The following is a 1,153,433-nucleotide window of genomic DNA, read 5'->3' as shown; positions in this document are numbered from 1 at the left end:
CTTTCTGTTGCTATTTTTTGATATTTATTAGTGTAGGGACACACAAGCATGAGGATCCATGATGAGGATTGTGGGCTTATGTACATTGGCCAATTTACTAACTAATACCTCATATATATCTGATATATATTTTTTGCACCTTTTTTTAACACGGGGTGCAGCCGGGCCTCTTAATACGGCCGTGCATAGTGGAGTCTCTGTCCCTTGTGTGTTGCAGTGAACAGTGCCCTATGCGTGCCATTAGTGTGCAATTTACCTTCACCTGTGAAGTGTCCATCATGTTGAGAGGTTTGTCTGCATCCTGTTTGTGCATTAGATGTGTTGGCCTGGGCTAACTGGACTGGTTGCCCTCTTTTTTGCTGTGAGTATATTAAACTGATACTGACTCAGAGAAAAATAACACACATGGAAATTTATTAAGACTGATACAAAAGGCTAAAAAGATGGAATATATTTTGCCAAATTTAGTAAAGGTTTCATACCACATTAGAGAAAGATGAATATATCCGGCAAAATCTCCTTTAGTAGAAAATATGAAAAAACTGAAAAGCCATTTAAAGTTAAAAAGCACAAATGTGCTTCAGGCCTCTTTCACATGTCAGTGAAAAGCACATTTGTTTTTCACTGCCGTGATAAAGGTGCATATGTCCCTCAGTGTGCCATTAATTTGGCACACGTGTTTTCTGTGTGCTATCCGTGATAGCGTACGGAGAGGAGGAACTTTATAGTCACCTGTCCTCGGCACTGCTGTTCGTGATGCTGATGCTCTGCTGTTTCCGGTCACTGCTGTCTCCCCGCTGCCGTTTCTTCCAGGTAGTGGTGCAGTGAATATTCATTAGTATCATTAGCCAGCCTGGAAGCAGGAGACAGCAGCGCCAAAAACGGCAGTATTGGAGACAGGTGAGTATAGAAAATTATTTTATTTCACAGACACATGTTTTCTCTGGTACATGTCACACAGATCACATCACTGTGTGATTCGTGGGACATCAGTGGGTCCAGAGAAAAATGGACTTGTCTCTGTGTGGAACACACGGACACGCGTTTGCGCCTCACGGACACATGGTCCCTGAGAAATCACTGTATGTAAGTACAGCCATTGATATGTACATACACCCATTGATTTTAATGGGTCTGCATATGTCAGTGATTCTGGTATGTATAAAAGCGGCAACATACGTACCAGAATCACTGACATGTGAAAGAGGCCTCAGATGGAGTCCTTAATCATTGCACATGGTATGCTGGTAAATTTTGCTTTTTTGCACATGCAGAAATAACAGCACATATTTAAGTGGTTGTTGCTCCTTTTTCCACCTATACGTACATTATACTGATATATGTCTGACTATATTACATTAAATTCTAATTAACAGATTCAATTCAAACTGCAGGTGGATAATATAACTGGCAAAAGTTCCCTTAGGTATTGTAACTTCCTAAAGTTGAAATAATGTCAAAACTACAGCATAAACTTCATGGAAAAATAGGTAATTAAAACCTTTTCTCACTAATTTGTGCTTTTGTATAGGTGTTGTGACATTCTGGCCTGAAGCTTTTTGGATTACATTCTTTATCTAGGGAGAAGCCGCATAATACAATAAAAGTAAATTTATAGAAACATCAAAAAGAAACAGGTGTTCCAATTAAAAAGTTTTGCTACATGTGATGAACCAATTTATTATGGCATATAATGTAGTCCTGTGCTGTGTAATTATATAACTTCGAATTACAGCTGTCAACAATTTCAAATAAAATAGAAACAGTAGCAAGAATTATCCTAATTAATACACAAAAATAAATTTCCACCTCTTTTTTTAAGTTAGACATTTGTGGTTGCTTTAGCAGTGTAATGCAAATTAGATATTATATTTAGGTTATACATATGTGCCCTTCTTTTACCTTTGTGAAACACAATCTGGAATGAGTGCCACAAGATAACTAATGTTTAACAAAAAGAATTTCATTTTCTGATATTCTTATTCAAAAGACTAACTTTATGATCTGAAGATATCTATTCTACATATATCTACATGTAGCTACCCTGTAGTAGAGATGAGCAAAACTTTAGTAGAGTGGTTGCGAGTCTTAAGGTCCTTGAGTGTAGCTTGATTGAGGTGCTCAAAGGAAATCATCAAATCAATTGGACAGCAATTCATTTTGTTCAACATGGAGAAATAGATTGTCCATATGGTGATCTGAAATGTGTGTTATATGTTTACAGACTTGCCAGACGAAAAGACAACCTTTACTTGACAGAAATGCAAATTCTTCAGGAGAGAATAGTTATCCTGAAACTCATCAAAGAAGGTGAAGATTTCCCTGACAAATCAGAAGAATGTCTTCAGAATGTTGAAGAACTTTTCAGCATTCCTGTAGAATCTAATATGGAAAAGAAATAATTATTCAGAATTTTCAAAGAGATGTACCTGCATAAGAAGAGAAATGGAAGCATGTGTCCTAAAGAAGCAGAAGGATTTGGGGGCAGTCAGCACCCATACCACTGAAGAACCGCTACAAAGCTCTCAACCAAGACAGCTATGAAAAAGTACATCAATTAGTGCTTTGCCCACAAAGAACATCACAGTAAGCAACCAGAAGCCTCTTGAAGGTAGCAAAAGAAGTGCTGTGGAGAAGAAGAGAAGGAGAGTGATGGTCATAGGGGATTCCCTATTGAGAGGATCAGAAGCTGCTATTTGCTAATCAGACAAACCTCAAGAGAAGTTGTTGTCTTTTAGGTGCCCAAATCAAAGACGTGTCTTTTAGGGTATCAAGACTATTCTGTGCTACAGACAACTACTCATTCCTACTAATACACTTAAGGACAAATGACACAGCAAATAAGGACCTGAAAACTACTTGGAGAGACTTTGTAGACCTAGGCCGGAAAGTGAAGCAACTAGGAGCAGGTTGTCTTCTCAAGTGTCCTCTCAGTTGATGAATATCGAACAAGGAGATTGAACAGGATTCTACAGCAAAACAACTGGCTATGTTAGTGGTGCTGTTAGCAATGCTTTGGTTTTCTTGATCATGGAGTGAATTACCTGTATTATAGACTCCTTACTAGAGATGGGATGCATCGTACAAAAACAGTAAAACACATTTATTAGACGTGTTGCCACACTCATCAAGAGAGATTTAAACTAGAGAAATATGGGATGGGAAATATATTGTCAGGTAAAAGTATGCATCTAAAGAATTATTTTGAGAACCCTGCTATTAGAATTGGAAATTAAAGAAAAGGACATTAAATTATGAATGTAAATAGAGGAGCAAGAGAAACTTTCTACAAACAAAAATGTGTCTATACAAATTCACAGAGCATGAACATTAAACAAGGAGAATTAGAGCTTCTAATAGAGATGAGCGAGTACTGTAATATTTGTAATCGCTATACTCGTAATGAGTACTTTGTAATACTCATGTATTCATTACGAATAGTGAGTACAACACAAGCCAATGGGAAATGCGAGTAATTTTCTACTGGACCTAACAGAGAGGTCTGGGGGCCTGAGGAAAAAGCTGAAATGGATGGGAAAGTGATGAAAATGAACAGGAAGAGCCTGGAGAATATGCCTGCTTGCATTTCTGACACACATACGGTTTATGGGAATAAATATGTCACAGTATTACGCCACTTATTCTCTCTTTCTCTCTGTCTCTGTCTCTCTCTCTGCTTTATACTCACCAATCACGAATCGGCACAGCTTTCAAACTGCTCCCCCTGGCTTTCATTCTTCTTCCCTACCCGCTGTAATGCCTGAGTGTAGCCACAGACTCAGACTGGCTGTAGGTGGAATCTAGAGTAAGGCGGGCTTTGCACGTTGCGACATCGCAAGCCGATGCTGCGATGTCGCACGCTATAGTCCCCGCCCCCGTCGCAGGTACGATATCGTGTGATAGCTGGCGTAGCGAAAATTATCGCTACGCCAGCTTCACACGCACTCACCCGCCCTGCGACCGACGCTCTGGCCGTCGCCCCGCCTCCTTCCTAAGGGGGCGGGTCGTGCGGCGTCATAGCGACGTCACACGGCAGGCGACCAATAGCGGCGGAGGGGCGGAGATGAGCAGGATGTAAACATCCTGCCCACCTCCTTCCTTCCGCATATCCTACGGAAGCCGCGGTGACGCCGGTAGGAGATGTTCCTCGCTCCTGCGGCTTCACACACAGCGATGTGTGCTGCCGCAGGAACGAGGAACCACATCGGACCATCGCGTCAGCGTAATTATGGATTACGCCGACGCTGCACCGATGATACGATTACGACGATTTTGCGCTCGTAAATCGTATCATCTAGGCTTTACACACTACGATGTCGCATGCGATGCCGGATGTGCGTCACTTTCAATTTGACCCCACCGACATCGCACCTGCGATGTCGTAGTGTGCAAAGCCGCCCTAAGGCTGCTCACAACGCAGGACCCCAAGAACTCTGCAACCCTTTAACCCCTATACAGGGATTTGGAATTACACAGAACCGCAGAGATCACTACCTGTGGCAGGCTGTAGTCCGTGGTCGTCAGGCAGGGTCAAAAACCAGGAGATGCAAAACAGGAACAGAATCGGCAGGCAAGGGCATAGTGAGGAGAAAAAGCAGAAGTCAAATCCGGAACTGGCAGCAGGGTACAAAAACGACAGGCTGGAGGGTAATTAAGCAACAAGCAAAGGTCAGGAATCACAATACAAACAGCACATGAGCCAGGAGTACAGAACTATCCCTGGCAGTAGTCATGTGACAGGAGGGGAAATAAGAAGGTTGTGGTGTCTTCCCATTGGCTGCAGGTGAATGTCGGCAACATTAGCTTGAAGACATGCCACCTACAGTTAGCCAGTGGTACTGCAGGTTCCAAAAAACCCAGCCTAGTGGATGAGTGGAGCCTGTGCTCCGCAGAGCCACGGGCACCGACTCCTCTCCCATCACCAGCACTATCCATGGTGGGAACATGGCGTCGTCTGGTGATCGGAGCAGAAGTCGCAGGAGCGGAATCTGGTGGGGATGTGACACCTGCTAATTAGCTTCATTACATATTCAATACCTCTCTCTGTGACTGTTTGCAGTTAGACCTGCCCCCAAGCTGAGTGACAGCTGTCTAACTGCAACCAATCACAGCCACTGGTGGGTGGGTCTATATCGTACAGTAAAAAAAATAAATAACTAATTAAAAAAAGATGTGCGGTCCCCCCAATATTGATACCCAGCCAAGACAAACTGCTGATATTCTCAGGCTGGGGAGACCCACGCTTTCGATAGCCCCAAGCCTAAAAATATCAGCCAGCAGTCCCGGGACTTTACCTGGCTCATCCCGAATGCCCTGGTGTAGTGGCAATCGGGGTAATAAGGAGTTGATGGCAGCCCATAACAGCCACTAAGTCCTAGATTAATCATGGCAGACATCTCTGAGACACCTCTCATCATTAATCTGTAAGTGATAACAAGAGGGGAGGAAATGTTGCTTTGTATGTTGCTAAAGTATATATCTCCACAGAAATACAAGCTTCAGAGAATGGTAGCTCTGTAGTAATTGTTTGGGAACAAATACAAGTAAAGAAGAACAGAAAGGACACTATTGTAAATGTTTACTATAGGCCATCTGGACATACTGAAGATATGGATGAACTCTGTTTACATCTGATGTATGGGAGATTTTAACTATCCAGATATTTGTTCAGAATCAAACTCACGCAAAAGTAAACCAAGGTTATTAAATGAATGGGTGGGCTGCAAAACCAAGATAGGTTATTAAACTTGGGGTTATTCAGTTTTGAAAAATTAAGGCTTAGGAGGAGTGATCTTATTACAATGTAATAATATATGAGGAGACAGTACAGAGACTTTTCTAATGATCTTTTTACACCTTTGCCTGCAACAAGGACAACGTAGTATCTAATACGTCTAGAGGAAAGAAGGTTTAATTATAATTATAGCTGCAGATTCTATATTGTCCGAGCAGTGAGGCTATGGAACTCTCTGCCGTCTGCCACATAATGTTGTAATGGTTAATTCATTAGTAAAATTTAAGAGCGGTCTGGATGCCTTTCTTGAAAAATATGTATATTACAGGTTATGTACACTAGATTATGTAATTGGGCATTGATATAGGGAACTAGTCTGATTGGCATATATGGAGTCCGAAGAAATTTTTCCCTAACATGGAGCTTACTGTTGGCCCCATGGGGTTTTTGCCTTCCTCTGGATCAACATATTTAAGCTATTGGTTGAACACAATGGACTTAAGTTTACCTTCAACTTTAATGGTGATGGAATTACAGACTGGGTTGATAAGAGAAATCATGTAGATATAGTATATTTCAACTACAGCAAATAGTTTGATAAAGTATACTATCCATATTAAAAAAATAATCAAGTATGAGATTGACACGACTACGATTAGATTAAATCATAACTGGCTCGGTGACCATACTCAAACAGTGGTAATAAATTGTTGCACATCCAAGTGGAAGAGACTTTCAAGTACCAGAAGGCTTTGTCTTGGCCCCAGTGATGTTTAACATAATATATATATATATATATATATATATATATATATATATATATATATATATATATATTAAGATTTAGATAAGGGAACTGAAGGTAAACTATTAAAATTTGCAGACAATGCAAAGCTAGGAAGGATAGCTAAAACTAGGGAAGACAGAGAAAGGATCCAGAAGGATCTAGATAAGCTGGAACATTGGGCAGTGACTATTAAAATGGTATTTAACAGGGACAAATGCAAAATTCTTCATCTGGTCAAGAAAAATTAAAATAACATCTACAGAATGGGAGAAATAGAACTAAGCAACAGGATGTGTGAAAAAGACTTGGGTATAGTAATGGATAACAGACTTCACATGAGTCAACAGTGTCATGCAGCAGCAATAAAAGGCAAACACAGTTCTGGGATGTATTAAGAGAAGCAGACAGTCTAGATCACATGAAGTAGCTATCCCTATCTACTCCTCTTTGGTCAGACCTCATCTGGATTACTGTGTCCAGTTCTGAGCACCACATTTTTAAAAAAATGCATCGAAAAACTAGAGCAAGTTCATAGAAAAGCTACCAGGGTGGTGAGTGGACTGCAAACTAAATCCTACAAGGAATGATTAAAGGACTTGGGAAAAAGGCTAAGAGAAGATGTAATAGCTGTTTACAAATATCTGAAGAGATGTCAAAGTGTAGAGGGATCATCCTTATATTCATTTGCACATGGAAACACGAGAAGAAATTGAATAAAACTCAAAGGGAATAGATACAAATTAGATATTAGAAAAAAACATTTTGACAGTAAGGGTGATCAATGAGTGAACAGGATCTCACAAGAGGTAGTGAGTTCTCTTTAAGTGGAAGTCTTCAGAGTCTGGACAGACATCTCTCGAAGATGGTTAATGAATCCTGCATTGAGCAGGGCTTGGACACGATGACCCTGGAGGTCCATTCCAACTCTAGAATTCTATAATTCTATGATATCACCAAATTTTAACTAAAAAAATTAATGTGTGCAAAACAATGTTGCATGCATTTCAATACTGAAAAGTTTGTAATTGCTTGTAAAATTCATGTGGGGGAGAAGAGAGAGAGAAATTCACTCACCATTATTAGTGCTTACACTTTACAGGCATGAAAGAGAAGACACCACTGATAAGAAGAACATACAGTTTTAAAGAAAGAGATGACCCCACTGACCAGAAGAACTTAAGGCTACTTTACACACTGCGATATCGGTCCCGATATCGCTAGTGTGCGTACCCGCCTCCATCTGTTGCGCGACACGGGCATATCGCTGCCCGTGCCGCACAACATCGCCCAGAGCCGTCACACATACTTACCTGTCCGGCGACGTCGCTGTGACCGGCGAACCGCCTCCTTTCTAAGGGGGCGGTCCGTGCGGCGTCACAGCGACGTCACTGAACCGCCGCCCAATCGCAGCGGAGGGGCGGAGATGAGCGGGACGTAACATCCCGCCCACCTCCTTCCTTCCGCATAGCGGCCGGGAGGCAGGTAGGGAGACGTTCCTCGCTCCTGCGGCGTCACACGCAGCGATGTGTGATGCCGCAGGAACGAGGAACAACCTCGTTACTGCTGAAGTAACGATTATTGGGAATGGACCCCCGTGTCGCCGATTAGCGATTTTTCACTGTTTTGCAACGATGCAAAATCGCTAATCGATGTCACACGCAACGGCATCGCTAATGCGGCCGGATGTGCGTCACGAATTCCGTGACTCCAAGGACTCCGCATTAGCGATGTCGTAGCGTGTAAAGCCCGCTTTACTCTTTTACTGAGAGAGGGACTTTCCCAGTGACTCTGGAGATGAAAAATGACTCTGCCGTATGAAACCCTGATCTGTTATGACCCAGGTACTGACCACCACTGTACAAGGTATGATAAACCATAAAATGGAGCATTATAGGGAAGATTGTGCAGCAGTGCAAAATGTTGCTTACTAGGGATGGGAGCATCCTCAGATATGCGGGATTAGCGTGTCCAATCAGGTTTTTAAAAAAAAAAACAAACAAACTGCTCAAGCCAAGAATTGAGCCTGGCTATCTGCCCGAATTTAGGTCCCCATATACAAGTCTATGGGGATGAGGATCTGGCACTTTAAAATGTCTAGACCAGATTTCTGCACAAAAGTTGTACCTCCTGGCAGGAAACTGTGCTAGTTTTGCCAAGAGAGGCAGATTTGGTGCTGGGTTTTATATATCAAATTCTGCACCAAATCTGCATCTCCTGGCAAAAAAAGTATCAATATCGCATCAAAACCACATTGTGTTTAGATGCAGGGTTTTTTTGCCAGAAGATGCAGATTTAGTGCAGGAATTTGGTGTATAAATTCCAGCACCAAATCTGCACCTCTTGACAAAAAAACACGGTTTTCTGCCAGGAGATGCAGGTCTCATTGAAGTCAAAGAGTACACTTGAGGTGAGATCACTGAGTTCAATGAGTTCACCTCAGGTGAGTTTACGTGCAGTCAAAGGTGGGGTACTGTGAGAACCTGCAGCTGTGGCCACAGGTAAACTCAGTGACATCACCACTCACAGCTGTGACTCAGTCAGTGTCTGCCTGAAGCTACCACGAGTGGTCATGCTCTGTAATGTGCCCATGCATTGCGACTTCAGTATGCAGCAGAGCCAGCATCATTGTGGTACCACGTATAAATTATGTTGGACTTGGGTGTTTAATGAGTTAATAAATTGAAGAAAGAGGGTGTTTTTTTTCCGTATTTTATTTCAAATAAAGGATTTTTTCAGTGTTTGTGTTTATTTCTTTTCACTTACAGGATTAGTGATGGGGACCTCATAGACCCCTACCTATGACTAATCTACGGTTTAGGGACTGCTGTGAGGTGTCATTAACCATTTTAATTACCCCAATTGCACTACCACACCTGGGCAAAGTGCAGGAATTGTCACATCTAATAGATGCAACAATTCTTCGATGCTGCAGGCTGATATTTTTAGCCTGAGGGGCCCAATAACCATGAGCCTCCCCAGCCTGAGAATGCCGGCCCTTAGCTATTGGCTTCATCATGGCTGGGTATCAAATTGGAGGGGTCTGCTTGCCGTTTTTGTTTTTTTTTTAAAATATTTATTAAATAATTAAAGTCTAGTTCTTGAGCTGGTCCATTTTATCCTGAGCAGCATTTATTTGTATTTAAAGATCAGTTTTATTTACAGAAATGCAGCACTGCAATGATGGCAGCTTGCACGCCCTCATACGCCAACCTCTTTCTAGGAGACTGGGAGAGGAGTCTTTTTGGTGATGAGGGCTGTGGACCATGTGCAGCGCTGGATGAGGTATATTGATGATTTACACATTTGTTGGCAGGGTACAGCAGAGCAGCTCAAACTTTTCATAAAGAAATTAAATAATAATTCCATCAATGTAAATCTGACACATAAGTTTGCCGAAAGGTTGACTTCTTGATCGTCAGCCTAGAGGTGTATTCCATTTAGACTGACATGTTCAGGAAGTCAACTTCTGTGAACTCTTTAGTTCATGCCACTTCATTGCATAACTTCTCTACCATCAAGGCCATCCCGGTTGGCCAATTTCTCAGGATAAAGCAGATCTTCTCCACTGAGACCAACTTTAGAAGGCAGGCCAAGGACTTGAGATAGTGATTCAAACAGAGAGGATATAGCCATAGGAGCATAATGAATGCCTTTAATAAGTCCAATAATACTACCCGTGAGGAGTTTCTATAGCCCTCTAAACAGAAGAAGGATGAATGAAGGAATATTAGATTAATTTCCATGTACAACCATAGATGGAACACCATCCGCTCTGTTCTCCAAAAACACTGGCCAATATTGAAATCAGAGCCTGTCCTCCATTCATACCTCTCAGATTCCCCCTTCATGATTTTAAGGAGATTTAGGACTCTCAGGGACCTACTCGTTCACAGCCATCATGTCCCAGAACCTCTGAATCCCTTTGGATCTACGGGCTAGAGAAACGTTTGTTTTTTTCTGGTCATTGCTTTACTTGTTCTAATATTATCAGGGGGTCTAATTTTGACTCTACTGATGGGACATTGCACTTGAACATTAAATATTACATTTCATCTGGGAAAACACATATTACGCTTTGTGTGATTGTACTCTGATTTACTTGGGACTACATGTTAGGACATGGGAACATGCAGTGGCGTAGCAAAGGGGGGCAGAGGGGGAGGTTCGCCCCAGGCGGCATGTGTCAGGGGGGCGGCATTTTGGGGAAAAAAATAAAAAATAGAAAAACATAGAAGAAATAATAATTATTGATTAACCTCTTAACGACCCATGACATACTGAGTACGTCATGGTGACCTGGTACTTAATGACCCACGACGTACCCAGTACGTCATAGGGAAATCGCGGCCCCGGAGCCTCAGTGGCTGTGATGGTGGGCAGAAACCTTAGATTCGGGGAGGAAGGGACCTCAGCCTGACCTCAGGAGGGGTGGTGTTTCCCCCCCGGACCTGTCCCAGGGTTTATATTGAATTTGATCACCTGTCCCACGTGGGTTTTTTTTTCATAATGACCAACGGAGCATTATTGTAGACTAAAGGGTCTTTTTTTTCTAACTTAAACTCCTACAGTTAGGTCCAGAAATATTTGGACAGTGACACAAGTTTTGTCATTTTAGCTGTTTACAAAAACATGTTCAGAAATACAATTATATATATAATATGGGCTGAAAGTGCACACTCCCAGCTGCAATATGAGAGTTTCACATCCAAATCGGAGAAAGGGTTTAGGAATCATAGCTCTGTAATGCATAGCCTCCTCTTTTTCAAGGGACCAAAAGTAATTGGATAAGGGACTCTAAGGGCTGCAATTAACTCTGAAGGCGTCTCCCTCGTTAACCTGTAATCAATGAAGTAGTTAAAAGGTCTGGGGTTGATTACAGGTGTGTGGTTTTGCATTTGGAAGCCGTTTGCTGTGACCAGACAACATGCGGTCTAAGGAACTCTCAATTGAGGTGAAGCAGAACATCCTGAGGCTGAAAAAAAAGAAAAAATCCATCAGAGAGATAGCAGACATGCTTGGAGTAGCAAAATCAACAGTCGGGTACATTCTGAGAAAAAAAGGAATTGACTGGTCAGCTTGGGAACTCAAAAAGGCCTGGGCGTCCACGGATGACAACAGTGGTGGATGATCGCCGCATACTTTCTTTGGTGAAGAAGAACCCGTTCACAACATCAACTGAAGTCCAGAACACTCTCAGTGAAGTAGGTGTATCTGTCTCTAAGTCAACAGTAAAGAGAAGACTCCATGAAAGTAAATACAAAGGGTTCACATCTAGATGCAAACCATTCATCAATTCCAAAAATAGACAGGCCAGAGTTAAATTTGCTGAAAAACACCTCATGAAGCCAGCTCAGTTCTGGAAAAGTATTCTATGGACAGATGAGACCAAGATCAACCTGTACCAGAATGATGGGAAGAAAAAAGTTTGGAGAAGAAAGGGAACGGCACATGATCCAAGGCACACCACATCCTCTGTAAAACATGGTGGAGGCAACGTGATGGCATGGGCATGCATGGCTTTCAATGGCACTGGGTCACTTGTCTTTATTGATGACATAACAGCAGACAAGAGTAGCCGGATGAATTCTGAAGTGTACCGGGATATACTTTCAGCCCAGATTCAGCCAAATGCCGCAAAGTTGATCGGACGGCGCTTCATAGTACAGATGGACAATGACCCCAAGCATACAGCCAAAGCTACCCAGGAGTTCATGAGTGCAAAAAAGTGGAACATTCTGCAATGGCCAAGTCAATCACCAGATCTTAACCCAATTGAGCATGCATTTCACTTGCTCAAATCCAGACTTAAGACGGAAAGACCCACAAACAAGCAAGACCTGAAGGCTGCGGCTGTAAAGGCCTGGCAAAGCATTAAGAAGGAGGAAACCCAGTGTTTGGTGATGTCCATGGGTTCCAGACTTAAGGCAGTGATTGCCTCCAAAGGATTCGCAACAAAATATTGAAAATAAAAATATTTTGTTTGGGTTTGGTTTATTTGTCCAATTACTTTTGACCTCCTAAAATGTGGAGTGTTTGTAAAGAAATGTGTACAATTCCTACAATTTCTATCAGATACTTTTGTTCAAACCTTCAAATTAAACGTTACAATCTGCACTTGAATTCTGTTGTAGAGGTTTCATTTCAAATCCAATGTGGTGGCATGCAGAGCCCAACTCGCGAAAATTGTGTCACTGTCCAAATATTTCTGGACCTAACTGTATATAAAGTCCTATCCAGTAGTATATCTTTTTCAGGTCCGCAATACATCCTGCAGAATAGCTCTTCTCTCAGACCCAGGAATACAACACTATCCAGCAATACATAGATTATCTTAGTTACCAGCACTAACTTATACTGCTTTTTGATAAGAGCTCTCTGCACTAGAATAAAGAAGACCGGGATCCATGCCCACACAGTAGAAACTCCATTCTATACATCTCACATAGCACAGTTATGCCAGCAGAAAGCCAGCTAAGAGAGATTGCAGCGTGCATGATGAACCGTAATCTGGAACTAAATAAAGAAATATAAAAAGTCTGAACAGTCGTAGTCTATGACAATAGCTACAGCAGGGTTAGAGGGTGCAGGTTAAGTCTAGGATCAACTAATCAAATTGAAGATTCACTTTTTCCAATTACAGGAGCCTTTTTGTGGGACCTGTAAATACCTGTACATGATTCTGACACCTTCAGCTGAATTGTTTTTACCTGCACGATGTATCTACAATTTGATCACATGAGCTATAAGCTGGAAAGGTAAATAGGCTCTGGAAGGTAATCCTTAGAGGATGGCATGTGCAATATAGAGCAAATTTAAAATAGATTATATCGGCACTGGATATGACCAGATCTTTTGAAATTCAAATTCATATCCATATCCAACAAATTTTCTCCAAAAATTAAATTTTCTGCAAATAGTTCATGCAGATCTCAATTCTGGAAAGCTTGTAATTACTTGAAAAATATACTTGGGAGAAGAGAAAGAATGACAGTGTTGATGACTATAACAGCTTGTACATTACAGGTGAGAGAGAGAAGAGACCCTGCTGACCATAGAGGTTTACACTGTACACGAGAGAGAGAGATTACCCCACTTAACATAAGAGCTTACTGTCACGGTTCCGCTGTGCGGAGCATTTTGCATTTGGAATGCTTTCATCATGGCTCCACTGTGCAGAGCATTTTGTATTTGAAAATGCTCTACTATGTGTCTTGTGCACTTGCTGACAAGTTGTCTTTCAGACATAGGGTCCTCGCTGGTTTTGTGAGGTGCCTTCACAGATGTGCCTCATTCCTCGTGATTGCTCTGTTTCTTTACTGGGCTTACTCTGTCTGAACTTCACCAGTCATACTTCCTGTTTGCTCAGTGTGCTTTTGGCCTCTGTCTAGTGTACGTGTTCTGATGATGGCTTCTGACAGTGAACCTAATATTTTCCCTCCCAGCTTCTGACCTCAGACCTCTTCCTGACCATGTCTCTGTATGCTCCCTGAACATTTTATGTTCCCTCCTGGCTTCTGACCTTTGACCTCTTCCTGACCTCGTTTCTGTCTGCTCCCTGAACCTTATACTTTACCTGCTGATTTGTCTGACCACCCTGCTATGCATACTGCTCGTAGTGTCTAGCAACACACGTACAGTCTACAAAAAAGAAAGACAGAGAACCCTAATGACTATAAAAGCTTGCAATTTACAGAAAAGAGAATTATAAAGTGGAAATGGAAAACAGCTCTACCGCATAAACTGTCCTTTATTGGGAATCGCTGATGTCTGATGGTCGAGGTACTGACCACCACTGTCCAAGGTATGTTCAACTGTAAGATGTCATAGCTGTTGAGCATTATCAGTAGAGATGATACACCCCCCTAGCGTTCGACCTCGGTTCGGTGCGCCGAACGGAGGCTCCGTTCGATGAACGTTCTACGAACCGTTCCACGAACCACTCGAACCCGATTGAAAACAATGGGAGGCAAACACAAACACATTAAAACACATTATACATGTACACATACAGTTAATAAACATTGCCATAACACTTACATGTCCCCGCAACGCGTCCTGCACTCTGTCTCCCGTCGCTTTTCCTTCAGATAATCGCTGTGTACTCCCGGTAACCAGCACTGATGATAGGACCTATCGTGACATCAAAATAGCATGTGACCAGTCACGTGTCTATTATCTCATTGGCTACAGACTGGTCACATGGCTGGATGTCATTGCTAGGTCCTGTCAGTGCATCTCTCCGGTAAGCGGTGCTCATTTGAGCATGTCCCTGTACTGGCGAAATGCTCTGGCACATGGTCGACTCCCCGTTCCGGCATGTGGGTGCTCTTTACAGAGTCAGCCCACATGCAGGGACTAGCTGTCACAGCCGGTAAATAGTGGCACCGGAAATCAAGTGATCAGAGCACCGTTGCTATGGTAACCCACCTGTCAGCGGTGACGTCACTGCTTACAGCACGCAGCTTCTGCTCACTCACTGAGTGAATAGACTGCACGGGAAGCAACAGCGTCTTCCTCCCATGCAGTGCTGTCTGATGTAGCAGAGCTGCATGGGTTGAAGGAGAAAGAAGACAGAAGATCATGGATCGTGGAGGGATGAAAGGGAGTAATAAGCATGGAGTCTCTAATGTGTCTGTGTATTTATTTCTATTAAAGTATTTTTTCTCTGTGTGGTGTCTTTTTTTTAACCCTTTATTGGAGATTCTTAATGGCCGGGTCAAACTTGCCTGACATTAAGAATCTCTGGCTTAATACTAGCTAGTAAAACAAAGCTAGTATTAACTCATTATTACCCAGCAAGCCACCCAGCTTCAGGGCTGCTGGAAGAGTTGGATACAGCGCCAGATGCAATTCGCAGAAGAGGGGCCCAGAAAGCTTGGGCTAAACTATGCTGCGGATTCCAATCCCCAGCTGCCTAGTTGTACCTGGCTGGACACAAAAATGGGGCGAAGCCCAAGTCGTTTTTTTTTAATTATTTCATGAAATTCATGAAATAATTAAAAAAAGGCTTCCCTATATTTTTAGTTGCCAGCCAGGTACAAATAGGCAGCTGGGGGTTGGGGGCAGTCGTACCTGCCTGCTGTACCTGGCTAGCATACAAAAATATGGCGAAGGTCATGTCATTTTTTTCTTTTTAGTTTTTTGGCAAAAAAAATAAAAAATGCTTCCCTGGATTTTCCATTGCCAGTGAAGGTAACACCAAGCAGTTGGGGTTAGCAGCCAGTTGCTGCTTGGATTACCCTTCACTAGCAATAAAAAAAATGCAGCGGGAGCCCATATATTTTTTTTAATTATTTATTTAAATAACTAAAAAAAAGGGCTTCCCTGTATTTTGATTGTCTGATATCACAGTACTGTAAAAATAAATCATTAAAAAAATGACGTAGCACTCCGTGGTATTTTTGATTCTCAGCGCAGATAAAGCAGATAGCTATGGGTTGCCACCCCCATCTGCCTGGCGTTACCTTGGCTGGCAATCAAAATACAGGGAAGCCCATTAATTTTTTTCAATTAAAAAAATAGTTTGAAAAAAATGACGTGGAGTCCCCCCATTTTTGATAGCTAGCTAGGGTAAAGCAGACAGCTGTAGCCTGAAAAACACAGATGGCAGCTTTACCGTGGTTGGTGATCCAATGTGGAGGTCACCCCAGGCTCTTTTTTTATAATTATTTTATAAATAATAATTACAAAAAAAGTAGCGTCCCTCCCACATTGGATCAACAGCCAAGGTAAAGCGGACAGCTATGGTCTGGTATTCTCAGGGTGGGAAGGTCCATAGTTATTGGCCCTTCACAGCCTAAAAATAGCAGGCCGCAGGCGCCCCAGAAGTGGCAGTCTATCAGATACCCGACATCACAAACTGTCAGTACTAACCAAAAAAATAGAAAAAAAAAAATATGTGAAAAAACACTCCCCAAAACATTCCCTCTTTCACCAATTTATTGTAAGGAAAAAAAATAAGGGGTCCCACGATGACTCTGGACCGTCTAGAATATGGGAGGACACGCTCAGCGAACATATCCCCCATTTTCTAGGAGTGCAGACCCTCCATGTGAGGAGTGTGGGTGCAATGAATCTGCACCCACTCTCCCCAGGTCCACAGCAGCAGAGTCCATGCCATAACTGTTGCTACCAAAGCTGCAATGCCCTGCTCATGAGGTAAGGGCATGAATAATCAAGAGAACTATTTTATTATTATTATTAATATTTATTATTATAGCGCCATTAATTCCATGGCGCTTTACATGTGAAAGGGGTGTACATAATAGGGACAAGTACAATAATCATAAACTATGCAAGACACAAACAGGTACAGGAGAAGAGAGGTCCCTGCCCACGACGCCTCACAGTCTACAAGGGATAGGTGAGGATACAGTAGGCATACGGTGTATACCGGTGATCATGTGAGCGGGGACCGGAAAAACCGGCCTGAATCATGAACTCCAGGGTCTCAGCTACCCCCTGAAACCACGGAGATTTTCTGACGCCTGGGGGGCGCTATTCACTTATTTCTGCCTGCTGTTTATAAACGGCAGATCAGAATAAGGCTACAGTCACACGACAGATCCGTTTTTGCGGTCTACAAAAAACGGTCTGCTTTTTTCATGGATGCATCCATGTGGCATCCGTTTCCATTCCGTATACAGTCCATATGTCATCCGTTTGTCATCCGTGTGCCTTCAATTTTTTTGCGTACTGCAAAAAAACTGAAGGAGGGAAAATACATAAATTTACCCAGGATCCATAGCTTCAACCTACATGAGGCAGTTCCATGTTCACTCAAGTGCCATTTTCTACTGCTTTTCACAGCTTAGAGAGCTCTGGTGATTTACTTGTGATTGTACACTTCATATCAGTCTTTTCTGTCATTATAATGGCAGAAAGACACATAATGTCCCACTCTCCTGCATTTTGTAATTATGCACCCTTTGGTGCCTTTCATGTGGCACTAAGGGGTGCTTAGCCTTGTATTTAGCCAAAAAATAAATACATTTAAAAAGAGAATGACGTGGGGTTCCCCCTATTTTTGGTAGCCAGCTAGAGTAAAGCAGACGGCTGCAGCCTGCAGACCACAGCTGGCAGCTTTACCTTGGCTGGTAATCCAAAACTGAGGGCACCCCACGCTGTTATTTTAAATTAAATAAATAATTAAAAAAAAAAAACACGTGGGGTCCCCCCAAAATTGGATCACCAGCCAAGGTAAAGCGGACAGCTGGGGTCTGATATTCTCAGATCAGGGAGGTCCATGGTTATTGGAATCTCCCCAGCCTAAAAATAGCAGGCCGCAGTCGCCCCAGAAGTGGTGCATCCATTAGATGTGCCAATCCTGGGGCTTCGCTCCAGCTCATCCCGTTGCCCTGGTGCGGTGGCAAACGGGGTAATATATGGGGTTATTACCAGATGTGTAATGTCACCTGGCATAAAGCCCTGGGGTTCGTGATGTCAGGCGTCTATCAGATACCCAACATCACCAACCCAGTCAGTAATAATAATAAAAAAAAGATGACAAATACATTTTTATGTGAAAAAACACTCCCCAATACATTCCCTCTTTCACCAATTTATTAGAAAGAAAAACAAATCCCGGTCTGGTGTAATCCAAGGGGGTCCCATGACGATCCATACCATAGTCAATTTCCCACTCAATGAAGAACAGAATGTTCCATATTGGCTGGGAGAGCAGTGCAGTGACTTGAGCTAACATCAATAGGTCAGCCCAGGTCACTGCAGGGCATGACAAGTGCTACTGTCAAGAGGATAGCGAGGTACATTACCTGCGGTGATCGCTGCACTCCTGATAGCAGAGCTGTCACTGCAAGGCATGACAAGTGCTGCTGTCAGGAGGATAGCAAGGTACATTACCTGCGGTAATCGCTGCACTCCTGATAGCAGAGCTGTCACTGCAGGGCATGACGAGCGCTGCTGTCAGGAGGTTAGCGAGGTACATTACCTGCGGTGATCGCTGCACTCCTGATGGCAGAGCTGTCACTAAGTTCAATGACCACCGCCTTCACAACCAAGTATCGCGGTTGCCTGTGACATCACCGCTAGTGACAGTCTTGAGTCGGCAGCGAGAGGAGATGTGACAAGCGGCGGCCATGGAGGACAGTGACAGCGCTGACGTCAGGAGGGCAGGACGTAATAACCGCAGGTAAGGAACTTCACTAACCTCCTGATGGCAGCGCTTTTCATCCCCGAAACTGCTGTCACTGCAGTGTGGGCAGCTGCGGACACATTACAGTGCGAGCATATGATGACACTGCAGTGTGGGCAGCCACGGGGCTGGATCTGGAGCGGGACACAGACTGCAGCGGCATCTGACGGAAGTCACACGGAAGTGCTTCTGTGTTGCTTTCGGGGATTTTTGCACATGTAGCCAGGGTAAACATTGGGTTACTAAGCAAAGCGCTTTGCTTGGATACCCGATATTTACCCTTGTTACCAGCTTACCGCAGGCTGCCAGTGATGGCTCCCTGCACACGTAGCTGTAAAAAGCCACTCTTTTTGTGATCGAACCGTTCTCGAACGTAACTTGAACTGTCGAACTTTTAGCAAATCATTCGAGTTCGTCGAACGACTCGAATACCCCCCAAAATCACTCGAACATGAAATTGGCGAACCTCGAACATCGCTCATCTATAATTATGAGGAGACTTGTGCGACAATGCAAAATAACATTTACCTGCACTGTCATGCGTCATCTTATTCCTTAAGTATAGCTTGCTTTGATAATTTGTGTTTCCTGTTAAGCATGTCATCCTGAACAAAACTGTTACTCTATATTTGAACCTGTGGTGTTTTTTGGTTGACCTTTACATGGAAATGCATCTTTTATACTATTTTATATTTTTCACACAATTTAGTATAAAGCAATAATTGCCAATTACCATGTGAATGGAGCTTGTGTGGGGCACATGAAAACAATACTTATTACCAATACATGGCCAACTTATACAACCCCTGGCAAAAATTATGAACTCACCTGGCTCTGAGGATGTTCATTCAGTTGTTTACTTTTGTTTAAAAAAAGCAGATCACAGACATGGCACAAAACTAAAGTCATTTCAAGTGGCAATTTTCTCGCTTTAAGAAACACTAAAAAAAATCATGAAAACATAATGTGCTAGCCAGTAACGGTTACTTTTCAAAACCAAACAGGAGAAAAAATTATGGGATCACCCTGTAAATTTTCATTCCCAAAACTAACACCTGCATCAAATAAGATCTGCTCGTTAGTCTGCATCTAAAAAGGAGTGATCACACCTTGGAGAGCTGTTGCACCAAGTGGACTGACATGTATCATGGCTCCAACACGAGAGATTGAAACAAAGGAGAGGAGTATCAAACGCTTACAAGAGTGTAAATTATCACGCAATGTTGCAAAAGATGTTGGTTGTTAACAGTCAGCTGTGTGTAAAATCTGGACCAAATACAAACAACATGGGAAGGTTGTTAAAGGCAAACATACCGGTAGACCAAGGAAGACATCATAGCATCAAGACAGGAAACTTAAAGCAATATGTCTCCAAAACAGGAAATGCACAACAAAACAAATGAGAAACAAATGGGAGGAAACTGGAGTCAATGTCTGTAACCAAACTGTAAGAAACCACCTAAATGAAACAGGATTTACATACAGAAAAGCTAAACAATAAAAAGATGACTGCCTGAAGAGAACATGTAAATTTCCACAGTCATTGATGATATGGGGCTGCATGTCAGGTAAAGGCACTGGGGATATGACTGTCATTATATCTTCAATAAATGCCGAAGTTTACATTGAATTTTTGGACACTTTTCTTATCCCATCAATTGAACGGATATTTGCGGATGATGAAATCATTTATCAAGATGATAATGCATCCTGCCAAAGGGCAAAAACTGTGAAAACATTCCTTGAAAGAACACACAAAGTCAATGACATGTCCTGTAAATAGTCCAGATCTCAATCCAATTGAAAATCTTTTGTGGAAGTTGAAGAAAATTTTCCATGACAAAGCTCCAACCTGCAAAGTTGATCTGGACACAGCAATCAGAGAAAGTTGGAGCCAGATTGATGAAGAGCACTGTTTGTCACTCATTAAGTCCATGCCTCAGAGACTGCAAGCTGTTATAAAAGCCAGAGGTGGTGCAACAAAATAATAGAGATGTATTAGAGTATTTGTTTGTTTGTTTGTTTTTCATGATTCCATAATTTTTACCTCATAGTTGAGTGATTCTATAATTTTTCCCCCTGCTTGGTCTTGAAAAGTAACCGTTACTGGCTAGCACATTATGTTTTCATGATTTCTTTTTTTAGTGTTTCTTAAAGCCAGAAAGTTGACATTTGAAATTACTTTAGTTTTGTGCCATGTCTGTGATCTGCTTTTTTAAACAAAAGTAAACAACTGAATAAACATCCTCAGAGCCAGGTGAGTGCATAATTTTTGTCAGGGGTTGTATGCTGTCATGTGGTACTTGTACATGGCAATACACATAATGGTGTTTGGCATAAATTAGTTAGAAGAAAAACACTTGGATATCTTCTTTTGAAACTATAGGCACATGAAAGTACAGTATGGGCTTGTAGACTTAAGCGGGCTTTACATGCTGCGACATCGCTAGCGATAGCACCCGCCCACGTCGGTGGCGCGTCACGGGGTGATCGCTGCCATAGCGAATAATATCGCCATGGCAGCATCACAGGCAATTACCTGTTCACCGATGTCGCTATGGCAGCCGAACAATCTCTCCTTTAAGGGGGAGGTTCGTTCGGTGTCACAGCGGCGTCACTAAGCGGCCGCCCAATAGAAGCGGAGGGGTGGAGATGAGCGGCCGGAACATCCCGCCCACCTCCTTCATTCCTCATTGCCGGCGGCCGCAGGTACGATGTTGTTCCTCGTTCCAGCGGTGTCACACATAGCGATGTGTGCTGCCGCAGGAACGACAAACAACCTGCATTAGAAACGAGAAACAATTTTTTAAAAATGAACGACGTGTACATGACGAATGATTTGACACCTTTTTGCGATCATTACTGATCTCAAAAAGGTGTCACCAACATCGTGACCCCGACGATATCTCGTTAGCAATATCTATGTGTGTAAATGGGCCTTTACAGTATATGTGTTCTGTATTACAGATCCTACAACAAAACTTAGATTACCCACCATCATAATAGATTTTATTATAATCAATTCGATAGAATGCAAGACACAAAATGCAATAATTTAGTTTGCCAAAGTATAAAAAATGTGTATGTCTTAAAGGGGTTGTCTGTTCTTAGGCCACAAGTTTACAGTCACTCTACGTGACGCACTGCTCACTGTGAAGCGGGCCCATGACAGCAAGTATATGATTTGCATATATGTGGTCACATGCTGACTAAACTGTATAGAGCCTGTGTGAGGCCAGATACAGTCTTGAAGGAATGTGCCCGATAGTATGCATATCGTATAATAGTGGTCACATGACCGCCTGCTCCCGGTAACGTCATTGGAATATCCTCACAGTGTGCAGTGCATAGGGCCACATAGAAAATACTAGAATTTATAATTATGATATGGAAGTTGCAAGACTTATATAAGTGGCTTTTTAAGCCGGCAGACTTCCCTGTATAATGTGTAAATGTGGAGTGACTGGCAGATTTCCCACGCCCCAAGAATTGTTTACAAACCGAGTACACAGTTTATGTTAATCTATTTTTTTCTTTTGTTTTGTTTCATAACCCTTTTATAATTTTATTACATTCTCCCCAGGGAAGTCGGAAGGACAGCGCTCCATGCTTTTGCTCGCCATCTGCAAGAGACTGGGAAAGGAGCCAGCACTTTTGAATACTTCTAAGGTCGGTGGGTCAGCAGAGAGTTGGCTGCTTCTGATTTTTCCACATTCCCAAAGGAAAAGCTGCTCACCTCATCACACCGCAGAACACAACCCACAATTCCTTGTGTCTTCTATGATCAATGGAGCCTAATAGGAGTTAATTGAATACTAAATTGTATCCCATTCTCTACTGGATTACCATGGCATACATGAAAGAGGGGCTTTTCATGGCATTGCTGGGCAACCAACAGGTATTTAAGGCGAGAATGCTCCTGTACCTATATCACGCTTGCACAATGAAGTGAAACATGATGACTTTGTACCTAATGGTTTAAGCACATTTTCAGAAGTGACTTACACTGTTACAAAGCATTTCACAGAGAAAACCCCCTTTTAAATTATACATTTATATTTTGTGCTTTGCATTAATAAAATAGATTGACATTTATAGAAATCCAGAGCTGCAGAGAGGTCTTTGTGCTACCGTAAAGATCCTGTTCATTACAAAGGCAAACCAGCATTCAATATGCCTAAACTGGAGGTACTGTATATGACGTGGATGCCTCATGGTGGCTCAGTGGTTAGCACTGCAGTCTTGCAGCGCTGGGGTCCTGGGTTCAAATCCCACCAAGGACACCATCTGCAAGGAGTTTGTATGATCTCCCTGTGTTTGTGTGGGTTTCCTCCGGTTTCCTCCCACACTCCAAAGACATACAGATAGGAACTTTAGATTGTGAGCCCCAATGGGGACAGATTTGCCAATGTATGTAAGGCGCTGTGGAATTAATAGCGCTATATAAATGAATAAAATTATTATTATTACTATTATGCACCTCTATGACAGCTTTACTTCATATACAAAACTGAAAAGAATACCCTGGAGACAGGGAAAAATAGAAAGAGACAAACGCGGCGCCAATCTGAGTGTAGTGAGTTTTTTATATTTAAAGGTGTTGAAATAGTGGAACTCTCACCTGGTTCAGAGGTTAGAAAGCCTGGAATAATCCAAGAGGAGTTGATCCACTTTCCAATAGGATTATGGTGCAGTATGCAGCAATCGCACTGGATACTATAGAGGAGCCCTCCAGCAGGTCCACTTAGTGAAAGAAGTTCCAAAGGCAATTACCAGTCTTGCGGCGCTCCTGCTACCAATGGTTGAACATATTGGATGATTATTGGTCATATGACTGGACCAATATACAAATAAGTAACGAGATATCTTATTTGTACATTAAAATATGGTTAATTATACAACGCGTTTCGGCTCGGATGTTTTATCCTTCAGCCTTCTTCAGGTATAATTGAGAGAAAAAAGATGTATACCTCTCTTTATATATCTCTTTACTTATTTGTATATTGGTCCAGTCATATGACAAAAAATCATCCAATATGTTGAACCATTGGTAGCAAAAGCGCCGCAAGACTGGTAATTGCCTTTGGATATACAAAACTGAGGCATTTAAGATGCATATTTATAAAATATACTGAAACTGTAAATGAGCAATAGTTTGATATCAGCAAACATAGGAAAAAATCAAAAGTTCCAAAGGAGAATAAATGAACTATTTCCAAAGAAGTACATGAAGTGAAAACCATTGCTTTTGTGGACAGTCAGAGCCCAAATACTGTATTAAAAGAGTTCCACCTCTAAAGGGAATCTGTCACCAGGTTTTTGCCACCTAATCTGAGAGCATGAGTTAAGGAGAACAAAAGAGTATAGAAAGTGCAAAAATCATTTATTGAACACACAAGGAGTGGTTGTCAAGGGTTTCACATAAAAATATATAAAACAAATTTTTCTTCTGAGGTTAACATAGGCAAATGTCAAAGAGGAATCTCAGAACCACTAATAGATATTATAGGTGGAATCTTTCCCCCAAAAAATCAAATACAGTGCCTACAAGTAGTCTTCAACCCCCTGCAGATTTAGCAGGTTTGATAAGATGCAAATAAGTTAGAGCCTGCAAACTTCAAACAAGAGCAGGATTTATTAACAGATGCATAAATCTTACAAACCAACAAGTTATGTTGCTCAGTTAAATTTTAATAAATTTTCAACATAAAAGTGTGGGTCAATTATTATTCAACCCCTAGGTTTAATATTTTGTGGAATAACCCTTGTTTGCAATTACAGCTAATAATCGTCTTTTATAAGTCCTGATCAGGCCGGCACAGGTCTCTGGAGTTATCTTGGCCCACTCCTCCATGCAGATCTTCTCCAAGTTATCTAGGTTCTTTGGGTGTCTCATGTGGACTTTAATCTTGAGCTCCTTCCACAAGTTTTCAATTGGGTTAAGGTCAGGAGACTGACTAGGCCACTGCAACACCTTGATTTTTTCCCTCTTGAACCAGGCCTTGGTTTTCTTGGCTGTGTGCTTTGGGTCGTTGTCTTGTTGGAAGATGAAATGACGACCCATCTTAAGATCCTTGATGGAGGAGCAGAGGTTCTTGGCCAAAATCTCCAGGTAGGCCGTGCTATCCATCTTCCCATGGATGCGGACCAGATGGCCAGGCCCCTTGGCTGAGAAACAGCCCCACAGCATGATGCTGCCACCACCATGCTTGACTGTAGGGATGGTATTCTTGGGGTTGTATGCAGTGCCATCCAGTCTCCAAACGTCACGTGTGTGGTTGGCACCAAAGATCTCGATCTTGGTCTCATCAGACCAGAGAACCTTGAACCAGTCTGTCTCAGAGTCCTCCAAGTGATCATGAGCAAACTGTAGACGAGTCTTGACATGACGCTTTGAAAGTAAAGGTACCTTACGGGCTCATCTGGAACGGAGACCATTGCGGTGGAGTACGTTACTTATGGTATTGACTGAAACCAATGTCCCCACTGCCATGAGATCTTCCCGGAGCTCCTTCCTTGTTGTCCTTGGGTTAGCCTTGACTCTTCGGACAAGCCTGGCCTCGGCACGGGTGGAAACTTTCAAAGGCTGTCCAGGCCATGGAAGGCTAACAGTAGTTCCATAAGCCTTCCACTTCCGGATGATGCTCCCAACAATGGAGACAGGTAGGCCCAACTCCTTGGAAAGGGTTTTGTACCCCTTGCCAGCCTTGTGACCCTCCACGATCTTGTCTCTGATGGCCTTGGAATGCTCCTTTGTCTTTCCCATGTTGACCAAGTATGAGTGCTGTTCACAAGTTTGGGGAGGGTCTTAATTAGTCAGAAAAGGCTGGAAAAAGAGATAATTAATCCAAACATGTGAAGCTCATTGTTCTTTGTGCCTGAAATACTTCTTAATACTTTAGGGGAACCAAACTGAATTCTGGTGGTTTGAGGGGTTGAATAATAAATGACCCTCTGAATAAACGTTTCACAATTTAAAAAAAAAAATAAAAAAAGAAATAACATTCTTTTTTGCTGCAGTGCATTTCACACTTCCAGGCTGATCTACAGTCCAAATGTCACAATGCCAAGTTAATTCCGAATGTGTAAACCTGCTAAATCTGCAGGGGGTTGAATACTACTTGTAGGCACTGTATATTTTTGTATATAGCATTGTATAACGGAATCAGCAGCAATAATTACATGGGAGGTCAACAAGGGGTTAAAAATTCCACCTAAATATATGTAAAGTGCCACAGTGCATACAGGGTTAGGAATTTTCCTTTTACCACTGAAACCTCTATGTAATAAAGTGCTGACAGTACAATTATATAAACAAGGCTATTAAAGTAGGGCAACACATGTATATATGAAAATCCCTATTCAAGTATACTATATTAGATGGTTGCCTTACCAGGGGGAAAGGTAATTTTGAGTAGAAGATGCCAGTCCTCAGAATGAAAAGAACAGCCCCCCCCCACCCCACACATCTTTTGTTCTCCTTAATTCATGTCTAATTTAGAGTATGTGCATGCGACTGGAGGACCCTAGAGTGGCCTCCACCCGCTACTACAATTTATCATGGTGCTATGGAGATTTTTCTGTTTGATCTACTCTGAAAGCAGCATAACAGAGGCAGAGATCCTGATTCCAGTGGTGTGTCACTTACTGGGCTACTTAGTGCAGTTTTGATAAAATCACTGTTTAACCCCTTAACGACCTTTGACGTACTGAGTACGTCATGGTGACATGGTGCTAAACGACCCATGACGTACTCAGTACGTCATGGCAAAATCGCGGTCCCGGAGCCCCGGGGAGTGAAATTTGTTTACTTAAACGGTAGATTCGGGAAGGAGGGGACCTCTGCCTGACCTCAGGAGGGGTGGTGCCTCCTCCCCGAACCTACAGAGGCTGTGATTGGCTGACAAACGCCGCTCAGCCAATTACAGTCACTGTAATGTGTCACATTGAAATCCAGCCATAATCAGTGCTGCTGTAGCACTGATGACTGGCTGGAGCTGGGTGAACTTTGTTTCACCCCCCAGCTCTGATTGGAGAGACTGGCCTTGTGACCGATCTCTCCCAATCACTGTGGATCTTGTGCCGGTGAGCTGTATGTGACCGCTACCCTCAGCTTCACTCCGTCCGTGAAAGCTGATGAGAGCGGTCGCTGTAGGTGCCCATCGGTAAGTTATAGCCCCCCCCTGATCCACCGCTGCTCTCCGCCGATCCACCGCTGCTCCCCGCCGATCCACCGCTGCTCCCTGCCGATCCACCGCTGCTCCCCGCCGATCCACCGCTGCTGCCCGCCGATCCACCGCTGCTGCCCGCCGATTCACCGCTGCTCCCCACGATCCACCGCTGCTCCCCGCCACGCCGCTGTTCCCGCCGCTGTCCCTGCCCGCCATGCCGCTGTTCCTGCCGCTGTCCCTGCCCGCCACGCCGCTATTCCCGCCGCTGTCCCTGTCCGCCACGCCGCTATTCCCGCCGCTGTCCCTGCCCGCCACGCCGCTATTCCCGCCGCTGTCCCTGCCCGCCACGCCGCTATTCCCGCCGCTGTCCCTGCCCGCCACGCCGCTATTCCCGCCGCTGTCCCTGCCCGCCACACCGCTATTCCCGCCGCTGTCCCTGCCCGCCACGCCGCTATTCTCGCCGCTGTCCCTGCCCGCCACGCCGCTATTCCCGCCGCTGTCCCTGCCCGCCACGCCGCTATTCCCGCCGCTGTCCCTGCCCGCCACGCCGCTATTCCCGCCGCTGTCCCTGCCCGCCACGCCGCTATTCCCGCCGCTGTCCCTGCCCGCCACGCCGCTATTCCCGCCGCTGTCCCTGCCCGCCACGCCGCTATTCCCGCCACTGTCCCTGCCCGCCACGCCGCTATTCCCGCCACTGTCCCTGCCCGCCACGCCGCTTTACACGCCGCTGTCCCCGCCGCCACCGTCCCCTTTCAGTCGCACCCACCTTTTTCAGCCGCCGCTGCACCCGATCGGCCGCCGCCTCCATCGGCTGCCACTGCACCTAATCGGCTGCCGCCTTCCATGTGCTGATTCCCCTCCATGTGCTGATTCCCCTCCATGTGCTGATTCCCCTCCATGTGCTGATTCCCCTCCATGTGCTGCCTCCTCTCCCCCCTCCCTCCATGTGCTGCCTCCTCTCCCCCCTCCCTCCATGTGCTGCCTCCTCTCCCCCCCTCCCTCCATGTGCTGCCTCCTCTCCCCCCCTCCCTCCATGTGCTGCCTCCTCTCCCCCCTCCCTCCATGTGCTGCCTCCTCTCCCCCCCTCCCTCCATGTGCTGCCTCCTCTCCCCCCCTCCCTCCATGTGCTGCCTCCTCTCCCCCCCTCCCTCCATGTGCTGCCTCCTCTCCCCCCCTCCCTCCATGTGCTGCCTCCTCTCCCCCCCTCCCTCCATGTGCTGCCTTCCCCCCCTCCCTCCATGTGCTGCCTTCCCCCCCTCCATGTGCCATCGCTCTCTCCCATCAGACTCTGCCCCCCTCCCTGATCTGCTGCCTGCTCTCTCCCATCCTTTTCACCCTCCTTCATCTGCTGCCTTTTCTGTCTGCTGTGATCCTGCTGCCTAGATCAATCTTGTAAGGTAGCTATCCCCAATCTCACCTCCCACCTCCCCATCCTCCGCCGCTCCTCCATCTGCTGCGCCCTTTCCCATCCTCCATCCGCTGCGCCTTTTCTCATCTGCCGCTCCTCCATCCGCTTCGCCTTTTCTCATCTGCCGCTCCTCTATCCGCTGCACCTTTTCTCATCTGCCGCTCCTTCATCCGCTGCGCCTTTTCTCATCTGCCGCTCCTCCATCCGCTGCGCCTTTTCTCATCTGTCGCTCCTCCATCCGCTGCGCCTTTTCTCATCCTCTGCCGCTCCTCCATCCGCTGCGCCTTTTCCCATCCTCTGCCGCTCCTCCATCCGCTGCGCCTTTTCCCATCCTCTGCCACTCCTCCATCCGCTGCGCCTTTTCCCAGCCACCATTCGCTGTTCCCTTTCTCATCTGCCGCCCCTCCATCCGCTGCCGCGCCCTCTTGCATCGCATTATCCAGCGCAGTTGCTCGCTTCCAGACTGCAGTGGATGATGCGATGCGAGACTCGTGCATTGCTCTCACGTTTGGCACTGGTCTTAGTGGCAGGCGCTCATTTTTTTTTTTTTTTTTTTTTTTTTTACTGATGTCTGTATTTTTTATTTCGCCAAACTAATTTTTTTTGTATGGGGGGGTCTAGTTTCCACAATGGGATCACATGTGGGGGAGCTCCATTGTTTAGGCACCTCAGGGGGTCTCCAAATGAAACATGGCGTCTGCTAATAATTCCAATCAATTTTACTGTGAAATGGCGCTCCTTCTCTTCTGAGCCCCGTCGTACGCCCAAACAATTGATTTCCACCACATATGAGGTATCGTCGTACTCAGGAGAAATTGCACAATACATTTTATGGTGCATTTTTTCCTGATACCCTTGTGGAAAAAAAAGCTACCTGTTTGAAAAAACAATTTTGTGGTAAAAAAAAGAATAAAATATTTTCACGGCTGAACATTACAAACGTTTGTGAAGCCTCCAGGGGTTCAAAGTGCTCACTAAACAGCTAGATAAATTCCATGAGGGGTCTAGTTTCCAAAATGAGGTCAATTGTGGGGAAGCTCCATTGTTTAGGCACTTCAGGGGGGTCTCCAAACGCAACATGGCGTCCGCTAATAATTCCAACCAATTTTGCTGTGAAATGGCGCTCCTTGCCTTCCGAGTCCTGCCGTGCGCCCAAACATTTGATTTCCACCACATATGGGGTATCTGCGTACTCAGGAGAAATTGCACAATACATTTTATGGTGCATTTTTTCTGATACCCTTGTGGAAAAAAAAGCTACCTGTTTGAAAAAACAATTTTGTGGTAAAAAAAATAATATAATATTTTCACGGCTGAACATTACAAACGTTTGTGAAGCCTCCAGGGGTTCAAAGTGCTCACTAAACAGCGAGATAAATTCCATGAGGGGTCTAGTTTCCAAAATGGGGTCACTTATGGGGGAGCTCTATTGTTTAGGCACCTCGGGGAGTCTTCAAACCCGACATGGCGTCCGCTAATGAGTGCAGCTAATTTTGCACTCAAAAATTCAAATGGCGCTCCTTGCCTTCCGAGTCCTGCTGTGTGCCCAAACATTTGATTACCACCACATATGGGGTATCTGCGTACTCAGGAGAAAATGCACAATACATTTTATGGTGCATTTTTTACTGATACCCTTGTGATAAAAAAAGCTACCTGGTTGAAGCAACAGTTTTGTGGTAAAAAATTTTTTTTTTCTTTTCACGGCTCAACGTTATAAACTTCTGTGAAGCCCCCAGGGGTTCAAAGTGCACATCAAACATCTAGAAAAAATATTTGAGGGCTCTAGTTTCCAAAATGGGGTCACTTATGGGGGAGCTCCATTGTTTAGGCACCTCGGGGAGTCTTCAAACCCGACATCGCGTCCGCTAATGAGTGCAGCTAATTTTGCACTCAAAAATTCAAATGGCGCTCCTTGCCTTCCGAGTCCTGCTGTGTGCCCAAACATTTGATTACCACCACATATGGGGTATCTGCGTACTCAGGAGAAAATGCACAATACATTTTATGGTGCATTTTTTCCTGATACCCTTGTGATAAAAAAAGCTCCCTGGTTGAAGCAACAGTTTTGTGGTAAAAAAAAATGTTTTTCTTTTCACGGTTCAATGTTATAAACTTCTGTGAAGCCCCCAGGGGTTCAAAGTGCACATCAAACATCTAGAAAAAATATTTGAGGGCTCTAGTTTCCAAAATGGGGTCACTTATGGGGGAGCTCTATTGTTTAGGCACCTCGGGGAGTCTTCAAACCCGACATGGCGTCCGCTAATGAGTGCAGCTAATTTTGCACTCAAAAATTCAAATGGCGCTCCTTGCCTTCTGAGTCCTGCTGTGTGCCCAAACATTTGATTACCACCACATATGGGGTATCTGCGTACTCAGGAGAAAATGCACAATACATTTTATGGTGCATTTTTTCCTGATACCCTTGTGATAAAAAAAGCTACCTGGTTGAAGCAACAGTTTTGTGGTAAAACATTTTTTTTTTCTTTTCACGGCTCAACGTTATAAACTTCTGTGAAGCCCCCAGGGGTTCAAAGTGCACATCAAACATCTAGAAAAAATATTTGAGGGCTCTAGTTTCCAAAATGGGGTCACTTATGGGGGAGCTCCATTGTTTAGGCACCTTGGGGAGTCTTCAAACCCGACATGGCGTCCGCTAATGAGTGCAGCTAATTTTGCACTCAAAAATTCAAATGGCGCTCCTTGCATTCCGAGTCCTGCTGTGTGCCCAAACATTTGATTACCACCACATATGGGGTATCTGCGTACTAAGGAGAAAATGCACAATACATTTTATGGTGCATTTTTTCCTGATACTCTTGTGATAAAAAAAGCTACCTGGTTGAAGCAACAGTTTTGTGGTAAAAAAATTTTTTTTTCTTTTCACGGCTCAACGTTATAAACTTCTGTGAAGCCCCCAGGGGTTCAAAGTGCACATCAAACATCTAGAAAAAATATTTGAGGGCTCTAGTTTCCAAAATTGGGTCATTTGTGGGGGAGCTCCATTGTTTAGGCACCTCGGGGAGTCTTCAAACCCGACATGGTGTCCGCTAATGAGTGCAGCTAATTTTGCACTCAAAAATTCAAATGGCGCTCCTTGCCTTCCGAGTCCTGCTGTGTGCCCAAACATTTGATTACCACCACATATGGGGTATCTGCGTACTCAGGAGAAAATGCACGATACATTTTATGATGCATTTTTCCTGATACCCTTGTGAAAATACTAATTTTTATGGCTAAATTAACATTTTTGTGTTAAAAAAGTAAAATTTTCATTTTTTCGTCTACATTGCTTTGGTTGCTGTGAAGCTCCTAAAGGGTTAATAAACTTCTTGGATGTGGTTTTGAGCAGAGTGAGGGGTGCAGATTTGAGAATTGGGTCACTTTTGGGTATTTTCTGTCGCCTAGGTTTCTCAAATCACTCCAAATGTGATGTGGTACCTAAAAAATTTTTTTTTGTAAATTTTGTTGGAAAAATGAGAAATTGGTGATGAACTTTGAACCCTTCTAACTTCCTAACGGAAATTTTTTTTTTTTCAAAAATTGCGCTGGTGTAAAGTAGACATGTGGGAAATGTTATTTAGTAACTTTTTTTTGTGACATATCTCTCAGATTTATGGGCATAAAATTTCAAATTTTGAAAATTGCAAAATTTTCAAAATTTTCGCCAAATTTCCGAAATTTTCACAAATAAACGCAAAACATATCGGCCTAAATTTACCACTGACATGAAGTACAATATGTCACGAAAAAACAATCTCAGAATCGCCAGGATCCGTTGAAGTGTTCCAGAGTTATAACCTGTCAAAGTGACACTGGTAAAAATTGCAAAAAATGGCCGGGTCTTTAAGGTGAAAACAGGCTGGGGGCTGAAGGGGTTAATCATCAGGAGATTATCATTAAAGGACTACTTGCTGTGCTGCCAGGTAGTCCAGCATATTCATGAGATCTATAACTGCTAGATCTTCAGCAGAGAAAACATTGATTTCATCAAAGTCACAGCAAACAGCTCAGTAAGTGACACATCGCTGTCTGTACATTATGCTGCTCTCACATGGCAAAAAAAACCTGGTGACAGAAGTCTCTTTAAGAGTCAAAATACTTGTTTTGGTTCTAACCCAAAGAATATAGCAGCACCCTGTATTAGTCAACATGTATGCAAACATCGAATATATAAATATTAAAAGGGTGGTTACCCAATATTTTTTATTTTCTAGATTGATATTATGTTCAGAAACAATGCTTCTCTCAATACTTTATGTTGGCAATAGTGCCTGTGAGAGGCGCTATTGCGGACTGCTGTTCCCCATGCCTGACCCCGGGCTCTGTGACCTTGGAGATCCGGTGATGTCACATCAAGTTCCGGATCACGTAACATCACCGTGGCCGGCCCCAGTCTTCCTGATTCACTGGGCTGTGGGCGGTGTTTCACTACTTGACACAGCCCAACATCGCTCTGCTGTGAGGGAGGAGGGAGGAGGGAGCTGATGGGCTGTGACGAGCGGTGAAACTCCGCCCACAGCCCATCACTCACATAGATTGCGGCCGGCCGCGATGATGTCAGGTTAACAGGAATTTGACGTGACGTCACTGGATTCCTGAGGTCACGGAGCTCGGGGGTCAGGCGAAGGGAAACAGCAGTCTGCAATAGCGCCTCTCACAGGCAATATTGCCAACATAAGGTATTTGAGAGAAACATTGTTTCTCAACATAATATCGATCTGGAAAATAAAAAATATGGGTGAACCACCTCTTTAAACTGCATTGCAGCTATATAGAATATACTCATAAAATTAAGGTAAAAATAAATTTGTGAGAGCCCACCAGCTGTGACAAGGCATACCATTCTTAAATAGCAGCCTAAATCTAATGTTTGTCAAACATGCCTTTCCTGGGCTCAAAGCCTACAATTTTAAAAAGGCAGGTATTATAGAGCACTAATTCAATATAGACTGAAAGCTGTTACTTTAGCATTTGGAAACTAAGGAGTACTTTGCACACTACGACATCGCAGCTGCGATGTCGGTGGGGTCAAATCGAAAGTGACGCACATCCGGCATCACTGTCGACATCGGAGTGTGTAAATCGTTTTTAATACGATTAACGAGTGCAAAAAGCATCGAAATCTTATCATCGGTGTAGTGTCGGCCATTTCCATAATGTCGCGGCAGCGACAGGTACGATCTTGTTCCTCGTTCCTGTGGTAGCACACATCGCTGTGTGATAAGCCGCAGGAGCGAAGAACATCTCCTTACCTGCATCCCGCGGCTCACACCGGCTATGCGGAAGGACGGAGGTGGGCGGGATGTTTATGTCCCGCTCATCTCCACCCCTCTGCTTCTATTGGCCGCCTGCCAAGTGACATCGCTGTGATGCCGCACAACCCGCCTGTTTAGGAAGGAGGCGGTTCGCCGGCTAGAACGACGTCACAGGGCAGGTAAGTGCATGTGAAGCTGCCATAGCGATAATGTTCGCTATGGCAGCTATCACAAGATATCGCAGCTGCGACGGGGGCGGGGACTATCACGCTCTGCATTGCTACCATCGGCTTGCGATGTCGTAGTGTGCAAAGTACCCCTAACAGGCACGTGGGTTCCAACAACTTGCCTGTTCTGCTCGATGGTGATCTCTTCCTCAGAAGATCACACACCTGCCACATTTCACCTTTCATGTCAACAGTGCAGCACCTTTTTTTCAGGTCTGCTCTTTCAACAGGTTGTCCCTTTTTCAGTCATGCTGATTGACAATAAGTTTTTGTCAATCAGCATGGCACTGGAAGCCAGAGAATTGAAATCAGAAGACCACTGAGCCTGTAGTGATCATCATTGGGTTGAACTAACAGATTTGTTTGCATATCTCTCGGCATCAACAGTGTGCTGCTGTGTTCTTTGGTTGCATATTGTTCAAGCGAATATGCACCTCTCACACTTGCAGGTGGAGCTATTCAGGATTTTGTTTTAAAGCACTTGTTTTAATTAGTTTGAATTTGAGTATTGGAAAAAGAAAACACAATATAAACAGCCACAAAATAATCTACATGTATGAAGACATGATATACAGTACGGACCAAAGGTTTGGACACACCTTCTCATTTAAAGAGTTTTCTTTATTTTCATGACTCTGAAAATTTTAGATTCACATTGAAGGCATCAAAACTATGAAATAACACACGTGGAATTAAATACTTAACAAAAAAGTGTGAAACAACTGAGAATATGTCTTATATTCTAGGTTCTTCAAAGCGCCACCTTTGCTTTCATTACTGCTTTGCACACTCTTGGCATTCTCTTAATGAGCTTCAAGAGGTAGTCACCGGAAATGGTTTTCCAACAGTCTTGAAGGAGTTCCCAGAGATGCTTAGCACTTGATGGCCTTTTTGCCTTCACTCTGCGGTCTAGCTCACCCCAAACCATCTCGATTGGGTTCAGATCTGGTGATTGTGGAGGCCAGGTCATCAGGCATAGCACCCCATCACTCTCCTTCTTAGTCACATAGCCCTTACACAGCCTGGAGGTGTGTTTGGGGTCATTGTCCTGTTAAAAATAAATGATGGTCCAACTAAACGCAAACCGGATGGAATAGCATGCCGCTGCAAGATTCTGTGGATAGCCATGCTGGTTCAGTATGCCTTCAATTTTGGATACGTCCCCAACAGTGTCACCAGCAAAGCACCCCCACACCATCACACCTCCTCCTCCATGCTTCACGGTGGGAACCAGAATCCATCCGTTCACCTTTTCTGCGTCGCACAAAGACACGGTGGTTGGATCCAAAGATCTCAAATTTGGACTCATCAGACCAAAGCACAGATTTCCACTGGTCTAATGTCCATTACTTGTGTTCTTTAGCTCAAACAAGTCTCTTCTGCTTGTTGCCTGTCCTTAGCAGTGGTTTCCTAGCAGCTATTTAACCATGAAGGCCTGCTGCACAAAGTCTCCTCTTAACAGTTGTTCTAGAGATGTGTCTGCTGCAAGAACTCTGTGTCGCATTGACCTGGTCTCTAATCCGAGCTGCTGTCAACCTACGATTTCTGAGCCTGGTGACTCGGATACACATCCTCTACAGCAGAGGTGACTGTTGGTCTTCTTTTCCTGGGGCAGTCCTCATGTGAGCCAGTTTCTTTGTAGCGTTTGATGGTTTTTGCCACTGCGCTTGGGTCACTTTCAAAGTTTTCCCAATTTTTCGGACTGACTGACCTTAATTTCCTAAAGTAATGATGGCCACTCGTTTTTATTTACTTAGAATTTGTATTATGGCAGGAAAAAAGCAGCTAACAGTCTATTCAGTAGGACTATCAGCTGTGTATCCACCAGACTTTTGCACAACACAACTGATGGTCCCAACCCCATTTATAATGCAAGAAATCCCACTTATTAAACCTGACAGGGCACACCTGTGAAGTGAAAACCATTTCCGGTGACTACCTCTTGAAGCTCATCAAGAGAATGCCAAGAGTGTGCAAAGCAGTAATCAAAGCAAAAGGTAGCTACTTTGAAGAACCTAGAATATAAGACATATTTTCAGTTGTTTCACACTTTTTTAAGTATTTCATTCAACATGTGTTAATTCATAGTGTTGATGCCTTCAATGTGAATCTACAATTTTCAGAGTCATGAAAATAAAGAAAATTCTTTGAATGAGAAGGTGTGTCCAAACTTTTGGTCTGTACTGTATATATACATTATCTCTTCTTTTGCCAAGCACAAATCGTATTGCATTTCATGCTCTGAAAATTGTGAAGTTTATGTTTCATTTTATTAATATAATGTAGTCAAAAAGTTAAGACAGATTTTCTTCTTTTGTCAAGAAAGGGTCATGAGAAATGTTATTAAATAATGCTTGAAAATATATTCCATTTACCTCACAAACACAAAAACAAGCTTGTGGGAAAGAAATTTCTTCATTTGACCTAAGAGTCTGTTTGTGACTTAAAGCCAAAAAAATATCAACTAAAGGACATACCGATTTTCTGGTTCAGCTGAGGGATGTCAGCTTAGTGTCGGCTTTATGGTTCCCGTATTAAGACATCAAAAATGTTGTAGCCTGAAGTCAACATAATTTTGTGGCTTGATGTTTGCTCAGAGGACTAGGCTTTCTCCATTGTCTAATTTTTACAGCCATGAAAATGGTTTTTCAATACGTAAACTGCTTATTTGTAGCATGAAATATATAAATGAAATTAAGCAATGTACACTTGAGTTTGAGATAATGTCAGTCACTTAATATTACAAGAGGCAACTGAAATATGTGATAAAATAAAAAAAACAGAATCCCATGAAAATAACGTTTTGGTAATCTTTGAGTGCAAATCTGATGCTCACGGATTTACATTAATTTACAAACAATTTCATTCTAAACTACAAAATAAGACATTATGAAAAACATTCTTTTCAAGAATTCTTTGAGTTCCTGACTTTTGCCAAAAATTAAAAACTGATATAAATGTAGGCACTATAAAAAGTAAAGTCAGCTATATCCATCCAGACATTTTCACCCAATTCCCTCACAGCTTGGGACCCTCTTGCATCTCAAGTTCACTTTCCTCCTTTGAACTTGTCACATTAGAAGTTAGCAGACTCCTTACTTCTTCTTACCCTACCTCCTACACCAATGACCCTATTTACTCAAATCTCTTTCAGTCCCTGTCCCCCGCTGTTAATGCCACCTAACTAAAATATTTAACTTCTCTCTTTCTTCTGGAATGTTTTCCTCCTCATTCAAAGATACTGTCATAACCCATTTACTAAAAAAAACATCCCTTAAGCAGAGCGGCCCAGCTAATTCCAGACTGTCTCTAATCTCCCCTTCATATCTATACTACTGGAATGCTTGGTCCATTCTCGTCTAATTTGATATCTCTCAGAAAACGCTCTTCTTGACCCTTTACAATTGAATCTTTGTTCTTTACACTTTACTGAAACTTCCCTTTCTAAAGTCTCTAGCAATCAATTAACAGATAAATCTAAGGTGGGCTATACATGATGCAACGTCGCTAACATTAGCTAGCGATATCGAGCGTGATAGTAAAGCGACCGGTGGTAGGGCCGCGGGTGTGTGTGTATGCTCTATTCCAACAAAATCCCCATACTCAGATTTTACCGGTAGTAACATTTCTTTACTATGAAACATATTTATAACACAGTCAACCGAACTATCTGCGCACATGTGTATGGTGGAGTCCCCGGATCTTCACTCCTTCCGGGTACGCAGCAAGGAAAAAAAAGAAAAGAGAAAACAACAAAGAAATGGAGGCAACTTTCCCTAACTCTCCCTACAGTCACGTACCAGTCTATCCCAGAAGAAGATGCCGCTCCCACGTCGCAGGCCTGGAGTCTCACGATGATGGGTCCCGGTGCAGCGCTGAAGGGATGCAGCTCCTCGGTCTTCTCCTTTGATCTTCTCCCGCTGGTAATGGATTCTAGTCAGTCTCTCAGGCTAAGTTCACATTTCCGCTAAAATCTATCAGTCACAATCCGCTGCTCTTGTAAACAGCGGAATCCATTTAGCGGATTCCGCTGCTCCCATAGACTTGTATGAGCAGCGGATTGTGACTGATGATGCTGCGTTGCACCCTCCGCCCGACTGATCAGTCGTGGAACGACTGACCGCCGGGCGGGAGGAACGCAGCATGTAACGTTTTTTGAGCAGCGAGATCCGTCGGATTTCGCTGCGCATGCTCTCTGGCTCCCTGCACACGTCACCAGCTTTGGTTGGTTACCCGATATTTACCCTGGTTACGGTGCAAGGAGCCAGCGCTAAGCGGTGTAGGCCCGTAACCAAGGTAAATATCGGGTAACCAAGGTAAACATCGGGTGCTTTGCTGTTACCCGATATTTAGGCTGGTTACGTGTGCAGGGAGGCCGACACTTCCCCGCTCGGCCCCGCCCCCTCCCGCACTCCGCACATGTATGTACACACACACACACACACACACACGTGTCCCCAGCCATGCAGACAAGCACTGCCACTGACACCCTCGTCTGGCCCCGCCCCCTGCTCGGCTCCGCCCCCTCCCGCACTTTGCATGTGCACACACACACATACATACATACATGCACATACACACACTCACTCACAGATACACTCACCTGTCCCCAGCCATGCAGACCGCAGCACTTCCACTGACATCCTCAGCGCCTGGCCCCGCCCCCCGCTCGGCTCTGCCCCAGAACTCCGCCCCCCGCACACAACGGAATTCGACAAAGAATTCTGTTCTTTGTCATCCGTTGTACAGCGTTGAACAGCGCATCAGTCACATGCGTCAAGCGACGCATGTGACTGATACAAATCAACGGAAATGTGAACTTAGCCTCAGTCCCGGGGCACACCGAGCAGAAGAAGGGAGGTCACGGTTGCACGGATGGCTCCCTTGTGTCGGTAACGGCCCCTGCACTTGCACTCAGGGTGCGATGCTCTGCAGTCAAGTTGTCACAGCCCCTGGATATGCACTCCGGGCGCGATGCTCTGCAGTCCGGTTAGATCCTCGGTGAAAACAAAGTCCTGCAGACCGGGGATTGCAGAAACCACTTACACAGGGTGATTCTTCCAAGAATCCGGTTGCAAAAGAGCCCTCTGTTCAGGGAGACCACACGTAGCCCTGTCCTGGCTGAGCTCTGGGTCTGTACTGCTTTGCCGCTCTTTCTCTTCCTGGTTCAGACACACCAGCTGTAGGGGATTTCCCGCCTCTGTGTCTGTGATTGCACAGTCTGACACTGCCCCCTTGTGGGCAAGTGCTGAAGCAATGTTCAAATCCATTTCTACATTGATGATGCAGTCTGAATTGTTGATCCCATTACATACCCCCCCACTTAAAGGTTGGCAGTCCCTGTCAACTACCGTCGGTTCCCAGGCAGTGATGACTGCAGATGTCACAGGGGTTGGTTGAGAAGTGGGCCATACATACTGGTCCCTGTAAGTCTGCCCGGGCGGGATCCCAGCAGTGGTGCGGTCAGTGCGTCTCAAGGGTCGGTTGTTCCCCTCCCCGTCACTGTCTTTACGCCCCACTTCAGTCAGCACTCCGGGGGAAGAACTGGGTGGTGTAGGTGGGTCACCGGTCTCAGAGTCGACGTGATCACTATGCTGGGAAACGTCCGTGACGTCAGTCGTATCGGCAGCGTCACCCCCTCCGGGTACTGCGGTAGGGGAGTCAGGCTGGGATCGGCAGGGACGCAACATATTTCGGTGCACAGTGCGGATGCTGCGACTGTCTTCACCCCGCACTCGGTATACATGCCCGTTGGGGTAGGGGCGCTCGATTACCCGGTAGACCTCAGTCTCCCTCTTGGCTCGAAGTTTCCCTTGTGGCTTCTTGATACAGAGCAGGACTAGCTGTCCCAACTTCAAAGGTTGCTCTTGCATGGGGAGTGGGTCAGCATGTATCTGGCCCCGGATTTGTTGGCTCACCAGCCGGTGTACAGTCTCCATCTTCTGTCGGTGAGCATTTAGCCAGGATGGGTAGCTATGGCAGACATCATCTCCAGGGCGGAATAGGTTCAGGTCATGGACCCCTTTTCCGGGGCGGCCAAAGAGAAGGGTGTGTGGGGTGTGACCAGTCACGGAGTGGACCTGGTTGTTGTAGGCCCATATTAGATCGGGAAGGAATTGGGGCCATTGGTCTTTCTTATCATCGGCCAAGGTGCGGATCAGCTGGAGTAGAGTCCGGTTGAAGCGTTCACATGCACCGTTCCCTTGTGGGTGGTAAGGAGTGGTCCTCGACTTCTGGATCCCATACATCCGATGCAGCTCTTTGATGACTCGGCCTTCGAAACAAGCCCCCTGGTCGGAGTGCAGCCTCTCCGGACACCCATAGACGTGGATGAACTGTCGACAGATGGCCCGTGCAGCCGATTCAGCCGTCTGGTCTTTGGTAGCAACAGCGACAGCGAATTTTGTGAAGTGATCCACCATGACTAGGCAGTACTGATAGCCACTGCTCGCCGTCCCAATCAGCAGATAGTCCACCATCAACAGCTCAAGGGGCCTGGATGTTTTAATTGTCTGGACAGGTGCACGCTGTTCAGGGGACTTGTGTAGTTCACAGGTGCGACAGGTTTGGCAGACGTCTTCAACCAGCTTGCGGAGTCCCGGACAATAGATGGACTGTTGAATCCACTGAAAGGTCTTGTCTATTCCGAAGTGTCCATTTCTTTTGTGGGCTTTGGCCACCATCTCACGGGCCAATTGATCAGGCACCACAACTTGTGTGCATTCCTCCAGCATGTGCGACAAGAGAACCTTCCGGTATAGCACTCCTCTCAGAATCAGCCGGTCCCACTGACTGAGCAGGGTCAAGGTCCCGGTAGACAGTCGTGCCCGTATATCGGCGGGAGGCTTCTGCTGCCGCTTCACCCATTGTTTGAGTAGAGCCCATTCAGGGTTCTGGTCCTGGAGCCTGCACCACTCCTGGGGTGGCAAGGCAACCCCCACTGGAGTTCCAGCTTCGCCCACAACGAACTGGCGGTAATCCATCATCTGTTGGGCGAGCTTTGCAAAGTCAGGCGTCTCGTCCCCTTCTAATTCTTCATCCCGGTCTCGGTTGAGTAAAGGGTATGACACTCTAGACAGGCTGTCCGCATTTTGATTCTCAGCTCCAGCCCTATATTTGATCTTGTAATTGAACTTGGAGAGCCGAGCCATCCAACGCTGCTCCATGACTCCGAGCTTCGCATTTTCTAAGTGGGCCAACGGGTTGTTATCGGTCAGGACTAGTACTTCGGTCCCCGTGAGGTACCCTGCAAATTTCTCCGCCATAGCCCACATTAGGGCCAACAGCTCCAGCCGGAACGAGCTATAATTGGTGGGGTTCTTGCAGGTCATGCAAGGGTGTAGCAAGCCGGGCGAAGTTTTTGACGAACCGGCGGTAGTAGCCGGCCAACCCCAGGAAAGCCCTGACCTCCTTGACGTTTGTGGGCTGCGGCCAATCCCGTACGGCGGCTATCTTCTCTGAAGATGGCTGAACACCTTCGGCTGAGATCCGGTGGCCCAGGTAATTGATCTCGGGCTGCAGAAGACGGCACTTGCTGAGTTTCAACTTCAGGCCATGTTCTCTCAACCTACTGAACACACGGCCCAGCTGCTGCAGGTGTTCTTCAAATGTGGCCAAATAGACTACAATGTCGTCCAGGTAGATGAGGGTGAAGTCGAAGTTGAAGTCTCCCAAGCAGCGCTCCATCAGCCGCTGGAAAGTCCCCGGCACGTTGTTCAGACCAAAGGGCATCCGGTCGAACTCGTACAGGCCCATGGGTAGGATAAAAGCAGTCTTCTCTCTATCTTTCTCGTGCATGGGTACCTGCCAATATCCGCTGGCCAGATCCAACGAAGAGAAGTATTTGGCCTTCTTCAGGGCTGTCAGGGATTCTTCAATCCTTGGCAAAGGGTATGAGTCCCGGGTGGTGCAAGCATTCAAGCGGCGGTAGTCCACACAGAACCTCAGGGACCCGTCCTTCTTCTTGACTATCACCACCGGTGCAGCCCAGGGGCTCTGGCTTTCTCGTACCACTCCAGCGTGTAGCATGGAATTCAGGAGATTTTTCACTTCTTGGTATTGCTGGGGAGGTATTTGGCGGTACCTTTCACGGATAGGAGCAGTGTCACCTGTGGGGATTTCGTGCTTGATACTGGTGGTGCACCCAAAGTCGGTGTCATGCTGGGCAAAGGACGCCTGATGCTCTTGAAGTAGCTCTTCCACCTGGGACACCTCCCATTTGGAGTATTGGGATACGTCCAACTGACACTCACTTCTCTCGTAGTTCTCGCCCCGTGTTGGTGTCACCCGCGACAGCGGCCATGGCAGAGACCGTCACTGTCCAATCTCCCTCTGTAGACGGTACAAACTGGAGGGGGCTCATAAGGTTCACCTCTTCGGTTAGAGCATAGACTCGGGCGAGCTGTGTCCCGGCTTCTAGGTCAACGCTCACGTTAGCCGTGTTGCCCAGCCTGACAGGAATTCTTCCCTTTCTCACTACTGCTAGAGTTCGAGCGACTAGTGGATTCAGCTTCCCTTCCTTCGGGGTGCGCGGCTCAATCAGCACCTCCACGTCTTCAAGCTGTCTCGTGGTGCTAAGGGGTAGTGAGATAACTGTCTCTTTCCCAGCCGGTAAGGTGATCCTAATATGGCGGGGTACGGTGATCGTAGCCAGCGGCAGTTGTTCTTCTGTCATTCGCTGGAGGTTGCAGGTCCGGATCACTTGCTGAAAGGCACGGCGGGTGGCCCTATGTGCGGTCACTTCTTGCCAGTACTTGGGCCCCCTCTTGGTAAACAACACCAGATTCAGGTCTTTCAAGATGTTCATCCCAATAATCATGGGCGTTTCTGATCCAAAGCCTTCCCTGACCACGATTATCCCTCTCTTCCCGAGATCTTGGCCACAGATTTCGGTGTTCATCCAGGCAACTCCCGTCACCGGAATGGGTAGATTATTGGCTGCTTTAATCTTGATGGCGGTATCAGGGTCAAAGGCAACCCGCGGCTTTAGACATTCTTCATAGAACTGCTCGGAGATGGTGGATACCTGAGACCCAGTATCCATTAACCCTTGTACGGCGATCCCTTCAAGTAATACCTCCAGGGTGGGGCTATTTGATGCAAGTTTGTTCCGTGGCTGGCTCTGTTTTCCTACACCCCTCTCTCTGGCCTCCCCTGCCGAGTGAGCCTCTTTGGCAGGGGCGTCTAGTTTAAAGGCGGCCGCTGTTGTGGGACATGACTTGCTGGTTCTGGTAGATCGGACCGTGGATGAACTTGAAAGTTCTGGGGGCAACGGTTGGCTCTATGGCGGGGATCGCCGCATGTCCAGCATCTTCCCATCGGCCGGCTGGGTTGTTGTCTCGCTTGCCGGCCCGCCTGTTGGTCTAGGGTGAGCTGTAACACCTGTTTCTGCAACTCCGCCACCATCTGCTTCAGTTCTTCCGTGTCGCTGTTCGGAGTCCCGATACCAGATATGGACCTGCAAGCCACGGTATATGTCTGTGTCTCCACGACAGGTCCCCTTGAACGTTCTATAGCTTCTTGTTTGACCTCAGCGAACGTAAAGGCCGGATTTATCCGGAGTAGATCTTGCAATGAGCGGTTAAGGTACGGGTCTCTCAATCCGGTCACCAACTGATCTCTCAACACCAGGTCACGGGCACCTGTACTAGCTATCTGTTCTTCTTTTCTACAGGCTTGTTCTAGCAGCACTTGAAGGGCATTGGCATATTGAGGAATGTCCTCCGACTCGAGCTGAGTACGCCGGAAGAACATATAGCGCAATGTTCCCGCATATGTGGTCGGCCCATAGGTGTTCTCCAGCACCCGCACCAAGTCATCCAACGTACGCTGGCCCCTAACCGTCTCCAGCCTGACTGTCGTCCACGCTTCCCCCTCTAATGTTAGCATGGCCATTTCTGCTAAGGTCTTAGGATCAGTGTTATACATTTCCCACACTATCTTAAGTTGTTCAGTCCATTCAGTTACAGGATAGTTCCGTCCGTTAAACTTTCTCACCTGATTGACAATAGACGTCGGGGGAACTGTCCGGTTATAAGTTACTACCGGGGGATGATTTTGTTGGTCACACATCCTGCCGACTACGCCACATGAAGCGACCGGTGGTAGGGCCGCGGGTGTGTGTGTATGCTCTATTCCAACAAAATCCCCATACTCAGATTTTACCGGTAGTAACATTTCTTTACTATGTAACATATTTATAACACAGTCAACCGAACTATCTGCGCACATGTGTATGGTGGAGTCCCCGGATCTTCACTCCTTCCGGGTACGCAGCAAGGAAAAAAAAGAAAAGAGAAAACAACAAAGAAATGGAGGCAACTTTCCCTAACTCTCCCTACAGTCACGTACCAGTCTATCCCAGAAGAAGATGCCGCTCCAACGTCGCAGGCCTGGAGTCTCACGATGATGGGTCCCGGTGCAGCGCTGAAGGGATGCAGCTCCTCGGTCTTCTCCTTTGATCTTCTCCTGCTGGTAACGGATTCTAGTCAGTCTCTTAGTCCCGGGGCACATCGAGCAGAAGAAGGGAGGTCACGGTTGCACGGATGGCTCCCTTGTGTCGGTAACGGCCCCTGCACTTGCACTCAGGGTGCGATGCTCTGCAGTCAAGTTGTCACAGTCCCTGGATATGCATTCCGGGCGCGATGCTCTGCAGTCCGGTTAGATCCTCGGTGAAAACAAAGTCCTGCAGACCGGGGATGGCAGAAACCACTTCCACAGGGTGATTCTTCCAAGAATCCGGTTGCAAAAGAGCCCTCTGTTCAGGGAGACCACACGTAGCCCTGTCCTGGCTGAGCTCTGGGTCTGTACTGCTTTGCCGCTCTTTCTCTTCCTGGTTCAGACACACCAGCTGTAGGGGATTTCCCGCCTCTGTGTCTGTGATTGCACAGTCTGACACTGCCCCCTTGTGGGCAAGTGCTGAAGTAATGTTCAAATCCATTTCTACATTGATGATGCAGTCTGAATTGTTGATCCCATTACAATAGCACACGCCCCCATTGCACATGCGATATATGGTGTTTGCTGCCGTAGCGAACATTATCACTACGGCAGCTTCACACGCACATACCTGGTTGATGACGTCGCTGTGACTGCCGAGCAATCCCTCCTTCAAGGGGGAGGTGCGTTCGTCATCACAGTGACGTCACCGCGACGTCACCAAATGGCCGGCCAATAGCAGTGGAGGGGCGGAGATGAGCGGGACGTAACATCCCGCCCACCTCCTTCCTTCCGCATAGCTGTGGACGCAGGTAAGGAGATGTTTGTCGTTCCTGCGGCTTCACACACAGCGATGTTGGGTGCTGCAGGAACGACAAACAACATCGTATCTGTAGCAGGAGTGACATTATGAAAATGAACGATGTGACACAAATCAGTGATTTTTGTCACTTTTGCGCTCGTTCATCGTTGCACCTAGGCTTTACACATTGCTGGATGTGCGTCACTAACGACGTGATCCCGATGATATATCGGTAGCAATGTCGCAATGTGTAAAGCCCGCCTAAGGGCCACTACTAATTGTTGATTCTCCTGGATCTCTCCACTGCATTTGGTACCTTTGAACACCAGCTCCTCCTCAGAATGCTCCACTCTCTCAGCCTTAAATAAACTGCTCTCTATTGGTTCTTCTACTATTTCTCTGACCTCCCCTTCACTACTGTATATCAGTTGCCGGCTCTAAAGGGTGCTTTACATGCTGCGATATCGCTAACGATATATCGTCGAGGTCACGTCGTTACTGACGCACATCTGGCGCCGTTAGCGACATCGCAGCGTGTGACACCAATGAGCAACGATCAATGAGCTAAAAAATGTGAAAAATCGTTGCTCGTTGACATGACGTTCATTTTCTTAATGTCGTTGCTGCTGCAGGTACGATGTTGTTTTTCGTTCCTGTGGCAGCACACATCGCTATGTGTGACACCGCAGGAATGGCAAACATCTCCTTACCTGCCTCCACCGGAAAAGAGTGACGCTGCCATAGCGATAATGTTCGCTATGGCAGCGATCACCAAATGTCGCACGTACGAAGGTGGCGGGTGCTATCGCGCTCGACATCGCTAGCACTCCTCTTACTTACTCTTAATATCAGGGTTCTTCAAGGCTCTGTCCTAGGCCCCTTCCTTTTCTCTCTTTACACTGCTCCTATTGGACAAACAATCAGCACATTTGGTTTCCAGTATAATCTCTATGCTGATGACACCCAATTATGTACCTCTTCTCCTGACAACACCCCTCCTTAATACAAAATAACAGGGATTGTCTGTACTGTTTCTCATACCATGCAACCCTTTATCATCTAATTCTGAATCTCTCCAAAATTCAACTTCTCATGTTTCCACCCTTGACTAACCTACCGATGGCGGATATTACAATTTCCATGAGTGGTTCAACCACAACTTCCAAACAGCATGCTTGCTGTCGTAGGTCATAATTGATTCTTTATTCCCTGCTCCAATCACTCACTCGCTGATGTCACCTTCATCTTAAAAACATGCACAGAATTTGTCATTTTTGCACCTTTGAAACTGAAAAAACTCTTACTGTTGTTTTTGACACTTGCCTACACTAATGCAATTTTCTATTAACCAGTCTCCTTCTTCTTAAACTTTTTCCTCTCCAATCCCTCCTGAAGTTGGCAGCATGAATCGTATTTCTGTCCAGTCACAACACAGATGCCACTACCTTGTGCAAGTCATTGCACTGGTTACCCATCCGCTACAAAGTACATTATAAACTTATTGCTCTCATCCACAAAGCTCTCCAGAGTTTTGCATAACCATACATCTCCTACCTCATCTCTGTCTATCACTCTACCCAAGCTCTCCATTCTGCAACTGATCAAAGACTAACATCCTCCATAATGTGAATTTCTCACTTGTGACTCCAAGATTTCTCTCATCCTGCACCAATTTTCTTGACTGCACCACCCCTTAAAGGCTAATTAATACTTTGCCCTCACAGATGATAAGCCTGTATATAGAGATCTCTTTTAAAAAACGCTTCTGCCAAATGGGAGGAGTGCTGGTTCATGTAATTGGGCTTCATACAGTCTGATCAGAATGTTAAACCAAGAATCTCATGTTCAGGTATATAATTTTTTGCCTAGTGCCATTATATCAAAGTATGATTTTTGGATGTATGGTTTGTCTTTTTCAACAGTTATTGAACCATTACAAATCTTAGACTTTGTGGCAGCTGTGAGCTGTCATTAGCCCCTTATATTACCCCAAATGCCATCACACCAGGGCAATTGGGATGAGTAGTGATGAGCGATTATGCTTGTTACTACTCGGTACTCGCACGAGTATCACTGTACTCGGGCTACTCGGCGGGGACCGAGTAATCTCGCGATACTCGTGCTGTACTCGTGGTCTTCATCCCTGCATGTTGGCGCTCTTTTGAGAGCCAGCCCTCATGCAGGGATTGGCTGGCAGACCACTGCAATGCCACAGCCCTGTTAGTTGTGGAATTGCAGTGATTGGCCGGCCTGCACAGCGTGACCGAGCCTTTATACCGGCGGGCGCGCTGTGCTCTGCTCACAGCCATCCAGACAGTCAGTGCAGGGAGAGGGCTGCTGCTTCAGGGAAAGGTGTGCGGCCCTTTATAGTTAGTTCCGGAGCAGGGCTGCAAACAGTGTGACCAGAAGTCCTTCTCAGGACATACAATAAGTTGTATACAGGCAGGCAGGGAATAGCCAGGTCAGAGTACAGTAGCAGAGTCCTTCTCAGGACTATTGTTGCTATATACAGGCAGGGTATAGCCAGGTCGGAATACAGGCTAGTGACCAGAAGAGTCCTTGTCAGGACTATTGTAGCAGTATACAGGCAGGCAGGCAGGCAGGGTATATAGCCATTCCTAGTGGTGACCATATACCAGCCTTCATCATATCTGGGGCTGGTGTACACAGTCTAAAACAGTCCAGGTAGTGTCAGACTTCTCAGTAATTGTCGCTCCTAAAAACCTGTTAGGTTCTTATTGCGTCCGTGCTTGCATTTAAAAACCGCACGTGTGTGCCTGTCGGTGGCAGCGTACAGGTGCACTTGTGTGCGTTTTTCACAAACTATTATATAACGCACAAGTCTAGTGTATAATACACGTCAGTCAGCAGTGGCTGATAGTGTCAGACTTCTCAGTAATTGTCGCTCCTAAAAACCTGTTAGGTTCTTATTGCGTCCGTGCTTGCATTTAAAAACCGCACGTGTGTGCCTGTCGGTGGCAGCGTACAGGTGCACTTGTGTGCGTTTTTCACAAACTATTATATAACGCACAAGTGTAGTGTATAATACACGTCAGTCAGCATTGGCTGATAGTGTCAGGCTTCTCAGTAATTGTCGCTCCTAAAAACCTGTTAGGTTCTTATTGCGTCCGTGCTTGCATTTAAAAACCGCACGTGTGTGTCTGTTGGTGGCAGCGTACAGGTGCACGTTTTGCACAAACTATTATATAACGCACAAGTCTAGTGAATAATACACGTCAGTCAGCAGTGTCTGATAGTGTCAGACTTCTCAGTAATTGTCGCTCCTAAAAACCTGTTAGGTTCTTATTGCGTCCGTGCTTGCATTTAAAAACCGCACGTGTGTGCCTGTCGGTGGCAGCGTACAGGTGCACTTGTGTGCGTTTTTCACAAACTATTATATAACGCACAAGTGTAGTGTATATTACACGTCAGTCAGCATTGGCTGATAGTGTCAGACTTCTCAGTAATTGTCGCTCCTAAAAACCTGTTAGGTTCTTATTGCGTCCGTGCTTGCATTTAAAAACCGTACGTGTTTGCCTTTCGGTGGCAGCGTACAGGTGCACGTTTTGCACAAACTATTATATAACGCACAAGTCTAGTGAATAATACACGTCAGTCAGCAGTGTCTAATAGTGTCAGACTTCTCAGTAATTGTCGCTCCTAAAAACCTGTTAGGTTCTTATTGCGTCCGTGCTTGCATTTAAAAACTGCACGTGTGTGCCTGTCGGTGGCAGCGTACAGGTGCACGTTTTGCACAAACTATTATATAACGCACAAGTCTAGTGAATAATACACGTCAGTCAGCAGTGTCTGATAGTGTCAGACTTCTCAGTAATTGTCGCTCCTAAAAACCTGTTAGGTTCTTATTGCGTCCGTGCTTGCATTTAAAAACCGCACGTGTGTGCCTGTCGGTGGCAGCGTCAGGCTCCATATTGTCCCTGGATAGAGATGTGCATGAGGGCCTCAAAACATTGTTCCCATTGCAAAGGAGCGGGTCTCCTGTCGTTGTAATGCCCATTCTGAAAGAATGGGCGGAAAAATTTACCACTGGGGGTATACCTGAAACAACGGCCTAACTATTGTAACGGTCATCATGATGGCGCATGAGGAGAAGGAGGAGCAGTCCAGCGATTAGCCAAAGTCCAGAAGTGTGTTATCATGGGTGAGTGGAGGTACATGGCAAATTCCCGTTACAAACTTTAAATTCCGCTGTCATTTGCTGGTGGTGTGGTGAAGTCTGGCCCAATCCAACCCTTGTTCATCTTGATCAGAGTCAGCCGGTCAGCATTTACAGTTGACAGGCGGGTGCGTTTATCTGTAATGATTCCACCTGCAGCACTAAAAACACGCTCTGACAAAACACTAGCGGCAGGGCAGGCCAGGACTTCCAAGGCGTAGAGAGCCAATTCATGCCACGTGTCCAGCTTGGATACCCATTAATTGTAAGGCACAGAGGAATGTCGGAGTACAGTTGTTTGATCTGCAAGGTACTCCTTGAGCATCTGGGCAAACTTAGGATTTCTTGTGGCACTACCCCGCACCTCAGGGGCTGTGGTATGTGAGGGGCTGAGAAAACTGTCCCACATCTTAAAGACTGTTCCCCTACCTCTGGCGGATTGGACTTGTGCCCCTCTCGGCTGTACGCCTTGGTTGTCCACTGATTCCTGACCTATGCCGCTAGCATTTTGTGAGGGGAATGCTTTGCCTACTTCCGTGACTATGGCCTTCTGGAACTGCTGCATTTTGCCTGACCTCTCCACCTCGGGAATAAGAGACATAAAGTTCTCCTTTTAGCGTGGGTCTAACAGTGTTACCAACCAGTAATGATTGTCGGCCAAGATGTTCTTAACGCGAGGGTCACGAGACAGGCAGCTTACCATAAAGTCAGCCATGTGTGCCAGATTCTTAACAGCCATCACTTCAGTATCCTGACCAACACGATGACTGAACATGCTGTCCTCCTCCTCCTCCTCCTCCTCCTCCTCATCATCTACCCTGTCCTCTGGCCAGCCACGCTGAACCGAGGATATGACTGCATGTCATATCCTCAATTTGGCCAGAGAGTTGCTTCATGTCTTCATCCTCCTCCTCGTCATAGTCCTCCACTGCACGTTGTGATGAGACGAGGCTGGGCTGTGTGTTATCACCCACACCCACTACTGTTTCTTGCTCAAACTCATCGCGCTCCGCCTGCAATGCATCATGGTTGTTTTTTGAGCAGAGACCATTTTAGAAGGCAGAGAAGCGGTATGGTGACGCTAATGATGTCGTCATCGCCGCTCACCATCTTGGTGGAGTCCTCAAAGTTTTGGCGGATGGTACATAGGTCGGACATCCATCTCCACTCCTCAGGTGTTATGTGTGGAGTTTGACCCATTTCCCGACGGCTTAGGTGATGCAGGTACTCAACAACTGCCCTCTTCTGCTCACATATCCTGACCAACATGTGCAGAGTTGAATTCCAACGCGTGGGGACATCACACACCAGTCTGTGAGCCGGAAGATGCAAATGGCGCTGAAAGCCGGCAAGGCCGGCTGAAGCAGTAGGTGACTTTCGAAAATGTGCAGACAGGCGGCGAACGTTTACCAGCAGATCAGACAGCTCTGGGTATGACTTTAGAAACCGCTGAACCACGAGGTTGAGCACATGGGCCACGCATGGTACATGTGTCAGCTGGCCTCGCCTCAAAGCCACCACCAGGTTCCGGCCATTGTCACACACAACCTTTCATGGCTTTAGGTTCAGAGGTGTGAGCCAGTGATCTGCCTGCTGTTTCAGAGCTGTCCACACCTCTTCTGCATTGTGGGGTTTGTCACCTATGCAGATTAGCTTCAGCACAGCCTGTTGCCGCTTCGCCGAGGCAGTGCTGCAGTGCTTCTGTGTCGCCCTGGACAAGCCAGGGGCCACAGAGCACAACACTTACACACCCCACACTCCCTGCAGGCATATCATAGTCAAAACACAAAATCCTTGTTGCCTTCCCCAGGGGCTGTTGTCCACACCAGGGGGTGGAGCCAGGCGGTTGGTCTCCACCCACCAAGGAGTAGGGAAAACACAGGCAGTGAGAGTTAAGCTAAGGAAGTGGAAGGAGGAAAGTAGTAGAGAGGAGAAAAGTGACAGCAAAGAGCCTGAAGTTGGTCCGGGTGTGTGGCCCGGACAGGACAGCAAGGTTGGCAGGATGTGGTGACCGTCTGCAGTGGAGGCCGATTGGAGTCTGCCGTAAGGACCGTGGACGGGTGGTGACCCGGCCGTACCGGACCAGTATACAAAGAGAAGCCAGCACCATTGGCAGGGGTCTTTCGGATCCCGACAAGGCTTGGTGTCGCCGTGAATTTGCCAAATCCGTTAGTGAAGGGGACCTCAGGGTTTCCAAACAGCCAAGTCCCGATAGAAGGCAACCGTCCAACCGTGAAGGGGAGACACCGCCACCGCCAAGGGCAACCGTCTCCCAGGGCCAGCGCCTGTGGGCAAAAGGGGCTCCTCCGGCCCATATCCAGGTCGGGGAGTGGGTTACCGGTGGGAAACCATCACTACCAACACTGAACTTAGGTGCAGGGAGAGACAGTCATCACTAACCTGCAGGGAGGAACACCCGCAGCCGTCCGAGGGACCCGTCCATCCAGCCACTTGTTTTACCGTGAACTGTGTCAGCATCATTGGGCTGAGTGAGTACCTCCGTGCCGTGCGGTACAGCGCTGCCCCTGCGACCCTGCACCTCATCAGGCCCCGCAACCCGCCTGTCATCCATCTCTACCCCATCACCGGGCCCCGGGACAACCAACCCCCCTACCCACGGAGGGGAGAAATAACAACAAAGCTGCTCCCTGTCACAGGCTCCCGGGATCCCCGTCCAGAGCAGCGGTGGTGTCCACACAATCACCACAACCGTGGGTGGCGTCACGGACAATATCCCCAAAACCCAAACGACCCCTTTTCACTCACGGGCGATGAGCGCCGCTCGAGTCCCCGGGATCCGGCCATCGCTCGAGCCACCGAGCAGCAGCAGCCGTAGAGCAGCGGCAGCCGGACCCGAGCAGTGGGAGAGCGCAGCGTCCCCTCCTCCGCCCGCGACACTTCCAGCTTGGGACTGGTGTGGAGGGTAAAGTGGATGAGGATGCACAGGAGGAGGAGGAGGCTGAGGAGCATGACATTCCGGAGCTGTAGAGTGTGGGTGAAACCCTGACTGAGGTAGGGCCTGCAAAACTTGGTGTGTGAAGGACGTGTTCCGTCCCTCGCTCAGACTGGGTCCCAGCTTCCACAATATTAACCCAGTGTGACGTCAACGAGATGTAGCGGCCTTGCCCACATGCACTTGTCCACGTGTCTGTGGTTAGGTGGACTTTGGCTGAAACAGCGTTGTTCAGGGCACGTGTGATGTTTTGTGACACGTGGTTATGCAATGCGGGGACGTCACACCGGGAGAAATAGTGGCGGCTGGGGACCGAGTAACGTGGGACAGCTGCCACCATCAGGTCGCGGAATGCTTCTGTCTCAACCAGCCTAAAAGGCAACATTTCCAGCGCAAGCAGTCGCGAAATGTTAGCATTTAGAAGTGTGGCATGTGGGGCGTTGGCAGTGTATTTGCGCCTGCGTTCAAAGGTTTGCTGAATGGATAACTGAACGCTGCGCTGGGACAAGGACGTGCTTGATGATGGTGTTATTTCTGCGTGGGCAACTGCAGGTGCAGGGCCGGAGGAGGCTTGTTCGCGGGCAGCATGGACAGGGAATTGGCTTGCATGCACAACAAGCGAAGACGTAGCAGTGACATCAGCAAGCACTGCTCCTCGACTCTGTTGTACATCCCACAAAGTCGGGTGCTTGGCCGACATGTGCCTGATCATGCTGGTGGTGGTCAGGCTGCTAGTTTTGGTACCCCTGCTGATGCTGGCAAGGCAGGTGTTGCAAATGGCCTTTTTAGAATCATCTGGAGCCAACTTAAAAAACTGCCAGACTCGGGAAGACCTAACATTTGTACAGGCACCTTGTGTCGTGTTGTTCCGGGGAACAGTTGCCTGACGTCTGCCTGGGGCCACCACCCTGCTTCTTACTGCCTGATTTGATGCTACGCCTCCCTCCCCCTGTGCACTGCTGTCCTTGCTCTGCATATCCTCCTGCCAGGTTGGGTCAGTTACTGGATCATCCACCACGTCGTCTTCCTCTTCCGCACCCTGCTCCTCCTCCTGACTTCCTGACAATTGTGCCTCATCATCGTCCACCCCTTGTTGAGACACGTTGCCAACTTCGTGAGAACATGGCTGCTCAAATATTTGGGCATCTGTACATACAATCTTGTCATGGCCCACTTCAACAGGAGCTGGCGAGAGGCCAGAATGTGTGAATGGAAACGTGAACGAACAGCTCTTCCGAGTGTCCAAGTGTGGGATCAGTAATGTCCGTGGACGTGTACTCGGCCTGGTGGTAGGAAGGAGGATCAGTTTCTGAAATGTGCGGTGCAGTATCACGGCTACTGACACTTGACCGTGTGGAAGACAGAGTGTTTGTGGTGGTGCCAATCTGACTGGAAGCATTATCCGCTATCCAACTAACAACCTGTTGACACTGGTCTTGGTTCAAGAGCGGTGTACTGCTGCGGTCCCCAAGAATTTGGGACAGGACGTGCGAGCGAGTAGATGTGGCCCTTTGTTGTGGCGAAATTAGAGCTTGCACACGACCTCGGTCTCTGCCTGCACCACCATCACGTCCACTTCCTTGTTCGTTGACAACGCCCTTGCGCATTTTGCAATGCTGTGCTGATGTGTATTCACTAGACTTGTGCATTATATCCAAGTTTTTGAAAAACGCACACAAGTGCAGCGGAAAGCTGCCACCAACAGGCACACACGTGCGGTTTTTAAATGCAAGCACGGAGGCACTAAGAAACTAACAGGTCTCTATCCAGGGACAACGTGGAGCCTCCCAATTTTTGGCTGCCCTGCCAAAGGGCTATACTACAATAGACCCACTTCCTTACAATAGGCACTTCAGGTTTACAGGCCCTCATGCACGTCTCTATCCAGGGACAACGTGGAGCCTCCCAATTTTTGGCTGCTCTGCCAAAGGGCTATACTACAATAGACCCACTTCCTTACAATGGGCACTTCAGGTTTACAGGCCCTCATGCTCGTCTCTATCCAGGGACAACGTTGAGCCTCCCAATTTTTGGCTGCCCTGCCAAAGGGCTATACTACAATAGACCCACTTCCTTACAATAGGCACTTCAGGTTTACAGGCCCTCATGCTCGTCTCTATCCAGGGACAACGTTGAGCCTCCCAATTTTTGGCTGCCCTGCCAAAGGGCTATACTACAATAGACCCACTTCCTTACAATAGGCACTTCAGGTTTACAGGCCCTCATGCACGTCTCTATCCAGGGACAACGTGGAGCCTCCCAATTTTTGGCTGCTCTGCCAAAGGGCTATACTACAATAGACCCACTTCCTTACAATGGGCACTTCAGGTTTACAGGCCCTCATGCTCGTCTCTATCCAGGGACAACGTTGAGCCTCCCAATTTTTGGCTGCCCTGCCAAAGGGCTATACTACAATAGACCCACTTCCTTACAATAGGCACTTCAGGTTTACAGGCCCTCATGCACGTCTCTATCCAGGGACAACGTGGAGCCTCCCAATTTTTGGCTGCCCTGCCAAAGGGCTATACTACAATAGACCCACTTCCTTACAATGGGCACTTCAGGTTTACAGGCCCTCATGCACGTCTCTATCCAGGGACAACGTGGAGCCTCCCAATTTTTGGCTGCCCTGCCAAAGGGCTATACTACAATAGACCCACTTCCTTACAATAGGCACTTCAGGTTTACAGGCCCTCATGCACGTCTCTATCCAGGGACAACGTGGAGCCTCCCAATTTTTGGCTGCCCTGCCAAAGGGCTATACTACAATAGAACCACTTCCTTACAATGGGCACTTCAGGTTTACAGGCCCTCATGCACGTCTCTATCCAGGGACAACGTGGAGCCTCCCAATTTTTGGCTGCCCTGCCAAGGGGCTATACTACAATAGACCCACTTCCTTACAATGGGCACTTCAGGTTTACAGGCCCTCATGCACGTCTCTATCCAGGGACAACGTGGAGCCTCCCAATTTTTGGCTGCCCTGCCAAAGGGCTATACTACAATAGACCCACTTCCTTACAATGGGCACTTCAGGTTTACAGGCCCTCATGCACGTCTCTATCCAGGGACAACGTGGAGCCTCCCAATTTTTGGCTGCCCTGCCAAAGGGCTATACTACAATAGACCCACTTCCTTACAATGGGCACTTCAGGTTTACAGGCCCTCATGCACGTGTCTATCCAGGGACAACGTGGAGCCTCCCAATTTTTGGCTGCCCTGCCAAAGGGCTATACTACAATAGACCCACTTCCTTACAATGGACACTTCAGGTTTACAGGCCCTCATGCACATCTCTATCCAGGGACAATGTGGAGCCTCCCAATTTTTGGCTGCCCTGCCAAAGGGCTATACTACAATAGACCCACTTCCTTACAATGGGCACTTCAGGTTTACAGGCCCTCATGCACGTCTCTCTCCAGGGACAACGTGGAGCCTCCCAATTTTTGGCTGCCCTGCCTAAGGGCTATACTACAATAGACCCACTTCCTTACAATGGGCACTTCAGATTTACAGGCCCTCATGCACGTCTGTATGCAGGGGCATTGGTGAACCTCACAATTTTGGACTGCCCTGGCAAAGGAAAATACTACAAAGACTCACTTCCTCAAAATGGGCACATTAGACTCAGAGGCCTTTATGTACGTCTCTTCTCAGGGACATCGGAGTGCCACACAATGTTTTACGTAAAATCTTTCATGTATTAATCTCAAAAAGTAACATACATTAGCTCTATCTCACTATTGGGTATGTGCCCTTAACATTTCCGCCATGAAAATTCATTTTGGTGTCATTTTTGAAGGTTTTCTGGTGAGTCCGTAAAAATGGCATAAAACACGGACAAAATTGTTCACAGCTGTGACTTTTGAGTGATAAATGCTTCAAGGGATCTTCCCCATGCTGTTGCCATGTCATTTGAGCACTCTTCTGAGACTTTTGTGCCATTTTTAGGGTTTCTACATGCTGCCGGGGGTCATTTCACAAAAATACTCGGGTCTCCCATAGGATAACATTGGGCTCGGTGCTCGGGCCGAGTACACGAGTATCTTGGGATGCTCGGCCCGAGCCTCGAGCACCCGAGCTTTTTATTACTCGCTCATCACTAGGGATGAGCCAGATAAAGTGCCGGGATTGTCGCATCTAATGGATGCGACAATTTTGGAGTGCTTAAGGAGGGCTATTTTTTAGGCTGGGAAGGGCCCAATAACCTTGGGCCTTCTCAGCCTGAGAATACAAGCCCCAAGCTGTAGGTTTTATCTTGGCTTGGTATCAAAATTTGGAGAGGACTTCATGCCATTTTTAAATTATTTTTTTATATAATTTAAAAAAAAACACATGTCGACAATTTTATTTTGTTACACAGCAAGATATTATGCACAGCTGGAGTCTGCGGCCTGTAGCCGTATGCTTTACCTGCACTGGGTATTTTTATATATATATATATATATATATATATATATATATATATATGTGTATATATATATATATATATATATATATATATATATATATATATATATATATATTATATGGGGCACCATGGAGCTTTAGGAGGATGTGGAAACATACATCATCAGAGTAAAGGTGTATTTAATCATTTTTCACCATCTATCTAAAGCTGTTTGGGTTCATTCCAGGTGAACTTTCCATGTCTAAATATCTAAGTGTATAGTATCAAGTATATGCAAAAGTAATATTGATTACATGCTGTATTTTATGGTTTACGCTTTGCTCCCTAGCTTTACTGAAGAGAAATATGACACAGTATAATAAGTTGAGAATTGTAGAAAAAAAAAGAAGCGCAATGTGCGCCACTTGCAATGGAGCCCTGCTCTGTTCCACCATAGATTCAATGCAAAGGTAAATTAAACTTGGTTTTATTGGCATAAAAAAATTGGCATTAGAACCGTACAACGCATTTCAGCAAATGCATCATTAATGATGCACATGTACCTGAAGAAGGTATTCATCGAAACGCGTTGTACAGTTCTAATACCAATTTTTTATGCCAATAAAAGCAAGTTTAATTTACCTTTGCATTAAATCCATTGTGGAACAGAGCAGGTCTCCATTGCAAATGGCGCACACTGTCCTTTTTGCTTCTTCAGTTGTTTTCTGATCAGAGCCCACTGGAAGTCTCCTATTCAGCTAGTTGCAGTAGTTGCCTTTGCTAGGAAAGTGTCCTTGCAGCAATATATGCCTGCTTTTGCCACATACAGGCGACTGCATTGAATTAGGAGCACTCTGTCTTTAACATTCATTTTTGCTACAGGTTTTTCTCCAGACACCTCTCAAGTTGAGAATTGTGTAATTTTGACTTTGTAGTATTGACAATTAAATTAAGGCTTCTTTCATTGTCAACTAAATCAAAACTTGGCATTCAAAATCTCAGTGAAATAGAAATATAATTAAGGTGGTGCATGCATCCAGAAAATAGACATTAAAACCCGTTTTACACGCTGCAATATATCTTACGATGTGTCGACGGGGTCACGTCGTAAGTGACGCACAACCGGCATCGTAAGGTACATTGCAGTGTGTAACAACTACATGCGATTGCGATTGAACAGTAAAACGTTCATCGCACGCACGTCGTTCATTTCTCTAGAATTGAACGTCAGATTGTTCATCGTACCCGGGATAGCACACATCGCAGTGTGTGACACCCCGAGAACAATGAACAGATCTTACCTGCGTCCTGCGGCTCCCGGCCAGCAATGCGGAAGGAAGGAGGTGGGTGGGTTGTTTACGTCCCGCTCAGCTCCGCCCCTCCGCTTCTATTGGCCGGCTGACGCGTGACGTCGCCGTGACGCCGAACGTCCCTCCCACTCCAGGAAGTGGACGTTCGCCGCCCACAGCGAGGTCGTATGGAAGGGTAAGTACGTGTGATGGGGGTTAATCATTTGTGCGGCGCATTCAATAAATTGAACAAATATGATGGGGGCGGTTACGATCGCATACGATATCGTATGCTGGATCGTAAGGTGTAAAGCAGGCTTTAGTCACTCAATAAGTTAGATTGAGAAATTATTCTGGTTGTTTCTTTTGTATTATAGGTGAGGATATCTGTAGACATGAAACAAATCTGTACAGATGACACACATAAAGGAATCTAGATGGATACATCACTTACCTTGGCACTTCTGTAGGTGGAGGTGGTTTGTGTTTCATTGTGAGATATAGTATGTTCAAGTAAAGGTTTATCAGTGGAGATGAGCGATCCTGATTGGCAAGTATCGGAAAATAGTAAAATTGTTTGATCTGATTGGGATTGGACATCCAAACATTTACCACATACTTGCCGAGTCTCTCCGCGGCTACAGCGCTACTTCCGGGGCCGATAATTGTCCCTCATACATATTCACTGCTATCCTCACCCACTGGCGTCTCAGATTGACTGCAGTCATACAGCACCCCCACCCTCTCTAACAACATTATACTGCTGGGGTAAAATAAATAAAGCATGCACAAAATAGACAGCAAAACATATAAAGCATACACTACAGACTGCAGCCCCCATCCATGTGGTTATCTTGGCTGTGTATCAAAATAAGAGTAACCACATGTGGCCTTTGTAAAGTTATTTAAATAAATAGTTTTTAAAAAAAATGCTGTACAGTCCCCTCCAATTTTGATACCCAGCAAAGCTAAAGCAAACAGCTGGGGTCTGGTATTCTTAGGCTGGGGAGGCCCATGGTTATTGGCACTATGAGCATAAAAATAGCAGCCTACAGGCATCCAGAATTGTCACATCCATTAAAAAAAAAAAAAAATCCATAGCTGACAAAAAAATGTAAAGTGTTAATGTTTTAATGTTTTGTTTAAATATTATTATTTATTTTTAATTGATTTAATTTTTTTAAAACTAGGATTAGGAGTTATTTTTAATTGAGCCCTAGGGGGAGCAGCTGCTGAAATCCTACTTTAGAACTACTGTAGAACTAGCTCACTTTACACCTGCAGTAAAAGTGGGTGAAATCTGCTCTCCTGTGTGTGATGTCACAGCTCCCCCTCCCAATCTGGGTGTTTCCAAAAAGATAAGGGAAGATGAAGTTTAGCATCACAGTGCGGTGCTATTTTAATGGTGACCGCAAAGTGATCATAATGTCTGAAGTGTCACCAAGCACAGCTGCATAGTGCTCCCCATGTAGAGCTCTGCACACCCCGATCGAGCAATGCTCTGCCACACGCATGTCCACCTGCAATGCTCTGCAGAACGCCCGCCTACAATGCTCTGCCGCATGAACACCCATGTATATCGTGCTCCTCAGTGTACTGTGCTCTACTGAGCTAAGGAGCGGAGGCACGAGGTGAGCACACAAGAGCAAAGGGAGCGGCGGCGGGTAAGCGGTGGAGGAAGGATAGCGGCGGAGAGTGGAGTAGCGGCAGCAAGGAGGGCGGCAGTGGGGAGAGCATGGGGCAGGGTGGAAGGTGAAAATAGTGAATATGTATGAGGGATAATTAGCGGACCTGGAAGTAATGCTGCACTGCGGTGTGACTCGCTAAGTATGTACTGCTTTAATCCTTCTTTATTTTCTTTCTTTTACAGCCCTCCATACACCATTATACAATACATCACTTTTGCCTCCCATTGAATTTAATGGGTTCTGCTAGGATCGATGATCGGATCAGCTAGAATCACCAATCTGATCGGCGATTTCAGGCGCGTTTGGCGATCCTGAACCGATGCAATCCTTGGCAGGATCCTCATCTCTATTTATCAGTACCAATATTAGAGAACTGAAAGTAAAAGACGAAGTACAACTCTACTGAAGATTTGTGGTTCTAGTGGGGATTCATCTGAGGTTGCAGATGTTAAAGATCAAGTTAAGAAAAAAATATTAGCCAAGCCCAACCAAACACTTCCATCGAACACCCGTTAATTGCTAAAGAAACATAAGGAAACATGAGTAGAGGCTGTTTTTGAAACAAAGGAGGTTAACTTTATTATTAAGTGGGTTATTTATTATTGATACTCAGGGACTTAAAACTAGATAAATGTTCACAAGCCTTTAGGGCTATAATATTCAAGTGTTCACATACTTTTGGAACTAGCAATGTATATTTTGAGACCTGCTGATCTCTTCTCTTGTGTATCAACCAAAAAATCTCATATTTTTAATTTATTTCCTCCAGCAATATTGTCAACAGAAAAGCCTCAAGGCTATGAACACTCAGTTTATCAGTTTTTACAGTTTTTCTAATTATTGTTTATGTAGCTACAGGGCAAGATCAGCATGGATTTTCTATGTAGGGATTTTAACCATTTATACATTTAGAGAGAGTCTGTAAAATCAGTGTTTTTCTGAGCAGTATTTTTTATTTAAACAATTTGTGTAGATCTGAACATTTTAGATTGGCTAAAAATATGCTAATATGTGTTTTATTTTAATAGAAGCAGAGAATAGGTTGTACCATTATTTTATAATAAATTATCATTTATTTTATAATAAATATTGTAGTGAGTTGTGTTTCATTACTTTAAGAACACAAGTAAAAAAATTACTACCTTATTAGCCTCAAACCCCTCATATGGCACTGCATTAAAAATTGAGCATGATTTCGTCACGAAAATTGCTACATCTTTTCAGCTTTACTTCCACAAACCATTGTGAACACATCTCTGATGGTATGGGATTGCAATTGTGTCTATTGCATGGGCAGCTTATTCATCAATAAAGGCACTATCAATACTGAGCATTATATAGAGGTTTTAGAACAATGTATGCTCCATCAAGACAATGTCTATTTCACTCAAGGCCTTGCATACTTCAGTAAGTCAATGCTAAGCCACATATTGCATCCCTCACAACAGTATTTCTTCACAGGAGAAGAGTTTGGGGGATGAACTGACTGCCTGAAGTCCATATCTTTCACCATTGGAAAACAGTTGGTAAATTATGAAACAAAAAAAATTATTAAAGACAACCCAAGTGTGATGCTAGTCACTACTTACTGGTAGTATGGACAGAAAAGTAGTCAGGAAAGCTGGGGTCTGGTAACCGGAGGACACGTACTGTGCCTTGCGAAAGTATTCGGCCCCCTTGAATTTTTCAACCTTTTACCACATTTCAGGCTTCAAACATAAAGATTAGTGATGAGCGAGTACGCTTATCACTACTCGGTACTCGCACGAGTATCACTGTACTCGGGCTACTCGGCGGGTACCGAGTAATTTAGCGATACTCGTGCTGTACTCGTGGTCTTCATCCTTGCATGTTGGCGCTCTTTTGAGAGCCAGCCCTCATGCAGGGATTGTCTGGCAGACCACTGCAATGCCCCAGCCCTGTTAGTTGTGGAATTGCAGTGATTGGCCGGCCCGCACAGCGTGACCGAGCCTTTATACTGGCGGGCGCGCTGTGCTCTGCACACAGCCATCTCGAATTCCCTGCTTTCCTCACCCACAGGCGCCTATGATTGGTTGCAGTGAGACACGCCCCCACGCTGAGTGACAGGTGCCTCACTGCACCCAATCACAACAGCCGGTGGGCGTGTGTATACTGTGCAGTGAAATAAATAATTAAATAATTAAAGAAACCAGCATGCGGTCCCCCCAATTTTAATACCAGCCAGATAAAGCCATACGGCTGAAGGCTGGTATTCTCAGGATGGGGAGGCCCACGTTATGGGGAGCCCCCCAGTCTAACAATATCAGTCAGCAGCCGCCCAGAATCGCCGCATACATTAGATGCGACAGTTCTGGGACTGTACCCGGCTCTTCCCGATTTGCCCTGATGCGTTGGCAAATCAGGGTAATAAGGAGTTAATGGCAGCCCATAGCTGCCAATAAGTCCTAGATTAATCATGTCAGGCATCTCCCCGAGAAACCTTCCATGATTAATCTGTAAATTACAGTAAATAAACACACAAACACCTGAAAAAATCATTTATGAGAAATAAAAAACACAAACCAATTCCCTCGCAACCAATTTAATAAGCCCCAAAAAGCCCTCCATGTCCGGCGTAATCCACGGACCTCCAGCGTCGCTTACAGCTGTGCTGCATGCAGGTGACAGGAGCTGCAGAATACTCAGCCGCTCCTGTCAGCTTCACACAGCAACTGATTTGAGTAGCGTGATCAGCTGCTGTCAGTCAGGTAACTCACGGCCACCGCTGGATCCAGCGGTGGCCGCGGATAAGCTTAGTGACAGCTCAGCTGATCACGCGTCTGTCTTCATTAGCTGCGTGGAGGTGACAGGAGCGGCGGTGTCTGCTGCAGCTCCTGTCACCTCCATGCAGCAGAGCTGGAAGCGATGCTGGAGGTCCGTGGATTACGCCGGACATGGAGGGCTTTTTGGGGCTTATTAAATTGGTTACAAGGGAATTGGTTTGTGTTTTTTATTTCTAATAAAGGATTTTTTCATGTGTGTGTGTGTTTATTTACTGTAATTTACAGATTACTCATGGAAGGTATCTCGGGGAGACGCCTGACATGATTAATCTAGGACTTATTGGCAGCTATGGGCTGCCAATAACACCTTATTACCCCGATTTGCCAACGAACCAGGGCAAATCGGGAAGAGCCGGGTACAGTCCCAGAACTGTCGCATCTAATGTATGCGGCAATTCTGGGCGGCTGCTGACTGATATTGTTAGACTGGGGGGCTCCCCATAACGTGGAGCTCCCCATCCTGAGAATACCAGCCTTCAGCCGTATGGCTTTATCTGGCTGGTATTAAAATTGGGGGGACCGCACGCCGTTTTTTTTAATTATTTAATTATTTATTTAACTGCACAGTATACACACGCCCACCGGCTGCTGTGATTGGGTGCAGTGTGACACCTGTCACTCAGCGTGGGGGCGTGTCTCACTGCAACCAATCATAGGCGCCGAAAAGCAGGAAAGCAGGGAATACGAGATTGTTTAATGAGCGGCCGACTTTTTCAAAAGAGGAAAAGCCGCTGGAGTTTACTGAACAGCTGTGCAGCGCCGCGGCAGTGATCGGGGAAACGGTAAGTATGAGAGAGGGGGGAGACTGACCGACAGACTGTGAGAGGGGGACAGACAAGACAGAGAGAGACCGACAGACAGACAGAGAGACCGACCGACGGACTGAGGGAGATAGAATGAAAAAAAAAAAATGACCGACATCGCTAGTAAAAAGCACAAAACGTGCGTTTTGGACATCGGAGTGCCACACAATGTTTTCACGTAAAATCTTTCATGTAATCTCAAAAAGTAACATACACCAGCTCTATCTCACTATTGGGTATGTGCCCTTAACATTTCCGCCATGAAAATTCATTTTGGTGTCATTTTGGAAGGTTTTCTGGTGAGTCCGTAAAAATGGCGTAAAACTCGGACAAAATTGTTCACAGCTGTGACTTTTGAGTGATAAATGCTTCAAGGGGTCTTCACCATGCTGTTGCCATGTCATTGAGCACTCTTATAAGACTTTTGTGACATTTTTAGGGTTTCTACATGCTGCCGGGGGTCATTTCATAAAAATACTCGGGTCTCCCATAGGATAACATTGGGCTCGGTGCTCGGGCCGAGTACACAAGTATCTTGGGATGCTCGGCCCGAGCCTCGAGCACCCGAGCTTTTTGGCACTCGCTCATCACTAATAAAGATAAAAGTTTTAATGTTATGGTGAAGAATCAACAACAAGTGGGACACAATTGTGAAGTTGAACGAAATGTATTACTTATTTTATACGTTTTTAAAAATTAAATAACTGAAAATTGGGGCATGCAATATTATTCATCCCCTTTACTTTCAGTGCAGCAAACTCCCTCCAGAAATTCTTTGAAGATCTCTGAATGATCCAATGTTGTCCTAAATGACTGATGATGATCAATATAAGCCACCTGTGTGTAATCAAGTCTCCGTATAAATGTACCTGCTCTGTGATAGTCTCAGTGTTCTGTTTAAAGCACATAGAGCATCATGAAGAACAAGGAACACAACAGGCAGGTCCGTGGTACTGTTGTGGAGAAGATTAATAAAAGTGATCATATTGAAATAGAAGGAGTATCATACCACTGCAAATCTACCAAGACCCAGCCGTCCATCTAAACTTTCATCTCAAACAAGGAGAACACTGATCAGAGATGCAGCCAAGAGGCCCATGATCACTCTGGATGAACTGCAGAGATCTATAGCTAAGGTGGGAGAGTCTGTCCATAGGACAACAATCAGTCGTACACCGCACAAATCTGGCTTTTATCAAAGAGTGGCAAGAAGAAAGCCATTTCTCAAAGATATCCATAAAAAGTGACATTTAAAGTTCGTCACAAGCCACCTGGGAGACACACCATATATGTGGAAGAAGGTGCTCTGGTCAGATGAAACCAAAATCAAACTATTTGGGCACAAAGCCAAACGATATGTTTGGCGTAAAAGTAACACAGCTCATCACCCTGAACACACCATCCCTACTGTCAAACATGGTGGTGGCAGCATCATGGTTTGGGCCTGCTTTTCTTCAGCAGGGACAGGGAAGATGGTTAAAATTGATGGGATGGTGGATGGAGCCAAATACAGGACCATTCTTGAAGAAAACCTGTTGGAGTCTGCAAACGACCTGATACTGGGACAGAGATTTGTCTTCCAACAAGACAATGATCCCAAACATAAAGCAAAATCTACAATGGAATGGTTCACAAATAAACGTATCAAGCTGTTAGAATGGCCAAGTCAAAGTCCAGACTTGAATCCAATCGAGAATCTGTGGAAAGGGCTGAAAACTGCTGCTCACAAACGCTCTCCATCCAACCGCACTCAGCTCGAGCTATTTGCAAAGGAATAATGGGACAGAATTTCAGTCTCTCGATGTGCAAAACTGATAGACACATACCCCAAGCGACTCGCAACTGTAATCGCAGCAAAAGGTGGCACTACAAAGTATTAACTTAAAGGGGACAAATAATATTGCACGTCTCAATTTTCAGTTATTTAATTTTTAAAAAAATATAAAATAAGCAATAAATTTCGTTCTACTTCACAATTGTGTCCCACTTGTTGTTGCTTCTTTACGATAACATTAACATTTTTATCTTTATGTTTGAAGCCTGAAATGTGGGAAAAGGTTGAATAATTCAAGGGCGCCGAATACTTTTACAAGACACTTTATGAGCACGAGGAGTAAGCAAAGTCATAGTCAGGTCAATATCCGAGTGACAGAAATCCAGGAGAGCACGTAATAAGTTTAAGGAGAAAACAGACGTTAGTCAAGTAGTGGTCTGAGGTCAGAAGGCAGGACCTCATGACAGAAACAGGGAGCGGACAAAGAGAAGTTCAATAACAGTTGGGCAACAGAAAACGAAGATCAGAACACTAACAGAGACACAAGCCAACAGCACAACTGCAGAACCAGAAAATACAACTGGCAAGGTTCTGGGCGAGCAAGCTCAGCAAAGAAGCCTGAGCAATTACCAAAAAGGTGGAACACCAAAGAGATCAGCACCAACATGGAATCATACGCTGTCAATCAGGCTGCTAACACAGTAACTCAGGAAAGCACAGCAGAACATCTCCGAAGGCAAAATGCTGTGCACAGATGAATCTTGACACCAAAACTGTTAAGCAGCTAGAATCTTACATTAGACAAGAATAGGACAACATTGTTCTTCCAAAACTCCAGCAATTGGTTTCCTTACTTCCCAGACAGTTCTAAAAAGAAAAGAGGATGCTACACAATGGAAGACATGGCCCTGACAAAGTTTTTTTGAATTGTGTTGTTGGCATCAATTTCTAAATGAGTTATGTTTTTCTCGAAAAATGTCTAATTTTCAGCTTCCGACTTGTTTTCTGTATTCTGTCTTGAATAAAATGTGGCTATATGAGATTTCCAAATCATTACATTCTTGTATTCCAAACATTTTACAGAGTCTCCAAAGTTTTTTGGAATTGTGGTTATTTATAAAATTAGCAACCTTTATTTTTTTTTATTTTTTTTATTTTTAAAAGTAACATTTTCTTAATTATATTTTCAGTATCAACCTTAAAGTCTAATCTGTTTAACTGTATCAACTAACATTGTATAAAAAATATGTACTAAAATAATACAACAATAATAATCTGTACTTCTTCTAACTTTTGCTATCAATGACTGATTGTTTCACTTTAATTATCCTATGTTTTCTTTTTTGTTTACTTTTGCTATGAATACATGAGTTATGGATGATTTAAGTACGTTTTCATAATCTCTGCCAGGACAACCGGCAGATCTGGACTTTACCCAAATACAACATGCATCTATGTTCAAAGCAATACAAAGTCCCTCTATTCTAATAAATCTCCTGGAAGACTTTATGTGATGATTTTCATTCTCATCAATTCATCAATCTAAGAAAACAAACCCATCAACTACCAGTCTAATTCAGGTGGAAGGTTATAAAAAGCAGATCACTAATTTATGTTAAATATCTTTATAGTAACTTTTAATAATATTAATGTACACTTTAATTATGGTAATAAGAATATAGAGGACAATAGAATATAGATTTACAATATGAAGAAATAGTTGTAATTATTTAGAGGCAGGGAAAGGCCACCATATTAACAACACAAGGCTGCCAGTCTTCTTAAGAGAGAAAGTGTCAGGTCCAATATGCACCCAGACCCACGAGCAGGTAGGCAGGGAATATGCACCCAGAACTGCTCGTGGGTCTGGGTGCATATTCTTATTCCCTGCCTAACTGTCCCAGTATCTAGTAGAACACAAAGAGATCTTTAGAAATATTTTTTCTTAAGATCCTTTATGATATGTTATTAACCTCAGGGCTAGTTGCAAGGGTGTTAGTTCCTGCTCTCATACCACCCTCTTAACATGTTAGCATGCCCACAGGTGCACGCTAACATGCTGTTCAATGCCCATTGTCTAGCATCATCGGTGATAACACACGTACCTGTGTCCATTGTCTCTGTTGATGACTTTGGCTTTAGGCTCAGTGCGCATGACCAGAAGTCCCAGGCACTTCAGGTCATACGCGTTAGACCTCTCTGAAGCCGGGACGTGTACACCCGGCTTCATAGTCTGCATGACCGAAAGTGCGGTGACTTCTGATCCTGTGCACTGAGCCTAAAGCCGGTATCATCACTGATGACAACAGACACAGGTACGCGTGTCACCACCGATAATGCTAGGCAATTGGTATTGAATAGCATGTTAGCAGGCCTTTGTGAGCATGCTAACATGTGAAGAGGGTGGACTAGCTGGGGGAAATAACGCCCTTGCAACTAGTCACAGCCCTCATTTAGCAAATCATAAAGGATCTTTAGAAATACTTTTTCTAAAGATCTCTTTATCTATGCTAGTGTATTCAGGGACAGTTAGGCAGGGATCAGCAATATGCACCCAAAACTGCTCGTGGGTCTGGGTGCATATTGGACCTGACAGGTTTAAAGGTTCCCTTTAAAAAGTAAGTAAAACTTTGCAATATTTTGATACTTTATTGCCCTTATAATTTTAAGCAGATCAGTGGTGGTGCAGGTCTTATTCTCCCCATTACAGTATATGTGCAGCTTGGACAACAGGAGCATACATCTCTTGTAAAGTATTCAATAAAAAGCACATATTTGCCTCCAGTCTGATGAGTTACTCATCTCTCAGGTAAAGGAAGCGTTTGAACAATTAGTGTGAGGGATCTCACAGCCTGGACCCCACTGATCTACAACCGCTGGCAAAAATGTGGAATCACCTGGCTCTGAGGATGTTCATTCAGTTGTTTACTTTTGTTTAAAAAAAGCATATCACAGACATGGCACAAAACTAAATCATTTCAAATGGCAACTTTCTTGCTTTAAGAAACACTAAAAAAAAAATCATGAAAACATAATGTGCTAGCCAGTAACGGTTACTTTTCAAGACCATACAGGGGCAAAATTATGGAATCACTCAATTATGAGGAAAAAATTATGGAATCACCCTGTAAATTTTCATTCCCAAAACTAACACCTGCATCAAATAAGTTCTGCTTGTTAGTCTGCATCTAAAAAAGAGTGATCACACCTTGGAGAGCTATTGCACCAAGAGGACTGACATGAATCATGGCTCCAACACGAGAGATGTCAATTGAAACAAAGGAGAGGATTATCAAATTCTTAAAAGAGGGTAAATCATCATGCAATGTTGCAAAAGAAGTTGGATGTTCACAGTCAGCTGTGTCTAAAATCTGGACCAAATACAAACAACATGAGAAGGTTGTTAAAGGCAAACATACTGATGAACCAAGGAAGACATGAAAGAGTCAAGACAGGAAACGTAAAGCAATATGTCTCCAAAACATGAAATGCACAACAAAACAAATGAGGAATGAATGGAAACTGAGTCAATGTCTGTGACCAAACTGTAAGAAACCGCCTAAAGGAAATGGGATTTACATACAGAAAAGCTAAGCAATAAAAAGATGACTACCTGAAGAGAACATGTAAATTTACACAGTCATTGATGATATGGGGCTGCATGTCAGGTAAAGGCACTGGGGAGATGGCTGTCATTACATCTTCAATAAATGCCCAAGTTTATATTGAAATTTTGGACACTTTTCTTATCCCATCAATTGAAAGCATGTTTGGGGATGATGAAACCATTTATCAAGATGATAATGAATACTGCCATAGAGCAATAACTGTGAAAACATTCCTTGAAAGATCTCAATCCAATTGAAAACCTTTGGTGGAAGTTGAAGAAAATGGTCCATGACAAGGCTCCAACCTACAAAGCTGATCTGAAAACAGCAATCAGGGAAAGTTGGAGCCAGATTGATGAAGAGCACTGTTTGTCACTCATTAAGTCCATGCCTAAGAGACTGCAAGCTGTTATTGAAGCCAGAGGTGGTGCAACAAAATACTAGTGATGTATTGGAGTGTTCTTTTGTTTGTTTGTTTGTTTTCATGATTACGTAATTTTTTCCTCATAATTGAGTGATTCCATAATTTTTCCCCTGTTTGGTCTTGAAAAGTAACTGTTACTGGCTAGCACATTATATTTTCATGATTTTTTTTTAGTGTTTCTTAAAGCCAAAATGTTGCCATTTGAAATGACTTTAGTTTTGTGCCATGTTTGTGATCTGCTTTTTTTTAAACAAAAGTAAACAACTGATTGAACATCCTCAGAGCCAGGGGAGTCCATAATTTTTGCCAGGGGATGTACTTACCATTGATTGATCAGCAAAATATAAAATATTTTTATAAAGGTTTACTTATTCTTTAAATTCCTGTATAGTCCATAAAATGGGACTGATGTGAGGAAAATTAATAAGTAAAAGATTTTATTTAATTTAGTTGCTATATTTCACTCTGAGGTGTAATACCTTTTTTTTTTAAATGAGAGTAGAAAAATAAAAAGCAATAAAGAAAACATTCTTTATGTACCTATTCTTTGTGTGCCATTCATTTATGCAATATTCATTTTCTGCCTTGATGGGTAGCCATTTTGGCCATGTATTTTCTGTTCAAAGTATAGTTTTGCTTAATTGCAACAACACTTGAGACTAGAAATTGAAGTACTGTTCAAAGGTTTTAGGCAGGTATCGAAAAAATGTTCCAATGTAAGAATGCTTAAAAAAATAAGTGTTAAGAGTTTAATTGTTTCTATCCAAGTGCAAAGAGAATGAACATAAGAATATATATAAATATATATAAATCAAATCAATGCAGTTGTGGCCATTCTATGCCATGAAAAAACTGCATCAAAGCATCATTTCTTCTAGGTACATTTGCATACAGTTTTTGAAGAAATTTGGCAGGGAAGTTGTTCCAAATGTCTTGGAGAACTCACCACAGATCTTTTGTGTCTGTAAATTTGCACAAATCCTCCCATCTCTTCATGTAATCCTAGCAATCCCAGACAGACTGGATGATGTTGAGATCAGGCTACTATGATGTCCAAATATTCACTTCATGGACTCCTTGTTCATCATTACACATTAGACAGTTCTTCATGACATTGGCTGTAAATTTGGAGTTGCTGTCCTGATTCAGGATATATTTGGAGCCAATGAGATGCCTCCCCGATGGTTTTGCACAATCACTCCATATCTGCCTGTGTTTCATAGAAATAGGCAATTTTAAAGACTGATAATACAATGGTTGGCCAAGGAAATTAAGTGCAGCAGATGAAAGACATATAGTGGTTCTCCTTAAAATGAGAATAGGTCCAGAAGTGCCATCATCTCAAAATTGGCAGCTACCAGTCAGCTAAACTTTTAGGGTTTTAGGGGGCACACTATAGTGACTGAGCAGCATAGGGGAACAATGTGTGTGAATAGGGGCCACAATATGGAAAGGAAGGAGGGTGTGTAGGGTATTTACAATAAAAGGGACAGTATGTGGGTCATGTTTTGTGGGTTTGATGTCAGCTGTGTATTTGCACCTCTGGGAAAATCAGTAAAGTACAGCTATTCACAAGTGCCAGGTAGTTATGACAGCTCTCATCAGCGTTGCCGGGTCTCACTGAGCGCAGTGTTAAGCTGGCGGCTTTGATGAGAGCTGTCTCACTACTCAGTGCTTTTGAATAGATGTACTTTACTACTATTCACAGTCGCTAGAGCTGCATTCATTAATTGTTGACTACAACAGAAGAACTTTGTGAGAACATTTTTTATAATAAATTGGTGAATGAGTGATAGTGTGAGGGAGTCTTTATTCAAATAAACTATGTGTGCGTGTGTGTGTGTGTATGTATTTGTGTCTTTTTTATTTTTACCTACTGATTTCTGATAGACACCGTTCCAATATTAACTCTGAGTTTGATGAAAGCTGACATTACACAGGTGACATCAGCACCCCCAAAATATTACCCTAAATGTCAATGCACCAAGGCAAAAGAGAAGATCTGGTCAAAGCGCAAGAGTTGATGCATCTAATGTGATGCACCAATTCTGGGGCAGCATTTGTTGGCTGGTATTTTTAGGCTAGGAAGGGGCAAATAACAATGGATCTTCCCAGCCTGATAATACCAGCACACAGCTGTCTGCTTAACCTTGGCTGGTTATCAAAAATAGGGGGAACCAAATGTCATTTTTTTAATTATTTATTTTTGTAGTCCCCATCTACGACCTGGTAGTCAGAGATGCATCAAGGCATCTTCCATATGCTGTTCACATTACATTTAATAATAATCTTTGATTTTATATAGCACTAACATATTTCACAGCGCTGTATGTACATCAGGGACACTGTCCCCATTGGGGCTCACAATCTATGTTCCCTATCTGTATGTCTTTTGGAGTGTGCGAGGAAACCAGAGTACCCGTAGGAAACCCACGCAAACACGAAGAGAACATACAAACTCCTCGCAGATGTTGTCCTTGGTGGGATTTGAACCCAGGACCCCAGCGCTGCAAGACTGCAGTGCTAACCATCCTGTCACCGTGAACGCGGTTTCCATGCATTTCAGAGATTTCCCAGAGATTCCTTCAACCCTACATTTAGGAGCATTTCAGAAAAATGATTGAGTTTCCCAATAGCTTTTATTATACTCGTTACTTGAGTCAAGCCTGTCCGAGCGTCCAACCTGTTTGTTTCGAGTAATGAGCATTCGAGTATTTTACTACTCGTTCATCACTAGTTGCCCTAGCTATAATCAACTGATTGGAATAGATTGGAATACATGAATATTGTTTATTTTCTTTAAATATAATTCTGTTCTGGATGGAAAATGAAGCATAATCATTTTTGTAACGCCCATTACATTAACACATTATTTTTGTAACTTTCCAGACCTTTCAAATATCCGTATTCCATGAATAAAACTAGCACTTACAAAGCTGAGTAATCCCTTTACTATGTTATTAATGTTATTCTTTATGCTTACAAATGAACTCAGCTGTCATTATTCTATCTCAAGTTCCATCATAACCCCCTATTTCGACAGAAAAAAATAATAAACCATGAAATTATTCATCTGTTTGCTCCAATTAATGTAAGATAAATTGGGTCTATAGAATTTGGCACAGCTACATATTTCATTTGTTAATATGCAGAGTTTTCCAGTCATGCCCCTCCCAGACGTTAATGCACAATTCGTTTTAATACTTGACTGCTCGTTTTTTAAAGAAAGTGATACTTTAGGGAGTTCATAATGAAAGATATAGTCCTTTATTCTGTTCAAGTCATACCCATTTGCTATAATTATTTTTGGAATACAGAAATAATTATTGAACATGTCGATGTCAATCCTTAACACAAGACACACATCATTTCACATAATCTCATTTTAGCACATTTAAAGCTGAGGCAGGAAAGTCAAAACTGATTTTGCCTTAAGAGAAAAAAAACTAATTAAAAAAATCTGTTAAAATTGAATAACTGGTCCTGTGTGTCATGACTTGACTACAATGCAGAGATGATCAGAGTCAAGTTGCTTTTCTCTTGAAATACACATGGGAAAGTTAGAATGTGATTCATCTTATACAGAAATAACTGCCCAGGAGCCCTCCTCTTAGCTATTTTATTCTTCACAGTGGGAAAGATGGTTCTGCTTTAAAAACTGGCACAAAAACAGGTTTAAATACTTAAAGGAAACTATAATCCATCCCATACTGGAGAGTTATGGAGAGTTTGGACTGTTGCCAAAACAAATATATTTGGAACACTTGAGTCATTGAAATCATTGTTTTTTCAGAAATGTCAAAATGATGCACTTGCCTGAATAGGAAAATGTGTACTACTGTTCTTCTCAGTTACATTGCATTTCTTAGTTGTAATACATGTCTGACTTCAAAGAAACACTGCTAAACCCTGACTTTCCCTGACAATACTACAATCAACCAGTTATCAATGTTCTGATGGCCTTACACATAAGAACAAAAAATAATGTACAAAATGCAAATAGTCAAAAAGTAATTGAAAAGAGTTAAAGGAAATGTGTCATCAGAAACTAACCTATTGCTTCAATTAAGTTTTTGTGCTTAACGCATTTATAAAAACTGTATATATTGTTTTACATTGTGCCACATGCGTCCTACTGTTCAGCAGTCTCATTATCTTCACAGATAATCTGAGTCAGTCTATGGCTGCCAATGTCCATGTAAAGAACAGAAGGTGATAGTGTACTATCAGGTCCAAAGACTAATGTGAAAATCGCAACTAGTTAAAACGTGTGTGTGTGGACATATATATATATATATATATATATATATATATATATATATGTGTGTACAGTAAAGGAAATAATTATTTGATTTTTTTGTGAGTCCACTGACAAAGGATGACCAGTCTATGATTTTAAGGGTGGGTACATTTTAACAGTGGGAGCAGTAGAAAACCTATGAAAGGCGCTGAAGCTCCGATTTGCCAAGTGAGAGCCACAAAATCTTAATGATATAGAGATGACCTGCAAAGAGGATTGGACCAAAATTCCCCCGACATGTGCTCAAATCTCATCAACTACAAAAAAAGTCTGACTGCTGTGCTTGCCAACAAGGGTTTTTCCACCAAGTATTAAGTCTTGTTTGCCAGAGGTATCAAATATTTATTTCTCTCTCAAAAATGGAAATAAATTAATATCATTTATACAATGTTATTTTCTAGATTTTATATTAGATATTCTATCGCTCCCTGTTAAAATTAACCTAACTCTTAAAACTTACAAAATCAGTAAGGGATCAAATAATCATTTCCTCCACTGTGTATATACAGTACAGACCAAAATTTTGGACACACCTTCTCATCTCTAGAACAACTGTTAAGAGGAGACTTTGTGCAGCAGGCCTTCATGGTAAAATAGCTGCTAGGAAACCACTGCTAAGGACAGGCAACAAGCAGAAGAGACTTGTTTGGGCTTAAGAAAACAAGGAATGGACATTAGACTAGTGGAAATCTGTACTTTGGTCTGATGAGTCAATATTTGAGATCTTTGGATCCAACCACCATGTCTTTGTAGAAAAGGTGAACGGATAGACTCTACATGGCTGGTTCCCACCGTGAAGCATGGAGGAGGAGGTGTGATGGTGTGGGGGTGCTTTGCTGGTGACACTGTTGGGGATTTATTCAAAGTTGAAGGCATACTGAACCAGCATGGCTACCACAGCATCTTGCAGCGGCATGCTATTCCATCCAGTTTGCGTTTAGTTGGACCATCATTTATTTTTCAACAGGACAATGACCCCAAACACACCTCCAGGCTGTGTAAGGGCTATGTGACTAAAAAGGAGAGTGATGGGGTGCTACGCCAGATGACCTGGTCTCCACAGTCACCAGACCTGAACCCAATCGAGATGGTTTGGGGTGAGCTGGACCGCAGAGTGAAGGCAAAAGGGCCAACAAATGCTAAGCATCTCTGGGAACTCCTTCAAGATTGTTGGAAAACTATTTCCGGTGACTACCTCTTGAAGCTCATCAAGAGAATGCAAAGAGTGTGCAAAGCAGTAATCAAAGCAAAAGGTGGCTGCTTTGAAGAACCTAGAATATAAGACACATTTTCAGATGTTTCACACTTTTTTAAGTATCTCATTCCACATGTTTTAATTCATAGTTTTGATACCTTCAATGTGAATCTACAATTTTCAGAGTCTTGAAAATAAAGAAAACACTTTGAATGAGAAGGTGTGTCCAAACTTTTGGTCTGTACTATATATATATATATATATATATATATATATATAAATTATTATTTATGAATATTTTTTTCTTCTAGTCTGGATGCCAACCTTTCTCACTTTCTCTACACATCATTCTACTGTTTAGCAAAAATGGAATGAGGCCTACAAAAAAAACCAGTACCTACAGTCAAATATGGTGGCAGTTGAAACATCTTTGGGGTTGTTTTACTGCCTCTGGCACTGGGTGCCTTTACCGTGTTCAAGGCATCATGAAATTTGATTTCCAAAGGGATTTTGGGTGACAATGTAGTGCCCAGTCTCAGAAAGCTGGGATTGCGTCCTAGGTCATGGGTCTTCCTGCAGGACAATGACCCTAAACATATTTCAAGAACCACCCTGAATTGTATGTAAACAAAGCGCTTGAGAGTTTTGAAGTATCCAGCAATGAGACCAGATCTAAATCCCATTGATCACCTGTGGAGAGATCTCAAAATTGCTGTTGGGAGAAGCCACCCTTCAAGTATGAGAGACTTGGAGCAGTTTGCAAAAGAAGAGTGGTCCAGAATTCCAACTGAGAAGTCTAAGAAGCTTGCTGATTGTTATACAGTAGGAAGCGACTGATTGTAGTCATTTATTCCAAGGGGTGTACAAAAAATATTAAGTTGAAGGTAGCAACAATGTTGTTCTGCAAATTTTGGGGTTTTGTGAAAAATTATATCCAATTAGTCTTTTTTTGTGAGTATTGTTCCAATACACACAAAGTAAACAAACATATATAACAAAATATGTGTAATTGCTTTAACTTTCTAAGAGAAATACTTAATTTTCTGGAACAATTTTAAGGGTGCCAACATGTTCGGCCATGACTGGATATATGTAACAATGACGATTTAACCCCTCAGTACTGTTTTAGGTTTTTTTCAGTTACTCATTAACATGAATCATGCTATACACAAATGAGTGAATGGGGTGATAAGATCAATGGATACAGCACGGCCGAATTGTTAATGAATCAAATTGTTTATGTCTGATAACTTAATGATTAGCATTTTCTTTTTGTGTCTACTGTAGTGTTGAGCCACCCCCCTAGTGTTCGAGTTCGGTTCGGTTCATCGAACGGCGGCTCAGTTCAGCGAACCCCATTGAAAACAATGGGAGGCAAACACAAACACATAAAAACACATTATACATGTACACATACAGTTAATAAACATTGCCATTACACTTACAGGTCCCCGGACGCGTCCTGCACTCTGTCTCCCGCCGCTTTTCTTTCCGATCATTGCTGCACCCTCCCGGTAACCAGCATTGATGATAAGACCTTCCGTGACGTCATCATAGCATTTGACCAGTCACGTGTATATTATCTCATTGGCTACAGACTGGTCACATGGCTAAACTTCATTGCTAGGTCCTGTCAGTGCATCTCTCCGGTAAGCGGTGCTCGTTTGAGCATGTCCGTGTACCAGCGAAATGCTCTGGCATATGGTCGACTCCCCATTCCTGCATGTGGGCGCTCTTTACAGAGTCAGCCCACATGCAGGGACTAGCTGTCACAGCCGGTAAATAGCGGCACCGGGAATGTCATGGCTAGATGTCATGCTAGGTCCTGTCAGTGCATCTCTCCGATACACGGTGCTCGTTTGAGCATCTCCGTGTACCGGCGAGATGCTTGCGCACATGCTTGGCTCCCTGTTTCAGCATATGGGCGCTCTTTACAGAGTCAGTCCACATGCAAGGACTGGATGCCACATCCGGTGAATAACGGAGATCACCGTCGCTATAGTACCCGCTTGTCAGATTACTATTTCAACGGTGGCAGCGGTGACGTCACCGCTTACAACCCGCAGCCTCTGCTCACTCACTGAGTGATATTACTGCACGGGAGCAGCAGCGTCTTCCTCCCATGCAGTGCTGTCTGATGTAACAGAGCTGCATGGGTTGAAGGAGAAAGAAGACAGAAGACCAGAATCATGGAGGGGTGAGAGGGAGTAATAAACAGGGAGTCTCTACGTGTGTCTGTGTATTTATTTCTATTAAAGTATTTTTTCTCTGTGTGGTGTCTTTTTTGTTAACCCTTTATTGGAGATTCTTAATGGCCGGGTCAAACTTGCCTGATATTAAGAATCTCTGGCTTAATAATAACTAGTAAAACAAAGCTAGTAATAACCCATTATTACCCAGTAAGCCACCCGGCATCAGGGCAGCTGGAAGAGTTGGATACAGCACCAGACGATGGCGCTTCTATGGAAGCGCCATTTTCTGGGGCGGCTGCGGATTGCAATTCGCATCAGAGGGGCCCAGAAAGCTCGGGCCAACCTGTGCTGCGTATTCCAATCCCCAGCTGCCTAGTTGTACCTGGCTGGACACAAAAATGGGGCGAAGCCCATGTCGTTTTTTGTTTTTTTTTTAAATTATTTCATGAAATTCATGAAATAATTAAAAAAAGGGCTTCCATATATTTTTAGTTCCTGGCCGGGTACAAATAGACAGCTGGGGGTTGGGGGCAGCCGTACCTGCCTGCTGTACCTGGCTAGCATACAAAAATATGGCGAAGACCACGTCATTTTTTTGGTGGGCAAAAAACTCCTGCATACAGTCCTGGATGGAATATGCTGAGCCTTGTAGTTATGCAGCTGCTGTCTGCTCTCCTGCATACAATAAGGAATAAAGCATGCTGAGCCTTGTAGTTCTGCTCCCCCTGTCTCTCCCTCCAGCCTACAGTCCTGGATGCAGCATGATGAGCCTTGTAGTTCTGCAGCTGATGTCTGCTCTCCTGCATACACTAGTGGATGAAGTATGCTGAGCCTTGCAGTTCTGCTCCCCCTGCCTCTCCCTCTAGCATACAGTCCTGGATGGAGGATGCTGAGCCTTGTAGTTCTGCAGCTGCTGTCGGCTCTCCTGCATACAATAGTGAATAGAGCATGCTGAGCCTTGTAGTTCTGCTCCCCCTGTCTCTCTCTCTCCAGAATACAGTCCTAGATGCAGCATGCTGAGCCTTGTAGTTCTGCAGCTGCTTTCTGCTCTCCTGCATACAATAGTGGATGAAGTATGCTGAGCCTTGCAGTTCTGCTCCCCCTGCTTCTCCCTCCAGCATACAGTCCTGGATGGAGGATGCTGAGCCTTGTAGTTCTGCAGCTGCTGTCTGCTCTCCTCCATACAGACAGATAGCAGACAGCAGCTGCAGAACTACAAGGCTCAGCATACTCCATCCAGGACTGTATGCAGGAGTTTTTACCCCCTAAAAAAATTACGTGGGCTTCCCCATGTTTTTGTATGCTAGCCAGGTACAGCAGGCAGCTACGAGCTGCCCCCAACCCCCAGCTGCCTGTTTGTACCCGGCTGGGAACCAAAAATATAGGGAAGCCCTTTTTTTTTAATTATTTCATGAATTTCATGAAATAATTAAAAAAAAATGATGTGGGCTTTGCCCAATTTTTGTGTCCAGCCAGGTACAACTAGGCAGGTGGGGATTGGAATCCACAGCGCAGGGTGCCCAAACTTTCTGGGCACCCTGCTGCGAATTGCAGTCTGCAGTGGCCCCAGAAAATGGCGCTTTCATAGAAGCACCATCTTCTGGCGCTGTATCCAACTCTTCCAGCTTCCCTGGTGACGGGTGGCTTGCTGGGTATTAATGGGGTTAGGGATAGCTGTATATTATCAAATAGCCCTAAGCCCGAAATTCATGGTTTCACGCCACTATTGTACATGGCCACTATGAATTTCTAGTACAGATAAAAAAAAAAACCACAACACATAGAAAATATTTTTATTAGAAATAAAACACAACACAATTAGTGACTCCATCTTTATTGAAATAAAGAACCCTCCTCTGCAGTAATCCTGGGTCAAGGGTCCCGCGCCGTCCAATCCGGATCCAATATCATCTGATCGGTTTGCTGGAAGGCAAAGCGATCAGATGATGTGTCAGGTTCAAGGGCCTGAATCACATGACACAGCAGCTGATTGTATAAACGGCTTTCATACAATCATCTGATGCATCAGTGCAAACAAAAACAAAACAGCAAACTACATACTTCTGTGCAGACTCCTGTCCGACAGCATCAGCTGATAGTTTAGCCGTTCGGGCGGTAAAAAGCCGGCCTCACCGCTTTATCCTGGCTCGTATCAAAATTGGGGGGAACTGCAGTTTTTTTTAATTATTTATTTATTTATTTTACTGCACGATATAGACCCACCCTCCAGCGGCTGTGATTGGTTGCAGTGAGACAGCTGTCACTCAGCATGGGAGCATGACTGACTGCAAACAATCATGGGCGCCGGTGGACGGAGAAAGCAGGGAATAACAGATTGAATAATGAGCAGCAGCCATTTTCAAAAGAGGAAAAGCCGCTGGAGCTTTGTGACAGCAGTGCAACGCCGCGCCCATGATCGGTGAGTAGGAAATAGAGAGGGATTGTGCTGGGAACACAGGACGCATGCAGATACGCAACATGCACACATAGCTTTACTGTGAAAAGCCACGCTTTTGGTGATCGAACCGTTATCGAACGGTAACTCAAACTGCCGATCTTGAAGCAAATCGTTCGAGTTTGTCGAACGACTCGAACACCGCCCAAAATTTGAAATTGGCGAACGGTTCGAATCAAACATCGCTCAACTCTAGTCTACTGAGTCAAACATACAGAAAAGTTCTAGTCATCAGGCTATATATATCAGAAAACATTATCTTTTAACTAGTTATTAAAGTGACATTACAGGGACAAATAATTCATGACCTCTTCAGGAAAATAAAAAGCGATCGAAAAACCTCGTTACTCTCCTCAGAAGACTGTGACAAGATGGACTGTGAAATATGAAGTATTTGCCCGTGCATATTGTCATTCCAACTCTATGAAGTATTATTTTCCTCCTTCCTCCTACAAAGTAAAGTACCACCTTCTCATCAATAGCTTATCAACATACAAATTGGCTGCTAAAAATGTCAAATAGAGAAAAGGCATAATAAGTATTACTCAGAACACAGTAATGGTTACAATTACAATTTTGCAGTAGTTAAATACTCCATAGATATCTCTCATTGCTTTCACACTACTTTCGGGTCCACTCATTAATCCTCATACATATTCACTGCTTACCCCACCCATTCTCTGTAACAGCGTTTGAGATTAATTGCAGTCAGACTACCATTGTGCTGGCATCTGTGATTGATTGTGGAGTGTAAAAATAAATAAATAATTTGAAACAAAATGATGTAGAGTCCACCATATATTGATACCCAGCACAGATAAAGCAGAAGGCTACAGGCTGCAGCCTTCAGCTGTGCGCCCTATCTTCTCTGTGTATTAAAATATGAGGGACTCCAAGCAGCTTCTCCTAATTATTTTAATAAATCATTTTAAAAAATGGCATGTGATACACAAATTTTGATACCCAGCTAAAATAAAGCGGATAGCAGGGGGCTGGTATTCTCAGGCTGGGAGGCCCAATGTTATTGGGTCACCCCAGCCTAAAAATAGTAGCCTGCAGCCACCCTAAAACTGTCGTATTCATTAAATGTGACAATTCCAGCACTTCACACAGCTCATACCAAAGGCCCTGGTGTGATGTCAATCGTGGTAACATAATGGGTTAATTACAGGTGTGATTTCTCATCAAGCTTTCATCAATCTCAAGGTGAGTAATGGGGAGAGGTCTATAAGAACCCCATGACTAACTCTGTAACTAAAAAAATAAATATAACACACAAAAAATACTTTATTTAAAAAAAAACAAAAAAAAAACACCCTCTTCTTTCAATTTATTAACCCCGAAAACACTCCTGCAGGTCCGATGTAATCCACACACACAACATCCCACAATGATCCCAGTTCTACTACATCTGAGGTTGAAGTGAGATGTCATAATAGAAAATGTGACCGCTCACTGGAGCTTCAGGGACACAGTGACGGAGCCGCAGCTGTTAGTGATGATGTCAGAGAGTTCACTTGAGATCTCAATTGGAGTTCCCACAGTACCCCAGGTGTGACCTCAGGTGAATTGACCTAAGGGGAACTCATGGAACTCAGTGACCTCACTTGAGGTGAAGTACAGTGCCTTGCGAAAGTATTCGGCCCCCTTGAAATTTTTATCCTTTTCCCACATTTCAGGCTTCAAACATAAAGATACAAATTTAATGTTATGGTGAAGAATCAACAACAAGTGGGACACAATTGTGAAATTGAACAAGATTTATTGCTTACTTTAAACTTTTGTAAACAAGAATAAACTGAAAATTGGGGCGTGCAATATTATTCAGCTCCTTTACTTTCAGTGCAGCAAACTCACTTCAGAAATTCATTGAGGATCCCTGAATGATCCAACAGGCAGGTCCGTGATACTCTTGTGGAAAAGTTTAAAGCCGGATTTGGTTACAAAAAGATTTCCACAACTTTAAACATCCCAAGAAGCACTGTGAAGCGATTATATTGAAATGGAAGGAGTATCAAACCACTGCAAATCTACCAAAACCCGTCCGTCTCTCAAAAATGTAATCTCAAACAAGGAGAAGACTGATCAGAGATGCAGCCAAGAGGCCCATGATCATTCTGGATGAAATGCAGAGATCTAAAGCTGAGGTGGGAGAGTCTGTCCATAGGACAAGAATCAGTCGTACACTGCACAAATCTGGCCTTTATGGAAGAGTGGCAAGAAGAAAGACATTTCTGAAAGATATCCATAAAAAGTGTAATTTAAAGTTTGCCACAAGCCACCTGGGAGACACACCAAACATGTGGAAGAAAGTGCTCTGGTCAGATGAAACCAAAATCAAATTTTTTGGCACAATGCCAAACGATCCCCACTGTCAAACATGGTGGTGGCAGCGTGATGGTTTGGGCCTGCTTTTCTTCAGCAGGGACAGGGAAGATGGTTAAAATTGATGGGAAGATGGATGGAGCCAAATACAGGACCATTCTTGAAGAAAACCTGTTGGAGTCTGCAAAAGACCTGAAACTGGGATGGAGATTTGTCCTTCAACAAGACAATAAATCCAAAATATAAAGCAAAATCTACAATGGAGTGTTTCAAAAATAAACGAATTCAAGTGTTAGAATGGCCAAGTCAAAGTCCAGACCTTAATCCAATCGTGAATCTGTGGAAAGAGCTGAAAACTGCTGTTCACAAATACTCTCCATCTGACCTCACTCAGCTCGAGCTGTTTACAAAGGAAAAATGGACAAGAATTTCCATCTCTTGATGTGCAAAACTGAGAGAGACATACCCCAAGCGACTGCAGCTGTAATCACAGTAAAAGGTGGCGCTACAAAGTATTAACTTAAAGGGTCCGATTAATATTACACGCCCGAACTTTCAGTTTATTATTTTTTAGAAAAGTTTAAAATAAGCAATACATTTTGTTCAACTTCACAATTGTGTCCCACTTGTTGTTAATTCTTCACCATAAAATTTAACTTTTTTATCTTTATGTTTGAAGCCTGAAATGTGGGAAAAGGTTAAAAAATACAAAGGTGCCGAACACTTTCACAAGGCACTGTAAATGAGCTGAATGTTGGATTACTAGATTAGGCAATGTGTGCAGAGTGAGTATTTGGGTGCAGACATTTCAGCAGCAAATCTTCATCTCCTGGCAAAAAAATGCACCAAAACCATATCAAAATGCATGCAGTTTTGGTGCATATTTTTTCCCAGGAGATGCAGATTTGCTGCAGAAATGTCTGAAACGAAATACCCAATGTGCACACATTGCCTAATTCAGTAATCCTGCATTGAGTTTAATGACTTCACCTGAGGTGAGGTCACTGAATTCAATGCATTCCCCTCTTGTCAGTTCGTCAGAGGTAACACCTGGGGTAGGGGTACCATGGAAACCTCCAGCGGTGACTTCAGGGGAATGCACTGACGTCAGCACTCACAGCTGTGGGTCCATCAGTGTGTCTCTGAAGCCCCAGTTAGTGATCACGTTTTCTTTTGTGACCATGCACTGCGACCTCAGATGTAGCTAAGCTGGGATTGTCATGGGACTTTGTGTCTGTGCATTACGTCAGACCTGCAGGGGTATTTTGAAGGTTAATAAATTGGAGAAAGAGTGTTTTTTTGTTTATTTTTTTAAATAAAGGATTTTTTGTATGTTTCATGCTTATTTCTTTCTACTTATAGGGTTAATAATGGAGGTCTCATAGACCTCTCCTCATTACTAAGCCAGGCTTGATGGCAGCTTTGATTTCTTGACAAATCACAGCTGTCATTAACCCCTTATATAACTCGATTGCAACCGCACCAGGGCAATCGGGATGAGCCAGATAAAGCATCGGAATTGTTGCATCTAATGGATGTGGCAATTCCAAGGTGGCTGCGGGCTGCTATTTTTAAGCTGGGAAGACTCAATAACCTTGGAACTCCCCTGACGAAAATACCAGCCCCCAGCTATCCACTTCATCTTGGTGGGGTATCAAAATTGAGAAGGACCACATGCCAGTTTTTTAAATTAATTATTTTAATAATTTTTTTAAAAGCCTCATAAGGTCCCTTGTATTTTGCTACACAGCCAAAATAATGCGCACAGCTGGGTATCATTATATGAGCTATGCCATTTTTATCCAATTATTTATTTGTTTTTACACTCCACAACCAATCACAGACGCTGGGACGGTGGCAGTCTGACTGCAACCAATAACAGACTCTGTCACAGAGTATGGCTGGGGAAGTAGTGAATATGCATGAGGGGCAATGAGCGGACCCAGAAGTAGTGTGACAGCAATTTAGGTGACTCAGTAAGTATAAACTGTCCTGCTGTAATCCCGCCAGGCCTTACTAGCACCATTTTACAGCACAATGTTCAGGTACCCATAGACTTATATTGGGTTTGACATCCAGGTTCATGTTCATTTTCAAGTCTAGCCACAAACTGCACTTTTTTTTAAGTCCAAATCTGAACATCTGCGAGTTCACCCATTTCTAATAGTATCATAAAAGCCTGAATGGTTTTCTAGTTAATACAAATAAAATTTGATATACTCTTTTGGGAATTCTGATTCGATAGTTGGGGGTCTTTAGGATCGTTATCTCTTGGCCAGATAGAAAAATGGCTGCACAGAATGGATCTTCTTCTTGAGGACCATAGTTTGGCAACACAGTCTGGATTGTTTTAATGTTGGGTTTCATTTTCTTGTTTGATCCAGATGATGGCTTTTTTACATTATGAACTTTAGCTACAGATTTTTGCATTCTTTTACATCATTTTACATTACACTGTTTGCACTTGTTTGTTTTCTTCATGTTCATATTGATAATAACATAGCATGGTTTCTTTCAAGCATCTCTATATTCCAGGTTAGGAGGTGAGGAAAGAATGCAGTTATCCCTAATAAAATCCCATCCTTCACATATTCATGATGTTTAATGTATTCACCTGCCAGCCACAGTCCTAACTGTCATCTAGTTCATCCATCTTTCTTATTTACAATGTGATTGAAAAACCTTGTGCTCTCTGCTCTTTAGTGTTTATGGGAAGGTTCCCATGGACTGTGAGCCTGACTTCATGTAATATATAATAATACACAGAGTATATACAGTGCTGGCCAAAAGTATTGGCACCCCTGCAATTCTGTCAGAGAATACTCAGTTTCTTCTTGAAAATGATTGCAATCACAAATTCTTTGGTATTATTATAAAAATAAAACCCATAAATCGCCACACACAGCCACTTATTACTTATTACTTCATTTAATTTGTCTTCAATGAAAAACAAGAAAAAAAAATGTCATAAAGCCAAATTGGATATAATTGCACACCAAACATAAAAAAAGGGGTGGACAAAAGTATTGGCACTGTTTGAAAAATCATGTGATGCTTCTCTAATTTGTGTAATTAACAGCACCTGTAACTTACCTGTAGCACCTAACAGGTGTTGGCAATAACTAAATCACACTTGCAGTCAGCTCACATGGATTAAAGTTGACTCAACCTCTGTCATGTGTCCTTGTGTGTACCACATTGAGCATGGAGAAAAGAAAGAAGACCAAAAAACTGTATGAGGACTTGAGAATCCAATTTGTGAGGAAGCATGAGCAATCTCAAGGCTACAAGTCCATCTCCAAAGACCTGAAAGTTCCTGTGTCTACGGTGCGCAGTGTCATCAAGAAGTTTAAGCCCATGGCACTGTGGCTAACCTCCCTAAATTTTGAAGGAAAAGAAAAATTGACGAGAGATTTCAAAGCAAGATTGTGCGGATGGTGTATAAAGAACCTCAACTAACATCCAAACAAGTTCAAGCTGCCCTGCAGTCCGAGAGTACAACAGTGTCAACCCGTACTATCCGTCGGCATCTGAATGAAAAGGGACTGTATGGTAGGATACCCAGGAAGACCCCACTTCTTACCCCGAGACATAAAAAAGCCAGGCTGGAGTTTGCCAAAACTTACCTGAAAAAGCCTAAAACGTTTTGGAAGAATGTTCTCTGGTCAGATGAGACAAAAGTAGAACTTTTTGGGAAAAGCCATCAACATAGAGTTTACAGGAAAAAAAAAGAGGCATTTAAAGAAAAGAACACGGTCCCTACAGTCAAACATAGCGCAGGTTCCCTGATGTTTTGGGATTGCTTTTTTGGATTGCTTTGCTGCCCCTGGCACTGGACTGCTTGACCGTGTTTCATAGTTTCATAGTTTTTAAGGTTGAAGGGAGACTCTAAGGGGTACTTTGCACGTTGCGACATCGCAGGCCGATGCTGCGATGCCGAGCGCGATAGACCCCGCCCCCGTCGCAGCAGCGATTTCCTTGTGATAGCTGCCGTAGCGAACATTATCGCTACGGCAAATTCACATGGACTCACCTGTCCTGCGACCGTCGCTCTGGCCGGCGACCCGCCTCCTTGTTAAGGGGGCGGGTCGTGTGGCGTCATAGCGACGTCACACGCCAGGCGGCCAATCAGAGTGGAGGGGCGGAGATGAGTGGGATGTAAACATCCCGCCCATCTCCTTCCTTCCGCATATCCTACGGAAGCCGCAGTGACGCCGGTAGGAGATGTTCCTCGCTCCTGCGGCTTCACACACAGCGATGTGTGCTGCCGCAGGAGCGAGGAACGACATCGGACTGTCGCGTCAGCGTAATCATGGATTACGCCGACGCTGCACCGATGATGCGATTACAACGCTTTTGCGCTCGTTAATCGTATCATTGAGCCTTAACACACTACGATGTTGCATGCGATGCCGGAAGTGTGTCATTTTCAATTTGACCCCACCGACATCGCACCTGCGATATCGTAGTGTGCAAAACTTGCCTTAGTCCATCTAGTTCAACCCGTAGCCTAACATGTTGATCCAGAGGAAGGCAACAAAACCCCAATGTGTCAAATAAGCTCCAATGGGGGAAAAAAATCCTTCCTGACTCCACATACGGCAATCAAACTAGTTCCCTGGATCAACACCCTGTCCTAAAATCTAATATACATAACTGGTAATATTATATTTTTCAAGAAAGGCGTCCTGGCTCTTCTTAAATGTTAGTAGTGAATCACTCATTACAACATCATGCGGCAGAGAGTTCCATAGTCTCACTGCTCGTACAGTAAAGAATCCTCGTCTGTGATTATGATTAAACCTTCTTTCCTCAAGACGTAGCGGATGCTCCCATGTTCCAGTCGCAGGCCTAGGTGTAAAGAGATCTTTGGAAAGGTCTCTGTACTGTCTCCTCATATGTTTATACATTGTGATTAGATCCCCCCTAAGCCTTTGTTTTTCCAAACTAAATAACCCCAAGTTTAATAACCTGTCTTGGTGTTGCAGCCCACCCATTCCTCTAATAATCTTGGTCACTCTTCTATCTACCTGTAAGATTATGCTATTTATAACCTTCTATACTTTTGCTATCAAGAAAAGCATCCATTCCTCTCTTAAATTCATTCAGTGAGTTGGCCATCACCACTTCCTCAGGAAGAGAGTTCCAGAGCCTCACTGCTCTTACCGTGAAGAACCCTCTTCTTTGCTGATGTAGGAATTTTCTTTCCTCCAATCGAAGAGAATGCCCCCTTGTTCTTGTCATAGTCCTTGGTACAAACAGATCATGGGAGAGATCTCTATATGGCCCTCTGATATATTTGTACATATTTATTAGGTCTCCCCTAAGTCTTCTGTTTTCTAGAGTAAATAGACCTAATTTTGATAACCTTTCCGTGTATTGTAATGCACCCACTCCATTTATTGTTTTAGTAGCCCGCCTCTGAACCCTTTCAAGTTCAGTAATGTCTTTCTTGAGCGCCAGCGCCCAAAATTGCACACAATACTCCAAGTGTGGTCTGACGAGAGATTTGTACAGAGGGAGAATGATGTTTTCATCTTGTGCCCCATCTAATGCATGGCATTATGAAGTCTGAAGACTACCAATAAATTTTGCAGCATAATGTAGGGCCCAGTGTGAGAAAGCTGGGTCTTCCTCAGAGGTCATGGGTCTTCCAGCAGGACAATGACCCAAAGCACACTTCAAAAAGCACTAGAAAATGGTTTGATAGAAAGCACTGGAGACTACTAAAGTGGCCAGCAATGAGTCCAGACCTGAATCCCATAGAACACCTGTGGAGAGATCTCAAAATGGTAGTTTAGAGAAGGCACCCTTCAAATCTCAGGGACCTGGAGTAGTTTGCCAAAGAAGGTCTAAAATTCCAGCAGAGCATTGTAAGAAACTCATTGATGGTTACCGGAAGCGGTTGTTCGCAGTTATTTTGGCTAAAGGTTGTGCAACCAAGTATTAGGCTTAAGCAAGCTTTACACGCTATGATATATCTAACGAGATGTCGGCGGGGTCACGTCGTAAGTGACGCACATCAGGCATTGTTAGTGATATAGTAGCGTGTGACAGCTACGTGCGACGGTGAACGAGCAGAAATATTCACCTTCTCGTTCATCATTGAGACATCGCTCATTTTCAAAAAATCGAACGTCCAGTAGTATATTGTTCCCGAGGCAGCACACATCGCTCCGTGTGACACCCCGGGAACGATGAACACAGCTTACCTGCGTCCCGCCGGCAATGCGGAAGGAAGAAGGTGGGTGGGATGTTTAAGTCCCACTCATCTCTACCCCTCCACTTCTATTGGCCGGCCGCTGTGTGACGTCGCTGTGACGTGGAACGTCCCTCCCCCTTCAGGAAGTGGATGTTTGCCACCCACAGCGAGGACGTTTGGAACGTAAGTACGTGTGACGGGGGGTTACAGCATTGTGCGACGCGGGCAAGAAATTGCCCGTGCCGCACAAACGATGGGGGCGGGTGCGATCGCAAATGCGATCGCACGAGAAATCGACATATGTAAAGCAGCCTTAAGGGTGCCAATACTTTTGTCTGGCTCATTTTTGGAGTTTTGTGGGAAATGATCAATGATTTGGTTTTTGTTTCATTCTCTTTTGTGTTTTTTCATTGCAAGCAAAATAAATGAAGATAATAATATCAAAGAATTTGTGATTGCAATCATTTTCAAGAAGAAACTGAGTATTATGTGACAGAATTGCAGGGGTGCCAATACTTTTGGCCAGCAGTGTAATATTACAAAAACATTCAACACAGTATGTAACTAAGTTAAATAATCCAAAGTTAATTGATAAATATTTTGCTGTCCATTTTCCTCTATTTCCCTACCCCCCACTCATTTTTTGATTCTTTATCCACTGAGGTGCCTTGAGACAATCCCTATCATTATCTAAAGTTGAACATTATGGTGAGCTCAATGATGTGAGGACAGTAGATTGGCCATGTGGAAATTCAACATGCCCAATCCTTCTTTTCCCAAACACTATAATACACTTTTGATTGTTGACCAGTTTCTTTAACAAAAAAAGTCTGAACAAATTCTCTAATGTCGTCAGTGGAAAGTCACGAGGTTTAACCTGGTAAATGCCTAAGTCAACTCTGGTATCGGCATTAATACCCTGTTTCCCCGAAAATAAGACACTGTTTTATAATTTTTTTTGCCCCGAAAAAAGCACTAGGTCTTATGTTCAGGTGATGTCTTATTCTCGAGGAGACATGGTTGGGAGTAAGTTTACCCCCCACAAAAAGTAGCCCCCCCCATTCTCAGGATCGTCATACTTATCAGTCCCAGGTGTCTGTGTGGCTCCCAGATCTCCCTGTGATCTCCCAGCAGGTATGCTGCATGCCGTCCTTCCATGCGTCTTGCTGACACTCGCATACAGTAAATCACACTCACACACACTCATACTCATATAGACACACACACATCAGATTCCACATCATTCCTCCCAGTGATCTCCTGTGGGCGCTCAAGGCAGATGGGCTGCATGCCGTCCTCCTCTGCCTCTGGCTGACACTCACACATCAGAACACACACTCAGGAAATTGCACATATCGGTACAATCACGTGCACACTCACCACATCCAGTGATACCACTTGCTTCCGGCCATGTGATCCTCCTGCAGGTCCTGGAAGCTCATTGCACAGTGCACAGCTTTGCAGGTCCTTATGCTACTGAGAAGCAAGTGATATCGCTGTGTGTGTGAGTGTATGAATGCAATGTCCTCCCTCCCTCCTTCCTCTCCCTGTAACAACAAAGACAGGGGGGAGGAAGGACAGTCAGACAGTTAGAGGCAGGAATAACTAGCAAAATCCGACTGACCTATTAGACATTCCGTTGCACCTTTTATCAAATAACAGTGCATTTCACAAATCTTTCTTGCATATACAGTTAGGTTCAGAAATATTTGGACAGTGACACAATTTTGCGAGTTGGGCTCTGCATGCCACCACATTGGATTTGAAATGAAACCTCTACAACAGAATTCAAGTGCAGATTGTAACGTTTAATTTGAAGGTTTGAACAAAAATATCTGATAGAAATTGTAGGAATTGTACACATTTCTTTACAAACACTCCACATTTTAGGAGGTCAAAAGTAATTGGACAAATAAACCAAACCCAAACAAAATATTTTTATTTTCAATATTTTGTTGCAAATCCTTTGGAGGCAATCACTGCCTTAAGTCTGGAACCCATGGACATCACCAAACGCTGGGTTTCCTCCTTCTTAATGCTTTGCCAGGCCTTTACAGCCGCAGCCTTCAGGTCTTGCTTGTTTGTGGGTCTTTCCGTCTTAAGTCTGGATTTGAGCAAGTGAAATGCATGCTCAATTGGGTTAAGATCTGGTGACTGACTTGGCCATTGCAGAATGTTCCACTTTTTTGCACTCATAAACTCCTGGGTAGCTTTGGCTGTATGCTTGGGGTCATTGTCCATCTGTACTATGAAGCGCCGTCCGATCAACTTTGCGGCATTTGGCTGAATCTGGGCTGAAAGTATATCCCGGTACACTTCAGAATTCATCCGGCTACTCTTGTCTGCTGTTATGTCATCAATAAACAAAAGTGACCCAGTGCCATTGAAAGCCATGCATGCCCATGCCATCACGTTGCCTCCACCATATTTTACAGAGGATGTGGTGTGCCTTGGATCATGTGCCATTCCCTTTCTTCTCCAAACTTTTTTCTTCCCATCATTCTGGTACAGGTTGATCTTTGTCTCATCTGTCCATAGAATACTTTTCCAGAACTGAGCTGGCTTCATGAGGTGTTTTTCAGCAAATTTAACTCTGGCCTGTCTATTTTTGGAATTGATGAATGGTTTGCATCTAGATGTAAACCCTTTGTATTTACTTTCATGGAGTCTTCTCTTTACTGTTGACTTAGAGACAGATACACCTACTTCACTGAGAGTGTTCTGGACTTCAGTTGATGTTGTGAACGGGTTCTTCTTCACCAAAGAAAGTATGCGGTGATCATCCACCACTGTTGTCATCCATGGACGCCCAGGCCTTTTTGAGTTCCCAAGCTCACCAGTCAATTCCTTTTTTCTCAGAATGTACCCGACTGTTGATTTTGCTACTCCAAGCATGTCTGCTATCTCTCTGATGGATTTTTTCTTTTTTTTCAGCCTCAGGATGTTCTGCTTCACCTCAATTGAGAGTTCCTTAGACCGCATGTTGTCTGGTCACAGCAACAGCTTCCAAATGCAAAACCACACACCTGTAATCAACCCCAGACCTTTTAACTACTTCATTGAGTACAAGTTAACGAGGGAGATGCCTTCAGAGTTAATTGCAGCCCTTAGAGTCCCTTGTCCAATTACTTTTGGTCCCTTGAAAAAGAGGAGGCTATGCATTACAGAGCTATGATTCCTAAACCCTTTCTCCGATTTGGATGTGAAAACTCTCATATTGCAGCTGGGAGTGTGCACTTTCAGCCCATATTATATATATAATTGTATTTCTGAACATGTTTTTGTAAACAGCTAAAATAACAAAACTTGTGTCACTGTCCAAATATTTCTGGACCTAACTGTATATTAGAAAGTATATCTCCAATCTCACAACTAAAGATATGCATAGACTCAGCATGATAGCGCCAGTATAGCACTGGCTTTAGTTTATAATCCTAGTGGTTTGTTCTCTTTAAGCACTATATGGTGTTCCTGCACAATACGATCGTTGCTGTTTTATTTGGGAAAAGGGGAAATGTGAGGGCTTACCCTAGGTGTTGAATTTTTCCCCTGAGTTTCCTAGAGACTAGCAGTAGGGTTGCAATCTTTACTTTTTATTTTTTTTCTGGACAGGTTGTGAAAAAATCACAGACAGACAAATTTTTTTTGAACAAATTGGCAAACACAGTTAATAATTATGATTATAAGTGATGTTTACTAGTGATGAGCGAGTACTAAAAAGCTCGGGTGCTCGAAGCTCGGGCCGAGCCTCCCAAGATACTCGTGTACTCGGCCCGAGCAACGAGCCCAATGTTATCCTATGGGAGACCCGAGTATTTTTGTGAAATGACCTCCCGGCAGCATGGAGAAACCCTAAAAATGGCACAAAAGTCTCAGAAGAGTGCTCAAATGACATGGCAACAGCATGGGGAAGACCCCTTGAAGCATTTATCACTCAAAAGTCACAGCTGTGAACAATTTTGTCCGCGTTTTACGCCATTTTTACGGACTCACCAGAAAACCTTCCAAAATGACCCCAAAATGATTTTTCATGGCAGAAATGTTAAGGGCACATACCCAATAGTGAGATAGAGCTGGTGTATGTTACTTTTTGAGATTAATACATGAAAGATTTTACGTGAAAACATTGTGTGGCACTCCGATGTCCCTGAGAAGAGACGTACATGAAGGCCTCTTGAGTCTAATGTGCCCATTTTGAGGAAGTGAGTCTTTGTAGTATTTTCCTTTGCCAGGGCAGTCCAAAATTGTGAGGTTCACCAATGTCCCTGGATAGAGACGTGCATGATGGCCTGTAAACCTGAAGTGCCCATTGTAAGGAAGTGGGTCTATTTTAGTATAGCCCTTTGCCAGGGCAGCCAAAAATTGGGAGGCTCCACATTGTCCCTGGATAGAGACGTGCATGATGGCCTGTAAACCTGAAGTGCCCATTGTAAGGAAGTGGGTCTATTTCAGTATAGCCCTTTGCCAGGGCAGCCAAAAATTGGGAGGCTCCACATTGTCCCTGGATAGAGACGTGCATGATGGCCTGTAAACCTGAAGTGCCCATTGTAAGGAAGTGGGTCTATTTCAGTATAGCCCTTTGCCAGGGCAGCCAAAAATTGGGAGGCTCCACATTGTCCCTGGATAGAGACGTGCATGATGGCCTGTAAACCTGAAGTGCCCATTGTAAGGAAGTGGGTCTATTTCAGTATAGCCCTTTGCCAGGGCCGCCAAAAATTGGGAGGCTCCACATTGTCCCTGGATAGAGACGTGCATGATGGCCTGTAAACCTGAAGTGCCCATTGTAAGGAAGTGGGTCTATTTCAGTATAGCCCTTTGCCAGGGCAGCCAAAAATTGGGAGGCTCCACATTGTCCCTGGATAGAGACGTGCATGATGGCCTGTAAACCTGAAGTGCCCATTGTAAGGAAGTGGGTCTATTTCAGTATAGCCCTTTGCCAGGGCAGCCAAAAATTGGGAGGCTCCACATTGTCCCTGGATAGAGACGTGCATGATGGCCTGTAAACCTGAAGTGCCCATTGTAAGGAAGTGGGTCTATTTCAGTATAGCCCTTTGCCAGGGCAGCCAAAAATTGGGAGGCTCCACATTGTCCCTGGATAGAGACGTGCATGATGGCCTGTAAACCTGAAGTGCCCATTGTAAGGAAGTGGGTCTATTTCAGTATAGCCCTTTGCCAGGGCCGCCAAAAATTGGGAGGCTCCACATTGTCCCTGGATAGAGACGTGCATGATGGCCTGTAAACCTGAAGTGCCCATTGTAAGGAAGTGGGTCTATTTCAGTATAGCCCTTTGCCAGGGCAGCCAAAAATTGGGAGGCTCCACATTGTCCCTGGATAGAGACGTGCATGATGGCCTGTAAACCTGAAGTGCCCATTGTAAGGAAGTGGGTCTATTTTAGTATAGCCCTTTGCCAGGGCAGCCAAAAATTGGGAGGCTCCACATTGTCCCTGGATAGAGACGTGCATGATGGCCTGTAAACCTGAAGTGCCCATTGTAAGGAAGTGGGTCTATTTTAGTATAGCCCTTTGCCAGGGCAGCCAAAAATTGGGAGGCTCCACATTGTCCCTGGGTAGAGACGTGCATGATGGCCTCAAAACATTAAGTGTCCATTTTAAGGAAGTGGGTCTATTTCAGTATAGCCCTTTGCCAGGGCAGCCAAAAATTGGGAGGCTCCACATTGTCCCTGGATAGAGACGTGCATGATGGCCTGTAAACCTGAAGTGCCCATTGTAAGGAAGTGGGTCTATTTTAGTATAGCCCTTTGCCAGGGCAGCCAAAAATTGGGAGGCTCCACATTGTCCCTGGATAGAGACGTGCATGATGGCCTGTAAACCTGAAGTGCCCATTGTAAGGAAGTGGGTGTATTTCAGTATAGCCCTTAGGCAGGGCAGCCAAAAATTGGGAGGCTCCACGTTGTCCCTGGGTAGAGACGTGCATGAGGGCCTCAAAACATTGTTCCCATTGCAAAGGAGCGGGTCTCCTGTCGTTGTAATGTCCATTCTGCAAAGAATGGGCGAAAAAATTTACCACTGGGGGTATACCTGAAACAAAGACCTAACTATTGTAACGGTCATCATGATGGCGCATGAGGAGAAGGAGGAGCAGTCCAGCGATTATCCAAAGTCGAGAAGTGTACCCATGGGTGAGTGGAGGTACATGGCAAACTTTAAACTCCGCTCTCATTTGCTGGTGGTGTGGTGAAGTCTGGCCCAATCCAACCCTTGTTCATCTTTATCAGAGTCAGCCTGTCAGCATTTTCAGTTGACAGGCGGGTGCGTTTATCTGTAATGATTCCACCTGCGGCACTAAAAACACGCTCTGACAAAACGCTAGCAGCAGGGCAGGCCAGGACTTCCAAGGCGTAGAGAGCCAATTCATGCAACGTGTCCAGCTTGGATACCCAATAATTGTAAGGCACAGAGGAATGTCGGAGTACAGTTGTTCGATCTGCAAGGTACTCCTTCAGCATCTGGGCAAACTTAGGATTTCTTGTGGCACTACCCCGCACCTCAGGGGCTGTGGTACGTGAGGGGCTGAGAAAACTGTCCCACATCTTAAAGACTGTTCCCCTACCTCTGGCGGATTGGACTTGTGCCTCTCTCGGCTGTACGCCTCGGTTGTCCACTGATTCCTGACCTATGCCGCTAGCGTTTTGTGAGGGGAATGCTTTGCCTACTTCCGTGAGTATGGCCTTCCGAAACTGCTGCATTTTGGTTGACCTCTCCTCCACGGGAATAAGAGACAAAAAGTTCTCCTTGTAGCGTGGGTCTAACAGTGTTACCAACCAGTAATGATTGTCGGCCAAGATGTTCTTAACGCGAGGGTCACGAGACAGGCAGCTTACCATAAAGTCAGCCATGTGCGCCAGACTCTTAACAGCCAGGACTTCAGTAGCCTGACCAACAAGATGACTGAACATGCTGTCCTCCTCCTCCTCCTCCTCCTCCTCCTCCTCCTCCTCATCTACCCTGTCCTCTGGCCAGCCACGCTGAATCGAGGATATGACTGGTGTGCATGTCATATCCTCAATTTGGCCGGAGAGTTGCTCCATGTCTTCATCCTCCTCCTCGTCATAGTCCTCCACTGCACGTTGTGATGAGACGAGGCTGGGCTGTGTGTTATCACCCACACCCACTACTGTTTCTTGCTGCAACTCATCGCGCTCCGCCTGCAATGCATCATGTTTGTTTTTCAGCAGGGACCGTTTTAGAAGGCAGAGTAGCGGTATGGTGACGCTAATAATGGCGTCATCACCACTCACCATCTTGGTGGAGTCCTCAAAGTTTTGGAGGATGGTACATAGGTCTGACATCCATCTCCACTCCTCAGGTGTTATGTGTGGAGTTTGACCCATTTCCCGACGGCTTAGGTGATGCAGGTACTCAACAACTGCCCTCTTCTGCTCACATATCCTGACCAACATGTGCAGAGTTGAATTCCAACGCGTGGGGACATCACACACCAGTCTGTGAGCCGGAAGATGCAAACGGCGCTGAAAGCCGGCAAGGCCGGCTGAAGCAGTAGGTGACTTTCGAAAATGTGCAGACAGGCGGCGAACTTTTACCAGCAGATCAGACAGCTCTGGGTATGACTTTATAAACCGCTGAACCACGAGGTTGAGCACATGGGCCACGCATGGAACATGTGTCAGCTGGCCTCGCCTCAAAGCCGCCACCAGGTTCCGGCCATTGTCACAAACGACCTTTCCTGGCTTTAGGTTCAGAGGTGTGAGCCAGTGATCTGCCTGCTGTTTCAGAGCTGTCCACAGCTCTTCTGCATTGTGGGGTTTGTCACCTATGCAGATTAGCTTCAGCACAGCCTGTTGCCGCTTCGCCGAGGCAGTGCTGCAGTGCTTCCAGCTTGTGACTGGTGTGGAGGGCACAGTGGATGAGGATGCGCAGGAGGAGGAGGAGGCTGAAGAGCATGACATTCCGGAGCTGTAGAGTGTGGGTGAAACACTGACTGAGGTAGGGCCTGCAAACCTTGGTGTGGGAAGGACGTGTTGCGTCCCTCGCTCAGACTGGGTCCCAGCTTCCACAATATTAACCCAGTGTGCCGTCAACGAGATGTAGCGGCCTTGCCCACAAGCACTTGTCCACGTGTCTGTGGTTAGGTGGACCTTGGGTGAAACAGCGTTGTTCAGGGCACGTGTGATGTTTTGTGACACGTGGTTATGCAACGCGGGGACGGCACACCGGGAGAAATAGTGGCGGCTAGGGACCGAGTAACGTGGGACAGCTGCCGCCATCAGGTCACGGAATGCTTCTGTCTCCACCAGCCTAAAAGGCAACATTTCCAGCGCAAGCAGTCGCGAAATGTTAGCATTTAGAACTGTGGCATGTGGGGTGTTGGCAGTGTATTTGCGCCTGCGTTCAAAGGTTTGCTGAATGGATAACTGAACGCTGCGCTGGGACAAGGACGTGCTTGATGATGGTGTTCTTTCTGCGTAGGCAACTGCAGGTGCAGGAGTGGAGGAGGCTTGTTCGCAGGCAGCATGGACAGAGGATTGGCTCGCATGCACAACCAGCGAAGACGTAGCAGTGACATCAGCAAGCACTGCTCCTCGACTCTGTTGTACTTCCCACAAAGTCGGGTGCTTGGCTGACATGTGCCTGATCATGCTGGTGGTGGTCAGGCTGCTAGTTTTGGTACCCCTGCTGATGCTGGCACGGCAGGTGTTGCAAATGGCCTTTTTTGAATCATCTGGATCCAACTTAAAAAACTGCCAGACTCGTGAAGACCTAACATTTGTACAGGCACCTTGTGTCGTCGTGTTGTTCCGGGGAACGGTTGCCTGACTTCTGCCTGGGGCCACCACCCTGCTTCTTACTGCCTGTTGTGATGCTACGCCTCCCTCCCCCTGTGCACTGCTGTCCTCGCTCTGCATATCCTCCTGCCAGGTTGGGTCAGTTACTGGATCATCCACCACGTCGTCTTCCTCTTCCGCACCCTGCTCCTCCTCCTGACTTGCTGACAATTGTGTCTCATCATCGTCCACCACTTGTTGAGACACGTTGCCAACTTCGTGAGAACGTGGCTGCTCAAATATTTGGCCATCTGTACAGACGATCTCCTCATGACCCACTTCAATATGAGCTGGCGAGAGGCCAGAATGTGTGAATGGAAACGTGAACAGCTCTTCCGAGTGTCCAAGTGTGGGATCATTAATGTCCGAGGAGGACGTGTACTCAGCCTGGTGGTAGGAAGGAGGATCAGGTTCAGAAATGTGCGGTGCAGTATCACGGCTACTGACACTTGACCGTGTGGAAGACAGAGTGTTTGTGGTGGTGCCAATCTGACTGGAAGCATTATCCGCTATCCAACTAACAACCTGTTGACACTGGTCTTGGTTCAAGAGCGGTGTACTGCTGCGGTCCCCAAGAATTTGGGACAGGACGTGCGAGCGACTAGATGTGGCCCTTTGTTGTGGCGAAATTAGAGCTTGCCCACGACCTCGGCCTCTGCCTGCACCACCATCACGTCCACTTCCTTGTTCCTTGCCAATGCCCTTGCGCATTTTGCAATGCTGTGCACTGCTGACGTGTATATTCACTACTTGTGCGTTATATCAAAGTTTCTGGAAATTGCACACAAGTGCACCTGTACGCTGCCACCGACAGGCACACACGTGCGGTTTTTAAATGCAAGCACGGACGCAATAATAACCTAACACAGGTTTTAGGAGCAAAAATTAAGAACTCTGACACTATCAGCCACTGCTGACTGACGTGTATTATACACTACACTTGTGCGTTATATAATAGTTTGGTAAACGCACACCAGTGCACCTGTACGCTGCCACCAACAGGCACACACGTGCGGTTTTAAAAACCAAGCACGGACGCAATAATAACCTAACACAGGTTTTAGGAGCAAAAATTAAGAACTCTGACACTATCAGCCACTGCTGACTGACGTGTATTATACACTACACTTGTGCGTTATATAATAGTTTGGTAAACGCACACCAGTGCACCTGTACGCTGCCACCAACAGGCACACACGTGCGGTTTTAAAAACCAAGCACGGACGCAATAATAACCTAACACAGGTTTTAGGAGCAAAAATTAAGAACTCTGACACTATCAGCCACTGCTGACTGACGTGTATTATACACTACACTTGTGCGTTATATAATAGTTTGGTAAACGCACACCAGTGCACCTGTACGCTGCCACCAACAGGCACACACGTGCGGTTTTAAAAACCAAGCACGGACGCAATAATAACCTAACACAGGTTTTAGGAGCAAAAATTAAGAACTCTGACACTATCAGCCACTGCTGACTGACGTGTATTATACACTACACTTGTGCGTTATATAATAGTTTGGTAAACGCACACCAGTGCACCTGTACGCTGCCACCAACAGGCACACACGTGCGGTTTTAAAAACCAAGCACGGACGCAATAATAACCTAACACAGGTTTTAGGAGCAAAAATTAAGAACTCTGACACTATCAGCCACTGCTGACTGACGTGTATTATACACTACACTTGTGCGTTATATAATAGTTTGGTAAACGCACACCAGTGCACCTGTACGCTGCCACCAACAGGCACACACGTGCGGTTTTAAAAACCAAGCACGGACGCAATAATAACCTAACACAGGTTTTAGGAGCAAAAATTAAGAACTCTGACACTATCAGCCACTGCTGACTGACGTGTATTATACACTACACTTGTGCGTTATATAATAGTTTGGTAAACGCACACCAGTGCACCTGTACGCTGCCACCAACAGGCACACACGTGCGGTTTTAAAAACCAAGCACGGACGCAATAATAACCTAACACAGGTTTTAGGAGCAAAAATTAAGAACTCTGACACTATCAGCCACTGCTGACTGACGTGTATTATACACTACACTTGTGCGTTATATAATAGTTTGGTAAACGCACACCAGTGCACCTGTACGCTGCCACCAACAGGCACACACGTGCGGTTTTAAAAACCAAGCACGGACGCAATAATAACCTAACACAGGTTTTAGGAGCAAAAATTAAGAACTCTGACACTATCAGCCACTGCTGACTGACGTGTATTATACACTACACTTGTGCGTTATATAATAGTTTGGTAAACGCACACCAGTGCACCTGTACGCTGCCACCAACAGGCACACACGTGCGGTTTTAAAAACCAAGCACGGACGCAATAATAACCTAACAGGTTTTTTTGGGGAGCGACAATTACAGTACAGACAAGTCAGACACTATCTGGACTGTTTTACACTGTGTACACCAGCCCCAGATATGAAGGCTGGTATACGGTCACCACTACCCTGCCTGCCTGCCTGCCTGTATACTGCTACAATAGTCCTGACAAGGACTCTTTTGGTCACTAGCCTGTATTCAGACCTGGCTATACCCTGCCTGTATATAGCAACAATAGTCCTGAGAAGGACTCTGCTACTGTACGCCGACCTGGCTATACCCTGCCTGCCTGTATACAACTAGAATAGTCCTGAGAAGGACTTTTGGTCACACTGTTTGCAGCCCTGCAACTGAAAAAGCTATAAAGGGCCGCAAAGCTTTCCCTGAATCAGCGACACTCTCCCTACACTCACTGTCAGAATAGCTGTGAGCAGAGCACAGCGCGCCGGCCTATATAAAGGCTCGGTGACGCTGTGCAGGCCGGCCAATCACTGCAATTCCACAACTAACAGGGCTGTGGCATTGCAGTGGTCTGCCAGCCAATCCCTGCATGAGGGCTGGCTCTCAAAAGAGCGCCAACATGCAGAAATGAAGACCACGAGTAAAGCACGAGTATCGCGAGATTACTCGGTCCCCGCCGAGCAGCCCGAGTACAGTGATACTCGTGCGAGTACCGAGTAGTGACAAGCATGCTCGCTCATCACTAATGTTTACATTCCATAATTCTGATATGCAGAAATCAACTGAAACTTTAAAATGATGATAATTAAGCTGGGGACACACAGGCTTAATTGTGAGATAATTGCATGACACTCTGCTCCAGCTCTGCCGGAGTGTAAGCCAAGTGTCATGCGATTGTCATGCCACTGTGCAGCGATTCTGCGATTGCAGCACAGCCGCGGAGGACAGTGAGGGTGCTGCGGAGGAGAGATAGGGAATAATCTTCCCATCTCCTCCATTGTCAATTGATGTGATTCTTGCACTGCACTCGCATTACACCGGTGTAATGCAAGTGCAATGCGATGTTTCTCTCGTAACCATAGACTTGAATGGATGCAAGTGAAAATGAATCGGATTTCACCCCGCAGCATGCTTTGACTGTTTTCTCGGTCTGATTAGGGCTGAGAAAACAACCGCTCATGGGAGATGCCCTATAGAGTAACAAGGCTCTGGATGGAATGTGATTTTTTTTATTGCATTCCACCTGCTCTATTTTTTTCGCCGTGTGTGCTTACCCTAAGGCTATGGGACAACGTACCTGCGGACTTTGCCGTAGGTTTGTCCACAGGTTTACAGCAGCTGCTACCCAAAATCCGCAGCTATCCATTGCTGCAGGTTTTAAGCATTTTGTTGCGGTAAACCTACGGGACAAGTGCGGAAATACCTGAGGAACGCCCGCCCTGTGGAGGCGCGGGAATTCCGCAGGTATTCCCGCATGAAAAATTGACATGCAGTTACGTGCGGCTGCGGGAAATCTATAGCATATTCCGCAGCCGCACATACCGCACCAGTGATACAGCATTCCTCAAATCCCATAGGATAACATGGGGAATGTCTGTACTTGATTAAACCTGCTGTTTTATCTGGAGAATCCAAATAAATCCGCTTGTTTTCCGCGCCAAAATCCGCGAGTACATTTTCCCATGGTCACATGGCCTAATAGTCAAAATAATCTGTATAAATTAGTTCAGATTCAAAAATATCATGGACACCTTAAAAAAAATATGAACAGTTCGAACGTTCTGTTCTTACAGATTGTCCTGGAATTTCTGGATGGTTGGCAACCCAGCTGGTAAGCTAGATGAGCAAAAAAGTTAGGAGCGGCTTTGGCCTCATGATTGATGTTGCAGATTATCATGCAGAGTATAGAAATCAAGGTGAATTTGTCATCTGGTGCTGTGTTCTGCATAAGCAGTGGCTGAATTGACAAAGCTCTTAGCATGTAGAAGTGAGCGCTGTCTTCTCACTGCTGCCATATCACAGCATCAAATGACAAACTTGCTGCATCAGCAGTGAGTGAGATGACAAAACCAGCTCTCCTCCAACTCCTCGCCTCCGCTGTCACTTAAGGGTGCTTTACACGCTGCAACATCGCTAACGATATATTGTCGGGGTCACATCGTTAATGACGCACATCCGGCGCCGTTAGCGACATCGCAGAGTGTGACACCAAAGAGCGACTATCATTGATCGCAAAAACGTCAAAAATCGTTGATCGTTGACACGTCACTCCTTTCCTTAATATCGTTGCTGCTGTTGGTACGATGTTCTTCGTTCCTGCGGCATCACACATCGCTATGTGTGACACCGCAGGAACGATGAACATCTCCTATCTGCGTCCACCGGAAAAGAAGGAAGGAAGGAGGTGGGCGGGATCTTCTGCCCGATCATCTCCGCCCCTCCACTTCTATTGGACGGCTGCCGTGTGACGTCACTGTGACGCCGCACGGGTTCGCCGGCCAGAGCGACATCGCAGGGAAGGTAAGTCCATGTGACGGGTGTAAGCGATGTTGTGCGGCATGGGCAGCTATTTGCCCATGTTGCACAACCGACGGGGGCGGGTACGCTCGCTAGTGATATCGGTACCGATATCGCAGCATGTAAAGTACCCTTTAGATTTTTTTGAGAGAAGATACAGAGAACTGCTGGTTGAGATGTCTCAACTATTTTTGAATAAAAATGTTCCCTATAAAAAAAGCATTGTTATAATAAATTTTCAAGTTTTAACATTCCTTTTTAGGGTTATAGTTAGAACAATGCTAGTTTTAGGCCTAGTGTCATAAAATAGTTGCGTAACACAAATGTAATAAAAAGTAAAAAGTAAAAAGGAAAAGAATACATATATATATATATATATATATATATATATATATATATATACAGTCCCTACAAGTAGTCTTCAACCCCCTGCAGATTTAGCAGGTTTGATAAGATGCAAATAAGTTAGAGCCTGCAAACTTCAAACAAGAGCAGGTTTTACTAACAGATGCATAAATCTTACAAACCAACAAGTTATGTTTGGCAGTTAATTTTTAATACATTTTCAACATAAAAGTGTGGGTCAATTATTATTCAACCCCTAGGTTTAATATTTTGTGGAACAACCCTTGTTTGCAATTACAGCTAATAATCGTCTTTTATAAGACCTGATCAGGCCGGCACAGGTCTCTGGAGTTATCGTGGCCCACTCCTCCATGCAGATCTTCTCCAAGTTATCTAGGTTCTTTGGGTGTCTCATGTGGACTTTAATCTTGAGCTCCTTCCACAAGTTTTCAATTGGGTTAAGGTCAGGAGACTGACTAGGCCACTACAACACCTTGATTTTTTCCCTTTTGAACCAGGCCTTGGTTTTCTTGGCTGTGTGCTTTGGGTCGTTGTCTTGTTGGAAGATGAAATGACGACCCATCTTAAGATCCTTGATGGAGGAGCGGAGGTTCTTGGCCAAAATCTCCAGGTAGGCCGTGCTATCCATCTTCCCATGGATGCGGACCAGATGGCCAGGCCCCTTTGCTGAGAAACAGCCCCACAGCATGATGCTGCCACCACCATGCTTGACTGTAGGGATTGTATTCTTGGGGTCGTATGCAGTGTCATCCAGTCTCCAAACGTCACGTGTGTGGTTGGCACCAAAGATCTCGATCTTGGTCTCATCAGACCAGAGAACCTTGAACCAGTCTGTCTTAGAGTCCTCCAAGTGATCATGAGCAAACTGTAGACGAGCCTTGACATGACGCTTTGAAAGTAAAGGTACCTTACGGGCTCGTCTGGAACGGAGACCATTGCGGTGGATGTGAGGCAAATCCCGGGATATGAAGATGAATTATGACTCCAGTCATAATCCCTCATCACTCCCTGGCAGTGCCCCCTCCCTTCTTGTTCTCAGTGTTCCACTTACACCTCCATGGCCATGTCCTGTGATATGGAAATGAGGTGGTGTGGGAACAATGGACACAGGATGACTCCCTGCCGTCACCCTGTAACAAGAGTTGTATCTCATTAGCAAGGCTATGGAACTAGCAGACAGAACGACTCCAGTAAAAAATGGTTCATATCTCGCAAGCCATATTTCCGATAAATATGGCAACCATAAAAATGGTGTCCCCGCATGCGGACGATGCCGGCACACCCTTTTTATGGGAGCAGGACATTGGGAAATGCCCCAGGCGTGATATCAGCCAATGGGGAACTGGCAGACAGGTCATGAGTCCCCTCGTTCTGTAGCTAAATTCATAACTGTCACAATGAGAGCATTGGCGTCCGCCTACGACGCTCCCAGGCAAAGTTATGGCCAATATCCCCTTTGCTGGATAATTCTGATCCATGCAGGGGGAGTGGCAGTGCTTCCCTGTGAGGTCACTAAGGTAGGAGGGGACCTGGATCTGCCCAGGTTGATAACCCTACTTCGGCCATTTTCCAGCGTTCTTTCGCTGGGGTCACGTGTAGGAAACATCTGTGGGAGTTCCTGGAAACCTGGTCTACAGCGCCCCCCTGTGGCCAGACGCACAAGGTAACTGATTGAATTGCATACCTGTTTGAAAACCATGCTTTATCTGTAACTGTACTCTGACATATGTATATTCTGTAGATTCCCTATTGTATATATTGTAGTTTCTAGTGTGCTTTAGGCTGATTAAATTATATAATTAATCTTGGGCTGTTCTGTTATCTCGATCTTGAATCCCACGTCTGTGTGTTCGGCTAATAGTTACCGTAAATCGGTTGGTGGCAGCGAATTGTGCCAAGGATTATTGTGGGGAGGCCAGTGAGATTCGGGGAGATTTTATATATTCCGCCCGCGGAGGTCGGGGGAATATATACCTTACTCTCACCAGGGACCCTTCAATAATCGGCATAAGTAGTATAGCGGCCTCCTTGCTTATTGTCGGGCAATTCCATAATTGGCCTGACTATAAGAGGGGCGCTAGAGAGCGCGTCACGTGCTCTGTCTGTCGGTCGGGAGGTATAAAGGAGGGGTGACCCCCACTTGTTACCCCCCGATTGTGACGTACTGGTAGCCAGCGCGGGGGATTTCTGAGTGACCCCCCCGGTGGTTTGTGACATATTGGTGGCATAGCGGTGGGATCGAGATAATAGTGTGTGTGAGTGTGAGACCCATACTCCCAGACACTAAAGACTGCCTGCAGCAGCTGTGGCTGCTGGGGTCTTCAGACTAGCTCAACACTAGAGTGTCAGAGTGCAGATACTGTAAGGTGTGTGGAGGCATCAGGTGTCAGTTCTGTGTCAGTGACCAAAAGTCTGCAAGAATGGCTGATGGCACCAGGAGCAGAGCTATGCAACTGGCCAATGCTAAGGCAGGAGCCGAAGAGAGGGAGGACGGTGCTGTGGACAGCAATGAGGAGGTTGCCCACGAGTCCTCCAGGAGCTCGACGCCAGAAAACCGTTCTGCCGAGGACATTGCGCAACCTGGCACTGCTGGACAAGATGAGGAGGAGCTCACCCAAGGTTCCTCAACGAGCCAGATGCCAGCCCTCCGCTCTGAAAGGGACAGTGAATCGCCTAGCTCTGCAGCGTGCCGCAGATCACCACGTGCCATTCCACCGAGCCTGGGAGGCTCGGATAGCCTTCTTCAAATGGCTATGGCCCTTCTCCAGGCTGGAGACCAGAAGGGCTACAAGGAACTCCTGGCAGAGCGCAGGGCAGAGCGGCAGGCAGCGCGTGACGCTGAGGCTGCGGAGCGGCACGCAGAGCGTGAGGCTGCGGAGCGAGAGCGGCAGGCAGCGCGTGAAGAGCGAGAGCGACAGGCAGACCGTGACTACCAGCTGCAGCTAGCTCAGCTCCGGCCCTCATCAGCCACATGTGACCTTCGAGACACCAAACTTCCAAAGGTCCGTGTTGAGGACTTCCCAGTGCTGGAGAAGGATGGAGACTTGGACTCTTTCTTGACTGCTTTTGAACGGACTTGCTTGCAGCACCATCTGGACAAGGACCAGTGGGCCAAATACCTGACCCCCCGTTTAAGGGGTAAGGCCCTGGATATCCTTGGGGACTTGCCTGCTGAGGCAGATCAGGGCTACGACACCATCAAGCGGGCCCTGATCCAACAGTACAACCTCACTCCAGAGTCCTACCGCAAGAAGTTCCGGAGCCTACAGAAGGGACCAAAGGACTCCTGGGCTGACCACCGGCGGGCACTTGCCCGAGCTGCCGACCACTGGACCCAAGGCCTGCAGCTTTCCACCGGACCGGAGATCCTGGACTTGTTCATCACGGAGCAACTCTTGTGGAACTGCCCTGAGGATCTCCGCCAGTTCATCCGAGACCAGAAGCCAAAGGGGTCCACGGCTACAGCTGCCCTTGCCGATGACTACACCAACAACCGGGCCCCTGAGGCCAGGAGAGCGGCCACCAGCAGCACCTGGAGAGGGGGTAAGATGAATTCTGCGACTGCCCCACCTGCCCCTAGACTGCAGGGGGTGTCCCCCTCAACTCCCCTCTCCAGGCCCGTGGCAGAACCAAGACGGTGCCACCAGTGCAACCTACCTGGACACTTCAAGGCCATGTGCCCTCAGCGTCCCAAGGCCCCGGCTCCGTCCCCGTCCCAAGGGCCGCCCAAGGTGTATTGTGTGGGTGGGGGTGGTGGTAGGTCCCTGGACAGCTTCCAACCTGTCACCGTCGGCCGGTCTGTGACCATAGGACTGCGAGACAGCGCCTCGGAGGTGACTCTGGTGCGGCCTGAGATGGTGTCCCCCCAAGACTTGATCCCTGGAAAAACCCTCGCTGTCTCCGGGATTGGAGGCACTGACCCGGCGCTGCCTGTTGCTGACATTTATGTGGACTGGGGCGCAGGGCGAGGGGTGAGGGAGGTGGGGGTAACTGATCGGATCCCTGCAAACGTGCTACTTGGGACAGATTTGGGGCAGATAACCTCCCAGTTTGGGCCCCCCCCAAGGGCTGAACCTTCAGCCCGTACTGACATGACTCCTAACAATGTTAATGTGTTATCTATGAATGATGTAAGGGAGGAGGGAGTGAACTCTGATATTTCGGCTTGCACAGACACCATAGACACACACGCAGCTGCAGCTGTGACAGGAGGGGAGGGGGTCAGAGAAAGGTGTGACAATGCCTCTACAAGTAACCAGCCTGTGAGCTGGGATCTGTTGCCCTCTGCAGGGATAAGCAGAGAGCAGGGTGCTGCAGGGGGAGGACCAGTGTGTGGGGTGGGGGCTACCACAGCAAATGTGGGGTCCCCAGAGATTTCACAGCGGGGTTCTGTTGCTGCAGGAGGGGAACAGGCAGGTGAGATTGGGGCCGGTCCAGGAGCGGAAGTGCTCCCAGGTAAGATCTCGGTGCATGGTTCCCCCACAACCGGGGTGTCAGGAAGCCAGGTAGGTCTGCCTGAACCGGCGACTTGGTCAGGAACGGAGGAGGAGCAGGCACGACCCACGGTCGCAGCGGCTGTGGCCGCTGTCACCCGCAGTGGGAGTGCTGGAAGCCAAGGGGCCTCCCGGAGGTCCGATAGCTCTTCCCCTTCTGACCAAGTGGCAGCCGAGTCAGGTGGAGGCCAGGACACAGGTCCCGGGGTACTGACTGAAGATGTGACAGTCTCGTCGATTCTGGCCACATCTAGTCAGGGGTTTCAGGCAGCGTTAGAAGCTGACGACAGCCTGAAAGCTCTTAAGGAGCAGGCGGCACAGCCTCCCTCGGACTCGGACCCGGAGCGAGTGGTCTGGGACCAAGGACGGCTGTACCGGGCCACGGTCCAGCAGGGTTCACCGGAGGCGTGGCCCAGGGACCGACAGTTGGTGGTACCCTATCCGTTCCGGACGGAGTTGTTGCGGATCGCACATGAGATTCCGATGGCCGGACACCTAGGGATCGCTAAGACCAAGGCCAGGTTAAACCAGCATTTCTACTGGCCAAAAATGGGGGCCGATGTGGCTGCCTACTGCCGTTCGTGTGAAACCTGTCAGAGAGTGGGGAAGGCGGGGCCACGCCCCAAAGCCCCACTGGTATCTCTGCCAATCATCGATGAGCCTTTCAGGAGGGTGGCTGTGGATCTGGTCGGCCCGCTGGCCATCCCCAGCAGCTCCGGGAAACGCTTCATACTGACGGTAGTGGACTATGCCACCCGGTACCCAGAAGCAGTGGCCTTGTCGTCCATTCGGGCTGACAAGGTGGCCACCGCATTGCTGGAGATTTTCTCCCGAGTGGGTTTTCCCCAGGAAATGCTCACTGACCGGGGGACCCAATTCATGTCCCAGCTGATGGAGGCCCTCTGTAAGCAAGTCCAGGTGCGACATCTGGTGGCCAGCCCGTACCATCCACAGACTAATGGCCTGTGCGAGCGGTTCAATGGCACCTTAAAGCAGATGCTTAAGATGTTGGTCGACTCCCATGGGCGTGACTGGGAGCGGTATCTCCCACACCTGTTATTTGCTTACCGGGAGGTTCCACAGGCCTCAACAGGATTCTCACCGTTTGAGCTCCTGTACGGGCGACGTGTGCGGGGCCCCCTGGCTCTGGTGAAAGGGGCTTGGGAAGGGGATTTGGCCACCCCTGGAGTGTCGGTTATCGAGTGTGTCATGCGCTTCCGGGACAAAATGCAGGCCTTGACGCAACTGGTACACGACAATATGGCTCAAGCCCAGGCCGATCAGAAGCGTTGGTACGACCAGAACGCTTGTGAGAGGACCTACCAAGTGGGTCAAAAGGTGTGGGTACTGGTCCCCGTACCACAGGACAAGCTTCAGGCAGCCTGGGAAGGCCCATACCTCGTGTACCAGCAGCTCAACCCTGTAACGTACCTGGTCACCCTGGACCCTGCCCGTGGAAGGCGGAAGCCCTTCCATGTGAACATGATGAAGGCACATCATGAGCGGGAGGCATGTGCGCTCCCCGTGTGCAACCTGCCCGAGGAGGGAGAAGCGGAAACCCTCTTGGATATGCTAGCCCAGGTTAGGGCAGGCGGATCCATTGAGGATGTGGAGGTTGGCCACCAGCTCTTGGAGGACCAACGGTCCCAGCTGTGGGCCACCCTACACCCCTTCCGGGGGTTGTTTACCAACCAGCCCGGAAGGACTGACTTGGCTGTCCATCACGTGGACACTGGGGATCATCCCCCGATCCGGCGTTCAGCATATCGGGTCTCCCTGGAGGTGCAGCAACACATGCGCCAGGAGATTGACGAGATGCTGAAGCTGGGGGTGATCCAGGCATCCAACAGCGCTTGGGCCTCGCCTGTAGTCCTCGTCCCTAAGAAGGACCGAACCACTCGGTTCTGCGTGGACTACAGGGGGCTCAATGCGGTCACGGTCGCCGATGCGTACCCAATGCCACGCATCGATGACCTGCTCGATCAGTTGGCCGGGGCTCAGTACCTGACCATCATGGATCTGAGCCGGGGATATTGGCAGATCCCCCTGACTCGCAAGGCCAGGGAACGCTCTGTCTTTATTACCCCATTTGGACTGTACGAGTCCACGGTGATGCCATTCGGGATGAGGAATGCCCCTGCCACTTTCCAGCGGATGGTCAACACCCTGCTCAAGGGACTTGAAGGGTACGCGGCCGCGTACCTGGATGACATTGCCGTCTTCAGTCCCACCTGGGAGGACCACCTAGAGCATCTAGCACAGGTGCTCAGGCGGATCCACCGGGCAGGTTTGACCATCAAGCCGGGAAAGTGTCAGCTGGCCATGAGCGAGGTCCAGTACCTCGGTCACCGGGTAGGCGGGGGAACACTGAAGCCCGAGCCTGAGAAAGTGGAGGCCATCGCATCCTGGCCCACCCCCAGGACCAAGAAGCAGGTGATGTCCTTCTTGGGGACCGCCGGGTACTATAGGAGGTTTGTTCCACGCTATAGTAGCCTGGCAAAGCCCTTGACGGACCTCACCAAGAAGAAGCTGCCCTCTGCAGTCGATTGGACAATGGACTGCGAGACAGCCTTCCGGGCCCTAAAGGACGCCCTGTCCAGCCCGCCCGTGCTACAGGCAGCCGACTTCACGCGGCCGTTTGTAGTACAGACCGACGCCAGTGACTTCGGCCTCGGTGCGGTGCTCAGCCAGGTGGACTCTGCGAGCCAAGAGCACCCAGTCTTGTACCTGAGCAGGAAGCTGTTACCAAGGGAAGTTGCCTATTCCACGATGGAGAAGGAGTGCCTGGCCATAGTGTGGGCTCTGCAGCGTCTGCAACCCTATCTATACGGGCGCCACTTCATCGTGGAGACGGACCACAATCCCCTCAGCTGGTTGCACACCGTCTCTGGGACGAATGGGCGATTGTTGCGATGGAGCCTTGCGCTCCAGCAATACAACTTCACCATTCGCCACAAAAGGGGCCGTGACCACGGTAACGCAGACGGGCTGTCCCGACAAGGAGAGGTCGCGGACGGGCGCACGGGGGAACACCGGAGTGTGCCCCCCCTAGCGCCCTCAAAAGGGGGGAGGTGTGAGGCAAATCCCGGGATATGAAGATGAATTATGACTCCAGTCATAATCCCTCATCACTCCCTGGCAGTGCCCCCTCCCTTCTTGTTCTCAGTGTTCCACTTACACCTCCATGGCCATGTCCTGTGATATGGAAATGAGGTGGTGTGGGAACAATGGACACAGGATGACTCCCTGCCGTCACCCTGTAACAAGAGTTGTATCTCATTAGCAAGGCTATGGAACTAGCAGACAGAACGACTCCAGTAAAAAATGGTTCATATCTCGCAAGCCATATTTCCGATAAATATGGCAACCATAAAAATGGTGTCCCCGCATGCGGACGATGCCGGCACACCCTTTTTATGGGAGCAGGACATTGGGAAATGCCCCAGGCGTGATATCAGCCAATGGGGAACTGGCAGACAGGTCATGAGTCCCCTCGTTCTGTAGCTAAATTCATAACTGTCACAATGAGAGCATTGGCGTCCGCCTACGATGCTCCCAGGCAAAGTTATGGCCAATATCCCCTTTGCTGGATAATTCTGATCCATGCAGGGGGAGTGGCAGTGCTTCCCTGTGAGGTCACTAAGGTAGGAGGGGACCTGGATCTGCCCAGGTTGATAACCCTACTTCGGCCATTTTCCAGCGTTCTTTCGCTGGGGGCACGTGTAGGAAACATCTGTGGGAGTTCCTGGAAACCTGGTCTACAGCGCCCCCCTGTGGCCAGACGCACAAGGTAACTGATTGAATTGCATACCTGTTTGAAAACCATGCTTTATCTGTAACTGTACTCTGACATATGTATATTCTGTAGATTCCCTATTGTATATATTGTAGTTTCTAGTGTGCTTTAGGCTGATTAAATTATATAATTAATCTTGGGCTGTTCTGTTATCTCGATCTTGAATCCCACGTCTGTGTGTTCGGCTAATAGTTACCGTAAATCGGTTGGTGGCAGCGAATTGTGCCAAGGATTATTGTGGGGAGGCCAGTGAGATTCGGGGAGATTTTATATATTCCGCCCGCGGAGGTCGGGGGAATATATACCTTACTCTCACCAGGGACCCTTCAATAATCGGCATAAGTAGTATAGCGGCCTCCTTGCTTATTGTCGGGCAATTCCATAATTGGCCTGACTATAAGAGGGGCGCTAGAGAGCGCGTCACGTGCTCTGTCTGTCGGTCGGGAGGTATAAAAGAGGGGTGACCCCCACTTGTTACCCCCCGATTGTGACGTACTGGTAGCCAGCGCGGGGGATTTCTGAGTGACCCCCCCGGTGGTTTGTGACAGTGGAGTACGTTACTTATGGTATTGACTGAAACCAATATCCCCACTGCCATGAGATCTTCCCGGAGCTCCTTCCTTGTTGTCCTTGGGTTAGCCTTGACTCTTCGGACAAGCCTGGCCTCAGCACGGGTGGAAACTTTCAAAGGCTGTCCAGGCCGTGGAAGGCTAACAGTAGTTCCATAAGCCTTCCACTTCCGGATGATGCTCCCAACAGTGGAGACAGGTAGGCCCAACTCCTTGGAAAGGGTTTTTTACCCCTTGCCAGCCTTGTGACCCTCCACGATCTTGTCTCTGATGGCCTTGGAATGCTCCTTTGTCTTTCCCATGTTGACCAAGTATGAGTGCTGTTCACAAGTTTGGGGAGGGTCTTAATTAGTCAGAAAAGGCTGGAAAAAGAGATAATTAATCCAAACATGTGAAGCTCATTGTTCTTTGTGCCTGAAATACTTCTTAATACTTTAGGGGAACCAAACAGAATTCTTGTGGTTTGAGGGGTTGAAGAATAAATGACCCTCTGAATAAACTTTTCACAATTTAAAAAAAAAATAAAAAAAGAAATAGCATTCTTTTTTGCTGCAGTGCATTTCACACTTCCAGGCTGATCTACAGTCCAAATGTCACAATGCCAAGTTAATTCCGAATGTGTAAACCTGCTAAATCTGCAGGGGGTTGAATACTACCTGTAGGCACTGTATATATGTATATATATATATATATATATATATATATATATATATATGTATATATATATATATATATATATATATATATATATATATATATATATATATATTTATATATATATATATATATCAATTTATAACAACTTTCTATTTTTAAAATTTTATATGTGATTTTAGCAAAAAGTAAACAATAGCTGGAGGATCATAGAACAAATAATATTGAACAAAGTAAAAAATTCCAGCGCAGAGAGGACCGAACTGAGAAGACTTATCATATAAAATTTCTCTTTTATTTTTCCATTAAAATCATTTTCCAAATAGTCAGACAGCTAAAAACAGACATCCATGAAAGAGGGGGGGTGAGACGGAAAAATCGATGCGTTTCGGCCTATGCCTTAATCATGGTCACACCAGTTTTAACAAATAATATTAACAATATTACTGTCTTATAATGTGTGTTCTTATAGGGCAAGGTGTTGAACCCCTTCACGACCGATGACATATTTTGACATGATCGGCCTTTGATGTTGGCTCACACACTGAACCCACATTTTTCCCCACCCTTGATGGCTTATTTAATCAGCCATCAAATGCCTTTAACAGCTGGGGGTGGACATTAACAAGTTAAATGCTACTGTCAATCACTAACAGCGACATTTAATATGTGCAGGCAGGAAGCGCATCATTGATCCTGTCAAATTACGTGCCTATCATGAGATCGCAAGGTGTAGACAGGTTGTCAAAAATAAAACAATTTAAAACAATTTAAAAAAAACAAATATTTGGTATCACTTCACTCCTGTCAAAAATGTCTGATCTGTCAAAATATAAAATACATTAATCTGACCGAAAAATAAGTGAAGAAATGAAAACGCCAGAATTAAAATGCAAGAAAAGGCGATCAAAACATTGTATTACTCCAAAATTGTATCAGTTAAAACATCAGCACAGGGCGCAAAAAGAAGCATAAAACAGCCCCAAATGCCAAAAATTGAGAACTCTTGGAAAATGGTGGAAATTTTTTTTTTTTTGCCAAATTTCTGAATTTTTTTTAACCACTCTACCTTTAAAAACTTTATATTTTTGGTATATGCATACTAATACTAACCTGGGAAATCCCACTGACATGTCAGTCTTACCATAAATTGAATATGCTAATAAAAAAACCTCAAAAATCCATTCTAGAATTTCACTTTTTTTAAAAATCATTGCACTTGGAATTTTTTCCCCATTTCCAGTATACTGTGTGGCAAAATTTATTACAATTTGTCCCGGAAAAAAAAGCCCTTATGTGTCTATATGGCTGGAAAAATAAAAAAGTTATGGCTCTTGGAAGAAAGGGGGGGAAACAAAAAATGGAAAATCCCCCTGCTGGCGAAGGATTAATACTTCACTGCTATACGGCACTCACAGTACTATAGGTTTACAGGTTACTTGCCCCATGGACGCTGCCAACCCATGTGACGCCATTGCTGTTATGGATGCTATTGGCAATGCCTCACGTCTTTCGCATGTCCTTAATTCAATGTGCTTCTGGCCAATAGCAGCCATATTGTTTTCAAAAAATGGTCGGAGTGATAAATACAAAGCCCTCTTAGATCTATAATAATGACTTTTACAGAGGTTAAAAATGACCAAGGTTCACAAATTGATTTAATTTTAGTGAAGAAATTTCAGCGCAATTGCTCGAGACATAAATAAGCAAGGACAGCGTTCTGGCTTCCACTGTGCAAATGAGTCTCCTATTCATAATATGGCTATTCTCGCTGGATTCCCATCCAGTCAGTCACATCTGCCTGCTTACTCACAATGCATATATAATCCACCAGCAGACAGATCTGCACATCCAATCCTGATGTATAAACCATTAGGGGACATGAGCAGTGAGCACAGCCAGTTATGTCTTCAATGTTTTGGTATTTGTTCACTTCAAACAGCTTTACCGCTACTTTGTGGTTCACAGTCATTCTGTCTGAGACCAAGCCCTCATTCTTCTGTGGGCTCACAGAGCATAACAATAAATAATTCCAAGAAATTCCCTTGATATCCAGAAGAAAAAGGAAAATACAGAATTATATAGGAATGGAAATAAATATTATGGAGTCTGAGAAAAAGAAAATTCTGGGAAGCGACTGTTACTACAATTTTGTCCAAAGGCTATACATCTTCTTTGCTTTCGATATAACTTAGTAAAAGTTCACCTCCGAGACAGAAACAGTGAATGGGGACAGCAAAGATATCAAGTGGTCACTGGTCAGTGCCTAGTAAAATGTCGTTTTATTTTTAGAACTATAGTGTGAACTTACTGATATAACCTTGTTTTGCAGCTTTTTAATGTTCTTTTTCTCCAGTAGGATGTACTTTCCTTTCCTGACTTCATGCTTTTTTCCATTTTTAAAAACATACAGTCACTAAAAAACCATACAACATATATCGCTCCCAACTTAGAAAGAAAGGTGATGCATGTTTGTGCGCTCACATAGAATAGCACCAGTAGGGAAGCCCCATAATAAATCCACCCACTAAATACACTTTTCATTTCCCTGTACAGTATGACACCTCCTCCCACCGTATGACATCCTCACAATGTTTCTTCAGCAAGACAATGACCCAAAACACACTTCAAAAAGCACTAGAAAATGGTTTGAGAGAAAGCACTGGAGACTTCTAAAGTGGCCAGCAATGAGTCCAGACCTGAATCCCATAGAACACCTGTGGAGAGATCTCAAAATGGCAGTTTGGAGAAGGCACCCTTCAAATCTCAGGGACCTGGAGCAGTTTGCCAAAGAAGATTGGTCTAAAATTCCAGGAGAGCATTGTAAGAAACTCATTGATGGTTACCAGAAGCGGTTGTTCGCAGTTATTTTGGCTAAAGGTTGTGCAACCAAGTATTAGGCCAAGGGTGCCAATACGTTTGACTGGCCCAATTTTGGAGTTTTGTGTGAAATGATCAATGATTTGATTTTTGTTTCATTCTCTTTTGTGTTTTTTCATTGCAAGCAAAATAAATGAAGATAATAATACCAAAGAATTTGTGATTGCAATCATTTTCAGGAAGAAACTGAGTATTCTCTGACAGAATTGCAGGGGTGCCAATACTTTTGGCCCGCACTGTATGTGTGACAGGTCCGGCCGATGCTGTGCGACACGAGCAGCGATTTGCCCGTGTCGCACAACCGATGGGGGCGGAAAGGCACGCTAGCGATATCGGTACCGATATTGCAGCGTGTAAAGTAGCCTTTACTCCTCCTGGATGGGAAAAATGGTCCAATTTTTCATACGCTCATGTAACCCCAGCCTTAGCTTGTGTGCTAGAGACAGCAAGAAGGAAGAATTGCAGCAGACATAATCATCAGAGTGCTGCGCTCACACAGAACATCTCGTATGTGAATCACAGTTACATCGGAGTCACACTTGCGAGAGACTCGCGTGAGTCTCTCATCGGCATCACCTTGCACGGTCGCATACTCTCCAGATAGGAGTGGGTCAGCTGCATGTATTTCTATGCAGCTGAGATGCTCCTGATCGGAGAGTGTGTTGCTGTGCCAGGTGATGTGATGCGAGATGTGAGTCTCTCGCAAGTGTGACTCTGGCCTTAGGATTCTCTCACACTGGTGTATAAAAAATTGGTCCTATTCCCATTCAGAAAAATGGGATGAGGGAAATCCGTTTAGTATTCTATATGTCATGCGAGTGCGATTATTTTTTTCTCTGATAGCATCCATATGCAGTCTGTATTCTTCCCCAGCAAGGCTTATTCTACAATCATTTACTGGACCATTTACAGTGTTCTATGCTACAGAATAGTAATGTATCCGTAAAAATTGATCCCTGTGATGCTCATTTTTTCTTACTCCCACAATTACGCATTCTCGATTCTTGTTTGATTTACTTGGCCATCCTCCCACTTCCCCTCATTTTTATGGATCCATTTCCATTGTGTCTTTTTACTCAAGTTTTTTAAACTAATAAAGGTTTGTAAATTTACATCTAATTAAAGGGGTAAGTCACCCATATTTATTATTTGCTAGATCGATATTATGTTGAGAAACAATGTTTCTCTCAAATACCTTATGTTGGCAATAGTGCCTGTGAGAGGCGTTATTGCGGACCGCTGTTCCCCATCGCCTGACCCCCGGGCTCCGTGACCTCGGGGATCCGGTGATGTCATGTCAACTTCCTGCTCACGTGACATCACTGCAGCTGGTCGCAGTCTCCATGAGTTATTGGCTGTAGGCAAATTTTTACCGCTCAGCACAGCCCAGTGTGACAGCCCATCAACTCCCTACTCCCTCCTCCCTCACAGCAAAGTGCTGCAAGCAGGAGAAATGCTGGGCTGTGATGAGCGGTGAAACACCGCACACAGCCCAGTGACTCAGGAAGACTGGGGCCGGCTGCGGTGATATTACGTGATCAGGAAGTTGACGTGACATCACCGGATCCCCGAGGTCACAGAGCCCGGGGGTCAAACGATGAGCAAGAGCGGACCTTAATAGCGCTACTCACAGGCACTACTGCCAACATAAGGTATTTGAGAGAAACAGATACCTTGATCTCCTGTTTATATTAGTTTTCGAAGTTTTATCTTTCTGCCCCTCCATGTCCTCATTGAACCTTTTATTTATATGGCTTAAATGATTATGAGCCATATGTGTATAGAATTTTGTTTTGCCCTTCATACTGTGCCAGTGTAAAAGTCTAAATTTGTAGATTTAGAAAATAAATCCCAAAAAATGCCAGTTTGATTAAAAAAAGGGACTTGATGATTTTTAACCAATTATCTCTTAATGAAAGTGTTAAATGGATACTGCTGTTACAACAACCATAGCATAGATTAACAGTACAAGCAAATATATGAAATGTCTGATACATCTTAGAAGACAAATAAGCTTCTTTTTCCACGTATGACCCACTTCTTCATCCTTCTGATCCTCCACAATGTTTTGTCAAAATAAGGGGACTTCCAACTCAATGAGGTGTCAGGTTACAGCTTCTTTTTGAAATGAATTGAGTAGAAAGAGCCCAGTGAGATAACAGACAGATGGAGACTCATACAGATCTTGCTGCTCTAGTAGTGTCACAGTCATCTCTCTGTTGTTGGAGAATATGACAGCTTTTTGACTGGAAACCCTCATTGCTATATGGGATTCTGCATTTAAATGTTATTTTGTTTCCTTTGGTCCTGAAGTAGTTAATGTCAGTTTTTTTTCCAGCAGCTCTCCTGCACTTAAGGTCAGCTGCAGCTGCTCTGTAGTCATACCCCTTGTGTTTAAATAGCTAGGTTTCCCAGCAAGCCTTGCTGATTATACAAAGTCATTTGTATGCTGGCCCCCTTTGGTGAAGGAGATGCTGAGGATTCATCCTGAAATTGGATCTTCTCCATTTTGATTGTATTCCCCTGTCTGTCTCATCTACCCTCTTGTATTAGTACAGTGGTGGGCCTAGTGAGCCATACCGCCCCACTCCTTAGCTGTATAGGGTCTGGCTAGGAGTGCAAGGGTACAGCACCAGATTAAGGCAGGCAGTGTCCATCTACCCTCTCTATAGCGCCAGGGCCCACCTTTGTAATTGTGTTTTTGGTGTTTTCCCTTGTTTGTGGTCTAGTTGTTGGTTATTTTTTGTTGTGCTTCAGACATCTGTTGGTGTGAATGCACCGCCATGCTTGTTGCATGACAAGTAGGTATTTATCTCAGTCCAAAGCAGGATTCATACCTACACTGCTCAGTACTGCTATAAAATATCCTCTATGCTGCTACCTCTAAACATATGCAGAAACAGAAGTGCAGGAATCCCTCACGTCTAAGTGTACTGTGTACGGGAGATATCAAAGCAGCTAGTCTTTTCCCACCAACTCAGAGACAACTAAAAATTAAGAGTCAGACAGACTAAGCGGGAGATGTGGGGAGGAGGGGTGAATGAGGGAGTTAAATGCAGCATGCAAGTCATTATATGACCAGACATAGTTTTATTCCTCATTCACACAGACAGGACAACTTATTCTTAACAGTCTTCTGGAATCAGTGGTATTCTTTAAAGTAAAGAAACTGATCATTTTAAGCTTTCCTTCACCTACATGCTTAGTAATTTAATATACTATACTACTCCTTGCTACACTATATTATACAATGTTCTACCATTTTTCAATAATCCAGTGAATATGATTTATCAAACAGACAGGTGTAGTGGGACTTTGGAAACAACAACATATTGACTTTCTGTTAAAATATTTCTGACCGATTGACACAATTATCATACTCCTAATGTTTACATTAAATTCATGTAAGTAATATTCAATACTGCTTGATGCAATAGTTAAAAGTTTATACAATATTAACCATATAGTCAGCAACTTTTACATTATTCAAAATACTCTCCATCTTATTGTTACATGAATCATTTCATGGGATTCTGACATACCAGGACTTCTCCAGAGATGATAATATCACATATATCATGCCTTATCATTTTCCATTATTCACTTTGAAAATAAATGATCTCTCTATATCAAGATGTGGTTTTCCTTTCACAATAATAACATCTGAAAAAATAAGCCTGCCTGAAAATCTGAAACTTAAGGGAGTCAAAATGCTGAATAATGTGACTCTGACTGGCAGCCGGTGCCCCCGCTGTGCCACATTCTACTCGGCCTCCTGCTGTTCTTCAGCAAACAGTTTTTGGACTTTTTTCCCCCCTATATTTGATAGAATAGGATAGAGAGTCTGCTGCACGTATCAAAGTCTAATCATATCACTTACTCCGGGTGTTAATGGAACCAATGAATACTATTATAATGATGCATGGACTTGATGTATTGCTACAATCTGCTGCAAGCCAGAGTCCATATATATGCAAAAGATAAAAAAATGAAAAAAAAATGCTCATGTTAAAAATATTTTATTATCCAAAAGACATGCATGCATATGGAGTCTGGTTATTACATTTCATTTAAAGGGATTGTCTCATAAAGAAGGATAGAGGCCAGTCCAGATATGAACTGGTAGCCATTTCTATTTTTCATAGAGAGCAGTGGAAGATATTATGGTCGGCATGTGAGTATGTTGCATGTTTGGTATAGGGAGTCTGTGCAAAGTAAACAGGAGTTTTTTGGATTTTGAAGGATTAACTCAGAGTGCCCTTAACACACAACTTCCATATATTAGGTGATAGGAGCCAACAGGAGCCAACAGAGAAAATGGTGAATATCAGGGCGCTGCAGAACATGAATGAAGGCATGATATTTTATACAATGTTAGAGCACCTGAGGAAGAGGACAGCACAGTCCTTGAAACAAGTAGTGCAATAAAATAAATTATTAATTCTTCATTCTTGGTCTGCAGCGCCCTGTTATACACCATTTTGTCTGTTAGTTTCTAATGTCTATCTCTTTGATTTTTTACAATTGAGAAGGTGTATGATGCAGTAGCAGACCTGAATGGATCTATCCACTTCCATCACAGGATAGGATTGATTGCAAATACAGGGTGGGCAATTCTCTTCTCCCACTCTTGACACACTGAGAGTAATACCACAGAAGCAATGCTACCACAGGCCTCCTTTATCTGTTGTTTCAGGTGCCCCACATCCTGGATCCTGGATCTGCGGTATTGCTCTCGGTGTGTCGAGTGGGAGAAGAGAGTCACATTGACAATTCAACACAATGGGCAGCACTTTTAGCACATCCTTTAGTGGGTTACTGTCATTGTTCCATGTCACAAATGTGTCAATAACTCGATAATGAATAAAGCTATATTAAAATTGAGCATGCCATTGTTTTTCTTGTGAATTCTCTATGTGTTTGATATGTCACATGACCCCCTTCCCATTGAAAAAAAATAAAGTTGAATTCAAAATGGCGGCTTTGTAGATGGCCGCCATGGGCATCACCTGACCGCAAATGTTTGACCCCTCCCATGTACTAATATGCCAGAAACGGTAAGGTGATATCAGTAACCACTTCCATTTTATCAGGGCGTATCCATACTTATGGCTCACCCTGTACATCAGCTTCACTACCCAGCCAGTCTCCTGACCGCACCTATTGTTACTCACCCGACTACAGCAGCCTGAGGAGGAACTGACAAACACCTTCCCTATCATAAGTGAAGACACTGTGCTCTACCAGCAGCTGCAGATCCCTCTGTGTGCCAGTGTCTGAGGCCAGGTGATCACTGTAGTTGTGCAGGGGTGCACAACCATTGGGGTGAGTAGTACCTCGTATTTAATTTATGCTCAACACTTTTAGCAGGTTCACACAAGAGCGCACCCTGTTTTCAATTTTATTCCTACATATATTAGGTGATGTAACAATTCCAGCAAGCACAATGCTATATAACATAGGTTCAGGTAGTAGTGTGACGCCCTGGCAAAACCAGGTAGTCACAGTTAGACCCTCGCATTACACCGTTCCCTCACTAGGAAACACACAGCCAACCAGAAACCCTAGTCACCCCCCTTAGGGAAAGATAGACACACCAGTGGACGTGACCAGGTGGTTGGGACACGCCCACCCAGGGGTCCAGACAGCCCAGGGTGGGAAAACAGAGCAGATTAGTCTGAAGTTCAGTTTGGAGAGCAGTGTGGGCTGGAGCTAAGGGTAGCTTCAGCAGAAAGTCCAAGTTGAACAGTACCAGGGTAGGAGCCCTGGTGCCACTGGCTAGTAGGCAGACGGTGGTCTCTGTCAGCAGGAGACAGGAAGATGGCTCGGCAGAACCGAGGTCGACCGGGACAGGGTTGTAGCCCACCGGTACCGACACGGGGAACCGACCCGGAAACCATAGAACAAAGGGGGGTACTCGGACCCTAAAGCCAGAAGCCGTAAACAAGCGGACTGGTTAATTAACCAATTGAGGCCAGGACTAGAGGTCCTGTCCCACCCAAAGTCCCTCATAGAAGACAACACCCCACCGATTAGGGATTAGAGTCACCGCTAGGGCCCATAGATCCCACGGGCCAGCTTCTGTGGGCACGGCTCCTTAGGCCACATCCAGCCGGGAGCGGACTCCTACATTTCAAACAGGGAAGTCTTTTCTACTTAAACAGTGCAGGAAAAGGATAGAGACAACTAGTCAGGAGGGGGATCCCGAACGCAACCCGCCACGGCACCGGCCACCACCACCTTGATTTACCAGAGACTTGTGTGTTTTACTGAAAGTGAGTACACCAACACCCCCTGCGGTCATCATTCCCCCTGTACCAGAGCCATCGGGTCCTGGGGCCACCATCCCAGCCCACGGAGGGGTTAACAACTTGCTGCACAACATCTCCCCTGGGCGCCCCATAACAGCAGCGGTGGTGTCCCACCTCACCACACACCGTGGGTGGCGTCACGAACTTACTACGACCTAGCTTATATATCTACGTCCCCCCATTTATTTGGCGTGTCCGCGAGACCCTCGAGCCACCACCCCAGCAGGTGTGGATCCGAGCAGCGCTGGCACGGGGGCGGCACAGTAGTACATGGTAAAGCTTTAATAATGCTCCTTCTCTTCACATACGGCCTCCAGAATAACAGGCATAAAAGTGTTTTCACAGAATATATTTTCTTCTCACAGAGTCACTACTTCTTACAGTATCTTTACACAGAACAAACACGGTACCTTATTATGCAGTGAGGTGTTGGGGAGAGAGATGAGTCTAGTGCTCGATCGATTCTCTACACTCTCCTGACAAGCACTTCCCAACAATGGCCGACTACTGCAGATTGACACAGTTCAGGACATGTCAGCCTTTTTCTAGTACTGTTTCTTTCCATTCAGAGAGGACACAAACTACCTCCCAGCATCTCCTGGGTCACTGCTGAACATTTCCTGTCTCCTTTAGCAGCCTTAACGCCACAGCTGATGGATGGTTTGAGATCACCACTACATCTCCTACTTGTCAGATATACAAATAGCATATGGGCGGTAAATTGACAATCTCTGGATCTGTTAAACAGAATGACGTCCTAACAGTGAGTATATTGCACACCATCTGGATTCCAAATGTTACACCCCCCATAACTTGTTTACTTTGTCTGGGTAAACCCCTTTTACTTTCACCAGTGGAGCTACTGCAGGTTTCCTCATGAATTGCAGCAAATTTCTAGTTGGGAAACTGATGTAAGCTAATTATGAAGTGTCCCATCTAAGCAGTAGGGATTGTCCAAAGAGAACAATCCTTTAAATTATTCTCATTTTATTAAGTGATAGTATATCGCTAAGATATCAAAATGTGAGATCAGCCACATATCAGTAATGTCAAAGTAATCAGAATCTAGATGTCAAGTGAAAAGTAACATCTCAATACATAACACATAACTAACTCACTGTAACGTCCAACACCAACTGTCTAGAAAGAGTATGGCAGATCCTACCCACATCCAAATCGTCTGGCTTGGTTCAGTTTATTCTAGTGTATATGAACGTAATTGCTGAGTTTATGTCCCCAGTATCTGGGACTATTTACAAACATTTATATTATGATTATATTATATCCCTGTGGTTAATATGATACCATCCTGATCCCAACCGTATTCCAGCATTTATTCATTTTGACAAAAACATTTTTATCCATTCTCTCTTTTATATTATTTTCTTATACCTGAATGGCAATGAAGCCAAAAGGCCTCATGTCTAGGGATTGCTTTAGAGAAGAAGGGTCCTTGTGTCTAGCGTTAAGCAAACAGTATTAACTTGAAGTGGTTGCTTCGAGGAACATGGAGCGGTTTCTTATAGTTACAGAGGAACCATCATTTTGTTTACTTTTTTACATTCATGTATCAATAAATACAGATAGAAATAGGAAACCTTTTAATATATATATATGTATATATAGGTATATATATATATATATATATATATATATATATATGTATATGAGAGAGAGAGAGAGAGAGAGAGAGAGAGAGAGAGAGAATCTTCTTTATATAAGAAATATATATTATATTTATATGAGAAATCTTCTTTCTCCTCCAGGATTGACCATTCACTTTTTAAACTCTGTAATAAGTGAAGGCATTTTCACGCTACGAAGATATTGTGACCATCATTTCAGGAGAATTTCCAGAAGAATGTCTGTGTCTGCCTCTAGCCCCTCCATTCTCCATAGAAACTTATGTGCACCAACTGCCACATCCTCTGTATCACTGAATACAGACTTTACCAATGAATTGAGTAGGAAGCAGATTACTTTAATAAAATATACTACAAAGTTTCTTATTTTTAAATTTACTATTCATTTATTAATTAAATATTAAAATCACGGTTACGGTCAAGGTCAATTGTCACGGTTTCGATTACGGTTAAGGTCAATTGAATCCATGGAGAACTGTGTGATACAAATTAAGATATACCTTTTTTTGCAATTATATTATACAAGAATATGAACAAAGTTATGGTATATAGCAATTGTGAATGTATTTCTTTAAAATGAATTCTTTTGCCTGACAATCAACCTGTCCTGATATATGGCTCCAAGGCAGTTTAGGTAAATTACGCTACAATTGTTTTCACTTAATGGTAAAGGGATGTTCTTGGATATGATATGAATATTATGTATTTGTAAGAATGCAGCAAACATGTCAAGGGTCTCCCTTTACAACAGATTTCTAGACCCCGACTTGTCTGCCAGACCAAAGTATAAAGTATTTCATTTCACTTCCTAAATACTGAATTCTGTCACCACAAATTAAATTACGGCCCCGACGTTCTGTGCTCTCTTAGAATGGAATGTAAGATGTACTTTATAGAGAACACGCAGATGTTCTAAACATTCCAGATAGATCTACTCCTAATGGAAAATGCTACGCTAATGCCTAAACCAAGTTTTGTCAGATATTCCATCCCGCTGAGTTACAAAAAATAATGTCATTCCTAATCGGAAATCTGCTTCATTTCTTACTGAGCCTTCTCCGTATTTCATCCAACACTTCTGTGTCGTGAGCACATAAAGCAAAATGTCCACCTTTCATTGACTATAGGGGAAATGCTTATACCTGGTGAAAGGGGAGCGAAGGAAGATTTATACCTCTGTGTTTAGTAATTCCGAAAAACAGTGACAGGTCAGGTGTGATAGGTTTTTGACTAGGGGGTTATCCCATACAGAGTAGAAGGGTCTGTGATATATCCTTAAGCAGCTCAACATCTCTCAGCATTAAAGCATTAAAATGGAGTCAGCTGGAAAATGAAGAGGATGTCCCTGTCCATCTGCTTCCTGTAAATCTTGCTTGCTTCTGGGTATTCTAGCAGCACACCTTCTTTATGTTGTGACATACATCCTATGGGATATTCTATTCCTGAAAAGAGAACAACTTGCCAATTACACATCGGCTGCGGCAGTACACTGCTTTCTTTGTACTATAATACCATTTATATTTCGGATCCCTTTTTATTGACGCTTTTGAACATTCATGAATGTTTTAGCAGAGCTGCACTTTACTGTGGAAGTTGCAACTATTTAAAAATATTTTAATGTTTAGCATAAAAAAATAAAGTTTCCGGCTTTTCTTTGGAAGGTTGCTTGCCTTTCTCAAGTCACTCAGATGTTCAAATTAAAATTAAAAGGATAAGAAACTCTAATTTATGACAAGGGGCATTTCCACTGCTGCTATCCATTACATAGCTTGTACAGTATAAAATCCAAAGCAAAAAAAAAGAAAAAATATATGTGTCTTGGAACAACACAAAAAAGAGAAAAAAGGCAAATTGGCCATGATTTCACACTCTCTGTTGGACTACTCTTCTTCAGCAAACTGCTCCAGATCTCTCATATTTGAATGGTGCCTTCTCCCAACAGCAATTTTAAGATCTTTCTATAGGTAAGCAATGGGATTTAGATCCAGACTCATTGCTGACCACTGCAAAACTCTCTAGCACTTTGTTTCCATTCATTTTTGAGTGCTCTTGTAAAAGAGCAGGACAGCAAAAGACACACTTAATTAACCTCTCACAGTGTCTGTTGGAGGAAATCAGAAGAGTTCTGAGGAGGCAAGCAGGAACTAATAAGTGATGTGTGTGCTTCCTTGGGGGAAGAATTTGGAAGAGACCCATGGTCATTTGACAATTGTGGTTCAGTTTTTTAATTAAAAACCCAGGATGGCCAAGGAGGAAAGAAATTGGCACCAGGATTTGGAAGAAAGGAGATGTGCAAGCAGCAGAGTAGGCCTATAACCACTTTTACAGTAAGCATGCCTGTGAGAGACCTGACTCCGGAGAAGGCCTGAGCTATACCTGAGAGGAAGATCAGTGACCTAAACTGAGAGGAAGATCCATAAACTGAGCTGAGAGGAGTATCCATGACCTGAGCTGAAAGGAAGATTGGTGACCGGAGTTGAGAGGAAGATCCATGACCAGTGCCAGTAAAAGACTGCTACCAGCGCCAGTGTCAGACTGATTAATTAATGGCGAAGATCAAATACCAAATACGAAATACCAACGACCAAACATCGTTCCCAAAAAAAGATCTGAGTGAGCTAGGCCATTGCCTCCTGTGCAGAGATACAGTATTGAGTAGGGACTGAGGTCACATTTCCGAGCACAAATTCGGACAGCTGCTTTTATCCAACAACTTGGAATTGCAGAGTAGAGGGTAGCATCTCTGAACTCATTTGGGCCTGTGCGCTGTTTAGTCTCATTTAGATAAAGAACAACCATGAAAAACAGAGTGACACTAATGTCTCCCTGATAAAGGAGTGAAAAGAAAAAAAAAATTGAATTCAGTCTACCCCTTAGCTTGTCTACAGCTCCACTGAACCACGGCCTGAAAATGGAGATTCCCTCCGGACAATGGCAAGAAAAAAGAAAAAACAGCCAGCACAAAAATTCTCAAGAATAAAAAACTTCTTTATTTCTTCATTTTAAAAAAAGAGTGTGCAAAAGTGGAATAAAAAACATAGCGTACCCTTACATGTTTCAGACCTCACAGGGTCCTTAGTCACAGGGTGACTATGACTAAGGAACCTGGGAGGTCTCAAACATGTAAGGGTACGCTATGTTTTTTATTCCACTTTTGCACACTCTTTTTTTAAAATGAAGAAATAAAGAAAAGTTTTTTATTCTTGAGAATTTTGGCGCTGGCTGTTTTTCCTTTTTTCTTCCCTGATAAATGGATTTAGTTTACAATAATGTTGATGGTGACCATTGAATGAGAGTCATAATACTGTGTAGATAATAGTGTGATTATATTTTGAACAATTGTGTTGCAAATTCTTCTACTGTAATATAATTAAACCTCCACCATATTTGACTGTATGTACTGCGTTCTTTTCATTGTTTCCCTTTTCTGCTTTTAGTAAACAGTTAAATGATGTACTTTACTAAACAGCTGTACCTTTGTATCATCTGTCCACAAGACAAGTTCCGAGAATGATTTTGGCTTACACACCTACATTTTGACAAAGTGCAGTCTAGCTTTTTTTTATCTCTCTGAGTAAGCAGTGGGGTCCTCCTGGATCTCCTGCCATAGCATTTCAATTAATTCAAATATCAATGGCTAGTATGCGCTGACACTGATGCACCCTGGGCTTTCAGGACAGTTTGAGTTTCTTTGGAACTTTATTGGGGCTGTTTCTCCACCCTCTGGACTATCCTGCATTGCAACCTTTCATAAATTTTTCTCTGCCATCCACATTCAGGGGGATGAGCGACAGTGCCATGGATTGTAAACTTCTTCATTATGTTGTGTACCATGAACAAAAGGACAACAAGATCTTTGTAAATGGACTTGAAATCATAAGATTGTTGGTATTGTTGAATAAGCTGGACGTTTGAGTCCTCAGACAATTCTCTTCTCCTTCTGTTCTCCATACTTATTTTTCTGTAAAATTATGTCCAATTTGCCTTTTCTTTTTTTCATTTTTTTTCTGTTGTTCCAGTACAAAGAAAGGAAATAAACGTGGATAATGAAACATTTGATTGTATTAGTTTTCTTAAAAAAAATGTTTCATTTTTTGGAACAATTTCAAGGGTGTTAATACTTTTGACCATGACTGTATGCAGCAGGTGAAATAAGTATTGAAAACATGCCACCGATTTTCTAAGTGAATATATTTCTAAAGGTGCTATTGACATGAATTTCTCACCACATGTTGGTAACAACCCATCCAATCCACACAAAGGCAAAGAGATGAAACAATAGATGTTCATACATTTAGTGATGTGAAATAATGAGAAATGACAAAGGGAAAAGTATTGAACATGCTTACTGAAATGTAATTAATACTTTGTACAAAAGCCATTGGTGATGACAGCTTCAAGGTTTGTGTGGAAGAAGGGGCCAAAATCACACCTGAGCAATGTATGCAACTAGTTTCTCCATAAAGGAGGCGTTTCTCCTTATTACTCAACACAAAATTGTTTGACATGTTTGGTTTAATTTCTTTGCCTGTGTGGATTGAATGGGTTGTTACCGACATCTGGTGAGAAAATCATGTCAATAGCACCTTTAGAAATATTTTTACTTTGAAAATTGGTGATGTGTTCAATACTTATTTCACCTGCTGTGTATATATACACACATTTATTTTAATATGTATGTGGTTCTGGAAATATTTCTCTGAAATAAACTGCATTTGAGATGAAGGAAAAATGTAGAAAAGTTAAGTTTTATGGTGGAAAGAAGATCAGAGTGAATAAAAAAATTCAACCTACAACCTAATATGTTGCTCTAGAGCATAAGTCCCCAATGTTTAGTTTGAGCCCCGCATATTGACTTTGGAGCCTCAGTCTTAGCACCCATCTCTATAATAGACATTGCAGAATCGCTATCCACATTGTCTTGCGTCAGACCTGTGGGATTGTCTTGGGGAGCTAATAAAGTTGTGAACATGGGTGTCTGTCTTGTTTTTAATTATTTAACCTCTATTTTTATGTCTTTCAGGTTCCATTATTGGATTACATTTGATTCCATGTATCACGTTGGATCTTCATGTCTTTTTCTGTTTTGTTCTGTTTTTTTTCTTTTGTTAAATAAATTGGTTAACAAGGGAGTCAGGGAGTGTTTTTTAAAAGAAAATATTTTTCCCTATGTCTGTGTGTTTTTAACTCTTTACTTGCCGGGTTAGTAATGGTGACATCTGATAGATGCCTTCCTATTACTAACCCTTGGACTTAATGCCAGCTGTCAATTCACAACTGACATAAACTCCAAAAGTATTACCTCAATTTCCACCGCATCAGGGAAATTGGAAAGAGCCAGGCAAAGAGCCAGAATTGGCACAATTAATGTGATCCGCCAATTCTTGGACAGCTGCGGGATTTTTTTTTTTAGGCTGCGAAGAGCCAAGTAACCATGGCTCTTCCCACCCTGATAATACCAGACCCAATATGGCTGCTTTACCCTGGCTAATTATCAAAAATGGGGGACCTTATGCAGTTTTTTGTCAATTATTTATTTATTTATTTAAGACATGTGGTCCACGCTATTTTTGCTAAACAGCCAAGGAAAAGCTGACAGCTGGGGGCTGGTATTATCAGAGTGGGAAGAGCCAAGGATATTGGCCCCTTCCAAGCCTTATATCAGCCCAGAGATGCTGCTTTGGAATCTGATCTACTGGATCAGTGAGTCCCAGTGCAACCCAGTCCAGTGTTCCAGTTTGCACCGTGATGTTCACCTTCGTTTCCTGGAGTTGCACATTCAATCTTATCAGGGGTCCCAAAATGACAGAAGTAAAGCATTTCACACCCAGACGATTAGTGGGATTGGTGGACAACATTCACCACTTGGTTGGTTTACTACATTACATGCCATTAGAGGTTAACCCATTACCTTGATGGTTAAGGGTCCTGGTGTTACGGTTGCTGTGGCTCTGGAGACTATGTCCGGATTTCTTGCTACTGCACATGTGCAAGCGCTGGAGACTAAGTCCTATCTTGGAGCCATTGCACATGTGCGGGTGACATCATCGCTGACACAAGGTCACATGTCTCTGACACCTTCTAAGCTGATTGGCCACTGGTCATGTGCTTGTGACACGTGGTCACATGTCTCTGGCACCTTCTATGCCGATTGGTCGCTGGTCATGTGCTTGTGACGCTTTGCTCGGTGATAGGCCAGCGTGACGTCATTGCTGTCATTCTGGCAGCGGATTGGCTCTGGTGTCCTCCATCTTGGATGAGGCACAGAGTCTATATAAGACCCTGACGCACGCCGCCCGGCGCTCAGTCCTCTTGGTTCATGCATGAGGGTAGACACCCTGTGCACGTCCCTCTAGGCATCTCTCTGTCTATGTTAGGTGAGCGCTGCCGGCAGGGTGGCGTTCTTATACCTTACAGCTTCGGCTGCAGTCCGTATCCTTACCTCTTAGTGGAGTGGACATAGGCAGGTGCCTGAGGCACATGGTCCGGCTGGGCCTTGTGATTCTACTCGTAGGTGGACGTTGCCGCTAGGGTAACGTTCTTTATACTGCGTCTGGCAGTTGTTCATATCCTCGCACACTAGGGGAGCGAACAGAGGTAGGAGCTTTGTGCGGCTTCTGCTGCTGTCCATCTCTTTTGCACCACTAGAAGAGCGGACCTAGGCAGGTGCCATATCTAGTGGTTCGTGTCCTCGCACACTAGTGGAGCGAACGCAGGTAGGAGCGTTGTACGGCTTACGCTGCTGTCCGTCTCCTGGCACCACTAGAGAAACGGACCTAGGTAGGTGCCATTTCCCACTCACTGCTTTTGTCTCTGTGATCTTTAACAGAGATCATTCCACACACCCTCCAAGTAAGGGAGGAATTGCTTTATTTTCTAATTATATTCCTCTGTGAGTTTAACAGAGGTATTGCACGCTGCACTTGTGCTATTATTTTTTACAGTGGCACACTTATATACCCCTTATCCTCTGCCATAGTCTGCAGCAGAGTCTTTGCATGGTGGACCCTGATTGTCTGACATTCCTTTAGGTTTTATTATCAGACAGCCCCCTGTAACACCTGGCCACTAGAGTCCTGCACCAGTAGAAGTCACCTAGTACATTGATGGTTAAGGGGCCTGGATGTTAGGTTCCTCCTCTGGCATCTATCATCTGATCCCACTCTGTTTGAGGATCGGTCTCTAGATACAATACTGTTCACACCCTGTGTCTCTCTCCACTTTCGAGATTCACACTGTCTTGCCTTCTGTCTCCTTTGCTCTGTTTCCACATGCCACCCACTGTATGCAACCTTCGTGAACAACCGATTATGTCTGTCACGTTCACAAACTAGACCTTAATTGACTATTTCTAGAATGAACTGTCCTTTCCCTTTCAGCTGACTACTCCCAGAGTGGTCTAATCCCAACACTTAATAATTTCTGTCCCTTTGCTCTGTTGTTAGACAGATCTTTCTTACAAAATATTCTAACATAAATACTGCACATATCACGTTCATTACATTATCACATCCTACAAAATATATTACTGTATCACAATATATATTATACATTTCATTACACAGGAACATCGCATTACATTACAATTTAAATACCACAATATGTACAAAAGAAGTAAGACATTATTTACATTACAAGACAGGAACGCGATTGGTGTTTTCATGGGTAGGAACGTGACCACCATTATCCACCACACTTACAGATTTGTGCAGCACAGGTATCTCGGTTATTGGCTTCCTTCATTGCATATACTTTCCACATCTGTCTCATATATTATAATTGTAATGCATGCTCACAGTCAGCCGACCACAGGGACATTATTTATTATGTTTATTTATTCATCTTGGAAAAATTAAAATAATATAAAACACAGGACAACTGACACGTTTCGGACGTCAGTCCTTAGTAATAGGAATTCGTCAGGTGTCTGGTGTTCTATAATGTTTTAATTTTTTCCAATAAACTTGAGAATTTTATCCATATTGGTGCTGTAAAAACATCTTCGTTATCCTACCTCCCGTGGAAACCAGCCACGTTCCTCCATGCACCTACAATCAGCCCGGATCAACATAATGACTTGATTCATTGCTTCATTCATTTTAAGATATGATATGCAGTTTGGATAGATTTTCTCTAGGGAAAGTCTTTCTTCCAATATTAAGCTACATTCAATGAGTTTTTAAAGTTGCAGAACTCTTGCACCATTTCTGCACCTATTATGTAAATTAGGTTACGTGAGTTTTTCTTTAGTGTGTGTGTGTGGAGCAATTTTATTCTATGGGGCAGTGCCAATAAGCACCAATTCGACATGAGAAAAATTGAAATGGTGCAAACCCATATGAGTGCGTGGAAATCCCTGGACAGCACTTGGATGACATCTGAGTGCAGTTCGATTTCCATGGACATCCAGAATGAAGAAGATGAAGAAATTTTGTTCTCCATCTTCTCCTGACAGCATGCGATGATTCTCTCATCAGACTTAGGCGGGCTTTGCACGTTGCGACATCGCAAACCGATGCTGCGATGTCGCACGCGATAGTCCCCGCCTTCGTCGCAGGTACGATATCTTGTGATAGCTGGCATAGCGAAAATTATCGCTACGCCAGCTTCACATGCACTCACCTGCCCTGCGACCGTCGCTCTGACCGGCGACCCGCCTCCTTCCTAAGGGGGCGGGTCGTGCGGCGTCATAGCGACGTCACACGGCAGGTGGCCAATAGCGGCGGAGGGGCGGAGATGAGCAGGATGTAAACATCCCGCCCACCTCCTTCCTTTCGTATAGCCGCCGGCGGCAGGTAAGGAAATGTTCCTCGCTCCTGCGGCTTTACACTCAGCCATGTGTGCTGCCGCAGGAACGAAGAACAGCATCGTACCTGTCGCGGCAGCATAATTATGAAAAAGTCGGAGCCTGCACCGATGATACGATAATGACGCTTTTGCGCTCGTTAATCGTATCATCTAGGATTTACACACAACGATGTCGAAAGTGACGCCGGATGTGCGTCACTTTCGATATGACCCCACCGACATCGCACGTGCGATGTTGCAACGTGCAAAGCTTCCATAAGCTTCATAAGAGATCCAATTTTCTCGCATGATAGAATCAACACTCATGTGTCTGAGTGAAGTGAGTGGGGAACATTGAGAGAAGTGAGTGGGGAACATTGAGAGAAGGAAGTTGGGAGCATTGAGGGAAGAGAGTGGGGATCATTGAGAGGAGTGGGGAACATTGAGAGAAGGGAGTGGAGAACACTGAGAGATGGGAGTGGGGAACATTGAGAGAAGGGAGGGGGGAACATTGAGAGAAGGAGGGGGGAACATTGAGAGAAGAGAGTGGGGAACTGTTGTGAATGTTGTCTGTGTGGGTGCTGTTTTGGAGCTCCCTCTGGTGGCTAGGGATGCTAGTGAAGCTGAGTCTGAGTCTGTGACTCAGACAGGTGTCGACGTTAATTGGGAATTAAGGAAGTCCTATTGCAGACAAGCCTGGTGAGGAGAGCACTTTTTACCTTGCTGGCGCTAGTGATAGTTGAATTGTCCTCAGTCTCTGAACCTGGCTTGGAGTTCTGTCATTCCCTGTTTTACTGTGCAAGACCTCTGCAGATAAGTTTGCAAGCTTTTGCTTTACTTCCTGATTTACACCTTAGGGTGTTTGTTTTTTCTTTTGTTTTGTTTGGAATCTGTTTTCTTGCAGGTGAAGATTTGCTTTTCTAGTTTGATGAGCATGGGGGTTCCCCGTTTGCTAGCTTTTCTGCAAGAAAAGGGAGATTCTCCCTGTCAAACTTGATTATTTGCACTTCTGTATTTTTTGTGTACTTTTTGGTATTTTGTTTCTCCCATTATTTACAAGAGCACCTGATATAGTGGGGGTGAGGTCGTTTGACGTCCAAGGCTATTTTTACTATGAGCAGATTGGTATTTTTCTGCAGGGTTTTTGTACTGACCGCAATCAGTTTCCTTTTCATTCCTTTGTATCTAGGTAGTCGGGTCTCGCCTTTGCTAAATCTATTTTTCCTATCTGTGTATGATGTTTTCCTAAATCACCGTAATCTTTATATGTCGGGGGCTGGCTATTCCTTTTGAGACTTCTCTGAGGCAAGGTAGATCTCCTCATTTCTATCTGTGAGGCGTAGCTAGTTTCTCCGGCTATGATGTGGCGTCTAGGTGTTTAGGAAAACTCCATGGCTACTTCTAGTGTGATCTGATAGTTAGGGGATTGCGGTCAACTCAGGTTCCAACTACTCTTGCTTTTCTTGGTGGTTTTTTTACCTATGGGATTTTTTTGTAATCTTCCACGATTACCAGATCATAACAGGGAACATTGAGAGAAGGGAGTGGGGAACATTGAGAGAAGGGAGTTGGGAACATTGAGAGCAGGGAGTGGGGAACATTGAGTGGAGTGGGGAACATTGAGACAAGTGAGTGGGGAACATTGAGAGAAGGGAGTGGGGAACATTGAGAGAAGGGAGTGCGAAACATTAAGAGAAGGGAGTGGGGAACATTGAGAGAAGAGAGTGGTGAACATTGAGAGAGAGGAGTGGGGAACATTGAGAGAAGGGAGTGCAAAACATTAAGAGAAGGGAGTGGGGAACATTGAGAGAAGGGAGTGGGGAACATTGAGAGAGAGGAGTGGGGAACATTGAGAGAAGGGAGTGCAAAACATTAAGAGAAGGGAGTGGGGAACATTGAGAGAAGGGAGTGGGGAACATTGAGAGAGAGGAGTGGGGAACATTGAAAGAAGGGAGTGGGAAACATTGAGAGAAGGGAGTGGGGAACATTGAGAGAAGGGAGTGGGAAACATTGAGAGAGGAGAGTTGGGAACATTGAGAGAGGAGAGTTGGGAACATTGAGAGAAAGAAGTGGAGAACATTGAGAGAAGTGAGTGGGGAACATTGAGAGAAGGGAGTGGGGAATATTGAGCTATCAGGAGAAGCTCTGAAGGATTAGTAATATTTTTGAAGATCGCTCATCTGATTGATGGACCTACAGGCTCTGCAGCAGTAAAAAAGTAGAACTTTTTTTAATGAAGAATTTTTAGAAATGTGTTTGTTATACTATATCATGAGGAATATTAGTTTATTCATTAATCTGGATCACTATTTTTAATCTTTCAATTCATAAAGATCAGGCACATTGTTGAATTAAGACTGGACCACATATTACTGATCTAACCTTTTCTCCTATTATGTCTTCATGTAGAGCAGGTGTTTTCCCTACTATATATTGTAAATGAAAACTCATTATGTATCCATAGCAAACATGCACGTCTAGACTGAAAGATAATACTAAATCAGTCAAAATAAAAATGTAATTTACCCCCAGAATGAATAAATGTATCATTTTGTAAAATTAATTTACATCTTTTGTTTCAATCTCTAAAATTGGGATTTTGATCTAAATCATTATACATGAGGTCCAAATTAGTGATTAGATATTATAAGTTCTAATGGATGAATACAAATAAGTTGTTTATTTTCTCTTTGCAAGTTCCTGATGATATCATCAGATGACTGCAGTAACAATATATTATAGTTGTGATGACTGCATTATAAAACTGTCACGAGAACTTGTAGTGTATTTTAGATATGTCTAAGTTAAATATTAATGTGAGTAATGTGTTAAGTAAGAAGAGTGAATTAATGAAAAAAAAATAAAACATATTTTCATTTTAATCTGTCATATTGTGTTCCAAGGGATGATTTACTTTCTGGGTTATTAATGGAGGTGTCCGATAGACATCTCTCCATTAGGCCTCTGTTACATGTAAGTGAAAAACATACACACACACACACGATTTTGGCATACGTGTGTTCACCGTGTGCTATCCAAAATAGCACACAGAGATCAGGCATATATACTCACTTGTCCACGATCCTGCTGTCCATGGTGCTGATGTCTCTGACTCTGCTGTCTCCAGCCTCTGCTGTCCACACTCTGCTTTTACTTCCGAGTCGCGGTTGGGGGAATATTCATGAGCATAATTAGCCGACCTTGAAGCAGGAGACAGCAGCAGCTGGCAACAAGTGAGTATAAAAATCATTTTATTTCAAAGATATGTTTTTCTGGTACATGTTTCGTGTGGTCCGTGTGACATCATTGATGCCAGAGAAAAATGGACTTGTCTCTGTGAGGAACACATGGACACAGAACCACGGTCAGTAAAAAATAACTGATGTGTGCGCAGACCCATTGATTTTAATGCGTCTGCGTATGTCTGTGATTCTGGTACATATAAAAACTGCAGCATACGCACCACAATCACTGACGTGACGTGTGAAGAGGGCCTTACTAACACTAGGGCTTGATGTCAGCTGTGTTTTGTGAGAATTTCCAGCTGACATCAACCTCGGATATCATTACCCCGATTACCAAAGCACCTCAGGGCAAATCGGGAAGAGCCGAGGTGAAGCGTCAATGCAAGTAATGTGATGTACCACCTTCTGGGGCAGCTGAGGGATGGTATTTTTAGGCTGGGAAGTGACCAATAATAATTTAAGATCACAGTTGTCTTCTTTACATTTACTGTTATCATAAAATATGGGGAACCCCACGTATTCTTTTTTTTAACGTTAAAAATGCCTGAACACCCTTTAGTGCCACATGAAAGGTACAAAAGGGTGCAAGTTTATAATATTTAAGGGTGTTGTAAATTGTTATTTATCTGCTTCATATCTATCTATGAATCTATCTATCTATTATATATCTAATATCTTTCTATCATCTATCTATTTTACTGTGGTTAAAATAAGTATTTGATACACTACTGATTTTGCAAGTTTTCCCACCTACAAAGAATAGAGAGGTCTGTAATTTTTATCATAAGTACATTACAACTGTGACAGGCAGAATCCCCTCCAACAATCCTGAAAATCACATTGTATGATTTTAAATTATTAATTTGAATTTTATTGCATGAATTAAGTATATGATCACCTACAAATCAGCAAGAATTCTGGCTCTCAGATCTATTATTTTTCTTTAAGAAGCCCAGTTTTTAGGTCAAAAAGAATCTGTTACTATGTTTTGTCACCTACATTTAAAGCCATAAAATGTAGAGACAGAGATTTTGTGATGTATCACTTGGTTGCCTGTTGTAATTAGGATAAAATATATTTTTTATCAGCAGGATATTATTATTATTATTAGTGGACTAATAAACATTCTGTCATGTAGTCCTCCATAGTCATAAGCTCCGTGAACCCCCGCCCCAACACTGATTGGCAGGTTTCTGCATATGCACCGTCTAAACAGAAAGCTGTCAGTGCTATTTGTGGGTTAAAACACAGCTCAGCACTCAGAGAACTAGTAGATCTGCATCAAATGAAACAATGATTATATAAAAATTGCAGAAAGCAGCCCTGTAACTGATACAGCACTGGAATTAGTGTCTCTACCCCTACATAATGCTGATTTTAGAAGAGGTAGCAAAAATCTGGTAACAGATAAACTTTGACGCACAACTCCAGTGTTATATTTTTTTATTTTTCATATTGGAGTGCTTCTTTTAAGCTAAAATCACAGGTCCTACAGTTATATTCACCTTCTGGCATCTTCAGATTTTAGCAGTGGTGCTCCGGTCCTGTGGCATGACCACAACTTGAGTGGCCGAAACTGAGAAGTTTTCTCTCAAGCTTTCAATGCAAGTCTATGAGAGCCAGAATAAAGTCATAATGAGGCTCTCTGTCACGCTATGAGTGTGGCGAACGCATTCAGACAAAAAAGGAGTCTGATGCACAACAAAAAAACACCAAAACAACACAAAAAATAGGGGGGAGCACAGGGAACACAATACAACAAAGGTCCATGCCACTAGGGAGAGGGGTGAGGGAGCACCTCCTGAACTCACCTCAAGCTGATGCCTTGGCTCCCTAGTATTCCTATACAGGTTCTTTCAACCTGTTGGTGAGCAAGACACCTTGGGCCCGCAGCTGGCCCTAAAGTCACCCTGCCTAGTGAGTAGGCCGACGAGTTCACTAGACTCGCCACTACAATAAAGACACACAAGGAAGGGAAAACAAACAGAGGAAATACTGCAAAACAAAATGATAAGGTCCAACTTCTGGAACGCTTCAACTCAGCTCCTTCCACCAAGGGGGCCAGTATACAAATGGATTTGTATCAACAGCAGGGATTGATGGGAACACCCCTATTTAAACCTGACAGGTGTGAGTACAAAGAAATTGCAGCTAAAATACTCGGTTAGAGACTGCTGAAGAAGCTGCCAGCAGCAAAACTGACATTAACCATTTAGGTAGTAAAGTAAACAAAACAACATTTAAAGGCCCAGATAGAGATAAGGGGCTCCAGTCCTCAAGCTGCAACTAGTCTCTGTAAACAGGGAGACGACCGTGACACACTAATAGACTTCTATTGAAGCAGCGACCACAGTCACGCTCCATGAAACACAAACTGCCAGAGACTGACAGGATGTGATGGCTGAAGGTGGAGACATCTGAGGGCGAGTTTAAGTGTAAAGGGTGCTTTACACGCTGCGATATTATTAGCGATTGTTAGCGATGTCGAGCGCGTTAGCACCCGCCCCTGTCGTTCATGCGACATTTGGTGCTCTCTGCCATAGCGAACATTATCTGTACGGCAGTGTCACATGAACACACCTTGTCTGCGACGTCGCTGTAACCGCCGAACAATCCCTCCCTCAAGGGGAAGGTACGTTCGGCATCATAGCAATGTCACAGTGGTGTCACTAAGCGGCTGGCCAATAGAAGCGGAGAGGCGGAGATAAGCGGGACGTAACATCCCGCCACCTCCTTCCTTCCGCATTGCAGGTGGACGCAGGTAAGGAGATGTTCTTCGTTCCTGCAGTGTCACACATAGTGATGTGTACTGCCGCAGGAACGACGAACAACATCGTATGTGTAGCAGAAGCAATATTATGGAAATGAACGACGTGTCAACAATCACCGTTTTTGAACGATTTTGCAATCGTTGATCGTCGCTCCGTGGTGTCACACCCTGCAATGTCGCTACTGGCGGCGGATATGCATCACTAACTATGTGACCCCAATGATATATCAGTAGCAATGTCACAGCGTGTAAAGCCCCCTTACGTTCAGGTAACTTAGATTAGAAGCATCAATCAAACGGTGAAAAAAACGATAGAGTGTTTTTTAAAGCCTGATGAACAGCTGTTCACTGTCCTTTATTTCTATTGCTCAGCTAAGTACAAGCTGCAGGTGTCAGTCAGGCTGGGTGGGTGGGTGGGTGAGAGTGGGATCAAAATACACTTGGACATATGAGCTCTCACAATACTTAGCAGAGTGTATAAGATACTCATTTTATAATCAGGATTATTCAGTCATTCTGACATGGACTTTTAAAGTAAGTATAACAGCACCATCAGGACAAAGAATTCCGTTTAACACTTTATGCTGTTTATAGTGTAAAAATTGGTTGCAGTTATGCTTTAAACAAGTAAAACTCATCTAATCACTTATAGAAATAGCAGAGTTGAATTTGCTTTTAAATTTTAATGGTCAGTATTTTTTCAGCTGAGATTAAATAGTTATCTGAATTCTTGTGTAAAGCAAAAAAAATAAAAATATGCAAAAAAAAACCCCCACTTTGTCATGTATGTGGTAGTTGTATAGTTGACAGCTCGGCTCCATCTGCAGGACATTTTCTCCACTATCTTACGCAAAATTTAGAGCTATTTATTTTAGATTAAAGCTATCATACTCTCGTACAATCGCAACATTTTGGAACACTGTAATCTTCTAATGTATCAAACCCCAGAGAGGAAAAAATCCTCCAAAAATAACGTCTGAGTCAGCAAGAATTTCCTTTACAGATTTTTTTTCTTCAATGAACACAGAACAGATGAGATTCATCAAGTGCAAATAAAAGGTGCTGCCAAATTCTCCCAATAAATTAGCCGATTATATAGGGGCTCTAGGTGAGTGAGATCATCTTCCTGAGCCATCACTGCTTAATAAATGTGACCGCAAAGCCTTAAATGTTTGTGGGTACCAGTAGGAGTGAATTGCAAAACCATCTTGTGTTACCTAATGGTGCTGGCTGCTGTTCAGGCTCATCAGATAACTCTCCTACACTCCATCTATCGGCCAAATGAGATGAAGGTAGAAGACCCCAAGAATGAATGGTTTGGGAATATAAGCTGCCATTACAAGTAAAAAAAATAGTGTGAGCAGAATGATCAGGAAATATTCTCCTATGTATATAGTAGGTTTATAAAAAAATAGTCTTTAAATCTGTTTTCTATTAGAAATCAACCTTTATATTGTCATGAGCCTCGTCTCTAATGCTGTGTACTTCACACTCTTCATACTGTCAGGGCTATGGTTTGGGAAGACGTTATACGTGTCTCCAGAGGTGTTTTGGAGGACTTGAGTAATGATCATGAGATGTATGATTAATGTCTAGACCACTGCTAATAGTTTCTACTGCAGATAATGTGCAAAACACACGGTGATGTTCACCGCTTTCCTGCTGCCTACTGATACATATACTGTCTATGAATCTTAAGGAGATTTGTCCCTTTTCATTGCTATTTTGTCATCACTCCACTCCAGCGATTTTTTTTTTCCACACCGGACTGTTACTTTGTAGAGTTGGCTCACCCTGGCGTATACATCGGACGAGTGCTACCTGATTTTTTATCGTATAGCATTTGCTCCAATGTTATACTATGTGGCAGTGCCCACCAGCGCTTATTTTTTTCATGCCAATTCAGCATGAGAAAAAAATCACTGCATGCTGACAGCGAACATCCATACAAGTCAATAGGTGCGTGCAAAAACATCGGACTGCTCTCAGATACATCTACGCCGACACAAACAATGTAGAAGATGGAGGAATTGAGTTGACTATCTTCTCCGCACCTGTGCTCAGAGTTTTACATGTGAGAAAATCAAGGTACACTTGGCTCACACTTGCTGAAGAGTTTTGTAATGCCCACACTGGGGTTCAGCATTGTTCTCCCCCCTTCCCCTAGTAAAGATGTCGGGCCCCTCGCCCGTATGGCTCTCCTGCAGTGGCTGCTCCATTCCTGTCTTGTGCTGCTGTCTCCCAGAGGCTGTGTACTCACAGCAGGCTTCCTGGTTCTGCCTTAGGGACTTCTGCATGGCCACGACCCTTTCTTAAAGGGCCAGAGTACCCTTAACCCAGAAGTGCCTCACAGATCAGCTGAGAGCCTGCAACTATTTAAGGTACTTTCTCCCTTCAGAAAGTGCTTGAGCAATGATGCTAATATGTTGCTAGTTCTCAGGTCCCCTAGCACTGTGCTGCTGTTGTATTGTGCTAGGTCCGCTGCTGACATATGTTTATATTTCAGTGTACTGCTACCGCTATCCCAAATATGCCGCTGCAAGCCACCACACTGGCCACCAGCCATGATAACCGCAGCAACAAAGTATTGTCATCAGCTGCTGCTTCCGTATCTATCCATCCCAGTTAAAACTTTGATACCTGCTGCTGCTATTGACTATCCCAGATACTATCACTCCCATACCCTTGGGACCAGCCGTCACAGCACCAGTCTTCCTGATTGGCACCCAGTCTCACACCTGCAGTGTAACCCATTCACCAATAGGGGGTGAGAAAACCAGATGTGCTTTTGTAGTTAAGCCCCTATGGGGTTTCTGTGTGCTGTGGCCCACTGGGTTTGCTAAAATCCCTGCTCATAGTAAATGTATAAAAAAGGATGCATTAAAAGGCTTGTTAGGTTACTTGTTTTCTATGGTAGATGTCGCTGGCGGAGGAGGGGACGCCGCGCTCTCCCACTGCTGCTCGGGTCCAGCTGCCGCGGCTGCTGCGGCCTGCTGCTACTCGGGGGCTCGAGCGATGGGCCGGATCCCGGGGACTCTAGCGGCGCTCCTCGCCCGTGAGTGAAAGGGGGTTTTTGGGTGTGGGGATTGTTTATTGTCCGTGACGCCACCCACGGTTGTGGTGATTTGGTTGACACCACTGCTGCTCTGTATGGGGATCCCGGGAAGGATGGTATGGAGCAGCCAGTTGTTGTGTTGCCCCTCCGTGGGTAGGGGTTAGTGATCCCGGGGCCCAGTGATGGGGTGGGAGATGCAGGGCTTGGTGGGGTGCAGGGACGCGGGGGCAGCGCTGTGCCTTGCGGCACTGTGGTACTCACTCAGCCTGAGACGTTGACACAGTTCTCGGCAAAACACACGGCTGGAAAGACTGTTCCCACGGACGGCTGCACTTGCTTTCCCCAGTAGGTGACGGTGATGTCCCTTTTCCTGCACCTAATGTTTCTGTGTTGGTAGCGATGGGTTCCCACCGGTAACCCGCTCCCCGGCTTGGATATGGGCCGGAGGAGCCCTACTTTGCCCGCAGGCGCTGGCCCTGAGAAACTGGTGCCCTGGCGGTGGCGGTGTCTCTCCTCAATGGTTGGACTGTTGCCTTCAATCGAGACTTGGTTGTTTGGAGACAGACGTCCCCTTCACTGATGGATTTGGCAAATTTACGGCGACTCCTAGCCTTGCTGGGGTCCGAGAGGCCCCTGCCCTGGTGCTGACTGTTCTTCGTATACTGCTCCAGACCGCCGGGCCACTACCCGTCCGCGGTCCTTCCAGCAACCTCCGAGCAGTCTCCCCTGCAGACTGTCACCGCCGTCTGCTGACCTTGCTGTCACTGTCCTGGCACACAGCCGGACCAACTTCAGGCTTTACTACGGTCACTTTTACTCCTTTTCTGTTACTTCAGCTTTTCTCTTTAGCTTCACTACTCCTTCCTTCCACTTCACTTCACTTTCCTCACTCCACTGTTTACTCCTCACTCTTCAAGCTCTCACACTAATCTCTCTTCCTCACTCAAGCTCTGCCTGAGCTAAACTCTATTCTGCCTGGTTCTTCCCGCCTCCAGGGCTGTGAACTCCTTGGAGGGCGGAGCCAACCGCCTGGCCCACCCCCTGGTGTGAACATCAACCCCTGGAGGAAGGCAACAAGGATTTTGGTAGCCTTAGTGTTCCTAACTGGGGTGTAGGGTGTGGTGGTGTGATGACCTGTGACCCCTGGCTTGCCCAGGGCATCACATAGATTTCTATGGCTGCGCGTTCTCAGGTTAATTGCTGTATTGTCATATGGTGAATGTCTTTTTATGTCTAATAATGGAATTCTACTAAAGAAGATGATTTAATTTAACTTAACGCAGTATTTACCCTTTAGAAATGTATATTAAGTGTTGATGGTCTGAAATGTGTTTGGCAACCAAAGATTTAAAGGGAACTTGTCACCAGATTTGGCGACTATAAGCTGCGGCCACCACCACTGAGCCCTTATATACAGCATTCCATAATGCTGTATATAAGTGCTCAGGCCGCTGTGTAGAAAGTAAAAAACACTTTTATAATACTCACCTATGGGGGTGGTCCGATCCGATGGGCGTCGCTTCTCTCCAGTGTGGAGCCTCCTCTCTTCGGTCCAGCACCTCCTCTCTGCGGCAATCACCGTCCTCCCTCTTATGAGGTCCATGTGCATGACGCTTCCTATGTCCTACACACTAACCGCCATTGAGGTCCTGCACAGGTGCACTTTGATCTGACTGACTCAGAACAGATCAAAGTATTGTAGTGCGCATGCATGGGTGGTCTTTAACCTTTCCTTGCACCTGCGCATTACAGAACTTTGATCTGTCCTCAGCAGGGCAGATCAAAGTGTGCCTGCGCAGGACTGCAATGTTGGCCTCTGTGGAAGACGTAGACGCGTCATCCATACTGGGGGCTGGATAGAAGGAGGAGGACAGAGATTGCAGCAGAGAACAGGCACCGGACCGGAGAGAGTTGGCACTGGACTGGAGAGCAGCGACACCCATCGGACCGGACCGCCCCCTGAGTGAATATTCTAAAAGTGTTTTTTACATTATACAGTGCAGCCTAGGCTGTTATATACATCATAAGTGGTGGTGGCCACAGCTTATAGTCGCCAAATCTGGTGACAAGTTCCCTTTAAGGACTGTGTGCACAGATTCAGTGATGCAGTAAGCCTTATCAATGGCATTTTCACATTCTATAGAGTTTGGTAGCGTCTGGTATGCTGCAACATGTTTTCTATTGCTTCTACACAAAATTTCTATTTAAAACACCTAGATAAAATTTTTGTTTGAGGAGAATTTTCTTTACTCTTTTTAATCATAAATGTTTTTAAAAAAATAACCTACTCACCATTGCGCAACACTGCAAATCCAGCACAGACATCCTTGGAATTGATGTCTGCATTATCCAACGTGCTCTTCTAATCCCCTCTCAAAAAATGTAGGTTTGACCCCAATTTATTCCATTTTACAATTATTGCACCACAAATTGGACCCCAAATTCGTTATCAGTTTCGTCTGAGCGTGCAGATAACCCACATATGGTCAGAAATCTCTGTTTGGACACACGGGAGGGCTCAGAAGGGAAATAGCACCATTTGAATTTTGGAACACAAATTTGGCTGAAATAGACTGCAGGCACCATGTCACATTTGTGTGGCCCCTAAAGTACCTGAACAACAGAAACCCCTCACAAGTGACACCATTTTGGAAACTAGACCCCTCAACAATTTTATTTAAGTGTATAGTGAGTATTTTTAACCCACAGGTACTTTACAGGATTTGATAACATTTGATCGTAATATTAAAAATATTTATATATATTTTTTAAAAATGTTGGTTTTTTTTCTCTTTTACACGAAGTAACCCCAAAAAGTGCACACCAGAGCTTATTACCTACTTTTCTATGAGAGCAACAATAACCCACCTACAGTAAAAAAGGTCTGTTTATACAAACGATAGGGTTTAGAATGGAAGGAGCAATATTTGAATTTTGGACTGCAAATTTGGCTGAAATAGTTTGCAGGTACCACGTTGCATTTGCAGAGCCCCTGAGGTACCAAAACATCATAAACTCCCACAAATGACCCCATTCAGGAAACCAGCACTATCAAGGAATTTATGTAGGAGTGTGTTCAGCATTTTGAACCTATAGGTGCTTCATAGAACTTTTTAAAATGTGGATGTGAAAATAGTTACATTTTTTTTCCTCTAAAATAGTATTTTAGCCTAAAGTTTGTAATTTTGACAATGGATAATGGGAGAAAATGGATCTTAATACGCAATTTCTCCCAACCACAGTGATACCCAATACATGGTGAAAAATGAATGTTTGGGAACATGGCAGGGCTTGGAAAGCAAACAGCGCTAATTTATTTTGGAGCGCAAATTTGGACAGCATACTGCATTTGCAGAGCCCCTAAAGTGCCAAAAATGCAGAAACAACCACATGTGATCCCATTTGGCAAGCCGAACCCTATAATGGATTCATCTTTTGGTGTGTTGAGTATTTTTAACAAACAAACTACATACAATTTTATATGATTGCGCAATGAAAACCAAAAACATAGGGTTTTTCCAGTAACATTTTTTAATTTAGCCTCAAAATTTTCATTCACACAAAGGGTACAAGGAGAAAAAGGACAGGACATTTTGCGATGTAATTTATATTGTTAATGGCAGTACCCCATATGTTGCTGTATTCTAATATATGAGTACAAAGTAGGGATCAGATGGGAAGGAGCGCGACTTGGTATTTAGAATGCAAATTTCATTTGAATAGCTTGTGACCTCCATTAGTCAAGCCCCTGGGGTGCCAGATCAGGAGAAACCCCACAAGTGACCCCCATATTGGAAATGCGACTGCTTAAGGAATTAATCTAGGGGTGCAAATGAATATTTTGAGCTCACGGGTGCCTCACAGAGTGTTATATCTAGAGTTGGTCGAACTTGCAAAAAACTGGAACCGGCCGGTCCCTGCTAAATTTAAAAAAAAACTCGGATCCATTTCGGAATCCGGTGCTCATGTAAGTCTATGGGAACCAGAATCCGGAGACTAAAAAGTTTGGTGGAAGGGATAGGGGGTAGAAGCGCGCACGGTGTACTCACTAATGCTGTGTTATGGCAGCACACGCCTTCCGGGTCACGATTTCCCTTCCGGATCCGACAATTGAATATTCACTGCTTTGCCTGCCCACCGCCACATGTAATTGGTTGCAGTTAGATGCGCCCCCACCCTGAGTGGCAGTGTGTCAGCTGACTGCAACCAATTACATGTGCCATGACGGCTGGTGGGCGGGGAAAGCAGTGCAAGTGTCTGCGGATCAGTAAGGTGGTAAAAAAATAAATAAATAAAACAATCGGAGCAGAGTTCCCCATATTCTGATGCCAGCACAGATAAAGCCTACAGCTGCAGCCCCCAGCTTTCGGGCTTTATCCGTGCTGTGTATCAAAATAAGCCCAGAGTCAGTTGTGCGGGGGACTCGCATGACATCACCCAGCATGGCCTGTCGCTCTCCAAACATAAGCGTGCAGCTCCATAGAAACACAACGGCTAACCTGCTCCTGTTACGAGAGTGTGCTGCTGTCCCGGGTGATGCGATGCGAGACTCGCGCTAGTCCCTTGCAAGTGTGATTCCAGCCTAAGAGGAACTGCATGTGGCTTTTTTTATTATTTAAATAAATAATTTAAAAAAACGACGTGTGGTCTCCCCCAATTTTGATACCCAGCCAAGATAAAGCCAGCTGAGGGCTGGTATACTCAGCCCGAAGCCACCCAGTATTGCCGCATCCATTAAATGTGACAATCCCGGTGCTTTACTGGCTCTTTCCGTTGCCCTGGTGAAGTGGCAATCGGAGTAATAAGGGGTTAATAACAGCACACAGCTGTTACTAAACCCCAGGTTATTATGGCACATGCGTCTATGAGATACTTGCATCACTAACCTGTAAATGAAAGTAAATACATACACAGAAAAAAATCCTTTATTTGGAAGAAAATACAAAAACACACCCTCTTTCACCACTTTACTATCCCCTAACACACCCCTCCAGGTCTGGTGTAATCCACATGAGGTCCCCGCCGCTTCCATCTCTGCTACACCTCACAGCGAGCGGCCATACAACCCAACCACACGCTGTAAGTGTAGACAATGACTGGGCCGCGATGAGCAATGACTGCAAGCAGACGCTGTCACAGGCTGAGAGCGCGTCTGACTGTAACCAATCACAGACGACAGGCCGGCCGGTGGGCAGGGAAAGCATGGAAGGCTGTGTGTATGCGATGAGCCTAGTTTGCAGTACAGGAAGTGAATGCGCAACTTGGAAGCAGTTTGACGCCATGACATCAAGTCTCCGTAAATATGAAACGCTCTCTTAATTCTTTTTTTCCTTATTTTTCCTATAATTTCCACAGTGCGGAATCTGGATCATACACCCGGAATCCTGGGCCCTGGTCTGGCACCCAGGCATCTTTGAAAGCATGCGGATCCGTACTATAACAGTCCGGGTACACTCAGCCATAGTTATAACACTAGGATGTGCAAAAATAACATTTTAGTAGTAAAAACTAATTTTTTTTATTAGCTGCAAATTTATAAATTACACAAAGGTTTAAAGGTGAAAAGGAAGCCCACCATTTAATGCACAATTTCTCATGAGCATGGTGGCACCCTATATGTTGTCAAAAACAATTGTTTGGCAACACTGCAGGGCTATGTAAGAAGGGGTGCTCTTTGGCTTTTTAGAGTAAATATTTTGCTAGAATAGTTTGTGCGTGATATTTACAAATCCCCAAGGTGCCAGAACAGCAAAATAAAAAAAATGTAACCCCATTATTGAAATTGCACCTCTTAATTAATTTATTTATGGCTGCAGTGACTATTTTGAACCATTTACGCCATGCTCTTTTTCTGGAGAATATAGATGAGTGAACTTCAGCATGAGCCTTGCCCATTCGGACACTGATTTTGGATTCCCGAACACTTTTCTCAAAAGCGGTAAAATTCGGCCTTTGTCCGGTAACTTTGCATTGCACTAATGCTTTTCTTCTACCTTATTATGACTTTGGATAGGACAGTGATACTGTAGGATGAGCAGAGGGAAGTGTTTGATCAAGAGAGGGGCTGGGGAAAGTTCAGAGGAGCAGCAGATTGCTTTTATTTCTTAACTTAATGCGTAGATGTTCTGGCAGCTAATCAGGGAGCAGATACCATCCACAACATTCAGAAACAAGGACTTGGCTGCCCAAGTCACATGTCCCTTTGCATATAACAAACGGACATGCAGAATCAGGGCCATTTGGAGACTGCTGCTGCTTGGGGAGGTTGCTGCTGCTAGACAAATACTTAGTAGGTTTATTTTTAGATAGTTCTGATAAGTAGGAGGGTGAGAGTGTGCAAAACGGAAGTGTAGGGGCGTGCAGTGTGTACAGATTCTGGTGCTGGCAGCCTGCCAGTGCTATATAGAATTGTAGGGAAGGTTGAATGACAATTCTGCATACAGCAAGATAGGAAAAGTATGGTGTGATCACTGGCACTAAAAATGACCTAAAATTAAGCTTGTACATAAAAGCTGTTAAATCTTTCTTGTTGCTGTGCATATTGATCTCTTTTGAGGCATATCTTATTGATGAGTGCTTTGTGTGAACTTGCTAGTGCCAGTATGTTATATATACTGTTAGGTCCATAGATATTTGGACACTGACACAAATTTAGTTTTTTTACTTGCTTACTGAAACATATTCAGGTGATAGTTACAGTACATAATGACAAAAAAGACACTTGTGTCATGCCCCTGGCCTATCAGGTCGTCACAGGGTACTTCACAAGCTGCCCTTCCGTGCAGTATTCCACCTCTCTCTTGATTATGGGTCCCTAACTAATGATGTTGCCTCCATCAGCTAATCAAATCCTAGATACACCCTGCACCACACCCACCAGACACACCAGTGGATGGCTTGAGTGGAATAGACTCATCCACCTGGGGGGTTAGGGAGGGGAGGTGAGCAGTGTAGTCAGTAAAGTGTAGTTAGTGAAGTGAAGTGAAGTAATGAGAGGTGAAAGTGAGAGTAGGTCGGGAGCGGGGCTCCTGGAGAACTGTCTAGGTTGCAGACAGTGGTCTAGAGGAGTCAGACCCCCCGGTCGCAGGGGATCGTGGCAAGGGGACAGGCACTGTCGAGGAGGAAAGCCGGCAGCCTAGCAACATCACCGTTCTGGGTCAGAAGGCACGACGCGGTACATGGACCCTAGGTTGGGGAGTAGCTTCTTCACCTGTGGAGAACGGAGCCTTCATGATTCATTCCCAACCACTCCATAATTGGGGCATTAGCGCAACGAGGGGGATAGAACTTTCCAGACTGCAATGGTCCAGAAAATCAAAAACGTGAGCCCTGAGAGTAAGCTCCCATACTTAGCCATAGTAGGGAGCGGGACCCGGCTAGTTTCACGCTACCGGGCCACCAAGTAGAAGTTGAACTAAGTGCCAGGAGGCAGGTCACAGATCACCAGGCAGCACCATTTGGGGACGGGACCCGGACAAGCTCCCCTCAGCGGCAGTGGTGTCCAGAGACTTGGTTTACCAGTTGTCAGTGTCTGCTTAATGGACTGAGTGAGTACAATAGTGACCTCTGCACCCCACAGCACCCCCATCACCGAGCCCCGGGGCATCTCCCCTACCCGTGGAAGGTTACAACATCTTGCTGCCCCACTTCATCACGATGGGTATGCCCATCGGCAGTGGCGGTACTCCTAATTACCGTACACTACGGATGGCATCACGAACTATATCTAAATCCCCTGTAAATACCCCCTTCATTTTAGTAGCCGTACGACCCCCGGGTCCGGGAACCCTCGAGCCACAGCAAACCCGGATCCGAGCAGCTTGGCTGCTGCAATGGGGGCGGCATATTTGCACTCTGAAATACTGAAGTATTGTTACGGGGTTGACGGCTTAGGAAGAAAGGAGTGAACAATCCTAAGCGCAACTGTCGCGGGTGGGGAGGAGGGTGTCAGCACACCGCGCTCACCCCTTCTGCTCGGGTCCGGCAGCTGCTCAGTGGTGGCTCGAGCGGTGGGCCGGATCCCGGGGTTTCTCGAGCGACACTCCTCGCCCGTGAGTGAAAGGGGGGTTTTGTGGTTGGGGATTGTTATAGTTCGTGACGCCACCCACGGTTGTGGTGATTGCACCACCGCTGCTCAGTGTGGGGGTCCCGGGGATGGTGATGCGGAGCAGCCAGGTGTTGTGTTGCCCCTCCGTGGGTAGGGGTTGGTGATCCCGGGGCCCGGTGATGAGATGTGAAGTGTAGGGCCAGGAGGGCGCAGGGACGCGGGGGCAGCTCTGTGCCTTGCGGCACTATGGTACTCACTCAGCCTGATACACGGACACAGTTTGTACGGTAAACCAACGGCTGGTAGGACGGTCCCACAGACGGCTGCACCTGCACTCCCGGTAGGTGACGGTGATGTCCCTCTTCCTTGCACCTATGTTGACTGATGGTAGCGGTGGATTCCCTCCGGTTACCCGCTCCCCGGCTGCAATCTGGGCCGGAGGAGCTCTACACTTTGCCTGCAGGCGCTGGCCCTGAGAAACTGGTGCCCTGGCGGTGGCGGTGTCTCTCTGCTTCAGGTTGGGCTGTTGCCTTCAATCGGGACTTGGTTGTTGGGGGATCTGCGTCCCCGTCACTGATGGATTTGGCAAATCTGGCGACTCCTAGCCTTGCCGGGGTCCGAGAGGCCCCTGCCCTGGTGCTGACTGTCCTTCGGAACACTGCTCCAGACCACCGGGCACACAGCCAACGGGGTCCTTCCAGGAACTTCCAAACGGTCCCCCTCCAGACAGTCACCGCCGTTGCTGACCTTGCTGATCTGGCCCTCACAAAGCTGGACCCTTCAGGCTTCTTTCTCCTCTGTCACTTCACTTGCTTTTCCTCCTTTTCCACTTTCCTACTTTCACTTTCACTTTCTCAACTCCTCTACCTAGCTCCTCACTCCTGCTCCTCCCTGAGCTCTCTGCCTGGTTACTTCCTGCCTCCAGAGTTGTGAGCTCCTTGGTGGGCGGAGCCAACCGCCTGGCCCACCCCCTGGTGTGCATCATCAAACTCCTGGAGGAAGGCAACAAGGATTTGTGGTTAGCTGTGATGTGCCTACCTGGAGTGTGGGGTGTGGTGGTGTTGTGACCTGTGTCCCCTGGCTTGCCCAGGGCGACACATTCCCCCTTAGCAAAATGCAGACCGTCCGCGGGCTGCCGTCCTACACCGGTTTTATTTTTCTGTAAAAGGGGTAACAGGGTTAAGAAAACATAAATACATTTTTAATCAAAAACTCTTCCCAAGACGGGAGGCACATTTACTTAAACGTTGCAATGGTATACGGTCACGGTTTCCGCTCTCTCCCACCCAAGCAACCTGGCCCTGATGCTGCCCCTAAAACCCAGGCAGCACCCCTTGACCCACAGTCCAGCACAAGTCACCCGAGCGGGATCTGTCCTTCCCCTCCAGAGGGTGGCCACCGGTTCCTTTGGTGGCTGGGCCCTGGCCTGCTCTGCTCAGGGCCCTCCCTCCAACCTGCCTCTCCGGAGGCGGTATTGCGGAAACGGTAACGGTACCGAACATATTTACAAGCCACTTAACGTTTGTGGTGCCCTGCAAGTTCACGGGCTTGTCCATGGATAGTTCCCATGCATATAAACTTTAAACGGTCCCCACGGGGACAACGGTGCCGGCTCCAGCCGGTTACAAATCACGAAACAAATCTGGTGAAGTACTCGGTATCATTTCACTTATCATTCTTTCAACAACTTTTTCAAAACTTTTTCAAACAAACAGCAACACTCTTACATTTGCGGACCCTTTTCATTCATAGAACGGTCTCCCTGTACCTAAGTGGGGGTCTACCTAGGTTGGAACGGGTGGACCTTCGGGGCCCGGTGTCAGTGGTGCTAGACAGTGGGGTAGAGGGAACAATCGGTTCCTCCTCCCTGCTATAGTGTGGAGCAGGCGGAGGTGCAGGGGGGCTGGGTACAGGTTCATCCCTGGGCACCGGCACTGGTTCTGGCTCACGGTTGACCGCTTCCACTACTCCTTCATCCACGGGTTGTGGGAACAGTATCACTGGAAGAATCACCGCGCCGTCCTGTGTAGGCCAGTCTGCTGGGAAGTCACCCATTACAGTGTGGATTACCTCTGCTGCCTTCTCCACTGGTGGAGGAACCGGTACTTCAGCCTCTGCCTTCAGCGCTGGGGGGCATTTTTTTAGATGGTCCCGGGAAACTGTGGCTAGGGTGTCCCCTTGGTCACGACTGATCTGGTAAGTCTTCCCGTCTCCCCATTCTGTGGGTTGTATGACATAAGGGACTTGCTCCCACTGATCATCCAGCTTGTGGGTTTTCCTCTTCCGTTTCAGCACCACATCCCCTGGCTGGAAAGGACCTGCGGGCGCCTTCTGGTTGAACCGGTGCTCCTGCTGCTCTCGACTTCGACTGAGGTTTTCCTCCACATACTCCTGGATTTGCCGGTACTGTGCCCTCCTCCAACTTTCCCACTCTGCCGTTGAGGGGAGTGCTTCCGGGGCTTCCAACCCCATCTCCAGATCCACCGGCAGGCGGCCAGGCCGAGCCCTCATCAGATATGCTGGGGTGCACTTCGTCGAGCTGGACGGGATATTATTATACATGTCGACCAAATCAGGTAGCTTTTCCGGCCACATGTTCCGTTCTTCCAGCGGTAGCGTCTTGAGGAGCCCCAGGACCAAGTGATTCATTTTCTCGCACATGCCGTTGGTTTGGGCGTGGTACGGAGTGGTCCGGATCTTCTTGCAGCCGTACAACTGGCAGAATTCGTGAAACACCTCTGCTTCAAAAGCCGGGCCTTGGTCAGTCAGCACCTTCTCGGGGTACCCATGGGGTCGGCAGAAATAAGCCTGGAACGCTCGAGCAGCGGTTCGACCAGTTAGGTCCTTAACGGGGACTACCACCATAAATCTTGAGTAGTGGTCTACCATGGTCAATGCGTAGGTGTACCCACTTCGGCTAGGGGCGAGCTTGACATGGTCCAGGGCGACCAGCTCCAGCGGCTGATGGGTGACTATGGGATGTAACGGTGCCCTCTGGCTAGTCTCGTCCTTTCTCCTCAGTGTACAAGGACCACACTCTCGACACCAGGCTTCCACCGATTCACGCATCCCACTCCAATAGAACCGCTCCCTCAACAGCATCTCCAGCTTCTTCCACCCGAAGTGGCCAGCACCATCATGGTATGCCCGCAGGACAGTAGCGACCTCAGCTTGAGGAACGATCAACTGGCATATCTTCTCATGGGTCTTCGGGTTGATCAGCTCACGGTACAGCCTCCCTTGGTGTAGGTAAAGCCGTTTTCGTTCTTTCCACAAGCGTTGAGCTTCGGCTGGAGCGGCAGGGTCTATTCCCATAGCACCTTGTTCCACCAGAGCCTTGACAAGGTGGACAGCCGGCGCTTGGTCCTGGGCGTCCTGCCACTCTTGACTGGGCCGTGGGTCCAGATCCACCCTTTGCTGACAGACTTGTACCCTCTCAGTAGGCAGCTGGTGAAACGCAGGCAACTCGATCTCCTCGAGGTCGTCATCCTCGCACCCCTCTTCTGACAAATGGGGCATCCGGGAGAGTGCATCCGCATTTATGTTGACACGACCAGCTCGGTACTTTATGGTGAAATCATAGTTGGCTAGCCGGGCTACCCACCGCTGCTCCAGCGCGCCCAACTTGGCCGTGTTCAGGTGAGTCAGCGGGTTGTTGTCCGTAAACGCTGTGAATTTGGCTGCCGCCAAGTAGTGGCGGAACCGCTCCGTGATAGCCCACACCAACGCCAATAGCTCAAGCTTGAAGGAGCTATAGTTCTCAGGGTTCCTTTCGGTCGGCCGGAGTTTTCGGCTAGCGAAGGCAATCACCTTCTCCTTTCCACCCTGGACCTGGGATAGGACCGCTCCTAGCCCCACATTACTGGCGTCCGTGTGGAGGATGAACGGGCTCCCATAGTCAGGGTACGCCAGGACCTCTTCTCCGGTCAAGGCCGCCTTCAACTGGCAAAAGGACTCCTCATGCTTGTCCTCCCACGACAGTGGGGCCCCAATGGGTCTACCACCTTTGGTCTGTCCCACGAGGAGATCTTGCATGGGGGCAGCCATCTTCGTGTATCCCTTTATAAAGCGCCGATAATACCCCACCAGACCCAGGAACTGCCTTACTTCCCTCACTGTAGTTGGTCTCGGCCAGCTCTGGATGGCAGTAATCTTCTCAGGGTCGGGGGCGACACCATCCGCACTCACCACATGCCCTAGATACTGCACTCTGGGTTTCAGCAGGTGGCATTTTGAGGGCTTCAACTTCATCCCGTACTGGGCAAGGGACGCGAACACCTCGGCCAGGTGCTCCAGATGGGCTTCATACGTCTGGGAATAAACAATCACATCATCCAAATACAGCAGGACGGTCTCGAAGTTTAAATGTCCCAGACAGCACTCCATCAACCGTTGGAAGGTCCCAGGGGCATTGCACAGCCCAAACGGCATGCTATTGAATTCGCAGAGTCCCATCGGGGTGGTGAAGGCGGTCTTCTCCCGGTCCTCTGGGGCCACGGCCACTTGCCAGTATCCGCTGGTGAGGTCAAGGGTCGAGAAGTAGTTTGCGGTTCTCAGTGCAGCCAAAGACTCTTCAATACGGGGTAAGGGATAGGCATCTTTATGGGTTATCTGGTTGATTTCCAGTAGTCCACATACATCCGCATGGTACCATCCTTCTTCTTGACCAGTACCAACGGAGCGGCCCAGGGACTATAGCTGTCCCGAATAACCCCTGCCTCCTTCATATTCCTCAACATATCTTTGGCACACTGGTAATGTGCAGGGGGAATAGGTCTATACCTCTCTTTGATAGGGGGATGTTCACCTGTGGGAATGTGGTGTTGAACCCCCTTGATCCGCCCAAAGTCTAAGGGGTGCTTACTGAAAACCTGTTCGTACTCCTGCACCACCCTGTGTACCCCGGCCCTGTGATGTGTAGGGGTATCATCAGTGCCTACATGTAGCTGTTGGTGCCACTCCTTTGTGTCCCCCTGGGGTGGGGAAGTGCTGGGGGTAGGTGGGAGTGTGGATGGACTGGCTTCCTGGATAGTGTGAGGGTCCAGGGTGAGCAGCTTGGCAATGGTGGCATACCGGGGGAGCCTGACTTCTTCCTCCCCACAGTTCAACACTCTCACGGGCACTCTCCCTTTCTTCACATCTACCACCCCTCGGGCGGCCACTACAGTGGGCCAGTGCTCGGAGGGCATGGGCTCCATCATCGCAGGGTAGTCACGCCCCTGAGGCCCTACTGCTGCCCTACACCAGATCATCATCTCACTCCTAGGGGGCACAGTCAATGGAGCAACATCCATCACTCTCACTCCACCAATCTCCCCTCCTGTTGAGCTTACATGCTGGCGGTACATCAGGGCGCGGATCTCACGCTGCACAGCCCTCTGCCGGCTCCCCGCCGCTGTGGCGGCTAGCTGTTGCAATAGGTTCAACACATCAGCCATGCAGTGTTCCATCACATTGGTTCCCAGCACTATTTTCGGGTTATGATCACTGGGTTCATTCATGATCACAATCATACCCTGGTGTTGCAGTTCAGCTTGCCCCACTGTCATAGCCACTTGTTTATACCCCACCTGGGTCAATGGAAGTCCATTAGCGGCAATCAAATTTATACTATTGTCTGGAGGCGCCAGCTCGTCTGTGGCCCAATACTGCCGATACAACGTGTACGGTATGGTAGTTACCTGTGATCCAGTGTCCAAGAGAGCCATCACTGGTATGCCGTCCACAGCCACAGGGATGATAGGGCGGGCCCCGACATATCGGTCTCGCCAGTCCGGGGGGCCACGGTGTTCTACTCCTGAGGATTGGCCCGGGGCCCCAGGGGTTGCTCGTTTAACGGGCACTGTCGGTAATAATGGCCCGGCTTACGGCACTTGTAGCAGATTGGAGGTCTGCTCCGCGGGTAGTTAGCGCTTCTCCGCTGCATCCAGGGAACATCTTCGGGACTGTCAGCAAGCTGTATCTGCGCTGGAGGCTGAGGTCTGGTCAGAGGTTGTAGCGCAGCAAGGATCTTGGCAAGGTCTCCGTCCAGGCGACGGACCTGGGCTGCCAGCTCTTCCACGGTGCTGCTCGAGGCTGCAGGTATTAAGGAGGTTGGTTTGGCCGGGGCCGCCACAACGGGAGCTGTCTCAACGGGCCACGGGACGGGTTCCAGGACTTCAGCAGCTGGGGGCTGTAGTGCCTTGATAGCCCGCTCCTTTAACACAGCAAAGTCCACATCAGGGTGTTCCAGGGCCCACAGCCGGAGTTGTTTACGATCCTCAGGGGACCTCATCCCCTGCGCAAATTGCTCCACTAACATCTTGTTGCTATCCGCCTCGTTAATAGAGTTCACCCGCTTCAGCGTGCGGAGGGCGGTCTGCAGACGTAGAGCATAGTCCCGAATGCTATCTCCAGCTCGTTGCCGGCACTGGTAAAACTGCATCCTCAGCTCAGCTTCAGTCCGGGTCTCGAAGGCAGTCTGTAGCTTCTCGAAGATGGTGGCTACAGAGAGCCGGTCCCCCTCGGCCCAGGTCTCCGCCTCCTGCTCCGCCGCACCGGTTAACTGGCCTAGCACTATCGCTGCACGTTGCTTATCAGTCAGGGGATACAGCTCTAGCAACGGGTTAAGCTTTTTCCGGAAGGCCTGTAGGGCATCCGGTTTCCCGTCATACCGCGGTAGCCAGGCAGCTCCGGGCGTATAGGGCAAGGAGAATGGCATGACCTGAGCAAACGCGGGGGCCGCGGCACCTCCCGCCGGTACGACCGGGATCTGGGCAGGCCCATTCCCATCCGCGGGTGCCGCTGCGGCTGCGACCACCGCTCCTCCAGCGGCTCCGTCGGGCGCAGACATCTTGTTTCCGTCCCCCTTAGCTCTTTCCGGCCCCTCCTCTCTCGGGGCGGAGTTTTGGCCTTCGCGCTTCTACTGCTCGAGAAGACGCTCGAGCGGGAACTTTTCGCACCAAAGATGGCGGCTTCTGAAATTTTTCTGCCGGATGCCTCCGGCGGTAACAAGGCGCACCTCTACCTGACGGCAGAGCGGTAAGATCCTGTTCGTGACGCCAAGTTGTCGCGGGCGGGGAGGAGGGTGTCAGCACACCGCGCTCACCCCTTCTGCTCGGGTCCGGCAGCTGCTCAGTGGTGGCTCGAGCGGTGGGCCGGATCCCGGGGTTTCTCGAGCGACACTCCTCGCCCGTGAGTGAAAGGGGGGTTTTTGGTTGGGGATTGTTATAGTTCGTGACGCCACCCACGGTTGTGGTGATTGCACCACCGCTGCTCAGTGTGGGGGTCCCGGGGATGGTGATGCGGAGCAGCCAGGTGTTGTGTTGCCCCTCCGTGGGTAGGGGTTGGTGATCCCGGGGCCCGGTGATGAGATGTGAAGTGTAGGGCCAGGAGGGCGCAGGGACGCGGGGGCAGCTCTGTGCCTTGCGGCACTATGGTACTCACTCAGCCTGATACACGGACACAGTTTGTACGGTAAACCAACGGCTGGTAGGACGGTCCCACAGACGGCTGCACCTGCACTCCCGGTAGGTGACGGTGATGTCCCTCTTCCTTGCACCTATGTTGACTGATGGTAGCGGTGGATTCCCTCCGGTTACCCGCTCCCCGGCTGCAATCTGGGCCGGAGGAGCTCTACACTTTGCCCGCAGGCGCTGGCCCTGAGAAACTGGTGCCCTGGCGGTGGCGGTGTCTCTCTGCTTCAGGTTGGGCTGTTGCCTTCAATCGGGACTTGGTTGTTGGGGGATCTGCGTCCCCGTCACTGACGGATTTGGCAAATCTGGCGACTCCTAGCCTTGCCGGGGTCCGAGAGGCCCCTGCCCTGGTGCTGACTGTCCTTCGGAACACTGCTCCAGACCACCGGGCACACAGCCAACGGGGTCCTTCCAGGAACTTCCAAACGGTCCCCCTCCAGACAGTCACCGCCGTTGCTGACCTTGCTGATCTGGCCCTCACAAAGCTGGACCCTTCAGGCTTCTTTCTCCTCTGTCACTTCACTTGCTTTTCCTCCTTTTCCACTTTCCTACTTTCACTTTCACTTTCTCAACTCCTCTACCTAGCTCCTCACTCCTGCTCCTCCCTGAGCTCTCTGCCTGGTTACTTCCTGCCTCCAAAGTTGTGAGCTCCTTGGTGGGCGGAGCCAACCGCCTGGCCCACCCCCTGGTGTGCATCATCAAACTCCTGGAGGAAGGCAACAAGGATTTGTGGTTAGCTGTGATGTGCCTACCTGGAGTGTGGGGTGTGGTGGTGTTGTGACCTGTGTCCCCTGGCTTGCCCAGGGCGACACACAACCCATGGTCCACCATGCTATGGATAGAACATAGCTCCTAAGAGCTCAGAGGGCTGGACAGACTACAGCAGATTAAGTAAACCTGGGTATTAATGAGTACACTAGGTTCTATGTTGATTGCACACAGACTGAAAAGCGGAAATAGAAAAGTAACACAAAATTCAAGTAACCTGCCTATATGCGGTGCACAGCTCGCTTAACCAGCATACCCACCGGTACTATAGACACAATTCAAGCGACCTGCGTATATACGGTGCAAAGCACACTTCTCACACACCGGAAGTATATATACAATTCAAGTGACCTGCCTGACACCCTCACACCATAAGACAGAAAAAGACTGAGAGCCATCCGGCGTTGGTGGCGTCCATATATCACCTAAGCACCACCCACACTAAGCTCACACCCAGTCAGCGTGAGTGTCATCCACTGGACAATCCAGGGATGCTGCATTATCAGAGCAGCTGACGTCCAACGGCCAATCAGAAGGTGCCACATCATCAGGGCTGCTGACACCCAACAGCCAATCAAAAGGTGCCAAGTCACGCACATGCAGAGTGGCCTGTTTTCTGCACCTAGGCTCTAGCTGAGCAGATTAAGCCCACAGATGCGCAGTTGCTCGCTTTTTCCACTTAGACTCTGACGGTAGGGCAGACAGCAGAATGTCACAAGGTTGAGCCAGATGTTGAGACCGACGCCTAGTCAGAGATGGGGCTGCAGAGGGAATTTAGGGCAAAGGAGAGACAGAGGGCACCTGGAGTCTGACCCCCCAAGGGTCCAGCACATAACAGTATGTAAACCATGAATGTAGGAATATAGACATTCATTACTGCTAAAGGAAATCTACAAAAAATTTACATATTTAGTATACAAAAAGGCCATTTCTGTATCTCGTCTACTGGGTACCTACTCCAACTCCTCTCTCTGGGTTAAAAACTTCCAAATGTATGGGCAAATATCAACCTGCTACTAGAGAATAAAATCACCTGTGGCTAAGGGGGGTAGAGGTGCATAGTCAGAGGACATGACTCCATAATCTAGACAAAAAAATTATGGCACTACAAACATGCAGTCTGAACAGGTGCAAAACTGAACATGACATATAATAACAAAAAAAGACAGTTGCACTCTGAAATGCTAAAGTATGCAAACCATGAATGTAAGAATATAGATATGCATTACTGCTTAAGTAAATCTAAGAAAAATTGAGATATTGAGCATACAAAAATGGCAATTTGTATATGTGCCCAGTTGCCGCATCAAGGCATATCTCATATACTGGCAACCTATTCTAATTTCTCTCTCGGGGTTAACAACCTCCATCTATATGAATAAGTAGGAACCTGCTATTAGAGAATAAAATCAGTTGTGGCTAATGGGGGAGGTGTGCACAGTCAGAGGGCATAACTCCTTAATCTAGATAAAAAAAACTGACGGCACCCACCAACATGCAGTTTGAACAGGTGCAAAAGTGAGCATGACATATAATAACAAAAAAGACAGTTGCACTCTGAAATGCTAATGTATGCAAACCATGAATTTAAGAATATAGATATGCAATACTGCTAAATGAAATCTATGAAAAATTTAGATTTTTGGCATAAATAATGGTCATTTCTATATCTGCCAAGTAGCCACATTTTTGCATAGTTAAATAATGAGCATGGACATAAAGTCCTGACTTTTAGATTTCATATGAGGGTATTCACATTTGATAAAGCATTTAGGAGTTCAGCTTCTTTACATGCACCACCCTGGTTTTAAAGGGCCCCAAAGTAATTGGACAATTGACTCAAAGCCTGTTTCATGGGCAGGTATGGGGAAATAATTTGTTATTTCATTCGCAAGTAAGCACATAAAAGGCCCAGAGTTGATTTGATGTCTGGTGCTTGCATTTTGAAGTTTTTGCTATGAAGTAAACATACAGTCAAAGAAGCTCTCCAAGCAGGTGAAACAAGCCATCCTTCATCTGCGAAAATAGAAAAAAAAAATCTGAGAAATTACTACATTATCAGGAATGGCTAAATCTACAGTTTGGTACATCCTGAGAAAGAAAGCACTGGTGACCTCAACAATGCAAAAGACCTGGAAGCCCATGGAAGACAATAATTACCATGGTGAAGAGAAACCCCTTCACAACATGCAACCAAGTAAACAACACTCTGCAAGATGTATGCATATCAATATCTAAATCTACCATAAATAGAAGACTGCATTAAAGAAAATACCGAGGGATCGCTGCATGGTATAAGCCACTCATAAGCCTTAAGAATAAGAAGGTTAGATTGGACTTTGCGAAAAAAAATAAAAAATAAAAAACCAGCACAGTTTTGGAAGACCATTCTTTGGACAGAAGAAACCAAGATCAACCACTACTAGAATGATGGAAAGAAGAAAGTATGACGAAGGCATGGTACATCCCATGATCCAAAGTATACCATATCATCTTTAACACACGGCGGATGCAGTGTGATGGCCGGGCATGCATGGCTGCCAGTGGCACTGAGTCTCTAGTGCTTATTGATGATGTGGCAAAGGACAGAAGAAGACATACTGTGAGCTCAAATCCAGCCAAATGCAGCCAAAATGATTGGCCGGAGTTTCATAATACTGATGGACAATGAGTATGACCCAAAACATAAATCCGAAGCAACCTAGGAGTTTATTAAAGTAAATAAGTGGAATATGCTTGAATAACAGAGTCAGTCATCTGATCTCTACCCAATACAGCTGCATTTCTCTTGTTAATGACTAAGCTTCAGACAGAAAGGCCCACAAATGAACAGCAACTGAAAACTGCTGTTGTAAAGGCCTCATGAATGGTAAAGAAAGTCGGGTTTAACACTGCGCTAAAACCATGAAGCCAAACGATGTGATGAATTCTTTGCTATATTTTCTTTATTTAGGCCAAGTCTACGCGTTTCAAAGGCATGTCCGCCTTCTTCATCAGGACAGAGGAAAAAACAGCATGAGCTGCCAAACGATGTGATGAATTCTTTGCTATATTTTCTTTATTTAGGCCAAGTCTACGCGTTTCAAAGGCATGTCCGCCTTCTTCATCAGGACAGAGGAAAAAACAGCATGATCATGCTGTTTTTTCCTCTGTCCTGATGAAGAAGGCGGACATGCCTTTGAAACGCGTAGACTTGGCCTAAATAAAGAAAATATAGCAAAGAATTCATCACATCGTTTGGCTTCATGGTTTTAGCGCAGTGTTAAACCCGACTTTCTTTACCATTCATGATTCCCTGTTGCATCATCGGGGCTGCTGCTTGACCATTTTCTGCATACATAGGAGTTGTGCCTGTCACAACTTCCATAGGTGAGGACCTGTTTTCATTTTCTAAGCCTGCATTGTTTGCCAGATAAGACCCTATGTGCGCTTTTCTCTCCACAGCATTTTGATTGTTGTAAAGGCCTGGCAGAGCATTTAAAAGTAGGAATCATAGCATCTGGTGATGGTCATGAGTACAACACTTCAGCCAGTCATTGCCAACAAAGGGTTTTCAACAAAGTATAAGAAATTAACATGTTATTTCGAGGTGCAATTTTTTCAAAATGAGAGACTTGGAATGACCAACTTCTCTTGCTATGTCTGATAGGGTCACTCCTTTGGCCTTCATCTGAACAACCTGCTGCCAGAGGGTTCCAGTCACTTTGGAACGGCACATCAGTTTTGAAAAGTCTGTGCAAACTGGAAAGTTAGGCTGCCAGTTAAATAGGATTTTTCAGATAATTAGGGAAATTAGCACCAGGTGCCAAATTAACACTAATAACTTGCAGGTCTCTGAGAGTGTTCTCTAATTTTGATCCGTGTTCTTTTTCATTTATCTTATTTACATTTTTATTATGTGCTGTTGAAAAAATTCAATTTATGAAATAGGCTTAAAATACTGTAGGTTTACTCATGTTCGGATGTAATGACATAGGACTACACAATGACCAATTTGGAAATTGTGTGTTGTTCTCTAATATTGATTTCAAGTGTATGTTTTTCCTTATCATCTTTTTTCTTCTTGGAATCATTAATCTTCACTATATCCTAATTGAACTTTTTTTTTCCAGAAATAAAGAGCATATCTCCACATACTCTACCTTCCAAATCTTATCCCTAACTTCTCTCTTCAAACATGCCCCAAATGGGTCCTCAAAGCAGACATATACCTCGCTCCTGGCCCTATCGTCCAAAGACACAAGCTCATCCTCCTTTTGCTTTCAGTAGAGCTTTTTTCTGTCACTATCCCCGAAACACCACTCTGTTGCACTACTTCAACATCGTCCTGCAACACTACAGGGGGCTTTACATGCTGCAACATCGATAATGTATCATCGGGGTCACGGTGTTTGTGACGCACATCCGGCATCGTTAGCAATGGGGCAGCATGTGACAGGCTGCAGGGACCTAAAATGATCACTATGTGTGACACCGCAGGAGCGACGAACATCTCCTTACCTCCGTCCCGCCGACAATGAGGAAGGAAAGAGGTGGGCAGGATGTACGGCCCGCTCATCTCCGCCCCTCCTCTGCTATTGGCCGGCCGCTTAGTGGTGCTGACAAGGTATGTACGTGTGACGCTGCCGTAGCGATAATGTTCGCTACGGCAGCGATCACCACATATCGCACGTACGACGGGGGCAGGTGCTATTGCGCATGACATCGCTAGCTATAGACTGGAGACTGCAAATCCCTAGATAAGAATCATATGAGAGGTTGAAAAAGTTTAGTTTAGTTTAGAAAAAAAGAGATCTCAGAGGGGATCTCATTTATATGTATAAATACATGTGCATCTCAATCAATTAGAATATCATCAAAAGTTAATTTATTTCAGTAATTCAATACAAAAAGGGAAACACAGAGGGATCTATTTCAAGTGTTTATTTCTGTTAATGTTGATGATTATGGCTTACAGCTAATGAAAACCCAAAATTCATTATCTCAGAAAATTAGAATATTATATAAGACCAACTGAAAAAATTATTTGAAACTCAGAAATGTTGCCTACCGAAAAGATTGTATGGTAAATATAAAATGAGGTAGAAGAAAGCTTGACACACCTAATGGAGGGAGTCATCACGCATCCCCGGAGTGCAACGATTGAAAGTGCGCCAGTTGGACTATAACATGAAAAAGGAGGAAAATCGGCACAACCAGAATAAAATTGTTTCTTGCTTTATTTCCACATAGAATTAAAAAAAGTCCATCCATGGATGTGGAAATAAAGCAAGGAACATTTTTATTCTGTATGTGCCTATTTTCCTTCTTTTATATGGTAAATATACTCAATACTTGGTCAGGGCTCCTTTTGCATGAATTACTTCAGCAATGCGGCGTGGCATGGAGGTGATCAGACTGTGGCACTGATGAGGTGTTATGGAAGCCGAGGTTGCTTTGATAGCAGCCTTCAGCTCGTCTGCATTGTTGGGTCTGGTGTCTCTCATCTTCCTCTTGACAATACCCCATATATTTTATATGGAATTTAAGTCAGGCACGTTTGCTAGCCAATCAAGCATAGTTACACTGTGGTTATTAAACCAGGTATTGGTACTTTTGGCAGTGTGGACAGGAGCCAAGTCCTGCTGGAAAATGAAATTTCCATCTCCAAAAAGCTTGTCGGCAGAGGGAAGCATGAAGTGATCTAAAATGTCCTGGTACATGGCTCTGCATCATTGCGTGCCACTGCTGATCAGTTGGCAGTGGCACACCTGGCAGGCTATGAATACAGAAGTGGGTACAGGGTGGGAAGAACAAAAGGGTTCCTGAATGGTCTCTTGGAATACCTCCTGCTCTATTTTTACTCCTCTAGAGTGAGTTTGGCTTTGAAGGCCGTGACCATTGAGTGTGTACCGCAGGGTTGGATGGACTCATGGCCACAACCAGATGGGATTTGCAGGCCACCCAAAGCTGCTCCTGCACCAGCTGTAACCTGTTGACCGCAGTTGCAGCCGTCACAATTTCCAAAATCCACCATATCTCCATCCATTGTTGTCCTGTTCTGCAGGAGCTGGGTCCCAGGAAGCAAGAGGAGATAATAATCCCCCTTTAGCCCTTTTATCCCCTTATAGCCCTGCTCCCAATCTTTCCCCTTCAATCCAATTCCCCATGCATATACCCTGCACTTCTTTTAAACCTCTTAATCCCTTAGCTGAAACCCCCTAAATTGTCAGGAGAACTGTATACTCTATCGGGTTTTCTTCAAAAAACACAAACAACGTATTTCTGTAATAATTTTAATATCAGGAGATGAAAACCAAAGAAAAAATCCCCTTAAAAATACTCTTTATTAATACTTATTAAAACGGTATACCTTAGAACCATCAATAAAGTTCATCTAGACCGTGGTCAAGTGAAGGGGGTGCAAGGCATATAAATTTAGGTGTAGGTAAAGGGGTAGTGGTATTAGGGAGACAAGAAACCACCAAGAATAAAACCAGGGGTTTTAGTCTGTTTTGAAGACTCAGGCATGTAGATTTATGTTATTTAACAACTGAGGAGGATCAACATATTACCTCATAATTGACTATTGACAGCTTTGGGCACGGTTTATTTTGCACACGTATTAATGGTGATGGGGCCATTTTTTGTCAGTTATCTATTTAGGGCAAGGTAGGGGAGAATCGACGAGGAGTGGGGGGCACCCAGAAAATTATGGTACAACTCCGCTGGTAGGCAGGTGACAGTGAGGGCTAATTGCTAGACCTAAAGCCCTTTATATAACCGCTGGTTTTATTCTTGGTGGTTTATTGTCACCCTAATACCACTACCACTTTACCGTCACCTAAGTTTATATGCCTTGCACCCCCTTCACTTGACCACGGTCTGGATGAACAGCATTGATGGTTCTAGGGTATACCGTTTTAATAAGTATTAATAAAGAGTATTTTTATGGGGATTTTTTCTTTGGTTTTCAATTAATTTTTCCTCTTAGAACATAATTTTTTTTTTGGGGGGTGTTTAATATTAGGAGATCTCTGTATATTTTAAAGAGTCTGTCTAATTATATGATAGTGTCACAATGCTTATATAGTGTGGACTTGGTGATAGAAGTTACTTTAGATCATTCTATCTCTTAAACAGGTCATTAATTTGTAGGAATAATGATTGTCTGCAATTTTACATATTGGTACCAATGTTAGGTTACATTCACATGTCATTTTGATTCTCAAAAAAAGTATACCTTTTCTTTCAAAAACAGTGAATGATAGTGTCTAATGAGGGTGCTGCTGCTAGGACCAGCAGTGGTGGAAGAGTGGGGATGCTTCCCACAAAAATAAGGCCATGTCTTTATATGTAGAGGCTCAATTTACTGGTGCCCATCATGAAGCTATGGCTCTAAGTGTTCATTTAGTCACAAGATGCATTTTTTGTTTTGTTTCTCCCTAAACTAAGACTAGAAAATGTTAATACACAATTTTTTTAGGACCACCTGCAACATTCTGGAGTGGGACATACCAATGAGTCCTAAGTGGGTGAAGGATGGGAGGAGGAGGCAGGACCATCTGTAGAACCAGAGTTTAATTGTGTTGTCTTTGTCTCATGTTTCAATTTGTTTGTGGTGATCTGAAACATTTAAGTGTGCCAAACATGCAAAAGAATTAGAAACCAGGAAGGGGGTAAACACTTTTTCACACCTCTGTATATACCAGGATGGGGATTATATATACCAGGATGGAGACATATATAACTGTAAGGGGCCTAGGATGGAGGACATTAATACAGGATGGAGGACATTACTACTTAATGGGGGTATGGCAACCCCTTTTTTGTAATATTTAGAATGCTACAAGGGCCCCTACATCTGACCAAGTGGGGGAACAGGTCAAATGTTGCTCTGAGGCCCATCATACTCTAGTTACTCCACTGCTTCTAAATGCTGCAATTGCTTTTGATCTTTATGCCGGCAACTTATGTGCCAGCATAATCACCATGACGTAACTATCTGTTAATTTGCAGGAATGCCTTCCCGATTATGATGTACAGTTAGGTAATTCAATGTTGGGAAGGGATTAAAGTGATATAACCAGCAAATACGACAATTTAGTCTGATATATAAACTTGTAAATTCTAGTAAAATCTGTTGTTCAATGTAGTGATGTATATAAAAGAAATTCCTTTTACTCACAGATGCTTGCACACTATTGTTTTGGCTGCAGTAATTGGCTCACCATATTAATGGGTTTGGCTTGAATGATTTTGCTGGCAAGGAGGAAGTTTGCCTGAGGTCAATGCTCGTTTTTTGTACAGTTTAATTAGCACAACATTTACACCTGTTAATAAAATGTTCTGAACATTTAATAGCAGCGTATAACAGCTCCCTGACTGTTTGCAGGTAATTCATCCACTAAAGTTATTTATTTGTTAACAATGCAATGCATAAAGTAGTGCCCAATAATTTGACTAAGAATATTGGATCTTAGACTAAAGGGGACTTTACACGTAACGACATCGCTAACGAGATGTCGTTGGGGTCACGGAATTCGTGACGCACATCCGGCCTCGTTAGAGATGTCGTTGTGTGTGACACATACAAGCAACCGCTAATGATGCAAAATACTCACCAAATCGTTGATTGTTGACACATCGTCCATTTCCCAAATGTCGTTCCTTGTTCTGGACGCAGGTTGTTCATCGTTCCTGAGGCATCACACATTGCTACATGTGACACCCCAGGAACGACGAACAACACCGTACCTGCGTCCTCCTGCAACGAGGTGGGCGTGACTTCCATGTGGCTGCTCTCCACCCCTCCACTTCTATTGGACGCCTGCAGTGTGACATCGCTGTGACGCCACATGAACCGTCCCCTTAGAAAAGAGGCTGTTCACCTGCCACAGCGACGTCGCTAGGAAGGTAAGTATGTGTGATGGGTCCTAGCGATATTGTGTGCCATGGGCAGTGATTTGCCCGTGACGCTTAAATGACGGGGGCGGGAGCTTTCACAAGCGACATCGCTAGCGATGTCGCTGCGTGTAAAGCAGCTTTAACAAATCTGAATGTTTTACAATTCTTGCAGCATGTTTAGATTCCCCCAGTGAGTATATGATGAGTTTTTGACATTGCGCATGTTTGCTGAGCAAAAATGCAACATGTTAAAGATCCAGCAATGTGGATAGGATCTATAGAACTCCTATGCTCATGTTTTTTCTTTTAAGGCCTCGTGTGCACACTGCTTTTTTTTGCTGCAGTTTTGGGTGCAGTTTGTGATAATAAACTGTATGCATGACTTTCCCCACAAAGTCTATGAGAAATCCGAAAGGCTGTGCACGTGTTTCTTCTTTTTTGCCTGCAGTTTTGGTTGCAGAAAAAAGAAGCAGCATGTCACATCTTTTCTGCATTTTTCCCTGCACTTTGCCATTGACAATGTCCAAAAAATGCAGGGGCAAAAATGCAGGCAAAATGCAGGCAAAACCACACCAAAATGCGGCAAAAACATATCAAAACGCAGAAAAAACACATGCGTTATTTTACGGGGGGGGGGTGGTTTATCCAGAGGTGCGTTTTTCTGCCAGAGGGTGCGTTCTTTTGCTGGAGAAACAAAACTGCAGTGTGTGCACATAGCCTATCCAGCATAACCTGATTCTGCAGTGTGTATTTGAAATCAGCAGCATGTCAGTATCTCTTGCCAGTACACTGAGTTTTATTTGTGAATTTCCCCACAAAATTGCATGAGATGTGAAAAATCGGCAGGTAAACAACGCATATGCATTTCTAATGCGTTTATTCATGTAAAGTCATGTAATGTGCATATGACAATATCAATTATTTTTTATCAAAACCAAATACCAAGGAGTATCAAAACCAAAGCAGCTTTATTAAAAACATGACATACCAAAAAGAGACAAAAACCGCAACATGATAAAATATTTTAGCCAAATGTGGAGAAACAGGTGGAGAAATGCTGTAGACAATCTGCAACATCAAAAAGTCCCCAAATACTCATAGCGGAACATACAGAAAGTGAGGAATACTAAATCATATTGACAGCTGTTTGCTTTCAGGTGCTGTAAATAAAGATAATACAATCAAAGGGCTCATTCAGACAACCGGGTAAATTGGATGTGTGTTATATTCTATCAGAGAGCACATTGGCTCATGTTATGCAATGAGGCAGTGCAGATGACTGATTTTTTTGACTGATAGAATTTGTCTGTGAAAAAAATACCGGAATATTACGATTTGAGGCCCGTTTCACACGTCAGTGAAAAACACTGACGTTCTTCACTGACGTGTAAAATACGCACATGTCCCTCCGCGTTCCGTGATTTACGGCACACGTGGGTTGTCCATGTGCAATCCGTGATCCGTGATCCCGTGATTGCATATGGACATTACTCACCTGCCTTCACTGCTGCTGTCCATGGTGCTGAAGTCTCCAGCTCTGTAGCGTCCGCCCACCGCTCTCAGTAGCTACTTCCTGGTCGGGTTTTCCTGCTTTCATGTATATTCATGAGCCAGGCAGGAGCTGTGGAAAGCAGAGGCTGCAGAGTGAATCGCAGGCAAGGTAAGTTGAAAATTTTTAATATTTAATATGTCCGTGATTTTCTGGTACATGTTTCACTGATCACACACGGATCACACAATAGTGTGGTCCGTGGGTCATCAGTGATGCCAGACAAAAACTGACTCCGTGCAGAATCACGGCCAAGGGTGCACGCTGCATGGAGACACGTTCAGTGAAAAATCACTGATGTGACCCATTGACTATAATGGGTCTGCGTATGTCAGTGATTCTGGTACGTATAAAAAAAAGCACAAACGTACCAGAATCACTGACGTGTGAAAGGGGCCTGACTCTGAACATGGACAAGACTTACCCATTCAAATCTATGGGAGACAGAAATACATTGGATACCACAGCATTGCATCCGATTTTTATAGATACATTACATTCTATAGCATAGGAAACTGTAAATGGTCCTGTAAATTACTTATTACTACTACCATAAAAAAAGCATACGAATGACCAGTGAGTAAAAAATTGGCCCACATTTCTGATTGAAAATCAACCAATTTTTTGTACTGTCATGTGAGCCTGTGAACATCGTTGGACCTCCATGGGACTACATTGGACCTGCTTTGGATTTTAATGAGAAATAAATTGGTGAATGAGGGCATTACTTGCCTTGATTTCTTTGCTAATTCTCTCTTTTTATGTCTTTTAGGTTACCATTTGTGGACTACATCAGATTCGGTGGATTAGGTTGGAATTCCTAGACTACTACAGATTTTTTGGTTTTGGGGGCTTTTTTCAATATATTGGTGAAACAAGGAATGTGTTGGGAAGTGCCATCATTACATGCGCCGAGTATAGCATTTTGCCAGGAATGGTGTACAAATGTACCTGAAGCAATTACCCAATTTGTCCAAAGCCCTAGTCTATATTCTGTTAGTACTATTTGAAGTACAATTCCTGGGATATCATTGCAGTATACAAGTTCTTCCTCTTGGTTGAAATATGCGAAAAGCCTCTCTTCTCTTATCCGAGAGGCTGTAATTTTAACTCACTCCTTTATAAGATTTTTTCACTAAGTATGGATGCTAAAAGTTCAGATGCTTGCTTGGACAGATTTAAGTCTTGAATCAGGTCATTGATTTATTTTTGACTTAATGGTTGAGGCCTCAAAGAACCTCTCTCAAATTCACTTTCTACCTGCCATACACTCCAGTCCCTGCCTCTCTACAGAGCCTGACAGTGGGTGGTCTGGTCTTCTGGTAAACATTAGCATGGCAATGTCATTGTCATGTGAAATAGGTAATCTCGCTGATTCCAAATCCTGATAATTCCACCAAACTTTCTTGGAACGATTAACTTTTAAGCCCCCGTCACATTTAGTGACTTACCAACGATCCCGAAAACGATGCGATCTGATACCGGATCGCTGATAAGTCGCTGGAAGGTCGCTGGTGAGATGTCACACAGTCAGATCTTACCAACAACTCAGTAACGATACAGGTTGCAGTAGCGATCTGTATAACGATCTCTGCTGTCATTGGGACCCTGTCACACAGTGTCAAACATAGCGATGCGTCCTGCTCAGCAGGACATCGCCTTTAAAGAAAATGGTCCAGGACATTCAGCAATGACCGGCGACCTCACAGCAGGGGCCAGGTCATTGCTGGATGTCCCACACAGCGACATTACTAGCAAGATCGCTGTTGCGTCACCAAAACCGTGAATCATCAGCAATGTCGCTAGTGAGCCGTGGCCTTTAATCTTTACAACACAAAATTAACAGTCGTTATGTGGGTTTTTCAGCTCTCTCCATACCATTGGCATACCAAAGTTAAAACTTTTTCTTTCACCATTTGGCCAAAGTCATAGCTGCTTGACATGTTTTACAAACCATATGCGAGCCCAAGACTTATCCTCGTCTACAAGCTGTACTCCGAAACAAGCCAGGTATACTCGATGCACAAAGTCTAGGATATTTCTTCTTTATATTTCAACCATGTACAGATGTAGCAGAATACATCAGGATTATTGATGGAACCTCTTCTTGATCAAGCCATAATTTTCACATGCATTTTTATAGTTATTAAGACAGAAACATTTGGGTATAAACCAAGCCTAGGTTGACAAACTTTTACTGTAGCCACTTCCTTCCTCATCAAATTCACAGTAGAATTCTGTCTTCAAAAAGTCGCTTTTATAGAATTGTAGGCCTATATATTGAAATACAAAATAATTTTATGGGATATTTCATTATTTAATGCACTGTTAAAAAGTCAAAAGACAGACCAAAAGCTATTGCATTTGTTATCACATATGTGGCATTGAGGGAATGCATTATTTTAATGGATGTCCATTATCCCAAAATCTAGAACCAATTTGCCAAATGTAATGGGATTTCTGAATTCAGCACCCTCAAAATACCCTTAATCCATTCAAAAAAATATTATTTACACTCCCAATTTCAATGTGACAGCTGTAAGGCATTATGGAGAAGCCATTTTATTATTTTTTTTTTCGATCCTCATGAGTCAAATTAAGAGTGCTGTGAATTTTCCAGGACTTGCAAATTTCAGAGAGTTTGAATCAAAGTCAATTTGCAGTAAATGGTTCCACTCATCTCTAATGTGGATATAGCTATATAAGTAAAGGCAATAAATACACCCTGTAAAGAGCCAAAGTGCAGTTCGGAGATGCTCGACTGAAGTTTATGGTAGTGACACACTTACTATAGAGGCACATCATGCAGGTTCTATAGGGATCCTTAGGTGTATGACTGAAACTTAGCTAGTCCCATCTCTTTTATTATGGATGGCAAAAAATTGTGTAAAATTCCTATCTCTTTAGAAGATGCATAATTAGCGAATAAGAGGTTGCAGAATTGGATTGTACTAGCAGTATGATGTATACAGTTCCTTTACAGAACTATGTGTCTCCATGAACTATACATGAAACTTATTTCCTGCAGTTAGGTGTTGCTCTCTAACATCCACCTTAGCTAACCAAAGAAATGGAGAGTATGAAGGTTCAGCTATACTGGATTTGTGTGTAATCTGTAGCTATGAATGTGAAGGAACTGTGTGTGGAACTGACTTCAGCTGGGGTGCAGAACACTTACTTGCTGCTTCATACCAGTGTCCATCACCTTTGCTGCCGTTCCTCAACATAGTAAGATACGCGACACCAGTGTTCACTTAGTCAACCAGTTTTAGTTAACTTTTATTCTTTACACCATTATGAAAGATATGGCCTTCCTTCTCTCTGTGGCCTACTACTATGCTATCTTGGACAGCACCTACAATACTACGGGGTTTTTGCCGCCTTCCTCCTAATACCACACACTTTTGTCTGCTTCTGAGCCCCAACGAATCTTTAGTCAGTCAACTCTCTAAGCACGCTAGGGTGAGCCGTAAACTCTAGTCCTTCAGAGATTACCTCAGGGTTCCCTGAATGGCTCTTACACCGAGACCACATCTTTTCACTTTGAACCCATTTCTTAGCTGCCTCTCTCTAGATCTCCCCTTCCCAACCATCCACCCTGCGATCTGCCACTCCTCCCTTAATACTTTAACCCTATGTTATCTAACAACTTTTCTAAAATCACTCTATGACTAGCTATCACGACTGCTGGATACAACCTTTTGTAACCTGTGGAACAATCCTAGCTTTGCTACATCCTAAAGTTATTCTCTTCTAAAACACTTAAATAACCACACATGCGTTTATAATATACAACAGTAAACGCATAAAACATAGTATATTTACATCATGGGGCATTTCCCACCTATTACAAATGTATACAGTATATGTCTGCATAGGAACTGTATACATAAGGTAGAATATTTTTAGGAAAGGCTGCTTACAAAGTCGATTTTTTTATTATGTAAAGCCTATAACAGCTGCTGAAAATTTCACTTAGTACTGCACAGACAGCAACTATTCCCACTGACATTAAGAAAGGTATAAAAAGAGTATTTTATATCTTGTTTACTGGAAAATGAAAGCCAGAAGGCTTTACAGGTGGAGTAATACAATAGTAGTCTTGTATCTATGCACTGCTCCTTGAAGGCACATAATATTTTATTTTCTTAAACTATTAGAAGGGCAATCCCAGTGTCCTTGATAGTAACCAGTGATAGAAGAAGCCTCCAGATGTTACACATTAGAACTATTATATCATTCAGTTCTTTTGTACCCAAAATTCTTTTGTTTTCCCAGTAAGACATAACACAGATGTTAAATGTGATATATTTAACATACAATTATATTATCTTAATATGTTTCATGCTGTGCCCTGTAGCACATTGATCCTGTGCTTGTAAAAATATTACTCATACAATCACTTCTTTGGCCCAACTTATAAACAATACCATTTTTATGATGCAAATGTGTCACGGACTTTCCTTGGTTGCAGGTTTTGGTTCTGAAGCTGAGTCTCACTTTGTTTTGTGGGACTCAGCTTATTAAATGGATTTCCTTTCCTTTAGGGAGGAGAGAGTTAATGTCCCAGGTTTCCTTCCAACAGCTCCTGACTCCTGGTCAGGTATTTCTGTTTCGGACCTCGCCCAGGTCCTATACCCTCAACTTTCACCAGTGGGTGTCGGTTATTTCCTATCAGTTGAAAGCTGAGCCAGGAGGAGGAAGGAGCTGTTGTTACTGTTTCTCAGAAGCGCTTTGGCTTCAGCATTGTTTTTTGCTGCAGCATCTTCAAGTGTGTATGTTTAGGTTTGGAAGTTTCCCAGTATATTATTTATTCTCCCTTTTTGTGTTGTTTTCCCTCATGCACTTTTAGAGGCTCCTTTGTGTGTGGTTTTCATGTGTACGAGTTTTTGTTGTGTTATCCCTGTTTGCCTATTTTTGTTGGTGGGGTATAGTCTTCTGTTCTTGCCCATTCTCCCAGGGTGGTGGGTTGTGGAGGGGAGTTCATAACAGCAGGGACAAGGACAGGAAATAGGGCAAAGTTTGGAAGCCTGGACCTCCCTACGATTAAGGGTACCTCTGGGTGTTAAGAAGAGCTCAGGGGACCCAGCCTTAAGGCCAAAATAGGCTTCCCTGGGTTTACCAAAGACATCCGTGACAAAATCCTGACTTATGGGCATGTATAAACAAATGGAGTCTGGAATATATTTTAGAGGTACTGTTCATAGTACTAGCTGAGTAAAAAAAGCATTAAAAAGCTTAATCTATATTAAAATTGTTAGGATGCACTGTCACTTAAAAGCTGGTTGCACTTAAAAGTCCTTTGTGGTAACGTTTTGGGCTAGCATGTCCCAAGTTCACCCTGGTTCACCCTTTAGAATGTATAGAAGGATCCAGACTTACTCAGGGGCTCCTAGGATGAATCCACATATTAGCAGTTGGCTAGTGAAGCAGACTGGCAGAGGATAGTATAAAGCCATGTCAGTGCAAAGAGGTCTGGATCAGGAATTAAATTGTTGGGAGTAGAATAGTCAAAATAAGAGTAGACGTCAGAAACATGAATCGAAACTTGCTAAGCAGGAGCAGAGAAAGTGTAGTGAACCTGGGTAGGATCAATTTTTAACTGACAACAAGAGGCAGGGAGCTAAGAGGTGTTTAGTGTAAAGCCACACTTAAGATACACTAAAGGGAATTAATTAGAATAGTTTGATCAGGAATTAAACTCCAAACTTCATATTTGGATGACAGCAAAACTTCAGAAGTGCTGCATTGACACCCTGAATTGCCCACAATGGTGCAGTGCCATCCGGCGACAGATCAAAAGCAAAGGTAGCCAGTACAGACATGGATGCTACACACATACATTTACATATAACATGAAGTTGAGAATGCACACAATGACATGTTTTATGGCACATGTGAGGGAAGGACTAAGTATTAGGGCAATTCCTTAGAGCTCAAGGTCGGAAGTGGATCCACAAGCTTGTCAGATGCATTAAAAAGGTTGATTATCAAATCCTATTAAGGGCATTTGGCAGCAGTATGTACCCTACTGATCTGTCTATATGAGCATACAGGTGAAGATTGAAAAAAATTATAGCTTGATATCTCTAATCCAATTTCTGAGAAATTCATGATTTCTTATGTGTAAATATGCAGTTACGATTTATGTGCCAGACACAGCTCTGCTGGAAAATCTGCTTATAGAGCTTATTTTAAATGATAGGGGGCATTGCATGTGAGACATGTAATGACTGACACGTTTCTCTCATAATCACACACAGCTCTGCACATCTCTGTGAGATCAAGAACTATCACAGTACAGCAGAGTTGACACAGTACAGCAGAAGTGAACTTCGCCTAATTACAGTTAGTTGCTCCCTCATATTGCTATCGGTGCTTTGAGTCTGGTCTTATTACAAGCACAAGAGGAATGATCTTCCTGACAGATTTGCTGTAACCGTGAATGCTCCGTGATATTAGATATTGCCTACTAGCGTGATACTGCTCCAACTACTGCCATCTCCATTGAAGCCTATTTTTTCCTGTATGTTTATTTCTACTGGTATGTCATACTGCTCCAACTACTGCCATCGTTCTGAATTTCATATTCTTCTTACTCTTTGATCCCAGTTCACACCTGCCCATATCTTCTGCATCTTAAGTAGTTCATTTTCTTGCTGTGAAGTAGCCCAAATGTTTCTCTTAGTTTATACCTACTAATTCACCCCTGGTTTGTTTCTCAGACCTCTCTTCCTCCAACCCCTCCCTTCTGCTCACACCTGAGTCATTATTCTAAGCCTCTAGAGATGTATACATTTGATGGCACTGGTCTGTTATGACCCTGGTCTATGTGATTTGATAAGTGGGATTTTCTAAGTGGGCAATCAGAAATATTTCAGAAATGTCCCAGAAGTGACCAGAAGGTGAGCGTTACCTCTTTAACTGTGTGTCTGTCTCTTGCATTTTTTCCTTCATTTTTTTTTTCATTCCCTTTTGTAAACCTTATTCTCACCATGTTCACCTATGCTCTCACAGTCTTTTCTCCACTCCTCCTCACTCTCCTTCGCTATCCTCAAACCCCAGCACTCTCCAAACAAATATTTATCTCCCCTTCCCTCTTACCTCCCCACCTGTCCTCATCTGCTGACCTGCTCCTAAATCTCAGATCTCTCCTAATCCCACGCAGAACATGCCGTCCACTCTCCTTGTCCCACCTGCTCTCCCTTTCGCTACTTCTTCTCACTGCTGGTGACATATCTCCCAATCCTGGACCCCCACAGATGGGACTCTCCTCTTTATCACCCCCCTATCATTCCCCACCAACTAGTAGCTGCCGCAACTTCTCCAATATAAAATCCATTCCCCTTTCACCCACTCTGCCGCCCCCTCTCTCTGGAGCACTCTGGAATGCCCGTTCTGTCTGTAATAAACTGCACATCATTCACAATCTCTTTACCTCTACCAATCGATCCTTTCTGGGCCTCACTGAAACATGGCTGACACCCTCCAACACTGCCTCCCCTGCTGCGCTGTGCTAGGCGGCCTCAACTTCACCCACACTCCTCGCCCTGGCAATAGACAAGGTGGAGGTGTAGGCCTCCTTCTTTCTAACAACTGCAGCTTCGACCCATTCCCACCTCTACCTTCCCTTGTCCTGCCTTCCTTTGAAGTGCACTCTGTCCACATCTATTCTCCCTCCAACCTCCAAGTGGCCGTCATATACAGACCCCGGGCCCTATCACTGCCTTCATCGACCAATTCTCTGCCTGGCTCCTACACTTTCTCTCTGCTGACTATCATCATGGGTGACTTCAACATCCCCACTGACACCCGCCAGTCAGCGTCTTCCAAGCTCCTCTCCCTCGCTTCATCTTTTGGTCTAACTCAGTGGTCCGCCTCTGTCACCCACAAAGATGGACACACATTAGACCTTATCTTCACCAGTCTCTGCTCTTTATCTAACCTCACAACCTCCCCTCTCCCCTTATCTGACCACCATCTACTGACCTTTTCAGCCCTGTCCTCCTCATCTGCCCCCCCTGTCCAGCACCTAGCACACCTCCGCAGAAACCTTGCACACATTAACATACACACCCTTTCTGACTCTATCTTACCACTGTCCTCCATATCTTCACTCCATGACACAAACAGTGCCACCACTTTCTACAATGCCACTCTCACATCAGCTATTGATTCAGTTGCTCCTCTTGTGCAAGGCAGAGTGAGATGAATCAATAGACAGCCCTGGCACAACAGCCTCACTAAAAAGCTTCGGCAAGTGTCTAGGGCTGCAGAGCGGCGCTGGAAGAAAACGCACTCCCAGGAAGACTTCACCACATTCAAAAATGCAATTCACACATTTCGCTTAGCCCTTACCTCTGCTAAATAGGATTACTTCAGAGCTCTCATAACCTCTTTAACACACAACCCCAAACAGTTATTCAACACTTTCAACTCCCTCCTTCGCCCTCCAACCTGCCTCATCTCTGCAGAAGCATTTGCTACACATTTCAAAGAAAAGATCGACCAAACCAGACAAGTCTTTTCTGCTCAACTACCACAACCCCTTCATATAACAGACCACTGCCCCTCCCCCATAAACTTCCTCCCCACCATCACCGAAGGAGAACTTGCACATCTTCTCTCAAAAGCGCACCTCACCACCTGCACACTTGACCCCATCCCATCCCACCACCTCCCCAACCTCACCACTATCCTTACTCCAGCCTTAACCCATCTCTTCAACCTATCTTTAACAACTGGTACCTTCCCTTCTGCCTTTAAACATGCAACAGTCACACCCATCCTAAAAAAACCTTCCCTCGACCCAACCTTTGCTACCAGCTATCGCCCCATATCACTACTCCCGTTTGCCTCAAAACTCCTGGAACAGCACGTCCATGCTGAACTTTCCTCCCACCTCTCCTCTAACTCTCACTTTGACAACCTACAGTCCGGCTTTCATCCACATCATTCCACTGAAACTGCCCTGACTAAAATCACGAATGATTTACTTACTGCCAAAGCTATAAACCACTTCTCTTTACTACTACTTCTAGACCTGTCCTCAGCCTTTGACACTGTCGACTACTCCCTGCTACTACAGATCCTCTCTTCCCTTGGTGTCAGAGACCTCGCCCTCTCTTGGATCTCTTCATAATTCTCCAACCACACTTTTAGTGTCTCCCACTCCCACACAACCTCTTTATCCCGCCATCTCTCTGTTGGCGTCCCTCAAGGCTCTGTCCTGGGACCCTTACTCTTTTCCATCTATACATTTGGCCTGGGACAACTCATGAAGTCCCATGGCTTCCAGTACCACCTATATGCCGATGACACGCAGATCTACTTCTCTGGTCCAGATGTCACTTCTCTGCTGTCCAGAATCCCAGAGTGCCTATCGGCTATATCTTCCTTCTTTTCCTCTCACTTCCTAAAGCTCAATGTGGCCAAAATTGAACTGATCATTTTTCCTCCGTCTCACCTACACTCTCTACCTCATCTACCTATTACAATAAATAACATCCCGCTCTCCCCAGCACCCAAAGTTCGGTGCCTCGGAGTGACCTTTGCCTTGTCCTTCATACCCCACATCCAATCCCTCACCACCTCCTGCCGTCTTTATCTCAAAAATATTTCCAGAATCCGTCCTTTTCTCAATTCTCAATCTACAAAAATGCTAGTGCATGCTCTCATAATCTCCCGCCTTGACTACTGCAACATCCTCCTCTGTGGTCTCCCTGCTTACACACTCGCCCCTCTCCAGTCCATCCTTAATTCTGCTGCCGGAATGATCCCCCTCTCTCCTCAATACTACCCCGCTTCTCCTCTCTGCAAATCCCTCCATTGGCTCCCAATCTTCCATCGTAACCAATTCAAACTACTAACACTGACCTACAAAGCCATCCATATTCTGTCTCCTCCATATATCTCTGAACTAATCTCTTGCTACACTCCAAAACATAATCTCTGGTCCTCCCAAGATTGCCTTCTCTCTTCCTCTCTCATTCGCTCCTCACGCAACTGACTCCAAGACTTCTCCCAAGCATCCCCAGTCTCCTGGAACTCGCTGCCTCAACACGTCAGACTATCTACTACACTTGCAAACTTCAAACGGAACCTGAAAACTCAACTGTTCAGAAATGCCTATAACCTTCAATGACCCCACTGCCTCACCACCGTGTGGAGCTTACGCCCCACCACCGTGCGTAGCTGCCGCCCCCACCACCGTTCGTAGCTGCCGCCCCACCACCATACGGAGCTGCCGCCCCACCACCGTGTGGAGCTGCCACCCCACCACCGTGCAGAGCTGCCTCCTCACCTACACCCCACCTACTGTCTCCTCCCCAAAAACCTTTAGAATATAAGTCCTCAAGGGCAGGGCCCTCTTCCCTCTGTACTAGTCTGTCTATTGAAACTATTGTATTCTGTATGTAACCCCTTCTCATGTATAGCACCATGGAATCAATGGTGCTCTATAAATAAATAAATAATAATAATAATAATAAATACCATTTTTTAAAAGAAAATAGATATTTTTCTCCCAATCAATTTCTTAAACCCTTGTACAACCAAGGATGTAACTGTACGTCGATGGTCATACAGTTACCGTGGGCTCAGTCGGCGAACCTATGGTAATCCCCTCACATCTCTGCTGATCTGATCAGCAGAGATATGTGGCTAACAGGTGCAGGTGGATCTGCAATCCAACTGCACCTGTTAAGTCTTGAGATCATGCTGTTACATACTGACAGCGCAATTCAAATGGTCGCAGCAGGGACTGCTCTGTTCCCCTCTGCCATAGGCGCCCAGTAGCATGATCACAGGCAGCCTTGGTGCTGCTATGGCAGGGCAGGGGCGGCTGATAACCCCTGATACTATAATGATTAACTTCCTGAGAGAGCCGACAGAGTGCCGCCTCTCGCAGGAAAGCTACATTTCTGCTTATCCTAGCGATGCTGCTCTGATCAGCAGAAATGAACAAGTAATCAGACAGTGCAGTGATAAAGACCCTTAAGGGGGACTAGTAAAATAAAGATTTTTTTTTTTTTTTTTAAAGTTTTTAAGCATATGAAAAACTAAATTAAAACTAAAACGTTCAAATCACCCTCCATTTGCCCCATTGAAAATAAAACCATTAAAAAAATAAAAATTATTCATATATTTGGTATTGCTGATTTCAGAAATGCCTGATCTATCAAACTATAAAGTCAATTTATCTGATTAGCACATGGCGTGGCAAGAACAAAATTATAAAAGGCAAAATTACACTTTTTGGACGCTGCAAAATTTAAAAAAAATGTAATAACAGATGAATAAATGTAGCTTCCACACAAGAATGGTATCACTACATTCGTATTCTCAAGAAGCAAAAAATAAGCTGACACTGAGACCCAGATCCTGAAAAATGAGAACGCTACAGGTCTCAGAAAATGGCGCCAAAAGCACTACTGTTCTTGGACTAATTCTGATATATTTTTTTTAACCCCTTAGATAAAAGTAAAACTATACATGTCTAGCATCTATGAACTCGTAATGACATGAGCCATTACATATACACATCTGTTTTATAATATAGTGAACACTGTGAATAAAAGATCTCAAAAACAATTGCGCAATTGCACTTTTTTTTGCAATTTCACTGCACTTGGATTTTTTGTTCCCATTTTTCAGTATGCTATATGGTAAAACTAATGATTTTGTTCAAAAGTACAACTCACCCTGCAAAAAAATAAGCCCTCAAATGGCAATCTTTATGGAAAACCAAAAAATTATGACTCTCGGAAGAAGCGGAGGAAAAAATGAAAATGAAAAATCGCCCGGGGGTGAAGGGGTTAAAACAATTGTTTGCCTACTTTTGGGGACATTTTGTTTACATAAATGAATATTTACTAAAAAAAAAACATGTATTTGTTGATACAAATCATTTTTACAATTGGAATTAATTAAAATTGTTCCATTGTATGCCTTCTATAGACTATGCATTGCATTGACTATTGCTGGCTATAGAAAAACTGAGAATCAATTATTTATTTTTTAAATTATTTTATTCACTTATATAGAGCTATTAATTCCACAGCATTTTTCAGACATAATCATCTCTATCCCCATTGGGGCTCACAGTCTAAATAGATTAGTGAGCTTGTTTTGATAAGAGTTTGTTTCTTTAACTGCCTCCCAACTAATCTGTAACCACAGACCACATCAATGTGCAGAGAAAAACAAAGATTCTGTACAATTATATGATAAAAAAAGACTAATCTGTATCCTCAAAAATAAGTATTTCGTGCAAAAAAAGGAAATCGGCAAAGGAGGATAACCTTTTAGATGCTTCAATAAAGGGTCTGTAAATTAAAAAGAAACAAAAAACAAACAAAACTAAACATCTGCCCCTTGAGGAAGCAGAGGCGAAACATACATTGGGCATAGAGATCTGAAGGGTAGTGGTCTTGTAAATTTTCCCTTAACATTAATATGGTCTAACATTACATACTTGATAAGAATGAATCCCACATTGTCTCAGGAAATAATGAATTAAACACTGACCTAAGGCCTTTTTAAATGTAATATAGGCACATTATACATTATGTATGTATTGATTATTCTTCGTATAAATGCATTCACTATTTTCAGTATAAATTTTACCCTTTTTACTTACTTTGCATTGTGCACTATTTAAAATGGGATTTTACTAAATCAATAAAGCTGTGAAATTTTTTCTATTGTGTAATTGTTTTGTGCATACTGAGATGTAAAATTGTATATTTGGACCACTTTCCTTTTAAGAAGATCTTGTTTGTAATGTTCCCTTTCCACTTTTTTGTTTTTTATTAACTATGTAAAATATAATTTATTTTGAGGTATCATGGTAGAGTGTGTGGCTGCTTTTTGTAGGATGTATAATTGCCATTGACAGAATCATCAAATCATTAAATAAAATGTTGTGTTCTTACGGTATCTCTGTTGCTTTGGCCAACTTTGTAGGTTTTAAAACTAAACAATTGCTTATTAAATGTAACCTTGTTCAAGATGATGGTTATTAACCTTTTCCTATCCTGAGTCCCCCTGGCGGGACATTCCAACAATTCCGTTACGCTCCTTTGTCCTTTGTCGGTCCACTGCCTTGTTTATTATTCACATGTGAATAAATTGATTTACGGTTGATTTATTTTACAAAATTCATTCATATTGCAAAATTCTGTTTTGATGTTTTTTTCCCAATTATAATAGGATTCCAATGGGTAGAACAGGAAATTTTATTTGATAGGAAAAGGTTAAGCTTCCCAAAATCATCACCCCCACCTTAACCCTCATCTATAATACATAGTATGCCACGAACAACAAAAACTTCTTTCTTATTGAAGTACAGAATACTTGTGATGAGTTTACTGTGCATAATATTGCATAGTATTGCTAGAAGATATCCATGTTCAAGGTGGTGATCTGTTTTTTTCCTAGAAAATTATTATCCCACAAACCATGCACAGACACACAAGCCACATATCCACAGCCACACAGAGAACAATCGTTTTTGTTATATACAGTTATTGATGCATCTCACTAGAATTTTCTGTCTGTTAATATTAAAGATGCTAAACAACTAGTCACCTCAAGATGAATTTATTTTTTAGTGATGGGCAAGCACTAAACTGTTTGAGTGCTCGTTACCCAAATTGAGTAGGTCGGATGCATGGACGGGCTCAATTCAAGTAACAAGTATAATGGAAATCAATGGGAATCTCAAGCATTTTCCTATGAGACCCTGCAAGAGGGCTGATGGGGCTGGAATAACACTGAAATGGATGGAAACAAGACTCAAATTGAATGAAAATATAGCAAGGGGAAGATGCCTAAACTCTCAGATCACTGCAGTGAACTTAAAAAATACATAATTATTTTAAAAAACTATCTTGGGTACCCCATTTTTGATATCCAACCAAGGTAAAGCAGACAGCTGTGTTCTAGTATTATCAGTCTAAGAAGCTCCATGGATATTGGTCCCTTCCCAGCTTAAAAATACTAGCACGCAGCCTCATCAGAATTGGTACATCCCATTAGATGTGCTAATTCTGGCACTTTGCCCAGTTCTTTCCGATTGCCCTGGTGCAGTGGCAATTGAGGTAATATTTTGAGGGTTAATATCAGCTGTATAATATCAGCGGGCATAAAGCCCAGGGGTTAGTAATGAGAAGCATCCATCAGACACCTCAATTACCAACTCAGTTAGGAAAAAGAGCAAAGAACACAAAACAAATATTATTTTATTTTAAAAATCCCTCTCATACTCTTGCCTTGGTTCATCAATTAAAGATCCAAAGTAGTCCAAGGAATCTGACATATTCCACAAATGAAAACCTGAAACACAAAAAGAGAGAGGTAAAGAAATAAAAACAAGAGAAAATGCTTGAATATCCCATTAACTTCCATTATGCTTAAGGTACCTTCACACATAGTGAGATCGCTAGCGAGATCGCTGCTGAGTCACAGATTATGTGATGCAACAACGACCTCATCAGTGATCTCTCTACCTTTGACACATAGCAGCGACCAGGCCCCTGTTGTGAGACCGCTGGTCGTGTCGGAATGGCCTAGACCATTTTTTGATCGTTGAGGTCCAGCTGGGCAGGATGCATCGGTGTGTTTGACGCCTTACCAACAACCTCATTGACAACTCAGAGCTTAGACATGTACAGCCACATAGGCGTGCACTAGCTGCTGTGTGACAGGGTCTCAACGACCACTGAGATTATTATACAGGTCGCTGCGGTTGCTGTATTGTTGCTGCGTCGTTGGAAAGATCTAACTGCTTGACATCTTGCCAGTGACCACGTAGCGACTCACCAGCGATCCTTATCAGGTCGTATCATTGTCGGGATCGCTGGAAAGTTGTTATATGTGACTGGGGATTTAGTACTCGAGTTGAGACCATTCGAGCATCCAACCTGCTTGTTTTGAGTACTGAGCACCTGAGCATGGTAGTGTTTGCTGATCACTAACATGTACTTTCTTTTTTCCCCAGCAGCAGTTTTACAATATCTGAGGGAAAAGAAATGTTTGAAAGACTGAACATATGAAGCACAAATTGGTTTTACAATAGAAATGAATGAGACTCTGTAAAGCCTTTTTTATTTGATTTTTGAAGAACATAAAAACAAAAAAATTCAAAAACTCTAAAGTGAAAACAATAGACCATTCAAGTAAGTAGTGTAGTAAGAAGGATAAATATAAGTTCTAGCGGAAAACAAAGCAAAGAAACAAACTAGACACAAAGAATCAAACTAGAAGAAAATATCACACTATCCAAAAAATTCTAAAAGAACTGTAATCAAATATAAATGTTTCGACATTCTGCTGCAGCATCTCGGTATCAGCCTCCATCTGTGGAATGTTACATTTCATTACAGTGTCTGTTATACTGTAGTTTTATTAGAAATGAACGTTTGTATACAGTTCCTTTACGAAGAGTGACGCCTGCAAGGCATTCCATTACTGGCAATTCAAGCTCCACTGGCAAGATCACCATTATAACTGAACCCAAAGGAGCTTGTGGTTTGCTGCAGTGTTAATAGAATCTGTAAACATTTAGACATGTGCCAAAGTGATGATGAATAGAAAGAAGCTATTTTTCTTCTAATCCTTTATTCTTTATGATTTCAGTATAGTCAGAATGCATTGTTTGGTGTTATTTAATTATAATACAAGTAGAAAGCACAGCATAATTACAAAGTACAAAAGATATATAATGTTTGTTCCTTTGAAGTACGACTGCATAATTTTCTCTTGATGATAATGTGTTTCACAGCTGGTCCTTTAGAATAGATGGTTATATAAGAGCATTTACCTCTAATATAAAAGAGAAAAATTAGCTGGAATTTAGGACATCATACATATGGCAGAAGCATGTGCATGGAGTTTGTACAGTGACACGCTGAGCTCCTGTGGTGATGAACTATGGATTCATAGGTACTGTGAACTGCTACATGGTGCCTCCTTACAGTATTATGAAGATACTTTCCTCTATATTATTAGGAACATGTTGAAATATGTAGACTGGTGATATGCAAACTCTAGTCTTAACTCTTTTTAAAAGACCTTGCAGGTAATAATACAAATGACAAGATTTCTATGGGGCTCAGCACTTGACATATAGTCAAGAACAAATAAAAACTAATAAGTGAGCATTAATAGTCTGTGATTAAAAATGGCTTGCTCGCCATAGGTCTGGAACCATTTATACCATATTTGGTAACAATCTTAATCAATATACTGGAATAATTTGGGACAACATTTTTAAATGCAGTTTTTTTGACCTTACTGTTCATTGCGTCATCAGCACACCAATCACCTTCTCAATACTTTAAGGTATCTGTTCAATTGCTTTGCTGGTTTCGGTTATGCTCCTCTATTTCTTTTCATTCTCTGCTTGCGGTAGGCTTTGGAGTCTTTAGTGTAATTGTATTCTGGACACAACGTAATTGGATTCTATTGCTCCTGTGCTATGCTCCAAAAACACACCAGGTGTGCATCCTAACAGGACTCCATCAGCACAGAATGACTGTACATCAAGGTGGGGCCAAATATTTAAATTCACTTTCTGACCTGCTGGTTTCCATCTATCTACTCCCTTCTATGACTATATGAAACCTCAGCTGTGAAACAAATAAGGGGAGTGAAGATAGAGGAAAAACAAGCATGTGGAAAGATTCTGTTTTGATTGTGTAACAATTCAGACGTGAAAAAATGTAAAAAATTAAAAACTGCAAATTACCATGCTGGTTTCTTTACAGACTGAAACTGTACTCCCTAGTGGTTCCTGCATGAACTGGAATAACCCTAACCAAAGACTATGTGGGGGCTACTCGGACTTCTAACAGGGCGTCAAGAGTAGAGTTCGTGGTTCGTGGTTCTCCAGTTCGCGGTTCGAGTGATCTTTGGAGGGTGTTCTAGATCGAACTAGAACTCGAGCTTTTTGCTAAAGATCGATAGTTCTAGATACGTTCGATAACGGTTCTAGCAGCAAAAAGCAGGGCTTTTTACAGCTACAGTGTGCAGGAGCCATCGCTGGAAGCCTGCCAGAAGCTGGTAACCAAGATAAACATCGGGTATCCAAGCAAAGCGCTTTGGTTAGTAACCCGATGTTTATCCTAGTTACGTGCAGGAAGCCCACACTTCCCCGCTCAGCTCACTCCCCCCCCTCCTGCACGCGGCATGTACACATACATACACATACACACACACACACACACACACACTCACACACGTCCCCAGCCATGCAGTCCACGACACTGACGTCCTCCTGTCACTCTGCACACATGGTCCTGCTCGGCTTACCTGCGGTGATGAAGTCCCGACCTCAGCGCTGTCACTGTCCTCCATGGCCGCCGCTTGTCACATCACCTTCTCTCGCTTCCGACCCGAGACTGACTAGCGGTGATGTCACGGGCCTCTCGCGATACTTGGCTGTGAAGGTCATTGAACTCAGTGACAGGTGCTGTTGGCAGTGCAGGAGATCAGCGCAGGTAATGTACCTCGCTGACAGCAGCACTTGTCATGCCCTGCAGTGACCTGGGCTGACCCATTGATGCTAGCTCAGGTCACTGCACTGCTCTCCCAGCCAATGGGGAACATCCTGCTCTTCATTGACTGGGACAGTGTGGATCGTCATGGCAACCCCTTGGATTACACCAGACCTGGATTTGTTTTTCTTTCTAATAAATTGGTTAAAGAGGGAATGTATTGGGGAGTGTTTTTTCAAATAAAAATGTGTTTGTCGTCTATTTTTTTTTATTACTGACTGGGTTGGTGATGTCGGGTATCTGATAGACGCCTGACCTCACCAACCCCAGGGCTTGATGACAGGTGACATTACACATCTGGTATTAACCCCATATATTACCCCGTTTGCCACCGCACCAGGGCGCGGGATGAGCTGGGGCGAAGCACCAGGATTGGCACATCTAATGGATGCGCCACTTCTGGGGCGGCTGCGGCCTGCTATTTTTAGGCTGGGGAGAGTCCAATAACCATGGACCTCCCTAGTCTGAGAATATCAGACCACAGTTGTCTGCTTTACCTTGGCTGGTGATCCAATTTTGGGGGACCCCTACGTGTTTTTTTTTTTAATTATTTATTTAATTTAAAATAACAGCGTGGGGTGCCCACAGTTTTGGATTACCAGCCAAGGTGAGGTTGCCAGCTGTGGTCTCCAGGCTGCAGCCGTCTGCTTTACCCTAGCTGGCTAGAAAAATAGGGGGAACCCTACGTCATTTTTTTTTTTCATTTTTTTGGATAAATACAAAGCTAAGCACCCCTTGGTGCCACATGAAAGGCACCAAAGGGTGCAAAATTACAAAATGCAGGAGAGTGGGACATTATGTGTCTTTCTGCCATTATAATGACAGAAAAGACTGATCTGAAGTGCACAAGCACAAGAAAATCACCAGAGCGCTCTACGCTGTGAAAAGCAGTAGAAAATGGCACTGGAATGAACATGTGACCGCCTCATGTAGGATGAAGCTATGGATCCTGGGTAAATTTATGCATTTACCCTCCTTCAGTTTTTTTGCAGTACACAAAAAAACGGAAGGCACACGGATGACAAACAGATGACATACGGACCCTCGGAACGGAACGGATGCCACACGGATGCACCCGTGAAAAAAAACGGACTGTTTTTTGCAGACCGCAAAAATGGATCGGTCGTGTTAATGTAGCCTTATTCTGATCTGACGTTTATAAACAGCAGGCAGAAATAAGTGAATAGTGCCCCCCAGCGTCAGAAAATCTCCGGGGTTTCAGGGCTAGCTGAGACCCTGGAGATCATGATTCAGGACGGTTTTTCCGGTCCCCGCTCACGTGATCACAGGTATACACCGTACACCGATGATCACGTTACAGTAAATGACAGCGCCGGTAAAAAATTATTTATCTCCCATCTGGCATGAACAAACACTTCTTCTCCACTTCTTCTCCATTTTTTCTCCACTTTTTCGCCACTTTTTCTTCATTTTTTCTCCACTTTTTCTCCACTTTTTCTCCACTTTTTCTCCACTTTTTCTCCATTTTTTCTCCACTTTTTCTCCACTTTTTCTCCATTTTTTCTCCACTTTTTCTCCACTTTTTCTCCACTTTTTCTCCATTTTTTCTCCACGTTTTCTCCACGTTTTCTCCATTTTTTCTCCACTTTTTCTCCACTTTTTCTCCATTTTTTCTTCACTTTTTCTCCACTTTTTCTCCGTTCTTTTTCTATGGTCGGTCTACCCATTAGCTCTGCCATGCATAGTGTAGCTCTACACCTACTGCACATGTTACTTTATGATTGACATCTCTTTCGTACCAGAGCTGTCTAAGCCTACTCTGACCCCATATTTGTCATTACTATATTGTCCTTGTACTGTATTATGACATTTGTATCAGTATCATGTGTTTCATTTCTTGCTGTGTTGCAATTTTTTTGCTGCATCCCAATTGTACCTCTACATTGTTCGAGTTTATGTTATTGTTCTCTCACTCTTATGTGATACTGATTATTGTCATTTTTCATGATTACATGCAGATAAGTCCAATCTGACGAAGGCTCAGGCCGAAACGTCATTTGTAACTTGTTTTGGACAAAAACATATATGCTTATGAAAAAAAAATTTTCTTAATACGGACCAATAAAGCGTGATTTTGCATTACTATCCGTTGTGACTTACTGACTTTCTGGGAGATTTAGAGTGCCGAGGTTACTCACTAATTTTATCTATTATTACCTCTGAGCACCTATATACCAGTGAGCAGAGCTTCCTCTACAGTAGTTCTCCTGATTAGGCATGCCCTTACCTCATGAGCAGGGCAATGCAGCTTTGGTAGCAACCATTACGACATGGACTCTGCTGCTGTGGACCCGGGGAGAGTGAGTGCAGATTCATTGCACCCACACTCCTCACATGAAGGGTCCGCACTCCTAGAAAATGGGGGATACGTTCCCTGAGTGTCTCCCCCCCATATTCTAGACGATCCTGAGTCGTCGTGGCACCCCTTTATTTTTTTTCTTACAATAAATTGGTGAAAGAGGAAATGTTTTGGGGACTGTTTTTTCAAATAAATTTCTTTTGTCGATTTTTTTTTGTTAGTACTGACAGTTTATGATGTTGGGTATCTAATAGACGCCATGACATCACAAACTGCTGGGCTTGATCTCAGGTGACTTTACAGCTAGTATCAACCTGATTTATTACCCCGTTTGCCACTGCACCAGGGCACGGGATGAGCTGAGGTGAAGCGTCAGGATTGGTGCATCTAGTGGATGTGCCACGTCTGGGGTGCCTGCGGCCTGCTATTTTTAGGCTGTGAAGGCCCAATCACTATGGACCTTCCCACCCTGAGAATACCAGACCACAGCTGTCTGCTTTACCTTGGCTGGTGATCCAATTTGGGGGGGACCCTACTTTTTTTGTGTAATTATTATTTATAGAATAATTATAAAAAAAGAGCCTGGGGGACCTCCACATTGGATCCCCAACCACGGTAAAGCTGCCAGCTGTGGTTTTCAGGCTACAGCCGTCTGCTTTACCCTAGCTGGCTATCAAAAATGGGGGGACCTAACGTCATTTTTTTTTAACTATTTTTTAAATAGAAAAAAATAATGGGCTTCCCTGTATTTTGATTGCCAACCAAGGTAACGGCAGGCAGATGGGGGTGGCAACCCATAGCTGTCTGCTTTATCTGCGCTGAGAATCAAAAATACCGCGGAGCGCTACATCATTTTTTTTAAAGATTTATTTTTACAGCACTGTGATGTCCAGCAATCAAAATACAGGGAAGCCCATTTTGTTTTTAGTTATTTAAATAAATAATTAAAAAAAATATATATGGGCTCCCGCTGCATTTTTTGTATTGCTAGCTAAGGGTAATCCAAGCAGCTACTGGCTGCTAACCCCCACTGCTTGGTGTTACCTTCACTGGCAATGGAAAATCCAGGGAAGCATTTTTGATTTTTTTTGCCAAAAAACTACAAAAAAAGGACGTGAGCTTCGCCATATTTTTGTATGCTAGCCAGGTATAGCAGGCAGGTGCTGGAAGAGTTGGATACAGCGCCAGAAGATGGCGCTTCTATGAAAGTGCCATTTTCTGAGGCGGCTGCAGACTGCAATTCGCAGCAGTGGGGCCCAGAAAGCTCAGGCCAACCTGTGCTGCGGATTCCAATCCCCAGCTGCCTAGTTGTAACTGGCTGGACACAAAAATGGGGCGAAGCCTACGTCATTTGTTTTCTAATTTTTTCATGAAATTCATGAAATAATAAAAAAAGGGCTTCACTTTATTTTTGGTTCCCAGCCGGGTACAAATAGGCAACTGGGGGTTGGAGGCAGCCCGTGGCTGCCTGCTGTACCTGGCTAGCATACAAAAATATGGCGAAGCCCACGTCATTTTTTTGGTGGGCAAAAAACTTCTGCATAAAGTCCTGGATGGAGTATGCTGAGACTTGTAGTTCTGCAGCTGCTGTCTGCTCTACTCCATACAGACAGACAGCAGCTGCAGAACTACAAGGCTCAGCATACTCCATCCAGGACTGTATGCAGAAGTTTTTTGCCCACCAAAAAAATGACGTGGGCTTCGCCATATTTTTGTATGCTTGCCAGGTGCAGCAGGCAGCCACGGGCTGCCTCCAACCCCCAGTTGCCTATTTGTACCCGGCTGGGAACCAAAAATATAGGGAAGCCCGTTTTTTTTAATTATTTCACTTATTTCATGAAATAATTAAAAAACAAATGACGTGGGCTTCACCCCATTTTTGTGTCCAGCCAGGTACAACTAGGCAGCTGGGGATTGAAATCCGCGGCACAGGTTAGCCCGAGGTTTCTGGGTGCCTTTGCTGCGAATTTCAGTCCGCAGCCGTCCCAGACAATGACGCTCTCATAGAAGCGCCATCATGTGGCGCTGTATCCAACTCTTCCAACAGCCCTGGAGCCGGGTGGCTTGTTGGGTAATCATGAGTTAATACTGGCTTTGTTTTACTAGCCAGTATTAAGCCAGAGATTCTTAATGTCAGGCACATTTGACCCGGCCATTAAGAATCTCCAATAAAGGGTTAAAAAAAAAGACACCACACAGAGAAAAAATACTTTAATAGAAATAAATACCCAGACACATTAGAGACTCCATCTTTATTACCCCCTGTCAGCCCAATAAATCCCCAATAAACCAGCGCTGATAAGAGGTTTTTTTTATTAATATTTTATACTTTTTATTGCTATCCTTGTTTTAGACACAAATTTATTCAAAACAATTCACACAATAGAACAAGGAAAAAGAAAGAAGAATAAACCACATATGGTAGAAATAAAAATAAAAGTAAAAATAAAGAAAAGTAATTGATAGTGCAGCCAACAGATACCAGGTGTCTGTTTGCAGTACCCCGGCCGGTAGTAGAGCAATTATTAAATCTAGTATAGTATATTAAGTGATGCTTCAAGGCATATGATATTTAATTCCAATTGAAACTATCACTGCAAGTGTAGTAGTAGTGAGGATTGTAGTGAGGATGAGGTGCCCCAGCTCATCACTTGATGAGCTGGGGCACCTCATCCTCACTACAATCCTCACTAGTGTAGTAGTAGTGAGGATTGTAGTGAGGATGAGGTGCCCCAGCTCATCACTTGATGAGCTGGGGCACCTCATCCTCACTACAATCCTCACTAGTGTAGTAGTAGTGAGGATTGTAGTGAGGATGAGGTGCCCCAGCTCATCACTTGATGAGCTGGGGCACCTCATCCTCACTACAATCCTCACTACAATCGGGAAGCAGCGTGCAGCCTTCACTCCGTGAGAGATCAGTGCTGCTGGCTGTCAGCGGTAACAGCGGTAACGCTGACAGACGCGTTACCATAGCAACGGTGCTCTCGGAGCCGTGGTTAGCGGTGACGTCACCGCTAACTGCGTTGCTATGGCAACGATGATCTCCGTTAATGACCGGCTGTGTCAGCCGGTCCCTAACGGAATGGGGAGTCGACCGTGTGCTAGAGCATGTCGCCGGTACACGGCGATACACATATGTGCACCGTGTACCGGAGAGTGCAATGACAGGTCCTACATGACGCGTCATAGTCATGTGACCAGTCTGTAGCCAATTAGATAATAGCCACGTGACTGGTCACATGGCTATATTGACGTCACGATAGGTCCTGCATCCCTGCTGGCAGTGCTGGTCACCGGGAGGATTCAGCGATCATCGGATGGAATAGCGGCAGGAGACAGAGTGCAGGAGGGATCGCGGGGACCGGTAAGTGTTATGGCAATGTTTATTAACTGTTTGTGTATATTTATCATGCATTTTTATGTGTTTGTGATTGCCTCCCATTATAGCCTATTGGTTCGAGTTCGGTTCGTCGAACGTTCGACGAACCGAACTCGAACGAGACCTCCGTTCGGCGAACCGACCTTGAGCCGAACCGCGACCGGTTCGCCCATCTCTAGTCAAGAGCTTGTCGTACCTCCTAAAGAACTGGGGGACAGAGGAAAGTACAATATACCTAAAATAGGGAAAGAGCCTTGAGATAGAAAAAGATCTCAAAGTGAGTCAAAACAAACTACAAAATTCAAAATGAACCAATAAAGAACTTACTGCTAGGGGAATATGCCACCTACTTCCTAACAAGAAACAAAACATAGGTGCAGGGTGAAGAACATAAACAGCTGAGAAATTAACCCTAGCTGACCTCTCACTAGAAGTAACAAACAACTGGATTTCCAAATAAGAATATCATCAAAGGAATCATGAAATCAGAGACTTATCAAGAGATTTTAGAGCGAAATGCCCTACTCAGTGTGAGAAAACTTGCTTTGAGTCGAAGATCATGGGTCCTCCAGCAAGACAAAGACCCAAAGCACACATCAAAAAAAATAGTTGAAAAAGAAAAAATGGAGTGTTTTAAAATGGTTAGCAATAACACCTTACCTCAATCCCATTGAAAATCTTTGGGATGAGCTGAAATCTGCCATTGAAAAAAAGAACTCTGCAAACATTCAAGAGCAGAAAAAACAAAAAGCCAGCACTAAATGTGCACTTCAGCACTAAAAATTCCAAACTGTACTTATTATAAAAATTTTGAGATTTTTGGCAAAAAATTGCAATTTCTTGAGCTACCCCGCCACGTCACGGCAAATCTCATTAGGGGCAGTCCTACACTAAAATATTTTTATAAAATGTGCCATATGGCCTCACATATGAATAGTAGAACTGCTCTTAGCAGCACTCACCTGGTCTATTTCAGTCCCGTACCCATGACTGAGTCATGGCTGTGGGCGGGACAGGTCCAAGCAAATGCTGCATGAAGTAAATAGCCTGTGGACAGGGCCTGATGACTGAATGTGAACAGTCACCAACCGCCAAAATCTAGACAGATGGAATACATCCCAAATTGGGGTGCATAGCAAGGTGGGGGTCAGCCACCGACCAATTCAATGAAGAAAAAACAAAAAGCCAGCACTATGGGTCCTCATGGGTCCTCCAGCAAGACAAAGACCCAAAGCACACATCAAAAAGAATAGTTGAAAAAGAAAAAATGGAGTGTTTTAAAATGGTTAGCAATAACACCTTACCTTAATCCCATTGAAAATCTTTGGGATGAGCTGAAATCTGCCATTGAAAAAAAGAACTCTGCAAACATTCAAATGCTTGAACAAACTAGAAGGAAGAGGGGAAGAAAATACCAGCTGAGAAGTGCAAAAAGCCTATAGATGGCTACAAGAAATGTTTGGAGGCTGTCATCAATGCCAAAGATTGTGCAACCAAGTAATAACTAGAGGTGCCTTTATTGCTGCACATGTTGTTTATTGTTTCTTTTTTAAAATTGTAATATATAAGTTGACAATGTTTTATTGTTGTATTATTTTGGACCACTAATTAAAAAGTCCTGAGGCTATAACTCTGGTAAAATTTTATTTCTGAAAATATTGTAAAGTGTATGAAAAAAATTAAGGGGTGCCAATAATGGTGAGTAGCAATATATGTTTAAAGTAGTTGTCCTGCCTGAATAACCATGACCTAGGACACAAAACCAGCTTTCTGACACTGGGCACTACATTGCGACCCAAAATTCAATGGTAATCTTCAGATTTCATGATGCTCTGTACTGTAAAGACATTCAGTGCCAGAGGCAACAAAGAAACCCCATAACATAATTGAACCTCCACCATATTTGACTGTAGGTTCTGTGTTCTTTTTTTTGTAGGCCTCATTCCATTTTCAAAAAGCAATAGAATGATGTGCTTTACCAAAAAGCTCTATCTTGGTGTCATCTGTCCACAAGACGTTTTCACAGAAGGATTTTAGCGTACTCATTTTGGCAAATTGCAGTCTAGCTTTTTTATGTAGTGGGGTTCTCCTAGGTCTCCTGCCAAAGGATTTAATTTCATTCAATTGTTGACAAAAAGTTTGCACCAACACTCATGCACCCTGAGCCTGCAGGACAGCTTGAATTTCTTTGGAACTTCATTGGAGCTGCTTGTCTGGACTATCCTATGTTGCAACTTTTCATCAATTTTTCTCTCCTGTGCACATCCAGGGTGATTAGTTACAATGCCATAGGTTGTAAACTTCTTAATTAAGACATGGACAAAGGAACATCAAGATCTCTGGAGATTAACTTATAACCTTAATATTGTTGATATTTTTTCACAATTTTGGTTCTAAAATCCTCAGACAGCTCTCTTCTCCTGTTTGTTTTACATGCTTAGTGTGGCACACACAAATACACAATGCAAAGTTTGCATCAACTTCTTCCCTGTTTATCTGATTTCAGGTGTAATTTTCATATTGCCCACATCTGTTACTTGCCACAGGTGAGTTTGAATTAACATCATATACTTGAAATAAAGTTGTTTACCCACAATTTTGAAAAGATGCCAACAATTTTATCTAGCCCATTTTGGGGGGTTTGTGTGAAATTATGTCCAATTTGTCCTTTTTTCTCTGTTTTTCTTCTTTTTCCTACACAGAAAGGAAATAAACATTTGTAAAACAAAATGCATATAAATGCAATGATTTTTTGGGAGAAATACTTCATTTTCTGAAACGATTTCAAGAGTGCCAAAACTTTCGGCCATGACTATTTGAATGGTTTTCAGCTTTCCTCCTCAATATATGAGTTATTTTTTTTATTTCAAAGCTTAATGTTGAAATGTTAGACTTGTCAAAGCCAAAAAAGTATTCTTTCATGGAATGTAATTACCTTCAACGGAAAATCAGATCATTTTTCCAAGCCTGTTCCTCAGTTCCTCTTTGCGTGAAGAAATTAATATGTTGATAAAAAAACAAAAAAACAACAGAAAAAGTGTAAATAGGGTCATCGCCTTTTTATCATTAATTTTTCACTTATACATTGCAGCTGTCAGCAATGAAAATGATTGCTGGCAAAAGTACAGTTTATATGAAACTATCTTAAATAAAATAAAGTGTTGCTGATTGAGACCTTGAGAAGCGCATTTTCAGGTGCACAAAGAAGAGACATTTTGATTTTGAGCAATTTTTCTGGTTAAATCTCATTCTATTGAGTTGGTTGAATTCTATGAAGTTTTTGGGTAATCCTCTAATGTGAGCTATATACTTTCAACTGGATGTAAATCTCTGTCCGCTCTCTTTATGCATTCATTTTGGTGAATCCTATTGCCTAAAAGAAGAAGCGCACAAATTCTGGACCACACAAAAAAGGAGTGTTCATTTTTGATTTCTGACTTATCTAAATAAGTTGTGAATTGAATGGGAACTTCAGGGTGTATCAATAGTTATGGTCCACCAAGGGTGTATCCAAACTTATGGCACACCCTGTAGTTATCAGTGGTTTAGGCTTCTAGATCTTAAAATACTTAGCACTCTATTTTACCAAATTATCCTATCTACAATAACCTTACCTTCTTGCTTGTTAATTGTTTTGGCTTTTCTATGACTTTGGCTCAGTGCAAGGAAGAAAAAAAGAAAATCCCGAAACCTTTTGGTAGATAAAATATGTAAGAACATCTAATGTTTTACCAAAAAAAGCATGTCAGGTTTACCACGTTTCCCTTTTCCTTCAATCACTGCTTTCACCATCAAATTCCATCTGCCATTGTACTAATATTAGACTGTGTACACACGTTGTAGATTTTTCATGTTTTTGATGTGTTTTTCAGTACAGATTTGTCACAAGAAACCAGAACGGTTTCCTGATACCAGCAAGTGCATGAGAATAATGAAGTCTTGTATGCATTATGAGTATTTTCTCCTTGCAGATTTGTTGCAGATATAAATCTGCAGCATGTCCTTTCTTGTAGCATTATTGCTGCAGATTTTTCCTATAGAAATTTATGGTGAAAATCTGCACCAAAAACGAGTGGCAACAATATAATATATAAAGCTCAGTGTATGTATGTGTGTATGTCCGCTAAAGAAATCCGCACCGTCGCATTTACATGTGACCGAGGGAGCGTCGTAGACTATGGTTTGACAGAAAAATGTAACCCCGTGCCTTACAGTTTGTCTCTAAAGTCCTGTCGCCATTAAACTGAATGGAGGTGGTAGCTATAGGTTATTAATAGCAACTGTCAGTGGTTGCTATAGGAACAAAATAAACTATTAGTTGAAGCTTATGCGTGAGGTAACATGATGTCGGTGGAGACATGAATAGAGAGACAGACAAAGACAGATGGGGAAAGAGACAGCCCTGGAAAGACCCAGCCCTGGAAAGAGACAGCCCTGGAAAGAGACAGCTAGGCAAAGAGAAAGCCGGGCAAAGAGACACCCCTGGAAAGAGACAGCAGGGCAAAGAGAGCCGGGCAAAGAGACAGCCGGGCAAAGAGACAGCCGGGCAAAGAGAGCCGGGCAAAGAGACAGCCGGGCAAAGAGACAGCCGGGCAAAGAGACAGCCGGGCAAAGAGACAGCCCTGAAAAGAGACAGCCCTGGAAAGAGACAGCCCAGGAAAGAGACAGCCCGGGAAAGAGACAGCCCGGGAAAGAGACAGCCCGGGAAAGAGACAGCCCGGGAAAGAGACAGCCCGGGAAAGAGACAGCCCAGGAAAGAGACAGCCCAGGAAAGAGACAGCCCGGGAAAGAGACAGCACAGTAAAGAGATAGCATGGGAAAGAGACAGACAAAGACAGACGGGAAAGAGACATACGGGAAAGAGACAGACGGGAAAGAGACAGACAGGAAAGAGACAGACGGGGAAAGAGACAGACGGGGAAAGAGACATACAGACACACACATAGAGACAGAGATAGAGAGAGACAGACAGACACAGAGATGGAGACAGACTGATACAAATACAGACAGAGATAGAAATAGACAGACAGAGACATTGACACAGACAAACAAGGAAAGAGACAGACAGAGAGGCAGACAGACAGCAACACACAGACAGAGACTGGGAAAGAGACAGAGAGACAGTTACTATCCCGGGCAACGCCCAGGTGCTACAGCTAGTAACACATAAAAATTGTTTTTGGTACTATGTTTTTCCTGCTAAGAAATGCAGAAATGGTGCTGAAATTTCTGCACCAAATACTTTACATGTGCACATACCCTTCCTGTTTTTGAAAAGTTGTGCTTTATGAGGAGATTTCCTATGCATTTTCACTTTCTTTATCACTTTCTCATCTCTTTAATCTTCCCTTGTCATATGTGACATATATAACTAGCTGAAAAAGATGCAAACACTTCAATCCTGAACAATTGCATATAATGACATTTAAGGGCACAATACCCTTATTCTGTTGGATTTAAGAAGTTGGGTTCTACATTATGACAAGATTAAGTCCAATTAAAGCCTGTTTCAATCCCCTTTTCACTTTTTGTTGGTGCTGTGCTTCACAATCATTTTACACATTTCTGAGAATGCCACAATTTGACTTAATTTTTAAAAAACACTGCATCATCAGGATATTAAAGCATTATACACATCCTAAGCCATTGTGGAACCAATTCATCAAAATCGTTGATTTTCTTGATGACGGGGCATGGAGTCAGAAGCCTCTGATTCATGAAGGTTTGCATGACTCTAGGCGAAGCTGAAACATCTGATGAGTGATGTGCACTTCCTTGCACTAGAAATCTCACTCCTCTCCCTGACTAGGGTAAGATACACTAGTCAGGGAGAGGAGTGAGATTTCTAATATTTAGTACGCCAATATTGTCTACAAACTTGCATTGCCGAGTGTGATCCAAAGTATAAATGCAAGTTGTACTTGCTGCAAATTTTCCCTTGGACCGATTTAGTCCAAGGAACAAATCAGACATGTACATAACCCCATAGTATAACATTATAACATTTATCTGACTTAGTTCCAATATTTTTTCCGATTGCTCTCTAACCGAGAATACGGTTGTGTGACCCTAGCCTAAGGCGCACAGGGTAATAGACTGTTCTCTGCTACATCACTTACCACAAGTAAGATTTCACTACCAGAGCAGGATTATCACCCATTACTGAGACAAAAACACTGAGTGTCAATAGGAGGGTTTACTTATTGATGATATAGAGTGAGAGGAATCAGTCCCTTCATTTCTGGTTTCACCCCTGACTGAATGAGCTCTTCCACAGCATCAACCCTTAGTGATTGAGCACCTTTCACCATTATCGGCTTTGAACTGACTGAGTGCCTTTCCCTTTGTAACATTCCTGACTGACTGAGACCCTCTACCTTTGTACGACTACTGACTGATCACCTCCCCCTCCATCACCCCTGACTGACTGAACTCCTCTCCTCTTGTAACACACCTGACTGACTGAGCCCCTCTCCTGTTTTAATACCCCTTATCATCTGACCCCACTTCTTACACCATTTGTTATAAATCTGTATCATTGCGTTTTTATATTATACTATGATATTAGCACATTTTACCACACAATTGATAGTCTTTTCTCTGGTGGGCCCAAGACACTCCAGTCTGACACTGCATCCCTTCTGTGTCTATATCATATCTAGACTTGTAACTGCTGGAGATGGGAAAAACCCATTTTCCTCTGTGATCTATACTAAACCACTATATCATATCTAGGACATATCCACACCTGTTACAATTGTCTTTGTTTTTTAAGGGTTTTTTTTCATTTTACAAACCCCTATGTAGGCCATCAATATTTTTTTTTTCCTTTACAATTGGGTAATTTCTCATTGTAAAATATTTCTATGTTAAATAAAACTTACAAATTTAAAAATTTGAAAAAAATAAATTAAAGACAAAGCATACCATAAAACTGAACATTTAAAATATATATTCATTTAAAAAAAAAAATCCAGACTAATAAAAAGGTAAATGATAGAAGCTTACTATATAACACAAAAACAATATCTATCACTCATGATTATCATTGTTACTAAAACCCCTCTTCAATATTTAGGGTATCATAACAATGGGCCCCTAAGTCAGGCCCTCTTCTATGTGCCAGCACAAAGAGCTGATAACAAAAGATGGCTCTTACCAGAGCAGATGCTGTCAGTTTACATGTCACATAAATATCCATTGCTTTCAGTACTACAGTTACCCTTCCAAAACCACTACAGAGAAACATCTGGCTCTCTACAACTTAAACTAGCAGCAAGAGCGAATCCACATGGTTTCCAGAGTCTATATTGTAGCCAGTGTCAAGCATGCTTCGCTCAATGCTCATTTCCAAAAGGCATCGTTCTGTGAGTATAGATTATCATGTTATCAGCAGCATATATTATGTTTAAATAGAATGATGTGCTGCTGATGACAATGATTTTTAAGCAATTGTCAAAATCATAGCACACGATGAACAAACGTTCTACGAGTTTTTACCAGTCTGTCTGAATGAGCTTATAGTCAGCAACTATGCAAGCTCATTTCCCTATTATTGATCCATACAAATGAGGACTAAATCTCATCTATTATCTATAAGCTATCTTCCTTTACCAATAGATGAAAAATAGTCCCAGTTAAGATGGTCAGTTGGGTTTCTAAAGTCTAGTGTGCCATGCAGATACGTTATTTGCTCAAATCTGGATTGTACACCATTATTGTAAATTGTAAAAAAGGACATAGTATAGATACCTCCAGGAAAAAGTGGACGTGAAAAGTAATGTTCTTCTTTGATCTAATATATAAAGCTGAGTATACAGTGCCTACAAGTAGTATTCAACCCCCTGCAGATTTAGCAGGTTTACACATTCGGAATTAACTTGGCATTGTGACATTGGACTGTAGATCAGCCTGGAAGTGTGAAATGCACTGCAGCAAAAAAGAATGTTATTTCTTTTTTTTTTTTTTTAAATTGTGAAAAGTTTATTAAGAGGGTCATTTATTATTCAACCCCTCAAACCACCAGAATTCTGTTTGGTTCCCCTAAAGTATTAAGAAGTATTTCAGGCACAAAGAACAATGAGCTTCACATGTTTGGATTAATTATCTCTTTTTCCAGCCTTTTCTGACTAATTAAGACCCTCCCCAAACCTGTGAACAGCACTCATACTTGGTCAACATGGGAAAGACAAAGGAGCATTCCAAGGCCATCAGAGACAAAATCGTGGAGGGTCACAAGGCTGGCAAGGGGTACAAAACCCTTTCCAAGGAGTTGGGCCTACCTGTCTCCACTGTTGGGAGCATCATCCGGAAGTGGAAGGCTTATGGAACTACTTTTAGTCTTCCACGGCCTGGACAGCCTTTGAAAGTTTCCACCCGTGCCGAGGCCAGGCTTGTCCGAAGAGTCAAGGCTAACCCAAGGACAACAAGGAAGGAGCTCCGGGAAGATCTCATGGCAGTGGGGACATTGGTTTCAGTCAATACCATAAGTAACGTACTCCACCGCAATGGTCTCCGTTCCAGACGAGCCCGTAAGGTACCTTTACTTTCAAAGCGTCATGTCAAGGCTCATCTACAGTTTGCTCATGATCACTTGGAGGACTCTGAGACAGACTGGTTCAAGGTTCTCTGGTCTGATGAGACCAAGATCGAGATCTTTGGTGCCAACCACACACGTGACGTTTGGAGACTGGATGGCACTGCATACGACCCCAAGAATACCATCCCTACAGTCAAGCATGGTGGTGGCAGCATCATGCTGTGGGGCTGTTTCTCAGCCAAGGGGCCTGGCCATCTGGTCCGCATCCATGGGAAGATGGATAGCACGGCCTACCTGGAGATTTTGGCCAAGAACCTCCACTCCTCCATCAAGGATCTTAAGATGGGTCGTCATTTCATCTTCCATCAAGACAACGACCCAAAGCACACAGCCAAGAAAACCAAGGCCTGGTTCAAGAGGGAAAAAATCAAGGTGTTGCAGTGGCCTAGTCAGTCTCCTGACCTTAACCCAATTGAAAACTTGTGGAAGGAGCTCAAGATTAAAGTCCACATGAGACACCCAAAGAACCTAGATAACTTGGAGAAGATCTGCATGGAGGAGTGGGCCAAGATAACTCCAGAGACCTGTGCTGGCCTGATCAGGTCTTATAAAAGACAATTATTAACTGTAATTGCAAACAAGGGTTATTCCACAAAATATTAAGCCTAGGGGTTGAATAATAATTGACCCACACTTGTATGTTGAAAATTTATTAAAATTTAACTGAGCAACATAACTTGTTGGTTTGTAAGATTTATGCATCTGTTAATAAATCCTGCTCTTGTTTGAAGTTTGCAGGCTCTAACTTATTTGCATCTTATCAAACCTGCTAAATCTGCAGGGGGTTGAAGACTACTTGTAGGCACTGTATGTATGTATGTATGTGTGTGTATGTCCGCTAAAGGAATCCGTACCCTTGCATGTACAAACACAAAATTTTGCACAGACACTCCATTTGACTCAGGAAATGTCATAGGCTGTTTTGAAAGGAAATCGTAACCCCGCACTTAACAGTTATTCGCCAAAAAAACTGTCTCCATTAAGACAATGGAGCTGGGAGACACAATGCAGCTACAACTTTTGAAGAATGCGCAACCACGCCCTTGAATGGAATGTTGGTGTGTCACAATGCAGCCAGGGATAGAGACAGACAAAGGGAAAGAGAGAGACACAGGGAAAGAGATAGACAGAAACAGACAAGGAAAGAGATGACAGACAGACAAGTAAAGAGACAGACAGACAAAAAGATGGAAAGAGACAGACAGACAAAGAGATGGAAAGAGAAAGACAGACAAAAATATGGAAAGAGACAGACAGACAAAGAGATGGAAAGAGACAGACAGAAACAGACAAAGAGATAGCGAGAGACAGACAAAAAGAGAGAGAGAGAGAGACAAAGAGATGGAGAGACAGACAAAGAGAATGAGAGACAGGGACTGGGAAAGAAACAGCAGTTACTATCCTGGGCAATACCGGGTTCTACAGCTAGTATTCATATAAGATTGAAATAACTAATTATGATTTAGTCCTAAAAGTATTGTTACGTTACCGCCGGAGTCTGCTCCAGCGACTTCTGCTCCGATCGCCAGGCGACGCCGTGTTCCTGCCAGGATGGTGCTGGTGATGGGAGAGAAGTCGATGCCAGCGGCACCAGTGGGCGCAGGCTCCGATCATCCACTGGGCTGGGTTAGCTTGGGATCTGCAGTACCGCTGGCTGACTGTGGGTGGCATGTGTCTTCCAGCTGAAGTTGCCAGCGTTCAGCTACAGCCAATGGGAAGACACCACACCCTTCTTATTTCCCCTCCTGTCACATGATTACTGCCAGATATAGTTCTGATTTTCCTGGCTCCTGTTACGTCCTATTCTGTTGGTGATTTCAGTGTTGACTTCTGCGTGTTTTGACTACCCTTCTGCCTACTGTTTTTGTACCTTGCTGCCCAATCCGGATCTGACCTCTGCTACGTTTGCTGACTACATCACTGCCTGCCAATTCTGTCCCTGTTCCGCAATTCCTGGTTTGACCCTGCCTGACTACTACTCTCATCGGACTGCAGCCTTCCACAGGTAGTGATCTCCAGTTCCCTGTGTAATTCCAAATCCCTGTATAGGTGTTAAAGGGTTTCAGGGTTCTGGGGGTCCTACTTGATGAGTGATTAGTGGCTTCCCTCTAGCCTCCCCTTTACAGCCCATCTGAGTCTGTGGATCCAGGCAGGCGTTACAAGTATTTAGCAAGTTTTATGTAATAGTAGCAATGAATCCAGCTCACCATTTCTGTATCCACTCTCTGTACAGAGCCCGGACAAAAGCCATATGTAAAAGTAGCAACACACCAGAAACACATTGATGCATATGCCATTATAGCGAAAAATGTGAAAATTTGATGTCCCATGTACTTGAAATTCTCAAGAAGTAAAGAAGCAACTCTTCATTTGAGCTGGACTTTCCTGTATTATTTATTTACAAAGTTATCACCCTGATATTGGAATATGGTTGAAAATACAAATCTAAACATACATCTGCTGAGAATGCAATACTTCAGACTGACCATCTTCGGTTGGGTCCTTATATATTCAATGCTGCATAGTCATTTCCATCCATTTATCAAAAATGTCAAATGCAAGCTGATTGAGGAACTGATCCCATTGTTTGCAATTGGATTGTTTCCACCTATCCGACAGATCAGTTGTTTTCCAGACAGGTGCAGGTGGTGGCTAGGCGCTGGATCAAAAAGATTCATGTAACATTACACACTTGTACCAGCACCTGGGATACAATGGTGAAATAATAATGGCAATGGTTAAATATGAACCCACTGTTACCTGATCACTATTTTTCCTGTTACAAAAAGGCGTTGAGCCGTATATAGTAAAAGAAACTTGGTTCTCCTAGTCCTAGATTTGTAACATTGGAGTCTATTCCCTTTGCCTCATGTTGTGTCAAGGATTTAAGGGTAAATTAGATAGTTGTTAGTGATGAGCGAGCATGCTTGTCACTACTCGGTACTCGCACGAGTATCACTGTACTCGGGCTGCTCGGCGGGGACCGAGTAATCTCGCGATACTCGTGCTTTACTCGTGGTCTTCATTTCTGCATGTTGGCGCTCTTTTGAGAGCCAGCCCTCATGCAGGGATTGGCTGGCAGACCACTGCAATGCCACAGCCCTGTTAGTTGTGGAATTGCAGTGATTGGCCGGCCTGCACAGCGTCACCGAGCCTTTATATCGGCCGGCGCGCTGTGCTCTGCTCACAGCTATCCAGACTGTCAGTGCAGGGAGAGTGTCGCTGATTCAGGGAAAGCTTTGCGGCCCTTTATAGCTTTTTCAGTTGCAGGGCTGCAAACAGTGTGACCAAAAGTCCTTCTCAGGACTATTCTAGTTGTATACAGGCAGGCAGGGTATAGCCAGGTCGGCGTACAGTAGCAGAGTCCTTCTCAGGACTATTGTTGCTATATACAGGCAGGGTATAGCCAGGTCTGAATACAGGCTAGTGACCAAAAGAGTCCTTGTCAGGACTATTGTAGCAGTATACAGGCAGGCAGGCAGGCAGGGTAGTGTTGACCGTATACCAGCCTTCATATCTGGGGCTGGTGTACACAGTGTAAAACAGTCCAGATAGTGTCTGACTTGTCTGTACTGTAATTGTCGCTCCCCAAAAAAACCTGTTAGGTTATTATTGCGTCCGTGCTTGGTTTTTAAAACCGCACGTGTGTGCCTGTTGGTGGCAGCGTACAGGTGCACTGGTGTGCGTTTTTACCAAACTATTATATAACGCACAAGTGTAGTGTATAATACACGTCAGTCAGCAGTGGCTGATAGTGTCAGAGTTCTTAATTTTTGCTCCTAAAACCTGTGTTAGGTTATTATTGCGTCCGTGCTTGGTTTTTAAAACCGCACGTGTGTGCCTGTTGGTGGCAGCGTACAGGTGCACTGGTGTGCGTTTTTACCAAACTATTATATAACGCACAAGTGTAGTGTATAATACACGTCAGTCAGCAGTGGCTGATAGTGTCAGAGTTCTTAATTTTTGCTCCTAAAACCTGTGTTAGGTTATTATTGCGTCCGTGCTTGGTTTTTAAAACCGCACGTGTGTGCCTGTTGGTGGCAGCGTACAGGTGCACTGGTGTGCGTTTTTACCAAACTATTATATAACGCACAAGTGTAGTGTATAATACACGTCAGTCAGCAGTGGCTGATAGTGTCAGAGTTCTTAATTTTTGCTCCTAAAACCTGTGTTAGGTTATTATTGCGTCCGTGCTTGGTTTTTAAAACCGCACGTGTGTGCCTGTTGGTGGCAGCGTACAGGTGCACTGGTGTGCGTTTTTACCAAACTATTATATAACGCACAAGTGTAGTGTATAATACACGTCAGTCAGCAGTGGCTGATAGTGTCAGAGTTCTTAATTTTTGCTCCTAAAACCTGTGTTAGGTTATTATTGCGTCCGTGCTTGGTTTTTAAAACCGCACGTGTGTGCCTGTTGGTGGCAGCGTACAGGTGCACTGGTGTGCGTTTTTACCAAACTATTATATAACGCACAAGTGTAGTGTATAATACACGTCAGTCAGCAGTGGCTGATAGTGTCAGAGTTCTTAATTTTTGCTCCTAAAACCTGTGTTAGGTTATTATTGCGTCCGTGCTTGGTTTTTAAAACCGCACGTGTGTGCCTGTTGGTGGCAGCGTACAGGTGCACTGGTGTGCGTTTTTACCAAACTATTATATAACGCACAAGTGTAGTGTATAATACACGTCAGTCAGCAGTGGCTGATAGTGTCAGAGTTCTTAATTTTTGCTCCTAAAACCTGTGTTAGGTTCTTAGTGCGTCCGTGCTTGCATTTAAAAACCGCACGTGTGTGCCTGTCGGTGGCAGCGTACAGGTGCACTTGTGTGCAATTTCCAGAAACTTTGATATAACGCACAAGTAGTGAATATACACGTCAGCAGTGCACAGCATTGCAAAATGCGCAAGGGCATTGGCAAGGAACAAGGAAGTGGACGTGATGGTGGTGCAGGCAGAGGCCGAGGTCGTGGGCAAGCTCTAATTTCGCCACAACAAAGGGCCACATCTAGTCGCTCGCACGTCCTGTCCCAAATTCTTGGGGACCGCAGCAGTACACCGCTCTTGAACCAAGACCAGTGTCAACAGGTTGTTAGTTGGATAGCGGATAATGCTTCCAGTCAGATTGGCACCACCACAAACACTCTGTCTTCCACACGGTCAAGTGTCAGTAGCCGTGATACTGCACCGCACATTTCTGAACCTGATCCTCCTTCCTACCACCAGGCTGAGTACACGTCCTCCTCGGACATTAATGATCCCACACTTGGACACTCGGAAGAGCTGTTCACGTTTCCATTCACACATTCTGGCCTCTCGCCAGCTCATATTGAAGTGGGTCATGAGGAGATTGTCTGTACAGATGGCCAAATATTTGAGCAGCCACGTTCTCACGAAGTTGGCAACGTGTCTCAACAAGTGGTGGACGATGATGAGACACAATTGTCAGCAAGTCAGGAGGAGGAGCAGGGTGCGGAAGAGGAAGACGACGTGGTGGATGATCCAGTAACTGACCCAACCTGGCAGGAGGATATGCAGAGCGAGGACAGCAGTGCACAGGGGGAGGGAGGCGTAGCATCACAACAGGCAGTAAGAAGCAGGGTGGTGGCCCCAGGCAGAAGTCAGGCAACCGTTCCCCGGAACAACACGACGACACAAGGTGCCTGTACAAATGTTAGGTCTTCACGAGTCTGGCAGTTTTTTAAGTTGGATCCAGATGATTCAAAAAAGGCCATTTGCAACACCTGCCGTGCCAGCATCAGCAGGGGTACCAAAACTAGCAGCCTGACCACCACCAGCATGATCAGGCACATGTCAGCCAAGCACCCGACTTTGTGGGAAGTACAACAGAGTCGAGGAGCAGTGCTTGCTGATGTCACTGCTACGTCTTCGCTGGTTGTGCATGCGAGCCAATCCTCTGTCCATGCTGCCTGCGAACAAGCCTCCTCCACTCCTGCACCTGCAGTTGCCTACGCAGAAAGAACACCATCATCAAGCACGTCCTTGTCCCAGCGCAGCGTTCAGTTATCCATTCAGCAAACCTTTGAACGCAGGCGCAAATACACTGCCAACACCCCACATGCCACAGTTCTAAATGCTAACATTTCGCGACTGCTTGCGCTGGAAATGTTGCCTTTTAGGCTGGTGGAGACAGAAGCATTCCGTGACCTGATGGCGGCAGCTGTCCCATGTTACTCGGTCCCCAGCCGCCACTATTTCTCCCGGTGTGCCGTCCCCGCGTTGCATAACCACGTGTCACAAAACATCACACGTGCCCTGAACAACGCTGTTTCACCCAAGGTCCACCTAACCACAGACACGTGGACAAGTGCTTGTGGGCAAGGCCGCTACATCTCGTTGACGGCACACTGGGTTAATATTGTGGAAGCTGGGACCCAGTCTGAGCGAGGGACGGAACACGTCCTTCCCACACCAAGGTTTGCAGGCCCTACCTCAGTCAGTGTTTCACCCACACTCTACAGCTCCGGAATGTCATGCTCTTCAGCCTCCTCCTCCTCCTGCGCATCCTCATCCACTGTGCCCTCCACACCAGTCACAAGCTGGAAGCACTGCAGCACTGCCTCGGCGAAGCGGCAACAGGCTGTGCTGAAGCTAATCTGCATAGGTGACAAACCCCACAATGCAGAAGAGCTGTGGACAGCTCTGAAACAGCAGGCAGATCACTGGCTCACACCTCTGAACCTAAAGCCAGGAAAGGTCATTTGTGACAATGGCCGGAACCTGGTGGCGGCTTTGAGGCGAGGCCAGCTGACACATGTTCCATGCGTGGCCCATGTGCTCAACCTCGTGGTTCAGCGGTTTATAAAGTCATACCCAGAGCTGTCTGATCTGCTGGTAAAAGTTCGCCGCCTGTCTGCACATTTTCGAAAGTCACCTACTGCTTCAGCCGGCCTTGCCGGCTTTCAGCGCCGTTTGCATCTTCCGGCTCACAGACTGGTGTGTGATGTCCCCACGCGTTGGAATTCAACTCTGCACATGTTGGTCAGGATATGTGAGCAGAAGAGGGCAGTTGTTGAGTACCTGCATCACCTAAGCCGTCGGGAAATGGGTCAAACTCCACACATAACACCTGAGGAGTGGAGATGGATGTCAGACCTATGTACCATCCTCCAAAACTTTGAGGACTCCACCAAGATGGTGAGTGGTGATGACGCCATTATTAGCGTCACCATACCGCTACTCTGCCTTCTAAAACGGTCCCTGCTGAAAAACAAACATGATGCATTGCAGGCGGAGCGCGATGAGTTGCAGCAAGAAACAGTAGTGGGTGTGGGTGATAACACACAGCCCAGCCTCGTCTCATCACAACGTGCAGTGGAGGACTATGACGAGGAGGAGGATGAAGACATGGAGCAACTCTCCGGCCAAATTGAGGATATGACATGCACACCAGTCATATCCTCGATTCAGCGTGGCTGGCCAGAGGACAGGGTAGATGAGGAGGAGGGGGAGGAGGAGGAGGAGGAGGACAGCATGTTCAGTCATCTTGTTGGTCAGGCTACTGAAGTCCTGGCTGTTAAGAGTCTGGCGCACATGGCTGACTTTATGGTAAGCTGCCTGTCTCGTGACCCTCGCGTTAAGAACATCTTGGCCGACAATCATTACTGGTTGGTAACACTGTTAGACCCACGCTACAAGGAGAACTTTTTGTCTCTTATTCCCGTGGAGGAGAGGTCAACCAAAATGCAGCAGTTTCGGAAGGCCATACTCACGGAAGTAGGCAAAGCATTCCCCTCACAAAACGCTAGCGGCATAGGTCAGGAATCAGTGGACAACCGAGGCGTACAGCCGAGAGAGGCACAAGTCCAATCCGCCAGAGGTAGGGGAACAGTCTTTAAGATGTGGGACAGTTTTCTCAGCCCCTCACGTACCACAGCCCCTGAGGTGCGGGGTAGTGCCACAAGAAATCCTAAGTTTGCCCAGATGCTGAAGGAGTACCTTGCAGATCGAACAACTGTACTCCGACATTCCTCTGTGCCTTACAATTATTGGGTATCCAAGCTGGACACGTGGCATGAATTGGCTCTCTACGCCTTGGAAGTCCTGGCCTGCCCTGCTGCTAGCGTTTTGTCAGAGCGTGTTTTTAGTGCCGCAGGTGGAATCATTACAGATAAACGCACCCGCCTGTCAACTGAAAATGCTGACAGGCTGACTCTGATAAAGATGAACAAGGGTTGGATTGGGCCAGACTTCACCACACCACCAGCAAATGAGAGCGGAATTTAAAGTTTGCCATGTACCTCCACTCACCCATGGGTACACTTCTCGACTTTGGATAATCGCTGGACTGCTCCTCCTTCTCCTCATGCGCCATCATGATGACCGTTACAATAGTTAGGTCTTTGTTTCAGGTATACCCCCAGTGGTAAATTTTTTCGCCAATTCTTTGCAGAATGGACATTACAACGACAGGAGACCCGCTCCTTTGCAATGGGAACAATGTTTTGAGGCCCTCATGCACGTCTCTACCCAGGGACAACGTGGAGCCTCCCAATTTTTGGCTGCCCTGCCTAAGGGCTATACTGAAATACACCCACTTCCTTAAAATGGACACTTAATGTTTTGAGGCCCTCATGCACGTCTCTACCCAGGGACAATGTGGAGCCTCCCAATTTTTGGCTGCCCTGCCTAAGGGCTATACTGAAATAGACCCACTTCCTTAAAATGGACACTTAATGTTTTGAGGCCCTCATGCACGTCTCTACCCAGGGACAATGTGGAGCCTCCCAATTTTTGGCTGCCCTGCCTAAGGGCTATACTGAAATACACCCACTTCCTTAAAATGGACACTTAATGTTTTGAGGCCATCATGCACGTCTCTACCCAGGGACAATGTGGAGCCTCCCAATTTTTGGCTGCCCTGGCAAAGGGCTATACTGAAATACACCCACTTCCTTAAAATGGACACTTAATGTTTTGAGGCCCTCATGCACGTCTCTACCCAGGGACAATGTGGAGCCTCCCAATTTTTGGCTGCCCTGCCTAAGGGCTATACTGAAATACACCCACTTCCTTAAAATGGACACTTAATGTTTTGAGGCCATCATGCACGTCTCTACCCAGGGACAACGTGGAGCCTCCCAATTTTTGGCTGCCCTGGCAAAGGGCTATACTGAAATAGACCCACTTCCTTACAATGGGCACTTCAGGTTTACAGGCCATAATGCACGGCTCTATCCAGGGACAATGTGGAGCCTCCCAATTTTTGGCTGCCCTGGCAAAGGGCTATACTGAAATAGACCCACTTCCTTAAAATGGACACTTAATGTTTTGAGGCCCTCATGCACGTCTCTACCCAGGGACAATGTGGAGCCTCCCAATTTTTGGCTGCCCTGCCTAAGGGCTATACTGAAATACACCCACTTCCTTAAAATGGACACTTAATGTTTTGAGGCCATCATGCACGTCTCTACCCAGGGACAATGTGGAGCCTCCCAATTTTTGGCTGCCCTGGCAAAGGGCTATACTGAAATACACCCACTTCCTTAAAATGGACACTTAATGTTTTGAGGCCCTCATGCACGTCTCTACCCAGGGACAATGTGGAGCCTCCCAATTTTTGGCTGCCCTGCCTAAGGGCTATACTGAAATACACCCACTTCCTTAAAATGGACACTTAATGTTTTGAGGCCATCATGCACGTCTCTACCCAGGGACAACGTGGAGCCTCCCAATTTTTGGCTGCCCTGGCAAAGGGCTATACTGAAATAGACCCACTTCCTTACAATGGGCACTTCAGGTTTACAGGCCATAATGCACGGCTCTATCCAGGGACAATGTGGAGCCTCCCAATTTTTGGCTGCCCTGGCAAAGGGCTATACTGAAATAGACCCACTTCCTTAAAATGGACACTTAATGTTTTGAGGCCCTCATGCACGTCTCTACCCAGGGACAATGTGGAGCCTCCCAATTTTTGGCTGCCCTGCCTAAGGGCTATACTGAAATACACCCACTTCCTTAAAATGGACACTTAATGTTTTGAGGCCATCATGCACGTCTCTACCCAGGGACAATGTGGAGCCTCCCAATTTTTGGCTGCCCTGGCAAAGGGCTATACTGAAATACACCCACTTCCTTAAAATGGACACTTAATGTTTTGAGGCCCTCATGCACGTCTCTACCCAGGGACAATGTGGAGCCTCCCAATTTTTGGCTGCCCTGCCTAAGGGCTATACTGAAATACACCCACTTCCTTAAAATGGACACTTAATGTTTTGAGGCCATCATGCACGTCTCTACCCAGGGACAACGTGGAGCCTCCCAATTTTTGGCTGCCCTGGCAAAGGGCTATACTGAAATAGACCCACTTCCTTACAATGGGCACTTCAGGTTTAAAGGCCATCATGCACGTCTCTATCCAGGGACAATGTGGAGCCTCCCAATTTTTGGCTGCCCTGCCTAAGGGCTATACTATAATACACCCACTTCCTGACAATGGACACTTAATGTTTTGAGGCCCTCATGCACGTCTGTATGCAGGGGCATTGGTGAACCTCACAATTTTGGACTGCCCTGGCAAAGGAAAATACTACAAAGACTCACTTCCTCAAAATGGGCACATTAGACTCAAGAGGCCTTCATGTACGTCTCTTCTCAGGGACATCGGAGTGCCACACAATGTTTTCACGTAAAATCTTTCATGTATTAATCTCAAAAAGTAACATACACCAGATCTATCTCACTATTGGGTATGTGCCCTTAACATTTCCGCCATGAAAAATCATTTTGGGGTCATTTTGGAAGGTTTTCTGGTGAGTCCGTAAAAATGGCGTAAAACGCGGACAAAATTGTTCACAGCTGTGACTTTTGAGTGATAAATGCTTCAAGGGGTCTTCCCCATGCTGTTGCCATGTCATTTGAGCACTCTTCTGAGACTTTTGTGCCATTTTTAGGGTTTCTCCATGCTGCCGGGAGGTCATTTCACAAAAATACTCGGGTCTCCCATAGGATAACATTGGGCTCGTTGCTCGGGCCGAGTACACGAGTATCTTGGGAGGCTCGGCCCGAGCTTCGAGCACCCGAGCTTTTTAGTACTCGCTCATCACTAATAGTTGTAAGTCTGTACAGAAGTGTTTAGCCAAAGTAAATGGTATTATTCCTGAGGGAACCAGTAAGTGTAGTCAATTCTAAACTATAGCTCACAGGGGAGTCGTCATATAGACTTAGATTTATCCTGTAAAATGCAGCAGTAGTTTAACAATGAACAATAAATCAATAATTTGGGAGAAAAGTAAGCATTGACTTAATTCTACAGTGACCTGTGAACACAAGACCTCAAGGAGTTTGATTAGCTTAATTTCAAGATCTTAGTCTACAAAACCTATAATTAACCTGTGGACAACTGTGGAGCATTTTCTAGAAAAATGTAGACATGTTTTTAAAAATTTTATACAACACTTTAAACAATTTATTCTGAATGGGAGAGCTAGCTCTGTTAATCTATTAAGAATGGATAAAGAAGAGATGTCCATGTTTGACCTCTCCTCCATTCAGAAAGAGCACTTCAGAGCCTCGTTCTTGGGATCTGTGGACGTCTATGTGGCCATAACCCCAACAATCAGGAATCTATCATCTTTAATATGGATAGGAAATAACTTCACCTCCTGATACATTTTTAGTTGTTTTTTTTTTCTAAATGTATTCACATTTTTTGTTCCTGTACTCTGTAGGAAAATATATTGGACAAATAAAGACAATTGTAGCTTTTCGTTCTCTTCATATACATTCTTTCTTCAACTCAAAAAATGGCACAGAAAAGCAATCAGTTTCATTATTCAGAAATCAAACTTACATGCAGGAGAAACGCCACACAGGAAAATTCCAAGCTTTGAGCGGTATAGAAAAGTGGAAATTTTTGAAATGTCTTTCCAAATAGGAAAAAGCAGACACGCTGGATCAATCACCCACACCTGAACAATGTTTGAAGGAACCGGCCCCTTTGTCCAGTTCCTTCTAGATCTTTATTTCCTCACTTAAAAGGTTAATACCATGAACGACCATCACCAATCCTAGAACAGGTATTACAACATTATTGAAAACATCATATATAGTGAAAGCAGAAGTTTTTTTTCATCCTTGGTAAATTACCATTCCTAAATCTATATTTTAATGTTCTAAAGTTACTTTAAATGCATGAATAAATCAGGTATAATACAATAACATATACATTTTGCATTTAACTCTTTAAGAAAATAGTGAAAATGAAATTCTCACTTAGACCCCCTAGGGTTGCTTGTATTTAGTGTGTACAGTCGTCTCTCACTATATTGCAGCTTCACTGTATCGCGAGTATTTAAAATATATATATATATAATTCTATATAGCAGACTTTTCGCTATATCATGGCATTTTGTGGTGTACTCAACACACAGTATGATGGAGTACGAGCCCTTTATGGGCAAGTAGTCCCTGACTGAGGGCCTAGGTTGGAGGAGAAGGAATGGAGCGGTGTCCGGCAGCTTTTTTGTACCAAGGGGCACATGATTAAAGTTTGTTTAAAAAAAAAAAAAAAAAAAGAGGGATTGTGGAATGTGGCAGGGGGCGCCCTGGTGTTAATGGGCTGGTTAGGGCTTGGGCCCCTCCCCCTCCCCTGCATGGTGCTCACCCTATAGTTGGTGGGTTTATGGTTTAGCCCTTGGGCTTATAGGTTCCCCCACCCCCATTATCTTCCTCTTCCGGCATCGGCTGACGAGAGCTCAGCGTGTGTCGTTACCTCTCTCCAGTGATGGCTGACAGGGAGCTTTTGGCGGTGCTGGCTGCACGCCTCCAGTCCGGCGACCCGCGCTTCAGGGAGCACCTCCTGAATATCATCGGCGGTGAGGTGAGCGGCGCGCCTGCTTCTAATATACAGCAGACCTTGGTAGAGAGGGGCAGGCGCTTGACAAGGAGGACACGCCCCCCTCAGCGTTTGAGTCCCAGTTCCCCTGACAGGCGGCGAGGTAATGGGGGAAGTGTGAGACAGCCTCGGGCTTCCTCTGCTTCTTGAGTCGTGGCCACGCCCCCCGGAATCCCGCCCCCTGTGCAGTCTATCCCATACACGTGTGCTGCTGCAGCCCTGGCTTGTAACACTGACAGTATTATTAGCTTACGTGCCACACATAGCACGGAGGAGGCACAAACAGCTGCAGTGCTGGGATTGGGCTCAGTTACTGTTCAGCACATTACTATGGGAAATTCTGCACAGACAACCTCTTCTGCAAAGGAAACATTAACCCTTCCTCCCACACAGGAGCAAGAAACTGTACAGCAGGGGTCCACAGTGATAACTGCTCCACCTCCCCATCGGCCGAGATTTCCAGCAGAGCAGCCCCAGGCAAGGGGTCTCCGATTCAAGGTGCAGGGGAGCGGAGGTACTGCAGGAGGGAACGCTCCAGGTCTTGCTCTCGCGCCACGGCTCGGGACAGGACACCGGCGTCAAACTGCAGGCGCTGCAGGAGGCACAGATCTAGATCATCAGGAGGAAGCAGCAGATCCCGTCGCTCACGTTCGTTGAGGTGGAGATCGCCTTAAAGCAGCTCCGCTAGCTCCGCAGGGTCGGTGCGGAGAGGAAGACACAGGTCGTCGATGTCGGCCAGTGGGCCGTTCCGCAAGGCATCACAAGCCAGCGCGGTGCCGCTTTCCCTGCTTGGGCCCCCGCCGGTTCCAGCGTCTGGAGATGGTGAGTTTAACTATGCTGGGGCTTGGGGTACGGAGGATAGTGAGGATAGTTTAGCATCAGCGGTGAAAGCGTTGTTAGCAAGGTTAGCCCCCAATGACCGCCCTCCCCCTGCCCCTTTGGTTTCACAGTCAGAGAGTTTAACCCGGGCTTCAGTTCATAAAGAAGCTTTTTTCTGTGGAATAAGTCCCTTAGGTTCACATCTGGAGGATGACACTAAAGCTAAAATATGGGCGAACCAATATATAGATATTTGGTCTCTGGTGTCTGTTGATCAACACACGATCGACAGAGAGCGGAGACCAAACACGGACAGGTGGATTGACAGAAAACAAAAGGTAGCCAGAACAATGGGTAATTGGTTGCAGGCATTCTCGGTGCTGGGTCACGTAATGGGTCAAAAACACCCAGAGCGCTGTTCCGAGCTTTTTGCGTATATGGATTTGATTTATAACGCTTACAAATCTCATGGCAGCACAGCCTGGCACCACTATGACGAGGAATTTCGCAGGCGCCTCGCCTTGCAGCCTGAGATAGGTTGGGGAGTAAAAGCAACAGATGTGTGGCTGCGTTTAATGATGTCACAGAGGCCTTTTCAGCCGTCGGCCGCCCCCCCAGCATCCCACGGTCAAGGGGGAGCGGCCGTGCGTAGACCGGGGGCATGCTGGCTGTTTAACGAGGGCCACTGCCGTTTCTTTGGCCTGTGTAAATACAGGCACGAGTGTTCCTCGTGCGGCGGACAGCATGCCGCGACAAAGTGTACAAAACCTGGCAGACAGGGCCGCCCGGCAGGTACAGTTGAAGGAAAAGACCCCGGTGAAAGTGGGAGAGATGGGGCCATGGTTAGACCAATACCCCAATAAGTCCGCAGCGGCATGCCTACGAGTAGGATTTACTTACGGTTTCTTTATTCCGTTCGTATTCTCTAGGTGTCCGATGTTTTCAAGGAACCTGAAGTCTGCTGTTCAATACCCCCAGGTGGTAGAAGATAAGATTGCAAAAGAAGTTGCTTTGGGTAGGGTAATGGGACCGTTCAGTTCCCCTGCTTTTTCAAACTTGAGAGTGTCACCCATAGGTGTGGTACCGAAAAAGTAGCCGAACACGTACCGCCTTATCCACCACTTGTCATTCCCGAGGGGTTCTTCGGTGAATGATGGGATAGCTAAGGATGAAGTCTCGGTATCATATGTATCGTTTGATAGAGCAGTTGCCCTCCTTAGGGAAGCGGGGGAAGGTGCTTACATGGCAAAGTCTGACATTAAATCAGCGTTCCGGCTTCTCCAGGTCCACCCTGACTGTTATCACCTACTGCGGTGTCATTTTGGTGATGCATTCTATTATGATACATGTTTGCCGATGGGTTGCTCCATTTCTTGTTTTTATTTCAAGTTGTTTAGCACTTTTCTGGAGTGGGCTGCTCGCTATGAAGCGGGATCTAGAGCAATCATTCATTACTTGGACGATTTTCTTTTCGTTGCACAGGACAGTTCCAGGTGCAGTTATCTTTTGAATTCTTTTTGCTCCCTAATGCAACGCTTTGGAGTTCCCTTGTCATCAGAAAAGACCATGGGTCCAGCTCGGTGCCTAACCTTTCTGGGCATGGAGCTGGACTCTGTTCAAATGGTTTTTCGCCTTCCACCCGATAAGATCAATAAATTGCTGGGTTTGGTCAAGGGCTTTTTGGTGGTTTCCAAGGTCACCTTGAAACAAATGCAGTCACTGTTAGGCATGTTGGTGTTTGCGTGTCGTGTCATGCCTATGGGCGGAGTGTTTTCTCGGCGGTTGTCATTGGCAACGAGAGGGGTGTCCAGGCCTGAGCATCGGATTCGAGTTACTAGAGCAATGAAAGCGGATTTGGAGATATGGCGGGTTTTTCTGGAGAGCTACAACGGCCGTACGTGCTGGCAGGCGGAGAAAGTATCTAACAAGGAATTGGCATTATTTACGGATGCAGCAGGTTCCACTGGGTTTGGCGCCATTTTGGGTAAGGAATGGTGTGCTGCTCGGTGGCCCCCTGAGTGGTTGCAAGGTGAGCTGTGTAGAAACCTTGCCTTCCTTGAACTTTTTCCAATAGTGGTGGCCGTAGAACTGTGGGGCTTGGAGCTGAGCAACAAGAGGGTATGTTTTTGGTCTGATAATATGGCAGTCATCCAAATGCTGAACGGTTTGGCATCCAGCTCCTTGCCGGTGTTGTCTTTGTTACGTCATTTGGTTCTTCGCTGCCTTCAACACAACGTGTTTTTTCGTTCTAGGCATATACCAGGTGTTCAAAACCAATGCGCTGATGCTCTTTCTCGTTTCAAATGGCAGGCGTTCCACGGTTTAATGCCGGAAGCATGCAGGGTGGGCAAACCCTGCCCCCAGTTAGTGTGGGACTTGGTAACGAAGGAATGATGTCCCTGGTCAGAGCGTCAGTTGCAGAATCCACCTGGAACTCGTATGGTAAGGCGTGGAGGGAGTGGTGTGTCATGGCGGGGGAGAACCCCGAGGTCCCTCCCCTGGCTCGGCTCCGCGAGCTTGTGGTGGGTTTTTTGCTTTATCTCCGGGAAAAAGGTGTTCCATACTCGTCGGCGGTTAAAAAGGTGTCGGGTATTAGCTTTCACCTACGGCTGAGGGGAATGACGGATGTAACGAAGATCTTTCTCGTGCAGCAGGCACTAAAGGGTTGGAGGAAGCAGCATGTGCGGCGTGAGAATCGACGGCCGGTGTCGTATGAGCTGATGGGTCAATTGATCGGGGCTTTGGGATCTGTGTGCACGGACCCTTTTGAAGTGTCGCTTTTTAGTGCGGCTTTTTGTTTAGCCTTTTTCAGCGCGCTGCGGGTTGGGGAGTTGGTATCAGTCTCAAAATTGCGTCCTGGTGGCCTTTTGCATGATGACGTAGTGGTAAGCAAGGGCATGGTTCAGATGAGAATTCGGCGTTCAAAGACAGACCAAGGAGGCCTGGGTTCTTGGGTAGTTTTGCAACCAGTACGGGGGCATCCGTGCCCACTGAGAATAATCACGGAATATTTAGCATGTCGAACTGAGGGTCAGGTCTTTTTATCCCATATTGATGGGTCCCCTTTAACGCGTTTTCAATTCATTTCTGTTTTGCGGAAATGTTTAGCGGTTGTTGGGGTTCCACCAGGAGATTTCGGGACTCATTCATTCAGAATTGGAGCAACAGAAGCGTCCAGAGCAGGGTTGTCGATAGGTAAAGTGAAGCAGATTGGCAGGTGGAAATCGGACTGTGTAAATAGTTATGTTCATCCGGAACTTTTGATCTAATGGTTTTTCTTCTACAGGTCACCGTCGCCCGAACGTGTGGCTGATTGGCCATTCATACATATTTTGGGCCTCACAGAGAGCGGCGTGCAGACCCGGTGGAAAAGAGCTCGGGCTACGGGACATCGATGTGTATTGGAGAGGGATCCGTGGGCTGGTATGGAACCAGGTGTTGCTAGAGGCAATGGAAATCAGCAGGATTGCACGGCCACCGACCATTTTAGTAATTCATGCTGGCGGTAATGACCTCTGTTTTCTCAAGATGGCTGAATTGATGACCTTAATGCGGGCGGATCTTGAGAGAATCATCAATTTTTTCGGGGATGTCATTTTTAGTTTGGTCGGAGTTGATTCCCAGGGTCGTATGGCAGGGTGCAAGGGATGCGGAGGCAATAGAGGGGTCTCGCCGCACGATTAATTGTCGTCTATCACGTTTTGTGCGGTCCAAGTCTGGGGTGGTGATCCGTCTTAGGCAACTGGAAGGGGATAATCGGCGGTTAATGGGAACGGATGGTGTCCACCTAAATGATATAGGCTTGGACATATTTTTGCCAGGCCTTCAGGACGGGGTCGAGCAGGCGCTGTTGTTGTTACGTGGCGGTCGGGGCTTGGTGTAGGGGTACACAAGCCCCTTCATGGCGGTATTTTCAACAGTTAAGGGACCGAGGACGCACATGCCCTCCAGGAGCTGGAGGGGCAACCGTTTCGGTTCAAAGAGAGATGTCACTCACGTTTTGAGTGGAAGTTGGTTAAAGCAAGTTTAAGGTTAAAATAAAGCTGTGGCCGACCCCGTCCACTAAAGGTTATGAAGTTGTAGTTTTTATTTCTGCGCCGGGACACATGGATACAGGTTGTGAGCTTGTTCATGTCATCAGTCTGATGGAGTACAAGCCCTTTATGGGCAAGTAGTCCCTGACTGAGGGCCTAGGTTGGAGGAGAAGGAATGGAGCGGTGTCCGGCAGCTGTTTTGTACCAAGGGGCACATGATTAAAGTTTGTTTAAAAAAAAAAAAAAAAAAAAAGAAGAGGGATTGTGGAATGTGGAAGGGGGCGCCCTGGTGTTAATGGGCTGGTTAGGGCTTGGGCCCCTCCCCCTCCCCTGCATGGTGCTCACCCTATAGTTGGTGGGTTTATGGTTTAGCCCTTGGGCTTATAGGTTCCCCCACCCCCATTATCTTCCTCTTCCGGCATCGGCTGACGAGAGCTCAACACCCACCCTCCCTGTTTGTGGTTTCAATTTGCTAACGATTATGCTACAAGTCACAGCAGGCGGTATTTTCAACAGTTAAGGGACCGAGGACGCACATGCCCTCCAGGAGCTGGAGGGGCAACTGTTTCGGTTCAAAGAGAGATGTCACTCACGTTTTGAGTGGAAGTTGGTTAAAGCAAGTTTAAGGTTAAAATAAAGCTGTGGCCGACCCCGTCCACTAAAGGTTATGAAGTTGTAGTTTTTATTTCTGCGCCGGGACAGATGGATACGGGTTGTGAGCTTGTTCATGTCATCAGTCTTGGATTTCATCAGTGGATGAAAACCATACTGTACACAATAGAAATGCAGTGCTGTATGCCACTATCTCTTGTGCTTAAAGGGAACCTGTCACCAGAATTTTTGCTATTAAACTAAAAGAATCCCCTTCTGCAGCTCCTGGGCTGCATTTTAGAAAGGTTCATCTTGCTGCTGGCCCCCCTTTCAGACCTAAAAAAACACTTTATAAAATATTACCTTTTGGTATGCTAATAAGGTTTGCTGGCCACGGGGGCGGGCTGTATTTCGTCCATTATTCCCCCTCCTGATGCTGTTTGCTGTCCCCCAGTGTTCATTTACATAGACGTCATCACCAGCGTCATCCAAGTAGCCGCCCATAATCTCGTGCATGCGCAGTGGCACTATCGCTGGACAGCACTGTTTTCAAATCGCGAGCGCCGGTGATGTTATTGCGCAGGCGCCAACAATGTCATCACCAGCGTCATCCAAGTGTCTGCCCATAATCTTGCGTCTGTGCAATAACATCACCAGCGCTCACGATTTGAACAGTGCTGAGTCCCGCAATAGTGCCACTGGGCATGCGCGAGACTTCAAGAGCAATGCGTAACATGAGGGCGGCGGCCTCATCTATGTAAATGAACACAGCGGGACGTCGAACAGCGGCAGGAGGGGGAATAATGGATGAAATACAGCCCGCCCTCGTGGCCAGCAAACCTCATTAGCATACCAAAAGGTAATATTTTATAAAGTGTTTATTTAAGTCTGAAAGGGGGGCCAGTAGCAAGATAAACCTTTCTAGAATGCAACCCAGGAGCTGCAAAAGGGGATTCTTTTAGTTTAATAGCGAAAATTCTGGTGACAGGTTCCCTTTAACCACATATGAAGTGTTTATAAGGCCCCCCTTCTCACATCAGTGATTCTGGTACATATGTGCTAGTTTTTATATGTACCAGAATCATGGACATATGCAGACCCATTAAAATCAATGGATCTGTGATTTTTCACTGACCGTGTCTCCGTGCGGTGTACATGCGTGTCTGTGATTTCTGCACAAAGACAAGTCCGTTTTGTTCTTGCATCACTGATGTCCCAAGGACCATACTATTGTGTTGTCTGTGAAAAACGTACCAGAAAAAAACATATCTTTGATATAACAAGCTTTTTATGTTTACTTTTTCCAGCGATGCTGTATCCGGCCGCTGCTGGCTGCTGCTTCCAAGCCGGCTAATTATTCACATGAATATGCAGTTATTCCAAAAACACAGCCGACCCAGAAGTAGCTGCAGAGAGGAGACTGCGGCAGCCGAATACAGCATCGTGGGAGAGATCAGCACCACTGACAGCAGAAGCAGGGACAGGTGAGTTTAATTGCCTGATCTACATGTGCTATCATGACGCATAACACATGTAGAACATGATTTCATGGCAGACAGAGGGACATAAGCACCTTTATCACATCAGTGAAAAACACAGACGTTTTTCACTGACGTGTGAAGGGGGCCTAAGAGTGTGGGAGTTTAAAGGAGTATGGGAAGGGCGTATTACGCCTTTAAATATATATATAAATAGTAAAATAATTATAGCGCTGCTACTTTGCGGATTTTCACCTATTGTCTAGAACGTAACTCCTGCGATAGGTGAGGGATCACTGTATATCCAATAAATATTTCTTCAAGGGGATCAGATTTTGATTTGACACTTCTTGAAAGATTATCCATTTAAATTCAAATCCTTTATGTATAGATCCAAAAATGTCTAGTAACAATTTTTAAACACTAGTACTTTTTGTACTTTTTCATTTCTATTTGTGATTTTTTTCTTTTTAACACTTTCATAGCAGATCTGTGTTCTGTTAGACGTATTTTCATTTGTCTTGAGGTCTGATCTACATACCCCATAAATCTAACTTTTGCTGTCACTATATATAATTTAGAGTTGAGCGAGTACCTAACTATTCGTACTCATTATACTCATAACGAGTATTGTCTAATACTTGCGTATTCTTTCCGAATAGCGTGTGCAATGCATGTCAATGGGGAATACTCGCAATATAATGAGTAACCCAAATGCCGTACTATCCTTCTCTATCCTGTTCAATGTTTGGAATTATTCACTGTGGTGTTTATCAAGCATGTAAGTTTGATTTCTGAATTATGAAACTAGACATTATTTTGTCTCATTTTTTTTAAATAAAGAATTAATATGACGTGAATTAAAAGCTGACACTGCCTTTTTTTGTGGAATATTTAAACAGTAAGGAGGAGCTGTGTAATGGCGAAACTAAAGACAGTATAAAGAAGAAGTGTTTTTTTAAATCTAATATCTAAAAAATGTTGCCCTGAAAAGAGTTAAAAGGTAATTGGGGAGGGTAATTGGCAGAAGAACCTCCTTATTTTTTAAGCATTTTGGATTTTGAACTTTAATGCTAAATATCCTCATGGGATGAATGCAAAGAATGATGTTTTCTATGTATAATAATCTGTATTCAGATATATTTTTCTGTATATATGTATATTTTTTCTTTATTTTGTATAGATTAGTTCACATTTTCCACTTGTTGTGGACATGCTGTCTTCGTTGTTTGTATCTCTAACCCTTTTGATTGGTCTAATACCATTTATTTATCACATCGTTTGTTGATTCAATTTATGTTATGACTAGGAGCACCTGTGTTCGAAACACAGCATGTTATTTTATTTTTGCCATAAATTTGTTCTTTTTTTCCTCTTTTAATGATGTTCAGATCAAATATAATATATACTTTTTTTCTTACCTGGATGGATGGGTTGAAATTTCTTCACTTTCTCCTTCTTTTTTTCGAATGAAGGAAAATATATTGGCCCGTGATGAATTATTTATTTAGACAGTCATATTATTCTATTACTATGAATACAATTACAATACATCAATCAGCCATAACTTTAAATGTGTCCCATATTTTGTGTAGGAATTCTTTGTATTGCCAAAACACTTTGGACCCATGGACTCTACAAGACCTAAATTTGTATTGTATTGTGGTCCTTAGCAGGAGATACTTTAAATCTTTGCTAGATAAGACTCAATCAGACTGAGATCTGTGAAATTTGTAGGCTAAGTAAATACTCAAGAAAAACCCCACATAGAAATACACACACATCCTGCAAAAATGGATAAAATGTGCAATACCTCAATTGTGAGATATTAGTTGATATTTTGGTCCAAAATATGGAAGCTGGCAATACATGTCATGGATTCTCATACTTGCGAGTCCCTACACTAAATTATCAAGAAAAAAACCACATAGAACTACAGTACAGACCAAATGTTTGGACACACTTTCTCATTCAAAGAGTTTTCTTTATTTTCATGACTGAAAATTGTAGATTGACATTGAAGGCATCAAAACTATGAATTAACACATGTGCAATGAAATACTTAACAAAAAAAGTGTGAAACAACTGAAAATATGTCTTATAGTCTAGGTTCTTCAAAGTAGCCACCTTTTGCTTTGATTATTGTATACTTTTGGTCTGTACTGTATATCAAAAAAGAAAAACCTACCAAAGGTGCCAGAACAGACGATGTATGCACAAACAGAATGTCGTAAACCTTCCTCTTGAAGGCAGCCACAGCCCAGGTGCAAGATGCTGATGTCACAGCCACTCAAACCATTCAACCTAAAGGGGAGGGTGCGGCTGCTTTACAAAAACTTGCACACTAAAAAGGCTTGCACTGGGACCCCATAGATAGGTGAGATGCACAGTGTCTCAACTGTGACCTATAGATGACGCAAGAAATCTAGATCAGGCAGGCTAATCAGCACTTTATAAGTGCATCTCACACAGATAAGAGAGATGCACAGTGTCTGATTTGTGGCCTATAAATGACACACAACACTAGGCCAGGCGGTTCAGTTAGTGCTAGGCTCAGCAATATACCACCTAAAATCTAAGTAAATACCTTGAACATTTTGTCAAGTTCTTCATACTATTACCAGACAATGTTCATAGTGTGGGAGAGTTCATTATACTGATGGAAGAGGCAACCTTCTTGCTCGCCAAATTTCAGAAGTCAAATAGCAATTAATAGGGAGAACTGTGAATGTGCGGTTAGCTCTCCATTCATGAATACGCACAAAGATACTAAGATACGTGTCTACTAGACATTTATGACATGCTATGGTGATATATTGGCTTCAAATTGATCTATAAGTGCATATAACTAAAAACTATAAACTAAAATAAAATCATGTTTCTATATACAGTCATTAATGTGGCCCTAAATTTCATTTGAAAGAGAACTTTCACAAAGTTTTTTTTCCCTCTTCAATCCTTAATTTAGAATTCTGTAAGCTCATATGTAGTGTGGAGTTTTGTAAGATATTAATGAAATAGAAAACTGATCCATTCCAGTAACCCTATGTGAGCACTGAGTTACACAAAAAAAAGAGGATGGCTGGCGCCAAAGGAACGTTCTTGGCATGGCTTTTGCTATTGTATCTTTTTTTCTTTTAAAGAACTAATCTTAAAAATCCGTTTAGGTCATGTTTATGATCTTAAAGCTATAAAAAATATATATATTTGAAATTAAAGGATCAGGTATTTGCCAAAAAGACATTGTGGTAATATATGTCTTCGAATACAGTCAAAGAATGTCAGCTGACAAAGTAATCTGCTTAGAGGTGGCCCATGGGGTATGATTCACAAGTGAAAATAAATATCCATTTTCAGATCGTAGATAATAATAGCAAACAGTAGTAATAAGTATGTGTGAAGCAAGGAATGTGCAGCCATTACTGAGCATAGACTGTTCACTTAACATATTTTGTGTTGACCTTGAAGTAACAGATAACTTGTTAAAAATGTTTAGTAATGTTATATAAATTAATGTCATAGAGCCACAAAAGGAAAGTATAAAATCACAATTAAAAAAAAATACAGTTCTTAAAAATGTTTCTAATATACCAAAGCAAAGGAAGTGCAAAGGCCCATAAATAAAATAAATAAAATAATATATCAGACTTTACTTCAAAGCAGTTTAACTATACAAGAAAAACAAGTGCATCAGCCATAAAAACAGTTTGGACTATTGTATAAGGTGAGATGATTACAATAAATAGCTTTGCATGAGAACACACAATCTGCTTAAGGCCCCCTTTACACGTCAGTGATTCTGGTACGTATGTTGTTTTTATATGTACCGTAGTCACAGACATATGCAAAGCCATTAAAATAAATGGGTCTGCACACACATCAGTGATTTCTCATGGACCATGTGTCCGTGTGGTGCACACACGTGTCCATGTATTCTACACAGAGACAAGTCCAGCAACTCTGATGTCACACGGACCACACAGTGGTCCACACAGTGATCCATGTGATATGTGCCAGAGAAAACACGTATCTTTGAAAAAAAATGATTGTTATACTAACCCATCTCCAGTGATGCTGTATCCGGCCGCTGCTGTCTCCTGCTTCCAGGCCGGCTAATTATGCGCATGCTTATGCACGGCACCGCAACCCAGAAGTAACAGCAGAGGGGAGACAGCGGCGGCCAGAGACAGCAGAGTCGGAGACATCAGCACCATGGACAGCAGCGGCATGGACAGGTAAGTATAGGAGTGACTGATCTCTGTGGGCTATCACGGATAGCACACGGAGAACACACGTGTGGCAAAATCAGCAGACAGAGGGCCAATTGCATTTTTAACATGTCAGTGAAAAATGTGTGTGTTTTTTCACATACGTGTGAGAGAGGCCTAAAGAAAAGTCCTAATTCCGACCAATAAATCATATACACCTGAGTATACTGTTCATATACACCTGCAATACTACTGGAAAAAAGTGTAAACAAACAACTACATCCCAGTAGTGTAGATGTTAACAAACATAGACAAGTATCTAAGGACCAGAGTCAAATCCACAGATATAGATGATCCTCCAGATTCGAAGTGCGTTTCACAAGTAGCTTTGTCAGGAGTCTGAATACAAGTCAGTATTCACACAGCAGTTTCTGCTATTTCATGTATTCCCCTTACATAGTCACTGGTGTGCATACCTTATCTCCCCATAGTGATTTTTTTTAGGTTTTTGCACCCAGTTCGAACTTAGAATGGTGTTCCAAACGTTATTCCTATTTGTTAGTATTTTTCCGTTTGTGAACCCTCCCCAACCACACCTATTGCCAATCCATATCATACGCATAAATAGCCTGGGTTTCAGCTTCCCATACACGGTAGGTTTTTTAACTGCATGAGAGGACACACACAAGCTAGGGACCCCAACGTAGAGAAATACTTTGGCATAGTGTTGGGGCTCTATTGCATTGATCAATTCAGTAGCTAAATTTCTCTTGATTCATATGTTCATGGCAGTAATGCAGATTCCATTTTTCACATATTCACTCTTGCATATAGCTATTGGATTTTTCAAGTCAGTATTCACACAGCAGTTTCTGCTATTTCATGTATTCCCCTTACATAGTCACTGGTGTGCATACCTTATCTCCCCATAGTGATGTTTTTTTAGGTTTTTGCACCCAGTTCGGACTTAGAATGGTGTTCCAAACGTTATTCCTATTTTTTAGGAGTCTGAACATAGACTGGACTGTTCACTTACTGGGATTACACATTACATGCTATCCTGGAAGTAACAGATAAGATGTTAAAAACATATAAATAATGTTATATAAATTAATATGTCATAGAGTCACAAAAGGAAGGTATAATATCACAATTGAAAATGTGTACATTTCTAAAAAAAATGGTATTAATTCTAGTTGAAAAAATAGTATAACAAAAACAAACAAGAGCAACTGACAAAATTTGAATTCGAGTTGTTCAAATTTGCGAACAAATGTTATTTGCTAATGTATGTAAAGCGCTGTGGAATTAATAGCACTATATAAATGAATAAAATCATATTATTATTATTATTATTATTTCCATCAAATTCATCTTAAACAAATCAAAAGTACCCTAATGTCCTCTGAGGTCTCTCCAGACAACTGATAGGTTTTTAGATATGCAATCCTATAAATTTTATTGTTTATGACTACAACACCTGCATATTCTATCATTCGGAACTTACACTTAAAGTTGCATATAGTTTATGTGATATAACAGGAGTTATTTGGTACAGAATGACCAAGCATATGCACTCAGTTAACTTGGCATTATATATACATATACTGCATACACATATATACCGTACATTTTGTACATGTCAGATATCTCACACCTACTGTATATACATGTAAACACTTGCACTGCACATACGACACAAACATATACTCACATACGTAACTTTTTGTGTTGTCTTGTTTGACACAATTTTCTGAAATTTTTAAATTAGTGGTGGCTGCTTTAGACAATTTTCAAACAGTTCAAGATTTGGCACAAATTTGATTTACACTGATTATGTTTTCTTATTTCTACATAATGCCCATTCAAATCATTGGATTGTTTGTAACACAAAGCAAAACAGTTCCTCTAGAATATTGTCTCTTTCCAACCAAAAGTAGGAATCTTATACAACGGACGTATTTCAAAGTAATACATATAAAAATAAGATTTCTGAAGTAGTCTTCCCGAAAGTTGCTTTGACTTTTGATGCTCAAGTTGACCAAAGTACCCTAAGTCATATGAGGACAGCAGTAATAGAAACAGAATCAGTAATAAAAAACCTTGTACAGGTTTTACATTGAGGTCCCAACATTTTTCGTTATATTTGTTAGCAAGTTTTTTATATACACAGTGTTAGTTTTCCAGTGTGTGTTAAAATATCAGCAGAATTAACCCAATCGCATTTTCTGTTTTCGTACATTGTTCAAGGGCAAGACAATACTGAACACTGTTCGGGAAGATACCTAGATTGCTTCCTTCCTGCATGAAAACTTTACAAAACCACAACCTTGTGCATGGAGAGAGTCTTCTTGCCAAATGACTGAGTCATCAACTTGGCTCTGGGCTCTGGAAGATCTTATGCTCGTATGTCTCTTCTGTTAATTAGAGTCTTTTGATGTGCAACTCCTATGTCTGTACTTTACAATACCCTTTGCTTTAATGTTTTAATGTTTCAATACATCAGAACTATTATCTTTTTATATGTGTGCCAGTACAGAAAGAGCTGTCAGAAGATCCCCCTTATTTCTAAATACCATACATTACAAGACTTTCGATAGCCTGCAAATGGCAATCACCTTGCAACTATAAGAAGTTTAAGTGCTTTCTTTCTACAGCAAGCTTACGGTTGGTAAAGAAAAAAATAAAAGCAATAACTTTTCTTGGTAAAGTTATAACTAAAAAACAAAATTAGATACGCAAAGCAGAGGCATAACTAGAGTCCAATGGCTACTGATGCAAAATTTGGACCAGGGCCCCCCATCTGCATGTTTTATGGACCCTTGTAGTATTCTAAATCTAATAAAGACATAAGTGTTGCTCCCTATACACCTTCATAATCAAGTAGTCCCCCATCCTGTACTAATGTCCCCATCCTGGTGAAAATGTCCCCATCAAAGTATATATGTCCCTTTTCCTGGTAAATACATCCCCCATAATTAGAGATGAGCGGACCAGTGGAAGTTCAGGTTCTGCGAGTCTTGAAGAACTTTTTTAAAGTTTTGCTCCGGATAAGAGTTGACCTGAACTAACTTTATTTAAAGTCACTTTTAGGGGAGGGTAGTCGGTAGCCACTCAAATACTGCAAGTGGCTCTCACTGGGCCGAGCACTGAGGATACCCGAACACCTTAAGTGAGTGGTTTTCCTTTGTAAGGCACACAAACTCAGAACCCAAACTTTGTTTTTTTAGAAAAGTCTGAGTTTGTACCGAACACCAAACACCAAACTTCAAGTTCACTCATCTCTATAATTGTAAATATGTTCAACATCCTGGTATATATTTTCCCCACTCTGGGCCCCTTCCTGGTAAATATGTTCCCCATCCCGGTATATATGTATCTCATTCTGGGCCCCTTCTTGGTAAATATGTCTCCCATCTTGGTATATGTGTCCCCATCCTGAGCTGAGCCTCTATATGGTAAATATGTCGCCCACCCTGGTATATATATGTTCACATTCTTGGCCCCTTTCTGGTAAATATATCCCCATCCTTTTTTATATGTCTCATAACCTGGGCCCTTTCCTGGTAAAAATGTCCCCCATCCTTTTATATAAACCGCTCATCCTGGCCCCTCCCTTCTATATATGTTCCACATCCTGGCATATACTGTATGTCTCCCATACTAGGGCCTTCATGGTACATATGTCCCCCATCTTTGTATGTATGTCCCCATCCTAGACCCCTGCCTTTTTATATGTCCCCCATTCTTGTAAATATTTCCCTCATCCTGCTAAATATGTCCCCATCTTTGACCCCTTCCTGATAAATATGTCTCTCATCCTGGTATATATGACCCCATCCTGGTATATATGTCCCCTATCCTGAGCACCTCTCTGTTAAATATGTCCTACATATGGATAAATATGTCTGCCATCCTGGTAAATATGTCTACATCCAGAAACCTTTGGCCACTTCCTGATAAATATGTCCCTCATCTTTGTTTTAATGTCTCCCATCCTTGCGATTTTCCTGATAAATATGTCCCCCATCCTGGACCTTTTCCTTTCCTGATAAAAATGCTTGCTATCCTGGTAATTATGTTCCAATTCTAGGACCCATCCTGGTGTATATATCCCCCATTCTGGTATACTATATAGGCCCCCCATCCTAAGCCTCTTCCTCATAAAAAGTCCAGAATCAATAAATGGAAATTTAAAGAGCTCCTCAGAGTGTGAAAGTGTGGGATCACTTGTCTACTGAGACTTGCCATGGTGGGATGAAGTAGGATCAGGGTGAGGATTATGTGGTCCAGAGTCTTGGCTAGTGAGAATGAATCGTGTGGAAGGGTTGTGCTCGAAACATACTAGAAACATTATCTGCCATCCAACTGACCACCTGTTATCACTCTTGTGGCTTCAAGAATAGTGTCCTGCAACCCCCTGAAAAGTGGGACAGGAAGCTAGGTCTCGTGGATAAGGGCGTTTTTTGTGTGCCTGAAGCAGTCACAGCTTAACCAGCTTGACGATCTCTGCCTCTGCATGCACCATCAGTAGCACACCCACTTCCCCATCCCTTAGAGCACGCCGGTCACATTTTAAATTAGGTATATAATTTATGTCTAATCTTCCACCCCTGCCTCCGTCCTGCTGAGGAAGCGATAGCGATACGCGTTCGGGATTGGTTGCGGTTCCTCTTCCCCCCACTGTGTGTGCCTTTTGGCTCCCTGTCCTTTTATGGGTAAGCTGCATTTAACTATTTCATGCACTGTTCTTTTTTGATCACGCTATCTGCACTTACCCTGGGTCGGCTTGGGAGCTGTTTGTTTCCATACAGCAGCCATCCAGGAATTGACTACTGTTTAATCTCAAGATATACTAATTTCTCCTGTTTGCTTGGCAGCTTCTGGCTATATATGCCTGTACTGGGCACACACATATACTACTGTGGGGGGTGATGTTTGGTAGAGGTCCTCCTATACCTTTATAATTGATGTAAAATTGTATTGTACCTGTTTGTGGTTTTTATTCTATTTTTCTAAATAAAGATTATTATATTTTATGGGAATTGTACTCCTGTTGTGTGTTCTTGACACACCATTTTTTGATATAATTTATGTCTGCAAACTTTCCATTAATAGGGAAAGGAAAATTTGTAGCCCTGAAAATTTTTTTTGGTTTTAGGTTGCAGTAGCAGTATACCTATAGTAGGACAGCAAAAGGTATGTGCACATGTTGAAAAGAATTGACATGCCGCAGATTATTTTCTGCACAAATCTGCAAGTCCCAATAAGCAATGTGTGCATGAGACTTCAGGATTCTCACTGACCTTGCCTATATCAGTATTCCCTTCAGGTTTTGTGACAAATCTCCATATAAAAATGCAAAAAAAGCAATAAAAATGCAACTTATGCACACAGACCTATACTCTGAAAAACATTGTTCCCAGCAACGTCCTGGGTGTGAGAGTTGCATGCCGGCTTCTTCCTCATGTTGTTCCCATTCTATTTGAGAGCTGTTTCCATCAATTTCAGCTTTTTTCCTGCCTCTCAACCCTTCCAGACAAATGTTCAAGTTTCCCATTGACTTCCATTATACTTGTTACTGAAGTCGAGCCAGTCCGACCTTTTTGATACAAGTACCGAGCACTCGAGCATTTTAGTGCTCGCTCATCACTAATGTTTTTTGCATAACTAGTTGCACTTTTAAATTAAACCATAATTTTTACCATAAAATGTACTGGAAAATGGCAAAAAAATTCGAAGTGTGGAAAAATTGAAAAAAAAGGGCAATTGCATGATTGTTTTTAATATATTTTATTCACCGTGTTCATTATATGATAAAACTGATGTGCCAGTGTGATGCCAGACTTTTATAAAAGGGTTTAACAAAAATCAGAAGTTTGTCCAAAAAACACATTTTATAAAATTTTCCGCATCCCATGGTGTTCTAATTTTTTGGAATCTTTGACTCAATGATGGCTTATTTTTTGCATCTGGAGCTGCTGTTTTTAATGGTATCATTTTTGCACAGATGCTACGTTTTGATTGACTGCACAAAATTTTTGGCGACCAAAAAACTTAATTTTGTTTTTTGGATTTTTTTTGCCGCTATTCCATTTACCAATCAGATGAATTTATTTTACATTTTGATAGATCGGGCATTTCTGAATGTGGTGATACCAAATATGTTTATTTTCTAATGGGCAAAAGGTGGGTGATTCGAACTTTTAGGTTTTTTAATTTTTTTTTCATTTTTTAATTTTTTTTTTACTATTTTCTTTCTTTACTAATCCCTCTAGGGGGACTATAAGGATCAGCAGTCTGATAGCCTGTGAATTTCTTTTGATCACAGCTACACAGCTGAGATCACTAGAAACCCTCACGTCTGGTCTCTGAAGCAGGAAGTGACTCATGATAGCTACAGGAATCATTACATGACCCTGTGCTACCATGACAACCATCGGCTCACAGTGTTCACATCACTGCGATGCCATTGGAGCCCTGTGAGTACAGATTTACCACAGCGGGATTTAAATGACTCTGTCACATTTTGACAACGCCATTTAAGGGGTTAACAGGCATGGGGAGAATGCGGATCCATTCCTGCCTGCGAGGCACACATGTCATCTGTACAAATCAGCTGGCATATGTGCAGATTCCTGCCGGCTGCTGGGAGCAACCGGCAGAGACTAGACAATGACCGCTTAGGACGTAATATTACTGCCCGCGATCATTAAAGGGTTAATGCTCTGACGGCTTTTACTGCAGCGATTTTCAGTTGTTGTTTGTTTTTGGGCCTTTCTGTCTGAAGGTTAGTATTTAACAAGTGAAATGTGATTCTATTGTGTTGAGATCAGATGACTAACTTGACCTTTCTAGAATATTCCACTTCTTATCTTTAATAATCTCTTGGGTTGCTTTGGCTTTATGTTTTGGGTCATTGTCTATAGGATAGCATAGGGATTTGTGGTTGTTAGTTTTAGGAATGCTACATCAGTATATCTACTCTTGTTACTGGTAGTAGAGACAGAAATCCATAGTATTATTATTCTTTTAGTGCTACAACCATTTGAGATGCTCAATATACTAATTAATAATCCTGATGTCTTCTTATATGCAAAGGGTCTTTGTACCTCATCTGGCAAAAGGACCTAGTTTTGACTGTCAGCTCTTCACTGTTAGAACAAACAACAGCTGCAGACTGATGCTGAGGGACTTTCTTGAGCAAACAAAAGGTGACAGGGTCACAACAAGAGTAGAAGATTTGAGGGCGCATGCGCTGCCCTTGCAGAGAGCATAAGATGGTCCGATGCAGGAAGACAGTCTTAACAAAGATGGCACTGAAGATAGCACTATGCGCAGGCGCCGATTTCAACATCATTTTAGTGAAGAGTGTTCTGCAATAATTAGAAATGATACTGTGCAGGCGCCGGAATTAACGTGTATGACAGTGACAGGGGAGGAAGGCCAGGCAGGCCAATAGGGTGGGAATAGATAGCAAAACTCGACCTACATATTCCCGCCCCTGTTGCACCTGTCAATCAAATAGCAATGCATTGCTGTAAGGTTACTTGCACATATTTCTGTAATAAAACAACCAATCTCAGAACAAAAGATATGCTTACATTCAGCATTCTAGTTCCAGTATAGCACTGGCTTTACTTTATATATGAAAATCCTCCTGGTTGGTTTTCTTTAAAGAGAACTTTTCATCAGGATTATGTATGTTCAAATAAAGGTATGGCCACAATGGCACTGTTATACAGATTAATAAGTATCTTCAGTGAAGAAATCCACAGCCTGGTTGTTTAATAATCATTAGAAATTTTAATTTCCTAAGCTTTTGGTGCATTGGGCTGGGTCTGTTGGGCAAAACTACAGTTAAAATCTTTGACTCTGCCTCTGCCCCTTGGCTACATTTGAGGTCTGCATTTTCTACCTGCTTTAAATTCCACACCAGTGCTGTTCTAATCATTGATGGGGCTTATGCTGATTGATCTCAGGGCAAACTTAAGTAAAATGGAGCTAGTGGCGGTGCATGCACAGATTGGCAATTCAGCTTGTCTTTAAGCAAATATCTACAGTATATGTGTTCAGTCGATACCATTTTACTTAAGGAGATCAATCTGAGCAAGCAGCGGCTGCGGTGAGGATGGTACTGGAGTAAAAATTAAAATGTGAATAAGATACAGACACAAGAGACAAAAACCCTACCCACAGTTCTGCCCCAATGCACCAAAAGCTAAGAAAAACAAAACGTCAAATGATGAATAACAAAAACAAGAATGGTGCAGATTTCTTCACCGAAGGTAATTATTGAATTGGTTTATCAGTCCCATTATACCCATACCCTTATTTTAACATGCATATGTTATGACTCTAGCATGACTATGACGCTGCAGAGCCAGTGCATGTATGTTGGTCTCCAGAGTTAGGTTTGATGGGAGGAATATATTTGGTCATGTCTCGTTCTGGAGGTCATGCCGTCATATCTTGGTGTTATTACCGCCAGTTGTTGTTACCTTCGAGACGTCGCCAATAATAACTTTGCTCCGCAGCATGCGCAACTGGTTCCTCTGAGTTTGCTCTGTTCTAGTCCTGCTACCCAGCACTCCCCTTCCTGACCTCCATTCCCTCTTTCCTGTCTGACCTCCCTGTCCTCCTGACCCTGGTTCTGTTCCATGTCCCCACCTCCACTCGCTCTTCAATACTTACCTGACCTCCCGGCCTCCAACCTCAGTTTGTTCACTTACTACTCTTCTTTTCTCCAGCTCCTGACATGACCTCCTGGTTTCTGATCCCTTGGTTCCACGTGACTTTGGCTTGCATATTCCTCTGAACTGACGTGACATCCCGGCTCAGACCTTGGCTTGGTTTACTATACCTGTGCTGATTCTAGCGACCTCTAGTGGGCGCCTGTCTTACTGTATATAGGAGCTCTTCATTTTATCTGTGCCCCCTATTGGTAGCTTGACAGCATAATCCTGTTGAAATATAGTCTTTTGTTATGTGAAGTAGTTACTCTACACTCTACTTTATGACCTTTTAGTTTATTTTAGTCACTTCTCTCTTTCAATCCTCTGTATTATGATGATGAGTGTAATTAATTGCTGCTATATGTCTCAGGTACAACAGTTTATTCTCTTGCAATGTCTGAATGCGGTATTATTCTGCTGAAAGCTTAAATCTGCAACATGCATCCCTATAAGTGCATTGCTGTATAGGTCAAGATCAATACACTTTAAAAAAATTGATGCCTCCTTTTGGCTAATAAAACGGCGTAACGATTAGTATAAAAATTGTTTGAATCAAGTGTTAGGTTTTATGCCATATTTACATTCATCAGTATGGGAAACTTGCCACCAATAATTTTTTATAATTTATTACCACAGAGGATATGCAGATATTAATTAGAACATTATTTTACTGCAATCAGTGACCAAGATTTTACTTTTTATTTAAAAATACCATCAAGGCTAGTCTGAGATGAGAACAATCCTAGCATATTAAATTCTTCAGCAGACCATCACTGATTTATTCAATCAATTAGGTAGTAAATTATTATTTTTTCCGCCTGTTGTTAGTATGGCGCTTGCAACAGAATATACTTAAACTTTATTTTCAAAACTGTATCAATTATTGAAGCTGCGGTCTAACCCATTCTCGTCAGTGCCAAGGCTGCTGAGTAATATGAATATACATGTACTGTATATAATGAATACATGAAACGCACAGTGATAATTAAAACCAAACCTTAATTGAATTGTCTGTCAATAGGAAAGCTTAGACATCTGAGTTTGGAAATACTAGACATCAGGCAAAAAATATTTCCTGAAAGTTCTTTTGTGGTAGGGTATTGTTTTCAGCACATACTTGTAAAATATTGGTGGCCCAGTGGAAAAGTAAATATTTTACTGTGCGGTCTGACTGGAGAAGTAACTAGTAGCCAGAGGGCAAAAGATATCAAAATATAATAACAGAAATACAAGAATAGCATATATTTATTGTCATGGGTAGTGATGGGCGAACCACCCGATGTTCGCGTTTGGGAGGCTCACCCGAACGTTTTGTAAAGATCGAGTTCGGGTTCTGAGATAACGCCAACTTTCATCCGAATACCAAACTCGGGCTTTACAGTTATCGGATGGGGCGAAGGGGCTGTAAAATAAAGAATAAAGTTAATAATAAACATTGTCATTATACTTACAGGTCGATGCATCCTGCAGACTTTGTCTCCCGGCTGCTTCTGCTTCCGCGTTTGATCATGGCTGTGCTCTCCTGGTAACCATCACTGACTTACAGGACCTTCTGTGACATCATAGCCATGTGATCAGTCAGGTGTGAATGTTGTATTAACTCGTTGGTTACAGACTGGTCACATGGCTATGATGTCATGGAAGGTGCTGTTAACTGAACTTTGACTGTCACTGTGCGAGTGTCACATCACATCATCCGGTACGGCTGCACACTCTTTTGACAGGAGCGGTCAGCTGCACATATTTCCATGCAGTTGAGGTGCTCCTGTCCGGAGAGCGTCAGGCCATATCAGCTGATACTGATGCGAGAAGCAAGTGGAATCATACCCTTACTGTCAGCCTGCTTCTCACTCTGTACAAAGCGATGAAGCAGAGTTGACATGGCTCTCCCTACTTCTCTCTCTGTAGAGCTGCTTGTCGACATGGCTCTCCTTGCTTCTCTCTCTGTAGAGCTGCTTGTCTTTACAGAGTGATGAATCAGAGTTGACATAGCTCTCCATGTGGAATATGTCGGACTAAGGAGTTTTTTTTATAATAAAGATTGAGTCTCTAAATTTTTTTTGTTTGATTTCTAATAAAACAATTTTTTTTTCTGTGTTGTGTGTTTTTATACTGTCTACTAGAAATTCATGGTGGCTATGTCTAATTTGGTGTGACACCATGAATTTCGGGCTTAGTACCATCTGAGAATACAAAGCTGGTATTAACCCCTTTATTACCCATGGTGCCAACGCAATAATAAAAAAAATGTGTGGGCTCCCACTGTATTTTGATTGCTAGCCAGGTAAAACCAAACAACTGGGGGCTGGGATTCTCTGCCGCTCGCAGCCGCCCCTGGAAATTGCGCATTGTTTCTTAGCACCATTTCCAGGCACTTTACCCGGCTCGTAAAGCGGCCGTTGGACACTGGGTTATAAAGGGGTTAATACCAGCTTTGTATTCTCAGATGGTACTAAGCCCTGAATTCATAGTGTTAAGCCAAATTAGACATGGCCACCATGAATTTCTAGTAAATAGTAAAAAAAAAAACACAAACACAGAGAATTTTTTTTATTAGAAATAAAACAAAAAGAAATTTAGAGACTCCATCTTTGTTATAAAAAACTCCACAGGGAGAGCCATGTCAACTCTGCTTCATCACTCTGTAAAGATAAGCGCCTCTACAGAGAGAGAAGCAGAGAGAGTATTAACATCTCTGCTACATCTCTCTGTACAGAGCAAGAAGCAGGCTGACAGTGAGGGTTTGATTACATTTGTGACTTGCATCGTTATCAGCTGGTACGGCCTGACGATCTCTGGACAGGAGCTCCTCAGCTGCATAGAAATACATGCAGCCGACTGCTCCTGTCAGGACTGTGTACGTCTGTACCGGATAATGCCGATGTGACACTTGCACAGGGACAAAGTTCAATTGAGTCAATGAGCCGTGGTGAACCCTGAAGTCACCGCGAACAGGCAAAGACTGCGGAGTGCCGAGGAGTGCAGTGCATACCCTTGGAAGTTAACAGGACCTGCCATGACGTCATAACCATGTGACCAGTCTAACCCAATGTCTGTACAACATCACACCATACTTGTTACAGGGGGCTGTCTGATAATAAAACCTAAAGGAGTATCAGACAGTCAGGGTCCACCGTGCAAAGACTCTGCTGCAGACTATGGCAGAGTGCAATACCTCTGTTAAACTCACAGAGGAATATAATTAGTAAATAAGGCAATTCCTCCCTTACTTGGAGGGTGTGTAGAATGGTCTCTGTTAATAATCACAGAGACAAAGGCAGTGAGTGTGAAATGGCACCTACCTAGGTCCGTTCCTCTAGTGGTGCCAAGAGACGGACAGCAGTGTAAGCCGCACAAAGCTCCTACCTGCGTTTGCTCCACTAGTGTGCGAGGACACGGACCACTATATATGGCACCTGCCTAAGTCCTCTCTTCTAGTGGTGCAAAAGAGATGAACAGCAGCATAAGCTGCACAAAGCTCCTACCTGCGTTCGCTCCACTAGTGTGCGAGGACACGAACCACTAGATATGGCACCTGCCTAGGTCCGCTCTTCTAGTGGTGCAAAAGAGACGGACAGCAGAATAAGCCGCACAAAGCTCCTACCTCTGTTCGCTCCCCTAGTGTGCGAGGATACGAACAACTGCCAGACGCAGTATAAGGAACGTTACCCTAGCGGCAACGTCCACCTACGAGTAGAATCACAAGGCCCAGCCGGACTATGTGCCTCAGGCACCTGCCTATGTCCGATCCCCTAAGAGGTAAGTATACGGACTGCAGCCAAAGCTGTAAGGTATAGGAACGCTTCCCTGCCGGTAGTGCTCACCTAGCATAGACAGAGAGATGCCTAGAGGAACGTGCACAGAGCGTCTACTCTCATGCATGAACCAAGAGGACTGAGCGCCGTGCGGCGTGCGTCAGGGTCTTATATAGACTCTGTGCCTCATCCAAGATGGAGGACACCAGAGCCAATCCGCTGCCAGAACGACAGGAATGACGTCACGCTGGCCTATCACCGAGCAAAGTGTCACAAGCACATGACCAGCGACCAATCGGCATAGAAGGTGTCAGAGACATGTGACCTCGTGTCAGCGATGATGTCACCCGCACATGTGCAATGGCTCCAAGATAGGACTTAGTCTCCAGCGCTTGCACATGTTCAGTAGCAAGAAATCTGGACATAGACTCCAGAGCAACAGCAACCGTAACAGTACCTCCCCTTCAAGGGCCCCCCTCCCGGCGACGCAGGTAATCGGCAACTAAGTCGGGAGCATGGACAGCCTCCTCAGGCTCCCAAGAGCGATGTTCCAGGCCGTAGCCCTCCCAATCTATCAAGAAGAACCTGCGCCCTCTAACCATCTTAGAACCAACTATGGCTCGTACCTCATAGCTAGAGCGAGAGGAATCAGAGGCAGGAGAGTGCACTTCACGAGCGTGAGGTAAAATAGCCGGCTTTAGCAGTGAGACATGGAATTTGTCATGGATCCTAAGATGGACGGGTAACTTCAATTGGTAGACTACAGGATTTACCTGTCGAAGAACCTCATAAGGACCCAGGAAGCGAGGAGCAAATTTGACAGAGCTCACTCTAAGTCTCACGTGTTTTGCAGAGAGCCACACAAAGTCCCCCAGAGAAAAGACAGGAGCCGGGCGACGAAACCGATCGGACACAGTCTTCATACAGTCCTTAGCTGCTTGGATCGATTCTTGAGTCCGATCCCAAACCTCTCTGGCATTAGTTGCCCAGTCGGCCACAAGAGGAGGATGTGCAGCAGCGGGAAACGGTACCGGTACCCTAGGGTGTTGCCCATTATTGAGTACGAACGGTGTCTGCCCAGTGCCCTCAGCCAGCGAATTGTTAAGGGCAAATTCTGCCCAGGGTAGGAGGGAGGACCAGTTATCGTGGTTCTCAGCAACAAAGTGTCGAAGGTATATAATCATGGATTGATTGGTACGCTCAACCAAACCATTGGTCTCCGGATGGTATGCCGAAGAGAGATTCAACTCAATTTACAGAAGGCTACAAAGATCTCACCAGAAACGGGAAGCAAATTGCGGGCCTCTATCACAAATGATACGATCTGGCATCCCGTGAAGCCTAAAGACATGCTTGAGGAATAGTTTGGCTAGTACCCTGAAAGATGGGATTCTCGATAACGGTACGAGATGAACCATCCGAGAGAAATGGTCCGTAATGACCCACACAAATCTATGTCCCTGTAAACACGGAAGATCACCCACAAAGTCCATGCCTACCACCTCCCAGGTCTATCTGGCACTGGTAAAGGATGCAAGAGCCCAGCCGGTCTCTGCCATAATGGACGGTTGCGAGCACACGAGTAGCAGGAACCGACATATCTCTTGACGTGGCTGGCTAAGTGTGGCCACCAATACCACCTCTCCAGTAACTCTCGTGTCCGCCTAATACCAAAATGCCCACCCACCTTTGAGGTGTGGGCCCACGACAGTATATCATTCTGTTGATCAGGCGGAACAAAGGTCTTGCCTGGTGGGATTTGGTCTAACGTCACAGGGGAGAGTGTATGAAAAACCCTGGAGGGAAGGATAAGACGAGGTTCGTCAATCTCTTCCTGGGTAGAAACCATAGAGCGAGACAGGGCGTCTGCCTTGTTATTCTTACTCCCAGACAGATAGTTGATGAAGAAGTGAAAGCGGGAGAAAAACAAGGACCAGCGGGATTGGCGAGGATTCAGACTCTGAGCGGTTTGTAAGTACGTCAGATTCTTATGGTCTGTATAGACCTGGAAAGGATCTTTTGCTCCTTCCAGCAAGTGACGCCACTCCTCCAAGGCTAAACTCAGGGCGAGCAGTTCCCTATCCCCAATGGTATAGTTTCTCTCTGCCGGTGAAAAAGTTTTAGCAAAGAAGAAACACGGCCTTTTTCTACCTGCACCGTTCTTTTGATACAAGACCGCACCAGCACCCACTGAAGAGGCATCAACCTCCAAGAGGAAGGGCTTATTCTCATCGGGTCTTTGAAGAACGGGAGCAGTTGAAAAGTGTCTTTTTACTGCCTCAAAAGCCTGAGATGTCTCAGTAGACCAGACTTTGGGATTAGCACCTTTCTTAGTCAAGGCCACCAAAGGGGCCACCAAAGTAGAAAAATGGGGTATGAACTGCCTGTAATAATTTATGAATCCTAAGAAGCATTTCACCGCCTTCAAGGAATGAGGTTCGGACCATTCCAGGACAGCAGAGAGCTTCGCAGGATCCATAGCCAGACCCTCTTGTGAGATAATGTAGCCCAAAAAAGACAAGGATGACTGCTCGAATACACATTTTTCGAGTTTAGCAAACAATGAGTGCTCCCTTAACTGGGAAAAGACACAAACTACATCCTGACGATGAGTCTCCAGATCAGGAGAAAAAATCAGGATGTCGTCCAGATACACCACTACAGAGGATAACAGTAAATCCCTGAACACATCGTTTACGAAGTCCTGAAATACTGCGGGTGCATTACATAAACCAAAAGGCATGACGAGGTATTCATAGTGACCGTCTCGGGTGTTAAAAGGGGACTTCCATTCATCACCCTCTCGAATTCGTACCAAGTTATACGCACCCCGCAGATCCAACTTCGTAAAAACTTGAGCTCCCCTCAGTCTGTCAAAGAGCTCCGAAATTAAAGGTAACGGGTATTTGTTCTTTATTGTGATTGCGTTGAGACCCCTGTAATATATGCAGGGACACAAATCACCCTCTTTCTTCCGAACAAAGAAAAACCCAGCTCCCGCGGGAGAGACAGACTTACGAATGAACCCCTTCTCTAAACTCTCTCTTATATAGGTCGACATGGCCTCCGACTCAGGTATCGACAAGGGGTAAACAACTAAACACTGCCCTTAGGTGGAACCGAACCTGGGATAAGGTCTATGGCACAGTCATACGGCCTATGGGGTGGAAGAACCTCAGCACCCTGTTTGGAGAACACGTCAGCGAAATCCAAATAGGGTGTAGGTATGGGAGAGAGATCAGTTGATGCAACCGCAATGACCTTAGGTGGTAAGGGAAGACATCGGGACTGACATTTCGAACCCCAACTAATAATGCTGTCGGACTCCCAGTCAATGTGAGGAGCATGAGTCCGAAGCCATGGGAGACCCAGAAGGACGTTGTCTATACCATCAGGCAAAACAAGAAAAGAAATCTCCTCTATGTGACCCTGAGACAGGGAAAGGCGCAAGGGAACTGTCCTCAATGTAATGGAGTCAGACAACATAGTTCCATTAACAACACGGACAGGAATAGGCGCCTCTAACATGATAGAGGGAATATTGTGTCTCTTTACAAATCCTGAGGACACAAAAGTCCCGACAGCTCCGGAATCCACAAAAGCCATAATAGGCCATGTATTCTCAGAGAATGAGAGCTGACCTGGGATACTACACTTAGAGGGTGCAGAAGACGTCTCTAGTAACCCCCCTCTAATGGTTACTAGGCCTGGGAGTTTCCCTGACGGCTAGGACACTTGTTGGCATAGTGCCCAGCCTGACAACATATGTAACATATAGGAGGACCAGACTTGCGTAGTCTGGAGGACGTATGACCTAACTCCATAGGAGTGGAAGATGTTTCAGATGCTGAGGAAGATGGTAGTGGACCCTCAACAACTGGAATGGAATAGCCCGATGCTTAGGGCGTGAGGAAGAGACCTCGAGTCTACGTTCCCTATGGCGTACGTCGATCCTCGTTGCTACTGTGATCAAGTCCTCCAGAGAAGCAGGGACCTCCTGAGTAGCAAGGGCATCCTTGACATAGCCTGCCAACCCTCTCCAGAAGATAGGAATCAACACCTTCTCTGGCCAATCTAGTTCTGCCACCAGAGTTCTAAAAGCAATGGCATAAGAACTAGTGGATAACGAACCCAGAGATAGATCTAACAGTCTCAGGGCCGCATCATGGGTATCCTGCGGACCCATGAATACTGCCCTAAGAGCATCAAGAAAGTCTTGATGTCTCAGAGTAACCACATCAGAGCGCTCCCATAGGGAAGTCGCCCATTCTAAGACTTTGTCCTGAAGTAAGGAGATGATAAAGCCTACTCTGGACCTCTCCGTAGAGATGCGAGAAGAGTTGACCTCCAGGTGTATCTGACACTGACTAATGAAACCACGACATGATCTGGCATCGCCAGAAAATCTGTTTGGCAGAGCAAGTCGAGATTCATGTGCAGATGTCACCATGGTCTGAGGTTTATCCTCTATACTCTTGAGCCGTGACTCAAGTACTTGTATGTAACGGTGTAACTGCTGATATTCTGCCATAACTGCCAGACCCTTGGCTCAGTCCTAATGTTACAGGGGGCTGTCTGATAATAAAACCTAAAGGAGAATCAGACAGTCAGGGTCCACCGTGCAAAGACTCTGCTGCAGACTATGGCAGAGTGCAATACCTCTGTTAAACTCACAGAGGAATATAATTAGTAAATAAGACAATTCCTCCCTTACTTGGAGGGTGTGTGGAATGATCTCTGTTAAAGATCACAGAGACAAAAGCAGTGAGTGGGAAATGGTACCTACCTAGGTCCGTTTCTCTAGTGGTGCCAGGAGACGGACAGCAGCGTAAGCCGTACAAAGCTCCTACCTGCGTTCGCTCCACTAGTGTGCGAGGACACGAACCACTAGATATGGCACCTGCCTAGGTCCGCTCTTCTAGTGGTGCAAAAGAGATGGACAGCAGCAGAAGCCGCACAAAGCTCCTACCTCTGTTCGCTCCCCTAGTGTGCGAGGATATGAACAACTGCCAAACGCAGTATAAGGAACGTTACCCTAGCGGCAACGTCCACCTACGAGTAGAATCACAAGGCCCAGCCGGACCATGTGCCTCAGGCACCTGCCTATGTCCGCTCCACTAAGAGGTAAGGATACGGACTGCAGCCAAAGCTGTAAGGTATAAGATTGCCACCCTGCCGCCAGCGCTCACCTAACATAGACAGAGAGATGCCTAGAGGGACGTGCACAGGGTGTCTACCCTCATGCATGAACCAAGAGGACTGAGCGCCGGGCGGCATGCGTCAGGGTCTTATATAGACTCTGTGCCTCATCCAAGATGGAGGACACCAGAGCCAATCCACTGCCATCATGACAGCAATGACGTCACGCTGGCCTATCACCGAGCAAAGCGTCACAAGCACATGACCAGCAACCAATCGGCATAGAAGGTGTCAGAGACATGTGACCACGTGTCACAAGCACATGACCAGTGGCCAATCAGCTTAGAAGGTGTCAGAGACATGTGACCTCGTGTCAGCGATGATGTCACCCGCACATGTGCAATGGCTCCAAGATAGGACTTAGTCTCCAGCGCTTGCACATGTGCAGTAGCAAGAAATCCGGACATAGTCTCCAGAGCCACAGCAACCGTAACACCAGGACCCTTAACCATCAAGGTAATGGGTTAACCTCTAATGGCATGTAATGTAGTAAACCAACCAAGTGGTGAATGTCGTCCACCAATCCCACTAATCGTCTGGGTGTGAAATGCTTTACTTCTGTCATTTTGGGACCTCTGATGAGATTGAATGTGCAACTCCAGGAAACGAAGGTGAACATCACGGTGCAAACTGGAACACTGGACTGGGTTGCACTGGGACTCACTGATCCAGTAGATCAGATTCCAAAACAGCATCTCTGGGCTGATATAAGGCTTGGAAGGGGCCAATATCCTTGGCTCTTCCCACTCTGATAATACGAGCCCCCAGCTGTCAGCTTTTCCTTGTCTGTTTAGCAAAAATAGCGTGGACCACATGTCTTAAATAAATAAATAAATAATTGACAAAAAACTGCATAGGGTCCCCCATTTTTGATAATTAGCCAGGGTAAAGCAGCCATATTGGGTCTGGTATTATCAGGGTGGGAAGAGCCATGGTTACTTGGCCCTTCGCAGCCTAAAAAAAAAATCCCGCAGCTGTCCAAGAATTGGCGGATCACATTAATTGTGCCAATTCTGGCTCTTTGCCTGGCTCTTTCCAATTTCCCTGATGCGGTGGAAATTGAGGTAATACTTTTGGAGTTTATTTCATCGCCAGAATATCTGTTTGGCAGAGCAAGTCGAGGATCATGTGCAGATGTCACCATGGTCTGAGGTTTATCCTCTATACTCTTGAGCCGTGACTCAAGTACTTGTATGTAACGATGTAACTGCTGATATTCTGCCATAACTGCCAGACCCTTGGCTCAGTCCTAATGTTACGGGGGCTGTCTGATTATAAAAACCAAAGAGATATCAGTCAGGGTCCACCGTGCAGAGACTCTGCTGCAGACTATGGCAGAGTGCAATACCTCTGTTAAACTCACAGAGGAATATAATTAGAAAATAAAGCAATTCCTCCCTTACTTGGAGGGTGTGTGGAATGGTCTCTGTTAATAATCACAGAGACAAAGGCAGTGAGTGTGAAATGGCACCTACCTAGGTCTGTTCCTCTAGTGGTGCCAGGAGACGGACAGCAGCGTAAGCCGCACAAAGCTCCTACCTGCGTTCGCTCCACTAGTGTGCGAGGACACGAACCACTAGATATGGCACCTGTCTAAGTCCACTCTTCTAGTGGTGCAAAAGAGACGGACAGCAGCATAAGCCGCACAAAGCTCCTACCTCTGTTCGCTCCCCTAGTGTGTGAGGATACGAACAACTGCCAGATGCAGTATAAGGAACGTTACCCTAGCGGCAACGTCCACCTACGAGTAGAATCACAAGGCCCAGCCGGACCATGTGCCTCAGGCACCTGCCTATGTCCGCTTCCCTAAGAGGTAAGGATACGGACTGCAGCCGAAGCTGTAAGGTATAAGAACGCTACCCTTCCGGTAGTGCTCACCTAGCATAGACAGAGAGATGCCTAGAGGAACGTGCACAGAGCGTCTACTCTCATGCATGAACCAAGAGGACTGAGCGCTGTGCGGCGTGCGTCAGGGTCTTATATAGACTCTGTGCGTCATCCGAGATGGAGGACACCAGAGCCAATCCGCTGCCAGAAAGACAGGAATGACGTCACGCTGGCCTAACACCGAGCAAAGCGTCACAAGCACATGACCAGCGACCAATCGGTATAGAAGGTGTTAGAGACATGTGACCACGTGTCACAAGCACATGACCAGCGGCCAATCGGCATAGAAGGTGTCAGAGACATGTGACCTCGTGTCAGCGATGATGTCACCCGCACATGTGCAATGGCTCCAAGATAGGACTTAGTCTCCAGCGCTTGCACATGTGCAGTAGCAAGAAATCTGGACATAGACTCCAGTGCCACAGCAACCGTAACAATACTGGTCACATGGCTATGACGTCATGGTACCTCCTGTAAGTCAGTGTTGGTTACCGGGATGGCACAGCAATGATCGGATGCGTAAGCAGAAGCGGCCAGGAGACAGTCTGCAGAACGCGTCGCGGGATCTGTAAGTATAATCATAATTTTTTAATAATGTGCTTTTTTTAACAGCCCCTTGACCGAACTGGACCTGAACTGTAACAATAACTTCCCAGAAAGCTTGTGTTCTGGTTCGTGTGCACGAACACAGTATGTTCAGTATGAACCCCGAACTTTACAGTTCGGGTTTGCCCATCCCTAGTCATGGGATTTTCAGCTCTGCACACACCTGCTGGCACTGTGTTGTCTGACTTCGTTCACACTGCAGTCTGACAAGCAACCTCAGGCTGGTGGAGTGTTCAGCCAGAGCTGTGTGTTGGCTGGTTTTGGTTCACTGGTCTCCAGTTCTGCAGGAGTTAATCCCTGCAGACTGGGGAGCAGGACCTAAATGCTCAGGTTGCAGATTGCCATGTACTGCTGTCTTATTCCTATATCTAGCACGCCTTTATTCCTTTTCATGCCGATCTGTGCTTATGCAAACCCGGTCTTGTTGTTGCTCCTATTTATGGGGATTTATGTGGCGCTTCTGAGTGGTGTGAGTGTTTCCCTGTTGTGTGTTATGTCCCCCCTACTTTTTGTTACTCCCCTGTACACATATTGTCGTCCTGACAGGAGCGGTCGGCTGCATGTATTTCCATGCAGCTAAGGTGCTCCTGTCCAGAGATCGTCAGGCCATACCAGCTGATAACGATGCAAGTCGCAAATGGAATCAAACCCTCACTGTCAGCCTGCTTCTTGCTCTGTTCAGAGAGATGTAGCAGAGCTGGCAATGCTCTCTCTGTAGAGGTGCTTATCTTCTGTGAGTACAAGTTTCTTTTCATCTCTGTCTATGATTATTTGCGGGGTTCTGGTTACTGGGTTTCTAATCTGCTCACTGGGTGGGGGGAGGTATTACCAGGGCTTGGACAGGAGACAGGGCCACGTTGGAGGCTTGACCCTGACTACCATCAAGTCAACCATTGAGATAAAGGACAGCAAAGCGTCCCTAGTCTTAGGATTAGCCTGGGTGCCTCTGTACCAACCTATCCCCCGCGACATTTAAGCTTGAATTTCCAATAATGACTGTGAATGGATTTTCCACAACATACAAGTATTATCTTTCCATAGGTTATGTGATAAATGTATGATCACTGGGAGTCTAACCACTATGATATCCACCAACGATGAGACTGGAGGTGCAAAAGTCCTCTGCATGATTGGAGATGCATGTGTGTGCCCACTTCTCCTTTCACGTCTGGTGGATGTAGTCAGGTACTATCTCAGGTTGTTTTAAACAAAGTGAATGGAATTGCACAGCCAACCATTTCAAAATGCTAGGATTTGTAAGTATTTACAAATTAGTTGCTACTTTTCCCTTTTATAATGCATAATGAAAATGTCTTGGAAATCTCTGGAAAATTACTCATTAAAGACTTATTCTCATGATCCTATATGGTTAAATTTGCAAACTCCTTTACTTGAGAGATTAGTTATTTTGCATTTTACTTCTTATTGAAAATCTGCTAAATCCTCAGCTCAAGTCTTAAGAAAAGATGGATTTTTAATATGATGTATTACTCATTGCTTAGGTTACTGGCCCCCTCAGTAGTCTGTCAACAGGGGCTGGTTTCCTAGTAAAGGAGCGCAGTGCTGATAAGCTCTCTCCAATTGTGTTTCTAAACACAGCATTGAAGCTTGCAGGACTGCTTTAACTGGCCATTTTCAGTGCTCCTGCCTTCCTCCCATGCTGTGGAGGCAAAGTTGACTCTGCTTCTAGCATCAGAGAGCACACAGTCTGGCCAATTAGAATAACCATGCCACTGATCCAGGCTGTCAATCAAGTAAAAGCAGCGACTGAAGAAGATGATACAATCCTTTTAAGTTTGGAATACGCAATAAAAAGTGCGTTACAAAAAAAAAAATCTATGTGCTGTCAAAGCCTTAGATGTCATGCACATGCTGTACAGAGATGAGCAATAACAGATCATAAAGGGCCTAAAGGGAAGTTGTCAATAGGATCAACCTTCCTAACCCGTCTATGTGGGCTTGCAGGTTACTGAACGTTTGGTAAAATACCTTGATATCTGTGATCTTATGTCTTATTCCAGAGAAATGCATAATTTTCTTAATAATCAGTTACATATCAGTTCTTCAGCTGTTAAGATCTAGGGCTGGACTTAGATCTTTCTTAGAATCTTCCTCCAGAGCTTATTGTAAATAATAGAGTTTTACCAGTGTGAGACATGTACATCAAAGAGCAGGTTGTCAGTCATTACTAGAGATGAGCGAACCGGTCCCGGTTCGGCTCGAGGCCGGTTCGCCGAACGGAGGTCCCGTTCGAGTTCGGCTTGTCGAACGTTCAACGAACCGAACTCGAACTGCATAGGAAACAATGGCAGGCAATCACAAACACAGAAAAACACCTAGAAAACACCCTCAAAGGTGTCCAAAAGGTGACAAACAACTCAAACACATGGGAAAGTGACAAGGACATATACTCATGCGAAAACAAAACAGCTGGACAAGGAAAAAGAGGAGGACACACAGATATAGGCATGGCACGCCCTTCTAAAGTCATGTAAAACACCGCAAGGTGACTCCAAGCGGAGTCTCCCTTTTTTCCAAAAATTGGGCCACACACACACCCACCCCTTCAGTGGCAGCAGTTGTGCCCCAGTTGTACACTTCACAGCTAGATTTGCATCAAGCACATTCAAAAATACGCCATTCTTATCCGTCCCCAGGATGACACCGGGGTAGGTAGCAAAGTTTTTTCTGATCCCAGCTCTGTTCATCTTGGCTTCTTTTAAAAACAATGTAAGCAAGGGTTACTCCAAGCGGAGTCTCCCTTTTTTCCAAAAATTGGGCCCCACACACACCCACCCCTTTAGTGGCAGCAGTTGTGCCCCAGTTGTACACTTCACAGCTAGATTTGCATCAAGCACATTCAAAAATACGCCATTCTTATCCGTCCCCAGGATGACACCGGGGTAGGTAGCAAAGTCTTTCCTGATCCCAGCTCTGTTCATCTTGGCTTCTTTTAAAAACACAGCAAGCAAGGGTTACTCCAAGCGGAGTCTCCCTTTTTTCCAAAAATTGGGCCACACAGACACCCACCCCATCAGTGGCAGCACTTGGGCCCTAGTTGCAAACAGGATGTTTTGATTTGCATCAAGCACATTCAAAAATACGCCATAATTAACCGTCCCCAGCATGACACCGGGGTAGGTAGATAAAGTCTTTGCTGACCCATGACTTGTTCATCTTGGCTTCTTTTAAAAACAATGTAAGCAAGGGTTACTCCAAGCGGAGTCTCCCTTTTTTCCAAAAATTGGGCCCCACACACACCCACCCCTTCAGTGGCAGCAGTTGTGCCCCAGTTGTACACTTCACAGCTACATTTGCATCAAGCACATTCAAAAATACGCCATTCTTATCCGTCCCCAGGATGACACCGGGGTAGGTAGCAAAGTCTTTCCTGATCCCAGCTCTGTTCATCTTGGCTTCTTTTAAAAACAATGTAAGCAAGGGTTACTCCAAGCGGAGTCTCCCTTTTTTCCAAAAATTGGGCCCCACACACACCCACCCCTTCAGTGGCAGCAGTTGTGCCCCAGTTGTACACTTCACAGCTAGATTTGCATCAAGCACATTCAAAAATACGCCATTCTTATCCGTCCCCAGGATGACACCGGGGTAGGTAGCAAAGTCTTTCCTGATCCCAGCTCTGTTCATCTTGGCTTCTTTTAAAAACACAGCAAGCAAGGGTTACTCCAAGCGGAGTCTCCCTTTTTTCCAAAAATTGGGCCCCACACACACCCACCCCTTCAGCGGCAGCAGTTGTGCCCCAGTTGTACACTTCACAGCTAGATTTGCATCAAGCACATTCAAAAATACGCCATTCTTATCCGTCCCCAGGATGACACCGGGGTAGGTAGCAAAGTCTTTCCTGATCCCAGCACTGTTCATCTTGGCTTCTTTTAAAAACACAGCAAGCAAGGGTTACTCCAAGCGGAGTCTCCCTTTTTTCCAAAAATTGGGCCACACTGACACCCACCCCTTCAGTGGCAGCAGTTGTGCCCCAGTTGTAGACTTCACAGCTACATTTGCATCAAGCACATTCAAAAATACGCCATTCTTATCCGTCCCCAGCATGACACCGGGGTAGGTAGATAAAGTCTTTGCTGACCCATGACTTGTTCATCTTGGCTTCTTTTAAAAACAATGTAAGCAAGGGTTACTCCAAGCGGAGTCTCCCTTTTTTCCAAAAATTGGGCCCCACACACACCCACCCCTTCAGTGGCAGCAGTTGTGCCCCAGTTGTACACTTCACAGCTACATTTGCATCAAGCACATTCAAAAATACGCCATTCTTATCCGTCCCCAGGATGACACCGGGGTAGGTAGCAAAGTCTTTCCTGATCCCAGCTCTGTTCATCTTGGCTTCTTTTAAAAACACAGCAAGCAAGGGTTACTCCAAGCAGAGTCTCCCTTTTTTCCAAAAATTGGGCCACACAGACACCCACCCCATCAGTGGCAGCACTTGGGCCCTAGTTGCAAACAGGATGTTTTGATTTGCATCAAGCACATTCAAAAATACGCCATAATTAACCGTCCCCAGCATGACACCGGGGTAGGTAGATAAAGTCTTTGCTGACCCATGACTTGTTCATCTTGGCTTTTTTTAAAAACAATGTAAGCAAGGGTTACTCCAAGCGGAGTCTCCCTTTTTTTCCAAAAATTGGGCCCCACACACACCCACCTCTTCAGTGGCAGCAGTTGTGCCCCAGTTGTACACTTCACAGCTAGATTTGCATCAAGCACATTCAAAAATACGCCATTCTTATCCGTCCCCAGGATGACACCGGGGTAGGTAGCAAAGTCTTTCCTGATCCCAGCTCTGTTCATCTTGGCTTCTTTTAAAAACACAGCAAGCAAGGGTTACTCCAAGCGGAGTCTTCCTTTTTTCCAAAAATTGGGCCACACAGACACCCCATCAGTGGCAGCACTTGTGCCCTAGTTGCAAACAGGATGTTTTGATTTGCATCAAGCACATTCCAAATCTACAAGCATTTACTCTCCCCAGGATGACACAGGGGTAGTAAATTCCTTGTGGATCCATGACTTGTTCATTTTGATGAACGTCAGTCTGTCCACATTGTCACTGGACAGACGCGTGCGCTTATCTGTGAGCACACACCCAGCAGCACTGAAGACACGTTCAGAGACAACGCTGGCAGCTGGACACGACAAAATCTCCAAGGCGTAACTGGAGTGCTCTGGCCATTTTTCTAGATTTGAAGCCCAAAAGGAGCAAGGCTCCATTTGCAAAGTCATGGCATCGATGTTCATTTGGAGATACTCCTGTATCATCCTCTCCAGCCGTTGACTATGTGTCAGACTTGTTGTCTCTGGTGGCCTTGCAAAAGAGGGTCTAAAAAAATTATGAAAAGATTCCATAAAATTGCTGTTACCAGCACCAGATACGGTCCTACTGGTACGGGTAGACTGTTGAAGATGACGAGACCGTCCCATGTTTGTCAAGTTACAACTGGGAGATTCCCTCCCTGCACCTGCACGCTTGTTTGGTGGAAAAGCCGAGCTAAGATCGAGTAACAGCTTCTGCTGATACTCCTGCATACGTGCATCCCTTTCTATGGCTGGAATTATGTCACAAAATTTGGACTTGTACCGGGGATCTAATAGTGTGGCAATCCAGTAGTCATCATCACTCCTAATTTTGACAATACGACTGTCATGTTGGAGGTAGTGCAACAAAAAGGCACTCATGTGTCTTGCGCAGCCATGCGGACCAAGTCCACGCTGTGTTTGTGGCATAGAGGTGCTACCCGTTCTTTCTTCCTCTGACATCTCCCCCCAACCTCTTTCAACTGAAATTTGACCAAGGTCTCCCTCATCCGCTGAGTCTTCCATGTCCATGGACAGTTCGTCCTCCATTTCTTCATGTTCTCCTGCACCTTGCTCAACATTTCGCCTGCTACTATGCGCCCTTGTCGATCCCTGTCCCCCATGGTCCCATGCCTGCTGCGTTGGTGATGATGAACGTCTGGACCTTGGTGATGTTGTTGTCCCTTGCGCATATGAATCCTCCTGTAGTTCCTCCCCTTCATGTTGTCCCACCCCCTGACTCCGAATAGTGTTTAGCGTGTGCTCCAGCATGTAAATGACTGGAATCGTCATGCTGATAATGGCATTGTCAGAGCTAAACATATTCGTCGCCATGTCGAAACTGTGCAGAAGGGTGCATAGGTCCTTGATCTGAGACCACTCCATCAGGGTGATCTGCCCCACCTCTGCATCTCGTTGGCCCAGGCTATACGTCATGACGTATTGCACCAGGGCACGGCGGTGCTGCCACAGTCGCTGTAACATGTGGAGAGTTGAATTCCAGCGTGTCGCCACATCGCATTTCAGGCGATGAACCGGCGTGCCGAAAGACTTCTGGAGCGATGCAAGTCGCTCAGCTGCGGCGCTTGAACGGCGGAAGTGAGCAGACAGTTTTCGTGCCCTGTTCAGAAGGCCATCTAGGCCGGGATAGTGTGTTAAAAATTGCTGCACGACAAGGTTCAACACGTGAGCCATACAAGGTACGTGTGTCACCTTGCCCAGGCGAAGGGCCGCACCCAGGTTTGCAGCATTGTCGCACACGGCCTTACCAGGCTGCAGGTTGAGTGGAGACAACCATTTATTAAACTCGGACCGCAGAGCTGACCACAACTCCTCAGCTGTGTGACTCTTATTCCGAAGACATGTCAAGCTAAAGACCGCCTGATGCCGTTGCGCTCTGCTGCCAGCATAGTAATGAGGCGTGCGTGATTCCTTCTGCGCAGTGAGAACGCTGGTGGCCTGACCAGGCAGGCTTGGGGCAGAGGTGGAGGACCCAGATGAGGTGGAGGATGCAGAAGCAGTGGCGGAACTTGGACAGACAGAGGATTGACACACAAGTCGTGAGGACGGCAAGACTTGTGCAGCAGACCCTTCACCATCTATCACCATAGTTACCCAGTGCCCAGTCAGCGACATGTAACGTCCCTGTCCATCCTTACTGGTCCAAGTATCGGTGGTGAAATGCACCCGTTCACACACAGAGTTTCTCAAGGAAGCGGTAATGTTGTGTGCGACATGCTGGTGTAGCGCGGGCACACCTTTCTTAGAGAAGTAGTGGCGACTAGGCATCTGGTACTGGGGCACAGCGACAGACATAAGGTCTCTAAAATCCTGTGTGTCCACTAGGCGGAAAGGCAGCATTTCGGTAGCCAACAGCTTACAGAGGGATAGAGTCAACCTCTTAGCTTTGTCATGGGTCGCAGGAAGTGGCCTTTTATTTGACCACATCTGAGGGACAGAGATCTGGCTGCTGTGTGTAGACGGTGTTGAGTAGGGTGTCCCTGGAAAAATGCAGGTTTGTGAGGAAAGTGCAGGCGGAGACATGATGTTGCCTTCATCCAACGTTGGTGCTATCAATGTCTGAGAGAGCTGTACACACTCACTTGTTTCCCCTTCCAAACCAACTGACGACCTACCAAGCAAACTGCCTGTTGCGGTTACAGTGGTGGAAGTTGTGCGTGGAAAAACAGGTGTGACAGCTGTCCCCACAGTCCTAGAAGATGAAGAGCGCGCGGATGCACTGGAAGGGGCAGGCGGTGGATGGTTCGCTCCGCTAGGCCGCATTGCAGCACGGTGAGCTTCCCACCGGGACCTATGATATTTATTCATGTGACGATTCATGGAAGAAGTTGTCAAACTGCTGAGGTTTTGACCTCTACTAAGAGAATCATGACAAAGTTTACAGATCACATAATTTGTGCGATCTTTTTCTATGTCAAAAAAGGACCAGGCTAGGCAAGGCTTAGAGGCCATGCGACCTGTTGATCCACCCCGAATAATGCTCATAGGCAGAGTGGTGGCTGAGGATGCAGTTGTAGACGTGCTACCAGTGCTCCGACTCTGTCCAGGAAGGCGCAAGGTAACTTCGTCGTCGGTTGCATCCTCCTCCACCGCCTCTGTTGACCTCCTCGAGTGCCTGACTGGGGGTTGACAGTAGGTGGGATCTAGAACTTCATCATCAATTGTTGTGTTTGCACTCCCTTCCCCCTCAGACCGAGCCTCTTCTTGCCCTGACCGAATATTTAAGTTGTCATCCCAATCGGGTATCTGCGTCTCATCTTCATCAGTATGTTCCTCATTGTCTATAACCACAGGTGTTACAGTTTGTGACAAACGGTCAACATTATGCTCAGAAACTTGGTCCTCACGGCCTGAATCAGACTCACAAAGGTTCTGGGCATCACTGCAGACCATTTCCTGTTCTGTACTCACTGTAGCTTGGGAGCAGACCTCTGATTCCCAGGCTATAGTGTGACTGAACAGCTCTGCAGACTCAGCCATCTCAGTTCCACCATACTGTGCAGGGCTGATGGAGACTTCAGAGCTGGGAGAAATCAAGTGTGATTGGGATGACAACTCAGAGGACTGGTGTTTTTTGGATGCGGTACTTGAAGTGGCTGAGAGGGCACTTGTTGGACCACTTGAGATCCATTCAAGCATTTTCCTTTTTTGCCCATCATCTACCTTTCTTCCTGTTGTTCGTGTCCGTAAAAAAGGGAGCACATCGGATTGTCCACGGTAAGTAGTAGACATCTTACTTTTGCTGGTAGATGGTCTATCTTCAGCAGATGATAATGGAGCTTTGCCACCTTCCCCACAGACAAAACCTTTTTTGCCTTTTCCACCACGCCTCTTCCCCTTTCCACCAGCATCTGTCATTTTGCCACTCATGTTGATTGCGACAAGATTGTGGACTGAAAATGTGGTAGTAAAAATTGAGAGGTGGTGAAGATTGCAGTGGTGGTCTAGCTTTATTAACAGCAGAATAATAAAGAATAAATATCCCTGACAATGCAACTACGGCCCTTAAACTGGCAGCAAAAATTGCTAGTATAATGGCTTAGTTATAATGAGTTGGAGTGTGCAATGCAGGCAGACGCGCTCTGCAAATGTCTTTGCACTAGTGGGACTATAGCAAAGTCCAATAGCCACGTATAGGATGCCACTAGGTACACTGAGTGTTTGCTAGTATAATGGCTTAGTTATCATGAGTTGGAGTGTGCAATGCAGGCAGACGCGCTCTGCAAATGTCTTTGCACTAGTGGGACTATAGCAAAGTCCAATAGCCACAGATAGGATGCCACTAGGTACACTGAGTGTTTGCTAGTATAATGGCTTAGTTATCATGAGTTGGAGTGTGCAATGCAGGCAGACGCGCTCTGCAAATGTCTTTGCACTAGTGTGACTATAGCAAAGTCCAATAGCCACGTATAGGATGCCACTAGGTACACTGAGTGTTTGCTAGTATAATGGCTTAGTTATAATGAGTTGGAGTGTGCAACGCAGGCAGACGCGCTCTGCAAATGTCTTTGCACTAGTGGGACTATAGCAAAGTCCAATAGCCACGTATAGGATGCCACTAGGTACACTGAGTGTTTGCTAGTATAATGGCTTAGTTATCATGAGTTGGAGTGTGCAATGCAGGCAGAAGCGCTCTGCAAATGTCTTTGCACTAGTGGGACTATAGCAAAGTCCAATAGCCACGTATAGGTTGCCACTAGGTACACTGAGTGTTTGCTAGTATAATGGCTTAAATATCATGAGTTGGAGTGTGCAATGCAGGCAGACGCGCTCTGCAAATGTCTTTGCACTAGTGTGACTATAGCAAAGTCCAATAGCCACGTATTAGGATGCCACTAGGTACACTGAGTGTTTGCTAGTATAATGGCTTAGTTATAATGAGTTGGAGTGTGCAATGCAGGCAGACGCGCTCTGCAAATGTCTTTGCACTAGTGTGACTATAGCAAAGTCCAATAGCCACGTATAGGATGCCACTAGGTACACTGAGTGTTTGCTAGTATAATGGCTTAGTTATCATGAGTTGGAGTGTGCAATGCAGGCAGACGCGCTCTGCAAATGTCTTTGCACTAGTGTGACTATAGCAAAGTCCAATAGCCACGTATAGGATGCCACTAGGTACACTGAGTGTTTGCTAGTATAATGGCTTAGTTATCATGAGTTGGAGTGTGCAATGCAGGCAGACGCGCTCTGCAAATGTCTTTGCACTAGTGTGACTATAGCAAAGTCCAATAGCCACGTATAGGATGCCACTAGGTACACTGAGTGTTTGCTAGTATAATGGCTTAGTTATCATGAGTTGGAGTGTGCAATGCAGGCAGACGCGCTCTGAAAATGTCTTTGCACTAGTGGGACTATAGCAAAGTCCAATAGCCACGTATAGGATGCCACTAGGTACACTGAGTGTTTGCTAGTATAATGGCTTAGTTATAATGAGTTGGAGTGTGCAATGCAGGCAGACGCGCTCTGCAAATGTCTTTGCACTAGTGGGACTATAGCAAAGTCCAATAGCCACGTATAGGATGCCACTAGGTACACTGAGTGTTTGGTAGTATAATGGCTTAGTTATAATGAGTTGGAGTGTGCAATGCAGGCAGACGCGCTCTGCAAATGTCTTTGCACTAGTGGGACTATAGCAAAGTCCAATAGCCACGTATAGGATGCCACTAGGTACACTGAGTGTTTGCTAGTATAATGGCTTAGTTATAATGAGTTGGAGTGTGCAATGCAGGCAGACGTGCTCTGCAAATGTCTTTGCACTAGTGGGACTATAGCAAAGTCCAATAGCCACAGATAGGATGCCACTAGGTACACTGAGTGTTTGCTAGTATAATGGCTTAGTTATAATGAGTTGGAGTGTGCAATGCAGGCAGACGTGCTCTGCAAATGTCTTTGCACTAGTGGGACTATAGCAAAGTCCAATAGCCACAGATAGGATGCCACTAGGTACACTGAGTGTTTGCTAGTATAATGGCTTAGTTATAATGAGTTGGAGTATGCAGAGGACACGAGGGTACAGTGCCAGGATTTTGGGGCTCTGGGTAGAGGAATGGAAGCCTGCCTTTCTATCCCTCCTAATAGGGAAATGCAGGGAGGAAATCCCTGACCTTGGCTACACAGACGCTGGCGCTGTTTTCAGGACCTGTCACCTTAACTCTGACCCTGCCGGTTTGAGCCCTTAAAAGGACTGCTAGAAAGTGCTATCCCTATGCTGTCCAGCGCTGTGTATGGAGCGCATACAGCTGTATCGGCGATAGGACTCAGGAGGACGGAGCTGCGACAGTGATGTCTGACACCAAAGACGCAGAAGAGATAATGGCGTCCTGGAGGAAAATGTCCGTTTTTATAATGCAGGGACATGTGACATGGACATCCTATCACACATGCCGTTGCTTCTCTGGCTAAAAGTCCACTTAGCTGTGTGTGTGTCTGGGATTGGCTGACATGCTGGCCCGCCCCACAAGACGCGCGCGCTTAGGGAAGGAAGACAAGAAAAAAAAAAAAATGGCGATCGCCATTATACAAACAGCAGTGATCTGAAGGCGCTGTTCCCGCACAGTATACACTGAAATGTCATAATAGTGTGATTCACAGAGTGACTTACACTATTACAGCAGAAACCAAGCTAGGATTTAGCTTGTTTTTTGCTGCTAGAACCGTTCTCGAACGTTTCTAGAACTATCGAGCTTTTGCAAAAAAGCTCGAGTTCTAGTTCGATCTAGAACATGCTCCAAAATCACTCGAGCCTAGAACTGGAGAACCACGAACCACGAACCGCGCTCAACTCTAGTCATTACATGTCTCACACTAGTAACGCCCCCTTTTTTTAACATAACCTCTGGAGACAGATTCTCAGGGAGATCTGTATTTGGCTCATAGATCTTAAAAACTCATTTGCATATTAACAATAATGTGAATTACTTTAGAATACGGATCTCACATATCAAGACATCATTTTATTCAACTTCCTATGACCTATATGTCCATGTAGACAGAATAGGAGGGTTGATCCCACTGAAATATTTCCTTTAAACACCTTCATCAAGAATAAAGCAATTGCCTATTATACAGTATTCTCACTGTTATTTATTGATGATCAAATGCCTTGACCAAAAAAATACAAAAATTGTGTATATTTTGTATGTTTTAATGGACGTCTGAGGTTTGTATATAGCATATTTATGCAGTGTATATATATATATATATATATATATATATATATATATATATATATATATACAAATTTACATATGTGACATATTAATAGATGAAGTAATCACTAATTCAAATCAGTATTCTTCCTATAGATATAAATACAATATGCAACTCAAATTCACATTTTTAAATTGAATCTTTCATTAGATTTTACAATGTAAACTGAATACATTTTTAGATCACTTAGACCTGGTGATGCACTGGCATTAACCCCTTTGCGACCAAGGATGTTCTGGTACATCTATGTACCATACTATGACAGGTATGGCTATGCCTGTCCCGTTAATACAGGTTTGCAGCCTGGAGGGCCCCCATTATTACCCGCACATGTTTTCTGATCTCATCAGCAGACATTTGCAGCTAACAGTTAACCCTTAGATCACACTATCAAATTCTGACAACTCGATCTAAAGCGCTTTTGTAGGGATCAAGCTGTTCCCTGCCACCACCAGATTATTATTCAGTTTTGGAAGATTTGCAAATGTTCTTGTATGCATTTTTTCACGTGGTCACTAGATAACATGTATCTTCATCCAGTGTTTCACTACTCTGATAATTTTACTTTGTTATTTCATCTTTAGTGTATTATATTGTTTCACAAGTGTTGTAATTGACAATGTCATGTTCTTTTCTTGTCTTGTATAGAAGATATGTCTGTGATAAAGACCCTATAAGGGTCGAAATGTTGGACTTTTTTGCTCTATATACAGTATGCTTTATACACAAAAAATATATAGCGAGAACCTTCTTTTTTTACTCATTTGGTATGCCAAAGGTACTTTTTACTATTGTGTACTATTTTTTGCTTTCTAGCACTCGATACTTTAGAGTTGAGCCAGGTTTTACGTCATATTACCATCGGTGGCCCATGACACAGTCACGGGGCGCCAATGGGTTGCCATGAATAAAAAAACATATGTTCAAAGCACCCCCCTTTTGACCCATTGAAAATAAAATAATAGTAATAATAATAATAATAATAATAATAATAATACTAATAATAATAATAATAAATGCACATATTTGCTATGCTGAATCTATCAAAATATAAAATCAATCATTCTGATTGGTACACGACGTAGTGAGAAAATAAATTCCAATCCCCAAATTAAGCTTTTTTGGTCACCTCAACATTTCATTAAAATGCAATAACAGGTGATCAAAATATTTCATCTACGCAAACATATTTAAATTAAAAACGCCTGCTCAAGACGCAAAAAATAAGCCATCACTGAGCCCAAGATCCCAAAAAATGGGAAAGCTATGGGTCGTGGAAAATGGTGACAAAAGCACAATTCTTTTTTTGACAAATTTCTGAATTTTTTTTTCACCACTTAGATGAAAATAAAGACTATACCGGTTTGGTTTCTAAGAACTCATACTAACCTGGGGAATCATAAAGCCAGGACAGTTTTTCAAGAATAATGATGTCATTCAAAAGTACAACTCGTTCTGCAAAAAACAATATGCCTATATTGACAGAAAAATAAAAAACTTATGGCTCTTGGAAGAAGGGGAGGAAAAAGCAAAAAAGAAAAATGGAAAATCAACTGCGGGGAAAGGGTTAAAAATCCATGTCACAATAGCTTGATACTCCTATTTGAAAGTTTAAACTAATCTTGAAGTGTCTTCTGCTGCTGAGATCTCACAATGCTCAGTACACAATGTCAGTTAGGCTGGGTGGGTGGGTAGAGGCTAAATACACTTGGACTTATGAATTATATATTTAGCTGCACTTATAAAATATTAGTTTTAATATTAGGATTATAAAACCATTCTCACACAGGTTTTTAAAATAAGAACATCGTCCACTTAAGTTCTTAGAAATCCATTTATAAAGGCTACTTTACACGCTGTGATATCGGTCCCGATATCGCTAGCGTGGGTACCCACTCCCATCTGTTGTGCGACACGGGCAAATCGCTGCCCGTGCCGCACAACATCGCGCAGAGCCGTCACACATACTTACCTGCCCGGCGACGTCGCTATGACCGGCGAACCGCCTCCTTTCTAAGGGGGCGGTCCGTGCGGCGTCACAGCGACGTCACTGAGCGGCCGCCCAATAGAAGCGGAGGGGCGGAGATGAGTGGCCGGAACATCCCGCCCACCTTCTTCCTTCCTCATAGCGGCCGGGAGGCAGGTAAGGAGAGCTTCCTCGTTCCTGCGGCGTCACACATAGCAATGTGTGCTGCCGCAGGAGCGATGAACTACATCGTTACTGCTACAGTAACGATAATCGAGAATGGACTCCCATGTCACTGATGAGCGATTTTGCACGTTTTTGCAACGATGCAAAATCGCTCATCGGTGTCACACGCAGCAACATCGCTAATGCGGCCGGATGTGCGTCACAAATTCCGTGACCCCAACGACTCCGCATTAGCGATGTCGCAGCGTGTAAAGCCCCCTTTAGTGTTGCAGTTTGCAATGTGGAATTTTTTAAGTTTTATTGATTCGCACTGATGTTTTACAGAATGAACACATATTTTGGTTAATCAATGGAGATGTAACAGAGATTCATATTTTTAGACTCAATTGACTTCTATAGTGCTTGAATGGCTCCATTAAGTTCTTACAAATAGCAATGCAATTAGCAAAGTGAATGACTGTTTCCCTCCATCTCTAGTGGTCAGTATAAGGACAATGGAGGGCGTCTAGATGCCTTCACTGAATCTCTGTGACTTTTCCCTCATTAGCCTCATGATGTCTGGGCTGAAGCAAACCTCGCTGCAGACGTGTGTCAAGATCTCTACTGCTAAGTATCATGCCATTGATGAACCTCATCAATAAATGCCTCCAAGGGATTACAGTTCCCTCTGAAAGACTTTGCTTTTGTCTGCTCAAACAAATGTCTCATGGGCTTCATTTTCAATTATGAAATACTTCTCACTGTGGAGATATGGGAAAAGCATAGCCGAACAATAAGTTGTTGACTGATCCAGCAGGGAAGGTGCTAATTCTAAGCAAATAAAATGCCCCTAAAGTGGATTGGTTGATACCAATTAACACATAGAACACATACTTGTCCACAGGTTTGGAAAGCTTATGATTTATTTTTAAGACCTGCTGCTTGCTTTCTCAGACAAACTAACAAGCAATTAAAGCCTTTTCCTAAATTCCACAAACTCTAATGGGTTTCCCTTGGGTTATGCCATTGTTTAAAGCACAGTGTGCTCTTTGATTATAGCAAATTATGGAATGTTTTTATGACTACCCATGCCACATGTGTATTCATGGCATCTACAAGTGCTATTAAGAGGCCCTGATGGGATGTAGTAGATTACAAATGTCTCTATTTGTTTGCAATACATTGCATATCCTTTGTGAAATAAATGTTGTGCTACACTTAAAGATACTTTTCATAAATGGTTAAATTGGAGTATTTATAGCACTAATTCCATGTTTATCTCTGACTCCATATGAGAATATATAATGGTAGAAACACTAGAAAAGAATATGCATAACATACATCTGTATGTCAATATTCATCTTATGATCAGCTGCCATGTACGTCCATGATCCTTTCATGGGTGAATAAGTCACATTTGTGTAAAAAAACACAAAGATATAGCTATAAAACAGAAGCGCTGATAGGGTCTTACCAGATAATAAATGAGGTAATATATAGTGTAATACACTCACCAATTGTGGTTGTGAAAGGTCACAACCACCATAGATAGCATGAGATAATGGCGGCTGCCGTGGCCCCACGTGGAGATAGCTTCAAAGTAGGAGGAGAAAAGTTGTTAATCCTGTGCAATCCACCAGAAAGAGATGTAGAATTGTTGATAAATTAATAGCTTTTTTATTCCATAGGTTTATGCGTTTCGAGGTATGAAAACCTCTTCCTCAGGACCAGAATATCAACAATTGTTGATATTCTGGTCCTGAGGAAGAGGTTTTCATACCTCGAAACGCATAGACGTATGGAATAAAAAAGCTATTAATTTATCAACAATTCTACATCTCTTTCTTGCGGATTGCACGGGATTAACTAAAAAACACAAAGAGGCAGATTAATTAAGTCTGGAATTTTTAATTCCAGTTTAGATGAGGTGACATAGAGGAGTCAAAGGCAACAAGATCAGGCACATCTTAAAAGTGGCTTGTGCTTCCATGCACCCTGCCTAAATCTTACTCCTCCAATAAGAGACTGAAGTAAAACTTGTAGTTTACAGTAAGATACACCACAACTCATCATGAAATAGACAAGTGAGAACTGATATGTCTTATCCTTCCTCAGCTCTGGCCATGTTACCAAAACTTGCCAAATCTGTCTCGAAAATGTCAAAGGTGGCAAAATTAATTCGCAAACTTGCTTTGCTTTGAAATGCTGTAGCTTTTCATAGTTTAATAGATCAATAGTTTTTAAGGTTAAAGATAGACTTAAGTGCATCGAGTTCAACCCATAGCCTAAAGGCTACTTTACACACTGCGATATCGGTCCCGATATCGCTAGTGTGCGTACCCGCCCCCATCTGTTGCGCGACATGGGCATATCGCTGCCCGTGCCGCACAACATCGCCCAGAGCCGTCACACATACTTACCTGTCCGGCGACGTCGCTGTGACCGGCGAACCGCCTCCTTTCTAAGGGGGCGGTCCGTGCGGCGTCACAGCGACGTCACTGAACCGCCGCCCAATCGCAGCGGAGGGGCGGAGATGAGCGGGACGTAACATCCCGCCCACCTCCTTCCTTCCGCATAGCGGCCGGGAGGCAGGTAGGGAGACGTTCCTCGCTCCTGCGGCGTCACACGCAGCGATGTGTGATGCCGCAGGAACGAGGAACAACCTCGTTACTGCTGAAGTAACGATTTTTGGGAATTAGGACCCATGTAGCCGATTAGCGATAAATCACGCTTTTGCGACGATTTTACATCGCTGAACGCTGTTACACAAAGCTATATCGCTAACGATTGCGGAAGTGCGTCACCAAAACCGTGACCCCAACGACAAAATTCGGGCGATATCGCAGTGTGTAAAGCCCGCTTAAGCCTTTGTTTTTCCAAACTGAATAACCCCAAGTTTAAACCTACCGTGTTTCCTTGAACATAAGACACAATCTTATATTGTTTTTGGCCCTCAAAAAATGTAATAGGGCTTATTTTTGCGGTAGGACGTATTCTAGGGGAAACAAAAGTTGTGGGTAAGTTTTCCCCCAAAAAAGCAGAACTCACCTTCCTAGGAGAATCAATTGTGACACCCCTGGACTATCAGGTCGTCACAGGGTATTGCACAATCTACCCTCCCGTGCAGTATCCACCTCCCTCTTGGTTATGGGTCCCTAATCAAATGGTGTTGCCTACAACAGCAAAGCAAATCCTAGATACACCCTGCACCACTCCCACCAGACACACCAGTGAGGAGGTGAGGAGTGTAGTCAGTAAGTGAGTGGTGGTAGAGAGTAGCCCTCGAGCTGTGAGGAGCTCTGAGGTCAGGAGCGGTGACTCCCATAAGAAAACTGTTTTAGGTTACAGACGGTGGTCTGGGCCTAGAGGAGTCGGAACCCCGGTCGCAGGGGATCGTGGCAAGGGTCTCGGATCTGTCAAGCAGGACAGCCGGTGGCCTTGCACCATCACTTGTCTGGGATCGAGGAATAACGGGGTACGTGGATCCTAGGTCGGGGAGTAGCTGCATGCAATCCGATAATTTACCTGTGGAGAACGGAGCCTTCAGATTCATTCCCAACCGCTCCAAAATCGGGGTACTAGCGCAACGAGGGGGATAAGACTTTCCACCCAAAACGGTCCAGAAAATCCCAAGAGTCAGCCCTGAGAGAAAGCTGCCACAGTGGGGAGCGGGACCCGGCAAGTTTCACACTACCAGGACCACCAGAGAAGTAAACTTAGGTGGATCACCAGGCAGCAACACTGGGGAAGGGACCCGAGCTAGCTCCCCTCAGCGGTAGCGATGTCCAGAGATTTGGTTTACCCAGTTGTCGGTGTCTGCCTAATGGACTGAGTGAGTACAAGAGTGACCCTTGCATCCCACGGCCTTATCCCCACACCGAGTCCCGGGGCATTCCCCCCTACTCGTGGAGGGTTCAGACACGTTGCTGCCCTGTTCCATCATCCCCGGGTACTCTTAACTGCAGCGGTGGTACTCCTAATTACCATACACCACGGGTGGTGTCACAAACTCTATAATCCCTTGTAAATACCCCGCTTTATTTGAGTGGCCGCACGACCCCCAGGTCCGGAGACCCTTGAGACATTAAGAAACCCGGATCCGAGCAGCTCGGCTGCTTCCACGGGGGCGGCACACATACTTACCAGACCTCAGGCGTCTTTCGCTCCCAGGTCCTCCTGAGATCTTTGGCGGGCACTCCAAGCATGTATGCTACACTGCAGTCCTCCCCTGCTTCTGGCGGCACTCACACACACACATCAGATCACACACATACACACATCAGAATGGAGACACACATCAGATTGCACACACAATCACACATCAGATCGCACACACACATTCAACACATCCGATGATAGGCAGGGGAACATGGGATGCAGTGCAGTGGAGCTCGACGACTTGCAGTTGAATGCATCACGGATCTGCGGAGGAAAGCTTCAAAGTAATATTCAACAGAACATTTCAAAGGGGAAATGCTAAAATCTGGAATTTTAGGAAAGCTGATTTCAACAAATTAAGGGAAGAGCTTAAATGTGTAGATTGGGACACAGTCATGGTAACTGGGGATACTGAACATAAATGGGGAAAGTTTAAGGATATACTGCTAGAGTCCTGTACAAAACGTATACCCTCTGGTAATAAAATGTCCCGGAATTAAAAGAAACCACTATGGATAAATAAGACTGTACAAAGTATAATAAAACAAAAACAAAGGGCGTTTAAAATCTTAAGGGCTGAGAATACAGAAGTATAAAGATATCAATAGGAAATGTAAAAAAGAAATCAAACAAGCAAAACTAGCTACTGAAACAAAAATCGCCAATGACATTAAAATAAATCCCAAAATCTTTTATAAATACATTAATGCCAAAAGGAAAACAAAGGATAGTATTGGCCCCTTAAAATATAATAACATGTTAAGGTACCGTCACACTAAGCAACATCGCTGCTGAGGCACGACTTTTGTGACGTAACAGCGATGTTGTTGTGTGTGACATTCAGCGACAACCAGGCCCCTGCTGTGAGGTCGCTGGTTGTTGCTGAATGTCCTGGACCATTTTTTAGTTGTTGCTCTCCCGCTGTGAAGTACAGATCGCTGTGTGTGACAGCGAGAGAGCAACAACTGAATGTGCAGTGAGCAGGGAGCCGGCTTCTGCGGATGCTGGTAACCAATGTAAATATCGGGTAACCAAGGAGCCCTTTCCTTGGTTACCCGATATTTACCTTCGTTACCAGCGTCCGCTGCTCTCACGCGGCGAGTGCCGGCTCCCTGCTCCCTCCACACATAGCCAGACTACACATCGGGTAATTAACCCGATGTGTACATTGGCTAGGAGTGAAGGGAGACAGCGCTAAGCGGTGTGCGCTGGTAACCAAGGTAAATATCGGGTTGGTTACCCAATATTTACCTTAGTTACCAAGCGCAGCATCGCTTCCATGTGTCGCTGCTGGCTGGGGGCTGGTCATTGGTTGCTGGTGAGATCTGCCTGTTTGACAGCTCACCAGCAACCCGTGTAGCGACGCTCCAGCGATCCCTGCCAGGTCAGGTTGCTGGTGGGATCGCTGGAGCATCGCTTAGTGTGACGTTACCTTTAGTTATAGAGGACAAACATAAGACTGAGATATTAAATAGGCATTTCTCATCTGTGTTTACCAAGGAACTGACTGTACCAGGGATCATTCAACAAGTGATAAATCTAAGTTCACCACCCAATATAATTAATTTATCACAAGATGAAGTACGCCTACGTCTGAGTAAATTAAACATTGACAAATCCCCCATGCCAGATGGCATTCATCCACGAATATTGAGGGAATTGAGCTCCGTAATCGACAGACCGCTGTATCTCATCTTTTTAGACTCGCTTGTAACAGGGTTGGTGACTCAGGATTGGAGGATTGCTGATGTGGTACTGATATTTAAGGAAGGTAAGAGGGTAGATCCAGGCAACTACCATCTAGTAAGCCTGATATCAGTAGTATGCAATGTTTTTGAGGGCATGTTAAGGGATGATATGCAAAAATATATTGCAGAAAATAATATAATAACTGACAAACAACATGGATTCATGAAAGATAAGTCGTGTCTAATCAACCTGTTGGGGTTCTATGAGGGGGTAAGTGCAAACCTGGATATTGGTAATGCAGCTGATGTGATTTATTTGGACATTTCAAATGCATTTGATACTGTACCACATAATTGCTTTATACTAAAGCTACAGAAGCAAGGACTAGGGGAAACTATATGCAACTGGGTAAGGAATTGGCTAAAAGATAGAAAACAAAGAGTAGTCATAAATGGTACATTCTCTAAATGGGCTATAATCAGCAGTGGGGTGCCGCAGGGATCTGTGCTAGGACCGATTATTTTTAATCTCTTTATTAATGACCTTGTGGATGGAATTGATAGTAAATTGTCAGTCTTTGCTGATAACACCAAACTATATAGGATATCAAAAACTGACCTTGATAGAAAAATATTACAAAAAGATCTGGATAAGATGTCAGAATGGGCAGATACTTGGCAAATGAGATTTAATGTTGATAAATGTAAAGTAATGCACCTAGGACGGAGTAATCCTATAGCTGCATATACATTAAATGGAAGTAAACTCGGGACTACAGAACAGGAGAAGGACTTGGGTATTCTCATTACAAATAAGCTGAGCAGCAGCACTCAATGTCAAGCAGCAGCTGCTAAAGCAAACAAGATTTTAGGGTGTATAAAAAGAGAGATTAGATTCCGTGATCCCAACGTATTGTTACCCCTCTATATATCACTTGTAAGGCCACATCTGGAATATGGGATCCAGTTTTGGGCTCCACATTTTAAAAAGGACATTCATAAGTTAGAGTCAGTTCAAAGGCGGCAACTAGACTACTTCAAGGAATTGAAGGCCTCCCATATGATGAGTCACTTATAACCAACAATGTTGTGTGTACTGAGGAAATCATCCAGCCCTTCTTTAAAAGCTGTTATAGTATCTGCCATTACTACCTCTTGTGGTAGGGCATTCCACAGTCTGACTGCTCTTACTGTAAAGAACCCTTTCCTATTTAGCTGTTGGAATCGCTTTTCTTCCACTCACAGTGAGTGCCCCCTGGTCCTTAGTATTGTCTTTGGAAGAAATAAATCATGTGCCAGTCCTTTATATTGACCACACATGTATTTATACATATAAATGAGATCTCCTCTGAGACGTCTTTTTTCTAAGCTAAACATTTCTAACTTTTTCAACGTCTCATCATATGGGAGGCCTTCCATTCCTTGTAGTAGTCTAGTTACTCGCCTTTGAACTGACTCTAACGTCTTAATGTCCTTTTTAAAATGTGGAGCCCAAAACTGGATCCCATATTCTAGATGTGGCCTTACAAGTGATTTATAGAGGGGTAACAATACATTGGGATCACGGGATCTAATCTCTCTTTTTATACACCCTAAAATCTTGTTTGTTTTAGCAGCTGCTGTGTACTTTGTGTACTTTATTTCTGAAGACATTGTCCACCATATCTGTCTCCAACAATATTACTTCTAATGCCTCCATTTTTGGTGAGGCTTCTGGCATTTGTGTACAGGCATGTAAAGTGTACTTTATAACAAACCCTTATCAATATTTTTTTATTCTTCTTCCTCTGCTTATCTCCATCCAAAAGGACTCTACATGTTCATGAGCCTCACATATATTATCACGTAGGATTGGTTTTAGGGATGATTTTACATATAAACACACACTTTCCCCTAGCTTATTTGTAGTCATTCCTGAACAGACTATATGACTGTAAATTAACAGCTCAGTCATTGCTTTTATACAATCATGTCTCCATTGTCCCCATATCACAAATTTTTACAAACAATATTAATTCTAATTCCCCCACCAATTCTAGCTTAGTGCATTGACTTTCCTATCACCTCTGTGCATGCCACCACCATTTTTAGTAGTTATGTTCAGGTCACTATTTGCCCTATCTCCCCTTCTGTACAGTAAATGCCCTCTAGTCACTAATTGAAATACTCCTCCAACCTCCTTGCCATTCTTCCGAGAACTGCTGCACCTCCCCCATTGAGGTACATCCCATCTATAGCGTAGAGCCTGTATCCAACAGAGAAGTTGGCTCAGTTCTCCAGGAACCCAAAACCCTCTTTCCAACACAAATTCCTGAGACACTTATTTACCTGCCTAATCTCCTGCTGCCTCTCTGGCTTGTCACATGGTATAGGCAGTATTTCAGAAAACACCACCTTCAGTTTGTAGCCTTAAGGCTGCTTTACACGGTACAACCGATTGTGCAATTTCACAATCGATCGTACCCGCCCCCGTCCTTTTGCGTCATGGGCAAATCACTGCCCGTGTCGCACAAAGTCAGTAACCCCCGTCACACATACTTACCTCTCGTGCGACCACGCTGTGGGCGGCGAACGTCCACTTCCTGGAGTGGGAGGGACGTTCGCCGTCACAGCGACGTCACACGGCCGCCGGCCAATGGAAGCGGAGGAGCGGAGATGAGCGGGACGTAAACATCCCGCCCACCTCCTTCCTTCACATAGCCGGCGGCGGCCGCGTGACGCAGGTGAGCTGCTGTTCATCGTTCCCGGGATGAACAACTAAATTAAACGATATTATGGAACCTAGCGAGCGACTCACGATTTGTGAGCGATACTGCATTGCTAGGAGGTGTCACACAGGCCGGCATCGCCAGCGATGCCGGATGTGCGTCACAAAAACCGTAACCCCGACGATCTATCGCACGATAGATTGTCTGGTGTAAAGCAGCCTTTAGTCCCTGAAATCATCTTTCCTCCTATTTCTATAACCTTATTTGTGCAAATATGTACCATGATTACTGGGTCCTCACAAACCCCACCAACTCATCTGTTAACTTGATCAGTGATGTGCCAAACTCGAGCTCTGAGAAAGCAACACACTGTTCAACAATCTCTGCCTTTGTGACAGATTGCCCTGTTTCTCTAATAACGGAGTCCCCACTAGCAGCACCTGACTGGCCTGACCAACACTCCTGTTTACCCCCTTACTGGAGCAGACCCTCCTCTGACTTTCAGAGGACGTGTTTTGCTGCAGCCAAGCTACTCCTGTACTGAACCTCCCTTGTCTGTCAAACCAGCAAACTTGTTGTGGTGTGCCAGATCAGGACTAGCCTCCCTGGCTCCCTCTACCTCACCTTCGAACTGTGAGCAAGCTATCTACCTCACTGTTCTGCAGCTCCATACTATGATCCTCCCCTACATCTACACCAGAGAGCAGCTGCTTATTGAGCATCAAACTCCACAGTGTTTAATGCCACATTTCTGTACCAAACACTTTAATGAATAGGCACCTAAACATGAAAGAAGGTTTATGCATTTTAATCAATTTAGTGCAAATTACTCCAATCTATATTTTCTTAAGATTGGAGTATAAAACACCAATTTTATTATATATTAGTCATGATGTCTTAGGCCATTTACAAAAATATCAAGAAATATAGAAAACATGGAGAAATGTTAACTATATTTCTTTATCCATATTCATGCCTATGCCCTTTCCATACTAATTTCCTAAGGTATGTTCTGACATGTCAGTCAGTTTGTCATGGACAATTGTACCATCATTGTACTGAAAATATATAGCAAAAAACACACGTAAAAATGAATTGTTTTGTTTGGTTGTTAAGAACACATGAAAAATATCTTCAGAACTTGCCCTTTTCTTATAATGGAAAACACAAAAACTCTTTTTTTTGCTCAAATTTACTCTGGTTTAATTCCTGTACTTCATTACTTAGCGGTCTTCCCCTCAATACACTCTCTTGTCTACAATCTATCCTAATGCAAGAGCCAGGTTCATATTTTTATCCAACTGCCACATGAATTCATCCACCCTGTGCCAATTACTGTACTTACTGCCCATCCAGTGTGCCATGTGAAATACAATTAATTATGACACCAATTTTCAGCGATATAACAGATATATTTAAAGGGAATCTGTCTCCCTTTTGATGTCCTTGAGCTATTAATATGGGCATACAGGTTGTATACAGCTAAAATTATACGTATGGCTCCTGTATGAAGGCTTGTTCTGTAAAAATCATCTTTTACATGCTCCCTGGAACATAGGACTACATCCGGAAATCCTGCATCTGTGCATTCTGCCGGTAATCTCTCCCCTGCACTGCTCTGCCCTTCTTTGGGAGACAGATTTTTAATTGCTGTATTAGAATCCCCAGAAGGGTGGACGAGTGCAGAGGACATACAGCAGGCAGAATGCATTCCAATCAGTTGTTTACGGTGTCGCCGCTGCCGGCCGAAACTGCTCAGTTGTAGAGCTGCACAGCACAGCTCCATCAATGGCTGGGTACATTAAATCTACCTCCTATTTGAACCTCTTTAAAAAGTAACTCTCACCAGGTCAAACGCGACCAGGTTTTGCTCCTAATTTATTCCTGTTGCTCCCATGAAAAATTAATTACTCAATATCTTTTTTTTACATTCATCATACATTTTCAAAGACTTGGGCCTTTTTATATGGTGCTAATTTTATGGCTTTATTAAGAGAGTATGACTTAAGGCCCATTTACACACAATGATATCGCTAATGAGATATCGTCGGGGTCACGGTGTTGGTGACACACATCCGGCCTCATTAGCAATGTCGTCTTGTGTACACATCGTTCATTTCTAAAAACTCGTTCCTCGTTTCCTCGTTAGGTGGTTTGTCATTCCTGCAGAAGCACACATCGCTATGTGTGACACTGCAGGAACGAGGAACAACATCGTACCTGCGGACGCCGGCAATGAGGAATGAAGGAGGTGGGCGGGATGTTACGGCCGCTCATCTCCACCCCTCTGCTTCTATTGGGCAGCCGCTTATTGACGCCGCTGTGATGCTGAACGAACCTCCCCCTTAAAGGAGAGATTGTTTGGCGGCCACAGCGACGTCGGTGAACAGGTAATTGTGTGTGACGCTGCCGTAGCAATATTGTTCGCTACGGCAGCGATCAACCCATGATGCGCCACCGATGTGGGCGGGTGCTATCACTCTCGACATCGCTAGCGATGTCGCAGCATGTAAAGCCTGCTTTACAGAAACCTCTGGTGTTGTGTATTTACTACACATTTACACTGTGAGTAGTGATGGGCAAACCCATGGATATTCGGTTTCGACAAATCAGCATGCACTAAAAAAACAGGTTTGGCAGCTGAACTTGACCCAAAGTCCATACAAGTAAATGAGGACAAAAAGTTCTGGGCTGTAAAATGGTCATAGTAAGCCCTGGGGGGCTTCTAATGGAAGTTCAATGATAGTAAGAGCTGGATAGTTATACATATCGTATTTGCCAGAGGATCATACTGCAGTCAGACTCTCTTTGGGGCCCGTTTCTTAATCTTCATCAATATTCACTGTGTCCCGCATCCAAACTCAGTGACAATGTCTGTGATTGGTTGCAGTGATTTTGCTGTATAGTAGTGTAAGAAGAAATAAGTATTTTAAAAAAATGGTGTGTGCTTTTTTTTCATTGAAATCTTTTTTTAAAAGGTGTAGGGTTCACCCCATTTTTTATCACCAGCCACAGTAAAGCAGAAAGGTGGAGACTGGCATTAACATAATGGAATGAGCCATGGATATTGGCTCCCCTCAGCCTAAATATACCAGCTCACAGCTGCCCAGAATTGGCACATCACGGAAGTGCCCCCACATGAAAAGCTTGCTGATTGGCTGTTCTGAAACCTATCAGCAAGCTTTATTTGGATGACAAACTCAAACTGGAGATATAGGAAAAAGTCTATGTTCGTGACAGGGTCCAAGACACCTGTAGTCCGGTACGGACCCCAAACTTTACAGTCCGGGTTCTCTCATCGTTAACAGTGAGCAATGTCCAATTGGTGCTTGGCCATAAAACGCTAGTGCTAAATATACCGGGACAGATCTGTTGAACCATATGGCGAATTTAAAAAAGAAACCAAAAGCATATCATGAACAGCAAAAACAAAATAAGTTCAAGAATTAGCCCCTTTTGGACTGGTGACAGGTCTTCTTTAATTAGTACCAATTTTCTATCAGCAACTACTCAGTCTTTATTGCACAAGGTCAAGGAACTGAGTTGTATTTGTTTCATTTTTGTAGACGTTTGTACGTTTTTCCCATTTATTGCTTTCTAGACAAGATATTGAATCAACTCTTTAGTCAACTAGCACTTTACAAAGTGAAATATATTGCACTTGTCTGCTTTTATTTGCACAATGAAAGTATTTCCTTCTGTTAGTAAAGAAGTTTTGTTTGTTCTCTATGTACAGGGTACGGTGAGATCCACGGTCAGAAAGTAATGGCTTTTTGATCAATAAATGGCTATTGTTTTCTTACAACTGAAAACAAAATGTTTTCAAATAAAGTTTGTGTAAGGTTGAGCTTTCAATTGACCTTTCCTTAAGTCAGAAAACACATAACTCATGATAATTGTTTAACTGGTGCAGATATTGAAGCCACTTCTGTGACATTTATTTTACTAGAAAATGAAATCAAACCTTACGCTCTATCATAAACATATCATTCATTGGATAAGTCAGAGTCAAATGATATTTTCAATGCACAATAAATAATAAGTTGTGGTCTTGCCTGTAATTTTAACCACTTGTGTACTGCTGCATGACATCATACGTAGATCACAGCAGTACACTTATAGGTATAAAGCAGCTAAATTGAAGAGGGTGGGTGTCCATTGGTGCCACTAAGTTCTGTTATTGCACTATCATAATACAAAAGGAATATCTCAGAGTATTCTGACATCACAACTAGGCTTCGAGTGTAGGGCGCTTTAGACTAGAGATAAGTGGATCTCTCGAAGTTCTACCAGATAGACTTGTATCATCACAAATCAGCAATGCTCATTTAACAGGTGGGCAGCACCGGGGACACCTTCAGGGAAGACCTCTGTGAAGACAATCTGCCTTTTGGTGGCACTTCAAGATTGAAACTCTCTTTGCCTGTGATATGGAAAGAAAAGGTATGTCTTTCACGTAGACTGTAACAACATCATCAAGTTTGGATTGACTAATTTTCACCCTAGTTTGGCTGCTTTGCTACCCTTGCATACATATATGAATAAAGACTCCATTTGGGAATTGCCAACGTAACCTCCTCAGCTTTCTTCTCCTTATCTGCTGAGCTAAACAGCGGCATGGCTCTTGATTCACACCAAGTTGGATTTACAACTAAAAAGTTGTCCGACATAAACTTCAAAAAATGTTTTTAGCTAATTTGTGCTGTATTGTCATCTAAAACAATCCTACATTATTTTTTTTGTTTTCTAACTTTTGTTCCTCTTGAATTATCACTTTATTCTCTGCAGCCACTTTATTCACCTGCAGCTCAACCAAACTTGACATTTTTATTTTCTTGGTTGCCAAACCTCACAGTCAGAGCTGGCACCACCCAGCCTCACTGTCCACCCCCGCCCTCTGCACACTCACTGGCTGTCAGTATTCTGCTCAGCACTGATTGCTCCAGCATTGGAAATACAGAGCAGTGATACTACCTCTCATCTGTGACAGCACAATCACCTCACATCACATTCACATATAATGTAGTAATGTGCACCATCATTGTACCCATCCTGTAGTAATGTGCCCCATCCTTGTGCCCATCCTATAGTATTGTACCCATCCTGCTCATCCTATAATAATGTCCCCTTTCCTGGTCCTCTTCTTATAGTAATGTCCCTTTTGCTGGTCCTTTTTTTATAGTAATGTCCCCTTTTCTGGTCCTCTTCTTGTAGTAATGTCCCCTTTCCTAGTCCTCTTCTTGTAGCAATGCTCCATCCTGTAGTAGTGTCCCCTAGTGTGCCATTCTTCAAACACGCAAAAAAACAAAGGCAAATTCTTCTCACCTGTCCTTGGTGGCCTGTTTCCTGCTTCTTGAACACTGCCGGTGCAGGGACCGCTGCTGATAGAGATTTATATGAGAGGACAGATTTCTGGGCGCTGTGCAGGGATAAGCTCTCTATACAGCTTCTCCAGTGATCAGCTTCTGACCTCTGATTGGCCGGCAGCTGATAATTGCAGTAGCTGTATACAGAGCTTGTCCCTGCGCAGCGCCCGAAAATCTGTCCTCTGACATAAAGCTCTGTCAGCGACTTTCCCTACACAGGCAGCGATCAGCAAGGAGGCCATGAGCCTGCATGCGGCAAGCAGCATCAGGGGCCGCTGCAGACAGCCCTTTATATATGAGGACAGATTCCCGGGTGCTGCACAGGGACGAGCTCTCTATACAGCTTCTCCAGTGATCAGCTACTGGCCTCTGACTGGCCGGCGGCTCATCACTGCAGTAGCTGTATACAGAGCTTGCATCTGTGCAGCACTCGGGAATCTGCCCTTTGATAGAAATCACTGACTGCATGGCCCCAGCATAGGCAGTGATCAGCAAGGGGTCTGCAGACCTGCGCGCCGCAAGCACCATTAGGGTCCGCATGCAGCCTATGGGTAGAATCTTTGAGACCACTGTACTATGGGATATGTGAGAGGGTGGGGGCAGGGGGGCAGGGACTCCACGCACTCTACTCATCCAGTAGGGCGGCAACATTAAGTCTGCTGTGTTGCCTATCAACAAGGTCCTGCCCCTATTTTCGTGACATCACAGGAAGCAGCAAAATCATGACAGGAGCAGTCACATGCCCGCTCTGAGCCGGGGGAGAGGGGCTAACAGCAGGGCAGGTAGGTAGTTTCTATCCACTTACCTGCCCCTATGTAGAGGTGAGGTCAGTGGATTCCATTACTTTAGCTAAGGTCAGTTCACCTGAGGTTACAGCTGGGAAACCATGGGAAGAGGAAGTAATTAACCTAATCCAGTAATCTGGCATTGAGTTCATGTGTACATGTGTAACAGATATTGCAAATACCGAACTATTCGTGCGAGTAATGGATGATGCTGAGTATATTTGCTTAGCACTAGTTAAAACTTTTAAAAATCAGCAAGATGCACATTACTGGCTCAGTACAGCGGTGGTTTACCACAGTGTGGTATTTGGTAGCATACCGACAAGGTTTATTGCTTCCTGGTACACTTCCCTTCTTGTATTTCTATCATGTTTGATATATTAATTGGGTTTCCATCTCCTGAGCTTTCTCTCTTCACTACATTACCAATATTTGCATCAATAATTACAAATGTACTATAACTGAAGCGGGCTTTACACGCTACGATATTGCTATTGCGATATCGATAGCGATATCAAGCGTGTAAGCACCCCCCTGTCGTGTGTGCGATATCGTGTGTTCGCTGCCGTAGCGAACATTATCGCTATGGCAGCGTCACACGCACTAACCTGGTCGGCGGCGTCGCTGAGACTGCCGAACAATTCCTCCCTCAAGGGGGAGGTGCGTTCGTCATCACAGCAACGTCACTAAGCAGCCGGCCAATCAAAGCGGAGGGGCGGAGATGAGTGGGACGTAACATCCCGCCCACCTCCTTTCTTCCGCATTGCCGGTGGAGGCAGGTAAGGAGACGTTCCTCGCTCCTGCAGTGTCACACACAGCGATGTGTGCTGCCGCAGGAGCAACGAACAACATCGATAAACAACCATTACCGATTTTTGGTTTTGGGACGACCTCTCCATGGTGAACGATTTTCACCATTTTTGAGGTCGCTTAAGGTCGCTGGGAAGTGTCACATGCTGCGATATCGTTAATGATGCCGGATGTGTGTCACTAACAACATGACCTCGACGATAAAACATTAACGATATCGTAGCGTGTAAAGCCCCCTTTAGTCTAACTCATCCAAACCTGTTTATAATCAAAAGCACCCATTGTCCAAAAACTTTTTCTCATTCTTGTATACAGATATGATTGTGAAATAAAATGTAGATATTTCCATGTGTTCTTTCCCAATGGAGATGAAACGGATCGGATTAGAACAGTAGGGCACTATTAACTGACTATTTTGAACTACACTTATTGTTGACATGCACATTTGCGGGAGATATAGAACTGACATTAGTTATTCTGAACACTTTATTTGTGCATTGTCAATTTTTTTCCATCTTCTGAAACTTAAACCACTTAGGGACATTTTTTCCGTAAAAAAATATCAGATGCTGCCGAAGATTCCATTTAAAAATAATTTTTCACCTACTTGATTTAGGATGTATTCGTTCATGGAGTGTGCTCAGGCGCTGAACCCCCTCCGAAATGTGTAGGTATCAGCTGTGCACAGTACAAGTGATTGCACGCTCTGATCACCTTGAAAAATAAGTGGAATAAATAAAATAAGGTTTCAATAGCAAAAAAATAAAAAAAATAATAGTTTAAATCATCCTAACTTTTCCAAATCCATAATTTAAGGAATAAAAAAGAACATATCTGGTATTAAAAGTCCGATCAATGAAAATACAAAATTAATTAAACCATGCAGTAAACAGCAGAAAAAAACAATTAGTTTTTGGTCAGTGCAACTTTTTGCAAAAAAAAAATAATAAATATATAAAAAGCAATCAAAATGGTAAAGAAAAGAATAAAGTACAGCACCAGATTCTTTCTTGTTAAAAAATTCTTTGTTCTTTATTCAAAAATCATATTTGCAGAATAAAAAGACATAACACATGAAGTGAGACCCATAATGCTCCCGCCTTATGCATTTTGGTTTCCTCCTTAAAGGTAACCCATCAGGTGCAATATGTCCCCAGAACCACGAGCAATTCTGGGTACATATTGCTAATCCCTGTCCTACCGTCCCTGTATCTGGTAGCATAGATAAAGAAATCTTTAGAAAAGTATTTCTAAAGATCTTATATCGTATGCTAATGAGCAAGGGGACTATTCCCGTGGGCGTTAATTCCCCTGGCTAATCGGTGCTATTAGCATGTTAGAACGTATGTACCTGTGGCCGTGCTATGGTACTAATGAATGTGCAGCATCAGAGGATGATCTCACTCACCTCTCCATTGCCATCGCCACTTGACACTGGATTTCGGCTCAGTGTGCATGACCCCGGAGTTCCGGTCATGCACACTATGAAGCCGGGTGTATGCGTCCTGGCTTCAAACTGAAGTAGTGTGCATAACTAACTCCAGGGTCATGCGCTCTGAGCCGAAATCAAGTGTGAGGCAGTGATGTGGATGTATATGCTAATGGAGCCAACTAGCCAGGGGAACTAAGGGTACCGTCTCACTAAACGACGTACCAGCGATTCCGACCACGATATGACCTGTCCAGGATCACTGGTGCTTCGCTACATGGTCGCTGGTGAGCTGTCAATCAAGCAGATCTCAACAGCGACCAGTGACCAGCCACCAGCCAGCAGCGACTCGTGGAAACGATGCTGCGCTTGATAACCAAGGTAAATATCGGGTAACTAAGCAAAATGCTTTGCTTAGTTACCCAATATTTACCCTGGTTACCAGCGCACCCCGCTTAGCGCTGGCTCCCTGCACTCGTAGCCAGGGTACACATCGGGTTACTAAGCTTCGCTTTGTTACCCGATGTGTACTCTGGCTACGTGTGCAGGTAGCCAGCACTGGCAACCTTAGAGAGGCGTACGCTGGTAACCAAGGTAAATATCGGGTAACCAAGCAAAGTGCTTCACTTGGTTATCCAATGTGTACCTTGGTTACCAGCGTCCGCAGCTTCCAGACGCCGGCTCCCTGCACATTCAGATCATTGCTCTCTCACTGTCAAACACAGCGATGTGTGTTTCACAGTGGGAAAGCAACGAGCAAAAAATGAACCAGCACTGTGTGTAACGATCAGCTATTTCACAGCAGGGGCTAGGTCGCTGCCCAGTGTCACACACAGCGAGATCGCTGATGAGGTCACTGGTACGTCAAAAAAACGTGACTCAGCAGTGATCTCGCTATGTGAGAAGTACCCCTAACACCCAGGGGATTAGTCGCTCTTTAGCATATGGTAAAAGATCTTTAGAAATACTTTTCTAAAGATCTCTTTATCTATGCTACCAGATACAGGGACAGTTAGGGATTAGCAGGGATTGCAGGGATTAGCAATATGCACTGAGAAGTGCTCTTGGTTCTGGGTCCATATTGCACCTGACATGTTCCCTTAAATCATAAGCATATGATTATGGTATGCCTATGATTAAGGAGGAATCCTAAACGTATAAGTCGGTAGCCTTACGAGGCTCACTTAATGGGTTAAGTCTCATTTTATTCTGCACATATGATTTTTGAATAAAGAATTTTCTAACAAGAAAGAATCTGGTGCTGGACTTCATCCTTTTCTTTGCCTACACGTGGTGGCCAGCCACATCTGTGCACTGGTGAGGCCTGCAGAATGAACTGGTGAGCTTTTCCCTCCTCCTTGTTTTCTCAGTGATCCAATTTAAATGGTGTCTACACCCCCAAAAGGTAATAAAAACAAGCACTCACCTTGCAAAAAAACAACTGTCATTCAGATCCATAGATAGAAGAATACAAAAGTTACAGGGGTCAGAAAATGGAAACAAACTAAAATTCTAAACTTTTTGTAATCATAAAAATATAAAGACACAAAACAAATTTGGTATCGCCCCAATCATACTAGAGTGAAGAATCAGGTTTCTAGGTCATATATACTGCACAATGAATGCATAAGAGAAGCTTACATTTAGTGATGTCAACTCAAAAATCATTATGACTCATTTCATAGTAGAAGGGTGGGAGAATACAAAAAAAGACCAAAAAAATGGCATATTTCTATCTTAAAAATAATTATTAAATTATGGAGAACATTGAAGGGACAATCTGAGCTCCAATTTTTCAAAGATAAACTGAGTTATTGCATTGTACAGAACATAAATGTGTAATTTTTTTTCTAAGTAATTGTCAAGAGAAAAAAGATGATAAAGTATATGAAGATGTTTTATGAAACCATCAGAAAAAGTTACACTGGAAATATAGTAATGGGTGATTACTAAACCATTCTGAAAGTTATGATTAACAGGGCATAGTGTATACCAATGGTTAATACAGATCCATTCAATGGCAGGCCAGAGAAAGTGATCCCGCAGGAGAAAATGTTGGCTTTTAAGCCCAATATACGAGCTGAGCCGGTTCTTTTGCTGAGTGTGTTGACATAATCTCTCACTATAACCACACATCATCTTTCATCGGCTTTTACAATCCCATTCAATCCATCGTCTGGCTGTAGCACAATTAAACGGTGGTTTTATTTGTAAAGCTGATCTTTTGCATAGACCAAGCCAAGACTAGCAGCTCCGGATAGCAGAATAGATGAAGGAAAAAGTCATATAAGGTTTAATGTGTTTAGCTATTAACTTTTTGTTAGCTGCCAGCTGATAAATCTGTCATACAATTTTCTCCATTTTTACTTCCCATTTTAACTTCCCATTGATAACAATACTGATTATTAACACATTCACTAAAGCGGGCTTTACACGCTACGATGTTGCTAGCAATTGCTAGCGATATCGTACGCAAAAGTACCTGCCCCCGTCGTGCATGCGATTTCGTGTGATCGCTGCCGCAGCGAACATTATCACTACGGCAGTGTCACACGCACTTACCTGGTCGGCGTCGGCACTGTGACTGCCGAACAATCCCTCCCTCAAGGGGGAGGGACATTGGCATCAATGGATTCAAACCTAAATACTATGCACATCATTCTAATAATTTTTACAACTGTTCATTTACATCCTAAATGCAAAATTTGACACCTATCTAAAAACTAATGTTAAATATATCCTACCATTTTTCTACTGTAGATTGTCTGGAAGTTAGTAAGTTCTTAACCTACTCGCTGGTCTCTAAAATCTGACAAATCTGTAAGAGCTCTGATCCTGGCTCTGATGGCTCTCTCTGCTCACTCCACCCTTCTCTAGGTGTTAGAGATAACAGTAGGAAGAGGATTGTACACAGAAGAGTGTGGAGTGGGGAATCTGCCTGCACATTCTCAGAAAAAAAACTAAGAAAACATAGGATAAGGAGTAAATAACACTAAAGGCTGCTTTACACGCTGCGACATTGCTAAAGCGATGTCGTTGGGGTCACGGAATTCGTGACACATATCTGGTCGCGTTAGCTATGTCATTGCGAGTGACACCTACGTGCGATCGAAAATCGTCGCAAACACGTGGAAAATCGCTAATCATTGACATGCTCCCCTATTCCCAATTATCGTTGCTGCTGCAGGTATGATATTGTTCGTTGCTCCTGGGGCAGCACACATCGCTATGTGTGACACCGCAAGAACGAGGAACCTCTCCTTACCTGCAGCCGCCGGCAATGAGGAAGGAAGGAGGTGGAATGGGATGTCCGTCCCGCTCATCTCCGCCCCTCTGCTTCGATTGGGTGGCTGTTTAGTGACGTTGCTGTGACGCCGAACGAACCACCCCCTTAGAAAAGAGGCGGTTCGCCGGTCACAGCGACGTCGCTAGGCAGGTAAGTAGTGTGACGGGTCTGCGCGATTTTGTGCGCCACGGGCAGCGATTTGCCCGTGACGTACAAATGATGGGGGCGGGTACGCACACTAGTGATCTCGCTAGCGAGATCGCAGCATGTAAAGCGGCCTTAAGAGTAAATCACTGCAGAAATAATGTGCTGATGTATAAAAGCTTGTTTAGTCAGCAAAACCCTGGACACATAGAGCTTTCATCCTGCATGCACAGATGTAAAATATTATAAATGGACACAGATACCATGATTCTGCAAGAAATCTTGATATAGAAAATGGTTCTTCAATAGTCAAGGCCAGGTTTACATCATGCTTTGTCTACTTGTCATTGGCTCTATCCGAACTTATTTCTGAAGCCCTGAAAAATGTGATTCAGATGTTTGTATGGCCAGGACTATTAACAGTAATGATGCAGACAGAGTAATTTTCAGCCAAATACACCTATCTAAGGTGGGTTCAACTTCATCTTGAAACCCATCTCAATTTGGCAATGGCTAAAGCTCGATATGAACGTAGCAATACGCAAAAGGTCCAACGGCTTGTTTTGGTTTAATTGTTTACTCAAATTATTCTAAATCAAAATGTACTTTTTATATACATCAGGCTATAGTCAAAGATGTTGCCAAATTTGGCAAATTCATTAGTTACTAAGCTGGACAGAAAAGAAATAGAACATTTTTTTAAATACCGAGTATACATTTTTATGGAAAAATAAACACACAATAGGAAGTTATGTATAAAAGTCAAAAAGCTTGAAAAATGTGGCGCTCAACATAAGTTAAAGTCACATCAATTCAATTTTACCAGAAAACTTTGATATTACCATTGATAAATTGTAAGAAGCATTTTTAAAAAATTGTTAAGATTGGTGGGCTAAACATAATCAGATTCATGCTGCTCAAACAACTGGCAGCATTAGGTAGACACTGACTGTGTAATTGTAACCCGGTCTGTTTTATTCTGTGATGTTTCAGATTGAACATACTTTGAAATGCCGCCACGGGATTATGTGTCTCGAGTATCTAGTCTGATGTAATCAATGGCCGTCTCCTTTCCAATAGAACTCCATTGACTAACAGGTCTCTCCCTCTGCACTCCAGGTACTATGTTTCCTCTGAAATGCTGCAATCATCCAGCCAGAGTCTAATTAAGGTTGGCATTTGCCAGCTTGATTCTGATGAGAGGTTCCCTTTACAAGCTGGATCAACTGGCTAGCAGCTACTGAATCTCTCTGATAAGTCTTTGCAACTTGTGCGGGCAGCAATTACCATGAATAATCAGGCTCATGTGACGAGTCTAGAATTAAAGCACCACAGAGATCTTTCCTATTGCACTGATGGACTGGTGTTATACAGTAAAGACCAAAAGATGGACACATCTTCTCATTCAAAGAGTTTTCTTTATTTTCATGACTCTGAAAATTGGAGATTCACATTGAAGGCATCAAAACTATGAATTAACACTTGTGGAATAAAATACTTAACAAAAAAGTGTGAAACAACTGAAAATATGTCTTATATTCTAGGTTCTTCAAAGTAGCCACCTTTTGCTTTGATTACTGCTTTGCACACTCTTGGCATTCTCTTGATGAGCTTCAAGAGGTAGTCATTGGAAATGGTATTCCAACAGTCTTGAAAGAGTTCCCAGAGATGCTTAGTTGTTGGCCTTTTTGCCTTCACTCTGCGGTCCAGCTCACCCCAAACCATCTAGATTGGGTTTAGGTCTGGTGACTGTGGAGGCCAGTTAATCTGGCGTAGCACCCCATCACTCTCCTTCTTAGTCAAATAGCCCTTACACAGCCTGGAGGTGTGTTTGGGGTCATTGTCCTGTTGAAAAAAAATGATGGTCCTACTAAACGCAAACCAGATGGAATAGCATGCCGCTGCAAGATGATGTGGTAGCCATGCTGGTTCAGTATGCCTTCAATTTTGAATAAATGCCTAACAGTGTCACCAGCAAAGCACCCCCACACCATCACACCTCCTCCTCCATGCTTCACGGTGGGAACCAGGCATGTAGAGTCCATCCGTTCACCTTTTTTGCGTTGCACAAAGACACGGTGGTTGGATCCAAAGATCTCAAATTTGGACTCATCAGACTAAAGCACAGATTCCCTCTGGTCTAACGTCCATTCCTTGTGCTCTTTAGCCCAAAAAAGTCTCTACTGCTTGTTGCCTGTCCTTAGCAGTGGTTTCCTAGCAGCTAGTTTACTATGAAGGCCTGCTGCACAAAGTCTTGTCTTAACAGTTGTTCTAGAGATGTGTCTGCTGCTAGAACTCTGAGTAGCATTGACCTGGTCTCTAATCTGAGCTGCTGTTAACCTGCGATTTATGAGGCTGGTGACTCGGATAAACTTATCCTCTGCAGCAGAGGTGACTCTTGGTCTTCCTTTCCTGGGGCGGTCCTCATGTGAGCCAGTTTCTTTGATGGTTTTTGCCACTGCACTTGGGGGCACTTTCAAAGTTTTCCCAATTTTTTGGACTGACTGACCTTTATTTCTTAAAGTAATGATGGCCACTCGTTTTTCTTTACTGCTTTTTTCTTGCCATAATACAAATTCTAACAGTCTATTCAGTAGGACTATCAGCTGTGTATCCACCAGACTTCTGCACAACACAACTGATGGTCCCAACCCCATTTATAAGGCAAGAAATCCCACTTATTAAACCTGACAGGTCACACCTGTGAAGTGAAAACCATTTCCGGTGACTACCTCTTGAAGCTCATCAAGAGAATGCCAAGAGTGTGCAAAGCAGTAATCAAAGCAAAAGGTGGCTACTTTGAAGAACCTAAAATATAAGGCATATTTTCAGTTGTTTCACACTTTTTTGTTAAGTATTTCATTCCACACGTGTTAATTCATAGTTTTGATGCCTTCAATGTGAATATACAATCTTCAGAGCCAGGAAAATAAAGAAAAAACTCTTTGAATGAGAAGGTGTGTCCAAACTTTTGGTCTGTACTGTATATGTAAGGCCCCAACCCCTGTGTTACGGTTGCTGCGAGCACTGGAGACTATGTCCAGATTTCTTGCTACTGCACATGTACGAGCGCTGGAGACTAAGGGGCACTTTGCACACTGCGACATCGCAGGTGCGATGTCGGTGGGGTCAAATTGAAAATGACGCACTTCCGGCATCGCATGCGACATCGCAGTGTGTAAAGGCTGGATGATACGATTAACGAGCGCAAAAGCGTCGTAATCGTATCATCGGTGCAGCGTCGGCGTAATCCATGATTACGCTGACGCGACGGTCCGATGTTGTTCCTCGCTCCTGCGGCAGCACACATCGCTGTGTGTGAAGTCGCAGGAGCGAGGAACGTCTCCTACCGGCCTCACTGCGGCTTCCGTAGGATATGCGGAAGGAAGGAGGTGGGCAGGATGTTTACATCCTGCTCATCTCCGCCCCTCCGCTCTGATTGGCCGGCTGCCGTGTGACGTCGCAGTGACGCCGCACGACCCGCCCCCCTTAACAAGGAGACGGGTCGCCGGCCACAGGGACGTCGCACGGCAGGTGAGTGTGTGTGTGAAGCTGGCGTAGCGATAACTTTCGCTACGCCAGCTATCACCACATATCGCTGCTGCGACGGGGGCGGGCACTATCGCACTCGACATCGCAGCATCGGCCTGCGATGTCTTAGTGTGCAAACCCCGCCTAAGTCCTATCTTGGAGCCATTGCACATGTGCGGGTGACATCATCGCTGACACGAGGTCACATGTCTCTGACACCTTCTATGCCGATTGGTCGCTGGTCATGTGCTTGTGACGCCTTGCTCGGTGATAGGCCAGCATGACGTCACTCCTGTCGTTCTGGCAGCGGATTGGCTCTGTGTCCTCCATCTTGGATGAGGCACAGAGTCTATATAAGACCCTGACGCACGCCGCTCAGCGCTCAGTCCTCTTGGTTCATGCATTAGAGTAGACGCTCTGTGCGCGTTCCTCTAGGCATTTCTCTGTCTATGCTAGGTGAGCGCTACCGACAGGGTAGCGTTCTTATACCTTACAGCTTCGGCTGCTGTCCGTATCCTTACCTCTTAGGGGAGCGGACATAGGCAGGTGCCTGAGGCACATGGTCTGGCTGGGCCTTGTGATTCGACTCGTAGGTGGACGTTGCCGCTAGGGTAACGTTCCTTATACTGCGTCTGGCAGTTGTTCGTATCCTCGCTAGAGTTGAGCGCGGTTCGTGGTTCGTGGTTCTCCAGTTCTAGGCTCGAGTGATTTGGAAGCATGTTCTAGATCGAACTAGAACTCGAGCTTTTTTGCAAAAGCTCGATAGTTCTAGAAACGTTCGAGAACGGTTCTAGCAGCAAAAAAACAGCTAAATCCTAGCTTGGTTTCTGCTGTAATAGTGTAAGTCACTCTGTGAATCACACTATTATGACATTTCAGTGTATACTGTGCGGGAACAGCGCCTTCAGATCACTGCTGTTTTTTTTTTTTTTCTTGTCTTCCTTCCCTAAGCGCGCGCGTGTAGTGGGGCGGGCCAGCATGTCAGCCAATCCCAGACACACACACAGCTAAGTGGACTTTTAGCCAGAGAAGCAACGGCATGTGTGATAGGATGTCCATGTCACATGTCCCTGCATTATAAAAACGGACATTTTCCTCCAGGACGCCATTATCTCTTCTGCGTCTTTGGTGTCAGACATCACTGTCGCAGCTCCGTCCTCCTGAGTCCTATCGCCGATACAGCTGTATGCGCTCCATACACAGCGCTGGACAGCATAGGGATAGCACTTTCTAGCAGTCCTTTTAAGGGCTCAAACCGGCAGGGTCAGAGTTAAGGTGACAGGTCCTGAAAACAGCGCCAGCGTCTGTGTAGCCAAGGTCAGGGATTTCCTCCCTGCATTTCCCTATTAGGAGGGATAGAAAGGCAGGCTTCCATTCCTCTACCCAGAGCCCCAAAATCCTGGCACTGTACCCTCGTGTCCTCTGCATACTCCAACTCATTATAACAAAGCCAATATACTAGCAAACACTCAGTGTACCTAGTGGCATCCTATCTGTGGCTATTGGACTTTGCTATAGTCCCACTAGTGCAAAGACATTTGCAGAGCGCGTCTGCCTGCATTGCACACTCCAACTCATTATAACTAAGCCATTATACTAGCAAACACTCAGTGTACCTAGTGGCATCCTATCTGTGGCTATTGGACTTTGCTATAGTCCCACTAGTGCAAAGACATTTGCAGAGCGCGTCTGCCTGCATTGCACACTCCAACTCATGATAACTAAGCCATTATACTAGCAAACACTCAGTGTACCTAGTGGCATCCTATACGTGGCTATTGGACTTTGCTATAGTCCCACTAGTGCAAAGACATTTGCAGAGCGCATCTGCCTGCATTGCACACTCCAACTCATTATAACTAAGCCATTATACTAGCAAACACTCAGTGTACCTAGTGGCATCCTATCTGTGGCTATTGGACTTTGCTATAGTCCCACTAGTGCAAAGACATTTGCAGAGCGCGCCTGCCTGCATTGCACACTCCAACTCATTATAACTAAGCCATTATACTAGCAAACACTCAGTGTACCTAGTGGCATCCTATCTGTGGCTATTGGACTTTGCTATAGTCCCACTAGTGCAAAGACATTTGCAGAGTGCGTCTGCCTGCATTGCACACTCCAACTCATGATAACTAAGCCATTATACTAGCAAACACTCAGTGTACCTAGTGGCATCCTATACGTGGCTATTGGACTTTGCTATAGTCCCACTAGTGCAAAGACATTTGCAGAGCGCGTCTGCCTGCGTTGCACACTCCAACTCATTATAACTAAGCCATTATACTAGCAAACACTCAGTGTACCTAGTGGCATCCTATCTGTGGCTATTGGACTTTGCTATAGTCCCACTAGTGCAAAGACATTTGCAGAGCGCGTCTGCCTGCATTGCACACTCCAACTCATTATAACTAAGCCATTATACTAGCAAACACTCAGTGTACCTAGTGGCATCCTATCTGTGGCTATTGGACCTTGCTGTAGTCCCACTAGTGCAAAGACACTTGCAGAGCGCGTCTGCCTGCATTGCACACTCCAACTCATTATAACTAAGCCATTATACTAGCAAACACTCAGTGTACCTAGTGGCATCCTATCTGTGGCTATTGGACTTTGCTATAGTCCCACTAGTGCAAAGACATTTGCAGAGCGCGTCTGCCTGCATTGCACACTCCAACTCATTATAACTAAGCCATTATACTAGCAAACACTCAGTGTACCTAGTGGCATCCTATACGTGGCTATTGGACTTTGCTATAGTCCCACTAGTGCAAAGACATTTGCAGAGCGCGTCTGCCTGCATTGCACACTCCAACTCATTATAACTAAGCCATTATACTAGCAAACACTCAGTGTACCTAGTGGCATCCTATACGTGGCTATTGGACTTTGCTATAGTCCCACTAGTGCAAAGACATTTGCAGAGCGCATCTACCTGCGTTGCACACTCCAACTCATTATAACTAAGCCATTATACTAGCAATTTTTGCTGCCAGTTTAAGGGCCGTAGTTGCATTGTCAGGGATATTTATTCTTTATTATTCTGCTGTTAATAAAGCTAGACCACCACTGCAATCTTCACCACCTCTCAATTTTTACTACCACATTTTCAGTCCACAATCTTGTCGCAATCAACATGAGTGGCAAAATGACAGATGCTGGTGGAAAGGGGAAGAGGCGTGGTGGAAAAGGCAAAAAAGGTTTTGTCTGTGGGGAAGGTGGCAAAGCTCCATTATCATCTGCTGAAGATAGACCATCTACCAGCAAACGTAAGATGTCTACTACTTACCGTGGACAATCCGATGTGCTCCCTTTTTTACGGACACGAACAACAGGAAGAAAGGTAGATGATGGGCAAAAAAGGAAAATGCTTGAATGGATCTCAAGTGGTCCAACAAGTGCCCTCTCAGCCACTTCAAGTACCGCATCCAAAAAACACCAGTCCTCTGAGTTGTCATCCCAATCACACTTGATTTCTCCCAGCTCTGAAGTCTCCATCAGCCCTGCACAGTATGGTGGAACTGAGATGGCTGAGTCTGCAGAGCTGTTCAGTCACACTATAGCCTGGGAATCAGAGGTCTGCTCCGAAGCTACAGTGAGTACAGAACAGGAAATGGTCTGCAGTGATGCCCAGAACCTTTGTGAGTCTGATTCAGGCCATGAGGACCAAGTTTCTGAGCATAATGTTGACCCTTTGTCACAAACTGTAACACCTGTGGTTATAGACAATGAGGAACATACTGATGAAGATGAGACGCAGATACCCGATTGGGATGACAACTTAAATATTCGGTCAGGGCAAGAAGAGGCTCGGTCTGAGGGGGAGGGGAGTGCAAACACAACAATTGATGATGAAGTTCTAGATCCCACCTACTGTCAACCCCCAGTCAGGCACTCGAGGAGGTCAACAGAGGCGGTGGAGGAGGATGCAACCGATGACGAAGTTACCTTGCGCCTTCCTGGACAGAGTCGGAGCACTGGTAGCACGTCTACAACTGCATCCTCAGCCACCACTCTGCCTATGAGCATTATTCGGGGTGGATCAACAGGTCGCATGGCCTCTAAGCCTTGCCTAGCCTGGTCCTTTTTTGACATAGAAAAAGATCGCCCAAATTATGTGATCTGTAAACTTTGTCATGGTTCTCTTAGTAGAGGTCAAAACCTCAGCAGTTTGACAACTTCTTCCATGAATCGTCACATGAATAAATATCATAGGTCCCCGTGGGAAGCTCACTGTGCTGCAATGCGGCCTAGCAGAGCGAACCATCCACCGCCTGCCCCTTCCAGTGCATCCGCGCGCTCTTCATCTTCTAGGACTGTGGGGACAGCTGTCACACCTGTTTTTCTACGCAAAACTTCCACCACTGTAACCGCAACAGGCAGTTTGCTTGGTAGGTCGTCAGTTGGTTTGGAAGGGGAAACAAGTGAGTGTGTACAGCTCTCTCAGACATCGATAGCACCAACGTTGGATGAAGGCAACATCATGTCTCCGCCTGCACTTTCCTCACAAACCTGCATTTTTCCAGGGACACCCTACTCAACACCGTCTACACACAGCAGCCAGATCTCTGTCCCTCAGATGTGGTCAAATAAAAGGCCACTTCCTGCGACCCATGACAAAGCTAAGAGGTTGACTCTATCCCTCTGTAAGCTGTTGGCTACCAAAATGCTGCCTTTCCGCCTAGTGGACACACAGGATTTTAGAGACCTTATGTCTGTCGCTGTGCCCCAGTACCAGATGCCTAGTCGCCACTACTTCTCTAAGAAAGGTGTGCCCGCGCTACACCAGCATGTCGCACACAACATCACCGCTTCCTTGAGAAACTCTGTGTGGGAACGGGTGCATTTCACCACCGATACTTGGACCAGTAAGCATGGACAGGGACGTTACATGTCACTGACTGGGCACTGGGTAACTATGGTGATAGATGGTGAAGGGTCTGCTGCACAAGTCTTGCCGTCCCCACGACTTGTGTGTCAATCCTCTGTCTGTCCAAGTTCCGCCACTGCTTCTGCATCCTCCACCTCATCTGGGTCCTCCACCTCCGCCCCAAGCCTGCCTGGTCAGGCCACCAGCGTTCTCACTGCGCAGAAGGAATCACGCACCCCTCATTACTATGCTGGCAGCAGAGCGCAACGGCATCAGGCGGTCTTTAGCTTGACATGTCTTGGGAATAAGAGTCACACAGCTGAGGAGTTGTGGTCAGCTCTGCGGTCCGAGTTTAATAAATGGTTGTCTCCACTCAACCTGCAGCCTGGTAAGGCCGTGTGCGACAATGCTGCAAACCTGGGTGCGGCCCTTCGCCTGGGCAAGGTGACACACGTACCTTGTATGGGTCACGTGTTGAACCTTGTCGTCCAGCAATTTTTAACACACTATCCCGGCCTAGATGGCCTTCTGAACAGGGCACGAAAACTGTCTGCTCACTTCCGCCGTTCAAGCGCCGCAGCAGAGCAACTTGCATCGCTCCAGAAGTCTTTCGGCCTGCCGGTTCATCGCCTGAAATGCGATGTGGCGACACGCTGGAATTCAACTCTCCACATGTTACAGCGACTGTGGCAGCACCGCAGAGCCCTGGTGCAATACGTCATGACGTATAGCCTGGGCCAACGAGATGCAGAGGTGGGGCAGATCACCCTGATGGAGTGGTCTCAGATCAAGGACCTATGCACCCTTCTGCACAGTTTCGACATGGCGACGAATATGTTTAGCTCTGACAATGCCATTATCAGCATGACGATTCCAGTCATTTACATGCTGGAGCACACACTAAACACTATTCGGAGTCAGGGGGTGGGACAACATGAAGGGGAGGAACTACAGGAGGATTCATATGCGCAAGGGACAACAACATCACCAAGGTCCAGACGTTCATCATCACCAACGCAGCAGGCATGGGACCATGGGGAACAGGGATCGACAAGGGCGCATAGTAGCAGGCGAAATGTTGAGCAAGGTGCAGGAGAACATGAAGAAATGGAGGACGAACTGTCCATGGACATGGAAGACTCAGCGGATGAGGGAGACCTTGGTCAAATTTCAGTTGAAAGAGGTTGGGGGGAGATGTCAGAGGAAGAAAGAACGGGTAGCACCTCTTTGCCACAAACACAGCGTGGACTTGGTCCGCATGGCTGCGCAAGACACATGAGTGCCTTTTTGTTGCACTACCTCCAACATGACAGTCGTATTGTCAAAATTAGAAGTGATGATGACTACTGGATTGCCACACTATTAGATCCCCGGTACAAGTCCATATTTTGTGACATAATTCCAGCCATAGAAAGGGACGCACGTATGCAGGAGTATCAGCAGAAGCTGTTACTCGATCTTAGCTCGGCTTTTCCACCAAACAACCGTGCAGGTGCAGGGAGTGAATCTCCCAGTTGTAACTTGACAAACATGGGACGGTCTCGTCATCTTCAACAGTCTACCCGTACCAGTAGGACCGTATCTGGTGCTGGTAACAGCAATTTTATGGAATCTTTTCATAATTTTTTTAGACCCTCTTTTGCAAGGCCACCAGAGACAACAAGTCTGACACATAGTCAACGGCTTGCTCCTTTTGGGCTTCAAATCTAGAAAAATGGCCAGAGCTCTCCAGTTACGCCTTGGAGATTTTGTCGTGTCCAGCTGCCAGCGTTGTCTCTGAACGTGTCTTCAGTGCTGCTGGGTATGTGCTGACAGATAAGCGCACGCGTCTGTCCAGTGACAATGTGGACAGACTGACGTTCATCAAAATGAACAAGTCATGGATCCACAAGGAATTTACTACCCCTGTGTCATCCTGGGGAGAGTAAATGCTTGTGGATTTGGAATGTGCTTGATGCAAATCAAAACATCCTGTTTGCAACTAGGGCCCAAGTGCTGCCACTGATGGGGTGGGTGTCTGTGTGGCCCAATTTTTGGAAAAAAGGGAGACTCCGCTTGGAGTAACCCTTGCTTGCTGTGTTTTTAAACGAAGCCAAGATGAACAGAGCTGGGATCAGGAAAGACTTTGCTACCTACCCCGGTGTCATCCTGGGGACGGATAAGAATGGCGTATTTTTGAATGTGCTTGATGCAAATGTAGCTGTGAAGTGTACAACTGGGGCACAACTGCTGCCACTGAAGGGGTGGGTGTGTGTGTGGCCCAATTTTTGGAAAAAAGGGAGACTCCGCTTGGAGTAACCCTTGCTTGCTGTGTTTTTAAAAGAAGCCAAGATGAACAGAGCTGGGATCAGGAAAGACTTTGCTACCTACCCCGGTGTCATCCTGGGGACGGATAAGAATGGCGTATTTTTGAATGTGCTTGATGCAAATGTAGCTGTGAAGTGTACAACTGGGGCACAACTGCTGCCACTGAAGGGGTGGGTGTCAGTGTGGCCCAATTTTTGGAAAAAAGGGAGACTCCGCTTGGAGTCACCTTGCGGTGTTTTACATGACTTTAGAAGGGCGTGCCATGCCTATATCTGTGTGTCCTCCTCTTTTTCCTTGTCCAGCTGTTTTGTTTTCGCATGAGTATATGTCCTTGTCACTTCCCCATGTGTTTGAGTTGTTTGTGACCTTTTGGACACCTTTGAGGGTGTTTTCTAGGTGTTTTTCTGTGTTTGTGATTGCCTGCCATTGTTTCCTATGCAGTTCGAGTTCAGTTCGTCGAACGTTCGACGAGCCGAACTCGAACGGGACCTCCGTTCGGCGAACCGGCCTCGAGCCAAACCGGGACCGGTTCGCTCATCTCTAATCCTCGCACACTAGGGGAGCGAACAGAGGTAGGAGCTTTGTGCGGCTTACGCTGCTGTTCGTCTCTTTTGCACCACTAGAAGAGCGGACCTAGGTAGGTGCCATTTTGCACACATTGCATTTGTCTCTGTGATTATTAACAGAGATCATTCCACACACCCTCCAAGTAAGGGAGGAATTGCTTTACTTACTTATTATATCCTTCTGTGAGTTAGCAGAGGTATTGCACTCTGCCATAGTCTGCAGCAAAGTCTTTGAACGGTGGACCCTGACTGTCTGATACTCCTTTCGGTTATTATCAGACAGCCCCCCGTAACACCCTGCTCTATACTTTGCCTCCATCTTTACCTGTTTCCAGCTGAGCTCCGTCAGGCTCTGGTGATGTGAGCCCTGCTGACCGCTCCAGTGTTTCATGCATGGTCACAACTTAATAAAATTCTATGAGAGCCTTGTTCTAGCTCTCATAGAGATGGATTGAGAGCTTCCGGCCAGTCAGAAATTACAGCCACGAGATGACACAACAGAACTGGAAGTGCGTTGGTAAAAGGTGAAGCCTCCAGAAGGTGAGTATATGACAGGGTTCTTTGGGCTTAAATTTAAAGGGGTATTCTCATCTACAAGATACTTTACTAATATGAAGTAGGTGTAATAAGAAGAATAATATTAACAAATATCTCCAATTTGAAATGTAGAATAATTCTCCTGATATAGCCATGTCTCTTACCTCATGTGCAGGATATTGCAGCCAAGGAATCTATGGTTTAGACAATGATCAACCAACGTATTGTCACTAACCATGGATATCTAACTGCAATGCCCCGCACATGTGGTAAGAGACATAGCTATATTATTATGCCTAGTACACATTGTGATAGGATCTTGAAGACTTCAACGCTGAAAAAACCCCAAAACACTGTGTGGTGCTTTAAAGAAATGAAACCAGTCAGTGGTTAAGACATTAGCTCAGACTTTTATTCCTCTTACCTATAAAATATCTGTCTCCTATGAAAACTTTGTGCCAGGATGAGACACTGCAGTTTGTAGGCAATTAGGACATAAAGCCACAATTATGTAACACAAGTGTCTTTCATGAGAAACTGATGAAAAGGTAAATCAGGTCTGGATTTTCAATATGAAGAACTTAGAATAACATTTTTTATTTAATAAGAAACTACTAGGCTTCAATGGAATCAGGGGTTTGTAGTTGGGTATTAAAGGTAGTTAAGTTTAGCTCCCAGGAACCTAAGACCTGACAACCACTGAGTTGGTTGGGAGAACTGATGTGTTTGTCCTGTGGGGTGCATTTATATAGTGTTGGGCAGCCCGCCTGATCTAATAGTATGGGCATCATCAATAAGCTCTAAGCCAGACACTGCATCACACGTACCTGTGAGACTGGTGCCCTATACAAGCCTTATCTACAAGTGCATCTCAATAAGTTAGAATATCCTCAAAAAGTTAATTTATTTCAGTAATTCAATACAAAAAGGGAAACACAGAGGGATCTATTTCAAGTGTTTATTTCTGTTAATCTCTAAAGGGGAAAATGTTTCTCCTTGCGGAGACTGACAAACCAATATGGTTGCCAGTGAGGAGTCTTAGGCTATGTGCGCACTAGAAATGTGAAGTTTCTCAAGAAAATTTCTTGAGAAACTTCTGGGAGTGAAAGATTTCCGGACCTCCGGAAAAAATCCGCACCAAATCCGCATGCGGATTTGACGCGCATTTGACGCGGATTAGCGCGGGAATAACTGCGGAATTGCCGCGATTTTCCCGCGGGTCGTTCCCTGCGGATTTTTGCAGGCTGTACTGCCGAAATCCGCAGGGTACCTGCGGAAATAATGGACATGTTCATTTTCTCAAGAAAGTTTCTCGAGAAATTCTTCTCGCGGAAATTTCTTGAGAAAAATCCGCACCAGTGCGCACAGCTATTTTTTTTTACCATAGAATTTGCTGGGAAATGTCTGCACAAAGATTGCAGACATTTCTCAAGAAATTTCCGCGGCAAATCAGCGGGTAAATCCGCGGGTAAAAAGCTCTAGTGCGCACATAGCCTTATAGCGGCAATGCTCCTCTAGAGAACGTGAGTGCACTAGAGCACTAGATTTCGTCTCCTTCCCCCCTAAAAGACAATTTAATATTTCCCAGAGGAGCATTTCAGCTATAAGACTCCTCACTGGCAGTCAGATTGGTTTGTCAGTCTCCGCAAGGAGAAAAGTGTTCCCCTTAGAGCCCACTATAGCTTCTCATAAAGCCAGATCAGATTTCATACTTTGCACTGACGAGGGGCAATCATCCTGAAACACCGTGTCTGCAAATTGGGGTTATGATTTGGTATACATCCTAAGTCATATGAAAAGGCTTGTTAAAGGGCTAATTTTGACTTTTAGGATTGCTACTTCCAATTGGTGGCGCTAGAGTTTGTCTCCTTCCTCCCTGGAGAGACAACTTGAATATTTCTTTTAATGTTGATAATTATTGCTCCGACAGCGGGATTTAATACTAGTGATGAGCGAATACTAAGTATTTGGGTTATTCGTATGACTACTTAGTACTTTTCCAGTATTCATCATGAATAACGAATCTTAAAAAATAATCTTAAAAAAAAAATTCAGGTTCCCCATTGACTTGCATTAGGTTCATTATTTGTGACAAATACTGGAATAGTGCTAGGTATTTGGCACGAATATCCCAAAACCGAATATTTAGTATTTGCTCATCACTGTTTAACATGCGACAGTGGGAACTGTGTCATTCCCTGCTCCCATTGGTGTGCTCTTGACATGATCACAAGCTGCCGATGGGTTGTCATGACAGCTGGGGGTCAGCTGATGACCCCTGTGTCTATCAATACAATCCTCCTGTGAATACTGGCTGTGAGCCAGCATTCATAGGAAATTGTGATTTGTGCGGTGCTGATGCTAAAACACTGCTCTGTATAGCACAGGCATTATAGCAGCTTCAAAAATTAAAAATATAAAAAAATTCAAAAATCACCCCCTCTTGTCCTATTAACCCCTTCAGCCCCGGGGCACTTTCCGTTTTTGCGTTTTTGTTTTTTGCTCCCCTTCTTCTGAGAGCCGTAACTTTTTTATTTTTCCGTCAATCTTGCCATATGAGGGCTTGTTTTTTGCGGGACAAGTTGTACTTTTAAATGAAACCATACGTTTTACCATATGGTGTACTGGAAAGCAGCAAAAAAATTCCAAGTGTGGAAAAATTGCAAAAAAAGTGTGATGGCACAATAGTTTTTGGGATGTTTTATTCACGGTGTTCACTATATGGTAAAACTGATGTATGGGTATGATGCCTGAGGTCGGTGCGAGTTTGTAGACACCAAACATGTATAGGTTTACTTGTATCTAAGGGGTTAAAAAAAATTCACAAGTTTGTCCAATAAAAGTGGCGCACGTTTTGCGCCATTTTCCAAAAAACGTAGCGTTCTTATTTTTTGGGATCTATGGCTCAGTGATGGCTTATTTTTTGCGTCTTGAGCTGATGTTTCTAATGGTAGCATTTTTGTGCAGATGCTACGTTTTGATCGCCTGTTATTGGATTTTGCGTAAAACTTGCGGCGACCAAAAAACTTAATTTTGGCGTTTGGAATTTTTTTGCCACTACGTCGTTTACCAATCAGATTAATTGATTTTATATTTTGATAGATCAGGCATTTCTGAACGCGGCGATACCAAATATGTGTATATTTATTTATTTTTTAACCCTTTAATTTTCAATGGGGGGAAAGGGGTGTGATTTGAACTTTTAGGTTTTTTGTTTTTTTTTTAAATTTTTTAAAACTTTTTTTTATTTTATTTTACTAGTCCCCCTAGGGGGCTATAGCGATCAGCAATCCGATTGCTGATCGCCATCTGCTGATTACAGCTATACCGCTGTAAACAGCAGAAATAGTCACTTTCTTTTTTCCTCTGCTCCGTGCCGAGGAAGAATGAAAGTGAAATTTCATAGCAGCAGGCGTCATCACATGACCCTGTGCTACGATGGCAACCACCGAACGTCATGTGATCACTCACGTGACGTCCGGAGGGGGCGGCGGTAAGTAAAAAACATGGCCGCGCGCATATAGATCTTGCTGCCAGACTTTGGCAGCGAGATCTAAGGGGTTAATGTTCCGGGTGGAATGCGATTCCACTCGGAACATGTAGGCACACATGTCAGCTGTTGAAAACAGCTGATATGTGTGCCGATCCACGCCGCCTGCTCGCGGTAGGGGGCGGGGCTTACCGGGACACAATCCATGACGGAAAGATCCGTCCATGGTCGTGAAGGGGTTAAAAACAAAGCAATTAAGAAAATACACATATTTGGTATTGCTGCTTTTAGAAATGTCTGATAGATTGATATATGAAATAAATTAATGCAATTGGTAAACAGCATAAAAAAATAAATTCTAAAGCCCAAAATTACATTTATTTTTTTGCCACTGCAACATTGCAATATAATTTAGGAATAGACATTGAAAACATTGTTTGTACAAAAAAATTATATCAGTAAAAATGTAATTTCCAGGCACAAGAAATAAGCCATCATGTCACTATATGCTAAAAAATAAAAAAGTTTTAGGTCTTGGTGACAACCAATTTTTTTTCCATTTAAAAATGAAGCAATTTTTTTCAACACTCAAATAGAAAAACAAAAACATACATGTTTGATATCTGTGTACTCCTACTGGCCTGTAGAATCAAATTGCCAGGTCCATTTTACCTTTTAGTAAACATGGTAAATAAAAAGAAAAAAAAACAATGTTGGATTGCACTTTTTTTTTACAATTTCATTTTTCCGTTTTCCAGTACACTATGTGGTAAAATTAAGGGTATGATTCAAAAGTACAATTTGTCCCACAAAAAACATGCCCATAAACGGCTATTTTGACAGAAAATGAAGATGGGGAGGAAAAATTGAAAATGAAAAATGGAAAATTTCAAGGTTATGAAAGGGATGATGGGGATGCTTCATAATGAAATATTTGACTGAAAAAAACCTATGTAGTTTTAATGCACAGGGGCCCTCTTTTGTTTTTGTCCTCATCAGGTCACTCCACACCAAAATCTCAATAAGAGAACTGATGTAACATTCAATACAAAAGCAGAACTGATCACTTAGGAGGATCGAGATTCATTCCAGCCTTCATTGCTGTCTTTGCTAAATCATGATAGCCTTTGAGTTAACACTAGAACTACTGAGGTAGTCATTTTGACTACTTTGCACTATGTATTTCTATATAGGTGTCACGAGTCCAGTAGTTCTAGTGTTAAATGGCATGAGGTCAATGGAAACCTGTAGCTGGACATTTGACAAGTAGTGCAATGCCATGCAAATGCCTTCTGATGGTTTCTGTAGACACTGACTGCTTAGGGTTGGTATGTAATGTTCAATTTCAGTTGCAGTACAGAATGGATTAATCGGAAAATCAGTGGTATACTCACAGCAGAAGAGGGCAACCAGTCCAGTTAGCCCAGGCCAACACATTTAATGCACAAACAGGATGCAGACAAACCTCTCAACATGATGGACACTTCACAGGTGCAAGGTAAATTGCACACTAGTGGCGTGCATAAGGCGCTGTTCACACTTTTATGCGCATGGTGTCCAGCCAGCAACCCATTACCACGCTCTTACTATTAGATGGACACCATGCGCATACAAGTGTGAACAGCGCCTTATGCACGCCACTAGTGTGCAATTTACCTTGCACCTGTGAAGTGTCCATCATGTTGAGAGGTTTGTCTGCATCCTGTTGGTGCATTAGATGTGTTGGCCTGGGCTAACTGGACTGGTTGCCCTCTTGTGCTGTGAGTATATTTTATAATACATTTTTGGGGGAGTTTTTATCTCCTCTTTTTGTTGTTTTTCTTTATTATATTTATCAGGAAAATCAGTGGTACAACCATTTCTCCAGTGTCATAAGAACCATTTTTCAGCATGAAAACTCTAGGCCACATGTGGCTAGTGCTACTGCGAGTAGACTTGACCAAACCTTTGGCTCACTGCTCGGGGCTCAAGCTTGGAAAATGACATGAAACCCAGCCCGGTGAGTATAGCACTGTGCTCGTATCTGAGTGACTACCCGCATTGTGTGCGCTGCGGGATGTGTTTCTTTGGGTCAAATTTGGCTTTCATTCAGCGTACGATGCTGGTAAATACCCAGATATGAGCACAGCGCTGTACTCACCGGGTTGAGTTTCACGTCAATTTCTGAGCCCGAACACTGAGCACCAAGCTGGATGTATCCACAGGTATGAGCGCATGTTTCCCGCAGCTGCCCGCCAGCGTCCGCAGCTATTTTTAGCTGCGAGATTACAGCGGAATAGCTGCGGGAAACATGCGGACATTCATGAGGCTTAACACACTTTACACACTGTGATATCGGTTCCGATATCGCTAGTGTGGGTACCCACCCCTATCTGTTGCGCGACACAGGCAAATCGCTGCCCGTGCCGCACAACATCGCCCAGAGCCGTCACACATACTTACCTGTCCGGCGACGTCGCTGTGACTGACGAACCGCCTCCTTTCTAAGGGGGCGGTCCGTGCGGCGTCACAGCGACGTCACTGAAGCGTCACTGAACCGCCGCCCAATAGCAGTGGAGGGGCGGAGATGAGCGGGATGTAACATCCCGCCCACCTCCTTCCTTCTGCATAGCAACCGGGAGGCAGGTAAGGGGAGCTTCCTCGTTCCTGCGGCGTCACACGCAGAGATGTGTGCTGCCGCAGGAACGAGGAACAACTTCGTTACTGCTGCAGTAACGATTTTTAAGAATGGACCCGCATGTCGCCGATTAGCGATTTTGCACGTTTTTGCAACGATGCAAAATCACTTATCGGTGTCACACGCAATGGCATCGCTAATGCGGCTGGATGTGCGTCACAAATTCCATGACCCCAACGACTCCGCATTAGCGATGTCGCAGCGTGTAAAGCCCCCATTTACCTGCGGACGTCCCGGCCTCTATCTCCATAGCGAAGGGCCGGGACATCTGCAGGTAATTCCGCATGAATAATTGAAATGCAATTATACCTGCGGGTGCTGACATCCACAGCATGTTCGGCAGCTGCACTTTCCGCAACGTGGACATAGCACTCCCCATGTCCCATAGGATAACATGGGAGTGCCTGTTCATGCAAAACCTTCAGATTTATCTGGAAAATCCAGAAAAATCCGCAGGTTTTCCATGGCAAAATCTGCACAAACAAGCTCCCATGGGCACATAGCCTAACTGTAAGCAGCCTGTTAGCCTAAAAGTGCTAACTATGGTCTGCATGTCTGGACTTGTTTCCCATCATGAACATTTGTTACATCATTGGTCAGCAATTGAAAAGGGAGCTGCCTGCACTGGATCTTGATGATACTTTGTGCCTTCAGCATGGCAGAACATTCAGTATGGCAGAACACTCCTCAGACAACCATTAGTAACCTCACTGATAGCAGCCAAGAACTGTAAGTTCAGGTTAGCATTACACATGGTGCTCATACTCGATACTTTGAACATTTTGTCTCCGTTTTCCATCAATTGCATATTATTGACATATTTATCCGTCCTGTGATTTACATAATTTCATGATTATTCTTTTTTGGTGTCTCAATTTCAATGTTGACGAGTGCAAGTATTTCTCATAGTGGTACTCGGTGCTTATTATTAGGCACCTGCCATCAGCTTGCTAATAGAAGCTGCTTCACACCCAATGTGTCTAGCCAACCTGTAAGTGAAAGGATTACAACTCATTACTAGCACAGTGTCAGTCAATGAGACAGCTCAGTGCTACTTTGCTTACATTTTTCAATGCAGCAGACTCCACAGGGACAGGGAGCTAAATAAGGGTGGAAGTGGGAATCAATAGGCTATAATTAACTGTAAACCATAATTGATATCCTCAAATCTTTTCCATGACCTCATTTGCGTTTGTGTCTGGCAACAATCATAACTTGGTCCCCCTTTTTCATATCCTGCTTGTATAATAAAAGGAAAGAATGTGTGATAATCGCTCTGCCATAAAGACAGAATCAAAGGAACACTTTGCATGTCAAAGAAGGAAGCAGCATGAAGACATTAACATGGAAAGTTGTCTAAAATGTTTAGCATTTTAATAAAGTAGCGCATAAAGAAAAATTAGTCTAAAAGTAAAAGTAGGACTAAAGAAATGTAAGCATTTAGGGTAAGTATACTTGCCGTCATATAAAGATATACAAAATATATCAGAGAATACAAAAAGCTTTTATTAGTTTACAAATGTAAATTAATTTTGCATACCGCAAATATACAAGCAAAAATAAAGGTATATATAAATTGCAACATATCTTATAGGAGAAATACACTACACTTCTTTCTTCCCGTCACCTCCTTTTGGCCTCCTAAGCTCATTATTCACTCTTATGCCCTCTTTATAAGTCAGTGATTCCTTTACATATGTGTCCGTTTTCAAATGTACTGGAGACACGGACAACGGATCTGCGCATACATTAGTGTTTTCACAAGGACCATGTGTCCATATGGAGCACATGTATTTTCGTGTGTTGGAGACAAGTCCGTTTTCTACCGGAAGCACTGAGGTCACACGACCCGCACTCTGATGTGATTTGTGTAACATCAGTGTGATATATATTGGAGAAAACATGTGTCTGTGAAATAAAATGATTTTTGCTATACTCACCTGTCTCCTGTGCTGCTGTCTTCGGCACTGCTGTCACTTGCTTCTGGGTCCAGCTCATTATGCTCACTGCATATTCAGTGCACCTTGGACCCAGAAGCAGCGGCAGCGCCGAAGACAGATGCACCATGGACAGATAAGTATAGAAATTCATGCTGCTCGTGTACTATCTGGATGTCACATGGATAGCACAGGGACAGCAAACGTGTGCCAAAATCATAGCACACGGATGGGCCATATGCACCTTCAACATGGCCGTAGAGAACACAAACATTTTTATTGGACGTGTGAAGGGGGCCTTAAAGTGTAACTGTGATTTTAGAAGATCTTGTAGCAGAATGTGTGTGTTTTACTTTTAGCTCCTCCTCCCGCTCCATAGAACTTCATGAGCACAAGCTGCCATTTCCTATCGCAGTAAAGGGAAAGCCTGTACTCATTGAAGTCAGATTTTAACTGTGAATTAGGAATATCGAGTATGAGAGATCAATCCAGGAGAAAGAAGCTACTTTCTCTAATGAAATATGTTACAAAGTTTCTTATATTGATTTGTACAATTAATTATTGAAAAAGAAATTAAATTAAATATTGCTTTTTGAAAAGTGCTAAAATATGTCTTTTTCAAAACAAGAAGGACTCTGAACCTTCTAAGAAATTAGATTACAGTTGCATATAGAAGTCTATGTAGAGGAAGGAAAAGTAAGGAGCATAGCAAAATAACAGGCAGAGAGAGACACAGACAGATTCTGTGGTTACTAGCCTGTGTTTGACTTCACCCCGTCCAGGATTCACAGCTACACTGATCAGTACTGATGTATAATGCCCTTTATGCTGTTTTTGAACATGTGCTACATACAGATAGGAAAGTAGGAATTCCTCATATCTTTATGTGCTGTGTATGGGAGACATCATGTCAGCTTGTCTCCACTAATAAGCTGAGAGATAACGAACAAATTATGATAGAACATGCAAAGGGGAAAGCTGATGAAGCTGCTAGGTACAAGGCATATAATAGCCAGAAAGAGAGATGTTGGCAAGACACAGTACTCTGAAAAGTCACCTAAAAGACAGGTATGCTTTAATTGTAATTTGATAGGATATCTTGTTTTTACTGCCAATGTGTCGCCCTGGGCAAGCCAGGGGACACAGGTCACAACATCACCACACCCCACACTCCAGGTAGGCACATCACAGCTAACCACAAATCCTTGTTGCCTTTCTCCAGGAGTCTGATGATGCACACCAGGGGGTGGGCCAGGCAGTTGGCTCCGCCCACCGAGGAGCTCACGACACTGGAGGCAGGAAGAAACCAGGCAGATAGCTCAGGGACGAGCTTGAGAAAACAAGAGTTCTGTCAGGGAGGAGGAAGTGGAAGGAGTGGAGGAGTAGTCTAGACAGGGCTAAAGTAAACAACTAAGTGAAAGTGAAGGAAGGAAGGTAGTAAAGGAGGAAAAGCAAGTAAAGTGACAGAAGAGAAGGACAGCCTGAAGGGTCCAGCTTGGTGAGGGCCAGAACAGCAAGGTCAGCAACGGCGGTGACTGTCTGGAGGGGGATCGTTTGGAAGTTCCTGGAAGGACCCCGTTGGCTGTGTGCCCGGTGGTCTGGAGCAGTGTTCCGAAGGACAGTCAGCACCAGGGCAGGGGCCTCTCGGACCCCGGCAAGGCTAGGAGTCGCCAGATTTGCCAAATCCGTCAGTGACGGGGACGCAGATCCCCCAACAACCAAGTCCCGATTGAAGGTAACAGCCCAACCCGTATTGGAGAGACACCGCCACCGCCACGGCACCAGTTTCTCAGGGCCAGCGCCTGCGGGCAAAGTGTAGAGCTCCTCCGGCCCAGATTGCAGTCGGGGAGCGGGTAACCGGAGGGAATCCACCGCTACCATCAGTCAACACAGGTGCAAGGAAGAGGGACATCACCATCACCTACCGGGAGTGCAGGTGCAGCCGTCTGTGGGACCGTCCTACCAGCCGTTGGTTTACCGTACAAACTATGTCCGTGTGTCAGGCTGAGTGAGTACCACAGTGCCGCAAGGCACAGCGCTGCCCCCGCGTCCCTGCGCCCTCCAGGCCCTACACTTTACATCTCATCACCGGGCCCCGGGATCACCAACCCCTACCCACGGAGGGGCAACACAACACCTGGCTGCTCCGCATCACCATCCCCGGGACCCTCACACTGAGCAGCGGTGGTGCAATCACCACAACCGTGGGTGGCGTCACGAACTATAACAATCCCCACACCCAACAACCCCCTTTCACTCACGGGCGAGGAGTGTCGCTCGAGAAACCCCGGGATCCGGCCCACCGCTCGAGCCACCACTGAGCAGCTGCCGGACCCGAGCAGAAGGGGTGAGCGCGGTGTGCTGACACCTTCCTCCCCGCCCGCGACAACTTGGCGTCACGAACAGGATCTTACCGCTCTGCCGTCAGGTAGAGGTGCGCCTTGTTACCGCCGGAGGCATCCGGCAGAAAAATTTCAGAAGCCGCCATCTTTGGCGCGAAAAGTTCCCGCTCGAGCGTCTTCTCGAGCAGTAGAGGGGCGAAGGCCAAAACCCCGCCCCGAGAGAGGAGGGGCCGGAAAGAGCTAAGGGGGACGCGATGGCGGCTGGACGCATGTAGCTGCGGCTATGAAAGCAGGGACGCCAGGACTCTGCAGATACACTGGGTTCCTGGAAGGCACGATTGCCAAGATGTACAACCCAACTCCCAACGAGGAAGCCCCCGCGCCCGGCACGGCGACGTGGTTGAGGGACCGGACTGTCCCGCTGAGTAATCGTCTGCAGGCCCATATGCAACTCCTCCTGGAGGAGTGGGAGACCGACATGGCGGATGTGGTGGCTGCTATGTGGAGACGCGAGGCAGAAGAGGATTTGGAGGAGCGGGTAAGCGACCCACGCCCCTGTATTCCTGAGGGATCGGCTGTTGGAGCTGAGGGGCCCGGCCGGCTTCCGCTCACCCTGCCTCTCTCCCTGCTACCCGTGGTAGCTGCTGCCGCCCCGCCATTAGGCCCGCTACCTGCCCAACCGGTAGCGATACCCTGCCCGGCCGCTCCGGCGGACCAGCCGTCTGCAGACGTCCAGGACGTCCCTGAAGTATACCAGGGGGAACCGCTGGAACCGCGACCCCTTTACAGCATGGTGCCAGAAGTCCCAGTAGAGACTGTGCCAGGCCCTGAGCCCGAGACCGTGGCCTGGATGAAGGCCCGGGTGATGCAATTCCACCAGCGTCAGCAGGATCAGATCTTCCGGATGATGGAGCAGTGGACCAACGAGGTGGAGGAGCTGCTTACAACTGCCCCGAGGTACGGAGGGGGAATGGATGTAGCAGAACCGACTGGTGACCCACGTCCCTATGTCCTACCAGGACCGGCCGCTGCGGCTGAGGGGCCCGGCCTAGTCTCGGCCTATGCATCGCCCTTGCCGTTACTTATGAGGCGCCTTAATGTCAGCTCGCCAAATCTGCTGCTCCGTGCTACCGCAGAAGGGGCTGAAGTGCTGGATGTGGGAGGCCAGGAGGCTGCGACAGCTGGCGGCAACCCGCCTGACGCAGAAGCACGAGATGACGACTCCGGCCCTAGTCCCGAGTCTGCTGCTGAGTTTGAAGAGGCAAGTGAGCGTTCCCGCTATGTGTGGAACCCCGTGGTTGTCCATACCCCGTGTGCCGGTGGAAATGGGTATCGGGTGCCCCTGTCACCGCAGGCATGTCAGTGCATGTTTGATGTGCCGGTGGCAGAGGATGGGTCCGCCTCAGCAGAAAAGTACGAGTAGGGCAGAGGGTGCCCGCAGCAGCAGTCCCCGTTGGGACCACCACTGAGTTAAGTTTGTTTGAAAAGTTGAAAATGATAAGAAATGAAAATGATACCGAGTACTTCACCAGATTTGCTTTGTGATTTGCAACCGGCAGGAGCTGGCACCGTTGTCCCCGTGGGGACCGTTTAAAGTTTATTTGCATGGGAATTATCCATGGACAAGCCCGTGAACTTGCAGGGCACCACAAACGTTAAGTGGCTTGTAAATATGTTGGGTACCGTTACCGTTTCCGCAATGCCGCCTCCGGAGAGGCAGGTTGGAGGGAGGGCCCTGAGCAGAGCAGGCTAGGGCCCAGCCACCAAAGGAACCGGTGGCCACCCTCTGGAGGGCAAGGACAGATCCCGCTCGGGTGACTTGTGCTGGACTGTGGGTCAAGGGGTGCTGCCTGGGTTTTAGGGGCAGCATCAGGGCCAGGTTGCTTGGGTGGGAGAGAGCGGAAACTGTGACCGTATACCGTTGCAACGTTTAAGTAAATGTGCCTCCCGTCTTGGGAAGAGTTTTTGATTAAAAATGTATTTATGTTTGCTTAACCCTGTTATCCCCTTTTACAGAAAAATAAAACCGGTGTAGGACGGCAGCCCGCGGACGGTCTGCATTTTGCTAAGGGGGAATGTGTCGCCCTGGGCAAGCCAAGGGACACAGGTCACAACACCACCACACCCCACACTCCAGGTAGGCACATCACAGCTAACCACAAATCCTTGTTGCCTTTCTCCAGGAGTCTGATGATGCACACCAGGGGGTGGGCCAGGCGGTTGGCTCCGCCCACCGAGGAGCTCACGACACTGGAGGCAGGAAGAAACCAGGCAGATAGCTCAGGGACGAGCTTGAGAAAACAACAGAGTTCTGTCAGGGAGGAGGAAGTGGAAGGAGTGGAGGAGTAGTCTAGACAGGGCTAAAGTAAACAACTAAGTTAAAGTGAAGGAAGGAAGGTAGTAAAGGAGGAAAAGCAAGTAAAGTGACAGAAGAGAAGGACAGCCTGAAGGGTCCAGCTTGGTGAGGGCCAGAACAGCAAGGTCAGCAACGGCGGTGACTGTCTGGAGGGGGACCGTTTGGAAGTTCCTGGAAGGACCCCGTTGGCTGTGTGCCCGGTGGTCTGGAGCAGTGTTCCGAAGGACAGTCAGCACCAGGGCAGGCGCCTCTCGGACCCCGGCAAGGCTAGGAGTCGCCAGATTTGCCAAATCCGTCAGTGACGGGGACGCAGATCCCCCAACAACCAAGTCCCGATTGAAGGCAACAGCCCAACCCGTATTGGAGAGACACCGCCACCGCCACGGCACCAGTTTCTCAGGGCCAGCGCCTGCGGGCAAAGTGTAGAGCTCCTCCGGCCCAGATTGCAGTCGGGGAGCGGGTAACCGGAGGGAATCCACCGCTACCATCAGTCAACACAGGTGCAAGGAAGAGGGACATCACCGTCACCTACCGGGAGTGCAGGTGCAGCCGTCTGTGGGACCGTCCTACCAGCCGTTGGTTTACCGTACAAACTGTGTCCGTGTGTCAGGCTGAGTGAGTACCACAGTGCCGCAAGGCACAGCGCTGCCCCCGCGTCCCTGCGCCCTCCAGGCCCTACACTTTACATCTCATCACCGGGCCCCGGGATCACCAACCCCTACCCACGGAGGGGCAACACAACACCTGGCTGCTCCACATCACCATCCCCGGGACCCTCACACTGAGCAGCGGTGGTGCAATCACCACAACCGTGGGTGGCGTCACGAACTATAACAATCCCCACACCCAACAACCCCCTTTCACTCACGGGCGAGGAGTGTCGCTCGAGAAACCCCGGGATCCGGCCCACCGCTCGAGCCACCACTGAGCAGCTGCCGGACCCGAGCAGAAGGGGTGAGCGCGGTGTGCTGACACTCTCCTCCCCGCCCGCGACACCAGTCCTATTGTTCTGAAAGTCGATTTCTGCTGTAGATCCTACTTAGGCTAGTTACTTCCTCAATGTCTCTGTGGCACTGGGCTGTATGAAGGGGACTGGCTCAGTTGATAAAATGAGCCAGACCCTTACCATTCATATTAGCGATGATGGGTTGTCATGACAGCCAGGTGTCAGCTAATGACCTCTGTATCTGTTATGACGATCCTCCTGTGGACGCCGGCTACGAGCTGGCATTTATAGGAAGTCATCATTTCAGCTATACAGTACGGTGCATCAGCACTGCTCTGTACAGCACAAAGGATTCGACAATCACAGCTAAAAGTTTCCTAAGGAGACTAGTAAATATGATAAAAAGTGAAAAAATAATTTTTCAAAAATGTTTAAAAAAAATTATCCTCTATTTTTCCCGTTGAAAATAAAACAATAAAAATAGATAAAAAATAAACAGATTTGGTATGGCTGAGTTCAGAAATGTCTGATCTATCAAAATATAAATTAAGTTAAACATATCGGTTAACAAACAGCTGAAAGGAAAAAAAAAACAGAATTACTTTTTTGGGCTGCTACAACATTGCAATAAGAGACGATCAAAACACCGTAGCTACCCAAAATGATATCAGTATAAATGTCAGCTAAGGTCACAAAAAGTAAGCCATCACAGATCCAAAAAATAAAAACCTTACAGTTCTCGGAAAATGGTGCCAACATCAAAATTTATTTTACAAACTTCAGAATTGTTTTTCACTAATTAAGTTAAAAGAATACTATACACATTTGGTATTTACTTACTTAACTCATCTGGGGAATCATACTGCCAGGTCAGTTTTATCAACTAGTGGACATGATTAAAAAAAAAAATAAATAAATAAATCTGGAATTTGCAACTTCCCCGCACTTGGATTTATTTAACTACTTTCTAGCACAGTATATGGTAAAATAATAGGTTTCATTTATATGTACAAACAGCTATATTGACAGTAAAATAAAAACGTTATGGCTCTCGGAAGAAGGGAAGGAAAAAACTAAAACAAAAATGTCAAGGCCATGAAGGGGTTAAGGACTCCTTCGATTGGAAAACCTTTATTTGTATAACATTTTTTAAATATATATAACCCTGTGGATTTGGACTTTGTATAAGCATTATATTCTACCTATGGAAAACCAACAGCGAGGCTCTATAGAGAGGGACTTTCACTGGTATTTATATAGGGAGATTTTTTTAACACACTCCCAATAAAAAAGTGATATCAAGTAAGCAACAAGCTACTATATGTCTGAGCTAATAGACAGATGAAGCAATATAAAGTATAATGGCTGCAATGTTCTAACTAACCAATTTATATAGAGGAGTCAGAGAAGGTGATTTTTGGAAAAGGTTTCCGACCTCAAGCCCCTCAATATCTAGCAGCTCACTCTTTAGCCATTGTCTTATAGTCAGTAATCCCTTAGGTCCTCTCCATACTTACAATTTCCTTACTTTTTATAATGCTTTGAACCAGATATCTGATTTATTTTTCAAACAACACCTTGTATTACTGCAGCACTTTTGTTAGACTCTATTGGAGCTTAATCGACATGGAGAGTTATACTTAAAGTGAAAAATGGGGGAGGGGGTATAACAAAGAAAACATATGGTGTCTGTGCGTGCTCCTTTTCAGTCCAAAGTGCATATTTCTGGACAAAATAGTTCTGCTTTTTTGGCATTGTGAAAGTGAATAGGTTTTTACTATGTCCTATGTCAGGTTACTACTATGTCCTACTGAGCTGCAGCCAAGAATATTAAAGTAGCTTTGGGAAACCTGATAGACTTAACTATTTTGATTTGTATTGTGCATGTCTGCGCCCCTTAAACACATAGTAAAAAAAGATCCGTACCAACAGTAGAGTTTCTAGCTTGGCATGGAAATGATCAGTGCTGCAAATGTATTTGAAAAGAAAACTAGAGTTACCTACAGTATGTAATATCACAGATGCTACTTCAATATATTTTACACCATTCAATGCATTGTAGACATTGGGGGAGCTACTGATTTCGATGTGAAATACTGATGCAAAGGGAACCTGTCACCTGTAAAAGCGCTATTAACCTGTAGATAAGGGGTTAATCTGCAGGTAATAGCATTTGAATTTGACCCTGTTCCTGCACATTAACCCCTTCACCACCCAGCAATTTTCCATTTTTTGTTTTTGTTTTTTTTCTCCCCTTCTTCCAAGAGCCATAATGTTTATATTTCTCATCAATATACCCATATGAGGGCTTGTCGTTTTTAACTCGAGTTGTACTTTTTAGCGACACCATTCATTCTGACACATCGTACCGGAAAAGGGGAAATAATTCCAAGTGAAAAACAGTACAATTTAACAACTGTTTCTTTTGGGGATTTTTGTTTTATATGTTCACTATATGGTAAAACTGACCTGGGAATATGATTCCCCAGGTTGGTACGAGTTTGTAGATACCAAACATGTATAGTTTTACTTCTATCTAAGTGGTAAAAACAATTTTTAAGAAACTTGTAAAAAAAAAAAAATAAAAAGAATTGGGAGAAAATAAAAATGACAAAACTAAAATCAAGCAGTTTGTATTCAAAATTAGCCAATAACATTTAAACTTGTGTTAAATAGTTAGTACACCGCTGCCATCATTTACAGAGATTCTGATTAACTCCATATAAAGTTTCTGTTCTAGTAGGATTTTCCTGAAATATTCTTAGTTGTGGTTTCCAGCAAAATCCATGGTCTATAAACAGCTTACAACAAAGCAAAGGGATCTTAGTATCAAAAGTTGTCAGTTAAGAATGAAGTATGAAAAATATTTCAAGGTATTAGATATAAAATGGAATACTGTGAAGGCAATCATCATGAAATGTCTTAAAATTGGCACAATAGAGACATTAATTGGAACTAAAAAGTAAGAGGGAGACAAGCACATAAAGTGACGTTTGATGGTGGCGGCAGCATTATCATTTGGGGCTGATTTTTGGCAACTGGAACTAAGAAACTAAAACTTTAATCAAGGTGGAGGGAATTATGAACAGTTTCAAATATCAGTCAACTATGCAACAAAACATTCAGGCCTCTACTGAAAAACTGAAGAGGAATTTAAATTTCCACACGATATCCCTAAGTATTCCAAGAGCAAAACTATGGCTTCAGCAGAAAAAGATCAAAGTTTTGGAATGGCCCAGCTAGAGGGCGACCTAAAGAGGGTGCTATACACAAGAGATGCCCTTGCAATCTGACAGATTTGGAGCACTACTGTAAGAAAGAATTGGCAAAGATTTATAGTTTTAGATGTGCCATACTGATAGATTCCTACCCATAAAGAATGATGTGTCATAAATTCAAAAGGTACTTCAACAAAGTATTAGTTTAAACCACCACTCCAGCATTCTTTTTTTATTGTATTTCTGGAGTGATGCTTTAAATGTAAGTCCTTTGACCCCTGTGTTATACTCACCTTCTGCCAGCTTCATCTTCTATCTGCTGTTCCGGTCGGTCTCCTACGATTTGTGACCTGCCTGCAGCTCCAATGTTTCATGCAGTGCAGCAGAGGTCATAACTCACTATATCTCTGAGAGCTTCATTCCGGCCTTGTTCTGACTCTCATAGAGGAGCTTGTGACCAATCGGAAATTACAGTAATAGCATGTCGCCGCATTGGTAAAGGGTGAAGCTGCTGGAAGACAAATATATTACAGGTGTAAGGGGGCTAGATTTAAAGCACCTTTCCAGCTCTAAAAAAACCCACACACTGGAGTGGTGCTTTAAGAATATGTAATCACATTATTGTCTCTCTTGATTTTTCTCTTTCCCACAAAAAGATTTCTATTTTTTTAACTGAATCGGACACATTATATGATTATATGTGACCAACCTACGTACCGATACGTCCAAATTTGTGTCACTCCTTTAGATGCACGCTCCCACGGTAAGCCTGCATGGTTCTCCGAACATGTTGGCTTATCTCATCAGCCGACATGTGCCTCTAACAGGCGCAGGTGGATTAGAGATCTACCTGTACCTGTTAACTTGTTAAATCCCACTGTCAATATTTGACATTGGCATTTACTGCTTACTGGCAAAGAGTGCGTCACTCCCCGCCCCCATTAGAGGCGCTATGACTTGATCAAGGGGTGTTGAGGGGTTCTCACGACAGCTAGCTGACAGCTGATGACCCCTTTCATTGTCATTGTGGCTTAGCGCCAGCATTCACAGGAGATCAGCATGTCTGCTGAACAGAGTGGTGCTGATGATTCTTCTTTGTATGATTTTTTTACATGACAAACACTTGGCATTTTAACAGCCTTCCAGCTAAGATATCTTACAGATTGTCATACCTTTTCCAGATCCGTGGTTCCCAATGTAGCCCAGTTTGTATGGCAGAGTGGTTTTCCAGAGACACTGGGTATTGTTCATCAGAATCGGATGTCCTTTCTCTCTTCTTTGTTGTGCAATATTTGGGGAAAATTCGGTAAAGGCTGCAAATTCGAATTTCAAAAGAGCAGCTCATCTCCACTTGGCATGGCTGTATTTCTTTATATAAAATAAGGCTAAATCACTGCTAATGAATAAGGATACATTTTAACATAAGTTTGTTGATTCTAATCTACTTAGATTTCATCTTTTCCTTGTCAATAGATGCACTTTAATGATATCAGCACAGCACTGAAGATGCACATAACAATAAGCAGAGCTGACAGTTATTGACACTTTCATTAAACTGTAAAATGTAAGCTTACTTATTGCTAAATTATCATCAATGTCTTGTGTTACTTGTCAGCACAGTAATTTCTCACAAGCAAATAAAATTCAATATCTTTTAAGACAGGTTGCTGATAGGAAACAAAGCAAATCCAAACAATAGGCAGCTTGTATATAGGAGAATAGTTGGGTATCCTACTAAAGCCACTCTATGTTGTATTCTGGAGATATTCAACAGTATCCTAACAGTCATGTACATAAAACAGAAGCGTTACCCCATTATTATAACTGCTTTTTCCACACAGAACAGACGGGTCTGATGTCCGATTTAGGCCAGGATCACATGACTATAGATTCTCTGGTCGATGATAATGACACTCTAATTAAATTCTGATCAGAGTGTGACCACTGTTAGCACAGTGTGATCCGATTACTCGGATGATAAAATTGGAGCACACTGTGAGGAGAAGATGAAGAATAATATTTTTCTAATCTTTTCCATTGTGTAAGTTTGGTATAGAAAAAAGCTGTGGACAAACAAGCGCAAAATAGGGTCTTACCCCGATATGTGTGGGGTGGGGAGGGGGGAGTAAACTTACTCACCTGATGTAGTTGTGACAGTCACAACTACTATATGTGCATGTACAACACGATCCACGGCTGCAGCCACCCAGTGGCAGATAACAGAAAGCAATAGAGAAGGGTGTTCAATTGCCGCGCCAACAGATCACTCGTTCAGATGATGAAGACCAATGTCACTTTATTTGCATATAGGTCTACGCGTTTCAGGAGCACCTGCTCCCTTTCTCAGGACCGTCAGGTTAAAAATAACATCAAATCACCAGATTTGATGTTATTTTTAACCTGACGGTCCTGAGGAAGGGAGCAGGTGCTCCTGAAACGCGTAGACCTATATGCAAATAAAGTGACATTGGTCTTCATCATCTGAACGAGTGATCTGTTGGCGCGGCAATTGAACACCCTGCTCTATTGCTTTCTGTTATTGTGTAAGTTTGAAGAGAGGAGTCAGGTGAGGGCTAATGGATCATTCCCTTGCTTCAGACAATATGAATGCGGCTGTGAGATGTTACCTTCCCCATTTCTCTTTGCAGGACTCCTCGTTTGAGACTGGGAAGAGGCGGCAATGACCACACGACAGTCTTAATAACAATTAACTGGAACTTCTTTGTTCTGGCACGTTCAGTACCCGTAACTTCTGGTCTATAGGACCCCCGTGCTGTGTCCTTTCTCCTCATGGAAAAACTCAGCTAAGTTGCCCTGGGTAACTTCCTCTAGCGGCTAAGTCCCAAATACTTAATCTTCCCCCGATATCCGTTCCTTTGCAGCTGCCATGTCTCACTCTTACCCGTGTCCCGGACACACAGCCTCTCCTGGCCAGTATGAGGTCCCACTGGAGTCTCTGAGTCTCAGTGTCCCATTTGTCCGAGATCGATCTGCCACCCGTCAACCAGGTGAAGTCTTGACACCTATGGAGGGATTCCCTCCAGCTCAGGCAGACTCTAGAACGAAGTCCTACCTAGCACAAAACCTGCTGCTCAACTAACTAGATTCTTTCTGCACACATGCTGTAACCCTCTGCTTACTCCGCACACTTATCTATGTCTCCTTGGCAACTCTCTTCCTGCACTTTCTGTGTTCATACTAAACCCTACTGGTACTAACTCTTATGGCTAACTACTCCATCCTCCACCACCTGCTCTGCTTGTTTCCCTAGTTCCCACTAAGACTATCTTATTACTACTATCACACCTAATCTTACACCAATACCTGGCCCTGTACTATATCCTCTACCAACACAGCACGAGGGACCAGTACATATTATACACAGCAATTACAACATATAAGACTACACCAGTGGTTACCGCCAAGTGGAGCCAAACGATCCACCCGTTCGGTTCTGCTACATCCTATCTTTACTGTTATACATACAATAAGTAATTACTAAGGATGATCGAATAATTCGATTATTCAGCTTCGCGAATATTTTTCAAATACCTTGCCGCTATTCAACTATTTGCGAAAATTCGATGCGCAATGTAAGTCTATGGGAAACCCGAATAACAACTATTCGGTACTATTCGAGCTTCCCATAGACTTACATTGCGCATCGAATAGTCGAATAGCGGCGAGGTATTCAGAAAATATTCATGAAGCCGAATATTTGAGGTATTCGATCATCCCTAGTAATTACACCACCTTCGTTGGAGAGGGAGCTATTTGCTGTCTTCCTATAAGAGCACAGAATTGGACTGCGCTCAGATGTCACCTGAGTGCTACTGATGGTTTCCATTCACTTAATGACTTGCATGGCTGAGTGCAACCCTAATATCAGACCGAACTCAGACATGCTGTGAAATGGACATGTGCATGGCCCCATAGAATACATAGGAAAACCATGGGACAGAATAGTGGAAATAGGGTCTTATCCAACAAACATATGTTGATGATGTATTGAAATACACTCACCTTGTTAAGTTGTGTGATACACAACAAGATCAAAAGTCTGTAGTCAGCTGCTGCACAAAACCACAAGCCCCAAAGCTAGAAAATGCAAAGGAACCAGAGATATGGTGCGGTGATGACTGCACTTCCGAAAAGTAACAAAAAAGAACATGCAATATCCAGATAAAAGGTGGTTTATTTTTCAACGCGTTTTGAAGTGGTCACACTTCTTCCTCAGGAGAAGAACCAAAGGGGAATGAGAAGGGGTTGTCCAAGTAGTGGACATCCCCTTTAAGGAAATTAGTTCACTTGTGTATTTTACATGTTTTTATTGCATTTTTGACCCTGTATTGTTTAGTCTCTTGTTGGTATGTCATATTTAAATAAATCTGCTTTGTTTTTAAAATTCCTGGTATTTGGCTTTGACAAAATTTTATTTGCAGAATTATGTGTGGACTACATGCGTTTTAGATGCGTTTCCACAAGAGAAACCCACTGAAAACTTGTGCGTTTTGTTTACCTGCATTTTTTTCTGTATCCAATACAAGTTTATGGGGAAAATCTGCACATAAAACTCAATGTAAAGACCAATTGAGATTGACATGTTGTGGATATTAAACACGAACCGCAGATGAGAAAAGAAGAAGCGCAGTGGGCAGGAGTTATCTATAAATCCCATCCACTATTGGAAATGTAAGATGCTGCGTTTTTGAAGGCATGAAAATATGCAACATCTATATGTACTGATAACTCATTGTGGGCACACAGTCACATGTGTAGCATACATGTGTGATTACAGATCTGTGTAGTATGTCACAGGACCATAATGGAACTGTACATGCATCTAATTCTATATGAAGATATGCACATGTTTTATCTCACAGATTTCATATTACAATCAATTGTAGTATGGTATGGGTTGCAGAGATATTCTCTGTTACCTCCAGTGCTTCATATGTTCCATAATACAGTCCTAGAGGGACTCCATATGATGTCAGAGTCTATGCATGCAGCGGTGGCTGGCTTGCCTACTTCTATAATATTGGAAGATAGTGATTAGTTGGAAGTAGTAGAATTGTGTTATACAGTGATGGAATACATTATAATATGATGTTCTATCATATCCTTTTTAAGTGACGACAACTCTGCATTCTCCATCTCCATAGACAGCCCTCAAGTAGATAGGCTTAAAGAGAATGTATCAACTTGGCGTGCTTTACAATGCTGACGGTCTGATAGACATCATAAGAGAAACAGGTAATTAGGTTTTATCATAATAGGATAATATACACTGTGTGCATAATTATTAGGCAAATTGTATTTTAGAGGATTTTTTTTATTATTGATCAACAACTATGTTCTCAATCAACCCAAAAGACTCATAAATATCAAAGCTTAATATTTTTGGAAGTTGGAGTGGGTTTTTTTTAGATTTGGCTATCTTAGGAGGATATCTGTTTGTGCAGGGAACTATTACTGTGCAGAATTATTAGGCAACTTAATAAAAACCAAATATATTCCCATCTCACTTGTTTATTTTCACCAGGTAAACCAATATAACTGTACAAAATTTAGAAATAAACATTTCTGACATGCAAAAACAAAACTCCCAAAAATTAGTGACCAATATAGCCATCTATCTTTATGATGACTCTCAACAGCCTACCATCCATAGATTATGTCAGTTGCTTGATCTGTTTACGATCAACATTGCATGCAGCAGCCACCACAGCCTCCCAGACACTCTTCAAAGAGGTGTACTGTTTTACCTCCCTGTAGATCTCTATGGTTCTCTATGGTATCTCAAGTTCTCTATGGGGTTTTGATCAGGTGAACAAGGGGGCAATGTCATTATTTTTTTTTCTTTTAGACCTTTACTGGCCAGCCACGCTGTGGAGTAGTTGGATGCATGTGATGGAACATTGTCCTGCATGAAAATCATGTTTTTCTTGAATGATACCGACATCTTCCTGTACCACTGCTTGAAGAAGTTGTCTTCCAGAAACTGGCAGTAGGTCTGAGAGTTGAGCTTCACTCCATCCTCAACCCAAAAAGGTCCCACAAGTTCATCTTGGATGATACCAACCCATACCAGTACCCCACCTCCACCTTGCTGGCGTCTGAGTCATTGTGGAGCTCCCTGCTCTTTACTGATCCAGCCTTTGGCCCATCCATCTGGCCCAACAAGAGTCACTCTCATTTCATCAGTCCAAAAAACCTTAGTCTTAAGATATTTCTTGGCCCAGTCTTAACGTTTTATCTTATGTTTCTTGTTCAAAGGTGGTCATTTTTCAGTCTTCCTTACCTTGGCCATGTCCCAGAGTATGGCACACCTTGTGCTTTTTGATACTCCAGGAATGTTGCAGCTCTAAAATATGGCCAGACTGGTGGCAAATGGCATCTTGGCAGCTTCACGCTTGATATTCCTCAATTCATGGGCAGTTATTTTGCGCCTTTTTGCCCAGCACGTTTCTTGCAACCCTGTTGGCTATTTGCCATGAAACACTTGATTGTTCGGTGATCATGCTTCAAAAGTTTGGCAATTTCAAGACTGCTGCATCCCTCTGCAAGACATCTCACAATTTTGGACTTTTCAGATTGTCAAATCTCTCTTCTGACCCATTTTGACAAAGGAATGGAATTTGCATAATAATTCAGCACACCTTATATAGGGTGTTGATGTCATTACACCACAACCCCTCCTCATTACAGAGATGCACATCACCTGATTTACTTAATTGGTAGTTGGCTCTCAAGCCTATACAGCTTGGAGTAGGACAACATGTATAAAAAGTATCATGTGATCAAAATACTTATTTGCCTAATAATTCTGCATGCAGTGTAAAGTCCCTATAGCTTGACAAATATAACTCTTTACCAATGAGCTTTAATCATGTGCATGAACCTATCATGGCTGAAATCTTCAAACTTAGTGACCATTAGTAATGGCTACACACTACAAGCTGAACTGTGCTACTGACATCTCCTTCCTCCTAATTAACTGATAGAAGGTTATCATTGTAACAGGAACAGGTACAGTAAGGCTATGTGCACACAGTGCGTTTTTCTCGGCGTTTTTGCGCATTTTTCGGGTGCGTTTTTGGCCTCAAAACTGCATGACTTTGCTTCCCCAGCAAAGTCTATGAGTTTTCATTTTTGCTGTCCCCACACAGCGTTTTTTTCAGCTGCGTTTTTGTGGTGACCACAAAAGCGCAGCATGTCAATTATTCCAGCGTTTTTCACCGCGTTTTTCATCCATTGAGTGCAATGGGATGTTGAAAGACGCAATGAAAAACGCAAATAGCTGCGTTTTGGTGCATTTCTAAGACCAAAAACGCAGCTATAAACGCAGGAGGTGGGTAGTAAAGTGACGTGTACAGGAAGAGGATTCCTTCTGTCAGTAAACACATCGTGAATCCTCCCGGTACCGTCACCGCCGCTTCCATCTCCCGTCCTGTGCATGTATGCTGCCGTCTGTGCGGGAGGTGGAAGCGGCTGCGAAAACAAAAGTTAACAGTAGAAAAAAAAAAAAAAAAAAAAGTTATACTCACCTGTCTGCAGACTCCCGGTGCCATGCCCGCTCCCATCTCCTCTCACGGTATCGCCGCTCCGGCTGTGTGCAGACGGCCGGGAAACCTCCGATAGATGCAGGACCTGGCGATGGATCACCTGATGCAGTCACCTGACGCATCAGGTGATCGTAAGTATCGCGGTGACGCGGGCGCCCGGCCGGTATCAGCGGATGCGTCAGGAGACTTCATCCCTGATTACCGGCAGCTGCTGCAGCGATCGGACAGGATCAGACTCCCGCCCCATCGCTGCAGGAGCTGCCGGTAATCAGCACATAAGTGAGTATTTTTTTTTTTTTTTTGCACCGATGCATCTGCTGATTGTATAATCAGCTTTTATACAATCAGCTGATGTGTGATGGGATTCAGGCACTTGATCCTGACACATCATCTGATCACTTTGCCTTCCAGCAAACCGATCAGATGATATTGGATCCGGATTGGACGGCGCGGGACCCTTGACCCAGGATTACTGCGGAGGGGGGTTCTTTATTTCAATAAAGATGGAGTCACTAATTGGGTTGTGTTTTATTTCTAATAAAAATATTTTTCTGTGTGTTGTGTTTTTTTTTATCTTTACTAGAAATTCATGGTGGCCATGTCTAATATTGGCGTGACACCATGAATTTCGGGCTTAGGGCCAGCTATACAGCTAGCCCTAACCCCATTATTACCCGGCGAGCCACCCGGCTTCAGGGCAGCTGGAAGAGTTGGATACAGCGCCAGAAGATGGCGCTTCTATGAAAGCGCCATTTTCTGGGGTGGCTGCGGGACTGCAATTCACAGCGGGGGTGCCCAGAAAGCATGGGCACCCTATACTGTGGATTCCAATCCCCAGCTGCCTAGTTGTACCCGGCTGGACTTAAAAATTGGGTGAAGCTCACGTCATTTTTTTTTTAAATTATTTCATGAAATTCATGAAATAATTTAAAAAAAAAGGGCTTCCCTATATTTTTGGTTCCCAGCCGGGTACAAATAGGCAGCTGGGGGTTGGGGGCAGCCCGTACCTGCCTGCTGTACCCGGATAGCATAGAAAAATATGGCGAAGCCCACGTCATTTTTTTTGTTTGGGGGGGCAAATAAATCCTGCATACAGTCCTGGAAGGAGGATGCTGAGCCTTGTAGTTCGACAGCTGCTGTCTGCTCTCCTGCATACACTATTGGATGGAGGATGCTGAGCCTTGTAGGTCTGCTCCCCCTGACTCCCCCTCAAGCATACAGTCCTGGATGGAGCATGCTGAGCCTTGTAGTTCTGCAGCTGCTGTCTGCTCTCCTGCATACACTATTGGATGGAGTATGCTGAGCCTTGTAGTTCTGCAGTTGTCTGCTCTTCTGCATACACTAGTGGAGAATGAAGAACACATTGAAGAAGGAAATGACATCAGACCTTTTTTTTTTGTTCACTGATAAAAAACGCATAAGGACGCAGTGAGCAAAAACGCAGCAAAACGCAGCAAAAAAACGCACCAAATCGCGGCAAAACGCGTGCGTTTTTTGCCGTGTTTTTTCGACGCAGGTGCGTTTTTGTGCGTTTTTAGCGGCCAAAAACGCACAAAAACGCAGCGTCAAAAAAACGCACTGTGTGCACATACCCTAATGCTGCAGTCGGTCACCAGTCGCTAATTCTATAAGCCGTTCAGCACCCATTACATCTTCCATTCCTTTCCTCATCCCTGTAAGTACACTACTACACCCTTCTTGAATCATTGCCAATGTTGACATAATCACAGAACTAAATTAGCATAAGTAAGTTATCTCTATAACACACACAAAAAGCCTGTAATTTCTTGTTTGGGTAAGATATTTGAGTAAAAGTAGCAGTCAAACATCATAAAACAGATGTTCAGAAGATTGATACTGAAGAATATCTAAAGAAGAGTTTAAAAGGGAGCTGTCATCAGTATTGAATACCTTAAACTACTTTAATTGCTATATAGTGAAGGTAGGTGTGTACATAGAAATGATGGGGCTTCATCGCAAAAGTGCCCACACCCCCAAAATCCGCTGAAACTGTGCCACCCTCGGTAGACCTCTGATGTCACGGTGGTGGGTCAGAGTGGCAATGTGGCTGTACCTGGTGCGAGTGACAGGCTGTTGAAATGGAGGTTAAAATTAATATTGAAAAAGGGAGCAAGAAAAAAAAAATAAAGAGTTTGTGACGCCAGTTGGGATGTTCGGCTTTGGTGTAGCCGGGCACTGCTGGAGGACCCAAGGAGATAGGTGGGGATGCACAGTGCCAGAGGGTTGTCCTCTCGCCCCCCAACTAGGGCTGGTTCCTTGGGATGTTGAGGTTGGGATGGTGCAGCAGAGAATAAATCCAGCCAGAGACAGGACAGGGAGCTTTTACCGTTTACTGGAACTCTGCAGAACATTTCACACAGCATACAATGATGGTGGTTATACCTGCCCTAATGAGAGTTGGCTTCTCTGCTGTATGGTGATAGTGTACTCTATCTCTGCTACCATTTCCATACCTGGGAATATGTATCTTGGTATCCAGGGATTTCCAAGACAAGAACAATCTGGATTTTTAACCTCTTCTGGCAAGCAGGTGACTTGAATCCTGAAGGAAAACTCACTATTTTTCTAGACATTTCCAGACTCAAATGTGCAACTGTGCTCCCAGGAAATTCACTGCTCCTTATAAAAAGGCTAATAGCAGTCTGACCTTGAAAGTACTGGTGGCCTAGGTTCTGATACCCTGCCAATTTGTAGCTGGCCCCTTCAGAGGTTTTATCAGTCACCTCAGGACAGGACCATCTCCATGTTACACTCTTCACTTCACATCACATGTTCACCCTGGCTGCCACTCCAACTCGGACTGAATTTACCTCAGAACTAATCTCCTCCCCTATCTCCTTTTAGGATTCACTCTCAAGCGATGGTTTATCTGAATAGAACAGCCCTAGTAAGGGAGTGTATGCAAATGTGTGTTGTAATGAACATCAGAGAAAACTATATCTCATCAAGGCTAACAATACATGTTATACAGATGGAAATACATATGCAGGTATTATTTTTGGCGACTAACTAGAGATTTGATGTGTTCTTATGCCTGATGGTCCTGAGGAAGGGAGCTGAGACTCCAGAAACGCGTAGACCTGTGCAAAATAAAAGATCCATTAATCTGAATACCTGAGAAGTGATCATTGGCGCGGCTGATAAAAACCCGATTTTCTTCTATTGTTCTCTGTTATCTGCTGTTTGGGTTGCTGCTGCCGTGATCCCAGTTTTCCATGCCTTTATAGTAGTTGTGACTTTCACAACTTCATTTGGTGAGTATTACTGCTCCCTGTCTTTACCCCCTGTGTTATTGGGGTAAAACCCTATTGCGTTTCTTTTCCACAGCTCTCTACTCATTTTTGGCGACTAGGCACAGGATGCCACACATACATAGAAATGATGGGGCTCCATAGCAGAAGTACCCACACCCACAAAATTTGGCAGGATCACCAAAGAGCATTACTCACAACTTTGCAGCCTTTCCTACAAATTAAAATAGTCCTTTCATGGCCCCTTTAAAGCATGATGTGAACTAATATTCCCCACCCCAAACATAGCCTGATACCCCACTGTGAATTCCTCCACAGTATCCTCCACATATCAAGGCCGACAATACTTATGTTGCCTGTAGAGTATTGTGGCACAAATACAGTTTGATGCCCCTACAGTGACCCCAACATAGCCATCCACACAATATGATGACCTCCATACAGTATAATGGCTTTCCATACAGTATAATGGCCCTTACACAAGCCTCATAGATTCATAGAATGGTAGAGTTGGAAGGGACCTCAAAGCAATTGGGTCCAACCCCTTGCGAGTGCAGGCTTTCCTAAATCATCCCAGCTATATGTTTATCCAATTTCCGCTTGAAGATTTCCATTGATGGGGAGTTCACCACCTCCCGTGGTAGCCTCCAAGCAGCCTGATAGACCACTCACAGTATAATGGCCCCAATAGCTCTCAAAACAATATAATGGCCCTAACATAGCTCTTCAAATATTATAATGACCACCAAATAGCATTCCAAATAGTATTATGGCCTACATGATCTACACATTGATTAAAAATAAACACTTCCCTCTCCCCGTCAGGCAGTTGGGGGTGGCAGCCCGTAGCCGTCCGCTTTATCTGCGGTGAGAATCAAAAATACAGCAGAGCGCTACGTCAATTTTTAAAATTATTTATTTATTTTCACATTACTATATGTATGAGGGACCCAACAGCCAATCACAGACGCTATCACGCAGAATGGGTATCTGTGATTTGCTGTTGGAGTAACCTGTAATCTGCCCATACATTCTAGATGCTATAATGTATGGACTATGGACTGGTTTAAGGTTACTCCAGCAACCAATTACAGACGCCCACTCTGTGACAGCGTCTTTGATTGTCTGTTATTTTAACAGTTTCATAAAACAACAACACAGAGAAAATACATATTATTAGAAATAAAACAGAAGACATTTAGGACTCCATCTTTATTACTCAAAAAAAAAACCTCCGTTGTAGTCCAAATGTGGGCAAGCATCTTCAACTCTGCTACATCTGACTTACAGGACCTTCCATGACGTCATAGCCATTTGACCAGTCTGGTGTGAATGTTGATACCTCGTGAGTTACAGGACCTTCCGTGATGTCATAGCCATGTCACCATTCTGTAACCCAATGTCTGTACAACATTCAATCCAGACTGGTTATAAGGCTATGATGTCATGTAAGGTCCTGTAACCGGGGGGCACAGCAATGATAGGAAAAGGAAGCAGAAGCGGCCGGGAGACAGAGTCTGCAGGACGCGTCGTGGAACCTGTAAGTGTGGCGCCCTGGACAAGCCAGGACGTCAGAAGCACAACACCAACACACCCCACACTCTCAGTCAGGCACACCGAAGTCAGACAAAAACCCTTGTTGCCTTCCTCCAGGGGCTGATGTCCACACCAGGGGGGTGGGCCAGGCAGTTGGCCCCGCCCACCGAGGAGTTCACAATCCTGGAGGCGGGAAAAGTAAGGAGTTGAGTGTTGGAAGTGAAAGTGGAAGGAGGGAAGTAGCAGTTGAGCAGACAGAAGTTGGTCCGGGTGTGTGGCCCGGACGGATCAGCAAGGTTGGCAGACGGTGGTGACCGTCTGCAGGAGTGGCCTTTTGGAGCTAACTGTAAGGACCGTGGATGGGCGGTAGCCTGGCGGTACCGGACCGGTACACAAAGAGAAGCCAGCACCATCCGGCAGGGGCTTACGGACCCCGGCAAGGCTAGGAGTCGCCGTGAATTTGCCAAATCCGTTAGCGAAGGGAACCTCCTGGGTTTCCCAGCAGCCAAGTCCCGTCAGAAGGCAACAGTCCAACCGAGAGAGGGAAACACAGTCACCGCCAAGGCTAAAGTTCCCAGGGCCATAGCCTGCGGGCAAAAGGGGCTTCTTCAGCACCCATCCAAGCTGGGGAGCGGGTTACCGGTGGGAACCCATTGGAACCGTACACGTTACACAGGTGCAGGGAAAGGCAGTCACCATCAACCTGCCGAGAGGAGAAACACCGCAGCCGTCTGTGGGACCCGTCCATCCAGCCGTGTGTTTTACCGAGAACTGTGTCCTCATTATTGGCTGAGTGAGTACCACCGTGCCGTGCGGCACAGCGCTGCACCCGAGACCCTGCACCTCGTCAGGCCCCGTAACCCGCCTGCCATCCATCCCTACCCCATCACCGGGCCCCGGGACAACCAACCCCCTACCCACGGAGGGGAGAACTAACATTCAGGCTGCTCCCAGTGATCGCTCCCGGGATCCCCGTCCAGAGCAGCGGTGGTGTCACCAATATCACCACAACCGTGGGTGGCGTCACGGACAATAACCAAATCCCCACAATCCAATCCCACCCTTTTCACTCACGGGCGAGGAGCGCCGCTTGAGTCCCCGGGATCTGGCCCACCTCTCGAGCCACCACCGAGCAGCAGCAGCCGCAGCAGCAGCGTCCGGACCCGAGCAGTGGGAGAGCGCAGAGTCCCCTCCTCCGCCCGCGACATAAGTATAATGAAAATGTTTATCATTAACTATATTCTTAATTTTACAGGCCCCCTGCCCCATCCCTTAACTGTAAAGTTTGGTGTTCGGACGCAAGTTCGCGTTATCTCAGAACCCGAACTCGATCTTTGCAAAATGTTCGGGCGAGGCTCCCAAAAGTGAACATCAGGGGGTTCGCCCATCACTACTTGTAAACCCACTGCAATAATTTTCATATACAGTTGATACCAGAAGCTTTCATACAATATCTAAAAAGACACATATGCATGTTGTTCTCACTATTTAACATGCAATCAGAATAAACCTTTCCCGTTTTAGGTCAGCTAAGATTACCAAAATTATTTCTATTTTGCCAATGCCAGAATAATGTGTGAGAGAATGTTTTTAGGCATTTTTATTACTTTCTGAGAAGTCAAAAGTTTATGTACACTAAAGGGTGCTTTACACATTGCGACATCGCTAGCGATTGCTAGCGATGTCACGACCGATAGCACCCGCCCCGTCGGTTGCACGATATGTGGTAATCGCTGCCGTAGCGAACATTATCGCTACGGCAGGGTAACACGCACATACCTGGTCGCTGTGACCGCCGAACAAACCCTCCTTCAAAGGGGAGGTGCGTTTGGCGTCATAGCGACGTCTCTGCAGCGTCACTGAGCAGCTGTCCAATAGAAGCGGAGGGGAGGAGATGAGCAGGACGTAAACATCCCGCCCACCGGCTTCCTTCCGTATTGCCGGTGGATGCAGGTAAGGAGATGTTCGTCGTTCCTACGGTGTCACACATAGCGATGTGTGCTGCCACAGGAACGAGAAACAACATCGTACCTGTCGCCGCAGCGATATTAAAGAAATGAGCGACGTGTCAACGAGCAACAATTTTTCATGTTTTTGTGCTCGTTGATCGTCTCTCATTGGTGTTGCATGCTGCGATATCGGTAACGGCGCCGGATTTGCATCACTTTTTGACGTGACCCGACGATATATTGTTACAGATATAGCAGTGTGTAAAGTACCCTTAAGAGTACTATGCCTTTAAACAATATGAGACAGCCCATATGATGATGTCATGTCTTTAAAAGCTTCTGATTGGCAATATCTGAGTTGATTAGCGACACACCTGTGGATGTACTTTAATGCATACCTGAAACACACTGCTTTTTTGTGTAGCATCATGGGAACATCAAAAAAAATCAGTCAAGATCTCAGAAAGAAAATTGTGGACTTGCACAAGTCTGGTTGATCCTTGGCTGCAATTTCCAGATACCTGCAGGTGCCTCGTTCATCTGTACAAACAAATATACCCAAGCACAAACAAGATGGGAATGTCCAGCCATCATACCGCTCAGGAAGGAGATGGGTTCTGTGTACCGGAGATGAACGTGCTTTGGTCAGACATGTGCATATCACCCCAAGAACAAAAGCAAAAGACCTTGTGAACATGCTGGCGGAAGCTGGTAAGAGTTGGTCATTATCCACAGTGAAACGAGTACTGTATCAATATGGGCTGAAAGGCCACTCTGCCAGGAAGAAGATATTACTCCAAAAGAAACATAAACAAGCCAGTTTAATGTTTGCAAATGTGCACAGGAACAAAGACCTTCATGTTTAAGGGCAAAGGTACCAAATACTAATGAAATGTATGTAAACTTTCGACTTTGCGGAAAGTAATAAAAATGCCTTAAAACATTCTGTCTCTCTCTCTCTCTCTCTCTCTCTCTCTCATTATTCTGGCATTTGGCAAATATAAATAATTTTGGTTCATAATTGACCTAAAATGGGAAAGGTTTATTCTGATTTCATGTCAGATAGTGGAAAAAACATGAATATGTGTCTTTTTAGATAATGTATGTAAACTTCTGGTTTCAACTGTACCCTTTAAAAGTACTGATTTATCTGAAAATGTTCTATGTGTATGAATGTGGAGAAACAATTAATATAATGAAATCTGAACACATACACAAGATTGTCAGATCTTGGGTTACTTACAAATCTGTGATTGTTAGTTTTCATGCTGCCTACCCAGCACATAGAAGACCAGTTTATATTGAGCACCGTTGCTATGGTAACCCGCCTGTCAGTGGTGATATCACTGCTTACAGCCCGCAGCGGCACCAGGAATCAAGTGATCGGAGCACCGTTGCTATGGTAACCCGCTTGTCAGCGGTGATGTCACCGCTTACAGCCTGCAGCCTCTGCTCACTCTCACTGAGTGAATAGACTGCATGGGAGCAGCACCGTCTTCCTCCCATGCAGCGCTGTCTGAAGTAGCAGAGCTGCATGGGTTGAAGGAGAAAGAAGACAGAAGACCATGGATCGTAGAGGGCTTACAGGGAGTAATAAACATGGAGTGTATAAGAGTGTCTGTGTATTTATTTCTATCAAAGTATTTTTTCTCTGTGTGGTGTTTTTTTTAACCCTTTATTGGAGATTCTTAATGGCTGGGTCAAATTTGCCTTACATTAAGAATCTCTGGCTTAATACTAGCTAGTAAAACAAAGCTAGTATTAACTCATTATTACCCAGCAATCCACCAGGCTTCAGGGCAGCTGGAAGAGTTAGATACAGCGCCAGATGATGGCGCTTCTACGAAAGCGCCATTTTCTGGGGCAGCTGCGGATTGCAATTCGCAGCAGAGAGGCCCAAAAAAGCTCGGGCTAACCTGTGCTGCGGATTTCAATCCCCAGTTGACTAGCTGTATCTGGCTGGACACAAAAATGGGGCGAAGCTCATGTCGATTTTTTTTTTTTAATTATTTCATGAAATTCCTGAAATATTTTAAAAAAGGGCTTCCCTGGTTTTTTAGTTCCCAGCTGGGTACAAATAGGCAGCTGGGTGTTGGGGGCAGACGTATCTGCCTGCTGTACCTGGCTAGCATACACAAATATGGCAAAGCCCACGTCATTTTTTTGGTGGGCAAAAAACTCCTACTCATAGTCCTGGATGGAGTATGCTGTGTCTTGTCGTTCTGCAGCTGCTGTCTGCTCTCCTCCATACAGAGAGACAGCAGCTGCAGAACTACAAGGCTCAGCATACTCCATCTAGGACTGTATGCAGAATTTTTTTGCCGCCCAAAAAAATTACGTGGGCTTTGCTATGTTTTTGTATGCTAGCCAGGTACAGCAGGCAGCTACGGGCTGCCCCCAACCCCCAGCTGCCTATTTGTACCCAGCTGGGAACCAAAAATATAGGGAAGCCCTTATCTTTTTAATTATTTCATGAATTTCATGAAATAATTAAAAAAAAAATGACGTGGGCTTCACCCAATTTTTGTGTCCAGCCAGGTACAACTAGGCAGCTGGGGATTAGAATCCGCAGCTCAGGGTGCCTTAGCTTTCTGGGCACCCCTGCTGCAAATTGCAGTCTGCAGCCACCCTAGAAAAGGGCACTTTCAGAGAAGCGCCATCTTCTGGTGCTGTATCCAACACTTCCAGCTGCCCTGGTGATGGGTGGCTCGCTGGGTAATAATGGGGTTAAGGCTAGCTGTATATTATCAACTGGCCCTAAGCCCGAAGATCATGGTGTCACGCCAATATTAGACATGGCTACCATGAATTTCTAGTACAGATAAAAAAAAGCACAACACATGGAAAAATATTTTTATTAGAAATAAAACACAACACAATTAGTGACTCCATCTTTATTGAAATAAAGAACCCCCCTCCGCAGTAATCCTAGGTCAAGGGTTCCTCGCCGTCCAATCCGGATCCAATATCATCTGATCGGTTTGCTGGAAGGCAAAGCGATCAGATGATGTGTCAGTTTCAAGGGCTTGAATCACATGACACAGCAGCTGATTGCATAAATTTTTTTTATACAATCAGATGATGCATCAGTGCAAAAAACCCCCCAAAAAACTACACACTTCTGTGCAGACTCCTGTCCGAAAGCATCAGCTGATAGTTTAGCCGGCCGGGCGGTAAAAAGCCGGACTCACCGCTCGACTTATAGTGTTAGCTGATTACGTCAGGTGACCGCATCAGCTGATCATCGCCAGGTCTGAGAGAGAGAGAGAGAGAGAGAAAGAAGAGAGAGAAAAAAGAGAGAGACGAGAGAGAGAAAAAAGAGAGTGAGAAAAGGGAGAAGAAAGAGAAAAGAGAGAGCGAGGAGAGAGAAAAGAGAGAGAGGGAGAGAGAGGAGAGAGAGAAAAGAGAGAGAGGGAGAGAAGAGAGAGAAGAGAGAGAGGAGAGAGAAAAGTGAGAGAGGAGAGAGACTGAAGAGAGAGAGAGAGAAAAGAGAGAGGAGAGAGAGAGAGAGGAGAGAGGAGAAAGTAGAGAGAGAGGGAAAAAAAGAAAAAGAGAGACTGAGAAAAAGAGAGAGAAAAAGAGAGAGAGAGAAAAAAAGAGAGAGAGAGAGACAGTGAGAGAGACTGAGAAATAGAGACTGGGAGAGACAGAGAGAGAGGAGAGAGAGAAAAGAGAGCGAGACTGAGAGACAGAGACTGAGCGAGACAGAGAGAGAGAGGAGAGAGAGAAAAGAGTGAGAGGAGAGAGGGAGGAGAGAGAGAGAGAAGAGAGAGAAGAGAGAGGAGAGAGAGACAGAGAGGGAAAACGAGAATAAGAGAGACTGAGAAAAAGAGAGAGAGGAAAAGAGAGAAAAAGAGAGAGAGTGAGAGAGACAGAGAGAGAGACCAAGAGACTGAGAGACTGAGAGAGACAGAGAAGAGAGAGAAAAGAGAGAGAGGAGAGAGGAGAGAGAAGAGAGATGGAGAGAAGAGAGGAGAGAGAGAGAGGAAGAGAAAAAGAGAGACAGAAAAAGAGACAGAGAAACAGAGAGAGAGAGAGAGAGAAAAAGAAAGAGAGAGAGAGACTGAGGGGGACTGAGACTGAGAGACAGAGAGACAAAGAGAGAGAGAGAGCAATGCATCTTCATTCCGTGAACTGCTCCGATTTTAGAGGTGTGGCTCACAGCTGATGTCCGGCTCCTCCCCTCAGTGCATAATTAAATTAAACTAAATAATAATTATGAATAAATAATTCTAATTTAAAATAAATTAAATTTTTTACTGGGACTAGAGCTCATGAACTAATGCTTCTGAGTTGAGCGCTCTAACCATTGAGATACTGGCTTTAATGAAAAACATAGGCAGATTTGATAATCTTGACTTTCGCATTGCAGACTGAAGTCTCAGATTACAGCGCGGTTCAGTTCAGGTGCTACATGGAGAGGGCACAGATCGCTCCCTGCATCTTCATGTAGCAGAGCTGACAGTGTCGTGTGGATTACTTCGGACCTGGATTGTTGTTTTGGGATTAATAAAAAAGGTAAATGAGGTGTTTTTTGTCTTTTATTCCAAATAAAGGATTTTTTGTTGTGTGTGTTTCTTTACTTTCACTTACAGTTTAATCATGGAAGGTATCTCGGGGAGACGCCTGGCATGATTAACTCATTATTACCCTGATTGCCACCGCACCGGGGCATGCGGGATGAGCTGGGTGGAGTCCCGGGACTGTCGCATCTAACAGATGCGGCAATTACGGGCAGCTGCTGGGTGATATTGTTAGGGTGGTGGGCTCCCCATAATGTGGAGCTCCCCATCCTGACAATACTCGCCTCCAGCTATGCGGCTTTATCCTGGCTGGTATCAAATATGGGGTAACCGCATTTTTTTTTTTTATTATTATTATTTATTTATTTATTTTACTGCACAATATAGACTTGCCTGCCGGCGGCTGTGATTGGTTGCAGTGACACAGCTATCACTCATCATGGGGGCGTGTCTGACTGCAACCAATCATGGGCGCCGGTGGGCGGGGAAAGCACGGAATAACTAATTGAATAATGAAGCGGCAGCCATTTTCAAAAGAGGAAATGCCTCTGGAGATTTGTGACGGCCGTGCAGTGAGACGCCCGTGATCGGTGAGTAGGAAAGAGAGAGGGATTGTGCTGGGGACGCAGGACACATGCAGACAGCAACGTGTGCACATGGCCTTACTGTGAAAAGCAACGTTTTTGGTGCTCGAACCGTTCTCGAACATAACTCGAATTGTCGAGCTTTTAGCAAAAAGCTCGAGTTCGTTGAACGTCTCGAATAGAGATGAGCGAACCGGCCGCGGTTCGGCTCGAGTTCGGTTCATCGAAAGGCGGTCCCGTTCGAGTTTGGTTCGTCGAACGTTCGACGAACCGAACTCGAACCGCATAGGAAACAATGGCAGGCAATCACAAACACAGAAAAACACCTAGAAAACACCCTCAAAGGTGTCCAAAACGTGACAAACAACTCACAACACAACACAAACACATGGGAAAGTGACAAGGACATATACTCATGCGAAAACAAAAGAGCTGGACAAGGAAAAAGAGGAGGAAACACAGATATAGGCATGGCACGCCCTTCTAAAATCATGTAAAACACCGCAAGGTGACTCCAAGCGGAGTTCTCCCTTTTTTCCAAAAATTGGGCCACAAACACACCCAACCCTTCAGTGGCAGCACTTGTGCCCCAGTTGTACACTTCACAGCTAGATTTGCATCAAGCACATTCAAAAATATGCCATACTTAACCATCCCCAGGATGACACCGGGGTAGGTAGCAAAGTCTTTCCTGATCCCAGCTCCGTGCATCTTGGATCATTTTTAGAAACAATGTAAGCAAGGGTTACTCCAAGCGGAGTCTCCAATTTTTCCAAAAATTGGGCCACACACACACCCACCCCTTCAGTGGCAGCAGTTGTGCCCCAGTTGTACACTTCACAGGTAGATTTGCATCAAGCACATTCAAAAATACGCCATACTTAACCGTTTCCAGGATGACCCCGGGGTAGGTAGCAAAGTCTTTCCTGATCCCAGATCTGTTCATCTTGGATCATTTTAAAAAAAACACAGCAAGCAAGGGTTACTCCAAGCGGAGTATCCCTTTTTTTCAAAAAATTGGGCCACACAGACACCCCACCAGTTGCAGCACTTGTGCCATAGTTGCAAACAGGATGTTTTGATTTGCATCAAGCACATTCCAAATCCACAAGCATTTAGTCTCCCCAGGATGACACAGGGGTAGTAAATTCCTTGTGGATCCATGACTTGTTCATTTTTATGAACGTTAGTCTGTCCACATTGTCACTGGACAGACGCATGCGCTTATCTGTCAGCACACACCCAGCAGCACTGAAGACACGTTCAGAGATAACGCTGGCAGCTGGACACGACAAAATCTCCAAGGCGTAAGTTGAAAGCTCTGGCCATTTTTCAAGATTTGAAGCCCAAAATGAGCAAGGCTCCATTTGCAAAGTCATGGCATCGATGTTCATTTGGAGATACACCTGGGAGATTCACTCCCTGCACCTGCACGGTTGTTTGGTGGAAAAGCCGAGCTAAGATCGAGTAGCAGCTTCTGCTGATACTCCTGCATACGTGCGTCCCTTTCTATGGCTGGAATTATGTCACAAAATTTGGACTTGTACCGAGGATCTAATAGTGTGGCAAGCCAGTAGTCATCATCACTTCTAATTTTGACAATACGAGGGTCATGTTGGAGGTAGTGCAGCAAGAAGGCGCTCATGTGTCTTGTGCAGCCATGCGGACCAAGTCCACGCTGTGTTTGTGGCATAGAGGTGCTAACTGTTCTTTCTTCCTCTGACATCTCCCCCCAACCTCTTTCAACTGAAATTTGACCAAGGTCTCCCTCATCCGCTGAGTCTTCCATGTCCATGGACAGTTCGTCCTCCATTTCTTCATGTTCTGCTGCACCTTCCTCAACATTTCGCCTGCTACCATGCGCCCTTGTTGATCCCTGTCCCCCATGGTCCCATGCCTGCCGCGTTGGTGATGATGAACGTCTGGACCTTGGTGATGTTGTTGTCCCTTGCGCATATGAATCCTCCTGTAGTTCCTCCCCTTCCTGTTGTCTCACCCCCTGACTTTGAATAGTGTTTAGCGTGTGCTCCAGCATGTAAATGACTGGAATTGTCATGCTGATAATGGCATTGTCAGCGCTAAACATATTCGTCGCCATGTCGAAACTGTGCAGAAGGGTGCATAGGTCCTTGATCTGAGACCACTCCATCAGGGTGATCTGCCCCACCTCTGCATCTCGTTGGCCCAGGCTATACGTCATGACGTATTGCACCAGGGCTCGGCGGTGCTGCCACAGTCGCTGTAACATGTGGAGAGTCGAATTCCAGCGTGTCACCACATCGCATTTCAGGCGATGAACCGGCAGGCCGAAAGACTTCTAGAGCGATGCAAGTCGCTCAGCTGCGGCGGTTGAACGGCGGAAGTGAGCAGACAGTTTTCGTGCCCTGGTCAGAAGGCCATCTAGGCCGGGATAGTGTGTTAAAAATTGCTGGACAACAAGGTTCAACACGTGAGCCATACAAGGCACGTGTGTCACCTTGCCCAGGCGAAGGGCCGCACCTAGGTTTGCAGCATTGTCGCACACGGCCTTACCAGGCTGTAGGTTGAGTGGAGAAAACCATTTATTAAACTCAGTCTCCAGAGCTGCCCACAACTCAGCCGCTGTGTGACTCCTATTTCCAAGACATGTCAAGCTAAAGACCGCCTGATGCCGTTGCGCTCTGCTGCCAGCATAGTAATGAGGGATGCGTGATTCCTTCTGCACAGTGAGAACGCTGGTGGCCTGACCAGGCAGGCTTGTGGCGGAGGTGGAGGACCCAGATGAGGTGGAGGAGGCAGAAGCAGTGGCGGAACTTGGACAGACAGAGGATTGACACACAAGTCGTGGGGATGGCAAGACTTGTGCAGCAGACCCTTCACCATCTATCACCATAGTTACCCAGTGCCCAGTCAGTGACATGTAACGTCCCTGTCCATGCTTACTGGTCCAAGTATTGGTGGTGAAATGCACCCGTTCACACACAGAGTTTCTCAAGGAATCGGTGATGTTGTGTGCGACATGCTGGTGTAGCGCGGGCACACTTTTCTTAGAGAAGTAGTGGCGACTGGGCATCTGGTACTGGGGTACAGTGACAGACATAAGGTCTCTAAAATCCTGTGTGTCCACCAGGCAGAAAGGCAGCATTTCAGTAGCCAAGAGCTTACAGAGGGATAAAGTCAACCTCTTAGCTTTTTCATGGGTCGGAGGAAATGGCCTTTTATTTGTCCACATCTGAGGGACAGAGATCTGGCTGCTGTGTGTAGACGGTGTTGAGTAGTGTGTCCCTGGAAAAATGCAGCTTTGTGAGGAAAGTGCAGGCGTAGACATGATGTCGCCTTCATCAAACGGTGCTATCGATGTCTGAGAGAGCTGTACACACGTACTTGTTTCCCCTTCGAAACCAACTGTCAAAAAAGGACCAGGCTAGGCAAGGCTTAGAGGGCATGCGACCTGCTGATCCACCCCGACTAGTGCTCAGAGGCAGAGTGGTGGCTGAGGATGCAGTTGTAGACGTGCTACCAGTACTCCTACTCTGTCCAGGAAGGCGCAAGGTAACTTCGTTGTCAGTTGCATCCTCCTTCACCGTCTCTGTTGACCTCCTCGAGGGCCTGACTGTGGGTTGACAGTAGGTGGGATCTAAAACTTCCTCATCAATTGTTGTGTTTGCACTCCCCTCACCCTCAGACCGAGCCTGTTCTTGCCCTGACCGAATATTTAAGTTGTCATCCCAATCTGGTATCTGCGTCTCATCGTCATCAGTATGTTCCTCATTGTCTATAACCACAGGTGTTACAGTTTGTGAAAAAGGGTCAACATTATGCTCAGAAACTTGGTCCTCACGGCCTGAATCAGAGTGACAAAGGTTCTGGGCATCACTGCAGACCATTTCCTGGTCTGTACTCACTGTAGCTTGGGAGCAGACCTCTGATTCCCAGGCTATAGTGTGACTGAACAGCTCTGCAGACTCAGCCATCTCAGTTCCACCATACTGTGCAGGGCGGATGGAGACTTCAGAGCTGGGAGAAAGCAAGTTTGATTGGGATGACAACTCAGAGGACTGGTGTTTTTTGGATGCGGTAGTTGAGGTGGTGGAGAGGGCATTTGTTGGACCACTTGAGATCCATTCAAGCATTTTCCTTTTTTGGCCATCATCTACCTTTGTTCCAGTTGTCCGTGTCCGTAAAAAAGGGAGCACATCAGATTGTCCACGGTAAGTAGTAGACATCTTACTTTTGCTGGAAGATGGTCTATCTTCAGCAGATGTTAATGGAGCTTTGCCACCTTCCTCACGGACAAACCCTTTTTTTCCTTTTCCAACACGCCTCTTCCCCTTTCCACCAGCATCTGTCATTTTACCACTCATTTTGATTGCGACAAGATTGTGCACTTAAAATGTGGTAGTAAAAATTGAGAGGTGGTGTAGATTTCAGCGGTGGTCTAGCTTTATTAACAGGAGAATAAACAACAATAATTATTCCTGACAATGCAACTATCTATGACCCTTAAACTGGCAGCAGTGTTTGCTAGTATAATAGCTTAGTAACAATGAGTTTCAGTGTGCAATGCAGGCAGACGTGCTGCAAATATCTTTGCACTAGTGGGACAATACAGAAGTCCAACAGCCACTTTCAGGATGCCACTAAGTTCACTCAGTGTTTGCTAGTATAATGGCTTAGTAGCTATCAGTTTGAGTGTGCAATGCAGGCAGACGTGCTGCAAATATCTTTGCACTAGTGGGACAATACAGAAGTCCAACAGCCACTTTTAGGATGCCACTAAGTTCACTCAGTGTTTGCTAGTATAATGGCTTAGTAACTATCAGATTGAGTGTGCAATGCAGGCAGACGTGCTGCAAATATCTTTGCAGTAGTGGGACAATACAGAAGTCCAAGAGCCACTTTTAGGATGCCACTAAGTTCACTCAGTGTTTGCTAGTATAATGGCTTAGTAACAATGAGTTTGAGTGTGCAAAGGGCAGGAGGGTACAGTGGCAGGGTTGTGGGTCTCTGGGTAGGGGAAAGGAAGCCTGCCTTTCTATCCCTCCTAATGGGGAAATGCAGCGAGGAAATCCCTGACCTTAGCTACACAGATGCTGTCATCTTGTGTAGCTGTTAAACTCTGTTTTAAACTCTGTCACCTATGGCTCTGACCCTTAAAAGGACTGATAGAAAGTGCTATCCCTATGCTGTCCAGCGCTGTGTATGGAGCGTATACAGCAGTATCGGCGATAGGAGCTGCGCCGTGATGTCTGACACCAAGGACGCAGAAGGCAGATAATGGCGTGCTGGAGGATAATGTCCGGTTTTATAATGCAGGGATATGTGACGTGGACATCCTATCTAGAGTTGAGCGCGGTTCTAGGTTCGTGGTTCTCCAGTTCGCGGCTCGAGTGATTTTGGGGGCTGCTCCAGATCGAACTAGAACTCGAGCTTTTTTGCAAAAGCTCGATAGTTCTAGATACGTTCGAGAACGGTTCTAGCAGCAAAAAAACCAGCTAATTCCTAGCTGGCTTTCTGCTGTAATAGTGTAAGTCACTCTGTGTCTCACACTATTATGAAATTTCAGTGTATAGTGTGCGGGAACAGCGCCTTCAGATCACTGCTGTATGGATAATGGCGATTGCCTTTTTTTTTTTTTTCCTTGTCTTCCTTCCCTAAGCGAGCGCGTGTAGTGGGGAGGGCCAGCATGTCAGCCAATCCCAGACACACACACAGCTAAGTAGACTTTTAGCCAGAGAAGCAACGGCATGTGTGATAGGATGTCCATGTAACATGTCCCTGCATTATAAAACCGGACATTTTCCTCCAGCACGCCATTATCTGCCTTCTGCGTCCTTGGTGTCAGACATCACTGGCGCAGCTCCGTCCTGAGTCCTATCGCCGATACTGCTGTATGCGCTCCATACACAGCGCTGGACAGCTTAGGGAGAGCACTTTCTATCAGTCCTTTTAAGGGCTCAAACCGGCAGGGTCAGAGCCATAGGTGACAGGTCCTGAAAACAGAGTTTAACAGCTACACAAGATGACAGCTTCTGTGTAGCTAAGGTCAGGGATTTCCTCGCTGCATTTCCCCATTAGGAGGGAATAGAAAGGCAGGCTTCCATTCCTCTACCTAGAGCCCCACAACCCTGCCACTGTACCCTCCTGTCCTCTGCACACTCCAACTCATTATAACTAAGCCATTATACTAGCAAACACTGAGTGTACCTAGTGTCATCCTAAACGTGGCTATTGGACTTCTGTATAGTCCCAGTAGTGCACAGATATTTGCAGCACCTCTGCCTGCATTGCACACTCAAACTCATTGTTACTAAGCCATTATACTAGCAAACACTAAGTGAACTTAGTGGCATCCTAAACGTGGCTGTTGGACTTCTGTATAGTCCCAGTAGTGCACAGATATTTGCAGCATGTCTGCCTGCATTGCACACTCCAACTCATTATAACTAAGCCATTATACTAGCAAACACTGAGGGAACCTAGTGGCATCCTAAACGTGGCTGTTGGACTTCTGTATTGTCCCACTAGTGCAAAGATATTTGCAGCACGTCTGCCTGCATTGCACACTCCAACTCATTATAACTAAGCCATTATACTAGCAAACACTGAGTGTACCTAGTGTCATCCTAAACGTGGCTATTGGACTTCTGTATTGTCCCACTAGTGCAAAGATATTTGCAGCACGTCTGCCTGCATTGCACACTCAAACTCATTGTTACTAAGCCATTATACTAGCAAACACTGAGTGAACTTAGTGGCATCCTAAACGTGGCTGTTGGACTTCTGTATAGTCCCAGTACTGCACAGATATTTGCAGCACGTCTGCCTGCATTGCACACTCCAACTCATTATAACTAAGCCATTATACTAGCAAACACTGAGGGAACCTAGTGGCATCCTAAACGTGGCTGTTGGACTTCTGTATTGTCCCACTAGTGCAAAGATATTTGCAGCACGTCTGCCTGCATTGCACACTCCAACTCATTATAACTAATCCATTATACTAGCAAACACTGAGTGTACCTAGTGTCATCCTAAACGTGGCTATTGGACTTCTGTATTGTCCCACTAGTGCAAAGATATTTGCAGCACGTCTGCCTGCATTGCACACTCAAACTCATTGTTACTAAGCCATTTTACTAGCAAACACTGAGTGAACCTAGTGGCATCCTAAACGTGGCTATTGGACTTCTGTATAGTCCCAGTAGTGCACAGATATTTGCAGCACGTCTGCCTGCATTGCACACTCCAACTCATTATAACTAAGCCATTTTACTAGCAAACACTGAGTGTACCTAGTGGCATTCTAAACGTGGCTATTGGACTTCTGTATTATCCCACTAGTGCAAAGATATTTGCAGCACGTCTGCCTGCATTGCACACTCAAACTCATTGTTACTAAGCCATTATACTAGCAAACACTGAGTGAACATAGTGGCATCCTAAACGTGGCTATTGGACTTCTGTATAGTCCCAGAAGTGCACAGATATTTGCAGCACCTCTGCCTGCATTGCGCACTCAAACTGATAGTTACTAGACCATTATACTAGCAAACACTGAGTGAACTTAGTGGCATCCCAAACGTGGCTGTTGGACTTCTGTATTGTCCCACTAGTGCACAGATATTTGCAGCACGTCTGCCTGCATTGCACACTCCAACTCATTATAACTAAGCCATTATACTAGCAAACACTGAGTGTACCTAGTGTCATCCTAAACGTGGCTTTTGGACTTCTGTATTGTCCCACTAGGGCAAAGATATTTGCAGCATGTCTGCCTGCATTGCACACTCAAACTCATTATAACTAAGCCATTATACTAGCAAACACTGAGTGTACCTAGTGGCATCCTAAACTTGGCTATTGGACTTCTGTATAGTCCCAGTAGTGCACAGATATTTGCAGCACGTCTGCCTGCATTGCACACTCAAACTCATTATAACTAAGCCATTATACTAGCAAACACTGAGTGTACCTAGTGGCATCCTAAACGTGGCTATTGGACTTCTGTATAGTCCCAGTAGTGCACAGATATTTGCAGCACGTCTGCCTGCATTGCACACTCAAACTGATAGTTACTAAGCCATTATACTAGCAATTTTTGCTGCCAGTTTAAGGGCCGTAGTTGCATTGTCAGGGATATTTATTCTTTATTATTCTGCTGTTAATAAAGCTAGACCACCGCTGCAATCTACACCACCTCTCAATTTTTACTACCACATTTTCAGTGCACAATCTTGTTGCAATCAACATGAGTGGCAAAATGACAGATGCTGGTGGAAAGGGGAAGAGGCGTGCTGGAAAAGATAAAAAAGGGTTTGTCCGTGGGGAAGGTGGCAAAGCTCCATTATCATCTGCTGAAGATAGACCATCTACCAGCAAAAGTAAGATGTCTACTACTTACCGTGGACAATCCGATGTGCTCCCTTTTTTACGGACACGAACAACAGGAACAAAGGTAGATGATGGCCAAAAAAGGAAAATGCTTGAATGGATCTCAAGTGGTCCGACAAGTGCCCTCTCAGCTACTTCAAGTACCGCATCCAAAAAACACCAGTCCTCTGAGTTGTCATCCCAATCAAACTTGCTTTCTCCCAGCTCTGAAGTCTCCGTCAGCCCTGCACAGTATGGTGGAACTGAGATGGCTGAGTCTGCAGAGCTGTTCAGTCACACTCTAGCCTGGGAATCAGAGGTCTGCTCCCAAGCTACAGTAAGTACAGACCAGGAAATGGTCTGCAGTGATGCCCAGAACCTTTGTGACTCTGATTCACGCCGTGAGGACCAAGTTTCTGAGCATAATGTTGACCCTTTGTCACAAACTGTAACACCTGTGGTTATAGACAATGAGGAACATACTGATGAAGATGAGACGCAGATACCCGATTGGGATGACAACTTAAATATTCGGTCAGGGGAAGAAGAGGCTCGGTCTGAGGGGGAGGGGAGTGCAAACACAACAATTGATGATGAAGTTCTAGATCCCACCTACTGTCAACCCCCAGTCAGGCACTCGAGGAGGTCAACAGAGGCGGTGGAGGAGGATGCAATCGACGACGAAGTTAACTTGCGCCTTCCTGGACAGAGTCGGAGCACTGGTAGCACGTCTACAACTGCATTCTCAGCCACCACTCTGCCTCTGAGCACTAGTCGGGGGGGCTCAGCAGGTCGCATGCCCTCTAAGCCTTGCCTAGCCTGGTCCTTTTTTGACATAGAAAAAGATCGCCCAAATTATGTGATGTGTAAAATTTGTCGTGATTCTGTTAGTAGAGGTCAAAACCTCAGCAGTTTGAACACTTCTTCCATGAATCGTCACATGAATAAATATCATATGGCCCGGTGGGAAGCTCACTGTGCTGCAATGCGGCCTAGCGGAGCGAACCATCCACGGCCTGCCCCTTCCAGTGCATCCGCGCGCTCTTCATCTTCTTGGACTGTGGGGACAGCTGTCACACCTGGTTTTCCACGCACAACTTCCACCACTGTAACCGCAACAGGCACTTTGCTTGGTAGGTCGTCAGTTGGTTTGGAAGGGGAAACAAGTGAGTGTGTACAGCTCTCTCAGACATCGATAGCACCAACGTTGGATGAAGGCAACATCATGTCTCCACCTGCACTTTCCTCACAAACCTGCATTTTTCCAGGGACACCCTTCTCAACACCGTCTACACACAGCAGCCAGATCTCTGTCCCTCAGATGTGGTCAAATAAAAGGCCATTTCCTGTGACCCATGACAAAGCTAAGAGGTTGACTCTATCCCTCTGTAAGCTCTTGGCTACCGAAATGCTGCCTTTCCGCCTAGTGAACACACAGGATTTTAGAGACCTTATGTCTGTCGCTGTGCCCCAGTACCAGATGCCTAGTCGACACTACTTCTCTAAGAAAGGTGTGCCCGCGCTACACCAGCATGTCGCACACAACATCACCGCTTCCTTGAGAAACTCTGTGTGTGAACGGGTGCATTTCACCACCGATACTTGGACCAGTAAGCATGGACAGGGACGTTACATGTCGCTGACTGGGCACTGGGTAACTATGGTGATAGATGGTGAAGGGTCTGCTGCACAAGTCTTGCCGTCCCCACGACTTGTGTGTCAATTCTCTGTCTGTCCAAGTTCCGCCACTGCTTCTGCCTCCTCCACCTCATCTGGGTCCTCCACCTCCGCCCCAAGCCTGCCTGGTCAGGCCACCAGCGTTCTCACTGCGCAGAAAGAATCACACACCCCTCATTACTATGCTGGCAGCAGAGCGCAACGGCATCAGGCGGTCTTTAGCTTGACATGTCTTGGGAATAGGAGTCACACAGCTGAGGATTTGTGGTCAGCTCTGCGGTCAGAGTTTTATAAATGGTTGTCTCCACTCAACCTGCAGCCTGGTAAGGCCGTGTGCGACAATGCTGCAAACATGGGTGCGGCCCTTCGCCTGGGCAAGGTGACACACGTGCCTTGTATGGCTCACGTGTTGAACCTTGTCGTCCAGCAATTCTTAACACACTATCCCGGCCTAGATGGCCTTCTGACCAGGGCACGAAAACTGTCTGCTCACTTCCACCGTTCAACCGCCGCAGCTGAGCGACTTGCATCTCTCCAGAAGTCTTTCGGCCTGCCGGTTCATCGCCTGAAATGCGATGTGGCGACACGCTGGAATTCGACTCTCCACATGTTACAGCGACTGTGGCAGCACTGCCGAGCCCTGGTGCAATACGTCATGACGTATAGCCTGGGCCAACAAGATGCAGAGGTGGGGCAGATCACCCTGATGGAGTGGTCTCAGATCAAGGACCTATGCACCCTTCTGCACAGTTTCGACATGGCGACGAATATGTTTAGCGCTGACTATGCCATTATCAGCATGATAATTACAGTCATTTCCAAGCTGGAGCACACGCTAAACACTATTCGGAGTCAGGGGGTGGGACAACAGGAAGGGGAGGAACTACAGGAGGATTCATATGCGCAAGGGACAACAACATCTCCAAGGTCCAGATGTTCATCATCACCAACGCAGCAGGCATGGGACCATGGGGGACAGGGATCAACAAGGGCGCATGGTAGCAGGCGAAATGTTGAGGAAGGTGCAAGAGAACATGAAGAAATGGAGGACGAACTGTCCATGGACATGGAAGACTCAGCAGATGAGGGAGACCTTGGTCAAATTTCAGTTGAAAGAGGTTGGGGGGAGATGTCAGAGGAAGAAAGAACTGGTAGCACCTCTATGCCACAAACACAGCGTGGACTTGGTCCACATGGGTGCGCAAGACACATGAGTGCCTACTTGTTGCACTACCTCCAACATGACCCTCGTATTGTCAAAATTAGAAGTGATGATGACTACTGGATTGCCACACTATTAGATCCCCGGTACAAGTCCAAATTTTGTGACATAATTCCAGCCATAGAAAGGGACGCACGTATGCAGGAGTATCAGCAGAAGCTGTTTCTCGATCTTAGCTCGGCTTTTCCACCAAACAACCGTGCAGGTGCAGGGAGTGATTCTCCCAGTTGTAACTTGACAAACATGGGACAGTCTCGTCATCTTCAACAGTCTACCCGTACCAGTAGGACTGTATCTGGTGCTGGTAACAGCAATTTTATGGAATCTTTTCATAATTTTTTTAGACCCTCCTTTGCAAGGCCACCAGAGACAACAAGTCTGACACATAGTCAACGGCTGGAGAGGATGATACAGGAGTATCTCCAAATGAACATCGATGCCATGACTTTGCAAATGGAGCCTTGCTCCTTTTGGGCTTCAAATATAGAAAAATGGCCAGAGCTCTCCAGTTACGCCTTGGAGATTTTGTCGTGTCCAGCTGCCAGCGTTGTCTCTGAACGTGTCTTCAGTGCTGCTGGGTGTGTGCTGACAGATAAGCGCACGCGTCTGTCCAGTGACAATGTGGACAGACTAACGTTCATCAAAATGAACAAGTCATGGATCCACCAAGAATTTACTACCCCTGTGTCATCCTGGGGAGAGTAAATGCTTGTGGATTTCGAATGTGCTTGATGCAAATCAAAACATCCTGTTTGCAACTAGGGCACAAGTGCTGCCCCTGATAAGGTGTCTGTGTGGCCCAATTTTTTGAAAAAAGGGAGACTCCGCTTGGAGTAACCCTTGCTTGCTGTGTTTTTTAAAAATGATCCAAGATGAACAGAGCTGGGATTAGGAAAGACTTTGCTACCTACCCCGGTGTCATCCTGGGGACGGTTAAGAATAGCATATTTTTGAATGTGCTTGATGCAAATCAAAACATCCTGTTTGCAACTAGGGCACAAGTGCTGCCACTGATAAGGTGTCTGTATGGCCTTATTTTTTGAAAAAAGGGAGACTCCGCTTGGAGTAACCCTTGCTTGCTGTGTTTTTTAAAAATGATCCAAGATGAACAGAGCTGGGATAAGGAAAGACTTAGCTACCTACCCCGGTGTCATCCTGGGGACGGTTAAGTATGGCGTATTTTTGAATGTGCTTGATGCAAATCTAGCTGTGAAGTGTACAACTAGGGCACAAGTGCTGCCACTGAATGGGTGGGTGTGTGTGGGGCACAATTTTTGGAAAAAAAGGGAGACTCCGCTTGGAGTAACCCTTACTTACATTGTTTTTAAAAATGATCCAAGATGAACAGAGCTGGGATAAGGAAAGACTTTGCTATCTACCCCTGTGTCATCCTGGGGACGGTTAAGTATGGCGTATTTTTGAATGTGCTTGATGCAAATTTAGCTGTGAAGTGTACAACTGGGGCACAACTGCTGCCACTGATGGGGTGTCAGTGTGGCCCAATTTTTGGAAAAAAGGGAGACTCCGCTTGGAGTAACCCTTACTTACATTGTTTTTAAAAATGATCCAAGATGAACAGAGCTGGGATCAGGAAAGACTTTGCTACCTACCCCGCAGTCATCCTGGGGACGGTTAAGTATGGCGTATTTTTGAATGTGCTTAATGCAAATCTAGTTGTGAAGTGTACAACTGGGGCACAAGTGCTGCCACTGAAGGGGTGTCTGTGTGACCCAATTTTTGGAAAAAAGGGAGACTCCGCTTGGAGTCACCTTGCGGAGTTTTACATGATTTTAGAAGGGCATGCCTATATCTGTGTCGCGTCCTCTTTTTCCTCGTAACGCTGTTTTGTTTTCACATGAGAATTTGTCCTTGTCACTTTCCCATGTGTTTTTGTTGTGAGTTGTTTGTCACCTTTTGGACACCTTTGAGGGTGTTTTCTAGGTGTTTTTATGTGTTTGTGATTGCCTGCCATTGTTTCCTATGCAGTTCGAGTTCGGTTCGTCGAACGTTCGACGAACCGAACTCGAACGGGAGCTCCGTTCGGCGAACCGACCTCGAGCCGAACCGCGACCGGTTCGCTCATCTCTAATCCTATCACACATGCCGTTGCTTCTCTGGCTAAAAGTACACTTAGCTGTGTGTGTGTCTGGGATTGGCTGACATGCTGGCCCGCCCCACTACTCGCACGCTTAGGGAAGGAAGACAAGGAAAAAAAAAAAAAATTATCCATACAGCAGTGATCTGAATGCGCTGTTCCCGCACACTATACACTGAAATTTCATAATAGTGTGAGTCACAGAGTGACTTACACTATTACAGCGGAAAGCCAGCAACTAATTAGCTGGTCTTTTTGCTGCTAGAACCGTTCTCGAACGTATCTAGAACTATCGAGCTTTAGCAAAAAGCTCGAGTTCTAGTTCTATCTAGAACAGCCCCAAAATCACTCGAGCCGTGAACTGGAGAACCTCGAACCTTGAACCGCGCTCAACTCTAGTCTTGAACACCCCCCAAAATCACTTGAACATGAAATTGGCGAAACTCGAGCCTCGAACATCGCTCATCTCTACTTAATAGGCCGCTTTCACATTGCGTTTGCATTTTCACCTACGTTCACTGGTCCCGTCGGTGCATCCATCCGAACCCCACTCCCCCTTCCCCCGCAAAATGTGTTTTGGATGGCACCATTTTCGGGAGTACATGTTTTCTGCAGTCTACTATATCTGGGTGTCCGCCTACAGAAAACTTATATGCCCAAAAATGGTGCAAATGAGTAGAGAGCTGTGGAAAAGAAGCGCAATAGGGTTTTACCCCAATAACACAGGGGGTAAAGACAGGGAGCAGTAATACTCACCAAATGAAGTTGTGAAAGTCACAACTACTATATAGGCATGGAAAACTGGGATCACGGCAGCAGTAACCCAAACGGCAGATAACAAAGAACAATAGAAGAAAATCAGGTTTTTTTTCAGCCGCGCCAATGATCACTTCTCAGGTATTCAGATTAATGGATCTTTTTTTTTGCACAGGTCTACGCGTTTCTGGAGTCTCAGCTCCCTTCCTCAGGACCATCAGGCATAAGAACACATCAAATCTCTAGTTAGCCGCCAAAAATAATACCTGCATATGTATTTCCATCTGTATAACATGTATTGTTAGCCTTGATGAGATATAGTTTTCTCTGCTGTTGAGATTTGATGTGTTCTTATGCCTGATGGTCCTGAAGAAGGGAGCTGAGACTCCAGAAACGCGTAGACCTGTGCAAAATAAAAGATCCATTAATCTGAATACCTGAGAAGTAATCATTGGCGCGGCTGATAAAAACCCGATTTTCTTCTATTGTTCTCTGCAAAAATGGTGCAAGACAGAGCACACACTGACTCCGCCTGCTCCATTATAGTCAATGGCCCTGTCGGCATATGTGTCCGAAACACATTTTGAAGGGGGGAAGGGGGGTTTGGACGAATGCTCCGATGGGACCAGTGAACTTAGATGAAAACGCAATGTGAAAATGGCCTAAGGGCTTGTGCGCACACTGCGTCCTGACCAATGCAGAAAAAAATCGTTTCCTCTGGCAGACTTGACACTGCGTTTTGACAGAAAGTATGCATCCAAAACGCATGCATTTTGGATGCATTTTGCATACATTTTACATGCGTTTTGGATGCATTTTTGTCAGTGCAGTCCAAGTCAGCTCTGCCACATTCCCGCTGACAGCAGACACAGACAGAGCCGGGCGATGAGAATGAACTCATATGAACTTCACCCGACTTCATTGTCATCCCGCAGCTCTGTCTCTGTGTGCTGTCATGAACTCAGATGAACTTCCGAGGTCATTGCCAGGACACAGGAGTCCGCAGCAGTGACATCAGTGATTCACCCGAGTTCACTGACATCACGTGGCTCTCTCTCTCTGTGTCGCAGCCTGATTTGCGGTCACACGTGAAGGACTCACCTGTGTCTGCAAATCCCCTGTGTGACTGAAGTGAGCCGCGCGATCAGCGGTGCCGTCACTCAGGTTACCCCCGGCCACAGCTTCAGTCCTCCACATGACAGCAGTGGCTGCGGATAACCTTAGTGACAGCACAGCTGATAGCACAACTCACTCCAGTTGCTGCATGGAACTCACAGCTAGCGGTCCTTCTCTATGGCCGCTCGCTGTCAGCTCCCGATGTAGCAGGGCTGAAAGCGTCGTGGGACCTTGTGTGGATTACGTCGGAAATGGAGGTGTTTTTGAGGGGTTAATAAAGTGGTGAGAGGGGTGTCTTTTTGTCTTTTATTTCAAATAAAGGATTTTTCTGTGTTTATGTTTATTTACTTTCTCTACAGTTTAGTGATAGGGGTGTCTCAGTGATGCCTGCTATCACTAAGCTAGGACTTAGTGGCAGCTATGGGCTGCCATTAACTCCTTATTACCCCGAATGTGACCGCACCAGGGCAACGGGAAGAGCTGGGTAGAGTCACGGAACTGTCGCATCTAATGAATGCGGCTATTTCGGGCAGCTTCTGACTGATATTTTTAGGATCGGGTGCTCCCCATAATGTGGTGCTCCCCATCCTGAGAATACCAGCCCACAGCTGTGTGGCTTTATCTTGGCTGGGTATCATTTGGGGGACTGCATGTTGTTTTTTTTTAAATTATTTATTTATTTCTTTTACTGCACTATATAGACACACCCACCGGCGGCTTTGATTGGTTGCAGTGGGGCAGCTATCACTCAGAGTTGGAGCGTGTCTGACTTCAACCAATCATTGGCGCCGGTGGGCGGGGGAAGCACGGAATATGACATGGAATAATGAGAAGCCGGCATTTTCAAAAGAGGAGCCGCTACCACAATGTGAACGCCATGCAGTGCCGCGCCGGTGAGTATGAGACAGGGGGTGGGAGGGAGAGACCGACATCGACAGAGAGAGAGACCAAAAGACCTGTATTTGTTATGTCAAATAAACATACAGATCGCAACAAAAATGCAGTGCAAATGCACTGCTTAGCATTTTGGTAGCGTTTTTCAACAACTCATTGATTTCAATGGGTGTAGAACGCTGCCAAAACGGACAAAAGAATTTGCATGCTGCATTTTTAAAAGCAGAGATTTTGTCAAATTTTTGAAAATCATAACGTTGCGTTTAAAAAAGCATCGTGCGCACGGATTTTGTAAAAATCCCATAGATTTTGCTTGAAAAACAAAACTCATGCATTTTGACAATGAGACGCTGCTGCTTAAAACGCAAGGAAATGCAAGGAAAAACGCAACGTGCACACGAGCACTTAGGGTATCACCACCATTGGCAGGTAGGGTCAGACATATAGGGAGTCGGGACATTCAAGAGTCTAGGCCCCATTTATTATTATTATTATTATTATTATTATTATTATATACTGTAACTATATGCTTATATTGCATCTAATTGCTACATGTGCTGTTTATGTCTATTTTTGTACCTCACTTTTTTGGTGTTTTTTAAACAATACTAATAAATAATATATTTTAATGGGAATTATATGTCAGTACTGTGAAGACCTCATCAAATATTTTATACAAACCATACAGCGTTATATACAGTCCCCAAGACAGCAGATAATTCTCTCTCTTTGCCTTGTACAGTAATAGTACCATCCTCTTGTGCCCTACACAATAGCAGTGCCCCCTCTGTATCCTTACATAGTAATAATGTCCCCTTGTTCTTCCCAATAATAATAATAATAATAATAATAATAATCCACATATTCCTCTTTTAATAATACTCCCCCTTGACCTGATACCATTATAATAATAACAAGACTACTGCTATGCAGTCTAATAATATTAATGCATCCTGTGCATGCTACCTATATAATGAACCATTATGCGTCTTTAGAATAATGACTCTCTGGCCTCTTAATTATAATAATGACTCTGAGCTTAGAAATCATGGGACCCATAGCAAGAGTTTTGTGACAGTACATCAACTTTGAAGGACCTGGAGAATAAAATGTATTGTGACACTATGCAGGCGGACACCAAAACGTAGTCTGTTACGTCGGGGTGTCCACCTGCAGAAAGTGTATACGCCTGAAAATTGGGCAAGACAGAGCACACACTGACTCCGTCTGCTCCATTATAGTGAATGGTCCCGTCGGCAAATGCGTCCAAAACACGTTTTGCTCGGGTGTTCGGGTGGAAGCTCCAACGGGACCACTGAATGGAGGTAAAAACAAAATGTGAAAGCGGCCTTAGCTATTTTTCCTCTAGTGAAGCTCCTTAGTGTTGTCACCTCTTTTTATTACCCCCAACGAGTATTTTGCACCTAAAATCTCCTACACACAGTGTGATGTCCCCATATTACTATACCTTATGATTGCACCACAAATCCCAATACTCCACAGCACCCCACACAGTAAGATAGTCACTACTGCCCCCCCCCAACTCCCCCCACACACACACGGTATGATGTCAACCAAAGCTCCCAATACAGTTTGATGCCCAATACAGCTCTTTATATAATATGTCAGTCTCCACACAGTGCCACATTGAGTATCCTAATCTCTATAAAGCCCCCATAGGGTATACTGGTCCCCACACAGACCGCTATAATGTATGCTGGTTACTACACGGCCCCCAATAATGTATAATGGTCCACACACAGCCCACATAACATATGCTGGTCCCCACACAGACCCCGATAATATATGCTGGTCACTACATGGCCTCCTATAACGTGTGATGGTCCACACTCAGACACCCTTATAGTAAGATGATCCCCACACAGCCCCCCTTAATATGTGATGGGGTCCCACAGCCCCCACAATGTATGCTAGTCCCCCCATTTCCCATTATTTGATAACACAATATCAAATATGTCTGTGTGCATAAAGCCTTTGGAAAAAATTAATTTGCATCATTAGAGCTAGAGTTCTACTTTCCTTTTTTCCATCCAAAGAATTTTCTATCCATGTCCATTTTTGTCAAACATTAAGAGAAAAATAAAAATAAATGTATATGACTTATTAGTTTCATCATGCTAACCCAAGGACTCTTCATTTCAATTATATCAGTAAAGATAATTCTATTTTAAAGAAGACATTAGCTGAATATGCAAGACGCATGAAAAAAGTTTTAGTTGTTTATGAAAAAATAATCTGTATTTCTATGTTTAGTTTCCTTTGCTGTAAATGAGCAGTAAAACACATGGATGTAGTTTGGGATTTCACGGTTTCCGTTTATGAATTGCTTCCTGTATGCCTTGGTGCCATATCAGGAATTGATCTGTCTGTGGGACATTAAGACTCAGTACCGCATTTGCTGGCTAAAGACAAATTAAATTCGGCTCCATTTAGTAAAAAAAGAACAAAATTATCTAATTGTAGCATCTCTTATTGCACTCACCTTTACTTCCTTCTCTGCCAGGACATTTGGTTCTGATGTTTTGCCGTAATGAGCGTGCAGATCTGAAGAGTATGAAATATTTGGAGCAAGGTTTAAAGTCAAAAGAAGGGTGAAGTGTTATGGTCCAAATAAAAGGCACGAAGAGCTCAGTTACTTTATACAAAATCTGTTACCTGTCAAGAAGTAGAGGAAAAAAGTCACGTTCTAGGTCACGCTGTGGAAAGACAAAGACATTGTCCTTTCAGGGCTTTGAAAATATGACAATTAACCATAGCAGATAGAATTGGAAAACAGCCTTCATAGCTCTTTTCTGTTCTTCCCGATCACAGTGGGAAGGTTCATATCAATTCTATTCAACTTTTGTTTACAAGCTACACTGAATAAAACGATCATAACTAAAATAGAAAAGATTTACAATGATATTTTTCTTCTAAAATTCAGTTTAGTTTGGCCTTCTAGATCCCTTAAAGGTGGCTTGTCTAGTATACGGGTGCCCTTATAAAACATAAGCTGAAAAATAATTTGCCAAAGGTCGTATTTATATTGGTAGGATTATTCTGATGCTCCAGACGCCTCTGTAAGCCATCGTTGCCTTTCGGCAGAGAGAGGTGGCAATGTTTTCTATAGTCTTTTGAAACAAGAAGAATTATTTTTTCAAGGATTTAGTGGTCAGTCTGTATCTTTTGACCTAATGAGTGTAAGGGGTACTTTGCATGCTGAGACGTCGCAAGCCGATGCTGCGATGTCGAGCGCGATAGTCCCCGCCCCCCGTCACAGCTGCGATATCTTGTGATTGCTGGCGTAGCGAACATTATCGCTACGCCAGCTTCACACGCACTCACCTGTCCTGTGACGTCGCTCTGGCCGGCAACCCGCCTCCTTCCTAAGGGGGTGTTTTGTGCTGCGTCACAGCGACGTCACATGGCAGGCAGCCAATAGCAGCGGAGGGGCGGAGATGAGCGGGACGTAAACATCCCACCCACATCCTTCCTTCCGCATTGCAGCCGGGACGCAGGTAGGAGATGTTCCTCGCTCCTGTGGCTTCATACACAGCGATGTGTCCTGCCGCAGGAACGAGAAACTATATCTTACCTGTTGCTGCACCGGCATTATGGAAATGTCGGACCCTACACCGATGATACGATAACGATGCTTTTGTGCTCGCTAATCGTATCATAAAGGATTTACACACTACGATATCGACTGCGACGCCGGATGTGCGTCACTTTCGATTTGACCCCACCGACATCGCACCTGCGATGTCGTAGTGTGCAAAGCCCGCTTTAGTGTGATTAGCAGGTCCAACCAAGGCCAGCTCCTGGTATTTGTGGGCCCCAGACGAAAGAATCTAAGTGGGCCCCAAGATGCAGGAACGGTTAGGCATCAATTAGCAATATGCACTCACAACTGCTCGTGATTTTGGGTGCATAGGGGATCTGACAGGTTCCCTTTAAGTGTAAATAGATAGATAGATAGTGAAAGATAGTGCTGAAATTATGAGGACATATGCAACATTTAATGTATCGACCCATGCCATGTCTTAGTCATATATCTGCTTAAAGATGATAGAAAAACAAAAAAAAACAAAAAACCATACTGTATATATGTGGTATATACAACATAACTTTATACAAGACAATATTTACAATATTATTAAAATTTCAACGACTTGTCTAGAAAGAACATCTGTGCACGGCCAAGTCTATTAAAGTGACAGCCATCAACCAGCGCACCGTGCACAGGCACAGTAACATGGCAGCCCTGCACAGCTACTGTGGGAGTGGTCTAAAGGCAAGCAGGCCTCCCCATTTGTCCAGGGTCTCAGCATATGCACTTGGTGAAGTCGGCCCTGGGTCCTACTGATTGTTCAGATGGACTAATCTAAAGCTAACCTGTTCTAATGTCAATTTCATTGTAAAGATATTTTATCACCATTTTCCCTTACATGGAGAAGATCTCCGTTTGATTATACCTCTGCTACAATATCTGTCTTTTCATCAACAAATCTTAGTTTGTGTGGCTGTTGGTATTTTTGTAAGGGTTGTGACGTTGTACGCAGTACACACACTGATAATGGGGTTTTACTCACTTTGCTGTGGTAGGTAGCACACAGGAACACTTTCATTTAAAAGTCCAGCAGTTTATTCACATCACAGCATAAATGGCCTTGTGATACACATCATACAGATTACAATCCATTACCTTTAGAGAAGTTTCTGTGCCTCTTTATCCTCTTAGAGGCTGTTCCTCAGGTATCCGGATTTCTGGTCCATCAATGTCGTTGTTTGTGCTCACCGGTTTGGATACCACTTCAGTATCCCACTTCAGTATCCCACTGACCCCAGTCAGCTGAAGTGAACCCTGTTTCTCAAGGGGTCCTTTCGGAGAGGCTTCATCACCTCTATCCCAAGTCCAGCAGCCTCTTTTCCTCTCTCAGAGGCTGTTTCTCATACATCTGGATTTCTGGTCCATAAAGTGGACGGTTATACCAGCACCACAGGTATGGCGGCCTCCAGACACTGACTGTCAGTGTCTACACAGGGCCTGTCTGAGAGGGTCCTTCTCACAACCTGCATTTCTCATACTCGCTGCAGACTATCCACATGTCAAACACACTGACTCCATTAAACCTCATGTGACCTGTCAGACACGTCAGACACGTCAAACACACCAATGGGTGGGGTATGTAGATAACTAGAGAGATGGGTGGATCTGGTTACCTGTAAACCTTTCCCAATGAACATTTTAGCAAAAATGCAGCACTACATGTACCAGGACGGACCTTCAGGTTTACACCACTTCCGTGGTACATACAGTACCGACTATTTTCAATGCGGCCGGTCGCCATCTTGCAGGGTATTATTTGCTGCAGATTTTATCACCTGAAATAGTGATAAAAAAAAATCCCAGCATAGTGCAATAGAATCAAAGTGAATAAGAGTCTAGCAAATGTCACACCACATTGGAATCTCCACTGACCTGACATACGGTGTGTTTTCTAAATCCTCTGAATACTGATTCTCTCTGAAGATTTGTACATGTGAGTCTCTTGCAATACATAAGGTTAAATCTGCAGAAAGTCAGCAACAAAATCCATATTTCCTATTCTGTTACATAAAATCAATTTTCTGAGCTACATGTACAAAACGTAAAGTTCACACTGAGAAACGTATGTATTTGCTTTGGAATTGTCCCAACCTGGAACATTATTGTAGACATTTCAAAGGTGGAATAATCTTTTTCTGTGTCCAATAGGTGGGAATCAGTCATTACACTATTCTGCAAGCCAAGGTAATAAGAAGAGTCTGTGTGGAAAAACTGTGAGATTCTTCCATAGAAGTTTATTAAAGATAGATGAACAAGATTATACAGTATACCGCATCTAAAGATGGATGACCCCTTTAATAACATGGCAGATTACTTAATTAAGTTTTCCCATCTCCAAGATCATTCCCCAATATGCGGTAGGTGTAATAATATTAATATTAGCAAATACCTCCAATAAAAAATGCAATATAGTTCTCCTGATAACTTTCACTCACCTCATGTGCAGGCCATTGCAGTAGCTTAGGTATCCATGGTTACGACCACTAGCAATTTACTATCTCTATATGAGTGGTCTAATCCATGGATACCTAAGCTACTGTGATGCTCTGCCAGGAGGGGAGGGACACATAGTTTATTAGAAGAACAATACTACATTTCTAATTGGAGGTTTATGCTACTATTATTATTATAAATTATTATTATTATAGGGAATAACCCTTTAAGAGTGATATCCAGGATTTATTTGTATGTTTAGGATGAATTTTGGTCAACTGGAAACTACAAAGTGTTTTTATGAAACTTTAATCTAAAGATGTGATGTTTGCAAGATTATATAACATCTTTTGTAACAAACATATTACAAGTGGAGTTTATAATTAATTTCAGTAATTAGATTAAATAAATAAACCAATAAATAATACCACACATCTAATTTCATTATTATATTAGGGTACTGATAAATATGAAAGGAATTGTCTTATGAAAGACATTGTTGCCATGTAGAGGTACAATATCCAAAAAACATTGACTTGGGCAGTCTGATGAATTTTACACTTTGTTTCCTATTGGCCAGCTATTTGTAGGTAGAGTTATCAGTTTCCCATGGAGATCTATCCTTTTTTTTTAGAACTTTTGGCCATAATAAACACCCTAATATAATAAAGTGTAAATAGTGAATAGAAGTGATTAACTAAAGCACTACTCCAGCGTTTTTTGGGGAGGTTTAAACTTTGGAATGGTGTTTTTAGTCTAAGGTTTAAAGCATTTTCACCTTTTCTCGGTGCCGCACCGGTCGCACGGTACCATCTTCCTACTGGCCAAAAGACAGAAGTTACATCATAAGCTCTCAATGCAAATCTATGAGAGCCAGATCAATGCCAAAATGGGTCTCTCATAGGGTTGGATTGAAGAGTGACCTGTATCTCGCTCCATGAAACAGTGGAGAGATTCAACAGGTCACAGACTACCGGAGATTAACGGGAGTGGCGTTGATAGATCATCGGGGGTCACAGATTCCGTGACGCACATCCGGCATCGTTAGCGACGTCGTTGCGTGTGACACCTACGTGCGACTCCGAACGATTGGAAATAGGTTGAAAATCGTTGATCGCTAACACGTCGTTCAGTTTCAAAGTATTGGTCATCATTTGGAACGCAGCAGACATATTGCTACGTTTGACACCCTGCAAGCGACGAACAACATCCACATGATCGCCTTGGTCAAACAATATATCACTGATCACTGTTGCGTCGTTGGTGAGATGTGTACGTGTGACTACTAATAAACGATCTATGTGCGAGCTCGGCAAATCGTAACTACTATCTGGGCGTGTCACATCGCTACTGAAATCGTCAGATAAATCGTAGTGTGTAAAGCAGCCTTTACTGTATATATTCAAGTATAAGCCGACCTGATTATAAGCCAAGGCCCCTAATTTTACCACAAAAAAACTGGGAAAACTTATTGACTTGAGTATAAGCCTAGGATAGGAAATGCAGCAGCTATTAGTAAATGTCAAAAATAAAAATAGATACCAAAAAAGTGTAATGTCCCCTTCCTTGTCCCCCACTTCTAGCAATGTACCAATCCTTGTGCCCCATTCTGTAGTAATGTGCCCCATCCTTGTGCCCCATCCTGTATTAATGTTCCTTATCCTGTAGTGATGTACCCATCGTTTAGTAATGTCCTCATTCCGGTCCCCTTCTTATCCCCTATTATCCCTATTATGCCGATGTTTAATAGAGAGAAAAGAAGTGCCAAAAAACTGAGGAATCACCATATACATAATTAATCAAAAACATTTTATTGTATATCAAGGAACATAAAAAGCACATTTGTGTCACACAACACCAAATGGTATCACAACAACCATAGACAGATTTTAAAAACATTTAAAAACATACAAAAAGGAAACCATGTGATTCCCTATATAAAGTGGACCAAGATTCTAACCAAGCTAGCTGGTATAATGAACAGATCAGAAGTTAGTTAAATTTTCAAAGCACATGGTGTTGCAGCATAGCAAATGTTTTTAAAATTTGTCTATGGTTGTTGTGATACCATTTGGTGTTGTGTGACACAAAGGTGCTTTTTATGTTCCTTGATATACAATAAAATATTTTTGATTAATTATGTATATGGTGATCCCTCAGTTTTTTGGCACTTCTTTTCTCTCTATTAATTATTAGCTTTCAGTGCCAGGGGTGATCCCAGGATTTGGTGCCCTCCTACTTCTTGAGTAAACAATATTATGCCGATGTTCACATACACACAAAAAAAATTATTCTCACCTGTCCTCCGTTCCTGCGGTGTCCTCTTACCTGCTTCTTGTGGACCGCAGGCACATAGACTCTCCAATGATGGCATCCAGTGCTTAGGGCGGCCACTTCCATCATTGCTTTACTGCAGTTACATGCTTTGGTGCCGCAAAGCATTCAACTGGAGTAAAGCAATGACGCAGCAGCGGCCTTGAGCACCGGGCGTAGTCATGGAGGAGTCTATGTGCTTGTGATCCACAGGAAGCAAGTAAGAGAATGCTGCAGGAACGGGGGACAGGTGACAATTTTTTGTGGAAACCTCACTTGAGTATAAGCCGAGGGGAAGGGGGGGGCATTTTCAGCCTAAAAGAAAAAGCTTAAAAACTAAAGTTACTAGGATGCTCTACTTACTATATCTCACAGACCTACACAGTACACAATAGAGAAGGTACAGTGACACACCAGGAAAGTGCAGAAATAAGGTATAGAAGAAGAGCGCTATGGCCAAAAGATCTTGCAGTCTAAAAGATCCAAATATGTTATGTGTTAAATTCACTAATCGCCAGAGAACATATAGAGTTTCTTAAAGCTATCTTTCTGTGTCCGTTAAGTGAATTAGGACATATCTCATCAGACTACGTTATAAAGAACTTTTCACTTAAGCCAAACACTAAACTCTTAAAAGTTTTATGTAATCCACTTTCACTGAACCATTGTGAGATAAGAATCGTGACTTCGGATCCAGACTCCAAACATTTCACTCAAAATTAAAACAATGTTTTTCACAGGAGAAAAAAAAAATTGCAAACAGCTGCCACATGGCCAGAAATCTATAACTGGTTTCTAAAGCCCCAGTGTGTCACAGATTTCCAGCCGTTGTGATGCCGTTTTCCAGCCCTGATCCTATTTAATGTGGCGAAGGAGAGGTAATTTGTTTAGAAGTAGAATAAGGAACATTTAGAACGCTGGACAGAAGGAAATGTGATAGAGACTGTGAGACAGACTGAAACCAGATCTTTGTCTCCCTAATAAAGGTTTCTTCATGCATTTCATCTGTTAGATTAGAGGCTCGCGGAGACTAATACACATATTGCATCGGAGCCATTGGCAAAGTAGCAGCGCCGAGAAGTAATGGGTCTGTCCTACATCTTGCTCTCCAATTGACTGCCAGGAAATTAAGTCTCAATTCATCACAGGATCTGTTTAACATTAATTCAATGAGATAGGCTGTCTTTCCTTTGTCACCGGTATTGAATGCTTTTTATCTTGTGTCAGCAGCAAATCACTCAGCAATAGAACAAATGGCATTTGATTGGAAATGTTCATAGCTAATCTACTGTATTGAATTGTACTGCAGGTTTCCTAGTCAGCAGGGGTGCCATATTCCATGCATATTTCTGTATTTATTACTATCCACTGAGTAAAACGAATAACTCAGTGAGCAGACAGCAACATTTCATTTTTTAATAAACATTTTCTAGGACATCTGCGTTTTGTTGCCGACTGTTTGCTTTTTGATCCCTGCTGTTATTGTTTCCTTATTAACCAGATCGTGCGCATACGAGGAGCCGGCATCTAATTTACTGCCATATTGTAAATTATTCTCTATCATGCAGTTATACACACTTTGATTATTGACATTCATTATCAGGGTTTAAGTATCTGTGTCACCTTTTTTTATGGAAGCCAAGTGAAAAATCAGTTGAGCCTATGGAGGATCTGTACATACTGGACCAGGATGGGTGTAACATGTGGACTCACATGATATCTATGCACGACAATCTGTTTTTACTCTGGCTTTTTCTAGGAGCAGTTCAAACACTAGAATGATTACTATTAAATTCAGGAGAACTCAATCCGTAAATAATGCAACTATTCAGTCGTTGAACCAATACAATGAAAAAATGTTACCCTGTGTCATACACTGTCTCTTGTAATTATATATATGTCACATCCAAGCTATGGCCTTAAAGGGAACCTGACAGATACAATATGCACGCAGAACCACGAGCAGTTCTGGGTGCATATTGCAAATCCCTGCCTAACTGTCCCTGTATCTAGTAGCATAGATGAAGGTATCTTTAGAAAAAATATTTCTAAAGATCTTTTATCATATGCTAATTAGATCAGCAACTAGTCACAAGGGAGTTACTTCCCTTGACTAGTCAGCCCCCTTAGCATGTAAGCCCATCCCTGTGGGCGTGCTAACAGGATAATGAATGCACAGCATCATTGGCATGGTTGATCTCACCTCTCTCTCTGCTGCCACCACCCCAGATGCTGGATTTCGGATCAGTGCTCATGATCAAAAGTCCCCAACTTCCAGTCATATGTACTATAAAGCCAGGTGTATGCGTCCCTGCTTCAAACTGCTTTAGTGCACATGACCGGAAGTCCGGGGACATTCTGATCATGCGCATTGAGCCAAAAACCAGCAGAGAGGTGAGCATGACCATGTCTCTAACACTGCGCATTCATGAGCATGTTATATGCTAAGGGGGCTGACTATTCAAGGAAACTAACGCCCTTGTGACTAGTCCCTGGCCTCATTAGCATAGGATAAAAGATCTTTAGAAATACTTTTTCTAAAGATATCTTTATGTATGCTACTAGATACAGGAACAGTTAGGCAGGGATTAGCGATATACGCCCAGGACTGCTCATGGTTCTAGGTGCATATTACACCTGACAGGTTCACTTTAAATTAATTTTCTGGTTTTAGTAAAATATTTTCCCCAGGCAAAGTTCAGATAAAAAAACAGAACAAAACTGTACTTTACTTAACATCACCAGTTCCAGCACTGTGTGTCTGCTGCTGCCCCAGCCTCATATGTTTGTGTTCAGTGTTTTTATCCCAGCCAATCACTGTTCAGAGTTTCTGAGCTCAGTGATTGGCTTCAGCGCTGTCAATATGATGTCAGTCAAACAGTAGTGCTGGACTTGGGGAGGGTAAGTAGAGGACGTTTGTTTTTACACTGAACTGTGCCTGGGCACCATGGTCACTGAAAATGGAAAACCCCTTTAACTGGATCAGTCTTCAAAAACAATATATCATTGACAAAATAAACAATGGGATTTGTGGTGAAACAGTCCATATCTGAACAGTAGAAGTATTGGAATAATGCAGACTCTTTATCATACAGTTTCTGCATTGAGTCAGTATGACAGGTACATCTCCAGGGTAGTGCATAGTCACTGTCACATTTCTAAAACTTGTGCCATTTTGTCTCTCACTTTGTTTTATAGACTTGTTATTGTTGGGATGCTGAATGCTGTATACAGCAGCAGGTGTCTTCTGCAGGGGCAGACCTCTCATTGGTGCAACCTATTTAGCTGCGCAGGGGCCAAAATGTTACGAAGGCCCATTTCAAACTCTAAGACATCTGCATTTTAATGAACTTTTGGGTTGCAAAGGGACCATCTACTGTTCTATTTTAGGTCCCTTTTCTGTCTGTGCCCACCAGTGGTCTTTCAGAATGTGCAGGTAGATTCCAGGATACTGTCTCTTCTCCACTTTGCTTTCTTTTGGTAGATTCTGCTTCTCGGTTACCAAAACATTCACTGAACCAACAAAAACACTCATACAGGACAATAGGGGTCTTCTGGGCTTGCTTTCAAGGCTGTCCCTTTAATTCCTTCTTTGATAAGTCACATAGCCACGTTACTCTTTGCAGTGGCTTACTAAAGCATGAAAGGTCTTTTATGGCGTCTTCACAATAATCACATGATAAAGAAAATGGAGAAATCAATCATTAATTTTTCATACAACTTTGCTGAAATAATTAGGTTTTTTTCTGCAAAGAAAGGCTAGTCAAGGCCGAAACTGGTATGTTATAAGAATGAAAAAGATTTGTGAAGCAGTTTTCAGACACTACTGTCCTTCAGTTTATTAAAATGCATTTAGCTATGTGTTTGGTTTAATTGGCCAATGGAGGAACTTTCCTGGCAGATAGCCAGAAAATCCCCTTAACAGCCCATCCATTGAGACTAGTGGGGCAAATTATCAATGGGTCATGTTTTTTTTTTATTTCCCTCATTAACTCTCTAACTCTTCTTGAGGTAGCCTATCTTCTAGGTTAAGAAATCTGCTTTTGATTCATTGTCTACAGCAAAGCCTTTAGGTACCATCACACTAAGCAATGCTCCAGCGATCCCACCAGCAATCTGACCTGGCAGGGATCACTGGAGCGTCGCTACATGGTCGCTGATGAGCTGTCAATCAAGCAGATCTCCAAAGCCTTTGCTTGGTTACCCAATGTGTACCTTGGTTACTGTTAGGGCCAGATGGACGGGCAGACCCGGGAGGTGGATCCACTGGGCCGAACTCCCCGATGAGGGAAAGGAGTCCGGTAGCCGGAGCACTTTAGGTAGCAGAACAGTCCGTGCACTGGAAGACAATGGAGAAGTCCCTGGGACCACGAGGTCACTGATGGTGGTCCGGGTGACGGAGCTCAGGTTCGGAAGCCGTGATGATGTCTGGCGGGGTCCGGAACCGTTGGAGCGAGATGACGGGTCACCGCAGGGAACCGAGATGGTGCGGACTGTCAGGATGGCAGATGGGCAGCGTTCGGGGTTCGAGACACAGCAGGACCGGATGGCGATGCAGGATCGGCTCTAGAAGACAGAGAGGTAAGTATCTCACAGAACACAAGGAGACCTGACTCCTAGCTTGGGAAAACACGAAGAACAGGCCCCGCTCCCTTGGACATTAACCCCCTATATACCCTGTACCTGTGTGCATCATTTCCTGTTCGTGGACACTGGCCCTTTAAGAAAGGGTCAGTGACCCTGCGCGCGCCCTAATGCGCATGCGCGCGGCCCGGGTGCCAGAAGCCAACACAGGAAGCTGAGAGGAGGACGCAGCAGAGCCGGCCATGGACTGGGAAGCCGACGGGCGCCGGGAGCGGGGACGGAGCAGAGGACCTGGGGAGCGTGACAGTTACCAGCGTCCGCAGAAGCTGGCTCCATGCTCCCTGCACATTCAGATCGTTGTTCTCTCGCTGTCAAACACAGCGATGTGTGCTTCACAGCGGGAGAGCAATGACCAAAAAATGGTCCAGGACATTCAGCAACGACCGGTGACCTCACAGCAGGGGCCAGGTCATTGCTGGATGTCACACACAGCGACATCGCTAGCAAGATTGCTGTTGCGTCACAAAAACCATGACTCAGCAGCGATGTCGCTAGCAATGTCGCTTAGTGAGACATGACCTTTTGACTGTGTTGATTACCAGAAACTTTGGATATGATTGTGTTGAACCATGTCATCCGCCTCATTAGGAACCTTTACATCTGCCAAAAAGCAATAGTCTGAATGGAACATGATAACAATATGGTTAACAGTAGAGCAAGTTGTCAGACAAGGCTGCATCCTGTCACCATTTCTCTCCAATTTATATGCAGAAACTATTTTCAGGAAGGCGGGACTTGTCAAAAAGAATCAAAATAGCTGGAGGAATCATCAACATTTTTAAATCCACATATAACACAACGTTGTTAGCAACAAGTGTAGATAGAATGATTGACTTATTACAGAGTGTCAGGATGGAAAGCTCAAGGATGAGGAAGTGCTACTCATCACAAAGAAGAAAAAGATATTGACTATTGTGTGGTATGACTGGGACACATTAGAAATGGATGGCGATGAACAGGAAGTTGTAAAGGTTTTTAACCAATGATCACTCATGATGTAGTGATGATGCCGGATGTCAATAGAAGAATAGTTAGGAACATTTCACTGGTGACGAAGAAATTACTCATACAGAGTTTGTTTTTTTACAGTCATATGAAAAAGTTTGGGCACCCCTATTAATGTTAACCTTTTTTCTTTATAACAATTTGGGGTTTTGCAACAGCTATTTCAGTTTCATGTATCTAATAAATGATGGACTGAGTAATATTTCTGGATTGAAATGAGGTTTATTGTACTAACAGAAAATGTGCAATCCGCATTTAAGCAAAATTTGACCGATGCAAAAGTATGGCCACCCTTATCAATTTCTTGATTTGAACACTCCTAACTACTTTTTACTGATTTACTAAAGCACTAATTTGGTTTTGTAACCTCATTGAGCTTTGAACTTCATAGGCAGGTGTATCCAATCATGAGAAAAGGTATTTGAGGTGGCCACTTGCAAGTTGTTCTCCTATTTGAATCTCCTATGAAGAGTGGCATCATGGGCTCCTCAAAACAACTCTCAAATGATCTGAAAACAAAGATTATTCAACATAGTTGTTCAGGGGAAGGATACAAAAAGTTGTCTCAGAGATTTAAACTGTCAGTTTCCACTGTGAGGAACATAGTAAGGAAATGGAAGAACACAGGTACAGTTCTTGTTAAGCCCAGAAGTGGCAGGCCAAGAAAAATATCAGAAAGGTAGAGAAGAAGAATGGTGAGAACAGTCAAGGACAATCCACAGACCACCTCCAAAGACGTGCAGCATCATCTTGCTGCAGATGGTGTCAATGTGCATCGGTCAACAATACAGCGCACGTTACACAAGGAGAAGCTGTATGGGAGAGTGATGCAAAAGAAGCCGTTTCTGCAAGCACGCCACAAACAGAGTCACCTGAGGTATGCAAAAGCACATTTGGACAAGTCAGTTACATTTTGGAAGAAGGTCCTGCGGACTGATGAAACAAAGATTGAGTTGTTTGGTCATACAAAAAGGCGTTCTGCATGGAGGCAAAAAAACACGGCATTCCAAGAAAAGCACTTGCTACCCACAGTAAAATTTGGTGGAGGTTCCATCATGCTTTCGGGCTGTGTGGCCAATGCCGGCATCGGGAAACTTGTTAAAGTTGAGGGTCGCATGAATTCAACTCAGTATAAGCAGATTCTTGACAATAATGTGCAAGAATCAGTGACGAAGTTGAAGTTAAGCAGGGGATGTAAATTTCAGCAAGACAATGATCCAAAACACCGCTCCAAATCTACTCAGGCATTCATGCAGAGGAACAATTACAATGTTCTAAAATGGCCATCCCAGTTCCCAGACCTGAATATCATTGAAAATCTGTGGGATGATTTGAAGCGTGCTGTACATGCTCGGCGACCATCAAACTTAACTGAACTAGAATTGTTTTGTAAACAGGAATGGTCAAATATACCTTCATCCAGGATCCAGGAACTCATTAAAAGCTACAGGAAGTGACTAAAGGCTGTTATTTTTGCAAAAGGAGGATCTACAAAATATTAATGTTACTTTTATGTTGAGGTGCCCATACTTTTGCACCTGTCAAATTTTGTTTAAATGCGGATTGCACATTTTATGTTAGTACAATAAACCTCATTGTAATCCAGAAATATTACTCAATCCATCAGTTATTAGATATATAAAACTGAAATAGCTGTTGCAAAAACCCAAATTGTTATAAAGAAAAAAGGTTAACATTAATAGGGGTGCCCAAACTTTTTCATATGACTGTATGTGGTAACATACGGTTGAGAAACTTGGATGATAAAGAAACAAGATAGAAGAATTACCACCTTCAAATAGTGGGACTGAAAAAGGGTGTTATCAATACCATGGATGCCAAGAAGAACAAACAAATTAATTTCGAAGAAATCAACCCAGACATGTCACTGGAAGAAAGGATCACCAAGATATGATGTGCCTATTTTGAACACATAATATGAAGAGAGCAATTACTGGAGAAGGATATAATGGTCAAAAGAAAAGAAGGATTAATCAAGATGAAAGTGGAGAAGACCCTGGTGGACCTATCTACCTTGCAGAACATCAATCTTCCTATAGAGGGTTAATTTATCAAGTCACCATGGCTTGAGTCTGTTAAATAACTAAACAAACTTCTAAGTAAATACTCTGTTTTTTTATGTGAGTCTGAGACTTTTAAAAGATTTTGGATCACTATGGTTTTTTTTGTTTTGCTCCCTTTCAGTGTCCTAACATCCACAAACAGAAATTTAGTTTGTAGTTTTTTGATCAGAACATGAGAGATGGGTACATTAAAAATCCAATTAGTTAAAAATCAATAGTAAATCTTAAATCCGAACATGATGTATAAGTAATCTAATGCAAAAGAATATTAGTTGTCAATACCCCTATTCTACCGCCAGGTAAAGTGTATTAGCCAAATTCAAAATGGGGAGAACTGAATCCATACAAAGGATCTATTCTGTAGCACGCAAACGGTGAAGTTTAGAAATCACTATATACAAGATTTGCCCACAATACTACAAGGATTCTCAAATTGAAATTGAGCATACAAAAATATATTTTTTACAGACTACAAACAATTTGTAACAAGTAAATCTCATTGTTTTTTGTAATACAGCATTCATTTGTTTGAAGCCATGTGTATTTTTCTCAAGCCTTGAATGAAATGTTAGAATCGTAACTTTCAATATTAATAATATAAAATAAAGTTTGGCACCCGAATAGTGCATTAACCAAGTGAGACGACTTTCCTCATTCAGAATTGATCATTCTTAGTACCATAGATTAGATGATTATAGTTAGTGATTATCATTAATGATTCAAATGAGTAATCCTTATGTCAATGGCCACTTTACAAAGTAAAATGTTTTCTAGCCATGTTCTTTTGACTTATGATCTTCATATTTTCACTAAATGTTATTCATTTTACTATTAAAACTTGCTTTACTTCTTTCCACTTTATGCGTAAAACTCTTGCCGAATGCCTAATGATGCCTCTTTTTTGTACCAAATAATACATTTCCAATTGTGGTGAAGGTGGTCAGAATTGTACTTTGTACCTTTATTTTAAAGGAACACAAAAAAGGTTTTAATTTTTCAGTAATTTTCTTTTTCCTAATCCACCTATAAAAATATTGCCACATGCACCATGTATGGATTCTAACCCCTTAGAGATCCAGTAATGTTTCATTTTTACGTTTTTGTTGTTTCCTTCCCTTTTTTTCCAAGAGCTATAACTTTTTTTACTTTTCCTCTGATATGACTAGTTGTCATTTTCAATGACACCCTTTATTTTACTGTACAATGTATAGTGAAATGGAGGAAAAAATTCAGTGTTGTGAAATTGTGAAAAAAAGCAATTCAGTCATTGTTTTTTTGGGTTCTGATTTTATAATATTCATTGTATGATAAAATTGACCTGTGAACATAATTATCCAAGTCAGTATGATTACAGCAAAATAAAACTTTATTAATAATAAATTATTATTATTTAAAGATATTTTTTTTTACATTTGGAAGTTTTCTTTGTCAATAGATATAGGTGTCTGATGGCTTGTTTTTATGACCTAAGTTTGAAGTATTTATTATATTGTAATTGCCTTTTTATTGCATTTTTGGGGGAAACTTTGGTGAAATGGTGGTAAATTTAGGCCACAAAGGCTGCACATAATAGCATCAGTAACATGTGTAGAATATTTGAAAAATGGCTTCTGGGATACTGTGGAATTACTGGTTCCATGATTGATCCTTTCTGTATTATATTTAGACTACACGACCTGTTAACAGCAGCATGAGCAACATGCAGCATAATATTGTCATGTTGAAATTTGGTTTCTTCAAAACATTGACAGTCCCCCATGAAGGCCTCTTCATGGCTTTTCCCAAGTTGTCTCCAAGCTATCCAAACTGTCATTGCAATCAAGGCAAAAGAAGATCTCCTCACTAAAGATGATAGACCTCCATTCCAGGCTACATTGCCATCTTGCTCTGCACCTTAATCATAATAGCCACTGAGCTGGGTGGGTGCTCAATGTAATAACTGTAGCTGGGAGTCTTCTTCCTTCCCTATTGTCTTCAAACACTTTCAAATTGGTTATGAGCAGACCCAGACTGTAAAAGTTCGGATCTGCATGAGATCAAAAGTACCCAAGCACTGACCCCTTGCCCAGAGTTCTCAGGGAATTCCAGGTAACATTCTGGATCCGGCAACTTGGGTAATTAAAAAGAATAAAGGAAAAATAAAAGAAAGGGGAAACAGGTATGTTATATTTACTAAGTTTCTTGTGTGGCTGTAACACTGCTTCCGTGCTGCTCACACTACTTCCGGGGCAGCTCATAATCCTTCACGCATATGCACTGCTTCCCCCGGCCAGCAGTCCTCATGTCTGTGATTGGTTGCAATGAGACTGCCACCTCCACCCTGTGTGACAGTGTGTCTGATTGCCTGCAATCACAGACACTGTGTGTGTCTCTATTGGTGTAAAAAGAAATAAATAAAAAATTGGCATAAGTCCCACCATGTGATACCTAGCACAGATATAGCATATGGCTCCAGGCTGCCGCCCCCAGCCATGCTATTTTCTTGGCTGTGTATCAAAATAAGAAGGACCCCATGCAGTTTTTTAAAATTATATAAATAAATAATTAAAATATATTGGTAGGCAGTTCCCCCCTCTAATTTTGATACCAAGCCATGATAAAGCTGACAGCTGGGGACTGGTATTCTCAGGCTGGGCAGATCCATGTTTATTGGACTCCAGATAAAAAATAGCAGCCTACAGCCACCCAGGATTGTCACATCTATTAAATGCAACAATCTCGATACTTTATCCAGCTCATCCCGATTTCCATGGTGTGGTGGCAATCAGGGTAATAAGGGGTTAAGCACAGCTCACAGCTTCCACTAATACCCTAGATTAGTAATGGGAGGCATGTATGAGACCCCCAAGTTAATAATCTGTAAGTGAAATGAAACACACAAAAAACACCAAAAGAATAATTTATTTCATACAACACCCTCTTTCAACCCTTTATTAAACCACAAAACACACAAGTTGTCTGACGTAAGCCAAATGAGGTTCCCTGACGATTCCAGCTCTGCTACATTACTAAAATTAAGCAAGAAGCCAAAGAACATGACCGCCTGCTCTGGGCTTCAGGCAGAGACTGAGCCACAGCGATGAATGGTGACATCACTCAGTTTATTTGCAGTCACAGCTGAAGGTTCCCACGGTCCCCAACCGGTGACCGCAGGTAAACTGACTTCAGATAACCTCATTAAACTTTGTGACCTCAGTGAGGTCACTGAGTTTATAGACCTGCAACTCCTGGCAGAAAACCGTGGGGTTTTTTTGCCTACAGATGCAAATTTGGTGCTGAAATTTTTACACCATATTCCTATACCCAATCTACACCTCCTGGCAAAAAAATTGCAACAAAACCGAATTATAATGCATGCAGTTTTGATACAATTTTTTTCCAGGAAGTAAAGATTTAGTGAAGGTATATGGTGTTAAAATGTCAGCTCCAAATCTGCATCTGTTTGCAAAAAAATACACAAAAACAGTTTTCACACTGTTTTGGTGCAGTTTTCTGCCAGGGAGTGCAAATTTGGTGCTGAAATCTGGTGCAGATATTTCAGCAGCAAATTTGTACCTCCTGGCAGAAAATCGCACCAAAACTAGTCCTGCCCCAGCCCTCCTCAGGGTGGAGGAGAAGGAGTATACACCAGGGATATTCAAGAGCTAGGGTTAGGAAGGCGGCCCAAACATCGTCAACATTAGACATATCTTTTGGAACAGGGACAGCTATGGTCCCCCTAACCCTAGGACCAGTGTAGGTGCCCCTCTTTCACATTACCAAGTCACACCTCATGACACACAGCTGGCATTCGCCTAGCATGAAGCGTTGTCCTGATGCGTTTTGTCCATAACGACTCTTCAGGGAATATACTGTCATATAAGGATTAAGGTCCTCGTACCCAGCTACCACATAGCTCCACTGCTAAGGAGATGTTGGGACTCATAAATGGTCATTGTAGGGGTCCAGTCTAGCGTAGCTAGCTGTGGACCATCCTTGTAAGGAAGGGAGCCTTTGGGTGGTGTGGTGCCCTGGACTAGCCAGGTCGTCACAGATAACACTCAAACACCCCCACCCCCATTAGACAGTGACACCAGCCAAACCAAAAACCCTTGTTGCCTCCCTCCAGGGTCTGATGTCCACACCAGGTGGGGCGGAGCCAAGTAGTTGGCCCCACCCACCGAGAAGTTCACAGGCCTGGAGGCGTGAAAAGTGATAGTACAGTTTAGGAGTTTGAAGTGAGAGGAGCAAACACTTGGGTGTCTGGGTTTGTGGCCCAGGCACTGACAGCAAGGTTGGCAGACGGTGGTGGCCGTCTGCAGGAATGGTGAAGCAACGCGGGACCGTAGGACCAGGGTCGGGCGTTGGACCGCCGGTACCGACCGGGGAGCGAAGTGAAGCCAGCACACACAGGCAGGGCCATCGGACCCCGACCAGGCATCCATACACCGGGGAGCGGACTACCGTTGGGGATCCATAGTAGTCAATCAAGTACATCAAGGTGCAGGGAAAGACAGCCATCACCTGTCCAGGGAGAGACACTGCAGCCGGCAGCGGGACCCGTCCATCCAGCCGTTTCGTTTACCGAGGACTTTGTGCATCTCTTACTGAGTGAGTACACCCATGCCATCCGGCACTGCGCCGCGCTGTCCCTGCAACCCTGCACCTCACCATCCCAGCCTCCCCGTCACATCACCGGGCCCCGGGACCACCGACCCCTACCCACGGAGGGAGAAAACAACATCCCAGCTGCTCCCTACCATCGCTCGCGGGATCCCCGTCACCAGCAGCGGTGGTGCCCATCTTCACCATGACCCGTGGGTGGCGTCACGGACTAAATCCCCCAAACCAACCACCTCTTTCACTCACGGGCGAGGAGCGCCGCTCGGGTCCCCGGATCTGGCCCATCGCTCGAGCCACCGAGCAGCCGCAGCAGCACCGGACCCGAGCGTTAGCAAGCGCGCAGCAGCAGCTGCGTCCTCTCCGCCCGCGACAGTGGCAGTACAGATTTCAATTTCCCCAGGAGATATTAGGATCAGTGGCATTCATGAATAGCAGTGGACCCTGCCTTGGTTGGAAATATTCTGCACCCTGTCTCTGTTGGAGTTGGTGAGACCATTCCATTTATTCATGCATTCATTCATTCATTCATTCATTCAATCTGTTTAGTACATGGCTGACTACTATCACAGTGAATTACTATTTTTTTTAGTATTTTATGTTTTTCTTTTGCGTTTTTATGGTGAAAGGACCACTGTCCACCCCCTGTGGAAAGAAACAATGTGCACTTTTTTTAATGTTTGTTTTATTTTTTATTGTGTTTTCTTTTTAATTAATATTAGTGGCATCCTGGGTGGGTCATCATCAATTCTCTAGCTCTGAGTCTATAGTGTTATCGATTATTTTGAAATTGGCCCTAATATGCTGTTGTCAGTGGAGAGGTGGTGGAAATGTGGATTCATCTGAATGGGAATTTCGACCACCTTTCCACTATCATAAGTAGAGTTGAGCGCGGTTCGAGGTTCTCCAGTTCTAGGCTCGAGTGATTTTGGGGGCTGTTCTAGATCGAACTAGAACTCGAGCTTTTTGCAAAAGCTCGATAGTTCTAGAAACGTTCGATAATGGTTCTAGCAGCAAAAAAACAGCTAATTCCTAGCTGGCTTTCCGCTGTAATAGTGTAAGTCACTCTGTGACTCACACTATTATGAAATTTCAGTGTATAGTGTGCGGGAACAGCGCCTTCAGATCACTGCTGTTTGTATAATATATATATTTTTTTTTTCCTTGTCTTCCTTCCCTAAGCGCGCGCGTGTAGTGGGGAGGACCAGCATGTCAGCCAATCCCAGACACACACACAGCTAAGTGGACTTTTAGCCAGAGAATTAACAACACCCAAGACAGTCACAACAGACTTCAATGAAGTGAAAGGCAACAACTTCAGGATCATATAAAAACGACAAAAAAGAGAAGTCTTTGGATTTGCCTCATATACCATTATATCCCATGGCCCAAAAACCACCAACAACAATGCAAGTTGCACATAGAAAAATCTTTAATTGATTGGGTCAAGCATATAATTTTACATGGGATATAAAACATTATAACAGGTAAGGAGGTAAAAAGACACATGAGAGCGAACAAGAAATCCCCATGTGAGGCTGCATGGATCTAGCAGGGTAAACACAAGGGTATATTCCCAGCAGGGCCAGTGTAAGTGCCTTCACAGCAAACAGATTCAATGTGAAAGACAGAGCAGTACTAAGTAAAGAATCATAGGCACATTACCCAAACACATAGCCCGGCAAGGAATCCACCAAATGTAAAACTCACATGCAGACGCACAGGGGGAGCAGTCCCAATACGTATTTCGTGATGACTTCCTCAGGGGACCGTCCCCTGAGGAAGTCATCACGAAATACGTGTTGGGACTGCTCCCCCTGTGCGTCTGCATGTGAGTTTTACATTTGGTGGATTCCTTGCCGGGCTATGTGTTTGGGTAATGTGCCTATGATTCTTTACTTAGTACTGCTCTGTCTTTCACATTGAATCTGTTTGCTGTGAAGGCACTTACACTGGCCCTGCTGGGAATATACCCTTGTGTTTACCCTGCTAGATCCATGCAGCCTCACATGGGGATTTCTTGTTCGCTCTCATGTGTCTTTTTACCTCCTTACCTGTTATAATGTTTTATATCCCATGTAAAATTATATGCTTGACCCAATCAATTAAAGATTTTTCTATGAGCAACTTGCATTGTTGTTGGGGGTTTTTGGGCCATGGGATATAATGGTATATGAGGCAAATCCAAAGACTTCTCTTTTTTGTCGTTTTTTAGCCAGAGAAGCAACGGCATGTGTGATAGGATGTCCATGTCACATGTCCCTGCATTATAAAACCGGACATTTTCCTCCAGCACGCCATTATCTGCCTTCTGCGTCCTTGGTGTCAGACATCACTGGCGCAGCTCCGTCCTAAATCCTATCGCCGATACAGCTGTATGCGCTCCATCCACAGCGCTGGACAGCTTAGGGAGAGCACTTTCTATCAGTCCTTTTAAGGGCTCGTACCGGCAGGGTCAGAGCCATAGGTGACAGGTCCTGAAAACAGAAACAGCGTCTGTGTAGCTAAGGTCAGGGATTTCGTCGCTGCATTTCCCCATTAGGAGGGAATAGAAAGGCAGGCTTCCATTCCTCTACCCAGAGCCCCACAATCCTGGCACTGTACCCTCCTGTCCTCTGTACACTCCAACTCATTATAACTAAGCCATTATACTAGCAAACACTCAGTGTACCTAGTGTCATCCTAAACGTGGCTATTGGACATTTGTCTAGTCGCACTAGTGCAAAGATATTTGCAGCACGTCTGCCTGCATTGCACACTCAAACTCATTGTTACTAAGCCATTATACTAGCAAACACTCAGTGTACCTAGTGTCATCCTAAACGTGGCTATTGGACTTTGCTATAGTCCCACTATTGCAAAGATATTTGCAGCACCTCTGCCTGCATTGCACACTCCAACTCATTATAACTAAGCCATTATACTAGCAAACACTCAGTGTACCTAGTGGCATTCTAAACGTGGTTATTGGACTTTTCTCTAGTCCCACTAGTGCAAAGATATTTGCAGCACGTCTGCCTGCATTGCACACTCAAACTCATTGTTACTAAGCCATTATACTAGAAAACACTCAGTGTACCTAGTGTCATCCTAAACGTGGCTATTGGACTTTGCTATAGTCCCTCTAGTGCAAAGATATTTGCAGCACCTCTGCCTGCATTGCACACTCCAACTCATTATAACTAAGCCATTATACTAGCAAACACTCAGTGTACCTAGTGGCATTCTAAACGTGGCTATTGGACTTTTGTCTAGTCGCACTAGTGCAAAGATATTTGCAGCACGTCTGCCTGCATTGCACACTCAAACTCATTGTTACTAAGCCATTATACTAGCAAACACTCAGTGTACCTAGTGGCATCCTAAACGTGGCTATTGGACTTTGCTATAGTCCCACTATTGCAAAGATATTTGCAGCACCTCTGCCTGCATTGCACACTCCAACTCATTATAACTAAGCCATTATACTAGCAAACACTCAGTGTACCTAGTGGCATTCTAAACGTGGCTATTGGACTTTTGTCTAGTCCCACTAGTGCAAAGATATTTGCAGCACCTCTGCCTGCATTGCACACTCCAACTCATTATTACTAAGCCATTATACTAGCAAACACTCAGAGTACCTAGTGGCATTCTAAACGTGGCTATTGGACTTTTGTCTAGTCCCACTAGTGCAAAGATATTTGCAGCACGTCTGCCTGCATTGCACACTCAAACTCATTATAACTAAGGCATTATACTAGCAAACACTCAGTGTACCTAGTGGCATCCTAAACATGGCTATTGGACTTTGCTATAGTCCCACTAGTGCAAAGATATTTGCAGCACGTCTGCCTGCATTGCACACTCCAACTCATTATAACTAAGCCATTATACTAGCAAGCACTCAGTGTACCTAGTGGCATCCTAAACGTGGCTATTGGACTTTGCTATAGTCCCACTATTGCAAAGATATTTGCAGCACCTCTGCCTGCATTGCACACTCCAACTCATTATAACTAAGCCATTATACTAGCAAACACTCAGTGTACCTAGTGGCATTCTAAACATGGCTATTGGACTTTTGTCTAGTCCCACTAGTGCAAAGATATTTGCAGCACGTCTGCCTGCATTGCACACTCAAACTCATTGTTACTACTAAGCCATTATACTAGCAAACACTCAGTGTACCTAGTGGCATTCTAAACGTGGCTATTGGACTTTGCTATAGTCCCACTATTGCAAAGATATTTGCAGCACGTCTGCCTGCATTGCACACTCAAACTCATTGTTACTAAGCCATTATACTAGAAAACACTCAGTGTACCTAGTAGCATTCATAACGTGGCTATTGGACTTTTGTCTAGTCCCACTAGTGCAAAGATATTTGCAGCACGTCTGCCTGCATTGCACACTCAAACTCATTATAACTAAGCCATTATACTAGCAAACACTCAGTGTACCTAGTGGCATCCTAAACGTGGCTATTGGACTTTGCTATAGTCCCACTAGTGCAAAGATATTTGCAGCACGTCTGCCTGCATTGCACACTCAAACTCATTATAACTAAGCCATTATACTAGCAAACACTCAGTGTACCTAGTGGCATCCTAAACGTGGCTATTGGACTTTGCTATAGTCCCACTAGTGCAAAGATATTTGCAGCACCTCTGCCTGCATTGCACACTCCAACTCATTATAACTAAGCCATTATACTAGCAAGCACTCAGTGTACCTAGTGGCATCCTAAACGTGGCTATTGGACTTTGCTATAGTCCCACTAGTGCAAAGATATTTGCAGCACCTCTGCCTGCATTGCACACTCCAACTCATTATAACTAAGCCATTATACTAGCAAACACTCAGTGTACCTAGTGGCATTCTAAACGTGGCTATTGGACTTTTGTCTAGTCCCACTAGTGCAAAGATATTTGCAGCACGTCTGCCTGCATTGCACACTCAAACTCATTGTTACTAAGCCATTATACTAGCAAACACTCAGTGTACCTAGTGGCATCCTAAACGTGGCTATTGGACTGTGCTATAGTCCCACTATTGCAAAGATATTTGCAGCACCTCTGCCTGCATTGCACACTCCAACTCATTATAACTAAGCCATTATACTAGCAAACACTCAGTGTACCTAGTGGCATTCTAAACGTGGCTATTGGACTTTTGTCTAGTCCCACTAGTGCAAAGATATTTGCAGCACGTCTGCCTGCATTGCACACTCAAACTCATTGTTACTAAGCCATTATACTAGAAAACACTCAGTGTACCTAGTAGCATTCAAAACGTGGCTATTGGACTTTTGTCTAGTCCCACTAGTGCAAAGATATTTGCAGCACGTCTGCCTGCATTGCACACTCAAACTCATTATAACTAAGCCATTTTACTAGCAAACACTCAGTGTACCTAGTGGCATCCTAAACGTGGCTATTGGACTTTGCTATAGTCCCACTAGTGCAAAGATATTTGCAGCACCTCTACCTGCATTGCAATCTCCAACTCATTATAACTAAGCCATTATACTAGCAAACACTCAGTGTACCTAGTGGCATCCTAAACGTGGCTATTGGACTTTGCTGTAGTCCCACTAGTGCAAAGATATTTGCAGCACGTCTGCCTGCATTGCACACTCAAACTCATTGTTACTAAGCCATTATACTAGCAAACACTCAGTGTACCTAGTGGCATTCTAAACGTGGCTATTGGACTTTTGTCTAGTCCCACTAGTGCAAAGATATTTGCAGCACGTCTGCCTGCATTGCACACTCAAACTCATTATAACTAAGCCATTATACTAGCAAACACTCAGTGTACCTAGTGGCATCCTAAACGTGGCTATTGGACTTTGCTATAGTCCCACTATTGCAAAGATATTTGCAGCACCTCTGCCTGCATTGCACACTCAAACTCATTGTTACTAAGCCATTATACTAGCAAACACTCAGTGTACCTAGTGGCATTCTAAACGTGGCTATTGGACTTTTGTCTAGTCCCACTAGTGCAAAGATATTTGCAGCACGTCTGCCTGCATTGCACACTCAAACTCATTATAACTAAGCCATTATACTAGCAAACACTCAGTGTACCTAGTGGCATACAAGAAGTGGCTGTTGTACTCCATTAGTGCCCCACTGGTGCAAATCTATGTGCAGCACCTCTGCATGACACCCTCCTGCTCTGTTTTTAATAAGCTATAATGATAGCAAAAAATACTGCCATTTAGTGGCATCATAGAACTGGCTGTTGTATTCCATTAGTGCCCCACTGGTGCCAAGCTATTTCTAGCACCTCTGCATGACACCCTCCTGCTCTGTTTTTAATAAGCTATAATGATAGCAAAAAATACTGCCATTTAGTGGCATCATAGAACTGGCTGTTGTATTCCATTAGTGCCCCACTGGTGCCAAGCTATTTTCAGCACCTCTGCATGACACCCTCCTGCTCTGTTTTTAATAAGCTATAATGATAGCAAAAAATACTGCCATTTAGTGGCATCATAGAACTGGCTGTTGGACTCCTTTATTGTGCCACTTGTGCCAAGCAATCTCAAGCACCTCTGGATTCTACCCTCATGCACATTTAGCTATGCTAATTTTATAGCAAACTCAGGGAATTCCTTGCTGCATTTGATCATTAGGAGGGATAGAAAGTGAGGCTTCTTTTACTGTCCTGGTACCCACAGAACACGGCCACTGTGCCCATCTATCCACTTTTGCCACGCTATTTAATTTGCACAAAGAGCTGACTCTTTTTCTGCCTTCCTAAAATTGTCTGGAATACTAAGTTAGTGTTCCTTTGCTGCCAAGCAAGGTACAACACATGTGCATTCTACACTCCTTTCCATTTCTGGAATGCAATTATTAACTGCAGGTAGTCCAGGCAATCTGTGACGAAGGTGCAGGCATGGATATAATGTAGCCTGCATCCAATGATGGTTCTCTCGATGTTTGACAGCTCAACAATACGTTCTGTTTCCACTTCCAACACAAGTGATGACCTGCCAATCACACTCCCTGTTGCGGGTTAAGGAGTGGAAGTTCAGTGTGAAAAACCATGTGTGACTGCTGTCCCCACAGTCACAGAGGATGAAGAGCACGCAGATGCACTTGATGGGGCAGGCGGTGGTTGCACAGGCATGCTAGGCCGCATTGTAGCACAGTGAAATTCACATTGCGACTTATGCTTCATTTTAAGTCGTGTACAGGGTGGGCTCCCCAGTATGCAGCAAAACCAGGCAACAGGAAAAGGACTCTAGGCAGTTGGGTTGATAAATGATTGTTTAACTTTACCAAAACAAACAATAAGAACCATGCATACAATTTAAATAATTGAACAATCTATTCTGTTGCCTACTACCTGCTAATCCCTCTGTGTAGCAGTAATTGTGTGTTTGTGCGTGTGTGTGTGTGTGTGTGTGTGTGTGTGTGTGCGAACACGACTTACCAGTGGCGCATCACAATAGCTTACAAGTTATCTACCTAAACATAGACAAAACACATGACCCCCCCTGAATACCCTTGTTAGCTGAAGCCTCACAGATAATGCAGATGATAACAGTGTGAATGCAAACCACACAGCTCTGCAACACAGTCATGGAAATCTTGAAAAGCAACAGTCAATGCAAACATGTGTTGCTGTCCCTCTATGATTTTAACTGTATGTGACAATTTGACAGTGCAGAGGCAGCAAGTCTTATTGTCTATAAATAGTCGGCCTACCCAGAACAGATATGTGTTTTGCTAATAAAACAAAGTGTTGCGTGCCCGCATTATTGTCTGGGCACAGCCTACCGTACCCGGGTACTGTGATGTCCAGTTGCCAGAAATACAGACTTTACGCTCCTCTCACGGTAAACAGTATAGACAGCACCGTAAGAATGTTGGTCTGTGGCACAGGATGCTGCTCACTGACGTTACAGTGCTCATCATCAAAGTACAACACAACTCCCCTCCCAATTAAACGAACTGTTTCCGCGGTGGCTCCTTGCTGTAACACACACCTTTAGCTTTTCCTTCTGTTCATAGACAGCATCTCCAAGTCCACACCCGAAGAGCAATTTTATATTGCTATAGTGACCAAAGGCAGATCCAAAAAAACAGCAGCCCCTTGTGTGTAGTCTGCAACAATGCATGCAATGAACGGCAAATAAGCATATTGCGTTGACAGTTGCTAAAGCTGAGCAATACACCTTCACGCTGTCAATTCATATCCATGTGATACTTCATGGAGGAAGTACTCAAAAGTGTGAGTTTTTGCCTTCTACTTACAGATTGTTGACAAATCTTACAGATTACATGACTTTGGTGATCCTTTGCGATGTCCAAAAATTCACAGGCTAGGAAAGGCTTACAGCCCATGCGACCTGCATAGCCAACACGACATCTGCTCAGAGTCAAAGTTGTGGTCCAGGATTCAGTTGTTGACGTGCTTCCAGTACTTTGTCTCTGGCCAGGAAGACGCAACATAACCTCGTCGTCAGTAGCATCCTCCTCCACCTCCTCTGCTGACCTCATCGACTGGCTGACTTTGGTTTGACAGTAAGTGTTGTCTCCAACCTCATCAATAACCCTGTGTGTTTTCATTCCCCTCGTCCTGAGTCCTCCGAGACAACCTCTTCCTGCCCTGACCGAATAGTAAAGTTGTCCTTCCAATCAGGTATCTGTGCTCCTCATCATGTTCCCCATTGTCTCCACCAGGAGGATTTAATTTTTGGAAATGAGGGTGTAGATTAGGCACAGCACCTTCTTCATCGGGGCCTGGATCCCAGTCACAAAGCTTCAGGCTATCTGCGCAGATCATTTCCCCTGTCTCATGGAACTCGCTACCTCAACACGTTAGATTATATGCTACACACGCAAGCTTCAAACTGAATCTGAAAACTCATCTGTTCAGAAATGACTATAACCTTCAATGACACCACCACCATACGTACTTGACGCTCAACCTAAACAACTCCTACTGTCTCCTCCCAAAAATCCTTTAGAATGTAATCCCGCAAGGGCAGGGCCCTCTTCCCTCTGTACCAGTCTGTCTATAGTTACTTGTATATGTATTCTGTATGTAACCCCCTTCTCATGTACAGCACCATGGAATCAATGGTGCTCTATAAATCAATAATAATAAAAATAATAATAACTTCCTTGTCTGTACTCATTGCAGCTTTGGAGCAGACCTCTGATTCCCAGGCTATAGTGCGACTGAACAGCTATGCAAACTCAACCATCTCTGTCACCCCATACTCAGCAGGGCTGGTGGAAACTTGAGAGCTGTTAGGAAGCAAGTGCGATTGGATTGACACCACAGAGGAATGGAGTATTTGGGATATTGAAATTGGGGTGGAGGAGAGGCCACTTTATGGAGCAATTCAGATCCATTGAAGCAGCTGCTGATTTGGCCTCATCTACATTTGTTAGCGATGGTCGTCTCCATGAAAAAAGGGATCATATCAGATTATCCATGGGAAGAAGTACACCTGTTCTTTTTGATGTTATTTGTTGTTACAAAACGGTGACGCCTTAAACGCAAGCAGCCTGCTGCGGTTTCAGTTGCGCCCAGGCATCAGCTGCCATTTAGGCCTGTGCCTCGGGTTGTCCAGCTGGCTGCTTTCTCCTCCACGTCTAAGTGTGGAGAGGCAGCTAGTGCGCATGCGTGTGCGGATTTACCCCAGCCGCAGCCTAACTCCAGTGTTTCGCCTAGTGAGTATGCTCAGCCTGACTGTGTCATTCCTGAGGCTAAGTCTTCATTTCGGGCTACAGCGCATGCTCCCACACTTAGTGCGAAAAGCCTATTTGCACAGGTACTTGCACTCCGTGCCGGGTCTAAGTCCTGTGTTGTGCCTAGACACCATGCTAAAGCTGATAGTCTTTTTTCAGAGACTGTATTTCATGCAACTGACCATGGTCAGGCACTTACTGCATCAGAAACTAGGTCCGGTAATGAACTCTTTGGCCCTGCCCCTGATGTGGGGGGCCCATTTAGACCACAGGGCATCAGGTGTCCTGACGATGTGGCCAGGCCACTCCCAAATAGCTTGCAGAGGCCCGCCCCTATGACTTGTCACCTCATTATTGATGGTCAGACGATGACTGGTGAGGTGTTTGGGTCATGACAGCCATGAGGTCATCATTGAAGTTGCGGTTCCAAATAGGACGCTAGTTATGCCACTCATGACGTATCACTCTGCTTTTGTCTCCAGGAGGTGCATTGTGGTCCACCCTGGTTTCTGGCGGACCCAGGTTATAAAAGGGGCTGGAGACAACAAGGAGGTGCGCAGTCTTCTATTATGCTCCGAAAGAGCACACCTCCATGTGTTGAACCCATTGCGGCTTTAGGCCAGAGGTAGGCAGGGATAGGGCGTCGATGCAGGCCGCCACCACAGTTGGTAACGCAGAACGGTTAAGACCAGCTCCTGTCCTACAAGTCCTGCTTGTGCAGCCCAGTGGCATTAACAGGCCTGCTGCTGCTGATGCGCCTGCTGTTCACAGGTGTGGCCCCAATGCACACGGTCAGCGTCCTGAATGGCCCCTGTGATGTTAACAGGGAGTTCCTGGGCTGGGTGGGCGTGTGGACCCTGTTACGCTAACAGGGCTCCCAGTCTCAAGATCCGAGTGGCGTCTAACTTGGTTCAGGCTACTATTAGTTTCATAGTCACACAGCTCTGTATCCTCCACCGAACCTTCCAGTTGCCAACCTCTCCTTTTCCATCTGGGAGCACGGTGGACACTGACTGCTGATGGGGATATATACCTTTCTCTTTCTTTTCTTATTAATTTTCGTTATATAGCGGTAACATAGTATATACCACCTTATCCAAATCTGCCAGTCCCACCGTAACAGATGGTGTTTCTTCATCAAATGTTACTTTTGCTTAACCACTAGTGATGAGCGAGTACTAAAAAGCTCGGGTGCTCGAAGCTCGGGCCGAGCCTCCCAAGATACTCGTGTACTCGGGCCGAGCAACGAGCCCAATGTTATCCTATGGGAGACCCGAGTATTTTTGTGAAATGACCCCCCGGCAGCATGGAGAAACCCTAAAAATGTCACAAAAGTCTCAGAAGAGTGCTCAAATGACATGGCAACAGCATGGGGAAAACCCCTTGAAGCATTTATCACTGAAAAGTCACAGCTGTGAACAATTTTGTCCGCGTTTTACGCCATTTTTACGGACTCACCAGAAAACCTTCCAAAATGACCCCAAAATGATTTTTCATGGCGGAAATGTTAAGGGCACATACCCAATAGTGAGATAGAGCTGGTGTATGTTACTTTTTGAGATTAATACATGAAAGATTTTACGTGAAAACATGGTGTGGCACTCCGATGTCCCTGAGAAGAGACGTACATGAAGGCCTCTTGAGTCTAATGTGCCCATTTTGAGGAAGTGAGTCTTTGTAGTATTTTCCTTTGCCAGGGCAGTCCAAAATTGTGAGGTTCACCAATGCCCCTGCATACAGACGTGCATGAGGGCCTGTAAACCTGAAGTGCCCATTGTAAGGAAGTGGGTCTATTGTAGTATAGCCCTTAGGCAGGGCAGCCAAAAATTGGGAGGCTCCACGTTGTCCCTGGGTAGAGACGTGCATGAGGGCCTCAAAACATTAAGTGTCCATTGTCAGGAAGTGGGTGTATTATAGTATAGCCCTTAGGCAGGGCAGCCAAAAATTGGGAGGCTCCACATTGTCCCTGGATAGAGACGTGCATGATGGCCTGTAAACCTGAAGTGCCCATTGTAAGGAAGTGGGTCTATTGTAGTATAGCCCTTAGGCAGGACAGCCAAAAATTGGGAGGCTCCACATTGTCCCTGGATAGAGACGTGCATGATGGCCTGTAAACCTGAAGTGCCCATTGTAAGGAAGTGGGTCTATTTTAGTATAGCCCTTTGCCAGGGCAGCCAAAAATTGGGAGGCTCCACGTTGTCCCTGGATAGAGACGTGCATGATGGCCTGTAAACCTGAAGTGCCCATTGTAAGGAAGTGGGTCTATTGTAGTATAGCCCTTAGGCAGGGCAGCCAAAAATTGGGAGGCTCCACATTGTCCCTGGATAGAGACGTGCATGATGGCCTGTAAACCTGAAGTGCCCATTGTCAGGAAGTGGGTGTATTATAGTATAGCCCTTAGGCAGGGCAGCCAAAAATTGGGAGGCTCCACATTGTCCCTGGATAGAGACGTGCATGATGGCCTGTAAACCTGAAGTGCCCATTGTAAGGAAGTGGGTCTATTGTAGTATAGCCCTTAGGCAGGGCAGCCAAAAATTGGGAGGCTCCACATTGTCCCTGGATAGAGACGTGCATGATGGCCTGTAAACATGAAGTGCCCATTGTAAGGAAGTGGGTCTATTGTAGTATAGCCCTTAGGCAGGGCAGCCAAAAATTGGGAGGCTCCACGTTGTCCCTGGGTAGAGACGTGCATGAGGGCCTCAAAACATTAAGTGTCCATTGTCAGGAAGTGGGTGTATTATAGTATAGCCCTTAGGCAGGGCATCCAAAAATTGGGAGGCTCCACGTTGTCCCTGGGTAGAGACGTGCATGAGGGCCTCAAAACATTGTTCCCATTGCAAAGGAGCGGGTCTCCTGTCGTTGTAATGTCCATTCTGCAAAGAATGGGCGAAAAAATTTACCACTGGGGGTATACCTGAAACAAAGGCCTAAGTATTGCAATTTGTAACGGTCATCATCATGGTGGCGCATGAGGAGAAGGAGGAGCAGTCCAGCGATTATCCAAAGTCCAGAAGTGTGTACCCATGGGTGAGTGGAGGTACATGGCAAACTTTAAATTCCGCTCTCATTTGCTGGTGGTGTAGTGAAGTCTGGCCCAATCCAACCCTTGTTCATCTTGATCAGAGTCAGCCTGTCAGCATTTTCAGTTGACAGGCGGGTGCGTTTATCTGTAATGATTCCACCTGCGGCACTAAAAACACGCTCTGACAAAACGCTAGCGGCAGGGCAGGCCAGGACTTCCAAGGCGTAGAGAGCCAATTCATGCCACGTGTCCAGCTTGGATACCCAATAATTGTAAGGCACAGAGGAATGTCGGAGTACAGTTGTTCGATCTGCAAGGTACTCCTTCAGCATCTGGGCAAACTTAGGATTTCTTGTGGCACTACCCCGCACCTCAGGGGCTGTGGTACGTGAGGGGCTGAGAAAACTGTCCCACATCTTAAAGACTGTTCCCCTACCTCTGGCGGATTGGACTTGTGCCTCTCTCGGCTGTACGCCTCGGTTGTCCACTGATTCCTGACCTATGCCGCTAGCGTTTTGTGAGGGGAATGCTTTGCCTACTTCCGTGACTATGGCCTTCCGGAACTGCTGCATTTTGGTTGACCTCTCCTCCACGGGAATAAGAGACAAAAAGTTCTCCTTGTAGCGTGGGTCTAACAGTGTTACCAACCAGTAATGATTGTCGGCCAAGATGTTCTTAACGCGAGGGTCACGAGACAGGCAGCTTACCATAAAGTCAGCCATGTGCGCCAGACTCTTAACAGCCAGGACTTCAGTAGCCTGACCAACAAGATGACTGAACATGCTGTCCTCCTCCTCCTCCTCCTCCTCCTCCTCCTCATCTACCCTGTCCTCTGGCCAGCCACGCTGAACCGAGGATATGACTGGTGTGCATGTCATATCCTCAATTTGGCCGGAGAGTTGCTCCATGTCTTCATCCTCCTCCTCGTCATAGTCCTCCACTGCACGTTGTGATGAGACGAGGCTGGGCTGTGTGTTATCACCCACACCCACTACTGTTTCTTGCTGCAACTCATCGCGCTCCGCCTGCAATGCATCATGTTTGTTTTTCAGCAGAGACCGTTTTAGAAGGCAGAGTAGCGGTATGGTGACGCTAATAATGGCGTCATCACCACTCACCATCTTGGTGGAGTCCTCAAAGTTTTGGAGGATGGTACATAGGTCTGACATCCATCTCCACTCCTCAGGTGTTATGTGTGGAGTTTGACCCATTTCCCGACGGCTTAGGTGATGCAGGTACTCAACAACTGCCCTCTTCTGCTCACATATCCTGACCAACATGTGCAGAGTTGAATTCCAACGCGTGGGGACATCACACACCAGTCTGTGAGCCGGAAGATGCAAACTGCGCTGAAAGCCGGCAAGGCCGGCTGAAGCAGTAGGTGACTTTCGAAAATGTGCAGACAGGCGGCGAACTTTTACCAGCAGATCAGACAGCTCTGGGTATGACTTTAGAAACCGCTGAACCACGAGGTTGAGCACATGGGCCACGCATGGAACATGTGTCAGCTGGCCTCACCTCAAAGCCGCCACCAGGTTCCGGCCATTGTCACACACGACCTTTCCTGGCTTTAGGTTCAGAGGTGTGAGCCAGTGATCTGCCTGCTGTTTCAGAGCTGTCCACAGCTCTTCTGCATTGTGGGGTTTGTCACCTATGCAGATTAGCTTCAGCACAGCCTGTTGCCGCTTCGCCGAGGCAGTGCTGCAGTGCTTCCAGCTTGTGACTGGTGTGGAGGGTACAGTGGATGAGGATGCGCAGGAGGAGGAGGAGGCTGAAGAGCATGACATTCCGGAGCTGTAGAGTGTGGGTGAAACACTGACTGAGGTAGGACCTGCAAACCTTGGTGTGGGAAGGACGTGTTCCGTCCCTCGCTCAGACTGGGTCCCAGCTTCCACAATATTAACCCAGTGTGCCGTCAACGAGATGTAGCGGCCTTGCCCACAAGCACTTGTCCACGTGTCTGTGGTTAGGTGGACCTTGGGTGAAACAGCGTTGTTCAGGGCACGTGTGATGTTTTGTGACACGTGGTTATGCAACGCGGGGACGGCACACCGGGAGAAATAGTGGCGGCTGGGAACCGAGTAACGTGGGACAGCTGCCGCCATCAGGTCACGGAATGCTTCTGTCTCCACCAGCCTAAAAGGCAACATTTCCAGCGCAAGCAGTCGCGAAATGTTAGCATTTAGAACTGTGGCATGTGGGGTGTTGGCAGTGTATTTGCGCCTGCGTTCAAAGGTTTGCTGAATGGATAACTGAACGCTGCGCTGGGACAAGGACGTGCTTGATGATGGTGTTCTTTCTGCGTAGGCAACTGCAGGTGCAGGAGTGGAGGAGGCTTGTTCGCAGGCAGCATGGACAGGGGATTGGCTCGCATGCACAACCAGCGAAGACGTAGCAGTGACATCAGCAAGCACTGCTCCTCGACTCTGTTGTACTTCCCACAAAGTCGGGTGCTTGGCTGACATGTGCCTGATCATGCTGGTGGTGGTCAGGCTGCTAGTTTTGGTACCCCTGCTGATGCTGGCACGGCAGGTGTTGCAAATGGCCTTTTTTGAATCATCTGGATCCAACTTAAAAAACTGCCAGACTCGGGAAGACCTAACATTTGTACAGGCACCTTGTGTCGTCGTGTTGTTCCGGGGAACGGTTGCCTGACTTCTGCCTGGGGCCACCACCCTGCTTCTTACTGCCTGTTGTGATGCTACGCCTCCCTCCCCCTGTGCACTGCTGTCCTCGCTCTGCATATCCTCCTGCCAGGTTGGGTCAGTTACTGGATCATCCACCACGTCGTCTTCCTCTTCCGCACCCTGCTCCTCCTCCTGACTTCCTGACAATTGTGTCTCATCATCGTCCACCACTTCTTGAGACACGTTGCCAACTTCATGAGAACGTGGCTGCTGAAATATTTGGCCATCTGTACAGACGATCTCCTCATGACCCACTTCAATATGAGCTGGCGAGAGGCCAGAATGTGTGAATGGAAACGTGAACAGCTCTTCCGAGTGTCCAAGTGTGGGATCATTAATGTCCGAGGAGGACGTGTACTCAGCCTGGTGGTAGGAAGGAGGATCAGGTTCAAAAATGTGCGGTGCAGTATCACGGCTACTGACACTTGACCGTGTGGAAGACAGAGTGTTTGTGGTGGTGCCAATCTGACTGGAAGCATTATCTGCTATCCAACTAACAACCTGTTGACACTGGTCTTGGTTCAAGAGCGGTGTACTGCTGCGGTCCCCAAGAATTTGGGACAGGACGTGCGAGCGACTAGATGTGGCCCTTTGTTGTGGCGAAATTAGAGCTTGCCCACGACCTCGGCCTCTGCCTGCACCACCATCACGTCCACTTCCTTGTTCCTTGCCAATGCCCTTGCGCATTTTGCAATGCTGTGCACTGCTGACGTGTATATTCACTACTTGTGCGTTATATCAAAGTTTGTGGAAATTGCACACAAGTGCACCTGTACGCTGCCACCAACAGGCACACACGTGCGGTTTTAAAAACCAAGCACGGACGCACTAAGAACCTAACAGGTTTTTTTGGGGAGCGACAATTACAGACAAGTCAGACACTATCTGGACTGTTTTACACTGTGTACACCAGCCCCAGATATGATGAAGGCTGGTATACGGTCACCACTACCCTGCCTGCCTGCCTGCCTGTATACTGGTACAATAGTCCTGACAAGGACTCTTCTGGTCACTAGCCTGTATTCAGACCTGGCTATACCCTGCCTGTATATAGCAACAATAGTCCTGAGAAGGACTCTGCTACTGTACTCCGACCTGGCTATACCCTGCCTGCCTGTATACAACTAGAATAGTCCTGAGAAGGACTTTTGGTCACACTGTTTGCAGCCCTGCAACTGAAAAAGCTATAAAGGGCCGCAAAGCTTTCCCTGAATCAGCGACACTCTCCCTGCACTGACTGTCTGGATAGCTGTGAGCAGAGCACAGCGCGCCGGCCGGTATAAAGGCTCGGTCACGCTGTGCAGGCCGGCCAATCACTGCAATTCCACAACTAACAGGGCTGTGGCATTGCAGTGGTCTGCCAGCCAATCCCTGCATGAGGGCTGGCTCTCAAAAGAGCGCCAACATGCAGAAATGAAGACCACGAGTACAGCACGAGTATCGCGAGATTACTCGGTCCCCGCCGAGCAGCCCGAGTACAGCGATACTCGTGCGAGTACCGAGTAGTTACAAGCATGCTCGCTCATCACTATTAACCACCAAACCCACGGACCAAAACTTTTTTCCCCTTTCCAACACACCTGTTCCCCTTTTCACCCGCATCTGTCCTTTTTCAACTCATTTTGTATATGACCAAAAGTGCAACTCTGCAGGGACACCGTACTCAATGGCATCTCAGCACAACAGCCAGCCCTCGGTCCCTCAGATGTGGACAAGTAAAAGACCATTTCCTCCTATCCATGACAAAGCGTTGAGATTCACTCTGTGCAGCACTGGTGTTTAGTGGAAAAGCAGATCGAAGATTGCGTAACACCTTCTGAAGATACTCCTGTACACGTGCGTCCCTTTATATGGCAGGAATTATTTCGCCAAATTTTGTCTTGTACCGGGGATCTAACAGTGTGGCAACCCAGTAGTTAGCATTACTTCGAATTCCTACAATCCGAGGGTCATGTTGCAGGTAGTGCAGCAAGAAGACGCTCATGTGTCTTGTGCATCCAGGAGGACCAAGTCCTTGGTGAGTTGGTGGCAGAGAGGTGAGAATCGTGCCTCCTTCCTCTGCCCTCTCCCCCCAACCTCGCACAACCGAAATGTGAGCAAGCTCTCACTCATCTGCTGAGTCTTCCATGCCCATCGCAAGTTCGTCCTCCATTTCTTCATGGCTCCTGCACCTTCCTCAACAATTTTTGCTGATACTATGCGCCCTTGTTAATCCCTATCCCCCACCATAACTGCCGCATAGGTGCCGCTTACCGTATGGACCTTGTAGATCTTATTATCCCTTCTGCATATGACTCCTCCTGTACTTCCTCACCTTCCTCTTGGACCAATACCTGACTCCGAATAATGCTTACAGTGTGCTCCATCATGTAGATCACCAGAATTGTCACGCTGAGAATGGCATTGCCAGTGCTAAACATCTTCGTCGACATTTGTAAACTGTGTAGAAGGGTGCATAGGTCCTTGATCTGACACCACTCCAGCAGCGTGATCTGCACCACCTCTGGATAAAGTTAGCCCAGGGTATACGTCATACCGTATTTCAGCAGGGCTCTGCGGTGCTGCCACACACGCTGCAACATGTGCAGATTCCAATTCCTGCGTGTCGGAACATCGCATTTCCGGCGTTTAACCGCCAGACCCTAAGACTTCCGGAGCGATGACAGTTGTTGAGCTGCTGGGTGCGAAGGATGAAAGTGAACACACAGCAGCGTGCCCGCTGCACAAGGCCATGTAGGCCGGGATGGTATTTTAAAAGTTGCTGGACAACCAGGTTCAACACGTGAGCCATACAAGGCACGTGTGTCACATTGCCCTGAAGAAGGGTCGCAGACTGGTTTGCATCATTGTCGCACCCGACCTTCCCTGACTGCTGGTTGACTGTAGACAACCATTGATGAAACTCGGTCTCACTCTCCAGAGCTAACCGTCCACAATTCCTCAGCGGTGTCTCACATTTCCCCTACATTTCAAAGTAAACATTTGACCGCCTGATGGCCTTGAGCTCTGCTGCCAGCATAGTAAGGAGGTGTGTGGGATTCCTTGGGTGCAGTTACAAGGAAGGGTGGCCTGACCACACAGGGTTTGGGCCAAGGTGGAGGACCCACACGAGGTTGAGGAGGCAGAAGCAGTGGAGGAACTTGTACATACAGAGGAAGGATTGACACACAAGTCTTGGGGACGGCAAGACTTGTACAGCAAACCCTTCTCCATCTCTCACCATAGTTACCCAGTGCCCAGTCAGCAACATGTAACTCCCCTGTCCATGCTTACTGGTCCAAGTATCTGTGTTGAAATGCACCCTGTCACACACAGAGTTTCTCAAGGAATTGGTGAGGTTGTGTGCGACCTACTGTGGTAGCGCGGGCATGCCTTTCTTGGAGAAGGAGTGTCGACTGGCCATCGGCTCTTGGGGCACTGCAATGGGCATAAGGTCTCGAAAATCCTCGGTCTCAAAAGGGTGTAAAGGCAGCCTTTCTGTTGCCAACAAGTTTCAGATGATGAAACTCAACCTCGTAGGCATGTCATGCCCTTCGAAAATCATGTAAACATAGCGAGGGGACTCCAACCACAGTCTCCCTCGTTGCCAGTAATTGGGCCACACACACCCCACTTGACTGGCATCACTTGACCCCCCTTTTGAAAAAGAAAAAGATGCTTTGCATGAAGCACTCTTAAAAATACGCGTGCCTTTCCCGTCCCCTGGCTGACCCAGGGGAAGAAAAGTCCTCTGAGAGCCATGACTTGTTCATCTTGGTTCTTTTAGAAACACAGCGAGGGGACTCCAACCACAGTCTCTCTCGTTGCCACTAATTGGGCCACACACACCCCACTTGACTGGCATCAGTTGACCCCCCTTTTGAAAAAGAAAAAGATGCTTTGCATGAAGCACTCTCAAAAATACGCGTGCCTTTCCCGTCCCCTGGCTGACCCAGGGGAAGAAAAGTCCTCTGAGAGCCATGATTTGTTCATCTTGGTTCTTTTAGAAACACAGCGAGGGGACTCCAACCACAGTCTCCCTCGTTGCCACTAATTGGGCCACACACACCCCACTTGACTGGCATCAGTTGACCCAATTTTCAAGATGAAAAAGATGCTTTGCATGAAGCACTCTCAAAAATACGCGTGCCTTTCCCGTCCCCTGGCTGACCCAGGGGAAGAAAAGTCCTCTGAGAGCCATGACTTGTTCATCTTGGTTCTTTTAGAAACACAGCGAGGGGACTCCAACCACAGTCTCCCTCGTTGCCACTAATTGGGCCACACACACCCCACTTGACTGGCATCAGTTGACCCAATTTTCATGATGAAAAAGATGCTTTGCATGAAGCACTCTCAAAAATACGCGTGCCTTTCCCGTCCCCTGGCTGACCCAGGGGAAGAAAAGTCCTCTGAGAGCCATGACTTGTTCATCTTGGTTCTTTTAGAAACACAGCGAGGGGACTCCAACCACAGTCTCTCTCGTTGCCCCTAATTGGGCCACACACACCCCACTTGACTGGCATCAGTTGATCCCCCTTTTGAAAAAGAAAAAGATGCTTTGCATGAAGCACTCTCAAAAATACGCGTGCCTTTCCCGTCCCCTGGCTGACCCAGGGGAAGAAAAGTCCTCTGAGAGCCATGACTTGTTCATCTTGGTTCTTTTAGAAACACAGCGAGGGGACTCCAACCACAGTCTCCCTCGTTGCCACTAATTGGGCCACACACACCCCACTTGACTGGCATCAGTTGACCCAATTTTCAAGATGAAAAAGATGCTTTGCATGAAGCACTCTCAAAAATACGCGTGCCTTTCCCGTCCCCTGGCTGACCCAGGGGAAGAAAAGTCCTCTTAGAGCCATGACTTGTTCATCTTGGTTCTTTTAGAAACACAGCGAGGGGACTCCAACCACAGTCTCTCTCGTTGCCACTAATTGGGCCACACACACCCCACTTGACTGGCATCAGTTGACCCCCCTTTTGAAAAAGAAAAAGATGCTTTGCATGAAGCACTCTCAAAAATACGCGTGCCTTTCCCGTCCCCTGACTGACCCAGGGGAAGAAAAGTCCTCTGAGAGCCATGACTTGTTCATCTTGGTTCTTTTAGAAACACAGCGAGGGGACTCCAACCACAGTCTCTCTCGTTGCCACTAATTGGGCCACACACACCCCACTTGACTGGCATCAGTTGACCCAATTTTCAAGATGAAAAAGATGCTTTGCATGAAGCACTCTCAAAAATACGCGTGCCTTTCCCGTCGCCTGTCTGACCCAGGGGAAGAAAAGTCCTCTGAGAGCCATGTCCACATTGTCAGTGGACAGACACGTGTGCTTATCTGCCAGCAGACCCCCAGCAGTACTGAAGACAGGTTCCGAGAGAACGCTGGCTGCAGGACACGACAAGATCCCCAAGGCGTACGTGGCGAGCTCAGGCAATTTATCAAGATTGGAAGCCTAAAATGAGCAGGGCTCAAGTTGCACAATAATGGAATCGATGTTTCCTTGCATATACTCATATATCTGTGTGTCCTCCTCTTTTTCCTTGTCCAGCTGTTTTGTTTTCGCATGAGTATATGTCCTTGTCACTTTCCCATGTGTTTGTGTTGTGTTGTGAGTTGTTTGTCACCTTTTGGACACCTTTGAGGGTGTTTTCTAGGTGTTTTTATGTGTTTGTGAATGCCTGCCTTTGTTTCCTATGCGGTTCGAGTTCGGTTCATCGAACGTTCGACGAACCGAACTCGAACGGGACCTCCGTTCGGCGAACCGACCTCGAGCCGAACCGGGACCGGTTCGCTCATCTCTAATCATAAGCAACCATTAAGGCTCCATTATTGAGACTGATGCTGATGTTTAGGTATTTATGAGTATGCTTTTCGAATGGGTAGCTAATATCAGCGTTACTGCATCATCTGGTTATTGTTTTATTTTCTTATATAACTCATTTATGTGACTACACAATATCTCTGTACCTTTAAATTTCTCATTGTGTCATAAAGAACAGAAATCCAGTAGTTAGTGTTCAACTGTTCTTTTGATATAAAGCTTGTACAATTACCTAGAAGGAGATGGATGAACCTATAACCTGGTTATTTTACTATTTGGTCTATGGTATTATTCATTCTGAAAAAAATCACCTTGTGTTTAATTGTGTGAAATTGAAAACTCTAATTGGCTCAAGCAATTAGCATGAATGTACTGAACCTGTAACTTTATTCACCAAAAAAAGTATTATTCACAAAGTCTCAATTATCAACATTTAGATCAGAACTTTCCATATAACATAATTTCCCTACAGTTCAAAGATTTGTATTCATAGGTAAGAAATAATTCTCAATTGTTCTGTGTGCAACTAAAAGTAGGACATTATGATTAAATCAACAACTTTACTTGTTACATGGCAATTCCACAATTTTGAAAAAATCTTACTATTTTAATTGTTTTCAGTGTTCATTGGAAAATTGGCTTCACAGTAATATGACGTGAAAAAAAGCTAGAAACTGAAATATACCTGGCTTGACTATATTCTTTCAGTAACGCTCATGTCTATGGTCTATATTACCGATGTTGGAAGGTACACTCCAATTACAGCACCGAGAAGGAAAAGTCACGTAATTATGGACATCATGGACATCACATGATCAATAGACATATTAATTATATGCAATATATAATGGCCAACGAGATGCTAGTCTTCCCATTACAATAAAAGTACATGAGGAAAATAAGACAAACAGGTTGGGAAAGACATACCAAATAGCCCTCCATAGCTTACAGTGCCTTGAGAAAGTATTCGCACCCCCCCCTTGAATTTTTCAACCTTTTCCCACATTTTAGGCTTCAAACATAAAGTAAAAAAAATAAATAAAAATAAAAATAAAAAAAAGCAAAAAAGAATATCATTACTTACAGCAAGATGAAATTGCAGCTGTATATTGCTCAGGACAAAAGACTACCACTACTCCAGCAGGATACAGCTAAACCCCCACTAAGTGGAGGCATCACAGGTGCAGGAGGAGCAAATCACACTCACTTCCAAATATGGAGAAGGTGATGGCTGGATGGTAAAACTGCACACTAGTGGCTTGCATAGAGCACTGTTCACACTAGCAGACGCACAGTCACAAACCCGCAGCCTATTAGGTGACGCCCATACTATTAGATCAGGCAGGCTGCCAAGCCGTACCCCCACTGCGCGCTACATAGGGACAGAAACTCTGATAGCAAGGCCTAACAAAAGCAATCACCTCCTCCATATTTGGATGTGAGTGTGATTTGCTCCTCCTACACCTGTGATGCCTCCACTTAGTGGGGGTTTAGCTGTATCTTGCTGGAGTAGTAGTAGTCTTTTGGCCTGAACTTCAAACATAAAGATAAAAATGTTAAATTAATGGTGAAAAATCAACAACAAGTGGGACACAATTGTGAAGGTGAACGATATTTATTGCTTATTTAAAATTTTTGTAAAAAATAAATAACTAAAAAGTGGGGCGAGAAATATTATTCAGCCCTTATAAGTGAATACTTTGTACGCCACCTTTTGCTGCGATTACAGCTGCAAGTCACTTGGGGTATGTGCCTATCAGTTTTGCACATCGAGAGACTGAAATTCTTACCCATTCTTCCTTTGCAAACAGTGAGTGAGGCTGGATGGAGAGCGTCTGTGAACGGCAGTTTTCAGCTCTTTCCACAGATTCTCGATTGGATTCAGGTCTGGACTTTGACTTGGCCATTCTAACACATGGATACGTTTATTTATGAACCATTCCATTGTAGATTTTGCTTTATGTTTGGGATCATTGTTTTGTTGGAAGACAAATCTCCATCCCAGTCTCAGGTCTTTTGCAGACGCCAACAGGTTTTCTTCAAGAATGATCCTGTATTTGGCTCCATCCATCGTGCCATCAATTTTAACCATCTTTCCTGTCCCTGCTGAAGTAAAGCAGGCCCAAACCATGATGCTGCCACCACCATGTTTGACAGTGGGGATGGTATGTTCAGGGTGATGAGCTTTGTTGCTTTTATGCCAAACATATCATTTGGCATTGTGCCCAAAAAGTTAGATTTTGGTTTCAACTGACCAGAGCACTTTCTTCCACATGTTTGGTGTGTCTCCCAGGTGGCTTGTGGCAAACTTTTAAACGCTTTTTATGTATATCTTTAGGAAATGGCTTTCTTTTTGCCACTCTTCCATAAAGGCCAGATTTGTGCAGTGTACGACTGATTGTTGTCCTATGGACAGACTCTCCCACCTCAGCTGTATATCTCTGCAGTTCATCCAGAGTGATCATGGGCCTCTTGGCTGCATCTCTGATCAGTAATAATAATAATAATAATAATAATAATAATTCTGCTTTAAACAGAACACTGAGACTGTCACAGAGCAGGTGCATTTATATGGAGACTTGATTACACAAAGGTGGATAATATTTATCATCATCAGTCATTTGGGACAACATTGGATCATTCAGAGATCCTCAATGAACGTCTGGAGTGAGTTTGCTGCACTGAAAGTAACGGGGCCGAATAATATTGCACGCCCCACTTTTCAGTTATTTATTTTTTACAAAAATTTAAAATAAGCAATAAATATCTTTCACCTTCACAATTGTGTCCCACTTCTTGTTGATTCTTCACAATAACATTAAAATGTTTTATCTTTATGTTTGAAGTCTGAAATGTGGGAAAAGGTTGAAACATTCAAGGGGGCCAAATACTTTCGCAAGGCACTGTAACTTCTCCAGCAGTCCAGTAGGAACCTTTCACCTGCAACAGAAACAAACGCCTAAGCTTCTCCAGTGACAGGCTTTTTCAAATTGGACAGTTTAGAATGAGGAATAGGGAGCAGTGAGGAGTAGATATTTATAGCAGAAGGGAGTGGCTGAGGCTAAGCTTACAACTACCTGTTAGAGCACAGCGGGGTACAAAGGAACCTCAATCCCTTCAGAACTAGGTGGAATTAAATAAGTTCCAACTCAGGGTAAATGACTTCTAAACCAAGATCCCCATGAGATTACATCAGGCCTTGACACACGTCTATCTCATTCATAAATTTGACTTGCAACTATGGTATTTAGAATATGATTTAGTTATACAGATTCTTGTCATGTCACTGCATTGTTACTGTTTTGCACCTGGTGGTGGAAACATTTTTTCTTCGTGTGAACTACAAATTCCAACCTGTTCTTGCATTCCTTAATAGTTCACTGTATTATTATGTTGATTCCTAGGCAAAAAGCTACTGGCTCAAATCAAGGAGCCAAGAAAAGTTTTCTCAAGAAAAGAGAAACCACATCATCCAGCTGATTGATAGCGGTCTGTTGACCAAGAAAAATGTCAAACTGCATCTTGTGAGTGTCATGACAGTTGGAAGAATATGAAATAAACTTTGTCCATGGATTCAAATACGAAGATGTACAGTAGATGTCCAGAAAAATTTCAGAGTGAACAAGTTGGCTCGTCACAAGGTCTATGAGTTCTGGCACAACAAAAAATGGCAGTGAATGTGGCTTATATGAATTGTAATAGTGATATCACAGAAGTCTATGTAAGCACTATGCAACACACATTGCACAAGTCTGGAATGGTGGCTCGAAAAAAGCTGAAAAAGCCTCAACTTCAATATCATCATAAGAAGCGTTGGCTCGAGATTGCAAAAAAGTAGCAAAAGTGGAAGGTAGAAGATTGGAAATGTGATTTGGAATGATGAGACGAAAGTCAATAGACCAAGGTCTGATGGGGGCAAATGATGAGGAAAAATCCTGTTAAGGTGTGCCAGATTAGGACTAGTCTCCTTGGCACTCTTCCATCTAGCCCTTCTAACTGTAATCCAGCTGGTTGCGTCACTATTCTGCAGATCCATACTACAATCCTTTCCATATCATCTATGGATCTCAATGTTGCAGCTGTTCATTTAAATCCAGTTCCTGGGCTTTCAAATGCACAACATGCATGGCAGTATGCACCCTCAAACAGCTGGTCAAGGTTTAGTAAAGGGGATGCTTGATAGATGCTCACCCATTACTAATACCAGGGATTGATGCCAGCTTGCAATTCACAGCTGGCATCAATCCCATATATTACCGAATTTGCCACTGCGAGGGTAGGCCTGGGCTATAGGTAATTTGTCCAAATGTAATAAGATTATCTGTGTGTGTAAATAATCAAAGTATAGATGTCATTGCATAATTATCTGTGTGTCTATATGACAATTGCATAGAAGCTTTATAACATGATTCTAAAGCTGGTGTCACACATAACGACGACGACAACGACGTCGCTGCTACGTCACCATTTTCTGTGACGTTGCAGCGACGTCCCGTCGCTGTCGCTGTGTGTGACATCCAGCAACGACCTGGCCCCTGCTGTGAGGTCGCCGGTCGTTGCTGAATGTCCAGCTTCATTTTTTGGTCGTCACTCTCCCGCTGTGACACACACATCGCTGTGTGTGACAGCGAGAGAGCGACGAAATGAAGCGATCAGGAGCCGGCACTGGCAGCTGCGGTAAGCTGTAACCAGCGTAAACATCGGGTAACCAAGGGAAGACCTTTCCCTGGTTACCCGATGTTTACGCTGGTTACCAGCCTCCGCTCTTGCTGCCAGTGCCGGCTCCTGCACTGTGACATGTGGCTGCAGCACACATCGGGTTAATTAACCCGATGTGTGCTGCAGGAGAGCAAGGAGCCAGCGCTAAGCGCGGCTCCCTGCTCTCTGAACTGTGACATGTAGCTGCAGCACACATCGGGTTAATTAACCCGATGTGTGCTGCAGGAGAGCAAGGAGCCAGCGCTAAGCGCGGCTCCCTGCTCTCTGAACTGTGACATGTAGCTGCAGCACACATCGGGTTAATTAACCCGATGTGTGCTGCAGGAGAGCAAGGAGCCAGCGCTAAGCGCGGCTCCCTGCTCTCTGAACTGTGACATGTAGCTGCAGCACACATCGGGTTAATTAACCCGATGTGTGCTGCAGGAGAGCAAGGAGCCAGCGCTAAGCGCGGCTCCCTGCTCTCTGCACATGTAGCACAGCGACGTTATGATCGCTGCTTCTGCTGTGTTTGACAGCTAAGCAGCGATCATAACAGCGACTTACAAGGTCGCTGTTACGTCACCGAAAATGGTGACGTAACAGCGACGTCGTTGTCGCTGTCGTTTAGTGTGACACCAGCTTAAGCTGTGCGGACAGGAATATGTTAACTAGATAATCAATTCAGAACGAACAATGAACAAAGAGCTATTAAGAATATAATAAGAGAATCTGTAATCAGTTCTCACCATGTGAGATGTGGAATGTGAGCTATGGGAGGTTGACTCCTCGTTCTTGCTCAGCAACGTGTTAACAAAGAAGTATTCAGTAGCTGGTTTAAGCTGATATTAGGAACCAAGAAACAGGCTAATGACGTACTATAGTAACATTGCTGGTTATTAGAGATGAGCCACCCCCCTAGCTTTCAAGTTCGGTTCGTCGAACGGAGGCTCCGTTCAACGAACGTTTGACGAACCGTTCGACAAACCACTCGAACCCCATTGAAAACAATGGCAGGCAAACACAAACACATAAAAAGACATAGAAACACCTTCAAGGGTGTCCAAAAGGTGACAAACAACTCCCAAGACACCAAAAACACATGGGAAAGTGACAAGGACATATGCTCATGTGAAAACAAAAAACCTGGACGAGTAAAAAGAGGAGGAGACACAGATATAGGCATGTCATGCCCTTCTAAAATCATGTAAAACACAGCAAGGGGACTCCAAGCAGAGTCTCCCTTTTTTCCAAAAATTGGGCCATACACACCACTTTAGTGGCATCAGTTGTCCCCCAGTTGCAAACTTGACAGGTTGATTTGCATGAAGCACATTCCAAAATACGCCAGCCTTTACTCTCCCCAGGATGACATAGGGGTAGTAAAGTCCTTGCTGATCCATGACTTGTTCATCTTGATGAACGTTAGTCTGTCCATATTGTCACTGGACAGACGCGTGCGCTTATCTGTCAGCGCACACCCAGCAGCACTGAAGACAGTGAAGAGACGTTCCGAGACAACGCTGGCTGCGGAACACGACAAGATCTCCTTGGCGTAAGTGGCAAGCTCAGGCCATTTTTGAAGATTTGAAGCCCAAAATGAGCAAGGCTCCAGTTGCAAAGTCATGGCATCGATGTTCATTTGGAGATACTCCTGTATCATCCTCTCGAGCCGTTGACTATGTGTCAGACTTCTTGTCTCTTGTGGCCTTGCATTGGATGGTCTAAAAAAATTATGAAATGATTCCATAAAATTCCTGTTACCAGCACCAGATATGGTGTTGCTGGTACGGTTTGACTGACAATGACGAGACAGTCCCATGTTTGGCAAGTTACAACTGGGATATTCACTCTGTGCACCACTGGTGTTTGGTGGTAAAGCCGAGCTAAGATTGAGTAACAGATTCTGCTGATGCTCCTACATACGTGCGTCCGTTTCTATGGCTGGAATTATTTCGCCAAATTTGGACTTGTACCGGGGATCTAAGAGTGTGGCAACCCAGTAGTCATCATTACTTCTAATTCAGAAAATCCGAGGGTCATGTTGTAAGTAGTGCAGCAAGAAGGCGCTCATGTGTCTTGTGCATCCCTGCGGACCAAGTCCTTGCTGTGTTTGTGGTGGCGAGGTGATAACTATGCTTCCTTCCTCTGACATCTCCCCCCCAACCTCAAACAACCAAAATTTGACCAAGGTCTCCCTCATCTGCTGAGTCTTCCATGCCCATCACCAGTTTGTCCTCTATTTCTTCCTTGGCTCCTGCACCTTCCTCAACAGTTTGGCTGCTACCATGCACCCTTGTTAATCCCTCTGCCCCACCGTCCCATGCCTGCCGCCTTGGTGATGCAGAACGTCTGAACCTTGCAGATCTTAGTAGCCGTTCCGCATATGAATCCTCCTGTACTTTCTTCCCTTCCTCTTGTCCCACCCCCTGATTCCGAATAGTGTTTAGGGTGTGCTTAAGCATGTAAATGACGACTGGAATTGTTATGCTGATAATGGCATTGTCAGCGCTAAACATATTCGTCGCCATCTCAAAACTGTGCAGAAGGGTGCATAGGTCCTTGATCTGAGACCACTCAAGCAGCGTGATCTGCCCCACCTCTGCATCTCGTTGGCCCAGGCTATACGTCATAACGCATTGCACCAGGGCTCGGCGGTGCTGCCACAGTCGCTGCAACTTGTGTAGAGTCGAATTCCAGCGTGTCGGCACATCGCATTTCAGGCGATGAACGGGCAAGCCGAAAGACTTCTGGAGTGATGCAAGTCGGTCAGCTGCATCGGTTGAATGGCGGAAGTGAGCAGAGAGTGACCGTGCCCTGTGCAGAAGCCCATCTAGGCCGGGATAGTGGGTTAAAAATTGCTGGACAATAAGGTTCAACACGTGAGCCATACAAGGCACGTGTGTCACCTTGCCCCGGCGTAGGGCCGCACCCAGGTTTGTAGCATTGCCGCACATGGCCTTCCCTGGCTGCAGGTTGAGTGGAGACAATCATTTACTAAACTCGCTCTCCAGAGCTGACCACAACTCCTCAGCTGTGTGACTCTTATTTCCCAAACATTTCAATGTAAAGACCGCCTAATGCCGTTGAGCTCTGCTGCCAGCATAGTAAAGAGTTGTGCGAGATTCCTTTTGCGCAATTAAAACGCAGGTGGCCTGATCAGGCAGGCTTTGGGTGGAGGTCGAGAACCCAGAAGAGGTTGAGGAAGCAGAAGCAGTGGAGGAACTTCCACATACAGAGGATTGACGCAGAAGTCTTGGGGACGGCAAGACTTGTACAGCAGACCCTTCTCCATCCCGCACCAATATTACTCAGTGCCCAGTCAGCAACATGTAATGCCCTTGTCCATGCTTACTGGTCCAAGCTTCGGTGGTGAAATTCACCCTGTCACACACAGAGTTTCTCAAGGAAGCGGTGATGTTGTGTGCGACATGCTGGTGTAGCGCAGGCACACCTTTCTTAGAGAAGTAGTGGCGACTGGGCATCTGGTACTGGGGCACTGCGACGGACATAAAGTCTCGAAAATCCTCTGTGTCCACCAGGCGGAAAGGCAGCATTTCTGTAGCCAACAGCTTGCAGAGGGTGAAAGTGAACCTCTTGGCTTTGTCATGGCTCGGAGGGAATGGCCTTTTAATTGTCCACATCTGAGGGACCGAGTTCTGGCTTCTGTGAGGAGTCGGTGTGGAGTAGGGTGTCCCTGGAAAACTGCTGGTTTGGGAGGAAAGTGCAGGCGGAGACATGATATTGCCTTCATCCAAAGTTGGTGTTCTAGATGTCTGAGAGAGCTCTACAACAGCACCCGTTTCCCCTCTCAAAACAACTGATGATGACCTGCTAAGCAAACTGCCTGTTGTGGTTAAAGAGGTGGAATGTCTGCGTAGAAAAAAATGTGTGACAGCTGTCCCCACAGTCATAGAGGATGAAGCATGCGCGGATGCAGTTGAAGGGGCAGACAGTGGTTGGCCCGCTCCGCTAGGCCGCATTGTAGCATAGTGAGCTTCCCACTGGGACTTATGCTTGTTATTCATGTGTCGGTTCATGGACGAAGTAGTCAAACTAGTGAGTTTTTGGCCTCTACTTACAGATTGGCGACAAAGCCTACAGATCACATGAGTTGGGTGATCTTTTACGATGTCAAAAAAGGACCATGCAATGCTGATTTATACAGCTGACGTGTGCCTGCTAGGTATGAGTGGAATCGCTATCCGCTCGTGTCTTTTAACCCCTTAAATGGTGCTGTCAAGATGTGACAGCTCCATATTAACGGTGATAGCGGTAGATCTGTACTCACCGCCCGATACCGGAAGTCACGTGACGTGATCGTGTAGATCTGGTGGTTATCATGGTAGCGCAGGGTCATGTGATGACACCTGTACTCACATGACTCAGATCCTGTAAGAAACAGCAGAGTACTGCTTGTTACAAGAGATTATAATTATGAAACATATACAGCTGCACACTAAAATGCTAACAAGGAAAAAGTAACTTTTTCATTGTTAGCATTTTAGCGTGCAGCTGTACAGTATATGTTTCATAGTTATAATGGGTTTTTCAGCTGGCACCTGTTCACACCTATTAGATGAGTCTTTTTGTATAATTGTTACAAGAGATGGTCATTTCTCCCGGTCTGAGCGATGCTGCTCTAATCGGGAGAAATGAATGAGCGATCAGACTGCTGATCGTTATAGTCCCCTAGCGACCTAGTAAAATAAATAAGTTTAAAAAAAGTTTAAAAAATTTAAAAAAAAAATCTAAAAGTTCAAATCACCCCCCCCCCCTTTGCCCAATTGAAAATTAAAGGGTAAATATACCAACAGTTGGTATTGCCACGTTCAGAAACGCCCGATGTATGAAAATATCTAATCAATTATTCTGATCGGTAAATGGCGTAGCGGCAAAAAAATTCCAAACAACAAAATTAAGTTTCTTGGTTGCCACAAATTTTGTGCTAAATGCAATAACAAGCGATCAAAACGTAGCATCTGCAGAAAAATGGTACCGTTAAAAATGTCAGTTCAAGACGCAAAAAATAAGTTCTCACTGAGCCATGTATCCCACAAAATGAGAACTCTATGGGTGATCAAAAATGGCGCTAAATGTACGCCACTTTATTCGGACAAACTTCTGATTTTTTTTAACACCTTAGATAAATGTAAACCTATAAATGTTTTGTGTCGACAAGCTCGCACTGACCTGAGGCATCACACCCACACATCAGTTTTACCATATAGCAAACACAGTGAATAAAATGTCTAAAAAACAATAGTGCGATCTCCCTTTTTGCAATTTTTGGAATTTTTTTGCCGTTTTCCAGTACACTATATGGTAAAATTCATGGTTTCATTTAAAAGTACAGCTTGTTTTGCAAAAAACGAGCACTTACATGACGATATTGACTGAAAATAAAAATGTTCCGTCTCTCGGAAGAAGAATGGCGAAAGAAAAATGGTAAGCGCAAAATTGGCTGATCGTGAAGGGGTTAAGGGAGCCTTTAAGAGAGTCATTAATGCTCCTTAAGTTCCCAGCTGCTGAACTACTACCAGAGTTTACAACTTCCAGGTGTCCCAATATCTGGGAACTCCAATAAACTTAAAGGTTCTCTCCGCTCCCTTAACTCTGCTGTTCTGTTCAGATTTACTATACACTTACAGTATGTTCGGGTTGTTTTTGAAAAAAGTAAGCAAAAAAAATAGCCATAGTAAGAACCCCTCAAGTGAGGGAAAGTTAATTAACAAAAAGTTTCAGAACCGCATAATGAATATTTAAAACAAAATCAAATTCAAAATCGGTCATTTTAAGGTTTCAGCGCCTCAGCATTTTTTTACAGATGCAGATTTGTTTCTGAAATTTATACACCAAATTCCTGTACCAAAGCTGCATCTGCTGGCAAAAAAATTGCACGAATACCACATCATAACACACGTGGTTTTGATTTGATTTTTTGCCAAAAGATGTAGGTTTGCTGCAGGAATTTGATCTATAAATTTCAGCACCAAATCTCCATGTCAAGACTGAAAAAAATGAGTTTTTTTGCCAGGCGATGCAAGTCTGGTAAGTTTTCCTGTGGTCACAGGTGGGGTACCTTCAGCTGTGACTGCACATAAGCTGACCTCTCACATCTTCAGTAGGTGGTTATGTTCTGTGCCTGCACGTTGCAACTGCAGGATATAGCAGAGCCGGGATAGTCATGGGACCCAGTCATGTATTACAGCATGTATAAGACTGTGACTGTATGATTTCAGCCATTTATGCTTGATTTTGAAACACTGTAGCACTTCAGAAAAAAAAAAAAAAAAAAAACATTTTAAACACTGAACCGCACAGGGGACTAGTCCTCTGGTGGCTTCTCCTCGTCAACTCCTTTTGAATGTCAGGTCTGCCAGCATAGTAAGGAGGTGTGCGGGATTCCTTGTGCACAGTTACAATGCAGGTGGCCTGACCAGACAGGCTTTGGGCGGAGGTGGAGGATCCAGATGAGGTTGAGGAGGCAGAAGCAGTGAAGTAACTTCTACATACAGAGGATTGACACACAACTCATGGGGACGGCAAGACTTGTAAAGCAGAACCTTCTTTATCTCTCACCATAGTTACGCAGTGCCCAGTTAGGGACATGGAAAGCCCCTGTTCATGGTTACTGGTCCAAGTATCGGTGGTGAAATGCACCCTGTCACACACAGAGTTTCTCAAGGAAGCGGTGATGTTTTGTGCGACATGCTGGTGTAGCGCAGGCACACCTTTCTTGGAGATGTAGTGGCGACTGGGAATCTGGTACTGGCGCACTGCGACGGACATACGGTCTCGAAAATCCTGTGTGTCCACCAGGCGGAAAAGCAGCATTTCTATAGCCAGCAGCTTGCAGAGGGTGACATAATGTTGCCTTCAACCAAAGTTGATGCTCTTGATGTCTGAGCAAGCTTAACACCAGCAGCTGTTTCCAGTTCCAAAATAACTGATGACCTGCCAATCAAACTGCCTGTTGCGGTTAAAGAGGTAGAAGGTGTTACGAACCAGCGCCGCCATAGCCGCAAGCAGCCTGCTGCGATTCCTGTTGCGCCCAGGCGCCGGCTGCCGTTCTTGGCCGTGCCTCGGGTCGTCCAGTTGGCTGTTCCTTCCACCACGTCTAAGTGTGGAGAGGCGGCTAGTGCGCATGCGTGCGCCGATTTACCCCAGCCAGAGTTTAAGCCCGGTGTTTTGCCTAGTGAGCATGCTCAGCCTGATTGTGTTATGTCAGAGACTAAGTCCTCAGTTCGGGCTACTGAGCATGCTCCCACAATTAACCCTAACAGCCTCTTTGCACAGGTACTTGGACTTCGTGCTGTGTCTAAGTGCTGGGATGTGCCTACTGAGCATGCTCAAACTGATAGTCTGCTTTCTGAGCCTGTTGCTCAGGCTACTGAGCATGCTCAGGCACTTGGTGCACCAGAGGCTAGGTCTGGTAAGGACCTCACTGAGCATGTCTGTGAGGTGGCAGGCCCTGATAGGGCAGAGGGTGTCAGGTGTCCTGATGACGTGGCAACTCCGGACTGGCTCGCAGAGGCCCGCCCCTATGATCTGGCACCTCAGTATTGGTCGTCAGACGATGACTGGTGAAGTGTTTGGGGCGTGGCTGCCATGAGGTCATCAATGATGTGGCGGTTCCGGATAGGTCGCATGTGACGTCACTGATGACATGGCACTCTGCTATTGGACCTTGGTGGTTCCACCCTGGGTTTGGGGCGGACCCAGGTTATAAAAGGGGCTGGAGACAACATGGAGGTGCGCAGTCTTCACATTTGCTCAGTCAGAGGACACCTCCATGTTAGAGCCTCATTGCGGCATAAGCCTATGTTGGGAAGCGGTAGGTAGGGTTAGGCGAACGGTGCCTGTCACGCCAAGATTCGTGGCTCGGCACATCAGGGTCAGGCACCGTGCTTCCCTCCTGCCGTTCCAGTCTTGCTATAGCAGCCGAGTGGCGTTAACTGGGTTGCGTCTGCTGTGCTTCCTGTCCGATTGTGCCCCCTACGCACACGGACAACGCACCTGCTGCGCCACCTGTCCGATTGTGCCCCCTATGAACACGGACAACGCACCTGCTGCGCTACCTGTCCGATTGTGCCCCCTACGCACACGGACAACGCACCTGCTGCGCCACCTGTCCGGTTGTGCCCCCTACGCGCACGGACAGTGTACCCCAGGACCCCTGTGGAGTTAACAGGGTGTTCCTTATCCTCCTCGGCTTCCCGGTCAACGCTACTGATGTACCCATCTGGCCTGACGTGTCCTACACACACGTGGCCAGTCGAGAGGTGGCCAGAAACGCTAATCGGAGGACCGCTTGGCCTGACGTGTCCTACACACGTGGCCGACAGGGTGCTTTCGTGGCGGTCTTCCGGTCAACGCTACCTGGTTACCATCCGGCCTGACGTGTTTCTTGCACACGTGGTTGGTGTAGCGCTAGGTGCACCAAAACGCTAATCAGGTTGTCGTCCGGTCTGACGTGTCCCAACACACGTGACCGGTTCCCAGAGTTCCTGGGTTATCTCAGAGCCATCCAGCTCTATAGTCTCCGCCTAACCCTCAGGTGCCAGCAGCTCCTTTGTCATCTGGAGCACGGTGGGCCCCGACTGGCGATTAGGATATATACCCCCTGGTCCTAATCTGCCGGTCCCCCCGTAACAGAAGGTCTGCATCGCAAAGCATGTGTGACTGCTGTCCCCACAGTCATAGAGGATGAAGAGCACGCGGATGCACTTGAAGGGGCAGACAGTGGTTGGCCCGCTCCGCTAGGCCGCATTGTTGCACAGTGAGCTTCCCACTGGGACTTATGCTTCATATCTATGTGATGTGAAATGGATGAACTAGTCAAACTAGTGAGGTTTTGGCCTCTACTTATAGATTGGTGACAAATCTTACAGATGATGACATGAGTTGGGAGATCCTTTGCAATGTTAAAAAAGGACCAAGCTAGGCAAGGCTTAGAGCCCATGCGACCTGCAGAGCCATCCCGACTTGTGCTCAGAGGCAGAGTTGTGGCTGAGGATGCAGTTTTTGACGTTCTTCCAGTACTCCGTCTCTGTCCAGGAAGGCGCAAGCTAACCTCGTCGTCAGTCGCATCCTCCTCCACCACCTCTGCTGACCTCCTCGAGTGCCTGACTGTGGGTTGACAGTAAGTGGGGTCTACCACCTCATCATCACCCTGTGTGTTTGCACTCCCCTTGTCCTCAGAGCTAACCTCTTCCTGCCCTGACCGAATAGTTAAGTTGTCATTCCAATCAGGTATCTGAGTCTCATCATCATCAGCATGTTCCTCATTGTCTCCACCAAGAGGAGTTACAGTTTGGGAATGAGGGTCTACATTATGCTCAGAAACTTCTTCATCACGGCCTGAATCTGACTCACAAAGCTTCTGGCCATCACTGCAGATTATTTCCTGGTCTGGCCTCACTGTAGCTTTGGAGCAGACCACTGATTCCCAGGCTATAGTGTGACTGAACAGCTCTGCAGACTCAACCGTCTCTGTTACCACATACTCTGCAGGGCGGGTGGAGACTTGAGAGCTGTTAGAAAGCATGTGCAATTGGGGTGACAACTCAGAGGACTGAAGTCTTTGGGATGTTGAGGAGGTGGAGGAGAGGCCACTTGATAGAGCACTTGAGATCCATTCAAGCATGTGTTTCTTTTTGTGCATAATCTACCTTTGGTAAAGTTGGTCGGTTCCGTAAAAAAGGGATCCCATCAGATTGTCCACGGAAAGTAGTAGACATCTTACTTTTGCTTGAAGATGGCCTTTCTTCAGCAGATGTTACTGTTGCTTTAACACCTACCCCACGGACACAAACTTTTTTTCCCTTTCCAACATGCCTGTTCCCCTTTCCACCAGCATCTGTCCTTTTGCCACTCATTTTGTTTGTGACCAAATTGGATACTTAAAATGTCATAGCAAAAATGGAGAGGTGGTGTAGATTGCAGAGGTGGTCTAGCTTTATTGACAGCTGAAGAACCAACATTGACTATCCAAGACAATGAAACTATGCCCTTAAAACTGGCAGCACTTTTTGCAATTTAAATTGCGTAGCAAAAATGGACAGGTGGTGTACAATGCAGAGGTGGAATAGCAAAATTGTCAGCAGAGGAACCCTCACGTAATATCCCTGACAATGAAACTATGGCCCTAAAACTAGCAGCACTTTTTGCAATTAAAATTGCGTAGCAAAAATGGACAGGTGGTATCATAGTATCATAGTTTTTAAGGTTGAAGGGAGACTCTAAGTCCATCTAGTTCAACCCGTAGCCTAACATGTTGATCCAGAGGAAGGCAAAAAAAACCCAATGTGTCAAACAAGTTCCAATGGGGAAAAAATTTCCTTCCTGACTCCACATCCGGCAATCAGACTAGTTCCCTGGATCAATACCCTGTCATAAAATCTAATAAACATAACTGGTAATATTAAATTTTTCAAGAAAGGCATCCAGGCTCTGCTTAAATGTTAGTAGTGAATCACTCATTACAACATCATGCGGCAGAGAGTTCCATAGTCTCACTGCTCGTACAGTAAAGAATCCTCGTCTGTGATTATGATTAAACCTTCTTTCCTCAAGACGTAGCGGATGCCCCCGTGTTCCAGTCGCAGGCCTAGGTGTAAAAAGATCTTTGGAAAGGTCTCTGTACTGTCCCCTCATATATTTATACATTGTGATTAGATCCACCCTAAGCCTTCGTTTTTCCAAACTAAATAACCCCAAGTTTAATAACCTGTCTTGGTATTGCAGCCCACCCATTCCTCTAATAATCTTGGTGGCTCTTCTCTGCACCCTCTCCAGTTCAGCTATGTCCTTCTTATATATCGGTGACCAGAATTGTACACAGTATTCTAAGTGCGGTCGCACTAGTGACTTGTACAGAGGTAGAACTATATTTTTTTCATGAACACTTATACCTCTTTTAATATATCCCATTATTTTATTAGCCCTGGCAGCAGTTGCCTGACACTGTCCACTAAAGTGAAGTTTACCATCCACCCATACACCCAAGTCTTTTTCTGTGTCTGTTTTACCCAGTGTTCTACAATTAAGTACATAATCATAAATGTTATTTCCTCTACCCAAGTGCATGACCTTACATTTATCTACATTAAACTTCAATTGCCACTTCTCAGCCCAATCCTCCAATTTACATAAATCTCCCTGTAATATAAAATTATCCTCCTCTGTATTGATTACCCTGCAGAGTTTAGTATCATCTGCAAATATTGAAATTCTACTCCGCATGCCTCCAACAAGGTTATTTATAAATATGTTGAAAAGAAGCGGGCCCAATACTGACCCCTGTGGTACCCCACTATGAACTGAGACCCAGTCCGAGTACGTACCATTAATAACCACCCTTTGTTTCCTATCACTGAGCCAGTTTTTAACCCAGTTACACATATTTTCCCCTATCCCCATTATTCTCATTTTATGTACCAACCTTTTGTGTGGCACCGTATCAAAAGCTTTTGAAAAGTCCATATACACAACATCCACTGCATTTCCCTGGTCCAGGCTTGAACTTACCTCTTCATAGAAGCTGATCAAATTAGTTTGACAGGATCGATCCCTCATAAACCCATGTTGATACTCTGTCATAAGGTTATTTTTCTTGAGATACTCCAGTATAGCATCTCTCAAGAACCCCTCAAGGATTTTACCAACCGTAGAGGTTAAACTTACCGGCCTATAATTTCCCGGCTCAGTTTTTGTCCCCTTTTTGAATATTGGCACCACATTTGCTATGCGCCAGTCCTGCGGTACCGACCCTGTTATTAAGGAATCTGAGAAGATATAAAATAATGGTCTATCTATCACAGAACTCAATTCCTGTAGTACTCTGGGGTGTATGCCATCCGGGCCCGGAGATTTGTCAACCTTAGAGATTTCGAGGCGGCGGCGTACTTCCTGCTGGGTTAAGCAGGTAATATTCAAGGGTGAATTTATGGTATCACTGGTCATGTCATCTGCCATGGCATTTTCTTGTATAAAAACCGTAGAAAAAAAGTCATTCAGCAGGTTGGCTTTACCCTCATCCCCTTCCACCATTTCACCAAGACTATTTTTAAGGTGTACAATGCAGAGGTGGTAAAACAAAATTGTCAGCAGAGGAACCCTCACGTATTATCCCTGACAATGAAACTATGGCCCTAAAACTAGCAGCACTTTTTGCAATTAAAATTGCGTAGCAAAAATGGACAGGTGGTGTACAATGCAGAGGTGGTAAAACAAAATTGTTAGCAGAGGAACCCTCACGTATTATCCCTGATAATGAAACTATGGCTCTAAAAATGGCAGCACTTTTTGCAATTAAAATTGCGCAGCAAAAATGGACAGGTGGGGTACAATGCAGAGGTGTTGTAGCTTGCTTGTCAGCAGAGAAACCCTCACTTACTATCCCTGACAATGAAACTAAGCCCCAAGGAATTGCCTGAGCTGAGTTATACAGACGCTGTGATAAAACCTTGCGCAGTGCTGGCACAGACCTGCCTAGCAAAAATGGCTATGAAATGCTGTAATATAGCCCTGAAAAGGGCTGAAATTAAAAGTAGTCCCTAATCCCTAAACCAATGTGTAGATTGCTCTGTATCAATCTATAGCGCGCACAGCAGCAGCAGTAGCGGGAGCGGTGACTGTCACTCACCCGCAGCAGAGAGATAATGGCGGCGAAGGGGAAAATGTCCAGGTCTTATAGGGCCAGGATATGTGACATGCACAGCCTATGACACATGCCCTTGCTTGTCTGGCAAAAATCCACTTTGCTGTGTGTGTTTCTGTGATTGGCTGAAAGCCTGGCTCGCCCCGCTGTACGCGCGGTTTGGAAAAAAAAATGTCGATCGGCATTCTTTCAGCACTCAGCCGCACTGATCTAAACCCCGTCCCCCCCCCCGCACACTATATGCTGAATTTTGATAATATCATTATTAACAGTGACTGACACTATTACAGTGAACAGCCAGCTAGTAACTAGCTACGCTTTTGGTGATCGAACCGTTATCGAACAGCAACTCGAACAGCCGAACTTGAAGCAAATCGTCGAATGACTCGAACACCACCCAAAATCACTCGAATTTGAAATTGGCGAACAGTTCAAATCGAACATCGCTCAACTCTACTGGGCAGGGGAAGCAGTGAATATGTATGAAAGCTAACCATCGGACCCAAAAACTGCGATTCAACCACAGAGAAGGTCAGTAAGTATAACTGCCCTTATTTTCTTTCTTTTGCAGCCCCCTTAGCACTTAATTAACACCATTTTATAACACATTGATTGAGGTTATTTAGACCTATATAGAGTTCAGCATCTGGGGTCTAGTTTGGGATAAAGATTGGCTACTGAACCCGATTTGTTTATTTAGTTCGTGCTGGTTCAGCCATCCGAATATCCATGGGTTCGTATGTTCTCTTTTGCCGCAATAAACTGCTTATTTACCTTATTGATATCATTAATGAATTGATTGATTTATTAGAATCATTAAGAACCTCTTAAGATTATACAAAGCAACTTAAACACAACATGTATTACTTTTGAGAAAATGCTGTGATTCAGAGGTAACTTTGTCACATCATATGTCTGATATGTTTTTGATTTAAACAGTATATTAAGCTTGAAGAAAAAGGAGAAACGTTTACAAAGTCATAGCAAATTTGACACATTGTGTTTTACAACCATACGTAAAATCTTGTTTAGCACTTTATGGAACTCACATAAGTGAGCACTTCTTAATTCCTGAGAGGATGCACAGGGTCTCATTACCAAGATAGCTGTGGATCCCACATGTGCACCAGCCAGATGTTCCGTATGTCAACTGTACCGCCACCATGTCAGCAGTGGAGCCGCTTGGATTCGGAACCGCGGTGGCTCGAGGGGTCTCCGGACACAGGGGTTTGTGCGGACACTCGAATTTAAAAATGGGGATTATGTACAGGGGATTAGGAAGTTCGTAATGCCACCCACGGTGCGTGGTAAGGTGGAGTACCACCGCTGCTGTTGGGGAGCCTGGTGGCGGTGGTATGGCAGCAAGGTGTTTAACCCCTCCGTGGGTAGGGGGTTGTGCCCCGGGGCCCAGTGATGGCAGTGGAGGGGTGCCATTGGGAAAGGAAAGGGTTTCTGTGTTCTCACTCAGTCCAACAATATCGACACCGACAGCTTGTAAACCAGAATTCTGAGCACTGCTGCAGCAAGGAGGGAACACACTTGGATCTGTGCCCTTGGTGTTGCTTGTTAGCCTGTTACCTTTTCCGTGGCACCTTTTTCACTGTTTGGACCCTATAGTGTGGAACTAATCGGGTCCCGCTCACCCGTAAGGCTAACGGAGTGAGCTTGCTCTCAGGGTTCACGCTTGGGATTTGATGGACTGTGTTTGTGGGGAAAGTCCTATCCCATCGGTGCGCTAGTACCCCGATTTTGGAGCGGGTGAGGGATGAATCTTGAAGACTTCACTTTCCCCAACCAACCTCCCAAATGGATGGCCCTATTCCCTTCAGGCCTCCCAATGTTGTGTCTGGTGGGTGTGGTGCAAAGTGTTCCTAGGGTTTTGACTGGCTCTGATCTCAGCAACACCAAAGAACAGGGATCCGTAACCAAGGAGGACTTAAATACTGTGCTGAAGGGCAGGTTGCACAATACCCTGTGATACCTGATAGGCCAGGGAGTCACATCAACAATTGGGGAACCCCTTTAAATTTGATAAATAGAACTCAAAGTAGTATACTATTCGGTACATGAATACCAGAGCAGTAAAACACAAAAAGTAAGTTATTTGATTATTTTTATATATATATATATATATATATATATATATATATAAAAAACTACAGTACTTGCAATATATTTAGTTATTTAGGGATGAAGTTAAAAACATTTGTTCACTGTATGCCAAATCCTTATTATTTGAAATGATGGGAAATGAGAAGTGCCTGCCTGTGTGGTATTCTCTGCAAACCAGCAAACCATTGTAAAAATGGAAACATGGCAAGAACAGAAGAAGCATTACATAAGCTTTAGCAGATGAAATTGAATTGCAGCATTCTGCAATACTTGGTGGAAATACAGAAGATCCAAGAATACCCTTATGATTGAATGCCTTAATAATAGATATTGGCGAATAGTCAAATGTTCAGGTTTCAATTTTTTGTGCCGAATAAATTCTATTATTCCTGCATTCGTACCAAATAACAAACCTAATGCAAATCAATGGGAAACTCAAATAGTTTTCTTAAAAAAAAACTTGGAAATTGGTCTGGGAGGGCAGTAAAAATTCTGCAATGGATAGAAAAATGCTGAAACTGAATGGGAACAGCAGGAGGAAGATGCCTGGATGCACTTCTGACTCACAGTTGGTTTCTGAGAATAATGTTGTCAAAGTATTACGAGGATTAAAGCTTATAGTTAAAGACTTATACTTAGTGAGTTCCCCCGCGGCTGATAAACTGCTTCCGGTTCAGATCATTAAAGTTCAGGAATATGCACTGCTTACCCCACCCACCCTCTGTAACCATGTCTGTGATTGGTTGCAGTGATGCTTCCCTGGCCCACCCTGTGTAACACTGTCTGTGATTGGTTGTATATGAAGTGAAAGTTGCAAACCAAATTCAGAGAAATATGAACAAGCATAACTGCTTTATAATACATAAGGAATCAAAAATACAACTAGCCATATGAAAAATTTGAAAAATTGAAATATGACATTGCATAACTACTAAGGATTATTTTTTTAAAAAAAAGAGATATCTAGCTAATGTATTGATCAATTCATTACTGGTCCCTAACCAAATGTTACCTCTGTATGCGGTTAAAACCTGCATGTGTGTATGGGTCCCTAACCAAATGTTACTTCTATGTGCGGTTGAAACCTGGTTGTGTATGGCAAGCCAGGGACCTGACTATATAGGAGATAGAATAACATGTCTAAAGGGCGGGACTACACACAAGCAGGTTTTAACCGCATATAGAGGTAACATTTAATTAGGGAACCCATAAATAAGAGATTACCGTGAAGTGGTTATGGGGCACTAATGAATTGATCAATACATTACAATATCCTAAAAACAATTGTGTAATTGCACTTTTTTTGCAGCTTCACTGCACTTTTTTTCCCGTCTTCCAGTACACTATTTGGCAAACCTAATAGTTTTATTAAAAACTGCAAAAAATATAGCAAGATTGATGGAAAAATAAAAAAAAGTTATGGTTCTCGGAAGAAGGAGAGCAAAAAACAAACAAAAACAGAAAATGGCCTGGGGCAGAAGGGGCTAGACCGCACATCCAAAAATTATAAGGTGATTTAGTACAGCTAAGCAAAAAATATGCAAGTGAATATGAGATTCTAAGATTAATAATCTGATTGATTGAAGCCCATTGCTACGCTACAGTGAACCTTTCATAGGTTCCTAACGTATAATAGCCTTAAAGTTGCAGAGTCATGCATCACTGCCGCAGTGACAGTACACCAGCAGGGCGGATGACCGGATACCTCACAACGCCATGCTGCAAGGCTGAATCCCCTTGACTCCAGGCAGCGCTGCCCCACAGACACAAAACAATTGCAACAATGGCTGATATACTGCACCAATACCAAGTGAATGAAGCTATAAAACTCACCTTCCACAAGCTCTCTGACTGTGAATGTAAAGCAAAACCCATCTTGTAGTGTCCTGCTAATTAACAATGCCTGTGCCAATTGGGAAGAGTGCTGGTCCATGTTAAACAAAAACAAAAGCCACAGACTATGCAAGCTGTAGAAAAAGTTATGGACCACACATACAAAAAAAGCCTTACAACATGGGTGCTGTGGGGCATCGGGTCGCCAACCCTGCTTGTGCACCGTCACTGCGGTTGTGCTCAGCACATGACGCTGAAACTTTAAGGCTATTATTAGTGAGGGACGCACTGACAGTTTCACGGTGAAGTGACAGTGGGCTTCATCCAGCTTGATTAGAATGTTAGCTAGAGCCTCATGTTCTGTTTTATAATTTTTTTCCTGGCAGCATTAGATCCACTGATCATTTTTAGATGTGAGGTCCATTTCTTTTTCTACAGTTATGTCAATGTGCAGTACCTGGCTGCAGCCAGTATTCCTTTGTTTGAGCTCTGCAATACTGCTCCGCAACTGAGAAGTTTCGGACGGCGGTGGCATTGGTAAAAGCTGATAGGCAATGATTCCTTGTGTTGCACCCACACCAATCAGACATTGATGATCTATCTACAGGTCATCAGTGTTAAAGTCTTGGACCACCCTTTGGGATTTTCTCCAGAATCAGGGCTAGATATAAATGTAATATAGATATAGTATAGATACTAAATGTAAGATCTGTAGATGAGCTTGACTATTCAGTACTACCCATTGACTTAAAGTGACAGCTAGAAAATTGGATAAAAAGTGCAGTGGGTTCTTACCCAAATGACTTTCAAGGTGATAAGAGCTGTGCGCTCACTTTGTAGGGTTGTGTGACACACAACCAGTGGTAAAAGTGTAGTGCAGCTGCTGCAGAATCCACGTGGTCAAAGGCAAACAAAATAATCAGAAACTAGAAGAAACTGTGGAAGAAATCTGCACTGCTATAAGAATACGAAAGTCCAAAACTTCTTACAGCAGCGTAGATTTCTTCCACAATTTATTGTAGTTCCTGGATACTTTGAAGCGCCAGTTTCTATCCTTGAACATCAATCTTCCTTACTGCAGACATTTTGGTGAGAAGAAATAAGAAGGTACCTTGTACTCATGATAGGTGGAAGTCCAGCAGCTCATGTTTATTTCACTCCAACATTTGCAGTATTGAAATAAATTATTATCAGTGTCTTGCCACAAAAATATTCTTGAAACTTAAGGGTATAGAATGAGTTGTTAAAATCTAGAAAGAAAAATAAACTGGGGAATGAGTTATTATTGCTGTAAAGTTAGCATTCTCAACCTCCACCCCCTCATCCTCTTCGCTGTTGTCGCCATTCATTCTGGTACAAGAGATTTAGAAAATTACTCAGATAATTTTCTTTCTTCTCTTACAGTTTGTCCTTTTAAAGTTCAAGGGGAAAGATGTTTTAAGAGGATCTTCAAAATTCTAAGTAGTGAAACATTATAGCCGTTTTACGTGATACTTCATTACATATTGTATTTTCCCATTAGCTTCATCCTTACTAATTTTACTTCTTCAAATGATATACAGAAAACAGGCAGAAACACAAGACCATACAAGCAATGCAGAACAGTAGGACTAGACATAAACCAGGCATTAGCACATGGCATAAAAGTAAATACTGAAAGCAAAGCCTGAAGGATTTACAACTCAATTGAACTCATAATCTAAGAATTACATATCATATGGTAATCTAGACTACTGACAAAAGGAATAGGATCCATGTGGGAGACAAATCCAATAAAATGAGGTCCCCATCTGGCTTTATTTTTCTTTCTGTATACAAAATACTAAATAAAACTAGAAATAATATTATATATATATATATATATATATATATATATATATATATCTAGACAGATATGTATCTACCTATAGATATATCTATAGATTATATACAGTTAGGTCCAGAAATATTTGGACAGTGACACAATTTTCGCGAGTTGGACTCTGCATGCCACCACATTGGATTTGAAATGAAACCTCTACAACAGAATTCAAGTGCAGATTGTAACGTTTAATTTGAAGGTTTGAACAAAAATATCTGATAGAAATTGTAGGAATTGTACACATTTCTTTACAAACACTCCACATTTTAGGAGGTCAAAAGTAATTGGACAAATTAACCAAACCCAAACAAAATATTTATATTTTCAATATTTTGTTGCGAATCCTTTGGAGGCAATCACTGCCTTAAGTCTGGAACCCATGGACATCACCAAACGCTGGGTTTCCTCCTTCTTAATGCTTTGCCAGGCCTTTACAGCCGCAGCCTTCAGGTCTTGCTTGTTTGTGGGTCTTTCCGTCTTAAGTCTGGATTTGAGCAAGTGAAATGCATGCTCAATTGGGTTAAGATCTGGTGATTGACTTAGCCACTGCAGAATGTTCCACTTTTTTTCACTCATGAACTCCTGGGTAGCTTTGGCTGTATGCTTGGGGTCATTGTCCATCTGTACTATGAAGCGCCGTCCGATCAACTTTGTGGCATTTGGCTGAATCTGGGCTGAAAGTATATCCCGGTACACTTCAGAATTCATCCGGCTACTCTTGTCTGCTGTTATGTCATCAATAAACACAAGCGACCCAGTGCCATTGAAAGCCATGCATGCCCATGCCATCACGTTGCCTCCACCATGTTTTACAGAGGATGTCGTGTGCCTTGGATCATGTGCCGTTCCCTTTCTTCTCCAAACTTTTTTCTTCCCATCATTCTGGTACAGGTTGATCTTTGTCTCATCTGTCCATAGAATACTTTTCCAGAACTGAGCTTGCTTCATGAGGTGTTTTTCAGCAAATTTAACTCTGGCCTGTCTATTTTTGGAATTGATGAATGGTTTGCATCTAGATGTGAACCCTTTGTATTTACTTTCATGGAGTCTTCTCTTTACTGTTGACTTAGAGACAGATACACCTACTTCACTGAGAGTGTTCTGGACTTCAGTTGATGTTGTGAACGGGTTCTTCTTCACCAAAGAAAGTATGCGGCGATCATCCACCACTGTTGTCATCCATGGACGCCCAGGCCTTTTTGAGTTCCCAAGCTCACCAGTCAATTCCTTTTTTCTCAGAATGTACCCGACTGTTGATTTTGCTACTCCAAGCATGTCTGCTATCTCTCTGATGGATTTTTTTTTTTTTTACAGCCTCAGGATGTTCTGCTTCACCTCAATTGAGAGTTCCTTAGACCGCATGTTGTCTGGTCACAGCAACAGCTTCCAAATGCAACACCACACACCTGTAATCAACCCCAGACCTTTTAACTACTTCATTGATTACAGGTTAACGAGGGAGATGCCTTCAGAGTTAATTGCAGCCCTTAGAGTCCCTTGTCCAATTACTTTTGGTCCCTTTAAAAAGAGGAGGCTATGCATTACAGAGCTATGATTCCTAAACCCTTTCTCCGATTTGGATGTGAAAACTCTCATATTGCAGCTGGGAGTGTGCACTTTCAGCCCATATTATATATATAATTGTATTTCTGAACATGTTTTTGTAAACAGCTAAAATAACAAAACTTGTGTCACTGTCCAAATATTTCTGGACCTAACTGTAGATTATATAATTTTATATATATATTTGGAAGCTGTTGCTGTGACCAGACAACATGCGGTCTAAGGAACTCTCAATTGAGGTGAAGCAGAACATCCTGAGGCTGATAAAAAAGAAAGAATCCATCAGAGAGATAGCAGACATGCTAGGAGTAGCAAAATCATCTGTCGGGTACATGCTGAGAAAAAAGGAATTGACTGGTGAGCTTGGGAACTCAAAAAGGCCTGGGCGTCCACGGATGACAACAGTGGTGGATGATCGCCGCATACTTTCTTTGGTGAAGAAGAACCCGTTCACAACATCAACTGAAGTCCAGAACACTCTCAGAGAAGTAGGTGTATCTGTCTCTAAGTCAACAGTAAAGAGAAGACTCCATGAAAGTAAATACAAAGGGTTCACATCTAGATGCAAACCATTCATCAATTCCAAAAATAGACAGGCCAGAGTTAAATTTGCTGAAAAACACCTCATGAAGCCAGCTCAGTTCTGGAAAAGTATTCTATGGACAGATGAGACCAAGACCAACCTGTACCAGAATGATGGGAAGAAAAAAGTTTGGAGAAGAAAGGGAACGGCACATGATCCAAGGCACACCACATCCTCTGTAAAACATGGTGGAGGCAACGTGATGGCATGGGCATGCATGGCTTTCAATGGCACTGGGTCACTTGTGTTTATTGATGACATAACAGCAGACAAGAGTAGCCGGATGAATTCTGAAGTGTACCTGGATATACTTTCAGCCCAGATTCAGCCAAATGCCGCAAAGTTGATCGGACGGCGCTTCATAGTACAGATGGACAATGACCCCAAGCATACAGCCAAAGCTACCCAGGAGTTCATGAGTGCAAAAAAGTGGAACATTCTGCAATGGCCAAGTCAATCACCAGATCTTAACCCAATTGAGCATGCATTTGACTTGCTCAAATCCAGACTTAAGACGGAAAGACCCACAAACAAGCAAGACCTGAAGGCTGCGGCTGTAAAGGCCTGGCAAAGCATTAAGAAGGAGGAAACCCAGCGTTTGGTGATGTCCATGGGTTCCAGACTTAAGGCAGTGATTGCCTCCAAAGGATTCGCAACAAAATATTGAAAATAAAAATATTTTGTTTGGGTTTGGTTAATTTGTCCAATTACTTTTGACCTCCTAAAATGTGGAGTGTTTGTAAAGAAATGTGTACAATTCCTACAATTTCTATCAGATATTTTTGTTCAAACCTTCAAATTAAACGTTACAATCTGCACTTGAATTCGGTTGTAGAGGTTTCATTTCAAATCCAATGTGGTGGCATGCAGAGCCCAACTCGCGAAAATTGTGTCACTGTCCAAATATTTCTGGACCTAACTGTATATATATATATAATACATATATAGTACAGACCAAAAGTTTGGACACACCTTCTCATTCAAAGAGTTTTTTTTATTTTCAGGACTCTGAAAATTGTAGATTCACATTGAGGGCATCAACACTATGAATTAAAACAGGTGGACTGAAATACTTAAAAAAGTGTGAAACAACTGAAAATATGTCTTATATTCTAGGTTCTTCAAAGTAGCCACCTTTTGCTTTGATTACTGCTTTGCACACTCTTGGCATTCTCTTGATGAGCTTCATGAGGTAGTCACCGGAAATGGTGTTCCGACAGTCTTGAAGGTGTTCCCAGAGATGCTTAGCACTTGTTGGCCCTTTTGCCTTCACTCTGCGGTCCAGCTCACCCCAAATCATGTCGATTGGGTTCAGGTCTGGTGACTGTGGAGGCCAGGTCATCTGGCGTAGCACCCTATCACTCTCCTTCTTAGTCAAATAGCCCTTACACAGCCTGGTGGGGTGTTTGGGATCATTGTCCTGTTGAAAAATAAATGATGGTCCAACTAAACGCAAACTGGATGTAATTGCATGCACCTGCAAGATACTGTGGTAGCCATGCTGATTGAGTATGCCTTCAATTTTGAATAAATTTCCAACAGTGTAACCAGCAAACCACCCCCACACCATCACACCTCCTCCTCCATGCTTAACAGTGGGAACCAGCCATGTAGAGTCCATCCGTTCACCTTTTCTACAAAGACACGGTGGTTGGATCCAAAGATCTCAAATTTGGACTCATCAGACCAAAGGACAGATTTCTGCTGGTCTAATATCCATTCCTTGTGTTCTTTAGCCCAAACAAGTCTCTTCTGCTGGTTGCCTTTCCTTATCAGTGGTTTCCTAGCAGCTATTTTACCATGAAGGCCTGCTGCACAAAGTCTCCTCTTAACAGTTGTTTTAGAGATGAGAAGGTGCGTCCAAACGTTTGGTCTGTACTGTGTGTGTATATATATATATATATATATATATATATACACACACACATACACACACACATACACACACACATGCACACACAGTGCATGGCCAAAAGTTTTGAGAATGACACCAAAATTATATTTTCACATGATCAGTTGCCCTCTGGTTTTTAATTGTGTTTGTCTGATGTTTACATCACATACAGAAATATAATTGCAATCATATTATGAGTACCAAAAGGTTATATTGACAGTTAGAATGAGATAATGCAGCAAGTCAATATTTGCAGTGTTGACCCTTCTTCTTCAGGACCTCTGCAATTCTCACTGGCATGCTCTCAATCAACTTCTGGACCAAATCTTGACTGATAGCTGTCGATTCTTGCATAAGCAATGCTTGCATTTTGCCAGAATTTGTTGGTTTTTGTTTGTCCACCCGTGTCTTGATGATTGCCCACAAGTTCTCAATGGGATTAAGATCTGGGGAGTTTCCAGGCCATGGACCCAAAATCTCTATGTTTTGTTCCATGAGCCATTTAGTGATCACCTTTGCTTTATGGCAAGGTGCTCCATCATGCTGGAAAAGGCATTGTTGGGCGCCAAACTGCTCTTGGACAGTTGGGAGAAGTTCCTCTTGGAGGACATTCTGGTACCATTCTTTATTCATGGCTGTGTTTTTAGGCAAGACTGTGAGTGAGCCGATTCCCTTGGCTGAGAAGCAACCCCACACATGAATCGTTTTAGGATGCTTAACAGTTGGCATGAGACAAGACTGGTGGTAGCGTTCACCTCTTCTTCTCCTAATAAGCTGTTTTCCAGATGTCCCAAACAATCGAAAAGGGGATTCATCGGAGAAAATGACTTTACCCCAGTCCTCAGCAGTCCACTCCCTGTACCTTTTGCAGAATATCAGTCGGTCCCTGATGTTTTTTCTAGAGAGAAGTGGCTTCTTTGCTGCCCTCCTTGAAACCAGGCCTTGCTCAAGCAGTCTCTGCCTCACAGTGCGTGCAGAAGTACTCACACCAGCCTGCTGCCATTGCTGAGCTAGCTCGGCACTGCTGGTAGTCCGATCCCGCAGCTGAAACAGTTTTAAGATACAGTCCTGGCATTTTCTGGTCCTTCTTGGGCGCCCTGGAGCCTTTTTGGCAACAATGGAAGCTCTTTCCTTGAAGTTCTTGATGATGCGATAGATTGTTGACTGAGGTGCAATCTTTGTAGCTGCGATACTCTTCCCTGTTAGGCCATTTTTGTGCAGAGCAATGATGGCTGCACGTGTTTCTTTAGAGATAACCATGGTTAACTGAAGAGTTATGATATCAAGCACCAGCCTCCTTTTAAACTGTCCAGTCGTGTCATTCTTACTTAATCATGACTGATTGATTGCTAGCTCTGTCCTCATCAACACCCACACCTGTGTTAATGGAACAATTACTAAAACAATGTTAGCTGCTCCTTTTAAGGCAGGAATGCAATGATGTTGAAATGTGTTTTGGGGGTTGAAGTTCATTTTTCTTAGCCAATATTGACTTTGCAAGTAATTGCTGTTAAGCTGATCACTCTTTATGACATTCTGGAGTATATGCAAATAGCCATTAGAAAAACTTAAGCAGTAGACTTTGTAAAAATTAATATTTGTAGCATTCTCAAAACTTTTGGCCATGACTGTACACACACACACACACACGTTATAACAATAGAAAATATATAAAGTAAGAAGTAAAACTGTTCTTAGCTTTCAAACAGTTTCTGTGCAAAAAGAAAACAAAAATATTTCCACCTATACTATATATTTCCACATGGACAATGTGAAGGGTAAAGTGTTAGATGTTAGAGCCACTATACTTTTTTTTTATGTTTAATTCATTGCATTTCTTTTCTTACTTATATTTCATCACCCATATAGATCAAATATCAATGTCCACACACTGTGTGATATATAGTTTTCTTACTTCTCTTGACGTATATCTATAATAATACTCAATGTTTTAATGCCACATGTGCCTGCTGTCCATCATCGTCAAACTGAAGCAGAATAGAAGGTCTCAGTGACTGAAGGTCTGTTACAAAGTGTGAACAAATAACAGCAACAGATTTAATATTTAATTCACCAACATCTGTTGACTTGTGCTACCCGAGCGCAAAATGAAATCTATTTCCATTTGTAATTTGTTTGCCCACATACATTCGCCAGCGAGACACAACCAGAATGAAATGTTATTTCTCCTTGTCTGCTTGAAAGATAGAAAAACAGCTTTCTGATGGATTCCTCACATCCACCCTGTCATTCCATTTACCCTTCCCAGGCAGCTCTATTCATTCTTTTTAATAAACATGAAATATTTGCAGATGCGGGTAATGCAATTATAATAAAATTAAGTCATAACATTGGCAGCCTTTTCTCATATTCATTTTTTTTTGTTTCCAGACCTAACAATTACCAGTGACAGCAACAAAATGACTTTCACTGTTTATATTGAGGTCGCAGCAGCTCATAGGTAAATGCAAAAAGAGACCAAAATGAGGGCTCTTATCATCTATAAAACTGTTTCTTATTAAGACGTTTGAAGGCAATTATTATGACATGGGATACTTTTTGTAATCCATTTTTAAAAGTTGATATTGTGTTTATTTTGGAGAAAAATATTGTAAAGAATTGTCCATGGACCATCTGTACAAAGTGTGCACAGGCATGCGCCACTGATCTATTTATTTTCTATTGGACTTTCTACTCAAATGGAGCTCTTCGGAGTTTCATTCTTGCAATTGGTAGAAAAGCAGTAAAAAAGTTATATACTATCCTATAAACAAGGGATAACTTGTTTAAATGGGAAGAATTCTTCAAGATTAGCGGAGTATTTTCAAATTTGAAAGTTATACTCTCTCCATGGGATAGGGAATAACTTCCTGATATGTGGAGGGCAGACCACTGAGCCTCCATCTTTTCCTCAATTCCTTAAAAGCAAGGGTCAGAAGAGCACGAGCTGAATGGAGTGGCGGTATATCATGCAAACTGATGCTTTATACATTCTTAGAGGAATCTGTCAGCAGGTTCTTTCTATGTAAGCTGTGAACAGCATGCTGTAAGGATTAAAAAAAGAAAAAGCAACCATGCTGCTCTTATCTGTGTGTGCAATTGCTTATTTAATGGCTTTATTACTCTGTGATTAACATTACTAGGTCTAGCTGGCACATTCTCAAGAGTCTGACACCACGCCTGCTATGATTGACACCTCACAGTCAATGCACAATCTCTATTAAGAGCCTGGGCTCAGCTGCATGCTTAAAACTCAATTCTTTGATTAAGTGAGAATGTCTGTGTTGCGCCCTGGGGCAGCAGAGCTGCTCGGATCCGGCCGGTCCGTGGCTCAAGGGGTTCCGGATCCAGGGGCACTGTCAACCAGTTTTAAATGAAAAGAAAAAGAAAATAATAAAAAGTCCGACTACGCCACTCGCACTTTGCGGCCAGGGATGGTAGGGGCACCTATGTGGGTTTTCGCTGGGGATGATGGAAGGGGCAGTGTGGATGGTGGAGCCTACCGCGAGCAGGGCTTTTCCCCTCGGGATAGGTGAATGGTCAACGTGGAGACGCGCAGCAATAAGTCAGTCCAGACAGGGAGTGCAGTTTTATTGTCTTTACTTACTGGATTTGCGCCCTGGGGACGTGCTGGATCCAACGTGCGCCTGTGTCCTTTATAGCTGTGTCAGCCAACCTGGTGCCACTCTCCCACCGATGCACTCTGGGGTATTTGTCAGTCCTCCCTGGCGTGGAGCACTTGGAGGTCTTTCTAGTGTCTGGGTCCTGCCACAGGCAGCTTGGACTATTTAAGGGAATTTCTCCCGATCCCCTCTTTACTGCTGATGCCTCGGACGTTAGTGGTGGCAGATGAGTCCTGGGAACCCACCCGTCTGGCAGAGTTAACAGATGGCTTGAGGTCCTGGTCTGTTCTGGCATCTGCACCCTGTGCATGCAAAGTACTGTGAGCCCTAGATGTCCAACCTACAGGATCCCTCTGTCCTTGGAGCTTGCTATTTCGCTCTCCAGCTACTTTTCTCCTCTGAGTGGCTAATCTTTCTACTCCGGTCTTTGCGGATTCTTTGCTATTTTCAATGTTTGTCAAGATTCCTTTGTCTGTCTTTACACCATTCTCTTTTACTACTGCACAATTCCCTCCTCAACTCCTTTCTCTTTCACTTCCTCACTCACTCACTAACTAACTCCTCCCGCTATCTACCCACACTTCCCAGGTCACTCTCTCCTCCCCAAGGTCTGATCCCTCCCTTCCCAGTTGGCTTCCTGTTAGTTCATAGTGCCCAGCCCTGTCACCAGGCTCTAATGGGGGTCTCCCACCCTGGTTGTGATTGTAAATGTCCTGGTGTGCTAATGTGTGTGTGATGACTGGCATAGTCATGTTGGACCCGAGCTTTTACCTTGTTTTTGTGACACCCGGTTACCACAGGGGCGTCACAGCTGCACCATGTAATCTATGTGATGCATTATTGGATTCCAAATCTCCTTGTCAGTTGACGTAGCAAAAACCTTCTGACAGATTCCTTTTAATTGGACAACTGGAGATTGGTGAGCACAGCACACGACTGAGCTTCAGTGCTTCCATTGGAACGAATAGAGTGGCAGTGTGCATGATCAGCCACCACTTCATTCAGCAATCTCTTCAGAGCCACGGTTGTTCAGGTTGGTGTGGGTCCAAGAGGTTAGACCTCCAGCAAGCAGGATGTTATCCACTATCCCACTTTCAAACTTGAGAATTCCCCTTTAAACAAACTATAATCCAGACAGACATCAATGTTTGCCAAGAAGTTTACAAATCCCTATTTTTGTAGTGCATTGTCCGTTGTGATGTGACTAGCAATCTGACATATTCTAAGGGGTACTTTGCACGTTGCGACATCGCTACTGCGATGTCGTCGGGGTCAAATCGAAAGTGACGCACATCCAACGTTTCGACCATTACATTGAAGGTCTTTATCAAGGACAAAGTTTATCTATATGAACAAATGTGCGGTGTATGTTTCTATAGTATGTGGACATCATCATAGGGTCAGGACGGACAAAATAAATCCTGAAATGCAGAAACAGTATTCTGATACTTTACTGAGAAAATTCTCAGTGACCACAGGATGACATGAGTACTTAGTATTATTCAGGAAGAAATATATAAGTATATAAGTAGAGACCACACATTTGTTCATATAGATAAACTTTGTCCTTGATAAAGACCTTCAATGTAATGGTCGAAACGTTGGATGAATTATCAACATTTTTTGACTTATGCACAAATAAAACCTTTCAAGCATTCCAAGAGTCTCTTTTTTCATATACCCTTTGAGTGTGCCAGAACTATTTTCTATTTGGACTACTATTATTTTTCTGAGCACCTACTGTTACGAGGGGGACCCGGGGAAGCGTGCCAAGATGGGGAATGGACAGCTTCCGCCGGTCAAGGTCCACTGTGCGGTGTAAGGGACCGCTGCTATGGTGGGTGAAGAGTGAGCGGGTTGCTGCTAGCGATCGTCTGGAATGTCACAGACGATCTATGTACACCGGTCTGCCCTAACCCGTGTGGGTTGTATGGCAGGGATCACACGGCTCGGTGTACCTGTTGCACGGGGAAGCACAGAGGTGCCCACGCACGTGTGCCAGTGGAAGTCACGAGAATATGGCACGAGGGTAGCACAGAGGTGCCCACGCACGTGTGCTTTCAATAACCAGGTGAGTCCAGTGGAGACTCGAGGAGCTCACCTGGGACAGGAACACAGCCTGTAGAAGGAGCTACTGCCGGAGCAGCAAGGCAGGGACACGGCCTGCAAACCAGGTGCTGCCTAAGCAGCAAGGGCCAAGCCCACAGAAGAAGATAATGCCTGAGCAGTGGCGTGGCAGCACACTGCCAGACATCCAAACATAGAAGGACGGTCGCGCGCCGCCATGATGGCAGGAGGAGCTTTTAAGGAGGTGTAGCTCCAGCCAAGGGCGGGCGCGAGGCGGAGATGACGGACTTGACCCAATCAGGATCCACGACATCCCAGCCTGGCCAGTCAGGATTCACCACGTCACCAGCCTTGTCATCAAGCCGTGTGACGTCAGTGGGCGAATCAGGATCCACCAAGCATAGCACATGCTCACCCTCCTGCCTCTGGGAAATAGAGGCGGGATCCTCGGTCTCACAATGTGTAGAGATAACGGGAGTCTCACTGCTTCCCTGAGCAGCAAATCTCTGCACATTGCGCAACCTCACAGACCTTCGAGGCTGCTGAGCAGGAGGAGCTGCGGCAGGCAAGGAATGGGAGACCGCCTCATTTCTTGCAACAGGAGTACCACTAGGTGTCACCCTTGTGCTGCCTCTCTGAGGAGGTCTCTCCTGCAGTCTGGCAGACCTTCGGCGCTGCGGAGCAGGAGCGCTCGTGGCAGGCAAGGAGACTGTCTCATTCCTTGCCACAGGAGAGCCACGAGGTGTAACAATCTACTATATTATTTTATGCAGTGAGCCAGGAATAATCGCTTTACAATGCTGTGCATGCAGCACTGACAAACATAATCCACCACAGTAATCAAGTACTGCAGTGGATTATATCCGGCGTATGAAAAAATGCAGAAAGCATTGACATGCTGCAGATTTTTTCTGCGGCAAAATCTGCAAGGAAAAAATATGCATAATGTGCACAGCAAGTCAGGAGTCTCATACGGTAGATTTTGCTGGGAGGCATTTTTCCTTGCAGAATTGATTAAAATCTGCAAGAAAAAAAGCATGAAAAAACAATAACAACGCAGGGTAGGCACACAGCCTAATAGACAATATAGAAAGTTTGAAATATCTTGACATACATCACTTTTTTATATTATTACTTGAAAAACAGAATTGCATAATATGATGCAGTAAATTAATATTGGGTTTTGTTTTTTGATTTTTCTCTGTTCTAGGAACAGAGAAACAAGCTTCATGGGGAATAAGGATTTATTACTTAACCCCTTCCTGACATCTGCAGCACATACAGTGGGGAAAATAAGTATTTGATACACTGCCGATTTTGCAAGTTTTCCCACCTACAAAGAATGGAGAGGTCAGTAAATATTTTTGTAGGTACACTTCAACTGTGACAGACATAATAAAAAAAATCCAGAAAATCACACTATGATTTTTAACCCCTTAACGACCGCGGGCCGTAAAATTACGTCCTAAATGACATAATCTTACTGCCCGCGGTCCTCCGGCGGCAGCATGCCGCGATCGGCACACATCTCAGCTGATTTTCACAGCTGAGATGTGTGCCTGCTAGGCACGAGCAGAATCGTTATCTGCTCGTGCCGATTAACCCCTTATAATGGCGCTGTCAATACATGACAGCGCCATTATAAGCGCAATCGCGGTAAAATTTTACTTACCGCCGAAACCGGAAGTCACGTGACGCGATCACGTGACTCCCGATAGTTGTCATGGTAGTACAGGGTCATGTGATGACTCCTGTACTACACATGAATTGGTTTCACTTTCGCTGTGCCCGGGGCACAGCAAAAGAGAAAGACAGCGTATCTGCTGTTTACAGCCTTCCAGCTGTGATCAGCAGATACTGCAGAGCGATCGGAATGCTGATCGCAATAGCCCCCTAGGGGGACTAGTAAAATAAAAAAAAAAAGTAAAAAAATAAGTTTTAAAAAATTAAAAAAAAACAAAAAAACCTAAAAGTTCAAATCACCCCCCATTCGCCCCATTGAAAATTAAAGGGTTAAAAAAATAAAAAATATACACACATTTGGTATCGCCGCGTTCAGAAACGCCCGATCTATCAAAATATAAAATCAATTAATCTGATCAGTAAACGGCGTAGCGGCAAAAAAATTCCAAACGCCAAAACGACGTTTTTTTGTCGCCACAACTTTTGCGCAAAATGCAATAAGAGGCGATCAAAACGTAGCATCTGCGCAAAAATGGTACCGGTAAAAACGTCAGCTCGAGACGCAAAAAATAAGCCGTCATTGAGCCTAAGATCCCGAAAAATGAGAACGCTACGGGTCACGGAATATGGCGTAAAATGTGCGCCACTTTTTTCGGACAAACTTCCGATTTTTTTTTAACCCCTTATATAAAAGTAAACCTATACATGTTTGGTGTCTACGAACTCGCACTGACCTGAGGCATCACACCCACACATCAGTTTTACCATATAGTGAACACAGTGAATAAAATATCTCAAAAACTATAGTGCTATCGCACTTTTTTTGCAATTTTTCAGCATTTGGAATTTTTTTGCCATTTTCTAGTACACAATATGGTAAAACTGATGGTTTCATTTAAAAGTACAGCTCGTTCCGCAAAAAATGAGCCCTCACATGACCATATTGACTGAAAAATAAAAAAGTTACGTCTCTCAGAAAAAGAATGGCGAAAAAAAAAAACGGAAAGCGAAAAATCGGCCGGTCGTGAAAGGGTTAAATATTTAATTAGCATTTTATATTGAATTAAATAAGTATTTGATCACCTACCAATAAGCAAGAATTCTGGTTCTCACAGACCTGTTATTTTTTCTCTAAGGAGTCCTCCTACTCTGCCCCTGTATTAATTGCACCTGTTTGAACTCGTTACCTGTTTAGAAGACACATGTCCACACTCAATCACACTCAAACCTCTCCACCATGGCCAAAACCAAATAGCCGTCTTAGGACACCAGTGATGAAATTGTAGACCTGCACAAAACTGGGATGGGCTACAGGATAAAAGGCCATCAGCTTGGTGAGAAGGCAACAACTGCTGGTGCAATTATTAGAAAATGGAAGAAACACAAGATGACTGTCAATCTTACTCAGTCTAGGGCTCCATGCAAGACCTCGCATCATGGGGTAGGGATGATTTTAAGAAATGTCCGTAATCAGACCAGAACTACATGGGAGGACCTGGTAAAGGACCTGAAGACAGCTATCTCAAAGATTACTGTTAGTAACACACTACGCTGTCATGGATTAAAATCCTGCAGGGCACTCAAAGCCCCCTGCTCATGCCAGCACATGTCCTGGCCCATTTTAAGTTTATCAATGACCATCTGGATGTCCCGGATAAGGCATGGGAGAAGGTCTTCTGGTTACATGAGACCAAAATAGATCTTTTTGGTATCAACTCCAATCTTCGTGTTTGGAGGTAGATGAATGATAAGTACAGCCCCAAGAACACTGACCCAACCATGAAGCATGGGGGTGGAAACATCATACTTTGGGGGTGCTTTTCTGGAAAGGAGAAAGGACAACTGCATCATATTTAAGGGAGGATGGATTGGGTCATGTATTGTGAGATTTTGGCCAACAATCTCTTTCCCTCAGTAAGAGGATTGAAAATGAGTCGTGGCTAGGTTTTACAGCATGACACGGACCCTAAACATACAGCCAGGGCAACTAAGCAGTGGCTCTGTAAGAAGCATTTCAAAGTCATGGAGTGGCCTAGCCAGTCTCCAGACCTGAACCCAAGAGAAAATCTTTGGAGGGAGCAGATACTCAATGTTGCTCAGCAACAGTCCCAAAACCTAGAATATCTGGAGAAAATCTGTATGGGGGAGTGGGGGTCAAAATCTTTGCTGCAGTGTGTGCAAACTTTGTCAAGAACTACAGGAATCGTCTGACCTGTGTAATTACAAACAAGAGTTTCTGTACCAAATATTAAGTTGTGTTTTTCTATTTGATATGAATATATTATATAGAAGCCCTTTCACATTGTAACACTAGTTTTAGGTTGAGACCTTGAAGAAGGTAGTCTGCTACTGCGTGTATCTTGCACTTACAGTCATGAGCTCTGGAATATTTTAACCTGTGCTTAATAAAGTTGGACACTATTCTTTACTCACACCTGGAGTTTCCTCATATTTGCTGGATCCATTCATCTGTTTCACTATTCCTTGGATGTTTTCCCAGACCGGATCCGTGCAACAAAGAAAAACCAGGCGGGTTATTTGGCATGAGCTCTGATAGGTGAGCTGGTCTATAATGTGTTTATGAAAATATATATATATAGGACATAGTTTGCAGTTTGCTCACCATCCTGTTAGCTTTTTTCTTAACTTGCTCCAGTTTTTAAATTGTGGTGCCCAGAACTGGACACAGTTTTCCAAATGAGGTCTCATTAAAGTGGAGTAGATGGAGATAATTACTTCATGTGATCGATACTTCTCTTAATATATACCAGAACTGTGTTTGTCTTTTATTCTGCTGCATCACACTGTTGACTCATGTGCAGTCTGTTATCTATTAGTATACCCAAGTCTTTTTCACACGTGTTGTTGCTTAGTTCTATTCCTCCTATTCTGTAGATGTAATTTTCATTTTTATTTGCCCAGATGTGTTATTTTGCATTTCTCCCCTTTAAATACCATTCTTTTAAGGTCCAGTCACACTAAGCAACTTACCAGCGATCCCAACAACGATAGGGATCGCTGGTAAGTTGCTAGGAGGTTGCTGGTGAGATGTCACACTGCGACGCTCCAGCGATCCCACCAGCAACCTGACCTGGCAGGGATCGCTGGAGCGTCGCTACACGAGTTGCTGGTGAGCTCACCAGCAACCAGTGACGAGCCCCCAGCGCCGCGTGGAAGATGCTGCGCTTGGTAACTAAGGTAAATATCGGGTAACCAACCCGATATTTACCTTGGTTACCAGCGCATGGAGCTACACATGCAGAGAGCAGGGAGCAGCGCACACTGAGCGCTGGCTCCCTGCTCTCCTAGTTACAGCACACATTGGGTTAATTACCCGATGTGTGCTGCAGCTACATGTGCACAGAGCAGGGAGCAGCGCACAATGCTTAGCGCTGGCTCCCTGCTCTCCTAGCTACAGCACACATCGGGTTAATTAACCCAATGTGTCCTGCAGCTACATGTGCACAGAGCAGGAGCCGGCACTGACAGTGAGAGCGGTGGAGGCTGGTAACAAAGGTAAATATCCGGTAATCAAGGACAGGGCTTCTTGGTTACCCGATGTTTACTGTGGTTACCAGCCTCCACAGAAGCCGGCTCCTGCTGCCTGCACATTTAGTTGTTGCTGTCTCGCTGTCACACACAGCGATCTGTGCTTCACAGCAGGACAGCAACAACTAAAAAATGGCCCAGGACATTCAGCAACAACCAACGACCTCACAGCAGGGGCCAGGTTGTTGCTGGATGTCACACACAGCGACATCACTAGCAACATCGCTGCTACGTCACAAAAGTTGTTCGTTAGCAGCGATGTTGCTAGCGATGTTTCTTAGTGTGATGGGGCCTTTAGTCACTGCTCATTGTTCCAGCTTATCTAAATCCTTCTGAATACGTTCTCTGTCTTCTCTTGTGTTAGCTATCCCTCATAGCTTTGCATAGTTTGCATATTTAATTAGTTTACTTAGAGTTCTGTTATCTAGATAATTAAAAAAAAAAAAAAATTATGAACAACGCTTGGGCCAAGACAGGCCCTTGTGGTACCCCATTTGAATTACTCTACCAATTGGATGTTCAACCACTTTTTACCACTCTTTGGTATGATTACTGAGCCAGTTATGGACCCACCAAACCATAAGTTTGTCAATGCCATACGTGGTCATTTTTTCAAATAAGGATAGCATGAGATGCTTTATCAAATGCTTTGCTGAAGTTGAAATGTACTATATCTACGGCATTTCCATGATGCACTCAGTCAATGATTCCATCATAGAAGGAAATTAAATTAGGCTAGCATGACTTGTTTGCTACAAACCATTGATGGCACTGGTTAAACACTGTATTCTTATCCAAGTATTTACATGTCTGTTGTTTAATAATTTGTTCAATGATCTTTCCTGGTATAGAAGTAAGACAATCTCCATTCTTCTGGGACTTCTCTTCTTTAGGAATTTTCAAAGTTTCTGGATAGAGGTTCTTCAATTGAAGTTGAACTAGATAGACTTAGGTCTTTTTTCAACCTATGTAACTATGGAGCTATGTAATTTCCTCTGCTATCTCTTTCAGTATCCTACAGTGCTTGCCAAAAGTATTGGCACCCCTGCAATTCTGTCAGAGAATACTCAGTTCTTCTTGAAAATGATTGCAATCACAAATTCTTTGGTATGATTATCTTCATTTAATTTGTCTTCAATGAAAAAAAAAAAATTGTCATAAAGCCAAATTGGATATAATTCCACACCAAACATAAAAAAGGGGGTGGACAAAAGTATTGCCACTGTTTGAAAAATCATGTGATGCTTCTCTAATTTGTGTAATTAACAGCACCTGTAACTTACCTGTGGCACCTAACAGGTGTTTGCAATAACTAAATCACACTTGCAGCCAGTTGACATGGATTAAAGTTGACTCAAGCTCTGTCCTGTGTCCTTGTGTGTACCACATTGAGCATGGAGAAAAGAAAGAAGACCAAAGAACTGTCTGGGGACTTGAGAATCCAAATTGTGAGGAAGCATGAGCAATGTCCATCTCCAAAGACCTGAAAGTTCCTGTGTTAACGGTGCGCAGTGTCATCAAGAAGTTTAAAGCCCATGGCACTGTGGCTAACCTCCCTAGATGTGGAAGGAAAAGAAAAATTGTCGAGAGATTTCAACGCAAGATTGTGCGGATGGTGTATAAAGAACCTCGACTAACATTCAAACAAGTTCAAGCTGCCCTGCAGTCCGAGGGTACAACAGTGTCAATCCGTACTATCTGTTGGCGTCTGAATGAAAAGGGTCTGTATGGTAGAATACCCAGGAAGACCCCACTTCTTACCCCGAGACATAAAAAAGCCAGGCTGGAGTTTGCCAAAACTTACCTGAGGAATCCTAAAACGTTTTGGCCAGCACTGTATGATGTAATTAATCATTTAAATGAGCTAAGTGTTCCTCCCCATCTCTCTTTTGATAGATAGTGTGGATTATTTTATTCCTTTAATAGTGTGACGCCCAGAGAGCGGGGTACCCAGCACCGGATCGGGGGTCTATTTCTTGAGGGAATGTCACGGGTGGCTCGACCCGGGCTGTGGTCTCAGGTGATGCACAGTGCAATGGGGGGTATTTACAGGGGATAAATAAAAGTTTATAAGAGTTTTTCATGATGCCACCCGGAATAAATGTGGCTATTTATGGCCACCGCTGCCAGTAGCTGGCCGGGGATGATGATGTGGGGCAGTTGAGGTGGAAAGCCCTTTCCGGGTAGGGCTGTGGGTCCCAGGCAGGTGAGGTAAAAGCCAATGGTGGTTATAGATAATGGTATTGTGAGGAGACTTTGGGGGCGCAGACACTTACTTGATCAGCAACAGGTTTTCTCAGCTTCGATGGTCCCAATCCTGGATATATGGCAACTGTCCAAATGAGAGACTGAGGCGCAGGCAACGTTTAACCGGTTTACTTTAACAAAAACTGCATAACAACAACTCCCATCACCGGAGTCTGTATCAGGAGGACTAAGTTACTCTGCCCTGCCGGGTCCTTGGTCTCCTTCTTTGCGCTGTCTGTGTGTGGCCTGCTGCTGTGTGTGAACTAGCTGCCGGCCCAAACTGTCCCTCCTGGGTCCTATTTCAACAGGCAACTTGAGTCCTTTTCCTCTGCTTACCCCTTCCGGGAGTACCACTGGACTCTCTGGATGCTGCTGTGTCTGACCCTGATGAAGCTTGAAACGCCTTCACTTTTCCTGGTTGCTGTATTGTGTAAAACTAATGCAGCCACGGATCCGGTGTCCGTATTTGCGCCTTTTCAGGGGTAGATATTAATGGCTACCCGGTTCCTAAAATGTTCTTCTTCTCTGTCTCCTCCTCCTCAGACCGATGGCTTGGGCCTGGAAATTGTCAGTCTCTCCTAAGGACCTCAGAGCAATTTCTCTGTAACTACTCCTCTGAGCGTCCCAGCTCCAACTGAAAAAACTAACTGTCAATTTTACCTCAGATCAGAATATCTCTAGGGGAGTCTCTTGAGCTCCCCCTTCTGGCCAGAGGTGGTAGTGCGGTGTCTTCTCTAGTGCTTGTATTGAGTAACTAATGATGGTTTTACTGTGGCTAATACCCCTAGGGGTGCCACATTCCCCCTTAGTGAATAACAGTACTCCGGGACTGTGATACAATAAACAAATGATATAACAATTAATATTTACAGTGTCATAAAAATAAAAAAATTACAAAAACCACTAAAAGGGCAAAAATAGAGTTCTGTAAAAAGTCACTTCAAACAGCATTCATTAATACAGTTCTATTCTTGAAGATATTGAAATAACTAACTATCCGCTAGAAAAGGCACTGCAATTAGCGTCCTGGAACTCGGTTCCATTTTTCCAACAGAGTCTAAAAGAAAGTCGAAAAGAAAGTCGAAAAAGATCAAAAAGCAAAAGCAGTCTTTCCGGAGTTTTAGTCTATCGCCTCCGGGCTGGTAACTATTTACAAGTAGTTTTACCACAACCAGTCCTGTGGCATGGTTCATAGTTAATAATGAAGAAAAGTTCAAGAATATGTAAGTTGTTCATACAGGAAAGTCTCTGTAGGTACTGGGCTTAAACGTTGCAAACTAATTACTAATGACCAAACTAAATTTTTCTAAATTCTGTTAAATGTACTACATAACATATACACAACTCACATTTTAACTTATTCACATTTGATAATCTGCATATTTTACTGGTAGTTGACCTTGAGTACTACGCTGGGACCTACATAAGGCTAGTGTACTAGGCGTACTTAGCGTGATGGTATGAGTGGATGTGTACCTACCGGGTGCTTCTGGTTCTGCTAAGGGTACCTTCACACTTAGCGATGCAGCAGCGATCCGACCAGCGATCTGACCTGGTCAGGATCGCTGCTGCATCGCTACATGGTCGCTGGTGAGCTGTCAAACAGGCAGATCTCACCAGCGACCAGTGAACAGCCCCCAGCCAGCAGCGACGTGCAAGCGACGCTGCGCTTGCACGGAGCCGCCGTCTGGAAGCTGCTGAGACTGGTAACTAAGGTAAACATCGGGTATGGTTACCCGATGTTTACATTAGTTACCAGTGTGAGCAGGGAGCAGGGAGCCGCGCACACTGAGCGCTGGCTCCTTGCTCTCCTAGCTACAGTACACATCGGGTTAATTAACCCGATGTGTAATGCAGCTACATGTGCAGAGAGCAGGGAGCCGCGCACACTGCTTAGCGCTGGCTCCTTGCTCTCCTAGCTGCTGTACACATCGGGTTAATTAACCCGATGTGTACAGCAGCTACATGTGCAGAGAGCCGGAGCCGGCACTGGCAGCGTGAGAGCTGCAGAGGCTGGTAACTAAGGTAAATATCGGGTAACCACCTTGGTTACCCGATGTTTATCTTGGATACAGCTTACCTCAGCTGTCAGACGCCGGCTCCTGCTCCCTGCTCGCTTCATTTGTCGCTCTCTTGCTGTCACACACAGCGATCTGTGTGTCACAGCAGGAGAGCGGCTTTGAAGAAAACGAACCAGGGCTGTGTGTAACGAGCAGCGATCTCGCAGCAGGGGCCAGATCGCTGCTCATTGTCACACACAGCGAGATCGCTAATGAGGTCACTGCTGCGTCACAAAAAGCGTGACTCAGCAGCGATCTCGGCAGCGAGCTCGCTGTGTGTGAAGCACCCCTTAGGGTGATTCCACATTTGTGGGGTTGGCAAGTCCACCGTGACCGGGATCACTATAACTAGGAATCTGTTCTTCCTGTCTTGGGACTTCTTGTGGTACAGGGTCAACTTCTGATTCTGTTTGTCTTGGGGCTTCTGGTTGTATGGACTTTGGTGTTAGTTCTGGTACTTGGTAAAAAGCCATCATTGGTATTACCACTGCACCATGGTACGTGGGCCAGGTTTTAGGAAAGTCTCCTAAGACTGTATGAATTTTTTCTTCCTCTTCCTTAACTGGTTGAACCTGTTGGATTACTTCAGGTTCCGATTGGATAACTTCTGGCTCTTTCAAGGTTTCAGGACATAGTTTCAGATTGTCTTTTGACATTAGTACTGATGTTAGCCCTCCGTTTTTGCTGATAAGGCACATTTTAGGATTGTTCACTCTTGCTGGTAAAACTGTGTACGGGATGGTTTCCCACTGATTATCCAGTTTATTGGTGCGACGATTTCTCTTTAGTACTTGGTCACCAGGTTTTAACGGGGTTGCTAGAGCATGCTGATTATAAGTTCATTCTTGTCTTTCTCTAGCTTGCTGGAGACTTCTTTCCACACACTGTTGTACTTGGCGATACTGCTGTTGACGTAGGGTATCCCAATTGGAATCTTGCACTTCTGCATCCGGTTTCAGAATTCCCATTTCTAGATCAATTGGTAGCTTACCGGGTCTTGCACGCATAAGGTAAGCTGGGGTGCAATTTGTAGAGCTTACTGGGACATTGTTATATAGGTCTACCAAGTCGGGCAATTTCTCTGGCCATTGATTTCTTTCTGACTCTGGCAAGGTCTTCAATAAGTCAATTATGATATGGTTCATCTTTTCGCATAAGCCATTTGTTTGAGGATGATATGCTGTTGTCCGGATCTTCTTGCAACCATACATATTGCAGAACTCTCTGAAGATCTTTGATTCAAAGGCTGTACCTTGGTCTGCAAGTACTTGCTCAGGGTAACCATGGGGTCAGCAAAAGTATATTTGGAACGCCTTTGCTGTTTTTGCTGTGAGATCTTTCACTGGTACCACCACTAAGAAGCGTGAGTAATGGTCCACGATGGTTAAGGCATAAACATAGCCAGACCGGCTTGGTGTCAACTTCACATAGTCTATGGCGACAAGCTCAAGTGGTTCCTTGGTGACTATGGGCTGGAGTGGTGCTCTTTGGTTTCGTTGATCTTTCCTTCTGAGGTTGCACGGGCCACAGTTTCTGCACCATTCTTCAATTGATCTTCTCATACCAACCCAGTAGAATCTTTCTCTCAAGAGTATTTCTAGTTTCTTCCATCCGAAATGACCGGCACCATTGTGGTAAGCTTCCAGGACCATCTCTACATCCTGTTTAGGCACTATTATCTGCCAGACTATTTCATGTGTCTTTGGATTAGTGTACCTTCTGCAGAGCTTCCCTTGATACAAGAACATTCTGCCTCTCTCTTTCCAGAGTTGATGCGTCTCTTCCGGGGCGTTCTGGTTGGGAAATGCACCTTGTTCTGTCAGCAGTTCCTTTACCAACTTCACAGCCGGATTGCTGTCTTGCGTGTTAGCCCATCTGTGGTGTGCTAATGGGTTGAGGTTCGCTTGTTGTTGTTTCTGATAGGCACCCGACTGATACTGTCCTATCTTGGGACGATGGAAGGCCGGTAGTTCAATTTCTTCAAGCCCCTCCGGTTCCTCTTCCACATTTTCCAAGTGTAGCATCCGGGATAAGGCATCTGCATTTCCATTCTTGCGGCCTGCTCTATACTTGATCACAAAGTTGTAATTAGACAGCCGGGCTATCCATCGTTGTTCCAGCGCACCTAATTTTGCTGTATCCAGGTGGCTCAACGGGTTGTTATCAGTATAGATGGTGAATTCTGCAGCTGCCAGATAGTGTTTGAAACGCTCGGTTACAGCCCAGACTACTGCCAATAGTTCTAACTTGAAGGAGCTGTAATTTTCCGGATTTCTTTCAGTAGGCCGGAGCTTTCTACTTGCAAAGGCGATGACTTTCTCCTTGCCTCCCTGCTTTTGTGACAGTACTGCTCCTAGTCCCACATTACTGGCATCTGTGTAAAGGATGAAGGGTTGATGGTAATCTGGGTATGCTAGCACCTTTTCTCCTGTCAGTGCCTTCTTTAACTTCTCAAAGGACTCTTCCCTCTCGTCACTCCACTAGAAAGGAGGATTCCGGGCTGAGGGCTTCTTTGACTGCCCTACCAGGATGTCTTGTATGAGTGCTGCTAACTTTGTGAACCCTTTTATGAATCTGCGATAGTAGCCCACCAGTCCCAGGAATTGCCTCACCTCTTTCACGCTGGTGGGTCTTGACCAATCCCTTATCACGGTTACTTTCTCGGGATCCGGTGCTACTCCTTCTGAACTTACAATGTGTCCCAGGTACTGTACTTTTGGCTTAAGAAGGTGACATTTGGATGGCTTGATCTTCATGCCATATTCGGACAAAGCTTCAAATACTTCTGCCAAGTCTTGTAGGTGTTGCTCATAAGTCTTGGAGTAGACTATCACGTCATCTAGGTACAGGAGGACGGTTTCAAAATTCTTGTGTCTTAGAGAGCACTCCATCAGTCGCTGGAAGGTACCGGGTGCATTGCAGAGTCCGAACGGCATACAATTAAATTCACAGAGACCCATTGGTGTGGTGAATGCTGTTTTTTCCTTGTCTCTCTCCGCCACAGGGACCTGCCAATACCCACTCGTTAAGTCTAAGGTGGAAAAATAGTTAGCAGTTCTTAATGCGGCTAATGATTCCTCTATTCTAGGTAGGGGGTACGCGTCATTATGGGTAATGTGATTAATCTGCCGGTAGTCCACGCACATTGTCATGGTTCCGTCTTTCTTTTTAACCATCACTAGAGGGGCCACCCAGGGGCTACAGCTGTCTCTTATTACCCCGGCTTGTTTCATATCCCTCAGCATATCTTTTGCACATTGGTAGTGAGTGGGCGGTACGGGTCTATATCTCTCTTTTATTGGTGGGTGGTTACCGGTGGGTATTGTGTGTTCTACCCCTTTGATCTGCCCAAAATCTAGCCTGTGTTTCCTGAAGACTTGTTCATATTCTCTCACTAGCCTGTACACCCCTTGTTTTTGATGGGTAGGTGTTAAATCTGTTCCTACGTACAACTGTTGACACCAATCCTCCAATTCTCCACATGAACCATTGTCGTCCGCCTGACATGAAGGATCCAAGGGCTCAATGGCTGTGATGGCATTGTTGTCAATGGTATATAGTTTCGCCATAGTAGCATACCTCGGTAAAGTGACCTCTTCTTCTCCACAATTTAAAAGACGTATTGGCACCCTTCCCCGGTGTACCTCGACTACTCCCCTGGCTGTCAGTATAGTGGGCCTACTATCAGTGTACACGGGTTCTACCAAAGCCTGATAATCTCGCCCTTTTATGCCTATTGCGGCTCTGCACCATACCAACATTTCGGTTTTAGGCGGAATTACAATAGGGGTTGGATCATTTACCCTCACACTGCCAATTTCTCCACCTGCAACTTCTACCTGTTGCTTTAACACCAAAGCTTTTATCTCTCTCTGTAGAATTCTTTGCTGGTCACATCTGGCAGTCTTGGCGAGTTGCTGTAAGACAGTAAGGACCTCGGAAAAACTATTTTCTATTACATTCATTCCTATCAATACAGTTGGTTCACGTTCTCGCCGGTCAACATCAACAACAATAATACCTTGCTTCTGTAATTCTACCCTACCAATCTTGACAGTCATTTCCCTAAAACCTACTTGCGGTACTATCTCACCATTACTAGCCCATATACTCAATGCAACGTTAGATGGTCCTTTATCAATGTCTGTATCAGCCCAGTACCTCTTATAAAGGATATGCGGAATCGATGATATCTGGGAACCGGTGTCCAGCAGGGCATTGAGGGGAATACCGTCCAGCACGATAGGGATAACGGGACGCCCTCCTACGTACTTGTCATGCCAGGGTGTTGGACCTTGAAAGTTCATTCCTGCGAAGCGGCCCGCCTTCCCAGGGGATCCTTGTTTAAAGCACATTCCCAGGCAAAGTGGCCTGGCTCCTTGCAACGACGGCAAATGGGCTGCCCATCCGGCTGGTAGCGGTCGCTGGGTCGTCCTCTCCACGCTGGGTACCTCCTGGGCCTCATCCATGGATCGTCCTCTTTGCTGGTTGCCAACTCGATCTTGGGTGTAGTCTGGGATCCACGCAAATCCTGAATGATTTTCGCCATTGAAGCAACGGTGTCTGTCAGGGCAGCAAGCTTTTGATGGAGAGCCTCATTGGTGTTAGGCTCCAGAAATTTAGCAATAGCCCCTGACATGGCTGAGATCACTGGCACTCCATGCTGCTGAGGTGCCTCTGCAATAGTTTGAGACAAATCCAGATCCCGGGGTGCCTCTGCCTGCTGGAGACGAATGGCACTTTCCTTTAATTGAGCAAATGTCAGTTCGGGATCCTTAAAGGCCAGCATGCTTAAATGCCCCCTGTGAGAAGGGGTTAAGAGTCCCTCAATAAATTGATCTTTCAATAACTTATCTGCTCCGGTGGTAAAAACAGGTTCTGCTAATGTAAGGGGTGCTTCACACACAGCAAGCTCACTGCCGAGATCGCTGCTGAGTCACGCTTTTTGTGACGCAGCAGTGACCTCATTAGCGATCTCGCTGTGTGTGACAATGAGCAGCGATCTGGCCCCTGCTGCGAGATCGCTGCTCGTTACACACAGCCCTGGTTCGTTTTCTTCAAAGGCGCTCTCCCGCTGTGACACACAGATCGCTGTGTGTGACAGCGAGAGAGCGACAAATGAAGCGAGCAGGGAGCAGGAGTCGGCGTCTGACAGCTGAGGTAAGCTTGTAACCAAGATAAACATCGGGTAACCAAGGTGGTTACCCGATATTTACCTTAGTTACCAGCCTCTGCAGCTCTCACGCTGCCTGTGCTGCCGGCTCCGGCTCTCTGCACATGTAGCTGCTGTACACATCGGGTTAATTAACCCGATGTGTACAGCAGCTAGGAGAGCAAGGAGCCAGCGCTAAGCAGTGTGCGCGGCTCCCTGCTCTCTGCACATGTAGCTGCATTACACATCGGGTTAATTAACCCGATGTGTACTGTAGCTAGGAGAGCAAGGAGCCAGCGCTCAGTGTGCGCGGCTTCCTGCTCCCTGCACACACAGCTAAGCGGTGTGCGCTGGTAACTAATGTAAACATCGGGTAACCATACCCGATGTTTACCTTAGTTACCAGTCTCCGCAGCTTCCAGACGGCGGCTCCGTGCAAGCGCAGTGTCGCATGCACGTCGCTGCTGCCTGGGGGCTGTTCACTGGTCGCTGGTGAGATCTGCCTGTTTGACAGCTCACCAGCGACCATGTAGCAATGCAGCAGCGATCCTGACCAGGTCAGATCGCTGGTCGGATCGCTGCTGCATCGCTAAGTGTGAAGGTACCCTAAGTGCTTTGAGCGCCTCCTGTAGATTTAAAGCAACGTCTCTCACGCTCTCATTGGGTTTCTGTTTACAATTAAAGAATCTTGTTTTAGCCTTACTGCCGGCAGTGATTTCAAAAGCTGCTTTCAATCCGGCTATTACATGTTCAACAGTGTCTTTTGCATCTACTGGCCAGGCTGTGACTTCCCGCAGGGCACTGCCTCCTAATTGTCCCATAAGATGACCAACACGCTGAATCTCTGTCAGGGCAGGGTACATGTTGAAGTAGGCTTGCAGCTTCTCATTAAAGTTATCAAGAGTATGTGGCTTACCTTCATAATGTGGTAGCCATGGGGCACCTGGAGTATAGGGCATCAGAAATGGCATAATGGGCGCTGCTCCTTGCGCCGCTGGGCTGCCAGACGCTCTATTCATATTTTGTCCTTCTGCTGCGGTCGCATCACCTGGTGCATCAGCATCTCCGTGGTGCGACATGTTGCGCCCCCTTAGTTAATCTGGACCCTTCCGGTCCTCTGCTCCCATCGGGATGGCGCACAATAGTTCTGTGGTGCAGCAGGATTTTTTTTTTTTTTAGTCAGAGCTCAGGCTGTGGCGCAGTTCAAATAACACAGGCAGTTATAAGGTGATTACCTCAGAGGATGGCGGCCATTTTGTCCCCATGTCTTTCAATGGGAAAAAGTCAATTTCAATGGTTTTCAATGGGGAAAATAAATTTTCTTCAATAAAGTCAATTTTTGATGTTTTTCACACAGTTTTTTTTTTGGCCAATTTTACTGGAAATCACGGCACACAATACCCAGTTTAGCTGGGCACGGTAAATCCTGTTCGTGATGCCAATTTGTGACGCCCAGAGACCGGAGTACCCAGCACCGGATCGGGGGTCTATTTCTTGAGGGGATGTCACGGGTGGCTCGACCCGGGCTGTGGTCTCAGGCGATGCACAGTGCAATGGGGGGTATTTACAGGGGATAAATAAAAGTTTATAAGAGTTTTTCGTGATGCCACCCGGAATAAATGTGGCTATTTATGGCCACCGCTGCCAGTAGCTGGCCGGGGATGATGATGTGGGGCAGCTGAGGTGGAAAGCCCTTTCCGGGTAGGGCTGTGGGTCCCAGGCAGGTGAGGTAAAAGTCAATGGTGGTTATAGATAATGGTATTGTGAGGAGACTTTGGGGGCGCAGACATTTACTTGATCAGCAACAGGTTTTCTCAGCTTCGATGGTCCCAATCCTGGATATATGGCAACTGTCCAAATGAGAGACTGAGGCACAGGCAACGTTTAACCGGTTTACTTTAACAAAAACTGCATAACAACAACTCCCATCACCGGAGTCTGTATCAGGAGGACTAAGTTACTCTGCCCTGCCGGGTCCTTGGTCTCCTTCTTTGCGCTGTCTGTGTGTGGCCTGCTGCTGTGTGTGAACTAGCTGCCGGCCCAAACTGTCCCTCCTGGGTCCTATTTCAACAGGCAACTTGAGTCCTTTTCCTCTGCTTACCCCTTCCGGGAGTACCGCTGAACTCTCTGGATGCTGCTGTGTCTGACCCTGATGAAGCTTGAATCGCCTTCACTTTTCCTGGTTGCTGTATTGTGTAACACTAATGCAGCCACAGATCCGGTGTCCGTATTTGCGCCTTTTCAGGGGTAGATATTAATGGCTACCCGGTTCCTAAAATGTTCCTCTTCTCTGTCTCCTGCTCCTCAGACCGATGGCTGGGGCCTGGAAATTGTCAGTCTCTCCTAAGGACCTCAGAGCAATTTCTCTGTAACTACTCCTCTGAGCGTCCCGGCTCCAACTGAAAAACTAACTGTCAATTTTACCTCAGATCAGAATATCTCTAGGGGAGTCTCTTGAGCTCCCTCTTCTGGCCAGAGGTGCTAGTGCGGTGTCTGCTCTAGTGCTTGTATTGAGTAACTAATGATGGTTTTACTGTGGCTAATACCCCTAGGGGTGCCACAATAGTATAGTGAAGATCAGTTGATGCTACATTTGCTTACTTAGACAATACAGATACAAAATAGGAGGTTAAAAGTTTGGCCTTTCCAACATCATTTTTGACCACTTTACCCTTTTCATTCTATAAAAATTCTATAGCATTTTTTACTTTTCTTTTGCTCTTGACATACCCAAAAAACCTTTTTATTACTTTTGGTCTCCCTTGCAAGCCTTACTTAACTACTGGATTTAGCCTGAAAGAGATTTTCAACAAATATCTGGATAGTTAAAATATCCGACGATCACTTTGTCATACTTTTTTAAGTGTAAATAAATCTAATATAAAAATAGTTTATACATATCTTAAGTCTGTCCAGGTGGCCTATAGTAAACACTTACAATAGTGTTCTTTCTGTTCTTCTCTCCTTGTATTCTTACCCAAACGGTTTCTACAGAGCTACCATTCTCTGAACCTTGGATTCTGAGGGGATATACTGTATACTTTCCTAACATACAATCATGGCCGGCTTTAGGCATGTGCGACTTGTGCGGTCGCTTCAGGGGGGGCGCCGCGGAGAGGTAAGAAGTTAATTTCCCGCCTCTCTGTGCTGGCGGCCCGCCGCCTCTCTGTGCCGGCGGCCCGCCGCCTCTCTGTGCCGGCGGCCCGCCGCCTCTCTGTGCCGGCGGATGGCCGCCTCTCTGTGCGGCCGGCTGGCCGCCTGTCTCTGCGGGCGGCCGGCCGCCTCTCTGTGCGGGCGGCCCGCTGCCTCTCTGTGCGGCCGGCCCGCCGCCTCTCTGTGCCGGCGGCCCACCGCCTCTCTGTGCCGGCGGATGGCTGCCTCTCTGTGCCAGCAGATGGCCGCCTCTCCGTGCGGCCCGCCGCCTGTCTGTGCGGGGCGGACCTCCGCCTGTCTCTGCGGGGGGACGGCCGCCTGTCTCTGCGGGCGGACGGCCGCTTGTCTCTGCGGGGGGATGGCCGCCTGTCTCTGCGGGTGGACGGCCGCCTCTCTGTGCGGGCGGATGGCCGCCTGTCTGTGCGGGCAGCCTGCTGCCTCACTGTGCGGGCGGCCGGCCGCCTCTCTGTGCGGGCGGCCTGCCGCCTCTCTGTGCAGGCAGGTGGCCGCCTCTCTGTGCGGGCGGTCGGCCGCCTGTCTCTGCGGGCGGCCAGCCGCCTGTCTCTGTGGGCGGACGGCCTTCTGTTTCTGCGCCTGTCTGTGCGTGCGGCCGGTTGTCTGTGCGGTCGGCCTGCCGCCTCTCTGTGCCGGCGGATGGCCGCCTCTCCGTGCGGCCCGCCGCCTGTCTGTGCGGGGGGACGGCCGCCTGTCTCTGCGGGCGGATGGCCGCCTGTCTCTGCGGGCGGACGGCCGCCTGTCTGTGCGGGCGGGTGGCCGCCTGTCTGTGCGGGCCGCCCGCCGCCTCTCTGTGCCGGCGGATGGCCGCCTCTCTGTGCGCCTGGCCGGCCGCCTGTCTCTGCAGGCGGCCGGCCGTCTCTCTGTGCGGGCGGATGGCCGCCTCTCTGTGCGGGCGGCCCGCCGCCTCTCTGTGCGGGCGGCTCGCCGCCTCTCTGTGCATGCGGCCCGCCGCCTCTCTGTGCGGGCGGCCCGCCGCCTCTCTGTGCAGGCAGCTGGCCGCCTCTCTGTGTGGACGGCCCGCCGCCTCTCTGTGCCGGCGGCCCACCGCCTCTCTGTGCCGGCGGATGGCTGCCTCTCTGTGCCGGCGGATGGCCGCCTCTCCATGTGGCCGGCCGCCTGTCTGTGTGGGCGGACCTCCGCCTATCTCTGCGGGGGGACGGCCGCCTGTCTCTGCGGGCGGACGGCCGACTGTCTCTGTGGGCGGACGGCCGCCTCTCTCTGCGGGCGGACGGCCACCTGTCTCTGCGGGTGGACGGCCGCCTCACTGTGTGGGCGACCGGCCGCCTGTGCTGTGCTGACTCTCTGTGCAGGCGGCCCACCGCCTCTCTGTGCCGGCGGATGGCTGCCTCCCTGTGCCGGCGGATGGCCGCCTCTCTGTGCGGGCGGACGACCGCCTGTCTTATGCTTACGCTGTAACAAAATAACATCTCATACGTGACATGGCGTCACTGCCGTCTGCACATCACATGTAATGGTTTAGTGTAGGTATGAAGGTCTGTCAATGTAATGCATCGCTAGCAGCTGAAATGTGTATTATGGGGTTCTGCAGCAGCTGAGGTGTATTATGAGGAGCTGCAGCAGCTGAGATGTGTATTATGGGGTTCTGCAGCAGCTGAGATGTATTATGAGGAGCTGCAGCAGCTGAGATGTGTATTAGGCTATGCGGCCGGCCCGCCGCCTCTCTGTGCGGACGGCCCGCTGCCTCTCTGTGCGGCCGGCCCGACGCCTCTCTGTGCCGGCGGATGGCTGCTTCTCTGTGCCGGCGGATGGCCGCCTCTCCGTGCGGCCCGCCACCTTTCTGTGTGGGGCGGACCTCCGCCTGTCTCTGCGAGGGGACGGTCGCCTGTCTCTGTGGGGGGATGGCCGCCTGTCTCTGCGGGGGGACGGCCGCCTGTCTCTGCCGGCGGACGGTCGTCTGTCTCTGCGAGCGGACGGCCGCCTCACTGTGTGGGCAGACGACCGCCTGTCTGTGCGGGCGGCCCGCCGCCTCTCTGTGCGGACGGCCCGCTGCCTCTCTGTGCGGCCGGCCCGCCGCCTATCTGTGCCGGCGGATGGCTGCTTCTCTGTGCCGGCGGATGGCCGCCTCTCCGTGCGGCCCGTCACCTTTCTGTGTGGGGCGGACCTCCGCCTGTCTCTGCGGGGGGACGGCCGCCTGTCTCTGCCGGCGGACGGCCGCCTGTCTCTGCGAGCGGACGGCCGCCTCACTGTGTGGGCAGACGGCCGCCTGTCTGTGCGGGCGGCCCGCCGCCTCTCTATGCGGGCGGACTGCCGCCTCTCTGTGCGGGCCGCCCGCCGCCTCTCTGTGCCGGCGGATGGCCGCCTCTCTGTGCGCCTGGCCGGCCGCCTGTCTCTGCGGGCGGCCCGCCGCCTCTCTGTGCGGGCGGCCCGCCGCCTCTCTGTGCGGGAAGCCCGCCGCCTCTCTGTGCGGGCAGCTGGCTGCCTCTCTGTGCGAACGTCCCGCCGCCTCTCTGTGCCAGCGGATGGCTGCCTCTCTGTGCCGGCGGATGGCCGCCTCTCCATGCGGCCGGCCGCCTGTCTGTGTGGGCGGACCTCCGCCTGTCTCTGCGGGGGGACGGCCGCCTATCTCTGCGGGCGGACGGCCGCCTGTCTCTGCGGGCGCACGGCCGACTGTCTCTGCGGGCGGACGGCCGCCTCTCTCTGCGGGCGGACGGCCGCCTGTCTCTGCGGGCGGACGGCCGCGTCACTGTGTGGGCGACCGGCCGCCTGTCTGTGCGGGCGGCCCGCTGCCTCTCTGTGCAGGCGGCCCGCCGCCTCTCTGTGCCGGCGGATGGCCGCCTCCCTGTGCCGGCGGATGGCCGCCTCTCTGTGCGGGCGGACGACCGCCTGTCTTACGCTTACGCTGTAACAAAATAACATTGGAGTCTCATACGTGACGTGGCGTCACTGCCGTCTGCACATCACATGTAATGGTTTAGTGTAGGTATGAAGGTCTGTCAATGTAATGCATCGCTAGAAGCTGAAATGTGTATTATGGGGTTCTGCAGCAGCTGAGGTGTATTATGAGGAGCTGCAGCAGCTGAGATGTGTATTATGGGGTTCTGCAGCAGCTGAGATGTATTATGAGGAGCTGCAGCAGCTGAGATGTGTATTAGGCTATGTTGGCACGTAGCGTTCTGTCCTGCAGAAATTTCTGCAGCGATTTGAACAGCACACGTGCGCTTCAAATCGCTGCAGAAAGAGTCCATTATGAAAAAAAAAGCCGATTCCATGCGCTCTGAGTGCAGCCCCTCCCATAGACAGAGCGAGCGCTGCATGCAGAGCGCAGGAAAGAAGTGTGCTCTAATACGCCACATGCGCACGTCTTCTGCATAATTTTCATAGATTATGCTGGGGACGCAGGATGCATGCAGTTACGCTGCGGTGCAGATCGCAGCGTAACTGCATGCAAATACGCAACGTGCGCACATAGCCTTATGGGGTTCTGTAGCACCTGAGGTGTATTATGAGATTCTGCAGCAGCTGAAATGTGTATAATGAGGTTCTGCAGCATAGAAGGTGTGTATGATGAGGTTCTGCAGCAATTGAGATGTGTATGATGATGTTCTGCAGCAGCTGAGGTGTGTATTATGAAAGTCTGCAGAATATCACGATTCAGCGCAGATTTATCTTACAAATTTTCCAACAAAATTATTTGCAGCATTGCCAGCAGGTGTGAGCCCAAACTGGTTAATAAATGGATTACAGTATATATGCCATAGTTCTTCCATACATAGGGGCCCTCCCTCATGGTGTGTATGTGGTACTGCAGCTTAGTCTATTCAGGTCAGTAGAGCTGAGAGGCAGTGACACATACACAGCACTCCTCGTCCTCAAGGTGTGTATATGGTGCTGCACCTCAGTCTGTTCAGGTCATTGGAGCTGAGAGGCAGTGACACATATAACCTGAGGACTCTTTATTACATAGAAAGCAGAGATTTTTTTCTAATTTCGTACATTCTCCTTTAACATTTGTATTTTGGACTTTTTGGTCCAGAGTACACACAGCACCGGCCGCCGGCTCCAACGTGCATTATCTGGCATCATCCTGTACTTTTATCCTCAGGATTTGTATAGTAGATGCTGATCCCACCAATGGGGCCACGACCTGCGCCGCTCTAAGTGTATAGAAATATATGTCATCTCTCTACGAAGAGCGGCAGTGCCTCATTCTCCAGATACATGTGCGCCCCATTGGGGGGATCCGCATGTACCATCCATGATGTAATATCCAGGGATACGGCATAAATGGTTGAAATCGGAAAACCTCTGAAAGAACGAGATCAAACGTGGTGGATTTGAGGTGCAGATTCTCCAGCACAAATTTGGAGTATTTTGTAAATTTGAAGAGCTGAATTTTATTAGGATATAAAAAAATTGGCTCCTGTCGTCATTTGTTTCCTGGGAAACTGGGTAAAAATTATTTAGGGGGGCACCAAAGGGCAGTTTTGCACAGGGCACCGTTCAGGCTAAGGCCGGCCCTGCATACAATGCAATACCTCCTCCCCTCTTGCTTCTCATAAATAAATTGTAGCCTTCAAGGTTTGTGTTGCAATCATGTGTTAGCAGCTCCAAATCTCCTTGTTTAATTTCCATGCTCTCTACATTTGTAAAGATTGAATTTGTAGTTGGTTCCTCTTGCTTTTTTATTTTCATGTAGAATTTGTTGTCTGTGTTCTTTATTTCTACAGTTTGCAAAATAAATAATTAACTGCATACATTTCCCATCCCATATTGCTCTAGTGTAAATCTGGCCTAAAGGGTGCAGCAACACATCTAATAAATATGTTTTCCTTTTCCTGTTTTCGTATGTTGCATCCCATCTCTAGAAAGGAGTCCATCATACAGGTAATTCACTCCATGGTCAAAAAAAACAAAACGCTGCTGACAGCACCATTGATGTATCCAGTTTTTCACCTGTAGAATCCTGTTAAATCTCCTTGTTCCATGTCCATCCACTGAGAGGATGGATGAGAAGACGGCCTGTGCGACCAGTTCCTTCACTTTCTGGCCTAGGTCTACAAAGTCTCTTCACATAGTTTCCAGGTCATTTTTGCTGCGTCGTTTGTTCCTATATGTATTAATAGAAATGGGTAGTCAACTGCAGCACTGAAGACTCTTGATACCCTATCAGACACATCTTTAATTTAGGTACCTGAAAGACAGCACACTTATCATGTGTTGATGTCCAGTTGAAGAACGTTTGTGTGGAAAAAAGGTCCATAATTACACCTATCCACTGCATGCCACTAGTTTATCAATACAGGAGGTATCTTCAATCTGTCATTGCTAACAAAGGCTTTTGTTGGAAGTATAAAATACATTTTAGTAAGCACAGTCAATTTCAGTACCTGCTGAAAAGGCAGGTAAGAGTAAGGCGACCTACAAACATGGCTCAGTTACACCAATTCTGTCAGGAGGAATGGGCCCAAATTCCTACTAACTATTGTGAGAAGCTTGTGGAAAGATATACAAAACATTCAACCCAAGACATACATAAATATGTATAATATATATTATTAATATTGTAGTAATACATTATATATATATATATATATATATATATATATATATATATCTCAGTGAAAACTAGAAAGACACATATCCATGTTTTTCTCACTATCGGACATGAAATCAGAAGAAAACATTCCTATTTTAGGTCACTTAGGATTCAAAATTATTCATATTTGCCAGATGTCAGAACAATGAGAGAGAGAATGTTTTAAGGCATTTTTATTACTTTCAGCAAAGGGAATAGTTTACATACATTTCATTAGTATTTAGTGCCATTGCCCTTAAACTGTATGTCTTGGGTCGAATGTTTTGTATATCTTTCCCAAGCTTCTCACAATAGTTAGTAGGAATTTGGGCCCATTCCTCCTGACAGAATTGGTGTAACTGAGCCATGTTTGTAGGTCGTCTTGGTCGTACCTGCCTTTTCAGCTTTGCCCATACATTTTCAATAGGATTGATATAAGGGTTTTGTGATGGCCACTCCAAAACATTGACTTTGTTATCCATAAGACCCTTTGTAAACAATTTAACAGTATGCATTGGGTTATTGTCCATTTCAAAGACCCATTTCCACCCAGGCTTTAAGTTTCTGGCTGATGTCTTCAGATGTTGCTTTAGTATTGCAACATAATCTTCTTTCCTCATGATGTCATCTGCTTTGTGAAGTGCACCAGTCCCTCCTGCAGCAAAACAACCCCACAACATGATACCACCACCCCTGTGTTTGCCAGTTGGGATGGTGTTCTTAGGCTTCAAAACTTCCTTTTTCCTCCAAATGTAACGATGGTCATTATGGCCCTACAGTTCATTTTTTGTTTTATCAGACCATAGGAGATGTCTCCAAAAATTAAGGTCTTTGTTCCTGTGTACATTTGGAAACATTAATCTGGCTTTTTATGTTTCTTTTGGAGTAATGGCTTTTTCCTGGTGGAGTGGCCTTTCAGCCCATGTTGATACAGTACTCGTTTTACTGTGGATAATGACACAATCATACCAGCTTCTGACAGCATCTTCACAAAGTCTTTTGGGTTGATATTCACATTGTACTGCTCACTGCCAGGAATTAGGGTGATGAGCAGTGATAGTGGACCCACTGGACCACAGGGGGAACCCAGGCTTAAAATTTAGTGGAGGGGGCTTGACTAAGTGCCCACCGTGAGGTGGAATGCTAGGTGCCATTCCCAGGGCAGTGACTGGGACTGTGGCAGCTGTCCTGTAAAAGGTGACAGCTGAACTGGAAGAACAGCAACAAAAAGACTGCTGTAGGGTGGTGCAGACACAACTGGTGTGGATTGCTGCAGGGTGGATTCCGCACATCAGGCATGGTGGTACCACAGCAGGGTAGTACAGACACAACAGGCATGGGCTTCAGCAAGTTGATGCAGGTACAACAGATGTGGACCATCACAGGGCGGTGTGGGCACAAATGGCATGGACCACTGCAGGGTGGTGCAGGCACATCAGGCGAGGACCTCAGCAGGATGATGCAAGCATAACAGGAATGGACCTAAGCAGGGTGGTGCAGGCACAACCGGCATGGACAACTACAGGGTGGTGCAGGTGACGCACCCACGGGGTCTCTGATGGTACTTGTCACCGGGCTGTAGTCAATTTTGGTTGTCATAGCAGCCTGGCCCGGTTTTGTAACCCCAGCGGTGTCAATAAAGATGGGGATGGGGATGATTGGAGTAGTTATTCGTGACGCCACCTGTGGTGTGTGGCCAGTTGTCAGCCGCCGCTGCAGGAAGACTCTCTGCTGGGGTGGATGGTGATGCAGCTTGGGTGTTGCAGCTCTCCACAGGTAGCGGTAGGCCCCAGGGAGGATGTTGGTGGTAGTATTCACCGATGGCGCAGGGGTGCAATGATAGGAGCGACTGCAATGATGGGGCGACACAGAGGGTGCAGATTAAGTTCTTTACTTACTGAAGTCACCGCCTTTGGACTGCCGAACTCTGCTGTGATGGGCTCCAGCCAATCCCAGATAGTTTGGAGGTCAAGGCTAGTGTTTCCTTCCGTGTGTCCTTTCCAATGGTCTTCCCTCCACCCCAGCTCCTGGGATGTGGAATGTGTCATGGATGCCTGCAGCACTCCCCGCGAACCCTGGGATCCCCCTTCTTCCTAAGAACCCGGGTCAAGCATCCAGCTCCGGACCACGGACCCTTGTCTGTCCTTGTAACTTCTGACTGTTGTCTCTTCCTGAGTGCGACCTGGCACTTGCTGCACTCAGAGCTAACTAACTGCTGTGTGAGATGGCTCATAACTTCCCCCTGCAGGTGCCCTGCCTCCCGGGTGGCTAAACTAGTGGGCAAGAGGTGCTATACCTCGTGATGGCCACCCCTAGCACCTACTCTGGCTCAGTCCCAGTGACAGAGCTCCCGAGTTATGTGTTGGATGTGTTGCGGTGGTTGTTTATCGGTGATGACCTCCTCCGTATCCGAGATGAATACTGCACCTCAGGTGAGGCGCAGTACTCTGTGGCGCCTCAAGCCACAGGGGCGCCACACAGGCACATCAGACAAGGATCGCAGCAGGGTGAGGCCAGCACAGGAGGTACTGAGGACTCAGGGTGAAGATACAAACATGACTTTATTCACAGTACTTAATTTACAGAACATAGCAGGACTTCAGGTACAGAACACAGCAGGACTACAGATAAAGAACAAACGTACAATGCTGGAGTCTAAGGACATGCTGGTGACTGAGTACGCTGGGTCTTAACTACGCAGGTACCTGAATATGCCGGGCCCAAGTTAAGCTGGACTCAGACAGGATACCAGACTCAGACAGGTGACCAGACTTAGGCAGAACACCAGACTGAAGCAGCAGCAGACTTCAGCAGCACAGACAAGATGGGTCCAGGGAAACAGACAGGAACCCAGGAGAGCAGAACTAATTACAAGCATGACTGGCACTGGAGGCTTGTAGACGAGAGCACACAGATAGGACAACACACAAGTACTAGGCATAAAACTTAATAACATGCCCTGGCCCCTCCCAACAGGATGGGGGGCCTTAATTAGCTAGTGCCTCCTGGGGATAGGCTGGGGACACCTTAGCAGGGTGTGCACAGCTCCCTGTAAAGGGATAGGAAGTTCGCTCATGCACCCCATGAGCTGGAGACCAGGAAACCCCACACAACATGTAAAAAGGCCTATAGCTTAGGTTGGAGTAGAAGCTGAACTCTCATTGGGCATCCATAGGAGGGACTGCACTACACATGGACTGCAGAGAAGAGGGGAGAGCAGGGACACTGTGCAAGGATGGTACACAGAACCAGTCTTCTTCCTAAGTGGTATGATAGCTAAACATTCCCATCTTATTTGTACATGCATATAATTGTTTGTACAGATGAACAAGGCACCTTCAGGTATCTGGAAATTGCACCCAAGGATGAACCAGACTTGTGGAAGTCCACAATTCTCTTCCTTTGATCCTGGCTGATTTCTTTTGATTTTCCTATGATGCTAAACAAGGAAGCAGTGTGTTTCAGGTGTGCATTAAAATACATCCACAGGTGTGTCACTAATAACTCAGATGTTATCAATAAACCTATCAGAAGCTTCCAAAGACATTACATCATCATATGGGCTGTCCCATATTGTTTAGTACTCTAAAGGCCGCTTTACACGCAGCGACATCGCTAACGCGATGTCATTGGGGTCACGGAATTCGTGACGCACATCCAGCCTCGTTAGCGACATTGTTGCGTGTGAAATGTACGAGCGACCGCTAACGAGCAAAAATACCCACCTTATCATTGTTCGTTGACACGGTGCTCTATTCCCGATTATCATTGCTTTTGCAGGATGCAGGTTGTTCGTCGCTTCTGCGGCAGCACACATTGCTATGTGTGACACTGCAGGAACGAGGAACCTCACCTTACCTGCGGCCGCCCACAATGAGGAAGGAAGGAGGTGGGCGGGATGTTCGTCCAGCTCATCTCCACCCCTCCACTTCTATTGGGCGGCCGCTTAGTGACGTCGCTGAGACGCCAAACCAGCCACCCCCTTAAAAAGGAAGCTGCTCACCGGTCACAGCGACATCGCTAGGCAGGTAAGTACTGTGACGGGTCCGAACGATGTTGTGCGCCACGGGCAGTGATTTGCCCATGACGCACAACCGACGGGGCGGGTACGCTTGCTAGCGAGATTGCAGCGTGTAAAGTGGCCTTTAGTGTATGTACGTTTCTGACTTTGCAGAAAGTAATAAAAACATTCTCTCTCTCATTATTATGGTGTTTGGCAAATATAAATAATTTTCGTAATACTAATTGACATAAAATGCAAAAGTTTTATTCTGATCTCATGTCAGATATGGAGAAAAACATGCAGATGTGTCTTTTTAGATAGTGTATGTAAACTTCTGGTTTCAACAGTATATCAGTATATACAGTCCAGACAAAAAGGTTGGATACAACTTCTCATTCAAAGAGTTTTCTTTATTTTCATTTGAAAATTGTAGATTCACATTGAGGGCATCAAAACTATGAATTAACACATGTTGAATGAAATACTTAACAAAAAGTGTGAAACAACTGAAAATATGTCTTATATTCTAGGTTCTTCAAAGTAGCCACCTTTTACTTTGATTACTGCTTTGCACACTCTTGGCATTCTCTTGATGAGCTTCAAGAGGTAGTCATCGGAAATGGTCTTCCAACAGTCTTGAAGGAGTTCCCAGAGCTGCTTAGCACTTGTTAGCCCTTTTGCCTTCACTCTGCGGTTCAGCTCACCCCAAATTATCTCGATTGGGTTCAGGTCTGGTGACTGAAGGCCAGGTCATCTGGCGTAGCACCCCATCACTCTCCTTCTTAGTCAAATAGCCCTTACACAGCCTGGAGGTGTGCTTGGGGTCATTGTCCTGTTGAAAAATAAATGATGGTCCAAATAAACCGGATGGAATTGCATGCCGCTGCAAGATGCTGTGGTAGCCATGCTGGTTCAGTATGCCTTCAATTTTGAATAAATCCCCAACAGTGTCACCAGCAAACCACCCCCACACCATCACACCTCCTCCTCCATGCTTCACAGTGGGAACCAGGCATATAGAGTCCATCCGTTCCCCTTTTCTGCGTTGCACAAAGACACGGTGGTTGGATCCAAAGATCTCAAATTTGACCTGCGATTTCTGAGGCTGGTGACTCGGATAAACTTATCCTCTGCAGCAGAGGTGACTCTTGGTCTTCCTTTCCTGGGGCGGTCCTCATGTGAGCCAGTTTCTTTGTAGCGTTTGATGGTTTTTGCCACTCCACTTGGGGACACTTTCAAAGTTTTCCCAATTTTTTGGACTGACTGACCTTTATTTCTTAAAGTAATGATGGCCACTCGTTTTTCTTTAGTGCTTTTTTCTTGCCATAATAAAAATTTTAACAGTCTATTCAGTAGGACTATCAGCTGTGTATCCACCAAACTTCTGCACAACACAACTGATGGTCCCAACCCCATTTATAAGGCAAGGAATCCCACTTATTAAACCTGACAGGGCACACCTGTGAAGTGAAAACCATTTCCGGTGACTACCTCTTGAAACTCATCAAGAGAATGCCAAGAGTGTGCAAAGCAGTAATCAAAGCAAAAGGTAGCTACTTTGAATAACCTGGAATATAAGACATATTTTCAGTTGTTTCACAATTTTTTGTTAAGTATTTCATTCCACATGTGTTAATTCATAGTTTTGATGCCTTTAATGTGAATCTACAATTTAGAGAGTCATGAAAATAAAGAAAATTCTTTGAATGAGATGGTGTGTCCAAACTTTTGGTATATATATATATATACACACACACACACACACACACATATTTATATGATACAAGATGAAATTACGACATGGATCTATGATCCGACTTGGACATAGATTGACAATAAATAAGACGATTTAAAAGAAAATTGGGTAATTGAGCTTCTTCTGCATCATCAAAAAGGTAGAAAAGCAGAATTCAGCTAAATCATGTCATGAAAACTAATGACACATTGGATTCAATGACTTACCTGAGACCCTTGAAATGCTAGTTTTTTAGGACATATATACCAGAGTCTATGATGGTGGTTCCGATGTCAATATGAACTTGAGCTAGCTGGCCATCCAACCAACCACATGTTATTTTAAGACTTCTTATAGTAAAGAAATGGCTGCTATACATACTGCATAAGCCCACCCAATTCACCATATGCATACATGTTAGGTTGAGAATGGTTTTATCAAATAGAAGAAGGGAATACATCTTTTATTTAAAGACAAAATGAAATATGACACATCACATGCAAGAGCTGTTGACTGAATGCTTTATTCGGCCAACAGCTGCTGTATGTTTCTTGGCTCCATATTCACATGAACGATCAGCTTCACGGGGCTTCCATAGTTTTTCAATTTGGAGTGAGGAGAAAGCCACAACCAAACTCCTTGGTCAGCAGCTAATCTCCCTCAGAACAAAAAGGGGTGGGGTTTAAATGAAACAAATCGTCATCGGTAAGGGAGAGTTACGCTGCCTTTGTACACATTAGATTTCCATGCAGTTCCACTAATATCCACAAATCAGCTTCAGCCAGCCCTTATCTAACGATTACAGAGGATAAAGGATTTTTACTGACACCTACCACTCTACACAGGAGATCTTTGTGTATTCCTACAAAAATCATCAATATTAACCAACGTTTATTTAAAGACCAATGTACACTTGAAAAAAAAAAATGGAAGCACCAATCTGACTGGTTTCTATTGGAAAATCCTTCATGAATGTCTTTCACTCAATTTTATAAACTCCTTAAAGTCTTCCAAAGTAATGTTTAGCTTGCAATAAGAGAACAAAAATAAAAGTTGTCCCAAGAGCTAAACTAAATTTTTTTTAGACTGATCCCCTTTATATTCAAAAGTATGGATTTTCATATTCACATTACAATTTAGAAAGTCAGTAAAGATTACCTCATCTGCAGTCTGCACATCGTGCACCATGATTCCTCCCGACAGCTTTATTTTCCTAACAGCGCAACAAGACCTCAGTTTGCACTAGCTGCCTTGGTCATCAAAAAGATTTTTGACAGAATATAGTAGACGTGAGGCAATTACCCTCCCTTTGGTGTAGTTTACTCAATATGATTTTGTTCAAGCAATTATAAAAATTTCCATTTTCTATAGGTTTCTTTTTTGGAAATGCAAAACCGTAACTTATTTTTCTGTCACATGACAAAAGGCGTTGATGGTTAGCACAGAAATAAAATACCACCATTGCCACTGAGACTTCCTATTATCTTACGTTAACATTAAAAACTCCACTCAGGTTAAGCTGTGTAAAAAGAAGCAGGCCTCAAGTTAGCATGGTGTGGCGTGGACGGCAGTGAGTCTGTTTTTCCATAGGAAATGCATTGCTTGGAGAAATAGGACAAATGGTAAGACCCCTGTCTAGAATCATTTGCACTACATTACCATGTCATAAAAAGCAGACTTGTTTTTACAATGATCTCACACAGACTTACAACCAACTGGGTTTTTCTAATGACATGCGGGCAACAGCATAATGCATTCCTATTTGTTACTGGACAAAACCATGAAAAAAGAAACATTGTTACATACAGGTATGCAATTTATGAATATAGAGTGCTTTGTTGCCTCCTCAATCTACTGTAGGAACGTGTTTGACTTTTGGCACATGTCTTGAGTTATCTGAGGTTTGTGTAAAATTAAAGGTATTTTTACTGCATTATTTTACTTAACAGTTATCACATTGTATGGAATTTGCAACCCATAATTGTAGCTGGGAAACTGTATTATCCAAAATTCTTTAAAACACGCCATATACATAAACAATATAGCAGACACTAAAGGAACACTCCCTCATGCAAACAAAATGTGTATGTTATAATAAAGATAATGTTGGAGGAGATGGAAGAAAAGGCTTAAGCGGGCTTTACACGCTACGATATCGCTAGCAATTTCTAGCGATATCGAGCGTGTAAGTACCCACCCCCGTCGCACATGCTATATCGTGTGATCGCTGCCGCAGCGAACATTATCGCTACGGCAGCATCACATGCACTTACCTGGTCGGCGGTATCGCTGTGACTGCCGAACAATCCCTCCCTCAAGGGGGAGGGACGTTCGGCGTCACCGTGATGTCACTAAGCGGCCGGCCAATCAAAGCGGAGGGGCGGAGATGAGCGGAGCATAACATCCCGCCCACCTCCTTCCTTCCGCATTGTGGCCAGCGGCAGGTAATGAGTCGTTCCTTGCTCCTGCGGTGTCACACACAGCGATGTGTGCTGCCGCATGAGCGATGAACAACATGGATAAACAACCCATACCGATTTTTGAGTTTGGGACGACCTCTCCATGGTGAACGATTTTCACCATTGTTGAGGTCGCTTAAGGACGCTGGTAAATGTCACACGCTGCGATATCGTTAATGACGCCGGATGTGCGTCACTAACAATGTGACCCCGATGATAAAACATTAACGATATCGTAGCATGTAAAGCCCCCTTTAATCTGTGCTGCCAGAATAAGATCACTGAAGATCAATGGGGATTCAAGATTTTTTATTTTATTGTTTGACGTGTTTTAAAGCCGTATGACTCCTTCAGGAACAAAAAAACACAAATCAATAATGTTCATTACCATTAGGCTAGTTGGCCCCTTAGCATGTACGCACGCCCTTGTGGGCATGCTAGCATGCTAATGAATTCGCAGCATCAGAGGCATGGTGGCACTCACCTCTGCTGCCACCATGCCCGATGCTGGATTTCAATATAGCCTCCGCCCCTTAATGAAGCCAGAAATGGTGAAACATGTTGGGGAGGCTATCAGCTTTTTATAGGCAGAGTAGGGCAATACTAACCTGATGACATTGTAGGACATCAGTTCACTAGTTTGTATTAACTGGTCCGCAGCCGGATACATGATCGAGTATACAAATTAGACTGCTCTACTTGCCTCTAATTTTAGATTGGTCTGTTTAATTTGTGTATAGGAATAAAAGTTAAGTTTTATCACTCTTTAGTTAGTATACCTCTTGTTGGCCTTTTGGGCAAATTGTGTTCGACGCTGGATTTCGGCTCAGTGTGCATGAACCTCGGACTTCCGGTCATGCGCACTATGAAGCCAGGTGTATGCGTTCTGGCTTCAAACTGGTGTAGTTTGCATGACAGGGAGTTCCGGAGACTTCTGATCCTGTGCACTGACGTTATGCCCAGGATTTTGAGGTAGTGCATTGGACACAGGTATGCTAACACAGGTATTCAATGATAACATGCAGACTAAGATGCAGTCTGTTAACTAATAAAAAAGCAGATGAATTAATACCGCAATTTCCTTTGAAACCTAATTGGTATTACATACTCAAGATACACAAATCGATGGCTGACAGACTAGGGCACCTCCATTGTTGCAGGGATTGGGTCCCTGATAGAGCCTCTCCCCAAATATATAAATTGGATTTTAAGCTCAGACCTCTCTTTAATTCCATCATATTTACAAGACACAGGAGATTTTTTGAGAGCTGTTCATAGCATTGAGTGGCAGGATGATGTCAAGTTAGCCTCTATCGATGTGGAGAGCCTCTAGACTAGGATTCCACAGAAGAAAGGTGTGGAGACTATTAGCTACATTCTGGCCATTACCAGTAGCAATGATGATTTTATAAAAAAAAGTGATGTTGATGAGTTTATCCAGGGAAAAAATGCATTTGTTTTCGATGAAGAGTGATTTCTGCAGCGGACCAGTACTGCAATGGGGACCTCGGTGGCTTGTTCTTTTGCCAATTTATATTTAGCAGTTTTGGAGCAATAATTAATTGCTGCAAAAAGTTATCCCTTTACTAAATATATCTAAATATTTTTAAAGTTTAAAGAAGACATTTTCATTGTTTGAGATAGAAGTGAAGGTAAATTGAATTAATTTGTGTTCTATTTAAGCAACACAAATGAAATGAACATGTCCTTTACCTCGGTTTTTGGTGGAAATTATTTGGAATTTTTAGTTATCAAACTGAAAATTTTGGATGCCACCATTTTGATAGATACCTTTAGGAAACCTACATCTACTAGTAGTGAGCTGCATTTCAAAAGAACACATCCTTTCCAAACAAAGCAAGCATTACAGTATAGCCAGTTCTTGACATTGAAGAAAAATAACAAATGTGAGAGGCTTTAGGACACAAGCAAATTAATTATCCGATCACTTTTCTAAATGAGGGTATCCTACTTAATTGTTAATCGAAGTCTGAAATAAAGCTAAATGTAAGCCCACAGAAAATTTGATTGAAAAAAACAAGGAGTTCAAAAATAAAGAAAAAAGATTTAACTTTAATATTAAGTTTAGTCCTATGGACTCTTCACATCATTATACACAATCATTTGCATTTAATCGAGAGTGAAAAGGATCTCTAAGAAAATCGCTCTGAGAAAGCCATTAGCGACTTATAAAAGGTGCAGGAATTTAAAAGACAGGATTGTAAAAAAAAAGGGTAAAATCTGATTAAACAAAATGGTTAGAAAAGATGACTCTACAGGGAAATTTCGGGTGTGGAATCTGTTAGTTCTGCCATTATCATTCAATCAAGACTCCGATCAGGTTGGAAGCCCAAGTGAAGCAGTTTATCTCATGCAAAACCAAATTTGTGGTATATGTATTGTTCTGCCCATGTAAGTCTTTCAACAATTGAAAAATGTTCAGGCCCCTGTCCGTCAGATTCAGGGAACATGTTCGCTGCATTAACACAGGAATAGGAGCAACCAGATAAATTAAACACATGAAAGAGAATCATGGATCTGATAATGACACAAAACTTGTTTTTGTGGGCTTATAAAGGGTATGTTTTCCTCAAAAAAGGAGGAGATCACAAAATTCTGTTATGCTGCAAAACTAGGTGGATTCTTAGATTAGATGCTCAGAGTCCTTTAGGATTTAATGATAGAAACAATCTTTCAGTATTTTTATAATATTGTTGCAAATGTATAGATATAATTTATTTGTATTTTTTATTCTAAATATATGGTTTGTTAGACTGACATACAGTCATATGAAAAAGTATGCGCACCCCTATTAATGTTAACCTTTTTTCATTATAAAAATGTGGGTTTTTTCAACAGCTATTTCAGTTTCATATATCTAATAACTGATGGACTCAGTAATATTTCTGGATTGAAATGAGGTTTATTGTACAATGTGCAATACGCATTTAAACAAAATTTGACAGGTGCAAACGTATGGGCACCCTTATCTATTTCTTGATTTGAACACTCCTAACTACTTTTTACTGACTTACTAAAGCACTAAATTTGTTGTGTAACCTCATTGAGCTTTGAACTTCATAGGCAGGCATATCCAATCAAGAGAAAAGGTATTTAAGGTGGCCACTTGCAAGTTGTTCTCCTATTTGAATCTCCTATGAAGAGTAGCATCATGGGCTCCTCAAAACAACTCTCAAATGATCTGAAAACAAAGATTATTCAACATAGTTGTTCAGGGGAAGGATACAAAAAGTTGTCTCAGAGATTTAAACTGTCAGTTTCCACTGTGAGGAACATAGTAAAGAAATGGAAGAACACAGGTACAGTTTTTGTTAAGCCCAGAAGTGGCAGGCCAAGAAAAATATCAGAAAGGCAGAGAAGAAGAATTGTGAGAACAGTCAAGGACAATCCACAGACCACCTCCAAAGACCTGCATCATCATCTTGCTGCAGATGGTGTCAATGTGCATCGGTCAACAATACAGTGCACTTTGCACAAGGAGAAGCTGTATGGGAGAGTGATGCGAAAGAAGCTGTTTCTGCAAGCACACCACAAACAGAGTTGCCTGAGGTATGCAAAAGCACATTTGGACAAGCCAGTTACATTTTGGAAGAAGGTCCTGTGGACTGATTAAACAAAGATTGAGTTGTTTGGTCATACAAAAAGGCGTTATGCATGGAGGCAAAAAAACATGGCATTCCAAGAAAAGCACTTGCTACCCACAGTAAACTTTGGTGGAGGTTCCACCATGCTTTGGGGCTGTGTGGCCAATGCCGGCACCGGGAATCTTGTTAAAGTTGGAGGGTCGCATGGATTCAACTCAGGTATCAGCAGATTCTTGACAATAATGTGCAAGAATCAGTGATGAAGTTGAAGTTAGGCAGGGGATGGATATTTCAGCAAGACAATGATCCAAAACACCACTCCAAATCTACTCAGGCATTCATGCAGAGGAACAATTACAATGTTCTGCAATGGCCATCCCAGTCCCCAGACCTGAATATCATTGAAAATCTGTGGGATGATTTGAAGCGTGCTGTCCATGTTCAGCGACCATCAAACTTAACTGAACTGGAATTGCTTTGTAAATAGGAATGGTCAAATATACCTTCATCCAGGAACTCATTAAAAGCTACAGGAAGCGACTAGAGGCTGTGATTTTTGCAAAAGGAGGATCTACAAAATATTAATGTCACTTTTATGTTGAGGTGCCCATACTTTTGCACCTGTCAAATTTTGTTTAAATGCGGATTGCACATTTTTTGTTAGTACAATAAACCTCATTTCAATCCAGAAATATTACTCAGTCCATCAGTTATTAGATATATGAAACTGAAATAGCTGTTGCAAAAACCCAGAATGTTATAAAGAAAAAAGGTTAACATTAATAGGGGTGCCCAAACCTTTTCATATAACTGTATGTCAAGAATGGTAAAAAAAAATGGTTCAATGACAATTAAGTAGAGGAGCTGGATTGGCCTCACAGTCTCAAGATTTCAATCCAAATGAACATTTGTATATAGAGTTGAAGAAAAAGTTGTATACATACCCAAGTGAGTCACCCACTATGCAGCAACATTGTGAATGTTTAGAATAGACCTGGGATCAGATTTTGGTGGAGACATGCTTGAATTTGATCGAGGGCATGCTCATAAGAATTTAGGCAGTGTTAAAAGCCAAAGGTGGATTTACAAATTAATAACACTTAGATTTTTAGGAGCAAAACAGTAACAATGCAGTAACATGACAGTAATCTATATAACTAGTCATATCCTAGCTTCAAGTCAAAATTATGTATGAGATAGCCAAGATGATTGTCTATAAAATTAAGATGGTCTTTCATATTCAAAGCTGTAGTGAATGGTGAGATGTGGAACCTGAAAGTCAAAAGCTTAAAACATTGCTACCCTTTTACTCGTAAGCATACATTTAATTTACTATTAAAAAGGTAAAAATTATCATACTTATAGCAATGTTTTCTTGGGTTATTCTTTCAAAATTCATTGATATTTTATTACTCCTTTTGATATATTACTCATATACCATGTGGGTTGGCTTTATACATGATTTGGATTTTGACCTCACTCCAATTTGCTTGTTGAGATTAACTTCTTTCATTCTTACATGGTACAGTTCAAATGCTCTGAATACTATTGCAGATGCTTTCATCAATGTAAGACTTTGATGCAATGGGATTCTTTCTATTGTAGCCAGCATTAGCTTTTTCAGCAATTTATGCTGAAATTAGTAGCTCTTGTTATTAGCTCTTCATTGGATTTGGACTAGTCAAGCTAGACTTGTTCCCAACTTTCATTGATAGCTTTTGAGCACCCCTGACACTGTTGCCAATTTAATATCTACCCTACCTTGTACTTCTTTTGGTAGGTGAAGTGTAAACCACTACACATACCAGGAACATATCACAAGGCCTGCATAGTCATCAAAAAGAAATTCAGCATTCACCATATTAATTATTATCTTCTTTATTTTTATTTTTTGCTCATCATCATCAATATACAGGACACAGTCTACAAGTGCACCGTTCCAGAATATTATTTTTATTTATTTTGTTGACTAGTAGTTTTATGTTTTAGCTGTAAGTAGTACGTTCCAAGTTCAATTTTTAAATTAAAATGTGAAATGCAATGCCCTAAAGTAATAGGCCGATTATATTTCCATCACGATTTGAAGAGCTTTTCCACTAATTAGATAACGACTCCTCAATTTATATTTTCCCCATGTAATATTAAAACAGCCTGCACTTACTTCTAGTGTTGTCACCATTAGAGTTGAGCGCGGTTCGCGGTTCGAGGTTCTCCAGTTCGCGGCTCAAGTGATTTTGGGGGCTGTTCTAGATCGAACTAGAACTCGAGCTTTTTGCTAAAGCTCGATAGTTCTAGATACATTCGAGAACGGTTCTAGCAGCAAAAAGACAAGCTAATTACTAGCTGGCTTTCCGCAGTAATAGTCACTCTGTGACTCACTCTATTATGAAATTTCAGCGTATAGTGTGCGGGAACAGCGCATTCAGATCACTGCTGTTTGGATAATGGCGATCGCCATTTTTTTTTTTTTTGTCTTCCTTCCCCAAGCGCGCATGTGTAGTGGGGCGGGCCAGCATGTCAGCCAATCCCAGACACACACAAGGCTAAGTGGACTTTTAGCCAGAGAAGCAACGGCATGTGTGATAGGATGTCCATGTCACATGTCCCTGCATTATAAAAACGGACATTTTCCTCCAGCACGCCATTATCTGCCTTCTGCATCTTGGTTTCAGTCACCGCTGGCGTAGCTCCTGTCTCCGATACTGCTGTGTACGCTTTATACACAGCGCTATACAGAATAGGGATAGAAGTTTCTTTCAGCCCTTGTAAGGGCTAATACCGGCAGGGTCAGAGCCATAGGTGACAGTTAGGTCCGTGAAAACAGATTTTAACAGCTACACAAGATGACAGCGTCTGTGTAGCTAAGGTCAGGGATTTCCTCATTAGGAGGGATAGAAAGGGAGGCTTCCTTTCCTCTACCCAGACCCACAACCCTGCCACTGTACCCTCCTGCCCTTTGCACACTCAAACTCATTGTTACTAACCCATTATACTAGCAAACACTGAGTAAACTTAGTGGCATCCTAAAAGTGGCTGTTGGACTTCCATTAGTGTCCCACTGGTGCAAACCTATGTGCAGCACCTCTGCATTGCACACTCAAACTCATTGTTACTAAGTCATTATACTAGCAAACTATGCTGCCAGTTTAAGGGCCGTAGTTGCATTGTCAGGGATAGTTATTGTTGTTTATTCTGCTGTTAATAAAGATAGACCACCACTGCAATCTACACCACCTCTCAATTTTTACTACCACATTTTAAGTGCACAATCTTGTCGCAATCAAAATGAGTGGCAAAAGGACAGATGCTGGTGGAAAGGGGAAGAGGCGTGTTGGAAAAGGAAAAAAAGGGTTTGTCTGTGGGGCAGGTGGCAAAGCTCCATTAACATCTGCTGAAGATAGACCATCTTCCAGCAAAAGTAAGATGTCTACTACTTACCGTGGACAATCCGATGTGCTCCCTTTTTTACGGACACGAACAACTGGAACAAAAGTAGATGATGGCCAAAAAAAGAAAATGTTTGAATGGATCTCAAGTAGTCCAACAAGTGCCCTCTCCTCCACCTCAACTACTGCATCCAAAAAACACCAGTCCTCTGAGTTGTCATCCCAATAACACTTGCTTTCTCCCAGCTCTGAAGTCTCCATCCGCCCTGCACAGTATGGTGGAACTGAGATGGCTGAGTCTGCAAAGCTGTTCAGTCACACTATAGCCTGGGAAACAGAGGTTTGCTCCCAAGCTACAGTGAGTACAGACCAGGAAATGGTCTGCAGTGATGCCCAGAACCTTTGTGACTCAGATTCAAGCCGTGATGACCAAGTTTCTGACCATAATTTCATAGTTTTTAAGGTTGAAGGGAGACTCTAAGTCCATCTAGTTCAACCTGTAGCCTAACATGTTGATCCAGAGGAAGGCAAAAAAACCCCAATGTGTCAAATAAGCTCCAATGGGGAAAAAAATTCCTTCCTGACTCCACATACGGCAATCAGACTAGTTCCCTGGATCAACACCCTGTCATAAAATCCAATATACATAACTGGTAATATTATATTTTTCAATTAATGCGATCAGGCTCTGCTTAAATTTTACTTGTGAATCCCTCAATACAACATCATACGGCAGAGAGCTCCATAGTCTCACTGCTCGTACAGTAAAGAGTCCTCATCTGTGATTATGATTAAACATTCTTTCCTCAAGACGTAGCGGATGCCCCCGTGTTCCAGTCGCAGGCCTAGGTGTAAAGAGATCTTTGGAAAGGTCTCTGTACTGTCCCCTCATATATTTATACATTGTGATTAGATCCCCCTAAGCCTTTGTTTTTCCTAACTAACTAACCCCAAGTTTAATAACCTGTCTTGGTATTGCAGCCCACCCATTCCTCTAATAATCTTGGTCGCTCTTCTATCTACCTGTAAGATTATGCTATTTATAACCTTCTATACTTTTGCTAACAAGAAATGCATCCATTCCTCTCTTAAATTCATTCAGTGAGTTGGCCATCACCACTTCCTCAGGAAGAGAGTTCCAGAGCCTCACTGCTCTTACCGTGAAGAACCCTCTTCTATGCTGATGTAGGAATTTTCTTTCCTCCAATCGAAAAGAATGCCCCCTTGTTCTTGTCATAGTCCTTGGTACAAACAGATCATGGGAGAGATCTCTATATGGCCCTCTGATATATTTGTACATATTTATTAGGTCTCCCCTAAGTCTTCTCTTTTCTAGAGTAAATAGACCTAATTTTGATAACCTTTCCGTGTATTGTAATGCACCCATTCCATTTATTATTTTAGTAGCCCGCCTCTGAACCCTTTCAAGTTCAGTAATGTCTTTCTTCAGCACCGGCGCCCAAAATTGCACACAATACTCCAAGTGTGGTCTGACTAGTGATTTGTACAGAGGGAGAATGATGTTTTCATCTCGTGCCCCCAGACCTCTTCTAATGCATCCCATCACCCTATTTGCTTTGGTGGCTGCTGCCTGACACTGGGCACTCCAATTTAGATTCTTATTCACTAAGATGCCTAAGTCTTTTTCCATGTCTGATTTCCCCAGCAGTTTCCCATTTAGTAAGTAATCGTAGCATCTGTTTCTCCTTCCCATGTGCATAACCTTACACTTATCTGTGTTAAACCTCATTTGCCATTTTTCAGCCCAATTCTCCAATTTACTCAAGTCCATCTGTAGTTGCAAACTGTCCTCCTTTGTGTTAACTACCTTACATAGTTTTGTATCATCTGCAAATACTGATATTTTACTCTGTAAACCATCCACCAGATCATTAATAAATATATTAAATAGTAGGGGGCCCAATACAGACCCCTGTGGCACCCCACTAGTAACCCTGGCCCAATCTGAGTATGCACCATTAATAACCACTCTTTGTTTTCTACCACTAAGCCAGCTACCTACCCATCTACACACATTTTCCCCGAGCCCAAGCTTTCTCATTTTACTTAGCAGTCTTTTATGTGGGACAGTGTCAAATGCTTTACCGAAGTCGAGATAAATGTCATCCAATGATTCTCCTCGGTCCATGTGAGAGCTTACATCCTCATAGAAGCTGATCAGGTTAGTTTGACAGGAGCGATCCTTCATAAATCCATGTTGATATGGAGTTAAACAGTTATTAACATTGAGACATTCCATAATAGTATCCCTTAAAAACCCTTCAAACATTTTACCCACAACAGATGTTAAGCTTACCGGCCTATAGTTTCCAGGTTCCCTTTTGCACCCTTTTTTGAATATTGGTACCACATTTGCTAGCCGCCAATCCAGTGGAACAGACCCAGTTTCTATAGAGTCATTAAATAAAAGGAATAGAGGCCTGTCTATCACATTACTTAACTCCCTTAATACCCGAGGGTGAATGCCATCAGGGCCTGGTGATTTGTCAATTTTAATGTTACTAAGTCGGTTCTGCACTTCTTCCTGGGTTAGGCAGGTCATACTATGTTGACCCTTATTCAGAAACTGAAACGCCTGTTGTAATAGACAATGAGGAACATACTGATGACGATGAGACGCAGATACCAGATTGGGATGACAACTTAAATATTTGGTCAGGGCAAGAAGAGGCTCGGTCTGAGGGTGAGGGGCGTGCAAACACAACAATTGATGAGGAAGTTCTAAATCCCACCTACTGTCAACCCACAGTCAGGCCCTCGAGGAGGTCAACAGAGACGGTGGAGGAGGATGCAACTGACGACGAAGTTACCTTGCGCCTTCCTGGACAGAGTCGGAGTACTGGTAGCACGTCTACAACTGCATCCTCAGCCACCACTGTGCCTCTGAGCACTAGTCGGGGTGGATCAGCAGGTCGCATGCCCTCTAAGCCTTGCCTAGCCTGGTCCTTTTTTGACATGGCAAAAGATTGCCCAAATTATGTGATCTGTAAAATTTGTCGTGATTCTGTTAGTAGAGGGCAAAACCTCAGCAGTTTGACAACTTCTTCCATGAATCGTCACATGAATAAATATCATATGTTCCAGTGGGAAGCTCACTGTGCTGTAATGCAGCCTAGCCGAGCGAACCATCCACTGCCTGCCCCTTCCAGTGCATCCGCGCGCTTTTCATCTTCTAGGACTGTGGGGACAGCTGTCACACCTGGTTTTCCACGCACAACTTCCACCACTGTAACCGCAACAGGCAGTTTGCTTGGTAGGTCGTCAGTTGGTTTGGAAGGGGAAACAAGTGCGTGTGTACAGCTCTCTCAGACATCGATAGCACCAACGTTGGATGAAGGCAACATCATGTCTACGCCTGCACTTTCCTCACAAAGCTGCATTTTTCCAGGGACACCCTACTCAACACCGTCTACACACAGCAGCCAGATTTCTGTCCCTCAGATGTGGACAAATAAAAGGCCATTTCCTGCGACCCATGACAAAGCTAAGAGGTTGACTCTATCCCTCTGTAAGCTCTTGGCTACCGAAATGCTGCCTTTCCGCCTGGTGGACACACAGGATTTTGGAGACCTTATGTCTGTCGCTGTGCCCCAGTACCAGATGCCCAGTCGCCACTACTTCTCTAAGAAAGGTGTGCCCGCGCTACACCAGCATGTCGCACACAACATCACCGCTTCCTTAAGAAACTCTGTGTGTGAACGGGTGCATTTCACCACCGATACTTGGACCAGTAAGCATGGACAGGGACGTTACATGTCGCTGACTGGGCACTGGGTAACTATGTTGATAGATGGTGAAGGGTCTGCTGCACAAGTCTTGCCGTCCCCACGACTTGTGTGTCAATCCTCTGTCTGTTCAAGTTCCGCCACTGCTTCTGCCTCCTCCACCTCATCTGGGTCCTCCACCTCCGCCCCAAGCCTGCCTGGTCAGGCCAATAGCGTTCTCACTGCGCCGAAGGAATCACGCACCCCTCATTACTATGCTGGCAACAGAGCGCAACGGCATCAGGCGGTCTTTAGCTTGACATGTCTTGGAAATCGGAGTCACACAGCGGATGAGTTGTGGGCAGCTCTGGATACTGAGTTTAATAAATGGTTGTCTCCACTCAACCTGCAGCCTGGTAAGGCTGTGTGCGACAATGCTGCAAATCTGGGTGCGGCCCTTCGCCTGGGCAAGGTGACACATGTGCCTTGTATGGCTCACGTGTTGAACCTTGTTGTCCAGCAATTTTTAACACACTATCCCCGCCTAGATGGCCTTCTGAACAGGGCATGAAAACTGTCTGCTCACTTCCGCCGTTCAACCACCGCTGCTGAGCGACTTGCATCGCTCCAGAAGTCTTTCGACCTGCCGTTTCATCGCCTGAAATGCGATGTGGCGACACGCTGGAATTCGGCACTCCACATGTTACAGCGACTGTGGCAGCACCGCCGAGCCCTGGTGCAATATGTCATGACATATAGCCTGGGCCAACGAGATGCAGAGGTGGGGAAGATCACCCTGATGGAGTGGTCTCAGATCAAGCACCCATGCACCCTTATGCACAGTTTCGACATGGCGACGAATATGTTTAGTGCTGACAATGCCATTATCAGCATGACAATTCCAGTCATTTACATGCTGGAGCACACGCTAAACACTATTCGGAGTCAGGGGGTGGGACAACAGGAAGGGGAGGATCTACAGGAGGATTCATATGCGCAAGACACAACAACATCACCAAGGTCCAGACGTTCACCATCACCAATGCGGCAGGCATGGGACCATGGGGAACAGGGATCAACAAGGGCGCATGGTAGCAGGCGAAATGTTGAGGAAACTGCAGGAGAACATGAAGAAATGGAGGACGAACTGTCCATGGACATGGAAGTCTCAGCGGATGAGGGAGACCTTGGTCAAATTTCAGTTGAAAGAGGTTGGGGGGAGATGTCAGAGGAAGAAAGAACGGTTAGCACCTATATGCCACAAACACAGCGTGGACTTGGTCCACATGACTGCGCAAGACACATGAGTGCCTTCTTGCTACACTACCTCCAACATGACCCTCGTATTGTCAAAATTAGAAGTGATGATGACTACTGGCTTGCCACACTATTAGATCCCTGGTACAAGTCCAAATCAAATTTTGTGACATAATTCCAGCCATATAAAGGGACGCACGTATGCAGGAGTATCAGCAGAAGCTGTTACTCGATCTTAGCTCGGCTTTTCCACCAAACAACCGTGCAGGTGCAGGGAGTGAATCTCTCAGTTGTAACTTGACAAACATGGGACGGTCTCGTCATCTTCAACAGTCTACCTCTACCAGTAGCACCGTATCTGGTGCTGGTAACAGCAATTTTATTGAATCTTTTCATAATTTTTTTAGACCCTCCTTTGCAAGGCCACCAGAGACAACAAGTCTGACACATAGTCAACGGCTGGAGAGGATGATACAGGAGTATCTCCAAATGAACATCGATGCCATGACTTTGCAAATGGAGCCTTGCTCATTCTGGGCTTCAAATCTTGAAAAATGGCCAGAGCTCTCCACTTACGCCTTGGAGATTGTGTCGTGTCCAGCTGCCAGCGTTGTCTCTGAACGTGTCTTCAGTGCTGCTGTGTGTGTGCTGACAGATTAACGCACGCGTCTGTCCAGTGACAATGTGGACAGTGTAACGGTCATCAAAATGAACAAGTCATGGATCCACAAGGAATTTACTACCCCTGTGTGTGGGGAGAGTAAATGCTTGTGTATTTTGAATGTGCTTGATGCAAATCTAGCTGTGAAGTGTACAACTAGGGCACAAGTGCTGCCACTGATGGGGTGTCTGTGTGGCCCAATTTTTGGAAAAAAGGGAGACTCTTCTTTGAGTAACCCTTGCTTACATTGTTTTTAAAAATGATCCAAGATGCACAGCGCTGGGATCAGGAAAGACTTTGCTACCTACCCCAGTGTCATCCTAGGGACGGTTAAGTATGGCATATTTTTGAATGTGCTTGATGCAAATCTAGCTTTGAAGTGTACAACTGGGGCACAAGTGCTGCCACTGAATGGGTGGGTGTGTGTGGGGTCCAATTTTTGGAAAAAAAGGGAGACTCCACTTGGAGTAACCCTTGCTTACACTGTTTTTAAAAATGATCCAAGATGAGCAAAGCTGGGATCAGGAAAGACTTTGCTACCTACCCCGGTGTCATCCTGGGGACGGTTAAGTATGGCGTATTTTTGAATGTGCTTGATGCAAATCTAGCTGTGAAGTGTACAACTGGGGAACAACTGCTGCCACTGAATGGGTGGGTGTGTGTGGGGCCCAATTTTTGGAAAAAAAGGGAGACTCCACTTGGAGTAACCCTTGCTTACATTGTTTTTAAAAATGATCCAAGATGAACAGAGCTGGGATCAGGAAAGACTTTGCTACCTACCCCGGTGTCATCCTGAGGACGGTTAAGTATGGCGTATTTTTGAATGTGCTTGATGCAAATCTAGCTGTGAAGTGTACAACTGGGGCACAAGTGCTGCCACTGAAGGGGTGGGTGTGTGTGTGGCCCAATTTTTGGAAAAAAGGGTGACTCCGCTTGGAGTCACCTTGTGGTGTTTTACATGATTTTAGAAGGGCGTGCCATGCCTATATCTGTGTCTCCTTCTCTTTTTCCTTGTCCTGCTCTTTTGTTTTCGCATGAGTATATGTCCTTTTCACTTTCCCATGTGTTTGTGTTGTGTTGTGAGTTGTTTGTCACCTTTTGGACACCTTTGAGGGTGTTTTCTAGGTGTTTTTATGTGTTTGTGATTGCCTGCCATTGTTTCCTATGCGGTTCGAGTTCGGATCGTCGAACGTTCGCCGAACCGAACTCGAATGAGACGTCCGTTCGGCGAACCGAACTCGAGCTGAACCGTGACTGGTTCGCTCATCTCTAGTCACCATTACAGTGACATTTACATTGGGTCTTCTGGAGCTTGTGTGAAGTTAAGTCATGTGACCCCTTCATCCAATCAGCCTTAGCTAATGGTTCCCTTTACTCCCTTTCTTTTGACATAACTGATATCCAGAGGAAGTCTGCAAGCAGCAGTAGTCCAGATTTCAATATTGTTGGATGAAACAATTAGTGGCACATCACCATAATGTCCCAGCTGCGGGAGGTGAGTAGAGTCAGTTTTTATTGTAAATATGTCGCGGGCGGAGGAGGGGACGCTGCGCTCTGCCACTGCTCGGGTTCGGCTGCCGCTGCTGCTGCGACCGCTGCTGCTCGGTGGCTCGAGCGATAGGCCGGATCCCGGGGACTTGAGCGGCGCTCCTCGCCCGTGAGTGAAAAGGGGTATGATTTGGTTTTGGGGATATTGTCCGTGACGCCACCCACGGTTGTGGTGATTTTGGTGACACCACCGCTGCTCCGAACGAGGGTCCAGGGAGCGGTGACAGGGAGAAGCTGAGTTGTTATTTCTCCCCTCCGTGGGTAGGGGGTTGGTTGTCCCGGGGCCCCGGTGATGGGGTAGGTAGGGATGATGGCAGGCGGGTTGCGGGGCCTGATGAGGTGCAGGGTCGCAGGGGCAGCGCTGTGCCGCACGGCACGGGGTTACTCACTTAGCCTGAGACGATGACACAGTTTTCGGTAAAACACACGGCTGGATAGACGGGTCCCCCAGACGGCTGCGGTTGCTTCTTCCCCGTAGGTTGGTGATGACTGTCTCTCCCTGCACCCAAGTTCAATGTTGGTAGCGATGGGTTCCCACCGGTAACCCGCTCCCTGACTTGGATGTAGGCCGCTGAAGCCCCTTTTTGCCCGCAGGCGCTGGCCCTGGGAAACGGTTGCCCTTGGCGGTGGTGGTGTCTCCCCTTCACGGTTGGACGGTTGCCTTCTGTCGGGACTTGACTGTTTGGAAACCCAGGAGGTTCCCTTCACTAACGGATTTGGCAAATTCACGGCGACTCCTAGCCTTGCCGGGATCCGAAAAGCCCCTGCCAATGGTGCTGGCTTCTCCTTGTGTACCGGTCCGGTACCGCTGGGCCACCGCTCGTCCACGGTCCTTACGGCAAACTCCGATAGGCCACTCCTGCAGACGGTCACCACCGTCTGCCAACCTTGCTGCTCCGTCCGGGCCACACACCCGGACTCACTTCAGTCTGCTCTCTTGCCACTTTACTACTCCTCACTTTTTCCTCCTTCCACTTTCACTGTCCAAGCTAAACTGCTCCTTTTCCCACCTCCAGGACTGTGAACTCCTTGGTGGGTGGAGACCAACCGCCTGGCTCCACCCCCTGGTGTGGACATCAGCCCCTGGGGAAGGCAACAAGGGTTTTGTGTCTGGCTTAGATGTGCCTAACCGGGGTGTAGGGTGTGGTGGTGTAGTTACCTGTGGCCCCTGGCTTGTCCAGGGCGCCACAAATACAGGGATATTGTAATTGAGAAGAGACTGTCCGAGTAGTGGACAACTCCTATAATAACATAACTTGAGTGTATATCAAAGAATCTTTAAAATTCAGATTTGCTTAATTTGTAGGGTGGGAAGTTCACTTTGCATCAAATAAACTCAGTTCAAGTAGAAAAAAAACCCGCTTTGGCCTCATTCTTGTGTCCTGGTTGCACATACAACATGGTACCATTTTGTCATTGCATGTGCTTAAACATGGTTCTCTGAATGAGGAGTTATACTCGCCTCTCCTCAGCCCCCTCCATACCACATCAGGTCCTATATCTGAGGTGTAATGCATATCACTGACATTAATAATGTGCGTCCCAGTAGGAGCAGTCAGTGGCAGCATCTTGTGGAAGATCTGGAAACTGAGGTTGGACTGAGTATGAGTCTTCCATTTGATCCTGTTCTCCCAAGTAAGGGCCAGTAGTGAGACGTGTATGGAGAGTGCTAAGGAGAGATAAGTATGATTCATTGAATGTTAATCCCTTTACTGTCTCTCAGAAATGTGGCAAAATAGCAACTATTTTGCTGGATTTGAACAAATGGAAGCCCAAAATTGTGGATTTTTTTATCTAGATTTTTTGAGAAATTCATTGTAAAGTTGATTAAATCAAAATCAATTTGCTCAGTTGTAAAAATAACACAAATCCCTGTGCCTTTATTAATTTCATGTAAACTTAAAATTATGTAACTACATCCTTGTATAGATGTCTGTAAATTACATTCCAATTTTAATGGAAATGGCTATAATAGAAACCTTATTGTCTTTTTGCAGGTTTAGGTTTAGGTTATATGTTGTGGTCCCTCAGCATCTCCGCCAACAGGGTTATTATTTAAGACGTTCTAACTAGTGGTAAGCAAATTGTCACGGTTATCTCCCTGTTTTTGGAGACTAGTGACAGCCTCTATCACGTTATCCACATTTAAATGTGGTTTTGTTTCCTTCAGTATCTAAATGGTTAATGTCAGTTTTTCTGCTGCCAGATTCTCCAGCACGCTCTAGCTGAGTGTGTCAGCTGCAGTAGATTTGTAGTCCTGCTCTTCAGGTTTAAATAGAGGTGTTACCCAGCAATCCCTGCTGAAAATACAAAGCCATATGTTGTCTGGCCACATTGATAAAAGGACCTGTGATGGCTTGTTCCTGCATTTGGACTTTATCCTTTGTTGTATTCTCCTATTCATCTTTCCTTTCCCTGTGTGTATTAGTACAGTGGTGGTGCTAGCATCTCCCACCTGCCAACACACTAGTCAAGGCCACTACAGGGTTTTTCTTAGGGTCTCAGGTTCCTATTTAGTGACAGTTGAGGAAAGTGTGTAGGACCTAGTTAGGAGCGTAGGATCAGCAACAGGTGAGTGCAGGAGGTGTCCATCTACCCCTCTAACTAGAGCTAGGGCCCACCATTATTATTGTGTCCCCGGTATTCCCCCTACCTGTTGAACTGTTGTTTGTATTTTTGTCGTGCGTCCAGACTTTGGTTGGTCTGAACGTGTCCGCCAAGTATCAAAGTGTGACATTATCTTCAGCCTAACATTTTTTTCCTGAGTCACTATGGCCCAGGCTGTGACATTTGCACAGCTGTTGCAGACTCTGTCTCAGAAGTTTTCAGACGTGTGTGATGCCCTGGAAAAATCAGGTAGTCACAGTTAGGCCCCTGCATAACACCTTCCCTCACTAAGAAACACAGAGCCGACCAGAAACCATAGTCACCCCCCCTTAAGAACAGACAAACACACCAGTGGGCGTGACCAGGCGGTTGGGACACACCCACTCAGGGGTCTAGACAGCCCGGGGTGGGAAAACAAGCAGAAAGTGTTTGGAGTTCAGTTTGGAGTGGAGTGTGGACTGGAGCTAAGTGTAGCTCCAGCAGGAAGTTCAAGTTGAACGGTACCAGGGTAGGAGCCCTGGTGCCTCTTGCTAGGAGGAAGATGGTGGTCTCCGTCAGCAGGAGATTGGAAGACGGCTCAGCAGAACCGAGGTGAACCGGGACAGGGTTGTAACCCGCCGGCACCGACAAGGGGAACCGACCCGGAAACTGTTGCACAAAGGGGGGTACTCGAACCCTGAAGCCAGAACCGGAAACAAGCGGACTGGTTAATTCACCGATTGAGGCCAGGACTAGAGGTCCTGTCCCACCCAAAGTCCCTCATAAAAGACAACAGCCCACCGATAGGGATAGGAGGTCACCGCCAGGGCCCATAGAAACCACGGGCCAGCATCTGTGGGCACAGCTCCTTAGGCCACATCCAGCCGGGAGCGGACTCCTGAGTTTCACGCTAGGAAGTCCACCTTACACAAAACAGTGCAGAGGAAAAGGATAAAGACCACCAGCCGGGTGGGGGACCCGAATGCAACCGACCATGGCACCGGCCACTATCACCTTGGTTTACCAGAGACTTGTGTGGTTTATTAACAGTGAGTACACAAACACTCCCTGCGGTCACTATACCCTGCACTGAGACACCGGGTCCCGGGACCACCATCCCTGCCCACGGAGGGGTTAACAACTAGCTGCAACAACATCTCCCCCGGGTGCCCCACAACTGCAGCGGTGGTGTCCCACCTCACCACACACCGTGGATGGCGTCATGAACTTAATACGGCCTAGCCCGTACATCTATGCCCCCCTTTTATTTGGCGTGTCCTCGAGACCCCCGGGTCCGGAGACCCTCGAGCCACCACCCCTGAACGCCCGGATCCAAGCAACGCCGGCTTCTGGCACAGGGGCGGCACACGTGCACTCTGAGGTTGTGCAGCAGCTGCAACAAATTACTGGGTTCTTGGTGTCTGCGCATTCCCAGGCACAACCAGAACCCAGTATAGCCCTCCCGGATAAGTCTTCTGGTGGGAGGGATAAGTTTACCACCTTCAGGGAAGCCTATAAGTTGTACTTCAGGCTCCACTCTCGTTCTTCAGGGAGTGAGGACCAGCGAGTGGGGATTGTTGTCTCTTTGTTGCGGTTAGATCTCCAGCCCTGGGCCTTCTCTCTGCCGACCGACTCTCTGTCATTATGGTCGGTGGATGAGTTTTTTGCGGCTTTAGTCTGAATACATCTGCCACATGTCAAAGCGTGACACGAATATTCATGTTCGGATAATGCTTAGCGAATACCGAGTACTATTCCAGCATTCATCACAGCAACAAAAATGCTCTTTTTCCCTATTGACTTTCATTAGGTTCCTTTTTCGTGTCGAATACCTGAATAGTACTTTGGGTTTCATTATGACTAATCCGAAAACGAATAGTTACAATTTGCCCATTTCTAGTTCTAACTTCTGGTTACTTTTTGCTACATCACTCTATGTTTTTACGATTATATTATGTATTATACATAATGAAATCACAATGAATCATGCCTAGAAGTGAAAATTAAAGCTACAAACTCTGGCACTCTGTGTAAGATATCTTAATCCTTAGAAGGATCCAAGTTGTAAAAAAGAGGTAATATTGTAATGTGCTACAGCCCTACATTTTCCCCCACTCACTTAGTTATCTGAAGACAATGCACCTCAGAAACACCGCACACAAAACATAAAAGTGCTCTTAAAAAGCTCCTACCATTCATTCTCTGCAGTCATCAAGGCAAAATAAACGCAGCTTTTCCATCATTAAAATTTTACAGTCAAATTTAGAACAACATTTTGGCTCCCAGATGTTTTACTGCGTCCGTATTCAAAGAAGCACACTGATTTTATATTCATTAAGACACGCAAGGGTTTCCATGGTCGACAGCGTTAAAACACTCCCATAAAGGCTTGCAGCTTGGCAGTGCAGTCCGTGTGCTGATTCTGCAGAAACCTGAAGACTTAGCACTTTCTCTTCATGGTGAATTTCTCTTTTTATAGCCAGCGGCACCTGTCTGCACTGACTTTAATGCCCATTTAATGAAGACTTGTTTTTTTTTTTCATCCATTCAGAAATTCAGGATTTTCTCTAATTACCCAATATTTTTGTCTCGAGGACCATGCTAGATGCATTTGCTAAAGTTTCATATAACAACCACCTTTCTGCAATGCATGTGGATTGCTTCATTGTGATTTCTTGTTTGTATATTTATAATTTTAACCCAATAATCAAGATAGCATTGTAACTAGGGATGTTCGAATACCTCAAATATTCGGCCTCGCGAATATTTTCTGAATAGGTTGCCGCTATTCGACTATTCGCAATGCGCAATGTAAGTCTATGAGAAACCCGAATAACAACAATTCAGAACTATTCAGGCTTCCCATAGACTTACATTGCGAATCGAATATTCGCATATCGGCGACCTATTCGGAAAATATTCGCGAAGCCGAATATTTGAGGTATTCGATCATCCCTAATTGGAACCTAAAAATTAAAATATATAAATGGCTGCTTTCGAATACTTTTTAATTTTTTATTTCAGGATCCTCAAGTATAATAATACAAAAGAAAACTAGTGATTTGAAAGTTGTTTATAGAGGCAGTGATTTGTCCTTTGTGGCTTGTGACGAGACTCAGCTCCAGTTATCCAAATTTGCACACCTTGCAAGCATTGTGACTAGGCATTCGGGACCCAGACTTGTCCCAAACTTGACCCCAGTCCCCGATCCCCTATAAGTTAATGGAGACCTGATCTACTGTGGTGTAAAATGGCTGTAAAATGATCATAGTAAGGGCTAGGGGGCTGCAAAAGGTATTAAAATGGGTGCAAGTGCTTTGAAAACAAGTGTGGATAGGGAATAAAAGAAAAAAAAAGATGTAAGGTCCCCACCTATTCTTGATAACTAGTGCAGGTAAAGCAGACAACTGCAAAATGCAACCCTTAGATCCATTAGATTAGCCAATTCTGGCACTTAGCCCAGTTATTCTCGATTGCCCTGGTGCAGTGGAAATCGAGGGTAACACTTTTGGAGTTGATGTCAGCTGGCATCAACCCAGGGACTAGTTAAGGATAGGCCTCTATCAGACAGCAGCAGCCCAGAATTGCCATATACATTAGATGCGACAGTTCTGGGACTGTACCCGGCTCTTCCCGATTTACCCTAGTGTGTTGGCAAATCGGGGTAATAAGGACACCCGCATCCACCGCTGGATCCAGGTAACCTCAGTGACAGCTCAGCTGATCGCTATACTCACCTCAGTTGCTGTGTGAAGCTGACCGGAGCGGCGGTGTATTCTGCAGCTCCTGTCACCTTCATGCAGCACAGCTGGACGCGACGCTGGAGGTCCGTGGATTACGCCGGACATGGAGGGTTTGTCGGGGTTAATAAATTGGTGATGAGGGACTTTGTTAGTGTTTTTTATTTCTAATAAAGGATTTTTCGGGTGTGTGTGTTTTTTAATTGTAATTTACAGATTAATCATGGAAGGAATCTCGGGGAGACGCCTGACATGATTAATCTAGGATTTAGTGGCAACTATGGGCTGCCATTAACTCCTTATTACCCCGATTTGCCAACACACTAGGGTAAATCGGGAAGAGCTGGGTACAGTCCCAGAACTGTCGCATCTAATGTATATGGCAATTCTGGGCTGCTGCTGACTGATATTGTTAGGGTTGGGGGCTCCCCATAACGTGGGGCTCCCCATCCTGAGAATACCAGCCTTCAGCTGTATGGCTTTATCTGGCTGGTATTAAAATTGGGGGGACCGCACGCCGGTTTTTTTAATTATGTATTTATTTATTTTACTGCACAGTATAGACACGCCCACCGGCTGCTGTGATTGGGTGCAGTGAGACACCTGTCACTCAGCGTGGGGGCGTGTCTCACTGCAACCAATCATAGGCGCCTGTGGGCGTGGAAAGCATGGAATATGAGATGGCTGTGTGCAGAGCACAGCGCGCCCGCCGGTATAAAGGCTCGGTCACGCTGTGCAGGCCGGCCAATCACTGCAATTCCACAACTAACAGGGCTGTGGCATTGCAGTGGTCTGCCAGCCAATCCCTGCATGAGGGCTGGCTCTCAAGAGAGCGCCAACATGCAGGGATGAAGACCACGAGTACAGCACGAGTATCGCGAGATTACTCGGTCCCCGCCGAGTAGCCCGAGTACAGTGATACTCGTGCGAGTACCGAGTAGTAACAAGCATACTCGCTCATCACTAGTAATTAACTCTCAGAGAACAAATTTTATGATCAGCAAAGAACCAATGCTCAAATTCAAATTGCAGATAACAGAGAGCAAAAGAGAAGGGTGTTTGATACTGCGCCAAAGGATCACAGGAACAGATGTTTAGATTAATGCATCTTTATTTCATCCAGGTCTACGCGTTTCCGGAGCCACTGCCCCCTTCCTCAGGACCGTCAGGAAAGACAAAACATCAGAGATTTGATGTTTTGTCTTTCCTGACGGTCCTGAGGAAGGGGGCAGTGGCTCCGGAAACGCGTAGACCTGGATGAAATAAAGATGCATTAATCTAAACATCTGTTCCTGTGATCCTTTGGCGCAGTATCAAACACCCTTCTCTTTTGCTCTCTGTTATCTGCCAATTGGGTGGCTGCAGCCTTGGATCAGATTCTACATGCGAATACAGTTGTTGTGACTCTCACAACGACATCTGGTGAGTAGTTTCACCCTCCTCCCACCCCTTATATACTGGGGTAAGACCCTATATGCGCTTTTCTCTCCACAGATTTCTTATCCAAATTCAAATTGCAGGCAAAGGTTGTTCGAATTCACCAGGTCCAGCAAATTCCTAAGATTCTACTAAAATTCAATTTGTACCGCCTCTGCAGCAGTCGGACTGCTCGGATCCGGGGTTGCTGTGGCTCGAGGGTTTCCGGACCCAGGGGCTTGCGGCCAGTCAAAAATAAAAGGGGGTTATTTACAGGGGATTAGTGTTCGTGACGCCACCCATGGTTCGCAGTAAGGGGAGTACCGCCGCTGCCGATGGGAGTACCAGGGGGAGATGGAGTGGGGCAGCCAGATGACAATCCCTCCATGGGTAGGGTAGGCCCCGGGACTCTGGATGGTGGAGGTGTAAGGAAGCGTGAGACTATGCGGCCGGCAGGATGCAGGGAGAGCAGAGTACTCACTCAGGCCGTGTGGATGTTCGTGCGACCATTAAGTAGACTCTGAAACAGGAGTAAACCAAGTCTCTGGGAGCCGCTGCCACTCTGGGGAGCTCGTCCGGGAATCCGTCCCCATTGGTATTGCTAGTGGTCCTGGGCCTGCCTCCATGCACTTGTGTTTAGACTTTTCTGAGTGACCCCTCGGCCTGAAGCTGTCGGGGTCCTGCTCCCTATAATTAAATAGAGGAGCTGTGCTCTCGATGGCTGACACTTGGGATTTCAGTGGGCCGCATAAGCTGGAAAGCCCTATCCCCCTCGTTGTGTTGGTGCCTTCAATCTTTGAGCTCTTGGGGAAAGTTCATAAAGAGACTATCTTCCACAGCTTAATTATCAGGTTGCGTGAATCTACTCCCTGATCTAGGGTCCAGTACACTGCCGTGCTCGGTACTGGTCCGGTTACTAGATTTTCCGGTGCCGGACGTTCTCCAAAACTAAGTTTGGGCACCCTACTCCAATACCCCGCGACCAGGTCTCTGACTCCTCTAATCCCAGCCACCAACCACCATCTGCGACCTAACCAAAGTCTCCCAGGGAGCTACAACTCCCCCAGTTCTTCACTCTTTGGGAGCTACTACTCGACTCACTATGTCCCTCCCAGCAGTCTGCCTGACCCCTAGGCGGGTGGCCCTTTTCCAGCTAGACCACTCACTGGTGTGCCTGACAGGATCCCATAACCACGGAGTGTGAGTTCTGCACCATAAGAAAAAGGATTGCAGTTCCCTGTGACACCTTGATAAGGTCAGGGGCGTCACAGATTCACAGTGCATTGATTCACTCATCCCTAACAAATAGGTCTTCTTTACTGTCCTTTAGTCACTGGCAGACACAGACATCAGAGGGCCCTTGTGCAAGAACAATGAATGGGCCCTTAACAGTCCAATAGCTCATAATAGTGCACAATTTTACCTTTTTTTGAGATATAAATTTGCCCCCTCTCTTCTTGAACCCCTCTGCAGCTGCACATACAATGACATGTCCACCCTAGCTTTTACTGAACCTCTACATGGATCAGATTTCATGCAGTGCTATACAGAACACTGATTGACACCCATTTGACAGAAAAGATGCACATCCCTAATATATGATACAACGCAAATCCTGTACGGCAGTGCACGTCCTTTGCCTTTCTCCACACATATGGACTCATGTGCATTAACCTTTAGCCTGTGCAGATTAATCACACTTTCCATGCACTGTACACCTCTGCCTCCTACACTTTTACAGTTCTCCTTATGTTCACTGAATTAATGACCTTTTAATTACTCATTATGTGACTCTTAATGTGTTCTATTCAGATACCAATCTATACCACTGTTTCATTTGAATCTTATAACAGATTATCACTAGGCTACATAAAGGATAAGATTGCAACAATATGTACAAATTAGTAGCGTAAACTTAATATGCAGGGCTTTCTATGCTAACAAAGCAGTCATACTTACAGATATTGTTCCTGCCTAGGAAGCATTATGCAAAATGTTCTGATCTTTTATGGTCTTAGAATTGATAGTGCTATTGAGCAAATATTAACTTAATTTTCATGAAATAAAGAAAAAATTAGAAAACTTTCATTCCTGTGAAAAAGAGATGATGTTCGTGTTCCTGGTTTATGAAAGGACTGTTTTCAAATGATTTTATATGATTTGTCCAATCATTAAATATATCTGTGGACTGACCATTGTGACTATGATCATATGCATCCTTCAAGAGAAGCATAGTTTCAAGCAATTCTTTACAATTATCTTACAGCTTTACTGTTTTGGATATCAAAACTAGCATAAAAACAGTAAGGGAATACGATGTAGTAACTAAATAAACAAATGATCCAGGAAAAAAGGAAAAAAGCAGCAACTCACCGGGGGATGAGATTAAAGCGGGCTTTACACGCTACAAGATATCTAACGATGTGTCGGCGGAGTCACGTTGTAAGTGACGCACATCCGGCATCGTTAGTGGTGTTGTAGCGTGTGACAGCTACGTGAGATTGCGATTGAACGTAAAACCGTTCATCACATACACGTCGTTCATTTGCTAAAAATTGCACGTCGGGTTGTTCAATGTTCCCAAGGCAGCACACATCGCAGTGTGTGACACCCCGGGAACGATGAACAGATCTTACCTGCGTCCCGCGGCTCCCACCGGCTATGCGGAAGGAAGGAGGTGGGCGGGATGTTTACGTCCAACTCATTTCCGCCCCTCCGCTTCAATGGGCCGGACACATTGTGACGTCACTGTGACGCCGAACGTCCCTCCCACTCCAGGAAGTGGATGTTCGCCGCCTACATCGAGGTCGTATGGAAGGGTAAGTACGTGTGACGGCAATTAATTGTTTATGCGACACGGTCAACAAATTGAACGTGTCGCACATACGATGGGGGTGGGTCACATCGCATACGATATTGTATGCTTAATTGTAAGGTGTAAAGCAGGCTTAAATCTTCTTTATTGTGCAAACACGGGTGACATGTAGTGCAGGGAGGGGGAACCGAAGCATCGGACAACGGTGACCGTTTCACGCTAGTGTGGCGCTTCTATGGGTCCTATAGAGGTAGTATTTAAGGTAATAAATAAATGATAGTAGTACATATAAATAACATTGGGTACTTAGTTGATACTATTTTGATCAAAAGAGCATAAAAACTTTAGTATCTCATTGCTATGTGCCAGCAGGCCTCAAAATAGCGGGGTGCAAAGCAGGACCCAGGTATGACTGTTTCGCACATGAGCATGCCAATTTTAATTGACAAGATGCACATCCCTAAAAAAGGGGGAGTCACTCACCCGTATGTACAAAGTACAAGGCATTAAAACAAAACTGGAACAAAATGAGCTGGCAGTTGGCTGATAATGGACGACATGCAAAGAACATGTGCACAGTCATACAGGATTCACTTTGTATCATTTATAAGGGCTGGGGACATTTTCTGCCAATTGAGTAGAAATCAGTGTTCTGTATAGTCCAGGCTTGAAATCAAATACATATGGAGGTACAGCAAAAGACACTAAAGAAGAAGACCTACATGTTAAAGATGTATGAATCAATTCAATGTGAATAAAACTTGAGTAGAATCTTAGGAATTTGCTGGACCCTGTGAATTCAAACAAGCTTTGATTGCAATTTGAATTTGAACATTGGTACTTTGCTGACGATAAGATTTTACAGCAAAGTTGTTCTCTGGGAGTTAATTCTAAGGCGAGCTTTGCACGTTGCGACATCGCAAGCCGATGCTGCGATGTCGCACGCGATAGTCCCCGCCCCCGTCGCAGGTACAATATCTTGTGATAGCTGGCGTAGCGAACATTATCGCTAAGCCAGCTTCACATGCACTCACCTGCCCTGCGACCGTCGCTCTGGCCGGCGACCCGCCTCCTTTCTAAGGGGGCGGGTCGTGCGGCGTCATAGCGACGTCACACAGCATGCGGCCAATAGCGGCGGAGGGGCAGAGATGAGCAGGATGTAAACATCCTGCCCACCTCCTTCCTTCTCATTGCAGCCGGGAGGCAGGTAGGAGATGTTCCTCGCTCCTGCAACTTTACACACAGCGATGTGTGCGGCCGTAGGAACGAGGAACAACATCGAACCTGTCTCTGCGCCGGCATTATGGAAATGTTGGAGAATACACCGATGATACGATAACGACGCTTTTGCGCTCGTTAATTGTATCATCTAGGATTTACACACTACGATGTCGAAAGTGACGCCGGATGTACGTCACTTTCGATTTGACCCCACCGACATCACACGTGCGATGTTGCAACGTGCAAATCCGCCCTAAGAATAAAATGGTAGTAACACATTCAAAATAACCATAACAGTAAGACAGCTAGCCATCTAGCCTAGTCAATAAAGTTGAAGTCAAGTTCCAAAGATAAAAGCAATGGCAGTAATACAGCAATGTTTTCTAAAGCTGATATCAAAAAAATTCAACAAGCCAACAGTTGATTTACTTAGTTATCACTAGTGATGGGCGGACCTACAGATACCCAGGATCGGCAAGTCCAACAGGGTTTAACCCCCCCCCTCGAAAAAAAACGGTTCTGGCCCAGAATTAACTCCAGATATCTGCCTAGATGTCGGTCCCCTTACAAGTCTATGGGGACCCGAATCTGATGCTTTAAAATTGTCCTAGAAGAAATAGGTGGATTAGAGTAAGCCCATTATACTTACCACTCTCCTGCGTGGCTGTAACTCTATTCCTGGGGCCAGTCATTAATCTCCAGCACACAAACTGCTTCTTCCACCCACTGGCAGTCCTGGCATCTCTAATTGCCTGCAATCAAACCACGCCGCCACCCTCTTTGCCAGCGTGTATGACTGCAAACATCCACAGATGCTGTGTGTCCCCTCATCGTGGTGTAAACATAAATAAATAAATTGGCTTTGGGTCACCCCATATTATGATACCCAGCACAGATAAAGCATATGGCTACAGGGTGCAGCCTCAGCCGTTTGCTTATCTTGGCTGTGTGTCAAAATAGAAGGGACTCTATATTTAAATAAATAACTTTAAAAAACATAGTGTGGTCACCTCCAATTTTGATACCCAGCCATGATAGAGAAGACAACGGTTGTCTGCTATTCTCAGGCTGGTGAGACCCATGGTTATTGGGCTCCCCCATAGCCTAAAAATATTATCCTGTAGCCACCCAGAATTGTCGCGTCCATTAGATATGACAATCCCAGAACTTTACCTGACTCATTCTGATTGCTTTGGTGCGGTTGCAATTGGGGTAATAAGGTGTTAATGACAGTTCACAGCTGCCAATAAATCCTAGATTAATATTGGGGAGGGTCTATGAAACCCTTATTACTGATCTTTAAGTGGAAATAAATAAAATACAAAACACAATAAAAATCCTTTATTTGAAATAACATACAAAAAAAACCCTTTTTCTCTCCTTTATTAACCCCCAAAACACTCAGTTCCAAAATAATCCACACGAGGTCCCACAATGATTCCGGGTCTCATAGATGCCTTCATAAACTTGGGCTTAGTGGCAACTGTAAGCTGTCTTTAACATCTTATTACCCCAATTGCCACCACACCACGGCAATTGGGTTGTGCTGGTAAAGTTCTGGGATTGTCACATCTAATGGATGCCACAATCCTGGGTGGCTGCTGGCTGCTATTTAAAGCTGGGGGGATCAACAGCAACGTGTGAGACTGGTAAGTATAACGCGCCTGCTTTTCCATTTTTTTCTTTATTTGTTCTTTATTTATTTTTTTAATTAACCGAGTTTACGGATTGTTACCCGGAGTTCTCAAAGAACTCCAGGCCTGGGGTCAGTGCACAGGTACTTTTGAACCCACGTGGATCCGGACTATTACAGTCCAGGTCCTCCCATCACTAGTTACATAGTTATTTAGGTTGAAAAAAGACCTAGGTCCATCTAGTTCAACTTCTTACATCAATTCCACATTTTGTCACTGAATCATTAATAACCAAAAATGTTATGTGTTCATCATGGACAACTAGGAGATGAGTGGCTCGTGTGACTGTCTATTGGCAGTGGCAGAGCATACAACCTGATAGAAAGATTGATCTCTGGCTATATCTGGCTGTATAGGGACAGCGTTGGCAGTTCAAACAGCAGCAGCACTGTTTAGATATAACATGATGAACATGCATGATATCTCAGGCAGTGTGAGTGCCCCATGGTCCTTAGTATTATCTTTGGCAGGAATAAGTCATGTGCCAGTCCTTTTATATTGACCACATATGTATTTATACATATAAATGAGATCTCCTCTGAGATGTCTTTTTTCTAAGCTATACAAATCCAACTTTTTCAACCTCTCATCATATGGGAGGCCTTCCATTCCTTGTAGTAGTCTAGTTGCCCGCCTTTGAACTGACTCTAACTTCTGAATGTCCTTTTTAAAATGTGGAGCCCAAAACTGGATCTCATATTCAAGATGTGGCCTTACAAGTGATTTATAGAGGGGTAACAATACATTGGGGTCACAGGATCTAATCTCTCTTTTTATACACCTTAAATCTTGTTTGCTTTTGTAGCTGCTGTTTGACATTGCGTACGGCTGCTCAGCTACTTGTAACCAGAATACCCAAGTTCTTCTCCTGTTCTGTAGTCCCGAGTTTACTTCCATTTAATGTATATGCAGCTATAGAATTACTCCGCCCTAGGTGAATTATTTTACATTGATCAACATTAAATCTCATTTGCCAAGTGTCTGCCAGTTCCAACATGTTATCCAGATTGTTTTGTAATATTGCACTCATCAGAGTCAGTTTTTAATATCCTACATAGTTTGGTGTTGTAAGCAAAGACTGACACTTTACTCTCAATCTCATTCACAATATCATTAATAAAGAGATTAAAAAGAATCGGTCCTAGCACAGATCCCTGCAGTACCCCACTGCTGACTATAGCCCAATTACAAAATGTACCATTTATGACTACTTTTTAACCAATTCCTTACCCATCTGCTTATAGTTTCCCCTAGTTCATGCTTCTGGAATTTCATTACAAGACTGTTATGTGGCACAGTATCAATTACCTTTCCAGAGTCCAAATAAATCATATCAGCTGCTTTACCAATATTAAGATTTGCACGACCCTCCTCATAGAACCCTAACATGCTGGTTAGATACGACTTATCTTTCATGAATCCATTCTGGTTATTAGTAGAGATGAGCCACCACCCTAGTGTTCGAGTTCAATTTGGTTCATCGAACGGCGGGTTTGTTCGTCAAATGTTCGACGAACGTTCGTCGAACACTTTCGAACACCTTCGAACACCATTGAAAACAATGGCAAGCAAACACAAACACATACAAACAGGCACGAACGGACACACACATATTATGCTCACTTTACCTTCTGTTCCATCGCCGGCCACCTGGGACTTGCAGCTCGCTGGTACAGGATGTGTATCGGGTAACCATCGCGACCGATGCCGGAACTTCCGCTGATAGAGCGCTGACGTCAAAAGTAGTAGCCGCTTGCCTCTGATTGGCCAGCATGCTGCCTTTGAGTAGCATCTGAAAGAGGAAGTTCCTCCCTTGTCGCGATGGTTACCCGATACACATCCTGTACCGGTGAACTGCAAGTCTCAGGAGGCCGGCGATGGAATGGAAGGCAAGGTGAGCATAATATGTGTGTGTGCGTGAATGTTTGTGTATATTTGTGTGTGTTTGAGTGTGTTTGTTTGTACGTGTTTGTGTGTGTTTGTGCATGTGTGTAATGGCACAATAGGGAACCAGGATGGGCCATTTATCAAGTTGTGGAAGGAATGGTCTGCATTGCAATGATTTCCTATGGGAAATCTTGCTTTGCTGAAGGAGTAACTTGGTTAACAAGCACACTCCCAGAACGGATTGTTCTCATTAACCTCGGTTCCACTGTATTAACATTGACAATGACAGTATTACTGTGAAAAGCCAGTTGCGCTTTTGGTGATCAAACCGTTATTGAACATAACCTCGAACTGTCGAACTTGAAGCTAATTGTTCGCGTTCGTCGATTGACTCGAACATTGCCTAAAACAGGTCGAATTTGAGATTGGCGAACAGTTCGATTCGAACACTGCTCATCTCTAGTTATTAGTTATTATATTATTCTCCCTAATATACTGTTGCATGTCATCTCTTAAAAAGCCCTCAAAATCCTTGCACACCATTGATGTCAGACTAAAGGGTACTTTACACGAGACGATCTATCGTGCGATAGATCGTCGGGCTCACGGTTTTTGTGATGCACATCCGGCATCGCTTGCGACGTCCGGCTGTGTGACACCTCCGAGCGACGCAGTATCACTCACAAATCGTGAGTCGTGTACTCTGCTTCATAATCTCGTTTAATTAAAATGGCGCCGGTTGCTCATCGTTCCCGGGGTAGCACACGCCGCTCCGTGTGACACCACGGGAATGATGAACAGCAGCTTACCTGCATCCCGCGGCACCCGCCGGCTATGCGGAAAGAAGGAGGTGGGCGGGATGTTTACGTCCCGCTCATCTCCGCCCCTCCGCTTCTATTGGCCGGCCGCTGTGTGACGTCGCTGTGACGACGAACGTCCCTCCCCCTTCAGGAAGACTATGTTCGCCGCCCACAGCGACGTCGCACAGCAGGTAAGTGCATGTGACGGGGGTTAACGACTTTGTGCGCCACGGGCAACTAATTGCCCGTGACGCACAAAAGACGTGGGCGGGTACGATCGATCATGAAATTGCACGATAGATCGTACCATGTAAAGCAGGCTTTACTGGATGGTAGTTGACTGGATCCACCCTCTTATTTTTTTTAAATATTGGTACGCATCCTTTGTCATCCATACAGAGGACACCATTGCTCTATTGAGGGTAGACCAAAGTACTGTAAGGCGCAGGTGCAGGGAAAGGTCAAATATAGCCTGTGTATGCACACTAAAATACTTTGATCCACCGTCAGCAGGGCAGATCAAAGTTTATGTGTGAAGAAGCGTAATGACGGCCTCTGTGGGAATGTACGCCGCTGTAATTCCTCCACGCCACCTATCTATGCATTGTCAGATGCGTCAGCATGACCAGTTGAACTGACGAAGGTGTAAATTAAGACCGAAATGTTTTCAACCATAACTGGATTCACCACCTTGTTTAATAAAAATCAATTATTTTCACACTTCTGTGAGTTCTTGGATCATTTGAGCTCTACATTACGAGTTTGCAACCTACCAAAGCACCCTGATTTACACCAGAAGTACCACACTACACCTCACTATAAAATGTTTTTAACATGTTAAACAGGTCTCCATAGTTGGCCATCCCCAAAGCCATCACTCGGATTTGGATTGCCATGGCAATTATTATTGTAGGGTGCTGATAGATTAAAGAGGGAGCCACTTACATGTTTTAACAATTTAGATGCCCCACCACTATGTACAGTAGCATGAACATGTATTGGGTTATAAAGCCACAATAAGTGCTAACACTGACAGCTTTAATATACAGCTGACAACATGCTTGTTATTCGCCCCTAAAAGGTAGGTGCTATTTCTTTATACCTTTTGTCAGTTAAGGGAATATGTCAGCAGGTTTTTACTACCTCATTTGATGGCAGCATGATGTAAGCAAAGAGACTGAATGCAATGATGTATCACTAAGATTACTGCCTACAGGTTGCAAGTCTGCTTTACACGGTACGACCGATTGTGCAATTTCACAATCGATCGTACCCGCCCCTGTCCTTTTTGCGTCATGGGCAAATCACTGCCCGTGGCGCACAAAGTCGGTAACCCCCCGTCACACATACTTACCTCCCGTCCGACCTCGCTGTGGGCGGCGAACGTCCACTTCCTGGAGTGGGAGGGACGTTCGGCATCACAGCGACGTCACACGGCCGCCGGCCAATAGAAGCGGAGGGGCGGAGATGAGCGGGATGTAAACATCCCGCCCACCTCGTTCCTTCCACGAGCCGCGGGTCGCAGGTAAGCGATGTTCATCGTTCCCGGGGTGTCACATGGAGCGGCGTGTGCTACCCCGGGAACGATGAACAATTAAATTAAACGAAATTATGAAACTTAGCGACCAGTACACGACTCACGATTTGTGAGCGATACTGCGTCGCTAGGAGGTGTCACACAGGCCAGCATCGCAAGCGATGCCGGATATGCGTCACAAAAGCCGTGACCCCGACGATCTATCGCATAATAGATCTTCTGGTGTAAAGCAGCCTTTAGATTTAGTAAAGCAGCAAAACTGAGGAGGAGGAGCTGAGAGATCTGTCTCACCCACACCAAGTTCTCTACAAAGATTGTATACTGACAGTGAGGTGTCAATCTGTCAATTACAGGCAGGTGCGTGCCAAACTGCCATGGATGTGACACTCTAGTTCAAGCAATGATAATCACTAGGTGATAAAACCTTCAGTTTAAGTGAACAGCACATAGCTTGATAATAGAGGCATAGTTATATTTTTTTAACCCTTCAGATTACATATCAAACACCTGCTGACAAATTCCCTTAAATAAAAAAGCATCGGTGGACATTAAAAGAAAAATAATCATGTGATGCTGCAAACTATCTATTTGCCTCTAACAGAAGGGGAAATGAAGAAGGAACATTATGAGGAGAGTATCACCAGCTGTTCTTAAGGTGCTCATACACTTTTAATAACCGTTGGATAAAATGGATCTGCTGACTATATTTTAATGTGTTTGGGGGGGTTTTAAGTCTTGTAAAGATCTCTCCTGTTATCTCTAAATGATGGGACACCCCTTACAATGCTATAGCCTCACGATCTTCTCTATTTCACGCAGAAACAGCAGCATACGGCAATACAAGAAATAAAGGCAGACCGGTGCCATTTACGTATTCTGACTTACACTTTATGGCATTCATTTATGGTTTTCTCCTTTTGCTACAGGGGTAGATCATTTTTTGGATTGATATTTCTATGGTAGACACCTTCAGATGTGCACTCAGAGGTGGGTTGCCTGTTTCAGGAACAATATACAGCTTGAATGAACAGTATTAATTTAGCTTTAAGTCTCTATAACTTTTCCCCTTCCACTTAAGACTCACCACATGGGCAATACAATAGATTTGTGTAACTCTATTTTAAAACATTCCATTAATGAAGGTTGTAGGATTATTTTGTATAATAAGAATAATGAAAAAGCTTTCTTTTTTTTATTGTATTAAATATTCTATTGAATATATTCTATTCCTATGTGTCGCCTTAATGAATACATTGACAGATTATTCAGCCCAACTTTACAAGTATTACATTGGCTCATGAGAGGATTAAGAGACTGCAATATCTTAATACTACTCATTCTTATTTCAACACAGGATTAACAGTCCCAATGCTGAGGATATATCTTGCTTTCACACACATATTATTTCCACTAGGGTCATTATATTTTGCTTATAAAGGATTATGCCATACATGTTCCAATGCTCCAACTTTTTATTGGACAGCAGCGAAGGAATGGGACTAACTTGTATATATTTAGTTATTGTAGAATACATTGAATTTACAAACTCAATATTTCAAACCTTCCCAGAGCAGAATCTACACCTTTGTTGAGCACTGGCAGAGAAACACTCATGTTTACATTTAGATTTATTTTAAATAACTGGGAAACCTTAAAAAAAACTTTACATTTCATACCATAAAATGTGGGAACGATAATTGTAATAATAAATCAATAATGAAGTCACTCAACAAGGTCCTCAAATTAAGGAGCATTTCATGGGTGACAAAGACACGGTTCTTACATAGTCTGGTCTTTTCTGTAGTCACATATGGATCAAAAACCTGGATGAAAAATGAACAAGACAGAAGAAAAATCAACACTTTCAAAATGTGGTGCTGGAGAAAGATGTTATCAGTGCTATAGATAGCAAGAAGAACAAACAAATCAATGTTGGAACAAATCAAGCCAGACATGGCACTTGAAGCAAGGATCACCAAGCTATGACTTGTCTACTTTAGACACATCATACGAAGAGAGCAATCACTGGAGATGGAAAACATGGTTGGAAGAATAGAAGGAACAAGGCAAAGTGGAAGACCAGAAACCTGATGGCTTGATACTATCAAGATAAAGGTGAAGAAGACCCTGGTGGATCTATCTACGCTTGTACAAGATCAATCTTTCTACAGAGCCTGCATTCATCAAGTCACCATGGCTCGAGATTGAGCTGAAGGCCATTATAATAATAATAATAATAATAATAATAATAATACAGTAGAGTTCTAAAATATAGCACAAGAAAATGAAGAGAAAATCAGTATTCCAATATGGGAGCCTTTTGTTTCTTTTTCTTTAAATGTTTCAAAAGCAGGAAATGTTTTTGTTTCATATCAATAATGTTTATTTTTGTGTCATGAGTTAAACATGTTAGGTGCACGAGCAGTACTGGGTGCATATTAGTAATCCCTGCCTAACCGTCCCTGTATACACTAGCATAGATAAAGGGATCTTTAGAAAAAGTATTTCTAAAGATCCTCTATAATATGCTAATGAGCGCAGGGACTAGTCGCAAGGTCATTAGTTCCTGCTCTCAGGGGTTTGCTAACGTGCTATTCAATGCCCACTGCCCAGCATCATCATCGGCAGTGATGTACGTACCTGTGTCCGTTCCACCACCTCAGAATGCTGGGCATAGGGTCAGTGTACATGATCATAAGTCCCCGGCACTTCCAGTCATGTGCACTACACCAGTTTGAAGCCAGGACTTATACACCCGACTTCATAGTGCACATGACCGGAAGTCTGGGGATCGTGTGCACTGAGACGAAATTCAGTGTCGGGCGCTGTGGCAGCAGAAAGATGAGCGTGACCATACCTCTGATGCTGCGCACTCATTAGCATGTTAGCACGCCCACACAGACGTACTTACATGCTAAGGGAGCCGACTAGCCAAGGAAAGAAATGCCCTTGCGACTAGTCACTTGCCTCATTAGCGTATAATGAAGGATCTTTAGAAATACTTTTTTTAAAGATCTCTTTATCTATGCTAGTGTATACAGGGACGGTTAGGCAGGGATTAGCAATATACACGGAGAACTGCTCATGGTTCTGGGTGAATATTGCACCTGACAGGTTCCTTTTAATGCAGTTTTTTACCTGCCCAGACATATAATAGACCACCAGTACTACATTATTACATGCATAAGATGGATTTATATGATTTTTTTTTATGTTTACTTGAATAAACAAGGTTTTCCAATGACTTTCAGTGCTTCACCCAGTTCAGCCATGGACTTTCCCTCTGTTGCTTTGCTTTAGATAGTTACTCTAATACGATAGACACTATCTTTTCTGTATTATTATATGAACACTTTGCAATGCTCAATTGGCACCATTGAGAAAAAGCAAATGTCATTTATCTGCTCTGAGTTACCGTAGGAGTGAATATTGGGATTTGTACAAGAGAAAGGTCATTATTGCTATAAGGAGCAGGTTCTGACATTTCATTATTATCAGTTTACTAATTGTGCCACAAGAGGTAATGGTTATGTAGTTTCCATTTGACCTACACATAATTGACATTGAAAAAAACAGAAAAGAATGCTTTGCTGTCTCAAGACTCTAGCAGCTTGGTAAAGAAAATATATGTGATTGGAAAATGGCTGGAAGATATACGCTGGATGAGATATAACTCAGTGAAAAATCTATGAACACTGTTGGAATGGCTGGAAGCACTATGTAATATAATATGTTTGTAGAAAACAATTGGATTAGTATAAATAAAAATACAACAGAAGCCTAAGGGGTAAAGCCTTATTCGGCTGCCTTTCTTTTAGCCTTGGAATTAGACATCAAGCAGTATAAAATATACAAGGAATGGAAACATGCTGAATGTAATACATGTTTTCTTCTTCCTTATAATGTGATTTATACATCAATGTAAGAAATTTCCTTTGCTATAATGACCCCTGGCAGTTTCCTAGTAAGAAAACCAGCTTCATTTTCTTTTGACGAGCAAAAATAGCAACATTGCAGAGCAGAAAAATTATCAAAACACATGTAAAATATTAGATATTAAGATGATGGTAAATATCTTGTATTTATTACCATAATGTTTATATACTCTTTAAAAAAAGCAAACATTGTTCAAGCACGCAGTATATCTTTTCCTTGGAATTATAATTTGCATACTAATTATCTCAATTAAGAGGTCAATTTTGGATAAAGTAATTGAGACATTGTTTTCACTGTAAAAAGAAGAGGTCCTATGGATGGATGAAGAGGAGTTTTGATAGCCTTAAAACAGTATAAAGAACAGCAATGTTTAGACTATCCACGATAGATTCCCACAAGCAGCAAATACTCTGAAGAAGAATTTCATTTCTCCAAACTCTAAAAATGAAGTATTTTGCACTTCACCTGCAGTTCAGATAAAAATCAACCATGAACAATCTCTTCTTTCTATACCATAATCATTGTCGACAACACGCCCCATCCCAGCTTATCCCAGTATTATACAACACACCTCTATGATAAAATTTAACACAGAGACCCCCAATTAATTAAAGCTTTAAAGCAAATGTAAATGTGACGCCCCTGGACTATCAGGTCGCCACAGGGTACTGCACAAACTGCCCTTCCGTGCAGTATTCCAAGTCCCTCCTGGTTCTGGGTCCCTATCTTATAGTGTTGCCTCCAACAGCAAATCAAATCCTAGATACACACTGCACCACACCCACCAGGCACACCAGTGGACGGCTTGAGTGGAATAGTGGAGTCACCCACCTTGTCTGCAAGGAGTGAGAATGAGATGCGTTTCGGCTATGCCTTCTTTAGTCATAATGCAATTATTCCATTATCACTGTGAAGAAGGCGTAGCCAAAACGCGTTTAATTCTCACTTCTTGCAGACAATATATCACCTCTGCCTAACTTCTTATTACCTGTATACAGATTATTTTTTATATTCTTTGGAATACAGTACTCACTATTTTTTGCATCTTCTACTGGCTCGCTGGAAGTTCTTGGTCTCTTTCATGTAATTGTATCCTTTCCTTTAATGGTGCAGGGCCCACCCCCCATGGTTCCAGGAACCCAGATACAGGTGTCATACCATCTGCATTACAAATCCCATTGCAAAACATGCACCTCCCACCAAGACTGTCAGGCACACCAGTGGTATGGTCTAGTAGGAAAGGGCCACCCACCAAGGGGTCAGGCAGACTGGTGGGAGGGAGGAAGTGGAGTGCAGAGCTTAGAGTCAGTGTAGAGAGAGCTCTTGAAGTGTGAGGAGCTGGAGGGAGTTGGAGCTCCCTGAAGTGACTTGTGTTAGGTCGCAAGCAGTGACCCAAGGCCAGAGGAGACGGTAGCCAGCCTCAGCTAGCGACAACGACTGACTGGTGACAAGCACGACAGGTTGCCAGGACCCAAGATTGGGGAGAAGCTCTATGCAACCCAATAATTGACCTGCAGTGGAAGGGGGCCTTCAGGGACCTTGCCCATGAGCCCAGAGGTTGGCGGCAACAGCACACTGAGGGGGACGGTGTCTCCCATACAGACAGCCCGCTAAGGTCCCACGTGCCAGCTCCCAAGGGAAAGGACTTCGCCTAAGAATAGAAGAACCATTCCTGATAGTTCCAGACTATAGGGACTCCAGACAGAAACACTGTATACTGAAGCAGGCACTGGATCACTGATGACACCTGGGGCACGAGACCTGGATGTGTTCCCTAAGAGCTGCAGTGACTCACAGAGACTTGGTTCATCAGCGTCTGTGCCTCTTTTATTCTGCGGTACTTGTGGATCCAACAGTGAGTAAAACTGCCCCTGTACTCAGCCTGCCATCCCATCCACTCCACCCGAGCACCGGGGCCTCCCTACCTGCAGAGGGACCTGCCATCCAGCTGCTCCACACCATCTGCCCCGGTCCTCCATCCAGCAGCGGCGGTACTACCCTTTACCGTAACCTGCAGGTGGCTTCACAAACTCTCCTTGTAAATACCCCCCCCCTTTACATCGAAGTGGCCGCTGAACTCCGGGTCCGGGGACTCTCGAGCCACAGCAAAAACTCCCAGATCTGACCAGTCTGACTGCTGCAGGGGCGGCACATAATTGCAGCTTGAGCTCCCTCCTCTGATCCGACGCTGAGCCTATAATGGCATACAAGATAGATACTTACAAGCAGTAACCCAGCAACCTTTGTTTTTCTAAAATCCTATTTGAGTAAGTTTTGTAGCAGGGCGCACACGGAGTCTCATGATAATTTTCAGATGTGCCGGATTCCTTTACAGGTGTGCAAATTAGGAGAGTTTGACTCCAGCATGCCCCCTCCATAAATATAAATCTTGAAGAATTGGGGCCATAATCTCTTTCTATTTAGGTAGTTAAAGATAGTAGACACAAGCAAGCATACTCCCAACTGGTAACAGGCACTATAAAGGTGTGCAATCATTCTCAGAAATAGTAACAAAATTGATTCATATATCAATTGTCTTCTGGACTCCCTATTGCATTAATTAACTTGATTTTAGCCTTCAGTCTTCTTTCTTCTGAGCAGAACCTAGTTTAAACCAATGCTTGTGTGACGCCCTGGACTGGCATCTGGCGTCTGCGAAAAGGATAGAACCATCCACTTACCTGTGGAAGTGTGCCTTGAGAGCATCGCCAGCGGCGTCCCGCTGAAAAATTGGAGAATCCGCCATCTTGGGCGCGAAAAGTTCCCTCCTGAGCCGTCTTCCCTGAACAGAAAGGGCGCGAAAGTGAAACCCCGCCCCCGAGAGCGGAGCGGCGCAAAAAGCAAGTGAAGTGCTCAGAAAACACCAAGGGGGGGCGGGTGAAGATCCGGCCTCATGTGACTGAGGAGATAAAGGGCAGGGACTCCAGGACTCCCATCTGGTTCCTGGACAAGCAAGCCGCAACCCCAATGACATCTCACCCGGCTCCGGCAGTCTGCCCGGCCGCAACGGTGATGACGTCGGCTCCGGCAGTCCGCCCGGCCACGGAGAAGGTGGAAGCTGCCCGGAAGAAGGCCCGGCAGGTGAGGCCCGTCGCTCCCAAAACCCAGGCCTCGGCTGAGGCAGCACAGGGTTGCCGCAGCTGAGCAGCAATACAGGCCACGTCACTGCAGGGCTCCCCAGCCTCAAAGGTACCGGTCATAGCTGGTACGGGGGAGCTCCGGCAGGGCCCGACCCTCGCGCAGTGGGAGCAGGCGGATGCTCCGTATTGGGAGTGGCAGCCGAACCAGCTGGGCCGGAAAATAGCGACCCGTGAGCAGCAAAGAGCAGAGGTGCTGGCCCGCACCATCTGCAAAAAGGAGCATTTGTGGAGTGCCACCTTCCAGGTGTGGGGCCCGACCTATGAGGGCCAAGTCCACCGGTTGGACCCCCAGCGTGGATGGGGGTTCGTCTTTGAACCGGGGCCTGGAGGCTGAAATCTTCGTCTCCCGTCGGGACGTTAACTCCCACCTCCCAATGGGTCACCTGGACCGTGACCTGCTACCCGGTGATCTGGTGACATACACCCGTCACTGCGGGGAGAGGGGCTGGTTTGCCCTCAATGTGAAGAGGAAGGAGAGCCATAATGTTCCAAGGTGGCCCCAGACCCCTCCCCCACTGTACATCTCCGAGGTCTTGATTGAGGAGGAGTATGAGGAAGAGTGTTGAAGTGAGGTAGCTGTCCCCGGCTACCATGTTTGAAGTCCCCGTTGGGAACTTTACTGCCTGTCCCCATTAGGACTTTTGTTGCCCCCGTTTTTATAAAGACAAGGCCGAGAACTTGCAGGCCACCCAAAAACTATTGGGCTTGTAAATAACAGCCCCTTAACCGGCCGTCTGGTTTCACCGCCTCCGGAGAGGCAGACTGGAGGATTGGCCTGCGGAAAGCTGATGGCCGAGGCCCACCACCACTACAACCGGTGGCCATCCTCTGAGTCAGGGGTCCCCTGGACGTGGGGCCTTTGAAAAGACTGTGAAACCTGCACCCATCCCGTTAAACATACCTGGGCCCGTTCCTGGACTGGGCAAAAGGGGTGCTGCCCACTTCTTAGGGGCAGCATCAAGGCTAGGTTATTTGGGTGGGTGACTGAGGACCCGGTTTCCGTGTTAATAAAAGTGTTTGATGTTCGTAACGTTTAAGTATGTGCCTCCCGTAAGGGAAGATCTAAAAATTTGCCAGTTTGTACAAATGTTATTATGCTTGTACCATGTTCCCATTTTCTATTTTCCAGAAACAAAAATAAACCAGCAATGGACGGGCAGCCCGCGGATGGTCTGCATTAAACCAAGGGGGAATGTGATGCCGTGGACTAGTCAGGTCGTCCCAGGTAGTCACACACAACACCACACCCCCTCCCAGTTAGGTGACATCAGTCAAACTGAAAGCCTTGACATCACCCTGCAGGTTTGATGTCCACACCGGGGGGGCGGAGCCTGTCGGTTGGCTCCGCCCACCGAGGAGTTCACAGGCCTGGAGGCGGGAAAACACACAGTCAAGTTCAGGTTCTGGAGAGAGTAGTCTGAAGGAGGGAGAGAGCAGACAAGTTCACGGGCAGTCCTGTGCCAGGCCTGCCAAGAGACTACCGGGTGGTTGGGTCGGAGCCCAGTCACCATTGGCAAAGAGGCAGACGGTGGTGGCCGCCTGCAGGAGCTGGGATTACAGCTGGTGGAACCATAGGGACCGGGGTCGGGCGGTGGCCCGCCGGTACCGAACCGGGGAACCGATTGGAAACCGGAGCACCAGGAGGGGTACTCAGACCCAGTACAAAGCCCTGAACCGACAGGGCTGAGTCGAATCAACTGATTGCAGACTGGACTTCAGGACCTATCCCACACAAGCCCCGTTAGAAGACAACAGCCCAACCATACAGGGTAAAGTCACCGCCAAGGCATAGAGACCCAAAGGGCCAGCGTCTGTGGGCAAACGGACTCCTACGGCATATACAAGTCGGAGAGCAGCCTACCGGTGTCTAGGCATAAAAGTCAAACATTTACACACAGAGGTGCAGGAGAACAGCGGAAACCACCAACCTATTCTGGGAGAAGCTGCAGCCGGCTGCGGGCCCTGTTCATCACTCCGTTTGGTTTACCAGAGACTCCAGTGTCTTGGGTCAGAGTGAGTACACCAGTGCCATCAGGCACCGCACCGCACCGCACCGCACTGCAACACTTCACCCTGCACCCCGGCCCTCACCAACTGAGCCCCGGGACTAATACCCCCTACCCACGGAGGGGTCAATGCCTAGCTGCGCAACTACACCGCTCCCGGGAGCCTCCATACCTTCACCGCAGCGGTGGTGTCTACAATCACCACAACCCGTGGGTGGCGTCACGAACTTACATCCCAAACCAAACCACCATGGCCCCGGCCGTGGAACTCCTCACCCAAGTCCCCGCATGTAGCGCCAACTCCCTTGCAGAGCGATGTGACCCCTGGGTCCGTGAGAGGCTCGAGCCACCACCCACAGTACGAGCACGGATCTGAGTAGCTCGGCGGTCGCAGCAGAGCCCGCGGGGCGGTACACTTGTACAGTGCATCGGAATACTAGTCTTTTAATAGTAAGGAGAAGGGTGCTACTTTGTGCTGATAGAGGACATGTTTGATACCCAATCAAGTAAAATATTATGGACACTGTAAAGAGGCAGGTGAGTTTAGCAGTAAATAGATGCTTTATTTAAATCTCCACTTGTGCCCCTGCTATTGTAAAGTGGCGGAGAGGGGTATTCGTGGGCGAGGATCAGGACAGACCTCAACCCACAGCACAGACACAGGGGGCAGAGTGGAGGAGGTGTTATGTTGTGTGGAGGTGATACCTTTCATCTGCCATTCATCTGGGTCTTGTTCACTACTATGGGCTTTCAGCCGGTCAGGAAGGAGACAGACACCCGGTAACACTTGCATTACTGTACTAAACAGCTTGCAGGCAGACAGTTTCAAACTGTTTACAGCAGACTTGTCATCATCATTATCTTTCAGGTACATTAACTCCAGTATCCAGCTCAGCTTTGCAGGTACGGCCGTAATGGGGCAACTTTTCCTCCCTCTTCGCACCCACTCCCCCAGCATGGTGGTGGGATGTTCAGCTCAGCTAACGGACAGAAGGACCCACTTCTCCTTCTGCCGCAACTGCTGTCCCTCAGGTACCTACAGATAACGCCTCAGGTAGGAGCACCCTAATTTCTCCTTACATCTCCATGACACTCTGGACTGATGCCCTGCTGCAATAGAGCCCCTTCTAATAGCTTAGCTTCTCTCCTTCTTCTTTCTGTCCTGTCTCTGTAGCAGGAAGCTGGGGACGGTGAAGGTATGGGTTTCCTTCACTCCTTAAATCCTGTCCCTGTCACCTCCACCCTTCTGCACTCCACTCTGCTCTTCAGTCACTCCTGAACTCCTCTCTTGATCGGCTCTCTTTCCCAGACTTTCCCTATCTGCCTGTAACAGGAAGTTTCTTCTCCTATATGTCTTCCTGTGATGATGAGCCACTCTGTCATTTAACCCCCTGCTGCCCTGTCATATCACAGTCCATCCCTTCTCTCTGAGGGACCCAGGACCCATGACCTCTAGTGGCAGCTGGTTGTACTACACAGGGTACACAGGCAAAGGTACATTAATGTAGACAGTTTACAAAAATCCAATACATTGCAATTCCGTCATTCCCCAGCAGAAAAGTGGGGGTGGTAGGGCACTGATCCCCCTATTACACTATTACCAGTTATTGTAGTGTGCTTGTTATTGTATTGAGCTCTATATCTGTTGAATAACCGTGTGATTGTTCTGATTTTTTATCTCTAGACTTGCCTGACTATTCTGTTTGTCTGATATCATTCCCTGACCTCCTGAACTTAACGATGGTAATCCTCTGAATACATAATGGTTCAAATTTTGTCATTGTGCCTGTCCCTCTGGTTCTGGCCCAGTTTTCTCCCACAACTGCCTTCACAGGTACATAGCTACATTGTGCAAACAACCCTGCAGTGAAATACCAAACAATAAATATCTCCACCAATAGCTCAAACCTCAAAACTGACAACATCTGAAACTAAAAATAATTTTTCAATTGGGAAAATAACAGGAATATTGATAATAGGGCAGCACGGTGGCTCAGTGGTTAGCACTGCAGTCTTGCAGCACTGGGGTCCTGGGTTCAAATCCCACCAAGGACAACATCTACAAGGAGTTTGTATGTTCTCCCTTTGTTTGTGTGGGTGTTCATCCGGGTTCTTTGGTTTCCTCCCACACTCCAAAGACATACTGATAGGGACTTTAGATTGTGAACCCCAATGGGGACAGTGTTGCTGATGTTTGTAAAGCACTGTGAAATTAATAGCGCTATATAAATTAATTAATATTATATATACAGTGCAGACCAAAAGTTTGGACACACCTTCTCATCTCTAGAACAACTGTTAAGAGGAGACTTTGTGCAGCAGGCCTTCATGGTAAAATAGCTGCTAGGAAACCACTGCTAAGGACAAAAAACAAGCAGAAGAGACTTGTTTGGGCTAAAGAACACAAGGAATGGACATTAGACCACTGGAAATTTGTGCTTTGGTCTGATGAGTCCAAAGTTGAGATCTTTGGATCCAACCACCGTGTCTTTGTAAAAAAGGTGAACGGATGGACTCTACATGCCTGGTTCCCACTGTGAAACATGGAGGAGGAGGTGTGATGGTGTGGGGGTGCTTTTCTGGTGACACTGTTGGGGATTTATTTAAAATTGAAGGCATACTGAACCAGCATGGCTACCACAGCATCTTGCAGCAGCATGCTATTCCATCCAGTTTGCGCTTAGTTGGACCATAATTTATTTTTCAACAGGACATTGACCCCAAACCCACCTCCAGGCTGTGTAAGTGCTATTTGACTAAGAAGGAGAGTGATGGAGTGCTACGCCAGATGACTACTCCACAGTCCCCAGACTTGAACCCAATCAAGATGCTTTGGGGTGAGCTGGACCACAGAGTGAAGGAAAAAGGGCCAACAAGTGCTAAGCATCTCTGGGAACTCCTTCAAGACTGTTGGAAAACCATTTCCGGTGACTACCTCTTGAAGCTCATCAAGAGAATGCCAAGAGTGTGCAAAGCAGTAATCAAAGCAAAAGGTGGCTACTTTGAAGAACCTAGAATATAAGACATATTTTCAGTTGTTTCACACTTCTTTAAGTATTTCATTCCACATGTTTTAATTCATAGTTTTGATGCCTTCAATGTGAATCTACAATTTTTAGAGTCATGAAAATAAAGAAAACTCTTTGAATGAAGAGATGTATCCAAACTTTTGGTGTATACCATGGGTCCCCAATTCCAGTCCTCGAGGGCCGCCAACAGTGTGTTACGGTTGCTGTGGCACTGGAGTCTATGTCCAGATTTCTTGCTACTGCACATGTGCAAGCGCTGGGGACTAAGTCCTATCTTGGAGCCATTGCACATGTGCTGGTGACATCATCGCTGACACGAGGTCACATGTCTCTGACACCTTCTATGCCGATTGGCCGCTGGTCATGTGCTTGTGACACTTTGCTCGGTGATAGGCCAGCGTGATATCATTCCTGTCGTTCTGGCAGCGGATTGGCTCTGGTGTCCTCCATCTTGGATGAGGCACAGAGTCTATATAAGACCCTGACACACGCTGCATGGCGCTCAGTCCTCTTGGTTCATGCATGAGAGTAGACGCTCTGTGCACATTCCTCTAGGCATCTCTCTGTCTATGCTAGGTGAGCGCTATCGGCAGGGTAGCGTTCTTATACCTTACAGCTTCGGCTGCAGTCCGTATCCTTACCTCTTAGGGGAGTGGACATAGGCAGGTGCCTGAGGCACATGGTCCGGCTGGGCCTTGTGATTCTACTCGTAGGTGGACGTTGCCGCTAGGGTAACGTTCCTTATACTGCGTCTGGCAGTTGTTCGTATCCTCACACACTAGGGGGGCAAACAGAGGTAGGAGCTTTGTGCGGCATATGCTGCTGTCCATCTCTTTTGCACCACTAGAAGAGCGGACCTAGGCAGGTGCCATATCTAGTGGTTCGTGTCCTCGCACACTAGTGGAGCGAACGCAGGTAGGAGCTTTGTGCGGCTTACGCTGCTGTTCGTCTCTTTTGCACCACTAGAAGAGCGGACCTAGGCAGGTGCCATATCTAGTGGTTCGTGTCCTCGCACACTAGTGGAGCGAATGCAGGTAGGAGCTTTGTGCGGCTTACTGGCACCACTAGAGGAACAGACCTAGGTAGGTGCCATTTCACACTCACTGCCTTTGTCTCTGTGATTATTAACAGAGACCATTCCACACAGCCTCCAAGTAAGGGAAGAATTGCCTTATTTACTAATTATATTCCTCTGTGAGTTTAACAGAGGTATTGCACTCTGCCATAGTCTGCAGCAGAGTCTTTGCACGGTGGACCCTGACTGTCTGATACTCCTTTAGGTTTTATTATCAGACAGCCCCCTGTAACATTGTGCATGTTTTCAGGATTTCCTTAGTATTGCACATGTGATAATTTAATCACCTGCTCAGTTGATGATTCCAACACCCATGCAATGCTAAGGAAATCCTGAAAACATGCACTGTTGGTGGCCCTCGAGGACTGGAGTTGGGGAACCCTGGTGTATACTATATAATAAAGGAAAAATGCACAAAATTGGGGGAAGTAAATATATCTGAATGAAGTAAGTAATATATTTTAATGAATACATGATGCTGTGGAGATGTCAGACTAAAAGACACACATCAGGAAAAAAAGTAAAATAATCCATAACAAGGACCTATAGGAGTATTTGTACTATTACATGTAGTCAATTTTCTGGGCTCACTCTGTCTCTAGATATATATGGATTATGCAGTGTTTTTCTGTTTGGGCCTAAGTGCAACCTAGGCACTTGTGGGTTCCTATTATTCAGACATATTTCGTGGGCGGGGAGGAGGGTGGCAACGCTGTGCTCTCCCACTGCTCGGGTCCGGCCGCCGCTGCTCCGCGGCAGCTGCTGCTCGGTGGCTCAAGCGATGGGCCGGATCCCGGGGACTCGAGCGGCGCTCCTCGCCCGTGAGTGAAAAGGGGTTGTTGTTTGGTGTTGGGGGTGTTGTCCGTGACGCCACCCACGGTTGTGGTTATTGTTAGTGACACCACCGCTGCTCCGGATAGGGATTCCGAGGGTGGTGACAGGGAGCAGCTATGGTTGTTATTCTCCCCTCCATGGGTAGGGGGGTTGGTTGTCCCGGGGCCCCAATGATGAGGTAGGAGAGGGTGTCAGGCGGGTTATGGGGCCTGATGAGCTGCAGGGACGCGGGGGACGCGCTGTGCCGTACGGCACTGTGGTACTCACTCAGCCTGAGACGTTGACACAGTTCACGGTAAAACACACGGCTGGAAAGACGGTTCGAACGGACGTCTGCTGTTGCTTTTCCCCGGTAGTTAACGGTGACTGTCTCTTTCCCTGCACCTAGTACTTCTGTTGGTATCGATGGGTTCCCACCGGTAACCCGCTCCCCGGCTTGGATATGGGCTGGAGGAGCCCCTCTTTGCCCGCAGGCGCTGGCCCTGAGAAACTGGTGCCTTGGTGGTGGCGGTGTCTCTCTCATACGGTTGGACTTTTGCCTTCAATCGGGACTTAGTTGTTTGGAAACCCGGAGGTCCCCTTCACTGAAGGATTTGGCAAATTACGGCGACTCCAAGCCTTGCCGGGATCCGAAAGGCCCATGCCAATGGTGCTGGCCTCACTTTGTGTACCGGTCCGGTACCGTCGGGCCACCACCCGTCCACGGTCCTTTCGGCAACTCCGATCAGCCACTCCTGCAGACAGTCACCACCGTCTGCTAACCTTGCTGTCTCCGTCCGGGACACACACCAGGACGCTCTCAGTCAGTTTTCTTTGCTCTTCTGCCACTTTACTCCTCACACTTTCACCTTCTAACTCTATCTTAACTCCTCACTCCTTCACTTCCCTAGCTTCACTCCTTCACTTCCCTAGCTTAACTCACTGCTTTTCCCGCCTCCAGGACTGTGAACTCCTCGGTGGGCGGGACCAACCGCCTGGCCCACCCCCTAGTGTGAACATCAGCCCCTGGAGGAAGGCAACAAGGATTTTTGGGTTTAGCTCTGGTGTACCTAGCCGGGGTGTAGGGTGTGGTGATGTAGTTACCTGTGACCCCTGGCTTGCCCAGGGCGTCACACATACATCATCATGGAAATTTATCTACAGTAGCAGATTATTACCTATTTAGTCTTCTACTCATTTCTTTCCTATTATGTCTATTTATGTTTCTTTTACATGATTCACATGCATGTGAATACTACTAAGGGGGCTAGATAGGTTTTGTTTTATAAAGATAGGGATATTCAGTCTTTTTTCTGGGATGAAATATTGCTTACAGCAACAAGAGGGCAGGAGTTTTAACCTGCCCAGGCCAAATGATCTAACCTAACGCACTGACAAGATGCAGAAAAGCCCCCCAATAAAGGATGGAGGTAACAGGTGCAAAACACTAATGAAGTAAACCACTCACACACTGCCAATCCATGGAGGGGGTGATTGCATGGTGATAAAATTGCACACAAAATACATTTGTATGGGGCGCCATTCACACATGTAGGTGCACAGTGTCTGGCTATTAGTGACACCCGTACAATCAGACTAGGTGGGATGCCCAGCACTATATAAGTGTACCACACAGGAATGGAGACCCCAGTTTGCAAGGCCTACATTAATGGGCTTGGCTGCACCCTGTATAAAGATATAAGTGCAAAAAAATATATATAAAATATATATGAGGTATTAGTTGATATTTTGGCCAGAATACGAATGCCCACAACCCAACGTCAAGGGTCCTCGTGTTTGTGTGTCCCTACGCTGAATATTCATGAATAAGGTGTTTTTTCGACGAAACGCGTAGGTTTTCCTCCCCTGTCTGTTTCATAGTGGTTTACACCTGGCTTCATAATTATTTTTAATGATTCTTCAATATAGACTTTTTTAATTTACTCACCTGTACCTTCCGTGGATGCTGGAGACTTTCCTCTTTTTCTTTTTAAAAAGAGGAATATAGTTTCTACATATTGCAAAAAAAATGCATTTATTGAATTGAGTTAAACAGGGCATTTCAAGTACTTTAGAAAAATGTATAAAAAACTTTTCCTTTTCAATTTTTAACTGATTTTCATTCCTTACTCATTACCTGTTAATTATTTTGCCTCTCACATCAGGGATATTGGCTAAATTTCCATCATTTTTCCTAATGTGTCTTAAAGTATGACCTCTCTCCACCATCATGTACGGTATTTATTCATTAATAAACATTATTTATTTCATTTATATACATTTGGTTGCCTCTATTTAGTTTTTTTTTGTCTCTTTACTGAGTATATTACTCATATTTCTCTCATTTTTTAATTGGAAAATTCTTTTTGGTGTCATAACTAGAGATGATTGGACCCGTGGAAGTTCAGTGAAGCAGATAAAGCTGGACTTTAAATAAAGTTCGCTTTAGAACCCAAACTTGACCTGTACCCCAATGGAAGTCACTAATTGGGCAGTTTGTGTCTCCACCTACATGCGGCCAGCTATAAATGAAGTACTTCCGGGGGAGGATAGGCAGGGTTTTTCCATTTTTGGGGTTTTGTGGACACTACATCATGCTGCTATTACCTTCAGTGTGAGCCGAACAAACACTGCAAATGTAGTGCCTCTAAACCCTTCAGGAGCTACAAGGTACTGCATCCTGTCAAAGATGCAGGGCCTACCCCCAGGAACCTGGAAGAACAGTGCCAGTAACACCAACAAATACTATAATCCCAGTTTTCCCCATCCCCAACGACTGGTGACATACTAGAATTGGACCCAATGGATGACCACCTAGGGGTAGAGCTGATCCAGTCCACTAGACGACGACCAGGTGGGAGGGAACAGTCAGAGAAAGTCAGATTAAGAGACAGGAGTCGGAGGTGACCGCACTGACAGGAGTGTGTGACAGTGACCTGAGGGCCCAGGTGTGTGGTTGCCGGAGGAGTGCTCCCAGAACAATAGCACCGACGGGGAACAGAGCCCAAGGTCAGGCAAACTCTCCAGGCAGATCTGATAAAATCTGCACAGTGAGGGGACCATCCAGGACCTCACTAACTGTAAAGTCCGGAGACACCAGCAGTAACAGCAGGGACCGGAACAGAACACTGAACCTACAGGCTTCACACTGCCGCCGTACAGACTAAAGACTGAGAGACAACTACGAGGGGACCCCCAGACGCTCCGAGCCACAGGGACCCACCAACTTGAGAAGGGTGCAGGAGAAAGAAGCCATCGGGTCACTAAACTGGCACTGGGACTAAGGGAACCAATGGTGAACACCAGCATTCCTCTGGGAACCAGTCATCAGGTTGCCGTGAGTAAAGAACCCAGTTACACTGCAATCCCTTGTGTGGCCTGCCTTCATTCCGCACTTAACTCCGTCACCTACCCCCTGGGGCCCTAGCCCTTTTTGTGGAGGGCCAAACATCCAGGCTGCCACTAACATCAGCACCAGTGGTGTGAAACTGAGCAGCTGCGGTTCCATCACCGTAACCGCAACCCACAAGTGGCGTCACAATACAAACTTTGTAAATATTCCCCTCTACATAACCCCCTTTAAAGCGACCCCCAGGGTCACGGAACTGGGCAACGGTCCCCCAATGTCCCTGTAAATATACAGCCCGGGACCGAGTACCCCATAGCCTTGGGCAACACACAAGCGGCTCACACTGGGCTGAACACTGAGCAAACAAGAGCACACTGATGCTCGCACAAGTGGGTTGCATGCATAAAGCACATGAACTGGTTTTTTTTTGTAAACTCTGTGTTTGGTATGAACATTGAACACCGAACAGCGAATCTTGGGTTCACTCATCTCCAGTCATAACCCTGTTGTGAAATCCTGATCACAGCCTTGACTGGGTTTGTGATAACCGGACACACACTAATCAATAGGCAACAGGATCCAACTATAGCCGCCATTATGCTGTATGCCTTTCTATCAACATTTAACTCTTTTTGCAGTACACAAATGTATGTCTCAACTGTATGGGAAAAATGGTATACAGACCAAGGCATATTCTAAATTTAGTGGAAAAAACAATGCAACAATCCTCTGTAGTCTTTTTGCCACAAAACAAAACATAGAGATTTTCCGTTTGTATGGAAAATAATGACTAACTTAAAAATTGACAATATAGTTTATTTTTCTCTTACACAAAAGTAAACTTTTTATATAAGTGCAGCTTGTTCCACCTTTAAAATTTCGAAGTATGGCTCAGTGTGAAATCAAAATAAAGGCAACACAACAATTGAGTTAATGATTAATATAGACATGCACTGTTTGAAAATACAGTCTTTCTTGCCTCACCATTTTGGAAACACTTAGTCATGCTCTGTATCGATTTATACTGCTGAATGTTCATTTTCACAGTTGGGTGTCTTAACTCAAACTTTAAATTATGGTTCATATATTTCGGAGCACCCATGGGAAAATAAGAAATAAGGAATAAAATATCCATGACGAAACTAAAAATATATTTTTTTTTTGTCTCCTCCTAAATCCCTGCGTGTGATTAATCTTTGTAAAACACAAGTGCAATTGATTTGATAATACTGCTATTTTCACAGCTTATCAAGGCAAGTCTTGGTTTTCTCGCGGCTTAGCTAAATCAGTCATCCACAAATGCAGTTCCTATTCATTGGACCTCTGGGACTACAAATAATAGGTCTCTTCCTTTACCAGGACTGCCCACTTTTACTTTTTTCATATGAAGAATTATTTCTGTGGATGCTTTTGCTTTTTTCAAGGAACAGTCATTAATTAGCAACAAAAACTAAACCCATTGCACAAATGTATCCATCATAAATAGGTTTTCCTGCAACTCTTTTCCAATCCAACTGGAATAAATAAACTTCCCTTGGGATATGTCAGATGTAAGAAGGAGTATGAGATTGTTTTTCTGGCTCACTTGGGAAAAATACTTAATGGTATTTGTTCAGTATTGCATCAGCTTCCTAGTGTGATCGTCTAAATGCTACTTCCCTGGACTTCTATAGGATTCTCAGGGGTAAATTTTAATGGCACTTGTATGGAGTCTTTTAATCTATAAAATCAATTGTTAATTAGATAAATCAATAAACAACTATTCAGTCTAAATGTATGAGGATATGTCTGTACTCTGGTGCACAGCAGATGCAATACATTATTACTTTATGTTTTTTCGTTCTTTTTCGTGTATAAAAGATGGAAAACTATAGGGTGTAAGGAGACAATTCCATTGTACGATTATTGGGATTGTCCATTTGTAAGACAAACATGTTTCCAGCGACGTGTCTAAACAGGTTGCCAGTCACACAACAAGAAAACAAAAGACTAATTTTTTTTGTAAAATGCCTAAAAAGTCACTTTAAATCATCATTCTTAGGCCACGGTTCCACTTGCGCATAGCTTCAAATGAGAGCATTGGAAGCGATATGCTAATGACCCTCTGCTGTGAGTGTCAGCCGAGGGTCATGCGACTGTGATGCGATCTTGCGATCGGATCACAGCTGTGGAGAAAAGGCGAGGAGCACTTTCTCCCCATCTCCTCCACTGCCTGTCTCTGCATACAACGCACTGAGGTCGGATGATATGCAAGTGTAGTGCAATGTTTCACACGCTCCCATAGACTTGTATAGGGGTGCATGAGCTGAGAATCGCTGCAAAACGCAGCATGCAGATATTCATTTCTCAGGCCAATATGGCATGAGAAATCAATCGCAGATGGACGCTGCCCCATAGTTTTGCACTGGAGTGAGAGGAATCTGATGTTTTATCGGAATGCACTCCTCCATGCAAAACGCAAGTGGAGCCATTCCCTACGACGAACATTGTCTAATTGTCTATTGTAAACAGGAGATGTGTAGACAAGTAAATAGTGTTCTACGCGCACAAAAAAATTGTGTTAACTATCATTAGTTACACATGAAAGTGCAGTCAGTTTGTCTTCAGAAGCTATTAAAAAATTGCCGATCTTTTACAGTAGTCGATCTCGGTTGTTTAAAGGACGCGGATTGGCCACTCTAATCTACACGTAGTAGTGCAGTGTTACTTGTTCGCAAAAATCATAACCCTGTAAATCGAATTCTAACTAGGGATGAGTGAACCTGAATGGTAAAGTTCGGGGTTCATACTGTGTCTGGGGCTTGAACTCAAACATGAACTTTAAAAAAATTCAGTGTCTGAGTTTCAAGTTTGAGTGATAATAATAATAATAATCTTTATTTCTATAGCGCCAACATATTCCGCAGCACTTTACAATTCAGGAGGATCATATACAAACAAGTAACAGTTATAGAAAATACAATATTTAGAGGAAAAAAAAGACAACCCTGCTCGTGAGAGCTTACAATCTACAATGAGATATGGGGGGGGGCAAGGTACAAGTGCTTATTTACAATGACAATCCAGCCATCTCACAGAAATGGGGGAAAGATAATGGTTTCCTGGACCAGTTGGCCAGAGCCTTGAGATGCATTTGGGTGCCATGGAGTTTGATGTGGAGTTATGTTGTGAGAAGTTGTAGAGGGACTATGTGAATCGAATCTGATTAGGGAGTGTGATAGGCTGCCCTAAAAAGATGCGTCTTTAGGGTGCGTCTGAAGCTGAGTAAGTTGTGATTTGTCCTAACTTCTTGGGGTAGAGCGTTACAGAGGGTTGGTGCAGCTCGGAAGAAGTCTTGGATCCGGGAGTGGGAGGTTCAAATTAGTGTGGATGTTAGTCGAAAGTCGTTTGCAGAGCGTAGAGAACGGGTGGGGTGATAGACAGAGAGGAGGGTGGAGATGTAGGGGGGTGCTGCACTGTGGAGAGCTTTGTGGGTGAGAACAAGCAATTTGAATTGGATCCTATGATATATGGACAGCCAGTGCAATGACTGGCACAGAGCAGAGGCATCCGAGTAGCGGTTAGCCAGATAGGTGACCCTTGCTGCTGCATTAAGGATGGACTGTAGAGGAGAGTGTCATTTGTATGCTAATAAAGTTTGTTGAAAGGCTGCAGCGCAGCCAATCAAAAAGCTTTATCACATGGGTTAGGTGCCTGTACACTGCTATGAACAAAATCAATTAAAAAATTATGTGGAGTTCCACCACGTTTTGATAACAAGTGCAGATACAGTAAACAACTCTGGCTGCATCCCTCAGCTGTCTGCTTTACATTAGCTGGCTATCAAAAATATAGTTGATCCAATGCCAATGTATTTATTTTAATAATTTTAAAAAATGCCATAGGGTCCCCCTATTTTGGATACCTAGCCAAGATAAAACCAACAGCTGGGGGCTGATATTTTCAGGCTGGGAAGACTCGTGGTTATTTTGCCCTTCCCAGCCTGAAACTAGCAGCCCATAGCGACCCCAGAAGTGAGGCATCCATATGCTGCAGTGGCAATCGGGGTAATTCTTTTGGGGTTGCTTTCAGCTGTTAACTGACCACTGGCATCAAGCTGAGAGGTTAGTACTGGATAGGTGTCTATCAGATAGGCACTAAAAAAATACGTGGGATCTGTATGAAATTTTTGAGAATCAGGCAAGGTAAAGCGGACAGTCGAAGGTCCAGAAGGCCCCACATATTTTTTTTTTTCATTTATGCCCTATCCATATTTGTTGGCAGGGCCATTGTCCTGCTTTTACCCCATGTATCTTTCTTTTGCAGATCCCTATACCTTACTGTGACCATTTTACAGCTATTTTATAGTACCAAAGATCGGGTCCACATTGAATAACATGGCGTTTGCGGTCCAGGATCTAGTTCAAATCAAGTCCGGGTCCCGACCCAAACTTTTAACTAAAGTTGAACTTCCATGGGTTCACTCATCCCTACTTCCAACATGTTTTGCAGAAAGACAATCTAATTCTGCTAGAGTGTGACTCTTTAAGAGTAATATTAGGAAGCAAGATCAAGAGTCAGAAATGGTAACTGCATAGTCATGGAGGGCTAGAACAAAAATTGTTTGCTCATAGTATTGTAGGATCAAAAACTTTAAGGTTAAAAAGGAAAAGGGATAAAACTAAGCATATGCTAGGAGGCCAACATTTCTTTACTAAGGTAGAGTTAAATAGCAAAACAATTGTGACAATTACAAGATAAGAACAACAGACAGGCAAGTAGTTTGATTAAAATGTAGTAGGAGAACTACAGTTTTTTGAGTTTTTTCTATCTATGGATATACTGTATATTAGTTATAGACCATCGCAAACATTGCAGTGAGCAGCAGATAACAAAACTAAACTATCATTAAAAGCATCTAAAATAGAAAGTGAGTGCTGTTGTGGGCAGCTTGGCTTAAGTGTGACTTCAGATTCAGGGATTTTGGATTCAGGGGCTGTAGAAGGGAGTGACATGGTATCTCACAGTTTTTATTAAAATGGTTATATTCCTGTGGTTGTGCAATCCCCATTAATAAAATGTACTTCATTTTGACAATAACATACATTGTACATCTCGTCACATGTATGCAATCTTTGAGCAAAAATGTCAGGGTGCATTTCACTATGCGACATGTGTACACGTTGTACCAATAGAAGCCATGAACTGGATCTAAATGAACAGCTGGCGACACTGAGATTCATTGATAATATGGAAAGGGGTTTGGCTGATAACTGAACAGGTGTTTGGTGATGGAAATATGAAGGAGGGTAGCATTGAAGTGCAGGACAAAGGAGCAGATCACTGGGCAAATGTTAGAAGGTGGGATAAATGGAAGAGTGCAAGGGAGGCTAATCCGGATCTGGCACACCCCAACAAGTTTTAGAAGTTAGTAGATGAGCGGTGTGCCATTACTGGGATAATACTACTGCAGCAAGACATGACCTTTGGAAGCCAGGCAAGTGTCTGATCCACTAAGGGAATAGGAGTGCAGAGTAGGCCAGACAAGTGCATGTTCTTCTTGGTGCTTTAGTTCGATACATTGTGTACTGGAAAGAGAGATTATTGAGATGGGTTGAGGAAGATGCAGTGGACATGGCGCACACAGGCACCAATTACAAAGTGAAAGGTAGGGGGATGGTCAATAAATATTATTTCAGGTGTTAGACCATTAGCTAAATGCAATGATTTCAAACCTAGCATTCTGTAAAATACTACTTATACCACAGAGAAGCAGCTCAAGAATATGTGAATGAAGGAGGTTTTAGGACTCCAAGCAGAAATCAGGGGATCTGGCAAAATTCAAATTCTCCAGCTCCCGCAGATTTTCCCAGGATATGTAACAAAATTATTCTCCACAAGTAGACTGTCACTTATTATGCATTGTCTCCATATCCCAGAGCACAATAAATGTAATATGTAAAAAATAGTAACTGATACTTAATCTTACTTTACTGCTCACATCTCTGGCACTTCTGCTCATCGCCATCCCCTGTCCGGTCCTTGTTGCACTGCTGCGAGAATAGACATCCCAGTGCTTGGCATGCATAGATCTATCCCGCCGTAATTAGAGATTTGTCGGTTATAAATTATTTTGTTGGTTATAAATGATTTAGTGATGAAATGTAAAACTGGTGGAGGAAGGTTCAACTAGATGGACTTAGGTCTTTTTTCAATCTATGTAAATATAAGAAAAAAGAGCTATAAATCCTGGCCTAACATGAAGAGATCTGAGACTTTAGCGCTACAGGAGGTGATAAAAAAAAATGCCACAAGGACTGGACAGGGGATGGAAAGGAGCGGATGAGGCAGAGTGAGTATAAATATCTTTTTTTTTAACCATTTGATGACATTTTACAATTAAACAAAATGGCAACCAGCTAGCTGCAATTTTGCTGAATCTGAGCCTAAGCGAATTGCAAAATTCCACACTTTGGCGAATGCAGATTTTTGTAAAATTCAAGCAGAATTCAATTCCCCTTGAATAATTTCTCTCATGTTTAGCTGCTAGAAAACTTCTCTGTTAGTTTTATACTAGGGATGTGTTGCACCTCAATAGGGATGGTACAACAGGTTGAAGAAATGTTCAAAATACAGAGTTTGGGGGGAGCATCACTGAAGAAGAGGAGAAGATTGGGGGATTGGGGGGGGGCACTTCTAGACCAAATTATAACCAATAGGCCAGACATAATATCAAATGAATGAGTTGCGGGTTACTTAGATAATAATGTTCTCTAAATAATATATTTCCACTTATCTTTTAATAGAATAGAACAGGGCTACAAGAACACTTCTGTAAAGCTAATTTCTATCATATTATCTTAAAGTCGGGCAATGTCATTAAAAATGAAAGTGCACAAAACAAGTAGGCAAAAAAGGCATAGATGTTCATGAGAAGAACATAGTTTTTGCCTCTATACATCACTAGTGTGTCCACACTTAGAATACTGTACAATTTTTGTCTCTGGTGTATAAGAAGGACATAGCTGAACTAGAGATAGTGCAGAGAAGAGCAGCCAAGGTTATTAAGGAAATGGCTGGAATGCAATAACAAGACATGTTATTAATTGTATACTCCAATAGTATAATTGTCTGTAGGTTATTGCCTCTGCCACCACATTAGGCAGATCCTTTGGTCAGGCAAATTATAGAGCATTTGTTAAAACAATATGGGCTTATAGGTTGTGCAGTGTGGGGGTCCTAATCCACTCTGACTAGGTGTGTGGGAAACTGTATTGCGTTTTTGCTCTTTTCCTTGTGTTTATGGAAGAACTAAAACTCCGATTCTAGTAAAGAAAAGTTCCTTGACAAATTGTCTTGTCGCGTTCTTTGTCTACATTCCGCTATATCCTTGGAACACCACCTGTGTACATGACTTACAAATCCAGCAATGAATCACTTAGGTTACTCTCACACTTGAGTTGTGCGACATTCGTTGCAATCCTCCGCCTTGAGGAATTACAGTAACCGTTGCAGGAATCCGTTTATCCCTCATAGGCTTCTATTAAGGGCAGATTGCAACAGATGTTTTCTAAGTATCCGCCAAACGGCGCATCAGTCATTTTGTCACTGACCTTCGGGTGGGAGGAACGTGCAATGTAGCGTTTTTTGAGCGGCGGAATCCTTTTTTTTTCACTGCGCATGTTCAGCTCATGTTTCTCTCTCTCTCTCAGTGGCCAAACAATCAGCTGATCGGCCGGCTTTTGTGAATAATCAGCTGATCGGCCGGCTTGTGTGAATAATCAGCTGATCGCCCGGCTTTTGTGAACGATCAGCTGATCGCCTGGCGGCTGGCCGCGGGTGATCAGCTGATCGTTCACAATAACCTGCCACCGGTAACAGTAAAAAAAAAACAAAAAAAAAACAGATCATTTTGCAGTATCATTAACATCAGCTGTGCCACTATATGCAACGCATCCGTTGCATCAGCCACACAACTAATTGTTACGGATGCCACACAACACAAGTGTGAAAGAAGCCTTAGTTAACTGGGTGCAGCAGTTGTGATATAATCAGTGTTTTATGTGTAGCATGTAGCAGAGTTCAGAAAGCTAACTCCACCTACACCACAACTCTGTATAAATGTATAAATTGTAGGTTGACAGTAAACTGCTAATAAGTTGAACCAGGAGGCACTCAAGCAGCTATTATGACAGTTATAATCTCCTGCTGATAAAACACTACTTGTGTTAAAACACATCTTTTAAATAAGTGTTTCAATCCTTCCTCATGCTGCCTTCACATTAAATAGCAAAAACCTGCTGACAAATTCCATTTAAAGTGATTTTAACTACAGTCATATGAAAAAGTTTGGGCACCCCTACTAATGTTAACCTTTTTTCTTTATAACAATTTTGGTTTTTGCAACAGCTATTTCAGTTTCATATATCTAATAACTGATGGACTGAGTAATATTTCTGGATTGAAATGAGGTTTATTGTTCTAACAGAAAATGTGCAATCTGCATTTTAACAAAATTTGACAGGAGCAAAAGTATGGGCACCCTTATCAATTTCTGGATTTGAATACTCCTAACCACTTTTTACTGACCTACTGAAGCACTAAATTGGTTTTCTAACCTCATTGAGCTTTGAACTTCATAGGCAGGTGTATCCAATCATGAGAAAAGGTATTTAAGGTGGCCACTTGCAAGTTGTTCTATTTGAATCTCCTATGAAAAGTGGCATCATGGGCTCCTCAAAACAACTCTCAAATGATCTGAAAACAAAGATTATTCAACATAGTTGTTCAGGGGAAGGATAAAAAAAGTTGTCTCAGAGATTTAAACTGTCAGTTTCCACTGTGAGGAACATAGTAAGGAAATGGAAGAACACAGGTACAGTTCTTGTTAAGCCCAGAAGTGGCAGGCCAAGAAAAATATCAGAAAGGCAGAGAAGAAGAATGGTGAGAACAGTCAAGGACAATCCACAGACCACCTCCAAAGACCCGCAGCTTCATCTTGCTGCAGATGGTGTCAATGTGCATCGGTCAACAATACAGCGCACTTTGCACAAGGAGAAGCTGTATGGGAGAGTGATGCGAAAGAAGCCGTTTCTGCAAGCACACCGCAAACAGAGTCGCCTGAGGTATGCAAAAGCACATATGGACAAACCAGTTATATTTTGGAAGAAGGTCCTGTGGACTGATGAAACAAAGATTGAGTTGTTTGGTCCTACAAAAAAGCGTTATGCATGGAGGCAAAAAACCACGGCATTCCAAGAAAAGCACTTGCTACCCACAGTAAAATTTGGTGGAGGTTCCATCATGCTTTGGGGCTGTGTGGCCAATGCCGGCACGGGGAATCTTGTTAAAGTTGAGGGTCGCATGGATTCAACTCAGTATCAGCAGATTCTTGACAATAATGTGCAAGAATCAGTGATGAAGTTGAAGTTACGCAGGGGATGGATATTTCAGCAAAACAATGATCCAAAACACCCCTCCAAATCTACTCAGGCATTCAAGCAGAGGAACAATTACAATATTCTGGAATGGCCATCCCAGTCCCCAGACCTGAATATCATTGAACATCTGTGGGATGATTTGAAGTGGGCTATCCATGCTCGGCGACCATCAAACTTAACTGAACTGGAATTGTTTTGTAAACAGGAATGGTCAAATATACCTTCATCCAGGATCCAGGAACTCATAAAAAGCTACAGGAAGCGACTAGAGGCTGTTATTTTTGCAAAAGGAGGATCTACAAAATATTAATGTCACTTTTACGTTTAGGTGCCTATACTTTTGCACCTGTCAAATTTTGTTTAAATGCAGATTGCACATTTTCTGTTAGTACAATAAACCTCATTTCAATCCAAAAATTTTACTGAGTCCATCAGTTATTAGATATATGAAACTGAAATAGCTGTTGCAAAAACCCAAATTGTTATAAAGAAAAAAGGTTAACCTTACTAGGGGTGCCCAAACTTTTTCATATGACTGTACTTATACAATCCTATTTAAGAGGTTTCCCAATACTTTTACATTGATGGCCTATCCTCAAGAGAGGTCATCAATCTCATTCAGGGTCTGACACCCACACCCCCGCCAATCAGCTGTTCTCCGTGCCAGTGGCGGCTGCAGGCAGCTCGAAATGCTCAGCTCCAGAGCTCCTCCATAAGCTGATAGAAGTTGTGGCCAGGTACTGCACATTTGCCTCTCATTGAAATCAATAGGAGGAGGATGTGCAGCACCCAACCCCTGCTGCAATCAGCTGCTTGCTGCCGCCGGCACCGATAACAGCTAATCGGCAGGGATGCTGGGTGTCAGACTCTGGACAATCAGACATTGATGACCTATCCTAAGGATAGTCCATCAATGTTATAGTAGTAGACAACCTCTTTAAGCCTTTTCCATGCTAAATATCATACTTCAGTATAGATTATACTCTTTTATTGGACAGAAAAATAGTTTTGTTTCCGATATAAATGACAGCTCCTTGGTGCACCTTTGGTGTGGCTGAGAGCTCAGTTCAGCAGTTAGTCCTTTCAATCATCATGCTGTGTACCCTTTTTTAACTTGATTGACAGTGCTTGCTTGCCAGACTGAGCTCTGCCTGTATTTAATTCTATGTCTTGAATGTACACACTAACACTTCAGAAGCCAAGTGCACAGACAGTGTCACTGCGGGTAGCTTTTCATCCTACTCTCCAGTCTGCAGCGCCTGAATGCTACACACAGGATCATACAGTTGCTTGCTACTAGTGCTGCAGACAGTGAAGAGGATTGAAAACCTACCAACATTGACACTTTGCATTAACAGTGTCCGTGCTGACAGGCAGGACTGGGAATTCAATTCAGGCAGTGCTGTAATAATGCTATGAGGAGATTTGTGGATATTGATTGAGGAGGTGGAATGGTGCACCAAGCTTTTGGCTAAGCCAAGGGTGTACCGAGCTTTTGGCTAAGCCAAGGGTGCACCAAGCTTTTGGCTAAGCTAAGGGTACACCGAACTTTTGGTTATGCCAAGGGTGCACCGAGCTTTTGGTTATGTCAAGGTTGCTCCAAGCTTTTGGCTAATGCAAGGGTGCACCGAGCTTTTGGTTATGCCAGGGGTGTACCGAGCTTTTGGCTAAGCCAAGGGTGCACCAAGCTTTTGGCTAAGCCAAGGGTGCACCCAGCTTCTGGCTATGCCAAGAGTGCACTGAGGGAACCTAATTTACACATAAAATAAAACAGTTTGTTACGGGGGGAACGGCAGATTAGGACTAGGGGGTAAATATCCCAATCGCCAGTCGGGGCTTACCGTGCTCCAGATGGTAATGGAGCTGCTGGCACCCTGTGGGTTAGGCGGAGACTATAGAGCTTGATGGCTCTGAGATAACCCAGGGAACCGATCACGTGTGAAGGGATACATCAGACCGGACGACAACCCAGTTAGCGTGTCAGTGGAATTGGCGCAACCCCGACCACGTGTGCAGGGAACACGTCCGACCGGATGGTGGCCAGGTAGCGTTGACCGAGAAGACCGCTGTGACAGCGCCCTGTCGGCCACGTGTGTCAGACACGACAGGCCGAGCGGTCCTTCGATTAGCATTTCTGGTCACTACTCGAATGGCCACGTGTGTAGAGAACACGTCAGGCCAAGGGATCACACCAGTAGCGTTGACTGGGAAGCCAAGGAGGACAAGAGGTTCACACACCCAATCCTGAACACCCTGTTAACTCCACAGAGGTCCTGGGGTATGCTGTCCGTGCGCGTAGAAGGCACAACTGGACAGTTGGCGCCACAGGTGCGTTGTCCGTGTGCGTAGAGGGCACTCTCGGACAGGTGACGCAGTAGGTATGCTGTCCATGTGCGTAGGAGTCACGACTTGACAGATGACGCAGCAGCCGCAGCCCAGTTAACACCACTGGACTGCTATAGCACAACAGGAACGGTAGCAAGGAAGCACGGCGCCTAACCCTCATGTGCTGAGCCACGAATCTTGGCGTGGCGGGCACCGTTCGCCTAGCCGTACCTACCGCTTCTAACAAGACTTATGCCACCATGAATTGTAAGTGAATATGAGTGAAGACTGCGCACCTCCATGTTGTCTCCAGCCCCTTTCATAACCTATATCCACCCCAAACCCAGGGTGGAACCACCAAGGTCCAATAGCAGAGTGCCATATCATCAGCGACGTCACCAGCGGCCTATCCTGAACCGCTACGTCATTGATGACCTCATGGCAGCCACGCCCCAAACACTTCACCAGTCATCGTCTGACGACCAATGGTGAGGTGCCAGATCATAGGGGCAGGCCTCTGCGAGCCAGTCCGGAGTGGCCACATCATCAGGACACCTGAAACCCTCTGCTCTATCAGGGCCTGCCACCTCACAGACATGCTCAGTGAGGTCCTTACCGGACCTAGCCTTTGATGCACTAAGTGCCTGAGCATGCTCAGTAGCCTGAACAACAGACTCAGAAATCAGACTATCTGCCTGAGCATGCTCAGTAGGAACATCCCAGAACTTAGACACATCACGAAGTCCAAGTACCTGTGCAAAGAGGCTGTTAGGATTAATTGTGGGAGCATGCTCAGTAGCCTGAACTGAGGACTTGGTCTCAGAAATGACACAATCAGGCTGAGCATGCTCACTAGGCAAAACACCGGGCTTAGACTCTGGCTGGGGTAAATCGGCGCGCGCATGCGTACTAGCCGCCTCTCCACACATAGACGTGGTGGAAGGAGCAGACAACTGGATGACCCGAGGCACGGCCAAGAATGGCAGCTGGTGCCTGGGCGCGACAGGAACCGCAGCAGGCCGCTTGCGGCTATGACAGCACCGGTTCGTAACACTGTTTTTCTTTCTAACTAAAAAAGTAAAACCTATAATGCAGGGTTTAGTTTTATATGGGCTAAGTCCCCAATAGAACTCTATAAGAAGTTTAAATCACTATTTTTAGCTGACAGACTCCCTTTAATATCATAGGGTGTTAACATAGAGGGTATAAAGAATACATATAGTAAAAAAAAGAAATTTTGATGGGGATTTTGGGTGAAGTCATCTTATGGATATTTCACCATTTTACATTTTTAAAGTGAGATGAATGTGAATTCAATGACTGAATCCTTATAAGAAGCTGTGTATAGTACAGCACGGTGCGTGCATTGCTTGGGAACTCTTATTTGTCCATAAGAAGCATGGAGGTTATGCAAACTACCCATGTGGCCACTAAATACCACAGTATCCTCATTTCAAAGGATTTAGTTCACAATCAATTTGCTCAGTAAGCATAGGACTTAAATCATATGTGAAATTATCTCCTCTTGAAGTAGAGATGTGTAACTTAATGCGCTTGTTTACGTAATACAGTATAGTTGCGTGACATACTTTACTCCACATCTTAATTAGATTTGCTGTCCTGGTAACAAATACCGATATGTTATTTCACAGCAGGAAGAAAGTAATGTAATGCTCACAGAGGAGGACAAACCACTAAAGATCCCACTGGGAATATGGGCGTCTATTCTCATAAGTGATGTCCCTTTTATAGGATGACATGGAAAAGTACAAACTGGTGGAAGTAAAACAAATCAATATTTAAATAATATAGCAAAACAAATCACAGTATATGGCCCACACGTGGAATCTCCTGCAGGTTTAGTTCATATTTAATACAAAGTGTGTATACCTTTTGCTAATGACCATTTGTTTTCACTATAAATTATATTTTTTCTTTTCCATATACCTCTTAGTTACTAGAAATTATTAGTTGGGAGAGTTTCAACCATGAGTAAATAATACGGGGTGGTTGGTAGTGATGGGCGATCCCCCCGATGTTCGGGATTGAGAGTCTCACCTGATCATTTTTTAAAGATCGAGATCGGGATTGAGATAACGCAAACTTGCGTTCGAACACCGAACTCGGACTTTACTATTATGGGATGGGGCGGGGGGTTGTAAAATAAAGAATATAGTTAAAAATAAACATTGTCATTATACGATGCCATGACGCGTCCTGCAGACGCTGTCTCCCTGCTGCTTCTGCTTCTGTGTCTGATCATGGCTGTGTCCCTGACCACTGACTTACAGGACCATACATGAAGTCATAGCCATTTGACCAGTCTGGTGTGAATGTTGTACAGACATTGGCTTACAGACTGGTCGCATGGCTATCATGTCATGGAAGGTCCTGTTAACTGAACTTTGACTGTCACTGTGCAAGTGTTGTATGCCGCCCCCGCATCAGCAGCTGGGGTGTTCGGATTTGGATCCACAGTGGCTCTAGAGGGCTCCGGTCCCGGGGGTCGTACGGCTCCTCAAACCAAGGGGGGTTATGTACAGGGGATGGTGTGGAAAGTTCGTGACGCCACCCATGGTGCGTGGTAAGATAGAGTACCACCGCTGCAAATTTGGAGTACCCGGTGGCGATGGTGTGGGCACCTAAGTGTTTAACCCCTCCACGGGTAGGGGGATGCCCCGGGACTTGGTGAAGCTGACGGGGATGTGCCGTTGGGATGGTAAGGGTCTCTTGCGTACTCACTCAGTTCAATAATGCTTACACCAACAACTGTAGTAAACCAAAGTCCTGGACACTGCTGCCGCTGAGAGGGAACACGCCTGGGTCCTGTGCCCGTTGTTGTTGCCTGTTGGCCTGTGACCTTTTCCCATGGCACCTCGTCTTCTAGTTGATCCTTTCAGTCTGAAACTAATCGGGTCCCACTCCCCAGTGTGGCTAACTGGGTGAGCTTGCTGTCAGGGTTCACGCTTTAGATTTTATGGACCGTGTAGTGGAAAGTCCTATCCCCCTCGTTGCACTAGTACCCTGATTTTGGAGCGGGTGGAGAACGGATCTTGAAGGCTCCGTCCTCATTGGGTAAATTGTCAGGATGCCTAAAGCTACTCCGTGACCTACGGTCCACGTACCCCATCGTGCCCTGGCCCCTGCCCGGTGATAGCACAAGGCCGCCGGCTGTCCTCCTCGACAGTCCATGCCCCTTGTCATGATCCCCTGCGACTGGGGTCCAGCTTCTACCAGGCCCAGACCAAGATCTGCCACCTAGTAGTTCCAAGGAGCCCAGCTCCTGACCCCTCCTCTTGAGAGTCACTGCTCCACTGACTTATCTCCTGGCACTCCTGACCCCCCTTACCAAACCCGCAAGTGGTGCAGAGTGTTCCTAGGATTTTGATTAGCTTGTTCTTGGCAACACCAAAGGTGAGGGACCCATAACCAAGGAGGAGGAGGATATTGCACAGAAGGGCAGATTGCACAATACCCTGTGATGACCTGATGATAGGCCAGGGCATCACAGTTGCATCACATAACCCGGCATGGCGCACACTCTCCCAACAGGAGCAGGTCAGCTGCATGTATTTCCATGCAGCTGAGGTGCTCCTGTCCAAAGAGCGTCAGGCTGTATTGGCTGATACTCATGCGAGACGCATGTGGAATCATCCCCTTACTGTCAGCCCACTTCTTGCTGTGTACAGAGCGATAAAGCAGAGCTGACATGGTTCTTCCTGCTTCTCACTCTGTAGAGATGTTTGTCTGTACAGAGTGATGAAGCAGAGTTGACAATGCTCTACCTATAGACTACGTCAGAGTAAGGATTTTTTTATAATAAAGATGGAGTCTCTAAATGATTTTTTGTTTTATTTCTAATAAAAAAAAAAATTCTGTGTTGTGTTTTTTTTACTGTTTATTAGAAATTCATTGTGGCCATGTCTAATTTGGTGTAACACAATGAATTTTGGGCTTAGTACCATCTGAGAATACAAAGCTGGTATTAACCCCTTTATTACTCAGCATGCCACCGCCTTCAGGGCTGCTGGATGAGCTGGGTAAAAAATGGAAATGGAAAAAAATAATTTAAAAAAAATGTGTGGGCTCCCACCGTATTTTGATTGCCAGTCAGGTAAAATCAGGCAGCTGGGTGCTGGGATTCTCTGCAGTCCACAGCCGCCCCTGGAAATGGTGCATTGTTTCTTAGCGCCATTTCCAGGCGCTTTACCCATCTCATCCAGTAGTAGTGTCTGATCAAGCTCATAGTCAAAGTTTCCTGTGTGTTGTGTTTAGGAGCCAGTTCATAGTAAGCTAACTGGTCAGCTATATTTTAGGCATGTTGGCAGTGAAAAATTCCCAAAAGCATTACAGATAATGTGTTCAAAATGGGTTCTCTAAGAAAATTATAGTATCAAACAAAAAATGGTGATCATGAACATTAGATAAAATTAGATTGAAGATTGGATGATCATACGGCAGATAGACAGAAATACATCCAGCACTCATCAGTAACAGCAGCGAATGAAGATAGCTACAATACCTGCTATTTAACCCCTTGAATACAACTGTCTGTCATTGACAGAGGCATTTAAAGGGAACCTGTCACCAGGTTATTCTCTTATGAGCTGAGGCCACCTCCATTCTAGAATACTGTATATAAGAGCCAAGGCCACTGTGTAGAATGTAAAAACAGTTTTATAATAATCACCTAGGAGATAGTTCAGTCCTATGGGTGTCGTTGCTCTCCGGTCCAGCACTTCCTCTCTGCTGTGATCTCCGTCCTCCTCCTTCTGAGGCCCGTGTGCATGACGAGTCCCACGTCATCCACACTGGAAAGCATTGAGGTCCTGCGCAGGCGCACTTTGATCTGCCCTACTTATGGCAGATCAAAGTATTGTAGTGTACAGGGGACATCAAAGTGCACCTGCATAGGACCGCAATGCTGGCCTGGACTGGATAGAAGGAGGACTGGGATCACAGCAAAGAGGAGGTGCCAGACCGGAGAGCTGAAACACCCATCAGACCAGACCACCCCCTAGGTTAGTATTATAAAGGTGTTTTTTACATTCTACACAGTGACCTGGACTCTTATATACGGTTTTCTGTAATGCTGTAGGGCTCACTGATGGTGGCTGCAGCTTAAAGCTACCCAATCTGGTGACAGGTTCCCTTTAAGTGGCACAATCCCACTTGCATGCTAATTTGGGTGCCATTGTCCCCCCCTGCAATGTGATCCTGGAGTGCCAATGATTTCCATGACCTGTTTGAAGCTCCCGTCACTGCTATTTTTGTACCTATATTAAAGGGAATCTGTCAGCAGGTTTTTGATACCTCATCTGCGAGCAGGATGATGTAGGCAATGAGATTCTGAATCCGATGGTCTATCACTTAGATTACTGGCTGCAGCAGTTCTGACACAATGGGCATTTTTTGCTTTTGTCATGTAAAAGAGTCCCGAGGGCCCACATCAGGCTCTCTATAGAGATTGTACATTGACTGTGAGGTGTTAGTTAGAGGCGGTGGCATGCCGGATAAGATGGAATGAGCCAACTAGCCACAGCATTAATAAGGGCTGCTAAAAAAAAATAGCAAATAAACAAGAGATCGGACTGTGAAAACATAGGCATGCCTGAACTTTCTGTCTTAACTCTTTCAGCATGTTGATTTCAGTTTATATAGCAAAATCCTGCTGACAGATACCCTTTAAGCCAAGATTTTCATTATTTACCACATTACTGAAGGCGCAGGTTCAAGTTCCCTAAGTAGACTAAAAAAACAAAAATATGAAAACAAATGTTTTAAAAATATGAAAATGTAAAAAAATACAAGTCTTAATCAACTATTTTTCCCCAGTTTTAAAATTAAAAATAAAAAATAAATTAATATGTCTAATATTGCTACATGTATAAAAGTCTGGGTATGGTGAGCACCTTACAGGTAAAGCCTGCTTTACATGTTACGATTCTGCATACGATATCGTATGTGATCGTAACTGCCCCATCGTATTTGCAGCACATTCAATTTTGTTGAATGTGCCGCACAAACGATTAACCCCCGTCAAACGTACTTACCCTTCCATACGACCTCGCTGTGGGTGGCGAACGTCCACTTCCTGGAGTGGGAGGGACGTTCGGCATCACATCGACGTCACGCGGCAGCCGGCCAATAGAAGCAGAGGGGCGGAGCTGAGCGGGATGTAAACATCCCGCCCACCTCCTTCCTTCCGCATTACCGTCCGGGAGCCGCAGGACGCAGGTAAGATCTGTTCATCATTCCCGGGGTGTCACACACTGCGATGTGTGCTACCCTGGGTACGATGAACAATCTGACGTTCAATTCATGAGGAATGAACGACGTGCGTGCGATGAATGTTTTACCGTTCAATCGCAATCGCACGTAGCTGTTACACACTGCAACATAACTTACGATGCCGGATGTGCATCACTTACGACGTGACCCCACCGACACATTGTAAGATACATTGCAGCGTGTAAAGCAGTCTTAAGTTGCAATTTGCTTTTGATGCTGCATGTTTTCACTTTGTAAAAAAAATGCAGCTTCTAAAGGCCCCGTCACACGCTATGATATATCTAACGATATGTCGTCGGGGTCACTAGAGATGTCGTTAGAGATGTCGTAGCGTGTGACAGCTCCGAACGACTGTTAACGAGCAAAAATACTCACCTTATTGTTGCTTGTTGACACATCGTTCATTTTCATAATGTCGTTCCTCCTTCTGTGCGCCGGTTGTTCGTCGTTCCCGAGGCAGCACACATCACTCCATGTGACACCCCGGGAACAATGAACACAGCTTACCTGCGTCCCGTCAGCAATGAGGAAGGAAGGAGGTGGGCAGGATGTTCCGGCCACTCATCTCTGTCCCTCCGCTTCTATTGGGTGGCCGCTGTGTGACATCGCTGTGACGTCGGACGTCCCTCCCCCTTCAGGAATAGGTTGTTCGCCGCCCACAGCGATGTCGTTAGGGAGGTAAGTACGTGTGATGGGGGTTAACGACATCGTGCGCCATGGGCAATAAATTGCCCATGACACACAACGGACGGGGGAGGGTGCGATCGCTTATGCAATCGCACGATATATCGGAGCGTGTGACGGGGCCTTTAGCCTATGTTTCCATAAGTTGAATTTTTCAGCTTTTTTGCTTTGTTTTTTTATGCAAATCAAAGCTGCTTTTTTACAATACCATCAAAAGGTATGAGATTTCAGAAATCTCATGCACATGATTGCTTTTTTTTCCCTCAGTGAATTGGAAAACTCCTGCCTTTTGTAAATCTGCCGCATGTCATTTCAGAATTTTTTGTAGCATTTTAGCAGCATTCTTTTCACCATAGAAAAAATGAGGATGAGGCGTGTGTGCTGTGTGTGTGTGCTGTGTATACGGCGTATGTGCTGTGTGTGTGCTGTGTATACGGCGTGTGTGCTGTGTGTGTGCTGTGTATACGACATCTGTGTGTGTGCTGTGTATATGGCATGTGTGTGTGTGTGCTGTGTTTGTTGTGTTTGGCACTTAATAAAGTTTCATATTATAAGGTTTATTGGTATATCTAATTCCTGGTGTGCACATGTTTACATGCAGAGCTTTTTTTCTTCTCCTTATGTACTGTGTATACGGCATGTTGAATGCTGTGTATGGCTTGATGAATGCTGTGTATGGCTTGTGTGTGTGCTGTATATAGCGTGTGAGTGCTATATACAGTATACAGTATCTCCTGTGCATGTGTACTATATATGGCCAGTGTGTGTCGTGGGTAGTGTACAATATGACAACTGTGTCAAGGCTGTGTGCAGTATACGGCCAGTGTGTCAGAGCTGTGTGTGTATGTACAGTGTCTCCTATGTGATATATATGATTTAAAAATCTGCGCTACAAACAAAGACAAACCTGGAAAAGCAGTTGTGAGAAGCAAACATCACAGCCGCACCAAAGAAAATCAGCTCCGGATGCCACAGTAGGGGTATAGGGTTGAGTTAATAGTTTGACCAAATATAGCCTGGTCCTTTTCAAGTTGATAATTTTCTGCAGCCCCCAAAGGTTGGTAGAATTTTCCAAATGGCCCCTGACAGTAAAAAGGTTCCCCACCCATGTCCTAAAAAAACTATTAGGCTAAGTGCCCACGCTGCGGAAAATTTGCTGAATTTGCGATCTTTTTGAGTAAATTCCTCGGATTTTTCAAAAATCCGCACTACAGCGAGTCCTCAGCCATTTCTATGACATTTGGGGAGTGCTGTGTCCATGCTGTGTTTTTTTCCGCAGCGGAAAAAATGCGGATTTCCCTGTGGAAAAATCTCCAGCATGTTAATTATTCCTGCGGATTTTTCCGCAGGGTCCCATACTTACCTGCCTTGATAGAAGGCACCGGAGTCACTTCCTCCAGTGCAAAGAAGCGCGGTGGAGCCAGGAGCAGGCAGCAGGAGGTGGACGGGGCCTGCACGAGCTCCGGTCAGGTACAGCCAGAGTTAGTTCCGGCCTGCCTACCTTCTTCTGCAAAGTGCAGACAGACACGGCCGGAAAGTGAAGTGTTGCGTGATGGAGGTAAGTATAAATGCTCCGATCACTACAGCACTTGTTCTGCATTGAGGATGTAGTGCCAAAGCCATGGTACTGTATCCTCAATGCAGAATGCCCACAGCATATCCGCAGGACATTCCTCACAACAACCACAGCACATCCGCAGCATGAAAACAGACAAAGTTGTGCTGCGGATTTCTGGGAGCTCCTGCGGAATGTTCTGCGGATATAGCCACAGGACACTTTCCCCATGGGCACATAGCCTTAAATACAGTACAAAGTAGAAACAGTACAAAGTAGAAACAAATATTTTAAAAATTATGACAAAAAATATACAGTATGTACTGTATATATAAAAATTTAATCACATAAATTAAGAAATGCACATATTTGGTATTTCTGCGATCATAAAAGTACAGTCTGTCAAAATATAAAATAAATAAATATGATCGGTAAACAACGTAATGAGAAAAAAATCAAAGCACCAGAATTGCAGTTTTTCAGCAGACACAATAAAATAAAAAAAAATGTAATAACAGGAGATTGAAACATTGTATATACCCCAAAATTATATTAATAAAATATCAGTTTGGAACACAAAAAAGTGCCCTCACACAGCTCCATATCCAAAATATTGAAAAAGTTACAGCTCTCGGAAAGTCGCAACTTAAGCAATATTTTTTTTTTTTCATTTTTGTATTTTCTTACCCACTTAAGTAACACAAAAATGATATGTAAAGCACGCTTTACACGCTGCAATATATCTTACAATGTGTCAGCGGGGTCACGCCGTAAGTGACGCACATCCGCCATTGTAAGTTAAATTACAGTGTGTGACAGCTACGTGCGATTGCGATTGAACGGTAAAATGTTCATCGCACGCACGTCGTTCATTCCTCATGGATTGAACGTCAGGTTGTTCATCGTACCCGGGGTAGCACATATTGCCGTGTGTGACACCCCGGGAACGATGAACAGCTCTTACCAGCGTCCTGCAGCTCCCGGCCCACAATGTGGAAGGAAGGAGGTGGGCGGGATGTTTACGTCCCGCTCAGCTCCGCCTCTCCGCTTCTAGTGGCCGGATGCCGCGTGACGTCGATGTGACGCCGAACGTCCCTCACACTCCAGGAAGTGGACGTTCGCTGCCCACATCGAGGTCGTATGGAAGGTAAGCACGTGTGACGGAGGTTAATCGTATGTGCGGCACGTTCAACAAATTGAACGTGCCGCACATACGATGAGGGCGTTGCAAATCGCATACGATATCGTATGCGAAATTGCAACATGTAAAGAAGGCTTTAGATATCTGCAAAATCATACTGACCTGGAGAATCATACTGCCAGTAAGTTTTAAGGTAAAATGAAATCTGTAAATAAAAACCCAAAAAACAATTGCAGAATTTCACTTTTTTGCTATTTCACCACACTTGTAACTATTTTTTTTCTTTCTTATAATTAAATCACATAATAAAAAGGATATGTAATTCAAAAGTACAAAAGTTAACCTCATCACACAATAAACAAGCCATCCCACGGTTATATCAAAGTGAAATTGAAAAAGTTATGGCTTTTTGAACAAAGGAAGAAATAAACGAAAGCGCAAAAACAAAAAATCGCCCAGTCCTTCAAGGTTTTGCATGCAGAAGGGGATGTGGCCAATATGTTTACCCTATTTGACAGTCCTCAGTGACAAGATACAGTATGTAAAAATATTCTAATCAACGTTTAATGACAGATAGACTGGTAGGGCAAAATAAGGAAGAAAGACCCATGAGAACAATTTTTCTTTTGGTTTGTGACTGATTAACATAACTCATCATTTTCTCATAACCTCAATTAATAGCTTCAGGGGTCCTGCGTGATAGGCCTAAGCCACACGCCGAGGAAAACCGGTGAGAGTGGAGTGTGATAAAACATCGCATTCAACTCGGACCAATTTTAGCCTGTGTGTACACAGTGCACATGAGCGATTATTTTCTCAGCCCTAATTGGACACAGAAAACAATTGCAGCATGCTGCGATTGTAATGCTAGATTCTTTCTCTCGCACCTATTCAAGTGTATCGGGCGAGAGAAAAATCGCACTACACTTGCGGTACACCGGTGTACCGCGACTGCAGAGCGAAAATCGCAATAGCCACCTACGGAGGAGAGAGGGAGATAAATCCCTCCCCACCGCAGGGCCAACCCGCCACCCGCAGCTGAGGTCCGCTAACACGGTCGGACCTCAGTCACAGGGATACTCACATGACACTCGGCTCTGCTGTAATGCCAGCGTGAGCTGAGTGTCATGCGAGGATCAGACTAGTGCCCCGTGTGGCCCCGGCCTTATAGTTATATTATGGCTGCATTCTGTCAATAAAAATAGAACAATAGCAGAGAGTCAACAATGGGACATACACAGACAAATTTTGATATATTTACAAATACTCCCACCACATTTGGGCAAAAACTAATATATACACACAAAGATAAAATGAGCAACAAATCGATTATATGTTGTTTATTCAGTATGATTACACCTTTGCTAGATAGCAACACTTAAGAACTCCAGTCTGGCTTCTAAGTTCTTGAGACCATACCATTCAATTACTTCTAGTCAGATTGATACTTTTGTGCTTGAAAAAAATAAAAATTTCAAGACAAACATGTTGAATAAATAGGACAGCTATAAAAAGTATTTGAGAGAATCACACAAACTCATGGTGAAAATTGTATTTTTTAAAGGGGTAGATTTCTCAAAGGGCAAAACATACATGATGCTAGGTAGAATGTTATCTTAAAAGATATATTATCCATAAAGAATGTCTGTAATCATGTACAGTTTCCATTCACTATTATACTGTGTGCAGAATTTTTAGGCAAATGAGTATTTTGATCACATGATACTTTTTATACATGTTGTCCTACTCCAAGCTGTATAGGCTTGAGAGCCAACTACCAATTAAGTAACTCAGGTGATGTGAATCTCTGTAATGAGGAGGGGTGTGGTGTAATGACATCAACACCCTATATAAGGGGTGCTTAATTATTAGGCAACTTCCTTTCCTTTGGCAAAATGGGTCAGAAGAGAGATTTGACAGGCTCTGAAAAGTCCCAAATTGTGAGATGTCTTGCAGAGGGATGCAGCAGTCTTGAAAATGCCAAACTTTTGAAGCGAACAATCAAGCGTTTCATGGCAAATAGCCAACAGGGTCGCAAGAAGCGTGTTGGGCAAAAAAGGCGCAAAATAACTGCCCATGAATTGAGGAAAATCAAGCGTGAAGTTGCCAAGATGCCATTTGCCACCAGTTTGGCCATATTTCAGAGCTGCAACATTACTGGAGTATCAAAAAGCACAAGGTGTTCCATACTCAGGGACATGGCCAAGGTAAGGAAGACTGAAAAGCGACCACCTTTGAACAAGAAACATAAGATAAAACATCAAGATTGGGCCAAGAAATATCTTAAGACTGATTTTTCAAAGGTTTTATGGACTGATGAAATGAGAGTGACTCTTCATGGGCCAGATGGATTGGCCAGAGGCTGGATTAGTAAAGGGCAGAGAGCTTCACTCCAGCTCAGACTCCAGCAAGGTGGAGGTGGGGTACTGGTATGAGCTGGTATCATCAAAGATGAACTTGTGGGACCTTTTCGGGTTGAGGATGGAGTGAAACTCAACTCCCAGACCTACTGCCAGTTTTTGGAAGACAACTTCTTCAAGCAGTGTTACAGGAAGAAGTCGGTATCGTTCAAGAAAAACATGATTTTCATGCAGGACAATGCTCCATCAGATGCATCCAACTACTCCACAGCGTGGCTGGCCAGTAAAGGTCTAAAAGATGAAAAAATAATGACATGCCCCCCTTATTCACCCGATCTGAACCCTATAGAGAACTTGTGGTCCCTCATAAAATATAAAATCTACAGGGAGGGAAAACAGTGCACCTCACGGAACAGTGTCTGGGAGGCTGTGGTGGCTGCTGCACGCAATGTTGATCATAAACAGATCAAGCAACTGACAGAATCTATGGATGGTAGGCTGCTGAGTGTCATCATAAAGAAAGGTGGCTATATTGGTCACTAATTTTTTGGGGTTTTGTTTTTGCATGTCATAAATGTTTATTACTAAATTTTGTGCAGTTATATTGGGTTACCTGGTGAAAAAAAACAAGTGAGATGGGAATATATTTGGTTTTTATTAAGTTGCCTAATAATTCTGCACAGTAATAGTTACCTGCACAAAGAGATATCTTCTTAAGATAGCCAAATCTAAAAAAAAACACTCCAACTTCCAAAAATATTAAGCTTTGATATGTATGAGTCTTTTGGGTTGATTGAGAACATAGTTGTTGATAAATAATAAAAAAATCCACAAAAATACAACTTGCCTAATAATTCTGCACACAGTGTATATTATATTATTGTGTAACATTACCTATGGCTTTCCTGAGTTTATGAAACTCAAACTAAAGCACAACATATCAAGTAGAAATCTAGAGAATGTTAGGAGTTCTAGTTTCACGCAGTTTTTATGCATGAAATATCACCAAAACCCCTATGAGTGCACAAATATATAAACAGAATCACCATCGGTATATATATGCTTTATCAGAGCCATCATCAGTAGATGAATAAGGCTAAGTTCACACATCCTGTGTTTTGCATCAGTCACAATCCGTCGCCTTGGGGAATTACGGTAACCTGCAAAATATTTTGCAGGAATCCTGTATTTCCCCATAGACTTCTATTAGCGACGGATTGCGACTGATGACCCTGCGTTGCATCCGCTGCGTCGCGGTCCGTCGTTTTTGACTGACCGCCGAGCGGGGAGCAACGCAGAATGTAACGTTTTTCGGGCCGTCAAAATTAACGCGCCGCGCAGGAATCCGTCGCCATCCGTCAAGCTTGTAATGCATGTCTATGGTGCTGGATTCCGTCGTAATCCGTCTTACAACGGAATCCAGCGCAGGATTCCGTCATGCTCTACTGAGCATGCCCAGCATGCTTGGCACGCCCACTGGGCTGTCCCAAACACAGACGGATCATGACTGATCCGTCAAAAAACGGACGCACAGCGGATGTAACGGACGCAACTGATCCGTTTTTTCACAGGATTCCTGTGAAAGGAATCCTGTGAAAAACACATCAGTTGCATCAGTTGACATCTTGAAAATGACTGATCCGTTGCTGACGGACCTGACGGATTGAAAACACAGGATGTGTGAACTTAGCCTAAGGCACCAAAGCCAACATCAGTACATGAATATATCAACAGAATTATAACACAGGTCTGCGACTAAAAAGCTGTTTGATTATTTTCATCTAATCTCCATGTATTTTGGTGTGCTGAAAATTAAAAAAAAATATTGAAAAAATCCTGGACATCAGAATTTGTCACAAAATGCTAAATTCTCTTCAAATTTAGTAAATTTTTCATAATTTTTTTTCTTTTTTTTTTTTTAGGGTTTTGAAAGTCAAAATTACTATTAATTAATTCACATCAATGAATTGAAGATATATAATGCCAAAAAATATAACTTTCAAAGAAAAGAACTTTCAGAGTGAGCTAATGAAACCAGCATCAACATTTTGCAAGCTGAATGAGCGGGCTCTGACATGCCTGGGCTTGTTTCAATTGTTTTATCTTTATTCTCTCCTTCACACTTTTTAATCTCAGTTCGTGTTAGCTCTTCATATTCAACCGTGTTTCCCAAAATTAGCATTATGGCTCAGCGGAAGTGTATTAATTCGCCTAACAGTTTTTATTACATTTGTGGTGAATATACAGTGTTGAAGCAACAGCTGAATATTATAGACTTTGTGAAAAAAAGTATACTTTGCATATTTTGGACTAAAGCTTGGAGATCAAGATAAAGCTTGGGCGCCTCATAAAGTGTGCAAACGGTGTGTTGAGGATCTCCGAAATTGGTTCAAGGATAAGAAAAAAGCTTTCCGTTATGGGATTCCTATGATATGCCGAGAGCAAAAGAACCATAGTGATGGTTGTTACTTTTGTTCATGCGATGTGAAAGGGTATAATTCAAAATGGAAGCATTCCATTTCATACCCCTAAAATACTTTTGTCATTCTTGGGACATAGTATTTCAATTGATTTTCTGGCTAACACAGTACCACAATATTACCCTGTATTGCACATTATTTCATACCCCAAAATTCACTCAGCAATTCATCCCATTCTCCATGGCACAGATATACCAGTACCCAATGCCCCTGCTACCTTGAAAAAGATAACTATGTCCGATGAAGGTGGAGTCCTACCTGAACCAGATGAATCAAGTTCTGACTTTGAAGATGATACCAGACCAAAATTGTTTTCACAGGAGGAGATGAATGATTTGGGAAGAGACTTAAATCTTCCCAAAGATGCCGCTGAGTTACTTGGCTCAAGGCTCAAAAGCAGGAATTTATGGTTGCCAGGAGTGTCTTTTTCATGGTTCAGACATCGTGAAGACGAGTTTGTTCCTTACTTCGCCCAGGAAGATAAGTTGGTTTATTGCATCGATGTCGAAGGTTTGATGGGTCAATTCAAAATCTAATATGATTCAGCGCAATGGCGTCTTTTTATAGATTCTTCAAAAAGAAGTCTCAAAGCAGTTTTACTCCACAATGGCGGTTTTTATGCTTCCATCCCTGTAGGTCATTCCGTACACCTCAAGGAAACCTATGAGAACTTGGAATTGGTTCTTCGTAAACTTAAATATGAAGACCACGGTTGGCAAGTCTGCGGGGATTTGAAAGTCTTGTGCATGCTGCTCGGGCAAAAAGCTGGGTATACCAAATACCCTTGTTTACTCTGTCTATGGGACAGTCGAGACCGACAAAATCACTGGACCAAGAAGAATTGTCAGCCGAGGGTGCTCACAGTTGGTGAAAAAAATGTCCTCCGAGAAACTTTGGTTCCTCAGCAGTATATCCTAACACAATATCCTTAAAAAAGTGTAAGATAATGTCCCTGAAAATATTTGTCCTATTCTGTACCGCTGAATAATTATTTGCCCCACACTGTTCTATGTTCATTAGTTAATGACCTCTACATTGTTCTCTCCTATAAAATATTGCCTCAAAACATCCCATTTTATGAATTATAAGCACCACACTGTCCCCCTTATGAACTATAACCACCACACTGTCCCCCTTATGAACTATAACCAGAATTGTTTACCCTTCTGAACTATAACAGCCACATCATCTACTTTTATTATATATAACCACCAGAATTTCTACCCTTATTAATTTTAACGTCAAAACTGTCCACTCTTATTAGCTATAACTGCCACACTTTCAGCCCTTACTAGCAATAAGTGCCATAGTGATCACCCTTATTAGTTATAACTGACACACTGTCTACCATTAGGAAATATAACTGCAACACTGTCTGCCTTTATTAGCTGTAATTGCAAAACTGTTTGTTGTTTTAAATTATAACCAACTCACTGTACACCCTTCTGAACTATAACAACCACATTGTCCTACCTTATCAGCTTTTACTGTCTTCTCTTATTAGCTTTAACTGCCACAGTGTCCACCTTTTAAGGTATAACAGCCACACTTTTTGCTCTTATTAACTATAACCACCACACTGCTTGCCGTATTAGCTATAACTGCCTCACTATCCAGCCTGATTACATATAACCACACTTTCTTGCTTAGCTATCTTCAGCGTCCCTTCCATGCATCCTCATTTCCATACTGAGCAACCCTCTTCACACTATCCCCCTCAAATTGTGTCCTTCCCATAATGTCCAGGTTCTATATTGTGCCCACTCTTCAATCCCCCCACACTACTCCCTTTCTAACAGTGTTCCCTCATACAGTGTGTCTTTTCACTATATATGGCAAGATGCTAATCTTGCCTCTTGGCAGAAGTGATGGAAAGTGCCCCCCTCTTACTGCACCCAGGGCACATGGACAGCCTGCCCACTATATAGACATGTGCCTACTTATTATGTACTCACAAAAGAAAATTTACTCAGACAACCGTGGGATCCTTGAATGCCTCAAATATGTCACAGAGATTCCCAATCATCAAATATAGGAGGAATTCTTTGAGTTCCACAATTAGCACTAATCATGGCATTTAACAAGTTAAATAGGAGCCATTAGATGCCATCCCCTCTCAGCCATCAGTGCAAGTCTTCACCCATATTTACACCTGTTGCTCCCTGACAAAGGCTTTTACGAAACGTGCATCATGGTGGACACCATCCAGCCAAGGGAGCGTTTTCTCACTTATTTCAGTAAATGTATTTTTTTACCATACATATTGGTCATCGACCAACACTTTTTTCAGTTGGCACTCTGCACCTTATGATATAGTCCATCAAAAAGATACAGCAATACACATATTTTCCTTTTGAAAGCTACATTTATATGTATACTATCTATGGTATCTTGATGCCATTATATTCATGTATGGAGCATTTTGCATCCACACATATAATTTTGTTCTGTGTACCTCTAGATGTGCTCCCCCTTTTTGCAATTGTGCACACCCATTTGTTACCTCTTGATCCTCTGTGAAGGCATTCTTTATGTTCTACTTTAGATTATATGGACTTTTTGATCAGTTTTCTTCTTCCTTTTATTGCTTATCTGTTGCTTATTTCCTAATCTCATGGGCGTATGTGTGCTGCCCCCACGCCCGCAGCAGCCGGGCTGCTCGGATCCGGACCCGCTGTGTGGTTCGAGGGATCCTACGGACCCGGGGGTCACGCGGACATGCCGATTTAAAAAGGGGGACATAGTTGTACGGCCTTGGCTGTTTTCAGTTCGTGACACCACCCACGGTGTGTGGTGAAGTGGGACACCACCGCTGCTGTTGTGGGATACCCGGGGAAGATGTAGTGGCAGCCGGATGTTAACCCCTCCGTGGGTAGGGATTGTTGCCCTGGGGCCCAGTGTCTCTGTGCAGGGTATGGCGATGGCAGGGGCTTGCACGCCCGGAAGTACCAGGGGAGGTTTGGTTACTCACAGTCAAATGAATCACACAAGTCTTTTGGTAAACCAAGGTGCTGGTGGCCGGCCACCATGGTCGGTTGTACTCTGGTCCCCCACCCGGGCTGGTGGTCGCTGTCTTTTCTTCTGCACTAGTTGTGGTTGTGTGTTTAGACTTCCCGGTATGGAACATGGGAGTCTGCTCCCAGATTTCTGTGTGACTGAGGAACCGTGCCCGCTGACACTGACCCGTGGGATCTATGGATCGGTTGCCCTATCCCTCTCTCTGGGTGGTTGTCTGCTTTTTGGACTTTGGTTGGGACAGAACCTGTAATCCTGGCCTCAATTGGTTGATTAGCTAGGCCGTTGGTTCCGGTCCTGGCTTTAGGGTCCGAGTACCCTCTCTGTGCATGGTTTCCGGTCGTGTCCCCAGTGTCGGTACCGGCGGGCTCCAACCCTGTCCCGGTCCACCTCGGATCTGCCGAGCTGTCTTACCGTCTCCTGCTGACGGAGACCACCGTCTGCTACCTAGCCAAGGTACCAGGGCTCCAACCCTGGCACCGTTCAACTTGAACTTCTCCTCTGCTGGAGCTACACCTAGCTCCAGCCTCCACTCCTCTCAACTTGAACTACAACTTCATCTGTTTGTTTTCCTGCCCTGGGCTGTCTAGACCCCTAGTTGAGCATTTCCGAACCGCTTGGTCCCGCCCATTGGTGTGCCTGTCTTGCCCTGAGGGGAGTGACTAGGGTTTCAGGTCGGCTGTATGTGACCCAGGTGAGGAAAGGTGTTATACAGGGGCCTATTGTGTGACTACCTGGTTTTGCCAGAGCGTCACATATGCATACTCATCAAGATGAGCATGGTTGTTCTGATATAACACTGCTTTCTGCTTAATGGGAATCTGTCAACACAAAATGACTTGGTGTGGTTAAATAGACTAGTCCATCTTCCCATCTACTTGCTTTCCATCTATTCCCATCCATTTTTGGCCCCTGTAAAGCCAGAGCTTTACAGACAGTCATTTTGTTGTGACAGACTCCCTTTAAGAAAAAAATTCTGAGTCCCTGTAATAAGAATACACAAAGGTTATGCCCTTTGCCATGCCATGATAGTGGCAGACTTTGTATTCTCCCCTGAAGACATTAATTGCCATATAGTATTGTTTTATGTTTTATATCTGCTCTGTTGCCTGCAGTACTACCACTGGCCATGAAAGATCACTGTTTTCTTTTTGGTAGAGATATATTCCCCTGAGAACTGTAGCAATCGGAAGATGAAATGACAGGGTTAACCCTTAGTCAGCAAGGGGAGTTGGTGGAGTAACTGGGCACAAAATGTGAGGCAATTCCTGGTAGGAGCTCTATGTAGTGTAAGAAGAACACCTGATATTAGCAGATAAATGTAGTGAGTTGTTTGGTAGTACAAAGGAGCAAGAGCCAAACAAATGTTAGTGGCAACATAAATTTATCACAGAAGCAAGTAGGTGCAATCTGTAAGAGAGCAGTCTTCAACAGGAGTGACTCCAGTGTTGACCAGCTGTGAAAGAGGACCTTGTAAGACAAACTATCTGCCTAGCTTGAAATCCACAAAGAGGGAAGCGGTACTATGAGTGGCCCTTGCAAGGAATCATGGTCAGTTGTTTAACTGTGGGAACCATAGGGTTACATATTGACTCATGTGGTCCAGCGCAAAGAAAAAGGAAGTGCCCCACATTTGTTCCATCTGTTCACTATATACAAGCAGAATGCCATTGCCAGAAACCATTAAGAGTATGCCTCTGTTTGATATAGAAGATAACATGAAGTGTGCTGCCTGTTGCTCTACGCTTCCAAATTGCCTGTTAAGTAAAATGTACCTTGTTTATAACAATCGTTTGGTGTCCTTATCCTGAAGAAAAAGGGGCTTAAGGAGGAAGAGAACCACCCGGGTCCTAAGGCGAATATGTTCACAATAATCACATCATCACACCCAGAGACACAGCAACCCCAACTTTCAGTAGCATGTCAGGGGCTCAGAAAACACAGTACTCGCCCATTACTTCAGCCCCATGAATGATTACAATTGATCGTAACATACAAGTGGGAGAAAGGCAAGAGAACACATTTCTCATCATATGAGCTTACATACTACAGGCAGAAAGAGAGGAACTATTCTTTTTCCAAATTGTGAATCGAATCTCAAAATATTGGAATTCATGTGAAACCAAGAATTTCAGGAAATTCAACTCAACGTTGATAAAGTCATCTCTAGGCCTTACAATACTCATAATAGGATACTTAGTGTTGCTCTTGTAGTATCACCCATAATGCAAACATCACAAAGATTCTAATTTAGCCAGTCATCCTCATTCTCATTTATTCACACTGCAGAGTCAGCTGCCAGGAAGATGTCTATATGCACCCCTGTACAAATTAAGGTATGTTATAGGATTTTAGTCATGTGTATGAGTAACCAATTATACCATACAGTAGATAATGATCATTATCTTATATAATTTTCATTTGCAGATCGAAACAGAATTATTAAATGAAACAGAAATAGCTGTGGAGTTGACAAACATTACTACATATTTTTATTTTTGAAAAATTACAGAGAGATTGTGGAAAACAGTTTCATGTCACAAGTCAAAACAGCTCAGAAGCAAAATACAAGGTAACTAGTTATAATAAATTAGCATACTCTCCCAAGCAAAGATTTCAAAGCAGACTGGAGTTTCAAGATGTGCTGTTCAAGCTCCTTTGAAGAAGGAACAAGAATTGGGTAATGTTGAAGATGCTGTGCAGTGGTTAGCCAAAGTAGACACTGATGTTGACCAAGCAATCAGTGCAGAAGAAGAACTGGTGGAGGAAGGTTGAACTAGATGGACCTAGGTCTTTTTTCAACCTAAGTAACTATGAAAGACACATCATGCTTACTCCTCTTCAAAATAGGGGGATGTCCAGCAGTGACAACTCCTGATATATATTCAGGATTAAATAAATGATGCTTGAAGAACTGAAAAACTATTACCTGCACGGTGCTGAAGTCTGGTGTACAGAGGACCAAAAGGGGTGGTGTTGGCCAGCACAGGTAAGTGGCGAGGTGAGTATTTTTTGTCCCTGCTTTTATTATATTATGATATTCGGAAAGATCACAGAGCCTAATAAGGAATATTTGATTTGCTTCAAAGTTATTCAAATAGAATTTAATTTCCTGGCCAAATTAGAAAGTGCAAATTTTGGCAGGTTCAATCATCAGTACAAAGAAAATGGCTTAAAAATGTAGATAAAAAAAATTGTTTAAAAGAACAGAGAGTCCTCAGTGGTTGATACCTTTTAATGGCTAACTGAAAAGATGGTAATAATAGCAGCTTTCCAGACTACTCAGGTCTCTTCATCAGGCATGGTATAACACAAAATCTGAAGAGTCACATATTTATACATAACAGGACTCAGAATAGTGCAGTAAAAAAAAAAAAAGTTATATGAAACAGAACTATCACTAACTACTGGCTAACATGGTACAAAGATATATTTTACTTGTTAAACATGTAGAGAATTCATGGAAACAGAATAGAGTCACAAACAAGAGAGCAGATTGGTCAGATTGGTCAACTTTCGAAGTGTACCTCCAGTTATAAATAGAAAAACATATTTTTCTGCACAGTTAGAAAATTCCTACTGACAATTGTGTTATGTCAGGACAGGTTCCTTGGTCCTGTAAAGCTTTGTGAAGCTCCTACAAGAGCATGTGCTCCTCACCATATATAAGAATCTAAATTACACAGTAAACATCTACCAGCAAAGTTACTATTGCTTAAAACAGTGAGGATTCCTGCTTGATACACGCTCCTGGAAAAAGAGTGCCCAGGTCCATCTCCTGATGAAACACTAAGTAGCATAGAGGTCTGTAAGGAGGAGAGATTGTATAGAAAAAATAAGGGCCGCATAGAAAATAAAAAAAACAGCGCTGCAAACTATTTTATTTTTGTATCTGAGGGTATATTTTAAACATGTGAGTGTATTTCAAAGACTATTTTTTATATATATATATATTAGCATTATGACTTATCTATTAAGAAATACCTATAGTCTCCAATGACCCCACTGCCTCATCACCGTGCCAGAGCTGCCACCTCACCACCGCCAGAGCTGTCACCTCACCACCACCCCACCTACTGTCTCCTCCCCATTATCCTATAGAATGTAAGCCCGCAAGGGCAGGGTCCCTCTTCCCTCTGTACCAGTCTGTCTATTGTAGCTTGTACATGTATTTTGTATGTAACCTCTGCCTTATGTACAGCACCATGGAATCAATGGGTGCTCTATAAATACATTTTAACAATAACAATAAATAGCCACACTACACCAATATGACCTTTGTAAATTTATATACAGTATATTGCTTTTACTGCCACCCAAGATCCGTCGGTAGTCAACCTATTTAGATACAAGTGAGATCCCATGTACTTCAGTGTTGAAGCTTTTATAACTATATGTAGATGCTATTAAATTGCATGACTTTAACATTTTATAAATTATTCCTCCATTATTTTCACATGACACGGTTATATTGCTTTCCACAACAAATTAAAGAAAATATGTTTCCTCTAGACTCTATTCAATGCTGAAGAAATAAGAAATCATCTAGATTTTCTAAGTTGTGAGGTTGTACTAGTGTAGTCAGAACACTAAAATATAAATCTCCATTGCCAGCTAACATGTGGTGTTCTGTGCACAGAAATGTCTAGCATGAACTTGGCTACCTGGATTAGAATGTCAAAGGTATATATCACAGCACGATCCTTAGCACCTGCAGTCTGTGTGGCAGTGCCGCTTGAAAGCCTACCCAAGAATACTTATTAGAGTCCACTGGTCGAGAGCCCAGACATTCCACAAGACTTATTTAGTGGAGGTCTGTGAAAGACAAGACTTAGCAAGTTCTGAGCTCCAGCCACTTAGTCTCCATTATCTCCATAGTTCAAGCTGTAAAAAGGAAAGCCGCATTTAGCACTTGCCCATTCACGAGGAAACTACAGTAAGTTGCAGGATTGTTCTATGCTTTCTTTGGCGATGGCTCTGTATATAAAATATGGCTTTGGTAGTGCATCTGAAACCATACTTTTCGCGTTTTAACAATTTTCATCTGCTCGACATTTCAGCTAAAAGCATGGCAATAATGAAAAGTTGCAAGCTCTGCGTGCTTAGCAAATTGCTAGCTTTGAATTGATTTGTGGAGTACTTTATGTGTAATTGGTAGAAGGTGCTCACTTCTCTTCTCACAGAATCCTGTTGCTAGTTTTCATAAATATGGTCATTGTAGCATTACCTAAATCACAATATTCAATTCTGCTAATATCCCAGACACTGTCATTACAGTGCTACAGGTGTGATATATTTTATATAATCCCTCTGGTCACCTTTGATTTGTGAATTGGTATTGTGGACTGTAATGCTGTATAAATCAAGATCCAGCTCAATAGCAAAGTAATGATCAGCAGATTTGGGGTTTATATAAAGAATGAAATAGTGTTCCTTCCAGAAGACAAAAACGATCTTTGAGAAGTGAGTGAAAAATGTCTCACATATTAATTGATGTGATAATGGGGATTGAGTTTCACCTTGCTCTGCTTCCAGGAATCTCTGCCTTTTATTGAAATGATAGTAATATGCAGGAGGCATATATTAAGCAATACTGCAATACTTTACCCAGCATATAAAATAAATAAAATGTGAGTTGAAAAAGCTTATAAAGTGTTTGCAGTTACTTTTGCTTTCTGGAATTTACATTTTAAGAAATAAAACAAGGGTTGAATTATTAAATACAGATTTGTTACACCATTACCCCGTTATTTTTTTTTTTTATTTCAACCCTGGTATGGTGCTTTAACCCCTTCACGACCGGCCGATTTTTCGCTTTCCGTTTTTTTTTTTCCGCCATTCTTTTTCTGAGAGACGTAACTTTTGTTATTTTTCAGTCAATATGGTCATGTGAGGGCTCATTTTTTGCGGAACAAGCTGTACTTTTAAATGAAACCATCAGTTTTACCATACAGTGTATTGGAAAACGACAAACAAAAATCCAAATGCAGAAAAATTGCAAAAAAAGTGCGATAGCACTTTGTTTTTGAGATATTTTATTCAGTGTGTTCTCTATATGGTAAAACTGATGTGTGGGTGTGATGCCTCAGGTCAGTGCGAGTTTGTCGACACCAAATATGTCTAGGTTTACTTTTATATAAGGGGTTAAAAAAAAATTGGAAGTTTGTCCGAAAAAAGTGGCGCACGTTTTATGCCATATTCCGTGACCCGTAGTGTTCTCATTTTTCGGGATCTATGGCTCACTGATGGCTTATTTTTTGCATCTTGAGCTGATGTTTTTAACGGTACTATTTTTGCGCAGATGCTACGTTTTGATGGTCTCTTATTGCATTTTGAGCAAAAGTTGTGGCGACAAAAAAACGTCGTTTTGGCGTTTGGAATTTTTTTTCCGCTACGCCGTATACTGATCAGATTAATTGATTTTATATTTTGATAGATCGGGCGTTTCTGAACTTGGCGATACCAAATGTGTGTATATTTTTTATTTTTGTAACCCTTTAATTTTCAATGGGGCGAATGGGGGGTGATTTGAACTTTTAGGTTTTTGTTTTTTTTTTATTTTTTTAAACTTTTTTTAACTTTTTTTTTATTTTACTAGTCCCCCTAGAGGGCTTTTGCGATCAGCAGTCCGATCGCTCTGCACTATCTGCTGATCACAGCTACATAGCTGTAAACAGCAGATACGCTCACTTTCTTTTTCACTGTGCCGCGGGCACAGCGAAAGAGAAAACAATTCATGTGTAGTACAGGAGTCATCACATGACCCTGTGCTACCATGACAACTACCGGAAGTCACGTGATCGCGTCACGTGACTTCCGGTATTGGGCGGTAAGTAAAAGTTTACCGCGATCACGCTTATAATGGCGCTGTCACATATTGACAGCGCCATTTAAGGGGTTAAACGGCACAAGCAGATAACGATTCTGCTCGTGCCTAGTAGGCACACATATCAGCTGTGAAAATCAGCTGAGATGTGCGCCGATCGCAGCATGCTGCCGCCGGCAGACCGCGGGCAGTAACGTTATGACCGCTAGGACGTAATTTTACTGCCCGCGGTCGTTAAGGGGTTAAATCTAAGTTCCCTGCCCTTACTCTTAGGCTATGACTGCACTTTGCTTTTTACCTGCTCTTTTGCTGCTTTTTCAACTGCAGCGTTTAATGCCAAAATGGATGTGTTCTGCTTTTCAAGCATAGTCTATGGGAATTTGGGTTTCTTGTGCACACTATGCTGTTCAAAATGCTGCCTTTTTGAAGTAGAAATTTGGGCAAAAACTCTGCTTTGCAGTTCAAAACGCAAATGGCAAAAACATTTGACATGTTGCTTCTTTGAAAAGCAGACATTTTGCCCACATTTCTTCCACAAAAAGGCAGCATTTTGAACTGCATAGTGTGGACAAGAAACCCAAATTCCCATAGACTATGCATGAAAAGCAGAACACATCCATTTTGGCATTAAACACTGCAGTTGAAAAAGCAGCAAAAAAGCAGGTAAAAAGCAGGTAAAAAGCAAAGTGCGGACATAGCCTTATTATCACCTGCCGTTGTCTACATCTTTGCTCCGATCGGTCTTTGCAGTTTGTAACCTGACCCGATCACTGCAGAGTTTTATGGAGCGCGCCAGAGGTCACTCTTCAATATAAATCTATGAAAGCCTCGTTCTGGTCTTGTTCTGGCTCTGACAGTTTTACATTGAGAGCTTGTGACATAACTTCTGACTTCTGGACTCTCACAATTTATGGTCACACGATGGCGCCCCCTAAGACCAGAGCAGCATCGGTAAAAAGTGAAGACACAATTTGATGAGAATAAAACTAGAGAATGCGACATTAGATTTAAAGCACCTTTACAGCGTTGAAATCCCCCCTTTGGAATGGTGAGTTAACATTGAAATTGCATTGCATTGAAATTCAAAGGATGGATAGACATGTTAAAGATATGAAAGTGATGGAAAAATGGATAAAAAGATTCAAAGCATCTCAATTTATTCAGTATTGAGTATGGAAGTACACACACAAATACACAAATCATCAAGATTCAATGTTGAAGGGATTTTTTATATATGTATATACATATATGAGAAAAACGGGTTTAAGCCGCGCTAAAGAAACGATATTTCCAAGATGTTAAATTTAAGATCTCTTTTTTTATTACAGTTCCAACGCGTTTCAGAGACATAAACCGTCTCCTTCTTCAGGGAAAAGAGAAAATGTACACACAGTATGCAGACCAGTTGGTTATATAGGAGTCCATTAAAAGCCACGTTGATCACAGTGACGTCAATGCTCTCATGGTAACAGAATGACTCATGAGCACGTGAAGACTACAACGAAATCGTGTTAGTTTTTTTAAAAAATATATATATATACATGTATACAAGCATCTGACTTTTTCACATCATAAAAATGACTGCAAAATAAAAGATAATGATGAATAAAAATGTAAAAATAAAAATTATTGAAACTATTTGGTTTTTTTCTAAGCGCGTAAATGTGATGGTAGACATAAAAGACCACTGTTAAATGTGGTACTAGAACCCCAAAGAAGGAGTATTTCCCTGAGTCCTAACTCCAAATAGCTCGTAACTATCCATTACTCTATGGCTGACTGCTTGTTGAAGGGGAAAGAAACAAACAACTATTGAATAACCCCGTAGTAAGGGGTTAAAGGTGTAACAGCATAACGTGCAAATACGCTGTGTATATGGATGTCAAAAACACCAAAACTACAGGTGTTAATGTGTAGTATAAATGTGTCGGTTTGATAAAGAAATGTGCATTTGGAATTTGTGCAAAAAATGACTATTTGTGTCAGTTTAATAAAAAGAATGTGCATTTGAATATCATAAACTAATGATTTAGAAAGAACGTGCGTATATAGATACTGATAAATCAAAAACAAAACTTCCGAGGGATTCCTAGAAAGCAAAGGCTATGAACTTATAGTGAAAGAAAAGTGCCTGCACAGAGACACTAAGCTAGTTCTTCAATGAGAACCAGGGTGAACTGAGTTCAACCCGTGGGAAAAAGGGGGGAGGCGCATGCGTGAAAAACACAGTGAAGGTAACTCGGGTTCAAATGCCGCACCAACATCTTGAGTGCAGGAAACAGACATACAAAAAATATGAAAAAGTGAATGAAAATTATGATACGAAGATTAACATTCAAAACTTGTATAATTGTAGATCACTTAGATGAAAAATGTACATACATATGTACAACATAATGAATGTACATGTTTATATGGAAAATATATATATATATATATATAAAAATACATATATAGATGTAAAAAATGTGAAAAGGACATATGTATCCATATAAAAATTCATGTATAAAAAATATAAAAAAATATATATATATTGGGATTAAATAATTTATAATTAATATTTGATGATTAGTGAGGACTGACATTTAAATGAGACTAAGTCCACATAACATAGAAACGCGCTGGGATAAAAACTTCAATTAAAATCCAACATTCCTTAAAGTTCTAATAATTATGCATAAATAATAATAATATTTAATAATCATGTGACATCATGTGTATAAAAATATGTATAAATGTGTAAAAAATTCATGTGAGGAGAAATTTATGCTGATCTCCTTAAGCATCACATGAAATTCATCAATGCATATATGGAAATATATTTGCCCATTACTGAAAAGAGCAATATAAAGATATATAAACTAAAATTTATGAATTTAAAATGTAAAAATTGGTGACAATTAAAAAGGATAACTCATGATATTGTTGCCCATTAAAAACTGATGGCTAGCAGTTAATAAAACAGATCTACAACTTCATTCAATCCAAAGGGGGTTAGAGTATTTAATTTGTGGATCCAAAAGGTCTCCTTGCGACTAAGCATCTCTGATCTATTGTGAATCAGGGGACTGATCTGCTCAATTGGGGTGATCGTAAAATCCAGACTTCTGTTGTGCTGGACTGTGCAGTGTCTGGACAAACTATGTAGGAGAAAGCCAGATCTTACATTGTGGCGATGAGAATTTAGCCTATTGTGAAGGGAGACCTTTTGGATCCACAAATTAAATACTCTAACCTCTAACTCTATTTGGAGTTAGGACTCAGGGAAATACTCCTTCTTTGGGGTTCTAGTACCACATTTAACAGTGGTCTTTTATGTCTACCATCACATTTACGCGCTTAGAAAAAAACCAAATAGTTTCAATAATTTTTATTTTTACATTTTTATTCATCATTATCTTTTATTTTGCAGTCATTTTTATGATGTGAAAAAGTCAGATGCTTGTATACATGTATATATATATATTTTTTAAAAAAACTAACACGATTTCGTTGTAGTCTTCACGTGCTCATGAGTCATTCTGTTACCATGAGAGCATTGACGTCACTGTGATCAACGTGGCTTTTAATGGACTCCTATATAACCAACTGGTCTGCATACTGTGTGTACATTTTCTCTTTTCCCTGAAGAAGGAGACGGTTTATGTCTCTGAAACGCGTTGGAACTGTAATAAAAAAAGAGATCTTAAATTTAACATCTTGGAAATATCGTTTCTTTAGCGCGGCTTAAACCCGTTTTTCTCATATATGTATATACATATATAAAAAATCCCTTCAGCACGATCATTACGGGGCCGCTGCTTAGAACCACGCTGACACTCACATGCTTTACAAGGAGTTGTGACTGGCACAACTTCATCAGGTGAGTGTTTCATCTTTACTTTCTAAACGGTTATTGCCGGGTAAGACCCTATTTGCGCCTTTTGTTTCCTCATTACTAGCAGCAAGATTCAATGTTGGCAGCTAGCTTTGCAATTACTGATCAATTATTTCTCCGATGTGCTGAATGGGAGATGCTGCAGGCCATGGTAGAACATTTAGGATATGCAGGCTGCTCACAGTAGCACAAGTAACACACAGTTGAAACCAAAAGTTTACATACAGTATCTAAAAAGACATATATACATGTTTTTCCTCACTATCTGACATGAAATCAAAATAAATAATATTTCCCGTTTTACATCTATTAGGCCGGTTTCACTCCTGCATTCAGCACAATCCACCACTATGGAGAATAGCGCAGTCTGTTAACGCACTGCGCTATTCTCCATATACTTGTGTGGATGACACAAGGTAATGCAAGTGTCTGCGTTGCATCCGCTGCACGACGCAGCGTTTTTATTTTGACGCTGCATCGGGCAGAAGGAACGCTGCATACAGCGTTTTGTGTTGTTAAAATATCGCACCTTGACGGATTCCATTAGTATCAGCCAAGGTGTGTAATGATTATCTATGGCGGCGGATTCCGCCGCAATGCGCTAAGCGGCGGAATCCGCTGACGGTTCCCATCATGTTCTACTGAGCATGCTCAGCATGTCCAGCAGAACAATCTAAATAGTTTAAAATCACTCCTGGTCTCTCTCCCCCCCCTCTCCCCCTCTCTCATACTCACCGATCACGGGCGTGGCGCTGCACGGCTGTCACAAAGCTCCGGCGGCTTTTCCTCTTTTGAAAATGCCGGCCACTCATTAATCCATCTCGTATTCACTGCTTTCCCCACCCACCGGCGCCTATGATTGGTTGCAGTCAGACCCGCCCCCACGCTGAGTGACAGCTGTCTCACTGCAACTAATCACACGCTGGTGGGCAGGTCTATATCGTGCAGTAAAATAAATTTAAAAAAACGGCGTGCGGTCCCCCCTAATTTTGATACCAGCCAAGATAAAGCCCCACAGCTAAAGGCTGGTATTCTCAGGATGGGGAGCTTCACATTATGGGGAGCCCCCAGCCTAACAATATCAGCCAGCAGCCTCCCGGAATTGCTACATCCATTAGATGCGACAGTCCCGGGACTTTACCCGGCTCATCCCGAATTGCCCTGGTGCGGTGGCAATCGGGGTAATAAGGAGTTAAATGGCAAGTTATAGCTGCCACTAAGTCCTGGGTTAATCATGACAGGTGTCTCCTCGAGATACCTTCCTTGATTAACTTGTAAGTGAAAGTAAACACAAACATCTGAAAAAATCCTTTATTTGGAATAAAAGACAAAAAACACCCTCATTTACCACTTTATTAAAATCCCCAAATACCCCTCCAGGTCCAGCGTAATCAACACGAGGTCCCGCGACGCTTTCAGCTCTGCTACATGAAGCTGACAGGAGCGGCAGTAGAACACGACCGCTCTCTGTCAGCTTCACACAGCAACTGAAGTGAGCCGCGCGATCAGCTATGCCCTCATTCTGGTGACCTGCGGACACAGCTCTCAGGTGGAGGACTGCAGCTGTGGCCGCGGGTCACCTGAGTGACGTCACAGCTGATCGTGCGGCTCACTGCAGTCACTCAGGGGATTTGCGGTCACCTCTCTCTCTCCTCCCGACCGCAAATCTCCTTTCCTGGCAAAACATTAAAAAAAACGCAAAACGTTCTTTTAAAGGAATCCGTTACCTTTATTAGCTCATTCTTTGCAACGCATCCGTCACATGGGTCACACAACGCACTGTGACGGATGACTCACAACGCAAATGTGAAACCGGCCTTAGGATTACCAAAATTAGTTTTATTTGCCATATGCCAAAATAATGAGAGAGAGAATGTTTTTAGGCATTTTTATTACTTTCTGCAAAGTCAAAAGTTTACATACATTTCATTAGTATTTGGTACTTTTATCTTTAAACTGTATGACTTGAGTCAAATGTTTTGGCTATCCTTCCACAAGCTTCTCACAATAGTTGGTTGGAGTTTGGGCCCATTCCTCCTGATGGAATGGGTGTAACTGAGCCATGTTTATAGGTCACCTTGCTCGCACCTGACTTTTCAGTTTTGCACATAAATTTTCAAGAAGAGTGAGATCAGAGCTTTGTGATGGCCACTCCAAAACATTGACTTTGTTATCTTTAAGCCACTTTTTCAACCAGTCTGTCAGCATGCTTTGAGTCATTATCAGTTTGAAAGACCCATATCTGTCCAAGCTTTAAGTTCCTGGCTGATGTCTTGAGATGTTGCTTCAGTATTATCACATCATTTTCTTTCATCATGATGCCATCTATTTTGTGAAGTGCACCAGTCCTCCCTGCAGCAAAACAACCCCACAACATGATGCTGCCACCCCGTGTTTCACATTTTGGATGATGTTCTTAAGCTTCAACTGTAACAATGGTAATTATGGCAAAACAGTTCAATTTTAGATTCTTCAGACCACAGGACATGTCTCCAAAAATGAATGTCTTTATTCCTGTGTGCATTTGCGAACAATCAGGCTTTTTTATGTTTGTTTTAGAGTAATGGCTTCTTCTTGGCAAAGTTTCTTTCATAGGTTCATGTTGATAAAGTATTCATTTCACTGTGGATAATGACACAATCTTACCAGCTTCCATCAGCATCTTCACAAGGTATTTTGCTTTTGTTCTTGGGTTAATATGCGCATGTCTGACAAAAGCACATTCATCTCTGGTACACAGAACCGGTCTTCTTACTAAGCGGTATGATGGCTGGACATTCCCATCTTTTTTATACTTGTGTATAATTGTTTGTACAGATGAACGAGGCACCTTCAGGCATCTAGAAAATTCACCCAAGGATGAACTAGACTTCTGTAAGTCCACAATTCTCCTCCTGAGATCTTGACTGATTTCTTTTGACTTTCCCATGATGCTTCACAGAGAAGCAGTGTGTTTCAGGTCTGTATTAAAATACATCTACAAGTGTGTCTCTAATTAACTCATATGTTGCTAATAAACCTATCAGAAGCTTCCAAAGATATGGCATCAAAACAATATGGATAAAAGAAATCCGGGTTTAATGCTGCGCTAGAAACCACATGAATCCAGGAGTATGTGATGAAACCCTTTTTCTTTATTTCTGCAGGTCAACGCGTTTCAAAGACATATCCGTCTTCTTCATCAGGATAAAAGAACATATATACTGTTACAGATACTGTTCTTTTGTCCTGATGAAGAAGACGGCTATGTCTTTGAAACGCGTTGACCTGCAGAAATAAAGAAAAAGGATTTCATCACATACTCCTGGATTCATGTGGTTTCTAGCGCAGCATTAAACCCGGATTTCTTTTATGCATATTAGTTTATCTCTCGCTTACGGGGCTGCTGCTGACCACTTTTTGATATATGTGCATCAAGGAGTTGTGCCTGACACAACTTCAAGAGGTAAGTGTGCCTTTGGCACCATATTTGCGAAATCTTATACCTGGTAAGACCCTATGTGCGCTTTCTCTTTCACAGACAAATAATTCTAAAGATATGACATCATCATATGGGCTGTCCCATAGTGTTTATAAGCTTAGTACTCTTAGTGTATGTAAACCTTTGAGTTTGCAGAAAGTAATAAAAATGCCTTAAAACATTCTCTTCCCCATTATTCTGTCATTTGGCAAATGCAATTCATTTTGGTAATCCTAATTGACCTAAAATGGGAAAGGTTTATTCTGATTTAATGTCAGATATTGACAAAAACATACATGTGTCTTTTTAGATAGTGTATGTAACCTTCTTGTTTCAACTGTACATCCTGCTGTTGTGTTGAAAAAAAAGTTCCTGGGAGTCACGCTTTTATCTTGGATACCATATCCAGAGATGGTCTCAAGAGTACAAGGCAATGTTATGAAAAGGCCTTCATGAGGGATCATCAAACCTGTCCAACTCTTGGGACTATGGTATGCAGTGGCATAATGTATGGTAGCAGGAACCTTCTAGTTTTCATTTCAAGTACACAAACAGCTCAGCATTACATTGATTTGACCAGAGAATTGGTGGCATTGCTTTTTTTCTAAAGTGAACCAAGAACATTGTTTCAACACGTCTACACTTGGCCAAATGTTGCTTCTACTACTGTGAGTGGCTTGCATGGTATATATGTGCTATCATGGCCTACAATATGTCCTGACTTTTGTTCCATTGAGCACATCTCGGATATCATTGGTCAGCAATTGCAAAAGGAGCTTCAAGCAGGGAATTTTGATGCTTTGCATGCCCAAGTGCAATACACATTGCAACCACTTGGTGACTAAGTGTAGACACATAGCATAATCAAGCTGGGACTGAGCAGTGCATAATCATGTTAAAAAAATTAAATGAAAAATCTGGTAATCTCAAGTCATATATCTAAAAATATTTTGAGCCTAACCAAAAAGACACATTGGTAGAGCAGTAGAGACCTAATCAAAAATTTTCTCCATGAAGACCTGTCAATGAATATGTAAATTGAAATGTTATTAATGTGATACGTGTACTCAGGTGTGTGAGATTCTAAATAATCAACCAAACAGCAAGGAGACTAAATACAGGATCAAACTGTTGTTAGGGTTTACTCAGAATTTGTAACCATAGAAACTATTAAATCTCCTCTGAGGACAGCTCAGTCTCTGACTTTCTATGAACTTCAAAATGACATAATCACCTATTAGATTACTGATGGAAGCTTTCAGACTCTTCTTCTACCAACTGAGCTTCTCTGGAAGCTACCATGCAGAAAAGAGATAATTTCTGAATAAAAAGCAGTGATATTATTGTTAAATCCATGAAATAATAACCTGCATTTATAAAATTTCCCTGGTTGCACTGACTGCCAGTGCTGTTTCTAAATGCTGCATGCAGAAACATTAGTGTATTCCTAAAACAAACAGCTGCAGTCTACCGCCTCTGTCTATTAATTGTAAGAGCTGACAGGAGGAACCTTTCCCAAGCAGGAGGCGTTAGAAGCATCTCAATGAATTCACCAATACTTTGCAATTCTTTTCTATGATTTATCGCTGCTGTCTCTGGATAAGTCTCAGAGCCTTGTAACTGTGGTAAGGAGTCTTTCTGCTTCTTCTGCATAACTAGAGACATTATATGAAATGTAGCCTGAGTTAGAGGTTCATATTGAGGAGAAGAAGGAATTAAAACCAATCAAAACCCAGAAATGCATATGCATCATCTATATTATTCTTGGATAGTAGTGTACCGCCCCGCGCTTGGCCGCAGCCAAGCCGCTCGGGTCCGGGCTCATTTGGTGGGTGGCTCGAGCGCCTCCGGCACCCGGGGGTCACGTCACTCTGAAGGGAAGCTGGCGCTATGTGAAGGAGGGTAATCTTCGGTGGGGAGGTTCACGGCCGGGGCCGTGGTATTTATGGACTTAAGTTCGTGACGCCACCCACGGGTTGTGGTGAGTGTGGACACCACTGCTGCCATTAACTAGGCTCCCGGGGACGGTGCTGTGCAACCTGGTGTTGACCCCTCCATGGGAAGGGGGTGATGGTCCCGGGTCCCAGTGGTTGCGAGGGCATGTTGGTGCGGCGCGGTGTGCGGCCTGAGGGCACTGTTGTACTCACTATGACAGATACACCGGAGTCTCTGGTAAACCAAAAGGATGGTGGTCGGTGCCCATATCCAGCTGCGCTTGGTCCCCCACCCGTTTCGGTGGTTCCCGCCTTTCTCCTGCACCTCGTTTTGTAGATTTTGACTGCCTACACTTCAGAGGCGGTAGTCCACTCCCCGGCTGTGTGTGTGTCGGGGAACCCGCTGCCCACAGGCGCTGGCTCGTGGGATCTCTCTGCCTGTGCAGTGGCTTTATATCCCCCTCAGTGGGCTGTTGCAATCTTTCGGGTCTTGGGACGGGAAAGGACCTAATTTCTAGACCTCAATCAGTAGATTCGACGTGGTCCAGTGGCTTCTGGACCTCATTCTGGGTCTGAGTACCCCTCCTGGGGCTCCGATTTCCAGTTGGTTCCCCGGTTCGGTAACGGCAGGCCACTACCCTGCCCTGGTCCCTTACAGTTCCACCAGCCATCTTCCCGGCTCCTGCAGGTGGCAACCACCATCTGCCTCCTGGCCACAAGGTATCTGGGCTGCGACCCAGATCCCTGACAGACGCTCTCTCCTTTTTTAACTCCACTACTCTCCTCTCCCTCCTAACGAGGTCTCTCCTCAACCGCTCTGTTTTTCCCGCCTCCGGCTATCCGAACTCCTCGGTGGGCATGGCCAACCACCTGGCTCCACCCCCTGGTGTGAACGTCAAGACCTGAGAGGGGTGACTCAGGGTTTTTAGGTTGGCTGCTGTTACCTTGTTAGGGGACGGGTGTTTGGGCAAGGGCCTACCTGTGACTACCTATCTAGTCCAGGGCGTCAAAGTAGCCTATTCTGCACTGTACAGTACAGCACCTTGAGAAACTATTCACTGCCTCATCATTTCTTTTGCATTTTGCTACCTCACAACCTGAAATTTCAGGGTTTTTTTCAGGGTTTGCATCAGTTCTTGTAAAGAATATGTCTACAACAGTGATTTTCTTTTTATTGTGAAGCAGACAACAAATAGTACAAAATAATTGAAAACTTCAGTGTGCATAACTATTCCCCCTTAAAGTCAGTACTTTGTATAGCCTCCTTTGGTGATAATTACAGCTGCAAGTTCCTTTGGACAACTCTCTTTTAGCTTCCCATATCTTGCTACTTGGATTTTTGCCCATCAATCAAGGCAAAACTGCTCCAGCTTCTTCAAGTTAGATGGTTTCCTCTGGTGAACAGCAATCTTCAAGTCTCAAAACAAATTCTCAATCAGATTAAGGTTTGGCATTTGACTAAGGGGTGCTTCACACACAGCGAGCTCGCTGCCGAGATCGCTGCTGAGTCACGCTTTTTGGGACGCAGCAGTGACCTCATTAGCGATCTCGCTGTGTGTGACACTGAGCAGCGATCTGGCCCCTGCTGCGAGATCGCTGCTCGTTACACACAGCCCTGGTTCGTTTTCTTCAAAGGCGCTCTCCCGCTGTGACACACAGATCGCTGTGTGTGACAGCGAGAGAGCGACAAATGAAGCGAGCAGGGAGCAGGAGCCGGCGTCTGGCAGCTGCAGTAAGCTGTATCCAAGATAAACATCGGGTAACCAAGGTGGTTACCCGATATTTACCTTAGTTACCAGCCTCCGCAGCTCTCACGCTGCCTGTGCTGCCGGCTCCGGCTCTCTGCACATGTAGCTGCATTACACATCGGGTCAATTAACCCGATGTGTACTGTAGCTAGGAGAGCAAAGCTAAGCGGTGTGCGCTGGTAACTAATGTAAACATCGGGTAACCATACCCGATGTTTACCTTAGTTACCAGTGTCCGCAGCTTCCAGACGCCGGCTCCGTGTCGCTTGCACGTCGCTGCTGGTTGGGGGCTGGTCACTGGTCGCTGGTGAGATCTGCCTGTTTGACAGCTCACCAGCGACCATGTAGCGATGCAGCAGCGATCCTGACCAGGTCAGATCGCTGGTCGGATCGCTGCTGCATCGCTAAAGTGTGAAGGCACCCTAAGCCACTCCAATACATTTACACATTATCTTTTAAACTACTTGTGTGTTGATTTAGTGTTATGCATTGGGTCATTGTCTTGTTAAAAGTGAACTTGTGCCTAAGTTGCAAATCAATGACAGACTGAAAGTGGCTTTGCTCAAGAATATCCTTGTATTTTGCACTACCCATCTTTCCCTCGACTCTGACCATTTTCCCTGTCCCTGCTGCCAAAAGTATCCCTCCAGCATGCTGCTGCCACCACAATGTTTGACTGTGGCGATGGTGTTCTTGCGGTGATGAGTTGTGTTGATTTGGCATTAGGCAAAGTGTTTACCTTGGTGGGGAAAAAGTTCAATTTTGGTCTCATATGATGACAGCCCCTTACTCCATACATTTAGGGAATGTCCCAAATGTCTTTTGGAAAATTCAAAACTAGCCTTCTAATTTTTGGTATTAAGTATTTTTTCTGGCCACTCTTACATAAAGGACAGCTCTATAGAGTGTACGGCTTATAGTGGTTGTATGGACAGATACTCCAGTCTCTGCTTTGGAACTCTGCAACTCCTCTAGAGTTACCTTTTCTCTCTGTGCTGCCTCACTGATTAATGCCCTCCTTACCCGGACTGACTTTTGGTTGGCAGCTCTCTCTGGGAAGGTTTTTTGCGGTACCGTGTTCTTTCTATTTGATGGTGCTCCAAAGGATCATCAGTGATTGGGATAATTTTAGAACCAAACCTTGACTTTTACTTTACTACATCTTTGTCTCTAACTTGTTTGGAGATCTCCTTGGTCTTCACGGAGCTTGTTTGGTTAGTGGTGACTCTTGCTTAATGGTGATGCAGCCTCTTTGGCCTTTCAGAAAAGGTGTGTATATACTTCACTAAAGCATGACATTTGACATTTTTAGGGGCTTCATAGCAAGAGGGGTGAATACATATGTATATAGCAATTTTTATTTATTTTATCCCATAAATTTAATTTTGCCTATATATTCTCACTTCACTTACCCAACCCAACGTAGACTAATTAGTGCTAATGTATCACATAAATCAGATTACAAAAATATTTAAACACAGGTAGTAGAGTATCAAAATAGGTAAAAAGGCAGGAGGAAATAATATTGTATAAACAAAAAAATCTAAAACACTACTTTAAATCTAATACCAAAAAGCATGTAGTTTTATGTGGTATAATGTAATTTTCACAAACATTAAAAGGATGCTTCACTTTGGAAAATATATACATGTTAAAAGGATCCCTTGATAAGAAGATCACAGTTTTCGCTGCTGGAACTTCCAGCAATCAGCTGTAATCTATAGGAAAACCTTACAGTAACTAACTAACCAATTTCTCTACAAGGTCACCAAAGTACAAAGTAAAATCAATGTGTTTCCTATGCAATGCCAGACAAAACTGGACCTTCAGAGGGTGAGATATCCTTGTATCCATTCTCAACTGTTGACAAAATGGAAAATATTGAACAGTAGATCTCATGTTAATATCTGAATTCTCTAATAGAGTATACTTGAAAAACAGTTCAAATGAATCCAGTCACTCGGTGAGCATTTAGTAGTAGACAATTTAGTAGTCCTGTAATATTCCTAATATCGCTTAGAAGAAATCTGTCACGTGGAAAATTGCTATTAACCTGCAGATATGGGGTTAAACTTCAGGCTAATAGCATTCTAAACCTACCCAGCACCTGCATATTAAAGCCTGCTGCAGGGAGGAAATGAAGGTTAATCCTCCTGACAGCGTTCAGATATCAGTCATGGGGGCGGTGCCGGTGTGGGTTCAGTCACTGCTCTGTGTATGGAGAGCGGCAGCTGTAACCACACCCCCTGCACTGACTGACAGCAGGTTCTAATACACAGCAGTGCTTGAACCCGCGCCGATACCGCCCCCATGACTGAAACCCGAACACTGCAAGCAGGATTAAAGTTCATTTGCTCCTGGCAGTGGGGTTTAAAGTGCAGGTTTTGAGAAGATTTACAATGCTATTAACCTACAGATTAACCCCATACAGAATCTGCAGGTTAATACAATACATTTTTACATGTGACAGGTTCCTTTTAAGAATCCAGCAAGAGTATTTTTACAAAAAAGCATGTGGTGAATTTTCCTGAAGTGCAGTTGACAAGCATCTCAGGACCAAACAAAGTTTTATATTTTCTTCAAAAGCACAGTACTCTGCCAATAAAATGGTAGATTAAATAAAACTTCAATGTTAGCAAGAAAAATCTAAGACTTTTGACAACTGTATATTTGTATAATTCTGAATTTACTTATCATCCATCATATGCTGCATTCTGTGGATCCGTCTCATGTATGCAGCATGACTAAATTTAAATTAGTTGTATCGAACAGACAATCATGATATACGTCTTGTAGAACTTAGCAACATGGATCTGATATTTACTCGGAATAAGTATCTTATCTGTACAATGATGATTAGTTTGCTTACTGTATGTCATGATAATTGCACTTACATTTTCATTTTATAATAATTCAAATAAATTATATTAACCAGACAAAGAAGGCATACGACAGATGATAAAAGGAAACATTTATTACAGCTAAAAAGCTGCAAAGGTTTAAGAAAAGGCCAAATGGTCTACATCTTTGTCTGAAAATTGCATTCATCTGATACTCAAAATCATGATAATTTGGAAAGCAACAAAAATTGTTCAACAGCAGAGTACCATAAAATGAGTGCAATTCAGCAGATTGAAACAGTCAGTCCAATAGGTGGTTCAATGGGTTAAAATAATATAGAATAGGAGATTGTTATAATACAAATGTAATTATCTCCATGTTCCCTATGTACAGTCATATGGAAAAGTTTGGGCACCCCTATTAATTGAACACAACCATGGACATCAATGGACGCCCATACTAAGGGAGTGACACAAACGAACAGTAAAAAAGACACCTTTATTAATATTCATTTAAAAATATTTAAAAACAAGCAAAAGGCACCATATACAAAAGAGGGACACAGGCAGGAAAAATTTGAAGAAAATTGATTTTTAACAGGTGGAAGAATATACATCTGCACCGGCACACCTTACAATGAAATAATGAAAACTGGACGTATTGCTGTATCCTATAGACCTATATTGCACATTGGTTCCAATGAATAGTTAATTAATTGCCATACAGGTGGACCTCCACCAATTGCAGAGCATATATACAAATAAGTGACCATGTGCAGGACTCAGAGCACAGCAATGAAGCGTTCAATTAATAATAATAAAATACACCCACTTACTACCCTTCATTAATGTCGACCTACAAACCAGCCGTGTATGTCATACACCAGGACCATACCAATACAGATCCCACCCCTTTGTGGGGCAACCATCCCTAAATTAGGGTTGATGTATAATATAACGCTCACCAAACAAATAAGGTGAACAAGTGTGTATATTGGCAACGTACAGTGTATGCAGAACACGGATGGCTGAGTCAACACCAAAAAGGGGGGAAGCGGGCGTTGACAGGCAAAGCCGGCGCAACAGGCACACAAGACAAATAGGAGATAACAAATTACATCACCTGAAAGTATCCTGCCGTGACCCTCACACTCCGACACGTGTTTCGCAATAGCTTTCTCAAGGAGCGCTTGTGTCACTCCCTTAGTATGGGCGTCCATTGATGTCCATGGTTGTGTTCAAATATGTTATATGGAGTGCTAATTTTCACTAAATAGGACATGAGGTTGTTAAGCACCCCTATTAATGTTAATATTTTTTCTTTATAACAATTTGGGTTTTTGCAACAGCTATTTCAGTTTCATATATCTAATAACTGATGGACTGAGTAATATTTCTGGATTGAAATGAGGTTTATTGTACTAACAGAAAATGTGCAATCCGCATTTAAACAAAATTTGACTGGTGCAAAAGTATGGGCACCCTTATCAATTTCTTGATTTGAACACTCCTAACTACTTTTTACTGACTTACTAAAGCACTAAATTGGTTTTGTAACCTCATTGAGCTTTGAACTTCATAGGCAGGTGTATCCAATCATGAGAAAAGGTATTTAAGGTGGCCACTTGCAAGTTGTTCTCCTATTTGAATCTCCTATGGACAGTGGCATCATGGACTCCTCAAAACAACTCTTAAATGATCTGAAAACAAAGATTATTCAATCTAGTTGTTCAGGGGAAGGATACAAAAAGTTGTCTCAGAGATTTAAACTGTCAGTTCCCACTGTGAGGAACATAGTAAGGAAATGGAAGAACACAGGTACAGTTCTTGTTACGTCCAGAAGTGGCAGGCCAAGAAAAATATCAGAAAGGCAGAGAAGAAGAATGGTGAGAACAGTCAAGAACAATCCACAGACTGCCTCCAAAGGTCCCCTGAGGAAGTCATCACGAAATACGTATTGGGACTGCTCCCCCTGTGCGTCTGCATGTGAGTTTTACATTTGGTGGATTCCTTGCCGGGCTATGTGTTTGGGTAAATGTGCCTATGATTCTTTACTTAGTACTGCTCTGTCTTTCACATTGAATCTGTTTGCTGTGAAGGCACTTACACTGGCCCTGCTGGGAATATACCCTTGTGTTTACCCTGCTAGATCCATGCAGCCTCACATGGGGATTTCTTGTTCGCTCTCATGTGTCTTTTTACCTCCTTACCTGTTATAATGTTTTATATCCCATGTAAAATTATATGCTTGACCCAATCAATTAAAGATTTTTCTATGTGCAATCTGCATTGTTGTTGGTGGTTTTTGGGCCATGGGATATAATGGTATATGAGGCAAATCCAAAGACTTCTCTTTTTTGTCGTTTTTATATGTTCCTGAAGTTGTTGCCTTTCACTTCATTGAAGTCTGTTGTGACTGTCTTGGGTGTTGTTAACTCCAAAGACCTGCGGGCATCATCTTGCTGCAGATGGTGTCAATGTGCATCGGTCAACAATACAGCGTGCGTTGCACAAGGAGAAGCTGTATGGGAGACAGATGCGAAAGAAGCCGTTTCTGCAAGCACGCCACAAACAGAGTCGCCTGAGGTATGCAAAAGCACATTTGGACAAGCCAGTTACATTTTGGAAGAAGGTCCTGTGGACTGATGAAACAAAGATTGAGTTGTTTGGTCATACAAAAAGGCGTTATGCATCGAGGCAAAAAAACACGGCATTCCAAGAAAAGCACTTGCTACCCACAGTAAAATTTGGTGGAGGTTCCATCATGCTTTGGGGCTGTGTGGCCAATGCCGGCACTGGGAATCTTGTTAAAGTTGAGGGTCGCATGGATTCAACTCAGTATCAGCAGATTCTTGACAATAATGTGCAAGAATCAGTGACGAAGTTGAAGTTACACAGGGAATGGATATTTTAGCAAGACAATGATCCAAAACACTGCTCCAAATCTACTCAGGCATTCATGCAGAGGAACAATTGCAATGTTCTGGAATGGCCATCCCAGTCCCCAGACCTGAATATCATTGAACATCTGTGGGATGATTTGAAGCGTGCTGTCCATGCTCGGCGACCATCAAACTTAACTGAACTGGAATTGTTTTGTAAACAGGAATGGTCAAATATACCTTCATCCAGGATCCAGGAACTCATTAAAAGCTACAGGAAGCAACTGAGGCTGTTATTTTTGAAAAAAGAGGATTTACAAAATATTAATGCCACTTTTATGTTGAGGTGCCCATACTTTTGACCGGTCAAATTTTGTTTAAATGCGGATTGCACATTTTCTGTTAGTACAATTCAGTACAATTTCAATCCAGAAATATTACTCAGTCCATCAGTTATTAGATATATGAAACTGAAATAGCTGTTGCAAAAACCCAAATTGTTATAAAGAAAAAAGGTAAACATTAATAGGGGTATCAAAACTTTTCCATATGACTGTATAAGCCTAAGTTAACTGTACCTCTACTGATAAATAAAATATCACATTATTCAAAGGTCTTCAATGCTCAATTCCTTTGCAAAGCTTTCCTTTCACAGAGCAAATGTCTTCTTCTCCTTTAAAGGGAACCTGTCACCAGTTTTTTGACTATTAAACCAAAAGTGTCACCTTCTGCAGCTCCTGTGCTGCTTTCTATGAAGGTGCACCTTGTTGCTGTCCCCACTTGCAGACAGCAAAAAGAACTTTATAAAATCTCACCGTTTTGTATGCTAAAAGGCTGTGTTGGCCAGATGGTCGAGCTCTATTTCGGTTCCTGTCCCTCCTTTTGGCCTTGCTCGCTGTCCTCCTGTCATGATTGACACACCGCCGTCTTCATAGAATGCAGCCCAGTTTTTTAATAGTCAAAAAACTGGTGACAGGTTCCTTTTAATGTATTAATGACATTTGAGCGAATCTCCAAAAATTTAGTTTGGGCAGATTTGCTCAATTGAGGCGGATCATTCTATTCACATCTAAAAAAACTTCCAAGAAAATTGTATTTTCGGAATGGAGATAAAAAAAAAACCTCTCCCCACTTCTTGTCCCTCCTTATACATGTCCAGCTGCTGCCGGTCTCTTTTATCTTTTGTCTACTAACTCCATTTTTTATATTCTATCTTTGTTTCAGGTCTGTGATAACTTCTAGCTAGGTTTTGAGGGTGAATCCAGCAATTTTATTGGATTTTTCCTCAATAAATCACAAAGAATTTGAAGAAAATTAGTTTTGCCTTGAATTAATTTTCTAATCTGTAGTGTTCACATAAAGCTTTATCATTGCTGTGTTACTACAGCCCAGTCATCTTTTACTATGTCTGCAAACTTTCTAGTTTACATTACACTTTCCGCTCCTTCGGTCTTCTGAGAAGTAACATTCAAACCCTTCCTAAGTGCGGTGCTAATGGTCATGGTGGTGGGGTGGTTGGCACAGGACTAGAAAATGGTCATGGTCGCAGCAGTTTGGGCTCCACAAATCTGACATTTTATAACTGTATAGCAAATAGGTGATAAATGTTATCAACTAGAGATGATCGAATCTTCCCAGAAATTAGACAAATCTTGTGAATTTTACAGGAAATTTTGACTTTCCGGAAGTTATTCTCTATGAATTAAATGTTCCTTATTATGTAATAGGTTTTTGCTAGACCCCAGAGCATAATAAATGGAGGATGTAAAAAAACATTAATATATTCATAACCATCACTCACCTGTCATCCCTGCAGACCACCAACTGGTCATCTGTGCTTCTTTTCTCCTTTCCACATGATGGCCATTCTCTTTGGCCTCCTCACTATATCTTGACTAGCTTCACTTCCAGCTTAATTATGTCTCGGACTAGTGTTACTGCACGCCTTGCCATCACTTGGGCAATGTGCGTCGTAAGGTTGTGATGGAACGAGAGTACGATATCTATCACCTGAGTGACAGCACAGGGCACTGGGATGACTGTGGCCTATTTTAGCTGGAAGCTGGGGCTTTTAATGAGGCAGAGAAGAATGCATGTGGTGGAGAAAAGGAAAAGAAGAGGCAGAGAGGACTAAATGTCAGGCTTGTGGAGATTGTGGGACACATGATCAGTTCAGCGCATGTTTTTTTAACCTTTTTCTTTGTCCTCTATAATTCGTCAAAATGGTGACCATAGCTGGCCACCATTTTTCTTAATTTATGCAAAGCAAATCGCAAAAAACTTATGATGCTGAAGAATATAATTATTTTTAAAGTTCGTCTACAATTCAGTGCAAGGCGAATAAATTCACTCATCTCTAGCATCAACTGTAATACCCCTATAATAGAAATCAGAAAGGCCTATACAGTATAGTGTAAAGCTCAACAATAAAACAGATGTCTAACTGACTTTATTGTTACAGTGTTCAATTGTATAATGCTATTACTCCCCCATAGAAACTTTTATTGTGCAAATGAAACTAATGCCGAAAAATGCAATAAAAAGCAGGTGTCAGGAAATTAATCAAGTTTACTCAGTACCCTGGACAGCGGCAAATACTGTACTTTGTACTGCGAATGGAGAAATGCAAACTAAGACCTAACATCTCCAATTACAATTAGCGAGTTATCATTTCCAGAGCTGCAGTTCAACAACAGCTGGAAAGACACAGACTATGTTAATCGACTCGGTTTATTTAGATGCATTTTATTTCCTCACGTTATTTGTAGTAGACAATTTATCTAAAACAAAAAAGTCTCAGTTTAGTGATATACAGATACAGTATAGTTATAGTTAGATATAGAAGAGTTGGCTCCTGTGTGTGGACATATGCAGTTTTTAGCATGTCATTTCAAAGGATTTTCCCATGAACAAAATTCATTTTAATCATTAATTCTTGGAATAGTAATAATTTTCACAATTGGATGTGTTTAAAAAAAATGTTCTTGTGCTGAGATAATCTTAGAAATGTGTCCCTGCTTTACAGTCTGTCCACCCATATCCTGTCCACCGCCATTAACTTGAGAACGGTGGCAGCACCACCTAGTGGAAAACAACGGAGATAGAATTTTTATCTCGAAAATGGAACGAGATAGAGAAAAAAAGTGAATTACAAAGTTGTAGGGCATCATCAATTCAATACGAATCAATACCTTGCATACAGAAATGCAATGATTAGAACATGTAAAACTCATAAGGCTGTGGACTTGAAGCGACTACAAGTCATTGGGTGTGGTGGCTGTGTGGAGTGGCCTTCACGCTCACCTGACCTGACCCCATTGGACTTCTTTCTGTGAGGTCACATCAAACAGCAGATGTATGTGACCCCTCCACCAACATTGCAGGACCTACGACAACGTATCACAGATGCTTGTGCAAATGTGTCACCTACCATATTGCACAAAATGCAGCAAGATACAGTATGCTGTCCAGAGATCAGATGTGCATTGCAGCTGATGGTGGCCACTTTGTGCATCAAAGATAAATGAGCGCCATATGCGTGACCAGCATTCAATTTTTTCGGGGTCATGGGTTTCATATCTATATGCAAGGTGTTGATTCGTATGGAATTGATGATGCCCTAAAATTTTTTAATTAACTTTTTTTCTCTATCTCGTTTCGTTTGAGATAAAAATGCTATCTCCATTGTTTTCCACCAGGTGGCGTTATAGGTGGTTTCATTGCATAGCGCATGGCTACTTTACTTTACTTAGACACCACTTCTATTCCTATAGCTGCCACCGTTCTCAAGTTAATGGCGGTGGATAGGATATGGGTGGACACACTGTATAGCAGGGACACATATATAAGATTATCTCAGCACAAGAACATTTTTTTAAACACATCCAATTGTGAAAATTATTACTATTCCAAGAACTATTGATTAAAATGAAAGTAAAAGTAAAAGAGTTCTCGACTACGTCACTTGCGGTGTGCGGCCAGGTTATTTAGGGCCGCCGCTGCAGGGTCTTGCTGGGGCTGATGGAGTGGTGCGGCTTAGATGTTTGGAGCCCTCCGCAAGCAGGGACAGACCCCAGCAGTGAATGATGGGAATAGTAATGGGGAACAGTCTGTGTGAGTGCACGGGATAATCAAGAACACAGTCACACCAATGTTGCAGTTTCCACTTGCCTTTACTTTACGGTGGTACTTGAACCCACGGGTTTTGGTTCCAGGTGTCCCCATTCCCCTTGTTCTCCGTGCCAAGTGTGACCTGGATTGGCTGTCCTTCATGCACACTGATTGTGGTTGGACTCCCATCTGGAGCTACTTGGAAGTCCCTTTTCTTTAGCTTTGGCCCTATTGCAGGCAGCCTAGACTATTTAAGCGGTTCAGTCCCCGATCCCCTCTTTGCTGCTTGTGCTTCGGGGTTCTTTGGTTGGCAATGGACCCTGGAGATCTTCTTTTCCGGCAGAGTTAACAGCTGACCATAAAGTGTCCCACTGTCCTAGAGTCTGCACCCTGCCTTATGCTAAGTCCTGTAAGCCTTGGTTCCAGACTTCCACTGGCGTCCCACGGTTCCTGGAGTCTTTCACTTCCGCAGGTAACCCACGGTGCCTGGAGTCCTAGTTCCATACTCCACAGTCCCTCATTCCTTTTACAGCACTCCGGTGCTTCTTCAGGTCAGTTTCTGTACTTTCCACTTTCTACTACTTCACTCCTCTCCTTCTTGCTTCCTCCTCTGAACTCAACTACTCCTCTCTTCAACTGCTCACTACTTTCTCCCTCCAACTTCAACTGGTTATTGGGTCCCCTCAGCCTAAAAATCGCAGCCTGTAGCTGCCCAGAATTGTTGCGTCCATTAGATGTGACAATCTCGGCAATTTATGCAGCTCATCCTGATTGCGTTTGTGTAATGGCAATCAAGATAATAAGGGGTTAATTACAGGTCACAGTTGCCACTAAGTCCTAGATTAGTAATGGGTACGGGTCTATGAGACCCCCATTACTAATCTGTAAATGAATAAAAATAGACACAAACACCATAAAAAATCTTTATTTGAAATAAAATTAAAAAAAAACCAAAACACCCAAGTCTGACATAATCCAAACGAGGTCCCACGACTATCTAGCTATGCTACATCCTGCACTCAAAACAAGATGCTAATATAGCATAATAAATTAAATAATTGTCCCAAAGGGCATGTGTTTATATGCTTAAATGGGAATGCAAACACTGCATGATTACTATAAAAAACTGGAGAATATGTAAAAAAGACATAGACAAAGGGTGAAGTAACAAACAGTGGATTAAAAGAGTAGCATCATCTATGGACAAGTACTATAATGCAGATGAAAAGGCACAAATAAAGGAAGGGAGTGCACATTAAAACAATCAATATATAGATATGGTGGCATAGGATCGGCCAAATACTCTCAAGTAAAATGCCAATGCAGATTATGGCCAAATCCAAACAACACTGTATCAAAAATGTAAATCCACAAAGAATGGAATGCAATTGTATGACACACATACCCATGATGCAATAGAAAATGCATGTCACAACAGAAGATTACGATGGACCGTGGATTTGGTTTTTTGTAGGGAAATATATTGGTGAATCAGGGTGTCTTTTGCCTTTATTTCTTTAATCATTTTCTCTTTTTATATCTTTCAGTAACATCGTGGGATATCGCTATGGATTGACATTTTTTTAAATACATTTTTAATAAATTGGTGAAGGAGAGATGTAGTCAGGGGTGTTTGTTCAAATAAATATTATTTTATTTCTACTGGATTAGTAATAGGGGTGTCTGCTAGATGCCCACCCATTACTAATACCTGGGCTTGATGCCAGCTGGCAATTCACATATGACAGCAACTCCATATATTATCTTCTTTGCCACCGCACCAGAGCAAAGGAAAGAGCCGAGTACATTGCCAAAATTGGTGCATCAATTAGATGGGCCACATTTGGGGTGACTGCAGACTGCTGTTTTTAGGCTGGGAAGGGCCAAATAACCATGGCCCTTCCCACCCTAAAAATATCAACACTCATTTGTCTGCTGTCCCTAAGCTGGTTTTGAAAAATAGAGGGGACTCTACATCGCTTTTTTTTATTATTTGTTCAAATAATTAAAAAAATCAGCGTGGGAGCCGTGCTATTTTTCAAAACCAGCCAATGTATAGCTGACAGCTGTGGGCTGCAGCACTCGTTCACTAATTTATTAAAAATGTATTAAAAAGTAAGTCCACCGAAATCTATAAGGATGGCCCACGACATACCCAAAAAGAAATTAGAAAGACATAAAAAAGAAAATGATTATAGAAATAAAGACAAAAGACACCCTCATTTACCAATTTAATTTCTTGCTAAAACCTTAATCCAAGGTCTAACGTAATCGAAAAGGGGGTCCCACGACGTTCCAAGACTTACCGTCCCAGTCAATGATGAAGAGATCGTTCCTCATTGGCAGGGAGAGCAGTCACTGCAGCTCACACGCTGTGAGCAAGAGCCCAGGGCAACTTTGGCAAACTCATGAGTTCAACTCAGTTCAATGCCGGAGGCTCTTCTCATGTCAAGTATTGCAAGAGGGCTCTCACAATACACTCTGCAAGAGAGCAGCTGGGCTAAGTCAGTCTTTGCCTGCATTCGCAATGTGACTGCCAGATATAGCAGAGCCGGATCATCGTGGGACATTGTATGGATTATGTCAGACCTGGGTGTTTTGTGGTTTAATAAAGGGATGAAAGAGAGTGGGGTTTTTTTAGATTTTACTTCAAATAAAGGATTTTTTTGGTGTTTATTTATTTCTTTTCAATTACAGATTAATAATGGGGGATCTTATATACCCATACCCATTACCAATCTAGGGCTTAGTGGCAGCTGTCAGCTGTCATTAACCCAATATTACCCCGATTGCCACTGCATCAGGGCAATTAGGATGAGACCGGTAAAGTGTGATGATTGTCACATCTAATGGATGCGACAATTCTGGGCGGCTGCTGATTTTAGGCTGAGGGGGACCCAATAACCATGGGCTGTCTGAGCCTGAGAATACCTGCAACCAGCTGTCAGGCTTATCATAGCTGGATATCAAACTTTGGGGGAATGGCAAGCCTTTTTTAAAATGATTTGTTTAAATAATTTTAAAAAAGCTGCATGAGAGCCTTCGTATTTTGATACACAGCCAAGATATCTTGCACAGCATGCGGCTGCAGCCTGTAGACAATGGCTTTATGTGCACTGATCTCAATATACAGGGAACCCTATGCCAAATTTACTCATTTATTTATTTTTACACTTCACTCGGGCAGACAGACAGCTACTGTGAAGGCAACCAATCACAGAATATGACAGTCTGACTGCATTAATCACAGATGCTATCACAGTCAGTGGGTGGGGGAAGCAGTGCATATGCATGAGGGATAATGAGTGGCCCCGGAAGTATTGTTACAGCTGTGCAGAGACTGTAAATATGTCCTGCTTTAACCATTTTGCTTCCTTTTTTTTTACAGTGTTTTCCCTTGGCAATCACAGTCATGTCAATACTTGACATGGCTGTGATGAGGCTGGAAGTGGATGATTTCTACAATATTGTAACTGCTAACAGTTACCAAACACAACTGATCTTTGCCAATTTTCGAGAAAATTGCTTGTGAGCCCGAGCCAAAGCAGTCAAGGCTCGTAGCTAATTTGAAATTAGCGAACCTTATTTAACAAGTTTGCTGATCTCTAATCTTAAGCTAAAATTTATTTGCATAATTAGTACCAATTCTATTACATTGCCTACTTGTTTTCATACATTTTGTGCATCTTGGGCTGTCCTAAACAGAAATATAAATACCGCATGTGACTGCTATGAAACAATGAAAACACAGTGCAAAGTGCTGTGCATGAAACCAACTGTCATGATTTCACCACTCACAGTGTCCTAGGGACACAGTGAGTAACAGTGCCACTGTCCTATAGAATCAGAAGTGTGCTTGGTTGTCAGTATTGTTAGTGACATCTCAACCAGCCAATCAGATGCAGAGGCATCATACTTTGTCAGTATTGTAAGTGACTGCCCAGCTTCCAAATGTGGCCAGATCTGCTGGATTTCCTCCGGGTGTCGCCCATTTAGGATGATTACCTGACTATTTAGTTGCCTGACTAAGGTCAGATCATTGTCAGTTGTATTTTTTGCTCTGTGGTGTGTGTGACTCATGTTTGGTTATTCTCATCATTTGCTGCCTGACCTTGAACCTTGCCTTTTGACTACATGTTTGCGTAGCCCCTTTGTCTTTATGGGTATGGTTTGGATCTCACCAAAGACTGCGGCTTATTTACTCATTTGGCTTACCCTTTTAACTTTGACATGCTCTCCTGCTATTTGACCCAGGACTTCTCGATTCCTCTAACTCACTGCTTACACTAGTTTTAGATAGATTGCAGCAATAAAAATAAGCCAAATTATGCATAACATTTAGGCTACAATTATATGGGGAATTTTGTTTTATTAAATGATCTTCATATTTTAGCTAACTGTTGTAAATGTCCTTGCAGTATAACATATTACTTAGTGCAACTATAATAATAATGTCAGTTAATATTTGATATTTCAAATTAATGTATTGTACGGTAATTTTTTTTTTATAGCTCAGCTTTTAAAGTGTGCTTTTTTATACTGCCATCTTTTCTTTGTTGTAGTCTTTCGTGTGTTTGAGGAGGCGTTTAAACACCTCCATTTTCTGTATTTGATTATCTAAGTGGTATCCTCTGTCTTTTTGTGCATTTATAGGGCAAACTTTATAAGGACAATATAGTTATGCAATGTTTGGTTGCCCAACCAAAGTCACCGTGTCTGCTGTTCCTAGCCTTAACCCATACATTCAGTGCACTCTGAGCTCAGCGATTTGCCCATATAGAAGGTGTTATGTAAGTGGTATCCTCTGTCTTTTTGTGCCTTTATAGAGCAAACTTTATAAGGACAATATACAGTAGTTATGCAATGTTTGGTTGCCCAACGAAAGTCACCGTGTCTGCTGTTCCTAGCCTTAACCCATACATTCAGTGCACTCTCAGCTCAGCGATTTGCCCATATAGAAGGTGTTTAGTGGGTGCAATCATACCCTCAGCCCGGCTTTATTAGGGGCTTGCAACTTCCGTTTTACTGAAGATATTATATTAGTTTTCTAATATTGATTCTTAGCGTGATTTCAAAATCATAAAACATAATGCACTTTTCCCATTAGGTGGCTGCTTTAGGTTTAATTGAATAGTTCTGAGCAAATAAGCAAGAAGAAAGAGTTTTCACCCTTAATCGAAAAATTCAGGTGCTAAGGTGCTAAAGTGATTTAATGCCCAGTGCCTTTCATTTTTAGGGATATTGGTTGAAAGCCAAAGAAACTTACAAGTGAAAATGAGTTTTGTGGTTTAAACTTATCACCTTGATTTGCTCTTATCCACAAGCCCAAAATCCCCTCATAAGTTGACGGCCTGGCAGTCTATGCTACAGACATTTCCAAACAAAGAGGGCAGTTGTTCGTGCCGTATACAGAAGTTATACGGGAACTGGTAGGAGAGTAGGGGCTTTGTGGTAAACCCCTTCTCTTTTAGATGAGGAAATTAATTTCAGGATTCCTTATTAAAAAAAAAAAAAGAATGAGCTTATATCTGCCACTGTGGGCACACATGGAAATTTCAGAAAACTTTTCATTTCAGACAATTTAGTTTATTACTAGCTTTTTACTTTGTTTAGGAAAAATGAGAGAGAAATATTACAACTAGACTAAACTAACTCCAGAATATTTATACATCTATGAACTTTGTGAATAAATTAAAAATCCAATAAAAATGTATTGGTTCATAAACTGGAGTGTAAAAATATACAGTTAAAAACAGTAAAACTGGACAGCCCTTTTTCTAAATGGTAATGCCTTTAATGCCACGTGCACATATTGAGTATTTGCTGAGTTTTTACCTCCAGTATTTGTAGCCAAAACCAGAAGTGGGTGATAAATACAGAAGTGGTGACGTGTTTCTATTAGACTTTTCCTCTGATTGTCCCACTCCTGGTTTTGGCTACAAATACTGAGGTAAATGTGATGCCCTGGGCAAGCCAGGGGTCACAGGTCATAACACCACCACACCCTACACCCCAGTTAGGAACACCAAGGCTAACCTAAAATCCTTGTTGCCTTCCTCCAGGGGCTGATGTCCACACCAGGGGGTGGGCCAGGCGGTTGGCTCCGCCCACCGAGGAGTTCACAGCCCTGGAGGCGGGAGAACCAGGCAGATAGAGTTTGGAGGAGGAAGTCGAAGGAGTGGAAGTTGAAGTCAGACTAGAGTCTGAGAAGCAGATAAGAAAAGTTAATGGAAGTAGAAGGAAGAGAAGTAGTAGAGGAGCTTGAGAGAAGGAGTAAAAAGTGACAGTTTGTAAAGCCTGAAGCTGGTCCGGGTGTGTGCCCCGGACTGAGACAGCAAGGTCAGCAGACGGCGGTGACTGTCCGCAGGAGCAGCTGACCGGAGGTTGCCGAAAGGACCGCGGACGGGTGGTGGCCCGGCGGTACCGGAGCGGTATACAAAGTGAAGCCAGTACCAGTGGCAGGGGCCTTTCGGATCCCGGCAAGGCTAGGAGTCGCCGTGATTTTGCCAAAGCCGTTAGTGAAGGGGACCTCTGGGTCTCCCAACAACCAAGTCCCGATTGAAGGCAACAGTCCAACCGTTGGAGAGAGACACCGCCACCGCCAGGGCACCAGTTTCTCAGGGCCAGCGCCTGCGGGCAAAGTAGGGCTCCTCCGGCCCATAACCAAGTCGGGGAGCGGGTTACCGGTGGGAACCCATCGCTACCATCATCATCTCAGGTGCAGGAAAAGGGACCGTCACCGTCAACTACTGGGGAAAAGCAAGTGCAGCCATCCGTGGGAACCGTCTTTCCAGCCGTGTGTTTTACCGAGAACTGTGTCCCTGTCTCAGGCTGAGTGAGTACCACAGTGCCGCAAGGCACAGCGCTGCCCCCGCGTCCCTGCACCCTGTCCAGCCCTGCACCGGCCCCACCACCCCTCATCACCCACCTCATCACTGGGCCCCGAAACAACTACCCCCTACCCACGGAGGAGAGAACCAACAACTTTGCTGCTCCCTGTCATCGCTCCCGGGATTCCCATAAAGAGCAGCGGTGGTTTCCACATAGTCACCACAACCGTGGGTGGCGTCACGGACAATAAACTATCCCAAAAACCAATCCCCTTTCACTCACGGGCGAGGAGCGCCGCTCGAGTCCCCGGGATCCGGCCCATCGCTCGAGCCACCGAGCAGCAGCAGGCCGCAGCAGCCGCGGCAGCCGGACCCGAGCAGTGGGAGAGCGCGGCGTCCCCTCCTCCGCCCGCGACAACTTGGCGTCACGAACAGGATCTTACCGCTCTGCCGTTGGAAAAAAAAACAAAAAACGCTCTGCCGTTGGGTAGAGGTGCGCCTTGTGACCGCCGGAGGTGTCCGGCCAGAAAATTTCAGAAGCCGCCATCTTTGGCGCGAAAAGTTCCCGCTCGAGCGTCTTCTTGAGTAGTGGAGGCGCGAAGGCCAAGACCCCGCCCCGATAGAGGAGGGGCCGGAAAGAGGCTAAGGGGGCCGGAAAAGAGGCTGAGGGGGACGAAATGGCGGCTGGCCGCATGTGAGCGCGGCTGTGGAAGCGGGGAAGCCAGGACCCTGCGGCCATTTACTGGTTCCTGGAAGAGGCCACTGCTAAAGATGCTGAGTCCGACCAGCAACACCGAGGTCCCCGCGCCTGGCACTGCAGCGCGGGTGGAAGTCCAGACCGTCCAGCTAATCAGCCGTCTGCAGGTCCGCATGCAGCTCCTCCTGGAGGAGTGGGAGGCCGACATGGCGGAAGTGGTGGCGGCCATACGGAGACGCGAGGTGGAGGGAGTCTTGGAAGGGAGGGTAAGTGACCCACGCCCTTGTACCCCTAGTGGGTCGGTCATCGCGGCTGAGGGACCCGGTCCATACCCGCTCGCCCTGCTACCTCCCCCGCTACCCGTGTTGGCTGCTGCTGCCCCGCCACTAGGCCCGCTACCACCACCACCGGTAGCGGTACCATGCCAATCCGCCCCGGCGGACCGACCTGCAGCAGAAGCTCGTGACCACCCTGATCCGCTTCAATGAAAGAAGCCGAAGGCTGAGGCCGTCAGCAAAGATGCACCGGAGGCACGGCGGGGATGCAGCTGCCAGGAGACAGAGCAGGCCATGTCACAGCGGGGTCCCTCATTACTGAAGGTGCCGGTTGTAGCTGACACGGAGGGACTCTGGCTGGGTCTGTCCCCTGCATACGCTGAACCGGAGCAAGCAGAAAGTGCTCCAGACTGGGAGCGGCGGCAACGGCAGCTGCGCAGAGAGATCGATGCCCGAGAGGGGTGTAGAGCGGATGTGCATGCCCGCATGTATATGGAAGAAGATCGCCTGCAGCGAGCTACCATTGGGGTCCAGAGCGGTGCACCATGTGAAGGTGGCACTAGAGCCCCACGAGTGAGAATGGACTGTTGAGCCGCAAAAGGCAGCGGAGCACCGTTGCACCATCCCCGTCAGGACCATGTGTGTGTTTAAAAGTTTTAAAAAGTTTTGCAAAAATTAAAAATTGATTACCGAACAGTAACCTGATTGTCTACCGTGATTGGGAACCGGCCGTTGCCGGCACTGTTGTCCCCGTGGGGACCCTTCAAAAAGTTTTGCATAGGAACTCCTATGGACAAGCCCGTGAACTTGCAGGGCAACCACAAACGTTAAGTGGGTTGTAAATAAAAATCTGTTGTTGCAGCTAACCGTTACCACCTCCGGAGAGGCAGGTTGGAGGGAGGGCCCGCAGTTGAGCAGGCTGGGGCCCAGCCACCACAGGAACCGGTGGCTACCCTCTGGAGGGGAAGGACAGATCCCGCTCGGGTAACTGGTTCAGGACTGGGGTCAAGGGGTTCTGCCTGGGCTTTAGGGGCAGCATCAGGGCCAGGTTACTTGGGTGGGAGAGAGCGGCAGCCGCAACCTTTTTAATGTAACCGTTATGCAACATTTAAGAAATGACCCTCCCGATGTGGGATGAAGGTATTCTATTTGTATGTGTGTTATTCTTTTTATATCTTTTCAGAAAATATAACCGGTGTTGGACGGGCAGCCCGTGGACGGTCTGCATTTTGCTAAGGGGGAATGTGACGCCCTGGGCAAGCCAGGGGTCACAGGTCATAACACCACCACACCCTACACCCCAGTTAGGAACACCAAGGCTAACCTAAAATCCTTGTTGCCTTCATCCAGGGGCTGATGTCCACACCAGGGGGTGGGCCAGGCGGTTGGCTCCGCCCACCAAGGAGTTCACAGCCCTGGAGGCGGGAGAACCAGGCAGATAGAGTTTGGAGGAGGAAGTGGAAGGAGTGGAAGTTGAAGTCAGACTAGAGTCTGAGAAGCAGATAAGAAAAGTTAGTGGAAGTAGAAGGAAGGGAAGTAGTAGAGGAGCTTGAGAGAAGGAGAAAAAAGTGACAGTTTGTAAAGCCTGAAGCTGGTCCGGGTGTGTGCCCCGGACTGAGACAGCAAGGTCAGCAGACGGCGGTGACTGTCCGCAGGAGCGGCTGACCGGAGGTTGCCGAAAGGACCGCGGACGGGTGGTGGCCCGGCGGTACCGGAGCGGTATACAAAGTGAAGCCAGCACCAGTGGCAGGGGCCTTTCGGATCCCGGGAAGGCTAGGAGTCGCCGTGAATTTGCCAAATCCGTTTGTGAAGGGGACCTCTGGGTCTCCCAACAACCAAGTCCCGATTGAAGGCAACAGTCCAACCGTCACCACCACCACCGCCACCGCCAGGGCACCAGTTTCTCAGGGCCAGCGCCTGCGGGCAAAGTAGGGCTCCTCCGGCCCATAACCAAGTCGGGGAGCGGGTTACCGGTGGGAACCCATCGCTACCATCATCATCTCAGGTGCAGGAAAAGGGACCGTCACCGTCAACTACTGGGGAAAAGCAAGTGCAGCCGTCCGTGGGAACCGTCTTTCCAGCCGTGTGTTTTACCGAGAACTGTGTCCCTGTCTCAGGCTGAGTGAGTACCACAGTGCCGCAAGGCACAGCGCTGCCCCCGCGTCCCTGCACCCCGTCCAGCCCTGCACCGGCCCTACCACCCCTCATCACCCACCTCATCACTGGGCCCCGGGACAACTACCCCCTACCCACGGAGGGGAGAACCAACAACTTTGCTGCTCCCTGTCATCGCTCCCGGGATTCCCATAAAGAGCAGCGGTGGTTTCCACATAGTCACCACAACCGTGGGTGGCGTCACGGACAATAAACTATCCCAAAACCCAATCCCCTTTCACTCACGGGCGAGGAGCGCCACTCGAGTCCCCGGAATCCGGCCCATCGCTCGAGCCACCGAGCAGCAACAGGCCGCAGCAGCCGGACCCGAGCAGTGGGAGAGCGCGGCGTCCCCTCCTCCGCCCGCGACATAAAAACTCACCAAATATTCAATGTGTGCACAAAGACAAAGATTGTCGGGCAGAAAAATTATCTGTTAGGCCATGTGCACATGATGAGAAATTGGTCAGTGTTTTTTTAATTCAGTATTTGTAAGGGAAAACTAGGAGTGGAACAATCAGAGGAAACATATACTAGCAACAAGGGTACCACTTCTGCATTTTTTACCCACTCCTGGTTTTGACTTACAAATACTGAGGTATAAACCTCACCAAATACTCAATGTGTGCACATGGCCTTACAAATACTGAGGTAAAAGCTCACCAAATACTCGGATGCGATAGCTAGCTACTGCTGTGCTGCTAGTGTGAGCCGAGTGTCATGCCACTGTAATCCGATCCTGCGATCAGATCACAGCTGCGAAGGACAAGGTGGCCACTGCAGAGGAGAGGGAGGGATTAATCTCCCTATCTCCTTCATTGCCAGCTGATGCGATTATCATACTGCACCTTGGGTCATCCTAGTGCATTGCGATGTTTCACTTGCACCCATAGACTTGTATGGGTGCAAGTGAATATGGATCGGATTCCACCTGCAGCATGCTATGACTGTTTTCTCAGTCCAATTAGGGCTAAGAAAATAATTGCATATGGGAATGACCCCATAGCGTAACATGTGTCCGGTGGAATGCAATTTTTTATCGCATTCCACTCGGTCCACTTTACTCGCCATGTGTCCTAGCCCTAAATATCCTCCTGCAGCTCTCATTCTAATAGTTTCCCAGTACCTAGTAGCCTCTACTTTGTAGTCCTCCTTGCCTTGGAACACTGAAGATGGCAGGAAATATCTGCTTAGTAGAAAAATATAGATTTTTTTTTTGTAATTTGCTCAGTGCAAATTCAGCAAAATGGTGGCCAGATGTGATGACTATCTTGCTGAACAGTAGAGGGCAGGCATAAGTTTAGAATGAAAAAAAAACCACACTTCTTCATCTATGCTGTCGCTTCTTGCTCACTGTCTGGACCTCCACACCTCCAGTTTGCCTCCTTTCTGGACTATGTTCACTCTAGGATGAGGCTTCTACCTGTGAACAGTTTACTACATATTTATCTCAAGGGTCTACTAGCAGCAAAAGCCTCCACTGAGAGTGAATACCTGGCAAGAGATGTGATGAGACAAAGGAGCAGAGCACAAAACAACCAGCAGGGAGCAATGAGAGCAGAGAGGTCATTTTAAGAATTTTTTTTATTTTTTACATTTTACAATAAGACCCCAGAGCATAATAAGGGACATTAAATAACTTTTCTGCAAATGTATAGAGTTCTGTTAACCTTTCCAATGTTAGAATAGTATATTTTAAGCACATGCCAAGAAGACATTTGGCATTATGACATTTTTTTGCTGCCATATAAAACACTGTGACACAAGTCTCGACCTTCCATCACAGATATATTTTGTAAATTGTCATACAGTAGCATACAATTATTATACCATTTTCTATACAACTAATAACAGGTTCAATGATAATGTGAACTGAGACTGGTGCATATAACATGATTCAGAGTAACCATTTTATTTTCCCCATTTCAGCTTTCCAAATATCAGCTGTTATATTTACTCCAGCAGCAATATTTAGGGTAGTTAGGACTAGGATTCCTTTATGCAAGACGTTTCTGTAGGTCATGTCATCTTGTTTTTCAGTACTCTTGGATCCTACCTCCTATAAAGATCATCAACTAAAAGGGACCTCTCAGTACTATGCTAAATTCTTTCATTCCCCATGAAGTAACAATGCTGGAGTGTCTTCTATCATTAATTTGCATTGTTCCTTTTTTATGATTCCTAAAAAAAATTGAATAAATTGACCACTGGGTATTACCGTTCCCATTGTCCAAAGAGGATATTCTTATGCGGGCGTCACACTATACGATCTATCGTGCGATCGCACGAGCGATCATATCGGCCCCCGTCGTTTGTGCGTCACGGGCAAATCGTTGCCCGTGTCGCACAAAGTCGTTAAACCCTCGTCACAAGTACTTACCTGCTGAGCGACGCCGCTGTGGGCGGCAAAAATCCACTTCCTGAAGGGCGTGGGACGTTCGGCGTCACAGCGACATCACACAGCCGCTGGCCAATAGAAGTGGAGGGGCGGAGATGAGCGGGACGTAAACATCCCGCCCACTTCCTTCCTTCCGCATAGCCGACAGGAGCTGCGGGACGCAGGTAAGCTGTGTTCATCGTTCCCGGGGTGTCACACGGAGCAATGTACAACCGGCACAAAGAAAAATAAACGATTTTTTGAAAATAAGCGACGTGTAAATGATACACGATTTGTAACCAATTTGCGATCGTTCTGAGACACTCGTAGGTGTCATACGTAACGACATCGCAAACGATGCCGGATGTGCGTCACGAAATCCGTGACCCTGACGACATATTGCACGATAGATCGTCTCGTGTGACGCCCGCATTACACAATAACAATGATTGGACAATGTCAGACAAGCCCCCAACTAGTAACACTCAATTGTTAATTAACTTATAAATGTTCATGATGAAAAAACAGATACTCACGCAAAAAAGAAAAAAGAAGAATTGTTACACAATGAAGAATAGAATTATTTAGCAGCTACGACGGGTCCAGAGAAATGACAGGTTCTCTACAGATACAGTATTGCCTTTAGCTTTACAGTAATGTACTACTTCATCCAGGGATCAATATATAATTTATATCTTCACTACAGATGAGCGGACAGTATGTTCGGGCTCACCAGGTTCCAACGGATTTTAGTTAAATGTTTGTTTCGGGATCCAAATTCACCTGAACTCGTTCCCGGATCCCGAACCCTATATAAGTCAGTGGGCACCCAACTCATGTAATAAGTACAGTGGAAGTCACTGATTGGGAAGTTCGGATCTCTGCCCACTTACAGAGAGCTATAAAGAGAGCATTTCATGGGGTGGGCAAATTATTTTTAAAACACAACATCCAAAAACATTGTTTTTACCCCAGTGAGAGTCCTTAAGAGACTGCAAGTGGCTGTCACTGGGCCGAGCATACAATGTACCCGAGCCCACCGATGCTCGATCAAGTGGTTAGGATATTAACAGCACCCGAACTCGGATACAGACTTCTTTTTAGAAGACTATGTTCATGTTCTAGCTCCAGAGACACCCAGTGTTTCATGTGAATCCTGAACTTTATAGTTCACGTTCGCTCATCTCTAATCTTCTTCTTCTATGCCGATACATGTGTAAACATACAAATATGTACAGTACAGTAGACAATGAAGCAAGTGTTCATGGGCCAGTTACCAGACTTATAGGCTAGTTAATGAATTGCATTTTTTGGTCATGACATTGCCTTTACTTTGGGCAGAAATGTTATGTGCAGTCATTATGACTCTACCTTAGCATAGATGTAAAACAAGCAAATGGATGAAATTCCAGATGAATGTGCGCGGTAAATGCAGACACAACATGAAAATGGAGACACACCGTACATATTTATGTTACTCCAACACGTCATAAATGTATCTCGACTGCATTATTTTATTACCCTTATCGCTCGCCCAGCATTCAACGGCAGTGTGTTAAGAATGGATCTGAAAGCATGCCCTGTAGTTTGTACAGTTTTATTCTCCTCTAAACAGAGCACATAGTATAGAATTTCAGCACATACTTAATTATATCCACTAATTATAGAACATCTGCATACAGTTCGCATGGCTATAGAAACAGACATGCCACTTTAAAACGTCCATTCTAAACACCCTGCAACGGCATAGAGCGACTCATGGTTGCCATTAAGCCAAGCACCTGGGCTTGTGTGATTATGGATTATATTCCCTGCTGACCCTCAGCCCTGTACAGTGTTACTGATCCAGTTTAAAGCATTCGGTATGAGATGTGACATAGAACAATGCTCTGCTTGTACTTCTACTTTGCTTGTACTTTGATTCCACGTTTTATTACATTAACGTAAAATAGAAATGCAGGGGGTGGACAGGCACATAGGTATAATATAAAACTATATGTATTTATTTACCGTCGTAACTATGAGGATGAGACCACCACAGGATACATCATACCGGACCTTTACTTCCACTTTTGATCCTTGTTACAAAGTCTAGACAAAAAGTTATTTATGTTTAGAAAAATGCCATATTCATTACATGATACCCATATGTCACTTTACAGCCATTACATCATTTGATGAAAATATTCTAACAGAGATGTAGCAGAGATAGATTTTTCATTTAACTCTATAGGTGATATGGAAGTAGCATTATCAGAGCACTGGGATGGTTTTCTACTTCCCATCGAGCTGTCAGAAGTGGCAGTGCACTTGCTCACAGATCCCTAATAGAGTTTAAAGAATCATTTCATAATTGATATATGCCATTACAAAATTGATATAAATTTTGGATGTAGTTTAAAAAAACAACTTTTATACTCTCCTGTCCTAGGCCCTTGCCTGACTCCTTACTACACACAACTTCCTAGTTTTCTGCGCAGGTCTCTTTGGTTCATCCAGCACTAAAGCACATGCAGTTACTTGAAGGTGACACATGCCATGGACATCAATGATGTGCAGTATATCCTAAAAAAAACTGTGGTCCTCAGAGTTATCAGTACTAAAGAGGCCACAGCAAAGGGCTAGAGAGCTGCAGCCGCCCCACATACAGATTCAGGTGACTACCTTGTGGTGAGGTAATGGAGCACCGTCGCTGCCGGTCACAGGATCCCGGGGATGGTAATGGGCAGCAAGGTGGTGATTTTCCCTCCACGGGTAGGGTGTTGATGTCCTGGGAACCCGGTGTGATGGATTGGGGAGTAACGGGTGCAGTCCACAGCTTGGACCGGGTGGTGCAGAAGTACTCACAGTATAAGGCAATAATTGACACGAGTCCAAGAATTAACCAAGTTGCTGGTAACTGGTGCCCATGGCTGCTGTGAGGACGGGTCCCACACCCGTGTGTGTAATTCGGGTGTTTTTCTCCTGCCTGGTGTCTGTGTCTGCTCCGTACACAGGAAGCGGCTGGCCTATTCCTGAGGCCCTCACTGCCACTTCTCCTAGCCCCACACAGGGGCTGCCTCCAGTCCTCTCTCCTCCTGCAGACTGACTGAAACTAAACTCTGCTCTCTCTCCAAGCTCCTCTCTCCCCCTCCCATTTTCCTGAGGAGGGGGCGATTGGGGCCGGATTGGCTGGTATGTATTGGTGTGGGAAACTCCCCAAGGGACAGTGAGATCTGCACCAAAAAGATAGATGCAGACCTCTGTGACACCCGGGTTTTGCCAGGGCGGCACAACCTCAGAGCATAATAATAGTGTTTTCATGGCAAGCGGGAAACATTTGATTCAAACCAAATCGGATTTCACCATGAAATCTGCATGAAATGAATTTGTCACTTAATAAAGTATTTTATGCCACAAATCCGTCAAAAACAGTTTGCTGAATCAGGAGCTATGTGTCAAAATAGAAGACAAAAGTGGTAATACACTGCTTCTGTCTTCCAAGAGAATAGCAAAATGAGGAGTGAAGATGCTGCAAACCGTTCATCAGACTGGTTAAGTATATGGCGGAAGTGGCTTACATTGTACTGCACTATACTGACGTTAGGAGATGGCAGATGGAGTGTAGTGGTGGCAATGAGGGACATTTGTATAGTCCCTGACAGAAGTTCTGTTGCTTAGCCATGTTATATAAATAAAAGCTTATAAACTGACTTCTAATTCATCCATTGGTTTCTTAATTTACTCTTTTGAAAGCTGAAACCCTCCCAAATTTGTTTTAGGTTATGAAAATAAAGTTGCTGCAAAGCTGAAATATTGATCATTTAATGAACACATAAAGGTCAGATTGTGGCAAGACAAAAGTTTTGTCGCCTTGTCATATAATGCACCCAATCCTAGTTTACATCTTCACCTGTGCTCACTAAATGATCAGTTAATTAGTGGGTGTGTGTATATAAAGAAACACAGCAACCCAGACCTTCACTTGAACTGCAACTTGACCTCTGACAATATGCCAAAAATCCATCCTGTGACCAAAGCCTTGATTATCAAGAGGCTGAAGACCAGATCCACTGCAGAGGTGGCTGGCACCTTTAATGTGTCTCAGTGTCAAGTACAAAGAATTAAAACAAAGATTTGAAGAGACTGGAGAGGTTTTTGACAAGCACAGGTCTGGCAGGCCCCGCAAGACAACTGCTCAGGAGGAATTTTTGTTGGTTAAAAAATCCAAAGCCAGCCACTCTTCCACTGCAATAGAGCTCCAAAAGGCCTGGTCACCTCAAGCAAGTCCCTGTGTCAACTAGAACAGTTTGTAGGATTTTGTCTCTAAATGGCCTCCATAGTCGAATCAGTGCCCAGAAGCCAGCACTAAACAAAAGGCAATGAAAAAAACGTGTGGCATTTGCCAAGACCCACATCCTGCTAAACAGATGGACGCTGTAAAAGTGGCAGAAGGTGGATTTGTCTGATGAATCTTCAGTTGAATTACACCACAGCCACCGCAAATACTGCAGGAGACCTACTGGAGCTTATATGGATCCAGAAAACAGTTAAGTTGGGTGGTGGAAAGATCATGGTCTGGGTTTACATTCAGTATGGAGGTATGCAAAACATTTGCAAGGTGGAAGGCAATATCAATAGCCTAAAATATCAAGAATTATTAAATACCCCTTAAATTCCCAATCATAAAAGGGGTCAAAATCTGCAGCAGGATAGTGCTCCATCTCATACATCCATTTCAACAACAAAGTTCCTCCTGGCAAAGAAGATCAAGGTGCTCAAGGACTGGCCAGCCCAGTCACCAGACATGAACATCATTGAGCATGTTTGGGGTAGGATGAAAGCGGAAGCTTGGAAGACAAAACCAAAGAATCTAGCTGAACTCTGGGAGGCATGTAAGACTGCATTCTTTGCTATTCCTGATGACTTCATCAATACATTTTATGAATCATTGTTGAACCGCATGGATGCAGTCCTTCAAGCTCATGGAAGTCACACAATATTAAATATGGCTCTAATAGCACCACAACTTCATTCTCCAATGTTATGCAACATATCTTTGTATTAGAAGTTAATTACTTGTTTGAATTTCACATTATTTTCTCTAGGCGACAAAACTGACCTTTCTGTGTTCATTAAATGATCAATATTTCAGCTTTGCAGCAACTTTATTTTCATAACCTAAACCAAATTTGGGAGGGTTTCAGCTTTCAAAAGAGTAATTCATGAAACCAATGGGTGAATTTAAAGTCAGGTTATAAGCTTTTATTTACATAACATGGATAAGCGACAGAACTTCTGTCAGGGACTGTAGACCACTCGAGACAGAGGAGTTAAGGGCCATATTTTGCATTGCCATGATAAACCTGCAAAAAAAAACCCACAGCCTCAAATTCATTATTTGCATTTTAAGTCACTTTTTTCTGTTTTCTGTTTTTGCCTTTGCCATTGCCTTTTTTCCATCAAATTCTTCAAAATAACGCAAGCGGTCCAAGAATTTTATATTAAAGTCAGGCTCGTTTAACAGGTCGAGTTTGACTTTTAGGATTGCTACTTTGAACAGGTGGCACTACAGTTCAAGTCCTCTTCCTCTCTGAAGAAGCAATTTGCATATTAAACTTCTCAGAGGAGCATGTATAGCATTTAACTCTCCTCATACTGGCATGCCAGATCTGGTGAGTCACTTGTACCGCCTCGCGGGCTCAGCTGCGACCGCCGAGCCGCTCGGATCCGTGCTTGTACTGCAGGTGGTGGCTCAAGCCTCTCACGGACCCATGGGTCACGTTGCTCTGCAAGAGAGTTGGCGCTACACGCGGGGACTTGGGTGAGGAGTTCCACGGCAGGGGCCACGGTCGTTTGGTTTGGATTGTAAGTTCATGACGCCACCCACGGGTTGTGGTGAATGGATGGACACCACCGCTGCCGTTAACTAGGCCTCCCAGGGACGGTGTTGTGCATCTTGGTGTTGACCCCTCCGTTGGTAGGGGAGCAATGGTCCCGGGGGCCCGAGGGAGGTGCTGAGGCGGGGGAGCGGGTTGGACGCTGGTGCGGTGCGGCGCGGTGCGCGGCCTGAAGGCACTGGTGTACTCACTCTGACACAATACACTGGAGTCTTTGATAAACCAAACGGAGTGATGAACGGGGCCCGCAGCCGGCTGCAGCTTCTCCCGGTATAGGTTGGTGGTTTCCGCCTTTCTCCTGCACCTCTGTGTGTAAATATTTGACTCCTATGCCTAGACACCGGTAGTCCGCTCCCCAACTGGTATATGCCGTAGGAGCCCGTTTGCCCGCAGATGCTGGCCCTTTGGGTCTCTATGCCTTGGCGGTGGCTCTACCCTGTATGGTTGCGCTGTTGTCTTCTAACGGGTCTTGTGTGGGATAGGTCCTTAAGTCCAGTCTGCAATCAGTTGATTTGACTCGGCCCTGTCGGTTTGGGGCTTCGTCTGGGTCTGAGTACCCCTCCTGGTGCTCCGATTTCCAATCAGTTCCCCAGTTCGGTATCGGCGGGCCACCGCCCGACCCCGGTCCCTACGGTTCTACCGGCTGTAATCCCAGCTCCTGCAGGCGGCCACCACCATCTGCCTCCTTGCCAAAAGTGACTGGGCTCCGACCCAGCCACCGGAGTAGTCTATGGCAGGCCTGAGCGTAGGTCTGCCTTGGACCCAACCTCTCTCCCTCACTGTCAAAACTACTCTGCCCTGTCAACTTGAACTTGTGTCTGTGTTTTCCCGCCTCCAGGCCTGTGAATTTCTTGGTGGGAGGAGCCAACCACCTGGCTCCGCCCCCCTGGTGTGAACATCACACCTGGAGGGTGGTGAAAAGGTTTTTAGTTTGCCTGATGTCACCTAATCGGGAGGGTGTGTGGCATTGTGTGTGACTACCTGGGATGACCTGACTATTCCAGGGCATCACATCACTCTCCATAAGGAGAAAACATCCCCCTTAGATCCCAGTCCAAAGGGGGCTTTACACGCTGTGATATCGGTAACGATATATCGTCGGGGTCACGTCGTTAGTGACGCACATCCGGCGCCTTTACCGACATTGCAGCGTGTGACACCAATGAGCGATGATCAACGAGCACAAAAATGTGAAAAATCGTTGCTCGTTGACACGTCGCTCATTTCCTTAATATCATTGATGCTGCCATTACGATGTTGTTCGTCGTTCCTGTATCAGCAGACATTGCTATGTGTGACACGGCAGGAGCGATGAACATCTTCTTACCTGCCTCCACCGGCAATGCGTAACGAAGGAGGTGGGCGGGATATTACGTCCCGCTCATCTTTGCCCCTCCGCTTCTATTGGCCGGCCACTTGGTGACGCTGCAGGGACGTTGCTATGACGCCGAACGCATCTCCCCCTTGAGGGAGGGATTGTTCGGCGGTCAAAGTGACGTCGCTGACAAGGTTTGTGCGTATGACGCTGCCGTAGCGATAATGTTCACTACGTCAGCGATCACCACATATCGTGCCACCGATGGGGGCGGGTGCTATCACGCTCGACATCGCCAGAAAATGATAGCGATGTCGAAGCATGTAAAGCCCGCTTTAGCCTCTCACCTAGCCAACCAGATCGCATACTTTACATTGATGAGGGGCAATACCCTGAAACATTGTGTCTGAAAATTGAGATTCTGGCTGGGCTTATATATCCTAAGTCATATAGCAAGACTCGTGTAAAGAATCGTTATTGAGTTTTAAGATTGCTACTTCCAATAGGTGGCGATTGATTTTAAGTCATCTTCCTCTCTGAAGAGGCATAATAAATTTCCCAGAGCACCATGCAAGGCATTTAAGTCTCCTCATACTGGCATCCGAGACCTGGTGTTGCACTCTCCAGAAAGCCTTTTTCACACGTCAGTGAAAAACACAGACGTTTTTCACTGATGTGTAAAAAATGCATTTGTCCCTCCATGTGCCATGATTTATGGCACACATGGGTTGTCCATGTGCAATCCATGATACATGATTCGTACTCCGTAATTGCACATGGACATATACTCACCTTTCCCCGCTCCTGCTGTCCGTGGTGCTGAACTCTCTGGCTCTGCTGCAACCAGCCGTCACTGTCTCTCACCTCTGCAGCTACTTCCGGGTCAACTCTGGCTGCATACATGAATATGCATGCCATAATGAGTCGGCCAGGAAGAAGCAGAGAGCAGCTGCCGAACACAGCATTGCTGGAGACGGGTGAGTTGAAAATGCTTTTTATTTATTTTATTTTCAATATACATTTTTTTTCTGGTACGTGTTTCATGGACTACACTATAGTGTGGTCCGTGGAACATCAGTGATGCCAGAAAAAAACGGACTTGTCTCCATGCGGCAATCACAGACACGCGTGTAGGCCGCACTGAGACACGGTCAGAGAAAAATCACTGATGTGTGCGCAGACACATTGATTATAATGAGTGTGCATATGTCCGTGATTCTGGTACATATAAAAACTAGCACATACGTACCAGAATCACTGACGTGTGCAACCGCCCTAAGGAAAAAACATGCCGCTTAGATCCCATGTTAAAGTTAAAAATGGTTTGTATTTTTGTCTTTAACATTTTTTTGCTTCCATTTTAGAGCAAATCTTGTTTCACAGAATTGCTATGAATTTATAAAGGATGAATTAGCTGAATTCATCTTTAAACCCTAAACTCCACCTACAGTGGAGACCTAAAAAAACAACAACATCAAGCAAACATAAAATACACTTAAAATAGATGTTAATTGAAAAAATGAATATGGTACAAACACACAAACAAAAAAGCTACAAAACACTAAAACACAGACGTAAATGCAATGATTAGCAACTGATGGACTGGCTAATTCGCGTGACTGTTTCATTGGCTAGGTTTGTAGTCTGGCTAGTGGATGAGAGGCTCACAAATCTCTCACATTCCAGGATTCCGGGCTCGGCATTTTATTGATGTAGCAGCAGCCTGGCTAATCAAAAGCCACATTGGGGATCCAGGAAGGTAAGAGATTGATGAGCCTCCCATCCAGAAACGGCCAGAGTCCAGCAAATCGATCTGCCCATGCCTGATCAGAGCGATAATGTCTCTGTCTGCTCTCCTGTAACAGCCCAATACAAATCTGATGCAGAAGCCTGTGGGAATCTGCGGCAAATGCATGTCATGTACATGACTGATACGATGAATATTCATAAAAACAAAGCGTGTATGAAGGGTCAGATTGAAACACAGCTCATTTCATATGCTAAATGTCTCAGTATACAAATTCATACAGGCACATGAGTAAAACAATAACAGAATAGATCAGTAGTAGTGATGAGCGAGCATGCTTGTCACTACTCGGTACTCGCACGAGTATCACTGTACTCGGGCTGCTCGGCGGGGACCGAGTAATCTCGCGATACTCGTGCTTTACTCGTGGTCTTCATTTCTGCATGTTGGCGCTCTTTTGAGAGCCAGCCCTCATGCAGGGATTGGCTGGCAGACCACTGCAATGCCACAGCCCTGTTAGTTGTGGAATTGCAGTGATTGGCCGGCCTGCACAGCGTCACCGAGCCTTTATATCGGCCGGCGCGCTGTGCTCTGCTCACAGCTATTCTGACAGTGAGTGTAGGGAGAGTGTCGCTGATTCAGGGAAAGCTTTGCGGCCCTTTATAGCTTTTTCAGTTGCAGGGCTGCAAACAGTGTGACCAAAAGTCCTTCTCAGGACTATTCTAGTTGTATACAGGCAGGCAGGGTATAGCCAGGTCGGAGTACAGTAGCAGAGTCCTTCTCAGGACTATTGTTGCTATATACAGGCAGGGTATAGCCAGGTCTGAATACAGGCTAGTGACCAAAAGAGTCCTTGTCAGGACTATTGTAGCAGTATACAGGCAGGCAGGCAGGCAGGGTAGTGGTGACCGTATACCAGCCTTCATATCTGGGGCTGGTGTACACAGTGTAAAACAGTCCAGATAGTGTCTGACTTGTCTGTACTGTAATTGTCGCTCCCCAAAAAAACCTGTTAGTAGGTTATTATTGCGTCCGTGCTTGGTTTTTAAAACCGCACGTGTGTGCCTGTTGGTGGCAGCGTACAGGTGCACTGGTGTGCGTTTACCAAACTATTATATAACGCACAAGTGTAGTGTATAATACACGTCAGTCAGCAGTGGCTGATAGTGTCAGAGTTCTTAATTTTTGCTCCTAAAACCTGTGTTAGGTTATTATTGCGTCCGTGCTTGGTTTTTAAAACCGCACGTGTGTGCCTGTTGGTGGCAGCGTACAGGTGCACTGGTGTGCAATTTCCAGAAACTTTGATATAACGCACAAGTAGTGAATATACACGTCAGTCAGCAGTGGCTGATAGTGTCAGAGTTCTTAATTTTTGCTCCTAAAACCTGTGTTAGGTTATTATTGCGTCCGTGCTTGGTTTTTAAAACCGCACGTGTGTGCCTGTTGGTGGCAGCGTACAGGTGCACTGGTGTGCGTTTACCAAACTATTATATAACGCACAAGTGTAGTGTATAATACACGTCAGTCAGCAGTGGCTGATAGTGTCAGAGTTCTTAATTTTTGCTCCTAAAACCTGTGTTAGGTTATTATTGCGTCCGTGCTTGGTTTTTAAAACCGCACGTGTGTGCCTGTTGGTGGCAGCGTACAGGTGCACTGGTGTGCAATTTCCAGAAACTTTGATATAACGCACAAGTAGTGAATATACACGTCAGTCAGCAGTGGCTGATAGTGTCAGAGTTCTTAATTTTTGCTCCTAAAACCTGTGTTAGGTTATTATTGCGTCCGTGCTTGGTTTTTAAAACCGCACGTGTGTGCCTGTTGGTGGCAGCGTACAGGTGCACTGGTGTGCAATTTCCAGAAACTTTGATATAACGCACAAGTAGTGAATATACACGTCAGTCAGCAGTGGCTGATAGTGTCAGAGTTCTTAATTTTTGCTCCTAAAACCTGTGTTAGGTTATTATTGCGTCCGTGCTTGGTTTTTAAAACCGCACGTGTGTGCCTGTTGGTGGCAGCGTACAGGTGCACTGGTGTGCGTTTACCAAACTATTATATAACGCACAAGTGTAGTGTATAATACACGTCAGTCAGCAGTGGCTGATAGTGTCAGAGTTCTTAATTTTTGCTCCTAAAACCTGTGTTAGGTTATTATTGCGTCCGTGCTTGGTTTTTAAAACCGCACGTGTGTGCCTGTTGGTGGCAGCGTACAGGTGCACTGGTGTGCAATTTCCAGAAACTTTGATATAACGCACAAGTAGTGAATATACACGTCAGCAGTGCACAGCATTGCAAAATGCGCAAGGGCATTGGCAAGGAACAAGGAAGTGGACGTGATGGTGGTGCAGGCAGAGGCCGAGGTCGTGGGCAAGCTCTAATTTCGCCACAACAAAGGGCCACATCTAGTCGCTCGCACGTCCTGTCCCAAATTCTTGGGGACCGCAGCAGTACACCGCTCTTGAACCAAGACCAGTGTCAACAGGTTGTTAGTTGGATAGCGGATAATGCTTCCAGTCAGATTGGCACCACCACAAACACTCTGTCTTCCACACGGTCAAGTGTCAGTAGCCGTGATACTGCACCGCACATTTCTGAACCTGATCCTCCTTCCTACCACCAGGCTGAGTACACGTCCTCCTCGGACATTAATGATCCCACACTTGGACACTCGGAAGAGCTGTTCACGTTTCCATTCACACATTCTGGCCTCTCGCCAGCTCATATTGAAGTGGGTCATGAGGAGATCGTCTGTACAGATAGCCAAATATTTGAGCAGCCACGTTCTCACGAAGTTGGCAACGTGTCTCAACAAGTGGTGGACGATGATGAGACACAATTGTCAGCAAGTCAGGAGGAGGAGCAGGGTGCGGAAGAGGAAGACGACGTGGTGGATGATCCAGTAACTGACCCAACCTGGCAGGAGGATATGCAGAGCGAGGACAGCAGTGCACAGGGGGAGGGAGGCGTAGCATCACAACAGGCAGTAAGAAGCAGGGTGGTGGTCCCAGGCAGAAGTCAGGCAACCGTTCCCCGTAACAACACGACGACACAAGGTGCCTGTACAAATGTTAGGTCTTCACGAGTCTGGCAGTTTTTTAAGTTGGATCCAGATGATTCAAAAAAGGCCATTTGCAACACCTGCCGTGCCAGCATCAGCAGGGGTACCAAAACTAGCAGCCTGACCACCACCAGCATGATCAGGCACATGTCAGCCAAGCACCCGACTTTGTGGGAAGTACAACAGAGTCGAGGAGCAGTGCTTGCTGATGTCACTGCTACGTCTTCGCTGGTTGTGCATGCGAGCCAATCCTCTGTCCATGCTGCCTGCGAACAAGCCTCCTCCACTCCTGCACCTGCAGTTGCCTACGCAGAAAGAACACCATCATCAAGCACGTCCTTGTCCCAGCGCAGCGTTCAGTTATCCATTCAGCAAACCTTTGAACGCAGGCGCAAATACACTGCCAACACCCCACATGCCACAGTTCTAAATGCTAACATTTCGCGACTGCTTGCGCTGGAAATGTTGCCTTTTAGGCTGGTGGAGACAGAAGCATTCCGTGACCTGATGGCGGCAGCTGTCCCACGTTACTCGGTCCCCAGCCGCCACTATTTCTCCCGGTGTGCCGTCCCCGCGTTGCATAACCACGTGTCACAAAACATCACACGTGCCCTGAACAACGCTGTTTCACCCAAAGTCCACCTAACCACAGACACGTGGACAAGTGCTTGTGGGCAAGGCCGCTACATCTCGTTGACGGCACACTGGGTTAATATTGTGGAAGCTGGGACCCAGTCTGAGCGAGGGACGGAACACGTCCTTCCCACACCAAGGTTTGCAGGCCCTACCTCAGTCAGTGTTTCACCCACACTCTACAGCTCCGGAATGTCATGCTCTTCAGCCTCCTCCTCCTCCTGCGCATCCTCATCCACTGTGCCCTCCACACCAGTCACAAGCTGGAAGCACTGCAGCACTGCCTCGGCGAAGCGGCAACAGGCTGTGCTGAAGCTAATCTGCATAGGTGACAAACCCCACAATGCAGAAGAGCTGTGGACAGCTCTGAAACAGCAGGCAGATCACTGGCTCACACCTCTGAACCTAAAGCCAGGAAAGGTCGTTTGTGACAATGGCCGGAACCTGGTGGCGGCTTTGAGGCGAGGCCAGCTGACACATGTTCCATGCGTGGCCCATGTGCTCAACCTCGTGGTTCAGCGGTTTATAAAGTCATACCCAGAGCTGTCTGATCTGCTGGTAAAAGTTCGCCGCCTGTCTGCACATTTTCGAAAGTCACCTACTGCTTCAGCCGGCCTTGCCGGCTTTCAGCGCCGTTTGCATCTTCCGGCTCACAGACTGGTGTGTGATGTCCCCACGCGTTGGAATTCAACTCTGCACATGTTGGTCAGGATATGTGAGCAGAAGAGGGCAGTTGTTGAGTACCTGCATCACCTAAGCCGTCGGGAAATGGGTCAAACTCCACACATAACACCTGAGGAGTGGAGATGGATGTCAGACCTATGTACCATCCTCCAAAACTTTGAGGACTCCACCAAGATGGTGAGTGGTGATGACGCCATTATTAGCGTCACCATACCGCTACTCTGCCTTCTAAAACGGTCCCTTTTGAAAAACAAACATGATGCATTGCAGGCGGAGCGCGATGAGTTGCAGCAAGAAACAGTAGTGGGTGTGGGTGATAACACACAGCCCAGCCTCGTCTCATCACAACGTGCAGTGGAGGACTATGACGAGGAGGAGGATGAAGACATGGAGCAACTCTCCGGCCAAATTGAGGATATGACATGCACACCAGTCATATCCTCGATTCAGCGTGGCTGGCCAGAGGACAGGGTAGATGAGGAGGAGGAGGAGGAGGAGGAGGAGGAGGACAGCATGTTCAGTCATCTTGTTGGTCAGGCTACTGAAGTCCTGGCTGTTAAGAGTCTGGCGCACATGGCTGACTTTATGGTAAGCTGCCTGTCTCGTGACCCTCGCGTTAAGAACATCTTGGCCGACAATCATTACTGGTTGGTAACACTGTTAGACCCACGCTACAAGGAGAACTTTTTGTCTCTTATTCCCGTGGATGAGAGGTCAACCAAAATGCAGCAGTTTCGGAAGGCCATACTCACGGAAGTAGGCAAAGCATTCCCCTCACAAAACGCTAGCGGCATAGGTCAGGAATCAGTGGACAACCGAGGCGTACAGCCGAGAGAGGCACAAGTCCAATCCGCCAGAGGTAGGGGAACAGTCTTTAAGATGTGGGACAGTTTTCTCAGCCCCTCACGTACCACAGCCCCTGAGGTGCGGGGTAGTGCCACAAGAAATCCTAAGTTTGCCCAGATGCTGAAGGAGTACCTTGCAGATCGAACAACTGTACTCCGACATTCCTCTGTGCCTTACAATTATTGGGTATCCAAGCTGGACACGTGGCATGAATTGGCTCTCTACGCCTTGGAAGTCCTGGCCTGCCCTGCTGCTAGCGTTTTGTCAGAGCGTGTTTTTAGTGCCGCAGGTGGAATCATTACAGATAAACGCACCCGCCTGTCAACTGAAAATGCTGACAGGCTGACTCTGATAAAGATGAACAAGGGTTGGATTGGGCCAGACTTCACCACACCACCAGCAAATGAGAGCGGAATTTAAAGTTTGCCATGTACCTCCACTCACCCATGGGTACACTTCTCGACTTTGGATAATCGCTGGACTGCTCCTCCTTCTCCTCATGCGCCATCATGATGACCGTTACAATAGTTAGGTCTTTGTTTCAGGTATACCCCCAGTGGTAAATTTTTTCGCCCATTCTTTGCAGAATGGACATTACAACGACAGGAGACCCGCTCCTTTGCAATGGGAACAATGTTTTGAGGCCCTCATGCACGTCTCTACCCAGGGACAACGTGTAGCCTCCCAATTTTTGGCTGCCCTGCCTAAGGGCTATACTGAAATACACCCACTTCCTTAAAATGGACACTTAATGTTTTGAGGCCCTCATGCACGTCTCTACCCAGGGACAATGTGGAGCCTCCCAATTTTTGGCTGCCCTGGCAAAGGGCTATACTGAAATAGACCCACTTCCTTACAATGGGCACTTCAGGTTTAAAGGCCATCATGCACGTCTCTATCCAGGGACAATGTGGAGCCTCCCAATTTTTGGCTGCCCTGCCTAAGGGCTATACTGAAATACACCCACTTCCTTAAAATGGACACTTAATGTTTTGAGGCCCTCATGCACGTCTCTACCCAGGGACAATGTGGAGCCTCCCAATTTTTGGCTGCCCTGGCAAAGGGCTATACTGAAATAGACCCACTTCCTTACAATGGGCACTTCAGGTTTAAAGGCCATCATGCACGTCTCTATCCAGGGACAATGTGGAGCCTCCCAATTTTTGGCTGCCCTGCCTAAGGGCTATACTGAAATACACCCACTTCCTTAAAATGGACACTTAATGTTTTGAGGCCCTCATGCACGTCTCTACCCAGGGACAATGTGGAGCCTCCCAATTTTTGGCTGCCCTGGCAAAGGGCTATACTGAAATAGACCCACTTCCTTACAATGGGCACTTCAGGTTTAAAGGCCATCATGCACGTCTCTATCCAGGGACAATGTGGAGCCTCCCAATTTTTGGCTGCCCTGCCTAAGGGCTATACTGAAATACACCCACTTCCTTAAAATGGACACTTAATGTTTTGAGGCCCTCATGCACGTCTCTACCCAGGGACAATGTGGAGCCTCCCAATTTTTGGCTGCCCTGCCTAAGGGCTATACTGAAATACACCCACTTCCTTAAAATGGACACTTAATGTTTTGAGGCCCTCATGCACGTCTCTACCCAGGGACAATGTGGAGCCTCCCAATTTTTGGCTGCCCTGGCAAAGGGCTATACTGAAATAGACCCACTTCCTTACAATGGGCACTTCAGGTTTAAAGGCCATCATGCACGTCTCTACCCAGGGACAATGTGGAGCCTCCCAATTTTTGGCTGCCCTGGCAAAGGGCTATACTGAAATAGACCCACTTCCTTACAATGGGCACTTCAGGTTTAAAGGCCATCATGCACGTCTCTACCCAGGGACAATGTGGAGCCTCCCAATTTTTGGCTGCCCTGCCTAAGGGCTATACTATAATACACCCACTTCCTGACAATGGACACTTAATGTTTTGAGGCCCTCATGCACGTCTCTACCCAGGGACAATGTGGAGCCTCCCAATTTTTGGCTGCCCTGGCAAAGGGCTATACTGAAATAGACCCACTTCCTTACAATGGGCACTTCAGGTTTAAAGGCCATCATGCACGTCTCTACCCAGGGACAATGTGGAGCCTCCCAATTTTTGGCTGCCCTGCCTAAGGGCTATACTGAAATACACCCACTTCCTTAAAATGGACACTTAATGTTTTGAGGCCCTCATGCACGTCTCTACCCAGGGACAATGTGGAGCCTCCCAATTTTTGGCTGCCCTGCCTAAGGGCTATACTATAATACACCCACTTCCTGACAATGGACACTTAATGTTTTGAGGCCCTCATGCACGTCTGTATGCAGGGGCATTGGTGAACCTCACAATTTAGGACTGCCCTGGCAAAGGAAAATACTACAAAGACTCACTTCCTCAAAATGGGCACATTAGACTCAAGAGGCCTTCATGTACGTCTCTTCTCAGGGACATCGGAGTGCCACACAATGTTTTCACGTAAAATCTTTCATGTATTGATCTCAAAAAGTAACATACACCAGCTCTATCTCACTATTGGGTATGTGCCCTTAACATTTCCGCCATGAAAAATCATTTTGGGGTCATTTTGGAAGGTTTTCTGGTGAGTCCGTAAAAATGGCGTAAAACGCGGACAAAATTGTTCACAGCTGTGACTTTTGAGTGATAAATGCTTCAAGGGGTCTTCCCCATGCTGTTGCCATGTCATTTGAGCACTCTTCTGAGACTTTTGTGACATTTTTAGGGTTTCTCCATGCTGCCGGGAGGTCATTTCACAAAAATACTCGGGTCTCCCATAGGATAACATTGGGCTCGTTGCTCGGGCCGAGTACACGAGTATCTTGGGAGGCTCGGCCCGAGCTTCGAGCACCCGAGCTTTTTAGTACTCGCTCATCACTAATCAGTAGATAATCCTTTGTTAGGTTCGTCTGCAGCACAGAAAATCTGGCCAAACAAGGCCTCTGAGACACAAGACCTTGGAAGCAGATACTGAAAAGGCGAAAATAAATACAATGCAATCTAACCTCAGCCTAAGATTAATTGGATTGATTGTATAAAGGCTAATCAGAACAAGATGGGGGTCCTCTGACATGAAATTTAATCAACAAGATGTTTATGTATGTATGTATGTATGTTCACGGGCAGGAGCAATGCAATCAGCAGAAAGTCAGGCCTGCAAAGTGTCACAAGGATCTGAGAACACAGCCTTGCAATAGAAATTGTATGCATCTATTTCAAGAGTTTAGGAAATTCTGAACATGAAGGACTTCAAAACAGGATTTCCATTTTAATAAGGTCATGCTGCACTTATTTTGGAACAATGAAACTGAGAATTATTGCATCTCCCCCTGCTGTATGCCAAAATGACACTTCATTTTAAAACTATGATGGCTAATCTAAAGCGCTACAAGTATGAGTTCAGCTAGTATTTCAAATAGCTTAAAACCTGGAGAGTTCTGCTTATGCATTTCCAAAGAGGTAAAATTACATCTGCACTAGGAAAGAACGGGACATATTGGAAATAACATCAAATCACATTAGTTTAATGTCCACTACTCCTCCCTTTCCTGCTCATGCAGGTCCCTGCTGATTTACATATTTTCTTTCAGTCTAAGATCAGTTGGTTTGGATTTGTGTTATACCTCTGAATGTAGACAGGGGTATAAAGTCATAGTGTTTATGCCCTGAGAAAGATAAGACAAAGATTTAACATCTGTGTGCCCCTCAATGTATGTAGCGACTGTATATACTGTATGTTGTGACTGTATGTACTGTATATAGTGACTGTACTGACTGTACGTACTGTTTGTAGTGACTGTTTGTAGTGACTGTATGTACTGTATATAGTGACTGTACGTACTGTTTGTAGTGACTGTATGTACTGTATATAGTGACTGTACTGACGGTACGTACTGTTTGTAGTGACTGTAGTGCCTGTATGTACTATATATAGTGACTGTACGTACTGTTTGTAGTGACTGTTTCCATCCAATCCAATTTGGGATGTATTCCATCTGTATAGATTTTGGCGTTTGGTGACTGTTCACATTGGGTCATCAGGCTTTGTCCACAGGCTATATATATATACTTCATGCAGCATTTGCTTGGACCTGTCCCGCCCACAGCCATGACTCAGTCATGGGTACGGGACTGCAATAGACCAGGTGAGTGCTGCTGAGAGCAGTTCTGCTATTTATATGTGAGGCCGCATGGCACATTTTATAAAAATATTTTAGTGTAGGACTGCTTCAAATGAGATTTGCCGTGACGTGGCGAAGCAGCTCAAGAAATTGCAATTTTTTGCCAAAAATCTCAAAAAAAAAAAAAAAAATTTTTATAATGCAGTTTGGAATATTTGATGCCTTAGTGCACATTGGTGCTGGCTCTTTGTTGTTTCTTTGTTGAATTGGTCGGTGGTTGACCTCCACCTTGCTATGCACCCCAATTTGGGATGTATTCCATCTGTATAGATTTTGGCGTTTGGTGACTGTTCACATTGGGTCATCAGGCTTTGTCCACAGGCTATATATATACTTCATGCAGCATTTGCTTGGACCTGTCCCGCCCACAGCCATGACTCAGTCATGGGTACGGGACTGCAATAGACCAGGTGAGTGCTGCTGAGAGCAGTTCTGCTATTTATATGTGAGGCCGCATGGCACATTTTATAAAAATATTTTAGTGTAGGACTGCTTCAAATGAGATTTGCCGTGACGTGGCGAAGCAGCTCAAGAAATTGCAATTTTTTGCCAAAAATCTCAAAAAAAAAAAAAAAAAAAAAAAAAAAATTTTATAATGCAGTTTGGAATATTTGATGCCTTAGTGCACATTGGTGCTGGCTCTTTGTTGTTTCTTTGTAGTGACTGTTTGTAGTGACTGTATGTACTGTATATAGTGACTGTACGTACTGTTTGTAGTGACTGTAGTGCCTGTATGTACTATATATAGTGACTGTACGTACTGTTTGTAGTGACTGTAGTGCCTGTATGTACTATATATAGTGACTGTACTGACTGTACGTACTGTTTGTAGTGACTGTAGTGACTGTCTGTACTATATATAGTGACTGTACGTAATGTTTGTAGTGGCTGTCTGTAGTGACTGTATGTACTGTATGTAGTGACTGTGTGTAGTGACTGTATGTAGGGTATATAATGACTGTCTGCAGTGACTGTATGTACTGTATGTAGTAATTGTAATGACTGTATGTACTGTATGTAGAGACTGTTTTGTACAAATTTTGCCAACTAACAGGCTCTATTTACATTGCAAATTTTGACACTCCACCCGATAATTTCTCTGGTGTCTCGGATCAACACAGGCAGACACAGGGATAGTCAGGCTAGCAAGAGTGCAAGAGTAAAGGGGGCTTTACATGCTGCGACATCACTAATGCGGAGTCGTTGGGGTCACGGAATTTGTGGCGCACATCCGGCCGCATTAGCGATGCCGTTGCGTGTGACACCGATAAGCGATTTTGCATCGTTGCAAAAACGTGCAAAATTGCTAATCGGCGACATGGGGGTCCATTCTTAAAAATCGTTACTGCAGCAGTAACGAAGTTGTTCCTCGTTCCTGCGGCAGCGCACATCGCTCCGTGTGACACCGCAGGAACGAGGAAGCTCCCCTTACCTGCCTCCCGGCCGCTATGCGGAAGGAAGGAGGTGGGCGGGATGTTACGTCCCGCTCATCTCCGCCCCACCGCTGCTATTGAGCGGCGGTTCAGTGACGCTTCAGTGACGTCGCTGTGACGCCGCACGGACCGCCCCCTTAGAAAGGAGGCGGTTTGCCGGACACAGCGACGTCGCCGGACAGGTAAGTATGTGTGACGGCTCTGGGCGATGTTGTGCGGCACGGGCAGCGATATGCCCGTGTCACGCAACAGATGGGGGCGGGTACCCACGCTAGCGATATCGGGACCGATATCGCAGTGTGTAAAGTAGCCTTAAATCTCTGCTAGTTTGCTTGTTAAGCTCCTGTGATCACATGTGGTGGGAAAGCCAATCACATCTGTTCCCCCCCATTTTATGCTGGATGAAATCTTCTACCCATGTCACCTATAGGTTATTCTGTGTTGGTCTGTAAGATTTGGTGTCCCAGATTTTTTGGTAAAACTGTTGCTTTTTCTTGGAGCGGTTTTGCAGTTTACCCCTGTTGTCTTGTTGCTTCCTTTCTGCTCTTGTTTTCCTCCTCCTAGGAGGTCCAACGGCATTCCACAAATGCAACCCTGAAAGAGAAAAAGCAAAGAAATAAACACGAGAAATACCCTAATTCACCAATTTATTCCCCATTAAAATCCAAATCAAGTCTGTCGTAATCCATATGAAGGTCCCACGATGTTCCAAGGCTCATTTTTCTAGCCGAAGAAGAACGTTCATAGTGTATTTTTTATTTTTATGTTTAATGGGGAAAAAGGAAGGTGATTTGAACTTATGTTTTTTTCATATTTCATATTTTCAAAACATTTTTTTTTACTTTTCACTGTGACTATAACCTGTGATTGTCTGATCGCTTGTGCTATATACAGCAATGTCCCAGCATTGTTAGACAGTAACATTAAACAGGTTAACAATCACAGGCGACACTTCGTGCCACCTGCATTTATTGCAAGCATGTGGTAACACACAGCATTTACCTGCCAAGCATGGAAGGCCCCTTTCACACATCACTTTTTTGCCATCAGTCACAATCCGTCGAATTTTGAAAAAACGGATCCGTTTTTTCTCATCACCTTGTATTAGTGACGGATTGCAACAGATAGCCTCACGTTTCATCTGTCGTTTGATGGATATTTGTCTGTCGGAAGGAGACAATGATCAAAATAACGATTTTTTGCATACGTTGAAAAAACGGACGGCGGCGGATACGTCACCGTCCGTCATTTGGTGGGATGGAAGCCTATGGGCATAGGATCCGTCATCATCCGTCAAATGACCATTTGATCTGTCCATTTGAATTTCCTGCATAGATTGTCATCTCATCTCCTCTTATGCATTCACACCTAAGCTGTTTCTGATATTGGTATGCTAAACTGATGTTTCTCTGCTGTGTAATTAGTTAAGTCTTGTCTTTTCTTCTGTGAGTCGATTCTAAATTTTTTAAAATTCTTTGATGTGCCTCCCCCTCTGGGTCAGCTGCTATTCATCTTGTGCAATGAGACATGTATAAATGTACAGCAGTAGGTCTCTGACCGTGCATCTGATAAGTGCTCAGAAATATACCAGAAATGTCCCAGAAAGGACCAGAAGGTATTTACCAAACCAATCTTTATGCATCTCATATGCCAGGTATGAATACTTCCTTGTTTTCACCCATGCTAGACACTAGTCTAGCAAATGGTTCACATTAACTCCCACTTTCTTTTCTGATCTTTTTCTGCTCTGTCTTGGTGTCTGGTATTCTGTATTGTAATCCCTGATATGGTGTCTCTGTAACTGCATAATTATTCAACATATACAATTGTGCCATACTTCGCAGCAGATCCTTCAAATGCATCTCAGTCTGGCCTAGGGATAACGTGTGCAGTATCTTCCTAAGAACAATACATTTGGCGTCTCTTTCCAACCAATCATGGCACATGGACAGGGCACGATACAGGGACGCTGGGCCAGACAATCTCACAAGCATGATTCTGGTTCTGCTCTATTACACTGTTCGTTTGTCATATCACTTAGTTTCTTATATGTCTTGGTTTCTGCACTCCCTCACCTATACCCCCCTCCTAAACATTCTGTGCCTTCTCTTTATATCAGACCTTCTCTCCTTCCCTCTCCCATGTACAACATTGAGGCCTTACTAACATTTTTCAACCATTGAAAACCATCCACTACCCCCACACAGCGCACAAAACGTTCACACAAAACACTGAATCACCTGCTCTTTTTCTCCTTTTCCTCCTCCTCCTAGCTGCTGGTGACATCTCCCCCAACCCTAGGACCCATCTTTTAGTACATATAACTCTCATCCTGCAACACATAGAAACCCTGCTCATCTCATCAATATCCAGTGCTCACTTTCTCCTGCCCCTTTTAATTGCGCATTCTGGAATGCAAGTGTGCAACAAACTCCCCTACATTCATGACTTCTTCGTCTCCAACGCCCTGAACCTTCTTTCTCTTAGGCCTGTGACACACATCCATGCCGCCGGCACGTGTTTGTCATTTTTTACACGTACCAGCGGCATGGAGACACGTTAAGCAATGCTACCCTATTGTAGCAGGCACACACACGTAAAACCACACGGAACGTGTGTCCGTGTGCGTTTATACGTGTGTGCGTTTTTCAAAGCGCTGACATGTCAGTGTTTTCTCCCGCAGCACGGGTGTCACATGGCCCGCACCCGTACCACACGGGTGTAGTGTGGATGCGGTCCCGTGTGACACGCACCGGAGAAAACACACGTGTCAGTGAAAAATAAACAAACCATTTACTCACCTTCTCCAGCCCTCCTGTCTCTGCCGCTGCTGCCTCTTGCAGCCGACCGCCGCTCATTAATCTCATAGAATATTCACTTCACTGCCTGGCAGCAGCATAGCGGGGAGACGGGAGTGCTGGAGACCGAGGATCAGCAGCAGGGACAGCAGCGCGGACAGCAGGAAGGACCAGGTGAGTATGTTAATTACCGGTCCTACGTGTGCTATCGCGGATAGCACACTTAGAACACACGTGTCCCGCAGGTACCAGAGACACGTACTTACCTGCACGCAACACGCAGGGGAAATACGTGTCTCTCGGCACGTGCGTGATTTTCACGTGAATGTGGCAGAGGCCTTACAGAAACCTGGATCCAGCACTCAGACACCATCGCTGCTGCTGCTCTCTCACACGGTGGGCTTCAATTTTCACACACTCCAAGACCTGAGAACAGATCAGGAGGAGGTGTCGGTCTGCTCCTCTCATCCCAGTTTGCCTTCCAGGTCATCCCCTCAGTACCCTCACAAATGTTTCCTTCTTTTGAAATCCACACAATTAGACTCTTCAAACCATTCTGCCTGCGAGTGGCAGTTGTGTATCGCCCTCCAGGTGCCTCCCATTAGTTCCTTGATCATTTTGCCACTTGGCTTCCACACTTTTTATCCTGTGACCTTCCCACTCTCATCATGGGGGATTTCAACATCCCTATTGACGACCCACTCTCCGGATCTGCCACCCATTTTCTTTCTCTAACCTCATCCGTCGGTCTCTCACAGCTCACTTAAGTGGGCTTTACACGTTGCGACATCGGCAACGAGATATCGTCGGGGTCACGTCGTTAGTGACGCACATGCGACATCCAGTGCCGTTACCGACATCGCAGCATGTAACGCAAATGAGCGACGATCAACGAGCACAAAAACGTCAAAAATCGTTGCTCGTTGTCACGTCGCTAATTTCCTTAATATCGCTGCAGCGACAGGTACGATGTTGTTTGTCGTTCCTGCGGCAGCACAAATCGCTGTGTGTGGCACCGCAGAAGCGACAAACATCTCCTTACTTGCCTCCACCGGAAAAGGAGGAAGAAAGGAGGTGGGCAGCATGTCGCTCATCTCTGGTCCTCTTTTTCTATTGGGCAGCGGTTCAGTGACGCTGCTGTGATGTCGCTGTGACGCTGAACGAACCGCCCCCTTAGAAAGGAGGCAGATCGCCGCTCACAGTGACATCGCAGGGCAGGTAAGTGCGTGTGACGCTGTCATAGCGATAATGTTCGCTACGGCAGCGATCACCACATATCAGCCGTACGACGGGGGCGGGTGCTATCGCGCACGGCATCGCTACCATCGGCTAGCAATGTCGCAGCGTGTAAAGCCTGCTTAAGTCTCCTACACATGAGTATGGGAACACGCTGGACCTGGTGTTCTCCCGCCTCTGCACTCTTCATGACTTCACCAATTCCCCTCTCCCACTCTCTGACCACAACCTGCTCTCCTTTTCCATCACAAACTGTCTTCAAACCCGGGACGGCCCTACTTATCACCCATACAGAAATCTAAGCGCCATCAATACCCAGCTGCTAATGAACAATTTGCAGTCATTGTTGGCTCCCATCTCCTCTCTCTCCTGTGCAGACTCTGCAGTGTCACACTATAATAAGACATTGCAGAGTGCCCTGGATGAAGCTGCACCAGCTACATGCAAAAAAAGTCCACACAGGCAGCGGCGGCCCTGGCACACGCTTCAAACACGTTTCCTACAGCGCTGTTCTAGGTGTGCTGAGCGTCTGTGGAGAAAATCCTTTTCAGCTGAAGACTTCATCCACTATAAGTTCATGCTCAAAATCTATAACTCTGCTCTCCATCTGGCTAAACAAGTATACTTTACCACTCTCATCACTTCACTAGCCAACAATCCTAATTGACTCTTTGAAACCTTCCACTCCCTCCTGAGCCTTAAAGCATAGACCCCGGTCACCAACCTAAGCTCTGATGATCTGGCCACTTTCTTCTTACATAAGATCAATGACATCCGCAAAGAAATCTTTGAAAAATCCCCTCAGAGCCTGGATCCGGTCCTCTCCCGCACCGCAAGCTCACTATCAATATTCAAGCCTGTCACAGAAAAAGAAGTGACGCGTCTCCTTGCCTCTTACTGCCCAACAAAATGCATCAGTGACCCTATTCCCTCACATCTCCTTCAGGCTCTCTCCCCAGCTGTCACTACCTATCTAACTAAAATGTTTAACCTCTCTCTTTCATCAGGTATCTTTCCTTCATCATTTAAACATGTTATTGTGACGCCCTGGACACCCCAGGGGTCACAGGTCACTACACCACATACACCCCCCCACATTAGGCAGGTAACACTCATCAACCACAAAGACCTGATTGCCTCCCTCAGTGTTGGACAGGCACACCAGGTGGGCGGAGTCAGGTGGAAAGACACGCCCACCGAGGAGTCTGCTGGCCTGAGGCAGGAAAACAGTGAGGAGTTCTTCCCAGGGCAGAGAAGAGAGAGTGCAGTTCAGGAGTAGTGGAGTGAAGTGCAGTTCTGAGCGGGGCCTGGGTTGGAGCCTAGGACCCCCAAACAGTCAGGCAGGCAGACAACAGGGGCCGCCTGCAGGAGACCGGGAACACGACCGGTGGAACTGTAGGGACCGGGACAGGGTTGGAGCCCGCCGGAACCGAACCGGGGAGCCAACAGTATACCGGAGCACCAGGATGGATACTCAGACCCTAACTAGACCATAGGCCACCACCATAGTCAAATTCACTGATTGAGGATCTGGACCTCCCAGGGTTCTTTCCCACCAAAGTCCTGATTGAAGGCAACAGCTCAACCAGACCGGATAGTAGCCACCGCCAGAGGCCAGAGATCCAAGGGCCAGCTCCTGCGGGCAAAAGAGCTCTTTCGACACACCCGCTGGGGAGTGGACCACCCGTGCTTAGGCACTGTGGTCCATTTACACTTAGGTGCAGGAGAAAGATAGACTCTGCCAACCCATCTAGTGGACTGCAGCCGGCTGCGGGCCTCCCGTCTATCACCACGTTTGGTTTACCAGTGACTGTGTGACTTAGTCGTGAGTACAACAGTGCCATCCATCACCGCACCTCAGCATTGTGCCCTGCACCAGCTCCCCGCAACCGGGCCCCGGGACTCACCGCCCCTACCCACAGAGGGGTTAACACCAAAGCTGCGCCCTGACACCACTCCCAGGAGTCACTCACCTCTACGGTGGTGTCCACCATCACCCTGACTCGTGGGTGGCATCACGAGCAATCACCCCGACACCCGAAATCCCCGCATCCCCCGCGTGTAGCGCCAGCTTCCCTTACAGAGCGAAGTAACCCCCGGGTTCGTGAAAGGCTCGAGTCACCAACTGCAGAACGAGCACGGATCCGAGTGGCTCGGCGGTCACAGCCGAGGCCGCGGGGCGGTACACATCGACTCTTCTGGCATCACGGACAGGATCGATCCAGTCTACTCACCCGTAGAAGTGCGCCTTGTAGTTCCCGTCAGCGGCGTCCCGCTGAAAAATGTGAAGATCCGCCATCATGGGCACGAAGAGTTCCCGTTCGAGTCGTCTTCCCCGAGCAGTAAAGGCGCAAAAGTGAGACTCCGCCCCCAAAAGAAGGCAGTGCCAGAGAGAACCATGGGGGGACGGGAAGAAGATGTATGCGCCCATTGGAGACGGCACAGGGGCGCTAGCTGTGAGAATAGCGGCACCCGAAGAGGGGAACGTGGCAGCCCTAGTCCCAGCCGGAGGAGTGGAAGGGGCCGTAGGCCCGGCGGTCGCCCAGGTAATGCCGATCTCCCTGCTGTACGTCCCCGGTGCTACCTGGCTACCGCAGTATTATGGGAAGCCTGACGCCTTGCAGGTGTTCTGGAAAAAGATCACCCCAATCCTGGACCTGTATGGAATGACTGGTCGGCAGCGGGCGGTGGTGTTACTCGGGCAGCTGACCGGTCCGGCTGAGCAGGAGACGGAGACCTGGACCAACGCGGACTGGGCCTCGGTAGCCACCATCTTTGAAAAACTCCAGACCGCCTTTGAGACCCGAACCGAGGCTGAGTTGCGGATGCAGTTTTACCAGTGCCGGCAGCGGCCCGCAGACAGTATCAGAGACTATGCCCTGCACTTGAAAACGGCCCTCCAGACCCTGAAGCGGGTGGACACCATCAGTGAGGCACAACGGGGATGTAGCTACCAAGAGGCAGGGCAGGCCACATCACAGCGGGGTCCCTCAGTACCAAAGGCGCCGGTCGTAGCCGGCATGGAGGGACTCCAGCTGGGCCCGTCCCCCCCCCACACAAGCCGACCCGGAGCAAGCAGAAGCTGCTCTACACTGGGAGCGGCGGCAACGGCAGCTGCGCCTTGAGATTGCTGCTTAGGAAAGAAAAGTTAAAAGGGTAGTGGTTCCCGGCTACCTTTCTGTCGGTTCCCGTGGGGACCCTGTTGATGTTCCAGTTGGCCCTCAAGATTAAAGAGTCCGGTCAGAGGAGCAGTCGTACCCGCACCGCCGGCGGCTGAAAGTGGAGTCCTGTGGGACAGTGTCACCCCTGAGTGAGGGTGGCATTGGGGGCTCATGCTGTCCGGTGGTGGACTGTGGGAAAGCTGCAGGAGGAAGCTGTACCGGAGTCAAGTGTTGCGGATAGCTCCTGAGACCCAACTGAAAGTCCCCGTTGGGACCCATCAGCAAGTCCCTGTTGGGACCTACAGTGTTTGTGGTGGCCCGTTGGCTATGAAGCGCCCGTCCCCGTTTGGACTTGTGCTGTCATCTTTGTCACTTTTGTCACCTTGCCCCTGTTTAACATGAGCGACTGCCATGAACAAGGCCGAGAACTAGCAGGCCAACCCAAAAACTATTGGGTTTGTAAATATTGTCCCTTCCTGCCCCCGCCATGCCCTTCCCGCACTGCCAGTCTCCGGGAGGCTGGTTGGAGGAAGGACCCGCAGCAGAGTAGGCTGAGGTCCGGTCACCACCTGAACCGATGACCATCCTCTGGGGCAGGGGTCCCCTCGGACGTGGGGCCCATGCAAGACTGACCGGGTGCAAGGCACCATACCCGTTCCCGCTTGGGTGGCCTGGGCCAGTTCCCGTTTTCCGGACTAGGGAAGAGGGGTGCTGCCTGTTTCTTAGGGGCAGCATCAAGGTTTAGGTTGCCTGGATGGGGAAGCAGAAGGACATGGACCCGTCCAGTTTGTTATTAAAAATGTTTTCCCGTTTGTAACGGTTCAAGTGATGTGCCTCCCGTAAGGGAAGAAATGAAAATGCTTTTGAATGTTTACATGTTTTAGCTTTTCCAGTTACAACAAAAATAAATCGGTGTGGATGGGCAGCCAGTGGATGGTCTGCATTTGTCACGCTCCCCGGTGCCCGTGCCATGCTCCCCGATGCCCGTGCCACGCTCCCCGGTTCCCCTGCCACGCTCCCAGGCTCCCCTGCCACGCTCCCCGGCTCCTCTGCCATGCTCCCCGGCTCCTCTGCCACGCTCCCCCGCTCCCGGACCTCGCTTCCCCGCTCCCGTGCCACGCTCCCCGGTCCCCCGCTCCTCAGCCTCCATGCTCCCTCACCTGCGTCCTCCAGGCAACCCGGTCCCCGGTCCCGGCGCCCGTCTGCTGTCCTGAGCCGGCCCGGCACTCTTGCCTCCTGTACACCGCATCCTGCTCTGGCTTCTGGCACCCAGGCCTCGCGCATGCGCATTAGGGCGCGCGCGCGCGGTCATTGACCTTTTCTTAAAGGGCCAGCGTCCTCCAACAGGATATTGAAGATGCAGGTACAGGGTATATAGGGGGTTCCTTTCCAAATGGGAGGGGCCTGTTCTTCGTGTTTGCTAAGCTAGGAGTCAGGTCTCCCTGTGCCATTGTCTCATACTCACCTATCTCTCTTGTAGAGCCGCTCCTGTCCCGCCAACCGGTCCTGACAGTTCCAGAACCCCGAACGGACTGTCCGCCATCTTCTCAGTCCCTACCGTCTCCGATTCCTGGATCTGTGTGGTGACCGATCTCCCCGTTCCGCTGCTTCCGGACCCTGCCTGACATCATCTCGGCTACCGGGCACCTTGCCCTCGGTGGGGTGCTCAGTCCAGTGGATCCACCTCCTGGGCCTACCCGTCATCCTGGTCCTAACTGTAAGAACAGGCCATGGATCCCGCCGATGTATTAGCGGCCCAACTGGCCGGATTGCAGCAGGAACTCGGACTACAACGCGAGACCCAATCCCGCATGTTAGCCTTCATGACCTCAGTGGACACCCGTCTGAATACGCTGCAAGCCAAAGCTACGTCCCTGGCATCACAGTCCACGTCCACATCCACACCTTCCGTGGCAGCCTCCTCAGAAGCCTCTAAACTCCGCTTGGCCTCTCCACCCCGATATGCCGGAGATCCTAAGACCTGCAGAGGATTCTTGAACCAGTGCTCCCTCCATTTTAAACTGCTTCCGCATCTGTTTGCCTCCGATCAAGCCAAAGTGGCGTTTGTGATGTCCCATCTAGAGTGTGAGGCACTGGCCTGGATGAACCCCTTGTGGGAGAAGGAGGACCCTGTAACCACTGACATCCAGGAGTTCCTGCAGGCATTTAGAACCACCTTTGATGAACCCGGACGTGCCGCCGCGTCCACCTCATCACTCCTCAAACTACGCCAGGGGACCTTGACGGTGGGTCAATACGCCATCCGCTTTCGCACCTTGGTCTCTGAATTAGGGTGGAATAATGAGGCCCTAACCGCCGCCTTCTGGGAAGGACTCTCCGGTCGTAATAAGGACGAGCTGGCCGGCTGCGATGTTCCTTCCACCCTGGATGCCCTGATCGCACTAGACACCCGCGTGGACCTCAGATTCCAAGAACGATCCAAAGAGGTGTCCCGCGAGAGACGTCCGATACGGCATTCCTCTCCTCCGCAGAAGCCCGCCGTAATTCAGTCGGCGTCGTCTGGTGTCTCTGTCCACGAGCCCATGCAGATTGACCGTTTGCGGCAGTCCGAACAACGCCGAGCAGAACGGCTCGCCAAGGGCCTCTGCTTCTACTGTGGAGAGGGCACACACCTGCTACGTTCCTGTCCAGAGAGGCCGGGAAACTCCAAAGCCTAGGGCTGGTAGGAGAGGCCACCCTAGGTACTGCGACTCTCTCAGATCCGGTTACGTGGACGGTCCAAGTGACAGCGGGAGAGACGCGGTTCACGGCGGAAGCGTACCTCGATTCCGGAGCAGCAGGCAATTTCATCCAGCAGGCCACGGTGGACAAGTACCAGGTGCCTGTTACTCCACTCGACAAACCCCTCGTGATTGCCTCTATAGACTGGAGACCCCTCTCTGACACCATCTCTTGGATCTCCAAGCCTGTAGTACTACGCATCGGTGCCCTGCACACTGAGAAAATCACCTTCTACGTCCTCCCGCATATGTCTCATCAAATCCTGCTGGGACTCCCCTGGTTACGGACACACGAACCGTCGGTCAGCTGGCGTGCTGGCGAAATTACCCGATGGGGCCCCTCTTGCCACGAGAACTGCTTGAGGTCCATACAGCCCATCCGACGACCTCCGGTCCCAGAGTCCCTACCAGGACTGCCTTCGGCCTATTGGTCCTTCGCGGACGTCTTTGATAAAAAGGAGTCAGAGGTACTGCCGCCACATCGTCCTTACGACTGTGCCATCGACCTACTCCCGGGAACCACACCACCTCGAGGACGGATATATCTTTTGAAACAAGGGCCATGTCTGCCTACATCACTGAGAACCTGGCAAGGGGATTCATCCGGAGATCCTCCTCTCCTGCTGGAGCAGGCTTCTTCTTCGTTAAGAAGAAAGAAGGCGATCTGCGCCCATGCATTGACTACCGGGGATTGAACCAAATCACCGTAAAGAATAAATACCCCCTGCCGCTCATCCCCGAATTGTTTGATCGGCTTAGAGGAGCTCGTTTGTTCACCAAGTTGGATCTTCGTGGTGCCTACAACCTGGTCCGCATCCACTCTGGGGACGAATGGAAGACCGCATTCAACACTCGCGATGGGCACTACGAGTATTGTGTGATGCCCTCCGGCCTGTGTAACGCACCGGCAGTCTTTCAAGAACTAGTGAATGACGTTTTCTGGGACCTTCTCTACGTCTGTGTGGTGGTATATTTGGATGACATCCTGGTCTTCTCTTCGGACCTCCAGACCCACAGAGAAAACGTGCAGCTGGTACTACAAAGGCTTAGAGAAAATCGCCTGTACGCCAAGTACAAGAAGTGTGTCTTCGAGCAGTCTTCTCTTCCCTTCCTGTCAGAAATTGAAAAGGAAGGGCACTACCCGTGGGATCTCCTGGTATACAAAGAACTAAACCATGTAACGAAAGAAAAAGGGATATACCAATACGGGATCACCACAAGGTTAGGGTACATATGAAGAATTCACTTTATTGTACAAAAAACCACAAGAAGACACATGCCCTCAGCAGAGGTATAGCACACACAGAAGATAATAAAAACACTTAAAAAAGCCTATGGCATATAAAAACCTGTCCCGTTGGGAAACAATGCATACAATATATGTCTAGTATATCAATACAGTTTTAGACAATTTTAGACAATCAGAACAATCTCCCCTCATGCACCATACAGATGTTAGATTACATTGCTGTTTAACTGTCCAGAAGACATAGGTAGGAGGTACTGTGTTAGCACCAGATAAACAGGATTAAGGTCTAAGATCACAGACCATAAATTGGTTGCAAGACTCTATTTGTAAAGGAAAGACATGTAACACAAAGTGGCCAATAGAGTAGTCCTGCACCAAGCCTAACACAATATATATACCCTCAGTCTATACTCACTAACAGCATAATACCAGCAAAATGGAAAAGCACCATGCAGAGTCAGGGTAGCATGAGGAGAGGGTTTCCCACGGGATAACCCCACGCGTATCGCCGCCTCTAAGGGTGGCTTCCTCAGGGGAAGAAAGAAAGCCAAGAACAAGAAGTGTGTCTTCGAGCAGTCTTCTCTTCCCTTCCTGTGTTACGTAATCTCCGATACCGGCCTACAGATGGTCCCAGAGAATGTCTCTTCCATTCTCAACTGGCCCCCTCCTTCCGGACTGAAGGCAATTCAACGTTTTCTCGGCTTTGCGAAACATTACCGTCAGTTCATCCCTCACTTCTCTGCCCTGACTGTGCCTCTCTCTGCCTTGACCAAGAAGGGGACTAATCCGAAGGACTGGTCACCTGCGGCCGACGCCGCGTTTGGCTCCCTGAAGCGGGCATTTGCTTCCTCTCCTGTGCTCCACCGTCCTGAGTTAAACCGACAGTTCACCTTGGAGGTGGATGCCTCCTCCTCTGGGGCCGGGGCAGTGCTCATGCAGAAGTCCTCCACCGGGAAGATGGTCACTTGCGGTTTCTTTTTCAAGAGCTTCTCAGCATCTGAACGCAACTATACCATCGGTGACCGAGAGCTATTAGCAGTCAAACTGGCTCTGGAGGAATGGCGCTACCTTCTGGAGGGAGCAGTGTACCCTGTGATCATTTACACGGACCACAAGAACCTGGAATACCTGCGGTCTGCTCAGCGACTGAACCCACGACAAGCCAGGTGGTCCTTGTTCTTTGCCAGGTTCGATTTTCAGCTCCATTTTCGGCCCGCGGATAAGAATGTGCGAGCAGATGCCTTGTCCAGGTCATTCGTGCCCATGGAACAGGAGGAGGAGACATCCCAGCCCATCATCTGCCCAAGTAAAACCATTCCGGTGGCTCCTGTCACTCTGGCCCAGATACCGCCCGGGAAGACCTATGTCTCTGAAACTGACAGACAAAAAGTGTTGCACTGGCGCCATGCCTCGAAAATAGCTGGCCATGCTGGTCAGAAGAGAACATGGAGTACAATTGTACGTCACTATTGGTGGCCATCCCTTCGCACGGATGTCGCGTCCTTTGTCTCAGCCTGCTCCTCTTGTGCCCGGAACAAGACGCCCAAACACCTGCCATATGGTCGCCTTCTGCCGCTGCCTATTTCCTCCGTTCCGTGGCAACACATTGCAATGGACTTTATTACAGACTTGCCCTTGTCCTCTGGACACACAGTCATATGGGTCGTGGTGGACCGTTTCTCCAAAATGGCTCATTTCATCCCTATGGCTGGACTCCCCTCTGCCCAGGAACTCGCTGACGCCTACATACAGCACATCTTCCGGTTGCATGGCTTTCCCTCACACATTGTGTCCGACAGAGGAACTCAGTTTACCTCCCGCTTCTGGAGGGCTCTCTGCAAACATCTGGGAGTGACTCTGGACTTTTCTTCAGCCTACCATCCTCAGTCGAATGGCCAAGTGGAACGAGTCAATCAGATCCTGACCTCCTTCTTACGTCACTACGTTAACGCCCATCACGACGACTGGTCCACGCTTCTTCCTTGGGCTGAATTCTCCCATAACCATCATGTCAGTGAGTCCTCCTCCAGCTCTCCCTTCCATGTCGTTTACGGACTTCAGCCTTCTGTCCCATTACCTGTATCCTCTTCCTCGGATGTCCCTGCTGCTGATACCGTAGTCCGTGACTTTTCAACAATTTGGGACTCTGTCAAGACGTCCCTTGGACGTGCTTCCCTGCGGATGAAGAGACACGCAGACAAGAGGCGTCTGGATCCTCCATGTTTCTCTCCAGGAGATCTGGTTTGGCTTGCTTCCAAATACGTCCGATTGAAGCTACCATCATACAAGCTGGGTCCTCGCTACATCGGGCCGTTTAAAGTCATCGGCAAAATAAATGAGTTCTCCTACAAGCTGCTGCTCCCAGCCACGATGAGAATACCCAACTCCTTCCACGTCTCCCTGCTCAAGCCGGTTGTCCTTGGTCCCTTCTCCGCTGCTGCCAGCTCTGCTCCTCCTCCTATTGCTGATGATGACATCTATATGGTAAGGGATATAGTGGCCATGAAGACCGTACGGGGCCGACAGTTCTTCCTGGTGGACTGGGCTGGGTATGGTCCTGAGGATAGGTCCTGGGAACCCCGGGAGAATGTGGGTACTCCTCTGATATGTGCCTTCCTGTCCCGGTTGCGGGGAGGGGGGCGTGGGGGAGGGGGTATTGTCACGCTCCCCGGTGCCCGTGCCATGCTCCCCGGTTCCCCTGCCACGCTCCCCGGGTCCCCTGCCATGCTCCCCGGCTCCTCTGCCACGCTCCCCCGCTCCCGGAACTCGCTTCCCCGCTCCTGTGCCACGCTCCCCGGTCCCCCGCTCCTCAGCCTCCATGCTCCCTCACCTGCGTCCTCCAGGCAACCCGGTCCCGGCGCCCGTCTGCTGTCCTGAGCCGGCCCGGCACTACTGCCTCCTGTACACCGCATCCTGCTCTGGCTTCTGGCACCCGGGCCTCGCGCATGCGCATTAGGGCGCGCGCGCGGTCATTGACCTTTTCTTAAAGGGCCAGCGTCCTCCAACAGGATATTGAAGATGCAGGTACAGGGTATATAGGGGGTTCCTTTCCAAATGGGCGGGGCCTGTTCTTTGTGTTTGCTAAGCTAGGAGTCAGGTCTCCCTGTGCCATTGTCTCATACTCACCTATCTCTCTTGTAGAGCCGCTCCTGTCCCGCCAACCGGTCCTGACGGTTCCAGAACCCCGAACAGACTGTCCGCCATCTTCTCAGGCCCTACCGTTTCCGATTCCTGGATCTGTGTGGTGACTGATCTCCCCGTTCCGCTGGTTCCGGACCCTGCCTGACATCATCTCGGCCTCCGAACCTGCGCTCCGTCACCCGGACTACCTTCAGAGACTCCGTGATCCCAGGGACTTCTACACCCACTCCTCTGAACGGACTGTCCTGCTACCCGTAGTGCTTCGGCTACCGGGCACCTTGCCCTCGGTGGGGTGCTCAGTCCAGTGGATCCACCTCCTGGGCCTACCCGTCATCCTGGTCCTAACAGCATTGAACCAAGGGGGAATGTGACACCCTGGACACCCCAGGGGTCACAGGTCACTGCACCACGTACACCCCCCACATTAGGCAGGTAACACCCGTCAACCACAAAGACCTGACTGCCTCCCTCAGTGTTGGACAGGCACACCAGGTGGGCAGAGTCAGGTGAAAAGACACGCCCACCGAGGAGTCTGCTGGCCTGAGGCAGGAAAACAGTGAGGAGTTCTTCCTAGGGCAGAGAAGAGAGAGTGCAGTTCAGGAGTAGTTGAGTGAAGTGCAGTTCTGCGCGGGGCCTGGGTTGGAGTCTAGGACCCCCAAACAGTCAGGCAGGCAGACGGCAGGGGCCGCATACAGGAGACTGGGAACACGACCGGTGGAACTGTAGGGACCGGGACAAGGTTGGAGCCCGCTGAAACTGAACCGGGGAGCCAACAGTATACCGAAGCACCAGGACGGGTACTCAGACCCTGACTAGGCCATAGGCCACCACCATAGTCAAATTCACTGATTGAGGATCTGGACCTCCCGGGGTTCTTTCCCACCAAAGACCTGATTGAAGGCAACAGCCCAACCTGACCGGATAGTAGCCACCGCCAGAGGCCAGAGATCCAAGGAGCTCCTTCGACACACCCGCCAGGGAGCAGACCACCCGTGCTTAGGCATCGTGGTCCATTTACACTTAGGTGCAGGAGAAAGGTGGACTCAGCCAACCCGTCTAGTGGACTGCAGCCGGCTGCGGGCCTCCCGTCTATCACCGCGTTTGGTTTACCAGTGACTCTGTGTGACTTAATCGTGAGTACAACAGTGCCATCCGGCGCCGCACCGCAGCACTGCGCCCTGCACCAGCTCCCCGCAACCGGGCCCCGGGACACACCGCCCCTACCCACGGAGGGGTTAACACCAAAGCTGGGCCCTGACACCGCTCCCGAGAGTCCCTCACCTCTACCGCAGCAGTGGTGTCCACCATCACCATGACCCGTGGGTGGCATCACGAGCAATCACCCCGACACCCAAAATCCCCGCATCCCCCGTGTGTAGCGCCAGCCTCCCTTACAGAGCAAAGTGACCCCCGGGTCTGTGAGAGGCTCGAGCCCCCGACTGCAGAACAAGCACGGATCCGAGCGGCTCAGCAGTCGCAGCCGAGGCCGCGGGGCGGTACATCATCATAACCCCTCTACTTAAAAAACCTTCCCTCAATCAGAACTGTGCCGCTAACTACAGACCAGTCTCAAACCTTCCCTTTATTTCTAAGCTCCTGGAATGCTTGGTCCACTCTCGATTAATCCCCTATTTATCTGAAAACTCACTTCTTGATCCCTCTCAATCTGGTTTCCGCTTTTTACACTCCACTGAAACGGCCCTCACCAAAGTCTCAAATGATCTATTAACACCAAAATCTAAAGGCCACTATTCCCTATTGTTTCCCTTGGATATCTCACCTGCTTTTGGCACTGTGGATCACCAACTTCTCCTCACAATGCTCACCTCTATTGGCCTCAAGGACACCGCTCTCGCCTGGTTCTCCTCCTACCTCTCTGACCGCTCCTTCACTGTTTCCTTTGCTGGCTCTTACTCCACTCCTCTCCCCCTCACCTTCAGGGTTCCTCAAGGCTCAGTCTTGGGCCCTCTCCTCTTCTCTCTATACACCGCCCCTTATTGGACAAACCATCAGCAGATTCGGTTTCCAATACCATTTCTTTGCTGATGACACCCAATTATATACATCATCTCCAATCATTACCCCTGCTTTGTTACAAAATACCAGGGATTGTCTGTCTGCTGTCTGTCAAAGCATGTCCTCCCTCTATCTGAAACTGAATCTCTCCAAAACTGAGTTTCTTGTGTTTCCTCCCTCTACCAACCAACCTGCACCCGACATCTCAATTACCTTCAAAGATTTAATCATTATTCCCAAGCAGCATGCTCGCTGTCTTAGGGTCATATTTGACTCAGAACTCTCCTTCATTCCCCATATACTGTACAATCACTCACTCGCACATGTCACCTACATATCAAAAACATCTCCAGTATCCCACCATTTCTTACTTTCGAAACTTCAAAAACCCTTACTATTGCTCTAATTCATTCCCGCTTGGATTACTGCAACTCTTTATTGATTGGTCTCCCTCGGACCAAACTCTCCCCGCTCCAATCCATCTTGAATGCACCAATGCTTCTACCTTGTGCCAGTCACTACACTGGCTACCTATCAGCTACAGAATATAATACAAATTCATATCCCTCACCCAGAAAGCTCTCCACAGCTCTGCACCACCATGTATCTCATCCCTCATCTCTGTCTATTATCCTACCCGCCCCCTTCGTTCCGCAAATGATCTTAGACTAACATCCTCCATAATACGAACCTCACACCTCTGTCTCCAAGACTTTTCTCGTGCCGCGCCAGTTTTCTGGAATGCACTACCCCAAAGAATGCAACTAATATCCAGCCCCCAAGTTTTTAAGCGTACATTAAAAACACATCTTTTCAGGCAAGCTTATCATAACAACTTACTAACCTAACTCTCTCCTGTCTCACCTTCTAAATGCTACTCATACCCTTCTGTCTCCTATTTCTGTCCTCACATCCTACATACAACCAATAGCATGTAAAGGCACCCAAAAGGTTACTGTCTAAAGACCAGATCATTCATCTTTATATGTAACCAATAAACTAGCATAACGACGGCCGGCCAGATCTACAAGTGTGCTTCACGTTTTTTGTGTCCCCCCTTTTTTTCCCCATAGATTGTATGCTTTCGAGCAGGGCCCTCATTCCTACTGTAGCTGTTGAATTGTGTACTATTTTGTTTTGTATTTGTCTATACAACCCCCCACGAGATTGTAAAGTGCTGCGGAATATGTTGGCGCTATATAAATAAACTTTATTATTATTATTATTATTATTAAATGACAAAATCCAGTGACAGATTCCATTTTTTTTAACTGAATATGCACCAATTTATTATTTAGCCCCCAGATAGTCTGATCCGTTGAAAAACGGATCCGTCGCATGAGTTTAGCCACAATCTGAAACGGATCCGTCGATCCGTCGAGAGAACGTATTGTGACTGATGGCAAAAACTGATGTGTGTGAAAGGGGCCGAACAAGCTCACCCCATGAGCTGCTCAATACACCCGCTTCCAATTTGTGTAGTACATGTACGGCAGATGTCGGGAAGGAGTTAATGAAATTTGAATATATATATATATATATATATATATATATATATATATATATATATATATATATATATATATATTGTGAATATGATCACTAGACATTTTTTTTTTCTATTCTATCATAGATGAATTGACAATACAAACAGAAATGTTGTAGTAACATTAATTTAACATATTAGATATGTTGCCCACTCACCTGTTTAAGGAGATGATCCAAAAAAATTGTTTAGTAGAAATGGATGTACAACCAAAACTGATAATAATAGGAGAAAAAAATGTGGAAAACCAAGAAAAGAAAACTCCTAAAAATATGATTTTATTATAGTTAATTATTAAAATCTATAAGTATAAAACAAAATTGCTTTTACGTGGTCTTTATATAGACAAATCAGTTAAAGTGGGTGTAAAAGGGTGATAGATCCGATTTGTGGGGGCAATGTTGGATATTTACTGTTCTCAAGGTAGGGACAACTGTAATAGTTGCACTTCTTACTCCAAATAGTTTTTATAAGGAGATAGGGGATAAACTATCTATCCCTCCCTTTCACCTACCTACCAGCGGTGGTGCACCATACGTTATTGGGTACCCCCCGCTCCACGTCGTCTCTCCCTATTTTCTCCCTGCAGCTCGTCAGTTGCAACCGGGAGACCCACCACCAAAAGAAGTTAGTGCAATTAGTCACAATTCACTGTTCAGCAGTACATAAATATGTTCCAGCCATATTGTAGATATTAGATAAATCTCAGATCAATGAAAAATATTTTCTTTATATAGATATAAATTCCCAGCAGGGATAACTTATCTGCCAGGATCATCCAATAGTCTATCCCGTAATCCCGACGTGTTTCCCCCCTATATTTTTCTTAGGGTTTCATCAGGGAAATAACTGATCCGAGGCTTGTTTCTTAAAGACCCGATAGGTGCCTGTAATCACAGCATAGCGTCAGTGGCCCATAATAGGGTCAGTCGTCCGATGTACAATAACTGGCTGCATTCAGAGTCCTGCAGGTCCCATAGTGCCGGCTGTTATGTGGTACAACACTGCCCCCACAAATCGGATCTATCACCCTTTTACGCCCACTTTAACTGATTTGTCTATTTAAAGACCACGTAAAAGCAATTTTGTTTTATACTTATAGATTTTAATAATTAACTATAATAAAATCATATTTTCTTTTCTTGGTTTTCCACAACTTAGTAGAAATGGAGAAAGGAAAGGGTTAACCACGCTGCCGTGGAGAAATGCAGGAGATGAATCCTAGGGTTAATGTTCGTAATTTTTATTTTTCAATGCATTTCAGAGTTTTTATTGACTCCTTCTCAGAAAAAAAACACTGATGTACAAAAAAATTTGTTTTAACCCCAAGTCATCAATTTAAAAGCTGGATAAAAAAAATAAACATAAGATCCCAAATTTGTAAGTTAATAAAATAAATAAAACTGACTACTATTTTGTCTTTTCATTTAGCAAAAAACGCTCCTCAGCAGTTTCTCCAAAGGCGAATAAAGGAAATTTAAATAGATCATTTTTATGTCTTCCGAGCCCTATTACCAGGTGAAAGAACCGGTGGCTTTCTCTCTTCTGTTCCATTCTTGTTTTGACTGGGGATACAGTGTCTATGGCAACTTTTCAGATAGACTGTCATTGATGGAGAGCAGGGAGGCTACTGGCTATTTTGTACATCAAATAACTTGAATGACCATTTGTGATTACCATGGATTCATGAAGACCTGCCCCTTGTGATGAAGCGCTGGCTTTAGCTCTCTGCCCTGCACATGGTTGTAATTAGATGCTAAGGAAATTGATGGCTACAGTGCGGCTGATTAATTTGTAGTGCTTGCATTTTAAGAGGATGCTACGATATATTGAATGAATGCAACAAACCCCCTTCAATAATACGGTCCGCCTTGTCAAGATTGCGGCTAGTTAGAACCTCTAAATGAACAATCACAAGACAATGCATCTTGTTTCCAAGTACTGAACTCTACAGAGGGGGGTGAGAACTACTGGTCTAAGTGATCATCATGGAAATGTAATAGTTTCCACAGGATAAAAATAAATAAACTAGTAGGTGATTTGTAAAGCAACATTTCATAGACATAAAATTGTCATTAAAGTGATTACATAACATAGAAATTATATAATTTGTTTAAAAAAAAAAATAATAATAATAATATTACTAATAAATTCAGACCCATTTTCATAAGATTGAAACTTTGTTCATTGTTTAGAACTGAATATTTTTAAAATCATTTTACAATTAACAGCTTTATCATCATATATTTCAAATAAAAAGGTTCGCTCACATCTTCATATTTAATATAGATCCCATTCTCATTCAGAAAAGTTGGACAAGCAAAATCCGTTTGGTATTCCATATGTCATGCGAGTGCTATGGCAGTGTGCAATATCTTTTCTCGCCTAGCCTCCATATGATATCCAATTTTTTTCTTGCCTAGCATCCATATGTCATGTGTATGCAATGTGTTTTTTTTGTCAGCAACTTTTATTCCACAGTCACTTACAGGGCCATTTACAGTGTTCTGTGCTATTGCTACAGTATGGTAATGTGCTAGTGAAAAATGGACGGTCCATGTGATATCCATTTTTTCTCTCACACCCATTTGTGATGACGAGATCCTGGGTGAAATAAGACACCAAACCACTAGGTGTCGCCAGGCACACTAGTGGAGTGGATCTGCCGGGTTTGTTTACTAGGTGTCGCTAGACACACCTAGTGAGGGGCAGTCAAACAAGCCCGGGGTCAAAAGCCAGGAGATAATGTAAATGACAAAAGGAGCGAGCAGAGCCGGAGACAGGGAACAAGCCGGGGTTGGTAAACAGAGAGGTCACGTAAGTACAAGGGAGCTGAGTCAGGGAGAAAGGGAATCAAGTCAGTAGGTAAGGAGAAGGGAGCGGAACAGCAGAACAAGGTAGTAGGACAAGATCAGATCACAGGCACCTACGGGAAGCAGAGACATGCACTGCAAAACAGGAACTATCACTGGCGGCGTTTTGGGTGAAACAGCTCCCAGATAAAGCGGAGCAACAACTCGGTATGAGACTCCAAATAACAAAGTCCTCCCACACCACACAGGATTCCACCAGGAACTGGAGAAAAATATGAGGCCAAGCATAGGTTGTGCAGGAGAGCAGAGAACCACTGAGCAGAATCACGACACCCTTGACTTCCATTAGCGAGTCACGAGCAACATATGCAGTCATTGGCAAATGGATGTACACAGTTGATTAAAAATAAGTTGGGTATTATTAAGTAAAGGTTAGTGCATCTGGTGATATTCAAATTCATGTGGATTTTACAGGGAAATTCGATTTACAGCAAATTTATTTTTTGTGAATTGAATATCTATAATTATGCTATAAGCTCTGGATGTAAGATAAAGAAAAAAGCAGAACAGCTGATACACACTTCACCATTTATCTCTCTGGTTACCCCAATTGCTAGGGTCCTTGGTGCTTCTTATTACTGCTGCATTCTGCAACTCCAGGCCTTTACATGCTAGGCTAGGAAGTCTCTACTTTGCAGCTTTATGATGAGTGCAGTGTGGGGAATGAGTATTGAACACATCACCAACTTTCTACTTAAATATATTTCAAAAGGTGTTATTGATATTCATTTTTCACCAGATGTTGGTAACAACCCATCCAATTCACACAGGCAAAGTAATTAAATAATAAGTGTCAAAATATTTAGTGATGTTTAATAATGAGAAACATTTCCTTTATGGAGAAACTAGTCACATGCATTGCTCAGGTGTGATTTTGGACCATTCCTCTATACAAACACTAGAGATGAGCGAACCGGTCGTGGTTCGGCTCGAGGTCGGTTCGCCGAACGGGGGTCCCTTTCGAGTTCGGTTCGTCGAACGTTCGACGAACCGAACTAGAACCAATAGGCTATAATGGGAGGCAATCACAAACACATAAAAATGCATGATAAATGTACACAAACAGTTAATAAACATTGCCATAAGACGTACCGGTCCCCGCGATCCCTCCTGCACTCTGTCTCCTGCCGCTATTCCATCCGATGATCGCTGAATCCTCCCGGTGACCGGCACTGCCAGCAGAGAAGCAGGACCTATCGTGACATCAAAATATTCATGTGACCAGTCACGTGGCTATTATCTAATTGGCTACAGACTGGTCACATGACTATGACACGTCATGTAGGACCTGCGAGTGCACGGTGCACATTTGTGTATCGCCGTGTACCGGCGATATGCTCTAGCACACGATCGACTCCCTGTTCCGTTAGGGACCGTCTGACACAGCCGGTCATTAACGGAGATCACCGTTGCCATAGTAACGCAGTTAGCGGTGACGCCACCGCTAACCGCGGCGCCGGGAGCACCGTTGCTATGGTAACGCGTCTGTCAGCGTTACCGCTGTTACCGCTAGCAGCACTGATCACTCACGGAGTGAAGGCTGCACGCTGCTTCCCGATTGTAGTGAGGATTGTAGTGAGGATGAGGTGCCCCAGCCCATGATGGGCTAGTGCACCTCATCCTCACTACAATCGTCACTACTACTACACTAGTGAGGATTGTAGTGAGGATGAGATGCCCCAGCCCATCAAGTAATGGGCTGGGGCACCTCATCCTCACTACAATCCTCACTAAAATCCTGAAGTGCAGTTTCTTCAAATTCATTTAAAGGCACTTGGAACGCTGAAATTGCTGCTTATAATTTAAGCCTCTATTAAAAACCTCTTATCAGCGCTGGTTTATTGGGGATTTATTGGGCTGACAGGGGGTAATAAAGATGGAGTCTCTAATGTGTCTGTGCATTTATTTCTATTAAAGTATTTTTTCTCTGTGTGGTGTCTTTTTTTTAACCCTTTATTGGAGATTCTTAATGGCCGGGTCAAACGTGCCTGACATTAAGAATCTCTGGCTTAATACTGGCTAGAAAAACAAAGCCAGTATTAACTCATGATTACCCAACAAGCCACCCAGCTCCAGGGCTGTTGGAAGAGTTGGATATAGTGCCAGATGATGGCGCTTCTATGAAAGCGCCATTTTCTGGGACGGCTGTGGACTGCAATTCGCAGCAGAGGCGCGGAGAAACCTCGGGCTAACCTGTGCTGCGGATTCCAATCCCCAGCTGCCTAGTTGTACCCGGCTGGACACAAAATAGGGGCGAAGCTTACGTCGTTTTTTTTTTAATTATTTCATGAAATAAGTGAAATAATTAAAAAAAAGGGCTTCCCTATATTTTTGGTTCCCAGCCGGGTACAAATAGGCAACTGGGGGTTGGAGGCAGCCCGTGGCTGCCTACTGTACCTGGCTAGCATACAAAATTATGGCGAAGCCCACGTCATTTTTTTGGTGGGCAAAAAACTTCTGCATACAGTCCTGGATGGAGTATGCTGAGCCTTGTAGTACTGCAGCTGCTGTCTGCTCTTCTCCATACAGACAGACAGCAGCTGCAGAACTACAAGGCTCAGCATACTCCATCCAGGACTGTATGCAGAAGTTTTTTGCCCCCTGAAAAGATTATGTGGGCTTCGCCATATTTTTGTATGCTAGCCGGGTACAGCAGGCAGGTACGGCTGCCCCCAACCCCCAGTTGCCTATTTGTACCCGGCTGGGAACCAAAAATAAAGGGAAGCCCTTTTTTTATTATTTCATGAATTTCATGAAATAATTAGAAAACAAATGACGTAGGCTTTGCCCCATTTTTGTGTCCAGTCAGGTACAACTAGGCAGCTGGGGATTGGAATCCGCAGCACAGGTTGGCCTGAGCTTTCTGGGCCCCACTGCTGAGAATTGCAGTCTGCAGTAGAGATGAGCGAACCGGTCGCGGTTCGGCTCGAGGTTGGTTCGCCGAACGGACCTCCCGTTCGAGTTCGGTTCGTCGAACGTTCGACGAACCGAACTCGAACTGCATAGGAAACAATGGCAGGCAATCACAAACACAGAAAAACACCTAGAAAACACCCTCAAAGGTGTCCAAAAGGTCACAATCAACTCACAACACATGGGAAAGTGACAAGGACATATACTCATGCGAAAACAAAAGAGCTGGACAAGGAAAAAGAGGAGGACACACAGATATATGAGTATATGCAAGGAAACATGCCATTATTGTGCAACTTGAGCCCTGCTCATTCTTGGCTTCCAATCTTGATAAATTGCCTGAGCTCGCCACGTACGTCTTGGGGATCTTGTCGTGTCCTGCAGCCAGCGTTCTCTCTGAACCTGTCTTCAGTGCTGCTGTGGGTCTGCTGGCAGATAAGCACACGTGTCTGTCCACTGACAATGTGGACATGGCTCTCAGAGGACTTTTCTTCCCCGGGGTCAGCCAGGGGATGGGAAAGGCACGCGTATTTTTGAGAGTGCTTCATGCAAAGCATCTTTTTCTTTTTCAAAAGGGGGCTCAACCGATGCCAGTCAAGTGGGGTGTGTGTGGCCCAGTGAGTGGCAACGAGGGAGACTGTGGTTGGAGTCCCCTCGCTGTGTTTCTAAAAGAACCAAGATGAACAAGTCATGGCTCTCAGAGGACTTTTCTTCCCCGGGGTCAGCCAGGGGACGGGAAAGGCACGCGTATTTTTGAGAGTGCTTCATGCAAAGCATCTTTTTCTTTTTCAAAAGGGGGCTCAACCGATGCCAGTCAAGTGGGGTGTGTGTGGCCCAGTGAGTGGCAACGAGGGAGACTGTGGTTGGAGTCCCCTCGCTGTGTTTCTAAAAGAACCAAGATGAACAAGTCATGGCTCTCAGAGGACTTTTCTTCCCCGGGGTCAGCCAGGGGACGGGAAAGGCACGCGTATTTTTGAGAGTGCTTCATGCAAAGCATCTTTTTCTTTTTCAAAAGGGGGCTCAACCGATGCCAGTCAAGTGGGGTGTGTGTGGCCCAGTGAGTGGCAACGAGGGAGACTGTGGTTGGAGTCCCCTCGCTGTGTTTCTAAAAGAACCAAGATGAACAAGTCATGGCTCTCAGAGGACTTTTCTTCCCCGGGGTCAGCCAGGGGACGGGAAAGGCACGCGTATTTTTGAGAGTGCTTCATGCAAAGCATCTTTTTCTTTTTCAAAAGGGGGCTCAACCGATGCCAGTCAAGTGGGGTGTGTGTGGCCCAGTGAGTGGCAACGAGGGAGACTGTGGTTGGAGTCCCCTCGCTGTGTTTCTAAAAGAACCAAGATGAACAAGTCATGGCTCTCAGAGGACTTTTCTTCCCCGGGGTCAGCCAGGGGACGGGAAAGGCACGCGTATTTTTGAGAGTGCTTCATGCAAAGCATCTTTTTCTTTTTCAAAAGGGGGCTCAACCGATGCCAGTCAAGTGGGGTGTGTGTGGCCCAGTGAGTGGCAACGAGGGAGACTGTGGTTGGAGTCCCCTCGCTGTGTTTCTAAAAGAACCAAGATGAACAAGTCATGGCTCTCAGAGGACTTTTCTTCCCCGGGGTCAGCCAGGGGACGGGAAAGGCACGCGTATTTTTGAGAGTGCTTCATGCAAACCATCTTTTTCTTTTTCAAAAGGGGGCTCAACCGATGCCAGTCAAGTGGGGTGTGTGTGGCCCAGTGAGTGGCAACGAGGGAGACTGTGGTTGGAGTCCCCTCGCTGTGTTTCTAAAAGAACCAAGATGAACAAGTCATGGCTCTCAGAGGACTTTTCTTCCCCGGGGTCAGCCAGGGGACGGGAAAGGCACGCGTATTTTTGAGAGTGCTTCATGCAAAGCATCTTTTTCTTTTTTCAAAAGGGGGCTCAACCGATGCCAGTCAAGTGGGGTGTGTGTGGCCCAGTGAGTGGCAACGAGGGAGACTGTGGTTGGAGTCCCCTCACTGTGTTTCTAAAAGAACCAAGATGAACAAGTCATGGCTCTCAGAGGACTTTTCTTCCCCGGGGTCAGCCAGGGGACGGGAAAGGCACGTGTATTTTTGAGAGTGCTTCATGCAAAGCATCTTTTTCTTTTTCAAAAGGGGGCTCAACCGATGCCAGTCAAGTGGGGTGTGTGTGGCCCAGTGAGTGGCAACGAGGGAGACTGTGGTTGGAGTCCCCTCGCTGTGTTTCTAAAAGAACCAAGATGAACAAGTCATGGCTCTCAGAGGACTTTTCTTCCCCGGGGTCAGCCAGGGGACGGGAAAGGCACGCGTATTTTTGAGAGTGCTTCATGCAAAGCATCTTTTTCTTTTTCAAAAGGGGGCTCAACCGATGCCAGTCAAGTGGGGTGTGTGTGGCCCAGTGAGTGGCAACGAGGGAGACTGTGGTTGGAGTCCCCTCGCTGTGTTTCTAAAAGAACCAAGATGAACAAGTCATGGCTCTCAGAGGACTTTTCTTCCCCGGGGTCAGCCAGGGGACGGGAAAGGCACGCGTATTTTTGAGAGTGCTTCATGCAAAGCATCTTTTTCTTTTTCAAAAGGGGGCTCAACCGATGCCAGTCAGGTGGGGTGTGTGTGGCCCAGTGAGTGGCAACGAGGGAGACTGTGGTTGGAGTCCCCTCGCTGTGTTTCTAAAAGAACCAAGATGAACAAGTCATGGCTCTCAGAGGACTTTTCTTCCCCGGGGTCAGCCAGGGGACGGGAAAGGCACGCGTATTTTTGAGAGTGCTTCATGCAAAGCATCTTTTTCTTTTTCAAAAGGGGGCTCAACCGATGCCAGTCAAGTGGGGTGTGTGTGGCCCAGTGAGTGGCAACGAGGGAGACTGTGGTTGGAGTCCCCTCGCTGTGTTATACATGCTTTTAGAAGGGCATGACATGGCTTGGAGGTTGACTTTCATAAAATGCAAACTGTTGGCTACCAAAATGCTGCCTTTCCAACAACTGTGGTTATAGGCAATGAGGAACATACTGATGAAGATGAGACGCAGATACCCGATTGGGATGACAACTTAAATATTCGGTCAGGGCAAGAAGAAACTCGGTCTGAGGGGGAGGGGAGTGCAAACACAACAATTGATGATGAAGTTCTAGATCCCACCTACTGTCAACCCACAGTCAGACACTCGAGGAGGTCAATAGAGGCGGTGGAGGAGGATGCAACCGACGTCGAAGTAACCTGGCGCCTTCCTGGACACAGTCGGAGCACTGGTAGCACGTCTACAACTGCATCCTCAGCCACCACTCTGCCTCTGAGCATTATTCGGGGTGGATCAACAGGTCGCATGGCCTCTAAGCCTTGCCTAGCCTGGTCCTTTTTTGACATAAAAAAAGATCGGCCAAATTATGTGATCTGTAACATTTGCCATGGTTATCTTAGTAGAGGTCAAAACCTCAGCAGTTTGACAACTTCTTCCATGAATCGTCACATGAATAAATATCATATGGCCTGGTGGGAAGCTCACCGTGCTGCAATGCGGCCTAGTGGAGCCAACCATCCACCGCCTGCCCCTTCCAGGGCATCCGCGCGCTCGTCATCTTCTAGGACTGTGGGGACAGCTGTCACACCTGTTTTTCCACCCACAACTTCCACCACTGTAACCGCAACAGGCAGTTTGCTTGGTAGGTCGTCAGTTGGTTTGGAAGGGGAAACAAGTGAGTGTGTACAGCTCTCTCAGACATCGATAGCACCAACTTTGGATGAAGGCAACATCATGTCTCCGCCTGCACTTTCCTCCCAAAGCTGCATTTTTCCAGGGACACCCTACTCAACACCGTCTACACACAGCAGCCAGATCTCTGTCCCTCAGATGTGGTCAAATAAAAGGCCACTTCCTTCGACCCATGACAAAGCGAAGAGGTTGACTCTATCCCTCTGTAAGCTGTTGGCTACAGAAATGCTGCCTTTCCGCCTAGTGGACACACAGGATTTTAGAGACCTTATATCTGTCGCTGTGCCCCAGTACCAGATGCCTAGTCGCCACTACTTCTCTAAGAAAGGTGTGCCCGCGCTACACCAGCATGTCGCACACAATATCACCGCTTCCTTGAGAAACTCTGTGTGTGAACGGGTGAATTTCAGCACCGATACTTGGACCAGTAAGCATGGACAGGGACGTTACATGTCGCTGACTGGGCACTGGGTAACTATGGTGATAGATGGTGAAGGGTCTGCTGCACAAGTCTTGCCGTCCCCACGACTTGTGTGTCAATCCTCTGTCTGTCCAAGTTCCGCCACTGCTTCTGCATCCTCCACCTCATCTGGGTCCTCCACCTCCACCCCAAGCCTGCCTGGTCAGGCCACCAGCGTTCTCACTGCGCAGAAGGAATCACGCACCCCTCATTACTATGCTGGCAGCAGAGCGCAACGGCATCAGGCGGTCTTTAGCTTGACATGTCTTGGGAATAAGAGTCACACAGCTGAGGAGTTGTGGTCAGCTCTGCGGTCCGAGTTTAATAAATGGTTGTCTCCACTCAACCTGCAGCCTGGTAAGGCCGTGTGCGACAATGCTGCAAACCTGAGTGCGGCCCTTCGCCTGGGCAAGGTGACACACGTGCCTTGTATGGCTCACGTGTTGAACCTTGTTGTCCAGCAATTTTTAACACACTATCCCGGCCTAGATGGCCTTCTGACCAGGGCACGGAAACTGTCTGCAGTGCTCACTTCCGCCGTTCAAGCGCCGCAGCTGAGCGACTTGCATCGCTCCAGAAGTCTTTCGGCCTGCCGGTTCATCGCCTGAAATGCGATGTGGCGACACGCTGGAATTCAACTCTCCACATGTTACAGCGACTGTGTCAGCACCGCAGAGCCCTGGTGCAATACGTCATGACGTATAGCCTGGGCCAACGAGATGCAGAGGTGGGGCAGATCACCCTGATGGAGTGATCTCAGATCACGGACCTATGCACCCTTCTGCACAGTTTCGACATGGCGACGAGTATGTTTAGCGCTGACAATGCCATTATCAGCATGACGATTACAGTCATTTACATGCTGGAGCACACGCTAAACACTATTCGGAGTCAGGGGGTGGGACAACAGGAAGGGGAGGAACTACAGGAGGATTCATATGCGCAAGACACAACAACATCACCAAGGTCCAGACGTTCATCATCACCAACGCGGCAGGCATGGGACCATGGGGGACAGGGATCAACAAGGGCGCATGGTAGCAGGCGAGATGTTGAGGAAGGTGCAGGAGGACATGAAGATATGGAGGACGAACTGTCCATGGACATGGAAGACTCAGCTGATGAGGGGGACCTTGGTCAAATTTAAGTTGAAAGAGGTTGGGGGGAGATGACAGAGGAAGAAAGAACGGTTAGCACCTCTATGCCACAAACACAGCGTGGACTTGGTCCGCATGGCTGCGCAAAACACATGAGTGCCTTCTTGTTGCACTACCTCCAACATGACCCTCGTATTGTCAAAATTAGAAGTGATGATGACTACTGGATTGCCACACTATTAGATCCCCGTGACAAGTCCAAATTTTGTGACATAATTCCACCCATAGAAAGGGACGCACGTATGCAGGAGTATCAGCAGAAGCTGTTACTCGATCTTAGCTCGGCTTTTCCACCAAACAACCGTGCAGGTGAAGGGAGTGATTCTCCCAGTTGTAACTTGACAAACATGGGACGGCCTCGTCATCTTCAACAGTCTACCCGTACCAGTAGGACCGTATCTGGTGCTGGTAACAGCAATTTTATGGAATCTTTTCATAATTTTTTTAGACCCTCCTTTGCAAGGCCACCAGAGACATCAAGTGTGTCACATAGTCAACGGATGGAGAGGATGATACAGGAGTATCTCCAAATGAACATCGATGCAATGACTTTGCAAATGGAGCCTTGCTCCTTTTGTGCTTCAAATCTAGAAAAATGTCAAGAGCTCTCCAGTTACGCCTTGAAGATTTTGTCGTGTCCAGCTGCCAGCGTTGTCTCTGAACGTGTCTTCAGTGCTGCTGGGTGTGTGCTGACAGATAAGCGCACGCGTCTGTCCAGTGACAATGTGGACAGACTGACGTTCATCAAAATGAACAAGTCATGGATCCACAAGGAATTTACTACCCCTGTGTCATCCTGGGGAGAGTAAATGCTTGTGGATTTGGAATGTGCTTGATGCAAATCAAAACATCCTGTTTGCAACTAGGGCACAAGTCCTGCCACTGATGGGGTGTCTGTGTGCCCAATTTGGGGAAAAAAGGTAGACTCCGCTTGGAGTAACCCTTGCTTGCTGTGTTTTTTAAAAATGATACAAGATGAACAGATCTGAAGGCAAGATGAAGGCAACATCATGTCTCCGCCTGCACTTTTCTCACAAACCTGCATTTTTCCAGGGACACCCTACTCAACACCGTCTACAGACAGCAGCCAGATCTCTGTCCCTCAGATGTGGTCAAATAAAAGGCCACTTACTGCGACCCATGACAAAGCTAAGTGGTTGACTCTATCCCTCTGTAAGCTGTTGGCTACCGAAATGCTGCCTTTACGCGTAGTGGACACACAGGATTTTACAGACCTTATGTCTGTCGCTGTGCCCCAGTACCAGATGCCCAATCACCACTGCTTCTCCAAGAAAAGCATGCCCGCGCTACACCAGCATGTCGCACACAACATCACCACTTCCTTGAGAAAATCTGTGTGCGACAGGGTGCATTTCAACACAGATACTTGGACCAGTAAGCATAGACAGGGTCATTACATGTCACTGACTGGGCACTGGCAAACTATGGTGAGAGATGGAGAAGGGTCTGCTGTACAAGTCTTGCCGTCCCCACGAGTTGTTTCAATCCTTGTTCTGTATGTAGAAGTTAATACACTGCTTCTGCCTCTTCAACCTCGTGTGGGTCCTCTACCTTGGCGCAAACCCTGTGTGGTCAGGCCACCCTTCCTTGCAACTGCGCACAAGGACTACCACACACCTCCTTACTATGCTGGCAGCAGAGCTCAATGCCATCAGGCGGTCAAAGTTTTACTTTGAAATGTATGGGAAATGTGAGTCACACCGCTATTACAGAGAATAGTAGTCAGGCAGGGTCAAAACATTAATTGAGGAACAGGAACAGAATGGGACGGCCAGGAAAGAATCAGAAAACAAGCAGAGGTGAAATGCGTATCGGCCAACAAGGTACATAAACAGCAAGCAGGAAAAGTAGTCAGGTAACAAGCACACAAAATCATAAAACTGAACTGGGGGTAAAATTAACCAGAGGTTCATAGCTATGTCTGGCAGTGGTCTGCAGACAGGATGGGCATAAAAAAGGGTGTGGTGTCTTCCCATTGGTTGTAGCTGAATGATGGTATTTCATCTGTGAGATACCCACCAGCTACATTCAGCCAGAGATTCTGCATCTGTCAAGGTAATGCAGCCCAGTGGGTGAGCATAACCTGCGTCCACCTGCGCCGCTGGCATCGACTACTCTCCCATCATCAGCACTATTCATGAAAGGAACACGTTGTCACCTGGCGACCGGAGTACAAATTGACGGAGCGGACTCCGTTGGTGACTTAACAGCCGTGTGCGGCAATGATGCAAACCTGGCTGCGGGCCATCCTCAGGGCAATGTGACACACGTGCCTTTTAGGGCTCACGTGTTGAACCGAATTCGCCAGCAATTTTTAAAACACCATCACGGCCTACATGGCCTTGTGCAGTGGGCACGCTCGCTATGTGCTCACTTCCATCGTGCGCACACAGCAGCTCAACAACTTTCATCACTCCGGAAGTCTTAGGGTCTGGCAGTTAAACGCCGTAAATGCGATGTTTCGACACGCAGGAATTGGAATCTGCACATGTTGCAGCGTGTGTGGCAGCACCGCAGAGCCCTGCTTAAATACGGTAAGACATATAGCCTGGGATAACTTGATCCAGAGGTGGTGCAGATCACGCTGCTGGAGTGGTGTCAGATCAAGGACCTATGCACCCTGCTACACAGTTTTGAAATGTCGACGAAGATGTTTAGCACTGGCAATGTCATTCTCAGCGTGACAATTCTGGTCATCTACATGATGGAGCACACTGTAATTATTATTCGGAGTCAGGTGTTGGGACAAGAGGAAGGGGAGGAAGTACAGGAGGAGTCATATGCGGAAGGGATAACAAGATCTACGAGGTCCAGATGGTCAGCGGCACCTATGCGGCAGTCATGGTGAGGGAGAGGGATTAACAAGGGCGCATAGTATCAGCAAAAAGTGTTGATGAAAGTGCAGGAGCCCATGAAGAAATGGAGGACGAACTGGCGATGGGCATGGAAGACTCAGCAGATGAGTGAGAGCTTGCTCACATTTCGGTTGTGCGAGGTTGGGGGGAGAGGGCAGAGGAAGGATGCACGATTCTCACCTCTCTGCCACCAACACACCAAGGACTTGGTCCTCCTGGATGCACAAGACACATGAGCGCCTTCTTGCTGCACTACCTACATGACCCTCGGATTGTATGAATTTGAACTAATCCTGAATACTGGGTTGCCACACTGTTAGATCCCCGGTACAAGACAAAATTTGGCGAACTAATTCCTGCCATAGAAATAGACGCACGTATACAGGAGTATCTGCAGAATGTGGTACGCAATCTTAGATCTACTTGTCCACTAAACACCAGTGCTGCACAGAGTGAATCTCAACGCTTTGTCATGGATAGGAGGAAATGGTCTTTTACTTGTCCACATCGGAGGGACCGAGGGATGGCTGCTGTGCTGAGATGGCGTTGAGTACGGTGTCCCTGCACAGTTGCACTTTTGGTCATATCCCAAAATGAGTTGAAAAAGGACAGATGCTGTTGGAAAGGGGAACAGGTGTGTTGGAAAGGGGAAAAAAGTTTTGGTCCGTGGATTTGGTGGTTAAGCAACTGTAACATTTGCTGAAGAAACAACATCTGTTACAGTGGGACTGGCAGATTTGGATAAAGTGGTATATAATCTGTGACCGCTATATAACGAAAATTAATAAGAAAAGAAAGAGAAAGGTATATATCCCCATCAGCAGTCAGTGTCCACCGTGCTCCCAGTTGGAAAAGGAGAGGTTGGCAACTTGAAGGTTTGGTGGAGGATACAGAGCTGTGTGGCTATGAAACTAATAGTAGCCTGAACCGAGTTAGACGCCATTCGGATCTGGAGACTGTGAGCCCTGTTAGCGTCACAGGGTCCACATGCCCACCCAGCCCAGGAACTCCCTGTTAACAACACAGGGGCCATTGAGTACGCTGACCGTGTGCGTAGGGGCCACACCTGTGGACAGCAGGCGCATCAGCAGCAGCAGGCCTGTTAATGCCACTGGGCTGCACAAGCAGGACTGTTGGGACAGGAGCTGGTCTTAACCGTTCTGCGTTACCAACTGTGGTGGTGGCCTGCATCCACCACCCGATCCCTGCCTACCTCTGGCCTAAAGCCGCAATGGGTTCAACACATGGAGGTGTGCTCTTTCGGAGCATAATAGAAGACTGCGCACCTCCTTGTTGGCTCCAGCCCCTTTTATAACCTGGGTCCGCCCCAAACCAGGGTGAACCACAATGCACCTCCTGGAGACAAAAGTAGAGTGACACGTCATGAGTGGCATAACTAGCGTCCTATTTGGAAACGCAACTTCAATGATGACCTCATGGCTGCCATGACCCAAACACCTCACCAGTCATCGTCTGAGCATCAATAATGCGGTGACAAGTCATAGGTGTGGGCCTCTGCAAGCCATTTGGGAGGACACCTGATGCCCTGTGGTCTATATGGGACCCCCACATCAGGGCCAGGGCCAAAGAGTTCATTACCGGACCTAGTCTCTGATGCAGGAAGTGCCTGAGCATGCTCAGTAGCATGAAATACAGTCTCTGAAAAAAGACTATCAGCTTTAGCATGGTGTCTATGCCCAAAACAGGACTTAGACCCGGCACGGAATGCAAGCACCTGTGCAAAGAGGCTTTTCACACTTAGTGTGGGAGCATGCGCTGTATCCCGAAATGAAAACTTAGCGTCAGGAATGGCACAGTCAGGCTGAGCATACTCACTAGGCGAAACACTGTAATTATGCTGCAGCTGGGGTACATCGGCACACGCATGCGCACTAGCTGCCTCTCCACACTTAGACGTGGAGGGGAAATTTGTCTTGGAGATGCTGTCTATGAACAGAAGGAAAAGCTAAAGGAAGCCTGACTTTCTATCCCTCCGAATTATGAAATGCAGCAATGAATTCCATGAGTTTGCTATAACATTAGCGTAGCAAAATGTGCATGAGGGTGTGATGTAGAGGTGCTAGAAATAGCTTGTCACCAGTGGGGCACTAATGGAATACAACAGCCAGTTCTATGATGCCACAAAATGGCAGTATATTGTGCTATCATTATAGCTTATTAAAAACAGAGCAGGAGGGTGTCATGCAGAGGTGCTGCACATAGATTTGCAGTAGTGTGAATTGACAAAAGTACAATAGCCACGTTTAGGATACAACTAGGTACAGTGAGTGTTTGCTAGTATAATGGCTGAGTTTAAAAAAGTTTGAGTGTGCAATGCAGGCAGATGTCCTGCAAATAACGTTCCAATACTGTGAATTGACAAAAGTACAATATCCACGTTTAGGATACAACTAGGTACAGTGAGTGTTTGCTAGTATAATGGCTGAGTTTAAAAAAGTTTGAGTGTGCAAGGCAGGCAGATGTCCTGCAAATAACGTTCCAATACTGTGAATTGACAAAAGTACAATAGCCACGTTTAGGATACAACTAGGTACAGTGAGTGTTTGCTAGTATAATGGCTGAGTTTAAAAAAGTTTGAGTGTGCAATGCAGGCAGACGTGCTGCAAATAACGTTCCAATACTGTGAATTGACAAAAGTACAATAGCCACGTTTAGGATACAACTAGGTACAGTGAGTGTTTGCTAGTATAATGGCTGAGTTTAAAAAAGTTTGAGTGTGCAATGCAGGCAGACGTGCTGCAAATAACGTTCCAATACTGTGAATTGACAAAAGTACAATAGCCACGTTTAGGATACAACTAGGTACAGTGAGTGTTTGCTAGTATAATGGCTGAGTTTAAAAAAGTTTGAGTGTGCAATGCAGGCAGATGTCCTGCAAATAACGTTCCAATACTGTGAATTGACAAAAGTACAATAGCCACGTTTAGGATACAACTAGGTACAGTGAGTGTTTGCTAGTATAATGGCTGAGTTTAAAAAAGTTTGAGTGTGCAATGCAGGCAGACGTGCTGCAAATAACGTTCCAATACTGTGAATTGACAAAAGTCCAATAGCCACGTATAGGATGCCACTAGGTACACTGAGTGTTTGCTAGTATAATGGCTTCGTTATAATTAGTTGGAGTGTGCAACGCAGGCAGATGCGCTCTGCAAATGTCTTGGCACTAGTGGGACTATAGCAAAGTCCAATAGCCACGTATAGGATGCCACTAGGTACACTGAGTGTTTGCTAGTAAAATTGCTTAGTTTAAAAAAGTTGTAGTGTGCAATGCAGGCAGACGTGCTCTGCAAATGTCTTTGCACTAGTGGGACTATAGCAAAGTCCAATAGCCACGTATAGGATGCCACTAGGTACACTGAGTGTTTGCTAGTAAAATTGCTTAGTTTAAAAACCTTGGAGTGTGCAATGCAGGCAGATGTGCTCTGCTAATGTCTTTGCACTAGTGGGACTATAGCAAAGTCCAATAGCCACGTTTAGGATGCCACTAGGTACACTGAGTGTTTGCTAGTAAAATTGATTAGTTTAAAAAAGTTGTAGTGTGCAATGCAGGCAGACGTGCTCTGCAAATGTCTTTGCACTAGTGGGACTATAGCAAAGTCCAATAGCCACGTATAGGATGCCACTAGGTACACTGAGTGTTTGCTAGTAAAATTGCTTAGTTTAAAAAACTTGGAGTGTGCAATGCAGGCAGATGTGCTCTGCTAATGTCTTTGCACTAGTGGGACTATAGCAAAGTCCAATAGCCACGTATAGGATGCCACTAGGTACACTGAGTGTTTGCTAGTATAATGGCTTCGTTATAATTAGTTGGAGTGTGCAACGCAGGCAGATGCGCTCTGCAAATGTCTTGGCACTAGTGGGACTATAGCAAAGTCCAATAGCCACGTATAGGATGCCACTAGGTACACTGAGTGTTTGCTAGTAAAATTGCTTAGTTTAAAAAAGTTGTAGTGTGCAATGCAGGCAGACGTGCTCTGCAAATGTCTTTGCACTAGTGGGACTATAGCAAAGTCCAATAGCCACGTATAGGATGCCACTAGGTACACTGAGTGTTTGCTAGTAAAATTGCTTAGTTTAAAAAAGTTGTAGTGTGCAATGCAGGCAGACGTGCTCTGCAAATGTATTTGCACTAGTGGGACTATAGCAAAGTCCAATAGCCACGTATAGGATGCCACTAGGTACACTGAGTGTTTGCTAGTAAAATTGCTTAGTTTAAAAAACTTGGAGTGTGCAATGCAGGCAGATGTGCTCTGCTAATGTCTTTGCACTAGTGGGACTATAGCAAAGTCCAATAGCCACGTTTAGGATGCCACTAGGTACACTGAGTGTTTGCTAGTATAATGGCTTACTTAGAATGAGTTGGAGTGTGCAGAGGACAAGAGGGTACAGTGGCAGGATTGTGGTGCTCTGGGTAGAGGAATGGAAGCCTGCCTTTCTATTCCCTCCTAATGGTGAAATCCAGGGAGGAAATCCCTGACCTGGGCTACACAGACGCTGTTGCTGTTTGCAGGACCTGTCACCTATGGCTCTCTGACCCTGCCGCTTTGAGCCCTTAAAAGGACTGCTAGAATGTGCTCTCCCTAAGCTGTCTAACGCTGTGTATGCAGCGCATACAGCTGGATCGGCTATAGGACTCAGGAGGACGGAGCTGCGACACTGATGTCTGACACCAAAGACGCAGAAGGCAGATAATGGCGTTCGTGAAGAAAATGTCCGGTTTTATAATGCAGGGACATGTGACATGCAGATCCTATCACACATGCCGTTGCTTCTCTGGCTCAAAGTCCACTTAGGTGTGTGTGTGTCTGTGATTGGCTGACATGCTGGCCCGCCCCACAAGACGCGCGCGCTTAGGGAAGGAAGACAAGAAAAAAAAAAAAAAAAATGGCGATCGCCATTATAGAAACAGCAGTGATCTGAAGGCGCTGTTCACGCACACTATACACTGAAATGTGATAATAGTTTGATTCACAGAGTGACTTACACTATTACAGCAGAAGCCAAGCTAGGATTTAGCTGTTTTTTGGCTGCTAGAACCGTTCTCGAACGTTTCTAGAACTATCGAGCTTTTGCAAAAAGCTCGAGTCCTAGTTCGATCTAGAACATGCCCCAAAATCACTCGAGCCGCGAACTGGAGAACCACGAACCACGAACCGCGCTCAACTCTAGTCTGCAGCCGCCTCAGAAAATGGCATTTTCATAGAAGCGCCATCTTCTGGCGCTGTATCCAACTCTTCCAGCACCTGCCTGCTATACCTGGCTAGCATACAAAAATATGGCGAAGCTCACGTCCTTTTTTTGTAGTTTTTTTGGCAAAAAAAATAAAAAATGCTTCCTTGGATTTTCCATTGTCAGTGAAGGTAACACCAAGCAGTGGGGGTTAGCAGCCAGTAGCTGCTTGGATTACCCTTAGCTAGCAATACAAAAAATGCAGCGGGAGCCCATATATATTTTTTTTAATTATTTATTTAAATAACTAAAAACAAAATGGGCTTCCCTGTATTTTGATTGCTGGACATCACAGTGCTGTAAAAATAAATCTTTAAAAAAATGACGTAGCGCTCCGCGGTATTTTTGATTCTCAGCACAGATAAAGCAGACAGCTATGGGTTGCCACCCCCATCTGCCTGCTGTTATCTTGGTTGGCAATCAAAATACAGGGAAGCCCATGAATTTTTTCTATTTAAAAAATAGTTAAAAAAAAAAATGACGTTGGGTCCCCCCATTTTTGATAGCCAGCTAGGGTAAAGCAGACGGCTGTAGCCTGAAAACCACAGCTGGCAGCTTTACCGTGGTTGGGGATCCAATGTGGAGGTCCCCTCAGGCTCTTTTTTATAATTATTTTATAAATATTAATAATTACACAATAAAGTAGGGTCCTCCCCAAATTGGATCACCAGCCAAGGTAAAGCGGACAGCTGTGGTCTGGTATTCTCAGGGTGGGAAAGTCCATAGTTATTGGGCCTTCACAGCCAAAAATAGCAGGCCGCAGGCACCCCAGACGTGGCGCATCCACTAGATGCGCCAATCCTGGCGCTTCACCCCAGCTCATCCCGTGCCCTGGTGCAGTGGCAAACGGGGTAATAAATCGGGTTGATACTAGCTGTAAAGTCACCTGAGATCAAGCCCAGCAGTTTGTGATGTCATGGCGTCTATTAGATACCCAACATCATAAACTGTCAGTACTAACAAAAAAAAAAATCGACAAAAGAAATTTATTTGAAAAAACAGTCCCCAAAACATTTCCTCTTTCACCAATTTATTGTAAGAAAAAAAATAAAGGGGTCCCACGACGACTCTGGACCGTCTAGAATATGGGGGGGAGACACTCAGGGAACGTATCCCTCATTTTCTAGGAGTGCGGACCCTTCATGTGAGGAGTGTGGGTGCAATGAATCTGCACTCACTCTTCTCGGGTCCACAGCAGCAGAGTCCATGTCGTAATGGTTGCTACCAAAGCTGCAATGCCCTGCTCATGAGGTAAGGGCATGCCTAATCAGGATAACTACTGTAGAGGAAGCTCTGCTCACTGGTATATAGGTGCTCAGAGGTACTAATAGATAAAATTAGTGAGTAACCTCGGCACTCTAAATCTCCCAGACTAAGTCAGTAAGTCACAATGGATAGTAATGCAAAATCACTCTTTATTGGTCCGTATTAAGAAAAAAAATTTTTTCATAAGCATATATGTTTTTGTCCAAAACAAGTTACAAATGACGTTTTGGCCTGAGCCTTCGTCAGATTGGACTTATCTGCATGTAATCCTGAAAAATGACAATAATCAGTATCACATAAGAGTGAGAGAACAATAACATAAACTCGAAAAATGTAGAGGTACAATTGGGATGCAGCAAAAAAATTGCAACACAGCAAGAAATGAAACACATGATACAAATGTCATAATACAGTACAAGGACAATATAGTAATGACAAATATGAGGTCAGAGTAGGCTTAGACAGCTCTGGTACGAAAGAGATGTCAATCATAAAGTAACATGTGAAGTAGGTGTAGAGCTACACTATGCATGGCAGAGCTAATGGGTAGACCGACCATAGAAAAAGAACGGAGAAAAAGTGGAGAAAAAAATGGGGAAAAAGTTGAGAAAAAGTGGAGAAAAAGTGGAGAAAAAATGGAGAAAAAAATGGAGAAAAAAATGGAGAAAAAGTGGAGAAAAAGTGGAGAAAAATGGAGAAAAAGTGGAGAAAAAAGTCGAGAAAAAGTGGAGAAAAAATGGAGAAAAAAATGGAGAAAAAGTGGAGAAAAAGTGGAGAAAAATGGAGAAAATAATGGAGAAAAAGTGGAGAAAAAGTGGAGAAAAATGGAGAAAAAGTGGAGAAAAAGTGGAGAAAAAAGTGGAGAAAAAGTGGAGAAAAAGTGGAGAAAAAATGGAGAAAAAAATGGAGAAAAAGTGGAGAAAAAATGGAGAAAAAAATGGAGAAAAAGTGGAGAAAAAGTGGAGAAAAAGTGGAAAAAAGTGGAGAAAAAGTGGAGAAAAAATGTAGAAAAAGTGGAGAAAAAATGGAGAAAAAGTGGAGAAAAGGTGGAGAAAAAGTGGAGAAAAAATGGAGAAGAAAAAGGAGAAAAAGTGGAGAAAAAGTGGAGAAGAATTGGAGAAGAAGTGGAGAAGTGGAGAAAAAGTGGAGAAAAAGTGGAGAAAAAGTGGAGAAAAAGTGGAGAAAAAGTGGAGAAAAAAATGGAGAAAAAATGGAGAAAAAGTGGAGAAAAAATGGAGAACAAAATGGAGAAAAAGTGGAGAAAAAGTGGAGAAAAAATGGAGAAAAAAAATGGAGAAAAAGTGGAGAAAAAATGGAGAAAAAGTGGAGAAAAAGTGGAGAAAAATGGAGAAAAAAATGGAGAAAAAGTGGAGAAAAAGTGGAGAAAAAAGGAGAAAAAGTGGAGAAAAAGTGGAGAAAAAGTGGAGAAAAAAGTGGAGAAAAAGTGGAGAAAAAGTGGAGAAAAAATGGAGAAAAAAATGGAGAAAGTGGAGAAAAAATGGAGAAAAAATGGAGAAGAAATGGAGAAAAAGTGGAGAAAAAGTGGAGAAAAATGGAGAAAAAAATGGAGAAAAAGTGGAGAAAAATGGAGAAAAAGTGGAGAAAAGGTGGAGAAAAAAATGGATAAAAAGTGGAGAAAAAGTGGAGAAAAAATGTAGAAAAAGTGGAGAAAAAGTGGAGAAAAAATGTAGAGAAAGTGGAGAAAAAGTGTTTAAAAAATGGAGAAAAAGTGGAGCACCCTTTGGTGCCTTTCATGTGGCACTAAGGGGTGCTTAGCTTTGTATTTAGCCAAAAAAATGAAAAAAAAAAAAATGACGTAGGGTTCCCCCTATTTTTGTAGCCAGCTAGGGTAAAGCAGACGGCTGCAGCCTGCAGACCACAGCTGGCAACCTCACCTTGGCTGGTAATCCAAAACTGAGGGCACCCCACGCTGTTATTTTAAATTAAATAAATAATTTAAAAAAAAAAACCCGTAGGGGTCCCCCCAAAATTGGATCACCAGCCAAGGTAAAGCAGACAGCTGGGGTCTGATATTCTCAGACTAAGGAGGTCCATGGTTATTGGACTCTCCCCAGCCTAAAAATAGCAGGCCGCAGCCGCCCCAGAAGTGGCGCATCCATTAGGTGCGCCAATCCTGGTGCTTCGCCCCAGCTCATCCCGCGCCCTGGTGCGGTGGCAAACGGGGTAATATATGGGGTTAATACCAGATATGTAATGTCACCTGGCATCAAGCCCTGGGGTTGGTGAGGTCAGGCGTCTATCAGATACCCGACATCACCAACCCAGTCAGTAATAAAAAAAAATAGACGACAAACACATTTTTATTTGAAAAAACACTCCCCAAAACATTCCCTCTTTAACCAATTTATTAGAAAGAAAAACAAATCCAGGTCTCGTGTAATCCAAGGGGTTGCCATGATGATCCACACTGTCCCAGTCAATGAAGAGCAGGATGTTCCCCATTGGCTGGGAGAGCAATGCAGTGACCTGAGCTAACATCAATGGGTCAGCCCAGGTCACTGCAGGGCATGACAAGTGCTGCTGTCAGCGAGGTACATTACCTGCGCTGATCTCCAGCACACTGACAGCCCCTGTCACTGAGTTCAATGACCGGCGCCTTCACACCAAGTATCGCGAGAGGCCCGTGACGTCACCGCTAGTCAGTCTCGGGTCGGAAGCGAGAGAAGGTGATGTGACAAGCGGCGGCCATGGAGGAAAGTGACAGCGCTGAGTTCGGGATGGCGGGACTTCATCACCGCAGGTAAGCCGAGCGGGACCATGTGTGTGTGTGTGTGTGTGTGTGTGTGTATGTATGTGTACATGCCGCGGGCAGGAGGGGGCGGAGTGAGCTGAGCGGGGAAGTGTGGGCTTCCTGCACGTAACTAGGATAAACATCGGGTTACTAACCAAAGCGCTTTGCTTGGATACCCGATGTTTATCTTGGTTACCAGCTTCTGGCAGGCTGCCAGCGATGGCTCCTGCACACTGTAGCTGTAAAAAGCCCTGCTTTTTGATGCTAGAACCGTTCTCGAACGTATCTAGAACTATCGAGCTTTTGCAAAAAGCTCGAGTTCAAGTTCGATCTCGAACAGCCCCCAAAATCACTCGAGCCTAGAACTGGAGAACCGCGAACCGCGCTCAACTCTAACAAACACTTAATCCAGAAGGTTCCATGGGCTACTTCTATAAACTCTGAGCGTTAGGCGGGGTTTGCACACTACGACATCGCAGGCCGATGCTGCGATGCCGAGTGCGATAGTCCCCGCCCCCGTCGCAGCAGCGATATGTGGTGATAGCTGGCGTAGCGTAAGTTATCGCTACGCCAGCTTCACACACACACTCACCTGCCGTGCGACGTCCCTGTGGCCGGCGACCCGCCTCCTTGTTAAGGGGGCGGGTCGTGCGGCGTCACTGCGACGTCACACGGCAGGCGGCCAATCAGAGCGGAGGGGCGGAGATGAGCAGGATGTAAACATCCTGCCCACCTCCTTCCTTCCGCATATCCTACGGAAGCCGCAGTGAGGCCGGTAGGAGATGTTCCTCGCTCCTGCGACTTCACACACAGCGATGTGTGCTGCCGCAGGAGCGAGGAACAACATCGGACCATTGCGTCAGCGTAATTATGGATTACGCCGACGCTGTACCGATGATACGATTACGACGCTTTTGCGCTCGTTAATCGTATCATCCAGCCTGTACACACTGCGATGTCGCATGCGATGCCGGAAGTGCGTCATTTTCAATTTGACCCAACCGACATCGCACCTGCGATGTCGCAGTGTGCAAAGTGCCCCTTAGTTTCTTCTATAAATTTTCTTTTGGGTTCAGGTCAGCTGGGCCATTCTAGCAGCTTTATTTTCTTTTTCTTAAACCAATTAAGAGTTTCCTTGGTTGTCTGTTTGGGATCATTGTCTTGCTGAAATGTCAACCCTCATGTCATCTTCAACATCCTGGTAGATTGCAGTAGATTTTTATCTATAATGTCTCAGTAAATTTGTGCATTCATCTTTCCATTAATTAAATAAACATTTCTAGTGCTGTATGCTGAAAAACAGCCCAAACCATAATGCTGCCTCACCCAAACATAACGGTTTTCATGGTGTTTTTGGGATGACATGCAGTGCCTTTTGAACTCCAAACATGGCATTATGGCATCCAAAGAGTTCAAATTTGGTCACATCTGACCTGACAATATTCTCTCAGTATTTTATTGGCTTGTTTAAATATTGTTGAGCAATCATTAAATGTGCTTGAACATGCTTTTTGTTCAGTAATGAGTCTTGTGTGGTGAGAGCGTATATAGGCCATTAAGGTTGAATGCATTACTTATTGTTTTCTTTAAAACAATACTTTCTGCTGACTCCAGGTCTTTCCGTAGCTCTCCACAGTTAATACATGGCTCTTGGACAACTCTTTTTATAATTCTTTTCACTTCACTATATGACATTGTGAGGTAAATCCGGAGATATGACGATAAATCATGATATTCAAGTTATGTCAGGAAGCCCTCTCCTGGTGTCACCCCCCCTTTCCTTCACACAACTCCTTCAATCAGAAAATTTACCACAGGGATAAACGGTTTGTTTAGCAGATAGGTGTCAAAGGAACTGGTCTGTGTTCCACTTACACCTCCATGGCCATCTCCTGTGATATGGAGATTAGATGATGTGGGAACAATGGACACAGGATGACTCCCTGCCATGACCCTGTGGTAGGGGCTGCTATCTAATTAGCAAGCTTGGAAGTATCCAGACAGAACGACTCCAGGAAAATATGGTTCATATCTCGCAAGCCATATTTCCGATAAATATGGCAACCATAAAAATGGTGTCTCTGCATGCGGACGATGCTGGCACACCTTTTTTATGGGAGTAGGACATTGGGAAGTACCCCAGGCGTGATATCAGCCAATGGGGAACTAGTAGACAAGTCATGAGTCCTCTCGTTCTGTAGCTAAATTCATAACTGTCACAATGAGAGCGTTGGCGTCCGCCTACGACGCTCCCAGGCAAAGTTATGGCCCATATTCCATGTTGTGGATATTGTCCATAACTCCAGCCAGGGGTGGAGCAGTGCTCCCTCTGAGGTCACTAAGGTAGGAGGGGACCTGGATTTGCCCAGGTTGATAACCCTACTTCGGCCATTTTCCAGGGTTCTTTCGCCGGGGGTCACGTGTAGGAAACATCTGTGGGAAGGATCCTAGAAACCTGGTCTACAGCGCCCCCCTGTGGCCAGACGCACAAGGTAACTGCTGGAACTGTGTATGCCTGTTTGTAACCCATGCTTTGATTGTAACTGTACTCTGACATATGTATATTCTGTAGATCTCCTATTGTATATATTGTAGTTTCTAGTGTGCTTTAGGCTGATTAAATTATATAATTAATCTTGGGCTGTTCTGTTATCTCGATCTTGAATCCCACGTCTGTGTGTTCGGCTAATAGTTACCGTGAAGCGGTTGGTGGCAGCGAGTTGTGCCAAGGATTATTGTGGGGAGGCCGCGGAGGTCGGGGGAATATATACCCTACTCTCACCGGGGACCCTTCAATAATCGGCATAAGTAGTATAGCGGCCTCCTTGCTTATTGTCGGGCAATTCCATAATTGGCCTGACTATAAGAGGGGCGCTAGAGAGCGCGTCACGTGCTCTGTCTGTCGGTCGGGAGGTATAAAGGAGGGGTGACCCCCACTTGTTACCCCCCGATTGTGACGTACTGGTAGCCAGCGCGGGGGATTTCTGAGTGACCCCCCCCGGTGGTTCGTGACAGACATCTTGTGGGGAGCACCTGGTCATAGCTGGTTTATGGTGAAATGATGTTCTTTCCACGGCTGGATTATGACTAGAGTTGAGCGCGGTTCGAGGTTCTCCAGTTCGCAGCTCGAGGGATTTTTTTTTTTTTTCCTTGTCTTCCTTCCCTAAGCGCGCGCGTGTAGTGGGGCGGGCCAGCATGTCAGCCAATCCCAGACACACACACAGCTAAGTGGACTTTTAGCCAGAGAAGCAACGGCATGTGTGATAGGATGTCCATGTTACATGTCCCTGCATTATAAAAAAGGACACTTTCCTCCAGCACGCCATTATCTGCCTTCTGCGTCCTTGGTGTCAGTCACCGCTGGCGCAGCGCCTATCTCCGATACTGCTGTGTACGCTCTATACACAGCACTGTACAGAATAGGGATAGCACTTTCTATCAGTCCTTTTAAGGACTAATACCGGCAGGGTCAGAGCCATAGGTGACAGGTCCGAGAAAACAGAGTTTAACAGCTACACAAGATGACAGAGTCTGTGTAGTTAAGGTCAGGGATCTCCTCGCTTCCTTTCCCCATTAGATGGGATAGAAAGGCAGGCTTCCTTTCCTCTACCCAGAGACCCACAACCCTGCCACTGTACTCTCCTGCCCTTTGCACACTCCAACTCATTGTTACTAAGCCATTATACTAGCAAACACTGAGTGAACTTAGTGGCATCCTAAACATGGCTGTTGGACTTCTGTATTGTCCCACTAGTGCAAAGATATTTGCAGCACGTCTGCCTGCATTGCACACTCAAACTCATTGTTACTAAGCCATTATACTAGCAAACACTGAGTGAACTTAGTGGCATGCTAAACGTGGCTGTTGGACTTCTGTATTGTCCCACTAGTGCCAAGATATTTGCAGCACGTCTGCCTGCATTGCACACTCAAACTCATTGTTACTAAGCCATTATACTAGCAAACACTGAGTGAACTTAGTGGCATCCTAAATGTGGCTGTTGGACTTCTGTATTGTCCCACTAGTGCAAAGATATTTGCAGCACATCTGCCTGCATTGCACACTCAAACTCATTGTTACTAAGCTATTATACTAGCAAACACTGAGTGAACTTAGTGGCATCCTAAACGTGGCTGTTGGACTTCTGTATTGTCCCACTAGTGCAAAGATATTTGCAGCACGTCGGCCTGCATTGCACACTCAAACTCATTGTTACTAAGCCATTATACTAGGAAACACTGAGTGAACTTAGTGGCATCCTAAACGTGGCTGTTGGACTTCTGTATTGTCCCACTAGTGCAAAGATATTTGCAGCACGTCTGCCTGCATTGCACACTCAAACTCATTGTTACTAAGCTATTATACTAGCAAACACTGAGTGAACTTAGTGGCATCCTAAACGTGGCTGTTGGACTTCTGTATTGTCCCACTAGTGCAAAGATATTTGCAGCACGTCTGCCTGCATTGCACACTCAAACTCATTGTTACTAAGCCATTATACGAGCAAACACTGAGTGAACTTAGTGGCATCCTAAACGTGGCTGTTGGACTTCATTATTGTCCCACTAGTGCAAAGATATTTGCAGCACGTCTGCCTGCATTGCACACTCCAACTCATTGTTACTAAGCCATTATACTAGCAAACACTGAGTGAACTTAGTGGCATCCTAAACGTGGCTGTTGGACTTCTGTGTTGTCCCACTAGTGCAAAGATATTTGCAGCACATCTGCCTGCATTGCACACTCAAACTCATTGTTACTAAGCTATTATACTAGCAAACACTGAGTGAACTTAGTGGCATCCTAAACGTGGCTGTTGGACTTCTGTATTGTCCCACTAGTGCAAAGATATTTGCAGCACGTTTGCCTGCATTGCACACTCAAACTCATTGTTACTAAGCCATTATACTAGCAAACACTGAGTGAACTTAGTGGCATCCTAAACGTGGCTGTTGGACTTCATTATTGTCCTACTAGTGCAAAGATATTTGCAGCACGTCTGCCTGCATTGCACACTCAAACTCATTGTTACTAAGCCATTATACTAGGAAACACTGAGTGAACTTAGTGGCATCCTAAACGTGGCTGTTGGACTTCTGTATTGTCCCACTAGTGCAAAGATATTTGCAGCACGTCTGCCTGCTTTGCACACTCAAACTCATTGTTACTAAGCCATGATACTAGCAAACAGTGAGTAAACTTAGTGGCATCCTAAACGTGGCTGTTGGACTTCTGTATTGTCCCACTAGTGCAAAGATATTTGCAGCACATCTGCCTGCATTGCACACTCAAACTCATTGTTACTAAGCCATTATACTAGCAAACACTGAGTGAACTTAGTGGCATCCTAAACGTGGCTGTTGGACTTCTGTATTGTCCCACTAGTGCAAAGATATTTGCAGCACGTCTGCCTGCATTGCACACTCAAACTCATTGTTACTAAGCCATTATACTAGCAAACACTGAGTGAACTTAGTGGCATCCTAAACGTGGCTGTTGGACTTCTGTATTGTCCCACTAGTGCAAAGATATTTGCAGCACGTCTGCCTGCATTGCACACTCAAACTCATTGTTACTAAGCTATTATACTAGCAAACACTGAGTGAACTTAGTGGCATCCTAAACGTGGCTCTTGGACTTCTGTATTGTCCCACTAGTGCAAAGATATTTGCAGCACGTCTGCCTGCATTGCACACTCAAAATCATTGTTACTAAGCCATTATACTAGCAAACACTGAGTGAACTTAGTGGCAACCTAAACGTGGCTGTTGGACTTCATTATTGTCCCACTAGTGCAAAGATATTTGAAGCACGTTTGCCTGCATTGCACACTCAAACTCATTGTTACTAAGCCATTATACTAGCAAACACTGAGTGAACTTAGTGGCATCCTAAACGTGACTGTTGGTCTTCTGTATTGTCCCACTAGTGCAAAGATATTAGCAGCACGTCTGCCTGCATTGCACTCTCAAACTCATTGTTACTAAGCTATTATACTAGCAAACACTGAGTGAACTTAGTGGCATACAAGAACTGGCTCTTGGACTTCCATTAGTGTCCCACTGGTGCCAAGCTATTTCTAGCACCTGTGCAGGACACCCTCCTGCTCTGTTTTTAATAAGCTATAATGATAGCAAAAAATGCTGCCATTTAGTGGCATACAAAAACTGGCTGTTGTATTTCATTATTGTCCCACTGGTGCCAAGCTATTTCTAGCACATGTGCAGGTCACCCTCCTGCTCTGTTTTTAATAAGCTATAATGATAGCAAAAAATGCTGCCATTTAGTGGCATACAAGAACTGGCTGTTGTATTTCATTATTGTCCCACTGGTGCCAAGCTATTTCTAGCACCTGTGCAGGACACCCTCCTGCTCTGTTTTTAATAAGCTATAATGATAGCAAAAAATGCTGCCATTTAGTGGCATACAAGAAGTGACTGTTGGACTTCCATTAGTGTCCCACTGGTGCAAATCTATTTGCAGCACCTGTGCATGACACCCTCATGCACATTTTTCTACGCTAATTTTATAGCAAACTCAGGGAATTCCTTGCTGCATTTCATCATTCGGAGGGATAGAAAGTGAGGCTTCCTTTAGCTTTTCCTTCTGTTCATAGACAGCATCTCCAAGTCCACACCCGAAGAGCAATTTCTCCTCCACGACTAAGTGTGAAGAGGCAGCTAGTGCGCATGCGTGTGCCGATTTACCCCAGCAGCAGCCTAACTACAGTGTTTCGCCTAGTGAGTATGCTCAGCCTGACTGTGCCATTCCTGAGGCTAAGTCTTTATTTCGGGATACAGTGCATGCTCCCACACTTAGTGCGAAAAGCCTCTTTGCACAGGTACTTGCATTCCGTGCCGGGTCTAAGTCCTGTTTTGTGCCTAGACACCATGCTAAAGCTGATAGTCTTTTTTCAGAGACTGTATTTCATGCTACTGACTGAGCATGCTCAGGCACTTACTGCATCAGAGACTAGGTCCGGTAATGAACTCTTTGGCCCTGCCCCTGATGTGGGGGGCCCATATAGACCACAGGGCATCAGATTTCCTGACGATGTGGCCAGGCCACTCCCAAATGGCTTGCAGAGGCCCGCCCCTATGAATTGTCACCTCATTATTGATGGTCAGACGATGACTGGTGAGGTGTTTGTGTCGTGGCAGCCATGAGGTCATTATTGAAGTTGCGGTTCCAAATAGGACGCTAGTTATGCCACTCATGACGTGTCACTCTGCTTTTGTCTCCAGGAGGTGCATTGTGGTCCACTCTGGTTTGGGGCGGACCTAGGTTATAAAACGGGCTGGAGCCAACAAGGAGGTGCGCAGTCTTCTATTATGCTCCGAAAGAGCACACCTCCATGTGTTGAACCCATTGCGGCTTTAGGCCAGAGGTAGGCAGGGATAGGGCTTCGATGCAGGCCGCCACCACAGTTGGTAACGCAGAACGGTTAAGACCAGCTCCTGTACTACAAGCCCTGCTTGTGCAGCCCAGTGGCATTAACAGGCCTGCTGCTGCTGATGCGCCTGCTGCCCACAGGTGTGGCCCCAATGCACACGGTCAGCGTACTGAATGGCACCTGTGATGTTAACAGGGAGTTCCTGGGCTGGGTGGGCGTGTGGACCCTGTGACGCTAACAGGGCTCCCAGTCTCCAGATCCCAGTGGCGTCTAACTCGGTTCAGGCAACTATTAGTTTCATAGCCACACAGCTCTGTATCCTCCACCTAACCTTCCAGTTGCCAACCTCTCCTTTTCCATCTGGGAGCACGGTGGACATTGACTGCTGATGGGGATATATACCTTTCTCTTTCTTTTCTTATTAATTTTCGTTATATAGCGGTAACATAGTATATACCACCTTATCCAAATCTGCCAGTCCCACCGTAACAGATGGTGTTTCTTCATCAAATGTTACTTTTGCTTAACCACCAAACCCACGGACAAAATCTTTTTTCCCCTTTCCAACACAACTGTTCCCCTTTCCACCAGCATATGTCCTTTTTCAACTCATTTGGTATATGACCAAAAGTGCAACTCTGCAGGGACACCGTACTCAATGCCATCTCAGCACAGCAGCCAGCCCTCGGTCCCTCAGATGTGGACAAGTAAGAGACCATTTCCTCCTATCCATGACAAAGCGTTGAGATTCACTCTGTGCAGCACTGGTGTTTACTGGAAAAGCAGATCTAAGAATCTGTACCACGTTCTGCAGATACTCCTGTATACGTGCGTCCCTTTCTATGGCAGGAATTATTTCACCAAATTTTGTCTTGTACCAGGGATCTAACAGTGTGGCAACCCAGTAGTTAGCATTACTTCGAATTCGTACAATCCGAGGGTCATGTTGTAGGTAGTGCAGCAAGAAGGCGCTCATGTGTCTTGTGCATCCAGGAGGACCAAGTCCTTGGTGTGTTGGTGGCAGAGAGGTGAGAATCGTGCCTCCTTCCTCTGCCCTCTCCCCCCAACCTCGCACAACCGAAATGTGAGCAAGCTCTCACTCATCTGCTGAGTCTTCCATGCCCATCGCCAGTTCGTCCTCCATTTCTTCATGGGCTCCTGCACCTTCCTCAACAATTTTTGCAGATACTATGCGCCCTTGTTAATCCCTCTCCCCCCACCGTCCCTTGACTTCTGCCTAGGTGCCGCTCACCGTCTGGACCTTGTAGATATTATTATCCCTTCTGCATATGACTCCTCCTGTACTTCCTCCCCTTCCTCTTGGACCAACACCTGACTCCGAATAATGCTTACAGTGTGCTCCATCTTGTAGATGACCAGAATTGTCATGCTGAGAATGGCATCGCCAGTGCTAAACATCTTCGTCGACATTTGTAAACTGTGTAGAAGGGTGCATAGGTCCTTGATCTGACACCACTACAGCAGCGTGATCTGCACCACCTCTGGATCAAGTTAGCCCAGGGTATACGTCAGACCGTATTTCAGCAGGGCTCTGCGGTGCTGCCACAGACGCTGCAACATGTGCAGATTCCAATTCCTGCGTGTCGGAACATCGCATTTCCGGCGTTTAACCGCCAGACCCTAAAGGCCCTGTCACACACAGAGATAAATCTGCGGCAGATCTGTGGTTGCAGTGAAATTGTGGACAATCAGTGCCAGGTCTGTGGCTGTGTACAAATGGAACAATATGTCCATGATTTCACTGCAACAACAGATCTGCCAAAGATTTATCTGTGTGTGTGGCGGGGCCTTAAGACTTCAGGAGCGATGAAAGTTGTTGAGCTGCTGGGTGCGAAGGATGGAAGTGAGCACATAGCAGCGTGCCCGCTGCACAAGGCCATGTAGGCCGGGATGGTATTTTAAAAATTGCTGGACAACCAGGTTCAACACGTGAGCCATACAAGGCACGTGTGTCACATTGCCCTGAAGAAGGGTTGCAGACTGGTTTGCATCATTGTCGCACCCGACCTTCCCTGGCTGCTAGTTGAGTGGAGACAACCATTGATGAAACTCGGTCTCTCTCTCCAGAGCTTACCGTCCACAACTCCTCAGCGGTGTGACTCACATTTCCCAGACATTTCTAAGTAAAGAGTTGACCGCATCATGCTGTTGAGCTGTGCTGCCAGCATAGTAAGGAGGTGTGTGGGATTCCTTGGGTGCAGTTACAAGAAAGGGTGGCCTGACCACACAGGGTTTGGGCCGAGGTGGAGGACCCACACGAGCTTGAGGAGGCAGAAGCAGTGGAGGAACTTGTACATACAGAGGAAGGATTGACACACAAGTCGTGGGGACGGCAAGACTTGTACAGCAAACCCTTCTCCATCTCTCACCATAGTTACCCAGTGCCCAGTCAGCAACATGTAACTCCCCTGTCCATGCTTACTGGTCCAAGTATCTGTGGTGAAATGCACCCTGTCACACACAGAGTTTCTCAAGGAATCGGTGAGGTTGTGTGCAACCTGCTGTGGTAGCGCGGGCACGCCTTTCTTGGAGAAGGAGTGACGACTGGCCATCGGCTCTTGGGGCACTGCAATGGGCATAAGGTCTCGAAAATCCTTGGTCTCAAAAGGGTGTAAAGGCAGCCTTTATGATGGCAACAAGTTGCAGATGATGAAACTCAACCTCTTAGGCATGTCATGCCCTTCGAAAATCATGTAAAACACAGCGAGGGGACTCCAACCACAGTCTCCCTTGTTTCCACTAATTGGGCCACACACACCCCACTTAACTGGCATCAGTTGACCCCCCTTTTGAAAAAGAAAAAGATGCTTTGCATGAAGCACTCTCAAAAATACGCGTGCCTTTCACCTCCCCTGGATGACCCAGGGGAAGAAAAGTCCTCTGAGAGCCATGACTTGTTCATCTTGGTTCTTTTACAAACACAGCGAGGGGACTCCAACCACAGTCTCCCTCGTTTCCACTAATTGGGCCACACACACCCCACTTGACTGGCATCAGTTGACCCCCCTTTTGAAAAAGAAAAAGATGCTTTGCATGAAGCACTCTCAAAAATACGCGTGCCTTTCACCTCCCCTGGATGACCCAGGGGAAGAAAAGTCCTCTGAGAGCCATGACTTGTTCATCTTGGTTCTTTTTTCAAAAGCGAGGGGACTCCAACCACAGTCTCCTTCATTTCCACTAATTGGGCCACACACACCCCACTTGACTGGCATCAGTTGACCCCCCTTTTGAAAAAGAAAAAGATGCTTTGCATGAAGCACTCTCAAAAATACCCGCGCCTTTCACCTCCCCTGGATGACCCAGGGGAAGAAAAGTCCTCTGAGAGCCATGACTTGTTCATCTTGGTTCTTTTAGAAACACAGCGAGGGAACTCCAAACACAGTCTCTCTCATTTCCACTAATTGGGCCACACACACCCCACTTGACTGGCATCAGTTGACCCCCCCCTTTTGAAAAAGAAAAAGATGCTTTGCATGAAGCACTCTGAAAAATTTGCGTGCCTTTCACCTCCCCTGGATGACCCAGGGGAAGAAAAGTCCTCTGAGAGCCATGACTTGTTCATCTTGGTTCTTTTACAAACACAGCAAGGGGACTCCAACCACAGTCTCCCTCGTTTCCACTAATTGGGCCACAGACACCCCACTTGACTGGCATCAGTTGACCCCCCTTTTGAAAAAGAAAAAGATGCTTTGCATGAAGCACTCTCAAAAATACGCGTGCCTTTCACCTCCCCTGGCTGACCCAGGGGAAGAAAAGTCCTCTGAGAGCCATGACTTGTTCATCTTGGTTCTTTTACAAACACAGCGAGGGGACTCCAACCACAGTCTCCCTTGTTGCCACTAATTGGGCCACACACACCCGACTTGACTGGCATCAGTTGACCCCCCTTTTGAAAAAGAAAAAAGATGCTTTGCATGAAGCACTCTCAAAATTACGCGTGCCTTTAACCTCCCCTGGATGACCCAGGGGAAGAAAAGTCCTCTGAGAGCCATGACTTGTTCATCTTGGTTCTTTTACAAACACAGCGAGGGGACTCTAACCACAGTCTCCCTCGTTTCCACTAATTGGGCCACACACACCCCAGTTGACTGGCATCAGTTGACCCCCATTTTGAAGAAGAAAAAGATGCTTTGCATGAAGCACTCTCAAAAATACGTGTGCCTTTCACCTCCCCACATTGTCAGTGGACACACATGTGTGCTTATCTGCCAGCAGACCCCCAGCAGCACTGAAGACAGGTTCCAAGAGAACGCTGGCTGCAGGACACGACAAGATCCCAAAGGCGTACGTGGCAAGCTCAGGCAATTTATCCAGATTGGAAGTCTAAAATGAGCAGGGCTCAAGTTGCACAGTTATGGCATCGACGTTTCCTTGCATATACTCATATATCTGTGTCTCCTCCTCTTTTTCCTTGTCCAGCTCTTTTGTTTTCGAATGAGTATATGTCCTTGTCACTTTCCCATGTGTTTGTGTTGTGTTGTGAGTTGTTTGTCACCTTTTGGACACCTTTGAGGGTGTTTTCTAGGTGTTTTTCTGTGTTTGTGATTGCCTGCCATTGTTTCCTATGCGGTTCGAGTTCGGTTCGTCGAACGTTCGACGAACTGAACTCGAGCGAGTCCTCCGTTCGATGAATCGAACTCGAGCCGAACCACGACCGGTTCGCTCATCTCTAATTATTACCCCCAACAGTGCTCACTGGAAGCTTCAGTAGTTTAGAAATTCTTCTGTGACAAATGCCAGCAGAATGTTAATCAACAATAAGGTTGCGAAGGTCTTGAAATAGCAAATTTCAATATGCCTGTTTAATACTTTTTTCCCTATGTCACTTCTTTACTTAATCTATGTAAAGCTACGGTTTGATTTCTTTGCTATGTGGATTGGATGGGGACTTACCGACATGTGGTGAGAAATTCATGTCAATAGCACCTGTATAAATATATTTACTTAGAATGTTGATGTGGTCAATACTTATTTCACCCATTGTATGAGCTGGAAGTCCCAGCCTAGCATGAAAAGGCTTTGGATTTCATGGCATGGTGGCAGTAACTAGAGACACCTAGACCTGTACAGGCGAGAGTAAGCTGCAGTGAAGGTAGTTGTAGACATGAGGGTAAGGTGAGTATTATTATTTTTTATTTGTTTTTTGTTTTGTTTTTTTTTACTTTTTGTCAGATCTCTTCAGTTGAGCAAAATGGCAGCCAACTGGGTGCAAAATTGCTGAATTTGCTTGGAGCAAATTACAAAAAAATCCCTATTACAAAGAATGCAGATTGTTTCAAAACTCAATTCCAATTGAATAAATAATGTGCAATACTTCCATGCAGGGCTGCCACAAGGAATTTCATGGCCCCACACTGGCAAAATTATCGGGCCCCATTGAAACTCTGCCCAGGCTCTATCCCAGCTCTGCGTCCACCTCTCCAACCTTCCATAGTCCCAGCACCCACTCTTGGAAAAACTCCCCTTCTGCACCACATTCTCACCATTCATGCATTAACAGTTCCCATTGAGCACCATATCACATATCTAACCATCAGCTTTTGTTTTTTCAAAAAGATTTTTTAAAGCTTACTACCATGACAAGTTAGACTGTTTTAGTAGGGCCCTAAACTACTCTAACTTATTAAAAATATCTTAAAAGTCCAATACTCATTTTAGGTATATTTTTATTCTGTTTTCTTTAAGTGAACACGTCACATACATTTTTTAAACTAATTGAAACCAGAATGTGTTCAATTTTTAGAATTTATATATCTGATTTCAGATTATTGTATTCTGTTTTCTGTACAATAAATTTTATTATTATATTGAAGTCCTGCTTGTTATAAAAATGAGATGATTGTTGAAAAGGGATCTCTTCTGGACGTATCAGTCTATTAGACAAGTAGTTTCTGTTTATTTTTTATTTTATGATACTATATAAGGGGTGAAAAACTTTAAACAACATTCATCCAAAACTTTAAACTATGATTGGATTGGCCATTTTCTGGTTATTCTTGACCAATGTGTTTGAGATGATAATAAGGCACTTACTAATAGAGTGTTTCTAGAATTTCTGCACTAACCATGACGAGGTGGGACGGCTTCTTACCTTTTTGCAAAAATGTATATACTAAGTACCCGGTTATTAAGCACTTGCATTTTATTTATTGATATTCAGGGTACTTTTCATACAATTTTTCTCTTTGTTTTTTTCTTGTCTAGAGGCTGCCCTTTACAACTTTTAGTTGGTTAGGGACCGTTCCAGATGGGTACACCTTGACGAGGTGGGATGGCTTCTTACCTTTTTGCAAAAATGTATACACTAAGTATCCTGTTATCAAGCACTTGCATTTTATTTATTGATATTCAGGGTATTTTTCATACAATTTTTCTCTTTAGTTTTTACTAACTATGACATATAGGAAATAGAAATATAGGCTATGTTGAATTTCTGCACTAAGTTACTTTTAATCATCTCACAAACACATTGGTTAACAATAACCAGAGAGTGGTCAATGCACTTAAATGGAACCTGTAACATGGAAAAATGCTATTAACCTCCAGATATGGAATTAAACTGTAGCTCAATAGCATTCTGAACATGCCCGATGCCTGAAAATTAAACCTCGCTACCGGGAGGAAATCAACTTTAACCCTCTCGTCAGCATTCTGATTATATATATTGGACACTGGATATACTGTATATACAGTATTTATAATATAGAGGCTGTGTGCTGTATATGTGTAATGTACAGGCAGCTGGCTTCATATATATATATATATATATATATATATATATATATATATATACACACCGTATTTTTCGGACTATAAGACGCACCGGACTATAAGACGCACCCTGGTTTTAGAGGAGGAAAATAGGAAAATAAAACTTTAAGCAAAAAAAATGTGGTCATGACACACTGTTATGGGGCAAGGATCTGCTGCTGACACTGTTGTGGGGGTAATGTCCCCAAATTCTCTACTAAGGTACCCCATCCTGGTAATGATCCTCCTTCCTTGTATATGATCCTGCTATAAACCCCCATGCTGCTCATATACCAGCATCCTGCTCATATTCCTCCATCCTGCTCATATACTCCCATCCTGTTCATATACCCCATCCTGTTCATATACCCCCATCCTATTGATATACCCCCCATCCATCCTGCTCATATTCCCCCATCCATCCTGCTCATATTCCCCCATCCATCCTGCTCATATACTCCCATCCTGTTCATATACCCCCATCCTGTTCATATACCCCCATCCTGTTCATATACCCCCATCCTGTTCATATAACCCCATCCTGTTCATATTCCCCCATCCATCCTGCTCATATACTCCCATCCTGTTCATATACCCCCATCCTGTTCATATACCTCCCATCCATCCTGCTCATATACTCCCATACTGCTATATGCCCCCATCGTGCTCATATACCATCCTGGTATATGGCCTGTATCCTATAGCACAGATAAAAAAAATAAACGTTTATACTCACCTTTTCCTCACTCCCTCCAGCACCGATCATATCTTCCTCTCTGGCACGCTGACCTGTGTGTGTGGAGCCGTTCCCCTGCAGCACCGCGATGTCTTCCTGTCTGTGCCGATCAGCTGACCAGCACAGATCAGCTGACCGACACAGACAGGAAGACATCACGTGCTGCAGGGGGACGGCTCCACACACGGGGACGAGTGAGTACACTGATTCACTGCACCCCGCCCTGATGATGACGCGCGGGGTGCAGTGAATACAGCCGCACATGATCACTCCAGGCTGTAATTGCCAGGGGTGATCATGCGGGCCGGCTCTTTGCTATGCGCGCGTCCGCGGAAGGACATCTTATTACCGCAACACACCAGTGGCGTCACAAGTGACATATAAAATAACCCTTTTACCGAGCGCCCCCCAGGTCACGGAACTGGGCATGGCCACCTATAACAGGGATCCCCATTATCCACCACCCAGAACCGAGTATCCCAAGGGCCTGGGGTGTGGCAGTGCTCTACATATATATAAAACATAGAAGCTGCTGGTTCTGGCTGCGTATATATATATATATATATATATATATATATATATATAAAATAGAGGCTGCAGGCTCCATATAGTGTATACACAGCACTACACTGTACACACAGATCCATACTATATACATAGAGTATATACAGACATACTTTAATAAAGGATATAGTGTGGACCTGTATATACAGTGTGGTGCTGTGTATGAGTCAGAAACAGGAGCTGTATCGGAAGGCAGACACACACAGATTATACTCACCAGCCACGGGCAGCTCCGATGCTGCAGATGGAAGATTCCAATCCTGGCCTGCTCGGCGGAGATTGGAGGAACAACTCTCCTCATTCTTCTTTGGGGAGTTCCTGTTTGTGCTGCACATGGCAGCCTCATTATCACATGTGCAGTACAAACTTTAGCGTCTGACGTTACTGTTGTCAGATGTGGCCATATGTGTTCTAAGTAGCTGTGGGCTGCGGCGGTGACTGCGGCCTCAGGCCCGGGGCTTAATAAAGCACAAAATAATCTCAGCACCCAAGCCCCCCCCCTTCACTTGGCCCCATGCGCCAGTAAGGGCTGTAATGTCATGATGGCGGTCCTGATTCCATGCAATATGAGTATCTACCTGAATGGAAACTTCATTGCTAAGTAATCTTCTATGCTGTTGTGTAGGAAAAAGAAGGAAAAATTGGGCATGATGTCTATAATCAATGAGCAGATGAATGATTGTGCTACAGAAATATTAATTTCAGGAAATACAAAACCTTGGAAATGGGATGGAAAACTGAACCAAACCATGCAAGCTCCCAAATTCCTGACACAAAATTCTGATGTAAATCATGTATTTTCCATAAGACTCAGCAGTAACACGGGCACAGAACGGAATTAAAATTCTGATTAAGGAGCTAAAGTTAAACCAAAGACTGAGCATCCCAGTAATGCTGAATAGATTACATTTATATAAAGCATATTTACGTATAGACTTTTTTTAGCCTTTTAACGACTGTGCAAATTTTTAATTTTGCACTTAATATTTTGCTCTCTTTATTTAAAAAGATTTTTTTATTATTTTGTATAAATACAGCCATATGAAGACTTGCATTGAAGTAAGTGTTGTAATTTTGAAAGACTCTATATTCACTTTATTGTGAAGTATATTGAAAAGTGAAAAAAAATTGTGAGTGCGTTGAAATGGTGAGAGTTTTGTTTATACATAATTTATTTTGCAACAAAAATGACCCGGCGAGTGGCAACATAATTTTCCTGGTCTGTATAATTACGCTCATATCAAACCTGCATTTTTTTTAAGTAGTAAAAAAAATTCTGACATTTTGTTAAAATAAAATTTGGTTTCAGTTGTGTACTTTTTATTTTTCCTATGATGTAGCTCTCTGAGGGTTGCTTTTTTGTCAAGCTGTCTTTTTTTAATACCATTTTTGGGTACATTCAACATTTTGATGGTGTTTTATTACATTTTTGGGGAAATTGCGATACTTCCAAAAATGACAATTCTGGCCTTTACCAGTAAGAGTAAACAATTTACAGCATCACTCCAGCATCACAGGAGTGGTGTTTCTGATTAGCATGTACCTATCTCTCTCCCTCTCTTTATCTATCATTTACATACATAGACCCATTAAAATCAATGGGTCTGTGCACACATCAGTGACAAGTCTGTTTTTTTTCTGGCAGAACTAATGTCCCATGGACAACAAAGTGGTGTGATCCGTGAAACACGTACCAGAAAAATCACACACATCTAAAATAAAAAGCTTTTTAAACTCACCCGTCTTCAGCCGCTGCTGTCTGCTGCTTCCAGGCTGGCTAATTATGCTCATTCATATACACTGCACAGTTGATCCGGAAGTAGCTGCAGGGGGGAGACAGCAGCGGCCGGACACAGCATTGCTGGAGACTTCAGAACCATGGAGCACAACGGCATGGACAGGTGAGTATAAGTGCCTGATCTCCATGTATTATCATGGATAGCGCACGGAGATTACATTTCCGTGCAATATTAACACATGTTAAAGGCGCACCTTTAACACGTCAGTGAAAAAGTGTGTATTTTTCACTCATGTGTGAAAGACGCCTTAGAGTGTAAACTCTCATGGTCAATGGGGTCCACTCTTTTTCACCTGTAAAGTGAAAGCTCTTATAGTCAGGGAGGTTCAAACTTGCCAGTGTAGCGCTGTCTCTGCTCTCTCGTTCTTTCCTTACAATGTTCAATAACCGTGTGCTCTGTTGCCACCTTATCACTTTTGATCAGAACCGGCAAGAGCACGCTATGTCATTATGCATGAAGTCCCGGCCCCTGGCACAGAGGTCACTGACACTTCACACCAGGGATGTGGATAGAGGCTGCAGCAGTGACTGCAGCTCCTGCTCTCTGATGGTGACTCATTTGCGTATCCTAGACCAAATACTTGGCACTCAAATAGTTGAATAAACTGGTATTTTATTGAGTAAGCTTGACCAGATACTGTGTCTACTGCTGTGTGGCAGAAACGCTTCTGCCACTCAGCGGTGGACACTGTGATCGACACCAGCACTACTTTCACTCACAAGCTGAGCACACCAACTACACTGCATACTGATGAAGGTCTGGTCTATGTTAGACTGAAAAGTCTGTGCTGTATCTGATCAAGCCTACTCAATAAAATACCAGTTTCTCAGTTTCTTCTACTATATGAGTGCCAAGTATTTGCTCTTCCTACATACAGTACTGTATCCTACTTGAGCACCTACCACACAGAAGTGCCTTATTTATCCACATCATATGAGTATCCTAGCATGCACTGGGATTTTCCAACGATGTGTCATCAAAAAGGAAATAGAAGGTGGAAAAAAGCAGTTAGATAGTATAGTAAGGGAAAGATAGGGAATTGCTAATTAAAGTATATTAGAAAAAAGATTAGATGATGACATTAAATATAAAGAGATTCAGGACTAAAAAAAAAATATCTGATCACCTTTTTAAGTAAATGACTCCTACCTGTAAAAGGATAGATACACATGGGCTCTTGCCCACTTGGCTGCGTAGGTGGGTATGGACTATACAAGGTTATCAAAACATGTCTGTTGTCTTTCCAAAACATCTCCACATTGTTTGAGCCTGTTATTGCAGCTAAATTTCTTTGAAGTGTATAGACCGCACTCTTTGAAGAAGCCATGGATTTCCAGACCCAAAATCAACAATCTCCTAAACATACACGAGCTGTGGCATTCGGGTCAGGGGACTCGCGGCCACTTCGGACACCATGGGTCATACTCAGGCCATGATTGTTAGACATGTTAAACTGACCTATAACTGAACAGCAATATTTCGAAACAGGGAGAAAGATGTGATGCTATTTTTAAAAGTAAAACAGCATGTTATTATAACCCAGCAATACACATTTAAAGACATGGTCCATACACAAGACTCAAGACTGATAGAACAGTAGATTTTTAATGACTCATGCATAATGTTCTCTCGCTCAGTGCATCCAGCAACAAGAGCTGAAATCAGTTGGTTCTTTTATGATATCTCGGAAATTGGTTATTGCTCAGAAAGATTTTTAAGTAAGTTGTAAAAAAGAATATTATTAGTAATGTGTATAAGAAAGTCATTTTTACTGCATTTAAATAGTTACATTATGGAGTCATGCAGCACTTTGTGTAAGTACAGTGACCCTTCTTTAAAAAAGATCACTTCATTTTCTTACAGTAAATCAAGCTTAGAAGTTGTGTTTTAAGTAAATTCAGACAAATTAAATGCAGCACCAGAGGCTGAGATTACAGTTAAATGTAAATTCTAGAATATTCCTGGCAACATTTTTTGGAAACTGTCACATTTTCTATGCTCAATCTACATATTTTTCTCTATGGCAGATGACATATTTGCTTGCATAAACAATAGTCTTGTAATTTAGGGCAATTCTACAATGCCCTTCATATTATTCCAATATTTTCCTATATGGTCCAGAAGTTAATGACTTCCAGGCTTATCGCTCAGAACAAACTATTGTTAATATGGTTTTAGATAGAAAGGAAGGAGTGACTAAGGGCGTCTTATTATGAGCCAAAAATCCGTCAGGTGTTAACATGCTGCAGTGTTTTTAGTGTTTTGAATAATGCTTTGAATACATTTTTTTTTTCTTATCACTCCTCGGACAATGCCGTTCCTTTCTACCTTTCTGGTCGATGCCTTACAAGAGGATCTGTCACCTATTTCCTATTTCATGGACTCAAATTGCTACATACAGCATGGTGAGCTTCCACTTTTTCCTTATGCTTTTAGATACATTCACATGATTGCACTCTCAGTTTCACACACAGCAGGGGTGGACATAACATTGATACAACCTGTGCAGCTGCACAGGGGCCTCAAGGATAAAGAGGCCATTTTTGTCTCCCAATCAGCCAACAGCTTCTGTCACAGACATACAAATCGTTGAAGTATGATAAACTATTGGACTGGATAAGGTCTCACATACGTTTTTTGAGCAGGACCCTCTTCTGTCTATCAGACACACAGCATTACCTGCATTTTGGTGACAATGTGGACTGTATACTAAGGTGGATTCCCGACAATACGGTGAACCCGAGAACAAGGAAAACAGCCAAACATCAAGCTTGCTAATGGAACTCTTTACAAAAGAACTTGAATAAAACACTTTTCCAATAACAAAAGAAAGATCCTAAATGGATACACATACATTCATTAAATGTTAACCAGGACCACTGTGCTGCACAACTCAGTAGCCCCAAACGTAGTCACTACATTACTATAATTTGCCTAATAGTACACCAGCCTAGTGCATTAGCTGAGAAGTTCATCTAGTATAACGGAGTAATCAAATGGATGTTAAGGATTGCATATTGGTGGTGCAGCAGCAGTTCACAAATGTAACAAAAACTCCAAATCTCCCTTTCCTCCCACCCAGTAAGTGTTCAGGTAAGAAATGTTCAACATGGCATTGCGTACACTTTCCTAGAACTGTAGTCTCTCTCAAATATGGTTAGCTGAGAAAGCTGAGTCTGTTGGGCACTCATACAATCTGCTGCTTATATTTGCTTGATTAAAGGCCACTTTACACGCTGCGACATCGCTCAAGCAATCTCGTTGGGGTCACGGAATTTGTGACCCACATCAGGTCGCTTTTGTGATGTCTTTGCGTGTGACACCTATGAGCGATTTTGAGTCGTCGCAAAAATGGTCAAAATCGCTCATCGGTGACATGCCCTCCTATTCTCGAATATCGCTGCTGCTTGGTGTAGGAAGTAGTTTGTCGCTCCTGCGGCAGCACACATCGCTATGTGTGACACCGCAGGAACGAGTAACCTCACCTTACCTAGAAGGAAGGAAGGAGGTGGGCGGGATGTAACGTCCCGATCATCACCGCACCTCCGCTTCTATTGGGCGGCGGTTCGGTGACGCTGCTGTGATGTCGCTGTGATGCTGAACGAACCGCCCCCTTAGAAAGGAGGCGGTTTGCCGGTCACAGCGACGTCGCAGAGCAGGTATGTGCGTGTGACGCTGCCGTAGCGATAATGTTCGCTACGGCAGCGATCACACGATATCGCATGTACGATGGTAGCGGGTGCTTTAGTGCTCGACATCGCTAGCAATTGCTAGCGATGTCGTAGTGTGTAAAGCGGCCTTTAGTTTTGCACCAAACTACTTTTATGTACATGCTCCCACTGTAATCACTCTGGTGGGCTTGCGCTTAGGATTAGAGTTGAACGTTCCTGCCAAGGATCGGTTCAGATTTGCCATCTCATGTCGCTGATTGGATCGTCTATCCTAGCCGATCCAATTGTCGATCCTAGCTGAACCCATTAAATTCAATGGGAGGCAAAAGTGATGTGTTTTAAAATGGTGTAGAGGGACTGTAAAAGAAAAGAGATAAAAAAAAGGGTTAAAGCAGTACATACTTACTGAATCTCCCCACAGCTGCAGCGCTACTTTCAGGGCTGATAAATATTCCTCATACATATTCAATACTTTCCCCTTCAACTGGTGTCTCTGATTGGCTGCCATCACACACCCCCACCCTCTAAGACAGTGCCTGTTATTGGTTGGAATCACAAATATTGTCTGGGTCCTAATACTGGTGATAAATAAATAAAAATGTCCCTGTACTGATACCAGCACAGATAAAGCCACGGCTACAGGCTGCAGCCACAGCCGTGTACTTAGTGTGGCTGTGTATCAAAATGAAAGGAACAGCATGCAGCTTTTTTTAAAAAAAAAATATTTAAATAAATAATTTAAAAGGCGGTGTGTGATCCCCTCCAATTTTGATACCCAGCCAAGATAAAGCCCAACAGCTGCGGGGTATTCTCAATCTGGGGGACCCATGCTTATTAGCCCCCCCAGCCTAAAAATAGCAGACTGCAGCTGGCCAGGATTGCTGGATCCATTGGATGCGACAATTCCAGCACTTTTTGTGACATTTCTTGATTGCATTGGTGCCATGGCAATCAGAATAATAAGGGGTTAATGACAGCTATGAGCTGCAACTAAGCCCTGAATTAGTGATGAGCAGGGGTCTATGAGACCCCCACTACTAATTCTATAAGTAAAAAGAAATAAACACAAATACACAGAAAAATCCTTTATTTAAAAAAAAAAAAACCAAAACCAAACAAAACAAAAAACACCCTCTTTCACCAATTTATTAACCCCCTAAAGACCCAGGTCCAAATTAATCCACATCATGAGGTCCCACGACAATTCCAGCTCTACTATATCTGAAGGCATAGTGTGCAGCAATCGATCATGGCCACCCACTGTGAGTTTCAGGTAAAGACTAAGCTATTGAATGAGTGATGACACCACTCAGGTTAGTTGCGGTCACAGCTGGAGGTTCCCATAGCCCTCCACCTGTGACTGCAGGTAACTTGACCTCATGGGGCTCAATGAACTCAGTGACCTCACCTCGGAAGGTCCTCTGAGGTCTCCTGAGGTCAGGTTACCTGCAGTCATAGGTGGAGGGCCGTGGGAACCTCTAGCTGTGACCGCAACTAACATAAGTGATGTGACCATTGATCCCTGAGGCTCAGTCTCTGCCTGAAGCTCACAGTGGGTGGTCATGTTCTGTAGATTCACACTGTCAGTTCAGATGTAGCAGACCTGAAATCATAATGGGACCTTATCTGGATTATGTCAGACCTGGGTCTTTTGAGGGTTCATAAATGGGTGAAAAAGGGTGGGGTTTTTTGTATTTTATTTAAAATAAATAATTTTGTTGGTGTTTGTGATTATTTTTTTACTAACAGATTAATAATGGGGAGGCTCTTAGACCCTCCCCATTACTAATCTAGAGCTTAGGGGCAGCTTTGGGCTTCCATTAACCCCTTGTTACCCTGATTGCCACCCCACCAGGGCAATTGAGAAGAGCCAGGTAAAATTCTGGGATCTAATGGATGCAACAATTCTGGGTGGCTGCAGGCTGCTTATTTTAGGTGGGGGGACCCAATAACCATGGACCTCCTCAGCCTGAGAATACCAGCCCCCAGCTGTTGGGCTTTATCCTGGCTGGGTATCAAAATTGGAGGGGACTGCATGCTGTTTTTTAAAATTATTATTTTTTTTTTTTTTAAAAAAAAAAGCCGCTTGCGGTTCTTCTTATTTTCATGCACAGCTAAGATAAGTGCATGGCTGGGGGCTGCAGCATGTAGCCATATGCTTTATCTGTGCTGGTATTAATAGGGGATATAGGGGATCACACAGCATTTTTTAAATTGCATTTATTTTATATCAGCAGTATAATGCTGTCAGAGAGGGTGGGGGCGCGGACAGACTGACGCAAATAAGAAACGCTGATGGTCGGGGAAAGCAATTAATATGTATGAGGGATAATTATCTGCCCCAAAAGCAGCGCTGCAACTGCGGGTAGATTCGGTAAGTATGTACTGCTTTAATGTTGTGTTCACAGGTTGCGTTTTTACCGCGGAAACGCTGCGTTTAGAACCGCAGCATTTCAGTGGCAAATTGCATGCGTTCAGCTTTCCCAGCAAAGGGTATGAGAAAGCCGAAAAATCAGTGCACATGCTGCATTTCTAAACGCAGCGTTTTGGATGCCAAAAATCGGTGCGGAAAGAAAAGCACCATGTCACTTCTTTTGTGCGTTGTGGCTGCGTTCTCCCCCCATTGAAATCAATGATGCGGGTCAGAACGCAGCTACACCGCAGTTCGCTGCATTTTTGTTGCAGTCCGCATGCTTTATCGGCATAAAGAACGCAGGCATTTTACCAGGAAGTGAGGTCAAGAGGTTTCCTGTTGACCTCACTTCCTGGCAAAGTTCAGGAAAGCCCCCAGTGTCGCCAAAGTGCCCGCCCCGACCCCCCTCCCGAAAATCCAACATGGCCGCACGCACAGCAGCGCACCGGCCGCCCTACTCCTGTCGCATGCGACAGAAAACTACTCCCCAGGCCCTGCCAGGTCACCCCCTATTCCCCCCGGTGTCCTCCGGTGTCCCCCGGTAACCCCCGTACCTGTCACAGCGCTGATCCCCCGCGGCCCCCTCCTTCACAGTGCGCGGCGGTCACATGTGCCGAGCAGCTGACGGCTTCCTGTGTTCAGTGTGAGCTGCGCTGGCTGCTGCTGCTCGGCACTGTGCAGCTGTGACCCGGGGAGAGTGGGTGCAGATTCTTTGCACCCACTCTCCTCAAATGGAGGGTCTGCACTACTAGAAAAATGGGGACACGTTTCCTGAGCGTGCCCCCCATATTCTAGAAGGTCCAGAGGCGACGTGGGACGTCAAAAATGGATACTGCGGACCCAATTTTTTTTCTTTTCAATAAATTGGTGAAAGAGGATATGTTTTTGGGGGGTGTTTTTTCAAATACATTTTCTTTTGGTTGTCAATTTTTTTTGCTATTACTGTCAATTAGTTATGTCTGGTATCAAATAGACGCCGTGACGTCACTAATTGCTGGGCTTGATGCCAGGTGACATTAGACATCTGGTATCAACCCATTTATTACCCCGTTTGCCACCACATCAGGGCGCGGGATGAGTTGGGGCGAAGCGCCAGCATTGCCGCATCTAATGGATGCGCCACTTCTGGGGCGGCTGTGGCCTGCTATTTTTAGGCTGGGAAGAGTCCAATAACCATGGCTCTTCCCATCCTGAGAACACCGGACCCCAGCTGTCAGCTTCACCTTGGCTGGTGATCTAATTTGGGGGGGACCCCACTTTTTTTTTTTTTTAATTATTTATAAATAAAAAAAAAAACAGCTTGGGGAGCCCTCCAAATTGATCACCAGTCAAGATGAAGCTGTCAGCTGTGGTTTGCAGGCTACAGCTGTCTGCTTTACCCTGACTGGCTATCAAAAATAGGGGGGACCCCACGTCATTTATTTTAATTATTATTTTTTGGGCTAAATACAAGGCTAGGCACCCTTTAGTGTCACATGAAAGGCACTAAAGGGCGCCAGCTTAGAATATGCAGGGGGGTGGGACGTTATATATATGTTTGGCATCCATTGACACATTTTAGGCTGTGTGCCCACAATCAGGGTTTGCTGCGTTATGGGCGCAGAGTGTTTTCCCTGCGTCCATAACGCTGTGCTGTGCAATAGAAGCACAGTGGAAGGAATTTTAGAAATCCCGTGCCCACAGTGCTTCTCTTCTCCGCAGCATGTCAATTTATGCTGCGGAGACAAGAGTGTTCTCTGCAGGTAGCATAGAGCTCCACAGCAGCCTGAACCCAAATCATGGTCATGGGCAGCTGCGTTCTCCCGTGAACAACACTCACATCTCTGCAGGAAGGCTGGCACTGTGTACTGGATGTACTGTGGCACTGTCACTGGATCATGTGGTCAAAAACGCACCTGAAGAAAACGCATGGAAAACGCATCAAAAACGCACCAAAAACGCATGCGTTTTTGATGCGTTTTTTCCCAAAATGCATTGTTTACAATTCTCCCCTCTGCCAGAGGGTGCGTTTTTTTCCGCGCTGAAAAAAAACCACAACGTGTGCACATAGCCTAACTCTTTTACTTCCTTTTTTTACAGTGGCCAATCACAGCCATGCCAATACTTGACATGGTTGTGATGGGCAGGGAGAGGATGGTTTTTGCCATCAACACATTTACCAAACCTTGGCAAGATTACCAACTTTTGTGATGTGTTTGTATGTCCAATCTGATCTGGCCAAAAACTGTACAATTTTAATATTTTCCGATTTTTGCCAATCAGGATTGCTCATCTTGTCTCAGGACTTATCGACATGGGTGGGGTCGATGTAATGATGAGAAAATTTGTCCATCCAGCCGACAGCTGCGTGGTTCAGAGGAAAGTAGTAATTCATCAACCGATACATTCGGCCCCCCCAGATGCATCACTGATACCAGCTCCTAAGGCTTTCTTCTCCTCCCCTTGCTGTAAAGGTTGCTGATACAACCTTCTACCTTGTCAGAGTAACTGGATCGGCATGGCGTCCTCTGTTAACTGGAGTGGTTTTCATCTCACAAGGTCACACAGACCCCAACAATAATGCTGGATGAAGATTCACACATCCTTTTCATTGTAGCTCTCAGTCTTCTCTCTCTCAATAAACTTTGTGCAGTGGCAGACCCAAAAATTACCTCTGGGGGCTCTCTGATACACAGTGGAAAAGACGGTGAGGAGAGTCTTAGAAAAAATTGTGTTGCCATTGATAAGGGGTGGCACTCCTAGAGTGCTAGATCCAATGCAATATCTGCAATGGCAGACAAAAAATTACCACTGTGGGGTATACAGTGGAACCTTGATTTACGAGAACAATCTGTTCTGGGAGTGTGCTTGTAAACCAAGTTTACAAAAAACTCTTTTTCTTTTTTCTTTTTTGGGATTTATTTATTGTCACAAACAGCTGGGGGAGTGACTCAGATATCCCGCAGCTGTTCACTGATTTGTCACGAACACGACTACTCTCTAGCGCCCCCCTTGTCGGCAGGCCACTTTTGGTACTGCAGGACAATGCATAAAATGAGGTTGCTGAGCTAATAATGCCAAATATTGGAGGTCTCACAGCAAGGGTGAATGTACATATCACCGATTCCCGCTAATGGAATATATATATACCTTGGTACCCTTAATGATAGCACTCCAATAATTCTATGCAATAATAATTACGCTGCCACCACCCAGACTTTCTACAGGTAGCTGGGGACCCATTTCAGATAGCAGAAGACTTCTCGGACGGGTTTGGGTTCGTATATAGAACAGAAGGAAACAAACTATTAAATTTTATATATTTAATCCGAAAATAGGCAGTGTTTAAAAAATATACAATAATTTACAAAAGGGAACAATATAAATACAGTATAGACAGTTAGATAAAAATAAAAGGTATAATCGTGAGACTTACTAAACTCGTGCCATAGATGTGACGTCCAAATTTAGGGAGGGAAGGTCTCCAAACGAACAAGATGGTAGAAAAATGGCCAGCATCACCCCTTACTGATGCCTTCCAATACTGACTCCATCCTGCAAGGAGCTAATCGCTCTTATGCCCTCAGGTAACACCCCTCTCTGTGACCTCATTTTACAGTCTCTTGTGGGCTGTGACAAGAGTGTCACAAAGTTCTTTAATTCTAGCTTTTCACATATCTTTGCCCCTGGGCCACACAGGTGAAAGATATTAGCGTCATATTTTATATCTCGATTTTACATTTACATAGATACCAAACACAACACATCTAGCATAATTTTACTGGCCAATACTAATTTGTCGTGATACCAGCGATCTCCCAGTCAAGCTGAACGGTGCGCTGGGTTCCGCGCTCCACAGGGATTCTGGCAGTATGTTTTTCATTTTTCTAGCATTAACGGGCCATGTAAAAAACTGTATTAGGAGTTTTCCCTCCAACAGAACAAAGGAATTTCTTTTATATGCATCCTTTTGGCTTTAGCTCTACCCTCACCTGAGTCATAAATTCCTAAACTTTCAGGCCGATCAGATAATTGTCATGACGATCTGTGGCTGATGGTGGGGAGGGGGGGTAAGGACCCTTCAAGAGTTTTACATGACATTTATATTTTTGATCCTTGTTTTATACTAAAATCATATACTATTTGTACCCCAAAGGCTTTATTTTGAGTGCTTTGGCATATTTGTCATCTATATATGCCAAATTATATGGATTGCTTTTAACAGTATGCACAAATGACTATGCCCCAGCATCGCCTAGGGATGAATTGTAATGAATCGCAATGAATATTAATGACATTATGTTTCCTTGGGGCCGCCACCTGTGTTATCTGGCCAATGAATGTGTAGTGTCAGTCACATGTCTTATGAGCCTGTAATGATGTCACGGTCAGGTGAGATGGATGCGGCTGGAGGACACTGATATCTTGTTATCTAACGGCTGGCACCATGTGTCACTCAACCTGAGATTGTGGTGCGGCTGTCATGATGCTGTTGATGACGCCACGATTGCGGGATGTGATCTGATGTGATGATTTGACCTCTGGGGTGTCTATTCAGCAATTTTGATATGGTGATCACATGACTCTTGAGGCCGCTAGTATGCGGTGATCACATGGACCTAACACATACTGATATATGCACCAATGGGGTATAGTAGCACAATTCCTGGAGGAAAACTCTCCCCAGACATATGCCCCACATGGTCTATTAACATATTGAAGGATGGGGTTTAAATAGTATGGCGATTTATTTGGTGATGATGGAGGAGTATTGCGTGGACCTGTATTCATGCCATAGGGATAAGATCCAATATTATATGGCTCTAAATAGAGCAGATAGGATAAATATGATATAGATGATAACAAGAGTACCTTAAAAACTCTTGCCATTGTCTATATTACATTTTATGTTTGTTTTATTTATGTTATAACTGTGATTTTAAATTGTATGACTACAGAGACCAGTCTGATTGAAGAATCGATGGGAGTGAACTACAATCAAACCTCCATATAAAGCACCTTGCACTCTGTTGTAATTATATCCAGTGCCTTGCGAAAGTATTCGGCCCCCTTGAATTTTTCAACCCTTTCCCAAATCTCAGGCTTCAAACAAAGATAAAAATCTTATAGTTATGGTGAAGAATCAACAACAAGTGGGACACAATTGTTACATTGAAAAAAATGTATTGCTTATTTTAAACTTTTGTAAAAAAGAATAAACTGAAAATTGGGACATGAAAAATTATTTGGCCCTTTTACTTTCAGTGCAAGTGCAGCAAACTCACTCCAGAAGTTCATTGAGAATCTCTGAATGATCCAATGTTGTCCTAAATGACTGATGATGATTTATTACACCTGTGTGTAATCTTGTCTCCATATAAATGCACTTGCTCTGTGATAGTCTCAGTGTTCTGTTTAAAGCACAGAGAGCATCATGAAAACCAAGGAACACAACAGGCAGGTCAGTGATACTGTTGTGAAGAAGTTTAAAGCTGGATTTGGTTACAAAAGAATTTCCACAACTTTAAACGTCCCAAGAAGCACGGTGCAAGCGATCATATTGAAATGGAAGGAGTATCATACCACTGCAAATCTACCAAGACCCGGCCATCCCTAAAAAATGTAATCTCAAACAAGGAGACGACTGATCAGAGATGCAGTCAAGAGGCCCATGATCACTGCAGAGATCTACAGCTGAGGTGGGAGAGTTTGTCCATAGGACAACAATCAGTCATACACTGCCCAAATCTCTTTATGGAAGAGTGGCAAGAAGAAAGCCATTTCTCAAAGATATCTATAAAAAATATTGTTTAACGTTTGCTACAAGCCACCTGGGAGACACAACAAACATGTGGAAGTAGGTGCTCTGGTCAAATGAAACCAAAATCGAACTATTTGGACACTCTGCCAAACGATATGTTTGACGTACCACCCACTGTCAAACATGGTGGTGGCAGCATCATGGTTTGGGCCTCCGTTTCTTCAGCAGGAACAGGGAAGATGGTTAAAATTGATGGGAAGATGGATGGAGCCAAATTCAGGACCATTCTTGAAGAAAACCTGTTGGAGTCTCAAAAGACCTGAGACTGGTACGGAGATTTGTCTTCCAACAAGACAATGATCCAAAACATAAATCAAAATCTACAATGGAATGGTTTACAAATAAATATATACAGGTGTTAGAATGGCCAAGTCAAAGTCTAGACCTGAATCCAATTGTGAATCTGTGGAAAGAGCTAAAAACTGCTGTTCACAAACGCTCTCCATCCAACCTCACTCAGCTCGAGCTGTTTGCAAAGGAAGAATGGGCAAGAATTTCAGTCTCTCGATGTACAAAACTGATAGACACATACCCCAAGCGACTTGCAGCTGTAATCGCAGCAAAAGGTGGCGCTACAAAGTATTAACTTAAAGGGGACGAATAATATTGCACGCCCCAATTTTCAGTTTATTATTTTTCATAAAAGTTTAAAATGAGCAATAAATTTCGTTCAACTTCACAGTTGTGTCCCACTTGTTGATTCTTCACCATAACATTTAAATTTTTATCTTTATGTTTGAAGCCTAAAATGTGGTAAAAGGTTGAAAAATTCAAAGGGGCCGAATATTTTTGCAAGGCACTGTAATTTTAATGGCATGTCAAAGGCCCTTTGTTGGCTGAAACGTTGCTACCTGCACTTTTTATTTGTATAATGGGACTAAAAATATATTTTTTTTGGGGAGGGGGGATATTTGTAAGGCGTTGTGGTGCTTTGTTGGACTTCATAACAATTTTCTGCAACCAATCAGACGTCAGGACTGCTGGTGGGTGGGGGAAGCAGTAAATATGGATGAGCATTATTAAGCAGCCCTGGAAGAAAAATAAGCGGCCTGAAATCAGTTACAGCTGCGCCGGAGACTAAGTGTGAAGTGCTGGCTCCAATTCCACTATCACTTTTTCTATTATTTTTTAAGCACCTGATTCTGGTCCCCATCGACTTAAATGAGGAGCGGCATCTGGTCAGATATACGGAATCAATTATGGGCTGGAACCGGAGCCTGTTTGTCTGTGAGTCCGCCCATCACTATTCACTAGTGCTTTAAGATGTCCATGTATGTAGTACTTCAGCATTTAGAATATTTTGCAATTGCTGTGATATGTAGTTTTGTGCAGCTGAATGCTATATAACATAAGCCAAGTCAAACATGTTTTGGACTTTACATATGTATACTACTTTCTCAATGGCATAGAAGTAAAATGTGTGTACCTGAGCTTTTCTTTTTTTTTTATTTATTAATTTATTTATGTACCTTTTTTAAGTATTGACGATTCTCTTCTTTCATCCAACTGAAACATAATTTAAGCAAAGCTAAAATGGTTGCATAGTTGCTACACGTATGTTCATGGCTGGAAATGAACATAGAGCAACGATCAATATGCTTATGGATTGTAAGGTATCTAAAATAGAGAATTAAATATTAGTATTCTAAAAAAAAAAAGATCTTTATTATGAAAAGGTGAAAAAAAACATGGACATACTACTTTACAAAATGGGATGGGACCAGAAAATCTCCGCCTGACCTTCAGGTGGCAAGCAGCATCTTTACTATCTGGGACCACGGTGGACCCCGACTGGTGATTGGGATATACATCACCTTATCCTAATCCGACACTGCCCCCATAACAAAAGGTTTGTTTAAATTTTAAGTTCTTGGAAGTCTCTTTAAAATAAAAAAAAAAAATTGGCTTGTGCATTTGAAAATATAGAAATCACATTTATAGTGACAAATAAGCTTTAAATTAAGTTTTGATGATAATGTTAAAATTAGTAATGAGGGGTTTAATACAGAACCTCCTTTCTTACCTTGTGGGGTAAAAAATGCAGCTGTGAAGGTGCTGTTACTGCAGTATGTAATAGATTTGATAATCCACGGTCACACTGAGTAACTATATTTCTGCAGCAGCTCCCTATATATCACTTGGATCTTTGGATTAGTATTTATATAATGAGACTTTCACTCTTATTTTCAATTTTGTACATCAGACCTGAGGTACTACACCCCAATCTTATTAAGCCTTTTTCTATCCTTATGCGGTGTGCTTTGATCTCCTATCCTTACACAGTACAGGCATAAAATGACACTCTTTGGCCAGCCCCTATCTTTGATATTGGCTATAATAGCCCCCCTTATTGGTTAGGCTAGACTATGTTTACGTAAAGCTCAAGCGGCCTTTTCTGATGCATTTTGTGTGGAATTGTGAATATCAGGAAATTTGACTCAAACTCAATCTTTTGAGGATTGATTTTCTAATCTTTACAGTATACACAAATTTCTTTTTAAGATCTGTTACATCGGTTGAAAAAAGACCTAGGTCCATCTAGCTCAACCTTCCTCCATCAGTTATACATTTTGTCATTAAATCATTTATAACCAACAATGTTGTGTGTACTGAGGAAATCATCCAGCCCTTTTTAAAGTGTTGTTATAGTATCTGCCATTACTACCTCTTGTGGTAGGGCATTGCACAGTCTGACCGCTCTAACTGTAAAGAACCCTTTCTTATTTAGCTGCTGGAATCGGCTTTATTCCACTCTAGTGAATGCCCCCTGGTCCTTAGTATTGTCTTTGGAAGGAATAAATCATATGCTAGTTCTTTGCACTGACCACACATGTATTTATACATATAAAAGAGATCTCCTCTGAGATGTGTTTTTCTAAGCTAAACAAATCCAACTTTTCCAACCTCTCATCATATGGGAGGCCTTCCATTCCTTGAAATAATCTAGTTGCCCGCCTTTGAAAGGACTCTAACTTCTGAATGTCCTTTTTAAAATGTGGAGGCCAAAACTAGATCCCATATTCCAGATGTGGCCTTAAAAGTGATTTATAGAGGGGTAACAATATTAAACTAAAAAGTTCTATACAAACAGGTGTTGTTGCTTCTATTTTTGTGACATATACAGTATTCCATAAAGGTTAATAATGGATATAATTTACTAAAAAAAAAGGAAAGGAATATAGAAGTGAATAAATTCTTCTAATTTTCAATTTACAATTCACTTTCTAGCTTAGTTTGTGGAGTGTAAGTTCTTATCGGAGACGTCTTCTCTTGTTCTGTATAGGCCTCTGTGCTCTAAATGAATCGACCCGATTTGTGTGCACAGGACCTTGAAAGCTTATGGTTCTCTTTATGGCAATAATAAGAAATTTAACTAATAAAATAATAATAAAGTAAATACATTTGTAAAGTCATATTGTATATTAGGTGTGAAATGCCAATACGGTGATTACAAAGTGGGTTTTCATCCAGAATTCATGCAAATGAATATTCCAGAAGATGAAGAGTACTTGGAGATGATAGAGAATATGTAAGAATACGTAATTTATATGGAATGTGTAGGTTAATAGATGGAGTTTAAGGTAATTTTATGTTTGTGAAAATATATATGGAATATACAGTTACAAGCATGTGAACAGACATGAAGCACATTGTTATTAATAGGGCATTTCATGGCCATGTATTACTATCAGTCACTTAGGAATTTCAATGCTTGAAGCAGCAGGGAGCATTTAATATGCAAGTGAAGTTGCTGCATGATGCAAGTTAATAAACAGTGAAGGGCAATGATCCAGCACTAATTACAAGACCCATCTACTTTGAAGTTATCTCGATTAATTCTCTAAATCAATATCAATTACTTTGTACTGCTCAAAACAAGGATGAAAAAAACTGATGTATTTGTTGGGGAAAAGGGTTGTAATAGCCTCCCTCATGCTGGGCTCTAGTGTATTTCTTTACCCATTGATATCAGAGGCTGTCTGAGATATAACACATTGCTGGTTTTGTGAGTGATAAATAAGGATGCAGCTGTAGTCAGTACTTACCTTAGAAAATTGTAGCCTTGGCAGCTCATTAAGCTAATGAGAGGCTTTCTTATAGAGTCCTCACAAAACCTTTTGGCCTTTGTATGCAACCAACAAAAGGAATCCTATTAGAGTCATACATTTCTTTAAAGATAGGTATTGCATAGAAGGTTTATATATTTATATATAAATATAAACTGCTTCTTACTAAACTCTCCCCTCTCAAATCCATCCTAAAAGCAGCAGACAGGATCATATTCTTTTCCACCCTCTACACCAATGCTTCTACCCACTGCCAGTCATTGCACTGGTTGCCTATCTGCTAGAGAGTCCAATATAAACTTACGACTCTCTTCCACAAAGCCCTCCACAGTTCTACACCGTCATACATCTCCTCCCTCATCTCTGTCTATCACATTATCCATGCAATTTGTTATGCTATTGATTTAAGACTAATATCCTCAATAATCCAAACATCGCACTCCCATCTCCAAGACTTCTCACGAGATGTGCCAATTCTCCTGAACACATTACCCACAACAAACTTATTATTTCCCAATACCCACAGTTTTAAGCATGCCCTATGAACACTTTTCTTTAGATTGGCCTATCACCTCACCTTATTTATCTAACTATTCCCATGTTGCCCTTACAACATTTACTTCCAAATCTGGTCCCTTGCATCATCATGATAGACACACTCCATACACTTATAGCCCTCTCTATCTGTACTTGTACACTTCTTGCCTGGTTATTGGTTCATGGAGGGCGTTTTTAATACCCTATTTATTACTCTGATGGCTGGACCATACAATACCAACACTTTTTACCATTTACCTTCTGTGCCTCCACTATTTCCTCATAGATTAAAAGCTTGCGAGCAAGACCCTCACTCCTCTTGGTACCTGTTGAATTGTGTTAGTATGTAATGTCTGATATTGTCTGTATATGTCCTTTCTGAATTGTAAAGTGAGGCGTAATTCTTGCTGCTATATAAAAAAAATTATTATTATACATTAATTATATTTGGTTGTTAATGTACTAAGTAAAGAAATGTAGAAGAGTCAACATCCGCATATGGTCTAATCTAGATGTCTCAAACATGCGGGCCACATGCGGCCCCTGAGGCTGCTTGTTGCGGCCCGCAGACCCCCGTGACGATCGCGGCCCGCAGACACCGTGACAATCGCAGCTCTATGCTTAGGGTTGGCGCCAGTAGGACTTTAACTGCATTTGAATCCATCTGCGGTGCCGGGCAGAGGAGCTGTTAGCTCTATTCCAGTTGCTGCTGCTGTCTGCCAATCAGATGCAAGGAGGTGACGTCATACAACGACGTCACTTCCTTGCATCTGATTGGCAGGCAGCAGCCATTGGTTCAGACACAGCTCCTCTGCGTGGCACCGCAAATGGATTCAAATGCAGTAAAGTTCATGCCGGCGCAGACCCTCAGCATAGAGCCATGATCGTCAAGGGCTGCAACAAGCAGGTAAGGTACGTGCTCATGATCAGGACCCGCTGCGTCCTGGACGTGGCGGGTCCTGATCAGCGGGGCTCCAAGTCTCCTCCTCCTTGTGCTCCAATACTACAGAGCACAATACTACAAGGGTGGGCAGAATATTACAGGGATGGGCAGAATACTACAGAGCACAATACTACAAGGATGGCCACAATACTACAAGGATGGGCACAATACTACAGGGATGGGCACAATACTACAGGGATTGGCACAATACTAAAAGTATGAGCACAATACTACAAAGGATGGGCACAATACTACAGAGCACAAAACTACAGGGATGGCAACAATACTACAGGGATGGCCACAATACTACAGGGATGAGCACAAGACTACAAGGATGGGCACAATAATACAGGGCACAATACTACAAGGATGAGCACAATACTACAGGAATGGGCACAATGCTACAGGGATGGCCACAATACTACAAAGATGGCCACAATACTACAGGGATGGCCACAATACTACAGGGATGACCACAATACTACAGAGCACAATACTACAAGGACGGGCTGAATATTACATGGCACAATACTACAGGGATGGCCAAAATACTAGAGAGCAGAATACTACAGGGATGGGCACAATACTACAGGGATGGGCACAATACTACAGGGATGGTCACAATACTACAAGTATGAGCACAATACTACAAAGGATGGGCACAATACTACAGAGCACAATACTTCAGGGATGGCAACAATACTACAGGGATGGCCACAATACTACAAGGATGAGCACAAAACTACAAGGATGGGCACAATACTACAGGGCACAATACTACAAGGATGAGCACAATACTACAGGAATGGCCACAATGCTACAGGGATGGGCACAATACTACAAGGATGGGCACAATACTACAAGGATGGGCACAATACTACAGGGCACAATACTACTAGGATGAGCACAATACTACTAGGATGAGCACAATACTACAAGGATGAGCACAATACTACAAGGATGGGCACAACACTACAAGGATGGGCACAATTTTACTGGGCACAATACTACAGGGCACAAAGATAAACACAATACTACAGGGCACTTTACTACTGAGCACATACTACAAAGATGGGCAGATTACTACTGGGCACAATACCACAAGGATGAGCACCTTAATACAGGGCACACAGATTGGGACATTACTGCACCATGGGCACATTACTCCAAGATGTTGGCTAAGATTACTATATGATGCTGCTAATTGTAAAACAATATTAAAAGATGGTGCTAAAAAACAAATTGATAATAAAGCTAATGGTTTTTTTTATATTAAAAATGCTTTTTTATATATAAACTTAACAAAAAAAGTGCACATTTGTTATACCGGTAATATACAAGCAAAAAATGTTTAAAAAAGTGATCCAAAGATGTATAGAAAAAAAAACATGGATTCATTAAAAATGTTCACTTTGTCCCGCAAATAATGTGGCCCCCTCAATTTTTTTTTCTATGTGCGGCCCATGCACCCAGCTGAGTTTATGACCCCTGGTCTAATCCTTAGATGTTTTTTTCAGTAAATGTCCATAAACAACTTGTATACAAATTTAAATAAATGTCCATAGATTTTTCCCCATAGGGAAGTTAGCTCCTCTACAGTTTCTTCCTCAACATTCGACCCAACTTTGCCAAGAAGCCAGTTATACAGGGTGAGCTAAAAATTTTCTTTTACTCTTGATATACTAAGTTATCTAAGTTCAAAAAAGTAATAGTAGACTGTTAGTAATTTATAGTATGATAACAAACAAAATAATCAATAAATGCAGGGTAGACATAGTATTAACTAGTGATGAACAAGCCCTAAAGTGCTCTAGTGCTCAGTACTTGAATTGAGCAGGTCAGGTGCTCAGACAGGTTCGACTTTAGTACCAAGTATAATGGAAGTCAATGGAAAACTTAATCATTTTTCCAGAAGACCCTAACAGGAGGGCTGCAGAGGCAAAATATTTACTGAAATATATGAAAAAGCGCTCAAAAGGAAAGGGAACAGCATGGGGAAGACGCCTGGATGCATCGCTGACTCTCAGATCACTACTAGGAACAATGTTGTCAGAGTATTATTTCAATTTTATGGACTGACAATAAAACTAACAAAACCAAAGATAAAATGGATTTTACAGGAAAAAAAAAATGTTAGGAAACGTTATGTGCTATATAATGACTTGTATATAAAGCAAAATTAAAAGGAGAAAAAAACCACCTCCTCCACCCCTTAATACTCGGGCAATCTTTCACTGTATTTCTCCATTTCCTATTACTACAGTAGATGACATAGAAGAGGTGGGAAATAAAACTACACCCACTGGTAGTAACAAGAAAATCTAATTTTGAAAAAGTCCAAATAATCCCATAGGTCCAAGGCACAGAACTACAAAAAGAACTAGACAAAAAGGGGCATTACCAGGTTCCACTAAAAACAGCCAAAAATTAGAAGGAAGAGGGACCCCAATATACTCTGTATAAGACATAAAAGTTGGCCCCACACACATTCTGATAAAGTTGTAGATAATAGACTACAAGGCTCATAATGCCTATGCACTTCCTGCACAGGCTGCTAAAAAAAAAATCAAAGACTGGTCTGCAATACACCCTGGAAGATATGTAAGTAAGGCCCTCAGAATTTTTTTTCCAATTTTAAGGATTAAGACTCCTAGTAAAGCCTATGAACTAAGTGCAAGGGCAGAAAAAAGTTTACCCCTGGGGTATACATCTATATGTATATACAGAAATTTGATAAAAGAAAAAAAACCGTACACAACAGTAGAAGATATATGGTGTAAGGAAAATTAGTACATATATGAAGCAATAGTGTGTGGGTCGAATGGATGTAGTTGACCTACGGTAATAAAGACTAGGCACCGAAATATAGAACAAAAATTCTAAAGGAAACCGATTGAGTCAAAAAGTATAACAATTTTATTATTAAAAATGAATGCCAACTGGCAGAGAAACCTAAAAACAGGGGCATCACATATATAAATATTGCGTAAAGTATAGACAGGTATCGATGCACAGGTAATACACTATTAGAGCTGGTGGTTTATGTTATAAAAAGGTCCCAAAAACACAATACCAAATTACAATGCTAAAGCTGATGGTTACTGTTATTCAAAAAATTATTATAAACCATATCATATAACATAGTCACATAGTCACATCTATGGTATATATGTAATAGTAAACCATCAGATATCTCTTTCAAATTAAGGGGTATTAAGGGACAAATACAATACTAGCCATAAGAGGTATTGAGAACAAAACCAAAACATGATTATCAACCTACACACATATGTAAGTGCAGTAATAATAGCTATAGTGTGTAATGTTGGTATACATGCCAAGCGTGTATCAAAACCAATGAAGAGAGTGTGCATGAACGTAAATGAGTAAAATTGCAGGAGTGTACATGTAAACCATGTGAAAAAAGTTCTGATAAAGTTGTTGATAATAGACTACAAGGCTCATAATGCCTATGCACTAACTGCGCAGGCTGCTAAAAAAATAAAATCAAAGGCTGGTCTGCAATACACCCTGGAAGATATGTAAGTAAGGCCTTCAGAAATTTTTTTCCAATTTTAAGGATTAAGACTCCTAGTAAAGCCTATGAACTAAGTGCAAGGGCAGAAAAAAGTTTACCCCTGTGGGTATACATCTATCTATCTATATATATATATATATATATATATATATATATATATATATATATATATATATTCATGGTGTTCCAGACATACATTCTTTAGTTAGAATGCATTTTCTGTCTGAGAACCCTGCCCCACCCATAGCCATGTGTCTTATTTCACATATATAGCTTGGTCCTTTGCTTCCCATACAGAGCAAGTTTTTTAACTGCAGATGAGGTTACACATAAGTTAGGGACCCCGGAAATAGAGATTACCTTGGCGTTTGGTTTTAGGGCTCGTTTGCATTGATCAATACAATGGCTAAACATCTCTCATTCCTAATATTCATAGCAATTATGCACATACCATTTTCATGTTTTTCACTTTTTACAGATAGTCCATTGTATTTTTCAGTCTAATATTCCCATAGCAGTTCTACTTTTTATTATTCCCCTATACATTGTGACTGGTGTGCAACTCTTTATCCAATTGTTTAGTTGTATATTTTTGAGTTTTGCACCTTGTTCACACCATGGTGTTCCAGACGTACATTCTTTAACCCACTCAAGTTGTGTCATCTGTTGATGGAAATAAAAGGGGTTTCCACATTACTGGTAGCACTAAGGCTCTGTAAAAGAGCTATGGCTTGCCCAAAAATAACAATACCAGCAAAATAGGCACTCCCAATTACAAATGGCCCCTCATTTGGGGCCCCACAGTGTGCCTAAACCACATTTAGTGTCCACATATTTGGCATTTCTGTAGCGAGGAGAGCCTGCTTTATTTACGGGTTGCATGTCTCTAGAATCAGGACCTGTGCACAATCTATGGGCATTACAATGTACTAGGCACTACAATGACAGATTTTCATTTCCACTCTGCAACATCCATTTCTGCTTATTTCTGGAAAAAAAACTTTGAAGTCAAAATCATAACTACACCTGTATTTAAACTCATAGAGGGATGTAATTATAAAAATGGGGTTTCTTGAGTTGGATTCTGCTCTTCTGGCATTTAGGGGCTTTCTATATGGAGTCCACGTACTATTGAATTAACATTTGTACTCCAAGTGTCAATAGCACTCCTTTCCTCCTCAGTCTCGCCATGTGGTTAAGCAGTACTGTACAGCCACAAGTGTGGTATTGCCACATTCAGCAGAAATTGTGACAAATTTTGGTGCCACTTTCCTGTGTGATAATGTAAGCTCTGGGGCTAAAACAATGTAAAAAAAAGTGTTGAGTGAGTGTGCTTGGCACTGCTCAATACTCAATTGGGCATCAGGGTGCTCGCGCACGCTCTTTACGCAAACGAGTATTGCTGCAGATCGACCACTATGCTCAAATAGTCGCCCCATGTTTTGCGGTTGCCACTATACATTCGGGGATTGCCTATCAATCAAGGTAATGTTGTAGCCATGTTGGCAACTGGTATTACTGAGATTGGCTGGCCGCATCACATCATCGGATCTTATATAAAACATGAAAGTGCGATGCTCGGTACATTGCATTTTAGGGAGAGTTCATGGAAAAACCGACAGCTGCCTAGTTTTCTGTTCTTAGATATCAGGAGGATTGCAGCTAGGAACAGCCTGAAGCAGGCAGCTACACTTCTTACTTCTGTACTGAATTGAAACAGATATCAGTGGGGTGGCAGATAGGGACTGCCTGAAGCAGATGGCTGCGTCCCCACCATGCCCACTGTGCTCTACAATAGCATAGAGCTTCACAGAGATGTGTGACATAACGTTCCAGACAGGAGGGGTGACAAGCTGCTCCTGTCATACTAAATATAAGTATTCTAAAGATAATAGAATTGTAGTGGAAATCTAATCTTTATAGTGTATGAGTGTAGGGACAGCAAATATGTATTTCAGACATCAGAGTGTTGCATATCATTTACAATTCATCTAAACAAAAAAACAGCTAGAAAAACATTCCCATGTCCTTCTAAACAACGAGTGGTCCCATACCCATATTTCGTAAATTATGACTTCAAACTACCACAACCTAGATAATGTCCATCCTCAGCCAATATACAACAAGAGAACTAATTACTCAACCAATTGTCCAAAATAATTTAACCGCACTTCAATGCAATCTTTCAACCAACTTTGAACATTTTTACATGTTCAATAAAGAAGTGACAATGTTAAAGAGTTAAAAAACAACATTTTATTAATATATATTAAAATACATGAATATACAGCAAGGGGAAAAATTGCTACGTGATAGATTTAATCATAAGGGCCACCGACAGAAAAAAATAATAATATTGATAAAGTCCAATGTATGTGAAATTAAACAGGGACTAAAATAACAACCACCTACATGTCAATTATTTACATCAGTTAAATGCCTTAGAAAAATTACGCAGTTGATGTGCTGATAAGATAATGGTTCCAAGGGGCACTCAGAATAAATAGTCAATAAATAGATAAATAGTATAAGAATAATAAGACAAATATTCCAATGATCATTTTATGAGTTACAGCCCACTGGAAAAATGCAGCATGCCAATATAATTGAACATAAAGAGGCAATAACACATAGTACTGATGATATATTTACCAATGTAGTAGGTGTTAATAAACCGTCTGTGACCCCTCACTCCGGCACATGTTTCGCTCTGTTGCTTTCTCAAGGAGCGTGACCAGAGTGGGAGACACCGCAGCTTAAATACCCCTAAAGACCAATGAGGTTGTGCCAAACAAAATTGCTGCCAAAAGAGGACCAATCAAAGAAGGCTATACTTAGAGGCATAATTTTAATCATAATTAATATTAATCATGTGCCCACACTTCCTGTGTGGGCACATGATCAACTGCATCATCAGTCACATGAACACAATTTAAGGTTGCCATGGTGATATTGGTCACTTCCTGGCGTGGTCACATGATCACCTGCATCATCAGTCACATGATCACAGTTTATAGGTTTGCCATGGTAATGCCTAAGGCAGGGACGCCAGCACTACAGCACAATTTGCGATCATGTGGCAGGTCATGCCACACCCCCGCCATGACGTAGTGTACACGGCGGTCAAGTCCAAGCATCCACTTAGCACGGCATCCTAGTAGTCACGGAGCTAGCGCTACAGCACAATTAGCGATCATGTGACAGGTCATGCCACGCCCCCGCCATGACGTAATATACGAGGCAGTCAGGTCCAAGCAATACAAGGCAATCAGATCCAGGTATCCTAGTAGTCACGGAGACGCTCAGATATCCTATCTATGTGGATGTCGGCATCACCATAATGAGGCGCGCAACACCCCCGTCCATGACATAGCATGCCACCCCGCGAATCAAATGATTTCGCTGAGTGTAACATCCCCATGGATACAGGAGACTCATATGCGTCATCGCCAACAAGGAGGCCCGGATCACCATAATACGTCGCGCCGCACATCAATCAAATCAGTATGCACGGAGCGGCCAATCAGTCAGCGCAACATCCTCATACGTCATTACCTACATGGAGGTCTAGATCACCATAGTGGGCCGTGCCTCACGTCCATCAACCAGGGTGCCTGGAGCGGCCAATCAGATCAGCTTGCCAGGCGCAGCGTCCTTGTAAACAAATCATGCACGCACATCATGATCATACGCAACTCAATTAATGAAAACATGGTTAATAATCATGATTTTCTTAACAGAATGCCAGTATATCAATCCAAATGCAGAGGACCATGCGACCACAACCAGGAAGAGACCACTACGTGATTATCAACAGTTATAAAATTTACAGATTGTGCCTAACCCTATAATCAGTTACTATTTTATATATCAGGTGTAAATATACCGATATTGTCAAAACCAAATCTGAAAATTTTTTGAAGTTTTTCTAAGGGTTGATAGTTACCAATTTCATTCAGATATCTAATGTAAACCAAACAATTTCTTTTTATTCACTCAATTTCTAGACAGAAGGGAATGACATATGTCCGTATCACCAAAATGTCAATAGGATTAGGTTTGTAATATGAAAAAAACGCCAATATTAATCATGCAGTCCCACAAGGGGACAGCCACTTCGTATATACCTCCGCCTAATTATTACATTATTACAGAATTCCCCTAAACCCTCGGCATATGCATGACCCTATAATAGCGCACACTACCGCTTATGGCCACCCAATATTTACAAAATAATCCCCATGAGGGCGCAATCACGCACCATACGGTCCAGTGGGCACCAACACTGGCCCAACTAGAACTACCGGCTCGATTAGATGCACCCTGATGAGGAAAATGGGTGCCAAGCGGGAGAGCGCGCACTGGTCATGCAATCCCTCAGGGCTCAGTAAGGGCAGGAGAAGGCTTTAACTGTATCCCAGTCGAAACCCACAAAATCAATCAAGGATTAACATGAACAATTTCATCATGGGATCTTCAACAAAAGGTCAAACAATTAGTTGTCCCTTGGCACTTGAACCCAAATGGATCCCAGAAAGAACTCCATGAACAATAGTCAGAAAAAGGGGAATTGAATGTATCATTCTGAAAGAAAAAAGAACAACAAACATTAAAAACATAAAAATGGAATCATGCGATATCGAAAATCCCACTAGTCAAGAAATTTAAAAGGAGAAGAGTTAAAAAGTCTGCTCATAGGATATATATAACTAGATACAGAAAGACCCAACACAAATTTTAGACCTACTTTATATCATTTGGCCGTCTATAGGAACGCAGAGTAACCCATGTTTTCATTCAGCCCTTCTGGTGATAAGGTACCTAATCTGTAGATCCACTTGCACTCAATTTGTGCCAATGTCCTACCTAAATTTCCCCCCCTAGGGCCTAGTGAGACCAGGTCAATGCCTTTAGCTTTCAACACATGAGGGTTACAATTGTGAAATCTCTTAAAAAGTCTCGGGATGGTTTTGAGAAGACTCTCATCCACTACAGATTTGGCTTTTTCGATATCGAGACAGTGCTCTCGGATCCTCACTTTTAACTCTCTGGTGGTGAGGCCAATATATACTTTTTTGCATGGACATTCAATTCTATATATAACCCCTTTAGAGGCACATGTTATGAGGTGTCGAATGTCAAAGCATTGGGAAGCATCATGATCATGACATTTTTTCCCTTTCACCAAATTGGCACATGCCTTACAGAGGCCGCAAGGGAAAAAACCTACCAACTTGTCTTGATTGGATGTACTCATTCTGGTAGGGTCATAGTGACTATGCACCAGAAAATCACGTAGATTTTTAGCTCTCTTGGCAACCATCGAAGGCTGGTCAGGTAGAATTTTCCTCGAGGTTGGGTCAGTTCTTAGTATACTCCAATGTTTCTGCATTATCTCCCTCAAATTCTTCCATTTCTTATTGAACGTGGTAATAAACCTCACTTGTTGATCATCCTTCTTTGGACGCAAACCAGCGAAAAGTAGGGAATTCCGAGAGGATGAGTTAGCCCTCCTGAAACCCCGTATAATCACTTTTTTGCTGTACCCTTTTTCGGTAAATCTCTGTGCCAGATCAGTAGATTGAGCATGAAAAGTAGCATCCTCTGAACAAATTCTTCTTACCCGTATGAATTGCCCAATCGGGATTCCTCTTATTGTATTTACGGGATGTGCTGAGGATGCGTGTAACAATGAATTAGTGGCAGTCGGTTTCCGGAAAATCTGTGTGGAAAGAAAACCATCAGGTAGAGCCACAATCTTTACATCAACGAAGTTGATCTCACGACCATACTCAAATGTTAATTTGATATTCAGTGTGTTCTTATTCAAATTACCCATGAATTCATATAGTTCTTTGGTGTTGCCTTCCCATATAAAAAAAACGTCGTCTATATATCGCATACAATTGACGACATTGAGGGTATTGGGATCGTTATCATTTTGAAAAACATCCCATTCCCATGCACCTAGAAAAAGATTTGCGTAGGATGGGGCACAGCAGGCACCCATAGCAGTTCCTTGCATTTGGAGGTATGTCTTCCCATTGAAAATAAATAGATTATGGGTTAAGATGAACTCAAGCAGTATTAGTATTAGATCAGTGGTGGATTGTGCGATGTTACTGCAATTAAGATACCACGATACTGCTTTCAACCCGTCAGAATGCCTGATAGAGGTATACAGGGAGTCCACATCCGTGGATACCATAACCATATTTTCATCCAGGTGCATACCATCCAATCGCCTCAAGGCAGCTGTGGTGTCTTGAATATATGAAGGACGTTCACAGACTATGGGTTTGAGATAATGATATGTAACCCGGCATGCAATTTCACTCAAACTTCCATTACCTGATATTATTGGCCGCCCCGGAGGATCTGTTGGGTTCCTTTTGAATTTTGGGAATTAAGTATAGCGTTGGAAGTCGGGGATGTAATTCCTTAATAATTTCCACAAATTTCTTGGGTATGATACCTTCATCAAAAGCATCTTCCAAAATCTTAATCAATTCTCTGTGGAAAGACGAAGTAGGGTTATGTTGTAGTTTACGATAGCAATTACCATCGTTTAACAGCTTTGCAGCTTGCTTTTCGTAAAGGGTACTGGGCCATATAACAATATTTCCCCCTTTATCTGCTGGCTTTATTACAATATCTTGCCATGATTGTAACTCCTTCAAACCCATCCATTCATCTCTAGTCAGATTAGAATTTGGAGATGAGTTTTTGGCTAAACCTTCAATTTCTTCAGTAACCAGCTTGGTAAACACTTCTACTGCTGGGCATAGGCTTAAATTTGGAAACTTCTTAGACTTATTAATCAATTGTAACGGGAAGTTACATACCTCTTGTGATGAGCTCTCATCCTCAAGAGATTGCAAAATTCTTATAGCATCCTGTTCTTCTTTAGTGGGGAACATTTCATTAATCGAAGCTCTGTGATGTAACTTTTTCAACAGGATTTTCCACGAGAAAAGATGGACGTCCTTTATTGTTGTGAATGCATCTAGGGAATTAGAGGGAGAGAATGTTAATCCTTTTTCCAGTAATTTAACCTGAATTTCAGAAAGCTGGTGTGTTGAAAGGTTAATCACCTGGGCACCATCATTCCGTCTAGTCCTCGGGTTAAAGATGTCATACCCCTTTCTTTTCCCTTTATATTTGTTGGAAGAGGGTTCCCCTAAACTTTCAGATTCACTCAAGGATGCATTACTTTCAGAGAGTGATGAGACAGATTGATTCGATGCTGCTTTCATTGATGCTTTCGATACAATTTTTTTCAGTTGCCATTTATAGATTTTATTATTTTCAAAGTCTTGAATGTCCCTCTGATATTTTTTGAACTTATCAGTAGAGATGAGCGAACCGGTCCCGGTTCGGCTCGAGGTCGGTTCGCCGAACGGGGGTCCCGTTCGAGTTCGGTTCGTCGAACGTTCGACGAACCAAACTTGAACGTATAGGCTATAATGGGAGGCAATCACAAACACATAAAAATGCATTATAAATGTACACAAACAGTTAATAAACATTGCCATAACACTTACCGGTGCTCGCGATCCCTTCTGCACTCTGTCTCCTGCCGCTGTTCCATCCGATGATCGCTGAATCCTCCCGGTGACCTGCACTGCCAGCAGAGATACAGGACCTATCGTGACGTCAAAATAGCCATGTGACCAGTCACGTGGCTATTATCTCATTGGCTACAGACTGGTCACATGACTATGACACGTCATGTAGGACCTGCGAGTGCATCTCTCCGGTACACGGTGCACATATGTGTATCGCCGTGTACCGGCGACATGCTCTAGCACACGGTCGACTCCCTGCTCCGTTAGGGACCGGCTGACACAGCCGGTCATTAACGGAGATCACCGTTGCCATAGCAACGCAGTTAGCGGTGACGTCACCGCTAACCGCGGCTCCGAGAGCACCGTTGCTATGGTAACGCGTCTGTCAGCGTTACCGCTGTTACCGCTGACAGCCAGCACTGATCACTCACGGAGTGAAGGCTGCACGCTGCTTCCCGATTGTAGTGAGGATTGTACTGAGGATGAGGTTCCCCAGCCCATGATGGGCTGGTGCACCTCATCCTCACTACAATCGTCACTACTACTACACTAGTGAGGATTGTAGTGAGGATGAGATGACCCAGCCCATGATGGGCTGGGGCATCTCATCCTCACTACAATCGTCACTACTACTACACTAGAAAGAAAGAAGACAGAAGAGCAGGATCGTGGAGGGCTGACAGGGGGTAATAAAGATGGAGTCTCTAATGTGTCTGTGTATTTATTTCTATTAAAGTATTTTTTCTCTGTGTGGTGTTTTTTTTAACCCCTTATTGGAGATTCTTAATGGCCGGGTCAAACGTGCCTGACATTAAGAATCTCTGGCTTAATACTGGCTAGTAAAACAAAGCCAGTATTAACTCATGATTACCCAACAAGCCACCCGGCTCCAGGGCTGTTGGAAGAGTTGGATACAGCGCCAGATGATGGCGCTTCTATGAGAGCGCCATTTTCTGGGACGGCTGCGGACTGAAATCCGCAGCAGAGGCGCCCAGAAACCTCGGGCTAACCTGTGCTGCGGATTCCAATCCCCAGCTGCCTAGTTGTACCCGGCTGGACACAAAAATGGGGCGAAGCCCACGTCATTTGTTTTTTAATTATTTCATGAAATAAGTGAAATAATTAAAAAAAACGGGCTTCCCTATATTTTTGGTTCCCAGCCGGGTACAAATAGGCAACTGGGGGTTGGAGGCAGCCCGTGGCTGCCTGCTGTACCTGGCTAGCATAGAAAAATATGGCGAAGCCCACGTCATTTTTTTGGTGGGCAAAAAAATTCTGCATACAGTCCTGGATGGAGTATGCTGAGCCTTGTAGTTCTGCAGCTGCTGTCTGCTCTTCTCCATACAGATAGACAGCAGCTGCATAACTACAAGGCTCAGCATACTCCATCCAGGACTGTATGCAGAAGTTTTTTGCCCCCTGAAAAAATTATGTGGGCTTCGCCATATTTTTGTATGCTAGCCAGGTACAGCAGGCAGGTACGGCTGCCCCCAACCCCGAGTTGCTTATTTGTACCCGGCTGGGAACCAAAAATAAAGGGAAGCCCTTTTTTTATTATTTCATGAATTTCATGAAATAATTAGAAAACAAATGATGTAGGCTTCGCCCCATTTTTGTGTCCAGCCAGGTACAACTAGGCAGCTGGGGATTGGAATCCGCAGCACAGGTTGGCCTGAGCTTTCTGGGCCCCACTGCTGCGAATTGCAGTCTGCAGCCGCCTCAGAAATATGCATTTTCATAGAAGCGCCATATTCTGGCGCTGTATCCAACTCTTCCAGCACCTGCCTGCTATACCTGGCTAGCATACAAAAATATGGCGAAGCTCACGTCCTTTTTTTGTAGTTTTTTGGCAAAAAAAATAAAAAATGCTTCCCTGGATTTTCCATTGCCAGTGAAGGTAACACCAAGCAGTGGGGGTTAGCAGCCAGTAGCTGCTTGGATTACCCTTAGCTAGCAATACAAAAAATGCAGCGGGAGCCCATATATATTTTTTTAATTATTTATTTAAATAACTAAAAATAAAATGGGCTTCCCTGTATTTTGATTGCTGGACATCACAGTGCTGTAAAAATAAATCTTTAAAAAAATGACGTAGCGCTCCGCGGTATTTTTGATTCTCAGCGCAGATAAAGCAGACAGCTATGGGTTGCCACCCCCATCTGCCTGCCGTTACCTTGGTTGGCAATCAAAATACAGGGAAGCCCATTAATTTTTTCTATTTAAAAAATAGTTAAAAAAAAAAATGACGTTGGGTCCCCCCATTTTTGATAGCCAGCTAGGGTAAAGCAGACGGCTGTAGCCTGAAAACCACAGCTGGCAGCTTTACCGTGGTTGGGGATCCAATGTGGAGGTCCCCTCAGGCTCTTTTTTATAATTATTTTATAAATATTAATAATTACACAATAAAAGTAGGGTCCCCCCCAAATTGGATCACCAGCCAAGGTAAAGAGGACAGCTGTGGTCTGGTATTCTCAGGGTGGGAAGGTCCATAGTTATTGGGCCTTCACAGCCTAAAAATAGCAGGCCGCAGGCACCCCAGACGTGGCGCATACACTAGATGCGCCAATCCTGGCGCTTCACCCCAGCTCATCCCGTGCCCTGGTGCAGTGGCAAACGGGGTAATAAATCGGGTTGATACTAGCTGTAAAGTCACCTGAGATCAAGCCCAGCAGTTTGTGATGTCATGGCGTCTATTAGATACCCAACATCATAAACTGTCAGTACTAACAAAAAAAAAAAAAATCGACAAAAGAAATTTATTTGAAAAAACAGTCCCCAAAACATTTCCTCTTTCACCAATTTATTGTAAGAAAAATAATAAAGGGGTCCCACGACGACTCTGGACCGTCTAAAATATGGGGGGGAGACACTCAGGGAACGTATCCCCCATTTTCTAGGAGTACGGACCCTTCATGTGAGGAGTGTGGGTGCAATGAATCTGCACTCACTCTTCTCGGGTCCACAGCAGCAGAGTCCATGTCGTAATGGTTGCTACCAAAGCTGCAATGCCCTGCTCATGAGGTAAGGGCATGCCTAATCAGGAGAACTACTGTAGAGGAAGCTCTGCTCACTGGTATATAGGTGCTCAGAGGTAATAATAGATAAAATTAGTGAGTAACCTCGGCACTCTAAATCTCCCAGACTAAGTCAGTAAGTCACAACGGATAGTAATGCAAAATCACTCTTTATTGGTCCGTATTAAGAAAAAAAAAATGTTTCATAAGCATATATGTTTTTGTCCAAAACAAGTTACAAATGACGTTTCGGCCTGAGCCTTCATCAGATTGGACTTATCTGCATGTAATCATGAAAAATGACAATAATCAGTATCACATAAGAGTGAGAGAACAATAACATAAACTCGAACAATGTAGAGGTACAATTGGGATGCAGTAAAAAAATTGCAACACAGCAAGAAATGAAACACATGATACAAATGTCATAATACAGTACAAGGACAATATAGTAATGACAAATATGGGGTCAGAGTAGGCTTAGATAGCTCTGGTACAAAAAAGATGTCAATCATAAAGTAACATGTGCAGTAGGTGTAGAGCTACAGTATGCATGGCAGAGCTAATGGGTAGACCGACCATAGAAAAGAATGGAGAAAAAGTGGAGAAAAAGTGGAGAAAAAGTGGAGAATAAAATGGAGAATAAGTGGAGAAAAAGTGGAGAAAAAGTGGAGAAAAAGTGGAGAAAAAGTGGAGAAAAAATGGAGAAAAAAATGGAGAAAAAGTGGAGAAAAAGTGGAGAAAAAGTGGAGAAAAAAATGGAGAAAAGTGGAGAAAAAGTGGAGAAAAAGTGGAGAAAAAGTGGAGGAAAAAGTGGAGAAAAAAATGGAGAAAAAGTGGAGAAAAAGTGGAGAAAAAATGGAGAAAAAAATGGAGAAAAAGTGGAGAAAAAGTGGAGAAAAAGTGGAGAAAAAAATGTAGAAAAAGTGGAGAAAAAATGGAGAAAAAGTGGAGAAAAAATGGAGAAAAAAGTGGAGAAAAAGTGGAGAAAAAGTGGAGAAAAAGTGGAGAAAAAAATGAAGAAAAAGTGGAGAAAAAATGGAGAAAAAGTGGAGAAAAAAATGGAGAAAAAGTGGAGAAAAAGTGGAGAAAAAAATGGAGAAAAAGTGGAGAAAAAATGGAGAAAAAGTGGAGAAAAAATGGAGAAAAAAATGGAGAAAAAGTGGAGAAAAAGTGGAGAAAAAGTGGAGAAAAAAATGGAGAAAAAGTGGAGAAAAAATGGAGAAAAAGTGGAGAAAAAAATGGAGAAAAAGTGGAGAAAAAGTGGAGAAAAAGTGGAGAAAAAAATGGAGAAAAAGTGGAGAAAAAATGGAGAAAAAGTGGAGAAAAAAATGGAGAAAAAGTGGAGAAAAAGTGGAGAAAAAATGGAGAAAAAAATGGAGAAAAAGTGGAGAAAAAGTGGAGAAAAAGAGAAGAAAAAAGTGGAGAAAAAGTGGAGAGAAAAAGTGGAGAGAAAGTGGAGAAAAAAGTGGAGAAAAAGTGGAGAAAAAGTGGAGAAAAAAATGGAGAAAAAGTGGAGAAAAAGTGGAGAAAAAGTGGAGAAAAAAATGGAGAAAAAGTGGAGAAAAAATGGAGAAAAAGTGGAGAAAAAAATGGAGAAAAAGTGGAGAAAAAGTGGAGAAAAAATGGAGAAAAAAATGGAGAAAAAGTGGAGAAAAAGAGAAGAAAAAAGTGGAGAAAAAGTGGAGAGAAAAAGTGGAGAGAAAGTGGAGAAAAAAGTGGAGAAAAAGTGGAGAAAAAGTGGAGAAAAAGAGGAGAAAAAGTGGAGAAAAAATGGAGAAAAAGTGGAGAAAAAGTGGAGAAAAAGTGGAGAAAAAGTGGAGAAAAAAATGGAGAAAAAGTGGAGAAAAAAATGGAGAAAAAGTGGAGAAAAAGTGGAGAAAAAGTGGAGAAAAAAATGGAGAAAAAGTGGAGAAAAAATGGAGAAAAAGTGGAGAAAAAAATGGAGAAACAGTGGAGAAAAAGTGAAGAAAAAGTGGAGAAAAAGTGGAGAAAAAAGTGGAGAAAAAAGTGAAGAAAAAGTGGAGAAAAAAGTGGAGAAAAAGTGGAGAAAAAGTGGAGAAAAAGTGGAGAAAAAAATGGAGAAAAAGTGAAGAAAAAATGGAGAAAAAGTGGAGAAAAAAATGGAGAAAAAGTGGAGAAAAAGTGGAGAGAAAAAGTGGAGAAAAAGTGGAGAAAAAGTGGAGAAAAAATGGAGAAAAAGTGGAGGAAAAAATGGAGAAAAAGTGGAGAAAAAGTGGAGAAAAAGTGGAGAAAAAATGGAGAAAAAAATGGAGAAAAAGTGGCGAAAAAGTGGAGAAAAAGTGGAGAAAAAGTGGAGAAAAAATGGAGAAAAAATGGAGAAAAAAGTGGATAAAAAGTGGAGAAAAAGTGGAGAAAAAGAGAAGAAAAAAGTGGAGAAAAAGTGGAGAAAAAGTGGAGAGAAAAAGTGGAGAGAAAGTGGAGAAAAAAAATGGAGAAAAAGTGGAGAAAAAAGTGGAGAAAAAAGTGGAGAAAAAAGTGGAGAAAAAGTGGAGAAAAAGTGGAGAAAAAGAGGAGAAAAAGTGGAGAAAAAATGGAGAAAAAGTGGAGAAAAAGTGGAGAAAAAGTGGAGAAAAAGTGGAGAAAAAAATGGAGAAAAAGTGGAGAAAAAAATGGAGAAACAGTGGAGAAAAAGTGAAGAAAAAGTGGAGAAAAAGTGGAGAAAAAAGTGGAGAAAAAAGTGAAGAAAAAGTGGAGAAAAAAGTGGAGAAAAAGTGGAGAAAAAGTGGAGGAAAAGTGGAGAAAAAAATGGAGAAAAAGTGAAGAAAAAATGGAGAAAAAGTGGAGAAAAAAATGGAGAAAAAGTGGAGAAAAAGTGGAGAGAAAAAGTGGAGAAAAAGTGGAGAAAAAGTGGAGAAAAAGTGGAGAAAAAATGGAGAAAAAGTGGAGGAAAAAATGGAGAAAAAGTGGAGAAAAAGTGGAGAAAAAGTGGAGAAAAAGTGGAGAAAAAATGGAGAAAAAAATGGAGAAAAAGTGGCGAAAAAGTGGAGAAAAAGTGGAGAAAAAGTGGAGAAAAAATGGAGAAAAAAGTGGAGAAAAAGTGGAGAAAAAGTGGAGAAAAAGAGAAGAAAAAAGTGGAGAAAAAGTGGAGAAAAAGTGGAGAGAAAAAGTGGAGAGAAAGTGGAGAAAAAAAATGGAGAAAAAGTGGAGAAAAAAGTGGAGAAAAAGTGGAGAAAAAGTGGAGAAAAAGAGGAGAAAAAGTGGAGAAAAAATGGAGAAAAAGTGGAGAAAAAGTGGAGAAAAAGTGGAGAAAAAAATGGAGAAAAAGTGGAGAAAAAGTGGAGAAAAAGTGGAGAAAAAGTGCAGAAAAAAATGGAGAAAAAGTGGAGAAAAAATGGAGAAAAAGTGGAGAAAAAAATGGAGAAACAGTGGAGAAAAAGTGAAGAAAAAGTGGAGAAAAAGTGGAGAAAAAAGTGGAGAAAAAACTGAAGAAAAAGTGGAGAAAAAGTGGAGAAAAAAATGGAGAAAAAGTGAAGAAAAATTGGAGAAAAAGTGGAGAAAAAAGTGGAGAATAAGTGGAGAAAAAGTGGATTAAAAGTGGAGAAAAAGTGGAGAAAAAAAGGAGAAAAAGTGGAGAAAAAGTGGAGAAAAAATGGAGAAAAAAATGGAGAAAAAGTGGAGAAAAAGTGGAGAAAAAGTGGAGAAAAAAATGGAGAAAAAGTGGAGAGAAAAAGTGGAGAAAAAGTGGAGAAAAAGTGGAGAAAAAGTGGAGAAAAAGTGGAGAAAAAAATGGATAAAAAGTGGATAAAAAGTGGAGAAAAAATGGAGAAAAAAATGGAGAAAAAGTGGAGAAAAAGTGGAGGAAAAGGTGGAGAAAAAGTGGAGAAAAAGTGGAGAAAAAGTGGAGAAAAAATGGAGAAAAAGTGGAGAAAATAATGGAGAAAAAGTGGAGAAAAAATGGAGAGAAAAAGTGGAGAAAAAGTGGAGAAAAAGTGGAGAGAAAGTGGAGAGAAAGTGGAGAGAAAGTGGAGTGAAAGTGGAGAAAAAGTGGAGAAAAAGTGGAGAAAAAGTGGAGAAAAAGTGGAGAAAAAATGGAGAAAAAGTGGAGAAAAAGTGGAGCACCCTTTGGTGCCTTTCATGTGGCACTAAGGGGTGCTTAGCTTTGTATTTAGCCAAAAAAATGAAAAAAAAAATGACGTAGGGTTCTTCCTAGTTTTGTAGCCAGCTAGGGTAAAGCAGACGTCTGCAGCCTGCAGACCACAGCTGGCAATCTCACCTTGGCTGGTAATCCAAAACTGAGGGCACCCCACGCTGTTATTTTAAATTAAATAAATAATTTAAAAAAAAAAAACACGTAGGGGTCCCCCAAAATTGGATCACCAGCCAAGGTAAAGCAGACAGCTGGGGCCTGATATTCTCAGACTAGGGAGGTCCATGGTTATTGGTCTCTCCCCAGCCTAAAAATAGCAGGCCGCAGCCGCCCCAGAAGTGGCGCATCCATTAGATGCGCCAATCCTGGTGCTTCGCCCCAGCTCATCCCGCGCCCTGGTGCGGTGGCAAACGGGGTAATATATGGGGTTAATACCAGATGTGTAATGTCACCTGGCATCAAGCCCTGGGGTTGGTGAGGTCAGGCGTCTATCAGATACCCGACATCACCAACCCAGTCAGTAATAAAAAAAAATAGACGACAAACACTTTTTTATATGAAAAAACACTCCCCAAAACATTCCCTCTTTAACCAATTTATTAGAATGAAAAACAAATCCAGGTCTGGTGTAATCCAAGGGGTTGCCATGACGATCCACACTGTCCCAGTCAATGAAGAGCAGGATGTTCCCCATTGGCTGGGAGAGCAATGCAGTGACCTGAGCTAACATCAATGGGTCAGCCCAGGTCACTGCAGGGGATGACAAGTGCTGCTGTCAGCGAGGTACATTACCTGCGCTGATCTCCAGCACACTGACAGCCCCTGTCACTGAGTTCAATGACCGGCACCTTCACACCAAGTATCGCGAGAGGTCCGTGACGTCACCGCTAGTCAGTCTCGGGTCGGAAGCTAGAGGTGATGTGACAAGCGGCGGCCATGGAGGACAGTGACAGCGCTGAGGTCGGGATGGCGGGACTTCATCACCGCAGGTAAGCCGAGCGGGACCATGTGTGTGTTTGTGTGTGTGTGTGTGTGTACATGTCGCGGGCAGGAGGGGGCGGAGTGAGCTGAGCGGGGAAGTGTGGGCTTCCTGCACGTAACTAAGATAAACATCGGGTTACTAACCAAAGCGCTTTGCTTGGATACCCGATGTTTATCTTGGTTACCAGCTTGTGGCAGGCTGCCAGCGATGGCTCCTGCACACTGTAGCTGTAAAAAGCCCTGCTTTTTGCTGCTAGAACCGTTCTCGAATGTATCTAGAACTATCGAGCTTTTGCAAAAAGCTCGAGTTCTAGTTCGATCTCGAACAGCCCCCAAAATCACTCGAGCCTAGAACTGGAGAACCACGAACCGCGAACCGCGCTCAACTCTACTTATCAGCACTGATTTCCTTTTCCCATCATTCAAAGTCTTTATCAAGACTCGTAAGAAGCTCTTGCAATTCATCTTTCGGTAGTTCTTTCTGAAGACTGTCTTCTAATTGGTTGATTTGGTTGATATTGCCAATGTATGTAAAGCGCTGTGGAATTAATAGCGCTATATAAGTGAATACAATTATTATTATTTATACCTCTAGTTTGGCTAGAGTGAGGTTATTTTTGTCATTTATAATTTTCATAAATTCCAAAGAGCAGGTGGAAGCAGCTTTTTTCTTTCAGAATGATACATTCAATTCCCCTTTTTCTGACCATTGTTCATGGAGTTCTTTCTAGGATCCATTTGGGTTCAAGGGCCAAGGGACAACTAATTGTTTGACCTTTTGTTGAAGATCCCATGATGAAATTGTTAATGTTAATCCTTGATTGATTTTGTGGGTTTCGACTGGGATACAGTTAAAGCCTTCTCCTGCCCTGACTGAGCCCTGAGGGATTGCATGACCAGTGCACGCTCTCCCGCTTGGCACCCATTTTCCTCATCAGGGCGCATCTAATCAAGCCGGTAGTTCTAGTTGGGCCAGTGTTGGTGCCCACTGGACCGTATGGTGCGTGATTGCGCCTTCATGGGGATCATTTTGTAAATATTGGGTGGCCATAAGCGGTAGTGTGCGCTATTATAGGGTCATGCATATGCCGAGGGTTTAGGGGAATTCTGTAATAATGTAATAATTAGGCGGAGGTATATACGAAGTGGCTGTCCCCTTGTGGGACTGCATGATTAATATTGGCGTTTTTTTCATATTACAAACCTAATCCTATTGACATTTTGGTGATACGGACATATGTCATTCCCTTCTGTCTAGAAATTGAGTGAATAAAAAGAAATTGTTTGGTTTACATTAGATATCTGAATGAAATTGGTAACTATCAACCCTTAGAAAAACTTCAAAAAATTTTCAGATTTGGTTTTGACAATATCGGTATCTTTACACCTGATATATAAAATAGTAACTGATTATAGGGTTAGGCACAATCTGTAAATTTTATAACTGTTGATAATCACGTAGTGGTCTCTTCCTGGTTGTGGTCGCATGGTCCTCTGCATTTGGATTGATATACTGGCATTCTGTTAAGAAAATCATGATTATTAACCATGTTTTCATTAATTGAGTTGCGTATGATCATGATGTGCGTGCATGATTTGTTTACAAGGACGCTGCGCCTGGCAAGCTGATCTGATTGGCCGCTCCAGGCACCCTGGTTGATGGACGTGAGGCACGGCCCACTATGGTGATCTAGACCTCCATGTAGGTAATGACGTATGAGGATGTTGCGCTGACTGATTGGCCACTCCGCTACGCATATGAGTCTCCTGTATCCATGGGGACGCTACACTCAGCGAACTCATTTGATTCGCGGGGTGGCATGCTATGTCATGGACGGGGGTGTTGCGCGCCTCATTATGGTGACGCCGACATCCACATAGATAGGATGTCTGAGCGTCTCCGTGACTACTAGGATACCTGGATCTGATTGCCTTGTATTGCTTGGACCTGACTGCCTCGTATATTACGTCATGGCGGGGGCGTGGCATGACCTGTCACATGATCGCTAATTGTGCTCTAGCGCTGGCTCCGTGACTACTAGGATGCCGTGCTAGGTGGATGCTTGGACTTGACCGCCGTGTACGCTACGTCATGGCGGGGGTGTGGCATGACCTGCCACATGATCGCAAATTGTGCTGTAGTGCTGGCGTCCCTGCCTTAGGCATTACCATGGCAAACCTATAAACTGTGATCATGTGACTGATGATGCAGGTGATCATGTGACCACGCCAGGAAGTGACCAATATCACCATGGCAACCTTAAATTGTGTTCATGTGACTGATGATGCAGTTGATCATGTGCCCACACCAGGAAGTGATTAATATTATGCCTCTAAGTATAGCCTTCTTTGATTGGTCCTCTTTTGGCAGCAATTTTGTTTGGCACAACCTCATTGGTCTTTAGGGGTATTTAAGCTGCGGTGTCTCCCACTCTGGTCACGCTCCTTGAGAAAGCAACAGAGCGAAACACGTGTCGGAGTGAGGGGTCACAGACGGTTTATTACCACCTACTACATTGGTAAATATATCATCAGTACTATGTGTTATTGCCTCTTTATGTTCAATTATATTGGCATGCTGCATTTTTCCAGTGGGCTGTAACTCATAAAATGATCATTGGAATATTTGTCTTATTATTCTTATACTATTTATCTATTTATTGACTATTTATTCTGAGTGCCCCTTGGAACCATTATCTTATCAGCACATCAACTGCGTAATTTTTCTAAGGCATTTAACTGATGTAAATAATTGACATGTAGGTGGTTGTTATTTTAGTCCCTGTTTAATTTCACATACATTGGACTTTATCAATATTATTATTTTTTTCTGTCGGTGGCCCTTATGATTAAATCTATCACGTAGCAATTTTTCCCCTTGCTGTATATTCATGTATTTTAATATATATTAATAAAATGTTGTTTTTTAACTCTTTAACATTGTCACTTCTTTATTGAACATGTAAAAATGTTCAAAGTTGGCTGAAACAAGAGAACTAAGCCTAAGTCCTTATTAACTACCATTTGCTTGGCATCTAGGTTTGACTAGATTATTAGATTTGGTTTGCTAATCATTTGTTATCCCAAAGCTATGTCTCAATTTTAGGTCAGGATGACTCCTGGAAGAAGCACTGCAAGTACGAAACGCGCGTTGAGGGTGTGGGACGCCATTTTCTTTTGTCTACTAATTCCCCTGTAGGTATTCTTTATGTGTATATGGGATTTCAAATGGTTTTTTGTAACCTTTGAGTTACTTTAGTGGCACACTTGCGCTGTTACCTTTCACTTTGTCTTATTATGTATATTTGGTATAATTGTATTACTCTCACTATTACCAAAGGCTGTTATTATTCATTCTATACGGGGGATTTTTTGACTTGGTGTTCCCAATATAATATATTAATTACCCTTGGAGGGGTTCTATTTTTGGAGACATTTTGTATATGATTGTGATTTTAAATGCTTTTTATACTTAATAAAATGTGATTGTTATATGCAACTTCATATTCTTTTGGTGGTTCATAACAAGAGAACTAAAGGCCCCGTCACACTAAGCAACATCGCTAGCAATATCGCTGCTAACGAACAACTTTTGTGACGTTGCTAGCGATGTTGCTGTGTGTGACATCCAGCAACAACCTGGCCCCTGCTGTGAGGTCGTTGGTTGTTGCTGAATGTCCTGGGCCATTTTTTAGTTGTTGCTGTCCCGCTGTGAAGCACAGATCGCTGTGTGTGACAGCGAGACAGCAACAACTAAATGTGCAGGCAGCAGGAGCCGGCTTCTGCGGAGGCTGGTAACCACAGTAAACATCGGGTAACCAAGAAGCCCTGTCCTTGGTTACCCGATATTTACCTTTGTTACCAGCCTCCGCCGCTCTCACTGCCTGTGCTGCCGGCTCCTGCTCTGTGCACATGTAGCTGCAGGACACATCGGGTTAATTAACCCGATGTGTGCTGTAGCTAGGAGAGCAGGGAGCCAGCGCTAAGCATTGTGCGCTGCTCCCTGCTCTGTGCACATTTAGCTGCAGCACACATTGGGTAATTAACCCGATGTGTGCTGTAACTAGGAGAGCAGGGAGCCAGCGCTCAGTGTGCACTGCTCCCTGTTCTCTGCACGTGTAGCTCCGTGCGCTGGTAACCAAGGTAAATATCGGGTTGGTTACCCGATATTTACCTTAGTTACCAAGCGCAGCATCTTCCACGCGGCGCTGGGGGCGGGTCACTGGTTGCTGGTGAGCTCACCAGCAACTTGTGTAGCCACGCTCCAGCGATCCTTGCCAGGTCAGGTTGCTGGTGGGATCGCTGGAGCGTCGCAGTGTGACATCTCACCAGCAACCTCCTAGCAACTTACCAGCGATCCCTATCGTTGTTGGGATCGCTGGTAAGTTGCTTAGTGTGACTGGACCTTAAAGGCCCCGTCACACTAAGCAACATCGCTAGCAACATCGCTGGTAACGAACAACTTTTGTGACGTTGCTAGCGATGTTGCTGTGTGTGACATCCAGCAACAACCTGGCCCCTGCTGTGAGGTCGTTGGTTGTTGCTGAATGTCCTGGGCCATTTTTTAGTTGTTGCTGTCCTGCTGTGAAGCACAGATCGCTGTGTGTGACAGCGAGACAGCAACAACTAATGTGCAGTGAGCAGGGAGCCAGCTTCTGCTGAGGCTGGTAACTAATGTAAACATCGGGTAACCAAGAAGCCCTGTCCTTGGTTACCCGATATTTACCTTTGATACCAGCCTCCTCCGCTCTCACTACCTGTGCTGCCGGCTCCTGCTCTGTGCACAGATAGCTGCAGCACACATCAGGTAATTAACCCGATGTGTGCTGTAACTAGGAGAGCAAGGAGCCAGCGCTAAGCATTGTGCGCTGCTCCCTGCTCTGTGCACATTTAGCTGCAGCACACATCGGGTTAATTAACCTGATGTGTGCTGTAACTAGGAGACTGGGGGCTGGTCACTGGTTGCTGGTGAGCTCACCAGCAACTCGTGTAGCCACGCTCCAGCGATCCCTGCCAGGTCAGGTTGCTGGTGGGATCGCTGGAGCGTCGCAGTGTGACAGCTCACCAGCAACCTCCTAGCAACTTACCAGCGATCCCTATCGTTGTTGGGATCGCTGGTAAGTTGCTTAGTGTGACTGGACCTTAAGCCTACGTCCTTATCAACGACCATTTGCTTGGCGTCTAGGGTTGATTAGATTATTAGATTTGGTTTGCTAATCATTTGTTATCCCAAAGCTATGTCGCAATTTTAGGGCAGGATGTTAACATGACCTATGTAAAGGGACATAAATTAAGGCATTGTTGTTTCAGAGACTATTGTCTTAGCATGTAATGTTGCAAGGGTTTGTTGGAAAAGTTTTTGAATGTTTTTATTTATTTTACTCACCATTTTCACAGCACTTAACATACATCATCATTACTGTTCCCACTGGGTCTCACAATGTAAATTCCCTATCAGTATGTCTTTGGAGTGTGGGAAGAAACCTGATTACTGGGAGGAAACCCACACAAACACGGTGTGAATGTAAAAACTTCTTTCAGATATTGGATTTGTGAAGTCCTCATATATTTATTTATTTTCCATTCCTTAATTCCTATTTCTTACATAGTGCCATCATATTCTGCAACCAAATATAGAGATCATTAATTAACCCTCAATGACATCACAATCTACTGTAACACATATGCAATAGGGTTAATTTTATAGGAGGTCTATTGCTTTGTAAGGTGGTATGAAACCAGAAAACTGGCAGGAAACCCACGCAAACATAGGAACATACAAAATCCCTGCAGATGTTGTCTTTGACAGATTAAAACCCAGAACTCCTACACAGAAAACTAACAATGCAAATCACTGGCCATTGTGCCTGTAAAAAATAGACTACGTCATGTTATTGCATCGTTTTAGCACACAATGAGCAAGAATCACTAATGTACCCATTCCAGATCAACGTTCTCCTAATCTGTGTGAACTTCTAAGACAGACTAGGAAAATTTAGTCCAAAAATCAGCTTTTTTTTTTAAACAAATATTTATTTTTATTCTGTTTTAAGAGCAAAAATGTAGAAATTAGAAAAAAAAATTGCAGGACCCTGGTACCGAGGCTCTGTCAGAAGTGCTGAGGATATCACAGTTAAGCTTTGGTTCTACTCGTGCATAGCTTCTGACGTGAGAGCATTGAAGTGGTATGCTAATGACCCTCTGCTGCGAACGTGAGCCGATGGTCATGCGACTGTGATCCGATCTTGCTATTGGATCCCAGCTTTGGAGCAGAGGGAGTGAGCACATTCTCTTTCTCCTACACTGCCTGTCTTTGTGCATATCATCACACTGCGGTCTGATGACATGCGAGTGCAGTGCGATGTTTCACATACACCCATAGACTTGTATGGGTGCATGTGAGCTGAGATTCGCTGCCAAACGCAGCATGCTGAGATTAATTTGTCATGCCGAAATGGCATGAGAAATTAATCACAGATGGACACTTCCCTATAGTTTTGCCCTTGTGCGAGTGCAATCTGATGTTTTATCGGATTGCACTTGTCCATGCAAAATGCAAGTGAAACCGAGGCCTAATTCGAGGGTTTGTCACTTCAAATACCTGTGAAATTCCAGGTGCATCTTCTGATTAGTGGACCACCTCGATGTCATAACATTGCCAGGTTGCCTGATTGTGGGATTGCTGGACAGTGTCACCATGTCCTGCAATCAGGCAATCTGGCAGTGGGTTCATGGGTGGTCACACATGGTACTGTGGGGACCTGGCTGTAAACTCCGGTGACTTGACTGCTTCTCACAGCTAGGTCCCCCACTGCCCTCAGTATGTCCCAGGAGCTGCAGTGATCATTTGTGTTTTCTTTCCATCACTGCAGCTTCTGGATGTAGGTGAGCCGGTATCGTCATGGGAAATCGTGTGGATTATGTTGGACCTGCGGGAGTGTTTTGGAAGATTAATAAATTGGTGAATGAGGGTGTGGGGTTTTTTGTTATTATTTAAAAAAAAAAGGATTTTTGTGTTTGTGTTTTTTTTGTTTTTACTTACAGGGTTGGTAATGAGGCAGGGATATCATAGATACCTCTCCATTACCAACCCAGGGTTTGATAGCAGCTGTGATTTTTGACAAATCATAGCTGACATCAACCCCATATATTACCCTCATTGCCACCATACCAGGGCAATCGATATAATAGAGGTAAAGCACCACATTTGCCTCATCTTTTGGATGCGCCAGTTGTGAGATGGCTGCAGGCTGCTATTTTTAAGCTGGGAAAGGCCCAATGACCATGGACTTTCCCAGCTTGAGAATGCTAGGCTTTAGCTGTTTGTTTAATCTGCGTTGGTTATCAAAAAATGAGTAGCAGCCCGCGTAGTTTTTTTTTATTATTTATTTTCATAATTTAAAAAAACAAAAAAACAAAAACGCTGTATGGTAGCTTCTATTTTTGATAACCAGCCAAGATAAAGCGCAAACAACTTGGGGCTGCAACCCACAGCTGTCTATTTTACCTGTACTGGTTATCACAAATAGGCAGAGAACCATATGTTAAACTGGCATAATACTCTGAGAGCATTTCTCCCAGAAGCGACCTATGTTTCAGAGATGCATCCAAACATCTTTCCCATACTGTTACCATTCAATTTCAGCAATTTTCCATCTATTTTATCATTTTTACAGCCCCGCCAGACATCCTGAGATGGACAGCCAGAAAATATTTTAGTGTTCCATTGACTTCCATTAGATTCATTGTTCGTGACAAATACACGAATAGTACAAAATATTTGAGACAAATAATCCGAAGCTGAATATTTCACTATTCGCCTATCACTACTTTTTGACCTTAACATTGATTTATTTTGTAAAGTATGGGGAATATTCAGAGCTTAAAATAGCTGAAGAATGGACTACTCACTTCTTTTCACCCCTTGCCATTTTTAAAATCTCAAGCTGTTTAAAGGCACTGACAATGCTGAACATATGCACAGCACGTGTTTTTTACATGGAAATTATTATTTTCATTCTTATGAACATCTTCACAGCACTTTTTAGGAGGGTTACACAGCGGACCCGCCAAAAAAAATGTAATGTGTATATATTTTAAAGAGATTGAAGCAAGGTTGTCAGGTATACAAAGTGGAAGCTTACTGTATGTCTGTCTGTGGACTGAGATGGCACATCTGTAGATTTTTGTTATGTATTGTATACATCTACACAAGTGTAACGCTGTGTTTCTACAGTGCTAGCCACTGGCAGTAATAACTAGGGATGATCGAATACCTCAAATATTCGGCTTAACGAATATTTGCCGAATAGGTTGCCGCTATTCAACTATTCGCGAATGTTCGATACGCAATGTAAGTCTATGGGAAACCCGAATAACAACTATTCGGCTTCCCATAGACTTACATTGCGCATCGAATATTCGCATAGCGGTGACTTATTCGTCGGATATTCGCGAAGCCAAATATTTGAGGTATTTGATCATCCCTAGTAATAACTCCAGATTCCACCATGCCCACAATAGACAGAGATGTTAGTAGATATACTTCCCAGAGCAGCCAGATGCGTAAGTTATTGGTAATAACAATACGCTTAGGGGAAATATCTGCATATCATCATCACTGGAGAGGACCTACTGAACACCTCAAATTTAAGTGTTTCTTGGGTTACTGGTTGTAAAAATCTTTATACACATTGGACAGTTATTTCTCCTGACTTCAGCATACATTGCGGCTTATCCCCTAGGAGAGCAAAAGATTCAGCCATTAAAATAACAAAAATGGAGAAATACGGGTGTGCTGCCTTGCTAGTGAAGAATTCAAAGGATTCAGATGAATAAAAATAGATTGTAGATTATTCCCAAAGCATTTCTAGGTTGAATGAACCTCTTCCTCAGGGGAACCACGATAAACAACTAGTTGGGAAGAAACTACAATGCATTTCTATTTATATGTATCCTGTGAATGCTTCAACAGCAGCGCAGCACACCTGCATTTCTCACTTGTTGGAATATATCACCTGTGTTTTTTTCCAGCCAGCATAGCAGCAGCAGAGAGTTTTGTTATGTAAGGCCATTGAAATCCTGTATTTCACTGCAACACAAGGTGAGAGCAAGAAAACGCAATAAAACCGCTTGCTATTTGAATAACGCCCTGTGTGCTTTTTGTCATTTCCTAGCCTATCAGCCATTGAAATTCAACAGACTGGATCTTTATCCCCTCTTCATCATACATGGTGTTAGTGTAGAATGGCTAGGGGAGGCAGTAGTTGTCGTATAAACAGGCGTTGCCAGGCCGCAGCACAGCCGTCCGGTAACCCTTTGCGTCCCGGTCACCACTTCATTGCAGGATGCTTTCGCCACAATCCATTCTTCTACTGAGTCAATAAATCAGACACAGAAATATTCTCTTCAAACAGCTGAACTTTACTTGAATTCTTTACAGGGAAACTTTCATCTCGCATGACACGGGAACTGCTTCTGACCCCGATGGGGATCCCTCCAGACTTTGTTCCATAATTTAATTTACTGGCTGACCACTTTACTGGCACCTGAGCTCCCTCGGATACTGCTAGGCCCCTCATCATCTTCCTGTCTGCTGTCACACTGCACAAGCCGATTCAAATAGTCTTTTAGTCTCTCCATCCCACCCACAGGGATTAGCTTGTGCTATTGAAGGGGTTATTGTAACAGCACTCCTCCGCTCATGCTTCTGGCCAAAACCTGCTCTTCTCCTTTAAGAGCCCACTGACCTTCAGTCTTGCAGGGGAATTCATTGGGTTTTCTATCCATGACAAAACCGATGCCACCCCGACCGACCAGACTTAAACCCTCTTCTGGGGATGCAGTTCCAACAGTCCTCTTAAGAGCAGGACCCCGCGTGTCCGGGATCAAAGGGTTGACCCTTAGGATCTCTTATTAAAGTATATATGGGCTTGTTATCTCTATATCCTACTAGGGTCTGTCCTGCCTTCCTTTTGCATCCTGTTTTATTTATACCCTATCTTCCTCCTTTATCTTAACCCTTTTTCTACCTATCTAGGTGCCAGGACAGCTGTCACAAAACCATATTCCCACCTGGTGGTCATTTACAAAAAAAGACATTACAATTTATTACATCTGATAAACCTTTCTGTGTGCCGGCTACATCTGCAGGGAGGTGACATAGCCTTGACTCCCCCTTTCTTTGAGCTGGGCCGTCTCGGTTCAAACATACACAGTGGTCAGCACACGTTTTCTTGGCAAGACACCCAACCCAGCTTACATCCCCACCTCTTACTGAGCAGCCTCACACAGCTGCTCCAGGGGACCAGGTCTCCGCCTTCTGCTGCTGAGTCCTGCAACCAAAAATTCCTTTAATTCACACAACATTCAGACTTTAGATATTTACAAGAGTACCACTGGATATAAATACAACTTTTAATAAACATTTTGGCATACAAAGCCGAACTCATTTTCTTCAAGCCTCAAGCCCCGCAAAAAACGCCTGAAAAACTGCAAAAATAAACCGAAACTAAACCGTATGTGCACAAGTTCTCAGGGGGTTTCATCCTTTGGGCATTTCTTCTTAAATGGTACAAGGAACAACACCGGCCAGCTCAAAGTCCTCCCCCTTCTTTTGAGCTTGGCAGTTCTTAAGTGTAACAGTGGGAATAAAATTAACAGTGGGAATAAAATTAACTGATGTTATCTCTCTGTGTCATGCTGAGTACAACAGTCGTAGCTGATAAGTCACTGATCTCTATGCTACTGCTGTTATAGGGAAAGGATTCCTTGCTCCCAAAGTCCTTGCTGGGAGTGCAGGACTGTCGCCGTGCCATCTCATATGCCACCACTTCTTCCCAAGACAAAACATCTCTGACCAAACGGACAGCCACTGCATACCACCCCCACGGCCCCTTCTCTTTTATGAAATGCATGCGAGAGGTATAACGTACCAGAGGACTGTCATCCACGGACCCTGCATTCAGATATACTTTATCCCTGCTGTCTTCTTTCCTCAAAAAAGGCATATCCTTGGTCATAGTTCATGTGCACAAAGTATTAATGCGTAAAATGGCTGACTGCCATACCCCCTCTGGGCCGTTCAAGCTGTGCATGCACCTGGCACTCCCGTGCCTTCTTTTCTCAGATGACATTCTAAACCCACTCGGGGTTATGTTCCAGACCCTCTTTACTCAGGGAACTACAAATGCTACAAGGTGGCCCTCTGCAGGACCTGACACTTGTCCCTAGGCAAATTCAGCCCATTCCTGGGCCTCTACTGCCACTTTCTTGGCCTGCGCTGCCTCCTCTTTGGCCCATGCAGCATTTGCCTTAACCTTCGTGGCCTCTTCTTTGGCCCAAACAGGCTTCTGCTGGGCCTGTGCTGCCAGGTCCTGTATTTCCTTCAACTCCCACCTAGCCCAAGCCGTTTCCACCTGGAACCATACGACTTTTGTTATCTGCCGCACGCACACCGACTGCTCCATCGCGGCCATGGCAGTGTGGGCAGAGGGTTTCCCCTCGACGGAATCAGGTTCATCCATGGGAATCACCAGGGCCTTCCAATACAGATTCTCCTGCCAGTCCTGCAGTCCGCTCAGGTGTCGGTCCGTCAGCAGCTCAAAGAGCGAATTCCACTCACAGCAGCCGCTACCTCTTGTCCGCTGGGCCATCCAGTGAGCCTCTGTCAGTGGTCCGGGTCCAAGCCTTCTCTCTATCTTGCCAGCCAGCTTCTCTCCAACTCTTCTTTTCCGGGTTACATTGGGAAAAGTCCTTTACCCAGCCACTCCTGTGGGGGGAATGTTTTTTTTCTTTTGCCGCACCCAGCTTTTTCTTCATTCTGCTGCCGCATTTCACAATCTAGCAAAGGGCGGGGTTCTCCTTCAAGCCCGCACCCTCCAGAGTTGACCAACAGTCACCAGACCTCCCGTAGGTTGACCAAACATTTGCGGCTTTGCGTCTTGTCTCCAACCATGACCGGTGCGTCGCTCTTCCCAGGTGACCTCCACCATCTTGGCTTCTCTCAGCTGTACACAGACAGCAGGCCTTCTTTTTTGCTCTGCAATGCAGGCCAGGTCAAAGCACAAAAGTTCTTCCTGCTGACTACGCCAAGTTGTAGAGCGGATAGGAAAGGCAGTAGTAGTCGTGTAAACAGCAGTTGCCAGGCTGCAGTGCAGCTGTCCGGTAACCCCATGCATCCCAGTTGCCACTCCACTGCAAGAATGCTTTCACCATAGTCCATTTTTTTATCGAGTCAATAAATCAGACCCAGATATATTCTCTTCAAACAGCTGAACTTTACTTGAATTCTTTAGAGGGAAACTTTCATCTCGCATGACACAGACACCACTTCTGATCCCGATGAGGTTCCCTCCAGACTTCAGTCCATAATCTATTTCACCACTTTCCTGGCACCTAAGCTCCCTCAGAATACTGCAAGGCCCCTCATTCTCCTGTCTGATGTCACCCTACACGAGCCAAATCAAATAGTCCTTTAGCCTCTCCGTCTCACCCACAGGGATTAGCTTGCGCTATTGAAGGGGTTATTGCAACAGTTGGGAGGCCCTCATGTACATCCGACTGTCAGTCGATTCCACTGATTTTGTGTGCTCAGATGACTTTAGTAATATTTGTTTGGTGGCCTTAAATTAGTGTAATGAAAAGATACCCCATTAACCTTCCCACTCACAGTAGAGCCTAACACATTTGCCAGGAGCTCAAGGCTCTGTATAACACAACCAGACCACAGTCTCTGCAATACAGTGCAAATAAGTAGGACTTATGTTTTTTCATATAATAGGTCATAATTATTTTTCTACATAAAACATCACTAATTTAGCACTTTTGCTCTAACTGCTAATTAGGGATGAGTGAACCCAAATTGTCCGTTGTCCGTAATAAACACCAAACACAGACTTTTGACTTTACGTCCGATTCCTTTTTGGGGTTTGTCACAGGAATAAAGCTTGATGAAAGGTTGCAAAACACCAATAAACAAGCTTTTAGGTTGTAGGCACTTCCAGAGCCATCCCTGCCATGCCAAGTATTGGCATGGCGTTGATTTACCAGGGAAATCACTGTAAAAAAAAGGAAGCAAAATGGTTAAAGCAGGAAATACCAGTCTCAATGGCGCAGCTGTAACATTGCTTCCGGGTCCACTCTTTTACATCTTATGCATATTCACTGCTTCCCCCACAGACCATCTGTGACAGCATCTGTGATTGGCTGCAGTCAGACTGCTGATGTGCCAGTGTCTCAGCATTGCTCTCACAGAGGCTTCCTGTCTGCTCTAATAAAGTTTAAAAATAAATAAAAAAATGATGTAGGCTGTTCCGTATATAGAAACCCAGCAAGAATATTGTTACGTCACCACCGGAGTCCGCTCCAGCGACTTCTATTCCGATCGCCAGGCGATGCCGTGTTCCTGCCATGGATGGTGCTGGTGATGGGAGAGGAGTCGATGCCAGGGGCACCGGTGGGCGCAGGCTCCGCTCATCCACTGGGCTGGGTTATCTCGGGATCTACAGTATCACTGGCTGACTATAGGTGGCATGTGTCTTCCATCTAAAGTTACCATCATTTAGCTACAGCCAATGGGAAGACACCACACCCTTCTTATTTCCCCTCCTGTCTGCTGACCACTGCCAGACATAGTTCTGATATTCTGGCTCTTGCTCTGTTTTGTGATTCTGGTGTTATGACTTTTGCTTGGGTTCTGACTACCTCTCCTGCTTGCTCTTTATGTACCTCGCTGCCCAATCCGGATTTGTCCTCACCTATATTTTCTGATTACGTCCTTGCCTACCGATTCTGTCCCTGTTCTGCAATTCCTGGTTTGACCCTTCCTGTCGACTACTCTCTTTGACTGCTTCCTTCCACAGGTAGTGATCTCCAGAGCCCTGTGTAATTCCAAATCCCTGTATAGGGGTTAAAGAGTTTCAGGGTTCTGGGGGTCCTGCTTGGTGAGTGGCTTCCCTCTATCCTGTCCATTACAGCCCATCTGAGTCTGTGAATCCAGGCAGGCATTACACATATGGCTGCAGGCTGCAGCCCCCAGTTATGCATGATATCATGGCGGTGTATCAAAATAAAAGGGACCCCATCCAGCTTTATTTAATTATTTAAATAAATAATTTTTAAAAATGGTAGCAGTCCCTCAATTTTGAAACCCAGCCAAGATAAAGCTGACAGATGCGGGCTGGTATTCTCAGCCTTGGAAGGCTCATGGTTATTGGGCCATCCCCAGCCTAAAAATACCAGCCAGCAGTTGCCAAGAATTTTTGCATCCATTAGATGCAACAGAGCTTTACCTGGCTCATCCCAATTGCCCTGGTGCAGTGGTAATCGGGGTAATATAAGGGGTTAATGACAGCTGTGATTTGTCAGCTGTCAACAAGCCCTAGATTTTTAATGGGAGGCATCTATGAGACACTCGCCATTACTAATCCTGAAAGTGAAAATAAATAAAACACAAACACTGAAAAAATCATTTGTTTGAAATAAAATACACACACCCTTGTACACCCCTTTATTAACCCCAAAAACACCCTTGCAGATCTGACATAATCCATATGAAATCCCATGACGATTCGGCTCTGTTACATACTGAAGTCGCAGTACACAAGCACATTACAGAACATGAACCCCTACTGTGTTTTCAGGCAGAGACTGACTGAGCTGCAGCTTTGAGCGGTGAAGTCACTGAGTTTACCTGCGGTTACAATTGGAGGTTCCCATGGTCTCCCACCTGTAAACTCACCTCAGGTGAACTCATTGAACTCAGTGACCTCACCTTAGGTGAACTCTTTGAGTTCATTGAGACCTGCATCTTCCTGCAGAAAATCACATTAGTTTTTTTGTTTTCTTTTTTTTTGCCAGGAGATCATATTTGGTGCTGGAATTATACACCAAATTCCTGCATCAAATCTGCATCTTCTGGCAAGAAAACTCATCTAAACATTATGCTGTACTGATGCGATAGTGTATTTTTTGCCAGGAGATACCGGTTTATTGCAGAAATTTAGTGTATAAATTCCAGCACCAAATCTGCATCTTCTGGCAGAAAACTGCCCAAAAACTGTGGTTTTGACGCCGTTTTGGTGTGGTTTTCTGACAAGAGATGCAAATTTGGTGCAGAAAACTGGGACAGATATTTTTGCACCAAATCTGCATCTCCTGACAGCAAAACTCACAAAAAATGTGGTTTTAATGCACCTTCAGTAAGGTTTTCTGCCAGGAGATGCAGATTTGATGCAGAAATTTCTGCCCCAGATTTCTACAACAAATTTGCATCTCCAGGCAGAAAACCGCACCAAAATGTCATAAAAAACACTTTTTTTTGTGTGATTTTCTGCCAGGAGATGCAGCTTTAGTGCCTGAAATTTATACACCAAATTCCTGAATCTCCTGTCAAAAAAAACTGCATCAATACTGCATCACATTTAGATTTTTTTTTTTTTTGCCAGAAGATACAGATTTGCTGCAGGAATTTGGTGTATAAACTCTAGCACCAAATTTGCATCTCTTGGCAAAAAAAATGTGGTTTTCTAACAGGAGATGAAGATCTCATTGAACTCAGTGACCTCACCTCAGGTGAACTCATTAGTGTCTTAATAGTGCATTAGTGTCTCATTGTGAGATAATTAAAAATACTAGATATGACAACTTCATATTATCCAAACATTTCTTTAAAAATATAAATAGCTCTTCATTAGAAAAAACGGCTCCAAGAGCGAGGTATTTACACAAGCACCAAACATGGAGATCAGTTTTTGAGTTCAGAGACTGATAAATCTGACTTCAATGAGTTCAGTCTCTGCCTGAAGCTGCAGCTGTTGGTCACATTTTCTAATGTACCCACACACTGCGACTTTAGTATGTAGCAGAGTCGGGATCGTCATTGCACTTTGTATGGATTTTTGCAAATATGATTTGGGGGTTAATGTAAAGGTGAAAGAGGGTGTGTGTATTTTATTTCAAATAAAGGATTTTGGAGGTATTTGTGTTTTATTTCTTTTCACTTACAAAATTAGTAATAATGAAGGTTCCTCATAGACGTCTCCCATTACTAATCCAGGGCTTGATGGAAGCTGAAAAATCACAGCTGTCATTAACCCCTTATATTACCCTAATTGACACCGCACCAGGACAATCAGGATGAATTGGGTAAAGTGGCAGCATTGTCAAATCTAATGAATGCGACAAATCTGGGCTGGTATTTTTAGGCTGAGAAGGACCAATATCCATGGCTTCTCCCATCCTAATAATACCAGCCCCCAGATCACAAGTGGGAGGTACAGTCTACAACTGTTGTTTTACACACTCAGGCTATAAAAATATGGCAGGAGCCTATGTCATTTTTTTATTAATTCTCTCTTTTTTTCCACTACTATACAGAAAACTGACTGCAACCAATCATAGACGCAGACACAGGGTTGGAGGCAGGGAAAGCATTGAATATTTATGAATCTTAATTAGTGGGCCAGGAAGAGAGTCGGATTTCAGCATGATCCTCTGGGAAACACTGGAAAAAACGGTATGTATAGCTAACCTGCAACTTCTACCATTTAACTTCCATTTGCAGCCCCTTAGCACTTACTACAGCCATTGTAATAGCACCAAACATCTCGTCCCCATTGACCTGTATGGGGTTTCTTATTTGGAGTCAAATTTGCTCGCTGAACCAGTTTTTCTTTTCCCGTACTATTTTGGCAAGGTATAGTCACCAATATTTACTTGTAAAATTGTAATTAAATTTATTTTTTAGAGAAAAAGTACCGTATACAGGGAAACATAGAAAACCATTAACACTGCTCAGTACCATTGCCCTTTTCCAGATGTGTTGCACGATATCATCTGTTGGACGAAGTTACACAAAACATAAATAAACAAAGTGTTCATCAATCAAAGATACTGACCACGAAAATGCATATGGCTGCTTGGTTAATTGACAAAACAATGCCACCTATTTAGAAAACTTGATGAATGGGTGTATAGACGACACTATAAGGAAACATTCTAAATTGAGCAACAGGGCAATCGGCGCTGTTTTCTTTTGGGAATCTTGTAACAAATCAATTTACTGTATGTATACCGAGCTTGTCACTTTCATGGTCAAAGTCTTCTTACAATGTAACATTTAGATCTTGTTTTATTATTCCTGGTATGTAAACATGCGTCTGCAATTGACAACTTCAAAGCTGTTAATCTCTCCGAGCAGACCCCATAGTTTATGCCCCAGGGTTCCTTTACATTTATGACATATTAATGTGCTTCCCCCGAATCGTGAATGATTTATTAAGAAAATTTGCTCATTTTGAAAACCCTGTCTTAATTTAGTGGAAAAAAAAGCTTTTTTAAAGATAGATTATTTCTCATGGCAGTCCAGCCCATGACAATGAGAGAATTATAATCCTTTAACATGAGCTGTCATTGGCATATCAATCACAATCCTGTATAGAATCCCAAACAGTGGACCCTGCCATGTTACTAAATATAATAAAAATCAACAGTAAATGATGACGTTATAATACAAAAAATACAGCGTTAGGCTACATTCACACATGTATTGTACATGTCAGTTTTTTAAATGGACAACACACGGACTCAAAGTATCAGTGATCCATACACACATGTATTCTAAAAATGGATCAATGTCTGATATTTGAGACTCAGAGCATGTCCTATTCTCATTCATTTGGCAGATCAGACTCTGGCATTAAATTATATAAAAATCTGTCAAATACAGATGAAAAATGGAAGACAAACTTTTTCAGTGTTCTGTGCTTGTTTCATCCTTTTTTAACTTACTTATTGTTAAGAGTCGAAGGATAAATAAAAGTTCAGTCTACCTGCCTCAAGTTCTAAAAATAGATGAGAAAAATTTGAATGCAACATTCATACAAAATAATAAAACCAGAAGCAACAAGGATGACACATGAGAAAATGATTTTTTTTACACGGATTTTTAATTAGATATGGATTTGTGAATGTAGCATTAAAGAATAGGGATGATCGAATATCACAAATAGTCGGCAAAATTCTGCTTCGCGAATATCTGACGAATAGTTTGCCGCTATGCGCAATGTAAGTTTATGGGAAGCACGAATAGTTGCTATTCGGCAACTATTCAGGTTTCCCATAGACTTTCATTGCGCATTGAATATTCACAAATCGTCAAATAGTGGTGACCTATTCGGCAAATATGGGCGTTGACGAATATTTGCGGTACTCGATCATCCCTATTAATTAAAGAGATATCTGGTAAGTTTTTTAATTAAAGGTGTTGGCTCCTATTTTTACATTGATGGCCTATCCTTAGGGGTACATTGCACACTACAACATCGCAAGCCGATGCTGCGATGCCGAGCGCAATAGTCCCCACCCCCGTCGCAGCTGCGATATCATTGTGATAGCTGCCGTAGCGAATATTATCGCTACGGCTGATTCACATGAACTCACCTGTCGTGTGACGTCGCTCTGGCAAGCAAACCACCTCCTTATTAAGGGGGCGGGTCGTGCGGCGTCACTGCGACGTCACACGGCAGGCGGTCAATAGGAGCGGAGGGGCGGAGATGAGCGGGATGTAAACATCCCGCCCACCTCCTTCTTTCCGCATTGCAGCCGGGACGCAGGTAAGGTGATGTTCCTCACTCCTGCGACTTCACACACAGCGTTGTGTGCTGACGCAGGAGCGTGGAACAACATCGGATCATCGCGTCAGCATAATTATCGAATTCGCCGACGCTACACCGATGATACGATTACGACGATTTTGCGCTCGTTAATGGTATCATCTAGGATTTACACACTACTTTGTTGAGAGCGATGCAGGAAGTGCGTCACTTTCAACATGACCCCACCGACATCGCACCTGCGATGTCGTAGTGTGCAAAGTACCCCTTAGGATAGGTCATCAATGTCTTATCAGCTGGGGTCCAATACCAGACACTTTCGCCAATCAGCCATTCTATATTGTTGGCGGTAGTAGCAGGAAATGCTTAGTTCTGCAGCTGCCTCGTCAACTTATAGTAGTCACATCTGTGTACTGCACTTCCTCTTCCCATTCAAATCAATAATGGACATTTTCAAAAGATGAGGCAACTCTTGAAGTGTGCATTTTTGGCAATAAGCCCCCTCTGCCGGTACAAAGAACAGCTGATAGGTAAGAGTGCTGTTTGTCAGACCCCAGTCAATCAGACATTGGTGACTTATCGTACAGATAGTCCATCAATGTAACAGTAGTGCCTAACCTCTTTAAATGCTCAGATTTAGCTCTCCTCATTGAACCCCCGCCATCTCTGTTGCAATGCTGTGTAGTGCTTCACCAAAAAGAAGAATGGCATCACCGTCATAGGGAGATGTGACCAATCCAGTCAATTGAAAGGAATCTGTTTATGATATCAAACCTGCTAAGCTGTTTGTGTGGCCATATGGGTCATAGCCATTGAATAAAATAATACCTTTATCGTTAAAAAAAAGTTAAAAGATTATAAAAGATCCCAGAAGAGGATCTCTGGGGTATAGAATTTACTCCATTTATCATGTGCTAGCTTTAATACTGGTGTCTATTAATCCTGGAATAGTAAAGCAGTTTTGGAGAAACCACAGGTGCCACGGCCATGTGTGACAATAGTTACACTCCTGTATTTTAAAAAGTAAGTATCTCTTTCTAGCACAAAATGGTAGAATAGGACATTTTTACATTCTACATTCTCACCATATTTAGTATTACCCACTGGTCCTGGACCATATTAAAACCTGCCCTGCACAGATTCATCTTTATGGATGCTAATGGAAAATGACAGACTTCATTAGTTCTGTAGGTGCCCTCTGTTCACCCTGTTTCTCTCAGTTAAATGAAGCTTTTTTTAAGACTCCAGGCACTCGTATTACCACCCTACCTTTTGTCTACGGTTGTAAGACTTTGGTGTTAATTTAAATGAAAAGTCTGTGCTTATTAAGTATTTCTAATATTGGAATCCTTAAAATATGCCCACTTTCCAAATTAAGATGCCATTTCATGTAATGATAACATTATTTCACGGTGAAGAGCATAAATTAGCTCGCCCCTTAGCGGTATGAACTGACGTTTCTTGTTCTGGCTCTAAAATAATATTAGCTAGAAGTACAAAGAAATATCCCTGCGGATTGCCTTTTTTTATCATTTATAGACTTCCACAGAGAAATTATTTCAGTTAGAGTCTAAAATGTGCAGATTTCTACCAATGAAAGCATTGAGAGTCATGGGTGGTAACTGACACCACATAAGGAAATGATATGTTATTTATTTTACATAATGTATACATAAATACAAACATTGCCCAATATGCCACTTAGAATTCGTTGCCTACCTCTGCTTTAGATTGCACTAATACACTTTACTTGCAGAATTGCCATTCTAATTAGTTTGCTTTCTGAACAAATAAAAAATTATTTTGAGAGCAGACACTACTGTCCTTCATTGGTTCACCAGAACATGGGGATTGTCCTTTTGAAGCAACTGAGATAGGAAATGCCTCTTACATATTAGATAGACCTTGGTCAACCCATTAATTTTGGTGAGATTAGTTGACCATCTAAGGAAGGGGTGGGGACCTTTTCTGGCAGATTTCCAAAAACATTAATGCTCAGGCTGGTAGCCACATTTAAACACCAATTTGTGCAGTAAACATACATTTAAGGATTAAGTTCTCACAATGATCAGTGCCTCGTTATGATGTATTATGTGAGCATAGCCAGTGCGTGATGCATTTTAATCCCACAGATGAAGAAAACTATCCCCAGGGCTGTATGCACCCCACTGTCTCCAGTGATTTATGTGCCCCTACCTTCCTTAGTGCTGTATGTGATCCCACTATCCCCAATGCTGTATACAACCCCAGCCCTCCCCAGTACTGTATGTGCACCCAACCTCCCCAGTGCTGTATATAACCCGAACCTTCCAAGACCTCTATATGTCCCCAGACTGCTCCAATGCTGTTTATGCCCTCAGTCTCCCCAGTGTTGTATATGACCCCAGCATTCCCCAGTGCTATATGTGCTCCCAGTCTTCTCAGTGCTGTATGTGCTCCCAGTCTCCCAAGGGCAGAATATTCTCCCAGTCTACCCAGAGCTCTATATGCCCCCTGCTTCCCCAGATATATATATATATATATATATATATATATATATATATATATATATATATATATATATATATATATACACATATATATGCCCCAACACTCACCAGTGATGTATATGCCGCTAGCTATCCCCAGTGATATACATGCATATAGTGCAAATTGCAATAAGTGCAAGGATGCATTTAATGTATCTAACAATAAGTATGATTGATATGTCAATACAGTACAGACCAAAAGTTTGGACACACCTTCTCATTCAAAAACTTTTCTATATTTTCATAACTCTGAAAATTGTAGATTCACATTGAAGGCATCAAAACTATGAATTAACACATGTGGAATTAAGTGCTTAGCAAAAAAGTGTGAAACAACTGAAAATATGTCTTATATTCTAGGTTCTTTAAAGTAGCCACCTTTTGCTTTGATTACTGCTCTGCACACTCTTGACATTCTCTTCAAGAGGTAGTCACTGGAGGTGGTTTTCACTTCACAGGTGTGCCCTGTCAGGTTTAATAAGTGGGATTTCTTGCCTTATAAATGGGGTTGGGACCATCAGTTGTGTTGTGCAGAAGTCTTGCGGATACACAGCTGATGGTCCTACTGAATAGACTATTAGAATTTGTAATGGCACCACTATTATGTGAATATCAATAATTACCTTATATATTACTGGCCAGATATTTCAGTGCCCCCTGGTGCACAGATTTTCCTAGAATAGTTTGCAGACTCTATTTGCAAAGCCAAAAGTGCCAAAACAACAGAAAGCCCCTCAAGTGACAACATTTTGGAATTACAGCCCTCTGAGAATTGATCTACAAGTGAAATGATGATTTAGTCTTTGCAAAATACCCGTGGAGTGAAACGCAATGAATAATGCAGAATTAAAAATTGCAAATAAGCCCTTGTCTTGCCCATTACATTGTAGTGCCCATGCAATGTGACCAGCGTGTGCTTCTGGAAACTTGCACACTATAAATTAGGCGGGCTTTCCTCAGTATAACAATGACAAATATGTGGATGCTAACTGTGGTTTAGGCACATTGCAGGGCTCAGAAGATAGGAGTGCATTTGGATTTTGGAGTGCAGATTTTGCTGGTTTTCTTTTTTTTCAGGTAGCCATAGCGTTTTTCCAGAGCCTTTGAGCTGTCAATAACATGGAAGTCCCCTATATTTCCATTAACAGATAACAGACCTTAGTGGGGATGTGTGTTTTTGTGGATTGAGTTAAATGCTATTTGGTGGCAATTTGGGTACAGAACATTTTGGATCAGTCCACATTTATCCTGTGTTCTATGCTGAGAGCTTACATTGGGGTTTCCAAATACATATTCTAACTACAAGTAAAATATATCTTTGTACCGTGTTAGCCAGTAGAGATAAAAAAAATTGTTTAAAAGTAAAATATATCTTTGTACCGTGTTAGCCAGTAGAGATAAAAAAAATTGTTTAAAAGAACAAAGGTATCAACCACTGAGGACTCTCTGTTCTTTTAAACAATTTTTTTTATTCTAACTACGTGATTTAGATGAAAAGCCCAACAGATCCATTCACGAATGAGACAGCAATGTTACTCTGGACTGTGTTTGGCCTCTGTTCAGCGGTCTTCATCTTTTCAAAGGTGAACAAAACTGTTGATTACTGCACTTTTGTGCATGCCTAAAAAGACCCATAGAAAGATGGATACAGCCACACCACGGGCCAGATGAAAGATGAAAGTTACATTCTCTGTCTCATTACAGTGAATTTTTCATGGGGAATTTTCTTTAAATGACATTTTTCAGAGAGTTAGATGTTTTCCCTGGTGTAAGCGATCAGTATAGAGGGCAGGATAAATATGAGCCAGGCCGTACTGCGATCTCTGGGAGGCAGAATGAACAAGTCAACAGCAGTTGAACAATTTACTTAATTTATTTTTATGCCATCCACCATGCGGTATATTTCATTTGATGCCTTTATTCCTTACAGCAATACCAGATTTATATTTTTTTAGATTTGTCTACAATCACACTAAAAATGTTTTTTTAGAAAATGAAGGTTTTTTGCATCACCAAATTTTGAAGGCTATAGCTTTTATATTTTTTTCTGCCAACAGTCATGTGACATCTTGTTTTTTGCAGGATGACTTGTTGTTTTTAGTGGTTCCAGTTTGGTCCACTTTTTTATTGCTTTTTATTACATTTTTTGAGAGGCAGGATCAGAAAAAAACAGCAATTCAAGAATTTTTTTTAAAACCTTGTTTTAACAGTGATAAGACAGCTTTATTCTTCTGGTCAGTACTATTACAGAAATACTTTAGACTTTAGACTATATTTATACTTTTTGACGTTTTTTTTCCAATTTTACACCATAACAACTATTTGACAGGAAAAAAAACAATTCTGAGAGCCATAGCTTTTTTATTTTTCTACTTATGGATTTTTATTTATATATAACTTTTTATATTGTATTTTATTCCACTTTTTTTGTCAACTGTATAATGAGAAAACATAGGTTTTTCCTACATTTTTTCTTTATTTTTTGCAACAGTGTTCAGTAAAGGAGTTAACTAGTCTGACAGTTTTATAGATCGGGTTGTTACAGATGTGGCAACACCAAATATGTGTATGTTTTTGTTTATTTTTTTGCACAAATGTAAGTATTTATTGGAATTATTGCTTTCTTTATTTTCTGATTTTTTTGAAATTTTATACTTTGTTTAACTTTTTTACTTAGTCCCTATATGGGACATTACTTTTCACAGCTCTGATCATAGCTGCATTGTACTGCAATGCTCGATCATTGCAGTACAGTGCAGCTGCCAGAGCTGCACTCAGAAACTTTAGTGATTTAGTCATGCTAAAAGCTTGATCCCTGAAGCTTCCCATACGGATGTTGTCATGTGACCTCAAGTCACCATGACAACGATCGGACCCTTGTACCTTTCATCAGGGAGTTAAACAAACAGGCACAGCACAGACGTTGTCTCTGCCATTGAGGACCAGGGTTCGGCTGTTGGAAAAGTCAAGTCCTGGTGGTGATCATGCTGGGAACAGCGCTGATGCCCACGCGATTGCCAGGATGTGCATATATGTCCTAGGTTGGGTAGTACTCCCTTTTGTTTTCTCATATTTTTAGCTTTTCATGGAGGGGTGTCCATGTAGTCAGACCCCAGCCCTTTTCTGCACCTTTCTACGTTGAAATCGTTTGCACAAATTAAGGTTATAATATTGCAGAATCAGGGACCATCACGATTGGGGTACACCAAGTCGTGGTGGATTGGCTATATGCTTTTTTTAATTAAACGGAGTACCCTATATGATTTATATACACTATTATTGTTTGCTTATTTTTCATAGCAAGGTATAGTCTTTTTTTGTTTCTTTCTTAGGTTAATCTGATCTATTTTTCTCTTTTTTTAAGACCAATATGTGTGGAAATCTTCCATTAAATGGAACTTGTCATGTTAAAAATGGTTTCTGAGCTTTGGACAGGATGCTATAGAACAAGAGGAGCTGATCAGATTTATATAGTTTTTTGTGGGAAAAATATCAGTAAAATTTGTATTTTAATCCTTGAAGTCACTGGAATTTGGATGTATATGAGTTCAGTGGGTGGTCCTACTCAGTGATTGACAGTTTTCCCTGTATGACTGTGTATGCAGAAATGACTGTCAATCACGACGGCCCACTGGACTCATATACATACACCATGGATAACAATGATTAAAATACAATATTTTCCAGTAAATCTATACAAGTATATCATAGTTCTCAGCTTCTTCATCTCTATGGAATGGTGTCCTGAAGGCCTGGAGATGCAATGGAAATGGCAAAAGACAGCGATCGGTAAGTATTTTAATGCATACACAGTACATACAGTGCAAAAATAAAGAGAAAGTAACAGCTCACCAGACAGCAGGCATATGGGTGCAGTGCTTGGAAATCTGAGTCGGCATTTAGGTGTTCCCACGAAGAAAAATAGAGGAAAAATACAGCATGACAGTGTCCTGATTAAGAGAAGTCCATCTGCTTGAAACGCATATACCTGCATGTCTACACATGCTTCCATGAAACGTTTTCATGTTTTTAATTTTTTTCATTAAAATTTAAATTTTATTATATTTGACGGATGCTGGATTTTTCCACTATTTTTCGTCACAGTACATACAGTACTGATAACTAACACATGAGGAGAATTAAAGAAAAATGCAAGAGTGGTTCTTTAATTTTTATGCTCACCTGCATCACAGCCACAGGCTACATTGAATATACACCAATCATTCAACTTCAGAGTCTTCCTGTACGTATAAAGCATGGATATGATGCTAGTCACTACTTACTGGTAGAGTAGTCAGGAAAGTCAGGATCAGGTAACAGGAGGACACTTTTGGACACAGGAAGTACACAGAGACATAGTCAGGTCACTATCCGAGGGTCAGAATATTGGGAAGGCATGTAATGGATTAAGGGAGAAAACTGAGACGTGGTCAGGTAATGGCCCAAGGTAAAAAGCCAGGAGGTCATGACAGAAACAGGGAGCGGGCAGAGAAGAGTCAAACAACATTCTGGGGTAAGGAACAAAGATCTGACCACAGGCAGTAACACAGGCCAACAGCACAAGAAGAGAACCAGAAAGTATGACTGGCAAGGTCCTGGGAGAGCATGCTTACTAAAGAAGTAGAGCAATTACCCAGAAGATGGAACACCTGAGAAATCGCACCTCCCAGAAGCAGCATAGAAACCTGCACTGTCAATCAACCTGCCAGCTAGTAGCCCAGAAAAACACAGCAGAGCATCTCCTAGTGTGCAAGATGCTTTGCACAGAGGAATCCTGACAATGGACATGTCATGTTCCCCAGAGCAAAAAATACTCGTAATAGCCACTTCCAATTTAAAATGTTTTGTTTGGACATTGAAAATAATTTTAGTAAAATAGACCTCATTCTTAAGGATTTAGATTTCTTGGCTTTTTATACTTATCTCAAACAGCAGAAAGTGTTCATAGCCCTTTGAGATTTTCTGTTCCCATCCTAAAAAGATATTATCAGGTCTCAGTAACATAGACATCGCCATGAAGGTTTTCATGTTTAAAATAAACCTTTTTATCATCATTTTGCTCCTGCAGAAAAAAATAATGGTCCAATCTCGTTGTAGATAATCCCTGCAGCCTACTTGTGCGAGCAGAGTTCATTGGAAGTCTCGCAACCACTTCAAATTATTAACATTCCTTCCTGTTTCAGAATACCTTTCTCCCGCAGCGGAGTTCAGCTTATATATCAAAATGTGCCATTAAAATAATTCCAAATATTGAAAAGTGTTTGAACCTCTCTAAAGAATTCAGTTGTCTGCCAAGCTTCACAGATGTACCCAAAATATAGCAATAAAACAGCCACTGTGGCAATGTTTTATGATTTTGCCAGGCTATAAAAGAGCTGCAATCTTCTTAGGACTTAGATAAAAAAAGGTATAAAATGACTTATTATGTTTAATGTTTTCCAGACAACTTTTTATCTCTCTGATTAGTATAATTTAATTTAGGCGTTGCAGTTCATAACACCACCATGTGCTTGATTTTTTTTCTATATGCTATTCTGAAGAACTGTAACCTTTTAAAAATGGAAAACAGAAATATATTGGATTTGTGTTTAAAAATATATAAATACTAGTGAAAGAAAATGAAAAAAAAATCCCATGATTTCCTAGAAAATGGAAAAATATTTGGTATTCAACTGCATTTATAATATGCCAACTCAAGTTTCTTTTTGTTAAGTTGGGAAATGAAGTTGAAGTGTTTTGGCTTTGAATTCTGGAAGTGTTGCCAGAACAGTCAGCTCAGTTTTTTGTTGAATTTTTTCATTTACTGGAAAATAGTGCACTCTGAGAGCAATGTATAGAATCCATTGATTATCACCCTGGAAATAGTCTTTGTTATTTTAGCAGAGGTTGTATTAAAGGAGGAGAGCACCAACATTCTGTAGCACGCTGAGCTTGACTTTGTATAAGGCTATGTAAATAGTTTCAAGGAAATTCTGCGCCAAGTTTCGCCACTTTCAAAGCTATTGGTAGAGAAACATTATATTAGGAAAATAATTCTGTTGAACAGATTACAAAGATAGTATGTAAAAAAATAGTTCACAGTTACCAGAGGATAATGAGTACACTCACCAGAAAGGCTTTGTTCACCATCATAACCAAGCATTTAAATGTAAGGGAATCTGTCAGCAAGTTTTTGCTATGTAATCTGGAGCCATTATGCTGCCGTGGTTAACACAGAAATTTAAGGGCTGCCTGTCTTGTTACAGGCCAATCTGTTGTTTATTTACTATGTGTGTTTAAGCAGCAGGAACCTTATCATCCTGATAATTAAAGGGAACCAATCATGAGGATTTTCATATATAAGCTAAAGCCAGTGCTATTCTGGCACTATCAGGCTGATTTTCTATATATCTGTAGTGGTCAGCTCGAATGCTTAGGCTTTCCAATCCAAGAATGTAAACTTTAAAAAATCATTAGCTACTTAATTGGCATTTGCAACGCAGCAGATAATATATGGGTGAGTATTCATATGGATTCCCACCCCCTTGCCTGTTATTCCTCCCTTTCTCTGTTCTCTATGGTAAGTATTATACAAATGATTCACTTTGTTGAAGGACCTGTGTGAGGCCATACCATGCGACCTGGTATCCATGTTTGTTGGCTGAGGCCCCGCCCCTTCTGGTCACATGGGTATGACTTCACACAGGTCCTTCAAAAAAGAGAATTGTTTGTATAATACTTACCATAGAGAACAGACTGACGTTTTTAATGGTACCATTTTTGCGCAGATGCTACGTTTTTATCGCCTGTTATTGCATTTTGCATAAATTTTACGGCAACCAAAAAACGTAATTTTGGCGTTTGGAATTTTTTTGCCGCTACCCTGTTTACCGATGAAATTAATTGATTTTATATTTTGATAGATTGGGCGTTTCTGAACGCAGCAATACCAAATATGTGTATATTTTTTTAACCCTTTAATTTTCAATGGGCCGAATGGGGGTTGATTTGACTTTTTAGTTTTTTTTTATTTTTTTTTTATCTTTTAAAACTTTTTTTTACCTTTTTTTTTTTTACTAGGTTCCCTATCGGACTATAAAGATCAGCAGTCTGATCACCTCTATTTCTCCAGATTACAGCTACACAGCTGAGAGCTGGAGAAAAGTGGCTTTACTCTCACACACGGCAGTCTGCTGGCAGTGAGAGAAAGTTACTCATGATAGCTACAGGAGTCATCATATGACCCTTGGTCCTTTACTTCCCATACAGAGCAAGTTTTTTAATGGCAGGTGAGGTTACATATAGGCTAGGGACCCCAGAAATAGAGATTACCTTGGCGTTGGTTTTCGGGCTCTTTTGCATTGATCAATACAATGGCTAAACATCTCTTATATTCCTATTATTCATAGCAGTTATGCATATTCCATTTTTCATGTTTTTTTTCACTTTTTCAGATAGTTAATTGTATTTTTCAGTCTAGTATTCCCATAGCAGTTTTGCTTTTCATCATTCCCATATAAATTGTGACTTGTGTGCAACTCTTTATCCTATTGCATAGTGAGCACCATAGAACATGACTACTTGCTGTGAGGCTGAGACAGAAACTAAGTGAACTGCATGATCAATGGTGATGTCACTCAGATAAATTGTGCGCTTTGTTGGAGATTCCTACAGCCCTCCACCTGTGTCCGCAGGTAACTTGACCTCAGGGTACTTGATTAAACTGAGTGACCCCATCTGTGTTGAAGTCCCTGACTTTACTGAGGTGACATGAGGTCAGGTTACCTACAATCACAGGTAGAGGGCTGTGGGAACTTCCAGCTCTACCTACAACTTACCTGAGTAACGTCAATGCTGATTGAGTGAGCTGCATTGTCTCTGCCTGAAGCTCACAGCGGTCAGTCATGTTCTATAGCACTTTCTGTGAGCTTCAGATGCAGCGGATCTAGAATCGTCATGGCAGCTCATGTGGATTACATCAAACATGCAAGGGTGTTTTTGTTTTAATGGGGCCTAATTAGCACAAGTCTCCCCAGCCTAAAAATATCAGCCTGTAGCTGTCGGGATTTATCATGGTTGGGTATCAAAATTGGGGGGAACCACATGCTGTTTTTAAAATGATTTATTTAATTTATTATTTATTTTTTTTTTAACCCTAGAACGCGCAAGCAATTCAATCTACCATAGAAAACAAATGACATAGCAGGCCTGCGAGGCCCCAGGTATGCGTTCTAGGGTTAAAAAAAAGCTGCATGCAGTTCCTTTTTTTGATACACATCCAAGATAAGTGCACAGCTGGGGGCTGCAGCCTGCAGCCATATGCTTTATCTCAGCTGGGTATCAAAATATGGGGGGACCCTGCACCAATTTGTTTTAACTTATTTATTCTTACTGTACAATAGTGACTCGCAGACAGAGAGTGTGATTGGAAGCGTCAGACATGCGGTCTCTCAGCGTGGGGGCGCGTCTGCCTGCAACAAGTCACAGATGCCAGTGGGTGGGGTAAGCAGTGCATACGCAATGAAAGATAATGAGCGGCCTCGGAAGTCAATGAGTAGCCACTGGAACAGTTACAGCCGTGCTGGAGACTTGGTAAGTATGAAGTGCTTCATTCTTATTTTCTTTATTTTTTCTTTCCTTTAATTTTTTACAGTCTGGGTCCACTCATCACTAGTCAGAACAGCTGTACCCAGTAAATTAAGTGATACATCTTTGGATTCATAGTCTCTTTGCCTACATTATGCCGCTCTCAATTGAGGAAGCAAAAACCTGCTGACAGATTCCCTTTAAAATAACTTTATGACTAGTTTTGACAAACATTTTTATACTGATTCATTGCTACTGCTCCAGTTCCGAACTGTATCTCTCTCCTAACAGATATGAAAACAATCATGTACAGTCTGATCCTGAAGTAGTATTTCCCTCAATGTCTTTTGTAATCCCCCCCCCAAAAAAAATGACTTACTGTCAGACTAACTAAAGTCTGACTTTACTGTACAACATTAGAGACACATAGATCTGCATGGGAGCTGTATACAATTCTGGTAAAGACTATTTTGAAAGCTTGTATTTTTATTTTAGATGCATTAAAGCAATAAAAAAAAGTTTGTGGAGCTGTAAAATTGTGTCATATTTACTGACCATAAGAGCTCAAATGACCTGAAAATCAGCATCCAGGTAATGGAGTTGTAGGAACGAAGCTGCATCCATGGTAGCCAACAGGGTTGCCATCTTAATCTTATATTGACATGACAGACATTTTCTATGTACAGACAACCATAAGACTGGGGGTACACTGTAATTTTTCTCGTGACAAGCACCCAGAATTGCTATTTATGTCTGCTACTTGCCTCATAATTGAGATAAATATGATTGCAATGAGATCTGGAATGTACTGCTACTGCAACAAGCGAATCGCAAAAAAAATCCAACTTCTTTGTTGCAGTCGCTGTTCTTTACAGGTAAAAATAACACACCATTCACCTGATTATTCTGCACTATCTCAGCAGCAAATAGCAACCTCTGTCTGCATTACCTGTGAAACAGCCAAAGTTGTCGGAAGCCCTAACCTTTTTTTGTTTTCATTTGAACTAATCTCTTGCATAGTTTTTTTTTTTCGTTCTTCCATTCTTGACCAGTTTTGATCCTGACCTCATTTGGTTCGTCATTAGGGATGATCGAATACCAAAATATCCGCGTCACTGAATATTCAACGAATAGGTCGAGACTATTCGCGAATATTCGATGCGCGATGTAAGTCTATGGGGGGAAACTCGAATAATTTCACATTGGACCTAACAGTGAGCTGTGGTGACTGAGGAAAAGGCTGAAATGGATGGGAAAAGGAAAAACAGTATGGCCACACCCTGTAGAAGGTGTGTGACTGCATTTCTGGTGTCTTTGAACAACATGCTCACAGCAGCACGCGGCATTTACGTAGTCGCCAGAACAGCTCTCAAACCAAAGTAATCGCTTTTTTGACAAACAGAACGCAGGTCTTTTGGTCGCTCGCTCTCTGTCTGTCTGTCTCTCCCTCTCTCCCCTCTCCCATACTCACTGATCATTGACCGATCACCGACACAGCGCTGCACGGCTGTCACACTGCTTCGGCGGCTTCTTCAGCTTTTGAAAATGCCGGCCGCTCTTTATTCAATCTTGTATACCCTGCTTTTCCCGTCCACCGGCGCCTATGATTGGTTGCATTCAGACGCGCCCCCACACTGAGTGACAGCTGTCACACAGCAGCAACCAATCACAGCCGCCGGTGGGCGGGTCTATGTAGTGCAGTAAACTAAATAAATAATAAAAAAACGACATGCGATCCCCCCAAATTTTGATACCAGCCAAGATAAAGCCACACGGCTCAAGGCTGGTATTCTCAGGATGGGGAGCCCCACATTATGGGGAGCCCCCCAGCCTAAATATATAAGCCAGCAGCCACCCAGAATTGCCGCATCCATTAGATGCGACAGTCCCAGGACTCTACCTGGCACATCTCGAATTGCCCTGGTGTGGTGGCAATCGGGGTAATAAGAAGTTAATGGCAGCCCATAGCTGCCACTAAGTCCTAGGTTAATCATGGCAGGCGTCTATGAGACACACCCAAGGATTAACTTGTAAGTGAAAGTAAATAAACATATACACCCGAAAAAATCCTTTATTTGGAATAAAAGACAAAAAAAACACCCTCTTTCACCACTTTATTAAAATCCTCAAATATCCCTCCAGGTCCGAAGTAATTCTCACGAGGTCCCGCGACGCATCCAGTTCTGCTACATGAAGCTGACAGGAGCAGCTGGGGGGCTCCCCATAACGTGGGGCTCCTCATCCTGAGAATACCAGCCTTCAGCCGTGTGGCTTTATCTTGGCTGGTATCAAAATTTGGGGGGACTGCACGTCATTTTTTTTAAATTATTTATTTATTTTACTGCACTACATAGACCCGCCCACCGGCGGCTGTGATTGGTTGCAGTGAGACAGCTGTCACTCAGCATGGTGGTGCATCTGAGTGGTGTTACTGTGAAGGCAAGCAACATCAGATGTGTTCTTTGGCTGGAAAACAAGCGCCAGGAAGTCAGAAATGAAAATGAAAGTATAGAAGTGAATACCATATTAGCCGTCGGATAGCGAATACCTCGAATACCCCATAATTCGTCGGATACCGAATAGTGGCTAATATATTAACTCATCCCTATTCGTCATCCCTTTTGATTTTGAAGAGGGCATTCAAAATTTTGCTTTTTACTGACCTCCTGATCTGTGACTCTGGTTATTTAACCAATTGTGCCTTTGCTTCTTGATGTTGTCCCTGGTTCTATATCTCCATTATTGACCTGACTAGGTTGACTACTCCTGCTTCAGGCTTGTTCCTTTGGGAAGAATTTACTCCTTAAGTATAAATCCAAATCCTTGTATAAGTTTTAGGGGTACTTTGCACGTTGTGACATCGCTACTGTGATATCGTCAGGGTCAAATCGAAAGTGGCGCACATTCGGCGCCGGTAACGACGTCGCAACGTGTAAAGCCTAGGAGAGAAGATGAACGAGCGTAAAACAGTCAAAAATCGCTGATCTGTGTCACGTCGTTCATTTTCATAATGTCGGTGCGTCCGCAGGTACAATGTTGTTTGTCGTTCCTGCAGCTCCACACATCGCTGTGTGTGAAGCCACAGGAGTGACAAACATCTCTTTACCTGCGCCCGCCATCCACCGGCAATGCGGAAGGGAGAAGGTGGGTGGGATGTTTACATCCCGCTCATCTCTGCCCCTCCTTTTCTATTGGCCGGCCACTTAGTGACATTGCGGTGACGTCGCACGACCCGCCCCATAAGAAGGAGGCGGGTCGCCGGCCAGAGCGACGTCGCAGGGCAGGTAAGTGCATGTGAAGCTGCCGTAGCGATAATGTTCGCTACGGCAGCAATCACCACATATCGCATGTGCAACGGGGGTGGGTACTATTGTGCTTGGCATCGCTATCATTGGCTAGCAATGTCGCAGCGTGCAAAGTACCCCTTAGAGTGTGAATGTGAAACTTGCTCGAAGATATAAGAGCAATTAATGCTAAGACTCTCCAAGCATTCTAAGACAGACTTTACAAAAATAATGATAACTACAAATCATGATCACCTGTACAAGATTTTCAAGTTTAAAAAAAAATTAAAGAGGGAGTAAATTTTTTTATTTATACAGGTGCCTGATTTCAATAGACTATCCATAAATTCTGGATTGTTGAGAACCCGTAAAATCATAGCAAAGATATATAAATACTGTGTAGTTACATATTTTGCCAATCAGAATGTAATACGTATACAGTGGATATTCCACATGTTTTGTACCATCCCCGTGTCAGCGACCGAGCCGCTTGGATCTGGAGCGGCGGTGGCTCGAGGGGTCTGCGGAACCAGGTGTTCCCGCGGACACTCAAATTAAAAGAAGAGGGGCAGTATGTACAGGGGATTAGGAAGTTTGTGACGCCACCCACGGTGTGTGGTAATGTAGGAGATCACCGCTGCTGTTGGGGGAGCTCGGTGGCGATGGTGTAGCATCAGGATGTTTAACCCCTCCGTGGGTAGGGGGTTTGTGCCCGGGGCCCGTTGGTGTTTGGGGTGCCGTTGGTTAGAGGAAAAGGGGCTTTTCAGCGTACTCACTCAGTCCAGGACTAACAACACCGACAGCTTGTAAATCAGAATTCTGAGCACCACTGCAGCCTGGAGAGAGCACGCTGGGATCTGTGCCCTTGGTGTTGCTGTTAGTCTGTGGCCTTTCCCATGGCACCTTCTCACTAGTTGGACCCTCAAGCTTGAAACTTTTTGGGTCCCGCTCACCCATATGGCTAATGGAATGAGCTTGCTCTCAGGGTTCACGTGTAGGATTTATTTGGACTGTATTTGGGAAAGTCCTATCCCATCGGTGCACTAGTTCCCTGATTTTGGAGCGGGTTGGGGATGAATCTTGAAGTTTTCACCCCCATCGGGTAAATTACCGGAACGAGTGAAGCTACTTTCCATCCTAGGGTCCACGTACCCCGTCGCGCCCTGGCCTCTTCCCGGTGATGGCTCAAGGCCGCCGGCTTCCTTCCTCGGCAGTCCGTGCCCCTTGACGCGATCCCCTGCGACCGGGATTCCGGCTCCTACCAGGTCCAGACCAACGTCTGCCACCTAGTAAACTCCAGGAGCCCTGCTCCGGACAGGTGACCTCTCTCTCCCAGAGAGTCACTTTCCACCTCCTACTCCTTTCACTCCTGTTTCATTTCTTTGTCACTTTCTCACTTCTCCCTACCAACCCCCATATGGGCGGCCCTATTCCCTTCAGGCCCCCCAATGGTGTGTCTGGTGGGTTCGGTGTAAAGTGTTCCTAGGATTTTGACTGGCTAAGATGTTGTGACACCCTGGCAAAACCAGGTAGTCACAAATAGGCCCCCACATAACACCTTCCCTCACTAGGAAACACACAGCCAACCAGTAAACCCTTGTCACCCCTCTTAGGGAAAGATAGACACACCAGTGGGCATGACCAGGCGGTTGGGACATGCCCACCAAGGGGTCCAGACAGCCCAGGGCGGGAAAATCAGCAGATCAGTCTTGGAGTTCAAGGAGAGAGGAGTGAGTGGAGGTCAGGCCTGTGTGTCAGGCCTGATGCAAACTGACAGGTACCAGGGTAGGAGCCCTGGTGCCTTGGCTAGGAGGCAGATGGTGGTCTCCATCAGCAGGAGATGGGAAGATGGCTCGGTGGAACCGAGGTGGACCGGGCCAGGGTTGTAGCCCGCCGGTACCAACACAGGGAACCGACCCGGAAACCGTAGCACAAAGGGGGGTACTCGGACCCGGAAGCCAGGTACCAGAACCTACTGGAACTGGTTAATTAACTGATTGAGGCCTGGACTAGAGGTCCTGTCCCAACCAAAGTCCCTCATAGAAGACAACAGCCCACCGATAGGGATAAGAGGTCAACCGCCAAGGCCCATAGATCCCAAGGGCCAGCGTCTGCGGGCATGGCTCCTTAGGCCACATCCAGCCGGGAGCGAACTCCTACGTTTCATACTGGGTAGTCTTTTCTACTTAAACAGTGCAGGAAAAGGATAGAGACCACCAGCCGGGTTGGGGATTCCGAATGCAAACCGGCCGCGGCACCAACCACCACCACTTTGGTTTACCAGAGACTTGCATGTTTTACTAATAGTGAGTACACCAGCACCCCCTGCTGTTGTCATCTCCCATGCACCAGAGCCATCGGGTCCTGGGCCACCATCCCTGCCCACGGAGGGGTTAACAACATCTCCCCCGGGTGCCCCGTAGGAGTGGATATTGTGCAGGAGGGCAGATTGCACAATACCCTGTGATGACCTGATAGGCCAGGGTGTCATAGTTTTAAAGTACAAAAAAAATTGTCATCAATAGGAAGATGAAATTCTACAGAAGTGGACGATATCTTCAGGTATATTGGAAGCCACAACTGGGCAATATATATTGTTTTAAGTAGTGCACATAAATTATGACTGGTAATGGTCAAACCCGAACTGTAAAGTTCGGGGTCCGTACCAAACACATAGCGTTCGTGCACACGGTCACAAACACGAGTTTTCCTGGGAAGCTCGTATTACAGTTCGGATCCAGTTCGGGTTCAGGGGCTATAAAAAAAAAGCACATTAGTAAAAAACATTAGGATTATACTTACTGTTCCCACGATGCGTCCTGCAGACATGCTCAGCCGCTGTCTCCCAGCCCCTTCTGCTTCCGGGTCTGATCATTAATGTCCGGTGGTATTCACTGCACTGCTCGTCACTCAGCAGTTTTTGGCTTTTTTCGGCCATGTTCGCGGTAATGTCAGGGTTCATTTGAGTCCATGAGCCATGGACTCGATTGAACTTTGACTGTTACTGTGCGAGTCTCGCATAGGTATGAACTGGCACGGAGCACACTCTCCTTACAGGAGCAGGTCAGTTGCATGTATTTCCATGCAGCTGAGGCGCTCCTGTCAGGAGAGTGTGCGCTGGGTGATACCGATGCAAGACTCGCAGGAGTCATACGCAAGCCTCAGATGTGCACTCGGGTGGTCTTTTACAGCTCTCAGCTGAGTCTGTGTGAGCAAACCTGTGTTTGTATTCTCGCACAGATGTAGCAGAGCTGAAGATGCTCGCTTGCCTTTGGACTACGTCGGAGGTTTTTTTTTGAGTAGTAAAGAGGGAGTCCTAAATGTCTTCTGCTTTATTTCTAATAAAATATGTTTTCTCTATGTTGCTGTTTTATTTTACTGTTGAAATAACAGACAATCACAGATGCTGTCACAGAGTGGGCGTCTGTAATTGGATACCGGAGTAAACTGAAACCAGCGCATACATTCTAGAATCTAGAATATATGGGCAAATTCCAGGTTACTCCAACAGCCAATCACAGATGCCCATTCTGCGTGACAGTGTCTGAGATTGGCTGTTAGGTTCCTCACACATATAGCAGTGTAAAAATAAATAAATAATTAAAAAGAATGACAGTGCTTCGTGGTATTTTTAATTCTCTGTGCAGATAAAGTGGACGGCTATGGGCTGCCATCCCCATCTGCATGGCTTTATATTGGCTGGCAATCAAAATACAGGGAAACCCATTCATTTTTTTTTAATTGTTTAAAAAAATAATAAAAATAAAAATGCATAGGCTTCCGCTGTATTTTGATCGCCAGTTAGGTAAAGCCAAGCAGCTGGGGGCTGGGATTCTCCACAGCCGTATTGTTTGTTAGCGCAATTTCCAGGCGCTTTACCCAGCTCATCCAGCGACCCTGATGGTGGTGGCATGCTGGATAATAAAGGGGTTAATACCAGCTTTTTATTCTTAGCTGGTACTAAGCCTGAAATTCATGGTGTCACAGCAAATTAGACATGGCCACCATGAATTTCTAGTAAACGGTAAAAAGAAAAACACAGCACATAGAATATTTTTTTTAATTACAAATAAAACAAAAAACATTTAGAGACTCCATCTTTATTATTAAAAAAACCTTTTGTCCAATGTAGTCCACAGGGAGAACAATGTCAGCTCTGCTTCATCACTCTATACAGACAAACGTCTAAACAGAGCAAGAAGCAAGCTGACAGTAATAGTCAACGTTCAATCCATGGTGAAGCAATGAACTCGGGTGAACCCTGACGTCACCGCGAAAATGGCCAAAAACAGCTAAAGACTTCTGAGTGATGAGCAGTGCAGTGAATACTCTCGGAAGTTAATGATCGGACCCGGAAGCAGAAGCGGCTGGGAGACAGCAGCTGAGCAGGTCTGCAGGATGCGTCGCAAGAGCGGTAAGTATAATGACAATGTTTATTATTAACTATGTTCTTTATTTTACAGACCCCCCCCCCCAACCCATAACTATAAAGTCCAAGTTTGGGGTTCGGACACAAGTTCACGTTATCTCAGAACCTGAACTCGAACTTTACAAAAAGGATGAGTGAGTCTCCCGAACACGAAAATTGGGGGGTTCGCACATCACCAATCATGACAAATAGAAGGCATGCATGTAGTGAGTTGTATTGATGACCATCTCATGGTCAGATAATATCTAGTTTGATGATGTGTGAGATAACTAAATAGAGATATCAAATTACATAACTTTGAAGAAAAATGTAATATTTGATGTTACTTGAAGCTCTTGTTTCCCAATTAGGGATGAGTGGATCCATTAAAGTTCGGGATTGGCGGGTTCAGCTGGATTTTAGATAAAGTTCATGTGGAACGAGGAACAACATCGGACTGTCACGTCACCGTAATTATGGAATTCGCTGACGCTACACCGATGATACGATTACGACGCTTTTGCGCTTGTTAATCGTATCATCTAGGATTTACACACTACGATGTCGAGAGAGACGCAGGAAGTGCGTCACTTTCGACATGACCCCATTGACATCACACCTGCGATGTCGTAGTGTGCAAAGCCCGCCTAAGTCTATAACATGTTGCAAACATGCAACAGTATCATTTATTACATTTTGGATTTTTGTTACATTTGGAAGATCTTTTCACTCGCTTAGGCATTAGGACCCTGGTGTAACTGCGATCACAGCAGCCCCAGTAACGTTATAGATAAACAGATAGAAAAATCCTTAATAGACATGGATTATATTATCTTTTATTTTCTGAGGTAAAAGGAAAATACTTTTGGATTAGTTTTTATGACATCTTATTCACACACTGCAGAGAAAACACCAAGATTAAATTGACCAGAGCTGCGGCTTCACATCAGCAGCCTGTCATATTTCCCTGCAAAGAGTTGTCTGCAGTGTCTGCAAATTTACTGTGGAATTTTCATCATCTAATATATAATTATAGATTTCTTTTATAGTTATTTTTTTATATACTATAGTTGTTAATTCACATAATCTGTCCTGTAAAGAACATTTCTTTTGGAATATTCTTTATATATTGCTTTTTGCCTAATGTCAGTAAACATATTTGGCCAGTCAGAACAACTCTAATGGCCACCATGAAGTAAAATGTCTATGGCTGCATCAACGTAACGATTATTCACCAGATGATTAGTTTTTCAATGGTTGTTAACCAATTAACCTGCATCAATCTCTTCTATCTAATGCGTAAGGCCACCTTTAATCAGAATATTTTTGCTTTATGTTTCAGATAGCAAATATAATGATAAAAAATTATATGAGGCAAACAGAGGTGAGAAGCATTGGCGGACAGAGACAGAAGAGGTTCTCTGTGCAAGAACAGTATGTGGACCCCTCTTTGTGACTATGGCCAAAGCTGCATACTGGTTTTTTAGGTGGTGTTAGACCCCTTTATTTCTTGGGCCCCAGGTTGCATGAATGGTTTGTCTGCCCCTGGTGAGAGGAGGAATAGATTTATCAGATTTTAGCCTAACACTTAAAACATTATGATAACATGATGCAGAAAACCCTAATGGGACGTTTTTTATTTCAGTGGCTTGTGTTGTGCTAAATGGTAAGTTAAAGAGGTTGTTCAGTACTTAAGCATTGATGGTCGGTCCTTAGGATAGGTCATGACAACCATTTTCTGCAGAAATTTCTGCAGCAAAACCGCAAAAAAACTGCGGGTAAAACTGCAGTCTGTGAACAAGGTCTTAGGTGGTGATGCACAGTGCCAGAGGATTTTCCCCTTGCCGCCGCCCCCCCCCCCCCAATGAAAGCTGGTTCCTGGTGATGTTGAGGTAGGAATGACACAGCAGAGAATAATTCAGCCAGAGAAAGGGCAGGAAGTGTTTACCTTTTGCTGACACTCTGCAGAACATTCCACAACATCTCTCTCAGCATTCACAATGATGGTGGTTCTTCCCACCCTAATGAGAGTTTGGCTTCTCTGCTGTGTGGTGGTAGTGTATTCTTCCTGCTACTATTCCCTACCTGGGAAGAGTTATCTTTAAGTCCTGGCAGTTTCAAGACAAGAACACTCTGGATCTTTAATCCTTTCCAGCAAGCAGGCAACTTGAATCCTCAGGAAAAACTGATTGTTTCTTCTAGACGTTTAATTTCTCAGAATAAAAATTATTTTGGGGGTACCTCAAATCAATATTCTATCAGAAAAATACCCATTCACTTTGAGTGACAAAGAGGAATTTTTTTTAAAAAAATTAATTACTTTATTTGGATATTAAAAAAAGGGGGTCCTTTGACCCAAACATACAAAACACCAAAACATGAACAACAATAATACATAAGACAAAAGACAATAGGTAGTCTCACCCACTTCAGTGGGGACAAATAGAGACGTTTCTATAGAGTGGATATCCACCAATAATTTCACCTGAGAGAAGGTCAAAACTCAGAGAGGCGGGTGAATCTGTATTCTCTCCCTAATCTTCCCCTCAAAAAAGTCCTTACCTAACAATGGAGCACATCCTAAGTTTTACGATGCCCCCATTCCTCGGCGGCTTGCCCTTAGCAGACCCTCCTCTATCCCTCTTGAATACAAATAATAACGTCTCAAAAAGTGGTGAGTACCACCATTATCTCTGGCACATCCACATTAACAAGGTTTTTACTGGTAGAGGCAAACAGTAATTATGAGGAAGAAACTGTTCTTCAATGATCATCCTCAATAGCTTGCTTAGAAAATGACCCTGTACTCCTGAGATATATAACAGCTCATAAATATCAATAATTCAGAGATATGGAAATAATCCACTTATCTTCCAAATCTGTCTTCTAGGTGCCTAGAGACCACCAAAAAAAAAAAATTTCTTTAAACCGAGTCCATGTGATTACATTTCATCTTCACATAATCTCGTCACGTCTTGCCCATCATGATCTTTGATCCAGAGTCCATGTAATTTTTTCAATTTTTCAAGAACTCATTTAATAACTCTCATCTCATCTCAACGCGTTTCGCTCCATACACAATAGCCGACGGAGCTCATCAGGAGATTTTTTTCTTTTTTCAAAGAAGCATAATAGCCTGTTACAACGAAATCAATATCAGAGTCAAAAACACAAATTCATAATCTTTTAAATCCAAAAAACCTAATAGTACATATAATAGGAGAAGAAGCTAATCCCCAGCAAGACAACCCCCATTTTTTATATATACATATAACCAACATATTAACTCATGTTTTAGATAGACCAGTCATAGATGTAAAGCATTTATCTTAGGCGTTCAAGCTTCCAGGGTCAGAGCAGTGTCACACACTATTGCTCTGACACTGGGGTATAAGTATATATATATATATATATATAAGACCAACAAATTAACTCATATTTAGATAAACCAGTAATAGATATAAATCATTTACCTTAGATGTTCAAGCCTCCAGGGTCAGAGCGGTGTGACACACCATTACTCTGACACAGGGGTTTAAATAGTGTAGAACCCTCCCTTTTCCATCCACATGACCTAATCCTGGTCACTCTATTGGACAGGGGTTACACAGGTTATAAACACCAAAGTCAACAAGTCAGTCTGTTAATAGCTGGTATACACATGTCTCAGCCAAATCGCCACAATCGCAAGCTTCTTAACATTAGCCAATTTTATCTAGTACTTTTATTTAAACAAAATCAGAGAGAATCGCCATGTACACGGCGCCTGCGCATTAGCTCCAGCCAAACCAGGAAGTACCAGGTGAAACGCACAATGCGTTCCACCTACTGCGCATGCGCCAAAGTAAAAGGCCAATGCGCATGCGTCCAGACGTCTAATGCGCCGTAAACCCAGTGCACTTAGTCACATCCGGACCAGGAAATCCTTAGTGGAACGCACAATGCGCTCCACCTGCTGCCCATGCGTTAAAATTAAAGGCCACTGCGCATGCGTCCAGGAATCTAATAGTGCTAACAGCCCAGCGTTTTTATTTATAATAGATTTGTAGAAGCAGCCAGGCTCCAATAGTAGGGCTATCTAATATTAAATCCCAGATGAACGGTAGTATTTATATCTGCCCATAATCTATTTTACAGATATAATGCTTTTTTTTTTTTTTTTTTTTTTTTTTTTTTTTCGGCCGCTGCACTACCATAAAACGTCCACCAGAGGTCGGCAGTGTACATAATCAATTCCTTACTAGAAAATACCATGAACTGTCAATAATGTCAAGTATTTTTTAACTAATCTCTTTTTTTATATACATACAGATGCTTGCATAGAGTTTTTTCTTATTTTATTCACTTTTTTAGGGGGTGTAATACAGCCCAGCTGGGGAAAAACTTCAAAAAATTATATTTATTAATTTTTCAAAAGATTAAAAATACTATGGGGTGACCTTTCCGGTCAATAACAACCCAGGCAGATTTTTAGTTGAAAAAGCCGTCCCTAGCCTCTGTGCCGTAAACAGATAACCTCTCCTCCATGCACCACCACAACTACAAAAAACAATTAAAAACCAGCTGCTCGTTCAGACCCTCAGGATTAGTGGATCTGAACCGATATATCCATTTACATTCCTTCTGAAGTAGAACTCTATTCCAATCTCCTTTTCTAGGTGAGGGGGGTACTTGTTCGATTACCGAAAACTTAATGCTTCCCAAATCTCCTCCATGGGCTGACCTGACATGTCTAGATACTGGGGTGTCTCTTGCATTCCGGATATCCCCCAGGTGTTCCCCTATCCGCTTGCGAAACTCTCTCTTGGTTTTGCCTATGTAATTAAGGGGACAATTGCAGGTGATCAGGTAAATAACTCCCATTGACCCGCAGTTGACGAATTCCCGTGTCCGGTATACTTTACCAGTGGTGACACTCACTACTTCCTTCTTCTGTGCAACCCACTTGCAAAACTTGCAGTGCCCACACCTAAAAGTCCCTACAGGTTTTCTGTCGAGCCATGTTCCAGGGGCTTTTGGGGCCTCATAGAGACTATGGACTAACCGATCCTTGGGTTGCACAGAAGAAGGAAGTAGTGAGTGTCACCACTGGTAAAGTATACCGGACACGGGAATTCGTCAACTGCGGGTCAATGGGAGTTATTTACCTGATCACCTGCAATTGTCCCCTTAATTACATAGGCAAAACCAAGAGAGAGTTTCGCAAGCGGATAGGGGAACACCTGGGGGATATCCGGAATGCAAGAGACACCCCAGTATCTAGACATGTCAGGTCAGCCCATGGAGGAGATTTGGGAAGCATTAAGTTTTCGGTAATCGAACAAGTACCCCCCTCACCTAGAAAAGGAGATTGGAATAGAGTTCTACTTCAGAAGGAATGTAAATGGATATATCGGTTCAGATCCACTAATCCTGAGGGTCTGAACGAGCAGCTGGTTTTTAATTGTTTTTTGTAGTTGTGGTGGTGCATGGAGGAGAGGTTATCTGTTTACGGCACAGAGGCTAGGGACGGCTTTTTCAACTAAAAATCTGCCTGGGTTGTTATTGACCGGAAAGGTCACCCCATAGTATTTTTAATCTTTTGAAAAATTAATAAATATAATTTTTTGAAGTTTTTCCCCAGCTGGGCTGTATTACACCCCCTAAAAAAGTGAATAAAATAAGAAAAAACTCTATGCAAGCATCTGTATGTATATAAAAAAAGAGATTAGTTAAAAAATACTTGACATTATTGACAGTTCATGGTATTTTCTAGTAAGGAATTGATTATGTACACTGCCGACCTCTGGTGGACGTTTTATGGTAGTGCAGCGGCCGAAAAAAAAAAAAAAAAAAGCATTATATCTGTAAAATAGATTATGGGCAGATATAAATACTACCGTTCATCTGGGATTTAATATTAGATAGCCCTACTATTGGAGCCTGGCTGCTTCTACAAATCTATTATAAATAAAAACGCTGGGCTGTTAGCACTATTAGATTCCTGGACGCATGCGCAGTGGCCTTTAATTTTAACGCATGGGCAGCAGGTGGAGCGCATTGTGCGTTCCACTAAGGATTTCCTGGTCCGGATGTGACTAAGTGCACTGGGTTTACGGCGCATTAGACGTCTGGACGCATGCGCATTGGCCTTTTACTTTGGCGCATGCGCAGTAGGTGGAACGCATTGTGCGTTTCACCTGGTACTTCCTGGTTTGGCTGGAGCTAATGCGCAGGCGCCGTGTACATGGCGATTCTCTCTGATTTTGTTTAAATAAAAGTACTAGATAAAATTGGCTAATGTTAAGAAGCTTGCGATTGTGGCGATTTGGCTGAGACATGTGTATACCAGCTATTAACAGACTGACTTGTTGACTTTGGTGTTTATAACCTGTGTAACCCCTGTCCAATAGAGTGACCAGGATTAGGTCATGTGGATGGAAAAGGGAGGGTTCTACACTATTTAAACCCCTGTGTCAGAGTAATGGTGTGTCACACTGCTCTGACCCTGGAGGCTTGAACACCTAAGGTAAATGATTCACATCTATTACTGGTTTATTTAAACATGAGTTAATATGCTGTTCTTATGTATATATATATATATATATATATATATATATATATATATATATATATATGTATATATTTATACCCCAGTGTCGGAGCAATAGTGTGTTACACCGCTCTGACCCTGGAGGCTTGAACATCTAAGGTAAATGATTTATATCTATTACTGGTTTATCTAAATATGAGTTAATTTGTTGGTCTTATATATATATATATATATATATATATATATACTTATACCCCAGTGTCAGAGCAATAGTGTGTGACACCGCTCAGACCCTGGAAGCTTGAACGCCTAAGATAAATGCTTTACATCTATGACTGGTCTATCTAAAACATGAGTTAATATGTTGGTTATATGTATATATAAAAAATGGGGGTTGTCTTGCTGGGGATTAGCTTCTTCTCCTATTATATGTACTATTAGGTTTTTTGGATTTAAAAGATTATGAATTTGTGTTTTTGACTCTGATATTGATTTCGTTGTAACAGGCTATTATGCTTCTTTGAAAAAAGAAAAAAATCTCCTGATGAGCTCCGTCGGCTATTGTGTATGGAGCGAAACGCGTTGAGATGAGATGAGAGTTATTAAATGAGTTCTTGAAAAATTGAAAAAATTACATGGACTCTGGATCAAAGATCATGATGGGCAAGACGTGACGAGATTATGTGAAGATGAAATGTAATCACATGGACTCGGTTTAAAGAATTTTTTTTTTTTTGGTGGTCTCTAGGCACCTAGAAGACAGATTTGGAAGATAAGTGGATTATTTCCATATCTCTGAATTATTGATATTTATGAGCTGTTATATATCTCAGGAGTACAGGGTCATTTTCTAAGCAAGCTATTGAGGATGATCATTGAAGAACAGTTTCTTCCTCATAATTACTGTTTGCCTCTACCAGTAAAAACCTTGTTAATGTGGATGTGCCAGAGATAATGGTGGTACTCACCACTTTTTGAGACGTTATTATTTGTATTCAAGAGGGATAGAGGAGGGTCTGCTAAGGGCAAGCCGCCGAGGAATGGGGGCATCGTAAAACTTAGGATGTGCTCCATTGTTAGGTAAGGACTTTTTTGAGGGGAAGATTAGGGAGAGAATACAGATTCACCCGCCTCTCTGAGTTTTGACCTTCTCTCAGGTGAAATTATTGGTGGATATCCACTCTATAGAAACGTCTCTATTTGTCCCCACTGAAGTGGGTGAGACTACCTATTGTCTTTTGTCTTATGTATTATTGTTGTTCATGTTTTGGTGTTTTGTATGTTTGGGTCAAAGGACCCCCTTTTTTTAATATCCAAATAAAGTAATTAATTTTTTTTAAAAAAAATTCCTCTTTGTCACTCAAAGTGAATGGGTATTTTTCTGATAGAATTCTTCTAGATGTTTCCAGACTCAAACGTGTGACTGTGCTTCCAGTCAATTCACTGCTGCTTATAAAAAGGCTAATGGCAATCTCTCAGTTTGCCACAGATCTTCGAAGTCCAAGTAACCTAGGGACTGATATCCTGCCAGTGTGTAGCTGGCCCCTCAAGAGGTTTTAGCAATTACCTCAGGGCAAGTCCGTTGCCATATTACACTCCCCACTTCACCTTACACCGACTTCATCTTCATTTACCTCACACATAAGCTCCTCCCCTTTCTCCTTCTATGGGGCACACTCAAGCTATGTTATTATCTCTGGTGAACAGCCCTGGTAAGGGAGTGTGGGCAAATGTGTGTTTGTAGTGGCCAGCAGAGAAATCCAAATCTCATTAAAGCTAACAATCTATGTAATACAGATTGAAATACACATACAGTCATATGAAAAAGTTTGGGCACCCCTATTAATGTTAATTTTTTCTTTATAACAATTTGGGTTTTTGCAACAGCTATTTCAGTTTCATATATCTAATAAATGATGGACTGAGTAATATTTCTGGATTGAAATGAGGTTTATTGTACTAACAGAAAATGTGCAATCCGCATTTAAACAAAATTTGACCGGTGAAAAAGTATGGGCACCTCAACCTAAAAGTGACATTAATATTTTGTAGATCCTCCTTTTGCAAAAATAAGAGCCTCTAGTCGCTTCCTCTAGCTTTTAATGAGTTCCTGGATTCTGGATGAAGGTATATTTGTCCATTCCTGTTTACAAAACAATTCCAGTTCAGTTAAGTTTGATGGTTGCTGAGCATGGACAGCACGCTTCAAATCATCCCACAGATTTTCAATGATATTCAGGTCTGGGGACTGGGATGGCCATTCCAGAACATTGTAATTGTTCTTCTGCATGAATGCCTGAGTAGATTTGGAGCGGTGTTTTGGATCATTGTCTTGCTGAAATCTCCATCCCCTGCGTAACTTCTACTTTGTCACTGATTCTTGCACATTATTGTCAAGAATCTGCTGATACTGAGTTGAATCCATTGGACCCTCAACTTTAACAAGATTCCCGGTGCCGGCATTGGCCACACAGCCCCAAAGCATGATGTAACCTCCACCAAATTTTACTGTGGGTAGCAAGTGTTTTCCTTGGAATGCCGTGTTTTTTTGCCTCCATGCATAAAGTCTTTTGGTATGACCAAACAACTCAATCTTTGTTTCATCGGTCCACAGGACCTTCTACCAAAATGTAACTGGCTTGTCCAAATGTGCTTTTGCATACCTCAGGCGACTCTGTTTGTGGCGTGCTTGCAGAAATGGCTTCTTTCACATCACTCTCCCATACAGCTTCTCCTTGTGCAATGTGCGCTGTATTGTTGACCGATGCACATTGACACCATCTGCAGCAAGATGATATTGCAGGTCTTTGGAAGTGGTCTGTGGATTGTCCTTGATTGTTCTCACCTTCTTCTTCTCTGCCTTTCTGATATTTTTCTTGGCCTGCCACTTCAGCGCTTAACAAGAACTGTACCTGTGTTCTTCCATTTCCTTACTATGTTCTTCACAGTGGAAACTGACAGTTTAAATCTCTGAGACAATTTTTTTGTATCCTTCCCCTGAACAACTATGTTAAATAATCTTTGTTTTCAGATCATTTGAGAGTTGTTTTGAGGAGTCCATGATGCCACTCTTCATAGTAGATTCAAATAGGAGAACAACTTGCAAGTGGCCCTTTAAATACCTTTTCTCATGATTGGATACACCTGCCTATGAAGTTCAAAGCTCAATGAGGTTACAAAACCAATTTAGTGCTTCAGTAAGTCAGTAAAAAGTAGTTAGGAGTGTTCAAATCAAGAAATTGATAAGGGTACCCATACTTTTGCACCAGTCAAATTTTGTTGAAATGCAGATTGCACATTTTCTGTTAGTACAATAAACCTCATTTCAATCCAGAAATATTACTCAGTCCATCAGTTACAAAACCCCAAATTGTTATAAAGAGAAAAGGTTTACATTAATAGGGGTGCCCAAACTTTTTTATATGACTGTACATAATGTTGCTATTATTTGTGGCAACAAGACACAGGGCGCCACAGCTGGGTAGTGCACATCCGCTTTCTAATAATTTGAATGGGAGATGGATGTGCGGTACCCTGTCACTGACTCTATCAGTTGCTGAAGCAGCTCTCAAACTGAATATTTCCCACTGCCTGCAACTGTTGCCAGCACTGAGAACTGCTGATCATCGGGGTGCGGGGTGTTGGACCATGGCTGATCAGACATTGATGATCTATCCTAAGTTGAGCGAGTAGTTGACTATTCGTACTCGCTATGCTGTTAGCGAGTACTGTCCGCTATTTGCATATTCATTACGAGTAGCGGGCGCAATGTAAATCAATGGGAAATACTTGCTACGTAGTGAGTAACTTGAAAGCCATACTTTTCATGCGAGTAGAGAATAGTACGGCTTTTGGGTTACTCACTACTTAGCGAGTATTTCCCATTGACTTACATTGCGCTTGTTACTCATAACGAATATGTAATTAGCAGACAGTACTCGCTAACAGCATAGCAAGTACGCATGGTTAACTACTCGCTCAACACTAGTCCTAATACTAAAGGAGTGACTAACGTCTTTAAGGTTTGTTGGTCATGGTAAGTCAAGTGTTAATTGTCATGAGTACTTGTGCATGCTCTACTTTGTTCTATAGACAATCTCTTATATTTCCATCAGATAATTTACATTTGTAAATTTGCTGCCTGTCATTGCTGTATAAGATGCATGCATTCAATACTTTGGGTCTGCGGGTCACTGTTTTGCCTTGTCACTTGTAAAATGTCACATCTTGTGATTTTAGAAATATCAGCAACTTTATGATCATCTTTGTCATAATTTACATAATTCACAAGACAATAATTGTAATAAACTGCCTTCCTAAAACCGTATACCACACTGGAGCTGCAAATCTGTATTCTGGAGGAGCATCGCACTAAAAATAACATCTGCCTTTGTGGTTCTTCCGCTCTCTGTCATGCCTATCACGCGGCACCATGTTAGGATATCTTTCATCCCCTTACATTTAGCTAGGCCAAGAATGAAGCAAATGACCTTCACAGAGAAAGTCTTGAGTGTAATTGTATTACAATGCTCAGCTTGCTTGTAGCATTAATTAATGAAATAAATACTTTTTTCTTGCTTTGTATTTAGTCTTTATTCATTCATATGTACAGTATATTTAATAACAAGGCTTACCATTTATGTGGACCTTCAGGAATTATTGGCAACTTCTGTATGTCTTTTTTAATTTAATTTTTGGTATTAAGAAAATGAAAATATGAGAGGTAAAAATATTTTTTTTTAAATTAATAAAGTAAAAACACAATGCACAATAATAAAATGTTTATCAAACTAAACTACATAAAAACAAAAACTATGCTAGTTTTGAAAAGTAATTTATTAAAATAAACCCGGCCTTCTCTTTGTGATCCACAGGTAGCAGTAAGAAACTCAAAAACACTGGCTTCTTAATACTTAGGCCTCAATTCACAAGACTGGCAATTTTCTCACCAGACTTGATGAAAAGTCATAGAGACCTCAAACACTCCTGATTCATGAAGATGTGCAGGCCTTTTCATGAATAAGGAGCATCTGACGAGCAGCATACGCTTCTGTGCGCCACTCGAAGAATCTTACATTGGTTTCTGACTGGCGTAAGATTTCTTTAGTAAGTAATGCCACAGCTCATCATAAATTAGACAAGCTGTGATAACATGTCTACACTTTGCCCCTGTAAGGCCGTAGCTCTTAGAAATTGGTGTGAAAATGTCAAAAGATGCCGAGATTTTGCAATTTTTCAAAGCAATTTACACTACAATTCTAGAAAAATTTCTTTGATTAACTAGAATATATAAATCACCATAACAATTGGGTTTGGCTTACAGAATTTTTGTGTTAATCGTAGGTAGCAGCAAGAAACTCAAAAACCCTGGCTTCTTAATACTTAGAACCGTAAGAGAAAATGGCCAAATTGTGCCCAATTAGCCATTTTCACTCTGTACAACCGGATTCTGTGATGTAAAACAAGTTTTCAACCCATTGGTGAAGACAATTTTGTCCTTAATGCCGAGGCTAAATTTTACAATTCTGACCAGTGTCAATTTATGAGGTTATTAATCTGGAACGCTTCAACGGATCCCGGTGACTCAGACAGTTTTTTTCATGACATATTGTACTTTATGATAGTGGTAAATTTTCAAACTTTGAATGTTTATGCCCTTAAACCAGAGAGTTATGATACACAAAATAGTTACTAAATAACATTTCCCACATGTGTACTTTACATCAGCACAAATTTTGAAATTTGGAAGTTAGAAGCGTTAAATGTTTATTGTCAATTTCTCATTTTTCCGACAAAATTTGCAAAACCATTTTTTTAATGACCACATCACATTTGAAGTGACTTTGAGAGGCCTAGGTGACAGAAAATACCCTAAAGTGACACCATTCAAAAAAATTACACCCCAGAGGGGTCCGAGGGAGGACATTTCTTTCTCATCTGACATGTTTGATCATTTCAGATGGGAGAGAAATTATTTTTACCAACAATTGCATTTATTTTAACATTATTGCTGTTGTAAGGTGTATAATGGCAACAACGTGACTGGGGACAGGAAAAACAGCCTGGATCATAATCTCCAGGGCCTCAGCAACCCCAGGTAGCTGAAACTCTATAGATTTTCTGCCGATGGAGGGTGCTTTACACTGATTTCTTACTGCCGTTTTAAAACGGAAGTAAAGAAGAAGTACCCTTAATGGTCGCCGTTTTAAAACTCATTGGTGGTCGTTAAGGGGTTAAGCAGGCAATTAAATCATTTTCATTACAGAAAGAATCAGTTACAATCCTCGGCTGTAATGTCTGTATACTCTCTTTTAATTCTCCCCCTGCCCAGGAGCTGTGGTACATCCAATCTGTTCCTACATGATCTGACACATATATTATATAGGGACACAATTTTAAGAATATCTCAGGTCAGGAACATTTTCTTACACATCCAATTGTGGAACTTATTTTTACTCTAAGGGCTATTAATTAAACTGTACAATTGTTCATGGTACAACCCCTTTAAAGATGATACACAAGAAAGCCCGCAATAGGTTGCTTACAACAAGAAGACTAAGGACATGGATTACTGGAACCCTTTCCTGTGGACTGATGAGACCAAGATAAACCTATTTTGTTCAGGTGGTGTCAATCGTGTGTAGTGGTAAAAAGGTGAAAAGTACCTTGCACAGTGTACACCCCAAACTGCACCGCGAGGTCACTCTGAATGCTCTGGAGGGGGATGCCCGCAAGGTTGTTCTGCTGAAACCAGAAGGCCAGTGGAAGACAGTGGATGAAATAATTCAGGTCTTGGAAAAGGCTTTTGACCATATGGCAGCGGCCGGACAACTGCGAGAACAGTTTTTCGCTCATACCCAGAGGAGCAGAGAAAGTCTGATCCAGTATGGCATCTCATTGGAAGAATTGCATCAGGAATTTAAGAAGAAGTCGAATGTAACAGTGGATGCTGAGGCCGAGTTTGATTGCATTTTATGGGATCAGTTCATTGAGGGGCTCCAAAATGAGATGTTAAGGAGTGAACTACTACTTAAGGCAAGGAGTACCCCTGGTGTTACCTACGCTAAAATACAAGAAGAGGCAGTGGCGCGGATCCTGGAGGTGAAGCCTGCCCCGAAATAGAGTAACATGCAGGTGGTGGATACAAGGGAATTGAGTCGAGACCATGTCCAGGTACAGCTAGCAGCCTTGCAGAAGACTGTGGAGGGTCTGGCAGAACAGATGCAACAAATGCGGGCTCAGGGGATGCCTCTGACCTACCCAGCACCAATGGGCCCCTTTACTCCAATGCCTGGACAAATGCCGACTCCTATGTTGGAGATGCAGTCACGGCATTATACACAACAAGGAACAGCGGCCCGTCCCAGATCAGAGGCAGCAAGAAGTGGGATGAGAGGGCCTATCCAGTGTTGGAAATGCGGAGGGCTTGGACATCTGCAACGAGATTGCCAGAAGGGTAGAACAGAAGAAACTGACGGCGGTAAAATGGAAGCCCTCGCTGTAGCCGGGCATACAGCTAGGCAGAACCCAGAACCAATGCCCGAACTCTGCTCAGAAGATCTGATTGTGGAGAGTCCTGTACTGGAGGTACAGTTTGCTGGGAAGAAAGTTGTGTGTCTGGTAGACATATGATCAGAGGTAACAACTATGCCGGTAGAATATTTCCAGACGTATTTCAAGGAGGCTGCTAAACCAGAATCGGGGCATTTATTAAAACTGAAAGCGGCTAACAATGAAGAGATTCCAGTAGTGGGTATCGCATGGATGAAGGTACAGCTGTGCGGACAGGAGCTGGGAACCAAGGGAGTGATACTCGTGAAGACACAGGCAAGGCCAAATCTCCCGGTGGTCTTAGGGATGAACATGCTGAGGGAACTGGATTCTCTTCTGTTTAAGTGCAATGGCACAGGACACTGGAAAAGAGCAAAAACTCATAAGGTCACGCAGAGAGCCCTACAGCAGGTTGTCCATTCGTGTGGTATATAGAAGAGTTCAGCGGGAGGAAGAGCAGAGGGAGCGGTGTACGTCCCATGTGGCCTCGCTGTAACTATCGCTCCGGGTCAAGAGAAGCTGGTGTTGATGCCAGTGGACCCATAGTAAGCTGAACAGTGTGGAAGTAATTCTGGAGCCAGTGAGACAGTCCGAAAGCATGGAAGGCTTCATGATCACCAGGATGCTGGTCACTGTACAAAATGGGAGGGTGCAGATTAGGTGCAGAATTTGCAGAGCCATGAGGCGACTTGGGTGGCGGTCACAAAACTGGCCAATGTGTATGTGTGCAGTGGAGAAGTTCTCCACAAGAATCAGTTCACGTTGAAAGCGAATCGCCAGACTGCTTGGACTCTGTCGATGCAGGCAGCAGAAGAAGAGTCACTCCCGCCCATGTGGAATGGTAAGAAGATCATAGAGCTGATGGGGATGGGCAAAGGCAAAATACTTCTCCACATTGGACCTTGCTAGTGGCTATTGGCAGGTACCCATGGCAGCTAAGGATCGTCAAAAAACAGCTTTCATCCTACCAATGGGACTCTATGAGTTTAATCGAATGCCTTTCGGATTGACTAATGCCCCAGCCACATTTCAGCGACTGATGGAGTACTGTCTAGGTAATTACAATTTTGAATCTGTGTTGATATATCTGGACAATGTAATTATATTTGGAGATTCGTTTGAGGATCACCTGAGGAAGCTCCGGCAAGTGCTACACCGGCTAAAAGACAATGGGCTCAAGATCAAACCCAAGAAGTGTCACTTGTTCCAGACCCAGATTGAATATCTGGGACATGTGGTGTCAACGGATGGGGTGCGTCCGACCGAGAGCAAGTTAGAGGCTATCCAGGAGTGGCCCACCCCCAGGACTGTGGGAGACGTGCGGGCCTTCCTCAGTTTGGACGGATACTATCGTCGGTTTGTGAAGGACTTCGCTAAGATGTCTGAACCAATGAATGAGTTATTGGGGGGGACTTCTCAGGGCCCCAGGAATCAGCCTATTCGATGGACCGACCGACAACAACAGGCATTCGATCAAATTTGGGCCGTTCTCGTACAGGCACCTCTGTTGGCATATGCTCGCTTTGACCGACCCTTTACTCTGTATACAGATGGAAGTCTGCATGGGCTGGGAGCAGTGTTGGCCCAAGAGCAAGAGGGACGGGAGAGGGTTGTTGCGTACGCCCGGCGGTCCTTACGGGACACTGAGCGCAACCCTCATAACTATAGTTCATTCAAATTGGAGATGTTAGCCCTGGTGTGGGCCATGACCGAAAAATTTGCTGAGTATCTTGCAGGGTCGGAGGTTCTTGTAATGACAGACAATAACCCACTAGCTCATCTGGAGAACACCAAACTGGGAGCATTAGAACAGCGATGGGTGGCGCGAATGTCCAAATTTAATTACCAGATTCGGTTTTGGTCCGGCAAAGAGAACTCCAAAGTGGATGCCCTGTCATGAGTAACGCGAGATGCGCCAGGGCGTGAGGTAGACGAAGATCTTGAGAATACCGAGATTCCTGACCTGAGGCGAGTACCTGAATTTGTAGATCTGGCACGTTCAAGTGGGGGTGGTGACATGAGTAGCCAGATTGCTGGGGAAGACTCGTCAAGAATGGGCTGATCTACAGAAAGCAGACCCTGGGCTGTCACGAGAAAAGAGGTGAGTGAATCAGAAAACTTGGCCTGATGTGAAAGCTAGAGCTCAGCTGAGCTCGGAGGAGCAAAAGTTGTTATGGCAGTGGGACAGACTGACAATAACAGAGGGAGTGTTGTATCGCTGGATCTACTTGCCGGCTGAGTTAGGATACCGATGGCAGGTGGAAATCCCATCCTCGGCAGCCCCAGACATTGCTCGCGAGGCCCATACCCATGGTGCTCACCTTGGGCCTGAGAAAACTTATCAATGGTTGCACCGATTTGTATACACTCCCGGCTTAGAAGAAGTTGTAAGGGAGGTGTGTGCTAGATGCTGGCCGTGCGAGTTGAATAAGTCCCCTGAACAAAGGGCCCCTGTTCAAACCATCGTGACATCCGCCCCGCTGGAGGTGTTAATGGTAGATTACCTGACAATTGGGTATTCTAGGAGTGGACATCATTCATCCCTGGTGATGACTGATCACTTCACAAAATTTGCCGTGGTTGTCCCCACCAGGGACCAGACCGCTGAAACCGCAACGGAAGAAATCTGTAAACATTTTATCTCGTTCTACGGGTGTCCACAATGGATACATTCAGATCAAGTGGCCTGCTTCCAGGGTAAACTCATGACTGAGTTTCTGCAGGTCTATGACATCAAACAATCGCGAACGACACCCTACCATCCGCAAGGGAATGGGGCCTGTGAGCGGTTCAATCGTACGCTGCAACCGATGTTGAGGACGCTTGAACAGCAACAGGAGGCGAGGTGGACTGAGTTCATGCCTGAACTTGTGTGGGCCTATAACAATAGAGTCCATAGCACTACCGGGTTTATCCCTTACATAATGATGTTTGGGCGGCCTGGGAGGGAGGTCGAGGAACTGAACTTGTCAGTACCTAGGGAACTCGATTATCGCACAGCCAGTGAAAGGGTTCAGAGTTACCAATGGAAGCTGCTGGAAATCCACAGGATAGTAAGGGAACGAGTGAGGGCCAATCCCCATCGAGATCGTGGACTGGTGCATGGAGATGAGTTCCTAGTGGGCGATAGGGTGCTTGTATGAGTTACTCACCCAGGGGGAAAGTTGGACGATCAGTGGGAGGCTACACCTTACACTGTGGTGGACAGACCATTTACAGGGGGAAGTGTGTACACTGTGATCCCTGAAGGATGTGTCGGGCCCTGTCGTACATTGCACTGGAACTGGGTGAAAAGGTGTATCTCCGACACACCCACATGCCCATTTATCTCGCCTGATCCACCAATCACGGGTCGGCCAAATAACCTTGTGTGTGACTGCTGTGATGATTTCAGCAACGTTGCACCAGATGACCAAGATCCGGCATTGCAGATTCCAGTGGCTCCAGAGCTACCTCCAAGTGTCGTTGCTCCGCCAGACATGGAAATCACCCCCACAAACACGACAGGTACTGAATTACGAAGATCTGAAAGGAGTACGGCTTGTGTTCCTCCGATACGGTATAACCCTGAAGAATATGTACTGCATGAAAGATGTAGAAATTGATTTGTCGGGACGCCAAATCTTAAGTGGGGTGGAGTGTAACACGGTAAAAATGTACATAAGATAAATTTGCATGTTTGTTTATTAATGTATTATATATATATTTATGCTATAACTTAAATGGCCACTAGGTGTCACTAGAGGGCAGGTACACTGCTAGACAGTAAGGGGTTACATTGTTTCCCTAGTAACGTAGACTGAGAGAGACGGTTGAAAAGTTCAGTCAGGATCTGAGGGACTGCGCAAGAGAAAGACGTCTGTCGTTTTCCCGTGTTTGGATTTATAGGATTGCCTGTTTTTTTTTCCTTTTGTGGACTGCTTACTCGTTTTTTTCTTTGGAGCTCCTACTGCCCCTGACGAGGGGAATTCATCTGAGTGAATTTTTCTCCAGAAACTGTTTGGATAAAATCATCTAAGAGTGAATCAGAAGCAGTCTGAGGGGACGGACACCATCTTGGGTGAAGACTTCAGTGAGTAACAATTGACCTGAGACCGATCAGTGTATAATAGTCAGTCAGGGACAGACAGATAGATAGGATAAAGAAGAAGGAAGATTAAGGTACTGTCACACATAATGAGATCACTAGCGAGATCGCTGCTGAGTCACGGTTTCTGTGACACAGTAGCGATCCCCCTTAGCCGTCTCGTTATGTGTGACATCTACTAGCGATCAGGCCCCTGCTGTGAGATCGCTAGTCATTGCAGAATGGTCCAGGCCCTTTTCTTTAGAGGCGATGTCCTACTGGGCAGGACACATCGCTGTGTTTGACACTGTGTGACAGGGTCACAGTGACCGCTGAGATCGTTATACAGGTTGCTACTGCGACCTGTATCGTTCCTGCATCGTTGGTAGGGTCTGACTGTGTGACATATCACCGGCGACCTCCCAGCGACTTATCAGCGATCCCTATCAGGTCGCATCATTTTCAGGATTGCTGGTAAGTTGTTTTGCGTGACTGGGCCTTTATTCTTCTACAGATCTTCTACACTGAGAAGGAGCTGTGTTTCTTGTTTATCCTGAGGCGTTTGCTCTGATGTTATTAGAGGTTAAGCTGTGTTGTGCTGATAACAACAGACTATTCTGCCTTCGCTTCATCACACTGTCTGGGGCAGTGAGGTACCGAATATTGAATAGAGGTACAGGTATAAAGGTACATGTACATATATTTGCTTGTTGCTGACTGCATATGGGAAGGTGGCCGGGTACCCTGATTGAATTGTAAACATAAGGGGAGGTGATTGTAAGATTATATCCTTGGAGGGATCACGTGCCATTATCTGTAGTAGTGCACCCGGGTAAGCCCCATTAATAGATAAGGGAGGGAGCGGTATAGTGGGGGGAAATATAGTCCAGTTCATCCCTACAGACTGACACTTGAAGTCCTCCAAGTTGCATAAACTGTTATTGCTTATTCCGGGATGTTGTGGCCCATACATTGTAAGAGAACTGGAGGTTTTTTTGTAAAATAAAAAGTTTTGAGATTTATAAAGAAAACTGTTTTTCCCCCTCTTTGTGTCCCTGGGTTTTCCATAGTGCCATCGTATCTTAATAATCATAACAATTCAGGCAATACAGAGGCACCAGGTTTTTAGGGCTCCCCTGATGGGAGGGCCCAAAACAACTAATTAGTTTACTAGCCTTTTACCTGTGTGTTGGTCCAGCAGGTTGGCCTGGTCTACCAGTAACCATCACCAATCCTGCATGATATCATCTCTGTGTCTGCTGTGTTTCTGATCCTGTCCAGCCTGTGACTCAGTGTCAGTCCTGTCCGAGTTCCTGATCATCCAGAGTCTGTCCTACCCATTTTCCTGTAAGTGTCTAGCCTTATATTCCATACAGGACAAGCCTGAGCTTCCTAGGTGTGACCAGCCTGTGTGCCATAGCCGACCTGCATGATATTTTCCTCAGTATCCATCCTGTATTCCTGTACCTGCCTAAACCTATACACCGGTTTTCATCCTGCTGTCACCTAGCTCTGCTCAGCTGCCACAGTCCTGGCCACTAACCAGAAGTGGAACCTGACATCTACCGGCATCTCTGCCCATCCATTCAATCAGAGGCTCTAGTGACTACCAGGTAGGCATTTAGTTAAGTCCCTCCCATGTCAATGTAAGCCCTGGTATCCCCTTTGGTCTAGTGGGACAATCTTATTACAATGTTGAAATATGATAATGGACATTATAGAAATATTTCCAATGATCTTTTTATACATAAGTGGGCAAAAAAGACAAGGTGGCATACTACAGTATATTACTAAAGGTAAGAAGGTATTATCATCATCATCACATAGAACAATACTTAACTGTAAGAGCACTGACTATGGAACTTGTTGTAAATGTACATTCACTATTAAAGTTCAAGGAGGATCTGTTTTTTTGAAAAATATATTCCAGGATGCGATTAATAAATTCTGGAGATGGGACATTAATCAAGAGAACTAGTTCAGAAGAAAGATTCTCCTAATTTAGGTGAATTTGTATCTGTCTACTGGGATTTTTGCCTTATTCTGGAACAAAATGTTAGGTAAATGGCTGAACTTGACTGGCATTTGTCTTCTTTCATCCTTAACACTATGAAATGAGGAAACCCAAAAATGACTTGTGATAGTTTGGGAATGCCATAGTAAATAATTTGTAATGAGTCCCATCAGATTCAACCTGCTCCTCTGCTTGTCCTCTGCGTACCACTATCATTTAAAAATTCACCCCTTGGAAAATTCTATTAAACATTGCCATTGTTTAGAAAGTATAACAACAATTCATTAAAATGGAAAAAAAAAGAAAGTAATAGGCAACCTGGCACATAAAAACAAAGCACATAAAAAGTTACTCATAACATCCAAGTCAAATAACATGTCAAAGAATATGAACATCAGATGCCTACTGCTTACATTTCTATAAACAATTACTTAAGCTATACTAGAGGCCAAATTAGAGAGTGGCAATAATGAAGCATTATGTCAAGTCAACAGAGGTTATGGAATAAGAAGAATGTTGATGTTAATATGATGATCTTACAAAGTGGGGCATGGATTTAGGAATGGAAAAATATTTGCATAGAAAAAAATGTGACACGTACAATCAAAACCAAAAACATGGCTGAAAGCCTACCTTCAGTCAGAAATAAAGCTTGACAGCTTTTAATATTCTATATAAAATGAGTTTGCACTCTTGTTCTTGCAAGTTCAGCTATTTGTGCTTTAGACTTATTTTGCGCTTAGATGAAGCTACCTTCCTGTCAGTCATATTAGCGTCCAGCTCTTTCTGGCAGTCAAGCTAAAAAAAAAATAAAAAATAGCTGATACCTTACTGCCTGATTCACGGGCAGCATATATCAGACACTGGCTGTAAGATCTCAGTTAGGTATGTTTGACTTTCAAATACTGCGGCGTTTCAGAGAAAAACATACTTTAATGCCAGTGGAGACTGAGCCAAACTGGAGACTTTTCAGACAAATGGGTCTCAGGTGACTTCTTCCAGCATGCTGCACTGAAGGGACAATTCTCTCTGCATACATGCACAAAGGGAGAGACCTGTCACTTAAGGGGAGCAGGTTGGGGGAGCTTTCACCTTTTAAACTAGTCTCCTTGCTTTTTGGCGGCTTTTAAAATGTTTTTTCTCTGAAACACTACAGCATTTCTAAGTCTACTTTACCTGCCTGAAATCATGCAGCCAGTAACTGATATATGTTGCTCGTGAATCAGTGAATCCTTCCGTCGCGTCAGATGGCGTCCCGTGGTTGCCATGACTCACTAACATGTGGGTCATGACATCACGGTCACGTGATCGCGGCATTTTGGAGGCTATTTGCATTCAGCGGTGATGGTGATTGTTGCTATGCGCCGTTAATTGGATTAATGTTGCTTCCTGCTCTGATCGGAACACGTGATCGGGGTTTGTCCTCACATTGGCCACTCTGCTCTTTTTAACCAGCCCGCCCCTCACCTCTGACACGCTCCTCGAAAAAGCTATTGCGAAACACGTGTCGGCGTGTGAGGGTCGCAGCAGTTTATCAGTCCCCAGGTGATGTAATTTGAATCTTTATCTTATTGTCCTGTTTGCCTTTCTTATACTGTGAATGGTTAATGACTTGTGCGCCTCTGTGTTCTTTGCGTCTTTTATACATCTATTAGGCATTCATGCCTGGGTTCCTGCGGTGGGAACCTTATATCCATACACTTCTCCTATCCATACCTATGGGTATGTAATTTTGGATGGGGTACTAATTAGTAAGAATGAACGAATGTGGAATATATTATTATTAGCGCACATAGAACTATAGAGTCGCACCTATTCTTAATGAATGATTATTTTTTGGCTCAGGTCCAATATACATTCACCTGGTGTTTTTGATGTGCTTATTCTAAATTCTAAAAAAAGTCCTTGATTATTTATAGGGACTTAATGTATTAACTGTCTGTGTCTCTCTATTTACTGCCAGTACCTTTATGCTATATTTTAGTGTTTTATTGAAAAATAAATAAAGATTGATATTTTTATAGTATCTTTGTCACTCCTTTAATTGGCCATCTACGGATGTCCAAGTTGTGTTTAAATTATGCTGTTTGGAGTGCTATGTGTTGAAATATTTTGGATATGTGGTTGCTAATTATATTTATGTGCTGTTTTTTGAACAGTTGGTCCAAATCCACTATGGATTTTAAAGCCAGGGAAATGAACTGGCTTTCAAAAGCTTCTACTTTATTTAGGAAAGGTGCCGGTATGAACACACTTCAGGTGTCAAGTAAGGATAGCATTAAAAGATACAAAAATGTTTTACATAAAAAAACAAAAATATGGTGGACGAATAGTGCCCTAGAACGTTACTGTGAACAAGAGATCATTCCTCGCGGTTTGCGGATACATCTATATCCAAGTTTTGATTTGGAACAAGAGGATTTGATATTGAGATGGCAAAAAGCTGCTGCTAGATGCTCTTTTGAGTTTATGAAGATTATTAATGAGAAAAATAAAATTACCCTACAAAAATTGGAGGAGGAGATAAAGGAGTTGGAGGATGTCCTTCAAAAAGATTTACCTAAGGATGATTTGCAGGAATTATTCTTGAGCCTGGATAAAGATTTTGAGCGCTGGGAGAAAGAGATTAGTGCGGATAAATTAAAAAAGTACCAACGTGATGTTCAGGATTTTGAGACCAAGAAAATTTATAAGTGGCAGATTAAAAAAGAATCCAAAATGAACATCTCTAGATCTGCATCTAATCAGTCCCTCAACTCTGCATCTGAAAGCATGGTGTCTACCAGTGGCTCGGAAGGTCCTAGAGATTCCTCATATGGCGGATACAAAGGAAAGCGTAGAGCATATGATATTTTCAATCCTAGAGATAAACGCAGGGATGGGCCACAGGTAATAAATCTTTCACAACACAAGCTTTCAGATGTTCAGATTTGTCTTTTGGAGAAGGGATTAACTTTTTCCCCTTCTAATCCTTTAGACGCGTTCACGGCGGTGAAGGATGTTCACCTTTTTTCAAGAAAAATACTTCTTCAAAAATTACATCATAAAACACAGGCTCCTGATATTTTCACCACGAGGGAGGAGCAGGAGGCACTTGCAATTTTACAGTCATTGGAGGATGAGAATTCAGGACATGAGGTTGGTAATTTCCCGTTGCAACTTATGAATAAATCTTAAAAATTCCCAAGCCTGAATATTTGTCCGGCCTTGGAGGTTTTTACTAAACTTGTCTCAGAGGAGATCGAGGATTTAGCCGCCTTACCCTCACCTGCCCGCAATCTTAGCAGGGTTGAGTGGGTTGGTTTGAAGGAGTTACAATCTTGGCATGATATCTTAATCAAACCGGCTGATAAAGGCGGCAACCTCGTTATTTGGCCTTGTGATAAATATGAAGAACAGGCTAATAAATTACTGGGAGATGCTAAATGCTACCGGAAATTGCCATATAATCCTACCTCATCATTCCATACTGCGCTAATTTTGATTCTTGAGCAAGCCTATGAAAAGGGTATTATACCAAAAAAATTCCTTGATACCATTAAAAAACTCCACCCACGCCTCCTGGCATTATACCTTACCCCTAAAATTCACAAGGATCCGATTACCCCCCCTGGCAGGCCCATAATATCGGGAAATGGTAGCCTCATTGAATTAGTGTGTCAGGTTATTGATTATTATTTGAAGCCGCTGGTACGAGAACTGCCGTCATATATTCAGGATACCACGGCTGCTCTGAGGCGTCTGGATGGGATTCATCTGGAGGATAATATGGTGATGGTGTCTGCTGACATCGAATTCCTATATACCTCCATTAGACATCCGGACGGTCTGAGAGCGGTGTCGTGGTACCTGGAATCGAGCAACATCGCACGGCCAACGGCGGATTTAATTTTAATCTTATTGGAATTTATCCTGACACACAATGTTTTTACATTCAATGGGAGGGTCTACCTACAAACCCAGGGTACTGCCATGGGGGCGTGTTGTGCGCCTTCCTATGCCAATCTTTTTTTGGGGGAATGGGAACGGCAGATCTTTGTGAGTGATAACAACTTATGTACACATCAGGTCCTAAATTAGATCAGATATATAGATGATGTGTGGTTTATTTGGGAGGGTGAGGTTGGAGGTTTACAGGAATTCATGCAGTGTTTGAACTGCAATGATCTTAATATCAAGCTTACCTTTGAATATGGCCGTAGTATCAATTTTTTGGATCTTAAAATTGTTGCATTATCGGATGGCCTCCTCTCCACACAAATTTTTCGTAAGCCTACGGCCACAAACTCTCTTCTTCTTGCCTCATCTGCCCACCCCAAGAGTACCATCAAGGGGATTCCTGTGGGTCAGTTCCTCAGGGTCAGGAGAATTTGCTCTGATGATAGCAGCTTTCTGGCCCATTCGGAGAATCTGGCCGACAGATTTGAATCCAGGGGCTATAGTCGGCGAATTATAAAAAATGGCTTTAAAAGAGCGGCAAGGTTGACCAGGAATTCTCTCCTCTTCTCCAATACGATAAAACCAAAGAGTGATCAAGTGGTACGCCTTATCACCACATATAACAACAAGTGGGATAAAATGAAAGCAATTATCCAAAAAACATTGGAACATCCTGTTGACGGATTCTGTTTTAAAGAAAATTCTTCCATCTCGACCATATATGGTAGCCAAACGTGCAAAAAATTTAAAAGACGTACTGGTACACAGCCATTATGAACCGGCTCGGACTGGCACTTCTAGCCAGGTGTTACCAGTTGGCTTTTTTCCGTGTGGCCTTTGCAAGGCGTGCGCCAATCTTGTTAAAGCTAAAAAATTCCATAACTTTGAAGGATCACGTGAGTTTGATATCAGACATCGTATCACGTGCTCCTCAAAAGGGGTTATTTACAGGATTGAGTGCCCCTGCAAAAAAGTGTATATAGGTTTAACCACGAGGGAATTAAAGATCAGAATCCGTGAACATTGTTTGGATATAGAAAAGGCGAAAAGTGTGACTGATGAGGGTTTGTTAAAAACCATTCCCAGACACTTTAAAAGTACCATGGCTGCACTGCCGCTCTTTTGAAGGGCAAGGGTATTGATTTGGTGTCTATGGGCTGTAGAGGGGGTGACCTAGGTAGGCTTCTTGCCCAAGTCGAGAGCAAGTGGATATATAGGCTGGGTACTTTGACTCCTAATGGCTTAAATGAAAATATGGGGTTTTCAGCTTTTTTATAACATCATTGTTGTCTGTTCTTGTGGGATGTTTTGTCCTTGATCCATATTGATATATTTTATGTATATTTCTTTGTATGCATTCTTACATTGACATATCTGGTTTTAGTGGGTGCTTGTGGTGGGTTGTGTTTTACATGTTTTTAATTGCTTCTTTTCTTTAGTATATTAGGCTACCTTTGCCTGGTTTATTACCATCTATGGAGTGGCTCATCTTCATCGATGAGATATCCATCCAGGACGCCTGTCGTGACGGCCATAAAGAATAAAGAATTGTTGTTGCCATGCTGCTCTAGTTATGATGCATTGTGCAATCTGTATGCACCCTTCCTTCCTTTTTATAATGCAAGATGGACATGTAGTTTTGTATTTATCTGCTATACAGTTTGCTATAATCTTTGATCTGATATATCTATACGTATGGTACTAAATTCTGATATAATGGTCACAGTGTTTGTCCTTTTAGAAACATTCTATGTCAGATATGAAATAGTAATCTATATTCCTGTTTACTTACTGTAGGGCGTAATTAATATTTGAAGTCTGGCACATTGTATTGCCGTGATATGATTTGGTATGTAATATAATGATATCTCTCTAGAAGTCAGTATAGGATTGTATATATAGCGGTATATTAGGTATAGTGTAGTCTATGTCCATTATAACATCTGACTATATTTATTCATGTATATGGTCTGCAGTAAACTATTATAGGGGCTGCAGTGCGCATGTATTTGGAGTTATCTATACTGGATATGCAATGGTTGGAGCAGCTCTTTGTATTACTTTGCCGTTTTCTAAATGCAACTAGGAATCCAGTGCGCATGACTGCAAAGCCGACCGCTGGCTTCCTTCCGTCGCGTCAGATGGCGTCCCGTGGTTGCCATGACTCACTAACATGTGGGTCATGACATCACGGTCACGTGATCGCGGCGTTTTGGAGGCTCTTTGCATTCAGCGGTGATGGTGATTGTTGCTATGCGCCGTTAATTGGATTAATGTTGCTTCCTGCTCCGATCGGAACACGTGATCGGGGTTTGTCCTCACATTGGCCACTCTGCTCTTTTTAACCAGCCCGTCCTTCACCTCTGACACGCTCCTCGAAAAAGCTATTGCGAAACACGTGTCGGAGTGTGAGGGTCGCAGCAGTTTATCAGTCCCCAGGTGATGTAATTTGAATCTTTATCTTATTGTCCTGTTTGCCTTTCTTATACTGTGAATGGTTAATGACTTGTGCGCCTCTGTGTTCTTTGCGTCTTTTATACATCTATTAGGCATTCATGCCTGGGTTCCTGCGGTGGGAACCTTATATCCATACACTTCTCCTATCCATACCTATGGGTATGTAAATTTGGATGGGGTACTAATTAGTAAGAATGAACTAATGTGGAATATATTATTATTAGCGCAGATAGAACTATAGAGTCGCACCTATTCTTAATGAATGATTATTTTTTGGCTCAGGTCCAATATACATTCACCTGGTGTTTTTGATGTGCTTATTCTAAATTCTAAAAAAAGTCCTTGATTATTTATAGGGGCTTAATGTATTAACTGTCTGCGTCTCTCTATTTACTGCCGGTACCTTTATGCTATATTTTAGTGTTTTATTGAAAAATAAATAAAGATTGATATTTTTATAGTATCTTTGTCACTCCTTTAATTGGCCATCTACGGATGTCCAAGTTGTGTTTAAATTATGCTCGTGAATCAGGTAGCATATATCAGATGTCAGGTTCCCTTTAAGCCTACAACCTAAAGCCAGGTAGGATACAGTTAGGTCCAGAAATATTTGGACAGTGACACAATTTTTGCGAGTTGGGCTCTGCATGCCACCACATTGGATTTGAAATGAAACCTCTACAACAGAATTCAAGTGCAGATTGTAACGTTTAATTTGAAGGTTTGAACAAAAATATCTGAGAGAAATTGTAGGAATTGTACACATTTCTTTACAAACACTCCACATTTTAGGAGGTCAAAAGTAATTGGACAAATAAACCAAACCCAAACAAAATATTTTTATTTTCAATATTTTGTTGCAAATCCTTTGGAGGCAATCACTGCCTTAAGTCTGGAACCCATGGACATCACCAAACGCTGGGTTTCCTCCTTCTTAATGCTTTGCCAGGCCTTTACAGCCGCAGCCTTCAGGTCTTCCTTGTTTGTGGGTCTCTCCGTCTTAAGTCTGGATTTGAGCAAGTGAAATGCATGCTCAATTGGGTTAAGATCTGGTGATTGACTTGGCCATTGCAGAATGTTCCACTTTTTTGCACTCATGAACTCCTGGGTAGCTTTGGCTGTATGCTTAAGGTCATTGTTCATCTGTACTATGAAGCGCCGTCCGATCAACTTTGCGGCATTTGGCTGAATCTGGGCTGAAAGTATATCCCTGTACACTTCAGAATTCATCCGGCTACTCTTGTCTGCTGTTATGTCATCAATAAACACAAGTGACCCAGTGCCATTGAAAGCCATGCATGCCCATGCCATCACGTTGCCTCCACCATGTTTTACAGAGGAAGTGGTGTGCCTTGGATCATGTGCCGTTCCCTTTCTTCTCCAAACTTTTTTCTTCCCATCATTCTGGTACAGGTTGATCTTTGTCTCGTCTGTCCATAGAATACTTTTCCAGAACTGAGCTGGCTTCATGAGGTGTTTTTCAGCAAATTTAACTCTGGCCTGTCTATTTTTGGAATTGATGAATGGTTTGCATCTAGATGTGAACCCTTTGTATTTACTTTCATGGAGTCTTCTCTTTTCTGTTGACTTAGAGACAGATACACCTACTTCACTGAGAGTGTTCTGAACTTCAGTTGATGTTGTGAACGGGTTCTTCATCACCAAAGAAAGTATGCGGCGATCATCCACCACTGTTGTCATCCGTGGACGCCCAGGCCTTTTTGAGTTCCCAAGCTCACCAGTCAATTCCTTTTTTCTCAGAATGTACCCGACTGTTGATTTTGCTACTCCAAGCATGTCTGTCAATGACAGTCTATGCATTCTATTATTGATTGTGTTGTGCCCATTATAAATACTTATCAGCAAATATGTAGTCGATTAGGGGTCATCTACCACCACAAGTTGGCAAATAAAAGTGTGCCTTCAAAAAGAACTTGCTTCAATTTTTTATTCTTTTAATATATTGCAATCATCATATTATATTGCACTGCATTCTTGCTCATTATGCTTTGCTACCCAGTTAATGCTTCTCTTTTCCATTAGGTCATCTTATGATTACAAACAGACTAGATGAATCCTTCTAAGCTCTATATAGAAACAGGAAGTCTCTTTTTTCGCATGAGAAATCACTTTCTTCAACACCTGATCCAGCTGCTCTTTGCAGTAACACAGAATTTTTCTAAAGATGACTCATGCAAATAAGATACTTATTTTCCAGCTTGATCATGCAGCCCTTTAATGCAGTACATTGTTCTTCTGAGTTCTTCACTCCACTGTAGTGGGTAAAAAAAAAAGAAAAAAAAAACATTTTAAACAGATGCACACATCTTTACTACTGATTGTGCCGCAACCATAATTTAACTACAGTGCCTTTTAAAATACCTGACAATGGGGCAGCCCTGAACTTTGCTAGCCTACAAACTATTTAGGATCACCTGGCCATAGGGATCCATAGAGTTGCTATCCATTGCATTAAATAATCTGCAGCAGCACCACAATCTTTACAGTGAGGCAGCTCTAAGCAGTTAACATAAATAAGCATCTGCTCCTCTGCTTCACTGTAAAGTCCATCAATAGACATGGGGTAGTGTTTTTATGGTTTGTGAGCCCTTAAAAATAATTTGTTTTGAGGGTTTGGTCATTGGAAATTAATGTACACTTTGCAGCCCTATTACCTGAGGCTAGGTTATATTCACTCTCTAGAATGATTTTTACAGAACATCCCCAGCGTAGTAGTACATAACCTTTGTGTTACGGGGGGCTGTCTGATAATAACTTAAAGGAGTATCAGACAGTCAGGGTCCACCGTGCAAAGACTCTGCTGCAGACTATGGCAGAGTGCAATACCTCTGTTAACTCACAGAAGGATATAATAAGTAAGTAAAGCAATTCCTCCCTTACTTGGAGGGTGTGTAGAATGATCTCTGTTAATAATCACAGAGACAAAGGCAATGTGTGCGAAATGGCACCTACCTAGGTCCGCTCTTCTAGTGGTGCAAAAGAGACGAACAGCAGCGTAAGCCGCACAAAGCTCCTACCTGCGTTCGCTCCACTAGTGTACGAGGACACGAACCACTAGATATGGCACCTGCCTAGGTCCGCTCTTCTAGTGGTGCAAAAGAGACAAACAGCAGCGTAAGCCGCACAAAGCTCCTACCTCTGTTCGCTCCCCTAGTGTGCGAGGATACGAACAACTGCCAGACGCAGTATAAGGAACTTTACCCTAGCGGCAACGTCCACCTACGAGTCGAACCACAAGGCCCATCCAGACCATGTGCCTCAGGCACCTGCCTATGTCCGCTCCCCTAAGAGGTAAGGATACGGACAGCAGCCGAAGCTGTAAGGTATAAGAACGCTACCCTGCCAGTAGCGCTCACCTAGCATAGACAGAGGAATGCCTAGAGGAACGCGCACAGAGCGTCTACTCTTATGCATGAACCAAGAGAACTGAGCACCATGCGGCGTGTGTCAGGGTCTTATATAGACTCTGTGCCTCATCCAAGATGGAGGACAGCAGAGCCAATCCGCTGCCAGAACGACAGGAGTGACGTCATGCTGGCCTATCACCGAGCAAGGCATCACAAGCACATGACCAGCGACCAATCGGCATAGAAGGTGTCAGAGACATGTGACCTCGTGTCAGCGATGCTGTCACCCGCACATGTGCAATGGCTCCAAGATAGGACTTAGTCTCCAGCGCTCGCACATGTGCAGTAGCAAGAAATCTGGACTTAGTCTCCAGCGCTCGCACATGTGCAGTAGCAAGAAATCTGGACATAGTCTCTAGTGCTCGCAGCAACCATAACAGTACCTCCCCCTCAAGGGCCCCCCTCCCGGCGACGCAGGTAATCGGCAACTAAGTCGGGAGCATGGACAGCCTCCTCAAGCTCCCAAGAGCGATGTTCCGGGTCGTAACCCTCCCAATCTATCAAGAAGAACCTGCGCCCTCTAACCATCTTAGAACCAACTATGGCTCGTACCTCATAGCTAGAGCGAGAGGAATCAGAGGCAGGAGAGTGCACTTCACGAGCGTGAGGTAAAATAGCCGGCTTTAGCAGTGAGACATGGAATTTGTCATGAATCCTAAGATGGACGGGTAACTTCAATTGGTAGACTACAGGATTTACCTGTCGAAGAACCTCATAAGGACCCAGGAAGCGAGGAGGAAATTTGACAGAGCTCACTCTAAGTCTCACGTGTTTTGCAGAGAGCCACACAAAGTCCCCTGGAGAAAAGACAGGAGCCGGGCGACGAAACCGATCGGACACCGTCTTCATACGGTCCTTAGCTGCTTGGATCGACTCTTGAGTCCGATCCCAAACCTCTCTGGCATTAGTTGCCCAGTCGGCCACAAGAGGAGGAGGTACAGCAGCGGGAAACGGTACCGGTACCCTAGGGTGTTGCCCATTATTGAGTACGAACGGTGTCTGCCCAGTGGCCTCAGCCAGCGAATTGTTAAGGGCAAATTCTGCCCAGGGTAGGAGGGAGGACCAGTTATCGTGGTTCTCAGCAACAAAGTGTCGAAGGTATATAATCATAGATTGATTGGTACGCTCAACCAAACCATTGGTCTCCGGATGGTATGCCGAAGAGAGATTCAACTCAATTTGCAAAAGGCTACAAAGATCTCGCCAGAAACGGGATGTAAATTGCGGGCCTCTATCACAAATGATACGATCTGGCATCCCGTGAAGCCTAAAGACATGCTTGAGGAATAGTTTGGCTAGTACCCTGGAAGATGGGATTCTTGATAACGGTACGAGATGAACCATCCGGGAGAAATGGTCCGTAATGACCCACACAAATCTATGTCCCTGTGAACATGGAAGATCACCCACAAAGTCCATGCCTACCACCTCCCATGGTCTATCTGGCACTGGTAAAGGATGCAAGAGCCCAGCCGGTCTCTGCCGTAATGGACGGTTGCGAGCACACGAGTAGCAGGAACCGGCATATCTCTTGACGTGGCTGGCTAAGTGTGGCCACCAATACCACCTCTCCAGTAACTCTCGTGTCCGCCTAATACCAAAATGCCCACCCACCTTTGAGGTGTGGGCCCATGACAGTATATCATTCTGTCGATCAGGTGGAACAAAGGTCTTGCCCGGTGGGATTTGGTCTAACGTCACAGGGGAGAGCGTATGAAAAACCCTGGAGGGAAGGATAAGACGAGGTTCGTCAATCTCTTCCTGGGTAGAAAGCATAGAGCGAGACAGGGCGTCTGCCTTGTTATTCTTACTCCCAGACAGATAGTTGATGGAGAAGTGAAAGCGGGAGAAAAACAAAGACCAGCGGGCTTGGCGAGGATTCAGACGCTGAGCGGTTTGTAAGTACGTCAGATTCTTATGGTCTGTATAGACCTGGAAAGGATGTTTCGCTCCTTCCAGCAAGTGACGCCACTCCTCCAAGGCTAATCTCAAGGCGAGCAGTTCCCTATCCCCAATGGTATAGTTTCTCTCTGCCGGTGAAAAGGTTTTCGCAAAGAAGAAACACGGCCTTTTTCTACCTGCACTGTTCTTTTGATACAAGACCGCACCAGCACCCACTGAAGAGGCATCAACCTCTAAGAGGAAGGGATTACTCTCATCGGGTCTTTGAAGAACGGGTGCAGTTGAAGTGTCTTTTTACTGCCTCAAAAGCCTGAGATGTCTCAGTAGACCAGGCTTTGGGATTAGCACCTTTCTTAGTCAAGGCCACCAAAGGGGCCACCAAAGTAGAAAAATGGGGTATGAACTGCCTGTAATAATTTATGAATCCTAAGAAGCGTTGCACCGCCTTCAAGGAATGAGGTTCGGACCATTGCAGGACAGCAGAGAGCTTCGCAGGATCCATAGCCAGGCCCTCTTGTGAGATAATGTAACCCAAAAAAGGCAATGAGGACTGCTCGAATACACATTTCTCGAGTTTAGCAAACAATGAGTGCTCCCTTAAACGGGAAAGGACACGAACGACATCCTGACGATGAGTCTCCAGATCAGGAGAAAAAATCAGGATGTCGTCCAGATACACCACTACTGAGGATAACAGTAAATCCCTGAACACATCGTTTACGAAGTCCTGAAATACTGCGGGTGCATTACATAACCCAAAAGGCATGACGAGGTATTCATAGTGACCGTCTCGGGTGTTAAAAGCGGTCTTCCATTCGTCACCCTTTCGAATTCGTACCAAGTTATACGCACCCCGCAGATCCAACTTCGTAAAAACTTGAGCTCCTCTCAGTCTGTCAAAGAGCTCCGAAATTAAAGGTAATGGGTATTTGTTCTTTATTGTGATTGCGTTGAGACCCCTGTAATCTATGCAGGGACGCAAATCACCCTCTTTCTTCCGAACAAAGAAAAACCCAGCTCCCGCGGGAGAGACAGACTTACGAATGAACCCCTTCTCTAAACTCTCTCTTATATAGGTCGACATGGCCTCCGACTCAGGTATCGACAGGGGGTAAACCCTGCCTTTAGGTGGAACCGAACCTGGGATAAGGTCTATGGCACAATCATACGGCCTATGGGATGGAAGAACCTCAGCACCCTGTTTGGAGAACACGTCAGCGAAATCCAGATAGGGTGTAGGTATGGGAAAGAGATCAGTAGATGCAACCGCAATGACCTTAGGTGGTAAGGGAAGACATCGGGACTGACATTTCGAACCCCAACTAATAATGCTGTCAGACTCCCAGTCAATGTGAGGAGCATGAGTCCGAAGCCATGGGAGACCCAGAAGGACGTCGTCTATACCCTCAGGAAAAACAAGAAAAGAAATCTCCTCTATGTGACCCTGAGACAGGGAAAGGCGCAAGGGAACTGTCCTCAATGTAATGGAGTCAGACAACATAGTTCCATTAACAACACGGACAGGAATAGGCGCCTCTAACATGATAGAGGGAATATTGTGTCCCTTTACAAATCCTGAGGACACAAAAGTCCCGTCAGCTCCGGAATCCACAAAAGCCATAATAGGCCATGTATTCTCAGATAACGAGAGCTGACCTGGGATACAACACTTAGAGGGTGCAGAAGACGTCTCTAGTAACCCCCCTCTAATGGTTACTAGGCCAGGGAGTTTCCCTGACGACTAGGACACTTGTTGGCATAGTGCCCAGCCTGACGACATACGTAACATATAGGAGGACCAGACTTGCGTAGTCTGGAAGACGTATGACCTAACTCCATAGGAGTGGGAGATGTTTCAGATGCTGAGGAAGATGGTAGTGGACCCTCAACAACTGGAATAGCCCGATGCTTAGGGCGTGAGGAAGAGACCTCGAGTCTACGTTCCTTATGGCGTACATCGATCCTCGTTGCTACTGTGATCAAGTCCTCCAGAGAAGCAGGGACCTCACGAGTAGCAAGAGCATCCTTGACATAGCCTGCCAACCCTCTCCAGAAGATAGGAATCAACACCTTCTCTGGCCAATCTAGTTCTGCCACCAGAGTTCTAAAAGCAATGGCATAAGAACTAGTGGATAACGAACCCTGAGATAGATCTAACAGTCTCAGGGCCGCATCATGGGTAACCTGCGGACCCATGAATACCGCCTTAAGAGCATCAAGAAAGTCTTGATGTCTCAGAGTAACCACATCAGAGCGCTCCCATAGGGGAGTCGCCCATTCTAAGGCTTTGTCCTGAAGTAAGGAGATGATAAAGCCTACTCTGGACCTCTCCGTAGAGAAGCGAGAAGAGTTGACCTCTAGGTGTATCTGACACTGACTAATGAAACCACGACATGATCTGGCATCGCCAGAAAATCTGTTTGGCAGAGCAAGTCGAGGATCATGTGCAGATGTCACCATGGTCTGAGGTTTATCCTCTATACTCTTGAGCCGTGACTCAAGTACTTGTATGTAACGGTGTAACTGCTGATATTCTGCCATAACTGCCAGACCCTTGGCTCAGTCCTAATGTTACGGGGGGCTGTCTGATAATAACTTAAAGGAGTATCAGACAGTCAGGGTCCACCGTGCAAAGACTCTGCTGCAGACTATGGCAGAGTGCAATACCTCTGTTAACTCACAGAAGGATATAATAAGTAAGTAAAGCAATTCCTCCCTTACTTGGAGGGTGTGTGGAATGATCTCTGTTAATAATCACAGAGACAAAGGCAATGTGTGCGAAATGGCACCTACCTAGGTCCGCTCTTCTAGTGGTGCAAAAGAGACGAACAGCAGCGTAAGCCGCACAAAGCTCCTACCTGCGTTCGCTCCACTAGTGTGCGAGGACACGAACCACTAGATATGGCACCTGCCTAGGTCCGCTCTTCTAGTGGTGCAAAAGAGACGAACAGCAGCGTAAGCCGCACAAAGCTCCTACCTCTGTTCGCTCCCCTAGTGTGCGAGGATACGAACAACTGCCAGATGCAGTATAAGGAACGTTACCCTAGCGGCAACGTCCACCTACGAGTCGAACCACAAGGCCCAGCCAGACCATGTGCCTCAGGCACCTGCCTATGTCCGCTCCCCTAATGTCACCTAGCATAAACAGAGGAATGCCTAGAGGAACGCGCACAGAGCGTCTACTCTTATGCATGAACCAAGAGGACTGAGTGCCATGCGGCGTGTGTCAGGGTCTTATATAGACTCTGTGCCTCATCCAAGATGGAGGACACCAGAGCCAATCCGCTGCCAGAACGACAGGAGTGACGTCATGCTGGCCTATCACCGAGCAAGGCATCACAAGCACATGACCAGCGACCAATTGGCATAGAAGGTGTCAGAGACATGTGACCTCGTGTCAGCGATGATGTCACCCGCACATGTGCAATGGCTCCAAGATAGGACTTAGTCTCCGGCGCTCGCACATGTGCAGTAGCAAGAAATCTGGACTTAGTCTCCAGCGCTCGCACATGTGCAGTAGCAAGAAATCTGGACTTAGTCTCCAGCGCTCGCACATGTGCAGTAGCAAGAAATCTGGACATAGTCTCCAGTGCTCGCAGCAACCATAACACTTTGCTTTGTTTTTATTGTAGTTAGTGCAGATTTCAGGTTTTCTGTATGGCCTATACTGCATGCAAACTGTTGGTATATTTGAAGGGCATGATGGTACATATATATATTTTAATGCATATCTAAATTGTTGATTGTGAACTGTGTCAAGGGCTGAATCCTTCTAATGTAGAGAACAATGACAGAAAAAGGCAGGGTTCTAATGACTGATGTCTTTGTAAGGGCCGCTTAACACATATTAAATGCATATGTGGAACATTTAATTCCCCACAACCGCAGACAACTTGTAACCACAGAAGGTCAGGACCTCAACCAGTATCTTCACCCCAAGATTGTCTGAGACCAGTCCCCCAAACAGCTGCTGCAACAAATGGTTTGAATAACCAAAGAATTTCTGCACAAACTGTCATAAAGCATCTCAGAGAAGCTCATCTGCTGCTCGTCATCCTCATCTGGGTCTCCACTGGACTGCAGTTCTTTATCCTAACCAACTTCATTTGGTAAAGCTCATATTCAATGGCATCTGGAACATTTGAGAGGCATTCTATTAATGGATGAATCCTGGTTTTCACTGTACAGGTCAGATGGCAGTCTGCATGTTTGGCATTGTGTAGGTGAGCGATTTTTTTATGTCAACCATGTTCAATCACGTGGCCCATTGTGGTGGTGGGGTGGTGGTACAGGCAGGCGTATGTTATGGACAATGAAGAAAGATGTATTTTATGCACATGTCGAGATCCTGAGGCCCATTGTTGTGCCACTTATCCACAACTATCACCTCATGTTGCAGAATGATAATACATGTTGAAAGAATCTGTGCACAATTCCTAGAAGCTGAAAACATCCCAGTTCTTGCCTGGCCAGCAGACTCACCAGACATGTCACCCATTGGGTATGTTTGGGATGCTCTGGATCGGCTTATATGACAATGTGTTCCTGTTCCAATATTCAGCAACTTTGCAGCCATTGAGGAGGAGTGGGCCAACATTCCACAGGCCACAATTAACAACCTGATTAATGGGTGTTTTACACGCTGCGACATTGCTAACGATATATCGTCGGGGTCACGTCGTTAGTGACGCACATCCGGCGCCGTTAGCAACATCGCAGCATGTGACACCAAGGAGCGACGATCAACGATCGCAAAAATGTCAAAAATCGTTGATCGTTGACACGTCGCTCCTTTTCATAATATCATTGGTGGTGCATGCCGCTGGTTGTTCATCGTTCCTCACACATCGGTATGTGTGACACCGCAGGAACGACGAACATCTCCTTACCTGCGTCCACCGATAATACGGAAGGAAGGAGGTGGGCGGCATGTTCCGGCCGCTCATCTCCGCCCCTCCTCTGCTATTGGACGACCGCTTAGTGACACCGCAGTGACGTCGCTATGACGCCGAATGCACCTCCCCCTTGAAGGAGGGATTGTTCGACGGTCACAGCGACGTCGCTGAAAAGGTATGTGCGGGTGACGCTGCCATAGCGATAATGTTCGCTACGGCAGCGATCACCAAATGTTGCACTAATGACGAGGGCGGGTGCTATCGCTCGCGACATCGCTAGCAAATGCTAGCGATGTCACAGCATGTAAAGCACCCTTATCTCTATGTAAAAAAGATATGTTGCACTGTATGAAGCAAATAGTGGTCACCCCACATACTGACTGTTTTTCTGGCTCCTTTGCACCCCCCACAATATTGTAAAACATTTAGAGTGCCTTTTATTGTGACCAGCCTAAGGACCAAGTCAAAAAAAGAAAAAGTTTGTATGCTCACAAGAATACTGAAAACATGAAATTCCCATGGCATATATCCATCCGAAAAGGAATCCTTTAAACCGCTGTCCTGCGGTAAAACACCAAAAGGAAAAAGGCAACTCAGGATCTTGATAAATAAAATCACCTGTAATTTATTTGCATTAAAATCTATGTTATAGCAGAAAAACATATCCAAACATGTTTCAGGCTTACGCCCTTGATCACTAGATCCAATAGGGGTATGGAAAAATGGACTCCTGACATGTGTCAATGATTAAAGTTTGTTTTACTCTAGTTTCCAACAATCATCACAAAATTTTAAACAAATTGTATCTGTGCAACTTTGTTCCTTTTGCTCTTTTCTTAAGGCCTGAAACACACATCCGTGAAAAGCACACACGTGTAATACGGGCCGTTTTTCAGGTCCGTGATCCGTTTTTATGTCCGTTTTCATGGTCCGTGTGGCATTCGTGCGAACGACGTATGCTAACCGCGTGTGCGTGTGTAATGCCCGTGTGTGCGTGAGAGTCGTAACTGACATGTGAGTGTGATGTCCGTGTGCAATGGAACGTGTGTGATGCTAAATGTCGTTGATGCATACCCGCAGACAGCAGACAGAGTCGCGCGCTGAGAATGAACTCGGGTGAACTTCACCCGACTTCATTGTCATACCGCGGCTCTGTCTGGGTGTCACATACTGATTAGCGGTCACCCGTTAAGGACTCACTGGTGACCGCTAATCCCCTGAGTGACTGAAGTGAGCAGCGCGATTAGCGCTGCCATCACTCAGGCTACCCGCGGCCAGCTGGATCCTCCACCCGAGACCACAACTCACCTGTGACTTCATCGCTGTCACTCGGGCGACTTGCTGTCACAGTTGGAGGATCCAGCGGTGGCCGCGAGTAACCTCAGTGACAGCACAGCTGATCACGCGGCTCGCCTCAGTTGCTGCCAGGCTGACAGCCTGGACCTGTCAGGAGCGGCGGGGTTCTTCTGCAGCTCCTGTCACCTTCATATAGCAGAGCTGGAAGCGACGCGGGACCTCCGTGAATTACGCCAGACATGGATGCGTTTTTGGGGCTTAATAAATTGGTGAACAAGGGTATTTGTAGTGTTCATTATTGTAAATAAAGGATTTTTCGCTGTGTGTTTATTTACTGTAACTTACAGATTAATCATGGCAGGTATATCGGGGAGACGCTTGCAATGATTAATCTTGGACTTAGTGGCAGCTATGGGCTGCCATTAACTCTTTATTACCCTGATTGCCAACGCACCAGGGCAATTCGGGAAGAGCTGGGTAGAGTCCCAGAACTGTCACATCTAATGGATGTGGCTATTCTGGGCGGCTGCTGGCTGATATTGTTAGGCTGGGGGGCTCCCCATAACGTGGAGCTCCCCATCCTGAGAATACCAGCCTTCAGCCGTGTGACTTTACCCTGGCTGATATCAAAATGGTGGGGGACCGCACGTTGTTTATTTTAATTATTTATTTTTTTTACTGCACAGTATAGACCCGCCCACCGGCGGCTGTGATTGATTACAGTGAGACAGCTGTCACTCAGCGTGGGGGCGTATCTCACTACAACCAATCATAGGCACCAGTGGGCGGGGAAAGCAGGGAATACAAGATTGATTAATGAGCGGCCGGCTTTTTCAAAATAGTAAAAGCCGCCAGAGTTTATTTAACAGCCGTGCAGCGCTGCGCCGGTGATCGGGGATCAGTAAGTATGAGAGAGTGGGGAGACTGACCGACAGACAGAGAGAGGGACAGACAAGACAGAGAGAGACCGACCGACGAACTGAGGGAGATTGACCGACATACACAGGAAAAGAAAGAATGCCCGACATCGCTACAACAAAACCCCAAACGTACACGGAGCATACGGAGATGCATCCATGTCACGTACTTGTGCGCACAGACCCATTGACTTTCATGGGGTCCGTGTGTGCGTGTTCCATGCAGAAAACGGACATGCTTCCGTGCAAAATGGAAACACATACGGATCACGTACACGCACACATGGACATTATGAAATAACGCACGTGTGACCTCAAACATAGCCTAACATTGGTGCACGTTTGTCCGTGTCTCCGGTATATACAGAAACGGACCAAACACGTACGTGTTTAATGGATGTGTGTTGGAGGCCTAAAATGTAGTGACGCTTATTAAAAGGGGATCGTCCAATCCCCACACTTCAAATTAACAATAATTTACAGCAGAAAATTAGCATAAATTCTGCAAAAAATATTTTTTGGCACACAAACATATTGAAAGATGTGACAAATATTTTGTGAGGTACCGCCTTCATGCATTTGTATACTGATGTATCTACAATTCTATTTCATAAAGTTGACCTAAATTTATTTGATCTGTGATTATTAGAGTTGAGCGCGGTTCGCGGTTCGAGGTTCTCCAGTTCTAGGCTCGAGTGATTTTGGGGCCTGTTCTAGATCGAACTAGAACTCGAGCTTTTTGCAAAAGCTCGATAGTTCTAGAAACGTTCGAGAACGGTTCTAGCAGCAAAAAAACAGCTAATTCCTAGCTGGCTTTCCGCTGTAATAGTGTAAGTCACTCTGTGACTCACACTATTATGACATTTCAGTGTATAGTGTGCGGGAACAGCGCCTTCAGATCACTGCTATTTGTATAATGGCGATCGCCATTTATTTTTTTTTTCCTCGTCTTCCTTTCCTAAGTCCGCGCGTGTAGTGGGGCGGGCCAGCATGTCAGCCAATCCCAGACACACACACAGCTAAGTGGACTTTTAGCCAGAGAAGCAACGGCATGTGTGATAGGATGTCCATGTCACATGTCCCTGCATTATAAAACCGGACATTTTCCTCCAGGACGCCATTATCTCTTCTGCGTCATGGGTGTCAGACATCACTGTCGCAGCTCCGTCCTTTGTCCTATCGCCGATACAGCTGTATGCGTTCCATACACAGCGCTAGACAGCTTAGGGAGAGCACTTTCTATCAGTCCTTTTAAGGGCTCAAACCGGCAGGGTCAGAGCCATAGGTGACAGGTCCTGAAAACAGAGACAGCGTCTCTGTAGCCAACGTCAGGGATTTCGTCGCTGCATTTCCCCATTAGGAGTGAATAGAAAGGCAGGCTTCCATTCCTCTACCCAGAACCCCACAATCCTGGCACTGTACCCTCCTGTCCTCTGCAAACTCCAACTCTTTTTAACTAAGCCATTATACTAGCAAACAGTCAGTGTACCTAGTGGCATCCTAAACGTGGCTATTGGACTTTTGTGTAGTCACACTAGTGCAAAGATATTTGCAGCACGTCTGCCTGCATTGCACACTCCAACTCTTTTTAACTAAGCCATTATACTAGCAAACAGTCAGTGTACCTAGTGGCATCCTAAACGTGACTATTGTACTTTTGTGTAGTCACACTAGTGGAAAGATATTTGCAGCACGTCTGCCTGCATTGCACACTCCAACTCTTTTTAACTAAGCCATTATACTAGCAAACAGTCAGTGTACCTAGTGGCATCCTAAACGTGGCTATTGTACTTTTGTGTAGTCACACTAGTGCAAAGATATTTGCAGCACGTCTGCCTGCATTGCACACTCCAACTCTTTTTAACTAAGCCATTATACTAGCAAACAGTCAGTGTACCTAGTGGCATCCTAAACGTGACTATTGTACTTTTGTGTAGTCACACTAGTGGAAAGATATTTGCAGCACGTCTGCCTGCATTGCACACTCCAACTCTTTTTAACTAAGCCATTATACTAGCAAACAGTCAGTGTACCTAGTGGCATCCTAAACGTGGCTATTGTACTTTTGTGTAGTCACACTAGTGGAAAGATATTTGCAGCACGTCTGCCTGCATTGCACACTCCAACTCTTTTTAACTAAGCCATTATACTAGCAAACAGTCAGTGTACCTAGTGGCATCCTAAACGTGGCTATTGGACTTTTGTGTAGTCACACTAGTGCAAAGATATTTGCAGCACGTCTGCCTGCATTGCACACTCCAACTCTTTTTAACTAAGCCATTATACTAGCAAACAGTCAGTGTACCTAGTGGCATCCTAAACGTGGCTATTGGACTTTTGTGTAGTCACACTAGTGCAAAGATATTTGCAGCACGTCTGCCTGCATTGCACACTCCAACTCTTTTTAACTAAGCCATTATACTAGCAAACAGTCAGTGTACCTAGTGGCATCCTAAACGTGGCTATTGTACTTTTGTGTAGTCACACTAGTGCAAAGATATTTGCAGCACGTCTGCCTGCATTGCACACTCCAACTCTTTTTAACTAAGCCATTATACTAGCAAACAGTCAGTGTACCTAGTGGCATCCTAAACGTGGCTATTGGACTTTTGTGTAGTCACACTAGTGCAAAGATATTTGCAGCACGTCTGCCTGCATTGCACACTCCAACTCTTTTTAACTAAGCCATTATACTAGCAAACAGTCAGTGTACCTAGTGGCATCCTAAACGTGGCTATTGGACTTTTGTGTAGTCACACTAGTGCAAAGATATTTGCAGCACGTCTGCCTGCATTGCACACTCCAACTCTTTTTAACTAAGCCATTATACTAGCAAACAGTCAGTGTACCTAGTGGCATCCTAAACGTGGCTATTGTACTTTTGTGTAGTCACACTAGTGCAAAGATATTTGCAGCACGTCTGCCTGCATTGCACACTCCAACTCTTTTTAACTAAGCCATTATACTAGCAAACAGTCAGTGTACCTAGTGGCATCCTAAACGTGGCTATTGTACTTTTGTGTAGTCACACTAGTGGAAAGATATTTGCAGCACGTCTGCCTGCATTGCACACTCCAACTCTTTTTAACTAAGCCATTATACTAGCAAACAGTCAGTGTACCTAGTGGCATCCTAAACGTGGCTATTGTACTTTTGTGTAGCCACACTAGTGGAAAGATATTTGCAGCACGTCTGCCTGCATTGCACACTCCAACTCTTTTTAACTAAGCCATTATACTAGCAAACAGTTAGTGTACCTAGTGGCATCCTAAACATGACTATTGTACTTTTGTGTAGTCACACTAGTGGAAAGATATTTGCAGCACGTCTGCCTGCATTGCACACTCAATCTCTTTTTAACTAAGCCATTATACTAGCAAACAGTCAGTGTACCTAGTGGCATCCTAAACGTGGCTATTGGACTTTTGTGTAGTCACACTAGTGGAAAGATATTTGCAGCACGTCTGCCTGCATTGCACACTCAAACTCTTTTTAACTAAGCCATTATACTAGCAAACAGTCAGTGTACCTAGTGGCATCCTAAACGTGGCTATTGTACTTTTGTGTAGTCACACTAGTGGAAAGATATTTGCAGCACGTCTGCCTGCATTGCACACTCCAACTCTTTTTAACTAAGCCATTATACTAGCAAACAGTCAGTGTACCTAGTGGCATCCTAAACGTGGCTATTGGACTTTTGTGTAGTCACACTAGTGCAAAAATATTTGCAGCACCTCTGCCTGCATTGCACACTCCAACTCTTTTTAACTAAGCCATTATACTAGCAAACAGTCAGTGTACCTAGTGGCATCCTAAACGTGGCTATTGGACTTTTGTGTAGTCACACTAGTGGAAAGATATTTGCAGCACCTCTGCCTGCATTGCACACTCCAACTCTTTTTAACTAAGCCATTATACTAGCAAACAGTCAGTGTACCTAGTGGCATCCTAAACGTGACTATTGTACTTTTGTGTAGTCACACTAGTGGAAAGATATTTGCAGCACGTCTGCCTGCATTGCACACTCCAACTCTTTTTAACTAAGCCATTATACTAGCAAACAGTCAGTGTACCTAGTGGCATCCTAAACGTGGCTATTGGACTTTTGTGTAGTCACACTAGTGCAAAGATATTTGCAGCACGTCTGCCTGCATTGCACACTCCAACTCTTTTTAACTAAGCCATTATACTAGCAAACAGTCAGTGTACCTAGTGGCATCCTAAACGTGGCTATTGGACTTTTGTGTAGTCACACTAGTGCAAAGATATTTGCAGCACGTCTGCCTGCATTGCACACTCCAACTCTTTTTAACTAAGCCATTATACTAGCAAACAGTCAGTGTACCTAGTGGCATCCTAAACGTGGCTATTGGACTTCTGTATAGTCCCACTAGTGCAAAGATATTTGCAGCACCTCTGCCTGCATTGCACAATCAAACTCATTGTTACTAAGCCATTATACTAGCAAACACTGAGTGAACTTAGTGGCATCCTAAACGTGGCTATTGGACTTTTGTCTAGTCACACTAGTGCAAATCTATGTCCAGCACCTGTGCATGACACCCTCCTGCTCTGTTTTTAATAAGCTATAATGATAGCAAAAAATACTGCCATTTAGTGGCATCATAGAACTGGCTGTTGTATTCCATTAGTGCCCCACTGGTGTCAAGCTATTCCTAGCACCTCTACATGACACCCTCATGCACATTTTGCTACGCTAATGTTATAGCAAACTCAGGGAATTCATTGCTGCATTTGATAATTCGGAGGGATAGAAAGTCAGGCTTCCTTTAGCTTTTCCTTCTGTTCATAGACAGCATCTCCAAGTTCACACCTGAAGAGCAATTTCTCCTCCACGTCTAAGTGTGGAGAGGCAGCTAGTGCGCATGCGTGTGCCGATTTACCCCAGCTGCAGCCTAACTACAGTGTTTCGCCTAGTGAGTATGCTCAGCCTGACTGTGCCATTGCTGAGGCTAAGTCTTCATTTCGGAATACAGCGCATGCTCCCACACTTAGTGCGAAAAGCCTCTTTGCACAGGTACTTGCACTCCGTGCCGGGTCTAGGTCCTGTGTTGTGCCTAGACACCATAAAGCTGATAGTCTTTTTCAGACACTGTATTTCATGCTACTGAGCATGCTCAGGCACTTACTGCATCAGAGACTATGTCCGGTAATGAACTCTTTGGCCCTGCCCCTGATGTGAGGGTCCCATATAGACCACAGGGCATCAGGTGTCCTGACGATGTGGCCAGGCCACTCCCAAATGGCTTGCAGAGGCCCGCCCCTATTACTTGTCACCGCATTATTGATGGTCAGACAATGACTGGTGAGGTGTTTGGGTCATGGCAGCCATGAGGTCATCATTGAAGTTGCGGTTCCAAATAGGACGCTAGTTATGCCACTCATGACGTGTCACTCTACTTTTGTCTCCAGGAGGTGCATTGTGGTTCACCCTGGTTTGGGGCGGACCCAGGTTATAAAAGGGGCTGGAGCCAACAAGGAGGTGCGCAGTCTTCTATTATGCTCCGAAAGAGCACACCTCCATGTGTTGAACCCATTGCGGCTTTAGGCCAGAGGTACACAGGGATAGGGTGTCGATGCAGGCCACCACCACAGTTGGTAATGCAGAACGGTTAAGACCAGCTCCTGTCCCACCAGTCCTGCTTGTGCAGCCCAGTGGCATTAACAGGCCTGCTGCTGATGCGCCTGCTGTCCACAGGTGTGGCCCCTACGCACACGGTCAGCGTACTCAATGGCCCATGTGTTGTTAACAGGGAGTTCCTGGGCTGGGTGGGCGTGTGGACCCTGTGACACTAACAGGGCTCCCAGTCTCCAGATCCGAATGGCGTCTAACTTGGTTCAGGCTACTATTAGTTTCATAGCCACACAGCTCTGTATCCTCCACCAAACCTTCCAGTTGCCAACCTCTCCTTTTCCAACTGGGAGCACGGTGGACACTGACTGCTGATGGGGATATATACCTTTCTCTTTCTTTTCTTATTAATTTTCGTTATATAGCGGTCACAGATTATATACCACTTTATCCAAATCTGCCAGTCCCACTGTAACAGATGGTGTTTCTTCAGCAAATGTTACAGTTACTTAACCACCAAATCCACGGACCAAAACTTTTTTCCCCTTTCCAACACACCTGTTCCCCTTTCCAACAGCATCTGTCCTTTTTCAGCTTATTTTGGGATATGACCAAAAGTGCAACTGTGCAGGGACACCGTACTCAACGCCATCTCAGCACAGCAGCCATCCCTCGGTCCCTCCGATGTGGACAAGTAAAAGACCATTTCCTCCTATCCATGACAAATCGTTGAGATTCACTCTGTGCAGCACTGGTGTTTAGTGGAAAAGTAGATCTAAGATTGCGTACCACATTCTGCAGATACTCCTGTATACGTGCGTCCATTTCTATGGCAGGAATTAGTTCGTCAAATTTTGTCTTGTACCGGGGATCTAACAGTGTGGCAACCCAGTATTCAGGATTACTTCAAATTCATACAATCCGAGGGTCATGTAGGTAGTGCAGCAAGAAGGCGCTCATGTGTCTTGTGCATCCAGGAGGACCAAGTCCTTGGTGTGTTGGTGGCAGAGAGGTGAGAATCGTGCATCCTTCCTCTGCCCTCTCCCCACAACCTCGCACAACCGAAATGTGAGCAAGCTCTCACTCATCTGCTGAGTCTTCCATGCCCATCGCCAGTTCGTCCTCCATTTCTTCATGGGCTCCTGCACTTTCATCAACACTTTTTGCTGATACTATGTGCCCTTGTTAATCCCTCTCCCTCACCATGACTGCCGCATAGGTGCCGCTGACCATCTGGACCTCGTAGATCTTGTTATCCCTTCCGCATATGACTCCTCCTGTACTTCCTCCCCTTCCTCTTTTCCCAACACCTGACTCCGAATAATAATAACAGTGTGCTCCATCATGTAGATGACCAGAATTGTCATGCTGAGAATGACATTGCCAGTGCTAAACATCTTCGTCGACATTTGTGAACTGTGTAGCAGGGTGCATAGGTCCTTGATCTGACACCACTCCAGCAGCGTGATCTGCACCACCTCTTGATCAAGTTATCCCAGGATATATGTCATACCGTATTTCAGCAGGGCTCTGCGGTGCTGCCACACACGCTGCAACATGTGCAGATTCCAATTTCTGCGTGTCGGAACATCGCATTTCCGGCGTTTAACTGCCAGACCCTAAGACTTCCGGAGTGATGAAAGTTGTTGAGCTGCTGTGTGCGCACGATGGAAGTGAGCACATAGCGAGCGTGCCCGCTGCACAAGGCCATGTAGGCCGGGATGGTGTTTTAAAAATTGCTGGAGAATTAGGTTCAACACGTGAGCCATACAAGGCACGTGTGTCACATTGCCCTGACGATGGCCCGCAGCCAGGTTTGCATCATTGCCGCACACGGCTGTTAAGTCACCAACGGAGTACGCTCCGTCAATTTGTACTCCGGTCGCCAGGTGACAACGTGTTCCTTTCATGCATAGTGCTGATGATGGGAGAGGAGTCGATGCCAGCAGCGCAGGTGGACGCAGGTTATGCTCACCCACTGGGCTGCATTACCTTGACAGATGCAGAATCTCTGGCTGAATGTAGCTGGTGGGTATCTCACAGATGAAATACCATCATTCAGCTACAACCAATGGGAAGACACCACACCCTTTTTTATGCCCATCCTGTCTGCAGACCACTGCCAGACATAGCTATGAACCTCTGGTTAATTTTACCCCCAGTTCAGTTTTATGATTTTGTGTGCTTGTTACCTGACTACTTTTCCTGCTTGCTGTTTATGTACCTTGTTGGCCGATCCGCATTTCACCTCTGCTTGTTTTCTGATTAAGTCCTGGCCGTCCCATTCTGTTCCTGTTCCTCAATTAATGTTTTGACCCTGCCTGACTACTTTTCTCTGGAACTGCAGCCTTGCACAGGTATTAATCACCTTGGGCCCTGTGTAATTCCTAATCCCTGTATAGGGGTTAAAGGGTTTCAGGGTTCTAGGGGTCCTGCTTGGTGAGTGGCTTCCCTCTAGCCTATCATTTACAGCCCATCTAAGTGTGTGGATCAAGGAAGGCGTTACACCGTGCTCTCTGCAGAAGGCCATGTGGGCCAGGATAGTGCTTTAAAAATTGTTGGACAACCAGGTTCAACACGTGAACCACACAAGGCACGTGTGTAACATTGTCACAGCGAAGGGCCGCACCCATGTTTGCATCATTGTCGCACCCGGCCTTCCCTGGCTGCTGGTTGAGTGGAGACAACCATTGATGAAACTCGGTCTCCAGAGCTAACCGTCCACAACTTCTCAGCGGTGTGACTCACATTTCCCATACATTTCAAAGTAAACCTTTGACCGCCTGATGGCATTGAGCTCTGCTGCCAGCATAGTAAGGAGGTGTGTGGTAGTCCTTGTGCGCAGTTACAAGGAAGGGTGGCCTGACCACACAGGATTTGCGCCAAGGTGGAGGACCCACACGAGGTTGAAGAGGCAGAAGCAGTGTATTAACTTCTACATACAGAATAAGGATTGACACAACTCGTGGGGACGGCAAGACTTGTACAGCAGACCCTTCTCCATCTCTCCCCACAGTAACCCATTGCCCAGTCAGCGACATGTAACGCCCCTGTCCATGCTTACTGGGCCAATTATCTGTGGTGAAATGCACCCTGTCACACAGAGTTTCTCAAGGAATCAGTGATGTTTAGTGCGACATGCTGGTGTAGCGCGTGCACGCCTTTGTTGGAGAAGGAGTGGCGCCTGGGCATCGGCTCTTGGGGCACTGCGATGGGCATAAGGTCTCGAAAATCCTCGGTTAAAAAGGTTAGAAAGGCAGCATTTTGGTAGCCAACAGTTTCCAGATGCTGAAAGTCAACCTCTAAGCCATGTCATGCCCTTCTAAAAGCATGTAAAACACAGTAAGGGGACTCCAACCACAGTCTCCCTCGTTGCCACTAACTGGGCCACACACACCCCACTTGACTGGCATCTTTTGAAAAAGAAAAAGATGCTTTGCATGAAGCACTCTCAAAAATACGCGTGCCTTTGCCGTCCCCTGGCTGACCCAGGGAAAGAAAAGTCCTCTGAGAGCCATGACTTGTTCATCTTGGTTCTTTTAGAAACACAGCGAGGGGACTCCAACCACAGTCTCCCTCGTTGCCACTAACTGGGCCACACACACCCCACTTTACTGGCATCAGTTGACCCCCATTTTCAAGATGAAAAAGATGCTTTGCATGAAGCACTCTCAAAAATACGCGTGCCTTTGCCGTCCCCTGGCTGACCCAGGGGAAGAAAAGTCCTCTCAGAGCCATGACTTGTTCATCTTGGTTCTTTTAGAAACACAGTGAGGGGACTCCAACCACAGTCTCCCTCGTTGCCACTAACTGGGCCACACACACCCCACTTGACTGACATCAGTTGATGCCCCTTTTCAAAATGAAAAAGATGCTTTGCATGAAGCACTCTCAAAAATACGCGTGCCTTTCCCGTCCCCTGGCTGACCCAGGGGAAGAAACGTCCTCTGAGAGCCATGTCCACATTGTCAGTGGACAGACGCATGTGCTCGTCTGCCAGCAGACCCCCAGCAGCACTGAAGACAGGTTCCAAGAGAACGCTGGCTGCAGGACACGACAAGATCCCCAAGGCGTACGTGGCAATCTCAGGCAATTTATCCAGATTGGAAGCCTAAAATGAGCAGGGCTCAAGTTGCACAGTAATGGCATCGATGTTTCCTTGCATATACTCATATATCTGTGCGCCCTCCTCTTTTTCCTTGTCCAGCTCTTTTGTTTTCGCATGAGTATATGTCCTTTGAGGGTGTTTTCTAGGTGTTTTTATGTGTTTGTGAATGCCTGCCATTGTTTCCTATGCAGTTCGAGTTCGGTTCGTCGAACGTTCGACGAACCGAACTCGAACGGGACCTCCGTTCGGCGAACCGACCTCGAGCCGAACCGGGACCGGTTCGCTCATCTCTAGTGATTATAGTCATCATTTAGGTGGATAGTTTAAGATGTTAAAGGCTGCAAAACGCTATTTGACCAAAATTTTGTAGATCTCTTAAATAACTATTGAGTTCACGTGTTTTATCCACACCCATTTCAGATGTGCACATAAAATCAAGCACCCACATATGTAATCACCTTAGAAAACAATGTTTGTCTATGTTGTGTATTGAAGAGCTCAGTGACTTTATATGAGTATAGTAATAGGCATTACCTATAGTCGGTGCAGGAGTTATCATTGTCCTTGGTCCATGGAGCCTGTGTGGTAGGAGGATCGCTCAAATGTCCTTTTTTTGCTTACATGGGAATAACAATACCGCTAAAAACATGATAATTGGGACACTGTTAATATTGTACATTGGGGCACACAAATTGGAAGCTTTCCTACTAGTAATAGGATGTCGCTTGTCTCTGAACCAAAAGACAGCATTAAAAAAAAATATGCTATTAAAAATTAATTTATGCAAGTCATAATGCACTAATTATTGGTTTCAGTCCATTAAATTAGAAATAGGGAACAGGTGTTGTTGAAGAGTATATCAATATTAATATACTCCTCAGACCACACTTGTTTCTCCATTGCTAATTCAGAGGTAGTTTCACACAGAAATTTTTGGAAAAATGCCACATTTTTGTGCCAGTTTTTAATACAGTTTTTTGAGCCAAAGCCAGAAGTGGATCAAGCAAAAGGAAAAGTCTAAGTCCTTCCATTATGTGCCCTATTCCTTTGGAATCCACTTCAGGATTTTGCTGTTGGGCACCGCAAAAGCTCCTGAAATAATGCTCAATATTCACAGCTTACAAATGTTTGCCTCGTAAAGTGATATCAGTTCAAGAACTGTGCATCTGGAGCTTCCTTGGTAGAGCAGCTGCACACAACAGTAAGGTCACCATGTGCAATATCAAGTGTTGGCTGAAGTTTGCTGAAACGTGTTAGCATTTTGTACCTTGTCTTTATTGGATCTTATGAGAAGCTCAGTAATAGATTGCTGTTTTTATTGGATGCGGAAATCTAATTTTATTTTTGTAACATTGAAGTGTCCTCTACACCTCTTGCATTTGACATACAGTATTCAGGTGAGCTGTACATCTGCTCTTAAGATGGTAAATTTCGTAGTTGGGGATATAATCTTAATTTGTCTCTTTTTCCCATTCCGTTCACTATGTGGATATTTGCCACAATTCATTTTAAATAAATTTCCCTATTATGCTGCTATATTATTTGTACGTCTTCATGTCCACAGCAGCTAGTAAATAATCAGCTGTATAAAAATGACATACTAAATGAATAAACTAAAATATTTTTATTAAACATTCAACTCAATCAACAAATGCAAACAATGTATTAATGTCTGATTTTTAGATTCACTTTGAATTCATTTTGAGCACTTACTAAAATTGACCTTTTGAGCTCCAGCAATTGTACGGCCATTTAAAAATCAACCATTAAGGCTGAAGAAGTTACGGATAATTATTTGATAAAACCTTGTAAAACCTTTTCATTACGATGACAATCTGTTTGACACTTCCTGCTTTATAAGTAAAGAGGCTAAAATCGTAAATATATATTTAAAAAAAAGTCTGGGATAAAATTATTACTGCCCATAGTTTTGGCAAGACAACCTATTATTAAATGCACTGAACTAATAAAATTGATTTTAGGCTGGAAGTTAAATTAACCTTCAATGCCACGTTTTTAGGATGGCAGAAACAAATATAAACAAACTCAAGTAGTTTGAAGCTAATTAGAAAATACAGTGTCTCAGGGTCAGTCATTTCATGGTCTGTAATTCTACCAAATAAAAGCAGCGCAATTTGCATTACATTAACCGTCGATTTAAAGCTTGATTTTACGAGTATCAAAAGCTCATTCTCTAAGATACATAGCTGTAAGTAAATGCAACGAATGTACTAATCGACTTTTAGCGCAGACAAGTGGACTAAAGACAAAATGTCATCCAAAATTTTGCAGGTTTTTGGAATCAATGCATTTTTATAGCATATTACTGGCTGTCTTTTGATTTTTTTGCAGTCACCCTCATTTGAACAAAGGAGTAAATTAGAGGGACAAGGCAGATTGTGGCAATCAAAACCTGACCATAGGAAGCCCAAAAGAATCTCTGTTGCAAAAGTAGATACCATTATAATATACATACATGCCTAATATTTGCAATTGTCTTGGGTGAATGCTATGTGTGATATTGGTCAATAAAATTATTGCCCTGTAACCACGTCCTATATTCATACAAGGGCATACACGCATTTCAACTGATGAATTTTCTGTTTGGAACAATTCAGGGTCGAGCATTGCCCACAGACTACTTTCCATGATTCCCTGCCTCCTCTGATGAAGCTTTATATTTTTAATATGCGAAACGTACGTTAGGCTTTTTCTATTCTGTTTGGGCCTCCACTCAACAGTAGGCAACCCTACCAGCTGAAATAAGTGTTTCTTTTCTTCACATGGGCTATTTTGTCCTCGTCTGACTCATGTTTGACATTTATGCCTCTGCTTATAGGCATGTCATTATACTGTGGCTTTTTATGATTTTCAGGGCTTATGTCGACATGATTTCAGACTTTTCATTGTTGCACTTACTTCTCCCAATGGTTTCTTTTTCTGCTATGTAGCATTTTTTAATTGTATTGTACCATTTATTGCAGCAGGAACCGTCCTTTCTGTGTTTCCTTTCTCTCTGTCCCCCTTCCCCTTTCCCCTTCTTTTTCTCATTTTTGGATCAATTTTCTTTCATGATTGATTTTACCTGGTTTTACATCAATGAAGTTTTATAATTGTTCACTATTTTAATTCCTTTGTGCTTTTTTACTCCATTTCTCCTGTATTTATTATTTTTTTCCTTTTTTATGTGAGACTTAAAGATATTTAGGAGAGTTGACAAGCTTGATCATAAAAATATTATTGGAAGTAGAGAAGTCACGGGCGGCATTGTGGCTCAGTGGTTAGCACTGCAGTCTTGCAGCTCTGGGGTCCTGGGTTCAAGTCCCAAGAAGGACACTATCTGCAAGGAGTTTGTATGTTCTACCTGTGTTTGCGTGGGTTTCCTCCGGGTTCTCCGGTTTCCTCCCACACTCCACAGACATACTAATGGGGAACTTAGATTGTGCACTGCAATGGGGACAGTGTTGCCATTGTATGTAAAACACTGTGGAATTAATAGCACTATATAAATGAATAAATATTATATTATTATTATAAGTCCAATTTCAGGTTTCGTACTGAGTTCAAGGTTTTATTTTTTCTCACCAGTATTACATTATTTCCACATACCTTTTTAACACTAGAACTACTGGACTCGTGACACCTATATAGAAATACATGGTGCAAAGTAGTAAAAATGACTACTTCAGTAGTTCTAGTGTTAAAGTGAATCTGTCCTCTATTTTTTTTTTTTGCTACCTCATCTGAAAGCAGGATGATTTAGGCAAAGAGGCTGTGATTTCAACAATGTATCACTTAGTTCATCTGGTGCAGCAGTTCTGACAAAATCAAAGTTTTAAGATTTACTGTAGCAATGCAGCACCGCTCAAAGAGCTGCCCCGCCCACACCAGACTCTGTATGCAAAGTCTATAGACAGTGAGAAACTGCTAGTCCAAGCAGGGGGGTGTGTCGAAGAAGTCTCCACATGACAGGTAATCACAGTAATTATAAGCTACTGGGTGATACAACAAACATTGCAGGTAAAGAACAGCACACTTTGTGATAAGAGATGCATTGCTGAATTCTTTTTGTTAACCCTTAAAATATACTTTCTTCAGATTACATAACAAAACCCCTCTGACAGTTCCCTTTAAGTACCATTTGTTCAAGAAATATTTGGACAATTACACAAGTTTTGAACCTTTAGTTGTTTACTAAAACATATTTAAGATACAATTATATCATCTATATAGACTTGAACTGCAGACTCAGCTTTTATTTGAAGGTATCTACATAATAATTGATGTATGGTTTTAAGAATTACAGCTCTTTAATATGCAGCTGTCTCTTCATCACAGATCAAAAATTAAAAGGACAATTTTCTTAAAAGGTCTTTAACCCCTTCACGACCTTGGACGGATCTATCCGTCATAGATCGTGTCCCGTTAAGCCCCGCCCCCTGCCGCGGGCAGGCGGCGTGGATCGGCACACATATCAGCTGTTTTCAACAGCTGACATGTGTGCCTACATGTTCCGAGTGGAATCGCATTCCACCCGGAACATTAACCCCTTAGATCTCGCTGCCAAAGTCTGGCAGCGAGATCTACATGCGCGCGGCCATCTTTTTTACTTACCGCCGCCCCCTCCGGACGTCACGTGAGTGATCACGTGACGTTCGGTGGTTGCCATCGTAGCACAGGGTCATGTGATGACGCCTGGTGCTACGAAGTTTCACTTTCATTCTTCCTCGGCACGGAGCAGAGGAAGAAAGAAAGTGACTGAATCTGCTGATTACAGCGGTATAGCTGTAATCAGCAGATAGCGATCAGCAATCGGACTGCTGATCGCTATAGCCCCCTAGGGGGACTAGTAAAATAAAATAAAAAAAGTAAAAAAAAAGTTTTAAAAAATTAAAAAAAAAACAAAAAACCTAAAAGTTCAAATCACCCCCCTTTCCCCCCATTGAAAATTAAAGGGTTAAAAAATAAATAAATATACACATATTTGGTATCGCCGCGTTCAGAAATGCCCGATCTATCAAAATATAAAATCAATTATTCTGATTGGTAAACGGCGTAGTGGCAAAAAAATTCCAAACGCCAAAATTACGTTTTTTGGTCGCCGCAAGTTTTGCGCAAAATGCAATAACAGGCGATCAAAACGTAGCATCTGCGCAAAAATGGTACCATTATAAACGTCAGCTCGAGACGCAAAAAATAAGCCATCACTGAGCCATAGATCCCAAAAAATAAGAACTCTACGTGTTTCGGAAAATGGCGCAAAACGTGCGCCACTTTTATTGGACAAACTTGTGAATTTTTTTTAACCCCTTAGATACAAGTAAACCTATACATGTTTGGTGTCTACAAACTCGCACCGACCTGAGGCATCACACCCACACATCAGTTTTACCATATAGTGAACACCGTGAATAAAATATCCCAAAAACTATTGTACGATCCCACTTTTTTTGCAATTTTTCCGCACTTGGAATTTTTTTGCCGTTTTCCAGTACACTATATGGTAAAACTTATGATTTCATTTAAAAGTACAACTCGTCCCGCAAAAAACAAGCCCTCATATGGCAAGATTGACGGAATAATAAAAAAGTTACGGCTCTTGGAAGAAAAGGAGCAAAAAACAAAAACGCAAAAACGGAAAGTGCCCGGGGGCTGAAGGGGTTAATGGGCTTTTACCTCTTTAATCCATCATCAATTAAGCAAATAAAATGTCTGGAGCTGATTCTAGGTGTGGCATTTGCGCTCTTTTGCTGTGAACCCAAAACATGCGGTCAAAGGAGCTCTAAATGGAATAGAAACAGACCATCAGTAATCTGAAAAAAAACCCAGAAGAAATCCATTGGAGCGATAGCAGAAATGTTAGGGTTGGCAACAAAAAACAGTTTAGTGCATTCTGCAAAAAAAGAGCACTGGTGAGCTTGGGAACTTAACAAAGCTTGAAAGTCCATGGAAGACAAAAGTGGTGGATGATCAAAGAATCCTTTCCATGGTGAAGAATAACCACTTCACAGCATCCACCCAAGTGAAGGACACTCTCCAGAAAGTAGATATTTCAGTATCTAAGTCTACCATAAAGAAAACTGTCTATGAGCACTAATACAGAGGGTTCACTGTAAGGTAAAAACCATTAATTAGCCTTAGAAATAGAAAGGATCAATTAGACTTTGTAAAAAAATTATCTAAAAAAGCCGATCTACTCCGCTACACGTAGTCAATAAATTGCAGCAAGGTTGTCTGGATAGCGTTTCGCGGTATAGATGGACAATCACACAAACACAGGAGTTTTTAATACCAAGAAGCGGAATATTCGGAAATGGTCCAGTCAATCACCACATCTCAACCCCATGGAGCATGCATTTCATGTGCTTAAGGCAAAACTTTAGACACAAAGACCCACAAACAAGCAACAACTGATCAGCTGCAGTAAAGGCCGGTAAAGCATCACAAAGGAGTAAGCCCAGAATTTGGTGACATCCATGACTTCCAGACTTCATGCAGTCATTAAACACAGGAACAAAATGGCCATAATGGGGTTAAGTATAACACCGGGGACTCACTGATTAGTGATCCCTCGGTGGGTATATTCTTTAGATAACATGAAAAAACCGGAGGAAGAAAAGAAACAATCGTTTGGGGGACCTCTCTCCTACTCTCTGGGACCCTCTACCACTAAATAGGTAATTACTGGAATCTGCATTTTTCTCCTGTTATTTTTTCAAAACAAACCCATATCCCAGAGTCACCACTAGTCTCATTATTCCCCATACCTAATTGATTTCTGGTGGTAGTACATACATGATAGATACATCTCGCACGTGTGTACAAACTTTATATTTCAAATTATGTCCTGATGCATGGACTGGTTATTTAACCACTATATAAAGAAAACAGTATTTCATCTGCGAACTGTGGTACTTTAAATTCCCAACCCATGCATTTTGCCATTATCTCCTTTTAATTTTTTAAAAAAATTCCTTCTGACTTCCCCTACATTATATACTCTCCATATTAAGGTTTGTTCTGATATCACTTGCGGTTCCTATGTATTACACCCCCACCACGATGGGTCGCGCAGCGTAGGGGAGGGGCCCTTTCTACACTCTGTCATATTTTATGCAGTCCATCTCTAATATTTTAACCCCATCTCCTTTGTATCTGATCTATAATTGTTCCCATGCTTTTATTAATTTTTTGCACTTTATTAAATAAAACATTTATATTTCACTATTACTCCTTTTTCTTTGGTTTTGTTCTTTTCTTCCTCCGGTTTCTTCATGCAGTTATTGCCTGAAAAGGATTCTCTACAAAGTATTAAAAATAAACATTTTACTTAAGGTAAAGCAAATTTGACCAATTACTTCTGAGCCTCTGAACTTCAGAGGCTTTGTAGAAAAATGGTTGCAATTCCTAAACATTTCACAGGATATTTTTGTTCAGCACAATTAATTAAACCTGAAAGTCTCCACTTCAATTGCATCTCAGTTGTTTTATTTCAATTGAAAAATAGTGACATGCAGAGCTCAAATCATTAAGACTTGATCGATATCCAAATATTTGTAGACCTAACTGTACATGATATGATTTATGCATAGAGAAATAACCACTAAAAGTGGAACGATTGCCCATCAGATTACTACTTTTGGAGATGGAAATTGATTTGTTGGAGAATTTGGGTTCACAAGCTTTTTTGAGATTTTATCTGTCTTTAAAGATTTATTAGAAGAGTAATCGGTCACATAATGCTTAATGCTAGATCAGTGAACTGTAGTTTGTTTTCTTTTTTTATTAAATTATTTTTTCTTAATGTTAAATGAAAAACATATAACAGAGTGAATGCTTTGATGAGATACAATGCAATAATATGAAAAAAAAATATGAATATGCTTACTCAATACCCAAAGCAAAATACTTGCTAAAGAAACTTATTAATAGTAAAGAGAAGAAGAATGGGTAAAAGAGAACAAGAAAGGAACAAGAAACAAACAAAGAAACAAGAAAGGGTGGGGAGAAACAATAGAAAGTATTGGGATATCATGCAAAACAATTCATCTGACAATAGGAATTTAGAGTAAGACTGAAAGATTACAAGGGTTTGTAGCTTATGGAAACATGCGTACTTTATAAAAGTGTAGTAGTACAGTGTCTTTCCAAAAATAAGACACTGTTTTATACTGTTTTTTTGCCCCAAAAAAGTACTAGGGCTTATTTTTTGAGTAGGTCTTATTCTTGGAGAAACATGGTTGGGGGAAAGTTTACCCCCCAAGAAAGCAGACCCCCTTTCCCAGGAGACTTATACTTATCATACCTCTGGCATCTGCGTTGCTCCCAGGTTCTTCCATGTGATCTCTGTCGAGAACTCCCAGCAGGCATGCTGCATGCCATCCTCCCCTGCTTCTGACCAACACACTCACATACATTACATACCGCACACACACATACACATATGTGTAGCGCCCATGAGGCTTCAGTCGCCACAGGGTACTGCACCTTGGCTGAGGTTCGATATTCATCCCTGATACGGAGGAGGTAATTACCGGTAACCACCACAATTCATACAACACATAGTCAGTTGCCCTCCCACAGGGACTGGGCTAGAGTAGGATGCTGGGAGTGGCCATCACGAGGTATGGGACCTCTGCCTACTAGTTTAGCAACCTGGGGGGTGGAGCATGATCCAAGGGGAGCAAGGCGACACATACATTAACAAGAGAAGGGAAAGGGAAGCGACCGTGAATGGACACGGATAGGAAGAGCTCTCAGAATAGCCAGGGACTTGTGGTCTAGAACGGAGCGCTCAACTCGGATTCTCAGATAGAAAAGGTGAATCACGGGCTCATGGGGAGTGCGACAGGTACCCGTGACCCCTTCCACTGACCAAGCGCTGGGGTGGAGGGACTACCACAAGGCAGGACACACAGAAAGAAGCACCGGCTTTGACCTCCGAACTATCCGGGATTGGCTGGAGCCCATAACAGTGGAGCTCCACACTCCAGAGGCGGTGATACTTCAGTGTCTAAAGAACTTTAATTGCAACCCCTGTGTCGTCCAATCCTTCCCGCGCTCTGCCCTTGCCTCAGCTGCACGGCAGCAGGAAACTACTACTCCCAACATCCCTGGGGCCTGAGCTCTACCACTGGAGAGCTGCACTAACCAAGCTGTGCTACTATCTGCCCCGGAGGATACCTCATGCAGCGGCGGGTCCTATGTTAGCCGCATACCACTTTTGGCATCACGAATAACTCCCACCATCCCTATCATTCCCCCATTTATTGCTGCCGCCGGGGTCTCGGAATCGGGCCTTGCCACCGCAGCATCTCAGAAGCAGAACTGCGGCCAAGTAACGAATGCCTCACGGGCCCATTACATACACACACATAATCACTGATCAGCTCGCTCACACACAATAAACAATCAGATCGCACACACACACTCACTAATCACTCACCACATCCAGTGGTACAGAATTCCTCCGGTCACAGGGAAAAATGGGAGGAAGTTATGCATCGCAAGTCCTGTAAACATTCAATCTGTAGTCACAGGTCCTTGTGTTCCATCGCACTGCATCTCAGGATTCTGTTGGCCTGAAGAAATCGGTATCGCTGGATGTGGTGAGTGTGTATGTGTGATCTGATGGGTTATTGTGTGTGTGATCTGATGTGTACGGTTGTGAAATCTGGCGTGTGTGGGTATGTGATCCACTGCAGGGCCTCCCACTCGGCATCTGGTGAGAATGATTGTGATGTGTCCACTGTCTATAATGAAGTGTCCTGCAGTATCTGTAACTTTTTTAGCTACACGGACATTTCATTATTGAACCGCAACTAGGGCTTACTGTTGGGGTAGGGCTTATATTTAAGCCTTGCTCTGAAAATGTTGATAATGCCTGCAAGAGCTTATTTTTTGGGGAGGACATATTTTTGGAAAAACATGGTGACTTGTTTAAAAACAAATATGTTCTAGCCCTAAAATTCCCTGCAGATCAGTGCTGAGACTGCCCAGAAGGGAACAGATCAGGAGGTAAAAGTGCACAATTCCTGCCTGAGTGCATAGACAGAAGGTGTACAGATTTAGTATTAGTTCCCTACTGATCGATATCATTCTCAGAACCCAGACCCTCACCAATATGCAGAGAATTTAATTGTGGAAAAATATTTACAAATGTACCAAAATGTGAATACTCTTTTTAAAAAAAAACAACAAAACAACAAGCAAAAGATATATTATAGTTTAGTTCAAATTGGGTCTGCCACCATCAGTTACAACGTTATCTATATATGGAATAATTAAGTTTGAGCTTTGAGGCAATTTATAGCAAAAGAGGTCTGAAAAAAGTATAAGAAACACTTCATATAAGAGTCTTAAAGGATCTATACATCCCAATTTTCTTTAATACAAGGATAAGACTAGGGTAGGTGACCTCCAGGCTGCAGGGCCATACCGAGGCCAGATTCCCAGGAACTCTCCCTCTCATTGAAATGCACACTCTGTTGCTGTAAACTCTGTCTGCACTCTTACCTATCTTTTTACAGTACATCACTTCAAAGAACTTTCCTAATGTTGTTTACATTTTTGTGGATTTTGCTTAATAAGTAATATTTCCTCTCGTATAAGTAAACTCTTTGCAAATTGATTAAATGGACATGATTTCATAGCCGAAAAAATGTTTAAAAATGGATGCAAAGCCAAACCCTAAATGAAGCATTTGTTTCTTTTCTCCATGTGTGTCCAATGAAATATAAGAATTTTAGGCAGAATTTGTGTTGACCTTTTGACTTTAGATTCATAAATGTCTTTTCAGTGATTAAACAATCTCTTGCCTTCTATAAGAGCTTTTCTTCTCTTATGTTGTGCTCTGGGACATTTGTCTGTATCCAGCAAGTGGGGCTATGGCTGATGTAGAGGAGCAGTGTGGGGCAAAATTGAAGGAGTAATAAAAACTTTTAGATTAGCAATAATGTATAACTGATGGAGTAAGGTTAAACGTGATGGATTTTTGTCTCTTTTTCAGGCTATATAACTAAATGTATTACAAAATAAATGTAAATACATATAGCAATATATCTCAGAATATTACTGGATTACTTCTCTTCTATCATTCTCTTAATGCACGGTCGTAATATGTAGGTGCTTTTCCTTGCAAGTACTGATATTGTAAAACTGACCCTGTATTTTATTAGTTTACTTCCCTCAGGGCTTAATATTAATAATAATAATTTTTATTATTTTGTTCCTATGGCGTCAACATATTCCTCAGCAATTTAAAATTCAGAAGGGACATATACAGACAATGAAACATTAAAGAATAACACAATTCAACAGATACCAAGAGGAGTGAGAGTCCTGCTTGCAAACATACACTGTATGAGGAAAAACGGGAAGCACAAAAGGTAAATGAAATGGTAAAAAGTACTTGTATTGTCTGTTCCAGCCATCAATATAATAGACTAGCTGTAGAACCCGGAATTGCCCGGGATAGTAACTGTCTCTCTGTTTCTCTCATAGTCTCTCTCTGTTTCTCTCTCTTTGTATCTTTCCCTGTCTGTCTCTCTATTTCCTTCCCTCCGTCTGTCTCTTTCCCTGTCTGTCTCTTTCCCTGTCTGTCTCTTTGTGTCTGTCTCTTTGTCTGTCTCTTTGTCTGTGTCTATCAGTTTCTTAGTCTGTCTTATTGTCTCTGTCTGTCTGTCTCTTTCCCTGTCTGTCTGTCTCTTTCCCTGTCTGTCTGTCTCTTTCCCTGTCTCTTTGTCTGACTGTGTCTGTCTGTCTCTGTCCATCTCTGTGGGTTTATCTCTTTCCCTAGCTGCATTGTGAAATGCCAGCATTCCATTCAAGGGTGTGGCTGTGCATTCTTCTGAAATTCTGGTTGCATTGTGGCTCCCAGCTCCATTGACTTTAATGGAGGCAGGTTTTTGGAGAATAACTGTAAAGCACGGGGTTAAAATTTCCTCTCAAAACATAGTCTATGAGGTTCCCTGAGTCAAATGGAGTGTCTGTGCAAAATTTCGTGATTGTACATGCGACGTTGCAAATTCCTTTAGTGGACATACACACACATACATACACTCAGCTTTATATATTAGATAGGGGATTCACATAATGCAGCATGAAATGGTCACCAGCCAGTATGTGTATAAGTACAGATACATAGTGCTATTTAGTGCATGGAGGGTGTGTAAGCAGATGTTTCAAGGGACCAGATTTGGTAAAAAAAAAATTGTATTGTTAAAACGGGAATAGGAATGAGGTGATGCGATAAACTAATCTAAAGAGATGCATTTTTATAGCTTGCTTAAAACTGTGGGTATTGCGAAATAATCAAATTTTCCTGGTTAGTGCATTCCAGTGAATTGGTGCAGCTCGCAAGAAGTCTTGGAGATGGGAGTACGCTGTTTGGATTATTGAAGATGTTGGGCTTAAGTCGTTAGCAAAAGGGAGGGCACATATAGGGTCATAAACAGAGAATAGGGAGGAGATGTAGGGCAGTACAGGGCTGTATGGTGAGAGTAATAAGTTTATATTAGACTCTGTAGCGAATGAGCAACCAGTGAAATGACTGGCACAGGTGTAGTGCTTTGGTGAGGAATAGGGTCCTGGCTGCTGCATTCAGATTGGATCGGAGATGAGAGAGTTTCGTAAGAGAGAGTGCGATTAGTAGAGTTTCAATAGTCCAAATAAGAAGGAATCACAGCAAAAAAAAGTTTGTGCAGAGTCAAAGGTAAGAAAAGGTCGAATTATAGAGATGTTTTTGAGGTGAGGTGACATTAGCAAGTGAGTGATCGGATGTAAGGAGCAAAGGAGAGATCTGAGTTAAATATAACCCCAGGAGAGTAGGAGTTCTGCTAAGGAGTAATGGTAGAACACAAACGGAAATGGCAAAATTGGGTTTAGAAAAGTTAGTAGAGGTAGGAAACAAAATAAGTTCAGTTTTTGATAGAATGAGTTTTGTATAGAGTGCGGACATGATGTCGGAGACAGTAGATAGACAATCACTGGTATTTTGTAATAATGCAGGGGTAATGTCAGAAGACGATGTGTATAATTTGGTGTCATCAGCATACACAAGTTACTGGAAAATGAATTTACTTAGGGTTTGTCCAATAAGAGCAGTGTATAAAGAGAAGAGGAGCGGGCGTAGGACTGAATCCTGAGGAACCCAATGAAGGAGCAGTCAGAGAGGTAGGAGGAGAAGCGAGAGAAGTATCCTTGATGCCAATACAGAACAGCAAACTGAGTAGATGATGATCTAGTGTTGAATAATGCAGAGAGATCCAGGAGAATCAGCAGGAAGTACTGATCATTAGATCTAGGTGTTAGTAAATCATTAGAGACTTTAGTGAGAGCAGTTTCAGTAGAATGTAAAGAGTGGGAACCAGATTGTAAAAGATCAAGAAGAGCGTTATGTGAGAGTGCATTAAATGGGAGTGGACAAAACTGAAGGAAAAGGAAAGATGCTAGATGAGAGAAAAAAGTGAAAATTTTAGTTTGTTGAGTGGTAACAGCTGGGGAGAGGAACCACAGTTGTTTGGGAATAGGGTCACTGGTACTGGTAGTGTGGCAAGAAAATGTGATAAGCTTGGTAACTCCTTATTCTGCAACCAGTTCAAAGGGAGAAAATGAGCTAGATGAATTGCTGGAAGGAAGAACCTTTCCAGTAAAATATGATCAATTTTGCTCCCTTTCTTCCAAGAGCCATAACTTTTTTGATTTTCTGTCAATCTTGCCATATGAGGGCTTATTTTTTGCAGGATGAGTTGTACTTTCAAGTGACATCTTACGTTTTACCATATAGTGTACTGAAAAACAGCAAAAAAAAATTCACGTGCGGAAAAATTGCAAAAAAAATGAGATTGCATGATTGTTTTTGGGAAATTGTATTCACCGTGTTCATTATATGGCAAAACTGAAGTATTGGTTTGATGCCTCAGATTGGTTTGAGTTTGCAGATACCAAACATGTATGGGTTTACTTTTATCTAAGGGGTTAAATTTTTTTTAGAAGCTTGTTCCAAAAAAGTGGCACACTTCTTGCGCCATTTTCCACGACCTGTAGCGTTTTCATTTTTTTGAGATCTATGGCTCAGTGATAACTTATTTATTGTATCTTGAGCTGACATCTTTGATGGTACTAGTTTTGCATAGATGCTATGTTTTGATCGCCTATTATTGCATTTTGCGCAAAATTTGCGGTGACGAAAAAACATAATTTTGATGTTTGGAATTTTTTTGCTGCTACGCCATTTGCTGATCAGATTAATTGATTCTATATTTTGATAGATCTGGCATTTTTGAACGCAGCAATACCAAATGTGTGCATATTTTTTTTAATTCTTTCATTTTCAATGGGGCGAAAGGATGGTGATTTCAACTTTTAGGTTTTTTTATTGTTTTTAAATTTTTTAAAACTTTTTACTTTTTTTTATTTTACTACATGACACCTTACCCACATCATGCCACCATGTCACAAGGTAACCGTTCGTTATTTTGAGTTACATTTCGCTTCGGTGCACTTTATTGTTAATTGGTACAATTTGGTTCAGCAACCGGCTGGTTCCTGTTGAAAACCAACTCCTCTATACCTTGCTGTTATTCCCATTGTGTTTGTGCACTGGTGCGGTCTTATCTATTTTACATGTATTTGTTTAACGGTGTTTTCCTTTGGCGATTCTGGGCAATCTTGCCTTTGTTGGTATAGGTGATATACCTTTTGCAGCCTTGAGTGATCTCTTGGTGCTGGTCAGTTTTAACTTTCTGTATTGTGCTCTCTTGGGGTGTACATACTTTTTTTCACCCCTGCTGTTTTATGTACTGCTCACTATATTTATTTATTTTTCAATAAAGTTTTGATATATTCAGTATAATATTGGTTCTTGGCTCTTTGGTCTCTTCCGTATTATTCATGCTACCCCTTCTATGGGAGAAACCCTCTTTGGTTTTGAATTCCGTACAGGACCCTCTTCTCCTTTGGAGAAGCTTTTTTAGGTTGATAATAATCAATAATCAAAATAGCTCTGAAGTAATCCAAAAATAAATTAATTAAATATAATAAAATTTATACATAGAAACGTTTTTGTACAAAATACATTAAGCACACACTATAGACAGACCATCTAAAAAAATACTCCAGTAAAACAGAAAAAACAGAAAGGCAGTGTGGTCACAGGCAAATCACATTGTGGCATATTATACACAAAAAATAATAGCTGTTGATAGGTACTTTGGCAATATTCAAGGGACAAGAGGTTGAATGAAACACAATAGGAGAAAGCATTCATTCAATTCATCAAAAATATTTTTTTAATCATTAATCCAATTGACAAGTGTATTTTGTTCAATATTGGCTAATAATGCAGTCAGTGTCTGAGGCCGGAGTTACACTTGTGCGTATCTCATGTGAGTCTTGCATCACATCACCCGACATGGCCGCACACTCTCCTGACAGGAGCGGGTCGGCTGCATGTATTTCTATGCAGCCGAGATACTCCTGTCTGGAGAACATCAGGCCATGTATTGTGAGACTTGCGCGAAATACGCACAAGTGTGACTCTGGCCTGATTCATGCCACGCGTGTTTCAGCCAGAATGAATCTTCTGCCATGTTAACTTTAGGCTCAACAAATAACAAAAGTGCAGAAGGCTGGCAATAACATGGTTAAAATATATTCCTTTACTGTAAGAAATCATTGTATTTACAGGGTGCCCACACATTGTTCAAAACTGTGCTAAATGTCTTCCCGGCATATTTCACCCCCATGAAGAATGCCACACTGTTACACTTGACTTTCATCATCCTAAAGTGTATAATTAAATACCTTGAGAAATTCTTTAGGCTGTGCTTAGAATTCCTTTCATTTTGTTTTATTCTAAACACACACTGCGTAATCCATTAATGTACTCTCCGAACATTGTCTTTCAATACACTTTGTTCCATATCTTCTTTTTCAAAGACACAACACTGTATTTCCTTTTACTGTAGGTGGAAAATGTGGCAGCTAAAAATATAACGGATAATTTACTGAACATTTAAGTCTCATGTTTTTCCATTTTTACTTCTTTGATTCGTTTGCGACGCTAAGTGCTCATGAAAACATTTTTTTTGTGATTTATAATTGCTGTGTCAAATATTTATATATAGAAAGTCGGTGCAGTGTACTGCAAAATGATCATGAACAATACAGTGGAAAATGTCAGGGACTGGTGTGTAAGCTAAGGTAATAAGTGTTTCTCATGTGCGGGAAATGTATGAGGACGCATGGAGCACAGAAGAAAAGTAAATTTGTTCCAGGATCAGTGGATCAGCATCAACTGGAGGAGCTACATAACAAAATAATCCAGGGAAAGTGCACGGTAAGAAGATCTCTTTACTGTTGCACGTGGATATACAGTATTAACCCTCCGTCACATACAATATCGGTTCTAACGAGTTCACATACAATGTGACTGTCAGGCGCAGGCTAGAAAAATACCTATATCATCTAATGTTTGCAATTTCAGTGCTCTAAAAGTGATCAGTGATCTTCATAGGGATGTAATAAAAGAGAATACACATAATCAGGTGCATAAAACCCCATTTACTTAACATAAAACTAATTACTCTGAAATACAAACATTTCAAAACTCCCGCCAAATAGTCCCCAGTTTGACTCTGTCAAAAAAACTCCACAAAGAAGATTTATGGAAACAAACTTAATTTTAAGCTACTTTAAGTACTATTAAACACATATTCAATCAGAATTAGATCCTGAAGTTTCCCCAGAAAAATTACACTTGCAGAGCATGTGATGAATAAAAACATAAAATACCAACCTTATTGAGTGTGACGTGTTCACATACAATGAACCTGAGAGATTAGCACAGTTATATCTGTCCTCCTGAAGCTCTGCAATCCAACTGTGGTACGAGGTTTCACAGAGCTGCTAGAGACAGGAGACTACCTGGAGGGAGGGGATTTCCTCACAATCTGGTGAGGAAGGAGAAATGAAAGTAAAAGAGATGTGCCTGTCAGGCCTATTGTATGTGATGGAGGGTTAAGATGCAACAATGTATTAAAGATCTCATGCTACAGATTTAGAAAGCTCTGTGGAATAGAAAGCCTATTGCACACCCGGGACATATCTGAAACAGATAAAGGGACACTGGGAACTTTAAAACATGGAACATGCTCTTATTTTTGTACAGATTTAGTTCAAATGCATGTTAGGGTTTCAAAAATGTACAGTATTTATATGAATAATACTGCAATTTTTTGAGCATATTTTACCATACCTCCCAACCGTCCCAGATACAGAGGGACTGTACCAGATTTGAGCGGGTGTCCCGGTGTCACGGCCGTGAGCCATGTGTCCCGTGGCTCCGCCCACCCGCTCTCTCCCTGTTTGACTTTCTCCCCCTCCTATCCACATGAGCAGAGCGGAGCGCTACTTCACTGCTCTGGCTCTGTGCTGCCGCTGTTAAGGGTCAGCAGCAGCAGCACTTCCCTGACTGCCGGCGCTTTAAATCCAGCACCTGCAGCCCAGTGCACTGCTCACTGCTGGGCTACTTGTGTACAGAAGTGCATCTGTGGGCGGAGCTACTACGCAACATGCTGAGCTCTGTCCACAGATGAAGAGACTGAAAGAAGAGGAGCTGCAACACCAAGGAACGATGTATGTGACCCCCACCTACCTAGAGCTGTATGCCCCAGCCCTCTCCTTACCAGAGCTATATGCCTCCAGTCCCCCCCTCACCAGATCTGTATGTCCCCCAGCCCACTCACCACATCTGTATTCCCCAGCCACCCCCCCACCAGATCTGTATGTCCCCCAGCCCCCTCACCAGATCTGTATGCCCCAGCCCCCCACCAGATCTGTATGCCCCCCAGCCGCCTCACCAGATCTGTATGTAACCCACCCAGCCCACTCACCAGATCTGTATGCCCCAGCCACGCCCCCACCAGATCTGTATGTCCCCCAGCCCCCTCACCAGATCTGTATGCCCCAGCCACCCCCCACCAGATCTGTATGCCCCCCAGCCCCCTCACCAGATCTTTATGCCCCCTAGCCCCCTCACCAGATCTGTATGCCCCCAGCCCCCCCACCAGATCTGTATGCCCCCAGCCCCCCCACCAGATCTGTATGCCCCCAGCCCCCCCACCAGATCTGCATGTCCCCAGCCCCCACTCACCAGATCTGTATGCCAACAGCCCCCCCACCAGATTTGTATGCCCCCAGCCCCCCACCAGATCTGTATGCCCCCAGACCCCCCCACCAGATATGTATTCCCCCAGCCCCCTCCCACCAGATCTGTATGCCCCCAGCCCCCCCATTGGAGCTGTATGTGCCCCCATAGCTGTATAAGCCCCAACACCAAAGCTATATGCCCCTTAGTAATAGCTATGCTACCAGTAATTTGTATGCCCCACAGTAAAGTGTACTTCTCCCAGTAATGTGTATACCACTTAGTAACGTGTATGCCCCTCAGTGAAAAACACAGACGTTCTTCACTGACGTGTCAAACACGCATATGTCCCTTCATACTCCGTGATTCACAGCACACAGTGGTTGTACATGTGCAATCCGTGATACTCACTTGCCCTGGCTCCTGCGCTCCGTGGTGCTGAAGAGTCCCGCGAATCAGCATCCAGCCACTGCTCTCTCTCACCTCTGCAGCTACATCTGGGTCGGCTCTGGCAGCATAAATGAATATGCATGGCATAATGAGCAGGCCAGGAACAAGCAAAGAGCACCTGCCGAACTCAGCATCGCTGGAGAAGGTGAGTTGAAAAAGCTTTTAATTTTCAATGTCTGTGTTTTTCTGGTATGTGTTTCATGGATCACACCATAGTGTGGTCCATGGGACATCAGTGATGCCAGAAAAAAATGGACATGTTTCTGTGCAGCAATCACGGATATGCATGTACGCCGCACGGAGACACAGTCAGTGAAAAATCACTGATGTGTGTGCAGACCCATTGATTATAATGGGTCTGCATAGGTCAGTGATTCTGGTACATATAAAAACTAGCACATACATACCAGAAACACTGACATCTGAAACAGGCCTAATATGTATGCCCCCTCAAGCACTGTCTATGCCCCAAGACCCTCCTGTGATTTATATACTATAACCCCAGTCCCTCCTGTGATGTATATACTGTAGCCTCCAGCCCTTCCTGTGCTGTATATACTGTAGCTCCCAGCCCCTCCTGTGATGTATATACTGTAACCCCAGCCCCTCCTGTGATGTATATACTGTAGCCCCCAGCCCCTCTTCTGATGTATATACTTTATCCCCCAGCCCCTCCTGTGATGTATATACTGTAGCCCCGGCCCCTCCTGTGATGTATATACTATAGCCCCCAGCCCCTCCTATGATGTATATACTATAACCCCAGCCCCTCCTGTGATGAATAAACTGTAGTCCCCAGCCCCTCCTGTGATGTAGCCTCCAGCCCCTCCTGTGATGTATATACTGTAGCCCCCAGCCCCTCCTGTGATGTATATACTGTAGCCCCCACCCCCTCCTTTGATGTATACTCTGTAGCCCCCAGCCCCTCCTGTGATATATACTGTACAGTATATACATATGTATGTATAGTACATATATATATAGATATATATATATATATATATATATATATATATAGTATATAAAACCCCCATCCTCCCTTGTGATACATACACAGCGGTGTCAGTGTGCACTGTGCGTGGCTAGGTCTGTTAAAGTGATGCCAAGTGATCACATGCCGAGGAGGAGCTGGACAGAAACAAGCGGGGTAGGTGAGTGCGGCTGCTGCCGGCTTCCCCATATTATTACCTCCAATGTGTGTATATGTATGATGTATATATCTGTGTATGTCAGTGTAGATGACTGTGTATAGATTTGTCTGTTTATATGTATTTTAGGGAATTTGTCTTCAAATATGTACCGTATATGTGCGTATGACTGTACCCACGATCAGGACTCACTGTGTCCTGGAGGCAGCAGGTCCTGACCTGCGGGGCTGCACGTCTCCTCCGCAGGAGACCGCAGCTGCCTGTGCCCATGATCAGGACGCACTGTGTCCTGGAGGCAGCGGGTCCTGACCTGCGGGGCTGCACGTCTCCTCCGCAGGAGAACGCAGGAGACCGCAGCTGCCTGTGCCCATGATCAGGACTTGCTGTGCCCTAGAGGCAGCGTGTCCTGACCTGCGGGGCTGCAAGTCTCCTCTGCAGGAGAATGCAGCTGCCTGTGCCCACGATCAGGGTTCAGTGCACTGCGGTCTCCTGCTGTGTTCTCCCTATGGAAGACGTTTGCAACTGCAGCAAGCAATTGATATGCTGCAGTCTGGAAAGACACTCCGCAGGTCAGTGTTTGCTGCAGAAAAAACAAGCACAGTGGGCACGGGATTTCTAGAAATCCCTTCACTGTGCTTGTACTGTACAACACAGCGTTTTTCACACAGCAAAAACATGCTACATCCAAAATGCTGCAAACACTGATCGTGGGCACGCAGCCTTAAACAATGTGATCAACACTGCTGAAAAGGATTGGATGTGGGCGTGACAGATTGCAAAATGGGTGTGGTTAGGGGCGTGTTCTAAAATTGCCGCGGCACGCATAGCGCGCTGCAGACTTTGACCCTCTTTCTCATCTTTAAATGTTGGGAGGTATGTTTTACCATGAAGACATGTCTAAATACGGCAGAAACAAACAGTACCCTACTAAATCAAGTGCCTCCCTTAAACTAAACAGTAACCTAGTGTGACGCCCTGGTAAAATCAGGTAGTCACAAATAGGCCCCCACATAACACCTTCCCTCACTAGGAAACACACAGCCAACCAGAAACCCTAGTCACCCCCCCTTAGGGAAACATAGACACACCAGTGGGCGTGACCAGGCAGTTGGGACACGCCCACCCGGGGGTCCAGACCGTCCAGGGTGGGAAAACAAGCAGAAAGTGTTTGGAGTTCAGTTTGGAGAGGAGTGTGGGCTGGAGCTAAGTGTAACTCCAGCAGGGAGTTCAAGTTGAATGGTACCAGGGTAGGAGCCCTGGTGCTTCTGGCTATGAGGCAGACGGTGGTCTCCGTCAGCAGGAGACGAGAAGACAGCTTGGCAGAACCGAGGTGGACCGGGACAGGGTTGTAGCCCGCTGGTACCGACACAGGGAACCGACCCGAAAACCGTAGCATAAAGGGGAGTACTCAGACCCTGATGCCAGAACCAGAAACAAGCGGACTAGTTAATTCACCAATTGAGGCCAGGACTAGAGGTTCTGTCCCACCCAAAGTCCCTCATAGAAGACAACAGCCCACCGATAGGGATAAGAGGTCACCGCCAGGGCCCATAGATCCCATGGGCCAGCATCTGCGGGCACAGCTCCTTAGGCCACATCCAGCCGGGAGCGGACTCCTGAGTTTCAAGCTAGGAAGTCCACCTTACACAAAGCAGTGCAGAGAAAGGATAGAGACCACCAGCCGGGTGGGGGACCCGAATGCAACCGGCTGCGTCACCGGCCACCATCACCTTGGTTTACCAGAGACTTGTGTGGTTTATTATCTGTGAGTACACAAACATTCCCTGCGGTCGCTATCCCTTGCACAGAGACACCGGGTCCCGGGGCCACCATCCCTACCCACGGAGGGGTTAAAAACTGGCTGCACAACATTTTTCCCAGGTGCCCCACAACAGCAGCGGGGGTGTCCCACTTCACCATGCACCGTGAGTGGCATCACAAACTTACTACGGCCTAGCCCGTACATCTACGTCCCCCCATTTATTCGGCGTGTCCGCGAGACCCCCGGGTCCAGAGACCCTCGAGCCACCACCCCAGAAAGCTCGGACCCGAGCACCGCCGGCTGCTGGCACGGGGGGGGGCACACTAACATGTCCCCAATCATTATTAACCCCTTCATCTTCCTAGTGATTTTCTGTTTTTCCTTTTCGTTTTTTCCTCCTCTTTTTTAAAAGAGCCATAACATTTTTATTTTTCTGTCAATATAGCCATATGAAGGCTTGTTTTTGTGGGACAAGTTTTGGTTTTGAACTTCACCTTTCATTCTGCCCCATATTGTACTGAAAAATGAGGAAGCAAAATATTGTAAAACCGACCTGGTAATATGATTCTCCAGGTCAGTATGAGTTCATAGGTACCAAAAATGTATAACTTTACTTTTCTACAGTGGGGGAAAAAAGTATTTGATCCCTTGCTGATTTTGTAAGGTTGCTGTCATAGTTTGCCTCCCCGTCCACATGTCAAGGGGGTGGAGCCTTCTCCCGGGCCTCACTTCCGGAGCCTGAATGCCTTAAAAGATGACATTTCCAGTGAACTAGCACCGGCTATAAGCTTAGCGCTGCTGTGCCTGTAAGTGCTGGCTCCTGTAAGTGTGATATTGATCCGTTCCCTCTCTGAGCCCTAAGCCTCTGTCTGTGTTCTGTCCCCTAGTCATTCTGCCACTCCTCTGTCCCACCTCCTTCCTTTCCACAATAGCCCCGGTTGTTCCCCCCTCTCCTACCTCCCCACTCGGTTGTTTCCTCTGGTACTGACCTCGGCCTGATCTCGACTCCTCCTCTGCTAGTTCCTCCGGTCTTCCAGCTGCCCGTACTGTGTATGAACCAGACCCATCTGACCATCCCCCACATGCTCCACAGCTTCAGCTGTCCGGCTGATCCTAGCAGACACTGCATTAGCACACACTGGGAGTTCCCCTCCTTGCTCATTCAGCTCCGTGTAGTGTCTTTCCTTGCAGGACTCCAGCTACCCCTGCTGGCAGCCTAACAGTTGCCCACTGACAAAGACATGAACAGTCTATAATTTTAAGGGTAGGTTAATTTTAACAGTGAGAGATAAGATAGAATATGCAATATAAAATCCAGAAAATCACATTGTATAAATTATATAAATTTATTTGCATTTTGCATAGAGAAAAAATGGTTTTGATCCCCTATCAACCATTAAGAGTTCTGGCTCCTAGAGACCATACTCACCACACTGTCAAATCAGCTTCAAGCAACTCCTTTAACTGGCAGTATCATCCAATCTCCAAATTACTGTACTGAATTTATCTCTAAAGGGGGCTCTACACTAGAGTTGAGCGCGGTTCGTGGTTCGTGGTTCTCCAGTTCGCGGCTCGAGTGATTTTGGGGCATGTTCTAGATCGAACTAGAACTCGAGCTTTTTGCAAAAGCTCGGTAGTTCTAGAAACGTTCGAGAACGGTTCTAGCAGCCAAAAAACAGCTAAATCATAGCTTGGTTTCTGCTGTAATAGTGTAAGTCACTCTGTGAATCAAACTATTATCACATTTCAGTGTATAGTGTGCGTGAACAGCGCCTTCAGATCACTGCTGTTTCTATAATGGCGATCGCCATTTTTTTTTTTTTTTTTTCTTGTCTTCCTTCCCTAAGCGCGCGCGTCTTGTGGGGCGGGCCAGCATGTCAGCCAATCCCAGACACACACACAGCTAAGTGGACTTTGAGCCAGAGAAGCAACGGCATGTGTGATAGGATCTGCATGTCACATGTCCCTGCATTATAAAACCGGACATTTTCTTCACGGACGCCATTATCTGCCTTCTGCGTCTTTGGTGTCAGACATCACTGTCGCAGCTCCGTCTTCCTGAGTCCTATAGCCGATACAGCTGTATGCGCTGCATACACAGCGTTAGACAGCTTAGGGAGAGCACTTTATAGCAGTCCTTTTAAGGGCTCCAACCGGCAGGGTCAGAGAGCCATAGGTGACAGGTCCTGCAAACAGCAACAGCGTCTGTGTAGCCCAGGTCAGGGATTTCCTACCTGCATTTCACCATTAGGAGGGAATAGAAAGGCAGGCTTCCATTCCTCTACCCAGAGCACCACAATCCTGCCACTGTACCCTCTTGTCCTCTGCACACTCCAACTGATAACTAAGCCATTATACTAGCAAACACTCAGTGTACCTAGTGGCATCCTATACGTGGCTATTGGACTTTGCTATAGTCCCACTAGTGCAAAGACATTTGCAGAGCGCGTCTGCCTGCATTGCACACTACAACTCATTCTAACCAAGCCATTATACTAGCAAACACTCAGTGTACCTAGTGGCATCCTATACGTGGCTATTGGACTTTGCTATAGTCCCACTAGTGCAAAGACATTTGCAGAGCGCGTCTGCCTGCGTTGCACACTACAACTCATTCTAACCAAGCCATTATACTAGCAAACACTCAGTGTACCTAGTGGCATCCTATACGTGGCTATTGGACTTTGCTATAGTCCCACTAGTGCAAAGACATTTGCAGAGCGCGTCTGCCTGCGTTGCACACTACAACTCATTCTAACCAAGCCATTATACTAGCAAACACTCAGTGTACCTAGTGGCATCCTATACGTGGCTATTGGACTTTGCTATAGTCCCACTAGTGCAAAGACATTTGCAGAGCGCGTCTGCCTGCGTTGCACACTACAACTCATTCTAACCAAGCCATTATACTAGCAAACACTCAGTGTACCTAGTGGCATCCTATACGTGGCTATTGGACTTTGCTATAGTCCCACTAGTGCAAAGACATTTGCAGAGCGCGTCTGCCTGCGTTGCACACTACAACTCATTCTAACCAAGCCATTATACTAGCAAACACTCAGTGTACCTAGTGGCATCCTATACGTGGCTATTGGACTTTGCTATAGTCCCACTAGTGCAAAGACATTTGCAGAGCGCGTCTGCCTGCGTTGCACACTACAACTCATTCTAACCAAGCCATTATACTAGCAAACACTCAGTGTACCTAGTGGCATCCTATACGTGGCTATTGGACTTTGCTATAGTCCCACTAGTGCAAAGACATTTGCAGAGCGCGTCTGCCTGCGTTGCACACTACAACTCATTCTAACCAAGCCATTATACTAGCAAACACTCAGTGTACCTAGTGGCATCCTATACGTGGCTATTGGACTTTGCTATAGTCCCACTAGTGCAAAGACATTTGCAGAGCGCGTCTGCCTGCGTTGCACACTACAACTCATTCTAACCAAGCCATTATACTAGCAAACACTCAGTGTACCTAGTGGCATCCTATACGTGGCTATTGGACTTTGCTATAGTCCCACTAGTGCAAAGACATTTGCAGAGCGCGTCTGCCTGCGTTGCACACTACAACTCATTCTAACCAAGCCATTATACTAGCAAACACTCAGTGTACCTAGTGGCATCCTATACGTGGCTATTGGACTTTGCTATAGTCCCACTAGTGCAAAGACATTTGCAGAGCGCGTCTGCCTGCGTTGCACACTACAACTCATTCTAACCAAGCCATTATACTAGCAAACACTCAGTGTACCTAGTGGCATCCTATACGTGGCTATTGGACTTTGCTATAGTCCCACTAGTGCAAAGACATTTGCAGAGCGCGTCTGCCTGCGTTGCACACTACAACTCATTCTAACCAAGCCATTATACTAGCAAACACTCAGTGTACCTAGTGGCATCCTATACGTGGCTATTGGACTTTGCTATAGTCCCACTAGTGCAAAGACATTTGCAGAGCGCGTCTGCCTGCGTTGCACACTACAACTCATTCTAACCAAGCCATTATACTAGCAAACACTCAGTGTACCTAGTGGCATCCTATACGTGGCTATTGGACTTTGCTATAGTCCCACTAGTGCAAAGACATTTGCAGAGCGCGTCTGCCTGCGTTGCACACTACAACTCATTCTAACCAAGCCATTATACTAGCAAACACTCAGTGTACCTAGTGGCATCCTATACGTGGCTATTGGACTTTGCTATAGTCCCACTAGTGCAAAGACATTTGCAGAGCGCGTCTGCCTGCGTTGCACACTACAACTCATTCTAACCAAGCCATTATACTAGCAAACACTCAGTGTACCTAGTGGCATCCTATACGTGGCTATTGGACTTTGCTATAGTCCCACTAGTGCAAAGACATTTGCAGAGCGCGTCTGCCTGCGTTGCACACTACAACTCATTCTAACCAAGCCATTATACTAGCAAACACTCAGTGTACCTAGTGGCATCCTATACGTGGCTATTGGACTTTGCTATAGTCCCACTAGTGCAAAGACATTTGCAGAGCGCGTCTGCCTGCGTTGCACACTACAACTCATTCTAACCAAGCCATTATACTAGCAAACACTCAGTGTACCTAGTGGCATCCTATACGTGGCTATTGGACTTTGCTATAGTCCCACTAGTGCAAAGACATTTGCAGAGCGCGTCTGCCTGCGTTGCACACTACAACTCATTCTAACCAAGCCATTATACTAGCAAACACTCAGTGTACCTAGTGGCATCCTATACGTGGCTATTGGACTTTGCTATAGTCCCACTAGTGCAAAGACATTTGCAGAGCGCGTCTGCCTGCGTTGCACACTACAACTCATTCTAACCAAGCCATTATACTAGCAAACACTCAGTGTACCTAGTGGCATCCTATACGTGGCTATTGGACTTTGCTATAGTCCCACTAGTGCAAAGACATTTGCAGAGCGCGTCTGCCTGCGTTGCACACTACAACTCATTCTAACCAAGCCATTATACTAGCAAACACTCAGTGTACCTAGTGGCATCCTATACGTGGCTATTGGACTTTGCTATAGTCCCACTAGTGCAAAGACATTTGCAGAGCGCGTCTGCCTGCGTTGCACACTACAACTCATTCTAACCAAGCCATTATACTAGCAAACACTCAGTGTACCTAGTGGCATCCTATACGTGGCTATTGGACTTTGCTATAGTCCCACTAGTGCAAAGACATTTGCAGAGCGCGTCTGCCTGCGTTGCACACTACAACTCATTCTAACCAAGCCATTATACTAGCAAACACTCAGTGTACCTAGTGGCATCCTATACGTGGCTATTGGACTTTGCTATAGTCCCACTAGTGCAAAGACATTTGCAGAGCGCGTCTGCCTGCGTTGCACACTACAACTCATTCTAACCAAGCCATTATACTAGCAAACACTCAGTGTACCTAGTGGCATCCTATACGTGGCTATTGGACTTTGCTATAGTCCCACTAGTGCAAAGACATTTGCAGAGCGCGTCTGCCTGCGTTGCACACTACAACTCATTCTAACCAAGCCATTATACTAGCAAACACTCAGTGTACCTAGTGGCATCCTATACGTGGCTATTGGACTTTGCTATAGTCCCACTAGTGCAAAGACATTTGCAGAGCGCGTCTGCCTGCGTTGCACACTACAACTCATTCTAACCAAGCCATTATACTAGCAAACACTCAGTGTACCTAGTGGCATCCTATACGTGGCTATTGGACTTTGCTATAGTCCCACTAGTGCAAAGACATTTGCAGAGCGCGTCTGCCTGCGTTGCACACTACAACTCATTCTAACCAAGCCATTATACTAGCAAACACTCAGTGTACCTAGTGGCATCCTATACGTGGCTATTGGACTTTGCTATAGTCCCACTAGTGCAAAGACATTTGCAGAGCGCGTCTGCCTGCGTTGCACACTACAACTCATTCTAACCAAGCCATTATACTAGCAAACACTCAGTGTACCTAGTGGCATCCTATACGTGGCTATTGGACTTTGCTATAGTCCCACTAGTGCAAAGACATTTGCAGAGCGCGTCTGCCTGCGTTGCACACTACAACTCATTCTAACCAAGCCATTATACTAGCAAACACTCAGTGTACCTAGTGGCATCCTATACGTGGCTATTGGACTTTGCTATAGTCCCACTAGTGCAAAGACATTTGCAGCACGTCTGCCTGCGTTGCACACTCCAACTAATTATAACTAAGTTGCATTGTCAGGGATATTTATTCTTTATTATTCTGCTGTTAATAAAGCTAGACCACCACTGCAATCTTCACCACCTCTCAATTTTTACTACCACATTTTCAGTCCACAATCTTGTCGCAATCAACATGAGTGGCAAAATGACAGATGCTGGTGGAAAGGGGAAGAGGCGTGGTGGAAAAGGCAAAAAAGGTTTTGTCCGTGGGGAAGGTGGCAAAGCTCCATTATCATCTGCTGAAGATAGACCATCTACCAGCAAAAGTAAGATGTCTACTACTTACCGTGGACAATCCGATGTGCTCCCTTTTTTACGGACACGAACAACAGGAAGAAAGGTAGATGATGGGCAAAAAAGGAAAATGCTTGAATGGATCTCAAGTGGTCCAACAAGTGCCCTCTCAGCCACTTCAAGTACCGCATCCAAAAAACACCAGTCCTCTGAGTTGTCATCCCAATCACACTTGATTTCTCCCAGCTCTGAAGTCTCCATCAGCCCTGCACAGTATGGTGGAACTGAGATGGCTGAGTCTGCAGAGCTGTTCAGTCACACTATAGCCTGGGAATCAGAGGTCTGCTCCCAAGCTACAGTGAGTACAGAACAGGAAATGGTCTGCAGTGATGCCCAGAACCTTTGTGACTCAGATTCAGGCCGTGAGGACCAAGTTTCTGAGCATAATGTTGACCCTTTGTCACAAACTGTAACACCTGTGGTTATAGACAATGAGGAACATACTGATGAAGATGAGACGCAGATACCCGATTGGGATGACAACTTAAATATTCCGTCAGGGCAAGAAGAGGCTCGGTCTGAGGGGGAGGGGAGTGCAAACACAACAATTGATGATGACGTTCTAGATCCCACCTACTGTCAACCCCCAGTCAGGCACTCGAGGAGGTCAACAGAGGCGGTGGAGGAGGATGCAACCGACGACGAAGTTACCTTGCGCCTTCCTGGACAGAGTCGGAGCACTGGTAGCACGTCTACAACTGCATCCTCAGCCACCACTCTGCCTATGAGCATTATTCGGGGTGGATCAACAGGTCGCATGGCCTCTAAGCCTTGCCTAGCCTGGTCCTTTTTTCACATCGAAAAAGATCGCCCAACTCATGTGATATGTAACATTTGTCATGATTCTCTTAGTAGAGGTCAAAAGCTCAGCAGTTTGACAACTTCTTCCATGAATCGTCACATGAATAAATATCATAAGTCCCGGTGGGAAGCTCACCGTGCTGCAATGCGGCCTAGCGGAGCGAACCATCCACCGCCCGCCCCTTCCACTGCATCCGCGCGCTCTTCATCTTCTAGGACTGTGGGGACAGCTGCCACACCTGTTTTTCCACGCAAAACTTCCACCACTGTAACCGCAACAGGCAGTTTGCTTGTAAGGTCGTCAGTTGGTTTGGAAGGGGAAACAAGTGAGTGTGTACAGCTCTCTCAGACATCGATAGCACCAACGTTGGATGAAGGCAACATCATGTCTCCGCCTGCACTTTCCTCACAAACCTGCATTTTTCCAGGGACACCCTACTCAACACCGTCTACACACAGCAGCCAGATCTCTGTCCCTCAGATGTGGTCAAATAAAAGGCCACTTCCTCCGACCCATGACAAAGCTAAGAGGTTGACTCTATCCCTCTGTAAGCTGTTGGCTACCGAAATGCTGCCTTTCCGCCTAGTGGACACACAGGATTTTAGAGACCTTATGTCTGTCGCTGTGCCCCAGTACCAGATGCCTAGTCGCCACTACTTCTCTAAGAAAGGTGTGCCCGCGCTACACCAGCATGTCGCACACAACATCACCGCTTCCTTGAGAAACTCTGTGTGTGAACGGGTGCATTTCACCACCGATACTTGGACCAGTAAGCATGGACAGGGACGTTACATGTCGCTGACTGGGCACTGGGTAACTATGGTGATAGATGGTGAAGGGTCTGCTGCACAAGTCTTGCCGTCCCCACGACTTGTGTGTCAATCCTCTGTCTGTCCAAGTTCCGCCACTGCTTCTGCATCCTCCACCTCATCTGGGTCCTCCACCTCCGCCCCAAGCCTGCCTGGTCAGGCCACCAGCGTTCTCACTGCGCAGAAGGAATCACGCACCCCTCATTACTATGCTGGCAGCAGAGCGCAACGGCATCAGGCGGTCTTTAGCTTGACATGTCTTGGTAATAAGAGTCACACAGCTGAGGAGTTGTGGTCAGCTTTGCGGTCCGAGTTTAATAAATGGTTGTCTCCACTCAAACTGCAGCCTGGTAAGGCCGTGTGCGACAATGCTGCAAACCTGGGTGCGGCACTTCGCCTGGGCAAGGTGACACACGTACCTTGTATGGCTCACGTGTTGAACCTTGTCGTGCAGCAATTTTTAACACACTATCCCGGCCTAGATGGCCTTCTGAACAGGGCACGAAAACTGTCAGCTCACTTCCGCCGTTCAAGCGCCGCAGCAGAGCGACTTGCATCGCTCCAGAAGTCTTTCGGCCTGCCGGTTCATCGCCTGAAATGCGATGTGGCGACACGCTGGAATTCAACTCTCCACATGTTACAGCGACTGTGGCAGCACCGCAGAGCCCTGGTGCAATACGTCATGACGTATAGCCTGGGCCAACGAGATGCAGAGGTGGGGCAGATCACCCTGATGGAGTGGTCTCAGATCAAGGACCTATGCACCCTTCTGCACAGTTTCGACATGGCGACGAATATGTTTAGCGCTGACAATGCCATTATCAGCATGACGATTCCAGTCATTTACATGCTGGAGCACACGCTAAACACTATTCGGAGTCAGGGGGTGGGACAACATGAAGGGGAGGAACTACAGGAGGATTCATATGCGCAAGGGACAACAACATCACCAAGGTCCAGACGTTCATCATCACCAACGCAGCAGGCATGGGACCATGGGGGACAGGGATCGACAAGGGCGCATAGTAGCAGGCGAAATGTTGAGCAAGGTGCAGGAGAACATGAAGAAATGGAGGACGAACTGTCCATGGACATGGAAGACTCAGCGGATGAGGGAGACCTTGGTCAAATTTCAGTTGAAAGAGGTTGGGGTCAGATGTCAGAGGAAGAAAGAACGGGTAGCACCTCTATGCCACAAACACAGCATGGACTTGGTCCGCATGGCTGCGCAAGACACATGAGTGCCTTTTTGTTGCACTACCTCCAACATGACAGTCGTATTGTCAAAATTAGAAGTGATGATGACTACTGGATTGCCACACTATTAGATCCCCGGTACAAGTCCAAATTTTGTGACATAATTCCAGCCATAGAAAGGGACGCACGTATGCAGGAGTATCAGCAGAAGCTGTTACTAGATCTTAGCTCGGCTTTTCCACCAAACAACCGTGCAGGTGCAGGGAGTGAATCTCCCAGTTGTAACTTGACAAACATGGGACGGTCTCGTCATCTTCAACAGTCTACCCGTACCAGTAGGACCTTTTCTGGTGCCGGTAACAGCAATTTTATGGAATCTTTTCATAATTTTTTTAGACCCTCTTTTGCAAGGCCACCAGAGACAACAAGTCTGACACATAGTCAACGGCTGGAGAGGATGATACAGGAGTATCTCCAAATGAACATCGATGCCATGACTGTGCAACTGGAGCCTTGCTCCTTTTGGGCTTCAAACCTACAAAAATGGCCAGAGCTCGCAACTTACGCCTTGGAGATTTTGTCGTGTCCAGCTGCCAGCGTTGTCTCTGAACGTGTATTCAGTGCTGCTGGGTGTGTGCTGACAGATAAGCACACGCGTCTGTCCAGTGACAATGTGGACAGACTGACGTTCATCAAAATGAACAAGTCATGGATCCAGAAGGAATTTACTACCCCTGTGTCATCCTGGGGAGAGTAAATGCTTGTGGATTTGGAATGTGCTTGATGCAAATCAAAACATCCTGTTTGCAACTAGGGCCCAAGTGCTGCCACTGATGGGGTGGGTGTCTGTGTGGCCCAATTTTTGGAAAAAAGGGAGACTCCGCTTGGAGTAACCCTTGCTTGCTGTGTTTTTAAAAGAAGCCAAGATGAACAGAGCTGGGATCAGGAAAGACTTTGCTACCTACCCCGGTGTCATCCTGTGGACGGCTAAGAATAGCGTATTTTTGAATGTGCTTGATGCAAATCAAAACATCCTGTTTGCAACTAGGGCCCAAGTGCTGCCACTGATGGGGTGGGTGTCTGTGTGGCCCAATTTTTGGAAAAAAGGGAGACTCCGCTTGGAGTAACCCTTGCTTACATTGTTTTTAAAAGAAGCCAAGATGAACAAGTCATGGGTCAGCAAAGACTTTGCTACCTACCCCAGTGTCATCCTGGGGACGGCTAAGAATAGCGTATTTTTGAATGTGCTTGATGCAAATCAAAACATCCTGTTTGCAACTAGGGCCCAAGTGCTGCCACTGATGGGGTGGGTGTCTGTGTGGCCCAATTTTTGGAAAAAAGGGAGACTCCGCTTGGAGTAACCCTTGCTTGCTGTGTTTTTAAAAGAAGCCAAGATGAACAGAGCTGGGATCAGGAAAGACTTTGCTACCTACCCCGGTGTCATCCTGTGGACGGCTAAGAATAGCGTATTTTTGAATGTGCTTGATGCAAATCAAAACATCCTGTTTGCAACTAGGGCCCAAGTGCTGCCACTGATGGGGTGGGTGTCTGTGTGGCCCAATTTTTGGAAAAAAGGGAGACTCCGCTTGGAGTAACCCTTGCTTGCTGTGTTTTTAAAAGAAGCCAAGATGAACAGAGCTGGGATCAGGAAAGACTTTGCTACCTACCCCGGTGTCATCCTGTGGACGGCTAAGAATAGCGTATTTTTGAATGTGCTTGATGCAAATCAAAACATCCTGTTTGCAACTAGGGCCCAAGTGCTGCCACTGATGGGGTGGGTGTCTGTGTGGCCCAATTTTTGGAAAAAAGGGAGACTCCGCTTGGAGTAACCCTTGCTTGCTGTGTTTTTAAAAGAAGCCAAGATGAACAGAGCTGGGATCAGGAAAGACTTTGCTACCTACCCCGGTGTCATCCTGTGGACGGCTAAGAATAGCGTATTTTTGAATGTGCTTGATGCAAATCAAAACATCCTGTTTGCAACTAGGGCCCAAGTGCTGCCACTGATGGGGTGGGTGTCTGTGTGGCCCAATTTTTGGAAAAAAGGGAGACTCCGCTTGGAGTAACCCTTGCTTACATTGTTTTTAAAAGAAGCCAAGATGAACAAGTCATGGGTCAGCAAAGACTTTGCTACCTACCCCGGTGTCATCCTGGGGACGGCTAAGAATAGCGTATTTTTGAATGTGCTTGATGCAAATCAAAACATCCTGTTTGCAACTAGGGCCCAAGTGCTGCCACTGATGGGGTGGGTGTCTGTGTGGCCCAATTTTTGGAAAAAAGGGAGACTCCGCTTGGAGTAACCCTTGCTTACATTGTTTTTAAAAGAAGCCAAGATGAACAAGTCATGGGTCAGCAAAGACTTTGCTACCTACCCCAGTGTCATCCTGGGGACGGCTAAGAATAGCGTATTTTTGAATGTGCTTGATGCAAATCAAAACATCCTGTTTGCAACTAGGGCCCAAGTGCTGCCACTGATGGGGTGGGTGTCTGTGTGGCCCAATTTTTGGAAAAAAGGGAGACTCCGCTTGGAGTAACCCTTGCTTACATTGTTTTTAAAAGAAGCCAAGATGAACAAGTCATGGGTCAGCAAAGACTTTGCTACCTACCCCAGTGTCATCCTGGGGACGGCTAAGAATAGCGTATTTTTGAATGTGCTTGATGCAAATCAAAACATCCTGTTTGCAACTAGGGCCCAAGTGCTGCCACTGATGGGGTGGGTGTCTGTGTGGCCCAATTTTTGGAAAAAAGGGAGACTCCGCTTGGAGTAACCCTTGCTTACATTGTTTTTAAAAGAAGCCAAGATGAACAAGTCATGGGTCAGCAAAGACTTTGCTACCTACCCCGGTGTCATCCTGGGGACGGCTAAGAATAGCGTATTTTTGAATGTGCTTGATGCAAATCAAAACATCCTGTTTGCAACTAGGGCCCAAGTGCTGCCACTGATGGGGTGGGTGTCTGTGTGGCCCAATTTTTGGAAAAAAGGGAGACTCCGCTTGGAGTAACCCTTGCTTGCTGTGTTTTTAAAAGAAGCCAAGATGAACAGAGCTGGGATCAGGAAAGACTTTGCTACCTACCCCGGTGTCATCCTGTGGACGGCTAAGAATAGCGTATTTTTGAATGTGCTTGATGCAAATCAAAACATCCTGTTTGCAACTAGGGCCCAAGTGCTGCCACTGATGGGGTGGGTGTCTGTGTGGCCCAATTTTTGGAAAAAAGGGAGACTCCGCTTGGAGTAACCCTTGCTTACATTGTTTTTAAAAGAAGCCAAGATGAACAAGTCATGGGTCAGCAAAGACTTTGCTACCTACCCCGGTGTCATCCTGGGGACGGCTAAGAATAGCGTATTTTTGAATGTGCTTGATGCAAATCAAAACATCCTGTTTGCAACTAGGGCCCAAGTGCTGCCACTGATGGGGTGGGTGTCTGTGTGGCCCAATTTTTGGAAAAAAGGGAGACTCCGCTTGGAGTAACCCTTGCTTACATTGTTTTTAAAAGAAGCCAAGATGAACAAGTCATGGGTCAGCAAAGACTTTGCTACCTACCCCGGTGTCATCCTGGGGACGGCTAAGAATAGCGTATTTTTGAATGTGCTTGATGCAAATCAAAACATCCTGTTTGCAACTAGGGCCCAAGTGCTGCCACTGATGGGGTGGGTGTCTGTGTGGCCCAATTTTTGGAAAAAAGGGAGACTCCGCTTGGAGTAACCCTTGCTTGCTGTGTTTTTAAAAGAAGCCAAGATGAACAGAGCTGGGATCAGGAAAGACTTTGCTACCTACCCCGGTGTCATCCTGTGGACGGCTAAGAATAGCGTATTTTTGAATGTGCTTGATGCAAATCAAAACATCCTGTTTGCAACTAGGGCCCAAGTGCTGCCACTGATGGGGTGGGTGTCTGTGTGGCCCAATTTTTGGAAAAAAGGGAGACTCCGCTTGGAGTAACCCTTGCTTGCTGTGTTTTTAAAAGAAGCCAAGATGAACAGAGCTGGGATCAGGAAAGACTTTGCTACCTACCCCGGTGTCATCCTGGGGACGGTTTAGAATAGCGTATTTTTGAATGTGCTTGATGCAAATCTAGCTGTGAAGTGTACAACTGGGGCCCAAGTGCTGCCACTGAAGGGGTGGGTGTGTGTGGGGCCCAATTTTTGGAAAAAAGGGAGACTCCGCTTGGAGTAACCCTTGCTTGCTGTGTTTTTAAAAGAAGCCAAGATGAACAGAGCTGGGATCAGGAAAGACTTTGCTACCTACCCCGGTGTCATCCTGGGGACGGATAAGAATGGCGTATTTTTGAATGTGCTTGATGCAAATCTAGCTGTGAAGTGTACAACTGGGGCACAACTGCTGCCACTGAAGGGGTGGGTGTGTGGGGCCCAATTTTTGGAAAAAAGGGAGACTCCGCTTGGAGTCACCTTGCGGTGTTTTACATGACTTTAGAAGGGCGTGCCATGCCTATATCTGTGTGTCCTCCTCTTTTTCCTTGTCCAGCTGTTTTGTTTTCGCATGAGTACATGTCCTTGTCACTTTCCCATGTGTTTGTGTTGTGTTGTGAGTTGTTTGTCACCTTTTGGACACCTTTGAGGGTGTTTTCTAGGTGTTTTACTGTGTTTGTGATTGCCTGCCATTGTTTCCTATGGGCTCGAGTTCGGTTCGTCGAACGTTCGACGAGCCGAACTCGAGCCAGACCCCCCGTTCGGCGAACCGCCTCGAGCCGAACCGGGACCGGTTCGCTCATCTCTACTCTACACGCAACGATATCGCCAAAGATATTTCGTCGGAGTCACGGAATTCGTGACGCACATCCGGCGTCGTTAGTGACGGCGTTGCGTGTGACACCTATGAGCGAGTGTTAACGATCAAAATTACTCACCTAATCGTTGATTGTTTACACGTCATTCATTTCCCAAATATCATTGCTGGTGCAGGACGCAGGTTGTTCGTCGTTCTTGAGGCAGCACACATTGCTACGTGTGACACCCCGGGAACGGCGAACAACAATGTACTTGCGTCCTTTCGGCAACGAGGTGGGTGTGTTGTTAATGCGGCTGGTCTCCACCCCTCCGCTTCTATTGGCAGTCCGCTGTGTGACGTCGCTGTGGCGGCGAACGAACCTCCCCCTTAAAAAAGTGGTTGTTCGCCGCCCACAGCAACATCGCTAGGAAGGTAAGTATGTGTGACGGGTACACGCGTTTTTTTCCGCCACGGGCAGCGATTTGCCCGTGACGCACAAACGACTAGCGATGTCGCTGCATGTAAAGCAGCCTTTAACCTCCAAAAGCAGTTTATGCTCATCCAAATCTGTTCTTCTGTATGGCACAACTCCCAAAAGTCACCATCTAGAGACCTGATCTTCATAGGTCTTTGCTACACCTGGTAGCTGGTAGATGATAGCCATGAGCCACACATCATGAGCAAGAAAGCCACATGTGGCTCCTGAGACATAAGTTGGGGATCCCTGTTCTTGAAGAATAATATGACCGCCATATTTTGAAGCATACTTTTACCATCCTATACAAACCAACCATGATTAGGACATATCCCTAATTTTGAATAATATTATATTCATGTTGTAAGGCTTACTACACGGGGATGAGGCAGCGAGCCAGGATAAGTTAACCCACTGGACCACAGGAGGAACCCAGGTTTACCCTTTAGTGGGAGGGGCTTAACTAAGTGCCTGCCATGAGGCAGAACAACAGATGCCACTCCCAGGGCAGTAATTGGGACTGTGGTAGCTGAGTGGTGCAGGCTAACAGCAAGACAGGGAGAAAAGCAAAACAAATAGGGCAGCACAAGGGACACAGTTTGGACAAGGAATTGGCAGGTACCAGCAGATATGGGTAATCAAGCTCAGGTGAGCAGGCACAGGTCTTCAGGCACAGGTGTGGATTGCAGCAGTGTGATGCTGGCACAACAAGTACTCTGGACTTGAGGTTGAAGATATAGTTACATACAGTTCCATAGGTTGAAAAAGACCTAAGTCAATCTAGTTCAACCTTCCTCCACCAATTATACATTTTGTCCCTAAGTTACACACAATGTTGTGTGTAATTAGGAAATCATCCAGACCTTTTTTAAAAGCTGATATTGTGTCTGCCATTACTACCTCTTGTGGTAGGGCATTCCACAGTCTGACTGCTCTAACTGTAAAGAACCCTTTCATATTTAGCTGCCGGAATCGCTTTTCTTCCATTCGCAGTGTATGCCCCCTGGTTCTTAGTATTGTCTTTGGAAGAAATAAGTCATGTGCCAGTCCTTTAAATTGACCACACATGTATTAATACAGTGCCTACAAGTAGTATTCAACCCCCTGCAGATTTAGCAGGTTTACACATTCGAAATTAACTTGGCATTGTGACATTTGGACTGTAGATCAGCCTGGAAGTGTGAAATGCACTGCAGCAAAAAAGAATGTTATTTCTTTTTTTTTCTTTTTTTTAAATTGTGAAACGTTTATTCAGAGGGTCATTTATTATTCAACCCCTCAAACCACCAGAATTCTGTTTGGTTCCCCTAAAGTATTAAGAAGTATTTCAGGCACAAAGAACAATGAACTTCACATGTTTGGATTAATTATCTCTTTTTCCAGCCTTTTCTGACTAATTAAGACCCTCCCAAAACTTGTCAACAGCACTCATACTTGGTCAACATGGGAAAGACAAAGGAGCATTCCAAGGCCATCAGAGACAAGATCGTGGAGAGTCACAAGGCTGGCAAGGGGTACAAAACCCTTTCCAAGGAGTTGGGCCTACCTGTCTCCACTGTTGGGTGCATCATCCGGAAGTGGAAGGCTTATGGAACTACTGTTAGCCTTCCACGGCCTGGACAGCCTTTGAAAGTTTCCACCCGTGCCGAGGCCAGGCTTGTCCGAAGAGTCAAGGCTAACCCAAGGACAACAAGGAAGGAACTCCGGGAAGATCTCATGGCAGTGGGGACATTGGTTTCAGTCAATACCATAAGTAACGTACTCCACCGTTCCAGACGAGCCCGTAAGGTATCTTTACTTTCAAAGCGTCATGTCAAGGCTCGTCTACAGTTTGCTCATGATCACTTGGAGGACTCTGAGACAGACTGGTTCAAGGTTCTCTGGTCTGATGAGACCAAGATCGAGATCTTTGGTGCCAACCACACACGTGACGTTTGGAGACTGGATGGCACTGCATACGACCCCAAGAATACCATCCCTACAGTCAAGCATGGTGGTGGCAGCATCATGCTGTGGGGCTGTTTCTCAGCCAAGGGGCCTGGCCATCTGGTCCGCATCCATGGGAAGATGGATAGCATGGCCTACCTGGAGATTTTGGTCAAGAACCTCCGCTCCTCCATCAAGGATCTTAAGATGGGTCGTCATTTCATCTTCCAACAAGACAACGACTCAGCACACAGCCAAGAAAACCAAGGCCAGAGGGAAAAAATCAAGGTGTTGCAGTGGCCTAGTCAGTCTCCTGACCTTAGCCCAATTGAAAACTTGTGGAAGGAGCTCAAGATTAAAGTCCACATGAGACACCCAAAGAACCTAGATAACTTGGAGAAGATCTGCATGGAGGAGTGGGCCAAGATAACTCCAGAGACCTGTGCCGGCCTGATCAGGTCTTATAAAAGACGATTATTAACTGCAATTGCAAACAAGGGTTATTCCACAAAATATTAAACCTAGGGGTTGAATAATAATTGACCCACACTTTTATGTTTAAAATTTATTAAAATTTAACTGAGCAACATAACTTGTTGGTTTGTAAGATTTATGCATCTGTTAATAAATCCTGCTCCTATTTGAAGTTTGCAGGATCTAACTTATTTGCATCTTATCAAACCTGCTAAATCTGCAGGGGGTTGAATACTACTTGTAGGCACTGTATATATATATATATATATATATATATATATATATATATATAAATGAGATCTCCTCTGAGACATCTTTTTTCTAAGCTAAACATATCTAACTTTTTCAACCTCTCATCATATGTGAGGCCTTCCATTCCTTGTAGTAGTCTAGTTAGCCGCCTTTGAACTGATTCTAACTTCTATATGTCCTTCTTAAAATGCAGAGCCCAAAACTGTATCCCATATTCCAGATGTGGCCTTACAAGTGATTTATAGAGATATAGGGTAACAATACGTTGGGATCATGGGATCTAATCTCTCTTTTTATACACCTTAGAATCTTGTTTGCTCTAGCAGCTGCTGCTTGACATTGAGTGCTGCTGCTCAGCTTATTTGTAACCAGAATACCCAAGTCCTTCTCCTGTTCTGTAGTGCCAAGTTTACTTCCATTTAATGTATACATAGCTATAGGATTACTCCGTCCTAGATGCATTACTTTACATTTATCAACATTAAATCTCATTGCCAAGTATCTGCCCATTCTGACATCTTATTCAGATCTTTTTGTAATATTGTACTATCAAAGTCAGTTTTTAATATCCTACATAGTTTGGTATCATCAGCAAAGACTGTAGGGCCATTTACACGCTGCAACATCGCTAACGATATATCGTCGGGGTCACGATGTTTGTGACGCACATCCGGCGTCGTTAGCGACATTGCAGCGCGTGACACCTAGGAGCGACCTTAAACGATTGCAAAAGAGTAAAAAATCGTTGGTCTGTGAGACGTCGTTCAAAAACCAAAATCGTTGTCTGGTTAGTAGCGAAGTTGTTCGTCATTCCAGCGGCACCACACATCACTATGTGTGACACCGCAGGAACGACGAACATCTCCTTACCTGCCGTCCACCGGCAATGAGGAAGGAAGGAGGCTGGCGGCATGTTCCGGCCGATCATCTCTTCCCTTCCTCTGTTATTGGTTTGCCGCTTAGTGACGCCTCAGTGACGTCGCTATGACGCCGAACGCGCCTCCCCCTTGAAGGAGGGATTGTTCGGTGGTCACAGTGACGTCGCTGAAAAGGTATGTGCGTGTGACACTGCCGTAGCGATAATGTTCGTTACGGCAGCGATCACCAAATGTCGCACGAACGACGGGGCGGGTGCTATCGCGCACGACATCGCTAGCTATCGCTGGCGATGTTGCAGCGTGTAAAGCACTCTTGACACTTTACTATCAATCCCATTCACAAGGTCATTAATAAAGAAATTAAAAAGAATCGGTCCTAGCACAGATCCCTGCGGCACCCCACTGCTGACTATAGCCCATATAAACAGGACGTTATTCACAGAACACAGCAGGGCTTATGATACAGAACACAGCAGGCCTTCAGAAGCACATACAGCCAGGAGGGGTCCAGAGAAACAAACAGGAACCCAGCAGAGCAGAACTGGTTACAAGTAGGACTGGTGCTGGAAGCTTGCAATCCAGAGCATTATGGCAGGACCAAGACAGGTACTAAGCAAGAATCCTAATATGTTGCTGGCCCCTCCCAACAGGGGAGGGAGTACAAAAGAGCTGGTTCCTTCCAGTGATTGTCTGGGCACACTTTAGCAGTGTGTAATGGGATAGCAAGTGTGTGCGTGCACCACCCAGGGCTAAGGATCAGCAAATCCCACACAACATGTGCAAGGCCTGCAACCTAGATAAGATCAGAAGGCCATGCACACGTGGGTATGTCCCATGGGGGGGACGAGCAGGGGACTGCACTACACGTGGATGGCAATGAAGGGACACAGAGGATCACATGACATGTGGGTGGCCACGGAGGGGATGATGAACCAAGGACCATGCAACATGAGAATAGTCATGCAGGTAAGAGGAGAGAGCAGAAGCCGACACTCGTGTGGGCATCCACAGGAGTGATGAGCCGGGGACTGCACTACACATGAATGGCAGGGAAGAGAGGAGAGACATAGCGTTAGGACGCGGAAGTGCACCGGAGTACTAGGGGAGCTGGTGCTACACATGTGGTTTCAAAAGGCCGAAGTCATTGTCCTTGAAACCAAAGAAGCAGTGATGTATTGCCATCACAGATACTGTATATACTGAATTATTGTATAATTGGATTATTATAACAATGTATTGAAATATTGCATTTTTATTGTTGCATTCTGATGTGCCTGGTGTAGGCTGAAACAGCCATTTCACATAAGGACAACTGATGTTTTTTATTCAGTAGCATATTTTTATTACTGAGAATGCACAAAGGGAGAACAATTGGTCTTTCTGTAGATAATGATCTCCTGACTAGTGAGGTTATCTCCATACTGAAGATGATGCTTGATTTCCCCTCTAAAGGTAAAGTGATATAGAGTATGTGTATAAAAGTTTGATATAACTAATAGGGATGAGCGAATGTATTCGTCACCATTCGGTATCCGACGGATAACAGGCTATTCGCACCATTTGGTTTCCGACGAACAAAACAACATCCACTCCGATACTTTCACTTTAATTTCTGAATTCCTGGCGCCTGTTTTCCAGCCAATGAACACATCTGATGTTGCTTGCCCTCACAGTAACGCTGCAGCCATCTTTGCTGTGGTTTTACTGTGATTAGCTTGGCCGCACAGAGTCATAGGAGCTATATAAGCCAGCGGCAATTTTGTAAACACGCAGTCATTGGGGAGCTGGTGGTGTAGATAGACTGTATTGTGTGCGGGAGAGCATTCGTAGATCCAATTAATAAATAGTCCTTCTAAGGGCTGAAGACATTGTCCATTAGCTGCTAGCAGCTCCATAAATTGCCAGACCGCAAATCTGTGAATGCAAACCCAGCTATAGGGCCAGTGACAGTTCAGTGCATTTTGTTGCGTTCTGCATGCTTTTTTGACAAACTTTCAGTCTCTCTCTCTCTGTCTGTGTCGGTCTCTCTGTTGATGTTGGTCTCTCTCTCTGTTCATGTTGGTTTCTGTCTGTCCGTCAGTCTCTTTCTCTGACGATTTGTCGGTCGGTCTCTGTCTCTGTCTCTCTCTCTGTCTGTCTGTCTCTCCTTCACCCCCCCTCTCTCATACTCAGCAATAGCTGACCGATCACCGTCGCGGCGCTGCATGGCTGTCATACTGCTCCAGTGGCTTCTCCTGCTTTTGAAAATGCCGGCTGCTCATTATTCCATCTCGTATTCACTGCTTTTCCAGCCCACCGGCACCTATGATTGGTTGAATTCAGACGAGCCCCCACACTGAGTGACAGCTGTCTCAGTGCAACCAATTACAGCCGTCGGTGGGCGGGTCTATGTAGTGCCCTCACAGTAACACTGCAGCCATCTTTGTTATGGTGTTACTGTGGTTGGCTTGGCCGCACAGCGTCATAGGGGCTATATTAGCCAGAGGCCATTTTGTAAACATGCAGTCATTGGGGAGCTGGCGGAGTAGATAGACTGTATTGTGTGTGGGAGAGCGTTCATAGATCTAACTAATAATTAGTTCTTCTAAGGGCTGAAGACAGTGTCCAGTAGCTGCAAGCAGCTCCATAAATTGCCACACTGCACATCTGTGAATGCAGACCCAGCTATATGGCCAGCGACAGTTCAGTGTGTTTTGTTGTGTTCTGCATGCTTCTTTGACAATCAGAATGCAAGTTTTTCAGTCTCTCTCTCTCTGCTGATGTTAGCCTCTCTCTCTCTGTGTCCATGTTGATCCCTCTCTATCTGTCCGTCGGTCTCTCTCTCTGACGGTTGTTTGGTCGGTCTCTCTTTCTGTCTCTCCCTCTCCCCCCTTTCTCATACTCACCGATCACTGACCGATCACCGGCGCATCGCTGTACAGTTGTCACACTGCTTCGTCGGCTTCTCCTACTTTTGAAAATGCAGGCCGCTCATTATTCCATCTCGTATTCACTGCTTCCCCAGCCCACTGGCACCTATGATTGGTTGCAGTTAGACAGCTGTCACTCAGTGTGGGGGCTCGTCTGAATGCAACCAATCACAGCCGCCATTGGGCGGGTCTATCAAAATAAATAAATAATTTAAAAAAATGGCGTGCGGTCCCCTCCCAATTTTGATACCAGCCAAGGTGAAGCCACACGGCTGAAGGCTGGTATTCTCAGGATGGGGAACCCCACGTTATTGGGAGCCCCCCAGCCTAAAAATATCAGTCAGCAGCCTCCCGGAATTGCCGCATCCATTAAATGCGACAGTCCCAAAACTCTACCGGGCTCATCCTGAATTGCCCTGGTGCGGTAGCAATTGGGGTTATAAGGGGTTAATGGCAGCCCATAGCTGCCACTAAGTCCTAGGTTAATCATGGCAGGTGTCTATGAGATACCCCCGCATGATTAACCTGTAAGTGAAAGTAAATAAACACATACACCCGAAAAAATCCTTTATCTAATATATAAAGCTCAGTGTATGTATGTATGTGTGTATGTCTGCTAAAGGCATTTGCACCGTCGCATTTACAATCACGAAATTTTGCACAGACACTCCATGTGACTCAGGGAACCTCATAGACTATGTTTTGACGGGAAAATGTAAACCCGCGCTTTACATTTACTCTACAAAATCCTGCCTCCATTAAACTGAATACAGGCCACAGGCTATTAATAGCAACTGTCAGTGGTTGCTATAGGAACAAAATAAACTGTTAAGGCCCAGTCACACATAACGACTTACCAGCGATCCCGAAAACGATGCGACCTGGTCGCAGGTGAGATGTCACACAGTCAGATCTTACCAGCGATGCAGGAACAATACAGGTCGCAGTAGTGACCTGTATAACGATCTCAGCAGTCACTGGGACACTGTCACACAGTGTCAAACACAGCGATGTGTCCTGCCCAGCAGGACATCGCCTTTGAAGAAAATGGCCTGGACCATTCTGCAATGACTAGATATCTCACAGCAGGGGCCTGATCGCTGGTAGGTGTCACACATAACGAGATCTCTAACGGGATCGCTACTGCGTCACGGTGACTCAGCTGCGATCTCACGAGCGACCTCGTTATGTTTGACGGTACCTTTAGTATAAGAAGCTTATGTGTGAGGTAATATGATGTCAGTGGAAAGACGGATAGAGAAAGACAGAAAGAGACAAAGAGACAGACCTGGAAAGAGACAGATGGACAAAGAGACAGATGGGCAAAGAGACAGACGGGCAAAGAGACAGCCCTGGAAAGAGACAGACCTGGAAAGAGACAGACGGACAAAGAGACAGACCTGGAAAGAGACAGACGGGCAAAGACAGATATGGGCAAAGAGACAGATGGGCAAAGAGACAGACCTGGAAAGAGACAGACCTGTAAAGAGAGAGACGTGCAAAGAGACAGACGGGCAAAGAGACAGATGGGCAAAGAGACAGCCCTGGAAAGAGACAGCCGGGCAAAGAGACAGCCCTGGAAAGAGACAGACCTGGAAAGAGACAGCCCTGGAAAGAGACAGCCGGGCAAAGAGACAGCCCTGGAAAGAGACAGATGGGGAAAGAGGAAGCCCTGGAAAGAGACAGCCCTGGAGAGAGACAGATGGGCAAAGAGACAGCCCTGGAAAGAGATAGCCGGGCAAAGAGACGGCCAGGCAAAGAGACAGCCGGGCAAAGAGACAGCCCTGGAAAGAGATAGCCGGGCAAAGAGACGGCCAGGCAAAGAGACAGCCGGGCAAAGAGACAGCCGGGCAAAGGTACAGCCCTGAAAAGAGACAGCCCTGGAAAGAGACAGGCGGGGAAAGAGACAGACAGACAGACACACATATAGAGACAGATACAGAGCTAGAGAGAGACAAACAGACACAGAGATGGAAACAGACTGATACAAATATAGACAGAGAGATAGAAACAGACAAAGAAAGACACAGACAGAGAGACAGGCAGTGACACACAGAGAGACTGTGAGAGAGACAGAGAGACAGTTACTATCCCGGGCAACGCCCAGGTACTACAGCTAGTATGGAATAAAAGACAAAAATCCCCTCTTTTACCACTTTATTAAAATCCCCAAATACCCCTCCAGGTCCGGCGTAATCTACATGAGGTCCAACGACGCATCCAGCTCTGCTGCATGAAGCTGACAGGAGCAGCCATAGAACACTGCCGCTCTCTGTGAGCTCCACGCAGCAGCTGAAGTGAGTCGCACTGTCAGCGATGACGTCACTCAGGTTACCTGCGGCCACTGCTCTCAGCTGGAGGACTCCAGCTGGCCGTGGGTAACCTGAGTGATGGCACCGCTGATCGCATGACTCACTTCAGTCACTCAGGGGATATGCGGTCACCGGTGAGTGAGTCCTTCACCTGTGATCGCAAATCAGTCTGCGGCACACAGACAGAGCTGCGCGATGACAATGAAGTCGGGTGAAGTTCATCTGAGTTTATTCTGATCACGCAGCTCTGTCTTGCAGCCAGCCATGCTCTATGGGCATGTAGTAGAGCCAAGTGGGACCGAACTGTCAAAAATGCATCCAAAATGCATTAAAGATGCAGCATTTTGGATGCTTTTTGAAACGCACATGCAGTGACAAAACGCTTTTTTTTATTTGTCACGCCAGAACGCAACGTGCACACATACTCTTAAAGTGATTAGGCACTACAAACTGTTTTTTTCAATTGCCATTCTTTAACTTTGGTTTGAGAGCTGTTCTGGTGACTACGTAAAAGCCATGTGCTGCTCTTACCTTGTGTTGGTAAATACAGCTCCGTTCTTTAACTCTGCCATACAAGCTGTGCTCCACTGGGTACCACTGATCTCTGACGACCAAGGTACTGACCAGCACTGTACAAAGTATGATAATTCATAACATATAGCTGCAGGCCATTATGGGGAGCCTCACGCAGCAACATAAAATGACATTTACCCCCTCTCTGGATGGGAGTAGGAAATAATGCTAGGTAAGTTTTAATTATTTTGAGACCAGCAAATCGAATCTGAAAATGTTCAAATTTGTGTGAAACAGTAAATTTTAGATAATTACACTCAAACTCAATTCTACATGGATTGATTCGCTCATCTTTACTCCTGACTAATTTGTTTATCTGTATTAAAGATGATGCTTAACATTGGGTTAGTTTTTACGGATGATCGAATACCATAATATCCGACTTGGCGAATATCCGATGAATAGGTCGCTACTATTCTACTAATCGTGAATATTCGATGCCCAATGTAAGTCTATGGGAAACCTGAATAATTTCACGTTGGACCTAACGGCAAGCTGTGGTGACTGAGGAAAAGGCTGAAATGGATGGCAAAGAGGCAGAAACAGTATGGGCACAACCTGTAGAAGGTGCGTGACTGCATTTCTGGTGTCTTGGAATAAAATGCTCAGAGCAGCATGCAGCGTTTACGTAGTCGCCAGAAAAGCTCTCAATCCAAAGTAAAAGAGGGGAAATTGATAAGCAACTATCTAATGGATGCAGCAATTCCGGGCGGTTGCTGGCTGATATTTTTAGGCTGGGGGGCTCCCCATAACGTGGGGCTCCCCATCCTGAGAATACCAGCCTTCAGCCGTGTAGCTTCACCTTGGCTGGTGTCAAAATTGGAGGGGACCGCACACCGTTTTTTTAAATTATTTATTTAATTTTTTTAGTGCACTACATAGAACCACCCACCGGCGGCTGTGATTGGTTGCATTGAGACAGCTGCCACTCAGTGTGGGGGCTCATCTGAATGCAATCAATCATAGTCGCCGGTGGGGAAGCAGTGAATATAAGATGGAATAATGAGCAGCCGGCATTTTCAAAAGCAAGAGAAGCCGCCGAAGCAGTCTGACAGCCATGCAGAGCCGCGACGGTGATCGGTCAGTTATTGGTGAGTATGAGAGAGGGGGGGGAGAAGGAGAGACAGACAGACAGAGAGAGAGACAAAGAGAGTGACCGACCTACCAATTGTCAGAGAGAGAGAGACCGACGTACAGACAGAAACCAACATGAACAGAGAGAGAGACCAACATCAATAGAGAGAGAGAGAGACCGACACAGCCAGAGAGAGACCAAAAGACCTGCGTTCTGTTTGTCAAAAAAGCATGCAGAACACAACAAAATGCACTGAACTGTCACTGGCCCTACAGCTTGGTCTGCATTCACAGATTTGCGGTCTGGCAATTTATGGAGCTGCTAACAGCTAGTGGACAATGTCTTCAGCCCTTAGAAGGACTATTTATTAGTTGGATCTACGAACGCTCTCCCGCACAAAATACAGTCTATCTACACCACCAGCTCCCCAATGACTGCGTGTTTACAAAATGGCCGCTGGCTTATATAGCCCCTATGACGCTGTGCGTACAAGCTAATCACAGTAAAACCACAACAAAGATGGCTGTGGCGTTACTGTGAGGGCAAGCAACATCAGATGTGTTGATTGGCTGGAAAACAGGCGCCAGGAAGTCAGAAATTAAAATGAAAGTATCGGAGCGGGTGCTTTTTTGTTCATCGGATACCGAACGATGCGAATAGCCTGTTATCTGTCGGATACCGAATAGTGGTGAATACATTCGCTCATCCCTAATAATTATGGATTATGTATGTATGTATGTACAGTTAGGTCCAGAAATATTTGGACAGTGACACAAGTTTTGTTATTTTAGCTGTTTACAAAAACATGTTCAGAAATACAATTATATATATAATATGGGCTGAACGTGCACACTCCCAGCGGCAATATGAGAGTTTTCACATCCAAATCGGAGAAAGGGTTTAGGAATCATAGCTCTGTAATGCATAGCCTCCTCTTTTTCAAGGGACCAAAAGTAATTGGACAAGGGACTCTAAGGGCTGCAATTAACTCTGAAGGCATCTCCCTCGTTAACCTGTAATCAATGAAGTAGTTAAAAGGTCTGGGGTTGATTACAGGTGTGTGGTTTTGCATTTGGAAGCTGTTGCTGTGACCAGACAACATGCGGTCTAAGGAACTCTCAATTGAGGTGAAGCAGAACATCCTGAGACTGAAAAAAAAGAAAAAGTCCATCAGAGAGATAGCAGACATGCTTGGAGTAGCAAAATCAACAGTCGGGTACATTCAGATAAAAAAGGAATTGACTGGTGAGCTTGGGAACTCAAAAAGGCCTGGGCGTCCACGGATGACAACAGTGGTGGATGATCGCCGCATACTTTCTTTGGTGAAGAAGAACCCGTTCACAACATCAACTGAAGTCCAGAACACTCTCAGTGAAGTAGGTGTATCTGTCTCTAAGTCAACAGTAAAGAGAAGACTCCATGAAAGTAAATACAAAGGGTTCACATCTAGATGCAAACCATTCATCAATTCCAAAAATAGACAGGCCAGAGTTAAATTTGCTGAAAAACACCTCATGAAGCCAGCTCAGTTCTGGAAAAGTATTCTATGGACAGATGAGACAAAGATCAACCTGTACCAGAATGATAGGAAGAAAAAAGTTTGGAGAAGAAAGGGAACGGCACATGATCCAAGGCACACCACATCCTCTGTAAAACATGGTGGAGGCAACGTGATGGCATGGGCATGCATGGCTTTCAATGGCACTGGGTCACTTGTGTTTATTGATGACATAACAGCAGACAAGAGTAGCCGGATGAATTCTGAAGTGTACCGGGATATACTTTCAGCCCAGATTCAGCCAAATGCCGCAAAGTTGATCGGACGGCGCTTCATAGTACAGATGGACAATGACCCCAAGCATACAGCCAAAGCTACCCAGGAGTTCATGAGTGCAAAAAAGTGGAACATTCTGCAATGGCCAAGTCAATCACCAGATCTTAACCCAATTGAGCATGCATTTCACTTGCTCAAATCCAGACTTAAGACGGAAAGACCCACAAACAAGCAAGACCTGAAGGCTGCGGCTGTAAAGGCCTGGCAAAGCATTAAGAAGGAGGAAACCCAGCGTTTGGTGATGTCCATGGGTTCCAGACTTAAGGCAGTGATTGCCTCCAAAGGATTCGCAACAAAATATTGAAAATAAAAATATTTTGTTTGGGTTTGGTTTATTTGTCCAATTACTTTTGACCTCCTAAAATGTGGAGTGTTTGTAAAGAAATGTGTACAATTCCTACAATTTCTATCAGATATTTTTGTTCAAACCTTCAAATTAAATGTTACAATCTGCACTTGAATTCTGTTGTAGAGATTTCATTTCAAATTCAATGTGGTGGCATGCAGAGCCCAACTCGCGAAAATTATGTCACTGTCCAAATATTTCTGGACCTAACTGTATGTATTATGTATTAGACATTTTAGCATTATGTATTCAGCACACTTCTTGCATTCCTTTAATTATCAATATACACAAATATGAATGTAGCCAACCAAATAAGATAAAAAAGCAAGTCAGAAATAAGTCATTATCAAGCCCAGTTCCAATAATAGTGATTAGCGGTTAAGTAGGCTGATAGATTTTACATGTTGTTTTTGTCGTCTCTTAGACTTGACCACCCAGCCTGTCTCATTCTTGTCTGTGCTTCATCAGCCAACATGTCCTTCACGGAGGAGGCATAAGATTTCCTTTTACATTGATTTTGGAACAACAACCTCATGTCACTAAATTAACAAATCATTCTATTTAAGGTGTAAATAACCTGCAAACTATTTCCTTGCCACTTCTGGGCAATCTAGGACACTTTGTATCCATCCTCTGTAAATTTGATCTAAAATCAATTGATTTGAAGAATGTCCTTGTGATTTTGGGCTGTTGGTTTAGTTTTCTGTGATACTGGTCTGGAAACCATTAAACTCTTAATATAAGCTTTCACATCCTTTTTTAGATCATACAGAATTATATATGTAACAGGGCATCTGGAAACTGCATATACAATGATCAGCTTTTATTTCAGTTCATTGAAGTTTAGCTTTTGTTCAAACATTATGGGCCCTGCATAGAAATACATACACTAAAACAATATTCATAGCAGGCATTGAAGTTGTTGTCCCATGACAACCATTATTGACTTTTATAACCTGTCCTATGACAACCACTTATAGCCTGCCAATCATACAATAAGCTGCCCACCTTTCATAAGAATGATGGGTCCTTATTATTGGTTTAAAAGCCTCAAGGTTTCATAGAGCTTAGTGATAAATAAAAATAAATAGTTGCATTCAGATATTTTAAAAAAAAAAACCATTATTCACTTTGGAATATGGCTGGTGTTGACATACAGTTGAAACCAGAAATTTACATACAATATTTAAAAAAAAATCTGCATGTTTTTCTCACTAGTTGACATGAAATCAGAATAAACCTTTCCCGTTTTAAGTCAATTAGGAACCAAAATTATTTGTATTTGTCAAATGCCAGAATAACGAGAAAGAGAGAGAGAATGTTTTAAGGTATTTTTATTAATTTCTGCAAAGTTAAAAGTTTACATACATTTCATTAGTATTTGGTGCCATTGTCCTTAAACTGTATGACTTGGGTCAAACGTTTTGGATATCCTTCCACAAGCTTCTCACCATAGTTGATAGGAATTTGGACCCATTCCTCCTGATAGAACTGGTGTAACTAAGCCATGTTTTTAGTTCGCCTTTCTCGCACCTGCCTTTTCAGCTTTACATGCTCAATAGGATTGAGATCAGGGTTTTGTGATCGCCACTCCAAAACATTGAGTTTGTTATCCTTAAGCCTCTTTGTAAACAATTTGGCAGTATGCTTCAGGATATTGTTCATTTGTTCATTTGTTCATTTGAAAGACCCATTTCCACCCAAGCTTTAGGTTCCTGGTTGATGTCTTGAGATGTTGCTTCAGTATTACCACATAATCTTCTTTCCTTATGATGCCATCTGTTTTGTGAAGTACACCAGTCTCTCCTGCAGCAAAGCAACCCCACAATATGATGCTGCCTCCCCCCCCGTGTTTTACAGTTCGGATGGTGCTTTTAGGCTTCAAAGCTCCTCCCTTTTTCTCCCAAACGTAACGATGGTCATTATGGCCAAACAGTTCAATTTTAGTTTCGACAAACTACAGGACATGTCTCTAAAACTAAGGGGTACTTCACACACAGCGAGATCGCTACTGAGATCGCTGCTGAGTCACGTTTTTTGTGACGCAGCAGTGACCTCATTAGCGATCTCGCTGTGTGGGACACTGAGCAGCGATCTGGCCCCTGCTGTGAGATTACTGCTCGTTACACACAGCCCTGGTTCGTTTTTTTATTGTTGCTCTCCCGCTGATAAGCACACATCACTGTGTGTGACAGCAAGAGAGCAACAATCCAGAATGTGCAGGGAGCAGGAGCCGGCGTCTGACAGCCTGCGGTAAGCTGTAACCAAGGTAAACATCGGGTAACCAAGGCGGTTATCCGATATTTACCTTCGTTACCAGCCTCCGCAGCTCTCACGCTGCCAGTGCCGGCTCCTGCTCCCTGCACACGCTAAGCTAAGCGGTGTGCGCTGGTAACTAAGGTAAATATCTGGTAACCATACCCGATGTTTACCTTAGTTACCAGTGTCCGCAGCTTCCAGACGCTGGCTCCGTGCAAGCGCAGCATCGCTTGCACATTGCTGCTGGCTGGGGGCTGGTCACTGGTCGCTGGTGAGATCTGCCTGTTTGACAGCTCACCAGCGACCATGTAGCGACGCAGCAGCGATCCTGACCAGGTCAGATCGCTGGTGGGATCGCTGCTGCGTCGCTAAAGTGTGATGGCACCCTTAGTCTTTGTTCCTGTGTGCATTTGCAAACATTAATCTGGCTTTTTTAATGTTTCTGTTGGAGTAATGGTAACTTCCTGTCAGTCTCCTTTCAGCTCATGTTGATACAGTACTTACTGTGGATAATGACACAATCTTACCATCTTCCGCCAGCATCTTCACAAGGTCTTTTGCTTTTGTTCTTGGTTTGATATCCACATGCCTGACAAAAGCACGTTAATCTCTGATACAAAGAACTCGTCTCCTTCCTGAATGGTATGATGGCTGGACATTCCTGTCTTATTTCTACTTGCATATAATTCTTTGTACAGATTAATGATGCCCCTTCAGGTATGTGGAAATTGCACCAAAGGATGAACCAGAATTGTGCAAGTCCACAATTTTTTTCTTGAGATCTTGGCTGATTTCTTTTGATTTTCCCATGATGCTGTACAAAGAAGCAGTGTGTTTCAGGTGTGCATTAAAATACATCCACAGGTGTGTCATTAGTTAACTCAGATGTTACCAATAAACCTATCAGAAACTTGCAAAGACATGACATCATCATTTGGGCTGTCCCATATTGTTTAAAGGCATAGTACTCTTAGTGTATGTAAACTTTTGACAGAGAGTAATAAAAATGACTTAAAACAATCTCTCTCATTATTCTGGCATTTGGCAAATATAAATAATTTTGGTTCCTAATTGACCTAAAATGGGAAAGGTTTATTCTGATTTTGATGTCAGATAGTGAGAAAAATCATAAATTACTTACCGGTAATGATTTTTTCCAGAAGCCACGACAGCACCACCAGAGAGATAGGTCCACCTACCCTAGGACAGGAAACCCTACAGAAATAAAAGGGGTGGCCTTTCTCCCCTGCCTCAGTTAGTTTACAGGCACAGAGGATGAACAATAATAACAAAATGGCATTAATCTGAACCATCACAACTACCAGTACAATAAACAATAGTTGGAACGTGGATCCCAAGAACCAAGTGAAAAAGAACAGAGGTAGACAAAAGAGGGGGTAGGAAGCAGTGGTGCTGTCGTGGCTTCTGGAAAAAATCATTACCGGTAAGTAATTTATGATTTTTCCCTTCACCATGACAGCACCACCAGAGAGATTCCGAAGACCACTATATTAGGGAGGGACGACAGACTCTAGCACCCATCTACCAAAGGTCATGTCCACCATGGCTGACAAGTCTAAACGATAGTGTTGAAAAAGGTCATAGGAGAAGACCAAGTGGCCGCCTTACAGATAAGATCCAAGGGAACATCCGCTCGCTCTGCCCAGGAGTTCAACACAGCCCTGGTCGAATGGGCTGAGACATTCTGTGGAATGGGTCTCTTCCGGGTAATATAGGCCTCCTTAATTGCCTCCCGGACCCACCTGGCTATTGAACCCTTGGTAGCGGGCAACCCCTGCCTAGGCCCCTGGAAACACACAAACATAGCCTGACTTCTCCGCCAGGGTCTCGTCACAGCAAGATAATGTCGCAAGGCCCTGGAAACATCCAATGTGTGAAACCTCTCTTCTTTTGGATTCTCAGGAGAGGGACAAAAGGAGGGAAGAACAATCTCTTGGGACCGGTGAAAAGACCTAGCAACCTTGGGCAAATAGGCAGGGTCAGTACGTAGAACCACGCGGTCCTCAAAAAACTGCGTATAAGGGGGATTAGCGGAAAGGGCGGGAAGGTCGCTAACTCTTCTAGCAGATGTGAGTACTACCAACATGGCCACCTTCAAAGTCAGATACTTCAGAGGAACCTCAACCAGGTGCTAAAAGGGGGGTCCTGTCAGGGAGTCTAAAACTAGATTAAGATCCCACGGCGGGAACACCAAACACGGAACAGGGCGAGATCTCTTACAAGAGGAGATTAACCGCCTAACCCACCGGTTGCCGGCAAGGTACGAGTTATATAAAGCCCCCAGGGCCGAGACCTGTACTTTCAAAGTACTGACAGAGAGACCCAGCTCCAACCCCACTGAGGCAGGGGAGAGAGGTCGCCCATTTTATTTCTGTAGGGTTTCCTGTCCTAGGGTGGGCGGACCTATCTCTCTGGTGGCGCTGTTGTGGTGAAGGGAAAAACATGCATATGTGTCCTTTTAGATAGTGTATGTAAACTTCTGGTTTCAAAAGTGTACTGTAACTCCTATCTTGGCAGCAAAAACATCTGAGATGACACAATCAGTTATGACTGGGGCAATTATAAGCATAAGCAAAGAAAGGGGTTAAAGATTATTTGCCTTGGCTGTTAAGCATGCCAAATTTTATTCACAATTTCACCCAAGGGTTTCTGTCAAGTGTAACGGCATGAGTGGTATCACTTCAATGAAAGACTTCGGGATAACAGAAAAAGATTACATAGCGCAACTATACTGTAAAAGTTACTGCTATAGATTTCCATAGAGTCTATAAGTGAGTGATGTGATATTTGTGTGTATTAGAGACCTGCGAGGAGAGTAGAGGATACAGTTAGAACAGGCAAACTGAAGATTCAGTGTTTGCATTTCATATGTGAAAATGCATTTACACTGAAAGATTATCATTGACGATAATCTATCAGTGTGAACAGGCTACCAATTATCTGATGAATAGGAAAAAATATTATTCATGGAGTGAAATGATTTTTTTCTTAAGCACAAAAGATCATACTTAGCAGCAGTTCTTCATTCTCTGTAAATAGAACCCTTGCAGACTTGATCAATTCCAGCCTATGCGCAGTGGACAATAGAATTAGCGCGCTTCGTTCAGTGTGCATCGTTTAGAAATTTTAGTCTTTAGAGATCATTTAATGCCAGCAGTCAGTCACTATAAAATGATTCTTACTTTTTGACCAGAAACAGCGTACCTGAATGTCATCCTGCAGGAGGTACTTAGCTTATGTATTGGCCAGTGCGTATAAGCCCAATAACCATGACAAAATGATCTATTATATATCGGGACCCTAACTTGGGCATTTCAAGTTAGGGTCCCAATATATAAGAGATTACCTTGCTATGCGCTCACATACATTGGCCAATACATAAGCTAAGTATCTCTTTTTTCAAATGTTCCTATAGCAGTAATGGAATGCCAGAGTTCTCTTATTCATTGTCAGCGTTCTAGACTGCAGGTGCGTGTGTTTATTTGGTTATCCTGCAGCAGGTGTCCAGGGTAATGCTGGGTTCACACACAACGACAACGACGTCTCTGTTACGTCACCATTTCCTGTGACGTAACAGCGACCTTACATGATCGCTAGTTAGCTGTCAAACATGTCATTTTAAGCAGCGACAGAGCAGAGATCATAGCGACCTCGACGGTCGTTGGGACGTGTCACACACGTCGCTGTGCGACGACTCAGACCTTGATAGAGGTGTGGTGTTTACCCCTAGACATGTTTTGCGTTGCCTCTTTTCACGCCCCTCTGTTCCGATTGATGATCGCTACAGTGCCTTTGCGTTGCCTTTTTCACGCCCCTCTGTTCCGATTGGTGATCACTACAGCGGCGCCTGATTGGATTGCCAAACAAAGGAAGACACAAAGAACGACACACTAGCGACACCAGACAGAGACTCTACTACGTGGAACAAAGAATGGAACTTAAAGAATGAAATCACTGTAACGCCTTCGGCACGTTACCCAATCGGAATGCTGTTATGACCACCAATCAGAGTCGTGGGGGCGTTGTAAAGTACACTGCAAAAACACGCCCTTGTCCTGCCTTCAGTCCTACGTCACTGCCTTCAAAGTCGTCACGACCGTCGCTGCTGCAGTGTCAAACACAAGGATGTATGTGGCGCAGCAGTATTGCAGCGATCAAAAAATGACCTGGAATATTCAAGAACGAGCAGCGATCTCGCAGCAGGGGTCTGATCGCTGTTATGTGTCACACACAGCGACGTCGCTGTTAAGGTCGTTGCTACGTCACAGAAAATGGCGACTTAGCAGCGATGTCGTTGTCGTCGTCGCTGTGTTTGACACCACCTTAAGAATGCTTTGGTGCCAGTGCTGATTGCTGATATACTACGTTGGGGTAACAGAAACATTGCATCACAGCATTTGTAAATGTGGCTGGAGAGTATTTTTAAAGAATGCCTATAACCTGTCTGGGGCTTTGCTTTTAATTTATTAAGAGTGACCAGCCTTAGGCGGGCTTTGCACACTACGACATCGCAGGTGCGATGTCGGTGGGGTCAAATTGAAAATGACGCACTTCCGGCATCGCATGCGACATCGTAGTGCAGGGGTCTCAAACTCGGCTGGGTGTATGGGCCGCACACAGGAAAAAAATAATTTGAGGGGCCGCATTCCTTTCAGGACAAAGTGACATTGGTAGTGGTACCATTTTTTCTTTCTATACACCCTTGAATCACTGTTTTTGAACATTTTTCATTTGTCCATTATAACAAATGTGTAGTGTGTGTGTGTGTGTGTGTGTGTGTGTGTGTTATATATATATATATATATATATATATATATATATATATATATTTATATATATATACATACATATATATACATACACACTTTTTTTTACATTTTTCCCCTTTTTGTAAGTAATACAGTTTTACAATAACCACCGCATAGTAATTTTGGCCAACATCTTGTAGTAATGTGCCCCATCTTGTTTCCCATTCTGTAAAAATGTGTGCATCCTTGTCCCCTTGTAGCAATGTGCCCCAGCCTCAGCTAACACACACACACACACCCACCCACCCACCCTGTGCAGCCTTAGCTAACACACACAGACACACACCCTGTGCAGCCTCAGCTCACACACACACACACACACACACACACACCCTGTGCAGCCTCAGCTAACACACCCCCCCCACCCTGTGCAGCCTCAGCTCACACATACACACACACACACACACACCCCCACCCTGTGCAGCCTCAGCTCACACACACACACACCCCACACCCTGTGCAGCCTCAGCTCACACACACACACACACACACACACACACCCACCCTGTGCAGCCTCAGCTCACACACACACACACACACACACACACACACCCCCACCCTGTGCAGCCTCAGCTCGCACACACACACACACACACACACACACACACACACCCACCCTGTGCAGCCTCAGCTCACACACACACACACACACACACCCTGTGCAGCCTCAGCTCACACACACACACGCACACACACACCCCCTGTGCAGCCTCAGCTCACACACACACACACACACACACACACACTCTGTGCAGCCTCAGCTCACACACACACACACACACACACACACACACACCCTGTGCAGCCTCAGCTAACACACACACACACCCCCACCCTGTGCAGCCTCAGCTCACACACACACACACACACACCCACCCTGTGTAGCCTCAGCTCACACACACACACACACACCCACCCTGTGCAGCCTCAGCTCACACACACACACACACACACACCCACCCTGTGCAGCCTCAGCTCACACACACACACACACACACACACACCCACCCTGTGCAGCCTCAGCTCACACACACACACACACACACACACACACACACACCCACCCTGTGCAGCCTCAGCTCACACACACACACACACACACACACACACCCACCCTGTGCAGCCTCAGCTAACACACACACACCCCCCCACCCTGGGCAGCCTCAGCTAACACACACACACACCCCCACCCTGTGCAGCCTCAGCTAACACACACACACACACACACACACACACACACCCTGTGCAGCCTCAGCTAACACACACACACACCCACCCTGTGCAGCCTCAGCTAACACACACACACACACACACACACACACACCCTGTGCAGCCTCAGCTAACACACACCCACCCACCCTGTGCAGCCTCAGCTAACACACACACACACACCCCCACCCTGTGCAGCCTCAGCTAACACACAGACACACACACACACACACACCCACCCTGTGCAACCTCAGCTAACACACACACACACACACACACCCACCCTGTGCAGCCTCAGCTCACACACACACACACACACACACACACACCCTGTGCAGCCTCAGCCAGCAACAAAAACACACACACGAAAACATTCTTCTCACCTGCTGTCAGCGGCATGCAGGCACGTGCACTCGGTGAAGCCTCAGCTACCACACACACACACACACACACACACAGTGCAGCCTCAGCCAGCAACACAGAATCCCACACACACGAAAACATTCTTCTCACCTGCTGTCGGCAGCACGCAGGCACGTGGACCCGGTAATGATCACAGCTGCTGTCATCGCTGAACTTTCGGCCGGCACGTGCAGAGCAGTTCTCACTGCACAACAGCCACTGGCCAATCACAGGCAATCATCTGAGGTCATATGCAGCAGGTGCTTGCCTCTGATTGGCAGGCGGCTGTTATTGCGTTCTGCAGCGAGAACTTCACTGTGCGCGGCAAGGACAAAACTGTAGGCTGAAATAAATAACTGGCAGCTGCGGCCCCTGCACCGGTCGCCATCTTTACCAGGTCCACGGGCCTGCGGGCCGCAAGAAGCCACCTGAAGGGCCGCATGCGGCCCGCGGGCCGTGTGTTTGAGACCCCTGTCATAGTGTGTAAAGGCTCGATGATACGATTAACGAGCGCAAAAGCGTCGTAATCGTATCATCGGTGCAGCGTCAGCGAAATCCATGATTACGCTGATGCGACGGTCCGATGTTGTTCCTCGTTCCTGCGGCAGCACACATCGCTGTGTGTGAAGCCGCAGGAGCAAGAAACATCTCCTACCGGCGTCACTGCGGCTTCCGTAGGATATGCGGAAGGAAGGAGGTGGGCGGGATGTTTACATCCCGCTCATCTACGCCCCTCCGCTCCTATTGGCCGCTTGCCGTGTGACGTCGCAGTGACGCCATACGACCCGCCCCCTTAATAAGGAGGCAGGTTGCCGGCCAGAGCGACGGTCGCAGGGCAGGTGAGTCCATGTGAAGCTGCCGTAGCGATAATGTTCGCTACGGCAGTTATCACAAGGATATCGCAGCTACGACGGGGGCGGGGACTATCGCGCTCGGCATCGCAGTATCGGCCTGCGATGTCGCAGCGTGCAAAGTGCCCCTTAGAGTGGCTACAATTCCAATCATAATTTAGTTTCCAAAGTGTGCATGATCCTCAAAAAGGCCTGACGTTTTAGCAAAAGTTGGGCCTGAACTATCATGGTGTGGGATTGCATGCAGAATAGGATTCTGCAACCCTCATGTGCAAACATGAGACACCCCTTGTTAATGCAAAATCCTGCTCTTTACACAATCCCAGCCATTCCAAATCATTTAGTTAGTGGTGACCGAATGGTAACTGCTCCAAGGATTTTATGATTTTGTCATTGCTTAGGAACTGGTGCGGTAATGCTGGGCTTGTTCAACAAATTTCGGAAAGAGGGCAAGAGAGAATAAGGGAGAGAAAAAGAAAGGGATAAAAAGGGAAAGAAATGGGGAAAAATGAGAGAGGGAGTGAGAGACTGAAAGTGAGAGAAACTGGGTCCTTACCCATATAGAGTACTGTATGTTTATTTTTACACTAATTGATACCTGAGTAAAAGCTTGCCCATGTGCTATTGTTTTTGTATGCCACGTTATGTATCTATTGTGATAAACTCTCTGATTTTGTTTTCATATGCACAGTGAATAAACTATTCCATCACAAAGGCATATTACACTATGTTTTTGAACTATTCTAAATTTTCAGGATTGTAAGACCTGTGACCTAACATAAAAAAAATAAAACATGTGCACCTGAAAGAAGGAAAGGACCTTGGTATAAAAATGTCACACTAAAAAAGTCACACTGAATTATACTCTTTTTCCTTCCTTGTAAAATAAGTGGTCAGTGACGGTTGGTAGATTTTTTAAAATACAGGGTGTTTGATAGTGATTTTTCCTGCTTTCTGGCATAAAACACCTTCAAATCTCCCAAAATGTTTACATGACATAAACGTATGCAAACATCTTGTTACTTTTCTCATTTTTAGGCCATCCCAGTCAGCTTTGCCAAAATGGAAATAACTAGGGTAGGAAGGGTCTTGGTGAAGCCCGCATAGCAAATTCATTGACATTTACAGTGGGGAAAATAAGTATTTGATCCTCTGCTGAATTTGCAAGTTTTCCCCACCTACAAAGATGGGAGAGGTCTGTCATTTTTATCATAGGTACACTTTAACTGTGACAGACAGAATAAAAAAAATCCAAAAAATCACATTGTAAGATTTTTAAATAATTAAATTACATTTTATTGCATGAAATAAGTATTTGATCACCTACCAACTAGCAAGAATTCTGGCTCTCACAGACCTGTTATTTTTTTCTTTACGAAGCCCTCCTACTCTTCATTCATTACCTGTAGTAATTGCACCTGTTTGAACCCATTACCTGTATGAAAGACGTCTGTCCACACACTCAATCAATCACTTTCCAACCTCTCCACCATGGCCTAGACCAAAGAGCTATTTAAGGATACCAGGGACAAAATTGTAGACCTGCACAAGCTGGGATGAGCTATAGGACAATAGGCAAGCAGCTTGGTGAGAAGGCAACAACTGTTAGCAAAATTATTAGAAAATAGAAGAAACACAAGATGACTGTCAGTCTTACTTGGTCTTGGGTTCCAGGCAAGATCTTGCATTGTGGGGTAAAGATGATTCTGAGAAATGTCAGGAATCAGCCCAGGACTGCACAGGAGGACTTGGTCAATGACTTGAAAAGAGCTAGGACCATAGTCTCAAAGATTACATGTAGTAACACAACACTACATTGTCATGGATTAACATCCTGCAGGGCACGCAAGATTCCCCTGCTCATGACAGCACATGTACTGGTCTATTTGAAGTTCGCCAATGACCATCTGGATAATTCAGAGGAGACATTTGGTCAGATTAGACCAAAGTATAACTTTTTAGTATCAACTCCACTCACCGTGTTTGGAACAAGAAGAAGAATGCGTACAACCTCAAGAACACAGTATTAATCATGAAGCATAGGGGTGGAAACATCTTACTGTGGGGGTGCTTTTCTGCGAAGGTAACAGGATCACTGCACCATATTGAAGTGAGGATGGATGGGGTCATGTATCAAGAGATATTGGCCAACAACCTCCTTCCCTCAGTAAGAGCATTGAAGATGGGTTATGGCTGAGTCTGGGCTGGTACTGGAGTAAGATTTATGGTGAGGTGCGCATAAACGTGTACAACACTCAATTGGTACTCAATTTATGAAGAGTCATATGCCCCTTAATGAATCAGGACTTTGGCTCATCCCATATAATACACAGGTCTAGATGTATCGGGTCCATTGTATTTGAAATAACAAGAAAAAATATAAACTATAAAAGTTCAGTTTGTTACTTCAACATCTACATCTACATAGCATGTTTTTATGATTAGAAGATGATAAGGCCACATTTCCAAAATGGCATTGCATCCAATTTGTATATCCTGTCCTTTCTTAATCTACATGTCCTTTTTTGCTTGCAATTCATCAAATTAATGTGCCATCTGTTACATAGAGTGTGGCATAATAACAATTGTGAAAGGCAAGTGTGCTGTCATTGTATAGGGTATATGCTTGATGAACCCTCCTGCAATGGGTCATGTTCACTGAGGTGTGACAGTACCAATTAGCTAATAAATGAATTTGCTAGCCGTTTTGCTGAATTTGCATGTTACTTAATATGTGTGAAATCATCTAGACAACACCATCAGTGCATGGCCAGTAGACAGAGCGCATTGTTAATGGGAAGATCAAGTAGTTCATATTATAGTATCAAATAGTTGTTTGGCAGTCAAACATCTGTCTGTTAGAAACAATAGTGGAAAATCTTACAAAAAGACAGGAAAGATTCCATTACCTCATTCATCACACGTTCTTACAAAAATATTGCCACAATACTTCATATAGTCAGTAGAAATGCTCCCACCTCAGGCTAGTCCTTCATTGTTCATATTGTTCTGACCATGCCAGGTAAAGGGATTCAAAACACACAATTGTTTTATTACACTGAACTTGATTTCATTATTTCTGGTTTCTCCTGGCTCACACTCTATGAGTTTTAGAAATCTGAGTTTTATAATTTAGAACCTTAAATAATAGAAAATGTCTGTTCAAAGAGAAGTCCAGAAAGAACAGAGCAGGGGCAACATCAGACAAAGCGGCATTGTGCTTCCCGAGTGCCAATTACACCACTTCTCGCAATCAGTGGTGGTCATATTGATATGCCGTTAATGTATTTAATAAGACAATTACATGACAGGCAGCGGATTGTTACAATATACTCATAAATTCAAACTATTACATAAAAATATATTAGGATTAATATCCATTATCATAATTACACTTTACAATGAATCATACCAAATATTTTATGCAGACTTGCAAATCTTAAAAATATAATTGCATCTTAATCCAGTTTTTTTTTTTAAACAGTGCAACACAAGCATATACGTTGTCAGCATTGGTGAATCTTCCCTATAGATTCTGCTGATAAGTCCTCTCCATTTCTCAATGCTAATGTTTCTAAAACTGAACTTTGATTTCAGCCACCTTCTTTGTGCCTAAACCTGATTTCTACATCTCTGTATGTACACATTAGATCTAATGTGTTGAAGATGTACTAATGTGGCACCCCAGTGGTCTGGGAGCCACAGTGGCATTGCCCTCCTCACAGGGGATGACGCTATGCCTGGAGGAAAGGAGGGGGTCTCCCATGCAAGGTCCATTAATACACAACATTTCCTAAGTCCAGACCAGTAGGGGGAGCTCAAGAACCAATTTTGTGGGGAGCTTCCCTCTGTATACTGGCCTGGATGAGGGGTTACAGTCATACACACAAGAACAGAAAGTGAAACACTTGAGACCATCAGAGGCGAGCAGTACAGACGGTCGCTGAAAGAGAGCTGTCTCACATAGCTCTCCCAGGACCAGGCGCAGTAGCAGGACTCCGGGATCTTAGACTGTTGGGTGCTAAAGCTCCATCAGTGAAGCCCGCAGGGCAGGAGGGTTCAAGTCCCTTGGCCCAAAAGAACACCCAATGATAAAGCACCAAGATAGAGCCCGGGGCCGCGGCTACACAGCCGGTACCCCTGACCGTCTCGCGCTGCCCGCCAAAAGGGAAAAGACAAACAACAACAACTAGGAAGAGGGTCACTGTGTGGCTGCAAGCCGCAGAGACTCACACACTTTGCACAACAAGGAAGGCCTCCAACCCACCTGGCAAGGTGAATCCCCTCATTGCTTATTGGCTGACCGGACCCTCATTATATTCTCTGGAACAGACTTCTGGCCTGGTATAATATCTGCCAAGTAAAGGAAACTACAGCCCATGTGTTGTTTAGTTATTACCGGCGTCCTCAGTCTTTCCACCCAATGTTAAATCTCAGCAGTGGAGACTACTACTCCCAACATACCTGGGGCTTCAGCTCTGTCTGTGGAGAGCTGCACCAACCGAGCTGCGCTACCATCTTCCCCAGAGGATACCTCCCACAGCGGCAGCTCCTATATTAACTGCAAGCCACAGGTGGCATCACGAATACAAACTCTACTCCCCTGTAAATAACCCCTCCATCTTTATTGACACTGCCGGGGTCACGTAACCGGGCCTGGCCACTGTGACATCCCACCCTTTACACCGCCTGGTGACGCCTAACTCCCCAGACCCTATGGGGTCACTAGACTGAGATTGACCCTAATATCCTCCTATTTAAAGGGAATCTGTCACCAGGTTTTTGCTACCTCATCTGAGAACAGCATAATGTAGAGACAGAGACCCTGATTTCAGCGCTATGTCACTTACTGAGCTGTTTGCTGTCATTTTGATAAAATCAATGTTTTCTCTGCTGCAGATCTAGCAGTTATACGGAGCTCACGAATATGCTGGACTACCTGGCAGCACACCAAATAGTCCTCTAATGATAATCTCCTGCTGATTAAACAGTGATTTTATTAAAACTACACTAAGCAGCCCAGTAAGTGACACATCGCAGGAATCAGGATCTCAGCCCCTACGTTATGCTGCTCTTAGATTAGTTATGTCAAATGGTACCCATTAGTATTATATCATATAATATGAAAGCTAACTCTAATAATAATTTGAACAAAAAACAAAAAGAGTATATTATACTAAAAAGTTTTTTATTAGAAAAATATTAAAAGATTTTTTCTTAAAAATATATATATCAAGTAGCTACTGAAAAAAGCAGGATAACATCCACATATAGAGTAAATAAATATGTACAGACAGAAAACTGTAATACTGCTATCAAAAATAGTAAGGATATTCCAAATAGATGATGTAGGCATAAATATAATCTTATACAAAAGATATATGTATTTTTAAGAAAAAATCTTTTACTATTTTTCTAATAAATCCCGCCTTACCTTACCACTGATCCAGGGGTGGACACAGACTACAGAGGGCCCCCCTGCATGCAATGTGTCTGGGCCCCCGTATCTCCATGCAACAGCAAAGTTATCTAAACATATTCTACATATTATTACTAGTTAAAAAACACAAGTATAAGTAGAGCGGCCCCTACTTCTCCTGTTAGTACTGATGTTGCTGCCAGCTCTGTGAATGCTGATGTGTTTTCAGTTCCTTGGAGGCCCCTCTGTTCGGGGCCACAATACAGTTGATCCAGCTGCATCGGCAGTATGACACCCTTTGCACTGATCATTTCTTGCCTTCACTACCGTGACTGGATCTAGCAGACTATATCCGTCCATCATGAACATGGCAGCCATGGCTATTTTTTTTTCCTACATCAACCTTAAATTTTTGTATATTATAATTTTTTTCTCATACCAGTTATGCTAACACCTCTGCTGTCTGAAGCTCATTTCTCTGGGTATCGAGTTATTGCAAGATTAAATTAAAATTCCCTAGTCTACATTGCTTTCCATAATGCTGCACTGTTAAACCTTTTGATTCTCTTCTCCCGTGACATTCTCTTTGTTCAGACTACCAGTTTCAATGTCCTCTAACACAGTCTTTCACTTCTGTCTGGAGGACTTGTGTTCATATGTAGTGCCCCACGGGGCGTGCAGGGCTACCCGTCGCCGGGACAGTGGTATTTTGGGGTTGCTGTGATTGGCCTGACCCGGCTCCATGGCCCCATCGGCCACATGAAAAGAGGGTGCAAGGGGGATGAGGGTTTTGCTTTGCAGTGCCACCCGTGGTGCGCAGCCAGGGTTCTTCCGCCGCAGCGAGATGTTGCTCTCCTTCGGGGCTGCTGGGGCTCACCCTTCGGCTACCGTGGTGCTCCTCTGTCTCACCAGCTCCACCCGGTCGTCTCTTGTTACTCCCAGTCTGCCCGGTCCTTTCCAGTCTGCCCGGTCCTAATGAAGGGAGGTCTGAAGTATGCCCCTCCGCTGTCGTGGTCCTACGAGGCCAAGATTTCCTGGCACTCTTCTATCTTTCCCCGGGATAGCTTTGAAGCACTCGGGCGGTCTTTCTGAGGGTAACTGTGAAGCACACCCCTCAGCAACCTGGCTTCTCCTGCATCTCAGACTGTTCTGAAGTGATTTTCTGTGTTTTCTGTAACTTCCCCAGTCAGCCCCCACATTCCTGATGACTCACCCTGCCCGAGAAAAACCCATTGCTATGGTGTCCACCTGTGTTGTGTAACTGCTGGCTTGCTGTGTTGTGTAAGTCCTAAGCACGGGATGTTGTGTAAGATATGACCACCAGTGGTTAACCTCTTCTTACCCAGAATAAGTGCTGCACCTTAAGGCAGATGCAATACCCTGTGGCTACTGAAGCCTCAGGGGCGCCACACATACTTCCTGTTCAACTCTATAGCCCAGGGGTGGGCAATTAATTTTCGCTTGCAAGCATACCCGCCCCCGTCGTTTGTGCGTTACGGGCAAATCGCTGCCTGTGGCGCACAATATCGTTCGGAGCCATCACACGGACTTACATGCCTAGCGATGTCGCTGTGGCCGGCAAACCGTCTCCTTTCTAAGGGGGCGGTTCGTGCGGCATCACAGCGGCGTCACTAAGCGGCCGCCCAATAGAAGCGGAGGGGAGGAAATCAGCCGACGTAATATTCTGTCCACCTCCTTCCGTCCTCATTGCCGGCGGCTGCAGGTAAGCTGTAGTTTGTCATTTCCAAGGTGTCACACGTGCCGATGTGTGCTGCCTTGGGAATGACGAACAACATGCGATCTCAACAATCAACGATTTTTTGAAAACGAACTTGTCAACGATGGACGATTTGGTGAGTATTTTCCATCGTTAACGGTCGTTCGTTGGTGTCAAACGCAACGACCTCGCTAACGTTGCCGAATGTGCGTCACGGAATTCGTGACCCCGGCGATATATCATTAGATATGTCGTTGCGTGTGACGGGGCCTTTACTTGTATAGGTGGAAAACCTGGTGACAGGTTACCTTTAAGTGTATCCTAAAAATGTACTTCTATGTCTAATTGTGATAATCCAAAATCTGACATAATCCCAACGCCATTCTTTCCTCAACTAGCCACTCTTATAGCATATTCTTCACTTTATCCATGTTGTCTAAATTACTGTCTAGGGATGTGTTCATGGAGCTTTATTCCTCAACCTAACACAAAGGCAGCAGTTTGTCTCCCTGAGAAAAACATATTTGGGTAGTTTAACTCCAAGCCTTTGGTATTTACCTCTCCTGGAATCTTCCATTTGCAAATACTAGAATGGTCCCAAAAACATTAGATTGTTAGATAGTCCCATGAAAATTTTCTGGATTGATAAATATGTACATCTATTATGTATGGCCAGCATAAGACTGCTTTGAGAGGTTGATAATATGATATTTAGTCTGCAAGACCTCCCATTGTACTGGTGAATGGAAGATGGAAGTAAACACAGAGGCCCAAGAGGTAAATAATTATTGGACTGTAAAGTGTCCATATACTGTTCTTGCGAAAGATCCCTTTTCTGTCTGTGTCCACCCCTGGACCTTCTGGAGGTCTTGTTAGTATAATGGTCTGAACGTGGCCTACAGTAGCTGAGACTTTTATTTTTCACATGACTTAACAGAGAGATTCCTTAAACTTTACTAAAGATTACAGAGAAAAATAAAAATTAAAAACTTTTTAAGCTACTCTCTCTACCAATTAGATAAAAGTTTTTATTTCTTAGTTAATCCAAGAAACAATAAAGAAAAAGGAGATGCTAATCAATTACAATGGCCCTTATTTAAATCTAGTGTATATTGACTTGAAGGAAATATTCGGTTGTACCTTTCTTTCAGAATTCTCAGTCCTTAGAGAATATACCCTTACACACAAAGAAATGTACATAACACAGAACATAATGTTGGTCTACACATTTGAGTAAATCCACACCACCGTTTCTACGTGGGCTATGTTTTCTATCCAAGTACTTAGCCAGACGAAATTGGTATTAAACTAAATTCCTAAAGTCGTAGCCTCGCAACAGTAAGGTTACAAATGTATTATTTTATTTAAGTAATGTCATTACATTAATTTTGTGTTTTCCATATTAAATTCACTGAAAACCTTTATAGGAAATGTCATGTAATACTTTCTGTTTAATAATCATATGAAATATTGCAATTCATGTAATAGAGCTCAAAAGTGCATGGTGAACGCTGTCTCTCTAGGGGAAACTGTGCCAAGATGTACTTAAGTCACAAGGGCAAGACCACCCAAAATCTAAGTCTTGAAAATAAATTCACTCACCAATCCCACATCACCACCAACATATTAAATGAATTAAGTCAACACTTATGGCTGTGAGAATAAAAACACCCTGGCACGAGGTATTGTTCCCTGAAACTTGTCCCAGAATCAAGCAGCCAAGTGTTCCCATTACACTTGTGTAACTTAACAGTAAGAAAATTATCAGATCGACTATATTTCAATAAAAAAATAACTTTTATATATATATATATATATATAGTATATATATATATATATATATATATATATATATATATATATATATACTAGAAGGTGGCCCGAATCTACGCATCGGGTATTCTAGAATTTACGTATTGTGTAGTTCATGTATGATTTTTGTTATATATATATATAGATGTTGTTGTGTGTAGTTACCAAGAGTTTGTGTAGGGCACTGTACATGTTCTGGGTGTTGTCTGGGTGTGACGGGGGGTGAGAGCGGTGTTGTATGTGTGTTGCGTTGTTTGTGGAGCGCTGTGTGTCTGTAGCGTTGTGTGTGTGTTGAGCGGTTTGTGTGTGTGTGGTGTGTTTTGGGGGGAGGTATGTTTTGTGCAATGTGTGTGTTTTGAGGTATGTGCGTATATTTGTGTGTGCAGCGTTGTCTGTGTGTGGGTGTCTGTGTAGGGCAGTTGTTTGTGGTTCCCAGTGTGTGTGTGGTGTGTTGTGCAGTGCGCGCGCGTGTGTGTGTTGGGGGGAGGTGTGCACTTCCCATCGTGCTCCATCCCCCATGCAGCGCACTCCCCATCGTGCTCCATCCCCATGCAGCGCACTCCCCATCGTGCTCCATCCCCTATGCTGCGCACCCCCCATCGTGCTCCATCTCCCATGCTGCGCACTCCCAAACGTGCTCCATCCGCCATGCTGCGCACTCCCAAACGTGCTCCATCCGCCATGCTGCGCACTCCCAAACGTGCTCCATCCGCCATACTCCACACTCCCCATCGTGCTCCATCCCCCATGCAGCGCACTCCCCATCGTGCTCCATCCCCTATGCTGCGCACCCCCCATCGTGCTCCATCTCCCATGCTGCGCACTCCCAAACGTGCTCTATCCGCAATGCTGCGCACTCCATAACGTGGTCCATCCGCCATGCTGCGCACTCCCAAACGTGCTCCATCCGCCATGCTGCGCACTCCCAAACGTGCTCCATCCGCCATGCTGCGCACTCCCAAACGTGCTCCATGCGCCATGCTGCGCACTCCCAAACGTGCTCCATCCCCCATGCTGCGCACCCCCCATCGTGCTCCATCCCCCATGCTGCACCAGCATCAGCCTCTCTACCCGCAGCATCAGCCTCTCTGCCCGCAGCATCAGCCTCTCTCCTCCCAGCATCAGCCTCTCTACCCGCAGCATCAGCCTCTCTCATCCCAGCATCAGACTCTCTCATCCCAGCATCAGCCTCTCTCCTCCCAGCATCAGCCTCTCTCATCCCAGCATCAGCCTCTCTCATCCCAGCATCAGCCTCTCTCCTCCCAGCATCAGCCTCTCTGTCCCCAGCATCAGCCTCTCCGTCCCCAGAATCAGCCTCTCTGTCCCCAGCATCAGCCTCTCTCATCCCAGCATCAGCCTCTCTCCTCTCAGCATCAGCCTCTCTGTCCCCATCATCAGCGTCTCTCATCCCAGCATCAGCCTCTCTCCTCCCAGCATCAGCCTCTCTGTCCCCAGCATCAGCCTCTCTCCTCCCAGCATCAGCCTCTCTGTCCCCAGCATCAGCCTCTCTCATCCCAGCATCAGCCTCTCTCCCCCAGCATCAACCTCTCTCCTCCCAGCATCAGCCTCTCTCCTCCCAGCATCAGCCTCTCTGTCCCCAGCATCAGCCTCTCTCATCCCAGCATCAGCCTCTCTCCTCCCAGCATCAGCCTTTTCTGTCTCCAGCTGATGCCTTTTCGGTCCCCAGCATCAGCCTTTCTCCTCCCAGCCTACCCCAGCCTCAGCCTCCCCCAGCATCAGCCTCTCTTCTCTCAGCCTCCCCATCCCAGCCTTCCCCAGGATCAGCCTCTCTCCTCCCAGCCTCCTCCAGCACGCCGTGCTCCTCTGCCGACACTCACAGATCCGATCGCATACACTCACACACACCCACACACACCCGATCGCATACACTCACACACACCCGATCGTATACACTCACACACACACACACATTGACGATATTGCACATACACGCTCATACTCACAACATCCGGAGATACCACATGCTTCTGGCCATGTGATCCTCCGGCAGGTCCTGGAAGCTCACAGCACAATATCGCCGCCGAGAAGCAAGCGATATCCCAGGATGTTGTGAGTATGTGGATGCGATGTGATGTGTGTGTGAGAGTGTGTGTGTGTGTGTGTGTGTGTGTGTGCTGTTATGTTTGTGCGTGTGTGTATTTTTCGCCGCTGCAGGACCTTGATGCGCTGGTAACTATGCTACCATGGTTACCAGCACATCTCGTCCTCCGCTCGCACGGGAGCCCACACCAGCATACGCCGGCCAGCCCCAGCAATGCGACGGTATGTGTCGGCTGGTTTGTGGGCGTACGCTGATGTGGGCTCCCAGGGGTACAGTACTCACCTGGTAGTCGTAGCTCCGTGACCATGCCGGGGGGGGGGCGGGGCCAGAGCTAGCGTGCATTGCGTGAGGGGGGCGGGGCGTGGCCGAGTTGCCAATGCCTGCAGGGTGCCGGGGCAGAGCCTGGGCGAGCGGCCGGCCAATCCGTGTGGGGGCGCAGCCTGGGCGAGGGCCAATCCATGCGGGGGGCGGGGCCATGGCGAGCCCAGCGGCCAATCAGCTTTGTGTCACCGTAAGGACACAATTTTGGAGCAAGACAGACAGACAGACAGACAGACAGAATAAGGCAATTATATATATAGATATATATGTTTATGTATGCAGATATTTTATATGCTATCTCTAGTTGAAAGCACAAGTATTGAATCTACACAACGAATTTCCATATTTATCAACTTTCGATTGTGTCTTGGAGCCCACTTCTACTAGTGGATTGACAAAATGATTCTGACAAAGCACACGTTGACCCGGACAACATCATTATAATCAATGGTCTCATCAGCGCATTATGTTATGTAAATAAAAGCTTATAACCTGACTTTAAATTCATCCATTGGTTTCATAATTAACCCTTTTGAAAGATGAAACCCTCCCAAATTTGGTTTATTTTATGAAAATAAAGTTGCTGCGAAGCTGAAATATTGATCATTTAATGAACACAGAAAGGTCAGATTTTGGCAAGACAAAAGTTTTGTCGCCCACAAAAAGTAATGTGAAATTCAAACAAACAATGAACTTGAAACAATGAATCTAATACAAAGATATGTTGCATAACATTGGTGAATGAAGTTGGGGTGCTATTAGAGCCATATTTAATATTTTGTGTGACTTCCATGTGTGATGCCCTGGCAAAACCAGGTAGTCACAGATGACTGTACCCCCCACCAAGGGTACAGGAATCGCCTCCTCCTTGGGAATGAACAACACACATCCCACATATACGAACACCAGCCACAAATCCTAGTCACCACCCCATGACAGCCAGGACACACCAGTGGGCGGGTTCAGGCGGATGGGAATGCCCACCTAGGAGTCTTGAGGTGACACGGGGTGGGAACCAGTCACTTTCAGTTTGGAGTTCAGTGGAGAGTTCAGTGCAGTTGAGTTGAGAGTTGGAGTCGGTGAGGAGCTGAAGTGCAGTGTGGTCAGGGTTGGAGCCCTGGGACCACGTGAGGGCCAACAGGTGGCAGACGGCTTTGTAGGGCCACAGGTGATGGAGATCCAGTCACGGGAGACCTAAAGGGGACCGGGGCATGGTTGTAGCCCACCGGTACCGACAACGGGAATCCGGTCCAGAGGCTGTGCACAGGCGGGGCACCTGGACCCTAGGACGAGGCAAGCTTCAAGTCCCTTGTTAATTGACCAGTGGGACAAGATATGAGGCCTTGTTCCCAAAGAGAGAAGCTCAGATAGAGCAGACCAGCAGCCCAATGCGGGGGACAGGGTGTCCGCCAAGAACCCATTAAAGTCCCACGGGTCAGCGTCTGCGGGCAGTGGCTCTCTCCACGTCCAAAACTGCAGGGCAGCGGAATTCTCCCATTCCAAGCGGGGTTAATTCACACAAGACTCAAGTACAGGAGGAAGGGTCCCTACTTTGTCAACCCATGTGTGGGACAAGCACACCCCTCCAGAGGCAACCGGCACCCGGCCTTGCTACAATACAGACTTGGTGTGAATTCTTCCCAATTGTGAGTACACCGGTGTCATCCGGTCCAACCTGCCTACGGCGCTCCAACAATGCTCCCTACCTACACCTAGGCCCCAGGACTACACCTGCTCCCTACCCGTGGAGGGGATACCACCTTGCTGCCCCCACACCATCGATCCCAGACGCCAGCCCCGAGAGGCAGCGGTGGTGCCACCATCCCATCACCGCAACCCACGGGTGGCATCACAGACAATCTCCCCTGTAAATTCCTCCCTTTTTCACTGTGTGCGAGGACGGGCGGTTGCACAAGCCCCGGGTCCGGTCACCACTCGAGCCCAGGACACGATCCTGGATCTGAGCGCCACTCGAACAGCCCCGGTTGCCGCAGCGGAGGTGGCATCCGTCTGTGACACATGAGCTTGAAGGACTGCATCCATGCGATTCAATAATGATTCATACAATTTATTGATGAAGTTATCAGAAATAGAAAAGAATGCAGTCTTTCATGCCTCCCAGAGTTCATCTAGATTCTTTGGTTTTGTCTTCCAAGCTTCCTCTTTCATCCTACCACAAACATTCTCAAAGATGTTCATGTCTGGTGACTGGGCTGGCCAGTCCTTGAGCACCTTGATCTTCTTTGCCAGGAGGAACTTTGTTGTAGAGATGGATGTATGAGATGGAGCACCATCCTGCTGCAGAATTTGACCCCTTTTATATTTGGGAATGTAAGAGGTAGCTAATACCTCTTGATATTTTAGGCTATTGATATTGCCTTCCACCTTGCAAATGTTTGCACACCCTCATACTGAATGTAACCCCAGACCATGATCTTTCCACCACCAAACTTAACTGTTTTTTGGATCCATATAGGCTCCAGTAGGTCTCCTGCAGTATTTGCAGCAGCTGTGGTGTAATTCAACTGAAGATTCATCAGAGAAATCCACCTTCTGCCACTTTTCCAGCTTCCATCTGTTTAGCAGGCTGTGGGACTTGGCAAATGCCACACTTTTTTTAATTGCCTTTTGTTTAGTGCTGGCTTCTGGGCACTGATTCGACCATGGAGGCCATTTCGAGATAGAATCCTACACACTGTTCTAGTTGACACAGGGACTTGAGGTGACCAGGCCTTTTGGAGCTCTGCTACAGTGGAAAAGGGGCTGGCTTTGGATTTTCTAACCAACAAACGTTACTCCTGAGCAGTTGCTTGTGGGGTCTGCCAGACCTGTCAAAATCATCTCCAGTCTCTTCAAATCATTTTTAATTCTTTGTACTTGACGCTGAGACACAATAAAGGTTCCAGCCACCTCTGCAGTGGATCTGTTCTTCAGCATCTTGATAATCAAGGCTTTGGTTGCAGGGTGGATTTTTGGCATGTTGTCAGAGGTCAAGTTGCAGTTCAACTGAAGGTCTGGGGTGCTGGGTTTCTTTTTATACACACCCACTAATTAACCGATCATTTAGTGAGCACATGTGAGGATGTAAACTAGGATTGGGTGCATTATATGACAAAGCGACAAAACTTTTGTCTTGCCAAAATCTGACCTTTCTGTGTTCATTAAATGATCAATATTTCAAATTTGGGAGGGTTTCAGCTTTCAAAAGAGTAATTTATAAAACTAATAGATGAATTTAAATTCAGGTTATAAGCTTTTATTTACATAACATGGATAAGCGACAGAACTTCTGTCGGAGTCTATCTAGCGTTGGACTGTATGTAAAACTCCATGTTAAAAATGCATGTTTGTGTGCTGAGCATTTTTCTCACACCCTTTGAATTGTATTGGCGAGGCATGCAGACAATCACAGCATGCTGCAGTTTGCCCCGCTTGCCAAATTTTGCAGAGAAAAAATTAGCAGATATGCTCTCCTCTATTGTTTAACATTGGTGTCAGTGCAGTTTGATTTTTTCACGCATTGCACTTGCTGATTTTATATGCAGATGTGACTAAACCCTAAAACTAGTCAGAAAGCCATAAATGGGACTTCATCCATACAAAAATCAAACTTTTATTTTAAGAATTGATGCCTCTGTTGTGCAGAAAATACTCTGTCAAATATGCAAATAAGGTGCAAAGCGCATCTTGTACTCTTGTCATGATCCCGCTGTTTTTTGCAAACAACCTCCTCATGCTGCCTTGACTTACAGTGTTGGCTTGCCCAGAATGAGGGCTGTCTAAAGAGAATTCTCCCCGTAAGGCCAGTGTCAGATGAGGTTATAGCATCCAGTGAGAGAGAATCGGCCCAATTATGCAAATGAAATTCAGCTTAAACTCTGAATCAGACAAGAATCAGAGCAAAGGTGCAGAGAAGATGGAGAGATTAATTTTTTCCATCTTCTACATTGTCTGTTTTTAGGTATATCGAAGTGTACTAGTGACAGTAGAGTGCAATCCGATGTTTCACATGCTCCCATAGACCAATCACAACATACTCCAATTTTTTCCTCAGTCCATTTAGAGCTCAGTAAAATCTTGCAGATCTGATTTGCAGCATTGACTAAGGCGGGCTTTACACGCAGCGACATCGGTAACAATGTGTTACCAATGCTGCAGCAATAGTCCCGCCCCCGTCGCACGTGCGATATCTAGTGAAGGCTGCCGTAGCGATTATTATCGCTACGGCAGCTTCACACGCACATACCTGCCGTGCGACGTCCCTCTGGCCGACGACCCGCCTCCTTCCTAAGGGGGCGGGTCATGTGGCGTCACAGCGACGTCACACGGCAGGCGGCCAATTGAAGCGGAGGGGCGGAGATGAGCAGGATGTAAACATCCCGCCCACCTCCGTCCTTCTCATTGCAGCCGGGAGGCAGGTAGGTGATGATCCTCGCTCCTGCGGCTTCATACACAGCGATGTGTGCTGCCGCAGGAGCAAGGAACAACATCGTACCTGTCGCTGCACCGGCATTATGGAAATGTCGGAGGCTGCAGCGATGATACGATAACGACGCTTTTGCGGTCGTTCATCGTATCAAAAAGGTTTTACACGTTGCGATATCGACTGTGACGCCGGATGTGCGTCACTTTCGATTTGACCCCATCGACATCGCACGTGCGATGTCGCAACGTGCAAAGCCGCCCTAAAATTGATCCTAGTGCAAAGAGGACACACAAAGCCCTCTCTCCTCTTCTCTTCTCTCCTATTTTCTTCTTTTCTCTGCTGTAGTTGCTCTTCCACTTATATGTGCAGCTGTATAGTGGAGTGGCCGCAGCAAAAAGAAGAAAAAGAAGAGAGGACTGTGTTTGCTCGCTTGGGACTTCTACAGTGATAATGTTGTCTGCACAGCACAGGTAAAGATCAATAAAGTAAATGTATGATTTATAAAGGAGAAAAGTGCCCTATATAGGTTTATAGCAAATTCCCTTTAATATATATAAACATAGGTGTATTCTTTGCAGTTTCTTTGTCAAAGTGCAAAATGACCTAAAAGGCCCTTATCTAGTGTAGCTCCATCTCAATACATTAGACTATCATCAAAAAGTTAATTTATTTCAGTAGTTCAATACAAAAAGTGAAACACATATATTATATAGAGTGATTACACACAGAGTGATCTATTTCAAGTGTTTATTTCTGTTAATGTTGAGGATTATGGCTTATGCCAATAAAAACCTAAAAGTCATCATCTCAGAAAATTAGAATAATTATTATAAAAAACCTGCAAAGGCTTCCTAAGAGTTTAAAATGGTCCCTTATGGAAAATGAGGTAGGAAAAAAGAACGAGCACTCACCAGTTTTGCTGTGCGATGATCAGAGTATTTTATTCATACTTGGAGGTTACGTGCTGCTGCAAGCGGGGAGGGGGTGAGACAGGACAGCACGTTAGCAGCATGTAACCTCCAAGTATGAATAAAATACTCTGATCATCGCACAGCAAAACTGGTGAGTGCTCGTTCTTTTTTCCTACCTCATTTTCCATGAGATTGTTTGTCTGCTTTTTTGAATGAGCACCACGCCGCTGTGATCAGTAGTTCCCTGCCCATAGTCCTCTCGCACAACCGCAGAGGCTGAAGTTGTAGAAATAGAACTTTAAAGTGTCAATTGTGGTGGACCACTTGTCAGGAGGCACATTTTGTGGAGTAGTGCAATGTAATTCTTTCTATTGATTAGTTAAAATGATCCCTTAGTTTGGTTCAGTATGCTACACAATCATGGGCAGGGCTGTATTTTTCCATCAGGCTGCCCTAGGCACTTTAAGTGGTCGCGCCCCTTAGTGACAACGTAAAACGGAGTTTTTGCACATGACATCTGTTTAAGGCAGATCTACTCTGTAAAACACTTTAAAAAGTATCAATGAGAAACGAAGGGCACTAACCCGCCCAATGGGGATCACCACAGGCACATCAAAACATAGCATGAGTATAAAATATTCCCACCACACCGTCCCCACTTATATACTGTGACTGTCACACTGCCCCTAATAAACTACACACTATCCTCCCTTATAAATTATATCCACCACACCTTCCTCGAAATATGATCTGCACATTGTCCTCACATCATGCTGCCCCCTACTCACAATGTCCCATGCATGCTGCCCCCTCCTCACAATGTCCCATGCATGCTGCCCCCTCCTCAAAGTGTCCCATGCATGCTGCCCCCTCCTCACAGTGTCCCATACATGCTGCCCCCTCCTCACAATGTGCCATACATGCTGCCCCCTCCTCACAATGTCTCGTGCATGCTGCCCCCTCCTCACAGTGTCCCATGCATGCTGCCCCCTCCTTACAGTGTCCCATGCATACTGCTCCATCCTCACAATGTCCCATGCATGCTGCCCCCTCCTCACAATGTCCCATGCATGCTGCTCCCTCCTCACAATGTCCCATGCATGCTGCCCCCTCCTCACAATGTCCCATGCATGCTGCCCCCTCCTCACAATGTCCCATGCATGCTGCTCCCTCGTCACAATGTCCCATGCATGCTGCCCCCTCCTTACAGTGTCCCATGCATACTGCTCCATCCTCACAATGTCCCATGCATGCTGCCCCCTCCTCACAATGTCCCATGCATGCTGCTCCCTCCTCACAATGTCCCATGCATGCTGCCCCCTCCTCACAATGTCCCATGCATGCTGCCCCCTCCTCACAATGTCCCATGCATGCTGCCCCCTCCTCACAATGTCCCATGCATGCTGCCCCCTCCTCACAATGTCCCATGCATGCTGCCTCCTCCTCACAATGTCCCATGCATGCTGCTCCCTCGTCACAATGTCCCATGCATGCTGCTCCCTCCTCACAATGTCCCATGCATGCTGCCCCCTCCTCACAATGTCCCATGCATGCTGCCCCCTCCTCACAGTGTCCCATGCATGCTGCCACCTCCTCACAGTGTCCCATGCATGCTGCCCCCTCCTCACAATGTGCCATGCATGCTGTCCCCTCCTTACAGTGTCCCATGCATACTGCTCCATCCTCACAATGTCCCATGCATGCTGCCCCGTCCTCACAGTGTCCCATGCATGCTGCCCCCTCCTCACAATGTCCCATGCATGCTGCCCCCTCCTCACAGTGTCCCATGCATGCTGCCCCCTCCTCACAATGTCCCATGCATGCTGCCCCCTCCTAACAGTGTCCCATGCATGCTGCCCCCTCCTCACAGTGTCCCATGCATGCTGCCCCCTCTTCACAATGTCCCATGCATGCTGCCCCTCCTCACAATGTCCCATGCATGCTGCCCCCTCCTCACAATGTCCCATGCTGCCCCCTCCTCACAATTAGAGATGAGCGAACCGGTCGCGGTTCGGCTCGAGTTTGGTTCGCCGAACGGGCGTCTCGTTCGAGTTCGGTTCGGCGAACGTTCGACGAACCTAACTCGAGCCGCATAGGAAACAATAGGAGGCAATCACAAACACATAAAAACACATTATAAATGTACACATACAGTTAATAAACATTGCCATAACACTTACCGGTCCCCGCGATCCCTCCTGCACTCTGTCTCCTGCCGCTATTTCATCCGATGATCGCTGAATCCTCCCGGTAACCAGCACTGCCAGCAGTGATGCAGGACCTATCGTGACGTGAAAAATAGCCATGTGACCAGTCACGTGCCTGTTATCTCATTGGCTACAGACTGGTCACATGACTATCACGCGTCATGTAGGACCTGTCATTGCATCTCTCTGTTACACGGTGCACGTTTGTGTATTGCCGTGTACCGGCGACATGCTCTAGCTTGACTCCCTGCTCTGCTTCCCCGTTCCCTTAAGGTACTGTCACACTAAGCAACGCTCCAGCGATCCCACCAGCAACCTGACCTGGCAGGGATCGCTGGAGCGTCGCTGCACGGGTTGCTGATGAGCTGTCAAACAGGCAGATCTCACCAGCAACCAGTGACCACAGCCCCCAGCCAGCAGCACACGTGGAAGCGATGCTGCGCTTGGTAACTAAGGTAAATATCGGGTAACCAACCCGATATTTACCTTGGTTACCAGCGCACACCGCTTAGCGCTGGCTCCCTGCACTCCTAGTTACAGTACACAGCGGGTTAATTTAACCCGATGTGTAGTCTGGCTATGTGTGCAGGGGGCTGGCACTGGCAGTGTGAGAGTGGCGGACGCTGGTAACTATGGTAAACATCGGGTAACCAAGGAAAGGGCTTCTGGGTTACCCGATGTTTACCGTAGTTACTAGTGTCCGCAGAAGCCGGCTCCTGACCGGCTGACACAGCCGGTCAATCACGGAGATCACCGTTGCCATAGCAACGCGCTTGGTAGCGGTGACGGGGATGTCCTGCTACCAGCACGCAGCGACACCGGAATTACGTGATCGGAGCAGCGTTGCTATGGCAACCCGTGCCACCGCTTACAGCCGGGAGCCTGTGGTCACTCTCACAGAGTGATTTCTGCACGGAGCACAGCGTCTTCCCCCATGCAGCTGTGCTGTCTGATGGAGCAGAGCTGCATGTGTTGAAGGGGAAAGAAGACAGAAGAGCAGGATCGTGGAGGGGTGACAGGGGGTAATAAAGATGGAGTCTCTAATGTGTCTGTGTATTTATTTCTATTAAAGTATTTTTTCTCTGTGTGGTGTTTTTTTTTAACCCTTTATTGGAGATTCTTAATGGCCGGGTCAAACGTGCCTGACATTAAGAATCTCTGGCTTAATACTGACTAGTAAAACAAAGCCAGTATTAACTCATGATTACTCAACAAGCCACCCGGCTCCAGGGCTGTTGGAAGAGTTGGATACAGTGCCAGATGATGGCGCTTCTATGAGAGCGCCATTTTCTGGGGCGGCTGCGGACTGCAATTCACAGCAGAGGGGCCCAGAAACCTCAGGCTAACCTGTGCTGTGGATTCCAATCCCCAGCTGCCTAGTTGTACCCGGCTGGACACAAAAATGGGGCAAAGCCTACGTCGTTTTTTTTTTGTTTTCTTTTTTAATTATTTCATAAAATTCATGAATTAATTAAAAAAAGGGCTTCCCTATATTTTTAGTTCCCAGCCGGGTACAAATAGGCAGCTGGGGGTTGGGGGCAGCCCCTACCTGCCTACTGTACCTGGCTAGCATACAAAAATATGGCGAAGCGCACGTTATTTTTTTTGGAGTTTTTTGGCAAAAAAAATAAAAAATGCTTCCCTGGATTTTCCATTGCCAGTGAAGGTAACACCAAGCAGTGGGGGTTAGCAGCCAGTAGCTGCTTGGATTACCCTTAGCTAGCAATACAAAAAATGCAGCGGGAGCCCATATATATTTTTTTAATTATTTATTTAAATAACTAAAAACAAAAAGGGCTTCCCTGTATTTTGATTGCCTGACATGACAGTGCTGTAAAAATAAATCTTTAAAAAAAATGACGTAGCGCTCCGCGGTATTTTTGATTCTCAGTGCAGATAAAGCAGACAGCTACGGGTTGCCACCCCCATCTGCCTGGCGTTACCTTGGCTGGCAATCAAAATACAGGAAAGCCCATTAATTTTTTTAATTTAAAAAATAGTTAAAAAAAATGATGTTGGGTCCCACCATTTTTGATAGCCAGCTAGTGTAAAGCAGACGGCTGTAGCCTGAAAACCACAGCTGGCAGCTTTACCGTGGTTGGGGATCCAATGTGGAGGTCACCCCAGGATCTTTTTTTATAATTATTTCATAAATAATAATAATTACAAAAAAAAGTAGAGTCCCCCCCAAATTGGATCACCAGCCAAGGTAAAGCGGACAGCTGTGGTCTGGTATTCTCAGGATCGGAAGGTCCATAGTTATTGGGCCTTCACAGCCTAAAAATAGCAGGCCACAGGCGCCCCAGAAGAGGTGCATACACTAGATGCGCCACTCCTGGCGCTTCACCCCAGCTCATTCCGTGCCCTGGTGCAGTGGCAAACGGGGTAATAAATGGGGTTGATACTAGTTGTAAAGCCACCTGACATCAAGACCAGCAGTTTGTGATGTCATGACGTCTATCAGATACCCGACATCATAAACTGTCAGTACTAACAAAAAAAATCGACAAAAAAAATGTATTTGAAAGAAAACTCCCTAAAACATTCCCTCTTTCACAAATTTATTGTAAGGAAAAAACGGGAACGTGTCCCCCATTTTCTAGAAGTGCAGACCCTCCATGTGAGAAGTGTGGGTGCAATGAATCTGCACCCACTCTCCCCGGGTCCACAGCAGCAGAGTCCATGTCGTAACGGTTGCTACCAAAGCTGCAATGCCCTGCTCATGAGGTAAGGGCATGCCTAATCAGGAGAACTATTCTACATTTCCAAATATTGGTATTTGCTGATATTATTGCTATTCCACCTACTATATATTGGGGATAGGATCTTGGAGATGGAATACCCCTTTAAGGTCAGTTATCCAGCTGAATGAATACTAAACAACAGAGCTCGCTATTTAGATGTGTTTTCTTGTGGCGTATAACTGACTTTCATGTTTGGTAGTCATTCAGCAGGGCAACTATAAAATCAAATGCCTCCATTTGGAAATGTAGTATATAGCTCTCCTGATCAACTATGTTCCTTACCTCATGAGCAGGGCATTGCAGTAATAATAATAATTTATTCATTTATTTAGCGCTATTAATTCCATAGCGCTTTGCATACATTGCGAACACTGTCCCCATTGGGGCTCACAATCTAAATTCCCTATCTGTATGTCTTTGGAGTGTAGGAGGAAACCGGAGAACCCGGAGGAAACCCACGCAAACACGGGGAGAACATACAAACTCCTTGCAGATGGTGTCCTTGGTGGGAATTGAACCCAGGACTTCAGTGCTGCAAGACTGCAGTGCTAACCACTGAGCCACCACAAGACTGCAGTGCTAACCACTGAGCCACCATGCCGCCCATTTAGCTTACAGATGCATAACCACCACTCACTGTGTCTGAACACAGGAACTTGAGCTGACAGCCGCTCTGTGCATGCAGCAGTGTCTATTGTGAAGGAGAGGGCCGCGGGGGATCAACGCTGCACAGGTACCGTGGGACACCGGGGAACACCGGTGGGGTTATAGGGGGTGACCTGGCAGGGCCTGGGGAGGAGTTTTCTGTCGCATGTGTCATGGCACATGCGACAGAAATCAGAGGAGTAGGGTGAATGCGGCCGGCACGCTGCTGTGCGCGCGGCCATCTTAGATTTCTGGGAGGTCATCAGGGGGGGCACTTTGGCGACACTGGGGGACCGGAGGAGACCGGGTAGGAGATTTATCATGTTTGTTCATGCCAGATGGGAGATAAATAATTTTTTACCAACACTGTCATTTACTGTAACGTGATCATCGGTATACAGTGTATACCTGTGATCACGTGAGCGGGGACCGGAAAAACCGTCCTGAATCAGGATCTCCAGGGTCTCAGCTAGCCCTGAAACCCCGGAGATTTTCTGACGCTGGGGGGCGTTATTCACTTATTTCTGCCTGCTGTTTATAAACGGCAGATCAGAATAAGGCTACATTAACACGACCGATCCATTTTTGCAGTCTGCAAAAAACAGTCCGGTTTTTTTCACAGGTGCATCCGTGTGGCATCCATTTCCATTCCGTAGACGGTCCGTATGTCATCTGTTTGTCATCCGTGTGCCTTCCGTTTTTTTTGCGTACTGCAAAAAAACTGAAGGAGGGAAAATACATAAATTTACCCAGGATCCATAGCTTCATCCTACATGAGGCGGTCACATGTTCACTCCAGTGCCATTTTCTACTGCTTTTCACAGCGTAGAGCGCTCTGGTGATTTTCTTGTGCTTGTGCACTTCATATCAGTCTTTTCTGTCATTATAATGGCAGAAAGACACATAATTTCCCACTCTCCTGCATTTTGTAATTTTGCACCCTTTGGTGCCTTTCATGTGGCACTAAGGGGTGCTTAGCTTTGTATTTAGACAAAAAAATGAAAAAAAAAATGACGTAGGGTTCCCCCTATTTTTGTAGCCAGCTAGGGTAAAGCAGACGGCTGCAGCCTGCAGACCACAGCTGGCAGCTTCACCTTGGCTGGTAATCCAAAACTGAGGCACCCCACGCTGTTATTTTAAATTAAATAAATAATTAAAAAAAACACGTAGGGGTCCCCCCAAAATTGGATCACCAGCCAAGGTAAAGTAGACAGCTGGGGTCTGATATTCTCAGACAAGGGAGGTCCATGGTTATTGGACTCTCCTCAGCCTAAAAATAGCAGGCCGCAGCCGCCCCAGAAGTGGCGCATCCATTAGATGCGCCAATCCTGGTGCTTCGCCCCAGCTCATCCCGTGCCCTGGTGCGGTGGCAAACGGGGTAATATATGGGGTTAATACCAGATGTGTAATGTCACCTGGCACCAAGCCCTGGGGTTGGTGAGGTCAGGCGTCTATCAGATACCCGACATCACCAACCCAGTCAGTAATAAAAAAAAGTAGACAACAAACACATTTTTATTTGAAAAAACACTCCCCAATACATTCCCTCTTTAACCAATTTATTAGAAAGAAAAACAAATCCAGGTCTGGTGTAATCCAAGGGGTTGCCATGACGATCCACACTGTCCCAGTCAATGAAGAGCAGGATGTTCCCCATTGGCTGGGAGAGCAGTGCAGTGACCTGAGCTAACATCAATGGGTCAGCCCAGGTCACTGCAGGGGATGAGAAGTGCTGCTGTCAGCGAGGTACATTACCTGCGCTGATCTCCTGCACACTGACTTCAATCATCTTCACAGCCAAGTATCGCGAGCGGCCCGTGACGTCACCGCTAGTCAGTCTCGGGTCGGAAGCGAGAGAAGGTGATGTGACAAGCGGCGGCCATGGAGGACAGTGACAACGCTGAGGTCGGGACTTCATCACCGCAGGTAAGCCGAGCGGGACCATGTGTGCAGAGTGCCAGGTGGGCAGAGCCTAGCGGGGTAATGTGTGCAGAGTGGCAGGTGGGCGGAGCCTAGCGGGGCAATGTGTGCAGAGTGCCAGGTGGGCGGAGCCTAGCATTGCCATGTGTGCAGATTGCCAGGTGGGCAGAGCCTAGCGGGGTAATGTGTGCAGAGTGCCAGGTGGGCGGAGCCTAGCGGGACCATGTGTGCAGAGTGTCAGGTGGGTGGCGCCTAGCGGGACCATGTGTGCAGAGTGTCAGGTGGGCGGAGCCTAGCGGGACCATGTGTGCAGAGTGTCAGGTGGGCGTAGCCTAGCGGGACCATGTGTGCAGAGTGCCAGGTGGGCGGAGCCTAGCGGGGTAATGTTTGCAGAGTGCCAGGTGGGTGGAGCCTAGCAGTGCCATGTGTGCAGAGTGCCAGGTGGGCAGAGCCTAGCGGGGTAATGTGTGCAGAGTGCCAGGTGGGCGGAGCCTAGCGGGACCATGTGTGCAGAGTGTCAGGTGGGCGGAGCTTAGTGGGACCATGTGTGCAGAGTGTCAGGTGGGCGGATCCTAGCGGGACCATGTGTGCAGAGTGTCAGGTGGGCAGAGCCTAGCGTGGTAATGTGTGCAGAGTGCTAGGTGGGCGGAGCCTAGCGGGGTAATGTGTGCAGAGTGCCAGGTGGGTGGAGCTTAGCGGGGCCATGTGTGCAGAGTGTCAGGTGGGCGGAGCCTAGTGGGACCATGTGTGCAGAGTGCCAGGTGGGCAGAGCCTAGAGGGGTAATGTGTGCAGAGTGCCAAGTGGGCGGAGCCTAGCAGTGCCATGTGTGCAGAGTGCCAGGTGGGCGGAGCCTAGCGGGGTAATGTGTGCAGAGTGCCAGGTGGGCGGAGCCTAGCAGTGCCATGTGTGCAGAGTGTCGGGTGGGCGGAGCCTAGCGGGACCATGTGTGCAGAGTGTCAGGTGGGTGGAGCGTAGCGGGACCATGTGTGCAGAGTGCCAGGTGGGCCTATATATGTGTGCTGGCGGCGGAGTGCGAAGTGGGTGGAGCCTAGCGTGGTCATTTTGCACTGTGGACGTCAGTGTCGTGGACTGCATGGCTGGGGACAGGTGAGTGTGAGTGTGTGTGTGTGTGTGTATGTATGTGTACATGCCGCGTGCAGGAGGGGGCGGAGCGAGCTGAGCGGGGAAGTGTCGGCTTCCAGCACACGTAACTAGGATAAATATCGGGTTACTAACCAAAGCGCTTTGCTTGGATACCCGATGTTTATCTTGGTTACCAGCTTCTGGCAGGCTGCCAGCAATGGCTCCTGCACACTGTAGCTGTAAAAAGCCCTGCTTTTTGCTGCTAGAACCGTTCTCGAACGTAACTAGAACTATCGAACTTTAGCAAAAAGCTCGAGTTCTAGTTCGATCTAGAGCACCCCCCAAAATCACTTGAACCGCGAACTGGAGAACCTCGAACCGCGAACCGCACTCAACTCTACTCACAATGTCCCATGCATGCTGCTCCCTCCTCACAATGTCCCATGCATGCTGCCCCCTCCTCACAGTGTCCCATGCATGCTGCCCCCTCTTCACAATGTCCCATGCATGCTGCCCCCTCCTCACAGTGTCCCATGCATGCTGCCCCCTCCTCACAGTGTCCCATGCATGCTGCTTCCTCCTCACAGTGTCCCATGCATGCTGACCCCTCCTCACAGTGTCCCATTCATGCTGCCCACTCCTCACAGTGTCCCATGCATGCTGCTCCCTCCTCACAGTGTCCCATGCATGCTGCCCCCTCCTCACAGTGTCCCATGCATGCTGCTACCTCCTCACAATGTCCCAAGCATGATGCCCCCTCTTCACAATGTTCCATGCATGCTGCCCCCTCCTCACAGTGTTCAATGCATGCTGCCCCCTCCTCACAGTGTCCCATGCATGCTGCCCCCTCCTCACAGTGTCCCATGCATGCTGCCCCCTCCTCACAGTGTCCCATTTATGCTGCCCACTCCTCACAGTGTCCCATGCATGCTGCTCCCTCCTCACAGTGTCCCATGCATGCTGCCCCCTCCTCACAGTGTCCCATGCATGCTGCTACCTCCTCACAGTGTCCCATTCATGCTGCCCCCTCCTCACAGTGTCCCATGCATGCTGCCCCCTCCTCACAGTGTCCCATGCATGCTGCCCCCTCCTCACAGTGTCTCATTCATGCTGCCCCCTCCACACAGTGTCCCATGCATGCTGCCTCCTCCTCACAGTGTCCCAGCATCAGCCTCACTCCCCAGTCTCTGCCATCATCAGCCTCACCCCCCCATCCTCCGCCAGCATCAGCTTCTCTCCACCCAGCCTCCTCCAGCACCAGCCTCTCTCCAGCCAGCCTCCCCCAGCATCAGCCTCTCTCCCCCCAGCCTCCGTCAGCCACTCTCCCCCCAGCCTCCACCAACATCAGCCTCTGCCTCCCCCCAGTCTCCGCCAACATCAGCCTCTGCCTCCCCCAGCCTCCGCCAGCATCAGCCTCTGCCTCCCCCCAGCCTCCCCCAGTCTCAGCCTCTGCCTCCCCCCAGCCTCCCCCCAGTCTCAGCCTCTTCCTCCCCCCCAGCCTCCCCCCAGTCTCAGCCTCTGCCTTCTTCCAGCCTCCCCCCAGTCTCAGCCTCTGCCTCCTTCCAGCTTCCCCCCAGTCTCAGCCTCTGCCTCCCCCCAGTCTTAGCCTCTGCCTCTCCCCAGTCTCAGCCTCTAACTCCCTCCAGCCTCCCCCCAGTCTCAGCTTCTGCCTCCCTCCAGCCTCCTCCCAGTCTCAGCCTCTGCCTCCCTCCAGCCTCTGCCTCCCCCCAGCCTCTCCCCAGTCTCAGCCTCTGTTTCCCTCCAGCCTCCCCCCAGTCTCAGCCGCTGCCTCCCTCCAGCCTCCCCCTAGTCTCAGCCTCTGCCTCCCTCCAGCCTCCTCCCAATCTCAGCCTCTGCCTCCCTCCAGCCTCTGCCTCCCCCCAGCCTCTCCCCAGTCTCAGCCTCTGTCTCCCTCCAGCCTCCCCCCAGTCTCAGCCTCTGCCTCCCTCCAGCCTCCCCCCAGTCTCAGCCTCTGCCTCCCTCCAGCCTCCCCCCAGTCTCAGCCTCTGCCTCCCTCCAGCCTCCCCCCAGTCTCAGCCTCTGCCTCCCTCCAGCCTCCCCCCAGTCTCAGCATCTGCCTCCCTCCAGCCTCCCCCCAGTCTCAGCCTCTGCCTCCCTCCAGGCTCCCCCCAGTCTCAGCCTCTGCCTCCCTCCAGCCTCCCCCTAGTCTCAGCCTCTGCCTGCCCCTCGTCCACTATCCTCATATTGCAGCCTCTGCCTCTCCCTCGTCCACTATCCTCACATTGCAGCCTCTGCCTGCCTCTCGTTCACTATCCTCACATTGCAGCCTCTGCCTCTGCCTGTCCCTCGTCCACTATACTCACATTGCAGCCTCTGCCTCTGCCTGTCCCTCGTCCACTATACTCACATTTTAGCCTGCCTGCCCCTCCCCCAGAATCCTCACTTCACAGCACTGGAACTCTGCCAGCGGTTACCTGCTCTTGTGCCTCCCGCCTCCTCTTGCTGCTGCCGCTCCTCCTACGGTGTCCATCATCCTCCTGCTGCTGGCTCCGGTGAGTGTTCTGTCCTCCGCAGCATCTGCAGCATTGGATGCCACAGCACGGAGCTGATTGGCGCGCCTCTGACCCCGGAAGTGCAGGCACTTCCAGGGTCAATCAGTTCTCTGTGCCCGGCGGCGCCCACAGTTTATCTGTATTCGCGTCTTAAAGACGCAGATACAGATAAATGGAAGTGCATCTCTCACCCCCCCCCACCCGGCCCCCTTCCCCCCCTCCGAAAACACAGCAGATTTAATAGACTGTCCGGAGGGGGAGAAGATGTAAAAAAAAAAAAAATTTTTTTTTTTGCAGCCAGAAAGTGCCGCCCCCCTGGAACGTGGCACCCCAGGCACGGGACCACGGGTGCCTAATGGTAAATACGGCCCTGATCATGGGGAAGACTGCTGACTTGACAAATGTCCAGAAGGCAGTCATTGATTCACCCCACAAGGAAGGTAAGCCACTAAAGGTCATTGCTAAAGAAGCTGGTTGTTATGAACCGGCGCCGCCATAGCCGCAAGCAGGCTACTGCGGTTCATGTTGCGCCCAGGCGCCGGCTGCCGTTCTTAACCATGCCTCGGGTCGTCCAGTTGACTGCTTTTTCCACCACGTCTGAGTGTGGAGAGGCGGCTAGTGCGCATACATGCGCCGATTTACCCCTGCCAGAGTGTAAGTCTGGTGTTTTGCCTAGTGAGCATGCTCAGCCTGATAGTGTCATTTCTGAGACTAAAGGGGGCTTTACACGCTGCGACATCGCTAATGCGGAGTCGTTGGGGTCATGGAATTTGTGACGCACATCTGGCCGCATTAGCGATGTTGCTGCGTGTGAAACCGATGAGCGATTTTGCATCGTTGCAAAAACGTGCAAAATCGCTCATAGGTGACATGGGGGTCCATTCTCGATTATCGTTACTGCAGCAGTAACGATGTAGTTCGTCGCTCCTGTGGCAGCACACATCGCTATGTGTGACGCCGCAGGAACGAGGAACCTCTCCTTACCTGCCTCCCGGCCGCTATGCGGAAGGAAGGAGGTGGGCGGGATGTTACGTCCCGCTCAGCTCCGCCCCTCCACTGCTATTGGGCGGCCGCTCAGTGACGTCACTGTGATGCCGCACGGACCGCCCCCTTAGAAAGGAGGCGGTTCGCCGGTCACAGCGACGTCGCCGGGCAGTTAAGTATGTGTGACGTGTCTGGGCGATGTTGTGCGGCACGGGCAGCGATTTGCCCGTGTCGCGCAACAGATGGGGGCGGGTACCCATGCTAGCAATATCGGGACCGATATCGCAGCGTGTAAAGTAGCCTTAAGTCCTCAGTTCAGGCTACGGAGCATTCTCCCTCAATTAACCCTAACAGCCTGTTTACACAGGTACTTGGACTTCATGCTTTGTCTAAGTTCTGGGATGTGCCTACTGAGCTCAGGCTGCTCAGGCAGATAGTCTGATTTCTGAGTTTGTTGTTCAGGCTACTGAGCATGCTCAGGCACTTAGTGCATCAGAGGCTATGTCCGGTAAGGACCTCACTGAGCATGTCCGTGAGGTGGCAGGCCCTGATAGGGCAGAGGGTGTCAGGTTTCCTGATGACGTGGCCACTCCGGACTGGCAAGCAAAGGCCCGCCCCTATGATCTGGCACCTCACCATTGGTCATCAGACGATGACTGGTGAGATGTATGGGGCGTGGCTGCCATGACGTCATCAATGACAAGGCGGTTCCGAATAGGCCGCTGGTGACATCGCTGATGATATGGCACTCTGCTATTGGACCTTGGTGGTTCCACCCTGGGTTTGGGGCGGATCTAGGTTATAAAAGGGGCTGGAGACAACATGGAGGTGTGCAGTCTTCACTCATGTTCACTTAGAATTCATGGTGGCATAAGCCTTGTTGGGAGCAGTAGGTAGGGCTAGGCAAACGGTGCCTGTCACGCCAAGATTCGTGGCTCAGCACATGAGGGTCAGGCGCCGTGCTTCCTTGCTACTGTTCCTGTTGTGCTATAGCAGTCCAGTGGTGTTAACTGGGCTGCGGCTGCTGCGTCACCTGTCTAGTTGTGCCTCCTATGCACACGGACAGCATACCTGCTGCGTCACCTGTCCGAGAGTGCCCTCTACGCACACGGACAACACACCTGTTGCACCACGTGTCCAGTTGTGCCTCCTACGCGCACGGACAGCATACCCCAGGACCCCTGTGGAGTTAACAGGGTGTTCCAGGATTGGGTGTGTGAACCTGTTGTCCTCCTTGGCTTCCCTGTCTACGCTACTGGTGTGATCTCTTGGCCTGACGTGTCCTCTACACACATGGCCATTCGAGTAGTGACCAGAAACGCTAATCGAAGGACCGCTCGGCCTGTCGTGTCTGACACACGTGGCCGACAGGGCGCTGTCACAGCGGTCTTCTCGGTCAACGCTACCTGGTCACTATCCGGTCTGACGTGTTCCCTGCACATGTGTCCGGGGTTACGCCAATTCCACCGACACGCTAACTTGGTTGTCAACTAGTCTGACATGTCACTACACACGTGACCGGTTCCCTGGGTTATCTCAGAGCCATCTAGCTCTATAGTCTCCGCCTAACCCACGGGGTGCAAGCAGCTCAATTACCATCTGGAGCACGGTGGGCCCCGACTGGCGATTGGGATATATACCCCCTGGTCCTAACCTGCCAGTTCCCCCGTAACACTGGCTGTATCCAAGCATATTCATGGAAAGTTGAGTGGAAGGAAAACATATAGTACAAAAAGGTGCACAAGCAATTGGGATAACCGCAGCCTTGATGGGATAAGAAAAGGCTATTCAAAAATTTGGGGGAGATTCACAACTAGTGGACTGCTGCTGGAGTCAGTGCTTCAAGAGCCACCACACACAGACGCACCACGGATATGGACTACAACCAATAGACAATGCTAGAAGCATCTTACCTGGGACAAGGAAAACAAAAAGACCTGGATTGTGGTTCGCTCTGTGGTCCAAGGTGTTGTTTTTAGATGAAAGTAAATTTTTCATTTAATTTGGTAATCGAGGTCCCAGAGTCTGGAGGAAGAGTGGAGAGGCCACGATCCAAGCTGCTTGAGCTCTAGTGTGAGGTTTCCACAATCACTGATGGTTTGGGGAGCCATGTCACCTGCTGGTGTAGGTCCACAGTCTTTTATCAAGACCAAAGTCAGCTCAGCCGTCTACCAGGAAATTTTAGAGCACCTCATGCTTCCCTCTGCCAAAAAGCTTTTTGGAGATGGAAATTTCATTTTCCAGCAGGACTTGCCACCTGTCCACCCTTCCAAAAGTACCAATACCTGGTTTAATAACCACAGTATCACTGTGCTTAAATGGCCAGCAAACGTGCCTGACCTAAACCCCATAGAGAATCTATGTGGTATTGTCAAGAAAAAGATGAGAGACACCAGACCCAACAATGCAGATGAGCTGAAGGCTCCTATCAAAGCAACCTGAGCTTCCATAACACCTCAGCAGTGCCACAGGCTGATCGCCTCCATGCCACGTTGCATTGCAGAAGTAATTCATGCAAAAGGAGCCACGACCAAGTATTCAGTGCATTTGCTGTATAGACTTTTCAGTAGGCGCCAACATTTCTGAGTTTAAAATCATTTTTTTAGTTGGTCTTCTGTAATATTCTAATTTTCTGAGAGAATGACTTTTGGGTTTTCATTGGCTGTAAGCCATAATTATCAAGATTAACAGAAATAAACACATGAAATAGATCACTCTGTGTGTAATGACTATATAATATGTGTTTCACTTTTTGTATTGAATTACTGAAATAATTTTTTTTTTTGATGATATTCTAATTTATTTAGCTACACCTGTATGTGTCATTTATAATATTGGTTTCGTCTCATGCGACCTTTGACCCCTCAGGTTTCAGAGTCCATATTTCACTGATACTTCTGCACTCGCTGTAGCTACAGTCCACAACTGAAAAAAAGTTCTGCGAGAATAAATAGACTAGTTTTACAGTCATAATGGTAAAGCTACAGTATTCATGAATGGTAGGTGCATCTGTGTGAAAGGATATTTGGGGTGGAAGTGCTTAACAAATAATTAAACAATGCTGCAATTTCCTACTATTATTTTTGATTTAAGTTAATAAACAAAGTTCGGTAAAGCTGTTAAATTTTTGTGCAAAACCTCAAAAATTAAGATCATAGCGATTGAAGATTGTGCAAAAGTTAGTAATATAAGAATTGAATAAATATGAAAATAAAAATATTAAATTAAAAAAATTAGATATTTTTTTAAGTCTTTCTATAGTTAATTTTTGGAATAAAATCCAATTTCATGTTTTACTCTTTTCCAAAAGGTCCAGAAAAAAATGCTTTTTCTTCTACACCTTTTTCCTCCTGTATTTAGAGTATAACATGACTTACTGATGAGAAGAACCAGAATTGATCTTAGTATATTTATTTTTAAGTAGTCCTTCCCCACTGTGGGTACATGGATGGTAAGCAGAAAGAATAAACAATGTTTCCCTGGTTCTATGCATTTCATGGCTGCTGGATAGTGTTCCATGCACTACAGAGGAACCAGAAGCTGCTTTGTTATTGGGATCACATTTGGGATTGATGGTGAGTAAAGGAGACACCAGTTTCTGTTTATTATGCTACAATACACAAGAGATCCTATACAGCAACAAACACGAGACAGATTGTCACATTGAGGTTGAACACATTGTTTGAATTAAGGTACATTATAAGGCCCTATGGCGTAGGTTAGGCCACACAATGGGATAAGTAACATCTGATGTACGGCGAAGGTTAAAAGGTCACCATCAAAGAAGGAATGCTGTATGGCGTTTTCCAGTAAACACTTGACTAAGAAGCTTATTTCTCTAAGATGTCAAACACTGCATTAAACCCTCTGTCCCTGCAACAGTTATCAATTTGTTGTGAGGAAAGTGGACAGAAGTGACAGCGTATAGCCACGCTCTCGTCTTCAGCAGTCAGGTTATTATTTAAATGTCCAGGACCTAATTTTAGACTCAGGCAGGTAACTGTCATTCAGGATATCCTCCTACCTGTCGACATTTAGGAAAGTTATTCTCTTTTCTGTAACTTTTACTATAAAGAAAGCTGATTTATACTGACGCTCCTGCTCTTAATGAGATTTTATTGGATGTATTTCTGGTGAACTTCATATGGCTGTAATGGAATGATTTTTAAGTAATAAGGATTGGATAAAATAATCATGAAGCAGTCTATGAGGCTATGTGAAGATGATCATGATAATCATGAATCAATGGACATCTAACTATATGTCTAACTGCCAGTCTATCTACTTCTATTTTCTACTCCTCTTAAAACCCCTATATTGTTTAATATAGGCAATAATTGGACTTGCCCACCAGTAAACCAGATAAACTCTGCTGTGTTACGCACCATACTCAGTGCCCTACTAGCCGTCTCCACTCTGGTGTCTAGGGCTTCCGAATCCATCTGTCACGCCTGCTCCTGCAATGTCTGCTACTGTCACAAAACAGTAACGGAGGCAGAGGCTGGCTGGCACAATTTAGCCTGCAGGGAAATCCCAAAGCAGTCGCCCTTGAGTTTCAGCAGCCCACCTTTGGCCTGTTCATTCTGGCCGCTGCATTAAAGCAGCAGAGGTAACAGGCTTTATGAACAAGCTGGTGCATATATATGGGAACAGAACCGCGCTTACTGAGCACATAAATACTAGAAACAAACCAAGATGACTACAAAGATATGATACAAGTAAAATATATCTTTGTACCGTGTTAGCCAGTAGAGATAAAAAAATTGTTTAAAAGAACAGAGAGTCCTCAGTGGTTGATACCTTTTAATGGCTAACTGAAAAGATGGTAATAATTGCAAGCTTTCGAGACTACTCAGGTCTCTTCATCAGGCATGGTATAACACAAAATCTGAAGAGTCACGTATTTATACATACATTCATTGTATATTGTATAAATGCATGTACATTGTATAAATACGTGACTCTTCAGATTTTGTGTTATACCATGCCTGATGAAGAGACCTGAGTAGTCTCGAAAGCTTGCAATTATTACCATCTTTTCAGTTAGCCATTAAAAGGTATCAACCACTGAGGACTCTCTGTTCTTTTAAACAATTTTTTTACAAAGATATGAGAAATTCAAGGAGCTTACAACAGAGATAAGGGTGCAAAACCAAGCTTACTACAGAAATATGGAAGCAGATCCGAGCTTACTACAGAGATACGGGAGCAGAATCAAGCTTACTACAGAGATACAGGAGCAGAATAAAGCTTACTATAGAGATATGGGAACTACAAAAAGTTTACTACAGAGATAAGGGTGCAGAACCGAGCTTACTACAGAGATATGAGATCAGAACTGAGCTTACTACAGAAGTAAGGGAGCAGAACTGAGCTTACTGCAGAGATATGGGATCAGAACCAAGCTTACTACAGAGATATGGGAGAAAAACTGAGCTTAATACAGAGATAAAGGTGCAGAACCAAGCTTACTACAGAGATAAAGATGCAGAACAGAGATTACTACAGAGATAAGGGTGCAGAACCGAGCTTACTACAAAGATAAGGGTGCAGAACTGAGCTTACTACAGAGATAAGGGTGGAGAACTGAGCTTAATATAGAGATAAGGTAGCAGAACCGAGTTTACTACAAAGATAAGGGAGCAGAACTGAGCTTACTACAGAGATATGGGAGCAGAACCGAGCTTACTACAGAAATATGGGAGCAGAACTGAGCATACTATAGAGATACGGGAGCAGAATCAAGCTTACTATAGAGATATGGGAACTACACAAAGTTTACAACAGAGATAAGGGTACAGAACCAAGCTTACTACAGAGATATGAGATCAGAATTGAGCTTACTACAGAAGTAAGGGAGCAGAGCTGAGCTTACTACAGAGATATGGGAGCAGAACCAAGCTTACTCCAGAGATATGGGAGAAGAACCGAGCTTAATACAAAGATAAAGGTGCAGAACTGAGCTTACTAGAGAGATAAAGATGCAGAACAGAGCTTGCTACAGAGATAAGGGTGCAGAACTGAGCTTACTACAGAGATAAGGGTGCAGAACTGAGCTTAATACAGAGATAAGGTAGCAGAACCGAGTTTACTACAAAGATAAGGGAGCAGAACCAAGCTTACTACAGCGATATGGGAGCAGAACCGAGCTTACTACAGAGATATGGGAGCAAAACCGAGCATACTACAGAGATATGGGAGCAGAACTAGATTTGCTATACAGATAATGGAGCAGAATCGAACATACTACAGAGATTTGGGAGCAGAACCGAGCTTACTATAAAGATACGGGAGCAAGATTGAGCTTACTACTGAGATAAAGGTGCTTTTACGTCACCACCGGAGTCCGATCCATCAACTTCTGCTCCGATCGCCAGGCGACGCCATGTTCCTGCCGTGGATGGTGCTGGTGATGGGAGAGGAGTCGATGCTAGCGGCGCCGGTGGGCGCAGGCTCTGTTCATCCACTGGTCTGGGTTTCCTGGGGATCTGCAGTGCCACTGGCTGACTGTAGGTGGCGGGTGTCTCCCAGCTGAGGTACCATCATTCAGCTACAGCCTATGGGAAGACACCACACCCTTTTTAATTCCCCTCCTGTCTGCTGACCTCTGCCAGAGATAGTTCTGAGAATTCTGGCTCCTATTTCATCCCGTGATTTCGTGTGCGGATTACCGCTTGTTTCCTGACTACTCTCATGCCTGCTGTTTTTGAACCTCGCTGCCCGATCCGATTTTGACCTATGCTTGTTTCTGATTACGTCTTTGCTGCCGATTCTGTCCCTGTTCCGCAATTCCTGGTTTGACCCTGCCTGATGACTACTCTCTGAGACTGCAGCCTTCCACAGGTAGTGATCTCCAGGGCCCTGTGTAATTCCAAATCCCTGTATAGGGGTTAAAGGGTTTCAGGGTTCTGGGGGTCCTGCTTGATGAGTGGCTTCCCTCTAGCCTGTCCATTACAGCCCATCTGAGTCTGTGGATCCAGGCAGGCGTTACAGGTGCAGAACCGAGCTTACTGCAGAGATAAAGATGCAGAACAGAGCTTACTATAGAGATAAGGGTGCATAACCGAGTTTACTACAAAGATAAGGGTGCAGAACTAAGCTTACTACAGAGATAAGAGTACAGAACTGAGCTTAATACAGAGATAAGGTAGCAAAACCGAGTTTACTACAAAGATAAGGGAGCAGAACCGAGCTTACTACAGAGATATGGGAGAAGAACCGAGCCTAATACAGAGATAAAGGTGCAGAACCGAGCTTACTAGAGAAATAAAGATGCAGAACAGAGCTTACTACAGAGATAAGGCTAGTTTCACACTTGCATTGAACGGCATCCGTTGCATTGCGCTGTGTGACGGATGCAACGGATGTGTTGCATATAGTGGCACAACGGATGCAACGGATGCTGCAAAACAACGGAATCCGTTTTGACACAATTTTTACAGCTTATTTACCGGCGGCAGACTATTGTGAACGATCAGCTGATCGCTCCCAGCAGCCGGTCGCTGGGTGATCAGCTGATCGCTCCCAGCGCCGGGTGATCAGTTGATCGCTCCCAGCACCGGGTGATCAGCTGATCGCTCCCAGCGCCAGGTGATCAGCTGATCGCTTCCAGCAGGCAGGGGGTAAACTGATCACTCCCAGCGCCGGGTGATCAGCTAATCGCTCCCAGCGTCGGGTGATCAGCTGATCGCTCCCAGCACAGGGGGGGTAAACGGATCACTCCCAGCGCTGGGTGATCAGCTGATCGCTCCCAGCGCCGGGTGATCAGCTGATCGCTCCCAGCGCCGGGTGATCAGCTGATCGCTCGGCCGCCGAAAATATGTGCGGTGGCGGAGTGCGGAGTGGGTGGAGCCGAGCGGGGCTATGGCGCTGAGGACAGGTGAGTGTGTGTGTGTATATGTGTATGTGTATGTGTGTGCGTATATATATACATGCGGAGTGGCGTGCGGGAGGGGGCGGAGCCGAGCGGGGAAGTGTCGGGCTCCCTGCACACGTGGCCAGTGTAAATATCGGGTAAAGCACTTTGCTTGGTTACCCGATATTTACCTTAGTTATGGGTGCAGGGAGCCAGAGAGAGCATGCGCAGTGAAATCCTAAGGATTCCGCTGCTCAAAAAAACGTTACATGCTGTGTTCCTCCCGCTGGGAGGAATCAACGCAGCATCGCTCAGCAGAAGCAACGCAGGTCCTTTTGGCACAATCCGTCATCCATACAAGTCTATGGGAAACAGCGGAATCCGTTAATGGATTCCGCTGTTTTCCAAAAGGGCGGTGTGAGGTAGCGTGGTCGGCTGCGCAGCAGAAGACACGGGATCCAGGCATTAAGGTTCACAGCACACGGTTTTAATGTCCAAACAAAAGTCCACAACAATATACATGTGCCTCTCCAGCAGAGAGCTCAGGGAGTTCTGTTCACTCCCTCACACCCGGCACACCTGCCCTCGTTCCTGTTTCCATTTAACCCTTCCTTCAGCCTGTAAGAAAACAGCATTAACCCTAGAGTGGATTTACTTTCTATCATGGAGTGAGCACAACCGGGGCGAGACATACCGGCCGTCATAGATAACCCCGGTCACAGTCTCACATACCCCCCCCCTCAGTTCAAGCGTGCGGGGTTGAACTCCCGCCATCAAACACAGGCCGCGGGACAAGGCATCGGCGTTGCCCTGCAACCTACCGGCCCTATGTTCAACCGTAAACCGGAAGTTCTGCAGAGAAAGGAACCACCGGGTAACCCGGGCATTCCGTTCCTTGGCGGACCTCATCCAGACCAGTGGAGAGTGATCCGTCACCAAGCGAAACTGCCGTCCCAGCGGGTAATAGCGTAGGGACTCCAAGGCCCACTTAATCGCCAGGCACTCCTTCTCCACTACGCTATAATTCCGCTCGGGAGGGGTGAGCTTCCTACTTAGGAAGGTGACGGGGTGTTCCTCCCCCTGAACCACCTGAGACAGCACTGCCCCCAGGCCGACCTCTGAGGCGTAAGTCTGCACTATGAACTCCTTCCGGAAATCAGGGTGTACAAGAACGGGCTGTCCGCACAGGACCCCCTTCAGGGCCCGGAAGGAGTCCTCGGCCTGCGGAGTCCAGCGCACCATGACGGACTTCTTGCCTTTGAGAAGGTCCGTCAAGGGGGCTGATAGTCCCGCAAAATCCTTTACAAACCTCCTGTAGTATCCCACGATACCCAGGAAGGCCCTAACCTGCTTCGTGGTCAGGGGTCTAGGCCACTTCTGGATCGCCTCAACCTTGTTAATTTGGGGCTTAATCACTCCTTGGCCTATCACGTAGCCCAAGTAGCGGGCTTCCGTGAGTCCCAACGCACATTTCTTGGGATTGGCTGTCAATCCGGCTGTTCGAAGCGCGTCCACCACCGCTTGTACCTGTTCCAAGTGGGTCTGCCAATCGGAGCTGTAAATAATGATGTCATCAAGGTACGCTGATGCATACGCCTGGTGGGGTTCCAGCACTAAGTCCATCAACCTCTGGAATGTGGCCGGAGCGCCATGTAACCCAAAAGGCAAGACAACATAGTGGAAGAGACCCTCCGGCGTAACAAAAGCGGTTTTCTCCTTGGTGGACTCCGTCAGTGGCACCTGCCAGTACCCCTTGGTCAGGTCGAGTGTGGTAAAATATCGCGCCTGTCCCAGCCTATCAATCAGCTCATCCACCCGAGGCATGGGGTAGAGATCGAACTTGGATATTTCGTTCAATCTCCTAAAGTCATTGCAGAACCTTAAGGAGCCATCGGGTTTTGGTATTAGGACAATCGGACTAGCCCATTCACTCCGGGATTTTTCGATGACCCCCAGGCGTAACATTGTCTTTACTTCCTCCGATATGGCTTGTCGTCGAGCCTCCGGTACCCGGTATGACTTCAGGCGTACCTTCAGGTGGGGCTCGGTGACAATATCATGTCGTATCAGACTGGTCCTACCGGGCAGCTCGGAGAAGACATCGGGGTTCTGCTGAACCAACCGTCTGGCCTCTCGCCTCTGAGTCTTGGTGAGGGCTTCTCCAATCCTTACTTCCGGTTCGTCCTCTCCGGAGGTCGCTGGAGCCGGATGTGAACGACCCGAAGAGGAGGGAGATGGGGAAAAAACAGCCATCAGGCTTTCCCGTTCCTGCCAAGGTTTTAATAGGTTGACATGGTATATTTGTTCAGGTTTCCGCCTACCGGGCTGCAATACTTTATAGTTAACCACCCCGACTCTTTCCTTTATCTCGTAGGGGCCTTGCCACTGAGCCAGGAATTTACTCTCCGCCGTGGGGATTAATACCAACACCCGATCCCCGGGTTTAAAGGTCCGCACGGTGGCTTGTCTATTGTAGCGGCCGCTTTGCGCGGCCTGAGCCTCCTGTAAATGCTCCTTCACAATTGGCATGACCGCGCTTATGCGGTTCTGCATACCCAAAATGTGTTCAATCACACTTTTATGGGGGATGGGCTCATGCTCCCATGTTTCCTTTGCCAGGTCCAACAATCCCCGGGGATGTCGCCCGTATAACAATTCAAAAGGCGAAAACCCCGTGGATGCCTGTGGCACCTCACGGATGGCAAACATCAAATAGGGAAGCATCATATCCCAGTCTTTCCCGTCTTTTGAAATCACCCTTTTTAGCATGGTTTTCAGGGTTTTATTGAAACGCTCGACTAAACCGTCCGTTTGAGGATGATACACAGACGTACGCAACTGCTTGATCTGGAGTAGCCGGCATAGCTCTTTGGTCACTTTAGACATGAATGGGGTCCCCTGATCCGTAAGGATCTCCTTGGGCAACCCCACCCGGCAGAACACAGCAAACAACTCCCGAGCTATAAGCTTTGCTGCAGTATGTCTGAGAGGTATCGCCTCGGGATACCGGGTGGCATAGTCAACGATCACTAGGATGTGTTGGTGCCCTCGAGCGGACTTTACGAGGGGCCCCACCAGATCCATCCCTATCCGTTCAAAAGGGACTTCTATAATGGGTAACGGTACCAACGGACTGCGAAAATGGGTCAGGGGTGCGGTAAGCTGACACTCCGGGCAGGTTTCGCAGAACCGTTTTACCTCCCCAAAGACTCCGGGCCAATAGAACCTTTGCAATATTCGCTCCTGCGTTTTCTTGACCCCTAGGTGGCCACTCATCAGGTGTTTATGAGCCAAGTCGAGGACCCGCCGGCGATGCGGCTGGGGCACCACCAACTGCTCTACCCCCACGCCCCGTATTTCATCTACCCGGTAGAGTAAATCCTGTTTAAGAGCGAAATGGGGGTACCTTACCTGGGCACCGGGCAGCTGTGCCACCCCGTCAATTACTGTCACCCGACTCCAGGCATGTATTAATGTAGGGTCCTGGAGTTGGGCAGTCCCAAACGTATCCGGGGACGCCTCCAACTCCGGGATGGGTTCGACCGTCTCAGCCTCTCCTGCCAATACCTCTAGGGGCGACCTATCGGGTTCACATTCTGTCCCTATCATGGGGACCCCTACGGCAGGTGTCCCGGATTCAGGATTGTAGGGCTCAGGTCCCGGACTGACCAATATCTGAGGAGACTTAGGGGGTCCCTTCCATAAAGTCCAAAAATAGGGCAGATCCCTTCCTAGGATCACGTCATAGGGAAGAGTGTTAAGAAGTCCCACCTCATGTTGCACCTGACCGCAAGGTGCTGTGATGGTGACAATCCCTGTGGGATAGTCTCGGCGGTCCCCATGTATGCAAACCACCCCCACGGTACGTCCTGTGGCCTTTACTTTAGCCCTCAATGTGGATCGCACAAGGGTCACTAAGCTTCCGGAATCCAACAATCCTGTAACCGGACATCCATTCACCTGTATTTGGCACAAGTGGGGCTCCGTCTCTGGGGAGACCAGGTCAGCGGTACACACCACCTGAGCATACATTGAACCCCGCCGGGTAACCCCACAATCCATGGGCTCCGTGGTGAGTGGACACTGGGCTTCCATATGTCCCACCCGCTGGCACCGCCAACATCTAATGGGGACGGAATCCCCCTTGACGGGTTGTCGTTTAGGGTACAGAACCTTCCGGACCTCAGGAATGGCGGCCGCGGCCTCAGACGGGACGGTAGGGGACTCCTGCACCGTTGTCAGCGGTGGGTCCTTGGCCCTAGGCTTGGAGGGGCCGGACCGACGGGCGGTACGCAAAGTCTCAGTGTCCCGTATCAAGTCCTGCGTAGCCACATGCCGCTCTACCAGGGACACTAATTGGTCCAGGGTACTCGGGTCACCCTGTCCTACCCACCGTTGAATGGTGACGGGTAAAGTGCGCACAAAACGATCCACTACTACCCTTTCCACCATTTGCGCCGGGCTCAGAGTGTCAGGCTGCAACCACTTTTTTACAAGATGCAACAAGTCATAGGCCTGGGAGTGTACGGGTTTGGCTTCCTCATAGAACCACTGATTTACCCGCTGAGCACGTACATAGGTATTCACCCCCAACCGAGCCAGTATTTTGTCTTTTAGGGTCACATAGTCAATGGCGTCCTCGGTACAGAGGTCCAGGTATGCTTTTTGGGGTTCCCCCGTCAGATAGGGCGACAATACCTCAGCCCACTGGGGGGTCGGCAGCTTTTCCCGCTCGGCCACCCGCTCAAACACCGCCAGGAACGCTTCCACATCATCCCCCGGGGTCATCTTTTGCAACGCTTGTCTCACCGCTTTCCGGACGCTGCCGTCGTCACCCGGTCCCGGGGTTGTTGCTGCTGGTCCGGCACGGATCGACTTGGCCAGGAGAACCATCTGTTCTTGATGTCTTTGTTCCTGCAATTGTAAGGCTTGCTGCTGACGTGCATTGGCCTGAACCAGCTGTTCTTGGTGCCTTTTGTCCTGCACTTGCAAGGATTGCTGCTGACGTTCCAACGCCCGGAGCAGGTGTGCATTGGTCTCTTGCTGCTGTGCATTAGCCTGTTGTTGCTGTGCATTAGCCTGAGCCAGCTGCTGTAGTATGTCCTCCATGGCGTCACCGGGTTTGGGCTGTAGTATAGCCGCTCGAATCCAGGACATGTGCTACTGGGTCACCAGGGATGGATGCTACACCTCACCGGCTGGCATGCCCGCCGATTCTCCACCATATGTGAGGTAGCGTGGTTGGCTGCGCAGCAGAAGACACGGGATCCAGGCATTAAGGTTCACAGCACACGGTTTTAATGTCCAAACAAAAGTCCACAACAATATACATGTGCCTCTCCAGCAGAGAGCTCAGGGAGTTCTGTTCACTCCCTCACACCCGGCACACCTGCCCTCGTTCCTGTTTCCATTTAACCCTTCCTTCAGCCTGTTGGAAAACAGCATTAACCCTAGAATGGATTTACTTTCTATCATGGAGTGAGCACAAGCGGGGCGAGACATACCGGCCGTCATAGATAACCCCGGTCACAGTCTCACAGCAGATTGTGACAGAAGGAAAACAACGCAAGTGTGAAAGTACCCTAAGGGTGCAGAACCGAGCTTACTACAAAGATAAAGGTGCAGAACTGAGCTTACTACAGAGATAAGAGTGCAGAATTGAGCTTAATACAGAGATAAGGTAGCAGAACTGGAAAAAACTACAAAGATAAGGGATCAGAACCGAGCTTATTACAGAGATACGGGAGCAGAACCGAGCTTACTACAGAGATATGGGAGCAGAACCAAGCATACTACAGAGATATGGGAGCAGAACTAGGCTTACTATATAGATAATGGAGCAGAATCAAGCATACTACAGAGATTTCTATAGAGATACGGGAGCAAGATTGAGCTTACTACTGAGATATGGGAGCAGAACCGAGGTTACTAAATACAGTAGATACAGGAACAGAATCGAGCGTAGAGTATAAATACAGGAACAAAATCATGCTTACTCAGTCTTATACATAGAAAAAGCAACAGAACCAAGCCTTCTACATAAGTACGGGAACAGAACAAGCTTACTGCATACACATAGTACCAGAACTAAACTTACTGCTTAAATATGGTACCATAACCCAGCTTACTATATAGATATGGGAGCAAAACCACACTTACTACATAGATACAGCACCATAACCCAGCTAACTACATATACAACAAATACAAAGCTTCTCCTATATTTTCAATGTTAAACACGTACAGCAAATTGATGGCACACTGACTATACACTGAAGCCATCCGTGTGCTGTACATATTTTTCACAGCTCCATAGACTTCTATTGGCCATTGTCATTTGTGCTGCTGGAGAAAAACAGACATCTCCATGTGGATCACATGAACACACAGTCTGTATAAATACACCGAAATGCGAACAGCACCATAGGTTATAATGAGTATATGTGGAAAAAAAACCCGGATACAACAGTGTAGGAAGGGGTTAATTTCCCTTGTCTTTTCATAAACATGAAAAGACAAATGAAATTCCCTAACACATATGTTAGCGAGTCCTTAGGGCCCATGCCCACGATCAGTGTCAGCAGCGTTTTGGACGCAGAGTGTTTTCGCTGCGTCCAAAATCCTGTGTTGTATAGCACAAGCACAGTGGATGGGATTTACAGAAATCTCTGGCCCCCTGTGCTTGTTTTAGACGCTCCATAAACTGACCTGTGGCTTGGGTTTCTGAGCTGCAGTTTGTCAATTTATTCTAATGGAGACACTAGTGCTCTGAGAGGGAGAACATAGCAAAAATCCATTGTGTGTATGGACAGTGCATTCTCCCATTCAGGAGACTAGCATCTCTGCCAGATAAAGTACACTGCGTCCAGACTGTGAGGAAGTCTGATGGTGGGCATTCACCCTTAAAGATAAAATATAAGATACAAATGTTTTACACATAGACCACAACACTATAAGGGTATATGCCCATGGTCCAGACATGCTGTGTCCTGGACGCAGCGTGTCCTCTCCTGCGGGGCCGTGAGTGCTTGAGCCCACAGTCAGGGTTCAGACCGCTGCGGTATTTTTCTCTGTTCTCCCTGCAGAGAACCCTCATGTCTCCACAGCAATAAATTGACATGCTGTGGCTCGGAGATCCACGCCCCAGATTAGTTTACACTGTGCGCCGGGCAGTACACGCACAGTAGCCAGGAGATTTCTAGAAATCCATTCACTGTGCTTGTACTGTACAATGCAGCGTTTTGGATGCAGCAAAAACAATCTGCATGCAAAATGCTGTGAACTCTGATCATGGTCACATACCATTACATACACGCATCTTACAAACATACATAGAACCCCATAAACACGGACATGTAAACATACATATACTGTATGTTTATATATATATTTATGTATATAGATCAGCGCAGAGCAGGAGGGTAGCTATCTTTTAGCTCCCAGGCCCCCCTCATTGCTTCTCCTCACCGTGCCCCATACACCAGTAAGGGCAGTAATGCCCTGATGGTGGTCCTTGCATGATGTCATTATAACACACATGGCTACGCACAGTGAACTGCACGTGGCCGTGTCTCCTATACTATAATGCGGCCGGCTGACATTGTCTGCGCCTGTAAATGTGTCGCCGTGGCATCACAGTACAGGAGACATGGCCGCTCGCAGTTCATTGCACGCGGCCATGTGTGTGTTATAATGAAATTTTGCAGTAGGCGGCCAGGCCTGTACAGAAGCTAGGAGAGTGGCCCAGAGGGCAATTGCCCACCTGCCCCCTGGGCCAGCCCGCCCCAGAATGGAGGAGACACTATGAGCAAAAGCTCTGGGTTTCACAGCCACTGAGACTGGAATACTGAGTCACTGACACCACTCACCATGCTCACAGCCTGTTGTTCCATCCTTACAATCAATTGTGTTCAGATCTAACAGGCGCAAATAGAAATGATATAAGTGCCATTCGGCAAAAGAAGAGAGGAGCTTTTATCAGCTCCCTGCGCCACCAGGAACTCCCTCAGAACGTAGTCAACTTCTGTCCTGTGACCTGCTGAAGGTGATGCACACAGGGGATGCATTTTTATTATTATTTTTATTATTATTATTATTATTATTATTATTAGTACTATTATTATTATTATGTAGCACCCAGGGGGCAGGGGGAATCAGGCATGGGGTCTCGTACCTGAGTTACTCGTCGCCGGGCTGATGTGGTGGTTTGGGATGTCACGGTGGCCTGCCCGGCTTTGTGCCCCGAGGTGTACACCAATAAGGAGGGAAGATGGTGGGGGTTGTAGTAGGAAGATTGTCATGATGCCACCTGTGGTATGTGGCCAGAGATTAGCCACCACTGTTGTCACTGTTCTCCTTGGTGGATGGTAATAGCAGCCGAAGATGGTATCGCTCCCCAAAGGTGGAGCGGGCCTCAGGAAGGATGATGAGGGAAGTAGTGATGGCGAAGACCTTTGACGCCGAGGCGCTGGGTGGCGGCACCGGTGATAAGAGTCTGAGTCAAATTCTGCTGTTCCAGGTGTCTTTACTCACTCTTTGTGCTGCTTGCCCAAGAAGTACTGGTCACTCACTGTGATGTGCCCCGCGGATAAGTTAAAAGCAGTCACCGGTGTTTGAAAGAAGATAGTCCTTTGTCAGAGTTGCCCTTCCAGCCATGAGGAACCTGGGCTGAGCTCTCCGCTCCAAGACTCTGGCCCCGTGAAGAGAAGAGAGATGATGGTGTCGTGTCCCAGAACTGGTGTCCCAGGTAGACTGACTGAAGATTGTGTTAGTTGCTCCTACTTCTATCCCAAGTGGAACCCGCCCCCCAGGTCGCTAGCTTCAGTGACCGGGGAAGTCCCATGCCTTGCGATGGCCAGACCCCTGCCTACCCTGAGCCAACCCCCTGTGAGAAGGCTCCTAAGCTATATGTAAGTGTGAATGTGGAACACCGGTGATTAACCCCCTCCTTACTCGAGGTGAATATCGCAACTTAAATAAGATGCAATACTCTGTAGCGACTGGAGCCTCAGGGGTGCCATAATTATATGAGGGGCTTGCTGTAGGGACATTCATTACAAGAGGGGCTGGTTGTGACGACATTGCAAGAGGGGTTGACTGTTAGGACTTTACTAGAAGAGCTCTGAGGAACATCACAACAGTTGCTGACTGAGTAAACATTACAAGAGAGGCTGGCTGTGAGGACATCAAAAGAGGTGCTAACAAGGGGGCCACTACAAGAAAGGTTGGCTGTGGGGACATTACAAGAGGGGCTGTGGGAGACATGACAAGAAGGGCTGTACTGACATCTGCCTCAACCTCCAGCAGGAATGCAGTGCCTCAGAACTTAATCCTTTCATCGTGCCTCTGATGGCTCCAGCAATCCACAGGTTGTTAGTCTAATGTATGGTAATAGGAGAAGGTAAGTAGGTGGTCGCAGGGGCTGATTCCATAGTGCAGCTTTGTGTAGTGGCTGAGCTCCCTAGTCTGGTTTGACTTTCATGTGGTTCCTGGCATGCGCAGACACCCAGATCATATGGCATGAGGAAGAAGCTGGGGGGGGGGGGGGTGAATGCAAGAAACACAGACACCGTAAGTTTTATGAACAAAGAGAGGAAGCTTTTACTCCACATAAGCTGCAGTGATGACAATGCACGCTGTAAGCCGGTCCATATAACAGTCTCCACAGCCTATATTACAATTCTTTCTTTAGCAGAATTAACTCTTCCTCATCCAAGCTCTGAAAGGATGTTAGCGCCAGGTATCTATAACTGTCTTGGTTTTGAGCATGTTGTGAGCTTTCTGGATCTTGCTATTGTTCGGGGTTTACTGTGATTTAGAATAAATGGTAGCCTGGATTTTTCCTTTCCACAGAGATTTTCCTTCTCCTTACCATACAGCCACATGAGGATATAAGTGACTGGAAGTAGGGCCGCCCACTCCAGCATTCATACACCTCTCCCACCAATCTCAGTCCTCACCTCCTGAGTCCTCAGCCACACTCATATTTCTCATTTTTCCTGTCAGAAAAGGACATTTCCTCACTGCTGCTTCACTTCCTTTTACCATATAAGGCAAAGGTAGTTTTGAGAAAGGCCAGCAGAGGTCAGTGTAGTATTAGAAATGCTACAACTCTCAGAGCAAGGCTTCAGAAGGCACAGATAATGACCAACATTATAGAAAAACACACACATGGCCCATCAGGGGACACTCTAGTAGTGTCTTCTCTGGGTTACTACACATGACATTATATAGGAGTCTATGGGAGACATACTGGTGGCTGTGGAGTCATTAAACCTGGGATGTGGTAAAATTATATAGTAAATATTGTGAGCCCAATAGGGACAGTGTTGATGAAGTATGCAAAGTGCTTTGAAATTAGTAACGCTGTTTAAGAGAGCTAAGTTGAAACAGGTTGTGTGTAGGCCAGCTGGATACCAGAGGCCCAGAGTCAGCGTGGTTGTGGCAAAGCCCAAACCAGTAATAGAAACTCAAGTGGAGGATGGGACAGCAGAGTACGCCTATCCCACTGTAGTGAGTACCAGACCTCAACCCGGGCAACTTGAGTCCAGTGGTACTAGTCCTATAGTCCTACAGCGGAGGACTGACGTACACTTGGGCAAACAGGTTAGCATGGAGAAAGCCAGTAGACAAGCTTTGTCCAATGGAGGTTGGAAAACGTTAGTAGGAATGGGATCAAAGGGTCGAAGGCGACCATGGCCATGTAGGAGTCTATTGTCATGATTCTCTGTGAAGAGTATCTCACACACCTGGAGATGCTGTTTGGTGCTTACAGATCTGACAGTGTGTCCATTCCTTGAGCAGAGCATCTTGCTTTTGGAGATGCTCTGCAGCACTTACAGATCTGGCAGTGTGTCTATTCCTTTGTGTGGAGCATTTTGCCCTTGGAGATGCTCAGCGGCACTGTCCTTGATTATGAACTAACAATTTGGTCATTAAACTGGAGTCCAGGTGGTTCTGGGAGGTGCTGGTTACTCAGCTGTTCCATCTTCTGGGTAATTGCTCAGGCTTTTTTTACTGAGCATGCTCCTCCAGAACTCTGCCAGTTGCATTCTCTGGCTCTGCTGTGTTTCCATAGATTGTGTGTCTGCTAGTATTTTGATCTTGGAATTCTGACCCTGGACTGTTACTGGACTTTCCTCTGCCCGCTCCCTATTCCTGTCGTGCATTCCTGTCTTGGACCCTGGACCGTTATCTGACTACGTCTTTGCTTGTTCCTGTCGCGGGCGGAGGGGCGCGCTCGCCACGCTTGGGTCCGGGGCTTCTGCTGCTGCTCAGTGGCTTGAGCGGCAGACCGGACCCGAGGACTCGAGCAGCGCTCCTCATCCACGAGTGAAAAGGGGGTGGTTTGTTTAGGGAGATAGTTTGTGATGCCACCCACGGGTCGTGGCGATTTTTGGGCACCACCGCTGCTGGTGACGGGGATCCCGGGAGCGATGGTAGGGAGCAGCTAGGGTGTTGTCCCCTCCATGGGTAGGGGGTTGGTGTTTCCGGGGCCCAGTGATGATGCGGGGAGGCTGGATAGCTGGAATGCAGGGTTGCAGGGGCAGCGTGGTGCGGTGCCGGATGGCACTATTGTACTCACTCAGACAAAAGTCTCAAAGTCTCTGGTAAACCAAACGGCCGGATGGACGGGTCCCGCAGCCGGCTGCAGTGTCTTTGCTCTCCCCGGACAGGTGATAGTGGCTGTCTTTCTCTGCACCTGTGTAAGATGTGTCGACTCCGATGGTTTCCCAACGGTAGTCCGCTCCCTGGCGTATAGGTACCGTTGGAGCCCTTTTGCCCACAGGCGCTGGCCCTTGGATCTCTAGCCTGTGGCGGTGGCTGTATATCCTCACGGTGTGGACTGTTGCCTTCTGGCGGGACTTGGTTGTTAGGAAACCCCTTGGGTTTCTGTCACACTCGTACTTGACCGTTGTCGGCGGCTCCAAGCCTAGTCGGGGTCCGATGGCCCTGCCTGTGTGCTTAGCTTCACTCCGCTCCCCGGTTCGGTACCAGTGGGCCACCGCCCAACCACGGTCCTACGGCTCCGTAGAGATCCGCTAACTCCTGCAGATGGCCACCACCGTCTGCTGACCTTGCTGTCAGTGCCTGGGCTCCTATCCAGACACTCGCAGTTTCTGATCTCTCACTTTCACCTCCAAACTGAACTAACTACTTTTCCCGCCTCCAGGCCTGTGAACTCCTCGGTGGGTGGGGCCAACCACCTGGCTCCTCCCGACCTGGTGTGGACATCAGACCCTGGAGGGAGGCAACAAGGGTTTTTGTTTGACTGGTGTAAACTGTCCAGGGGAGGGGGTGTGTGTGTTTTTATGTCTGTGACTACCTGGCTAGTCCAGGGCGTCACATTCCCTTTTACTACTACGTGCTCTTCTGGTAATGTGACCCTCGGATTGTGCCCTGACTACGTCTCTGTTTACCCCTTATGATTATACGTCACCTATTATTACCAGACCCCCACTCTCTTGACTACCCTTCTATTCTTGCGACCCTGTAACAAGCATTATATCTATGACTTTACTGAATATAACCATGTTGTCAGATAGTGAGGGAAAGGACAGTAAAATAGCGATATTAGTACTAGGAACTAAGCAGCAATTTGCAGTAGAAGTGTGCTTTGAAGTCAAATGTTGCTTACCTACAATGTTCAAGTGTTGTGCCCACAGTAATGATGTGAAATAAATACTGTGTGTACTGATTAGTAAAAGACTGTTTAATGAGAACAATTCATCTGTGTATATTAGTCCTCAGCGGGAGATTCCTGGTTCAAACCGAGGCCTGAACAGAGGTATGGTTTACATACACAAAGTCCACACACCGCATCAGGAACCCCGACCTCCAACAACCCATTCCCTTTGCTCTGTGGAGGAGACAGGGGAACGGGTCAAGGGGAGGGAGAGGCTGAGCTGAAACAAAGAGAGCCCCTCGCCTGTATCTACGTTGGTGCCTGGCCCACTCCACTGGCCACCCCTCTTCAGCATAATGTGAAGAGGTGCCACAGAATGGATATGGAAAGGGGGCAGCAGAAAATAAGGGCACAATATGGAGAGAGGTCAGCATGGTGGGGCAATAATGTAGAGATACAGAGAGTAGGGAAAAACAGTAAAGAGGGGACAGCCATTGTTTAGGATGGGGTTCATAAGGACGGGTATGGTGTCCAGTATGGCAGTATGGGTGTATGTACTGACTAGCTGAAGTAATGAAATCCTTCCCTTGGTAACTATGACAGTATCACATTCCACTGATGCTCCCAGCCTAGGGATGAGAATTGCAAGATATCTTTCTATTTTTCTGGTTTGTATCTTTAGTTTTCAGCTTCTGTTGTTCTGGTGCTTTTTCCTAATAAATACTTTGTTCTCTGACTAGTTTTCTGTAATTTCAGTCTGTGCCTTTACTGCACCTGAGATCCGGTAAATGGAATGACTTGCATTAAAGGGAATCTGTCACCATGTTTTGCTACCTTATCTGAGTGCAGATTTACGTAAGAAAAGAAGCCATTGATTCCAATGATGTATCATTTACTTGTATTTTACTGAGTGCAGCAGTTGTGATGCAATCAGAGTTTTTAGATGTAGCAGATCTCATAAACCTAACTTTGTCCACAACACAGCTTTTTATGTACATTGTATATTGAAAGTGAGCTGTTTATCACAGGAGAGGGTGTAGTCTGACCAAAGCTCACCAATAGTGTAGCTGCTGTAGTCTGAGCTTTGATAAGCCGCTGGTGATAAAACCTTCATTGTAAGTGAACAACAACACACATCATAATAAGTGACACGTCTCTGAATTTAATGTTTTAACTCAAACATCATGCAGCAAAACCTGCTGACAGATTACCTTCCATGTCCATGGTAGTCATTTTTAGAGCTTCCACATGACCACTGACAGACCTATGCTGTGCCAGCATCTAGGGTTGCCGACATATTTTACGGACAGTTCGGAAAACCATAAATCATTATGATTATAAGTGATGCATTTGTATAGACAAATATTCTGACTTGAAGACATTAGTTTAATTTACTGTAAACTATAAAAAAAAAATTCAAATTCAAATTGATATATTGCAGGGGTTAATTTTATCTCAAAAATATATTATAAACCCCAATTTTTTATAAAAATTCCTTTATTATACAAAAAGCTAAACAGACTCATAGACATAAAACATACAATGTCTCTGCTGGATTTAACCAATAAGGGGGTAGATACATTGCAATATACAATTCATCCTTCTTTCACGATTCGATACCTATTTCCTCTCATGAAAAAATTCCTCAGAGGGAAAAATTGCAATTTTTCAAGGATCTATATACGTCATACCACTATTCATATTGTATATATATTTTAATGAATATCTATTAAACTCACCGTCACACGGTGGTTTAGGAACTGAATACAGAGACAAAAAGATATTTCGTCTCTATAACTAGTTCCAACCCCTATCCAGTTTTTGAGACCTTAAAAACACATTTATGATGATGTCATCCCTGGTCACTCTTTTTGATATTTTTTGACAGCTACTCGACATCCAAATCACATCCTCAACTGGTCAATTGAACAGAGGAAAAAAAAACAAAAAACCGGGGATAACTTTTTGGAACAAAGGCACATCCTGGAATACACTAAGTTATTCCTAACAGAACCAACACCCAATATATGGTGCAAACTCATCTATCGAACTGCTATTTTAGATACCATGCACCCTATAGAATGCCAAAAAGGTTATTCTCTACAGAACAGAGACTTAATATCAGCCCAAGGCCATCATCTGGACTGTTAGAAAAAAGATTTTTTCAGTAAAGCAACAAACACATATATGCCAAAGATAATACAGAATAAAAAAGTCCAGTATCAAAAGCTTTTGATACGGTGCCACACAAAAGGTTGGTACATAAAATGAGAATAATGGGGATAGGGGAAAATATGTGTAACTGGGTTAAAAACTGTCTCAGTGATAGGAAACAAAGGGTGGTTATTAATGGTACGTACTCGGACTGGGTCTCAGTTCATAGTGGGGTACCACAGGGGTCAGTATTGGGCCCGCTTCTTTTCAACATATTTATAAATGACCTTGTTGGGGGCATGCGGAGTAGAATTTCAATATTTGCAGATGATACTAAACTCTGCAGGGTAATCAATACAGAGGAGGATAATTTTATATTACAGGGAGATTTATGTAAATTGGAGGATTGGGCTGAGAAGTGGCAATTGAAGTTTAATGTAGATAAATGTAATGTCATGCACTTGGGTATAGGAAATAAAATGTATGATTATGTACTTAATTGTAGAACACTGGGTAAAACAGACACAGAAAAAGACTTGGGTGTATGGGTGGATGGTAAACTTCACTTTAGTGCACAGTGTCAGGCAACTGCTGCCAGGGCTAATAAAATAATGGGATGTATTAAAAGAGGTATAAGTGTTCATGAAAAAAATATACTTCTACCTCTGTAAAAGTCACTAGTGCGACCGCACTTAGAATACTGTGTACAATTCTGGTCACCGATATATAAAAAGGACATAGCTGAACTGGAGAGGGTGCAGAGAAGAGTGACCAAGATTATTAGAGGAATGGGTGGGCTGCAATACCAAGACAGGTTATTAAACTTGGGGTTATTTAGTTTGGAAAACGAAGGCTTAGGGGGGATCTAATCACAATGTATAAATATATGAGGGGACAGTACAGAGACCTTTTCAAAGATCTTTTTACACCTAGGCCTGCGACTGGAACACGGGGGCATCCGCTACGTCTTGAGGAAAGAAGGTTTAATCATAATCACAGACGAGGATTCTTTACTGTACGAGCAGTGAGACTATGGAACTCTCTGCCGCATGATGTTGTAATGAGTGATTCACTACTAACATTTAAGCAGAGCCTGGACGCCTTTCTTGAAAAATTTAATATTACCAGTTATGTATATTAGATTTTATGACAGGGTATTGATCCAGGGAACTAGTCTGATTGCCGGATGTGGAGTCAGGAAGGAAATTTTTTCCCCATTGGAACTTGTTTGCCACATTGTTTTTCTTTGCCTTCCTCTGGATCAACATGTTAGGCTACGGGTTGAACTAGATGGACTTAGAGTCTCCCTTCAACCTTAAAAACTATGATACTATGATACTATGAGTAACCATAAATTGTTCCTTAATAGGATTCTTGATAGATGAAATATTTATCACATATCCACTTGAGATTGTCATATAAAATAATATCCTTCTTCATAGAGGTAGTTGATTTCAGACATGTGAAATGTCACAAGTTCCTTATGGTAATGGTTAGACACTCTGTGCTTGATAGCTTCACAATCTTGGGATACAATTTACACCTTACACCTCAACGCGTTTCCCCCCTTGTATGATAGAGCCAAAGGGTTCATCAGGAGGTTTTATTGATCCATGAGTTTAATATCAATATTCAATATGGATCCCAAAATCACCTCAGACAAAGTATGGTATGCCAAACCGGACCACTACAGCAATCGTTTAGGGGTCCAAATAAGATGAGACAATAGAAACTGGCTAAAGACCATGATAGCCTCCGTCCCAAAAGATCCCCAAATGAGGACACCAGCACGCAAATGTCGAGTAGCTGTCAAAAAATATCAAAAAGAGTGACTAGGGATGACATCATCATAAATGTGTTTTTAAGGTCTCAAAAACTGGATAGGGGTTGGAACTAGTTATAGAGACGAAATATCTTTTTGTCTCTGTATTCAGTTCCTAAACCACCGTGTGACGGTGAGTTTAATAGATATTCATTAAAATATATATATATATAATATGAATAGTGGTATGAAGTATATAAATCCTTGAAAAATTGCAATTTTTCCCTCTGAGGATTTTTTTGATGAGGGGAAATAGGTATCGAATCGTGAAAGAAGGATGAATTGTATATTGCAATGTATCTACCCCCTTATTGGTTAAATCTAGCAGAGACATTGTATGTTTTATGTCTATGAGTCTGTTTAGCTTTTTGTATAATAAAGGAATTTTTATAAAAAATTGGGGTTTATAATATATTTTTGAGATAAACTATAAAATAATGATAGTTACAGTCAAAATAATACATATAAGTTTCGTGAGCTTCAAAAAAATCATGGAAGCATTATATTTTTTATGCAAAAAAGTGCCCTCTTTTTACTGTCTGTCCTGGAATTTCTGGATGGTTGGCAGCCCTGCTGGTATCCTGCTCACTGCTGCAGCTCTATGGCTATGTCTCATTTCATAAAACTCTTATTGTACATTCTGAAAGTATGGCCGGTTTCAGACGTCCATGTTTAATAAGGTACAAGCCACACGCATGGTTATAGTTATACGTGTGTCATACGTGTGTTATGTGTGTTACACGAGTGACATCTATGTTTGCATACATGTGACAGTACTAGAAAAAACACGGGTCTTTGAAATTGCAAGATTTTCTATATTCACCTCTTCAGCTCTATCGCCTCATGTTTCTGACCCCTGCTCATTATACTCATAGAATATTCACTGCACTGAAGAGCTGGAAGCCGGAGCATCACGGGGACAGCGCTGGGTACAGCACTGCCGAGGACAGCACCACGTGGACAGGTGAGTATTCAGCAAGCAGTGTGTGTGCAGTGACGTCCAGGAGTCATTGGAGTTCCCAATGAACTCTGATGACATCCTGATGACACCCCCGCAACACCTGTGCTACAGCGAGTGTCCAAACGGTGACTTCACAGGTTCATGAGAGCTTATTGGGAACTCTGATGAGTCCCCGATGCTGTCTCCATGATGATCCGGCTTCCAAATCCTCACTGCACAGACACACACATACACACGCACGTAAATACACACACAGAACACAAGTGTATACACTGAGCACATATACACACATAGCACATATGCATGTATACACTGAACACAGACACACACACACCTGGGTACTCACCTGTCCCCAGCGATGTGGTCCCAGGAACTGAAGTCCCCAGCGATGCTCTGACTTCCAGCTCCTTAGTGCAGTGAATAATCAATGAATATAATGAGCGGGGGTCAGAAGCAGGAGACAGCAGAGCCAAAGACGGCACAGCTGGATACAGGTGAATATAGAAAATCTTTATTTAAAAGACAGGTGTTTTCTCCAGTACATGTCACACTGATGTCACACGGATCACATCAGTGTATGATCCGTGTGACACCCGTGCTGCCGGAGCAAAAAAGCGGACATTTCTCCGTGTGTGCGTGCGGTGTCACGACAGGGTCACATGGTCCATGTGACAACACGGTCATATGAGAAACTTCTGAGAATAACATGGGTACGTGTGGCATCCGTGTTAAAAACGGATGTCACACGAACCTGAAACACGGACGTCTGAAACCAGCCTAAAGTATAAAGATGTGCCTGGAAAAGTGTTTCAAAGGATTTTAGCATATCTAACCTTAAATCCTGCCTAAAGCTGTACACTGCTGCATTAATTTAGAAATAAACTATGCTCTGATTAAATGATTACTCATCAATAAAAAGTTTAACTTTGGATAAATCTGTGCTGTATTATGGTGTCAGTATTAATTTATCACACTATAAATTTCTGCTCCGGGAGATTTATATTATTAGACTTTCAAGATAATTAAAACGTGGCACTGGTATGAATTCAGGACGAGACTGTGGGTCAGGGAAGACGCACACGGAAATACAATGAACAAGGCCGCTTTCTGACCAATGTTAAAGACTGGATTGTTTTTCATCTTCAGAGGTCTTTGATAGAGGAAAATTTGTAAGGGCAACAGTGCCAGATTCTCAGCAACTGTGAGGTAAGCTGTAAGGCCGAGCAGCTAATTGCTTGAGAGAAAACAGCTTGAACGTAAATCTTTGTTCAATTACAGAACCACCCCGGGAGAAAAGGGACTTATTGAAATCACATTTTTATTGATACAAAAAATAAAATAGATCTCTATCAGGCAGTAAAAACATCTCCTATGTCAATGTTGTACTGTACCACACTTTTCTTATCTGGAGGAGGATAAAGCTTTCTTAGTCATCGTGTTTTTTCTGAACGTTAGCATTAATGTTAGATCACAGGACTTTGGTATTTTAATCTTTGCTTAAATATGATTATATTTAATATCTCCAAGATATTGGTGCCTATTACTATTGTAGTCAAAATGCCAGTCAAATAATCTTTGAAGAGTCCAATGGTTTTGTTAATTATTAACCTGCAAAATTGGAATATTAGCTACAGTCACATAATAGAGTGAGAAAGCCCCACATAAAGTGAGGATCCAATAATAAGTAGACTTGTGTTCTACACAGAGGTGGGCTGTGCTGTGAGGCAGTGAGCCATGTGCCCCCCCCCCCCCCCCCCCGAGCCTCTATAATGGTATGGAACAAAAATTATAGAAAACTAAGTGGGCAGCTGAATCCAGAGGGCTTGTCTGCCTAACAGCTAATCTCTAAGATAATGTATGGCTGGCCACCTAGTATCAGGTTGCAACAGAACATGCGGAATTTCCAGCAAGAGCCCTCAAGGGCCGTCTGTCTTGTTCACCTAAAGGCCATTTCACACAATCGTCTTTTCGACGGATTGGCAGATCCGGCGCACTCCAGTACAGAGAGATACAGTACAATGGCAGTGCGGCAACTTCCGGGGTACATGCTCCGGTCACATGACAACATGTGACCGGAGTTTTTCACGCTGCCATTATACTGTATACACTGTGCTGGAGTGCAATGGATCCGCCAATCCGGCGAAAAGATGGATGTGTGAAACTAGCCTAAGAAAGGCTTATTTTGCCTTCCACTAAGATCAACTCATCATGAGTAGTGATGAGCGAGTACCAAAAAGCTCGGGTGCTCGAGGCTCGGGCCGAGCATCCCAAGATACTCGTGTACTCAGCCCGAGCACCGAGCCCAATGTTATCCTATGGGTGACCCGAGAATTTTTATGAAATGACCCCCCGACAGCATGTAGAAACCCTAAAAATGGCACAAAAGTCTCAGAAGAGTGCTCAAATGACATGGCAACAGCATGGGGAAGACCCCTTGAAGCATTTATCACTCAAAAGTCACAGCTGTGAACAATTTTGTCCAAGTTTTACGCCATTTTTACGGACTCACCAGAAAACCTTCCAAAATGACACCAAAATGAATTTTCATGGCGGAAATGTTAAGGGCACATACCCAATAGTGAGATAGAGCTGGTGTATGTTACTTTTGGAGATTACATGAAAGATTTTATGTGAAAACATTGTGTGGCACTCCAATGTCCCTGAGAAGAGACGTGAAGGCCTCTTGAGTCTAATGTGCCCATTTTGAGGAAGTGAGTCTTTGTAGTATTTTCCTTTGCCAGGGCAGTCCAAAATTGTGAGGTTCACCAATGCCCCTGCATACAGACGTGCATGATGGCCTGTAAACCTGAAGTGCCCATTATAAGGAAGTGGGTCTATTGTAGTATAGCCCTTTGGCAGGGCAGCCAAAAATTGGGAAGCTCCACATTGTCCCTGGATAGAGACGTGCATGAGGGCCTGTAAACCTGAAGTGCCCATTGTAAGGAAGTGGGTCTATTGTAGTATAGCCCTTTGGCAGGGCAGCCAAAAATTGGGAAGCTCCACATTGTCTCTGGATAGAGACATGCATGAGGGCCTGTAAATCTGAAGTACCCATTGTAAGGAAGTGGGTCTATTGTAGTATAGCCCTTTGGCAGGGCAGCCAAAAATTGGGAGGCCCCACATTGTCCCTGGATAAAGACGTGCATGAGGGCCTCAAAACATTGTTCCCATTGCAAAGGAGCGGGTCTCCTGTCATTGTAATGTCCATTCTGAAAGAATGGGAGAAAAAATTTACCACTGAGGGTATACTTGAAACTACGGCCTAACTATTGTAATGGTCATCTTGGTGGCGCATAAGGAGAAGGAGGAGCAGTCCAGCGATTATACAAAGTCCAGAAGTGTGTACCCATAGGTGAGTGGAGGTACATGGCAAATTCCCGTTACAAACTTTAAATTCCGCTGTCATTTGCTGGTGGTGTGGTGAACTCTGGCCCAATCCAACCCTTGTTCATCGTGATCAGAGTCAGCCTGTCAGCATTTTCAGTTGACAGGCGGGTGCGTTTATCTGTAATGATTCCACCTGCGGCACTAAAACACGCTCTGACAAAACGCTAGCGGCAGGGCAGGCCAGGACTTCCAAGGCGTAGAAAGCCAATTCATGCTACGTGTCCAGCTTGGATACCCAATAATTGTAAGGCACAGAGGAATATCGGAGTACAGTTGTTCGATCTGCAAGGTACTCCTTGAGCATTTGGGCAAACTTAGGATTTCTTGTGGCACTACCGCGCACCTCAGGGGCTGTGGTACGTGAGGGGCTGAGAAAACTGTCCCACATCTTAAAGACTGTTGGCTGGCCTCGCCTCAAAGCTGCCACCAGGTTCCAGCCATTGTCACCCACGACCTTTCCTGGCTTTAGGTTCAGAGGTGTGAGCCAGTGATCTGCCTGCTGTTTCAGAGCTGTCCACACCTCTTCTGCATTGTGGGGTTTGTCACCTATGCAGATTAGCTTTAACACAGCCTGTTTCCGCTTCGCCGAGGCAGTGCTGCAGTGCTTCCAGCTTGGGACTGGTGTGGAGGGTAAAGTGGATGAAGATGCGCAGGAGGAGGAGGAGGCTGAAGAGCATGACATTCCGGAGCTGTAAAATGTGGGTGAAACCCTGACTGAGGTAGGGCCTGCAAACCTTGGTGTGGGAAGGACGTGTTCCATCCCTCGCTTCCACAATATTAACCCAGTGGGCCGTCAACGAGATGTAGCGGCCTTGCCCACAAGCACTTGTCCATGTGTCTGTGGTTAGGTGGACTTTGGCTGAAACAGCGTTGTTCAGGGCACGTGTGATGTTTTGTGACACGTGGTTATGCAATGCGGGGACGGCACACCAGGAGAAATAGTGGCGGCTGGGGACCGAGTAACGTGGGACAGCTGCCGCCATCAGGTCACGGAATGCTTCTGTCTCCACCAGCCTAAAAAGCAACATTTCCAGCGCAAGCAGTCGCGAAATGTTAGCATTTAGAACTGTGGCGTGTGGGGCATTGGCAGTGTATTTGCGCCTGCGTTCAAAGGTTTGCTGAATGGATAACTGAGCGCTGCGCTGGGACAAGGACGTGCTTGATGATGGTGTTATTTCTGCGTGGGCAACTGCAGTTGCAGGGCCAGAGGAGGCTTGTTCGCGGGCAGCATGGACAGGGGATTGGCTCGCATGCACAACAAGCGAAGACGTAGCAGTGACATCAGTAAGCACTGCTCCTCGACTCTGTGTACATCCCACAAAGTGGGGTGCTTGGCTGACATGTGCCTGATCATGCTGGTGGTGGTCAGGCTGCTAGTTTTGGTACCCCTGCTGATGCTGGCATGGCAGGTGTTGCAAATGGCCTTTTTAGAATCATTTGGAGACAACTTAAAAAATTGCCAGACTCGGGAAGACCTAACATTTGTACAGGCACCTTGTGTTGTGTTGTTGTTCCGGGGAACGGTTGACTGACTTCTGCCTGGGGCCACCACCCTCTTTCTTACTGCCTGTTAGGATGCTATGCCTCCCTCCCCCTGTGCACTGCTGTCCTCGCTCTGCATATACTCCTGCCAGGTTGGGTCAGTTACTGGATCATCCACCACGTCGTCTTCCTCTTCTGCACCCTGCTCCTCCTCCTGAGTTCCTGACAATTGTGCCTCATCATCGTCCACCCCTTGTTGAGACATGTTGCCAACTTCGTGAGAACGTGGCTGCTCAAATATTTGGGCATCTGTGCATACAATCTCGTCATGATCCACTTCAACAGGAGCTGGCGAGAGGCCAGAATGTGCGAATGGAAACATGAACAGCTCTTCCGAGTGTCCAAGTGTGGGATCAGTAATGTCCGTGGACGTGTACTCGGCCTGGTGGTAGGAAGGAGGATCAGGTTCTGAAATGTACGGTGCAGTATCACGGCTACTGACACTTGACCGTGTGGAAGACAGAGTGTTTGTGGTGGTGCCAATCTGACTGGAAGCATTATCCGCTATCCAACTAACAACCTGTTGACACTGGTCTTGGTTCAAGAGCGGTGTACTTCTGCGGTCCCCAAGAATTTGGGACAGGACGTGCGAGCGAGTAGATGTGGCCCTTTGTTGTGGCGAAATTAGAGCTTGCACACGACCTCGGCCTCTGCCTGCACCCCCATCACGTCCACTTCCTTGTTCGTTGCCAACGCCCCTGCGCATTTTGCAATGCTGTGCTGACGTGTATTCACTAGACTTGTGCGTTATATCCAAGTTTGTGCAAAACGCACACAAGTGCACCTGTACGCTGCCATCAACAGGCACACACGTGCGGTTATTAAATGCAAGCATGGACGCACTAAGAACCTTACAGGTTTTTAGGAGCGACAATTACTGAGAAGTTTGACACTATCAGACACTGCTGACTGACGTGTATTATTCACTAGACTTGTGCATTATATACTAGTTTGGGCAAAACGCACAGAAGTGCACCTGTACGCTGCCACCGACAGGCACACACGTGCGGTTTTTAAATGCAAGCACGGACGCACTAAGAACCTAACAGGTTTTTAGGAGCAAAAATTACTGAGAAGTTTGACACTATCAGACACTGCTGACGAGGCTGAACGGAGACCACAGCAGAGCCATGGGCAAAGTGACTCATGACTGACTTTGAAGGGCAACGAGGGGTTAACACTGGTTGCAGGGAAAGAAAGCGCGGGCTGTGGGGGGTCAGACGTTTAAGGGGCTGGGTTAAGTGCTGGGTACTATCAGAACAGCATGTGAAGCCAGCAAGAAAGGTCCCGCCCTCCCACCCTGTGTTATGCTGGGGGTGTGGGTTTCATCAGGAGAAAGTTTTGTATATTTTAGTAATGTGTCGGCGTCATTTCGGCCGGGTATTTTATTTATTTTCTGCCATGTTGCGGTAGTGAGGTGGGGTTCTTGGAGTTGGTGGTAAAATGGTGGTGGGGGGTTGTACATCAGGTGGATGGTAACCCCCCTTCTTTTATTTGGAATGTTAATTACCTGGCAGACTTTGGGGCTCTCCAGGGGTGGGGTCCCCTGGGAGTCGGTATTAGGGAAATGGTTTTCCGGTCATGGTGTCCCCGAGCTTGTGGTCGTTTGCGGCTGGGGACAACTCCGGATGGTTTATCAATCTTATGGGAATGTCCGCCAGGTTTTTGGAGCTCCAAGAACCCTCCTCGCTTTAAAAGAAAGGTATTTTTTTAATGTCATGTTTGTGTAATAAAGGCTGATTTGGCCATATTATCCAAGCGGGTGTCATGTCTTCATTCAAAGGGGAATCTGTGGGATGAAGGGATTAGTGCAAAGCAAGAAGGAAGCATCTACAATAGTACAGTCATGTATTATTCACTAGACTTGTGCGTTATATACTAGTTTGTGCAAAACATACACAAGTGCACCTGTACGCTGCCACCGACAGGCACACAGTGCGGTTTTTAAATGCATGCACGGACACACTAAGAACCTAACAGCTTTTTAGGAGCGACAATTACTGAGAAGTCTGACACTATCAGGACTGTTTTAGACTGTGTACACCAGCCCCAGATATGATGAAAAGTAAAGTATAGAAGCACGGTCTGATAGAGCGCTAAGGAGGCCACAGTATTAGATTAATTTTTTTTTTAGAATTTATTGTTTTCTATCAGCCACAACGCGTTTCGATATACACAATATCTTCATCAGGTGGATATAAAACGGAATGTGGAGAATACTATTTAAAGGGACAGGTGCGATTCCATTGGTCAGCACCAAATTAATTGAAATGTTAACCCTTAATGTATCACAACCAGCCCTTCAACAATAATATAAAAGCTAATAAAAGATATTTAAAAAGGATTTTTCAAAAAGACTCTTTGCCATAAAAACATTATTTAAAAACACATGTGATAATATAATCATATAAATCATATATTAACTCCTAAAACCTAATACATAAAATCATGAGAACTTTTCAAAAAAATGATCTGAGTATGCCTGCATTACTAACATGTAATAATATTGTTATAATGTATGTCAGTGTGGGTTGATCAAGAATTTAAATTTATAAATTAGGGAATGGATATTCTTATTTTTAAAATTGCGTTAAATGTCTATTTAATCTCAACCACTTGGTGCATATGCCAGCACAATAGGTGTTTTGAATCGCTTTTCCAGCACAATAGGTGCTGTGAACTGCTTTTCCAGCACAATAGGTGCTGTGAACTGCTTTTCCAGAACTGACAGAAATAGCTATTGAATCTCAAAACTGGGTGCATATCCAGCACAATAGGTGCTGTGAATCATTTTTCCAGAATCCGAGCAGTGGAATCATACATGTGCCAGCACAATGAAGGTTCCGATTGCATTATTAAATGTCTATTGAATCTCAACCACTGGGTGCATATGCCAGCACAATAGGTGCTGTGAATCACTTTTCCAGCACAATAGGTGCTGTGAACCGCTTTTCCAGATCTGACAAAAATGTCTATTAAATCTCAACCACTGGGTGCATATGCCAGCACAATAGGTGCTGTGAATCCCTTTTTTTTTTTTTTTTCTCCTCCCCCAAACCCGAGCAACAGAATTCATTAAATCAATTCATTATTTGGCTACATTCTCAATAGTCATATTAAGACCCTCAGGATGTAAGGTACCCAATCTGAATATCCAGTAACTCTCTCTTTTAATAAGTCTCTCGAACCGATCGGATCCGGAGTTATCTATGTGATCAATAATTAATAATCTCAATTGTTTGGGATCCTTCTGATGTGCAATTTGAAAATGTCGAGATAGACTGTGTTGTTGGAAGCCATTTTTGATATTGGACCTATGTTTATTCAACCTGGCGTGCATAGTTTGTACTGTACGGCCCACATACTGTAGACCGCACGTGCACTCAAGCAGGTAAATAACATAGGTGCTCTGACAGTTTAGGTGAAATTGAATGGGGAAAAGAGCATTTGTGGTCCGGGATGTAAAGCAAGTGATTTTATCACCAATAACCTCACAGCATTTACACCTAGAGGTGTTGCAGCGATAGTTTCCGTTGTTACTGGAAACAATGGTGGTTTTAGGAGAATCTTTAAGATTAGGATTACTTGGCGCTACTAGATTCTTCAAGTTTATATTCCTCCGGTAGATGATGGAGGGCTTAGGGGGGATCTGATCTCGAAGTAGCGGGTCACCCTGTAATATAAACCAGTATTTCTCTAGAAGTTTGTGAATTTGGATCCTGGATTTGCAAAAAGTAGTTACTAAACTCCATTTTCGTGGATTCAATTTATCGTCACTCTTTGTAATACTATGCTGTTTCTCTTGGATCTTTCGGATACAAAGGTCCTGAGTGAGTTGCTTAGTCTTACTAAAGGCATCCTCCAGAAGTTTAGATGGATAGCCTTTTTGTCTGAACCTTTTTCTCAGGAGATTGGATTCCTGCAGGAAATCATCATCACCGGTGCAGTTTTTTCTGACCCTCCAGTATTGCCCGTATGGAATATTGGTTATCCAACTAGGGAGGTGTCCACTGTCGAACCTCAAGTAGCTGTTGACATCTACTTGTTTGAAATGTGTCGAGGTGGAGACCCCCCCCATTTTCATCTAACCTCACCATCAGGTCCAAAAACTGGAGGGCACTGGAAGAAACCGCAGCGGTAAAGGTGAGACCCCAGGAATTGACATTGAGTTGAGAAATGAAGTGATTGGCTTGTAATAGAGATCCCCTCCAAATGAGGAGCAGGTCATCTATGAAGCGCCGGTAGTAAACCAGATGACCCTCTGTCAGAGGGGACTGTGCGATGTGAGACGATTCAAACACCCCCATGAACAGATTAGCGTAACTAGGGGCGAATCTCGTCCCCATCGCACAGCCCCTCTTCTGCCTGTAGATATTGGTCTCAAAGGTGAAAATATTATTAGATAAAATGAAATCAATTGCCGTTAAAAGAAAAGTTTTCTGCTCAACCTGCATCAAGGGATCGTTATCAAGGTGTTGTTTGACAGCGGCAATGCCTAAACTGTGTTCGATATTGCTATAAAGTGATGATACATCCATCGTGATAATTAGACAATTTTTAAAGGGTGCCAGATTTTTTAACTCATTGATGACTTGAGAGGAATCTTTTAAATAGGAGGGTAATTCTAAAACATATTTTTGCAAAAACAGATCAACATAATGGGAAAGGTTGCATGTTATGGAGTCTTTTTGAAAAATCCTTTTTAAATATCTTTTATTAGCTTTTATATTATTGTTGAAGGGCTGGTTGTGATACATTAAGGGTTAACATTTCAATTAATTTGGTGCTGACCAATGGAATCGCACCTGTCCCTTTAAATAGTATTCTCCACATTCCGTTTTATATCCACCTGATGAAGATATTGTGTATATCGAAACGCGTTGTGGCTGATAGAAAACAATAAATTCTAAAAAAAATTAATCTAATACTGTGGCCTCCTTAGCGCTCTATCAGACCGTGCTTCTATACTTTACTGCTGATCTTCCCCCCTGTGGGTTCACGGCAAGAGCTGCTTGATACGGAGGTCAGATTACCAGAGACGCCCAGTGATCTGTCATGTGACCAGCTCCTCAGGAAATTGCTTCCCTGGATGGACATTGTGGGCTAACAGGTCAGAAGATCACTGACTCCACACTCCTGCCTTATACCGTAGTTGTGCGAGGGCTGCACAACCACATCAGGTGAGCAGATTCCTTTTCTTCTCCTCACCGCTATCTCCCAGAACTTTCACATGCGCTCCCTTGTTTAATTTTTATTCAGATATGATGAAGGCTTTTATACGGTCACCACTAGGAATGGCTATATACCCTGCCTGCCTGCCTGTATACAGCAACAATAGTCCTGAGAAGGACTCTTCTGGTCACTAGCCTGTATTCCGACCTGGCTATACCCTGCCTGCCCTGCCTGTATACAGCAACAATAGTCCTGAGAAGGACTCTTCTGGTCACTAGCCTGTATTCCGACCTGGCTATACCCTGCCTGCCCTGCCTGTATACAGCAACAATAGTCCTGAGAACGACTCTTCTCCTGTACTCCGACCTGGCTATACCCTGCCTGCCTGTATACAACTACAATAGTCCTGAGAAGGACTTCTGGTCACACTGTTTGCAGCCCTGCTACGGAAATAACTATAAAGGGCCGCAAACCTTTCCCTGAAGCAGCAACACTCTCCCTGCACTGACTGTCTGGATGGCTGTGTGCAGAGCACAGCGCGCCCGCCGGTATAAAGGCTCGGTCACGCTGTGCAGGCCGGCCAATCACTGCAATTCCACAACTAACAGGGCTGTGGCATTGCAGTAGTCTGCCAGCCAATCCCTGCATGAGGGCTGGCTCTCAAAAGAGTGCCAACATGCAGGGATGAAGACCACGAGTACAGCACGAGTATCGCGAGATTACTCGGTACCCGCCGAGTAGCCCGAGTACAGTGATACTCGTGCGAGTACCGAGTAGTGACAAGCATACTCGTTCATCACTAATCATGAGGAGGTAAAGTAGACTTGTGGACCTCTGCATATTAATTGTTCCTCTATTATGCTTATTTGTGTGGTTGTGTTTATATCTGAAGGGGGCGGACAAACCATTGGTGCAACTTGTGCAGCTGCACAGGGGCCGGAGAGGCAAAGTAGCACATTCCAACCTATAGGGTGTGTGCCTATGTAGCATATTTGTGTGCAGATTTCCAAAACACAAACTGCATGTTTTGGCAGGAAAAACACAGGAGGAAAAAAACGTACATTTTTAACCATGTTTCCACCTTTTTTTAATGCGTTTTTCATGTTTTTTACATCATGGTGATTGCAGGGGTACCTGTGCTGTACCCCTGCAATCGCCACCAGGTCGCCAGCTGATGTTACAGCTAAGGCCTGGATCTCACTGCCAGGATCGATGCCCACTCCCCTCCCAGCAGTTTAACCCCTAAATGCTGCGATCAATCATAATTGCAACATTCACGAGGCATAGAGACAAATCGCTTACCTCTCGGTGATAGGGTCCCTGCAGTGCAATCACAGGGACCTGATCGCAACCTTTGGTCATCACCATGATGACTCCAGGTTAAGCCCGTTTCACACGTCAGAGAAAAACACTGATTTTCTTCACTGACGTGTAAAACATGCACATGTCCCTCCATGTTTCGTGATTCACTGCAAACGTGGGTTGTCCATGTGCAATCCGTGATCTGTGATCCGTGATTGCATATGGACATTACTCACCTGCCTTCGCTCCTGCTGTCCATGGTGCTGAACTTCTCGGCTCTGCAGCGTCCGCCCACCACTCTCTGCAGCTACTTCTGGGTCGGCTGTTCTTGCTTTCATGAATATTCATGAGTCGGGCAGAAGCTGCAGAGAGCGGAGGCTGCACAGCGTGTCGCTGGCAAGGTGAGTGGAAAATGTTTATTATTTTATTTGTCAGTGTTGTTTTGGTACGTGTTTCACAGATCACACACGAATCACACCATAGTGTGGTCCGTGGGTCATCAGTGATGCCAGAAAAAAATTGACTTGTCTCCGTGCAGAATCACGGACACGCGTGTACGCTGCACGGAGACACGTTCAGTGAAAAATCACTGATGTGTGAGCAGATCCATTGATTATAATGGGTCTGCGTATCTCAGTGATTCTGGTACGAATAAAAAAAAGCACATGTGGCGCCCTGGACAAGCCAGGACATCACAGGTACTGCAACAACACACTCCACACCCCGGTTAGGCACATCAGTCACACACAAATCCTTGTTGCCTCCCTCCAGGGGCTGATGTCCACACCAGGTGGGGTGGAGCCAGGCGGTTGGCCCCACCCACTGAGGAGTTCACAGTCCTGGAGGCGGGAAAGGAAGTCAGAACAGTTAGGGAAAGTTGGAGAACAGTTAGGAACAGCTAGGGAGAGTGAAAGGGAAGGAGTAAGAAGAAGTAGTAGAGGAGCAGTCTGACCGTGTCCGGGTACGTGGCCCGGGCACCTAAGAGCAAGGTTGGCAGATGGTGGTGACCATCTGCAGGAGGGACCGATCGACGCGGAACCGTAGGACCGGGGACAGACGGTGGCCTGCCGGTACCGAATCGGGGAGCGAAGAGAAGACAGCACCATCCGGCAGGGCCTATGGACCCCGACCAGGCTTGGAGTCACCGTAAAACCGGTCAAATCCGTTAGCGACGCGAACTTCCAGGGTTTCCCAGCGGCAAAGACCCGATTGAAGGCAACCGCTCAACCGTGAAGGGAAATACAGTCACCGCCAAGGCTACAATTCCCAGGGCCAGAGCCAGCCTGCGGGCAAAAGGGGCTCCCTCGGCATCTATCCACGCTGGGGAGCGGGTTACCGGTGGGAAGCCATCGGGGCCAAAAACACACTACAGGTGCAGGGAAAGGCAGTCACCGCCAACCTACCGGGAGTGACCACCGCGGTCGGCTGCGGGACCCGTCCATCCAGTCGTTTGTTTTACCAGAGACTCCGTATATGTTATTGGCTGAGTGAGTACCACCGTGCCGTCTGGCACCGCGCTGCCCCCGTGACCCTGCACCTCACCAAACCCTGCCATCCAGGCTACCATACAATACACCCCAGAAGGTATTACAGTCACAAGTCCCCTCTCTGACAAACACTTGTGCAAGATTGCAGCAATGGTGTACATGTCCAAATCTGCGAGAGTGTCCGATACCAGAACTAGTGAAGACATAGCAATGCAACAAGTTCCAGACATTGTATGGGCAAAGGGAAAAACTGATGTTGGTCGGCTTCCTATTCCCCCAGTCATGATAAAATTAAAAGAAGGCTCCACTCCTCCTTGTTTAAAACAGTATCCCTTAAGTCCAGCCAAATCAATGGCCCTGACCAGAGATATAAGAGAATATGTGGAAGCAGGGGCTCTAGTACAAAGGTCCTCCCCCTGTAACACTCCCTTGTATCCAATCAAGAAAAAAGGGCCCAAAGGTTCCCCTGACACGTACAGAATGGTGCATGATTTGAGAGCTGTCAATGCTGTCACTGAGAGTGTAACACCAATTGTTCCAAACCCACATACCTTACTGTCACAAATCCCAGGGACCTCCAAATGTTTTACAGTAATTGATTTGGCAAATGCCTTTTTCTCAGTGCCTCTACACCCTGACTGTCAGTATCTTTTTGCCTTCACACATGAGGGGAAACAGTACATGTGGACAGTCCTCCCGCAAGGAGGAATGAATTCACCTACCATTTATTCTACAGCTATGGCAGGAATTCTGGAGCAGTGGCAACCGCCTCATCCACAGGTTACGCTATTGCAGTACGTGGATGACCTTTTGCTCTGCTGTCCAGACCAGACGTCCTGCAAGGAAGCCACAATTTCTTTGTTGTGTTTTCTGGCAGAGAATGGTTGCAAAGTTTCACGTGAAAAATTACAGTACTGTAAGCAAAAGGTAACATTTTTGGGTCACTGTATCTCTGAAGGTACGAGACACCTGACTGAGGAGAGAAAACAAGCAGTCCAAAATCTCTCCTTACCCAGGTCCCACCGGCAACTGCGCACCTTTTTGGGCTTAGTGTCATACTGCAGGCCTTGGATAAGGTCTGCCTCGCAAATGATGCAACCCCTCTATGATTGTCTGTCATCTGACCCCTTTGACCTCACTCAGGAAGCTATTGATTCCTTTCATTCCCTTAAACTACTCATTGTATCTGCCCCAGCCCTGGGTATTCCAAATTACGATCAACCATTTTTCTTGTTTTGCACAGAACAGGGAGGGCATGCGACAGCCGTCCTCACACAGCAACATGGTGACAAACAAAGACCAATAGCTTACTACTCAGCGCGATTGGACCCAGTTGTCAGAGGGTCACCCACGTGTGTCCGTGCTGTAGCGGCTGCTGCAGTACTGCTAGGGAAAGCTTGCGAGATCACATTGACATTTCCCTTAACAATTTACTCCCCGCATGACATTCATGCTATACTTGTGCAAGTCCAACCAAAACACCTGTCTATGGCCAGACAGCTCAGACTTGAATGTGCCCTTCTGATTCCTGAGTATGTCACCCTCAAGAGGTGTAATGTTCTGAATCCAGCCACCCTTTTGCCAGTAGATTCAGAAAAGGGGGAATTGGTGACAATGGTAGCAAGTGAGGATGAATACTTTGACATGACGCACGAGCATGACTGCATAGAGCTGATGAGTCAGGAGACAGCAGGTTTTCCACATGTCTATGATACACCTATTACTAATGCAGATTTTGAGTTTTTTGTAGATGGCTCCAGATACCACCTGGATGGGAGATTCTACACTGGATATGCAGTAGTATCCTCGCATGAGGTAATCCGAGCTGAACCACTCCCGCCGCACATGTCCGCGCAGGAGGCGGAGCTAACAGCGCTCATTGAGGCGTGTAGAGCGGGGTCAGGTAGGAAAATTAATGTTTATTCAGACTCAAAGTATGGATTTGGGATCTGTCATGATTTTGGCCCTATCTGGAGAAGTAGAGCTTTTCTTACGTCAGCTGGTAAGCCTATTAAAAATGCAGAATTGGTAAAACAGTTAATGGAGGCACTAATGTTACCAGTCCAGGTTGGCATCATTAAGGTGAAAGCACACACAAAAGGTGACTCACTGGAGGTAGCGGGCAATAGAAGGGCGGATGCGGCTGCGAAAGCAGCGGCAAAGAGGCCTAGGGATCAGAGGATAGTGGCAGGGAGCCAGCAAGTCCCAGCCACAGTGAGTCTGGATGTCCTGAAATCCCTCCAGCATCAGGCTGCCCAAACAGAGAAGGAACACTGGGGGAAAATGGGAGCTGGGCTGAACTCGAATGGAGTATGGGAAAGTAAGGACAGGTTGTGTTTACCAAGGTCCCTGTTCCCTATGATGGCACAAGCAACACATGGCCCCACTCACGCCTCAAAAAGTCACATGTGTAACCAGGTGAATGCCTTCTGGATCGCTCCTGGCTTCAGTTACGTAGCCTCCAAACACGTACAATCCTGCATTATCTGCGCACAACACAACCCAGGTAAAACAGTAAAAGTCCCTAAGAAAGCAACACCCAAACCGCTCTATCCGTTTCAACGACTGCAGATAGACTACATACAACTACCCAAGGTAGGAGTGTATGAATACGTCCTGGTATGTGTAGATCTCTTCTCAGGATGGGTTGAGGCCTATCCAGTAAAATGTGCAAATGCTAAAACAACTGCAGAAAAACTGATGAAGGAACTAGTCTGTCGGTATGGCATCCCAGAAGCCATAGAAAGTGACAGGGGTACACACTTCACTGGAGAAATAATGAGGGACATTATGCAGGCCCTGGGAATAGAGCAGGCATTCCATACCCCTTATCATCCACAGAGCAGTGGAAAAGTAGAGAGATTAAACGGGACACTTAAACTAAAAATTCAAAAGGCCATGGCAGAGACAGGAAAGAATTGGGTAGAGTGCTTATCCCTGGCACTCTTTTCAGTCAGACACACTCCAAATAGGAAGACAGGCTTGTCTCCTTTTGAAGTCCTTTTTGGTAGTGCCCCAAAAACAGGTCTCTACTTTCCACAAGTGTTACAGATGCAACACGGCACTATGACAGCCTACGTCCAGGCCTTACAGGAAAGACTTAATGTGGTGCATAAACATGTCTTTTCATCCATTCCAGATCCCAATGCAAGTGCAGATGTGCATCAGCTGAATCCAGGTGATTGGGTGGTCGTGCGCAGACACGTGAGAAGGAGCCTAGATCCACACTTTGATGGCCCATTCCAAGTCCAGCTGACCACATCCACCTCAGTGAAACTTGAGGGAAAACCCACCTGGATCCACGCCAGTCACTGTAAAAAGGTCACTCCACCGGCAGAATGACAGTCTTGCTAATTATCCTGCTAGGTGTAGCAGGGTTGCTGCAACAAACAAAGACACTGAGCGAACTTTTTAATACGGACTGGGATAATAAACTCATTCGCCACCATATTTCTCTTACTGAGGACATGGAGGGAGAAAAGCCAAAAGACTGTTGGATCTGCACACACAGTCCTATTTCTTCAAAGACTATGCCTTATTTAGCCTTACCTCTGGAACCACAGGAGGTATTGGTACCAGACTGTATACACAATGAAACCTGGACTCAATCTAGATTTTTGGGAGAAGATGTACCTCGTGATGTATCTGCTACATTGACTATAGTTGGATGGGTCACTAAACCCTGGTTCCAGCTAAATATCACTCGACCCGATGGATACTCGTGGTGGATGGAATACGATTCAGACATGGGCATAATTGCCAAAATAAAGACTAAGATTCCTCATTCGGGCCCCATTCCCCATGATGGATTATGGTTCAGTCTTCAATACAATGGTGTTGGAAATTGTGGAGAAGACAATAACTGTTTCTATATACATACACATGACTCAACCAAGGACAATGAGACAGTATATCAGAAGGGTATTGAGGGCTGTACATCATCATTTATTAGACGGACTTTTAGGAGGGAGCGGGGTAGCTGTATCTCGGGTATGACCGGAAAACAAATGAACAATACGTGGTGTGCTCATAAAGTCATGAAGGGGCTTCTGAATCTGCTTTATTGTGTACAAAGTCAAACTCACTTTTGTATTTTCCCAGAGGGAGTGTTTTTGGTTTGTGGGAATCGTGCTCACAAGTGGGTGAGCCCTGACATGAGAGGGGTCTGCACACTTGCCAGACTTACACCAGCCACTTTCATAGTTCCTCATAGTGAAGTAGATGTAGCAGCTGTCCCAATTCATACCTTGTATAAACGAGCAGCAGATAATAAACCCCGGCCAAATGGTAGGCCTCATGTAGTAGAATTGGGAAAAGCAAATAAGGTATTTAGTGCTATTTTCATACACCCTTTCTTAATGCAAATGTGGGACAAGCTAGTAGAGTCCACTGACTACCTGGATGATCAAATTTTTCGGGTTCTTGAGATTCTAAATGCTACCAATGCTATACAAAAACAATTAATTGTAGTCACTAACCAGCATACTATAGTGCTAGACTTTGTGACAGCAAAAGACGGCGGAATGTGTCAAATAATTGGTCCTGCCTGTTGCCATTACATTGACCCTGCAGGCAACCTCCAGGTTAGAGCAGATATACAGAAAACAAGTGAACTTAGGGATAAATGGTTAAAAGAGCACGATGCCAACAAGGACTCCTGGTGGGGAAATACATTTTCTTTTATGAATCCAGCCAATTGGTTTAAAGGCATAGCAGGTTGGGTTTCTGGCATTATACAAACCTGTATGCAAATATTGTTGTTCTGTCTACTGCTTTATATAGCTGTAAAAACATTGATATATACATTACCTAAACTATTGAATAATGTATGTTCTAAGAGTCCCAGCATTGAACCCTCTGTAGTTTACTACGGACCCCAAATGGCCTCTGCTGACCGGGAGTAGGTGTCCACACTGAGGGTGGATGGGTGAAGTGGTAGGAAGACCCCTCATGGGTACTAGGCCCATGAGCCAGCAGCTCCTGTTTGGACGCCTACTGACCGTGTAGTGAAGGTTATACCATTTACAAAAGGGGGAAATTGATATAGAAGGGTTAATAGTTTCTCTTTTTCTTTATTAAAGATTTATTGTTATTAGTAAGTATATCTGATGGTAGTTCATAGTCATTATGGAGCCTACGGAATAAGAGACAGACTCAAGGATTATTATGGTTTCTAAATGTTCTTCTTATCTCATATGCATGACTCTACATTTTTGTTTTGCTGTGTTCGATATTGCTATAAAGTGATGATACATCCATCGTGATAATTAGACAATTTTTAAAGGGTGCCAGATTTTTTAACTCATTGATGACTTGAGAGGAATCTTTTAAATAGGAGGGTAATTCTAGAACATATTTTTGCAAAAACAGATCAACATAATGGGAAAGGTTGCATGTTATGGAGTCTTTTTGAAAAATCCTTTTTAAATATCTTTTATTAGCTTTTATATTATTGTTGAAGGGCTGGTTTTGATACATTAAGGGTTAACATTTCAATTAATTTGGTGCTGACCAATGGAATCGCACCTGTCCCTTTAAATAGTATTCTCCACATTCCGTTTTATATCCACCTGATGAAGATATTGTGTATATCGAAACGCGTTGTGGCTGATAGAAAACAATAAATTCTAAAAAAAATTAATCTAATACTGTGGCCTCCTTAGCGCTCTATCAGACCGTGCTTCTATACTTTACTGCTGATCTTCCCCCCTGTGGGTTCACGGCAAGAGCTGCTTGATACGGAGGTCAGATTACCAGAGACGCCCAGTGATCTGTCATGTGACCAGCTCCTCAGGAAATTGCTTCCCTGGATGGACATTGTGGGCTAACAGGTCAGAAGATCACTGACTCCACACTCCTGCCTTATACCGTAGTTGTGCGAGGGCTGCACAACCACATCAGGTGAGCAGATTCCTTTTCTTCTCCTCACCGCTATCTCCCAGAACTTTCACATGCGCTCCCTTGTTTAATTTTTATTCAGATATGATGAAGGCTTTTATACGGTCACCACTAGGAATGGCTATATACCCTGCCTGCCTGCCTGTATACAGCAACAATAGTCCTGAGAAGGACTCTTCTGGTCACTAGCCTGTATTCCGACCTGGCTATACCCTGCCTGCCCTGCCTGTATACAGCAACAATAGTCCTGAGAAGGACTCTTCTGGTCACTAGCCTGTATTCCGACCTGGCTATACCCTGCCTGCCCTGCCTGTATACAGCAACAATAGTCCTGAGAACGACTCTTCTCCTGTACTCCGACCTGGCTATACCCTGCCTGCCTGTATACAACTACAATAGTCCTGAGAAGGACTTCTGGTCACACTGTTTGCAGCCCTGCTACGGAAATAACTATAAAGGGCCGCAAACCTTTCCCTGAAGCAGCAACACTCTCCCTGCACTGACTGTCTGGATGGCTGTGTGCAGAGCACAGCGCGCCCGCCGGTATAAAGGCTCGGTCACGCTGTGCAGGCCGGCCAATCACTGCAATTCCACAACTAACAGGGCTGTGGCATTGCAGTAGTCTGCCAGCCAATCCCTGCATGAGGGCTGGCTCTCAAAAGAGTGCCAACATGCAGGGATGAAGACCACGAGTACAGCACGAGTATCGCGAGATTACTCGGTACCCGCCGAGTAGCCCGAGTACAGTGATACTCGTGCGAGTACCGAGTAGTGACAAGCATACTCGTTCATCACTAATCATGAGGAGGTAAAGTAGACTTGTGGACCTCTGCATATTAATTGTTCCTCTATTATGCTTATTTGTGTGGTTGTGTTTATATCTGAAGGGGGCGGACAAACCATTGGTGCAACTTGTGCAGCTGCACAGGGGCCGGAGAGGCAAAGTAGCACATTCCAACCTATAGGGTGTGTGCCTATGTAGCATATTTGTGTGCAGATTTCCAAAACACAAACTGCATGTTTTGGCAGGAAAAACACAGGAGGAAAAAAACGTACATTTTTAACCATGTTTCCACCTTTTTTTAATGCGTTTTTCATGTTTTTTACATCATGGTGATTGCAGGGGTACCTGTGCTGTACCCCTGCAATCGCCACCAGGTCGCCAGCTGATGTTACAGCTAAGGCCTGGATCTCACTGCCAGGATCGATGCCCACTCCCCTCCCAGCAGTTTAACCCCTAAATGCTGCGATCAATCATAATTGCAACATTCACGAGGCATAGAGACAAATCGCTTACCTCTCGGTGATAGGGTCCCTGCAGTGCAATCACAGGGACCTGATCGCAACCTTTGGTCATCACCATGATGACTCCAGGTTAAGCCCGTTTCACACGTCAGAGAAAAACACTGATTTTCTTCACTGACGTGTAAAACATGCACATGTCCCTCCATGTTTCGTGATTCACTGCAAACGTGGGTTGTCCATGTGCAATCCGTGATCTGTGATCCGTGATTGCATATGGACATTACTCACCTGCCTTCGCTCCTGCTGTCCATGGTGCTGAACTTCTCGGCTCTGCAGCGTCCGCCCACCACTCTCTGCAGCTACTTCTGGGTCGGCTGTTCTTGCTTTCATGAATATTCATGAGCCGGGCAGAAGCTGCAGAGAGCGGAGGCTGCACAGCGTGTCGCTGGCAAGGTGAGTGGAAAATGTTTATTATTTTATTTGTCAGTGTTGTTTTGGTACGTGTTTCACAGATCACACACGAATCACACCATAGTGTGGTCCGTGGGTCATCAGTGATGCCAGAAAAAAATTGACTTGTCTCCGTGCAGAATCACGGACACGCGTGTACGCTGCACGGAGACACGTTCAGTGAAAAATCACTGATGTGTGAGCAGATCCATTGATTATAATGGGTCTGCGTATCTCAGTGATTCTGGTACGAATAAAAAAAAGCACATGTGGCGCCCTGGACAAGCCAGGACATCACAGGTACTGCAACAACACACTCCACACCCCGGTTAGGCACATCAGTCACACACAAATCCTTGTTGCCTCCCTCCAGGGGCTGATGTCCACACCAGGTGGGGTGGAGCCAGGCGGTTGGCCCCACCCACTGAGGAGTTCACAGTCCTGGAGGCGGGAAAGGAAGTCAGAACAGTTAGGGAAAGTTGGAGAACAGTTAGGAACAGCTAGGGAGAGTGAAAGGGAAGGAGTAAGAAGAAGTAGTAGAGGAGCAGTCTGACCGTGTCCGGGTACGTGGCCCGGGCACCTAAGAGCAAGGTTGGCAGATGGTGGTGACCATCTGCAGGAGGGACCGATCGACGCGGAACCGTAGGACCGGGGACAGACGGTGGCCTGCCGGTACCGAATCGGGGAGCGAAGAGAAGACAGCACCATCCGGCAGGGCCTATGGACCCCGACCAGGCTTGGAGTCACCGTAAAACCGGTCAAATCCGTTAGCGACGCGAACTTCCAGGGTTTCCCAGCGGCAAAGACCCGATTGAAGGCAACCGCTCAACCGTGAAGGGAAATACAGTCACCGCCAAGGCTACAATTCCCAGGGCCAGAGCCAGCCTGCGGGCAAAAGGGGCTCCCTCGGCATCTATCCACGCTGGGGAGCGGGTTACCGGTGGGAAGCCATCGGGGCCAAAAACACACTACAGGTGCAGGGAAAGGCAGTCACCGCCAACCTACCGGGAGTGACCACCGCGGTCGGCTGCGGGACCCGTCCATCCAGTCGTTTGTTTTACCAGAGACTCCGTATATGTTATTGGCTGAGTGAGTACCACCGTGCCGTCTGGCACCGCGCTGCCCCCGTGACCCTGCACCTCACCAAACCCTGCCATCCACTCTCCAGTTACCCTCACCGGGCCCCGGGACCACCAAAACCCCCTACCCACGGAGGGGAGAGAAACATCTCGGCTGCTCCCTGTCATCACTCCCGGGTTCCCCGTCCAGAGCAGCGGTGGTGTCCCAACCTCACCACAAACCGTGGGTGGCGTCACGCACCGACTTCCCAAACCCAAAAAACTATCCCCTTTTCACTCACGGGCGAGGAGCGTCGCTCGAGTCCCCGATCCGGCCCACCGCTCAAGCCACCAAGCAGCAGCAGCAGCGCCGGACCCGAGCATTGGCGAGAGCGCAGCGACGACGGCCTCCTCCCCGCCCACGACACACATACTTACCAGAATCACTGACGTGTGAAGGGGGCCTTAATGAGCTACTGGTCGCCTCACAGACCATTCCAGATGCATGGCGTGTGAGGAAAAGTGTCAGTGCTGCGAGTACAGCACTGACAGATATAATCCACTGCAGTAATCGAGCTCTGCACTGGATTATATCAGTGATCAGATGTAGGAAAAAATACAGAATGACTTGACATGCTGCAGATTTTTTCTGCACCAAAATCTGCAGGGAAAAATATCTGCAATGTGTGCACAGCAATTCAGGATTCTCATAGACTTTGATGGGAGGCATTTTTCCTTGCAGTATTGATTAAAACTGCAAGAAAAATTGCATGAAAAAAGCAGTGTGAGCACACAGCCTATAGCTACCAGCAGTTACTGACATACATGGAAAAGAGCACTTTCTGATGAACTATTGGAATGCAAAGGGCACTCAGGCTCTTGTCTGCCACTGTCTGCATGTATGTAAAAATGTCCTAATGTGTGTTAATTAATTTGCATAATTGTATTTGCAAAAGTGTCTTGCTGAGTGTGCACATAGGTTTACATGTGTGTGTCTAAAAACTTGAATGTTTGAGGCGTATTTACTAAATTTGACATTTCTTGGCACCACATTTTTTAATTTATGTAGGTCTGCATACTATTATGGCAGTGGATTTTTTTTTCTGATAAAAGCATCATAGCATCATAAGCTGAGATATGTCAATCATTGCATTCCACCAATACCTCATTTATACCTTTACAACTATTATTTAGGTGAAAACAGCATTCTCAGCAGATTTTCTTTTTTCAATGTAGTGTTACAAGGGATTTACTTTGAAACTTCCATATAATGTTCTGATTGTTTAAAAACATGGCAAACTGTGAAGGCAACATGCAGTTTCCAAGCCACATACTTTTTAAGTTTGGTTCTCTTGGTCTGTCAATGTAGTATGCTTGGTTCTGTTCTCCAATCTATATACCATATTTTTTGTTTTATAAGACTCACAGGATTATAAGATGCTCCCCAAATTCAAAGCAAGAGAAGGTGAAAAAAAGAAAAAGAGGTCCGTCTTGTAATCCGGCAGTGTCTTACCAGAGGAGGCAGTAGCAGTGGTGGAGGAGGCTGTGCTGGTGCAGCGGCAGAGACTGGGGCTACAGTGGAGACTGGAGTTGTGGCAGAGGCTGGTGTTGCCATGCTGGGGCAGCTGTGCTAAGGTTCGGGCTGCGGTGGCTGCGGACAGCGAGGGTTTCAAAGAAATGGTGCCCAGAGTCAGTGCAGATTGAGCTCTAGGCTCAATGCCATCTTATCTCCGCACGCGCCACCTCTGGGCGCCATATTCCGGAAGTCCGCTGGAGGGAAATCAATGGGCCTGAGGCGGCGCCTGTGTCACGAGCGGAGGAGGGGATGCTGCGCTCACTCACTGCTCGGGTCCGGCTGCTGCTGCTCGGTGGTGGCTCGAGCGGTGGGCCGGATCCCGGGGTCTCGAGCGGCGTTCCTCGCCCGTGAGTGAAAAGGGGGGTTGGTGTGTGGTTTGGGGGATATTGTCCTTGACGCCACCCACGGTTGTGGTGAAGTTGTGACACCACCGCTGCTCTGGACGGGGGTCCCAGGAGCGATGTCAGGGAGCAGCTTGGATGTTTGTTCTCCCCTCCGTGGGCAGGGGGTTGGTTGTCCCGGGGCCCCGGTGAGGGTTTTAGGGATGGCAGGCGGGTTACGGGGCCTGGTGAGGTGCAGGGTCGCGGGGGCAGCGCTGTGCCACACGGCACGGTGGTACTCACTCAGCCAGTAATTCACACAGAGTCTCTGGTCAAACAAACGGCTGGATGGACGGGTCCCACAGGCGGCTGCGGTTGTTCTCCTCCCGGTAGGTTGATGGTGACTGCCTTTCCCTGCACCTGTGTTGTGTTTACGGTTCCAATTGCTTCCTACCGGTAACCTGCTCCCCAGCTTGGATGGATGCTGAGGGAGCCCCTTTTGCCCGCAGGCTCTGGCCCTGGGAACTGTAGCCTTGGCGGTGACTGTGTTTCCCTCTACCGTGTGAGCTGTTGCCTTCAATCGGGTCTTGGCTGCTGGGAAACCCCGGAGGTTCCCTTCGCTAATGGATTTGACCGGTTTTACGGCGACTCCTAGCCTGCTCGGGCCCTGCTGAATGGTGCTGGCTTCTCTTCACTCCCCGATCCGGTACCAGCGGGCCACCGCCCGTCCCCGGTCTTTACGGTTCACTCCAATCAGCCTCTCCTGCAGACGGTCACCACCGTCCGCCAACCTTGCTGTATGTGCCCGGGCCACACACCCGGACACGGTCAGTCTCCTCTGCTACCACTTCCCTGTTCAAAAACTGAACTCTACTGAACTGACTCCTTTTCCCGCCTCCAGGACTGTGAACTCCTCGGTGGGCAGGACCAACTGCCTGGCCTACCCCCTGGTGTGGACATCAGCCCTTGGAGGAAGGCAACAAGGATTTGTGTTTGACTTAGGTGTGCCTAGCCGGGGTGTAGGGTGTGTTGGTGTAGTACCTGTGACGACCTGGCTTGTCCAGGGCGCCACACCTGCACAGATGAGAGCTTGAGCCAAGAGCTCCAACTGCGCATGCACCAACTCCGAGCGGCTTTATTTGAAGTCCTCATCGCTTAACGTGCAGCGCCAGTAAAGCTGCCAAAGACTCTGCACCACAGCAGCCCCAGTACCATCTGGATACCCTGCACAGTCGCCGCAGCAGCTGGAGACCCTGCACAGCAGCTGCTGATACTGCACAGCCGCCCCAGCACCAGCCTCATCAGACCCTGCACCAGCCCAGCCACCGCAGCCCTTGCACAGCCGAGGAGCATTCCCCCGGCCCCTTGTGAACCCTCTCCACCACCCCAGTAAGCTACATTCAGATAAGACGTACCCCTCACTTTCCTCCCAAATATTTGGGAGGAAATGTGCATCTTATAATCCGAAAAATACGGTATCATAGAGGGGGTGCTTGAAGATAAATGCAGTAGGGTGGTGGAAATTCTTGATGCAATACTGAATGAGGGTAAGGTGCACACCTCCAGATGCAAGTATGCTGCCTTAGTGTGATTCCTCTTTGGAAGCTTTCGCTGCCAAATTATCAATAATGGGAGCTCTGGGTGTTACTATTGTGGGGGAGGCAAGTGCTGGATGTGACTGTCAACCTTCTCTTAGAGCTGAATATGGCTCTCAAGGCAAGAAAGGTTAAGGATTAGTGATGAGCGAGTACTAAAAAGCTCGGGTGCTCGAAGCTCGGGCCGAGCCTCCCAAGATACTCGTGTACTCGGCCCGAGCAACGAGCCCAATGTTATCCTATGGGAGACCCGAGTATTTTTGTGAAATGACCACCGGCAGCATGTAGAAACCCTAAAAATGGCACAAAAGTCTCAGAAGAGTGCTCAAATGACATGGCAACAGCATGGGGAAGACCCCTTGAAGCATTTATCACTCAAAAGTCACAGCTGTGAACAATTTTGTCCGCGTTTTACGCCATTTTTACGGACTCACCAGAAAACCTTCCAAAATGACACCAAAATGATTTTTCATGGCGGAAATGTTAAGGGCACATACCCAATAGTGAGATAGAGCTAATGTATGTTACTTTTTGAGATCAATACATGAAAGATTTTACGTAAAACATTGTGTGGCACTCCGATGTCCCTGAGAAGAGACGTACATAAAGGCCTCTGAGTCTAATGTGCCCATTTTGAGGAACTGAGTATTTGTAGTATTTTCCTTTGCCAGGGCAGTCCAAAATTGTGAGGTTCACCAATGCCCCTGCATACAGACGTGCATGATGGCCTGTAAACCTGAAGTGCCCATTGTAAGGAAGTGGGTCTATTGTAGTATAGCCCTTAGGCAGGGCAGCCAAAAATTGGGAGGCTCCACGTTGTCCCTGCATAGAGACGTGCATGAGGGCCTCAAAACATTAAGTGTCCATTGTCAGGAAGTGGGTGTATTATAGTATAGCCCTTTGGCAGGGCAGCCAAAAATTGGGAGGCTCCACGTTGTCCCTGCATAGAGACGTGCATGAGGGCCTCAAAACATTAAGTGTCCATTGTCAGGAAGTGGGTGTATTATAGTATAGCCCTTTGGCAGGGCAGCCAAAAATTGGGAGGCTCCACGTTGTCCCTGGATAGAGACGTGCATGAGGGCCTCAAAACATTAAGTGTCCATTGTCAGGAAGTGGGTGTATTATAGTATAGCCCTTTGGCAGGGCAGCCAAAAATTGGGAGGCTCCACGTTGTCCCTGGATAGAGACGTGCATGAGGGCCTCAAAACATTAAGTGTCCATTGTCAGGAAGTGGGTGTATTATAGTATAGCCCTTAGGCAGGGCAGCCAAAAATTGGGAGGCTCCACGTTGTCCCTGGATAGAGACGTGCATGAGGGCCTCAAAACATTAAGTGTCCATTGTCAGGAAGTGGGTGTATTATAGTATAGCCCTTTGGCAGGGCAGCCAAAAATTGGGAGGCTCCACGTTGTCCCTGGATAGAGACGTGCATGAGGGCCTCAAAACATTAAGTGTCCATTGTCAGGAAGTGGGTGTATTATAGTATAGCCCTTAGGCAGGGCAGCCAACAATTGGGAGGCTCCACGTTGTCCCTGGATAGAGACGTGCATGAGGGCCTCAAAACATTAAGTGTCCATTGTCAGGAAGTGGGTGTATTATAGTATAGCCCTTTGGCAGGGCAGCCAAAAAATGGGAGGCTCCACGTTGTCCCTGCATAGAGACGTGCATGAGGGCCTCAAAACATTGTTCCCATTGCAAAGGAGCGGGTCTCCTGTCGTAATGTCCATTCTGCAAAGAATGGGCGAAAAAATTTACCACTGGGGGTATACCTGAAGCAAAGGCCTAACTCTTGTAACGGTCATCATGGTGGCGCATGAGGAGAAGGAGGAGCAGTCCAGCGATTATCCAAAGTCCAGAAGTGTGTACCCATGGGTGACTGGAGGTACATGGCAAATTCCCGTTACAAACTTTAAATTCCGCTCTCATTTGCTGGTGGTGTGGTGAAGTCTGGCCCAATCCAACCCTTGTTCATCTTGATCAGAGTCAGCCTATCAGCATTTTCAGTTGACAGGCGGGTGCGTTTATCTGTAATGATTCCACCTGCGGCACTAAAAACACGCTCTGACAAAACGCTAGCGGCAGGGCAGGCCAGGACTTCCAAGGCGTAGAGAGCCAATTCATGCCACGTGTCCACCTTGGATACCCAATAATTGTAAGGCACAGAGGAATGTCGGAGTACAGTTGTTCGATCTGCAAGGTACTCCTTGAGCATCTGGGCAAACTTAGGATTTCTTGTGGCACTACCCCGCACCTCAGGGGCTGTGGTACGTGAGGGGCTGAGAAAACTGTCCCACATCTTAAAGACTGTTCCCCTACCTCTGGCGGATTGGACTTGTGCCTCTCTCAGCTGTACGCCTTGGTTGTCCACTGATTCCTGACCTATGCCGCTAGCGTTTTGTGAGGGGAATGCTTTGCCTACTTCCGTGACTATGGCCTTCCGGAACTGCTGCATTTTGGTTGACCTCTCCGCCTCGGGAATAAGAGACATAAAGTTCTCCTTGTAGCGTGGGTCTAACAGTGTTACCAACCAGTAATGATTGTCGGCCAAGATGTTCTTAACGCGAGGGTCACGAGACAGGCAGCTTACCATAAAGTCAGCCATGTGCGCCAGACTCTTAACAGCCAGGACTTCAGTAGCCTGACCAACACGTTGACTGAACATGCTGTCCTCCTCCTCCTCCTCCTCCTCCTCATCTACCCTGTCCTCTGGCCAGCCACGCTGAACCGAGGATATGACTGGTGTGCATGTCATATCCTCAATTTGGCCGGAGATTTGCTCCATGTCTTCATCCTCCTCCTCGTCATAGTCCTCCACTGCACGATGTGATGAGACGAGGCTGGGCTGTGTGTTATCACCCACACCCACTACTGTTTCTTGCTGCAACTCATCGCGCTCCGCCTGCAATGCATCATGTTTGGTTTTGAGCAGAGACCGTTTTAGAAGGCAGAGTAGCGGTATGGTGACGCTAATAATGGCGTCATCACCACTCACCATCTTGTGGAGTCCTCAAAGTTTTGGAGGATGGTACATAGGTCGGACATCCATCTCCACTCCTCAGGTGTTATGTGTGGAGTTTGACCCATTTCCCGACGGCTTAGGTGATGCAGGTACTCAACAACTGCCCTCTTCTGCTCACATATCCTGACCAACATGTGCAGAGTTGAATTCCAATGCGTGGGGACATCACACACCAGTCTGTGAGCCGGAAGATGCAAACTGCGCTGAAAGCCGGCAAGGCCGGCTGAAGCAGTAGGTGACTTTCGAAAATGTGCAGACAGGCGGCGAACTTTTACCAGCAGATCAGACAGCTCTGGGTATGACTTTAGAAACCGCTGAACCACGAGGTTGAGCACATGGGCCACGCATGGAACATGTGTCAGCTGGCCTCGCCTCAAAGCCGCCACCAGGTTCCGGCCATTGTCACACACGATCTTTCCTGGCTTTAGGTTCAGAGGTGTGAGCCAGTGATCTGCCTGCTGTTTCAGAGCTGTCCACAGCTCTTCTGCATTGTGGGGTTTGTCACCTATGCAGATTAGCTTCAGCACAGCCTGTTGCCGCTTCGCCGAGGCAGTGCTGCAGTGCTTCCAGCTTGGGACTGGTGTGGAGGGTACAGTGGATGAGGATGCGCAGGAGGAGGAGGAGGCTGAAGAGCATGACATTCCGGAGCTGTAGAGTGTGGGTGAAACACTGACTGAGGTAGGGCCTGCAAACCTTGGTGTGGGAAGGACGTGTTCCGTCCCTCGCTTAGACTGGGTCCCAGCTTCCACAATATTAACCCAGTGTGCCGTCAACGAGATGTAGCGGCCTTGCCCACAAGCACTTGTCCACGTGTCTGTGGTTAGGTGGACTTTGGGTGAAACAGCGTTGTTCAGGGCACGTGTGATGTTTTGTGACACGTGGTTATGCAACGCGTGGACGGCACACCGGGAGAAATAGTGTCGGCTGGGGACCGAGTAACGTGGGACAGCTGCCGCCATCAGGTCTCGGAATGCTTCTGTCTCCACCAGCCTAAAAGGCAACATTTCCAGCGCAAGCAGTCGCGAAATGTTAGCATTTAGAACTGTGGCATGTGGGGTGTTGGCAGTGTATTTGCGCCTGCGTTCAAAGGTTTGCTGAATGGATAACTGAACGCTGCGCTGGGACAAGGACGTGCTTGATGATGGTGTTATTTCTGCGTAGGCAACTGCAGGTGCAGGACCCGAGGAGGCTTGTTCGCAGGCAGCATGGACAGGGGATTGGCTCGCATGCACAACCAGCGAAGACGTAGCAGTGACATTAGCAAGCACTGCTCCTCGACTCTGTTGTACTTCCCACAAAGTCGGGTGCTTGGCTGACATGTGCTTGATCATGCTGGTGGTGGTCAGGCTGCTAGTTTTGGTACCCCTGCTGATGCTGGCACGGCAGGTGTTGCAAATGGCCTTTTTAGAATCATCTGGAGCCAACTTAAAAAACTGCCAGACTCGGGAAGACCTAACATTTGTACAGGCACCTTGTGTCGTGTTGTTGTTCCGGGGAACGGTTGCCTGACTTCTGCCTGGAGCCACCACCCTGCTTCTTACTGCCTGTTGGGATGCTACGCCTCCCTCCCCCTGTGCACTGCTGTCCTCGCTCTGCATATCCTCCTGCCAGGTTGGGTCAGTTACTGGATCATCCACCACGTCGTCTTCCTCTTCCGCACCCTGCTCCTCCTCCTGACTTCCTGACAATTGTGTCTCATCATCGTCCACCCCTTGTTGAGACACGTTGCCAACTTCGTGAGAACGTGGCTGCTCAAATATTTGGCCATCTGTACATACGATCTCCTCATGACCCACTTCAACATGAGCTGGCGAGAGGCCAGAATGTGCGAATGGAAACGTGAACAGCTCTTCCGAGTGTCCAAGTGTGGGATCATTAATGTCCGAGGACGTGTACTCAGCCTTGTGGTAGGAAGGAGGATCAGGTTCTGAAATGTGCGGTGCAGTATCACGGCTACTGACACTTGACCGTGTGGAAGACAGAGTGTTTGTGGTGGTGCCAATCTGACTGGAAGCATTATCCGCTATCCAACTAACAACCTGTTGACACTGGTCTTGGTTCAAGAGTGGTGTACTGCTGCGGTCCCCAAGAATTTGGGACAGGACGTGCGAGCGACTAGATGTGGCCCTTTGTTGTGGCAAAATTAGAGCTTGCCCACGACCTCGGCCTCTGCCTGCACCACCATCACGTCCACTTCCTTGTTCCTTGCCAACGCCCTTGCGCATTTTGCAATGCTGTGCTGACGTGTATTCACTAGACTTGGGCGTTATATCAAAGTTTGTGCAAATCGTGCACCTGTACGCTGCCACCGACAGGCACACACGTGCGGTTTTTAAATGCAAGCACGGACGCACTAAGAACCTAACAGGTTTTAGGAGCAAAAATTAATGACGAGAACTCTGACACTATCAGCCACTGCTGACTGACGTGTATTATACACTACACTTGTGCGTTATATAATAGTTTGGTAAAAACGCACACAAGTGCACCTGTACGCTGCCACCGACAGGCACACACGTGCGGTTTTTAAATGCAAGCACGGACGCACTAAGAACCTAACAGGTTTTAGGAGCAAAAATTAATGACGAGAACTCTGACACTATGTGGACTGTTTTAGACTGTGTACACCAGCCCCAGATATGATGAAGGCTGGTATACGGTCACCACTAGGAATGGCTATATACCCTGCCTGCCTGCCTGCCTGTATACTGCTACAATAGTCCTGACAAGGACTCTTTTGGTCACTAGCCTGTATTCCGACCTGGCTATACCCTGCCTGTATACAGCAACAATAGTCCTGAGAAGGACTCTGCTACTGTACTCCGACCTAACTATACCCTGCCTGCCTGTATACAACTAGAATAGTCCTGAGAAGGACTTTTGGTCACACTGTTTGCAGCCCTGCTACGGAAATAGCTATAAAGGGCCGCAAACCTTTCCCTGAAGCAGCGACACTCTCCCTGCACTGAATGTCTGGATAGCTGTGAGCAGAGCACAGCGCGCCCGCCGGTATAAAGGCTTGGTCACGCTGTGCAGGCCGGCCAATCACTGCAATTCCACAACTAACAGGGCTGTGGCATTGCAGTGGTCTGCCAGCCAATCCCTGCATGAGGGCTGGCTCTCAAAAGAGCGCCAACATGCAGAAATGAAGACCACGAGTACAGCACGAGTATCGCGAGATTACTCGGTCCCCGCCGAGTAGACCGAGTACAGTGATACTCGTGCGAGTACCGAGTAGTAACAAGCATGCTCGCTCATCACTATTAAGGATCACTGCCATATAGTACGCTCACTTCTGTTTTCATATATATGTTGTATGTTTGATCCTGGAATTGTATCTATGTAGTATGTTTGGTTCTTTCATGGTTTCTTTATATATAAGGTTGATCATATTACCATATATACGTACTAAGCATGGCTCCCTTCCTGCATCTATCTCTGTATTAAGCTTAGTTCTTTTTCCAGATCTATATAGCAAAATGGGACTTGATTCTTTTATATTATCTAGTGATGAGCGAGCATGCTTGTCACTACTCGGTACTCGCACGAGTATCGCTGTACTCGGGCTGCTCGGCGGGGACCGAGTAATCTCGCGATACTCGTGCTGTACTCGTGGTCTTCATTTCTGCATGTTGGCGCTCTTTTGAGAGCCAGCCCTCATGCAGGGATTGGCTGGCAGACCACTGCAATGCCACAGCCCTGTTAGTTGTGGAATTGCAGTGATTGGCCGGCCTGCACAGCGTGACCGAGCCTTTATATCGGCCGGCGCGCTGTGCTTTGCTCACAGCTATTCAGACAGTCAGTGTAGGGAGAGTGTCGCTGATTCAGGGAAAGGTTTGCGGCCCTTTATAGTTAGTTCCGGAGCAGGGCTGCAAACAGTGTGACCAGAAGTCCTTCTCAGGACTATTCTAGTTGTATACAGGCAGGCAGGGTATAGCCAGGTCGGAGTACAGTAGCAGAGTCCTTCTCAGGACTATTGTTGCTATATACAGGCAGGGTATAGCCAGGTCGGAATACAGGCTAGTGACCAGAAGAGTCCTTGTCAGGACTATTGTAGCAGTATACAGGCAGGCAGGCAGGCAGGGTATATAGCCATTCCTAGTGGTGACCGTATACCAGCCTTCATCATATCTGGGGCTGGTGTACACAGTGTAAAACAGTCCAGATAGTGTCAGACTTCTCAGTAATTGTCGCTCCTAAAAACCAGTTAGGTTCTTATTGCGTCCGTGCTTGCATTTAAAAACAGCACGTGTGTGGCAGTCGGTGGCAGCGTACAGGTGCGCGTTTTGCACAAACTATTATATAACGCACAAGTCTAGTGTATAATACACGTCAGTCAGCAGTGTCTGATAGTGTCAGACTTCTCAGTAATTGTCGCTCCTAAAAACCAGTTAGGTTCTTATTGCGTCCGTGCTTGCATTTAAAAACAGCACGTGTGTGGCAGTCGGTGGCAGCGTCAGGCTCCATATTGTCCCTGGATAGAGACGTGCATGATGGCCTGTAAACATGAAGTGCCCATTGTAAGGAAGTGGGTCTATTGTAGTATAGCCCTTAGGCAGGGCAGCCAAAAATTGGGAGGCTCCATATTGTCCCTGGATAGAGACGTGCATGATGGCCTGTAAACATGAAGTGCCCATTGTAAGGAAGTGGGTCTATTGTAGTATAGCCCTTAGGCAGGGCAGCCAAAAATTGGGAGGCTCCACATTGTCCCTGGATAGAGATGTGCATGAGGGCCTCAAAACATTGTTCCCATTGCAAAGGAGCGGGTCTCCTGTCGTTGTAATGCCCATTCAGAAAGAATGGGCGAAAAAATTTACCACTGGGGGTATACCTGAAACAACGGCTTAACTATTGTAACGGTCACCATGATGGCGCATGAGGAGAAGGAGGAGCAGTCCAGCGATTAGCCAAAGTCCAGAAGTGTGTTACCATGGGTGAGTGGAGGTACATGGCAAATTCCCGTTACAAACTTTAAATTCCGCTGTAATTTGCTGTTGGTGTGTGTGGTGAAGTCTGGCCAAATCCAACCCTTGTTCATCTTGATCAGAGTCAGCCTGTCAGCATTTACAGTTGACAGGCGGGTGCGTTTATCTGTAATGATTCCACCTGCAGCACTAAAAACACGCTCTGACAAAACGCTAGCGGCAGGGCAGGCCAGGACTTCCAAGGCGTAGAGAGCCAATTCATGCCACGTGTCCAGCTTGGATACACATTAATTGTAAGGCACAGAGGAATGTCGGAGTACAGTTGTTTGATCTGCAAGGTACTCCTTGAGCATCTGGGCAAACTTAGGATTTCTTGTGGCACTACCCCTCACCTCAGGGGCTGTGGTATGTGAGGGGCTGAGAAAACTGTCCCACATCTTAAAGACTGTTCCCCTACCTCTGGCGGATTGGACTTGTGCCCCTCTCGGCTGTACGCCTTGGTTGTCCACTGATTCCTGACCTATGCCGCTAGCGTTTTGTGAGGGGAATGCTTTGCCTACTTCCGTGACTATGGCCTTCTGGAACTGCTGCATTTTGCCTGACCTCTCCGCCTCGGGAATAAGAGACATAAAGTTGTCCTTTTAGCGTGGGTCTAACAGTGTTACCAACCAGTAATGATTGTCGGCCAAGATGTTCTTAACGCGAGGGTCACGAGACAGGCAGCTTACCATAAAGTCAGCCATGTGTGCCAGACTCTTAACAGCCATCACTTCAGTATCCTGACCAACACGATGACTGAACATGCTGTCCTCCTCCTCCTCCTCCTCCTCATCATCTACCCTGTCCTCTGGCCAGCCACACTGAACCGAGGATATGACTGCATGTCATATCCTCAATTTGGCCAGAGAGTTGCTCCATGTCTTCATCCTCCTCCTCGTCATAGTCCTCCACTGCACGTTGTGATGAGACGAGGCTGGGCTGTGTGTTATCATCACCCACACCCACTACTGTTTCTTGCTCAAACTCATCGCGCTCCGCCTGCAATGCATCATGGTTGTTTTTTGAGCAGAGACCATTTTAGAAGGCAGAGAAGCGGTATGGTGACGCTAATAATGTCGTCATCGCCGCTCACCATCTTGGTGGAGTCCTCAAAGTTTTGGCGGATGGTGCATAGGTCGGACATCCCTCTCCACTCCTCAGGTGTTATGTGTGGAGTTTGACCCATTTCCCGACGGCTTAGGTGATGCAGGTACTCAACAACTGCCCTCTTCTGCTCACATATCCTGAACAACATGTGCAGAGTTGAATTCCAAAGCGTGGGGACATCACACACCAGTCTGTGTGCCGGAAGATGCAAACGGCGTCTTAAGCCGGCAAGGCCGGCTGAAGCAGTAGGTGACTTTCGAAAATGTGCAGACAGGCGGCGAACTTTTATCAGCAGATCAGACAGCTCTGAGTATGACTTTAGAAACCGCTGAACCACGAGGTTGAGCACATGGGCCACGCATGGAACATGTGTCAGCTGGCCTCGCCTCAAAGCCGCCACCAGGTTCCGGCCATTGTCACACACGACCTTTCCTGGCTTTAGGTTCAGAGTTGTGAGCCAGTGATCTGCCTGCTGTTTCAGAGCTGTCCACACCTCTTCTGCATTGTGGGGTTTGTCACCTATGCAGATTAGCTTCAGCACTGCCTGTTGCCGCTTCGCCGAGGCAGTGCTGCAGTGCTTCTGTGTCGCCCTGGACAAGCCAGGGGCCACAGAGCACAACACTTAAACACCCCACACTCCCTGCAGGCATATCATAGTCAAAACACAAAATCCTAGTTGCCTTCCCCAGGGGCTGTTGTCCACACCAGGGTGTGGAGCCAGGCGGTTGGTCTCCACCCACCGAGGAGGAGGGAAAACACAGGCAGTGTTAAGCTAAGGAAGTGGAAGGAGGAAAGTAGTAGAGAGGAGAAAAGTGACAGCAAAGAGCCTGAAGTTGGTCCGGGTGTGTGGACCGGACAGGACAGCAAGGTTGGCAGGATGTGGTGACCGTCTGCAGTTGAGGCCGATTGGAGTCTGCCGTAAGGACCGTGGACGGGTGGTGACCCGGCCGTACCGGACCGGTATACAAAGAGAAGCCAGCACCATTGGCAGAGGACTTTCGGATCCCGGCAAGGCTTGGTGTCGCCGTGAATTTGCCAAATCCGTTAGTGAAGGGAACCTCAGGGTTTCCAAACAGCCAAGTCCAGATAGAAGGCAACCTTACAACCGTGAAGGGGAGACACCGCCACCGCCAAGGGCAACCGTCTCCCAGGGCCAGCGCCTGTGGGCAAAAGGGGCTCCTCCGGCCCATATCCAGGTCGGGGAGCGGGTTACCGTTGGGAAACCATCACTACCAACACTTAACTTAGGTGCAGGGAGAGACAGTCATCACTAACCTGCAGGGAGGAACAACCGCAGCCGTCCGAGTGACCCGTCCATCCAGCCACTTGTTTTACCGTGAACTGTGTCATCATCATTGGGCTGAGTGAGTACCTCCATGCCGTGCGGCACAGCGCTGCCCCTGCGACCCTGCACCTCATCAGGCCCCGCAACCCGCCTGTCATCCATCTCTACCCCATCACCAGGCCCCGGGACAACCAACCCCCCTACCCACGGAGGGGAGAAATAACAACAAAGCTGCTCCCTGTCACAGGCTCCCGGGATCCCCGTCCAGAGCAGCGGTGGTGTCCACACAATCACCACAACCGTGGGTGGCGTCACGGACAATATCCCCAAAACCCAAACCACCCCTTTTCACTCACGGGCGAGTAGCGCCGCTCGAGTCCCCGGGATCCGGCCATCGCTCGAGCCAACGAGCGATAGCAGCAGCCGTAGAGCAGCGACAGCCGGACCCGAGCAGTGGGAGAGCGCACCGTCCCCTCCTCCGCCCGCGACACTTCCAGCTTGGGACTGGTGTGGAGGGTAAAGTGGATGAGGATGCGCAGGAGGAGGAGGAGGCTGAGGAGCATGACATTCCGGAGCTGTAGAGTGTGTGTGAAACCCTGACTGAGGTAGGGCCTGCAAAACTTGGTGTGTGAAGGACGTGTTCCGTCCCTCGCTCAGACTGGGTCCCAGCTTGCACAATATTAACCCAGTGTGACGTCAACGAGATGTAGCGGCCTTGCCCACATGCACTTGTCCACGTGTCTGTGGTTAGGTGGACTTTGGCTGAAACAGCGTTGTTCAGGGCACGTGTGATGTTTTGTGACACGTGGTGGTTATGCAATGCGGGGACGGCACACCGGGAGAAATAGTGGCGGCTGTGGACCGAGTAACGTGGGACAGCTGCCACCATCATGTCGCGGAATGCTTCTGTCTCAACCAGCCTAAAAGGCAACATTTCCAGCGCAAGCAGTCGCGAAATGTTAGCATTTAGAACTGTGGCATGTGGGGTGTTGGCAGTGTATTTGCGCCTGCGTTCAAAGGTTTGCTGAATGGATAACTGAACGCTGCGCTGGGACAAGGACGTGCTTGATGATGGTGTTCTTTCTGCGTAGGCAACTGCAGGTGCAGGAGTGGAGGAGGCTTGTTCTCGGGCAGCATGGACAGGGGATTGGCTCGCATGCACAACCAGCGAAGACGTAGCAGTGACATCAGCAAGCACTGCTCCTCGACTCTGTTGTACTTCCCACAAAGTCGGGTGCTTGGCTGACATGTGCCTGATCATGCTGGTGGTGGTCAGGCTGCTAGTTTTGGTACCCCTGCTGATGCTGGCATGGCAGGTGTTGCAAATGGCCTTTTTAGAATCATCTGGAGCCAACTTAAAAAACTGCCAGTGTCAGAGTTCCGGGTTTTCCAGTTTTCTTTTGAAAGAGCTTGCCCTTTGTTAACATGGAGTTTTCTGTTCTGTTGCCCTACTTCCTGTCCATCTGTTTAAAAGCCGCCCCTAAAGCTTAGTCCAGTGCCTGAGTATACTGCTTCCTGTGTGCTCCTGCCCTGCTGCTTTTGGTTCCTGATTGTTATTCGGATCCTCTTGGAAAACAACCGACACCGACTCTGGACTTAATCTGGTATCATCTAGCTGTGCCCGGACTCCGTTTGCCGTCTTTGGTCGGCACTTCTGCCCGGTTCCTTCCGTTTAATACCACTCTGGACTCACATCACGTACGGACATTTTTGGACTTACCTATTGCCCTTTTGTGTCCCGGCTGCTGCGCATTTAGGGCTTCTGGGGTGATTGCCAGACAGTCCCTGTATAGGGGTTCGCTCTTGGTGGTCTCCCTGGGGGAGTCCGGTGCGCGGTCCCGGGAATTCCCTTTCGCTCCGTCCCTGGAAGGTATTTCCTGTATTTATGTTCTACTGTGTTTTTGTTCCGTTTATGTACATATTTGCTGGTTGCATATTATAAACGTCTTGCACCAAGAACTCGTCTCTGGTTGTCATTGCCCTAACGCAATCGAAATCCTCAATACATACAATAGTATTACAGCCAGACTCGGGAAGACCTAACATTTGTACAGGCAACTTGTGTCGTGTGGTTCCGGGGAACAGTTGCCTGACGTCTGCCTGGGGCCACCACTCTGCTTCTTACTGCCTGTTGGGATGCTACGCCTCCCTCCCCCTGTGCACTGCTGTCCTCGCTCTGCATATCCTCCTGCCAGGTTGGGTCAGTTACTGGATCATCCACCACGTCGTCTTCCTCTTCCGCACCCTGCTCCTCCTCCTGACTTCCTGACAATTGTGTCTCATCATCGTCCACCCCTTGTTGAGACACGTTGCCAACTTCGTGAGAACGTGGCTGCTCAAATATTTGGGCATCTGTACATACAATCTCGTCATGGCCCACTTCAACAGGAGCTGGCGAGAGGCCAGAATTTGTGAATAGAAACGTGAACGAACAGCTCTTCCGAGTGTACAAGTGTGGGATCAGTAATGTCCGTGGACGTGTACTCGGCCTGGTGGTAGGAAGGAGGATCAGGTTCTGAAATGTGCGGTGCAGTATCACGGCTACTGACACGTGACCGTGTGGAAGACAGAGTGTTTGTGGTGGTGCCAATCTGACTAGAAGCATTATCCGCTATCCAACTAACAACCTGTTGACACTGGTCTTGGTTCAAGAGCGGTGTACTGCTGCGGTCCCCAAGAATTTGGGACAGGACGTGCGAGCGACTAGATGTGGCCCTTTGTTGTGGCGAAATTAGAGCTTGCACACAACCTCAGTCTCTGCCTGCACCACCATCACGTCCACTTCCTTGTTCGTTGACAACGCCCTTGCGCATTTTGCAATGCTGTGCTGACGTGTATTCACTAGACTTGTGCGTTATATCCAAGTTTTTGCAAAACTCACACAAATGCAGCGGAAAGCTGCCACCAACAGGCACACACGTGCGGTTTTTAAATGCAAGCACGGAGGCTCTAAGAACCTAACAGGTCTCTATCCAGGGACAACGTGGAGCCTCCCAATTTTTGGCTGCCCTGCCTAAGGGCTATACTACAATAGACCCACTTCCTTCCAATGGGCACTTCAGGTTTACAGGCCCTCATGCACGTCTCTATCCAGGGACAACGTGGAGCCTCCCAATTTTTGGCTGCCCTGCCTAAGGGCTATACTATAATACACCCACTTCCTTCCAATGGGCACTTCAGGTTTACAGGCCGTCATGCACGTCTCTATCCAGGGACAACGTGGAGCCTCCCAATTTTTGGCTGCCCTGCCTAAGGGCTATACTACAATAGACCCACTTCGTTCCAATGGGCACTTCAGGTTTACAGGCCCTCATGCACGTCTCTATCCAGGGACAACGTGGAGCCTCCCAATTTTTGGCTGCCCTGCCTAAGGGCTATACTATAATACACCCACTTCCTTCCAATGGGCACTTCAGGTTTACAGGCCGTCATGCACGTCTCTATCCAGGGACAACGTGGAGCCTCCCAATTTTTGGCTGCCCTGCCTAAGGGCTATACTATAATACACCCACTTCCTTCCAATGGGCACTTCAGGTTTACAGGCCCTCATGCACGTCTCTATCCAGGGACAACGTGGAGCCTCCCAATTTTTGGCTGCCCTGCCTAAGGGCTATACTATAATACACCCACTTCCTTCCAATGGGCACTTCAGGTTTACAGGCCGTCATGCACGTCTCTATCCAGGGACAACGTGGAGCCTCCCAATTTTTGGCTGCCCTGCCTAAGGGCTATACTATAATACACCCACTTCCTTCCAATGGGCACTTCAGGTTTACAGGCCCTCATGCACGTCTCTATCCAGGGACAACGTGGAGCCTCCCAATTTTTGGCTGCCCTGCCTAAGGGCTATACTACAATAGACCCACTTCCTTCCAATGGGCACTTCAGGTTTACAGGCCCTCATGCACGTCTCTATCCAGGGACAACGTGGAGCCTCCCAATTTTTGGCTGCCCTGCCTAAGGGCTATACTACAATAGACCCACTTCCTTCCAATGGGCACTTCAGGTTTACAGGCCCTCATGCACGTCTCTATCCAGGGACAACGTGGAGCCTCCCAATTTTTGGTTGCCCTGCCTAAGGGCTATACTATAATACACCCACTTCCTTCCAATGGGCACTTCAGGTTTACAGGCCCTCATGCACGTCTCTATCCAGGGACAACGTGGAGCCTCCCAATTTTTGGCTGCCCTGCCTAAGGGCTATACTACAATAGACCCACTTCCTTCCAATGGGCACTTCAGGTTTACAGGCCCTCATGCACGTCTCTATCCAGGGACAACGTGGAGCCTCCCAATTTTTGGCTGCCCTGCCTAAGGGCTATACTACAATAGACCCACTTCCTTCCAATGGGCACTTCAGGTTTACAGGCCCTCATGCACGTCTCTATCCAGGGACAACGTGGAGCCTCCCAATTTTTGGCTGCCCTGCCTAAGGGCTATACTATAATACACCCACTTCCTTCCAATGGGCACTTCAGGTTTACAGGCCCTCATGCACGTCTCTATCCAGGGACAACGTGGAGCCTCCCAATTTTTGGCTGCCCTGCCTAAGGGCTATACTACAATAGACCCACTTCCTTCCAATGGGCACTTCAGGTTTACAGGCCCTCATGCACGTCTCTATCCAGGGACAACGTGGAGCCTCCCAATTTTTGGCTGCCCTGCCTAAGGGCTATACTACAATAGACCCACTTCCTTCCAATGGGCACTTCAGGTTTACAGGCCCTCATGCACGTCTGTATGCAGGGGCATTGGTGAACCTCACAATTTTGGACTGCCCTGGCAAAGGAAAATACTACAAAGACTCACTTCCTCAAAATGGGCACATTAGACTCAAGAGGCCTTCATGTACGTCTCTTCTCAGGGACATCGGAGTGCCACACAATGTTTTCACGTAAAATCTTTCATGTATTAATCTCAAAAAGTAACATACACCAGCTCTATCTCACTATTGCGTATGTGCCCTTAACATTTCTGCCATGAAAAATCATTTTGGGGTCATTTTGGAAGGTTTTCTGGTGAGTCCGTAAAAATGGCGTGAAACGCGGACAAAATTGTTCACAGCTGTGACTTTTGAGTGATAAATGCTTCAAGGGGTCTTCCCCATGCTGTTGCCATGTCATTTGAGCACTCTTCTGAGACTTTTGTGACATTTTTAGGGTTTCTCCATGCTGCCGGGGGGTCATTTCACAAAAATACTCGGGTCTCCCATAGGATAACATTGGGCTCGTTGCTCGGCCCGAGTACACGAGTATCTTGGGAGGCTCGGCCTGAGCTTCGAGCACCCGAGCTTTTTAGTACTCGCTCATCACTAATATTATCTATGTAGTAGCTTTGGCTCTGTTACCACATCTACGTAGTAAATTTGTTTCTAGGACTGCATCAATGTGGTAAGCTTGGATTTAGTACTGTATCTATGTAATAAACTAAGCTTAGTTCTATTTCCATTTCTATATACAGTAGAACATTTGTTCTGTCTTTGTGACTACATAGCAATTTTTTGTCTTTTGAGGCAAATGTAGAGTAACCTTATATCCTTAAACTAACCTTCTAATACAAAAGCAATTTCTGGTCCCAATAAATGAGCACATAGCTTAGTCATGCATCTGTTAAAACACATTTGCATGCAATCCAAGCAAGAAAATAACACTAGGTGCCATATTATTAAAGCCCAGACTGTTACTTATGCTACCTATATACAGCAGCCAGAGGTCAGTGGGTTAAGGATCAGCTCACTAATCTTGCGCCTGCATTTTATGCTTGTAAATATTACAATTATAGTGAAGCTTAAGTAAAAAACAAAAATATATAAAACCTATAAAAAAAACTTTATTGTGCTACATACAAAAGTCCAAGCTGTCTAATCATGGAAATTGGGCAAAAATATTTGCTATCTTCTGTAGACAAAAGTCCATGTGTAAATCAAGAAAATATATTGGAAGCATTTAACATAAAATGCATTTTTATAGTGTAACTAAGCATATGCATATATTAAAGTTTAAATATCAAAACCAAGAATAATACAAAATCCAACCTTCAGCAATAAAGTCTATGTGTACAAAAAAATAAATATCATAAAATTACTGCTATGCTTGCAATTCAAGCACGGGGTTACTTGGGTCCACTGGACCGAAGATACTGCTAACTGGCCTGGAGGAGTGAAGTCGATTGGCCACCGAGTCTGACTCTTCACTAAAGCCATTGGTGCTAAAGATCAATGGTATTTCGGCAGCTGCGCCACGGATAGAATACAGTCTCCGGTTGTAAAAACAGCAACAGCAGCCAGTGTCATGGATTTGGGCAGGATGAATGGATGGATGAATGGATGGATGTGGCAGCAGTGGTCAATGTGGATACTTGCAGCAGCAGATTTCATCGTAGGCGGTCAGTGTGAATACTTGCAGTAGCGGATATCGTGATAGGCGGCCAGCGGGGGCAGTTGAAGAAGCAGCAGCAGTGGAATTGTATACATTTGGTATTTGCATAATCATACTGACCTGGAATAACATACTAATAGGTCAATTTTATGGTAAAATTAATGCTGCAAAGAAAAACCCAAAACAACAATTTAATATATTCACATTTTTTCTAATTCACTACATTAGGAATTGTGTTCATGCTTTCCATTACAGTATATGATAAAATGAACAGTGACATTTAAAAGTACAACTCATCCTGCAAAAAACAAGCCTTCACATGGCTATATCATTGAAAAATAAAAAGGTTTCAAAAATGAAAAAAATAAAAGCACAAAAATGAAAAATCGGCTTGTCAGACGTTCACGCCGAAATGTTGTTTTCTCTTCCATTCATTCATTTTGCAGGTTAGAAAATTCCAAAAATAAACTAACACTTCTATCTTTAAAAGCATTCTTACTTTGTAGCATTTCTTACATACCTGCCTAAAATTTATACAGTGCCTACAAGTAGTATTCAACCCCCTGCAGATTTAGCAGGTTTGATAAGATGCAAATAAGTTAGAGCCTGCAAACTTCAAACAAGAGCAGGATTTATTAACAGATGCATAAATCTTACAAACCAACAAGTTATGTTGCTCAGTTAAATTTTAATAAATTTTCAACATAAAAGTGTGGGTCAATTATTATTCAACCCCTATTTTTAATATTTTGTGGAATAACCCTTGTTAGCAATTACAGCTAATAATCGTCTTTTATAAGACCTGATCAGGCCGGCACAGGTCTCTGGAGTTATCTTGACCCACTCCTCAATGCAGATCTTCTCCAAGTTATCTAGGTTCTTTGGATGTCTCATGTGGACTTTAATCTTGAGCTCCTTCCACAAGTTTTCAATTGGGTTAAGGTCAGGAGACTGACTAGGCCACTGCAACACCTTGATTTTTTCCCTCTTGAACCAGGCCTTGGGTTTCTTGGCTGTCTGCTTTGGGTCGTTGTCTTGTTGCAAGATGAAATGACGAGTCGACCCATCTTAAGATCCTTGATGGAGGAGCGGAGGTTCTTGGCCAAAATCTCCAGGAAGGCCGTGCTATCCATCTTCCCATGGATGCGGACCAGATGGCCAGGCCCCTTGGCTGAGAAACAGCCCCACAGCATGATGCTGCCACCACCATGCTTTACTGTAGGGATGGTATTCTTGGGGTCGTATGCAGTGCCATCCAGTCTCCAAATGTCACGTGTGTGGTTGGCACCAAAGATCTCGATCTTGGTCTCATCAGACCAGAGAACCTTGAACAAGTCTATCTCGGAGTCCTCCAAGTGATCATGAGCAAACTGTAGACAAGCCTTGACATGACGCTTTGAAAGTAAAGGTACCTTACGGGCTCATCTGGAACGGAGACCATTGCGGTGGAGTACGTTACTTATGGTATTGACTGAAACCAATGTCCCCACTGCCATGAGATCTTCCCGGAGCTCCTTCCTTGTTGTCCTTGGGTTAGCCTTGACTCTTTAGACAAGCCTGGCCTCGGCACGGGTGGAAACTTTCAAAGGCTGTCCAGGCCGTGGAAGGCTAACAGTAGTTCCATAAGCCTTCCACTTCTGGATGATGCTCCCAACAGTGGAGACAGGTAGGCCCAACTCCTTGTAAAGGGTTTTGTACCCCTTGCCAGCCTTGTGACCCTCCACGATGTTGTCTCTGATGGCCTTGGAATGCTCCTTTGTCTTTCCCATGTTGACCAAGTATGAGTGCTGTTCACAAGTTTGGGGAGGGTCTTAATTAGTCAGAAAAGGCTGGAAAAAGAGATAATTAATCCAAACATGTGAAGCTCATTGTTCTTTGTGCCTGAAATACTTCTTAATACTTTAGGGGAACCAAACAGAATTCTTGTGGTTTGAGGGGTTGAATAATAAATGACCCTCTGAATAAACTTTTCACAATTTAAAAAAAAAAAATAAAAAAAGAAATAACATTCTTTTTTGCTGCAGTGCATTTCACACTTCCAGGCTGATCTACAGTCCAAATGTCACAATGCCAAGTTAATTCCGAATGTGTAAACCTGCTAAATCTGCAGGGGGTTGAATACTACTTGTAGGCACTGTATATATATATATATATATATATATATATATATATATATATATATATATATATACAGTATATGCACACACACACACACACCATATTTTTTGGACTAAAAGAGGCACTGGACTATAAGACGCACCCATGTTTTAGAAGAGGAAAGCATAGAAAGAAAAATTAAAGTAAAAAATTGTGGTCATGACACACTGTTATGAGGGGGTGGGTCTGCTGCTGACCCTGTTATGTAATAATATCCCCAAATTCTGTACTCATATCCCCCATTCTGGGTTCCTTCCAGGTACATATGGCCCCCATCGTGGAATATGTATGTTCCCCATCCTTATATGTGTGATCCTCCAACCTGTCTGTGTGTGTATATATATATATATCTAATATATAAAGCTGAGTGTATATGTGTATGTGTGTGTGTGTGTGTCTGTCTTTGTATGTACACTAAAGGAATCCGCACCGTTGCATTTACAATCACAAAATTTTGCACAGACACCCCATGTGACTCAGGGAACGTCACAGACTATGTTTAGGTGGGAAAATTTAACCCCGCACTTTACACTTACTAAAGTAATACAAAAATCCTGCCTCTATTAAACTGAATGGAGGTTGAAGCTACAGGCTATAAATAGCAACTGTCAGTGGTTGGTATAGGAACCAAATAAACTGTTAGTATAAGAAGCTTATGTGTGAGGTAATAAGATGTCGGTGGGGAGACGAATAGAGAGACAGAAAGAGACAGACATAGGCGCAGACAGAGACAGACTGGGAAAGAGACAGACAGACAGAGACAGACAAAGACAGATGGGGAAAGAGACAGAGAGATAGATGGCCAAAGAGAGACCAGGAAAGAGACAGCCCTGGAAAGAGACAGCCGGGCAAAGAGACAGACCGGGCAAAGAGACAGACCAGGCAAAGAGACAGACCAGGCAAAGAGACAGACCGGGCAAAGAGACAGACCGGGCAAAGAGACAGACCGGGCAAAGAGACAGACCGGGAAAGAGACAGACCGGGAAAGAGACAGCCAGGCAAAGAGACAGACCTAGAAAGAGACAGTCTTAGAAAGAGACAAACCGGGCAAAAAGACAGACCGGGCAAGGGACAGACTGGACAAAGAGACAGACCATGTAAAGACACAGACCAGGCAAAGAGACAGCCGGGGAAAGAGACAGCCCTGGAAAGAGACAGCCCTGGAAAGAGACAGCCGGGCAAAGAGTCAGCCAGGCAAAGAGTCAGCCAGGCAAAGAGACAGCCGGGCAAAGAGACAGCTGGGCAAAGAGACAGCCGGGCAAAGAGACAGAGGGGTAAAGAGACAGAGGGGCAAAGAGACAGACGGGGAAAGAGAGAAACAGACAGACACAAACATAGAGACAGACACAGAGATAGAGAGAGACAGACAAGGAAAGAGACAGACAGAGAGACAGACAGACAGCGACACACAGACAGAGACTAGGAGGGATACAGAGAAACAGTAACTATCCTGGGCAACGCCAGGTACTACAGCTAGTATATATATATATATATATATATATACATATATATATATGTACATATATATATATATATATACACTTATATATATATATATATATATATATATATATAAAATCCACCTAGCTTTAAGTTTGGTCCTGCCTCTGCACTAGAAACAAAGTCTCCCATAGCTGAACAAGGACCTGCAGTGATGTAATGAAGAGGCAAGGCACTGTGCTGTCCTGTGCTGCTCTGACCCTACCTCTTCATTACATCACTGCAGGTCCTTGTCAGCTACGGGAGACTTTGCTTTAGTCCTGCCTCTGCACTAGAAGCAGTGTGAGCACTCAACACAGAGACTGTGGGCCGTGCTGTGATGTTGTGCCGTGCTGTGATGGTATGCCGTGCTCTGGCCCGGACACTGCAGTGATCTGCACTTCCTCCGGGCGAGACATGACTGCAGCGGCACTCTGCTCCTGCCTCCTAAATAGCGAACACACAGTCTCCCCAGCTGCTGCAGGAAGCCGGCAGCTGGAGCACCCACGTGTGTGCGCTGTTTAAATTACACAAGTATTGATTTGCTGCTCCTCACACCCGCTTGTAGTCACTGACTGAAGAGAGTGAAGAGAGGTGGGCGGTGAGCAGCTAATGAATACTTGTTTACTTTAAACAACGGACACATGTGGTTTCTCTAGCCGCTGGCTTCCTGCAGCAGCGACCATCTCTGCCTCCTGTGATCCCACTCCTCAGCCGCTGCCTCCCCACAGCTCCCTACCCCGCAGGTACCCCACTTTGACATTCGGACTACAAGACACCGCCCACACTTTCCTCCCAAAAAAAGTACGTCTTATAGGCCGAAAAATACGGTATATATATATATATATATATATATATATATATATATATACAGTTAGGTCCAGAAATATTTGGACAGTGACACAATTTTCGCGAGTTGGGCTCTGCATGCCACCACATTGGATTTTAAATGAAACCTCTACAACAGAATTCAAGTGCAGATTGTAACGTTTAATTTGAAGGTTTGAACAAAAATATCTGATAGAAATTGTAGGAATTGTACACATTTCTTTACAAACACTCCACATTTTAGGAGGTCAAAAGTAATTGGACAAATAAACCAAACCCAAACAAAATATTTTTATTTTCAATAGTTTGTTGCGAATCCTTTGGAGGCAATCACTGCCTTAAGTCTGGAACCCATGGACATCACCAAACGCTGGGTTTCCTCCTTCTTAATGCTTTGCCAGGCCTTTACAGCCGCAGCCTTCAGGTCTTGCTTGTTTGTGGGTCTTTCCGTCTTAAGTCTGGATTTGAGCAAGTGAAATGCATGCTCAATTGGGTTAAGATCTGGTGATTGACTTGGCCATTGCAGAATGTTCCACTTTTTTGCACTCATGAACTCCTGGGTAGCTTTGGCTGTATGCTTGGGGTCATTGTCCATCTGTACTATGAAGCGCCGTCCGATCAACTTTGCGGCATTTGGCTGAATCTGGGCTGAAAGTATATCCCGGTACACTTCAGAATTCATCCGGCTACTCTTGTCTGCTGTTATGTCATCAATAAACACAAGTGACCCAGTGCCATTGAAAGCCATGCATGCCCATGCCATCACTTTGCCTCCACCATGTTTTACAGAGGATGTGGTGTGCCTTGGATCATGTGTCGTTCCCTTTCCTCTCCAAACTTTTTTCTTCCCATCATTCTGGTACAGGTTGATCTTTGTCTCATCTGTCCATAGAATACTTTTCCAGAACTGAGCTGGCTTCATGAGGTGTTTTTCAGCAAATTTAACTCTGGCCTGTCTATTTTTGGAATTGATGAATGGTTTGCATCTAGATGTGAACCCTTTGTATTTACTTTCATGGAGTCTTCTCTTTACTGTTGACTTAGAGACAGATACACCTACTTCACTGAGAGTGTTCTGGACTTCAGTTGATGTTGTGAACGGGTTCTTCTTCACCAAAGAAAGTATGCGGCGATCATCCACCACTGTTGTCATCCGTGGACGCCCAGGCCTTTTTGAGTTCCCAAGCTCACCAGTCAATTCCTTTTTTCTCAGAATGTACCTGACTGTTGATTTTGCTACTCCAAGCATGTCTGCTATCTCTCTGATGGATTTTTTCTTTTTTTTCAGCCTCAGGATGTTCTGCTTCACCTCAATTGAGAGTTCCTTAGACCGCATGTTGTCTGGTCACAGCAACAGCTTCCAAATGCAAAACCACACACCTGTAATCAACCCCAGACCTTTTAACTACTTCATTGATAACAGGTTAACGAGGGAGACGCCTTCAGAGTTAATTGCAGCCCTTAGAGTCCCTTGTCCAATTACTTTTGGTCCCTTGAAAAAGAGGAGGCTATGCATTACAGAGCTATGATTCCTAAACCCTTTCTCCGATTTGGATGTGAAAACTCTCATATTGCAGCTGGGAGTGTGCACTTTTAGCCCATATTATATATATAATTGTATTTCTGAACATGTTTTTGTAAACAGCTAAAATAACAAAACTTGTGTCACTGTCCAAATATTTCTGGACCTAACTGTATACTCATATAAAAAAATTATATGAAAAGGTAAACGCCATTTAAAATGTATCTTAGAGGTTTTTTAAAGGTGTAAAAAATACTAAAATGAAAAAAAAAATATTCTTTCCATTTTCACAAATAGTATTAAAATAATAAAATACAAATAGAATAATTACCTAATATTGAAGCCTTATCTATCATGAAAAAGATAGCAAAAATGAATTAAGTAACTGTGCACGAAAATTGATAAAGGTCTTAAAACTGTCTGTACAAAAAAACACGGTGACAATGTTCCCCTTCGCCTCATTCTTATATAGTGCCACAACGCCGCAAGCATAGGAGTAAAAATCTACAAGGCGTAATTTCAATCCTAATCATTTAACAATTTATAGTACATGAAAACCAATATTTAGTGACAAGAACAATCTAAAAACCTAAAACTAAATCAGTATTGGAAAATCTGCATTACATGGAGTTCTATAAAGATGATCTTGTTACTATTTACATTCTTCCACCACAAATTATCACAAGAACAGTGATTGCCTGAGCCCAGCTAAGTGTTAATGGTAGCATTTCACATTAATGGTTCAGAGTTATTAATGATTTGCTTGCAATCAGAAACTAGAGGGATTTCAAGAAGGAAGGAGGTGACAAATTGTGCAGGAAAAATAGAGAAATTTAATTTCCTACAATATAATTCGGGACAAGCTGTGTAAACATTTGAGTTCATAAAGAAAGAAATAGTTGAAAAAGAAAACAAATGTTCTAATGTTCGTGATACTCCGACCATCCTGAAACAGGCCTAGCTCTGAAACATTTTTTACAGCGGGTTTAAGCGTTCGTGAAAGATTTTGGATTAACAGGACTAGCAACTGGTATGTCCATTGACAGAGCAGTACACCAAGGGTCAGAAAAATACCACTGAAGCTGAACTTTCAAAGTATATAAGTCTACATACTTAAGTCTCTGAGAAATATTTCCTCAAAGCTGCCAGATTAAAGTATTAAAGTACACCCTGGTGTGTCTTAAATGTTCAACGTTGCACCATTTCATGCTGTAACCTTAGATCTGATGATGAACATTGCTACTAATAGGTATAGAGGTTAGAGTTGTAGTTCTTTAATAACTATTACAGATGAAAAGATTTTTTAAAAATCGAATTCACTGGCTTTGCTGAATTTTCTCAAAAACTTTGTTTAAAAGAACTGAAGTCCTCAGTGGTTGATACCCTTTAATGGCTAACTGAAAAAATGGTAATAATAGCAAGCTTTCGAGACTACTCAAGTCTCTTCATCAGGCATGGTATAACACAAAAGAACTCAAAAACTTTGATTTCCATCAAATAAAATTGCGCAAAGCTCAATAATGAAAGGTTTGTAAAACTGCTTGGAAAATACTTGTGTGAGACAGGAGAGAGAAATAGAGAATACTGCTAACTATATGATCTTACGCACTTCAGGGGAGCGACCTTTCTGTCTATAAGACCTTACACTCTACAACAGAGAGATGACTCGGGTGATCATGAGAGCTTACACTCTACATGAGAAAGAGTGAGGACCCTGCTGATCATTAGAACTTGCACTCTACAAGAGAGAGATTAATCAGCTGATCATGAGAGCTTGCACTCTACAAGAGACAGAGGATCCTGCTGGTCATAAGAGCTTACACTCTACAAGAGAGAGCTGAATCAGCTGATCATTAGAACTTGCACTCTACATGAGAGAGAGTGAGGACCCTGCTGATCATTAGAACTTGCACTCTACAAGAGAGAGAGATGAATCAGCTGATCATGAGAGAGCTTGCACTCTACAAGAGACAGATGATCCTGCTGATCATAAGAGCTTATACTCTACAGGAGTAAGATAGAGGCCAATGCGATGGCGAGAGCTTACATTCTACAGGAGGGAGAGAGATATAGCACCTTCCTGATGATGAGAACTTACATAGTCACTCTATAGGAAAGAGAGAAGGAACCTTGCTGATTGTGAGAGCTTACAACCTATAGGAAAGAGAGCGAGAGGACTCTGCTGATCATAAGAGCTTACACTCTACAGGAGGGAGAGAGAAATAGCACCTTCCTGATGATGAGAACTTACATAGTCACCCTATAGGAAAGAGAGAAGGAACCTTGCTGATTGTGAGAGCTTACACTCAATAGGAAAGAAAGAGTGAGTACCCTGCTGATTATGAGAGCTTACATTCTACAAGAGATAAAGAGAGAGGGAAAGACAGGATCCTTCTTGATCATAAGTGCTTACACTCTACAGGAGAGAAAACGAGAAATGACCCTACTGATCATAAAAGCTTATATTCTACAGACAAGTGTGAGAGAGGACCCTCTTGATAATAAGATCTTATACTCTACAAAAGATAAAAGGGATCACCCTGCTTATGAATAAAGTTTACATTCTATAGGAGTTAAATAGAGAGAAATGACCCTGATGATCATAAGGGCTTACACTTTATAGGAGAGAACAAGAAGGGAGAACACTGGCAATAAGGCTTATGAGACGCCCCTGAACTAGTCAGGGTGTCACAGGGTACTGCACTCTCTATCCTCTGGTGCAGGAGTCAACCCCTCATGGTTCTGGGATCCTGACTTTTGGTATTGCTCCATCAGCATTCAAATCCTAGTCACCTTACACCACACCCTGTCAGGCACACCAGTGGGCGGTCTAGCTGGAATAGAGCCATCTGCCTAGGGGTCAGACAGACTGGTGGGAGGGACTGAGTCAGAGCAGTGGTAGCCCTCAGAGAGTGAGGAAGTAGGGGGAGTTGGAGCTCCCTGGGAGATGTTCGCTAGGTCACAGACAGTGGCCTGGGACCGGAGGAGTCAGAGACCCGGTCGCAGGGTATTGGAGAAAGGGGCCAGACTTAGTTTTGGAGAACGATTGGCACCGGAGTACCTAGTAACCATAGCTGTACCAAGCACGGCAGGGTACTGGACCCTAGATCAGGGAGTATCTTCACGAAACCTGATAATTAACCAGTGGAGGATAGTATCTCTACGAACTGTCCCCAAGAGCTCAGAGATCGAAGGCAGCAACACAGCGAGGGGATAGGGCTTTCCAACACATGCGGCCCACTGAAATCCCAAGTGTCAGCCATCGAGAGCACAGCTCCTCTACTTAAGTGTAGGGAGCGGGACCCTGAAAGCTTCAAGCCAAGAGATCACTAGAAAACATCTAAAATTAGTGCAAGAAGGCAGGTCAAGACCACCAGCAACATCAAAGAGAGCGGATTCCCGGTCGAGCTCCCCCAGAGAGGCAGCGGCACCCAGAGACTTGGTTAACTTTGTGTCAGAGTCTGATTTGCAGTCGCATCACAACTAACAATACCTGAGAGAGAACGCTGTACTCCCCTGCTTCCAACCTGTACCATGCTCCCCTATACCTATACTATCCAGAGTCCCAGGGCCTACCCTACTCGTGGAGGGAACATCATCTGGCTGTCCCACTCCATCTTCCTTGAGGTACTCCCATCGGTAGCGGCGGGACTCCCCTTACCGCGAACCCCGGGTGGCGTCACAAACTGTTATCCCCTGTAAATATCCCCTTTTCATTTGAAGTGGAGACCTTCAAGCCACAGCAGACCCCGGATCCGAGCGGTTTGACCGCTGCAGGGGCGGCACACTTACACTGTATGGGAGATAAATATAAAGAGATAGAGAGAACCCTGCTGATCATCAAGAGCTTGCACACAACAGAAAACAGAGTGGATCTCACTAACTAAAAGAGTTTCCATTCAACAGGAGAGAGACTAAAGCCTGCTTTACACGCTGCAATGTATCTTACAATGTGTCGGCGGGGGCGCGTCGTAAGTGACGCACATCCGGCATTGTAAGGTACATTGCAGTGTGTGACAGGTACGTGCGATTGCGATTGAACGTTAAAACGTTCATCGCATACACATCGTACCTTTCTCTAGAATTGCACGTCAGATTGTTCATCGTACCCAGGGTAGCACACATCGCAGTGTGTGAGACCCCGGGAACGATGAACAGATCTTACCTACGTCCTGCGGCTCCCGGCCCACAATGTGGAAGGAAGGAGGTGGGCGGGATGTTTACGCCCCGCTCAGCTCCGCCCCTCCGCTTCTATTGGCCGGCTACCGCATGACGTCGATATGACGCCGAACGTCCCTCCCACTCCAGGAAGTGGACGTTCGGCGCCCACAGCGAGGTCGTATGGACGGGTAAGTACGTGTGACGGGGGTTAATCGTTTGTGCGGCACGTTCAACAAATTGAACATGCCACACATACGATGGGGGCGTTGCAAATCGCATACGATATCGTATGCAAAATTGCAACATGTAAAGCAGGCTTTACTGAGTGACTCTTTAGATAAAAAAAATTACCATGCCATATAAACTGTGCTCCACTGGTAACCACTCATCTCCTAGATACTGACCGACAGTGTATAAGGTATTATCAGGGACGTCCCTAGCATCAAAGATTTGGGGCTTCAATACCAAAATTCTTGCCTGGAGCCCCATATCTCTTGTAAATGCTGCATTGAGCTGTGTCAGCATCATTATGACACTGACACAGTTTGATCCCATGATAGATCAGTGAGGCTCAACTCCTGGCTCTATCACTGCCTGTCTCCAAGTATGCAGACTGCACATCAGCGACAGAGCATGATAAAGTCACATCACATTGTGCTGACTAGAGATGAGCGAACCGGTCCCGGTTCGGCACGAGGTCGGTTCGCCGAACGGAGGTCCCGTTCGAGTTTGGCTCGTCGAACGTTCGACGAACCGAACTCGAACTGCATAGGAAACAATGGAAGGCAATCACAAACACATAAAAACACCTAGAAAACACCCTCAAAGGTGTCCAAAAGGTGACAAACAACTCACAACACAACACAAACACATGGGAAAGTGACAAGGACATATACTCATGCGAAAACAAAACAGCTGGAAAAGGAAAAAGAGGAGGACACACAGATATAGGCATGGCATGCCCTTCTAAAATCATGTAAAACACCGCAAGGTGACTCCAAGCGTAGTCTCCCTTTTTTTCCAAAAATTGGGCCCCACACACACCCACCCATTCAGTGGCAGCACTTGTGCCCTAGTTGTACACTTCACAGCTAGATTTGCATCAAGCACATTCAAAAATACGCCATTCTTATCCGTCCCCAGGATGACACCGGGGTAGGTAGCAAAGTCTTTCCTGACCCCAGCTCTGTTCATCTTGGATCATTTTTAAAAAACACAGCAAGCAAGGGTTACTCCAAGCGGAGTCTCCCTTTTTTACAAAAATTGTGCCCCACACACACCCACCCATTCAGTGGCAGCACTTGTGCCCTAGTTGTACACTTCACAGCTAGATTTGCATCAAGCACATTCAAAAATACGCCATTCTTATCCGTCCCCAGGATGACACCGGGGTAGGTAGCAAAGTCTTTCCTGACCCCAGCTCTGTTCATCTTGGATCATTTTTAAAAAACACAGCAAGCAAGGGTTACTCCAAGCGGAGTCTCCCTTTTTTCCAAAAATTGGGCCCCACACACACCCACCCCTTCAGTGGCAGCAGTTGTGCCCCAGTTGTACACTTCACAGCTAGATTTGCATCAAGCACATTCAAAAATACGCCATTCTTATCCGTCCCCAGGATGACACCGGGGTAGGTAGCAAAGTCTTTCCTGATCCCAGCTCTGTTCATCTTGGCTTCTTTTAAAAACACAGCAAGCAAGGGTTACTCCAAGCGGAGTCTCCCTTTTTTCCAAAAATTGGGCCCCACACACACCCATTCCTTCAGTGGCAGCAGTTGTGCCCCAGTTGTACACTTCACAGCTAGATTTGCATCAAGCACATTCAAAAATACGCCATTCTTATCTGTCCCCAGGATGACACCGGGGTAGGTAGCAAAGTCTTTCCTGATCCCAGCTCTGTTCATCTTGGCTTCTTTTAAAAACACAGCAAGCAAGGGTTACTCCAAGCGGAGTCTCCCTTTTTTCCAAAAATTGGGCCCCACACACACCCACCCCTTCAGTGGCAGCAGTTGTGCCCCAGTTGTACACTTCACAGCTAGATTTGCATCAAGCACATTCAAAAATACGCCATTCTTATCTGTCCCCAGGATGACACCGGGGTAGGTAGCAAAGTCTTTCCTGATCCCAGCTCTGTTCATCTTGGCTTCTTTTAAAAACACAGCAAGCAAGGGTTACTCCAAGCGGAGTCTCCCTTTTTTCCAAAAATTGGGCCCCACACACACCCACCCCTTCAGTGGCAGCAGTTGTGCCCCACTTGTACACTTCACAGCTAGATTTGCATCAAGCACATTCAAAAATACGCCATTCTTATCCGTCCCCAGGATGACACCGGGGTAGGTAGCAAAGTCTTTCCTGATCCCAGCTCTGTTCATCTTGGCTTCTTTTAAAAACACAGCAATTAAGGGTTACTCCAAGCGGAGTCTCCCTTTTTTCCAAAAATTGGGCCCCACACACACCCACCCCTTCAGTGGCAGCAGTTGTGCCCCAGTTGTACACTTCACAGCTAGATTTGCATCAAGCACATTCAAAAATACGCCATTCTTATCCGTCCCCAGGATGACACCGGGGTAGGTAGCAAAGTCTTTCCTGATCCCAGCTCTGTTCATCTTGGCTTCTTTTAAAAACACAGCAAGCAAGGGTTACTCCAAGCGGAGTCTTCCTTTTTTCCAAAAATTGGGCCCCACACACACCCACCCCTTCAGTGGCAGCAGTTGTGCCCCAGTTGTACACTTCACAGCTAGATTTGCATCAAGCACATTCAAAAATACGCCATTCTTATCCGTCCCCAGGATGACACCGGGGTAGGTAGCAAAGTCTTTCCTGATCCCAGCTCTTTTCATCTTGGCTTCTTTTAAAAACACAGCAAGCAAGGGTTACTCCAAGCGGAGTCTCCCTTTTTCCAAAAATTGGGCCCCACACACACCCACCCCTTCAGTGGCAGCAGTTGTGCCCTAGTTGCAAACAGGATGTTTTGATTTGCATCAAGCACATTCCAAATCCACAAGCATTTACTCTCCCCAGGATGACACCGGGGTAGTAAATTCCTTCTGGATCCATGACTTGTTCATTTTGATGAACGTCAGTCTGTCCACATTGTCACTGGACAGACGCGTGCGCTTATCTGTCAGCACACACCCAGCAGCACTGAAGACACGTTCAGAGACAACGCTGGCAGCTGGACACGACAAAATCTCCAAGGCGTAACTGGATAGCTCTGGCCATTTTTCTAGATTTGAAGCCCAAAAGGAGCAAGGCTCCATTTGCAAAGTCATGGCATCGATGTTCATTTGGAGATACTCCTGTATCATCCTCTCCAGCCGTTGACTATGTGTCAGACTTGTTGTCTCTGGTGGCTTTGCAAAAGAGGGTATAAGAAAATTATGAAAAGATTCCATAAAATTGCTGTTACCAGCACCAGATACGGTCCTACTGGTACGGGTAGACTGTTGAAGATGACGAGACCGTCCCATGTTTGGCAAGTTACAACTGGGAGAATCACTCCCTGCACCTGCACGGTTGTTTGGTGGAAAAGCCGAGCTAAGATCGAGTAACAGCTTCTGCTGATACTCCTGCATACGTGCGTCCCTTTCTATGGCTGGAATTATGTCACAAAATTTGGACTTGTACCGCGAATCTAATAGTGTGGCAAGCCAGTAGTCATCATCACTTCTAATTTTGACAATACGAGGGTCATGTTGGAGGTAGTGCAACAAGAAGGCACTCATGTGTCTTGCGCAGCCATGCGGACCAAGTCCACGCTGTGTTTGTGGCATAGAGGTGCTAACCGTTCTTTCTTCCTCTGACATCTCCCCCCAACCTCTTTCAACTGAAATTTGACCAAGGTCTCCCTCATCCGCTGAGTCTTCCATGTCCATGGACAGTTCGTCCTCCATTTCTTCATGTTCTCCTGCACCTTCCTCAACATCTCGCCTGCTACCATGCGCCCTTGTTGATCCCTGTCCCCCATGGTCCCATGCCTGCCGCCTTGGTGATGATGAACGTCTGGACCTTGGTGATGTTGTTGTGTCTTGCGCATATGAATCCTCCTGTAGTTCATCCCCTTCCTGTTGTCCCACCCCCTGACTCCGAATAGTGTTTAGCGTGTGCTCCAGCATGTAAATGACTGGAATCGTCATGCTGATAATGGCATTGTCAGCGCTAAACATATTCGTCGCCATGTCGAAACTCTGCAGAAGGGTGCATAGGTCCTTGATCTGAGACCACTCCATCAGGGTGATCTGCCCCACCTCTGCATCTCGTTGGCCCAGGCTATACGTCATGACGTATTGCACCAGGGCTCGGCGGTGCTGCCACAGTCGCTGTAACATGTGGAGAGTTGAATTCCAGCGTGTCGCCACATCGCATTTCAGGCAATGAACCGGCAGGCCAAAAGACTTCTGGAGCGATGCAAGTCGCTCAGCTGCGGCGCTTGAACGGCGGAAGTGAGCAGACAGTTTTCGTGCCCTGTTCAGAAGGCCATCTAGGCCGGGATAGTGTGTTAAAAATTGCTGGACGACAAGGTTCAACACGTGAGCCATACAAGGTACGTGTGTCACCTTGCCCAGGCGAAGGGCCGCACCCAGGTTAGCAGCATTGTCGCACACGGCCTTACCAGGCTGCAGGTTGAGTGGAGACAACCATTTATTAAACTCGGACCGCAGAGCTGACCACAACTCCTCAGCTGTGTGACTCTTATTCCCAAGACATGTCAAGCTAAAGACCGCCTGATGCCGTTGCGCTCTGCTGCCAGCATAGTAATGAGGGGTGCGTGATTCCTTCTGCGCAGTGAGAACGCTGGTGGCCTGACCAGGCAGGCTTGGGGCGGAGGTGGAGGAGCCAGATGAGGTGGAGGATGCAGAAGCAGTGGCGGAACTTGGACAGACAGAGGATTGACACACAAGTCGTTGGGACGGCAAGACTTGTGCAGCAGACCCTTCACCATCTATCACCATAGTTACCCAGTGCCCAGTCAGCGACATGTAACGTCCCTGTCCATGCTTACTGGTCCAAGTATCGGTGGTGAAATGCACCCGTTCACACACAGAGTTTCTCAAGGAAGCAGTGATGTTGTGTGCGACATGCTGGTGTAGCGCGGGCACACCTTTCTTAGAGAAGTAGTTGCGACTAGGCATCTGGTACTGGGGCACAGCAACAGACATAAGGTCTCTAAAATCCTGTGTGTCCACTAGGCGGAAAGGCAGCATTTCGGTAGCCAACAGCTTACAGAGGGATAGAGTCAACCTCTTCGCTTTGTCATGGGTCGCAGGAAGTGGCCTTTTATTTGACCACATCTGAGGGACAGAGATCTGGCTGCTGTGTGTAGACGGTGTTGAGTAGGGTGCCCCTGGAAAAATGCAGGTTTGTGAGGAAAGTGCTGGCGGAGACATGATGTTGCCTTCATCCAACGTTGGTGCTATCGATGTCTGAGAGAGCTGTACACACTCACTTGTTTCCCCTTCCAAACCAACTGACGACCTACCAAGCAAACTGCCTGTTGCGGTTACAATGGTGGAAGTTGTGGGTGAAAAAACAGGTGTGACAGCTGTCCCCACAGTCCTAGAAGATGACGAGCGCGCGGATGCACTGGAAGGGGCAGGCGGTGGATGGTTCGCTCCGCTAGGCCGCATTGCAGCACGGTGAGCTTCCCACCGGGCCATATGATATTTATTCATGTGACGATTCATAGAAGAAGTTGTCAAACTGCTGAGGTTTTGACCTCTACTAAGAGAACCATGACAAATTTTACAGATCACATAATTTGGGCGATCTTTTTCTATGTCAAAAAAGGACCAGGCTAGGCAAGGCTTAGAGGCCATGCGACCTGTTGATCCACCCCGAATAATGCTCAGAGGCAGAGTGGTGGCTGAGGATGCAGTTGTAGACGTGCTACCAGTACTCCGACTCTGTCCAGGAAGGCGCAAGGTAACTTCGTCATCAGTTGCATCCTCCTCTACCACCTCTGTTGACCTCCTCGAGTGCCTGACTGTGGGTTGATAGTAGGTGGGATCTAGAACTTCATCATCAGTTGTTGTGTTTGCACTCCCCTCCCCCTCAGACCGAGCCTCTTCTTGCCCTGACCGAATATTTAAGTTGTCATCCCAATCGGGTATCTGTGTCTCATCTTCATCAGTATGTTCCTCATTGTCTATAACCACAGGTGTTACAGTTTGTGACAAAGGGTCAACATTATGCTCAGAAACTTGGTCCTCACGGCCTGAATCAGAGTCACAAAGGTTCTGGGCATCACTGCAGACCATTTCCTGTTCTGTACTCACTGTAGCTTGGGAGCAGACCTCTGATTCCCAGGCTATAGTGTGACTGAACAGCTCTGCAGACTCAGCCATCTCAGTTCCACCATACTGTGCAGGGCTGATGGAGACTTCAGAGCTGGGAGAAAGCAAGTTTGATTGGGATGACAACTCAGAGGACTGGTGTTTTTTGGATGCGGTACTTGAAGAGGCTGAGAGGGCACTTGTTGGACCACTTGAGATCCATTCAAGCATTTTCCTTTTTTGGCCATCACATCTACCTTTGTTCCTGTTGTTCGTGTCCGTAAAAAAGGGAGCACATCGGATTGTCCACGGTAAGTAGTAGACATTAGTGATGAGCGAGCATGCTTGTCACTACTCGGTACTCGCACGAGTATCGCTGTACTCGGGCTGCTCGGCGGGGACCGAGTAATCTCGCGATACTCGTGCTGTACTCGTGGTCTTCATTTCTGCATGTTGGCGCTCTTTTGAGAGCCAGCCCTCATGCAGGGATTGGCTGGCAGACCACTGCAATGCCACAGCCCTGTTAGTTGTGGAATTGCAGTGATTGGCCGGCCTGCACAGCGTGACCGAGCCTTTATATCGGCCGGCGCGCTGTGCTCTGCTCACAGCTATCCAGACAGTGAGTGCAGGGAGAGTGTCGCTGATTCAGGGAAAGCTTTGCGGCCCTTTATAGCTTTTTCAGTTGCAGGGCTGCAAACAGTGTGACCAAAAGTCCTTCTCAGGACTATTCTAGTTGTATACAGGCAGGCAGGGTATAGCCAGGTCGGAGTACAGTAGCAGAGTCCTTCTCAGGACTACTGTTGCTATATACAGGCAGGGTATAGCCAGGTCTGAATACAGGCTAGTGACCAAAAGAGTCCTTGTCAGGACTATTGTACCAGTATACAGGCAGGCAGGCAGGCAGGGTAGTGGTGACCGTATACCAGCCTTCATCATATCTGGGGCTGGTGTACACAGTGTAAAACAGTCCAGATAGTGTCTGACTTGTCTGTAATTGTCGCTCCCCAAAAAAACCTGTTAGGTTCTTATTGCGTCCGTGCTTGGTTTTTAAAACCGCACGTATGTGCCTGTTGGTGGCAGCGTACAGGTGCACTTGTGTGCAATTTCCAGAAACTTTAATATAACGCACAAGTAGTGAATATACACGTCAGCAGTGCACAGCATTGCAAAATGCGCAAGGGCATTGGCAAGGAACAAGGAAGTGGATGTGATGGTGGTGCAGGCAGAGGCCGAGGTCGTGGGCAAGCTCTAATTTCGCCACAACAAAGGGCCACATCTAGTCGCTCGCACGTCCTGTCCCAAATTCTTGGGGACCGCAGCAGTACACCGCTCTTGAACCAAGACCAGTGTCAACAGGTTGTTAGTTGGATAGCAGATAATGCTTCCAGTCAGATTGGCACCACCACAAACACTCTGTCTTCCACACGGTCAAGTGTCAGTAGCCGTGATACTGCACCGCACATTTCTGAACCTGATCCTCCTTCCTACCACCAGGCTGAGTACACGTCCTCCTCGGACATTAATGATCCCACACTTGGACACTCGGAAGAGCTGTTCACGTTTCCATTCACACATTCTGGCCTCTCACCAGCTCATATTGAAGTGGGTCATGAGGAGATCGTCTGTACAGATGGCCAAATATTTGAGCAGCCACGTTCTCACGAAGTTGACAACGTGTCTCAACAAGTGGTGGACGATGATGAGACACAATTGTCAGGAAGTCAGGAGGAGGAGCAGGGTGCGGAAGAGGAAGACGACGTGGTGGATGATCCAGTAACTGACCCAACCTGGCAGGAGGATATGCAGAGCGAGGACAGCAGTGCACAGGGGGAGGGAGGCGTAGCATCACAACAGGCAGTAAGAAGCAGGGTGGTGGCCCCAGGCAGAAGTCAGGCAACCGTTCCCCGGAACAACACGACGACACAAGGTGCCTGTACAAATGTTAGGTCTTCCCGAGTCTGGCAGTTTTTTAAGTTGGATCCAGATGATTCAAAAAAGGCCATTTGCAACACCTGCCGTGCCAGCATCAGCAGGGGTACCAAAACTAGCAGCCTGACCACCACCAGCATGATCAGGCACATGTCAGCCAAGCACCCGACTTTGTGGGAAGTACAACAGAGTCGAGGAGCAGTGCTTGCTGATGTCACTGCTACGTCTTCGCTGGTTGTGCATGCGAGCCAATCCCCTGTCCATGCTGCCTGCGAACAAGCCTCCTCCACTCCTGCACCTGCAGTTGCCTACGCAGAAAGAACACCATCATCAAGCACGTCCTTGTCCCAGCGCAGCGTTCAGTTATCCATTCAGCAAACCTTTGAACGCAGGCGCAAATACACTGCCAACACCCCACATGCCACAGTTCTAAATGCTAACATTTCGCGACTGCTTGCGCTGGAAATGTTGCCTTTTAGGCTGGTGGAGACAGAAGCATTCCGTGACCTGATGGCGGCAGCTGTCCCACGTTACTCGGTCCCCAGCCGCCACTATTTCTCCCGGTGTGCCGTCCCCGCGTTGCATAACCACGTGTCACAAAACATCACACGTGCCCTGAACAACGCTGTTTCACCCAAGGTCCACCTAACCACAGACACGTGGACAAGTGCTTGTGGGCAAGGCCGCTACATCTCGTTGACGGCACACTGGGTTAATATTGTGGAAGCTGGGACCCAGTCTGAGCGAGGGACGGAACACGTCCTTCCCACACCAAGGTTTGCAGGCCCTACCTCAGTCAGTGTTTCACCCACACTCTACAGCTCCGGAATGTCATGCTCTTCAGCCTCCTCCTCCTCCTGCGCATCCTCATCCACTGTGCCCTCCACACCAGTCACAAGCTGGAAGCACTGCAGCACTGCCTCGGCGAAGCGGCAACAGGCTGTGCTGAAGCTAATCTGCATAGGTGACAAACCCCACAATGCAGAAGAGCTGTGGACAGCTCTGAAACAGCAGGCAGATCACTGGCTCACACCTCTGAACCTAAAGCCAGGAAAGGTCGTGTGTGACAATGGCCGGAACCTGGTGGCGGCTTTGAGGCGAGGCCAGCTGACACATGTTCCATGCGTGGCCCATGTGCTCAACCTCGTGGTTCAGCGGTTTATAAAGTCATACCCAGAGCTGTCTGATCTGCTGGTAAAAGTTCGCCGCCTGTCTGCACATTTTCGAAAGTCACCTACTGCTTCAGCCGGCCTTGCCGGCTTTCAGCGCCGTTTGCATCTTCCGGCTCACAGACTGGTGTGTGATGTCCCCACGCGTTGGAATTCAACTCTGCACATGTTGGTCAGGATATGTGAGCAGAAGAGGGCAGTTGTTGAGTACCTGCATCACCTAAGCCGTCGGGAAATGGGTCAAACTCCACACATAACACCTGAGGAGTGGAGATGGATGTCAGACCTATGTACCATCCTCCAAAACTTTGAGGACTCCACCAAGATGGTGAGTGGTGATGACGCCATTATTAGCGTCACCATACCGCTACTCTGCCTTCTAAAACGGTCTCTGCTGAAAAACAAACATGATGCATTGCAGGCGGAGCGCGATGAGTTGCAGCAAGAAACAGTAGTGGGTGTGGGTGATAACACACAGCCCAGCCTCGTCTCATCACAACGTGCAGTGGAGGACTATGACGAGGAGGAGGATGAAGACATGGAGCAACTCTCCGGCCAAATTGAGGATATGACATGCACACCAGTCATATCCTCGGTTCAGCGTGGCTGGCCAGAGGACAGGGTAGATGAGGAGGAGGAGGAGGAGGAGGAGGACAGCATGTTCAGTCATCTTGTTGGTCAGGCTACTGAAGTCCTGGCTGTTAAGAGTCTGGCGCACATGGCTGACTTTATGGTAAGCTGCCTGTCTCGTGACCCTCGCGTTAAGAACATCTTGGCCGACAATCATTACTGGTTGGTAACACTGTTAGACCCACGCTACAAGGAGAACTTTTTGTCTCTTATTCCCGTGGAGGAGAGGTCAACCAAAATGCAGCAGTTCCGGAAGGCCATACTCACGGAAGTAGGCAAAGCATTCCCCTCACAAAACGCTAGCGGCATAGGTCAGGAATCAGTGGACAACCGAGGCGTACAGCCGAGAGAGGCACAAGTCCAATCCGCCAGAGGTAGGGGAACAGTCTTTAAGATGTGGGACAGTTTTCTCAGCCCCTCACGTACCACAGCCCCTGAGGTGCGGGGTAGTGCCCCAAGAAATCCTAAGTTTGCCCAGATGCTGAAGGAGTACCTTGCAGATCGAACAACTGTACTCCGACATTCCTCTGTGCCTTACAATTATTGGGTATCCAAGCTGGACACGTGGCATGAATTGGCTCTCTACGCCTTGGAAGTCCTGGCCTGCCCTGCTGCTAGCGTTTTGTCAGAACGTGTTTTTAGTGCCGCAGGTGGAATCATTACAGATAAACGCACCCGCCTGTCAACTGAAAATGCTGACAGGCTGACTCTGATCAAGATGAACAAGGGTTGGATTGGGCCAGACTTCACCACACCACCAGCAAATGAGAGCGGAATTTAAAGTTTGCCATGTACCTCCACTCACCCATGGGTACACACTTCTGGACTTTGGATAATCGCTGGACTGCTCCTCCTTCTCCTCATGCGCCACCATGATGATGACCGTTACAAATTGCAATACTTAGGCCTTTGTTTCAGGTATACCCCCAGTGGTAAATTTTTTCGCCCATTCTTTGCAGAATGGACATTACAACGACAGGAGACCCGCTCCTTTGCAATGGGAACAATGTTTTGAGGCCCTCATGCACGTCCCTACCCAGGGACAACGTGGAGCCTCCCAATTTTTGGCTTCCCTGCCTAAGGGCTATACTATAATACACCCACTTCCTTAAAATGGACACTTAATGGTTTGAGGCCCTCATGCACGTCTCTACCCAGGGACAACGTGGAGCCTCCCAATTTTTGGCTGCCCTGCCTAAGGGCTATACTATAATACACCCACTTCCTTAAAATGGACACTTAATGTTTTGAGGCCCTCATGCACGTCTCTACCCAGGGACAACGTGGAGCCTCCCAATTTTTGGCTGCCCTGCCTAAGGGCTATACTATAATACACCCACTTCCTTACAATGGGCACTTCAGGTTTACAGGCCATCATGCACGTCTCTATCCAGGGACAATGTGGAGCCTCCCAATTTTTGGCTGCCCTGGAAAAGGGCTATACTGAAATAGACCCACTTCCTTACAATGGGCACTTCAGGTTTACAGGCCATCATGCACGTCTCTATCCAGGGACAATGTGGAGCCTCCCAATTTTTGGCTGCCCTGGCAAAGGGCTATACTGAAATAGACCCACTTCCTTACAATGGGCACTTCAGGTTTACAGGCCATCATGCACGTCTCTATCCAGGGACAATGTGGAGCCTCCCAATTTTTGGCTGCCCTGGCAAAGGGCTATACTGAAATAGACCCACTTCCTTACAATGGGCACTTCAGGTTTACAGGCCATCATGCACGTCTCTATCCAGGGACAATGTGGAGCCTCCCAATTTTTGGCTGCCCTGGCAAAGGGCTATACTGAAATAGACCCACTTCCTTACAATGGGCACTTCAGGTTTACAGGCCATCATGCACGTCTCTATCCAGGGACAATGTGGAGCCTCCCAATTTTTGGCTGCCCTGGCAAAGGGCTATACTGAAATAGACCCACTTCCTTACAATGGGCACTTCAGGTTTACAGGCCATCATGCACGTCTCTATCCAGGGACAATGTGGAGCCTCCCAATTTTTGGCTGCCCTGGCAAAGGGCTATACTGAAATAGACCCACTTCCTTACAATGGGCACTTCAGGTTTACAGGCCATCATGCACGTCTCTATCCAGGGACAATGTGGAGCCTCCCAATTTTTGGCTGCCCTGGCAAAGGGCTATACTGAAATAGACCCACTTCCTTACAATGGGCACTTCAGGTTTACAGGCCATCATGCACGTCTCTATCCAGGGACAATGTGGAGCCTCCCAATTTTTGGCTGCCCTGGCAAAGGGCTATACTGAAATAGACCCACTTCCTTACAATGGGCACTTCAGGTTTACAGGCCCTCATGCACGTCTCTATCCAGGGACAATGTGGAGCCTCCCAATTTTTGGCTGCCCTGGCAAAGGGCTATACTGAAATAGACCCACTTCCTTACAATGGGCACTTCAGGTTTACAGGCCATCATGCACGTCTCTATCCAGGGACAATGTGGAGCCTCCCAATTTGTGGCTGCCCTGGCAAAGGGCTATACTGAAATAGACCCACTTCCTTACAATGGGCACTTCAGGTTTACAGGCCATCATGCACGTCTGTATGCAGGGGCATTGGTGAACCTCACAATTTTGGACTGCCCTGGCAAAAGAAAATACTACAAAGACTCACTTCCTCAAAATGGGCACATTAGACTCAAGAGGCCTTCATGTACGTCTCTTCTCAGGGACATCGGAGTGCCACACAATGTTTTCACGTAAAATCTTTCATGTATTAATCTCAAAAAGTAACATACACCAGCTCTATCTCACTATAGGGTATGTGCCCTTAACATTTCTGCCATGAAAAATCATTTTGGGGTCATTTTGGAAGGTTTTCTGGTGAGTCCGTAAAAATGGCGTGAAACGCGGACAAAATTGTTCACAGCTGTGACTTTTGAGTGATAAATGCTTCAAGGGGTCTTCCCCATGCTGTTGCCATGTCATTTGAGCACTCTTCTGAGACTTTTGTGACATTTTTAGGGTTTCTCCATGCTGCCGGGGGGTCATTTCACAAAAATACTCGGGTCTCCCATAGGATAACATTGGGCTCGTTGCTCGGGCCGAGTACACGAGTATCTTGGGAGGCTCGGCCCGAGCTTCGAGCACCCGAGCTTTTTAGTACTCGCTCATCACTAGTAGACATCTTACTTTTGCTGGTAGATGCTCTATCTTCAGCAGATGATAATGGAGCTTTGCCACCTTCCCCACGGACAAAACCTTTTTTGCCTTTTCCACCACGCCTCTTCCCCTTTCCACCAGCATCTGTCATTTTGCCACTCATGTTGATTGTGACAAGATTGTGCACTGAAAATGTGGTAGTAAAAATTGAGAGGTGGTGTAGATTGCAGTGGTGGTCTAGCTTTATTAACAGCAGAATAATAAAGAATAAATATCCCTGACAACGCAACTACGGCCCTTAAACTTGCAGCAAAAATTGCTAGTATAATGGCTTAGTTATAATGAGTTGGAGTGTGCAATGCAGGTAGAGGTGCTGCAAATGTCTGCACTAGTGTGACTAGACAACAGTCCAATAGCCACGTTTAGGATGCCACTAGGTACACTGAGTGTTTGCTAGTATAATGGCTTAGTTATAATGAGTTGGAGTGTGCAATGCAGGCAGAGGTGCTGCAAATGTCTTTGCACTAGTGTGACTAGACAACAGTCCAATAGCCACGTTTAGGATGCCACTAGGTACACTGAGTGTTTGCTAGTATAATGGCTTAGTTATAATGAGTTGGAGTGTGCAATGCAGGCAGAGGTGCTGCAAATGTCTTTGCACTAGTGGGACTATAGCAAAGTCCAATAGCCACGTTTAGGATGCCACTAGGTACACTGAGTGTTTGCTAGTATAATGGCTTAGTTATAATGAGTTGGAGTGTGCAATGCAGGTAGAGGTGCTGCAAATGTCTTTGCACTAGTGTGACTAGACAACAGTCCAATAGCCACGTTTAGGATGCCACTAGGTACACTGAGTGTTTGCTAGTATAATGGCTTAGTTATAATGAGTTGGAGTGTGCAATGCAGGCAGAGGTGCTGCAAATGTCTTTGCACTAGTGTGACTAGACAACAGTCCAATAGCCACGTTTAGGATGCCACTAGGTACACTGAGTGTTTGCTAGTATAATGGCTTAGTTATAATGAGTTGGAGTGTGCAATGCAGGCAGAGGTGCTGCAAATGTCTTTGCACTAGTGGGACTATAGCAAAGTCCAATAGCCAAGTTTAGGATGCCACTAGGTACACTGAGTGTTTGCTAGTATAATGGCTTAGTTATAATGAGTTGGAGTGTGCAGAGGACAGGAGGGTACAGTGCCAGGATTGTGGGGCTCTGGGTAGAGGAAAGGAAGCCTGCCTTTCTATTCCCTCCTAATGGGGAAATGCAGGGAGGAAATCCCTGACCTTTGCTACACAGACGCTGTCGCTGTTTTCAGGACCTGTCACCTATGGCTCTGACCCTGCCGGTACGAGCCCTTTAAAGGACTGATGGAAAGTGCTATCCCTAAGCTGTCCAGCGCTGTGTATGGAGCGCATACAGCAGTATCGGCGATAGGACTCAGGACGGAGCTGCCCAAGTGATGTCTGACACCAAGGACGCAGAAGGCAGATAATGGCGTCCTGGAGGAAAATGTCCGGTTTTATAATGCAGGGACATGTGACATGGACATCCTATCACACATGCCGTTGCTTCTCTGGCTAAAAGTCCACTTAGCTGTGTGTGTGTCTGGGATTGGCTGACATGCTGGCCCGCCCCACAAGACGCGCGCGCTTAGGGAAGGAAGACAAGGAAAAAAAAAAAAAATGGCGGGCCTTCCCTCTTTACCGGGCCCCAGTCACAGGTGCAGCAGAGGGGCCCGGCGGTGTTGTTTCAGCCACTGCACCCTTCCAGGGCATTGTATGCAAATTAGCCATGTAGCCGGAAACAAGGCGCGAGGAGCAGGGAGGCGGTGCATCAACACACAGCACTGTGATGAGGTCATCACTCTGCACCCCATCACAGCGCGGAGGTGGCAGGGACGCGACATCCGGCGGTGAAAGGTAGGCGCTTGGTGAACTGAACATCGCTGGGGGTGGGGGGCGCCCCCACCTTGCTTTAGGTGGGGGGTTGGAACCGCGAGTCTGCAATGACTTTTTCTGCGGCCCCCGGACAGATTCCTGTGAGCCGCAGTGCTCCGGTGCTATGGTCAAGACTTACTGTGTGAGCCGGTTTAGTTGTGTGCCTGGAGTCCCCCCTGTGTTGTGTGCCTGCTCTCCAGCGAGGTCAGCACCCCCCAAAGCTGGGGTGCAGCCTATGCGGAGTTTGAAGGGGGCCCAGAAATGTTGCCAGTATGGGGCCCTGAAATTCCTAGTTGCGGCCCTGTCTGCAGGTGCACTATAAAAGAGGAGACAGAGGCTATGGTGCTGGGAACTAGGATTAGGAGAGTATAATCATTATTGTTTTTTATATGATCAGGCTGTGAGGACCATCATATACGGGGATTGTGGGGACTATCATATATACACTGGGTTTGGAGGGACCATTATTTACATAGTGTTCAAAATAATAGCAGTCCAATATGACTAACCAGATTATTCACTGTTTTTGGTATACAATAATTACCATGTCAAACAATTTACCAGTTGGTGCAGTAGATGTTTAGAAAACCATCAGACTCAGCATTCATGATTTGCAGGTGTTTGAGTCTGTGTATTTGAATGATTCATTGAAAGAGGGTGTGTTCAATATAATAGCAGTGTGAGTTAGATTAGTGAGGTCAATCATTCTCTGAACAGGTGTGAGCCAGGTGGCCCTTATTTAAGGGTGAAGCCAGCCCATGATGTACATGCATTTCTCCTTGAAAGCCTGAGAAAGATGGGTCATTCAAGAAATTGTTCAGAAGAACAGCGTTCTTTGAATACAAAGTTGATTGGAAAGGGTAAAACTTATAAAGAAGTGCAGACAATGATTGGCTGTTCAGCTAAAATGATCTTCAATACTTTAAAATGGAAAGTAAAAGCAAGAAAACGGAAGACAACCATTCGAATGGATCAAAGAATAGCCAGAATGGCAAAGGCTCAGAGAATGATCAGCTCCAGGAGGATCAAAGACAGTCTCAAGTTATCTGTGAGTGCTGTGACAGTTAGAAGACGCCTCTAGGAAGGTAATCTATTAACAAGACTTCCCCACAAAATCCCACTGTTAAAAGAAAGACATATACTGAAGTGAATACAATTTGCCAAAGGACAGATCAACTGGCCTAAAGCGAGGTTTACACGCTGCGACATCGCTAGCAATTGCTAGCGATGTCGAGCGCGATAACACCCGCCCCCGTCGTACGGCCTATATGTGGTGATCGCTGCCGTAGCAAACATTATCGCTACGGCAGCGTCACAAACACATACCTGCTCTGCGACGTCGCTCTGGCCGGCAAACTGCCTCCTTTCTAAGGGAGCAGGTCGTGTGGCGTCACAGCGACGTCACACGGCAGCCGTCCAATAGAAGCGGAGGGGCGGAGATGAGCGGGAAGTAAACATCCCTCCCACCTCCTTCCTTCCGCATTGCCGGTGGAGGCAGGTAAGGAGATGTTTGTTGCTCCTGCGGTGTCACACATAGCGATGTGTGCTGCCGCAGGAACAATAAACAACATTGCTAAAAAGCAGAACACGATTTTTTATTTCAGGATGACCTCCTCTCCAGTTTATTTCAGGACGACCTCCTCTCCAGTTCTCTTAAAGCGGGCTTTACACACTGCGATATCGTTAATGATGCCGGATGTGTGTCACAAACAATGTGACCCCGGCGATAATTCATTAACGATATCGTAGCGTGTAAAGCCCGCTTTAAGAGAACTGGAGATACATTTTGTGGACTGATGAAAGTAAAATTGTTCTTTTTGAGTCCAAAGGCTGCACAAAATTCATTAGCAGACCCACAAACTCTGAATTCAAGTCACAGTACACTCTGAAGACAGTGAAATATGGTGGTGCAAGCATCATGATATGGGCATCTTTCTCTTACTATGGTGCCCGCCTATTTATCTCATACCAGGGATCATGGACCAGTTTGCATATATCAAAGTACTTGAAGAGGTCATGTGTCCTTACGCTAAAGAGGAAATGCCCTTAAAATAAGTGTTTCAACAATAGAACGATACTAAACACACCACAGTAAACGAGCAAAATCTTGGTTCTAGCCCAACAAAATTGAGATTACAGAGTGGCTAGCCCAATCCCCAGACCTTAATCCAATAGAACACTTGTGGGGTGACATAAAAAATGTCATCTCTGAGATAAGGCCAACAAATCCAAATAAATTGTGGGATGTAGTCAAGGCATCCTAGGCTTGAATACTAGGCGCCAGAAAGTGGGTGACTCTATGCAAAATAGATGTGAAGCAGCTCTAAAAAACTGTGGTTGTGCAACTAAATATTAGGTTAGTGATTCACAGCAATGCTAAATCCTAAATAAAAGGAGTGCATGTTTTGAGTATAGAAAGATAAATGCAGACACTGCTATTGGAACAGCCCAATGTTCAGTTTTTGATATCTTCTGTAAAGTAGTTAAAAATTATATTCATTTCTCTGCATGTTTTGATTTAGAAAACAGTGTGCAATGTTCCCAATACATGGAAATAAAAACTATAAGTAAGATCTTGGGCTTAACTGAATATACTGCTATTATTTTGAACACAACTGTATATAGCGGAATTGTGGTGACCACCATAAATATACAGGGTTTGTGGGAACAATCATATATATAGGGGGTTTATGAGGATAATCCTACATACGGAGGGGCTGAGGGGACTATTATATACAGTAAAAACCAGAAGTTTACATACAGTATAAAAAAAGACACATATGCATGTTTTTCTCACTATCTGACAGGAAAATAGAATAACTCTTACCCGTTTATGTCAATTATTATCAAATTATTTATATTTGCCAAATGCCAGAATAATGAGAGGGAGAAAAATTTAAGGCATTTTAATTACTTTTGAAAAGTCAAAAGTTTACATACATTTCATTAGTATATAGTATAAATGCCCTTAAACTATATGACTTGGGCTTCTCACAATAGTTGGTAGGAATTTGTGTCTATTCCTCCTGACAAAACCGGTTTAACTGAGCCATGTTTGTTGGTCACCTTGCTCGCACCTTGCAATTTCAGCTTTACCCATAAATTTGCAATAGGATTAAGATCAGGGCTTTGTGATGGCCACTCCAAAAATTGACTTTGTTACCATTTAGCCACTTTGTAACCAGTTTGGCTGTATGCTTCGGGTCATTCTCCATTTAGAAGACCCATTTCTGTCCAAGCTGTAAGTTCTTGGCTGATGTCTTGAGATATTGCTTCATTATTGCCAAATAATTTTCTTTCCTCATGATGCCATCTATTAATTTTTTGAAGTACACCAGTCCCTCCTGCAGCAAAACAATCCCACAACTTGATGCTGCCTCCCCAGTGTTTCACAGTTAGGATGGCGTTCTTAGGCTATGTGCCCACGCTACAGGATTTACCGCGGATTTACCGCGGATTTTGCCGCGGATTTGCCGCGGATTTGCCGAAAATCTGCAGCAGCAGCACTTCCAAGCCATTTCAATGGCATTTTGGAAATGCTGTGCCCATGCTGCGGATTTTTCCGCGGCGGATTTGCCACGGATTTTGATCCGGAAAAATCTGCAGCATGTCAATTGTTTGGTGCAGATTTGGTGCGGATTTTTGGCTTTGAATGGGGAAAACAAAAAAAAAAAATCCGCATCAAAATCCGCGGCAAATCCGCGGTAAATCCGCGGCAAATCCGCGGCAAATCCGCGGGTGCGGATTTGCCGCGAAAGTCGCGGATTTTCAGGCAAAAAAATCCGCAGGGACATTCTAGCGTGGGCACATAGCCTTAAGCTTCAAAGCTTCTCCCTTTTTCCTCCAAATGTAACAGCCAAGCAGTTCAATTTTAGTTTTGTCAGACCACAGGACATGTCTCCAAATATTAAGGTCTTTGTTCCTGTGTACATTTTCAGACATTAATTTGTTTTTTTTGTTTCTTTTGGAGTAATGGCTTCTTCCTGGCAGAGTGGTCTTTTAGGCCATGTTGATACAGTACTTGTTTCACTGTGGATAATGACACAATCTTACCAGCTTCTGCCAGCATCTTTAAGATCTTTTGCTTTTGTACTTGGGTTAATCCGCACATGCTTTAATGACCTATGTTATATTTGGAGGAAAAAGGGAGAAGCTTTAAAATATAAAATTAATTTTGCTTAACAGTTTTATTAACATATTAATTATATTATTATTACGGTAATTCTAGCACTTAATATTGAGCAGAATTAGGTATGCTGAAATCCTTATTTATACAGTATGAGCCCTCACACAGTCCCTCCATATACAATATGAGCCCTCACATATAGTGATGGGCAGACATGGACTGTAAAAATCCGGATCTGCGCAGTTTCAAACATACCCAAGTGCCGGACAGGGCCCAGAATTCTCAGGGATTTACGGGTATTGATCCGGATCTGGCAAATTAGGAAATAAAAAAAGGAAAAATAAAGAAAATAAGAATGAAGCAAGCGCTTCATACTTACCGCAGCTCTGGCACAGCTATAACTGCTTCCGCAGCCTCTCATTCAATTCCGGGGCCACTCATTATCCTTCATTGCATATGCACTGCTTTCCCCACCCACCAGCGTTTGTGATTGGTTACAGTCAGTGACCTGATCTCAGTAAAGTCTGTGACCTCACCTCAGGTGGGGTCACTGAGTTTAATGAAATACCCTGAGGTCAAGTTACCTACAGACACAGGTAGAGGGCCATGGGAAATCCCAGCTCTGCCAGCAACTTACCTGAGTGACATCACTTCTGTTCATGCAACTTACTCAGTCTCTAACTAAAGCACACAGCGGGTGCTCATGTTCTATGGCAGTCACTGTGAGTTTCAGATTAAACAGAGCTGGAATCATTGTAAGACCTCGGGTGGATTGCGTCGGACTTGCAGGAGTGTTTTTGGGGTTAATAAAGTAGTGAAAGAACGTGCTTTTTTATATTTTATTTCAAATAAAAGATTTTTTTACTGTTTGTGTATATTTACTTACACTTACAGTACTAGTAATGGGAGAGTCTCATTGACCATTCTCATCACTAATTTAGGGCTTAGTAGCAGTTGTGAGCTGGAAGTAACCCCTTATTGCCCGATTGCCACCGCACCAGGGCAATCGGGAAGAATTGGTAAAGTGTCAGGTCTGTCGCATCTAATGGATGCGGCAATCTTGGGCGGCTACAGGCTGCTATTTTGAGGCTGGGTGGAGGCCAATAACTATGGTCTCCCCAGCCTGAGAACACAAACCCCCAGCAGTAGAGATTTATCACGGCTGGGTATCAGAATTGGGGGGGACTGCACACAGGTTGCTTAATTATTTATTTAAATAATTTAAAAAAAAAAACAAAAAAAAAAAACGCCACATGCGGTTCCTTTTATTTTTATACACAGCCAAGATAAGCACACGACTGGGGGCTGCAGCCTGTAGCCATAGACTTTATTTGTGCTGGATATCTTAATATGGGGGGACCCTAAGCCAAAGATTAGCATCTGTGATTGGAAACAGTCAGCTGATACACTGACACTCAGGATGTGGGTGCGTCTGACTGCAACTAATCACAGATGCTAGTGGGTGGAGAAAACAGTGCATATGTAATGAAGGTAATGAGTGGACCTGGAAGTGAATGAGCAGCCTGGGAGTAGTGTATGGTAAGCACAACCTGCTTGCTCCTATCCCGCTATCCCTTCTACCATCACTTTTAATCACAGGATTCTGGTCCCCATATCCTTATATAGAGAACGGCATCCAGCCAGATATCCAGGATCAATTACAGGCCTGAAGCAGATTTTTTTTAAAATCTGGTTAGGTACGCTGGTCCCGGTTATGTGCGAGTCCACCTATCACTACTCACAGAGCCTCTTTTTACATACTATGAGACCCTACATAGATTTCTTATATACAATATGAACTCCCACGCAGTCCCCTTAAATACAGTATGAACCCACACATGGTCCATCTATATACAGTACTAGCTGTACTACCCGGCTTCGCCCGGGTTAATAACTGCTGTTAACAAAATAGACTGTATTAACAAAAATGTATTGTGCATACAAAAAACACAAAACAAATAGATAGAAATGTAATTATTAAAAGGCAAAAACTAAGATAATAGAAGCATTTCACAACATATATTTCAACATCACAGATATTCCACAGAGTTTTAACTAAATTGGCCAAGTAATGTGCTCCGTCTGTCTCTTTCCAGGTCTGTCTCTTTCCAAGTCTGTCTCTTTCCCTGTCTGTCTATATCAAGGTCTGTGTCTTTCCCCATCTATCTTTGTCTGTCTCTCTGGCTGTCTCCTCCTTCCCTGTCTGCCTGTCTCTATCCCTGTCTGCATGTCTGTTTCTTTCCCCATTTGTCTCTTTCCAGGTCTGTCTCTTTCCAGGTCTGTCTCTCTCTGTCTCTCTCTATCCGTCTCCCCACCGACATCTTATTACCTCACATATAAGCTTCTTATACTATGAATGTCTTTTGTTCCTATAGCAAACAATCACAGCTCCTACTAATAACCTGTAGTTCCAGGCTCCATTTACTTTAATGGAGGCATGTTTTTTGGAGAATAACTGTAAAGCGCGGGGTTACATTTTCCTGTCAAAACATAGTCTATGACGTTCCCTGGGTCACATGGGGTGTCTGTGCAAAAGTTCGTGATTGTAAATGTGACGGTGTGGATACACTTTTTGTTTCACTTTTCCCCCATTATGTAGATAGGGGCAAAATTGATTGGTAACTTGGAACGCGCGGGGTTAAAATTTCGCCTCACAACATAGCCTATGACGCTCTCGGGGTCCAGACGTGTGAGTGTGCAAAATTTTGTGGCTGTAGCTGCGACGGTGCAGATGCCAATCCCGGACATACAGTTAGGTCCAGAAATATTTGGACAGTGACACAATTTTCGCGAGTTGGGCTCTGCATGCCACCACTTTGGATTTGAAATGAAACCTTTACAACAGAATTCAAGTGCAGATTGTAACGTTTAATTTGAAGGTTTGAACAAAAATATCTGATAGAAATTGTAGGAATTGTACACATTTCTTTACAAACACTCCACATTTTAGGAGGTCAAAAGTAATTGGACAAATAAACCAAACCCAAACAAAATATTTTTATTTTCAATATTTTGTTGCGAATCCTTTTGAGGCAATCACTGCCTTAAGTCTGGAACCCATGGAAATCACCAAACTCTGGGTTTCCTCCTTCTTAATGCTTTGCCAGGCCTTTACAGCCGCAGCCTTCAGGTCTTGCTTGTTTGTGGGTCTTTCCGACTTAGGTCTGGATTTGAGCAAGTGAAATGTATGCTCAATTGGGTTAAGATCTGGTGATTGACTTGGCCATTGCAGAATGTTCCACTTTTTTGCACTCATGAACTCCTGGGTAGCTTTGGCTGTATGCTTGGGGTTATTGTCCATCTGTACTATGAAGCGCCGTCCGATCAACTTTGCGGCATTTGGCTGAATCTGGGCTGAAAGTATATCCCAGTACACTTCAGAATTCATCCGGCTACTTTTGTCTGCTGTTATGTCATCAATAAACACAAGTGACCCAGTGCCATTGAAAGCCATGCATGCCCATGCCATCACGTTGCCTCCACCATGTTTTACAGAGGATGTGGTGTGCCTTGGATCATGTGCCATTCCCTTTCTTCTCCAAACTTTTTTCTTCCCATCATTCTGGTACAGGTTGATCTTTGTCTCATCTGTCCATAGAATACTTTCCAGAACTGAGCTGGCTTCATGAGGTGTTTTTCAGCAAATGTAACTCTGGCCTGTCTATTTTTGGAATTGATGAATGGTTTGCATCTAGATGTGAACCCTTTGTATTTACTTTCATGGAGTCTTCTCTTTACTGTTGACTTAGAGACAGATACACCTACTTCACTGAGAGTGTTCTGGACTTCAGTTGATGTTGTGAACGGGTTCTTCTTCACCAAAGAAAGTATGCGGCGATCATCCACCACTGTTGTCATCCGTGGACGCCCAGGCCTTTTTGAGTTCCCAAGCTCACCAGTCAATTCCTTTTTTCTCAGAATGTACCTGACTGTTGATTTTGCTACTCCAAGCATGTCTGCTATCTCTCTGATGGATTTTTTCTTTTTTTTCAGCCTCAGGATGTTCTGCTTCACCTCAATTGAGAGTTCCTTAGACCGCATGTTGTCTGGTCACAGCAACAGCTTCCAAATGCAAAACCACACACCTGTAATCAACCCCAGACCTTTTAACTACTTCATTAATTACAGGTTAACGAGGGAGACGCCTTCAGAGTGAATTGCAGCCCTTAGAGTCCCTTGTCTAATTACTTTTGGTCCCTTGAAAAAGAGGAGGCTATGCATTACAGAGCTATGATTCCTAAACCCTTTCTCCGATTTGGATGTGAAAACTCTCATATTGCAGCTGGGAGTGTGCACTTTCAGCCCATATTTTATATATAATTGTATTTCTGAACATGTTTTTGTAAACAGCTAAAATAACAAAACTTGTGTCACTGTCCAAATATTTCTGGACCTAACTGTACATACACACACACACACATTCAGCTTTATATATTAGATGAACCGCTACATAATCCCTTTATATACAGTTGAAGCCCTAACATAGTCTCTTTATACACAGTATGAGCCCCCCACATAACTTCCTTATATACAGTATGAGCTTGCACATAATCCCCTATATATAGTAGGAGCCTCAACACAGCCCACCTATATACAGTATGAGCCCTCACATAGCCTCTTTATACATAGTATGAGCCCTAGCATCCTTATACACAGCATGTGTCCACACACAGTCTCTCTATATGCAGTATGAGCCCCCAAATAGTCTCCTTACAACATTTTAACCCCCACAAAGCCCCCTAAATGCAAGATAATCTTTCAGATAGCCCCTGATATTCATTATGAGCCCTTACACAGTCCTCCTATACAGAAATAGCCCTCACATACCATTTTTGTATACAGTATGAGCCTCCATATAGCCCCTGTAAATAATTGGAAAAAGAAAAAAAATGTTCCAGCTCACCAGGGTTGAAGGACGCAGTCTCCTATGGTAGTGTACGATATGGACATTTTGACAAAGTTCAGCATACAAGAGAGGAACTCTGGAATAATCGACCACAGGGAAATCAAGGAGTAAAAGTAATGACCTTTATTATCCAAAAAATTAAAATATATAGACATCCATAGGAATTATGGGAAAACTTGCTGTCACATGGTACACCATGGTAAACCTAATACAGGTCTTTCACTAATCATATTAACTTTTGCAATCCTTCTAGATTCCTTTTTAGGAATTTTTGGGGGGCATTTTGTTCTATAACAGTTTGATCTAAAGTATGATTGTAAGCCTTACAGAATATGCTGGTGTCACAATTACAATATTATTAGAGGTCATTTTGAATTATATACTATGTTTTTCCTTTGACTTAACTGGAGAGACCTTCTATTTACATATATTTCACGAGTTATTCACTGCGAGGTTTATCCAAGAAGCTTTTATTGACCTTCTGAAAATAGTAGCACTTGTCCAAACACGAAGGATGACAAGCTCCTTGGAGGACTTGTGAAAACAATGCACAAGATACTTTGTCAATGCAGAATTGGTTTCCATTTGTGCTTCTGTTTGAACAAGATGGCAACATGTTTTGTAGCTGAAACAGCTTTTGTTTTGCTTTTTCACTTTATGACTTACGCAGTCAATTCTGGCAAATCCTTTGTTTAAGTGATTACAATGCTATGGAGAACTGTTAGCTACTGTTGCTCTGGATAGAAAATAAAGTTTATTTACTGTAGCTAAATTGTAACAGCTTAATAAGTTTAGAAATCGACTGTTTCACCAATATGTTATCAACTGATTTCCATAAACCCACCAAAAACTAAAACAGAAATGACAAGAACCATACATCCTGCTATCACATTTTTTTTTTTTCCTATTCAAATGACTTTTATTAGGTTTTGTAGTTAACAAATCTTGAAATCATGCGTTACAAAATTTAAGGACATATAGATAGTAATAACAAGGTTAAGGCTATCACATTTTTTTAATCCATAAACGTTCCCATTTTTTGGATGATTGTGACACATATTTTTCTTTTATTGAAATGGTCTGTTGTTTATGATATAGATAAACTATTGGACCTCACAGCGTTGTGTAAGTCAAAGTCTTGCAACTGTTCCCCATGTTAATACTAATTACACAAATTGAAGGGTAATAATGAATAACAAGAGGGGCATACTCAATGCTTATTTTGGATGTATGTCTTTTAATCTATATAACCAAGATGGGCACAATCCAACAAACAAATGTTTTAGTAATGCTTCTTTGCCCCGATGAGTTCTTGGTAATTTTATGATGCTGCATGAGTCAAAAACGCAGCAGATTACAGTTCCAGCAAAGTGTATGGCATTTATAGGAATCTCCTGTCCACTGTGCTTATTATTTACTTATCGTAAATTCACCTGCGTTGCGTGTTACAAATCCACAACATGTCAATGTTTCTTAGGGGTACTTCTCACATAGCGAGATCGCTAGCAAGATCGCTGCTGAGTCACAGGTTTTGTGACGTACCAGTGACCTCATCAGCGATCTCGCTGTGTGTGACACTAAGCAGCGACCTGGCCCCTGCTGTGAAATCGCTGATCGTTACACACTGTTCTGGTTCATTTTTTGCTCGTTGGTCTCCCGCTGTGCAACACGCATCGGCGTGTTTGACTGCGGGAGACCAACGGGAACCGACTCTGTGTAAGCAGCGTACGCTGGTAAACAGGGTAAATATCGGACAACTAAGCAAAGCGCTTTCTTGGTTACCCGATACTTACCCTGGTTACCAGCGTATGCTGCTTACAGGTTGCCAGTGCTGGCTCCCTGCACACATAGCCAGGCTAAATATGGGGTAACTAAGCAGAGTGCTTTGCTTAGTAACCCGATGTGTACCCTAGCGTATACGGGGAGCCAGCACGGGCAGCCTGTAAGCGGTGTATGCTGGTAACCAGGGTAAATATATGGTAACCAAGCAAAGCGCTTTGCTTAGTGACCCGATATTTACCCTGGTTACCAATCGCAGCATCGCTGCACAAGTCGCTGGTTGATGGTGGCTGGTCGCTGGTGAGATCTGCCTGAATGACAGCTCACCAGCGACCATGTAGCGACGCACCAACGATCCCTGCCAGGTCGGATTGCTGGTGGGATCGTTGGTGCGTTGCTATGTGTGACCCCAGCCTTAAAGCCATTTGACACATAACTTGATTGCTAACAACATCGTTGCTACGTCACAGTTTCTGTGACGAAACAACGACTTTACCAGCAATCTCATTATGTTTGACACTAACCAACGATCTCGTTAATGACCTAGATGAGAACTTAAAGTGTGACATGTAGGCGTGTAGTTGCGTCACCTTTTCCGCGCCCCCTCTGCACCGATTGGTTGGCGCAGAGAACAGTAAGCAAACACTCGGGAATGAAGGAGGGATGAATCCGGGTGCAGATGCAGCTTTGATCCAAAAAGCAAGCAAGCAAGCAGGAACAAAGTATGAATTAATCCGGGTGGAGTCGCAGGTTCTATCCTCAAAGCAAGGCTCAAAAAGGGATGAAGGATGAAGCGATACAAAGTAACTAAAGTCGTTGGGAAAATGACTGTGTGACATCTCACCGACAAGCTCACCAATGACTTAACGATACGGAAGCTGTGATGTAGTAACGATCTCGTTATGTGTGATTGGACCTTTAGTTTCTTTACTTTTAGCAGAGATAAACTGGAGTGATTAGAAGTTTTATATATTTATTTAGTTTTAATTAGATTTGACTTTTTTTTAAACTTTTTTCTTTATTTGTTAGGCTTTCTGCAGACACCCTAAAGTACACATCAGGAACTTTTCCCAACATATACTGTAATATCATTATTGGCGACCATTCACTAGATGGAGACCGAAAGTGTGTTCTTTTGACCTCAGAATGGACACTATGTGACTTGATACTATTTGTTTAGCTACATTGGAAATCTAAGAAAACTGCACTTTCCTAATCAGTGGGACACTACAAAAAGAAGTATAACATGTGATACCCATTGGTATCGAAGTTGAATGTACACACTTTCAGGTGTATACCCCCGATTTTATGAACTGTGGGAATGGAAGTAAAGTTCCATTAGGAAACTTAAACCTGTTACCGCCAGATCACTTATAGTATATACTACGATATCAAATGCTGCAAGTGTAAAGTAGAAATCATAGTCTCCTATGAATGTCAACCACAGGCTGATCTTCTTAAGAGTGTAGTTATAACAGGAGCAGGACTCTATAGCATTCAACCTATCTGCACCCCAATTCACAGGAGGCTTGTGATGCATGCTTGAAATGACACACACATGAGCCATATGCTGAAAATGCTGGATATTGTAAGAGGTTATCAGCAACATTTAAGTAACATAATAATAATAATAATATTTATATTCCTCAGTGCTTTTGCATACATTGGCAACACTGTCCCCATTGGGGCTCACAATCTAAAGCCCCTATCAGTACATCTTTGAAGTGTGGGAAGAAACGCTTGTAAGGTACTCACCTTGTATGGTTGTGTCACCCATAACTATTAGTGCAAGTGGAAACAGCTGCTGCAAGGTCCACAAGCCCAGAGGCTGAACCAGTATGAAGGAACCAGAAGAAAGGTGGATTAAACTATGCTGCTGTAGAAGAAAAGAAGTTCCAAATTGATGGAAAGTAGATTTGGGCGTTTTATTCAACGCGTTTCAAAGTGAATCCCTATTTCTTCATCAGGTCTGTGCATTTCCTAATGAACAGTTCTTCTGGATAATTCACACTGCTGGCAGAGGAGATAACAATACATTTTAGGCAAAGCTACAATCCTAATTGTCCTCTTTGGATCTGATGGTGAATTTTTCTCGATGACATATTATAAAGAGTCTCATTCATACTTCTAATTGTAGTCACAAATAAAATTTTAATTTCAGTGATTTTTTTTTCCCCATATTTAACTTCTAGTGGTATAATATGTTTGACATATTTGAAATTATATTTTCTTCATCCTAGATACACCAAGCATGATTACGATTAAAGATGAGCGAACTCATGGAAGTTTGGTTAGGCAGGTTCAGCCAGGCATTAGGTAAGGTTCGATTTAGCTAAACTCGGACTTCACCTGAACTCCAATGGAAGTCACTGATTGGGCAGTTTGGGTCTCCGCCCACATGTAGCTAGCCATAAACAGATCTCTTCCGGGGGTAAGGTTTTTCCATTTTTTTGAGGGGTGCACACTACATCCAATCATGCTGTTGTTACCCCCAGTACAAGCCGTTTAAACACCTTAGCTGTCACTGGGCTAAGCACCGAGCATACCCAAGCACAGTGATGCTCGTGCTAGTGGTTTGCATATGTAAAACACCTGAACTCCGAACCTGAATTCTGTTTCTCTTTAAAAGTCTGTGTTTGGTACGAACAACAAATCTCGCGTTTGCTCATCGCTAATTAGGATATATCAATTTTTAAAGTTGAACTTATATCTTTATGTTTCTCAATTTTTGCTCTTTGAACCTCAGAAACAATTATGTCCACTGTTCACAAATATACCTGGGAACTGTGTTGACATCAGTTTATTATCAATATACAATGAAAATATTGTATTTACATTGTACCATGTAATGTACCTGATATAGACTGGAAATGTTCTGTCCATTTCAGGGCAATGATCTTAACCTGAATATTGTAGAACCCCTTTGCTAGCATGAAAAATGTGTGACGCCCTGGGCAAGCCAGGGGTCACAGGTAATGACATCATCACACCCTACACCCCGGTTAAGTACACCTAAGCTAGACCTGAAATCCTTGTTGCCTTCCTCCAGGGGCTGATGTCCACACCAGGGGGTGGGCCAGGCGGTAGGCTCCGCCCAACGAGGAGTTCACAGTCCTAGAGGCAGGAAAACCGGGCAGATGAGTTTTGAAGTTTGAGTTGAGTGGTAGAGGAGCAAGTGAGAGGAGTGGGAGTGAAGCTAGGAAAGTAGTAACAGAGCAGCCTGATGTTGGTCCGGGTGTGTGCTCCGGACAGAAACAGCAAGGTTAGCAGACGGCGGTGACCGTCTGTAGGAGTGGCCTATTGGAGTTGCCGTGAGGACCGTGGACGGGTGGTGGCCCGGCGGTACCGGACCGGTACACAAGGAGAAGCCAGCACCATTGGCAGGGGCCTTTCGGATCCCGGCAAGGCTTGGAGTCACCGTGAATTTGCCAAATCCGTCAGTGAAGGGGACCTCCGGGTCTCCAAACAACTAAGTCCCTATTGAAGGCAACAGTCCAACCGTATGAGAGAGACACCGCCACCGCCAAGGCACCAGTTTCTCAGGGCCAGCGCCTGCGGGCAAAGAGGGGCTCCTCCGGCCCATATCCAAGTCGGGGAGCGGGTTACCGGTGGGAATCCATCGCTACCAACATTGAACATAGGTGCAGGGAAAGAGACAGTCACCGTTAACTACCGGGGAAAAGCAACAGCAGCCATCCGTGGGAACCGTCTTTCCAGCCGTGTGTTTTACCGAGAACTGTGTCAACGTCTCAGGCTGAGTGAGTACCACCGTGCCGTATGGCACAGCGCTGCCCCCGCGACCCTGCACCACACCAGGCCCCGCATACGGCCTGCCATCCATCCCTACCCCATCACCGGGCCCCTGGACAACCAACCCCCTACCCACGGAGGGGAGAAATAACAACAAAGCTGCTCCCTGTCACCGCTCCCAGGATCCCCATACAGAGCAGCGGTGGTGTCCACACAATCACCACAACCGGGGGTGGCGTCACGGACAAAAAATCCCCAAAACCAATCCCCCTTTTCACTCACGGGCGAGGAGCGCCGCTCGAGTCCCCGGGATCCGGCCCATTGCTCGAGCCACCGAGCAGCAGAGGCCGCAGCAGCAGCGGCAGCCAGACCCGAGCAGTGGTAGAGCGCAGCGTCCCCTCCTCCACCCGCGACAAATGCATAGAGAAAGATTGCTTTTTCTGAAACCATGAGCTCCTTCCAAATTTAAATTATCTACTGCTAGGAGTACAGTGATATCAGATTTTTATTTATCTAATTCATAACACAATACATAAACACATATTAAAAGTATATGTTATAGATGCCTGATAGATAGATAGTATTCCAGAATATGAAATATATTGGAAGAACTGAAATTCACTTTTCACCTACAGTTAGGTGTTACGAGGGGGACCCGGGGAAGCGTGCCAAGATGGGGAATAGACAGCTTCCGCCGGTCAAGGTCCACTGTGCGGTGTAAGGGACCGCTGCTATGGTGGGTGAAGAGTGAGCGGGTTGCTGCTAGCGATCGTCTGGAATGTCACAGACGATCTATGTACACCGGTCTGCCCTAACCCGTGTGGGTTGTATGGCAGGGATCACACGGCTCGGTGTACCTGTTGCACGGGGAAGCACAGAGGTGCCCACGCACGTGTGCCAGTGGAAGTCACGAGAATATGGCACGAGGGTAGCACAGAGGTGCCCACGCACGTGTGCTTTCAATAACCAGGTGAGTCCGGTGGAGACTCGAGGAGCTCACCTAGGACAGGAACACGGCCTGTTGAAGGAGCTACTGCCGGAGCAGCAAGGCAGGGACACGGCCTGCAAACCAGGTACTGCCTAAGCAGCAAGGGCCAAGCCCACAGAAGATGATAATGCCTGAGCAGTGGCGTGGCAGCATGCTGCCAGACATCCAAACATAGAAGGACGGTCGCGCGCCGCCATGATGGCAGGAGGAGCTTTTAAGAAGGTGTAGCTCCAGCCAAGGGCGGGCGTGAGGCAGAGATGACGGACTTGACCCAATCAGGATCCACGACATCCCAGCCTGGCCAGTCAGGATTCACCACGTCACCAGCCTTGTCATCAAGCCGTGTGACGTCAGTGGGCGAATCAGGATCCACCAAGCATAGCACATGCTCACCCTCCTGCCTCTGGGAAATAGAGGCGGAATCCTCGGTCTCACAATGTGTAGAGATAACGGGAGTCTCACTGCTTCACTGAACAGCAAACCTCTGCACATTGCGCAACCTCACAGACCTTCGAGGCTGCTGAGCAGGAGGAGCTGCGGCAGGCAAGGAATGGGAGACCGCCTCATTTCTTGCAACAGGAGTACCACTAGGTGTCACCCTCGTGCTGCCTCTCTGAGGAGGTTTCTCCTGCACTCTGCGCAGTCTGGCAGACCTTCGGCGCTGCTGAGCAGGAGCACTCGTGGCAGGCAAGGAGACTGTCTCATTCCTTGCCACAGGAGAGCCACGAGGTGTAACATTACCCCCCCGTCTAGGCCCCCCCCCCCTGCCCGTGCTCGAAGGCCGCTATCAAACCCGGGGCGTGGATATGATCCTCCAATTCCCAGGATCTATGCTCCGGACCACGGCCGACCCACTCCACGAGGTAGTACCTCCTGCCCCGTATGACTTTTGTCTCCACAAGCTTCGCCACCTCAGAGTCGTAGGGCGGGGAGTCGGTTTGAGGCGTCAGGGACCCCGAGAACTTAATAAGTCGTACGGGTTTCAGAAGGGACACGTGAAAGGTGTTGGCTATAGCCCAGCGTGGAGGGAGCTGGAGTCGGTATGCCACCGGGTTCACCTGCTCTAGTACTTTAAATGGACCCAGGTACCTAGGGGCGAACTTGGCTGCCTGTACCCGTAGGTTAACATTCTTAGAGGACAGCCACACTAGGTCACCAGGGGCGAAGGATGGTGCAGGGCGGCGGCGCTCATCAGCCGTTGTCACCATCCGGTCTTTAGCCCTCTTAAGGGCCTCTTGGGTGTTATCCCAGATCTCCCGGGCCTCGGTCGCCCAATCCTCCACTCTAGGATCGGGTGACGTAATGGGCATCGGAACCGGGATTCGGGGATGTTGTCCGTTATTGAGCAAGAACGGAGTCTGACCAGAGGATTCATGGACCGAATTATTAATGGCAAATTCGGCCAAGGAAGGATGTTAGCCCAGTTGTCGTGGTGCGCGGAGATAAAATGGCGGAGGTACGTTACCAAGGTCTGATTGGTCCTCTCTACCAGTCCATTGGTTTCGGGATGGTATGCGGAGAAGATGTTCAGCTCTATCTGCAGGAGCTTACAGAGCTCTCTCCAGAAGCGAGACGCGAACTGGGGACCCCGGTCGCTCACCACCTTGTCAGGCATGCCATGCAGCCTAAATACATGCCGAATGAATAAGGTGGCGAGAGCACGTGACGTCGGGAGTCGTGGGAGAGGCACCAAGTGGACCATTTTAGAGAAGTGATCCGTGATGACCCATACGACCTTGTGACCTGCTGACTTGGGCAGATCTCCCAGGAAGTCCATTCCCACCACTTCCCAGGGACGATCCGGCACTGGCAGTGGGTGAAGAAGACCTGCCGGTCTCTGCCGGGACGGCTTATTCCGTGCACACGACATACAGGCTCCCACATACTCCTGTATGTCCTGGGGTAGTCTCGGCCACCAATAGTGCCTAGTCACAAGGTCTCTGGTCCTTTTGACCCCAAAGTGACCCCCGACCTTGGAGGCATGGGCCCACGATAGCACCTCATTCCGTAGTTCAGGGGGAATGAGGGTCTTGCCAGGTGGCACCTGGTCCAAAGAAGTGGGAGTGACCATCCTCAAGCTGTCCGGGGGTAGTATAAGACGAGGCTCCTCCTCGTCCTCCTCCAACACAACCATACAACGTGACAAGGCATCGGCCCGTACGTTCTTCTCACCGGCCAGGTGGCGGATAATAAAGCGGAACCGGGAGAAGAACAAGGACCAACGGGCCTGCCTTGGGTTCAGGCGTTGTGCTGTCTGGAGGTATGTGAGATTTTTATGATCGGAAAATACTTCAAATGGATGCTTCGCACCCTCCAGGAGATGCCGCCATTCTTGGAATGCTAGTTTCATCGCCAGTAACTCCCTATCCCCTATGGAGTAGTTCCTCTCGGCCGGAGAAAAGGTTTTGGAGAAAAAGAAACATGGATGCTTCCTTCCTCGTTCGTCTTTCTGGTACAGGACTGCACCAGCACCGACCGAAGAGGCGTCTACCTCTAGTAGGAAGGGTTTGGAGATGTCTGGACGATGAAGGATGGGAGCTCTGGAGAAGTACGTTTTGAGAGTGTGAAATGCCTCTACTGTTTCCCGTGTCCATGCTTTGGGATTAGCGCCCTTGTGGGTAAGGGCAATGATGGGTGCTGCCACCGTCGAGAAGTTGGGAATGAACTGGCGATAATAATTGACAAACCCCAAGAAACGCTGGATCGCTTTCAGCGAGCGGGGCTCAGGCCATTTCATCACTGTCTCCAACTTCCCCGGATCCATTGCTAACCCCTGACTGGACACGATATACCCCAGAAACGGCAAGGATTCACATTCAAAAATGCACTTTTCTAGCTTAGCATATAACGAATGAGTGCGGAGCCTCTTAAGTACTCGGATGACATCCCTCCGATGGGTGGCAAGATCGGGGGAGAAGATAAGGATATCATCCAGGTATGCAACCACGGAAAGATACAAATCCCGGAAAACATCATTCACAAAGTCTTGAAATACGGCGGGGGCATTGCAGAGTCCGAAGGGCATTACGAGATACTCGTAGTGACCGTCCCTGGTGTTGAAGGCGGTCTTCCACTCATCGCCCTCTCGGACTCGCACTAGATTATACGCCCCGCGTAGATCCAGCTTCGTGAAGATCTTTGCCCCGCGGAATCGATCAAATAACTCCGTAATGAGGGGCAAAGGGTATTTGTTTTTGATCGTGATTGCATTTAATCCCCTGTAATCGATACAGGGGCGTAGATCCCCTTCCTTCTTTTGCACAAAGAAGAACCCCACACCGGCCGGTGAAATAGACTTGCGAATGAACCCTTTTGCCAGGCTGTCCTGAATATATTTGGACATAGCCTCCGTCTCTGGAGCAGAGAGGGGATACACTCTGCCCCTAGGGGGCTCGGAGCCTGGCTTCAGGTCTATTCGGCAATCACATGGCCGGTGGGGAGGAAGGGTATCTGCGGCCCTCTTGGAGAAGACGTCCCTGTAGGCCTCATAAGGTGTCGGTAAACCTGGCTCCCCTGTATTCCCTGAGGACCCAACCGACCTAATGGTAGCGGGTGGTTCGGTAGTCACGAGGTGCTCCCTACAGGATCCTGCCCATGATGAGATCTCCCCTGTTGCCCAGTTGAGTATAGGAGCATGCTGTCTCAACCAGGGGAGACACAGTAGGATCTCATCCGTCCCCTCTGGAAGCACCAGGAAGGAAACCTGCTCATGGTGTCCTGGTGGTACTTCCATCCTGAGAGGGATGGTGATCTGGGTGATGGGATCGACTAGTAGGGACCCGTTGACTACCCGAACCCTGAGTGGCTTGGGCAAGAGAACCAGGGGAACTGAGTATCGTGTTGCCAGGGAGGTCGAAATGAAATTACCATTAGCGCCTGAGTCCAGGCAGGCCAGAGCAGAGAAGAGAGTAGTGCCAAACTGCAACTGGGCGCTGATAGTCAACCTAGAGGGAGAAGCAGCGTCTAGGAACCCCCCTCTGATGGAAACTAGACGCTGTCTTTTCCCGACGGTTTGGGACATCGGGTAGCTATGTGTCCCCTCTGCCCACAGGAAAAGCAGATGACACCAGACCGAGAACCTGGGGTAGAGGAGACCGCTTTGGACACCTCCATTGGCTCCACGGAGTCGCCTACAGAGCTGGCTGGGAGACCTGTCTGGTGGAAGACGGGAGCCAGACGCTTTTTATGCCGTGAGGACGTGGGTGCTGAAGAGACCTCGAGCCTCCGCTCCGCCTGGCGGATGTCTATGCGAGAGGCAACCTCAATCAAGGACTCTAAAGTAGCAGGCACCTCACGCGTGGCCAGTGCGTCTTTGACGAACCCTGCCAGGCCCTCCCAGAACACAGGGACAAGGACCTTATTGGGCCAGTCCAGCTCTGCGGCAAGTGTCCTAAAGTGTACGGCAAAGTCCCCGACTGAAGGGGACCCTTGCCGAAGTTGTAGGAGGCGCAGCGCGGAGTCGTGGGTGACTTGAGGCCCGAGGAACACCATTCTTATGGCCCCAAGATAAGATGCTAAGTTATTCACCACACGATCTCCGCGCTCCCACAACGGCGTGGACCCCTTCAGCGCTCTCCCTGTGAGCAGGGACTGGACGAAGGCTACCTTCGCCTTCTCGGTAGCGTAAAGAGTCGCGGAGAGCTCTAAGTAGGTGGTGACTTGGTTTATAAACCCACGGCACTCGGAGCTGTCCCCGCTAAAGCGCTCTGGAAGCGCAAGGCGAGGAGACCTTCCGCCCAATAGCACAGCCTGGGTAGCCGCCTGGGTGGCGACTGTCGTCAGAGTAGTCTTGTCGGGGGAAGACTGCTCCACTGCTGCCAAACGTGATTCCAACTGCTGCACATAATGCAGCAACTGCTGCTGCTCTTCAGCCATAGCCAGACCTTTGGCGCGACCGTAATGTTACGAGGGGGACCCGGGGAAGCGTGCCAAGATGGGGAATAGACAGCTTCCGCCGGTCAAGGTCCACTGTGCGGTGTAAGGGACCGCTGCTATGGTGGGTGAAGAGTGAGCGGGTTGCTGCTAGCGATCGTCTGGAATGTCACAGACGATCTATGTACACCGGTCTGCCCTAACCCGTGTGGGTTGTATGGCAGGGATCACACGGCTCAGTGTACCTGTTGCACGGGGAAGCACAGAGGTGCCCACGCACATGTGCCAGTGGAAGTCACGATAATATGGCACGAGGGTAGCACAGAGGTGCCCACGCACGTGTGCTTTCAATAACCAGGTGAGTCCGGTGGAGACTCGAGGAGCTCACCTGGGACAGGAACACGGCCTGTTGAAGGAGCTACTGCCGGAGCAGCAAGGCAGGGACACGGCCTGCAAACCAGGTACTGCCTAAGCAGCAAGGGCCAAGCCCACAGAAGACGATAATGCCTGAGCAGTGGCGTGGCAGCATGCTGCCAGACATCCAAACATAGAAGGACGGTCGCGCGCCGCCATGATGGCAGGAGGAGCTTTTAAGGAGGTGTAGCTCCAGCCAAGGGCGGGCGTGAGGCGGAGATGACGGACTTGACCCAATCAGGATCCACGACATCCCAGCCTGGCCAGTCAGGATTCACCACATCACCAGCCTTGTCATCAAGCCGTGTGACGTCAGTGGGCGAATCAGGATCCACCAAGCATAGCACATGCTCACCCTCCTGCCTCTGGGAAATAGAGGCGGAATCCTCGGTCTCACAATGTGTAGAGATAACGGGAGTCTCACTGCTTCCCTGAACAGCAAACCTCTGCACATTGCGCAACCTCACAGACCTTCGAGGCTGCTGAGCAGGAGGAGCTGTGGCAGGCAAGGAATGGGAGACCGCCTCATTTCTTGCAACAGGAGTACCACTAGGTGTCACCCTCGTGCTGCATCTCTGAGGAGGTTTCTCCTGCACTCTGCGCAGTTTGGCAGACCTTCGGCGCTGCTGAGCAGGAGCACTCGTGGCAGGCAAGGAGACTGTCTCATTCCTTGCCACAGGAGAGCCACGAGGTGTAACAGTTAGGTCCAGAAATATTTGGACAGTGACACAATTTTCGCGAGTTGGGCTCTGCATGCCACCACATTGGATTTGAAATGAAACCTCTACAACAGAATTCAAGTGCAGATTGTAACGTTTAATTTGAAGGTTTGAACAAAAATATCTGATAGAAATTGTAGGAATTGTACACATTTCTTTACAAACACTCCACATTTTAGGAGGTCAAAAGTAATTGGACAAATAAACCAAACCCAAACAAAATATTTTTATTTTCAATATTTTGTTGCGAATCCTTTGGAGGCAATCACTGCCTTAAGTCTGGAACCCATGGACATCACCAAACGCTGGGTTTCCTCCTTCTTAATGCTTTGCCAGGCCTTTACAGCCGCAGCCTTCAGGTCTTGCTTGTTTGTGGGTCTTTCCGTCTTAAGTCTGGATTTGAGCAAGTGAAATGCATGCTCAATTGGGTTAAGATCTGGTGATTGACTTGGCCATTGCAGAATGTTCCACTTTTTTGCACTCATGAACTCCTGGATAGCTTTGGCTGAATACTTGGGGTCATTGTCCATCTGTACTATGAAGCGCCGTCCGATCAACTTTGCGGCATTTGGCTGAATCTGGGCTGAAAGTATATCCCGGTACACTTCAGAATTCATCCGGCTACTCTTGTCTGCTGTTATGTCATCAATAAACACAAGTGACCCAGTGCCATTGAAAGCCATGCATGCCCATGCCATCACGTTGCCTCCACCATGTTTTACAGAGGATGTGGTGTGCCTTGGATCATGTGCCGTTCCCTTTCTTCTCCAAACTTTTTTCTTCCCATCATTCTGGTACAGGTTGATCTTTGTCTCATCTGTCCATAGAATACTTTTCCAGAACTGAGCTGGCTTCATGAGGTGTTTTTCAGCAAATTTAACTCTGGCCTGTCTATTTTTGGAATTGATGAATGGTTTGCATCTAGATGTGAACCCTTTGTATTTACTTTCATGGAGTCTTCTCTTTACTGTTGACTTAGAGACAGATACACCTACTTCACTGAGAGTGTTCTGGACTTCAGTTGATGTTGTGAACGGGTTCTTCTTCACCAAAGAAAGTATGCGGCAATCATCCACCACTGTTGTCATCCGTGGACGCCCAGGCCTTTTTGAGTTCCCAAGCTCACCAGTCAATTCCTTTTTTCTTAGAATGTACCCGACTGTTGATTTTGCTACTCCAAGCATGTCTGCTATCTCTCTGATGGATTTTTTCTTTTTTTTCAGCCTCAGGATGTTCTGCTTCACCTCAATTGAGAGTTCCTTAGACCGCATGTTGTCTGGTCACAGCAACAGCTTCCAAATGCAAAACCACACACCTGTAATCAACCCCAGACCTTTTAACTACTTCATTGATTACAGGTTAATGAGGGAGACGCCTTCAGAGTTAATTGCAGCCCTCAGAGTCCCTTGTCCAATTACTTTTGGTCCCTTGAAAAAGGGGAGGCTATGCATTATAGAGCTATGATTCCTAAATCCTTTCTCCGATTTGGATGTGAAAACTCTCATATTGCAGCTGGGAGTGTGCACTTTCAGCCCATATTATATATATAATTGTATTTCTGAACATGTTTTTGTAAACAGCTAAAATAACAAAACTTGTGTCACTGTCCAAATATTTCTGGACCTAACTGTAATTAGTACTCAACAGAGGAGATGGCCATCGATGCATGTGGCTGTGCATCGTAAACTCCTGTACAATAAACTCCAGTGGAGACATCCACATACAGTGCAGTCCCATATTTGTGCCAAGTTTTGACATTTTAGCTGTTTGCCAAAAGCTATTTAAGATACAGTTATATAATCAATATGGGCTTAAAGTACTAACTCTCAGATTTAATTTCATGATATTCACATCCTAATTGCAGTAATGGTTTAGGAATTACAGCCCTTTAACATCTAGCTCCTCTTTTTCAAAGCACCAAAAGTAATTGGACAAATATCTCAAAATCTCTCAAATGGGCTGCATGGGCTAGTTTCTCATTACTCCATCATCAATCTAGTTGGTAAAAGGTCTGGAGCTGACTCCAGTGGCATTTGCATTTGGAAGCTGTTGCTGTGAACCCACAACATGCAGTAACAGTACTTATCATAATAAGAGAAGCAAACCATGATTAGGCTATAGATATATATGTATATATATATATATATATATATATATATATATATATATATGACATAGCAGAAATGTAAGGAGTAGCCAAATCAACTGTTTGGTACATTCTGCAAAGAAAAAAGCGCACTGGTGAGCATGGTAACTGACCTGAACATCTACAGAAGACAACAGTGGTGGATGATAGAGTAAAGGCGGCGTTACACGGGACGATATATTGTGCGATCGCATGAGCGATCGCACCCACCCCCGTCGTTTGTGCGTCACGGTTATTAATTGCCCGTGGCGCACAAAGTCGTTAAACCGCCGTCACACGTACTTACCTTCCTAACGACGTTGCTGTGGGCGAAGAACATCCTCTTTCTGAAGGGGGAGGGACATTTGGTGTCACAGCGACGTCACACAGCAGCCGCCCAATAGAAGCGGAGGGGCGGAGATGAGCGGCTGCAACATCCCGCCCACCTCCTTCCTTCCTCATTGCCGGCGGGACGCAGGTAAGCTGTTTTTGTCGTTCCCGAGGTGTCACACGTAGCGATGTGTGCTGCCACGGGAATGACAAACAACTGGCGCACAGAAGGAGGAACGACATTATGAAAATGATGGATGTGTTAAGGAGCAACGGTAAGGTGAGTATTTTTGCTCGTTAACAGTCGTTCGGAGGTGTCACACAGTACGACATCTCTAACGATTCCGGATGTGCGTCACAAATTCCGTGACTCCGACGACATATCGCACGATATATCGTACCATGTAACGCCGCCTTAAGGCTATGTGCCCACGGGAACTTGCTCCTGTGGATTTTGCTGCGGAAAACCTGCGTATTTATCAGGATTTTCCAGATAAATCCGCAGGTTTTCGCAAGTACAGTCACTCCCCATGTTATCCTATGGGACATGTGGAGTGTCTGTGTCAATGCTGCGGAATGTGCGACTGTGGAATATGCTGCGGATGTCCCGCAGCCACACATAACTGCATGTCAATTATTCCTGCGCATTTACCTGCGGAGATCCCGGCGCTCCACTATGGAGATAGAGGCCGGGACTTCCGCAGGTAAATCCCATGAATGTCCGCAGGTTTACCGCTACAATTCTGCTGGAATCCCACAGCTATGTATAGCTGCGGATTCTGGGGAGCTTCTGCGGTAAACCTGCGGCCGTACCTGCCGATATATCCGCAGGAGCAAACTCCCGTGGGCATATAGCCTAATCCTTTCCATGGTGAAGAACTAAACACATTCACAATATCCACCCAAGTGAAGAACACTCTCAAGGAAGTAGGTGTTTCAGTATCTAAATCTACCATAAAGACAACATTTTATGAGAGAAAACACAATGGGATCACTAGAAGGTGCTAATCAATAATCAGCATTACAAATAGAAAGGCCAGATTAAACTTTGCCAAAAAACATCTGAAGAAGCCACTCAGTTCTGGACAAGCATTCTTCGGACAGATGAAATTAAGATCAGCCTATACCAGGATGATGAGAAGAAGGAAGTATATAGAAGGCTTGGAACAGCTCAGGATCCATTTATTCTAAACTCTGCTGCCAGACAAATTCACTTGTCCCCCCACTATTCCCCAGCCTCTCCTCTCTGACATTCTCTTCATTGGCTTCCCATTGCCCACAGGCTCCATTTCAAAAGACAAACCTTGACATACAAAGCCGTCTGTAACCTGTCTCCTCCATACATCAGTGACCTAGTCTCCTGGTACTTACCTGTAAGCAACCTCCGATCTTCACAAGATAGATTTAATGTCTATGATAAAGTCTGGGTACTGTTTCCCTCTGCCTCAATCACGGAAAATAACTTTAACTTTGGTTAATTTTATACTTATTGTTAATATGTATTTAATATCCCAATGCAATATATTATATAGAGCAAGTATTGCTATGTTTATATATTGCTAATGAATGGTCACTGACCACATAAGACATGCTATCAGATTATTTGCACTATTTCTTGATCTTGTTCTCATAGTCACCAGTAGCAGGTTATTTCTATGCATCTTAAAAAGAGACGAGCTATCCAGTGGAATCTGACTTTGGTGGCTTCAGGCAGATTTTAGATAAAGTTCGATTTGGGATCCGGACTTGACCTGTGGGAGTCACTAATTGGGCAGTTTGGGTTTCCACCCACATGCATCCAGCATAAACAGAACACTTCTGGGTAAGGGATGGGTTGTGCAATTTTTTATTTTTGCTGCACACTATGTCTGATAACTCTGTTGTTATCCCCAGTGCAAGCCATTCAAAGAATGCAAGCGGCTCGTACTGGGCCAAGCTCAAGCACTGTGATGCTTGTGTGCGTGGTTTCCTTACGTAAAGCACCCGATGACCTCAGGTTCGATCATCTCTAGTCCTGAATCATGTGAGACTTTTTAATTAATTTTTAAATTCTGTATTACAAAATGTAGTCAATATGTATTAACATTTTATTATCTTTGTTATGTTCATTTCTTTGGTTCTGGGGTTTCTCAAGCTAAGTTGTTATAAGTAATTGAAGTCAGCTGCAGTAAAGGCCAGCAAAGCATCACAATGGAGGAAACCCTAGCGTTTTGTGATTTCCATGGCTTCCAGACTTCAGGCAGTCATTGCCTGCAAAGGATTCTCTACAAAGTATTGAAAAAGAATATTTTATTTATGGTAAAGTTAATTTGTCAAATGACTATTTAGCCCCTGAAATGAGGAGGCTTTGTAGAAAAATGGTTGCAATTTTTAAATGTTTCACTGGATATTTTTCTTCAACCCATTTAATTATACCTGAAAGTCTCCATTTCAGTTCCATCTCAATTGTTTCATTTAAAAAACAATTGTGGGCTTCAGAGCCCAAATCACAAATGTTCAGTCACTGTCCAAATATTTCTGGTCCTAGCTGTATATAGATAACACCTATATAGACTTTTCTGTAAAGTTAAAGAGAGGTCGAGAGAACCTATTATCATAATTTTTATAGAGCACAAAAAGATAACTATGTATTACTTCTCTTTTCTCTAATCTTGAAACTACATGAAGGAGCCACCACAAGTAAGAATGTCGATGACCAGATGATTAGGGGCCACAGAGAAAGGCACTGTGGGCTACATGTGGTCCACGGGCAGGTGGTTGTGCAGCCCTGAGCTGCATTGAGTGCCTGGCATGAAGTCAGTCCAAGGTAGCCTTTTTGAGCTGACAAACTCTGCCAGACTTAAAAGAAGTGTACAACAAAAGTATAAAAAGTACGTTTTGATATAATCTATGGAAAGAATACCTAACTTTGTGAGTTTAGTGATCATGAATCAGGAGGGTCCCATGAGAAATATGACACTTAACAAAGGTTACTTTGATTTCCTTGAAGTGGCCTTCATTCTGATGTTAGTTTTGAAGGGTTTCTTGAGAGGTTTCATAATTATCAAGGTATATAGAAAACCAAGGCTAATCAGCATATAAAACAGTTTTGAATTTACTTTCCGAAGCCCTTCTGGGTTTTACAGCAATTTTATTAATTAAAAAATAACTTTTTACTTTTATAATTGAAATTTAGCTACTAATATTGATAAAATATACATAAAATTATGTGATCTAATGAAATTACAATTTATGTTCCCATAAATTCCATATGTCAATTTTATATTTCTATCATTAAAGAATTATTTTTGGATATTAATACAGTTGTCGCAAAATTGTGAGCAATAGAAGAGGTAATACATACAATCCTGCAACTGCCAAATTGACGAGATTTGGAAAAGCACTATTCTCAGCTGCAAAGATGGGTATGAGTGGAAAGGAAAGTACTAATAAACAAAGCAACTTTTCAACTTACTGGCTATTAATCCTTTCTCATGACATCCCCCGTATATGTACAGCACAAGTCAGAAGTGGCTATATGGAGCAGTCTCACGGGCTGAGCCCACCAAATACTTGATTAAACCAAAAATGAATAAGGCAAAGAGGTATATACAATTATGCACCAAAAACAAAAAAACCTCTAAAAGCAATAATTTTTAATTAATATAAATATAAAACCCATCAAACATACCAGGCAAACAACAAAAGTGGTGTGTGAAATCTAAACCAGGGTAGCCTTTGGGACCCAAAGCAGCAGGGGTAGCAGTAAGTGATGGCCCGTATAGGTCAGGGCATGGGAAGTCTAACAAGATCTGGAGGACACGGGGTCTTGTCCTACACTTTTTCCCAGCCTGACAACAGGTTAAAGTAGGAGGAGGAGGTAAAGTCACCCTAAGTTTACGGCACCCCCGTTTCTCGGCTGTCCCTTTTACTCCCTGCTCTGAGTCTAAATGTGTACCAAAACCTCAATAAGGTGCAAAGTGCAGATACAATCATGTAACACATTCAGGTCAGAGTAAATTCAAAACCCACCCATCAAAACATACATGTGTATACATGAAAGTTTACAAATTCCCACCACACTATAATGCCAGGGAGACCCCTACCCAAATTATGCCAATAAGTAATAATAATGGCCCTTATTAGGGGATACTTGGCACGAGTTGGTAGTTCTCTTAAGGTCCATAGACATAATCTACTGAGCCAAAAGGATCCCCAAGATGGTATATCGTCTTGACGCGTTTCTTCCCTCATTCGAGGTTCATCATTGGTAAAGGGACTAATGCAGTCCAAAGAAGGTGCCACCTGTCCAGACCCGCTTCCGCATCAATAGCATGTCCGGAATATCAGTGCCTGTAATCCCCATAGGACAAGAGTGGTCCTGTCTCCCCACTGTAACTGTGGTAAGTTAACACAGTTGCCTTTCATGTGTGAATTGTGTTCTTATGCTGAAAGGTGACACGTTCTTACATCCATAAACTCAAAAGGAATATAAAATGAAATACTTCATAACATGTGATTCGGAGTTTGCTGTTTACCTCCTACAATGTCCATGTTTTTAATGGTGTATAGATGAAACAACATGTGATTTTAAAACATGTATCAATCACCATAGGTATGCCATTAGAAAGAAAAGGATCAATTTACCAGTACTGAAACATTGTGTTGAGGCAGGTCATTCTGAGAAAGATATTAAGTTTTGAATTATAGATGTAGCCCTACCAAAAAGGAGGGGAGGTAATAGGGAACAAATACTTAAAAGAAACTTGAGTGGATGTACAGGCTAAACACTCTAAGACCGAATGGTCTAAATGTAGATTATAAGGTATCCTGCCTTATGTAGAAAAATAGTTATGCATGGAACAATGTGTTTTTCTAAAGAATAAATTTCATGTACTGTATTGTATAATATTTTAATTATTTTATTTATTTTTTTCACAGATAACATTCAATGTACTTTAACAAAAAATGAAAATGACATCTGAGAAAATTAATATTTTTTGTATGAAAGTTTTTTCTAAAAAAAGTTTTTCTTTTAAAAGAACATTTTCAATTATTAACAAAAAAAATACCTAAAATATACAATATTTATTCGATATACTTTAAAAACACAATTGGTGGATGTATGTACTGTAAGAAACAACATTCCAAAAATAGTAACCGGAGGACAAAAATAGGTGAGTTCAGCAAGGTATATGATGATCCTAGAGGACCCTAAGGTTGCCCCTAAGGTCTCACCTTACCTTGCCACAAATGTTGGCGCCCTTAGAAAATGCAAATGGCGCCCCCGCTCACCGAAGACCCACCCTAGGAGACCCAGATAAATCCCTAAACTGAGGTCCTACCGACGACAATGTAATTCACAATTTCCAAGTCTGACTAAGGGTTAAATAACTATGCTCAAAAAGTGATAACAAACATATCCACTTACAACATATCACATATTGTTCCAATTGATCCAGTATGAAAAAACTGCTAGAGTCACTGGTGCGCACCACAGTACCCAATAGCAGTGCAATAAGGATAAATAATCAAACAATGAAGCTAAAGATCAGACTGTATACAATAGAGAAAAGCCAAAAGAACTTCCCTTTTAGATGTAATCATTCAAACATGGCCTCAATGTGTTTCTTCTGTGTTTCAGGTTCATCAGGAGGCCTGGCTGGGGTATAGAAGCCCCTAGATGGTGTGGATACACGTAGTATCTGTTTTTTTTTATTATTTATCCTTGTTGCATTGCTATTGGGTACTGTGGTGTGCACCAGTGACCCTAGCAGTTTATTCATACAGGGTCGATTGGGTCGATATTCTTGAAGTCCATTGCATCAATTTGCGCACGCGCTGCCTCCGCTGCCATTTTCTTGAAGTCCATCGCATCAACCGCGGGTGGTTCAATGGAGCACAAAGGCAAATCAATGCACCCGCTGCTGATACAACTCATCCTGTGACGCTCCTGAGCCGCTCCACTGCTTTGCCGAGCCTTCAGTATTGCTGACCTTGCCTCCTATGACCCCGCTCAACCCCCGCTGCCCCGGTAAGCCTTATCTGGTTTTTACCCCCAAAAACGTGCATCTTATAATACAGAAAATACAGTAGTTTTGGATCACACAAATCACTGCTTGAAAAAGGTTCAGTAGAACTGAAATGTTGCCACAAGGCTCAAAAAACCCTAATTTATCTATTTCAAAATCTGAAGTGCTGCCTGTGGTTTTCTATGGATAGATATATAGATAGATAGATAGATAGATAGATTGGATAATAGATTTGAAACACTTAGCCCATAGTTAGACTATATGCTTTACTATTTCCATTGTATTAATATTTTCTCACTATTTAGGTGTTACATATTACATAATGCAGAATTACTGCTATTACACCTTTCTTATACATTGATGCCACTTGTCATGTAGTATCAGCGTACATGAACAGGTTAATCTGCACTTGTAAATATATCTGTTTAATAATGCAGTGGTTCTAGCTGTGCTGTGCACTCTTGAGGCCTGGGTACAACAGGATGGCTGAATATGACCTAAATAAAGCTTCTCGTCTCACATATGCGATATGTGACAGAACAGGTATCACCTGTAACATGTCTGTGAATGTTACATGATAAATGAATATGGTTATGTGGAATCTGACTTTTGCTATAAAATTCACAATGAAGAGAGGATGTTTATAAATTTTAAAATTCAGAAATTCCTTATATAGGCAGCTCCTTCCATAGTAAAGACGTATCACTGCCTCCAGAGGGACATCATGCGTTACTTGTAGCGATCCATATTCGTTTCTTGAAAAACATTCATAGCGAAATACAATTTGTCATTAAAGCTCTGTTCACATATCCAGTAGTTATTTTCATTTTTTATTCTGTTTTTGTTACATAAAAATGGATGTAAAACATTCTAGTTCAGAACCCAGTCATCTGACTGTAACAGGATCTGCTGCTTTTCTGTGCTGCTATATACTCGTAAGGAGGAGACGCGACAACTGCAAATTTCTATTGCTCATAAGTAGAGTTGAGCGGATCGGTCATAATCTGGGTCCGGCGGATCCGGATGGGGTTGCCGCCGAAGTCCGGTTTCGATCCGGAATCCGCGGTTATATAAATCAATGGGGAACGGGATCCGGGACGAGAGACGAGAGACGAGAGAAGAGAGAGAGAGAGAGAAAAAAAAAAAAAACGGATCCGGATCCTGCACCCCGGATCCCGGGTACTGGTCGGACTCGGATCGGAACCTCAAACCGTGCGGATCCGGATTTTTCAGATCCGGGTCCACTCAACACTACTCATAAGACAAATCTCTTCTTGAGAGAACAAGCATAGAGGAAAAAACCAAACACTAACAAAAAAAAAATCTGTGGCATATGCCACGTTGGTTGAAGGGAAAATATGTTACCTTGGAAAGGAGGTGGGGCTTAACTTTGAAACCAAGTGGCACAAAAAAAAATAAAAAAATAAAAAAATAAAACTTTTCCAGAATCATTGAGTCAGCAAAACTTGGAGGGGCAACTGAGTTTAAATAAAAGAAAATGCAGAAAAAAAGGTCCTGTTCAAAAGGGGTTTCCACTGAACCTTTACTTTGGCAAATGTGTAACAATATTGAGGCACCTGATATATATAGTTGAAACCAGAAGTTTGCATACACTATCTAAAAAGACACATCTGTATGTTTTTCTCACTATCTGACATGAAATGAGAAAAAACTTTTCCATTTTAGGTCAATTAGGATTACCAACATTATTTATATTTGCCAAATGCCAGAAAAATGAGAGAGAATGTTTTAAGGCATTTTTATTACTTTCTGCAGTCAAAAGTTTACATAAACGTACTATGCCTTTAAACATTATGGGGCAGCTCATATGCCCATATGATAATGTCATGTCTTTAGAAGCATCTGATAGGTTTAGTGATATTTCTGCACCAATCTGCATCTCCTGGCAGAAAACCGCACCAAAACTGCATCAAAACCACATGTGGTTTGTGTGCGGATTTCAACCATGAGATGCAGATTTGGAGCAGAAATGTTTGCACTTAAATACTCAACATGTGCAAATCTCCTACTCTGGCATTGTGTTCAATGAGTTCAGCTTAGGTGACTTCACGGAGCTCAATGAGTTCACCTGAGGTGGGTTCCCCTAGGTCCCAGCTGTGATACCATGGAAGCTGCCAGTTGGGACTTCAGGTGATCCTACTGACATCACCACTCACAACTGCAACTCCATCAGTGTGTCTCTAGCTCCGCAGTGATTGGTCATGTTTTCTAATGTGATCGCGCATTACGACCTCAGAAATAGCAGAGCCGGGGTCTTTACTGGTCATCATGGTGTGGATTACATCGAACCTGCAGGGGTCTTTTGGGGGTTAATAAATTGGAGAAATAGGCTGGATTTTTTGTTTGTTCTAAATAAAGGATTTTTCTCTGTGTATTGTGTTCATATCTTTTGACTTATAGGGTTAGTATGGGGGGTCTCAGATCCGTACCCATTACTAATCCAGGGCATCATGGCAGCTGTGATTTTTTGACAAATCCCAGCTGTAATTAACAAGTTATATTACCCCGATTGCCACCACTCCAGGGCACTCAGGAGACAGGATGAACAGGGTAAAGTGCCGGAATTGGCACATCTAATAGATGCTCCAATTCTGGGGTGGATGGGGGCTGCTAATTTTAAGCGGGGAAGGGCCCAATAACCATGGACCCCACCAGCTGAGAATGCCAGCTCCCAGTTGTCTGCTTTATCTTGGCTGGGTAGCAAAATTGGTGGGACCTCATAATGTTTTTTTTACATAGTTACATAGTTACTTAGGTTGAAAAAAAGACCTAGGTCCATCTAGTTCAACGTTCCTCCACCAGTTTTACATTTGGTCACTAAGTCACTTATAACCAACAATGTTGTGTGTACTGAGGAAATCATCCAGCCCTTTTTTAAAAGCTGTTATAGCTGTTACTACCTTTTGTGGTAGGGTATTCCACAGTCTGACTGCTCTAACTGTAAAGAAACCTTTCCTATTTAGCTGCCGGAATCACTTTTCTTCCACTCGCAGTAAATGCCCTCTGGTCCTTAGTATTGTCTTTGGAAGAAATAAGTCATGTGCCAGTCCTTTATATTGACCACACATGAATTTATACAAATAAATGACATCTCCTCTGAGACGTCTTTTTTCTAAGCTAAACATATCTAACTTTTTCAACCTCTCATCATATGGGAGGCCTTCCATTCCATGTAGTAGTCTAGCTAGCCTCCTTTGAACTGGCTCTAACTTCTGAATGTCTTTTTTAAAATGTGGATCCCAAAACTGGATCCCATATTCCAGATGTGGCCCTACAAGTGATTTATAGAGGGGTAACAATACGTTGGGATCATGGGATCTAATCTCTCTTTTTATACACCCTAAAATCTTGTTTGCTTTAGCAGCTGCTGCTTGACATTGAGTGCCGCTGCTCAGCTTATTTGTAATAAGAATACCCAAGTCCTTCTCCTGTTCTGTAGTCCCGAGTTTACTTCCATTTAATGTATATGCAGCTCTAGGATTACTCTGTCCTAGGTGCATTACTTTACATTTATCAACATTAAATCTCATTTGCCAAGTATCTGCCCATTTTAAATTAATTGTTTCTGTATTTTTTGGGAACCCTCATATTTTCATATACAACCAGGATAACTCACACAGCTGGGGACTGCAGCCTGTAGCTGTTTGCTTTGTTTGAACTGGATATCAAGATTCAAGGGACCTTGCGCCATTTATTTCCAATTTATTTATTTTTACACTTCATTCCAGGACCCAGAAAGCTAGTGTGACTGCAACCACAGATATTTTCTCAGAGCGTGGACAGGGAAAGCAGGACAGCAACCAATTACAGACTCTGTTACAGAGGATGGGTGGGGGAAGCAGTGCATATTCATGAACTTTAATGATTGGACCAGGATGCAGTGTGACAGCTGTGGGGAAACTCAGTAAGTATAATTCTCTTGCTTAAATTTCTTTAATATTCTGACACTATTATTCCCAGAAACCAACTGTGAGTCAGAAATGCATCCAGGCATCTTCCCTTTTCTGTTCCCATTCAGTTTCAGTACTTTTCCATCTTTTGCAGCATGTTTACAGCCCTGCCAGACCTACTTCCATGGTCCCACAAAAAAATTATTTGAGTTTCTTATTGAGTTGCATTAGGTTCATTATTTAGTATGAATACACAATTAATATAAATTATTCGGCACAATTGGAACCGGAATGTTTGACTATTCGTCCATGTCTAGTTTTTACATTAACGGCTGTGTGTTGAGTTAATTAAAGGCACACAAATTTTACACTGTTACACAAGCTGTACACTGACAACTTTACATTGTATCATAGTGTAATATCTTCAGTGTTGTACCATGAACATATATTATAAAATATTTACAAAAATGTTATGTGTGTACTCACTTTTGGAATAAACTATACCAGGGCAATAACTTTGTGTTTCTCCGGAGTTTTTCCTTCACTAACTTTCTTAGGCTTTGTATTCAATATTTATCTGTGTACTAAATACAGTCATATGAAAAAGTTTGGGCACCCCTATTAATGTTAACCTTTTTTCTTTATAACAATTTGGGGTTTTGCAACAGCTATTTCAGTTTCATATATCTAATAACTGATGGACTGAGTAATATTTCTGGATTGAAATGAGGTTTATTGTACTAACAGAAAATGTGCAATCCGCATTTAAACAAAATTTGACCGGTGCAAAAGTATGGGCACCCTTATCAATTTCTTGATTTGAACACTCCTAACTACTTTTTATTGACTTACTTAAGCACTAAATTTGTTTTGCAACCTCATTGAGCTTTGAACTTCATAGGCAGGTGTATCCAATCATGAAAAAAGGTATTTAACCCTAGAACGCGCAAGCATAACAATCTACCATAGAAAACAAATGACCTAGCAGGCCTGCGAGGCCCCAGGTATGCGTTATAGGGTTAAGGTGGCCACTTGCAAGTTGTTCTCCTATTTGAATCTCCTATAAAGAGTGGTATCATGGGCTTCTCAAAACAACTCTCAAATGATCTGAAAACAAAGATTATTCAACATAGTTGTTCAGGGGAAGGATACTAAAAGTTGTCTCAGAGATTTAAACTGTCAGTTTCCACTGTGAGGAACATAGTAAGGAAATGGAAGAACACAGGTACAGTTCTTGTTAAGCCCAGAAGTGGCAGGCCAAGAAAAATATCAGAAAAGCAGAGAAGAATGGTGACAACAGTCAAGGACAATCCACAGACCACCTCCAAAGACCTGCAGCTTCATCTTGCTGCAGATGGTGTCAATGTGCATCGGTCAACATACAGTGCACTTTCCACAAGGAGAAGCTGTATGGGAGAGTGATGCGAAAGAAGCCATCTCTGCAAGCCCGCCACAAACAGAGTCACCTGAGGTATGCAAAAGCACATTTGGACAAGCCAGTTACATTTTGGAAGAAGGTCCTGTGGACTGATGAAACAAAGATTGAGTTGTTTGGTTAAACAAAAAGGCGTTATGCATGGAGGCAAAAAACACGGCATTCCAAGAAAAGCACTTGCTACCCACAGTAAAATTTTGTGGAGGTTCCATCATGCTTTGGGGCTGTGTGGCCAATGCCGGCATCGGGAAACTTGTTAAAGTTGAGGGTCGCATGAATTCAACTCAGTATCAGCAGATTCTTGACAATAATGTGCAAGAATCAGTGACGAAGTTGAAGTTACGCAGGGAATGGATATTTCAGCAAGACAATGATCCAAAACACCGCTCCAAATCTACTCAGGCATTCATGCAGAGGAACAATTACAATGTTCTGGAATGGCCATCCCAGTCCCCAGACCTGAATATCATTGAAAATCTGTGGGATGATTTGAAGCGGGCTGTCCATGCTCGGCGACCATCAAACTTAACTGAACTGGAATTGTTTTGTAAACAGGAATGGTCAAATATACCTTCATCCAGGATCCAGTAACTCATTAAAAGCTACAGGAAGTGACTAGAGGCTGGTATTTTTGCAAAAGGAGGATCTACAAAATATTAATGTCACTTTTATGTTGAGGTGCCCATACTTTTGCACCGGTCAAATTTTGTTTAAATGCGTATTGCACATTTTCAGTTAGTACAATAAACCTCATTTCAATCCAGAAATATTACTCAGTCCATCAGTTATTAGACATATGAAACTGAAATCGCTGTTGCAAAAACCCAAATTGTTATAAAGAAAAAAGGTTAACATTAATAGGAGTGCCCAAACTTTTTCATATGACTGTACATCGCTGTTGATGTTTATGTGCCGCCCACGTGCCAGCAGCCGGTGCTGCTCGGATCCGCACCCGCTGCGTGGCTTGAGGGATCCTTCGGACCCAGGGGTCACGCAGACATGCCGAATGAGAAGGGGGACGTAGTTGTACGGCCGGGACCGTATTTGGTTTGTGACGCCACCCAGGGTGTGTGGTGAAGTGGGTCACCACTGCTGCTGTTGTAGGATACCCGTGGGAGATGTAATGGCAGCCGGATGTTAACCCCTCCGTGGGTAGGGATGGTTTCCCCGGGGCCCAGTGTCTCTGTGCAGGGTATGGCAATGGCAAGGGCTCACACGCCTGGATGTAACAGGGAATGGTTGATTACTCACGAGCAAATGAATCATACGAGTCTTTTGGTTAAAAAAGGTGCTGGTGGCCGGCTGCCACGGCCAGTTGTACTCTGGTCTCCCACCGGGGCTGGTGGTCGCTGTCTCTTCCTCTGCACTGGTTGTGGTTGTGTGTTTCGACTTCCCGGTGTGGAACACGGGAGTCCGATCCTGGCTTTCTGTGTGCCTGAGGAGCCGTGCCCGCTGACGTTGACCTGTGGGATCTATGGGCCCTGGCGGTTTCCCTATCCCTATCTGTGGGTGGTTGTCTGCTTTCGGGACTTTGATTGGGACAGGACCTGTAATCCTGCCCTCAATCAGGTGATTAGCTAGACCGTTGGTGCCGGTCCTGGCTTCAGGGTCCGAGTACCCCCTCTGTGCACGGTTTCCGGTCGGGTCTCCGGTGTAGGTACCGGCGGGCTCCAACCCTGCTCCGGTCCTCCTTGGATCTGCCGAGCCATCTTCCCGTCTCCTGCTGACGGAGACCACCGTCTGCCACCTAGCCAAGGTACCAGGACTCCGACTCCTCTGCTGGAGCTACACCTAGCTCCAGCCCACATTCCTCTCAACTTGAACTACAACTTCTACTGCTTGTTTTCCCGCACCGGGCCGTCTAAACCTCTAGGTGAGCGTTCCCCAACCGCCTGTTCCCGCCCACTGGTGTGCCTGTCTTGCCCTGAGGGGGGTGACTAAGGTTTCAGGTCGGCTGTATGTGACCTAGGTGAGGGAAGGTGTTATGCGGGGGGGCCTAATGTGTGACTACCTGGTCTTGCCAGTGCGTCACACCTAATGTTTTATAAATTGTCCATTAATTTTTCTGCTGAATTAATCCACAATATATGTTAATGCAAGGATACAATACTGATTACATTTCAGCTATTTGTTAATGGGGAAAAAGCAAGCAGATTCTGTATTCAGTGTTAGTAACAAAATCACCAATAATTTACAAAGATTTAGGGATTTCTTCATTAAAATAGAAGCAGCTCTCATTCTTTTGTTGTTTTATGGAACATATGTGCGCCTCAATCTACATAAAGTTATATTGTTGTACAAGCATAATATAAAGTTCAGCATGTGCCTAATAAAATGCTGAAATCATTCTTTATGATTCAGACTTTTATGTTTCTTAGTTTACTCGGGAAATTTGAGAGACAGAATTTCAGAGTCATAAAGTAAAGGGTGGTCAATCATAATTATGAATACTTGAAAAACATATATAAGAGTAAATGCTCAGTTAAAATACTTCCAGATTTGAGATACATTACATAAAGTAAAATCAGAATTATATTGTTTCAATTATTTTTACACATAATAACTTCAGAAATACAGGTAGCAGCAACAAAAAACATTAAATGGCCACTTTATTACAGACACAATTACAATTTTCCTGCTTTGGATATTTTTCATGTCCAAGAATTTCAGGACTAAGCCAAGAACATTATTTTCATGCATCATCTTCATTGTGATGCCACATTAATCAAGCAATCTCAGTGATTTCAAAGAAGGCATTGTCAGCTCTGAAAGACTTGCCGGAGCCAGTATTTAAAAAACTGCGGACCTTTTATTGAGAGTATAGCAGGAATGGTGTGATCAAGAAAAATAAAATCAGCATGGGTCAGAGCAGGATTTCACGAATTGCTCTGAAGAACAGAAAAGTCAAATAAATTAAAGATGCAACTCATGCCGACATGCTAACCAATGTGTCCGAATGCACAACTTGTTCCTTAGGTAAAGTGGGTTATCACAGTTGATATTTATTATGAGCAACATTGCTTTTTATCGAAAACAGAAAGACTTCAGTAGGTAAAAGTAAAGGAAAACAGGCAGTAGCTGATACAGGTAAGTGCTCATGCTTTGGGCTGCATGAATTAGAGTTCAAGTTCCTTTTAAAGCCTGCTTTACACATTACAATTCTGCATATGATATCGTATGCGATCGTAACCGCCCCCATTGTATGTGTGGCATGTTCAATTTGTTGAATGTGCCGCACAAACGATTAACCCCCGTCACACGTACTTACCCGTCCATACGACCTCGATGTGGGCGGCGAACATCCACTTCCTGTAGTGGGAGGGACGTTTGGCATCACATCGACGTCACGCGGCAGCCGGCCAATAGAAGCGGAGGGGCGGAGATGAGCGGGACATAAACATCCCGCCCACCTCCTTCCTTCCACATTGCTGGCCGGGAGCCGCAGGACGTAGGTAAGATCTGTTCATCGTTCCCGGGGTGTCGCACACTGCGATGTGTGCTACCCCGGGTATGATGAACAATCTGACGTTCAATTTATAGGAATTGAACACCGTGCATGCGATGAACGTTTTAACGTTCAATTGCAATCGCACGTACCTGTCACACACTACAATGTACCTTACGATGCCAGATGTGCGTCACTTACGACGTGACCCCGCCGACACATCGTAAGATATATTGTAGCGTGTAAAGCGGGCTTAAAGGAGGTCCAATGAGCTGCAAGATGTAAGAGGTTTAATGTGATAAAAGTTAAAGGAGATATAATGTGCTGAAACATAAAGTAGGTCCAATGTGGTACAAGATAAAGGAGGTCCATTGTGGTACAATATAAAGGAGGTCCCATATGTACAAGATAAAGGAGGTCCAATGTGCTTCATAAAGGTGGTCCAATGTGGTACTAGAAAAAATAGGTCCAATGTGTCAATAGATAAAAGAGGTTGATTGTGGTACAAGGTAAAGGAGGTCAATGTGTAAAAGATAATGGAGGTCCAATGAGCTACAAGATAAAGACGGTGTAATGTGGTACTAGATAAAGTAGGTCCAATGTGTAAAAGATAATGGAGGTCCAATGTGCTGCAAGATAAAGGAGGTCCAATATACTACAAAGTAATGGAGGTCAAATTTATTACAAGATAAAGGCAGTTCAATGCGGCGGAAGATAGAGGTGGTCTAATATGGTACAAGACAAAGGAGGTTCGATGAACTGAAAGTTAATGGAGGTTATAAGTGCAAAAAGATAATGATCCACTGTGGTACAGGAAAAAGGAGGTTCAATGGGACAGTGCATATGATGAATTTTTTCACTGACAGAAACTGCATATGAAAAAATTTGTTGCATGCTACGATTTTATTCTGAAACCATATGAGAGTCACCAATTCAAATCTATAGGTGCAAGAAAAAAATGGATGCCACAGTACAGTATCCGACTTTCACTGCTACATTGGACTTCTGTAACATAGGAAACTGTAAATGGTCCAGTAAACTAAAATAAAAAAACTGCTGCTGTAAAAAACAAATTGCGTACAGATGACAGGTGAAAAAAAATCATCCTACTTTTCTAGATGAAAAACTGACTGATTTTTTATACGCTCATCTGACCCCAGCCTTACAGTGTGACCTTTTAGTGAAAGTTGCTAATATTTCATTAACTTATATTGAGTCAGGGCTCCTATGAAGCAGCCTTTTTAGCAAAGTAGCCATGGGGTTATTATTTTGTCGCAGTATTATCAATGCCTTACAAATATGTACGTACTCAGTATTCTTTCCCACCCTTGTTTTCTTTGCCGCTTCTCCTATTTTGGGTTTTAAATTAAATTGTCTGCATTAGATCTGCACCTGGATACTTGAATGCAGCAAGGCCTCATTCAGACATCAGAGTTTTTTAATGTACATAAAGGATGGAGTCCAGTGTTTGTTTGACCAGTGTTTGCTCAGTGTGTCAGTTTTACCATCAGTGATTCAATAGTGATTTTCACAGATGAAGAAAAATTAAAAAAATTCTATTTATTAGAGTGTTAACCACAAGCTGCACTCTGATGCTATCGATGTGCTGTAAGTAATTCTCACAGACTCATAGACTTGTATGAGTAATTTTGATCTGGGGCTATGATCAAAAATGGATATCTCCGTGACTAGACGTGAATAGCACCATCGACTATAATGAGTATGTTTTTGTTGTGCCCCTGAGGGTCCAGTCGCCACAGAGATACTGCACCTCAGCCAGAGGTGTGGTACCCCATTTTCTGGTAATAAGGGGTCACAAACCGTTGTCCACACACCCGTAGCCATAGCTATACCACTTCAGGCTAGAGTTAGGGCAAGATTGCACCTGAGGGAGAGCACAGCCCCTGAGTCTGCCTGGGGATGGAGCTTGGGTAGAGGGTGGGAGTAGAAGAGCAGTGTAGTAGTAGAAGGAGAGTGTAGAAGAACGGTGGAGGTGAACGGAGAGGAGAGGTCCTGAGGACTGGAACCAGTGGAGCTTCTCTCAGGACAAGAAGGAAGCAGGAGAGGAAGAAGGGGTCCCAGAGTCACGGGCAGTGAGAGATTCACATGTGGGGCTCACATCCACATCCGACGCACCGATGTGGAGGGACTAGGCCGCAAGAGGGAACCTGCCCCTAGACTAGTGGAGAACAACCAGGCTCAGCTAGCAACCAAGGGCAGTAATAACCTGGAACTGCCAACTGTGAGTAAACACTTCATGACTACACCCCGCTGTGTCCTGGACTCATTGTCTGTGTCGCCAGCCCCACGCTACGCAAACACTTCAACTGCTAAAGACCACACATTTTGCCATGGGGCCCAGTTCCACCTGTGGGGAGCTGTACCATCATTGCTGCATCACTATCTGCCCTGGTGGTCCCATCCAGCAGCGTCGGCCATACATACCACAGGTGGTGTCACAAGTCACCCCCCTGTAAATATCCGTCTTTTAAACGACATTGCCAGGGTCACGGAGTAGGGCCTGCTGCCGTGGTTTCCAAAATAGAACCGGCCCAGTTCCGGGTGCCCCACGACCCTGGTGGGCATGTCATTTTCAATCCATGAAAACCACAGATAGGACACAAACATGAAAAACAAATGTTGGAATGAGATCTAAAACCAGAAATCCTAACAGTTTTAACCTGGAGAGCCACATTCAGCTTTCAGAAAGAGTCAAAAGGCACATCTCACTTCCCTCTAAGTAGTGAGCTCCTGCTTCCACTCCCCTTAAGGCATCATTCACAAGTCAGTGATTTTGGTACGTATGTGCTAGTTTTTATACATACCAAAATCACGGACATACGCAGACCCATTAAAATCAATGGGTCTGCGCACACATCAGTGATTTTTCACTCACCGTGTCTCCGTGTGGCCTACACGCGTAAGACATGTCTGTTTTTTTCGGCATCACTGATGTCCCCCAGACCACACAATGGTGTGATTGATGAAACACGTACTAGAAAAACACGTACATCTAAAATAAAAAGCTTTTTATACTCACCTTCTCCAGCGACGCTGTCTTCAGCCTCTGCTGCCTCCTTCTCTCAGCTGGCTACTAATTCTCATGCATATTAATTTATGCGGGCACAGCCGATCCAAAAGTGGTTGCAGCGGGATCAGCGGTGACAGGAAACACAGCAGAGCCGGAGAGTTCAGCACCACGGACAGCAGGGGCGGGGACAGGTGAATATCATTCATTGTGCTATCATTGATCACGGATGACGGATCATGGATAGTAAATAGCAACCCACACGTGCCATGAATCATGGCACACAGAGGGACATATGCGTTTTAACACGTCAGTGAAAAGCACAGACGTTTTTCACTGACATGTGAAACAGGCCTATGTGACGCCCTGGCCTATCATGTCGTCACAAGGGTGCCGTGCAATCTGCCCTTGTGCATGGTACCCACTCCTCCTTGATTACGGGTCCTGTCAATTTGGTATTGCTACCAACAGGTGTACACAAATCCTGAGGAACACTCAGCAACACACCCACCAAACACCCATTGGGCAACCTGAGGGGAATAGGGCCACCCAGATGGAGGGATGGAAGAGGGAGGGCAGAGATGTCAGTTTGAGAGTAGAAGTTGAGAAGTGAGCAGCGGTGACAGGACAGGTCACGCTGTGGAGCTGGGCTCCTGTACCCGTCCCAGGTGCCAGACGTTGGCCTGGCCAGAAGGAGCTGGAACCCCGGTCGCAGGGGGTAGTGGCAGGGAGCATGCTGTTGCTACAGAGAGCAGGCCGGCTGCCTTGTGCTACAACCGGGCAGGGACCAGGGCGCGATGGGGTACGCGGACCCCAGGCTGGGAAGTAGCTTCACGCAGCCCAGTAATTCACCCGACGGGAACAGAATCGTCAGGAACCGTTCCCCACCGGCTCCAGAATCGGGGTACTAGCGCAACGAGGGGGATAGGACTTCCCACAACCGACCAGAAAATCCCAAGCGTGAACCCTGAGAGCAAGCTCACCCTGCTAGCCACGCAGGTGAGCAGGACCCGAAATGCTTCAAGTGTAAGGGATCCACACATAGGACACACAGTAAAAAGGGACAAGGCTTCAGGTCAACTTGCAACACCAAAAGGGAACGGACCCAGCATGCTCGCCCAAGAAAAACAGGATACTCAAGAGTTTGGTTTACCTGGTGTCAGCATCAGTGACTTTGGACTGTGTGAGTACACGTTATCCCTTTGCACCCAACGGGTTCCCCACTCCATCCATCACCGGACCCCGGGACACCACTTCCCCTGCCCACGGAGGAGTTAACAACTCGAGCTGCCACACACCAGCATCCCGGGCTCCCCCCAAACCGGCAGCGGTGGTCCCTCATGTTACCACACACCATGGGTGCCGTCACAAACATTATACCCAAAACTACAAATCCCCCCCTTTTATTTCCGAGGTAGCCAGATCCGGAGACCCCTCGAGCCACTGAGGATCCAGGCCCGAGCAGCCCGTTGACTGTCGCGGGGGCGGCACACCTAAAGTAGTGATATCCTACACTTCCACTACCAGAATATTCACAGATTGTAAATGAAAGGGTTAAAAAAAACGTGCTGCCATTAAGAGATGGATAAGTCGAGAATCCTGTATAGTGATTTATCTTCTATATGTTTTGGAAAAAAGAATTGTCCTTTTTCAGGACAAATTGACATATGTGATTTAGTCTTGAAGAAGGTGTATTCTGTCTCAGAAATGCGTAGAAAAATACCTATCCAGGTATTTCTCGACTTAATCATTTCTTCATAGCATTTCATTTTTTTTACCCTTTCATTTTCAATTTGTGATATCCTCCTATGGGGACTGCGGCAGCCGTTGCCTGTATGCTATTATAGAGGTTGTGATTGTTTCACAACCCATTGAGGTGAGCAATTCCATGATCTTTTCTTATGTATCATATAAAGATAAGACCCTATTTGCGCCATTTGTCTTTCCATTACTTCTATTGATTACCAGTATAATAATTGTCAGTGTTCCCACAGAAATCACACTCAGGCAGTATATTTACATCTATAGGTTCCCACCTTACCCCCATTTGGTATTCTGGAATTAAACACACTCATCGCTCTGTCACATGTAGCTTCAAGCACCTTCTTTGACTGTGAGTATCAACTTATCTCCAGATTACCATACTTAATTTATCTCAAATCCCAAGAGCCAGTATATGCTCATCCAGATCTTCACTTCTGTGTGGGACAACTCACAAAAGACATGATCTGGAGACCTGATCTTTATATCTGCTTCCAAGACCTGATGCTAATGCACAAAGCTCCCAGTTATGAGCCAAATAACATTGCTAGCAAGCCACATGTGGCTCCTGATCCACAGGTTGGGAACCCCTGCCTTATACTCTATCAGGACCATATATTAACTACCACCACAAGGCCATGATAGAAAGGAGGTCTTGACAAGTACTACTACCCTACAGGACAGAAACCTTGTTTTGGTATATGATCCCATTGGGCTTATCTAAATGAAATTAATTCTCATTAGCCACAGACAGTTAGGTCATGTGCACACATTGAGTATTTGGTGAGTTTTTAACTCAATATTTGTAAGGCCACGTGCACACATTGAGTATTTGGAGAGTTTTTAACTCAGTATTTGTAAGGCCACGTGTACATGTTGAGTATTTGGTGAGCTTTTACCTCAGTAATTGTAAGGCCACGTGTACATGTTGAGTATTTAGTGAGTTTTTACCTCAGTATTTGTAAGACAAAACCAGGAGTGGATAAAAAGTGCAGAAGTGGTGACGTGACATGTTTCTATTATATGTTTCCTCTAATTGCTCCATTCCTGGTTTTGGCTACGAATGCTGAGGTAAAATCTCACCAAACACTGAATATGTGCACGTGGCCTTACAAATACTGAGATAAAAACTCACCAAATACTCAGCGTGTGCATGTGGCCTTGGTTGGTTAACCAGTTAAATAGTTAGTTAACCAGTTTAGCTTTTTTATCTGTATATACTTGTGTGTGACCTTAAGTGGTACTTTACACATTGCGACATCGCTACCGATATATCGTCAGGGTCATGGTTGTTGTGACGCACATCCAGCGCCGGTAGCGACATCGCCATGTGTAAATCCTAGGAGCGACGATAAACGTGCGCAAAAAACAGTCAAAAAATTGCTGATCTGTGTCACATCGTTCATTTTCATAATGTCGCTCCAGCTGCAGATACGATGTTGTTTGTCGTTCCTGCAGCACCGCACATCGCTGTGTGTGAAGCCGCAGGAACGACAAACATCTCTTTACCTGCGTCCAGCGGCAATGCGGAAGGAAGGAGGTGGGCGGGATGTTACGTCCCGCTCATCTCCATCCCTCCGCTTCTATTGGCCGGCCGCTTAGTGACGTCGCGATGATGTCGTGGTGACGCCGATCGCACCTCCCCCTTGAAGGAGGGATTGTTCGGCGGTCGCCGACCAGGTATGCGCGTGTGATGCTGCCGTAGCGATAATGTTCGCTACGGCAGCGATCACCAGATATCGCATGTGCGACGGGGGCGGGTACTATCGCGCTCGACATCGCTAGCCGATGCTAGCGATGTCGCAACCTATAAAGTACCCCAAATTCTTTTACATATATGTGGATTAGTTACCGATAGTTGCCCTTGAATTATTCAGTTGCATGTTCCATATCTTTTATTAGTCATACTGACGGAGAAACAATTATTTTACACTCACATGGCACACAATACATTTTTGGAGATAAAGAGGTTAATAGACACAGTCGTGTCAGCCTTTGTTGCTGCCAATTCAACCAATTCTGCAGATGCACAGTGAAAAGACCATTTGCTTCTATATTATCCCCACATAGCGTTTTCCTCTAAAGATGCCTTTTTCTCAGGGGGGCATTTTCATCATTACAAAACCTGGTCATGAAAGCTCATATTGCCTTTAATCAAGTCTCCGCTGCCACACTGGGTTAGTATAGTTTATTGGCTTCCCAAATATCAATCAACTTTACGGGGCCGAATGCCTCATCTGTATTGTATAAGGCTAGAGAATGACTTTCCGTGGCTCACCCCTTCTATCACTATTAATGAAAAACTCTTATTGTGAATCTTACCATGAAGTACAGGCAGTAACCTGCATCCGTAGCCTCTTAACCATTTATCTGCCATTAAAGGTAAATTTGTGCTCAGCATTATCTCAAATATGGTTGAGACCTTGGGTTCTTTTTATTTCTTAAATCTGTTGAATGCTAAGCCACATATACAGTATATTATAGTATTATGTCACTTATGGTTGGAGATATCTGTACTTTATCCTTGGCTTCAATCCTAATTTAGAAATATGGGGCATCGGTAGAGTAAGTTACTAGCCCACAAGGCAAAGAAAGTATTGAGCACCACTAACAATGGACAAAACCTGATCTCTTGGCGTTTGTGCCCTCATTTGTGCCACGTTTTTTGCTGTGTTGTGTCTGTGTGTCCATGAGATTTCTGGAAGATTTGGCTGCACTGAAAAAAACAACTTCTTACTAGCATGTATTTGCATAAAACCAATGAAAAAATAAGCAAAAAAAAGCACCAAAAATGCCCTGTGTGAGTATAACCTAAGGGGTACTTTGCACACTACGACATCGCAAGCCGATGCTGCGATGCCGAGTGCGATAGTCCCCGCCCCCGTCGCAGATGGGATATCATGGTGATAGCTGGCGTAGCGAACATTATCGCTATGGCAGCTTCACATGCACTCACCTGTACTGCGACGTCGGTCTGGCCGGCGATCCGCCTCCTTATTAAGGGGGCGGGTCGTGCGGCGTCATAGCGACGTCACACGACAGGCGACCAATAGCAGCGGAGGGGCAGAGATGAGCAGGATGTAAACATCCCGCCCACCTCCTTCCTTCCGCATTGCCGGCCGGGACGCAGGTAGGAGATGTTCCTCGCTCCTGCGACTTCACACACAGCGATGTGTGCTGCCGCAGGAACGAGGAACAACATCGGACCGTTGCAGCAAGGTAATTATGGTTTTCGCCGACGCTACACCGATGATACGATTACGACGCTTTTGCGCTCATTAATCGTATCATCTAGGCTTTACACAGTACGATGTCGAGAGCGACGCCGGAAGTGCGTCACTTTCGACATGACCCCACCGACATCGCAACTGCGATGTCATAGTGTGCAAACTACCCCTTACACTCCCTTTCAACCAGCCCAGTATTCAATACATTAGCTCTCAAGCACATATATTGTATTTTAATATAATTCTGATGTAATTATAGTTTGCCATTTGGCCCTCTAATTTTTCTGCCTTTTTATTAAATCAAACATAAAATGAAAACATAAAAAGTTATATATTGTCATTATTTTTACATTATTATTATTATTTTGTTTATTTTTTTGTTCTTTTATATAACACTTTTTTTACCCTAGCCCTAATCTGTGCTAGGGTTGGAAAACATTTTACTAATGATATAATGTTGCTGATTTATTTTTACATTGAATAATTTTTACAATTTGGGACAGTTCATCCTGAAAATTTCTGTCACCCTTCGCATTAAATTACAAGTAAGATCAGAAGCAGAGAGGTATGGGAGAAAAAAAAGTGTAGAACAGGTGCACTGTACATAATTTAATGATATCTTGCTCAGTCTCTGTTTACTTGGTCACGGCCATTGCAGAGCGCAGCAGCCGAAATGCTGCACTCTGCATAGGCAGCACAATAGAAAAGAAGAGAAGGCTCACTTCATTGTACTGAGAGCTCTGTCCCTTGGTCCCTATGCAAAGCAAATTAGTAAAGGTGTCTGATAATAATGCAGCCACTGACTTCTTACTAATTTACTTTGCTGGCTGCCATATGGGAACTCATCCAATTATTACCCTTACCCATAGAATTTGGCGCATGTGGCAGGAATACATTAAATGAAAGAACATTTCAAACCACCTGAACTCCAATATTCCCAAAAATTGTCAAATTCATGTACAGTGGATTAGACTTAATTATCTATACCTACGGTTAACCCCTTCACTTCTGGACGATTTTCCATGTTCAATTTTTTTTTTGCTCCCCTTCTTCCGAGAGCCATAACTTTTTTATTTTTCTGTCAATCTTGCAATTTGAGGGATTGTTTTTTGCGAGACGAGTTGTATTTTTCAATGACAGCATAAGTTTTATCATATATTTAAGGGGTTAACAGGCGCAGGTTGATTGCGGATCCACCTGCGCTTGCAAGGCACACATGTCAGCTTTTCAAAATAGCTGACATGTGCAGGGATCGCTGCAAGCTCACCGCAGCAGCCGGTGGTGATCACCTCTTCATGATTTAGGATGTACGAGTACATCCTTGGTTGTGAAGGTACTTATCTTAGAGGTCCAGTAAACAACTGAGAATGGTTAGGAACCTTTACAAAAAAAGTTTTTTAAAAAAACTCCGTAAGGTTATGTATACATGATTAGTATTTGGTGCAGAAATTGTTGCACCATTTTTGCATCTATTGGCATGAAAAACGTGGTTACAAAAAGATGTGTTTTCAGTGCATTTTTGATGGGTTTTGGCTGTGCATTTGTGGCACCCTTGAGGCTTCAGCTGCCACATGGTACTGCATCTCCTTTAAGATGTAGTACTCATCCCAGGTAAGGAGAGGTTAATTGCTGGTGTTTCTCACATTTACAAACCACAAACAGTTAGGTGCTTTCCCACCGGGGGATGTTCTGGGGTAGACGGGAGGTGGCCATCATGAAGCATGGGACTTTTCCGGTCACTGGGACAACCACCTGGGGGGCGGGCACCACTTGGGGAAAAGGGAAGGTGCACCTTCACACATAGTCAGTTAGCCACGGGCACAGCTTGGGGTGAGAGACACACCTGGGATCTCGGTCTAATCTTCTTTTACATCACACTTCTGGAAGCACCATAGGACCTGCGGCTTGGAGCATATAGCTCGGCCTGGGTTCTCTACAGCTTCATGGGATTCCAGGGTCTGAAGCAAGTGCAGGAAACACCCGCAGCCCATTCCATATTTCACCTACACCGGGATTGGAGGGACCCGGACCAGAAAGGACTCACAGTGGGAACACCGGCAGTGACCTCGAATTACTCAAGATCAGCTTGGGCCCATCAAGTGACTGGCATCTCCTGGGTAAACTAGGACTGTGAGTAAAGAAACCTTGAACCCGCAGAGACTGTGTCCGCCTTTCCTTGCCGTCGCTGTTGCCCCGCGCTTTGGCGCCCAGCATTACTACTCCCCTTATCATCCTCCCCGGGGCCTGCTACACACCTGTGGGGAGCAGAAACATTTTACCTGCTACTACCATCCGCCCCGGAGGACAGTGACAGGAGCAGCGGCTATTTCAAACCTCCATCATCATCCCCCCCTTCTTTATAGTAAATCTCGGGGCCATGAAACCGGGCAAGAGGGCCACCTGTGGCATCCCCAAACCTGACATCACCAAGCCCAGCAATGAGTATTTAACCCCTTGCCCCGTGGGTGCTACACATTCTTGGTGTAGATTTTTCCCATTCATTAGAATGGGTCCAATCTGCAGCAAAAATGCTGCAAGAATTGACATGTTGTATATTAAATATGAACCAAATCTGAAAGGAGAAAATACTCAACGTGTGCAGGAGATTTCAGGATTATAATTAACTTTGCTGGTATCAAAAAATCCTTCAGGTTTTGGGACAAATCTGCACTCAAAAATGCATAAAAAAACGCAATGTGTGGACACAACCTACGGCTTGAGCCAATTTGCTCTCAAAGGAAAAGTTTTTTCTGGATTACATATAGCGATTACACTGGATTGATATAAGAGTTGTACAGTACATTTGTACATAAGTATTGATGGATGTTCCTTTGATCATTTAGGTCAGGGGTTGGCCAGAGATAGTTTTCACAAGCGATATACAAACACTAACTTAATAAAGCAGGTTGACAGAGTTTCTAATGGCTAGTTTATAGCCATACATGAAGACCAATTGTAGATTTATTATAATTTACCATAAAGGTTTCTCTGACAGATGCACGTGAAGTACAAGACTTGAATTATTGTCCTCCCATGTAGTTTTATTATACATTGCTCCCTCATAGACTCCATCTGGCGTCCTTTCATTATAAATACCTCTGACAGCTCTATGTGAGATCCCTCATGTTATGTAAAGTAAAAATGTATCTTATTTTCACATTATATAGAAATTTGCTGCACTACATGTACAGTGTTATAGAAACTTGATTCTTTTAAAGTAATGTCACATAAAGAATAATAATCTTAGAGCTCTTTATTGTCCTAAATATATGTTGTATTTATGCAAAAAATATGCATCAAAACACGATGCGTTTTTCATGCAATTTTTGCCAGTAGGTTTCATGCAGGAATACGATGTATAAATTCCAGCACCAAATTTGCATCTCTTGTCAAAAAAATGTGGTCTTCTGACAGGAGATGCAGGTTTGTAAACTCAGTTCACCTGAGGTGAGGTCACTGAGTTCAATGAGGTTACCTGAAGTCAATTTACCTGCGGTCACAATAGAGGTACCAAAGGAACCTCCAGCTGTGACCATAGATAAACTGAGTGACGCCACTTCTTATAGCTGCGACTCAGTCAGTCTCTGCCTAAAGCCACAGCATACAGACATGTTCTGTGTCCGTGCGCTTTGACTTCAGTATGTAGCAGAGCAGGAGTCATCCTGGGACCTCATGTAGATTACGTTGGAACTGGGTGTTTTGGGTTAATAAATTGGAGAAAGAGGGTTTTTTTGTATTTTATTTCAAATAAAGGATTTTTTAGCTGCTTGTCTTTTTTTCTTTTCACTTACAGATTAGTTTCATGGGTGGGCGTTTTATACATGCCTCCCATCACTAATCTAGGTCATAGTGGTAGCTGTGAGCGGTCATTAACGCCTTAAATGACCCTGATTGCCACCACAGCAGGGAAATTGGGATCAGCCGGGTAGAGGGCTGGAATTGTTATATCTAATGGATGCGACAATTCTGGGCAGCTGCAGGCTGTTATTTTTAGGCTGTGGGGAGCCCAATAACCATGGGTCTCCCAAGCATTAGACTACCAGCCCCTAGATAAAGAGAAACCAAGGGAAAAATTGTGAAAACATACCCTGTTGTAACTAAATAAAAGCATAGTGCATATAAACATAGGGTACTTAGTAAACACTGTTTTTGATCAAAAAAAGCATAAAGCTATCCCACCAACGCCAAGGTGTACCCAGTTGGGATAGTACCTACACTCTCTAATATTAAAACCTTACCATGGGTCTAAAATAGGCCTCAATGTGGCTAAGGGCTGAGAGCGACCGGGTCCCAACAGGACACACACAGTCAGGGGGATTCACAGAATGAAATGTCCAGCTCACCAAGAGGGAGGGCCACACCCCATTTGTACTGAATACAAAAAAACTACATAAAAACAAAAAAATGAGCCGGAGTATGAGATGGTATACATGGAGCTTGTGAGCTCATGTTCACACTGGCCATTAGACAAAGAGAAACCAAGGGAAAAATTGTGAAAACATACCCTGTTGTAACTAAATAAAAGCATAGTGCATATAAACATAGGGTACTTAGTAAACACTGTTTTTGATCAAAAAAAGCATAAAGCTATCCCACCAACGCCAAGGTGTACCCAGTTGGGATAGTACCTACACTCTCTAATATTAAAACCTTACCATGGGTCTAAAATAGGCCTCAATGTGGCTAAGGGCTGAGAGCGACCGGGTCCCAACAGGACACACACAGTCAGGGGGATTCACAGAATGAAATGTCCAGCTCACCAAGAGGGAGGGGCACACCCCATTTGTACTGAATACAAAAAAACTACATAAAAACAAAAAAATGAGCCGGAGTATGAGATGGTATACATGGAGCTTGTGAGCTCATGTTCACACTGGCCATTAGACAAAGAGAAACCAAGGGAAAAATTGTGAAAACATACCCTGTTGTAACTAAATAAAAGCATAGTGCATATAAACATAGGGTACTTAGTAAACACTGTTTTTGATCAAAAAAAGCATAAAGCTATCCCACCAACGCCAAGGTGTACCCAGTTGGGATAGTACCTACACTCTCTAATATTAAAACCTTACCATGGGTCTAAAATAGGCCTCAATGTGGCTAAGGGCTGAGAGCGACCGGGTCCCAACAGGACACACACAGTCAGGGGGATTCACAGAATGAAATGTCCAGCTCACCAAGAGGGAGGGCCACACCCCATTTGTACTGAATACAAAAAAACTACATAAAAACAAAAAAATGAGCCGGAGTATGAGATGGTATACATGGAGCTTGTGAGCTCATGTTCACACTGGCCATTAGACAAAGAGAAACCAAGGGAAAAATTGTGAAAACATACCCTGTTGTAACTAAATAAAAGCATAGTGCATATAAACATAGGGTACTTAGTAAACACTGTTTTTGATCAAAAAAAGCATAAAGCTATCCCACCAACGCCAAGGTGTACCCAGTTGGGATAGTACCTACACTCTCTAATATTAAAACCTTACCATGGGTCTAAAATAGGCCTCAATGTGGCTAAGGGCTGAGAGCGACCGGGTCCCAACAGGACACACACAGTCAGGGGGATTCACAGAATGAAATGTCCAGCTCACCAAGAGGGAGGGCCACACCCCATTTGTACTGAATACAAAAAAACTACATAAAAACAAAAAAATGAGCCGGAGTATGAGATGGTATACATGGAGCTTGTGAGCTCATGTTCACACTGGCCATTAGACAAAGAGAAACCAAGGGAAAAATTGTGAAAACATACCCTGTTGTAACTAAATAAAAGCATAGTGCATATAAACATAGGGTACTTAGTAAACACTGTTTTTGATCAAAAAAAGCATAAAGCTATCCCACCAACGCCAAGGTGTACCCAGTTGGGATAGTACCTACACTCTCTAATATTAAAACCTTACCATGGGTCTAAAATAGGCCTCAATGTGGCTAAGGGCTGAGAGCGACCGGGTCCCAACAGGACACACACAGTCAGGGGGATTCACAGAATGAAATGTCCAGCTCACCAAGAGGGAGGGCCACACCCCATTTGTACTGAATACAAAAAAACTACATAAAAACAAAAAAATGAGCCGGAGTATGAGATGGTATACATGGAGCTTGTGAGCTCATGTTCACACTGGCCATTAGACAAAGAGAAACCAAGGGAAAAATTGTGAAAACATACCCTGTTGTAACTAAATAAAAGCATAGTGCATATAAACATAGGGTACTTAGTAAACACTGTTTTTGATCAAAAAAAGCATAAAGCTATCCCACCAACGCCAAGGTGTACCCAGTTGGAATAGTACCTACACTCTCTAATATTAAAACCTTACCATGGGTCTAAAATAGGCCTCAATGTGGCTGAGGGCTGAGAGCGACCGGGTCCCAACAGGACACACACAGTCAGGGGGATTCACAGAATGAAATGTCCAGCTCACCAAGAGGGAGGGCCACACCCCATTTGAACTGAATACAAAAAAACTACATAAAAACAAAAAAATGAGCCGGAGTATGAGATGGTATACATGGAGCTTGTGAGCTCATGTTCACACTGGCCATTAGACAAAGAGAAACCAAGGGAAAAATTGTGAAAACATACCCTGTTGTAACTAAATAAAAGCATAGTGCATATAAACATAGGGTACTTAGTAAACACTGTTTTTGATCAAAAAAAGCATAAAGCTATCCCACCAACGCCAAGGTGTACCCAGTTGGGATAGTACCTACACTTTCTAATATTAAAACCTTACCATGGGTCTAAAATAGGCCTCAATGTGGCTAAGGGCTGAGAGCGACCGGGTCCCAACAGGACACACACAGTCAGGGGGATTTTTTTTTTTTTTATTTTTTTGTTTTTATGTAGTTTTTTTGTATTCAGTACAAATGGGGTGTGGCCCTCCCTCTTGGTGAGCTGGACATTTCATTCTGTGAATCCCCCTGACTGTGTGTGTCCTGTTGGGACCCGGTCGCTCTCAGCCCTTAGCCACATTGAGGCCTATTTTAGACCCATGGTAAGGTTTTAATATTAGAGAGTGTAGGTACTATCCCAACTGGGTACACCTTGGCGTTGGTGGGATAGCTTTATGCTTTTTTTGATCAAAAACAGTGTTTACTAAGTACCCTATGTTTATATGCACTATGCTTTTATTTAGTTGCAACAGGGTATGTTTTCACAATTTTTCCCTTGGTTTCTCTTTGTCTAATGGCCAGTGTGAACATGAGCCCACAAGCTCCATGTATACCATCTCATACTCCGGCTCATTTTTTTGTTTTTATGTAGTTTTTTTGTATTCAGTACAAATGGGGTGTGGCCCTCCCTCTTGGTGAGCTGGACATTTCATTCTGTGAATCCCCCTGACTGTGTGTGTCCTGTTGGGACCCGGTCGCTCTCAGCCCTTAGCCACATTGAGGCCTATTTTAGACCCATGGTAAGGTTTTAATATTAGAGAGTGTAGGTACTATCCCAACTGGGTACACCTTGGCGTTGGTGGGATAGCTTTATGCTTTTTTTGATCAAAAACAGTGTTTACTAAGTACCCTATGTTTATATTCACTATGCTTTTATTTAGTTACAACAGGGTATGTTTTCACAATTTTTCCCTTGGTTTCTCTTTGTCTAATGGCCAGTGTGAACATGAGCTCACAAGCTCCATGTATACCATCTCATACTCCGGCTCATTTTTTTGTTTTTATGTAGTTTTTTTGTATTCAGTACAAATGGGGTGTGGCCCTCCCTCTTGGTGAGCTGGACATTTCATTCTGTGAATCCCCCTGACTGTGTGTGTCCTGTTGGGACCCGGTCGCTCTCAGCCCTTAGCCACATTGAGGCCTATTTTAGACCCATGGTAAGGTTTTAATATTAGAGAGTGTAGGTACTATCCCAACTGGGTACACCTTGGCGTTGGTGGGATAGCTTTATGCTTTTTTTGATCAAAAACAGTGTTTACTAAGTACCCTATGTTTATATGCACTATGCTTTTATTTAGTTACAACAGGGTATGTTTTCACAATTTTTCCCTTGGTTTCTCTTTGTCTAATGGCCAGTGTGAACATGAGCTCACAAGCTCCATGTATACCATCTCATACTCCGGCTCATTTTTTTGTTTTTTTGTTTTTACCAGCCCCTAGATGTTGGTTTTATTTTGTCTGGGAATGAAAATTAGAGGGGACTGCATGCTGATTTTTTAAATTAGTTATTTAAATAATTTAAAAAAAACAAACAAACCCACATAGGATTCCTCTTATTTTGATATATAGCCAAGAAAAGTACATGCCTGGGGGCTGCAGCCAGTAGCCGTGTGCATTATATGTGCTGGGTATCATAATATTGGGGCACTTTACACCAAATGTTCATCTATTTATTTATTTATTTTTACACCATTATAGAGATGCAGACAGGGTGGGGGCGCGGATTGACTGCAACCAACCCGAAATGGCAGGACTGCCGGTGGTGGAGGGAGCAGTATATGCTGAATATGTATGAGGGCTATGAGTGGCTCCAGATGAAGTGTTACAGCTGTGGGAGACTCGGTAAGTATAATGTGTCTGCTCTAATCCCCCTAGCCCTTTCTCCCACCATTTAAAAAGACAATATTGAGGTTCTCATAGACTTATATGGAGAGCTGCATGCAGGAAGATATTCGGGATTAATATCGCTCCCGAACCAGGTGTTTTTAAAAAAAAATTCAGTTGGACTCACCGATCCCAAATATCTGTGGATTCTCCCGTCACTACCTACTACCCTTTGTTCATTGTTTGATGATCGGTAAACAAGAGACTGTTTTATTAACTATGCCTGGCTCATTCCTATGGAAAATGAGGGGGTACGAGTTGTTTCAAGCCTGAGAGTGATCGTAGATCTACACATTACCCATGTACACTCCCTAGACCCCCCCCCCCCCCCATTTCATGTAGCATGCCAGAGCACAACAGATGAGTACCTCGTCCAGGGGAGGGATTCAAATTTTTAACAACAGGTTCTCTGTTAAACCCGCCCATTTGAAAACCACACCCATTCTGTAACCACACACATTTTCATGCACTTTCCTCAACCAAAAAATACAAGTAATTTAAAGTAAAATCTCTTTCCCTTTCTTCCCCTCCTTTCCTTCCCTCTCCTGTCCAGCACCAGTTGTACCTGTCACTGTCAGTCATATTGTATTAAATGGTTTTTCTACAGTTTTTAAAAATTATTACTAAAGGAGCCCTGCTAAAATTGGAACGGACAACCTTCCCCATATAGATCTCATCCCATGTGGCTCCTTTCCCCCAACAGATCCCATCCCATGTGGTCTTTTGCCCCTACAGATCCCATCCCATGTGGTCTTTTGCCGCCTACAGATCCCATCCCATATGGTCTCTTGCCCCCTACAGATCCCATCCCATGTGGTCTCTCGTCCCCTGCAGATCCCATCCCATGTGGTCTCTCCCCCCCCTGCAGATCCCATCCCATGTGGCCTCTTTCCTTTGCAGATCCCATCCCATTATGGCCTCTTTCCCTTGCAGATCCCATCCCATTATGGCCTCTTTCCCTTGCAGATCCTATCCCATTATGGACCCTTTCCACCTGCAGATCCCATCACATTATGGCCCCTTTCCCCTTTCAGATCCCATCCTATTATGGCCTCTTTCCCCAGCAGATCTCATCCCATGTGCTCCTTTTCCCCTGCAGATCCTGTCCCATATGGCTCCTTTTCTCATATAGCTCCCATCTTATGCGGCTCCTCTCCCCATATAGCTGCCATCTTATGTGGTCTCTCCCTATATTGTCACATATTGCTCTCATCTTATATGGCCTCCTCTCCCCATATAGCCACATATAGCTCCCATCTTATATGGCCTCCTCTCCCCATATAGCCACATATAGCTCCCATCTTATATGGCCTCCTCTCCACATATAGCCACATAGAGCTCCCATCTTATGTGGTCCCTCTCCCCATATAGCTCCCATCTTATGCGGCCCCTCTCCCTGCATCTTCGGCTCACTGAGCGCTTACCTGCTCCATGCACCGGCAGTTGATCCTCTGTCTTCCGTCCTCCGCGGCACTCTGCACACTGACGCTGACCGACAGCAGTAGGAGGAGCTACCTCCTCACACTGCCGTGACCTCTGCAGCGTCAGCGCGTCACTGCACACCGGGTCAGGGAGCAGACAGGCTCCACTCAACCCAGAAGTGCGGCGCTGAGGTTCGGGGATTCATTTGTGTTAGAGTCTTAAAGAGACACTAACACAAATGAATACAGGGAACCGGATCGCTGGAGCTGTTTCTTGTCAGTTCGGGGAACCGGCTGCTATTTTAACAACCGGACAGAATCGGCTGAATCCCACCCCTGACCTCGCCCACAGCTGCTGCCCTGTGCCACATTAAACATAGAAAAAAAACACCAAAAAACTGAGCTGTAACAAATGTTCAATAAACATGCAACATTACAAGCATGTGAATTGCAGCCTCAAGACTAGAAAAAAACCAAGGAGAAAAATTGTAGGAAAAATACCCTGACTATAAATAAATAAATTGCAAGTGCTTAATAACAGGGTACTTAGTATATACATTTTTGCAAAAAGGTAAGAAGCTGTCTCACCTCGTCACGGTGTACCCATCTGAGACAGTCCCTAACCTACTAAAGTTAAAAACATATTCTGTACCTGACTTGTGTCATGTCAAAACTTCAATATGGATGGTAAAGTGGTCAGCTGGGTCCCAGATTAAATACACAGCAAAAAGTGAGAAGCAGGTAATTGTTCAGCTTCAGTAACAGGAGGGCTGCACCCCCAACTTGCATAAAAGCAAGATAACAGACAAAAAACACCAAAAAACTTTGCTGTAACAAATGTTCAATAAACATGCAACATTACAAGCATGTGAATTGCAGCCTCAAGACTAGAAAAAAACCAAGGAGAAAAATTGTAGGAAAAATACCCTGACTATAAATAAATAAATTGCATGTGCTTAATAACATTGTACTTAGTATATACATTTTTGCAAAAAGGTAAGAAGCTGTCTCACCTCGTCACGGTGTACCCATCTGAGACAGTCCCTAACCTACTAAAGTTAAAAACATATTCTGTACCTGACTTGTGTCATGTCAAAACTTCAATATGGATGGTAAAGTGGTCAGCTGGGTCCCAGATTAAATACACAGCAAAAAGTGAGAAGCAGGTAATTGTTCAGCTTCAGTAACAGGAGGGCTGCACCCCCAACTTGCATAAAAGCAAGATAACAGACAAAAAACACCAAAAAACTGAGCTGTAACAAATGTTCAATAAACATGCAACATTACAAGCATGTGAATTGCAGCCTCAAGACTAGAAAAAAACCAAGGAGAAAAATTGTAGGAAAAATACCCTGACTATAAATAAATAAATTGCAAGTGCTTAATAACAGGGTACTTAGTATATACATTTTTGCAAAAAGGTAAGAAGCTGTCTCACCTCGTCACGGTGTACCCATCTGAGACAGTCCCTAACCTACTAAAGTTAAAAACATATTCTGTACCTGACTTGTGTCATGTCAAAACTTCAATATGGATGGTAAAGTGGTCAGCTGGGTCCCAGATTAAATACACAGCAAAAAGTGAGAAGCAGGTAATTGTTCAGCTTCAGTAACAGGAGGGCTGCACCCCCAACTTGCATAAAAGCAAGATAACAGACAAAAAACACCAAAAAACTGAGCTGTAACAAATGTTCAATAAACATGCAACATTACAAGCATGTGAATTGCAGCCTCAAGACTAGAAAAAAACCAAGGAGAAAAATTGTAGGAAAAATACCCTGACTATAAATAAATAAATTGCAAGTGCTTAATAACAGGGTACTTAGTATATACATTTTTGCAAAAAGGTAAGAAGCTGTCTCACCTCGGCACGGTGTACCCATCTGAGACAGTCCCTAACCTACTAAAGTTAAAAACATATTCTGTACCTGACTTGTGTCATGTCAAAACTTCAATATGGATGGTAAAGTGGTCAGCTGGGTCCCAGATTAAATACACAGCAAAAAGTGAGAAGCAGGTAATTGTTCAGCTTCAGTAACAGGAGGGCTGCACCCCCAACTTGCATAAAAGCAAGATAACAGACAAAAAACACCAAAAAACTGAGCTGTAACAAATGTTCAATAAACATGCAACATTACAAGCATGTGAATTGCAGCCTCAAGACTAGAAAAAAACCAAGGAGAAAAATTGTAGGAAAAATACCCTGACTATAAATAAATAAATTGCAAGTACTTAATAACAGGGTACTTAGTATATACATTTTTGCAAAAAGGTAAGAAGCTGTCTCACCTCGTCACGGTGTACCCATCTGAGACAGTCCCTAACCTACTAAAGTTAAAAACATATTCTGTACCTGACTTGTGTCATGTCAAAACTTCAATATGGATGGTAAAGTGGTCAGCTGGGTCCCAGATTAAATACACAGCAAAAAGTGAGAAGCAGGTAATTGTTCAGCTTCAGTAACAGGAGGGCTGCACCCCCAACTTGCATAAAAGCAAGATAACAGACAAAAAACACCAAAAAACTTTGCTGTAACAAATGTTCAATAAACATGCAACATTACAAGCATGTGAATTGCAGCCTCAAGACTAGAAAAAAACCAAGGAGAAAAATTGTAGGAAAAATACCCTGACTATAAATAAATAAATTGCATGTGCTTAATAACATTGTACTTAGTATATACATTTTTGCAAAAAGGTAAGAAGCTGTCTCACCTCGTCACGGTGTACCCATCTGAGACAGTCCCTAACCTACTAAAGTTAGAAACATATTCTGTACCTGACTTGTGTCATGTCAAAACTTCAATATGGATGGTAAAGTGGTCAGCTGGGTCCCAGATTAAATACACAGCAAAAAGTGAGAAGCAGGTAATTGTTCAGCTTCAGTAACAGGAGGGCTGCACCCCCAACTTGCATAAAAGCAAGATAACAGACAAAAAACACCAAAAAACTTTGCTGTAACAAATGTTCAATAAACATGCAACATTACAAGCATGTGAATTGCAGCCTCAAGACTAGAAAAAAACCAAGGAGAAAAATTGTAGGAAAAATACCCTGACTATAAATAAATAAATTGCAAGTGCTTAATAACAGGGTACTTAGTATATACATTTTTGCAAAAAGGTAAGAAGCTGTCTCACCTCGTCACGGTGTACCCATCTGAGACAGTCCCTAACCTACTAAAGTTAAAAACATATTCTGTACCTGACTTGTGTCATGTCAAAACTTCAATATGGATGGTAAAGTGGTCAGCTGGGTCCCAGATTAAATACACAGCAAAAAGTGAGAAGCAGGTAATTGTTCAGCTTCAGTAACAGGAGGGCTGCACCCCCAACTTGCATAAAAGCAAGATAACAGACAAAAAACACCAAAAAACTTTGCTGTAACAAATGTTCAATAAACATGCAACATTACAAGCATGTGAATTGCAGCCTCAAGACTAGAAAAAAACCAAGGAGAAAAATTGTAGGAAAAATACCCTGACTATAAATAAATAAATTGCATGTGCTTAATAACATTGTACTTAGTATATACATTTTTGCAAAAAGGTAAGAAGCTGTCTCACCTCGTCACGGTGTACCCATCTGAGACAGTCCCTAACCTACTAAAGTTAGAAACATATTCTGTACCTGACTTGTGTCATGTCAAAACTTCAATATGGATGGTAAAGTGGTCAGCTGGGTCCCAGATTAAATACACAGCAAAAAGTGAGAAGCAGGTAATTGTTCAGCTTCAGTAACAGGAGGGCTGCACCCCCAACTTGCATAAAAGCAAGATAACAGACAAAAAACACCAAAAAACTTTGCTGTAACAAATGTTCAATAAACATGCAACATTACAAGCATGTGAATTGCAGCCTCAAGACTAGAAAAAAACCAAGGAGAAAAATTGTAGGAAAAATACCCTGACTATAAATAAATAAATTGCAAGTGCTTAATAACAGGGTACTTAGTATATACATTTTTGCAAAAAGGTAAGAAGCTGTCTCACCTCGTCACGGTGTACCCATCTGAGACAGTCCCTAACCTACTAAAGTTAAAAACATATTCTGTACCTGACTTGTGTCATGTCAAAACTTCAATATGGATGGTAAAGTGGTCAGCTGGGTCCCAGATTAAATACACAGCAAAAAGTGAGAAGCAGGTAATTGTTCAGCTTCAGTAACAGGAGGGCTGCACCCCCAACTTGCATAAAAGCAAGATAACAGACAAAAAACACCAAAAAACTGAGCTGTAACAAATGTTCAATAAACATGCAACATTACAAGCATGTGAATTGCAGCCTCAAGACTAGAAAAAAACCAAGGAGAAAAATTGTAGGAAAAATACCCTGACTATAAATAAATAAATTGCAAGTGCTTAATAACAGGGTACTTAGTATATACATTTTTGCAAAAAGGTAAGAAGCTGTCTCACCTCGTCACGGTGTACCCATCTGAGACAGTCCCTAACCTACTAAAGTTAAAAACATATTCTGTACCTGACTTGTGTCATGTCAAAACTTCAATATGGATGGTAAAGTGGTCAGCTGGGTCCCAGATTAAATACACAGCAAAAAGTGAGAAGCAGGTAATTGTTCAGCTTCAGTAACAGGAGGGCTGCACCCCCAACTTGCATAAAAGCAAGATAACAGACAAAAAACACCAAAAAACTGAGCTGTAACAAATGTTCAATAAACATGCAACATTACAAGCATGTGAATTGCAGCCTCAAGACTAGAAAAAAACCAAGGAGAAAAATTGTAGGAAAAATACCCTGACTATAAATAAATAAATTGCAAGTACTTAATAACAGGGTACTTAGTATATACATTTTTGCAAAAAGGTAAGAAGCTGTCTCACCTCGTCACGGTGTACCCATCTGAGACAGTCCCTAACCTACTAAAGTTAAAAACATATTCTGTACCTGACTTGTGTCATGTCAAAACTTCAATATGGATGGTAAAGTGGTCAGCTGGGTCCCAGATTAAATACACAGCAAAAAGTGAGAAGCAGGTAATTGTTCAGCTTCAGTAACAGGAGGGCTGCACCCCCAACTTGCATAAAAGCAAGATAACAGACAAAAAACACCAAAAAACTGAGCTGTAACAAATGTTCAATAAACATGCAACATTACAAGCATGTGAATTGCAGCCTCAAGACTAGAAAAAAACCAAGGAGAAAAATTGTAGGAAAAATACCCTGACTATAAATAAATAAATTGCAAGTACTTAATAACAGGGTACTTAGTATATACATTTTTGCAAAAAGGTAAGAAGCTGTCTCACCTCGTCACGGTGTACCCATCTGAGACAGTCCCTAACCTACTAAAGTTAAAAACATATTCTGTACCTGACTTGTGTCATGTCAAAACTTCAATATGGATGGTAAACTGGTCAGCTGGGTCCCAGATTAAATACACAGCAAAAAGTGAGAAGCAGGTAATTGTTCAGCTTCAGTAACAGGAGGGCTGCACCCCCAACTTGCATAAAAGCAAGATAACAGACAAAAAACACCAAAAAACTTTGCTGTAACAAATGTTCAATAAACATGCAACATTACAAGCATGTGAATTGCAGCCTCAAGACTAGAAAAAAACCAAGGAGAAAAATTGTAGGAAAAATACCCTGACTATAAATAAATAAATTGCATGTGCTTAATAACATTGTACTTAGTATATACATTTTTGCAAAAAGGTAAGAAGCTGTCTCACCTCGTCACGGTGTACCCATCTGAGACAGTCCCTAACCTACTAAAGTTAAAAACATATTCTGTACCTGACTTGTGTCATGTCAAAACTTCAATATGGATGGTAAAGTGGTCAGCTGGGTCCCAGATTAAATACACAGCAAAAAGTGAGAAGCAGGTAATTGTTCAGCTTCAGTAACAGGAGGGCTGCACCCCCAACTTGCATAAAAGCAAGATAACAGACAAAAAACACCAAAAAACTGAGCTGTAACAAATGTTCAATAAACATGCAACATTACAAGCATGTGAATTGCAGCCTCAAGACTAGAAAAAAACCAAGGAGAAAAATTGTAGGAAAAATACCCTGACTATAAATAAATAAATTGCAAGTGCTTAATAACAGGGTACTTAGTATATACATTTTTGCAAAAAGGTAAGAAGCTGTCTCACCTCGTCACGGTGTACCCATCTGAGACAGTCCCTAACCTACTAAAGTTAAAAACATATTCTGTACCTGACTTGTGTCATGTCAAAACTTCAATATGGATGGTAAAGTGGTCAGCTGGGTCCCAGATTAAATACACAGCAAAAAGTGAGAAGCAGGTAATTGTTCAGCTTCAGTAACAGGAGGGCTGCACCCCCAACTTGCATAAAAGCAAGATAACAGACAAAAAACACCAAAAAACTGAGCTGTAACAAATGTTCAATAAACATGCAACATTACAAGCATGTGAATTGCAGCCTCAAGACTAGAAAAAAACCAAGGAGAAAAATTGTAGGAAAAATACCCTGACTATAAATAAATAAATTGCAAGTGCTTAATAACAGGGTACTTAGTATATACATTTTTGCAAAAAGGTAAGAAGCTGTCTCACCTCGTCACGGTGTACCCATCTGAGACAGTCCCTAACCTACTAAAGTTAAAAACATATTCTGTACCTGACTTGTGTCATGTCAAAACTTCAATATGGATGGTAAAGTGGTCAGCTGGGTCCCAGATTAAATACACAGCAAAAAGTGAGAAGCAGGTAATTGTTCAGCTTCAGTAACAGGAGGGCTGCACCCCCAACTTGCATATTATTATTTATTAAGCACTTACAATTTATTTATTTATAGTCAGGGTATTTTTCCTACAATTTTTCTCCTTGGTTTTTTTCACATTAAACATAGGCGTAACATAGATCACACATGCTACATGATTGATACGCTCTTTTTCTCCTCTTCATTACAACAGGCAATTACATGTTCTGCATGTCCTAGTATGGGCCAACCCCTCACTCCATGATTGTGCCCCTTATTATTGGATATAGACTTAGGAGCTTTCTTTTGGTCCAAAAAAACCCTGGCCACTCTTATACGACCCTTCATTCTTCATCCTTCCAACAATCCCTCTAAGCAGGGCCGGCGTCAGCACCCGGCATACCCGGGCAAATGCCGGGGCCCTGGAGAGCCGGGGGGGCCCACTCGGCCTCGTCAGCTCTGGTGCACCTTGGCCGGGGCCCACTCTCCTTAGTTCTGCGGTCCCCGGGCCGAGTTCCGGGGACCGCAGTCCTCGGCAGGAATCTGCGGCGCCGTCTCTTTAAGGCGCGCAGACTTCCTGGTTTGAACTTCATCTGTGGGCGGAGCTACAGACCGGCATCCTGCTCAGTCCCACAGATGAGAGTTGCAGTGCCAGCCAGCGACCCCCAGCACAGCGTGTCCCTCCGGCGCTGTGTGGGCCCCCTCTCCACCGTGACCTGAGCGGTATGTGCCCTCCCCAACCCCGATTTATGCCCCCCCCCCCGGAGCCGCGCGTGTCTGTCTCTGTCTGTATGTAGCAGAGCTAGGTGTGTATGTATATAGCAGAGCTAGGTGTGTATGTATATAGCAGAGCTAGGTGTGTATGTATATAGCAGAGCTATGTGTGTATGTATATAGCAGAGCTAGGTGTGTATGTATGTAGCAGAGCTAGGTGTGTATGTATATAGCAGAGCTAGGTGTGTATGTATATAGCAGAGCTAGGTGTGTATGTATATAGCAGAGCTAGGTGTGTATGTATATAGCAGAGCTAGGTGTGTATGTATATAGCAGAGCTATGTGTGTATGTATATAGCAGAGCTAGGTGTGTATGTATGTAGCAGAGCTAGGTGTGTATGTATATAGCAGAGCTAGGTGTGTATGTATATAGCAGAGCTAGGTGTGTATGTATATAGCAGAGCTAGGTGTGTATGTATATAGCAGAGCTAGGTGTGTATGTATATAGCAGAGCTATGTGTGTATGGATATAGCAGAGCTAGGTGTGTATGTATATAGCAGAGCTAGGTGTGTATGTATATAGCAGAGCTAGGTGTGTATGTATATAGCAGAGCTAGGTGAGTATGTATATAGCAGAGCTAGGTGTGTATGTATATAGCAGAGCTATGTGTGTATGTATATAGCAGAGCTAGGTGTGTATGTATATAGCAGAGCTAGGTGTGTATGTATATAGCAGAGCTATGTGTGTATGTATATAGCAGAGCTATGTGTGTATGTATGCAGCAGAGCTATGTGTGTATGTATATAGCAGAGCTATGTGTGTATGTATATAGCAGAGCTATGTGTGTATGTATGTAGCAGAGCTATGTGTGTATGTATGTAGCAGAGCTATGTGTGTATGTATGCAGCAGAGCTATGTGTGTATGTATATAGCAGAGCTATGTGTGTATGTATATAGCAGAGCTATGTGTGTATGTATGTAGCAGAGCTATGTGTGTATGTATGTAGCAGAGCTATGTGTGTATGTATGTAGCAGAGCTATGTGTGTATGTATGTAGCAGAGCTATGTGTGTATGTATGTAGCAGAGCTATGTGTGTATGTATATAGCAGAGCTATGTGTGTATGTATGTAGCAGAGCTATGTATGTATGTAGCAGAGCTATGCGTGTATGTAGCAGAGCTATGTGTGTATGTATATAGCAGAGCTAGGTGTGTATGTATATAGCAGAGCTATGTGTGTATGTATGTGGCAGAGCTATGTGTGTATGTATATAGCAGAGCTATGTGTGTATGTATATAGCAGAGCTATGTGTGTATGTATGTAGCAGCGCTGTGTCTGTATGTATGTAGCAGAGCTGTGTGTGTCTGTCTGTATGCATGTATGATGTGTATCTATGTATGTCAGTGTATATGACTGTATAGATGTGTCAGTTCTATATGTATTTTTGTGAGTTTGTCGTTAAATATGTATATGTTCGTATCGGTGTCTGTGTGTGGATGGGGCCCACTGGGACTCTTCCGCCCGGGGCCCACAAAAACCTGGAGCCGGCCCTGCCTCTAACCACCTTTACTGCCATCTACGTGTGGTTGGACCTTCTAATTTCCCACAATAGCAGTGCTCTGAATGTACATTTTCACCCAACAGGGTAACCGGTTTTCCGCCCTCAGCATCTGGGTTTTCAAATTGAGTCTCTCTGCTATGTTTGGAAATTGTATGGAGATTCCTATTTTTCTACTTTTTTACAAAAACACTTTGGACACAATTTCTATTTTTAACTGTTCTACCCAAAAAATACATCTTGTGTTCTTGGTTGTGGTTTTGATAATTAAACATTTTTGCTTGAAAATATGTTATATCTAAAACACAACAAAAATATTGTTTTGGTTTGGTATTTTGACATTTGTCTTGTTGGGGAGCCAGGCATTCTTTTTTGTACTCAATATGGCAATACTTTAAGTGAAAAGCCAAATTGTTTAGCAAAGACAAAGAAAATACTCTTCTATGTTGTGTGGCATGGGTAATTGTGTGTTTGCAGTTATGTGATCTTCCTAGAGGTTTGGGATTTACGTGTTTTCATGGAAAAATGAACGTTTCTCTTTAAAATGGATGTAAAAAAAGGATATCAAAGTTGGACTTATAGAAACCATTTGGAAGGCTTGCTCATGAGAATAACACTACAAATCTTTTTTTTTTGGATGAAAAACAAATATTTTTCATATGATTGCCTTAGCTTCTTAAATCACCCGTAATGAGCGTGAAATCATCCTTTCTAAAGCCTCATTCATACATAATTTTTCACATATGCAAAAAAAGTTTTTTGTTTTTTTTACTGTCTTTGGATCACATATTTGACAGTACAGTGGAACGATGGATTAAGAGTAACTTGGTTTGAGAGTATTTTGCAAGACAAGCAAAGCTTTCTAAAAATTTGTAATTTGGTTTAAGAGCAATGATTTGCAATAAGAGCAAATACTCACCGTACCCACTTCTGTTTCCGTCCTTTCATCACGCTCTGACCCGCTCCGGAGGTAAATTTCTCTACATATGTACAGTATACTGTATACCATTGTACAGTATATACTATACAGCATGTCTATCAATTTGCATTTGTGGATACAGTATTGTACTTTCTTATTGATAACCAGTATAGCACATTTCTTATACTGAATCTCTCGCACACCAATTCTATTGTAAGCTAAAGTGCAGTTTAATTTGTTTTATATGCTTACAGTACTGTATAGTATTTTGTATTAGTGTACTGTAATAATTTTATATGAATACATTATTTTGTATTACTGTAATAAGTTTGTATAAATACAGTAAAAATTTTTGGGTTGTGGAACGAATTGTCTGCGTTTCAATTGTTTCCTATGAGAAAATTCGCTTTGATATAAGAGTAACTTGGTTTAAGAGCGCACTCCCGGAACCAATTATGCTCGTAATCCAAGGTTCCACTGTATTTGGTCCGTGTGTCAGTTTATGCTATCAATGTTTTAGCAGTTAATTTTTATATGCAAAAAAATACCTGATGGAAATTTCTCAAACTTTCCCTACCAAGCAAACATGAAAAATGGCCAACCATTGGAAAGACATCCGATTTTTGTCCAAGTTTTTCACTGACCCGTAGACATGAATAGAGATGAGCGAACCGGTCCCGGTTCGGCTCGAGGCGGTTCGCCGAACGGGGGGTCTGGCTCGAGTTCGGCTCGTCGAACGTTCGACGAACCGAACTCGAGCCCATAGGAAACAATGGCAGGCAATCACAAACACAGTAAAACACCTAGAAAACACCCTGAAAGGTGTCCAAAAGGTGACAAACAACTCACAACATAACACAAACACATGGGAAAGTGACAAGGACATATACTCATGTGAAAACAAAACAGCTGGACAAGGAAAAAGAGGGAGACACACAGATATATGAGTATATGCAAAGAAACATCGATTCCATTATTGTGCAACTTGAGCCCTGCTCATTTTAGGCTTCCAATCTGGATAAATTGCCTGAGCTCGCCACGTACGCCTTGAGGATCTTGTCGTGTCCTGCAGCCAGCGTTCTCTCGGAACCTGTCTTCAGTGCTGCTGGGGGTCTGCTGGCAGATATGCACACGTGTCTGTCCACTGACAATGTGGACCTGGCTCTCAGAGGACTTTTCTTCCCCTGGGTCAGCCAGGGGAGGCGAAAGGCACGCGTATTTTTGAGAGTGCTTCATGCAAAGCATCTTTTTCTTTGTCAAAAGGGGGGCTCAACCGATGCCAGTCAAGTGGGGTGTGTGTGGCCCAGTTAGTGGCAACGAGGGAGACTGTGGTTGGAGTCCCCTCGCTGTGTCTCTAAAAGAACCAAGATGAACAAGTCATGGCTCTCAGAGGACTTTTCTTCCCCTGGGTCAGCCAGGGGACGGGAAAGGCACGCGTATTTTTGAGAGTGCTTCATGCAAAGCATCTTTTTCTTTTTCAAAAGGGGGCTCAACCGATGCCAGTCAAGTGGGGTGTGTGTGGCCCAGTTAGTGGCAACGAGGGAGACTGTGGTTGGAGTCCCCTCGCTGTGTCTCTAAAAGAACCAAGATGAACAAGTCATGGCTCTCAGAGGACTTTTCTTCCCCTGGGTCAGCCAGGGGACGGGAAAGGCACGCGTATTTTTGAGAGTGCTTCATGCAAAGCATCTTTTTCTTTGTCAAAAGGGGGGGTCAACCGATGCCAGTCAAGTGGGGTGTGTGTGGCCCAGTTAGTGGCAACGAGGGAGACTGTGGTTGGAGTCCCCTCGCTGTGTCTCTAAAAGAACCAAGATGAACAAGTCATGGCTCTCAGAGGACTTTTCTTCCCCTGGGTCAGCCAGGGGACGGGAAAGGCACGCGTATTTTTGAGAGTGCTTCATGCAAAGCATCTTTTTCTTTGTCAAAAGGGGGGGTCAACCGATGCCAGTCAAGTGGGGTGTGTGTGGCCCAGTTAGTGGCAACGAGGGAGACTGTGGTTGGAGTCCCCTCGCTGTGTCTCTAAAAGAACCAAGATGAACAAGTCATGGCTCTCAGAGGACTTTTCTTCCCCTGGGTCAGCCAGGGGACGGGAAAGGCACGCGTATTTTTGAGAGTGCTTCATGCAAAGCATCTTTTTCTTTTTCAAAAGGGGGCTCAACCGATGCCAGTCAAGTGGGGTGTGTGTGGCCCAGTTAGTGGCAACGAGGGAGACTGTGGTTGGAGTCCCCTCGCTGTGTCTCTAAAAGAACCAAGATGAACAAGTCATGGCTCTCAGAGGACTTTTCTTCCCCTGGGTCAGCCAGGGGACGGGAAAGGCACGCGTATTTTTGAGAGTGCTTCATGCAAAGCATCTTTTTCTTTTTCAAAAGGGGGCTCAACCGATGCCAGTCAAGTGGGGTGTGTGTGGCCCAGTTAGTGGCAACGAGGGAGACTGTGGTTGGAGTCCCCTCGCTGTGTCTCTAAAAGAACCAAGATGAACAAGTCATGGCTCTCAGAGGACTTTTCTTCCCCTGGGTCAGCCAGGGGACGGGAAAGGCACGCGTATTTTTGAGAGTGCTTCATGCAAAGCATCTTTTTCTTTTTCAAAAGGGGGCTCAACCGATGCCAGTCAAGTGGGGTGTGTGTGGCCCAGTTAGTGGCAACGAGGGAGACTGTGGTTGGAGTCCCCTCGCTGTGTCTCTAAAAGAACCAAGATGAACAAGTCATGGCTCTCAGAGGACTTTTCTTCCCCTGGGTCAGCCAGGGGACGGGAAAGGCACGCGTATTTTTGAGAGTGCTTCATGCAAAGCATCTTTTTCTTTTTCAAAAGGGGGCTCAACCGATGCCAGTCAAGTGGGGTGTGTGTGGCCCAGTTAGTGGCAACGAGGGAGACTGTGGTTGGAGTCCCCTCGCTGTGTCTCTAAAAGAACCAAGATGAACAAGTCATGGCTCTCAGAGGACTTTTCTTCCCCTGGGTCAGCCAGGGGACGGGAAAGGCACGCGTATTTTTGAGAGTGCTTCATGCAAAGCATCTTTTTCTTTGTCAAAAGGGGGGGTCAACCGATGCCAGTCAAGTGGGGTGTGTGTGGCCCAGTTAGTGGCAACGAGGGAGACTGTGGTTGGAGTCCCCTCGCTGTGTCTCTAAAAGAACCAAGATGAACAAGTCATGGCTCTCAGAGGACTTTTCTTCCCCTGGGTCAGCCAGGGGACGGGAAAGGCACGCGTATTTTTGAGAGTGCTTCATGCAAAGCATCTTTTTCTTTTTCAAAAGGGGGCTCAACCGATGCCAGTCAAGTGGGGTGTGTGTGGCCCAGTTAGTGGCAACGAGGGAGACTGTGGTTGGAGTCCCCTCGCTGTGTCTCTAAAAGAACCAAGATGAACAAGTCATGGCTCTCAGAGGACTTTTCTTCCCCTGGGTCAGCCAGGGGACGGGAAAGGCACGCGTATTTTTGAGAGTGCTTCATGCAAAGCATCTTTTTCTTTTTCAAAAGGGGGCTCAACCGATGCCAGTCAAGTGGGGTGTGTGTGGCCCAGTTAGTGGCAACGAGGGAGACTGTGGTTGGAGTCCCCTCGCTGTGTTTTACATGCTTTTAGAAGGGCATGAAATGGCTTGGAGGTTGACTTTCATCATATGCAAACTGTTGGCTACCAAAATGCTGCCTTTCCAACAACTGTGGTTATAGGCAATGAGGAACATACTGATGAAGATGAGACGCAGATACCCGATTGGGATGACAACTTAAATATCCGGTCAGGGCAAGAAGAAACTCGGTCTGAGGGGTAGGGGAGTGCAAACACAACAATTGATGATTAAGTTCTAGATCACACCTACTGTCAACCCACAGTCAGACACTCGAGGAGGTCAACAGAGGCGGTGGAGGAGGATGCAACCGACGTCGAAGTAACCTGGCGCCTTCCTGGACACAGTCGGAGCACTGGTAGCACGTCTACAACTGCATCCTCAGCCACCACTCTGCCTCTGAGCATTATTCGGGGTGGATCAACAGGTCGCATGGCCTCTAAGCCTTGCCTAGCCAGGTCCTTTTTTGACATAGAAAAAGATCGCCCAAATTATGTGATCTGTAAAATTTGTCATGGTTCTCTTAGTAGAGGTCAAAACCTCAGCAGTTTGACAACTTCTTCCATGAATCGTCACATGAATAAATATCATATGGCCCGATGGGAAGCTCACCGTGCTGCAATGCGGCCTAGCGGAGCGAACCATCCACCGCCTGCCCCTTCCAGTGCATCCGCGCGCTCGTCATCTTCTAGGACTGTGGGGACAGCTGTCACACCTGTTTTTCCACCCACAACTTCCACCACTGTAACCGCAACAGGCAGTTTGCTTGGTAGGTCGTCAGTTGGTTTGGAAGGGGAAACAAGTGAGTGTGTACAGCTCTCTCAGACATCGATAGCACCAACTTTGGATGAAGGCAACATCATGTCTCCGCCTGCACTTTCCTCACAAAGCTGCATTTTTCCAGGGACACCCGACTCAACACCGTCTACACACAGCAGCCAGATCTCTGTCCCTCAGATGTGGTCAAATAAAAGGCCACTTCCTGCGACCCATGACAAAGCGAAGAGGTTGACTCTATCCCTCTGTAAGCTGTTGACTACAGAAATGCTGCCTTTCCGCCTAGTGGACACACAGGATTTTAGAGACCTTATGTCTGTCGCTGTGCCCCAGTACCAGATGCCTAGTCGCCACTACTTCTCTAAGAAAGGTGTGCCCGCGCTACACCAGCATGTCGCACACAACATCACCGCTTCCTTGAGAAACTCTGTGTGTGAACGGGTGCATTTCACCACCGATACTTGGACCAGTAAGCATGGACAGGGACGTTACATGTCGCTGACTGGCCACTGGGTAACTATGGTGATAGATGGTGAAGGGTCTGCTGCACAAGTCTTGCCGTCCCCACGACTTGTGTGTCAATCCTCTGTCTGTCCAAGTTCCGCCACTGCTTCTGCATCCTCCACCTCATCTGGGTCCTCCACCTCCGCCCCAAGCCTGCCTGGTCAGGCCACCAGCGTTCTCACTGCGCAGAAGGAATCACGCACCCCTCATTACTATGCTGGTAGCAGAGCGCAACGGCATCAGGCGGTCTTTAGCTTGACATGTCTTTGAAATAGGAGTCACACAGCGACTGAGTTGTGGGCAGCTCTGGAGACTGATTTTGATAAATGGTTGTCTCCACTCAACCTGCAGCCTGGTAAGGCCGTGTGCGACAATGCTGCAAACCTGGGTGCGGCCCTTCGCCTGGGCAAGGTGACACACGTGCCTTGTATGGCTCACGTGTTTAACCTTGTTGTCCAGCAATTTTTAACACACTATCCCGGCCTAGATGGCCTTCTGACCAGGGCACGGAAACTGTCTGCAGTGCTCACTTCCGCCGTTCAACCGCCGCACCTGAGCGACTTGCATCGCTCCAGAAGTCTTTCGGCCTGCCGGTTCATCGCCTGAAATGCGATGTGGCGACACGCTGGAATTCAACTCTCCACATGTTACAGCGACTGTGGCAGCACCGGTGAGCCCTGGTGCAATACGTCATGATGTATAGCCTGGGCCAACGAGATGCAGAAGTGGGGCAGATCACCCTGATGGAGTGATCTCAGATCAAGGACCTATGCACCCTTCTGCACAGTTTCGACATGGCGACGAATATGTTTAGCGCTGACAATGCCATTATCAGCATGACGATTACAGTCATTTACATGCTGGAGCACACGCTAAACACTATTCGTAGTCAGGGGGTGGGACAACAGGAAGGGGAGGAACTACAGGAGGATTCATATGCGCAAGACACAACAACATCACCAAGGTCCAGACGTTCATCATCACCAACGCGGCAGGCATGGGACCATGGGGGACAGGGATCAACAAGGGCGCATGGTAGCAGGTGAGATGTTGAGGAAGGTGCAGGAGGACATGAAGATATGGAGGACGAACTGTCCATGGACATGGAAGACTCAGCAGATGAGGGGGACCTTGGTCAAATTTCAGTTGAAAGAGGTTGGGGGGAGATGACAGAGGAAGAAAGAACGGTTAGCACCTCTATGCCACAAACACAGCGTGGACTTGGTGCGCATGGCTGCGCAAGACACATGAGTGCCTTCTTGTTGCACTACCTCCAACATGACCCTCGTATTGTCAAAATTAGAAGTGATGATGACTACTGGCTTGCCACACTATTAGATCCCCGGGACAAGTCCAAATTTTGTGACATAATTCCACCCATAGAAAGGGACGCACGTATGCAGGAGTATCAGCAGAAGCTGTTACTCGATCTTAGCTCGGCTTTTCCACCAAACAACCGTGCAGGTGAAGGGAGTGATTCTCCCAGTTGTAACTTGACAAACATGGGACGGCCTCGTCATCTTCAACAGTCTACCCGTACCAGTAGGACCGTATCTGGTGCTGGTAACAGCAATTTTATGGAATCTTTTCATAATTTTTTTAGACCCTCCTTTGCAAGGCCACCAGAGACAACAAGTCTGACACATAGTCAACGGATGGAGAGGATGATACAGGAGTATCTCCAAATGAACATCGATGCAATGACTTTGCAAATGGAGCCTTGCTCCTTTTGTGCTTCAAATCTAGAAAAATGTCAAGAGCTCTCCAGTTACGCCTCGAAGATTTTGTCGTGTCCAGCTGCCAGCGTTGTCTCTGAACGTGTCTTCAGTGCTGCTGGGTGTGTGCTGACAGATAAGCGCACGCGTCTGTCCAGTGACAATGTGGACAGACTGACGTTCATCAAAATGAACAAGTCATGGATCCAGAAGGAATTTACTACCCCTGTGTCATCCTGGGGAGAGTAAATGCTTGTGGATTTGGAATGTGCTTGATGCAAATCAAAACATCCTGTTTGCAACTAGGGCACAAGTGCTGCCACTGATAAGGTGTCTGTGTGGGGCCCAATTTTTGGAAAAAAAGGGAGACTCCGCTTGGAGTAACCCTTGCTTGCTGTGTTTTTTAAAAATGATACAAGATGAACAGATCTGAAGGCAAGATGAAGCCAACATCATGTCTCCGCCTGCACTTTTCTCACAAACCTGCATTTTTCCAGGGACACCCTACTCAACACCGTCTACAGACAGCAGCCAGATCTCTGTCCCTCAGATGTGGTCAAATAAAAGGCCACTTACTGCGAGCCATGACAAAGCTAAGTGGTTGACTCTATCCCTCTGTAAGCTGTTGGCTACCGAAATGCTGCCTTTACGCGTAGTGGACACACAGGATTTTACAGACCTTATGTCTGTCGCTGTGCCCCAGTACCAGATGCCCAATCACCACTGCTTCTCCAAGAAAAGCATGCCCGCGCTACACCGGCATGTCGCACACAACATCACCACTTCCTTGAGAAAATCTGTGTGCGACAGGGTGCATTTCAACACAGATACTTGGACCAGTAAGCATAGACAGGGTCATTACATGTCACTGACTGGGCACTGGCAAACTATGGTGAGAGATGGAGAAGGGTCTGCTGTACAAGTCTTGCCGTCCCCACGAGTTGTTTCAATCCTTGTTCTGTATGTAGAAGTTAATACACTGCTTCTGCCTCTTCAACCTCGTGTGGGTCCTCTACCTTTGCGCAAACCCTGTGTGGTCAGGCCACCCTTCCTTGCAACTGCGCACAAGGACTACCACACACCTCCTTACTATGCTGGCAGCAGAGCTCAATGCCATCAGGCGGTCAAAGTTTTACTTTGAAATGTATGGGAAATGTGAGTCACACCGCTATTACAGAGAATAGTAGTCAGGCAGGGTCAAAACATTAATTGAGGAACAGGAACAGAATGGGACGGCCAGGACTTAATCAGAAAACAAGCAGAGGTGAAATGCGTATCGGCCAACAAGGTACATAAACAGCAAGCAGGAAAAGTAGTCAGGTAACAAGCACACAAAATCATAAAACTGAACTGGGGGTAAAATTAACCAGAGGTTCATAGCTATGTCTGGCAGTGGTCTGCAGACAGGATGGGCATAAAAAAGGGTGTGGTGTCTTCCCATTGGTTGTAGCTGAATGATGGTATTTCATCTGTGAGATACCCACCAGCTACATTCAGCCAGAGATTCTGCATCTGTCAAGGTAATGCAGCCCAGTGGGTGAGCATAACCTGCGTCCACCTGCGCCGCTGGCATCGACTACTCTCCCATCATCAGCACTATTCATGAAAGGAACACGTTGTCACCTGGCGACCGGAGTACAAATTGACGGAGCGGACTCCGTTGGTGACTTAACAGCCGTGTGCGGCAATGATGCAAACCTGGCTGCGGGCCATCCTCAGGGCAATGTGACACACGTGCCTTTTATGGCTCACGTGTTGATCCGAATTCTCCAGCAATTTTTAAAACACCATCACGGCCTACATGGCCTTGTGCAGCGGGCACGCTCGCTATGTGCTCACTTCCATCGTGCGCACACAGCAGCTCAACAACTTTCATCACTCCGGAAGTCTTAGGGTCTGGCAGTTAAACGCCGGAAATGCGATGTTCCGACACGCAGGAATTGGAATCTGCACATGTTGCAGCGTGTGTGGCAGCACCGCAGAGCCCTGCTGAAATACGGTAAGACATATAGCCTGGGATAAGTTGATCCAGAGGTGGTGCAGATCACGCTGCTGGAGTGGTGTCAGATCAAGGACCTATGCACCCTGCTACACAGTTTTGAAATGTCGACGAAGATGTTTAGCACTGGCAATGTCATTCTCAGCGTGACAATTCTGGTCATCTACATGATGGAGCACACTGTAATTATTATTCGGAGTCAGGTGTTGGGACAAGAGGAAGGGGAGGAAGTACAGGAGGAGTCATATGCGGAAGGGATAACAAGATCTACGAGGTCCAGATGGTCAGCGGCACCTATGCGGCAGTCATGGTGAGGGAGAGGGATTAACAAGGGCGCATAGTATCAGCAAAAAGTGTTGATGAAAGTGCAGGAGCCCATGAAGAAATGGAGGACGAACTGGCGATGGGCATGGAAGACTCAGCAGATGAGTGAGAGCTTGCTCACATTTCGGTTGTGCGAGGTTGTGGGTAGAGGGCAGAGGAAGGATGCACGATTCTCACCTCTCTGCCACCAACACACCAAGGACTTGGTCCTCCTGGATGCACAAGACACATGAGCGCCTTCTTGCTGCACTACCTACATGACCCTCGGATTGTATGAATTTGAAGTAATCCTGAATACTGGGTTGCCACACTGTTAGATCCCCGGTACAAGACAAAATTTGGCGAACTAATTCCTGCCATAGAAATAGACGCACGTATACAGGAGTATCTGCAGAATGTGGTACGCAATCTTAGATCTACTTTTCCACTAAACACCAGTGCTGCACAGAGTGAATCTCAACACTTTGTCATGGATAGGAGGAAATGGTCTTTTACTTGTCCACATCGGAGGGACCGAGGGATGGCTGCTGTGCTGAGATGGCGTTGAGTACGGTGTCCCTGCACAGTTGCACTTTTGGTCATATCCCAAAATGAGTTGAAAAAGGACAGATGCTGTTGGAAAGGGGAACAGGTGTGTTGGAAAGGGGAAAAAAATTTTGGTCCGTGGATTTGGTGGTTAAACAACTGTAACATTTGCTGAAGAAACAACATCTGTTACAGTGGGACTGGCAGATTTGGATAAAGTGGTATATAATCTGTGACCGCTATATAACAAAAATTAATAAGAAAAGAAAGAGAAAGGTATATATCACCTTCAGCAGTCAGTGTCCACCGTGCTCCCAGTTGGAAAAGGAGAGGTTGGCAACTTGAAGGTTTGGTGGAGGATACAGAGCTGTGTGGCTATGAAACTAATAGTAGCCTGAACCGAGTTAGACGCCATTCGGATCTGGAGACTGTGAGCCCTGTTAGCGTCACAGGGTCCACATGCCCACCCAGCCCAGGAACTCCCTGTTAACAACACAGGGGCCATTGAGTACGCTGACCGTGTGCGTAGGGGCCACACCTGTGGACAGCAGGCGCATCAGCAGCAGCAGGCCTGTTAATGCCACTGGGCTGCACAAGCAGGACTGTTAGGACAGGAGCTGGTCTTAACCGTTCTGCGTTACCAACTGTGGTGGTGGCCTGCATCCACCACCCTATCCCTGCCTACCTCTGGCCTAAAGCCGCAATGGGTTCAACACATGGAGGTGTGCTCTTTCGGAGCATAATAGAAGACTGCGCACCTCCTTGTTGGCTCCAGCCCCTTTTATAACCTGGGTCCGCCCCAAACCAGGGTGAACCACAATGCACCTCCTGGAGACAAAAGCAGAGTGACACGTCATGAGTGGCATAACTAGCGTCCTATTTGGAAACGCAACTTCAATGATGACCTCATGGCTGCCATGACCCAAACACCTCACCAGTCATCGTCTGACCATCAATAATGCGGTGACAAGTCATAGGTGTGGGCCTCTGCAAGCCATTTGGGAGGACACCTGATGCCCTGTGGTCTATATGGGACCCCCACATCAGGGCCAGGGCCAAAGAGTTCATTACCGGACCTAGTCTCTGATGCAGGAAGTGCCTGAGCATGCTCAGTAGCATGAAATACAGTCTCTGAAAAAAGACTATCAGCTTTAGCATGGTGTCTAGGCACAAAACAGGACTTAGACCCGGCACAGAATGCAAGCACCTGTGCAAAGAGGCTTTTCACACTTAGTGTGGGAGCATGCGCTGTATCCCGAAATGAAGACTTAGCGTCAGGAATGGCACAGTCAGGCTGAGCATACTCACTAGGCGAAACACTGTAATTATGCTGCAGCTGGGGTACATCGGCACACGCATGCGCACTAGCTGCCTCTCCACACTTAGACGTGGAGGGGAAATTTGTCTTGGAGATGCTGTCTATGAACAGAAGGAAAAGCTAAAGGAAGCCTGACTTTCTATCCCTCCGAATTATGAAATGCAGCAATGAATTCCATGAGTTTGCTATAACATTAGCGTAGCTAAATGTGCATGAGGGTGTGATGTAGAGGTGCTAGAAATAGCTTGTCACCAGTGGGGCACTAATGGAATACAACAGCCAGTTCTATGATGCCACAAAATGGCAGTATTTTGTGCTATCATTATAGCTTATTAAAAACAGAGCACGAGGTTGTCATGCAGAGGTGCTGCACATAGATTTGCAGTAGTGTGAATAGACAAAAGTACAATAGCCACGTTTAGGATACAACTAGGTACAGTGAGTGTTTGCTAGTATAATGGCTGAGTTTAAAAAAGTTTGAGTGTGCAATGCAGGCAGACGTGCTGCAAATAACGTTCCAATACTGTGAATTGACAAAAGTACAATAGCCACGTTTAGGATACAACTAGGTACAGTGAGTGTTTGCTAGTATAATGGCTGAGTTTAAAAAAGTTTGAGTGTGCAATGCAGGCAGACGTGCTGCAAATAACGTTCCAATACTGTGAATTGACAAAAGTACAATAGCCACGTTTAGGATACAACTAGGTACACTGAGTGTTTGCTACTATAAATGGCTGAGTTTAAAAAAGTTTGAGTGTGCAATGCAGGCAGACGTGCTGCAAATAACGTTCCAATACTGTGAATTGACAAAAGTACAATAGCCACGTTTAGGATACAACTAGGTACACTGAGTGTTTGCTAGTATAATGGCTGAGTTTAAAAAAGTTAGAGTGTGCAATGCAGGCAGACGTGCTGCAAATATCGTTCCAATACTGTGAATAGACAAAAGTACAATAGCCACGTTTAGGATACAACTAGGTACACTGAGTGTTTGCTACTATAAATGGCTGAGTTTAAAAAAGTTAGAGTGTGCAATGCAGGCAGACGTGCTGCAAATATCGTTCCAATACTGTGAATAGACAAAAGTACAATAGCCACGTTTAGGATACAACTAGGTACACTGAGTGTTTGCTACTATAAATGGCTGAGTTTAAAAAAGTTTGAGTGTGCAATGCAGGCAGACGTGCTGCAAATAACGTTCCAATACTGTGAATTGACAAAAGTACAATAGCCACGTTTAGGATACAACTAGGTACACTGAGTGTTTGCTACTATAAATGGCTGAGTTTAAAAAAGTTTGAGTGTGCAATGCAGGCAGACGTGCTGCAAATAACGTTCCAATACTGTGAATTGACAAAAGTACAATAGCCACGTTTAGGATACAACTAGGTACACTGAGTGTTTGCTAGTATAATGGCTGAGTTTAAAAAAGTTAGAGTGTGCAATGCAGGCAGACGTGCTGCAAATATCGTTCCAATACTGTGAATAGACAAAAGTACAATAGCCACGTTTAGGATACAACTAGGTACACTGAGTGTTTGCTACTATAAATGGCTGAGTTTAAAAAAGTTTGAGTGTGCAATGCAGGCAGACGTGCTGCAAATAACGTTCCAATACTGTGAATTGACAAAAGTACAATAGCCACGTTTAGGATACAACTAGGTACACTGAGTGTTTGCTAGTATAATGGCTGAGTTTAAAAAAGTTAGAGTGTGCAATGCAGGCAGACGTGCTGCAAATAACGTTCCAATACTGTGAATAGACAAAAGTACAATAGCCACGTTTAGGATACAACTAGGTACACTGAGTGTTTGCTACTATAAATGGCTGAGTTTAAAAAAGTTTGAGTGTGCAATGCAGGCAGACGTGCTGCAAATAACGTTCCAATACTGTGAATTGACAAAAGTACAATAGCCACGTTTAGGATACAACTAGGTACAGTGAGTGTTTGCTAGTATAATGGCTGAGTTTAAAAAAGTTAGAGTGTGCAATGCAGGCAGACGTGCTGCAAATATCGTTCCAATACTGTGAATAGACAAAAGTAAAATAGCCACGTTTAGGATACAACTAGGTACACTGAGTGTTTGCTAGTATAATGGCTGAGTTTAAAAAAGTTAGAGTGTGCAATGCAGGCAGACGTGCTGCAAATAACGTTCCAATACTGTGAATAGACAAAAGTACAATAGCCACGTTTAGGATACAACTAGGTACACTGAGTGTTTGCTACTATAAATGGCTGAGTTTAAAAAAGTTTGAGTGTGCAATGCAGGCAGACGTGCTGCAAATAACGTTCCAATACTGTGAATTGACAAAAGTACAATAGCCACGTTTAGGATACAACTAGGTACACTGAGTGTTTGCTACTATAAATGGCTGAGTTTAAAAAAGTTTGAGTGTGCAATGCAGGCAGACGTGCTGCAAATAACGTTCCAATACTGTGAATTGACAAAAGTACAATAGCCACGTTTAGGATACAACTAGGTACACTGAGTGTTTGCTAGTATAATGGCTGAGTTTAAAAAAGTTAGAGTGTGCAATGCAGGCAGACGTGCTGCAAATATCGTTCCAATACTGTGAATAGACAAAAGTACAATAGCCACGTTTAGGATACAACTAGGTACACTGAGTGTTTGCTACTATAAATGGCTGAGTTTAAAAAAGTTAGAGTGTGCAATGCAGGCAGACGTGCTGCAAATATCGTTCCAATACTGTGAATAGACAAAAGTACAATAGCCACGTTTAGGATACAACTAGGTACACTGAGTGTTTGCTAGTATAATGGCTTAGTAACAATGAGTTGTAGTGTGCAATGCAGGCAGACGTGCTCTGCAAATGTCTTTGCACTAGTGGGACTATAGCAAAGTCCAATAGCCACGTTTAGGATGCCACTAGGTACACTGAGTGTTTGCTAGTAAAATTGCTTAGTTTAAAAAAGTTGGAGTGTGCAATGCAGGCAGATGTGCTCTGCTAATATCTTTGCACTAGTGGGACTATAGCAAAGTCCAATAGCCACGTATAGGATGCCACTAGGTACACTGAGTGTTTGCTAGTATAATGGCTTAGTTAAAATGAGTTTGAGTGTGCAATGCAGGCAGACGCGCTATGCAAATGTCTTTGCACTAGTGGGACTATAGCAAAGTCCAATAGCCACGTATAGGATGCCACTAGGTACACTGAGTGTTTGCTAGTATAATGGCTTGGTTTTAATGAGTTGGAGTGTGCAATGCAGGCAGACGCGCTCTGCAAATGTCTTTGCACTAGTGGGACTATAGCAAAGTCCAATAGCCACGTATAGGATGCCACTAGGTACACTGAGTGTTTGCTAGTATAATGGCTTGGTTAGAATGAGTTGTAGTGTGCAATGCAGGCAGATGTGCTCTGCTAATGTCTTTGCACTAGTGGGACTATAGCAAAGTCCAATAGCCACGTATAGGATGCCACTAGGTACACTGAGTGTTTGCTAGTATAATGGCTGAGTTTAAAAAAGTTAGAGTGTGCAATGCAGGCAGACGTGCTGCAAATATCGTTCCAATACTGTGAATAGACAAAAGTACAATAGCCACGTTTAGGATACAACTAGGTACACTGAGTGTTTGCTACTATAAATGGCTGAGTTTAAAAAAGTTTGAGTGTGCAATGCAGGCAGACGTGCTGCAAATAACGTTCCAATACTGTGAATTGACAAAAGTACAATAGCCACGTTTAGGATACAACTAGGTACACTGAGTGTTTGCTACTATAAATGGCTGAGTTTAAAAAAGTTAGAGTGTGCAATGCAGGCAGACGTGCTGCAAATATCGTTCCAATACTGTGAATAGACAAAAGTACAATAGCCACGTTTAGGATACAACTAGGTACACTGAGTGTTTGCTAGTATAATGGCTTAGTAACAATGAGTTGTAGTGTGCAATGCAGGCAGACGTGCTCTGCAAATGTCTTTGCACTAGTGGGACTATAGCAAAGTCCAATAGCCACGTTTAGGATGCCACTAGGTACACTGAGTGTTTGCTAGTAAAATTGCTTAGTTTAAAAAAGTTGGAGTGTGCAATGCAGGCAGATGTGCTCTGCTAATATCTTTGCACTAGTGGGACTATAGCAAAGTCCAATAGCCACGTATAGGATGCCACTAGGTACACTGAGTGTTTGCTAGTATAATGGCTTAGTTAAAATGAGTTTGAGTGTGCAATGCAGGCAGACGCGCTATGCAAATGTCTTTGCACTAGTGGGACTATAGCAAAGTCCAATAGCCACGTATAGGATGCCACTAGGTACACTGAGTGTTTGCTAGTATAATGGCTTGGTTTTAATGAGTTGGAGTGTGCAATGCAGGCAGACGCGCTCTGCAAATGTCTTTGCACTAGTGGGACTATAGCAAAGTCCAATAGCCACGTATAGGATGCCACTAGGTACACTGAGTGTTTGCTAGTATAATGGCTTGGTTAGAATGAGTTGTAGTGTGCAATGCAGGCAGATGTGCTCTGCTAATGTCTTTGCACTAGTGGGACTATAGCAAAGTCCAATAGCCACGTATAGGATGCCACTAGGTACACTGAGTGTTTGCTAGTATAATGGCTTAGTTAAAATGAGTTTGAGTGTGCAATGCAGGCAGACGCGCTATGCAAATGTCTTTGCACTAGTGGGACTATAGCAAAGTCCAATAGCCACGTATAGGATGCCACTAGGTACACTGAGTGTTTGCTAGTATAATGGCTTGGTTAGAATGAGTTGTAGTGTGCAATGCAGGCAGATGTGCTCTGCTAATGTCTTTGCACTAGTGGGACTATAGCAAAGTCCAATAGCCACGTATAGGATGCCACTAGGTACACTGAGTGTTTGCTAGTATAATGGCTTAGTTAAAATGAGTTTGAGTGTGCAATGCCGGCAGACGCGCTATGCAAATGTCTTTGCACTAGTGGGACTATAGCAAAGTCCAATAGCCACGTATAGGATGCCACTAGGTACACTGAGTGTTTGCTAGTATAATGGCTTGGTTTTAATGAGTTGGAGTGTGCAATGCAGGCAGACGCGCTCTGCAAATGTCTTTGCACTAGTGGGACTATAGCAAAGTCCAATAGCCACGTATAGGATGCCACTAGGTACACTGAGTGTTTGCTAGTATAATGGCTTGGTTAGAATGAGTTGTAGTGTGCAATGCAGGCAGACGCGCTCTGCAAATGTCTTTGCACTAGTGGGACTATAGCAAAGTCCAATAGCCACGTATAGGATGCCACTAGGTACACTGAGTGTTTGCTAGTATAATGGCTTGGTTAGAATGAGTTGTAGTGTGCAATGCAGGCAGACGCGCTCTGCAAATGTCTTTGCACTAGTGGGACTATAGCAAAGTCCAATAGCCACGTATAGGATGCCACTAGGTACACTGAGTGTTTGCTAGTATAATGGCTTAGTTATCAGTTGGAGTGTGCAGAGGACAAGAGGGTACAGTGGCAGGATTGTGGTGCTCTGGGTAGAGGAATGGAAGCCTGCCTTTCTATTCCCTCCTAATGGTGAAATGCAGGTAGGAAATCCCTGACCTGGGCTACACAGACGCTGTTGCTGTTTGCAGGACCTGTCACCTATGGCTCTCTGACCCTGCCGGTTGGAGCCCTTAAAAGGACTGCTATAAAGTGCTCTCCCTAAGCTGTCTAACGCTGTGTATGCAGCGCATACAGCTGTATCGGCTATAGGACTCAGGAAGACGGAGCTGCGACAGTGATGTCTGACACCAAAGACGCAGAAGGCAGATAATGGCGTCCGTGAAGAAAATGTCCGGTTTTATAATGCAGGGACATGTGACATGCAGATCCTATCACACATGCCGTTGCTTCTCTGGCTCAAAGTCCACTTAGCTGTGTGTGTGTCTGTGATTGGCTGACATGCTGGCCCGCCCCACAAGACGCGCGCGCTTAGGGAAGGAAGACAAGAAAAAAAAAAAAAAAAAATGGCGATCGCCATTATAGAAACAGCAGTGATCTGAAGGCGCTGTTCACGCACACTATACACTGAAATGTGATAATAGTTTGATTCACAGAGTGACTTACACTATTACAGCAGAAACCAAGCTATGATTTAGCTGTTTTTTGGCTGCTAGAACCGTTCTCGAACGTTTCTAGAACTACCGAGCTTTTGCAAAAAGCTCGAGTTCTAGTTCGATCTAGAACATGCCCCAAAATCACTCGAGCCGCGAACTGGAGAACCACGAACCACGAACCGCGCTCAACTCTAGACATGAATGGTTCTGTTTGACTAAAGACTATATATAGTAGTATAGTAGTATATATATATATATATATAGACTAGGATAAAAAAATGGACATACTGTATATGTATTAAATGAATACTGGTTTCATTAGACTTTTTCTACTGATAAAGTCTGTAAAATCAAGATAATATCAAATCTCTACTAAATAATTGACATTCAATGAAGTGAACACATAAAATGCACACCACTGCCCCATGAAATCAGTATCACATTATAACAATACTCGTGTGAAAAGGCCTCGGTCAGCTTTGCATAAATGGACGCTGTAATTTTTGTCTCTTGATATTGATCAAACTTTGACATATTATAGGGGTGCAAGAGAGTGTATAAATGGTGATGGTTTCTGCCCCCAGGAACACCAGCCATGTTATTTGACAGCATAATGTGTCTTGTCATATAGAGTGTACTGTAATTATACAATGATACATAGTGTTACAGTATATATAAGGTATGGCGAATAATGTAATGTATATTGTTGTAAGCAATATAGGAATGTATAAGATGGAGCAGTATTGATGATGTACTGTATGTGTATTAGTATAAAGCGTAATGTCATGTAGTATATAATGTAGGGTGCTTAAAAAGGTATTATAGGTAATATAGGTAGGCAAGTGAAAGGTTAAATATGTCCGGCAACAGACAGTTGGCAGTTGGGCTTAGCCTACAGGGAAGAAGCTAGTGCTGAGGGAGAGAGACAGTTTCTGTGGGAACACCAGTTAGGGCTCAGCTAGTGACAGACAGACTTCAGGTCTGCGGAGCCGCAGAGATGCACGATATGGATGACCTGTGACAAGAGAAGTCACTGAGAGCCATAAAAGAGAGTTTCTGACCGGAGAAAAGAGCCACCTATAATATAGGCAGAGTGAATTGAGTCGGATCTGAATTCACTTAGTAAGTGAGTTACCGAGCGAGACTGATTTCTAAGGGAAATACTCAGCAGTATGGCCCTCACTGGCTTATGGTTCAAGAAGGAACGGGCCTAGAAGAAACAGAGTGCAAGCCGAATAGAGATTCCTGGGCAACATATTTCTAAGTGTCAGGAGGCAATTAGCGTGGTCCAGACATATTGGTACAATCCCTATGGGAGAGAAATATAGTGCGGAACCCCAGAGAGGATGGAGCAACTCTAGAGGACTGTGATGTTGTAAGGATAGTTCTGGGAGTGGAGCCACTGGAACGTGCAACGGACTCCCCTGCGACGCCGCCTCGAGTGAACCCCTATACAGGGACTGTCAGGCGTATCCGCAGAGGGCCTGGATGCACGGAAGCCAGGATCAGCAAGAGTCACTGGATAGAGTCTTATAGATACAGGATCCGATCTGAACCAGGTACAGGTTAACGGGATCAAGCAGAGGTGCAGAACCGAAGACTGGTGCAGGTCACAGGGATTAGGCTGAGGTCCAGTAGCGGAAACTAGTGCAGGTCAACGAGATCAGGCTGAAGTGTGTGCTCAGAACAGTACTCAGGTTCTGAAAGCAGAGACAGAGTTACACAAGGCACAGACATAGAGGGACCTGAACAACTGGTACAAGAGGCAAGCTACAGGGACACGTTGAATAAGCACTGGCCATGTGGAATAGAAAGTCTTAAATACCCAAGGTTAATTAGTAGTCAAATCCCGGACAGCTGTGCTGGCCCTTTAAGTCTAGGTGAGTGCACGTGCACGCCCTTTAGTGTGCATGTGTGAGGACCACAACCCGGAAGTCAGAGTTGAGAACAAAGGAGGGGAGGCAGAATGCTGGAGCGCAGGTGGCTGCAGTGAGTGTGCGGCGCAGAGCCGGGACTGATGGGGAAAAGGTATGGATGGGGTAGAATGAAAGTGGGCTCGGCGGGGAATGGGGACCCCAGGAGTTGGAGCGACAGGTGGTGGGCGATGTGGTCAGACCGGGAGCGTGACAGATGTCAGGTTGAGCTGGGTGGTGGTGAATTTTGTCAGGCCTATCTGGAAGCGTAAAGAGATATGAGATTAAACACGCTGCAGGAATATACCTGGAGTTTCTCTTTAACCCCTTAACGACCGCAGGCCGTAAAATTACGTCCTTGCGGTCATAATGTTACTGCCCGCGGTCTGCCGGCAGCATCATGCTGCGATCGGCACACATCTCAGCTGATTTTCACAGCTGAGATGTGTGCCTGCTAGGCATGAGCAGAATCGTTATCTGCTCGTGCCGTTTAACCCCTTATATGGCGCTGTCAATATGTGACAGCGCCATTATAAGCACGATCGCGGTAAACATTTACTTACCGCCCGATACCGGAAGTCACGTAACGCGATCACGTGACTCCCGATAGTTGTCATGGTAGCACAGGGTCATGTGATGACTCCTGTACTACACCTGACTTGCTTTCACTTTCGCTGTGCCAGCGGCACAGCAAAAGAGAAAGAGAGCGTATCTGCTGTTTACAGCCTTGTAGCTGTGATCAGCAGATACTGCAGAGCGATCGGAATGCTGATTGCAATAGCCCCCTAGGGGGACTAGTAAAATAAAAAAAAAAGTTTAAAAAAAAAGTTTTAAAAATTAAAAAAAACCAAAAAAACCTAAAAGTTCAAATCACCCCCCATTCGCCCCATTGAAAATTAAAGGGTTAAAAAAATAAAAAAATATACACACATTTGGTATCGCCGCATTCAGAAACGCCTGATCTATCAAAATATAAAATCAATTAATCTGATCAGTATACGGCGTAGCGGTAAAAAAATTCCAAACGCCAAAATGATGTTTTTTTGTTGCCACAACTTTTGCGCAAAATGCAATAAGAGGCGATCAAAATGTAGCATCTGCGCAAATATGGTACCATTAAAAACATCAGCTCAAGACGCAAAAAATAAGCTGTCATTGAGCCATAGATCCCAAAAAATGAGAACACTACGAGTCACGGAATATGGCATAAAACGTGCGCCACTTTTAAAAGTAAACCTATGCATGTTTGGTGTCTACGAACTCGCACTGACCTGAGGCATCACACCCACACATCAGTTTTACCATATAGTGAACACAGTGAATAAAATATCTTAAAAACCATAGTGCTATCGCACTTTTTTTGCAATTTTTCTGCATTTGGAATTTTTTTGCCGTTTTCTGGTACACTATATGGTAAAACTGATGGTTTCATTTAAAAGTACAGCTCGTTCCGCAAGAAATGAGCCCTCACATGACCATATTGACTGAAAAATAAAAAAGTTACGTCTCTCAGAAAAAGAATGGCGAAAAAAAAAAAGGAAAGCGAAAAATCGGTCGGTTGTGAAGGGGTTAATGCATATGAAATGTCCAAGAAGCAATGTGCCCATCATCATGTGTATAGAGTTATCATCAGCCATCTGTTCAGTAAAGACTCTGTGTTTCTAACGGAGTGGTGGCTTCTTTTCCTGAGTGAAACAACAACTTGTTCTGGCAAGCCAACGCTAATGGCAACATAAGGCCTGCACAGGCATACCACGCACACTACACATACACACCCACACACCCAGCCAGGACCACGACTTTTATGTAGCGTGCCTGGGAAACTGGAACCAATCTCTTGCCCACGACTTCAATCCCGCATACAGTTACACTGTGAAATCACCTTTTCTAAAGCCTCATTTGGACATGATTTTTCACACATGCAAAAAGCAGTAATTTTTCCCTCACTGTTTTTGGATCATATATTCCGCAGTGTTTGGTCAGTGTGTCAGTTTATGCCATCAATGTTTTATTGGTGATTTTCGTTTGCAAAAAAAAACAGCTGTAAATCTCCAAGCTTTTCCTAGCAAATAAACATGAAAAATGGACAACCACTGGGGAGCAGCTAAGATAACATTCGATTTTTGTCCAAGTTTTTCATTGACCCATAGACATGAATGAGTGAGTTTGACTAAAAATGGATAAAAAAATGGACATACTGTATATGTATTAAATGAATACTGGTTTCATTAGACTTTTTTCTAGTGATTAAGTCTGTAAAGTCAAGGTAATAATAGTAATCTTTATTTTTATATAGCACTCATATATTCTGCATTGCTTTACACACATCATCATCACTGTTCCCATTGGTGGTCGCAATCAAAATTCCCAAACAGTATGTCTTTGGAGTGTGGGAGGAAACCGGAGTACCCAGAAGAAACCCATGCAAATACGGGGAGAACATACAAACTTCTTGCAGATGTTGTCCTTGGTGGGAATTGAATCCATGACCCCAGCACTGCAAGACTGCAGTGCTAACCACTGAGCCACTGCACCGCCAATACCAAATAATCTACATTCAATTCAGTGAATACATAAAATGCACACCACTGCCCCATGAAATCAGTATCACACATTATAACAATGATCTTGTGTGAATAGGACGCAGTCAGCTTTGCATAAAGGAACACAGTAGTTTTTCCCTCTTGGTAATGATCAAGCTTTGACATATTATAGGTGAACAGCTTTTTTTTACCGTCAAGCCGCAGATTCTCAGAAGAATTAAGGTGTTGACTAATGTGATCCCTCAAGAACTTACAGGGTGATAACTTTTATAAGCACCATATGTGGCTCCCCAACGTCTCCCAATTACTGTATTTAAAATTAATGTAATTAATATCTCTTTATTAACTAAACATTACAAATAGCATGAAAGGGGCTGGGAATGTTGATTAACATTATTGTGTCCTATCAGAGGTCCACTGGTAAACATTTTAATCCCCTTAATCTCTGCATTTTAGCACAAATCAAGTCACTTATTTGTTTGCTTCTTGCTTGCTCTTATACTGCCTTGTTACAAGAGGAAATAGCTAACACATGCCCTACTATAACTGCTGTTCCCTGGAGGTGACCAATGAAAATACAACATGTGGTCTCATTTTTTTGGCTCTTAGCCAAACGCTGTGCTCTTTAATTGGCTGTGAGGTCCCCCTACAGCTGCAGAACATTAGTGACAGCTTATCTTCAAATAAGGGATTTTCATTTTAACCTCTTTACTGACAGTGGTGCATACCATGGAGAACCTAGATCAACTGGAAAAAAACCTTCAAAACGTGTGTATGATAAAGCTTCATACTTCAAACCAACTAAAAGACAGAAAAACAAATATACGTAGAGGATGTTTATGCAGAGCGTCTAGTAAAATAAGTGCTGCAATGGAGGGATAATAAACACGGAGCATTGTAATTCCTACATCCTAAGGTCACACAGGTCACTCTACCTGATTATCATTTTAATGGTCAGCATTTAAAGATATTGTCCAGGGGTAAAAAAAAATATGTATATTGTGTATGAGTAAATAAAATATGTAATTTACTAATTGAGCTAGGAATAGGTTAAAAAATAATAACAGCATATACTCACTTGCAGAGACGAGGAAATAAATTTAAGTGGAATTCAATTCTACTCGAATATTTTAAAAATCTGTATTTATCAAAATGCAGAGTCTGTGTAATTTACTTCCATGATGATTCCGCTAGCTACTAGCCAACAGTTTTTTTAATCCATAAAAGGCTATCAAAATGTAAAGATAAAAACCCTTATTTTCACTTCTCCATCATCAGTCTGGTCCTCTCCGCATTTTCAGTTCCCCTCGACTCACTCTTAAATGTGCAGACCTCTCACACTGGGCCTGGACCAGCTTTGGTGAGCATCCGGGAGGGTTCTGAGGAGGTGTGCGAAAGGTAAAATCATCATGATGTCACAGGGTGTGTGTAAAATCATCATGATGTCACATGATGTCACACATTGTGCATGTGTGGCACCCCTGAGGCTTCAGTCGTCACAGGGTACTGCATCTCACCAGAGGTGTGGTGATCATCCCGGGTAAGGAAGAGGTCAGTGCCGGTTCACAACATCCACCACCACACATAAGCCAGTTGCCCTCTCACCGGGACGGGGTTAGGGTAGGGTCATTAAGGATGGTCATTATATCATCTGGGGCCTCACACTCACTAACGTTGGGGCTCGAGTAGGCGGGGTGTCTGGTCTGGGAGCAGGAGCCACACAGACACTTAGTCAGTTGACACAGGAGAATATGGTCGCTGAGAGGAGAGCTCATAGCTCCCTCAGGACTGGCACACATCTAAGTGTGTGGAGCCCTAGGCTGGTGGGCACTTCAAGGCCTGTAAGCAGTATTCACAGGGCAGAGGATTACAAGTTCTCTGGCCCACAACAGCACCCGGGGCAGAGCAGCATATGACAGGAGCCATGACTATAGGGCAGCCCACCAACGGACTTGCGCTGCCTGCTAGACAGGATGGGGAACATACCCACCACAACAGACAGAGGTCCCTGTGTAGCTTAACGTCACATGGACTCACACAACAGAGCACAGGGAGGAAACACTCACGAAGTAACCCTCCGGTACCGCCCCCTGAACTATCCGGGATCGTCTGGAGCCCATCACAGCGGAGACTGGCAGGCCAACGGCAGGAGCAACTTAGTGAGTAAAGACCTTAAACTGAAACCGCTGAGTCGTTAGAGTCTTCTCGCGACCCGCGCTTCTCTCACTGAGGTGGACAACTACCCCCAAAATCCTTCCTGGGGCATAGATCTGTCTGTGCAGAGCTGCAACATCTGAGCTGCGTTATCATCCACCCCAGCTGAGAGGGTCACTCCGCAGTGCCGGCTTCCATTATAGCCGCATACCCCAGGTCGCGTTGCGTCACGATTGACTACTACTACTCCCACCATCATCTCACTCTCATCTTTATCACGGATAATGGAGCTGAGCTAGGCCACTGTGACAACCCAAACCCCCAATACCATCCCGGTGACAAGTAATTGGACCAAAACTCCGAGGGTGCGTCACATACGTCCAACCATCTTTGGCATCATCAAACTGGAAAATCCTGGTACAGAGTGAGGGGTGACAAATTAAAGATGTTGTGAAGACTGTATGAGTAGCGGAGAGGATGGGGTGGTGAGAGGTAAGGTGAGTATAAGGATTATATATATATATATATATATATATATATATATATATATATATAATAAGGGGCTTAAATGCGCAGAGTAAAACTTGGAATGAAATTTTCTATGACAAAAAATTGCAATCAAGCAAATTTGAATTTTCCCTGATCTGCAAATTTCTACTCACGTGTTCTAGGCTCAACCCTTACCTCCCTGCTGCCAGAGCTCAAAGGCAGGTCTTAAACTCTCATTCCCTACTGTTCCATTATGCTTTTCAAGTCTTCTGGATATTATCTGCTCTGCGTCCCACATGATCACATGAGCCTGGTACCAGAAGTTCTCAAAAGCAAAGAGTGACCAGAGGGTGTGAGTTGAGGACCAAGCGTGTGCTTCGGTGGGAGGACAGGTAACGGATAACCTAGGACAGGTGAGGGTTTAGGAATTTTATTTTTTCTGAATCAAATTTTCCAGCTGTTGAGTGGATATGTCAGAAACACATTTCAGGAATTCACTCATGTCTATTATTAATATTCTTTATTCATTAATTCCACTTGGATTGTTCTATTTTTTTACCTCTTTGTTGATATCATCACAAACTCGTGGACTTATAATTGGTGCAACTTGTGCACCAACACAAGGGCCTAGTAGGGGTCCACTTCTACCTGCAAGAGAGGTATAATTGTGCATTATGATGAGCTACTGGATTTAAAAGTGCCCATATATTATTCTTTCATAGGGGCCCTTTTCTGTCTGTATTTAGCAGTGCAATCCCCTAATTGTCAACATTTATATTGCCAACAAAACCTATTGATGATGCAGTTATGGGTTCTGAGTTTCAGACTAAGTTCAGTTCATAAGCCAATTATTATTAATAGGGGAAAAGGAAGAGGAGTCAAATTCTCTTTTTCTAAATGTTTTTATTAAATATTTTTTACAATTTTATTTTATTTGTCAGCCTCTTGGGTAGTTGAGCCGGCGATCGTCTGACCTCTTATACTATATAAAACAATACTTTAGTGTTGCTGTATAGAGTAAAAATCATAGTCTTATTTGATGCTCAGCCAAAGGTTGGATTTTAATGGAGTGCTATGATGTCAGACATGGGGGTCTTCAGCAGATCCTAGGCTGTCATAGTAACCCATCAGTACCCTGTAATTGCGTCAGCTGGTGATAAATAGGAGTATGGAATGGCGCATCCTCAGTATGGAGTACTGGAACAGACTGACAGCAATGTGCTAAACGGATTAACAGCTGTGGGCAATGCTTTGCTCCACCTGTGGGAATTAGAGGTAAATACTGGCTGTGACATGCAGCCAATATCTGCCAGGTATGGAGCGGGCTCAGCCTGTGAGATCACTTAATACACCTGCACCTGACTTGCATGTGGATGTTGGGAAGGGTTGAATTATCTCTGGCAGGCTTATTGGATGGGTAGTTACAGAGAGAAAATTAATTTATATTCTCCCAGCATACACTGAATTTCAGTGACCAGTATCATGCAGGGAGCAGTTACAGTCAAAGTTCCCTGCAATCTCTCTTTGGCTCATTGATTGACTGTCTGATCTACGTGCACACACACACACACACACGCACACACACACACACACCGTAGAGCAGGCTGTCTATCAATGTATCAATATGGTAGTGACAACAGAGCTCCCCCTGTATTGTGAGTGTCGCGGGCGGAGGGGACGCGCTCGCTACACTCGGGTCCGGGCCTGCTGCTGCTCAGTGGCTCGAGCGGTGGGCCAGACCCGGGGACTCGAGCAGCGCTCCTCGCCCACGAGTGAAAAGGGGGGTGGTTTGTTTGGGGAGATAGTCCGTGACGCCACCCACAGGTCGTGGTGATAATGGGCACTACCGCTGCTGGTGACGGGGATCCTGGGAGCGATGGCAGGGAGCAGCTAGGATGTTGGTTCCCCCCTCCGTGGGTAGGGGTTGGTGATCCCGGGGCCCGGATTGTGATACGGGGAGGCTGGGTGGCAGGGGCAGCGCGGCGCGGTGCCGGATGGCACTGTTGTACTCACTCAGGCACAAATTCACAGAGTCTCTAGTAAACCAAACGGCTGGATGGACGGGTCCCGCAGCCGGCTGCAGTGTCTTTGCTCTCCCCGGACAGGTTGATGGTGTCTGTCTTTTCCCTGCACCATTGTGTATGTATCGACTCCGATGGTTTCCCAACGGTAGTCCGCTCCCTGGCGTGTATGTACCGAAGGAGCCCGTTTTGCCCGCAGGCGCTGGCCCTTGGATCTCTAGCCTATGGCGGTGGCTTTTTATCCTCACTGTGTGGATTGTTGCCTTCTGTCGGGTCTTGGGTGTTAGGAAACCCCTGGGGTTCCGGTCACTCTCGGATTTGACCGTTGTCGGCGGTTCCCAGCCTAGTCGGGGTCCGATGGCCCTGCCTTTGTGGTTGGTACAAATCTGCTCCCCGGCCCCATCCCTGGCCCTACGGTTACGCTGACTTGCACCACCTCCTGCAGACAGCCACCACCGTCTGACGACCTTGCTGACAGTGCCTGGGCTCCTACCCAGACACTAACAGTTTCTGTCCTCTCACTTTCAACTCTGAAACAAATCTGTCACTTTTCCTGCCTCCAGGCCTGTGAACTCCTCTGTAGGTGGGGCAAACCACCTGGCTCCGCCCCACCTGGTGTGGACATCAGACCCTGGAGGGAGGCAACAAGGGTTTTGTTTGACTGATGTAGACTATCCAAGGGATGGGGTGTGTGTGATGTTATGTCTGTGACTACCTGGCTAGTCCAGGGCGTCACATGAGCACTGACTGTAAGTGCTTGTTTCACCACCCTAATGACTGGAAGTGAGTGACTGCACAGAGCATAATAACTTACTTTCCTATCCATAGCCTCTGATCCAGTAACCCAGCAAGACATTATTTATATGCTTGTTACCTGCAGCATATTACTGTAGCATAATAACTTTGTAGACAACTCACTGCTGAGTTATCATTCTGTCTTTTCTAAAGAATCTGCATTTGACATGATTGTTATATTGTTAATGATAATGAAATAATCTGACAAGTGACAAAATGTGATGTGTGAGCAGTACCATGCACGGGTGCTCGGCAGTCTTAACGAGCAGTTGGACGCTTGGACGGGCTAGACTCATGTACTTGTGAAGATCTTCTGGAAAAATGCTTGAGTTGATTTCCATTATGCTCAGTACACGAGTTGAGCCCATCTGAGCGTCTGACTGTTCATTACAAGTACCGAGCCCCCGAGCATGGCAATGCTCGTTCCTCACTAGTGACTGACAACCTGTCTGTTGGTAATTTCTCTGGATTGTGAATAGCTTCTAAGCAATCTAAAAGTCCACTGCATGTAATAGAAAAACCTAAATATGTACCGTGTTTTCCAAAAATAAGACACTGTCTTATTTTTTTTTGCCCCCCAAAAAAGCACTAGGGATTATTTTTGGAGAAGGTCTTCTTCTTGGAGAAACACGGTTGGGATTAAGTTTACCCCCCAAAAAAGCAGACTCCCCCTCACTTCCCAGGAGACTCATACTCACCAGACCTGGGCATCTGCATGGTTCCCAGGTCCTCCTGTCATCTCCGGTCGGTGCTGCACGCCGTTCTCCCCTGCTGCTAGCTGACACGCTGACACACACAGCAGATCACACACACACACACACACACACACACACCAGATCGCAGATATACACAGCAGATCGCAGGCACACACAGCAGATCGCAGGCACACACAGCAGATCGCAGGCACACACAGCAGATCGCAGGCACACACAGCAGATCGCAGGCACACACAGCCGATCGCAGGCACACACAGCCGATCACAGATACACACAGCCGATCACAGATACACACAGCCGATCACAGATACACACAGCCGATCACAAACACACACACAGCCGATCGCAGATATACACAGCAGATCACACACAGCAGATCGCAGGCACACACAGCCATCACAGATACACACATCCGATCGCAGGCACACACAGCCGATCACAGATACACACACCCGATCGCAGGCACACACAGCCGATCACAGATACACACATCCGATCACAGGCACACACAGCCGATCGCAGACACACACATAGCTGATTGCAGACACACACAGCAGATCACACACACACACACACACACATCACATCACCTCACATCACATCACATCCAGCACTTACGGCAGTAGGGAATGAAGCAAGTCATGTGTCCGGCCGCAGGTCCTGTTCGTCTCGATGCACTGCACTGCCTCTCAGGATTCTCCCGGCGAGAAGAGATCGGTGTCGCTGGATGAGGTGAGTGTGTGTGCGATCCGATGTGTGTGCGATCCGATGTTTGTGTGTGTGTGATTTGATGTTTGCGTGTGATCCGATGTTTGTGTGTGTGTGATTTGATGTTTGCATGTGATCCGATGTTTGTGTGTGCGATCTGATTATGTGTGCGATCTGACTGTGTGTGTGATCCGGTGTTTGTGTGTGAGATCTGAGTGTGTATGTGTGTGTGTGTGTGTGTGAGAGCTGCTGTGCGCGGGTGTGTGATCACTGCAGGTCCTGCCGCTCAGTGTCGGGTGAGTGTAATTGCCGGGTGCCGCTGTGTATACTGAAGTGTCCTGCAGTATTTGTAACTTTTTTAGCTGCACGGACACTTCATTATTGATCCGCGACTAGGGCTTATTTTCGGGGGAGGGCTTATATTTAAGCCTTTCTCCAAAAATGCTGAAAATCCCTGCTAGGGCTTATTTTTGGGGGAGGTCTTATATTTGGAAAAACACGGTATCTATGCACCTTGTATTATTTGGTACATGTCTCATTTGAATACTTGAAACCATTGTTTAAGATAAGGCTGAAATTAAACTAGTATCGGTCCACCCACATCAGTAGCAAACTCAAAATTATGTTTCAATTTTCATCAATTCAAATATTGAACACTCATTATCCCTGTCTGAGAAATGCAAAACTATGGGCATGTGAATAACGGCTAATGCATTTACTTTAGGTTAGACACAGTCTTATTAAAACTGAGCTGGTGAGAAAATATTCCCAGGTCTGTGATGTGCCATTTGCTCATTGGCAGATGGTTAACATAAACTATCTTTATGATAACAGCAGTCTATGGAGTGAGGATGCTCACACAGTCCTTTTATATAGGCATGTGTGAAGTATTGAGAATGTAACATGCTTTCGTTCTACTGCACAAATGAAAGAAGAACTTGAATCGCTAATAAATGTATTTAGTATTTAATGTAGTTATGGTCTGGAGCTCTGGTTGGTATTAGTGCTATGTGTAGGTGCATGTTCACACTGTGGACATTAACAGGCAAAACCTATGCTATAATCAATGAGCAAATACCCCGCAGCAAATAAATAAATGATTAGTAATAGTACAATTAAATAACAAAGGTTACTTAGTTGACACTATTTTGATCAAAAAAGCGTAAAAGCCCTCGCACTGCAACAAGGTGTTACCCAATCAGGATGGTCTAATTGTAAATGGGTCACCCACAAGGTGCCAACAGCCCTCAATAGATGGGGGCAGAGCAGGACCCAAACCAGTCCATGAAAGGTTGAATAAATACAATGTATAGCAAAAAAAGGGGAGACAACACTCCTATATGTACAAAGTACAAGAACCTAAAGCATATCAGAAAAAAAATGGTCTGGCATGTACACACTGGGGCAATTAAAAGTCAAAATCTAGGATAAAAAATATGAGCAAATAACCTGCAGTAAATGAATATCAAAGGGGTATTCCCATCTCCAAGAACCTATCCTAATATGCAGTTGGTGTAGAAATAATAATAATATTAGCAAATGCCATGCCCTTGGAGAAAGCCACGGCGAAACGCGTCAGGGTGTCCCATTGGTAAGGCTTTGTTAATATGTAGCAATGTGCCATAATGTTTTTATTGGCATTTGTTAGTTTAATGTTTTCATTATCAGGTTAAAACACTTTTTTACTGACATATTCAATATTATTATTTTTAATTTGCCATCTTACTTTCATCCATACCACATTGATACTATTTCATGCCTTTGTCTTCTTACCATGAATGTAGTTTCTACTTTATATTAGTTTGCTGCACATTGAGTGCCTGATATATATTTATTATATATATTTTCATTATCGCTTTTTTGATTAGGAATATATTTATTATTGTACTCTGTCAATTTTTCATGCTAATTATTAGCATTCCTTGTGGTCTAATATATATTGACAGATGTACATTTTGTTATTAGATTTTTTCATTTTTACATTTTATACTGCTGTGTATTTTTATGTTTCTTCTTGTAATAAAGATTAATTTTGATTTAAATTTAATTTGATTTATTTCCAGGTAGTTTTATAAGCACTTATTTTCCACTAAGCACCTACCTGGTTGTTCTATTGGTATCTAGCTGAATAAATGCAATGCACAGCCCAAAAACGGGAGACCACACTCCTATATGTACAAAGTACAAGAACCTAAAGCATATCAGAAAAAAATGGTCTGGCATGTACACACTGGGGCAATTAGCAGTCAAAATCTAGGATAAGAGATATGTGCAAATATCCTACAGTAAATCAATGTTAAAGGGGTATTCCCATCTCCAAGAACCTATCCTAATATACAGTAGGTGTAGTAATAATAATAATATTAGCAAATACCTCCAATTAGAAATGTAGTACAGTTCTTCTAATTCACTATATTGCTTATCTCATGTACAGGGCATTGATGGACCTAAAGTATCCATGGTTATGAGCACACATAAAGATGCTAGTAATTGTAACCATGGATACCTAAGGTCCTGCAATACCCTGAACATAAGGTAAGCTAAATAGTGAATCAGAAGAACTATGATACACTTCTAATTGGCAGAATTTCCTAATTTTATTATTATAGGATATTGTAGATGGGAATAACCCTTTAACAGTACATGTAAATAACCTAAGGTACTACATTGACACTATTTTCATGAAAAAAGCATAAAATCTATCTGAGCGTGACAAGGTTACAAAACCTTTAAAAGATCCACCAATCTAGCAAAAAACTTCACAATCGGTCCTCAATATCACATTACTTCAAGAGTAATACATTGAAAACTGCTACTTCATATTCGTATTGTATCGACTAAGGTGTGTTTTTGTATCAAGGACGACACAAAGGTTTCATAGAAAGTTTGGGTTGCGGATGTACATATAGAACTATATTTTTACTCATATACAAGTGCATCTCAATAAAGTAGAATATGAAGTTAATTTTTTTCAGTAATTCAATACAATAAATGAAACACATATCTAATATATAAAGCTGAATGTGTGTATGTATTTATGTATGTGTGTATGTCTGGGATTGGCATCTGCACTGTCGCAGCTACAGCCCCAAAATTTTGCACACTCACATGTCTGGACCCCGAGAGCATCACAGGCTATGTTGTGAGGTGAAATTTTGACCCCGCGTGTTCCAATTTACCAATCAATTTTGCCCCTATCTACATAATGGGGAAAAAGTGAAACGAAAAGTGAATCCGCACCGTCGCATTTACAATCACGAAATTTTGAACAGACACCTCATGTGACCCAGGGTACGTCGTAGACTATGTTTTGACAGGAAAATTTAACCCCGCACTTTACAGTTACTTTCCAAAAAACATGCCTCCATTAAAGTAAATGGAGCCTGGAACTACAGGTTATTAGTAGGAGCTGTGAGTGTTTGCTATAGGAACAAAAGACATTCATAGTATAAGAAGATTATATGTGAGGTAATAAAATGTCAGTGGGGAGACAGATAGAGAGAGACAGACAGAGAGACAGACAGAGAGACAGACAGAGAGACAGACAGGGAAAGAGACAGAGAGATAGAGACAAACAGTGAAAGAGACAGACAGAGACAGATGGTGAAAGAGACAGACAGAGACAGATGGTGAAAGAGACAGACAGAGAAAGACAGTGAAAGAGACAGACCTGGAAAGAGACAGACCTGGAAAGAGACAGACCTGGAAAGAGACAGACAGGGAAAGAGACAGACGGGAAAGAAACAGACAGGGAAAGAGACAGACGCTGAAAGAGACAGACGGGGTAAGAGACAGACGGGAAAAGAGACAGATGGGAAAAGAGACAGACGGGAAAAGAGACAGACGGGAAAAGAGACAGACGGGAAAAGAGACAGACAGAGACAGATGGGGAAAGAGACAGACAGAGACAGACCTGGAAAAAGACAGATCTGGAAAGAGACAGACCTGGAGATAGACAGACAGAGACAGACTTGGAAAGAGACAGACTTGGAAAGAGACAGACTTGGAAAGAGACAGACGGGGAAAGAGACAGACGAGGAAAGAGACAGACGGGGAAAGAGACAGACAGAGACACATGGGAAAGAGACAGACAGAGACAGACCTGGAAAGAGACAGACCTGGAAAGAGACAGATCCGGAAAGAGACAGACCTGGAAATAGACAGACCTGGAAAGAGACAGACAGAGACAGACCTGGAAAGAGACAGACCTGGAAAGAGACAGACCTGGAAAGAGACATTTCTATTTGTTTTGTGTGCAGAATAAATTTTTGTTAATACATTCTATTTTGTTAACAGCAGTTATTAACCCGAGCGAAGGCGGGTAGTACAGCTAGTATTATATGAAGTCATTATACACAGAGTGATCTATTTCAAGTGTTTATTTCTGTTAATGTTGGTGATTATGGCTTACAGCCAATGAAAACCAAAAAGTCATTATCTCAGATAATTAGAATATTATATGACTAACTGAAAAAATTATTTGAACCCCTTCACGACCAAGGATGTACCCGTACATCCTAAATCATGAAGGTTTGATCAATGCCGGCTGCTGTGGTGAGCCTGCGGCGATCCCTACACATGTCAGCTGATTTGAAGAGCTGACATGTGTGCCTTGAAGGCACAGGGGAATCCGCAATCCACCCGTGCCTGTTAACCCCTTAAATTGCGCTGTCAAAAATTGACAGCACAATTTAAATGCCCAAAGCGACTAACGTGCACTTACCTGCTGTCATTGGAAGCCCCGTGACATGAGCACAGGGAGACGATGGTTGCCATTGTAGCACAGGGTCATGTGATGACTCCTGTGCTATTATAACTCACTTCCTGTTTCAGCCAGCAGAGCGCTGGCTGTAGCAACAGACGAACATGTCTCCTGGTCTGAGCTGTGCAGCTCTGATCAAGAGAAATGAATGAGCTAACATACAGCTCATCCTTATAGTCCCCTAGGGGGACTGTTACGAGGGGGACCCGGGGAAGCGTGCCAAGATGGGAAATGGACTGCTTCCGCCGGTCAAGGTCCACTGTGCGGTGTAAGGGACCGCCGCTATGGTGGGTGAAGAGTGAGCGGGTTGCTGCTAGCGATCGTCTGGAATGTCACAGACGATCTATGTACACCGATCTGCCCTAACCCGTGAGGGTTGTATGGCACAGATCTCACGGCTCGGTGTACCTGTTGCACGGGGAAGCACAGAGGTGCCCACGCACGTGTGCCAGTGGAAGTCACGAGAATATGGCACGAGGGTAGCACAGAGGTGCCCACGCACGTGTGCTTTCAATAACCAGGTGAGTCCAATGGAGACTTGAGGAGCTCACCTGGGACAGGAACACGGCCTGTTGACGGGGGTACTGCCGGAGCAGCAAGGCAGGAACACGGCCTGCAAACGAGGTACTGCCGGAGCAGCAAGGGCCAAGCCCACAAGAGACAGTAATGCCTGAGCAGTGGCGTGGCAGCACGCTGCCAGACATCCAAACATAGAAGGACGGTCGCGCGCCGCCATGATGGCAGGGGGAGCTTTTAAGGAGGTGCAGCTCCACCCGAGGGCGGGCGCGAGGCGGAGATGACGGACTTGACCCAATCAGGGTCCACGACGTCCCAGCCTGGCCAGTCAGGATTCACCACGTCACCAGCCTCGTCATCAAGCCGTGTGACGTCAGTGAGCGAATCAGGACCCACCACGCATTGCACATGCTCACCCTACTGCCTCTGGGAAATAGAGGCGGGATCCTCGGTCTCACAATGTGCAGAGATAACGGGAATCTCACTGCTTCCCTGAGCAGTAAACCTCTGCACATTGCGCAGCCTCGCAGACCTTCGGGGCCGCTGAGCAGGAGAGTCTGTGGCAGGCCAGGAATGGGAGACCGCTTCACTCCTTGTAACAGGAGAACCACTAGGTGTCACACTTCTGCTGCCTCTCTGAGAAGGTATCTCCTGCACACTGCGCAGTCTGGCAGACCTTCGGCGCTGCTGAGCAGGAGTGCTCGTGGCAGGCAAGGAATGGGAGACTGCCTCAGTCCTTGCCTCAGGAGAGCCACGAGATGTAACAGGGGACTACTAAAATAAAAAAGTTAAAAAAGTTTTAAAAAATTAAAAACATATAAAAGCCTAAAAGTTCAAATCACCCTTTTTCGCCCCATTGATTTTAAAGGGTTTAAAAAATTATGTTATATGGCCAGGTTCATAAATGCCCGATCTATCAAAACATAAAATCAATTAGCCTGATCGGTAAACGGCGTAGCGGCAAAAAAATTCCAAACATCAAAATACGTTTTTTGGTCATCGTAACTTTTGCACAAAATGCAATAACAGGCGATCAAAATGCAGCATCTGTGCAAAAATTGTACCATTACAAATGTCAGCTCAAGACGCAAAAAGTAAGCCATCACTGAACCCCAGATACCAAAAAATGAGAACACTACGGGTCACAGAAAATGGCACAAAAAGTGTGCCACTTTTTTTGGACAACATTCAGACTTTTTTTAACCCTTTAGATAAAAGTAATCCTATATATATATGTTTGGTAGCTATGAACTCATACTGACCTGGGGAATCACGCCAATACATCAGTTTTATTATATATTAAACACAGTGAATAAAATATCCCAAAAACCATCATCCTATCACACTTTTTTTGCAATTTTTCAGCACTAGTAATTGTTTTGCCATTTTTCAGTACACTATATGGTAAAACGTATTATTTCATTTAAAAGTACAACTCATCCCGCAAAAAACATACCCTCATATGGCAATATTGATGGAAAAATAAAGCAGGTACAGCTCTCGGAATAGGGGAGCAAAAAAGAAAAATGGAAAATCTCCCCGGGATGAAGGGTTTAACTCAGAAATGTGGCCTACTAAGACGTATGTACAGTAAATGCACTCAATACTTGGTCAGGGCTCCTTTTGTAAGAAATACTGAATCAATACAGCGTATCATGGAGGTGATCAGCCTGTGGCACTGCTGAGGTGTTAGGGAAGCCCAGGTTGCTTTGATAGAGTATTCAGCTCATCTGCATTGTTGGGTTTGGTGTCTCTCATCTTCCTCTTGACAATACCCCATAGATTTTTTATGGGGTTTAGGTCAGGTGAGTTTACTAACCAATCAAGCACAGTGATACTGTGGTTATGAAACCAGGTATTGGTACTTTTGCCAGTGTGGACAGGTGCCAAGTTCTGCTGGAAAATTAAATGTCCATCTCCAAAAGCTTGACGGCAAACAGAAACATAAAGTACTCTAAAATTTCCTGGTATATGGTTGTGCTGACTTTGCTCTTGATAAAACACAATGGACCTACACCAGCAAATGACATGGCTCCCCAAACCATCACTGATTGTGGAAACTTCACACTAGACCTCAAGCAGCTTGGATTGTAGCCTCTCCACTTTTTTTTGACTCTGGTACCTTGATTTTCAAATGAATTGCAAAATTTACTTTCATCTGAAAACAACACCTTGGACCACAGAGCAACAGTCCAGTTCTTTTTCTCCTTTGCCCAGGTAAGACACTTCTAGAGTTGTTTATTGGTCATTAGTGGCTTGACACAAGGAATGTTACAGTTTTAGTCCATGCCTTGGATATGTCTGTTTTTTGGCTCTTGAAGCATTGACTCAAGCAGCAGTCCACTCCTTGTGAATCTCTTCCAAATTTTTCAATAGCCTTTTCTTAACAATCCTATCAATGCTGCAGTTATTCTGGATATTTTGCACCTTTTCTACTATACTTTTTCCTTCCACTCAACCTTCCATCAATATGCTTGGATACAGCATTCTGTGAACAGCCATCTACTTTTGCACTGACCTTTTGTGGCTTACCCTCCTTGTGGAGTGTGTTAATAGCTGCCTTCTGGACATCTGTCAACTCAGCAGACTTCCTCATGATTGTGTAGCCTACTGAACCAGACTAAGGGACCATTTTAAATGCTTAGGAAGCCTTTGAAGGTATGTTTGGGTAATTATTCTAATTTTCTGAGATAATGACTGTTGGGTTTTCATTGGCTGTAAGCCGTAATCAACAACATTTAAGGACATAAACACTTGAAATAGAACACTGTGTGTAATGACTCTATATAATATATGTTTCCATTTTTGTATTGAATTACTGAAATAAATTAACTTTTTGATGATATTCTTATTTATTGAGTTGCACTTGTAGAACTATATATAGATATCTAAAAAAGTGACTGCAGGATTGCTCTCTCTCTAATTGATTCACCTATCCAAGTACCAGCCATTTTTCAGATTTTAATTTCTTGTACATATAGGGACATGGTTGTCCCTTTTTGGGCCGTGCATTTGGTTTATATAGCTTTCCATGGACAGGTTCAAAATGGTCAGGATAGGGTCATGCTTTGTGCCCCCATCTATTGAAGCCTTAAGAACAAACTTCCTCATAGTTATATAATATATTTTAGGTTATGGATACCCAATTTATGGGTCAATCCAAAACCAGCACCTTCTCCAAGATGCATGAAAAAAACAGGAGACACGGAGTATTTAAAGTGCAAAAAACAATTACAAATTTTATTGATAAATTACAATATAAGTGGATCAAAAAGGATAGAGTGTAAAAGACTTAAAAACAACATGGGGAGGACAAAACTGAAAGCGGATGACAAGAATATATAAAGCACAAATATAATCACTGATTACAATATTGTAAAACAATGAAAGGTTTGAATGAAGTTCTTAAATATATCAAGGAGAATGTGCATTCAATGCATAATATACATATGTTATTGCCCAAAAATTTGACACAATTAATAACAACCCATGTGGGACAGAAAGAGTTAAAGATAATACAAATGCTCATAAATTAACAATAAAAGGTCTGGCATAGTAATAACCAAGCTCATGAAAATGGAAAAAAGGATCCCCAATCAGGAAGAAGCCCTTGGACTACACAGCTATTACAACGGCGAAACGTGCGTTGGTAGGCTTAGGGGCATTTTCCCATGGGGACATCCTGATTGGGGATCCTTTTTTTAGTATCTGCAAATAAGCACTTTATCTTGACTTCATCCTTTTACCACATTATTGGATGACATCAAGGAGACTTATGCATTCCATTTTCATGAGCTGGGTTATTACTATGCCAGACCTTTTATTGTTAGTTTATGAACATTTGTACTGTCTTTAACTCTTTCTGTCCTACTTGGGTTGCTATTAATTGTGCCGCATTTTTGGGCAATAACATATGTATATTATGCATTGAATGCACATTCTCCTTGATATATTTAAGAACTTCATTCAAACCTTTAATACCTTTCATTGTTTGACCATTTTGTAATCAGTGATTATATTTGTGCTTTATATAATCTTGTGATACGCTTTCAGTTTTGTCCTCCCCATGCTGTTTTTATGTTTTTGCAGGCTTTCCTTTTGATCCACTTATATTGTAATTTAGCAATAAAATTTGTAATTACTTTTTGCACTTTAAATACTCTGGTTCTCCTGTTTTTTTTCATCTATTTAAGCCTGCTGACACATGGATCGGACAATCCTGATTTGATACAACTAGTCATGGTGAGATAGATTTTATGTTTTTTGATCAAAGTAGTGTGAACTATGTACCCTATGTTATTTGTATGTATATGTCATTTGTTTTTTTACTGCAGGACATTTATTAATTGTTTTTATTTTAGATTTTACATTTTATGTATTTATTGTAAATACTAAAAGGAATCTGTTAGCTGATACATGCTGCCCAATCCTGAGGCAGAATGTAACATATTCTCAGCCAGGTTTGTTTGACTGTAGAACACAGCAGTATTTCAAAGAAGAACATAGTGCCTGATACATGCTGCCTGTGGATTGGGCAGAAGGAATCAGCTGTCAAGTTCTTTTAATTGCGTAATTTTAAAAATTACTTAGAAATCAAACAACTTTTCAATTTCACTTTTATTACAAACATTTCTATACACAATGACAGAGATGTTTAACTTTATAGCTTACTGCTCTTAGTCAAGATCTTGTGTAAGCGGTGTCCTTCCTGGGGCAACAATAAGATCTTGATGAATTTGAGACCAGTCTATCGATCTACACATGAACCATTTCTGGCAATAACATAGGATCTTGGTCAGGGAAGCAAAGAAGAGAAGACTGTAGATCACTGACAAGAGGCAGACGTGGAAAGAAAGAGAGAGGCCAGAGAGCTGTAAGGGCAGGTTCAAGCTCATTTGCATAAAAATCTGTTAGTAGATTTATATAAAATGGAGAAACAGAGTTATAAAATAAAGGTATGGATGTAGTTAACATTATACATACTATCACAATTTTACCATTCAGTGTCCTTGGGACACAGCAATAGAAAGCTCAGCCATCATATAGAATCAAGGGTGTGCTGGGCTGTCAGTATTGTTAGTGACATCTCTACTGCCCAATCAGAAGCATGATCCTCCTGTACTGTCAATTTTTTGAGTGACATGCTAGCTGCTCCGTCTAGACAGGTCTGAGGGGGTTATCGCCCGGTGTTGCCCATTCAGGATGATCACCTGGCTATTTAGGTGGCTGACAATGGTCAGACCATTGTCAGTCGTGAGTTTGATCTATGAATTGTGTGCCACATGTTTTGCGGTTTTGATCCTTTGCTGTCTGACTTAGAATTTTGCCTTTTGACTACTTGCTTGCCTAGCTCCTTTCTCTCTTTTTATACTGTCTCGATCTGACCACGGACTGTGACCTGTTTAGTCTTTTGCCTTACTCTTTTGCCTTTGATGTGCTCTCCTAGTATTTGATCCCAGACTTCTTAACTCCTCTATCTCATGGTTTCCTGTGAGAAGTGACGACAGCCAGCGCACCATTATGACTGATCATATACATTTTTTTTGCTATTATGAATTCCATTCATATGCTTTACGATCTTGTGGCAAATAGGACTCAAATAATTCTGGATATGGATAAGGAGCAGCAGAATCTTGAATTGCAGAGCCAGTTGCAGAACCAGTTGTCTAGTTTGATGAATGTATCACATAGCTTGTTGCTGCCTGCAGTGGCTGTGACATTGGTATCTTCAGACATGCAGTTTGTCTATTCCAAACCAAAAGTATCCCTTATTGACACATTTTGGGAGATAAAATCCAGTTTAATATATTCAGGAAAAGCGATAAACTATTTTTTACCCTGCAACTTTGGTCTGCAGTTGATGAGTTCCAACATGTCGGAATAATTGGGCCCCTACTGCGAGGGTGCTCTCAGACCTTGGCATTCTTTTTGTATTCACATGTCTCAGAACAGTAATCTGTCAAAGCCTTCTTTCATGCTTTAGGGTTAATTTATGATGAACCTGACAGTACCCAGGTCACTCAGGCAAGGATCATGAACCTGACACAGGAGTAAAACCGCTAAGGACTCTAGTACCAAGTTACGTCAATGGTCTAATGAAGTTCAATGAAATGATGTGGCTTTCAGGTGCCAGTGCCAATTACATAGAGGCCATTCCAAAGCTGTAAAGGACACTTTTGACTCTTTATGCTCCTTCTTATTCTTTGGGTGGGCCATAACCCAGGCCATATGGATGGATTGTAGAATTCATGAGAGGCAAAATGCTTGTTATATTCCTCCTGAGCATGTTCATTTACCTGAAGAGGAGCCGATGGAAGTTGGAGCTGCAAGTTCTCGTGATGTAGAAAGAACCATCAAAGCAATCTCAGATTCTTCTTCTACTGTGGTCTTGCTGTACATTTACTCATCCTCACCTGCTACAGTGTCTGTCATTGGTGATTTTGAGTAGAAGAACAAAGGATCATGGATTCTCGATGGATCTAAAATACTCTCCTACATCTTATCCATTGGAATGGATTCTGAGTTCCGGCATGATCCATGATGGTTGATCGGTTGGTCAGGGCCCTCCATCCTAGATTCCCAGGGAAACCTGAGGTCCAGTGGTACCCCTAGAAGAGGGTGGGAGTACGGTCAAAATATCATCACACACAGTGCCTATAGACACAGTGATTGACAACTAAGCCACTCTGTGGAATCCAGGGTGTGCAGGGCTGTTAATATTGTTATTGAAAGCTCTACTGCCCAATCAGAGGCAGGGGTGTGATGGGCTGTCAGTATTGTGAGCAGGATTGGTTTTAGACAAAGTGGTGACCTGGGAAAATGTTTAAAACGGAACCCTAAATGCGCACATATTGCAAAATCACAATCAAATATTTAAGTTGCATTTAGATGGGCTGAGTTCAACAATTCAAGTCCTTTGGTGCTTGTTTCCCAGCTTCTTTACACTGGATGAGGAAGAATGATGGGCACAGAACAATCACGAATAGATCATTCTGTCTCGATACACTGTCTATTGTGTTATCAGCAGCAATGGACGATGTGCTGCTGACAACAATGATTTTTCTTCCATCATAAATAGAGATGAGCGATGTTCGAGGTTCGAGGTTCGCCAATTTCATGTTCGAGTGATTTTGGGGGGGTGTTCGAGTCGTTCGACGAACTCGAACGATTTGGTAAAAGTTCGGTAGTTTGAGTTACGTTTGAGAACGGTTCGAGCACCAAAAGTGTGGCTTTTCACAGTAAGTATGTGCGCACCTTTTGTATCTGCATGCGTATTGCGTCCCCAGCACAATCCCTCTCTCTTTCCTACTCACCGATCACGGGCGTCTCACTGCACGGCTGTCACAAATCTCCAGCGGCATTTCCTCTTTTGAAAATGGCTGCCGCTTCATTATTCAATTAGTTATTCTGTGCTTTCCCCGCCCACCGGCGCCCATGATTGGTTGCATCAGACACGCCCCCACGATGAGTGACAGCTGTCTCACTGCAACCAATCACAGCGGACGGCAGGCAGCTCAATATCGTGCAGTAAAATAAAATTTAAAAAATGCGTTTGCCCCCATATTTGATACCAGCCAGGATAAAGCCACACGGCTAGAGGCTGGTATTGTCAGGATGGAGAGCACTACATTATGGGGAGCCCACCACCCTAACAATATCACCCAGCAGCCGCCCGGAATTGCCACATCCATTAGATGTGGCAGTCCCGAGACTCTACCCAGCTCATCCCGAATTGCCCTGGTGCGGTGGCAATCGGGTAATGAGGAGTTAATCATGCCAGGCTACTGAAAAACTCTTTTCTATCAGTCAGCGTAGGGGTAAACAGCAATCAATTTACAATTTGCCATTAGCAACTAAAGCCCTAAACTAAAGACTGATCTATTTAAAATTTAACTTTTATTTCATTATTGAAAATTATATGAAGACATACAAATTAAAACCACTGAAACGTTGTGGTCTATCTCTAATTGGTATAGATAATCATTCCTTATGGAGAAGTTTCTAATCCAGACAAAGGTCTGTAAGTTTTCTCTATATCATTCCTGTCATAAGTGACCACTAACGTTCGCTATTTAAAAGACATAAAGCAGTAGCCTCCCCAACATGTTTCACCACACTGGCGTCATCAGGGGGCTGAGGCTAATACTGACTTACTCTGTATTGAAGGACCTTTTATAGTCTAAGCTATATACTGACAGCAGTATGGGCCAATAGTAATCAGTGTCATTCAGTGTGAGGAGAAAGAGAAGCCTGTCATATTGAGGAGTGTAACCTCCCTTCACAAGCCAAAAGCTGATTCGTTAGTTCAACTGTCTGTTAAAACGCTGCTTGTATATTGGCCAAATCTATCTGACACTATATTTCCAATAAGTTACCAAATCTTATGATCTAATCGCCATATTGAGACTTTGGTGGTAATTCCAATAGAAATCCCTCCAAATGGAAGGGTGGTCCAAATAGAATCAACAAGGAGAGAAAAAGTTCTTTCTCTAGATCATGGACAGCAGAACGAATCAGAAAAAATCGCGATCTGTCAAACAGCAATTCCTTCTCCTTTTTATCATCTGTTTCACAAACCCTGAGAGGAGAGACACAAAACACACAGACTGTCTCCACCCCTGGGAATATGACATCTTTCCCAAATGTGACTATCCCGTCACAGAGTGGAACACTAAATCAGGTGCAAAATCTACCTGGTCCAATACAGACCTCGGTCGCTTTTGGAAATATATCTACTGTTCCAAGTGTGACGGGCTTGTTACAAAATGTAACCCATGGTCAAATGCCGGTGCAAAATGGTCTGGACCAGAATACTCTCCAAACTGGAGATGTAACACAATTAAATACAACCACGAGGGTGGGAAATGTACAACTAACTACGGGTCAGTTACAACAGGCTATGCTCCCCCAGAGTATACCCCAACAGAGTATGGTAAATTTAATAGCAACCCCACAAACAAGCACGAGCGAGATGATGTTGACAAATCAGTCTTTTTTGGGGAGATAGCTGATAGCACAACAGATACAGTGATGCCACCAGAAAGAGACTTGCAAATTTTTAACCTATCATCAATTGAACTGGAAGAGACATATACGCGGTTATTGAAAAAAGGATTATCTTTTACACCAGTTCCTAAATATGATCCATTTATGTGGACAAAGGATTTAAATCTATTTGCAAGGAGGCTGACACTACATAAGTATCACACAATAAAAAATAGGGATCCTGTGATGATGAAAGAGAAAGAGGATGAAGCAATCAGAATCTTGGAAAGTCTAGAGGAGGGTAGTGATGGGAATGTGAATGAGACTATACCCCCATTCTCATCATTAAAACCAAAAAGTAAGAATACCCCTCCTTTCTCCCAATATCATAATATTGACACCTTCGTAAATATGGTAGGAGAGGACTTTAAAAAAATCAACCATAGAATACATTACCGCCTAAAAAATCTCAGTACATCTGAACAAAGAGCTCTGAATGACCTTGAAGACCTAGAAGAGGTTACTATAAAGGGTTCAGATAAAGGGGGTAATATTGTCCTGATGGACACGACTGACTATGTGAAAATAGCAAGCAATAACTACTGGATGATAAGAAAACCTATAAGATTCTGAGTGCGGATCCTACTGATAAATATCTTTCAGATCTACAGGCCCTGTTGAAAGTTGCGCTATCGGCATCATTGATCTTTGAGGATGAATATAAAGAGATGTATAATCCTCATCCCACTTTGGCCACGTTCTATGCACTTCCCAAAGTGCATAAGAACGTGGTCCCAATACCCGGCAGACCGATTGTCTCGGGTAATGATTCCCTTACAGAGGGCGCCAGCAGGTATATAGATGAACTATTATCCCCATTTGTACAGGTGTTGCCATCCTTCATCAGGTACACAAAAGATCTTGTCTTAAAGTTGCGTGGCCTCAATGTTTCAAAGACAACCATTTTGACTAGCTTGGATGTAGAAGGGCTATATAGTAACATCGATCATGAATTGGGAATAGGAGCAGTTGCCCACTTCCTAGAAGCAAAGAGAAAACAATTCACACCTCACAATGAATTTTTGTTATCACTTTTGCGTTTTGTTCTGACGCACAATTTCTTTACCTTTGGCGGTACCCTATATCATCAGATCAGGGGTACCGCCATGAGTACGACTTGTGCGCCTACTTTCGCAAATTTATTTCTAGGGTGGTGGGAGGATGTTTTTCTGTTTTCTGAGGATTTGAGTTTTTACACCAGTCACATTTTGTTTTGGGGTAGGTACATTGAGGGTGTACTTATCCTATGGGAGGGTGAAATAGATATTTTCCAGGATTTTGTCACAATTTTGAATAATAACAATATTGGTATGTATTACACTCATGAAATTGGAAATAAAATTATCAATTTCCTGGATTTGACAATCACCATTGATGGGGATGGCAACATACAAACAAACACCTACAGAAAACCAACTGCAACAAACAATCTGTTGCATTGGGATAGCTGGCACCCTCCCCACTGAAAACAGGGATCCCAGTGGGACAGTATATGAGAGCCCGTAGAAACTGCTCTGATGACAAGAGTTTTGGACTAGAGTGTGGCAGATTATTCAAATTCTTTACTGCAAGAGGTTATCCAAAAAAAGTTTTACATAAAGCCTTTAATAGGGCAAAAGGAATGAACCGTGATGACCTCTTAACAAAGAACAAGAAGAAAAACGAAAATTCACCGGTAAGGGTCATAGGCACATATGACGAATGCTCTAGAGAGATCTATAACATCTTAAAAAAATATTGGCCCATTCTTAAGGCCGACCCGAACTTAAAATCGGTAATTAGAGTTACCCCCAATATTACATACCGTAGGGGGAAGAATCTGAGAGAATCCCTGACTCATAGTCATTTCACTCAGTCTAAGGTGAATCCGGAAAGAGATTGGTTAACAAGATTACAGGAAGGATCTCATCCATGCGGAAGCTGCTCTTTTTGCAGCTATTAATTTAAACAGAGAGAGTTTACCAACCCGCAAGACAATCGGACATATGTCATAAAAGATAAAATCAACTGTAAATGGAAGGGAGTGGTCTATGGAGCAATGTGCCCATGTAAAAAGCTATATGTGGGAAAAACGATTCAAGAGTTCCGGAGGAGGATTTCGAAACATATTAGTACAATTAACACCAAAGTTGATACACCCCTCTCTAGACACATGAGATACTATCACAGTGAAAATCCCTTAGATTTGAAGTTTTGGGGCATTACACAGGTTAAACTGGGAGTAAGGAAAGGAAATCTGGACAGACGTTTGCTAAAAGAGGAGGCGAGGTGGATTTTTAGATTAAACTGTATGAGCCCAAATGGCGTGAATGAAGGATTTACATATAAAGCCTTTATCTAATGGTCTGAAAGACTATTCTGTGTGACAGCTTTTACCTCCATATAAAATAAATAATTATTTTGTACCATATACAGATATAGAAAGATTGTGGACATCTACTATATAGGACCTAATCAGACAGATAATAAAGATATATATAAATATTTATTTTTTTGCTGACTTTATTACAATTATCAGTGTTTTTGAGGATTGAAATCTGAATATATCATGGAAAAGCCTGTTTTCTGATATATAATCCTGTCCCAGCTCAAGTATGGATATATATGTGGTAAAACAGATTTGAATATGATGTACATATAGTATATAATATGCCTCCCTGCTGTTCTAAACAGGGATACAGCAAACCGATCAGATGATATTGGTTCCAGATTGGACGGCGCAGGACCCTTGACCCAGGATTACTGCGGAGGGGGGTTCTATAGTTCAATAAAGATGGAGTCACTAATTGTGTTGGGTTTTATATCTAATAAAAATATTTTTCTGTGTGTTGTGTTTTTCTTTATGTGTACTAGAAATTCATGGTGGCCATGCCTAATATTGGTGTGACACCATGAATTTCGGGTTTAGGGCCAGTTGATAATATACAGCTAGTCTTAACCCCATTATTACCCAGCGAGCCACCCGTCACCAGGGCAGCTGGATACAGCTGGAGTTGGATACAGCACCAGAAGATGGCGTTTCTATGAAAGCGCCATTTTCTGGGGCGGCTGTGGACTGCAATTCGCAGCAGGGATGCCCAGAAAGCTTGGGCACCCTGAGCTGCGGATTCCAATTCCCAGCTGCCTAGTTGTACCTGGCTGGACACAAAACTTGGTCGAAGCCCACGTCATTTTTTTTTTTAAAATTATTTCATGTAATTCATAGAATAATTAAAAAAAAAGGGCTTCCCTATATTTTTGGTTCCCAGTCAGGTACAAATAGGCAGCTGGGGGTTGGGGGCAGCCAGTAGCTGCCTGCTGTATCTGGTTAGCCTACAAAAACATGGCGAAGCCCATGTCATTTTTTTGGGGGGCAAAAAACTCCTGTATACAGTCCTGGATGGAGGATGCTGAGCCTTGTAGTTCTGCAGCTGCTGTCTGCTGTCTGTCTGTATGGAGAAGAGCAGACAGCAGCTGCAGAACTACAAGGCTCAGCATGCTCCATTTACTAGTGCATGCAGGAGAGCAGACAGCAGCTGCAGAATGACAAGGCTCCGCATGCTCCATTCACTAGTGTATGCAGAAGAGCAGACAGCAGCTGCAGAACTACAAGGCTCAGTATACTCCATCCAGGACTGTATGCAGGAGTTTTTTGCCCCCCAAAAAATGACGTGGGCTTTGCCATATTTATGTATGCTAGCCAGGTACAGCAGACAGGTACGGCTGCCCCCAACCCCCAGCTGCCTATTTGAACCCGGCTGGGAACTAAAAAAATAGGAAGCCCTTTTTTTAATAATTTCATGAATTTCATGAAATAATTAAAAAAAAAATCGACATAGGCTTCGCCCCATTTTTGGGTCCAGCCAGGTACATCTAGGCAGCTGTTGTTTGGAATACGCAGCACAGGCTGGCTCGAGCTTTCTGGGCGCCTATGCTGCAAATTGCAGTCCGCAGCTGCCCCAGAAAATAGAGCTTTCATAGAAGCACCATCATCTGGCGCTGTATCCAACTCTACCAGCAGCCCTGAAGCTGGGTGGCTTGCTGGGTAATAATGAGTTAATACTAGCTTTGTTTTACTAGCTAGTATTAAGCCAGAGATTCTTAATGTCAGCCAAGTTTGACCCGGCCATTAAGAATCTCCAATAAAGGGTTAAAAAAAAGACACCACACAGAGAAAAAATACTTTAATAGAAATAAATACACAGACACACTTAAGCTGGTGTCACACACAGCGACAACGACAACGACGTCGCTGCTACGTCACCATTTTCTGTGACGTTGCAGCGACGTCCCGTCGCTGTCGCTGTGTGTGACATCCAGCAACGACCTGGCCCCTGCTGTGAGGTCGCCGGTCGTTGCTGAATGTCCAGCTTCATTTTTTGGTCGTCACGCTCCCGCTGTGACACACACATCGCTGTGTGTGACAGCGAGAGAGCGACGAAATGAAGCGAGCAGAGGGAGCAGGAGCCGGCACTGGCAGCTGCGGTGAGCTGTAACCAGCGTAAACATCGGGTAACCAAGGGAAGACCTTTCCCTGGTTACCCGATATTTACCTTCGTTACCAGCCTCCGCTCTTGCTGCCAGTGCCGGCTCCTGCACTGTGACATGTGGCTGCAGTATGCATCGGGTAATTAACCCGATGTATACTGTAGCAAGGAGAGCAAGGAGCCAGCGCTAAGCAGTGCGCGCGGCTCCCTGCTCTCTGCATTGTGACATGTAGCTGCAGTACACATCGGGTTAATTAACCCGATGTGTACTGTACCTAGGAGAGCAAGGAGCCAGCGCTAAGCGCGGCTCCCTGCTCTCTGCACATGTAGCGACGTTATGATCGCTGCTTCTGCTGTGTTTGACAGCTAAGCAGCGATCATAACAGCAATTTACAAGGTCGCTGTTACGTCACCGAAAATGGTGACGTAACAGCGACGTCGTTGTCGCTGTCGCTATGTGTGACACCAGCTTTAGAGACTCCATGTTTATTACTCCCTATCAGCCCTCCATGATCCTGCTCTTCTGTCTTCTTTCTCCTTCAACCCATGCAGCTCTGCTACATCAGACAGCACTGCATGGGAGGAAGACGCTACTGCTTCCCGTGCAGTCTATTCACTCAGTGAGTGAGCAGAAGCTGCGTGCTGTAAGCGGTGACGTCACCGCTGACAGGTGTGTTACCATAGCAACGGTGCTCCGATCATGTGATTTCCGGTGCTGCTATTCACGGGCTGTGGCATCTAGTCCCTGCATGTGGGCTGACTCTGTAAAGAGCGTCGACATGCATTGACGGGGAAGCCGATCATGTGCCAGAGCATCTCGCCGGTAAAAGGACATGCTCAAGCGAGCACTGCTTACCGGAGAGATGCACTGACAGGTCTTAGAATGACGTCTAGTCATGTGACCAGTCTGTAGCCAATGGGATAATAGAAACGTGACTGGTCACATGCTATTTTGACGTCACGATAGGTCCTATCATCAGTGCTGGTTACCGGGAGGACGCAGCGAATATCGGAAGGAAAATCGGCGGGAGACAGACTGCAGGACGCGTCGCGGGGACCTGTAAGTGTTATGGCAATGTTTAATAACTGTATGTATACATTTATAATGTGTTTTTATGTGATTGTGTTTGCTTTTCATTGTTTTCAATGGGGTTCGAGTGGTTCGTCGAACGTTCGTCGAACGGGGCCTCCGTTCGACGAACCAAACCGAACTCGAACGCCAGGGGGGTGGCTCATCTCTAATCATAAACAATCCAATCACATGATCATCTACTTAAATGTCATTTTTAACAAAGAGCTCCCTATATACAGTACAGACCAAAAGTTTGGACACACCTTCTTATTCAAAGAGTTTTCTTTATTTTCATGACTCTAAAAATTGTAGATTCACATTGAAGGCATCAAAACTATAAATTAAATCATGTGGATTGAAATACTTAAAGTGTGAAACAACTGAAAGTATGTCTTATATTCTAGGTTCTTCAAAGTAGCCATCTTTTGCTTTGATTACTGCTTTACACACTCTTGGCATTCTCTTGATGAGCTTCAAGAGGTAGTCACCGGAAATGGTCTTCCAACAGTCTTGAAGGAGTTCCCAGAGATGTTTAGCACTTGTTTGCCCTTTTGCCTTCACTCTGTGTTCCAGCTCACCCCAAACCATCTCGATTGGGTTTAGGTCTGGTGACTGTGGAGACCAGGTCAGCTGGCGTACCACCCCATCACTCTCCTTCTTAGTCAAATAGCCCTTACACAGCCTGGAGGTGTGTTTGGGGTCATTGTCCTGTTGAAACATAAATGATGGTCCAACAAAACGCAAACCAGATGGACAAGCATGCCGCTGCAAGATGCTGTGGTAGCCATGCTGGTTTAGTATGTCTTCAATTTTGAATAAATCCCCATCAGTATCACCAGCAAAGCACCCCCACACCATCACACCTCCTCCTCCATGCTTCACGGTGGGAACCAGGCATGTAGAGTCCAACCGTTCACCATTTCTACAAAGACACGGTGGTTGGATCCAAAGATCTCAAATTTGGACTCATCAGACTAAAGCACAGATTTCCACTGGTCTAATGTCCATTCCTTGTGTTCTTTAGCCCAAACAAGTCTCTTCTGCTTGTTGCCTGTCCTTAGCAGTGGTTTCCTAGCAGCTATTTTACCATGAAGGCCTGCTGCACAAAGTCTCCTCTTAATAGTTGTTCTAGAGATGAGAAGGTGTGTCCAAACTTTTGGTCTGTACTGTATTGCTTACTAAAGTCTATTTTTATGCAAAGAAGTTACAGTTATATTAAGTACAATCCTGGTGTTCCAAAATCCCTATGACAAAACTTCCTGTGTTGTTTTGTTATTTGGTAATTTGGGTGGTCACTAATGGAAATGTTGAACTTAATGCCTTGAAAGTTCTGCCTGACTGATAATTGTCTACAAATGTAGGAATCAAAAGTGTACCCTAACAGTAATTACTTTTTAAAAATATGATTGCCTGCAGAAAGCTCTTGTGCTGCTATTATATAGCTATTAAAATTACAGAGATTTTAACCCTTTCACCCCTGGGCAATTTTCATTTTTTTTTTCTATTTTCATTCATCTTTTTTTAAAAAATATTTAAATTAATTAATTAATGAATTAAAAAAACAGTGTGTGTGCCCCCCCCCCCAATTTTGATACCCGGCCAAGATAAAGCAGCCAGCTGGGAGCTGGTATTCTCAGGCTGGGGAGACCTACAGTTATTGGACCCCCGGCTTAAAAACAACAGCCTGCAGCTGCCCCAGAATTGTCGCATTAATTAGATGTGACAATCCCGGCACTTTATCTAGCTCATCCTAATGGCCCTGGGGTCAGGTCACCTGAGATCAGATTACCTGCAGTAACAGATGGAGGGCTGTGAGAACCTCCAGCTGTGATCAAAAATATCCTGAGTGATGTAATTGCTGATCTCTGAAGTTACAGCGTGCGTTCATGTTATATGTCACACGTTATCAGATCAAATGTAGCAGAGCTGGAATGTTGTGGGACCTTGTGTGGATTACTTTGGACCTGGGTCTTTTGGGGGTAAATAAAGTGATGAAAGAGGGTGGGGTTTTATGTATTTTATTTGAAAAAATGTTTTTTTTTTGGTGTTTGTGTTTATTTCTTTTTACTAATAGCTTAGTAATGGAGGGAGCCTCATAGAACCTCCCTTTACAATCTATGGCTTAGTAGCACCTGTGAGCTTTCATTAACCCCTTATTACACCAAATGTCACCACACCAAGGCAATTGGGAAGATCCAGGTAAAGTTCTGGGATTGTCACATTTAATGGATGCAGCAATCCTGGGCGACTACAGGTTGCTATTTTTAGGATGGGTTGGCCCAATCAGCTTGGGTATGAGCAGCCTGATAATACCAGCCCCAAGCTGTTAGGCTTTATCTTGGCTGGGTATCAAATTTGGGGGGTTGGCACAAACATTTTTTTTAATTATTTTTAAAATATTTTTTTTAAAAGCCAAATGCTGTTCCTCTTATTTTGATACACAGCCAAGATAACCAAGATAAACGCATGGTTGGGGGACAGAGCCTGTATCCGTAGGCTTTAGCTGTGCTGGTATCAATAGATGGGGGGCCCACCCTACGTTATTTTATTTATTTATTTTACACCAGTATACGGATGCAGACAGTGTTTTGTGATTCCAACCAATCACAGATGCTGTCTGGGGGCGGGGAAAGCAGTTAATATGTATGAGGGATAATGAGCCACAAGTAGTGTTGCATCTGCGGGGTGACTCGGTAAGTATGTACCCTTTTACTTCTTTTTTTACAGTGATTTTCCTGGACAATCACAGCCATGCCAATACTGGACATGGCTGTGATTGGGCCGGGAGAGGATGTTTTTTGCAAACTGAATATTTACCAAACAAAATAGAACATTGACAACTTTTGAGTCAATTGCATTTCCTATTCTGGACTGAAACAACCAAGAATCGTATGATTTTTAATTTGGCGTTCCTTTACCGATCAAGATCACTCATCTCTAGCAGAAAACAAATGTATTTTTTTAATATTTAAGTGGTGAATTATTTTTTAATATGTAAAAGAAAAAAATGTTGTTTTTGTCGCCATTTTCCAATAACTCTCTAGCATTTTCATTTTTTGGATATGGGGCTATGTGAGGGCTTATTTTTTGTGCCCTGAGCAGATGATTTTGCTGATATCATTTCAGGGTAGATGAAAGGTTTTGAATGCCTCTTATTGCATTTTATTGAAATGTTGCAGAGGGCACAAAAATTTCATTTTATAGTTTTGATTAAATTGTTTTAATGCTATTTTCAGTTTAGCTCTTGCTGTAGACCTTTGGGGCCCTCAAGGGAGTGGGTGTCCTGGCAATGGCCCAGTTTGCCACCCCCGCAGTTTGCAACTCTTTTGGAACCCTTCGCACTGTGTTGGACTTTCAGATGTCAAGACGCCCAGGAGGGTTCTGCGCAGTCATATGAGAGATTGTGGTGCACAATGTCACATCATGAAGCCACTAACCTGTGCAGAACCTTCCCTGGTGCTGTGATACCCAGAAGTTGCACACTAAAAAGCCAAAAATGTACAAGGGAAAAAATGGCACTGCATTACTGCAAAAGAGAGATATTTAGTTTATATATTGGCCAATGCATGTAAGCCCGGAAACCAACGGCAAAGTATATCTCTGTAATCCGGGAACCTAACTTAAATGCCACTATCTAGGTTTCCCTTGTACATTTTTGGCTTTTCAGTGTGCAGCTGTATGCATTTTATAGTTACTATGTTTTTTCGGCTAGCACCTGTTCATATTTGTTGGATGTATGGGTCAGTTTTTTGGATATTTGTACTGAGTCTCTTTCTGACTGAGCACTCCGCCCTAAGACCTGGCTGTGTTCATAACCATTATAGCAGGAGCCTAGCTGCCCATACATGGAGATTTGTAGTCCAAATAGTGGCATTTTGCCCAGACACGGATGTTTTTAACCTAGATAGTGGCATTTAAGTTAGGTTCCCGAATTACAGAGATATACCTTGCCGTTGGTTTCCGGGCTTATATGCATTGGCCAATACATAAACTTAATATCTCTCTTTTGCAGTAATGCAGTGCCATATTTTCCCTTGTACATTTTTGGCTTTTCAGTGTGCAGCTGTATGCATTTTATAGTTACTATGTTTTTTCAGCTAGCACCTGTTCACATTTGTTGGATGTGCGGGTCAGTTTTTTGGATATTTATACCCAGAAGCTGGGCACAGTGCAAGAGGACCAAAGATTTCAATTTTATTAAAGATCAGAAGATGTGCCGAGGACTAGATGGATGGCGGTGAGTAGTTGAGTGGCTGGAAAGGTGAGAAAAGGTTGAGCATATCAATATTTTTTATTTTTTGTTGAGACCCCAAAGCATTATAAGGAACAATAAATTTGCCGAGAATAACTTGCCTGTAAATCAAATCTCCTGTGAAAATCTGTGTGAATGAGTACATTTTAATATTGCTTTATCCACTCAACTCTAATAGGGACTTTACATTTACATCTCCAACCTCAGCATTCTATCATCAGTGACCGATTTTGGGTTAGTAGAGCGCACTTGCAAACTGTTTGCTATACAGTTTTATAATGCAGCTCTGAAGCTGGCTGGCTCTCTGGACTCAGTCCATTTTCACTACTCCAATGCTGAAGAGGCAGAGCTGCCTCCTTTTGCAGCAATAGAGACTGTATAGTGTGGACCGGTGACTAAGTCATGCCATTGACCTGAACTGACAATCTTCGTAAGTGCATCAACAACAAGCAAGCAGGGAAACTGGAGCCAATTGAGAAGTGCACACCTGACGATAAGAAGTAGAGAAAATAACTTTTAAAATAATAGGTCTATTTTTGGAACTACAGGTTTCTGTACAGTAATGGCTTAGGAAATCACAACACTACTCTGAGATGATGAAGAGGACAAACTGTGTGTTGCTGAGGAAGAAACATCATTTATATGCAAAACGCACTTTGGGAACCATATATTACTGGTGACCATACTTGTGCAAGATATTATGACTAGGAGCCATATCTGTCTTAAGGGTGCTTTACACACTGCGATATCGCTAACGATTTATCGTCAGGGTCACGGTGTTTGTGACGCACATCCGGCATCGTTAGCGGCCTCGCAGCGTGTGACACGTACGAGCAACCTTAAACGATCGCAAAAGAGACAAAAATCGTTGGTTTTGGAGAGGTCGTCCAAACACCAAAAATCTTTGTCTCGTATGTAGCGATGTTTTTCCTCGTTCCTGCGGCATCACACATCGCTATGTGTGACACCGCATGAATCACGAACATCTCCTTACCTGCGTCCACCGGCAATGAGGAAGGAAGGAGGTGGGCGGGATGTTACGTCCCGCTCATCTCCGCCCCTCCGCTTCTATTGGCCGTCCACTTAGTGATGCCGTAGTGATGTTGCTATGACGCCGAACGCACCTCCCCCTTGAAGGAGGGATTGTTCAGTGGTCAAAGCGACATCGCTGACAAGGTATGTGCGTGTGACGCTGCCGTAGCGATAATGTTCGCTATGGCAGCGATCACCAAATGTTGCACGTATGACGAGGGCGGGTGCTATCGTGCTCGACATCGCTAGCAATGTTGCAGCGTGTAAAGCACCCTTTAACTTGCACGTATAGACACTTTATTGGGGATTGGAATATAGGATGACCATTGTATCCAATATTAGTAATAATGTTAATTTTCCATAAATATTTGTCCTGTGACTTGTCTTTGGTCGCATTATTTAACTACATGTTATAGACAAGATTAGGAATAGATCACTACACCGACCTAAACAATAATTGCTGATTACCACAATGCTATTTATTCAACACACAGAAAAAGTGGCATAACTCAATCTCATTAAAAACCATTTTATTGATACAATTAAAATAGTTTACAACAGGGATCCTCAGTTTTAGGAAATTTAGTACCGTACACCAGGTTAGATCTATAAAGATAAATTCTATAAGGAATTAATATATATGGTCAATTGACCTCCTAGATCAGGCATATGCTCTTAGAGACTAATACTGCAATTACATAGCATGAAACAGTGTATAGCCCATTGCAGAAACTATGCAGTTTACAGGCCATATAGCCATACAATTACAGTATAAACAGTTATGTTGTTAAGGTTGGACCCAGTGAGACCGACTAAGCAAGTGTCGGAGTGCTAACTATAAGATTAATTGCATCAACGTACACCAGCACGAACTAGCAACCTTCCAGCACCCACAAGGATAATAGTAAATACGTATACGTCCCCTGATGAAGAGGTGAAACGCGCGTAGGGACAAGTTGCTGCGGTACCGTCACTTCACTCTGGTTAGTATGGTTGACCCGTATTGTACTTTGATTGATTTACTATTATCCTTGTGGGTGCTGGAAGGTTGCTAGTTCATGCTGGTGTACGTTGATGCAATTAATCTTATAGTTAGCACTCCGACACTTGCTTAGTCGGTCTCACTGGGTCCAACCTTAACAACATAACTGTTTATACTGTAATTGTATGGCTATATGGCCTGTAAACTGCATAGTTTCTGCAATGGGCTATACACTGTTTCATGCTATGTAATTGCAGTATTAGTCTCTAAGAGCATATGCCTGATCTAGGAGGTCAATTGACCATATATATTAATGCCTTATAGAATTTATCTTTATAGATCTAACCTGGTGTACGGTACTAAATTTCCTAAAACTGAGGATCCCTGTTGTAAACTATTTTAATTGTATCAATAAAATGGTTTTTAATGAGATTGAGTTATGCCACTTTTTCTGTATGTTATAGACAAGGGCAAAACTTGTTATATTTTATGATTGTATAACTAGACATTTGACCTCTGTATCTATCACTTATAAATTCTCTGCACCTATTATACAGTTTCTATGCACTGTTTGGTAGTCAGTGTTCTGGTATTTTTCATCTCATATATTGTCCTACATACTATTTACACTTTTGTGTTTTTTATTAAAATGTATGCTTTTAGTCAACAAACTCCTTGTCTTTTAATCTGTGTATATGCTGCCGCTGGAAATGACGCTGCTTCTCTGGATCTCGGTGGAGGAGCAGGTCGCAAAAGTAGTGGAGTCTGTTAGTCACTGCCAAGAGCCCATGGGCAGGAAATTAGGGAGGGTGGCAAGAGAGCTGTAAGTGCAGGCCAAGCCACCTGCTCTGCCAATGGATTTCTGTAAAATAGAGACACAGACTTATGGTTACAGACATAACCAATATTATAGGAACTTTACAAATATGATGCTAGTTTGGGGTCTAAAAACCTGATGACAGGTTTCCTTTAATCTGAGAGAAGGGTTTGGCTGTACTTAAAAATCACAAACTAAATAACAGCATACAATATCAATCAGCTTATTTTAAGGGTGGCTTTACACGCTATGAGATCGCCAGCCAATGCTAGCGATGGCGAGCATGATAACACCCGCCCCTATCATTATGCCGATATGTGAAGATTGCTGCCGTAGCGAACATTATCGCTACGGCAGCATCACATGTACTTACCTGCTCGACGACGTCACTGTGACCGGCAAACCGCCTCCTTTCTAAGGGGGCGTTTCACTCGGCGTCACAGCAACGTCACTAAGCGGCCACCCAATCAAAGCGGAGGGGCGGAGATGAGGGGGACGAAAATCCCGCCCACCTTTTTCCTTCCTCATTGCTGGCGTGTGGCAGGTAAGGAGAGGTTCCTCGTTCCTGCGGCGTTACATGTAGCAATGTGTGCTGCCGCAAGGATGAGGGTCAACTTCGCCCAAGGGACAGCAGCGATAATTGGGAGAGGACCCCCATGTAAACGAGGAGCGATTTTGGACGTTTTTGCAACGATCTAAAATCGCTCCTAGGAGTCACACACAACGAGATCACTACAGCGGCCGGATGTGCGTCACAAAATCCATGACCGCAACGAGATCGCTGTAGCGAAATCGTAGCGTGTAAAGACCGCTTAAGGCCAGACAGATATTGTTATATTATATTTAAAAAAAGCCTGCATATGGGGCATAATACTACCTCTTTACGAAGTATTAATGAGGCCTCAGGGCTGACACCAGGATTTTCTGGGCCCCATACTGGCAAAATTTTAAGTCCCCTTTAAGAATCTTCCCAAGCTTCATCCCACCTCTGGCTCCACCGATCTCTGCCTCCACCCCTCGAACCTTCCACAGTCTCATTGCTCACTTTGGAAAAACTCTGCTGCGCTATGTCATCACCAATCAAACATTAACAGCTCCCATTGAATACCAGGTCATATGCCACCACGACAAGGTAGACTCTTTTTGCAGAGCTCAACTCTACTCTACCCTATCAAATTCACAATCAAATCCAAAACCCCATAATTTGTCACTACAGTGAAATATAAAACTTAAAAATTCCCCTACTGAGTGTAGGCAAAACCCATAAAAGAGGAAAAGTGACCATAGAAAATATATATAAACTTTTTTATTTTATAAATATAAAACTTTTTTAATTTACTAAATTCATTTTTAAAAGACATATACTACCAAAACAACAAAAGACAGGGAAATTACCGAGCAATAGCAGCAGGACAAGTAAAAGTGACAGTGCAGATAAAGACCCAATTTCCTAAACAACCTAAAAAAATGTTCCAGAGCATGCAAATAAAGTGCAAGACAGTTATATCCTGTGCAAAAATTTCACAAGTCTAAAATCACAAAGTGACTAATGACACATAGAGGGACTGCAGATTTATAACAGACAACATCTTTAAGGTTGATTCAGCAGTCAGTGAAAATCGGTCTGAACTCTGACTACAGTGCATGGACTGGCCGCGAGTCTGCTGACCTGAACTGAGCATGTTTGAGAATATGGGTCTGGAGTAGAGATGAGCGAACCTCCCAAGGTTTGGTTGGGTTTGTTTCATGTTCGCCGAATTAACCTGTTTGCCGAACAGTTTGATGAACATTTCCGTACCCCATTGAATTCAATGGGAGGCAAAAAAAAAATGCACAGTCAACACCTTAAGGGATGCCCAAAAGCTGCCAAAATAGCTCAAACGATTTTATATTGGAGCCACACTGTTGTGGCACAGTCATTAGATTCCTAGACTATTAACTTAAGAAATATTGAGGTTGGGGAGTGACTAGTGTAGGTGGGATGTGCTAGGAGCCCTCATACCTCATGCAACAGCTCAAACTGCTTTTCTTCTCAGCCACACTCAGGTCCCACCAATATTAGCATCTTAAGGCCCCGTTACACGCAACGACGTATCTAACGATATATCGCCGTGGTCACGGATTCTGTGGCGCACATACGGCATCGTTAGCGACGTCGTTGCGTGTGACACCAAGGAGCGACCGTTAATGATGGAAAACACTCACCAAATCGTCCATCGTTGACACGTCGTTCCTTTTAAAAAAATCATTGATTGTTGAGGACGCAGGTTGTTCGTCGTTCCCGAGGCAGCACACATCGTTATGTGTGACACCTCAGGAACGACGAACTACAGCTTACCTGCGGCTGCCGGCAATGAGGAAGGAGGTGGGCGGGATGTTATGGACACTCATCTCCACCCCTCCGCTTCTATTGGGCGGCCGCTTAGTGACGCCACTGTGAAGCCGCACGAACCGCCCCCTTAGAAAGGAGGCGGTTCGCCGTCCACAGCGACATCGCTAGTCAGGTAAGTCCGTGTGACGGCTCCTAACAATATTGTGCGCCACGGGCAGCGATTTGCCCGTGGCACACAAACGGCGGGGGCGGGTATGCTCACTAGCGATATCAATGTGTGTAGACTATTATTGCTAGACACATGTAAGGATAGTAAGAGAGTTAGATGAGTGAAAGGTAGCAGCATGCAGGCCATTCTGGGATACCTACTGCTACAGGCAATACACAACAAAAATTCCAACTATGAGTCCCCATCCCCATTTTCCAAAATTTGAGCAGAGACCAGGAAAGTGGCATCAATTGACCCAGACTGCATATAGTATAATGGTGCAGCTGTCAGGCCTGAGTCATGCATGAGACAGGGTCTGGGCAAGCATTTCAAGCTATCAAATTATGTTAAAATTAGGAGATTGGTGGATGAATGACGATGGTGTAGGCCTAGTACTCTGAAACCCCTGCCACTAAAGACAATGCACAACTTGGGGACCCAACTTGGAGTCAGGACATTTCCATAACTATGGGGCAGACACCAGGAAAGTCTCATCAATTCTCCCAGAGTAACCATAGTATAAAGGTAGCAGTCAGGCCTGGGCCATGCGCGAGACAGGGTCTGAGCCAGCATATACAGCTTTCAAATTAAGTTAACATTAAGAGGTGGATGAGTGACACGTGTAGGCCTGGTGCTTTGAGACCCCTGCCACTTCAGGCAACACACAACAAGAAGACCTGAATAACTTTCCACTTGTAAAAAGGTTGTCTAATTGTGACTCAGGAGGAAGCCAAGGAGGAAGAATTGGAACAGTGTTAGGTGCTTCTTACATAAAGAAAGCCAAATTGTAAAAGAAACAGCATTGGACACATCTCTTGATTATTACGCCACCAAGGCACTAGTTAGCAACATCAGCAGCAGTAGAAACAGAAGCTACAACAAAGGTGTCACAGACTGTAATAATGCGAAATCAATACAGCACACTGAAAACTAAACCACCACCCAGTCTTCACAGTTTGCAACTAGGGTTGCAAAGTTATTGGAGAGCCATGACTTGTTCATCTTGATGACAGTTAGGAGGTCTAAATTTTCAAGGGACTGCCGGATGCACTTATCTGGCAGAACACTACCCGCAGTACTGAAAACACATTCTGGAAGAATCATGGCTGACGGGCTTGAAAAAACCTCCAAGGTGTGACTGGTGAGCTCCATTTTAAAAAATAAAAATGCAAAGGGGTCCAACCCTGCCCCACCCCTCTGCCATTGATTTAGCTTTGCACACTCTTGCACCATCCTCTCTAGTCGATCACTATGTGGTAGACTTGTACTTTGTACTACTGGTGCACTAGATGGTCTAAAAAATGTTTGCCACAACTCACAGAAATTGCTTCTGCCACTTACACTACTGCTGTTAATGTTTCTGTGATGACGACTCGACATTCCTGGGGTTGGAAGTCTAGAACAGCAATGCACAATATGTACCTTATTGCTGTTTTGGGAAAAAAACACTCTTAAGATTGTGTAGAAGCTTGTTTTCATACTCCAGCATGCGCACATCCCTTTCCATGGTGGGAAGCATCTGCCAAAATGTACTTTTGTACAATGGATCTAACAGAGTGTCAACCCAGTAGTCAACACCATTTTTAATCATAACAATGCAGGAATCATGTTGCAGATAGTGCAGCAAGAAGACAGCCATATGTTTGGCGCTTCCATGAGGTCCAAGTCCATGGTGTGTTGCTGGCGGGGCAACAATCAAGCTTGTTTCTTCCCTCCTCTCCCACCAGCCACGGAAAACAGAGAGAGGATCAATATCTTCTTGATCTTCTGACTGTTGCACACCAATCAGCTAAAAAAAAAAAAAAACTAACCTGGCACAATTTGCCACACTGAAGGAGCATCAAAGAAAGGGAAAACATAATTTTGCATTGCCGTGTGGACCTCCCCATAATGCCCTACAGCTATTACATCTATCGGATTATCATATTCTTTTAGAGTGGTAGTCAGTACCTTGGACATCACAGATTTGAGGTTCCTAGTGCAGCACAGTTTGTACGGTAGAGCCATTTTTCTTCTCCAATGTTACTGGGTAAGTCTTTCTCTTCCATAGAGTGTAAGCTCTTCTGGTCAACTGGGTCCTCTCTCGTTCGCTTGCCTGTAAATTTTAAGTTTTCATGGGCAGTAGTTTCCTGTCTCTTTCCTTTCTGAACAATTACATGCTTTTTAGTATTGAGATTTGGGAAAATGTATTGATTGTGTACTTCTTCCATTCATCCACATACTCTTTCCTAGCCTAGGTGAAATTGATGAACATTTGTCTTTTTCAATCATACTATGCATCGCCAAAACAGTGATCTATATAGATGAATTTCTGTATTTTGTCTAATAACTGAAGATGAACAAATTAATTTGTAACTGATCAAGTTCACCACAATCCATAATTTCTAGAATTCGATTTTCATAAGTCCAGCAAAATGACGACCTGAACTGAGTTGCCAAAAAATAATAAAAGTTTGTACTTGCCCCTCACCTGTTCTGTCACTCCAGCTTCAGAACAGTCTTCTCTTATGTCTTTGGTTTAGAGCTTGTGGTGCTGACTAGGCCCAAGGTGGCTCTTCATTTATGTGTGTTATCACTCATTTAACCTTGTGAGGCCTAGAGAGGGCCAAAGTTCTACAACAAAGCCCAAACCAAAGACAGAATCTAATATCTACTCAAGTTTGACCTATAGTAGGTTTTTTCCAAAATTTCCGACATAAAATATGGTGAATCTTTGAATTTCTCAGGCCAAAACTGATCCTGCCTTCTTTCAATAAGTTGTTTCACATTTTTAGAAAGGTGGCATAGTTAGTGCAAAAGGTCACTTTTTTGGTGCAAGTAAGCTTTGCACAAACATTTCCAACTTTTTAATTGTACTAAATTGAGGTAAAATAATTAATTTAATTTTTAAATCACTTTTCTTGTATCTTTTTTGATGTATATTTTCTCTTTTTACTCTGCCTGGAAAACACAGCATGTTCCAGTTGTTGTCTTATTCCCTACATAACGTCTAGGAAATAGATTTTATAGACACTTTGTGAGATGCAAGAGAAAAGTAGCATCATGGGAAAAAAATATAAGGAACACTTTGTAAAATAAAACTAACTGGTGACTGTTAGAAACCTGAAAACAAGCGAAAAATTAATAATAGTGGACACAAGTGGGCACATACCCTAGGTTAGTGTTTCTCCTCAAGACTTGGGGCCGCTTCCTGCTCCCACTATCAGTAATGTACTTGTAAACAGGTGTGAAGAAGCAACAGCGCAGACATTGGGGAGACAGTGCTAGTTCAACCAACAACAGTTTATTTGCGAGACACAAACAAAGAAAAGACGCCTTCAGCACAGAATCAGTAATAAATTAAAAGGAAGGAAACAGATTATATAACAAAAAAAGTACAGCAATTCAGATCAACAGGATACAATCACAATATTATTTACATACTATCGTTCTATTTTTATCACTAAATAATAGTTACCATCACCTTTGTTTTATTCCCAATATTCCACCCAGGGAAACGTCAGAGTTACCAATGAAGCCATCACCATTGTCACTCTTTCAGCTATACAAAACATCACACAGGCTGTAACTAGGGTCAATGATATAACTTACTAGGCTGCAAGTTCCAATTGGCAGGTTACACTGCAGTCTTAGCACAATGGCCCCCTAAAGCACGGCCCTAGTCCCCACTTGGTATCATATGTTCCTGCAGGAAGCAATGGCTTACACTCAGTCCTTCACTATGGCCTAATGGTCTCTCTCGGGTCTTCTCTTGGAAATATTCTGATATCAGGTCTGGTATCTCTTGGGACTTCTCTCAGAAGCGGCTTGGTCTCTCTTGGGTCTTCTCTCAGAACTGGACTAGTATCAGGTCTGATATCTCTTTGGTCTTTTCTTTGAACTGGGTTGTTATTGAGTCTAGTCTCTGTTAGGTCTTCTCTGGGAACTGGTGGCTGTAAGTCAACTTTGCAGCTCACAGAATCATCATGCTATAGGTCCAGGTGCCGACTCCCTTCTTTATACTGCTGAGCCTTTTATAATTAGTAACTGTTCCACAGCCATCACCTGTCTCGTCCTCTATTCCAATCTCTCCCCCAAGGAAACATGCACTTCACTCTTAAGTTCCTGCTTGTCATTTCTCTATCATTTCTGACCAGCAGATGGCGATGATTGCAAGCAGACACTGTTAGAAATTAACTGGTGCATCTTCTGCTTTTTCCACTTCCTTACATATTTGTCTTGAAGATTCAGACATCAGGATAGTTCCATTGCCTATATTATATTTACTTATGAAGTAATCTCTTCCTTCATTATGCAAATATGTATTAGCCTGCAAGAAGATCCAATGTTAATGTTGTCTGAAGATTATGCAAACAATGAGTAGGAATCAGAATAAACCATTCACTTTGAAACATTCTTCATAATGGATACAGTTGACTAGATCTACTTTCCCCAACAAAAAAATATATTTTTTATCTTTTATTATTCATTTCTTTTTATTATTTTTGACATAGGAACATTTAAATTCACATTATTACATTTGAGCTATTTCCCATTATGTTAGCTAACTCCAACACTGTGAAACTGTAGAAAAGATTGGCTAAAAATATTTTTCTGTTTCTGGTGTCATTATTCTGTGCTTTTCCTTGCTCAGCATTCTGTCTGAGTGCTTTTAATTATTCCATCTCGTCTGAAACAAACTACTTGTAATGTCACGCTTTACTTGTAATACAAGCCTCTTATTATCATTGTCATGAAGTGGAACCAAGTGTGTGAAGTAATATCAGACCCTTGCTTCTATCTCCCAATGAGTAATCTATGTTTACACAAAGAGGCTGTAATTAATAAGATATGATGATGTGGATATTATAACCTGTTTAACCCGGTAGATAGCTTTCGGCTTTATCTATTGATTTAGAAGTCGTCAACATAACTGTACAGGTTTGGAGAAGAATAATCCCTCCACCTTCCTTCCCTTTTTATTCTAGGACTTTACAAATATATCAACAAGTAAGATATCATAGTCGTTGTCTGAAGCACTCTAAATAAACTTGCAACAAGTGCACCTAATACATCCTTTCAATTAATAGAAAATCAGAGGCTCTAGATGAAGTTCTGTGCTCTGGTCCTCAAGGAAATCTTCACTTGGATGAAAAGGGTTTTGATCCCGTGAAAAGCTCTTAGGGGAATGAAACATTGATCTTCATGTATAAATAAACGATTTCTTGCTAATATAACATAGAGTGTTTGGTATATTTATATTGAACTTGCCATAGTGAGTGCAGAGATAATTTTATCCCTGTAGATAGAAGGGCCCATGAGACCTAAGGGCTGATACTTACATATAAATAAACACAACTTTTGGATCTACACTTGTGTTTATTTGGTAGTGATGTAAGGAAGGTCAACAAACCTTTCCCTCTAAGGCACAGTTGGAGACAACATTTTGACTAAAAGAATAACAGAGAGGTGCCCAAAATACACTTTGAACTTAATGACATGATGGAGATGCCAGATGTAGGATTTATTCATGTACTATGTTTCAATCTACAGCTACTTCAGTTTTACCATTTTTTTTCCTTCCAAAATGTGATTTCAGGCTTGTTCCCAAAGGTCTGATGTTATCCAAACACCACAAGTACAAGGTGATTTTATGGTCTAAACCAGATAGGCTGCATTATGTGAGACAGGTTAGGATCTAAAATCCAAATATGAAACATGCACAATGTTCTAAGGGCCAAAAAATGCATGTATTAATAAGATGGGAAGTATTTGCTGAAGTGCAACATTTTCAGACATTATTGTATAAAGGGAACTTGAAACCATGTAAATGCAGTCTAATCTGCAGGCTCCATGTTATAGACCAGTGGGGAGCGGAACAGATTGATATATAAATTTGGGAGAAAAAATTCAGTATAACATGACATTTAATCATTTAGAACTCTGATTTTTCCAAGATTTTTGGTCCAGCGGGTGGTGCTATTAGACTGAGGCTACACGGGGATTACTGCAAGTCCTCGCATGACACTCAGCACAAGCTTGCAGCAAAGCGGGAGCCGAGTGTCATGCGAGTGTCATATGAGTGTGGTCCGATTGTGCAATCAGACCACAGCTGCGGAGGGGAGGGCCGGCACTGCAGAGTAGAGGGAGGGAATTATCTCCCTATCTCCTCCATTGCCGGCTGATGGGAGAATCGCACTGCTCTCGCGTTACACCGGTGTAACACAAGAGTAATGCAATGTTTTTCTCGCCCCATAGACTTGAATTGCTTGCTGTGTGTGCTAGTCCTATTGGTGATTGACTGTTTTATTTAAATATGTGCATTCAGACATAGCTGTCAATCACTGATGAGACCACCCACTGGATCAAAAATTTTGGAAAAAGAGTTCTAGGTGGGAAAACATGCAAATTCGGCACTGTATCAAATACTTATTTTCCTCACAGTATTTGCTATTGCTGCATTCAGAAATGTCTGATCCAGTAAAATATAAAAAAATAATCCAATGGGTAAACAACATAACAAAAAAAAATGAGTTATGATTTTTTGACCACTGCAAAATTGCAAAAAAATACAATAACTGTACTTGGCATCTGTAAAAACGTCAGCTCATGGTGCAAAAAATAAGCCATCATTTAGACCAAATCACAAAAAAGAAAAATGTTACGTTTCTCAGAAAATGGCACCAAAAAGCACCTTTTTTTATTTTCAAGATTCAGAATTTTTTGTTTCACCACAAACTAAAAAAAAAAGCTATGCATGTTTGGGATCTACACACTAAACTCACCTGGAAAATCATACAGCCAGGTCAGTTTTACCATATACTGAACATGGTAAATAAAAAAGAATTAAAAAAATCAATTATAAAATTGTATGGTAAAATGAATGGTGTCATTCAAAATGCAACTAGTTCTGTGCAAAAACAACCCCTCATATGGCTACATTGATGAAAAAATATAAAAGTCATTGCTCTTGGAAAAAGGAGAAAAGAAACTGAAAGCACAAAAACGGAAAATGGCCATGGCGCAATCACTACTGAATGAATAGATAGCTGAGATTGGGTTTATCTGATAGCAAAAGTTGTTGTAGGAGTGTGTCTGTCAATTCTGCAATGAACATGTACGCTGCACACTTAAGATGGTTATTAGTGATGAGCGATTGTGCTCGCCACTGCTCAATAATCAATCGAGTTACTCCATCTCCTATCTCAGTAATGGGAAAGTCTTCACTGAATACAGAATTTACCTCCCAATTGAGAATTTTGATAATGACTGATCTATTTTGGCAGAGAAAGAAGCAGATTTCCCTGATAAGATACATTACAAAGGTGCTTATTTTCATGTGTACTATTGAGTTATGAAGTAAAAATTAAAACAACAGTTATGCTTAACATAGTGTACATCTCTTTCATCTTTTGCAATAAACAGGATGGCTGAGAGAAAACCGGGTTAAATGCTGCGCTAGAAAACCACAATTCCGATGGATAAAATAAAATCCTTTCCTTTATTGGCACAAGTCAACGCGTTTCGAAGGCATAACCGCCTTCTTCATCAGGACAAGACAGTACAAGAAAAGAACAGCATGATGCTGTTCTTTTCTTGTACTGTCTTGTCCTGATGAAGAAGGCGGTTATGCCTTCGAAACGCGTTGACTTGTGCCAATAAAGGAAAGGATTTTATTTTATCCATCGGAATTGTGGTTTTCTAGCGCAGCATTTAACCCGGTTTTCTCTCAGCCATCCTGTTATCTACTATTTCTACATCGGGGCTGCTGCTGACCACTGCTGCATAATCTGCCTATATGCTTGCATAGGAGTTGTGCCTGTCACAACCGAAACAGGTGAGTGCCTGTCTTTACATGTGTATCCCCTCATCCACCAGATAAGACCCTATTTCTGCGCTTGTTTCTTCCACAGTTTTTTCTCCTGATCTTTTGCAATTGGGACAAGTATTTTCTATTTACATCCCTGTCTAGTTCCACCATTGGCAGTCATGATTTATTTTTGTAGTGAATACACTGCTCACCTGCAGGTCCCACTTCTAGGAAAGTCATGGTGACCATGTAACAATCCTGTCCAGCTGAAGAGAGTCAAGGGAATTACTGTACCTGTATTCTCTCTAACTCCCAAACGTTCCGCATACCCATCCACATTTCTTATATATAGCTGCAAAGGTAGGGGTCAACTAGGATGGCAGTCATAAGGCTAAATTGTTCACGTGCATAATTTTTTGCTTTGAAACGGTTGGCAAGTTTTATAACGACGTATAGAAAGAAAATAAATACTTGTAACGTTGGAATTCATGGAAAATGAAAATGGGAAGTCATAAGCTAGTAACGTTTAGTATATATGTATACACACATAAGACTGATGCCTCTTTACAGAACGAGAGATTACACATTAGGTGCAGGGGTTGCAAATCCACCTGGGCTGTGGAGTCTGGAGCCCATAATGTTCCTTTGGCCTACTACTATTAAATTTAATACTATTAAAGACTTGCCCCATTGGAGCGTTTGATTTGGGGCTCAGGAACTTCACATTAGGCCTCAGTTCCACTCGCGCATAGCTTCTGATGTGAGAGCATCAGAAGTGATATGCTAATGACCCTCTGCTGCGAGCGTCAGCCGAAGTTCATGCGACTGTGATGTGATCTTGTGATCGGATCACAGCTGTGGAGAAGAGGGAGGGAACACTTTTTCCCTCTCCTCTCCGGCCTGTGTCTGCGTATATCGCACTGCACTCGGATGACATGCGAGTGCAGTGCGATGTTTCACACACCCCCATCGACTTGTATTGAGGTGCGTGAGCCGAGACTTGCTGCCAAAACGCAACATGCTGTGATTCATTGCTCGTGCCAATATGGCATGAGAAATCAATCACAGATGGATGCTTCCCCATAGTTTTGCACTAGAGTGAGAGCTAACCAATGTTTTATCAGATTGCACTCATCTGTGCAAAACGCAAGTGGACCCAAGGCCTTATGACACTGCACAGAACATTTATTGGGCTTTACAGCAAAGTTAATCAGATTTAGGAAATCTCAAAAAATCCGCTTTTTTCTGTAATGAATTCTGCAGCTGTTTTACTCACAGAGGATTTTTTTTCTACAGAATATCCATAGAATCAGACTTATTGTGTAAGTATATGCCATAGTATAGGCCCTGCAATGCCTTCACTCTTAAAAGTGACATTAGGAAAATTTAGAGTACTGCAAAATACAATCTGTAAAACATTTTTACCATTTTTCCTATATTCCTTTATCTTTCATTTGGGTGCAGCATATTTACATTTTAATATCCCAAATGTTTCTTAAGCACATATTTTTTTGCCAAGACTCTCTAATCGAAAAACAAGACTCATATTATTTATAATGGTTTGCACTCAGAGATTGTATGAGGGGACTTCAAGTTCAATGTGATAAAGTATAGAAGTCAAGAAAAAAACCTATCTGTTTCCTTTTCGACATGAAGAGAATGTAAGTTATGCTTGTTTTCATTTTAAAATGAATAAATAAATCCATAATGGAATGCAATACAGAGAGAATATAACGCTGAATCGCTTACACCAGACCAAAAAAATACCAGTATCAGCAAACTGATGCCAATTTACATGCGATAAAAGGCAAAGCAGAGAGGTTTTAATTAAGAAGATTTAGGTAATATATCATTTATTGCTCAGACGCCGGCTTACAAGATACAGAAACATTAATCAGAATATCTGGTGTCACCACTATGGATACTTCTCTCAATAAAATATAAATGCAGGGTATTTCTGCTGCTATGTTGTGATAAAGTAACAATAAAAAGGGGATAGTGAATTTGTAGAGTACCTTCTTCTCTCTTCTGTTTTCTATCTTCTTCTCTTTCCCGTACATGTCATTTTTTATTTGTCCCATGTTAAGACAGTGGATGATGCATGTCATTGACACTAATCACACCTCACGTAACAACACAATTGCATGCAATGGTACATATTTCTAGAGATGATCGGACCCATGGATGTTCTGATCCAATGAGTTCAGCCAGACATTAGATAAAGTTCTGTTCTGGATCCGGATTTGACCTGAACTTCATTGGAAGTCAGTTATTGGGCAGTTCGGCTCTCCACCCGCAAACAGCCAGTCATAACAACACTTCCAGGAGAGGGAGGGGGAGGTTTTTTTATTTTTTTTTTTTGTACACACTACACCTGATAACGCTGATTTTACCTACAGCATGCAACTTACACTGGGCCTAGCACAGAGTGTACCCAAGCACAGCGATGCTCGCTCGAGTGGTTTGCATATGTAAACCTCCCAAATTCCGAGCTCAAACACTGATTATTTTGTAAAGTCTGTGTTCAATATAAACACCCAACTTTTTAAGTTTGGGTCTGCTCATCTTTACACATAATATTAATGTGCGTCATGCCGACATGACAGCGTGGGGCCTAATGAAGAATGGCAGACATAGTGGTATCCAAAAGAGTAGACGATAGAAGACAGATGACCTGATAGGAGGAATATGGCAGCAGGCAAAGTATGAATATGAGCGATGAGTATCAGAGTTTTTTTTCATTCTTTCCTGTCCCTCAAAACACAATCACATGGTTGCAGTTTTGCTTGAACTCATGTTAATCAAATACATATTTCTCAAAAACTATTGTCAGCACTTCAGTTTGCTACAAACCAATTGGCCAGGACTAAAAATCAGTGGACCCATTGAAAATCAGTATGGTGGATTCAGCTGGACTTTAGATAAAATTATATTCTGGACCCAGACTTGACCTGAACCACATTGGTAGTCACTGATCGGGCAGTTCAGGTCTCCGCCTCACATACAGCAAGCCATAAACAGAACTCTTCCAGTGGAGGGTAGGCAGTTTTTTTTTTAGTGTTTTTGGGTGGGTGTAAACACTACATCTGATAACAACTGCTTTTATCACCAGTTCGAGTCATTCAAACACTGCAAGCGTATGGGACTGGGCCGAGAAACAAGTGCACCCAAGCACAGCAATGATCGAGCAAGTGGTTAGCATACGTAAAGCACCCAAACTTTGAATTCGAACACTGATTTTTTTGGGTAAAGTCCATGTTTGGTACGAACACTGAACTTGAGTTTTCAGGTTTGCTCATCTATAGTCAAGACTAGAGATGAGTGAATCTGATGTTTGATGTTTGGTGTTCATATCAAACACCGACATTACAAAAAAAAACAGAGTTTGGGTTAGGTGTTCAGGTGCTTTATGTATGCAAAACACTCGCATTAGCATCGCTGTGCTCAGTTATGCTCGGTGCTCAGCCCAGTGCTTGAACAGCTCGCACTGTGGGTAACAACAGCATGATCAGTAGTGTGCACCAAACAAAAACAAAATGTGATCTGTTTATGGCTGGCTGCATGTGGATGGAGAGCCGAACTTCCCAACCTCAGACTTCCATTGGGGTTCAGGTCAAGTCCGGGTCAAAACAACAAACTTTAAATAAAGTCTGGCTGAACCTGCCAAACTAAACTTCCAAAGGTTCGCTCATCTCTAGCCAGGACTCTTGTCTGTCAATCAGGTAGAAAAAATGATATTATTTTTTTATAGACACAGAACGTCCTTGCAATAAAATACAGTAAAATTATGCAATACTTAATTTTACCATCAGGGGCACTACAAGAAAATTAAATAATTTAGTTACTTCAACTGTTACAGCTGACCACCTGAGTCCAAAAAGAAGCACAGACTTTTAAGGAAAATGTATTTTGAAAACATACAGCCTTTTATGATTTAAAGTTTAAAGGGACAGTTGTTAATTTTATATATATATATATATATATATATATATATATATATATATATATATATATATATATATATACCTCCTATATTATACCTAGAATTCTTTATCTTATATAACTCATCACTCACAATATTTCACTTCTCAACTTCATATTCTTGGACAGAATATAGAGGAAGACAGAGTTTTATGGGAACTTGTTGTAATCGAGTATTTCTTTTAATGCACAACCCCATATGCAACCTAATCAATCTAAATGACGTTACTGGGTATATCCAATGGTTTTGGATGTGTTCTGCCACTCAATCTTTTATTAAAAGTAATAAAATCTAGAGAAATGTGTATATAGCAGGCAAGTATCAAGGGGCAGCTCAGTGACGCAGAAAAAGTCACGGACTGTTGAAAGTTCTCAACATAACGCTGCATGCATTGTTAAGTAACTATTGACAGATGCTAGCTTAAGTATCTCTTATTTCAATCACCACTGGATTAAGCTACTGGATAACATTTAGTAGTCTGGTGATGTGCAATACATTATTTTGCCTTTTTTTTAAAAACTCTATATGCTTACATTCTCTGTTTATTTTAGATTGCCTATTCCAATACTCTTTTTAATGTTTTATGTATACTTTTTTTGTTTTCATAGTTTGTTTAAATTGTTTGTCTTGATTTTATACCTGCAATGTATACATAGCAATAGCTTTTAGATCAAGGAATAATAGTCATATGCGTGGCACAACTTTTTTCTTATTAATTTGCACTTAATTTTTTTAGAGTGTAATTTTTTTGTAAGATTAGATTTATAGCATACATAACATTAATTTTGTAAACTTGAAGAGTTTGGGCCAGGTATTTAAGTCATGTCATATTTATAGCATAAGGGATGATTTACTGATTAGTGGGGCTCCAATCATTGTGACCCTCAATGGTCCCAATAACGTGACTCTGAAGAGTTCTATACTGATGAAGAAGAGGTTGAGCTTACCAAGAGCTCTTTGGCAGGTCAAAAGACAATGAATGGAGTACAGGCATACAAGCTCAATGGCTTCCACATTCAAATGGGTTTTTTTCAGAACCAAATTCTCAGCATCAGTTAGACACCCTGAAATCAGGAAGTTATTACATATCTTATGGTTGGAGGATTAATTCCAAACTTAATGAAAACTCTAAAAAGCATATGTTAGCAAAGTTGTCCTTTACCTTATCACTGATGGCCTATCCTTAGGCTAGGTCACCAATGTCTGATTTTCCAGAGTCCAACACCACCCACTACCACCAATAAGCTGTTCTCAGTGTCACTGCCGGCAGCAGGTGGCCTGAAGTGCTCAGTTCCAAAGCTGTTCTGTCTTCTGATAGTGGCCGCGACCCGGTACAGCACATCTGAATCGGACTGTAGTCAATAGATGGCAGATGTGTACTACCTGGCTGCTGCCACTATCAGAAGACGGGGCAGCTTCAGAACTGTGCATTTCTAACTACCTTATGCTGCCACTGGCACCGAGGATTGCTGAGCGGCAGAGGTGCGGGGCTTCGGTGCATGGCCAATCAGACATTGATGACCTATTCCAAAGATATGCCTTCAATGATAAAGTAGTGGACAACCTTTAATTAATTTGGTGTTTTATCATATTACAGGATAATGTCTCTTATTACCCTTACTGGGCTATTGTGCGCTCTCTAATTGTTCCGATTTTCTGCACCTACTGGAAAATGAAAATGACTATAAGGAAAAAAATTATAAATGTCTCTCATTGAGGAAACAAATCACACAGATCAGAGAAATCGTAAAAGGGAGAAAGTGGTTCTACCTAATCACTAGAGTTGAGCGCGGTTCGTGGTTCGTGGTTCTCCAGTTCTAGGCTCGAGTGATTTTGGGACATTTTCTAGATCGAACTAGAACTCGAGCTTTTTGCAAAAGCTCGATAGTTCTAGATACGTTCGAGAACGGTTCTAGCAGCAAAAAAACAGCTAAATCCTAGCTTGGTTTCTGCTGTAATAGTGTAAGTCACTCTGTGAATCACACTATTATGACATTTCAGTGTATAGTGTGCGTGAACAGCGCCTTCAGATCACTGCTGTTTCTATAATGGCGATCGCCATTTTTTTTTTTTTTTTTCTTGTCTTCCTTCCCTAAGCGCGCGCGTCTTGTGGGGCGGGCCAGCATGTCAGCCAATCCCAGACACACACACAGCTAAGTGGACTTTTAGCCAGAGAAGCAACGGCATGTGTGATAGGATGTCCATGTCACATGTCCCTGCATTATAAAAACGAGTATCTGCCCATCCGGACGCCATTATCTCTTCTGCGTCTTTGGTGTCAGACATCACTGTCGCAGCTCCGTCCTCCTGAGTCCTATCGCCGATACAGCTGTATGCGCTGCATACACAGCGTTAGACAGCTTAGGGAGAGCACTTTCTAGCAGTCCTTTTAAGGGCTCAAACCGGCAGGGTCAGAGAGCCATAGGTGACAGGTCCTGAAAACAGCAACAGCGTCTGTGTAGCCAAGGTCAGGGATTTCCTCCCTGCATTTCACCATTAGGAGGGAATAGAAAGGCAGGCTTCCATTCCTCTACCCAGAGCCCCACAATCCTGCCACTGTACCCTCTTGTCCTCTGCACACTCCAACTCATTATAACTAAGCCATTATACTAGCAAACACTCAGTGTACCTAGTGGCATCCTATCTGTGGCTATTGGACTTTGCTATAGTCCCACTAGTGCAAAGACATTTGCAGAGCGCGTCTGCCTGCATTGCACACTCCAACTCATTATAACTAAGCCATTATACTAGCAAACACTCAGTGTACCTAGTGGCATCCTATCTGTGGCTATTGGACTTTGCTATAGTCCCACTAGTGCAAAGACATTTGCAGAGCGCGTCTGCCTGCATTGCACACTCCAACTCATTATAACTAAGCCATTATACTAGCAAACACTCAGTGTACCTAGTGGCATCCTATACGTGGCTATTGGACTTTGCTATAGTCCCACTAGTGCAAAGACATTTGCAGAGCGCGTCTGCCTGCATTGCACACTCCAACTCATTATAACTAAGCCATTATACTAGCAAACACTCAGTGTACCTAGTGGCATCCTATCTGTGGCTATTGGACTTTGCTATAGTCCCACTAGTGCAAAGACATTTGCAGAGCGCGTCTGCCTGCATTGCACACTCCAACTCATTATAACTAAGCCATTATACTAGCAAACACTCAGTGTACCTAGTGGCATCCTATCTGTGGCTATTGGACTTTGCTATAGTCCCACTAGTGCAAAGACATTTGCAGAGCGCGTCTGCCTGCATTGCACACTCCAACTCATTATAACTAAGCCATTATATTAGCAAACACTCAGTGTACCTAGTGTCATCCTATACGTGGCTATTGGACTTTGCTATAGTCCCACTAGTGCAAAGACATTTGCAGAGCGCGTCTGCCTGCATTGCACACTCCAACTCATTATAACTAAGCCATTATACTAGCAAACACTCAGTGTACCTAGTGGCATCCTATACGTGGCTATTGGACTTTGCTATAGTCCCACTAGTGCAAAGACATTTGCAGAGCGCGTCTGCCTGCATTGCACACTCCAACTCATTATAACTAAGCCATTAGACTAGCAATTTTTGCTGCCAGTTTAAGGCCTGTAGTTGCATTGTCAGGGATATTTATTCTTTATTATTCTGCTGTTAATAAAGCTAGACCACCACTGCAATCTACACCACCTCTCAATTTTTACTACCACATTTTCAGTCCACAATCTTGTCGCAATCAACATGAGTGGCAAAATGACAGATGCTGGTGGAAAGGGGAAGAGGCGTGGTGGAAAAGGCAAAAAAGGTTTTGTCCGTGGGGAAGGTGGCAAAGCTCCATTATCATCTTCTGAAGATAGACCCTCTACCAGCAAAAGTAAGATGTCTACTACTTACCATGGACAATCCGATGTGCTCCCTTTTTTACGGACACGAACAACAGGAAGAAAGGTAGATAATGGGCAAAAAAGGAAAATGCTTGAATGGATCTCAAGTGGTCCAACAAGTGCCCTCTCAGCCACTTCAAGTACCGCATCCAAAAAACACCAGTCCTCTGAGTTGTCATCCCAATCACACTTGATTTCTCCCAGCTCTGAAGTCTCCATCAGCCCTGCACAGTATGGTGGAACTGAGATGGCTGAGTCTGCAGAGCTGATCAGTCACACTATAGCCTGGGAATCAGAGGTCTGCTCCCAAGCTACAGTGAGTACAGAACAGGAAATGGTCTGCAGTGATGCCCAGAACCTTTGTGACTCGGATTCAGGCCGTGAGGAACAAGTTTCTGAGCATAATGTTGACCCTTTGTCACAAACTGTAACACCTGTGGTTATAGACAATGAGGAACATTCTGATGAAGATGAGACGCAGATACCCGATTGGGATGACAACTTAAATATTCGGTCAGGGCAAGAAGAGGCTCGGTCTGAGGGGGAGGGGAGTGCAAACACAACAATTGATGATGAAGTTCTAGATCCCACCTACTGTCAACCCCCAGTCAGGCACTCGAGGAGGTCAACAGAGGCGGTGGAGGAGGATGCAACCGACGACGAAGTTACCTTGCGCCTTCCTGGACAGAGTCAGAGCACTGGTAGCACGTCTACAACTGCATCCTCAGCCACCACTCTGCCTCTGAGCATTATTCGGGGTGGATCAACAGGTCGCATGGCCTCTAAGCCTTGCCTAGCCTGGTCCTTTTTTGACATAGAAAAAGATCGCCCAAATTATGTGATATGTAAAATTTGTCATGGTTCTCTTAGTAGAGGTCAAAACCTCAGCAGTTTGACAACTTCTTCCATGAATCGTCACATGAATAAATATCATATGGCCCGGTGGGAAGCTCACCGTGCTGCAATGCGGCCTAGCGGAGCCAACCATCCACCGCCTGCCCCTTCCAGTGCATCCGCGCGCTCGTCATCTTCTAGGACTGTGGGGACAGCTGTCACACCTGTTTTTCCACCCACAACTTCCACCACTGTAACCGCAACAGGCAGTTTGCTTGGTAGGTCGTCAGTTGTTTTGGAAGGGGAAACAAGTGAGTGTGTACAGCTCTCTCAGACATCGATAGCACCAACTTTGGATGAAGGCAACATCATGTCTCCGCCTGCACTTTCCTCACAAAGCTGCATTTTTCCAGGGACACCCTACTCAACACCGTCTACACACAGCAGCCAGATCTCTGTCCCTCAGATGTGGTCAAATAAAAGGCCACTTCCTGCGACCCATGACAAAGCGAAGAGGTTGACTCTATCCCTCTGTAAGCTGTTGGCTACCGAAATGCTGCCTTTCCGCCTAGTGGAAACACAGGATTTTAGAGACCTTATGTCTGTCGCTGTGCCCCAGTACCAGATGCCTAGTCGCCACTACTTCTCTAAGAAAGGTGTGCCCGCGCTACACCAGCATGTCGCACACAACATCACCGCTTCATTGAGAAACTCTGTGTGTGAACGGGTGCATTTCACCACCGATACTTGGACCAGTAAGCATGGACAGGGACGTTACATGTCGCTGACTGGGCACTGGGTAACTATGGTGATAGATGGTGAAGGGTCTGCTGCACAAGTTTTGCCGTCCCCACGACTTGTGTGTCAATCCTCTGTCTGTCCAAGTTCCGCCACTGCTTCTGCATCCTCCACCTCATCTGGGTCCTCCACCTCCGCCCCAAGCCTGCCTGGTCAGGCCACCAGCGTTCTCACTGCGCAGAAGGAATCACGCACCCCTCATTACTATGCTGGCAGCAGAGCGCAACGGCATCAGGCGGTCTTTAGCTTGACATGTCTTGGGAATAAGAGTCACACAGCTGAGGAGTTGTGGTCAGCTCTGCGGTCCGAGTTTAATAAATGGTTGTCTCCACTCAACCTGCAGCCTGGTAAGGCCGTGTGCGACAATGCTGCAAACCTGGGTGCGGCCCTTCGCCTGGGCAAGGTGACACACGTACCTTGTATGGCTCACGTGTTGAACCTTGTCGTGCAGCAATTTTTAACACAGTATCCCGGGCTAGATGGCCTTCTGAACAGGGCACGAAAACTGTCTGCTCACTTCCGCCGTTCAAGCGCCGCAGCTGAGCGACTTGCATTGCTCCAGAAGTCTTTCGGCCTGCCGGTTCATCGCCTGAAATGCGATGTGCCGACACGCTGGAATTCAACTCTCCAAATGTTACAGCGACTGTGGCAGCACCGCCGAGCCCTGGTGCAATACGTCATGAGGTATAGCCTGGGCCAACGAGATGCAGAGGTGGGGCAGATCACCCTGATGGAGTGGTCTCAGATCAAGGACCTATGCACCCTTCTGCACAGTTTCGACATGGCGACGAATATGTTTAGCGCTGACAATGCCATTATCAGCATGACGATTCCAGTCATTTACATGCTGGAACACACGCTAAACACTATTCGGAGTCAGGGGGTGGGACAACAGGAAGGGGATGAACTACAGGAGGATTCATATGCGCAAGGGACAACAACATCACCAAGGTCCAGACGTTCATCATCACCAAGGCGCCAGGCATGGGAGCATGGGGGACAGGGATCAACAAGGGCGCATGGTAGCAGGCGAGATGTTGAGGAAGGTGCAGGAGGACATGAAGAAATGGAGGACGAACTGTCCATGGACATGGAAGACTCAGCAGATGAGGGAGACCTTGGTCAAATTTCAGTTGAAAGAGGTTGGGAGGAGATGTCAGAGGACGAAAGAACGGTTAGCACCTCTATGCCACAAACACAGCGTGGACTTGGTCCGCATGGCTGCGCAAGACACATGAGTGCCTTCTTGTTGCACTACCTCCAACATGACCCTCGTATTGTCAAAATTAGAAGTGATGATGACTACTGGCTTGCCACACTATTAGATCCCCGATACAAGTCCAAATTTTGTGACATAATTCCAGCCATAGAAAGGGACGCACGTATGCAGGAGTATCAGCAGAAGCTGTTACTCGATCTTAGATCCGCTTTTCCACCAAACAACCGTGCAGGTGCAGGGAGTGAATCTCCCAGTTGTAACTTGACAAACATGGGACGGTCTCGTCATCTTCAACAGTCTACACGTACCAGTAGGACCGTATCTGGTGCTGGTAACAGCAATTTTATGGAATCTTTTCATAATTTTTTTAGACCCTCCTTTGCAAGGCCACCAGAGACAACAAGTCTGACACATAGTCAACGGCTGGAGAGGATGATACAGGAGTATCTCCAAATGAACATCGATGCCATGACTGTGCAACTGGAGCCTTGCTCCTTTTGGGCTTCAAACCTAGAAAAATGGCCAGAGCTATCAACTTACGCCTTGGAGATTTTGTCGTGTCCAGCTGCCAGCGTTGTCTCTGAACGTGTCTTCAGTGCTGCTGGGTGTGTGCTGACAGATAAGCGCACGCGTCTGTCCAGTGACAATGTGGACAGACTGACGTTCATCAAAATGAACAAGTCATGGATCCAGAAGGAATTTACAACCCCTGTGTCATCCTGGGGAGAGTAAATGCTTGTGGATTTGGAATGTGCTTGATGCAAATCTAGCTGTGAAGTGTACAACTAGGGCACAAGTGCTGCCACTGAATGGGTGGGTGTGTGTGGGGCACAATTTTTGGAAAAAAGGGAGACTCCGCTTGGAGTAACCCTTGCTTGCTGTGTTTTTAAAAGAAGCCAAGATGAACATAGCTGGGATCAGGAAAGACTTTGCTACCTACTCCGGTGTCATCCTGGGGACGGTTAATTATGGCGTATTTTTGAATGTGCTTGATGCAAATCTAGCTGTGAAGTGTACAACTAGGGCACAAGTGCTGCCACTGAATGGGTGGGTGTGTGTGGGGCACAATTTTTGGAAAAAAGTGAGACTCCGCTTGGAGTAACCCTTGCTTACATTGTTTTTAAAAGAAGCCAAGATGAACAAGTCATGGGTCAGCAAAGACTTTATCTACCTACCCCGATGTCATCCTGGGGACGGTTAATTATGGCGTATTTTTGAATGTGCTTGATGCAAATCTAGCTGTGAAGTGTACAACTGGGGCACAACTGCTGCCACTGAAGGGGTGGGTGTGCGTGGGGCCCAATTTTTGGAAAAAAGGGAGACTCCGCTTGGAGTCACCTTGCGGTGTTTTACATGACTTTAGAAGGGCGTGCCATGCCTATATCTGTGTGTCCTCCTCTTTTTCCTTGTCCAGCTCTTTTGTTTTCGCATGGGTATATGTCCTTGTCACTTTCCCATGTGTTTGTGTTGTGTTGTGAGTTGTTTGTCACCTTTTGGACACCTTTGAGGGTGTTTTCTAGGTGTTTTTCTGTGTTTGTGATTGCCTGCCATTGTTTCCTATTGGCTCGAGTTCGGTTCGTCGAACGTTCGACGAGCCGAACTCGAACGGGACCTCCGTTCGGCGAACCGACCTCGAGCCGAACCGGGACCGGTTCGCTCATCTCTACTAATCACACAATATATACAATACATAGAAAGTAGGGAAGGAGGCTACCTCCACTCACATAAGAATTAGTATAGAAGTGGGGCCTGAAGACCAAGCGCTAGTTTTCATATGCCATCATGAAGATTCATTTTAGGATTTAAGATGTGAGAACATGGGGGGATCATTGAGTGACATCCTTTGCTAGTTCATTTTAGGAATATAAGAATTGTTGACTGGTAGAAATAGTGCAATGCTACTGTGTGAGAACAATACATCATCCATTGACTGAGCCCTTTTGGATCAAAGCTCAGAAAAATAGGAATAATTTGGGACGTAGCCTGTACGGAGAGAAAATACTGAAAATTCATCAGACAAGTGACATTTTGGTCAATAATACTGTTCTTATTTCACCTGAAATTATCAGTTATAATCCTATAAAATATAGTCAATTTATTTTTTTTTTAGCAATTAGTGCATCGCAGCACTTTTGAGAGTTTTTACTGTATAACCTTAATGACTTTACTTTGAATAGAGCTCTTCTTTATGTTATTAAGGTTGGAAATAAACAGATTTTAGACTTTTTTATTACATTTTCATTCCTATTTTATAATACTCATACAGGTCTTCCATGCCATCATTTCTAAATATATTACTCAGATTTATGTACATCATCATAAAGTGTTGACTGCTATGTTGATAAATGTATCCATACTGTGTTTACTGTTGATGAGTGGAATGCATGTATTAAATTTATATTATAAGACATATGTCCATATGCAATGCACATGTGTTTATTATACACTTCTCTATATTTCCTTCCTTAATGTTTATATATATTGTGCAAGAATCCAGGCTAGTTTTCATGTTATTGATCATCATGGTCCTGAACGTTGAGGTTTATCTCCTCTTTCTATTTATTACGTTATGAATAATCTTTTTAAATTGCCTAATACCATTGGGTACTTCTGTAAGGGAGAATCTCTCTTGCCATCGCTTTGTATTTTCACCCCAGAATAACCAAGTGACACATATATTTTATGCTAGCTATGCTAGCCAACTGCACCTCATACTTATAGAACTTCATACAGCATTCACTATGAAAATCTCTATCAATATTTGACTTGTTTTCAGTCCAATGTACTTTGGTGCAAAATTTAGATGTTGGCCCCAACCTGCATGATTCAGTAAAGGCATATGTGTTAGCCCCCCAAGTAATAATAGTCTCCATCTTTGTCTCTTCCTGAAATATTGTCCCCCATCCTTTCACCTTCTTGTTATAATGTACTTTGTCTTGGTTCTTTCTTGTAATTATGTCTCTATCATGAGCCCCTTCCTATAATAATGTTCTCCATCCCAACCCTCATTCTATAATAATCTCAACAATTATACGCTCCTTCCTGTAATAATGTCCTCCATCCTGGCCCCTTTCCTAAAATCATTTCCCACTATAGGCCTCTTCCTTTTATAATGTTTACATTTTGACCACTTCCTATAATTATGTCCCCCATCATGGGCCCCTTTCTTCAATAATGTCCTCAATCCAGGCTTCTGCCTGTAATCATGTCCTGGATAATGGGCCCCTTTCTGTAATAATGTGTTCCATCCTGGCCCCTTCTTGAAAGAAACATGACTCATCCTGACCCCTTACTTTAATAATGTCCTCTATTCTGAGCCCCTTTTTATAATAAGATCCTCCATCCTAAGTTCCTTACTGCAATAATATCACCCAAATTTCTGCTTTGTGCCAACACATTTAAAACAAAATAAAATAAACTACCCTTCTTACCTTTCCCAACACCCATGACATATGGCAGCCTTTTCCATAGAAGTGGAAAGGCCGGTATCTGCCTTTGGTGTGTCAATCACAGGTAACGCATGACATTAATGCTATGCAATGCCCATGATGGACTTGGTGACGTCAGTTGCTGGCCTATAATTAGCTGGTGATGTGTATTACAGTGCAGAGAGCCAGCGGGTCTCTACACTGCAATACATTTCATCTAAATATGCATCCACAGACACATATCCAGCTAAAATAGGTGGTTTCAACAGTCCCCTTTTCCACACGGGCCAAGCTGTGGTCGAACAGTCTGTGACCATGATCATTATGCCCCTGCATGTTTTCAATTTATATTATATACTCTACTTATTGTAGAAAAAAAAAATCTAAATTTTATTGTAAGAAATAAAAAGGTTCATTGAGAAAAAAAAGAGAATCAACATGCAGTTCATCCTTTAGGTGTCACATTTAGTAGCGACCGTGCCATCAAAACAGGTAGTCAAATGGGGAAGGGGCCAAAGTAATCAAATGATGAGGCTGAGTGGTAATAAAAAAATTCTCAATGACAAGAAGTGGGTTGATCACCCTCCAGTTTATGTTGCAAAAAGTGAATTGGGTGCTTATTCCAATGGCACACACCCCATTATCTCTACATCATCAAAAAATTAATATTAATTAAAAGAATAGCACAACAATAATTGGCACAAAAAGGAACGTTTTTTTCTTTTAATGAGTTTTATTTTTCTACACTCATATCCAAAGGCGGTTATTACTAAAGTATAGCAATGCTTCGGTAATATACCCTTTGTCAGGCTGAAATGGAGTATGTGGGGAATAACTTTCTTTGATGAAAAAAATGCAAAAAATCAACTTGTACCAGTACATGAAGGGATAGATTCAGTGGGCTATCTAGAAATCCAAAAGATTAAAGAAATTACTATTGCCAATAGGAGAAGGAATCCAGTGGTACAACATGTAGTTTATATAGAGAGATTATAGAGGAATTATAGAGGGGGTAGGTGGCTCCCCATTCCTCTATATCCACTGCATGTTGTACCTCTGGATTCCTTCTCCTATGGGCAATAGTAATTTCTATACTCTTTTTGGATCTCTAGACAGCACAGCATTTTTCAATTCATCAGGCTAAGAATAGGGTATATGTGGAATATCTTTCTTGAATTATAGTTTTAAAAAAAACTATAATTCAAGAAAGATATTCCACATATACCCTATTCTTAGCCTGATGAATGGTACATTTCCCGAAGCATTACTGTACTCTGCAGTGTAATAACCTTTTTTTGGATATCAGGGAAGAAATAAAAATAATTCAAAAATAAAATCATATCATCACAGACGAGGATTCTTTACTGTGCGAGCAGTGAGACTGTGGAACTCTCTGCCGCATGATGTTGTAATGAGTGATTCACTACTAACATTTAAGCAGAGCCTGGATGCCTTTCTTGAAAAATTTAATATTACCAGTTATGTATATTAGATTTTATGACAGGGTATTGATCCAGGGAACTAGTCTGATTCCCGGATGTGGAGTCAGGAAGGACATTTTTTCCCCATTGGAACTTGTTTGCCACATTGGGGTTTTTTTGCCTTCCTCTGGATCAACATGTTAGGCTACGGGTTGAACTAGATGGACTTAGAGTCTCCCTTCAACCTTAAAAACTATGATACTATGATACTATGAAAATAAAAAGCTGTCAAAAAATATTCCTTTTTATTCATAATATTGATGTGCTAATCCTTTATATAACATTCATTTTCTAATGAGTGGTCAAGTCAGCCATGAGACTAATAAATGCCACTTTACCAGCAATGCTATTACTTCTGTTCAGCATTTATACATGCAGGCAGGGACGTTTTTACCACTAGGCACCCATGGTCCCGTGCCTGGGGTGGCAGGTTACGGGGGGTGGCACCTTCTGGCAGCAAAAAAAAACCACTTTTTTTTTTTAAATTATTTATTTTTTTTACACATCCTCTCACTCTCTGTTAGACAGTCGATTAAATCCGCCTTGTTTTCGGGGGGTAAGGGAGGGGGGAGAGGTGCACCTCCAATTATTTGTATCCGCGTCAATTAAGACACCAATGCAGACAAACAGCAGCGGCCGGGCACAGGTAGCTGATTGACCCCGGAACTGCCAGCGCCTGCACTTCCGGGGTCACAGGCGCGCGCCAATCAGCTCCTTCCTCTGTGATGCGTCTAATGCTGTGTGGACATCACATGCAGAGCTCACAGCAGGATGCCGCGGAGGACGCCGCGATGAAAGCCGGTTTCAGAAGAGGATACTCACGTGAGCCAGGAAGATGGTGGCGTGCACTGGAGCAGGACAGTGCTCGAAGAGCTGAAGATTCATAAGGCGTGTTTGGGTGTCTCTAATGCAGACTGGAGATCTGCGGATGTGGTGGGGGGAGAGAAGCTGATAGGGGGGAGACTTGGGGGAAGAGAGGCTGCTAGTGGGGGAGACTTGGGGGAAGAGAGGCTGATACTGGGGGAGACTTGGGGGAAGAGAGGCTGATACTGGGGGAAACTTGGGGGAAGAGAGGCTGATACTGGGGGAGACTTGGGGGAAGAGAGGCTGATACTGGGGGAGACTTGGGGAAAGAGAGGCTGATGCTGGGGGAGACTTGGGGGAAGAGAGGCTGATACTGGGGGAGACTTGGGGGAAGAGAGGCTGCTACTGGGGGAGACTTGGAGGAAGAGAGGCTGGTACTGGGAGAGGCTGGAAGGAGAGAGGCTGATGCCGGGGGAGGCTGATGCTCAGGGAGGCTCATGCTGGGGGAGGCTGGGAGGGGGGGAGGCTGATGCTGGAAGGGGGAGGCTGATGCTGGGGGAGGCTGATGCTGGAGAAGCTGATGCTGGGGGAGGCTGAGGCTGGGAGGAGGGAGGCTGATGCTGGGGGAGGCTGGGAGGGGGGAGGCAAGATGCTGGGGGAGGCTGATGCTGGGGGAGGCTGATGCTGGGAGAGGCTGGGAGGAGAGAGGCTAATGCTGGGGAAGGCTGGGGGAGGCTGATGCTGGGGGAGGCTGGGAGGAGAGAGGCTGATGCTGGGGGAGGCTGGAAGGAGTGAGGCTGATGCTGGGGAAGGCTTGGAGGAGAGAAAGGTTGATGCTGGAGGAGGCTGGGAGGAGAGAGGCTGATGCTGGGAGAGGCTGATGCTGGGGGAGGCTGGGAGGAGAGAGGCTGATGCTGGGGAAGGCTGATGCTGGGAGAGGCTGGGAGGAGAGAAAGGTTGATGCTGGAGGAGGCTGGGAGGAGAGAAGCTGATGCTGGGAGAGGCTGATGCTGGGAGGGGCTGGGAGGAGAGAAAGGTTGATGCTGGAGGAGGCTGGGAGGAGAGAGGCTGATGCTGGGGGAGGCTGATGCTGGGGGAGGCTGGGAGGAGAGATGCTGATGCTGGGGGAGGCTGATGCTGGGGGAGGCTGGGAGAAGAGAGGCTGATGCTGGGGGAGGCTGATGCTGGGGGAGGCTGGTAGGAGAGAGGCTGATGCTGGGGGAGACTGATGCTGGGAGAGGCTGGGAGGAGAGAAAGGCTGATGTTGGAGGAGGCTGGGAGGAGAGAGGCTGATGCTGGGGGAGGCTGATGCTGGGGGAGGCTGGGAGGAGAGAGGCTGATGCTGGGGGAGACTGATGCTGGGAGAGGCTGGGAGGAGAGAAAGGTTGATGCTGGAGGAGGCTGGGAGGAGAGAGGCTGATGCTGGGGGAGGCTGATGCTGGGAGAGGCTGGGAGGAGAGAAAGGTTGATGCTGGAGGAGGCTGGGAGGAGAGAGGCTGATGCTGGGAGAGGCTGGAAGGAGAGAGGCTGATGCTGGGGGAGGCTGGGAGGAGAGAGGCTGATGCTGGGGGAGGCTGATGCTGGGAGAGTTTGCGAGGAGAGAGGCTGATGCGGGGAGAGGCTGGGAGGAGAGAAAGGTTGATGCTGGAGGAGGCTGGGAGGAGAGAGGCTGATGCTGGGGGAGGCTGATGCTGGGAGAGGCTGGGAGGAGAGAAAGGTTGATGCTGGAGGAGGCTGGGAGGAGAGAGGCTGATGCTGGGAGAGGCTGGAAGGAGAGAGGCTGATACTGGGGGAGGCTGGGAGGAGAGAGGCTGATGCTGGGGGAGGCTGATGCTGGGAGAGGTTGCGAGGAGAGAGGCTGATGCTGGGGGAGGCTGATGCTAGGGGAGGCTGGGAGGGGGGAGGCTGATGCTGGGGGCAGAGAGGCTGATGCTGGGGGCAGAGAGGCTGATGCTGAGGGCAGAGAGGATGATGCTGGGGCAGAGAGGCTGATGCTGTGAGAAGCTGGGGGAGAGAGGCTGATGCTGGGGGAGAGAGGCTGATGCTGGGGAAAGAGAGGCTGATGCTGGGGGCAGAGAGGCTGGTGCTGGGGGGAGAGAGGCTGATGCTGGGGGAGAGGCTGCTGCTGTTGGAGTGGGAGAGAGGGGCCAATGCTAGAGACAGAGGACAAGGGTTGAGGAATAGTGCAATGACAAAATTGATGGGTGGGAGTGTAAGGACTCAGAATGAGAGGGGGGCAGCATTGGGAGCTCATTATGGAGAAGGGGCAGCATGTGTGGGCTCAGTATGGAGTGGAGCAATGTAGGGGAGTCAATATCAAGAGTGGGGTAGTGTGTGTGTGTGGGGGGTGTCTCAGCGTAAGCTCTAGTGTGGTGGTCTTTCTATGATGAGGGGCAGCATGGAGGTGTTATTATGGAAAAGAGGAAGGCAGCATTAGGATCTCATGGAGAGGGGCAGCATGCATGGGGCATTGTGAGGAGGGGGCAGCATGCATGGGACATTGTGAGGAGGGGGCAGCATGCATGGGACATTGTGGAGAGGGGGCAACATGCATGGGACACTGTGAGGAGGGGGCAGCATGCATGGCACATTGTGAGGAGGACTACACCTGATGAAGGCTTTTGTTAGCTGAAACGCGTTGTCCGTAATTGTCCGTTTTTTATTGAACCCTTAATAAACCCTTGTTCTTGAAGTTTTTGCAAACTTGCACTGATAATCCATTTATCCTCCGGAAGCGCCGAAAGGGATTTTGTCTTTACTCCACATTGTGAGGAGGGAGCAGCATGATGTGAGTACAGTGTGCAGATTATATTTCATAGTTTAGGAAGGTGTGGTGGGTATACAGTAGTTTATAAGTGAGGACAGTGTGGTGTTTTAGTTTATTAGGGGCAGTGTCACAGTATATAAGTGGGGACGGTGTGGTGGGAATATTTTATACTCATGCTATTTTGATGTGCCTGTGGTGATCCCCATTGGGGGGGTTAGTGCCCTTCATTTCTCATTTATACTTTTTGAAGTGTTTTACAGAGTAGATCTGCCTTAAATAGATGTCGTGTGTGAAAACTCATAGTTTTACGTTGTCACTAAGGGGCGCGACCACTTAAAGTGCCTCGGGCAGAATGACGGCAAAATACAGCCCTGCATGCAGGCTAAATAGGAGATTACTGAAATGAAAATACTTTGCAATACAGAATTATTGAAGTAATGTAGTAGTGATTTTAAGTAATCAGAAAAAAGGTCATTTTTACCAAAGCACAATCACAATATTAACCCTAGAACGCATACCTGGGGCCTCATAGGCCTGCTAGGTTACTTGTTTTCTATTGTAGATTTCTATGGTTGCGTGTTCTAGGGTTAATGAGAGTGGGTGCACACGATACGGACATGTTGCATCCTGGATGCAGTGTGTCTTGTCCTGTGGAGATGTGCGTGTTCTCCACAGAAGACCCCAGTTTCCATGATCAGGGTTCTGGGCACTGCGGACTTTCTCTCTTTTCTCCCTGCAGAGAACACTCACATCTCCACAAACATAAACTGACATGCTGCGACTCGGGAGGCAGCACCACAGATCAGTTTAAGCTTTGGAGAAAATAAGCAGAGAGGGCAAAAGATTTCTATAAATCTCATCTACTATGCTTCTACTGTGCAGTTCAGCGTTTTGGATGTAGCAAACGTACTCTGCATCCAACGCGCTGCTATTACTGATCGTGAGCACGTAGCCTGCAAACTGCAGACAAGCCCCATGATAAAAGGTAGCGGCAGCGTAGGTGCAAAATACTAATGAACAACCATTTATTTGATTAGTATTCTAAATACCAACAGATAAAATTGGTCACCATGTTGGTTCACAGTCTTTCAGTCATGTCCATAGTATTAGATCAAGCAAGCTGTCCAGCACTGTATACTGTAAGTGCTCCCAACAAAATATCCCCCCTATTTCTCCCAACTAGGTGTATCAGTAGTTAGGTGTGTTAGAGCGAGGTTTATTATTATTTTTCACTGCGTTGCCTTTATCTCAAATCTGTCATGTCTCCACCAAAGTCCTGCAACTTCTGCTACGATCACCAGACGCCACCGTATTCCCACCATGGGCAATGCTTGTGATGGGGGAGGAGTCAGTGGCTCTGGTGAGTGCAGGCTCCGCTCATCCACTAAGCTGGTTTTCACTAGAACCTGTAGCACCACTGGCTGACTATGGTGGTGTGTGCCTTCCAACTGAAATTACCACGTTTCAGCCAGGGCCAATGGGAAGGCACCACACCCTTCCTATTTCTTCTTCAGTCTGCTGGTCACTTGTGGTATTACTGCTGGTTCTTCTCTGTACTATTGATTCCTGAGGTTTGAACTCTGCCTGTTCTCTGACTTCTCTCCTGTCTGCCGCTTTTGTACTTCGTTGCCATCCCCGGTTTGAATTAGCCTGATTACCTCCCCACTCTCTTGACTGCCGATTTTGTCCCTTTTGTACCTCCTTGTTTTGACCCTGCCTGGCGACTACTCTTCTTTGGATTGCAGCTTTCCATAGGCAGCAACCATCTGGACCTTGTAGTATTTCCACATCCCAGTTCAGGGGTTAAAGGGTTTTGGGGTCCTCGGCATCCTTCTGAGTGGGCGGCTAGCCTCTAGTCTGTGTGTGGCTCCCATCTTGAGTCTGTGGTCCCAGGCAGATGTCATAATATCCCTGTGGCCTATTAACATTTAGCAGTATATTGGTATTGTGCCCAGGTGTTGGAAAGTATGGCTTCTTGTTTTCTGTGATGTTATTTGGATTTGATGTCCTTTCAAGGGAATTGCTTTTACTTTTAGCGTATTCACATCAATTAGCACCATTCATATGGTTTTCAAGCTGGTCTGTTTTGGCAAAAATTTTAACTAATTCCATATTTATTTTTTGATCTTTGGAGGATGCAGCCAGGTCTTGTAGTATTAGTGGTGGGGTATAGTGAATAAAATATGTAATGAAATAAATGCAGCTGTTGACAAATGGAAAAAATAGATCACAAGAGGCAGAATAATCCTAGGAGAAAATTGGAACAGATAGTAATACAGAAAAGGTAATAATATTGCAATTAAATAATACAAGTGTATAGATGATAAACCTGGAATTATGAAATCAATCTACAATGGGGCTTTACTAATTTAGCAGTTTGGTCAAATATCATATTTATCAAACTGCTGTAAATAAATCAGCCATACTGTTTCCAAAAATTGACATCTACTTCACAGAATGAGATTTAATTAATATAATCTCTGCTTACATTATATAATCATAGCTAAAACAAATATTTGATATAATAATTGCATACTGATCATCATATAGACATTTTAATTTTAATTTAAAAGGTGCATCTGGAACGTAGGGGCTTTTTTTCCTATTGGCTAAGAAATTACAGTCAGGTGGTTGCTAATTACCTGACTGTTCTGCCCTAAGATGATCTGTCCTGGTTCAGAATGGACATGGACAGCTCCTGATGGCAAATCTTAGGGGGGCTTTACACGTTGCGACATCGCTACCGATATATTGTCGGGGTCACGTCGTTAGTGACGCACATCCGGCGCCGGTAGGGACATCGCAACGTGTAAATCCTAGGTGCGACGATGAACGAGCACAAAAGCGTACAATATCGCTGATCTTTGTAACGTCGTTCATTTTCAAAATGTCAGTTCGACCGCAGGTACGATGTTGTTTGTCGTTCCTGCAGCTCCACACATCGCTGTGTGTAAACCCGCAGGAGCGACAAACATCTCCTTACCTGCGTCCCGGCGGCAATGCGAAAGGAGAAGGTGGGCGGGATGTTATGTCCCACTCATCACCGCCCATCCGCTTCTATTGGCTGGCCGATTAGTGACGTCACGGTGACGTCGCTGTGGCGCCGAACGCACCTCCCCCTTGAAGGAGGGATTGTTCGGCAGTCACAGCGATGTCGCCGACCAGGTATATGCGTGTGAAGCTGCCATAGTGATAATGTTTGCTACAGCAGCAATCAACACATATCGCATGTGCGACAGAGGCGGGTGCTATCGCGCTGGACATCGCTAGCAATTGCTAGTGTGGCACCCCAGGGTTGCCACAGTAACAACACAAAGGGTTAACTCCCCACACACAACACCAAGACCTCCTGGCCAGAAGGGGGAGACCAAGCTGCTTCCCTGTATATTCTGGTGGGGGGGGAGGAAATGGTCAGAAGTAGTTTCAGTTTGGAAGTTCAGTGCAGAGCACTGAGGAGGCAGGATCTCTGCAGGTTGGAAGCTGGCTTTAGCTCACCTCAGGATCCACTGACCAATTCCAGGCCTAGCTGAGGGTCTGAGGAAAGGAGAAAGCGTACACAGAGGAACATTCCTGGGAGGCAGAGCATTGCTGAGATCATCCCAGTGGAGCACACAGAACGGATGCTGGATCCGAGACTGCAGGTTACATACTGCACAGTGAACACCAGAGAAGTGAGGATTCCACATTCTCTATCTGTACCACAGACACAAGCAACAAACGCAGAGTTCAGGAACATACAAGTAAGGACTCGAGTTGCCTGTCAGGTCGGTACCTAGGAGCAGAGCAGAAGCAGAGCCGGCTGCATAGTTCACACATCAGCAGGGCCACAGACACACAGTGCAGGCAAGGAAGCCAAAACGGCCCGGCTGGGTGGGAGAAACCCTGAACCCCTCACAGACTCCGTGGACAGTACTCTGCTGAATACCATCATCAGTAAAGGACAAAGAAACTGCAAAACCGTGAGTCTGCCTGTTTATTGTGCTCGTGTCCTGCACTCCCCCCATAGACTAACATACTGCCCCGGGGAAAAGGCTCTACCCGTGGGGAGCCGTCCCATCTCAAGCTGCCTTCCATCACCCCGGAGGTTCTGCAGCAGCGGTGGTCATCTCTGATCACATTCCACGGGTGGCGTCACGAACACAACCCCCCTTTTTATTGTGGAACCAGGGAGCACAGACCGGGTCACGACACCGTGATCCCCTTTCCAGAAGCGACCCCTTGGCCCGGTTCTGGGTATCCCCTTAACCCCTGGCGACACAACTTTGGCGTCACGAACAGGATGCGGACTGGACCCGGCTGCAACCCGGGTGACGTGCGCCTGTAAAGACTTATTGCATCGCATAAAAGACTTGCACTGTGAATTGTTGCAACAAAGAACGGACTTTAAACTTTGCAAAGATACCTGGAAAAATCCAAAAACATCATTGGTAAAATTTTCCAGGCGCCATCTTTAATCACGCCATTAGCTGCTACGCGCGGGAGAACAGCGCGCCTAAACTAAGACTCCGCCCACTGCTTGCGGAGGAGGTGCGCTCGGTGCTGCGACCCGAACGAAAACGCAGAAAAGTGTCCCAGGCTTGCTGTCAAGAAGACTGGTGAAATTAACTAAGGGGGCGCAAAGATGTCGCAGCAGGGAGACGCTGTTGTACCCGGAGGGGCAGCGGCACCTATCATGCCGTTCCTGATGCCGTACACCCCGGGTGCAGTGTGGCTGCCGCAGTATTCAGGTGAGCCCAACACACTTACTGACTTTATCGGAAAGCTAAAAATCTACTACAGCATGTACCCCCTGACAGAAACCCAGCGTGTTGGTATGCTTATGGGACAGTTAACTGGCAATGCCCAGCGGGAGGCTACATCCTGGCCGGACGATGCAAAGGACACTGTAGAGCATATAGTAGCTGGACTAAAAGCAGCTTTTGAATCCACTGCTGGCAGCCGAGCTAAAATGAGGTTCTTTGGATGCAAGCAAAAACCTAGAGAGAGCGCAAGAGACTTTGCCTTAAACTTACAGGAGGCGCTCAGAGCACTTAAATTAGCAGAACCTGCCTTAGCCCCTGGAGCAGATAAGCTGCTGATAGACCAATTCCTGGATGGACTCTCATCCCCTTCCCACCGGGGACAACTGAGCATGATGGTGATCCAGGATCCAGGACTAACATTTGCCCAGCTAAAGGATAGAGCCATCCGCCTCCAGCAGGTGGAGGAGCCGCAGGATATAGACTCTGTTCAACACCTTACAGTGGCACCCCAGCAGCCAGTAGTACCGGTGACATCGGCCATGTCAGCGGCTGCTGCTAACCACCTGGAGCCGATCACTAATGAGGCTCTCCATCAAAGGCTTGATGCCCTGACAGACACTGTTGCTTCCATGGCTAGAATCGTCCAGGAGCTGCGTGGATCCAAGTCTGCACCCAAGATTGAGATGGCGACCAGCAAGGAGGATGTCCCGTGGATGAGGCCTAGGAGATACCAAGCGACGAGAGGACGACCCAGCGACCGCTACCAGCCGGATGGACAGCCCATTTGCCGCCGTTGCAAGGAGCCAGGTCACTTTGCCCGTGAATGTGCTTTAAATGGGGATTCCCTGGGGAGGCGGGCCGCTCCTCAGGAATGAACTCTCAAGGTCCTTCACCCTGGCACGACAAGTATGTGGGGGGACGTCCAGTCATCCCCATCGTGCTGGATGGCATTCCGCTCAACGCCTTGCTGGACACTGGTTCCCAAATATCATCAATTCCGCATGTCCTTTATAAGAGGTACTGGGCTGATTCAGACGTTAGCAGTGGTCCATCTAATGTTGCATTGAATATATGGGCTAGCAATGGTGAATTAGTACCACAGGTTGGTTTCAGAGAAATGACCATTAAGATTGGGAGAGTAGAATTGCAGAATCAGGGTATTATCATTGTTGATGTTGACCGACGAGAACGTGAACCAACTATGCTGCTAGGAATGAATGTAATTGAAAATTGTTTTGCAGAGGTAATTATTGTCTTGCAGCAGATCGTCGAGACTGCCAAACCTGGGCAACAGAGACTCCTGCAGAAGGAAATTAAAGCCTTGATGCTGAAGCAGCAGGTAGAAATGTCAGGAGGTGAAATTGGCAGTGCAAGGGTAAGTGACCCAATACCTATTGTAATTCCTCCCAAAACAGAAATGCTGGTCTGGTGTAGAGCCGCAATAGGCATCAGAGGGCGAGACTATCAGGCCCTGGTAGAACCCGTGTACTCAGACAGTAGGCCCACTGTACTGACAGCCAGAGGAATAGTTGAGGTACACAGGGGAAGAGTGCCAATACGCCTTCTAAATTGTGGGGAAGATGAGGTCACCCTACCAAAGTATGCTACCATGGCTAAGCTATATACGGTTGATAACAACGCCATCACCACCGTTGAGCCCTTGAAGCCGTCAAATCAGGCGGAGGACAATGGCTCAGAGGGAAAGCTGGAGGATTGGTGCCAAAAGCTACATGTAGGTACCGATTCTACACCCTCCCATCAAAAGCATGGAGTATACAGGGTAGTGAATGAATATGAACAAATATTCAGCAAACACCCATTAGACTTTGGGCAGATCAAAGGGGTAGAGCACACTATACCCACTGGTAACCATCCACCCATAAAGGAGAGGTATAGACCAGTACCACCGGCTCACTACCAATGCGCCAAAGACATGCTCAAAGAAATGAAAGAAGCAGGGGTAATAAGAGACAGTTGTAGCCCCTGGGCAGCCCCACTAGTGCTAGTTAAGAAAAAAGATGGGACCATGAGGATGTGTGTAGACTACAGACGGATCAACCGCATTACACACAAGGATGCATACCCATTACCTAGGATAGAAGAGTCATTGGCTGCATTAAAATCCGCTACTTACTTTTCCACCCTAGATCTGACTAGTGGGTATTGGCAAGTTCCTGTGGCAGAGGCTGACAAGGAGAAGACAGCGTTCACCACGCCGATGGGCCTCTGTGAGTTCAATTGTATGCCGTTTGGACTCTGCAACGCGCCTGGTACCTTCCAGCGAATGATGGAGTGCTGCCTAGGACATAAGAACTTTGAAACTGTCCTCCTGTACCTGGATGACGTCATAGTCTACTCCAAGACCTATGAACAGCATCTACAAGACCTGGCAGAAGTGTTTGAAGCCTTATCCGGATACGGCATGAAAATCAAGCCATCCAAGTGTCACCTTCTAAAGCCAAGGGTACAGTACCTGGGACATGTCGTGAGCTCAGAAGGGGTAGCACCAGATCCTGAAAAAGTTACCGTGATCAGAGATTGGCCGAGACCCACCAGCGTGAAAGAGGTGAGGCAATTCCTGGGACTGGTAGGCTACTATAGAAGATTTATAAAAGGGTTCACGAAGCTAGCAGCTCCCCTACAAGACATCCTGGTAGGACAGTCAAAGAAGTCTGCAGCCCGAAATCCTCCTTTCCAGTGGAGTGATGAGAGAGAAGAGTCCTTTAAGAAGTTGAAGTGGGCACTGACAGGAGAAGAGATCCTGGCATATCCAGATTACCATCAACCCTTCATTTTGTACACGGATGCCAGCAACGTGGGACTGGGAGCAGTATTGTCTCAAAGGCAGGAAGGCAAGGAGAAAGTTATTGCCTTTGCAAGCAGGAAGCTCCGGCCTACAGAAAGAAACCCAGAGAATTACAGCTCCTTCAAGTTAGAACTACTGGCAGTAGTTTGGGCTGTAACAGAGCGTTTCAAACACTACCTAGCAGCTGCAGAATTTACCATCTTTACTGACAACAATCCGTTGACCCACCTGGACTCTGCAAAATTAGGTGCGCTGGAACAGCGATGGATAGCCCGACTGTCAAACTACAACTTTGTCATCAAGTACAGGGCAGGCCACAAGAATGGGAATGCAGATGCCTTATCCCGGATGCCACACTCGGGGGACGTGGAAAAGGAACCGGAGGGACTGGAAGAAATTGAGTTACCGGCCTTTCACCGTCCTAAGGTGGGACAGTATCAACCAAGTGTCTACCAAAAACAACAGCAGGCAACTCTCAACCCATTAGCACACCACGGATGGGCTGAAACACAAGACAGTGATCCAGCTGTGAAGCTAGTGAAAGAACTGCTTACACAACAAGGTGCATACCCTAATCAGAATGCCCCAGCTGAGACACAACATCTCTGGAAAGAGAGAGGTAAATTGTTCCTGTACCAAGGGAAGCTCTGTAGAAGGCACACCAATCCAAAAACACATGAGTTGGTCTGGCAGATCATCGTGCCCAAGAGAGATGTCAAGATGGTTCTGGAAGCTTACCACAACGGTGCTGGTCATTTTGGTTGGAAAAAGTTGGAAGTGCTCTTAAGAGAAAGATTCTACTGGGTTGGCATGAGAAAATCAATTGAAGATTGGTGTAGAAAATGCGGACCGTGCAACCTCAGAAGAAAGGATCAACAGAACCAGAGAGCTCCACTCCAGTCCATAGTAACCAAGCAACCACTCGAGCTAGTCGCATTAGACCACGTCAAGTTGTCACCAAGCCGGTCCGGCTATGTCTATGCCTTAACCATCGTGGACCATTACTCACGCTTCTTAGTGGTGGTACCCGTGAAAGACCTTACAGCTAGAACAGCAGCTAAAGCATTCCAGACGTACTTTTGCAGACCCCATGGTTACCCAGAACAAGTCCTTGCAGATCAAGGTCCAGCTTTCGAATCACAGATCTTCCAAGAATTCTGCAACATGTATGGCTGTAAAAAGATCCGCACAACAGCATACCATCCCCAAACAAATGGCTTATGTGAGAAGATGAACCATATTGTGATTGACCTGTTGAAGACCTTACCAGAGTCAGAAAGAAATCAATGGCCAGAGAAATTGCCAGACTTAGTGGACTTGTACAATCATGTCCCGGTGAGTTCTACAAACTGCACCCCCGCTTACCTCATGCGTGCAAGGCCCGGTAAACTGCCAATTGATTTAGATATGGGAATTCTGAAGCCAGATGCGGAAGTTCAAGAATCCAATTGGGATACCCTACGTCAGCAGCAGTATCGCAAAGTACAAGAGTGCGTAGAGAAAAGTCTCCAACAAGCTAGGGGAAGACAGGAGAGAAACTTCAACCAGCATGCTCTAGCAACCCCATTGCAACCTGGTGACCAAGTTCTCAAGAGGAAACGGCGCACAAACAAATTGGATAATCAGTGGGAAACCACCCCATATACAGTCTTACCATCCAGTATGGATAATCCCAAAGTGTGTCTAATCAGTAAGGATGAAGGAAGGACATCAGCTGTCGTGTCAAGAGATCAACTCAAACCGTGTCCTGAAACCCTGAAGACACCAGAAGTCACCTTACCCATACAGGTACAACCTGTCAAGGAGGAAGAAGACGTGTTCCATACAGTCTTAGGAGATTTCCCAAAAACATGGCCAAATTACTATGGAGCAGTAGTAGTCCCAATGATCGCCTTCCCTCAAGTGGTGGAACCAACATCAGAACCCATACCACAAGAAGTCCCAAGACATGAAGAACTGGAAGTTGAAACCGTAGAGGAAGAACAGATTCCTGGTCCCAGTGAGCTTGCCAGTCCTACAGTCAGTCCACCATCCTCACAAGTACCAGAAACACCAAATAGGTACACTTCCACCCACACCATTATGCTAAGTACACCCAGTACACCAGCAGTACGCAGGTCACAGCGTAGTACTCAGGGTCAGATACCAGCAAGATATAAAGACTAATGTGGAATTGCATATAAAATGTACATATGTTATGTTTATATGAAAAACCGTAACAGTTTAGTGTACAGTAAAGGTGAGAAAAGAGTGGTGTAAGGTGGCAGCACGGAGAGTTACAACTTGATCACATTGTTGGTGGCCCGAGGGCCGTGAGGTCTACTGCACTTATGACCAGAGTAGAGACACCTTTAAGAAGTGTTTGTTGATTGAAATGTTTATTTAATTGCAACGTTAAGACCAAAAGCCCAGTACCTACAGAGACTATACTGTATGAACACTTATATATTTTTGAACATTTTGGACTCTTTTTGAGCTTTAAGGTTTTTGTATTTTTTCCTTTTGAGACTCTGTATATATACAATTGTTGTGATAACTTGTTTGTTTGTTTCACAGTCCCGGAGTACTGTTCTTCACTAAGGGGGAATGTGGCACCCCAGGGTTGCCACAGTAACAACACAAAGGGTTAACTCCCCACACACAACACCAAGACCTCCTGGCCAGAAGGGGGAGACCAAGCTGCTTCCCTGTATATTCTGGTGGGGGGGGAGGAAATGGTCAGAAGTAGTTTCAGTTTGGAAGTTCAGTGCAGAGCACTGAGGAGGCAGGATCTCTGCAGGTTGGAAGCTGGCTTTAGCTCACCTCAGGATCCACTGACCAATTCCAGGCCTAGCTGAGGGTCTGAGGAAAGGAGAAAGCGTACACAGAGGAACATTCCTGGGAGGCAGAGCATTGCTGAGATCATCCCAGTGGAGCACACAGAACGGATGCTGGATCCGAGACTGCAGGTTACATACTGCACAGTGAACACCAGAGAAGTGAGGATTCCACATTCTCTATCTGTACCACAGACACAAGCAACAAACGCAGAGTTCAGGAACATACAAGTAAGGACTCGAGTTGCCTGTCAGGTCGGTACCTAGGAGCAGAGCAGAAGCAGAGCCGGCTGCATAGTTCACACATCAGCAGGGCCACAGACACACAGTGCAGGCAAGGAAGCCAAAACGGCCCGGCTGGGTGGGAGAAACCCTGAACCCCTCACAGACTCCGTGGACAGTACTCTGCTGAATACCATCATCAGTAAAGGACAAAGAAACTGCAAAACCGTGAGTCTGCCTGTTTATTGTGCTCGTGTCCTGCACTCCCCCCATAGACTAACATACTGCCCCGGGGAAAAGGCTCTACCCGTGGGGAGCCGTCCCATCTCAAGCTGCCTTCCATCACCCCGGAGGTTCTGCAGCAGCGGTGGTCATCTCTGATCACATTCCACGGGTGGCGTCACGAACACAACCCCCCTTTTTATTGTGGAACCAGGGAGCACAGACCGGGTCACGACACCGTGATCCCCTTTCCAGAAGCGACCCCTTGGCCCGGTTCTGGGTATCCCCTTAACCCCTGGCGACACACTAGCGATGTTGCAACGTGTAAAGCCCGCCTTATTCCAGTAACGTCACATTGACAGAGCAGCTTCCTCTCTTCTGCTGTATCATTGAGATGTCTCTGCCAATGTCATGCTGATAGGCAGTGGGGGTCCAGCTGTGAATCTGCTGGAAGTTGACTGTCAATCAGCTTGTTTTCAGCAGTAATGCTCCTGCAGAGAAAAAGAAGCAGAGCAGAAGAAGAAGAGCTTCTCAGTACATGTTAGGTCAAAAGAAGCAGGATGGTCATCACCTGAGTTGTGAGACATCTCTACAGTGCAGAATAGATGATAACATTGTTCCTCAACAACATACTGATCACCTAGGTTGCTAAACTTGTACTTGTCACTAAAGTCTATCCTAGAAATAAAGCTTGCAGTCTGAGAAAAGACCCCCTGGTTTACAGTGTGGCATGATTCCAAATTGTGTCACATAATGGTAATGTATAAGGTGGCAGGTTTAAAATTTTATGGAGCCATTTTATGGAGATGGTCTCCAGACCATATATGATCATTAAAACAAGCAGGAAAATTACCCCCACACCTCCAGAATTGTACCCATTCTGTGTCTGAGCTCAAGTAGTCTGGGAGGAAAACGTCTGCAGAGTGAGCATAACATAACATTCATTTATAGAGCTCAATAGTAGGGAATCAGCAAAGTAAGACAACTGTCGAAAACAATGGGCTGTCCATGTCTGCCCAGCCTGGTAATTGTCAGACCTAAAAAACCCACATGAGCTTTGTAGTGTCACATGTAAGCACTGGTTCTCCATAATAATGTAGTAAAGCCCCTTCAGTGAGTGGTAGTTTATTTTTTTTTCTCCTTCTAATCACCTTCTCTTACACATTCCACGGCCAATTCTGCAACTTTGCCAAGTATGTCTCGGACGTGTGGTTTCAAATGCCATTTGCTTGTAATGTGCCGTTCTGTTTGTCATTATATCAATGTCTGTGGTGTACCCATTATTTATATAACAAATGCGCGCTGTCTTAGGGAGTTTGGAGCAGCTCCCCTAGTGAGTACGTCTAGGCCGCTAAGTACAAAGGGTTTACTGCATGTTAATTACTGTTGTTAATACATTCTTACCACTTTGTAAGTATCCCGAGGGTGCGCACAGATTTCCCTGTACTGAACAAATGATGTTTTTGTCAGAACTGGTAAATAATATCCAAACAATATGCAGAAAAATATGAGAAAGTAACATTTGAGTCTATTAAGAAAAAAAATCACCAGGAAGATCGGCTTAAAGGGGATTTGTCACTCGTCAAAATATGTATTTTTTTTTAACCTGGTATAAATGTTGCTTTTTTTCCTGACATTTGTGTTGATTTTTTTCTCTCGTACCTGTGCCTGTCCATTTCTGAGACATGGCATATCTCATCTATATATTAATCTAATGCTTTTGCCAACTAGAAATGATCTTTATGAGAAGAATTGATGATCACACTCATTTTATTTAAAATACTTTTTGTTTTTTTTTTACAAGAAAGAAGAAGGAATATATCAGGAATGGAGAAATGCAGGCACAAAAGAAATCAATATCCAGGAGAAAAGGGGAATTTATACAAGATCAAAATAATTCTATATTTATGGAAAGTGAAAGGTCCTCTTTGCATGTTATTAATTTATGGCAAATTAATAGGAAATGCCATAAATATCCAATTGATCCTGGGATCTCCATCTTTCTCAAAACAGTGCCCTCCTGCACAATGCCATATGGAGCTCTATCCATTCATTTCTCTGGGAGCTTTAAAAATTACTGAAAAGTGCTTACTATCCTCACCTTGACATTAATGAGACCTACATCTATTACTGTTTATGGCAAGATCTGTCAATATAGCAAAAATGTCCAAGATGATAACACACCTTTAATATGGTCAAAGACTCAATTTATGGCTGTTAGCAATTCCATTTACGATTTCAATTTGTTTAAACTTCTCAATGTTGTAAATGTAAATGTTACATAGTAAAAAAAATGTGCCACAAATGAATAAAGCAGCAACTAATGAAGTGCAATGAGTATGAGCAAAAGACTATCCAATAGCAAGGACCAATCACCTCTTTGGCACTGTGAGACCCACCCATGTTCCCGAGTGCCACTTTCAACAGTGTAAAAGTTCTACGGATGCCGATATGTTAAAATCTATTTTAGACCAGGAACATATTACTTTTTTGGAGGCACCTAGGAGCAGTATTAATACTGAGCATGTATTCAAATGGCATTAATATTGTTAAAGAGACATTTTTGTGCATATTACTTTTTGGGGGCACTCAGGGTACATTATAACTTATTTAGAGTCACTGGCATTTGTACTTATTAAGGGGGCATTCACGTCATTATTACTTGATAAGTGGACATTCGAACATCATTACTTGTTAAGGGGCACTCAATGGGCATTGCTACTGTTTAGATGGCAAGAAGTGGCACATTAATACTTTACGCTGCACAGAATAAGCAGTGATTTGTCTACAGAGCATTGCTACTTTATAGGGGTGCCATAATGAAAAATATTACTATGTGTTTGGATACACTAAGCAGATTACTGTTACAGTGTGGGACACTAGAGATATAATTTTACTATGTTGTTCACTATTTCTGTTTGATGCAAAATATGAGGCACTAATTGGCACTGCTATTTTCAGGTGCATTATCACTAGAGTTGAGCGATGTTCGATTTGAATTTTTCGCCAATTTCAAATTCGAGTGATTTTGGGCGGTGTTCGAGTTGTTCGATGAACTTGAAGGATTTGCTTCAAGTTCGGCAGTTCGAGTTACTTTCGATAACGGTTCGATCACCAAAAGCGTGGCTTTTCACAGTAAGGCTATGTGCGCATGTTGCGTATCTGCATGCGTCCTGCATCCCCAGGACAATCCCTCTCTCTTTCCTACTCACCGATCACGGGCGCGGCGCTGCACGGATGTCACAAAGCTCCGGCGGTTTTTCCTCTTTTAAAAATGGCTGACGCTTCATTATTCAATCTGGTATTCCCTGCTTTCCCTGCCCACCGGCGCCCATGATTGGTTGCAGTCAGACACGCCCCCACAATGAGTGACAGCTGTCTCACTGCAACCAATCACAGCCGCCGGTGAGTGGGTCTATATCGTGCAGTAAAATAAATAAATAATAATAATAAGCGTGCTGTCCATGCTCGGCGACCATCAAACTTAACTGAAGTGGAATTGTTTTGTAAACAGGAATGGTCAAAAATACCTTCATCCAGGATCCAGGAACTCATTAAAAGCTACAGGAAGCGACAAGAGGCTATTATTTTTGCAAATGGAGAATCTACAAAATATTAATGTCACTTTTATTTTGAGGTGGCCATACTTTTGCACCGGTCAAATTTTGTTTAAATGTGGATTGCACATTTTCTGATAGTACAATAAACCTCATTTCAATCCAGAAATATTACTTAGTCCATCAGTTATTAGATGTATGAAACTGAAATAGCTGTTGCAAAAACCCAAATTGTTATAAAGAAAAAAGGTTAACATTAATAGGGGTGCCCAAACTTTTTCATATGACTGTATCTCTCTTTTTTCTATCTCTCTCTCTCTCCCTCGCTCTCCTCTATTTCTCCCTCTCTCTCTTCTCTCTCTCTCACCTCTCTCTCCTCTCTTCTCTCCTTTCTTCTCTCCTCTCTTCTCTCTCCCTCTCTCTCCTCTCTCTCTCTTCTCTCTCTCTTGCCTCTCTTCTCTCTCTCCTCTCTCTCCCCTCTCTCTCCTCTCTCTCCTCTCCCTCTCCTCGCTCTCTCTCTTCTCTATCTTCTCTCTCCTCTCTCTCTTCTCTCTCTTCTCTCTCTTCTCCCTCTCCTCTCTCTCTTCTCTCTCTCTTAGACCTGGCGATGATCAGCTGATGCGGTCACCTGACGGAATCAGCTGACACTATAAGTCGAGCGGTGAGGCCGGCTTTTTTACCGCCCGGTCGGTTAAACTATCAGCTGATGCTGTCGGACAGGAAACTGCACAGAAGTATGTATTTATTTTTGCACTGATGCATCAGCTGATTGTATAAAAGCCGTTTATAAAATCAGCTGCTGTGTCATGTGATTCAGGCCTTTAAACCTGACACATCATCTGATCGCTTTACCTTCCAGCAAACCGATCAGATGATATTGGATCCGGATTGGACGACCCTTGACCCAGGATTTCTGCGGAGGGCGGTTCTTTATTTCAATAAAGATGGAGTCACTAATTGTGTTGTGTTTTATTTCTAATAAAAAAAAATTCTGTGTGTTGTGTTTTTTTTTATCTGTACTAGAAATTCATGGTGGCCATGTCTAATATTGGCGTGACACCATGAATTTCCGGCTTAGGGCCAGCTGATAATATACAGCTAGCCCTAACCCCATTATTACCCGCCGAGCCACCGTCACCAGGGCAGCTGGAAGAGTTGGATACAGCGCCAGAAAATGGCGCTTCTATGAAAGCACCATTTTCTGGGGAGGCTGCGGACTGCAATTTGCAGCAGGGGTGCCCAGAAATCTTGGGAACCCTGCGCTGCGGATTCCAATCCTCAGCTTCCTAGTTGTACCTGGCTGGACACAAAAATTGGTCGAAGCCCACGTCATTTTTCTTTTTAATTATTTCATGAAATTCATGAAATAATTAAAAAGAAAAGGGCTTCCCTATATTTTTGGTTTCCAGCCGGGTACAAATAGGCAGCTGTGGGTTGGGGGCAGCCCGTAGCTGCCTGCTGTATCTGGCTAGCATACAAAAACATGGCGAAGCCCACGTAAATTTTTGGGGGGGCAAAAAAATCCTGCATACAGTCCTGGATGGAGTATGCTCAGCCTTGTAGTTCTGCAGCTGCTGCCTTCTGTCTGTCTGTATGGAGTTGAGCAGACAGCAGCTGCAGAACTACAAGGCTCAGCATGCTCAATTCACTAGTGTATGCAGGAGAGCAGACAGCAGCTGCAGAACTACAAGGCTCAGCATGCTCCATCCAGGACTGTATGCAGGAGTTTTTTGCCCACCAAAAAAATGACGTGGGCTTCGCCATATTTTTGTATGCTAGCCAGGTACAGCAGACAGGTATGGCTGCCCCCAACCCCCAGCTGCCTATTTGTACCCGGCTGGGAACTAAAAAAATAGGGAAGCCCTTTTTTTTTAATTATTTCATGAATTTCATGAAATAATTTAAAAAAAAAATGACATGGGCTTCGCCCCATTTTTGTGTCCAGCCAGGTACAACTAGGCAGCTGGGGATTGGAATACTCAGCACAGGTTGGCCCGAGCTTTCTGGGCCCCTCTGCTGTGAATTGCAGTCCACAGCCACCCCAGAAAATGGTGCTTTCATAGAAGCGCCATCATCTGGCGCTGTATCCAACTCTTCCAGCAGCTCTGAAGCCGGGTGGCTTGCTGGGTAATAATGGGTTAATACTAGCTTTGTTTTACTAGCTAGTATTAAGCCATAGATGCTTAATGTCAGGCAAGTTTGACCCGGCCATTAAAAATCTCCAATAAAGGGTTAAAAAAAAGACACCACACAGAGAAAAAATACTTTAATAGAAATAATTACACAGACACACTTAGAGACTCCATGTTTATTACTCCCTCTCATCCCTCCACGATCCAGGTCTTCTGTCTTCTTTCTCCTTCAACCCATGCAGCTCTGCTACATCAGACAGCACTGCATGGGAGGAAGAACGCTGTTGCTCCCGTGCAGGCGAATCACTCAATGAGTGAGCAGAGGCTGTGGGTTGTAAACGGTGTCGTCACCGCTGCCACCGTTGCTAAAATAATCTGACAGGTGGATTACTATAGCAATAGTGATCCGATCACCTGATTCCCGGTGCCGCAATTCACTGGCTGTGGCAGCCAGTCCTTGCATGTGGGCTGACTCTGTAAAGAGCACCGACATGCAGGAACGGGGAAGCCAAGCATGTGCCCAAGCATCTCGCTGGTACACGGACATGCTCAAACTAGCACCGCGTACTGGAGAGATGCACTGACAGGACCTAGCATGACGTCTAGCCATGTGACCAGTCTGTAGCCAATGAGATAATAGACACGTGACTGGTCACATGCTATGACGACGTCACGGAAGGTCCTATCATCAGTGCTGTTTACCGGGGGGCGCAGCGATAATCGGAAGGAAAAGCGGCAGGAGACAGAGTGCAGGATGCATTGCGGGGACCTGTAAGTGTAATGGCAATGTTTATTAACTGTACAGTTAGGTCCAGAAATATTTGGACAGTGACACAATTTCCGCGAGTTGGGCTCTGCATGCCACCACATTGGATTTGAAATGAAACCTCTACAACAGAATTCAAGTGCAGATTGTAACGTTTAATTTGAAGGTTTGATCAAAAATATCTGATAGAAATTGTAGGAATTGTACACATTTCTTTACAAACACACCACATTTTAGGAGGTCAAAAGTAATTGGACAAATAAACCAAACCCAAACAAAATATTTTTATTTTCAATATTTTGTTGCGAATCCTTTGGAGGCAATCACTGCCTTAAGTCTGGAACCCATGGACATCACCAAACGCTGGGTTTCCTCCTTCTTAATGCTTTGCCAGGCCTTTACAGCCGCAGCCTTCAGGTCTTGCTTGTTTGTGGGTCTTTCCGTCTTAAGTCTGGATTTGAGCAAGTGAAATGCATGCTCAATTGGGTTAAGATCTGGTGATTGACTTGGCCATTGCAGAATGTTCCACTTTTTTGCACTCATGAACTCCTGGGTAGCTTTGGCTGTATGCTTGGGGTCATTGTCCATCTGAACTATGAAGCGCCGTCCGATCAACTTTGCAGCATTTGGCTGAATCTGGGCTGAAAGTATATCCCGGTACACTTCAGAATTCATCCGGCTACTCTTGTCTGCTGTTATGTCATCAATAAACACAAGTGACCCAGTGCCATTGAAAGCCATGCATGCCCATGCCATCACATTGCCTCCACCATGTTTTACAGAGAATGTGGTGTGCCTTGGATCATGTGCCGTTCCCTTTCTTCTCCAAACTTTTTTCTTCCCATCATTCTGGTACAGGTTGATCTTTGTCTCATCTGTCCATAGAATACTTTTCCAGAACTGAGCTGGCTTCATGAGGTGTTTTTCAGCAAATTTAACTCTGGCCTGTCTATTTTTGGAATTGATGAATGGTTTGCATCTAGATGTGAACCCTTTGTATTTACTTTCATGGAGTCTTCTCTTTACTGTTGACTTAGAGACAGATACACCTACTTCACTGAGAGTGTTCTGGACTTCAGTTGATGTTGTGAACGGGTTCTTCTTCACCAAATAAAGTATGCGGTGATCATCCACCACTGTTGTCATCCGTGGACGCCCAGGCCTTTTTGAGTTCCCAAGCTCACCAGTCAATTCCTTTTTTCTCAGAATGTACCCGACTGTTGATTTTGCTACTCCAAGCATGTCTGCTATCTCTCTGATGGATTTTTTCTTTTTTTTCAGCCTCAGGATGTTCTGCTTCACCTCAATTGAGAGTTCCTTAGACCGCATGTTGTCTGGTCACAGCAACAGCTTCCAAATGCAAAACCACACACCTGTAATCAACCCCAGACCTTTTAACTACTTCATTGATTACAGGTTAACGAGGGAGACGCCTTCAGAGTTAATTGCAGCCCTTATGTGTACATGTATAATGTGTTTATATGTGTTTGTGTTTGCCTGCCATTGTTTTCAATGGGGTTCGAAGGTGTTTGTCGAACGTTCGTCGAATGTTCGCCGAACTAAGCCGCCGTTCGACGAACCGAACTCAAACACTAGGGGGGTGGCTCAACGCTAATTATCACTTAATATGGTATTATTAATTTTAAGGGGGTTGTCTGTGTGGCACTATTTTTAAAGGCATAATTATGTCATCAAAACCCTAGTGTTGCATTAGATGTAAAGCCTTAAGATCATTAAATGGGTTTTCTACTACTTTGACATTGATGGCTATCCTTCGATTATTTCATCAATCTCTGATTGGCCAGGGTCTGACTTCAAACGCTCACACACATCAGCTGTTCTCGGGGCCAGTAGTGGCGTTAACTGATAGCAGTTTGTCCATTTTATCTTTATCTTAATATATGTGTTGGGATGTGATTTGCGTGTCACAAGAGTGTAATAAATATATCTGTGCAAAACTGATAGCATATGGACTGCACACTGACCAATGCAAGTTAGGCTAGTTTCACACATCCGGCATTTTGCCGGTTTGCCGGATTCGATGCATGCCAGTACAGTATATAGAGTACAATGGCAGCGCTGCAACTTCCGGGTCACATGCTGCGGTCACATGACAACATGTGACCGGCGCTTGTCGCGCTGCCATTGTACTGTATACACTGTACTGGGGTGCGCCGAATCTGGCAAACCGGCGAAAAGCCGGATGGGTGAAACTACCCTTAATGTGGTAGTTCACTTGAACTTTTTACACACAGTCTGATGGTCTGTATGAAAGAAATCGCAAGCTGCGCTGCTTAAATGTCTATTCTGAATTAGACATCTTTTATAAGTGAATGGATTCATAAAAAATGGATTACATGCTGCTTAGCATCAGTGTGCTATGCGTTTTGCAAGGATACACTACAATTAGGTCCAATTTTCCTCCAAGAAAGTGGTGCGATTTGATTTTTCCCTTGTCATCTGTGAGGTTTTTTTTTTACAGTAGCATCTTTTAAACTGGAACCTGTCAGGTGCAATATGCACCCAGAACCACGAGCATATTGCTAATCCCTGACTAACTGTCCCTGTATCTAGTAGCATTGATTAAGGGATCTTTAGAAAAAAGTATTTCTAAAGTTTTTTTTATGATATGCTAAGGAGCGCAGGGACTAGTCGCAAGGGCTTTAGTTTCCTTGACTAGTCAGCCACCCTAGTATGTAAGGACGCCACTGTGGGTGCACTAACATGCTAATGAATGTGTGACGCCCTGGCAAAACCAGGTAGTCACAGTTAGGCCCCTGCTCAACACTGTTACCTCATTAGGAAACACACAGCCAACCAGAAAACCCTAGTCACCCACCCTTAGGGAAAGATAGACACAACAGTGGGCATGACCAGGCAGTTGGAACACGACCACCCAGAGGTCTAGGCAGCCCGGGGGCGGGAAAACAAGCAGAAAGTGTTTAGGTTCAGTTTGGAGAGGACTGTGGGCTGGAGATAGGGGTAGCTCCAGCAGTGAAGTCCAAGTTGAACGGTACCAGGGTAGGAGCCCTGGTGCCACTGGCTAGGAGGCAGACGGTGGTCTCCGTCAGCAGGAGACGGGAATACGACTCGGCAGAACAGAGGTGGACCAGGACAGGGTTGTAGCCCGCCGGTACCGACACGGGGAACCGACTCGGAAACCGTAGCACAAAGGGGGGTACTCGGACCCTGAAGCCAGGATCAGAACCTACTGGAGCTGGTTAATTAACTGATTGAGGCCAGGACTAGAGGTCCTGTCCCACCCAAAGTCCCTCATAGAAGACAACAGCCCACCGATTAGGGATAAGAGGTCACCCCCAGGATCCAACGGGCCAGCATCTGCGGGCACGGCTCCTTAGGCCACATCCAGCTGGGAGCGGACTCCTACATTTCAAACTGGGAAGTCATTTCTACTTAAATGCAGTGCAAGAAAAGGATAGAGACCACCAGCCGGGTGGGGGACAAGAACGCAACTGGCCACGGCACTGGCCACCATCACCTTGGTTTACCAGAGACTTGTTTGTTTTACTAACTGTGAGTACACCAGCACCCCCTGCGGTTGCCATCCCCTGCACGCACCAACCGGGTCCCGGGGCCACCATCCCAGCCCACGGAGGGGTTAACAACTTGCTGCACAACATCTCCCTCAGATGCCCCGTAACAGCAGCGGTGATGTCCCACCTCACCACACACCATGGGTAGCGTCACGAACTTCATACGGCCCAGCCCGTACATATACGTCCCCCCATTTATTCAGCATGTCCGGAGACCCTCAAGCCACTGCCTCTGAAGGTCCAGGCCCGAGCAGCGACCGGCTGCTGGCATGGGGGCAGCACAAATGCGCAACGTCAGAGGTATGGTCGATCTCACTGCTCTCTGCTGTCACCGAACCCGACGCTGCATTTGTCGCGGGCGGAGAGGGGTTTTTGGGGAACGCCGCTCGCCTGGGGGAATCTCTGGCACTCGGGTCTGGTGCTTCTGCTCCTTGGTGGCTCAAGCACAGGGCCGGACCCAGGGCTCGAGCAGCACCTCCTCGCCCATGAGTGAAAGGGGAAGGTTTGGTGGTGGGATGTCAGTTGTGACGCCACCCACGGGGTTGTGGTGATGGTGAGCACCACCGTTGCTGATGACGGGGGTTCCCGGGAGCGATGGCGGGGAGCAGCTAAGGTGTTGGCCCCTCCGTGGATAGGGGCGGTTGGTCCCAGGGCCCCGGTTGGGGGAGAGGTTTGGTTGGTTGGATAGGAGCCAGGTGCAGGTGCCGATGCGGGGAGGCAGCGCGGATGTGGGGCAGCAGTGCAGCGCTGTGCCGGACAGCACTGGTGTACTACTTTTCCCGCCTCCAGGCCTGTGAACTCCTCGGTGGGTGGGGCCAACTGCCTGGCTCCGCCCCACCTGGTGTGAACATCAGACCCTGGAGGGAGGCAACAAGGGTTATTGGTTGACGGGGTGTTTCTTACCAGGGAAGGGGGTGTGTATGTGTATGATGTTATACTGTGACCCCTGGGGTCTAGGGTGTCACACTCCCCCTCTGTTAAATGCAGACCGTCCGCGGGCTGCCCGTCCACCACCGGTTTTATTTTTTTTTCTGAAAAATATAAAACAAACAACGGTATGCATTTTCAACTTTTCCCTTACGGGAGGCGTGGCACTGTAACGTTACTAACGGTAATAAAAACATTTTTAATAATAACGGACAGGTCCCATTTCTTCCGCTTCCCCACCCAAACAACCTAAACCTTGATGCTGCCCCTAAGAAATGGGCAGCACCCTTTTTCCCCAGTCCGGATAATAGAACCTAGTTCAGGTTGCCTAAGCGGGAACGGGTACGGTATCTCCCACCCGGCTGTCATTCAGGGGGCCCCACATCCAGGGGGACCCCTGACCCCGGAGAATGGTCACCGGTCCCGGTGGTGACTGGACCCCAGCCTACTCTGCTGCGGGTCCCTCCTCCAACCTGCCTCTCTGGAGGCGGTCAACGGGACTCCTGCCCACAATTTTTTACAAACCCACTAGTTCGTGGGTGGCCTGCGAGTTCTCGGCCATGTTCATGAGTAGTTTCTCATGTGGGCTTTCACGGAAACAACATGTGGCTTAAGGTCCCAATAGGGGCCACATTCTTCATAGCCAATGGGCTACCAAACTGTGGGTCCCAAAGGAGGACAAATGTCTGTTGCAAATCAGGTTGGAGCGCGTCTACCACCGTAGCGACCCGGACTGGCCGATGGTCAGACGATCAATCGGGTTCCCCATCCAGGTGCAGCGGGTTCCGGGGATGTAGGCCGTTACCGGGAACGGTGGCGGAGGCAGCGTACTCAGGACCCCTTTCTCCATCAACTGCATCATCTCGGTCTCACCTGCTGCTGCGTGGCCGGGTCCCGGCTCCCACTCTATCAGGGCCGGCTCGGGGGCTTGTGTGGCTTGATTGCAGCGCTGCACGGCCGGGGTGGCCCCTTGCTCACGGGCACCCACCACGGCAACCATCCTGCGCACCTCCGCCTTCCAATCCAGCAGCTGCTGCAGGCTCTGCGCCCTCACCTTCATACAGAACCGGCCTAGCTCCCGCTCCAACCAAGCAGCGGTCCCGACGGGGAGATCGCCCGGGCCGCAGTCTTCAAAGGCTACTCCTCCTCTGCTTCTTCCAAGCCCCGCCACTCCAGCGGCGGGCGCCCCTGCGCTCCCGTCCGGGAACGATGACATTTTTCCATCTGCTCCCCCCCTTGGTTCTCTACGGCACTTCCTTCTTTTTTGGGGGGGCGGGGAAGACGGCTCGAGCGGGAACCTTTCGCGCCCCTGATGGCGGAATTCCAAATTTTTCAGCCGGACACCACCGGCGGGGACTGCAAGGCGCACTTCTACTGGTAAGTAGATGGGTAGGATCCTGTTCGTGACGCCAAGTTGTCACGGGCGGAGAGGGGTTCTTGGGGAACGCCGCTCGCCTGGGGGAATCTCTGGCGCTCGGGTCCGGTGCTTCTGCTCCTCGGTGGCTCGAGCACGGGGCTGGACCCGGGGCTCGAGCAGTGCCTCCTTGCCCATGAGTGAAAGGGGAAGGTTTGGTGGTGGGATTTCGGTTGTGACACCACCCACGGGGTTGTGGTGATGGTGAGCACCACCGCTGCTGATTACGGGGTTTCCTGGGAGCGATTGCGGGGAGCAGCTAAGGTGTTGGCCCCTCCGTTAGTAGGGACGGTTGGTCCCGGGGCCCTGGTTGGGGGAGAGGTTTGGTTGGTTGGATAGGGACCAGGTGCAGGTGCCGATGCGGGGAGGCAGTGCGGATGCGGGGCAGCAGTGCAGCGCTGTGCCGGATGGCACTGGTGTACTCACTCAGGTAGTCAATGACAGAGTCTCTGGTATACCAAACGGCTGGATGGATGGGGCCCGCAGTCGGCTGCGGTTTTTTCACCTTTCCCCGGATGGGTTGGTGGCGGCTGTCTTTCCCTGCACCTGTGTGTAAGTGTTTGACCCCTATGGATTCCCATGGGTGGTCTGCTCCCCGGCTTGTACGTGTCGGGAGAGCTCGTTTTGCCCGAAGGCGCTGGCCCTTGGATCTCTGGCCATTGGCGGTGGCTCTTAATCGGACGGGTTGGGCTGTTGCCTTCTGACGGGACTTGGGTGGGAATGAACCCCTGAGGTTCAGACCACAATCAGGAAATTTGACCGTTACGGCGGCTTCCGAGCCTAGTCGGGGGTCAGAGTACCCTGCCTTGATGCTTAGCTTCACTCCGCTCCCCGGTTCGGTACCGGCGGGCCAACGCCCGACCCCAGGCCTACGGTTCCGCAGACGTCCACTAACTCCTCCAGACGGCCACCACCATCTGCCGACCTTGCTGATGGTGCCTGGGCTCCGACCCAGACACACACAGTTACTCCTCCACTCCTCAACTCCAACTCCACTGAACTGCAACTCCAACTCCCTGATTTCAACTGCCTACTTTTCCTGCCTCCAGGCCTGTGAACTCCTCGGGGGGTGGGGCCAACCGGGTGTTCTCTACCAGGGAAGGGGGTGTGTATGTGTATAATGTTACACTGTGATCCCTGGGGTCCAGGGCGTCACACATTTAGGCTCAGTGCGCATGATCTAAACTCCCGGGCTTCCAGTCATGCATACTATGAAGGTGAGTCTATGCGTCTTGGCTTCAAACTAGTGTAGTGCACATGACTGGAAGTCCAGGGATGGTCTGGTCATTTGCACAAAGCTGAAAACCAATATCAGCAACAGAGGTGAGAGCAAGCATGCCTCTGACACTGCGCATTCATTAGCATGTTAGCACGCCTACAGGGGTGTTGTTAGGGCCAGGTGGACGGGCAGACCCAGGAGGTGGATCCACTGGGCCGAACTCCTTGATGATGGTAAGGGGTCCGGTAGCTGGAGCACTACAGGTAGCAGGACAGTCCGTGCACAAGAGTATAATGGAGAAGTCCCTGGGACCACGGAGTCACTGATGGTAGTCCGGGTGACGGAGCTCAGGTTCGGAAGCCAAGATGATGTCAGGCGGAGTCCGGAACCGTTGGAGCGAGATGACGGGTCACCACAGGGATCAGAGATGGTACGGACTGTCAGGATGGCAGATAGGCAGCGTTCGGGGTGCGGGATTCGGCAGGACCGGATGGCAAGGCAGGATCGGCTCTAGAAGAGAGAGAGGTGAGTATCTCACAGGAACACAAGGAGACCTGACTCCTAGCTTGGGAAACACGAAGAACAGGCCCCGCCCACTTGGACACTAAACCCCTTTATACCCTGTACCTGTGTGCTTCATTTCCTGTCAGTGGACGCTGGCCCTTTAAGAAAGGGTCAATGACCGCGTGCGCGCCCTAATGCGCATGCGCGCGGCCCGGGTGCCAGAAGCCAGAGCAGGAAGCTGTGAGGAGGAAGCAGCAGAGCCGGGCTGGGGCTGAGAAGCCGACGGGCGCTGGGAGCGGGGACCAGGACGCCTGGGAAGCGCAGGCAATGGAGGCTGGATAGCGGGGAGCAGCGGAGACCGGACTGAAGAACCGGGGAGCGAGGCAGGGGAGCCGAGGAGCGTGGCAGGTGAGCCGGGGAGCAGGGCAGGGGACCCGGAGAGCGTGACAGTACCCCCCCCCACGCCCCCCTCCCCGCAACCGGGACAGGAAGGCACGGATCAGAGGAGTGCCCACATTCTCCCAAGGCTCCCAGGACCTATCCTCAGGACCATACCCTGCCCAGTCCACCAGGAAGAACTGTCGACCCCGTACGGTCTTCATGGCCACGATATCCCTTACCGCATAGATGTCGTCATCGGCAATAGGAGGAGGAGCCGAACTGGCAGCAGCGGAGAAGGGACCAAGGACAACCAGCTTGAGCAGGGAGACGTGGAAGGAGTTGGGTATCCTCATCGTGGCCGGGAGCTGTAGCTTGTAGGAGACCTCATTGATCTTGCTGAGGACTTTAAACGGCCCGATGTAGCGAGGACCCAGCTTGTAGGATGGTAGCTTCAATCGGACGTACTTGGAGGCAAGCCAGACGAGATCTCCAGGAGAGAAACACGGAGGGTCCAGACGTCTCTCTTGTCCGCGTGTCTCTTCATCCGCAGGGAAGCACGTTCAAGGGACGTCTTGACAGAGTCCCAAATCGTAGAAAAGTCACGGACTACAGCATCAGCAGCAGGAACATCCGAGGAAGAGGATACAGGTAAAGGGACGGAAGGCTGAAGTCCGTAAACGACATGGAAGGGAGAGCTGGAGGAGGACTCACTGACGTGGTGGTTATGGGAGAATTCAGCCCAAGGAAGAAGCGTGGACCAGTCGTCATGATGGGCGTTGACGTAGTGACGTAAGACGGAGGTCAAGATCTGATTGACCCGTTCCACTTGGCCGTTCGACTGAGGATGGTAAGCTGAAGAAAAGTCCAGAGTCACTCCCAGATGTTTGCAGAGAGCCCTCCAGAAGCGGGAGGTGAACTGAGTTCCTCTGTCGGACACAATGTGTGATGGAAAGCCATGCAAGCGGAAGATGTGATGTATATAGGCGTCCGCGAGTTCTTGGGCAGAGGGCAGTCCAGTCATAGGAACGAAATGAGCCATTTTAGAGAATCGATCCACCACAACCCATATGACTGTGTGTCCGGAGGACAATGGCAAGTCCGTAATAAAGTCCATCGCAATGTGTTGCCACGGAACTGAGGGTATAGGCAGAGGCAGAAGACGGCCATATGGCAGGTGTTTGGGCGTCTTGTTCCTGGCACAAGAGGAGCAGGCAGAGACAAAAGAAGTGACGTCCGTGCGAAGGGATGGCCACCAGTAATGACGTACAATCGCACTCCATGTTCTCTTCTGACCAGCATGACCGGCTGTTTTCGAGGCATGGCCCCAGTGTAACACTTTTTGCCTGTCAGTCTCAGAGACATAGGTCTTCCCGGGCGGTATCTGGGCCAGGGTGACAGGAGCCACCGGAATGATTTTACTAGGACAGATGATGGGTTGAGATGTCTCCTCCTCCTGCTCCATGGGCATGAAAGACCTGGACAAGGCATCAGCATGTACATTCTTGTCCGCGGGTCGGAAATGGAGCTGGAAATCTAATCTGGCAAAGAACAAGGACCACCTGGCTTGCCGTGGGTTCAGTCGCTGAGCAGACCGCAGGTATTCCAGGTTCTTGTGGTCCGTGTAAATAATAACGGGGTACACTGCTCCTTCCAGAAGGTAGCGCCATTCCTCCAGAGCCAGTTTGACTGCCAATAGTTCTCGGTCACCGATGGTGTAGTTGCGTTCAGGCGCTGAGAAGCTCTTGGAGAAGAAACCGCAAGTCACCATCTTCCCGGAGGAGGACTTCTGCATGAGCACTGCTCCGGCTCCCGAGGAGGAGGCATCCACCTCCAAGGTGAACTGGCGGTTTAACTCCGGACGGTGGAGTACAGGAGAGGAGGCAAATGCCCGCTTCAGAGAGCCAAACGCGGCGTCGGCCGCAGGTGACCAGTCCTTTGGATTAGCCCCCTTCTTGGTCAAGACGGAGAGAGGAGCAGTCAGAGCAGAGAAGTGAGGGATGAACTGGCGGTAGTAGTTGGCGAATCCCAGAAAGCGTTGGATTGCCTTCAGTCCAGAAGGAGGAGGCCAGTTGAGAATGGAGGAGACCTTCTTTGGATCCATCTGCAGTCCGGTATCGGAGATGATGTAACCCAGGAAGGGGAGAGAAGACTGCTCAAAGACACACTTCTCGTACTTGGCGTACAGACGATTCTCTCTCAGTCTTTGTAGAACCAGCTGCACGTTCTCTCTGTGGGTCTGGAGGTCCGGAGAGAAGACAAGGATATCATCCAGATACACCACCACACAGATGTAGAGAAGGTCCCGGAAAACGTCGTTCACCAATTCTTGAAAGACTGCTGGTGCGTTACACAGGCCGAAGGGCATCACGCAGTATTCATAGTGCCCATCGCGAGTATTGAACGCGGTCTTCCATTCGTCCCCAGAGCGGATGCGGACCAGGTTGTAGGCACCCCGAAGATCCAACTTGGTGAACACACGAGCTCCTCTAAGCCGATCAAACAATTCGGGGATGAGCGGCAGGGGATACTTGTTTTTCACGGTGATTTGGTTCAATCCCCGGTAGTCTATGCATGGGCGTAAGTCGCCTTCTTTCTTCTTAATGAAGAAGAAGCCTGCTCCAGCAGGAGAGGAGGATCTCCGAATGAATCCCCTTGCCAGGCTCTCTGTGATGTAGGCAGACATGGCCCTTGTTTCGGCTGGAGACAATGGATATATCCGTCCTCGAGGTGGTGTGGTTCCCGGAAGCAGGTCGATGGCACAATCGTAAGGACGATGTGGCGGAAGCACCTCTGACTCCTTTTTATCAAAGACATCCCCGAAGGACCAATAGGCCGAGGGCAGTCCCGGTAGGGACTCTGGAACCGGAGGTCGTCGGATGGGTTGTATGGTCTTCAGACAGTTTTCATGGCAAGAAGAGCCCCATCGGGTGATTTCACCAGTGCCCCAGCTGACTGATGGCTTGTGTGTCCGTAACCAGGGAAGTCCCAGCAGGATTTGATGGGACATGTGTGGAAGGACGTAGAGAGCGATGGTCTCGGTGTGCAGGGCACCGATACGCAGTTCGACCGGCTTGGTGATCCATGAGATGGTGTCAGAGAGGGGTCTCCCATCCACAGAGGCAATCACGAGGGGTTTGTCGAGTGGAGTAACAGGCACCTGGTACTTGTCCACCGTGGCTTGCTGGATGAAATTGCCTGCTGCCCCAGAATCGAGGTACGCCTCAGCCGTGAACCGCGTCTCTCCCGTTGTCACTTGTACAGTCCACATAACCGGGTCTGAGAGAGTCCCAGCACCTAGGGTGGCCTCTCCTACCAACCCTAGGCTTTGGAGTTTCCCGGCCTTTCTGGACAGGAGCGTAGCAGGTGTGTGCCCTCTCCGCAGTAGAAGCAGTTGCCCTTGGCGAGCCGCTCTGCTCGGCGTTGTTCAGACTGCCGCACACGGTCGATCTGCATTGGCTCGTGGATGGAGACACCAGATGCCGTTGACTGAAGTACGGCAGGCTTCTGCGGAGGAGAGGAATGCCGTACCGGACGTCTCTCACGGGACACTTCTTTGGATCGCTCCTGAAAGCGAATGTCCACTCGAGTCGCTAGGGTAATCAGGGCATCCAGGGTGGACGGTACGTCACGGCCAGCCAGCTCATCTTTAATTCGACCCGAGAGTCCTTCCCAGAAGGCGGCGGTTAGAGCCTCGTTGTTCCACCCGAGTTCCGAAGCCAAGGTGCGAAAACGGATGGCGTATTGACCCACCGTCAGAGTCCCCTGACGTAACCGGAGAAGAGATGAGGCAGACGCGGAGGCGCGTCCGGGCTCGTCAAAGGTGCCACGAAATGCCTGCAGGAACTCCTGGATGTTTGTGGTCACAGGATCCTCCTTTTCCCACAAGGGGTTCGTCCACGCCAGTGCCTCACCCTCTAGATGGGACATGATGAACGCGACCTTGGCTTGGTCGGAGACAAACAAATGCGACAGCTGCGTGAAATGGAGGGAGCATTGGTTTATGAAACCCCGGCAGGTCTTGGGATCTCCGGCGTACCGGGGTGGTGAGGCCAAACGAAGTCTGGAAGCATCCGAAGAGGCTGCCACGGGGGCTGGAGCCGTGGATTGGCTAGTGGAAGCCCGAGATGCTGAAGATGTAATTGACGCTTGTAGCGTGTTCAGGCGGGCGTCCACCGAAGTCATGAAGGTCAGCATGCGGGTCTGGGTCTCACGCTGGCGTTGGAGTTCCTCCTGCAAGGCCGCTAGTGCTTCAGCGGGATCCATGGCCTGTTCTTACTGTTAGGGTCAGGTGGACGGGCAGACCCAGGAGGTGGATCCACTGGGCCGAACTCCTTGATGATGGTAAGGGGTCCAGTAGCTGGAGCACTACAGGTAGCAGGACAGTCCGTGCACAAGAGTATAATGGAGAAGTCCCTGGGACCACGGAGTCACTGATGGTAGTCCGGGTGACGGAGCTCAGGTTCGGAAGCCGAGATGATGTCAGGCGGAGTCCGGAACCGTTGGAGCGAGATGACGGGTCACCACAGGGATCAGAGATGGTACGGACTGTCAGGATGGCAGATAGGCAGCGTTCGGGGTGCGGGATTCGGCAGGACCGGATGGCAAGGCAGGATCGGCTCTAGAAGAGAGAGAGGTGAGTATCTCACAGGAACACAAGGAGACCTGACTCCTAGCTTGGGAAACACGAAGAACAGGCCCCGCCCACTTGGACACTAAACCCCTTTATACCCTGTACCTGTGTGCTTCATTTCCTGTCAGTGGACGCTGGCCCTTTAAGAAAGGGTCAATGACCGCGCGCGCGCCCTAATGCGCATGCGCACGGCCCGGGTGCCAGAAGCCAGAGCAGGAAGCTGTGAGGAGGAAGCAGCAGAGCTGGGCTGGGGCTGAGAAGCCGACGGGCGCCGGGAGCGGGGACCAGGACGCCTGGGAAGCGCATGCAATGGAGGCTGGATAGCGGGGAGCGGCGGAGACCGGACCGAAGAACCGGGGAGCGAGGCAAGGGAGCCGAGGAGCGTGGCAGGTGAGCCGGGGAGCAGGGCAGGGGACCCGGAGAGCGTGACAGGTGTGCTTATGACACGCCTAGCCCCAGGGCCTTTGGTGATACTTGGAATCTGGCCGAACTAATCCGGGGATGTCAGGGGTGGCGGGTCCCGGCTCCATGCCCCTGGCGGTGTCTTTTCTTCAATAAAGGGGATGATGATGGCAGTTGTATTTATAATTAAATAAAGTCTGTGACTCCACCTGTGGTTTTGCGGCTATGTGGGCCGCTGCTGCACTGCGTGTTCCCTGGGGCAGGTGGTGATGGCGCAGCTAAGGTGTTCTCGCTCCCCACAGGTGGAGCGGAACCCCGGGGCCACCGTTGGAAAGTCTATTTTGGGAACCCGGTGGACCGTCAACGAGGTGGGCATGACTTTCATGCGGCTGCATCCTTCAAATGCACAGAATTCTCTACAGGCACTGAAGCACACTTGCTGCCATTGTGCAGTAGCAGCTTTCAGACTGTTTTTGGATGAATTAATAAAGAGTCTCTACTCACTCACATTGTACTTAATGTTAAACCCAGGAACATCACTGCAATAAATTAGAGCACCGCCTTGAGGAAAGTATGAAAGAAATTCATTTTCTCTGTTTCTGTACCATGAAAAAAACAAGTACCAAGAACTATCAGGTTATTTTCTTGTCTAAAGCCTAAAAGTTCTGCAGAATGTTTATAAAGGTATAAGTCCATAGCAAAATAATTTTATTCTAGCCTTGAAAAAGGTTGTAGCTCATTGGGCCTATGGTGTTAGTGTTTGTGAACAAACTTTACATGACGAAATTTTTTTGGTATTTTTACTGAGTTCATCAATCAAAAGTATATAAAAATCACCTGTTACTTTTCAGTTTTACGTACCCTTGCAGAGCTGTGTTATTATGTAAAAACAGATGCCGTACAGATGTACAAAATGGATATATGGATGGTTTAGAATTTGCATATTGAAAAAAGTACTCTGAAAAATAAAAAAAACAGTCTTATTAATGCCGTATACAAGTATTATGGGTTCTCCTTTTTTAAAGTACCTCCTGCCCTCTCACAGACTGAAGAGGACTGCTGTTCTCATAATGACAGTAGATGGAGGAGCGTGGGACCAGACCTGTTCATCAAACATGTCCAATTGAAAAACAGTATTCCCATGTAGAGTGGTTTTCAATAGCAGGAATCTAATGAACGGGTCTGAACACATGCTTCTCTATCAACTGTCATTTTGGGGACAGGAAAGCCAATGTAAAAAGAGGACCAACCTATTTCTTGAAAAGATATTGTCACTTCTACCAATGTGATGAAATCTCCAGACCTGCCAAATAACAACTTTGTACTCGGATAAAATATATTTGTTTGTTCTTTCCATTTCTTTTTTCTTTGGTTACAGATTCCGATTTTGTATGAAGTCAACATTGTTATACTTGGTTGTAATCACACAAGCACTTTACTCTTTAGGAGATAACAAAGGGCTAGCCTTTGTCTGGTATAACACAGTATATGAAAAATTACTGGTTTTTTTTTACTCAAAAACCAGGTTCCAAAAACATACAATATCAAAGAGACTTTTTTACTTCCCTTAATTTCTTTCTCTGTTTTGAGCATTGGACATTAACAGATAGTAACTGATCACTGCAGTCATTTTCAGAAACAACCAAACATAAGAAAATAATTCTAATTTATCATTTTCGAACGAATGCTCCCCTCACATTGTTTCCTGGCCACTCCATTGTCTATCACCGTCCTTTAAGATTTTTGTATTGATCACTTTCCTTTGATGACTGCTTGTTTATGGTGTCTAGAAATACTCCTGTGTTGTCATGGGCTTCTTAGGTGTACCCGTCCCCTTTATTTTTTTCTTATGGCCCCTGATGTTTTGTTGTCTGATTCTCATCTGTTTTGAGCTCTGCAATTTTTAGCTATAGGTATTCAGATCACAGTAACATTCTATCACAGTGCTTTAAAACATAAATTACCACTTTTTTGGGGATACTATTAAAACAAAACTTTTGAAAAACAATACCTTATGATTTTTAATCCAGCCCCCTCGCCAAGCAAGCTGCCTCTTTACCAACACTTGTGAAAGAATTGCACTTCTAATGAGCGCCTTCAATTCTTTTCTGCAATGTTGCCTTTGTTGTAATAACAAGACAGTTTGTGAGATTTCATCCCTCTCAAAATGATATATAATAATATTTACTCACTTATTAGCACTATTGATTCCCCAGCGCTTTACATACATTGGCAACACTGTCCCTATTGGGCTCACAATCTAAATTCCCTATCTGTATGTCTTTGGCGTATGGGAGGAATCCAGAGTCCCCGGAGGAAACCCATGCAATCACAGGGAGAACATACAAACTCCTTGCAGATGTTGTCCTTGGTGGGATTTCAAGCCAGGACCCCAGTGCTGCAAGACTGCAGTGCTAACCACTGAGCCACCGTGCTGCCCAAAGGGTTGTCCACTACTCTAACAACCAATTCTCAATCAGTATGTTTCCTCAAGTAAAATAATAACACCTATACTCATCTCCGGTGTCGATGCCATTCCATCGGTGTCAGCACTAGGTATCCTGGAGCTGGTGGCCACTTCACTGTCTACTCCTTTGGACGTAATTGACATCCGGAGGAGGTGAAAGCTGTAGCTGTTCTGCGATTTCCTCTGGATGTCTGATATGTCTGAATCTTCAGGGAAAAAGAAATCATCTGATGATGATTTCTTTTTCCCTGAAGAAGGAGACGGTCCTGTCTCTGAAACGCGTTGGAATGCTGTAATAAAAAAAGACATTTTTAAATCAGTTCTGCCTCAGTGGTTTTTAAGCGCGGCATATACCCGTTTTCTCTATATGTATATATTTTTACCACATATTCACGGGGCCACTGCTTGAACCACGCGGACACTCACATGCGCTTTAAGGAGTTGTGACTGGCACAACCCCATCAGGTGAGTGTACCCATTTCTTCCTATTACCCCTGGTATACCGGGTAAGACCCTATTGCGCCTTTTTGTCTCCGCACCTCTAGTATCTGATATGTCTGAAGGGAGGAACAAAGAAATGGCTGCTGATTGACCCAAGGATTGTGTGAGAAAACAATGTTACAAGAACCCTGGTAAAAACAGTGTTGACACGACTGGAAAGGTGCTGGTACCAAGGGTATTATTATTTTACAAGGGGGAACAAAGTGATTAAGAATGGGTTGTCCTAGTAGTCAACAACTTTAATTATCCTAGGATCAACTGAGTGGTATTGATAAATAGAAGCATTTAGGAATCACAGCAAATTGCCACAAAGTGGTTACCATGTAAAGTTACACTTTCACTTAGTAGTGAGCTGATTAGTGTATGGAAGTGTCCAATGCTCTCCTAAATCAATAGATGCAGGATCTAAACCTCCTCTGTTAACAGCAAACTATGCCACTGTGAGGCAAAAAAAATAAATACCACTATCCAGGTATCCCCAGAACATAACTGGTAAATAATTATCACAAAAATAAGGTCTAAAATTAATTGTTTTACGCCAATGTGTAGTCCAACTTCCCATACACGGTAAGTTTTTTAACCCTTACATAGTCACTGGTGTGCATACCTTATCTCCCCATAGTGATGTTTTTTTAGGTTTTTGCACCCAGTTCAGACTTAGAATGGTGTTCCAAACGTTATTCCTTATTGTTAGTAGTTTTTCGTTTGTGAACCCTCCCCAACCACACCTATTGCCAATCCATATCATACGCATATATAGCCTGGGTCTCAGCTTCCCATACACGGTAAGTTTTTTAACTGCATAAGAGGACACACACAAGCTAGGGACCCCAACGTAGAGAAATACTTTGGCGTAGTGTTGGGGCTCTATTGCATTGATCAATTCAGTAGCTAAATTTCTCTTGATTCATATGTTCATGGCAGTAATGCAGATTCCATTTTTCACATTTTCACTCTTACATATAGCTATTGGATTTTTCAAGTCAGTATTCACACAGCAGTTTCTGCTATTTCATGTATTCCCCTTACATAGTCACTGGTGTGCATACCTTATCTCCCCATAGTGATGTTTTTTTAGGTTTTTGCACCCAGTTCAGACTTAGAATGGTGTTCCAAACATTATTCCTTATTGTTAGTAGCTTTTCGTTTGTGAACCCTCCCCAACCACACCTATTGCCAATCCATATCATACGCATATATAGCCTGGGTCTCAGCTTCCCATACACGGTAAGTTTTTTAACTGCATGAGAGGATACACACAAGCTAGGGACCCCAACGTAGAGAAATACTTTGGCGTAGTGTTGGGGCTCTATTGCATTGATCAATTCAGTAGCTAAATTTCTCTTGATTCATATGTTCATGGCAGTAATTCAGATTCCATTTTTCACATTTTCACTCTTACATATAGCTATTGGATTTTTCAAGTCAGTATTCACACAGCAGTTTCTGCTATTTCATGTATTCCCCTTACATAGTCACTGGTGTGCATACCTTATCTCCCCATAGTGATGTTTTTTTAGGTTTTTGCACCAAGTTCAGACTTAGAATGGTGTTCCAAACGTTCTTCCTTATTGCAGTTATATTTTGAGTTTATGGCATCACTGCCCTCTGAAAAGGCGTCTTGGATCCATGGATATAGACACTGTGGAAGATGTGAGAGCAGCGCCAACACTCTGATTCTGTATTTGCCACCACTCTAGCATCTGACTGAGAAAGACATCTGAAGGGGACAGAGATAGAAGCAATGAGTTACACCAGCACTGCCCCACAGCTTCTAGCTCCTCCTTTAATTGAATCGTCACGAGGGAACGACACTGGGGTTATGTGCTACTTCTATCACCAACTCCTGATGATTTGTTTGAGGGGGATGTTAGAAGCTGTGGGGTGGCGGGTGAATCACTCACTGCTTCAATTTCTGCCCTCTTTCATAGTTCGATAGAACCAGAGTGTTGGCGTTGCACTTACCTCTCCAACAGCTTCTATCACTATTGATCCAAGACGTCTTCAGAGGGCGGCAATGCAACAAATTGTAGAAGTAACTGCGACACTGCTCCATGATGACATTATTTTCCAGCAGGGAAGTGAGTGTAGCCCATTCTTCTCAAACAAACATCTCAGGAAATGAAGTGAAAAACCACATTTAAGGATTAGCTAGGTAAGTGTAGGGAATAGAGATGAACAACAACAGACAGATTTTACCAAAAAAATCAGATTTTGAGGTCAGAGTTCATGGGCCCACTCATGTCTAGTAGGGAATTTTCTATTAAAGCTAATTATAAAAGGTATTTAGAATGGACATTTTAGGTGCAAGGCCAACCCTTTAAAAAGGTTTTCCACACTTCTGCCAAATTTCTGAAGTCACTTTATATGACTGCAGATTGCTGCATCTTGACAGTGTAAAGCCTGCTTTACACGGTAGGACCGATTGTGCGATTTCACAATCGATCGTACCCGCCCCCGTCCTTTTTGCGTCACGGGCAAATCGCTGCCCGTGTCGCACAAAGGTAGTAACCCCCGTCACACATACTTACCTCTCGTGCGACCTCGCTGTGGGCGGCGAACGTCCACTTCCTGGAGTGGGAGGGACGTTCGGCGTCACAGCGACGTCACACGGCCGCCGGCCAATAGAAGCGGAGGGGCGGAGATGAGCAGGATGTAAACATCCCGCCCACCTCCTTCCTTCCACATAGAGACGGCGGCGGCCGCGGGAGGCAGGTGAGCTGATCATCGTTCCCGTGGTGTCACACGGAGCGACGTGTGCTACCACGGAAACGATGGTCAACTAAAGTAACCGATATTATGGAACCTAACGAGCAGTACCCGACTCACGATTTGTGAGCGATACTGCGTCGCTAGGAGGTGTCACACAGGCCGGCATCGCCAGCGATGCCGGATGTGCGTCACAAAAACCGTGACCCCGACGATCTATCGCACGATAGATTGCCTGGTGTAAAGCAGGCTTAAGGCTATGTGTGCATGCTGCGTTCTGACTTGACAAATAAACTGCATCATTTTGACAACTGTAAACACTGCGACTGACAAAAAATATGCATCCAAAACACATGCATTTTGGATGCATTTTAAATGCATTTTGAATGCATTTTGGATGCATTTTTGACAGTGCGGTCACACTCAGCTCTGCTACATCCCCATAGAGCATGACTGGCTGCGAGACAGAGCCACGGGATCAGAATGAACTCAGATGAACTTCACCCAATTTCATTGTCATCGCACGTCTCTGTGTGCCGCAGCCTAATTTGCGGTCACTGGTGAAGGACTCACCGGTGACCGCGAATCCGCTGAGTGACTGAAGTGAACCGCACGATCAACTGTGCTGTCACTCAGATTACCCGCGGTCAGCTGCGGTCCTCCACATGAGATTGCAAATCACCTGAGTGAGGGCACCACTGATCATGTGGCTCACTTCAGTCACTCGGGCGACTTGCTGTCACAGTTGGACGACTCCAGCTGTGGCCGCCCACGGGTAACCTGAGTGACATCACCACTGATAGTGTGACTCAATTCAGTTGCTCCGTGGAGCAGACAGAAAGCAGTCATGGTCTGTGGCCGCTCGCTGTCAGCTTCAGATGTAGCAGAGTTGGATGCATCGTGGGACCTCGTGTGGATTACGTTGGAGCTGGAGGGGTGTTTGGGGATTAATAAAGTAGTGAAAGAGGGTGTTTTTTTGTCTTTTATTCCAAATAAAGGATTTTTTTGGTGTATGTGTTTATTTACTTTAACTTACAGATTAATCATGGGTGGTGCCTCATAGATGCCTACTATAATTAACCTAGGACTTAGTGGCAGCGATGGGCTGCCAATAACTCCTTATTATCCCGATTGCCTTTGCACAAGGGCAATTGGGGATGAGCCGGGTAGAGTCCTGGGACTGTCGCATCTAATGGATGTGGCAATTCCGGGCGGCTGCTGGCTGATATTTTTAGGCTGAGGGGCTCCCCATAACGTGGGGCTCCCCATCCTGAGAATTCCAGCCTTCAGCCGTGTGGCTTTACATTGGCTAGTATCAAAATTGGGGGAGACCGCATATCAGTTTTCTTAATTATTTATTTTACTGCACAATATAGACCTGCTCATCGGCAGCTGTGATTGGTTGCAGTGAAACAGCTGTCACTCAGAGTGGGGACTCATCTGAATGTAACCAATTATAGGCGCAGGTGGGCAGGGGAGCAGTGAATATGAGATGGAGTAATGAGCGGCCAGCACTTTCGGAAGCAGAAGAAGCTGACACAGTGTTACAGCTGTGCAGCGCCACGTTGGTGATCAGGGAATATGAGAGAGAGGGAGAGAGGGAGAGGAAGAGACTGACCGACAGAGAGAGAGACCGACCGACAGAGAAACTGACCAACAAAGAGCGAGACCGACAACGATACAGAGAGAGAAAGGGTGGAAAATGCAACAAAAATTTACTGAAGAAGTGACATGCTGCTTTTTTTACGCAACAATTTTGTCAAATATTTGGCATCCAAAACGCTGCCTAAAAAAAAGCAATGTGCGCATGAAATGTGCTGACTTCTCATAGGCACTTTCCGTTTCCACCTGCTTTTCAGCTGCTTTTTAGGTCTGTTTTGAACTGCAGTGTTTTCATGCCAAAATGCATGCGTTTTGATTTTCCAGCAAAGTCTATGGAAAATGTGGATTTCTAGTCTGCACTTTGCGTTTCCAAATGCAGTGTTTAATTTGCATATTTTGTGGCAAAAACCGTGCGTTCAAAGAAGCAGCATATCAATTGTTTTTGCCATTTTGGCTGCGTTCTACACCCATTGAAATCAATGAGTTGTAGAAAATTGCTGCCAAAATGTGAAGCAGTGCGCTTGCATTGCATTATTATTGCGATCCACATGTTTTTTTAACATAACAAAGGCAGGTCTTTCCTTTTTCTCTCTCTCTCGGTCGGTCTGTTGGTCAGTCTCTCTTTCTCTCTATGTCTCTATCTCTCTCTGTCCATGTCAGTCTCTCCCATCCCCCCTCTCTCATACTCACCGATCCACGATCACCGACACGGCGCTGCACGGCGTTCATACTGTGCCGGCTTCTTCTCTTTTGAAAAAGCCGGCCGTTCATTAATTTATTACGTATTCCCTGCTTTCCCAGCCCACCGGCGCCTATGATTGGTTGCAGTCAGACACGCCCCCACGCTGAGTGACAGCTGTCTCACTGCAACCAATTACATCCGCCGGTGGGCGTGTCTATATCGAGCAGTTAAAAAAATAAATAAATGAAAAAAAAAAAGGTTTGCGGTCCCCCCCTATTTGGATACCAGCCAGGGTAAAGCTATACGGCTGGAGGCTGGTATTTTTAGGATGGGGAGCTCCACATTATGGGGAGCTCCCCAGCCTAACAATATCGGCCAGCAGCCGCCCAGAATTCCCGCATCCATTAGATGTGAAAATCCCGGGACTTTACCGGCTCATCCTGACTTGCCTTGGTGCGGTGGCAAATGGGGTAATAAGGAGTTAATGGCAGCAGCCCATAGCTGCCACTAAGTCCTAGGTTAATCATGACAGGCGTCTCCCCGAGATACCTTCCACGATGAACCTGTAAGTTAAAGTAAATAAACACACACTTCCAAAAAATTCTTTATTTTGAATGAAGGACAAAAAAACTCCTCTTTCACCACTTTATTAATCCCTCAAAAACACCTCCATGTCCGACATAATCCACGCAAGGGTCCAACGACGCTTCCAGCTCTGCTACTTCAGAAGCTGACAGGTGCGGCACTAGAACACCGCCGCTCCTGTTAGCTCCATGCAACAACTGAAGTGAGTCGCACGATCAGCTTGAGCTGTCACTGAGATTACTTGCAGCCACTGCTCTCACGTGGAGTACTACAGCTGTGGCCACGAGTAGCCTGAGTAAAAGCACAGCTGATTGGGTGGCTCACTGCAGTCACTCAGGGGATTTGCGATCACAGGTGAGTCCTTCACGTGTGACCACAAATCAAACCATGGCACACGCACAGAGCAGCACGATCACAATGAAATCGGGTGAAATTCATCCGAGTTCATTCTGATCGCGCGGCACTGGCACACAGCCAGCTATGACAGTGACAGTGCGGTCCCACTTGGCTCTGCTGCAATTCTAGGGGGATGCTGCAGAGCCGAATGGGTGCATACTGTAAAAAATGTGCATTCTGGATGCTTTTCCCACTCTGTCAATGGCAGAGAAAGCATCCAGAATGCATGAATTCTCTCCAGGAATGTCCACACTTTGCGTTCTACAGAATACGTCTCAGAACGCAGCTTTTTCAGCTGCGTTCTGAGATGCACATGCAGTGACTTTTTCGCTTCAGAATTGAACTGCAAAGTGCGCACATAGCCATAGACTTTTTGGGGGAAGCACAATGCATGCATTTTGACAATAACACAGTGCAGTTTTAAACGCAGCCAAAACGCAGGAAAAAATGCAACATGCGCACATAGCCATGCGCTTTACACGCAGCGACATCGATAGCAATGTCACTGGTGAAAGCACCCGCCCCCGTCTGTTGTGTGTCACGGGCAAATCGCTGCTCGTGGTGCACAATATCGTTAGTCCCCATCACACATATTTACCTGCCTAGCGACGTCGCTAGGCAGCCCCATACAGCGGTGGATTCCGCGTCTGACATCCCACACAGCGTTTTCCCTCACACATGTGCTACTGAGGAAGGTCCACATAGGACCGAAAACGTTTTGTTACGCACATGAATAAATATTTCTTCAAATCATCTTGGGAGTGCCTTGTATACTTCTCACTGTTTGGCTTTGGAACCTGAAGTGCACCCCAATATCTCCTAGACACATATATAGGAAGTGCCATTCTCTTCTTGCTAGCGACGTCACTGTGGCCGGCAAACTGCCTCCTTTCTAAGGGGGCGGTTAGTGCGGCATCACAGCAACGTCACACGGCAGCCGTCCAATAGAAGCGAAGGGGCGGAGAGCAGCTGAAGGAAAGACACACCCACCTCGTTGCCGGAGGACGCAGGTACGGTGTTGTTCTTCGTTCCTGGGGTGTCACACGTAGCGATGTGTGCTGCCTCAAGAACGATGAACAACCTGCGTCCTGAACCAGCAATGATATTTAGGATTAGAACGATGTGTCAACAATCAACGATTGGGTGAGAAATTTTTATCGTTAGCGGTCGTTCATACGTTTCACAAGCAACGACGTCGCTAACGAGGCCGGATGTGCATCACGAGTTCTGTGACCCCAACGACATCTCGTTAGCGATGTCATTGCGTGCAAAGCCCCCTTTAGCAATGCACACTGTCAGGATACCGTTCTATTTCCAGCGGGATTATGATAGAACTTACAGAAAATGTGATTTGGATACACTTAGCACATTTTGAGCTGGGTTACTAGAGTTAGGTATCTTTCGAAACTGGTATATTTTTGCACTTTTTTATTAACCCCTAGTGGTCATAATGATAATCCCTGTCGGCTGCTGCATATTTTTAAACTTCTCAAAGAGTTGGATATTGACTAAGAGGGCCACTTAATATGGTGGTTATAGTGGTCTCCTTAAAAAGAGACACTCCTTGGCTAGGTCCTTCCTGGAGGGATATCTGGCTATTTTCTGTGTCAAGACTAGAAATGAGCGCGCTTCGCGGTTATCCAGTTCGCGGCTCGAGTGATTTTGGGGGCTGTTCTAGATAGAACTAGAACTCGAGCTTTTTGCTAAAGCTCGATAGTTCTAGATACATTCGAGAACGGTTCTAGCAGCAAAAAGACCAGCTAATTACTACCTGGCTTTCTGCTGTAATAGTGTGACTCACACTATTATGAAATTTCAGTGTATAGTGTGCGGGAACAGCGCATTCAGATCACTGCTGTATGGATAATGGCCATTTTTTTTTTTTCCTTGTCTTCCTTCCCTAAGCGCGCGCGTGTAGTGGGGCGGGGCCAGCATGTCAGCCAATCCCAGACACACACAGCTAAGTGTACTTTTAGCCAGAGAAGCAACGGCATGTGTGATAGGATGTCCATGTCACATGTTCCTGCATTATAAAAACGGACATTTTCCTCCAGCACGCCATTATCTGCCTTCTGCGTCCTTGGTGTCAGTCATCACTGGCGCAGCTGCTATCTCCGATACTGCTGTGTACGCTCCATACACAGTGCTGTACAGAATAGGGATATAAGTTTCTATCAGTCCTTTTAAGGGCTAATACCGGCAAGGTCAGAGCCATAGGTGACAGGTCCGTGAAAACAGAGTTTAACAGCTACACAAGATGACAGTGTCTGTGTAGCTAAGGTCAGGGATTTCCTCGCTGCATTTCCCCATTAGGAGGGATAGAAAGGCAGGCTTCCTTTCCTCTACCCAGAGACCCACAACCCTGCCACTGTACCCTCCTGCCCTTTGCACACTCAAACTCATTGTTACTAAGCCATTATACTAGCAAACACTGAGTGAACTTAGTGGCATCCTAAACGTGGCTGTTGGACTTCTGTATTGTCCCACTAGTGCAAAGATATTTGCAGTACGTCTGCCTGCATTGCACACTCAAACTCATTGTTACTAAGCCATTATACTAGCAAACACTGAGTGAACTTAGTGGCGTCCTAAAAGTGGCTGTTGGACTTCTGTATTGTCCCACTAGTGCAAAGATATTTGCAGCACCTCTGCCTGCATTGCACACTCAAACTCATTGTTACTAAGCCATTATACTAGCAAGCACTGAGTGAACTTAGTGGCATCCTAAAAGTGGCTGTTGGACTTCTGTATTGTCCCACTAATGCAAAGTTATTTGCAGCACGTCTGCCTGCATTGCACACTCAAACTCATTGTTACTAAGCCATTATACTAGCAAACACTGAGTGAACTTAGTGGCATCCTAAAAGTGGCTGTTGGACTTCTGTATTGTCCCACTAGTGCAAAGATATTTGCAGCACCTCTGCCTGCATTGCACGCTCAAACTCATTGTTACTAAGACATTATAATACCAAAAATTGAGTAAACATAGTGGCAAACAAGAAGGGGCTGTTGTACTCCATTAGTGCACCACTGGTGCAAATCTATGTGCAGCACCTCTGCATGACACCCTCCTGCTCTGTTTTTAATAAGCTATAATGATAGCAAAAAATACTGCCATTTAGTGGCATCATAGAACTGGCTGTTGTATTTCATTATTGTCCCACTGGTGCCAAGCTATTTCTAGCACCTGTGCAGGACACCCTCCTGCTCTGTTTTTAATAAGCTATAATGATAGCAAAAAATGCTGCCATTTAGTGGCATCATAGAACTGGATGTTGTATTTCATTATTGTCCCACTGGTGCCAAGCTATTTCTAGCACCTGTGCAGGACACCCTCCTGCTCTGTTTTTAATAAGCTATAATGATAGCAAAAAATGCTGCCATTTAGTGGCATACAAGAACTGGCTGTTGTATTTCATTATTGTCCCACTGGTGCCAAGCTATTTCTAGCACCTCTGCATGACACCCTCATGCACATTTTGCTACGCTAATGTTATAGCAAACTCAAGGAATTCATTGCTGCATTTGATAATTCGGATAGAAAAGGGATAGAAAGTGAGTCTTCCTTTAGCTTTTCCTTCTGTTCATAGACAGCATCTCCAAGTCCACACCCGAAGAGCAATTTCTCCTCCACGTGTAAGTGTGGAGAGGCAGCTAGTGCGCATGCGTGTGCCGATTTACCCCAGCTGCAGCCTTACTACAGTGTTTCGCCTAGTGAGTATGCTCAGCCTGACTGTGCCATTCCTGAGGCTAAGTCTTCATTTCGGGATACAACGCATGCTCCCACACTTAGGGGCACTTTGCACACTGCGACATCGCAGCCCGATGCTGCGATGCCGAGTGCGATAGTGCCCGCCCCCGTCGCAGCAGCGATATGTGGTGATAGCTGGCGTAGCGAAAGTTATCGCTACGCCAGCTTCACACACACACTCATCTGCCGTGCGACGTCCCTGTGGCCGGCGACCCGCCTCCTTGTTAAGGGGGCGGGTCGTGCGGCGTCACTGCGACGTCACACGGCAGGCGGCCAATCAGAGCGGAGGGGCGGAGATGAGCAGGATGTCAACATCCTGCCCACCTCCTTCCTTCCGCATATCCTACGGAAGCCGCAGTGAGGCCGGTAGGAGACGTTCCTCGCTCCTGCGACTTCACACACAGCGATGTGTGCAGCCGCAGGAGCGAGGAACAACATCGGACCGTCGCGTCAGCGTAATCATGGATTACGCCGACGCTGCACCGATGATACGATTATGACGCTTTTGCGCTCGTTAATCGTATCATCCAGCCTTTACACACTGCGATGTCGCATGCGATGCCGGAAGTGCGTCATTTTCAATTTGACCCCACCGACATCGCACCTGCGATGTCGCAGTGTGCAAAGTGCCCCTTAGTGCGAAAAGCCTCTTTGCACAGGTACTTGCATTCCGTGCCGGGTCTAAGTCCTGTTTTGTGCCTAGACACCATGCTAAAGCTGATAGTCTTTTTTCAGAGACTGTATTTCATGCAACTGACCATGCTCAGGCACTTACTGCATCATTGACTAGGTCCGGTAATGAACTCTTTGGCCCTGCCCCTGATGTGGGGGGACCATATAGACCACAGGGCATCAGGTGTCCTGACGATGTGGCCATGCCACTCCCAAATGGCTTGCAGAGGCCCGCCCCTATGACTTGTCACCTTATTATTGATGGTCAGACGATGACTGGTGAGGTGTTTGTGTCGTGGCAGCCATGAGGTCATTATTGAAGTTGCGGTTCCAAATAGGACGCTAGTTATGCCACTCATGACGTGTCACTCTGCTTTTGTCTCCAGGAGGTGCATTGTGGTCCACCCTGGTTTGGGGCGGACCCAGGTTATAAAACGGGCTGGAGCCAACAAGGAGGTGCGCAGTCTTCTATTATGCTCCGAAAGAGCACACCTCCATGTGTTGAACCCATTGCGGCTTTAGGCCAGAGGTATGCAGGGATAGGGCGTCGATGCAGGCCGCCACCACAGTTGGTAACGCAGAACGGTTAAGACCAGCTCCTGTCCTACAAGTCCTGCTTGTGCAGCCCAGTTGCATTAACAGTCCTGCTGCTGCTGATGCGCCTGCTGTCCACAGGTGTGGCCCCAATGCACACGGACAGCATACTGAATGGCCCCTGTGATGTTAACAGGGAGTTCCTGAGCTGGGTGGGCGTGTGGACCCTGTGACGCTAACAGGGCTCCCAGTCTCAAGATCCGAGTGGCGTCTAACTCGGTTCAGGCAACTATTAGTTTCATAGCCACACAGATCTGTATCCTCCACCTAACCTTCCAGTTGCCAACCTCTCCTTTTCCATCTGGGAGCACGGTGCACACTGACTGCTGATGGGGATATATACCTTTCTCTTTCTTTTCTTATTAATTTTCATTATATAGCGGTAACATAGTATATACCACCTTATCCAAATCTGCCAGTCCCACCGTAACAGATGGTGTTTCTTCATCAAATGTTACTTTTGCTTAATCAACAAACCCACGGACAAAAACTTTTTTCCCCTTTCCAACACAACTGTTCCCCTTTCCACCAGCATTTGTCCTTTTTCAACTCATTTGGTATATGACCAAAAGTGCAACTCTGCAGGGACACCATACTCAATGCCATCTCAGCACAGCAGCCAGCCCTCTGTCCCTCAGATGTGGACAAGTAAAAGACCATTTCCTCCTATCCATGAGAAAGCGTTGAGATTCACTCTGTGCAGCACTGGTGTTTACTGGAAAAGCAGATCTAAGAATCCGTACCACCTTCTGCAGATACTCCTGTATACGTGCGTCCCTTTCTATGGCAGGAATTATTTCGCCAAATTTTGTCTTATACCGGGGATCTAACAGTGTGGCAACCCAGTAGTTAGCATTACTTCGAATTCGTACAATCAGGGTCATGTTGTAGGTAGTGCAGCAAGAAGGCGCTCATGTGTCTTGTGCATCCAGGAGGACCAAGTCCTTGGTGTGTTGGTGGCAGAGAGGTGAGAATCGTGCCTCCTTCCTCTGCCCTCTCCCTTCAACCTCGCACAACCGAAATGTGAGCAAGCTCTCACTCATTTGCTGAGTCTTCCATGCCCATCGCAAGTTCGTCCTCCATTTCTTCATGGGCTCCTGCACCTTCCTCAACAATTTTTGCTGATACTATGCGCCCTTGTTAATCCCTATCCCCCACCATGACTGCCGCCTAGGTGCCGCTCACCGTATGGACCTTGTAGATCTTATTTTCCCTTCTGCATATGACTCCTCCTGTACATCCTCACCTTCCTCTTGGACCAACACCTGACTCCGAATAATGCTTACAGTGTGCTCCATCATGTAGATGACCAGAATTGTCACGCTGAGAATGGCATCGCCAGTGCTAAACATCGTCGACATTTGTAAACTGTGTAGAAGGGTGCATAGGTCTTTGATCTGACACCACTCCAGCAGCGTGATCTGCACCCCCTCTGGATCAAGTTAGCCCAGGGTATACGTCAGACCATATTTCAGCAGGGCTCTGCGGTGCTGCCACACATGCTGCAACATGTGCAGATTCTAATTCCTGCGTGTCGGAACATCGTATTTCCGGCGTTTAACCGCCAGACCCTAAGACTTCCGGAGCGATGAAAGTTGTTGAGCTGCTGGGTGCGAAGGATGAAAGTGAGCACATAGCAGTGTGCCCGCTGCACAAGGCCATGTAGGCTGGGATGGTATTTTAAAAATTGCTGGAGAATCAGATTCAACACGTGAGCCATACAAGGCACGTGTGTCACATTGCCCTGACGAAGGGCCGCAGACAGGTTTGCATCATTGCCGCACACGGCTGTTAAGTCACTAACGTAGTCCACTCAATCAATTTGTACTCCGGTCGCCAGGTGACAACGTGTTCCTTTCGTGCATAGTGCTGATGATGGGAAAGGAGTCGATGCCTGCGGCGCAGGTGGATGCATGTTATGGTCACCCACTGGGTTGCGTTACCTTGACAGATACAGAACCACAGGTTGAATGTAGGTGGTGGGTATCTCACAGATGAAGTACCATCATTCAGCTACAACCAATGGGAAAACACCACACCCTTTTTTAGGCCCCTCCTGTCTGCAGACCACTGTCAGACAAAGCTATGAACCTCTTGTTACTGTTACCCCCAGTTCAGTTTTATGAGTTTGTGTGCTTGTTACCTGACTACTTTTCCTGCTTGCTGTTCCTCTTCCTCAATTAATGTTTTTGACCCTGCATGATTACTATCCTCTGGAACTGCAGCATTCCACAGGTATTGATCAACTTGGGCCCTGTGTAATTCCAAATCACTGTATAGGGGTTAAAGGGTTTCAGGGTTCTGGGTGTCCAGCTTGGTGAGTGGCTTGCCTCTAGCCTATCCTTTACAGCCCATCTGAGTGTGTCGATCCAGGCAGGCGTTACACTGTGCCCTCTGCAGAAGGCCATGTAGGCCGGGATAGTGTTTTAAAAATTGCTGGACAACCAGGTTCAACACGTGAGCCATACAAGGCACGTGTGTCACATTGCCCTGAAGAAGGGTCGCAGACTGGTTTGCATCATTGTCGCACCTGACCTTCCCTGACTGCTGGTTGAATGGAGAAAACCATTGATGAAACTCGGTCTCACTCTCCAGAGCTAACCGTCCACAATTCCTCAGCGGTGTCTCACATTTCCCCTACATTTCAAAGTAAACATTTGACCGCCTGATGGCCTTGAGCTCTGCTGCCAGCATAGTAAGGAGGTGTGTGGGATTCCTTGGGCGCAGTTACAAGGAAGGGTGGCCTGACCACACAGGGTTTGGGCCGAGGTGGAGGACCCACACGAGGTTGAGGAGGCAGAAGCAGTGGAGGAACTTGTACATACAGAGGAAGGATTGACACACAAGTCGTGGGGACAACAAGACTTGTACAGCAAACCCTTCTCCATCTCTCACCATAGTTACCCAGTGCCCAGTCAGCAACATGTAACTCCCCTGTCCATGCTTACTGGTCCAAGTATCTGTGGTGAAATGCACCCTGTAACACACAGAGTTTCTCAAGGAATCGGTGAGGTTGTGTGCGACCTGCTGTGGTAGCGCGGGCACGCCTTTCTTGGAGAAGGAGTGACGACGGACCGTCGGCTCTTGGGGCACTGCAATGGGCATAAGGTCTCGAAAATCCTCGGTCTCAAAAGGGTGTAAAGGCAGCCTTTCTGTTGCCAACAAGTTGCAGATGATGAAACTCAACCTCTTAGGCATGTCATGCCCTTCGAAAATCATGTAAAACACAGCAAGGGGACTCCAACCACAGTCTCCCTCGTTTCCACACACACCCCACTTTACTGGCATCACTTGACCCCCCTTTTCAAATGAAAAAGATGCTTTGAATGATGCACTCTCAAAAATACGCATGCCTTTCACCTCCCCTGCATGACCCAGGGGAAGAAAAGTCCTCTGAGAGCCATGACTTGTTCATCTTGGTTCTTTTTTCAAAAGCGAGGGGACTCCAACCACAGTCTCCCTCGTTTCCACTAATTGGGCCACACACACCCCACTTGACTGGCATCACTTGATCCCCCTTTTCAAAATGAAACAGATGCTTTGCATGAAGCACTCTCAAAAATACGCGTGCCTTTCACCTCCCCTGGATGACCCAGGGGAAGAAAGGTCCTCTGAGAGCCATGACTTGTTCATCTTGGTTCTTTTTTCAAAAGCAAGGGGACTCCAACCACAGTCTCCCTCGTTTCCACTAATTGGGCCACACACACCCCACTTGACTGGCATCAGTTGACCCCCCTTTTCAAAATGAAAAAGATGCTTTGCATGAAGCACTCTCAAAAATACGCGTGCCTTTCACCTCCCCTGGATGACCCAGGGGAAGAAAAGTCCTCTGAGAGCCATGACTTGTTCATCTTGGTTCTTTTACAAACACAGTGAGGGGACTCCAACCACAGTCTCCCTTGTTGCCACTAATTGGGCCACACACACCCCACTTGACTGGCATCAGTTGACCCCCCTTTTGAAAAAGAAAAAGATGCTTTGCATGAAGCACTCTCAAAAATACACGTGCCTTTCACCTCCCCTGGATGACCCAGGGGATGAAAAGTCCTCTGAGAGCCATGACTTGTTCATCTTGGTTCTTTCACAAACACAGCAAGGGGACTCCAACCACAGTCTCCCTCGTTTCCACTAATGGGGCCACACACACCCCACTTGACTGGCATCACTTGATCCCCCTTTTCAAAATGAAACAGATGCTTTGCATGAAGCACTCTCAAAAATACGCGTGCCTTTCGCCTCCCCTGGCTGACCCAGGGGAAGAAAAGTCCTCTGAGAGCCATGTCCACATTGTCAGTGGACAGACACGTGTGCTTATCTGCCAGCAGACCCCCAGCAGCACTGAGACAGGTTCCGAGAGAACGCTGGCTGCAGGACACGACAAGATCCCCAAGGCGTACGTGGCAAGCTCAGGCAATTTATCCAGATTGGAAGCCTAAAATGAGCAGGGCTCAAGTTGCACAATAATGGCATCGACGTTTCCTTGCATACACTCATATATCTGTGTGTCCTCCTCTTTTTACTTGTCCAGCTCTTTTGTTTTCGCATGAGTATATGTCCTTGTCACTTTCCCATGTGTTTGTGTTGTGTTGTGAGTTGTTTGTCACCTTTTGGACACCTTTGAGGGTGTTTTCTAGGTGTTTTTATGTGTTTGTGAATGCCTGCCATTGTTTCCTATGCGGTTCGAGTTTGTTTCGTCAAACTTTCGACGAACTGAACTCGAACGGGACCTCCGTTCGACGAACCAAACTCGAGCCGAACCACGACCGGTTCGCTCATCTCTAGTCAAGACTCCTAACAGAAGCTCCACAGACTTTTTTTTATTTGCATACTTCCCAGGGGGCAATGCAACTAGGATTTACCTGTGTTGAGCGCCTTTGCTGGCTGCCGGCAGTGTTTTCTCTGGCTGGCCTCCACGAGATCAGTGATTGTTTTGTCTTGCTAATAAAATGCAATTAAGTTTGTGGATATAATATTAAAAAAATGCAGAAAAGTACACATTGTATGTCCTTTTTAAAAGCATTGTATTAGTTTCTAAGTGTTTTTATTTGTCCTTGCTAGAGATGAGCGAACCGGTCCCGGTTCGGCTCGAGGTCGGTTCGCCGAACGGAGGTCCCGTTCGAGTTCGGTTCGTCGAACGTTCGACGAACCGAACTCGAACTGCATAGGAAACAATGGCAGGCAATCACAAACACAGAAAAACACCTAGAAAACACCCTCAAAGGTGTCCAAAAGGTGAAAAACAACTCACAACACAACACAAACACATGGGAAAGTGACAAGGACATATACTCATGCGAAAACAAAACAGCTGGACAAGGAAAAAGAGGAGGACACACAGATATAGGCATGGCATGCCCTTCTAAAATCATATAAAACACCGCAAGGTGACTCCAAGCGTAGTCTCCCTTTTTTTCCAAAAATTGGGCCCCACACACACCCACCCCTTCAGTGGCAGCAGTTGTGCCCCAGTTGTACACTTCACAGCTAGATTTGCATCAAGCACATTCAAAAATACGCCATTCTTATCCGTCCCCAGGATGACACCGGGGTAGGTAGCAAAGTCTTTCCTGATCCCAGCTCTGTTCATCTTGGCTTCTTTTAAAAACACAGCAAGCAAGGGTTACTCCAAGCGGAGTCTCCCTTTTTTCCAAAAATTGGGCCCACACACACCCACCCCTTCAGTGGCAGCAGTTGTGCCCCAGTTGTACACTTCACAGCTAGATTTGCATCAAGCACATTCAAAAATACGCCATTCTTATCCGTCCCCAGGATGACACCGGGGTAGGTAGCAAAGTCTTTCCTGATCCCAGCTCTGTTCATCTTGGATCATTTCTAAAAAACACAGCAAGCAAGGGTTACTCCAAGCGGAGTCTCCCTTTTTTCCAAAAATTGGGTCCCACACACACCCACCCCTTCAGTGGCAGCAGTTGTGCCCCAGTTGTACTCTTCACAGCTAGATTTGCATCAAGCACATTCAAAAATACGCCATTCTTATCCGTCTCCAGGATGACACCGGGGTAGGTAGCAAAGTCTTTCCTGATCCCAGCTCTGTTCATCTTGGCTTCTTTTAAAAACACAGCAAGCAAGGGTTACTCCAAGCGGAGTCTCCCTTTTTTCCAAAAATTGGGCCCACACACACCCACCCCTTCAGTGGCAGCAGTTGTGCCCCAGTTGTACACTTCACAGCTAGATTTGCATCAAGCACATTCAAAAATACGCCATTCTTATCCGTCCCCAGGATGACACCGGGGTAGGTAGCAAAGTCTTTCCTGATCCCAGCTCTGTTCATCTTGGATCATTTCTAAAAAACACAGCAAGCAAGGGTTACTCCAAGCGGAGTCTCCCTTTTTTCCAAAAATTGGGCCCACACACACCCACCCCTTCAGTGGCAGCAGTTGTGCCCCAGTTGTACACTTCACAGCTAGATTTGCATCAAGCACATTCAAAAATACGCCATTCTTATCCGTCCCCAGGATGACACCGGGGTAGGTAGCAAAGTCTTTCCTGATCCCAGCTCTGTTCATCTTGGATCATTTCTAAAAAACACAGCAAGCAAGGGTTACTCCAAGCGGAGTCTCCCTTTTTTTCCAAAAATTGGGCCCCACACACACCCACCCCTTCAGTGGCAGCAGTTGTGCCCCAGTTGTACTCTTCACAGCTAGTTTTGCATCAAGCACATTCAAAAATACGCCATTCTTATCCGTCTCCAGGATGACACCGGGGTAGGTAGCAAAGTCTTTCCTGATCCCAGCTCTGTTCGTCTTGGCTTCTTTTAAAAACACAGCAAGCAAGGGTTACTCCAAGCGGAGTCTCCCTTTTTTCCAAAAATTGGGCCCCACACACACCCACCCCTTCAGTGGCAGCAGTTGTGCCCCAGTTGTACAGTTCACAGCTAGATTTGCATCAAGCACATTCAAAAATACGCCATTCTTATCCGTCCCCAGGATGACACCGGGGTAGGTAGCAAAGTCTTTCCTGATCCCAGCTGTGTTCATCTTGGCTTCTTTTAAAAACACAGCAAGCAAGGGTTACTCCAAGCGGAGTCTCCCTTTTTTCCAAAAATTGGGCCCCACACACACCCACCCCTTCAGTGGCAGCAGTTGTGCCCCAGTTGTACACTTCACAGCTAGATTTGCATCAAGCACATTAAAAAATACGCCATTCTTATCCGTCCCCAGGATGACACCGGGGTAGGTAGCAAAGTCTTTCCTGATCCCAGCTCTGTTCATCTTGGATCATTTTTAAAAAACACAGCAAGCAAGGGTTACTCCAAGCGGAGTCTCCCTTTTTTCCAAAAATTGGGCCCCACACACACCCACCCCTTCAGTGGCAGCAGTTGTGCCCCAGTTGTACTCTTCACAGCTAGATTTGCATCAAGCACATTCAAAAATACGCCATTCTTATCCGTCCCCAGGATGACACCGGGGTAGGTAGCAAAGTCTTTCCTGATCCCAGCTCTGATCATCTTGGCTTCTTTTAAAAACACAGCAAGCAAGGGTTACTCCAAGCGGAGTCTCCCTTTTTTCTAAAAATTGGGCCCCACACACACCCACCCCTTCAGTGGCAGCAGTTGTGCCCCAGTTGTACACTTCACAGCTAGATTTGCATCAAGCACATTCAAAAATACGCCATTCTTATCCGTCCCCAGGATGACACCGGGGTAGGTAGCAAAGTCTTTCCTGATCCCAGCTCTGTTCATCTTGGCTTCTTTTAAAAACACAGCAAGCAAGGGTTACTCCAAGCGGAGTCTCCCTTTTATCCAAAAATTGGGCCCCACACACACCCACCCCTTCAGTGGCAGCAGTTGTGCCCCAGTTGTACTCTTCACAGCTAGATTTGCATCAAGCACATTCAAAAATACGCCATTCTTATCCGTCCCCAGGATGACACCGGGGTAGGTAGCAAAGTCTTTCCTGATCCCAGCTCTGATCATCTTGGCTTCTTTTAAAAACACAGCAAGCAAGGGTTACTCCAAGCGGAGTCTCCCTTTTTTTTAAAAATTGGGCCCCACACACACCCACCCCTTCAGTGGCAGCAGTTGTGCCCCAGTTGTACACTTCACAGCTAGATTTGCATCAAGCACATTCAAAAATACGCCATTCTTATCCGTCCCCAGGATGACACCGGGGTAGGTAGCAAAGTCTTTCCTGATCCCAGCTCTGTTCATCTTGGCTTCTTTTAAAAACACAGCAAGCAAGGGTTACTCCAAGCGGAGTCTCCCTTTTTTCCAAAAATTGGGCCCCACACACACCCACCCCTTCAGTGGCAGCAGTTGTGCCCCAGTTGTACTCTTCACAGCTAGATTTGCATCAAGCACATTCAAAAGTACGCCATTCTTATCCATCCCCAGGATGACACCGGGGTAGGTAGCAAAGTCTTTCCTGATCCCAGCTCTGTTCATCTTGGCTTCTTTTAAAAACACAGCAAGCAAGGGTTACTCCAAGCGGAGTCTCCTTTTTCCAAAAATTGGGCCCCACACACATTCACCCCTTCAGTGGCAGCAGTTGTGCCCCAGTTGTACACTTCACAGCTAGATTTGCATCAAGCACATTCAAAAATACGCCATTCTTATCCGTCCCCAGGATGACACCGGGGTAGGTAGCAAAGTCTTTCCTGATCCCAGCTCTGTTCATCTTGAATCATTTTTAAAAAACACAGCAAGCAAGGGTTACTCCAAGCGGAGTCTCCTTTTTTTCCAAAAATTGGGCCCCACACACACCCACCCCTTCAGTGGCAGCAGTTGTGCCCCACTTGTACTCTTCACAGCTAGATTTGCATCAAGCTCATTCAAAAATACGCCATTCTTATCCGTCCCCAGGATGACACCGGGGTAGGTAGCAAAGTCTTTCCTGATCCCAGCTCTGTTCATCTTGGATCATTTTTAAAAAACACAGCAAGCAAGGGTTACTCCAAGCGGAGTCTCCCTTTTTTCCAAACATTGGGCCCCACACACACCCACCCCTTCAGTGGCAGCAGTAGTGCCCCAGGTGTACTCTTCACAGCTAGATTTGCATCAAGCACATTCAAAAATACGCCATTCTTATCCGTCCCCAGGATGACACCGGGGTAGGTAGCAAAGTCTTTCCTGATCCCAGCTCTGTTCATCTTGGCTTCTTTTAAAAACACAGCAAGCAAGGGTTACTCCAAGCGGAGTCTCCCTTTTTTCCAAAAATTGGGCCCCACACACACCCACCCCTTCAGTGGCAGCAGTTGTGCCCCAGTTGTACTCTTCACAGCTAGATTTGCATCAAGCACATTCAAAAATACGCCATTCTTATCCATCCCCAGGATGACACCGGGGTAGGTAGCAAAGTCTTTCCTGATCCCAGCTCTGTTCATCTTGGCTTCTTTTAAAAACACAGCAAGCAAGGGTTACTCCAAGCGGAGTCTCCTTTTTTTCCAAAAATTGGGCCCCACACACACCCACCCCTTCAGTGGCAGCAGTTGTGCCCCACTTGTACTCTTCACAGCTAGATTTGCATCAAGCTCATTCAAAAATACGCCATTCTTATCCGTCCCCAGGATGACACCGGGGTAGGTAGCAAAGTCTTTCCTGATCCCAGCTCTGTTCATCTTGGATCATTTTTAAAAAACACAGCAAGCAAGGGTTACTCCAAGCGGAGTCTCCCTTTTTTCCAAACATTGGGCCCCACACACACCCACCCCTTCAGTGGCAGCAGTAGTGCCCCAGGTGTACTCTTCACAGCTAGATTTGCATCAAGCACATTCAAAAATACGCCATTCTTATCCGTCCCCAGGATGACACCGGGGTAGGTAGCAAAGTCTTTCCTGATCCCAGCTCTGTTCATCTTGGCTTCTTTTAAAAACACAGCAAGCAAGGGTTACTCCAAGCGGAGTCTCCCTTTTTTCCAAAAATTGGGCCCCACACACACCCACCCCTTCAGTGGCAGCAGTTGTGCCCCAGTTGTACACTTCACAGCTAGATTTGCATCAAGCACATTCAAAAATACGCCATTCTTATCCGTCCCCAGGATGACACCGGGGTAGGTAGCAAAGTCTTTCATGATCCCAGCTCTGTTCATCTTGGATCATTTTTAAAAAACACAGCAAGCAAGGGTTACTCCAAGCGGAGTCTCCCTTTTTTCCAAAAATTGGACCCCACACACACCCACCCCTTCAGTGGCAGCAGTTGTGCCCCAGTTGTACTCTTCACAGCTAGATTTGCATCAAGCACATTCAAAAATACGCCATTCTTATCCGTCCCCAAGATGACACCGGGGTAGGTACCAAAGTCTTTCCTGATTCCAGCTCTGTTCATCTTGGCTTCTTTTAAAAACACAGCAAGCATGGGTTACTCCAAGCGCAGTCTCCCTTTTTTCCAAAAATTGGGCCCCACACACACCCACCCCTTCAGTGGCAGCAGTTGTGCCCCAATTGTACACTTCACAGCTAGATTTGCATCAAGCACATTCAAAAATACGCCATTCTTATCCGTCCCCAGGATGACACCGGGGTAGGTAGCAAAGTCTTTCCTGATCCCAGCTCTGTTCATCTTGGCTTCTTTTAAAAACACAGCAAGCAAGGGTTACTCCAAGCGGAGTCTCCCTTTTTTCCAAAAATTGGGCCTCACACACACCCACCCCTTCAGTGGCAGCAGTTGTGCCCCAGTTGTACACTTCACAGCTAGATTTGCATCAAGCACATTCAAAAATACGCCATTCTTATCCGTCCCCAGGATGACACCGGGGTAGGTAGCAAAGTCTTTCCTGATCCCAGCTCTGTTCATCTTGGCTTCTTTTAAAAACACAGCAAGCAAGGGTTACTCCAAGCGGAGTCTCCCTTTTTTCCAAAAATTGGGCCCAACACACACCCACCCCTTCAGTGGCAGCAGTTGTGCCCCAGTTGTACACTTCACAGCTAGATTTGCATCAAGCACATTCAAAAATACGCCATTCTTATCCGTCCCCAGGATGACACCGGGGTAGGTAGCAAAGTCTTAACTGATCCCAGCTCTGTTCATCTTGAATCATTTTTAAAAAACACAGCAAGCAAGGGTTACTCCAAGCGGAGTCTCCCTTTTTTCCAAAAATTGGGCCTTACACACACCCACCCCTTCAGTGGCAGCAGTTGTGCCCCACTTGTACTCTTCACAGCTAGATTTGCATCAAGCTCATTCAAAAATACGCCATTCTTATCCGTCCCCAGGATGACACCGGGGTAGGTAGCAAAGTCTTTCCTGATCTAAGCTCTGTTCATCTTGGCTTCTTTTAAAAACACAGCAAGCAAGGGTTACTCCAAGCGGAGTCTCCCTTTTTTCCAAAAATTGGGCCCCACACACACCCACCCCTTCAGTGGCAGCAGTTGTGCCCCAGTTGTACACTTCACAGCTAGATTTGCATCAAGCACATTCAAAAATACGCCATTCTTATCCGTCCCCAGGATGACACCGGGGTAGATAGCAAAGTCTTTCCTGATCCCAGCTCTGTTCATCTTGGATCATTTTTAAAAAACACAGCAAGCAAGGG

This window comes from Anomaloglossus baeobatrachus, chromosome 3 (genome assembly GCF_048569485.1).
Source record: "Anomaloglossus baeobatrachus isolate aAnoBae1 chromosome 3, aAnoBae1.hap1, whole genome shotgun sequence".
In the NCBI taxonomy this organism is placed as follows: domain Eukaryota; kingdom Metazoa; phylum Chordata; class Amphibia; order Anura; family Aromobatidae; genus Anomaloglossus; species Anomaloglossus baeobatrachus.
This window is presented reverse-complemented; position numbering follows the sequence as displayed.